The 1,126,713-nt window shown below is 40.6% G+C and overlaps 31 protein-coding genes, 2 long non-coding RNA genes and 1 other non-coding gene across 63 annotated transcripts; 25 read left to right on the top strand and 9 right to left on the bottom strand.

Moving 5' to 3' along the window:
• The first annotated feature begins 26,718 nt into the window (after positions 1–26,718).
• LOC133273822 (acyl-coenzyme A thioesterase 6-like) lies at positions 26,719–31,325 on the top strand. Its single transcript, XM_061462406.1, is given in 4 exon segments — positions 26,719–27,207; positions 29,928–30,133; positions 30,752–31,122; positions 31,124–31,325. Coding segments are annotated over 4 exon segments (1,266 nt in total). The 5' UTR covers positions 26,719–26,720.
• Positions 31,326–33,977: 2,652 nt separating this feature from the next.
• Positions 33,978–35,801, top strand: LOC133274013 (acyl-coenzyme A thioesterase 1-like). The gene is given in 3 exon segments (XM_061462760.1): positions 33,978–33,983; positions 34,524–34,858; positions 34,860–35,801. Coding segments are annotated over 3 exon segments (720 nt in total). The 3' UTR covers positions 35,239–35,801.
• Positions 35,802–36,735: 934 nt separating this feature from the next.
• Positions 36,736–42,728, top strand: LOC133273821 (acyl-coenzyme A thioesterase 5-like). The gene is made up of 3 exons (XM_061462404.1): positions 36,736–37,509; positions 40,319–40,521; positions 41,878–42,728. Exons 1-3 carry the CDS (start codon positions 36,975–36,977, stop codon positions 42,451–42,453), a joined length of 1,314 nt encoding a protein of 437 aa, XP_061318388.1. The 5' UTR covers positions 36,736–36,974; the 3' UTR covers positions 42,454–42,728.
• Positions 42,729–42,731: 3 nt separating this feature from the next.
• Positions 42,732–44,718, top strand: LOC133273823 (uncharacterized). The gene is made up of 2 exons (XR_009744940.1): positions 42,732–43,743; positions 43,852–44,718. It is a non-coding gene; the product is annotated as an uncharacterized LOC133273823 (long non-coding RNA).
• Positions 44,719–45,200: 482 nt separating this feature from the next.
• On the top strand, positions 45,201–60,890 carry DNAL1 (dynein axonemal light chain 1). Of its 3 annotated transcripts, XM_061462402.1 has the most exons (9): positions 45,203–45,348; positions 47,291–47,329; positions 49,412–49,521; positions 50,206–50,261; positions 52,907–52,962; positions 54,204–54,330; positions 54,682–54,825; positions 56,702–56,765; positions 60,265–60,890. In XM_061462402.1, the coding sequence occupies exons 1-8, from the start codon at positions 45,346–45,348 to the stop codon at positions 56,746–56,748; spliced, it is 582 nt and encodes a 193-aa protein (XP_061318386.1). In that variant the 5' UTR covers positions 45,203–45,345; the 3' UTR covers positions 56,749–56,765; positions 60,265–60,890. The 3 variants fall into 3 exon arrangements, with proteins under 3 accessions (XP_061318387.1, XP_061318386.1, XP_061318385.1); XM_061462403.1 differs by lacking the exon at positions 60,265–60,890 and having other exon boundaries at positions 45,201–45,348; positions 54,685–54,825; positions 56,702–56,841; XM_061462401.1 differs by lacking the exon at positions 60,265–60,890 and having other exon boundaries at positions 45,205–45,348; positions 56,702–56,841.
• A 5,338-nt stretch (positions 60,891–66,228) lies between these two features.
• MIDEAS (mitotic deacetylase associated SANT domain protein) lies at positions 66,229–89,658 on the bottom strand. Its single transcript, XM_061462400.1, has 12 exons — positions 87,951–89,658; positions 82,234–82,551; positions 81,160–81,505; positions 80,640–80,706; positions 76,004–76,146; positions 74,987–75,090; positions 73,536–73,611; positions 72,326–72,414; positions 71,045–71,194; positions 70,674–70,847; positions 70,079–70,278; positions 66,229–68,706 (listed from the first exon to the last, which is right to left on the bottom strand). The coding sequence occupies exons 1-12, from the start codon at positions 89,403–89,405 to the stop codon at positions 68,478–68,480; spliced, it is 3,351 nt and encodes a 1,116-aa protein (XP_061318384.1). The 5' UTR covers positions 89,406–89,658; the 3' UTR covers positions 66,229–68,477.
• A 28,924-nt stretch (positions 89,659–118,582) lies between these two features.
• LOC133273984 (uncharacterized) lies at positions 118,583–133,038 on the top strand. Its single transcript, XR_009744980.1, has 3 exons — positions 118,583–119,360; positions 131,911–132,030; positions 132,701–133,038. It is a non-coding gene; the product is annotated as an uncharacterized LOC133273984 (long non-coding RNA).
• Positions 133,039–142,393: 9,355 nt separating this feature from the next.
• On the top strand, positions 142,394–158,591 carry PTGR2 (prostaglandin reductase 2). 2 transcript variants are annotated; one of them, XM_061462399.1, is made up of 10 exons: positions 142,394–142,408; positions 148,735–148,803; positions 150,163–150,281; positions 152,168–152,359; positions 152,958–153,128; positions 153,955–154,164; positions 154,985–155,106; positions 156,221–156,308; positions 157,068–157,107; positions 158,376–158,591. In XM_061462399.1, the coding sequence occupies exons 2-10, from the start codon at positions 148,767–148,769 to the stop codon at positions 158,438–158,440; spliced, it is 1,044 nt and encodes a 347-aa protein (XP_061318383.1). In that variant the 5' UTR covers positions 142,394–142,408; positions 148,735–148,766; the 3' UTR covers positions 158,441–158,591. The 2 variants fall into 2 exon arrangements, with proteins under 2 accessions (XP_061318383.1, XP_061318382.1); XM_061462398.1 differs by lacking the exon at positions 142,394–142,408 and adding an exon at positions 145,016–145,179.
• An 8,954-nt stretch (positions 158,592–167,545) lies between these two features.
• TMEM62 (transmembrane protein 62) lies at positions 167,546–192,852 on the bottom strand. 4 transcript variants are annotated; one of them, XM_061462394.1, is made up of 14 exons: positions 192,593–192,852; positions 189,744–189,855; positions 188,563–188,700; positions 187,471–187,516; positions 184,175–184,316; positions 182,076–182,200; positions 181,806–181,928; positions 177,517–177,672; positions 175,913–176,072; positions 173,609–173,722; positions 171,611–171,695; positions 170,001–170,105; positions 169,039–169,157; positions 167,546–168,131 (listed from the first exon to the last, which is right to left on the bottom strand). In XM_061462394.1, the coding sequence occupies exons 1-14, from the start codon at positions 192,773–192,775 to the stop codon at positions 167,805–167,807; spliced, it is 1,935 nt and encodes a 644-aa protein (XP_061318378.1). In that variant the 5' UTR covers positions 192,776–192,852; the 3' UTR covers positions 167,546–167,804. The 4 variants fall into 4 exon arrangements, with proteins under 4 accessions (XP_061318378.1, XP_061318379.1, XP_061318380.1 ...); XM_061462395.1 differs by having other exon boundaries at positions 167,546–168,038; XM_061462396.1 differs by lacking the exon at positions 192,593–192,852 and adding an exon at positions 192,004–192,027.
• A 2,735-nt stretch (positions 192,853–195,587) lies between these two features.
• Positions 195,588–262,337, top strand: UBR1 (ubiquitin protein ligase E3 component n-recognin 1). 2 transcript variants are annotated; one of them, XM_061462409.1, is made up of 47 exons: positions 195,588–195,796; positions 206,805–207,061; positions 209,330–209,408; positions 211,447–211,557; positions 217,078–217,208; positions 218,584–218,722; positions 220,215–220,277; positions 220,444–220,567; positions 223,125–223,232; positions 223,673–223,761; positions 225,192–225,290; positions 225,951–226,108; positions 226,721–226,820; positions 227,124–227,252; positions 228,045–228,225; positions 229,089–229,150; positions 229,799–229,909; positions 230,567–230,632; positions 230,810–230,911; positions 231,513–231,576; positions 231,969–232,093; positions 233,029–233,081; positions 233,915–234,017; positions 234,521–234,569; positions 234,734–234,888; positions 236,335–236,434; positions 237,613–237,722; positions 238,228–238,317; positions 239,886–240,073; positions 241,133–241,338; positions 243,508–243,601; positions 245,606–245,758; positions 246,400–246,497; positions 247,139–247,232; positions 247,702–247,850; positions 249,480–249,535; positions 249,854–249,950; positions 250,828–250,895; positions 251,553–251,709; positions 252,462–252,549; positions 254,244–254,377; positions 255,590–255,698; positions 257,412–257,468; positions 257,918–257,995; positions 258,625–258,795; positions 258,988–259,089; positions 259,691–262,337. In XM_061462409.1, exons 1-47 carry the CDS (start codon positions 195,704–195,706, stop codon positions 259,830–259,832), a joined length of 5,292 nt encoding a protein of 1,763 aa, XP_061318393.1. In that variant the 5' UTR covers positions 195,588–195,703; the 3' UTR covers positions 259,833–262,337. The 2 variants fall into 2 exon arrangements, with proteins under 2 accessions (XP_061318393.1, XP_061318392.1); XM_061462408.1 differs by having other exon boundaries at positions 195,589–195,796; positions 218,581–218,722.
• Positions 262,338–268,768: 6,431 nt separating this feature from the next.
• LOC133273815 (photoreceptor outer segment membrane glycoprotein 2) lies at positions 268,769–275,425 on the bottom strand. Its single transcript, XM_061462393.1, has 3 exons — positions 274,844–275,425; positions 270,704–270,950; positions 268,769–269,253 (listed from the first exon to the last, which is right to left on the bottom strand). The coding sequence occupies exons 1-3, from the start codon at positions 275,422–275,424 to the stop codon at positions 268,987–268,989; spliced, it is 1,095 nt and encodes a 364-aa protein (XP_061318377.1). The 5' UTR covers position 275,425; the 3' UTR covers positions 268,769–268,986.
• Positions 275,426–288,811: 13,386 nt separating this feature from the next.
• TTBK2 (tau tubulin kinase 2) lies at positions 288,812–389,291 on the top strand. 4 transcript variants are annotated; one of them, XM_061462410.1, is made up of 16 exons: positions 288,812–289,499; positions 311,710–311,869; positions 317,146–317,293; positions 324,732–324,805; positions 325,490–325,630; positions 327,385–327,489; positions 344,958–345,023; positions 345,684–345,776; positions 346,725–346,850; positions 349,769–349,926; positions 351,248–351,464; positions 352,843–353,054; positions 354,192–354,786; positions 359,174–359,422; positions 381,057–382,330; positions 383,327–389,291. In XM_061462410.1, the coding sequence occupies exons 2-16, from the start codon at positions 311,801–311,803 to the stop codon at positions 383,793–383,795; spliced, it is 3,996 nt and encodes a 1,331-aa protein (XP_061318394.1). In that variant the 5' UTR covers positions 288,812–289,499; positions 311,710–311,800; the 3' UTR covers positions 383,796–389,291. The 4 variants fall into 4 exon arrangements, with proteins under 4 accessions (XP_061318394.1, XP_061318396.1, XP_061318397.1 ...); XM_061462411.1 differs by lacking the exon at positions 288,812–289,499 and adding an exon at positions 300,504–300,583; XM_061462412.1 differs by lacking the exon at positions 344,958–345,023.
• Positions 389,292–394,257: 4,966 nt separating this feature from the next.
• LOC133273814 (uncharacterized) lies at positions 394,258–397,489 on the bottom strand. Its single transcript, XM_061462391.1, has 2 exons — positions 396,966–397,489; positions 394,258–395,336 (listed from the first exon to the last, which is right to left on the bottom strand). Exons 1-2 carry the CDS (start codon positions 397,429–397,431, stop codon positions 394,678–394,680), a joined length of 1,125 nt encoding a protein of 374 aa, XP_061318375.1. The 5' UTR covers positions 397,432–397,489; the 3' UTR covers positions 394,258–394,677.
• Positions 397,490–397,566: 77 nt separating this feature from the next.
• On the top strand, positions 397,567–427,809 carry CDAN1 (codanin 1). Of its 3 annotated transcripts, XM_061462388.1 has the most exons (28): positions 397,679–397,900; positions 401,036–401,736; positions 403,281–403,505; positions 405,712–405,905; positions 406,332–406,451; positions 407,173–407,251; positions 407,629–407,749; positions 408,772–408,881; positions 409,571–409,660; positions 410,671–410,746; positions 411,804–412,012; positions 412,772–412,886; positions 413,694–413,837; positions 414,514–414,680; positions 415,141–415,222; positions 415,849–415,938; positions 416,761–416,815; positions 417,815–417,948; positions 418,902–419,005; positions 420,485–420,634; positions 421,082–421,145; positions 421,625–421,703; positions 422,671–422,828; positions 423,631–423,738; positions 424,122–424,185; positions 425,361–425,563; positions 426,250–426,357; positions 427,091–427,809. In XM_061462388.1, the coding sequence occupies exons 1-28, from the start codon at positions 397,805–397,807 to the stop codon at positions 427,214–427,216; spliced, it is 3,972 nt and encodes a 1,323-aa protein (XP_061318372.1). In that variant the 5' UTR covers positions 397,679–397,804; the 3' UTR covers positions 427,217–427,809. The 3 variants fall into 3 exon arrangements, with proteins under 3 accessions (XP_061318374.1, XP_061318373.1, XP_061318372.1); XM_061462390.1 differs by lacking the exon at positions 401,036–401,736 and having other exon boundaries at positions 397,567–397,900; XM_061462389.1 differs by lacking the exons at positions 424,122–424,185; positions 426,250–426,357; positions 427,091–427,809 and having other exon boundaries at positions 397,677–397,900; positions 425,367–425,557.
• Positions 427,810–429,926: 2,117 nt separating this feature from the next.
• Positions 429,927–532,709, bottom strand: STARD9 (StAR related lipid transfer domain containing 9). Of its 3 annotated transcripts, none has more exons than XM_061462382.1 (33): positions 532,577–532,709; positions 516,689–516,758; positions 513,332–513,448; positions 487,145–487,261; positions 485,138–485,170; positions 484,987–485,048; positions 484,272–484,384; positions 479,273–479,342; positions 476,085–476,157; positions 475,106–475,173; positions 474,047–474,144; positions 473,638–473,838; positions 473,136–473,233; positions 472,157–472,234; positions 471,254–471,328; positions 470,379–470,558; positions 467,437–467,488; positions 466,430–466,567; positions 465,513–465,595; positions 464,411–464,514; positions 455,611–455,798; positions 452,112–452,592; positions 440,602–451,587; positions 439,579–439,776; positions 438,442–438,625; positions 437,444–437,590; positions 436,794–436,899; positions 435,137–435,279; positions 434,485–434,549; positions 434,191–434,396; positions 433,704–433,783; positions 433,133–433,291; positions 429,927–432,596 (listed from the first exon to the last, which is right to left on the bottom strand). In XM_061462382.1, exons 1-33 carry the CDS (start codon positions 532,621–532,623, stop codon positions 432,495–432,497), a joined length of 14,922 nt encoding a protein of 4,973 aa, XP_061318366.1. In that variant the 5' UTR covers positions 532,624–532,709; the 3' UTR covers positions 429,927–432,494. The 3 variants fall into 3 exon arrangements, 2 of the variants coding, with proteins under 2 accessions (XP_061318366.1, XP_061318367.1); XM_061462383.1 differs by lacking the exon at positions 532,577–532,709 and adding an exon at positions 517,066–517,159; XR_009744939.1 differs by lacking the exons at positions 429,927–432,596; positions 433,133–433,291; positions 434,485–434,549 and having other exon boundaries at positions 433,703–433,783.
• A 2,698-nt stretch (positions 532,710–535,407) lies between these two features.
• HAUS2 (HAUS augmin like complex subunit 2) lies at positions 535,408–541,512 on the bottom strand. The gene is made up of 7 exons (XM_061462768.1): positions 541,453–541,512; positions 540,735–541,346; positions 540,023–540,115; positions 537,656–537,725; positions 536,762–536,894; positions 536,049–536,157; positions 535,408–535,911 (listed from the first exon to the last, which is right to left on the bottom strand). The coding sequence occupies exons 1-7, from the start codon at positions 541,510–541,512 to the stop codon at positions 535,768–535,770; spliced, it is 1,221 nt and encodes a 406-aa protein (XP_061318752.1). The 3' UTR covers positions 535,408–535,767.
• LRRC57 (leucine rich repeat containing 57) lies at positions 541,106–547,059 on the top strand. Its single transcript, XM_061462385.1, has 6 exons — positions 541,106–541,179; positions 541,872–542,050; positions 543,271–543,406; positions 544,661–544,929; positions 545,379–545,564; positions 546,177–547,059. The coding sequence occupies exons 2-6, from the start codon at positions 541,967–541,969 to the stop codon at positions 546,216–546,218; spliced, it is 717 nt and encodes a 238-aa protein (XP_061318369.1). The 5' UTR covers positions 541,106–541,179; positions 541,872–541,966; the 3' UTR covers positions 546,219–547,059.
• On the top strand, positions 543,804–543,875 carry TRNAA-CGC (transfer RNA alanine (anticodon CGC)). Its single transcript has one exon. It is a non-coding gene; the product is annotated as a tRNA-Ala (tRNA).
• A 3,682-nt stretch (positions 547,060–550,741) lies between the features above and the next one.
• On the bottom strand, positions 550,742–570,825 carry SNAP23 (synaptosome associated protein 23). Of its 2 annotated transcripts, none has more exons than XM_061462386.1 (8): positions 570,678–570,825; positions 561,223–561,328; positions 560,604–560,645; positions 558,573–558,621; positions 557,963–558,080; positions 554,419–554,571; positions 553,707–553,851; positions 550,742–551,912 (listed from the first exon to the last, which is right to left on the bottom strand). In XM_061462386.1, the coding sequence occupies exons 2-8, from the start codon at positions 561,277–561,279 to the stop codon at positions 551,847–551,849; spliced, it is 630 nt and encodes a 209-aa protein (XP_061318370.1). In that variant the 5' UTR covers positions 561,280–561,328; positions 570,678–570,825; the 3' UTR covers positions 550,742–551,846. The 2 variants fall into 2 exon arrangements, with proteins under 2 accessions (XP_061318370.1, XP_061318371.1); XM_061462387.1 differs by having other exon boundaries at positions 570,715–570,743.
• Positions 570,826–572,887: 2,062 nt separating this feature from the next.
• Positions 572,888–608,663, top strand: ZNF106 (zinc finger protein 106). Of its 2 annotated transcripts, XM_061462371.1 has the most exons (24): positions 572,888–573,030; positions 573,287–573,398; positions 573,655–573,752; positions 581,873–581,958; positions 583,774–583,835; positions 589,980–590,177; positions 592,353–594,437; positions 595,264–595,882; positions 596,759–596,828; positions 597,667–597,821; positions 597,903–597,963; positions 598,270–598,611; positions 599,896–600,671; positions 601,052–601,109; positions 601,586–601,731; positions 602,062–602,196; positions 602,380–602,496; positions 602,998–603,189; positions 604,239–604,301; positions 605,263–605,382; positions 605,844–605,915; positions 606,686–606,757; positions 607,392–607,538; positions 608,532–608,663. In XM_061462371.1, exons 4-24 carry the CDS (start codon positions 581,905–581,907, stop codon positions 608,586–608,588), a joined length of 5,601 nt encoding a protein of 1,866 aa, XP_061318355.1. In that variant the 5' UTR covers positions 572,888–573,030; positions 573,287–573,398; positions 573,655–573,752; positions 581,873–581,904; the 3' UTR covers positions 608,589–608,663. The 2 variants fall into 2 exon arrangements, with proteins under 2 accessions (XP_061318355.1, XP_061318356.1); XM_061462372.1 differs by lacking the exons at positions 572,888–573,030; positions 573,287–573,398; positions 573,655–573,752; positions 581,873–581,958 and adding an exon at positions 583,494–583,588.
• A 5,372-nt stretch (positions 608,664–614,035) lies between these two features.
• On the bottom strand, positions 614,036–642,572 carry CAPN3 (calpain 3). 4 transcript variants are annotated; one of them, XM_061462381.1, is made up of 24 exons: positions 642,214–642,572; positions 635,768–635,837; positions 633,904–634,022; positions 632,850–632,983; positions 632,261–632,429; positions 631,482–631,622; positions 629,052–629,135; positions 628,656–628,741; positions 627,856–627,933; positions 626,624–626,784; positions 625,914–626,083; positions 625,296–625,307; positions 624,396–624,604; positions 623,640–623,676; positions 622,605–622,622; positions 621,425–621,526; positions 620,044–620,121; positions 619,353–619,410; positions 618,717–618,781; positions 617,617–617,685; positions 616,934–617,012; positions 615,981–616,097; positions 615,626–615,684; positions 614,036–615,039 (listed from the first exon to the last, which is right to left on the bottom strand). In XM_061462381.1, exons 1-24 carry the CDS (start codon positions 642,505–642,507, stop codon positions 615,013–615,015), a joined length of 2,436 nt encoding a protein of 811 aa, XP_061318365.1. In that variant the 5' UTR covers positions 642,508–642,572; the 3' UTR covers positions 614,036–615,012. The 4 variants fall into 4 exon arrangements, with proteins under 4 accessions (XP_061318365.1, XP_061318362.1, XP_061318363.1 ...); XM_061462378.1 differs by lacking the exons at positions 625,914–626,083; positions 626,624–626,784; positions 627,856–627,933; ... (6 more) ...; positions 635,768–635,837; positions 642,214–642,572 and having other exon boundaries at positions 625,225–625,307; XM_061462379.1 differs by lacking the exons at positions 621,425–621,526; positions 622,605–622,622; positions 625,914–626,083; ... (8 more) ...; positions 635,768–635,837; positions 642,214–642,572 and having other exon boundaries at positions 625,225–625,307.
• Positions 642,573–644,964: 2,392 nt separating this feature from the next.
• On the bottom strand, positions 644,965–669,844 carry GANC (glucosidase alpha, neutral C). 3 transcript variants are annotated; one of them, XM_061462373.1, is made up of 24 exons: positions 669,715–669,844; positions 668,625–668,687; positions 667,280–667,388; positions 665,525–665,652; positions 664,827–665,009; positions 663,919–663,964; positions 662,549–662,615; positions 661,109–661,205; positions 660,375–660,555; positions 659,879–660,032; positions 658,434–658,669; positions 657,413–657,539; positions 656,436–656,515; positions 655,392–655,535; positions 654,897–654,993; positions 654,437–654,538; positions 653,694–653,937; positions 651,962–652,026; positions 650,870–650,946; positions 649,793–649,867; positions 649,243–649,356; positions 648,586–648,698; positions 647,925–648,028; positions 644,965–647,043 (listed from the first exon to the last, which is right to left on the bottom strand). In XM_061462373.1, exons 1-24 carry the CDS (start codon positions 669,741–669,743, stop codon positions 646,934–646,936), a joined length of 2,745 nt encoding a protein of 914 aa, XP_061318357.1. In that variant the 5' UTR covers positions 669,744–669,844; the 3' UTR covers positions 644,965–646,933. The 3 variants fall into 3 exon arrangements, 2 of the variants coding, with proteins under 2 accessions (XP_061318357.1, XP_061318358.1); XM_061462374.1 differs by having other exon boundaries at positions 657,413–657,479; XR_009744938.1 differs by lacking the exon at positions 648,586–648,698 and having other exon boundaries at positions 647,000–647,043.
• A 202-nt stretch (positions 669,845–670,046) lies between these two features.
• TMEM87A (transmembrane protein 87A) lies at positions 670,047–695,497 on the top strand. Of its 2 annotated transcripts, none has more exons than XM_061462377.1 (20): positions 670,047–670,211; positions 671,183–671,240; positions 674,858–674,955; positions 675,145–675,261; positions 676,808–676,861; positions 676,963–677,019; positions 679,808–679,955; positions 680,623–680,684; positions 683,023–683,206; positions 684,035–684,134; positions 684,373–684,466; positions 685,616–685,688; positions 686,751–686,855; positions 689,072–689,130; positions 689,393–689,496; positions 689,854–689,927; positions 690,817–690,878; positions 692,009–692,064; positions 693,291–693,321; positions 693,657–695,497. In XM_061462377.1, exons 1-20 carry the CDS (start codon positions 670,080–670,082, stop codon positions 693,696–693,698), a joined length of 1,710 nt encoding a protein of 569 aa, XP_061318361.1. In that variant the 5' UTR covers positions 670,047–670,079; the 3' UTR covers positions 693,699–695,497. The 2 variants fall into 2 exon arrangements, with proteins under 2 accessions (XP_061318361.1, XP_061318360.1); XM_061462376.1 differs by lacking the exon at positions 685,616–685,688 and adding an exon at positions 684,973–685,048.
• Positions 695,498–698,058: 2,561 nt separating this feature from the next.
• On the top strand, positions 698,059–721,865 carry VPS39 (VPS39 subunit of HOPS complex). Of its 2 annotated transcripts, XM_061462361.1 has the most exons (26): positions 698,059–698,150; positions 699,680–699,745; positions 700,578–700,604; positions 701,026–701,090; positions 701,884–701,926; positions 702,999–703,093; positions 704,307–704,405; positions 705,090–705,182; positions 707,094–707,277; positions 707,770–707,890; positions 708,211–708,331; positions 709,095–709,224; positions 710,335–710,477; positions 711,306–711,449; positions 712,170–712,311; positions 712,599–712,685; positions 715,471–715,544; positions 716,460–716,558; positions 716,818–716,935; positions 717,402–717,530; positions 718,000–718,102; positions 718,449–718,494; positions 719,087–719,236; positions 719,404–719,538; positions 720,102–720,193; positions 721,257–721,865. In XM_061462361.1, exons 1-26 carry the CDS (start codon positions 698,078–698,080, stop codon positions 721,330–721,332), a joined length of 2,655 nt encoding a protein of 884 aa, XP_061318345.1. In that variant the 5' UTR covers positions 698,059–698,077; the 3' UTR covers positions 721,333–721,865. The 2 variants fall into 2 exon arrangements, with proteins under 2 accessions (XP_061318345.1, XP_061318346.1); XM_061462362.1 differs by lacking the exon at positions 700,578–700,604 and having other exon boundaries at positions 698,060–698,150.
• A 92-nt stretch (positions 721,866–721,957) lies between these two features.
• Positions 721,958–749,366, top strand: PLA2G4F (phospholipase A2 group IVF). Of its 7 annotated transcripts, none has more exons than XM_061462364.1 (20): positions 721,958–726,154; positions 731,193–731,265; positions 733,147–733,283; positions 734,111–734,239; positions 735,671–735,711; positions 736,288–736,330; positions 736,773–736,827; positions 737,128–737,294; positions 738,342–738,452; positions 738,938–738,975; positions 739,870–740,002; positions 740,378–740,514; positions 741,644–741,866; positions 742,057–742,171; positions 743,316–743,453; positions 744,803–744,910; positions 745,791–745,985; positions 746,307–746,473; positions 746,991–747,177; positions 747,928–749,366. In XM_061462364.1, exons 1-20 carry the CDS (start codon positions 726,044–726,046, stop codon positions 748,131–748,133), a joined length of 2,514 nt encoding a protein of 837 aa, XP_061318348.1. In that variant the 5' UTR covers positions 721,958–726,043; the 3' UTR covers positions 748,134–749,366. The 7 variants fall into 7 exon arrangements, with proteins under 7 accessions (XP_061318348.1, XP_061318347.1, XP_061318350.1 ...); XM_061462363.1 differs by having other exon boundaries at positions 739,867–740,002; XM_061462366.1 differs by lacking the exon at positions 747,928–749,366 and having other exon boundaries at positions 739,867–740,002; positions 746,977–747,133.
• Positions 749,367–752,516: 3,150 nt separating this feature from the next.
• On the top strand, positions 752,517–780,259 carry LOC133274022 (cytosolic phospholipase A2 epsilon-like). The gene is made up of 22 exons (XM_061462767.1): positions 752,517–752,557; positions 758,861–759,105; positions 759,765–759,904; positions 763,005–763,077; positions 763,886–764,022; positions 765,273–765,404; positions 768,406–768,446; positions 768,890–768,932; positions 769,064–769,127; positions 769,693–769,859; positions 770,005–770,097; positions 770,458–770,495; positions 771,285–771,420; positions 772,105–772,241; positions 773,812–774,034; positions 774,668–774,782; positions 775,726–775,863; positions 776,364–776,471; positions 776,939–777,130; positions 777,634–777,800; positions 778,684–778,864; positions 779,975–780,259. Exons 1-22 carry the CDS (start codon positions 752,517–752,519, stop codon positions 780,211–780,213), a joined length of 2,850 nt encoding a protein of 949 aa, XP_061318751.1. The 3' UTR covers positions 780,214–780,259.
• A 7,741-nt stretch (positions 780,260–788,000) lies between these two features.
• Positions 788,001–820,057, top strand: LOC133273802 (cytosolic phospholipase A2 epsilon-like). The gene is made up of 21 exons (XM_061462360.1): positions 788,001–788,109; positions 788,550–788,585; positions 793,839–793,911; positions 797,699–797,835; positions 798,549–798,680; positions 799,341–799,381; positions 804,569–804,611; positions 805,155–805,218; positions 806,481–806,623; positions 806,764–806,853; positions 807,582–807,619; positions 809,195–809,330; positions 811,084–811,220; positions 812,398–812,620; positions 813,537–813,651; positions 815,204–815,341; positions 815,566–815,673; positions 816,498–816,689; positions 817,132–817,301; positions 818,275–818,461; positions 819,295–820,057. The coding sequence occupies exons 1-21, from the start codon at positions 788,083–788,085 to the stop codon at positions 819,501–819,503; spliced, it is 2,439 nt and encodes an 812-aa protein (XP_061318344.1). The 5' UTR covers positions 788,001–788,082; the 3' UTR covers positions 819,504–820,057.
• A 2,582-nt stretch (positions 820,058–822,639) lies between these two features.
• Positions 822,640–847,303, top strand: LOC133273800 (cytosolic phospholipase A2 epsilon-like). Its single transcript, XM_061462358.1, has 20 exons — positions 822,640–822,666; positions 824,233–824,305; positions 832,098–832,234; positions 832,539–832,670; positions 833,993–834,033; positions 834,968–835,010; positions 835,593–835,656; positions 836,657–836,817; positions 837,027–837,119; positions 837,777–837,814; positions 838,458–838,614; positions 839,090–839,226; positions 839,695–839,917; positions 841,096–841,210; positions 841,808–841,945; positions 843,030–843,137; positions 843,831–844,022; positions 844,311–844,477; positions 845,894–846,077; positions 846,925–847,303. Exons 1-20 carry the CDS (start codon positions 822,640–822,642, stop codon positions 847,161–847,163), a joined length of 2,469 nt encoding a protein of 822 aa, XP_061318342.1. The 3' UTR covers positions 847,164–847,303.
• Positions 847,304–851,343: 4,040 nt separating this feature from the next.
• Positions 851,344–884,035, top strand: LOC133273801 (cytosolic phospholipase A2 epsilon-like). The gene is made up of 20 exons (XM_061462359.1): positions 851,344–851,370; positions 853,575–853,647; positions 864,695–864,831; positions 868,182–868,313; positions 869,377–869,417; positions 870,439–870,481; positions 871,211–871,274; positions 871,840–872,003; positions 872,288–872,380; positions 872,901–872,938; positions 873,591–873,726; positions 875,178–875,314; positions 876,048–876,270; positions 876,813–876,927; positions 877,484–877,621; positions 880,568–880,675; positions 881,924–882,118; positions 882,532–882,698; positions 883,426–883,612; positions 883,827–884,035. Exons 1-20 carry the CDS (start codon positions 851,344–851,346, stop codon positions 884,033–884,035), a joined length of 2,427 nt encoding a protein of 808 aa, XP_061318343.1.
• A 7,618-nt stretch (positions 884,036–891,653) lies between these two features.
• LOC133274021 (cytosolic phospholipase A2 epsilon-like) lies at positions 891,654–925,159 on the top strand. The gene is made up of 21 exons (XM_061462766.1): positions 891,654–891,749; positions 892,997–893,086; positions 901,799–901,871; positions 905,463–905,599; positions 906,094–906,225; positions 907,342–907,382; positions 908,473–908,515; positions 908,933–908,990; positions 909,412–909,578; positions 909,690–909,776; positions 910,955–910,992; positions 912,881–913,028; positions 913,903–914,039; positions 914,973–915,195; positions 916,662–916,776; positions 917,934–918,071; positions 919,431–919,538; positions 920,727–920,918; positions 921,689–921,855; positions 922,860–923,046; positions 924,163–925,159. The coding sequence occupies exons 1-21, from the start codon at positions 891,654–891,656 to the stop codon at positions 924,369–924,371; spliced, it is 2,586 nt and encodes an 861-aa protein (XP_061318750.1). The 3' UTR covers positions 924,372–925,159.
• Positions 925,160–928,656: 3,497 nt separating this feature from the next.
• LOC133273983 (cytosolic phospholipase A2 epsilon-like) lies at positions 928,657–944,680 on the top strand. The gene is made up of 20 exons (XM_061462746.1): positions 928,657–928,838; positions 931,276–931,348; positions 932,344–932,480; positions 932,826–932,957; positions 934,417–934,457; positions 935,145–935,187; positions 935,945–936,017; positions 936,211–936,380; positions 936,523–936,603; positions 937,127–937,164; positions 937,841–937,976; positions 938,615–938,751; positions 939,171–939,393; positions 940,097–940,211; positions 940,553–940,690; positions 941,790–941,897; positions 942,556–942,747; positions 943,209–943,375; positions 943,748–943,934; positions 944,465–944,680. Exons 1-20 carry the CDS (start codon positions 928,794–928,796, stop codon positions 944,671–944,673), a joined length of 2,445 nt encoding a protein of 814 aa, XP_061318730.1. The 5' UTR covers positions 928,657–928,793; the 3' UTR covers positions 944,674–944,680.
• Positions 944,681–953,777: 9,097 nt separating this feature from the next.
• On the top strand, positions 953,778–991,058 carry LOC133274020 (cytosolic phospholipase A2 epsilon-like). The gene is made up of 23 exons (XM_061462765.1): positions 953,778–953,796; positions 955,868–955,932; positions 957,273–957,374; positions 957,725–957,811; positions 964,277–964,352; positions 972,695–972,831; positions 973,585–973,713; positions 974,388–974,428; positions 974,946–974,988; positions 975,406–975,469; positions 976,379–976,548; positions 976,669–976,761; positions 977,507–977,544; positions 978,725–978,860; positions 980,327–980,463; positions 980,786–981,011; positions 982,212–982,326; positions 982,747–982,884; positions 984,649–984,756; positions 985,467–985,655; positions 986,590–986,756; positions 987,471–987,657; positions 990,493–991,058. The coding sequence occupies exons 1-23, from the start codon at positions 953,778–953,780 to the stop codon at positions 990,801–990,803; spliced, it is 2,778 nt and encodes a 925-aa protein (XP_061318749.1). The 3' UTR covers positions 990,804–991,058.
• A 2,968-nt stretch (positions 991,059–994,026) lies between these two features.
• EHD4 (EH domain containing 4) lies at positions 994,027–1,021,402 on the top strand. Its single transcript, XM_061462356.1, has 6 exons — positions 994,027–994,323; positions 1,001,944–1,002,120; positions 1,006,595–1,006,692; positions 1,014,702–1,015,114; positions 1,017,736–1,017,900; positions 1,020,337–1,021,402. The coding sequence occupies exons 1-6, from the start codon at positions 994,091–994,093 to the stop codon at positions 1,020,871–1,020,873; spliced, it is 1,623 nt and encodes a 540-aa protein (XP_061318340.1). The 5' UTR covers positions 994,027–994,090; the 3' UTR covers positions 1,020,874–1,021,402.
• A 9,107-nt stretch (positions 1,021,403–1,030,509) lies between these two features.
• SPTBN5 (spectrin beta, non-erythrocytic 5) lies at positions 1,030,510–1,124,665 on the top strand. The gene is made up of 68 exons (XM_061462355.1): positions 1,030,510–1,031,585; positions 1,033,622–1,033,738; positions 1,036,232–1,036,399; positions 1,037,568–1,037,687; positions 1,038,524–1,038,681; positions 1,039,492–1,039,720; positions 1,042,839–1,043,470; positions 1,044,436–1,044,574; positions 1,045,943–1,046,175; positions 1,046,591–1,046,744; positions 1,047,590–1,047,790; positions 1,048,978–1,049,184; positions 1,050,282–1,050,473; positions 1,051,170–1,051,322; positions 1,051,840–1,051,970; positions 1,052,542–1,052,793; positions 1,053,463–1,053,750; positions 1,054,388–1,054,634; positions 1,055,450–1,055,589; positions 1,056,535–1,056,634; positions 1,057,329–1,057,499; positions 1,057,605–1,057,769; positions 1,058,512–1,058,738; positions 1,059,219–1,059,405; positions 1,060,642–1,060,842; positions 1,061,490–1,061,606; positions 1,062,219–1,062,382; positions 1,063,912–1,064,044; positions 1,064,860–1,065,005; positions 1,065,710–1,065,824; positions 1,066,623–1,066,733; positions 1,067,773–1,067,952; positions 1,071,050–1,071,253; positions 1,072,485–1,072,634; positions 1,084,733–1,084,837; positions 1,085,784–1,085,969; positions 1,089,515–1,089,670; positions 1,090,311–1,090,502; positions 1,091,141–1,091,236; positions 1,093,353–1,093,471; positions 1,094,112–1,094,226; positions 1,095,410–1,095,523; positions 1,096,995–1,097,116; positions 1,097,758–1,097,920; positions 1,099,816–1,100,004; positions 1,101,028–1,101,105; positions 1,102,544–1,102,716; positions 1,103,768–1,103,858; positions 1,104,462–1,104,608; positions 1,106,161–1,106,298; positions 1,107,029–1,107,285; positions 1,107,454–1,107,640; positions 1,111,394–1,111,606; positions 1,111,973–1,112,169; positions 1,112,733–1,112,937; positions 1,113,653–1,113,847; positions 1,114,958–1,115,113; positions 1,115,629–1,115,846; positions 1,117,042–1,117,231; positions 1,118,212–1,118,388; positions 1,119,231–1,119,335; positions 1,120,256–1,120,876; positions 1,121,839–1,121,910; positions 1,122,240–1,122,326; positions 1,122,748–1,122,839; positions 1,123,006–1,123,091; positions 1,123,560–1,123,695; positions 1,124,338–1,124,665. The coding sequence occupies exons 2-68, from the start codon at positions 1,033,628–1,033,630 to the stop codon at positions 1,124,510–1,124,512; spliced, it is 11,679 nt and encodes a 3,892-aa protein (XP_061318339.1). The 5' UTR covers positions 1,030,510–1,031,585; positions 1,033,622–1,033,627; the 3' UTR covers positions 1,124,513–1,124,665.
• Positions 1,124,666–1,126,713: the final 2,048 nt, after the last annotated feature.

Genomic DNA, 1,126,713 nt, shown 5'->3' with positions numbered 1-1,126,713 from the left:
GCTCAGCCAGAAAATGGCTCAGCTGCTGCAGGAGCTGGAGCAAAAGAACACGGAGCAGAGGAGCAAGGAACAAAACCGGGTGGTCTGGAGAGCCCTGCTCTTTGCTGCCTTGCGGCACTGGCAATACTGGGTTTTGTGGTTTATTGCTGCTACCACCAATAATAATAATGATAAGGGAAATAACAAGGGAAGAGAAGCAGGCAGCACTGGCCCAGTCCTGCCTGGGGCAGCAGTGAGTGCGCACCCAGGGGGGAGGCTGGGCTGGACAAGGGCCTGGGCAGAAACGTGGGCCCCTGGGGTGGGTGCTCACCCTGCATCAAAACCCTGGCTGCGAGCACCTTGGGCAGTGTAATGAGTAAATTCCTGTTTGTTAATCAAATCTTGCTTCCTTAAGAATTATTAGAAAATTACGCTTGCTTAAGAGTTACTGGAAAATTACGACACTTCAACATTTTGCTTATAGACCGCAGGTGTCTGGTAAAGTAAACAATGTATGGGGGAAGGAGATAAGGAGCCTTCCTCCCCACACCCACCGGGAGGCAGAATGAGACCCCTTATCAACAGGTCACACAGATGCAGAGTACGCCAGGAAGTGACACGTATATCGGATGAAGAGGAGTATAAAACCAGTGACTCTGGGGAAGTGGGTTGTGCGCCGTTGGCGGTGCAGAGACTCCCCGGCCGCCCAGCTCTGTTTTGCTTGCTGTCGCTTGCTCAATAAACCGATTTGATTCATCGGTCTGGCTCTCGTCAGTTTATTTGAGCCACATTTGTAACAATTTTGGTGCCGTGACTCGGATAGAGGCAATCTGGTGCGAAGCCCCACACAGGGGAGGCTCCCTGCTGTATAGTGGCCCTTGCTTGGGTGCTATCTCACCGTACCCTCTACTGACAAATCCTAAATTCGACAGCAAGCAAAAGAAAGCCGGCAACCCCGTCATCTTTGTGCACGAAGCTCCGAAGATGCAGGAGTGCGTAAGTATAGGCCAGTTACCCGTTCTGTTGGGGTTGGGTATCCCGGAGTGTGCCTGTGTGAGACGTCCAATTAAGGATGAAGCCAGTGCGGACCCCTTAGTAGTGCGGTTCCCATCTCCCTCGAGGGACTGGGCCACGAACAGGGGGCAAAAAGACTCTGCGTGTGTGAGAAGGCACTCCGGAAGATGGGCCAGAAGAAAAGCAAGCCTTCTGATTCCATGGGGGGTCAGAGCTTAAGGCTAAGCTACCCCAGATACCACCGGGTAGTCCATTGGGATTGATGATTAAATACTGGGATGACTACCGTTCTAGGCGGGGTAAGGACAAAGTAAAAATGGTACATTACTGTATGGAAGTTTGGGGAGGTAAGCAAATTAGAGGTGATCATTTATACTGGAACGTATTTGGGTCCTTTGAGGACTGGATCTGCCAGGCTTTAAATATTTACGTTAATTCAAAGGAACCATTTAGTATGGAGGAAAGCGAGTATGCACATTTATGGATAGGGTCCAAGACAAGTACAAATCTATATCCTTTAAAAGAACGAAAAGGGGGAGCAAAGAAGAGGACGCGGAGTGAGGATGAAATCCCCATTTCGCCTCCCCCTTACATGCCACCACCACCGCCACCGCAGCCCTCTCCTCCTCCAACAGCTCCAAACTACCCCAGTGATTCAGATTCTACCCCTGGTTCCCCCGAGGAGAACAGGCGGGTGACCCAGAGCCGAAGTAGGGCAAGGGAAAGCTGGGGTAATCTATATCCCCTCCAGGAGGTTGCAATGGGAGGAGTGCAACCTGGTATGGGATATGTCTCTGTCCCTTTGAACTCAGGAGACGTTAGAGACTTCAAGAAGGAAAATTAGAGGATCCCCTGGGAGTTGTAGAACGAGTAGATCAGTTTTTGGGGCCCGATGTTTACATCTGGGATGAACTGCAGGTCATATTGGGTATTTTGTTCACGGCAGAAGAAAGGGTTATGATCTGGAGGGCTGGAATGAGGATTTGGGACCAGCAACATCAGCAAGGTCCTGCGGCGGATGTTAAGTGGCCCCTCCAGAGACCTAATTGGAATAATCAAAATGAAATGGATAGAGGCCATATGCAAGACTTAAGGACTATCATAGTTCAGGGGATAAGGGAACAAAATATTAGTAAAGCCTTCAGTGAACACCAGAAGAAGGATGAAACCCCTACGGAATGGTTAGAGAGACTTAGAAAAAATCTCCAACTTTATTCAGGGCTAGATCCTAGCACTCCGGTAGGGCAAGCCTTACTGAAAACACAATTTGTAGCTAAATCATGGATGGATATTAGGAAGAAGCTGGAAAAAATAGAGGATTGGCAAGACCGCAATTTAGATGAACTACTGAGAGAAGCTCAGAAGGTATATGTTCGTAGGGAAGAGGAGACGCACAAGAAGCAGGCTAGAATGCTGGTAGCGGCGGTCAGAGAAGGACAGAGGGTACCCACTCCTAGGAAGGGGCCTGAATCCCGACAATCGGGATCGGGACCCCGGAGGCCTCCAAGGGAAAAAGAACGAGGAACGGTGGTTTGTTTCTATTGTGGAGGAAAAGGACATGTTAAGAAAGACTGTAGAAAGAGGATGATGGATGAGAAGACGTTCAAGGAAGATTAGGGGTGTCAGGGGCGCTATCTGCTGGGGACTCGAGAAAGAACAGAGCCCTTGATAAAATTAAAAGTGGGTCCCTGGCAACAAGAAGTTGAGTTCCTAGTGGACTCAGGAGCGGAAAGATCAACTGTTCAAAAATTGCCCCGAGGATGTAAGATATCCCCAGAGACGGTACAGGTTATTGGAGCAAAAGGAGAACCTTTTGGAGTACCCGTAATGAAGGATGTACTTTTTGAAATGCATTCTAAAATGGGGGTGGGGTCCCTGCTGCTAGTGCCTGAAGCAGACTATAATTTATTGGGCAGAGATCTAATGATTGAACTAGGAATTAGTTTAGAGGTAAAGGATGAAACACTGAAGATTAAATTGTGCCCACTGCGAGTAACAGATGAAGAAAAGATAAACCCTGAAGTATGGTATACCCCGGAAACGGTAGGAAAATTGGATATCGAACCGTTTTCAACCACAATAAGGAACCCAGAAATACCAGTAAGGATAAAACAATACCCTTTGTCTAGAGAAGGGAGGCAGGGTTTGAAACCCAAAATCCAGAGGTTACTTGAAAAAGGATTACTGGAACCTTGCATGTCTCCCTTTAACACTCCCATCCTGCCCGTAAGGAAAGCAGACGGAAAATACAGGTTAGTGCATGATCTACGAGAAATCAGTAAGAGAACAGTAGCTAGATTCCCTGTAGTGGCAAATCCTCACACTCTTTAAAGTCAGTTAGGTCCTGATGAACAGTGGTACAGTGTCATAGATCTTAAGGATGCCTTTTGGGCATGTCCTCTGAGAGAAGATTGCAGAGACTACTTTGCCTTTGAATGGGAGGACCCGGATACCCATAGAAAACAACAATTAGGGTGGACAGTTCTGCCTCAGGGGTTCACAGAATCTCCGAACTTATTTGGACAAGCCTTGGAACAAATTTTAAAAGGATATGAGTTAAGTGAGGGTGTCACACTGGTTCAATATGTAGATGATTTACTTTTAGCTGGGAAAAGTGAGGAGAAAGTCCGACAGGAGAGCATTACATCATTAAATTTCTTGAGCCTACAGGGATTGAAGGTATCAAAGTCAAAAGTGCAATTTGTTGAGGAAGAAGTAAAATACCTGGGACATAGACTAAGCAAAGGAACAAAGAAGTTAGACCCTGAGAGAGTAAATGGCATACTATCACTATCAGCCCCTAAAACTAAGAGGCAAGTTAGACAGCTGTTAGGGCTCTTTGGATATTGTAGGCAGTGGATTGAAGACGACAGCAAAAAGGTGAAATTCCTCTATACTAAGTTGACTAAGGACGGATTATTAAACTGGACAGCAGATGATGAGGGGCAATTAGAAGCATTAAAGGCGGACTTAGTTAATGACCCAGTTTTAAGCCTACCGGATGTAAAGAGACCATTTTATTTATTCGTCAATATTGATGAAGGAACTGCATTTGGGGTTTTGGCTCAGGAATGGGCAGGAGGAAAGAAGCCGGTGGGATACCTCTCTAAGCTTTTAGACCCTGTTGTAAGCGGCAAGGAGAAGCAGACAGGCCAACCCAATATGGGTGATAAGCAACTTCTACTTTATCTGTGACGCAGTTCACACGTATATAGGAGTGGTATTCAGCCACTCCTTCTTGGCACAACAGTATTGGTTAGCCCCCCACAGCTTCCTCCACATTCTCCTCCCAGGTCCGGTCTCCGGCTACCTGTGGGGGCCACCCCTTGCCTTGCTTGCACAGTCCTCCAGAACTCTATGGTTCTGCTCTTAGAGTCATTCTGCAACAATTCCCCCCTTTTTCTTTGCGCAAGCAAGGCATTATGGGTTATTCTGTTCACCTGTTTTATCACACAACTATAAACAAGTCTAATAGCTATGATGATTAACCTAACAATGATACGTAAGTGCAATACTTTAAACCGCAGTGTTTGACTCAACCTGTGATGCCCCATGAAGATAACCATCTAGTTATTCTTAGGATATTGCTCATTTACTATTGCTGGGTAAGCTGAGCCAGGGTTCTCAGCTGTGCGTGCATCGAATTAGCATAATCAGAGAGACTCATACAACACATTCCATCAAACTCTTCACATCCATGTCCCTGTTCCAACAACAAAAGGTTCTGCAGTGTTGCATGTCTTACAGAGTCAACATTAAAACAAATCAGAAATTGCCTTCGATGTAGAACTGTCTGCTTAGCAACTCAGCAACCCAGTCTGCTTAGTTGAGCCAAGGGCCCGGCTGAAGCACTTACAGTGATTTGGCATATTATGATTGGATACATGTTTTGAAGACCCTTAGTGACTAACATATAATTGGTTAAACACAGGTGTGAGAACTCAACCTTGAAAGCTTGCCAACAGTCCACAGTTCTCATTAACTTGATGAATTCCAGCCTCTTATTTTGCTTGCTTAAGCTTCTTCGGGCCTCCCATGGCCTTGCTGTATCTTTCAGGACTATTCAAAGTTTATGTACCACTTATGCATTCTCCTGTGAGAACACTGTCTCCACATCTTCCCCCTTTTGTTTTATATATGGTTTGGGTGGCCCTACTTGAGCAGGGGATCTGGGCTAGATTATATTTCCAACATATGCCAACTAGAGGCTGCCTGGGCCTGCCCCTTTTTTCTGCTGTATGGCTCTCTGATAACAGGCTGTATAGCTCTCTGATCCTTCACATCAAGGTCTGGCATGGCATGTGTCCCCACCGCTCCATGCCTGCTGGGTTGCAGCCAACAGCGGAGCTAAAGGTTCTTCTTGGTGGCAAACACAGAAGCCAACCCAATCTTGCCCTTGATTGTGGTAGCAGGCATTTGGTCAGCCTCAGTCCTTGCACCTTGTTGTCAATGCACAGTTTCACCTGCTTCATCCAGTAACAAGTCGCTACTACAGCAAGGCACACACAAATTTACATTAGCAGAGTAACTATTACAGGGTGCAGCAGCATGTTGAAGATGCTGATGGCAGCGAGGGACCAGCCAAAGAAATTTACCAGTGGAATTCTCCCCCCCCTCTTAAATTTGTTCCATCACCTGCTTTATAACACTACCGTTGTATTAAAATTTTTCTAGCTTTTGCCTTAGCATTTTCTAGCAGCTACTGCAAATTTCCATACTCTAACATCTCTTTTACAAGTGACAAATCTATACAATACAAGGTGCAGTTTCTTATTAACAACTAGGTAGTAAATACAGGTGGTTTTATACACAAAATCACAACCTCTAATATAGCTACTTTACAAGCACACATATTCAGGATGTTACTTTTCAGTTGCCCCCAAGTGATGTTTTGCAGTTATTTGTTCTTTCTCTTCCTCTATCTCATTCTGCTTGGGGTAATCACGGTCAGCTCCTGTAGCTGAGGCATCAGGTTTATCCATTCGTCTGTCCAGCTCATGGCAAGGCTTGACAAACTTTGCAGGCAGTCACCATGGACCTGTAGGCAGGAGGACACAAATATACCCCCTCCCCCAGGTTATCAGTTCTTCAGTTCTTGAGAAGTAGACAGGTTAAGTGCAGCATCATTACTCTCTCTCCCCCCACCTTTTTTTTTTTTTTTCGTACAGAACATGGCACAAGGACCCTGTGGAGACTAACAGCAAACCAGCTCCGAGAAGCATCACTGCAGTGCGAGGTGGCAGGCTCAACCTTAGCGGGCATCCCCGCAGAGGCTCTGCCTCCCCCACATCGAATGAGGCTTGGGCTTTTATACTGACCAAAATGCACACTCATTCCGACACAGGTGGCCAGCCTGTGCTGGAAGAAGTGGCCAGCAGTATCTACAGAGGTCTCCAAGGGTTGATAGAAACCTGGACATACTTGTATTTACCAACTTCTAGTACATGAGTATCACAGAGAAACTGTATGGGCTCCCCCTGTCAATTGCAAGAAAAATCATAACATATACAGCTTGAGTATAAGAGGATTTTAACGCATACGTGGTCACTGTTTGTCAGGCCTCCTTAACTATTTTGAGATCAAGAGCTTCCCACTCTTTAGCCCCCTGCTGTGTAGCAAACACAGGATATGCAAAGATGCCCACTGCAGAAAATTCACCAGTAATGTTCACCTCTTTGGTTACCCATTGTTACAACTGAGCGTCTCCAGGGCCAGTAAGTCTGAGCAGACCGACCCGGGAGACAAAGAGTCAGGGTCTGGAAGCAGAGGATATAAATCTGGCTCGGATTCAGGGGATTCGGGGGCTGATCCTGCGCCGAACTTGGGGTCTCCGTTGCTTGCAGCTGTGTCTTTCTTATCAGGTGTATCTCGTTCGGTATGTAGCCATCTGCAGACCTGGCTCCTCCGTAACCGAGTTAAAATTTTTTCACTCTAAGGCATAGTGGGTTGGAGAAGCTCGCGGTTCCTTTAAATATCCCGCTCGCGCATGATCCCTATTTTCTACTGCGTGCTTCAAAATGGCGCCGCAATCGATCCGGCGCCGAGGCACCGCCCTCTTTCTTTCGGATTCCTCGGCATTTATCATGCGTATACCTTCCAATATACTTTCTCTGTCCTTTTCAAAGTCCCTACTTTCGGAACTGGGGTGGTGGGGGAGCAGGGGGGGTTACACCTCCTCCGCGGCACCTTCTGATGGAGGGGGAGAAAAGGAAGGGGGTGGTGGGAAACCCTGTGCTCCCGCGAGTTGGGGGAGGGGGAACGAGTTGTAATCTTCCCCCGGTTTCAACCGACCGGGGATGTCTGTTCCTAGTTTCTCTGTTGCTACCGCGGCAGTTTTCTTTTCCGCCTTGTAACTTTTTATACAGTTTATTACTTCTCTCCGTGGTTTACCGAGTTTCTTTGCTGTTTTATCATCATTAAGCATTGAGTCAAATAGTTCTTCACCAAACTTTCGCCACTCACTCTCCTCAAATATTGTATTAGGATCTGCAAAAAATCCCTTAGCCTTCCCTACAGCCACTAGACCTGCTAGCTGCTTTAGAGTCTCAGGCTCAATTCCCCGCTTTTATAAAAAGCACTGTAAAAAGTTCAGGGCTCTGTTCCCCGCCTTTATAAGAAGCACTGTAATAAGTCCAGGGCTACCTCTCGGTCCATTTTCATGGCCAGCCTTTTCCAGATCGTCTTCTTCTGGGTTGTCCTGTAACCTCGGTCTCCGGATCGGCCTCCTGACGCAGCAGTGTCTGGTTCGCCCCAGCGGCGGACTCCTTTCGGTTAGTCCAAGCACCCGGGTGGGTCACGCCACCGCAGCAGCATTGCCCGCGCTTCCCGGCCGCTGCCGCCGGTGCCGCTCACTCACCGTTCCGGGTCCCCGTTAGCCGGGGCCCTGTATCTGGGTCCCCATCGACCAGGGCCCTGTATCCAGGTCCCCGTCGCCTGGGGCCCTGTATCCGGGTCCCCGTCGACCAGGGCCCTGTATCTGGGTCCCCGCTAACCGGGGCCCTGTATCCCGGGTCCCCGCTATGGGTGATAAGCAACTTCTACTTTATTTGTGACGCAGTTCACACGTATATAGGAGTGGTATTCAGCCACTCCTTCTTGGCATAACAGTATTGGTTAGCCCCCCACAGCTTCCTCCACATTCTCCTCCCAGGTCCGGTCTCCGGCTACCTGTGGGGGCCACCCCCTGCCTTGCTTGCACAGTCCTCCAGAACTCTATGGTTCTGCTCTTAGAGTCATTCTGCAACACCCTGTGAGTAGAGAATGGCCTACCTGTCTATAGGCGATAGTGGCTGCAGCTCTCCTAGTAGAAGCAGCACATAAAATCACCTTTGGAGGGGAACTAAAGGTACTGTTGCCACATAGTATCAGGGGTATATTACAGCAGAAAGCCAATAAATGGATAACAGATGCCCGGCTTATGAAGTATGAAGGCATTTTAATCTCCTCTCCTAAATTAGAACTTGAAGTAACAAACTTACAAAATCCAGCACAATTCTTATATGGGGAGCCAAGTGAAAGTTTGACTCATGATTGCCTGCGCAACATTGAGGAACAGACAAAGATTAGACCAGACTTAGAAGAAGAGGAGCTAGGGGAGGGAGAGAAGCTGTAGACGGATCTTCCCGGGTAGTCGAAGGGAAACGAAAATCAGGATATGCAATAGTTGATGGGAAGGAATTCAAGGTAATAGAGTCGGGACCCCTAAGCCCCAGTTGGTCTGCTCAGGCATGTGAATTATACGCAGTATTAAAGGCCTTACAGTTATTAAGAGGTAAAGTTGGAACCATATATACGGATTCAAAATATGCTTTTGGAGTAGTGCATACTTTTGGGAAAATATGGGAAGAGAGAGGACGCAATCTTTGTTGTTGGTGTGAAAAAGAATACCCAGATAAGCTACATTTTGAGCCAGAAATTTTAAAATTAGTTTGTGGAAGAGGATTGGGATCAAACAATTGAAATTTGCAAAATTCGATTTGGGTGGAAACAAAGGAAAACCAGGAATAAAAATTGATTACTGAGAATCAGAAAATTGGTGGGCTCATAAGTGCCTTTAAGGACGGCTACCTATATCCAAAAGGGGAGACGATTGGAACAAGGGGAACATATACCCGAGAGCCCTAAACTCTGCCCTCAAGGATATTAGGATTCAACTATGGCCGAGCCCCTGAAGACTGTGACTGCTGCCGAGAAGAAAAATGACCTCGCTGCTCCAGGCAACGGAGTAGGCGATGGAGACAGAGGTGTACTAAGGTGGGGATACAGAGGGACCATAGCCACCAAAAGTTTAGGGTGGAAAGAGGCGCAAATTAAGTGGATGGGCCAGGTGGGTAGTAAGACCCCTATCAAATTTCGAGGGAAGGATTGGAAATCTGGATTTATGAGAGGAGGTAACCCACCAATTTTCTGGATCATCTATTGGATATGGGGATGGACATTAATCCCGGTAAAAGGGTATGTCCATTGACCTTTCAAGTGGACCTTGTACAGATGGGAAGATCAACAAGTAGGCCAAAGTATAACCACATCAGGAGGGCCCACTTTTACTGCTAGCCTCTGTCAACTAGTGCCTAGAAGCCCGTGTTTAGATCGTGTGGGATTTTACTTTTGCCCAAGCTCAAATCCAGGAAAAGGATATTGCAATTACCCCGGGGAATATTATTGTGCCTACTGGGGATACGAAACAATAGCCTCAGATTGGGTCCCTGGAAATCCGGACAGGTTTTTAAGGGTACAATGGGGGCCTTACGGATGTACCCCTCCGGAACGAAATTGGAATGGAGGAATAGTATTGGCTCCCCGTGGGAGAATCGAACTGGGAAACTGTCAGCATCTTATTGATTAATGTAACAAACCCTTTCGACCAAGGGTGGATAACGGGGAAAACTTGGGGGGTACGATATAAGCAACCAGGAGCTGATAGCAGGGGCCTCATTTTAATAAAGAAGGAACCAATCCCACAAGATCCTAAACCCATAGGACCTAACAAGGTACTAGCAGAAAAACCATCAGAGGAAATTCCTAAAATAGACGAAGTGGGGATTAAAAATGACACAATAATTTCCAACAACTCAATGAATCTCGTATTGAATGACACTCAAAATCCTAAGGACAGTAATGGAGACAACTTTCCTTGGAAATTAATGGAAGCTAGTTACCAGTTGTTAAATGCCAACATTGTTGGCTGTGTTACGGGATAAAGCCTCCTTTTTATGAAGCAGTGGGAGTTACTACAAAGGCTAGGCATGTAAATGGTTCTAACCCAGCAGAATGTACATAGGGAAAAGAAAATCAAGGGATAACATTGACTCAGGTCACTGGGAAGGGCAGATGCGTAGGAAAAATTCCAAAACGTCAAAAACATCTATGTGACGTTAATACAACCAAGATTCATACCAGCTGCTTTGTGCCTCTCATTCTTTTCGTCTTTTTTCCAATCCTTCTCGTAATTTGGTCATAGTATCCTGTACCACCCCTGTGTGATGTGCGTATACACAGCACTCTTCCTTAAGTGCTGCACATACCCCTCCTTGTTGTAAATACATTAAATCTAGTCCTCTTCGGTTTTGTAAGACCACTTCTGACAGTGATCTAATGGATTTTTCTGAGGCCGTTATTGATTGTTCAGTTCTTACCAGGTCCTTGTCTACTGCTATCCTCAGTGCTTTAAATTCTTGGCTTTGTTGTATCAATGAGGTTACTCCTTTGCCTACTCCCATGCACCCCAAGATCATTAAAGTGGCTATTGTTAACGCTGTGAATGGCTCTCGTTTAGTCAGGTGGTGTCCCTGAGTAATGTATGCATCGTAAATAAAGTTCTCAGGGTGATAAAAAATTTTAGGGACTATTGTTACTTGAATACAAAAGTCTGAGGATTCATTAAAATGTTTTAACGACAGGCAAGGTGTAACTCCTATAGAGGAGCAAACCCACTTGGTGTTATCAGCTGGTACTAACCATTCTGCAGGTTTCTAAGGTCTTTTTGACCCTATTTTATCAGTATTGGCACATAACCTCTTTTTGTGTTCTGAAATATTTCCTATACACAGGCCTTTTCCCGTCACTTGGGTTAAGGTGATTCCTGGTTTTTCTGTGTCCCACATACACTGTGCCGGATTAGTACCATTTAGGCATTTAGGTTTCTTAGTTACTCCAACAGCCTCATAAAAGGGTGGTTTCACCCCATAACACAACCAACAGTGTTCCGTAAGATTTGGATTGGTTTTGTTCAACACCAAGTAACTAGCATGCATTAACTTCCAAAGGGGATTAATTTCAGGGGTTTCGTTAGGGGTTGGGTTATTCCCAAGGGTTTCATCAGGAGTTTGGGTGATTCGAATAATCTTCATTTCAGGAGTTATCGTTATATTGTCTATTTTAGGAATTATTCTTGTACTATCCATTGTTCCTTCAGCCAAATCATCAGTTAATATCTGGTTAGGGCCTACTGGCAGTGGATCATTTGGGACCACTTCCTTTTTTATGAGAATTAAACCCCCCTTATCTGTCCCTGATTCCATATACCTCACTCCCCACACTCTTCCAATTATCCATCCTACATCTTCAGGGCTGGTGACATTTAAGAAGAGGTATTTGCAGTTTCCACGTCCTCCCCACCCTTGTGGTGGTCTGCACCCATATGGACCCCACTGAACCTTTAGGTACCTGTCTATACCACTACCCGGTATCCAACCAGGGGCTATAGTCTCACAACCCCAATAACTGCAGTAATATTGATTAGGGTAGTTACAATATCCCTTTCCAGGATTCGAACTAGGGCACATATAGAATCCCAGGTATTCCCAGCATCGGGGTCTCAGGACAAGCTGACATAAGGTAGCATTAAAGCTTGGTTCTCCCGGTGTTATTTGGGTTGCGATAACCTGTTGGTCCTCAAATCGGAGTAAGGTCCACTTAAAACGGTTGGTGGGGTTGGTAGTTCATTCCCTTAGCCCATGTTTGTGGTATACATATTATAAATAGAATAAGCAGTATGTCTAGGATGTGCCAAAAAGGGTGGAATCTTTTCCATTTTTTTGTTGTTAATAGTTTTGGATCAATTATACCAATATTATCCCTCCTATTAGAACCTTGGATATACTTTTTATAAGGGACTTTCAAGTCCCTTTGGGCATTGAGGCGGTTCTTCCAGTACTCCCGTATAGCTCTAATGACAAGAGTCAGTTCTCCACAGTATTTTACCTCTCTACCTCGCTCATTGACTCGGTTGCTTCGAGCCACGAGGGATAACATCTTCTCGGTAGCAGGGGTAGTCTTCAGGAGAGGGAGTGCTATTTCGGGCATTTGCCTCCGTTTATACAGTTCCCTTACCTGGTTCCTTTTGGAGTAATATTTTGATATATTCAATTTATATATATAACTTAATGTATTCGATTACCACCGTTCTTGGCACTCTTACAAACAACCGATTTCACACCAATCTCAAAATGTTATTATTGTTATTACATATCCCAGTCCCCTTTATGTCCATTTAAACCTTCTTGAGGGTGACTTTCAGATCTCCAGGTGGGCTCACAACTTCCCAAGACTGGTCCGAGTCTCTGATAGGTCCTTTTACACGTCTCGCATGAGTTCAACCCTTTTCTGCTGTCCGAATGGCGGTTTCTGTGGTGAGTAAAACAAGATAGGGTCCTTCCCAATGAGGGATTAGTGGGGATTCCTTCCAAGTTTTAATTAGTACCTTATCCCCTGGTTTTATAGAATGAATGTGCATATTTAACGGAGGTCGTTGAGATATCATACCTCGTTTACGTAACTCCTCTCTTCATTTGGTTAGATGAATTAGGTATGGTCTCAGCATTATGTCTTCAATTATTGGATGTTCAACTGGCATTTCCATATTATAAGGCATACCATATAACATTTCAAAGGGAGAAACTCCCAAATCGGACCTGGGTTGTGTTCTGATGTTTAACAAAGCTAATGGTAGACATTTAGCCCAGGAGAGTTTTGTTTCTATCATGATTTTAGTTAATTGTTTCTTGATTTCTCCGTTCATTCTTTCCACCCGTCCTAAGCTTTGGGGATGCCAAGGAGTGTGATACTCCCATTTTATGCCCAGTTGATTCATTGTTTCCCTAATTACCTTTGAAGTAAAATGTGGGCCTTTGTCTATGGCTTCAACAATTCCATATCTTGGAATTATAAGTTCTAAAAGGATTTTTACCACAGTTCGTGTCGTTGCCTGGGAGGTGGGAAATGCCTCTACAAAATGGGTTAGATGATCTACCATCACTAAGACGTATTTGTAGTTACCACTCTTAGGCATTTCAGTAAAATCAATCTGTATTCGTGAAAAGGGTCTTACAGCTAATTCGCGACCTCCTGGAATTGTTTTTTGTTGATGTTGTTTGTTTACCCTTTGACAAGTTAAACAGGATCTTACTATTTCCTTTGCTATATCATATATTCCTATACACATATACTGCAGGGCAAATTGGTCGACAAGGGCTTGGGTTCCCCAGTGTGTTTTTTTCATGTATTCTCACCATAATTTGGCGAGCTAAAGTCTTTGGGACAACTTGTCTCCCATCTTCTAATTTCCATTTTCCTTGTTGTTCTTCTAGACCCATTTTAGTCAATTTTTCTTTTTCTACTTGAGTAAATTTATGTGCATCATTTATTTTTTCAGACTCCATAGAGGAGTTTGGCATTATTTTTACAACCCCCAGAGCTGCCCATTTTGCCTCCATATCTGCTAAATTGTTTCCTCTTATCTCAAAGGTTGTTCCTTTTTGGTGTCCTTTTATATGGACTACCGCAATGCTTTCAGGTTCTCTCAGGGCCTGGAGGATTTGAATTATTAGCTCTTCATGAATTAAGCCTTTTCCTTGGGAATTTATCAATCCTCTTTCCTCCCAAATTTTTCCAAAAGTATGTACTACACCATATGCATATTTGGAGTCGGTATATATCGTGCCCTGTCTATTCTTCAATAGTTTTAAGGCCTGTAATACTGCATACAGCTCACATGCCTGCGCGGACCAACTGGGGTTCAGGGGTCCCGACTGCACAACACTAAAGTTTTTCCCGTCTATAATGGCATATCCTGACTTCCTTTTCCCTTCACTCTTGAAGAACCATCTACAAAGAATTTTTCACCTCCTATTAATTCTTCTTCCTCCAAATCTGGGTGTATTTTTACTCGTTCCTCTATATTATGTATACAGTCATGTGATAATTCTTGAGCCGGTTCCCCATATAAAAATTGAGCGGGGTTTTGGAGGCTCGTACTTTCTAATTCCAATTTAGGAGAAGAAACTAGAATTCCTTCGTATCTGAGGAGCCTAGTATCAGTAATCCATTTGTCAGCCTTCTGCTGTAGTACTCCCAGAATGTTGTGGGGTGATAATACCTTTAATTCCCCCCCCGAATGTGATTTTTCTGGCTTCTTCTACCAGAAGCGCAGTGGCCACCACGGCTTGTAAGCAGGTTGGCCACCCTCTACTGACTGGATCTAACAATTTTGATAGATATCCTATAGGTTTTTTCCGTCCGGCCCAATCCTGCACCAAAACCCCATACCCAGTACCCTCATCTACGTTTACAAACAAATAAAAAGGTCTTTTTAGATCAGGTAAACTTAGGACAGGTGCATTAACTAAATCCTCTTTCAGTTCCTTATATTCAGGGTAATTTCATGCTTCTGAATGTCTCCCCAGCAAACGGCTGCCTTCCATTTGTTACTACCATCAGTGATATGTTCTAAGTTTATGTAAGAATGCACAAATCTAATAAGAGATGTCTACTGCCATAAAAGTATAATTAAAATAAATAGAGGGAATTCTTCTATAGAATAACCAACTCAAATACACCTTTCTTTGCTTCAAATTCATCTAGCTGTAAGTGGAACAAAACCACAGACAATGCCATTGTTTAGGTTTTAATAACTGAGAAGCTCTTTACCTTCATTTTTTTCCCTCTCTTCCCCAAATTTCTCTGCTTTTCCCTAAGTGCTGAATTTTAGCTGAAAAATGCAATTGGCTGGATGTTGGTTCTTTGTACTGCCTGTAACCCCATTAGAAACCAGAAAGCTGATCATCAGGGGTCAACTTGATAATCCAGAAAACAGCAAAGCCTGTTCATCACCCTCTTTGCCCTGAGTTCACCCAAGGCACATTTTTGATGAGTCAACTGTCTTAAGAGTTTTTAACATATTATGTTTATCACATCCTGCAAATTCCCTGCATCTTTTCATTGCAATGTGTTAAATCATAAAAATACTTCTCTCCTCTAGTTGGAGAATGGGCTTTCCCTTAATGACGAAACTGAAACTCACTTGTGGGAAATGTACATAACCTAATGGACAGCTGTAATTACATTAGAATAATAAACATATGAACAACTTAGCTCAGGAACACCATCAGAATAAGTCTGAGTCCTCTAAGCCTTCAATTATTCTTTATACTTTTTTCATACAAGGAATTTCATGGCCTATTAGCAGTGTAACAGATGACTTTATGGCCATTTCAGATAAAAACTGTGAAAGGAAATAAATTTGTCAATAGAACACACAGCTTGAACTCAGGAAACCATAATACTGAATTTGGCACAGGTGAAGGGGAATTTTAAATGGCTTATTCCGCTATGATATAGGAAGTGAAAAATAAAGGGCTAAATTAATAGTTGCTTTAAGTAGATGTCACTGATTCTTTCCTATTAATAATGCCTCTTTTACTCAGCATTTCTTCTCCCTGCTACAGACAGGTCATATATTTGCAGTTCTTTTAAAAATTAGAAGACTAGAGACTGAATCCTCTTCATGAAATTCATTCCTGTTTCATTGCTGCTTTTGCTTATCACCTTGGACGTGGGGTTGGTTTTTTTCTGTCAAATAGCAGAGTCACTGTGATACTGTAATGAATCAGGCCAGCAAAACAGCTGTGACTGCATTAATGGTCATGTTAAGGTATTTATGGAAGCAAAAAAAAAGACACAGTAAAACCATGCATTTATTTTCCAACTAGGGCTCATTAATTGATGGCATTCTTCTAATACAGTTATTTATGATATGCAGTATAATTCAAATTTAGCATAGCTGCAGTCTCAAGAAGCAATTAGGAAAGTTTGCAGTGGGGGTAAATGTGATTCTTGACAAAAAGGAGGTATTTTTTATTTTCTGTTTTAAATAAGCCTGGTCTAAGTCGAAAGACTCCAACAGACTGTTGTGGGCTCTCATACCTCTTATCCTTATTATCTAACTTCTGCTTCTATTCCTCCTGTTTTTCTTGCTTTTTTCCTTTGCCTGACAAACTTGCCCCTTTCTCACTGTTACATTATTTTTCTGCTCTGTTTCTTTTCCTCCTACAAACAAAACCAATGATACGTATCTTCTTGTGGATTAGAGCATGCCCTTATAATATACCAAACATGCAGCTCTCAAACAACTGAGTGGATTAAAAGATGACAAGCTATTCCCATGAACATTCACCTACCCATGTTGTTTGCTTTCCTCTCCATCTTTCCCACATGGACATTTAAAAAATTTGCTGCAGTTTTCATTACATTTCAGATCAGAAGGGATCATCAGATTGCCTGCTGCAACAGCCACCTTGCAAATTTAAATTGAATTAAGCATTACTGTCACTAGAATAAGACATATCAAACTGTCCCAAGCTTCTTCAATGGTACAACATGGATCACAGAGCCTGTGAGGATTATCTTCAGGTGATCCCAGTAGGAAAATCTGATCTACTGCTTTCTGCTAAATTTATCTGAAAGGCTGCTTACTCCAAAACCATGCACAATCAAATTTTAAACATGTGATCAGACAGGAACTAAGACTTTCTGATCAGTAGAAGACAACAGCCCCTTTTATTTAACATTCCTCTTCAGTTTAGAGTTATCTTTGGACTGGGAGGAAAAAGTCTTCCTAATGCTACAGGAGATCAACAGAAACCTTTGAATAACAAGATCATGCAGAAGGGTAGCGATCAGCATAAGATACAACACTGCTGTGAGCATTTGCATCTGTGTGTATAGTTTAATCCTGCAAGAGTCTGCTTGGACAGAAGAGCATACAAGCAGGTACTGAATACACCAAAACTGAAATGCTGGCAAGCTGTGTGCCAATGAAAACAGAGGTAAGGAACTTTACAGTCCATTTACAGCCATAAATTTTGTTCACAGTAAATCATTAGCAATATCCTTTGCAAGTGTCACTGCTCACCCAGTTGCTTCAATGTTCTTAAGATCTTTTCTAATCAAACTGCCAATCATCTAACTTTTCAAATTTTTTCCTAATGTCGATCCATGAACTAGCTAAAAATTGGGCCTTAATTAATGCTTGCCCAACTGGTGTGTCGGGGTCTACTCCTGAATATAGCTGGAAACTCTTTCGCAAAGGCTCCAGCCATTCTGTGGGAGTTTCATCCTTTTTCTGATGTTCGCTAAAAGCCTTATTGATATTCTGGCCTCTGGGGACCGAGTCTCTTATGCCTTGGATTATTATAGTCCTCAGATCTTGCATATGACCCCTGTGTATTCCATTTTGGTTATTCCAATTAGGTCTCTGTAGAGGCCATTTTATATCAGCTGTGGGACCCTGTTGGTGTTGTTGGTCCCATATTCTCATACCGGCTCTCCTGATCATATCCCTCTCCTCGGCTGTAAACAAAATCCCCAGTATCGCCTGCAACTCCTCCCAGGTATATATATTAGGCCCTAGGAACTGATCCACTCTCTCTGCAGCCCCCAAGGGATCTTCCAGCAAAGTCCCCATTTCTTTCTTAAATTCCCTAGCATCTGCTGAATTCAAGGGTACTGAAACATATCCCATTTCTGGGTATGCCCCTCCCACTGATATTTCCCTTAAAGGGTATAGCGGGGCTTCAGTTTGTTTCTTGCTTTTACTTTGTGTGACCGGTCCCTCGGTCTCAAAAGTATCAGGGGGTGCTTCCGGGTCCTCACACGGAGCACTTGGAACGGTAGAGGGAGTCTCGGGTGGAGGTGAAGGCTGAGGTAGAGGAGGAGGTATATATGGTGGGGGCGACATGGGAACCTCCTCCTCTGGCCTAGTCTTTTTTCGTCCCCCTTTTTCTTTTCAGAGGTATAGACTGGCTCTAGTCTCTGATCGTATCCAAAATTGGGCATATTCACTTTCCTCCAAATCAAAAGGCTCTTTCGAATGGATATTCAGGGCCTGACATATCCAGTTTTCAAAAGACCCATATACTGGCCAATATAGGTGATCAGTCCTAATCTGTTTACCCCCCCATACTTCCATACAATAATGTATCATTTTTGCCCTGTCTTTCCCTTTTCTAGAGGGATAATCATTCCAATACTTAATCATTAAACCTAAAGGACTATCTGGAGGTATCTGAGGTAACTTTAATCTCTCCTTAGAACCTCCCATGGGATCAGAACCCTTACTCTCTTTCTGTCCCATCTTCCGGTGTGCCTTGTTTCACTCAGTCTTTCGTATGCCCTCTCCTCATGGCCCAGTCCCTCGCGGGAGATGGGAACCGCACTACTAAGAGGTCCACACTCGCTTCGTCCGCACTTGGACGTCTCACTCATGCACACACCGCAATCCCAACCGAACGGATCTCAGTTTCACAATATACTCATGTCCTCGTTTCTGTCCTCTTCGTTCGGGCTTCGGGCACAAAATTAAGGGGTTGCCGGCTTCATCTTTTATCTGCTATCGAATTTTGGGTTCGTCAGTGGAGAAGCTGGCAGAATGAACCACAAACAGGGGGCCACTACTGAGAGTGGGGTGCCCCCCCTAGAATGTGAGTCCCGTCAGAATTTCTCCGAGTCACGGCATCAATTTGTTATCAATATTGTAGCCAATTTCGGTTTAAAGTATAAGTTTTATTAAACTGAGTAAGCGATAGCAGCTAAAACAGCGCCGGGCGCGCTGCGGAGTCCTCCGCTCCGCCCAAGACGCGCACACGCGGTCCCTCGGAGGCGGTCCTTTATCTTTTTCGGTTCAAGGCCCCAGCCAATCCTGTCGCCCCTCCTCACTCGGATGTTGACATGGCTCTTCCCCATTGGTTCCCTTTGTTGCAGGGGTCTCATTACCGAGAAGTTTCGGGAAGTTTCCAGAAGCTCCCAGAGGCTTCCAGAAGCGTCCACTGGAGCCTCCTCACCGTCGCAGCGCCCTCCCCTCCCCTCAAGCGTTGCAACAAGACACCACTTTGAGCCACCCAGCCCCCTTTTCTCTCTCACAATCCTGTGCAACAATACAACTGACCTCCCCCCCATTACTTACAGAGTACAACAGAGTCAAAAAGGAGTATTGATTCACATAACGACAGCCACAGAGAGCCTCCCTCCACCCAAACTTCTTCATGAACAAACCCCACACAATACACCTGGTAAGAATTGAACGATCAATAACGGCCTTAGAAAAATCCATTAGATCGCTGTCAGAAGTGGTCTTACAAAACTGAAGAGGACTAGAGGAACATTGAAAAGAATCATTTCAGGCAATATTGTTCTTCATCTTGTCTGCTCCACGAGAAGGCATCTTTCTGTTGATATACATGGATAAGCAGGAGGTCTTTTTGAGCTGTCTCTCAGCCCTGTTTTCTGCACCTGGACGTCCACACTGGCGAACGGCAGCCTTTTGCTCCTGCCAGGTTTCGTAGTGGATGTTGTCAGTGCTGGCTGACACCTGTAGGCCTGCTCTAGCATGGGTAAGGCACTCTCTCTTGGCTTGGATAAGAAGATCACATGCAGAGCAGGAGGGAGGGAGAGATGCAAGTCTTGGAGCAGCCATGCCAACCTGCTCAGCTGCCTGCATCTCTGCACCCGCATGCTGGCGGGCACAGGCTTTTCCAGCTATGCCTTGAAGACAGTGGTGATGCACCTCCTCACCACCACACCCTTGTCAGGCTGGCGCAGCACACATTTCCTGCAGCGGCTGAGTGACATCACGAGGTACCTGTGCCTCAGGAGAAGAATCGCCTCAACCACTTCTTCTTTGATTGCTGGAGTCCCCAGGAAGATGAGCCTGTCTACCGTTTGCTCGTGCCCCTGAAGCCCCCCCCCCGTGGCCACACCTTCTGCCTGGAGCCAGGCTCCGTGGCAAACGAGTCCCGCATCCGTGTGGAGCTGGAGTGCACATGCACTGCTCAGCAGACGGTGGGGCGCATGCGGTGCTTCCTTCACAAGCCCAAGGAGCAGCTCAGGAAGAAGCAGAAGCCCAGCCTCCTGCACACCCTCTGCACCAGCTCCTGTCTAGATGCGCAGAAAACTGCTCGCTGGTTCCAGGATTTGTTGAGGGAAAACAAGGCAATCTTGGGTCAGCTACGTTCACGTTACTACATTCTGACCGTGCTGCCCTCCAGACGCTCCTGCAAAGTGGCAATTGAGCATATCTCTGGGAGAACCACGCTCGTTGAGATGATCTTTGTCGTGCAGGTGGGCAACTCAGACATCTTCATGAGCAGCCAGGCAAGAGAGGGTGTCTTCAGCCCAAGCACAACGTGGACACTGACCTGCGCCTGGGCAGAGGCGAAGTTCTTGAGGCTGATGCTCGATCAGAGCCCAGACGACACCTTGCTCAGCTGCCTGCATCTCTACACCCGCATGCTGGCGGGCACAGGCTTTTCCCGCTATGCCTTTAAGACGGTGGTGATGCACCTCCTCACCACCACACCCCTGTCAGGCCTCTCCCGTGCCATGGCCCCATGTGCCCACCCCAGCAAAGGGTAGCAGCAGCCTCTCTTGGGATGCCCCCACTGCATTACACTGGCTCCCATCCCACATGAGCTTCTGCAGAACACCTTCCCCATGGGGAAGGTGGGGCCCAGGCCCTAGATGTGCTGCCTCACTGGACTTCTGTGTCAGGGGGTGCTGAAGGAGCTGGGGCCAGAGGGAAGTGGTGAGAGAGTCTGTGCCAGACCTTGCCATGCTGCCCCACCACTGTCCCCAGGCCTGCAGATGGCCCCATGTGAACCAGGTTGCAGGCTCACAGGCTGGGGACAAGTGGGAGCTTCCCTGTCCTCCAGCACAGCACTGGCTCCATGACGGTGACGCTCTGCCGCATGTGGGATCGCGTTCCCTGGGTGAGCTGTCTGGGTTGTCCAGGGGAATCACCCCATCCCAAACTGCTCCTGCTCTGATTGAGCACTTTCAGGCTGCTGGGAACAGCCACATGGGTCAGGGAAAGGAAGCTGGCAGTCCCACCCCACCAACCCCTCTCCATGACTGGCTGCCCAAGCACAGGAGCCACGACACCCAGCTTAAATACAATGGTGATACAGCTGAGTGGACCATAGGAGCAGCTGCTGCTCAGTGTGTTGCCAATTAATTTGCAGTCATTTAGCAGCTTGAAGGTAAACTGCTACCAGGTTTGGTCATGTCTTTTCCCCAAAGATGCCCCTCTGCAGTTCCTGTTGTGTATCTGCCTCTAGACTAGAGGAACATTGAAAAGAGTCATTTCAGGCAATATTGTTCTTCATCTTGTCTGCTCCACGAGAAGGCATCTTTCTGTTGATATACATGGATAAGCAGGAGGTCTTTTTGAGCTGTCTCTCAGCCCTGTTTTCTGCACCTGGACGTCCACACTGGCGAACGGCAGCCTTTTGCTCCTGCCAGGTTTCGTAGTGGATGTTGTCAGTGCTGGCTGACACCTGTAGGCCTGCCCTAGCATGGGTAAGGCACTCTCTCTTGGCTTGGATAAGAAGAGCACATGCAGAGTGGGAGGGAGGGAGAGATGCAAGTCTTGGAGCAGCCATGCCAACCTGCTCAGCTGCCTGCATCTCTGCACCCGCATGCTGGCGGGCACAGGCTTTTCCCGCTATGCCTTGAAGACAGTGGTGATGCACCTCCTCACCACCACACCCCTGTCAGGCTGGCGCAGCACACATTTCCTGCAGCGGCTGAGTGACATCACGAGGTACCTGTGCCTCAGGAGAAGAATCGCCTCAACCACTTCTTCTTTGATTGCTGGAGTCCCCAGGAAGATGAGCCTGTGTACCGTTTGCTCATGCGTATTATGAAAAGAATCCTCACAGAGATGGCGGTCAAGCAGTGGAACAAAGTCCCCAAAGGAAACGGTGATGTCCCCAAGCCTGTTGGCATTCCATTAGCAAATGGACAATGCTCTTAGATACATGAGAGGGATGGGTAGTGAACGGAGATAAATCTAGTTGGCAGCTTGTAATGTGTGGGGTTTGTTCATGAAGAAGTTTGGGGGGAGGGAGGCTCTCTGTGGCTGTCGTTATGTGAAACAATACTCCTTTTTGACTCTGTAACTGTTGTACTCTGTAAGTAATGGGGGGGAGGTCAGTTGTATTGTTGCACAGGATTGTGAGAGAGAAAAGGGGGCTGGGTGGCTCAAAGCGGTGTCTTGTTGCAACGCTGGAGGGGTGGGGAGGGCGCTGCGACGGTGAGGAGGCTCCAGTGGACGCTTCTGGAAGCCTCTGGGAGCTTCTGGAAACTTCCCGAAACTTCTCGGTAATGAGACCCCTGCAACAATGGGAACGAGCCATGTCAACATCCGAGTGAGGAGGGGCGACAGGATTGGCTGGGGCCTTGAACCGAAAAAGAAAGGACCACCTCCGAGGGACCGCGTGTGCGCGTCTTGGGCGGAGCGGAGGACTCCCCGGTGCACCCAGCGCTGTTTTAGCTGCTATCGCTTACTCAGTTTAATAAAATTTATACTTTAAACCAAAATTGGCTACAATATTGATAACAAGCTGGTTAAAAGTGGTGCTCGCCAGGGCACGGTGTTGGGGTTGTGCCCAGTTATGTTTAATATCCTTATTAATGAGCTGGATGAGGGGATCGAGTGCAGCATCGGCAAGTTTGTGTTCTCACCCTGCATCGCGGCCCTGGCTGCGAGCACCTTGGGCAGGGCACGCCGCTGCTGCCACCGGGCACGGGCACCACAGCAGACCTCCCACGCCTGGCCCCGGCCCTGAGGCGAGCGCTCACCCGCCCGCCGGCTGCCCTCCTCAACGGCCGCGCCGCGCTCCCTGCGAGGATTTTCCCCGCTGAGGGAGGGGCCGCCCCTGCTGGCTCCGCCCCCTGTGAGTCCCTGCTCGCGTCAGCTGAGCTGCCGCCTCCTGGGCAGGTCCTGTGGTGGGGTTGAGGCTCCCTCGGTGGCTCTCACCGCTCATAAGCTGACGCTCCCGGACGGTGAGCTTCATTCCACCTGCTCAGGTGTTGAAGGCGTCCTCTCTGGGGCTGCTCACCTCAGTAAATGTTGCTCACCTCGGCAACGTATGTGTGCAATCAAGTACAAAGCGGAGCGTCAAAACTAAGTTCACCCAATTCCCTTGATTTCTGAGGTGTCTTAAATGAGAGCTGTTTTTTGGAGCACGCATCTTCTACGGCTTTTGATAATACTGGATCCAAAGGTACCCTTCTTGGGTACCGATGATTCTACAGTGCAGTGTGCTGATAAAGAAAAAACAGGCAATTGCTTGATTTCACAATGTTTTATAGCAGTAACAATTTCCCATTCCCACACACAGATCACAGCCTCTAATCAGAGACTTCTCCCATCAAAGAGAAGGAGGGAGGGTTGTTGACCAGCCCATGTTGCTCCACCGCAGCAGATGCACAAGCTAGAATAGCCTTGAGCCTAGTGACAATGTGTATGCTTGTCAGAGCCCTCATTAAACCTGATATCACACTTTATCACTGAGGATCTGGCACTGGAGAGGAAAACATGTTCAGACAACTGGCATTGTGATCTTTTCTATACTTACATATTGAAGATCTCCTTGGGATATATTCACCAGGAAAACAGAGGAGACTCATCATTTTCACAGCTGCCCCTTGTTGTCTGCACTAGAGATGCCATGGCTTAGTGGACTGCCAGGGACATTTGGTGTTTGGGTCATATGGCAGCAAGAGCCAGATGTGCAACTGCATGTGGTAACAGCCCCTTGGCTCCAGCAACGGCAGCCATCACCCCTATGTACTTAGTGCAATCAATCTCTCAGTGTACCTGAGTCCAGCTAAGAAGTTGTGCTGACATTTGCCTTGTGTGGTGTTCAGTTCAGCTTTAGTTGACTAAGTCTTCAACATGCCTCTGAAGTGTGAGAAATGGTCTCTAGATAAAACTTTTCTTCTAAAAGCTCAGGGTAGATACAGCAGTGAAACAGCTATTTATTAATGTTTTTGCAAAAACGGGTGTCCTAGCAAGTAGGCACACACATCAAAGGCAGAACTTTGATATGCATTTCCTATCCTGTCCTCAACTTCCCTCCCTTGATTCCACATTGGTTGGGTACTCCAAGGTTTACAGCCTATCCAAAGCATATAATCTACATCCTAACTGTCACCTTCTGTTTACATCTTCCCTTACTCGGTTTTGTATGCCCCTTTGTCTTAGTTATTTATCTCCTTTTATGGTTCAATTTCATGACTCTCTAGCAGACATATGGTACCCCAACTTACTGTTTAACTACAGAACCAGTTTGCACTGCCTTAGTTTCATAGGTTATACAAAGATAGCATTTTTTTTCAACCACAGAATGTGTCGGTTGCCCAAACATGATATTGTCTTTAACTACAGAGTGTGTCTGTTTAAGTCATGGTATTTCAAACCCTTTTTTTGGTTCCCTTAGTAACGTAGCCCCAGCCCCAATATTGCAAAGCCTTAAGATTACAAAGCCTTAATATTGCAAAGATCCATCCTCAGTATGGGGAAACAACATTATTTCTCTCACATGAAGTATTCTAGAGACCTCTTTTCTTGACAGGCACTTCATTCCTGGCAGGCAGATCACTTCTGCAATGGCAAGTGTTTTGTTAATCAAACCAGAAAAATATTTGCTATCTCAAAAAAAGTCAATGCTAGACGTATTTTTTGTTTATGGAATTAATATTGATCACACCTGCACTGGTATAACCCCAATAACATGGCTTGATATACCTACAGTTTTAAGTTAAATTTGGTTCATATTTTCTGTCATTTCCCTGGTCTTTTTTGATCAGGCGTTGAGAAAAGGGACAACATTTGAATTGATCTTAATATGCAGCATGCCCATTTATCTCACTGGTGGCCTGTGAACTTTAAATATACTCTTCATATAACTGTGGTTGCCCCATGCAAATGCCATCTGCAGCTGTACTTTAAAGCAACCTCCACCATATGCATCTTTTGGTGTAGAGATTTCACCACATTTGCAATTAATGTCTTATCACAAATGAAAACATCTTTGCTGATGTGCAATATGGAGTGCAATATGGGGTGTTAGAAAAAGTAGTGGTGCTGGTATCTCTGGTTAAGAGCTCCAGGCTGCAGTGAGACAGACCTTCTCTCTGGAAGAGCTCTGTCTTTTGTGCCTTGGATTCACCTCTCCTCTGCGAAGGATGTGGTCTGCCTGGCAACTTCCACTTCTGGCCCCGATACGGTCTGGTCATCTGGGAAGCTGCTGTGAACTCTTCTCTCAAAGGATACACACCTGCTGCTTTGTGTTTGGACTGCAAAATTTCTGTAAGAGATAAGAACTGATAAGAGAATTAGTACCAAATGAAACTCCCAGGCCCTTCCCTACCTGGAGTATTTTGTAATCCATGTTCCCAACTGGGCAAGCCAAAACCCATGGGCCTGCCCTAGTATGGGTAAGGCACTCTGTCTCAGCTGAGCAAGAACAGCACATGGCAGAGCATGAGGGAGGGAGAGATGCAGGTCTTTGGAGCAGCCATGCCAACAGCTGTCATCTGCCAATAAGCACAAGACCTGAAGTCCCAGGAGATGCCAGGATAGTGGCACTGGGCTCGTGGGCTGTCTGTCCCCTGAGATACTCCTAGGCCATGGCCCTGTGAGCCCACAGTAGCACAGGGCCAACACCCGCCCCTCTTGGCATGGGTCCACTGAGTAAGGTGGGTTCCTGTCCCAGGGGGTAGGTGGCTCCTGAGCCCTAAAGGTGCTCCCTGCCTGCCTCCCTGCTCGAGCTGCAGCCCCACACCAGATAGGGAGCACAGGGTCCCCATGGGACTCCACCTTGCAGTTCCTGCTGCTGCAGGAGACCTGTGTCCACGTGCCCTGTCATGAACAGGAGCTGGAGTAGAGGAGACTGGAGAGGCGCTCTGTGCCATACCCTGCCATGCTGCCCCACTGCTATCCCAATGCAGCTGCCACAGGGGTGGCCTTTCTGCTGGCAGCAGTCCATGGGGGTGGCAGGAGCAAGCTGCTAAAATGCTCCCAGACTGTGGTGCCAATTGTCTGCAGGTCTGCATGCAGCAAAGCAATAACCTCTTCTGAAGGGATCATGCAGTTCAGCCAAGTTTGGGAGAGGAAAGGCAGAGCCTGTGAGAGAAGCTCAAGGAGGAGAGCTGCATCTGGGTCCAGACCTGCAAGGACAGTCACCAGGATGCCTGTTTAGAGACCTGCTACCACAGCAGATAAGTGCAGTGTTTGTTAACGTGCCTGGGCAGCATTACCACCCTTTGGAGATGCTTCCACAAAGTCAGAGGACTGGTGTGCCAATACCACCCTGCCATGGGCACTGAGAGGGCTGCAGCCAGCGGTGGCTCCAGGCAGCCTTGATATCTCCCATCACTGCATGGGCCCACACAGCTCCTGCCCTAATTCTGCTTCGCCTGTGTGTGTGAAGCTGCACTGGTAGGAGAAGCCTCATCTTGAATGCAGAGACAGTGAAGGCATCAACACAGGAGCCATGTGGCAGGTGGCAGGTGACAGGCTCCCTGTGCCGGGCCGGCTCCCGTGGCTGGCAGAGGCGGCTGCCCTGGCCCAGGCCCGCACGGAGCCCTGTGATAGGCCTCCCCCTGCGATGGCCTCCCCCTGCAGCCTCTCCTCGGCGGCCCCCTCCATCCGCCTCTCGCCCGCCACCTGTAGCCTCTTCGACGAGCCGCTGGCCATCGCCGTGCAGGGCCTGGGCCCGCGGCAGCCGATCACGCTGCGGGCGTCCTTGCGGGACGAGACGGGCAAGCTCTTCCAGACCTGCGCCCGCTACCAAGCCGGCTACGACAGGGAGCTGGACCTCGCCCGCTGCCCCGCTCTGCCGGGAGGCAGCTTCTGCGGCCTGGAGCCCATGGGGCTGCTCTGGGCTTTGCAGCCCCAGAAGCCCTTCTGGCGGCTGGTGAAGCGGAACGTGCAGACCCCCTTCGTCCTGGAGCTGGACGTGTTTGATGGACACGGGGACCCTCCCGGGCAGCTCCTGGCCCAGGCACAGCACGAGCGGGCGTGCCTTCAGGATGGGGTGTGCAGAGTCCCGGTCCGAGAGGGGAGGATTCGGGCAACGCTTTTCCTGCCTCCTGGTGAGTACTGGCCATGGCCGTCCTGTTCTCTAAACAGGGACTCTTCACCAGAGACTGTAGTAATGGGACAAGGAGGGATGGTTTCAAACTTGAACAGGGGAGATTTAGCTGGGATGTAAGGAAGAAGGTGAGGCACTGGAACAAGCTGCCCAAGGAAATTGTGAATGCTCCATCCCTAGCAGTGTTCAAGGCCAGGTTGGATGGGGCCTTGAGCAACCTGGTCTATTGGAAGGTGTTGGAGGGCTGGAACTCAATGATCTTAAGGTCTTTCCAACACTAACCATTCTATGATTCTAAGAAACCAACATTCTGTCCAGGCAAGCTGTTCCATAACCTCTGTAGAGGAGTCCATGAAAGCCTGTCCTTTCTTCCCCTACTCCCACCTGCCTGCACCACTGACCAACCTAACATTCCCAATCCACCTGCCTGTGTGGATGCCAGGACATGACTGCAGAAAGCAGGCAGAGGAATAACCCTTCTTGCCCAGAGCTTGAAGTTTATAAACATGGAGAAAAGCACAGCAAGTCAAAGTGAGTGTGCCAGGAGGGCTGCTAGAGACTAAAAGCTAGAGAAGAGAGTGGGCGAGAGGGACTCTGTGCCTGTCCTGGGCAGTCCTCCTCAATGGGAGGGTTTTGGGGATCCTCCTTCTCCCCCAGCACAGCAGCAACTAACTATATGGTCCACTGTGTTGGGGTCCCTGTGGACATCATCAGTTTGTGAAAGGGGAAGGAGCAGGGACTCAAGAACATTTACAGGGATGAAACCTTTCCAGCAGGAAAAGACAATCATTTAATTGCTCTGGAAAAGGTGCAGAGCACCTTTCTGAAGTGTAAGCATTGCCCAAGATGCCACCAGCCTGCACCATCTTCTGGGCAGCTACATGTAGACTTCCCTGCCAGAGTACAGGGTGTGGGAGGGTTGATTCCACACCTCAGCATTTCACCCACAGCAGGGCCAGGGCTCCCTGCCTCACCTCTGCCCCATCTGCTGAATAGGAGGTGGAAGAAGCCATCTTCATACTTTTTTTTTTTTTTTTGTATCCAAACTGTCCTGCTTCCCTGAAGCTGAGAGTCCCTCTGCTCCAGCAAGCCCGATGCTAGTGCATCTCCTCAGTGTCCCCCAGCACACTCCTTTTGTGTATGTTCTAAAATGATAGGCCCTTGCTGCACCACACCCTGGTGCTTTGAATTGTTTCCTATGCACAGGACAGAAAGAGTTTATTCTCATCCTGCTGCCACCACAGCCAATCTTCATCTTAGCAGGACTGTAAGCTTGGTCTGTAGGCAGTACTTCTGTTGCACAGCTGGAGAAGTGTTTTGCCACCATTCAAATTGTTCTGCACTGAGATACCCTCATTGTGAGTTTTGGTTCCTGAGAGCCCTCTCTGTGCCATACATCTCCACGTTAAGATTCAGGAGTTGGATACTCCTCAGCAAACCACCTAGGGCCACATAGTGATAGACAGCTCAAAGGATTTTTGCTATAGTACTGTCCCACCTCCCTTGAGCACTCCCATGGCCTTATTCAGCACCTTTTCTGTGCATGTTCAGTGCAAGCCCACAGTGTCCTGCTATGCTCAGCTGAACCATGGGCTACAGACAACTGCGCTTCTGGCCTCTGTACACAGCTACTGCTCTGAATGCTCAGAGTCTCTGGAGAACCAGCAGATGTGCTGTTGCCTGCATGCAAACAGCAGCTGAAGGAAGTGCACAGCACTGCTTGGGATGGTAAGTCTCTCCCTGGCCCAAGGCAGAGAGCAAGCAGGTGCTGTGTGTTCCCCTCTTCTCCATGATCCCCAGCAGCATGTCCCCACCTTCCACCTGCAGCCCTATTTGAGAATGCACAGACTACCATGGTGCAGGGCAGGACACCCCTGAACAGTTGAGAGACATGGCCACGCTCAGGCCTGTGGCTCTCCTGAAGCCAAGAGTAGGGGTGAGCTGGGTCTTACATACTCCTCAACATGGCTAGGGACACTCTTTCTGGCCTGGGGAGCTTCCTTGGGCCCTACAGCCCCAAAACCCATTGGACTATAGTAATGCAACATGCAGAGCACTCTCTTCCCTTGCACTGGGTGGTCAGGAGCAGGATTTTCACAGGATGAGAAAAAAAAGGATGCTGGGCCAAAAGTGAAAGATCCAAACAACAATTTTCCCATCACCCAGTGAGATACCCATGGCATCCTGTGCAGAATTTGATAGTGATCACAGCCAGAGACATGACCCCAAAGAGCTGGTTTGGTGGATTCCACTTAACACTTTTCAAGGGATCCCAGATGTTCAACAGCCACAATACCAACACAAATGCTTACAGTTTCTATTTGAAAATATTACATCTATTAAATCATGATACCTTGAAGATTTTTACATTGCTATATGAAGTGATCATTGGTACAAGGCTGCTTACAGGGAGAAGTTGGCCTTCACCAGTCTCTGTCTGTTGGCCCTAAGCTCAATGCAAAAATACTGCTGATTCCTGAAACAAATAAGGGTTTGGACCTTACCCAAGAGGTACTTCTGCTCCTGAGCCTTTTTTCCTCTGCAACATACTCTAAGGTTTTTTCAGCTGCTGGCATCACATACCTGAGTCACTGATTGTGTCCTTTCCCCCAAAAAGATGCTTTACTGCAGTTCCTGTTGTATACCTCGTTTTATGCCTTCTAAACCAGAAAAACTGAGAGGAATTATTTTAGGCAATACTCTTTGTCTTGTCTGCTCCAGGAGAAGAACTCTTTCCAGGGGTCATCAACATACATGGATACACAGGAGGAGATCTTTTTGACCACAGAGCCGGCCTGCTGGCCAACCACAGCTTTGCCACATGGGCCCTGGCTTATTACCAATAAGAGGAGCTGCCCCAGGAGCCAACTGAAATCCACATGGAATATTTTGAAGAGGCACTGAATTATATGCTGCAGCACCCACAGGTAGGATCACCCTCTATGTCCCTTGGGCTCCAGGGAGCACTTCTCCAAAGTGTCTGTCAATTTGCCTGAGTTACCTCTGGAGGAAGCTGCTGAAATACTCGCCTGGAGTGGCTGGCATCTGCCAGGAGTTTGAGTGTCTGAGTTCTAGGAAAGAAGAAAGGTCAAACAGGTACACAATGGAAGGGTGGTGGAGAGAGATCACAAAGAAACCTCCCAAGAGGCAGCTAAGACATAACAAAGCAGGAAGGCTGTGCAGGAGGGAGCCTTCATGAATTGCCACCAATCTCCTCCTACAGTTTCAAAAATGAAAAGTAAAGAGCATCTGCCAGTGTCTTAAGACTGATAACTTTTAGCTCTGTCCTACAACCTATATTCAAATCAGTAAAATCATGTTCCCCCTCTCTTGCCTGATGTCAGTGCAGCAGGGAACATTACCAAAGACAGCAGTTTGAAGAGGGTGAGGTGCTTGGTACTTGTCCAGAAGAAACACTAATCATTGCCATCACCTCCTTCATGGTGTTTTGTGCAAACTCTTATCATTATACAATGTTCTTCTCCAGGAATTAGCTGCTGTGTTTTTCAGCTCGGTACTAATGAGGATTTGTGCCTCTCTACCAGGTGAAGGCATCAGGGGTTGGCCTGCTCAGTTACTCCAAAGGAGCTGATCTGTGTCTCACCATGGCCGCCTTCCTCAAGAACATCACTGTCGTTGGTTCCCTCAATGGCTCTATGGCCATTACAATTGTTCCTCTGTGTTACAAAGATAAAACCATCCCTGTTTTGGTCATCGATGAACAACAGGTCAAGGTCATTGATTCCAATATTCTTGATTTAACTGACATCTTCATGAGCCCCTTTCAAGCCTCTGGCAACCAAAGCCTGATCCCACTAGAGAAAGCTGAGGCACAGTTACTATTCATTGTGTGACAAGATGACCAGTTTTCTAAAAGTGTCTATTGTGCTACTGAAGTCTGCAAGCTTCTGCAGGCAAGGGAAGGAAAACTTTAAGATTCAATCCTACCCTGGAACAGGGCATTGCATTGACGCTCCCTTTTTCCCTTTGTCCCCCATAGGAAACCATCCCATTCTTCACAAGCAGGCAGTCATGGGTGGGGAGCCTGGGGCTCATTCCAGAGCCCAGCTTCATGCCTGGCCACAGATCCAGGCTTTTTTTCCACAAATACTTAAATGACAACTGATGTGCAAAAAAAAAAGAACATGCAAGCAACACACAACTTGGAACAACCAGATCTGCTAAATTCTTTCACATTTATCAGGTCAAACCTTGTTCACAGCTGTATCAGTACAACTACAGTATCTTCCATGACTTTGCACATCCATAACTCAGAAAAGAACTGGGTTTGCTTTTTCAGTTTTCCCTGAACTTTTGTTGCTCAAGGAATGGATGATAGATTTGCATTAGCCTTGATAAAACAGATCATATGCACAGCTAAATTTCTCAGGTGATTTCTATTTTTCTAATACTGGACAGTACTTTGCATATCACTCTGGTCTCTACATACATACATACATACTTGGGTGACATGGGTTAGTGAGGTGTCCCTGCCCATGGCAGGGGGGGTGGAACTAGATGATCTCAAGGTCCTTTCCAACCCTAACTATTCTATGATTCTATACACTATCCTCAGCTCGTACTTTGAAGCAACACCTCTCAAATGCTGAATTTTGGAGTAGGGATTTCACCACTCTTATGGTGACTACCTCATTGCAAATGGAAATATCTCTAATCTTTATGCTGCTGGAAGTGTGTAAGAATGGGTGCTATACCAAGATGCCAGGATATCTCTAGTTAACCCTCAGGAAGGTTAGTTTGCCCTCTATGCCTTCTTTCCATCTTCCCCTCAGAAGGAAGTGCTCTGGCCCCAAAATGTCATGTAAATAGCCATTCTGATAAATTTACATCCATTGTGATTTTCCTCCACCCAATATGGAACTTTTTCAGCTTTGTTACTAGGGTGAGAATTGTAATAAAGAGACCAAGATTTGAAAGCCATGTTGTTATTTGCTGTGCTTTGGTTAGAAGCAGGGAAATTTGCATCTTGACCATTCTCATTCCAGGGTGGAACCTGCAGGAGCTTGGGAGCTGACACATAGCCCCCTTACCTTCACTGTCTTAGGGCACCAAGTGTGGAGGAGTGGTGTTGCTTAAGCCTTCAGGGCCCTTTCCCTGAGCATCTGCTCCAGCATAAGGTGATCAAATCAATCTGGTGATCAAATCCAGTGCTGCAAGCCAAGAAGTGTTGTTCTCAATAACAGAAGTTGCCATACATGAGGGCTGGGTACCAGACAACATACCCAAGTGGTAGATGCCAAAGTACCCCACCTGTTTAGGAGAAGCAGGGCAATCTCCACAGTGAGGGAAAGACTGTTGAAACTACCCAATACCTCTGATCACTTAGTATTTCAAAGTAGGACAATGCTGAGAATTCCCTCAGATGCTTCCACTTGTTTCACACCACTAAGTCAGACACGGGGAGCTCTGAGCAAGAGGTACCTCTACTTGCATATCCCAGGAACAGTCAGAGAGCATGAGGAAGCAGTTCTCCCTTTGCAGGTCTCTTTGGAGCAAATACCCAGCTCTGGGTACGACGGACAGAATGACTGCCTTTTAAAACCCTTGTACAATCCATTAGTGAAAGAGTCAGACGCTTCCTGACCTAAAATGTATGTGAAGGCATCCCTCCCTCATCCCTCTAGCACTCCTGACCATCCTCCCAGTTCCTATGGCTGTGCTGGTGCCAGGGCTGGGCAGAGCCTGGTGGGCAAGCCCTTCCCTGTTGTGGGTTAATGTGTGCTGTAGTCTCTTGCAGGAAATGGCCCCTTTCCAGGCATTATTGACTTGTGCAGAGTTGGAGGAGGACTCCTAGAATAGAGTATGCCTGCTGGCCAACTAGGGCTTTACTGTGCTGGCTCTGGCTTACTATGGCTATGAAGATCTTCCCAAACAGATGAAGGAACTCCACCTGGAATATTTTGAAGAAGCCGTAAACTATTTTTACAACACACCCAGGTTGGTTTGCTCATTGACACTGTCACTAGAGGGAACTCGTTAGTCAGGTCCTGTCAGACTGCAGGTGCGGCAGAGCTGCTGTACTTAAAATAGCACCTTCATTCAAGTTGGCTGTAATTAATTTGTTTTATATCTTTAACTCCCATTACAATGGTTCTCTAGTAGATTATTCCAATTCTTCCTTTTGAACTGGCCAGGTGACACAGTGACACATAGGTCACATACTGATAATTTCTGCTTCATTCAACCCAGTGTCATAACCAGGGTGGTAGTTGTCTGGAGGCTTACTGGACTTCCAGTTCTGCAACTCCTTCCAGGTAGCTGTGCATGACAGTAACTAGAATTGCACAAGGCAACACCTGGTTTCTCTGTAGGCCTTGAAATAAACACCTTCCTTGACCTCAGAAAGATGAGCAGTTGTTAAAGGTCTTGGTTGCTTTTCAGTTACCCTAACCCTAAATGTTTGTGCCACCTGTCTGCCCAAAAAACTCTGAAAAATGCTTCCCACGTATCCTTTTATCCCTGAGAGCATTACCGTAGCCTTCCATTAACACCTCCACTCATACCCTCACCATATTTTTAACATGTTGCAAAGTTTCAGCTATGTTTTCTAATTTCTCCCTTCCCATGTCTCAGTCAGTAGGTTTAGAGCCTATTAGGCTGGTGATAAGGTACAGAAGGTATTAAATTGTAATGCTGTCTCAGAGCCCGCTATACCCCTAAGGGTTTTTGTATATTGGAGCAGTTGTGATATTAGCTAACCTCCTTCCAGTATCCTTAGAACACTTCAGCAGCCTGTAAGATCATTTAGTCATGGAGGTAACCTATCCTAGACTGACTCCAGAGGACTGTACAATTCGCTTAGAAAAATGGGCTTATTAGGTTATATTTTTTTTAAGATACATTTTAATTAGTAATTACCTCACATACTTCCCCTTTCACTGTGAGTTAGACACCAAGCATACTAGACAAACAGGAGAGGGCTGATGTGGAGTCTGCTATTCCATTTTAGCTTCTTAATAGGGGACTCAAAGGCAGTGGTTGAATATAAGAAATATTCATATAAATATTATCATAATGGATGACAGTATCATAGTCATTGCTGATGCTGTTTTGCACTGATAGGAAGTATTTGTAGAAGAGGCCTCCTGTGCACCTTCCCCCTTCTCCCCTGAATTGCCGTATAAGAGAAGTGAATCTGGGGCTGCACATTGTATGCTTTTTACAAGCACAGCTGTACCCTCTGCATACGCTTCAGCACTGAGCCTTGTAGATTCATTGGGGTAATGCTGCAGTCTCAGCAGGGCTTATGATCATAAATCAAGCACAGAACAGTGCTCCAGGGTCCCTCAGACATAGGTGCTGCACACAGGACTTAGATGCCTGTACCTGGGGTTCCAGATTCAGGACAGACATGGCTGTGGACATGGCAACATTTTAAAGAAGTGGTTGTGGTTTCTCTTCTCTCCCTTCCAGGTTAAAGGCCCAGGGATTGGGTTGCTTGGAATTTCCAAAGGGGGCAAACTGTGTATCTCCATGGTCTCCTTCCTAAAGGGTATCACAGCCACTGCCCTTATAAACGGCTCAGTGGCAAATATGGGCGCAGTGCTCTGCTACAAGGACATCACCATTCCACCCCTCGGTTTCAGTCCAGAATGTGTCAAGATCAGCAAGTCTGGGATTGCTGATGTTGTCGAACAACCCACTAGAAGGGCCTGACCACCAAAGCTTCATCCCTTTGGAGAAGGCTGAGTGTCGTTTCTTGTTCATTGTTGGCCAGGATGATCACAACTGGAAAAGTGAATTCTTTGCAGTTGAGGGGAGCAAACGTTTGCAAGCTCACGGGAAGGAAAAGCCTGAGATAGTCTGCTATCCGGGAGCAGGGCACTACATTGAACCCCCTTTTTTCCCAATGTGTGCAGCCTCAATGCACCAGCTGGTTGGCAAGCCTGTGATTTGGAGAGGAGAGCCCAAGGCACACTGTGAGGCACAGGTAGACGCTTGGCAGCAGATCCAAGCTTTCTTCTGCAAACACCTCATGGGCAAGCCATCTGGAACATCTAGTAAGCTGTGATATGACTTAGGTTACTTTAGAGAGGAAAAGTCTGGTGTTTCAAATTTGTTTTGTTATATGCCTCTGAATGAGAACAAAGAACATCAGAGAATAAGTTGTTGGGTTTCTTGGGGGATGATAGTAAGTGAAGGCACGAGGGCTGCTTTCTTTTAACACCCTCCTCTAACATCATTTAGAGGTCTTAGTGCCATGCTATGTGTAGTATGGGATTACAAACTGTAGAAAAATGATGGTGGTAAGGTTGGATCTGCTTTGAATGTTAATTTCACTGGAAGGTAACTTACTCAAGCTGAGAACTGGGATGAGAATTTGCCTTGGTTTTCTTAGAAGAAACATTATGTTTGCCATTGTCCTTACCAGAGCTCTAGTTTTTCTGGAAGCAGCTATTCTGTCTTCCGGCCTCCACTAATCTTTCTCCCTGTGCACATTGTTGCTCCTTCCTCTTCTCCCGTATCACTGAGATGCATCTGCCTTAACACTTAGTATCTAGTATTTCATTCACCAAAAGAAGCAATACTGTGCCTGCATCTTCAGAGAATACATCTCCCATTTATAGCCAACAACATTCCATAGCCTAATGTGATGTTCTGCCACATGAACTAGAAATCAGACATTTATACAGTTTTGGAAGGTTCATAAGCATGAAGAAACAACAGAATTGGACCCATTAGCAGCTATACATGGAGCTGCTGGTGGGTATCTGTGGGGGTTGGAATGTATCAAAGCTGTGAGAGACCATGGGAAGGAGGAACTACAGCAGGCAATTAAGCGTGACCTGTCCCTGACTGGTACCTGGAAGACGCTGGAGCTGGCAAGGAACAAGGACGTCGGAACTGGAAAGAGGATGTCGATAAGAAAATCAGATGTACCTTTCACGTGATGTAACCGCAAGGCAAACACAGATGTGCTTGGCTAATTGCTTGGAAGTATATAAATATGACGTAATCTGTTCAATAAACAATCCGGCTTGCACTCTACCTCTGGGTCCATGCCTCCTTCCTCACAGGTATCTCCTCAGCAAGGCTGTATATCCCTGCGCAGGTCCACAGCACTGCTGGAAGGGTCGTTTCTCCCTGCTTGTATATTCCCTTTATGCCTCCACAGCTGCCTGCTTGGAAGCGCTGATAAAAATAGCAAGTCCGTGAAGCTGGCATGGCAGCTCCACAAGGCAGCTTTGCCTTGCCATGGAGTAGCGCCATGCAGGCAGGTTTGTGGCCCTGCGTCGCGTCTCCGTCCCGCCAGGCCACACAGGCCACATTCCCTGAGGAATGGGGACCAGCCGAACGCTTCTCAACCCCTGCCTAGGGATACCCCGTAACTCCTGGCACCCGAGTGCGAGGCTGAGGCGAGAAGCACTTGACTGTCGCTCGTGGGGTGCCGGTGCGTTGCGTTGTTGGATAGAAGTCAGGTTTTAACGCGTCAGTGCCGAGGTGGGTGGATGTGGTCTGGGCTGCTGTTCGTGTTGAGGTGAATTCTGCAGGTATGTTTATGCTGTTTGCGTTCCCTGTATTTGTAACGGATTAAAACCAAACGTTAGCCAGCGGCTCGCTGCTCAGGATGGACTGGGGGAGGCTCCGGGGGGCGGGAATGGCCGCGGGTGGGGATCGACCTCTCCCGCCCCGGCTCCGGGCGGGAGGGCCGGGGGCTCTGCTATCGATTGAGGCCGTCTGGACGGGGCGGCGGCAGCGCTACCGTTTCTGCCGTTGGCGCAGGGCTGCCGCCTAGCTGCCGCCATCATGTGGAGAGCTGTCGCTGTCGCGTCGACCCCGGTGCGGGCCTTGTTCCGCGCCCCTCGGCGACCGGCCGTAAGCATGGCCGTGTCCCCCGCCGCCGCGCTGGCGGACGAGCGGGTGGAGACACGGGTTGCGGGGCTGGGCCCGGGGCAGCCGGTGACCCTGCGGGCTGTGGCAGCGGATGAGCGCGGATGCCTCTTCCAGTCGTGCGCGCACTATCGGGCGGACGGCCGCGGCGAGCTGCACCTGGGCACGGACGCTTCGCAGGGCGGGGACTACACCGGCGTGGAGCCCATGGGGCTCTTCTGGAGCCTCTCCCCCGCCGGCATGGAGAGGCCTTACCAGCGGCTCGTTCCCCGCAGCACCGGCACCCCGATGAAGGTGGAGATGCTGGTGCACCAGGGCCATAGCCAGCCCGGCGCCTTCCCCGGGCCCGTGGTGGCCAAGGCCGAGGTGGAGAGGTGGTTTACGGCCCCCGGCGTGCGGAGGATCCGGCTGAAGGAGGGAAGAGTAAGGGGTTCTCTCTTCCTGCCGCCGGGTGAGTGCCCGGCCGGAGACCTTCATCCTGCGGCTGACGGGCCCCTGCTGTCTCTGGTCAGAGCAAGGAAAGTCTTTAAAAGAAACATATGCAAAGGGTATCACCCGGGAAATCCATATTCCGTAAGAGAGCTGAACGCCACCCTTTAGACAGGGCTTTTTTTCCTTGAAATCTGGCGGAGACGTTTCCGAAGGCTTCTCGCGACGCGTCCCGGCCCGGGTGTTGCACGGCCACACTGCCTGGTCCTCACCGGCAGCGCCGAGGAGGGCAGGCAGGGGCAGATGGCTCTTACGGGACAGAAGCTAAATGAGAATGGAGTTGTGAGTGTACAACGTAGCTGCTCTTGGTCTGTGTTTTTTCAGTAGGTTTGGTGTTTGCTCTGGATTTGCCAGAATCTGTAACACTGAAAAAATCTAATACCCTTCATTGTGTGAACCTGTGCTAAATCTCCCAAGGATTTTACCCTGAGCATGATCAAATTGAAAAGGCATTTTTCTTCCATGTGAAACACATGCCAGTAAGCAGAACAGTGGAAGAGATTCAAGAAAATACAAGTATTCCTCCTCTGTTACACCAGAGCCAAAGCTAAGTTAATAGTTGAGCTACTTCAGTTGTACTATGGTATAAAGGCAAAATAGATTTCTGAGCAAGTTCTACCTGTTCTGCTTGTGGGATGGTTGTGCTTTATGAGGTGTGATATTCTGATGGACTGGCAGTGCTGCTGGAAAATGAAACTTTACACTGATGATGGTGTGTGTATGCATAAGCCATGATTTAAACTTCTTGTATTTCCCTGAGTGTCATGCTACTAGAACTGCCCTCCCTATTGCCTCTAATTTGTAGCAGCTCTGTTAAGCAAATCCTGTGAATATCACTACAGTTATTAGGGATTTAAGTATTAGGGAATTATCTCCAAACCAATAATCTTTTTATCCATTTAGATAAGGATCCAGAGTCCACTGAAGAGGGGAGGAAAAAAAAAAAAGCAACAACAGAGATTGAACTTTGAATTTTGGTTCAAATGTTTAATCGGCATGCTGGGCTTTTCATCACCGAGATGTGGTTGTTTTGATATATCCTCCCTTAGAAGATGACCTGGATTTCTGCTGAGCTCAGCGGGAATCCAGAGATCTGAAAGATGGAACTGCATTTTTCCCTTCAGAAAGTGTAGTGTTGCAATAGCATGGCAAAATCTGGAATCATTGCTTAAGTGATACTGGCGCCCTTCTTGATGGAGGATCCAGTTACAGCATTGCTACCACACCTTTCTTTGCTCCTGGAATGGGAAAATGTTAATATTACTCAGATAGGAATGTTAAATGTGAACCAGTTTTAGTAAAAGTGAGATGACGTGAGAGGGCTTACGCTGTACTTTTGATATGAAAGAGGTTTCTCAATTCAGGCATAAGAGTTACAGAAAGGTTTTCTTTGTTTTTAAGCAATAGTAAAGTTGACTAGCCCATTTATTCTTTCTTTTGATGAGCTATGCAGAAACTGTATACTTGGGCATGTGTGGGCAGTCCAAGATCCTTGTGTAAGTTAAAGGTTGTCTTCATGAGAGAGAAGTACATTCATGCTTGACTGTGTTCCGATCACATGCTTGCTAGAAAGCTTTCCAGGTAGGGATGATAAATGAATGCACACTTTTTTTTCCTAGCCATCTAGGCTGACTGTTGTTAACTAAAGGTTACTGCTGATCATGGCATTATGATAAATTTATCCAGGCATATTTTCTCTCGAGTAGAATATTGAACTTCTGTGGAAAGTTACAGAACTGAAAGAAAAGGAGCCCAAAAGCATGTTTAAGTCCTTCTCTGACTTCCTAAGGCTTTAAGTTAGAAGATTTCCACCATCTAGTATGTCTCGTCCAAAACTTCCTTTTCTTAATCACCTTGAAAAGCCAGAGGGTCTTGCCTTTGTTGCACATAGGCAGTGCCAAAGTTAATGCATTCTTACTCAAGCATGTACTTTTTCTGCCAATATAATTGTAGCAAGCTGGATCCGTGCACATTGGTGGTGACATCTGGTGGCCAGGGGTCTTTCTTAGTTCCAACAGGTAGTGTAGTATCCTTAGCCTTTTAACTCAAGATCTGCTGGCATGGCATACAGTAATATCACAACACAATCTTGGCTGCAAAACCATGTTCATTTCAAGTTGTGGTTCTGATTGTTTCTGTAGGTTTGTGGGACTGATTGTACATGTCTGCACATATTTATCTGTGTATCAGTCACGCACACATAACCATACCCATACAGCTTTCTTCACATCTGCAGTAGCAGTTCTGCTGCCAAATGTTACAGTGCTGATGTTGAGATAGAGATATTAAGCCCAGTTGATTTCCTAGAGGAACAGGTGTCTCTTTCCTGTGCTTTGCTCAATGCACTTTATTCCAGAGTTTGTGTAAGTTTTGTAGGATTTACTTCCAGGGCTTAATGCTCTTGCCTCATTAGTAATGAGCTTGCATTTTGCTAATTAAGGTATGACTTCTTTGTGGGGAAAAGAGATGATTCAGGGTCTGATTGTTCTGAGGGAGGTAGGTTAAGACCACTGGAAAACGCATTTAAAAAAAAACCCAAGTTTAACTGTTCATGTATTTCTTACAGGAAGGTAAGAACGTGTTCATAGTTTGAAAAAGGCTGAAGTGGGCTACAGCACTGGTTCTCTTATGTGTACTGTGCAAATGGAAAAGTAATGAGTATTAACAGAAAATCTCTTAAGCCATCCATATTTTGTTGTTCACTCTTCACCAGATAGTTTTCAGTGTATCGTTTGATAACTTGTCCTCTATACCCCTTCTTTTTAATATAGGGGATGGCCCCTTTCCAGGAGTGATCGACATGTATGGGGATGAAGGAGGTTTGGTTGAATTTAGATCCAGTCTCCTGGCTACCCGTGGCTTTGCTGCTCTTTCTCTGCCGTATTTTGACTTTGAAGATCTGCCTAAGGTCATGAAAGAATTCCAGCTTGAGTACTTTGAGGAGGCAGCTAGATTCCTACAGCGTCACCCCAAGGTGAGTGGAATGAGACACCTCAGTACAAGGGAGGATTCAGCAGTTACACCCAAGTGGTGGCAGTAGTGGTTTTGGAGTGTCAGTTTCTGCTGGGAAGGTTTAGGCCAAATAATGGAAAAAGTGTAGGTCCTGTGTAGGTTGATATGCATATGACTGCAGAGTGACTTCTAGCATGAGCTGGATATAAATTCATGCTGGAAACTAGATTTCTGATCATTAGAACATTCAAAAGGAGCGTGACCAGCAGGTTGAAGGAGGTGATCCTGCCCCTCTACTCTGCTCTCGTGAGACCTCACCTGGAGTATTGTGTACAGTTCTGGTGTCCTCAACATAAAAAGGACATGCAGCTGTTGGAACAAGTCCAGAGGAGGGCCACGAGGATGATCAGGGGGCTGGAGCACCTCCTGTATGAAGATAGGCTGAGGAAGTTGGGGCTTTTCCACCTGGAGAAGAGAAGGCTGCGTGGAGACCTCATAGCAGCCTTCAGTATCTGAAGGAGGCCCATAAGGATGCTGGGGAGGGACTCTTCATTAGGGACTGTAGTGACAGGACAAGGGGTAACAGGTTAAAACTTAAACAGGGGAAGTTTAGATTGGATATAAGGAGGAAGTTCTTTACTGTAAGGGTGGTGAGGCACTGGATTGGGTTGCCCAGGGAGGTTGTGAATGCTCCATCCCTGGCAGTGTTCAAGGCCAGGTTGGACAGAGCCTTGGGTGACATGGTTTGGAACTTGATGGTCTTAAGATCCTTTACAACCTTAACTATTCTGTGATTCTATGAAGTGCTGGAATAGCGTCTAAACAGGAGCAGTGGTGATAAAAGATTATTTAATTATTTTTTAAAATGAAAGCAGTTTAAGAGAAGATGGTACAAAGCTGTGCAATAGTCAGCAAAGGAATGGATTTGATGGCTTGGGATGTTGTTTTCAGGTTTACTTTCTGGGCTAGGAAAGGACAAGACTGAAAATTACTTATCCTTCAAATGTCATTTGTGAGGTTACTTTGTTTGCCTGAGACATGTGCTTGATTTTCCTGCTGCCTGTTTTAGGAAAAAGAGAAAATAGCATCAAAATAAGCAGTTAGGACTAGGTGAGGTCCAAATGATGGTATTTCTTGTGTCTGTGTTGTTTTATGGGATTTGCCAGCTCTTGTTGTCTCTGAAAAACAAGACACTAAACAGAGAGAGGAGCCAGGGTCCAGGCTGTAGCTTTCCCACAGGTCACATCAATAAGTAACCTATTTTTCAATTTTTTTTTAATAATACAACTCCAAAGGCATTTAATGGCTAAACCCATTATAATTTACACTTCCTTTATTCCTTTCTTCCCCTATTCCCCATCCCCTATCTTACCTGAAGGTGAAGGGACCAGGAGTTGGAGTGATTGGGACTGGGAAAGGGGCAGAATTAGCACTCTCCATGATCACCTTCCTGCCTGAAGTAGTGGCTGCTGTCTGTATCTCCGGCTGTAGTTCAAACACAGTTGCAGACCTCCATTATGGTGAGATGACTCTGCCTGGGCTGCGTTTCGATATGAAAAAGGTCAGTGTTTCTGACAATGGTGTATTTGACATTTTTGAAGCTCTGGATGACCCAACAAATCCTGCCAATTCTCCTTGCACGATCCCCATTGAAAAAGCAGAAGGTCACTTTCTCTTGGTGGTAGGGGAAGATGATCGTATGTGGAAGAGCTCCTTATATGCTGAGCTGGCAATTGGGCGTCTACGCCAGCATGGAAAAGAAAACTTTAAACTCCTGAGTTATCCAGGAGCTGGTCACCGAATTGATCCTCCCTCTACTCCATTTTGTCAGGTAGCTATGGATCGTGTCCTGGGCGTGCCTGTTCTGGGGGGTGGAGAGAGCAAAGCACATGCCCATGCACAGGAACACTCCTGGGGAAAGATTCAGGAGTTTTTGCGCTTGCATTTGGGATGAACACTTAACCACCTGCAAACTGTGGCAGAACTGCAGAGGACTGAGCTTGAGCCAACAAAATGACTGGTGAATTGGAGGGACTGACTGAGAAAAGCTTTGAAATGTGAAACAACCAAATGACTACTTAGCTACAAGCATAAATCCAAAAAGAAAGGGATTTCTTTGGGCTAGTTTAAGTTATTTTAACTGGGTACACAGAGATAAAGTGAAACAATGATAAATTGCACTGTAGTACAAATTTGACAGCCTGAATTGGTCATGATGTCAAGAAACAAGTACCTTTTTGCTTGCAGTATTTATGACTCGGAATTTAACAGCTAGCCTACACTCTCAGCAATTACAGACTGGATCACACATCAGAAATGATGGCACTGAATGATAAACTTTGCCATCAAAATGATGAATGATTCGGGCTTTTGGTCTTAAGTTACCTTAGCCCAGAACTCTCACATTACAGCCGTACACACTTTGGAAATGTTCCCTATATACATGAAGCTGGGGATATCTATTTATAAGGAGGCTAGTATACCTTGATCTTAGGTAGTGGTCTTCTGGTGACACCATCTGTTTCCAACAAAAACTCTAGTGTGGGAAAATGAAGAGAACTTCTTCTGTCATCCAGGGAGAATGGCAACACTAGCACTGTCTTGGATTAGGGATGTAACCATGTGTTCCTCTTATGTCTTGGACTGGCGTTTGACACTCAGTATTCAAATGCTGTTGTATAGGTTAAAGTATGGTTAAATTAGTTATGCTGCGTGCAGGTCTTAAATCTCTCCTCATTGCTTGTTTCAAACTAATAACACCTGTCATTTAGTTAGGGATTAATTACTTGTGGGACTCATTAGTTATGGTGTCAATGGATGCTGACAGTTGTTCTTAGGAAGGAAGTGGAGTTGAGAGAAAACCTAGTTAATAGAAGATTTAAGACTGACTGTAAAAAGCTGTCACCTTATGGCAATGATTAACTTATAATACTTAAAACCACAAACCGACACACTCCTCTGTCCCCATCATCCCTCCCCCCCCCCAAAAGAAAAAAAACCCAGACAAACCCAGGATATCTTTTCCGTGACTGCCTGAGATTGCTGAAGGTGGGATTTTTAATCCTAATGAATTTTTGGCTAGTGCCTGATTTTTCCCCACCATTTAGGCAGAAGGAAGCAACTTACTCCCAGATGAGTTGATCTCTCACAGGGGTCTCTCTGGAGTGGTGCCAGCATTGAAGGCCTGTTTAAGGAGGGCCTCTGTCAGTACAATTTCTCCTTCCAAGGTCATTTTGTCAGACCAGTTTGAGAGGAATATACAAAACCTTCATCTGAGACAGGCTTTGAAATGTGAAATAACCAAATGACTACTTAGCTACAAGTGTAAATCCAAAAAGAAAGGGATTTGTAGGAATCCAGGAAGATACAAAACCTTCATCTGTGGTACTCAGTTCTGCTTTGCTCTCAGGGATCTTTTCTCTCCAGTTAACTGTCATTATGCTGCTGTTCAGGTCTCATTAACTTTCTGCAACTCTTATTACTCCTTATCATTTGATTGAAGTCACATGTTCTCCAGACACCATCGCTGCCAATTGAACAATTTATCCATCCACTTCTTCCAAGAGAAGCTCCATCCTGCTCACTCCGCACAAAATGTCTTTATGCGCAGTCTCTCCAAACTCCCTCATTGGCTGAAGAGGCGTTTGCAGAGTCCTGGCTGGTGCTTGAACCTCCACTAAAACTGGCAGCCCAGGAAGTCCAGAACCACAGCCTGCTGTGACATGCGTGTTAGCGTCACCCATGGTTAGTACCCTGCCTTTTATTCAAGCTGCAGCCAGAGGAAAGGGTTGTCCAATGGTTTCTGTTTGGTCTGCTTCATCAGGTGCATCTTCAGTAGTTAGAGTGGTATTGTGGTAGAGCAGCACTCCCTCTAACCATGTTTTGTTACCCACCTGTGACTCCACACTACAGTCCTACCTCAGCATATCTGTTGCCATGAACAATTGTGAGCTGGAGGTTCAGGAAGTAAATGTTAAGTTGTTAATAAACCAAAAACCAGGTAGCTTGAAAGTCCTAGGACTTTGTTTCTAAAGCACAAGCCTTTAAAGTAATTCAGTGTTAGATGTTGTCAGATATATGCAATTTGAAAGAGAAAACACTATATAAAAAAAAGCAAGAATTTGATGTTATATTTTTGTTTCTGAACAGTTCATTTGTTTTGAAAGCTGAATGATATTTTTTTAAACAAAGGAGGAAAAATAAAAGACATGTAATTTTACTGTGAAGATCCTTTTGTGAACGGGTCAGGGTGCTCCTGGACAAAGTCACAGAAGGGCCTGTAGAAGGCCTTTTGCACTAGTATGTGTATTTACAGTGCTACTTGGAGACCAGAGCTACAATGCAGACACTCCATTGTTTGTGTATATGCTGAACCGCGTGCCTATTGCGTGCCTTAGCCCAAGCCACGTTATGTTGTGTTGCATTCCTCACCCGGTGCAGCTCCTATCGCATTTCCCGGAGGCAGTCGCTGGGATGCCAGGAGGAGCTGGGGGCACCGGGGTGCCCGTGAGCTCGGGACAGGGTCTGGCAGGGCTCTGGCCACCGGGGCCCGTGTTACCGGGTACTCCGAGGGCGGGAGGTGTGTCCGCCCGGCACCGCCAGGGGGCTCCTGCGGGACTACCTTTGGTACCCCCCCGACCTCCAGACATGTCCCACAATGCCTCGCGGGCCACCCCCCTTTACGGGACTTCCGGGATAGGACGCTCTGTGTGGCGGCGCAGCTCTATGGTCGCCAAGTGCGGTTGTCTCCGTGCTCGCCCCCTCCGCCTCGCGGTGTCGGCGGCGCTGCGCATGCGCGGGAGGTGGCCGCTCCATAGCAACCGTCGCGGTAACGGTAGCAGTGGCGATGGTGGGTCTTCTCGGTGCCGCGCTGACGGGGGGCGGCCGGGCCGGGGCCGGGGCCGGGGCCGGGGCCTGCTCCTGCTCCGGCATGTGGGCTGGGAATGGAGCTGCTCCCCTGGCGCGGGAGGCGGAAGGGGACGGGGGCTAGCGGCGTCCCCTCAGGGCTGCCCCTGAGCAGCTCCCGCCCCGGCTGTGGCAGAGCAGAGTCCTCCGGGGCCCCCGGCTTTGCCGAGAAGGTGTCGGGCGCCGAGCAGCGGGCACGGCATAAGCTGTCCAGGAGGTATCCAGCGCTCGGGGCGGTGGCTGAGGCGGGGAGTCTTGCGCTGTTACTGTGCATTGAAATGGGGGATTTCAGGGATAGATCAAAGTAGCGGGGAGTCTGGGGTGCCATCGTACGGAAACTGTGTAACATGACTTTAATCTAAATACCTGGAGGAGACTGATCAATGTGCAGGTAGAGAAACCCTGAAAATAGGCTTCTCGGAGGGAGGTTTCCCTCACGTAACCTCCCTTGACAGGCGGTACTATGATTTGTCTAGACATTTTAAGTATGCTTCAAAGCAAACAAAATCCCTGGTACGTTTTCTCTGCATAACCAGCTGTGCTGATCTTCATATTTCCACCAACAGGAGAGACAAGGCAGCAGAGATCAGGGAAGAAGCTGCTCCTTGTACTCACATGGATCATTAGCTATAAAATCTAGTCTGGTGTTAGACATCAGTTTGAAACAGAAGCAGGCACTGGTCTGTCTTCGACGTGAGTGACCAAGATCATGTACCTGAAGGCAGTAACGGTTGGCTACCGTAATTGTGGAAAATGCTGTGATGTGCCTGTCCAAAAACCCCGGTTTACTGGAAGCAGGCTGGGTTTGCTTGCACACTGGTACCTGTTAATCAGCACAGCTGCCTCGACTGTTTTCTTTTATTGTTGGGTCCAGAGTTCCCAGTGGTCTAGAGCTGAGTGACCAGCACTAAAGCTCCATGGCTGAGGTGATTGTCTGTAAGATTTAGGGTGGAAGTTAGTTGTTGGTTTTAACTCTTGCAGTCATTTCTTTGATCTGTGATGACCTGAAAAGCTGCTCCTATCTGCATGTGGTAGTGCTATACTTAAGAACAATAGGGATGTCCAAACTAGAGTCTTCCTGGGTTTGTAGAAGAGAGGCTGTTGATCAGTTTTTGTGAAAGATTGGTCTCTGAAACCTTTTGAATCCAAAAGACATCTTGGAATGTGTTTAATGGTTAGGTTATATCAGAGTTTCTTGATATACGACTGTTTTGGGTATCATTATGTGGTTTTAACGAGACTGGTGTGAGGTAGAAAAGTTGGAGATAGTGATAACAGGAAGTTGGTCAGTGGGTCAGTCCTTAAAAAGCTTTATACAGCAGCTGTGTCCTGAGAAATACATGTTTTCACATCACATTAATATGACTTGACATAAAATGGTTGAAGAAGAACACATATAAACAATCCAGATTGCTCTTGACTATTGGCAAGAGGTACGGTATTTTCCTCAGTGAATCTTGAGAGGCTATATCATTCTGTCTACCACAGATGTGCTTTCAGACGGGAAGTTGCTAATGCACAGCAAGTGTAGGTGTTTAAGAGCATTAGACCACATTTTTCAGTGCAGTAGTGTCTCATGCCATTGAATTGACTTTCACCATCAAAGCTAACAAGCAGCACCCCAAACCCGTGCTCCAGGCAGGGCAGAGAGTGAAATCAGAAAGATAATGTCCTTGCGTGAAACCAATTGGTTGCTTCTGAAAATGCTATCAAGTAGTCCAGAGAATAAAATTATGGGGCACTGAGGAGTTCCAGCTGGAGGAAGGTAATACAGGAAAGGGGTGGGAGGGGATAGACAAGCAGGATGGGGAGAGAAGGGAGAGGAAGTAGTGAACAAAGCAACTGAAAATTTGCAATGAATATTCATTTACTTTTTCATCTTTTAGGCGAAAGCAACAACTATCAGAGAAGCTCTAGCCAAATGGGTAAGTTGTAGAAACAGTATCGAGCTGCTTTGCAGTACTCTCTGGCATGGGGTTTGACTGTTCAGCTCATTGTTTAGTGCCCTCAGTATTTCAGGGTTTTTTCAGTTATGTTTGTATATCCCACAAACTTGACTCCTGCTCTCCTCATAAGGACTAGAATACCACAACTTGCAGACATTAACATTACTAGAGGTGTGAACTCAGTATTAAAAATGTGCTTTTCCCCCTTCACTCTTTCTGCCTTTTCAACTCCATGTTTCCTGGTAAAGATTTATTTTCCGTTTGCTCCTCTGTCACATGTCTCTTAGAGATAATAGACCCGTGTCAGTGAGTTTCCATTGCAGTTAGGCATGAAGTGCTGAATTTGCTTTTCTGATCATGTTGCTGGGGATGGGTCTAAAACCTCCTTTCTGAGGCCGTGTGAAAAATTGGATGTGGTGATGTGTTGCATTACGGATGTTTTCCTTCCCTTTGGCATAAGGGTTTAGCTATGCCCTAGAGTAAAGCTGACATTAGTTAAATCAAAGCAGCTTTAACTTTAAACCAAAGCAACTTTAACTTACCATGTTCTTAAAGAAGTGTCTGTTCTGTCTGTGGTTTCTCCATGCCTTTTTGTGGTTTTTCAGCTGACCTTTCTTCCAGAAGCACGTGACAGTTGGGATGAAGTTTCCTCCTGCTGGCCACAGTGCATTGGAAGCTCTCTCCTTTTCATGTTTTTAAGGAAAAAAAAAAGAATTAGTTGTTGGTATAAACTGAGTATAAATGCAAATAGATTCAGTGTTGTTCTTAGAAAAGAAAATGCAAGTTTCACATTTATGAAGTGACTTAATTTGAACGCATCCACCATACTGTAGCAAAATATCTGACATGCTTATTTGCTAAATGGTTAATTTTGAGTAAAAATTAACACACTAGATTTGGATAGAAACTGGAATACAAGTAAATGCCCAAGCCAATATGCTAATATCTTTTTTTTTTTATTAAGTTGCCCAAAGTATTTTGAATGCATAAGAGAGACAATAATGTTGTCGAAACCTTCTCTTGTGCTCTGAGATTCTTAAAGACTTCTGGGATGCAATGCATTTCATTGCAAAGTAGCCGTATAAACCAGGCCAGAGCTCAGCTTTGGCTTTTCAGTAGCTGCATAAAAGTGGGGGAGAAAACAAGAGCCCTTGTTTTGAAAGCGCCGGGTAGATTTCTCCTTTGTTAATGGACCTCCAGTCCTCCCACTGAACACTGGACAAAATGCTCCCTTTGTGCTGTCAGGGAGGCAGCTGTCAAAACTGGTGGCACTACCTCAGGAGATACTTGTTCCAAGTGTTGAGTCAATAATTACCATTGCTTCAGAATTTTAAAAGATTTAATAGACTATAGTTTTTAATAAACCCAAATGCTGAAGTTATGGTGGTTTTTTTCTGAAGCTCTGAACTTTATAAAGTATTTAGTCTAGAAAGTTATTAACGTAGGTTGTAAGTAGGAAATCTGCCTTTTGCTGTGTTCTCCAAAGTGTGAAATCCACTCTTTAATGGCTAAGTAGAAATATATTTTTTATTTCTGATTCTTAACTCTGTGAATCTGTTGAGGTTCTCCACCAAAACGCACTCCCCTATGTTCAGTTTGTGCTGTGAGTTAGGTCTGAGTTCTGAGTTTCTGAGTGATTTTTTTCTGTCAAAGCTTTTAAAAATCTGTGCTACAGATCAGCCCTTGCCAAGACTTCTGTGTGTCCGTCTCCATGGAAGTACCATTATTCCCAGTGTTAGATCTCCATCTATTCTTCATTTCTTTACAGCTTAGGACCCCTTAATTAAATTGCTCCAGCATAACACAGCTTTCAAAAAAAAGCATGTGTAATGTGCAAGTTCTTTTCGTATATTGAAAAGAAGCTGCCTTCCCCTTTTTATGCTATGCCAGCAGGAATCTTGATAAATGGTATTCAAAATGCTTTCTCTTTCCAGTAATATCTTTTAGTACTATATTGGCATTATTTCTATAGTGATTACTTTTACAGTAAGTTTTTAGTATAGTAATTTTTAGTAATTACATGTAGCACTGAGCCTCTTCTTTATGTTCTCTCTTCTTTAGGAAGAAAAAAATGGCCAGAAGGCTTCAGAGGCAAAGGAGGTGAAGCTGTATGGTCAGATTCCTCCTGTAGAGAAGATGGATGAATCTCTCTCCATGCTTGTTAACTGCGAGTAAGATCAGTTAATTGGAAACCAAATATTGAGTTAATTGGAAACCAAATACTCTCTTCTCTTTATATGAATTTTCTATTTTTTCTGATGTCCACTGTGCAAATACGTATTTACTGTGTTTAAGTGTAGCCTTCAAAGCAGCAGCAATCTCCTTTGTTTCCTCAGCTGAGCTTGTCTTTCCACGTACAAAAAAAGTTCCTTTTTTTTAATTCAGAGGTCCCTGTCTACAAGTTAAGGTAGATTCTGTATTGATATTTGTTTCCAGAAGCTTTACATACTGTTTATCAGCCTATAAGTATAGGTCCATGTTTGGAGTCTTATCAGCTAACTGGCACATTGATGATTCATTCCAAAATTTATGCAGAAAGAAAGGAGACTTCAGCAGGACTTCCAAAAAGAGATTAGAGCCAGTTCAGAAATACACAGCCATACATTTGATAAGGTTAGGGACACAGATAATCCAGTATGTCCTGTAAGTAACTACTTTCCCAGAACCTTGGAAATAAAGTTGTAAAAGTCTTGATGGTTTCAGGATATTTTAAATCTGTTCACATATCTAGTTAGTTCACCATCTTATGAGGTAAGAATAGACAATTATTTCTAATGCAGTGGTGTTTGGACGTGGAACTCTTTTGATACAGTGATCCCTTGTATATTGTGAGTTGATTATTCTTGCTTTTAAAGGAAACTATCGCTGTCTACAAACTGCATTGAAAGAATCGCCAACCTGAGCAACCTGAGTAAGTGACAAGCCAGTGATTAATTATGTTTGTTTTCTAATTGCTTGGATAGGACATACACCATGACTTTTATATGTGTCCAGTTTTATACCTATTCTTCTCCTATTTTGTTCCTTCCTCTTAGAAAATGACAAGTGACCTTTAAAATTACCAGTCTTGCTTGAGAATGCATGTTAAGCAGTAAAGACGTGTTAAAGCATGTATCCCTGCACTAGCCTTGGCAGTTGTTTCACTGTGCAGGTGATACAACTGGGGGAGAACCCAATAGATTCACAGAGTTAAGAATCAGAAAAAAAACCCAAAACATTTCTGATTAGCCATTAAAAAGGAGTGGATTTCACACTTCAGAGGATACAGAAAAGGCCAATTTCCTATTTACAACCTAGGTTGATAACTTTCTAGATTAAATACTTTATAAAGTTCAGACAACAAGAAGATCTGTTCAGAAAGCACCTTTGTACCCGCCAGTGGGGCCAGTTGTGATGCTTAGCATTTCATCAACTCTGAAATTGTGGTATTGGTTGGAAGGAGGTTGCAATGTTGTAAGCTTGGATGGAAGAATGTCATTCTACTTTGCAGAGGATCAGGTATACTTGGTTTGATTTTGTTCATATTTGAAAGGGGTGTGCCATCTCTTCTGTGGAACTGAACTTTTATTTCTTGGGCAGCTGGCTATGAAACCTTGAAATTTGCTGGGTTATTGAGTCAAGCAGACTAGAACCACATGGTCCATCTCTTAAAGGTATAGAATATGGCGAACTCACTGTTTCTTTTGGCTTCAGTGAAAGAGAGAGAAAGCAGCAAAGAGCCATGAAAAACAAGCCACTAGTTATTGCATAATTGCCTTTGCTTAATGCAGAGAGGAAGCTGAGGAATCTTTTTAAGTGTCTACACTGTTTTCAGCCAGAAAAGATTACTATTGCTGTGTATACCTGATATTATAATTATGCTGAGTAGATAATCACAGAATGGTTATGGTTGGAAAGGACCTTAAAATCATGTGTTTCCAACCCCCCTGCCATGGGCAGGGGCACCTCACAGAAGACCATGTCACCCAAGGCTCTGTCCAGGCTGGCCTTGAACACTGCCAGGCATGGAGCATTTACCACCACTTTGGGCAACCTGTGCCAGTGCCTCACCACCCTCACAGTAAAAACGTTCTTCCCCTGTTTAAACCCATTACCCCTTGTCCTATCCCTGATGAAGAGTCCCTTTCCAGCATCTGCACAAATTATCGCACCCGTGTATCCATACATGTGAATAATAATATTTTAGATGAAAGCAGTAAGTGTTAGTTCTGTGTTTTAGAGAGTGTAAATGTTACGTGAGGGAGATCTTTCTTCCTTTATAAAATATCTTGGAACAAGAGTAATAAAAAACAGTAACAGCAGTTAGAAACAATTTTAAGGCATGGCTTTTTAAGCAATCATTCATTTCTGTAGTTGTAAGGGTCCTTTCATTTCTTACAAATTTCAGAAGCTAGTGCAAATATATAGTTTATAAACGTGAGCTCCAGAGAGAATAGCTAGCTAGAACAAAAGGCCATCTCCCACCACCTGTGGATGGGGATCCTTAGGGATATATTCTGGAGAATATTAGCTATAGTATTCTAACTGATTAAAGTAGACTTACTGATTATGATTCTTCATTTTTTGAGCGTGGTCCTGTATTAAGCGATTGTGTTTCAAACCAAAAAGAATTATTATTGTGAATCAACTTTTTAATGACAAATAATCTTCCTGTTTTAGAATATTTGCCAGGTGTGGTTTTATCAGGTGTGGTTTCATCCCTGCTTTTCTTGAGTCAGAGCATACAACTATCTATTCTAGCTCAGCCTGGAATCTCTCTCTGTAGCAGTCTCTAGCCACTACATGTGCTGTATGGACTACCTGTTGCTACTTGGCTGAGACTTTCATCAGCTTTGTCGTGAATCATTGTACCACGCATTTTCAATCATTATGCATACAAGAGCAAAGCAAGATTATTAAGTATTTAATCCTTAATGCAGTTACAAAGAAGTGTTAAAACATTAATGAAAGGTATAAATCCAGAGTTAACCCAGCTGCATGCTGTGACTCCATTTGCTTATTTACAGCTGCAAGAATACTTGTGAGAAGGATGAACATGAGCTATACAAAAAGACTGCTATTTTGTGTTAGCTTTGAGTTAGACTAGTATTACACTAGTTTTATCTGGGTGCTAGAACAAGTTGAAAAGCCCCTCATCAGACTTCTCTAAGGTAGTTTTGTATGCTGCCTTCATTATAGAAATTGAATCTGCTGCCTTAAAATAAGATTAGAACAACTTTTGCCTGGAGAAGGAGTATGAACTGTGTAGCATCAAAAAATTAGCAGTTAGAGTTCAGGTGCAAGGTGAAATAATAATTGATATTTAGTATTTATCTGGTCTGAATTTCAACTAAGTAACCTACACATGAACAGCTTTGTATTCGTGAGCATGTTTCTGAGCTGTTCACTGCATCTGCTCCTGATGATCTGTGTAGGTTAGGAGGTTTTGTTTCTGTCATTCTTTCTTAAGACAAGCTGTTCAGAATGCAGTTTGTTTGTAAGTAAAATATGGCATCTTCTTATATTTAAAAATGCCCTCACATTTATTAACAAAACCCTTTCTTTTATCTGTTACAGAAAATTTGAGGATTCTGTCTTTGGGAAGAAATAACATAAAGAACTTGAATGGATTGGTATGCGCTTCTTAGTATCAATTCTTCAGTAACGATGGAGTGCTGTCTAGAAAGTGGGATAATTCCCCTGTGTTCAAAAATGTCTTTGCTGAATTTACATTGTTGCCTAACAATGTATTTTCTCCTTTTCTATGATCTGTTTGCCCTTTTATATCGTTGCGTCTGAATTTTCAGATGGTCTTTCTCTTTTTTTTGTTCAAACATTCCTAATCTTTGAAGGTTTTTCAGAGCTAATTTGCTACATAAAAGGATTTTAGAAAGAGAGATTTAATTGTTGTTGGTAAAGATGAGCCCAACTTTTATTGGAAAACTGCTGTTTATCTGTAAAGCCCTCTGAATCCACTGACTTTACATGAAAGTAGTTCCTGCAGGCTTTTTGCATGAGGAATTTTCTAGCTGAAGATACTCAGGCTATGCTTCTTTACTACAAGTATTGGCAGTCCTATGATCGCACAGTTGACAAAAGTCCTATTTATGTTAACTGGCACCTGGAGCAATACGGCTTTCAGGGAAAAGATGGTGGGAGGACTCTGTCTACCAGGTACGGAAAAAATTGTTGAGGAAAATACTGGATCATTTTTGTTACAACTGAATTAAGGGCAGAAGAACTTTTTTCATTTTTTTTTAATCAATGTTTTTTTTTTAATGACTACAGAAATTATTTACTTCCTCAAGAGACACCGTATGTTTCTCCCACAGAATGTTTCTCTTCAAAGCTCTTCCCACCTTCAGAGATGCCATATCTCTGAAGTGTGAAATGCAGAGTCAATGTGTAATGGCTGGTTTAAAAAAAAACCTCTCTTTTGAGAGAATTATGAAAGCAACTTGTGGCCAACAGGTACAAACATATACGCACCTGAAATGAATCACTCATATTTGTATAAAACCCCTTCTAAAGCAGTTGTCAAATGGCATTTACTTCATGTATACTTGCAGTGCACCAGCAGCCAAATTTGTCTCCTCTGCCCCTATGCCTTAAGAACAACTACTCCAGACAGCTATTCCTTGTCTTATTCTAATATTGTGATTTCTGTCCTCCTAAATCTATTTCAGATCCTTTGCTCTTAATTCCCATGAGTATTTGTCATGCATAATTAGGGACCTGCTTAAAAGGAAATGAGGAGTGATATATCTTAATATTTTCTCACATGTGGTGACCTGTGGGGGGGACAGTGAAGAGAGAATCTGAACAATAAGGAAAATATTCTTCCACTTCCCTAAGTAGTCCTGTCATTTTGCAGGAGGCAGTTAGAGAGACTTTAGAGGAGCTGTGGATCTCATACAACTTCATTGAGAAACTGAGGGGTATCCATGTAATGAAGAAGCTGAAGGTTCTTTATATGTCAAATAATTTGGTGAAAGACTGGGGTAAGCCACACCTCTGTTCTGTTACTTCTCTTGCAGTACGTTGAATGCATGAGTTCAGTCACCACGTAAGAAGTAGTTATCTATCTGTGTTGCAGGGCTTTGTCGCTCTGATAAGCCTGCAGACATGCACAGAATCCCTAAATATCCACTCATCCGAGACAGTAAAAATAGTTAGCATCTTGAATTTCACTTCTATGCCCAATGGAGTCTGATACCAGTTCTAGCCCAAGCAGTCTCTCTCCTGTTGTATCACGTTATTTATGTTTGTACTGAGCTTGAAAGGACTGTGAGGTGCAGGTGTACTTTCTGTGTTCCACAACCTGGTTGGTATTTTCACCTTTGTGGTTGCAGCAGAGTTTGTGAGACTGGCAGAGCTGCCATTACTAGAGGACCTGGTGTTTGTAGGCAATCCACTGCAACAGAAATTCTCCTCTGATCAGAACAGCTGGATTGAAGAAGCAACCAAACGGGTACCCAAGCTGAAAAAGCTGGATGGTGAGTTTGGGGCATGAGGCAATTGGTGTAAGTTAATAGCTTCATTTAAAGACAGCCACAGGGAAATGAATCATAACCTTGGAAATTCATCTGTGTGCCTATGTAATTAATATTCCTCCCTTCTCTCTTTGGAACTAATCAGAAGTTGTTACTCAGATCCTTCCTTCAGGATCTTCCGAGAATGATGGATTTTGGTGTGTTAAATCCAAGTGGTCCTGTAGTTGGGCTTTTCTCTTGAAGTTAGCCAGTCAAATAGTTTTAGCATATAGCTAAAAGGGAACTAAAAGATTTAGCAGTAAGTTAAGTTCACAAGACTTTTATCTGCCAAATTGAGTTACAGTTTTCCTAGCAAATTTGATTTAGTTTTCCCAAAAAAAAGAGTGTGACATGGGGGAATGGGGATGGACAGGGATGCACTCTGTTTTGCTTCTGGTGCAGAGGCCAGTTTTCAATACTTCATGCAAGTTTCCTAAATGCCTGAGTATAGCCCTTGTCACTGCAGTAAGCCTCTATTTGTGAGCTCCCCTTTTGAAGTCACTGATATGAAAATGTATTAAAGCATGTCCTGATTATGACTAAAAGTGATATGATTTTAGAATCAGGTTTTGAGTATGTTAATTTCTATTAATGGAGATGTTAGCACTTCACTGTTATCCCCTGTTTGCTAAAGCAGCAAAGAGGAGAGGAGGACTGGTAACACTAATACAGAGTCAGAGCAGCAGCAGGGAATGTACAAGTTTAGGGATGGCGAAAAGGGGACGGCCTCATTACAGGGAGCAATAGCTGGGAAATGGAAGTCAGATCAACTGAAGTAATAAGTATTAGGAAGTTGAAGGCTGGTGAGAAAATTGTACTGCTGTGAAGGATGGCCTGCAGTAGTCAGTTTGCTGTTGTATTAGGAAACATTCTGAAACAATGGAATAGGGCAAGTATCTGTATGTGCAAAGACTAACCTTCTTAGTGTAAGGTTAGACCCTTTGCTCCTTAAGCATTCTTGCAGCCTGGAGCAGTGGACAGCTCTGAATTAGGCACGTACATTTCCTATGCAATGTAGAAAAAGAGAGTGACGTTTCAGAATGGAAACCTCAAAAACTAGAATGTTGAGAAAGAGGTCAGAAATGCTGCAACTGGCCATAAGGTTCTTGGTGTTACACTGTCCCAGGATCCTGCTATGCCTGTGTACTATGTGTGAGATGACTAATAAAGGGACCTCAGCACCACTGAAATGGTTGAATATGTTCTGGACAAAAATAAGCACTGAAGGTCTCTTTCAACAGGAAGGCATCTCTTCTGTTAGTTCCTGTAAGATTTTTTTAAGTACCCAAGGGGTGAATATAGACTATAACACTACCGTGTAACACAGCTTTATTACGTGATATCCAAGCTATCCCTAAGAGATGTGACCCTATTGCTTCTTGGATTCACATTAATATAATTGTATTCTGTGGTCTGGACATCCTAGTCTGGTATCAGCAAGGAGGTATCCCATAATAAAACTTGATCATGTATGTTGTGGAAGTAGCAGCACAAAGTAAAGGGCCCAGCAACAGAAGGGTGATGTGCTAGTTGGTTGACAGCAGTTGAACCAACATGGTGCATCTCCCAGAGACCAAGTTAGGCTGATCTGTGCAGGTCCTGCTTTAGTACCTTTTTTATTCCCTGTTACCTGAGAAGAGTTGGAAAAACATTCAACAGGAGACCTGTTCAAGGTTTTTCTCATTAAGAGCAGTTCAGGTATGCGGAAGTTCACATCCTCTTTCTGCCAGCCTGATTTTTTCCAACAGTCTGGATAAGCTTTCAGGCATATCAGTATTAACTGTACCTTTTTATGCATAATCTACCTGTAAATCTTTGCAAATTTTCTTTTCCCTCTTAGGTGTCCTACTTATTAAAGGAGAAGAAGATGAAGAAGGAGCAAACTGATGACACTTTCTTGTTGGGTATTTAATTATTTAAGTAACTCCAGATAGCTCAGCATATAGAACTTTTTATATGAAATGTTTGTTTTGAAGAGAATCTTTGGGCAATTTTGAAAAGACCAGTTTATCTCCACAGTTTCTCACCCAAAGAGTTAGTTACCAAAATTTGGGCACACCAGTTTTGTCAAGTTTTTGACACCTTCGGTAGAGACCAGTGGAGCCGAGTTCATCTGCTGTTTGGCTAGCAGGAGACCTTTACCTAAACTAACACATAGCTGGTTTTAATCCCTGATTTAGTGATGCTTGTTGTTGTAATAGAACCATTTTAGCTTGTTAGGTGCAGCTGGCCAACATTATCATTGGAAAAACCAAGGCCAAAAGAATAATGTTGCAGTTTAGAGGCACAATACAGGCTTTGTTGTGTTTACTTTTGCCATGGGAATCCCTCAGTATTTTAAATATGCGAGTTTTACGTTTCATCCCCTTCAATGTTACACCAAACAGGCCCTGCAGTTGTGGACCTATGCACAAGAAAGTGTTGGTCTGATGATTGCGTGTTACTGGCTTTAAGATCTGAATTGGGCTTCTTGCATTGGAACTCAACTGCATTGCTTAGAAGGCCATGTATAGCTTAAATGTTTATTTATTTTAAAGAGGCAATGGGAATTCTTTGCATAGTTTCAGTGAGACTAAAATATTTGCTAGCTTGCTTTATTTTGTTGCTTACCAAGAACTTTAGGTTGGAATATGTGGCCTATTAGCCTACAGCTGGCTCGTAGGTTTGGCTTGGGTCACTGGTGGACATAATCCTTCTCAGCTCCTGAATCTTCCTATAACTAAGTAGGCTGATATAAAATACAGAAACAGAGAACAAAAGACCTGGGCTTAGGGACAGAAAATTTTGGTTTTGGGATACTCATTTGTTACGAAAGCACAGATGTAAGCAGTGAGAGAAAGTGCATGTAGTTAATGGGGAAGGTGAGATGAGATGGAAAGTGAGCATTTCTAAGTGAACGGTGTGAAGTAGAAGGCTACAAGACAATCTCAGTTTATCAATATATAGTTATTCTGTGACTGTTAGAGGAATTCTTAAGCATTCCAACTTCAATAGGCAATTGCTGATAAGGCTTGAGTTTGATTTAGATCCATTACTTTAAAAGGGTCAGGAGTGCAATGGCATTCTTCACCTAGCACAAACCCGTTCCAGGTAGCTGTTTGCTTGGCCAGAAAAGAGTTTCTTAGTTAACTTGCTCACTGGATTTATCTTGCAGACCACTTCATATTCCTATGTCATTTCTTACAGAATTATTCTCCTAGATCATTAGTAAAGGCCCCACTGAAACAACATGGGAGGGACTGTACATAGTCAATAGCCATTTTGTGTTGTCATCTTTTAAAAGCTAAGCTGTTCAGTTCACTTGCACCCAACTGCTTCTGGCAAAGTAGGTGCTTTGGCAGTACAGAGCCTGGGGCACGCTCAGCCCCTGCTGACCCCATCTGCTGTGGTGGAGCAACAGGGATTGGCCTGTGCCCTTAGCGACTGTAGTTAAAGCGTGGTTAATGTGAGTGTCCTGGGTTCAGCAGGAGCAGTCATTTTTCTCCTTCTTAGTAGCTGGTGCAGCGCTGTGTTTTTGACTTTCAGCCTGGGAACAGTGCTGATAACACCAATGCTTTTAGTTGCTGCTCCGTAATGTTTACTCTGACCAAGGACTTTGTGAGCCTCATGCTCTGCCAGGGAGGAGGGGAAGCCGGGAGGAAGCAGAGACAGGACACCTGACCCAAACTAGCCAAAGAGGTATTCCATACCACAGCACATCATGCCCAGTATATAAACTGGGGGCAGTTACCCAGAAGGGCTAGAACACTGCTCAGGTTGGGCTGGGTATTGGTCAGCGGGTGGTGAGCAGTTGTATTCTCTTCCCTTGTTATTTCCCTTATTATTGGTGGCAGCAGTAGTGATTTGTGCTATACCTTAGTTACTGGACTGTTCTTATCTCAACCCGTGGGAGTTACATTCTTTCAAGTCTCCTCCCAATCCCTCTGGGAGCAGGGGGAGGAAGGGGGAGAGTGAGCAAGCAGCTTCATGTTGGGTTGCTGGCTGAGCTTAAACCACAACAGTGAGCCAGAGCTTGAGTGGAGTAAAACTTGACTTCCGAGTACTACCAACAAATGGAAACACCAAATTCATCCATGTGTTTGGAGACATTTTCAGAATAGACCGTGCAATGCTCTTGTCCTAGGGCTTGGCTACAAAGAAAAGTGTTTAAATCTCTGTAGCTGGTGTCTCCTAGAACAGTGTCTGCAGGTGTGGTACTCATGGCTAGGTTACAGAAAGGGAGGTATGAGCACAGAGTCTAATGCCTAGTAATCCTGCTGGTTGCTTTCATAATATCTAAACACAGTCTAAGTCTGTACATTTCTGAAGTAGTGTTAGATACAGCAGATGCTCTACACTGGCTATTTTGGGTGCAGAATAGCATCTGAGTGTTCTGACTGTGTGGTGGTGATTGGAGCAAAACACAGCTCCACTGGCAGGATGGGAGAGGTAAGAGCTGTTCCTGGCTCTTGGAAGTGACCAATACAGGTGATACATATGGGAATGAGGCAGTGAACCACTGCAGTTGGTGGTGGAGTGGGGTGTATTTGCATCAGCTCTTTTCACAGATTGAACAGCACAAATTCTGTAGCTCTTTCTTGGGGTTTGCATTATAAATGCCATCAAAAAAGAAAAAGCAAAATCATTACTGAAGGGACAGAGCATCCAGTCTCAGCACAACTGTAATACCAGTAAAGGAACCCTTGCAGTGTAAGATTTCCCTCACCTTTCCCCCTTCGTGTTGTGAGAAATTAGGATAAATTTAAACCCCTTCTAATAGAACCTTTATGTCAATCTCAATGAAACATACAGTAAAAAAGAATAAAACTGTAGCTCTTAGTTCCCAGGAGGTGCTTCGGTTCAAAGCTGTGTGGAAGGTTCAGCTTAATGTTGCTTTACCTGATGAATGACAATTCCTCTAAAGAAAAAAAAAAAAAAACCAGAAAAATCACACACCCCCCTGAACCTTTTCTCCCCCAAAATAAATAAAGTTTTCCTAAATTTTAAAATTTGCACTTTAAAGTTCTGCACTGGATGTGGTGGAAGACAGAGGTAGTAGAATTAAAGCAGCTGATTCACGTATTAATGGTGCTACAACATGTCATGTATAAGCTAACGCAAAGCTTAGCCTGCATGCCAGTGGGGAGCGACTGAATTAAATGGTGAAAGGCTTCTCTTTCTGTATCACTCTCTGCTCTTCCCTATCACACCAGATCCAGTGAGGTAGTAAGCACATTATTCTTCATGGATGAAAAGAACACCCATGTAAAACTTGCAAGCCATGTGGAATTCTGCTTTTCCCTGTGACATTAGAGGATGAGCATCCACTTTATTCTTTAAGAGAAATACCCTAAAATTATATTAGTGATAGGAAATAGCTAGGTTTTTTTACCTGTTTGCTAGCACACTGACCTCTCTTCAAAGAGCTTACATATGCAGTGATTATATTGAGAGCTGCCGAGGAAGTATGAGACCTGAGAACCAGCAGATGACTTGGGTTACACTAGAAGTAGACCAGAAAACCCTTCAAGCAAGAGAGCACTTCTAACATCCCCTTGGGCTATCTTTTGTATACAGTAATTTTGTAGCATGATGAAGCTGTTAAACTTGCTGTTTTTAAATTATATAGGCCTATGTTTATAAATGTTATTCTGTGAAACTTGTTTAAAAATAATATAACGTTATTTTATACAAACCTGTTTGGCTGTTGCATAATTAAATAGTTCAGCTTGTGGAGAGCATTCAGAAACTGAAGTTTTTTCTCATTAAACTTTCCTAGCTGCTCAGGGAGCAATGTATTTATAGTATGAGAGTATGTAAATGCTGTTCCTATTGCCTCTATATTTTAGAATAGAAAATAACTTAAGTCTTTTAAAATGCTGATATATTGTGATTGTTGTCATTTGAGACATAAGTATTTTTCCATCTTCTAAGACGCTGTTTGTCAGACTTTGTTCTTAGGTCCTAAGAGAAAAGTGTACTACTGCTATATAGGGAAAAAATCCAAGTAAGTTAAATAAATGGCTAGACGTTCTTCAGTACAAGATTAAGTTTTGTTAACAGCAACATACTATCAGTTCCATTAAACCTGGACAAGAGAAGGCTGACTCATTAATAAACTTCTGTAATAGAAACTTTGCCCTTCCACAGGCAGTGTCGCTGAAACCTAATTTCAAATCTCCAGTATAAAGAAAAACCCCGACACTCCCTAGCAGTTGTTCTCAGTAATGCCAGGAATGGCCTCCTGCAGTGATGGTTGTAATGCCATTTAAAAACCATACAGGGAATCACTGCAGAATTCCTCACAATGCCACTAACTCAAAAGCTTACTAATCACTAAAATGCTTTATAATGTCTCAGTAGTTGAAGTAACTTCTAGAAGCTTGGGCTTGTATCCACCAGTTAAAAGATGAAAAGCAAAATGTCCAGAACTTGTGACTTTTTTTGATCATCCAAAGTTTGTTTGCATGGCTTCCCACTTGTAGTACAAAGTAGTCAGCCTTCAGCACCTTTGCCAGTTGGCTTTGACAGGGAGGCAAATACATTATTTAAAGCCTTAAACAAGTCTTGGTCTGCTACCTGAGGTGAAGGCTTTGATGTTCCCTCTCCCTTTGCCCACCAAGCAAAATATCACTTACTGCTCCAAGTATTACTGCCTATCAACAGCCAAATCCACAGGAGTAAATCAAAGCAAAGGCTTCTGCAGAGTTGAAACAAAGAGCCGTTTAATGTCTTAGCCCAAGCCTTCTCCTGCCAGCTTTGCCAGGAACATGGAAAACACACCAGCATAAATTAACAACTCAAAACAAATGTGCTACCTGGGATTGTGACTGAAATCCAGCAGGAGCCCATGCACATTCCCACCACACGCTTTATGTAGTGAAGCATTTGCAGCTTTTAAAGACCTCATGCCCACAGGTGGGAGAAGCACCTGTGTAGCCTACTTCAGCAAAACCAGGTATCTACCAAAACAGAAGGAACCTTTATTTGGAGGGTGGGTGGAAGCATGTTAATATTTAAAATCTCTAGCAAGAGATCCAGCTACTGCCAGAGGAAACATGATTAGTGCTATATAAAAACCGCTTAGATTCAGGTAACAGACAAATGCCTTTAAGACAGCATTTACTGAAACACTTTTTAAATGCTAGCATTAAAAAATATGCCATACAGCTTGGAGCTGAAGGCACTGTTTTACATCCAGCAGATTCAACTGCTCAACAGCACGAAAATGTCAATTCTTTCTCCAGCAGCTCTGGATTTACTTTAATCTCTATTTTCTGTCCCTGCCAAAGCCATCCAGGAATTCAGGTGTGATACAGGCCCCTTGGGTGCCTAACTCCATGCAGCCTTTGTAGGTGTCTCGGGTAGCGTCAGAATCCAGCTGGCCTTACTTACAGCACAGTGGACCTAGCACTATACCCCAGGAATTTCAAATGCATTATCAAGGTTGTTTCTAGCATTCTGGGAACGTACTTGGCTTGGAGGGGGACACACTTACACCGTCAGTTCTTCTGTAAAGCAACTGGAGCTGCATCTGCCAGTTTCTTCTTGGATACAAGACGTAAACCACGCTGCAGGGTGGTGTCCTTGGCAGAAGTTTACACTGAGAAACAGCTTCAAGGATCGCTACGGAAAACACAGGGGTGGGTATGCTGAGTGCAGACTAGCGCAGGACTCACAATTCCTTCTCGTGTCACTATCGCCCTGACCTCCTCCCCCAGCCATCAAAACACTCAGCTAGGAAACTATTTTTTAAACCTCATTTAATAAAAGGTTTTTTTCGATATATAGCGGATATTCAGTAAATAAGTTACATAGTACATTACAATCACATCAGCAAGATTTCCTTTAGTGTATTAATATCTTATAAAAAAAGCACACAAAAAATAAATTCAGTCCAGTCTATCACAACTGTACAGCAACAGGTAAATATATTTATATATGTACATTTTAAACACGTAACAGTCTTTTAAAAGGTGCCCTAGGCAGCAAACACACAAAAGGAAGTGTCTGCTTACTTGTTAAAATAAAAGTAATATACTTTATTATAAAGCATTTATACAGTAATTACAAAGGCTGACTGCTCCTGTACAGTACACCAAAGCTTGGGCTACAAATTTAAAAACAGAACATAAAAAGAATGAACACAAAAAAGTTTATATCAAATCTGAACTACAAGGGGGGGAGGGGGAAATACACGTGGAGAAGCTGCAGGAAACTGGTTTTTAAAATATACAATTACATTTCTATAAAAATATATGTAGTCTTCTAATCTGGAGAAGTTAAGGGTTTATTCAGGCTCAGCTGTCAATGGAATCCTGGGCTTGGAAAGAAAAATCCTTAAGACAGCTGGGGATTTAAAGTTTGTGTCATCCTAACATTTGACACAGGAGAGAATGAGGGCGAATAAAGCAGCTGAACCCAAGTGATGAATTTACATAGAAACTCACCCGCACAAAACTCAGACACGACCTGCAGACACTGCTCCTCCGTCTCTTTAAAGCTTTGTAACTGCTCAGACACACATCAGAGGATGAAACAGGGAGAAAGTTTGTGTGGGGGGAAATGTGGTTTACAATAAGGTTTTTGGCAGAGGTAACCATAGGACTGAAAGCGCCGATGTACAAATGCAGACATGACTTCATGGCTGCAGTCCTCACTACTCCCATTTCTTTTAAACTAGGATGTGTTTGTATCAGAACTTTCTAGTCCACTGCCTGAAGAGAATTGTGTAATTGCTGAGAGTGAGAATTCTCACCCTCTGTGGCTTAGGAAACACTTTTTTTGCATGTCGATTTTAATCTAAGCTTGTTGCAATGATAAAAATGACCAAAAGCCTCAGTTGATAAACTGGAGGGTATTTTTAGCTAATTTTACTTCACATTACATGTCTAGTATGGGATTAACAGATGAGTTACCTTTAAGATTTAGAATTTCCACCTTTGCCTTGCCTTTAGGCAGCTGTATTCCTACCTGGTCCTAGCTAGCAAAATGCCACAGTCCTGCACCGCCACCTGAACTGCTGTAGGCCTTCACCTTACAGAACTGAGTTGTCTCAGATACATTACCTGTATCAATAAATGGGAAAACGTCAAATAAATTAAAACACAGTTGTTCTTGCAGCCAGACTGCAAAACACCTAGAGCTATATCAGATACACAAGTGCATGCATACACCTACTCATTCTATACACCCACAGACTTACAAACCTGAGATGCTATCCAATGCAGATCATAAACCTGAAAGATTGAATCTTATCTGTAAAGCACAGATAACACAGACAGGAGGTACATGATCAGGGCAGAACGTGATCTGTCACTGCACAGTGCCCAATGGTGGCATCAGGCCTCAAACAGGTCATGTTTCTGGAATACAGCCACCTGACTACACGGTGTGTGACCACTGAAGCCTGATCTCACACTGTAAAAGGCGAATCTTTTAGTACACACATACAGAACTGCAGTCTGTAAATCTTGTATGTGTTCCCATAGGAACGACAACTAAAGCGAAGAGAGGCCTCGTTCAAACTCAGTGACTGAGCATATACTGCCTTTTTCCTACACTTAACAGCAAATTCTTACACTAAACGGGGATCAGTAAATATGCCTTTAAATGATGGAAAGTAACAAGCAGAGGCGTTTAAACTGGACAAATCAACAGAACATAGAAAATAGTACTTTTTAATTCTAACTGGAAGCATGCAGCCTTCAGTTAACACTGCTGCAGGAAAGGGCTACTCAAGCTTTTATCCCTGCTAAGAAGAGTAACAGAATTAATTCCAGATATGACAAATTCTAATTGGCTCAAATGCTTTGTCCATAACAATTGGGGTGGGTTGGGCTGGTGGATTAAAACAGTTCTCTACCAACTTTTGCTAGCAGGCAGGATCCAATTCAGGTGTAGGATCAATTCCAAACTCCTACCATAAGCCAGTGGGCAGCAGGTTTGGCTTTGCATTTTGTTTTGTTTTTTGTTTTTTTTTTTTTTTTTTTTTTTTTTACACAAGACACTCAGAGAATCATTTTTACTTATTACCATGACAGAAAAGAGACCTTCTGGTGGCTAGCAGCAATATGTAAACAAGCTCAGAAACACTTCCATTTGATGCCACTGACTTGGAACATTCACCTGATTTTTGGTCAGTGGGTGCTAACCCCCAGCCAGTAGAGGCTGCCCTCAGAAAGAGCCCTTTTCTGATTTGCTTCCAATGACAAGACCTTCCCTGCTTCACATCTTCCTGATCTCTTCTACTTCTACTGCAGCAGGGTGGGAGAAAAACCACCAGTACTGGATTCAGTGTGTCATATACACACCATTGTTGTGTAATTAAAGAAAAATCGGATTTGTTCTTATGAGCACCTCAATGATTTACCCTTGATGAGAGAAAAAACTACTCATGTCTGTTTCCTAAAATAGGGAGAATCACTGAAAGATCTGGTCTTTGAAAGACTGTAATAATGCTTGCATTCAAGCATCATCATATCTGAAAGAAGATTAAACTGGTACTTAAAGCAATCCCCCAATTTGCTCCCTAAGCCTTAGTACTGTGTTTCATCTGATCAGCTGTTTGTCACCATAATTTACTATGCCAAATCTAAAACTACTTCAAGCTTGAAAACTCCTGAGGGCCATGATTAAATGTTTGCTCATTATCACCCAGGCATACTTCCAGATGCTAAAAATACTGGAGTAAACACAGATGACAGAGCAGATGAGCAAAAAGGCAGAGAAATGTCCCAATTTTCTGCCTGGCAGATCAGCACATTTCAGCACAAACCTCTCTGCAGATTTGTCTTAACCAAAGGCGGCACATACATTCTTCCAGTTCAGCATCCTATTTTCCAGCTGGAGCTATACCCACTAGTCCATACTGTCCTTGCTTTTCCTAAGCATCTGCTCCTGATCGCTATCAGAAACAAGACCTGGAGCTAGACAGAGCTTTGGTTTGTCCCAGTATGAAGAGTGTCTGTTTTCCTCTAAGGGATGACATACTGGTTTGATTTTACACTCTTTTAGCAAGGACTGCAAAAGCATCTTTATAAGGTTTTCTTTAACCTTATTTCAATTCTCAAGTTTAGCCAAATCTCCAGTCTAAAAGGAATCTTCATTTTTTTGCCATGTTCCTCACTGTGTGCCAGTTCCACCTCCATTTCTTTGTTATGTGTTTAGGCCTTCCCAGTCTCGGTTAAGTAACTGTACACCCCTCTACTACTTCTGTGACAGTGGCATTCCAGGCAAAGACAACAGTATAACAATATCTACATTATCTTAAATCCTTCTTAGATACCCTCACAAGCCCTGCTTGTTCCTGAACTGTTGCCTTGCAGTTCTCAAGATCGGCAACTTCCCAGAAACATACTTTGGAACTTTGTTTAATTGCATCATTGATTTACTGGAGTTAATCCCAGTACAGCAAGTGGACCACAGGGTCCAGCTGCTTCACCTCCCGTCCATCCTGAAGCAGTGTGCTAAAAACACCGTTCTCTCTAATAATGGTAGACAAGAGTTTTCTCCAATTTACAAAAGGAAAAACAACCAACATTGAAATTCTTAACAGGAAGACTGATTTGTTCAAGCTTCTGTTTAAAAGACCAGTAGCTTTGAGTTTTGTAGCCATTTTTGCATGATCTTAACAGTTCGTGACATGCCATCTGCTTCCACAGCTTAGTTAGTCAACAAGACCCCTGCATGCAGGGACATGGAACAGTTGTCCAAATGCTGAAAGGAAACCTAGTTTTGTTAGGAATAGAAAAACACAACCTTGGCAGAAAATTGAACACTTAAAGACAAATGTGTCAACACTGGAAAAACTGTAGTCCTTAATGGTACTCCTACTTATTTTGTAAGAGTAATAACTGTTTATGTCAGTAAGAAAAAGGATTCTATGCAAAGGCATATATATGTCAAAGCAAGCATACTATACACAGCCTCCCAGACTTAAGAGTGAAGCAACCATAGTTGTAGAAAACCTGGGGGCAGGAAAAGATTGGCAGATGGCACGTTCCATAGTTAGTTAACCTGGAATTTATCTAGCAGCTTGAAGAATTATCCAGTCTGGAACACACTGTAGTTCATGTACAGCAACCCCCCTAGGATCCCTGCTTGGGAATGCAGCAGTGACCAGCTCCTTTGGCATTTGACCACTGGAGCAGCACACACACGACCTGACACAGTGCCAGCACCCAGGAGCCAGGGATCAGTGCTGCATCTAAGCACTGGCTGGGGGGAGGGAGCTGAGCAGCCAGGGTAGGAACTAGGACTGACTGTGAAGCACAAGGAAGCTATCTGATCCTTTGCATCTTTATGAAACAATGATAAATGTGGGCTATAAAGATGTACAGAACAATCCTCTCCAGATCTAACATCAGTGTCATCTGGACCACTTTACTAGTTCTTAACTCTCTTACCAGCAGGCTTTTGGTGGCTAGAATCTGTGGGCCATGAGCATGTGTTAGCTCTAAAGGAAGAGTCAGCCTTTCAGCAAAGAGCAAGGCCCACAGCAGGACAACATAGCAGGCATGGCCCTCCAGCCACCAGTGTGGAAGTGACAAGCTTCTCCTGCGTGCACCTACTGTCTGACACAAGTACTTGGGAAACTAGGGCCCCACCGCACTAGCTCTTAATGATGGCAATTTCAGGGAATACAAGAGGGCTCCTGCAAGAAAGAAAGGGATGTGTTGAGAGGTAAAAGCCATTCACAGAGGGATCACTGCTAAAGATTAGTGTCCATTCCACCCATTTCTCAGGTGCACACAAGAAAGTCTTGGTTCATTTTCACTAAACAAACTTGCTCCCATTTATGCAAAGTCAAGCCCAGCAGTTTACATTTCAAATTGCACTTGTGAAGCCCAGACTACTTTCCATTAAGTTAATCAAAGGCAGACTATTTTGTTTTCCAAGACAAGACAACCCACAAGGCCTGCGGCTATTCTAGTCCCACGTGGTATTTTTACATCCATTGCTGCATTCTTAATGGCATGAACAACGAACCACCTCTGGCTTCCTTTTGAAAAAGAAAACTTGCTCTCTCAACAGGAAGAAGCCCGTCTTGCTCACCCCACTTTTGTGAATCAGAGGCCAGAAGTGCACACCATCTTCCCACAAAACTTATTGGCTGCCTGAATAAATGCTCAGAAAGAAAGGCAGGAAGTAACAGGAAGGAGAACTTGCTGAGAAAGGAAACATCTAGAAATCACCAGTGTCACAGTAACTGGACACACTTGGCTCAGAGCAGAGCAACATTTTCTTGCTCCAGTCTGGAAACCTTTATATCCAAGAGTCCTGTTAGCATGATTCCTGACAAGCACAAAAGAAAGGTCTGACTGACCTGAGAGAACTTCCTTCCGCTGCAGGTGACATTGTTCTATTATGTACCTCAGTTATCATTATAAATAGAATAGAAATCTTATTTGTTAAAAAAAAAAGAAAAAAATTCCAAGTTGAAACAAATCTTTTCATCCACCATTCCGGCTTGGTCAGTACTGGCAAGGTGAAGTGGAACATGTGGCATGAGGAAATGGCAGCACTAAAACTTGAGACCTGATAGTTCAGGGAAGAAAAGTGCAAGCAATAAAAGTAAAGCCACCAAGAGGGAGGTTGGGTCCAGCCTTGCTACTCCCTCCATTTCTGCTCTGCTGCTATATTTCTCCTTCTTCATCCGAGCTCCCACTGCTGCTTCCACTGCTGCTGCTCCCACTCTCGCTGCTCTCTTCCTGCTGTGCCTGGCTGTGGGCTGCTGCTGCTGCTGCCGCCGCTGCCACTGCTGCTGCTGCCTCCTTCTCCTGCTGCTTCAGTGCAGCTGCTTTCTTTTCCTGCTCTGCGTGGCTTTTCATGTGAGCACTGCGGCTCTTCACCTTGTAGAAGACCCTGAGGAAGCACACACATACATTAGCATTGGCCTCTCCTACAGCCTCCTTCATTAATTCTCCAAAAGAGCTTCTGCTGCTCTAGCCCCAAAAGTTTGTGAGCTTCAGCACAGGAACTCAGGTTGGCACTGGCACAGAACATCTACAGCAAACAGCACTTCTGATTCTGTGTGTGCCAGCACTGGGTGGAATGCCAGCAGGACATCCCGAGCACCCTCAAATTGCTCACTTCATTTCTTAATATGTCTATTTCCTCTTACTTTTTCCTTCAACTCTTAAATGTTTAGAGAGGCAGTGCTAGTAATAAACATGGAGGTGAACAACAGCCGAATGCCACTCCTGAGCCTTGTCCACGCAGCCAGAAACACTTGAGCTTTTTCCTCCTGACTTCATACTTACGATCTATCTCTCCATCTTTCCTACTAACTATTTGGGTTTTGCACCAAATGCCACAAGAAAAGTTAAGACACCATTAAGAATCCTTGCTTGCTTCTCCTTTATCAGTGGCCAGGACCAAATCCCAGCTGCCTGACTTCTCACAGCACTCCCCTCTCCAACGCCACACGCTCCCTGAGGGCACAGAGACAGGGCACCTTGTCAAGGCCAGTTAAGTCCCAGCCAGAGCAGGAATCTGTCAACAGCTCTGATGGCATAATTAGACAGAATTTGCATTTTCTTGCCATCCCCTTGCTTGGTGCCTTTTTTAAATACAGGTTTCACCACTGGTATGACAAGACCACTGTTTTAAAAGTAAGCAATTTATGTAGGGAATTCAATTTTCTTGAAGCTTGTGAGTCTGTTGGCAACAAACCTACAAACCCTACTAGCACTGTCGTGTAAGGGAAGACAAATGTATCTTTTACGGACACAAAAGATAGGTGCAAGTTTAACCAGATGAACTGTGTGCCCATGGGCCTAATACCTGCTGTCATAACAATGGTAGTGTCTTGCATTTCTATGCCACTGTTCATGAGTAAGTCTACACCATGTTCTTAATAGGTGATTTAGCAAATATATAGAAATTACTTGTTCCAAAAAAAATGGCATTACAGAAGGGCAATACAGGAGCTGTTTGAAATCGCAGCTTAACACCAAATAGTGCACACAGTTGGAATGCAGGTGGTGTCTTATTCCATCTGAGTAAAAAACAGTCAGCAGGGGGTAGTTACCCAAGTAGTGGTATCTAAATATCAATATATGTAAAAAACCCTAATCTGTGAGTATTAGGGGGGTAACGGGTCATTAAAAGTATTGCCAGTGTCTCTGGCCTAAACAGGCAGAAGGAAAGCTCATCTGAGAATAAGCTTCTACAGGAGATGCACCACTGCAGTTCTGTTACTATTGCTGTATTGCTACGATGAAGTTTCTCTTACCTGCCACATTTTTTACATGGAAATGCATTTTCTGTGCTCTGAGTTTTACTGGTAGCATCTGATTTTATCTTCTGTTTCCGCCTCCTCCTCTGCACTGGAGCACCAATAGGCTTTCGAGGCTTCACTGTTGCCTCCCTTGGCTTCCTTCCAACTCTTCCTGTGACAGTGGCCTCCTGACTCCTCAGATTGGCATCATTGGCCTTTGGAGAGAAGGGGACAGTTAACGCAAACTGCAACTTAAACCCACCATCAAAAGGAAAACAATGTCTGAGCTCCTCTGCTTCATTTATTCCAAGGTTTTATTTAATGAGAAAGCCTTCAGCATATTTTCTGGACAGTTCTCATCATAGTCCTATGTGCACCAACCACAAAGAATTATATTGGTTCCCTCCCCCACACTCATCCCTGTTCTCCCACCACAGCACACAGTCTGGTTTGCTAGGAGTACTCTAAGCTACCTCAGCCCAGTCCCCTGCTCTGGGAGAAGTCAGAGGTGGAAACTTTTTACATGCGGAACTGTTCACCTGCTGTTTTCTAAACCAGTTGCAGAGTGAAGGTGGCATGGAAAGCACAACATGCACAATGCAGCACTTACTGTTACACCATCTTGTAGCGTCTGCTCATCTTTGAGAGGAACTGTGCTGCTCTTTCTGTTATCCAACCCTTCCTCTGCCTCCTCTTCCTCCTCCTCTTCTTCCTCCACATGCCCCTGTTCTTCACTATAGATGTCCCTTCTGGGAGGAAGAACACGTGCAAACCTATGGGAACTCTTCACCAGAAGATAAAGGAACTGTTAATTTCAGTGTTTGTAAGTACACATCCTTACGTGACACAGGACACGGGTTTGAGTCTGGACTCCTCCACACCGGCCAGACTGTTCTAGCTTTTGATTTTACCAACAAGTGAGACAACACAAATTCAGACTTCACACCACCACCCAAACATGAGAAAAATTAAGGAAACTACCTTGATGTCTACTTCAGCTTCATCTTTTATCGATTTCTCGTTAGCAGCATCAATGTCCCCAAAGATTAAGGTCCCATTCCGACCAATTTTCACCTGTTTCTTGTATGTGTAGTAGAATTCCACACACTGGGCCACCGTTTTGGTTTTTATCTGGTGTTTAAAACACATGAAAGTCCAGTCAATAACATGATTTTAAGAAGTCTCATAAATAATTACTAAAGGTCCAATAAATACACTGTATTTTTCTTTCCTCAGTAGTCTCCATTCCACCACAACAGCCATTCAAGCCTTCTTTTCTGTGTCATATTCATTTGTATGCCCCATCCATCCCACAGCCCGTCCCCCACTGCCACTGTTATTCACTGGCAACTACAGGACCAACTTTCCAAAGAAAAGATGGTCAGTGTAAAGGTGACAGAACCTGGCATTTTGTAAACTTAATGCACCTCTTCACCTCTGAAATGTTCCAATTGAGCTGTCAGGCTTGAGAGCAGCCTTTCAGTTTTACGGGGGAGCTTTATTTTCCAGCAGCGCTTCAGAGAATACCAAACCAAAAATGGCAAGGAAGCTTTGCAGCCCTTTCCCATTTTGGCCACATGCACTTCATACACATGGTGGTAGCCAACGATCAGCACAGACCTGTGATGGTCTACAAGTCCTCTGTCAGTGATCTTTCTAGAAGTTTTGGCATACATTCTTAGCTTCTGGGCTTTTGCAAGTTGAATGCCTTTTATATACAGCTCCTGCTGTGATTTGCAGTGATTTGCCCCCCACTGAAGTGTCATGCCTCATGAAAGTAGATGGGGGCAATCATTTTTACTATCATTGTCATAGTAAACTAGAAAGAGAGATCCTAAATGATTCATATATCATTCTTTGGTACCTTTCACCTGTAGCAAAGATGTGCTCCTATTTAGTTTTATAAGCAAGCTATTTAAGCTGAACCAGAACATTACCAGTGCTCTGCTCTGTAAATACACCCTGCAAAAGTGGTATCTGCAGTGTGAACTAATGGAACTAATGCAGGAAGTACAAGGATTAACTAAATAAGAACAGCAAACCAAACATTATTGTTCTAGCTTTCTAGTGAGATTTTGTGCTGTGCTGGATAGTAATATTTCTCTGTAATCTTCAATCCAGAACTTCATGCTTAATACTGAGGTTTCAGGAACTCCCTGCATTAAATGCTCAATAAACATGTAAAAATATATCAGGAATGTATTACTGCTGTCATTTAAAAAAAAAAGAAAAAACAACAAACAGGGCAGGAAAGTAACTTACAAGCTTTTGGACCAGGAAAAAGTCTTTCTTGTAGATTGCAATGCCTTTGTTGAAAAGTTTTTTTTCAGCAACTTTCCACTTGTCTGATCCTGTAGAAAGAAACAGTTGTAATGGAAGTCATTCCAGTTGATTACTCTTATACATGCTTTGCCTTCAAGACCAATACACACATGCAAAGGTGCAGTCTCTCATCACACCTAATCCAGCTTCACTGCAGACTACTGTTAACCGGTCCTCTACTGCTTCAGCCCTCCTCTCATCACTTGCCCTGTGTTAGATCTAGTACTTATCACCACAAAAATGTGTCAAGTAGATGAGCTAAGATAGTTTGCAACAAAAAAAAGCAGGGTGAATAGACACACTTCGTGGTGACCTGGTCATTAGATTCTATACAAGGGAGATGATGGGACAGGAGACCAGAGGTTCTCTTTCAGCAGCAATCCACTGTACTTGAAGATGCATTGTATCTCAAATATTCCTGCTATCCTAGCACCCTTGCCTCTAATAATAAACACATTCTGGAATTTCCTCCTGCCATACAGGTATTACTCAAATAAGTTTTCCCAATCATTACAGTAAGGGTGTGTGATAATGAAGAAATGTAACCTCTGTGCTTTGTAGTGTCAACTATTAGACATCTACTAGATGTCACTTTATATCAGGTCTTTCAGGTGGCTGGGGTCACTCTTAGATAACTGAAGTCAGTGTCAAACACCTGACTATTTTCTAACTGGGTGCAGTATTACAAAGGCAGTTCATGGCATTTAAATTCTGCAGAAACACTGACATGCATCAATAGTTGGCTGAGCTTTCTTCAGCAAGCTTGAAAACGCTTCCCATAAAACCCCCTTTGAACTGCACTCTAGAAACCTATGCCAACAAGGCCGTGGTTCTGAGGTTACCACAGCCTTTCTGTACGTACTATCTATCTTTCTCTGTGGCTTAGTGTAAGGGATCACATTCCCTTTTTCCCATAAAGGAAATCAGAACACACACATGCACATATTCTGAGAGATGCAGTGTTTCTTATGTTTTAAGTGTCATAATTTGCACAGGCAAAACTATTAGCAAGCCATCATTTGGTTTATCAGAGAGAAGAGTGATCTTTTCATCTTACTGTAACGTTCAAGAGTTCCCCAAAAGAGCATAAAAGGATAGAAAAATTGCTTTATGATAGACAGGCAGCACAGAGTTTTTCTGGCTAACAAACCTGTGTAGTGATAATCTGCCAAAGGGTGGGTAGGTGATCGTACTGGCCTCTGCAACAGCAGTTTGGTCAAAGCTCCCTAAGATAAAGACAAACAAAATAATTCACTTAAGGTCTGGAGTATTTAAATCAACGATCAGGCAACTGTTAATCCTCTCCTTTCTGGTAAGCTCACTGAAAGGAACCATAACACAGTTTAACATTTGGGACAGTTCAACATTTGGGACAACTTTAAAAATCACATTCTTGACTATCAAGACTGAGTTTTGGGTACCACAGGCAAGTGTAAGCTCTCAGCTCCAATTCATATCTCTGTGAACTGATGCTTTCCAATGCAACCACCACAGTACTGGGAGAGAGTTAATTCCATAGACAGAGACCATGCAGCAGTTTCTTCTCATTTACCGAAGGCCTCAGTTACATACCCACATCCCAGACTGCTGCCCTAAATGATGTCCGTCTGACACATTCAAGTCACTGTGATCTTATCTCACTTAACTAAGCAATACTTCAAAATAAAACACAGCAGTCATGTGACAAAGATTACAAAAAAAACCAAACCTCTCATGCTTTTTACTTTGCATTTAAACTAGAAGTGCTTTCAAAGTTAGCAGGAAGGAAGGAGTGGAGTCATGCTTCCATCAGCAGTTTAAACCAGCTAACAGTGAGCTCCTGCTCCTCCCTAATGCCAGCAACAGTATTCACAATGGTAGACTGGTTCTGGGGCCCTTACTAGCACAAACCTAACATGAACACACAGAAATTACTTTTTATTTGTCTTCTTCTCCAACACAGACCAATGCAGTCTCACAAGTGTCAGTGCTGGCACACTACAGGGGCAGAAAACAAGCAGCCAGGCAAGAACATGGGATATTGCTGATGACAGGGCTGATTTATACCAGGTCAAATCAATCATAGAGCTATAAAAGGATGACAACCCTGTGCCATATGCTATGCTCTGCTCTTTGATATTACCGCCCAGGGGTGTCAAAAGGCATTATGAAGGTGAATCATGTCTTACAACACCAATATAAAATCAGCAGCACAGCTGTTCCCTACAAGTGCAGGGAAGTTAAATGGACCTGCCAAAAGTAAGGGGAGCAAGACACTGCATTATGGCCTCGGTTTCAGCCCAGCCTCTTATTTTTCCTTCCAACATGGTCATCTTCTAAGAAGACAACATTTAAGATTCATTTAACAGTCTCGGCTCACTCACCCTGTCAGTCTATTTGTTAAAAAGCCAAACATGATGAAGTTGGAAACATGCAAGACAGTAAGTGAACATGGCATGATACATCAGGCAGAACCCACTTTAAGGACATCCAAGGGACACTAAACAGTGAGAATTAGGTGCACAGAAAGGAGTTTGCAAGGATTTCCCCTCAGGAATGACAGGTTACCTGGCCTTCATTAACATTCTCACCACATCAGGGTGAAAAGCTGGGAAGACTCACCAGAATGCTTCCCTTTGCTTCATGTAAGAAATGCAACGTCAGCTCCTGGTTGGTTCCAGCCCCAGGAAAAATGCTTGAACAGGCAGCAGCTAGCAGGTTTTCCACTGTTTCCACAGAGGTACCAAACAAATTCAGATAAGAAGATTAAAATGGAGTTTCCTACAGGATTCGCACAGTTAATTAGCTCTTTTGAAGCAGGGCTAGACATAACAGAAAATAAAGCTATTGGAGAAGTTGAATGTCCTTGCAAATTTATCTAGGTCAAATCTGGATGCCAGAACCACAAGGTCATGTGGCATTACTCTGCATTCAGCACTATTTACACATGGAGTTTCTTGCAAATCTCCTCTCTCCTACAATGCCTCCCCATCTCCCTTCACCTCAGAGACTTCCTGAATCTCCCCTTATATTTTAACTTCCTTTTCCCCATACCCTTTTTACTCTCTCATCAGAAAGGTCTCTTCTAAGTCTGCTCACTTCCTCTTCCCTTCAGGATTTATACACGCCAAAACCTATGCGCACCAAACAGCAGACAGCTGCCCAAGTCTGGCTACTAGGTTGCCACAGCTCCTGCTTCCTCATCCTGACTTCCACCTACAACTTGATTCTTCCAAAATGCTATTATATCTAGAACACCCCTTGAAAATACAGAAGTTGAGAGGATGTGGTTTTCAAATGTTAACAAAGACAACGAAGCTTCACTGAGCAAAAGGCTGCTCTTTGCCTGACTAGTAACAAATGGTTCAGTTTTACCTTAATTAATAAGATAAATCAAATTTATCTTAATTAATGGTCCAATTTTATCTTAATCTTAATTAAAAACCCAACCCTATTAACCTCCCCACCAACACCTGCAACCTGGTAAGTTTTACTCCTAAGACTGTGCTCAAGACTACTCAAACTTGTCTGCGACTGGGAGCTTTAAGAGACTTTTAATTATGCCTGCAGTAGATATGTGGTTACCCCTACAGCTACTGTGACAATCCAGTCCGATTTACCAGCCTTCCACATTCTTACCATTCTCTTGGGTGACTTTGTTGGTTTCCAGGTCACCCCACGGCTGCCACACCAGCTCTGCTTTATGTTCATCAGCTGCTGCCAGAGATCTGTCTTGGAGCAATGGGATTTCTGCTTGAAAGCGAGTTCCTACATTTATTCGCCTGCAGAAGAGGTAAGATGTAACAGTCAGCCCCACTTTACAATATCCAGAAAGTCTCCATCTCTGCTAGAAGCACTAATTATGAAATTGAAACACAGCAGGCTCTTGCATAAAACATGAACAGCTTTCAGGTGCTGCAGGTTACATTAATAAGTATGACTCAAAAGGTGAGAGGTTTTACATCCATTACCAGTTCCCATTGTCTTATCAACAATGGTTGAAATTGTATTTAAATTGGGATCCCCTAATAACTGCTCAAAGAACAGTTACTAGCTTTCAATAATCATCACTTTTTGAGAGGCTGTCACACAGACTTCTTTTATGGCAAGTTTGCTCTTCATGCCTAAGAGAAGCCTGTTTTAGTATTAATGTTTTGCCAGCCATAACTACAGAATTATAGCACTATTTATGTTGAAAAGGACTTCTGGAGACTATCTGGTCCAACTTGCCATTCAAAGCAGGATCAATCTCAAACTTTTGTCCTTCAGGATCTTGACACAAGCTAATATCTTCTAGAAACTATTTCTAATAATGGAAACAGAAAATATAAACCAATGAAAGTGGTATTGCTCATTCTGTATCAAAACTAAACCCCATTCTTTTAGCAGCAATCTCATACTTCTAGGGTCTGAATTAGCACAGAGATTTTTCACAACATGCAATCCACATGCTTTAAGAGAGCATCCACAGAGATTCTACTCTTTACTAGCAAACATGATTTTGTGCACAGAGATAGGTAAAAACCACCATTAAGACTGCTCTACCAGACTTGGAGGTCTAGAGGTCTATACCAATAGTGCAGCAAGCAGTGAGAGCACGGATATCATTTGTCATTACTCTACATCTCTTACTCTGTGGCAAAATACACTGAGACAGCAGTAGCTACACAAACTCAGAGTGAAGTAAGTCCAACGACAACTTTCTAAGTAATATAGCGTAATATAGCAGTAATATAGCAACTATGCATGCAATTCAGAGGTCCAGAAGCAAGAGTCCAAGCTAAGATAGTAAAAAGACCCTTCAGAAAACAAAAGATGCCAGAAAACCAAGATATTGGAGAACAGCTGCTGCTCAGACCACTCAGAATATAATGAAAATCTCATATTCTAAAATAAGATATCTATGCTTAATGTGCAAAAGCGTTCCTCTTTCAGGACTCAGTCAACTAGCACTATACTGGTAGCACTTGAAATAGTAAAGGACAGATAAATAAGCTCTTTTTTTGAGAGAGTAGTCAGGCAGCACCCACAAGATGATTAAACCCTGGAGTTGCTTCATTGGAAAGTCTTGGCTTGGTTCTCCCTCAGCATGAGGGAAAACACAATTACCAGAGAAAAAGCATGATCTAGCACAATAAGGAAGAGTAACAAAACCAGCTGAGAAATGCCAGCCTCTTCTGATCCTCTGCTGTTCTGAAATATCACTAAAAGACTTTGGTACCAAAAGGAAGGAAGAGGGTATCATTTTCTGTTGTGGAAGGGGAATAAGGGAAAACCTTCATTCTCTTTTTTCTGCTTAACACATCACTTTGGTAATTGCCTGTAAGCATCTGCATCATGAGATCTTGTAAGTAGGAAAAGCCTGCATTCAAAACAAATGGCTGACTTCTAACACACATAAAAAGATATTTTACAAACTATTTCTTTTGCATCTGTAGCAGATCCAGATCTACTCCCTCACACTTGAGGGGAATGGCTTACAATGCATGTGAACATAAATGAAGAGATACATTAGATAACTCCCCTACACACTTGTTCTGACTTCATCCACATGTTCAGCAGCAGCCTGGCATGGACGGGTTGGGATTCCCACTTGCACAAGCAGAATCTGCTGGATGCGCAGGCTGATGCTAACTTCCTTCCAGCAGGTGACACAGGAGGTTAATGTGGAGTCTTCTGCTTACTGTGATTAGTCTCCCTTATTGTTTTGGCCTGCAGTTTCACAGGGCAGGGAAAAGGTTATGGATTTTGATCCACCCTAGAAGGGATGACTGCTGCAAACTGACACACTGATGTCAGCTGGGAACAGATAAAAAGCCTGTTACTGCATTGGGAAATTTGGGAGATTTTGTGTCCTAAGACACAGGACTCCTCTGGCCTCACCTGAGAGAGGGAGAGAGGCAACTGTTGGAGTGAAAGAAGTGAGCTACATCAAAAGGCTATCAGAAGCTACTTTTAATATTAGAATATGGCATTCCTAAGATAGAAAAGCCCAAGAATTTGCCCTTGTACCTGCAATGCCTAAATAAAACCAGATTCCTACTGAAGAGTTCACCTGAGTAACCTGATCTAATTTGGCCTGCGCAAAGGAGGGGCTTAGACCAGATGACCTCCAGAAGTCCATTCAAGTTACGTTATTCCATGATCCCTTCACTAATGAAGCCTAGATTTCAGTATAGCAAAAGCTCTTGCCTGTAAGCACCAACAGTGTTCCTGGGATGCCCTGGTTTACAGCTGAGTGTGGTAGCATCCAGAATTGAGGCTGTGAATTGGGAAGGCAATTCAGAGCTGAGACACCACAGCTATACTTAAGGCTGGCTGAGGGGTGACTTCAAGACTTTGAAGCAACTGAACTAAAAAATCAGCAGGACACAAGGATCTGCAACATCAGCTGCCTGTTGTACTATTTCACAAAGAGAAAAACTAAGCTTCATTATCCCATTTCCTATTGCAAATCTCTGCAATGCAATGACCTTTCGAAAAGCATTAGCAAAAGGTCTTGCAAAGTATAAGCAATTAACACAATATCAGGTAATCACAAGCTATAGTCAATGGAGTCACCACTACAGATCAAATTAAATGTTTAAAGAAAAGCTTCTGGCCGTACTTCCTTTATAGAAGGTACGTCCACATAACTGGCTGCAACAGTGCTGCACAAGCTAGCTTTAGAGCAGCAAACTGATTACTTTGACAACAAGGAATGACAGCAGTTTGTTAATGTATCTTGGTTAAAAGTTAAGGCTATCTATGTGCATAAGCATCTGCTCAGTAAAACTGGTGACAGCAAGACAACTCTTTGTACATAACACCCTTTTGGCAACAGGAAACCAGTTTGTGTCACTAAATTACTATGGTTTGAAATTTCTGAAATCTGAAAAATGTCACACAAGACTAAAACTGCAGCTAACTTTATGTCATTAACTTCAGCAATTTAAACAAGACACAGCAGGAATGACAACTGCACCAGAGACAGGTCAAACATTAAGGTGGGGGTCAGGAGAGGAACGCACCAAAAAAATCTGTTCAAGAGGAGGTTCCCCTGGATTAGCGTGAAATGAACCACCAACAAGAAGATTAATTAAGCCATTTTCAAAACAGATTTAGACAACCCCAAAAGTGCTTGTCTCCATGAATGGGCTCAGTCTGGAAGGGATCTGCATAGGTGACAAGAACAACCTGGGTTCATTCAGTTATAACATCTGCTCAGGACAGCCTGTAGCCAAAACTCAGCTTCAAACAGGAAGGCAGAATGCAAGAAGGATGAGGGGAAAAAAAAAGCAGACAGCAAATGCTCCAGTTAAAACATAAGCCATTTTGGAAGTAAAAGCAGCCTGGTATTTATTTGGGGAGACTTTGAGTTAAATATCACAAATGTTACAGGATATGGTGCAGTTAGAGCAGAAATTCCTGACTGCAGAGTCAGCAATGCAGAGCCATGTGGATGTTTTTATGCTATATGGGTGTTTCCATGCCATGCATCTCCACATTTAGACTTCACAAGAGCTCATTAACCTAAATGTAATAATGAATCGGAACTACCTTGCTGTAGTTTTGTAGCACTGAACTTCAGCTGGTAATACTTCCAGGTGGTTTGCAAGGGCTATGCTATTCTGCTTTTTTGCTACTCTGCTCAGGTTTAGCCAGACTGGCACCACGTCTAAGCTTGTAACTCCAGCTTCAATATCCTCAAACTGTGTTCCCTATGCTGTTGAGTCCACATATGCCTGAACTTTCCCAGCACACAGCCAGCTAAAAAGACTAATGAGGCTTATTAGCTCAGGCCACAGACACTGTATGCAACTGGCTGTAGTGCTTTCAAGACTGAGCTACCCCAGCATGGAGCAAAGTCATGTTCACAGTTGCACTGCAGCTAATTCCCACCACAAGGATAACCTGCAATCTGAACAATCCACGAGAGCTAACTACATTTTTCCATACTAAGTTTTGGCCTCCCTCTAAAGAATCATTATCTCCTCACTCTAAACCTGTTTTAAGCAACAAAACAGGACAGATTAATGTTTAGCTAACCAATAATTTCACCCCAGAGCAGTAACAGAAAGCAGTTAACATCATCAAAATTATGAGGTGAATTTGCCCAAACAAACGTTATTTATCATGTCGAGTAATTTTTAAATAAAGGCAATTTTCAGTCACCAATATGAATAGCTTCAGTGTTTCTAAAACACCCATCAGCTGTACAGGGAGCAGCTTGAAGGTTCAGGAAGAAGAAAGGAAGCGCATTTACTACCAGGCTAAGAATCTACTGGGAACTTACGGTTCAATGCTGACCGGCGTGGCTTCCCCCACTACCGTAAGAACAGGAGGAGTAACTTCTGAACTGTCTGCAAGGAAAAGAAAAACTGCTCAGACAGCTCATCTTCGTACCTGAGATGCCCTTTTCACACAGCTTGTAAATCTAATCAGAGCTATCCATCTCTCAAAAAAGGTACCCATATGCTAAAGGGCTTTAAGATGACCAAGAACTTACCTTCCAGTCACCATCTACATCTTAACAGTCCCCTCAGTTCAAGCCAGGGAGAATCTTACTACAGAGGAACTGTCTTTTCCATTCCTAAGAACGTCAATAGGGGGTGTTGCAGATCACTTGTGAATGCATTTTAAGGTATGCCCCGATGAAAGCAACACTGCATTTCCTCCATCCTAGCTCCCCCAACCATCATGAAGAAGACACAGTTTCACATAACCACACTTCTTAAAGTCATGATCTTCCTCCTATTACTCCATAGTTCCTAATCACAAAATAGCCAAGAAAGGAAGGATAAAGTGGAACTTACTTGATCTAAGCAGAGTTCTGTGAGCACTTTTAGGAGTCATCGGAGGTGGAACAGAATGACCACTTGAAGAGAGGATAGCATTAAAATACAGCCCAGATCCTTCTCTGACTGGACTAAGAATTGGTGGGGGAGTGTAAGGAGGTAGCTCGAAGTTCCTATCAGAAGGATGATCTGCCAGACGGACAGGTGACCGTAAGTGGCTCTGATACGGAGTAATGTTAGAATAAACAGGTGGTGCAATGAAGGTGCCAGCTTTTGGTGGAATGAAGAGTGGCTCAGGTCGTGGCCTCTGCTTTGGTTTCCGGGCAAAGCCCTCTGCTTCATCCTTTGGAACAGCATCTTCATGCTATTAGAAAAAAATTACTTTCTTAGTTTCATTTTGAAACCTCAGGTCTTTTGCAAAACTGCAGTGAGATGACAACTTTCTTTCATGGCAACTCAAAGTCTGGCTAGGACAGTTGGAGGGTGTCTCAACAGTTAGCACAAAAGGAAAGAGGGAGGAAGATGATGGGGAATGGAATGGACACAGGAGTATTAGGTAGCAATACTAGCTCCGAGTGCTTATAAAGTTGTATTTTACAAAAACTACCTACATATCTTGTCCAACCTAGTGACCTCATGGTAGCTTTAAAAGAGGACACAAAAGTATAGTAGATCACCAGTACAGACACAGGCTAAACACAAAATGGTGATAAGAAATCTTCATTTTGGATTTTATTCAGATACAGAGATAAGTGCACTACTCACAGCTTATTATCATCTCTGTATGTAAGGAGAAAGCAGTCTTTATTCAGCCAATTTATTCTAGTGTTATTCACCATCTGGCTTTATCATTGTTTAATAGTGGTGCATGGCTAGGCTGTACTAGCATTAGCTGTAGGTAGGCCATGAAAAGCTGGTGATGTCCAAATATATGGCAATATTACAATGGCAAAAATCCACAGTCCCCAGACTATATCCATTCCAAGTTCAAGCCTTGAGATCAAACAACTTTAACAGAAAGGCTTAGGGATAAAAACTACATCGTTAAATCTACAGATCTGGGTCATCCTTGGTTTCTTACTCTATCCATACCTGATTTGAGGTTTCCATGTTAGTATTACGATTAGATCGCCTCCGAGTGACTATCACAGAAGGCTTGCGTTCACAAGGAGCTCGATCATTTGTTTGGCCTCTCTGAAGCTTTCCATCCTCAGACTTCTCTTTTCCAAGGTTCTGCAAGTCAATTTTTCTGACTGGCACAGACACGGGAATGATAAGAGGCACGAGGCTGTTATCCTCTCGGGCTCTTTTGGGAGCTGGTGAAGAACTGGCAAATTCCACCACACTTTTTGCAGCTGTAGGTCCTGGAGCTGCTATCAGCACACTCTTTTCTTCTGAAGTATCTGCTTCCTGAGAAAAAAAACAGATTCCTTAAAAGTTCTGCAGTACCTACATAATAGGTCAGAGAGTATCTCACTTTCAGTGTATATCAAGTTTCTCAATGCAACCTGCAAGCTGAAATGATTTAGAAAAGAATTATTTGAGGAAAAAGAATACTTGAGGATTGCTTGAAGTCTCAACTGCTAGAATACTTGTATACATCACCCTTCAGTCTCACTTCACTACCTGTGGTTTGACATTTTATTTTCCAGATGAACTTGTGCCCTGCCAAATAACTTCCAGCAAAGTTTCTTCAGTTTTAGTAATGATCAAAAGCTGCAGGTTATTAATTTCAAATATTGGACCTCTGTTCCAGGAAAGACTGAACCATGATAATCTTAATTAAATCTCTCATACAAAAAATGGAGCTAAGTTTTTGCTGCATTTTTTTTCTCATTTACATCACAGAAGCAACTTTCATTATTAAAACTGAAGCCTTTGAGGTTTGTTTGCGTGAGCCTGAAGGACTTTTCCTCAGCAGAATCAACAAGGCATACCTGCAAGCCAGCACTTTATGCACTGGTATTACAGCTTCCATGCTTCTGCTTTCTTTTACACTCATGGAAACCTCAGAAAACTGAGCTCCAAGGAGACGAGAATGAAGGATTAGTTACTGAATAAACACACAGTTACTGTAACACCAAATGGCTTCATGCACTGTTAGATCACTGATTTCTAGTCCTTCAAATGACTATCTACATGTTCATTCCATTCTTCATTCAAAAGCAGTTGCCAGCTCACTTAAAAGCTACATGTTAAAGTACAACTTTCCAAACGACCTGTTGTCTTCAGCCTTCTTAACCTCTGAAGAAGTGCAATCTACAAGCCATAGAAGATGCTCCTTTTGATGTTTCAGAGCTTCTCTCCAACTTAGAGCTCTGTTTGGAAAGCCTTTGGATAGAATTACTTATGCAAACTTACCAAAGCCACCATCTACTAAGGCATCTCTCTCTACCTGAACAGCTAAGTTTCATAGGTGGAAACCAAGGCACATTATCTCTCAGGTATGACAAAGAGGTCTCTTACCTGAACTTACAAAGTTTTGCAGAGATTTACTGAAGATCTCAAAAAAGAATCTATTGTGTGCCACTAAGAACATTAATCTTGATTTAAAAGCTAGCATAAGGAGGTTCTGTCAAGTATTCAGACACCACCACCACCACCCCCAGTCATTTCATTGTGGTCACAGATCATGAAAGCTGACTTCACTGATGAGAGAACATGCTCCAACTGGCCCAGGAAGAGTCAACCCATAATAGCTAGGACACTAGACTAAAGTCTGACTTTGATAGTATATTTATATTGAGGGAAGCACAACTGTGTTGTCACAAGATGTGTCAGTCAGAGCCTGGAGTTAGTGCTCTGGCTGCTCTCCAAGTAAGAGTCCTAGTATTTTCTGTTGCTTTTAAGATCAAAGAGTCCACTCTGAAGCACTAAGCCTTCAAAAAAACTAGGTGCCAAGCTTGAGCAAATAAAATCAATCATATCAAGAAGATTTAAGACTGCCTCCTTCCATAAAGTAAGACTAAGAGTACACAGAAAGGCTTATCCCATAAGTGACACTGCAGTTTATAAGTCTGACTGCTTCTTCACAAAGATTGGAGATATCTGCCCCACGCCACACAATGAAACATGCAACTGAAAAGTCACAACTGGCATCATCTGCCCCAGACTGCATTGCAGAAGGAATTAATGAGCCCTGAGAACCTCCCTTCACTCCAGGCTGCTGATACACACCTGTACGTTCCCATGAGACTACCGATTCTGAATTTGGAAGGCATTCATCATGCTGATGGGTATGTTACTAGGGACACCGCTACTCTAGACAGTAAGGGGCTCTTGTAAATTGTTGGAGCCTCCCTCCACCACTCTTGGAAAGAGAGACTATGGATGCCTTTTTAAACATACAAACAGGCTGGAATCAGATACATACTTTCACAAGTCCTGCCCATATGTGAAGAAGCAGCTCACATACAGCTTCATGCGGCTGTATGTAGGCCTCCATTCATCAGGGAAATTTATGCTGAGGTCTGAGGTCTCCTAGCAGTGAGTTCCACAGTGTTTTGCACCACTGGTTAGACCAGTGCATTCATAGCACATTCTTTAGACCATTGCCTAGTGTAGCTGTTTCTAGTGCAAGCATTCCAACATACTTTCTGGGTGTCTGAGAGAATAACAGCAATCAAACAAGTAATGGCAATATGAATGTGTGAACAAGCACCAAGTCTGACTGATCTGCAAACTTCAGATACTTCCTGTGCGCAGGTCAAGAAACATGAACTAATTTCCTGACTACAAGCGGGAAATTCTGGCAGCAAGTCACACAAAAGATTTCTCTGGCTCTATGATCAGTTAATCATGCTCCTTTCAATTTCCAAGACTGGGAGGCAACCAGCAAAGGACTCTCTTCCTTAATGATGGGAAAGATGATCCCTTCAAGAGAAGAAGGAGGAGAGCTAAACAGTAGCAGAGATAAGAGAGAAGGCACCACTGGGAACTTAATCTAAATAGTTGAGACATCCTTAAAGACGCTGTGGTCCACGCTAGAGCTTTTTTTGTTCATGAAAGATGGCACATACCTAATTTTACTAAGAGGGGACATGACCGATATTGGAATTAAGCTATTTGTTTCAGATCCCTAAATAGTTTCTCAACTGTTTGATTACACTCAGAGGTAAGCAGAAAGAAGTCACCAAACAAAGGATAGGACAATCCCTTGTAGAACTGCCGGGGATTTTCAGCTAGCTCAGCATCTCTCTTGCAGAAACCAAGGCAACTTGTTGCACTTCTATTTAGACTCTTGCATAAGGGATGAACTAGTGATCTGGAGTCCTCCAAGACATCCACAGAAACTCATCAGTCATTCTGGCATGGATCCTGTTTATCCCTCAAGTGGTTTCTAAACAAATTTAGAATTCACAGACAAAACCCAAATGGGACAGCTAGAAGAAGTGCTCCAAGGCCACTGCTGTGATCAGACAAGAAACCACACCAGCCTTTTCAAAACACTTGCCCACACAGCACCTTCTGACAGCATTCTGCATCACCTTGCTAACAGTAAAAGCAGCTTCTCTCTGCAGTCAAACAGAAGGGTGCCCATGAATGAAGGTGAGTCCAGAACTGGATATTCCTCCTCCTCCCCCACTCTACCCCTCCCTTTATGTGTGTGGCAGCTGATGCCCTGCCCTGTGCCAGGGGAAAGAGGCCAAAAAACCCTCTTTCTCCCTTCCATAAAGTATTTAAATCCAGACACCCTTTGAACACCATTTTAGATCTGAGAAGAGTTTTCTGCATTATCAGAGAAAAACTACACCATGTTTATACATATAACATTTTGTGTGAAATGAAGCCATAAAACCAAGAGCTGGAAATCTGCTGCAGAGACATAAGCAGCAGTAAGTTTGCACCACCTGAAAAAGGCAGGCACAGTACAATGGGCAGCTCAGGTGCAAAGCATCAGTTGTGACACTACATGTAGACATATAGTGCTGTCCAAAAGACTGTTTTTGCATAAAGTACACACACCGACACTGGAACATTCAAACAACTGGTTCAAATTATGAATGCATTGTCTGTCATTAATAATTTAACCCTATGGCTGCCTTACATGTTCTTCACAAAACCTATGCTAGAGGTGGCTTCTAGGTTGTTTGTAACAGAAAGACACTGATAAAGAGAAGCAGACCACTCTCCTCCAGTAAACGTTTTCTTTTTCTCCCTTACATGTCAGCCACCCCTCAAGCATGTAAAATCCATTAGACCTCAGGTAAGAATTTTATCATCTCTCAAAACATCTTCCTGAAAGCCTGAAGAGACTGAAACATAAAGAGCTCTTCTGCTAGTGCCATCACGGAAGCAAACAAGCTGCTTGCGTAACTGCAAAGAACAAAAGAGCATCTGTCAAAACACTTTTCTGTTTGGTCTTTACATTATGAATCAAGCTGCAAGCAGACATGCCTTCCAAAGGCCAATTTCTTGCTTCACCTCTCAGGGCCTTTTCCTAGATGCTCTATTTAGTTTCTTGCCATTCTGTGGGCAATCAGACTGCAATGTGAATTACAGGCCTTCCTGGAGTGCCCAGGAGAGTATGAGTAAATTGCTCATGCTGCTAACTACTACTAGTTTTCTATCAAATCTGCTTGCTCAACGGGAGTTAGAGAAAAAAGGATTGAAGACAGCATCAACAGTCACTTGTGCAAGAGATGGACTAGGCTATGGATATTTGCCTCATTGTTTCGTAGGTCAGTTTTTTCACTCAAAAATCACGTCCCTCTAAAGAAGGGATTGGAAAAAATGGCCACAAATGGACTAGGAAAAAAATGATGACAAGAACAAGAGAGGGAATAAAATTCCTTTCCCTTTGTTGACTGACTGGGCAGCAACTCAAGTGAAAAAACTATAGGTAAAAAGCATGCTCATGGTCTAACACCCATACTTCATCAGCCTCTGGCAACAATGCTCCCAAAGAAAAGTGTATCTTTCTCCTCCTAGGAGACACTCAATAAAAGATAAAAGAAAAACCACAACATAAAAAGAAAACATCAAAACCCCTCCACCCAAGTCAAAAAATCCACCACTTCTCTCCTCCTAATTATCAGTCTAATTAATTTTGAACTTTGTCATTTGCCACATGGAATACATACTGTACAGTTCAGACTGATGGGACACCAAAAGTATAAGAGTAGTGAATTAACTTACCAGCCAGCACTAAGCTTCTTCTCCACCTAGCCCTACAGAAGGTCTACAGGCAGCCTTTGTCCTCAGGTTACCAATCTATATTATTCGCTGCAGGTCATTCTCAAATAAGATACCATAGACAGACCTTTATCACTCCTGGTACAACTTCATCCAAGTGCGGCTTCTTCAGGCTTTTAGTATTTGCAAAATATTGAACACAAATTGCACTATGTAATTTTTAAATAGCACAGTTTAGAACCACTTCAACTGTTAAAACTGTAACACTGGCAGGTAAACAGCAGTCTTTTAACATAAAAGGAAGAGAATGTTAATTGGTAAAAAGACACCAAGTGAACTGCACATACTCCAAAAACTTTTACTCTCAAATCCTGATCAGCTTGAGGCCTAAGCTGAAAACATTCATTTCTGAAGCTCTGGGCTAGAATCACATTCAGTATTAGTGAAATAAAACTGCCCTTAGGTGGTTTCACTGCACTAGATCTCTGCTGTCCCGCATCTACGAATTACAGTAGTTGAACTTACATACCAGCACTCCAGAGCTGCCCTTGCTGCACCACAACACTTCCTGCATCAAGATACTACCCTATCCTGCCTACACACCTAAATTGCTTTTATTTCATCTCTATTTTGTACTCTAAACCATACTATATTAGTAAGAACGCACACCTTACCTTTACATTCTGAAGAGAAGCCAGCTCAACAGCTTTTTGAGCCAAAGTTAGCAAATTGGCTTCTTGAGAAACACGCCGTCGCCGTCGCGTACTCTGGATGACACCACCTCTGACACCCTGAAAATCATTAGTTCTCTGAGTATTTTCTTCAGCTGCTGCTGCCTGTTTCTCTCCATCTCTACCATTCTGGGCTGTGGTTTGCCTGTCTGTTTCCATCTGGCACAGCTCACTATTGACCAGGACATCCTTCTGCCCCAGATCCAGTCTCTTGGGGTGCAAATAGTTGCTTTTGTTGTGGGCCAGTGATTCAGGTGGCTGCTGTAATGGGACCTCTTGCTGATGTGTTTGCCAGTGATGCAGAAATAAATTGCTAGGTTGTTCTTCTGACTGCTTGGAAGCCAACACTTCTCCTGCAGAGGTCAGCAGGACACCTTCTTTGGAGAGTCGCCGTGACCTTCTTGGAAAGGGAATCTGGGTCTGAGGTAGCACAGTCTGTTGGTTCTGCTCTGTTAGAGCCTTGAATAGCTCCTGGTTCCTCTCTGTTTGCTGAAACTGGTGTGCCATCATGTGATGCTGAGGTGCTGCAGCTGCCACATGAGGCTGTGCTATGGAAGCAGTCTGCTGCAGGCTGAAGGCTTGTGCGGCAGCCTGTTGCTGCTGCTGTTGAGGATAAAAATTTTCAAACAGTTGTAGTTGGGGAAGAGCTTGCTGTTTTTGCTGAGCAGTAAATGCTGGACTGGAAGAAGCTGGGGCTTCTTGAAAGACGTGTAACAATTCAGGAAGACCTTGCTTTTGGCCTTGGTGACCAAACGCAAGTTGGAAAGGCTGTAACGGCAGACTCTGATTCTGCTGCTGCTGTTTCTGCATCTGATGAAAAGAATTCATTTGAGCTTGCTGCCTAACTAGGGCTTGCTGTTCCAGCTGAGCCTTCTGGGACATCATCTGCTGGACGGCATCTCCATACAAGTCCAGCTGTGACACAAACACGCCTTTCTCTTGATTTCTTTTAAGGGCTTCTGCATGGCCATAGAAGCCTGGGGCACCAGCATTGGAGTGGGGTCCTTTTGGGTTGCCTCCAAAAACCATACCATGGTTCCACATCGAAGGAGGAGATTGCCAGTGGCTGTCACCCCTCTCTGGCAACCGATTTCCCATTAGGGAATTCTGCCATTTAACAGCTGTTACTGCCTGGGGCATCATCATTGATTCTCCCCTATCTTGATTGTAAACAGAGTTCATCAAAGCAACATTGTTGGGGGCACTTGTTAATCCTCCTGCATGAGGAATCTCCATAGTTTGAGAGACCGGTATATTCCCTCCATGGCCATAGTACTGACCTTCCTTCAGCGGCTGCTGAGGTTCTTTTGATGACACAGCTATTTCCTGCTCATTAAAATAGGCAATTCGTTTCCCAGTCCTTTTGCTTGAAGACTTTTGCTGAGCCTGAAGATTCATGGTTCAGTCTATTCTCCCAGCTGCACACACTGTATTTACAATCCACCCATCCCTGAGGTGGGGGGAGGAAAGGCACAGAAGTCTCTCTTTTCCATTCAGTTTTAGTAATAAAGGGCAGGAAAGCAGTCCAGAGGAAAGTGCCTCACTTCCTTTTTCTTCACGTGTTTCTCTCACTTCTTTTCACTCTTATGCTTTGTGGTTCAGAGGCCAATAGGGTCCACTTAGTTACAGGTCCTGAAACAGAGAAGCAATTCCAATGAATCATCAAGACATAACCAGCATATAAACACGATAAGCTACAATGTGTCTGTCCCATTTCCCATGACAATGAAGATCAGGATGATACGTGTAAGAAATAACAGATCTGACCTACTAAATATTAAAACAAAACAACTTGGTTTTACCAAACAGATATCACACTGTATTTGTATGATGCAACTCCTAACTGCACACAGACTTCTGACTCATCACTCAAGCTCATCCTGAAGGTTTTTCTCTCACCCCCCCTCTCATTTGTCCGATTACTTCTGTGTCATTCTGTAGCCAGAATAATCTGGTTTTAATCTGAACTCAAAAACACAAACCAAAAGAACCCTCATGACCGGCCAAAAGAAAAATAACATGTCAGGCCACATTTCCCAAAGACATTTAAAATGCACACATGCACATGAATGAAGCCAAACATGCAACAAGATGCTGGATTTGGTGTTTTGAAGGAAAGGATCAGGTGGCAGACCATCATTCACCCCCCACCCCCAATCATAACAGTTGCTCTGCAATTAAGAGCTGTCTACCAAGCACCCGAGCACTGAAGATGAGGTCTGGCTCAAGCTGTTGCCCTCTCAGATGCTTCCTTCAACAGCTGAAAGCAACTGCGCCTGCTCAGGTCACACTCATGGGAAAAGTAGCTCAGGCAGATTGTTACAGCTGCTCTCAGACACCAGCAAGTATCTGCTAGTGCACAGCTACAAACGTAACAGGAGAAAGCCTTTCTGAACATGCAGTCTAGGACAATGCTACCCTCTCCTCTTCCACTGAGGACAGCTATCCACAAACTCAGGCTTTAAAAGCCTAGTTTGCAGGATTAAGGTCTAATGTATTAAAACATCCACTGGTATTCTATAAGGACACATAAAACCTTTTAAGAATCTTAGTTTTAAATTAAATTCTTAAACTACTAACACTTAAGTTAAAGCATCTCTATTGCTATCTCTTTTCAATACTCACCCTGTTCCACTTCAAATCACAATGCTAATGTATTTCAGAAAGGTTTTAATAAATTGTTAAAAACCTGTTCTTGCCTCCCTTCTGCTATAAAATCAAGTTTCTCTTGAGTGAAGCACGTAATACTAACACCCATATCTCCTCCAATAAAACCTGTGATCCATTTATCTCTCTCTATAAAATGAAAAATAATAAACCAAAAGCATACAGCACATTGCAGTCCTATAACTGAAGCTTCCTCTAAACGGATATGGCTACAGTGCAGATTTTAATACCGAGGTGGGGTTGGGAGCATGAGGAGGAGGAAAAGACAAAGCGTTTAAATGAACTTACGCAACTTCCACCTCAGAGGCCAAGCTTGGCTTCAGCGCTACTGGAACCATGGGCCTGTGTTTCAGAGTGTGACTCACTTCCTCAGGCAGTTACATAGCTGTTCCCCCTGCATTGCCTCCTCCTTTGCCCTGGCTACAAACCATGGATCTCTGCCACCCTGTATCACGGAGCCAGGGCGTTCCTACCTCCTCTAAGCACAACGTCTCAGCTCATTTTCCAATCCTCTCTGAACAGAACAAAAATAACTGTAGGAGAAATTATGGACACGTGAGATGGAAAATTCTCTCTAAACTGCAACTAGTACACAAATGAGGATTTCATAAAGTTAAGTTTTTCCTATTATCAAAACTTCGCTAGAAGAGGAAAAAACATCCTACAGTAGGAAACTAGATCCCTGGTAGCAAAAATGTAGAGGTGGAAAGGTTGCAATGTGCCTCTCAGGAGCATTAATGTTACACTCTCTCCTTGCTTTTTGCAGCACTGCCATAAATGTAAACCACAATACCTGAGGTAATACGACTTAAAAGTGGTGTCTGACAGCATCTTCCTTTTTCTGAAATCATCACAAGCTATTTTTCTCTCCAAACCAGACAACCTTGTAACATCTTCCTTCCACTGATGCTTCTGCATGCCTTTTTTATTGATCAGTCACATGATTCTGATAAAAAGAATGTAGTTTTTCTGTATATCAGAAGATACTGCTGCTACATCAAATTTAAACTTAAACTGCCCAAAAGCTGACATCCCACTTCAAGAGCCCTTGGGTTTAACCCTTCTAAAAAAACCAAGAACAGCTGATGCTGTTCTTAATAGTGGTGACTGAGATTTGCAACTACCACACACAAGTATCCACACATACAAGAATATACAGCACAGCTCTCCAAACCTCCACTTGTGTGGACTGTGGCTCTCTTTCTTCTATTACTAGATAAGAAGCCACCAGCATTGCAAAACCTAGTTCAGACCAGTTTAGAACTGCATCTACTTAGGAAAGAGACATAACAAAAGTATTAAGATGCAAAGCTTACAAAAACCCCAGTAAATTCAGAGATGACCTAAAGGAGGGAAAAACAGTATGTACTTGTGTGTTCCATAAAGAAAGTCCTAAAAAATATTACATGCATCTTAGGAAAGTTATTTTGTCACTTGAGAAGACTGTAGGGATTGAAGAACTGAAGTTGCAGCAGCACAAAAACCAAGACAGTGAAAATGAGTGAGGAAGAAAGAGATTTAAGCTGCCTTGGACAAAGGACACTTACTGAACATCCCAATTCTCCCAACTGCATGAAAAAAATAAAACTAGATCATCAAGAAAAAAAAAGATAATTTGGTGCATCCAGTACTAGATAGTAAAACAAAACATCACAACAACAGCTTTTTAGAATTTCTATCCATATAGAAAAACTGCAGGAAAGTATCTTCTAGCTCATCCTAATAACAGGAGTCCATAGTTTAAACTGAAGCAATGGATACTCAAGCTGAAGCATGACTATGCTCCAGGAAACCTCACACTTGACAGCTTCACTGGCTGAGCATTGCTGGCTCTGTGACTAAGCAGGCTAACCTTCCTGAGGTTGAGGGATGAGCTCACGTTATCATCATCCTTGCCACTTACCAGCTTTGGGTTTTTCTGTTTTACTTTAAGTTCAGCACAAGAGTCAGCCTGCAGTAGCACAGTAAAACGGCAACACACTTTGTAGCAGTATGCCCTGACCACTTCTTGCCTTTGAATAAGTACAGAGCCAGTTGCGATATAATTCCCAGAAGATACTGTGTCTTGCCTCCAGATATACTGGAATGTTATGATACCTTGCATTTTACACTGCACAGAGAAAAAGCAGAACCTAGCATCAGTATATTTTGGTTTAATAACTCTAAGATTTGGCATGCAATATCATCGGTTATTTTCACTTCCAGGAACTTCTGGCATGCCAGAAGTTCTCTCAAACTTTCTTCAGATGAACAGGAATTGTATGTCACTTGCTTTAATACTGTACATATAGTCAGATTTATGAAGAATGTTTCATGTTGCAAGGCTTTCTCTCCTATACCTAAAAAGAATGTCAAATTAGATTACATATACCCAACAGGCACTTACACAGTATTTTCTGGAATGAAAAAATACATAAAGCAAAGTAACCTACAGCACCTTACTCAGAAGCTGGGGTTAGCAAAGACTTCTCCAGCATATCTGCACGAGAGCATCAAAGAAAATCATAAACACACATAGGCTAGATTTAGGCAAAACTTCCCAAAGGACTTACTTATGTATACAACAGGACTAAGGAGAAATCTCTGCCTGCATCCAGGACGCTGTGCCCAAATTAAAGTCCTTTCAAAGCAGAGGTACCTGAGGAGTGCAGGGCACAGGCACTCAGAGTCACTCGCTGGGCTGATACCAGCTCAGGACACCCATTAGCAGATTTTACTCAACCCAAAGTAGGTTCACCACCTGAATCTTAGCTTTTAAATACAATTCTTACATTTAAGTCAAACACAGCAAGATGCTCAGTGTACTTCTGAGATGGAGCGATCGAGCCTTCCTTCTCTAATTTGCTCATTATTATTGTCAAATCCCACATTTATGGTGAAGAATCACAACACACATTTTACTAATGAGGACCAGAAAACAGAGGAACTAACTCACTTCTAAGATCGCACAACAAACCTGGTCAAAAATCAAGAACAGAATATAGGATATTAGCTACCAGCTCCCCTCCAATCCTGAAAGAAAAAATGGTTTTAAATCTACATGCAAAAGACAAAAATTGGGTGGGCTATTTACATGTGTGCAGAAAAAGCAAAGAAAATTTAATTCCTCAGTGCAATAGCAGGACAGAGCTAGTTCAACAGGGTAGGTTTTGTTTCTGGGTTCTGTCATTTTGTGTTGAGGGGTTGGTTTTTTTTTAAATGACTGGATACTTGCAGGGCATCACTTGTCTCAGTTAACAGAAATTTGCCCTATTAACCAGCACCTGTTGCCAGTCTTGAGCGACAACCAAGAAAGCAGTGAAAACAGGTCAGGTTTTGTGTTTGCTAGAAGACCTGCAAAGCTTACTGCACAGCTTATCCATCTGCTATGCTTACCCTGCTGTATATGAAAACAGCTTCAGTGCCTCCCTCAAAAGCCTCTCATGCACGCTCACTTGGGTCACATTTTCTTGCAGACAACTACACCAAAATTGCTGCAGATTGTTTGCAACCTCCCACTAACCAGCTTCGGACACCTTGAACAGGAAGCATAACAGCACAGCTTTCCTACATATCGTCCTTGGGAGGGAACACGGAAGACCAGAAAACAGACCATGCTTGTAAATTCTATAGCAAAGCAGAGCAACCTATCTTCTGAAAAGACAGAGAAAAGCTAAAAGCAACTGAAAAACACAACACTGTCCAAGAAAAATTAGAGCATAAATGGAAGATGATGCTTTGATGTCACTGTCACCTTAACCCAAATGGTACAGCATTTTCCACAGACACCTAGAAAGCTTGTCTCTACAGCAAAAGGTGTTATTTTCCAGGAGACAAGCACCACAGAAGGAACATCAGCTGAAGCCCAAAGTGAGCAAGTAAAAAGAACTGAAGAACCAACTGAACAGTCTCCAGTTAAAAGAAGCCCACTACAAAAGAATATAAACAGGTAACTACCATTTTGCCTCCCTCAACACCTCCAAATAAGAAACCAATCTAGGGAACTGTATCAAAATCCTAGAATCAGTAAAGCTTATGAAATGGAGGGAGGCTTACTTGTCTGCATAACTTTGCATAGCAAAAAAAGGGAACTCTACAGTTCTGCCCGTAACAGAGGCAGAGATCAAAGGAAAGCTGCTTCATAGACAGGGAGAGACAACAAAAAGGAAAACATAGCATCCAGGAAGCTTTACAACTTCCACTGTTGCCTGAAGATGCACGCCTGGGGCTAGCAAATGCATACCTAAGCTGTACACATCCAAGATGCTTATGGCCTACCCAAATATTCACGTGATCAGCCCATTTCTGTTGAAGAAAGACCAAAGTTAATGACTGAATTCAAGGGCACCTCTGCCCTGAGGACAGCATGGTTAAAATTACTTTGCTACCACTTTTACTTTCCCATTTTCAGAGAATGGGGACTGATAAAGCTGCATTAAAGCACTGTACTAACCAGAGATTCACAAGCAAAATCCATTAGCTCTGCGATGTGAAGCAGGAGAGACAATGGGAAGGACTGAAGGACTATGTGCCAGCAAAACCACGTAGCTTGTATTGCATCACCGGATGCGAAAAACTACTGCTCCAACCTAGACCATTCCTGACATTCAGCATCATAAAAATATTTTGGTCTGTTACTGTAAAGGATGACATAAAGGAGAGGCAGTGAAAATGTGTTCTCATTTAACTGGATAGCTTCCAGTTTAAATTCACAGTTCCTGTTAAAATTCACCTAAGCATGCATTCTATTTTGACCTAATATTTATATCTGAGGATAGGGTCTTATTTCTCTCCTATCTCCACAATTTTCCACTTTCCATCTAAACACACAGATGCATTCTAATATGCAGGATGTAAGAGAGAAAGATCTGCACCTCAAAAGGGAGTTTTGAGGTAACAGCTCTAAGAGAGGAGTTGTGTACTTTCAATGACCACTCAAAAAGTAACCTGTATTTTGGCTTGTCTTCTTCAATCAACCTGTAAATTCAGTACAAGTATTGAAGGTTCCCTTTTCAAAACGCACCTGGGATTTTCCACCTGATTTTGTTTTAAAGGGATGAAAACTACACAAAAAGAAAATGCTCATTGGGTGCTGATCAGTCTTGCCCTTACAACCAAGGATCCAGGCAAAACCTGGCTTACACAAACAGTTCCACCAGAACAAAGTCAGCATGAATGAGGAAGAAAAACCTATTAAAAAGGCAGATTGGAATTTTAAAACTTCGAAGATTAACAAAAAAAAAAAATCACCAAAACCCAAAAAAACCCCCACAAAACAACAACCCTGATTTATTTTTAAAGGAACTGACAGTGTTGTTTCTAACAGTTACTGAAGAGATACTACAGCAGATACAAGCTGGATCCTCAATTTAATTTATCTTCATGCAAAGTTTTGAGTAGTATTTCCAAAACAACTGAAATTTTGCCCAAACCTCATCTCATGAAAACAGAAGATTAATCGCACAAGATTAATCTTTGGTCTTGCAGAGAAACAGCATGCAGTTCTTGGAACTACAAGGAAAGGATGGCTACATGAGCTGGACTTCTGTATACAAATTCACAGGAAAGCCGATCTTCACAAATGGCTTTGCAACAGAGTGGTGGCTTACCCTTTAATAAAATAGGTATATGGCACATCTCTTAATTTAGTCACTGTTTATAAACCATACTGAGGTTAGGAATATTAGTTATTACAATCTGTCATGATAAATATCATGATCTTAAGAGGCTTGGGCAGCCTTAGAGTGAAGAGAGATCACTGCAATTAAGAAGTATGAAATGCTGCTCTCAGGCTTTGTAAAGTTACATGAACATACTATACTTTCCGACTGGAAATGAGTTAACAGTCCTTCCAAATGTAAGCACTTAGATAGCTATTTTAAGCCTTTTTGTTTGGAGCTGTCAGGGAAGGCAGTTGCTAGCAACAGAGAGACTCCAACATGCAGGAATCACAGCAGGCTCTAAAGTCAGAACAGCAATGAGAAGGCCAAAAGCTACTCCCTGCCCTCGCATTCACATAGCTGACATAACCGCAAGAACCCCTTTGCTCCAAGCGCCTCTCCCACCACAAACACACCAGCTGCAGATTTGCAAGGATCCACCCCAGAGACAGACCAAATCTCTCTGCACTTTAGCCCTGCACACCTGAATGCACTGAGCAGCAACAGAAAGACTGCTGCACGTTCATTCACTTCCACCTTGACCTCTCCAGCACTCCATCACCAAACCAGCCATATGCAGATGTCCAGTGTTTGCAACACCACAGCCTAAGTGCTTCACAGATTTCTTCAAGGCTTTGCAAGAGGTAATGGCCTACAAATAAGGAAACAAGAAAGCTCATAGAGATGATACTTTCCATTCCCAGAAATTTCTTCATGAGAGACATAAATGCATTCAATACCCAGACTATAGCTCTCAGCAGATGCCAGCAAGCAGGCATCACCACCCATCCATGTCTGGCTGGAGAATAGCTGGGACTAAAAGTACAAGCAGAGCCTGGGTCTGAGATCAATTTCCAGCTCGGCTACAGGCATGCATCTTAAGCAAGCCACCTCAGTTCATAAAATGAGAATACCTGAAACCCAATACACTGATATACATAAAGTATTAACCTTAATCATACACTCTAACAGGATAGATGGGGATTCTTCCACAGAGAGCTTAAAACTCCAATTACATGATGCAACTGGGTAGTGATAACCAAAGAGGAGGGAGGGGGCAAAAAATGTAGGAAAAAGTTCACATAATAATATAGTTGTTCTTTTGCCATATGCCTCTCTGCCTCACTCGACCCACAAATACATTTTTGGTTTCCAACAGTTATCTAAGCTGAAGCAGTGCTGTTCTTGGTTTGCTCACAGCTCAGTATGGACTCCGTATGGACTGAGCTGATCTATTCTAAATCTACTCAGCCAGGCTTTAACAGCAGGGACATGACTTTAGTTCAAATCTCTAAAATCATGTCTTTTAAGAAGTTTTGTGGTCACTTGAACATAGCAGGATCTTTTTATTGTGCTGGTCTGTGACATTTAGCTCTCCACCATGACTGGAGCATTACTGGACATTGCAACACTGCAGCTAAGCAAATCCAACTAGTTAGTCCTGGGGGTAGGAACACTGAAAAATTTGGGCAAGCATGATCGGCACATGGTGGAAATCAACAAGGTTTAAAGAATCGAGGGGCACAGAAAGCACTTGATTTCTTGATCTTTAACTAATGAGAGCACTCTCCAGGCTGCCAGATTTAGAGCTCCCTGCCAGTTACCTGGCAGTCCCCAGTCTCCTTATTTTAGCCACAGGGATTTCAATGGAGAAAAGTAAGAGCAGATGGTTGGCACCACCTGGATCAAATACAAAGCAAACCTTTTCCATTTTTGTAGTGGCTTATTCGTATCCTTACTAACATTATAAAGCACTTCCGCAACTGGGCATAAGTAACACCAGTATGTAACATACATACCCAAAGTAAAGTCAGAATCTTCCTAAAGATTCAGCTCAACCTGCCTACCTGAAACCAAACCACCCATCCTGCATTTCATAACTTTTACATCGTTCCCTCTGCAAGTCCTGGAACAATACATCCTAACTGAAGTCGTAACATTTTGGGTCAATAATCCCACATTATATTTTGCATAGCTGTATTTGCTAAAGACACAAACTACGTAATTGCTATTAACAGGAACAGTAAGTCCTTCCCAACTGTGAAAAAGCAGGTCATAAGTAATTGGAAAGTCACACAGCAACTGACCAGAAAAGCTGCTGAGAGGATCAATGCTAAACACTTGACCATCTCCAGAAGTAATTGCTAAGCATTAAAAACAAAACAAAATCCCTTACATAATAGAGTTTTCACTCTCAGAATGAAAGGCTAATGAACTAACCACCTCTTCAGGTGCATGGATTCTTCTCTCACACTGAAGAAAAAGAAATTCTGAAACTGATGCGCCTTTACAATCCATAATGCATTTAGTGGACTCTAAAGGATTTTTTCCATGCCAGCTCAATAGCACCCTCTTATTTCGAACAGTTTACCAGTTATCTTATGTTCCACAGCTTCTGATGACTGCTATTTTCAACAAATCTCCAAACAATAAGAAGGAATGTCCGGACTCCCGTCACCAGGCTGAGATTCACTACACAGTTCTCCCCCATTTGGGAGAGATCTAGGAATCAACCAAGGCAGAAAAACATCCTACTGTAGTTGCTACATTGAATCACAGAAGAGCTGGGGTTGGAAAGGACCTTAAGATCATGGAGTTCCAACCCCTCCGGCCATGGGCAGGGACACCTCACGCTAAACCATGTCACCCAAGGCTCCGTCCAACCTGGCCTTGAACACTGCCAGGGATGGAGCATTCACAACCTCCCTGGGCAACCCATTCCAGCGCCCCACCACCCTAACAGGAAAGAATTTCCACCTTATATCCAATCTAAACTTCTTCTGTTTAAGTTTTAACCCGTTACCCCTTGTCCTATCACTACAGTCTCTAATGAAGAGTCCCTCCCCAGCATCCCTATAGGCCCCCTTCAGATACTGGATGGCTGATATGAGGTCTCTCTCCTCCAGGCTGAACAGCCTCAACTTTCTCAGCCTATCTTCACATGGGAGGTGCTCCAGCACCCTGATCATGCTTGTGGCCCTCCTCTAAACTTGTTCCAACAGTTCCATGCCCTTTTTATGTTGAGGACACCAGAACTGCACACAATACTCCAAGAGAGCAGAGGGGCAGGATCACCTCCTTTGACCTGCTGGTCACAGTCCTTTTGATGCATCCCAGGATACGGTTGACTTTCTGGGCTGCAAGCACACATTGCCACCTCATGTTAAGTTTCTCATTGACCAGCACCCCCAAGTCCTTCTCAGCCTCTTGAAAAACCGAAGAAAAATTCTGTTTGGGGAAAGCAGTTGAAGGAACTTGCCCACACACTTGATGTTGTTGGAATACTTAACATTTACGTAACGCTTTGTAACAGTTAAAGCAATGTATTGACACCAATTCATCCAACCTCACAACATGTCATGTGCAACATTCTGTATTTTTAACAGTTAAATAAAGAGATACGAAAGAGCTTGTTTTGCACAAAAGAGCAAACAGGCAGCCAACAAGAGATTATTGTTCTGGAACTCCTTGATCTGTTTTGTCCTCTGTTCACCCCCTTCATATTGCGCAGATACAAACTGCATTTGCAAGATGCCAGGTAAAGCATCTTCATTTTGAACAGATACACTAAAATTCAGAAACTGGCATAGAACACTACTTCTTAAAATACCTTGTATAACTCCCCACATTAACTCCTGTAAATATTAAAGCTATTTTGAAATAAAAACCATGGTATTTTCTAAAGCACATGAAATTTCACCAACCCCTATCTGTAGAAGAGCTCTAACATTAATATGTATCTATGGCAGTGTCATACTAGAAATTTCTAACCAATACTCCATAGATGCAGCATTCTACAATGCCTTTGTATGGTCCATGAGCTCTGCCCGGAACTGCAGGCTAAGGGGAACAGCTCTTCCACTTGCATGAAGTGTACTGGTTGGGGCTTTTTTATTTGGTGGTTTGTTTTTGGTTTCAGAAAATGACAACACTAGTCAGGTGTCTTACTGCCCATGGCTTCATTTCTTGCACTGTAGTACAGAAACTGTACTAGAAACTGTACTACTGCAATGTCTATTTTACTCAGATGCATGGCCTCATAACTTTAGCATAACAGCACTACATAATCTAATGCACATACTCTGGCAACACCTCTTTAAGGGAGGGAACTTCTATTATTCCCTTTTTATTGAAGAGGACTACGTTGGAGAGAGTAACTACGAAGTGACTTGGCCTGAAGAGGTCTATGACAGAGCAGGGAACCCAACTCATTGTCAAGCTAGTGCCCTACCCTTTCAGTCAGCTTCAGTCTTGTTACTCACTTTGAAATCCCATCCTAAGGATGGCTAAGGTGCAAGTGAAACTTCCCCAAAACATTTCTCCCGACTTCAGCCTGCTCATGAGACTGTATGCCATGCATAAGAATAAACTCAAGGTAAGTATATTGCAGTCAACACAGGTTTATTGTGGAACTAAAAATACTTTTCTAGCTTTTAGAGCTGTCACCTATAAGGCATATATGCACAGTGATATACTAGCCTTAACTGCAGTAGTGTCCAGGAACACACGGCACAATTCAGTAATACTAGGCAGACCTATTCAGGTGCAAACACGACATTGCTACTCATTCTGTCTAGGGATGAGGTAGCAATGCTGAAGAACCTCACCTAATCCCTTCCCTGCATGCAATTACAAATTCAAATGAAGAAATGAATGAATATAGAATCATAGAATAGTTAGGGTTGGAAAGGACCTTAAGATCATCTAGTTCCAACCCCCCTGTCATGGGCAGGGACACCTTATGCTAAATCATATCACCCAAGGCCTCGTCCAACCTGGCCTTGAACACTGCCAGGGATGGAGCATTCACAGCCTCCTTGGGCAACCTATTGCAGTGCCTCACCACCCTAACAGGAAAGAATTTCCTCCTTATATCCAACCTAAACCTCCCCTGTTTAAGCTTTAACCCGTTACCCCTTGGCCTGCCACTACAGTCTCTAATGAAGAGTCCCTCCCCAGCATCCCTATAGGCCCCCCCTTCAGATACTGGAAGGCTGCTATGAGGTCTCCAAGCAGCCTTCTCTTCTCCAGGCTGAACAGCCCCAACTTCCTCAGCCTGTCTTCATACGGGAGGTGCTCCAGTCCCCTGATTGTCCTTGTGGCCCTTCTCTGGACTTGTTCCAACAGTTCCATGTCCTTTTTATGTTGAGGACACCAGAACTGCACACAATGCTCCAGGTGAGGTCTCACAAGAGCAGAGCAGAGGGGCAGGATCACCTCCTTCAACCTGCTGGTCACGCTCCTTTTGATGCAGCCCAGGATACAGTTGGCTTTCTGGGATGCGAGCGCACACTGAAGCCGGCTCATGTTCATTTTCTCATTGACCAACACCCCCAAGTCCTTCTCCACAGGGCTGCTCTGAATCTCTTCTCTGCCCAACCTGTAGCTGTGCCTGGGATTGCTCTGACCCAGCTGTAGGACCTTGCACTTGTCATGGTTAAACTTCATGAGGTTGGCATCAGCCCACCTCACAAGCGTGTCAAGGTCCCTCTGGATGTCATTCCTTCCCTCCAGTGTATCAACTGAACCACACAGCTTGGTGTCATCGGCAAACTTGCTGAGGGCGCACTCAATCCCACTGTCCGTATCAGCGACGAAGATGTTGAACATCTCAACACCGATCCCTGAGGGACACCACTTGTTACTGGATTATATACTGATTTATAGCTAAAGTAGATTAGCTTTGGTACATATTTTCATCTGTTCCCACCACTTATGATCACCATAAGCATAAAAGCACACTTTGGAATCAAGAGAATAAAAAAAAAAAGAGAAGAGGAGCTCTTAAATCCTGTAAGACAGTGCTTTTAGCAAATACTGAGACATGCGTATGCCATCTATGCAACCTCCTTCCCAACAACCACTTCAAGGGAAAAGAATTTGTGCTCTTTTCCCACAACTGCAACATCTGAGGCACCACAAATAAGAAACAGCTTTCAGGCCCACAAGAAACGGATGCATCAGAATAGCACATGTTCAAAGCCCACCCGTGCAGGGACAAGCTTCTACCCCTTGATCCCCTAACTGCATCTTCTGTTTAACCCTGCCTCTGGCCAAGTTAAGAGCAAAACTTGTAGTGACATTTCAGCAGGAACATGGTAGAGATCACAGCAGCTGGTCTGCAAGAACAAAAGGACTCTTTCAGCAGATCATAGAAGGGGCTCTGCTGCTGCCATCTCTGGCTTTTCTGAAGTCCCAGAGGTGGGGTGCACCATGGTCCTCTGCCCCGGTTCTGCTCTGCAGTCACTAACATCATATTTCTGTCATTTAAGGAGGCAAGAGGGGGAAGGGAGGAGCAGAACCATCACACATTTGGTTGTGAAATATAACAAAGTGTCATGGAAAAAATAAAACAGGGGCCAGAGTTTTTTAAATGCAAGCATTAGAGATGAAATTGCAAGTCTTGTTTTCCCCCTTTCCCTAAAACGCTACGTATTTATACCAGCTGCTTATAAAAACAAACAAAAAAAGACCACAAAAAAATAAAACAAGCCTTGAGAATTATGCATGAGGAATGCTAAGTCACAGTATTACTTAGAAAGAGCAAGTACTAATTTGCACATAACTGTGATGAAATTCACCTATTACAGCAAATTAAGGCAATTCTGCTCCCAAATCTCCCACCACTTATACTTGTGGCTTTGTTCTCTCTCTTCCTTAATAAAAAACTTGTAGACTCAGCACAAAAGGTTCCCTTGCAGACAAAATCTGCCGAATCAGTCACGGAAGTATTGTCAGAGCCATAAAAAACAAACAGAGAACACAACAGAAAATTCACTCTCATCGCTACCTGCGCATACGACCATGAGGAAAAAGGTTCAGTGAAAGGAATGGCTTCTACTTTCACATAGTTCCTGCACACAGCAGAATAAGCTTTTATTACTGTAGCAATTTCTAAACTTATGGCTTTGCTTAAGCAAGGTTTCTGTATTCTTCAGTTATTGTCAGTTCACCTGCAAGATGCATGACCCTGGTTTTAGCATAAAGCTTCACAGTAGCATCTGCACAGACAGAGGGATTCCCCCAGGCAGCAGTTTCAGAGGCCCAGGGCTGAAGAATTTATCACTTTTGATTTTAGATTGAGGTCATGTACAGTGATTGGTTTCCATTCCTGTTGCCACATGTAGGAAGCTAACCCGTGAGAAAAAGGTGAGACCATAAAAAGATTAGCAGAAAGAAGAAAATATCTCCCTTCTGAAACCACAAGTGTATCAGGCCCTGAAGATGCCTTTCCTGTTACACCTTCATACTCAGTACATTTTGTTCATTTTCTAGAGCACAATGCCCTCCAGTTAAGTATACTTAGATATCATGGCAGTACAAACTCTTTCGAAAGACATGAACCACCCATCCAAGTTAGCAACTGTAATAACTTCATAGTGTGCCCTTCTCCCTTGCCCTTTTTAGCTTCTCACAATTGGTAATTTCACTTATTAACATCTATCTTTTATTTTTATGCACAGATATTTGCATGGTGAAGAGGAAAAACACTTCTTTTTTTTGGACACGGAAACAATATTGTATAACAAATTTCTCAGTATCACTGGAGGAACTGCTTATAGTTCAAAAGATCATGAATACTCCAAAATCAATTGAAAAAAGTCCTACATATACCTCCTCCTAATATTCAGTAGATATTAGATTTAAAGGCTCATGTTTTTAATGGCAGCAATTGGAAAAAAACACACACCTGTCAGTTGCTCAACTCCCAGTATCACTTCACTAGCTCTCTGGTCAAAATCTAAAGTAAGTAGATCTGCAACTCTGATGTTAATAAAGGAAACTGCTGACTACACTCCAACTTTTCAGGCTTTTTATACCTTAAGCAAGTAAAGTGATACTTCTGGTGGTCTTTGAAATAACAATTTAAAATAAAGTCCATAGCAATAAAGATACTTTGCTTGCCTTGCTGCAGCAGTAAAAACTTCCCCAGACAAATACAGACATGTTCTTTTCCTGCTTCTCATTCTGGAAAAGTAACTCTTCAGTAACAAAATCCTCCCACTGGGTGTTTCTTGATAATCTACGTACTTACAACAGCCTCTACTATTGAGAGCAACTTCACTAAACCAGTCTAGGAATAATTTCCATGATCACTCTGGGGAGGAATGAGGGAAGATGTAAATGGTTAACACTCTCCCCCCTCTCCCTCCGAGCAAATTGCACACACAAGCAAAAAGGCAAGGGAAATAATTAACCTCTCAACTCCTGAATTTTGCCTTCAATTCCCTAAAGTAACTTCATGCACAAAATTGACATGTGGAAAGAATAATCGGTGGTGACCAACTTGCTGAGGGTTGTGGAAAACTGGCCTGAAGAGCACAGTGAGCTCTTGCCAGAGATCTGCTGCTGCACGGACCGCAGTGAACGTGCTCCACAAAAACACCATGTCCTTTCCAGGCATTCTGGAAAACCTCAGTTTAAAAGCAACCACTGACTACCTCTTCCTTCCCACGCTGAAGCTTAACTTCTTTTTTTTCTCTCCCTTCATAAGAGAAAAAGGCAGACATACAATTGCAAACGTATGCACTAACTTAAAGTCACTTTTTAGTCTTTACAGCACGCAGCTCCATCACATGGCCCTATGGCCTCTGCTGGATACTGGCACCATTTCTGGCAGGAGATACAATCCATTTATTTTTAAGATACAGAGGGTGTTATTTAAATCTACAAGTTTGCTTTCAGCTTGAAGCTGCCTTTTTAAATCAAAATCTCATGAGTAACAACTTGCTATTCATTAAAGTATCTTAGTATTTAAAGATGAAGTGATCAACAATACTTCATTAAAGCATTCATTAAAAAACTCATTCATTAAAGAAAAGAAAGTCCTGGAATAATCTTATACCAGATCCACTATTCTATCACCATAATTTCCTCCTGAAGAAGCAGCAGCTCTTGCAAGTGCTGTCTGCATATAATTTGAGCTCTGTACTTTATTATCCCGTATTTTAGAAGTGCATCTGTAATTACTACATCTCTTCCAAGTTTGCATAAATAAATCTTATTTTCCTATCCAAAATGAAATCTGTATTTTGGAGGTGGCAAGACACTGGGCTTCCCCTTGCAGGGGAAAGCTTATCCTGCCCTCCTCTCTCTGAGCATACTGGCATATAGTATGTTAGTACCTCGGTTATCCAGGTCCACTCACACTGCTGTAGAACTACTCTCAGACACTTTTGTTGGCATCTGGGGACCAATAAATTTTAATGTACATTGCTGTTGCAGCTCATGGCCTGCACCTCCCTAGTTCCTTTAGTTTTTCCAACTCCCTAGGATGCCTGTATCATTCCTACTAGGCAGGAATTGTGCTCTCCAGCTGCTGCTGCAAGAAGCTAGTGTAAGCACGGATTTCCATTTATAGCAACTCTTCTAAAAAGTTTTTTCTCTTGTTGAGACAAACACTAGCTTCAGTACGATTACAATCCATCTGTGCATATATCTGGTAGAAAAGTTATTTCCTCTTACACAAGGTTATACTTATTTAGCTGCTCCAGTACAGCTGCTCCAAAGCCACTCAGAGTCTAAAAACATACTTTTGTGATGTGCATTCCCCAATGAAATGCATCAGCTGCTGAGCAAGAACCCAAGTGATAGCCTGAAGAAAGAGGATCTCTCAAAGGGTTTGTGTCCACCCTGCAGCTCAGCAATACTGGTTTCAAGAGTCATGAAGCACAGCCTGCCCTCCAACCAGGCACCTGGCAGCTCCCCTGCCCTCGCAGGCAACCTGGCATGCCATGACATGTGGCTGCAGCTGCTGTGACATCCAGCTCCCCCCCTTCATTAATTTAGACACACACGCACACCCCCCCGCCTAGCCAGGCACTAACACCCCTGCAAAGACAGGCAGAGGCAATAGACATTTGTAGCACATGCACGGAGCCCTTCATCCTGTCCAGCAGTGCACATAAAGGCATCCTGGAAGACATGCATTTCATTTAGGTCTTGGATAAGGATCTTCCAATTTATTTATTCAATTTTTTTAATATACAGCCCCTTCTGCGTTTATACTACTTGTTTTGCATCCCCATGAGCAATGAATATAGTTTCTTTTCCAGCTTCTGCATTAAAAGGAAACCTAGCTCCCCATAATGATAAATTAGATTAAAAAGAGCCTAGCTACATCACAGTGTCCAGACTTTACTAACAGAGAAGGTTTTACTGTTACTGGCTTGTTTGAGTTTTTTTGATATTAAAAAGCCATAAACTGCTACCCACAACCCCCAAGAAAAAACCCAAATCAAAGTATCTTTCAACTGCTTTAATCCTCAACTTACAAGACATGTGATGCTTTCAATGACATCAAGGCCATAACGTATTTGCAGCCTGGTCAAAGGTGATGCTCTTGCTTATGCTGGCATCTGATTAAACTATGAAGGCTCCAGCAAGTTATTAATGTATTTTCAGTCATGAAGGAATTATAAAAATACTCCCTTGTTTGAATTTTGAAATAAAACCCAGTTATTCTGCTTTCAAGAAGTTCTTGTAAGAGATGCATCAAGGACTTCAGACTTTTTTCACCCCCAAAATTGCAATTTGTTTGAGAACCTTTTCAGTTATCAACAAACTATTAATCAACATGAAAATACAACTATATGCTTTTTCAAGTTTAACCAATAAGGAGTTGGTAATGGTTAAATCTGTATTTAGGGTGATCTACAAAAGAGAGAAAAATATTTTTCAGCTGGAAATATTTTCATTTTTTTAAAGTTACTGTAATGGAGGCCTTGATTCTTAAAATTTGAAGCAGCTCATCTAAAACATTAAACAAATGAGTTACAGATTAATATTACACTGATAATTAGTACTGAGGGTACCGAAAAAGAGGGTACTGTTTGAAGCCAATATCTAAAATACACTTTGGAAAAACCCCACAAATAAATTAACATCCCTGCCTTCAATTAAGATGTGAGACCCAAGACATTTTTTTTCCAGCAATTGTTTTTAATAATAGTAAGGGACTGCTGCTGAACAGATAAGCAGACAGTTGACATTGTTCCAGACACATGAGCTTTCCAGATCTTCCTTATTTAAAAAAGGGGATAACAAGAAGTCACCTTTAAAGCAAACTGGTCTCCCTGAGTCTAGTCGTCACACCAAGTATTAACCTCTGCTTTATTTCTTCATCTGTTGGCATTTTTTAAATCTTTTTGTATAATACAAAAATCGGATCAGTGGTTCCTTTCCTTCAAAGTGACTGGGAAGTCATCTGTTCTCAACATTCAGCATTTGTAAGAAATCCTGCAATACTGGTATGAGACTGCGAGTGAACTGTGTGAATGAATGAAGGGATATGGAATGATTAAGTCATGAGCACAGTTTAACTTTTCAGTAAGACAACTGCAAGTAACACTTCCAGCAATGAAGTAGTTTTCAACTAAACTGAAAACTTAGTTGAGAATTTCTGATGGTTTAAGGGGACAGAACTTTGAAAGCCAAAAGAAAACCATGTTTCTTCCAGAATAAACTCCCTGATTACTCCATGCAACCTCATCAGCTCTCCAAACCACAAAATAGGAAGGGCCAAGTTTCTGCAAGACTTTCCAGTTGTCACTGTCAGGTTTTGATTTTGTTTGCCAGGTCTCTCTAGCCACATAGGGCAAAAGCAGTATCAGTGTCATGCAAAATACAGCTCTGATTTTGTACATAAATACCACTTCTTTCAGCTTCTTACTTCCAGGCATTCTTGCCTGTGCTCTAGAAAACTCTGTCTTTTCTATGTTGTAGCATTTTGTGCTCAGGACCAATTCTGAATCCAAGCCACAGCTATTCCCAACGAAGGGTACAACACTACAAAGGGTTAAGAAACAAGCTATCTACCACCAGATCACCTTCCCCCCACCTTTTCAAACAAGAAAATTTCATATTCTTCAAAGCTATTTTGCATTGAGAGGAGAGTACTAGATTTGCATCAAAATACATTAAAATGTTCAGTGGGAAAGCAAACAGTTAAAATATCCATTATGGTTGCTGCAAAGAAATAGTAGCAAGTAACTTAATAACTTCACTAAGTTTCCTGCATTCAAAGTCATTATACTTCTCCTCTTCAGATAGGGTCACTATGTTCTGCCAATTCATGAGCTCCCAAAAATAAACTAGTTGAGTAACTAAAGATGTTAATAGATTTTCACATTCTCTCCATGCATCCAAACTGTACGGCTCAGATGGTTACTTGTAAACAGCCAGGCATCCTACATTTAAACTAGAGCACTTTCCCAAGCAAACTGTCACTCGCAGTAACTCAGTTACAGCTGTCACTAAACACAGACTATCCTTCCACCTCCACACTGTACTCTTCTCTCTTAAATCAAGTCACTCAGAAAGCACTGTCTTCTTAAAATACTTTTAAGTACACAGTGAAACAGTTGTTCTGTTCATCATCACAATAAAAAAAAAACATTAGAGAGCAGCTGACAGACCTGCTCCAGGGCAGGTCTCCCGGGAAAATCCCTGGAAAAATGCTCTACATGGCAAAAATGCCCTGGAACCATGCTCCAAGGGAGCAAGTTGAGCCACTACTTTGGTTTCTTCCATCTTTGCCCTTTTCAATGACACTGCTGAAGTTACCCAACTGAGAAACAGAAAAGTATGAAATCACTCTGCATAAGAGCCTGTCTGAAATTACCTAAGTGCACAGAACCACAGAGATGGTAATTTTGTTCACTGATGACCTGATTTAAAGCGAATAAGTAACCTAGCTAGGGAAACTCTACTCAGTCTACTGCATACAGAAAATGGTGATTCGTTTCTGGAGTGCAACCCAGAAGCCTGTTCCATGTCTCCGATTTCTAGAAAAGAACAAGAATGAACTAAGCATCTTGCAAACAACTAGAAGTCGGCCTTTTAAGCAGCATGCCCAGGAAAAGACAGTCAAAAGCCCACAGAGGATGCACCACAGGCTAACACGTATCTGCATTTGAACGAATAATGCTGCTTTTCTACCTAAGGCTTAAGTGCCTTTATCTGCTGGAAGTCCACAGAGGGTGCCAGTAACTATTTCTGAACAACAAAGCCAGCTCCTTCTCAAACACAGTGTTTGTGAGAAGGTGTGACCTCCTGCACAAAGCCTGCAGCCAAAACACTCAGCCAGCCTTGGAGATGCAAATTCAGACTCACAGATCACACCCTCCCCGACCAGAGCGCCATCAGTCATCCCCACTCCTGACATTGTGCCACCACTTGTTAGATGAGAGAAGGGCTCCGCAGCCTCTTCACTGAAGGCAATTACTTCACCTAAAACCGAGGGTGATAACAAGAGACAATTCAAGTAAATTACTAGTCAGTAGAGACTGCAAGAAAGAGAAGGCTGGAAACAGTTTTGTTGCATGTCCTATGGTACCAGAAAACACCTCCTCCCTGTATAACATTTTGTTGCTTCTCTTTCAAGTCTGTCTTTGATCTTAGCTGTCCCACAGTTATGTAACAGTTTGTATATGTAAGCGTAGACTTAGATGCAGGAAATTCCATGACTGGAAGGCCTAATGGCCTTCTTGGTCAGGGCAAAGAGCAAGACCTCCTCTAAACAATAGCTACATGCTCCTTGTTGCTGATCAATTTTGTTTCGGTATAGCTAGCTTGTTGTGTTTACCTGTGAATAAAAGGCTTGGTGAGATCCTAAATACAAACACCCCCCCAAATACAAAATATTAACACCAGTTAACTTAGAGATAAAACATTTAAAGCAGTTCAGGTTAATAAAAGAGATTAACAGCAAGATTTTACTTATGATTTTTAAAGGCTAAACAAAGCCATTGACTTCTCAGTAAGAGTATGGGTATGACTTCTTAAACACTGAAACCCAACTAATATGTTAGAAAGCTACCCCCAGGCTGTATTCCTGAAACAGGTACCCAAAAGAACGGATAGTACAGACCCAGTCACAGCACTGCAGCCTCCACTAGCAAACCAGACTCTCAAATTTGCCTTTAACCATCTAAGTGTGCCCTGCACCTTTCTTGCGTATTATTCACACCAAAATGGTAAAAACCTGCAGTAAAACCACACTGGATCAGAATATGAAAGAAACATAGTAAAACTGTACTTTTGTATACCACATAGCTTGAGAATTACAGAGTGGCTGCACTGCAGTCTTTTATTAATGCTCATGATGTGAACAGCAGAAACAAACCATCTGATGCAGATTTGAATTATTCTCACAAACCCTCTTTAGTAGCTTTCTGTTCAATTTGTTTTGACAAAAGGCTATAGAAAACTAGATTACTTTTCTTCTTAAGAAACTATCTTTGTTTTAGAAACCAAAGAAATGCTTCAAATAATGTATCTTTGCTCTTTAGCTGAGTAACAAGTGAGCCAGTTTGAACACCGAGTTGCCTTGCTTGCCTTTTGTCATGCAATCCTTGATGAATGCTTTTATGGTAGTAGACGGGCTGAAGTGACTATTTACAATTCAAGATCCAAATCCAAGTACCAACATCTTTCATGAAGGAAGCAGTAAAACAGTCTAAATCTAAGCATCTTCCTACCTCGGTACTTTTTGTGTGTGTGCATGAGAATGTTTGTTTGTTTGGGGGTTGTCTGAAGAAGTTTTGCCCTTTCATCTAAGACTCATTTTTCCACAAACATCAACAGTAACTTCACAGTACTGTAACAACAAAATACTGTTGGTCAGGATTGGAACACGTTTAGATTTGTCACCACTGGCGGGAAAAAACAAACTAAAACACTTCTATTTAAAGAAAAAAGTAAAAGCCAATTCAGTGCCACCCAAGTATTTAGTCAGCACAAAAGCAGCAGCATCTTGCCAACATGGCTGTTTTAACATCAAGTCCAAATATCAAATACACTGTCCCTTTAACTAAATATCTGAGTACACGTGGCCAAGCAATTGATGATGTTGACAAGTATTTGGGCCACTGCCTTTGGTGCCATACTTGACTAATGATACCTTTGACAGAGGTGCCTTGTGGAGAAATCCATAAACTTGCTAAAAAGCAGCAGCACAACCTGAAGTCCAGTGAAAGGTCTCTAACCTTGCTCTATATCTCCTCTTGACAAGATGCTTTGCTTCTCTATGACCAGTCTGCCCAAATTTCTTTTGTTTCCTGCGCTTTAAAATTGAGCAGATACATGCTTGCGTCACTCTTAGACAAACAAAAACCTGCACCTTAGCATACATGTGTGCACAGGCAGGCTAGCCCATTTAAAATTCCAGGAGTACCCAAAAGAGGAAACTGAATCTTCCAGTGTACAATTTATATCAACAGTAAGTTTTATTATTTAAGAGCTCTTCCAGCTGTAGAGAAGAACTTCACAAAGAAAGGCTTCAAATTTGCATTTTATTTCTTTTGCTAACAAAGCTCTCTGCATTTTGAGTTCCTCTGTAAAAGGGAGGTAACTGGGTTTATTTATACGGCAAATGAAAAATCTCAGATAGGCTCTGCTCATTTTTTTAAAGAAAAAATATTGGCACTGACTTCAATGAAGCTTCTTGCAAGGTAGCCCATTATTCACTGTCAATGACTAAAACCTAAGCACAGTATCATGTATCCAAAACTCCCTAGGGGTTTTAATACCTCAACACTTGGATGTTTATTCTTTGCACCTCAAATTCAAAATCAATTGTTTATAAGAGTTCCACATTCTGCTTTTCATACGCCTAATCAATGAGAACATTTTTATTACAGATCAGATTTTCCTACAGAGAAAGTTACAGTATGCTATCTATAGAAAGTGCTAGTAGCAATAGTAGGACAGCTAGCATCATACCTCAAATATTTCACTTTTGCCAAAGAGCACTAAAAGCAAAACAAAACCCAAGTCAAAGCAGTTCTCATACTTCAGCAGGAAAGAAGTGTCTTAAATACTTTTTGCACTCATGCATGTATTTAGAAAATCGCAGTAACAAAGACAAATAATGAAATTAAATCAGAAAAAAATAAGTCCATAATCAAATGCAACATTTTTAGCAATTCCTTACTTGCAGTAAGACCCTTTTTGAGCATACAACATTCCAAATATTCACAGAGGACAGCTTAAACTCTTATTATTAAGAATGCCCAATGGTACAGTAATACTTTTTAATTCCCAGCTTTCATTTATAGTGAATATTATATATTCATTTACTTCTCCCCAGTCATTTCAATATCCCTTTTAAAAAAAACTCCATTTAAATGAATACTGTTTTAAAAGACTACATGACTTACTCATCATACTTCTAAAAATATTCATATTTTCTTAAAATGTGATAATATAACAGGTTTCCAATCAAAATCCAAATGTAATTTTAATTCAATATAATAAGGATCATATTATAAATTATCCAAATATTTAGCATGTTTCCTACAGGATAGCATCTAGAGCTTGTCAAAAAAAGTTCTAAGTGAATCATTCAACTCAGAATATTCTAAGTCACAATCAGACTAAACCATAAGCACAGTCAGATTTCCCTACCAAGTTTTGCATACATGAGTATCTGGCATCCTAAATTATCATCATTGGAATCTCCTAAAGCAATCAGAATGCCTTACAGCTGTGGCTCTCCCTCCTCTCACCAGGAATTTGGCAGCACTGGGATTTTGCTCTCAAATTGTATAAAACCAAATTCAAAATAGGAAAATACTTTGCTAAATTCTTCTCCACCCAAGTGTAGTAATTTCTCACTAACACAGCAAACTCTCCTTTCAGGAAGTGCTTGAAAGAATGAGCAATACATTATGTAAGAAACAATAAAGCCTGAAAATAAAAAAAACTTAATGGCAAAGGATGCAGTAAAATCCCAAGAGTATTTTTAATGTATGGCACACCATATAAAGGTGACTGTTCAGGGTTGAGAATCTGAACAGTTGAGGATATTATGAAACTGCAGGAATAGTTGACTTGCTTTACTATAAAACTCTAAATAATAATGTCATTTATGATAGATTACTAAGAGACAGATGCAGGAGTTCAAAAGGAGATGCTCAAGGAATCAATCATAAGTGTGCACAGACATAGCAGATAAGTCCATACCTAAGCATACACGATTAAGTCCAGTTTGAAATCATGCAATGGGATCCAAACAGAAATGTATTTTTACTCTACGAACTATACAATAATAAAGGAATTTGGAGATTATTCAGACTTCTGGAACTAGTTTCCACTTTAGACTTCATCACAATGCACACTGCAGACAAGGTGACAAGCATTTCAGCAAACCTACTGCCCCGCAACGTGTAGCTTCAGAGAACTGATTTTAGTTTACCCATGCCTTTAAAAAAAACAAACAAAAAACAAAAAAAAAACCACCAAAAAAATAAAGAAGCACCCACTTTGCCACCCCCTCCAAATCTAAAAGCTTTTCCCAGTTTTTAAACTTCTTGATCAACACCAGCTGTCAGTGCAACAAGGCATTCATGTAATTTGCTTATACATAAAAAGAACATCCATTTTTGAGATGTACAGATATTCTTTGAAACTGACATCTTCTACAGCATGTAGAGATGAGTTAATTCTATTAATTCAGGCCTGGTGATCAGGTGGCTGTCAGTTGCACCAAACGTGAGAAAAAGAATCAACACAGCCCTAAAAGCAAAGAATTAATTAGCAAGATTCATCTCTGCATTCCCCATTCGACCCTTTGCTCCTGAATACCTGAATGCTGGCTGCATTCCAAATGCATACATTCTTTGTTTTTCCCTGGGGTGAAGGGCATAGCTTTCCCTCATGATATTTTTCAGTCGCTAGAGTTGATCAGCAGAGCACTGGAGAAGGGCTACAGATGGAGACCATTCAGAAACAGAAGTTATGCAAAACTACATGAAGTGCTGCTGGAGCGGCCTCACGCTGGAAGCTCATGCCATTTGCACACTGGGAGCTGCTGTAGCTGCCAAGGAGCTTCCACGCGGAATGCAAGTTGCTGGTATGCAGCTACAAAAATTTAAATGACTGCTTGAGCTACCACCTCCTTCAGGGACCCAGATATCGCATGACAAGGATTTCTGGGTTTGAACGCTTGAATCACGCTGAAGGGAACACGTGATTCAAAGCACGAACAACTCCCGTCTGACAGACAGCTCTGTGCCACACTTCCAATTATTAGGGGAGGTCCTAATGACGATATTTCTGTGAATTAGCAGCACATCCCTCCTATTTACAAATTGCTCAGTGGCAAGTCTTCCATTTGGAGCTGACTCACAAGCCTTGGCTTGCCTGTGCCAGAATTTGCTAGCTTTTTGGACATGTGTTGCAAAACCTCACCACCAGAGCTCCTGCCTCCCTCATCCCCCCTGTTTCATATGATCAGCACTCAGAAAAATGATTTATTTCTCCCTTTATGTTACTCAGAATACAACTAACTGCACTGGAGACAATATGCATATTTACTACATTTCATTTTAGCATAAACTAATTTACTGCAACCAATACTAAAATTTTATGAAATGCCTGACAAAGAAGAAAAAGTTGGGGTTTGGGGGGTTTGTTTGTTTGGTTTTATGAAACAACAAAACCAGATCAGCTCTTATCCATAAGACAATTCCCATCAACACCCTCATTCCATAATTCAATCAACAGGTTAAAAAAGAGGCTGCTAAAGGTTTATCTTACCTCAAGGGAAAGCTAAGTAAGTTTCTTGGGTAGAAACCCCTCAAGAATGGCTAAGCATACAGAAAATACATCCTCCTCTGGAAATGGAACCATGGGCTGGCTAGACAGACCTCCACCCTGATTCACGGAAGTTGCTCTCCTCTCCTTACATGCCTGAACATGCCCCCCATACACACATGCTGCTGCTATCACCATCACCAAGGCAGCCATTCCCAAAGAAAGGCTGCAGGTTACCTGTTAGGGTCAACTGCACTCATTGCCTGGCAGCCTGATGGAACAGCGTCATGGGAGGGATGCCAGGCTTGAAAACATCTCATGCAGCTCTGCAGCTGCCACTTACAGGTGACAGTAAGACTGAAAAGACAAACACACAAATAGTATCTGGAACGATTATATAGGCTCCCAAAAGGCTTGTACTGTGCTACAAGCCCTCAGGGTTTCATATCACTAGCTGAATGGGTTCAAGGCTAGCACGGCTACACCCCCCTTTTGCTACTATGCACACAAATGTGTATCTATGACTAACTCACAGGACAACTCATGGGCATGCAAGTTATCTATTCCTTTGATGAAAGTCCGAAGCATTCTGGCCTAAAACTTTTTCTCCCACCATATAGGCTGTGAACACCAAAAGACTTAGCATAAGGAATAGCTATATTGTATCACCACCACAAATGATTAAAGGAATCTTTAAGCACTGTTTCTGATTTTCCCCAGAAGTGACTTTTACATTGAAACATAGATTGAAAAGTCAGTCAAAACATGAAAAAGAATTCAAAGAAAAATCTACAAATGGAACATCACAGTAATGCACAGATTAATGTATCTTTGCTTATGTTGTATTAAGATAAAATTTCCCAATACATTTACAGTAAGTTTGTCAGACTGGTTAATTAGCTACCTCCCCCCCAAAAAAAAAAAACAACCAACAAAACCAACCCAAAACACCCAAACAAACTTCTTCAGCACGTCATTATGTTCTTCATTAACAAAGCTACATATATTTTACATGAAGCATTTAGTTGACAACCTGAGGAAACTACCATTAATAAGATGACCCGTGTGTATTAATAAAATACATTCTCGTTGAACACCAATAAATTTTAAAGCAGCTTTCCATTTGTATAGCACTTTACATCACAGTGCTCAAAATACTTTACAGGCCTTCAGAGCATTTACTAAGAAATCAGCATGACGGTTAAAGATAACATGTCTAGAAAACTGTCTCCAATCCTAGAAAGGCCAATTTCTGAGTACCAGTTCTGAAACCGTTTGGATCTGTGTTTTTTATGAATTCCAACTACTTCCAGAAGTAAACTGGTAAAAATTACAAGTAACGAGAATTTCTGAAAAACAAATCTTAGGTACCTTAATTTGTATCCACAAGGACTTTGGCATAATTTTGATGGTCTTCCACAGACGTTGTTAAAAGACTTGCTAACATGTTACCAACGGCACACTCTCAATGCTTATCCTATCCCCCAGACAACACTGCCGGCAAGATCACCCAGCAATATGCAACTCTTCAACTGAAGCTGAAACAGCATACCCAAAACTTATGGCCGATCTAACACTCCTTTCGACTTCTAACCGTTCGTAGCCTGACACAACTCTCCCGAGCGCTCTTCTCTCCATTTCCAAGCACACTGCCTGAACTGCAGTTGCTCATTTTAACCTAGCACACAAGCACAGCAAAGCAAGAGTTGCACTAAACCTGCCGGACTCTTAGCAGACCTGCCTGATTTTCATCTGCTGCATAATCAGTTAAGAAAGAGGAACCACAGATTCAACGAGCTTTCAATTTCTTCAGTGATTTCAGAGACTACTGGGGGCGTTTCTGATGAGTATTTCATTTCTGTGACTTCTACGATCGGCCTCACTCCACTTCTCCTTCCCTCCCCATCCCCCTTCTAATTCTTCAGTGAAATCAAAAGAGGACTGTGACAGTTCAATGCAGAATGCATTCTCTTTTTAGCATTTGCAATGCAGAACTAGGTTTTGTTCGGTACAGAAATCTTGCACAATAGCTTGTGTATACGTATTCGTACCAACAATGCTGTCCTATGCAATCACTCTGTAATTACACACAGTCATAAAGCTGCTGCTGTTGCTGCTTGGAACTGCAGTCTCGCCCTCTAAACAACCTAATATCAGTCTCCGCATTAGGACATTTCTCTCTTCCCCTCCCTTAACTGCTTACTGCTTGCTCCAGTGTAGACGGCCTTTACACCGCACTCAAAACACAGCCAGGACGAAATCAAATTATTATTGAAAAATAAGCTGTTTCAAAGAAGATGCCAAGAAAATCTCTGTGGAGCAAAGAGAGTATTGGTCTAATTCTGCAGGCTGCAACCACACAAGATTTCACGAACCAAAAATAAATCCTGCTCACGCCTGTTAAACGAAAAACAAACCCCTTAAGTATTATATAAGGCTCGCACATACGTGCGTGGGTGCCTCGTCAGCTTTTACTGCTGCACTGCACAGAATCGGCCCTTTGCAGTTGCTGCCAAAGAAGCTGCACATTGGAGAGCACGGATTTTCGGACATTACCTAAGAAATTCCCCCCAACCCCCCTGCACTGCGTATACCCCGGCAGAGCCTGGCTGAAGCGCGCCGTGCTCCCGTGGCACATGCGGCGCTGCCCCGGCTCCAGCACGCAGCAAGCAAAAAGAAGCACACCACCCCCACCCCCCCCAAAAAAAAACACCACCAAAAGCACTCAACCCCAAACCACCACCCCCCAAACACCGTCCGCAGACGGCTCACCAGCACACAGACGCGTCCTCCAGGAGCTGTTGCAGCCAGGCAACACCGAAGGAACCCCTCCGGAGCCCTCGCAAGGACTCGCGGTCAGAGGGCCACCGTGGCTCAGCAGCCGAGGCTGCCCCCCCGCAGCAGCCTGGTCGGGAGCGCCGCTGTCCCGGCGGGCTGGAGCCAAGTGGCCCCGACACCTCCACGGGCGCTTTTCCCCCTCATCCTGCACCCGTGAACAAAGGAAAGCAGCCCCCCCCCCCCAAAAAAAAAAAAAAGTCCATCAGAGACACCCCCTGTCCAAAATGGCAGGAAAACGGAAGCAAGACGTGAGGGGAAAAAATAATAAACCGCGAAAAACAGGAGCGGGCCGAAAACGCGGTGGCTCACCTGCAAAGCGAGCTGCGGCTGCAGCGGGGCGGCAGTTGGCAAAGGTGGGGAAGGAGGAGCAGGGGGGAGAAAGGCACCCAAACTTTGTTTCTTTCTCTCCGGGACTCATGGAAAGCGTCACTTCCTAGTGCGGTAAGTGGGGAGGCTCCCAGGCCCGGGCTCCTCAACAACTCCTCCCTCCTCCTCCTCCTCCCGCCGCCTTCCCACCCCACAGCCGCAGCCCCGCCGACCCTCAGCGTCTCTTCCTGGCACCGGCCTGCCCCCAGCCCCCCCTTTTCACAGCTCTTGGCTTGACCTTCCGTGCTCGGCTTTGGCCGCAGGGAAGGAGGGGAAATCCCCACCGAGGCATGGGCGGGCAGAGTTTGCAGCACTGATTTGGAAGCCAAAGCCCTGCAGAACGCTGCCGCGTCCAGCACCTGGCTAAACTCACCGGTTCGGTGCCAGCTCCCGCAGCGAGATCGGGCTTCGTGGCCTTCCTCTCTAAAAAAAAAAGCAAGCAAACGTAAAGCTTTTTGTTTTTAAGGAACCACTGGAACCAAAGGAAAACATGGTGGGTTTTGGTTTGTTGGTTTTTTTTTTTTGTTTCCCCCCTTTGGTCCCTTTTCTCACAGTTTTTTTTTCTGAAGAAAAGAAAGTGGAAAAACAGGGAAGAAAGCAGGTCAGGTCATGTGTACACTGTTGGCTGTTTTACCAAACGCCTGAAATTTCCTTGCACAAGAACACTGAAATTTCCTTGCACAAGAACTCCTAACTGCTGAGGTTTCTAAAAATGTTCAGCTCCTCTGCTGGAATATGGCTTCCTCTGGCGCCTTGGTCTGAGAATAAAAAACTCTGTGCTGGCAACTGCAGGCATGCTACTGCTCTTCAGGCAGGAAATAAAGAAGCTGCTTCGTCATTGCTCCCCCTGTAGACTGCTCCGATACCCGAGTTTGTCCACAATCAACAGAACTTTCAGAATATAAAACATTGAGACAGCATTCACAGGTTAGACTTTCCTTCAATGAAACATGCCAAGCAACACGGAAATGCCCAACAGTTTTACCCCAACACGCACGTTGCACTTGTTTATGTTCATCCAGGCTGAGATCATTCTGTGCACACAGCAGCACTGCTTTCCCCCCCCCCCCCGGGATCAGCAGGGCAGTTCCCTTTCTAGCATGTGTTGCTTTATGAAGTGAAATCTAGAAGTAATTTTTGCACTCTTACCGTAGTTCGCATTTCTTTCACAATACGTCCTGGCTTCCATGCAGAACTTTTTACCAGGGAAGCTCAAGATGTGTGGAAACAGGAGACCAGAGAAGTGACTTACTCGTGACTGCCGACAGTATCTGATGCGTAACCAGGTTTCTCTGATGAGTCCCAGGTCAGTCGTCTAATTACCACACCCAATCTTTTCCTGTCACCGTGCAGAGAATAACAGTGAGACACATGAAGGTGAAGAACAAAATAGTAGCCACAGGTACTACAGGTAAAGTTTTTTTTTCTTTCACAACCAAAGCTATCCCTTGATGCAACACTGTCTCAGTGCAACAGTCAAGGAAAACTCTTCTATTTTACCATTAATACACTTGCTCTTAAAAACTCCTGAATAGACAGGAGCAATAGGTCAATAACTATTTAAATCAATGCAGAAAGAATATTGACAGCTGTTCACAAATTAGCTAATATAGAAAGCAACCTTAAATAAATGAATATATAATGCATAAAACTGAAGTCAAAGGCATGCAACAGATAATAAAGACTGAAAAGACAGATCACATAAGCTGGAGTTATTTCCTTCTGTTATGTTAGGCAATCAGTACCTCCCATGAAGGATATTATCAGATATTAGTAAGATTGAAATTGCTTATGTCAACTTTCATTGGGGGAGGGAAGAAAACAAACCCAAACAAACAAATACACACACACACACAAATACAAAACCCCCACTCTTCAGTGACTGTAAATCATGTTATAAAAACAAAGTGTAGCTTTTCCTTCCAGCCAGAACAAATGCACGTTGTACTTCACCTGTTTGGAGTCTGGGAAGCAAAATGATGAGTAGTGACTCCCATTTCACAATCCATAATCACGTCAAAGCAACAGACAATGGCAGAAACGTCATCATCTGGCTACAGAAGCTAACATTGCGCAGCCAGGGGAGTGTGCTGTCTACCCTTGTCTAAGAGACATTTTAATGGTGTTGGATTTTGATAGTTGCCTCCTAAATAATGTATAAGGTAGATAGGAATTCTTCTTCACTGAGCCAAAGTCAACATTATAACCAGAAGGCCAAAGCTGAAGCACACTGTAAAGATGCAAAATCTACAGGAAAGGATGATACTTCTTTCTAAACATACCAAATGTGGTAAGCACAAAACCAGGCAAGCCTGTAGGTACAACCAGCCAGTTCATAGCTCTGAAACGGATGAAGCACACTTCAAAGACACCATGCCATGAGAAGTGTTTAGAAAGGTGTATGGTACTGTTTATCTTACTGAGCAATAAACAGTTTCATGAAGTGTTTTGTAAAGATTTTGCCATTATGAACTCTTTAATTGTTTCTCTGTTCCTTGTGTAATGCAGTCCTTGGATGTCCTCCAGAACCAGACATCATAATATTCTTTCTTGTAGTAGCAGCTTTTTGATATGCTTGCTTTTTTTTTTAAAAAAAAAGCATGGTTATTTTTCCTTTCTCCTTTTCTCAGCATCTGCTGAGATTGCATGCAGGCTGCACTCCATCACTTTTACAGTAACAAAGTTTAAAACACACTTATCCCTTGGTAGGTCATTATTTTATTACTACATGGAAGGAAGAAAGATTTCCTTGCTATCACCATATAAAATCTTAGGTTTCTTTGGCTTGTACAGACACATCTTGTGGTGTAACAGCATCGACTCATATCATTTAACTGGATTGCTATGAGTCACAATTTGGATTAAAGACTATGCTTTGTATACTTACGTTTGCAAACTGGGACATACACTCAGCAGGTGGCACTCTTTTCCCCAAGTCGCAGGAAAGCCAATGCTCCAGCCCCTTTCCAGTCGTCCAGACTTGTACCAGTGCTGCAGCATTATGGGAGACAATATGGAGCAAATTTTCCCTGAAATTAAGTATAAAAGGAAGGTCTTAATCACTATGGCTAGGAATAAAATAATTACACCCTTGTAATAAAAGTTTCAGATTCCAATAAGCCTAAAATTTCCACCTCCAAATCACACTGAAATTTCCTTTAAAATTTCCATTGGACGTGATATTTTTCTCAAAAAATAGATGCCAGCATAAACCAGTGATGAATCACTGCAGTGTTTATTCCACAGATATATTCAGTCCTTGAGGGCAGGGCTGCCTCTAGGCAAGCTAGAGAACAGACTTATAGGAACCACATCAGGTTCAACACAGACTAATGCAAAGCCCTGCACTAACCTTTTGCCATTGCACAGACTGGGACCGACAGGCCATGTAGCACCACTGAGTAAGATCTGGGGGTCCTGGTTGTCAGTGGGGTAAACACCAGCCAGCACTGAAGGTTAAAATCATAGCGGGCAGTATAAAGAAAAGCACAGCTACATCAAGGGAAATGACTATTCTTCTTTACTCATCATTTGTTAGTGTGCACCTGGAATACTATGTCCACTTTCAGGCATCCCAGCACAAGAAAGATGTTGATAAATTTGAGCCAGTAGAAAGCCAAGATGGTCAGCGGCTGGAACAGACATCCTCTGCAAAGACAAGCTGAGGTAAACTGGGCTTGTCTAGTGTGGAAAGGAGAACAGGTAGGAAAGACTCAATAATAGCCTTCCAGTACCTACAAGGCTAGATCTTTACCTACAAGAGAAGGCAAGGCCAGGGTGTTTATTCAGGTGCACAGTGGGGGAGAGTTCCAGCCTGCCACTGAGAATAGTGAAGTAATGCAGCAGGGTGCCACAAGAAGCTGTGGAATTTCCTTCCTTCCAAGTTTCCAATACCTATCTGAGAGAGCTTAGACTACTTGACAAAGAAAGCCCTGAGCAATGTGGTCTGAATTCAGTGTTGACTCTGCTTTGAGCACAAGATTGAACAAGTGACCTCTCAAAATCCCCTCCAACCTGACTGATTCTATAATTCAAGAAGCAAATTCCCTTATCTCACATAAGAAGAGGCCTAGTTAAATGATAGTAAAGTAGTTTGAAAAAATCTATGAGGAATACAAGTGGTTGCATGTGTTTCAGGTTGTGTGGGCTTTAGTTTTGAGATTGTGAATTTAGAAGACCATCAGCATAAATACAAAGAAACCCATTCCCTGATAGTCAGCATTTTTCAGCTGCATTATTAAAGGAGAAAATTCTATTAAAATACTTTTTTTTTTTCCCTTTTTATACAAGATCAGTTACTCCTTACTACAGAGGAATTTGAATTTCTCCAATATCAGTGTCTGTCTCCAATCTTTGTCACAATTAAAATAGAACACTCAAGATGTTGCATCTGAAATATTATTCTAGGATACAACTTCTCTTGATGCAGTCAGAATGTTTGGAAAGAAGGGGTTTGATTTTTCAAAAAGAATTTGCAAAAAGGAAAATGAAAGCATTCATTTTTCTATTCATATACAAGTTTAAAATTAAAACACTGAGTTTGCTTTACTAACTTGAGCAAGATTCAGCTTCTTTGATCAATTTAGGGAAAAAATACATTTATTTATAGATTCTGTGTATAAATACATACGTGTATACACACACAATCAAAGTGTCATGAACTGGCTGCCTGAGAACCAGGATGAGACCTTGTTACATGAGGGAAAGGGAGGGGCCTGTGGTTTACAGAAGAAACCACATGTAAAAAAATACTCACATTGCTTAAGCACTACTGAAAGAAACTCAGACACCATGGTGAGAAAGTGAAGAATCTGTGATGTTCTGAGTTATATGGCATGCTGAAAACCAGGACTCTGAAACTCTCTTCCTACGTTTGCTAGGTTGTGTAGCATTAAGCACAATTTGCAGTCCTGTCTGCATTTACTATCACTTTTGCCAGAATCCCACATTCTTTGACGAACAATAGTTTGTGGTAATGTTATTCTTGGATTGCAACTGAGGAAAAAGACATTTGGAGAAAATAAGTGCTAAGTTCAAGGTCACACAGAGGTTCAAGAGCTGAGATATTGAATGCTCAAGTCCACATGTAAATTCATCCGTCACACTATACTTTTCCTATATTTTAGGAGCTCAGTCTACAGACTTACTAAACTACAACATGACCCCTCATCTAAGTGTCACTAGTCTACACATACAATTAGAGGACACCAAATGTTTCATGCTGCTCAAGTGGCTGAACAGTGGCAGAAGTTCTTCTGAAAATTAGGTTCAAATTACCTTAAGCAGGATGATTTTAAAAAGAAATTAAGCACCACTTAAAATAAAACAATTTTCAAAAAGCTGGCTGCAAACTGCCTCTGCTTATTTCTTAAATATTTAGAGATATTTTCTTATCTACTGTGTGAGGGGAACTGTTAGAAAAGGAAAGAATGAATATATGCAGTTATTTTTAGAACTCTGAAGGTGTAAAGCACTGTAAATTCATTAGCTCTGTGGAGGAGCCAACAAGGAGAGGTGCCGTGCTTGACCTCGTGCTCACCAACAGGGAAGGGCTCGTTGGAAATGCGACGCTCCAGGGCAGGCCTGGATGCTGCGATCATGAGATGGTCGAATTTGAGATCCTCAGGACAGTGAGAAGAGCATGCAGCAAGCTCACTGCCCTGGACTTCAAGAGAGCAGACTTTGGCCTCTTCAGGAACCTGCTTAGTAAGGTTGCATGGGATATAGCCCTAGAGGGCAGGGGGGCCCAAGACTCTTAGTTAATATTCAAGGACCACCTGCTACAAGCTCAGGAGCGTTGCATCCCAACCAGAAGGAAGTGCAGCAGGTGGGCCAGGAGACCTCCTTGGATGGATAAGGAACTGCTGAGGAAAATTCAGATGAAAAAAGAGGCTTATAAAAAGTGGAAGCAAGGACAGGAGGCCTGGGAGGAGCACAGGGATGTTGTCAGGGAAGCTAGGGACCAGGTTAGGAAAGCTAAGGCCCAGTTAGAATTAAACTTGGCTAGGGATCTTAAGGATAACAGGAAGGGATTCTACAGGTATGTAGCAAATAAAAAAAAGACTAGGGACAATGTAGGCCCCCTCAGGAAGCTCTCGGGAGAACTGGCTACACAGGATTTGGAGAAGGCTGAGGTTCTGAATGACTTCTTTGCCTCAGTCTTCACTGGCAAAGGCTCTGACCAAACCACCCAAGTCTTGGAAGGCAGATGCAGGGACTGTGAGAATGAAGACCTTGCACCCACTGTAGGAGAGGAACTGGTTCAAGACCATCTTAAAAATCTGAACGTGCAAAGTCCATGGGACCTGATGAAATCCATCCGCGGGTCCTGAAGGAGCTGGCAAATGAAGTTGCGAAGCCGCTGGCCATCATATTTGAGAAATCGTGGCAGTCAGGTGAAGTTCCCGATGACTGGAAAAAGGGAAATATAACCCCCATTTTCAAGAAGGGGAAAAAGGATGACCCGGGGAATTACAGACCAGTCAGTCTCACCTCTGTGCCTGGCAAAATCTTGGAGCAGATTCTCCTGGAAGGCATGCTAAGGCACATGAAAAACAACAAGGTGCTTGGTGACAGCCAGCATGGCTTCACTGAGGGGAAATCCTGCCTGACCAATTTGGTGGCCTTCTATGATGGGGCTACGGAACTGATGGACAGGGGTAGAGCAGTTGATGTCATCTACCTAGACTTGTGCAAAGCGTTCGACACTGTCCCACAAGACATCCTTGTCTCTAAATTGGAGAGACATCAATTTGATGGATGGACCACTTGGTGGATAAAGAACTGGCTGGATGGCTGCACACAAAGAGTTGTGGTCAATGGCTCAATGTCCAGCTGGAGACCAGTAACGAGTGGTGTCCCTCAGGGATCGGTGTTGGGACCGGTCTTTTTTAACATCTTCGTCGCTGACACGGACAGTGGGATTGAGTGTGCCCTCAGCAAGTTTGCCGATGACACCAAGCTGTGTGGTTCAGTTGATAGGCTGGAGGGAAGGAATGCCATCCAGAGGGACCTTGACATGCTTGTGAGGTGGGCTGATGCCAACCTCATGAGGTTTAACCATGACCAGTGCAAGGTCCTACACCTGGGTTGGAGCAATCCCAGGCACAGCTACAGGTTGGGCAGAGAAGAGATTCAGAGCCTTGGGGAGAAGGACTTGGGGGTGTTGGTTGATGAGAAAATGAACATGAGCCAGCAGTGTGTGCTTGCAGCCCAGAAAGCCAACCGTATCCTGGGCTGCATCAAAAGGAGCGTGACCAGCAGGTTGAAGGAGGTGATCCTGCCCCTCTACTCTGTTCTTGTGAGACCTCACTTGGAGTATTGTGTGCAGTTCTGGTGTCCTCAACATAAAAAGGACATGGAACTGTTGGAACAAGTCCAGAGAAGGGCCACAAGGATGATCAAGGGACTGGAGCACCTCCCGTATGAAGACAGGCTGAGGAAGTTTGGGCTGTTCAGCCTGGAGAAGAGAAGGCTGTGTGGAGACCTCATAGCAGCCATCCAGTATCTGAAGGGGGCCTATAGGGATGCTGGGGAGGGACTCTTCATTAGAGACTGTAGTGACAGGACAAGGGGTAACAGGTTAAAACTTAAACAGGGGAAGTTTAGATTGGATATAAGGAGGAAATTCTTTCCTGTTAGGGTGGTGAGGCACTGGAATAGGTTGCCCAGGGAGGTTGTGAATACTCCATCCCTGTCAGGGTTCAAGACCAGGCTGGACAAGGCCTTGGGTGATATGATTTAGCATAAGGTGTCCCTGCCCATGACAGGGGGGTTGGAACTAGATGATCTTAAGGTCCTTTCCAACCCTAACTATTCTATGATTCTATGATTATTATTATTAGTAGTAGTAAACATACCTTGAAAATGTGCATAGACTAATAGCTCTCAACAAGACCAAGGATATTTCAGATCAGCAAAAACACTCCTGAAAAACATAGTGGGCAAGAATTATCAAGAACTGGTGGGCATATGCATATTTTAAACACTAATATGTATTTTTAATGCTGTAATCACTACATTGTTTGATGGCCGTTATTATACCCAATTTCAACAAACCTTTCTGGAGTTTTCCTCTTATTACACATTACAAGAGTGCAACATCTTTAAAAGGAACACACTCTACTACTGTGGGTGTCTATATAGGTTGTTTCTAAACCCCTCAAGTTTTGGAAGTTTGTAGACCTGCCTTAAGGAGCACTTACCTCAATTCCTGCACCACAGTGGTTTCACAATGACGGCTTTATAAGAGTAGTTCTACAGTTTTTGTGAAATTCATATGCAAAACTGTCTAGAAATAGAATGGATTGATTTTCTTTCTGGTAATAGATACTCTGGTCAAGATTTAAGTGAATGACTCGCAGGAAGCACCAAGGGTTGGTGTCTGGAGTCAAGGAGATTCCCAAGGTTGGCAGGGCAACGAGCTAGGTCTGGTCCCACTGCCCCTATGAGGAAGTAGGGCAGGCCAGGGGGGCAGCCCAAAACGCAAGACATCAGCACCCTCATGGGGATGAGGCAGGGCTAAATTAAGCTGGGAAATCAAGTTCACAGACCACAGGCATGGCTACAATGCAGCTGCAACATAGTGCAGGCAGGGCCACATGCAAGAGCCTCAGCTTAAAACAGCTCCCAAGCAAATATGGCAGAAGCCCCTGGTGAGGCTTGTTTTTGCAGGTAACTTCCACTAAGGCTTCTTCTGTCTCCTCCCCAAGACAACCAGCTGTGCTTTCTTTAAGTTGGCTTTGAGCCCAGGCAGAGAAACCCAGCAGGGGCACTCAAAGTCCCAACAACAACAAACAAGAAAAAAGAAACATTGAGAGTATTTAGTGCAGTGATATTCACAGCTTGATTGAATTTAGTGTAATAACAGAAAGAAAGCCTGGAACTGGAAACAATGAGCTAGAATATTTTTCTGTCTTTATATAATATCAATGCTACTTGCTAGGAATTACTTTTATGGACAATGACAATCCAGGCTGTTCCTTTAATAGTCTGAGTGGACCAATTTCTTATTGAAGCATGAAGAATTTTGTGAATTTGATCATTAGTCTACTTAATACTGTGGGGTGCTTTGGTTCAACTTTGTCCTGGGTTCAGCAGTAGCAGTCAGCATGTTTCTCCTCCTTGGTAGCTGGTGCAGTGCAGTGTTTTGACTTTCGGCTCGGGAACAGAGCTGATAGAGATGTTTTGGTTTGGCCAAGGATTTTGTGAGCCTCATGCTCTGCCAGGGAGGAGGGGAAGCTGGGAGGAAGCAGAGACAGGACACCTGACCCAAACTGACCAAAGAGGTATTCCATACCACAGCACGTCATGCCCAGGATGTAACTGGGAGTTAGCCGGAAGGGCTGGGAGACTGCAGGGTTGGAGGAGGTATCGGTCGGAGCTTGGTCGGGCTTGGGGGGCGAGTTATCGGTCAGCGGGTGGTGAGGTGTTGTATTCTGTTCCCTTGTTATTTCCTTTATCATTATTATCATTGGTGGTAGCAGTAGTGATTTGTGTTATACCTTAGTTACTAAACTGTTCTTATCTCAACCCGTGGGAGTTGCATTCTTTTGATTCTCCTCTCCGTCCCTCCAAGAGCAGGGGGAGGGCAAGAAAGGGGGGGAAGTGAGCGAACGAATTACCTGACTGGGTTTAAACCACGACAGTTCTTTTTTGGCGCCCAACGTGGGGCACGAAGGGTTGAGATAACGACAGATTTGACTGGATTAATAGTCATTCGTCACAATGCTGATTTATTGGCTATCAGAGTTGTTCTTTTTGATCTCACAGCTTCAGACCGTTGTAACTTACTTAGAGCCGGTATTTGCTGTGATAGTGTTTATCAAGTGTGGGGCCTGGGCTAAGGTTCTTGTCTCACTGTGCTTTATGGCAATGGCTTGTAATACGGGTGGGCTCCAGCAGCAGGGCGGGACGGACGTGGCCGTGGACTTGTACCTGGCCGTCCGGCTGCTCTTCACCGTCCTGGCCCTCACCCTACTCTCCATCTTCGTGAGGCTGCGGGGAACTGAGGGGGAGCGGTCCCGGGAGCCGGCGGCTGCTGAAGCGGCCCGGGAGAGCGGCCCCGGGGACCAAGCGGCGGCGGGAGCGGGGCCGGAGGCCGCCAGGGGACGGCTGCCGGTGGAGGAGGCCGGGGCGGTCGAGGAGAGGAAGGAGGCGGCTGCCGAGCAGCGGGAGAAGGCGGCGGAGGAGCCGAGCCCCGCGGAGGAGCCGAGCCCCGCGGAGGAGCCGAGCCTCGCGGCCGAGCCCAGCCCCGCGACGGCCGAGAGCATTCCCCGGCAGCCACCCGCCGAGCCCCAGGAGGATGCAGGAGACCACGCATTTCCCAGCAAGGCAGAGGAGGAAGAGCTGGACTCGGGAAAAGAGAAGCTGGCGGTGGGAGAGCCGGCAAGCACAGCAGCTACACCAGCCCCAGTGACAAGTACAGCAGCATCGTTTGAGAGTTCTGAAGGCTCTGAATGGCCTTTGGGTATCCTTGGGACCTGCCTGCTGATTGTGATGGGGATCAGCATGTTGGCACACACACAGGCTGTGTTCTACCCACAGCCATTTTGTCTGATCTCAAAAGTTAAGCAGAGTCAGGTTTGGGTCTTGTCTGGGGTTAGACAACAATATAGGGGGACCAAGAGATTTTCCCCAAGGCTGGAGAGTCATGAGTGGCAGGGTGTGTGGGACAGTATGGGCAAGTATCTAGTCCACTGGGCCCCTCCGGTGCTTTGGAAGCATCGGAGATGGAAGGCAGCTGTATGGAGTCCCCAGCAACAAGCTGCAGAAACTGCTTAAGGGGATAGTGAATTATTTTGAGCCCGGTGGGCCCATGGCACTTCAGGCCATCAGAGCAGAGATGCAACACAGAGATGGACTCATGATCGAGGGGTGGACTTAGCAATGGACACTATTGCCCAGGTTATTCACGAGTGTGAACACTGCACACAGTCTCTCCTGCTCTGGAAGACTGTTACAAGAGATGGAGCCTGACATGGACCAGATGGACGCAGCAGCTTTATAGGGACTGGTCCATGCACTAAGATAAGAGTGCAGCAAGACAAGAGTGATGGTATATTGAAAATGTGGGATCTGAGCATGACGTGAATGGTATGGAATAAGGGGTGGATAATGTCCTGGGTTCAGCAGTAGCAGTCATGTTTCTCCTCCTTGGTAGCTGGTGCAGTGCAGTGTTTTGACTTTCGGCTCGGGAACAGAGCTGATAGAGATGTTTTGGTTTGGCCAAGGATTTTGTGAGCCTCATGCTCTGCCAGGGAGGAGGGGAAGCTGGGAGGAAGCAGAGACAGGACACCTGACCCAAGCTAGCCAAAGAGGTATTCCATACCACAGCACGTCATGCCCAGGATGTAACTGGGAGTTAGCCGGAAGGGCTGGGAGACTGCAGGGTTGGAGGAGGTATCGGTCGGAGCTTGGTCGGGCTTGGGGGGCGAGTTATCGGTCAGCGGGTGGTGAGGTGTTGTATTCTGTTCCCTTGTTATTTCCTTTATCATTATTATCATTGGTGGTAGCAGTAGTGATTTGTGTTATACCTTAGTTACTAAACTGTTCTTATCTCAACCCGTGGGAGTTGCATTCTTTTGATTCTCCTCTCCGTCCCTCCGAGAGCAGGGGGAGGGCAAGAAAGGGGGGGAAGTGAGCGAACGAATTACCTGACTGGGTTTAAACCACGACAAACTTCTATTTAATTTTCACATACCTTACACAGGTACACCAATACAAAGGCAACACTCTTTCTTCTTTGTATTTATATAATACAGTTCACATTCAGCTCTAAGATTGTTTATCTGGACTAAGGGATTCTCACTTATGCAGGAAGCCACAGGTTGTGTATCACAACACATAGTTCCTATGCTATCCAGCAACTAACATCAACTGGCAGATCAGAAGGTTTAATATTTCCTTACGTCCCACTGTTTGTCCCAGCTACTGACTAGGACAACTGGAATAAACCAGCAGTCTTGATGTTTCATGCTAAGAATCTCTTTACACACATGCCTTCCCAGCAGCACTGAGTAGAGAAAACAGAAAGGCAACTGAGTTACAGAAATCCTCAGTATTTCTATTGTTTCATATGTCATCTAAATTGTAATGCTTTTTCAAATTACACAACTACTAATGCATTGGGAAATTATAGTTTCAATGGGTTATTGTGGAAAACCAAAAGCTTTCAATTCCTTACTGCATTTAAAAAAAAGCCATTTCTGCTTCAAACATCATTAAAAATAGTATCCCTGTATCCCTTGCTGAAAAAAATCTATTTGATCCATTGCACACAAAAAGAATTCCCCAAATAATGAAGTCAGGCAGAGATGATAACTTTCTAATAGGCTTACATAAATACAAGTGTTCATGCCCACAAAAATAAAAATTATTTCCCTATTGACATCAAGAAACTACTCAGAACTAATGGTGCATGATATATAAATATCTGCAGGACTTGGAGCCTTCAAATACTTATGTGTATTTTTAATGTACAATTTGTATATATTTATGCATAGATGTACACATATAGAAGAGCATCCTTAAAGTCATCTCTCACAGAGGACATCAATAAGGAACTCCTGAACTTCAGTAGCCGATATTTTACAATTAGCCATCTCAAAGCCCATTTCAAATCATTTGACTCTGACAATCATTTAAAGAGATTTCAGCCCAAACAGGCTTGAGTGACAATGACTCAGTTCCATTGCAGCTAAATTGAAACATATGCACTATAAATCTAGGGGCAGCAGGAAAATCAAAAAAGCAAATACTTGCTAACATCAGGCTCTGTAGGTAGCATATGGTACTCTATGTCTCATGGGGACTCATTCCTATTCCATATCATAAATAAATTATAGAAAGGAAGAGGAATATAAATCAAACACAGTGGGAGACACCAACATGTATAAATAAGACACACATGACGGGCGTGTACCAAACACATAGGATAACCTGAAACCAGATAATTGTGTACCTTGTTGACCTTATCTGTCCCTCTATTCCTTAATCCTTCGATCCTCACACTCCATGCTTGCCTGTGCTTGCCAGTTTGCGTGGGTGCAAAGCAGGCTACAGAGTTTTTTCTGTCATCACCATCACACTGCAGGGTTATTGGTGAATTGCTGTGCAGTTTTTATTTTCAGATTCACATGCAAGTTACATCTCATGCCTGGACTCCAAAAGTATTTTGGCAGTCCCCCAAGCTGCCTTCCAGCAGCCAACTCATGTCCTGTCCCAACCACCTGGTCTATTTATCTCTGATCTCTGAACATTCCTTAATTCTGTTATAAACTACACAGCATGTTTGATAATGCATAAAATTAACTCCATTCCTCTTCGTATATTTATTGGTACAAATCTCATTCTGGAATTTCCCCTTTTTTCCTCCCCTCCTTTTTGGATTTTTAGTAGAAACTTGGCAATTACTTTTTTATTATTATTATCTCTTGTTAATGGGAACCTTAAAAAGGCTTGTGCTCAAAGTACAATGCACAACTACAACTATTTTACAATATCTACATATGCCATAAAATGCAATTTCAAAGCACCAACCCTAGTTAGAATGTGGCACTCCACAGCAGGAATGGATGTGATTTTATTATTCAATTGTCCACTGAGCACTTGAATTACCAGAAATACACTAAGAATGCTCCACAGAAACACATACCTTCCTGGCTGCCACAAGACTGCTAGCCTGAAGAAAATGGGGAGCAGCAATTCTGACAGGCAACAAGGATGTCTTCTATCATCAATGCAGCTCAGGCATTTTGCATGTACTCTTAAACCCCTTCACTTCCTACAAACTAAACAGGATCGTTCTCCCCTTGCAAATGCATGCTCCTCCCGTATCTCCCTCCCTACTCCTGCAGAGTCTTCTCTAGCTCCTTGAAGACACAGTGGACTGATAAAGAAAATAAGGTGGAGGAGGCTAATGTACCATAGAAAAGATACAGGAATACACATGATCTACAAAGACAACAACTGAAAGGGTATTCAAATACCAACCAAGAATGCTTGCTCTAACGTTATATATGTGCTGGATTTACCATGGCCTCTGTTTATAGGTACTTGTAAGTTTGTTTCCTTCCTCTTTTTCACATGTATGAGAAAGGCAATACAAAACCAATAGCTACCTTGGCCTTGGCAAAATCTCCCCACAAGAAATGCTCTGAATATGCTTATGTTGTCTTCATGGTGCCACTCTAACAAGAAACAGCAGAAATCCACCATGCTGCAGGCAGAGAGTAACAAATCCACTGTCCACTATTAATCATTGTGGAATCATGATATTGGGCTTTACAGATCAAAGTGTATCAGAGAAAAGATGGAGAAAATTCACCACTTCTAGGGTTTCTCAATAATGGGAAGTGGTTCATGAAGTATGAAAATAAGGTAAAAGTTATCAAGTTATAAGATATTCCTAGTGTCTTGCACTACTAAGAACACAAATGCTACTGCTGTTCAATATCAGGCGACTACAGAAGTTGGTTTTGTTTTCCTTTTTGTGAAAGGATCCATGGAAGTTCTTCAAAGAAGCAGATTGGCTGAGGAGCAGAAGACATTATCAGAGATTCAAAGAAACACAGAGGACAAGAAAGAGGACTTGCTAACAACAAACACTGTCACAATTCACTATAAAAGATGTCTTTGTAATTGCAGGGTGGAGCTTTGCTGTGAAGGAGGCACATAGAGAAATCAACAGGAACATATAAAATTAGATAATGGAGTTCAACAGGAGCATATATTTGGAAAGCATTATTTGTCAAAATTGCCAGTCTCTCCTACTGCATGTACTTCAGTTTTACAGTTTTCAGTTGTGATTCAACTATTACCAGCAGATCCTTAGCCACAATTCTTCCAGCCTGTTCCAGAGAACAGCATCCTGTGTTCATATCTGACATCCCAACAGAATTCTGTCATGCCACTTCAGCTTCCAAAAAGTAGTGGTGGGAACTGTGAGAACAGACTAACGGTAGAAATTATGTAACAAGTTCACTTGGACCACTCTCAAATTAGTCATGTACTATTAATAAAGTTTATAACTAAAATATACATGTTTGCCAGAAGTATGATATAGCCTATTTATTCCTGTCATTTAGTGTTCACTATTCTATTTTAAATTAATGCAATTTGCAGTGTCTGAAAAGCCAGTACCCACTAAGAGACCTAGAGGACTACCCTGTTAGTTCTATCTTGCATGGCACACCACGCAGCTGCACAAAGAATAAGGAAAGAAAAGCACCCAAACAAGATCTCATTTCCTCAGCAGAGGTACAAATGATCTCCCCCAAATCCCTTTAGAGACTGTCATTTAGATGGTCTCATGTACTGCTCAGAAATAGCAGAAGACCTCTACTCTGCTTACAAGCTATGCTTTGTAGAACACAGTATGCAATTGCAATTACAATCTGAAGCAAGTTTGGCTTAGTTGCCTCAGACCTTCCAGTTACCAATTGTTGATCAGCCTCTAAAAGAAAACACTCACTGTCATCCTGCAGTTGCTTAGCAGAGTCAAAACAGTTGTCATACAAGTTCCACATATCCAATAAAATAATTTATCACCCATAATAATAAGGGGAAGCACAGCCCCCTAGAATACAGTCACTGAAACCATTAATTCCTTCCAGGCCAGTTGTGCTTACCAATCCTTCCTCTTTTCCTTAGAGGAAACAGGTGAAGGTCTTTGCAAATTCTCATTTCCAGGCCAGTGGAATACAACAGCTGATTTGCTGATATCAAAGTTGTTAGCAATTGTCTGATGCCAATCAAGTGCTGTAAATCTCCAGGAAGGAATATCCACATGCTGAATGGCTGAGAGCATTCTACTAATATCTGAAACAAACCCTATGCAGAGCTACAAAACTCTGCCATTGGGTATCCTGAGACTTTGCAAGTCTCTATAGTCCTCTTTCACAAACAAGTACTTGCTTTTCAGAAATAGCATTGCATAAACACAACACTAGTGCAAGAAAAGTTCCTTCTGAAACAGCTTCCTCCTCATTCGTTTTACTCCTTGTTTCACACCTGGTTTTATTCACCTTTTATCAGCTTCCACTTTTCATCTACACCCCAAATGTGGTTTTTCTCAAACACAGAGGTTGAAACCCACCAGATGGAACTTTTCCAATGTATTTGACTCACAATTAGCATACCACAGAGTCTTACAAGGAAGTTATACTTTGTATAACTCCACACAGCTCCAAATACATCCCTCATGAACAATTTCTTTCTGATTCTAGAAGGCCCGTTTTAATTTGTGCTTCTGTTTAGTATTTCCATTAGCTCTTCCCTCGCTAGGATACATAAATAAGAAAACAGAGCAGTTTTACAATGATTCTTAATTTCAAGTATGAAGGAACAGAAATATGGTGCAATATTCTATTAATATTAGGATTTCCCCAGGCAGCGCAGTGTTCCCCACTGCAGCCTCCTGCTCTTGTGCAGCTATTGGTAGTATTTTAGAATCATAGAATCATAGAATAGTTAGGGCTGGAAAGGACCTTAAGATCATCTAGTTCCAACGTCCCCACCGTGGGCAGGGACACCTCACGCTAAATCATATCATCCAAGGCTCTGTCCAACCTGGCCTTGAACACTGCCAGGGATGGAGCATTCATAACCTCCCTGGGCAACCTATTCCAGTGCCTCACCACCCTAACAGGAAAGGATTTTCTTCTTATACCCAACCTGAACTTCCCCTGTTTAAGTTTTAACCTGTTACCCCTTGTCCTGTCACTACAGTCTCTAATGAAGAGTCCCTCTCCAGCATCCCTATAGGCCCCCTTCAGATACTGGAAGCTGCTATGAGGTCTCCACGCAGCCTTCTCTTCTCCAGGCTGAACAGCCCCAACTTCCTCAGCCTGTCTTCATACGGGAGGTGCTCCAGTCCCCTGATCATCCTCGTGGCCCTTCTCTGGACTTGTTCCAACAGTTCCATGTCCTTTTTATGTTGAGGACAAGAAAACTGCACACAATACTCCAAGTGAGGTCTCACAAGAGCAGAGTAGAGGGGCAGGATCACCTCCTTCAACCTGCTGGTCACGCTCCTTTTGATGCAGCCCAGGATACGGTTGGCTTTCTGGGCTGCAAGCGCACACTGCTGGCTCATGTTCATTTTCTCATCAACCAACACCCCCAAGTCCTTCTCTGCAGGGCTGCTCTGAATCTCTTCTCTGCCCAACCTGTAGCTGTGCCTGGGATTGCTCCAACCCAGGTGTAGGACCTTGCACTGGTCATGGTTAAACCTCATGAGGTTGGCATCAGCCCACCTCACAAGCGTGTCAAGGTCCCTCTGGATGGCATTCCTTCCCTCCAGCCTATCAACTGAACCACACAGCTTGGTGTCATCGGCAAACTTGCTGAGGGCACACTCAATCCCACTGTCCGTGTCAGCGATGAAGATGTTGAACAAGACCGGTCCCAACACCGATCCCTGAGGGACGCCACTCGTTACTGGTCTCCAGCTGGACATTGAGCCATTGACCACAACTCTTTGTGTGCAGCCATCCAGCCAGTTCTTTATCCACCAAGTGGTCCATCCATCAAATTGATGTCTCTCCAATTTAGAGACAAGGATGTCTTGTGGGACAGTCTCGAAGGCTCTACACAAGTCCAGGTAGATGACATCAACTGCTCTACCCCTGTCCATCAGTTCCGTAGCCCCATCATAGAAGGCCACCAAATTGGTCAGGCAGGATTTCCCTTCAGTGAAGCCATGCTGGCTGTCACCAAGCACCTTGTTGTTTTTCATGTGCCTTAGCATGCCTTCCAGGAGAATCTGCTCCAAGATTTTGCCAGGCACAGAGGTGAGACTGACTGGTCTGTAATTCCCCGGGTCATCCATTTTCCCCTTCTTGAAAATGGGGGTTATATTTCCCTTTTTCCAGTCATCGGGAACTTCACCTGACTGCCATGATTTTTCAAATATGATGGCCAGCGGCTTCGCAACTTCATTTGCCAGCTCCTTCAGGACCCACGGATGGATTTCATCAGGTCCCATGGACTTGTGCACGTTCAGATTTTTAAGATGGTCTTGAACCAGATCCTCTCCTACAGTGGGCCCAAGGTCTTCATTCTCACAGTCCCTGCGTCTGCTTTCCAAGACTTGGGTGGTTTGCTCAGAGCCTTTGCCAGTGAAGACCGAGGCAAAGAAGTCATTCAGAACCTCAGCCTTCTCCAAATCCTGTGTAGCCAGTTCTCCTGAGAGCTTCCTGAGGGGGCCTACGTTCTCCCTAGTCTGTTTTTTATTTGCTATGTACCTGTAGCGTCATTTTCAGCAAATGATGCTCATATGTTTTCTGACCTTAGTTCTAACAGAAACACTTGTCCTGACCATTTGCTGCAGCAATTTTAAAACAAAAATACATAATTTATATACGTGTGATAGTGCAGTTTATTTTGTGTTATAAGTCATCTGATCCTTTTCAACCACATTTCTTCCTCTCCCAGTTTTTCAGATGGTCAAATATCCTGGATGTTCACCTAATGCAGCTTAATACATAACTTCAGTTCTTTCTAAATTAAAAATGTATTTTCCTTTTCATGTTCCCAATTTCCATTCACATAAACTGAATCACAAGAAAAAATAAGGGATCACTGACATTTTCATTTCCAGTCTTGCAGCATTTTTTAGACAAAGTGGAGAAAACAGCAGCAAGAAGAAATACTCTCAAGAGTATTGGTATCCTTCATTTAAAAACCCTTTAATCTTTCTTGGTTTGAATTAGAATTATGTATTAGAAAGCACGTAAACAACTATGGGCTATAACAAAATTAAAATTGAAACTTTCCAGTAGTGTCTACAACAGATGGGTGGGAATGCTCTGTATTAAATCAGGAAAATTCAATACATTTTTGTTCTGCTACACATATGCATAACAATACTGAAGTATGAAACACAAATCATACTTATATTAGTACTTCATCGGTTGCAGACTGCTGAGGAGTATTAAAAAAACTATTTTTTTATAGCTGGGAGTTATCATTAAATGGAAATGGCCCACAGAGCAATAAAGAAACAAATTTCCTACACAGCTATGTATGCTTATCTAGCACTGTGGTTCTAAAACAGAACTTCCTAATTTCCTCAACTGTTTTGCAGAAAGAAATGAAAGATGTGACCCTGATAATGATGCTGCATAGTGACAAAATAGTTTTCACCCACAATATGTTCAGCTCATTTATAAACATTAAATGAGTTTATAAGCTCTGCCAAAATGTTACTTCACCATATTTAATAACATAAAAGTTGCTAGAACTTCACCTTACCTTTTTTTGATTGGATTTCAAAAACTGTCACTAACAAACTAAAGAGAACAGGAAAATCAGTCTCTGCAGCAAAGCACTTCAGTATTTGATTTCTTCTTTTAGGGATGAATAAAAGGTACATTCAGAAAAGAAAGCAAAATTATGAGTAAAACTGCAATGATCAAACAGTAGCAATGACTATCAGATAGTATATATGATTGTATATCATGTCACAAATAGCAACATATTGTGCTCACTTTTCATGGATTTAAAAGTTTTTACAAAATACGAAATGGTTAAAGATCAGGCCCAACTTTTATGTAAAACCCTTTTAACTCTGTGTTTTCCTTACAAAAGTTAGATATTAAGGTATGTTATCGACATACTATAGTTTACTTTATGAAAGTTCTTTACCTCAAATAAATGTGATTCTTCAAGATGTGCCCTACAGTGCCACAGACAGTCTTCTGTGAAAACATGTATTAAAACCAAATATTTTTGACTAGCAAAGTCAGTGAGCAAATCCAGACCCTATCTATGCCCTTTGGCCAGTCAGAAAGCAGATGAAAATCCTGAAAGAGAGACAATGATAGACAGGTTGGGGCATTCCCAAGCATTAAACCACAGAAAACCAAGTAGCAGTAGTTTCTTAACTCATCTGTATACTTATCTGTACAGATGAAGCCCATTTTGTGATTAGTTAGCTGTTAGCATCAGAAGGTGCTGATTTCACATGACAGCTAAGTGGCCACCAGCAAAACTTCCCCAGAAACATCTCTGCCTTGAGCTTATGCTCATTCCATCAGGTATACAACATGGAGTTGGTTGAAAACAGGATCTGTATGAACAAAACCTGCAAAAGCGGAGACAATTCAGAACTAAATGGTGTAACTTGAGTTGGATGCTAACTTGCTGTCCCTTTTCCAACATTTTCAGCCAACAGGCAGCTGAGCTGCTCACAAATCACTTTTAAACTGCACTCAACAACATGGTATGTCACTGACAAAGTCAGCTGAATAGCTCAGTTCAACCTCAGCAGCTGTCTCAAGCTAGTTTTTCAGTTCATATATTAGATTACTTACACTGATTCAAATAGTCACTGCAAATGCTGTAATGACCTAATGTGTTGCTATCCTCTGCTGAAGTTACTGCATCCAGAGCTTAACTGCAGAATGAATCATCTGCAAGCTCTTAAAACATTCCACACAGATACGGGGATTAGCTCATATTACCCTCAGCAGCACTTCAGGCTCTTAGTTGCCACTGCACCAAGCAACAAAGGAGCTTTCTTGTCTTTGTTCTCCTGGCTCAGTGATGAGGGCAAGAAACTTAACTGAAGACTAGTAAACCAATAGTTTGTAAAACCAGAAACATCAAGTCTACCACAGATGATTTTTGCAATATTCTCTTACTGCAGCCTGAAACACTGCTTTAGAATTTGTAGGACAACTGAACTGGTTTTGTTACCCAAATGCATAGAGAGACACCACTCACCAAGTTCTTCCATAAGGACATTTTATCAGTGGAAAAGGCACATCTTTTCTCAAGACACCTTCAATACACCTTCAGCAACATTTCACCATTTCTCTGCAGAAGTTTCAAAAATGCTTCTCTAACTTTCTGTACCCTTAATTTTGGGTGAAAACAGCCAGTGAACTTTATAGGGATGGTCCATTCTAAGGAATGATACCCATCTCTTTGTGTGTATGTGTATATATATATATATATAAAGAGACAAAAAGCAATGGTATATTGAAAAACATGCGACCTGAGCATGTTGTGAATGGTATGGAATAAGGGATAGATACTGTCCTGGGTTCAGCTGTAACAGTTATTTTTCTCCTTCTTAGTAGCTGGTACAGTGCTGTTTTGGCTTTAGTCTGAAAACAGTGCAGATAATACACCAATATTTTAGTTGTTGCTAGGTAATGCTTACCCTGATCAAGGACTTTTTAGTCTCTCCTGCTCTGCCAGTGAGGAGGGGCACAAGAAGCCAGGAGGGAGCAGAGACAGGACACCTGACCTGAACTAGCCAAAGGGGTATTCCATACCACAGCATGTCATGCCCAGTATATAAACTGATTCCCCACAGCAGAAGATGGTCTTATTTTCCTATCATGTAAGAGACTTACTGTATCAAAAAGAAAGATTTAAATTGTTTTGGACTTGAGTAATCTAACCGATGATTCCCACCCACAGAATCCATGTTATTTATTGAGAGACCTCATAGATCACTTTGTTCCTTACACACATAGGCTAAAGTATCTGGTTTCATTCAGAGCTCATGCATACCCCAGAGGATTTTGATGGCCAAAACACAGCTGCACAATTACATACACAATCTGTATTATTAATCTATAAAGACTACATATTATAGCAATATTAATTAAAACTAACAAAGGGCATACATCTGCCAAGATTGTGAGCTACCTATGAACATGGAAATACGTGAAAGGTGAACTATTATTACATACTCTTGTCAATATGACCCATGAGCCCAGCAAACCTTGGAAACTGAACAGGATTACTTTGTACTTTAAAAACATTTAAGCCTCACTGTATAGGCAGAATATGTAATATTTATTGTTTCCTTACTTGGTGAGACTGCCCAAAAAAATTGTGGCTACTCCATCCCTGGCTGTGTTCAAGGCCAGGTTGGACAGGGCTTCAAACAACTTGGGCAAGTGGAAGGTGTCCCTGCCCATGGCAAGGGGATTGGAATTAGATGTTCTTAAGGTCCTTTCTATCCCAAACCGTTATATGATTCTATATTAAGGGCAGGTAAACAGGAACAAAAAGATGATATGGAATCAGCTAAACAGTCAATAAATCTTAAAGACCAAAGAAAACCGGAAAAATCCTCCTGACTTCAGTCTGTTAAAACAGAATAGTTCTATTTTTATTGGCTTCATCAAAATCAATGGCTGTATAACTTTGATCACAGAACCAGACAGCTGTTTCACTTTTCTCACTGTCCAAGCTGACACAATTCTGGAAGTCAATGACTTTATATCCATGTGCCTTCTTTCTTCACTCCCCCCTGTCCCCGCCCTTTTTCCTCTTTTTGTTCTTAGAGGATCAAATGGAACAAAGTATTTTTTAAAATTTGCCTGAAGTTGATAAGAGAAAACCCTGAACTGGGGCAGGTATCTGTTCAGTGAAGTAGGACTCAGCTGAGTGGTGTCCCCTGTTTGGGTAGGCAGCAATGGTTTGTTGACAATGAGCACAACTACTTTTCAGCAAAATCAACCCCCCTACTCCCTCTCTGCCCCATCTCTGACTACCAGGTTGATTTTACCTTGTTTGTATGTGGTAATAACCCGTAATATCTGTTATGTAACAGCTATTCCACAATGGCCTGCTTGCATGTCAGCTTTATTTCACATGAAGGGTGACTTTATGTGGTTTAGTTCAGTCTGAGGTGCATTATGCTAAGCCACAAAAAGGCATTCCCAGACTAGAACATGTGTCCACAAGGCAAGTCAGCACAGAATAGCTACTGCTTTAAATTCACACCTGAGCTTATTTCTCAATAGGTTAACAAGTACTTTAAAAGGAGATGATGGGGGTACGTGAACATAAGGGTTAGCACAGTAAACTGCAGATTGCCATAACCACCTTTTAGGATAACCTCATCTGTGGAGGAGACAAACTACCCTGTCTTAGGCAAGAGAAAGGAGGATTATACTTGGTTGAGAGCCCATTTCATGTGCTGGGGTTTAGGTAGAGGTTTCTTTTTGTACTTTTACAAAGCATCTGAAGCTGTATTGCCATTATGTAATATACAGAAAACATATGCATATGTGCCTATAAATAGCATACCTTTTCCCCACTTCTCATTCAATTAATACTAGTCATTGAGATACATTACTTCTAAATTAACAGGGAGCTCTCTATTAATAGACTTCATCATATTTTCCTGTTTGCTCACATAATGATGTGTAACACTGGTTCCTGAATTATTTCTCTAATAATCGTGCTGCTCTTTTATTGCACAAAGTATGAGGCAAGTCAGCAGTCATTCACTTTAACGCAGGCCTTCTCCATACAAGATATGCCCTCTTGAAACTATGGGGACAACTTCAACTCTGAAGATTTAGTTTCAGTGTGCTACACTAGCAACTTGCCCAGTCATTAGATCAACTGATACAAGCTGGAATAAAGTATGAAGGTATAAGTCTTCTTGAGATACCTTTTTTCCCTAGACCATCCCAGTTCCAGACTGTTTCAACTAATGTGAAGTGCAAAATTTGGCGTATTATTGTGGCACAAATATAAAATGTTGACTTAGAGCTGTATTAAAGTGCTGTGGGCCACGCCACAATAGAAAGGCTTTGCCTGTCTTTGTGCAAGAGGCAGAGTACAAAATCATCGGAACCATTAGTCTGGGAGAGTTTTTCCAGTCTCAAGCGGTCACTTTAAGCTCTGCAGGAATTTCCACCGACCCAGTGGCCACTTCACAGCCCCGTCTGCTCTTCAGCACGGTGAGTCACAACCACGTAGGGAGAGTACACACAGAGTAATCCAGCCAGGCGGCACCAGGACCGAAGACCCATCAGCAGCAAAGCTCTGGCTCTTCATCTCTTCATCCTCCTACAGCCTGCTCTTCAAGTAAAGGTGACTCTTTACTACCTGCATACGCAAGAGCCGCTTTGCTGGAGCTTTAACAATGACTATAATACAGCTTTCTACCACGTCAGTTAACAAAATCTCATCCGCTCTAACACACAAGAGCCAAGTATCCCTCAGCGTCACCCTCCCTTGTCAAGAAAATCCCCTCACAAGCGCCTTTTCCTGGCGCTCAGGACATGAGCCGCCACCGCCGGGCCCACAGCCCACCAGCCGCTGCCAGCGAAACGGGGCGGGGAAACCAGGAACCTGCTACCGGAGAAACAAAAGGAAAGGGAAAGAAAAGGAAGCCCGAGTTAAGGGGCTGCTGCCTGCCATCCACACTCCGCTAAAGCCCTTCGCGCCCGCCAGGACCCAAGCCGCGGCCATCGCCGCTTTAAGCGGTGGGCAGCCGCGTTCCCTGTTTAAGGCCTCCGAGCATGCGCACGGGGGCCTGAGGCGGGGCCTCGGGGAGGGGGTGAGCTTGGTGGAGCGCCGGAGCCGTCCGTCAGGGTGAGTGGGAGCGGCGCGCGGCGGGGGGCCCGGCCTCCAGCCTGCCCCGCACGGGGAGCGGCGGGTAGCAGGAGAGGAGCGGTGTCCCGGAGCGGGCAGAGCGGACCGGACCGGAGTCCGCCTCCGTCCCCTGGAGGTGGGCATGCCCCGGTGGCAGGTGTAAAACCGGCCGCGTTCTGCCTTGGGCGGTGTGTGTGTGGGGGTGTTCTTGTTGCTCCTTCCGATGCCTGCCTGACGGCACAGGGCCATGTCCTTCCCAGCAGTCGCTTCTTCAGGGTTAGCGCCTCCTGGCTGCCGGGTGCGCGGGGGACGGAGTTGAGGGTGGGAAGAGGGAGCCGCTGGGATTGCTGACCTCTGGAACGGGAGCGTGGACCTGACTTTGCTGGGCTCTGTGTCAGGCCGTGGCCCGGGTGGTGGAGGAGGCCCAGAGGAAAGAAGCCTCCTCAGCACCCAGATCAGGCCGTTCTGCCGCTTGTGATGCGCGGATTGACTCCACAACTCGTTAAAGTTGTAAAGTAGGTATGCTTTTTATTCAGCGCTGAGACGCACGGGGATAATTCCTCAAAGTCATGCGTACCTCAGTGTTGTTTCCCTCTACATTTATTCTCTAAAGTTATATATATTCATAAGGTTGCACAACACGCCTATACATATTCATGTCCTATCCCCGCTTCGTATTATAATGAGCCAGAAGGTCCTCTGCGCCTGCGCAGTGCCCCCTCTGGTCATGGGCAAGGGTCTCAAGATGAAGTAACTGAGTCTTCCTCCTGTGGGTAGGGGTCTTCAAGATGAAGTAAATGAGTCTTCCTCTTCTTGCACTTTTCACCTTTCAGTCTTCACATATGGCCTTAGGGTTTGGTCGGTATCCCAGCCATAAATCATCTGCTTCTCCCCCTTATCAGTTCCTTATCAATAGGATCAAGTGTCTGCATTTCCTTATCAATAGCTGCTTATCAATAGGACCAAGTGTCTGCTTTTCCTTATCAGTAGGACCAGGTGCCTTTGTTCTGCTTAGCAGGCATTTACAACAGACAATACTTTTGTTTAAGCAAGCAAATTCCTCTAACCCCCTTGTATAACCCCCCTGTACATTGGTCAACTCCCTGCATCAGTAGGACTCAACATCCTTCGTTGCTACTGATCTCTCTCGGTTTCTCTCTCCTACGTTGTTCTATCTGCAGCTTCTGAAACTGATACTGAACCATCTGCAAGACAGAATCCAGTGGCTTCTACCCTGACAGCAGCAATTTCTAACTGGGTCTTTGGTCATCCTTAGGGAAGTGGATAATCAGTACACTCTGGGATTGCTCTCATGTGGGAACCTGCATACTGCATCACAGGCTTCTCAAAAACACACCAGGTGATGCTCCTGCCTTTCTGGGAGCAATCTGCCTTCTTGTGTTCATTCCTGCCTTGAAATTCTAAGAAAAAATAATGTGTTGGTATTTTAAAACAATTTTCATAAAATGCAACTATTTATTAAAAAGACAATAATGCCCAAGAGGTGATATCTGAAAGCTTTCAGCTTTTTTGACACCTGGATCTGAAAAAAGTAACATTTATACAGTTGGGTGTAGATACGAGTGTGTATACTTGCTTTTGCTCTGTATCAGTCAAATTTGATAAAAAGCTCAAAGATACTAGGCTTCTTATTAAAAAAAGAAAAACGAGATGGCTGGATCAAGATGCTACTGCTGTTATCAGTCTTCCTTTTTTACCCATTTCTTTTTTGAGGGAAGGACTGCAGCCTGCCGTCAACCCTGACAGTGTGTCAAGAGAATCCACATGGAGAAAGCCCTGTGGAGTAACTTCACACCAGAGAATTCAGTGATGAGATGTGAAACATTAGGAAATCTGTATTTATTAGTTCAGTTCATGAAAGTACTTCTCTCTTTATGGCATTTGTTTTTCTCCATTCAGGACAGTCAGTTTTGATTCTGGCTTCTGCCTTTTGAAAACTTGAGTTTGCAGTTAATTAACATTCTTCAAATGTAGAGCTCCTGAGGGGTGTGGTGGAGACTTTGGTGCCTAATCCATTACATTCGGTTCTATTTCCATTCCATTTCCATTCTGTTTCCATTCATCTGACCTTGCCAGTTACAGTTACTGGGGTTTTTTGCCTTTTGCCCAGCCATTCCTATCTCAGTTTGTTTGGTTCAGTCACTTTTGTAATTCACAGTTTCTCCAGTTCTCCCCATTCTGTTTTTCTCTCCCATGCTTTACTGGCTTTTCAGTTGTTATTCTTGCCACATGTTTCTGTTCTGATTCTTAGTGCCAGTCCTTCCCCTCTTTCCTTCCTGCATGTTTCTCATTCAGAGTCATAGTCCTTGAAATTTCTTTGAGTTTCCTCTGAGGATCCTTGTTCCAGCCATTTTAAGACCCCAGTTTCAAAAGACTTCCAGTATTGCTTGTTCTCTGCTTAGGTTGACTGCCTTCTTCCTCCATGCTACATAAGCCTGATACAGAAGGGATATACAAGCTGTTGTTCCTTTTTTTTTCCACTAGGCTGTGCCTGACATGGGCTCTCACAACTTGGAAGCAGGTGAATTGTTTTGGCAAAAATGTATGTAACTGAAAACTGGCTTATGGGCAGTCTCAGAAACAAGAAATTTTAGCAACCAGGACAAGCAAATTGGGCTTTTTAGCACTAAGGAATTTATTGGACATATTTAAAAGCAGTTGTCATATGTCTCTGCAAAACGAGGAAGAGGCAAGGGGAGACAGAAGGAAGAATAAAACTGGACTAAAACATGCCTGGGACTCTCCCAGAGGTACTGTTCTTGCACTGCTTAATGCTCCTGCTGCACTCAGAGGGTGGGTCAGGTGATCTTGGCATGGAATGATGATGTTGAAACTTTTTACTCCATCTGATTTAAAGAGTAAACCCAACTCTGATTAAAAGCTGAAAACCAGCAGTATGTGTTGCTTTCTCTCGGTCTTTAAAAAAAGTAGTCAAAATCATCCTTCACCCAGGCATTACAGATATATTGAAAAGGATTATGTATGTGATGCAAATCCCATTTAGTTCATTTTTAAAACCTCTTTCTCCAAAAACTTTCCTCAGTGTATGGTACTAAAGGGTGGTGTCTCTACACTTAAATGTTGTTTCTAATATGAGGAAAGTTTGATTGTTTCTTACTATGTTATTAGAGTGACCATTTCCTTGTGTAATGTTGTTACTGATTTCCACTGTGGAGTAAATGCAGTCATATTTAGAAGTGCATGTCCTTCTGCAGTGCTGCATTTTATTGTGACAGCTGTCATAGAATGAGTGACAGTTTGCTTGCCAGCCATGCTTTCTGTCCACCCACTCACAGTATCTGCAAGATCCTCAAGTTGAATTAGTGCACAGGCTTTTCAGCCAAAAGCTGTGAAAATGGCCTGGGAAATCAACAGAGTTTTTGTTCCCTCAGAGTGGCAGGCATTCAAAGAAGTAGTCTGAATTTATATTGTATACTTTTTCCAGTCGTAACTTTCTATGCTGCTCTGTATTGTCTTTTCTTTCTTTGAGTATGTTAATATCTTTGATTTTTCTCTATAAATAATTCTTTTTTTTTGGGTACTATGATAGAAAGCAGGTATTTCACAGTATCACAGTATGTTAGAGATTGGAAGGGACCTCGAAAGATCATCTAGTCCAATCCCCCCTGCCGGAGCAGGAACACCTAGATAATGTTACACTTTCAAGTAATGTTACACAAGTATTTCAAGTATGTCTTAGGCATAATAAAATTGCGTTTCATCATCTCTTGTTCAGATTGGATTTTTGTGTGTCCTCAACATAAAAAGGACATGGAACTGTTGGAACGAGTCCAGAGAAGGGCCACGAGGATGATCAGGGGACTGGAGCACCTCCTGTATGAAGATAGGCTGAGAAAGTTGGGGCTGTTCAGCCTGGAGAAGAGAAGGCTGCGTGGAGACCTCATAGCAGCCTTCCAGTATTTGAAGGGGGCCTATAAGGATGCTGGGGAGGGACTCTACATTAGGGACTGTGGTGACAGGACAAGGGGTAATGGGTTAAAACTTAAACAGGGGAAGTTTAGATTGGATGTAAGGAAAAAGTTCTTTACTGTGAGAGTGGTGAGGCACAGGAATGGGTTGCCCAAGGAAGTTGTGAATGCTCCATCCCTGGTGGTGTTCAAGGCCAGGTTGGACAGAGCCTTGGGTGACATGGTTGAGTGTGAGGTGTGCCTGCCCATGGCAGGGGGGTTGGAACTAGATGATCTTAAGGTCCTTTCCAACCCTAACTATCCTATGATTCTATAATTCTATGTATTAAGTTTCAGGATAAAAAACCTGAATCAGCAGTTTTGACAGTGGCCCTTTCTGTAAGGCATGAGCTGCACAGCAGTTCTGCCTTCTCTATGTGGTATATAAACAGTGGATCAAACTCTTAATGACATGGATAGATTTGAACTGAAAGTGAGTAGTGTATCAAGGAGTGATTTGTCCAGACTTAATGTGAGCTCTCAATTCACTGTTGGTTTATATACACTGCATTCTTAACTCATTATTTCTGCTCAGAGCAGTTTCATTAGAGGTTATGAATTTCAACCAAGTTCTGTATGTGCACAAATTGTTTATTAGAGTATGGGGGCCTTTTATATTGCACTGGGCACATCTGACAGTATAAAATGCTAATACAGTTGCTCTGGGGTTATCAACTGTATCACTTGAATGTAATTTTGTTAGGCAGATGTTATCTGGAGGAATTTGGAGTTTTGTTCTGAAAAGTGTTTTATAAAGGGAGTACAAAGTGATGTGCCCATGATTCCGCAGGAAGTCTATAGCAGAGTACAATGCTGAACCCAGCATCTGCCAAAGTTTATTTTAGGCCATCCTTCCTGTTAGGGTTTTACATGAGTATATTTATTCCAGAGATTCTATCAGCTGTGTGGGTATAAAAATGGATTTTTATTTCTCTATTAAACTCCTGTATTTTCATTCTCATTTTTTGTTTTAAACAGTAACGAGTAACTTGATCAAAGTGTAGGTTTTTTCCTTTTGTTGTAGATCGATCTCCTGCATTTTTCTGTCCAAAGAATTGCGCAGGTCACTTAATTTTTATTGATGTGATGCTGTGAGGACACATACGAGATTCATTTCGTGTGGTTTGTTGTTTTTTTTTTTTTCTTGTAGCACCCTTGGATGTTGAAATACTGAAAAGAAACTAACCCTGGAATAATTTTTGCTTGCTAAATAGCTTTTCAAGTGCAAACACAATCAAATGTCAAACTTTGATCGGGTTTATGACCAAGATGCTTTTGCTTTGAGTCACTTGGAGGTTTTAGAGGAGAGGGAAAGGCCCATCTTATCCTGATAGCTTTTTAGTTATAGTTTTCAGCGCTCCAGGCTGTATTCCCAAGTGCTGTAATGCAGCCACTATAACAGTACAGGTGGAAGTATTTTCTGTATTTTGCAGTGTTCAAATAGTAAAGATGTTGAGTAAGTGTGGTGGTGTACTCTTTCTAGGCTCATCTATTTAGCTTCACTCCAATTTGCTCTTGTCAGCAGCAAACTAAACATTATAACAAAGGCATGAGCTACGACGTTTCATTCCTTAATGCCCATGGTTCTTGTGATGGTTGGTTATTTATGGCACTCAGCTGAGAACAGTAAGAATGCATGTAAAAGCGTGATTTATCTCCTGCTAAATCAGGTTCATTCCCTGTTAGTCACATTCCCATCTCACAGTTTCAAGAACACAGATTTAAAGTTCTCTTTTAAACTGTTGAAATTCAAGGAGAAAATTTTCAGTTGAACAGTTGAAGTGATGGTCTGTTTATTTCTCACCTTGGGCCAGACCATTTCTTAGGAGAAAATGTGCTGCTAATAGGAAGCCCTGGTATTTCATGTGAAGCATCTTAAGCGCAACAATCTCTTTTTATCATATACCTGCATACTGCTGTTACTGGCATGCGTGCATGCCTTTTATTTGCGCCTGACCTCTGCGTGCAAAGCTGAATTTGTGTCTTCTAGGTGGAAACAGCACAGGAAAACAAACCAAACCCTTCTCTTACAACATGCTCTGGGGTGGTGATGATCTTACAAGGAGCACAGTTCATCAGAATTTTCAGTCTTTCCAGAAGGTGCTACTGTGACACTGTCTAAAATCATGGTTTTAACAAGATAAACAGGGAAACTCTTTATTCACAAGTTTGTTTATTTTACATTTGAGGTTGTTTTATATGATTCTTGGGCATGGATGCTGAAGTTGGCAAGGCCCATATTTCACCCCCAGTTTCCAAATTACAAAGTACTTTGCCTCATATCCTGTTTCAAGAAAACTTGTGTTTCAGTCCTTCAAACAGTGTTTTCCTTTGTAGAAATCCAGTGTGGAATTGCTGCAAAAGCAGAGATGATTATACAGAGAGTAGTGCTGAATTCACGCCCCGGTATGTATTTCTCTCAAGCAATGGAGCAATGTGTTTGTTATGGTTGCCTAATGCAAAATGGGGAGTGTAGAAACAGACACTAACTTAAGATACTGACATTTATGTATCTTAATATTGCAGGCAGCAATAAGTAAAGTTTATTGTGAGCTGTATTTATTTGGTCTGTTTATACCGATGTTCTCTCAGATAAGAAAAAAGGGTTTAATGCATAATGTAGGAGAAAAGCCTAAGTGTAGGGACTTAAAGGGAAGGAAGATTAGCAAGCATTGCTTTTTAGTTCTGGTATTTGTTCATCCTGCATTTTAAGAGATGACTAAAAGAAAGTATTTTGTTACTGTTAATTTTTGTTTCCTTTTAGTAAATACTGAATATTTTATTCCTCCCATGTGTCAAAGTGTTTGTTTTTTAAATTCACACTTTTGAGGATTTGTTTACTTCTTTACTTACATATTTGCTTTGTTACATGTAAGCACAATGTTTTGAATAGTGAGTTTATAAATTGTCTGTTGTAGAAGACCCAAAGGCATATGTTAAGTTTTGGGGGGAGTGTTGTATACTGCTCAATGCCAAATAAGTCCTGAGAGGGTAAGAACAATTGTGTGATCTGCAAATAAGTCTTTGTGCAAATCAAATGTTACAGCAGTAGAGTGCTGGAGTCATCCACTGATTTAAAACACACACAGATATCTGGCTCTTTCCTTTTAGTGCTGGTGGTTCCAGCTGTCAGTCTGACTGATCTGCTGCATGTGGCATGCACCTGAGGATGAAGCCTCCAGTTCTGTGTCTCTTGGAATGTGTATCATAGGTGTTTCTGGGAAGCTTTAATTTAAGGAGGTCTGTCTGCAGCTGCAGAGGGCTGCTCTTGCAGCATATGCATGTGCAGTGGCAATGGTCTGTATTTCCCCAATCTCACTGAGTCAAAAGACTGAAAGAGCGAGAGTTTAAAACTCAATCTGATTAAAATTTATGGTCATTTTTTACTGGCAGAATAGCACATGATGGTTTTGTTACGTGAGAGAAGTCCCAGTGAGTGTCTTTGTTTTGAAAGTTAGGGGCTTTTCAACACATAGGGTACATAGAACCATTTTTTGGGAAGGCGAACAGCCAACTGTCAGTCAGGGCAAATGCCTGCTACTGGCCCAGGCAAACGTTAGCTGACAGATCAGTGTGTCTTCAGTTTGGATGGTGGCGATGCACCCATTTAAACTGTAGTCTGTAACACACAGTCTGAAAGTTGGTCTGTTATATACCTAGTAATAGCCTAACTTACTTGAAAAAGGACTATCTTAAAAGAAGGACTTCCCATATTGATTAAGAGAAGCTCTATATTGATTTATTTGTTTGATTTTATAATACTAGGTAAGAATGGTGTGCCGGTGGCTGAGAACTTCCGACTCGAGGAAAGTACAATAGCAGATGCAATCCAAGTGGGACAAGTGCGTGTTAGAACCCTTTATCTCTCTGTGGACCCTTACATGGTAGGTGATGGACTTAGAGCTAAGCCAGAATTTGTTTTTTAAAATACCTTCAACTCTGCACCTGTCATAAAATCAAAGAATGGCTTGGGTTGGAAAGGACCTTAAGATCATCTAGTTCCAACCCCCCTGCCATGGGCAGGGACACCTCACCTTAGATCATGTCACCCAAGGCTCTGTCCAGCCTGGCCTTGAACACAGCCAGCTTACCAGTTATAGTCAGTAATGTTCCTGTGATATATGTATAGGAATATGATTTTATAGTGTTACTGTAAAAGCTGGTTGAAGAAACTCTCTAAGTCTCAGTTCTGAGTTTTAGACAGCAGCATTCTTTATTGCAGCACTGGGTGCACACGCAAATAGCTTCTCAAAGGTGAGCGCGCCCATTACTTGCAGTCGGCAGCTACATGTTTAGCATACTCATGCGTATTTACAGAGTTTCCAGGAACTAATTATAATATTTGCATCCTAATTAAGCCTGCCCTTTCTTGCTGAGTGCGGGTCTCTGGTGGTTGCTGACAGTCTCCTTCACTGTGTTTATTGAGTGACCTCAGTGCTTGTGCATGCTTAAAGGTCCTAGTGCTGAGTTAGCAGTTGGTATGTCCTTGCTTCTGTTTGTTCCAGTCTCTCTCTGTGTTGGACGCCACTCTGCTATCTTGAAGGCTGGCATCCTTGGTCTTATTTACTGTCTTCTTAGTTAGTTATCAGTCCTGTGATGTTCCTTCCCCTGTCAGCCAAACATTCCTTTCTCTCTATATGTTAGTAAGTTAGAACAGTTTGGTCTATTCTACTACATTAAAGACACACGCACTATTGTTAGTTCTAAAACTTAAGCCTACAATAGGACCAGGAAGAGACTGTGATCCCTGATATATCATGACAGATTTGGTTTTCTAAATTTTGCCTTTTTTGTATACATTTTTAACTTATTTTTTTTCATCCCATAAAATGAAGTACTTTTCAGTTGAGGGGAGTGTGAGTAGAGGAGGAAGAATATTTCATGATGAAGCAAGAAAGGGACATGATCAGGCAAAAAAATTCTAGACACCTAAATGTTTCAAGTTAAATACTATTTTGTTATTACCACTTTTGTTTAGTCAGATTTTCTCCTTAAGTGGGTGATGGCAGGACAAAAATGTGTCAATACATTATAAAGAATGGAAGCAAAGAGGATGAGTGAATGAAGCCTTAACCAGCACTTGCACCCAGTTCTGCAAAACTGTAGAAATCATGTGTTTGGGAGAGTTTAGGTTGAAATGGAAGTGAAGATAGGAGAAGCAGATAGACTGAGTCTGCTAGTGTGTAAAACTTTGCTATAAAGAAAATTCTGATAATCTCTTCCTTGCATAGATGGAGATAGAAAAGAAACACTCTTTGTTTCAGGAAAGTAGGTGTAGCTTGGGAATTAAGGAAGAATTCAAGAATCCTGAAGTACAGGCTCAAGCTACAGGGGGAGATAGAAAATGTTTCAGAGTTCAAGAGGTTTGTCTGTTCTTCAGTGCATAGGCATGGACTGAATGACTCATGGGTGAGGTTTTTTTCAGTCCTACATTTCTATGATTCAGCCAGTTAAGGAATGGCATTACAGGATTCTCCTCAGACCCAAGCCAGTTGCCTTCAGTTACATGGGTGACTTTGAGACAGCATCTATAGAACGTGTTGGATTTGATAAGGCTGCTGGAGGAGATCAGAATGATCCATCCTCCTTTTGTACTGAGCAAACAAGAGAAAAAAGATCTAAGAAAAGATGAGGACTGTTTGGGGCTTATTGAGAGACTTTTGAGTAGCCCTTTGTGTTTGAAGTTTTATAAATATCTCACCCCCACCTTCATTTGAACTCACAAACCATGTGTTCCCCCAGAGCCTCTCATTAAAGCCTTGTCTTTCAGCGCTGCCGAATGAATGAGGACACTGGCTCAGATTACCTCTTGCCCTGGCAGTTGTCTGAAGTTGCTGATGGTGGGGGCATTGGGGTTGTGGAGGAGAGCAAGCATGACAACTTTGCTAAAGGAGACTTTGTAATCTCCTTCAATTGGCCCTGGCAGACAGTGGCAATTCTAGATGGAGGCTTGCTACAAAAGGTAATGTAAAATGTAAATGCAACTGTTTTCGTTTCCTAAACATTTTTTTTTTAAATAGTGGCTAATGACACTAGTTTTTAGTCAAAACCAAGCTAACATTATTGCAGCAACTATTTCTCGAAAGGCAGATCAACTTACAGGTGGCAAAATATCAGTTTCTTCCTTATCTTCATGTCAAAGATAAAATTATTGTAGTTTAAGAATGCATATTTGACAATAAACTCCTTCCTTTAGGACCCTTTGCCACTCACCTGTAATTGCAGTATTTGCTGAACTGTACTATTTTATCCTTTATGCTAATATAGGGATAGTTCGTCATTGCTGGAAACATCTTCATTCCCAAGTGGTTTTTGGCGCTTCAGTAATTTAAGTTTTTGTGAATGACTTTGTTTAAAAACTTCTAAGACTCTGGAAATACAATCTTTGTTTAATTTTGTAAAATTTTGTTATTAGGATAGAGCTAGTTTCTAGACAGCTTGTCCCTACCTTGCTTGGTAAATATCCTGAGTTAGTCTTTTATGCTCAGACAATCAAATAGCAAACAGCAAAACCTCACCTTAAAAAGCAATGAATACTACCATGTGTTTCTGTTTTGTAGCTCATTCCAGAACTTGTAAATGGACGCCTTTCCTACTTCCTCGGTGCAGCTGGCATCACAGGACTGACAGCCCTGTTGGGTATAAAGGAGAAAGGACATGTGGCTGTGGGTGCAAATCAGACAATGGTGGTGAGCGGAGCAGCCGGCGCCTGTGGGTCTTTGGCTGGGCAGGTAGGTGAACTTAAGACATGCAAGCATACTCTGTTACCAAGTTTATCTTCTGAAATATGCTGGTTAGTAAAAGTATGGATAAAATCATTGTAAATGTGAGTAGGTACAACTCCACGAGAAGGGCCACTTCCACAGGTTTGACTCACATTCTCACTGAGAAAGACTGTAGGTGTGAAACTTCCGTTTCATGGAACTGGGGTAGGAGAAAACAGCCCAAAATGATTACTTGTCAATAGATAAAGTCGGTGGTATAAGTACATGTATTTACTATACATTTAGTGGTTTGCTGTTTGAACACAGTCTTTGAGTTGACCGGCAACTTTCTTTTTTCTATAGTAGTAAAAAAATGTAGTAACCGCTTCTTTGGGTTGTGTTCCGTGACATCCTTTGTATTTTGAGATTCCCAGCCCTTTTATCCTCTTCAGCTTTGCAGAACCTGTTGCAGTGGGTTTGTGTGTGTGTAGGTGCATATCTATAAAGATCTATAGAATGTATTTAAATCAATTATTGTCCAATCTTTTGGGCCTTTTATTAGCTATATAACGGTACTTGGCAGGTGGTGATTTTGTTACTGTATTTGGCTTTCCAGTACTGCCAGTCACTGGTGACTCCACAGACTAAACCTCCTGCAGTCACTGAGTTTCACTGGCAGATTTCACCAGTACCTGTCCCTTCCCTAGGTGCGAGGAGGGAGTGACGAGACAGTTGTGTCGTGTGAGATGGGGGGGGATGGGGGAGAACTGTAACACCCCCTCTACCTTTATGCAGATGAGTGATCTCACTTCTCTTTCTTGTTTGTGTTTTTTGTTTTTGTTGTGTCCTGCAGATTGGCCGTCTGGAGGGCTGCTCCAGGGTGGTAGGGATCGCTGGCACAGATGAAAAGTGCTCTATTTTGGTCAAAGAAATGGGATTTGATGCAGCTATTAATTACAAGAAGGGGAATGTGGCAGAGCAGCTACGCGAATTCTGCCCAGGCGGTGTGGATGTTTACTTTGACAATGTTGGTGGAGACATCAGTGATACAGTTATAAGTCAGGTGATTATACCAGCTGTCAGGTTATTCTAGTCACTCTCCAGTGTCTGCATGCCCAGCTTTAGATTAATCATATTGGAGACCAGCCTGCAATACAGCAGAGCAGGTTTTCCACTTCACTGATTTAATCCAGGTGCTGATTCTGGTCTTGAGAAATCAGATACTTGAAATCAGTGCCATCAGATTAGATGAAATCTAACTAGATTGAAATCTGCCATCTGGATTAGGCTGGCGATATAGTAACAGAAACACAATTTCTGCTTGTCATTTCTCGCTTCTTTGGCCAAGAGACTTGGTAATTTTCTAAAAACCTGGTCTGTTAGTGTAGTAATCTTGGGTTTTGTCAGCTTTGGTTTTCTGGCTGCACAAAAATCCAACTGCTGGGCCTCCATAAAGGCTTTTGACCAGCCCTCTTCATTGTTAACAGGAGAATACTCTGTCTCATGGCAGGGAGTCTCTGGTGGCAGCCTCTGAATCACAGCCGTATCCAACTTCTTTGTCCTGTTACCCCTCTCCTCCTTACATAAAGGACGGAAAGTAAGATAACAAGTTGTTGAATTCCTTGTATTTAATGCCTCTTTAAATTACATAAATTGGGCTGTATAGCTTTTATTTTTCCATTCTTGCCCTGCATTTATCTATTTGAATGTTGTCATAGATTGAATTGTACTGCCTGCAGTTCTCCCAGTCTTTTCTAGGAAATGTGGCTCTAACTAAGGATACCCATGTGAACATGTTGTAATATAATCTGTTGCATCTCCAGAAAATCTAGTTTCTGAGACCAAGGAATGTAATTTTTCTCACTTTGTGCTGTCCCAAACAGATGAATCAGAACAGCCATATCATCCTGTGTGGACAGATTTCTCAGTATAACAAAGATGTGCCTTATCCTCCTCCACTGTCTCCTGACATTGAAAAAATACAGAAAGAAAGGAATATCACAAGGTACATTTCTCTTACAGAACTTGTGACCAGGTTTCAGGTAGATCGTGCACATCGTGTTGTGACTCTGATATGCAGAAGCCTGTAGATCCACACTAGGCACATGTAATCAGAACAGAATGTTGCCATATTAAACAAGGGAACTATAATCACAGTGTCAGTAAATCCTTTCTCTTATCTTTGTCTGTATCAGCATAAAAATGGGAAAGGATGTTGTTGCATGTTAATATAGTTGTCTGTTATTCATTGTCTGTGGTTGCTTGATATAGTCGTGGAGTCTCTGACAGATTATTCAGTACGAGGGAAGGTGTTGCCATGGCTCTGGTCTCAGATGTTTTACAGGGTGCCTTCTCTCCAAGTGTAGTAGTTCAGGCAGAGGGAGTAGAAAATATTTCTAAAGTAAGGATGCAGCTGATGCAGAGATTGTATTGAAATTATCTTTTTAGTAGTTGGGGTTTTATTAGATAATGGGACTGTAGGTGTGACAGATATATACAGGTAAAACACCGGGGTTTGTTATGCCTGGGAATTTTGGAATCTCCTGTTAGGGTTCAGGTGGAGCTAAGGTAGAGATTAGGAGTGAAGTCTCAGGAGACTTCATTCATTGCATTGCAGAAAGTTAGGGAGACACTTGGTCTCTGTGGAACAGATGGACCTCTTCTAATAAAAATTCTTTTCTTGTCCCTGTTTTTTTTGTCTGTACTTTTAAAAAATGGATAAAACCACTAAAATACGTCATGCATAGTAGAAGGCACTGGAGAATTTAGTCAGCATGTTGCTACAAGAAATTATCATTTCTGATGATCATTTCAGTTTCTCTTGATCGCTACAGACAGATGTAACAGCAGATTATGCAGAATGCTAGGGAGCCTGAGAGTTAATTCATATTCACCATCTAATTGAGGGACTCTTCTCTTTGACACTTGGGCAGAATTACTTGTCTAAGACCAGTGTTACTGTGAAGCTCCCACTGCAGGGAGGTGTCTCAACAAGCTGGCAAAGCTGCGAGCTATGTCTTGATGTAATTAGTACCCATAACCCTTCAGGTTCAACTGCTGTTCAAAATATGCTTACCCAAGGTTTCTTAAATCGAGGCTGATTCTTTTTTTTTTCACAGGGAAAGGTTCTTAGTGTTGAACTATATGGACAAACAAGAAGCTAGTGTATTACAGCTCTGTCAGTGGATCCAAGGGGGTAAACTGAAGGTAAGAAGGTTTAATCCATGGCCTTTGATACGATCTCCTCAGGTCATGGTCTGACTACAAGAAGTCCAGTTTCTTTGTCCCTGGCTCTTTTACCATGCCTCAGAATTGGAACAGATTTTCCGAAGGATGTGTAAGTATAATTGAAAGCTTCTTAGATAGCACTGGTGTAGCAGATACCTGCTGAGGATGGTGTGACTGTAGCATGACAGACATTTCTAATTACATGCTGCAGATGTCTGTATTCTTTCTTTTAGCGTAGGGTGCAAGTGCTTTTTTATGTAAAGAATCAGACCTTCAAAAATACTTACTTTCAAATACCTGATTAGTTAAGTCCTGAATGCATTTGGGGATCTTGTCTGAAGTTTTGTTTCAAGCTTTATAATCACTATTTATTTTGTGATGGGTAGATGCTTTATCCATCCATTCCCTATGACATGTGTCTGAATTGGGTTTTGATTCTTCAGTAACAGGTAAATGAGTACATTTCATTCTTCAGTAGTCAGTAAATCGGTAACTTTTCCTGGGGAAATCCGGAGACACTATACATTTTTGCAGGGGCAGGGATGTTCTGACTGAAGAATTAAATCAGAAAGTGTTCACTCCTCTCTTGAGGAAAGAACCTGACCCAAACAGAGCACTGCCCAATGTAGCAAGAGAATCCTTTTGATTTTGGTAGCTTCTGTGGTGGTTTCATGGCATGTTTCTACGAAGTGTTAATCTTGTTCGAAGAAAACTAAAAGGACTTGTTTGCATTGACAGGTCAGAGAGACCATGGTAGAAGGCTTAGCAAACATTGGTGGTAAGACTTTTACACCATTTTCTAAGAGTAATAATCTGATTAAATACAATGACAGTAGAGGTTAACTACCTCCTTTGCTTCATTTGCCAATTCAGGTTTTTATATTTTATCTAAAATGAAATTTTAATGTTATAATAAAATACTTTTTTTTTTTTTCCCACAAGGTATAAGTACTTTCTGTGAGAGGATTATTTTATGTTAAAAATAAATCTAATATAAATTTTGAGATCTGTTTGTTTGTTTTTCAATCAGGGGAATTAACTCTTAAACTGGTACCTTAGCTGATGATGTCATGCTCATCTTACAGATTTAAAGTGCTGCCCATTTCTTATGACTAAGAAAGTGGTATTTTGGAAACTTTGAACTCAGTAGTTCAAAAACTCAATATGTAACAGTGCTTGTTAATGGATTTGATAACAAAAAGTACACACAAGAAAGGGGAAAACATGACAGGCTGCTAAATAAAGTGAAAAATAATTTCTTCTAAAGGAACAAAATGGCCTGTAGCCTGTTCAGAAAATCTGTAACAAAGAAAATCTAAAAATGAAGAGGGTCTTGCGACTGCAGTGAGACAGCAAGACAGCCAGTTGATTCCAGATGTGCTGTAAGAATGCTTCCCTTGCAAGTAACAGGGGAGAGTATGGTTTAATTAAGTCTTTAGTCCCGCAAGGTTGGAAGCCACTAGAATTAAGCAATAGCCAAATCTTACAAATGTAAATTTATTCTAGTCATTGTTACTTACTGGTATACATGTGTATTTTGATGAAATTTCATCAAATACAGCAGTCAAATTTCATATTTTGTTTACTCCAAGGTTTATTCTTTTGCACCAGCTTCTCCCATTTATTGTACCACACAGAGTGTTTATAAACCTTTTTCTTTCACAAGAGTTTGTCAAACCCACAGCATTTGTGGGGTCTCCAGTCATGCTTTGTCTTTCTGTTTGGTGTTTGCATGGCATATCATAAAAGCAGCAAATTTAATAGCTAATTTGTGTAGGGCCAAACAGTTGCTTGCAAATCAGGGGTTTTAGTTATTACACAAGACTGTCCTTAGCAGTTTATTACAGATTAGCTTTTTTCCTTTTTCTTCTTCTTAATTTAGCATGTCATTAGGGATAAATATGTTTAGGTCCAAAACGTGATCTCTCTTTTCTGGGCAGCTCTTTCACACATCAGCTTCTACCTTTTCTTTAAATAATCTTTTTTTTTAAATGTCACTTGGCACATTTTGCTTGGCACTAACTGATTTCATTATTTCTCTTGAAGCTGCTTTCCAGTCCATGATGAGTGGAGGCAATATTGGAAAACAGATCGTCTCAGTTTCTAAATAAAAGTCATTCCTTTGGGAAAAATAATTGGATTCTATCTCTAACAGTGAGCAAGTTTTTACTTATACTATTTTCTTCAATAAGCCATTAAATTGTTCTGTATGTACTGAAAGCAGAGATTCTGGGATGCCAATAAACTAAATAGAACTGGAAACAGGAATGCAATGATTTATACAAGAAACAAGTAACAGAGTCTTTGAGAACTGCCAGCTAGCACACTTGCACATATTTCATGGCTATGGTTTGAAAGTTGGAACACACTGGGAGCCATTTCCAATAAGCAGGATCAAGGCAGCCACCTAATTTTGGGTGTTAGAAGAATTTACGAGCAGAGACAAGCACCATTCCTATGTAGTTTGTCTCAGTGGCCAAGAACTTCTCTAAGAGTTTTTAATGTACTAGTGTAAATTCCTTGACAGTCAGATCAATCTGGTTAATCATTTTAGAATTTAACTTTTTTACAAATAATTGCAATGAAAAATTCCATTTCTGGAATTCAGGGTCTCTAATAGCAAAGGTATTTCCATTTTGCCATCTGGAACAAATTTCCATCCATGTGTCATGTCCATTTCTCTGTATTGTATCATTATATCCCCTATTTTCAGAGCATTTGAACCTAATTCATTTATCATTCCATCTGCATGCTGACTTTCATCAGAAAGAGGTTGAGTTCCAAATCCTACTGTATCTTATTTTTATGGTAATCTCCCCAATTACTCTCTTTTTTTTCTGGGGTTTGTACCTCTCCAGGGTGACAGAAAGAGAATCTCAAAACATGCTGCCTGATGAGGGAGGGAAACTTTGCAGACAATTGATTTTCTGTTCCCTCAGTAACTTATCTTGGCTCTGAATTTTTGGTCTAACAATGCTCTTTTACCATCTCAATGGAGAAACTGGAAAAAATAAGTCACTATTTCCAAGTCTGACTAGCAAATGGAACTGATGAGATTGTATCTTCAAAAACAAGGGATAGAAAAGGGAACAGATAATTATCTTAAAGACATTAGAATTCCACTACTGTGTACATTCAGAGACATTAGCACATACTTATTTAGAGAATGGGATTGTTCATGAAACATTCTGATTTACAGGCGGTTTTGGTTTTAATTCATTTGCCTTTAAGGGAAGTGTTGCCAACGAGCAGGGTCAGCCCTGCTGTCCAGAGAATGGATTATCTAGATCTGAAGGAGTCACCTAGGACAAACTAAATGGAATCCAAGGACTAGGAAAGAAACACTATGCAAAAAAATTGGGCATTATCAATCGTTTTGTGTGCTCTTTAAAGTAAGGGAAGTATCAGAATTGCCTAGTATGGTTGTAAACAGTATGAAAACCAGTCCATTCATTTCCTAGTGCTGAAGCTCTTCTGTAAGAAGGAAGCATGCAGTGATGGATGCCATAAACTTTGAGGAAGAGAAAGACACCTGCATTATAGAATTAGATTATATAAATCTTCCAGTATGCTTTTTTCAACTACAAAACTAGCGACTGGTTCACTTTCAGCTAGATTGCAAATCCAGCATCAGCGTAACTAACTAAAGCAGCATTGGTAAGTCTCGCACTGGGATTAGAAGACAAAATTTTATGCGATCAGTATGATCATAGTTGGCAAATGAAGATGGGAAAGCTGTGACTGTTTATAGATGGTAATTCTGTTGGGAAAGTTAAGCAGGTTTGTAAGGCTTGAGAGTTTGGATGTATGTTAAAATAGGAGGCAGAGGGACATGCAGTGATCCTGAGCATTGTCTCCAAACTCGGATTCCTGTCATCTCAGCTGGAGTTAATGGGAAGGGAGCTGATGGGAATATGATTTAAGGAGTGTGCTGGCTGTGATGGCATGTCTTATTGTCCCCTTTCCTTCTTCCCTCCCACATGCATATGCCTGATAGAAATATTCAGCATCACCTATGCATCCCTGTGCACCCTATATTCTGCGTTCAACTTCTGCCAGGCAGCAGAAGAGCCTTAATGCACTTCAAGACATTTAATCTTCCTGAATAAACATCCTTGTCCTTACAGTTCATTCCTACAGCAAATACTTAAACACAACAGGAAACAGCTCATTTCAGGTACCTGACCAACCACATCTGGTCTTAACCTGATGCTCCGCTGCTACTGCTCCTGGAAATTGTTACCCATACAAGAGTATTTTAGCAAATGAGATTATTACTAGTGCTGCTGCTGAGTTGAAATAGTACCAGTTTTAATCGGTAACAGAAAATCCTCTGCTGAATTTGTTTTTGTGTGTGTGTCTAATTGTACATAAATGCATCTGGTGCTTCTTGGGGCATGGTGTCACCAGGGTGGTTTTGTATTTTCTTCCAGCCTCAAAGGCTAACCTCTTCCCACACACAAGTTTCAATGTCCTGTAAAAGGCATTTCCCCCTATTTGGCTTTTTTCAATCTATCAATTTTATTTCAGTTTCAACAGCCCGTTTTGAGAAAAATGCCTTCTAAAAACTGAGGACTGTTCTGTTTTATTCCAGCCTGCTTGGAAGGAAGTATATCATAGGGTAGTATCCACTGCAAGCTGATTAAATGTCTGTGTATCTCAAAAGAGACTTCAGTTATGAACTGTGGTGAGTTTGTGTTGGATGAATGCAAGAAAGCAATCATAACAATAACTATACTAGAAAGGTGTTAAAATGTTGATTTTTCTTTCATATCTCATGTGTGAGGGCCTCAGTCTGGTATGTTTCCAGAGTTGCATGTGTTTGTCCAAAGTACAGGTTTTGTACTTTCAAACAACATTTGCTGAAGAGCTGTTCCAGAGTGAGCTTATCTCTGCACTGTGAGGTGGTGCACCTTCCAGGAATGACAGTCCTTGAGGAGGTGATTTTTCACAACTGAAACAAAATAGGATACAATTATAAAATTCCCAGCACTGTTATTTTTACAGCAATTGCTTAGTAAGTCACACAAGTTGTAAGCCTATAAAGACCTGATGATGTGAGGGGTGATCCAGAGTGAGATCATGCTGAGATACTGATTCTTTACCATTAGAAAGGCAGCTTGATTGCAGCAGCATTCCTGTAGTCAGGTGGGCTGGGGAGGACAACAGAGGTTCCATCAGCCTTAGTTAAATGGCTTGAGGGGAAAAAAGAAGATGTAAACAATCAGAGTAAAGCTCTTTCTGGCACTCCCAACCTTTAGGGTTCTTAGGGAAGCATTTCTTTACTTGTGAATCCTGGCTCATGTTGCCTCCCAAGAATTAAATAAAAATCAATGGGAGAAAATGCTTTAAACCAAGTGCCAAAGTTATAAAAATATTAAAACATCTTTTTTTTTTTTTTTTCCACCTTGTCTTAATTATTGTTATAGTGTGACTCTTCAACCATCGTCTGTTTTGCACTATAGGAGAGGTCTCATTTAACAAAGGGTGACAAATAACCAGTAACAAAAATCTGAGAGGCTTTGAATGTTGTAGATAGGCACTGGCTGCAGAAGCACAGCCTTTATCCCATGAAGCTTTACTTTACAGGCAAGGTGAGTGGTAAGGGCAAGCATGAATTCAAAGTACCAGTTGTGTGAACATAGTAAGATACCAGAAGTTCAGCTACACATAAGCATTTCTTGTTGCAAAGGGTAATAAAACTTCATCAGTATTGGGCAGAGAGACCTTTCTTATTTTCCTCTGGGCCAATCTCATGCTTGTTTGAATTTGCTAAAGTTTCGTGCGCTCTTATTTCCATCCCTTTTCCCTTTGCACCTTGAAGAGTTGCTGTTGACTGCCCTGTATTTCATTTTCATCCCTTCTGCTTTCTTACCCTCCATTTTCTCCCCTTTCCTTAACAATTTTTTTGGTCATCATGTTTCTTGTCCTCCCTGTTGGCTTCTTAGTTGATAATCAGAAGAAATGCTCTTCCATAGGAGCACCTTTTTAGTGGTTTAGTGCTAGGCCATGTAGCTTAGTGTCAGGATTTAACGGACAATGTCAGCAATAGCACGAAAAGAGCTTGCCAGCCCAGACATAAATGTATCTTACTGTAGTTTATAGTAGCTCTTGTTACAGAAGTGAAGCAAGCAAAAGCAGATGCCTTTCAAATAGCTTCATCTCGATATTTTAATGCACTGATCGTGGAAGAAGCAGATGCAGGATTACTTGGTACTGTTGTTCATAACGTTGCTCTCCTCTATTGCTATGCTCCTTTCTCCTCGCTGGGTTCTCTTCACAGTAGCAAATGTTCATGCAATACGTAAAAAGACTGCCAGGGGATGAAAGAAGATCCTGGGCAGATGGCATTATCGTGCAATAAGAAGGAGTAACAGCAGCTGGAGTAAGTTCCTAACTAAGAAAACACTTTATGAGACACAACTGGGAACTCCTTCGGAAAAGCACAGAAAGAAGCAGAAACTAGTTGACTTTTTAGCCAAAGGAACACATTTTGCAATCAGAAAGATAGATACCTTAGATAGCAAAAATCAGTTCTGCCACAGCACTCTACTCTGGGCGGAGAGGTGGTAAAAGGGTTTCAACAGTGTTGAAAGAAAACTGATAAAGTAGCAAAGTAGTGTTTATGCAAGAACAGGGAGGTGCAATTCATGTTTAGAGGAGACTGTTGAAGGGCAAAGGGTGAGAGAAGGCAGTGAGTTTATGGGGCTATGGGTCTGCATCTCTGACACCTTTGCTCACTCTCTGCTCCTCTGCAGGAAGGAGCCTTCCTCTCCCCATCAGCCCCTGCGTGCTTTCCTTTGCCTCCCAGGCAGGGAGGGTGGGAAGGGAAAGTAAAAGGACAAGGATCAGGCTCCGATGGGAGCAGGTTGGGCAGAAGCCAGCACGGTTGGGCTTCCGCCTGGTTCTGGGGGTGACGGGGGGGGGGGGAAAGAGGGCAGGACGCTGTCTACTGGTGTTTTAAAGCTGGGATGGAGCTGCCTTTGTGTCCCACTCCCCAGAGTAATCTTTCTTTTTGGCAGCAGTGAGCATTTCAGACTGGAACAGCCTGTTCTATGTCCCGAGGCCAGGCACACGGGGTGAGCCTTCAGCACCCTGCAGGCAGCTGCCTCTCGGCCTCTGCTGCTCCAGAAAACGGGTTTGTGCTCTTTGACCTATTGGAACTGTTTTAGCTTTGGTTGGGGTTTTTTAGGGGGTTGGGGGTTTTTGTAGTATTCTTTTTAGTATGCTACAGAGACAGTAGAAAAAGCACATGGAAAAAGCCTCTCTGCTATCCTTGCATTTTCCACTATACTGAGTGCCAAGATCTCTTTATAGGGATTGGACAGGCCTTCCCTGATGACAGCTATAGGAAATTATGCATGCCAATGGCAGTCCCTTGGGAACTTCCCTCTGCAAGTTTTGCTCAGCCCTCACAGCACTGAAGATACATACACATAAAAGAATCTTCTTTTTCCTAGTTTGTGATGCATTTCACAGTATCTTGGATGTAATTCGCTGATGAACACAAGAATTCTTTCATAAGCAAACAGCAGCATGAAGTGCTTTTTCTAAGAGCCTGCTTTTTAAAAGAATGAACAAAATGCATTTGAAAGTTTTTTCTCTTTTCAAATGATTTCCAGTGTCTTTTTAGAGTCATTTCAAATGGGAATTAAGTACTTTAAAGGAGATCCTAAATGCAGATGAAAATAAACCCAACAAACCCAACCAACAGTGTTGTAATCAAAGCATTTATGCTATGAAGGATTGATTTGTCACAGATCACACTGATGGCCGCTAGCAGTGCGTGAAGCACTTCAGCAGTCTGGTTCCACCATCTGCCACTTGCTTTGCTCACTTCATGTAGCTCTTTATTTTTCCTGCTAATGAACAGCTTGGAAAGCCCACTCTTGACTTGAGAAGAGCTCTGTATTGTTATGCTTGCCCCGAAACAGCCGTGCAGTACCATGTTAGAAGAGAGAACTACATGCCAAAAGTAATGAATGCCAAAGCCAGTTGCTTCTGTTCATGTACAAAAGTTAATAAAATCTTTTCATCCATAAACTGGAGAAACATGTAATGAACTATGGAACAACACTATGAGAGATCTTACACTGATACTAATGTAAATGCTAAGAGACTTTCCAGCACAATATTGTGTTACCATCTCAGCTGAAAATCAGCCTCTTGGTGAGGAGAAGAGCTTAATTTTGAAAGAGGAGCAAAGCCAGGCAATTCATCAGGACAACACAGGGCCAGTTACCTCTGGATCATCTCACTTCAGTCCACACTGGGCATTGCAGGCCAACAGGAGCATGTGCAGTTTTCTTTATAGGGTGCCTTGCAGATTTACCATGTCATCTGCAGAGCTGTCAGAAGTTTGTCCAGTTATTGCTGGTTTAAGTGACTGGTGATGGGTTCTGGGAGATGGGCTGCATTTTATTGAACCGATTTATTTTGTTTGAATTTTAAGGGAAAAACACTTTGGTGTGATTTTTGTTACTCATAGTTAACTTGGGCAACCACTTAGCTATATGATAAACACAGCTAAATTAGAGGCTAGCTAATAGTCTGTGCTTCTAAAAACTTTCAGCCTGCTGAGATACAACGAATTAAAAAGCTTTTAAGAGGTATCAGTGAAGAAAGTCTTAAAGTGCAAGTCTGCAGCTCAAGTAGGAAAGTTGGTATTTTCCTGCGAAGGTTTTAGAATACTGGAAAAAAATACTAGGAGGAAGTTTTCTACCATGAGGGTGGTGAGGCCCTGGCACAGGTTGCCCAGAGAAGCTGTGGCTGCCCCATCCCTAGCAGTGCTCAAGGCCAGGTTGGACGGGGCTTGGAGCAATCTGGTCTAGTAGAAGGTGTCCCTGCCCATGGCAGGGGGTTGAAACTTGATTCCAACTTGAACTCGCCAACAGAAGCAGGTATTCTTCATTGCGGCGCCGGGAGACACGGGGGATAGCTCCTCCTAACGTGTGTCCCCGTATTGCCATGCAGGCCATCCTTATATAGTCACTGGGCATATTACATCATTTTCCAAAAAGTTTCCGGCATGCATACAAAAATACGATGGTGGTCTTTAAGGGTCGTTTACTTTTCCCAACGAGCTTAATCAACATTACAGACATAGCAATCATCCTGCCCTTCTACTTATCAGTTAGTTTATCTGTGCCCACCTTGGAGTCTGCTAGTCCCAGATACTCCCCATCCCCAGGTCCTGTTTTTCTATTCTGCTTTTCTTACACCTTTTGTACTAAGGTCCTAAGGACCTGAAACTATGTCAACTACCTTCAAGCACCGCAGTTCTTTTCCATTACAAAGCCATCACACTTAACATTACTTAGAACTGATTACATTTTGTACTTTTGTGCCTCCTTGTCCCAGACTGCATGAGCTTTAAGTTCCTTCCAACCCAAACCATTCTGTGATTCTATGAAAACTGTCTAAGGAGGAAATGATCTCAATTATCATGAGACAAGGTAAGTTTAACTTGCCTGTTTGGCAACAAAAAGCTGCAATAGCTGTGTCTGTAAAGCATGAGCTAAGGGGTGCTTTCCATGCAGGGCAGGATTCTAAGTTTCTGTGGTGTGTTACCCGTGATACCCTTTCTCTCAGAACTTACTACATCACTACCACAAACGTGACCACCTTTCAGAGCATGTGATTCTTATTTGGGTCCTTGGAGCCACGGATAACACATCTACAAATAAAACATCTTTGCTCACCACACTAAGAATAGTGCTGAGAGATTCTTAACAGAATTCCATCCATCTACCCAACTCATTCCATGGAGCCAGACAGCGAGTATGTGACACACTGCAAGATTTTTAAGTCCACAGACATTTGATTACATTGAGATTTGATGACACTGCAATCGACAGCAACCACCACAACAAAGGAAGTCTGAGTCTTGTCACAGGGTATAGATAATGAAATATTTTATTGCCACTTATGCTCCCTGATCATGTAAAAGTAATCTAATCACAAAATGTCAGTTTATGATTACTTTTTCCATAGCGTTTCTCACAGCTTTGCAAATTTCTTATGAATAAATTTTGTGCCCTGCCTCTGATTTTCTGATAGTTTTGCAAAAGAAACTTATGTAGCAACATAGACACTCTGTATTCTCTTAATGTATTTAACTGATGCAAATGAGAGCCGTTACTCTCTTTTTCCTATTACATTGTCAATCATTGAGGAACAGGAATAAAGGAATAGGAAAGCTGTCACCTTTTAAAAATAGCAAAAGGTCTTAGTTGTAGTTGAGATTTTCTTCCAATTCAGTTTATTTCCCTGTATGTTCTGCAGTCATTGCTGTTTTTTTCTAAGGTGCTATAAATAAATTGTTCCTCCTTTCTCTTGAGGAGCCATAAATAAGTTACTGTAAAGTTATTGAGGGTATTTTTAATGTTCCACTTACAGCAGCTTTGTGAAGCAGGCCAGCATCCTTCTGACTTCACAGATAAAGGCACCTCAGCTCTCTTGGCTCTGCATCATCACATTCTTCATCAGTGTAACTGTTCCATCATTTTTAGACTTAGAAAAAGTGAAAACCAAGAAATGAGTTTTGCCAGGTCAGTCTTTGGCACATTTGACCGACACCCAGAAATAGAACCCTGACTTTGCTTACAGACACGATAGTCATCATCCCCCATCATGAGGACATTGTCTCCATTCTTTGCTTTAAAGCTGAACTCAGCTGGGAATCCCAGCAACACTGATCATTTGCCATCCTTTCACTGATCAATGTAGGAAAAGTGGCAGCTTCAGCAGTGGAAGACATAACTCCTTCCTCCCAGAGAGAAAACATGTTAATTCAGCAGCTCTTCCAGGACAAGAGCAATAGGCCATGGCTCAGATAGACATAAATACACATAAACACACCTACCAGCCTGTAAACTGCTCACATACAGCATTATGAACTGGCAAAGCGTGTAAGCAAAGGACTCCTACAGTGAAGGCCACCGCAGCACCTTTGTAATAACCATAACTTCATAAAGACATCTGGTCTGGTCTTGTAAAAATAAATGTAAATCCTGAAATAAAAAGCAAAGTCAAGCACAAACCCTAGGGCTCATTATCAAGATCTATTCTCAATTTCCCCCAGCATTATAAAAATCAAGAATTTAATGAATTAAAAATATTTTTCCACTCACAGTAGTAAATTTCCATTTGTGATCCATATGGACATATCTATCTTCTGTATCACAAAAGCCCCTATTAAAGAGATTATTCTACAGTTTCCTGTATACTGAATTAATGTATAGTGTATAACTGTATTACCTAACATGTATTATACAGCATATTGTATAAAACAATAGAAGTATATATTACATATTGTTATACATTTACTATTTAATACAGCCCTGTAGCAGTGCAGGTGCAGCTTCATATCTTAGCACCTAATGGTTGGGCTGTATGGAATTCCAGCATCACAAAACTATAGGCTGTGCCTTGGCAGTTTCTAAGTCAAAGAACTTAAAGTACTTAAATTGTACTTCAGGAGCTCTGACAGTTTTTCATTTCTACTATGTAAGTTCTGAGCTCAGATGTTTTCAGTGTCCAGGTCTTATAAATCAGAGCTGAGGTCAGCAGCACCAGCCATGTTCGCATTGGGGAGAGGAAGAATGCCAACATCCCATAGGTTCGCTGCAGGAAATAGCAAGAATAGACCTGCCAGGCCAGGAGGAGTGTCATTGCCACGTGGACAAGCACAGCCATGATGTGTCGGGCCTGACGGATGTGAGAACAGAAACTGTGACCCTGGCATCGCAGCAACAGGCACCAGCACAGATAGGCCATCAATGGCAGGTTGAAAAACAACATCTGAAAGGAAAAGCAGAATAAAATACGATGAGGAAGCCAAGTGTTCTGCATAACATCCATGAGGACATAGGAAGATAAAGAGTATAACTGTCCCATTCTAAAAGCTGAGTACAGTTCCCAGAGCTGGAATCTCAGGATGCACTTTCAACACTGCAGCTGATAGAGCTGTAGCTGCCTGTGTCTCAGTCCAGGCCAAGCATTCCTGACCTCTCCCTTGCTGTGGGAGGTGCTGACATGAATCTGACCTTTCCTGGAGCTGGTTCAGGGAGCTACACATGGCAAAATACTAGCACAGTAAAAACGGAAAGTCCTTATGTCAGTTTAGCCCTGTGACCCAGCCCACTGTAGTGTCAGAAAAGCATTAGCACTGGCGTAAGGGAGGGACCATGGAGGAGGCAACACAAGCTCAGTCTGGTTTAAATGCCAAGGAACTACACACCCTCTCAGACTAATGGCAGCTGGGAAAACCAGAGGGCAGGCAGGTCAGACTGCTGGGAAAACTAGACTTGTGTGTACTTGGAGAGTGACACCTACTGATCTTCATCCGGCAAGGGCTGCCCTGGTCATTAAGTTTCTTTGGCTTAATCACTGTGACTTGTGTGAGCCAAGGACAAAAAATGTGGAGTAGTAAATCTGTAGAGATGGTCTCTAATGCAGACATGCAGTGAGCCCAAAGCAACATCAAACAGCGCAAAAGGGAAGCCTGAGACAATAATGCACGGTCTCCTTCCCTTCTGCCCTTAACATTTGCAGAAAGTTAAGAACGAGCTGTTGTAGTCAGGCATGGCCACTAATCTGCTCTATCCTTCCAAGACTCCTTTCTTTCTGAAACTATTAAAAAAAGTAACAGGAAAAAAGATTCTCAGAAAAAAAGCAGTTTGTCAGCTTAATTTGGATAAATATGTACCTGTAAAATCCCAGCCACGAATGTCAGACTGCCCTGTAAGAAGGAACCACCAACAAAGACCCCAAAGGAAAAGCAGGCCCCCACGTGGCCATCTATCAGTTCACCTACAAACCATGGTCCTGGAAGAGAGGAAACCACACAGCACCATCAGTATAGACATGGCATTTCCCACATAGCCCTTTGTATTCCTGAGCACCAAGTGGTCAGCCGGGGAAAATGACTTCTCTATCGCTTGTCTGCAGTAATAAGCCTGATGTTTTCACCTTCAGCAAACAGCAATCTGATGAACATTCCCAATGTGAAAATATCACCGTACACCAATGATTTGTGGCACGCAATGAAAATACTTTTAAGTTGGTTTCATCTCTGTGACCATTTTCAACACCACAGACAACATTTTCCTTATGAGAGAAGTGAAAAGATTAGTTCTATCAAACACTGGCCTTTCCCCAGAATTACAGCAAGTCATAAACAATTCCAGCTTGGCTTAGCTCAGAAGTCAATATCGACAGGCTGCACTGTTATGCACCCTACGCTGGCTGCCAAAAAAGTAGCTATTTTAGTAATATATCAGCAGAGGAGAAATGAACTAAGATTGTTAGCATGGGAGCCCAGATGTCTTAAGTGACATGTCCTGTGAAATGTACATTCCAAGTACTTATTTTACACCCAGATACAACCAGATCTTACTCAAAGAGTAAGTGAAAACCCAATTAAATTTAAAGACACTCAAATTATTAATTACTCTGAAAGTAAAGTGAGCATTTAATTCTAGGGCTCCAAATTAGGCTCTTCAAATAAACCTTTAGTCTCTTTGGATGATTACTTTTCAAGTTCCACATAGATTTTGTAACTTATATTTTCCCTATTCTCTGTGATGTTAGAAGTCTCATTTTTCATCAGCATCTGATGTGTAATTTAAAAACAGTAATTTAAATCCTCCCATACTCTAGGTTACTTACCCAGAATGGTGTATAAATTCAGAACCAGAATTGAGTAATAGAGGGTGTTTATTTTACTGAAGACATGGAGGGAATACGAGGTCAGAGTAAGTAATCCTGGCTTTTCTAAAGAGAGACAGCATTTAAGAACATACACTTGATTCAGGTTGCAACACATGCACATATAAAAATAGATATATTTGTCTTTGTGAAACAAATCTGTACATTATTTACTCATTCTATTAAATGTAAAATTAATATTTGGTATGTCAAGAGAACAGATGCAAAGGAATGTATTTCTACTATTACTGTGATAACTGAAAGCAAGGAACTGATAAATATAACAATCTATGTTTAAAACAACAGAAGCAGCTGCCATTCTAAATGAGTACACTTACTGTATGTAAATAAAACTGAACGACCATTCTATACCCAGAAAATGAAGTTAGCTAGAACGAAAAACATGGAGAAAATTAAATGAAAAGTAAATCCAAACAGTAGCTAGGCAAACCCAAAAAGGCAGCTCAGCATGGGCTAGATTAATTGGATTTTCTTTGATTAAATCTACTTAGTGAGATCTGATAGCAACTCAGATAAAATGAAGGCTAGGTGTTGAAATGGCAGCATTCTGACAAGTGTGTGAACAAATAAAACACACAAATCAAAAGCAATATTCATTTTCCAACTGAAGCATACCACAGGCTGAGATGAAGAGAGGCTTCCTAACAAAGTTAGCTTTTAGAGTTTCACCTATTAAATGGCTGCCCTTCTCACAAAGCATTAACTCCCAGAAGGCAAGCTTGATCTTTGGAAATCAACAGCTCTAACAAAGTTGTTCACTAATGGGTAAAGCATTTGTCATGTCTACAGGGACCTGGCCGATCACAGAGTGCTAGCTCTTTTCATTTTTAGCTGCTGAATTCCATAAAGGCAACTGCAGTTCTATTCTTCCTTTATGTAAGCAGCAGCTGTAGTTACCTCAGGATGCTATGTGATTAGGAGTATAAAGGAAGGGACATACACTGACATGAATAGGAAGGGAGGTGGCTTCCAGGAAAATCTCATTAGTAAGGTGTGGTTCAAACAACTGTTTAAAGGATAAACACCACAAGCTTAACAGCATTAATTTTCATTTACCAGATTTATCACAAACTGAATTCCAAGTTATGACAGAACTGGTCTTAATATTATTCTGAGAAAGACCCAAGCCTGTTCATGTTCCTTGCAAAGATTAACAAGAATGATTTTGTAGAAGGAAGTGCTTCTTCACTCAGGTGACACAGAATTCTATGTCAGCTGCAATGAAACAAGCACACTTGCAGAACTAATATAAAATAAAATATTCCTATTCCTTTACACTGGATTCTTCAGTGAGAAAATTAAAATGTTTTCACTTCAATTATTTGAATTTCTGTTTAAACAAAGATATCTGATCAAGTTTTTAGTTTTTAAGTTACTTTATTTGATATATCGGAAGTTTTCTGGGTCCCCCTAAAAGCAAAACAGCAGCTTCTGAGAACCCAGTCAAAGCACCAGATGCAAAATGCAAAATGCATATGGGTATTAACAGTGCAACTACTTAGGTTTTGGGAAAAGTAGATCCTATAAAAACCACAAACACTGGTTCATACCTTTGAGTGCTGGCTTTTGGAGATACCTGAAAATAATGAGCAAGGTGATCTGAATCAGCACGATCAGTCCAAAGAGCACACGAGCCTGAAATGACAGGTTTGACTCTAAGCAAGCCCCAGAGAAGTCACTGCCTTTGAGCACTGACAGAATGATACAAAGATTTCTAACTGGAACACATGTTCAAAGCTTGATGGTGTCATTGAAGAGTAAAAAGAAGTTTCTAAGTTACTGGACTTGCATCTTACTGACTTGAATTCAGTTGGATGGCTGCGATTGAGCTGAATCTTTAAAAAATGGGGTTTGTAAAACACATCCATTGAAAAAGTGTAAATACACTTCTTACGCGAAACACGTTCTAAGTGCTGTACTGCACAGAACTGCAGTTCAAGACATTGTGGACAAGATCACTTACTGATTAATGAAACTAACATCATAATTTTGAGCTGATGATGATACTGTCTACAGTCATGTGGACTTTCCTACATTGTTCTGTAAGTGCACCTGAACTATCATGACATGCCTTCTTTGCATGTACTAACCTGTAACACTTCTTTACCCGTTTCTAGTGATACATGTGGGAACTAGGGATATAGATAGTAGTAGCCTGGGGAACATAAAGAAGGACTACAGAGCCCTGGGAAAGGTGGTTAGGGGCTCTGGAGCTCGGATAGTCTTTTTATCAATTCTCCAGGATACAGGGGAGGAACCTAAAAAAAGCTAGGAGGATTAGCAAGGTTAATAAATGGTTAAAAGGGTGGTGTTTGGGTGTCTTGAACACAGGACCCAAGTTCGTAGGCCAGGTCTAGTGGGGGCTGGTGGAGCTGGTCTGATAAAGAAGGGAAAGAGCAGTTTTGGTAGGAGGCTTGCCAGACTGGTCAAGGAGGCTTTAAACTAGATGTGCTGGGGGAGGGGGGCATCATTCCATCCCAACACACCCAGTCAGTTGCCAGAACCTATAATAAATGCTCAGAGCAATGTAGAGATATCCCAGCTGCTCCAGCCAACGAGCCGGCTTCATTTGGAGCTCAGCTCAGATGCCTCTATACAAATGCCCGTAGGATGGGGAACAAACAAGAGGAATTAGAGACGTGTGCACCTCTACGGGGGTATGATATAATAGACATCGCAGAAATATGGTGGGATGGCTCCTATGACTGGAGTGTTGGAATGGAAGGTTACAGGCTCTTTAGAAAAGAGAGGCCCAGCAGGCAGGGAGGGGGAGTTGTCCTTTATGTTAGGGATAGGCTGGAGAGTATGGAACTCTGTCTGGAGACAGGTGAGCAGTTAACAGAGAGTTTGTGGGGCAGGGTTAAAGGGAAAACAGCGAGAGGAGACATTACTGTGGGGATCTGTTACAGACCTTTTGCCCAGGGAGGGCAGGTTGCCCAGGGAGGTTATAAATGCTCCATCCCTGGCAGTGTTCAAGGCCAGGTTGGACAAAGCCTTGAATGATATGGTTTAGTGTGAGGTGTCCCTGCCCATGGCAGGGGTGTTGGAACTGGATGATCTTAAGGTCCTTTCCAACCCCAACTATTCTATGATTCTATATGACCTGGAATTTATGGAAGTCAATGGGAATTTTGCCTTCCTCTTTGCTAGAGCTACCTATAACAGCAGCAGCTAATAGGAGACTTTTCAGTCTTGCCAGTACACACATTGCAAGAGATCACAGTGAAGGTTTCTTTAATATTTTCCTTTTCTACTGTTTCCAGGAGATTCTTTTCTTCCTCTTGCTTACACAAAATGTGCATATCCCTATGTCCCAGATTGGACAATTGTGATTAAATCCATGGAGTTAACTGTTTGCATGAACCCCTGCTGCACATTCATGTTTGAAGTGTGCAACTTGAGAAAGGAAACTTGAAATATTTGTGAAATTCCAATGGAGTCATATCTGGAAAAAGCAAAGTGCATTCAAGTCCACCAGGAATTAGCAAAATACTGCAGTCTCTGGGGAAACCAACCCGGAATGAAAGTTGTTTGCTGAAAGCACTTACTAGAACATAGTGGTCAGTGAGAAGAATAACAGATGGCCAAAAATCAAACCTAAGAGAGAGGGTTTCTTCCATAGCAAATATATGACTCCGTGTACTAATTCTACCTGAAGCATCCTAGAGTGAAAGAAGAGAGAAATTAGAGACCAGTAGGGCACAAACTATCCTGTTAAAGCTGCTAATTATCATTGGAGATTTTCTGGGAAGATCCAATTGACGCATGCATATCAGGCATACTGCTATATTAAATAGTTCTATCTACAAAGAATTACTTACTGTCAGTTTTGTAGTTCCAAGTAAACTGGTGACCGTAAGATCATAATCTCGAAGTGCTACATATGAATAAGAACCTCTCAGAGATTCAGCAACTTGTGGAAGACAGTGACTATTTATTGGCACCACCACCACTGGTTTTCTGAAAGCTCAATTCTGGATAATAGCCCATCTTAAACTATTTTAAAAGCTTTGTTGTGCTGATTTTCTGGCATATTTGCTAGAAACTGATATTAATAAACAATAACAGTGCTACCTTTATTTAACAGTTTGATATTTCTGCATGTGTAACACTGACAGCTGTGGTGGGTTGACCATGGTTGGATGCCACATGCCCACTGAAGATGCTCTATCACTCACCTCCTCAGCTAGACAGGGGAGAGAAAGTACCATAAAATGCTTGTGGGTCGAGATAAGGACAGGGACAGATCACTCACCAACTACCATCATAGACAAATCAGACTCAACTTGTGGAAATCAGTTTCATTTATTACTAATCCAATCAGAGTAGGATCATGAGAAATAAAAACAAATCGTAAAAACACCTTCCCCCTACTCCTCCTTTCTTCCTAGGCTTAACTTTACTCTCAAATTCTCTACCTCCTCCCCACCCAGCAGCCAGCAGCACTGCTGTTGTGCAGTAACTTTCCTGCCTTCTTAAGTACGTTGTCCTAGAGCCACTACCAGTATTGCTGATGGCCTTGGCCAGTTATGAGTCTGTCCTGGAGCTGGCTGGCACTGGCACTATTGCACATAGGGGAAGCTTCTGGCAGCTCCTCACAGAAGCCACTCCTGTAGTCGCCCTGCTATCAAAACCTTGCCATGCAAACCAATACAACACCTTATCTTCCAGTACCTAATAAAAGGTTTATTTATAGTAGAGGATTCAGTGTGTTTAGTGTGATTACAGCTGAGGCAATATTTGGACAATCCAAGGAACAATGTACAATTAAGCAGTCATATTTTCTCTAGGTACCTAATTCAAGTTAATGCTTCATCCTCCTTGCTTTCCAAAAACTATTTGGTTACTAGATGTAATAGTGATTTATGACTGGAGGGGAAAGGAAATTAATTTTTTAAAAATCCCATTCAGTTACCTGACAACCAGCATGTATTTGCAAGCAACTGTTGCTATGCAGGCCTTTATAACCCTCTTCAAATGTTACTCAGTTTTGTGCATGTTTTCATCATCATTAAAAAAACCCAAAAGACCCCAGAAAATAAACCGCTTATAAAATGTAGCTTTTGCAGATAAAGCACCACAGAAATCAGTAACAAGCTGGGAGGTGGAACACTGACAGTACAGAAAGGCCTTTAGGAAGAAAACGCTTGCTTTCCTGTGAGAAGGAATACCAAGCTGGGGTCCACCAAGCAGGACAAAGCTGACTTTCCCATTGCTATTGTGCAAATGGACAGAATGTTAGAATAGTCTGATTAAGTTCTTCAAGACCACTTGAAGGTACAAAAATAAAATACAGTACTGAGAACAGAAGCATTCACTGAAAAAACCTATTTTGCACCCAGTAATCTAACATCAGCTAAACTTGATGTTCGAGGAAATAGAAGCTGTATTAGCTGTCAGCCTGTAAGAAGTAATAAAAAGAAATTCAAACAGATAATCAAAGACAGCATTCCAATCTTACAGATCCAGCTCCTTAGCCTTCTGAACTAACATGAGGCTACTTCTTATTTTCCTTGATCGAGCTCAATTGTTTCTTTTTCTAAGACAACCTTAAAAGTTAATTTTGCCTGTTACCCAAAATAATTTATTTTTGACCAATTACTTGCTTTTCTATCATGTCTTACTATATTTCTGATGAAAAATAAGAATTATTTCTTTTGTCCAGATGCTTTATGTATGGTTTTGTGGTCAGCAGTGTTTTTTCATTTAATAAATCCTTTCATTTTTGTAATCAGACAAACCTGAAAGGAAGTCTGTCTCATGTATTTCATCCCTATTTATGTGATGCAGAAGGGTGATGGAGCAGACATGACAACATAAAAAATTTAGTACAAAGAATGCCAACAGCTTACCTGGACAGTCACATCTATGTGATGGAACCCTTCACTGTAGTTCTGCGGGCTCCACTTTAGTACATAGAGAGGCCCAGATACCTGATGTGCATTCCCCAAGTAAACTCCATCTATATAAACTTCGATGGAGGTAATGACAGAAGGAGAGAAGGCCAGAATTCTAAGGGGTGAATAAACATCAAAATAAACAGATTTGTTACCGGATTTACAGATTTGTCCTTACTTCCTGAAGAGAAGTCCCTAAAGTGTTGAACTCTTCTACTTCAGAGTTCAAAAGAGTTAGAAATTAAACTGATGAAACATCTGTAAGGCTAATGGTAACATGGTAGTTCTTTCCTACAGTTAGAAAGTTTTGTATTGTATTGTGCAAAAGGATAGGATAGAAAACTGGGCTGTGGAACAGACAAAAAGTGGCAGACATCTCCAGGTCCTAGCACAAATGATCTTAGAACTCTTGCCACTGTTAAAACATTTGCTATCACAAATCCTCCTGCACACATACAGACACATAACCAAATATTGTAGAGGTCTTCAATAAAAATTGCCAGTCTCTCTCTCTAAAGGTCTTTGTTCTTGGATATATTTGTTCCCCTCCCTCTTATTTTTCTTTTCCTTTTTGCTAGTCAGAATATAACCTCTTGGTCTTTGTAACTGAATTTATGAGAAATGGAGTGGAACACAAGACAAGTAATACAGATTTGAAATACCAACAAATGGATATCACTTGGAAGTGCTCATATTGAGAGAAACAGTGATACTAATATAGATTCAATACATTGCACATACAATTTCTTTCATTTCTGGCAATACAAAAGGCATTCCAGACCATGTTTCAGTCAAATGACAGCATCTCACATAGTTATGGTGAATGATTCTACAGTTCATCTATTTAGTATAAGAATGTTCAGATAAGGTTCTAAATAAGAAACTGGAAAGTAGGTAGGCTGCTTCCTAACTGAAAAGTATGGCTAACTTCCTTTGCTTGTAATACTTCGTATGTAATATACTGATATATTTCATGCGTATTAGTCTAACAGCAAATATAAGATGTTGTAAAGGGCATAGAAATTTGAAAAACAAATTTAAAAAAAAATAGAAAAGGTAAAAATGGGGAGATAGAGAGACTTAAGCCCAATATGAAAATTGGCAGAGCCATAAGCTGTTTTAATATATAAAGGATGTAAAACTGAAATCACAAGAGACTAAGAAGTCCAATGCAAATAGAGAAAACACTTGGAAAAATACATACAAAATCTCCAAATCAATGGAAGCAACATGACCACGTAAGATAAATAACACAAATTATGTGTTAATCTAACTCTACCAGCTTTGGTTACACAAATAAGTTCAACTGACTTCAAGGGAAATAACTGCATAAATAAAATGAACATGAACTTGTTCTATGTAATCTCCTTTTATCACAGATATGATACAAACTGAGCTCTTAGGAACAATCTTCCAGAGAAAACTGAATTCTGAGAACGATGGACATACACATTTTAAAAAAAGGGTTTATGTATACACATATATAGATGTACATTATAACCAAAAATGACTATCATAATATTGTTAAATATTGTAAAAATCAGGAGAATACAGGGTACCTGATATGAGTGGAATAAAGAATTTTGTCTAGTGGTTCATGAGCAGAACTGCTGTAAAGGAAGGATTTGGGATTGGTGATGAGGACTGCAGGCCATTCTTCAAAGGTAAGATCTGCAAAGCTCAGGAGGTCATGATCAAATGCAAGGATCCGGTACCTATAATGAAAGGAAAAAAAATTTATTAATACAAACTACTGCATGCCCAGCTGATTCCCATGCTTCCCAAGGTCCAAAACAGAACTTGTTTCTTTTACTTTGCATTTATTCTCTTCTGTAGCTGATCCTATCTTAACCAATTCTCCTGTATTAACTGTACAGATGGTTACCTCTGATCAGCTTCATTTTTTTTATAAGTCACTCAAGCAATACACAAAATTCCAAACCAAAATCTATTGACTTTTGCATATGAATCAGATAAATGAACGTTATAGAATTCAAATAAAAGGTACATTACTACAGTGTCTGAGTAGGTACTCTAGTTACAGACATAGACCTCAGTGTGCTCTCTTCCTATAAGCATACAAGTATCTATTGAGATTACTGCAGGATAAAAGCTAATATACAAGCTAATATACTATTATACATTTCATGTAGCATCAGACACTTTTTGATACACTGCTAAGGTAATATTTCCTAGGTAGACTGTTTTTGTCTCTAAATTTCTAACAGCTGGGGCAAAACATGGATATTTTGAAGTAGTGATGCTGAATTTTATTACAATTTATTACAATTTGTCTATTTGAATACTAAATGAATCCTAAATGGACTTTGAGATGTCTTCTTTTTAATTTCTAAATAGGCCAATTGATTATATGATTCTGTATCAAGAATTAATATAAAAATTACTCTACTCAATTTATTAGCTCACTGTTGGTATAGAGGAAAAAAATCCCAAAGTTATACATAGAGAAATTTTTCAAACATACCAATAGTAATAACAAGTTACAGAATCATAGAATAGTTAGGGCTGGAAAGGACCTTAAGATCATCTAGTTCCACCACCCCTGCCATGGGCAGGGACACCTTACAGTAAACCGTATCACCCAAGGCTCTGTCCAACCTGGCCTTGAACACCATCAGGGATGGAGCATTCACAGCCTCACTGGGCAACCTATTCCAGTGCCTCACCACCCTAACAGGAAAAGAATTTCCTCCTAATATCCAATCTAAACTTCGCCTGTTTAAGTTTTAACCCATTACCCCTTGTCCTGTCACTACAGTCTCTAATGAAGAGCCCCTCGCCAGCATCCTTATGGGCCTCCTTCAGATACTGGAAGGCTGCTATGAGGTCTCCACGCAGCCTTCTCTTCTCCAGGCTGAACAGCCCCAACTTCCTCAGCCTGTCTTCATACAGGAGGTGCTCCAGTCCCCTGATCATCCTTGTGGCCCTCCTCTGGACTTGTTCCAACAGTTCCATGTCCTTTTTATGTTGAGGACACCAGAACTGCACACAATACTCCAAGTGAGGTCTCAGGAGAGCACAGTAAAGGGGCAGGATCACCTCCTTCAACCTGCTGGTCACGCTCCTTTTGATGCAGCCCAGGATACGGTTGGCTTTCTGGGCTGCAAGCGCACACTGAAGCCGGCTCATATTCATTTTCTCATCGACCAACACCCCCAAGTCCTTCTCTGCACAGCTGCTCTGAATCTCTTCTCTGCCCAGCCTGTACCTGTGCCTGGGATTGCTCCGACCCAGGTGTAGGACCTTGCACTTGGCATGGTTAAGCTTCATGAGGTTGGCATCAGCCCACCTCCCAAGTGTGTCAAGGTCCCTCTGGATGTCATTCTTTCCCTCCAGGGTATCAACTGAACCACACAGCTTGGTGTCATCGGCAAACTTGCTGAGGGCGCACTCAATCCCACTGTCCACGTCAGTGACGAAGATGTTGAACAAGACCGGTCCCAGCACTGATCCCTGAGGGACGCCACTCGTTACTTGTTTCCAGCCGGACATTGAGCCATTGACCACAACTCTTTGTGTGCGGACATCCAGCCAGTTCTTTATTCACCGAGTGGTCCATCCATCAAATTGATGTCTCTCCAATTTAGAGACAAGGATGTCTTGTGGGACAGTCTCGAACACTTTGCAGAAGTCCAGGTAGATGACATCAACTGCTCTACCCCTGTCCATCAGTTCTGTAGCCCCATCATAGAAGGCCACCAAATTGGTCAGGCAGGATTTCCCCTCAGTGAAGCCATGCTGGCTGTCACCAAGCACCTTGTTGATTTTCATGTGCCTTAGCATGCCTTCCAGGAGAATCTGCTCCAAGATTTTGCCAGGCACAGAGGTGAGACTGACTGGTCTGTAATTCCCCGGGTCATCCATTTTCCCCTTCTTGAAAATGGGGGTTATATTTCCCTTTTTCCAGTCATTGGGAACTTCACCTGACTGCCATGATTTTTCAAATATGATGGCCAGCAGCTTCGCAACTTCATTTGCCAGCTCCTTCAGGACCCACGGATGGATTTCATCAGGTCCCATGGACTTGTGCACGTTCAGATTTTTAAGATGGTCTCGAACCAGATCCTCTCCTACAGTGGGCACAAGGTCTTCATTCTCACAGTCCCTGCGTCTGCCTTCCAAGACTTGGGTGGTTTGGTCAGAGCCTTTGCAAGTGAAGACCGAGGCAAAGAAGTCATTCAGAACCTCAGCCTTCTCCAAATCCTGTGTAGCCAGTTCTCCTGAGAGCTTCCTGAGGGGGCCTACATTGTCCCTAGTCTGTTTTTTATTTGCTACATACCTGTAGAATCCCTTCCTGTTATCCTTAATATCGCTAGCCAAGTTTAATTCTTACTGGGCCATAGCTTTCCTAACCAGGTCCCTAGCTTCTTGGACAACATCCCTGTACTCTTCCCATGCCACCTGTCCTTGCTTCCAGTTATTATATGCCTCTTTTTTCCATTGAATTTTCCTCAGCAGCTCCTTATCCATCCAAGGAGGTCTCCTGGCCCTCCTGCTGCACTTCCTTCTGGTTTGGATGCAACCCTCCTCAGCTTGTAGCAGGTAATCCTTGAATATTAACCAAGAGTCTTGGGCCCCCCTGCCCTCTAGGGCTATATCCCATGCAACCTTACTAAGCAGGTTCCTGAAGAGGCCAAAGTCCGCTCTCTTGAAGTCCAGGGCAGTGAGGTTGCTGCATGCTCTTCTCACTGTCCTGAGGATCTCAAACTCGACCATCTCGTGATCGCTGCATCCAAGGCTCCCCTGGAGAGTCACATTTCCAACGAGCCCTTCCCTGTTGGTGAGCACAAGGTCAAGCACGGCACCTCTCCTTATCGGCTCCTCTATTACTTGCAGAAGGAAGTTGTCTCCCACACAATCGAGGAACCTCCTGGATTGCTTGTGCCGGGCCGTACCATCCTTCCAACAGATGTCAGGGTGGTTGAAGTCACCCATGAGAACAAGGGCCTGTGAGCGTGAGGCTTTTCCTATCTGTCTATGGAGTGCTTCAACTGCAGGTTCTCCTTGATCAGGCAGTCTGTAACAGATCCCCTCAGTAATGTCTCCTCTCGCTGTTTTCCCTTTAACCCTGCCCCACAAACTCTCTGTTAACTGCTCACCTGTCCCCAGACAGAGTTCCATACTCTCCAGCCTATCCCTAACATAAAGGACAACTCCCCCTCCCCGCCTGCCGGGCCTGTCTTTTCTGAAAAGCCTTTAACCTTCCATTCCAACACTCCAGCCATAGGAGCCATCCCACCATGTTTCTGTGATGCCTATTATATCATACCCCAGTAGATGTGCACACATCTCTAATTCCTCTTGTTTGTTCCCCATCCTACGGGCATTTGTATAGAGGCATCTGAGCTGAGCTCCAAATGAAGCCGGCTCATTGGCTGGAGCAGCTGGGATATCTCTACATTGCTCTGAGCATTTATTATAGGTTCTGGCAACTGACTGGGTGTGTTGGGATGGAATGATGCCCCCCTCCCCCAACACATCTAGTTTAAAGCCTCCTTGACCAGTCTGGCAAGCCTCCTACCAAAAATACTCTTTCCCTTCATCAGACCAGCTCCACCAGCCCCCACTAGACCTGGCCTACAAACTTGGGTCCTGTGTTCAAGACACCCAAACCCCTGCCTATGACACCACCCTTTTAACCATTTATTAACCTTGCTAATCCTCCTAGCTTTTTTTAGGTCCTCCCCTGTATCCTGGAGAATTGACAAAAAGACTATCTGTCCGGCAGATCTAATGCTTCTTGCAAGCTCTTCAAACAGCATAACAGGGAATCACAGCATAACCAGTAGGCTCCATATGACAATTTGCTCACTTAGGGTTTACTTACCTTCTATTATCCATCCAGTCTCCCAGTTCAAGTTCCAGAGTGCCACCACGGTGCTGACTATGCAAGACTGGCATCAGCCCACCCAGTGTATGGAGATGTCCACATAAATAGGCTGTGGCAGAACTAATAAAAGAACATAAGAATTGTGATTATTTTGCTAAGAAGAAAATACCACTGCAGAAAACCTGAAGAGTGACAGACAAGGATGTGAAGAGGGGCAAGAAATGTACTGCAGACTGAAAACATACAGGAATAAAAGAAAGCTCTTACCTCATCAATGCTCGTATTCCTGGGGCTGGGGAGATGATTGTTGAGGTGGGAAAATGACCAAACCAGACAGTATGATTGCTGCGCAGACTTTGTGTTGCCATCAAAGATAGTTCTTTCATTTGATTCTGAAACGGGCAGGTGTTTGAAAGACAACCAAACAAAGCTGCTTAATGCTAGGCTACTTGGAAAGAACAGCAAAACAAAAGCAGAAAGACACCAATGAAGAGAATAGTCTCAGTTGCTTCCAGGACCTGGGAATGACCAAAATGTATTACTAGACCTATCCCTAAAACCCAGTGCTGGAAAAATAAAGCAAAAACAAGACACTCAACACCTTCCTTGCAAGTGAACATAGGAAAAGTACAACATAAAGAAGTACTTTGTAAATGATATTTCTATCTGTTCTGCTGCTTATTTATATAGTCAATGACAACACACTTGAGTTGACTTTACAAACATCTTTACCTTATAGTTATCATCCATATTATCTCTTAAGTTGTTAGACAGCCTTTATAGGCATGACAGGCCACAAACTGTGCACCATATGCTTCAGGCATTTAACTGGATGAATTATGACACTGAATCTTGAAAATATTACTCAGCCATTGCTGTTAAAGTTCAGCAAAACTAACACTATACACAGCAGGTAAAATTCATCTCCTTTACTTGTCTGACTTCCAATATTAAATAAGCCACTCACTGTCCAGACAGAATCCCAATACTAATAGGATCTCAAAGTCTAACAGAGTAGGCAGGAAAACTAAAACCAGAAAAGAACTTAAATCCACTCTTCCACCATTTTGCAGATCATCTTTTAGGGTAATGCAGAGAACCACCAACATATTCTTTTCCCTCCTACCTGAAAAGAAACACTGAAGGGCACGAACAAAGCAAACAGAAATAAAAGTATATTCAAAAAGAATTAATCCAGAACACCATTCTGGGTTAATGTAATGGGCTTATCAAGTGAAATGATTCTTCATTTGCCTTTATGAATTTGGGCTTTAAGAATATTTTTATCTAGGCTATGCAATCAAATTACTAACACAAATCTAATTTATTTTTCAAATTTCTGGCAGAGATTTAAATCTTACAGGTATCCACCTTCAGTTTTGTGCAAAAATCTGCAAATGATGTTCCCTAGACTCTTGCTACTAATAGCAAGCAAATCCTTGACTTACTGCAGCCAAGGAGCTCTAGACTCAACAGCATTTCTTAGCTTCTTGAGAGTTTGTCTGCAAATCTACTGCACCCACTATGGATTACTGTAAACAGGGAGAAGAGTACTCGACACTCCTACATCACCTTTTATCTAAGCATCACCAGGCACTTTACAAACACTTAATTAGATGTCCAGCCTTCTTTAGACAAGATTAGAGGGAGAACTTTTTACTTTTCCCTGAGGTATTTATCATAGGCAAAACATGACATCTCTTTACCAGAACCCAGTAACTCTCTGCCAACACTTCAGAAGAGTATCTCAAGAAGAAAATCATATCAATAAACTATACAGAAAAAAATAAAAGCGAAGCAAAATATTATCTAAGATGATATGCGGTTGAAACATTGGGATTAATGTTATTCTCAAAACAATACCATGTAAATTTTATGGTCTCGGAAGATCAGACCTCACGTCTGATGCCACATTTCTTTATAGTATTATCTTTCAAATTATTCCATTGAGAAGTGCAACTCTCTAATCTGTAATATTAGCAACAACAACAACAAAAAAAGCATCTAACAAAGCAAAAAGGAGATGAGAAATGAGAAAGTTTGATTTTGTTTTAAACTTTACAGCATATAAGGAAATTCTCATGCAAGCCTAGCTAAATGCTAAGAAACTCCTGACAGTGTCCTTAAAATGTCTAATTTGACATTTTTGTACTGAATTATTTAAGAGAAAACACTGATACTTTACATGTTAAGTGACAGACTCATTTTTCTAAATAAATATCCCAAATGCCTAATAACTTAAAAGCATAAAGACTCTTTTAGGTGAGCATAAATCTTCCAGACAATTCTTCTTTATAAAACCCCCCAAACAAGCCATTATAGAAGTAAGCCAGCAGCAAAATGGAATGCCAAGACTCATAAAATACCGTGTTTAAAATCCCGAAGAAATTGTAGGGTCTCTTAGGGCCTGGGCTTAGTGTGGCATCCACACAGATGAATGAATAGTTCCCAAACGGGGTGGTGTGGATGTAATGGAAAGAGCCATCTTTGTGCCAGGCAGAGTATTTCCTGCCAAAATAAAATGGAAATATTGCTGTTAGGAAACCTTGCAGCATTGACAAAAATGACCTGTGTAGGATGAATGCAAAATTTCTTGCATTAGCTCTAGTTCCACCTTGTTACTGCAGTAAAGGCTCTTCTAAAACATCAACGGCATTGAGATTCTGTACTTCAAAGATGCATCACACATGTCATATAAGACAAGCAGCAGATTAGTACACAAACATTTCAAAAAGTGTTAGCATAAACTGAGCTATGTGGTATGTTTTTATGGATAATGGACAGGCTAGCAGCATAAATGATACAAAATAAATAGGCAACATGAAGGGACAGCAGGATCTTACACGACTCTTAATTGAAGGAGACCTGCAAAGGAAAACAAGTTATTGTCTTGTGTTTATAGTTGGTATCTGAAATAGTTTTTCAAAAAGAATCTTTCTTTGCTTACGTAGAAATAGGAGAGACATCAAGTCTTGTCTCCACTATTCCTGCCCATGGCAGGGGGTTGGAACTAGATGATCCAGATGACCTTAAGGTCCCTTCCAGCCCTAATCATTCTATGATTCTATGACTTGTTGAAGGTCCCTTACGTTATTCTGATTTAGAATGATCAGCTGTTGGCTAATGAAATATGATCTTGAACCAAAGAAACATTGAACCTTTCCAGTTATTTTCCAGAAGATCCAAAACAGAAACACCACACTACACAAAATCTTATACACAGCAAAGGATGCAGCATTTCCTCTTGCTTATTGCTTTTTTTCATTTCTTGATATAGCAAATCTTACTAGTTCTCCTGACACTTGTAGAATGTCATCAGAATTACACAGAGTAGGAGAAGAGCAAAAAGCGTTGCTGCTCTTTAGCATGTTACGTGATGTTAACTACACTCTTGCATCTCAATCTTGAAATACTCTTAGAAAGACCTGTAAACAGGGAGGGAAGCACGAGATGTGTCAACTAATTCCACCTTTTTTCCCCCTCCATGGTTTTATGCTAATATTTCCTATGATAAATACATGTAATAATGAATATATTCATTGTTTGCTCTTTTTCCATTGACAACATGTATTTTCATTTTTTTTTAAACTTCTAAAATGGAAGTGCTTTTGATACTTTATGCTAGATGGGAATGGCACATATCCTCCATTGGCAAAGATAAATAACGTTACAACAAATGGTATCTACTAAATTGCTCGATTAAGATTTAAATTATGTAACTAAAATAATTGTAAGTAAATCTGAGATTAACTAAAACCTTTTAGGCTGGGGTGGGGGGGGGGGGGGAAGTTTGATTTTTTGGGGGTTTGGGGCTTTTGGGGTGGTGTCATTGCTATTTTTTTTTAATTCCCTCCATGATATGTGGAAGCTAAAACATCCATGAGTTCAGATGATGATTATAGTTTGAACACAGCCAATTGGAAAGCAGTTCATATCACTGTTCCTCCACCAGTCAGAATAAACAGTGAAATTGCCAGAAAGGTTGAGGTTGTCCTGAAGCCAATATATTAAAACCAAGTTTCTGATAGAAATCAATACTTCCAACGCCATAAAGGCCCTTTCACAATGTTTTCTTTTTTTGAAATTAAAGTTATTATTATGAACTTCAATAAGAAAACTGAAAGCTCGGGGTCATAACCTACAATTTCTGTCTTTCTATGACAGTGATCGCTGGTAGTCTTCCTCACTGTGTTTACTGAATGACCTCAGTGCTTGTGCATGCTCACAGGGTCCTAGTGCTGAGTTAGCAGTTGGTATGTCCTTGCTTCTGTTCTGTTCCAGTCTCGCTCTGTGTTGGGCGCCACTCTGCTATCTTGAAGGCTGACATCCTTGGTCTTATTTACTGTCTCCTTAGTTGTTATCAGTCCCATGATGTTCCTTCCCTATCAGCTGAACACTCTTTTCTCTCTTAGTGTTAGTAAGTTAGAACAGTTTGGTCTATTCTACTATGTTAAAGGCACACGCACTATTGTTAGTCTAAAATTTAAGCCTACACTATCAGTGCATCTTCAGTGTAGACTAGAGGCAGATGATTCATGCATCTATCCAATCAATAAGCTTGTCCAGGCCAAGCAAAAATTCATAGATGATCTGGCAAATTCACTGGTGCTGCATCTTCCCATGTGTGTCACTAGGGCTTCTGATAGCGGCCTTAAGCTAGAGTGGAAGACCGATAACAGACTGTCATGTAGCCACAACTGTGGCAAAAGATACAGGGATGTGCACTGCACTGCACTAGCGCATCCAAAAGCCTTGTTAGCACCCTACATTCATCCTTTTATGGTAAATCCACATATAAATTCCATGTTCTCCTGAAAATGCAGCTGCTGTAGGATCCTATCCCACAGAATTTATGGGAAAACATATCTGCCCAGACATCAGATGTTTAACGTGTCCTCTTATTGAAAAGTGGGTGGCTTAAGAGCCTGAATTAAAGTCGAGTTTAGATTTCCAAGTCCTCCTCCAGTTCCAAAGAGTCAAAGCTGAAAGCACCACCAAAATTATGAAACAAGATTTTGTGTTCAGATGCTAAGGACACAAAGTTAAACACAAGTTACAACTGAGGTTACTTTTACAATGTGCAAGCAAAACAGCCAGCTGAAGAAAGGGAATTTTCCTCACTTATCTTCACAAGTAAATCTTAAATGTGTTCCTCAAGAACATTTGCCCACACATCATCACCACCTGCCTTCTTCCTGCTCTACTTTCAGTTTTCTAAAATGGCTTGGAAAAAATTTAGACCTATATGACATGAAAAGCCCTCTTGTGCATGCAGAAAAAACATTTTAAAAAGTGAAGTACTCTCTTGCTTTCTTTTTCTTTTCTTTCATGTATTTTGAGGAGGAAAAGCATTCCCTGGGAACAGAAATACATCATACAACTGCTCTGAGGAAACTGAACATGTAACAAAACATTTCCTAGCCACAGGCAGATTTACAATATGTTCAATTACAAAACACAGAGGGATAAGAAATAAGCAGTCTGTGCAAAGAATGCTCTATTTACTATTAGTCTGGTCTACTAACTGGCATCAGAAACGATAGCGGGAATAGCAAATACGATACTGAACTATAGGAAAGTCAGTGAGAAAAGCATATGTGTGAAACTGAAAACAATATTGTCTAGCGAGTTTGATCTTGAATATAATGGTAAATAAAAGTACCTGTAGTAATTCCGAATGCTATTCAGGTGTGGAATGTTGAATGAATCTGTAAGGGAGAGAAAAAAAGAGATTAAGATCAAATTGATCATTGACCTCTGTATTTTATTTCCTTATGCTGAAATAAAGCTGTCTCAGCAGGCACAGAATATACTTGATGCAGTAGACCTAAAAGAAAAACAGTTTTCTCATTTAAGTTTCAACTCAAAGCTAAAGTTGTTTTGGGAATGTAAATTACCATTTAGTGGCTAAAAGCTAATCACGTGTTTCTACTTTGGTCATAAGGCTTTTTGGACTGAGTGCATTCTCTATAGGCAAGATCTAACTTATGCAAGGAAAATAAAGTAGCTATAGCACCAGAAAAAAGTGTGTATAAAACAGACAGCAACTTAGGGAGGTTTCTCCTGCAGCCTAAGTCCGTCATTAAGGCTGGTAACAAAGGCCTGATAGGGAAATAGGAGTAAAAAGTCACATATGGGCAGCATACGACAACATATGCACTTTTTTTCCTCAAGTGCTAGGCTTCCTAGTTTTGCCCTTCTTGTAACAGCTGGCTTATATAGCTTAAAAGGTTGTTAGCTTGTGTTTGACTGCTTAGAATGTAGCAACAACTAGGATGTGTACAAACTTCTATGAGGTCTTTCTGTTCAAAAGAAATCAATTTTCCTTTACATGCTGAATGTGTGACACTTTTAAACTTAAACCTGTGGGAGCAGGTCTATGAAAAGTAAATTCAAACCATTTCTTCAATAGGGTAAGGTTACAGTTTGCCCTTCAATTAAAAAAGGGGGTATATAAGCTAATGACCTGGAAACTAACGTCTGGAGCTCTGTTCTACCATTTGAAAGGCAAAAGCAATAAACGAAGACTCCTTCTTCCCTGGTACTAATATTCCAGTAAGTGCCTCTAAACAAAGTGTGCCCTTGGTGAAGCAAACATGTAGATGGCAAGCCCTTCTACTGGCTCATAGCCATCACTAATGTGCTACTAAGTACTATATTCTTTAGATTATTTTTATTTTACCTCGATATTCTAACTTGTCTAAATCAGCTCTGTAATCTCAGGAAAGAAATAAGTGTTTAATTTCCTTCTTACCATGATTCCCCTTGATGTCTATCCACTTGGTTTTTTCCATGACCCTTGATCTCTTCAGGATTGACTGGTAAGTTTTCCATTCTACTTCTACCTGCTCAGATCCCAGTTTATCTCTTGTCTTCGCATCTGTGAGGTCACCTGAAAGTGCACAAAGGCAAGGCTTACACACATACTGTAACTAGGTGAGCATGCCATCCATGTGTCCTAGAGTAAGTGCATTAAACACTCCAGTCATCTGCTATGAGAGGTAAATACCTTGTAAGGTAGATGTGGCAGCCTCTTGAAACATCTATCAGCCACATCACTGCAGCACTTTCACTAATGCCATACCAAAATAAAGACAATTATGACATATTCGTTATACCTGAAGACTGTAGTCAGAGAAGCTTTGTTTGACTTCACACCTTCTGTATCCCCGCAAGCTCCAGTTAGAGTTTGAACCATTCCCAGCTCTGTTCATACAGTAATGCCTTCCTGCATTGCTAGTTTAAGGATGAATGCTAACTATTTCTGAACTCTTAACTTAAAAAGCAAGCAGCAGATAGGTAACTCCCTGTAGAGACAAAAGTCCAGGTCTAACATTAAGATTCTAAAGCCTCGCATATAGTAGTGGCTCAAAGTGTTTTTATTCGCTTGCCAAAACTTAGTCTGTTTCAATAGCAAGCTATCAAATGGAATGGCAAGGCTTATTTCACCTGTCTTGGTACGATATGTTCAAACAGGAACCAGCAATGAAATCTGACATTAATTGATAGGTGAATTTCATACAAATGAGCAGGGATCGTTCTGAGAGGAACTGGCTTCTAATGACTTATCACAGACATTGATAATTTCTGTAATTTCAAATAGTGAAGACTGATGTAGAGTTACTAGCAGGAGGACAAGAAGGAAGGGAGCTGCTAGGGACAACTAAGGTGAAGTAATAAGTATTGGAAAAACTGTAACTATATTGCATAATTATGTCTCTTACATATAATATACACTAAACACTGTCAGACTCACTCACTGAACAAAAACTAATTCTCTTAAGTTGCAAAGTTATTCTCTTCTGCTTCTAGCAGTCTATCTGCAGTTGAAACTCCATTGCCATTGCTCAAGATACCTTAAGGCTTTAAAGTTTCCTTGTTTGCTCTTCCTTTGACAGCACATTCAACAGGAAATCCACATGGTGAATTGCTCACCTGTTGCTAGAACAAGTGCTGGCTGAATTATATCAATTGTTTCGGAACAGAATTTTTCGAAGTCAGGAGCTCGTTTGGGATCCCGAAATCTACTGATATGAATATCTGACACCTGCAAAAGAGAAAAATTAAACACTGTCCCAAGCAGAGGATTATTGCTGCCCTGTTTGTTCTGCAAAATCACGTATATAAGAATGCAAAGTAAGAGCAGTCGTAGTGATTCATATCAGTACATGGGATACAGAGAGAAACAGAAGTGGACGATTAGGGAAGAAAAAAAGCAGAGCAAACATGTAACACTGCATCTCTAACCCCTAGAATCATATTTACACTGAGAAAATCTCTTTCAATCTAAGGGCATACAATGATATGAGGAAATGCTTAGCTATCTACAGCAAGTTTTGATGGCTTTAAGTTGGCCTGTTGACTTTCAAATTCTGTGAGCTTCTGGTACAACACAATGATCTTGCTGCAAGAGATAACAGTAAGTAGTTCTGCAAAGCAAAACAAGATTAAAGTCACCTAAGACGTGAAGCATACTGATAACTGATTTTGTACCTGGTGTGCCATTTCCAGCAGCTGGGTGGAAGGACTTATTACATTCTATCCCTGCATTCTAATGGAGCTAATGAGTGTGTTTACAACCTATTCCATGTGCTTCATGAACACAAAGATTGTCCAAGAAATGATGATACCACTCGCACATAACTGCAAAAGGTGCTGTTCATTTCTGAACAGTCAAAGCCCTCACATCAGAAGATACCTACAGGATGGGATGCAGAGAATAAGAAAAGTAAGATTTTTTTTTGTTGTTAATATTATGCTTTTTCAGGTATGTCCCAAGTAAATCTTAGGGGAATGCTTTCAATTCCACCTGCCATTCCATTTCAATGAATTAGTAACTTATCCCCCTCAGTTTAAACAAATCTGACACTCAAAAACCAGTGAGCACATGCTCATGGCCATCTGATGATATCACTGACTGAGAAAGAAAAACATTAACTTTTACGTTCAATTTAATAAACCTGGATCTTTTTCCATTTTGAGAAATCTACATGAAATACCTTGGAGACAAAATGCCTTAGTGTTTATTTACTCAGCCATTTGAATACGTAGGAAGCATTGCCTGAAAACAGTTTTTTAACTCTGCTTAGGGAAATTCCCCATTTGCTTATATGTAATTTTTGCCTATATCAGAATTGGATGCTAAAAAAAGGTAAACATTTTCAGACATAACCTTAACTTCATTTTTATTAATATAGTCAAGCTAGTATGAATCAAAAAGCATAGTAAAACTACCTCAATACATTAAATCTAATTCAACTGCTGACAAGGATACAATGTCTTATTTTGCTTCTCAGCCTGTGGATTTGCAATTCATCTATCTATGAACAGATCAGCAATCAAACAGAGAAAATAAAAACTTCAATTTTGCTGTTTCCAGATGCTTGAGCAAAAGTCTCACGAGACTCTCTACCGATAACAATGAAGAATGTAAATTCCCAACCTTTTATCAGTCAGTGTTTGGGAAGCCTGATTTTCTACAAAGATCTTCTCTCTTTTTTCCTCTACTATGATACAAGTTTAAGATCTACAAAAGGCCCTATCCAGTGACTGAAGTTAGACCTCTGAAGTCACCAGGGAGCCTGAAGCCCGTTTCCCACAACATCATCAGGCACAATGCTGGATTTAGTGCTTGATTTATTTCCAAGTTGGGTCTATGATAAGACATCTGTTAAAGGGCAGATCTGAAAGAGAACATAAACACTTGAAAGTAAAGCCAAGTCTCAAATTAGCTGCACTGTGACCTATTCCTGGGAGAACTCCACTTGAAGTAACACAACCAGAGAGAACATGGGAGATGCTGCATGGATCTGTGCATGCTGCTTGTCAGCATAGCTTTGCAGCTGCTATATGCTGCTGTAGTTGAGTCTCTTCAAGACAGCAACTCAAGATAGGGGCTTTATCTATCTTAATTCAAGCATATCTCTCATCTTGAAATCTACTCTGCAGTAGAGATAAGCCCTAAGTCACTTAAGGAAAAATTACTGAAAATTTGACATTGCAAATACATAGTAATTGGAGAGAACATAAGGACTAATAATACATTTATTTGGCTGATGCACCAAGGGCACTGGCTGCAACTAGTACATTTAAGCAAGGTGTCCTTGGGTTTGAGAATAAAAACAAAATAGCAAAAGCAGCCTATTTGTTAGAAGGAACTGGATGCAACCTCTGTGACATCTCAGGCATTGATTACCTGCAAATACATTTACAGCTTGCGGTCAGTTATACATTAAGCGCTTCAAGAATGATCTGGGGGAAAGAGTCGAAGAGAGGCTACAGGTGTACCCAGAGGTGACAGTTTACTTCCAAGACTATGCCAAGTTAATTTGCATTTACATTCAACCTGGAAAGAAAGCTGTGCACATTTAACCTAACACACGTCACTCTTACACTGGCCCAATACCTTCTGTTGATAAAAATCTGTGTAACTATTTTCTCATGCACACAACTTTCCTGAGCTTTGGAAGGGGACAGGGACAGGCATTATCTACTACCCCAGTAGATAATACTGGATCGGGTACCGAGATAGTACACAGGATAGTGTAATAATTAAAGCTTTAATTACTCGCTTCTACCACGCACATTGGGTATTCTGGCCGAACACCTGTAACTTCTGCTTGACAGAGACCCTCCGCAACAGCAAAAAGGGACGTTTCCCGGGAGGAGGTGTCAGAGTCTCCCACCACAGCGGGAAGGCCATCGGGGACCCCAACCCCGCGCCCGTCCTTCGCCGCAGCCTGGGGGACGCCGAAGGGGAGCAGCCCCGGCCCGGCCCCACTCACCTGCACCACCCACAGCAGGTTGGCGGCCTCTGCCCCGGGGGCGGGCAGGGAGTCCCGCCGGCGCTGACCCGCCGCGGGCGCTGGCGCCCCCGAAGGCACGCACCAATCCAGCAGCAGCGCCACAGCAGCCGCCGCCAGCAGCCCCGCGGCCAGCTTCAGCATCCTGCGCCGCCCCGCCACCATGCGCCCACCCGGGCGGACCCTCCTGCCCGGGGCCGGGCAGCGCCGCCGGCTTCAGCACTTCCGCGTCGCGGCCCACCCCCCTGCTCTGCTTATCGGGCCGCCCTTGCCGCTCCTCTGTGGTTGGCCCGGAGGACCGACAGCAGCGCGAGGGGCGGCCGGGCGGGGGCTCCCCTCCTCCGCCGTGGTCTGCCTGGAGCGGCCGGCCTGTGGGCGCCTGTTAAACGGCTCGGCTAAAACGCTACAGGCCGAAACGTTACCTGAAACGCGCGGCCTGGCGTAGCCCCTAAACCGTTTCGGTGATTTTGGGGGAAGTATGTGCCCTAAGGAGGCCTCGGGCCGTTCCTTTGGTCGGCTGGAGCAAAACCCGGCATACGAAGAGACCAATGCCTCATCCTCTTGTCTTCCCAGTACATCATACAAACATTCACTCTGTTTTTCCTGTCAGTACTTGTAATTCTACCTGCTCATAAATCTAGGCAATTAACCTTTTTTGTTCAGTTTTGGTTTTTGCTCCTGACATAATTTAAAAGTCTTTTCTTGGTCTTTCAACCTTTTTTTTTTTTTTTTTTTTGCCATTCTGACTCTTACTATAGCAACTACAGAGTTTCAGAATCAGTAAGTTATTCTTTGTTATCAACTCTGTTTTCCTAACTGCTGCCACATTTACTGTTCAGATGTTTTTCTTACCATCTTAAGCATGCGTTTAGCTGAAAAAGCTTCTGTCACTGTACACCAGTTTTCTTTGATAGTAAATGTAGTATTTATTCTCAAACAACTTTACAGATAGAAGTTTCTAATTCAATATTGCTTAATTTTAATTTTCTCATATAATTGTCATAGGGCAAAGATTTAATTTTTAGCATTGCTCAAGAAAAACTTCTCAGCTGAGTTAGACTGTATTACTTTCTCCTCAGATGTTCTTGTTAATTTAGCTGCTCTTTGTGGGACTTATGTTAGCTTTGTTATTTTTATCTGCCTTCCACCTTGCTTGTCAGCTTCTTACTTTCCCCAAAGAACACCCCAAACAACTGCTTTTAAACCAACAGTTAGCAATCAGCAGTCCTGGTAATTCTGAGGAGCAATCCTGAAAACTGGGCTTTGCTCAGTTTCTTCCCACAGCTGTACCATTTTATTTTAGCTCTAGCAGGACTGCTGAGCTTACTAAGCTTCAGCATTTTGTCTCCATTAAAAATTATCTGGATTCCTGTTTCGTTCTTCTTATTTCCTCTATAGTACTTTAGTAACCATGGATATCTTGATGTTTGGTGCCATTTCTGCCTGGGTAGTGCTGCCAATTTGTTTTGTCAGAGGTGTGCTGCCACTTATTTTGCCATGTCCCAGCTTACCTGAGTTCCAGATCTTTCATTTTTTTGGCAGTATTTTGTTTAATAAGTGTATGCAATTGTTCAGCTAAAGCAGCTGGTTTACTTCTAAAAGTCCCACAGTAAAGCAAAGCCATACTGGCTGCTCAGAAAGATGGCCACACAAGAAAGGTGCTTGTGTCACAGCAAGGGGACTACATGCAGCCCTCCCCTGCTTGGGTGTGTTTGTTGCTCTCTTTGAATAACAGCCTTGCTTCTCTTGCTCAACTGCATCAGCAGCTGGATTATATTATATTACTGTTGATGCCAGTGTATGAGGAGGACTCCAGTAATCACAGTCTAAGCTCAGCCGTTGTGCAAACACTGCTGGTTAGTCGTCAGCCATGATACCAAAAAGGATAGAGCACAGAGCTGCAGTGTGTACAGTCAAAACTCAGTGAAGCTTTGAAGCAATTGGCAAGTGGCTTAATGGCAAAATCGACTTTGTCCTTTCCTACATCTTATGCCAAAATCTGTTTTAGTGATTTTAAGTGACAGATTTCAATGAAGTAAGTCTGCATTTCTTAAAATGATGAGTGGTAGCTACTACAGAAGAGCTACAGTGGGATGATCTGAAGACGTAAGAACTTCAAGGGTACCTGTGACCATGTACAATGAGAAAAATCTATTAAAGATACCTGAAAAGGTCACCTGCAAACTTTATGCCATCCATACTGATAACTGAGGAGCAAGGAAAAGTATCTCAGAGGCCTGAAGCAATAAGACTGCAATGGAAAAAGGCAGTCTTCTAAAATCAGAAGAACTAGACACGTGGTTAATATGTATGCCTGCAAGGCCTAAAGCTATGGCCGCTTCCCTATTTCCCCAGCCCTAGAAAGGCACAAGCACAGGGAATTGCACAACTGGACTGTTTTGCAATAATCCCTAAGACTTCCAACAGCTCTTAGGCCAGGTCTGTCACACATCAACCAAGTTCCTAAGCACCCTCATCTTCTGCCAGAGTACCCAGAACAGTTACAATAAGCTGTAGCAAGGAGCTGTGGAGGAAACACTTTTGACCCTGGAGACAGGCATGTGTCTAAAGCTACTGCTGCCTCCTACGCTTGTACGGAGTTCCTAACATTTTGCCTTTGCTTAGCCCAAATGGCAGATGTGCCATGTCTGCTGAAGGAGGACGAATATGCATGTGCATATGAAAATTACTTCCGCTGTTATCTTGCTATAAATGCAGGGCCGTAAGCAAACACCAACACCGTGTTAAGTGTCCACATAGGAACTCTGTATAACTCTGCAGGCAGGATTAACACAAGTGTCGCGGGTCGGCCGTGTGAAAGCGCTTTGCTTCGGCCTCCTGATGATACCAGGAGACGCTGCCGTACGGGTCCTGGCCTCCCCAGCAAACCAAACAGGGTCAAGGCGACCGCTGTCCCCTCAGTCCCCGGCTACGGCGCCTCAGCCCGGAACTCCTCAGCGCCACGGAGCATGCGCGCGGTGCGGCGCCGGCGGCTGCGATGGGCGGGCTGTGGACGCAGCGCAGCGGCCGGGTGACGGCGGCGGCTTCTTCCGGGCGGTGACGCTGTCGCCGGCAGCGTCCCTCACTTTCAAAATGGCGGACGGAGGCGACGGAAGCCACGGAGGCCGCGACGCGGCGGGAGCAGCGGGTGGCCGCTTCCCCGTGCAGCCTCAGGAGCGAGCCATGGTGAGCTTGCAGCCCGGCGCGGTTCCCCCTGCCGCCCCTCTGGGCGGCCTGAGCCCTGTCTGTGCCGCTACCCTGCCGCTCGGCCGAGCCTTTCCTTCACGGAGGGAACCGGTGCACCCCGCTGGAGGGGGTCGCGTCCTCCGGGTCAGGGCCGCAGTGCGGTGCCGTGGAGGGGTGGAATGCGCTGTTGTGGGGCCTACAGTTGCTGGCGGGTGGCAGCGGCGGCGGCACCTGCTGAGGCATAACAGCTCAACGGCCACGGGCGGTGGGCCTGGGGCGGGCGGTCCGCAGCCCCCCTGCGCTGCGGGCAGACCCTGGTCCGGGCCCCCTGGGAGCGCGGCACGGCCCAGGCCCGGTCCCGGCGGCTTGAACTGGCCACAGCCCGACGGCAGCTGTCTTTACTCCTTGGAGCCAGCCCTCTTCCAGCCCCGGCGAGTTCCTGTCAGGCGGCCCAGAGGGAAGCAGTTTGTTGGCAGCTCCCCGCAGCATCTTCTGCCGGGGCCCTGACCCGTGTCTTCATTCGACTTTTCCGTAATTAAACGAGATAAAACTTTAGAAAGCTTCAGAGACTGTCCTGTGTCCTTAAGACCTTGTAGCATATACATGCGTCTTTATCCTCTTTGTGACTTTACCTTTCTTAAGGTGGCTACTGTGGAACAAAAAAAGGCTTAGTAACAGATTATTGTTCCTCAGAGTGTGAATGAAAGCAACAAATGGTGGCGTTTAGAAAGGATGTAGATGGAGACAGTTGTTTATTTGCTGAATAGAATTATTCTCTCTCTTCTGTGAATTACTTTAAGCACGTATTTAATATTCTCTATTGAGAACACAGCAGTGTTTAATCTGTCTGTTTAGCAGTAGTAGGTAAGGGCCTTCTGTGCTTTCTGTCGCAACCTTGTGATTACTATGTTGCCAACGCTTTTGCTAGAGGAGTTCAAAACCCAAAGCCTGTTAAGAAAGGGAGCCTGAAGATGTGTCACAAACTTAATCGTGTACCATTTTATGTTACATTTTCCTGTAACATCCTGAATATGTACTGTGGGTTTGAAACTCTTTAAAGTTGGGCACTGGCAAGCCTGTAGCGTATTTAAATTTTACAGCATGCTACAAACAATAAAATTAGGAAAATGTAAATGGGGAGAAGTTTACTCCTAGAACTTATCTTGCAGGCAGCAGTGCTAAGCCAACAACAGTTATTTGTTGTACCTCCTCTTGCAGAATTGTAGGGGTATCTGCAAGTTGTAAGGATGCAGCCTGTAATTACAGAGCCTTGTAGTGATAGGACAAGGAGTAATGGGTTCAGACTTAAACAGAGGAAGTTCAAGTTAGATATAAGGAAGAAGTTCTTTACTGTGAGGGTGGTAAGGCACTGGAACAGGCTGCCCAGTGAAGTGGTAAATTTTCCATCCATGGCAGTGTTCAAGGCCAGGCTGAACAGAGTCTTGAGTGACATGGTTTAGTATGAGGTGCCCCTGCCCCTGCCATGGGGCTTGGAACTGGATGATCTTATGGTCCTTTCCAACCCTAACTATTCCATTATTCTATTTCTAAAGTGAAGTATGTTTCTATGACTGTTACAGGCCTGTGAGTGGAGTTTTTTTTTTTCCTGTATTAGAAACAGTTTGATTTTTAAACTAGTAAAAATGTAATTTGATTGCATTATGCTGTCAAAAATTACAGTCTGACTCAAGCAACTTCTTAAGCTTGAAAGTCTGAGGTGATAGTTGCAGTCAGCAGAAAAGCAATGCAATCAGCCTCATTATTTGAGGACATAAGAGCCTGAGTTAGCCCAGGAAATGCATAGAACTGATAATAGCGATGGTGTGAAAAACAGAGATATTGAAGACATCCTGAGCTACTTCCAGTTGATGCTGGTCCACTAAGTTGTCTTGATTTTCATGTTGTTTTAGACAAATCTCTGTGCCAGATTTACTATTATTCCAAGAGAGGTGGGTGGCCAGGTTGTGTTGTCTGTCATATAGCCAAGCAAAATGCAGGAATTTAGGCAGGGAATATGGGGTGAGGGTATTAAGGGAGAAGGGTAGGTGGGGATATGGACTTAGGCTGGGTCTGACAGCATTCATGAAAGCAAGTTAGTGAACCTGGCTATATGGATGCCAGACATAGCTGTAATCTGGAAGCAGTACACCCGATTTACCTCTGTACTAGCTAGGTGGATGTGATGTATCCTGACTGACTTGGGTTTTCACTGTAAACAGCTGGCTGAATGTCCTCTCACTGTGGTGCTAGAATAAAGAAGTTGAGGGACTGTGGAGCAGAAACAAGTGGATGAATGGAGTGAGCTCCATCCTTACTGAGCTTGTCAAATCTGCTTTATTATAAAGTCTGTCAGGCTGACTTTTGCTCTCGTGTTTCATCTCTGGCTTTGGGTGCTGTTGGTTGCAGTGCAGCACCAAGTCTGGCTGCATAAGTAGTAAACCTTTCCAGAATGCTGGGTGCATGATGCAGGATTACTGGAATGATTCTGCAGGATTCAGCCTGATTCTGGGATGGATGGTGATGACTCGGGTAATAAACTCTTCTGCACCCAGCCTAACTCAGTGGTTTCTTTTGTGCAGTTAACTCCAACTCTTCAGTTTGGGTGCCATACTTAGAGGTCCCTGAGTTGGCATTTCACTGCGTTAGTTGAAGTCAGGTCCCGTATCTGCCCTCTGCTTCTCTCTAGTGGCTGTATTGCTTCCTCAGCTCAGCTACCCTGAAAGAGAGAGGGCTGAATTTGGGGTGCACTGCCACTGACTTAGGAGTAAACTCTGACTACCAAACTTAAGTTTACTTTCTTTTCTTTCCAAACAGCATCCATGGTTTGCTTGTCTGACTGATAGGCTGGACTTGGCTTGTCTAGTAGCTGGCTAGCAGGCATTGCTGGTGGCTTGATAAAAGCTTGCTTTGCAGACTGGATCCAGCCCTTTGGTTGATGGTCCATCTGTATTCTAAACAAATTCGTTTGCCTCCTCCCTGCTTTGGTGGTTGCTGTAGAATCATAGAATAGGGTTGGAAAGGACCTTAACATCATTTAGTTCCAACCCCCTGCCATGGGCAGGGACACCTCACACGAAGCCATGTAACCCAAGACTCCATCCAACCTGGCCTTGAACACTGCCAGGGATGGAGCATTCACGGCTTCCTTGGGCAACCCATTCCAGTGCCTTACCACCCTCACAGTAAAGAACTTCTTTCTTATATCTAACTTGAACTTCCTCTGTTTAAGTCTGAACCCATTACTCCTTGTAATGTAGAGTGTAGAACTTCCTTATATCTAACCTGAACTTCCTTTGTTAAAGTTTGAACCCAACCTATCTGGAATATATTAGCAGGGTTTAGATACTAAAATATTTCAAAGATTTTAATTTATGTTAAGTCTTCAAATTTTTGTATACCTTTTTAGTAATGTTTTTGAAGAAAAGGGACTTTTTTCCCTGAAGCCCCATTTTTGTCATCAGTCAATACCCCTGTAGAAAAGTGTGGATATATGTGGGTAGTGGTATACAAGAAAAGCAAAGCTTTATTATTAGAATATGTCCTTTAAAGTCAGGAAAATAACTTGATCTTGAATTTTAATCTTAAAAAGCAAAACATGATGGAGGTGCTTGTGCATTCTGAAACACTTCAGATCTTGCTTTGTGTCATTCACTGCTATTATATAGTTGAGAAAATGTATATGAGCAGCTTTGTTGTGTGGCTGTGTAGTAATCAAGTAGTAATGTGGAGGGGGTATTAATATTCATATGCAGGTTATTTCTTGAGATTAATGAAATCTGTCAGACATTTTATTTTGGAGTTGCAGTAACTTCTTCCAGTTTTAAATCTGTTCTCTCCTAAACTGAATTAACCTGCTTAGACCAGAGGGTGTGTCCTTATGATTTTACAACAGTTTATGTTAAACTAAATTAGTTCAAAATTTCATCTTTAGGTAGACCACCATATCCTTTTGTGTGAATAAACCCTGAATTGCACATAGCCAAACCCACTGTTTTTAGAACAGTGCAGTGTCTTAGCAGAACAGTGTATAGTGGACACTTGTATCCGTGTCCAAGAAGTGAAGTCTATAAAGTTGCAACAGGTAACTGGAGCATTGCCAGGATCCTGTTTGCATCCCTATATATTTAGCACTCTACTGAAGTGCTTTTATTTTATTATGGTGTTGAGCAGTGCTGTGGCTTTGCCATCCTTGTCTGCTTTCATGTTTACTCATATTTCTTGGTAATTTTTGTGGCTTTTGTTAGTGCAGGAGTAAACTGTGATTGTGAAGGTATCTGTCATCTTTTCTCAAGTCTGCATAAAGTACACAACTGCTGGTTGCTGTAATTCGGCTGTAATCACAGAATTTTTAGGGTTGGAAGGGGACTTCTGGAGATTATCTCATCCAACCTCTCTGCCAAGGCAGGGCCACCTAAAGCAGGTTACACAGGAACGTGTCCAGGTGGGTTTTGAATGTCTCCGGAGAGGGAGACTCCAGCCTCCCTGGGCAGCCTGTTGCAGTGCTTTGACACCCTCAATGTAAAGAAGTTCTTCCTCATGTTGAGGTGAAACTTTTTGCATTTATTTTATGGGCTATTTTATATTTTTTTATATATATCCTATTTATATTTTACTATTTTATATAAATATATATAAAGTATATGGTAATACTGTTACAGTGCTGTGAGAGGTATGTGCCTCCAGGAGAACATATCAACAAGTGTATGTTCCTGATAGCATGGAGCTGTTTTAAGTGGCTTCTAGGTCCCAGAGCAGCAGAGAAGCTGGGGATAAATAGGTTGGTTTTGGTGTATAAGGGAAAGCATTTGGAAGATGCCGAGTGAGTGCTAAATACAGGTAGAATCACCTCAAGTTTAGTACGCGCATTCATTGCAGAATTAGACTACGTATACACTGGATCTTAAAATGCATGACAATTGGAAAATTCGTAGTTGTAATACAAGTTTGAGTTCACAGGACTTAATACAACACAAAAACCTATCACTTTGTTTGTTTCCCTTGTTTTTTTTTGTTTGGTTTGAGATTTTTTCCCCAAACATAGCTATGCCAAAATAATGAATGACTTCTTTATCAATTTCTATAGTAGCTGCCATTTTTGAAGTGCAGTCTAATGCTAAGAAATTTGATAGGTACTCTGTTCCTTTGAGGGTTGGAGAACAAAGCATAGACATTAAGGATCAAACAAGGAAACAATCAAAGTCTTTCCTTTGTTTCTCTAGAAACAAAATTAAAAGGATCTATCAAATAATCAGAACTTAAAAAAAAAAATAACATTTCAGAGTCTCACAAAATACTGCAAGTAACTCTGCAAATAGGATGATTTTGCTATTTTTCCAGGGATAATACGTGTTTTGCGTGTTTGTAATAAGTGATAGTAAATTCCTGTTTCCCCTTGTGTTGACATGTTAATTGTACATTGCTATCTACCTAATGCATGTTTGGCCAAAATATTTGGAACATGACGTGTTTAGATTGCATGCCTCAGACTTGGGAATTACTGCTAGAATTTCTGGCTACTTTGTTTTGCCTGTTGGACCTTCTTAGTAGTATTGTGCTAATTTTGTAGCATATTTAAGATAGAGTCTCCCATTGGTAGGCAGTTTGCTAGAGGTAAAGAGAGGCTTTCATGATTTCACTTCGTATGTTAAGTATTCTGCAGTTAAGGAGCTTCTGCATGTTTATTCTTTTTAATGTCTTTTATGGTCGCTCAAGTGGAGAGACAATATCAGAATAAAAGTTTTCTGGGATCTCTTCTCCTACTAATCTTTTTACCTGGAAACCACTGTTCTATGAATTAAAGCAAAGCAGCCTTTTGCATTTAGTATTGATGTTGAGTGGCACTTGCTTGAAATCATGATGTCTCCAGCATTCTACTTTTAAAATCCTGATTCTCCCAGCTGTTTTGACAAGCAACTGGTGTTGCCATCCCATGCTTGACAGGTTTGTCATGCACAAGCTAAGCTTTTTTACTGCTCCTTTTAACTGGAATGGTGGACTAGGTGTAGGTTTTAGTTTGTTCTGCTGGCAGTGTCTAGTCTTTCATAATTTGTTATTTAATATTTATAAATATTAATATTCCTTCTCACAGTTTACAGTAATATTTCTATCTAAAAATATAGTCTTGAAATTCATGCGGTCATTTTGCATTGAAAGATCAGTGTGTCAATCAATGTGGCTAAAGAAGAGCTGCTTTTTATAGTATCGCTGAATGCAAACTTAATGTGAAAAGAGTTCAGAATTCAAACAGGACTGTGCTTAGAATGTAAATCAAAAAGGAAGTAGTCACTACTGAATTAATGTACATAATAAATCTGTTGCAATAATAAATTCTGTCATAGTGGTGGGAAATATAATTTGATGCTTGATCTGTAGGTGAAAAGTGAATTGTGAGTAACTTTTTTCTCTTTTCCTTATATAATTCCTTAGCTCTCATTCCTTTTGTTATTTGCAGTATTCACAAATAAATGTGTTTTGTGAATGACAAAATTGGATATATCAATGACATGTTTTTCTCTTTTTATAGCACTGTTTATTTGTAGGCAAATACAGCTCTTTCTTCCTCTGACCTTTTCTGACGTGATGCTTATTTAAAGGGTTTGGAAAAAGCCTACAAACTGTCCTTTTAGGTGTAGGAGAAACCTGCATGTTTGGCTGGATTTGACTGTTGGGAAGAGCTCTGTGTGCTTACACATGGGAAGAAATATTAGTAGTCTGATCCCACAGAGGAGGAGAGGAGGACAGGTTTTCATGCAAGATAAGAGGTTGTCTCCTAATTATTCTTCCTCAAGTGGTATTGTGGGATACTTCTGTAGCCATATTCTTCTGAAGAGCCATTAAAGATTACACATGAGTGCTTTTGTTATACAGAACAAATCAAATGTCTTGGACAAAATGGTGACTGTTTCTGCTCTTTTGACAAAACTGCTTATGCTTGAGCAACACAGCTTTGCAACTCCTTCTGGTTCCCTTCATCTCCCTTTCTCATACAGTTCAAGAATTATTGTCGTCTTAAAAAAGGAGAATGTGATGGGAATGGGTAATTAAAGGGGGAAAAGAGATGGGGCTGGGGAAGATTAGAGATACAAAATATGAAAGAAGAGCGAGGAGGCAATGCGTGTCTGACTCACTTCAGTAGTGTCACCTTTGCCTGCTCTTTTCAATACCGGTGAATGCCCACTGATGTGGTGTGGCTGTTGCTCTTTCCACAGGAAAGGTGGTGGTGTGCAGCTGCTGTGATTACTGCCCTAGTTTGTTCTAGTCATTGTGGCGGTTTTGTTTCTGGGCCATGCCTATGTCCATACGATCCATGCGATGGCATGGCTGTTTCTTCAGTTAACTTATGAAAAGTGAGAAAATAAAAAAAAAAAATCAAAAAAGCTTTGCTAAGGTTGCTAATAGAAATATTTTAAAGTTGAGAAATTTCAAAATTCAAATTTGAGATGAAACCTTGATTTATTCCAAATGCATGTGGAGGTGATTTTTTTTTTTTTCCTACTCAGTAATTTTCAGTTTGCAGCCCCAAAATATTTCCCAGTGAAATAGTGTCAATCGGAGTGTATTCAGGCCTGCATCCTTTGGGCTTTCCTCTCTTAGTTACAGTCTGTGGGCCCCAGTGAGTAGGGTGTGAGTGCTGGGAGGCTGTGGGGAGCTGACTAATAGTAGTATTTTAGTTGCACGATAATGTTTTCATCTCAGTTGCATGATCTCATGACCTCTGCCTCTTTCAGTACACTATTCCAAATCTATTCTTGAGTGGAATCGAATCTGGAAAATTACTTTTCTGTAGGTCTTACTTGTAGAAGAAACTGGAAGAATAGTAGGATGGTTAGAACTTCAGTGTTGATGGTACAGTATTTTATTTCCTCTTCACCATGATTTGGAGAAAACTCCAGGAACAGAGTCGCCAACAAAGTTTCAAGTTGACAGGTATTCTTTATTACGGCGCTGGGAGGCAGGGGAGGATAGCTCCTCCTAACGTGTATCACTGTATTGCTACGCAGGCCATCCTTGTATAGTCACTGGGTGCACACACGTATTCATGAGGCTACACATGAATTACATTATTTTCCAGAAAGCTTCCCACATGCATACAAAAATGGGGTGGTGGTCTTTGAGAGTCGCTTACTTTTCCCAGCAATCTTCATAACTTCTGGCAGTCTTTGAAGCATCAGCTTAATTAACATTACAGACATAGCAATCATCTTGTCCTTCTACTCATCAGTTAGTTTAACTGCACCCATCCTGGACATTTGCTAGTCAGGATAGTCCCCAGTAGATGTTTACACCAGCTTAATGGGTTCATCAACGATACAAACACAGCAATTATCCTCTCCTTCTACTTATCAACCAGTATGTTCAGTTGATATGTTCAGTTAAAAAACCCTGACAATTTGTTAATTCATGTTTTTTTACATCTATAGCAACTGAGCACTTGACAGGTGTGTACTGCAGGTAAAGGAGTGAGCAGAAGGAAGGTGGGACTACTCAAAAGTGTTAATCCAAGTAGTCATACCTGAATTTCAGTATGTGGGCACAAGGGGAGCAAGCTAGCATTGGACAGGCAATCTTAATTTAGAGGTGTGCTTTATTTGGCAGCTTCTGTACTTTTGATAGTTTTGTGTGTAAGTTTATACAGTTGAATATAGTATCTTAAACAGATTTTTATGCAAGGAATAAATTACTTCTAGGAGACACAGAGGGTATAGGATGGGTCTGAAGTTTAGCCTGATGCAGCTTTTAGAAATAAGAAAAATAATATTCTTGTTTCTCTTGTGAATATAATGGATGTTTTCTGGGTAATGCAGGGCTTGAGGATATAACCTAGTGTGTTTACCAGAAAGCAGCCAGACTGCTTCAGAGTTTTCTCTCTTCACTTTTTTCCTCTTGTTCTCTGCTTCCTGTCTTTCCTTCTTTGGACAACGTTTAAATAGAATTAAAAGCTTTGCACAGGAATGCTTGAAATGCTTGTGAGTTAGACTGTGTGAGAACCCCTTCTACACTTCTGGCAGATTTTCAGGAAATCTTAGCCCTGTATTTCTTGACGCTATGGTGTGCTGTGTTCCAACAATGCAGAAGCTAAACTTGCACTGTCTCTTGGGAACATGACTTGAAAAGTTAGAAGAGCTACAGACTGGGACACTCTTGTGCTTTGAAAAGAGAGCGGGGTCACATCTTGCATCCCCTCTTTGAACAAATACCGCAACCAAAATGGAAGGGTAACTTGCTAAAGGTACAGTGCAGTATAGGAAAGTTAAACCAAAAACTGAAAACAAGTTACAGGAGGAAACATGTTTAAGAAAGATCATTGAATTACGGGTTTAATTATGCTAGGAATAATTTACTTCCACTCATCTTAAATCATATTTATAAAAAAATAGATGCATGTAATCAAGGAATTCACTTTTCAGTTACAAGTTACCATTTATTGTCTTTCTGAGAACTCACAGCTAACTGTGGTATTTTTCTTTAAGTGTTGTTATGCAAGTATTTGATAAATTTGAATTCAATTTTCACTTGTTTTTTACAATTTGGTGTCCTTCTGCCCCGGTTAAGTGTAATTGTTAAAAAAATGGTTGCTATGTAGTTTGAAAGTTCTAATTACTGAATTAAAATGGCAGCCTGCTTTGTTTTCCTTTTGCTCCTTACCACCGTGAATATGTGAAAATTAATATATGCCTATGTATTTGAGTGCATATATGTATACAGAATGCATAGGTATTACACGCATGTGTATTGTGAAGTTTTCATGACCAATATGGTGATCACAGTGGTGCTTACTGATCAAGTAATAAATTATGGTTCTTGATCTAGAATTTTTGTTAGAATTGGACTTTAAATAAGTGGTTCCCTTCACTTCATGGATGAATCTTCATTTTCAGTTACTTAAGGATGGGTTGAATGCTTTGCAATTCAAGAAAGCTGATTAGACTGGTCAACCTGCCCTTATAAAATGGGGATAATCTAGGATGATTTGAGGACAAATTTGCTCTCCTGTTTGACCGCATTATTCAGGGCTTCTCTTTTCCATCATGAATTTTCTTCCATAACTTTTGAGTTCATAGATCACCATGATAAATGAAGTAATGGACTACCTAAGGGTAATGCTAAGGAAGATTGATGGCCAAAATATCAGTAGATACTTTGTTCTGCAAAAATATTTTTTTTCTGGCATAAATCGATGTTGTGTATAAATGGACATTGTATTTAGGAGGCTCTGTGTCTGATTTGCAATGGTGAAAAACAAAAGGTATTTCAAAATAATGGGAATAATGTGAAAGAAAGACTATTCAGATTTGAAGGACAGAAATAGAACAATTGGAGAGGACTGCTCAGAGTAGTTGCAAATAAGATCAGGGACTTAATTTAAGAAAAGTAAGAACCTCAAGTCGAAACACAGGTACTTTCATTAATTGTTTTATAAACATGAAATTTCATTTCAGTGTAGTTCCGCAAGGACATTAAGCTTATATAATCAGTTGAGCTTCTATTCAGTCAGTGACTATTGAACCCTGATGACCAGTTTCAACAAAACTTTACTGAAGGGTAACAGTTTCAGAGAGCATTTTTACTGAGCATTTAGCCTTAGCAGGTTAAGGAGTTGAATCCCAAACTTCTTTCTCAGCTAAGACAGGGAAACCTATTGCTGCTGCTGTTTTCATTTGTCAGCAGCTGAACAGACCTCAAGACTTGTGTATTGGCCGGTTGGCAAAGCATGTAGTTGAAAATTAATTAGTGCATGGGTTGCTCTACAGTAGCAGAGCACTTGCTAACTCTTGCCTCGGAGTGTTTTAGAAGAATACTTCAAGGGAACAGAGGTTACTGTGGTGGGTATTGAAAAGAAAATAGCAGAGAAATTCTTGAGAAACTGTGTTTTTCTGGGTTTTATTACTTGCAGAACTGACTTCTGATGTGGTAGAGAAATTTGGGTTCACAGAAGAAGTGCTTAATCTTACTTTCCTTATGTTTGTTTATTCATTTATATTTCTCCATCGGTGTACTTTTCTTGCAGTGGTGTGATGAAAGATTCAACTTCCAAGCTATGTTTTTACAGTGCTTGGCAAAACATGTGCCAAATATTTACTCAGCTGAAATGGACCCCTTGCTGGAGAAACAAGAAGAAATGGTCCAGGCAGCAATATTATACCCCTTGGAATGTTATTTGTTTGGGGAAGACCCAGACATATTTCTGGAGAAACTACAACAGAGTGGAACTTCCCAGCTCTGTGGGAAGGTGTTCAAAGGAGGGGAGGCAACATACTCTTGCAGGTAAGAATGAAGGTATGTTATCATGAATGTTCCTATGTGAGATAATCCAGCAAAGTGGCTTAATAAAATCAGTTGTGCTGCACGCTAGTCATTGCTTGTGCTATGGTATGTCTTTGCTTAACTGGCAGTGGCGTTTGCTTCACATTTCAAGCCTTGTTAGAGTGAGGAAAATTATGTATGAAAAGCAGGCTCTTACAGAGAAATAGGGAAGGAAGTGGAAAGTGTACTAAAGGTACTGAAATTGGTTTAAAGTACTGGATAAGGTATGAGCATGGGGTTTTCACCTTCTTTCACATCCTGGACTGTATTAAAGATGGCAGCACATTGACTTGATATGATTAATTTTATTAATTAAATTAATGCAACTATATTAATACGAATAGTAGGAAAAAATATTAAAAAAGCCAGAGGTCTTTCTGGTAGGCATAGTTTGCAACTGTGCTGGCATATTTTATTGTAGTTTTCAGTACAATTCAAAAGCCTAGAGAATTTCATCAGAAATACCCCAAAAATATTATTTAGGAAAAAAAGAATATTATGGCCAGAAAAACTCTTGTAAACTTTATGAATTGCACTGTAACATTTTAATCAATTTCATACTCTTCAAGTTGTTCTAGATTTAAGTTAATGTTGCTTATGAAAGGAGAATGGTCTTTGAAGAAGTTCTTAGTGTTTGCTAGAAAATGTATAGTGCATGTGGCATTGGATTCTGCAAAGGAAAAGAGTGGTCAAGGCAGTTTAGTACTGCTTTAATGGGAATAATTCTGTTCCTACCTCTGCTGAGTTCTTATATGATAGCAGGCAAAAAGATAAAGCTGTGTATCTCGGAGGTGGTCTCTCTTTTTTTTGAGCTTCTGTCTTGCAAAAATGTGGTAGTATTTATACAAAATACGATACTACTGCAACTGAAGCTAAATATACATTTGGTTTAGGCTTCTGAAATGCTAAAATAAATGCTCTGAAATGTTAAAATCTGTCTTGAATCAGGCTTTCAAATGCAGCAAACACTTCTGGTTTTCTCTTAACTCACCTTATGGTAGATTTATGGTAATAAATGAATGTTAGAGAAGTACTAAATTATATTGTAACTATTATTATCTAAAGGTTTGAAAGGAAAGGAATTCGGTAATCAGAAATACCATACTATTTTAGATGTATTGTGAATGAGGTTTGAATTAGATGTTGAACAATGTTGTAAAACACAAAACTTGCTATGCTGTCATTAAACATGTTATGCATAGAATGAAACAGCCTCTAAAGGAAAAAAGTGACCATGTTTTAGGGAATAAGGGCAGCATAAAAAAGCGTATGTAAATATATATATAAACATAGAAAAAACAGAACTAGGTTGCCCATGAATGTAATTCTGAATTTTCAGGTATTATTTGAGTGCATGACTGAAACCGTTGATACCTGATTTCAAAATATATATTCTTTGGGTTATTTTGAAAAGGAATTCCCCTTTGATTTTAACTTCTAACTTTTTAAAGTTAGAAACATAGCTTTGTAGAAGTGCAGTAAAAGTTTCATTAGCAGACTGGCTGCAATTGTGGGAAACTGATAAAGATTACTTCAAAGTCATCATGGCTTTTAATAACTGTTTATTCTTAGAAAAAGCAGGAATATAGAATCATAGAATAGTTAGGGTTGGAAAGGACCTTAAGATCATCTAGTTCCACCACCCCTGCCATGGGCAGGTACACCTTGCACTAAACCATGTCACCCAAGGCTTCATCCAACCTGGCATTGAACACCACCAGGGATGGAGCATTCTCAGCCTCCCTGGGCAACCCATTCCAGTGCCTCACCACCCTAACAGGAAAGAATTTCCTCCTTATATCCAGTCTAAACTTCGCCTGTTTAAGTTTTAACCCGTTACCCCTTGTCCTGTCACTACAGTCCCTAATGAAGAGTCCCTCCCCAGGATTCCTATAGGCCCCCTTCAGATACTGGAAGGCTGCTATGAGGTCTCCACGCAGCCTTCTCTTCTCCAGGCTGAACAGCCCCAACTTTCTCAGCCTATCTTCATATGTTAGCAACAAGTTTTGAAAGTGGAAGTCAAACATGTTTCTGATGGAATCTGATATTACATGTTGGAGTACATGGTTCAAGTGTAGCAAGATTGGCTTTCATCTTTCTGTGATGTGGAGTAGCCAAATGTTTTTATAATTTGAATCTGTTGTTAATCTCAGAGCAGCATTTTCTTCTGTGCATGGAAATTCCATGTGTTTGTTTTAGAACATTTTCCAGTTACCATTTTTGTTGCAGAGACTGTGCAGTTGATCCGACTTGTGTACTCTGTATGGACTGTTTCCAGAACAGCATTCACAAGAACCACCGGTACAAGGTAGAAAAATACTGTATTAAGAAATTGTACTTGTAGCTTCAGCAAAAAAAATTTTTTTTTTTTTTTTTGCAATGATAAGCTGCATATAAACTGTTAGTAATTTTTATATTAAAAAATCTGGGATTTACTACTTATTTTTTTCTTTCATGTTTCTAACTGTGTAAACTTCTTTTAAGAAACTTTCTAATTCAAGAACCAGAGGGTAAGAGAGCGTTTCTGAATACATACATTGTTATTCTCTTTGGCAATATCACAGAAGTGTGTGTCAGAGCAAGAAGTTGTGACCGATAATAACAGTCCTGTCCTGACCTGAGTCCCAGTCAGTGCTGTTTGGAAATTCAGAATGGGTGTGTGTATACAAGGGCCTTAACTTAAGCATTTACGTCACTGATGCAGTGTCTGCATTTCCACTCTGTTCCTCCATTTAGATTTGCATGAACCACTTTGTGTTTAGTGTGGACTATGGTAAAGTTAAAACAAATGTTAAGTGGTATTTTTTTTGTTTTGTTTTATTGATGGAGTTGTTCTAGGACAGATCGTATCTTTCTGATATCTTTTTGATCCTCTTTAAGTCTGTTATCTCTGGGAGCTTCCCATGCTTTAATTAAAAAAGGATAATTTAAATAGTTCTTAGCTAACTCACTGCCTAAAGTGTCATCTACTGTTTCCTTCCCAGCCCCCATTTTTTGCTTGCCCTCTTCTTTGAGAACTCTAATTTCAACAGCCTTGGAAGCAGAAATGGAAAACAATATATGAAGTGTGTGTACAGAAACATTATATATTCAATTTAATTGCCGTTCGTGGCCAAAAAGCAGGCTAGCCTTTTTTGCAGTTATTCCTTCTGTTCATTGACATGACATCCACTGAAGAGATTTATCTTGTATTATGAATTGATCATAAATCCCTTTTAAGTAGGTATGTTTCAGTGAGAGTTTGGAAGAAGTTCCTAGCAATCTCAGAATTAACTGGGGCTAAAATACTGTATTCTGCTCCTGTTTACAAGCCTTTGCATACTGATTTGAAAATGTGTTGTAGATATTTATTCAAAGACTTACAAACCTACTTAGATAATGCAAATATAATTTCTGTTTACAGATGCATGCACACAATTTATGGAGAGGCAAGATGAAAACCAGGGAAAATAGGCAATAACAATTAGAGAGCAGTTTGGCATCACAGCTGGGCTGAGAAGCTGTTGTCCTTTCCCTGTTTTTCAGTAACTTCAGGCAAAATATCAGCCATGGAAATAGTCAGATGGTAGCAGGTTTGCATTTCTGTTTTAAAGATGCAGTGTAAAGAATACAGATTATACTCTTTAGAGGTTCATAGAATAATTTGGGTTGGAAGGGACCTAAAGAGGTCACATAGTCCAACCACTTGCTCAAACCGTGTCTAATTAGATCAGGTTATTTTAAAATGTTTCAAGAAAATAACAATGTTGAATGTCTTTTTATTGGATCACATAGTGTTTTTATAATTTTTTCAGGATTGGGAATTCAGAGTAAGATAAGGAATTATTTTTGCCACAATGATGGGTCAGAATTTGTACTTTTCTGGAAGTGTAATGCCAAGTTTAAGTGGCAAGAAGTTATTTAGATGCTGATTATATATTTTATTTTTTTTTGCTAGAAGTGGAGGTACTACAAAATGTTTAATATATGCATCCTTGTTTAGATTATTTTCAGAAAAAAGCATTAAGTACTTTTGCTATAATTTTGCTAATAAAAGCAGAAATTATTATTTTGCATTCATGAAGCAGTTATTAGTCATAGGCTATTTCACCTACTTTTTAGTTAAATTTGGTTTAGATTTACATACCTTTTTGCAGTGGCAACTGTATGTCCTCCTTTTTTTTCTGCTAAAAAGTTTGTGTCTCCCCTTTTCCCTATAAGTCTTTCTATCTGAAAAGTCCATTTGCTATGTAGTGCCTCTTGTATTTTTTTAAGTATACTTGTGTTTGGCTTAAATAATGTCCATTTATATTTTTCTCTTGTTTCTTATGTGAGTATTTTGTGACTTCAGTACATGCTTCTTACAGATGCATAGCTCCACTGGAGGTGGATTTTGTGACTGTGGGGATACAGAGGCATGGAAGGCTGGACCGCTGTGTACTAAACATGAGCCAGGAGCATCAGGTTCTGCAAAAGAGGTAAGAATATTGTTTAAAGACAGTAAATATTATTAATACTGCCTTCTTCAAAAAACCTGCTTATTCCTGTATACGAGAGTATGTATATTCAATAATTCATGTGGCAGATCCAGTTGAGTTAAATCAGGATTTCCTTGGTTGAGGTGTGTGTTCAATATAAATTGAATATCCTTTGTCTCCAAACAAAAGGCTAAACCAATAGAACAGTTCCATCTACCTATCTGGTGCATTTCTGTCTTTGATTCGGAATTAAAATTAGTCTCTTGCTTTTTTCTTTGCTGTGTGTATTACTCGGTTCTTATTTACAAGTATTTGGTTTTCCAGTTGTTAGTTGTTATTATATTTAGATATAATAATTGATTTTGATAATATTTTCTGGTTTCCATATTACTGTGTTATTGAATGACGTTTTTTTGTTAGTTGCTTCTGGTATGTGATCTGTCCCTACAACTAAAACAAGTCCCTATGCTTAAAACTAAACACTAACCTCTTATGCTATGACGTCTCATGCTTATTATACCTCATAAAGCAGCATACTAATGAGAAATATGCCATTTATAAGTAGTTCTCAGAATGCGGGCAGATTGGCTGCTTCAGGTACATTTATTTTTTTTTAAGAGTCCTACTTCCTGAAATAATCAGGACAGAAAGCCTCTTAGGATTTGTCATTGCAAATAGGCCCGTAATTCCACCCACGTTTGTTGCAAAAGTAGTGTTCTATTTGATCTGGTGAAAAATCAAATGGGAAAGGAATAAAGAGCACTGGTCTTACAGAAAAATGAGACAAAGCTTTCCTTCACGTGTTCATCCTTCAAAAAACCATGAATCTTAATGGATTTCAGGGATAAAAATAGCTGAAGCTCCAAGAATGGTCATCTGATTACCAGCTGGAGATTGTCACTGTAATGTTCACCTACTTCAGCACAGTCTATTCTGCTGAGCTGTGCTTATCCCCGAGTACTGAGCTATCTGGTATGTGTGGCTGATACCTACATATTACTCATGAAAACTTGTAATCAAAAGAGGCAGATTGTTTTTTCAATGTTAGAATACCCCAAGATAGCTACCCCAAGATGGTTAATTTTACTTCTGTCACCATTACTACATAAGTGTTTAATACTTCTTTTCAGCATGTTGTAGAGGTGTTTCAAGAATAAGAACCTAGCACAGTTCCTCTTTGGGAAGTATTCATTTTTGTCCTTGCATTCTGAAGGTAAATAGGATTTTTTGCAATGCTAGATTCCTGGGACTGTTTATACAGGATGTGCAGGAGGATAGAGAATTCTTGTGTCTACCAGCTTCAAAGCCACACTTAGATACTGTGGAAAATTTATGCTATAAGGTACTTGATATCGGATTTCTGGCTGATCAATGAAACCTCCTTATGTCATGAAGAGAATTTAGTAACGGTCTTAAGACAAAACTCGTGTCTCAGTTGAGAACTAAATGTTCTTCCACAGATACCTGGATGAACATGGACCTATGAGGCACATAAAGAACTTTACCAAAGAGATTCTAAACAAAATAGATGGGTCTCCCTGCTTTAAAGTTTAGGTCTTTGTACAGGATCTTTGAGCAGTTGCTTCAGCACATTACTTTTGAGAATAACAGTAGGTTTTGCTTCCAACAGCTCTGACCAGAGTCCTTAAAATGGTTTATGAAATGTTCACTTCCCACTGGGGAACCTGTTTCACTGCGAAGTATAGATTTTGATCTCATAATCTGGTATTTGCACCTGTGACAGCATATTCTGCTTTTTATATCCCTTTCCTTTAGAACAGCTGTGTCATAAAAAATAAAATAATCAAACCCCAAGTATTAGGAAAAAACACCAAAACCTGTATCAATTATACCAAAAGACTGTTTCACTCTTGTTAAATTCACTGTCCAAGTCTTGTGGGCTTTTTTCAAAACCGTATTTAAACAAAGCTTGAGAGGAAACTGTAGGCATTCAGAGTCCACAGTATTCTGTTTTCTGTTTGGATGAGGATAAGGTGCTCAGAATATTCTTCAGGCCATTTGTATCTAATGGAGATAAGGTTAAAGGATAGACCATTATCAATAATGACAGCAGCTAACACAGTATCTCTTAAACTTTACTGTGAACTATAATCATACATGTGATGATAGGGAAACAAGGAACCTCCCATGCTGCTTTGAATAATATTTCTCTTCTAATCTCTGATAAAGTCTTTGGTTGGTCTGCAGTGAGTTAGTTTGACCACTGCTTCTGTCATGGAGTTGTGCAAGTCCAAAGCTACGTTATAACTGCTGTCACATAAACTGGAACATACTCCTACAATGAATGTTACCTGAGAGTCATGAATGCTAGAAAACATATAATCAGACAATTATTCGGATTTGAAGAAGAGTTACTATTATAGTAGTTTTTTGTTGCCAGTATATATAGTTATTATGCAGTCAGCTCCTGTAGACTCTCTAGTAAAGAGCAGAAGTACAACCACTAGAATAACGAAATGCATCAGTACATTAATATATGCTATACGTAACTATTTAACAGATTGCATTGCTTGACCATCTTCCTTTTTAATAAAAGACTTGTCTGTCAGATGTTTTTCATGATGAAGAGGCTCATGGATGTTTGGATTGCCTCACACTTTATTCTCTGTTTTGAGAATCAAGGACATCCATAATGTAAGAATTTTCTCAGTATATAGTGCTGATTCAAGGGAATAAGTTGCAAAGTGCATTTGAACAAACATCTTGCCTATTTCTTTTCCACCACTTTTTCTGGTAGTGTAAGAGTTTATCACATGCTTGTCAAACAAAAGCATTCTTTTCTGGATGATCCTGACCAGTATTCCTTTAATTACTCTAAATGAAGAGGCTATATCATGTTAGGGTGTTTATAAGCTTTCTCTGAACAGGTAGGAGCAAATAAGAAGAGGGATATGTGTACATTATGTTTGCTATGCAGAATATGGTAAAATTTGCTTAGGAACTCGCTGCTATTTTTAAAAGGTAGATTAAAGTGATCTACAGAGCAACCTCTCTTTAAAAATGAGTCGTTAGTAGAGGATGAGTTTCAATCTACAACATTAAAGATAAGCACCCACTTTTTCAGCATTTCTGAGATAATAACAAGTAAGTATTAGTAAAATACAGGATCCTTACAAACATCCTAAGTAAACCTTAGTTAAAAAGCAAAAAGAATTTTACTATGAGGAGATTTACAATTTCCAAAATGTGTTGGTATATATGTAATATGGGGCTCAGAAAAGCAATCCTTCATTTTTAGAATCTGCACTCCAGGCCTTTAGGAGTCATCCATTCCCTAATTGATCCCAAATTAGTATCTTCACTAAGCCAGAAATACAAAAACCTTTTTGCCCAAATGTATCCTTAAAAACAGGTAACTTACTGAATTTGTGTCTGAGATGGGATAAAAATACTGCCACATTTGTTTAAAGAAAATAAAAATAAAGAATTGGTTGTTAGTTATTTTTGAACTTTGATATCTAAGCTACTTTGTTCATTCCTCCACTGTTTTGTTTTTTGAAGCTTTACCTGAAGCTTAAATAATTACACATTTTTGGGCATGGTTCTCAGGCGATTTTATTTTTACCCTTGCAATTTAAATTAGATGTATTTTAATGTCATTTTACTGTGACTTCTGTTAATGTGGATAGTGTTGGAGGCCACATTGCATCATTTAACTTCTTGCTACTTGTATGAGTAATTCCCAGTTTTAATAGTTTATAAATCCTTTGATGTTGTTTCCTTTGATTTCTTCTACAGACTGAAAGAGAGCAGCATGTCTTACTGCAAGGCTCTTGTTTGGAGTATCTATGCACAGCTCTCTTTTCCTCCAGCTCTATCATATTTGGTTATTATATGTTAATACTTAAAAACCCAAACTATAAGGAAATACTGGAAAAAAAAATCAGTACATTTTCAACTTAGTTCAATTTGATTATTCGTAGCACTGTTGCTTTTTTTTTCATTCTGCTTCAAACTTTAAGGTGATGATAGCTTTGCCAGTCTGGGAAAATAGTAATTACCCCAGACATTTACATTCTTTAATACCAAGATCTACCACAAGCTTATCCAAAATTATGTATGTACACACAGTGATATTTAGGGACTGTGATTTCATTGGCAGACATTTTAGATTGTATGTTTGAATCCAGATTATTCTTCTAATGCTTATGAGGTCACATTGTTCAGAGCTTTGGAAGCAATTGGTCATACCATGCATTTTTATTTCTTTTCCACTATGTTTTTAGCAGTTCTGTCATGGACACAATATGATTTTATTTGGTGCTGCCTTTTTTTTTTTTTTAAATAGTTTTCTTCATAAATGGATAAATGTGACTATAGTTGATTCTCCCCCCCCCCAAAAAAAAAACAAAAACAACCCAACAATCAACATGATTCTTAGCTATATTAAACACATTGCCCTTTCTGTTCTTTTGTATTTAATGTATGCCAGATTGTGCATTGCAGAGGTGAGTGTTCTTAGTACTTTGGGACTAAAAGTCACATGTGAAAACTTTATTCTTGGAAAGAATCTTTGTTTCTCATCTTGTCGTGCTCTGGCAAGCACACACATATTGAGATTTTGTAGACAGTTTGGATGATCCTAAAATCATAGGAATCTTTGCGTAAATACTCTAGAAAATGTAAGCCTGTGTTTCTGTGTTCTATTTGTATATGAAATTATTGGATTTGGTTGCATTAACAATAATATTATATGCCATTTATATGTGCACATGCTGAAGGGAAGGTGGTACATGGAAAGGGTCATCAGGGCCTTTGGATTAAAACTTTCTTTTAACAAAATGTTGCAATGTATCTATGTCTTGTACCTGAATATTGATTGCTTCATTCTGAAATGAAAATTTGATAATTTCTTTGCTTATAACCTTATTTTCTCTCCTGCTCAAATGCTTATGGAAAAGATTAATAATGTTATATGATGTAGACAATTCACTTAATGAGCTTTATCTGGGTGGATGGAAAATATGTCCATTCACAGGGATATTTTGAATGGTTTTTAGGTCTATGGTGGGATCTCTGAAAAGATCAGAGTTTGGTTTTCTTGGAGATTAGATTTTCTTGGATGTTCAAGGAGTGTCAAAATGTTTGATGTAATACCTGCACAGAAGAGCAAAAAATACAGAGGAAGAATTTTGGTCTGGACAACAAACTTTCAATATCTTCAGGTGTACAGGAAGCTGTTAACCAGTTTTCTTAAGTTTAAAAAAAAGTTGAAGTTTCCTTTTGCATTTAATGACACCTCACCTGGTCTATTCCTAGATAAAAACTGGATGTGTCAAACAAAAAAAAATAGGAAAAAAAGGTAGGTAGAACTGTTGGAATACTAATGACAGCCCTTGGGATGAAATAATTTTCAAGACAAGAAATTAGGTGAAATAAATTCACTTGAAAATCATGAGAAGACAAATTTCTTGAAACAAATACAGTAATAAGGTGTTCTGACAACTTTTTTTTTCATTTCTAGAATTTCTTTCCGTAAGTATATCTCTTCTTTTACAGAATTCTGAATGTCAGTTGAATGAAGAAATTATGGAGAACTCTAGGAGGGTATTTCCCTCTGTGATAAAATACATTGTAGATATGCTTATATGGGAAGAAGAGAAGGAACTGCCCCCGGAGCTCACAACTAGGTAGGAGTTGGGTGGTCCTAAAAGTTTCCTTTTAAGGCATTAGAAACCTTGGTAATAATTTTGCCTGTGTTATTGTTACATATATGCAAGCATATTATTGCCCAAATCCCTTTAAACAGCATTTCTGTAGCATTTTTGACCTATGGTTAAATAGAGAAAAGCTTTTGATACTTCATGGGAAAAGTAAAGTAGTGTGTGACTGTGCTCTCTAAGTCGCTGAGGGGAGCTGCTCTGAAGTGGGCCTGATCTGCATCAGAGTGGCAAGTCTTGGTGCAGAAGTAGGGTTTCCCGATACAGGGAAATGCCAGGGCAGTAGAGAGACCTGCCAGTAGCTGGCAGGTCTTGTTAGAGATGCTGATGAGGCCTGGGCATTGCCATAGCAACCACAACCACCCCATGCCTATAAAAAGCAGCTTAGGGAGTGCTAGTGATCAGAATGTGGTGGGTCAGCCAGGGCATGGTGTGGAGTTCGTGTGGCAGGGCGTGCAGGAAGGGTGTACTCACCATACCAGCTCAAGACGTGAGTTCAGTTGGTGGTCATCACTCTCAGAAGGAGTTTATCTATGGTATCCACCTGGCAGAAAGCTATATCCCCTGCACTCACCAGAATGGATGTGGCAGCCCAGACAGGGCTCCCACACACAGCCATCCAGGTCTCAGGCAGCATAGAGTGCTAGAGCCTTTCACTGGTAACAGATGGCAGTACTGAGAACAGCTGTTTGAGGTGTTACCAGGTGGATGATCTGCTCAGCCTGGTGGCAGAGCCACAAGAGGAAGTAGGAAGGTTAAGAAGCATCAGGAAGTTTGTGAAAGAGACAGGTGGCACCATGCTCTGCCTTCCCTGAGAAAAAAACCTCAAGATCCTGTATCCTCCCCCTGCCAGGCTGAAGGCAGTAGATTAAAAGGAAGGAGGAAATGGAGGCAAGTCTACATTTGTGGTGGCAGATGAACACTCTACTTGCCCACCTTGCCTCCTAGATGCCTCTCTACAATAGGACCTCTGGATGTGGAAGGACAGTCAATGATGTGGATGGCAGTGCATCTACGCCAGAGGTATTGCCAAGGTCAGAAAGGCCTGCCCCTCATATCATGACTACCTCAACAAGGAAGGAAAGATGGGTTATAGTTACAGGTGACTTCCTTCCAAAGAGAACAGATTAAAATCTCTTGTATTTGATGCATGGTTTCTGTGTCTTTTTCTGACATAGGAGAGGGGGAGTGCCCTTAACATGAAAAATATTCTTAGCTTTCTTCCATTTTTTTGTATTTGACATTTCTCTCAAGCTGTCAAGTGAGCTGTTGCTTGTATTGGATAGGACACTATTTACAATTTTATTTTTATTTGTATGATAATCTGTTGGTTTTTTTCCAGTAGAGAGAAAGTAGACAGCTACTACTGTGTGCTATTCAATGATGAACATCATTCTTATGATCATGTCATCTATAGCCTGCAAAGGGCACTTGGCTGCGAACGCAGTGAAGCCCAGTTGCATACTACTGCCATAGATAAAGAGGTTAGTGCATTTTGGATATGGGAGACAATCACTCTTTAATCATGAAGAAGCGCTACTATAGTCTCTTGGTTGTAGAACTTTGTTGTTGGGATGCTGGAGCTTGAGGTGAGAGAAATGTTGCAGAGTGACTCAATCAGCACTTGCTTCAAGAAAGTTTTTAAGCTGTTATTTTTTTTTCTCTGGGACAGAACTCCAGTTTCTTGAGAAAGGGAAAAGCTGATTTATCTGAAGTTGCTCTGTTCATGTTTGGCATAATTTTTGTGCCCTTTTTTTTTTTCATGACTGAGGTTAATATTTTATTTGTCTGAAAAATACACAATTCAGCAATATGCATATTCAGTTACATTTCATTAGAAATGTACCTAAGATTTTGCAAGAGTTAGTTCTTATTTTGGCTCAGACTTAGTTTCAAAATCTTAAAACTTCAAATTAAGCAAATGAAACCAGGAAGAATCCTTCAAGGAATATGGGTGAAGCTGACAATTTTACTACTTTATTTTCCACAATAATGTCTCATGTAAAGACCTTACACCAGTAATGTAATTATATTTTCTACTAGGGAGGAAAGCATGATCAGTGTTTGAATCATCTTAACTGCAACCATGTTTTTTTCACTTCATGAAAGTACAAAACTTAATGTGTTTTTCTATAGTTGTGTATGTATTTGTTGTGTGTATATATATATAAATTAATATTAGAATCCCTTTTTAATCTGTAAAAACTGTGTTTTCATTTTTGTTTCTTTTTGTTCAGTAATGAAAGTGTAGTTTTATTTAGTTAGCAGTGTCAGAACTTAAAGTAACTTTTCAATGTTTCATTATGAAGGTTCCTTTTGATTGAAACCTGAATTTCAGATCCAGAGTTGACCAGACTTTTCATTTTACTAAGCATCTTCAACAGTGCATAACTAGGTTATATTGGTTTAATTATAATAGTTACACTACATAAAGCTACTTTCTCTCTTGTGTGAAATTCTGCTGTGTGGAGAGCTTGTTTAGGAAACCATGCCTCCTGTTTCCTTTGAGGGGAGTTTGAAGTCTAAGTTGGACCTGTTCTGGGCTTTACTGGAAGAGCTATCAAACTCACATTTATACCCTGATATTTCATACATAGAAGAAATAATAGGAAAGACTGTGGAAAAGCAATTCAGGATGAATGTATTTTGTGCTAGGAAGAAAGTTGATGTGGTTTGTATTTAAAGTATTTTGCAGAATCCCCTCTCATCTGTTTTAATATATACATGAATTTTCCTTAACTGATAATATTGATAACTAGACTTTACTTTTTTGTTCTGTTGTTAATTTAAAATATCTTTTTTTTTTTTTCCCTAAAGATAATTGTTAATTCTGATTTGCTTCTGGATGTCTAAAAGCACCATGAGTGATGTTGGTCCCTGTTTCTCTTTTGACATATAAAACGTAGAAAGGACCAGGCTTGTGATATTTTGCTTTTGTTTTATTTTGGTCTTATGCTCAATATTTCCTTTAAACAGGGTCGCAGGGCTGTTAAGGCAGGACATTATGCCTCTTGTCAGGAAGCAAAACAAAAAATCAAGGTAACTTCTTAAAATATTTTTCCTCCGTATTTGGTATAGTGAGATATCTTCAGAAATAAAGTGTCAAACTGATTTCTTGCTTGGGTGAGGTAATGGGTGGTGAAGACAAACATAAAGATTCATGTTATCTTTATTTTATATCTGCTAATATTTACCTGACTCCTAGAGGCATTCTGAAAACATTTCTCAGCGACCACTTCATGTGGAGGTTCTGCATGCTGATGTTACGGCTCACCAGAAGTTTGCCTTACGCCTGGGTTCTTGGCTGAACAAACTCATGAGCTACTCAAGTAAGTATAGCTGATTTTTGTTACAATAATGCCTTGCTGTTATTTGCATGACTTACTGTCTCAAAAATATCTTTAGCAGTGTTATATATGATATTCTCTTATTAAAATACTTTCATATTCCTCCTAAGTAAATTAAACAGTAATATGAGTGGTTATACTCATCAGTGTGGTTATGAATAGCAGTACTTTTCTGCTCCTTCTTGCTAAAATAGACGTCTTTCCCTGCTTGAGCTCTGTCTGTTCTTCTAGAAGTTTTATTATCCTTAGTTTCAGCATCACATGCCCTATTTCAGTGACTTCTTTGTTTTCCTTAATGCTAGTGGAAAGCTGCAGAACATATCCATCAGTGAAGCATATATCCTCTGCCTGAATTAATTTCTGCTTAATGTTTGATAGCAGTGATTAATCAACAGTGTCAGTAAACCAAGAAAACAAAAGCCTTAATTTGGAAGTTTGCACAGTAGTGTTACTGTAAAAGTTGGTTGAAGAAACTCTAGAAGACTCAGTTCTGAGTTTTAGACAGCAGCATTCTTTATTGCAGTGCTGGATGCACACGCGAATAGCTTCGCAAAGGTGAGCGCGCCCATTACTTCCTGTCAGCAGCTATATATTTAGCATACTCATGTGTATTTACAGAGTTTCCAGGAACTAACTATAATATTTGCGTCCTAATTAAGCCTGCACTTTCTTGCTGAGTGCGGGTCTCTGGTGGTCACTGGTAGTGACTGGAAGCTCCAGGTCATAACCTACAATTTCTGTCTTTCTATGACAGTGATCGCTGGTAGTCTTCCTCACTGTGTTTACTGAATGACCTCAGTGCTTGTGCATGCTCACAGGGTCCTAGTGCTGAGTTAGCAGTTGGTATGTCCTTGCTTCTGTTCTGTTCCAGTCTCGCTCTGTGTTGGGCGCCACTCTGCTATCTTGAAGGCTGGCATCCTTGGTCTTATTTACTGTCTCCTTAGTTGTTATCAGTCCCATGATGTTCCTTCCCTATCAGCTGAACACTCCTTTCTCTCTTAGTAAGTTAGAACAGTTTGGTCTATTCTACTATGTTAAAGGCACACGCACTATTGTTAGTTTAAAATTTAAGCCTACAGCAATGTCTATTTTAAGCTTTCAAACATTATTGTGGTGTTTGATGCTTATGGTTGTAAAGAAGACTTCTGAATCAAATTTGGATTTCTGTTTGTCATTCCTATGTTTTGCCAAACTAAAGCCATGGTAAAATTTCTTTTCATGGTACAAATATGCATAGATCAAACTCACTGCTTGTCTTCCTTTTTGATAGGGTAAATCTGATAGTCTGCTTTAGCCTCTTTTGTAGCTTGCATAATAAAGTGAATTTCTTTTTTTCCCTGAACGTTTACTTTCCAGTCTTTCCCTTGGCTTACATTGTACCTTTTTGTAGTTCTTTACAGTATCTTACAAATTTTAGCTTTCTGTTCTTTTCAACTTTGTATTCATTTAATTAATGATCTTCTACCCTTGAGTTCCTCAGACAGTTCTTTTAATTGGTACAATTTTTTTGACCATGTAGTTTACTTCATGGTTTCCAGTGAAATGTTGATTTTTATGAGATTACTTTAAACAGTAGCTGACAGCTGATTATTCAGCTGTTGTCTCTGTGTGAATATGGACAAGCCAGTGTCAGTGCCCCCACAAATCCCCTAAATTTTAGTTTTTTAAGCATTACCTTTTTATCTGATTAGATAAGGTAAAACTAAAAGAGGAGTCTCCCTTGTTGGGTGTAGCATTTTGGGCTAGGAAATTGTTACAGATTAACTGATCCTTTAATATGTTTTATGAGAGCCTTAAGGAACACAGATTGAAATCTGGTTCCTGTCCTTGTTCTTCTGGATTATATGTGTAGATGCCTTAAAGAGCCTGATGTTCTGTACTCAGCTGAAATGTTTTTGTGGTCTGGTGATTCCTGTTCTTTTTCCTGGTTTTGCTTCAAGTGGTAGAACTTGGATCGGGAAGAATTCAATACTGTTTATTTCCAGGTTGTCAGGAGCTTGATTCATGGAACAGCAGTGTTCCAGTGGAATTAGTAATGTAAGAGCTTATTTCTGAAAGTTAGTAACCAGTGTGTGATTCTGATATGTTGATCCCCAAAACTGCTTCAGCAAATACTTTTATTTACTGATAGGTTCAAGAAAATGTAAAAAATATGCTCTGAAGTACTGCAAAAGAGTGACTTTCAGGGCCCAAAGCAGGACAAAGCATACACTTGCCTAGCCTGTGCATTTCTGTGCTGACATAGTAAACTCTTCTTCTGGGTTTGCTTTGCAAAGCTGTCTAAATGCTTTTCATTTTAAAATACTTTTCTGCATCACTGTATTATTAAATAAAGTATGTAAGAATAATAGTAAGAAATTAGAGAGTATGTGGGTATACATTCACTGAGAAAAAATACTGTTAAAAAATAATTCATAATGATGTGCCTGCTTTGGTTTCTTATTTTTAAAGAACAGATTTCTGTAGTTCTCATTCTGGTGGCTCTTATAACTTCATTTGTACAAGAATGCTTCAATAATGAATAGTTTTATCCCTATAGGTGGCTTTCGCCAGATCTTTTGTCAGATATGTCTCGAAGAAGAAGCTGGGTCTGAAAAGCCATGCTTCATAAGCAAGTTGATGCTGTGGGATGCAAAACTTCATAAAGGTTTGTGTATCCATGTTGCTATTAACTGAAGAGGCAAATTAATTTTTCAAGCAACAAAGATGTAAAAGCAAATTAGTGCTATGTAGGTAGAGTTACATTTCTTCATAGTTTTTATATTATGGTTCTAATACAGCCTTTATTTTTGTCTGAGATGATTGATATTTTGGGTGTGTATTTGCCTCTAATTTTTCTTGCTTTATGTATTTTGAAGCTTTTCACAAGATGTAGCCTGACTGTGAGTGAATTGATGCTTACCCTGTGTTTTAAATACATACCAGTAAAGGTTAAAAATAGAAAAAAGTATTAATAGCATAGTTACTATACTTTGTAACAATTTCAAGGCTTTTAATGATTTTTAATTTAATAATCTGTTTCTCTTTTCTACAATAATCTACATCATGGTACAATAAAGTGATGTGCACTGTGTTGGCTCTTCACAGGGGCAAGGAAGGTTATTCATGAACTTATCTTCAGTAGCTTTTTCATGGAAATGGAATACAAAAAACTTTTCGCTGTGGAATTTGTGAAGGTCAGTGGTTATTTGTTTCTTATGTTATGAGTTTTATTAACTTCGTAAAATTTCCCCCAAATCTGAAAGTGTTTTAGCATAAGTAATGGATTATCAACAAGCTGCAACTTGTTCAGCTTTTAATTGAGTGTGTTAATTTCAGCGTTATTGGTTCATTCTTTATAATCATGTAGGTATTTATGCTAATTTTGAATGCAGTGTTGTTAGTATTGTCTATCTTTTGAAATTGCAGATGAACTGAAACCAATCTTTCTTTTTAAAATACAGATACAGTAGTTAAGAAATAGTCAAAATGTAAGACCAAGTGTTTTCTGTTTTAGGGTGAGATACTTTAATCCTGATAAAGGTCACTGATACTTCATGATTTTCTCTGGACCGAAAGAAAGCAATCAAAGGCGTAACATTAGTCAATGTACACCTTTTCTAAACAGCTGTAAATAACTTTCCATGCAGCTTACTGCAGGAGGAAGACTTGTTTTAAGTTAATGTCGCTACCAGCCCTTTTTTCAGATTTCTAATTCTTTCATTGGGGAAGATGGTTGTAGGCGGAATAGTATTTTGGTTCCAGTCTGGCAGAACAGTTAAACTTGTGCTTATCTTCAGTATTAAGGCAGCGGGGCACATATTTAATTGTTTTGGTGCATTCAGGACATTGTGCCATTTTCGTTTGACCTCCTTCTATTAGAAAGGAAGAATCATAGAATCATAGAATAGTTAGGGCTGGAAAGGACCTTAAGATCATCTAGTTCCAACCCCCCTGCCATGGGCAGGGACACCTCACACTAAATCATATCACCCAAGGCTTTGTCAAACCTGGCTTTGAACTCCACCAGGGATGGAGCACTCACAACCTCCCTAGGCAACCCATTCCAGAATTTCTTCCTTATATCCAATCTAAACTTCATCTGTTTAAGTTTTAACCTGTTACCCCTTGTCCTGTCACTCCAGTCCCTAATGAAGAGTCCCTCCCCAGCATCCCTATAGGCCCCCTTCAGATACTGGAAGGCTGCTATGAGGTCTCCATGCAGCCTTCTCTTCTCCAGGCTGAACAGCCCCAACTTTCTCAGCCTGTCTTCATATGGGAGGTGCTCCAGTTCCCTGATCATCCTCGTGGCCCTCTTCTGGGCTTGTTCTAACAGTTCCATGTCCTTTTTATGTTGAGGACACCAGAACTGCACACAATACTCCAAGTGAGGTCTCACGAGAGCAGAGTAGAGGGGCAGGATCGCCTCCTTGGACCTGCTGGTCATGCTCCTTTTGATGCAGCCCAGGATATGGTTGACTTTCTGGGCTGCAAGCACACTGCCTGCTCGTGTTCATTTTCTCATTGACCAACAAGGACGTTGGCATACAATTCTTGCAAATAAAAATAAGCGTTTTTAACTAACACTTGTCGTACTCACTGTATTTTCCCATTGTTCTCTTTCTAGTATTACAAGGCATTGCAAAAAGAATACATCAGTGATGATCATGACAGAGTTCTCTCTGTGACAGCGCTCTCTGTTCAGATGTTCACTGTACCCACTCTGGTACGTACAGCCTGTGTTTGCTAGAAATGTGAAATAAATGTGAGAATTGCTAGCTGCACCACCTTTGCAGACTGCTGTATTGGCAGAGAGGCTTTATGCATTGCTGAGTTGAAAACGAATCATTTTGGGATTTATTAAAGCCAGTATGTAAGCAGGTGCTGGAGTTTATGTGGAAATCCATTGCAGAAGGTACCGAGAATGCAAGTCAGTTTTAGGCAGCATCATTCTCTGCATTAACTCTCCATTTACCGTTCACATTTACCTTCTTAGAGAACAATAAAAACATGGGGGGAGAGGACAAAGAAAATGGTTAAATGTCTTTGTGGGGGTGAAATATGTTAAATCCTGTGGGGGAGGGAATTATACCTGTAGGTTTTAAAGGTTATGTGTTTCTTGCCTGAAATACTGACGTAAAAGTCCTTTTTTACGTGATCTTTCTAGAAAAAATTAGCATGTCTGTTACATTGAAGCTGTCAGAGTACAAACATGCTAAGTTGATAGAAGCTGCATTCATAAAGAATACCATGGAAGTTTTTGTAGCTTGGACTCTTTACAAATGCTTGAAATAATTTCTAATAAAAAGACTGGATTAAAATAAAAAAAATTGACAGTTCTCTTCAACAAAAATAGGAAAAAAAATTTTAAATGTTCTTCTTGCAGGCCCGACATCTTATTGAAGAGCAAAATGTAATCACAACCATTGCAGAGACACTCCTAGAAGTGCTTCCAGAGTACCTAGACAAAAATGACAAGTTCAACTTCCAAGATTACAGTCAGGACAAACTGAACCGGGTATATGCAATAATATATGACCTCAGGTGAGAAGCTAGAGCAGTTCTTAAAGAATAAATGATAGGATGAGGTGTTTCAATTCAGGAATTTGATGGTAAAACCACTTTAAAGACAAACCTCAAACCAAACCCCTCAAAAAACACACATAAAGCTTTAATGTTATATTTTTGTGGAAACTTAAAATATTTAAATACCATAATTATATTCTATAAAGAAAATGTTTGATGTTTTCACTGATATCACTCTGTGTAACAATTGCTTTAATCAACAAAACATATCTTCTCTAAGACTGCATCGGAAATTTGGTTTCTATTCATTATCATTCTGGGAAAGCTGTATAATCCTCATCTGCATAGCATTGTCCACTCTTAGAAGTCCCAAATTACATTAATAAACTGAATAATGTAAAAGCAAATAACCCCAAATAGCTTGGAATTAAAAAATCCGTTAGTTTCAAATAACGGAGTGGCACCAAGCAACTCTGGTGTGTGGTGGATATTTTAAAAGGAGTTTGTGACGGAGAGGGTGATGTAATGTGATGATGCAGTTGATTATTTTAATACAAAGAATACTTTAAATACAAGCATAAGCAGAAGATAACTCTGAGCAAAAGATGATAATGTTTTCTTTGGGGACAGGTATGTCTTAGTCAGCAAGCCCACTTTATGGACAGACCGTCTGAGGGAGCGGTTTTTAGATGGATTTGTTTCTTTCCTAAGGATTCTAGCTTGCATGCAGGTACAACACATTTAAATTATTTCTTTCTAATATGCTGTTATAAAGAAATGGCAGCATTTCTTTTGCTCATCTCTTTGTCCATAGCAATAATAAGGACTATAATCACGTACTTATGACAAATGCTTTAGTCTCTCTCTTGGGTGGGCGAAAAGGCAATGTTTACTTTGTAGAATTAATATTCATCAATTTTAGCTACATGTACCTGAACAGCCTATACTTTACCATTTATTTATGGGATTATGTGTTGGTTTAAGCCTTTGATCACTGATATAGCTTGAGTATTTTATGACATCTCCATTTCAGGGAATGGAAGAGATAAAAAGAGAGATTGGTCAGCACGTTGAGGTGGACCCTGACTGGGAAGCAGCTATTGCTATACAGATGCAGCTCAAGAACATTCTTTTGATGTTCCAGGAGTGGTGTGCCTGTGACGTAAGTATATCAATTGTCTGGGATTCTTAAATGCATGCCTTCTGTGAATATTCCTGAGTGCTTTTTTAAATAGCAGCTTTTTAAAGAATCTCAGTATTGTTCAGTACAAATCTCCACAAAAAATGAGTCTGAAAGAATTATTCTGCAGTGTGACAAAGAGAGAAGGGATCTCAGAAGGTTATATTCCTCTAGCTGACAAAGCTGCACAGGGTGCCAGGCAAATCGTAAAGAGAAAATACTTCCCATAATTCAAGATTCTGAGAATTAGGTTCACAGTGTCACTGTCAAGTTTGAGTTTTGGAGCATATGATGTTAATTTTTAATTGCAGAAGTGGACTTCAGAAACTGCACAGATGGGTAATTGCACTGTAAGTTCTCTTAATCAGTGCTGGAGCTCATCTCTGTGCTGGGGGAAGAAATTGTACAGTTTGTTAAAGATATTTTGAAGTGGGTTGTTTTGGTTTTTCCCACTATGAGAGAAAGGAAGAACTATAGCAGTACAGTAGCTTCTTGATGGAATTTGGGGTGCAAAGTGTTAAAATACTGCAGCTTAATTAAGTAAATAGATTTTTAGAGCAGCTTTCTTGAACAAAAGCATTATGCTCGGTTAATTTTAATGGATACTCCACTGCTCCAGTCCAGTGCTTCTCTGTATTAAGAAACAGAGTAGTAATTCGTTATATTGTAGATTTTTTGTAACTGTTTATGCCATCAGAAAAAAACAAGTGAGGAGTTTTAGTGCATATATATGATTTTTTCAATATAACACCTTGCATTTATTTTAAATTCCAGGAAGAGCTGTTGCTCAGGGCCTACAGAGAATGTCATAAAGCTGTGATGAGGTGCAGCACAAATGGCCGTTCACGGGAAAAGACAGTGTTTCACTTGTGTGGCCACACTCTAGAGAGCAGACCCTACAGAGTGTCTGCAGATCCTGTCAGCATACATTTACCACTGTCTAGGACTCTTGCTGGTAGGTGCTGTGTTTTGCTTTAATTGCTGCTTGAATTATGTTTATTATCCATATCTCTTTCTTTACTCTAGAAAACATTTAGATTAAGTTTCATAGATCATTTGCTCTCTGACTTTCTGACATTCTTATGATCGGGCAACCCTGTTCCCTGGATGTCCCATTAAGGGAAAGGTTTTCTCAAAAAGTGTTTGCCATGGAGGTTAGAGGACACTTTTTTTAAACAGGAGAGAGTAAGGAAGGCAAGAAGGAAAAGTTTCATGTTCTAATGGCTCTTCAGTTTTTTCTGGACTATTTGAATTTGTGTAGTTCTGTTTCTACCTTTTTTGTCTAAATGAATGTTATTTTTTATAGTATCTTGAATTTGTTTTCCAGCCACATATATCTTAGGACTGTTTAAATGCTCCTCCAGAAAGGCATGTTTGCAGCATGCCAGGAGAGATTTCCAGTCAGAATACAAAGGACCACAGTGGTGGTGATCGCTGCTGTAGAGTACAAGTGAAATCATATGCTATTATTAAGCTGTAGGTTCTTTATCACATTATTTGATACCAAGGTACCTTGTAGTGTTGAAATCTAGTTATTACTGACATATGATTTAATGTAAGCTTTTGCTAATGCTATTTAGTATCTCAATTTTAATGGTTTTAATGATTTCATTAAACTAATACATTCATAATATGATGGGTTGAAAGACTGGTAAAAACTGTTATGATGGTTATCTATCTTAAATGATCTGTCTTAAACTTGGACTTCTTTTTCCTGTAATTTTCTGAGTTGCAGATGTTTTAGCCAATACTTAGAATGTATTGGAGGAAAAACTGTACTGATTTTGATCTATTTTTCTTTTCCAACTGGTTTTGTAGGTCTTCACGTACGATTAAGCAAGACTGGAGCCATCTCAAGATTGCATGAGTTTGTTTCTCCTGTAAGATTTTCTCTTTCCTTTTCTTCTCCACCCTCCCTGCCTCCAACCTCAAATGCTTCTGGTGATTGATACTGTGGTAAAGAAAATAACCTAAGATTATATAAGACAGGCTGAGAAAGTTGGGGCTGTTCAACCTGGAGAAGAGAAGGCTATGTGGAGACCTCATAGCAGCCTTCCAGTATGTGAAGGCGGCCTCTAGGGCTGCTAGGGAGGGACTCTTCATTAGGGACTGTAGTGATAGGACAAGGGGTAACGGGTTAAAACTTAAACAGGGGAAGTTTAGATTAGATATAAGGAAGAAGTCCTCTGCTGTGAGGGTGGTGAGGCACTGGAATGGGTTTGCCCAAGAAAGTTGTGAATGCTCCATCCTTGGCCGTGTCCAAGGCCAGGCTGTCAGAGCTTTGGGTGACATGGTTTAGTGTGAGGTGTCCCTGCCCATGGCAGGGGGGGGTGGAACTAGATGATCTTAAGGTCCTTTCCAACCTTAACTATTCTATGATTCTATATCCAGTAACTTTTATGGCATGCACACAAGTTATTTTGCAGGTGACAATGTCTTTGTTCATTAGTACTTAGACTTTTAAGATCATTGACACTCAGTGATTTTAAAGAAATAAAGATTTTATTCTTTATTTTCTTTAATTCTAGGAAGAATTCCAAGTGGAGCTGCTAGTAGATTATCCTTTGAGATGTCTTGTCTTGATTGCTCAGGTTGCTGCAGAGATGTGGAGAAGGAATGGGCTCTCCCTGATAAGCCAGGTACTACCACCACAATATTCAGTAGTCAGTATGTCCTAATGGTGAATGCAAGTATTCCTTAGTAATGCTCATCCAGTGCAGAAAGAGGTCATGGGGATCACTCCTACACTAATAAGAGAAGTTTCTCAGTGGGAATTTAGATGACTTGGGTTTGTTTCTAGTTTCATCAATGGCTTTCCTCCCCAAATTAGGCAAGTATTTTCATCTCTTATGGCTGTTTCTGTGTAAAGGAAGAGACTGCCTTTAAGTACTTGTATTTCATCTGCTTTGGCTTCACTTTTTTTTTTTTTCCTTTGACAGCAGCCATTCTTTGTGTAAATTTATCACAGGACCTTTTGCTGAAATCAAAGTAAATATTGGTAGTCCTCTGTAGAATTGTCTTGCTGAGAACTGGGTAGGGAGAAGGAGGAAGTTTTGATTTTAATCGGTAGCAGCCATTCGAATTATGTTGTCTTAGAGGGCTATGAAAAAGTACAGCATAGATTTTCCCTGGATAGGTGAAAAAATATTTTTCATTTCCATCAAACTACATATCTGTTTTGTAAGAAACACAGGGCTTCCCAGTGTTTTAAGGTTTTGAAAAGCCTCAGACATTAACTGGTGCATATTTGGTAGGGCATTCCTTCTCTACTTAAAATTTGTTTTCCTATTTCTCAGGTATTCTATTATCAAGATGTTAAATGCAGAGAAGAAATGTATGATAAAGACATCATCATGCTCCAGGTATAGTCACTGCTTCTTTTACTCCAACTTCTCATGGAATTTCTTTTAATTAAATGTGTGTGTGTATATATATATATATATATATATATTTATTTTTTTTTGGTAAAAGTATTTTTCATAAAAAATTAAGAACTGTGATGGTAACTGGTGTTCATATGAGTTTGGGCTTTTTGATAGATAGGTGCATCTCTTATGGATCCAAACCAGTTCCTCCTGCTGGTACTGCAGAGATATGAACTTGCTGATGCTTTCAAAAAGATCAAGCCCACCAAAAATCAAGTAAGTGGCAAGTATTTCTGAGGACTGATTTCTTTGCTTTTTGTTTATGGAGCCTTAACGCAAAATGCTGATTTTTTTTTTTTTTTTTTTTTTTTTTTATGGCCACACTGAAAGTCAGTTAACAAATGACCTACTGGTTAGATAAATGGTTTTATGTTTGGATTTTGTAGAGGCTTACTCAGAATTAGCAAACAGGTTTTGCTGTCTTTGACCTTTATTTCATAGGGCATCTTTCAAATCCATGTAAATGACTTCTCCATAGCATTTCTGTGTCTCAAGTAGTTTTATGTGTTCTTATTTTGTCTGGAAGTTTCTTGGTTTCTTGTGCTTATTGAGGCTTGAACTTCCATTTAGCACCTCATATGGGATACATTTTGAGCTGTTGCTTCTTTTTCTGTTTGTGAATCTTGCACTTCAACTGCAGAGTAACATCTCTCCTACAAGTACAGGCGTTTTTTTTCCAGGTTCTTAGACTGGATGTTTCTTCTTACTATACAATGCTTCAGTGAAGTGGTGCGTCTGAAGGCTGAGCTCAGTGTCATTTGACATATTTTTCCTTCCTTTTTTTCTCTTTTTTAACTAATTTCTCTAATTCTTGTAGGATTTGATCAAACAATGTAATGTGTTAATAGAAGAGATGCTACAGATTCTCATTTATGTTGTGGGTAAGTTTTATTTTTATCTGTTGTAGTAATGGATTATTAAAGGTTTAATAACTTTAACACAGATGGTATGGGAAGACTCTTGGAGAAATCCTATTTTAAATAGGTGGCTTAGTAACTGAAGTATTTGTCAGCTGGGAGCAGTAAGGGTTGCACAGTGTTAGATAACGTCATAATTGACTATTAAAGTAGAATATGAAGAGAAACTCCGTCTCAGTCCATTTTGTTCAGAAGCCATACTAAAAGGCACTTTTCCTCTCAGACACTTAAGTTTCTGGGAAATGCAAACTTATACTATGAAACAACCCAACAATAGCTTTACTTCTGTGCAAAATTCAGAATTGCTTTATAACTGTCATATTTGCCATTCTTCTCCTTTTGATTCACTCTGGTAGGGGAAAGATACGTGCCTGGAGTGAGTAATGTGACCAAAGAAGATGTTATCATGAGAGAAATCATTCATCTGTTATGTATTGAACCAATGGCTCATAGTGCAATTACCAAATCCTTGCCTGAAAATGTGAGTCCTGGTTTATTTACTTTTTTTCTTAATTTACTTTTTCTTATGTCTTTCTCTGCTTTGGCTTCCATATCCTTATATGGAAGTGTTTTATTTCTGATAATAAAGCACAAATGTTGGTTTCAGAATTACAAAAGAGCATGACAAAGGAGCTTACACACCTTACTGATGTAAAGGTCAATGTCATGGATGCAAGTATGATGTAATCTGAAAAGCCTTGTGTGGTGGTTGTGTGTTTTGATGAAGAGGTGGAAGGCTTTGGAATATTCAGGTGTAGTTCTCCTAGATTCAAAAAGAAAAGTTTTAAAATTATTTTATCTTTTGGCCTCTTAAGACTGCAGCTGGATTCCATTCTGCCCTGTGTGTACCATCACTAAATCTGACTGTGTAAATTTTGATCACTTAATCCTGGGCAGGTGTATTGGAAGTCAAGTATTGTACAGGTCTGTTTGAAAGCACAGGTTTCCCTGCGATTCTATTCCAACTGTTAAAATTCATGCAAAGGAGAGGGATGCAGATTAGAAGTTATAGCATGTGCAAGTTTTCAGGGCTGTCAATGAGTGCAAAAAACCCTTCAGTTTTATTGGCAATTAAATAGCTTGGAATATTATCAGAAACGAATAATGGGTGATCCACATTCACTGATTCAAGAGGCTAAAACTGATTTTTCCCTGCACTGAGGCTGGGTATGGCACTGCTTTGTTTCTGGAGATCAGCTCTGTTGTAAATAAAATTTTACATGGTTAAATGAAAGTATTATCTGTCTTTGGTGCTTCCTTGTCAATTATGATTATCTGCTTTCTGAGTAATAGAGGGCAAAATATATTAATTCATTAATAAACCAAACGTCTGTATGTCTATTTTTGTTGCATCTAGCATAATACTGAAGACATTTGAGTCATTGTGTATTTATCCCAAACTAAATTTTTTACCAGGAGAACAATGAAACCGGCTTGGAGAGCGTAATTGATAAAGTGGCTACATTTAAGTAAGTTCTCAATATTTGTTTTTTAGGTAGCTTGAGCATGAAATGAGATCTCTTGGATTATATTTATTAAACACTGCGCTGCACAGTCTCTTTTCGGCTAATATTTTGCTGTCTTGGAATATACTTTTAAATTCATATAGGAAAGAAAAGTGTAATGGAATTTCTGAAGCTGTATCTTCTCTCCTTTTGCCCCCTTCTTTCTTCAGATTCAGTTTGAGAAATCTCAGGAGTTTAGTAATCTCAAATCATTATGGGAAAATATTCAAAAGTTCATTATATTTCAGAGATGGTTTGGAACATTAATTGTACCTTTGGCAATCACCAAATAATTACTGGTTTAGATGTTATTTAATGGCTGATTTGCTGTAGCTTTCAGATAGATGTTAAATAAAATTAACTACCAAGTAAATACAAACATAGAACAATCAATTGTAGCAGTTAAGGAAAAACATGGCTCAAATGTATGCTATTTTAGTCACAAAAACGTCTTGTCATTTTACTTATATTAGTATGCCTTATTTTAAATTCCTTGTGGGTTGCTTGTTTATGTTTAATCAAGAGTAACTATAGGTGTACCTAGGAATTTTGCTTTGGGAATTATATGGAAGGTTCAAGAAAATCTCACTGGCTTGAAAGTAGTTGTTTGTATTACTTATTTTGTACCTTGGTTAACGAAAGTAATGAATTTTATACAGTAATGTCCAATGTCTGAAATTCTAAGCTATAGAGTTAAAAAGTGGTCTGACAGGTAAATGTGTTACTAGTTTGCATACATTCGAATAGGTGCTGAACATAAATATTGATATGTACATTATGAAATATTTCTCTGTAAGGAAACCAGGTGTGTCTGGCCATGGAGTTTATGAACTGAAAGATGAATGCTTGAAGGAGTTCAATATGTTCTTTTATCATTATACTAAGACCCAGCACAGCAAGGTAAGCACTGTAAGATTCACTCTCAAAGGTTGAAAAATAGTACATGTCAATATTTAAAGATCTTTGCCGAATCAAAGGAATTAATGGAATATAAAGAAATTGAGTCAGTGAAGAGTATATGCAGCTAACTTCAAAACTAAATTTCTAATGAAGACTGCTAGTACAAATTGACATGGTATGGTTTGTGTTAGTATTTTCTCTATGGTGCTCTCTGTATTAACTCTGCTAATGCTAAGAACAAAATATAAGAATTATTTTGGAACTGGAAATCCCCAAACTTTGCTTCTATGGATCTTATTGAGGAAGCAAGTATGTCCATTTATTTATCTCTACTACAAACTGAAATGCCAAATGCATAGTGCTAAGCAGATTTCAGACAAGATTCTAGTTACACAACCATGTATTGATTACATATCATGCCACACTTCTCATTTGTAGTTTCTCATTGTTTCATTATATACTTCTGTAGAAATGCTGATGTAACACTACTACTTTTTCTGTAGGCTGAACATACACAAAAGAAAAGAAGAAAGCAAGAAAACAAGGATGAAGGTAAGAATTTGAAATTGAGTTGAATTTGAAATCAACAAATGTGATAATTCAGTAGTGCATGTAGTGCACATAAAATGAGTTTGCGGGATGTCTTGTGCTCTCTACTCCTAACCTGCAATCTTTGAGATGCCAGTTTAATATATTTGTTCATCTCTGCTTTCCAGCATTGCCACCCCCTCCTCCTCCAGACTTCAGTCCTGCCTTCAGCAACGTGGTGAGGATTCTGAACTGTGATGTTATGATGCATATACTGCGGACCATTCTTCAGAGAGCAGTAGAACTAGAAATCCACTTGTGGACTGAAGCTATGATCCAAATGGTATGGTTAACTTTAGTCTTCCTATGATTATTCCTGTGCAGAGCATGTTAGCTGCTTATGATAAGATCAAAAAGTGTAAAGATAAACTTCAATTTTGAATTATAAGAATTTACCCCGTTTTTACATATCTTACTGACAAAAGAAATATTTCTAATTATTTATCTCCATGGTAAAATAAAAATGTGAAACATAATAGTATTAAACTCTTTAGTTTTCTGTCTTGCTTTCCCCCCTGTGTTGCCTCATCAGTGAGGGTGTTTCAATATGTAATTCTCCTTGTGCATCTTTTTCTTGAAACTTCATGTGCAAATAAGTAAGCCTTTGGTCATCTTAAAGAAATTGGAGTAAGCTGCAGTCTCCAAATACGGAAATGTCTTTGGGGCCTCAGTCATTAAGTAATATGATTTAACATTTAATTTTAGCACAGTGACTTTGATTTAGGAAAAAAAACAAACAAAACACACAAAGGAATTACTGACATTATTTAAGTTGTTGTTTGTTTGTTTCTAAATATTTGTAGGATTAGAATCTGAATTTACAGACTGGTTGAATTAATGTTTTGTTACAGTGCATAGATTAATAAATGCCTTACCTGCTAGTCTTTGGGTTATGGATTTAACTAAATATTCATAGATTTGTACCAGCAAAATGACAAGATTAATATGCTACTAATATAAAGTGTGTGTAACTTTTTTGATTTTAATGCAAGTAATATAGAATCATAGAATAGTTAGGGTTCGAAAGGACCTTAAGATCATCTAGTTCCAGCCCCCATGCCATGAGCAGGGACACCTCACACTAAACCATGTCTCCCAAGGCTCTGTCCAACCTGGTCTTGAATGCTGCCAGGTTGGAGCATTTACCACTTTTTTGGACAACCTGTTCCAGTGCCTCACCACCCTCACAGTAAAGAACTTCTTCCTTATATCCAATCTAAACTTCCGCTGTTTAAGTTTGAATGCGCATGACCTTCTGTAGTCCCTGATGAAGAGTCCCTGTCTGGCATCCTTGTATGCCCTTCAGATATTGGAAGGCTTCTTTGAGGTCTCCACACAGCCTTTTATTCTCCAGGTTGAACAGCCCCACTATTCTCTGCCTGTCTTTGTACAGGAGGTGCTCCAGCCCCATTATAATCCTTGTGGCCCTTCTCTGGACTTGCTTCAACAGCTCCATGTCCTGCTTATGTTGAGGACACCAGAAATGCACATAGTACTCCCAAGTGGGAGTGCTCATGAGAGCAGAGTCGTGGCGCAGAAAAATGCAGGGAAATGATATTGTACATTGTTATTTTAATTTTCAGGTGCAATATCTGTACTTTTTCTCATTTCTGTTGTTTTATCATGGATACATTCAGTATATAGTACATAAACATCATTATGTTTTAATGCCAATTTTTCAGACTTTTAAACAGTGAATAAAATTTACTATTTTTTCCCCCTTTTTTAGGTACTTCATCTCCTTTGTTTAGGGTTGCTAGAAGAGAAACAGCAGTTACAGAAGTCTCCAGAAGAAGAAGTAACCTTTGATTTTTATCATAAAGCAACACGTATGTTTTCTTTTCTTCGAAAGGGCAAAGTAAATTAGGCTAAGTTGATTTTGTAAGGATAAAAATAAACTAGAAGAAAGCATTCAGTGATTTTTTTAGTCAGAAAGGGTTTACTTTTTGCTGTAGAATTTAAAACTGCTAAAAGATTTATTACTTTATTTTATTTTAAATAATCAAGAAACCATGTTTGGGCTAGCTTCCTTTGTTCGCAGTTGCCAGATACATTGAAGAGGAGATTTGCTGCCTTTCCTGGGAAAGAAATGGGAAAGTAATTCTAGTATTAGAAAATGGTTCTTCTTTTGCAACAATATTGTTGAAATGGAAACTAAGAACTCCTTGAAAAATGACAGTGGATTTAAATGATCTGCCTCCACCTTTTGTACTCCTGAAATGTGCAATTATTGATTTATCTGCAAGTTAAAGTCTCTTACTATGGTAGTGATAATAGAAGCGAAACTTAGTGGCTGTGAAGTCTGCTTTTTTTCACCCCTAAATCCTTACAGAACACTTCCTAAGCGTACATTCAAGACTAGTCAGTGGGAGTTGGGATCTACATTTTCTAAATAAACTTCAAGCTTATCTAGAGTTTCTGCTTCACTGTGTAAGGCTAAAATAAAAAAAATAAATCCAAAATAATCTAAATAATCCAAAATAATAAATCCAAAAAGAAATTTAAAAAATAAATCCATTATCAAGCTGAACAGATGTGTGATTTGAGAGATGAAGCAGAGATAAGAACTGTCTCAATTTTAAAGCGTGCTTTGTGTTAGTGGCCTAGAATGTTATGAATTTTTACCAAGGTGTGAGGAAGCAAATGATTAGTTATATATATATACATATATTTTAGTAGAAATAAACTTGTGCACACTTTGCTGTTAGCAAACTTAAGTAAGCTACAAGAGCTTTACTGCTTCTTGTTGGAGCAAAAGGCTGTTCTGGTTTTGTCTGTACTTCTGCTCTTGGCAGTAGCAAAAATACTGATCGACAGGAGGGAGAGGTTATACTACATTTAACAGGAATGAACAGGTGAAATTAAACCAGAAATGTAACTACACAGGTTGTGTTACAGTTAGCAGTATTTTAAGGCATGTACATGGTTGTAAATACATTAAAATGTTGGTGTTTTCTCTTCTTCCTCTGAAGACCCATGCTTTTCTATTGTTCTCTCCTTTGTAAAGGAATGGGAAGTTCTGCCTTAAATGCTGTGAGTGTGTTAATGCTTCTGGAAAGATTAAAAAGAGCTCCTCAGTTAGAGGCTCAGAAGGACACAGTCAATTGGATACTGCAGGTACACAAGGGGGAGATAAATATTACATGAGTTTAGTAATTTAGAAAGCTTTTATGAAAGATATTATGATGCTTATTAAGGATAGCTGGAGAAGGCAGTAAATGAAAACTGAAAGTTCAGTTTTAACTACCTGGGCATATACTGGAAAGCTTTCTCTTCTGGATGTGTATGGGTTTGCATGATTTTAGTGACTTATTTCCATAGGATGATCCATATCTCTCCTGTCCGTTCTTATGTGCAGCTGCTTTAGCTGCTTAGCAATATTAGTGCTGGAAGACTGGAAAACTTTCATACTGAGCTGTGCTCATCAGGTTTAGGATAAACACAGCAGTGTTACAGGAATGCACATATTGTCTCAGATGTTTTTGTTATTTAGATGTTTGGCGGTTGGTTTCATCCATTTAAAAATCTGAAAACTGCGTGAAAGTAAATATGTTTAATCCTGTCTAACTTGTAATAAGAGCTAAGTTGCATTTTAGTTTTGACATGTAATCTCTATTCCTAGATGTTTGACACAGTGAAAAGATTGAGAGAAAAATCTAGTTTGACGACAGTAGCAGCTACATCAGGATCAGAAACTGTGAAAGGTGATGAGGTAATAAAAAAAAAGTTCAATAGAAGCCTTGTATTTAATGTTTTAAATGACTGTTTTGAAAAAGGTACTTAATTTTTTACCTAAAATGAGATTTAAAAAAAATATTAATTTCTGATATTGCCTATGCATCCGATTTAGATTCTAAGATCAATATTTTAAATAAATTCATGGTAAGCATGTTTCATTGAATTCTCAGCAGCTAATGTGGTTCTGTTTGTACTTCTGAGTAAAGTGAAACAACCAAGGGGGGTTACTAAGTAATTAGTGTTGATTTCTTATCTTCGTGGTTTGACCACTTTTCTGTTAGGTTGTCACTGTGGGGTAGTAAGAAATGCAAATCCACTTAAAATGATGTCTTGCAATTTATGTGACTTACCAAGGGGTTAATCTGCTTTACTTTGATCGTATAAAGACATAAGGCTGAGGTGATTATTCCATCTGTGTATCAGTCTGTATTCCCTGTCCTCAGAATAACTTTTGAATCCAGTGGTCAACTGATGCAGGGATATGGGGATTTCAAAGATTATAGCAGTGCCTTGAGCAGTGGCTTTGGGTTTTTGTTTTTGTGGGTTTATTTTTATTTTTTTTAAATTGGCAGCTGAATAGAAAAAAAGAATCCAGCCTAACTTAGGCAGGTTTGCTCTTACACATTATGTTTGGCAACAGCTTGCTGGCAAACAATCACTTGGCTAGTCATATGTGTAGCTCTAAACTTACGACAGCATATGCTGTGCTTCTTTTTTGAGAAAGGTGTCATTTTTTACCTGGTAAGGTATGGGAGCAAAATGCAAAAGTCACTGTAAAAAATGAGACTCTTGCAGTTTCACTGCTTGTGGGGCAATTTGGTGTTTGATTTCCTCAAAAAGCAATGGTATTGTGAACAGAAGTAATGTACAGAATGTTGAATTTGTGCCTTACATAATTGAATAAGAGGAGTTAGGTTCTATATTTTAATTCATCCCTGTGTTTTTTAATTCTACATTTCCAAAGTACAGAAATATTTTTTAGCTTTTGAAAACATTATAATGAGGATATACACTGGGAGAAGAATGGTTTTCCAATCTATAATAAAGAATTGAGGAAAGTACAATCCACAGATGCATAAAATGTTGCCACAAAAATGTAGGAACAGTGTGTTTGCTGTGTCATTCATAGACAGTTCAAGGTAAAATGTTCTTGAATTTCTGTAAGGGGTTTCGCTTATGGGGAGAATAACACCTCTGGAGGAGTCTTGTGATGTTCGCCTCACTGAAGTTTCTTAGCATGACAAACAACTAAAATGGATCAGGTATTATTTATTGATCCTGTCTTTGGGCAAGGGACTGTACTAGTGACCTTTTGTGTACCTCTCAAAATCTTTCTTCTGACTATGTTAAGGAAACTAGTGAACATCTAAGAGTTTGGTTTTGCATTTTTCAGATAGTAGTTAACTTTTTATTTTTCATCATTCAAGTGTTGTCAGTTGAGGAATTTGATGCCAGTGGTTAGAATGCATGAAGATGGGCAAAATGCTTTTCATTTTCTCATGTTCCCTGTTGCCTGATTTCTTTATTTTCTTTTATTGTAAGACACAGAGCACTCAGGATAAAGAGAAAGCTGAGCGAAAGAGAAAGGCAGAAGCAGCTAGGTTGCACCGGCAGAAGATAATGGCTCAGATGTCTGCACTACAGAAGAATTTCATTGAAACCCATAAGCTGCTGTACGAGAACACACTGGAGGCACAGGGGAAAGATGATGCTATTATGGAGGAAGAAAGGTAAGAAAAAACAGATACCCAGAGTTCTGGTGGTAATTGTTCATTACCTGCTACATAATCATTATACTGCATGAAAATGTTGAAAGTGCATTCAAGGGACAGACTTGCAAGCTATCATGTGTATGCTCACTTTGTAGAGCAGCGTAAGAGAAACAATAAGAAAATTAATTATTTCTTCAAAAGGTACTTATATTGCTTAACATTTGGAAAAAAGAAACGTCATTAGAAAGCGCTGCCGAGTTGACAACACTAGTTTTAGAGGTAAATGTCTCCGTTATATGAAAATTTCAGTATTTAATTTTGAAAAAATCTGAAAGCCAATATGCCTTAAGATTAAGTTGCAACAAAGAAAGTTTTTGTGTAGCTCAAGTTGCTGGTATTTCTGTTTGTTAGTTTCCAAAATCTAATACTGGAGATGTTTGGTTTATATTGGTTGTAATATTGTTGGTATTGATTGCTCCTGTTCTAGAGCTGCTTCAGCAATATTATATACCTATTTTGATCTAATTTGGGCTGCACAAAATTAAACAGGAAAATAGTGATATTTTCTGGAAAAAAAAAGTACGGATCATTCTGTGTTCTTTGATCTTGAATAAATCATGTTTTATAAGTCATTGTTGAGCTCTGGAATAAGGAATAGTTAAAAAATACTTGGAAGCTTATTGTATCACAAAGCATTGAATTAAGGTATTGGCATTCATCTTCAGTATGTTTTCTTCAAGAATGGGAAACAATTTTAATGTGTCTGTAGTATTAAAGATGTTTAATCCAATCTACATTAAATAGAGCTTCCTGAGTTTCCTGCTGTTAGAGTCCATTCCATTGTGTTATTCCATGTTAGCTAGCTTCCACTTTGTTTTTTTAAAGAAGACTGCATTTTAGTGAGGATTGAGATGTTTCTTCATTTTTTGGTCATCGTTTGGTTTTGTAAAGCACTTTGGTAAAAAAAAACCAGAAATGTTAGAAGTGTATAACATTTCTAGATGTCTGGAAGAATAAGTTTATTTAGGAAAAGCCATCTGAGATTATTTTATATCTCTCTCACTTACGATCTTACAGCATGTCTTCAGCAACTGATTACTCCAGAATTGCTTTGGGTCCCAAACGAGGTCCATCTGTTGCTGAGAAAGAAGTTCTGACCTGTATTCTTTGCCAGGAGGAGCAGGAAGTAAAGTTGGAAAGTGCTGCCATGGTATTATCTGCCTGTGTCCAGAAATCAACTGCCTTAACTCAGAATAGGAGCAGAATTATTGAACTCTCAGGAGGTATGTGAGCTTTCTTCTTTTAGACCACAGACAGTTCCCATACCTAGAGCGTACACACTTTGAACGTAATTAAACTCTGTATTCAGTCGCATTGTTTAAATGGCTTACCCTACTTAGTAAAAAGAAAGTGAAATTTTTTAAATTGTTCTAAAATCCATATTGTAAAGCTTAAAAATGGGAAGTGTATGAAGATTTTGATGTGTTCCTGGGAAATAATACAAACACAGGAGTTAGTGTTGCATAATGGCATATTGGTAGCAGGAAACACAAAGACCAATGTGAGTTTTATTATAAGTAATAGTTTCTTATACATGGAAGAGATTTTGGTCAGTTATTTGAGGGAAAGAAAGAAAAGGGGAAAACTTCAGTACTCACTGAACATTTTTGCTCTCTTTTTGAAAAAGAAAATTAATAATCATTGAAGATCAGATTCTTGATGGCTGTTAATTTTAACTGTAGAGAAATCCAGTCCAGAATAGGATAAGAGAAGTTGAAATAATATCTAGGCTAAGAAGTAGAAACAAGTGTTTGTCTTTAGCAAAAACTATCCAACCAACACCCCCAAACCAAAAAACCAGCAGAAAGTAAAATGAAAATGTAATTTGGATGATAGTAATTATTACTAGTTTATAAGACAATATGAAAACCAAAGACAGACTGTAAAGCAATAAGAAATACCAAAAATGGATTTGTCAGGAAAGGAACTTAGCAAGCCACCTGCATAACTGGTTTTGTAGGTGATTTATTCTCATGTTTATTAGAATTTTTGGCTGTGTCCTACTTAATACATAGCCTAGGCAAATGATTTAGGCAAAATCATCCAAAATCAGCTCAAGATGGATATACGTATCATAAAACCACTAGTCTGATTCAAGCACACTATAATAATTAAAAGTTAGAAGTGATAATTTTTCTCTGTAAATTTAATTTTATTTATTTTAACACAGGTAAAATTTTAAATAACTTATCTATTAAATATTTGTGAATCAATATACTTTCATCAAGTTGTTTCACTTAGTATGATGGTTAGTGTTTACTCCTCTGAGTCATTAACAAATACTGAATCATCCTAGACCCAGGACAGACTCCGACAGAATCCTGTTAGATCCATTTTTCTTTTTTAACAGTGAACTACTGATAATGTCAATTTTGAGCCAGCTGTATAGAATTTTTATCTAGGTCATGTAATAATTGCATCCTTCTTTTTTTCTTTCCCCCCTCTCTCTTCTGTGCTACTCTGACGTACAAATTAAGTCCTATGCTCTTGTAGTCAGATACTTGCAGGCTTTCTGCAGTGACACCTTGGTCTATTGAAAAAAAGGCAGGAATGAAGTTTCTTTTCCTAAAGCCACTTCTGGCTGTTATTTATAGCACATACTCTCCACTGCATGGCCCTCTGCAGCTCATCAGTTAGAAGCAGGCCTGTAAGAGCTTTTCTTTGAAGATCCCTGTAAGTGGAAAAGGTTTGTTCCCAAAGCAGAAGTGCAGATAGCGACAAATTAGTGTTATGCCAAGGTTCCCTTTCTTCTTTCAGTTTCCATTTGACTTAAAGCTGCTTCAGCTGCTGTGAAATAGAATTCTATGTTGAGTGCAATTTGGGTGCTAGGTTTCTGGGTACACCATTACATTCTCATGACATTTTTGCTATTAAAAATTATACAAGAATAATAAAAGATAGACTTGAGTTTTTTATTTGTCAGTGCTGTTCATGTAAGTGGTTTGTGAAAGTATGTGGGACTAGTTGGATAAAAGACTAATTTTCCTTTTTCTTAGTAGTTTCATTCTCTTTCATTTAAAAATACAATAACAAATATGTGAAAAACTTCAGTGGGAGCAAATCCAGCCACATACTGATTGCAGTACTGAAGAATCATTTTCTTTACTTTTCTCTTTTAACCAATTTACTATTAGTTTTGGATTTTGTCATTTTTTTCTTCCTCATTAGTGGAAAGCCTTCAGTAGTTTAAATGGGCTCTGTCTTGTGATTACTTTGCTGAAGTATTGGTGTGGAAAAGCCAGCCTAATGGGATTGTAATGTGACTGTGCAAACTGTGGGAAAAATAAAATCTGAAGGTTTGTTTTCTATGCATACTATTGTTCATCTCTGTTCATACTGATGGAAAGTTACCTTTTTGTGCTTTCGATAACTTCTTTCTGCTGTGTTTCCAGATACGTTAGATCCTCTCTTCATGCACCCTGACTTACCTTGTGGGACCCACACAGGAAGCTGTGGTCATGTGATGCATGCAGCCTGCTGGCAGAAGTAAGGATGTGTTTTAGCAGCGCTTTATGTTGTTTTGGGGTTTTCTGTTTCATCTGTCTTCCAAAACTTCTAAATGCACACTGAAAGCGCAGGGGGAATGGCTTTAAACTGAAAAAGGGTACATTCAGATTGGATTTTAGGAAGAAATTCTTCCCTGTGAGGGTGGTGAGGTGCTGGCACAGATTGCCCAGAGAAGCTGTGGCTGCCTCATCCCTGGCAGTGTTCAAGGCCCGGCTGGATGAGGCTTCAAGCAATCTGGTGTAGTAGAAGGTGTGCCTGCCAATGGCAGGGGTGTTGGAACTGGATTATCTTTAAGGTTACTTCCAACCCAAACCATTCTATGCTTATCAACAGATAAAGAAAGTTGGGTCATGTGATTGTGAGCTACTTAGCATTGTTGTATGATATACACAGTCTCTTGAGATTGTTGTTTGTACATGTGCCATTTTAATTTAAAAAAACTCTGACTAAACTTTTAGTGCTTAGCATTGAGTTTTCTCTGTGTGTGTGTGTATATATCTCCACACTTTACAATAAAACATCAGTACACCACAAATAGGCGCACACACAATGATACGGAAATATGTTCCTTGAGTATAATACATCTGCTCTTGGCAGATCCATCTACATCTGCATAGATCTAAGTAGTGCAACATTGGAGCTCAGTTCCCTTGCTCTTTTTAAGAAAAGATGACTTGCTGTGTGGGTAAATGGGATTAAAATGGACAACAGGCTCTTCTCATATGGGATGGCACAGAAGGTTTGAGTATAGTCTTTTATTTATTACATAACAGACATTCTAACGTACTAATATTCCTCCAAATGATGCCTGCCACACCTTTCTGGAGTATCTGTGCAGCCTAAAAATACTGCAAAATACTCTCTAAAACAGTATGAGTTCAAATGGATGGAATATCTTTGTAGTTGCCATGTATGAGGAAGAGGAGTTGCTTGCAAATACAGTTGTTTGTGGGGAAAACATATGGTTTTGTTTATTTCAACAGAAGGCTTTCCTAAATATTCTGTAATCATTAGAACTTCTGCAGATGCCCCCAGTCATGCTTTCTGTTATTACATAAATGGGATTGAAATTTTTCCCTTAAGATGTATGTTTTAGAGCAAAGGAAAAAAAAGCCCCAAAAAACCAACACCCCCCCCAAACCAACCAATCAAACAAAAAAACAACAAAAAAACCCCAAGCAAATTATTACCTTAGTGCAGAAGTTAGATAATTTCATATCTGCCTTTAAGATCCTGCGTACCCAGTCTGAATGTTAGTACAGAATTTAGTTGCTTGCATCCAGGCAAGAAGATTTGAATGCTGGATCTTTTTATTCCTAGTACCACGGAGATATTAATGAAATTTGAGGGTTTACTGCATCCACTGAGAGGCCAAAATGATAATAAAACCTGTAACAACTTCATAGTTATTTCTTAGTGTCCTTTTTGAGTTTAAAATAGCTCATATGGTATTGTAATTTAAATTACCCTCTCTTCCTGTTGAAAGAAGGCTACAGTTTCATTGTCTAGTTACAAGGCTCAGTCATTAGCTGATTATTCACTTGTGAAATGTTGCTGGTAGTTTTCCCTAAAATTAAAAAGAAGTATGTACAATCCCCTTTTCAAACTTACTGTAGCGAATTGCTTATGGGAGATACTAGATACAATGCTTTACTGTGTTGAAGATGATGCGAGGGTAAAGTAGAAAATTTATGGACTTCTTGTCTGTGAAAAATAATGAAATTTAAAGAGATCCTAAAAGCAAGGAGAAGTTGCTGTCATTTTGCATTAGTGTTATGTCATGCATTTTTGCATGAGTTTATGTGCTCAAAGGTTTTATTTTCACATCCAAACATATGAAAGTGTTACAACAAGCAAGTCTTTTCCTTCCATTTGGGTTGGATAGGTATTTGCTAGATAATTACATTTAATTACTTGAACATTTGATCTCGTGTCATATTTGAGCCATTCCACATTCTAATAACTTCCTTTTCAACGTTGTAGGTACTTTGAAGCCATGCAGATGAACTTCCGACAACGTCTGCATGTGGAACAGATATTTGACCTGGAGAATGGAGAGTATCTCTGTCCACTTTGCAAATCTCTGTGCAATACTGTGATTCCTATTGTTCCGTTGCAGGCTCAAAAAATAAACAGGTGAATTACCAGATTGTATAGCCTTTAATTAAAAAGAAAGGTAAATATCACTTCAGGGCTGGTTGGCTTTACAAAGTTCTGGAAGGAAAACTTGGGCTGACCTCTCTAATCTGTATAAAAGGCTGCATGCTCTCGTGACTGTTGCTCTCGTGACTGTTGCTCTCGTGACTGTTGCTCTCGTGACTGTTGCTCTCGTGACTGTTGCTCTCGTGACTGTTGCTCTCGTGACTGTTGCTCTCGTGACTGTTGCTCTCGTGACTGTTGCTCTCGTGACTGTTGCTCTCGTGACTGTTGCTCTCGTGACTGTTGCTCTCGTGACTGTTGCTCTCGTGACTGTTGCTCTCGTGACTGTTGCTCTCGTGACTGTTGCTCTCGTGACTGTTCAGCCAAATATACTGGTTTTAGCAGATTTTTCTTAATTATTTTTGGATTGGCTGTTTCTTAGAGCTGATATCAAATGAGGAAGTACTTAGATCTAGCATTTAGCGTAACACTTCATTTTGTACTATTTGCTCAATATTTACAAAAGCAACAAAACTGTGTGAATACTGAGTTAGTATGTATTGATCTAAGTATGTCCTTCATCTTTAAAGGTAAGGTGAGTGTTGAAGTAAAAACCTGCTTTCTGTTTCTGTTTTCAGTGAGGATGCAGAGGCAGTAGCTCAAATTCTGTCACTGGCTAGGTGGCTGGAGATTATCATAGTCAGGATATCGGGCTACAGTGTGAAAAATGTTGAAGGTTTGTTATCTTAATTTTGAAGCTATTCTGTGGGCTATTTAATATGCCAATACATGTTTTAACTAATACCAACAGAAAACTTAGACTAAAAATACATTTTGCTATCAGTGAAGACAGTATCACATAAAGGTGGGGATAAGTCACAGTCCTTTCTGAGCTGATGTCTTGATTTTGCCGTGCCCTCACCAGTTTTCTGGTTTCTGCTAAATTCTTTCCATCTTCCCTGTAGAAGGAAGTTATGTGCACTTTGGAGAGGATAGCCACCTGCTAACACTCAAGAGTTAATTGAACTTTTGTATTGACTGTGATGTAGTAAAAAAGACAAATTAAATTAAAGAGACCAAAATAAAAGCATGTACAAGTATTTAAATAACAGAAGATACAGAGAATCAACATATTCCCTGCACACTTACAATGCAGGATAGTTCTTTTTCCTCACCGGCAAAGCACTACTTTTAATCCTCATATTTCTGGAAATACAAGCAAATGTTAATTAAGAAGGAGGGTTAGAAGACATTGTGACTGGTGACAGTTTAAAATAAAAAGTCTCACTTCGTTTGGACTGCTGTAAAAACAACTGTAAAACTAAAAACAGCTTCTTTATATTTTAACATTGATCTAATTTTTTGTTTTTCTGGAAGGAGAGAAAGAAAATCTTCCAGCTTTCATCAACAAGGGAATGGGGAACTCTGCTTTGGAATTCCATTCCATCCTTAGTTTTGGAGCTCAGTCTTCGTAAGTGCTACTGGAAGTGCTCTCTGCGTTTATTTTAATCTCCCTAAAATAACCTACGTATACTTCAGGATTTGTATTGAAGGAAAAGCATATGATTTGTTCCTTCTAAATATGGGCTTACTTATACTTTTCGTTAAGCATTCACTGAATATCAGATCTGTACAAGCTAGATGATTCTCTTGGTCAAATCCAGTCTGGTAGTTCTTCTGTTCTTGGTACAAAGCTAGGATCTTCTAATCCATTATTCCAGTAATCTGGGTTACTTCCTGTGTTTCTAGGCAAATTGTTTAATACCTGTCTGCCTTAATTTTTCTGCTGTATGTCTGTTACAGGAATAGATTTCACTTCGTTTTAGATACATTAATGGAATACAGATTACTCAAAGGAATAGGGCTATGTAGTTATTGACCAGTAAGTAATGAATACTGTTAACAATGCAGACTGAAATTATCGTGGCTTCCTTTTGTAGAGTGAAATACTCAAGCAGTATCAAGGAGATGCTTATTCTCTTTGCCACCACCATTTATAGAGTTGGGCTAAAAGTTGCTCCAAATGAAGCTGATCATCGGATTCCTATAATGACATGGAGCACATGTGCTTTTACCATCCAGTGCATAGGTAAAGCATAATTTGGGTCTGTTCCTTCTCATGACTTGAAATTCTTACAACTGTTTGGTTGTATAATTTTATACACTCTGATTGTATAACTAATAGTTCTATATAAATAAGAGCAATATGTAATAGTATAGCAACGTACATTATATGAAATTACATATATAATAATAGAATGGCAATCTATAATCCAATATACATAATAGAATGTTTTTGTTAGATGGTAGTTTGTAAGATAAGGTATGGAATGCCAACATTGAGTTTAATCTGAGAGAGCAGAGAGTGACTGTGTTCCATGTTACTTATTGTAACATTAAGCATGTTCGGTGAATATCTTCATGCTGCCAAAGACCATTGAGCTATAGGCATCTCCTATGCAGCTAAATATCTAAAAACTATGAAATAATACTCCCTTTATCATTATTTCTTTTTGTCTTTATTCTCAAAGAATTCTCATGGTATTTGTAGAAGAAATATGATCTTTTGCATTCTGAAAGTGCTGAGCCTGGTAGAAAAAAACACCACCAAACAAACCAACCGCCCCAAACACTTTCTGGCATTAATCTCTTTTTGAAGGCAAAATAATTACTATAAAAAGGATTGCATTTTGGGGGTTAATATACCTGTTTAGCAGACAGTTTTATTTACTTGCTATACTATGTACACAAAGAAATTTGTGTAATAAATGTGAAGGTGTTGATAAACCTGTAGTGGCTTCCAGGCAGGGGAGGACACAAGAGAGGTCTGAACTGCATGCTGAAGGAATTGAGAATGTAATTGTACAGGTCCATAAATACGATTTGCCAAGTATACAGTTTTTGTTGATGAAGCTGTTAGGTGCAAGTATAGTCCACCTGAAATTGGTAGTGGACCCAACTAGAGTCTTAAAAGTTCAAAAGGTTTTTAGGAGGATTGGAAATATTCTAATAAGGCAGGAGTAGTCATGAGAACTGATTGCATTTATTTAGTGTTGGATTTTATTAGACTTTTTGAATGGGTCATGGGAGGACTAGAAGCCATCCAGCTCTATTATCATTAATGCACTTATTGCTGTGCAGATTGTTTTCTTTTGCTATCTAAAGAAAGACCTTGGTGGCTGTCAAGGAGAGTTTGCCAGTAAATGTATAAATGCACAGACTGTTATCACAGATGTGATCTTAAAGGCATATGTCAGAAATAGAAAATTCAGATGCCTCATCAGGCCAAGATTATAAAACCAGGTTGGATGACTGTGACAGTCTCACCTATCCTAAGCCACACCACTTCCTTGGATTCATTTTTGTTTACAAATAGAGCAGGCTTCCATAAAATTATAAAGCAAAACTGCCTAAATAACTTCAAGTATGCTGGTTGTGAATCAAGTCATAGGGTGCATTAGTATGGGCTTGTAGAAGTGCTTCCCAGACAAGGAGCTACCTATATTAGTGGAGTCTCTAGAGGAGGTTCAAGCTATCATTGCCATTTAAAATAGGTTTATTTTCTTTTAAAGATAATTCTCTTATGAAAATAAAGTTGATCTTTTCCAAGAAGTACATATACTAAAAATAATCTTTGACTAAGTGGATTCTAACAAAAAAGCTATGTTAGTTCCTGTAGAACAAAGCAACTTATTTTTTTCTGTGTTTTAATTTAAAGAAAACCTCTTGGAAACAGAGGGCAAGCCTTTATTTGGATCTCTACAAAATAGACAGGTATGGATAAGTAAGATATGCAATACGTACTAAACAAAAAAGCTTTATATGTATATTAAATGCATACATATATTAAAAAAATATTGTAAGAGTGAACATCAAGACCGTTCTCTGTTGAGGGATAGCCCTCAAAATGTTTAGATTGATAACATAAAAAGCATTTTGGAAGAATAAGATTTCTACTTGCACATGGAAGTTCCTATTAAATTCACTTATCAATATGTTTTCTGGTTGTAGAAGGAGATATGTTTTTACAGCTTTATTTCACTATTATATCTTTCATTTTTTCATGTCCAACCATTTTATCTTGCGCTCTAGCACAGTAGCCTTAAAGCATTAGTGCAGTTTGCAGCTGCTCAGAGAACAACATCGCCACAGGTCCTGATTCAGAAACATCTGATTCGTCTTCTAGGAGGTATTGTATTGGTTTTCTTCACTACATTTTGTATAGCAGAAGTTTTTATTGCAGAATGGCACACACATTAATATAGCATAGAAGCAAAGGTTAGACAACAGTGCTAACTTCAATTTCTGTAATATTGCCTGAAATCATGGAGCATTGCTTGAGCTTAAGTCATCAGTAGTTCTGTTAACCCAACTCTGTATTGCTGAAGTCCCCAAAATTCCTCTATCCAAGATTACCTAGGCCTTATGATACTCAGATCTAGAACATTTACAGATGGCTAATAACCTGTTGCTGGCAATGTTCAAAATTATTTATTCTGTGCTAAACAGGTAGATAAAGCCACAAAACAGGTACTCCTCTCTCCTAATTGTAAGACTTCATCTTTTTACTACTTTCAGAAGGTTGCTTGCAGCCTAGTTTTAAGATATTTTTGTCTTGGGACAAGCTAGTTTGAAACAATTTTCTTACTGATTAGGTTAGCGCGGTGGTCTTTATGAATCCCACTCTTTGACTTGCCTTCTATTTTATAGGATTCTTAGGTGTGGTACAGGCTTTTGTCTTGGCCTAGGCTGTGAGGTATCTAGTGTTGCAGGGCCTAGGTACATTTGTGGACTTCACACTTAATGCTTTGTGGCTTTATTAAAGCTGTTGAAATAAAGATTTTTATCTCAGAATTTTTAAGATATAGTTATTAAAATTGTCAGCTGGCTGGTTGTGGATGCAGAGTGATGTAAGCAGTTAGATACTTCCTTAGTTAAGAGACTTGGACATTTTTGGATGAAAACACAGAAATATATAGGCTTCTAAAATCAGATTCTGATACTGCAGTTCAATCCAAAAGAAGAAAATACATATCAAATGCATAATTGTTACCTTTATTTTGTAGTTCTTCTACCAAACTTTAAAGCAGAGGACACTCCATCCATCTTAGAAGTAGATGTGTTCCACATTTTGGTAAGCAGCTTCATTTTATTCTTCGTATTAATACTTTTCTTAAGCATGGATTTTCATGTACTTTACCCTGTAGGTAGTCAGGCATTAGCTATTCACTTGCATGAGTCTAACGGTTATACATGAGTACTGCATACAAATGATTACGTATGGCTGCTATATACGAGTGTTTGCTTTTAGTTTTGCTGTTCTAGTTTTTGAGTCTTTGCTGTGTCACTCCTATTAAATTTTATGCTTGCAATCTCATCTTTTTACCATCTCCATTGCTATCAAACCTCAAAAAAAAAAACAACAACCCTGAGAAATGCACCCATTCAGCTTGTTTCCCACACTTTCCCTTTGTCTCAATAGGCCTCATACCTTCACATTCACTCTGATTACCTTCTGTACTGTTCTTAGTCTCTTCTTTCTGTTCTGAATACAAATCCATATTATAGTTTCTTCTGCTGTTAAAAAACCCTGAGTTTTCTACATGCTAGAAGAGCACAGATAATATTATTCAATGAGTTTTTCTACAATATTAAAACTAGCAAGATAAATTAACGTATTTAAATTGATTACCGAAATTAAATATATATTTAGAGTGATAATTTCTATTACCCATGTGGCTATTACCAAATTTCTGTTACTTTAATGTTTGCACCCTCCCTTTGACTGTAGGTGGGAGTTGTGTTATCTTTTCCATCTTTATACTGGGAGGATGCCGTAGACCTGCAACCTTCATCAATTAGTTCAACCTATAACCACCTCTACCTCTTCCATCTGACAACACTGGCACACATAACACAAATCGTCATCTCTTCAGCAGCAGATAGAGGTGTGTTTGTGTTAGATTATTCTGGCAATTTTATACAATTCCTTAAGAATGATGGACTCAATGTCTTCCAGGTATAAACTTCCTTATAATAAATGACAGTGCTAGGTAGTAATAAGTGTTTTCTAGTAAAAAATAAATAACGTTATTTTAATTTTCAGAGCATTTTATGAAGTCACTTTTTGTGTGCTTAACCTAAGAAAGCAAAATACTTATTGATGTATCAGTACTTGCTCAAGTCACATCATTCCAGAGTTGTGACTTCCCCCTTTTTTCTTCCTGTAGGAGAAGCGAAGCTCTGCCCAGCAGCAGGAGTCTGGGCTATGCAGTGATAGTTAGTATGGATTTGGGAAATAAACTTTACCCTTCAACTAGTAAATACCCAGAGCTGGAATACAGAATCCTATGAAGTGATAGAATTTCATACCATTGTTAAAAACTGTCAGTAACCTACAGGCTTCCTACATATTACTTTCCTTTTTCTCCACTATGATGGGAATTAAAAAGATGTTATGTAGGACAGTAATTTCAAAAGTTCAAGGGAAAGTTTTACATGAGGATGAGCAATGAGGTGGTGTTCATGGTGATTCTTTATAGCATGCAGTTTTAAGAGAACATTTGTCAGGTTAGAAAGAGCAAATAGGAAAGAATTAAGCAAAATAAAGTGGAAATACTTCTGTAATGCAATTAAAAAAGAAAATAAATGCACTTCATTTGTGACACATTTACAGTGAAATGAATATTTCTCTGTACAGAATCCTCTACTGCTCAATCATCTGACAACAGTGAGGAGGCACGATCTGCGGAGTCTTTCTGTAGAGAGGTTTACCAGTACACCAGTGGGTAAGTAGCAGTTCCATTGTAGCATTGTGGTTTTTTAGAAAGATGGCAATCCATAGGGATAGTAATCCATAGGGATAGACCTGAACAACACAGCAGACAGGAAACAACTTACTCATTTCATACAGGGAGTTAGCACAACAGCTTGTGCTTTCTTCTCATAATACTGAACACTGAGAAAAAGGAAACTGGTGAAAGGAATGCTTTTAGTTAAAATAGGTACATTGTGTGAGCAACAGACTGAATTCTTAGTCTAAGGATGAAAAAATACCTGCATCCATTCTGGAGAGTAACACAGCTAACATTAGTAGTTTTTTTTTCTTTGCCTTGGTTATTTGGGGTTTTTGAAAGGTGTCTCAATTGCGGATAGAAGCCAGATAAAAGGAAATAGTTCTGCTGTAAAAGGGGCAGAAATGTAACGCTAAACACAGTTGCTTTTTTTTCGAGCATTAATGCCCCGTATTTTCAGACTTTATTTTAATAGGTATAGCTGCAAACTCTATAATACTTCAGTATCTGTGTGTGAAATAAACTGGAAAATATGGATTCACCTTTTAGAAATTCTGCTTTGATTTATCATCACCAGGGCTAGTTGCAAAGGTGTTTCTCAAGGGTTGACAATGCTACCCACTTGTCTAAAAGTTTTAAATCTAAATTCCTAAATGTTTAAAATTTGGTATTTGAGAAAATAGGACTAATTTTTCTGGGGCATAATCTTAGAATCCTAAGTGCTGTGTTTTGAAAAATCAGGTCCCTGTAGTGATTTGCCTACACAATTAAATACCAAAGTTTAGGCAACCCAGCTCTGACATTTTTAGTGTTTTAATTACTGTGCATGCATTGTCATCTCCTAACTCTGACCTATCTGTGCTTAAACAGCATGATTATTTTGCAGTGGTCTGTGATGTTATAATCTAGGTTTACAGGTTGTTCCTCAGCAGGTCCTGGTCAACATGTGTGTGAACATCCTGCTCACATAAATATGAATTTAATTAAGTGTAAAATTTTTAGAAAACAGGGATATTCTAAGTTAAATTTGCTATGAAAGTAACACTAGATGCTCATATCACACAAACTACAAGAGTAATTACTGTGATGAGTATCACACCAGTATTTCTTTTTTGTCCAATTTGGATTAGTATGGCTTTATTTTAAATGATCTGAGTGTTAATATTGTGACTTCCATAATGAAGTATAAAGTATTAATCTTTTAATTTAGTTGGTTTTGTTGTTCCTGAAGAGTATTTATGTATGTTTACTTGTTTTTCTCATTTTTGAGTTGCATTCAAAACACTGAATGAAAAACTTCCACTGTTTCAAAAACCTGCTGGCTTTCTGTCACAAAACCAGCCATTTTAAGAATCAATTGCTCTGTGTGATACTGTATTGCCCAGTTTAAATTAGACCATCTTGAGTCACCTGGGGATAATGTCTGTGTATTGGCTATTTATTTTTTTTTTTAATTGTGATAAAGGTAAGTTGAGACAATTTGGAGGCTTAATTTAATTGTTCTACATATTTGTTAGGCAAAGGGGAAGTTGGAAGTTAGATGCTGGAGGCTGTATTTCACAGAATTTGGGGTGCATCATTGTTGCTCCTATACAGCTGCCATCCTAGCAATGCTAGCCAAAACATGAAAGTGCTAGAAGGATTTATACTATGAGCTACTGCAGCTATTTCTCATTTGTGTATTGCAGTTGCTTCAGTCAGGATATTCCAGGCTGGCTCGTGTGGGATTGTGTTAAAAAAGGCATCATGCCTTACCTTCGTTCTGCTGCTTTATTTTTCCATTATTTGCTGGGAGTTTCTCCACCGGAGGAACTGCTACAAGGTAAATATGAGAAAGCAACTATATCTATAGGTTGGCTTTGTTTAGTGTTTTCTTGGAAGAATGGTATTTTAAAATGTTCACATTAACTTAACAGTTAATGCATTATAGTAAGATTCGGAAAGAAACGGAAATACTAATTTGTATGAAGGGGTAGGCATGAGAAGCTGAGTTGTCTCGGCCTTCTTTGCATGGAAAAGTTTTATGTGCAAATATGCAAATTCTCAATGGTGTATTGATAGTAAGTAGTTGTGGATACAAAGATTCTGTGATTTAAGGATAATTCTAGGGGCTTAGATTACATCACCTGAGAAACAATGTGGAATATATTTTGAACAGCAAACTTTTTTGTGCAACTGCTAATGTTGGTAAATCTTAAAGACAAATCAGCAAAACACAGCCAAGTAGAAATAAAACGCATTATAAAACTTAATCCTCTACCTTGAAGGATCATAACACATTACAGATACTAAACCCAAACCCAAATATTTTGTCTTTTGTCAAAATGTAGTGAAACATGGAATCATCAGCTATTTGGAAAGGAGAACCAAAACTTCTCTGAACAACTGAGACAAAATATGGCATATTAAATTGATTTATATAAACTCTGAACTAAGTTTGAATTTAATTAGGACCTAAAACCCAAAATTTCTGCTTGCTGGGATTATGCTGTTGTCCTTACCATAGTCAGGAACTTTAATTCTATAGGGAGGAGTCATCCTGATGAGTCAGCAAGATCATTTTCTCTAGCAGAGCCAACAAACGACCACCCAGCAGCCTATTAAATTAGCCCAGCTTTATGTAGTGTGCTAGCAGCGACTTGATCATAGCAAAATTTAGTATCATTGTAGGCAGAGAAGATAGTGAAAAGCTAAACTGTGGTTAGTACAGAAATCTATTGTGCTAACATACATCACAGATTATGAAATAATTTTAGCAAGGAATTCTGTTATTACAGCGGCTTATTCATGACTTGACATATGTTGCTAAGTAACTTTTAAGTTTAAGCCTAAAGCATATCCTCAGCTAATGCAAATTATTATACCTCTCATTAAGTCAGGGGAAGTACATCCAAGCAAGGAGCTGTGCTGAAGCTGTAAGATAGATAGGTATTATTTAGTGAAAAAGGGACCAGGAGATTTTTATGTTTGACTGCATTATTCAGCAGTGGTGAAACACCTTAATAGTTGCTCATGTTTTCTTTTTCTTTTGCAGTTTCTGAAGAAGGGCAGTTCAAGGCACTTTGTAGTTACCTCTCTCTACCTACCAACTTGTTTCTGCTCTTCCAGGAATACAGGGACACAGTAAATCCACTGCTTCAAAGGTACTAATTGAGACTGGGCAGGCCAGGTTTGCGATGGCCCTCTATGGGAATTCCATATCAAATTTTGTTTATAAATGATTGAGCTTAAATTCTTAGTAGATGTCTAAACATTTGTTTGATGTGCTGAGGTATAGTGACTCTCTGAAAGCACTTCAGATTTACCATAAACCTTTGCCTGTGTGGTATAACACTTACTTCATTGGCCTATTTTTAGTCTGTCTACAGAAAAAAATGTTGATTGCATGAGCTATAAAATGAGAACATGGAAAATTATGTAGCTGGCAGGGTGAGGCTTTGTACTGTTTCTTCTCCAGATTTCCAAAATAGGCTGATGAATGTCAAAGTCAGCTTAATGGTTAAAAGGTACAATTTGACTATTATGGACATTGCAATCTAGCAATAAAAAGTAATTGATCAAATTAATCATTTAAAATCACAAGCAAGAGTAAAGAGACGCACACACTAACTGAGAACAATTCTGCTATATTATGTTGGAGCATGTCTCTATATATTTAATGTGACTGAGCACTTGGTTGCATTAATTATCATTCCTGGTTCCTGGCAGAATTTTCTGGCTCACACTAGCTTTTTCTGGGTTTTTAATAACCTCTATTCTGTTGTATAGATTCTAACAATTTAGGGACGTTTTGACCTGTTGTTGACACATTGACCTGTTGTTTGACATGTTGACCTGTTGTGAAACTTACCTGACTGTAGGTTTGAGTCAGTTTTTAAGTCCAGCTGATTTAAATTCCCTACATACGATTTTTCTGTAATTAATTGCATTTGTAGTATACAAAATTACTTGTAAATTAATAGCATTTTCACAAATTATTAATTTTTTCTTATATGTTCTCATGTTTACTCAAAGACGTAACAGTGTCTACAGGAGACCACAAAGGATATGTGAACGTTAGAAAATAGTCACTAGAGGCAGGGCTAACAAATTGTAGTGCTCCCAGTCAGAAGATGGAGGTTCCAAGTGGGAGGCTACATATTTAATAGTAACAGTTGTCAAATCATCATGCAAGTTCCCATATGTTTTTTTGAAAGAATCTTATTTCGGAAGACTAAATTTGATGGTGGTTGAGAAATGTGTTAAATGAAGCATGCTAGATTGACCATCTGCTACAGTTCTCTCCCTTCTCATCCTCTTTGTAGAAATAACATAAAAGATACCTTAGATACCAATTCCTCTGTTTAGCAACTTGCCTATAAATACCATTGCTTTGGTAGACACATTTGGCCATTCTAAGCAAGCATATAACATGCAGTAAAGCACTGTAAAATAACTATTTGGTAATGGTTATTAAATAAAAACAATACATATTTTCCTAGTATAGTGTATAATATTTTCTCACAATGTGGCTTTCAGCTGATCTATTCCAAAAAGAGCTGTGTATTGTATCCCACTTTGGGAACTTGAATGAGTTGAAGACAGCTTGCATTTTTTAACTTTGTGTTAACTCTGGGTTTTCATGTGCATATAGATAAATTTAGGCATTGTTTTCACATAGTTTTTTTTTCCTATATACAAGCTTAAATTCTTTTCCTGAAGCAAAACTGTGAAGAATAGCTGTTTCTCCTTGTGAAGTTTTAGCTAAACTCTTAGTGCTTTATCTGTGCTCTGTTTGCTTATTGCTTACTAGTTTAGTGATTCTAAATATATGTTATTATCAAACATTGTTATCTGCAAATGCTTTTTTGAAATAGGTGGTGTACTGACCCAGTGGTGTTAAGCTCTTTGAAGGGGAAGAGTATTGCAATAAGGTAAGGTTAAATTTTTTGTTGGTGTTTTTTCTTCTGTTTCTAACTTAAAACTGTGAAAAGAATGAAGTGCTTATTGTTTCTCTATAGAGGAACTCTTTAAGTGGTTGCACATCCTCATTCAGTGATTCTTCATAGAGAATATACACATGGTTAGACAATTTATCTAGCTTACTCTAGGATAAAACAAAAGCTAACTGAAATTTGAAATTTCTTTATACATAGAGGTTACTAATTGATGAAATTTAATTTCATCACCTTTGCTGGAATATAGACATGCTGAAGCTCCCATGTGGAGCCTCTCACTTGGGCTTCCAGGACTGAAGAACTGCTCTAGAACTGTATGAGTCTGTAGAAAGGACTGAAAGCTAAGCAGAAATTCTATAGCTGTCTGTTCTGGTTTTTGCTTCAATCTTTATTATTCTCATAATAGTTTGTTCTCACTTACCCAGGTATCCTAGGAAAAGAAATAGCTTAATAGAGCTTCCTGAAGACTATAGCTGCCTTCTGAACCAAGCTTCTCAGTTTAGGTAAGATGTGAGAGATATAGTTGTCTTCATAGGTATTTTGTCGCTTTTAGTCGCTTCTGTGTTCTTGCAGGTAATATAACTGGTGTTAAAACTACGTATATAAATCATTTTACGGAAGCGAAGGCACTATTATGGTTATGCTGGTCAATACTAGCACATTTCAGTTTTAAATCTGAAACACAACAGCTTACTGAATGAAGTGTTGGATAGGATAGTGTATGAAACCATTATAGTTTAATCTGCTGGTCATTTTCAGCAGTGCAATATGCATTTGGTTTGGCCATCAGCCTAAAAATTATTTTTTGCACTGGGCACAACGGGCCCAGAAGGTTGGCACAGTTTTATGCCAGAAAGGATGAATCATAGGATAACTCAGGTTAGAAGGGACTTGAGCAAATCCAACCAACTGGTCAAAGCAGGTATCTTGCAGATGATGTATTTCAAGCAGTGTAAAAACATAGCCAAAGGAGGCAGATACATGAAACGTGATTATGACATAGTATGTCTTAGGGTTTTTTTGTTGGTTGGGTTTTTTGGAGGCTTTTATTTTTTAAGTAATATTACCTGTAGTTAACATTTATTTTAAAGCTTTAATTCCTGCAGTAACATTCTGGTTACACTTCTTCTAGATGCCCACGGTCTTATGATGATGAACAGAAACATCCAGTATTGTGCTTATTCTGTGGGGCTATGTTATGTTCCCAGAATACATGCTGTCAGGAACTTGTTGATGGGGAGGAGTTGGGAGCCTGTACTTCTCATGCTCTTCAATGTGGAGCTGGAGTTTGTATGTTTCTCAAGTAAGTAGTTAGCCAGGATTTAATGTGTTAAATTGAAAGACTTGAAAGTCAAAATTCACAACATTGTCAAAACACTTAATTCTTTGTCCAAGATGAAGAAACATTGCTTTGACCTAAAATGAGCTCACCAAAAATTTAAGAACCTGCTGGAAGTTGTCTTGTATTTTAAACGTAGCTATTTTTTCCCTTAAGAATTAGGGAATGCAAAGTTGTCCTCATTGAAGGTAAAACAAGGGGCTGCTTATATCCTGCTCCCTACTTGGATGAATATGGGGAAACAGATCCAGGACTGAAGTAAGTGAATGTTTGACTTTCTTTTCTACATTTCCATTTTGATATCTTTTTCTTTCTTATACCCATTAGACAACATATTATTCCTCGTTCCATTTACAGCACTGTAATCATAGAGTCATAGAATAGTTAGGGTTGGAAAGGACCTTGAAATCATCTAGTTCCAACCCCCCTGCCATGGGCAGGGACACCTCACACTAAACCCTGTCACCCAAATATGTAATATGTATCTTTAACCTGGTGAACTTTTTTAACTTCAAATTTCTGATGGTAGTTTCCAGTCATAAATAGCTCATTCATAATGGAAAAACATGCTTCTTTGGTACTATTAAACTTCCTTACTTTTCTCAAGAATACTTTGTATGCTTTTCATCACAAATGTACAACTGCCATTGCTGAAATGTCACCTTGGAAACGGCAGGTCACTGGTTGTTGCATGTTGAGTTTTTTTCATTCCCAGGAGACTTGTTGGAATTGGGTGTTCATACAAGTATTTCATATATTCTAGCTATGGTTAAGAGTTTTAATGCTATACTGTGAATAGAAGAGTTTCTCAGTTGCTATTCTGATATGCTTATTGGGTATTCTTTTTTCTTCCATGAAGAAGAGGCAATCCCCTGCACTTATGTTGGGAGCGTTACCGGAAGCTCCATCTGCTATGGCAGCAACACTGCATCATAGAGGAGATTGCTAGGAGCCAAGAAACAAATCAGATCTTCTTTGGATTCAACTGGCAACTGCTCTGAGTCTCTTGATTTTTAGTGAAAACTCTTACTTTGGGCAGTGCTTTGGAAAAGGAAAGGAGGGTGGCAGCAAATAATACACTCTCAAGTGTATTCTGTAGTTCAGACACGATGGATTCTCTAGCTTGGATGTATTACTGACACATTGAAACAAAAATCTCACATTGTATGTTTTGCTTTATTTTTTTCTTTTTCCCAAAAGGAACACCAAATTATACAATTACTACTGAACACCCACATTCAGAAATATTTCCACTTTTTTGAGGACTTGTAATTTTTTTCACATGTTTCAACAGGGACAAGCTTTCCAAATGCTGTGCTTCAGGGCACATACCACATTTTTGTCTCTTCCATGCCTTGAGAATACACCTAAATGGTGTTGCTATGGAAAAGCCTCCTTTTCTTTCTCCCTAGGTTCTTTTCCAAAGCTTAGTGAAGCTTTTAAATAGGTCAGGGTCTGTGGCATAACATTGGAGTGGAAATGGTGCCAGGCCTTTAGTAATCTGCAGCAACGGGTGCAACAAACATTCAGTTGTACAGAAAGAGCCTTCATCCAGCTATGTCCTGGGATTTAATAAGAGTTTTCCTTAATAAACTCTTAAAAGAAGTGTGGGATAGAAAGTGCATGGGGGAATTACCATCTTGCTTGTTGCATCAAAAAATAAAGTCTGTGCTTTTTGCATTGCCAGAACTGCACTTTATCTAATGTATTTGTTCTCTCTTAACATTGTTTATCTTAAGAGGTCTAGGGCTATGCCATTTGGCTAGGTTGTGTTTTGTTTTACTTCTTTTACAGTTTGTGTTCTGAGATTTTTCCCCAAGACCCCAACATATAAAAATTCTGTTAGGTAATTGTAGCGTAGCTCTGCAAGTTATGCAAGAGCCAGAGACTTCAGTGAAGTAGACAGCCTTCAAAGCTATCACTGGACTAAAATCAAGGCCCAAAAAGTAGCAAGTTTAGAATCAGAAATAAGTTTGTTTGCCCATATTTGAGGAATTTTCCACTCTTCATCCTCTGTCACTATTGTTTGGAGCCCTGCCTGCATAAATGAACCCATGTGTTTTGGGGGGCATGTTCAGTGCTAGTTAGAGCAGAAGAGGGGAGGGGGAAGGTGGCTAAGTCTGTTTCTTTGTCCTTCAGTAGTGAATAGCTCATGATTGATCTATCAATGATATGTGACTGCTTCATTTCTAAATGTTTGTTGTTCTGTTTTCTGGATTTCAACCATAATATACGTGAGAGAACTTGCAATGTGATGGGTAAAAAGGCTTTCCCAGAAAACCTCTTTTCTTCATGGCAGTTTGAAGTTGTCAGCACTCTAAATTTCTCTGCCTTTTGCCATTTGGGTTCTTCTGTGTCATTTTAATAAGGCTTCCAAGGGGAAGTTTTCAAATTAATGTCTTGAGAGTGTGGTGGTGTATGGTCTCTTTTTGTTTGTTTGTCTGCTGATTGTATGAGAGATAGTAGAATCACAAATAGTGATTTAGATTTCAATGTCATTATTCTAGTTTTTTAAAGTTCTTAGAGTATGTAGGAGTGCACTGAGCAGCACCATAACATCTAAACATGGAATACCAGTGAACTCAAATATTGCTCTGACTTCAAAGACTTTTTTATAACTTTTGCTATAATCTTTCCCTGGTGATATAAATAGTTGGCTTTGGTGTATTTTTGGGGTATTCTGTTTCTTGGGTGTTCTTGGGTATTCAGTTAAGACCATTCTCCTTATTTTGATTCTTTCAGTTTTTAAACCTGAATATGAAACTCTTTAAAGACAAACATTAATTCTGTCAGTCTTCTCTAAAACCTATTTGAAATACCTTCTGAACTTAGAACAACAGTTGCCATGAAAACTCGCATTCACTGGTGATTTCCAAGGACATCAAAACGCTTCTTACCAACAAAAATACCGGATTAAGACTAACAAATGTATGCCTCATTGATACCAAAACTGTTCTTACTGTTTCCCTCTGACATTTACATATTCATTTATCAACAACTTTCAGTTACCTTGCGCTTCACTGGTACAACAATTCCATTACTGAATATGCAGTGAGATCACTTCTATTTTGTCTTCTGTCTGAACTGTAGTATAGAAGGACAGGAGCTGGGCTCAGCAGGTGAGCTCGGGTTTGAAGCTCTGGAAATCTGTAGCTGAAGAAATGGGAGAGAAATGTTGCATCTTTTTGTACTTTTGCACATGCTGATTTAGCAAATGGGCTCCCATATCATTCACTGACTAGCGTGGTCATCCTTCATTTCATAAATTACTATGCAGTTTTGTTCACTGTGAGTATAATCTGTATTTAGTGATTGCAAGATGCTTATGCCACTGATTTCCGTTCCATCCAAGCTGACAGGAGAAGTTATTTTATAATGCACATATTGGTATCTTTAATTGCAAAAATGTAAATTTGAAACTTGTATAATGTTCTTGTGCTTTTGAAATAAAATATCTTGTATATGTATATTTAAAAACAGGAAATAAAGTAACTTCTCATAGATCATTCAACTTTTATTTGGAGGCACATTGACACTTCACAGTTCATTTTACAAGAGCATTATAGCGGCATCTGTCAGTATGGAAAAGGAGCAGAGTTAGTAAATGGTTGGTAAACAATACCAATTATCCTGTGATCTGTGTTATCAGTAAACCAGTTGGTAATGGTGGCATGCTTTTTCTTATTTAAGGGAATATTCCTCTTGAAATGTGTCCTAGCATTTTACACATGTAAATTCCTTCAGTGTCTACCTCCATTTGCAAAAGAAGTCTTAAGTACAGAATTTAATATTCAGATGTCCTTACCCTATCAGTTGAGTGATTCTGGTTTTGTAGTTTCTCAAAGGAGAATTGGCTATATTGTCTGTCAGATACTTAACCTCTAGGAAGGGATATTTTTATGGTGCTGGTCTAATGTGCGATATGATACTTCAGTTTTATTACAGAGCTGAGCAAACAGCCAAGAAGTCATTGACAGAGAAACATCAAATGTTGATGTTCCAAGCTGCTGGCAGTCATTGCTTTCTTGCTACTTTGTTCTAGCTTTGGGCAACTTGAAGCTTACAGAGTATGGGTGTTGATGGTGTTACTCTCTGCTTATTCCTAGTAAATGTTTTTTAAGAACCAGCTCCTGAAAAGGCAAAAGATAAAGGTAGATAGATTAAAATATAAAGCAAAAATGTCATTAAGAACATTAGAACAAGAAGCCTATTCAATGGGGAGAAAATAAAACGGGAAGGAAGGAATCCACAGCATTATTTCTTGCATAGTAAAAATCTCAAGGTGCGGCGTATAAATGTACAAAACTATGTAGAGGAGGACTCTAAATGCTTTGCTTTATGGTTGAAATCCACTTTATTTTCTAGAACAACATCCATGAGTTGTCTCCACTGTAAAATAGTCATATCTGTAATAGAATATCTAAGTTTGTTGGTTGGATTCTTTTAACTTATTATTTGACAACATCTTTAAAGAGACATTCTTCAAAACTGAAAATTATTTCATTTCTGTGGCACAACGTCTTCTATTTGTTTTTATCTATATATTGCAGGTGGGCTAAACTTGGGGGTTGATACAGAAAACAAATGGATAATAATGAAGATCCAGTTCTATACCAGTCTCTCACACCCAGCTATTTCTAATACTTTGGCCTCTTCAGGAACCTGCTTAGTAAGGTTGCATGGGATATAGCCCTAGAGGGCAGGGGGGCCCAAGACTCTTGGTTGATATTCAAGGATCACCTGCTACAAGCTGAGGAGTGTTGCATCCCAACCAGAAGGAAGTGCAGCAGGAGGGCCAGGAGACCTCCTTGGATGGATAAGGAGCTGCTGAGGAAAATTCAAAGGAAAAAGGAGGCTTATAAAAAGTGGAAGCAAGGACAGGAGGCCTGGGAGGAGCACAGGGATGTTGTCAGGGAAGCTAGGGACCAGGTTAGGAAAACTAAGGCCCAGTTAGAATTAAACTTGGCTAGGGATATTAAGGATAACAGGAAGGGATTCTACGGGTATGTAGCAAATAAAAAACAGACTAGGGACAATGTAGGCCCCCTCAGGAAGCTCTCGGGAGAACTGGCTACACAGGATTTGGAGAAGGCTGAGGTTCTGAATGACTTCTTTGCCTCCCTCTTCACTAGCAAAGGCTCTGACCAAACCACCCAAGACTCGGAAGGCAGATGCAGGGACTGTGAGAATGAAGACCTTGTGCCCACTGTAGGAGAGGATCTGGTTCGAGACCATCTTAAAAATCTGAATATGCACAAGTGCATGGGACCTGATGAAATCCATCCGTGGGTCCTGAAGGAGCTGGCAAATGAAGTTGCGAAGCCGCTGGCCATCATATTTGAGAAATCATGGCAGTCAGGTGAAGTTCCCAATGACTGGAAAAAGGGAAATTGTCCTGGGTTCAGCAGTAGCAGTCATGTTTCTCCTCCTTGGTAGTTGGTGCAGTGCAGTGTTTTGACTTTCGGCTCGGGAACAGAGCTGATAGAGATGTTTTGGTTTGGCCAAGGACCTTGTGAGCCTCATGCTCTGCCAGGGAGGAGGGGAAGCCGGCAGGAAGCAGAGACAGGACACCTGACCCAAACTGACCAAAGAGGTATTCCATACCACAGCACGTCATGCCCAGGATGTAACTGGGAGTTAGCCGGAAGGGCTGGGAGACTGCAGGGTTGGAGGAGGTATCGGTCGGAGCTTGGTCGGGCTTGGGGGGCGAGTTATCGGTCAGCGGGTGGTGAGGTGTTGTATTCTGTTCCCTTGTTATTTCCTTTATCATTATTATCATTGGTGGTAGCAGTAGTGATTTGTGTTATACCTTAGTTACTAAACTGTTCTTATCTCAACCCGTGGGAGTTGCATTCTTTTGATTCTCCTCTCCGTCCCTCCGAGAGCAGGGGGAGGGCAAGAAAGGGGGGAAAGTGAGCGAACGAATTACCTGACTGGGTTTAAACCACGACAGAAATATAACCCCCATTTTCAAGAAGGGGAAAAAGGATGACCCGGGGAATTACAGACCAGTCAGTCTCACCTCTGTGCCTGGCAAAATCTTGGAGCAGATTCTCCTGGATGGCATGCTAAGGCACATGAAAATCAACAAGGTGCTTGGTGACAGCCAGCATGGCTTCACTGAGAGGAAATCCTGCCTGACCAATTTGGTGGCCTTCTATGATGGGGCTACGGAGCTGATGGACAGGGGTAGAGCAGTTGATGTCATCTACCTGGACTTGTGTAAAGCGTTCGACACTGCCCCACACGACATCCTTGTCTCTAAATTGGAGAGACATCAATTTGATGGATGGACCACTCGGTGGATAAAGAACTGGCTGGATGGCCGCACACAAAGAGTTGTGGTCAATAGCTCAATGTCCAGCTGGAGACCAGTAACGAGTGGTGTCCCTCAGGGATCGGTGTTGGGACCGGTCTTGTTCAACATCTTCGTCGCTGACGTGGACAGTGGGATTGAGTGCGCCCTCAGCAAGTTTGCCAATGACACCAAGCTGTGTGGTTCAGTTGATACGCTGGAGGGAAGGAATGCCATCCAGAGGGACCTTGACACGCTTGTGAGGTGGGCTGATGCCAACCTCATGAGGTTTAACCATGACAAGTGCAAGGTCCTACACCTGGGTTGGAGCAATCCCAGGCACAGCTACAGGATGGGCAGAGAAGAGATTCAGAGCAGCCCTGCAGAGAAGGACTTGGGGGTGTTGGTCGATGAGAAAATGAGCATGAGCCGGCTTCAGTGTGCGCTTGCAGCCCAGAAAGCCAACCGTATCCTGGGCTGCATCAAAAGGAGCGTGACCAGCAGGTTGAAGGAGGTGATCCTGCCCCTCTACTCTGCTCTTGTGAGACCTCACTTGGAGTATTGTGTGCAGTTCTGGTGTCCTCAACACAAAAAGGACATGGAACTGTTGGAACAAGTCCAGAGGTGGGCTATGAGTATAATCAGGGGACTGGAGCACCTCCCATATGAAGACAGGCAGAGGAAGTTGGGGCTGTTCAGCCTGGAGAAGAGAAGGCTGTGTGGAGACCTCATAGCAGCCTTCCAGTATCTGAAGGGGGCCTATAGGGATGCTGGGGAGGGACTCTTCATTAGGGAAGGGGTACTCTTCAAGGGGTAACAGGTTAAAACTTAAACGGGAAGTTTAGATTAGCTATAAAGAGGAAGTTGTTTACTGTAAGGGTGGTGAGGCACTGGAATAGGTTGCCCAGGGAGGTTGTGAATGCTCCATCCCTGGCAGTGTTCAAGAGCAGGTTGGACGAGGCCTTGGGTGATATGATTTAGTGTGAGGTGTCCCTGCCCATGGCAGGGGGTTTGGAACTTGATGATCTTAAGGTCCTTTCCAGCCCTAACTATTCTATGATTCTAATCCTAGCTACATTCTCTAAACTTACATTCTGTATGATTGAAAGTGTACACAGAAAAGAAGCTGTATGAAGGAAATGTGTGTGGAAGGAGAGCGAGCTGAAATTCAGAGGGATTATATGTATTATTCTGTGTAATGGTGAGTAAGAGGAGACCAGGTATCAAGTTAAACATGAGATATTAAAACTGAGGACCTAAGTTTCATTTTTATTCTGACTGTTGTTCATGAGATCAGTGTCAGAAAGGGGTATAGTTTGGGCTGTTTAATTGTAGGTTGTCAATCAACTCAGAAGCTGTCAGAGTTAATTTTAGGAGTTTTTTAGGCTTGAGTGGATGAATCTCAGTGAAATGTGAAAAGTAAGTAGTGGGGACTGTGGATTTCATGATCATTTCAAGTATTTGTTAAGATCTGTGGTCACTCTTTTTCATCAGATTGCGGAACCTTTTGTCTCCTTCCTCTTAGTAGTGCCTGAAATGTAATACTAGCCTCTTTGTATACAAGAATTGAGACACCGTCTGGTACTTGGAGAGAGGTAATCCCAATGTACCAGGTTTTCCACTTGAAGGTTATCCTGACTATACCATGTCAGCCTGAGGAGTAATCACTCCAGATGATAGAAAGACTCCAATCTTTTCATCCCATTTTTCTCTGTGAATCATGCTAACCTTTACTACAAGTGGCAAACCCGCTGTATCTCAATCTCGTGATACTGCTCATGATTCAGGAATACTGATTTTGCCAATTTAGACTTGCACAGAGCCTCATTGAGCAATTTGACTTACATATTCTGGGCAGTCTGCCTCAGTTAACTGACATCCAGGGCCAGGACAAGATCATCCATCTAAGTGATGGTCTCTCCATGAGCTGTGCACCTTTGTGGTTCTTTGCTAAAGTACCACGTGCCAGAGGCAGAGCCTGAACCGATACAAAGCACGTGAGCCAAATGACTTGTCAGATTTTAAATATCACGATTCCTGTGTTGTAGAGAACCTTGTGATTGCATTATTGCAGTTAAAAAAAAGCCCCCAAAACAGTTTGCAGAAGGCTTCTGGCTTCTAAGGAAAGCTTAGTTGTGTTCATTTCTAAGTATGAAATGCTAAATGTGCTCTATTTGTATATTTCTTATTATTTTTTCTTTATTATCAGTATAGAGCAAGGGGTTTCAGTGGTAAGCAGAAAGCTTTAAAGGAAGAGAGCATCGTAATTGCAATTTCACAAGGGACCGTCCTAGTGCCTTCACCAGAAACTGAATATTAAAAGGGATTTTTTTAATGAAGAACTTCACAAAGAAGATAGTTTTTTATCCTTAGGTGAGTTCGTTACTCTGGAAGTTGCTGTTGTTACGAATGTATTGTTATTAATTCTGACTGGATTAAGCATTAATAACAACTAGGATAAGATGTGTCCCCCAAATCGTATTTATTTCTGTATCTGAGCAGATGCTCTGGCTTAAAGGCTTGGCTTGCTAATGCCATCTTTGTCTTTATAAATTACAGGGAGTTAAAGGTGGAGCCTGCTGCTACCTGAGTCTGTTTCCTTGATCCAGTGGCTGTGGTGTTAAATACTCCAGAAAGCCCGAACTGTTGTGACAGGCACTGTAAAGCAGGCTGGGTATGTAGGGAGCCCTTCCACTGTCTGAGGAAACTAACATGAACAAAGCAAAGACAGTATTTATTTAAAAAAGTAAATCATATCCTGATTGCTATGAAATGAGCTGGCATCTTCTGTAGTGCATCTGTATCGATGGGGACTCTGGATGCCTATACAGGATAGGAAGGAGCAGTCTAATGACTAAGTAATGCCTGGCAGTAGTCGAGATGATGACGGTTCCCTGTGAGATGTATGTTGACACTCAATTAAGTTCACGAGTGATCACATTGATACCCACCACTGCAGTCCTTGGCAGCTGGCTGAGACACAAAGGTTAACTTGCCAAATATTAACTAGTCTCTAAGGGTGAAACATGTTCTCTTCACATAAAAGTAAATGAGCTGTGTGGGGGCTGGGGAAAATGTGTAGCTGGACAGTTCTACCTGTGAAGCTTATTGTGTTTTGGACATCAAAACCATGAATGGGTTTAAAAAACTCCCATGCCAACTTATAGAAAAGTGTCCGGTGAGATTTATTGAAGCACAGTGATACAAATGTCTTTGTCATACCAAGCCCAAGATTTCTGTTTCCTGAAAGTTAGGAGGCTTTGTCAGGGAAAAAGCTATTTTCTAGTGGTCTTGCCTCTTACTCACCTTTTGTAAAACATTCTCTACAGACTAATGCTGCAGACAGACCCCATCTGCCCATTTTTATTTTTAACACACTTAGGTATAGACCTAAACTTCTAAGCAGTGAAGCAACTGCACTTGACATTCTGCTCATACAGCTTGCTTGAAGTCCCGTACAGGTTTTTACATCACACACTTTATTTACATTATTTATATTTATTCTAACGTTATAATTCTTGCTTATTCTATTGTTATAGAAAATGACATTGTTTAGACAAAAGAATTTTTACTCTGACTTTTGAACAATTTCAAAAGCAAGAGTAGTTCTGCTTTGGATATCCCAGTGATACAGCTTGTTCGTATTTGATTATACGCAGGCTGTCCAAAATGATATTCAGGCAATGTATTATTCACAACAGTAACAAGTAAAATATTGGTCTCTTATCCTCTATTCTGTATCAGTATGTTTTTCCCGTGTACCACGATCAATGAATTACAGACACAGGGCATCCTGGTCAGTGACATTACGTCAGATATGTCAAAGCTACACTTGCGATGTTGTTCCTTTGAAGACTTGCCTAGCTAGCTGCTGGGATAGGTTTTGTTGTAACATTGGTTTTGTCACAGTTTGTGTTTTGAACATTGATGTTGGGGTCGTTCATGCCTGAGACAGTGGAGATCTGGTTGGCTTTGCCGAGGTTCTTGATGATATTGATGTTGTATTTGGCAGTTTCCACAAAGCTGTTTTCTAGTAACCAACCATCTGACTCACCCTCCAAATCTCCTAGCAGGAGGACATTCCTCATTGCTGTTTGTAGGTACCGGACACCAATAAGGACAGAGAGCTGTAAGAAACAGTTAATAGTTAAACAAGAGTTTAAATTACAGCCTCAATCCTACCACTAAGTCAGCTGACTTGTGTATTTACAGGCTTAATAAATAATACTGAATAAAGCAGACAAATTCCTTACCCCAGCAGTATATCAAACCACTCTCCCAATTAACTGCATTTTTGTAGAAAGAAAAATACCAGGGAGAGAGTGATTGATTCTTTTTTTGTCTCCATTAATCAGGTATCATTCCCACTTGGATGTTATTGGCACATCAATACCCAGAATTACTCAGGAACACTGCAGCCTCAGAGACTATAACTAATTGCTGTAGAATGGATGATCAATTAATGGAACTATCAGTCACCATGGGGAAAAAAAAGAATAGATTGTAGTGTGTTAATTTCAGTGGATTTCTTTTTTTCCACTGACCTTGATTAAATCAGTATTTCCTCCAAGGAGTCCATTCATGTGGAAGCCAGATGTGTTCTACATGCCAACGCACTGAAATTAAGAAGGATTGCCTATAGCAGAGGCTCAAATATAAATATAGGAAAAAGCCCCACTTCCATAGTTCTCCGGAAATTGAGATCATGGTGCCCGTGTGTCAATGTTTAAGAGAGCGGAGAGAGCCAGCTCCCAGCTTTCTCAAGGTGCTGCCAAAGGCCTGTTGTTTCTGGCACCACAACCACATCCAGCACTGCTGGAGGACTGTTGGGAACTATTTTAATTACAGTGCTAATATTCATGCAATACAGCAATAATCAGAAAATGAAAACTTGCTAAAAAGGGAAGAAACCCATATTTTAGCCTATGCTATCGTGGAGTCCTTTACCTGTGGATGACAACATTCAGTTTACAGCCAGTAGAAAGAGTGCATCTTCACAGGTGTATGTGCTTGCCTGTGAATGCTTATTTTGATTGTATAATAAGCAGTCTAATCTACATCTAAAAAGGTATGCCATATTCGCAAGTACTGGCCATGGGATGAAGTTATGGAATGCAAAAAGGAGTCTTTGAGATAGTAGTACCTATGCTGAATTTTTCCTATGAAGTTAATGTATTTGGCTGAAGACCTGTTCATGTTTTTTATATTCTTTTTAAAACTGACTTAAAACAGTCTTCAGACCTCATTTCTGTGCAGTTGTCACTGCATGCATCATCCTGTAATTGATCCAATAAATGCTTCAGGGAAGGGAATATGCCATAGTCTACTAAAAAAGCTCTGCAAACATGCAGGATTATATACACCATTTCTAATAGTTCTTATCTTCCGTGAGATTTGCTTCTGTGCTGGGAAGTTGTCTTCACTGAAGGAAATCCTGCAACATTGTTGAAGTGCATTTGGATTTTCTATTGGATACTGAGGCACTCTTCATATGTTACACTCTAGTTATTTGTAGTTATTATGTAGTTAGAGTAGGAAGACTCTGATTAATCTGAGGAGTGTTTTTATGAGGCTTACCTCAAACAACCAAATAAGTAGTGCTGTAATACCAATGGATCTCATAATGACCGTGTAGTACTCCAGCAGGGCCTCTCTGCACCCCGTCACCCAGATATTGAGCTCCTCTGTCAGAAAGTCGTAGTTGTAGTGAGCGCTGTTGTTAGTCAGCTGGTACTGGATACAGGGCCGTGGGGAGCTTGGGTTGCAGCAGCTGAAGGGTACTCCATCCACCAAGAACTTCCCATCAACGTTGCTCTTCAGGCGGCTGCAGCGGGACAGAAAGTTTGGGCATTACAAATCTGTTAGCAGCAAACAGTGTCTGTGATCTTTAATAAAGGCTATAATGCAAATATGCTGCAATGTAGGCATCTCCAATGTAACAACAGGCAAATGGGAATATCTTTCCAACTGGAAAAGTTGTTTACTGCAGGAAAACTGTATTTTTCCTTTCCTGTGTTTCTGAGATGTGGTATCAGCACAGTATTTCACATGGTTCTCAGTACTGTGCATGCAAGATATGTGTTCAGCTTTCGGGGGGGGGGTGTGTGTGTGTGTGTGTGTCACCTTTTTGGGTATATTTGTGATGAAAATACTCAAGACAGTTTCTGAACTTGTTTATCTTGGTAGAACTCTAGTGGAAGTTTTGGCCCCAGAAATCCTGTTTCACCACTTCTGGATTGATTTTCAGCACAAGCATTCCTTAAGAGAGAGCCTAACACAAGAACAACTTTACATGCCACAGGAATGGCTGGAAATTGTCCACTGGCATTTATTTCACCATTGTAGCCACACGCAATGGCTGGTTCAACACCTGTCTTGAGACTCACAAGGGAGTTTCTACTTCTTATAACTATGCTTTCTGTAACTTTTGAAACTGTTCATGTTTATTGCTAGAAATGATTCCTTCCCTTTCCCTACAAGATCAGGAGAGAAACAAGTGGGAAAGAAGAAAGATAAAGAAATCGGAGAGAGAACAAAAGAATCATATGCTGGAAAGAGAACTGAGTCTCAGATTAATCAAGAGTTTCTGGAACAGTTAAATGAATCCTTGACATCCACTTTCCTTGTATTATCTGCTCTTATGCTAGTGGGCCCTTGTGAGGACTTCTATTCTCAGAAGGCTCTTAAGAGAAATAGATTTTCCATATCATGGAGAGTATCTAATACATTGAGAGATGCTCTCACACTTTGGGGAAGTAGCCTTTAAGCATGTATCTATTATCATGCTCATCACAGATGTCTTATTTCCTGAGGTAGCCCCACAGGTGAGAATCTGTTTTAATGAACACCATGCACTTTAGCCTTTGTTAGGGAGCCAGAATACATGAAAGAACTTTCTCTGAGAGATCCAGCTTTCAGCACTTGCTAATAGTAGAACTTTTAAGATTTTCCAAAACTTTTCCTCATTTATCAGCATTCACAGATCATATTTCCTGCTCCACTGCAGATGATCTAAATTAAATGGGAAGAAGTCGTCTCAAGAAGCTCGTCAGGTGAACAGAAAGCAGAAACACTGTGGTTCAGTGCTCATCCAGCATTTTGGGACTAAATGTATCCTTCATGAAACATAAGGTGCTAGGAAGTTCAGTAGCTGTGGCTGGGCTGGGGTAGCAGAATAACTGCCTTCATTTTATTGCTGTGGCCCTGCTAAATACAACCTCCAGCCTTTGTTTTTCCCTTTCTCTTTTTTGGGGGGTGGTGTGTTTTGTTTAACATTGTGTCAAAAATACCTTCCTGAAAGATCTTTCTAAGTCAGAAAGTTCATCTTTGATTTTTCCCACCTAGGAGTGGCTTAGGTGTGAACTCTTCTCCATCTCAAAGTGTAGGTCTTCACTTTGTGGCCATCATATTCCTGGTAATGGCAACAGAATGAAACCAACGCAAAAGAACTGAAATAATGCATTGAAACCGGACTTAAGTGTGCAAGTTGTGTAAGAGGCAGAGGAAAAACCACTCACTGGGAGGGAAGCAAGAATGGGAGCCAAAGAAGTACAAACAGGAATGCTCAAATGTGAGAGGAGAAAAGAAACCTCACAGAGGCAGGAGAGGAAGGCCGGTACACTGTGAAAGGGAAGCTTTTCCCTGGGCCAGCAGAACGCCCTGCATATTTCAGTGACATGATCCACATACCGCACGGCATCTGAAGTGGTTAAAATGTGATCTCTTACACCGGCTTTTAAGCTTTTCTTTGATCCCAATCACCAATTATTTTTTTTTGCTTCCTGTCACATGTTACAAGGAGGAATCTTCTTCCTACTGATAACATTTGCAATTTCCAGACTTGAGTGATGTCTCCCTGCCATTATGTTTCCTCTTACTAGTGGCAATTAAGGGATGACGTATCTTGGTACTGTTAGAAGGGAAGACCTCAGTAGCAGAGCTGAGAGAGTAAGACACTCGCTGCTATTTGTTGTTGCAATGCAAATTCATTACAGTACTGCAAAGCAAAACTTGCTTTTGAGACTCTGAAAAGGTGATTTTTACCCAACCAATGATAGGACTATACTGCTGTAGCCTGCCTCATCCTCCTGCTTCCCACTGACTCCCCATTTCTTGTCACATCGTGGTGTTGACTATGGAGATGCAGAAGAGAGGGGAGGGAAGAGGATTATGAAGGAAGGTGAAAAGTTCAGTTCATCTGGCAGCATGTCAGCTCTCACATGCTTTGCCTCTTAATCTACCAAGTACTAACTGACGTACAGTGCAAGATAAATCCAAGGAAAATGTTTGGTTCCTTCTCCATCCTTTCTGAACCAGCTGGACTCTGCTTCCAATGATTTCCTATCAAATGATCCACTATTAAATTTTTTGGAAGTTGCTGTATAATTTGGTTACACAGCACCAGCTTGCATTCCTGCATTAAGACGTTCCATCTCAATCAAGATGGGGTTAACCCAATTCACATGCAGTAAAAGAAATTCTGCAGTGCAGTTACTTCTCTCACACATTTCATTGGCATCTTCTCCCTACATGGAACAAAAATTAACCTAACAGTGTATTTTCTAAGTAAGGGCATAGCACAGGTGAACCTGCAGAGGAAAACAGAGCTTGGCTAAGACCCTGGGTAAAACATTACTGTTTTGGCTTGTCTCAAAAATAGAAGGCTGTATATTTTACTTCTGACAATAAGATACTATTCTTAAGTTCCTGTGGACCATCTTTGTTGTCATGTCGCTTTTCAGTGTAGGACCAGGATTTAAATCACCTCTTAGGTCTGTCTGCTTTGTGTCACTGCTGCTTTCCAACTTCTCTCTCAAGAACACTTGTTCTACAGCTTGCTTTATTTCCATGGCCAACTGCCTTACTCATGTTGATGCCCTCTTGGCTATATTCTCCTAGGCCCTGTCCTCCGAAATGTTTGCAGCTCTGTATATATGCTTTGCTTTGATGGTAGTTTCCAGTTGCAAATGCTGTGAAGGTGAGATCTTTGGCCTCTCTTCCTTTGGCTTTACTGACACCAACAAAACAGGATACTTGACAAATGCCAGTCAAGCTTTTTGTGTTTGTCTTTCCCAAGAACATACGTAGCTACTACACTGTCATCAGTGAACACTTATTTTCAGCTTTAGAAAAATGATTATATACTGGATTGCCTACTTTAGTATTTACAAATATTGTTAAGTTTTCTATTTATTGTAAGAATAACCAGACTCTTCTTTTTGGCCATATAATTTCACAATTGCTACATCATGTGAAAAACCACTCCCTTCCTGCCCGAAAAATGCAAGGGTTTTTCTCCTCCTTTTTTATGCCATGTACCTGTTGTTGGCAGTTTCTCATATGTGAACATATAGAACTGAAACTAGATTTGCAGCCTAGTATCTTGAAGGAGGATCTTTCAGTGTTTAGGATTGACTGTGCAATGTACTGATGGTAGAACTTTTTTCTTTCCAGTATCAGCTCACTATAATGGAAATTTTGAGGTAGCTAATCCGCCACATTAAAAAAGGAAAGATAAATCCTTGCTTTGCTTAGCATCCCTTTTGCTAAAAAGTCAGCAAAAGGCAAGTTCTGATTGTGCACGTAGGTAGCATATATTGTGAGCAACGTGGTCATTCTTTCTGATTAAGAGACAAAGGTCCAGTCAAAACTACTATCTGCCTTCTTGAATGAGGTTTTTTGCCTAGATTTCTTTCGTTATGACTAGTAAATACTTACTCCAGAACTTCCTTGGAAGCCATATTCAGGTAACGATGAGATACCCACTGAATTTCAAACCAGTCTCTAAAGCCATTGTTTCCACAGCACTGGAAACCAATTTGTAACATATCCACTGTTTTCTTTAAGAAACATCGTCCAGGTATGTCTGTGTCCTTATAGAACTTAATAGCATCCCTCAGTCCCAGATAGAGAGACTCTTCCAGCTCGTTCCTCATGGTATAGCACATGAGAGCACCCACCAGGATGCAGAAGGTAAAACAGAAGGTGCACACGATGTAAGGGAGCATAACTAGTTTCCATCGAGAGAACTTGTTGGTATCTGAGCAGTCATAGCAGATTTTGCCACCCAGGAAGTTGATGATACATGCTATGACCCCTACAGAGATCAGCATGTTGGGGACAGAGTTAACATCCCCTTTTGCCATCACTTCGTTGCGCTTCTTGATCTCTATTTTCAGAAAGAGGCCAAGACTGAAGAGAATGATCCCGCTCACTACAGAAACCCAGTTGAGGATCCATAAGATCTGAGCCAATTTGTCCCTCTTAGTTTTGGTGAATTTTACTTTGAGGACAGCCATAGTCGGATCAGAGTTAGGAAATAAAGCGTAGGTCAAGGAAAGCTTGTAAGCTGATTAGAAACATCTATCCAAGGCATGCAGCAGAAATCTGAAGGGGAGAGAGAGAGAGAGAGATTACTGTCTGTTTGACCAGGTATTTATAGAGGCTACAGGAAACTTCCTGTACAGCCTCACACGCTCTGAGCCCTGCCAAGGGAGTCCCCCAGTGACATTTATAGCTTGAATTTCAGCTGTAACAGTTGTTTTTCTTCCTAGTAGCTGATGCAGTGCTGTTTCCTTTAATAACTTTCCCATGTGATCTGCAGATTCTTATTTTTCTCTTCAAAGGTCACAATGATGGGCATAAAATACATTCAGAGAGGAACCCCCCTGAGTTTCAAATCAGTATTTCAGTTTCACAGCTGAAGGAGGACTTCGGTGTTCCAAGGTCTATCTTGTTTTCCCTAGCTATTAGTGGATCTAAGGAAAGATACCATCTTCCCCAGCACTTTTAACCTTGCTTCTCTGCAACACTACTAATGTTGTGTAACTTCTCCTTTGCATCTCTCCAGTTGTATCACAATCACAGGCAGAAAGCAGCTAATAGCATCCAAGATCTAAAACCTGTTGGAGCTGGAGACAATGTGTTCGAGTGTATGCGATGTGCATGTAGAACAATGCTGCAGTACCTCAGGATCAAGCAATGATCTTTTTACCTGTCTTCAATGCTTCTGATGCTTTGCGATTGCCTTTCCTCATTTATATGTTTATAGAGTCATCTAATTCCACTAATACAATGGCATTTATTGAGTGTAAAACATAATCCTATAAATTTGGGGAAATACAGAAGTATAAGCAGCATTATTCTTGTATAATATTTTTTAAGCTAGTGGATGCTACTACTTCACTCTGAATAAAACTGGTATTGGCTAAACCAGCATGAAAACCATCAGCAGACTAGCTGTACAGACTTAGGGCTACACCTACCCACTAAAGGATCCACAGCTGCAACAAAGTTTAACCTGGGGTAATCAGATTGTTGTAGACTACAATTAAAAAAGGTAATGGCATCCCAGCATCTTCATCTGTGCATGTTGGCAGGAGTCAGTTCTGTTTTAGAGGCAAGGAACAGGTTGTTCCATTCATATCAGGATATGGTTAGACATCTTCATGCATTTCAATATAAAAACATTTTAATGCCTGAGAGATCTACTTAATTTTTATTGATTTATTTTCTCCTGCTCTTATAGAGGAAACTACTTCCCCTCAAAACTATTAATTTTTATATATTTTGTACAATACAGAGAAAGTGTGAAAAATGCACAGTATTTTTCTTATTTCCAAAGGTGTTGAGGCCAGCAGTTCTCTGACTTTAAAAACAGGGTGCTGGTTTTAATGATTGTTAAGGCTGATTATCCATTGTGGCTGAATACTGATTCTGATCATACTGTTATAAGCATATCAGTTGTAATTATGAAATACTGATTACTGATAGACACCTCTGTACAAACAAGCTCAGACAACAGTCATTCATAAAATGACAACAGTTTGCTCACACTGATCTTCTACAATATTCTTCAGACCTCATTCAGAAAGATCATGCTCTGCTGGCACAGAATTAAGCCTCCATATGCATTCAGCTGACAGCCTAAGCCTGGAAACAGTATCTTTGATGGCTTCACCAGCTAAGCAGTTCATGACTTGAACTTAAATAGCTGTAGATGGCTGCTGCAAATAGGTTTATTTGCCCGATACTCAGGTCTCAGAGCTCACAATAGAGAGAATCTGTTGTGAAATCCCCTAGCTGCTGATACGCAACTCATGTTCAATGGCCAGTGTATATGAATGCATCACTCCCTGTTCATTACTACGAAAAACACTTGTGTATTTACACAGTGCCTCTGAAATGTTAGGCACATGTGTAATTACAGTGTCACTGAGAACACCCTGCTTGCCAAACATTGCTTTAATGTTTGAATAAAAGTTGTAAACAGTTGTACCTTTATTTAAAAATCTATCACTCAAGAAGCATTGTTGATTTTGGACGACTTTGTCATATTCGATCCATAAAGAAACTTGAAGCTGAATTCCATAAGCAGGGGTACATTCCATCTCATACAGCTATTCTGACAGAGCTCCCTCACCCATTTTTAGATGCCTGAAGTTAAAATAATGAAAAATTTCTGTGCAAAAGCAACTCTCCTCGTAAGTAAGTCCTTGTCTCCAGTAGTTCTCATCTGGTATTTCCAGCTTCCTCAGTGCAATTTCAATATTGTTGTAGGACCAAATTTCATGGAATATTCACATGTATCTAACAGAGGTACTACAGTCCTCTAGTGCAGTAAGACCTGCTCTTTCATATGAGCTGTACTGCCAGAGGAGAAGGGGGGAAATGACTGGTTGTTGTAGTGCAGTGATCACATGATGACTGACCCTGTCTGTCACAGATACACCTGGGATTGCACAAAGATACACTGTGCTTCTCATGAAACTTTGAGTGCATTGAGTTTGGGACAGAAGAACAACTTACCTACTCTGTTCCTGCATTCCCAGCTTCTGTGTGGATACTTCTCTTTGAATCATTTTTTCCTATTATTTACTGAATTTATTTTAGATAACGAGATGACTCTCTTCCCATCGTGATGAGTTTTGTACATTGTTCTTTCCCTAACTCTTCAATGAAGTATTGAACATATTTATTAGCATAAGATGTATTGGAATTCACTTTTTTTTTGTTATCATAACGAAGACATTTCTTCCAGCTGAAAGAACTGAGGTGCAGTTATGAGTTAGAACTGTTATTGTCTTGTTCTGCAATATGCATCTGTTCTTCTCCAAGTTACATCTGGCAGTGGGCTACTGTAAAACCACCAATGCTCCCAGTAGTTCAATGGAACTAACACCTTTATCAAAGTTCTTTGAAACACACCATGCCATTGCACATGAGGCACTCCAGACGTATGAAGCACATACACACAGACATTTTTATCCCAGCTATGGGAGAACAAGTGAATTTATTCTATAAAGGGAGAAATACTTCTTTCAACAGAGGAACCCAAATAAATGTGGACATCACTCCCATATTATCAGTACTGTTCTCAAGTTTTCCTTGTCTAACTCACTTCAAAGACAGCTTCCATCAGCATATGGCAAGTAGCTTTTTGCTTCCAAGATGCCACATACCTATTCCTTTGGTATCAATTTCCCCCAACTATATAGAACAAGACACAGCACAGCTATTCAGTTTTACATAACACTTACTTATTAGATGCAAATTTTCCACAGAAATTTGGTTTGCAATTCTATCATAAAGAAACCCATCTTATGTTACCGATTTCACTAAAATCCACCAGTTTTGCTAAACACACATTCCTATGTGTAAAAGAAACCACTAACCTGCTTCAGAGGATTGAACGGGATCTTGAAACTGGCAACTTGCTGAGTACAGTGGAGAAAATACCTGGATCAGGCATCCTGAGGAAGACCAAAGTACTGATTTCCTGAGATCTGTGTAGTTCTTCTGTCCCAGCAGAGATGAAGAAAGAGACTTCAGGTCTCCTGCCTGTGCTAATCTCTCATCTCTAATCGTAGCTAAGAGATTTATTTCAAGGTTCTTATGCCACCAGGTTAAGTCCTGCAAAACAGGCCAATTAGCTGAGCGTGAGCTGAGATCTCACCAACAAAATGCATTTATAGTAACTTCTTTTACCTTCTTGCACCCCAGAAGTTTTGGCTACCAAGCAACAGACTGTTCTTCAGTAACTGCTAATGCCTTCATTAGTTCTTAACTTGCTCTTAACAATAAGTGTGGGAAACTTTGTGCTTCTGTCTGAAGAGAAAAATCTGTCTTGGCAATCATCGTTTACACTTGCTATTATGTGCCTTGCCCATCATTCCATATTTTTTGGATGGAATTGTCTGTTCTCTGTACTGATTCTGACTCTGTCCAAGAAAGGAATTCAAGTTACCGACAGCAATTGGATCATCCTGTACTACTCACAGTAGATTCTAGTTTGGGAAGCTTTCCAGGTTCAAGAATAATCTAGTAGAAACCTCTGTCCTGGGCTCTTAAAAGCTTTATCTCAAGCCAGAACCAAAAGCATCTTGTCCTCTGGCATTTCTGAGCCCAGCCTGTACTAACATGTGGGATGCACATTGCTGGGTTGAACTGACAATAGTAATAGCAACAAGCTGAGTGTGCAGCAATTCTCGATCAAGTTAGTGGTGATCTTGGTGCCAGAACTGAATCACTCAGCAGGACCAGGGTTTGTCTATAGGGTTCATAATGCATCAGAGTTCAGTGAGCACATGACTGACTGCGAGGGACTCTGTACCAGGGATAGCAGTGAATGTGAATTTTCTCAGCTAAATAGTCCTCTCCCAGATAATGATGAGCAATAAACCTGTACCATGATATTATTGTGATTCTAACTCTGTATTCTGGGAATATGCGTCCCTACCCTGTTTAAAGTCTCATGCTTCTGCAAATACAGACACCCCTCTGCATGCATCAGTATTACCACACTTGGGAAAGGTAAAAGATAAGTTATCACTGCAATTCAGTCTATCAAAGTCTTGGATAAAGCAGAGGCTGGAATATCTAACTCCAATATCCTAAGAATTAAAAACAAACAGGACTTGTTCACTTGCCAGAAGTCATTCCATGCATTACTGCATGGAAAAGGAAGGATCATAACTGCCAGTGTCACTCTGTACCTCCATGGGGTGAAAAACCCCAAGGACATGTCCCAGCAGGATAATCATACAGTGAAACGCTCTCTCTTTTCATTTTTTCTGATAGAATCAAACTCATAACTAATGGTTATGCTGAAAGCTCCATCCAACAATGCATTGCCTAATACCCTATGGCAAACTTTCACAGAGCTGCTTCCTTGATGTGTGGCACATCCCTGGAACCATGCAGGCTCCATGTGCCCTTTGTGGGTGTCCTGGGTTCAGCAGTAGCAGTCATTTTTCTCCTTGGTAGCTGGTGCAGTGCTGTGTTTTGACTTTTGGCCTGCTGTTTTGGTTTGGCCAAGGACTTTGTGAGCCTCATGCTCTGCCAGGGAGGAGAGGAAGCCGTGAGGAAGCAGACACAGGACCCCTGACCCAAACTGACCAAAGAGGTATTCCATACCACAGCACGTCATGCCCAGGATGTAACTGGGAGTTACCCAGAAGGGCTGGGTCTGCAGGGTTGGAGGAGATATCGGTCAGAGCTTGGTTGGGCTGGGGGGGGCGAGTTATCGGTTGGCTGGTGGTGAGGTGTTGTATTCTCTTCCCTTGTTATTTCCTTTATCATTGTTATTATTGTTGGTAGCAGTAGTGATTTGTGTTATACCTTAGTTACTGAACTGTTCTTATCTCAACCTGTGGGAGTTGCATTCTTTTCGATTCTCCTCTCCGTCCCTCTTGGAGTAGGGGGAGGGAAAGAAGGGGGGGAGTGAGTGAACGAGTTGACTGACCGTGTTTAAACCACCACATTGGGCAACTTCAGTTCACAAAAATATAATTTACCGTATCTTAATCTTCTAAAAAGAAATACCTGAAGTAGGGCTTCCAGCTTTCTATCTTGCTTATGTGCTGATGAACAGCACATCCAGGAAACCAAATCAAAAGCATATGGGATACATCTGGGACCTGTTGGACCTACTGCATATGGACCACACAAACACTTGCATAGGATCAAAGATACCTCAACCACAGTGAATTAGTCCTGTGTACATGAATCATTCATACTTTGGATGTGCTGTACTTGTGCAGACCACAAGGAATAGTAGATCTGTTCAAATGTGTACATTTGTGTGCAGATCAACTCTGAGCATATTCAACAAGTGAAATATATTCCTTGTGGGCAGCACAAGTACACACATGCACACATTTGCCTGAGATTTTTGAGCTATTGCTCTGTCTGGAATGGGATATATTAGAAATCCTGGATAAATGTCTGAAATCCTTTTCTATTCCCGGAAAAAGTTCTTGTGTCAAAACCCACACATCTGTGGAACTCCAGACATATGTTACCCCTGAGTATTAGAAAATGTTATTGCCTCAGATACCTACTAGTAGAAAAATGCACCTTCCCTGTTGTTGCTTTGCAATATAAACCTAGTATTTGCATGCATGACAGCAAGCAAGCAGAAGATGGCAGTGCTGCTGTATGTAGTTCTTTTCCTACAGTGCAAAGCAAGAAGCTTTATTTTATGTTAGAGAAATCAGAGGTCACTCACACAGCTAGGGCAAGCTCAGGAATGTATCATTGTAGGAAATGACTTAAATCCAACGTTATTGCACTTAGAGGTCAATGCTACCTGTATTTTTTATTCCATGTTGTACTGGGAAATGGTTTCAACTGCAAAGTTAATATTAAAAGTTAAATTGCTCAGAAATTAGTATGGCAATCTATAATTAATCATGATGCACTTTCCTACAAACCCGTTGGGAAGTCTGGGCACCAAGACCACAATGATAGAGTAGCGTTTTGTACCTCAGCCGGAGTGATTATACATGTAGGTCTGCCATCTACCACCCACTTTCCTGCTAACAGTGGAGATCGCTGTGTTGTGGCTTAGGATGTGAAAGAGGTAAATTTAATAAATATTAGGTCAATTACTAATCTGTTTAGTACCGTTTATATACAAGTCCACAAGCAAGGACAGATGTATTCTGAATTAGCCCAATTAAACAGCTAGTTGGGATGATGCATGCTGCAAAATTTAATTTGACACCTATTTTCCAAAAGTTAATGCTTTGTTTTTATATTCCAGTGGCTTTCCATTTCATCTTCTGTTTAATGCAAATGATAACTAATGAGAAGAGATTTTGGAGTGATGGACTAAAACTGGAGGCACTTACTAAGTGTGACGCAAGCAGGTAGTAACATGTCAGTGCTTCAGAGTGCTTCTTTAACATGTCAGTGCTTCAGAGGGGTAGTCCATATTCAGGACTTTGGTAAAGTTAGGAATCACATGGTAGATACTGAGAGGTGTAAGTTATTAGGCAAGTAGAAGCAATTGGGTCATTGCAGAATATTAATCTCTGAATTGCATTTTTGAACTTTTAGGAAGGAAGTATAGTGTTATCTAGATGATTACAGTTGTTCTAGTTTGATGAAGACACCTCAGTTAAATCGATCATTTGAAATGCTTATGGAATAGCAGAGTTGGCAGAGGGATTATCAAAACTCAAGAGGTGATGGGGGTGGACAGTAATTTAAAAGAACCCAGTTTGTACATCAGTATGCCACTAAGAACTAAGTAAATTATATGTTTTGCAGCTACAGCTTTACACTGTACTGCCATTGTACCAGAAGACCCTTGTATGATGCAAAATACAGATCCTGTCATGGCAGCTCATTTAATTGCCTGAAGAACACCACAGAATAAACAAATCAGAAAAAGAAGTACTATTAATATTCATTTTTAGATGTTTGAAGGTTATAACAATATGGATGCTGGAGCCAGTCTCAGGCAAAAAGGAGATTATAGCAGGCTTGCATGAAGTGCAGTGCACATGTCCTGCTGTTCTTCAGGGCTCCTGTATATTACGGGAAACACCATGTGGGTACCTGTCAAGCCAGCTCTGATTTCAATCCATAGGAGCTGTACTGTCCACAAGCTCTGAGTCATCCACTCCTGATTCATGGTGAGTCATTACAAATGGAAAACTAAGGCACACAAACAGGATATTTACCTTTAAATCAGACCAGCAGTCTATAGAAAATGAATCTGTATTTTAAGTTGGTTGGTAACCTAAAGCTTCCATCTTGGCTGTAATTTTTTTCTGAAGACTAATCCATTTTTATGACCTATTCATAATTAGACTGTGCAGCAATCTTGCTTTTCACATTCATATCATCACAAGCCAGTCATCAGGAAGCTTTTTGCAAAATGGAATTACACAAACATTATGAAGGTTTCCAACAAAATTCCCCTAACATCATGAGGTAAAATTTCCTTTTTCTGTTCCATATCTCAGACCATCAATACTTGGGTGCACTATACTGCCAACTGACCCTTCCTCCCCTAGAAAAGTAGTCAGATATACACTCTCACATTTCTCCTCGAAGAGACCTCCTATACTAAACAGGAAGTCTCCCTGTTGACACCTTATTGTAAACCTGGTGTTGATGTTGGTTTTCATTTTCTCTAGACACTATTGAACTGAACAATATTACTCAGGACATCTTGTAGGGAATCTGAGATTCTTTTAGAAAGAAGAAAAGTTACCAAAAGAACAAAAAGAGACTCACAAAGTTTCTGAAGCTGTCAAACAGACAAAACCCACCACCTGGACACAGTGCTCTTATTGTTCCTCTGAGAAAGATCCAAGATCTTTGTCTGAAGTCCCTTCAGCAGTGACTTCATGCTTATTGACACTGTGTCTTGAAACGATGTACGAAAAAAAGATGGAAGAAACTCAGTTTTCTTACTGTAGAGAAGATTGATGGTGAGAGGTAAAAATAGTGTTCAAGCAATTTTAAGGTAGCTGGATAGAGGAAGCAAATAAACTCCTTTGATGATAGGTGGACAAATAACAGGTGAAATCTTTCTTTTAGTGAGAACAGTGAAACAGCCCATGAAAGAGCTTGATTTCCATCAACAGTATACTTTTAGAAGAGGTTGACAGGTATCAGCTGGGAATATTATAGGGACAGGTAGTCCTTCCTTGGGAAAAGGGCTGAATTCGATATCTCAAGGTCTTGTGATTTTTCATTTGCTATGAACTGGATACCTGCTTAAATGTCTACAAAACTCTGTAAGTCCTATCCCGTCCTTGGTCAATACTTCTTGTGCTCATTGACTTTTACCTGAAATGTGAACTTATAAAACATGTTTACCTTTTTCCTCTTCAGTGAGAGCACTGCTTCCATCTCCATTTATATACTAAGTTTTAATTGCAATTTTCAACAAATTCTAGAATTTGGTGGATGTTCATTTATTGACTAACCGAACCTCTTGGAAATGAGTACTTATAAAGTCTGTGCCTCTTGCTATCTATCCTGCCCCTGTTTTATTTTGTCTTTTTGTCACTTCTCTTTTATAACAGTCATTTGATTTCTGACTCTCCACAAAAAAATCTGGAGCTTTGTCTCCTGTTCTGTGGTTAACTAAGCAGTAACATTAGTCAGAACTTCTGACTCATAAAGAAGTAAGTAACCCAAACACCCTGATGTCTAGGCTAAGAAGTTCCAATGAATATATTTGAAACCAAGAAGTCTGTACTTCACAGGATGAATCATCCACTCCCATACACATTCATCTGAAGAAAATAACAGCAGAGTTCAGAAGGTGTCACAGATTGTTCCTCAGGTCACTCTTCTCCATCAGCAGATCTATGCATAGGTACAGGTTTTTAATTTTTGAAGATTCCTTGATGAAACATTGGATCATTCATTTCAAACAAAAAACACTGATGAAAATTCTCATTTATCCCACTAGGAAGATTTCCAGGAAAGCAAACATTTTTCCATGATTACCTATTATGAAGCCTAAGAAAGCAGAAGTTGAAACACTAGACAGTTGTGTTCCATCTACAAACAATCCTGGAAGTTCTGATCTAGTTCTTCAAACAAGAAAGGAGGCTATTGGGAATTTATATGTAGGTATACTCTCATTCTCTATTCTTTTTAAAATAACAAAAAATAATTAAAGCTAGAACTGTATCCAGTTTTGTCCAGAAACAAGTTTGCTGTCACTTTGGTCTTTAAAGGCTTGTTTCTATATTTTTAAAATTCACACCAGTTCTATTTATTGCCTCAGTAGGTGACTTAATACTTATTATTAAATATTGAAGCTATATTAGACATGTTAGAACATATTTGCAGGACTGGGAATTATTTTTCACACTGCCATTTTTCTCTCCCTCTTCCTCCCCCCCCCCCCCCCCCCGAGCTTTCTGTAACAACTACTTGGTTATAATAAAGTTTGGCCAGGTAAGCCTTTGGAATTTGGAGTAATTTCTAACAGTAACCTCCTGCTCTCTGACTTCAGAGTTCTGATCCGCAGTGCTTTTCTTTTTTCTCCTTGCAGTCTCCAGCCAAGCTAGATATTTTGGGTTGAACTAAGAAAAGACAGTCTGCTTTATTGATTTACTTTGCACAGAGGTGTCCATTTGCAGTGGTATAGAGCTGTTGACTGACTTTGCTAAGTAACTTCATTATCCCTCTATTTGGAAGTAACAGACTAAAGTTTCTGCTGATGCAATCATTCTGACTTCAGAAAAGTTAAACCAGCAAACAGTTGTTTCCAGTACTTGTTCGTCTCCATCCAAAGTGAAATTCACCTCTTGGCAAAATCTGAACTTTTGCTGTGCAAATAATGATTTTCCCCTTCCTGCGATTTTAATAATTTATTTATAAAAGTAACATTTTTGTATAATTTATGATACAAATGTTAACTCTATTTCTGTGTGTTTCTCAGGAATAATAAAAGCAATGTAATATTTTTAAGAAGAAATATTTAGGTATACTGTTTACATGCACAGACAAATATAATGTACATGTAAGAATTCACCTTCCAGAGAATGCTCATAGTAGGAAAAGACTCAGAGATCCGTAACAGATTGGGAGTTAGAAGTTGCTCTTCCCCCTTTTTTTTCCACACAAGTAGTAGTAAACTAAAATGACTTGATTAATTCACAGCCACATAAGAGTTGAATGTTTATCTGCGCTGGGCTACTGCACTTGAATATGCTTGCAAGAGCTTTCTGACTTTTTAGGAGCACCTAGGATTCTCATTATCATTTCATGCGGATTCAGAGGTGGCTCTTCACTCACATATGTTTGATGTATTGATTCAAAGGCTGCATGATAAACTCCCATACAAAATATAGCTACACCAGAACATACAAAATACTCTGCAGGGTCTGATCAGTTACCCACTTGGCCCTCTAAGTCCATCTCTAGCAGTAGCAAGAGTAAATAGTATTTAGAGACACTTTCTATAGTTAATCCCCTTTTTACTCCCTCTGCATCCAAACTGTTGTTAATAGGATGTTATGGAATACCAGATAAATACCACACAAAGCCAGATATAGCAACAAAATGCAAGTGATTAAAAGATATAGAAAAGGTTGTAGTTATGCTACAAAAAGAGACACATTTTTACACTGGGATCGCCAGTTAGAACTAAGAATCTAAAACCTGAATAACAGGCACAGGGCAACTTTTTCCAAGCCTAATCAACACTATGTATCAAAGATTAACTACCTGTACTACTGCAAAAAACCCTAGAGTATCATGGTTCCATGTTTACGTAGAGATTTAAATATATGGGGGGGGGGTGTGTGTGTGTGTGTTATTCTGCAAGTTTGCATTGACAGAGCAAAGGCTGGTATCTGTTGTATTTACCATCATCTTTGAACCCAAAATAGTAGAACAGAAAGCCTTGAAGAACCTCTTGGTGTACTTCTGGAGCAGTGAATTAGAAAAGATTAGATCTTTTAAGACCTCCTCCACTGAAGTGGAAACAGATTTTCCTTTTGAGAAAATGGAAAGAAGTAAAGAAGTTTTAGTTTATTTCTTCTCTGCTTGATTTTTATTTGGACCATTCAGGTTTTGTCTACATCTGAAAAGTCCATGGTAATTTGAAAACTAACAGATCATTGTAACTTTAACTGATGCTGAAGGGAAAGGCTATCTGGTCTTTAAAAACCTCCAATGTGCCTGCTCACTTACAGTATGCTAAGAAAACCTACTCACGATGTGTTTTCCATGATATTGTGCATGACAGTCTGGTTATGTTACATAATGAATTGCTAACTTGTGAATTCCAAAGTGATGAGAGAAGCTATACCTCTTGGATTAGCAATGCTAAACAGGTAAACAGACAAACCAGATAAACAAGTTTAAGACCTTTCCGTTTTCTTTAATAGTATCAGATAATTTTCCTAAAGAATTGTACACCTCAGGCAATATGTCAGTTATTGGGGGAACAATAAAAGACTCTTCACAGGTATATTCATGAGCTGGCCACTGCACCTCAAACACAGCAGATATTGTTGGCATTACTTGAAATAAGAGGTGGTTAGGGCATTTATATACCCTCAATTACAATTTGGGAGGAAAAGTACTTTCTACTTCACAGTGAATATATAAAAATATTTGTTTTGAAAAAATGGGTATAAGGGGCTGGCCTAGAATAACTGTAGACAAGTTTGGAACAGTAAGTAACTATTTACATCTGAGAAATTTTAAATGCCTATCAACGGTAAGCATAACTCATAAATCCATTTTACAATTGGGTAGTTGTACTAGTAGAAAAAAAAAATTGGGAAAAAAGAAAAAAACAACCCTCCCCACCTACTGCAATCAAAGTTGGTTCATTTCCATTCACAAAATGAGTAATTTTTCGTAATATCGGCTTTCTTATGAACTGCTTTAACTGTTAGGACATTATACACATACACACATTCTCTCTATATAGAGGACTATACACTTATCGCAACTAGGACTGGTGGCCTGCTGCTGGAGGGAGTTCACTCTGTGAATGAAGAAGCATCTGGCTGAAGCTGACACTGAGCAAGTCACAACTGTTTGAGCTCACTGTTAGGTTAGGTTCACAGCTCCCACTGCTGGGTAACTCCTTTGTAAACTACAAGTGCTATGATCTTCCTACTCATAAAGCAGCAGTAGCAGATACTGTTTTCTAATCCTACAATCTTCTTGTGACAAATGAGGAAAGGGCTTAAATTATTCACATTATCATCATGTTATCTGCCTGACAGCAAGGAAATAAACTCTTTAATGAAACTTTACACATGGGGAAGACTGCGCTGTGTTTACTCACTTCATACAAGCTGCTGCGAGCACAGCAAATCTGTGCTTTCCCCTTCCCACAGAACAGCTCTCAGCTCCTAGCTGCCGCTCTGCCAGATGGATCCAGCCCTCTGGGTTGACACTGTGGCCTACACACGCGTCCCGTCGGCTGTTGTGCGATGGCACATGTGCAATGGAGTACCCGCTCCACTGTCTGACACGGCGGGAGAGTCCTGCCTGCAGTGAAGAGTCACCTGTGAGCGCTGAAGCCTTTACTCCGAAGGGCGTACTGGAGAGGGACGCACCAACCCCTCCCTAGTGCCACAGCCTGGAGCCAGCGGGTGACAGCCCTGCTGTGTCCTTAGGGCAGCGCTTGCCCCCGGGTAACAGGCGGCCTGACGCGAAGAGAGCGGCTGGCCTCACTCCGCACGGGAGCCTCCGGCACAGCCCCTCTGTCCTCAACCCTCTCGCCACCGAGGCGGCAGGGCAGCGGCCTGGCCGAGGCAGGCCCAGGGCTGCCCCCTCCAGTTGCGGACAGCTTCACCGACAAGGCCCGGGGATGACTGAGCCCGGCGGCTGAGGTACCGGAGGCGCCTGAGGAGGCCGGTACCGCAGCGAGGACGCAGCTGCCTCCAGCAGGCGCTGGAGCGGCCCAGCCTCGGTCCCCGTCATAGGCCGCTGCCCGCCACCCCTCAGAACCTCGGTGGGAAACGGCCCATTACAGCCCCAGCCGGTCGGGCCGCTGCCAGCGCGGCCGCAAACTACAGCGTCCAGCGCGCTCCTCGGCGCGGAGCAGCCTGCCTGCGAGCGGTGCTCAGCGGCCCTCACCCCACCTCGCACACAGCGCCGCTCCCAGGTGTGCCCGCCCCCGGCATCCTAATTGATGGCGCTGACAACCAATCGCTCAGGAGCAATCTCAGCGGCTGCCCAATCACCGCTCCGGAAAGAAGGACGCGGGTGGTGTCCGGAGGACAGCGGGCTCGGTGGCACCGCGGCTGAGGAAGGGCGAGAGCGGAGAGGCAGCGCGGCAGGGTTGCGGTGGGGACTGTCACAGGGATGGCTGCCGTGAGGGAGTTAACCCCTCTGGGGAGGGCCGCGGGCCCCTCCGTAACCCCCTGAGCGTTCCTCGGCGCTGCGCGCAGTCGCTTCCCCTCCCCGCGGGCGGGCCGGCGCTGTCCCGGCACTGCAGTCGCCATAGAGACCGTGCCGCACGCCATGGGGCGGAGGCCGGACCGGGGGGCGCCGCTCTAACCCCGCCACGCGCCGCGGGGCCCGCAGGGACTCCCCGTGCAGCTCCGTACCGCCCTGAGGAGCCGCCGCCGCCTCGGCCCCGTTCCAGGTGAGGAGACGCGGCGCTGCGCGGCAGCTATCGAGCTTACCGCTTCCACTTGCGGGCCCGCCGCCGTGGGCCCTGGCAGCCCGGCGGAGGTGTCCCCGGGGGCGCTGCGTCCGCCTCAGCGGATGCAGCCCTCGGGCTGCGGCGGCCGAGCCTCCGCTGCCGGCCTGGCCTCAGCCGTTGTTGTTGCGTGGGAGCCGCTTCGTGGTTTGTCTCTACGGGAGCGGGAGTTTGCCGGGCGGAGGAGCTGCGGGGAACCGGCCCGAGAGGGGCTCATTGCAGCGGGGGTGTGGGACGGGCGGTCCTGTCTGTGGAGTTGGGGTGGGCAGGCTGGCAGGCTCCAGCAGCGGGCATCACCGCCCCGGCCTCTACGGAAAACTCAGATTTATAGGCACGAGATTTCTTTTTGTCCCTCCCCCTTGCTGCAAGGAGGCAAACGGTACGGTATTTACGTCTTCTGGTGGCGAACCGACCCTGTTTTAAAATAGCTGGCTCTGTATTTCCAGCTCCTAATTGTGGCGTGCGTGTAGCGGTTGCATTTGTGGGCACGGCTAGATGGGGAATCGGTCTGTCTCTCCGTCGTCTAGCGCTTGAAGTGCTGGAGCCATTAGCAGCAGTTGCATCAATATATGAATACAGATATGCCTGGCTAGGCCGCAGACGCCCTCACTACGGTGATAATAGTAAACATATAAACAGTATACAGACGACATTTAAAAACCCTTATTATACATACCTTTAGCTTTTAAAAAAAGGAAGTGAGGAAATGTTCCCGAGTCTACAGATGATCTGTGGAGCTGTAACTCCACGCAGATATAAGCAACTGCATCCTTGTACTTCTGTTGTCACTCCAGAGCAAAAGCAATGAGAAGACAAAGATCAGCACGAGTTTCTAACCTCTGGTGTGAGCCAGAGCAGTCGGGAACAACCGCTAGTGTGAATGGGGATGGATTTGCAAACATTAACAATATTAATGTGTTATTCTGGAGGTGGGAGTGGACACAAAGGAAAGACCCCTGACTATAGCGCAGCCTTTTGAGAACCTTCTGCCGTATTTATAATTAGCTGGAAAGGACTAAAAGAGTTATGAAATAGGTTGTAGTCACTTTCTTCATTAAACTGTAGGTGCAGAAACAGTTGAATTTCAGCTTAAATGTTCAAAATGAGTAAGCTCTCTTGACAGGAAGGTTGAGAGTCCTAAAATAAAACATACTTTATTTATTTTAAAATCGTGTTAGCCCGAGAGTGAGTGATTAGTTTCCGTGTTGTGTTTCTGGAAAAAATGAGTAGATTTTTATATATATATTCTGCGTAGTTAATGCCATGTCTCTGCTGAACACATGCTGTGCTTGTAGGTGTCTTAGTTCATTTTATCTGTTCTAGCTGAGAATACCGAAGAGTTTGTTTTGCTGCTCTTGTCTGATTTTTGGATTTTTTCCGGGGGGGGGTGGGGTGGGGGGGTGTCATCTTAATGATGTGAACTCAAGGTACAAAGGTATCCAACATTTTTATTCTGTGTTCAGTTGCATAGAACACTTTATTGATGGTGATTCCTTTGATTTACAGTGGGAATTACATTTGATTAAATATTAAAACTCCCTTAACCTGTTAAACCAGAAGTGAGCCTGTTAGCATTTGTTTGGCATGCAAAAAATTATATATAGGCAAGTCTGACCACAGTAGTATGTATATTCATTGGTGAAAAGTTATTTTGAAAACAGTGCATCAAGATACAGTTAAAAAAAGTGAAGATGGAATCAATTATATCTGAAAAATACTTTGGTCTTCTCTGATGTATTTCTGATGTACCATTGCTCTTCAAAACGTCCTATTTTGGAAATGGTGGGGTTAGAGCGAGAAGAACAAATTGGGCAACTAGAATTTTGTGGTGTTGGTAAGATTTAGTATAGTCACTGTACTGCTGCTGTGTGCTGCAGGCTCTGTTACCTCTAACATCACAAATGCCAGAGAGGGTTTTCCACTGATTAAATCAAAGAAGATTTTTGAGTACGACAAGGGTTGTGAGTGGAGGTTTCCCTGTTCAACGTTGATTTCTGCATTGTTGGCTTCTGCTAGTTCTAGATAAATGTGTACAGAAGGTTGAACGCTTGCTTAGCATGTGAAGTTGCACTGTATGGTACATTAATATACTACTATGTTTTCTGTGTTACAGAAGAGTTGTTTACCTAGCAAGAATGAATCTTCTGTTCTACAGCAGAAGATTGACAGTTTCTGCGTATTCCTGTGTGTTGTGTTGTCTCTTTCTCCTGCTCTGGGAAAGCACTACACAAAGCCTTTGTGTTTGGCTAGAGGGGAGGAGAAACAGCTGCTTTTTCAATATGAGACACCAGGATTCCTAGTGGCCTCACAGGGATGTGTTGCTGTATGTGGACTAGCCACTGTCCTTCCTTCCTCATTGTGTTAAAGCACTTTCTCCTCACAGCAGAGAAACCTGAGCTTCGTTAGCTCACAGAGCAGTGTGTTGCGCTATGGATCCAGCAGATCAGTCTGAGGAGGCAGTTGTTAAAGTATAGGCAATCAAGAATCAAAATTGACTAAAGGCAAGGTGTACATTAAGGAACTGGAGATCTACAGATCATGCTGTGTTTAAAAAATAATCAGTATCAGCTGAATTTCTTGTCCATGCTTGGGATGAAAGAAACTTGTTTGAATGGTCTATCTTTTATTTGCTTTGATTTTGTTTAGTATCTAGGCTACTTAAATGGTAACTAAACATGTTAGCTATAAGAAGAGGAAATAAAAATTCAGTTGGATGAGAGAGTACAACTAATCAGATGTTTCATTTTTCTGCTATTTGTGCACAAATAAGAGTGCTTTAATGGTTGTACTGTATTGTGTCACGCTGGTAGAGGAAAAGTTCACTTCCCTCTCCTTCTTGTAAACACTGAATATTATATAAAGTGGCTTTTAGTAATGTTTGAGGGAATCTGGTAACTTGTTTTGTTTTTAAGCTGCTTATGGAATTGAGGTGCCATTCTTAGCAATTTAGATTTATAGTCTATTTTTTGTGTATTAGCTTGTAGGTCACTAACCTTGAAACCTAAGGAGTGGAAAATTCAAACAGTAAAATCTGACCTTTTGACTCTTGACCTCTAGATTTGGTTGAATGTCTTTTTCTCATTTTGAGACCTTGTGCAAGGCATGATTTTCAATAATTTATTCTTCAACTTGTTTTTTAATTAGTGGAGAGAAATCTCTGAAAACCTTGAGGATTTTTTTGGGAAGAAGGGAAAGATTGAATTCATGAGGAGAAAGGAAAAGGAGGACAAACTGGGAAACTGAAGAAGTCTTTAGCCTTTTTAACAAAACTGTATCTTGTTAAGAATTCAAAAACGTGTTCATTGTTATGTTCAGGCCTGTTTTTCCATGGTTCCTGTACTGCACAGTTGAGAACAATTCTGTGCTGAAACACATTGCTCAAATGCTATTTCATGCTGTTGCTTTTGTCACTGAAGAGATTAATCAGTTACTGAGAATTAGGTTATTTGTACTGATGAGGAGCTCCATCCAGTAATTCTTCCTTTTGGAGAAATGTGTGTATGTTGCCTTGCCTCTTAATTCTAGTAGAAGCTTCTGAGTAGCTGGAAGAGTTGAAGGCTGGCTGGGTTTTCATGAATGAGGTTAACCAGCTCACTGATGGTATTGATGAGGAAAGTAATTTTTTCCATTACAAAGCTGCCTGATGTATAAAGAAAGGGTAAAATACGCTGAACTTACTTTAAGAGCTTGTAAAAGATGTGAAGTCTTTTTCATATGAGCCCATTTTTTCTATCTGGACATTGCAAAGGGATTTGCTATTTGTTGAAGGGACAACTTACCATCTGGTGCTAACGTGGGGGAAAAACTGGAATGAAGGTGGGTGTCATCTTGGTGTGTTTAAATGGAAATAATTTCAGTGTGGTTTTGATACACTTCTCCCAAGTTACATAAAAGTTGCATCTTCTTAATGAACTTACTTCTCTGAACTTATCCACAGTTAGGGAAGGTTTTGCCTTTTGGGATTTATGTCTATTTCAGTACTTGGGAATTGTCTTCAGTTAGCAACTGCTTATTGGTTCTGAAAGAGGGGATTTGTTCTGCTCCCCATCACTTCCCAGGTAACCGTCAGATAATGTTTGTTACTTCTGTTGTACAGCTCTCAGGGTATTAAGGTTTTGTGAGGGCTTTAGCAATATTTATTTGTTGCAATATTCTTCAGCAAGGTAGTAAGAACAAGATTGCTTTGTTGTGTGGCGTATCAGCAGGATGTATCTTGTTGCAGCTGTTAAGTTTACTGGTATAATAGTGCTTCACGTGCCACTCTGGGGGAGCAGTGTAGCTTCTGAGCACATTGTGTCTGTTAAGTTTCGCAGTGTTGGAGTATTAAAAAAATAAAGAGTGGGTGATGTGTAAATGGAGCATCTTCTTTTCAGCATCAAGCTGGTGACTTTTTAGAACGTATTTGTATTTTTATTTTATTTTGAATAAGGTTACGTAATTTACTGTCTTGAAATAGTTATTTTCCTGCCTTTCTCTTTGTCAGCATCCTGAGTTAAATAGATCTAGAATAGGCATTATCAACTGATTGAAATTGTGTTAGATGATGAATGGCTGTGCTGCTCAACGAGTTTCATTGAATGCCCTGCCTTCATGTGTGACAATTTGATTTTCTGTTTCCAGTAGTCCATAAAATCAAAATGTAACTCACTAAGTTGAGTCAGGCTAGAACAAATCTGTTGAACTCTGAGACCTGAAGGAGAAGAATTGATACTGTATCACAATCCTTTTTCTGCATGAAGTTCATCCACTGTTTTGGCAAGCTTAGGGATTATTGTGGTAATCATGTCTGTTTTGGTGAAATAATAGTTTTACAGTTTTGAGCAAGATGGTGCTTCCAGCGGGGAAACCTGTTAAACAGTTTTCTGGATGGAGAAAAATCATGAAAGAATCACAAGATAGATGAGCGTGAAGAAAGTATTTATTGGTCTTGTGGGAGAAATGTGCTAGCTAACCCAGTCAGTTCTTGTCTTGACTAGGTAAGAACCAAGAAGTTGGTGCTGAAGCTGAAGAAAAAGCCATAAGCCTCCCACAGTAAAGCAGATGCATGCAGGAAAGCAGATGCATGCAGGAAAGCAGCTCCCTTATTGACTGTCTGGTGCTGATTGTCATTTATTTATAGCTATACATACATATTATCATATTTGTCATGTGTTAGCTCCTGCAGATGAAATTGCACATTATTGTTGAAGCAGTCTAACAGCCAGCTGCTGTTTATAAGTGGAAGATGATGTCCTCTGTGCCTTTTCCAGTACCCGTTCATCTCTGAGCTGCACTGATCCCACTCTCAAATTGATAGAGAATGAGTGTAAGAAGGGAGTTGTTTGTACAGCTATTTTGCTGAGACTGGTTTATACATCTTGCTAGGTCATGCTGTTAGGTTCAGCTTCACCCTGAGTGTCTAGCTGACATAGTAGTCCCACATCCTTTCTATTACTGTTGCCAGGGTGCTCAGCCAGTTGGTCTTTCTGCCTTTTGTTAGCTGGGGGAGGAAGCAGGAGAAAGAAGAATGTTTTAATTGAAAAAGATTCATTGAGGTGATGTTGCAGTCCCTTCTCTGTTGATTAGAAGGAAATTTGACCAAATCCTAAATTCAGGCTGAACATTTCTCCCTGTTGTCCATATTATTCTTATGTATATATTTAGTTTTGAGCCATCAGTCACATGGCAGTGCTTCTGTACATATCTCCAAAGACTGGACTAACCTTTCCTTGATGAATCAATTTTCCCTTGACCTCCCTCTGCACTCAGGGAGCAACTCTACTTTGACTGGCTTGTTGGAATTGGTAGGTAATACTTCTGTTCTGTCTTGAGGACCTGCATCAACATTTAACAGCTCCCTGGAATATTTTTTTTTCCTGGAGTAAAGGTTTGGACAGAATTGGTAAGAACTGGAATCCTGGTCCTAAGAGTAGTAATAAATAAGAATATAGTTATTACCTGTATTATTACTATTCTAGGTTCCTAGGATTAATAGAAAAAAAACAGATGTACACAGATATCACCCATAGCATTGTATGTTTCCTGTTTCTCAGTAGAGATCTTGTAACCCTGCTTGCCATAGCATTGCATATCCACCATGTTCTCTTACAGAGTAGAAATTAATTTTTATTTAAATAATAATTTCAAAATGAAGAAGTATCTCACCTCAGTTGAGAATTGAATATCCTTAAAGCAAATTCCATGACTGTTGGTGTATTAAAAATAAAGAGAACCCCCTCAAACAGGCTACAATTTGTGTTGAGAGAACTGTATCTCTTAAGTAAATTCAAGAATCTATGGAGTACTATTATTATTTTAGAGTTATTACACTTTTGCCATTATGGTGTCATGTGTTACTATTCCTGTAACTACCAAATTAAATCTGCAGTCAGTCAATCTGAAGTAAAACTTCTTTAGTTTTAGGCATTTTATTTCTATTGGTCAAGTGCTTAAACATTCAAAATATAGAAATGTGGCAGTTACAGGTAAGCAATACAACCAAGATTATTTTTAAAGCCCAAGCTTTAATTCTGAGACATTTGGTATTCAATATCTTTATTTACACGCAGCCAATATTTCTTCAAACATGTGATAGCAATATGGATTATTTGTTATTAAGTAAGGATGAAATGAAAGACTGTAATGGTTTTTTTTGAAACTGCTGTTGTGTTCTTAGGAATAGTTTTGTGTGTGTTTGGCAGGTATTTTAAAACTGAGCTTGCACTCTGTTGCGCTCTTCTGATGCATAAGAAGTGTGTATAACTTTGGAGAGTCTCTTGATCCCCATATTTATAATACATAAACTTCCTGGTTATTATGCCTTGTCATTCTGCCATGTTTTATTTCTTTCAGCTGATCCCTGAACAGTTGAAAAGTACTTTTGCGGACTTTAGGCAGTCTCTGAATTTGCCTGAGGTAATTCTCTTTTTCATAATGAACCATACTTGCATAGCTAATTTTCATAATTTATCTTGGCCTGACTGCTTTAAGACCAAGGGAACTGTTGTGCTTATTGAAGCTACCTTTGTGCCTAACACCACCTTTTCTTGGACTCCTCTGAATTACACGTGATCACAGCAGCTGAATAAAAGCATATAACTTGGAAAATAATTCTGTGTCTTTTGAGAATTGTCAGCACTGAGGAATCCACTGAAATGATTAATGAAGTATTCTAATAGTAGAATATTGACTAAAATAAAGGGCCTTGGAGATCTTTTTCTGTTTGTAAGTAATCTAAAGGTTCATCCTTTTTTCGTATGATTTTGAATGTCAGAATGAAGATATTTTGTAATTTCTTAAAGTGATTTTAATTGTATAATCTGAAGAAACTGAGCTTCAGAATTTTAAAACTTGATATAATATTCCAGCAGCAATCCCACAATAAGCAGCCAGAGAGGTGTTACGATCTCCCTTAGCATTTATTTGCCTACTCATCCATAGTAGCTCTAACCTTAACACTGCAGCAGATACATTTATCAAAAGTGACTGATTATCTGTGTTGGGTAGGGTGATGTATAATGTTGTCTTTTATCCGAGTTGGAACATGTGTCATTTGATTGCAGGCCATTAAATAGTTGGCACAGTTTGTTCTATACAACTTCCTGATCTCAGTGTTAACTATAAGCATAATCTTATTTTTCCTAGTAAAAAATGTTTCAGTATAAAGTCAGGAATTGATTCATGGGGCTAATTGGAGAAACATTCGTTCAGGTAACTTACAGTTATATTTTTTGACCAATTATTTAATGTGTGTTCTATCAATTTTCACCTCTTTAGTTTCTTTAAAACAGACTGTGCTGTGTGGTATGAGCTTAGATATCTTGGGAAGCGTAAGTGCCATAATAACTACTGTGTTTATAGGCCAAACTTGTAATGTCATCATAAAAAGTTAATTTGACAGAAAAGGATTTTAGTTGAATGGCAGTAATTATACTGTCTTCTGTTAATTCTTTAATATGCAAGTCCTCTATTTTGCCGGGAATTGATTTCAGGCTGATGGCCCATAGTTACCAAAGTAGGGGGTTTTTATCCTTCCCAAACGTTAACAGTGGCTGTCTTATGGAGTTTACTGTATTTCAGGAATCTGAAATTCAGTGAATATGGTGAACTAGACTCACCAGAGGCAAATCGTGCTTGACAAACTTGATCACCTTCTATGATAAAGTAACCTGCTTGCTTGATGTGGGGTGAGCAGTGGACACCTGGGTTTTTCCCAGACTTTCAATGTGTTTCTCACAGCCACCTCCTAGAGAAACTGTTACATTATAGTCCAGAGAAGTGGCCTGTGTGGTGGGTGGGGCACTGGCTGACCAGCCACACTTGGAGGGTAGTAAATAGCTCCTTTTCCAGCTGGTGACCTGTCTGCCACTAGTGGCTCCCCCATGGATTGATATTGGGCCCAGTGCTGTTTAATAACTTCATAAATGATCTGGATGATAAGGTCAAGTGTGCCCTTATGAACTGTGCTGATGATGCCAAACTGAGTGGGCAAGTGCTCAATTTGGAAGGGAGAGCCACCCTACAGGATGATAGACTGGTAGAGAGTGGGCTAACAAGAACCTTATGAAGTTCAATAAGGACAAATGTACAGTCTTGTACCTGGGGAAACATAATCCAGGAGTGCAGCACAGGCTGGGATCTACTGACTGGGGAGCAGCTCTTTGGAAAGGGGCCTGGGGATCCTGGTAGTCACAACTCAGTATAAGTGAACAGTGTGCAGCTACAGCACAGAAAGCCAACAGGTGTCTGGGTTACATCATGAAGGGTATCACCAGTAGAAATAAAGAAGTCATCATCCCGCTCTACTTGGCACTTGTCAGGCCACACCTGTGTTCAGTTTTGGTCCCTGCTATACAAAACAGATGTGGGCAGGCTGGAAATGGCCAAAAAGATGACCAAAAGACTGGGAAGCTGTATGAGGAAAGGCTGAGAGAACTGGATCTGTTCAGCCTGAAGAAGGCTCAGGGGAGACCTTATCACCATGTTTCTAGTATTTTTAAAAGGTAACTACAAAGAAGATGGAGACTCCCTTTTTACTAGGAGTTGCATGGAAAACATGAGGGCTAATGGGTACAGTTGCTCCTGGGGAGATTCTGAATGGACTCAAGGAAAATTTTTCACTATGAGAACAATCAGGCATTGGAGTAATATCCCCAGGGAAGTGGTGGATTCCTCAACACTGGACACAGTTAAGATTCAGCTGGACAGGGTGCTGGGACATCCAGCCTAGATCATGGTTTGCCAAGAAAGGTTGGACCAGATGATCCTTGAGGTCCCTTCCAACCTGGTATTCTGTGATTCTGTGAATCTGTTGGAACCTGCAATGACAAATCAGAAATCACCTTGAAAATTCCTGTTAAGGCACAAGTTCCTCTCAACCTGTCTAACTTAGTAGCATCTGACTAATATTTATCGTGGGTATACAAGATGAATCATCACCGTGAGGCGTTTCCCTGACCCACCGTTGCTATCCTTGGGGTGCCCGCCCGGCGTTCCCGCCTCCTGTGTCTCTACCGGGGAGCACGGCCGAGCCGAGCCGAGCGCTGGCCATGGTGCTGACCCGGCCCGGGCCCGCCCTGCCCACTCTCGGCAGCCGCTGCACTCTTAACATGGAGCGTGCCACCCGGGCACCGGGCGAAGGGTTAATGGCTTCCTTTCTTACTAATAGTAACCAAAATAGTAGTAATCTTCTTTAGGTTACCACTGACTGTAGCATCTTGTTTTCACATAACATTATACGCTGGGACTTGCACAGAAAGTTGTTATGCAATTGCTACGTGTACTGGAAGAAAAATACTGTGAAAGAAGTTTTCCCAGAACCACAGCTCTTGGCTTTTTAACAGCCCCAGTCATGCTAAACTCAGCATCAGAATCAGGTTCCTTGTCATTCAAATGACACCAAATGTATCTATACCATCTCCAAGCAAGAGACACAAACTTTTCAAATGCACTTCTATGAAGTTTCACTAGAAAGTGAAACTGGAGCAATCACTGTGCAGCACAGTCAACTTTCAGACACTGTACAAAGGGCAAAACCATTAATCTGCCTGTAGCTGAACAATTTTCACAAAACACCTGTTCTGTCATCTCAGCTGTGGCCTCCAGAGAACCCTATAAAACAGCCTTCAAAGATGAACCTGGAAAATAACACTAACACCTATAAACAACTTCCACTTTATTACAGACATTAGTTTCATTTTTTTTTCTTCCATGTCCCACTAGTTTCTGTGTTCAGTCTTCCCCACGCGACTTTTTTTCTTCTTGTGTACTTTAAAGATGATTTGTGATAGCACATTTTAAGCTGTTATTAAGCATAACCCTCCTTATTTTAGTGATTTACAAATGCTTTACCCCATTTAGTAAGTATTAGGGCATATTCATTTGCATCTCTATGTAGTTATATTGCCAAATCTGCTGCCATTTTATGTAAGTAGTTAAGGTTAAAAACACGAATCCTTATAGATGCAGTTACGAGGTTCTGTATTCAATAAAATATGTAATAGTGTATATGTCACATACACATATATATGTAAATAGTTTAAACATATATATGTATACATAATGTAAAAACATATATATGTGATCTGTGGATATATATGTTATATACAAAAGTATGTTATATATTATTTTTTACAAGATATGTTAGTGTAGCAGTATTATAAAGAATACTACCTTTCTGATACCCTACGTTACTTTAGTGCAGTTAACTTTGGTGCAGATACACCTCAAAGTCTTGATTCACAGCAGAAGCTCCTAAGCTTTGGTGACCTCATTAATGATTGCGAGAAAATAGTAACAAGAACTGTGAGAAGCAAGACAAAGGAGTGCCACTGTCCTAGAAAGTGCTTTGAATGTCTGTCATTTTTCTTCTTCTCCCCTGTTCCCATCTAATTCCATTTCCTCAGGACTTTCCCGGTGAGAGGCTTGGATGCCTTTCTGCTGTGAGGACTCCATGGCTCTCAGGCAAGAGCCTGAATTTCTTGAGATGACTGCTGGTCTGTGCACTGTATCTGTGAATTGTTTTCTTTTAAAATCCGTGGTATATTGTGGTAAGTTTGCTTCATTTCTTATATGTCTTATGCCGTATGCATGGCAATTTAATTTCACATGTACAGAAAAGTAATCTAGTTAAACTAGGTTTAACTGGTTTCATTTTTTGAGAGTAGGGCTGTTGTTCTATCCATGGGTGCTGTTCTTTTCTTTAAAACTCAGATATAACCTTTTTTTGATTTCTCAGCTTTAAAATTGTTCCTGAGCAATTGTAGTAGTTACTGAACTCATTACTAACTCCTGGACTGAAGCAAAGCTACTGGACCGAAGCAGATTAAAACCACTCTGTGCTTCAGTACTTCAGCCTTAGATGAACACTTAGATGCATTTTCAGAAGTTTTACTTGAGACTTGAATCTCTTCTGTTGTTCCCATCACCAGCTACCTCAGCTCAACGAGCTTTGCAGGGACAGCTTGTCCTTTTGTCAGACTTGACAAGTAATAAGAACCAACAAATGTATTAAAAACCATACTTCAGATGTTTTTTTTTTCCCTGCGCTGTAGGGCCTTGTAGGGTTTTAAATATTTAATGATGTGGTAAAAGCCTAGTCCTCTCGGGAAGGAAATTTTGTGTCAGCAAAGAGACTGGAGAAGAGCAGACTTTGGCTTATTCAGAGAATGAATGGGTGAGATCCTGTGGCAGGCTGCTCTGATGTTTACAAGAGCTGAGGATATTTTTCCATGATTCTGTTGGTAGAATAGATGTGCTTCTATAGACGCTCAGTCTGTCTTGTGAAATGAATCTCGTTTTAGAAAAGTTTAAAAAAACCCCCTACATGTCTGCTGCCAAAATGTGAATCAGGCTCTCGCTGTCATGTGGTGGAAGCTGCAAGTGCAATCTTGAGTAGGAAAAAGTATAAAAAGGAATTTAAAAATGTTTTTTTTTTTTGAAAGAGCTGCTGTAATTCAAGTTGCAGTACTTAGCTGTGGTATCAGTATGATTCCATGATGTTAAGTGGTTTTGATAACACTGTACATTTCAATGTTTGAAAGTCTTTTACTACAATAGCATATTCTGTGAATAGTCCAACTTTTTATCTGTAGCAGTAGGTATAATTTCAAACTTTACAGTATTACCACAAAGGGTTTTAGCAAAAGCAGTGCTATGAGAAACTATTTGATGTTTATGTAAGAATGTAAGTGTGGTCATAACCATTGAAACATAATGAACATTCATGAATTGTCACCAAAACTGAGATGTATTTAACAGTCTCTGAATGGTTTGATCTCTGCTACAGCTAAAAATGCTTCAAATCCCACACTGCACTGTGACTGCTTCAAGCCATGTTTCCGTTCATCTTTTTTATGTAAGTTATCATTTTGTAAAATGTACATGGGAAGTGATCTTTAAAAGGGCTATTATTCTGTGTATTTTTAAAAATACCTATTGCAATAGATTCTGATGCTTCAGCTGAGGAGCATGTTTCTAAATTTACTGGTTGACAGGGTCAGGAACTTGCTTTATGTTATGATACTAAATCTAAAAAGGACTATTCTGGTTCAGTCATTAAGTGAAAAAAGATGGGCAAATATGGAAGATCATTGAAAGTAGCAGCCCTGTACTAGAGCTGCAAGTTATTAAATCAACATAATTTCATTGCTGTTTGCAGATGCACCTTTATTAGAGGTTGAATTCAAATTTATAATACTGTTGATTAGTATTAGTTTTTAATGTGCATGTGTAAGTCTGCATTTGAATGAGAAGCCTGATGCTGGGGGGAATAGGAAATATGGCCACTGATGGGAAGAGTATTACAAATAAAGACACTGAGACTAGAGATTAAATCCTGCATAAAATGGAAGGGACAGCACATGGAAAACAGAAGTTGAAATAATGGAACAAATTGTACTTGGAGATCCTGAGTGCTGCTTGCGTCCAAGGGTTTACATTTTTTCCCCCCAATAATAACAACCTCACAGCAGTGTCAGAAAAAGAGTTTACTTGAGTTGAAATGGTTTGCTTTCTGTCATAGTTCTCACAACAGTTAGTCAACAGTTTTAGGGTTGGAGCTGCTTTTATGTGTCTGGCAAATGATTATGCATAAGAATTTAATTCCAGTTGCAGCTCATCAGATTACTGGAACTTAGGGTGCTACAGGGAGCAGACTTTCTGTCCTCTCTGCATATTCCCAAACACAGGTGGTGATCAAACTCAGTGAAAGACTGAATAGGTGAAGAGGTAAATGAGGGGCTGTATGGAGCAGTATATTCCCAGTGCAAGGTTTATTGAACCTCAAATGTTCAATAAGACAAACTGGAATCAAAGATGTGCTTCTTCCAACAACATGGAATGATGTTACTGCTTATTGCAGTAGAGTGTTTTGGATGCTAAAAGCTTTATGGGTTCAGAAAAGATCTGATGAGCTTGGAAATGAAAAATCTGAAGCACCATCTTTGGCTCAGAAAGTGTTTTGTGTCCCATGCTTGCTATATCCTCAGAAAATATTCTGGGAAAGTGTGAATATGTGCCTTCTGTGTCCTTGTATTCTTCCCTAGACATCTGCTGCTGGCAATAGTCAGAGACAAGAGATTGGGCTAGGGGGACCTTTGGTCTACTGCAGCCTGTCTGCTCTTGAGATTAGCTGTCCATACTATCTACTTTTCTACTGTCTAACCTATATTTTTTCTGCTGCAGATTAAGTTGGTATTTTTGGATTTGTCCCAACTTCAGATGCCTTTGCCAAAGTTCCATTTCCGTTAATACCTGTCTCCCATTTCAAACCTTGAAGGACCTCCGGTTAGGAGCTCAAGTTTCGGTTGCTGTTGCTTGAAGCTGCCTTCAACTAAGGCTGCAATGCTCTGGGCAAGTCATGTTACTGGTTCAAAACCCTGTACCTTGGAAGTTCACAGTATGGATGTGTTTTAGGGGCAGACTGGTCAGCCCTAGATGAGCTACACATCTTCTTTGCTTTTGTGGATTGTGCTTCTAGATTTGATATTGCCTGAGCTCACGTGATCCTTGTGGAATAACCTGGGAACAGTAGAGTCTCCATGGCACTGTAGAGAGCCCCTCTGAAGTCAGCTCAAACTGAAGATAAAGTAATGGCTTGTGCTGTTCTACTGGTCATATCTTGTATATTTATTTAGCTGCTGTAGTGTCACCTTCCTTCAGCATAGCCAAGCACCAAGCCATTTCCCACCTCTCATGTCATTTGGCAGTTCATAAGGACCCACTTAACATGGCTTTCTCCTACCCACTGGTGCTAGGAATGTTGACATCAGTGCTGAGCTGATCTTGGCATGACTGTCAGCGTGAGGACTTTGTGTTTTTTTGTCTTCTCTTTGTGCCTGACTTCTCTAGTGCTGTTGATCTAGTGCTGGAAATTACAATCCTTGAATATACTGAGGTGTCTCTAGTGTGGACAATAATGTGATGGTCTTTCCTCCTTACCTCTTTCAGGGATTTGCTGCATTGTGTGGCAGGAAACTATGCATTCCCCTCATCATTGAGGCCAAAGCCTGTCAGGGTTTGGTAGATCTCCTGCACTGCATGGACTCACACAGATTCCATCTTCCTGTCAGCTGGGCTCTTTTGTAGTCATCTTGCTTGGTGTAGCAGTTACTGGCCCCATTTCAGACACTGGCAAAATGAGAGCTACTGTCATCAGGTATTTAAGGAGATGGAACACCTGTGCATGCATGGCCAGTGCCCTCTCTTTATCACAATACTGCAGATTTACAGTTATACGCCCTTAAAATAGGGTTGCTGAGAGATTAAATTAAAAAAAAAATATTCCTCTGTTCTGCTTAGTAAACTGTCAGGCCTTCTTCACCATGTATTTGTGCTGTGCTTTATCAATTGGCATATCAAGTGAGTTCTCAGCTTTTGTTAGTGAGGTCCAGATTGCTCCATGCTTGGTGCTGCAGCCTGGACACAATACAGTGAGTGCAGTCTTGCAGTCTGCCAGCTGGGCTGCTTGTGTGCCGCTGGCAGCCTTGTTGATCACTTGAGCAATATCAGTGCAAACAGCATTTGCTATTTACATGTCATCGATCTGATCATCTCACCAAAGTTCTTCTGTCATGTTTTTTTTTTTCTTTTTAAATTTTAAAAGAAGCTAAGCGTTATTCCCATTTATATTTAGAGTTTATGTTGAACTTTACTTGATTGCTTAAGAATTCAGAAGTTTATAGCATTGAGTTGTATATATGCCGTTGCATCATTCTTTCACAGTCCTTAGCATCAGCTCTCCTCCTCTATAAATTGCTGTATATCTACTGCCAGAAGCTGTGTTGGCTTAGGAAAAAACTCTTCAAAACAGTGTACTGCTTGCCTTCTTACCTTCTGTAGTGTGTGTTATGTGCTTGGTTGGGCATTTATGTTTTCCCTTACTGAGAAAATTGATTTATGAAATCATAGCAATAGACAGTAGTAGTGGAAAAGGCAATAGTTTGGAATGTCTTAAAGGATCAATTTGTGTTATTCCTTGGAATATGGTGACATTGGTAGTAGGCTATTAATATTCTAAGTTTATCCTAAGAAGATAACTGACTATTCCAACATTTTAAGTGGGAACAAAGATTTTTATTTTGCTGCTAAATGCAGACTGTGAATAGTTCGATATTATATTACTGTCACTATTTTAAATATCTTAATTCTTTGACTTGAAGCTGTCTTTGTATCAATGTTCAAAACCACACTTCACTATCACTTTTGTGCAATGAAAATTTACATGGGTCTTGAAAGAGAATTGTAATGCTGTATAATTTAGGTAACTGCAGAAATGTCATTCCATTTGTGTGTTTCTTTTGAAGAAGACTTTTATGACAGGTAAAACAAATTCTTATAATAGCAAAAGCCCCCACTTCTGGTTCCATTATTTTTGTTGTAAATACCACAACAGTTACAGTGAAATCTAAGACACAGAACTACAGCTTTTTTCTTTTTTCCTTTTTTTTTTTAAAATAAATGACACCTTTAGTGTTTTAAAATTAATTTTGGAGTAATTATTAAGGTTTCACAAATATCTTTTTGATTTGTAACTCACTCTGACGTGTGCAAAAAATGAGAATAATAGAGTGATGTTTGGAATAAAGTTAAACTCTCCACAGGGTTAGGTTTCCATATTAGTGTTAAAGGCTCTGCACTTGAGGTTGTAGTTCAAGTGGCTTGAGTAGAAAGCACCACAGTAGTCCAGCCTTTCCCTGTCCCCCACAGCTAGCTAACATTCTTTCTCTTATTCTGACAAAAGACTTTGTGCAATTATGTGACAGATAAATTAGGAAATAAAGTCACTTGGCTGAAAAATACCATTGCAAAACTATCATGGCTGGGACAGAGGTTTTGTTTTATGATTCATTTCTGATTCTCCCTGACCAAAATTTTCTGGTTTTTCTGTAGGTAATAAATTATGTTCTGTATTTCTCATTGGAGCTGCAGCTCTCCCCGTCATGCACATACCGAGGTGCTTCCCTTTCTTTATGGCAAGATACTGAGTATCTTTTATCCCAGTTGCTCTGATCAAGAAACACAGTGAAGTTTATTTCAGTGCAATTTAATTTTAAAGTTGCTTGTTCTAGTTTGGACTTAAGAAAGGTTTCTGTGTCTAAAACTTGTTGGGTTTTACCATCTGTATCAGCTGGTATAGTAAAAGATAATATACTCCTTTGATAAGCTGTACCTTATTTGGGGTTTTATAATATTTTGGTGCTGAAATCTCTTCTAAACTGTGTGGTAGCCTGAAATATGTGTTTTTAAAATAAAACTGTTATCTTGAAACTAAATGTTGTATTTTTAACTCTGTCTTCAAACGTGAGAAAATATTGCCACTTTTGGAATAACAACATAGCTGTAAGTGCAGAAGTTACCAGAAGGAAATCCAGATTCTTTGGCAGTAGCACACAAGACAGTTGGGAGCTTTTCACACCTGGAATCTCCAAGTGATGATGAGTATTTTGGCACCCAAGAGCTTGAGATAGGAAAACCTAAAATGGCATTGGTGTTGATTTTTTAAAAAAGATTTTCTTCACTACCAGTATTTGGAAATTTAAGTCAAGGTCTTATATTTAGTTTTCTCAGTGACATACTGAAAGATGATTTTCAGAACTCCAGCTTCTAGTGAATGTATGTAGAAAATATCCAGGTTGTAAGCATAGGATGGCTTTCCAGTTTGGGTGTTCAAATGGACACACTTTGAACATTTTTTGCCATAGTATTTACAATGTGAACATGCTTCTTAGCCTAAGAAAGTGGACTTTACCATAAACGTGGTGGAATTAGGACCTTTGAATATTTCCTGCCGTGATTTTTCTCTTTATGATGACTTGTTAAACTTTTCTTTGTATGTTTAACTTCTCCTGCTCAGGGGTTGAAAGTACAGAAAGAGAAAGTAACTTTTGTAGATTCTAGTAGATATACTAGTTTCTTAAATGAACTGAAGGCAAGCAGATAAAGCTCCTAATAAGCACAGAGAATTCCTAATAGGAAAAGGTTGCTATCCTTCCACAGGAGAGGCAACAGGTCATGTATTTTTCCTTTCAGTAGAACAGAAGTAATCTTTTGTCCTTATTTGCGTTGTCCTGAAACTTACAGTACCTCCATTCAGCCAAAATTTTCTGTGCTATTTCCCAGCCTTAGATCTGGATTTAAACATCTACAAAGGCTGGTACGCAGAGATTGGCTTTGGGTAGGGCCATCTCTAAAGAAATAACATGCATGCACACAAATTACATAAACCAGTTGTCTTTGCTTGCTAGGCTAGAATCAGCTTTTACAAACTGGGCTTTTTTTCCTGGAAGTTTTGGACTGTTGTTTTCTAATAGCATATAATCTTTTAGTTGGTATAGTTGGTATACTTGCTTGGGGTAAATCAAAGAAATCCTTTGTGGGGATGATATGTAGGTAAAAGCAGTTAAGTGGATAGAAGAGTTTAAATAATGGATGCTGTTTGTACAATATTAAATTCTGGATATAAGCACTAACCTTCTTTTACCTGTTCTTATGCTGTGATCAGTTTCCATGCAAAGGCTCATGTTATGGAACAGCCTGTACTCTTTGTGTTCTCCTAGTTATTCCATGACCTGTCACCTGGAAATAAATTTGACAGAGGGCTAATTGCCTTTAATGGTGATAATTCTGTTATCTTACGTACGTCCTTTGATCTGATAAGGAAACTGATGAGTTAATGAATATAGAATTTTATGAAACATATTGCAATTAAAATCACTGTTACTTTCTTAGGAGAATTATAAAGACGTGTTTTTTGTGCAGAATATAACCGTACTGCCACCTATAAAACTGTGTTGCTAAAGGATTCATGTGTTGAATGAGTAAGGGAAAGTTTTCACCTTAACTGTATGTCATTAACTGTTCATCTGCTTCAGTGGGATAAAGAACATGCTGGAGCTTTCTGAAATTCTTTAACAGCATTGTAGGCTCTTAAACTGCAATCCTGACAGCAACATATGGCTCTATTTGAGTAATACAAATGGAACTGTTTGTACTTTATTGAATATTTTGTTCATCTGTGGATTTTAAATGGGCCAAACAACCAGAATTTAAGTCCTTGAAATTCAGAGATGTTTCAGTTTCAGTTTTGACCTGAGTACCACCTCTGATGAAAGCATATTTGTGTCTGTCCAAAAGTCCTTTAAAAACTCCTCTCCCATAATGTCCCCTTTTTCCCACATGCTTTTGGTAAAGGCATTCATGTCCTAAATTGCACCTACTAGAATATGTGTCTTCTGTTATTAGGTAAGGAATATAAAGATATTTATCCACTGCAGTATGTTAATAACTAGCAGATTTTCAGTTATACAGTGTTAAGGTCATTAGAGAGCTGACCAGAGCAATGAAACCTAGTTTAGATCAGAGTGTGAATAAAGGCTTTAAAGAAACCATATTCTAGCAGCAGTGCCTGAGTGTAAGCATGGAGGTGTACGAACATTTGATAGAGTTGTAATTAAGCAAAATTAGAAAACAACTTCAGACTTAGGGAAATAAGACTGATATCACAAAGAAGTGAAATGCTAATCTTTTCTCCATATTAGGTATTGGTATGATTGAGTATAATTCACTCTTGGTGTCTGACTTAATGTTGCTGCCCATACCAGAAGAAGAATGTGGAGCAAGGAGAGGATTTTCAAAGGAGGGCCAAATAAAAGACTGGTGGAGTAGGAAGGCAGGCTTAAAGTTTGATTTATGAATTTAGAGGAAGTTAGAAAAAAATGAATTTATATGCTTAAATGAGGTGAAATTACTGGAAATAGAATTTGGTTTCCAAAACGGAAAGTCCTGTGGTAAGAATCTAAAATTAGATAAATTAAATCTTGAAACAAAGCAAGTCATGCTTATTGGGAGGGAAGGGACATACAGGAACATGTTATCAGTGGAGATAGGAAGCTCTTCATCATTTGGACTCTTAAATATTAGCATGCGCTGATTCACTGAAGGGGATGAAGTTATGTGGCCTGATCAGGTAGAAATTTGGGCTAATTTCAAGCTTTCTGGCCTTGAAATTTGGTGACTGAATCCTCCTGAATCCTCCAATAGAAGCTTGCAGATTATCAAGCTTCAGGAGGTGTTAAGCACCTTGTCTTCAGGGGCTCAGGAGAGAACTTCTGCATCCCATGGACAACAATTGGATGGGTCCTGGGGTTGTGTGCTTGGCGTAACAGTGATTGATGATATAGAATAGATTTTATTGCTTTATAATGACATAGGATCATGAGAGGTTTAACAAGGAATTAGTGTCTTGGAACAGATTGAGGAATTGTGTATAAACGAAGATTTTGTTACCTTGGCCATGCAGGTGTTATAATAATATGGTACTTCTATGATAATATTTGAAGTATGGGATTGTTCTATGAGTATGTGTATTGTACCGTCACATTCTGGGTGATGCTCTCTTGTTACTTGATTCTCTCAAGAATCCATGAATGAGTAGCTCTCGGGAATGTTTGACAGAGCTCTGACTGTAAACTGTAATTTGAAATGTATTAAAGTTAAACAGTCAAAGCAGGTGTCAGATCAAGGCTGATAGCAGCATTAACAAAAAAACCTCTAAACCCACTGCTGTCGTATCTTTGCTTTAATAAAGCATCTGCTTTTCCCACAGGTGATGAATTTTGCTCATGTTTGAAAGCTTTAGCAAAAATCATCCTTGCCAATTTTAGATTTGCTCCACTGTGATGAATATTTTCTCCATTACTTTTGTTTTTTTTAAGCAGATGTCAGAAAAAACCCTAAACATGGAAGTCCTGATGTAGGTGCAAACAAATTACTTAGTGACGACCAGCACCTGCTTTGATGTAACTGGGGTGTAGTGGAAGGGGAATCAAAGATTTGAACAAGTGGAAAAATGACTATACGTGCTGTAAACATGTAAATTTGAAAATAGACCTTTTTCCTCATTAGTGCCATTTCATTTTCTCTTTGACTTACTTAGTCCCTGACTGTGTTATGCTAATTCTGTTGGAAGGGCTAGTATTTATGGTCAGTAGTGAGTAATGTGAAGAGTGTTCACAGAAATCACTGTAATTCTCTTCAGAATTTTTACTTTATCTGCAGAGGAGAATTTACCAGCACCAGTAGAATTTGAATTATTTTAGTTCAAGTTGATTAAGTTTCAGGGTGGATGCTGTTACTTGGAATACGCAAACCTTAATTTGGTTTTCCTTCATTTGTTTGGATTAAATACATTCAGGCTACCTATTCTGAATGAATACTCTTTTACAGGGGTGTAATTTGCTCTAATTTGGTATAAGTTTAGACCTTCTGCTAGTCCAGATTAGTTTTCTCCAGGGCAGTCTGTTTTGTTTGGAGTTGGTCTTGCAACTGAAGCAAGAAAGGCATAAATGAAATATGAAATATAAATGAAACAAATACGAAAAAAAACCCATAGTTATGTCAAACAAACGTCTGTCTTAAAAACCAGGACTTTTAAACAGCAGGTTGTTTTTTAAAAAGCATGATTTAGTCCCACTAGTAAATTTGGCATTTATCCAAATGGAAGGACATAGTGTTAATTTAAATCAGAATGGTTGTACCAATTTTTGCATACCATTTGCTTGTTGGTTCAGGGAGAAAAGAAGTTTTCACTTTTATCTTATGCTATTTTGGAAGTGATAGAAATAAACCTAAAGCAGATACACTTTTGAAGAGACGTATTATTGCATCAGAAAGTTGGTACAAAGTGTTACACTTGTATAATTATATCAGTGTAACAAATAAGCACAACGCTAAAACAATTTCAGACAATTGAAATAAGCTTTTAATTGGTTGTAGCAGTTGCTGATGAGAGCAATTCCGAATGGATTACTCTCCAAAAGGCAATTTTTTATATTACTGTATCAAATTTGATTTAGAGATGGTTGCCTAAAATCAGAAAATTAAAAAATTAGGCAGATAGAATTATCCAAGGTTTTTTTTCCTATTTTGCTATTTGTACCCAGGCATAAACCAGCAAAGTTGTACTTTAGACATCTTTAATCATAAGTAATCCTAGTTATGTGAAACGCATTGTGGAATAGTCTTTATGCAGTGCAATAAAAAAAAAAAATAATCCAATTTAAGTATCTATTTTAAATTTTGTTATATTGCTATTAATTATGTAACCAATTAGTATTTTATTGATTAGATTTAAAAAAATGTTTAAATTTAAATGCAGTTATGATTCACAGCAATTGGAAACTACCTGCAGAATAGAACTCTGAAAATGTTTATGTTTATTAGCACTGTTTTGAGATTGGGCTCAGAGGTCTGAGAGAATGGGTTAAAAAAAATAGAGAATATCCTTAAATTTCCTTCAGTACTGGAAGTTGCTTGGCTACAATTCCAACATAATCATAGAATAATTTGGGTTGAAGAGAACTTTAAAGATCGTCTGGTTACAACACCTCTGCCACAGGCAGGGACACCTTCTACTACACCAGGTTGCTCAAAGCCCCTTCCAACCTGGCCTTGAACACTTCAAGGCATGGGGCATCTGTAATGCCTTTGGACAACCTGTTCCAGTGTCTCACCACCCTCATAGGAAAGAATTTCTTCCTAATACGTAATCTAAATCTACCCTCTAACATAAGTCACTATAGGATAGTTAAAGTTCAAGCTGAGAAACACAGCTATTTCTGTATTTCATGTTATTCTGTTCATCACTGAGATCCCATGTTCTGCTCTGTTTCTGCAGTCACTGGTTAAATGGAAACCATTCCTGGGATCTGGATGGTTTCTACTGACATAGACTTTGCGTAGCAGCTCCATCGCATCAGGAGGTTGCAATGAGTGGAGGAGGAGAGCAGCCTGACATCCTCAGTGTGGGAATCTTGGTCAAAGAAAGATGGAAGGTGGTGAGTATGCATTCCTTCAATTCTTTTTCTTCTTTAAAACATGTTTTTAAATATAAGTAGTTTGTGCTTTGAAATCTGTTCCAAAATTCTTGTGAGATGTATTTTACTTAACACTTACCGTGAAAGGACTTTAAAATCACTTGTTTCTCTTATCCTGCTTTAAAAAGAAGCTATAAGGTGGGTTTTGTTTCTGGTAAGGACTGAGGAAAGCATTTAAATCCTGATTTAGTGCCTGTTAAGAGCACAACTGAAGGAATCCTGTTAGTTCACTGAATCCAGTCTGCCAGTGATTGTGTCAGTCTGTTTTGGAAATCAACTCAGGCACCCTCCTGAAACTAGTCAGATTGTGAGATTTGTTACTACTTACAGGGAGATCTTGCAAGACCTTACTGCTCTTCCAACTACAAATTATTTTTGTTATATTTTATAGCACAGATGTATTCCTGGATGATTTATATCCCTTTGATTGTGTGCCAGTATTGGTTTTACCATAAATAGCTCTGTCCCCTTTTGGTGTTCGTATGCATTTGAAACGATTTTTGCTGGGAAGGCAAGGCTGAGTTCTCAAAGTTCCTTCTCCATTCCCCTCATCATTTTTTGATTGTGGATTTTTCTGAGTTTAAAAAAAAAAAAAGAAGGGGGGGGGGAAGGGGAAAAAAGCCATAAATAAACAAAAGTGTTCATAATAGAACATTTGGGGAACATTCTGGATATCTCTGTGTGTTTAGCAGGGTATGAATGAATACTGAATCACTATTTTTTGCACTGTCTTTGCTTTATATTACTCCCATATTTCAATATTTTATTAAAAACTGTTAAGACTGAACATAGAAAATACAGATTCATTGTTCATTTCAAATTCATAGAGAGAAAATAATTTCAAGTATCCTTCATTTAAAAATGCAGGAAGCTGGTACTAGCTTTATGTAGGAAACCTTTACATTTCTGTTTGTGTAAATAGAATCTAAGTGGCTATCTTTGGAGTGTAAATATTTGTAAAATACCTGTCTATATTGCATCTCAATATTGCAATGAGATAATAATTGTAAATACAGTCTTGAGTCAGATCCAGTAGAATAAAAGAGCATTATAAAGAGAGAACTGTGCTAATATATCGCTATCCACAAAACTACTCAGTTGTCTGGTATGTGGAAAAATAGTCCTGTTTTCTTCAAGTTTATTTTCTTTCCTGTGTTCTGAAGGCTGATGATCAGCTGTCTTTTGGAAAACTTTAAGAGTAGGCTGTTGTTCCTTTCATATGATTATATATTTTAAATTGTATGGTTTCCAAATCAAGTGTTAGAGGTGATGATGAGTGCTAAATATTGTGTTTGGTTTTCTTAATTCCTGCAGCAAACAAAAAGGATTTCTTGATGGCAGCTAAGGGGATATACTTCTTGAATTCAGGTTATCATAGAACAGTCTGCCTGTGGAAGAAAGCAGCATGCAAATTTCAGACATTTCGTAGTGCTTGTCGCATATGTATTAACAGAGTTAATACTGTTCTGTTAGGTTATAAAGTATTGAAGCTTTTTGCTAGTGTTCTTGAAGCAGCAGAGTACTTAGAATTCCCTTGTGTAGAAAGATGAGGTGGTATGAAGCAGTGGACTTAGAAGTTTTGGTGACAATGAGTACTGTCCCTACTTACCAGTTGTTATTTGTGGAACTCTCTCAGTGCCCTGCTTTCTTTTTCTTCCCATTGAAGAATGGCAGCTCTGTAGTATGATTGCAAGGGATTATTTTGTTGTAATCAGATAAAAAAAAAAAAAAAAAAAAGCACAATTTCTGGAAGTTATGTAAATATTTACGGGTAAAATGCAGTTTTCGGGATTTCTGGTGCTTAGGACCTCGGTCTTTGTAAATGTGAAAACATACCTGAAATTTGTGGATATGAGCACTTTTAAAAACTATGCTTAGTTAATTTTAATCTGTATATGTACCTTAGGATAATTTAGTGTGAGATGTCCCTGCCCATGGCAGGGGGGTTGGACCTAGATGATCTGAAGGTCCTTTGCAACCCTAACTATGCTACGATTCTATGATTCTATTTTGGAATGTAAGCATAGAAAATATTTTTTTCCTCAGTGACACCCTCCTTGTCTACAGGTCTCTGTATCTATTAACATATGCTTTAATCCTCTGTGATGTCTTTTCTCATCCCTCTTTTTGGCTTTTGAAATATTTATTATATTCCTGACTTGGAGACACTTGATTGTAATGATAATTTTTTTTGGGTAGGTTTAAGAATGCCATTCAATATGTAGTGTAAGCAAAAGTATCAAGATTAAACATGTTGAAAATTGTATGCTCTGGATTTGAAGCATACAAAGTATCGAAGAGAGAATGACTGGTGTGTGAGATGATGATGTGGAGAAGAGAAGCTTGAAACTAATGTACAACGTGTAAATGAGGACAATGTGGTCCTTGTCAAGGTAAAAGATGTTGAGCCAATGCGGCAGGAGTCCAGCACGGTTTAACAGGCAACTCCTGTCTAAACTCAAGAGCAAAATGCAAGTGAACAGAAGGTGGAAGTAGGGATGAGCTGCCCAAGATTAGTATGGAGATATTGCCTCTCTGTGTTGGGATGAAAAATAGGAAAGCCAGAGCTCAGCTGGCTTTGAAACTGGGAGGGATATGTAAAGCAGCAAGAAAGCTTTCTACATGGACACTGGCAGCAGAAAGAAGACCAAGGAAAATGTGGCCTTATTCCTGAATGCGGTGCGTGACCCGGTGACAAAGACGCGTCAGATACTTTTATCTACAGTCAAAGAGAGGTTCTTCATGTCTTTGTGCCTGGAATTATTGACTGACATCATTATTGGATGTATGTTGATGATTCTGGTGTACTTTATCTGAGGATAGAAATTGATCTGGTTATTTTATTAGTGCGGTCGTGTGTTGTGGCCATGTGTTAGTTTTTGTTTGGGTATTTTTGTGTTTGTGGGGTTTGTGGATTTTGTTTGTTTGTTTTAAATTTTTAAAAATAAAAAGCAGGAAACCCTTTCAGAGGCAGACTTTCTCAGTCTGGCTGGTTTTCAAAGCTGGTAAATGAAGTTACATGATAAACCATTTTAAGTTTGTATAGGGGTGAGAATGGCTGCATCAACTCTTTCCATTTCCCCTCGCACCTTTTTCACCATGCATTCTCATTGCCTCTGTTGTGCTTGCACCATGCTGAAAATTTATGTGCTTATGCTGAAAATTTCAGTCAGATCGATGTCTGTGTTTAGCTGTCTGAGCCTTGTTAATAGCTCAGAGCTCGGGCAAGATAATGACATTACCAGACCAAGAGGCGGAACATAAAAATGCAGGTTTGAAATGGCCAAATTAGTCCTGAATCTACATCTTTGAGAGATACACATACAGACCCACATACTTTTCCATATTTAAAAAAAAATATAAAATCCTGTTAAAACTTGCTATTTTGCCCAATATTTAGATGACAGATACCATTCCTTTCTCTAAGGGCTAACACCCTATATATTAAATACACCTGGATGTAGCCAAGTTATACTGACTATTTCATCAGACTTGTAAGGTTTCTGTTTCTCACGGTTTGTTGTTATTTTAGAGTTAACCCTAGGTTCTAGCCTTAGTGGTACCTTAAGCAAGTCATGTCCAAAGACACAAACTTTTTATTCAGGATTTCTGATTCCCTGTTCCTGAACTTGTTACGTTCTTGGAATATGTAGGTTAAAGAGTAACAGTCTTAAGCCTGTGTTGGTAGCATGTGTGTTATACTGCTTCAGAGAAAGAGTATACAGCCTGTGGAGAAGAGGTTGCATTTGCTAACATCTAGTGTGCTTGTTAGAAAGAAATGAACGTGTGAATTTGCAGTAAGAAGGTGTTTTAATAGAAGAAGATATTTAGGTGGGTTAGTTCTGTAGGTCTGAACATGTGATGTGCTGTCTATCCTGTGTACCTTTGGAAAATTGGCGATGAACTGGCCAGAAGTGAGTAATGTAGATAATACTGTGAATCTTGGGCCACATTTTCCTCATCTTAAGAATACTGAAATAGCAGTTGAAATAGTGATGGTGAAAGATCTTCAGGAAAGAAGGTGCATGACAAGGTACTAAATATTGTTGTAATCATATTACGACTTGAAAAAAGGAAGTAAACAAAATGAGTGTTTTATCTGTTACCTTCTTCCCTTTTCTTAGGGACGTAGGCTGTTTTAACAATTGTTTTTCCTTCTCAGTCAGATGGCTGAGTGTCTGGGTTAGGAGACATTAGATTCATTTTCAGAATCTGAAGATAGGTCCGTGTATTGCTGATCTCTAGGTCCTTGGAATGTTTAGATGACACTTAATACAGTGTAGTCATATAACCTTAGCAGCTGTGTGTTTTAAATGACAGTTAGAAAACCATGTCAGTTCTTTCAATGTAAAATATAGTAAAAATACAATATTGTGCGTTCTTTAGGTTGTTTTTTATCTTCTTTTTTATCAGTTTTAGAATGCTAGCTACAGCGGAGATCACCATATGAAAGCATTAAATGAAATAACATTGACATTATTGATACTGAAAACCAAGAAGTCTCTTTTCTGTGGAAACATTTAAAGCAGAGTGAATAATATTAATATTTGCTCTAAATGCAGAGCAAACTGATTAATACTCCAGGAACATTCTTTTTACCTCTTCCTAACACAGATGAAACATTAGGTGGTGAAAGTTCCTTTCATATGTCTGTTAATAAGCGTAGCATTGGTGAGCCGTAAGTAAATGTGAGTAACATTTGAAATACGTACTCAAAGATAATCTTAACCATTTCTTATAATTTATGATTTAGCTGTTGTGTAAGTTACTGCATAGAATAGAAAATGCTGTCTCTTTTCAGTAAGTCCAAGAACTTTTGTACCTTTACAATTCAGTGTGTGTATTTCTGAAAAGAAAAAGATGGTATAATTTAAAAACATCACTGTGCCTTTGTATTTGGAGGTCTCTGGGTAGTAAGTGACTATTTGAGGAAAGACTTTATTCAGCATGCTGACTTTGGTCAGAGTCGTGCAGGGAATGCTATTGTATTAAATAGAAGTAGTATAGTGTAGATGAAGATCATGTGTATTAACTTGTTGTCCTAGGATTCTCTTCCAAACTTTGGTTAGCCATTCCATTCTAGGCAATTCAGTAGCTCCTTTATGTACTGAAGGTATCATTATGTTGTTTTGTATTTGCAGTATGGCAGGCAGTACAAAGCAATATTGCTGTTTTGTTTCCTTTCTTCTCCCCTCTTTTAAATCTGTTTTTTGTTCTTTCTTTCTTCCCCAATGTAGCTGAGGAAAATAGGAGGTGGAGGATTTGGAGAAATCTACGATGCACTGGACTTGCTTACTCGGGAAAATGTTGCGCTGAAGGTCGAATCGGCTCAGCAGCCAAAGCAAGTGCTGAAAATGGAAGTAGCCGTGTTGAAGAAATTGCAAGGTAGGTCTGTACCCTGGATACATCAGAAGTAGAATGTCAGTGTTGGAAAATCATTATAATCTCTACTTAGTCACAGTTTGAGTAAGTATTCCCATATTCTGCAGGTTATTGGTAGATGGTTATTTAAAGTGGAATGAAAGCTCTTTTAGCTTCTGAAAGTTTTGCTACAATAAACCTTTTATCTGAAACTGGATGACATGAAAATAAAAAGAACAGAAAGAACATTAAATAGCTGCAAAACCTATGCTCAACTAGAGTTTATTCTGGATCCATATCTTTTCCTTACCTTGTTTGCTCTAGACTTCACTGTTGTTAGCTTTTTATTTCCCCTTCTAAGATGGTATCTGTTTTTTCCTGTACTATCTAGCACTGAGTATTTGTAGGTCCTTTACATAGCATCCATGATAAAAATATTAAATACTTGTAGAAAAAAAATAACTGGTATGTAGAGTCCTGAAATACTTTCATGGTTCAGGTCATTCAGAATCACAGCTTTGAACAGTCATTTTTGATGTACCTTTACTTCACTCTCTGAAGCTACCAATATAGAGAAATATGCAATGGCTTCTCTTCATTGCTTTTCACAACATAGGATTATAAAAAGAATGTTTAAAGGGTAAGTTTCTTTCTTTAAAAAAATTACTTTGAATCTGGAAGATTTTGACTAATACATCCATCCCTGTCAGTAGCCCCATTTTCCTAAACTCTTAAGTTTGAATAAAACAAAATCTGCATGACATATGGTGCTGCCTAATCTGCTGCAAAGGTCACATTGCAGCAGGAATTGACAGCCTCTATAGATTTAAGAGGGCAAACATGTCACATGTTATAGTGTTAACAAACTGTTCAAATGTTTCTATCTTTTTAAAGAGTTCACAAATTTCACAGTCAAGCAAGGAGATTCAGGGACTGCATACTTGCTTTCTTTGAATTTTAGAGCTTCCAGTCTAGAGATGAATAGTGAGTTTCGATATTATCAATTGTAAATTTAGAAGCCATTTATAAAGGGTTTTGAAAAAAATTAGTGAGTTTTGAAGAAATGATTACTCTGTAACTACGGTGTTTTTAAATGCTCAGAATAAAGTTTTCAAGGTATTGTTCTTTTTTTTCGTACACACATGGCCTTGATTCTATTTTTAATAAAAAACAGTCTTTAAAATGGCGTAAGTGAAGCAGCCAAAGTAATAGCAAAAATCGTAATAACTGAAATGAAATACTGGAATTTGGTAGCACTACAATGTCAATGTATTTGTAAAAACAGCCTTATATATGTCTGGATAGCTGGTGTATTAGAACCTTCTATTGTGAGTTCATGTGTAGTAGAGTTAAGATATTACAAAACCACTTTTTTCTTAGTAAAAACTTTTTTACATTTTGAAATATTTTTGGAAAACGATATTTGCTGAAATTATAAAAAATTGTCCTTCAGCAGTGGTCCTACTGAATTATGGGAAAGCCTGTCTAGATGGAAAGAGCAGACTCATGAAACATCTGAACAACAGATCCACTGAGGCAAATAATCCAATTAATATATAATCCAAATAAAGATCTTTCAGTTATATATTTTCTCAATAGTATTTCTCTGAGAAAACGATAAATAGAAGGGTTTTTTATATAACTGAAACCCTGATTTTGTATGTGATCCTTGAAGGAGCTCTTTTGACAGCCTTGCTTATGAGAAATCAATCTAAATATTATGCCTTAATTTTTATCTTTTTTTATTGTTTTGCACAATTTAGAGAGGACACCCCCCACCCCCCCCCCCCCTTAAAATAAAAAGTCAGTGATTCCATGATGATAGCATTAGAGGCGACCTTTAATCATTGCTGCACAAGTTACCATAGTACATTGCAACTGCTCTGGTTTTAGGTAAGGAATGTTCTAGATAATCATGAAAATGACTACAGTAAGAGGTGAATCAAGGGTGAATCCTTTGCATATATTGAGATTTATAGTTTGCACAGATACATAACTTTGTTTTTACATGCATATGTTTTTATCCATACTTAAAGATTTTTTATTAAATAATATTATGGTAGAGACCATTTTATGTTTTACCTAAAAACTTGGCTTCTAGGAGCCATTTCCATTAATTTTTTCTACCTTGCCAAGTTTTCAGTAATGCAAGAGCTAAACATTTGAAGCAGAGAAATTAAGCAAGAAAAATAGACAAAAATGGGGAGTAGAACCCATCTTTATTATTGCTTCTTGAAAAACATTTTTTATTGAATGCTTAATTTACCATGTAGAAATTGTTCTCATTTTTGACAAGATTTTTTTCTTGCAGATTGTGCGCAGGTGAAATTGTAAACAGTTCTTTCAGGCTATTTTTATAACAACCTTGTAATAGCATACGTCCTCTGAGACCAACTTTTATCTTGTTCTTCCATCCCTTTTTGGCATGTGTGTGTATATATATGTATGTATATAATTATTACCTTTTCCTCAAAGGACTTCTGTTCTCTTACTTTCAAGGTGTTCTAGTTATCTTGGGCATAAATCAGAGGAAGGAATGTAACTGTCATGAAAATCCTTTTTCTTGCAAATATTTGGAAAGTCTGGTCTACAAATAGTGTGCGATGAGAGTAAGGGAGCTGACAGTGTAATTCAGAGCTGTCTTGATGCATGGATCTGATTTTTTGGATGTATTTATTATTACAATTTCTGGGAAAATTATGAGGAAACAGGATTTTAGGAAAGAATTAAATAAACAGGTATAATATGTCTCAAACCAGCAAAACAGCTCTTCCGATCTTTACTAGACCTAGGCACATTCTGAAGGTTGTAAACATGCTTTTGAGTGTTTCTGTATTAGATTTCTATTTCACAAACTGTGAAACTGAGATGCGAATAGCTGTTGGCAGAAGCACAGGGATGTACTGTTAATATTATTTCTGCTTTCAGAAATGTTGAAAATTAAAACAGTGTGGGCATTCATTGTGGGGTTGAAATCAGTCATAACTTTGTAGATATGTCTCTTTTAAGACCCTCCCCTAGCAAAACATGCTTAAATACGTGAGTAGTTTATGACTCCTCTCTTAATTATGAAGAAGGAGTATGTTCACTGACATGGCCATTTTTATCACAGCTTAGTCATCAATTGCATCTTTGATTTCTTCATTTATATATTATTCCCTGTCTCTTGATTATTGTTGTTGGAATCCTGTTTAACTCTTTAAGTTCTGGTTTTGTCTTTTTTGTTTTTTTTTTTTAAGTAATCTTCTGCAACAGATGGTTGTTTTGTTTAATCATGTTGTTAGGCCATCTGTTCCCACAGTCAGATGGGAGAAGACAGATTTATCGCATCTCACTCAGTGAGAGTGAGACTCACTCAGTTGGTTTCCGTCTCACACAACCTTACAGACATCTCCCTCATTCATTTACAGCTCTCTAGCATAATTTAGTGATGGGTTGCATCTGCTGTAGGCTGAAAAGCTAGCTGTAGTGCTACACTGCAGCCTAGACTGGAATGGCATGTAGGCTTCAAACCCTCCCTGGGAAGCTTTTCAAGGGCAGTTGTTCACTGCAGCCTATTGCCAACTTCTTCATTCCCTGCTCCCCAGTCATGTGGCAGGTGTGAAAAAACAGTTTTTTCACTGAGGGAAAAGGAGCTGAAGGCATCTGCAAGGGTGTAGTAGGTATGTATAGCCACACTGGAGTGGCGAAGGATCATAGAGTCATAGAATGGTTTGGGTTGGAAAGAACCTTAAGATCATGTAGTTCCAACCCCCCTGCCATGGGCAGGGACACCTCACACTAGATCAAGTTGTTCAAGGCCCTGTTCAGCCTGGCCTTGAACACTGCCAGGGATGAAGCGTTCACAGCTTCCTTGGGCAGCTTGTTCCAGTGCCTCACTGCTCTCACAGTAAAGAATTTTTTCCTTATATCCAGCCTAAATCTCCCCTGTATAAGTTTGAAGCCATTGCCCCTTGTCCTATCACTACAGTCGCTGATGAAGAGTCCCCCCTTGGCATCCTTGTAGACCACCTTCAGATACTGGAAGGCTGCTATGAGGTCTCTACGCATCCTTCTCTTCTCCAGGCAATTTGAATAAGGTGTACAGGCCCTAATTCTGTTCCTTCCAGTGTCCTCAGATTTTAGAAAAGTTATTTTCCGGAGAAGTTACCACATAGCTAAAGTTGCTGCTCAGTTAAAATAGGGCTTCTCTGACCAAACCAAGTTTTTGACATTTACTGGATTTGTCAGATGAAATCCACCTGATACATGTTTCTCTGGAGATGTTCATTCAGCATACCCAGAGTGGCTGTAAAATGAATCATAAATATTTGAGATGAGACTTCATTAACTGGGAACTGCAGCAATGAATATACAAGATTTCATCTTGATAAATTTGCTGCAAATCTTTTTTCTTCATAAAATGATAGTGTCTGTAATATTGCCTGTCTCATTAAAACAAATGGGTAGAAGGAAAAAGTAGAGGAAAATAAGTGATACTTACAGCTTAGCACTTATATATTTGCAAAAGTGGTGTTTTCTTTAAAAATAATTCTTGTAAGAAATTACTATGAATCCTGTCCCATTTTCTTTGTTTTAATTATATGTTGCAGGGAGCTTTCTGAGGAAGCAATAAACAGGCAACTTCAAGTGAAGTGAGAATATTCAGATGCAGTATGGCCAAGGTTTTAGGGTTTTCATGAAGCTGTGATTGCAGCAGTAACAAAAAATCCCCCCCCCAGATCTGTAGGTAGCAGTAATAGTGTTTTAAAAGCAGTAATGGTTTGAGGTTTATTTTGTAGTTTTAATTGGTTTTCTCCCATCAGTGGCATTCTGGTAATCCTAAGGGTAAAAGAAATTAATGAAAGAAACCTTAGGTGGCAGAAATTTTACTCAGGTTTAGCAGCCACTTTCTCTTGGCCGTAGCTTCCACTGAGACAGAAAGGAAGGTAAATGGCCTGAGGGACTTAAACCCTGCAGTCCCTGTTCTGATGTAGAGTGGGGTCATAAGGGATCCCAGCCTCTCTCCAAGTCAATAAACACTGATACCAAAATGACAGTGAGGTTGCATTCCCCTTCTGTTTCCCTACTGCAGTCTTTGGCTTGCCTTTTTCTCTCTGCCTGGGGAATCTTAGCATTTGACTATCAACTACAGGATACTAAGGAGATTATTTTTGAGCAGCCCTCTTCTTTGAGCAGGAGGAGGCTTTAAAGAAAATTGGCTTAAACCAAACTCTGATTTTTTTATTTTTTAACTGCTACATTCTTTTGTCTCTGCTTCAGGGTATCTGAGCTGAATTTGTCATCTGTAGCCAGAGAGCAAAGATCATGCTCTAGAAGAAGATATTCACAAATCAGATTAGTTGAATTACATTTTCTACAATTTTTTTTTTTAATACAAAACATGACCCATAGGTAACTACTGCTCTTTTCCTTCATTGCAGCAGCTGCAGCTTGTATAAAAACAGAAATGGTGGCTAGGAATATTGTCTAGGACAAGTCATCAGCTTTGCAGGAGAATAACCTTTTTCCAGTCTGCAGTGCCTCAAATTTGTGGACATTTAGAATCATAGAATAGTTAGGGTTGGAAGAGACCTTAAGATCATCTAGTTCCAACCCCCCTGCCATGAGCAGGGACACTTCACACTAAAAAACATGTCACTCAAGGCTCTGTCCAACCTGGCCTTCAACGCCACCAGGGATGGAGCATTCACAACTTCCCTGGGCAACCTATTCCAGTGCCTCACCACCCTAACAGGAAATAACTTCTTCCTTATATCCAATTCTAAACTTCCCGTGTTTAAATTTGAACCCGTTACCCCTTGTCCTATCACTACAGTCCCTAATGAAGAGTCCCTCCCCAGCATCCTTTATAAGCCCCTTCCCGATACTGGGAGGCTGCTATGAGGTCTCCATGCAGCCTTCTATTCTCCAGGCTGAACAGCCCCAACTTTCTCAGCCTTTCATATGAGAGGTGCTCCAGTCCCCTGATCATCCTTGTAGCCCTCCTCTGGACTCGCTCCAACAGTTCCATGTCTTTTTTATGCTGAGGACATCAGAACTGCACACAATACTCCAGGTGAGGTCTCAGGAGAGCAGAGGGGCAGGATCACCTCCTTTGACCTGCTGGTCACGCTCCTTTTGATGCAGCCCAAGATGCAGTTGGCTTTCGGGGCTGCAAGCACACACACTGCCAGCTCATGTTAAGCTTCTCATCGACCAACACCCCCAAGTCCTTCTCTGCAGGGTTGCTCTGAATCTCTTCTCTGCCCAACCTGTAGCTGTGCCTGGGATTGCTCCGACCCAGGTGTAGGACCTTGCACTTGGCATGGTTAAACTTCATGAGGTTGGCATCAGCCCACCCCACAAGCGTGTCAAGGTCCCTCTGGATGGCATTCCTTCCCTCCAGGGTATCAACCAGACCACACAGCTTGATGCCATCGGCAAACTTGCTGAGGGCGCACTCAATCCCACTGTCCATGTCAGTGACGAAGATGTTGAACAAGACCGGTCCCAACACCGATCCCTGAGGGACACCACTCGTTACTTGTTTCCAGCCAGACATTGAGCCATTGACCACAACTCTTTGTGTGCGGCCATCCAGCCAGTTCTTTATCCACTGAGTGGTCCATCCATCAAATTGATGTCTCTCCAAATTAGAGACAAGGATGCCCACGGCAAGGGGGTTGGAACTAGATGATCTTAAGGTCCTTTTCAACCCTAATGATTCTATGATTCTATGATTCTATGACATGTGGGACAGTGTTGAACACTTTGCAGAAGTCCAGGTAGATGACATCAACTGCTCTACCCCTGTCCATCAGTTCCGTAGCCCCATCATAGAAGGCCACCAAATTGGTCAGGCAGGATTTCCCCTCAGTGAAGCCATGCTGGCTGTCACCAAGCACCTTGTTGGTTTTCATGTGCCTTAGCATGCCTTCCAGGAGAATCTGCTCCAAGATTTTGCCAGGCACAGAGGTGAGACTGACTGGTCTGTAATTCCCTGGGTCATCCATTTTCCCCTTCTTGAAAATGGGGGTTATATTTCCCTTTTTCCAGTCGTCGGGAACTTCACCTGACTGCCATGGTTTTTCAAATATGATGGACAGTGGCTTAGCAACTTCATTCGCCAGCTCCTTCAGGACCCGCGGATGGATTTCATCAGGTCCCATGGACTTGTGCACGTTCAGATTTTTAAGATGGTCTCGAACCGGACTTAGACATGTTGCTGTGCATACTTTCTTGTGGGAGAATGAGAGGTGTGGTAGGGCTGCATACCTAATGGGACAAAACTTGATTAATTGGGGGTAGAATTGACTTTGGTTTTACAGCTGTTCAACCATGGGGTAGGGGGGTAGGGCACTTAGTTTATTAAAGGTCTCTAAAGAAATATAACTGTCTCTTACAGTAATTTGATATGGGTTTAAAGGAATTAACTTCAGAATTCCATTATTCTTATCTAATCTGCTTCTTTTTCTCTCAGGAAAAGATCATGTCTGTAGATTCATAGGCTGTGGAAGGAACGACAGATTTAACTATGTGGTCATGCAGTTGCAGGTCAGTGTGTCAAAGAGCTCAAAGTTTGCTTGTGTTTTTTGATTTATTAGCCAAGCATATATGAAAAGAGCAGCAAAATTTTAGACAAATCAAAAAATAAAGATATGCATAATAGTGAACAGGCCAAAATTGAGGATATCGTTATATCATTATCATTTTATATCCTTTCTATAGTTCTCTCAGAAAGGTTTACATTCTCAGAAAGACTTGACTATTGAAACAGTGAACTATGATGAGATAATTCACATTTCCTTGCATAGTGTATTTTTCATCTGTTTGGTTAAATCATCTGAGATATACTGTATAATTAAGTAAATTAACATACTTTCCTTGAAAGAGGGGAATGTAAAGAAGCCTTTGTGAGCAGTTTCTCAGTAGCCTTTTTTTGGGTTTGACACAGATACAACATTAACTAGTAGTGTATCTACTAGTCTTCTAACAGAGAATAGTTTTGTGGATTGGAAAGATACTAAGATTCATATTTCCAAAAACAGATTCTAAATTTAATGGTGGAGATACTCGCGGACATATTATATTTAGGGGAGATGAGTTATTCTTGAATATGGCAAGGGAGAGTATTCTGTAGTTAACCACGAACAGCTGAAGAAGTAGTATGAAGTCTTTACTATCTGTGAATCTTGGTATTAGTATTTTTTTATGTAGATGCCTTTTTAATTTGATCAGGGTCGGAACTTGGCAGACCTGCGTAGGAGCCAGTCTCGAGGAACATTCACCATTAGTACCACTCTACGGCTTGGGAAGCAGATTTTGGAATCTATTGAAAGTATTCACTCTGTAGGATTCCTGCACAGGGATATAAAACCGGTAAGTCTGCCCATAAAATGAAAACAGGCAGGTAAGACATGGTCATTAGATGGCTGCATGAATAAGAACAGGTTCTATAATAGATGCTAAAATGAAAAAATGGGAAGGGACAGAAAATGTTCATATTTTTGTATAAATGTCTATATCACAAACAAGGAAAGTAAAGAAAAACTATGGCAAAACTATTAAATTATTTTATTGGAATTGCACAATAAAATGAGTTGTCAAAGTGTCATGAGTATAGTGCCTTTCTGATAGCGTCATGCTTTTGTTCTTACTGTTTTGTCTGTTTTTCTTTGAATTTATTCCTTATATTGAATTTTCATTTTCATGACTTCTTCCTTGAAACTTTTTAAAAAACTCCTTGTATTCTGCCTGACCCACCCCCAAGACTTCGTTTAATACAGAAAGGACACGGAGGCAGTGAATGTCAAATGAAATAGGTGAGGAGGAGTTAGCGGGAGCGCAAGTCTCTAATGATGAAAACTATTAGAGTTTTGAATGGGAAATATGTTCGTTCATGGCTGCCGGAATTGATTGGGGACATCTTATTAACTAGCTCTGTCTTGGAGTTCATGGGCTCAAATAGAATTGAAATGGAGAATGCTGTTAGGGGATGGAAAAAACCCAGAAAATGAAATGTTCAGCCAGGATAAACAGCAATGTGAGGTAATATATTAGATTCGTAACAGAAAGAATTTTTCTTCCCCTTTAGAGATTATGCTATGACCTACACAGGCGAAAGAAAGCATGATTGCTTTCTAGCGTGCAGTTTTCTTGGCTGAAAAATACACGCCCATTTTATCTTTTGTTATGTATCTTCTAGATGGATTATACAAAAAGCAAGCTTTGTGCTGAGCTGAAATCTTGAAATCCTTGCTTGGTTATTTGCTTCATGATGAATTAGGCAATGCTGAAATTCTCTTCCTTTTAAAAGCAGTGTTGATCACACTCATTTCAGTTCATGGTTTTGACTGGGTTTTACCCTCAACCTTACACATTGAAGCAGCTGTGAATTTCAGGTTTATATAGAAGAGTACTGCTGTTTCACATAATGGAATAAGAAAACTATTTTTTCAGAGTTAATTGCGTTAAGCTTCCAGCATGCTCAGAATTTCAATTCCATTTCACAGGGCTTGTTTTTAGCTTGATTTTTTTTATATCATGTCATCCATTTTGAGGGAATTTGGTGGGGAGAGACTTGAACCAGTTCAGCCAACATGTTCAAACATCATAAATTAGCAGTGTTGAAGAATTTTGTTAAGGGTTTAACATGGAATGCTAATCCATAAAGGCAAATGAGAATATTTACTTGAGATTTTCAGATTACCTCCCTAAGTAGCTCTTACTGTTCTGATATTTTGGTGTGTGTTGGGTTTGTTTATTTATTTATTTATTTTTATTCCCCTTAAACCTGGTTCTTCTTTGACATGTCCAGATCAAAACGTATGAGTGCTTGCCATGACTGGAAAATTCTTTCTACAAATTAATATATTCTAAGTGATGAAGTAAGTTGACAATCTCCTGTTACCATACAGGCTGCTGTTCAGATATGCTAAGTTGGATATGTGATTTTCTTCATGTTTCTTTCAAATTTAATGGGAGTTTAGTAAAACTGAAAATGTGGAAGAAAATAGGAAGAAAGAATAGATAAGTAGAAGTGTCTATGATTGTGTTACTGCATTAGTATGTGCATGTATTGAAAAGTATGTGTGTATATCTATGTATCTGTCTGTGTTTGTTTTTTTTCCCAGTCTAACTTCGCAATGGGACGTTTTCCTAGCACCTGTAGGAAGTGTTATATGCTGGATTTTGGCTTGGCACGGCAATTTACCAACTCATGTGGCGATGTCAGACCAGTAAGACTTTTTCACAGTTGTCAATTTGATTAATTGAATGTGGTAATATGCTGTCTTTTTTCTGGGGAAGTATGGAAATTGCATTGAACTGGTAACTGGTCTAAACTTGACAAACATCATTCCAGATCAGAAATGCCATATGATTTATTGATTATATTAAAAGTTTGGCAGTCAGGAATCAATCATGCTTCTGATTTTTGTCTGGAGGCAGAGGTGTAGTCTGTGATATTTTTGGATAATTTATCTTTTGGTTTAGAAAATCAAGTGACAAATAGGATTTCATTAAATAGCAGAGTACTACACAGAGGCTGAATTTCACTTGGTATTATATATCGCTTTGAAAAAAAAAAACTGTAGGAGAAAAAAGTCATACACTAAACTGAATATATAATCTTCTGAAAGTCTGAATAATTCAAACAGTGATAGGACACTAATTATACTAGATAGCAGCACATAGTTAAATGTATTTGCTGTATTCCCATGCAATGCAGTCTGAAGAAAATTGTAGAGAAAAGTGTACCAATGAGGACATGACAATTTTAAGTACAGTAGAGCCTCACTAATTCACTGGTGGGCAGTCCTATTGGTGATGTCAAAGCTTGAAAATGAGTAAGTCAGTGCCATGGTACATGATGGTGTTTTAAAGAAACATATTTTCTTTATTTAACTAGTTTAGTTTACATTTTGATGGTAATAATAATAACGTACTAGTCAACATCATGTAGCATATTTATTAATATGGTTAGATTTTGAATGGTAGAAGCCATTTCTACAGGACTTTTGGTTTTATTTTGCCTTGGAAGTTGGGAAGATGGCAAGTTTTTGTGTGCAAATGATGAGGTATGTGAATCAGTAAGGTAAATTAGCAGGGTTCTGCTGTACTCTATTCCTTCAGCCATAATGCTGGACACTGCAATGAAAGCAAAGAGCAGGGGAGACCAACAGAGTGGCTGCTGCTGTTGGAAAGGTGAGCTAAACATTTTACGTAGTTTTTAAATTCCTTTTTTATTTCTCAGTGTTCTTGTCGTGTTCTGTATGTTTGGCTGCTTATAATGTTTTTTTTCTAACTGACCTGTAATTTTAAAGAGAAAAAAATTCCCAAGATCATGTAATTTGTATAAACACCAATGGTACTATTTTCAGGAAAAAATAGGTGATCACAATATACAATTTTTCTGCTATTCTTTCTTTTGTAACAATTCAGCTCTTGCCTTTTGTTTTTCATTGCAGTGCCCTACAGTGTAACTGAAGTAATTCTTCAATTTAATCTGTTTAGAGTGTTCTGACAGGGTAATCCATATTAGTAGAGTGGCAGTGAGGGAAAAAATAAAAGACTTCTGTGTGGACAGCAACCACAGTGTGACCTTGCTTAAACCCCAAAATTATTAATATTTTCACTAAATGGGCTATGTGCTTCTTCTTAAGGCTATCCTTCTTCTAAACATCATTAAATTTCTTCAGCAGATACTGCAAATAACCTGGAACAATGTAAAAGCATATTCTCTAAAGCACATAGTATTCTATTGATAAGAAACTGTTCCTTAGTTAAGGTTGATTATTAGATTTTTATGATGAGTCTCATTTTCTACATGCCTGACTTCTGCAGAAAGAATCCAGTCCCACTGAAATTTTACGTATAACCCCATAGTTCTTGAATTTCCAAGACGTGATTTAAAAGAATTGGAAGAGAAGCTTTGGAAATTATAGCATTGGGTTTTAGTCCTTTGGCAGCTTTGTAGTTCTCCCAACATTAAGGAATTCCTGGTGGCCAGAAATCTGTTTGTTCAACTCAAAAAGATGGAAGAGGCTTATATGGATACTATTGAAAGCAGAAAATTTTATGACAAGACTCTATTTCCATCCAGAAATGATTGGCCAGCATCACTGGCTAGCATATACATTCCAACAGGTGGAGATAAAAAAATTGAGTTAGCTTCAAGACTGGTAGAGAAGTGTTGTGTAGTTCTTTGACAAAATGCAACTCAAGACTGGCAAGAGGTTTGAAACTAAAACGCAATTTCAAGAATAAATTATCGTAAGTTTTGTAATATAAATCTTGTTATAAAGATAGTACTCACTTGACTGAAGTTCAAACAAGAAGTTGAAAAGAGGTCCTTATGGTGAGGAAGACTTTTATTGTGGGAAATCAGGTCAGGAAGCAATGAGGAAATGAGAAATTTAGCAAAGCATTAAGCTACCCACCATTAGACTCTTAGTTAATAACAGTGCATGGTACTAAGACACAGAAATGCAGCAGAGTTTCATACAAATTCAGTGTGATAAGGTGTTCTTGTTTCAGATCTGTTATACAAAGAGGAATTATAAAACTTGGGAATCCACGGTTTTATTCTGATATTTGACTGAAGTACGTGCTGGTGGCTACTGATAATGTTCAACCATCCATCTGGGACTTTCTGTGTTTTTGATAAGCCTGTGCTTACTCTAGTCTGAATCTTCTGTCTCTCCTCTCTAGTTTCTTTTCTACAGCTACCTCCTCATGTTGCTTTGCTTCTAGTTAAACTAATTTCTCTTCTTGCAGTTTTGGTGCCCACTGGAATAGTTCAGTGCAACTGACATTTTCTTTGCCCTCAGTTTCTTTTCTTTGCACCACAGTGAGACCTGAAAACATTCTGAAGGAGTGAGAGAAAACAAATTCAGACTGTTGCAGCTCTGGATTGAATTATGCCTCATGACAGACAACATTTTAAGAATTTAGATGCCTTGTTCAAACAAGGCTGTATTGAGTTTGTGTGAAATGTATTTTTCTGAAAGTCCAGGCATAATGAGTGTTGGATGGCTAGTAGAATGTTCCTTGAGATCATCATGGCACACTCTCAAATCCCTCCTTGTCTGTCTTCATTCTAAGGCACTCTGGGAATACATACAGGCTTCCTACAAGTTATTGTGGGGGCTAAGAAACAAACATTTGTTTCAGCTGCATTCAAGAACAGTTTGAAATTATTTGCTGAATTAAAAGCAAACAGCTACAAAACCAGTTATTTAACATGGGGAATTTCAGCTTAAATTGGTAATATGAAGGAAGTTTCAAGTGGCTGAATACAGGATATTACATGGAAAGTGGTGGCCAATGTTTAGGTATAGGTTTTATTACAGGTGCCATATATGATAGTTGGCAGTGAAGTTCACAAATGAGCAATAGTGCTAATGGGTCTGGAGAAATTTTGATGAAGTTCCAACAATTGCAATAGAAAAAGTTCGCACTTTAAAGTAAAAATGAAGATTCATTCAGGTTAGAGAATTTAAATATTTTTGGTACTCTTTGTAGTAATTACTTTATTGTTTCACATTGTTATTACAGTAGTTAGCAAACATGCCTGTTCTCATTGCAGAAAATGCATTGATGACACAGATGCTTCCCTAAGATGGATATGGTTCTGCCTCCTCTTTTCTATGGTGTAGACACGTTCTAAAGGTTAGTTTCTTCATGTGCGCTGACATGAAGGAACTGTCTATAATATTCAAAACTCTTAGCCTATGGAACTAGGTCTCAACACATCATATTAATTTAAATGCAGGGTTTTAATGAGTTATCATAGCGTCTTTTGGGGCAAGTTTTACAGTGGCATTGGATCGATTTGAGTTCAGTGGAGTCTGTTTTCTCATCTTGATACCATGCTTTCCTACCCTCCATAAATGGCAGCAGAATTAAATTATAAGCAGCTCTATTTTCCATGATAAATTAAATTATTCCCTAGAGTAAATAGATGTTATTACAGCAAAAATTGCTCCCAGGATTTTTGTGCACTGTAGGCAAAGAAAGCCTTTGTTTAAGTACTGCTTATTTTAGTTCAACTTGAGTGTAATCTCTCTTTTCCTCCTTTGTGGGAGTACTGATTTCTTGAATTCTCATTTAGTTGTTATTTATTGCGAAAGAGAGGTTTTAAAATGAGACATTTAACACATTAATGAGAATAAGAATGTATTTAAATTTATGAGTTACTGTGAAATATAATAAGGTTTATCTCAGTGTTTTGTTTCTTCTGCTGTTTACCATAAGTAGTGTTTATGACAAAGTTCACAACAAATAAAGAGATTCTAATTCAGTCTGCCTTGAAGTCAACAGTGGCTCATATTTTAGTAAGTTAAAATTCATTTAATTAATACGTATTTTTAAACAAAATATCTGGAGATTATAATATGATCAAGCTTGCAAAGAAAACTGTGTCGGTAGATTAGTCTGCAGTTGAAAGAAAATATTTAGCTTGTCTTTAATGAGAAGTGTTAGGATCCAGAATTTTAAGATTTCTGTAATTATGCCATCAGAACTAAGTTACACCTTTTCCCATGCCATGAGATGACTTCTCATCTATCGTCATCATCTTTTCCTATGATGGTTTTTCTTTTCTGCATTACTAGCATTTGTCTTCTCTGATTCCGGTCAGCTTTCTCTCATTTTCTCATTCTTCTCCATTTTCCATTAATACAAGCCTTCAGCCTTGTGCCTTTTTATCTTTGGTGACAGTCTTCGTGAATCTGACTGCTCTGGCTCCAGCTTCTTTCACAATTTAATTTCAAGTCTTCTTTCTTCAGCATGCATGTCTCTAGTTTTTTGTACCCTCCTTTTACCCTTTATCTTCAGATAACCTCATTCATAAACACATTTTTTTATCTCTAGGTACGTGATTCATGTTCATGATATCCCCGTTCCAATACTGTTTCTTTCTGTTCCAGCTAAAACACTGCCATCTATTTCTAGTATCCTTGTAAGCATCTTATGATGAGCTGAAACTCAACATACTCTTAGTTTCCTTTCTCATGTACCAACCATTCAGCTATACTTCTGTTTTGAATTACTGCATGTGATACCATCTTCCTGCCCCGAGGCTTACTGGCAGTTTTCACTGGGTATGTCTTTACATCCAGTCTCCATATATATATCCTGACAACGTTTTCCCTATAATATGTGCATACATTTATATGTGTATATATGCAAATATTTATTTATTATTCACAAACCTGAAGTTCTTGTGTAGGCTCACCATCCCCTGACCTGACTGTTACACTATCGTTTTTCTTGTTTGGTGAATACAAGGCTTTTGTCTTGACAAACGCCAAAATTAAGGGTGCTACTACAGGCACAATTTATGTGATTTGTTTTGATTGTTACCCTTACAAAGTGCATCGAACAAGCTACTTAGTTTTAGTTTTTAAGGCTCTTGAGGATCTTTCCCCTCACAGCCTATCTTTGATGCACAGTAAATATGAGCAACAGTAAAGATGGTTACTTGTCTCCATTACCTATTTCTGGGTTTTTAAAGAGAGGAACAGGTCTTTATTTGAGACTTCTTTATGTTGGAAGGGAGATTTCTGTAGTCACTGAAAACCTCACTGATTTCTTTTACATCTCTGTTTGGAAATGGAACTGGAAAAGTGTCATTATTTTCTGTAGGAGTTGAAAAATAATCTTTGACCTTTCAACCTTTAAATACAGCCTGTCACAACTGTAATAATTATTTAAGGTTTAAATGGAAGGTGGACTTCACAAGGAAAAGCAGAATGTAGTGCCAGTCTATGATGGAATCTAAGAAATTGCTTCTGTAGCTATTAATGTCTTCTTTATTCTCACATTTTTGTATCCATCCAACCTCCTTTGTCAGGGAAAGTGAGGAACAGTCACAGAGCTTAAGCTTTTGAAGTCAGTAAGCAGCATTTTTCATATGAACTACTGCTACAGGATGCACTGATTTTCACATATCTGAAGGGCACTAGTATCATATTTTTTCATTCTTCTTCCTGATTTCCCTTATATTTCTGTCCTCCCCCTTTTTGCTTTTTTACATAAGCTGCTTTTTCCATATTATACCTGAAATAGCCTTTTAGAGCCTCTCTGTCATTCTTCCTCCAATGACAGCAGAACTCGTTTTCAGAAAACAATGAAATAACACGTCTGCAGTGTATTTCCCAAGTATTTTTACTTGTAGCTGTCTTTATTTCTTTCTCTACAAAGTGAATGCAGTTTCTAAGTCTTATTTTTACACATTGACTGTGTAGGTAGGTAGTGATCAGTTGTAAAGTTGGTAAAAAGGGATAGAATTGATTATAAAAATAATACTGCAACTGTTAGAGAAGCACTAATCTTTTCTGGTATATCATAATCATTATCTGGACTGCAACTTTAAATTCAGCATTTTCCTTATGAGAAAATATCAGCCTGCTTTTAATAAAGATAAGTAAGAGTTAATTTCAGGAGATTATAGGAAGGAATATTTTGAGACATGTTTTTGTGTAGTAAGAATATTTCTGTCCAAACTTTCTGCCACAGCATCTGAATATACTGGCAAAAGGAAAAACTTATTGATTACCTGAAGGATCCAGGGGTTTTAGATTTTCTTGGGTTCTTCAGTCGGCAGAGACAGTTTCCCACTTGTTCAAGGTATTAGCCTTTAAATGAAATAGTTGTAGTTGCAGTTTTCATCTTATAGTGTCATCTCACTACAGTGGTCTGTTTCAGTTATTAAATCTTCAAAATGGAAAGAAAATAGATTAACATAAAAATATAAAGCAAAGAAAAAAATGCATTGTGAACTTTTTCCTGATACAAATAGTTCCCTCTCAGAATAACTGCTAAATAAATGAAGTATTTTTTAACTGCTGATTTTGAAATTGATTCACTTTAACAAAGTTGTCCTGTTTTGCAGCTCAGTCGGCACTATAATTGCTATAATCAGTGTAGTCTGAATGACTGTGTTTGTGAGGAACTAACTTCAAAGATGGAGGGATATGGCCCTTGTAGCTCAGTAATAAGGTATTTGCAATATGTGTGAACATATTGAAGTAGTGAAGGGCTGCAGTTCATCAAGTGACACCTGGTATGATCTGATTACCTGGTTAGAAACTAAAGATCAGAAACAAGTATTTATTGCGGCTTGTAGGATTGTGAAGGACGCAAGAAAGGAAGTAATGACAAACGTGTATCATGGTGTGGATTGGAAGGGTGTAGAGTAATTCACAGTTCTCCTAAGAATGTAAAGTAATGTTATTTTATATTTTCTGTTCAGTTTACTTAACCATGTTTTATTAGCTAAAAAACTTGAAGCCTGACTTATAAATATGTGAAGAAAAACTTTTAGAGTGAGATCTTGAATGAAATGCAAATGTATTATTCTAGATGTAGATAGAACTAGCATTATGTGCCTTAGAGGTGAAATATACATGCTCTGCCACTGTATGTTGTATAGTTATTCTAAGAGTAATAGGAAAAGGTATAACCCTTGCAGATAAGGTCTTTGGGAATGTATTCACTATTTAACTATTTATTCACTATTTACAATGGGTAGTTTTGATCTGCTTGGGTTGGGTTTTTTGTTTTTTAATTCTGTACATGGATTTATGTGCATTGAAGATCTGGTACTATTTTATTAGAATGAAGTTGTTCTGAACACCCAAATGTGGTTTCTAAAAAGTAAAATATGAGTCTGTTCTAAACTGGGGTGGGGGGAGTAAATGACTGGCACATGAACAAACTTTTGTGCAACTCTGCTGCTGCTGTCAGTGGTTTGAACCCTGGCTTTTTGTGTGTTTTGTGTTGTTTGCTTGGAGCACATATTGACCTCATACACTTTTGGGAAACTTTGAACAATTATGCATGTAGCTGGGAATAGGATGAAGAATGTGGAAATGGGCAGTAGTGTGTGCCTGTATAGGCTTCTGAAACTAAATTGTACATGCTGGGGACAGTATGACAATGCAGGTAATTTTTGGGTAGATATAGAATTAAATTCTAGAATGGAAGTTGATAAGGAAGTACTCATTGGTGAAAGGAGCCTTGTCTGGTGATGAAAAAGATCAGAAGAGAAAAAAATGTGTGTGGGAAGGAGAACAAAACTGCTGGGGGTGGTGTAGGCTGTTAAAAGAAAGGAGGAGGAAACAGGGGCAGGGGAATAAATTGTAGGGGAGAGGAAGCCAATAATTGAATTAATGGTGTAGATAAGAATTGATTACTGCAAAGCAGGGTAATGTGAATTTAATTGTGGAGAGCCTCTCTTTAATCATCAGGCAAATATATTTAGCAGGATGGAAATTTAGTACATTTCTGAGATTAATGCTGTTTATTGCTTTTTGAGAGTGTTGTCAAAGAGTTCGTTTACGTACCATTTTGTTTCCCATTGTCCTAGTGGTAGCTGAAGTAAGTAGTATTAGCATCTGGTTTTTACTGAGACAAAGTATAAATGATACTTTTTGAATGTAAACCTAACTTCATACAGCTTTCAGATTACATGTCATTATTTACATGGTGATAATGGAAAGTGAAGGTGTCAGCTTTGGTGCAGAAATAGAAATCCTTGAGAGCCAGTATCTGAAGGACACCGATGCTCTTAACATCGTAAGTGCTACAGCTAGCTCTTGGGCTGTTGTCATCACTCCTGTTTTAAAAGGAATATTAACTACAACTGTTCTTTGACCTACTATTAAATTTAATATTAAGAAAATTAAAAGCAAAAAAAAGCCATTAGTCTTTGCTCTTAAACAGATTAACCTTTAAAAATGAATTTGAGGTCATAATTATTTAAAAACCCATAAATTCAGCCATCATATGTTATCACAGGCCTGATCTTTGTGGCCTTTAATTTATGTGGACTTTTAAGGTACAAATAACTGAATTGTATTTGTTTTACACAGAAGATAGGATAACGTATGCAAACTGAGCTGACAAAGCTAGGGAAAAACACAATTGAAGAGCTATCCATAATAAGGTGGTATTCAGATACCATCTTTTTATCTAAAACATCTGTGTTTTTCTCCTCAGTATGCAGGCCTCACTGACTGGCAGTGATTATTCAAATTAACAGTCCTTTAAATCTGGTGATTTGGACTCAGCAAAGATGAATGAAGAAGAAAATTTCTTTTTTCCTGATTCAGTAACTAGTTTGGAATGTGGCCTTCCACTTTGAGAGTGTCCTGACTAGTATTCTGAGGAGGCTCTATTTTGTCTGTGGAACTGTTGTACTTTTTATAAATACAGCTTTCTAAGGCAAAGGGAGAATTACCCTGTGTCCCTTTCCCTCCTCTCGCCACCTTTCTCTTGCCTTTCCCAGTGGCTACATTTTAGGTCATTCTTCGGTTATTTAAACAAAATGAAGAGCTCAGAGTTCTCGCTCTCATAGGTTTGTTTAGTATGACCTTAATTTCCAGTGTCTAGACTCTTCTGTGTTTATTTGGAATAAGTGAAAAATAAAAATGATATTCTTTAACATACATTAAGGAGGTTTACAGTATTTTAGATCTAACTTGCCAGACTTTTTTTTACCTGGAAACTTGAAATCTTAAACCTTACCAAGCTGGGAAGTCCTCATTTTAGAACAACATTTAGAACAACTAGGAAATGTAGCATTGTTTCTTTCTTATACGGGGTGCATTAAAGGAGCCACAAAACTTTTGCTCTAAACATTAGCAAAAGTATTCAAATCCAAGGGATTATCCACCATTTTTTCTAATGCTTGTTACTGATGCTTTTTAATGGTGACCTGTCAGTAACAAAAGTGTCTCTGGCTCATACTAAAGCAGAAGATATGCCAGCTGCTGTACAGTCTGACCCTTAGAAAAATGTGGTGGAAGCAATTATGAATGCAGATGTTCAGATCTTTTCATTGTCTAGGGAAGCAGTTTCAAAGCTGTTCGCATCAAGCAATGAACATATTATTCCATTCAGGTGTTTATGTATAAAATCAAGTAAATGCTGCTTGCCTTTCTTCAGTGCTGTTGCTTCTGAAAATTTTCCAGCCAATGATTTTTCTAATCTTCAAGTTTCACTTTAGGATGACAGATGGTGTTCTGGAAATATCATTTAAGAAGCTGAATTCTTAAAAAATCTTGCAAAACAAACCAAAACAAACTCCTAAAAAAAGTTATTTGTTTCTAAAATAAATATTTTCACTACTAAATGACAATTCAAAAGTAGTATTGCAAGAGAGAGAGGACTGGCATAAGTTTTTGGAAACCAGACTCTCCCTGTTATAGCCCACTTCTGTCTTTTCATGTCTATAAAGTTAAATTTTGTACATTTTGCTACTGTAGAACAGAGAAAATGACTAATGAACAAATATTTTAAATCTGTGCTTTCAGCTTTTCTTCACCAAATCTGCATCAGCCAGACTGTATTACATATATTTTTGGAAACAGATGAGACTTGCAAGATCTCCTTCTAAATTCTGAGCTAAGCATTTGATAGTTGATAGCTTTTAAAAAGCTAACTACTTCAAAGAGGAAAAACTTTATTTCAGTAAATGGAGTGCTGTGCTAAGAGGAATTATTAGAGGTTAATGTTTTTCTTCATAACTTTAAATTCTGTAACAAAGGAATTATATCAGAGCCATTCAGTGCAAGATGTAAACATGTAGCCTGATTCTTAAATAACTGATATATACTCCTTTATTCTTTCTTCATGTCATTTAAGTCAACAAAGACTGGAGCCTAATTAATGTTATAGAATCATAGAATGGTTAGAGCTGGAATGGACCTTAAAGCTGATCCAGTTCCAACCGCCTGCCAGGGGCAGGGACACCTTCCACTAGACCAGGTTGCTCAAGCCTTGTCCAACCTGGCCTTCAACACTGCCAGGGATGGGGCAGCCACAGCTTCTCTGGGTACCCTGTGCAGCGCCTCAGCACCCTCACAGGGAAGAACTTCTTCATAATGTCTAATCTAAATCTATCCCCTTTTCAGTTTAAAGCCGTTCTCCTTCCTTCCTCCCTCCCCCCCCCCCCCCAAATCCAAGCTGAAATCAGGAATCTGCATGAGTTGAATGAATCATGACATTAGTCATTTGAGGCTCCGTTTCTAAATTAGCAATAACTTTATAGGGAGGACAAGGAAGTTATTTTGGAGAGGTGTGCAGACATTATTTCTGAATAAAGAGGTTAAGATAACTATAGAGTTGGTAGGTTTCAAAATTTTTTGAAGTAATGCAAGGTGTGGTATTCCTACCAGTGACAAACCTATTTAGCTATCATGGTATAGCTGTGTTATACCTACCAGAGTTGCACTATTTATTATGTTTGTCTGCTATAACCTCCTTCAGGGACATAGAGGGAGATTATTTAAGGCACAATCTTATAATGTATATAGGTAGCATTTTTCAGCTTCCAGGGAACATGATCCTTTCAAGTCTGATTGTATTACTGACAAAGAAGAAATGAAAGAAATCAGTGTTATAGAGACAGGCAGCTGGTGTCTTGTGTGTACAAGGTGAAAAAGGAAGGTAGTAAGTTAATGTAAAAGATGAAGAAAGAGCATTATGAATTAACTTGGAAGGTGACACAACTAAAATGGATGTATGGATTTCATGTGCTATGATTACTTTGTACCAGCTGTATGGAATATTCTTGTGATAATTAAATGAAGTGAAAAAATAATATATGGTTATTTCTCTGAGAGGAAGATTCTTTGTGACCTGGTGTTCGGGGCTTTTGGGTAAAATATAAAGAGAATACACAATTTATTGATATCCTGTGTGGAGGAACAGGTTGATAAATAGTTGAGATATGAAAAAGATCTGTTACTCATGATACAATACTTTGTAATTGTTGGTGTATATTGAGGGTTTTCTTTCTCCTTTCCTGTGATGTGCAGAGCACTGATATATCCAAACAATCACTGGAAACTTTAATTTAGAAATTCTGCTGTGCTGTATAGCTGTTCTATATTCTGATACAGCAGTTCCTTTATTTTCTACAAGACTGATAGATGCTCAGGAGAGTAGGCTGTAACCACCCTTTAAAAATAAAAGAAGAAGTTTTTGCACTGAGATTTGATCTTATCTTTGAAAAAAATCAAATTATTCTAGGAAGGGTGAAATTTACTGCCTTCCTATGGTTTTGTGTACTGCTTCTTATGCCCTTCAAATTTCGCAGTATTTTCAGCTTCATACTATACTCTGCCTTTCTGACCAGTACAGAGTTGCCTTTCAGGACTAGGCATATACTTACTTGCCATCTAAAAAGCATGCTGATTGACCAACTGATTGGTGTCTCTTAGGATGAATGTAAGCCATGTTAATTGAATTTTAACCGTCTGCCTCTGTGTGAAGGTAGTAATTTGGGTTCTGTCTTTAATCGCCAGTTTTCATTAAACTTACAGGAACTGAAAGTCTTTGAGAGCTGTCCCATTTGTTTGAAATTAAAAGCTATTATAATGGAAATGACAGATGGTTTGGTCCAATGAAATTTGTTTCCTGGTGAAAATAGCAGCAAACCGAAATCAAAGCAGAAACTTTAATTTCTAATTTATTCCTAGTTGAAAAGAAGGAAAGTGTATTATTTTATGTAGGTTAGCTTGCTTGAGACCTTTTGTTTCTCATCCTTCTTTGAAAATAAGTTACTACTGAAATAAGTCTACTGCTGCATTCACGTAAATCTTTAATATATGGTATTATTATCATTATAAATACTTAATATGGTATGGACAAAACAAAAATGAAGGTCTTGGTTCTCCACTCTGCTAAGAGCATGGGACTTTCCATGATGTAAAACAACCATAAAATTTTTACTTGCAGAGATAAGTAGAACAGTATTCTGCTGCTGTCTGGGGAAATTCTCTGTCACAGCTTTAGCTGGTTTACATGAGTAGTCTTCCTCTAAGAGTAATCTCTGCTTCAGCTCCTGGTATAAGAGAAAGAAAAAAGACTGCAAAGGGCAAAGCAAACATACACATGGCAGATTTATCCTGTGTGATTTTTCACTGCAGTAAGTTCAGGCTTGTGACAGACTCTTAGTAGGTTGTTACCACCTCCAGCCCACCAGATTTTTTATCTGCTCATGAATCAGCTTTGGAATATTGCCTTTTTCACCTAGTGCTTCACACTGGCTAAGTAAATACTCCAGATTGAAAACTGAGTAGCTCGGGAGCTGAGTTGTGTATCAAATATTGCTGTCTTAGAGATGATGATGCTCTTTATAGAACAGGCAGTTGGAGTTAAATGAGCATTTGTCACCACATGTCTGTTAGAACTCACAATAGCAAAATTTAATTGTATTGTTAGATGTTAACTTGGCTTGTTACCCAGCTTCTGCGGGGACTAGGTATCATAGGATCAGACAGCTGCAGTCAATTTTGGGAAATCATAACTTCTGTTTAGGTTGATCTGAGTCCAAATAATCTATCATACTGACAGCAGGTAGGAGATGGGTCGATGAGGAGTTCTATGTGCAAGTACCTTGATTATCAGTGTCAGATATGGTTTTTATACAGAGCTGAAAATGTGGGTTTGAAGAGCTGTATATACAGTGAAAACTGAAATATATAATACACTGTAATGGCACATCTCAACTACTTGATCTTTCCTTACCCAGATGATCCTTAAATTTTTCATTTATTTCAAACTTGTGCAAACACATGCTAGGCATTAAATTAGATTGCAGAGGCCGTATCCACAAGAAAAGGGTGGATGAGAATGTGAATTCTTGAAGCTATTTGGTGTTAAAAAAAGGTTCTAAAGAATTGAAACTGTGTATAGTTCCAATCCTGGAAATATCTTCCCGTTGGGTGAAAGAACTAGGAAATTTACTTTTTTAAAGGGAAAAGATAAAAAAGGAGGATTCTGCCTTCAACAAAAGGAAGCAGAGGTGGCTGCTTCTCTACCCACCCCCCCTGTGTGCTTTAGAACTTGGCTTTAGAGGCAGCACCCAGAAGGTGAGGTAACGCTGCTTGAGCTGGTTTCTCAATCCAAAATCTAAAGACACTGCAGAATTTTCAGTCATCACCCGACTGATAGGAAGAACCATAGTATGTGTCAGAGGTAATATAATGAACCAATACTGTAGTATTTTTTCATGCTTCTTTTCTAGTTTCCATGACTGCAGTAAAAAAGTTAACTTTTTGCTCTGCATAACACTTCCATTGTTGCCTGGAGCAATAAGCCCAGAGCATTTATCTAGAAGTACTAAACTGAGCTAAGGAGTGCGACTTGCCTCCTCCATGGCCCCTCCAAAGAGGCAACAGCTGTAGATAGGTTTGTAAGCATGGTGTCTCCCAGGAATCTGCAAACCTCTGTGCTTAGAGGAAATAGTTAACTTTTTAAAGGAACTCCTGATTTCCTGCATGTGGTTTATCTAAGACACTTTCATGTGTTTCCAGGGCAGGGTGACCTCCAAAGAAAATTGATATTACATTAAAAAGTACCTTTAAGTTTTTGAAAATTCTTCATAGTCATTGAATCTCCTTCATATGCATGTATCTTTAATAGTTTAACTTATATTTGAAGAATTTAGTGACAGTAATCAAATCTGGGACAGCTCTCACTTTTGGATCACTGCTTGAGTTAATTGTGTTAGAAAAAGCTTTTTTTATGTAAACTGATCCAAACAAGTTATAGTTTTGTAGAAGATTTCCAAAGTATGTTTTGTGTCAAATCTAACTATGCCTGATAAGAAAAAGACGCCACTAGATTTTAAGTGAAAAATCAGGAGAATGCTGATTATCGCATTTGCCATGGAAAGGAACGTGGATGTGATCTGTTCTAATCAAGGGTGTCAGTAGAATTCACAGATATTTTTTAAAAGCAGAATTCGTAATTCCTTTAGTACAAATGCCCTTTGCATCTATATGCTCCAGAAATGCCATTGATCCCGTTGGTTGTATTAATAAGTCACCTGTAATGATTGAAAAAATGGACCTATTAAGCTTTGTTTGCAACAAGGAAATCTATTTTGCTTTAAGAAAGTTCAATTGCAGTGGTAGCAGCTTTCTTAGATAAGGCATCTGGAAGACAATATTACAAACAATATTTCAGCGAGGTGGTGGCAGGTGAGCTCAGATAGGAAAAATTTGGAAGCATCTAAAAGCAAATTAACGTGATTGCTAACAGCTTGGGGGGGAGGTTATTTGAAAAAGCATGGTGAGTCATTCAGGAGGTTGCTGTTGCCTGTAATATTTCTCTTTCACTACATATGAGCTGTTGTGAGATGCATAAAGAACTTTGAGACAGCTTCGAAAGTTTTGCAAATGCTCAAAAGTCTATACATTCTATTCTGAATGGGGCAAACTTGATTTGATCTACTACAGCCGTCATTCATGTTGTTAGGGACATGATAGAATTAATTCTTTATTGTTGTGTGGCATTGTAATAGCACTATGAAATAATGACCGGCTGCATTAGTAAGAGGTATTTCATTGTGTCTTAAAGTGTAAAAGAGACTACACTTTAAGGCAAGATATTGTAAAAGGATTTAGATATCCTTGCTGGGGTAAAGAATTCAGAATTAATTTTGTGATAAGCTAATGTATAAAACAGTATTCCTGCTTCTCACCCAGGATAATTGAAATCATCTTAGGGCAAATAATATTACAGGAATGTTTAAGGATGGCAGTGACTTTAACATTCAAAAGCAATTGGTACTCAATGAAATTTCCCCATAGGGACTTTTCTCCCCCAGGACAGAACTGGAATAGGTTAGATATCAGATTGTTAGGTTTTTTAGGGGATGGGGTAATCTAGATTCCACATGCTGTTTCTTACTCTTTTATTTCCTTATCAAGCAACTGAAATATTTTTGTGCTAGTTATCAGGTAGAAATTAAAGTTATAACTCTAGGAATAAAAGCCTCATTTCGTCCTAGTTTTCATACTTTTCATTATTTTCACCAGAATGGAAATGTTTAGCTTAGTAAAACTAAATACAGTCCTTCCTTTGTAATGTTCAGACTAGAGGCTGAAGGCAGTAACCATTTGGTTTCATCTTTTGAAACTTTATGCTCTTGGGATTTACCGCATTTGTATTTTGGGGTGTTTTAAAGTTAAGCTCTTGGTGCTCTTCTGAAGAAGTGCTGTTCATCAAACAGCATGTTTTTGGAAATTTACCTGTATTTTGTTTGTCTTGGCAGTTTCAAAGCATTTTGAGCTATTCATGGCACTGTGAAATTTCTGCAATTACAGTGTTATGCTTCATTTCAAGGTAGTGCTCCATATGGAATATGATATACTTACAACATTTAAGGTAGTAACACAATTATCTGTCCTGCCTGAACACAAAATGTGTTCCAAGCACCATTTAAACTTTATGATAACGTGCAAAACCTAAAATTTATAGAACATCATCTAAGAACCTGCGCATGCTACGGACATCCTAGAAAATATTCTCCACCTTAATTAACACTGGTTCAGCTCTTGTACCACTCTAGCAGATATTGATTATATGGGCTGTTGAATCCTTTTAAAAGATAGTGCTGTATAATTCTGCTGGATTTAATTGATAGGGTTACTGACAGTAATGGCAGCTCCTGATGTACTTAAATGATACCTCTGTGTAGCATCTCTTGATAGATAAGAAGAAATTATACCTTTGTATACATACGCGGGGAGAGCCTGAAGTGTTTTATCTTAATAGGATAACAAATTTGTATTGTGGTTATCTCTGTGTGTATCAAATCAGACTTTTCAATGTATTGTGCAGATTCTTTTATAAATCTTAAGAATTGTCATGACTGGGGGCAGGCAGGCAGATCAGCCATACCCAGTAAGTTCAAGTCAGAGGTGAGGAAGATAATTGAAGTTTCTCACATTCACTGTTAGAGGAAACACAGAATTATTACTTGGGAAGATGAGACTGTGTAAAAGTAAGCGAATTTAGCAGTTCTGGTAATTCTCTTAAGCAGAATGAATAATTAAGGGGATAGCATGGGTTGGGTGTCTGTCTTAGACAATGTAGTAATACCATGATTTGATTTTTTAAAATTGTAAATATGTACTAATTCTCACTATTATCAGTTATGAAATTCCTTTTGTAATATTTTATTTGAAGGAAAGAAGGATGGGAAAATATATTCTGTGATTATAAGACAACAACTGACATATTCATACAATATCTAGAGTGTCCAGGATATTCACGTATGCTGATATTCAGAAACTAGAAAAGAAAGAAATGTTTTTAACTGGTACCTGTAGTGTAGCCTTTGCTGTTTATTGCTCAGCCACAGCTTTGAGACTTACCTGTGTCTTTCCCTGCTTTTGGAATTTCTCAAGAAGTCAATTGGTTTGCTAGTTCAGAAATTAATTTGTGAAAATGTTGCTAGTACATTTCAGTAGGTGCCTGGTTGTCTGCTCACACCATGTCATATTGGAGTTACAGCAAAGTGGAAGAAATCATTATGGTTTAGATCTTGTCAGAATTTAGAAACTCAGATTTCTAATAGTTAAAATCAAGAATTGACTTCATTATTGGAGAAAAAAAAAGAGGAATAGTTATGCCATACAGCTTTTTTGAGGGATGAATTAAACAGGACTTGATGCCTGTGGAGAGCAAAAACTGACCTAAAGAGATGGTTTAAAAAACCGTGACATACGTCACTTTGTGGTACCTACGTGGATTTCCACTGAGAACATGCAAAAACACAGTAAATTGAAAACAAAGCCTCAAATGATACTTCTTGTGGCTCTGTACTAACTTTGTAGATGCTAAGTTAAGTAGTCAGAGGGTTTATTTCTGACAATGAGAATCTTTTTCTATTCTTTGACAGCCACGAGCTGTCGCTGGTTTTCGAGGAACAGTACGATATGCATCAATCAATGCTCATAGAAACAGAGTGAGTATCTCCATCGATATCATACCCATCTCATGTAGCTGAAAGCAGTCTGTAATGCAGTTGCTGTTACTTTTCTGTGTTCTTATGAATGTATTTATTATGTGTTCTTATGTGTGTACTTATTATGTATAAGTTAATGCTGTAAGTATTGGTTAAATTCTAATTTCAAAAAATGTATATGTAGAAATTAATACTTACTAATTTTGGGAAAGGATAATACACAGTAGTCATGGGTAAAAAACTTCTTGTTGTAGAAATAATAGTGAATTTAATAGTTACCCTTAGTGTTCAATTGTATTTTAAGGTAATAAATAAATTAAACAGTGAAGTTACTAAGTTTTCTAAAATACATAATGTCCAGTATGTTATCTTAACATCATACACTGAAGAAATCTGAATAAACAGCTCTTCCAGTATAGAGATTTTCAATGTTATTTTAACATACTTTAACTTCTGTTTTGTTTCTGTGTATCTTCTATGGAAATTTACTACTTATAATAGTTGCTGGATTTAATTATACAAGCTTTTCTTTTGCAGCATTGATTATATTATTTTTTAATCTGTAATAATTTAAGTCCCCAGAGCAGTAAAGAATCTATCCTCCCTTTTGTCTTCTAGGTATTTGTAAGATTCATTAGATTAATATTTCTTCTTTTACAGGAAATGGGTCGGCATGATGACCTCTGGTCCCTGTTCTATATGTTGGTGGAATTCGTGGTTGGGCAGCTGCCTTGGAGAAAAATAAAAGATAAGGTAAACCTAGAAGTGAAACCAAAGAGCATGAGGGAGATTTACTTCTGAATTGCAGGCGAATGCTGTGATAAAGATTACACTAGAATCTCTGGTTCATTAATTTTAACATTACATTTTCCAGCATTTTCTAAGTGTTAGTTCTCATTGCTAGTGTCATGGTATAAAAAGCAATCAAGTTTATGAACTGTTCTAGGCAGGAAGTGGATTGCACGTCTAGTTTGCAAATGTTTAAAAGACAAACGTAAGTGTATATATGCCATTTATTTAATTTTCCTGTTTTCACTTGAGTACTTTTTTATTTCTGCAGTCACAGATTTAGAATTTCTCATCTATTTTGGTTATTTGTGAAATGGGAATTTCTTATTTGTTGGTGAACAAAAGTGAATCAGTCAATATACAGTAATGCCTTTAGTCATACATAACGTAGGTGACATATGTGAAGAAACAACATCTATTTAGCCTATTACTGCTTCTTTCACCTTTTTTTGAAATTAGATTGAAACCAGGTTAGTCTCTGGAGTAGTTTATGCATTGGTAGATGACAAGTGGTATACAAGTAGTATGTCTTTTTATTTTTGTTTTGGTTTTGATTTATTCCTGTTACACCAATCTTATGCAATATACTGTGATGACCAAATATACACCAAAAAGTGACTGAACTTCAGATGATGCCTTGATGTCACACAGCATTCAAACACAGCAGAAAATTAAATGGCATTTCATATTGAGTTTGAAATTTGTGCATTATTTTGCATGTGTACTGAGGGCAATGACAGAACCTCTTATCTTGCTATCTGATGTAGAATTGCTTTCCTCTGTCATATTCAGTGTAATGTAGTTGCCTGTCTTTCTGGCCAGTAGTGTATTGAATGGCTGTAAGTTACAAGGTGAGTATGTCATAGCAGAGAATGAAAGAGTATTAATGTTTGCTGTGATATTTACTCCTAGGAGCAAGTGGGCTCCATTAAAGAAAGGTACGAGCACAGACTTATGTTGAAACATCTTCCCCAAGAATTCAGCGTCTTTCTGGATCACATTGCTAATTTAGATTACTTTACAAAGCCCGATTACCAGGTAAACTTTTTTACTATTTTGTTTTTCTGATTTTTAAATAACAGATTTTTATGCTCTTCCATCTTCAATTTCCTTTGATTTCAGTAGGTGGTCTTGGTACTGATTACAGGTTGTGCCACCACAAAGTTATTTTAATAACCATCTACTGCCATGGAAACTTTGTGATTCAAAGATGTTATTTTTTTCCATTTGGGAAGAGTAAGGCCTTCAAGTTTCTAAAAACAATTGGCAGTTGCTTTGCAGTCATAGCAGTATTCTTGTTCAACATCGTTGTCGGTGACATGGACAGTGGGATTGAATGCGCCCTCTGCAAGTTTGCTGATGACACCAAGCTGTGTGGTTCAGTTGATACCCTGGAGGGAAGGAATGCCATCCAGAGGGACCTTGACACGCTTGTGAGGTGGGCTGATGCCAACCTCATGAAGTTTAACCATGGCAAGTGCAAGGTCCTGCACCTGGGTCGGAGCAATTCCAGGCACAGCTACAGGTGGGGCAGAGAAGAGATTCAGAGCAGCCCTGCAGAGGACTTGGAGGTGCTGGTCGATGAGAAAATGAACATGAGCCTGTTTCAGTGTGCACTCACAGCCCAGAAAGCCAACCGTATCCTGGGTTGCATCAAAAGGAGCGTGACCAGTATGTCAAAGGAGGTGATCCTGCCCCTCTACTCTGCTCTTGTGAGACCTCACCTGGAGTATTGTGTGCAGTTCTGGTGTCCTCAACATAAAAAGGACATGGAACTGTTGGAACAAGTCCAGAGAAGGGCCACGAGGATGATCAGGGAACTGGAGCACCTCCTGTATGAAGACAGGCTGAGAAAGTTGGGGCTGTTCAGCCTGGAGAAGAGAAGGCTGCATGGAGACCTCATAGCAGCCTCCCAGTATCGGAAAGGGGGTTATAAGGATGCTGGGGAGGGACTCTTCATTAGAGACTGTAATGATAGGACAAGGGGTAACAGGTTAAAACTTAAACAGGGGAAGTTTAGATTGGATATAAGGAAGAAGTTATTTACTGTTAGGGTGGTGAGGCACTGGAATGGGTTGCCCAGGGAAGCTGTGAATGTTCCATCCCTGGTGGTGTTGAAGGCCAGGTTGGACAGAGCCTTGGGTGACATGGTTTAGTGTGAAGTGTCCCTGCCCATTGCAGGGGGGTTGGAACTAGATGATCTTAAGGTCCTTTCCAACCCTAACTATTCTATGATTCTGTTAGGATCAGGTGCTGTCCTCCTATTGTAGCTTCTAGTGGGTGCTCCTTAAGTTAAATTGATCAGATTGCTTCCATAGTGATAGTCATTCTGTCAGTTTTCCAAAATCTGGAGCTGAGTGCCATATACAGCTATATACAGCTTAGAGCACAGCATGCAGCCATAATGGGCTTTCAAGCCTGAAATACTTGACTGCAGAGATCACCAAAACCCTAGTCGTTTCGATTGCTGCTTTGAGTTGGGCTTGGTGTGAGTCAGCAGGTACTGAGTAATTGTATTGTGCATCACTTGTGCTTTCTGAGCTTTCATTTCTTCTCTTGTTGTTTTCTATTATTATTGTTAGTATTCTTTCTAATATCATTGTATTTTACTTTATTTTAGTTATTAAACTGTTCTTATCTCAACCTGTGGGGTTACATTCTTCTGATTCTTCTCCCCATCCTGCCCTGGGTAGGAAAGGGGTAAGGGAGGAGAGGTGTGAACAAAGGGCTGTGTGGTGCTAAGTTATTGGCTGGGTCTAAAGCACAGCAAGAGTTTACCATCTAAAAAGTTTATCACACACCGGCCCAGAATCCATGTTTGATTTGGCAATGTCAGATATGTTTAGTTTATTCAGGTATTTATGCACACATTGCCACAGCCTCCTGACAACATTAAGCACTTGAGTTTATATTTGCATTATGGCTGAAATTTTAGGAAAGATTTAAAGGAGAATGAGCTTAAGTATTACTTCAGAGAGACTGCTTAAGTGTTACAGGAAGATAAGAATAAAGGAGAGTACATACTGGACGGAGAGTGAAATACGGGTTCATGCAGTTCAGTAGCACTCCAGAGCTGACGGATAGATGGCCCCCCAAAGGTTCTTGAGAGTAAGGATACCACCACTTTATACAAGAAAAACAATCCAGACTTCCCATCCCTTTTAAGTTGTGAAAGGGTGTGTGTTTTCAAAGGAGGCCAGAGAAAAATTTTCATCATCCTAGACTGGAAGAAAGGATGAAAACTAGAGTTTCAGCTTTGGAGGGGACAGATGGATTAACTTTAGAAATGATACAGAGTAAGAGATTATGTGATATGGACACAGCCTCCCACCAGTAACAAGAATGAGACGAAGTTTATTCAGGGGGAGAAGAAAGTAGCTGGAATTTCTTTCTCTGTCATGGAAACAACTTGTTCTATTTGCTTTTTCATAGCATAAAATGAGGGTGGAAAGCTTCCAGTGTGACATTTCTGTGGGTGAATGTCAGCATTAGATAGAGTAAACAATACATACTTCTAAATGACAGAAATATGTGAATTAACAAATCTGTATCCTTCCCTACATATTTATTATTTTTTTTGGTTTCTAGTGGCGTTACTGAATATACTTCTTTATCTTCCTCTGCTGGAGAGCTGTTGGATGCTATCCTGCAGTGATGTAGTTGTGTGTATGTCTTTCTGTCTTTTTATGGAAGCCTATGGTGTATCTTTGCCTCTCTTTACTGATAAGAACACAGATGTGCTTTGCTTCTTTATTTTTAAATTTTACATACCTTGACTTTGGAACCTTGGAAATTGGGAAATGGTTAATATAAAGAACTGTGTCATTTTTCTGTGAAAATTGTTGTCAGTCAAAATCTTAAAGAAGAGACATGTTAAAGTATTATAGGAGGGTATTTCATAATCGCTTGATCTCTTAGACAAAATGAAGCTTATTAACTTTCTTCTTCATTTTTAGCTTCTCATGTCTGTGTTTGACAACAGCATGAAAACGTTTGGGGTTATTGAAAGTGACCCTTTTGACTGGGAGAAGAATGGAACTGACGGCTCTCTGACCACAACGACAACTTCAACCACACCTCAGTTACATACTCGTCTTACTCCAGCTGCGATTGGGTATGTATGCATTTCAATTGTGGTCACTTAAAAAGCAGTCACAGAGTACCAGAGAGAAATTATCTCCATAATTTAGGTGGGTTTTTTTTCTGCAGGATATTGAATAAATAGAGGAATGGAGGTTTGGGAGCATTTGAAATATTTCCTTTTTTAGGGTTCCTGTTTATACTGGCCTAAAAGATCCTGATAGATTTTGGTTGCATTTAAAAATAATATTTAATGTGGTCTCTGAGATTTTCTATAATTAAGCAAGTTGGACTCATCTCAAGAGATTGAAGAATGTAAGAGTTGTTTATGGGTGCAGAGGAAGTCTTTGAGCCTGTTCTAGGCCTTGAATAGATACAGTTTTTATCTAAGAGACATGAAGGTTCTGATGTGGGAGTTTTGACTGTGTAGTGAGGCTGAAAAACACCAGAATTTCACGTATTTCATGTAGAATATATTAAATCCCAGTATTTCAGAGTAATCAAAAAGTAATTAAAAAGAAAGTGTTAAATATCAGTCAAGACATTAACTGGTGTTAATATTACACAGGTGTACAGTATGCACTATTGAAAACACTGAAGTTGATAGAGATTTTGCATGTGATTCAGTCCCATTATCACATGAAGCATCACACTGGGGTTATTTATAATCTCAGCTGCAATTTTGGTGATTGTAAAGAAATGACTTTTAACTGACCTTCTGACAGCTTTCTAGAAATAGCAGTGCTTCACTTCCACAACACCGAGTTAAGCCTTAGACCTAAATCACTTGAAGTTCTGGGATTAAAGAACTTCAATTAAAATGTAGTATTTTGTTAGTGTTATGCTTATGTTTTGATTATCAGTAACTGGACCAAAATAGCACTTTGATAAGAATAGTGATTAAAACAGCATTTAATTTGCTGAGCGATCTCTCTTCTTCATATAGTATGTTTTGTTATTCTACCAAATTTTGCAGAAAAGGTAACTGCATTATGAAAATTGCCATTAATATTTTTTGTACATACATATGTAGAAAAGTTGGGGTTCTGGACATGAACTCTAACAAATTTTCTCAGAAGTTTCTTCCAAAACATTAAAAACCCCAGCTTTTGAGTGATTGTTTTTTGATTTGCTCCTTTTGTTATGTGTCTAAATTAAAGAAACATAAATTGTGAAAGCCAACAAGTAGAGGGTTTTATATTAAATACTTTGCAAGATGTATTTTTCTACAGAAGCATGATTTTGCTTATATTTTCTTGCTGCTTTCTTTTCAGGGAGTAGAAAATCATTTTAAGAGATAGAGTCTCAAAATTTTTGTTTGTGATTTATTTTTTTTTTTTTAACTGCTTTTGTAGAATTGCCAATGCCACTCCTATCCCAGGAGACTTGCTGCGAGAAAACACAGATGAAGTGTTTCCTGATGAACAGCTCAGTGATGGAGAGAATGGTATTCCTATTGGTGTCTCACCAGAGAAACTACCTGGATCCCCTGGACATCAGCGTCCTCAGGAAAAAGATGTTTGGGAAGAAATGGATGCAAATAGAAACAAAATAAAACTAGGGATCTGTAAGGTACTTACAAATCTGCATTGTAAAGATCATGTTTGAACAGTTTCCTGTCCTCACAGTGCACGTAAAATGCACTTAATATTGCAGTTTTACAAATATTGGTTAGCCAGAATGGTCTAAGAAAACAAGATTTATGGTAGAGCTGCATATTTTGTTAGAGTGATCTACATACTGGAACAAGCAGACAAGCTTTTGGGCCTTGTATCACTTTATCTAGTCTTCGTGATGAATAGTAGATTGCTGATAATTTAAGATTCTTTGTAGTTTATTCATGTTCTTCAGACATGATTTTGATTCTTGCTCACTAAGTGAAACCAAAGCAAACTTTATGCATCCTGCAAGTATAAAAGTTAGATACTGAATATATGAAACCTACTTAAATATTATTCCTCAATTGACAGATTGACAGTGTGATTGGCAGAATCCATTTAATTCACTTGGTGTTTTTGTCTCCATGAGATACGATACCATTGTATCTGTCCAAAGAGCAAAGAGGTTCAAGGGCTAGTCTTTAGAAGAGAATGCTGCTCAGTTTTGAAAAGTGATCTCTGAGAAGTGGTTCCTGGCTCCCTTGCTCATGATCACATTTCATAGTCGGTCAAATGTAGCCCTGTTTCTTGATATAAAAATATCAAGAACATAAAGAGGGATCTGGTACTAAAATACTAAATATTTTAGCTAGGAGAGCTGTCTAGTTTTGAGACTGTTCCTTCTTGTATTGGAAAAAATTTATTGCTGGAAAGAATGAGGCATATAATGCCTATTTTCAAATGTGTTTGTTTTTTTTTTACCAAAGAGGGATTAAGAAATTGTTCTGATTTAAACAAAGACAATTTCTATGAATTATACCTGTTGAAACTAAGGATGATAATGATTTCCGAGATCTAAAGCATGTCTAGTTAGTATAAAAGATGGAATGTGGTTGAACTAAAACATAGTTCTAAGTCACAGAAATTATCTAGTAGATTTAATGTATAACAGTGTTATGTGCTCCAGAGAATCATAAAGACAGCTTGGAAGCTAACTTCTTTTTAATAAGAGCACTTGACTATAAAAGCAGACTGAAGATGCTACCAAGTGCCAGGTTTCAGAGTATTAAAGAAAATTTCAGATGTGGGTGTGAAATACCAGAGTAAATTTGAGTGTATTACTGGGGTTTTGGGACTCCTGATCTCAGACCTACCCAGAACTAGTATATTACCAGTATTTTGTCTGTTGTGTGCTGAAGAGCATATCTAAGCTTCCTTAACTATGTCATGAACTTAAGGGTTCAAATACAAATTATCACAGACTAAAACCCTGGGTTGTATTTACCATGCAGTACTTCTTCCTGTTTTTACTGCTCTAAGCGAGTTACATTTTTACTTTACTTTCTGCACAGGCTGCCACAGAGGAAGAAAACAGCCATGGACCAGTGAATGGCATGCTTAATGCCCCGAGCCTCGGTTCTCCGATTCGTGTTCGTTCAGAGACCACTCAGCTAGACAGAGATGTCCCACTGGTGCGAAAGTTACGTTCGATTCACAGCTTTGAACTGGAGAAGCGTCTGACGTTGGAGTCAAAGCCAGACACTGATAAATTTCTTGAGACCTGGTAAAGAAATTGTCATTTTCTTGTGCTTAGATCTTTTCAGGTTATATAGTTAAGGTAGTATAATTCCTCTGCCATGTGAAACCAGGAATGGAGCTGCTGTGTTAGGCTTATGTAAACTACAGCAAAGTATTCACTGTGTTCAAAATATTGCTTGATTAATGAATCTCACTACTTGGTAGCTTCTTTAAAAAAATGCTAGTACTAGTATGCAGTTAAATTCAGACTTCCACACTTGAGAATTTATTTCAAGACCTAGTGGTGTAACCCTCATGCTTATTTCAGTTTTCTTCAGTGGGATATTCTTGACAGTACAACTCAAATAAGAATGATATCAGGTGCTCAATAGAGGTAACATGGGGTTAGAAGGACAGGAGAAGGACAGTTTACAAGAAGTGGAGTTATGAGGTGAAGTTGGGAATCTGCCTGCATGCAGCAGGTTTAGTTATGCCCAGAAGTGTTGTGTCAACATAAAAATTGATAGAAGACAGAGGTCTTAAAATGGAATTTAAAGGTGGAGAAGAGACAGATGTACAACAGCAGATTCCATCAATTTGCCTATGTGTACAAGGAGTAAGGGGAGGAAGGACACAGTGAAATCTGAGTGAAAGGTGGAGGCTGAGAAAGGAAGAGAGCTGAGGGGCTGACACTGGCAAAATCCTTCTAAATACATCATAGTTGGGTTAGGAATTTGAATTTGTTCAATGAAGGAAGTTATGCAAAGCCATAAGTAAGGAATCAGTCAAAACAATTCTTTCTTCTTGAAGGCATCTAACTGCTGCTGGAGACATCTGTTTCCTGTGTTCTGATTTGAGTCTGCTTTGTAGCATAAATTAAATACAGTGGACATCTGGTGGTAGCCTCTGAGTTTGAATCCACTCACTATTCTCTCTTCTGGTAATTACATTTACAGTACAGTATAATACATTACAATTACCATATGTGTAAATCTAATGCCACCCACCCTTCTTTACTTGACTTCAGAGTTATTTGTCTCAACCATTGTAGGTTGTTCTAAAATATGACAACAACTTTTTAGATAAATACAGTTTTTCTCTGCTGAAACCCCTCAAATATAGCTTACATTATTTACTTAATTATTAATTATTAACTAATTTAGATTTATCCTCTTTTTTTAAGTTTGGGGAAGATGCAAAAAGACTTGAATGCTACGGCAGAGACTCCTGTTGCTGCTGTTCCTCTTCTTTCTCAGAAAACACCTGCTCCTGTGGCTAACCGCACGGACCATGTTTGGCACTATGATGAAGAGTATCTTCCAGACGCTTCAAAGCCTGTGTCAGCTAGTTCTCCAGAGCATGCTGATGGTGTTATTAGCAATGGATTTGTAGCTGTTAACTTAAGCTCCTGCAGGCAGGAGGTTGATTCTAAGGAATGGGTAATAATAGATAAGGAACGGGACTTGCAGGACTTCAGAACAAATGAGGCTTTAGGGCACAAAGCAACTGGAAGTCCCTCAGATGAAGAGCCAGAGGTACTACAAGTTCTAGAGGAGTCCCCTGCAGAAGAGCAACCCAGACAGGGTGGTTGGGCAGGAAACAATGTCCATGCCAAGAACCAGACCTCGGGTGTGGAGTTAGTTCTAGCCATGGAGTGTCATCCTCCTGCTTCTGAACAGCTTACAGATAAATTGGAACTTTTGTCAGGAGCTGCTGGACAGCTTGCAGCCACCCCTACAAGTCCTATGGAAGCTCAAGCAGAAGGAGCACTCACTCCGGTAAGAGAAACAGTCGCTGTTTTATTGAACTTCTTTTTATTCAGAATTGTTTGAGGAGATAGTAAGGGAAAAGGCAGTGACTAAAATACAGTAGTGTGGCAGAAATTCCTAGTTTCATCAGATATGGGACTTTATTCTTGAGGACTGATCTTTCATGTTCTATTATATGAGTGTTTACATTCTCCCATGAAAGTAGCTTTTAATTCTGCAGATATGATCCACAGAACTGGCCTTAATTTAAATAAATAAATATTTCATATATATATATAAAAGAAGGTCCTTATGCAGTGATTCCTAATCAGTGATATACATGCAAATATATATTTATTGTATTTGCAGTACATAAACGTAAAATTTAACTGAATATGTAAAATACTGCATTACAATGCTTCATGTGTTCCAGGAAAAGCCTAAATGCCTGAAATTAAAGAAACTGTGCTACTTGCTCTCACCATCATCGACGTAGTGTTTTCTTTTGGAATTCCTTTTGTTTCTTCCTGTTGCTTCTGAAATTTCCAATTGTACTTGTACAAACAACATTTTAGCTTTAATAAATTGTTGCTACTTCTCACTTCTAAGATAGTTTTGCAGCTACAGCTTTGCTCCAATGTTTTCACTAAGACAGATTGCTTTGCTTCCATTGCACCCTCTTGTTTTTGTGTTTGTCTTTCCTAAAGAATTATCATTTGCGCAGTTTTAGAATGTTTACTTTTTTTTCCCTCCTTTGTCACTATTTCTTAGCAGACTTTATTGGCTTTAATTAAAGAGGAAGTGAGTTTAATTGTTAAGTGATTGGGAATCAGCTCCTGGTTTTACTTCTCCCTTTTACTCACTAGATATTGTGTCATCTATGACATCTGTGATGTAAAGGGCAATACTCTCATTAGAAAAAACTTGTCACCAGCTACTCATTTATTATAAGGTGTGGAATATACTTTATGGTAAAAATGAACTACTCATTTTACTTAACTGTAACTGTATAGCAAAATTTCAAATACACCTAGGTTCTCACAGAAAATGTAAGATCATATCTTTCATGCAAGATTATATTCAGATATCGTACTTTGTGGATTATGTATCTTACAGAAAGTGCATGTTACATGATTCAAAATACAGAACTGTGTTAAACAGGAAGAGATTTTTGAGAGTTACATTGAAATAGTAGTTGTAAGAAAGAGCTTTTGATGGGTTAGAAGCTTTAAAGGTGAAAAACTGAATTGTTCAGTTGTTTTTACTTGTTAAGTCTTTGTATTTTATGTCAATTTTAGTAAAACAGGAAAGAGCAACACTTATTCCTATACAAAATACCAATTAGCAGGTGGTTTTATTTGAAAAACCGTTAAAAAAACAGCTTGTGATTTTGTATGCAAATTCCACTTTATACAAACGTAGATTTTGGGGGGAAATTGCTATTTTACTTATAACTGAAAGTAGAGATGATGTAAATATCATGTACTACAGTGGAAACAGGCAGTATCTCCAAAGGAAGAAGCTTCTGAGCATGGGAGCAGAAATAGTTATAAACAAGGTTAATTATAAGATTTATTGGAAGAAATACTGGTTGAAGTAGACACTGGGATGAGATTATATTTTGGTTTGGCTTTGAAAAGCAGGTAAGCAATATTTGTCATGACCTCGAAAATGGGGGAAATGAATATGGCTTATATTATCCTGCACAGGCAACTAGTGCTGTGAGGGCAAGATAAACGTCAGGAAAGAACTTGCTGTTTTCAAGGTGAATCATGTGGAATTTAAATTATAAACTGAACTGGTAATAAAGAAAATAGAAATTATTTGGCTGATTTAGAAACTGGGAACAGAGTGTGTCTATTCCAATTGTGATGGCAATTTGCGATGGTCTTCCATCTACTTCATTAATCCTTGAAAGTCAGACAAAGCCCAGGAGGATATTTGGGAGTAAATTGTTCTTTCTATCCTTCGTTGATGGTATTTCACTACATAAAATATCTTTAAATATTACTTGAGTGGTTACTGCAACCAAGCTGCTCTTACAGGTGAGTGTCCTAGTCACTTCACAGGGAGAGAGTATATTTATGCCTCCTCTCTATTCCAGAGTTCTGGTGACCTTAGGGAGCTGTTTGGTAGAGCCCTTTTCTTTCTTCCTCAAAGCATTTATCCACCTGAAACTGTTCTTTGAATCTGATCCTTGCTTGTGGAGCAGATGTTCTTGTTCTTTAGCAATTTTATCTAGGTAGCACCTTCCTGACAATACAAATAATGGGCAAAAGGTTGTATTTTACTTTACTAACTGTATTGCACAAGTTAGTAAGAGAAGCTTGGATCCAAGAATGCAAGATTGTGATCATAAATCAAATGAGTGTAACTAAAAGGGGTTTAAAATAGATGTTGAAATTATAGTAGTATAATAGCTTAATGTAATTTCTGAAACTGTTTGCTCATTTCACGCAACTTGAAACTCTAGGACATGTTAGCATTCACGGTCATAGTGCTTATGAACGTACCTTCCATATGGATTTCTAGTGACCTTCTTCACGATCACTTAGGAGAATGTATGATGAATTACTATCTTTGAGCTTATTCTGATAGGTTTGTTAAATACGTAAGCAGTTACTTCAGTGGTGATAGAATAAAATAGTTCTCCTGTTTTATGTAGTTTTTCATTTTTTACTTTGATTCTTCTTTATTCATTATTTCTTTCAGGGCTTTATTGCTCACTATTTAAGTAGTAAGTAGTAGCAAGGACATTCCTGTATGAGAAACTAAAAGTTCATATACTCACCCGTAATTTTATCTTCTCGAGAAGGAAAATTGCTCATCTACAGTCCTTCCATTTGTAGATAAATGTTCTTCCTAAAGCCATGTGTGTACATGAACTTCCTGTAATTGATTATAAGATCACTTACCTGTTTCATGCAGCATCAGCATTCTAATAAGAATGTAAAGTTATAGCAGTTCAGGGAGAAACCTGAACTCAAAAATGAGAGAAAGATATCTAAGTTACTGGCTTGGGAAGTGAAAGTTTCAGGCATAGAAAGTTACAACAAATTATGCTATCTATTGTGAAAAAACCTTCAGATAAGGGAACAAATTTTCATGTTATCAGTCATGGGTTTCCAGTTGCAGTACAGATTTTGTGTGCTACCAGCAAATACCAGTTTGATCTGTCTCAGTTATGGGCATATGGTCACATTTCTGTTGAACTATTCAGAGCATCCTAGGGTATATATGATGACTTAATGCTTTCATAGTGGCTTTATGTTGACTTTGGCTGAAGGAGGACAGACAGTACCTGATTTGCAGTAGTGTCTGCTGGTACGAAGTTAATCAGTCACTAGTCTAATGGTGAACCCTGGAGCAGCACTTTGCAGCTCAAGTTTTCTTTTCCTTGATCTGGTTACTGAAGAGCCTGGGGCTGCACTTGCTGCATTGTTGAATCATGGCCTCATTCATTTACTGTGTTTGTATTGAATTGCAGTGAACTTCATGTAGAAAACTTTGCAGCATGAATTTGACAAGCAGATATTTCAGCGAAGAAAACTCCCTAATGGAGTTGAAGTAAATGGATATGCAACAGCAAATTCTGTTTTCATCTGCAGTTTAAATTAAACAACAGTTTGCTCTGGTTGAACTTGGTTAATTACCTAATACCATAAATACATGTGTATGGTTATAGAAGTTTGAATGTGTGAACCTATTTTATTGTTTAGAATTTTGGGCATTGAAGTAATACTATATTTTATCAAAAACCTGCTCTTACATTTCCATTTATTTCTGACACAATGCAAATACCTTTTTCTTGGAAACTGAAGTGCTTGACAGGTGCTGTCTGTTTCCAAGGAATACAGATTATAACTGCAAATACTATAGCAGGAAACAGAAAATGACCTTCAGGAAGCTTGCAAAAATTTCCATAGCTCTGCTCTTCATGATTTTGTCTAAATATACTTGGAACAAAGAATTGCAAACTGTATATAGCAATCTCATTTACAGGTATTTAAATGAGTCACCATCAGATATTTATTCAGCATTGGAAAAGGCCTTGCAAAGAAACAGTTGATTTCAGAATTGTTTGTCAAAGCTGGAGGGTTATTAGAATCATCAATAACCAGAACAGACTGTATTAAGGTATTAAATTTGCCCTAGATTGCTACTGACTGACTGACTGAAAAGGTAGGAGCCAGCTAGTGAAAGGATACTCACTTTGGATTTGATTTTGTTGTATTTTTAATTGCTGGCAAATGTGAAGATTTCACTTAAAACACCTCTTCAGTTACCAGCTTTCAGCCTGTGCGTTGTGAATATGGTCTTCTAAGAAACTGCATATAGACGAGACATAAACAAGAATCATTATTTTTAAACTTGATTTTTAAACCTTATTTTCTTCCCTGCCATGTTGTTCTCACAGCTGAACTCATCTCATATGCTGCATTTCTCCACTCCAAGAATTTCAAGTCCCATTCTCCGTACCATGAGCCCTATAGCCAATCTGTCCATCCACTTGGACTCTCTGAAAGAGGCTGGTTTACCAAGGAGTCAATCGGCAGAGAGCCATTCCTCTTCCTCCCGCTCAACTGGTCGTAGGCAGCTTCCTGTCATTCCCTGTGGCAACAAGTTCCCCCCTGTCATTCGCATCACAAAAGCACAACTTCAGCAGGTGAATAAGCCTTGTCTTCATAAAAGTGACTGCATGGTAGCAGTCATCTGCAAAGTTAAACATTTTCAGTTGCTCTGCACAGTCCAGTAGAAGGCATGTGCTGGTCATACTGCTATACACAACATCATACAAATATTTTGAAAGGTCATTTTGGGGAATAAGAATGGAACTTGTTCAGGAATAAAGTCAGGAATACTTTATGAGGAAGATGTATCATCCCACTTAGAAGAGGTAAAATATTTAAGGAGCTGTTATTCAGGCTATGATCTGGAGCACTGAGCATCTCTAGATGTTTTGGAAGGTAAATTCACTTCTTCAGAGGGATTTTCTCTTGAAAAAAGATAGGATTATAAAATCCAGAAAAAGATTTTTGCTTCTTTCTAAACCAAGATTATAATCTCTATTTCTTTTTTAATGTGCTCATATAACGAGTACCAGGTGGATATTGAATTGGGAACATATTAAAATTTTGTGAATGAACAAATAATGAATTGTTCCACTGCTTGTAGTATGCAAAACAGTGCTGGCAATTATCAGGGGTCATAGCTACTGGAAAACGACACTAGAGAAAGGGTGCTTTTCATGGTTTTGTATTTCCAGTTTCATTTCAATATGAGAAAGATGAAGGCTTAGAATCATAACTGAAGTTAACAATAATTTGTGCATTAGTCACAAAAATATTGCGATTTGCTAAGCAGCATGAGTTTGCATTGACTGGTAAAGCAGTATGACATAGCATTAATGCCTAAAACTGTAACATATCATCATCGTTTTACCATTAATATTTCATTTGGATTATATTTTGTGTTGCCTTTTATTTCTAATGTATTTTTGACTATAAATATTTCTCTGTGAAAGACTTTTTTTTTCAGTGAAATATGCACAGGAGTACTGATGTTAAAAGTATCCATCAACGTTAGCTTCTTTCAAACTTCCATAGGATCAGTGGTGAGTGATAACAAAGCAAACTAGCTAGTGTACTTATGTCAGCGTTTTGTCTATGAACTCAAAAAGCAGGGGTTTCATCCTGCAGCCTCTGGCTGCTTTTTGTCTGAATATAAAAAAAAAAATAACTGTCCTCAATTTATGGAAACAAACAGTAGCTCCAAGGTGTTCATTACTGTCATTCTGTGATGGACTACCAAAATACCACATTCCCTTTGACTAGGGAAAAGGGACTTAGGAGACATTAACTCATTAAAAATTAAGCATCAGTATTTTATTTTTCAGGATTAGTTTGCATCCCAGGGTACAAAATTTCTTAATTTGCCTGTATATCTACAATTTAAATTTTCCAATCAGAATGTATTGCAGGCTTAATTAGCAAACTGTTCACAGAGGGTCTTCTCCAGCTTCCTTAGTACTCAACAAATGAAGATAGCATTAATATTAATAGGTGATACACTTTCTTGTGATAAAGAGCTGGTATTGTGCCAGGTGCTGCTACTGAGTGGTGTGAGGATTTTATGTAGCATTCTCAGGTGCTGCTTCTTTCTTTTTACCTGGTAAGTCCATATTCCTTTTCAAGCTGTGATTTTGAAAGTCCTGACTGTTAAGAGTTTAATTTCCAGGTTTTGATTTGCGACAGAATCTACAAGCACATGATTCTTCAGTTTATTCCGAGAATGAAGGCCTTGTGTACTTTATGGCTCACTGAAGAACTGAAATAGTTTTGCAAGTCCTTCTCTGTTCTACAACGCAGTAATGTTAGGTACTTAGCAAGCTGTAAATTCTGGCAGTATGAAGGATGAATATATGTGTTAGTAACCTGCAGTTTTTCTGCAGTTAAATATTAAAAAGAATTTTAATCTCATTCTATATTATTCTGCATAAATATTGATACTGAATATATTTTCATGTATTTCCTGCTGTTTGCAATTTGGTTGCACATTCATAACTAATGAATTGCAGAGGACAGGGATCTGTTCTGTTGAATATAGTTTCATGTATTTAAAAATAAAAAAATGATACATTCTTGTTCCTAAAATCAAGCAAAGGGATTTTTTTTCCTGATTGTTGACACTTGAGGGTTCAGGAACTGTAACCCACTTTCTGTTAGTTTGACATTAGGTAGGAGTCATAAAATCTCTGTAATATTCTCTGCTCAGTAGTGCAGAGAGGGTATAGGATGTAGGTCTACCTTTATTTGTTTGATAATGAGAGCTCCTCTCTTGCCATACATATATTATGGAAGGGAATTGGAGTACTTCTGTTTCAACTCTCCTTAGTTATTCAGCCTGCAGTATAAATAGTCTGGCAACTTAGAGCTGACAAAACCCAATTATTTGACTATATTGAATCTGAAGAGTGGGGCTAGAGTACTATTAGCATGCTTTTCTCTATAGCATGGTGCAATTGTACAGCAAAACCTCTTGAAACATAACATCTGTCTTTTTTTCTGTGAATTTTTCAGCCAGATAAGTTCTCTGAACTCTGCTCATTAGAGGGCTGTACAGGGTTGTGTGAAGTCAATGGAAAAGGTGGTGCGAGTGCAGCAACTGCTGGCCAGAGCTGGGTATGAGGAAATTGCTTGCATTGTGTCATGAGGAACAATCAAAATCAGAGACCTCAGTTTTTAATCTGTGTTTTCTCAGCTGTAGTTCTTCAGTAAGACAGTGAATGCCTCTTCTAGCCATGGCAGCCTTCTAGAATACTTCTAAACTGGCTGCTCTACAATAACAAAGGCGCCCTTAACAAAGGTGGATTCCAGTTTTGTGTATCATTCTGCTTAATGCATTTGTGTGTCTGCCTAATGAGACATGCGTAAGGGGGCTAATTTTAATTTAATGATTTAGTATTAGGGAAGGATAATAATCTGTGTCTCAAGTTAAGCAATTGGAGTTAAGTGTCGCTTATACAAATAGTTTCTTTTATGTCTTAATTTCCTCAAATTTCTACCTTACTGGAACATTTTAAGACTTAATTTATAGTTACATAGTTGCATTACTAATTACAAAATCCTCTGAAATCTCCTACGCAAGATGCTTTGGAAATGCAAGCCATCATATTCATATCCAAGATAAGAAATAATAACACTGATCTGAGTTAAAAAATTTACCTTAATTTTTAAGCGTCTCACTGGGATTGAGGGACCTATGGAAGAATAAGGTAAGAGTTCTTGACATGTTCTAGGGGTATTTAGAGAAAGAATGCATATCACTTATAATTGACATTTTATTTTAGATGTTTTAGGTTTATGATCCAAGAGTGCACTTAAATGTTGTAAATTTTACTATTTTTAATGAACTAATTTTGTCAGGTTTCACTAGTCTGCAGTAACAAGAGATGAGCTTTTACATTGGTTTTCACATCTAACAGTCACTTTTAGAACCACAAATAAACAAAAAAACCCAAAGATAGAATCATAGAATCATAGAATAGTTAGGGTTGGAAAGAACCTTAAGATCATCCAGTTCCAACCCCCTGCCATGGGCAGGGACACCTCCCACTAAACCGTGTCACCCAAGGCTCTGTCCAACCTGGCCTTGAACACTGGCAGGGATGAAGCATTCACAACTTCCCTGGGCAACCCATTCCAGTGCCTCACCACCCTAACAGGAAAGACTTTCCTCCTTATATCCAATCTAAACTTCCCCTGTTTAAGTTTGAACCCGTTACCCCTTGTCCTATCACTACAGTCCCTAATGAAGAGTCCCTCCCCAGCATCCTTCTCTTGTTACATAGTTATTTTAAGATTACTTTTACTTTGTCAAAGGCATTAACTCAAAGTTGTCATGTGCATTAGGATTGCTTTAGAACTAGTTTAAACTCTGGTTTAGCATTGTACTTCTCCATTAAAATTGTGTTATATTGGATATAGATGTATTTGTCCAAATAATGGGTTTATCCATAATGGTTATATTTGTCCAAAATCCTCTTCAAAATTTCAGTTTTAAGACATGGTACATTACCAAATGATGTGTCTTGGAAGGAAAAGAGAGAAAAGGTTTTCTCTGTTCAGTGAGACTGGGTTTTTTACTGCTGCCATGGTTACAGTTGGCTATAGGGTTCTGATATCAAGGTTTACAGAATCGCTGTGCCCCTCTATTTCCTACCCTGATGGAAACTATATTGAGTCACCATGAAGTTTAAATTAGGTTTTTCCCAATAAGCTTCTAATACCATTTATAATATTGGGTTTAATCAAGGAAGAAATTTCAAGTTCCAGTCTAGCCCATAGCTGCTGGAACTGCTTCATACACAGTAGATTTGATTTTATTAAGTAGGGAAAATGTGCTGAAGTTCTCAGTCATGACAAGGTAACTGTTAATAACTTTTTTCCCAATAAATTTTAGGCCAAAATTAAGTTGCTATGATGTTCCAGCCTTCACTCAGCATCAGTGAAAGTGTTTGGTAATGTGTATAATGAGATTCAAAGGCAAGCCGAGATTCAGAATTCTGCTTTCAGATGTTACTGTTAGATTCTTGAGGGCAATGACGTATGATTACAGCTACAGTGGCATTATTTTCTTCATTAGTAAGTTTCACTGAAGGATATTGATTTTCCATACAAAACCACATAGGATGAGGAATATCAGGAAGCATTATTTTAGAATGAAAAAGGGGATGTCTGGAAGACGCACAGAAGCTCACAGGTCTCTCCCATTCTTTTAAGCAACTGGCTTTTATATTGATAATGATGTTTCTTGAACAGTTTTTGTCTACACTCAATGCAAACAAGTAAAAAGTTATATTTGTTGCATTGATCTGAGCGGCAGAGACAATTGCTTGATACATAGAAATACGAATGCTGCGTACAGGCTTAGTAAAGTCTGTTGTCTAAAGGAGAGTTCTTCAGGCATGCTTTTTTACATCTGCCTTTAGTGTAAAGAAGAATTTAAAATTACAGCATTGAGTTAGCTGTTCTTTCAATGGAAACTTTCCAGGTTGTAAATTTTACAGAATTAACAGTTGAAGCCAGGCAGTTTATGTGAATATCTTAATTGTTTTCAAATAGTATGCTGCCTGAAGAGAAAACATCCATTTGAAGTGGCAGAGCCTGACATTCTCCTTCTGGGTTTCTCTCTCAGAAACAGCAGACAAGTTATAGTGAAGGTCAGGACAATAAATTAGCCAGGGTAATAGCATCCACATACACATGTGGGGAAAAAGACCCTATAAAAAGTTACTGTTTTAAATGTCGTGTTTTCTGGAATCCATTGTACTTTCAAGATTCCCCAAATTTATAACCACATGGCTCATCTGCTCTTGTCTGTCCCTGAAATGGTCAAATCTATTTATTTATTTAAATGCCTATCTTATCCCTAACACATGTGATTTTTCTAGCATCAGAATTTCATTAGGAGGGAATAAGTAAAGATGTTTCAGGAAGCTAAATGGTCTGTGAGGTTTCCCATGGAGAGCTGATGAACTCTGGTTTCAACAGCTGTTTCCGTGATGACAATTTATACAATAATCTTGAAATAATTAGGTAGTTAGAATTCAGAGCCCAAGGACTGATGATTGTCTCACGTAATTAAGGTATAATTGATCTAGTTATATCATACATATTGTGTATGAATAATTGCAGATATTATCTACAATATCATCCATAAAATAATATTCTCTCTTAAAATCTGTTGTCTGCCATCATTAAAATTGCATGATACTGGACTAACTAGAATTAGAAGGGAAAAAAAAGTCTTTATTTGGAGTTATTAATTTATCAGCATCCTAGCATTTTCTCCTGAACTTTTAAAATACAGAAAATAGGGGAAACACTAAAATTAGGACAAGTGCTAAGTGGAGGTCCCTAATATACCAGTCTTTCATTTTTTGAAAACCAGCTCAGTTTTGAATTAGTATTAATGTTTCCTGTATTTGGCAATTCTACAATGTTGCTACTACAGGAACCATGGGTAGTTGTGTTTGCTTATTATGTAGCTACAAATGTAGAGCTGCTCTGACTGCTTTCAGGTAGCTTCTAAACACAGAACACTGTACATGCAGAGATCTTACAAATCGGCTGAAGTGGTGCTGCCTTATTGGTATAACTAATCTTAATAATACCAGGCCAGCAACCAAACCAGAATCAGAATAAACTGATAATGCCCTTGTAAGTATTTTTATCGAGCTTAAATACCTAAGTGGCAACATGTATTACTGGCAACTGTAGATTGCTTGAGTGCTTGGGGGGATCGGTTGTGTTGTAATCTTAATCTTTCAGCAGTTGTTAATGCTGTAACTATGTCATGGAGCTGCACTTTACATTTACCATCACTCCTGTTCACAGAGGAAAAACTGTAACATAACAGGCTGCCAGAAGTATTAGGTATTTTGTTTTTAAAAGATAAACTGGATTCTAATCTCAGGAGAGAACATTATAAATAACATTGTAAGAAAAGAGAAAGACCCTTAGTATAGATCAGAATCCTATCTAGGTATGTCTTCTCTAAAGGATTTCTATTAAGCATGCTTACAAGCAAACTGAAAGCAGCTAGCTCTTTATGTGAATTACAGCTGCTGTCGGTGGTAGTGTACTGCGGGCATGAGGAAACCCATAATGCTTTCAAATAGATCCCAACTCTTCTGAGGAGAGATTTAAGAAAATTTTAATCTGGATTTGAAGTTTGAAAAATGAAATTTTATGTTTACAATTTCTACAGTAATTTTATTCCTGCTGAATGTAGGACTTTGGTATCCTTATGATACTAAACTGGGAGGAGTGGCTGACACACCAGAGGGCTGTGTTGCCATTCAGCGAGACCTGGACAGGCTGGAGAGTTGGGCGGAGAGGAACTTGATGAAATTCAACAAGGGCAAGTGTAGAGTCTTGCATCTGGGGAAGAACAGCCCCATGTACCAGTACAGGTTGGGGGCTGACCTGCTGGACAGTAGTGAAGGGGAAAGGGACCTGGGGGTCCTGGTGGATAGGAGGATGACCATGAGCCAGCAATGTGCCCTTGTGGCCAAGAAGGCCAGTGGCATCCTAGGGTGCATTAGAAAGGGTGTGGTTAGGAGGTCAAGAGAGGTTCTCCTCCCCCTCTACTCTGCCTTGGTGAGACCGCATCTGGAATATTGTGTCCAGTTCTGGGCCCCTCAGTTCAAGAAGGGCAGGGAATTGCTTGAAAGAGTCCAGAGCAGAGCTACAAAGATGATTAAGGGAATGGAACATCTCTCTTATGAGGTGAGGCTGAGGGAGCTGGGTCTCTCTAGCTTGGAGGAGACTGAGGGGTGACCTCATCAATGTTTACAAATATGTAAAGGGTGAGTGTCAGGATGATGGAGCTAGGTTTTTTTCATTGATGTCCAGTGATAGGACAAGGGGCAGTGGGTGTAAACTGGAGCATAGGAGGTTCCATGTGAACATCAGGAAAAATTTCTTTACTGTGAGAGTGACAGAGCACTGGAACAGGTTGCCCAGGGGGGTTTTTGTGGATTCTCCTACATTGGAAATATTCAAGGCCCACCTGGACAAGTTCCTGTGTGATGTACTCTGGGTTACCCGGCTCTTGCAGGAGGGTTGGACGAGATGATCTTTTGAGGTCCCTTCCAACCCTTAGGATTCTGTGATTCTGTGAAATAAGAATTTTTATCGAAACTGTACTTGTGTGGTTTCATCAGTTCCTGTTATGTTTGATTCATCCATGGAAATTGTAGAGTTCACAGGTTCTCTCCATGGGGAGCATGGAGAGAATTAGAACATGTGCTAATATAGTGCCAATCTTATAACTGGATAGAAGTGGACTTAATTTATTACAGGATGTAGATGAGTGGATTCACTGTCTGACTTGAGGATCAGAAGTCAGGAAGGCTCTTAATTGTATTAAATTTTTGTAGAGTGTTGCTGTTTGAATATGAAAGATAGTTTTACCTTTACAAAAAACCCGACAGTATAAATAGCAAAACCGAAGCATAAGTATAGCACAGGAGTAACCTAGAATTAGACAATAGCTCACAGGAATCAGATACTAACAAAAAAGATCGACACATTTGAAGTCTGCAGATGGGTATTAAGGCAGATCTTATGTATGAACTACCCTTTGTTGGAATGGTTATGTTGGTGTCGTGGTTTAAACCCAGTCAGGTAACTTGTTCACTCACTCCCAGTGAGTGGTGCCAAGTTGACAACAATCAAGGTCCGTGTTCGTCTCCCCCCCCCTCCCTGCACCGGGGCTCTCCCCTTCCCCGCTCCCGGAGGAACGGGGAGGAGGATCGAGAGAGTGCAACTCCTACGGGTTGAGACAAGAACAGTCCAGCAACAAATCACCACCGCTACTATCAGCTAAAACAATGATAAGGGAAAATAACAAGGGAAGAGAATACGATACCACCGGCCAAGAAAACGAGTTCCACCCGGAAGCCCCTGTCCTTCCGGGCAACTCCCAGTTACCCCCCACCCCGGGCATGACGTGCTGTGGTATGGAATACCTCCCCGGCTAGCCCGGGTCAGGCGCCCCGTCTCTGCTTCCTCACAGCTTCCCCTCCTCCCTGGCAGAGCATGAGCCTCACAAAGTCCTTGGTCAGGGTAAACATCACTTAGCAACAACCGAAAACATCGGCTTCACCAACGCTGTTCTCAAAACTAGAAGTCAAAACACAGCACTGCACCAGTTAACACAAAGGAAAAAACATGACTGCTACTGCTGAACCCAGGACATTATCCACCCCTTATTCCATACCATTCACGTCGTGCTCAGATCCCACATTTTCAATACACCATCGCTCTCCCACATATATACATCCATATACATACAGACCAAGAGGAAAAAAATCATTTTCTTAGTGCATGGACCAATCCCTATAATGCTGCCGAGTCCATTCGGTCCATGATGTTCCAAGTTCATTCTCTGTTGGGATGATGGCTGGAGGGAAGTCAGGGCCAGTCGCTGGTGACCTGGAGACATCTAGTTGATGGGCTATAAAAGCATTACACAGCAGGCAACAGCATACAATTGAGTTCACTGGCTGTTTTCCCCTAATATCAAATCCCCTTGAGGTATACATCGGACTTCCCCATCTTCCCGCATTACCCACCAAGTATATCCAGGTCCCTGAGCAAAAGCAATCCCACGAGTGGGTTTGCCTTTACCTGAAGCAGGAATAACCCAGACTGTCTTCCCCAGCAAATTCTTCATATGCACCACGGGAACTCTGTCCCCCTCTACAATATGTAAAAGTTCTGACTGGGCTGGGCCAGCCCTGTTGGCAGATCCTCTGGTGTTGACCAACCAGGTGGCCTTTGGTAAATGTGTATCCCAATGCTTGAAAGTTCCCCCACCCATCGCTCTCAGTGTAGTTTTTAACAGCCCATTGTACCGTTCGATTTTCCCAGAGGCTGGTGCATGGTAGGGGATGTGATATACCCACTCAATGCCATGCTCTTTGGCCCAAATATCTATAAGGTTATTCCGGAAATGAGTCCCATTGTCTGACTCAATTCTCTCTGGGGTGCCGTGTCGCCACAAAATCTGTTTCTCAAGGCCCAGGATGGTGTTCCGGGCAGTGGCATGGGGCACAGCGTATGTTTCCAGCCACCCGGTGGTTGCTTCCACCATGGTAAGCACATGGCGCTTGCCTTGGCGGGTTGGTGGCAGTGTGATATAGTCAATCTGCCAGGCCTCCCCATATTTATACTTCAACCATCGTCCTCCATACCAAAGAGGCTTTAACCGCTTGGCTTGTTTAATTGCAGCACATGTTTCACACTCATGAATAACCTGGGCAATAGTGTCCATTGTTAAGTCCACCCCTCGGTCACGGGCCCATCTATATGTTGCATCTCTGCCCTGATGGCCTGAAGTGTCATGGGCCCACCGGGCCAAAAATAATTCACCTTTATGTTGCCAATCTAAGTCCATCTGAGCCACTTCAATCTTAGCCGCTTTATCCACTTGTTGGTTGTTCTGGTGTTCCTCAGTGGCCCGACTCTTGGGTACATGGGCATCTACATGACGTACCTTCACCACCAGATTCTGCACCCGGGCAGCAATATCTTTCCACAGTGCAGCAGCCCAGATGGGTTTACCTCTGCGTTGCCAGTTGCTCTGCTTCCATTGCTTCAACCACCCCCACAGGGCATTTGCCACCATCCATGAGTCAGTATAGAGATAAAGTACTGGCCACTTTTCTCGTTCAGCAATGTCCAGGGCCAGCTGGATGGCTTTCACCTCGGCAAATTGACTCGATTCACCCTCTCCTTCAGCAGTTTCTGCAACTTGTCGTCCAGGACTCCATACAGCTGCCTTCCATCTCCGATGCTTTCCCACAATACGGCAAGAGCCATCAGTAAACAAGGCATACTGCTTTTCACTTTCTGACAGTTTATTATATGGTGGGGCCTCTTCAGCACGCACCACCTCCTCCTCTGGTGACATTCCGAAATCTTTGCCCTCTGGCCAGTCCATGATGACTTCTAGAATGCCTGGACGACTGGGATTTCCTATTCGAGTTCGTTGTGTAATTAGTGCAGCCCATTTACTCCATGTAGCATCAGTTGCATGATGTGTAGAGGAGACCCTGCCTTTGAACATCCAGCCCAGCACGGGCAGCCGGGGTGCCAGGAGGAGCTGTGCTTCAGTGCCAATCACTTCCGAAGCAGCTCGAACCCCTTCATAGGCTGCCAGTATCTCTTTCTCAGTTGGGGTATAGCTGGCCTCAGATCCTTTGTATCCCCGACTCCAAAAGCCGAGGGGTCGACCTCGAGTCTCCCCTGGAGCTTTCTGCCAGAGGCTCCAGGTAGGACCGTTCTCCCCAGCTGCAGTGTACAGCACATTTTTTACATCTGGTCCGGTTCGGACTGGTCCAAGGGCTACTGCATGAACTATCTCGCGTTTAATTTGCTCAAAGGCTTGTTGCTGCTCAGGGCCCCATTTAAAATCATTCTTCTTCCGGGTCACATGATAGAGAGGGCTTACAATCGAACTGTAATTTGGGATGTGCATTCTCCAGAACCCCACTGCACCCAAGAAAGCTTGCGTTTCTTTCTTATTAGTTGGTGGAGACATTGCTGTTATCTTGTTGATCACATCTGTGGGGATCTGTCTACGTCCATCTTGCCATTTTATTCCCAAAAATTGAATCTCCTGTGCAGGTCCCTTGACCTTACTCCGTTTTATGGCAAAACCGGCTTTCAGCAGGATTTGGATTATTTTCCTCCCTTTCTCAAAGACTTCTTCCGCTGTATCGCCCCACACAATAATGTCATCAATGTATTGCAGGTGTTCTGGAGCTTGCCCCTGTTCCAGTGCAGTCTGGATCAGTCCATGGCAAATGGTAGGGCTGTGTTTCCACCCCTGGGGCAGTCGGTTCCAAGTGAACTGGACACCCCTCCAAGTAAAAGCAAACTGGGGCCTGCACTCTGCTGCCAAAGGAATGGAGAAAAATGCATTGGCAATATCAATTGTGGCATACCACTTGGCTGCTTTTGACTCTAGTTCATACTGAAGTTCTAGCATGTCCGGTACGGCAGCACTCAATGGTGGTGTGACTTCATTCAGGCCACGATAGTCTACTGTTAGTCTCCATTCTCCATTAGACTTTCGCACTGGCCATATGGGGCTATTGAAGGGTGAGCGGGTCCTGCTGATCACCCCCTGACTCTCCAGTCTACGGATCAGCTGATGGATGGGAATCAGGGAGTCTCGGTTGGTGCGATATTGCCGCCGGTGCACTGTTGTGGTCGCAATTGGCACTTGTTGTTCTTCAACTTTCAGCAACCCCACAGCAGAGGGATCTTCTGAGAGACCAGGCAAGGTGGACAGCTGCTCAATTTCCTCAGTCTCCAAAGCAGCAATACCAAAAGCCCACCGGTACCCTTTTGGGTCTTTGAAGTACCCTCTCTTGAGGTAGTCTATGCCGAGGATGCATGGAGCCTCTGGACCAGTCACAATAGGGTGCTTTTGCCACTCCCTCCCAGTCAGGCTGATTTCAGCCTCCAGCACAGTCAACTCTTGGGATCCTCCTGTTACTCCAGAAATATAGATGGGTTCCACCCCTTGACAGCTTGATGGCATCAGGGTACACTGTGCACCGGTATCTACTAGAGCCTTATACTTCTGTGGGACTGATGTGCCAGGCCATCTGATCCACACAGTCCAGTAAATCCGATTGTCCCCTACCTCCACCTGGCTGGAGGCAGGGCCCCTCTAATGGTCGTCACAGCATTGGACACTTAAGTCGTGTTGAAAGGGATTATTCTTCGTTATCACAGGAGCTGGAGTAAAATCAGCTCTTCCACTCCATCTGGGAAACTGCTCACCAGAGACTGAAGCCGTAGCTCTCATGGGACGATCAGTCTTGGCCCTTGCTCCCCTCTTCAGTTCACTCACCCGTTCCTCCAAAGCTGAAGTAGGTTTTCCATCCCACTTTGTCATGTCTTCTCCGTGATCCAGCAGGTAAAACCATAGGGTACCCCGTGGCGTATACCTTCTGTATCTCCTCTCTTGAACAATAGGACGTCTTTTGTTAATAGCTGAGACGCGTGTTGGTACACGTGAGGAGCTGGATAAATCAGATACATCGTCCCTCAATTTGTCGAGGTCCTGGGACAGTTTTTTCACAGCTGAGATGATGGAAGGAGTGAGATTGTCTTCGAACTCTCGGAGTTTATGAACCATTTCATCCACTGTTAGTGGTACTATGTCATTCCAGGTCACTGTTGCCAATGAATGGGCATATGATGACGGTGCATTCCGTGTAAGTTTTCGCCACATGGGTCGTGTACATTCAACTTCATCTGGATCTATAGGTGTATCCCCGTTATTCGGCTTGATGTGATAGATCATCTCTACGATGGCCGATTCCCTCAGAGACTGGATGCCTTTGTCTATAGTAGTCCACTTGGCCGAACGACTCGTAACATCGTCCTTGTACGGAAACCTTTCTTTCACAGCTGCCAAGAGCCTCCTCCAAAGGCTGAGGGACTTTTTCTCTCTTGCAATTGCTTTGTCAATTCCCCCTTCTCTAGCAAGTGATCCCAGCTGCTTGGCTTCTGTACCTTCTAGTTCGTGACCATCGGCCCCATTGTCCCAGCATCGGAGTAACCAGGTGATGATGTGCTCCCCTGGTTGACGGGTAAAATCTTTTCGCATATTCCGCAGCTCGGTAGAGGTCCGAGGTCGAGAAGTTACCTCTTCTTCTTCTTCTTCGTCATGTGAGGATGACTCCTGATCAGATTCTGGACCGGGTGGTGAATTCATTGGTTCTTCATCTCGCTTCACCCTTTTTGCCTCCTTTTTGCTTGTTCTCTTGCGTACAGGGGCAACTGATATTGGTACGAATTGGTCCTCTGGTTTGGCTGCAGTGATTATCACTGTGGTTTGAGTAGCGACTGTACTTGTTGCTGGGGGTGGTGTAGCTACCGTGCTTGGAGCTGGGGTAACCGCGCTGTCTGTTGCAGTTGAAGTTTGAGCAGCTGCTGTACTTGCCACTGGGGTAGCTGCGCAGTTCATTGCAGCCAAAGTTTGAGTAGCGACTGTCACTTTGCCCTCAAATCCGCCGACATTCTTTTCCTTTTGAAGGTGCTGAATAGTGTTGAACAAGGCCCTGTAAGCATAGGCCAAGCCCCAGCACGTTGCCGTGATTTGTCCATCTCTGGTATGGCCAGAATGACCACACACCTCATTTAAGTGTTTTACTAATTCTTCTGGATTTTGCAGTTGTTCGGTAGTGAAATTCCAAAATACTGGAGGGGCCCACTGACCTAGATACTTGCCCATACTATCCCACACACCCTGCCACTCATGGCTGTCCAGCCTCTGGGAAAATCTCTCGGTCCTCCTACATCGTCGTTTGACCCCAGACAAGACCCAAACCTGAATCTGCTTAACTCTTGAAATCAGTAGTGGGCAAAACACACTCTGTATGCGTGTTAGCATGGTGATTCCCATCACCATCAGCAAACAAGTCTCAAGAGCATTAAAAGGCCATTTAAAAAATTCAAAACTCTCAAATGTAAATGGTCTGGGGGGACGACTAGGAGGGTAAAAGGATGTCTCCTTCACAGGTTGAGCACCTGAGAAGGAGAAAAAAGATGTGTAATTGCTAAGCACCTCCATCATATACCTCCCAAAGTATAAAGGTGGTGACCACACTGGGAACATAAACCAGATCAGTTTCATGATCAATGATTCTATTGTATTACAAGTCATTACCATAAAGTACAATGGGATAAAAACCTTAGCCCAAGCCCCACACTTGAAAAACACTAATACAGCCAATACCGGATGGACGTAAGATATGGTATACTGAAACTGTGAGATCAAGAGGAAAAACCTTGAGAGCCAATAAATCAGCATTGTGACGAGTGACTATCAATCCAGTCAGATCTGTTCTTATCTCAACCCCTCGAGCCCCACGTTGGGCGCCAAAAAGAACTGTCGTGGTTTAAACCCAGTCAGGTAACTTGTTCACTCACTCCCAGTGAGTGGTGCCAAGTTGACAACAATCAAGGTCCGTGTTCGTCTCCCCCCCCCCTCCCTGCACCGGGGCTCTCCCCTTCCCCGCTCCCGGAGGAACGGGGAGGAGGATCGAGAGAGTGCAACTCCTACGGGTTGAGACAAGAACAGTCCAGCAACAAATCACCACCGCTACTATCAGCTAAAACAATGATAAGGGAAAATAACAAGGGAAGAGAATACGATACCACCGGCCAAGAAAACGAGTTCCACCCGGAAGCCCCTGTCCTTCCGGGCAACTCCCAGTTACCCCCCACCCCGGGCATGACGTGCTGTGGTATGGAATACCTCCCCGGCTAGCCCGGGTCAGGCGCCCCGTCTCTGCTTCCTCACAGCTTCCCCTCCTCCCTGGCAGAGCATGAGCCTCACAAAGTCCTTGGTCAGGGTAAACATCACTTAGCAACAACCGAAAACATCGGCTTCACCAACGCTGTTCTCAAAACTAGAAGTCAAAACACAGCACTGCACCAGTTAACACAAAGGAAAAAAACATGACTGCTACTGCTGAACCCAGGACAGTTGGAGAGGAATATTCAAAATTAATCTCAACAGTAATAGCCAGACCCTACTGCTATTATACATAAAAACAGGCTTATGTGATTGAGAGTCTTGAGAGTCACTATGTATGGCTTGCTTTTTTTTCTCCATAACAAAGAAAGTCTAATTACTTGGACTGAACTTGGGTTTAGAATAGAGCATTTCAAATGAATTATTCAATGAAGATACTGTGTTTCAAAAAAAACAAGGTATAATGTGGCTTTGAAAATGAGAGTTAATGGCTTTCCTGAGGAAGTATTAGCCTATGTTTTTGTTGTTTCTGAAAATCACAGGTATTCTCTCTGTAGGGGCAGATACGAATATAGAGCTTAACTTCAAAAAGATCATGCAAAAGTAGAAAATTTTTTTTCTAAAGTAAGAAAAATACATACTAAGATTTTTTCACAGGTAGCTGCTGAAACAAAACAAGGTTTGCTTAAAGATGCTTACATGACTGTTAGGTGTGATAATAACAGCTGTGAAAATATTTGAACTGCATTTTCTATACCAAAAGTAGTTGCACCATTAATTAAAAAATGTCACTTTGTTCTTAGTGTGTCCTCCGTTAGAGGAGGAACCTTCTCATTTGTACTGTTACATTTTGCTTAACCGAGTCCTTAAGTATACTTCTGCAGCAGATTCCCTAAGTATATTTGAACATAACCTCTTGTGGCAAACTAATTCGCATCCTACAGAAAATTGCTAGATGTTTTATAAAATCTAGATGTAAAAATGCTCACTATATTGTGCTACTCAAAGTGTGGTATCAGCTCACTGGCTTTGTTACTAAACCACAATCCTCGTGAATCAGTAGTTTCCAGCATGGGAGAGGAAGAAGTCTCCAAGTGCCAAACTTCTGAAAATATTTCTTAATCTCTAGATCTTTTGTGACTTTAGAAAATAAGCATGGTAAGGTAGCAGCAATTCAGTTTCTTTAAAGAAGGAAATAATAGCATGAGATGGGGTGAAATAGGCTTCTGCTGCCACCTTTTCAGATCCCTGAACTGTTCATTATGGCAAATTCATGCTTTCTTTGTTAGAAAAAGACTGTCTCTGTGGAACTCCAGAAAAATCTTACCATAGCAGCCCATTTATAATAGGAGTTTATGATAGGAGTATTGTGTGAGAGTTCTGTGGTAATAATCTGTAAGTGCCACTGCCTCCCAGTTCTCCAACAATACAAGTACATTTCAAGAATATTCTTCAGTTGGTTTATACATTATATGAAGGAAGTTTCCGATTCAATGACTGCTTGTTTTAGTCACATTACCAAACTAATTAGCCACTTATTACAATGACAGTCATTCTGTAAAAGCAATTAAAAATACTGCTTTTAGAGCAGTCAATATTTGCCGTATTGGATGTTTGGATACAGGTTTATGTTAAAACAAAAAATATCTTCCTTTACTTGGTAAATGGCATACGAATAACTGAAAAGGAGAGGGTATTTGAAGAATACTGAAATTAAGCCATGATTAATAACCCTTAAAAAAGACTGTATACACAGATCTGTATGTTCTTTAGCATCAAAAGATACCTATCACATTGAAGAATATGAAAGCACAGTTGTACATTCTCAACTCCGAATGTGTATTCCATCCTCCTCCCATTTCTTGCAACCTTCAAATAAATTGATGAAAAATTAGCAGCATAACATAGCAGAAAGAATATATCTGAAGAGCTGTGCCAGCATGTTCCTCTATTCAGATAGCTATAAGTAAGCTTTCATATGTTACTTCCCTTTAATTTAGGATTAGGGCCTGTTGTGTGGGAGTTTTTAGCAACAGAAGGTGGTAGTACCCTGAGGACCACCAGTTCCTATAAATGCCTGCAATGCTTGCAGTACCATATATAGGGGACTGCTGAAAGAGATTGAGTATCAAAATTAACAATTTCTGGTCTTATGTTCTTTAACACCATGAATTACAGCCATATATTTCTCCTGTTTCTCCCCATGTTAGTTTACCTGTAGAAATAGCCAGTGTAATTTAGTAAATCTATAATTATATTTAATTTTTTCCCTGCTGTGAATTTAACCTGGGAAGGGAATATAAAAGATACAAAGGATTAGGCTCTAAATAGCCAGTAGGATTGATAGCAGTAGGTAGGGAGGATTTTGGAAAGTAGGAGGGCTGTTCTGACCAATAAACTGTGTGGGTTATCTACAAAGATGTAAGCATAACAGTGGTTTATTCATGTGAGAATGATACTAGAAGTAAATTACAAACACTAACATACTTTCTACACTTCATACAAACTACAGTTCATGTTTCTTTGCATATAGCTGTGCAAGGAAATAGAAATTAAGTGTCACAAGTAGAGAAAAACTCATGAAGTAAGAGGAAGCTGATGAACTGGACAGATTTAGGGAGGTTGTTTGGTATTGCAGAAGCCGCAGACTCATACTAGCATTGGTCATGTTCCTAGTAGATAATAGAGCTAATGATAGATGGAAAAGAGAAGCAAGGAAAAAGGATACATGAGGTTTGTTCTCACACATACAAAAGCTTTACTAAGGTAAGAAGGAAGTCCTGAAGAGTAAACTGATGAGGTAAAGTGTCTTCAGAATGCCAGGTAATATGACAATGGCTTATTAATGTGAGAAGTTACAAGTAATGACAGGATTAGCTGAACAACAGATCGGTTTCTAAGAGGCCTGAAGTCCTAACAGTAGTTGACATGCTTGCATGTCATGAGGTAGCAGACAGCATGAGTGGAGGGAAGAAGCTATTGCTGAGAGTTCAGATGTTTACCTGCTGGTATTGTATTGTACAATAATCTATATTCACACCTTTAGATCTTTCAGACTTAGCAACTTTGCAGAGCAAACCTCAGTATTTCTCTCCTGCAATTTTTTGTATACGTTCACAGAGGATTTCATCCAAGCATATCACTTGCTGTTGCCGCCTGTCAAAGGTTTAAATGAAGGAAAATTTGTCAGATGTCATAAAGGATGTCCAGGAGATATTTACGTTGTTGTTGTTCTTTTGTTCTTTTTTCTTCCTAACGTCCTACTCACCATCTCATGAAGTTTCTTGAAGAAAATGATGTCTTATTTCTTGTCTCAGTCAAATGCTAATTTGAGAAATCAGAAAGGAATTAAATTGTTTAGGGAAGAAAGAATTCAAGATCATGATGGTAATAATTTCACTTAAATATTTCAGAGTAAAAGGAGAACCTCAAATTCATTATTCCATTTATTGTCTCAGCCATTTTCAGTAACCTGTTTTCTCACATAACTTCTGTTGAAGTATGGGAATTGCAGTAATTGGGTGGATGGTGCTATAAACTGATTATCATAGTGAGCTGAAAGGCAGCATTTTAAATTCTATTTCCCACATTCTTAGATGAATTGTAATCTTGCAGTTCATTGTAGTTTTTGTCCTTCAGGTTCAGTGTTTTCCAAAATTGACATGATTAGCAGTAGAAATCTCATAGGATATAATTTTAATTAGAAAGAAAAGAAAATATGAGCTTTATTTATGATTATGGTGCGTTTTCTTTCATTTTACGTATTAGGCCATGTATTATTTGTTTTGTAACCAGGTTTGTATGGAATAACCTTGAGATATCTGTCTCTCTGAATTAGACTAAATGATAATTTTAGTTGGTGTATTTTGCATGCCTTGGGATCAGCCCTCCTTAGGCTCCTTGATTATGACCTCTGTCTTGTAAGATTTCACAATCAAGAGAATGAGGAGACTATTTATGAGATAATTAAGGCTACAGGACTTGTTTGTTTTTTGTTGGTTTGTTTTTTTTTTTAATTGCTTTATGGGATTTAAATCTTCCTTCAGTCTTTTTACTTAAAGTCCTGCATAGCGTGAATCATGAATTTTTCTGCATTGGACAGCCTTAGAAAGAAACTGATGGTTTAGCCAAAGAAATCTTATAAGGAGCCTTTAGGAGGATTGTCTACAGTCTTCTTCCATTTCATCAATAACTATTATATCCAAGTTTTTCCAAAGGAAAACATTTGTACTCCTGCCTGTGGCAAGGGGGGTTGGAACTAGTTGCTCTTTAAGGTTCCCTTCCAACCCAAACAATCCTGTGATTTAACAGGGTTCAGTTCTGTTCTTTTTCATATATGATCCCAGATTTTTTTCAATTGGCCTTTTTCTTTTGTTTCTTTCTTAAAGCTGCACCTGAAGTTGCAGCAACCCTTGTGTGAAGGGCATTTCCTGTATGTTATCCATTTAAATATCTTTCACAAATAGGTGAAATATCCAGTTCAGTGAGGATATAACTTAATTCTTGTCCTTTGAGAAGACTACTAGGAGGTTTATTGACCATCCAAGAAAAAAAACTTCTGTTTGTTAGTGAACACAAATCAAGTAAGTGATATATGTGTTCAAAAAGCCATTTCTGAAACTGTGAACAAGTCAGTAGTACTGTCATTGATGTTGCCAAGTCATAGAGTATCTTTCTCTATCCTTCACTTGTTCAGTGTTTTTCTTTCGCAAATAGGTCCTTCCTGTTCTCTTGTGGGTTGTTCAGCAAGCTTAGTCTTCTATTATTTTAATCTGGGTTGGCCAAGGTAGACCTGAAAGACTAGGAAGTTCTCTCTCTAGATGTGGCAAAAGGATATGAAGTCTGTTGAAGAATGTAAATAAAGTTCAGATAAGAACTGGGTTCACCTAACCAGGAATTGCCATATGAGAGAGGTCACAAGGAAAAGAGAGTTTCCATGAAAATATATTTGAACAAAGGAGGATTTAAATGCAAATGCAGCCCTTCTGGAAGTACGCCAAGGAGATAAATATCCTTCTAAAAGCAAATAACTAAGGTTGTCCTACCTCTGAAATCTGAGAGGGCACCAGACCATTTTATTCTAAAGGAAGCCATCCTCCTTCAGATACATGGAAAACAGCTGTTTTTTGATTCCCTGGTTGTTTGAATTGGCAACCAGCCTATCTCATCAAGTGAGAAGTTTCGAAAAGGCAAATAATTTATTCAACATAATTGTCCTCTCTTTAGTTCAGCTTTATGCCTGTGATTTGTTGCATGTTTTGTTCCAGTGAAATATTTATAATATCAGTTGGATATTTGTGTTTCATGGAGGTAAACGTGCACCAATAATGACAGAAATTGTTATACAGAACTATGAGAAAATGCAAAAAATAATCAAGAATTTCAATGAAACTGTTATATTCTCATGGGATATCCAAGTATGACTCCTTCACTGTCAATTATTTTGGAGAGTCGTTCTGTATTTGTAAAGTTTGAGTACACAGCATAAATTATTATGGGTCCTGACAGATGAGCTTGGTTTCTACCACCCAGTAGTACCAATGTACTAGCTCGTTCAAAAGCCCACTAAGCAGCATGTATAATTTCTGCAGCAAGGCCAAGTGAAATCTGTCTTGTAACATACCAGAATCATGGCAACACTGGAAATGGGCTGCCATTAACTGTCTCTTCTACCATCAATGTATCAAGGAAGTCCTTTTTGTCTAAACCCAGGCTTCAGTCTTCCACTTTCTTTTGAATATTACAGGCTCAAACTGTGTCAGATTCATGAGGCTAAAGAATGCAAGGGAAAAAGGAGCTGGACGCTGTCCATACAGAGAAAGATCCTTGATTGTTTTATTGTTTATACCAAATGAGTCTATCCAATTTCTATAAACCTGAATCTAGGACTCCACGTGAGAGTGTGCTCCTCCCTTGGCAATAGAGATAAAACTCCTCTCACTTTTTTGAGTGCTCTCTTACACTTGGGACCCTCATGAATTTCATTTCTGTCTGCAGTGGCCTGACTTCAGTGGGGAAGGTGAGAAACAACTCCATTCTGCTCCATTCTGGTTTTGTCTGTACTTAATGGGAACTGGGGGAAGTGGGCTTGTGTTCTTCAGTGGGGGAGAGACATGACTGCAGGTTGCCATTTCCTGGACATGTGCTCTAGCAATTAACTGTGTACTAGAAGCAGTACTCATCGTAACCAACTGTTTTACAAAGGCACTCGAATTCAATATGGTATATAGGTTTTAGGAGTGCTTTATGCTTATCTGTTGGATTAGATGTGTTAGGGGATTTAAATGTGTGAATATTTAGTTTGTGAATCTCTTAATGACCTTAGGTAAGGAGATACCCTAACCAGATAGCTGAGTTAAAACAATACCTAAGCTTCTATAGGGAAGGTAATAGCTAAAATTTGGGTACTCAGGAATGTTTATCTGGATGTAAATGTAGGTGATATGGGTGTATTTAATCAGGCAAATAAAGTCTTTATCTAAATTCTGCGTATGTTGAAGTTTAAGTCCATTCCTGAATCTGGACCTCACTGTTCTTCATCTACTATACTTGTCTAAAAATACTGTTGTCTACTTGTTAAGCATTTTGTATGTATATACAACTTATTCTAAGAGTATACAAACTAATGTAAAATAAATAACAAGCCTACCTTTTAGGCTGGATCTCATTTCCAGGATGGTTACTTGGTTACCGCAACATTTTCCACTGAGATTTATGCTTGTTTTTACCTGTTAGGCATTTCTGTCCTGGGATGATAGAGGTGAGGTTTTTTTTTTCCTAATTATCTAAATGTAAATTGTGAAGGTAAGTATTACTTGAACATTCTGAGTCATAGGATTCATTATGTAATGTATCATGAAGACGTGGAATCAAAAATTATATTTAAAGAATCTTATCTGTATAACGTTCCTGAGTTTCTCATCTTTTCCTTCTCTGTTTTTCCACTGCAGATAACAATACCCAGACCTTCAGTGGCATCCACACAGTCTGCTTCTGAGAGCTTTCATTATGGCCACCAACTGGAGAAAAGAGAGCAGGATGCTCCGTCTGTGGAACACACCGTGGAAATTTCGTCTCCAAAGGAAAGTTTGCCAGGTGTGGTTGTGACAGAAGATGCACTTCCAGATAGTGCCAGCAGACCAGATTTGGTACTTAATATGAGCCAAGAGGTGCTTGACACAGAAGGACTTGTCAAAGAAAGCATCAATGTCCTGGACTGTGGCCAACAGGACCTACCTGAACAACATGGTGGGATACAAGAAGAGGAAGAGAAAGAACTTGAAAATATTCCTGCAGAGGAGGTTGAGGAAGAAAAGCTTCCGGTGGTTTCTGAGGATGCCGTTGCAATGCAAAGCAAAGAACAGAATTCTTTGCCAGGAAACTCAAAATCTGCAGAGGAAGAACCTCTAACGAGCACTGAAGCTGCTGAAGAATCAAAGCCAGGGCCCGTCAGTTTGATGCCAAATCAAGATGAGGTTCTGAAATCAATAGCACCTAAAACATCAGAAATTTCTCCCTCAAGACTTACCAACTCACATGTTAATAGACAGACAAGCAAGACAGCACCAGTTCAGGAAAACGGTTTTCATTCTGATACGGAAGAAGTCCATATCCAAGACTTGAAATGCCACCAAGTGGCCCTTAGTACTTTTTTGCATCAGGAGGACCAAAAAGAGAAAAATGCTCCCAGAAATGGAGAACTGTTCCACTGCATTTCAGAAAATGAGAATTCTCATCGATCTAAGAAGGACATGGTTAAATCTCCTTTTGTATTCAGGCAGAGCCGAATCCCAGTTTTAGCACAAGAGATAGACTCAACTTCAGAGTCCTCTTCTGTTTCAGCAAAGGAAAAGCTGCTTCTAAAAAAGGCCCATCAGACAGACTTGGTCAGACTACTTATGGAAAAGAGACAACTTAAATCTTTCCTTGGTGACCTTTCAAGTGCCTCTGATAAGTCACTGGAGGAAAAAAAGGCTGCTGCTCCAGTACCTTTTTCTGAGGATGATGTCTTATCCTCATTTTCTAGATTGACACTGGACTCTCATTTCAGCAAGCAGACAGAAGATAGCTCTTTATCTCCAAGCAGCCCTCAGTCCAGAAAAAGCAAGATTCCAAGGCCAGTGTCCTGGGCAACCACTGATCAAGTCGCCAGTTCAAATTCAGCTCAGTTCTTTCCTCGGCCACCACCAGGAAAACCACCTGCTAGACCTGGGGTAGAAGCTAGGTAATGCAGAGAAAACAGAGATACATTTCCAGGCTGAAAATGGATTTGAGCTAGGCCTCAGTCACTGTGCAGTGTGTAATCCTGTAGAAGTTACAACCTCTAACTATTGATAAAAAAATGCTGGGCTTCAGTCCTCTGAGAAAGCTTATGTTGTTGGAGAACAAATGAGGAAAGGCTGATACACAAGAAGGAGCCCGCTTCACGGTTAAACCTTACACATCGATAGATGTATATTCAGTATTTTGAAGCCTGTCAATCTATAACTAAATCTTTACAGTTCTGGGTATTTTAAAGTGGGGTCACTTTTCCAGAACTGTTGATTATTCACAAATTCAGAGAAATCTGTGTGATCTGTCTTGTCCAGCCCCTTTGAATATTCAACTGTTCTTATTGTATACATTTTAAGTGTTCAGGTTTGGAGTTTCTAGCCATCTTGAATTAACTAGCTATGCTCAGATCATGGCTAAGTAAAAACGCTAATTATAGGAGGGCAGAGTGAATTCTAGAAGCCTCCCTTTGCCAGTTCTATGTACAGACAACCATGATCTAGTTTCTTCAGTGCCTACATTACCAGGATAAGGATAATTTTGATACAGTAGTGTGAAGTCCTCTGAAGGGAGTTGTGGTGTGCCTTGTCATCCCTTAAAATTGTGTATAGGAGAGTACTGATGTGCAGGAATGGATGTACCCCTCCAAAACAGAGGCAGTAGGCACTGCATTTTAGTGTACTTCAGCACCACCAGAAAATTTCAGTTATCCTGTAAACATTTAGGCTGTTTATGTGAGTGAGTTTATGCGAATATAAATATTGTGTTGATTTGAACAACAGAGAATCCAAAGCCTAGATCCAAACACCTCCATCTTGTAGGAGAGTTCAGCTCCAGATGTCTGTTCTGCAATGAAAGATCATCTCTACTTTCTAGTGATACTGTGTTTCTATATGAACTTCAGTGAATAGATGGGAACAGAAATAATCTTTCTTCATTTCTTCTTAAGGTTGCGCAGATACAGAGTCCTAGGGAGTAGCAGCTCGGACTCAGATCTTATCTCACGTCTGGCTCAAATCCTACAGAATGGATCTCAGAGACCAAGGAGTTCTACCCAGTGTAAGAGTCCAGGATCTCCACATAGTCCAAAAACACCACCCAAAAGCCCTGTCATCCCCCGACGCAGTCCCAGTGCCTCCCCTAGGAGCTCTTCCTTACCCCGTACTGCCAGTTCTTCTCCGTCCCGGGCTGGGAGACCCCATCATGATCAGAGGAGTTCATCCCCACATCTTGGGAGGAGTAAATCACCTCCTAGCCATTCAGGCTCCTCATCTTCTAGGAGATCCTGCCAACAAGAGCACTATTGCAACAAACCAAGCAAGAATGGTCTGAAAGGATCTGGCAGTTCCTTCCACCATTCCCCAAACACTAAGACTCCCATAGGAAGGAGCAAATCAACCACTAAGCTTAGCAGATAGGAACTGGGCCTTGACAGGTATAGAACCTCCTCCTGAATCTGATGCATGTTTTGTCTGTGTACTGTGTATTTAAAAAAATAATCAAAAAATATATTAAAAAAAAGAAAGTGTTGACTCTGCGCTTTTAAAAGACAGTAAGCATCATTAACTGTTCATAAAAGCATTCTGTGTAAATAAGTGGCCAGGCATTGCCTAAGAGCAGGCAGCAAGCAGATCCACAAGAGGGGAAGTAGAGGCCAGGATAAGAATGACTAGGTAGTCAAAGAGGTGCAATGTATTTAGAATAAAAAATATCTCTAAGGTGGGTGTTTTGAAAGGATATTTATTTCCATGGTTTTAGTTTACCTAGCTAGAGGATTTGGCCTAATTATTTAAGGCCTTATGTAATCAAGGAGTACGTAAGAAAAACCTGAAATGGTTATTCCTAAAATGACATCATCACGCTGGGAGATAAGTGCTGCTCAAGCATGTCTTTGCAGTTTAAAAAAAGCACACAGTTTTGAAGATGATGGTATTTCTACCTTTTAAGTCTTTTCCATTTTGAGCTGCACACATCTCTGAGTCACTCAGTGCTTATCTTGTCCCCGTCTACGGTGGCACGGATTTTTTTACCTAGGGAAGTATCATATACCTTGCCCCTTCTTGACACTGATAACATTAAAAATTTAATATTAACATTTCCCAAGATGGTTTTGTAGCTGTGTTCTTTAGAGATGCGGTTAGTACTAATTAAGACTGGAGAAGCTGATTCTCAGTTACTTATCATACACTTCTTTGGGAGTCACAGTGTGGTTCTTCAGCCGATGTTCAGTAGAATCTGGAAGAGCATTCCTGTCTAGAAAATGAGATGAAGGAGGAGATGTCTGCACTTCATTGAATGTTGCAAATTTACAATAAATTGCAATGCAAGTTAGAAAATAAATTAGAAAACTAAAGTAGTTTTTTCCCCTTAGCTGCAAAAAGAACCCTTGTCAATGCTGGCTTTTGTTTTTCCAGTAGTTACGGATCACTGAAACCACTGATCTTACCGGACAGAGTTGATTACCAACCAAGATTTGCTTTTTTGATTATTTGTTTTATAAAAACTTGAAGGATGAAACAGAGATGGGGAGATTGTCTGATTTGTGAACTTTGTAAGCTTTAGATGACAGAAATATACTTAACACCCTTACAAAATCCGGGTAAAAATATTAGTCATAATACACAGAAAACAATCTGAGGTATCTTTTACGTTGGATTCTTGTCATTCTTTTGCCCAAATGGTTCCTTGATAGCCAAACGTTAGTGTCTGTCACTAAAGTCCATGGTGTCTTAATTCCTCCAACTTTGTTTCATAGGTACTTAATAATCCCTCGTGCTCTACAGGATCTCTGTAGGGAACATAATGGTACAGCACCTTTTGCTATACTCAGAAGAGAATAGCAGGCTCGAATAGTTAAAGAATGCAAGCCTGAGAAGAGTGCAGCCAGCTCTCTGTGATTATCCCTAGTGAAGGGATGCTGGATGCATAGGGTACTTGTCAATTACTGATCTGCTTGCTGTAGTCATCTGCCTCTCCAGCCAGTATCTGTGCTTTTTTGTTTAACTTCTGCCAAATGAATACCTTTGGATTATAAAGGGAATATTTTTGTCTCTGAGCTAACACATTCTAATGCTGCATTAAAGCTGCCCTGGAGCTGCACTGAATTTCACGTGCATTGTCAGATTATGTTGATTTTGGTTTTTTTCCTTTTCTTACTATGAATGTGTGTATTGTTTCCCATATGTAATGTAGCACAGTGTGGAACCTTAATTTCATTCAGGTTTCAAGCACTACAGATGAATGCAATAGGTAGGATATACCTGCTTTTTTCTGAAGAAACTGTACCATTGGAAAGTCTATTCCTTTGTATTATATTGTATAATAGGTGCTATTCCAATAATTGCATGTCCTCACAGTAAATTATATAATATAAATATTTATATATATACATATATGTATATGCTTATATAAACTCATTCTTTTTCATTTTTCATTTGTAATTTATGGACCACAAATAATGCAGTTCCCTTTCCGTTAGTTCCTGAGTACTTTTGGCATTACATATTCTGTATTTCCCCCCTAAAATTTCTGGAATGCAAAAATTCTAATAGCCTTTATACATTGGTACAAGATTGAAGGACTGCTGACTTCTCAACCAGCCAATGTTTTGTCTTGCAGCTTGCTTTTTTCCTTTATAATTTTGTGTGTGCATTTGCATATGGAAAAATAACAAAGACTCAAAGGTATTTTATTTTTGGTTACAAATAGGGCTTGTGGTTACTGATTTTTATTTCATAATGTGAGTTCTTGGTTGTTCTGAATACTCATCATATAGGAGCAGTGGCAGTTAATGAATACCTATGAGATGAATGTGACAACAAAAAATTCCATAGTTCTCTTCCTGTATTCCTCATGTTTCTTTACAGTATACCATAAAAAGAATTTGATGCCATTGTGATTTTTTTGCCCTGGGCACTGCTGGAATTATTTGTTAAAGTGGTGTGGCAGCATATGATCGTTTTTCCTCTTGCTTATTTCTGAAAAGCATTTATTATGGTCTCATAAACTTATTCCTATGTTAACATGGTCATTTTAATAGGTACCAGCTTTATGTATCCTTGCCTGAAATGCTGAAGTTAAGGTGTTTATATTTTTCTCTCCAGTGTGGCAGGATACAGAAACAGGTAATTGCTTTACAGGTGAGAAAGAATATAACACCTAAGGCTTTTTTTTTAATGTTGTCTTCAAAGTACAGATGTGTCCATTATTATACATTGCTATGTAAAGTAAATCAATGCTGTAGAAATTCACTTGTACTTGAACTACTTGCCAATGTAAAAACAGTAAACTATGCCAAACCAGAGAGATTGATTGATGACCCAGGCTTCTTTCAGTGCATAAAAGGGTAAAAGGACTGTACATCCCCAGTTGTTTTTTTCTGTGGATCCAACAGGATCTAGTGAGAAAATAATGAAGCTATGAATGGAGAATTGATTGTGAATAACTTACCTTGAACTACCTGCTCTTCTGCAGTTTTTTATTGCTTGATATCCTCCCCCCCAAAAGTTTACAGAACTGCTTACTGTAGTCTAATGTAGCAATCAGTTAATGTAGTTAGGTAATAGTCAGCTGATCAACTCATACATAAATATTAGCTTAATATTTCTAGAGGGCCTGTGTAATCATCAAGAACTCTGTAAGCTTCAATATTTAAATATGCAACTGACTGTAAAAACACCAGTGTACATGTGTGTGGCCCTTGTGCAGAGTGTGAATGAATGGTTTACAGAGGATTAACTGCAACAAATTTTCAGGGATGGGGAAGATTTTTCTCCACTGTACACAACAGTTACAGTTATTCTGCATAGCACGCAGCAGCTTACACAGGGATTTTAGCTGGGAAACAACATAATTCAAGGAGCTGTTGCTTTGTCTTCTTCAAGCCTCCGTTTCTTTGGAGGACAGTGCAGTGGAGCCATGACATGTAGCAGATGCAGATGCTGCACACTCATTTCTCTTTATGGTGTTTCCTGTGTTGTGGCCAGCACTTTGGAGCATTTTGGGGTTTCTTTTAGAGAAATTGAGGCATGAAGCCTTTAAACTAAAATAGAACTGACATTTCACACAGACTTTTGCGCTGCAGTATTGCATGGTACAATCAAAGTTGCAGCCTCAAAAAATCTATGTTAATAAACCTCATTATTAATTACAAATGTTAAGTAAAAGCCTGTTAAAAGTAATAGATGGGATACAGTAGAGCGACACCATCAAGTTGTATGATGCTAGGCACCTATCTACTACTTGAGCAGGGTTGCTAAGCATAGAAAATTTCATTGATGAAAGGCAGGAGCAATATGAGCTCTCAACTGCTAGTTCTATACAATTATTCAGGATACAAACTCCTGCAGAGTGACACGGGGCAGTCATTACAGCCACCAGCCACATCCTGTCTTGGGAAATTGGACATATTCTAGCCTTGAAAGTCTGCATGTTTGAGATCAAGCTTTCTTGCATACCTCACTAAACAGTCTTGATGTAAAGGGGGAGGATCTGGTCCTTATATTTAAAAGTAGCTTGAAATATTTATTTTTCATGTGGAAAAGATTTGCAAGAGCTCTATCATTTACAATTTGTAGTATAAGGGTATTAACTATAGCTGGGAAAACACACAATTTTGATTTTATATATATAAATACACATTTGTACGTAAGTGTATCTATATATACACTTATATAGATACTGTATATTATATAGAAACATATATACATACATACATATGTGTGTATATACATATAGATAGGAACAGTCTCAGCTATTGTGTCCTGTTTACTGGAATTCATTTGCCAGAGTGAGATGAGGCTTGTTCTGTCTTGATTTGCTCTGATCTCCTCTTAATCTGGCATAATTTGCTACGAACTAATTCTGATCCTGTATCTTTTCCATATTACAAGTCCTGGTCCTATAGTCCTACCTGGGCAAAACTCCTGTAAGTCCTTCTTACTGCAGTAACATTTATGCAATAGTTGACTATAATGCTTCTAAATACTTTCTTTTTTCTCTTCCATGAGAATGTAGACAAAGCCACGTACAGTACAGACTCTTTCCTATAGAAAGAATTTTTCCATAATGAATCAGATTATTTTGCAGAACAATAAACGGCAACAATTCTGGTAAGAAGAAAGTGATTATTGCAATTTCTTATAAGGGTCTAATGACAATTTAGGGATATGTGCCTCCAATTTTTATATAGAAGTTAAACGAGAGGAGTCCTCTGAAAAGGAATGGGAGAATAACAGAGAGCTCAAAGTCAAACTGCTTTCTCATTATAGGCCTGTAATATATTGATCTTAGTTTTTTCATGCAGGACTGATCCTGTGAGGTGATGAGAGCTGTGCCCATCTTGTCAATTCCATGAGCAAGGGGCTACTTAGGTGTCTTAGGTTAACACCACAATTCCCTGTTGTAGTCTCTGTATGCTTTTCCACTCTAAGGAGTAGAACTGTCAGCTGTATAACGATGATTATCTATGACTCCTTTCTTCAGTCAATAAAAGCTTTGGATGCTCATTCCTGTTTCTTAAACTTGTGGAACAGCCTTTTTAGAACATTTTTATTTTACTTTGTTTAGCTAATCAAGTAGGCAGTGAACTAAAGGATTTTGTTTGCTGTTTTGCTTTTGGCTCATGTAATTGGTTGCAATGACTGCAATTTTCAATAACCAGTAACGCTGGTAAAAGGAAGCGAGGTTCGGTGTTTCGACTACATGCAATACATAAGCACAAGTCATGCATTTCTTAGCTAATACATGCAAATCGCATAAACACACATTTCACACAGGAATACCTCAGCTGGCTGCTTGATGCCAGTCTTTTCTTTCCCTACATAGAACACGTGTAAAAGAGAAATGATGTTAAAAGGCAGCCTGGATTGTACGTAATGATGGTCTGAGATTACCTTAAGATACTGTCAAATGCCCCCCCCCCCAAAAAAAAATTACTCATTTTCCTATGGTTTAAATAGTCAGGCTTTTAAATACCAACCTTTCAGGGTTTTGTTTTGTTTTAAAGGAAAAATGCACAGGAATGCTGTTTTGAAGTCTCATGTAACTTGGCAATCACTGTAGCCATCCAGGTTTGAACATGCAGGTTGATTTTACTCTCCATTGTGAATAACACATTCTTTCTTAACAGTAGTAGTGACAAAACCAAATGTTAGTATATGTCATTGATATATTTTGCTTCTGTTTCTCCTCAACATGAAGAGGTTGGATCCTTGGGAATTCTTGCTGCTCTTGTGCAGGTGAAACTTTCATTAAAATCAGTGCAGGATCTTATTTTCTTAAGGTTTTTTTCCCTTGTTTAGGGACTGAAGGAATAAACTCACTCTACAAATAGCATATATGAAATTGCTGTATTTTAAATTGGGAAATGCTTATTTTTTTTATTAGTATTATGACATGACATGCCTTTTGATCTCTTTTCTGTAAGAATTACTGCTGAGAGCTGGCTTTGGCCAAGAGTACAAAGTGGTTTCTTTTAAAACAATACTCATGAGGTCCTGATCATCCGCAGCTGTCTGTGGGAATTCAACTGGAATTAATTTGAGTTACAGATATTTGTTTCCTTTTGAGATCATTTGATCTTTGACCTAACTTTTATATAAGGGACGTATAATGACAGCAGACCAGCATGCTTCAAATGATAGAGTGTAATTAGTTTGGTCTCCCTGGCTTCAAATCCTTTTAAATCTGTATCTGCTGCGTGGAAGGCAAGATCTTAAAGGTTTGACATAAGGTGAGGTAGTGGGATTTTTATGGCTATTTCACATCTTTTTCCTATGACTAGAAATCTGGGTTGCCTGCCTTAGCAGCTTCCTCTGCATCCTCTTTTCTTTCTGTGGCTAGAAAGCAAGATATGAAATTCTTCCCCAACTTTTATTTCTATAGAGGCAGCCTGGAGATGAGCTGCAGTGCTTGTGCTAACTGATGTCAAATTTCAAATGCTCACCTGTGATTACCCAAACCAGTAAATTAAGGATATCACCAGCAATGCCTTCAGACAAGTACTGACTTTTTGAAGCTGCCAAACAATGGCTGCTAACTAAAATCTCTGGGCAATACCACAAAGAATGAAGTCTGTATAGTAATTAAAAATACGATGTTGTCACCCCCACAGAAATTAATTACTCAGTAGTAAAATCTGCAACATGATTAAATTAAGTGGAAAGTAGTTCCAAGATTGTTTATTACCATTGAGAAACATGAATGTTGAGTCCTTCAAATTCTCTTGCTCAGTAATCGCAGTTCTCTTCCCCTCCTTGGAAATCTTCTAAGCCATTCATTTCCTTTTAATTTTGCTCAGGCGCTTAAGAACATAAAGAGTTAATGCCCTTGTAATGGTCATTTGTACATAAAGTTGTAATTATTTATTTTCTCATTTGTACCATATCAAGGCTTTGTACAATGTTTTAAGTTTTGTTTTCAAATTATTTTGTATTTTATTTTTATAAACTGGTTCTAAATAAAATACTCATTCAGCATGCAAAACTTCAATTCTGGTGGTGTTTGTATAATTGATTTATTTATAAAAGCTTCACTTGATTTTTTTCCCAGTATTTTTTTAGTATTGTAACCCTGTACTTTAAATGGAGAAAGTGCTTTGATAGTGATTTTTTTCTGTTATAAAAAAGCAAAAACCAAGCATCTCTTGGTGCTACAGGAACATGAGTCAGATGCTGATATTGCAAGTCAGACTGATTGGATCGATGGAAGTTTTACTGATTTAATATGTTCATGTTTTGTGTATTAATAAGAATAGAGAAACTCAACTGGTGTCCTTGTAAACCTCCCTATTTGCTCCTTCTGTTATCCATACTGGCTGTATTCAGCCAAACAATAAATGATCATCACAGCCAGATCAGATCAATTTTAGTAACAATATAATGGATTCTAGCCTTGTTATTCTGAAAAGCTGGCTCCTGCTACTTTTTAATCCCTCCCGAGTTGAAATTCCTTGTTTAGTCAGAGGCCACCAGAATTTATTTTTCTGGAGACGATCAGATGTCTGGATGTAGTCACTGAGCTTTTAGAGCCTCGAGGAGACCTGTTGTCCCCTGTGCAATATGCTGAAGTGGGAGATAGCAGAGAAATTAACAAACAGAAGTTACTGAATCTGAGCAGTATGTGCTATGTGGAAATGCAGAGTTAACCTACCAGTTGCTCTCGTTCCCTCCAAGATATTTCTTTCTAGTAAAAATAGCGTATAATATACCATATGAATTTGTATTTGTGGCTTATGTGCCTGCATGTTTTAGTCCTTAAATGCTGTGGAAAATACTGCCTGCTCTTTGTGCAGCAGAACGAGGCTTTTAGGGAAGTCCAGAAGATTTGGAGAAAATTCCCTGGATCCCTTGCTCAGCATTATCACCATGACACCTTTATGTAAGGCAAATTGAAAGCCAGCTCTGCCCCTGTTCAAATCATTGGCAGTATTTTCAGTAAGCTTCATGACCACGTCATTAGCTCTTGTCATTGTATAAATAGCTCCAACTGCTTTACATGACAGGAAACAAATTGGGAATTAATTTACTCAGTAGCATTCCAAGAAAACGATGTTTCATCTTCTGTTAAGAGCAGTCAGAAATTTAATGGCATGCTTCTGAATGGTGTGTGCTTTTTATGCTCCAAACAGAACCATCATTTGATCACAGAAAGAGCATATGAAGAAACAGCTATTTTTATATATATATATGCTCTCTCTATATATAATGCTAATAGAATAGCATTAATTTGAAGATGAAAATAGCAAATTTGCACACTGTACTGGTGACAGGTATCTTATTTTAAATACTTAAATGTGGATCATAACAGAAATGGAGGTGTGATTTTGATCTGGCTCCACCAATATACATTAGCAGTACAACTGATGGGGGGGGGGGGGGGGGAAGCAAGATTGAAATAAAGATGCTGTGGCAGATTGATGTTGGGGTCTGGTAGTTGTCTGGCCACCAAACTGTCTTTTAGCATTGTCTGGCTTGTCATCTTCATTCATACAGGAGATCCAACCTGCCCACTCTGTTCTTGGCATCTTGCTGTGCTTCTCTGCACTTGTACTGTAGCTGCCTCTCATTTAAACTTGTACTCGAATATTAGAGAGCCTTGTAGCGTACACAAGTCAGCTCTCCCTAGAAATGCTGTAGTAAGTGACATTCATGAATTCGCAACTGGAGAAAGAATTGAAACACTAAAAGCCAGACAGGTAGGAACTGGCTGTTGCAACCCGGACAAGCTCAAACTGCTGCCCAAAAGGACCAGGTAAACTTCAGATCACATTTCGCTCATCTACCTGGAATGTCACAGTAGCGTTAATTGGCTTCGGCCATCAGAACACAAATTAAGAGTGTCTTCTGCAGTTACAGCAAACAGTGCTCTAGAGAGCCCATCTGTACTAATGGAGAGAGAAATAATGCTTCCAACACGTTAATTTAGAAGGCTTTTAACAACATTGACTCAATAACCAGATTTAGAAGGATTAGTTCTTTCCCATTTTTAAAACCAGCACCATCTCCTTTTGTTAAGGTAGACCTGAAAATGAGAACTGCCTTTACTTCAAGGCATTAATCCCAATTAACAATGTGCTGTACATGTTTTAATTCTTTGAGGTATTTGCATATTTTACACCATCTATAATACTGAAGGGAAACACTGACAACGTGACCACCCTGTGTTCACAGGGTGAACCAGGCAGCAGCTGTCTGGTTTTGAGGCACCTGTGTCTCTTTTACAGAAGACAGCTCTGCCAAAGCTGACTGCTGAAATGACGTATCTCACCCTATGATTACATGTTCCTATGCTGCTAGGAGAGGGACAATTGGGTTACAATCCTCTGTACCATTTGTAGCTGCTGAAGTCTGGCAGCAGGAATGCTTGTGCCAAATGACTGGAAAACTAGAGGCAGCTAGTCATTGCTATAGGCCAAATCTATCCATAGAGCTTTAATACTGGTGAAAATACTTAAAGAGGAGGATCTGCATGATTTTTCAGGTCATCAGACAAAGTTGCAGAGGGTTTTTGTTTCCTCTCCAGTATGGGCACAGGACATAGAAACACAGCACCTCTGCTAATTTTGAATTGTGCGAAGCAGAGTACTAGATCAGTGTTAAACATACCAGGCTTAAGCACGCCTCAAGAATAGCGGCAGCAATCACCCTTCTCCTGTCTAAATGTGAAAAGGAGATTTTTTCACATTAGGATTAAATGATTCCTTCGTGCTTTTTTCAGAGTTGATACTTAACAGGTTACTTTTTGCTCCAACTCTTGTCTTTATTCTTCCTTGATACGTAGTTAAGAGAATGGAAGATTCTACTCATCTCTCCAACAGGTAAAGATGAAAGCTTCATAAACTATGCAGAAGCATTTGGTCTGTCTGGAACAAAGTCAGCTGCTGCCTCCTGACATTTGTTTAACAGCAACTCTAGCTTCCATTTAACGTAAAACAATGCAGAAACTTCTTTGGTTTCTATATTTCAAATGTTTTGACATTGATTCCAGAAGGCTTTTGAAATCTGGTGAAGATACAGCCTGCTTATAAACCATATGGGGAAAAGTTATTCCATGTCAAAACCAGGCATTGCTCATCAATTGCTATTTTTTGCTGTATTTCTCTATTTTAACCATGTGAGAAGAAAGAGCCTACCCTGCTAATAAAGCAAAGTGCCTCTGAGGGAAAGGTGCATTTGACAAGCTGGGAATGAACTACAGCCAACTGGAACGATGCTGTATGAATTCTGAGGAGCACATTCATGAATAACAGCTCAGTCCTAAAACGTTCCTAGAGTAAGCACAGATTTCAACCTCCTCCTGCGATGCCTTGCACAGCTCAGACTTAAAAGAAAAACCAAAAGAACTACCCAACATTATAATTACTAGAAAAAGCAAGTACTTAGAGTTAACAACTTTTGAGGTTTGTTTAATCAAAAAATGAAGCAACTTGTGTAAGACAGCTCCTGACCATCAGTAACCATAGTGTTACTTTTTACCCTACTCTCATGCCTTTTATTTTTGAAAAGGTCACATTAAACAAAGGATGATACAGACAAGAGTCTTAGTCAAAATAAATGTTTTTTGTTTGGTTGGTTTCTTTAGAGAGTAAGAGGATAAAGAAAACAGAATTAAAATTAGCCAGCTTCAACAGAGTTAACAAACAGGAGACTGGAAATTAGTGTTTAATGCCACCTACAGTGAAATGTTTCCCACTGGGAAAAATGTGGGAGGCAAGTCCATTTTGCTCCTTCAAAGTCACAGGCCGGAGCAGAACATACAACAGCACCTAACAGCACAGTCACTTTACATATATTCAAGTTCTTACATATCTGCAAAGCAGAAGTAGTAGCAGCCATTTGGATGTTCTTTCTTAATGGTTCTCAGGGGGGGCCTGGGAAACTCGGAAGGACCTGGTTCTTGTGACATGGAGCTGGAGCTGCAGCTGCTGCTTCTGCTGCTGCTTCCAGCCACTTGCGCTCTACCTCTCCCCTCAGCAGGAGAGACCTGGGGGGATCCTGGGCTCAGGTACCCGGCTGTGGTTTGAGTAGAGGTGGTGGCATACGTGGTGGGGCCAGTGTTGTTTTTCACATAGACGTTTTTGATAGCAACAAGTGTATGTGCCATGATGCTGAGGCTGTTACTCAGATCTTGCATGCCTTGCTGCAGCAGCCGAAGATTGTGGTTGACACTGTCAAAACCAGACTGGATCACCTGCATCTGGTTCTGTTGAATCTGCACCAGGTCCTCTTCAGTTATTTCATTTTGGTCTGCCTGGGACCTGCCTTTTGTTTTGGCTTTTACTTTCCCAGAGGAACCACTGCCTGATGTCCCCAGAAAAGATAGCTGTTCTTGGCTAGGTGGAACCACTGCCATGTCCTCAGAGCTTTCTTCTGGCTCTACCACCTTCACTACTATTTCTTCTTTGAGGTTCATCTTCTCAAGACTGGATTGATGAGATGGGCCAGGATCATCATTAAACCCTAGAGGAGAGGGAGGATAAGGAAAAGCAAACAAGAGACAGTGAGAAACTTCATGACCTCTGTGGTCAGTGAAATGTGTTCTCGTCCACTAAGCACTAACATTAGTACTTGTAAGAATGAGATATGTGGTGAAGGGGTTAACGAGGTGTGGTAGCTGCAACACCCTGATGCAGGCAGAGACCGCTTGGCCCTTAATGCTGCCTCAGGTGGGTTGAAGAGGGAGTGCTGCTAGTGTTTCATGGTTCTGTTCATTGCACAAGACCCATAGCCTTTGAGCAGCCTGACTGAAACGCTCATTATTCCTCATTTACATACAACGAATATACCAAAGGTCCTCTCCAACCCAAACATTCTACAAAGTGAGAAAGTGGCTTCTCCCCCCCAACTTCTGTGGCAGCAGCAACATGTAATTTGACAACAGTCTCACCTCCACTTCTCTCAAAAGTATAAATTTGACATTGAACTCTACCTCCAAGGCAGAGAATGAGAACATGACCTGATTGTGCAGACAAGTTGGTGGGCTTTCTCCTCTCTCCTCCCCAAAGCAGGGATGCCTCTTTGGTAAAATCTGACCCTCCCAATACATTGGATGATACCCGTACTTAATGAATTACCAAGGAGTTTTTCCATATGAGCTCAATTAATTGTTGGTTACCTTTGGATTTTAGCACTAATGCAGTAAGTGAATTTATCAACAGCAATTCCCAATCTGTATTTCTGTTGCTTCAGTAAACCTGTTTGTGAATCTGTAATTGTGAAAGTTCTTTCTGAACGTGACCAGACGCACAAGTGTCAAACTGGTCAAGATCAGAAATCAAGCCTGGCTGCATCCAGCTCCTCCGATCCCTGAGGACTGGCTGGAACACAAGAGGGTTGATTTTCTGCCAAATTTCTATACTCTGAACACAACAGTCCCCAAAACAAGATGCTGCAACTCGCACTGTATTATCTTTGATGCTTTTAGAATATTACCTCAATAAATGGGAAGAAAACCATAAAGACGCATTCACCAGCTAACCATGTATTTGCATGCTACAGATCCCTTACCAGCCCCACCACAGAAGCTGAGTTTTAGGTTCCAAGAGGCAAAGTTCAGCTTGCAAGCTCATTTCAAGCTCTATCTGCACGTGGTAACCAGTAACAGCACTTACAAAGCACTGCAATTGCAAGAAACCCCGTGGTACCGGAGCCGATCCTTTCAGCTCACTAATGCAACGTCTCTCTGGTACACACGAAGTTATGTTCTCGCAGCACTCTCTACTGCCTACACCTGCACGCCGGCACGGCTTTTTGTGTTTGCAAGAGTAAATACGTGAACACAGGCGGCTGGATCTAATGCTTCATAGACGGGCATCTACCACGAGACAGAGTTTACTCCTAGGGGCTGTTCTGATGCACCCTTATGACCCACAGCACGAAACCTCCGCGCTCTGTGCGCGCACGTGTACGTTTCGCACTTCAAAGAGAGAAGGCAGTGACCCAAAGCAGGCTGCTACCCGCATCCCGCGGCGCGCACGCACTGAGCTCCCAGCCCGCTCCGCTCAGCGCCGTCCCTCCCTGGAGACCGGGAATCGGCTGTTGGGGCTCCCGCAGGGAAGGCACCGCGGAGGGGGCCGGTCCCTCACTCACCCATCTCCCCCACGACGGCGCCGGGCAGCTCCAGCGTGTCGATGCCACCCACGATGGGCACGGCCTCGGCGGGCAGCAGGGAGCCGTAGGCGCGGTGGTGGTGGTGGTGGTGACGGCGGGCGGGCTGCGCGGCGGCGGGGGGCATCTCCTCAGGGGCCAGGAGGAGGCCGAGGGCAGGGGGAGCAGGCGGCCCGCAGCCCTGCGAGAGGCGGCACAGCTTGCTGCGGTCGCGGCGCTTCAGGTCCCGCCAGCGCTTCTTCAGGTCCTCCACGTCGCGGGGACAAGCGGCCACCGGGTTCACCTTGTGCCGGATCAGCTCCCACACCTTCCGCTTCTGGCCCGGGGAGGCGCGACCGGGCCCCGCCGCAAACAGCAGCTGCTCGTGCTTCAGCACCTGCTCGATCAGCACCTCCGTCTCCGCCTCGTTGAAATTCGCCTTGCGCCGCTTCGGCGACTCCTCGGCCATCCTCCGCCAAAGGGGGCCGGGCCGGACCCCGCCCGGCAACGGCGGGAGGGCGCGGAGCCGCGGCGGGGGATGGCACCGCCGCCCCGGCCCCGGGCAGGGGCCGCCGCCGTTAGGCCGGGCCCCGAGCCCTGCCGGGGAAGCAAATACCGCGCATGAGAGGAAAAGACGCGCCCGGGCCGGCGCAGGCGCCCCGTGCCCCGCGTGTTGACATGGGGAGGGGGCCCGGCCCCGCGCCCGGCCCGCCCCTGCCCGCCTCCCCGCCGGGAGCCCCGCCACCGCCCGCCCGCGCCGGGGAGAGGAGGGTGGGGACGGGACGGCACGGGCCCGCCCCGCCGCGGGTTGTGCGCGTGCTCGGCGGCGGCGGGAGCCGGGAATGGCGGCGGTGTTGGAGCTGCTGCTGCGGGAGGAGGTGGCGGTCGCTGCCGTGGTGCGGTGGCTCCTGCACGGCCCCGGCCACCGCCCAGCTGAGGTAACGCGCCGCGGGTCGTGTCGTCCGCTCGGCCTTCCAGCCCCCCGCCCGCCCTGCCTTCCTCCCTCCCTCCGCGGGGCCGTGCGGGAAAGTTTGTCTGCTCCGGCCCTGGGGGCGGCCGCTCCGCGCTGCCGGGAGGGGCGAGTCCCGCGTGGGACAAACCGGGGCCCGGTGGGCGGCCGGGACACGGGGCCGAGCTCCGTCTGTAGTGGCGGGCGGGCTCTGAGCAGCGCGGCGGGAAGGCGAGGCGGCCGGCGGCAGCCGGTCACATCCCTGGGGCCGAGCTCGGCGGCGCTCGGGGCGGGCGGCAGCGGTAGGGGGGGGGAGCTGGCGGTCGCTGCTTGGGAAGCGTGGCGCGAAGGCGGTGCCGGGGCCTCTGGGCTCGTGTGACAGGGGAGACCGCGGGCAGCGGAGGGCAGCGGGTGTCCGAGGAAGGCGGGGACACGGTGGGCGGCGCTTCCCGCGGCTCTGGAGGGGAAGGTCCCGGAGAGAGACGGGGGAGCCGGGGCGCGGCTCAGTCCGGAGCGCTCGGTGCAAACGCTACCGCGGCTCCCGGCCCGCGGCTGGTGCCGCCTGTGTGTTGGGGAGGGTCTGTCAGCGCTGGGAGACGGTTCTCGTGGGGTTTGCAGGCTGCGCTTTCTGATGGGGTAGGGCTGGAGAGCTTGGGTTCCTGCGGTAATAAGAGTGCTTGTGTTTCACCGACAGCCATAGAATGGTTTGCTTTGGAAGCGAGCTTAAAGATCATTTAGTTCCAGCCCCCTGTCACAGGCAGGGACACCTTCCGCTAGCCTGTAGTAAAGCATATTATGCTTAAGCCCCTCAGAGCATGTTACATAGTGATCAAAAGCAAAACTCGCTGCTGTCACCCACGTGAGTTACTACTCACTTATCGCTGTCATCCTGAACTTGTGCGGGAAGAAGGGACCAGCGTTTTAAGTTGCCTTAAACTGTGACTTGCAGGAGCAGGCCTGTGGAGGTTTATGAAGCCTGAGCCACTGCCAGCTCAGGTGACACTGCGCTGGGGAGGGGTGTGAAGGATAAAAGGCTTGCAGGAAACTTGGTGGCTGCTGACAGGTCGCTGTTATCTGGCCATGGAGGAGCCAGACTTCTGTTAACTTGCACAGAGAAGATGAGTGAAAGCAGATTGTGCTCTGGAAAGTCAGCTGCAGAAACTCCTGACCTTGTGCATAGCACAGATGCAGTTGGTATTGTGCCTCTGTGCTAAGGGAGACAGGCTTTAGCAGGGCCTGTTGCGATAGGATGAGGCGTGATGGTTTTAAATTAAAAGAGGGAAGATTCAGCCTGAACCTGAGGAAATAATTCTTTACAATGAGGGTGGTAAAATCCTGGCACAGGTTGCCCAGGGGGGTGGTAGATGTGCCATCCCTGGAGACATTCAAGGCCAGGCTGGATGTGGCTCTGAGCACCTGATCTAGTTGAAGAGAAGGCTGCATGGAGACCTCATAGCAGCCTCCCAGTATCGGAAAGGGGCTTATAAGGATGCTGGGGAGGGACTCTTCATTAGGGACTGTAGTGATAGGACAAGGGGTAACGGGTTAAAACTTAAACAGGGGAAGTTTAGATTGGATATAAGGAGGAAGTTCTTTACTGCAAGGGAGGTGAGGCACTGGAATGGGTTGCCCAGGGAAGTTGTGAATGCTCCATCCCTGGTGGTGTTGAAGGCCAGGTTGGACAGAGCCTTGGGTGACATGGTTTAGTGTGAGGTGTCCCTGGCCATGGCAGGGGGTTGGATCTGGATGATCTTAAGGTCCTTTCCAACCCTAACTATTCTGTGATTCTATGTACCTCCTCATTTCAGGGTTTTGGACTAGATGGCCTTTGAGGGTCTCTTCCAAACGCAACTGTTCTATGATTTTATGATTCTAAACTCAGGGGGGCACCCCAGGAAATCGCACATTGCATTTTGCTCTAGCTTTCATGGCAGTTTTGTACTAGAGCTGGTAAGGAGTTGGGTTTTCCCATACCTTTGTGGATTGTGTTCTGACCTGTCTTTTTTCATGGGGTGATGGAATGCTAAAGCAGTGAGCCTTGGCTGTTCAGCTTGTTATCCAGGTGATGTTGGTGACTTCTGCTTCTCCAGGAAGCTGAATTGATCTCATTCTGTCACATGTGAATTTCAGCATAGGTGTCGAGGATTGTAGGAGTCTAGTCATGGCCACACTGTCACTGCCTGGTTTCATTGAAAAACGTCCTTCAGAAATAGCATTTGCTTTCTTGACTTTGCATCTAGTGGAGGTGTGAGCACAAATAAACCGGAATATGTCTGCAATTGCTTCAGTATTAGTAAGGAATACGTTGCTGCCTGTGAGAGCTGCTTCTTGTAAATGTTGCTGAATCTAACTTTGAGAAAAGAGAGACCTGGTGCAGTGTTAGAAACAAGAGAAGTTGTACCCAGTATGCAAAACTTTGAACTATGCATGTAACATGAGGTCTTTTTTGTCTGGATATACCCTTTAAGATCACCGCCAGCTGTTTAGATTTTAAATGTGTTGAGTTTGTGTTTTGGTTTGGGTTTTAAGTTTCATAAGTATAAACTTCAGGTACCTTAAAGTTGCACCGTCTCTGTTTTGACCTCTGTGAGGTCTCATGGGAGCAAAATAATTTAATTGAAGTGGAAGAGCAGCTTTGGTCTTGTGTTTGGTACTGCAGGAGTCAAAGTACTTGAATGATTGTTGTTGCAGCACCCCTCTGTGGAAGCAGGTGGCATTCCTAAAGAATCAGGGGATGGACAAGTTGCAAATTTTAGCTTTTTCTGTTGGAATTAGCTGCTTCAGTCTTTGAAACGCTGGTTTAGAGGTGCCAGTTGTTCCAGTTTTCACTGGCCATAGCTTCAGTAAGTATTAGTGATGTTTCCATGGAACAGTTCCACTGTTTCCCAGTCAGAGACCAAAGTGAATGACTCCCTCTGAAAACTTCTGACAAAATGGCTTGTGTGGAGACTGAGCTTCAGATCTGTGAGCAGTGCTAGCGTCCCTTGAATTTCAGTGACCTGCTTTGACAAGTCAGGTTGTTTTTTTACTGGGTATTGCAGTCCCACAGTTACTACTGTGGGCACATGGACAAAAGGGGTCGGGCAGCTTCTTTATGTTAATGCTTTGTCCTCTTCCCTTGCAGGAGAACCACATCCATGAGAAGCTCATATCTCTTAGTTTGCTTCAGAAAGACTTTGTGCCTTTTCTGCTAAATTTTTTAAGGGAGCAGACCAGCCAGATCCTGACTAATGGACCCTCTACTCCTGCTAAAACTCCTAATTCCAAGGCCCATGGAAGCCAAAGGACAGGATCAGAAAGAAGGGCAGGCCATGCCACCAGCAGCCGTGTGCAGCTCTTTTCCCAAAGCACTTCGGTAACCACCTGCACCACAGATACCAGCTTTTCTCCTGCTGTGGCATCCAGCAGCTCCTCTTCTTTTTCTGGGTCAAGCCTGTCCAGCCCGTGTGGTGACTTCCCTAGCATGGTCTCCAGCAGCAGCCCAAGCTTTGGGTACAGCCCTCTGCTTAACCATGGTGAGAAGCGGTCATCTCAGAAGGCCAGCTTGGGCAGCTTCCTCACAGCCACACCTGAAGCCCTGCCAGCGAGACGAGGCCGAAGGAGAGGCAGCAGCTCAGTCAGTGCCTCTGGCCGTCCAGTAGCTCGGGATCTGGGGCACTGCCTTACTGAAGAGGAAGATGGAAAGAGTGACGGTGCATCGTGGAGCTTAGGGAGAAGGAAGCGGAGTGAAGTGCCTCCTGTTTCTGTCAGATCCCCAGCCAGCCAGCTAAATCTTAACAACTTGGAGGAGTTTCCACCCATGGGTGCTGCCTCTGGCTGGACAAAGTAAGAGCAAGTCTGCCTTGCTGCCTCCTTCAGGTTGTGCTGCAGGTTACTGTTCCTTGAGTAGCTTATCCTGTTATGTGTGTCCAGAGGGAAGATGCTGTAATAAACACCACTCAGGGCTGGCTGTTGAGCTCCTTGGTCAGCTACTTTGTCACGGTTGCCATGAGGGGAATATCACTTCAGTGGGTAGTTGGGTTTCCACTTTGTGAACTCACCCAAAATGCCTCTGTAGCCTGTCACTTGTGATGCTGCCTGCAGCTTGCTGGAGCACAGACCAGCTGATAGGAAGCTGAGCACAACTTTGTCCTTGCATGTTCTAACAAGTCAACATTATCTTGGCTCTTCACATTTCTTGTTTAACACAATAGCAATTGCTAATGAAGAGCAATTTTGGAAGGCTCTTCAGCTTTACTGATACTAGCAGAAAAGCTTTCAGATTGACGTTCTGTGGTTTCTGGTAATAGATATTAGGGTGCAGCTTTGTTTCTGTTGTGCGATCATGGACAGAATCTCTTTGGTCTGCAGCAAGCTTTGGTCTCCCTGGTGACTTTGGCTAAGCTTTGGCTTAGCTTCCAGGCAGCTGTGTACCTGTTGCCTCAGTCCTTTTTGAGATTTTACTCTTTAAAATCCTCATTACCAAATGCAAGGCTTTCATGTCAGCCTGTTTGCTTCATGCATGAGGCACTGGGCTCTGAGAGTAGGGCTTTCTAGCTGGACGTGCAGAATTGCAGCTGAAAATTTATAGGTCTGTGTGTCTGTACAGCAGGTGCAGATGCTGGGTCTAGATAATGCTGTGGCCAAGGGAGATAAGGTTTGTTTCCAGCATAAGCAGTAAGTCTTTCTTCCCCAAGTGCACTATGTCCGACTAGGATAAAGAGTGAGGAAATAGGTCACCGAGTGTTAGGAAGTCAACACTACAGCGATTTTGAGAGCACCAAAGCAACCAATACGTAGCAACCAGCATTTCCTTGAGAAGTGTAATGCTTTATGTTCCTGTATCTCAGTTCCAGTGTGTCTCTTACTGCATTACAGATCCTCTTCCAGAAAGACAAATATAGGCAGTATATGCAAGAAGAATGGGTTTCCCTAAACTTAAAAGGGTCTATGGTAGCTGAGGAGCCTTTACTCTTCTGATAGACAGTGGCAGCTTGATGTTTGGCTTTAGGGTTTTTTTCTTGTATTTTTCTTTCTTGTGGTCTTGTTAGAAACTGCAGGTGAGTTAGTTTCTTATGAAAACTGAGTGGCATATTGTGTCCTCTCAAAGAAGTCTGGAGGAGTTCTGTGGCAGTGTTACCTGTTCTGTGGCTTGCAGCAAGATCAGCAGGCTGCTCGTAGCAGTCTGTAGTTCCATGACTTTTTCTTCAGTGACCACACTAAAGTCAACAAATAGACACACAGGTTAGAAGTTCAATATTGAGACTCCATATCTGTTTTGTTTTAGCATCAGGCTCTTCTGGAAGAGTTGCATGCATATCTTTCTGGAGACCTAATGTTTTTGTTGTTGGTTAGCTTGATTTCAGTGGAATTGTTTCTCACTTTTTCAGCAAAAGCAAACCGTCAAGGCGAATCAACCCAACTCCTGTAAGTGCTGAGCGCCCCCTCTCAAAACCAAAGATGTGCTTTACTTCTACACCTGTCAGCCAGTCTCCAGCTGCTCGGTTTTCATCTGGGACAAGCATTGAGGCCTTTACTGCTGTCCAGGAAGGAAACCTTACGTCTATGATAAGCAACAGCCTTCAAGAGGAGAGGGAGATGCTGAAGAAAGAACGGTATGGTCTGAGCAGGGTGGTGATAGCTTGTGTTGATTCTTAATTATTTTGTCTTACGGTCAGAGTGGAGATGACCAGAAGAATATCCAAAATAGATATTGGGGACCTTAAACTATAATTTGCCTAAAACCCAAGTGTGATTCTGGTATCAGACTAGGATATTAATGCAGTTAACTCATGTTTGTAATTTTAGAGGGGTGCTGACTCTGGAACCGTGACCCTCACTGTATCTTCAGGGATTTAGTCAGTCCTCACTGCTCTTGTAAGATTGCCTGTTCATGGGCTTGCACACGTGACTATCTCCTGTGCAGCTTTCCTTAGGTTGCACAGGCAAAGCAAGTGTTTTTGAGCTGCTGTAATTAGGCTGTGTTTGAAGATTGTGCATGTGATGGAAATCATAGTCTGGTCTGCAGAAAATGGGTTAATGATGGAAATGTTGGGAAAGTGTTAATGATTTTGCAGGTTAGGCAGGCTAACAAAAGCTTGCAGTCAGAGAAAGCAAGGTGTGGGTAGGGTAAGATTCTGTTTTAAAAGTTACTACTGCAGTTATCTACTGAAAATTATATTTACGGGGAGATGAGGTGAATTCTAGCTTCTAATTTTGTCTGCTGTTCGGTCACTGTGTGGCTTTCGTCCTCTGTGAATGATTATCACTGTTAGTCTGTGAGGACTGATACTTTAGGATAAAAAATGCAAAGCATAGTAGCAAAGAAACTGTTGTTTGTAGCTTGTCAGAACTGTTGCTCTTCTTTGTAAATTTTGTTCTTGAGGAAACTCCTCAGGACATGTGGGTGGAATTCTTTTCCTGCTCAGCCTCGAAGTTCACTTCAGTGGGTCCAGAACGGGATGAAACAGACCCAGTAGAGTCTCACAAGTTATTGTTTGTACCTAACCTGCAACAGACTGCTCAGGATTCAAACCTGCCTCTCTGGACTTAAGTGAAGTACCTATTGCAGTCTGAATTCTACCTGAATTCTCCCACTTAATCCATATAAATGAAAGTTGGTGAAATAGCAGCATGTGAGCTGGGTCTTGCCTGTGAGGTGTTCTCATCTGACTCATCGTGCTTGAGAGCTGGGAGATGCTGTTGTGTCCTCAGAGGTGCTGGTGAAGTGAGGTACAAAACTAGCACAGCCCTCAGCCAACTGGATTGCTTTGGGCAAGGTCAAAAGGTGAAATTCGTGCTGAGGCAGATGACAGTACTGAGGCAGAAGTGAAGCAGAGTCTAACTGCATTACCGAAGTCTTACCTTGATAGGTTTACAAAGTCCTTAATAAATAATTTTTTTCAGTTCTGTCAGTCAGGTGCTTATGTTCATTGTAAGGGAAATGTTACTAAATAACCTTTTTACACCCATTTTGGGACTAATTCATTCTTCATTCCAGCAGTTCCACTAGAGATACGCCAATAGAAAAAGTTCTTTGCTGCAGTTAAAAACGTATCTGTCTTCCCCTTTTAAAGATTGTAATTTTGAGACAGTGGTAAGAAGTGGTATGATGATCCAAGTGCTGGGTGTTCCACTGGAATCTTTAACAATCATTTGATATTGCTGTTACTGGCTTTTTTCCTGCTTCTCTGCAGGCTGTGTTTTGGATGTCCTCTGTAGGTATCTTTTCTAACAATATCTCTGTATTTAACTGAGTGATCATTGTTGATTTAGAATCCAGCAATTAGTTTGTTCCTTCTGTTGTTTAACTTGTGTCAGTACGGGATTTAATCAGTTGTGGCATTGCCTTTCCGCTTAGTGGTATTGGATCTTCTCAGGGCATCATTAACTTAGAAATAAATACCTCTGAAGGTTTGGATGTGAACCATGTTTTCATAGATTTTGTAAAGTGTCTAGCTGTTGTATGTTAGGACCTGGTCTCTAATAGATTCCATGTCCTTAACAAATAGCAGTTTAGATGAGAAGCAGTAACATTGGTTAGTTAGATAATTTGGTCAAAGTGACACTGTTTTAGCAGAGTTTGAATTTAAATGCCATTCTTTTGAGTCTTTTGATTGTTAGCCCCAAGATCCTTTCTCATTACTGAAAGATGAGTTAAATTACTATCATGCTAAAAGCAGCTTTAGATAGTGTAAGTAACATGGATAGTTATTGCAGGAATTCCTTCTTGCTAAGCTGCAAGGGAAAGACCTCTTCTGGCCACGTGGCTGCTGTGTGTCATCCTCAGTTACATGGTATGTTGCTGCTCTTGAATTTCAGATGCAAGTTGCAGCACCAGGCATCTTCTCCTGCAGGGATATCTCTTGATCCTGGTACTCCTACTAAGCCTAGCTACACTCGCAGTGCTAGCCTTCCTGCTGAAAGCCATCTGGTGACCTGTGCAGATGCTACTAAAGTTTCCTGCAAGAAACAATTGGAGTGTCTGGCACAGCTCTATTCCTCATGTATAGCAGGTAAAGATCCAGAAGATGTGAGACTGACCTTTCTTTGAGCTTTGAACTTGCATGTGTACTGGGAGGGGGATGAGAAGTGTAAGTTGCGGGACAGTTACAGTGTACAAACAACATCTGGAAAAATAAACTAAGCCAATACAGCCATTAGAATAAATGGATACTAGGTAAAAGTTTAGGGAAGGAGGTGAACCTGATTCAGTACTCTGAGCTGCAGTAGGCTGAAGTTGTATGGTCCTCTCTGAACCCAGATCCTTCCCTAACACGTCTTTCCTATAATACCCGTACTGATTTATACTGTGGCTGTGTGGGGGGATGGAGTTCTTTGCTGGCTGTACAATAAAGTAGGTATTTATCTTTTCAGCTTTATTTATTAAAGCAGGTCAATATTGAATACACACCTTTAGTATCTCATTTCCTCTCTTACAGAAAACCTGGTACCAAATATTTTTCTGGAGCTCTTTTTTGTTCTGCAGCTTTTGACATCTAAAGGCACTTCTACTGCAGAAGATGGGGATAGTGACCTTGAACTCAATGAAAGAGGTAAAGGTAAGCAGTAGTATTGAGGGGAAAGAATGTTACTTCCATGGCGTGATAATGTGATACAGAGCAGTTCCCTTTAGCTTGGACAGTTCGTCTTAAATTCCATAAAAGTGCCTTCTGACCACTAGGACTCATCTGAGATGCTGACAAAAATCATGTACGTATGGGAAGTGCTTCCACAATATAATAGAGTGGGGTTGTAGGTGGTTTGTATCTGATTTTCTGTGATGGTGTCAGATTGCTGTAGCTTCTTGTTAATGCTGACTTTCAGAGAGAAGGATGGATATGCTAAAGTCTCTCCTCCACTGGTCCTTGCATCTCAAAAGTGCTGTTGAGCTGTTATGAGCTGTTTAAATTTAAGGTTGGATTAGGAGTGCACAGGATACGTCCATATAGATGTGTATTTGTTGAGGGTTTTTTTGGTCAAATTCAGACTTAAGTTTGATGCAGTGAGTGCTTTATGGATATAAAAAAAACAAAGAGTAGCTTTAAGGCAAGACACACACACACCCCCAGATGCCCCAGTTTGATTGACCTGTGTTCTGCCAGTCACTGATTCTTAGGGCTGAGATTAGGAACAAAACTCACCAGCTACAGGAACATCAGTTGATGCCTGATCTACTTTTTGTAGAGAGTTAGCTTTCCTTGAGAGTTAATTGCTGTTCTTTTAGTTTATGAATGGTGATAGGTGCTGTTGTTTCATGTTTCTTTTTTTTTTTCTCCTTAGATGCATCAGGGAGGCAGCATTTCCGAAGTGTGCACAACTGTGTTTATTTTGCTGTTCAAGTCTTGGATTATCAGTATGAGTGAGTTGCTTATTTCTTTTTCTCTCCCTCTGCTTGTGTCTGCAGAAGTGTGTGAGATTAAGCAAGTGTGCTTGGATTTGAGAGCTTTACCACTTACAGGCATAGGGTTGTTAATTTTCTCTCAGAACATACAACTTGACAAGGATTTGGATGTCTGTGAGTTTTCCTCGCACTTATCTATCTACTGAACTTCAGTCTAATTATGCAGGAATGGGAAAGTCATGAGATGCAGCAATAAAAATGTCCCTAAAGATGCTGGATGCCTGGGGCTTAGAACTCTGCTTGGTAGTCTCATAAAAAATGAGCATAAGTGTTTCTTTATGTCTGATCATGTGTTGTTTATGTCTGTCTGTGTTTTATCCGTGTTGTCTTGGCAGAATTATTTCCCGTTTAGAAAAGGGGATGCTGAAGCTTTTGGCTGAAAACGAACGGATTGCATCTTTTTCTCCCAGCTTGCATGAGAGGCTCAGGCGGGCTTATGAAAGCAGCACAGCCAAGGTAAAAATTGGCAGATCTCAACTGACTGTTGCTTCAAACCTTTGTGTGGTTGCTCCTTTATTTGTGATGGCTTTAATGTTAAATCTTATTCCTTCCACTGTATCTTGTCATGTCATCTTTGGCAAGTGTCCAAAAGCTACTTTTTTTTCTGGTCAATGGGCAAGTGAGTTGCTAACTCCAGTGATTGTTAGCTCTGATTTGCCACTGGTAGCCTTGCATTGTGCTCCAGGCTCTGACCTCAGCCAGTAAATCTGACAGCGTCAAGTTTCACTTTGGAGATCTCAGAAGAATGGTTGGTTAGGTGCAATATCAGAATGTAGTTTGGAAGAAGTGGGTTTGTTTCATAGCTACGGACTCCTTTTAGGCAAATGAAGCTTTAGTGGAGATAATGTAGCTTGTGAAAACTGGTTTCCTGATCCAGTCATTTGGGTTAGGGAACTAAAGCTGGGTGGTAAGAATGTGTGTTTTGTATCTTGTATTTTGTATCTTGTTTCCTCCATCTTTTAAAAATGGAGACTACTCTTGACAAAGAAAATACAGTGTATTTCCTGAGACTAGGGCATGTCAACAGCTGAGCTTTTTAGTTAAAGCTGTAAGTGGAGGTCTCTTGTTACTTGAAGATGTAGACTTCTCAAACAGGAGAAAGAATAATAATACAGGAATTGGCATCCACTATCCTGTGTTCTCTGGAGCTTTACATTGAAGGTACACTGAGGCTGTTTGCAGATCGTTCTTCCTATGCTGTATTTATATTAGTTGTAATCTGTTGTGCAGAAATTTCTTAGACAAGATGCTTCCACTCATAATGTTGTGTCATTCTGCTGCTGTAGTGTAATGTAGCTTGTAAAACTGTTGGTGTGTACTAGCAGTTAGCAATTGGGATGTGGCTATTGTCTGAACAGCTCAACTAGTGATACTTGGTTTCCTCATCACGTCTTTTCCATGCTTTTTCTAGGTCTCAGATTGTTGGATAAATTAAGAGACTTATGTTAGTCTAATGGCTGCCTTTATATTTTTCACAGGTGTCTCTCCTGCTGCCATGCTCTGTGCAGTCTGTTTCCTTCCAGCCAGAAACTGACAATCGCTCCAACTTTCCTAGTGACAGAGCATTTCACATATTTAAGAAACAAAGGTAAATTTCTTCTACTGCTACTGTATTTCTCACAGGGTATAATCTTTCTATGACTGTGAACAAAGGATATTAAGAATGTCTCATGTATTCTATATGCAGTAGAAAAACTTTGATTTTCACCTCAGTTAAGAAAAAAAAGAAGTCTCTGTCCATATTGACTGCAGGAGCTAAATGCTTAATGTCTTTCGAAAAGAACAGTCAAATTCCTGAGGAAGTATTGAGACTTATGGCAAATACCAGTACAGTGTCACCCTCCTGGATTGCTTCTGCATATAAATCTAGTATGCTTTGATTCTTCCTGCCACCTCTATCTGTGCTTGCAGCAACAGGGTGAGGGGAGCATGGCAAGTTTTCTTGGTCCTTTTTTCTCTCCTCATAGGTATAATTTCATGTGGCTTATTCTTTCTTGACTCTCAGTCATCATGTCTGGTAATGGGTGTTTTGGTCATTCTATCAGAGCTTGGCCATAACAAGCTTAAGCACTTGCTGTCAGAGACATGAGAAATGGAAACTCGCTGAAGTACCACTAACATTGAGTTGTGCAAAGGTATCTGAGTTCTTAGAGGCTTGAGTTATTTAATCTGAGATAGATTCTTGCTGGGGAATTCAGGAGTGATTGAATATTCAGTTGTTCTTACTTCAGATTTTGAAGAGTGGGAATTCATGCCCTTAAATATCTTGATTCACAGGGATATATTTTATGAACTGCTGCGTGAATGGGAGGATAACCATGAAAAAACTGGCTGGGACTTTGAAAGAGTTTTGGGCAACAAGATCAGGTAGGAGTCTTATGCAGCTTCATATAGCTCTTTAATGTAGCTAAATTGCTGGTGCAGTATGCTGGACTTGGCCTCTGAAGTTCCATGTTCTCCCTGCAATCTTCTGCACTAATCTGTAGGAACCTGTTGCTGCTTGGAAGATACTGTCCATGTACCAATTTAAAAGTATTAACTGTTCTGTTAAGGAAGTAAGCCATAAATGGCAAGGGCCTAATTTGATCAATCTCTTTCTGTCTCTCTTCTCTGTGACTAGCAACAGAGAGCCACTCTCAAAACCAGTATGTTGTGGTCTGAGCACTGTGCATTTCATGTTTCCAATGCCTCACTTCTTTTAACCATGTACAAGTGTATTATATTCTCAGAAGCTTTTAGTTCTAATTATTTGAGAGGAATCTAGTGTATTGGCTCTGAAAATAAGATAAATGTTACTCTTTCCTGTTTAAGCCAATTTATTTATTCATTTATCGTTTTATCAGAATAGAGTATATATGGTCTTTGAAGCCGTTGCCTTCCACGTTTCTGTGTTAATCTTAACCATCAGCCTCCTCAATTTACATGTATGTAGGTGACTTTCACTGCAGGGGCAGAGCAAGGCCCATGTGGGGCTCAAGGCTTTCTCAAACTTAAACTGAGCAATTTTCTTTCTCTTTAGGCATCAGAAGTACTGCTGTTGCTGTTTTCTTACTTGCATATGTGTGAACTCTCAACTCACTGCTCTGCAGAGGGGAGAATAGGAGCTGAATGAGTTGATTTTCTTCCTAAATAACAGCATTATTGCAGGAAGGGAAGAGAGCAGTTTAACTCCAGACCTGTGTTTGCTCAGTGAGAATTTTTGCTTCCATGGTCAGCAAATGGGAAACCTGGTTATAAAGATCTTGCTTTTTGCAGTGGCCTCTGGAGAACACTTTCTTAAAAGCAGTTATTTTATGCTTTTGGTATAGTTTGAGGTTCCAATACTTCTTTTTGTACTACAGAGATCCAGTCAGCATTTTTGTGATTTTCCTTCACAGGGCCATGATGGCTCACCTGTCTGCAACCTGCAACCACAGCCATTTTGCCAGGCTTTTTCAGAAACAGCTTATCCAGGTAAATTACTTGTTCTTTTAATGAAGATGCACATCAAAGCTGATTTGATCCTCCCTTGACCTGACAAAACAAACTGTGTCTTGCAAGTTTCTTTGAGATTTTCCTATTGAAACATTTTTGGGAGAGCCAAGTTTTTGGGATGGGAATTTCCTTCCTTTTCCAGAAATACAAATCAGTGACAAATAATAATGAACTCTGTGTGAATCAGGCATAAATCAGGAATAAGGTGTGCTGAGCACATCATAAGCTGTAAGAATTCGTTCTTCATGGTTATTACTTTTGACATGTATCCAATGCAGTTCTCAGATATGTTGATTAGAAACATTGAGCGTATTACCTGCAAAGAGTTTTTTCCTGTGTAACACTGCAACAGCCTCTTTTTTATGTAGTATTGCTGTTGTAGTTTACAGGGTCTTTTTGGCCAGTTTCAAGCATCATCTGACTTCACTGTAACTTGAAGAAATGAAGGAAGAAAAGATGCTTCTGACTGAAGTATAGATATCAGTGTATTCTCTATAAATGGCTGGCTTCTTGGTGAATTCCTTTTGGATAGCAAAGCAGACATAAAACAGTACTGCAATGTAGTGATTCTTTGAGCCTTTAGTAGTATCTTTATGTTTGAGGGAAGGGTGTATCTTTAACTTTATTTAACTCTGTGGAAACTCCAGAAAAACCTAGTGTGGGAATGTATAGTGCAGTACACAGTCTTTGGAGGCTGAGCTAAAGATCTTCCTACTGAGTGGTTTGTAAAGACTGTGCCAGTGATGTGTTCTCTGCACATATCCATGTGTAGCCTGCTAGATATGCCTGAGTTAGATGTATAGGGTCAGAATTCCATCTATCAAGACATCTAGGCCACCTGTTTATAGCCAAGGTGGGTAACATGTTTTAGCATGTGGAATAGAGATTTTCTGTACATGAGCTGCCTGAAAAGGTCATGCTTGGATTACTCTGAAAACCAAGTCTTGCAGAAGGGAGAATATGTGGCGTGAGAGATGAAGTGAAATGATGCCTTATTACAGATTCCCTGCTTCCCTACTCTTTCTGTCTCCTGAAGATGTGTAAAGGTCCAGTTGGTGGTGGTGCAAGCTCGGGAGACACCCCAGACCAGGATGTCCTCAATATGCTTGGTTCTGATAATCTGAGCCGTCTGAAGAGGCTGCAGGAAAGATTTGTTGTTCCTCAGAGCATCAGAGGACCTTGTCCACCCCCTTCGTTCCCAGGGTGCCAGCAGTTCTTCAGGGACTTCATCCTCAGTGCAGGAAGGTTAGCTGTCATGGCTGCTGTTTGCTTTGTGGAATGTGCATGCAAGTGGGGAACATCAGCATGTTGAGCGTTGTATGGAGAGCTTGGGGCATGGTGTAACCTAGACAAAGCATAGCAGAAATGGTTTTAAGCTGCATAATACCACATCTGGTCTTCTTGGCCGACACGCATGGTGATCATGTTAATAAGCAGGTTATGTCTGGGGCATGGAATGTATTTGTATGCTACATTATGCTAGACCATATGGTAATCATTTTCCTTCTGTAAAACCATAATATCTTGTCACAGGCCGTCAGTATTTCCCAGTGTCAAGGCATGCAAGGCTGCCTAACAAGGGCCCTGGACTGGCCAAGTGTTTCTTATGTGATAGTGCATGAAGCTAAGGAGTTACAGGATAAAGGTTCATGGTTTTGTTTAAAAAGTTTTTCATAATCCACAGCATGGAGGAGTTGTGATCTATGGGAGATTTAAATCTTCAGTTAGTTTACCGCTTCCTGCTTCAACAGATCCATATTATTACCCTTATGCTGGGACTTACTAAATAGCATCTGTTCAAAAAAGTACAAAATAAGAGTGGAAAAGAAGGGGGTGTTAACCAGTACTAGACTTGTCCTTTGCTTTCTTGTCTGTCAGCCTGTTACACTGGATGTGTGCTGATGCTTGTAACAACTCAGGAGACAAGCGTGAAATTTTGCAGTGTTAGTTGAGGTTAGTTGAGGTTTTCAACCCAGTCTGACTCATCTTCATCTTCTACTGAAGTTACCAGTTCAATCAGCATCTGATGGATAGTCTGTGCCTGAAGATACTTGAACTGAATGGCCTTACTCTGGTGGAGCATGAGCACAGTGATGGGGAAGCAGATATGGATGAGCAGGTACGCTTGTTTTTCACAAACGCGTCTGGCAGGAATTTCCTCAAGCTGTTCCAGTACCTGAAGAATTACTGGCTTGATTGTGAGTTGCCTGGAGTTTTTACTGCTGTATTTACAAGAGCTGCTTCATTTAGTTTTGTCGTAACTTTTCAACTTTGTTATGGATGTCTGAGCCCCTTGCTGTTTACTTGCATGCTTCAGGGTGCTTCATAGTACTGTGTCATAAGAGATGATGCACAATAGTTTGGAAAGAGACTCTTTTTAGGATGTTTGTACCCTGTGTTAGATCCATGAAGTAGCGACTCCAGTTGTTGCATTCAGGTGCAATAGCTCCTTGTTGCTTTTCCATGTATGAAGATCTCAGTTATAATGGATTTGTAGTCAGCCCTGTTTATATCTGTTTCTTCACTCATCTGTCTCTGTCAGAGGTGTTATAGCTTATAGCCTATTACCAAAGTAGCAGCCAAAGGTTCATGAAGACTTGCACAGCAGTAATGGTATGAAGGAGGCAACATGAGATTAGCTCTCTGCCGTCTCATTTACTCCAAAGTTGTTAATATGAAGATGTGATTCAGCAGCTGCTTGTTTTAGAAAGCTCTTGAATTAATTTCTTCTTGCTGAAAGTGAAGCAGTGGAGGCAGAAGCAATTTAAAATGCTTGATAAATATGTATTTTGGAAACTTACCTTTATTAAAAGCAGTGATGAAGGTATGTGGTCCTTTTACATGAAGGGAGTGGAAGTTTTCTGTTGGTAGCTGCTTTGCCAGTTTAGGGTAGCATTGCCCCAGCTTGTTTTTTTTTTCATTTCAGGATGAAAAGAAACGTTTCACTGTGGTCCTGTTAAGCCTGCGACTCCTCGCCAAGTTCCTGGGCTTTCTTGTTTTCTTGCCATATCGCACTGTGGAGCAACCAACTAGAGACTTGCAAGACTCTGCAGTAGCCTTGAGAAACCAAGTAAGAAACCAAACTTCTAAAAAAATCCAGTGTGACTTTCTGCTTGACAAGCAGGTTTTCTAATCCCAGGAGTGGATTTTGAATAGTTATGCTCTTTCAGAGCAAGCCTGTGGTTCCTGTGATGATGTTGTACTGTTTTGTGCCCCTACTGCGTATTCTGGGGTTGGGAACAAAGGACAGAGGAGATTGTGGAAGCTAGAAAAGAGTGAACAATGCATTGATGGTGAAGTACTCAGCCTTCTGTTATTTCTGCTAATCTGGGCTTGTCATACCAGAGCTCTGACCTAGCTAAGAAGACTTGTATTTATAGCATAAAATCCAGCTACCAAGAATGTTTTTGGTTTAGTTTCACACCCATCTCCTCACAGTATGTCATACTGAGTGCAAGGAGACAGGGGTTACACCTTGGCTCCACTTGCACGTAGTCAGACTTATAGCCGTTATTTTGAAAGTCCCAGTGGGACCTCTGGTTGCTATCATAGTGTGGTTTTTACCTCTGCTCATGTGCAAAGAAGCGCAAAGAAACCAGTTCCTGGTTTTCGTTAGCCCAGAAGCCACCTCTTATTTGTACAGAAGATGAAATCCTAGAAAGAAAAGTCAAAATATAGATTAAGTTTTCCTTTAAGTATCAAAAGGTAACTTGAAGCTGCTGCTTTGACTTCTGTTGTCCGTTAAGACCCTGCCTGTACTGGATGTATTGAAGCTTCTGAGACAATCTATTCAGGATCATCGTTCCATCCTCACTATTCCTTGGATTGTGGAGTACCTTTCACTTGTGGATCATATTGCTCCTTTCCTTGATTACTACAGGAAAGTATTTTGTCTCTTGCTGCAGGTATACAGGTAAGAGCCTGGGAAAAGATACTTGTTAAGAACTTCCCTGTGAAGGTCTGCTTGCTTAGCTGAGGTGCTTGGTGTTTGAGAATGCACACTCTCCCTAGTTTGAGAACTACTTTTATGTTACAGAAAGCTGCAAAGGGAGCACATCCTAAACTCAAGAGATTAATATTTAATTTAAATATGTGTTTTTTCATTAAGTAAACAAAATTCTTTAAATCCGTGTTCACTCATTCTGCATTTGCAGCTGTGAATTTAAAACCTTGAATTTGGATCTTAAACCTACAGGGTCTCCTATGACTAAATAATGCCCTAGTTTTCTTTTTATATACATGAGGCACTGGTCAGGCAGACAAATAAGGAATGTGTACATGGTGACAAATAGAATAATTAGAAAGTGGTTTGGGAATTCTTTTCGTGATGAAAATAGAGCTACTGAAATCTAACACTGTCTCTTGCCTGGCAGGTTAATGGTCCTTTCTGAAGATAAGGAGATGAGTTTCCTGAACAAGCTGCTGATCCTTGCAGTTCTGGGTTGGCTTTTTCAGGTAGTCTCCTTCTGGACACAGTTCTTCCCTAAAGAAAAAGCAGGACACAGAATTCAATAGAAAATAGTATTTAAATGGATTAAAAAATCCTCTATATTCTAATGGAGAGTTATTTTCCTTTAGTGGAATTCTGTGAAGCAAGATATATTTTCTTCCCAATAGGAATTGTAATTGCTGCTGAAATACATTCTGTACTTACAAATCTGCATCCTTGTAATTAAATTGTCAGCTGATTGCTGTTAGAATTGGAAGCTCTTGTGCAAAGATGGAGTGCTAGCTGGAGGCCTTGAATTACTGGGGAATTTTTGTCTGATAAAGGGATGGTATATGGTGAACTTCAAAAATCCTTTTTTTGCCTCCAGTTGGAAATAAGGTAACTGCTTAGCAGGAACCTTTTGGAAAGGTGCAAGATGCCCTAAGTGAGGGTAAGGAAGGTGGCTTATGTTATTATGATCAAACTAAGTCTTTAATTTTATGGAAAGACTCTTCTTAGGGCAGAGAGGGTAGTGGGCACTAGCTGTTTTTTTGTGGGTGGGAGGTTGATAAGATTTTATTGTTCTCTGTCAGAAATGGTGTTAAGTTACTGACTGCTGTTTGGGTTGTAACTGCTGGGAGTTTTGTTTCAGGTTCCATCAGTCCCTGAAGAGTTGTTTTTTACCACTGATGCCAGGCAGGAGCGGTTGATGATGAATACTGTGACATCTGCTCAGGCTTTGGTGAGTTAGAGCAGTAGCATGTCCTCTCAATCTATTGATGAGGGTGGACCTACCATGTCCTCAGGAGTTTCAGATTTTATCAGGAACTTGGCTTCAATGCAGCTGCATTCAGCATACATAGGACAATGGATGTTTGTCCAAGTACCTCAATTGCGTTGCATCCTGGATTGTAAACTGTGTGTTACAGCTCTGGGGCTTTTGTCAGGCAGAGCTGTCTCATCTGATGCAATGGCTTGCAGAATAGGTGCCCAGTTACGGTGGAGGATTGCTTTTTGTTGTTGGGTTTGGTACTGCCCCCCCTCCCCCCCTCATGAGTGAGCACTGCCCATGTGGATGTGGTCTGAAGTTACTTTTCCTCTGTGCCTCTGGCTGTGCTGTGTAATACTGGGGTGACATTACTCCACAGTGCAGTTCGAGTGAGTCCGGGTGATGGAGACACCTGTGGAGGTATAATGCATAGCAGATGTGTTGCATTTATTCTCCTCCATGGGTAGGTTTTTCTTTCATGAGTAGCAGCTGTGGCAGCAGTCCTGGTTCCACTTTGTAACTATCAGTTTCCAGTTGGGCTTTGGCAGTGGTCAGAAGGAAAGGTTGAGCTACACTAACTGCATGGAGAGCACTCACTGTGTGTTACAGGGCTGGACTGAACACTTGGGCTGCAAAGTTCCTAATCTTACTGTGGATTTGGAATCCAGTTATTTTTATTGTTTTCATGGAAAGGCAGCTGTGAAACCTGCCTGCTTCCATGCATTTGGGATTTCCAACTTGCTGAAGACTGTCTCCTGCTGTGTCCTTTCAGCATTTCCTTCCTTTTCTCGCCAGGACTCTGTACCCTTGGTGGATCAGCAGTTACTTTATACCTGCTGTCCCTATCTTGGTGAGTATTTTATTTATATTTGCTAAAGAAATAAAATATATTAGTATATATTTATTAATATTTTAATTTTTTATTTGTCTTTTGGCATTGTGAGTCCTTGGATCATCTTTCTTGCCCCTCCACACAACTTCAGGTCTCAGTTGTGCATGAATCAACCTTGTAGTTGTATTTCAGTTGTATTGCAGAAGCTCATGCAGCTGTGAATAGAAGCTGGGGAAGGGTGGCTACACAGGGTAGTTGATCTACAGAGCTTGAATGCAGAGGGAAAGGGAGAGTGATTCTCTCATAAACTATAAGGAAGCATTATAAAAAGTAAGCATACAACTTTTCCACCCCTAGGTATAGGGAGAGGTGTTTGTATTGTGAGGGATGCCTTGATCCTTAAGAGTATTTCTGGTGTCGGGCAGAGGGAAAGAATTCTTTTATGCCCTGGTGCTTTATCAGGTGGTTGAGATCTTTTTCCTGGTATCTGACTGCCACTGGTGAAATCCTTCTCTAGACAATAGAGTCCCAGATGGTGGGGTGGTGCTCTGCTTCTTGGGATTTAGCTGTTAGGAAAACTGTGGTAAACCTGCATGATGAAATCTAGGGTTTGAATGTGTCCTCAAGCTTTTTCCCAGATACTTTCTCCTGACCCTGTTGGAATTGTGTGTAACTCTGCTTGCCTTGTTGTCCCTGTGGACTTTACAGTTCTTGCTTGCCATGCTGAAAGGGGTGCATAGAAATGACTGCTCCCTAATCCTTCTGAGCAAGTCCTACTGTGTGCCAGGGAGCTTTTCGGAAGTCTCCTGTTCTGTCTCGGGAGCCTCTCCTGCCTTGCTGTGCTCTGCTGGTTAAATGTGTGGAATGGCCCTCTGTTTTTCTGAAACTTCTGTTTTGACTGAAGCGGAGGGAATCTGCTCTGGAATCAGGACTGACGACTTGAAAATCTCTCGTGAGTTTTGGTTTATTCCCTTGCCTATGGGGACAGTGACTGTTTTTGCATGTTTTTCTGTACAGGGGAGCTGCGGAAACTACTTGCCTCTTTTGTGGCTGGTAGTGGAGCAAAAAATGGTGGCTTTATAAGGAAAATCACTCCCACAGCTGCAGAGTCCTTGGCACCCAAAGCTTCTGTCACACAGCGGAAACTGCAGGTAATGAACTCAGGGGATCACAAGGGGAAGCGGGTCAGGAGAAACTGCTTGTGTGAGGGTGGGGTATACAGTGATGTCCTAATGACAGGGAAAGAAAAGCATGGGCCTAGGCAGCAGGGAATGTTGTGTGTAACGGTCAAGTATCCTTACTCCTCATTCTTCTGTTATAGTCATGTGGTTGGGATACCATGTGGGTGTTGAGATCTTTCAGTAAACTCAAAGAGGGGAGGTTTAGATTAGATATTAGGCTGAAGTTCTTCTCTGTGAGGGTGGTGAGGCCCTGGCACAGGTTGCCCAGGGAGGCTGTGGCTGCCTCATCCCTGGCAGTGTTCAAGACCAGGTTGGATGGGGCTTGGAGCAACCTGGTCTAGTGGAAGCTGTCCCTGCCTCTACAGAGGGGTTGGAACTGGGTGAGCGTTAAGGTCCCTTTCAACCCAAACCATTCTATGCTTCTGTGGAGCATTCCTGCAATTGGAACAACTAACCTATTTCTGTCTGCCTCTTTGTTAATGTAAAATGTTAGTATGTTTCTGATACTCTGTTTTGGTTAGATTGTAGCCACGCCTTCACTGAAAGAATGAACTGTGTATGACCCTACAAGGATTACCAGCCTATAATTAAAAGAAGATCCTTTCTTTCCAAAAACAAACCCTATGTGGTGACTCCCTACTAGTAGGTGCTGTCAGAACATTCCCATTCTTCCCTTTACTAGGCGTTTGCTTTTCTAGTGTCATAAACCCTGATAATGAGCTTTGGGTTAAATGGTTAGAAGGAACTAGGGAACAAATGTTTGACAGGGATGCTGAATGCTACAGTAGAAGAAGGTTGTAGCTTAGGGAAATTGTGTTCCTTTCAGCACGATTCCAGATAGAAGTTCTGTCCATTCCTGTGTTGAGGAGAGGAGGATATGGGTAGAGTCTTTTACTCAATTCTAGCACTTTTCTTTTGAACAGGTAGAGCTGGAACAGGCCTTCTTCCACAATCAGCCTCCCTCCCTACGCAGAACAGTTGAATTTGTGGCAGAGAGGGTGGGATCCAACTGTGTTAAGCATATCAAGTAAGTGCTGGTGATCTGTTCTGTAACTTAAGAAGTAACTTTAATGAAGCAAAGAGTTAATCCTTTAAAATTGTGTTTATGGGGGTGAAGGAAAGCTTCCCTCAGAGTATGCTGGATAACAGAATGCCAAGGCTGTATAAGGCTGTGATAGTGAAGTCCAGCAGCATGTGATTGCCATCATAGAGGGGAATTGTGAAAGGATGCAGAGGACGGCTGTATGACTGTGGAACATTTGGAATGTGAACACAGTAATGCATTTTGAGATTTGACAGCTCTTTCATGTTACTTTCAGAATGTTCTTGCTAATGATAGGAAAATCTTGGGATTAGAAGGGACCTTTGGAGGTCATCTGATCCAAACTCCTGCTCAGAGCAAGGCCGGCTTTCAAGTTAGATCAGGTTGCTTGCCACCTTTTCCACTTGAGGCGTGAAAATCTGATGGGGACTCAGCAGCCTCTTCGTACCATGTCCCAGTGCTTAATTTTCCCAGGCTTTGTGAAAACTGCTTCTTTTTATCTTATCAGAATTTCCTTTGTGGGCAGCTTGTGTGTTGCCTGTCAACCTTTAGCTGCACACTTCCTGGGAGTTTCTTGTTCTGTCTTCTCTGTAACCCTTCCTTCACCTTCCTTTCTTCTCCAGGCCAAGTGGAACCATCTTCTCCAGTCTCCTTGTATGTCATGTGTTTCAGCATCCCAGCTACCTAAATGATTTTTTTTCATTTCTCCTTCAGTCACACGAATTGTCTGTAGTTTTCTCATACTGGTGTCCCAAAGATGGACACATTACTCCAGATGCAGCTTCGCAGTGGCAAGGGAAGCAGTAATTTCCCTTGACTTGCTGGCTGTGGTGTTGCAAACATCAGCCTAGTTTAAGGTTGGCCTTCTTTGGACACTGCTGACTCATTTGGCTTGCCTGCTGGGAACTACAGATCCTTTCCTGCAGAGCTGCTCCATAGCCAGTAGACCCCAGCCTGTACAGGTGCACAGTCACCACCCCATTGTCAGCCCCTTCCTCTGCCCTCTCAGTCCTTCTGAATGGCAGCCCATGCCTAAGCATATCACTCATAAACTTGCTGAGAGTTTGTACTGTCCTTTTGTCCAACTTAAAGACATTAAACAGTATCAGCCCACAAGAAATGTTGGTGGTGGTAGTGGGCTGCTGTTGATATCTTTGAACTTCTGACTGCTATCCACTGAGAGCATAAGGGTATTGCTGCCAGAAAAGATACCTCTAACCACATATGTTTGTATTAAAACCTAAAGGCTTTTGACTCTTTGATCTTCATACCTTCATTGTTGCCTTCTTCCTTACAAAAAGAACGAGGAGATTAAATGCAGTGTAATTAATTCTTTCTTAGCAGAGTAGTGTATTGCATCCGAGATGGGTATCCTCCTAAATAGAGGAAACCAGTTGGTAACAGTGTGCACTGCTATTGATTGTACTGATCTCAGTCTGTGAGATTGTTCTCGTATTTTTACAGAGCAACACTGGTAGCAGAGTTGGTTCAAAGGGCTGAAGTCATGTTGCAGGATAAAGTGAAGGAGGAGGATGCCAATCACGACAAACTGCTTGAAGAGGTGTGCACTCATCTCTATGAGGAAGGAGCCCAGGCACTCATCAAAGGCAGAGAGTAAGGAGGAAAAGTTATTTAAACTTGTGCCTTCCCTTCTCTTCTCACTACAGAATCTGTAAGCCTAATTTGGCTTGGCCTGCTCGGGGTTTGATAATTATAAACCCTGACCTCTGCTCTTCTTGGGGTGATTGTCTGCTGTGCCTCCAGCCAGTTAATGCTATATCTGTAGGAATGAATAAAGGTGCTATGTATCCCTCTGCAGCCAGCTCCAAATGGACATCCACCGCAGCTCTTTTATCTCCCTGTCTTTGGAAAACTGAATATTGCAGCTTGGTAGCTTACAATTGCTCTATTGTTGTCTGGTTCTTTTAGTCTGACTTGTTTCACTGCAGTCTTCCAACTGGTTTTGACTGTAAGAGAGTGTGTGAAAGTTGCTGCATTAATGAACCTCTGAGTGCTGTCCAGGAACTTTGACTGTGGCACTTTTTCTTTCTTTCCTTGCAGATTTTGCAAAAAGAAAGGTCCTGAGGCGATAAGGGTGTTGTTGCCAGAAGAGACATCTGCAGCAGTATGTATTCTCACTAAAACTTACTAAAGGCCTGGGTCATTACTATTTCTCCCATTGCTACTTCACTTATCCCTTAATGACTTAAGACAATGGAATCACTGATACCTCATTAATAGGAGGAAGAGCTCACCTCTGCCAGGCTGCCTTGGATATTCTGGCTGAAGTGATGCTCTAGCCAATAGCTAATTGTTGAATGGTGTATAAATTACATTACTTTGCAAGGATAATGCTTTTGTTTTAGTATCAACTTCACCAAGAGTTGGTGGGGTTTGTGTAGGGTTGATGAGGTTCAGGAAATCAAAATGGGTCAGTCCTGTTGCTCAGAGTAGCAGTTCCCATAGAGGTGGTGATGCTCTGTTTAAATGCTGCATGCCAAAATTAAGCATTTTTTCCCGTCTAGACTTCCCTCTGACTTCTCACTGACTGTAGTGGTGTGGCTGGTGGTAAATCTCCTATTGCTTGTTATCTTCCCTGTAAAGGTTTTAAGTTGCGCGGAAGACATTGCAGTGGATCTGGCTACTGAGAAAGCCTGTGGCTGGCTTTCTGCTAACATTGCAGGTGAGTCTCTTTACCCTCAGTTGAGGCTTCTAACCTGTGTCTTGTGCTCCCTTTTTGAGATCAAGGGTAGAATTTATTCCAGTGTTATAAAGTACTTGGTCCCACTCATTTTTTCTTGTAGTGGGAAGCATGCAGTTGCTCTGTCCCTCCTTGTTTAGGAATAAGAGGAATGATTTCTAGCTCCAAGAACCTTCTTCAGGGATTTTTCAGGCTTGGCACCATGTAAGTGATTCTTAGTTATGGAGGCTCATAGGATGGTGAGAATGAATGCTGTGGAAAGCTGATTCTGAAAATGTCATCTAGGCTGAAGTTGTCTCAGCACTTCAGATGTATGATAGAGACAGCTGGTCCACATGCACAGAATGCTTCTCAAATCTTCCGTACAAGCAGCTCCTCTTGGACTGGGTGTGTCTTCTGCAGGCTGAAGGCAACTACAGTCCTACTCTGTAATAGTGCTCTGGCAACTCTTCAGAATCTCTGAAAACCCATTCTTTTAGGAGGTTGTGCCAAGAATCTGGGGAGGGATATGCAGCACCGTTTGCAGCAGCAGGAGTTTAGTGTTTTGGATGCTGGTCAAAACTTATTTTTGGTAGAAAACATACGGCTTCCATGGGCACAGTGGTTGAACTGGTATGATCACACTGATTCAGCTTTCTGCTTTGGCATCACTTCCTGGCTTCACTACTGTGTTCAGTAAACCTGATGAAGTATTTTTATGGCAAATGAGATGAGTTGCCAGTGGTACCTGGTGGTAATGGTGGCTGCTTTCTATAGCTGTGAGTTAAGGTTCTCTCTCCACCCCTGCTCTGTCCATTAAATATAACAGGAACTCGGAGTAGGAGGGGTTTGAAAGTATAAACTGTCCTTTCCTCATCCACCATGGCCCTCAGAACGAGAGGCTAATAATAGTCTGCCTTGCTGGAGAGAAAAGCTGAAGTAAACAGGATTTGTTCCCTGTTCTTTGTAGCACTAATCAAAAGAGAAGTGAAGGCAACCTTCAACAGAATGCTGAAAGTCCCAGGAATTCCCTTGCCCAGCGAGGATGCTCTGGAGTTGAGAAGGGACTGCCCTGCAGGCTGTCAGCACTGTGCTCCGTTTCCCTCCCAGATCATCAACGAGATTAAGGTTCATAGTGTTCAATTCCCACCTTGCCCTAAATCCATTTTTGTTTTTCACATTGGTGTATGTTTGGGGTTTTTTTTGGAGGTTTTTGTTTGTTTGTGTGGGTTTTTCTGTGTGTGCGTTTTTTTGATTTTTTAGGGGGATGTTCTGGTTCTAAGGAAATGGTTGTGATGAGCATTTAGGAAGCACAATGGAAAGGTCTCTTTTTCATCTCCCTGTTTGCTGTCTCTGAAGATCAGAGTTCCCTGGTCAGGAGTACTATCTCACATACAAGATTCCTGGTAGCATGGCAGTGGCTTCTTTGATCTGGGTATCATTGAAACCATAGTGTGGTGAGGGTTGTGTACAACTCTGTGCTAAAGAGTCAGCATATCAAAGTAGCCACTTTTTTTGCAGACCTGCTCATTTTATGGAGAGCCTCCTGGCCTCTATTTAGAGTGTTTCCTGTTGGTCCTTTCAGTTCTGTAGAGCTTGATAGACTGTCCCATCTTACCCACTAGGAATCTGACACTGAATTAAGCGTCAGATGAATCTACAAATCTGACAGATTTTTGCCAATCTGCATCTGCACCTTTATTCAGCTGTAACTAAGGAGAATCAGAATGTCGTAAAAAGAAGGTAATGGTATGGTCTTCATTTCAGCCTTAGATCCAAGCAATTCTTTTTTGTGGGGACAAAAGAACTAGTGTGTGAAGTGTGTAAACACAAGTGTAAAATCTGCGAACTGCTCTGTCACCTCCAAAGATTATGTTTGTGGACGTGCAGGATGCTAATATGTAAATTACTGCTGTCTTCTTTCATCAAGGATGTGCTCTGTGTTGCTGTGGGCCCACGGGATGAGGGTGAAGTGATCGACTGCATCTGGCTGGAGTGCTTGCTGGGAAGATTGAGTCAGACACTTCGATGCAGAAAGGTAGAAGTAGTACAAAAAGCAACAAAAACATCCCCTTGGCCCACCTTGAGCTGTATTCGTACCTGTAAACTTGTTACTTTGCCTTGCCTTACAGTTGAGTTCAGTGGAATGGTTTTTGTCTGAGTTCAAATGGGACAAAGTTGCACTGCATTTTTTCATACTGTGTAGATTTGCTTCTTACTTAAAATTATCCTTTTGTGGATCCTCTTTTCATATCTGATCTTTTCTTGTCTTTTCAGTCTTTAATGGCCTCCTGATTACAGCTCTGTGCCTCTTGCTGTAAATTGCCTGTTCTTCTCTGATATTTTTATCCCTTGTGAAGCCCTGTTTTGTCCAGTCTGCAGTATGAGGACAACGGTACAACTGTGTTTTGTGTTTTCCAGTTCATGTGTCCCACATCAGAGCAGCAGCTGGCAAAATGCACGGTTGAGTTGGCTTCTTTGCTGGGTAAGTCAGTCATGATAAGCTATTTAAGACTCAAATCTGTTATTACAGTTCTCTTAAATACTTGGGGTCAGAGATTTCATTATTTAGAACTCACAGATGTTTGATTCTCTTTGGTGTTATATGGTTTGCGGATTTTTTTCTGTCAGTTCGGGTGGTTGCTCTTCCTCCTTTCCAGCTTCTGCAAAACAGCATCATATGTGACTAACCATCCTTCAGATCTGGTGTCCTTATTCACATCTCCATTGGGTTTTATTTATTTTATTTATTGGTATCTTCATTTAAATATGTGATATGCTTTCCAGTATTTCTGTCTCCGAAAAGTTATGACTCTGGGTTTGTTTTTTTTTTCCCTAAAGTAAAGGCCTGTTGTCTACGTTTTTATGGCTTTTTTAGGAATGGAAGTAGCTTGTTTTCTGTGTATTGTGACTTCTGTGAGCATTTTTGTGGGGTACCTTTTTTGTTTTGTTTCTTTCTCTCCCCCTTGCTCTAGTGTGTTAAACACACTATTTTTCTCAATGGGAGCTAGTGATCTGGATGCAGGTCTTTTCCCTCTGAGCAACCTTCTAATTTTCTGGGGTTAGAACCTCCCTAAGAAGTTTTATATGTGGTTCATTCTTTCAGAAAGCAGTTCACATCTGAGTATTGTGACATTTCATTCTGGGGGGCAGCAGTATAAACCTGCCTCATTCTGTCAGACTGTACCAAGGAGGATCTGGTGTCTTCTCTTTATGTTTAGCTGCAGTTAAACAATGTTCAGCTTCAGTTTCCTTTGTATACAACTTTACGTATAGTCAACAACTATTTAATTTGTTTATGGATTTAAATGTTGTCTTATTGTGTTACTCTCCTTTGGAGTAACACCTGGGTCCTTTTTTTATTAAATGTCTGACTTTTATTTAGTCAGTCACCTTCAAGACTTGGGCTATATGTCAACCAAATGGTATTCTTTATCTGAGTAATATGAATCTCTTCCTATGTAGCACTTGTTTGTATAGTTTCAAAGCCCATAATTTTCTGTGTTTCTAAACTCCATTCCTCTCATGTTTCCTCGTTTACACTCACTAACAGTTACTACTTCAGTGATGCCAGCTCTGCAAAATGTGCTGTTGGACCAAGATGATGACTATAAAAGGAAAACATGCAGCTATAGAAGTTCACTTTTCTTCTGTCTCTAGTTTCAGATCGTGTCCCTCTGCGTCTCAGGATCAAATCCCCAGAGAAGACCTCTGAGAGGCTGTGTGTGAAGAATAATCCCACCTATGGCCTTCTAAAACTCCTGCTTTCTGTCTGGAAGGAGGACTTTGGGACACCTGTTCCTGTGCAGCTGATGTTCAGCAAGAAGAACATTGGTTACCTTGCAGAAGTTAAACAACGAGAGGTAAAGCTTATTCCAGTCTGTGGAGGTGCCAGTTATGCAGTCTGGTCTCATATGTTCATGCAGGAGTTCTGCATGAGCCTGCCCTCATTGTTAACTGATGCCGTGTGTGAATGAGGCCAGCAGGATTTGGTCAGCTGCTATCTGATGTTGGTTTTGCAGGGGCAGAGGAAGAGAGGGCTGCACACAACTTGTTAGTGTTTGATACCTGTCTGGGGGGTTGTCAGGAAGGAGCAGTTTAATGAACAAATGGCAATACGGCCCATTTGGCTGGGGACGTTGGGGGCTGATAGAGTGTTATCTTACGAGATCCCCAACTATGAATCTGAAAATTGCCCTGGCTCATTGCAGGGTAAAACCAGCTTATTTCAGAAGGGAAGTAAAGAACATTTCAAGCTGTTCCTGAACACACAACAAGTAATTACTTGTTGTGTTTGGAAACCAAGAATTAGAAATTTGGAGACTTCATGGTACGAAGAAATGTATGAACTTGTGGGATTTTGCACTCATTTTGGATGTTGCTTTTTGGTGTCCTTCACTGCCGTACCCACATAAATAATGTGCTTTATCTTTTTGTTCCTTTTCTCCACATCCTGATCCACACAGGAAAACATGAATTGTATAGGGATAAAGAAATGAACACAAAATCTATTTCTTTTTGAGTTGTTGATATTTTTTCTCTTCTGCAGTGGGATTTGTTCCTTTTCATGCTTCGTGGTCTTGTAGAACATGAACTAATGAGAAGCAGTGAAATAGAAAGTTGCTTGCGTAGCCTCGAAGAGCTCCCTTGGCCCTCAGTAAGTAATGAGATGTGTGTGAACAATAAGTGAAATAAAAAGTAAAGCTACATCGACAGTCAACCCTTGTAGTTCTGTTTTGTGTAGATGAAGCCCATAACCTTCCCTGTCTATAGTTTCTGCTTAATGCAGCAGCAGGACTAGCTTCCAACAGCCTTGTTTCTGTTACTAGTGCTTGGCTGAAAGCTGTGGTTGTGTGAATCCCACCATTGCACCTGCAATGCAAACAGTGCTAAGAAAGTTGTATCGCAGTTTGGTTACCAGCTCTCCATTCTAGCTTGAATGGGTCTGACATTTTCCAGCTGAGAATGGTGATGTTGGAAAGATTCTTAACTGAGCAGACTTGCATCTAGACCTCTTTGCCTCCTACCACAAGAACGTGAAAGCACTCGGACTGTTCTAGCCAGAGTCAAAATGTGGAAGACTGCCCAACTCCCTGCTAAAAATGGGTGGTATTTGAAGGCTGGTGAGCACCTGCATAATGGAGATGCTTAACCATTCAAACTGTGGCAGTGACCTTTCCTGAGGAGGGTGTGGGGGCTAGAGGGAGACTGAACGTGTACACCTACAGGCATTCATCTTTGCAATCAGTTGTGTAGCTTGTCTATGTTTCTGCACTGGAAAACCATCAACATGTTCTAACCATGTAAAGTTCTTAACAAGAGAAATGAAGTAAGCCTCTTGGTTGTCACTTGTTAATAAGGGTTCTCTGGTTTGTATCTGTTTGTTACAGGATTTCTTAAAAGAACTGGAAATGCTGTCCAGAGTATTTATATCGGAACATCAGATAGCAGAACTCAGGACTAACCAGGGTGAGCTGACCAGACAACCTCTAGGTACCGTGACAGCACAAAGTTAATGAAGGCCACTCTTTGTAGACAAAACAGCCTAATGAAGATGCGAAGGGACTGTGCAGCGTTTCTGAATGCCTTGTGAGCTCTTTGCTGTGAGCTGCTGCCACTAGGAGGTCACTCTGTGCAAAACCCACACTGGTCTTCCCTTTCTGTTCGTGGACATTTTGCCATGGTGACTATGCTGAAGGATGTCTGTCAATCAGCAAATGGATCTCCAAGTCAGAAGTCCTTTAAGCACCTTTATCATTGCTCAGAGCAGCCAGTTTTTAGACTCAGTGACACATTTTGTATCTGTGCAGCAACAGGCTGTGACCAAACCCAGAAATAGATACAAGTGGACAAGTAACTTCATGATCAGAGACGTGGTTTCCTGGTGGCTCTTCTCATAATTTAATGTGACTTCTCATGTTTGTTGTCTTTTAACAAAGACTCTACTGTCAGGGGAGGGAAAGGATGAACCTGTATGACATGAAGATGAGCCTGTATTTATTTTTCATTGTGAGCCCAATTTCAAAGCTTTGATTTTAATGAAAACTCATTTTAAAAGTTGAACCGTATTAAATATATACATCAGAACACTGATGGCATTATTCTGAAAGCATGTGGATGCTTAAGTGTTTTTCCATCTCTTGTTGGAAACAAAACTTGTAACTTCCCAAGGTTTTTAATAGAAATAAGGGAGAAAATATCAGTTTATATTTTTTACTGAACACAGTATTTTTAAGACACTTTTATAGTATGTGAACTTAAACGGCATCTGACTGCTGCTTTTTATAATCCTTTTTGCCTTGAGTTTGGGTTTTATCAGACAGGAAATGCTGCAGCAAGAAAACTACAGCCTGGAAGAGCAGACAGAACAGTAGTGGAAGAGCACTGTGCCATCCACTGGGGAGCTGGCCTGGAAAGGAATCGTTTCTGTGAGACAGCTGGCATTTCTGCTTGTGCAGATAGGTCCCCACCAAGGGTGTGATCGCCTGTCCACCCCGCGAGTATTTCCTCACACTGGAGCCTGGGGCAGGGGCTGCTGGGTGCTGGCAGGACATGATCAAGTGCTCATGAGCTGTCTCATAGGGTTATTTTTCCTGCCCCTGTAGCAGCAAGGAAACGATTTCCTTTTGTCTGAGAGTGTTCTGTTAGTGCAGCTTTTCCCAGAAAGCAAATACTGTGTGATGAGAGAGCAACATCTGGACAAAGTGAAGCCCGGTGGCTTTACCATGTGCTAATTAACTTGCCTCTTCCCTTGGATAAGGCAAGACAGGGTAACATCTTGAGAGTCAGCGATTTAAGAAAAAACACAGATAAACAGGACTGAGGAGGTGTAACTGTGGCTTCAGAGAGAGAGGCAGCAGAGGCACATCAGTGTCCGACGTGTACCGAGATTTTTCTAGACTTGGTTAGAGCACTGTATTGACAGATTGGGCATATCCCATCTGCATGCCTCCCTGCAAGAGTTTTCTCATGACTGAAGCAGAGGATCCCTAGAAGTAGGCAGGCTGTTTATGGCAATACAAACTGGACTAGCAAGTACACCCTGTCGTACCGTACCTGCTCGCTGAGGCTGAGTCATGTGTGATTTTTGCTGCAGATCTCATTTGAAGTTGTTGTTTGTCAAAATAAATGATTAAATCTCCTTGTTTGTGTTCAAGCTGTCGATCTGTAACCTCTTGGTACTGGGGTGAAGTACAAAAAAAGTGCCTTGCCAGAAAGCGTGGGGCAAAGAAAGTAGAATAATAGCTGCTTTGCTTATATTGAAATATAACTTTATATAAGGAGTGGTGGAAGGGGAAGAAGCTGCAATTCATAATAGCAGAAAAGGTGCTCTTGGCTCTGGAACTGATTTTACTTGGGTGTTGTAAAACTGTTTGCTTAGCTGCCATGGCCACAGCTGGTCTCATGAACTCAACGTACTTGAATTGTCCTTCTCTAATACAGTGTGCCTGGAAATTTTCATTTAAAAGGTGACCAAGGCCCAGGAGCAGTTTGCTACATCCAGAGAGCCCAACCTATCGGGCCAAAGGCAGTCAGTCCTTCTGTGGGAACCAGCAGGTAAGAAACAGCTCTGTGTCAATGGTCTTATGTCTTAATGCAATTAGTTACTCTAGTTCCTGGACATCCTGTGGTAATTTGGTCTGATCTGTAAAGCCAGACACCCAGTGTTGTAGCTAAACTGCAGGAACTATTGTATGGATGCTGTTTTCTGCCTAGGGATGCTGAGGTTGCATGACTGCAGTCCCACAGGGCTGTGAGGCATCTCTCAGTGCTCCATGCATTGTACCTGTTGTAGTGCTGCAAGGAGAGCAGTAGGGAGAAGAGAGCTCAAAGCAAGCTAGGTTAAAGCACGTGGCCTTCTGTCAATCTTTCCTACAACTTCCAAAAGAAAATGGAGCAAAATGGTGTTCTGCTGACTTCCTTCTGGATATGCAGTCAGAGGAATTGTGTAACTGGACTTGGGAAGACACTTCAGCCAGTGCCTCACTTCAGAACAACACAACAAAACCTCTTTGCTTGGACAAGGCATTGCATTATAGGAACCAAATTCAGGCAATGGCTATCTTCTTGACTATTGTGCTACAAATTCCTGTTCCCCACGCATTCCTCAGCAGGTAGGCAGGACTGCTACATCATCTCCCCCAAGCTAGCTTTTGTGGTACTTCTCCATGTGACATAATTGCATAGATGGGTGTCTTTAGCTGGAGGGGAATAACACAGGGCATGTTTTCTTGTGTAGAAAATACCATTTATTGTGGATATGAAAATAGCAATCTTGATTAAGAGCAGAGATGCAACAGTAGGTGGTACAATACAATTGGTTTGATCATCTACTGCTCAGCAGTAACTGACAGGAAGTTGGGTTTTGCCCATTGTAGATTAACAAATTCGGTATCTGCTGGGTGTTTATTTCTTCCTTCCAACCAAACCAATGCCATACTTTAACAAGTACCATAAAATGTTATATTTGCAAAAGAAAACATTTATATAAATAGGCTTTTTAGTATCAATTGAAGATCGTATTAAAAAAAAAGTTACATTAATTCAATACTGATAAAAATAAAACTTAGCTTTGACAGCATATAAAACTGCTTCAAAACAAGCATATAGAAATAACTTAATCTGTAAACATAGAAAAAAAATCTTATGTGTATATAAAAATAAACATCTGATGCACTGTACAAGAAGACGTTATCCTTCATAGGCACTGGCATCGTTGATCAACGGGAGTCCCCCTAGATGTTTTTCCTACAAAACCTGCTTCATCACTAGTGCCATGTCCAAAATAAAAGGGAAAAAAAGTGAAGCACTGAGCAAATCTTGTGTGGATTGGATGAAGACCTCCCCTACCTCCACCAGCCATCCTTGGAAGCAGCATTCAGGATAGAGCCAATATCCCATGCTGCTCTTTCTGCTCATTTTAAATAGGGCTTTTATGTACTGCCTCATTGGCTCTTCCTTTTCTTGGTTTCCACCAAGAGGGAGGGAATGGGGAACTGTATGACAGGTTGCAAATCTGGAACTGTCTTTTTGCTCAACTGCAGAAAGCTGTGCTGGGTTGTCCCTTTGTCCTTAAGGGGCTATGGAGAATGCATGAGGCTGGAAGTAAACCATGCCATGACATGGTTTGAAGGGCTTCTAAGAAAATGCTGAGCCTCACCATAAAAGAACAGCACTATATTGGTGTTAAGATTGTAACCAAAGCAAATTTGTAAGTGAAAGGTTTTGCTGTCCTACCTGGTACAGTTTTTGGGGGGAAAGCCTTGGGCTGGTATGTTTCAAAACTGCTATTTTCTTACATATCAATTTAAAATAGCTATTTTCTTTTAAAACTGCATATATTTAAAACAGGAAGTAACATAGAAGCTGAGAGCCAAAATTACACCTGTGCAAAGATATAGTAAAGTAGCTCTTGGCTCTTAAAGGTGGGAAAACTCATCTTTTACTTACAGTAACTGCGTTGAAGTAGCAGAAGGTGATTCTGGTCAGGTGGACGCATGAATACATACTTCTCACTTGACAAATTTAAAGTGCAACAGCTTCTTGAACAATGTGGACATTTTTGAGCTAAAGAAAGCACATCATAACGACTTCTATTGCTTACATAAGGTATCTGAAATGGTTTTTACTGTTGTGCTGAAGAACTAATGGAGTTGCTTGAGTTGGTTGTAGTTTTGTTTAATTTTAGGCATGTGTGACCAAACTAGGCAGTGTGTTGAACAAATATATATAAAGTCTGATGGCAGGATTATTGGACTAAGGTCAACAGAAATACCATGAGGTAATTGAGTTGGAAGAGTCTGTCTTCACTGCAGTGAGCGAACTGGTCATGCTCTGAACAAAGAAGCATGGTAGGACTATGGCCAGGCTGGATTTTCAGCTGATGGAAAGCGACATTGTGGAAAGCTGCTGGAGCTACTCTTACTTGCAGGATATAAATTCTAGAAACAAGCTGATTACGTGGTACTGCTCTCTACTAATGACAAAGTGTCACTGTTTACAGCTGTCAGTTTGGTTTCTTGATTTCAAAGCACCTAATTCTGCAGTGCAGTAAAACTGTGTCCTGAGGTGTGGTGGTTTCCACTGATGCTGCATAGTGTAGTGGCAATCCAAAATACCTCACACTGGCTGTAAGCCATCAGCCAATTATAGGAGAAAAATCTGTTCAGGGTGTAGGGTGCTAGTGGATATCGCTCTGTTTGAACTTCCCTTCTCCAGGGGAAGTCTAGCCAGCAAGCTAGGTTAAATGATTTATCTACACTGTTAGGAATCCTGTATTTGATGCTTATCTGAACATTAGAAAGCAGCCTTGCAGCTCTACTCAGGAGTTGCAAAGGGCCTCAAGCCATATGTGGACTGTTTCCAGTTTGTAGTGCATGTCATTGCTTCCATTGCCTTTTTCCCACTGGTGCCTAAACTTTCTTAAAGAAGGTTGGTCTTTGAAGCACCTTGGAAACAGAAATTAAATACTACATTCTGCATGTAAGATGCTGGCTATTGTAAATCAAAGTCTCTTCCTCTGTTTTATGTAGAGACAGCACACCTTCTTGCTGCTCCGTGGAGGTTTTCTGCAGCTGTCTCCAGGAGGACAGGTTCCCATCAAACCTGCTGCATTTCTTCCAAGCAGCTAAAATAAATGATCCTTTTTCCTAACTATCCTTTTGCACAGTCTAGTGTTAGCAGTGAGGCTTGACTGTGACTGACTGTGAGCCAGCATTTTACATTACCCTTACAAGGCTTATGTCGTCTTGTGAACTTTGAGCTGCTGTTACTTGTCCAGTTTTGTACCCAACATTAGCTAGCAAGGAAGTGTGCCAGGTGCGCGATCACCAGGGGCTGGCACTTGGCGATGGAACTCAGAAGCCTTGCAGGGATAGCTGGAGCACCAAGATCCACCTGCAGGAATGAGAAGAAAGGCCACATGTGGGAGTTTGTACCTGAGTTTGGGCAAAATGCCTCTCTAGCCTCGAATAGCTCTGATGGTACATGTAGGTATGTGATGGTGCAAGTTATATGTCTGTAAACTACAAAAGTAGTTTACAGGCAAATGGTATCATTCCTGTGTGGTTTTTATCTGTTCCTTCCCGATACTCCATAGGCTTTCAAAGCTTTGCTTTTTGATGTCACTTTCAGCAGGTATGACCCACACTGCTTTTGAGTTTAAGCTTCAATTAAATATTACTAGTTTGAGACAGATACAGTGTTGCTGAAAATGTATATGCACATACTAAAAATACGTATATTTATAAAATATATATATGCATATACTGCAAAATGCATATACATTACACATGCAGTGTAAAATGCATATACTAATTACTATAAAGATTTTTTTATATTGCATCTTAAAAGCATGTATTCTATAGCTAAGTTTAAAGGACTAATGACATGTAGCTCTCTGATGAGCACTTTGAAATAAAGGAAAATCTTACCTGTGCCATGTAAATAACTCTAGTGATATCTCTTCCATTCACCACATCAGGCTCCAGTATCCAAGCACTTGGCAGAATCTCCCCTCTCACCACTTCTTTGCAAGGGTGGGGCATGGATGCATCGTAGACAGACTGAACAGCCAAGACAGACAAGTTCTCCTGTGTGTGACAAAGGGCAAAGATGACAATTTGTGTATTTTTCTATGCATACAGTGATGATTTCTTTGTTTGCCATGAGATGCATGTCTCATACTACCTAAAAACCTCTTCTAATATGAAACAGTATTTCCCATGTTATTTATTAATTTTTTTGGTCATAATCTTGCGTGTTTGTAACCTGACTGTGCTGTGTAACACTTCTGTAACACAAGCCCCAGATAGGGCTTAGCTGATGACTGTCATTCATGAGGGTTTTATACACAATTCCTTTGTGTCATCCACAAGGCTTTTCTTTCTATTACACTGTCACTTCTGGAAGGATGAGCATGGACTTCCATTCCCTCTCCCTTCTGTCCTTGAACCGGGAGTTCAGAACAACTCCTCTGTGCTGCAGAGAGAATGTTCACTTTACCTCTTTGGCTTCTACAGTAATGCAGCAGAAATCCCGGGGTTGCTTTAGATAGCAGAGGGAACTATCGGTCACTAAATACACTGTGAAAAAACAAAGAGGGGAATTAGACTTTGACAACTTTAACTTGGCACATTTTCCCCCATCCCTTGAAATGCATGTGCATATTTCACTTTGACTTCTTTGTGCGGAGAGCAGAGCTCTAGTTGACGTGCTATAATATGTCATTCCGATGCTTTCTCAAGCCACTTAAGATTTATTTTGACTTTCAAACCACTGTCTCTACCTGTACTTGCACAGTGAGATGTGTTTAATATTATCCTCACTTTGGAAAAGCCTTGCAAAGCTCAAGTTCCCATATTAAATAATGAAATTATTTATTCAGACGTGAGGAAATGAAATGATGCCTTTAAGTCTCCTTCTGGCTGGCAACTTGAGCTGAGAAAGTACCTACTGGTAAAGGTGGCCAGTCTTTTGTGTTGATACTCACCCAGCTGGATGTGGCTGGTTACTTTTTTGTGTATTCGAGCTGTGTTGATAGTTCTGTCATACAGATGTCGTTTGCCAGGATCTCTCACTAGTCCCCACACGTAGGGCAGGGGTCTTTCTATCACTCCTGCTCCCAGGAACCCATGCCTTGTTGCTGAAGGGAAGACTTTGTAATAAACCAGCACCTCTTTTTCTGTACATTGATACCTGTCAAAGACAAATGAAAGGTATTTGCACATAACAGGGCCAAGTACAAAAGAAGGCCTCCCATTATAAAGACCTGCCATAAACTTACTTCCACCCAGCTGCTGCTTGGCAGGTGTAGAGATTCCTCAGGTTATGAGAGCATGCTGCCATTACCTTAGAAAACAGTAACAGATGTGCAGGTAAGAGAAAGCCGTAGAAACTATAAACTGCATCCAGCGTTTACATGCTGCTACGCTGTCTTCTATTCAAACTACTAAGCTGCCTTTACCACACACAGTTTTACAGTGCTAGTAATTCCTAGGAAGTATCAACAGCCAGATGGTCTTGGCTGTCATATTCTCTGCTGAAGGAGGATATATACATCCTGTATAATATATATATATATATGTATATAAACATACACACTTGTACGCTAGCCTAAACTATTGTGAGAAAATGGGAGGTGGGGGGAGCATGTTGGAGTGTTTGTACCTGATGTGAAATAGGAAGTTGGTATGCTTTCCTTCTGACTCAGCAGTTCCCCCAGCTTCACTCAACCATTTCAGCTAACATGCAAGAGTCTCCTCTGTTGCAGCCCGGCTCACTTTCCCCACCATTTAAAATTGCTTGGTGTGTCTGTCTCTAGCTGACAAATATATAACTATTAGCAGTGTAGAGCAGCAAGGCTTCTCCCACACATACTCACTACAACTCATAGCAGGAGATACAGGGGTAAGTGAAAACTCTGCTTATTCACTTACCTCAGTGGTAGCATTGGCCAAGATGTGTTTGGATAAATCTTGGTATCCTTTTGTGGAAGAGGAGCTGACGGAAATAGTTAATCCATGGGTGAACCTACAGCTGATGCTGCTAGAAGGAAGGGGTGGCTGAATGCTGCTGGCTTCTGTGGGAAACAAAAAAGCCATAGGGGAGTAAAAAATACTGAAAAGAAAACTCGTTGCTATCTGCAGTTGCAGGGACTTCAACCCACCACTGGAGCACCCAGGCACCTGGTCCTCCTGAAGGATTCATGCTATCCCTTGTGTAGTCAATGTGCATATTAGTAATTACACTGTGTGCGCCCTCAGCAAGTTTGCCGATGACACCAAGCTGTATGGTCCAGTTGATACACTGCAGGGAAGGAATGCCATCCAGAGGGACCTTGACATGCTTGTGAGGTGGGCTGATGCCAACCTCATGAAGTTTAACCATGACAAGTGCAAGGTCCTACACCTGGGTCGGAGCAATCCCAGGCACAGCTACAGGTTGGGCAAAGAAAAGATTCAGAGCAGCCCTGCAGAGGGGGACTTGGGGGTGTTGGTTGATGAGAAAATGAACATGAGCCAGCTTCAGTGTGTGCTCGCATCCCAGAAAGCCAACCGTATCCTGGGCTGCATCAAAAGGAGCGTGACCAGCAGGTTGAAGGAGGTGATCCTGCCCCTCTACTCTGCTCTTGTGAGACCTCACCTGGAGTATTGTGTGCAGTTCTGGTGTCCTCAACATAAAAAGGACATGGAACTGTTGGAACAAGTCCAGAGGAGGCCACGAGGATGATCAGGGGACTGGAGCACCTCCTGTATGAAGATAGGCTGGGAAAGTTGGGGCTGTTGAGCCTGGAGAAGAGAAGGCTGCGTGGAGACCTCATAGCAACTTCCAGTATCTGAAGGGGGCCTATAGGGATGCTGGGAGGGACTCTTCATTAGGGACTGTAGTGACAGGACAAGGGGTAACGGGTTAGAACTCAAACAGGGGAAGTTTAGATTGGATATAAGGAGGAAATTTTCTTTCCTGTTAGGGTGGCGAGGCCCTGGAATAGGTTGCCCAGGGAGGTTGTGAATGCTCCATCCCTGGCAGTGTTCAAGACGAGGTTGGACAGAGCCTTGGGTGACATGGTTAAGTGTGAGGTTAACTCACATGCACGGGGGTTGGAACTAGATGATCTTAAGGTCCTTCCCAACCTTAACTATTCTGTGATTCCACATTGTGCATTACTCAAGTTTAACAGTTAGTACCATGTATAAGCTAACAAAATAACCTAAAGAAGAGGCAGGAACATCAGTTTGGAGGATAAAAATAAGAACTTTTGTGTACAATCCTATACTCATTGCAGCTGTAGCCAACCCCTCTTCCCCCTGCATCTTTGGTTCACTCAAAGTACTGTCATCCTCCCAGAACACTTGATGTGGTAACATGACAGGACATAGACCAACTTCTTTAGAGGGATCAAATCCCCATTTGGTTTTTCAGGAAATTCTAAGCAAGCTCTGGCTCCTGGTTGACTATTTTCCTGAAGTCATGTAATGGTAAGGACATCTGCACAATATCTAGAATCAAATTAGATTTTGATTTAAATAAATGACAAATCTCATTAGGCTTTGGGATCCAGCTCAAACATAAGGAGTCATATGTTTTACTTACCAAATGTAGAATCCTTCTGTAGCTGCTCTAACACATAAAGCTGACTGTTTCTAACAGCTGAACGACCTCGTGTATCTCTTGAAAGCAAAGCATTCCCAGAGGAAACCTGATTTAGGAATGAGCAGAAGTAGAAGAAGTGGAGTATTTGTCACATGTCTGCCTTACACGTTTGGAAGCTTCTGTTTATCAGAAGTTAACTCCTTTGCCTTTCCCCTGATTCTGAAATGAAGATACCTTGACTTGTGAAACTGAGCAAACCAAGTGCAAGGAGCTAGCATAGGTATATGCTCCAGAAAGTAACTTCAGGAAAGTCCATGTTCACACACAGAAACGTAAGTCAATGCATCATTCAGGGAGGCACACTGAGAACATCAGATTCTGTTTTATTGCAACAAAAGACTTGTTTCTAAAATGTTTGGCAGGTAGTGGCATTACTGACAATAACACTATCTGGATTTTATCTATGAGTTAAAAAAAAAAGCCAAAAAATATCTCAGGAAAATAAAAGCATCACTATTACCTGGTGATGCTCCTGCCACATCACCCCTCTCTGCACTCATGACGTAAACATGCCCTGCTTCTGTTCCTACATTCTCTATTACTGTTAAAGCATCAGGAGATATTAGTCTCACAGGCCAGCTGTTCCTCACCTGTCCTTCCTGGCTGCTGAGGTTACTTGCAGTGTACGTAGCAGTATTGCTGCTGTTGTAGCCAGATGTTGGGCCAGAGGAGAGGCTGAGGCTGGAGTCTGTACATAAAGTGCTTGTGCTTGCAAGAGTCTTCAGCCTTGCTTCTTCCTGTAATCAGTATCACAGTATTACCAACAAAAAACCACGCAAAGCTCACCTTGCACAGCAGCTAGTCAAATCAACGATGACGGCACTGAAATGGGAAAGAGCAATAATCTAAAGAAGTCCAGCTTCTTTCAAGGAGTGCTGACAGGACAAAGGCTGTTGCCATACAGAAACTATTAAATAAGCAGGCTCATCTTAAAGACCAACATATGAGCTGTTGAGGGACCCTGTAAAACTTGGCAGTCTGGGAAAATGCAGCTTCTGCTGTTGTTATTCTTCACACGTGAGAGTCCAGGCTATCGAACCAGTGCCAGGGTGTTTTTAAGGGGAAAATAAGATTTAAAAAAGATCTCTTTTCAGTCCCATTTGTTCCTCTTTGCCTCTTTTTTGAGTAGCCCCTGACCTAGTTTGCTGATCAAATGTAGTTGTTACAGATTGGAGATTTTACGTCAGCCAATTGAACCACTCAATGCCAACCCAGAAGATGAAGTAGGAATTACATAATAAGATAATACCAAGAACTTCAAGGTTATTTATACTTTCAAAGGTGGTTTTAAGTTTCGATTTCCAACTCCGGTGAAGCATGCTTACATTACCCAAGAAAAACAAAGTAGCAGATGTGGTAAGATTCAGTCATCCCATGGAGGTGTCTGAATTCAAGGTACCGTTCAGAACCATAAACAGTATCAGCCCAATATGACTCAGGTTTTTTTAATCACAAATTTGCATTTTATTTTCCGCCTTTTCTACACTGATGTGCATCAAACAGGATGATTACTTAGCCATGGAACAGTTTCTTTTAAAGATATGCATTGATGTGAATAATGCCCAATGGTTTCCTCTGTAACACTCACCTTCTGTAACTGAGAAAATATTTGCTCCCTTATACGCCTCTTTTCTTGCTCAGCTCTCTCCCGAAGTTTGTCCCTAGCTCGTGCTATTTCACTTTTGGTTTCCTCTCGTGCCCTCTGGTAGTCTCGGAGCAACAGTTCGATGTCTGAAGGATGCTGAATGCTTCTTCTTTTTGGTTCTTGAACTCTGTAAAGACAGGTAAGAGGGGGGAAACACAAGTAATTACTTGAAACGGGTCACCTGACAAAATACCATGAGAAAAATCATCTTTCAACATATCCCTGGCAGTGTTCAAGGCCAGGTTGGACAGGGTTTTGGACAACCTGGTCTAGTAGAAGCTGTCCCTGCCTGTGGCAGGGGGTTGGAACTGTATGAGCTTTAATGTCCCATCCAACCGAAACCATTCTGTGATTCTATGAACAGTAAAATTTACCAGAAAAGCAATGAAACCCCACCATATTAGCCCCCCAAAAGTTTCTCTTTGCTCACTAAAGGCTACATGAACATTAACCTTGGAAAATTACTCAGGTTGCAAGTCCAGTTTACCACTGAGATTACTGTAGTGACTGCACTGCTTTCCAAGTCAGTTCCCCGTATCATCTAAGGTTATTGCTTTGGCGCCATCACATGCAAAATAATTGCGTTGGGAAAATAACTGTCTCCTGACCTACTGCAAAGGAAGCAAAAGTCATTTAGGGGATATGGTGAGGAATGAAACTCAAATTCTAAGTGGTGAAGGGTTGCAGAACTTGTTTGATATTTAACACAAAACTATTTCATATGTCTTTTAAGTTAATGAAGGAGTAAGAAGACAGATTGGTCTGTAATGAGTCAAGCCTGAATGAATACTTGGCTGTCCCCATACATCATACACATAAATTAGATACTTGATATGGACTGAAACAAACTAGATGGAAACTTTTGATGCATGTTTTCTAAAATCAGGTTCATGCTTGTTTTGCTGGCAGCAACAGGAAAACAGATTTTTTTCCCTGTCTATCCGAGCATTTAACACTTCCACACGGAGAAGAATTCTTCTGCCACAGAAGCCTCAGACGTCAGTAAGAACCATTAATATGCACCCAGTATGAACACTGTTAACATACATGAGGCCAAAAGAGAGGTTTCTAATGCCATACCTGGTGTTTTCCACCACATCTCTTCTCAATTGTTGCAGATATTCTCGGCGTCTACTGGGAAGATCCAGATCCCTCTGACTTGCATCCAGTGTCTGTAACAGACTCAAATGCTTTTGAGGACTCAGACTTCGGCTTCTTTGGTATCTTTGCAGCCTTTTTTCTCTTTCCTTCCTCAGAGTTTCAATAGTCCTCATGTGTCTGTCAGGGAAACATGATTAGATTGACAAAATGCACCCTGCAAAGTTACATTTGCTGATTTTTTAAAGAAGACTTAAATATGAGGTAGCTTTGTAATGTAAAATTTATAGGAATCTAATACCATGCGCTCCCCTTCCAATACCCCTTTGGCCACATGCTGACTGGTGATGCAGAAATTCTAAAACTCCACTGCTTTTATAACAGTAGGAAACGTGTAAGAGGGTCTTGGCTACTGCTTGTAATGGCTGAGAGGCAAATTAAGGATGGAGAGTAACGCAGCTAGTCCTAAATCTTTTTAGTTACAACAGCTTCCTAAACTGAGTTCTGTAATCCAGTCACTAGAGTCTAGGATCTTATTTTTTTTTTTTTGTAAAATACATCATATATTTATGGCTGAGTTTTGTTTTTTTTTTTGGCATAATGCAGCAGCATCTATTCACAGAAACAAGGTGCATGAGATATTCCCATAAACAGTATGTATCAATTATTCTTACCTTGCAATAAATCAGTGACATATATTCCCATGATCACCTGGTATACATGATCACTCTCACAGCTGCTAGAAATTTTAAGAGGGTGACACTAAATTTGAATTACACCAAATCTTATACTTGTCCCTATTTTCTTGAAGTAACCCCAAAATTTTGTCTTAAATGCATTACTTAACTGTATATAAAATAAGCTTGATACTGTAACTCTTCACATACAGTTCCCTCAGTGTGACTAAGTGATTAAGTGCTCATTACTAAATGTTATTTATGCTGCATGAAGCATACACGAAGTGTATTCAAAATACCTACGACAACACTACTTGAAGTAATTTACCTTTCATAGAGTTGCTGCTTCACTGGAATCCCCACCAGGTCCTCTGCTGTCCCGCTCTGAAGGACCCTCAGCAGGGCATCCGTTTCCCCGATGCCGTGATTGAGCTTTGCTTCCGTCAGTTCCACAGTGAGGGGATGCTGATGCAGATCCAGATGAATGCCAGACATGATCTGAGCACGCTCTCGCTGAAGTCTCTCAATCTCTCTGCTCCTGCTGTCGCAAAGCTGGGATTTCCCTTCCATTTCTGCTGCTCTTGTGCTTCTAGGCTTCTTTTCTGCCTGACTTCGTAAATCAGCCACACTGCCGCTCAAGCTGAGTAAGGAAGGAGGGCTGCCCTTGACACCACACCAGTTGCTGAATTTATTGTGTATAGGTAAGTCACGGAGGCTGTAGCTCCGAGGCCTGTGAGGCTTTGCAAAAGGAGTGGTTTTGTTGAGAGGAATCTCAGTGTCACATTCACTTTCAGTGACAGAATCCATATTGTCACCTTGGAAGGAAGTCTGCACATCACTCGCATCAGACAGTGGGGCAGGGCTGCTGTGTTCATATTTCCAGAAGAAATCACGAAATTGTAAAGATGATGCTTCTCCCAGAGGTTCTGAGGACGTGCCCGTGTTTGTCTTACTTGAACAAGTGGCACTAATTCTTTTATTGAAAAGGAACTCGGCATTTGGAGATGAGTAGTCATGAATTAAAGCAGCATCAGGATGACCAACATACTTCTCGTGTCTGGTTACAGCTGAAGAGCCTCCTCCTCCCCTCATGACATACATAGAGTGAAGTGAATGTGCCAGTGGACTGTGGTCTCTGAGATCACCTGTTAAAAGTTCCCTGTGGCCTGACACCTCCAACATACTGCTGGAGTGATACAGTCGTTTGGCACAAATGGTAGTGTGGCTGTCAACCGTGACTCTGTGCTGTTGCCCCAGGTCTTCTGAACCATGCTGTCCTAAAAGCTCTTCAGCTGCTTTCTTATCTGGGAAGCTTCCCGATTTCTTCTTTATGCCCTTATGTTCTCTAGAAGCACCAGATTCACTGTCTGTTTCTGTCTGTGAAAAGTTGTCCACGTGAGGGGGCATGCTGAGCTGTGGACCTGCCCTCTGCTTTCTCTGGTTGTGAGGAGGACTTGAAGCATCACTGGAATATCCACGAGGTTGCTTAATAGGGCAGACAGATTTGCTATAAGCAGTCTGGCTGCTGGGACTAGCACTAAGAGTAAGAATAGGGGAAGAGGCCCTATCGACTAGCAGGGTGTTCTTGTAATAGGATTTTCTCTCTGCTGGAATCTCTAGTTCGTTGACACTTCTTTTATCCTGAGTGTAAGATGCTGCAGATTGAGAGGTGCTGTCAGTAGGGCTGCTAACTACAGTGCATGAAGAGCTATCTTGCCCTGAACTCAGTGAAGATGATGTGACAGATGAAACTCTGGTACTGGTACTAGTATTCTGCTGTGCATTTAATAATGGTTTTTTGCAATCTACAATAGGAGTGGAGGTTCTGGGTAAGAGAGGCAGATGCATAAAGGAGTCCTCCAAAATGCTGTCAAGACTGTCATGGAAGTCAGGGTTGCCCAGACTTCTCATCCCTGTTCGTTCTTTTGTTCTTTCTTCAAGGGACAGTGTTTCCTCTTTCCTTTTGAGAATCTTTGCATCTGCACCTATTTCTTTCCAATCAACATTTACTGCCCGAGCCACCCTCAATTCATTTTCCATTTTTTCTTCTATTTGTTTTTCTTCACGTTTGCTTTGAGGTTCTTCCAAAATGTCTGTTTGAGTGCCTACATCTGCTGTAGTCTGAGTGCAGCTATCTGATCTAGTAGCCTTTACAGCCTCTTCAGTTCCTCTTTGGTTCATTTTGGTATTCTGCTCATTATCTATAATACTCTGTTGGGAGAGGTTTCCCAACAGCTCAGAAGTGTTCTGAAGCAGCTGTGACAGATGCATGGACAGGTTCTGCATGCTTGTCCAAGAAGATGGTTGATGAACTAAATCTCTGTCTGTTTCCTGCTTTCTTGCAGAAACATCCGTATAGCTTCTCTGATGTCTTCTCTGCCTTTTATACCTTCCTGGAGTTGCTGTTTGTGTTCCCTGCTCACATGTAGTCCCTGGTAGTTTTTTGGAAGACCTTTCAGACTCAGAAGGATATAATAGTACAATTTCATCAACCTGCACTGAAGAGTTACCAGGTTGTGCAGAAGGATTCTCAAGTTCAGCAGTGTTATTTTCTGGATTAGTTTCCAAGGTTTCACTGGACACATTGCTATACTGCTTGGTACCGTCACTTGAGCACGCAGATTGAAGGTTTTGTCTGACATTGTCCCATCCTTGAAGACCTTCGATGCTGCTTAAAGTGCTCGATAAAACTTTTGCTGTAGCGTATGAACTGAGATGAGAATGAAAAGGAGAATTTTGAGAATTCAATCCATTGTCGACGCTGGAGCATCTCATAACTTTACGGTTTTCCAGGGTTAAAGGAATTTGATTGCAAGAGACATCACTTGCACTTCCAAAAATATACTGTTTCCAGCCAATCTTGCATGATCCATCTTGTTGCCATGGATGAATATATGGGTTGATATCACTTGAACTAAAATGCATTGTGTCTTTATTGTCTTGCAAAAATAAATTTGTTCCTGGCTGGTATCCAGCTTCTTCAACTTTCCCTTCACTACACTGAGCTACAGAACTACTCTTTGAATGGATGTTTGTTTCTGCACCCACAGAACTGTGAGCTGTGTGCAGTAAGGATGATGGAGATCGAGTAGTAGAGTCTTTTGAAGACTGGCTGCTTTGGGTTCTTGCTGCAAAGTTCTGTACATTTTTGGGATCACAGTTTGCAAGCTTCTTAGTTTGTGCTATTCTTTGCTGAAATCTGGGTTTAGATTTAACCTGTAGAATGTTCTTTGACTCCTGCTTTGAAAATCTTTCAATTCCATGAAGATCATCTTCAGTTGGTGATGGAGGCTCTACACTCATGTTTAAATCTTGCAGTGATTTAGATGCAGAATACAACAAGGAATCTGCCTTAGATGAAGTTTCCAAAGTATATTCTGTATCAGAGAAGACAGCAATAGCTGGGGCTGATAGTCTGTGACTTTGTAAGGAAGGTCTCTGTTCATTTTGTTTACAGCTCTTTGTATTCCGTGTAGTAGAATATGATTGTTTGCTCCTTAATTTCACAAATTTGGATTGTTGAGGAGGCAAATCATGGGTTTCTGGCAAAAACTTGACAGACGTACTGTCATTATTGATGGCAGAAAACTTTAGTCTTTCTGATTTCAGAGTCTTATTCCTCATTAGATCATCTCCCATTGGTGAACAATTGCCTGCATTAGCGTCAGGGCCGTCAAAGCCTGAACCTGTATTATTCTGGTAAAGTAAAATCTCTTTTCTACCATCTGTATTTGTTCTATCTAGCACCTGTTTTATCTGATCGCCTGTAGGCACATACTGACAATTATCTTGCAGACCTGCAGGGTTTTTTTCAAAACCCAAGACAGCACGATACAGTTGTCTGGGATCAGTGCTTCTGCTGTATGTGGGGTATGTTGGACTAAATGAATTGGTGTACTCAGCACCCACATCAACATCTCCTGAATACAGATCTTCCAACACTCTAACTTCTGAACTTATTAATTCATTTGCAGAATTTGAGGATACGTTAGTTTGCATTTCAACAGGTTCTCTACATAATGTTTTTCTCTGCTCTGTCTCTACTGCAAAGTGTTCAGTCTCATTATTTGGGTGCAGTTCTGCCTCATTTTTGTTAAGTACATTTCTCTTTTTTTCCTCTTTAACAAGAATTGCCCTTCCCATATCCCCAAAAGGTAATGATGGTAATAGAAGAGAATTATCAGTTAGTACTTTCTCTATGTCTCCTGTGCAAGCTTCTTGTGGTGGAACTTTACCCCAGTGGTGCTGACCAACTTTTATATCACTGTCAATTTTTTTATGATTACTTCCATATACAGGTTCCCCACCTACAGCAGAATGTCCATATGAAGTAGAGTCTGTGTCTGACACTGGACAATGCCTGTTTTCTTTTGCAAGAGAGAGTAAAATACTTCCTGAAGCACATATCGGCTCATCAAATACCACAGCTTTATCAGACTGAGTGTCTTGTATTTGCAAAACAGCAAATGGAGAATGTTTCAATATACTTGTATGTGAAGTATCATATGTGCCGGTTTCACCAGGGCCTATATCTGCAGCCAAAGAAAATGGTGTTAAGAATGGGTGATTGACACTTGTAAATGCTTGAGGATAATCTTTTACTGAGCACACAGTGTCAAAAGCACTGAAGTTCTTGGAGCTTTGAAAAGGTGGATCAGCGGGAGCACCTTCTACAAAGCAGGATGGAAGAGACTTTGATTCTTCACTGCCACTCTGTTCTCGGCCCTGAAAAGTAAGTGAGCCTGATTCTGGTACAGTCACATGAGAAGGGTTATTGTAGTGCTCTGTGTACTCAGGAGTTTCATTTTCTTTTACGTGACTGAAGTTCTCGAAAGAACTTTGCATTACTTTCTCCTTTTGATCTGTTCCTGCAACTTTTTCAGGCAGTTTATTATTCTGACTGTCTGTGGCCTCTGCCACTGCAGAATTAGTTTTCCTTTCATCCCCTTTTTGAGAAGCATCAGGAAAAGTTACAGATACACTTGAATAAGTGGATTCACTTTCAAAGTATTTAGTTTCTTTAGCGAGAGCAGCATCGTGTTTACTTTTGTCTTCACTGCTAGCAATCAGAGCATCTTCAGATGATGCTTGATGATTTAGAAGACCAGGAGAACATTCAGAAGTGCCTGAGTTCCTATTATAACTTAGAAACTCTTTACTGTAATGTAGATTTTCCCACAGAGAATTGTTCAAGCCTTCTGAATGGGCTGAAGTGTTCTCAGAATCAGAGCTGCCTGGTTGGTCTATGCAGAACTCTTCAGAAATCCCGAATCCCTGATTTTCTCTGGGCTCATGCTGATATCCAGTTACACCAGGAAACTTTGCGTTTTCGTTTTTACTGTTTGTTGTAGTATAGCTTGTGCTTAAAAATTTCTCCTTCTCATCATGCTGTGATAAACTCCCTAACTCAAGTACTTTCTGAGTTGTATTAGTGTTGTGAAGCATTTTTTGCTTAGAGATTTCTTGTAAAGACTGCATTTTCCCCCCTTCTATACCTTCCATCACTTTTTTCTCTGAAGAAGAAAGCAGGTTTGTATTACCCAAAAGCAGTGAATCAGGCACAGTGGTACCCTTTTCTTCTTGAGTTGCATCTTCTGTGGAATTAAGGTAGCCTTTTGATAGTTTATTAACCATTAAATCCATCCTGTGTTCTTCATGACCAATGTTAACATCCTGAATTACAGCTTCAGATGAATCAAATTTTTCCAAGGAAAACGGGTTTCCTTTGGCCCCTGGCTGAAGTACAGCTACTTCAGACTCAGGACCACCTGCACTGTAAGGAGTGGAAGAGCTATTCTTATTGACAGTTTGCCCAGATACAAAAGAGTCTTCCTCCTGCCTGCCCTGTGTGGTCCTGTTTTGCAGAAAAGCTATATTCTTGCTTGGCATTTTATCAGGAAGATACTTGTCTTCTCCAATATGGTTGACTGAAACAGGCATACCAACACAGACCTCACTCTCCATTAATGTTTCGTAGTAAGGCAGAACAACTCCGGTTCCAACACTGCTGTTAGATGCCTTTGTATGTCCTTTCAGTGCAGTGGGAACATCTTGAACAAGATGGGAATCATCACTTACTCCAAGATATAAAAGGTGATTTACAGACTGGCATGGGAAGTCTCTAAGTGAACTTTCTTGCTTTTTCTCAGTAGTCGTCAGTGTTGCTGATGGATTTTGTTCCTTGTTGATATCTTCATTATTTCCAGAAAAGCTGGTAGACACCCACTGACTTTCTCTTAAGATTTCACTTAATCTGCTGTCATCACATATCATTTGGCAGCCGTCTTTGTTTTCAGGGAATAGTTTGTTCAGGTTTTGTAAAATGACCACTTCTACCTCCTCTGTGTTTTCTATAAAGATCTGCTTTTCTTTGGCCATTTGAACTAGACTCATCAAATGCACTTTCTCCTCCATTACTCTGGAGCCTACTGGATCCAATTCACAACTATCACATCTTTGATTCAAGTTTCCTGAAGCACCATGCTCAGGACACTGCATAGAGCAACTCATATACGTATCACTCTCCTCTTTCATGTGGAGACTTTTGAATTCTTGGTCCATACCAGTACTGTCATCTACTGAATATTCATATGCATCAATATCTTTCATGACTGCATTTCTTGTATCTGCAACAGAGTCCACTGAGCCACCATCTTCACTCATTTCAGTAGGATCATGGAATCTTGAATCACCTTCTAACAGTGCATCCTGTTCTAGACCTGAAGCGGTCAGGTATCTTTCAGGGATCTTGAACTGATTTAAAATTTCCTCTTTATCATCTCTGTCACAAGACATCTGATGTAGAGCTGGAGACCCTTCAGTGAATAACGCATTTTCATCTTTGAGTAGGACTTCCTGCCTCATAATAATCAGATCCTCAGTGTTTGTCACGATAATTTGTTCTTCACTCCCAGTCACTTCACATTCATTAAACTTGTCTTCCTGGGGCAAAGAGCGTGGTACATAATGTTCAATTACATTGCTAGAATTTACTTGTCCTTCAGTTTCAGGTTTTGTGACTAGTACTGTTGTACCTACATCCTCTGTATTAAACACATTCTCTATTGTTTTGTTCCTCTGTAAAAGCCCCTCACACGTATCAAGGACACCTGAAGTATTCTGAGTAGTCTCTGTTGTATGGGAACGCAAAGCTGAAGGAGTGGGTTTGGGAGCAATGGAAAACTCTGGTGAATAAATACCTATTTCTGTTTTCTCTTTTTTTTCTTTTTGGCAAAAGCTGCTTGTTTCAAGGTGGCTGCCACAGTGCACGAGTGCTTTTGGTTCCTGAGTATGTTCTATCCTGGTGCTGGCTACCTGCAGGTCATCTTTCTCCACCTCTTCATGTGTCAGGCACAGATTGGTATAAAACTCATGCTGAACCTCACAACCTTCAGTATCAAGTGGTTTCTTTGGATTCTGAGATAGAACAATGTCTTTAAAATCCTCTCCACTCCTGTCTTCAGTTACACTTTGGACTTGGAGGTCAGGTAAACTTTCAATCTGTCTGGATTTAGTTTGCAATGCATTTTTTTCTAAATTGATTGCACTGCTGATTAATTTTGCTCTTTCTTCATCAGAGCCTGCTTTTGTATCCCGATAAGGAACCACAGTTTCTTCTGGATTGGTGTCTGGGTTTCTTAAAAACTTGGGTTCTTTATTTACATACAGACTCTCCTCTTGAGAAACAGTAGCTGATGTATTTGTGCTGTATTCAAATACTCTTTCTGGCTCAGAGTTTACATCACCTTCAACAAGCAAGACACCCTCTGGGCAGTCACTTTCTAAAAAGCCTTCTTTCTCTTCTTTTGATTCGAGTAAAGATTTGTTCTGTGTTTCTGCTTCCAAGAGAATGGAAATGTCAGTCATCCTATGTGTACTGATTTTTTGCCCTGTTGATTTTGAAGAGCATGTTGTACAAAGGCAGCCAGAATGCGCCTCAGAACAACTTTCTGTGCCACTGACTTCCACAGTAAGATTAGATGTAGCATTGCAGTCTCCTTTCACTACGGTGACATGCTCCAATAGTTTATCATAATTTTCAGTCTCAGATGCACTTTGAAAAAGATTAGCTTTTGTTGAAGCTTTGTAAAACATGATTGAATTGGATTCTGGGAGAAAATCATTTATACTCTCACGAACAGTAGCAGGGAAAGACTCTGTGTCTTTTCCATTTACATTCACTATAAGATAACTTACTTCACTTACCACTAAGTTTTCATACTCGGATGAAAATTCTTTCTGAGCTGCAGCCTGAGAATTCAGGACATTGTGTTCTTTGCTTTCACCGCTTTCTTCTCGTATACTATCAATGCATACTATAGAATTTTCTGGAACTTGCTGGGATAAACAACTTGCCTGACTGTCTGCTAAAGCACATTCATGGGAATAATGTTTTGAAACAGGTTTGCTTTTAAATTCATGATTCAGTGAAGACACGTCTTCATCCTTTGGTTCACAGTCTTCATCAGCTCTGAATGAAGGCACATCTTTTGCAATCTCTGCCAAGCTATCTGTGCTTGTCTCCATACAGATAATCTCTTCTTGAGCCATCTCTATTGGTGTTGCAGATTGGTCGTAACTTGCCCTGTGAGCAACAACTAGAGGGTTACATTGGTATGTTTTCTTCTGTGAGGAAAAATCTGTCTCTGTTGTTATTTCTTCTGCAGATATCTGTTCATAATCTGTTTCTTGCATTGTTTCCAAATTACTCTCCCCAGATCTGAGGACATCTACTGTAACAGCTGATTCTGCTCCTTGTCCAGCCAAGGACTTGTAACTGCTTACGAGAGAGCAGCTCTTATTTGTTAAGTCACTGAGAAAGAAACCTTCATCACTACATGCTGGTACTTCCCTTCTTGGAAAAAGCTGTCCATGGTTTCCAAATTGGACTTGTTTTACTGCAGATGCCTGTGTTGAGATCATATTGTGAGCCAATCCTGTAGAAGATTCAGCAGCAGGTGCACTGACAGATGCCCTTCTACCTGCATCTGTCACACTTGACTTTGTCATCAAGTTACTGTAAACATCACTGATGTAATCTTTTTCAGAAGTTCTGAAGAAATCATCTTCTAAATCTGCACTGACACAGCCATCTCTCTGCTCTGAAATTTGCACAGGAAACACAGAAACAAAGGGTGGTTTTTTCGGACTCTGATCTTTTGACAGCTCTGGATAAGCTGTGGGGAAAGAGTCCCCCTCTTTCCTAGATACCAGTGGCAAGCAGTCTGCAGTGGAGGCACTTTCCAAACATCTGAATGTTTGTGTGCATTCAGTGGCAGACCTGTAAGTAGATAATTCATTCAGTTGTTCTTGTTCAGGATAATTTGACCTTGAATGTTCGCGATAATCATGCTTTGCTGAAACAGGAACAAAAGAGGAGCTTGGTCCTACTGAGCTAGCAAATGAGGACATTACCTCTTGAGATACCAAGGAGGAATTTTCATTAGAGTTTGTCCATCCCTTAAGAATCTTATTTAATGATTCGCTCTCAGAAACTTTGCTCGCAGTTGTTGTTTCAGGTAAAGGTACTTCTGATGTGTCAGAGGAAAAAAATGTGTTCATTTCATTTATACGATGTGATAAATGAGTAATGCTGTGTATCTGCTTAGAGCCGGAAACAAAAGAAACTTCAGCGGCTGACTGTTTTAGATCATCTTTCTTCAGCCAAAGCTCTGGTTTGCTCAAGGAGCAGAGATGAGCTTCTTGAAATTCCAAATGTTCATTGGAAGAAGGTGCTGTTCTGGGGCTGTTGATGTCAAACTTTGAGTCACAGGAAGTCCAAGCATCAGCATTAAGCAAAGGATTTCCACTTGCATAATATGGTCTTCTATCAAGAGACCTTTCTTGTTCTACAAAGGAGACTTTTATCCCATTCAGCAACTGCTTGCAAGCACTACTGGAAGCAGGCTGTGGCTTACTGGCCAAGTAAAAGGAACTGCTCAGCTTCAGGTCATAACTTGTCCCTTCTGTATCTGTGTCGCAGGTTTTGGACTCATGGCCTTCCTCAGTCTGTATAGCTGGTGATCTGGGAGTTTGTAACTTCCAGAAAATCTCTGCTGGCACTTCATCAGATGAATCAGATTTGGATTCTTCTACCGGATCTTCTGCTAGCATCTCTTCTCCATCAGCTAAGCTGTCCAGAGAAAAGCTTCTTTCAGGCTTTCCCAGCCTCCTACGAGACGTGTATGATGTCACCAAAGACGAAATATGGTGATCAGTTCTGCTTTTGTAAAGCTTAGCTGGCTCATGGCGGGACTTCAACTTGTGAAATCGACTTGTATTTTCCTTTTTGGCTTTGTTTTCCTTTTCTACCAGAGAGTCTTGTGACATTTGACTGTCATCGCTCTCAGAATCTTCTGGGTTGGCAAGACATTTGTTTCTGTCAAAATCTTGTTTTGCTTTCTCTGAGAAAGCTTTTGCATAAGCACAGGAGAGAGAATCCACAGAATAGGAGCTGTCAGTATCAGAAATCTCATTTTCATCATCCTCCTGCCAGTTCCCCAGCACCTCTGTTGCTGTTCTGGATGCTCCAGCACTTAGCATCTCAGCACTGTGCCACTTTTTCTCAGCGTAAAAGAGTGGTGCCTGTGTGTTCATCTTTGTGAGGTTTCCTACTGATGTAGCCACCATCAAAAATTCTTGATGTTCCACTGCTGATTTCTCATGACTTGGCAAGGCTGAGTTTGGTGCTCTCTTCCAGTTCTTGGCTGTTTGGTTTAGATGCACTGATGGTGGGTTTCCATACACTGTTTTCCTCATTTCTTTAGGAAAGTTTTCTGGAGAAAATCTGTGGCCTTTTCCATCGATATCCATTCTAGTCTTTTCATTGGATACCTGAGCTCTGTTTTGTTCTAGATTGCTACTTGCAGCCTGACTTAAATCTCCTAGCACCTTTGCTTTTGTCATTCTTGTCCCTGCAATAAAGGTTTCAGGCTCATTTTTCTCCTTAAAAAGATCAGGAGAGAAGCCTTTAGAGGTCTGGTTTTGAGATCCAGTTTGCCCTGGGTTGTCATCCAACTTTTCAACTTTTTGATAATTTTTATTTATGTAAGCCATGATAGCTTTATCATTAGAGTTTTCTTCTGCTCCTTTTCTATTTGCAAATGAAGATGGGTTTTGTTTGTCAGTTAGCTGCCTCTGCACTGAAAAGGAGATCTCTTTTTCATCATTAAGGTCATTGCTCCCAGAAATGTCTTTACCTCTTTTGTAAAGATATTCTACAGATGACAACTTCCTTGTTGTATTGCCTTCACAGCTTTGATCAGTATTTGGTGAGGTAGATAATGTTGAGACAGTCTCCCTCTTCAACAAACAACTGTGGAAACAAAGAAATAAAAGAGAATCCTTGCTTGAATAATGTAATTGAGAACACTTCCACATCAATAATGTCTTGTAGTTAAGAGTAACGATATATGAAGCAACACTCAATGCCTTCCAAAAGCAAATTTTAGCAGAAAATAGAAACAATAAGGTTAAATTCTGTCAGTAACAATACAGTCCTCTAGATATCCTGAGATATGTTCTGCAACACAAAGGAACAGCTCAATGCTACGTGGTGTAGCTTGGTATTCAGTCCCTGTAGGCTCAAGTAAGCTGCAAACACTAGATTAAAATAAAGGATGGTTCTAAATCACAGAAATACACTTAGAATCATAGAATAGTTAGGGTTGGAAAGGACCTTAAGATCATCTAGTTCCAACCCCCTGCCATGGGCAGGGACACCTTACGCTAATTGTTTCAATAAACTGAAAGGCCTCCTGGAGCATAGGTGGTCACTGAAAATACCTTGAATTTAAATTACTTTTGACTATGCAGGGGAGTTGGCAAATGTTAACTTACCTGGGTACCTGGGCCAGACGTGAGTTACAGAAAGAATGCTCCCTGTGCGGTAGGGAACTCAAACCCGATGACTTCCTTCTCCTTTGCAACTGGTGATCCAAAGAGGACTGTACAGTATTTTCATTTAGGGCCTGGGATTGTTTCACACACTCTTCACTGAGCCAGCAGCTAGCTTCCAGCTGCTCTAGGTTTTGCTTGGCTTCCAATAACTTCTGCTTCTTGACTATCCTTTCCAGCTGGAATTTGACCTTTTTTCGTCTTATGTTTCTTTCTGCCTTTTTTAAGGAGTATCTTCGCAAGAGCTCCAGCTGCACCAGTCTCTTCTTGTTCTGCTGTAGCGGAGAAGGGCAGATTTCCAGCCCGATGGTACTCTGCACCTCAGCCTCTGCATACAGCTTAGTCTCTGTTTGCACTGCAAACTCCCTCTGCTGTTGCTGAAGGGCAGCCAGTCGTTTATTCTCATTTATAAGCCACTGCTGGTCTGTAAACAAAACAGTGATTGAAAGTTAAAATCATAGGAAAAACATTGTTCATTACAAGTTTGTTTCTTAATTAAATCAGCCATGAGTGCTTATTTGAGATAATTTTTATGCATGTAGAACAGCCCTGATAAATCATTAAGAGAAAAATGTGGGTTTTTTTCTCTAAACCCCCAGAAATTAGAGAATTGCTGCACTTTATTGATAATCAAAAGCCTTTCCACTGGGATAAGGACTCAGGTAATAACTGTGAGCTATAAGGAAGGGCTTGGCCAATACTGCTAAGGAGACTGGTGGAGAAGACCTTGTTTATAAGAAAAAGTAGAACACATTTCAATTTTTCAAAGATTACATGTCACCTCATTTTCTTTTGTTCACCCTGGAGGCAAGACTACTTTATTTCATGCAGGGGATGTGCTTAGAGATTTTCTAGAGCATGCTGGCTTCAACCTAAGTTATGATGAACTGTAACAATCAAAAGAAAGGGTTATTGAGATCACCATTACCAGGTTGTGTCTGATGACTTGGACATGTTCTCTTAAAGAAGCAGAGTTTGTTCATTTTTATGCTGCTAGAAAAATATACACATAAAACTTCACAAAGCAAAGAATAAAATATCCTTAGTGAAAAAAGCAAGGTAAAAATCACAAGCAAGGTTCTTAGTAAAGACCAAATCTGTTCAAATCACTTCTGTCTTACTAGCAGATTTCTTTTGGCTGGGCTTACCTTCAATCTGCAGTCCTTTACTGACTAAGCAACTTTTCATTGCATATTCAGGAGTTTAGAATTGAGAGGTATTTAATTCTGACGTGATGAACAAGGACTACCCGAGCTCTGCATAGCTCAGCTGCAAGAGGGATATTTTAGGCTGTGGAAGTTTCCCTAACATAAGAAATCATTAGTGCAGAGGCGCTGTCAGCATCACTTGCTTGGTGATGACTGACCTTACTAAACATACTTCATTAGTAATCCCTACCACGAGTCTCCTGTCCTGTGTATATTGGCAGCTCTCCACATAACACACACAGAAGAGGGAATTCTACCTCTGTGGTTACTCTATGAATAAAAGAGAAGCATTTTACTAATTATTTTAGTTAACTTTTCTTACTGACGTTTTTAACTTGCACATACAACGCTTTTTTTCCTCAACTCTTTATTCCCAGATCTGTCCTCTTTAGCATGTTTCTATCAAGCAGAATATTTGGCAGATAAGAGTTTCCCTGGAACAGAGCTGCAAGCCTCAAGATGCTAATTATTCTCTGCTCACGAATTTGCCTTTGCTAGCAGCTGAGACACAGAGGGTGCAGAAAAGGTAGAGAACTTTTGTGGGCTGCCAACTGATTGTATTTGTGTGGCAAGGACTACCTGCCTGCCTAAGCTTTGCATGAACACATCAAAACCAGCAGAACTAGATGGAAGCAGAGAGCGAGTCTACAAAGCCATGAATTAAAAATATTTGGGGGAAGTCCCCTGTACTGTCTACAGATCCTAAGTCCATTTCTGCTGCATCACCACAACTTCCTCTTAATCTCTTCATTATGGCTGGCATAATAAAAAGATACCAGACTGCAGAAGTTTGGATGTAAGAAGTTTCCAAAACTTTACAGTTTTCTTCTTCCAGGAACCAGTATCAGGTTTTGTCAAGCAGGAATGGTGCCTTTGCAATAGGCATACTTTGCTTACCAGGAAACTTGGATCAAATAATTCATCAAGAGACAAACTAGAGAACACTATAACCACCCAATTTCAGTGGTCAAAAACATCTGAAGGTTTAAAATGTTCTCAAATTAGAGTATAAACTCGTTAAGAGGCAGTCCAACCTCACCAAGCATTCTTGCTGAATATATCCACCAGAAAGCAAAGCAGCATCTCTGGGGACCAGGAGCCACTGACACTAAAAAATACCTCTCTGAATATGCTGTAGCTTAACCTTCTGACATAGCTATTTGCATCCAAAATCTGATCACTGATCTTGTCTTTAGTATTCTTGCATAACACTGTAGTACTTCCTAGAAATAACTCCTGTTTGAACCACAGCATGCCTCTCTTTTTTAAAATCCAGTTTTGGTTAAAACAAATTCAGCTGCTGTGAATGTGATACAACTGACTGATCATTTTGGGGGTAAATAAAACCCGCACCTTATTTTTGACCTTGATCTGTCACACTTCAGTTTCTATTTCTAACACAGAATATCTTCATACATTTTTTACAATACTGTAAACTTTGGGGGTGTTTGGAAATAATAAAAGCCAGTGAACCTCTTGTTCCCTTAACTGTAGCTGGGATGTTAGCTCTTAACTTCAGTGTCCCACCCATTTCTCAGATATGTTTTCTTTGTTTTCCTTGTTTAAAACTCACATAGCAGCCACAGAAAATTCAGTCTGAGCCATGGGTTTATGCCATCGCTCTATTCTTCCTGAGAGAAATTAATTAAATAATGTGCATATGGTCTATATTGTTACTGGTGACATCTTCAATGAAACATGTAAAGAAAGTACCTCAACCAGCACATCACTCTCTTGGAAATGCTGCTTGGTTCCTATCATCTTGTTGTTAGAGCAGTTTTCCCTGAAACCTAATGGTTGGAACTACCACAGTCCTCTCAAGTTCAATATCCCAGAGCAACTCATTGGATGAAGCACAGGTATATCACAAAAACTTAAATCACAATAGCAGACTTGGTCTACATGGCAGAGTTGCACTACAGATAATGAACAGAGCAAAGCTGCAGGGAGGCAGAACAGGGAACCACAGAGGAGTAGCATGCTGGTGCCAGCCCCAAAGCAGTGACCTGCAGAGCTAATTAAACAGTGCTGCTGGTACAATGCAAAGGAGACCCTTTAGTCCTGTTAATCAAAGCTTAATAACTGTTCTCAAGGGAAAGGCAATTAGAAAACTACTAATAAGCCATAATAAAGTTCTACCCATGATATAAAGCATAAATAGGACAAAAACACCAAGAGGATGAAAACATTCAGTAACAAAAGGGAAAAATAGAGAGGAAGAGGCCGGTACCCACTTTCGTGGATCTGCTGGTTTATTAGTGCTTGGTCATTTTCTAGTTCCCGCTCTGCTTTGATCTGTCCTCTCAGGATCTGCTGCTGTAAATCCTCCACATAGAGCTGCTGCCGTTGAATTTGTTTTCTGTGGAAAGCTTCCTGGTCTCTCAGTTTCTGCCTGTATTCTTCATGCACAGCATCTATTTCTCTGTTGGAAGAAATGACGGTGAATTTAAACCAGAAACAAATACGAAACATTTGTAATAAAACAGGTCACCTTACTAAAGACAGACAACATGCAAGATATTCTTCTGTTCAATAAGGGAGCAGTATGAAAAAAACTCGAGATGGCAAAGTAGCTGTGTATACGGATGTCACAGCAGCTACAGTCCTGTGTCATTAATGTCAGCAAACGTGAAAGCTTTTGTGGTGATGCAGAAAATTCCATCACCAGGAAGATGATAGCAAAAAGAATTTTAAAAATATTGTCACTTTTCATTTTCACTTTAGATTTTCAAAGGAGCAAATTTTGAGGGGGGCGGGGGGGAAGGCTGTTAACATGTTATAAAATGGGATAACCACTCTACAGGATATTTATTATCTAAGTACTTCAAAGTGCTTTACAGAAATGACAAACACTCTGTTTTCAGATCAAAAATCCCCAGCCTACAAAGGGTTACAGGCATTGTTGAGATTACACTGACAGTCTTTGGCAGTACCAAGGAAAGAACCTGATCACACCATTCTCTGTTGGATGCAGCAACTATATTAGGTTACTGCTTCTATATTTGGAGCAGAACTGCGATAAGTGACTAACCTGTGAAAAACAGCCTTACATCCCCTCCAAGACGTTTGATTCCTGACTGTATGCCAGAATTTTACACACACACGTACACACACAGAGTAACAACCAAAACAGTATCCCTTCTTACCATAATCCATGATAATATTCAAAATACGTTAACCCTCTGAAAGGAATCTATATTCTACCTGTCCACACATTGTCATCTGAAATTCTTAAAGTTATTTGATTTCTAAAGGTGCTATATGATCTCTGCCTGTTATTTTGTATCTAAACACCACATTACATGTAATCTCAGAAAATTAAATTTTTAAATCTTGAAGAAAAATTACATATAGTTTTATTAATGAAGTAAATTATATACTTACTATAATGATGTATTTATTATACTTTTAAAGAGAGCAGAGGTGCCAAAACACTAAAAAGACCCCAAAGGTCAAAAGAAAACAAAAACATAATTTTGAAGGGAAATTCTGTTTGGAAACATCTTATTGTTTGTAAAATCATTACCAAGACAAGGTCACCTGCATGAAGAGAGCATTTGACCTTTGCTACATAGGAATTAATTTGACATCTCTATTTAGAACCACAAGCATGTGTGCAAAGCAACCATTTCCACAGCAACAACTTTGATTCTATGTGCTAGATTACCAGACAAAACAGATGAAATAAGCAGCTGCAGTCTACATATCTTCTGGAGCACCTTTACATGGAACATACATTTCACTTGCTTCAGAAGCAGTGGGAAAGCCTCACTACATTAACACCTTAAGATTATAAATAATAATTTACAATATTACTGTGACTCTTCTGTTCACCTGAGGAAAACACAATTGAATGTTTATGTAAATGTAATGCTGGTGAGAATAACTGAAAAGGAACATCTGTTCAATTGCCTGGCATGGTGCAAACAGTCAGAGTACAAACTTAGCTATTGTCATCTGCTAAATGGTTTGTGTCTGTTTGGGGCTCACAAGAACAAATTAAAAAGAATAGGTAGCTCCAAGAACCATTTGTCCTTGGCTTGACTACAAAGATGCCAGCATTCTGTGATTTGTAATTTTTTCCTCTCAGATAAACTTTAATTGATCCACAGGAAATAGGAGTGGGATGCTTCATTTCTTATTCGGCTGAAGTAGGTTTCAAATGACCTTCCACTGCAGCACTGAAATGCTTGTATGGCCATTGCAAATCTCCAGCTGTTCAGGTATTTGTAACGCTACCAGCTACTAGGGGACAAACTCAGAGGTTAAAGCTAACTAAAGTTAACCGAAGAAGAATCACTTTTCCAACATAATACCTGGAGGATCCTGTTTAGGAAAAGCTTCCATAGTTTCAATGATAACTTTAATGGAGGCTTTTCCTGAATGTGCCTTCCATGTTATCTTCCATATTTTCCAAGGGAAGTGTAACAGAGCAGCCATTTAAACTGGAGATTAAAGTATGGATCCAAGAGACAAAACGTCTCTGATTTTGCAGCAGTTATATCACCTCTGTGCTTTCACACATGCTTAGGCTGCAAGGTCTTCAGGGCAAGCACTGCCTCTGGGTGCCCACACACTAAACTTAACAGAGCCTTTCTGTCAGCTGCGGCCTCTTCTTGCTGATATGCTAAAACTAATAAACCTTAACAGCAACTGTAATTGTTAAGTGTCTGTGCACACTCTGATGATGGGGTAGTCTTTAACCTGTTTTGCTAACAGACTTATGAAAGCTTTGATTGCTGCGGTGGTATGAAAGTTGAAAAATGTGAGCCTAAATTTGTTACTGGACAATTGCATGACCTTGGGCAAGTCACTTAGTTTGAAACATGAGAGAAAGAAGCAAAGTACATTAATCCAGAAGGAATGATGAGGATCCATTAACGTTATCAAATACCAGAAAAGCTGATTGCTTTCATTTATCATTATTAGCACCATTCTGTATGAGATGGAGGAAATTAAGTAAATCATTGCCAATAAGGCTGAAAAGCAGAGCATGATAGTAAAACAAGACAAAGAATTCCCATTCTGCAACTCTTTACTAAAATAAATATCCTCTTACAAAATGTCTCATATTCTTCCTAAGCATGACTTACATTTCTCAGCCATCAACTTCATAAAATCAACCTACCAGAGTTCAAACTGTTTACAAATTGAAATCCAAAACATTTAAGTATATGGAACAGCTTAATGTTGCATTTCAATCCAAAGACCTCACAATGCTTGCGGAAGTGCTTAGGTAGCATCTGTTTATAGCTGGGAGAGGGTCACAAGCTCTTTCCATACTTTCCAACCATACAGACACCAACTCAACCCCTCCCATATAATAAAGTATCAGAGAATAAGCAATGCAAACAATGCAGATGGAAGTGTGGTGTTCGCTGTTCTCAGCAGCACTAGTGTATTCCCTCATGTGTGTGGTAATGGCTTTTGCTGAACAAGCATGAAACTGTAAGATCATTTCCAAAAGGCATGTGTGTTTGCACACAGAGCAGTATAGGATGCAGTCCAAACTGATGTTATTAATCACAGCTCCATACTATGACTACACCCCAAAAAGGCAGGGTAAAGAGGCATGCCCATACTTCAGTTAAAGCCTTGAAAAAATGAACTCAGCGCAGAAACTGCTTTTGTTCTGGTGTTACAGCTGTTTGGTACAATTCACTCTCTCTAAGGTTAAAGTTTCTTTAATAAAATACTGTTGCTGAAGGTATATAGATAAACTGCTGTTCTGCTGCTATTTCAGTGCCTCTCTGCTTAATCTCCTACTTTTTTAATAGTACAACCCAAAAACCAGGCAGGGCAGCAAAGGCAGATCTGAATACAGAGATGGAACATTAAACACCTTTTTAAGAAGTTGCTTCTTAAAGATGGCTTTCTCAAGCAGAACAGAAAGATAATGAAAATTCAAGCAAAGCCACTTACGTAGTACAGGTATGCCAGAAGATGTTTTTCCTCTGACCGTGAGACTAGCGACTGTGAGAGCAAAATTACTGGCTAGTTTGGTTTTCAGATACAGCTCTGTCTGTCAGAGCTGAAACCAAGAACATGAAGTAGGAATACCCTCTTTCCACCTTCAAACATGCTATGTCATGTCAACACACTCTTGCTGGCTTGTGGAAATAACACAAGAAAACAAACTAAAAACCAAAAATGAGGGTGACAGTGGCCCAGAAAGGAAATAACTCATTCCCACACACTTCATAGCTAAATTACCTGATAGACAATCCAAACAATCAGCTTTTGGAATACATGTTTGAATGACCAAACTCAACATAAATATCAGTGCAGTTAACCTAAGAATTTAGCCTTATTCTGTAATAGGTACATGAGATGATTCATTTCTTTAATCTAAAACACTTTAAATCAGATATACTGTTAAATTTAGACTTGAAATATAGGAACACTATGAGACAGAGGAATCAAGCACAGACTAATTTCTGCTATTGCTTGTATTCCTGCCTTCCGACATAAGCAATCTACATTCAGTCCAGTTCTAGCAGGAAATAATACAACCTCAGGACAAACATAAGTCAAACAGCTTCGTTTCTGTAGGTATCGAGACATACATAAAGTCTTGGTTTCATGGGACCGGCATACTCTGCATACAGCATATTAAACCAAAACAAACCAAAACCAACACTTCATAGAATTTCATAAAAGCATGCAGATTTCTAGGTGTACTGAATGCAGCAAAAAATGTGAACAGTTACCCCTCCTCCGAGTAAACATTTAAAAACAGCAAGCAAAATTACAGCAAGAGAAACATACAAACCTTCAACTAAACATAACCACAAATTACTAAGAAAATTCTCATATTATACCAGTGCTGCTGGGTTGCTTTTCCGTCTCATCTTTTTCTCCACAAAGTTTGCATGATGCACGCTAAATGAGCCATCTGTAAATCCACGTTTTTTTCCAGCCTGTGGTGTTGTCAGCTCTCCGGAATTCTATTGTGCAATTCTCCTCCCCTCTTCCCCAAACACTTCTGCTGATGCAGAGGCTGGCGGCTGCTACAGCATAATGCAGTTTTCAGTAACTATGGCAGCAATAGCTCTGTGGTGAAGCTGAATGCCTTCTGCAACAAAGTCTTAAGGCTCAAATTCACTCAAGTGAAAATAACCTCTGTTGGCAAAAGCTGTAATTTGTCAATTTTCCCAAAGAAAGTACCAGTCAAGTCAGCATCCCTATCCTTCTCTTTGCCTAGTATTCAAGTCCCATTTTTCTTTTACAAATGATTTTTTCCAGGGCAAAAAGAGTTAATAACAAAGCAGAAAAAAAGATGTTGGCAAAGCATTTTGCACCCTTGCAAATCCCAGCACTGAGAGCAATCCCAAGGCAGGGTTGCAAGGCTATCCACTGATACACATCTACACCTGCACCATCCTCCCCCCTCCACCCGTGTCCAATCCGAGCCCGTCCCACAGGGCCTCAGAGCATCACACGCAGCTACACGAGATTGTACATCTGCTTCTGCCTAGCACAGAGGCTGAAACCTCTCCCTCCTCCTTCCTAAAGCAAAGGGAAGAATGATAAAGGAGATATGAAGACCTTGATTATCACCTCCCCCAGCTTCCTGAAGCAAGGCAACTCACACAATTCAAAGCAAAACCTGGGGGGTGTCAGGCAGGAGGTGGGAACCAGAAATCAGTTCCCACAGCCAGCAGTCAGAAAGCTTCAGAAATAAGGGACCTTCGGAAATGTACACACAGAGTAATCCCCTTCACGAAGTTACCATCAGGTTAAGTATAATTTGCCTTTCTGATTAGCTGGTTTGCTTACACAAAAAGCACACCTGCGCAGTTTTTAATATGGGGGTTTTGGGTTTTTAGCCTTCACATGCAACACCTCTTTTCCTTTGCCTAAGCCCCCAAAATAACAGTCAGGCAATGGTTTATCTAAGGCAACACTTCAAATACACTTCTAAACCAGACCTCTCTTTGGCAAGGAGTCACAGAGACAAGACACAGCCACACACTCCAGTAAAGGTCACCGCTGCCTTGCTAAATGCCAGTTCAGCTGGAACTACAATCTGTCACAAGTTTTCCCCTTATGATTGCAGTCAGAATCTGTCAGTTCCCTTGCTAAGCCACCATACGTGATTCTGCTGCTAAATTGTAAAGTTGCTGTAAGCAACAGAGTGAATTTCTCTGTGAAATCAAATATTTAAGAAATCTTTTAAGAGATGTAAAAGATTAAATTATATTTGCAGAGCACTTCAAAATTCTCAAATGAAAGCTGTTAGTAGGAATTCGGAGCATTAGTTTTACAAATATTAGCTGGACATGATACCTATAATACGTTAGAATGATAATTGTGTTGTGTTCTCCAGCATCAGATGCCATATCTATGGACACTGTTTTCTTTCCAGTTTGGCAGAATTTCACACATTCTTAGAAGACTTTTTTCTTTCCTATTTAACAATGTTGGTATTTTCAAGGAAAGAGAGCTTAAACATGTTCCAAGCACATAAAATTAATTCAGTGTATTGCTATACCACAGGACTCTAATGAAACTTCTGTGGTTTAGGTTTTCTCCAAACCAGTAAGAGAAGAAAATCAGGGTTTATATTTATATGCAGTATCATATTAAGGCAATGAAAGGAGCAAGAATTTAGTTACCTGCTTATTTGTGGTAATGCTGTCATATGATGACTGATGCCAGTCACAAGCCTTCTGTGTGTTTGCTGGCTGGCAACAAATATCAGAAGTTTGAAGTGCTGGGGCTCTTCTGAGTAGGGTGTATGAGCAAGCAGCCAAGTAAGAGTGCAACAAATCACACCCATTTCAAGCAACATTTCAGGCCTAAAGTTTTAATACTTGGATGCAATGGTAGAATTTTGTTTTCTCTCTCATTTCTCAAAATATTCCAATATAAATATAGAGGTTGAACTGATAATTTGACCCATGAAATGCAGATGAGAAAAATGTCATCATACTGACAGCATGGGAGATAAGACTGCAAGTAATTATTACCATAATATATATGTTCATACGTTCAACAATAATAAATTCAGAAGAAAGCAAGGTACCATCAGTTCCTGATTAAAAAGTAATTAAACCCATGAAAGTCCAACAATTTCTGAATACTTTTTGTGTGTGACTGCTATGCTCCTTTGCATAATAAACGGTAGTTTATGCTAGGACTTCTTTTTGGACTCTTCCATAAAGCCAATTTTTTCCCACCAGAAGAGAGCCCAATTTATCCATGGAATTTTCAATATACTAATGGGTATTCAGATACCTACTACTGACATAGAATTTGATATATATTAGGGTTCTTATATATTGTAAATTGGTGGCAGCTTCAACATAAACCCCTGTATAGACATGGCTTCAAAATTATGGCTACACATGCAACAAAGGTACAAACCATTTGCAGAAATTCAAGTATGAACAAAGAATACTGTTGCAGAGACTTGCCTGTAACTCAAGTTGCATGTACAGATTCTTGTTTCAGGATGATAAAAATCAAATTAAAGCTTGAAGCCTAGTTTGCATCTCCTCTGGAGTAAATCAGTGTAGCACAGGAGAAAAACAAAACGAGTCAAAAAACTCAGCATGTTAGAGACTCATCAATATTCTTAGCTTAGTTCTGGAGAGCATTTGTTTTCTTTATAGCTTCTAAATTTTTTACTGTAAAAATAAAAATATGACATCATAAAGATATTTAAAAAGAAGGCAAGAAAACCTCGCTGAAGCCTGTTATACACAGAGATGTTATTGTAGTTTTTAAGAGGAACATTCCAAGATGCAGATTGCTAGCAGCTGGGAGAGCATCAAGAACTATCAAGTGAGAGGGGGGAGAGAACAGGACACACCCACACACACAGAGCTTGACATGTTCTTATATTTTCCTCTAAGTATCTCTTTCTTAAAAACACAGGGCCTGCACTAAGTGAGCTTTCTATTGATGAGCAAATAAGCACTGTCTGTAGTCCACTTTGTCCTGTATTACTGTTTGCGAAGTACCCGAAACACAACTTTCCGCACCTGACATTGACTTTTCTTCATGAAAGCTGGACATTTGAGAGACCATACATATAATTTTATTCTCATATTATAAATCTTAAGCTAGATGTCTCAGTCATAACCCCCTCCATGAGAAAACTACGTGTCTTGACAGAAACACAGGCTTACTGGTTACTCTAAAGGAAGGCTGAGTGGATCAATTAAGTTTACCTTTGCCAAAAAAAGGTATTCAAGAGGACTGAACAGAAGACCACTTTATTACGTAAGGTGAAACACATCTAATGTTAGATACAGTTTATAGCTTATTCTTTTGAGGCATGGACATTGATAAAAATCAAGCGAATGCAGTACCATAAATGCTTTTCATTTTCACTGAAGTAACCATTTGAAACACTAGGTAATGTGTTTCAATTATGTTAATTTAATAATGTTAAACAATGCGATATCACTGTCCAAGTGCTTAAAAAAATAGATCAACTCCAAAAAATCTACTTTCTGAACATGGTCTGAAAAAATCAGAAGCATTCTGCTGCTTTGTCAGGTTAATAATGGGAATACCAAATGCAGTTCTGTGCTATACTGTTCACAATGGTTTGGGATTTCTGAAGGTTTTTCCAGGGCCATCAATAAAGTACCGTGACAAAAGCTTCACCTCTGACGTTTACACACATATAAAGAGCATCTACTCCTGAAGGTCATTAGAAAAACTCCTATTTTTAAATTTTTCATAATTTTTACAAAGAAAACAACAGCAGTGATGGGTAAAATGTATCTCAGTAATGAAACGAAAAGAAAACCATTTTGTATTGAAAGGTATCACCGCAGCAAATGAAAAGCAAATGCAGAGATTAGATACATTAAAGAGGACACACAGAAACATACTACCCAAGGTGGAAGGCAATCCATTTGATCAGAAGTATGGCACTGGCACTTGTATTTGATCACTTGAAAACATGATGGGACCTGTTCTAGATATGATGTAGTTTTTCTGGACCAAGCCCTGGTTTCAGACGTATTCATTTTTATCCCACATGAAAAACTATTTGTTAGTTTGTTTTAAACTTACTTGTCAGGAGAAGAAAGGACATAGTGAGGAGAATGTGTGCAACTCCCATCCAAGTTGAGCCAGTCCAAAGCTCCGCAACTCAGAATGGGTGGGGTTTCATTAATCTGCAACACACAATGTAAGAACAGGAAGAAAAAATATCACAGCAGCCCAGAAACTTCCAAGTTATCATTAATACCGCCATTGCCAACTACTGTGTGCAATGCTGCATAATACCTCCCATGTGAGTTTCTAATCTTACACTTCTGCTAAGTATTTGTTACCGAGTACACCTCTTCTTGTAGCTCTGTTTTAATGTACTGCATGCTTCATTAATTAAGAAATTAAGAATCAAAATAAATGGAAGTTAAGCTCCTTAACTACAGAAGTGAGTACAAAAGGACAGTTGAGCAGAAAATGTAAAATGTTACTATATGAAAGTCAATTTTAAAAGGTCTATTCTTGCTAATAGAGATTGGCAGTATGGTTATGTCCTAAACCAGAAAACTTAAATTCATTAAGTTAACTTTTTTTAGTTACATATGCCATTCATTTTAAGAATTATCTAAGTTTATAATTACAAAAACATATTGAGCTAGCTGACCAAATTATATCTTGCAGTAGTGAGCTCCTGAGATTATCATATCCAGAAATACTTTATCTATTTCTGAAGCATGTAACAATTAAGTGCTTTTAGAGTCAACAATACTGCAGTGCTTAATCCCATTTATTTTCCTTTACTTGTAGCATACATCATTCAGGATGGTGAAATGCTAGAGGTAGAAGATAATTCAGAAAATTATCAAATGTAGAAAGATTCTTAATTGGTCTTTTCACTGCGTCATTCTGCCTGTTTCAATGACTTTCTGTAGTCACGACTAGAAATAGGAAACACTAAATTATTCAAGGGATCTGCATCATTTGCTAAGCACATCTGAAAGAAGCGCTACTGTCCTCCCACAAAAGGTTTAGTGTCATTACAGACCATTAGGTGGAGGAAATGAAGCAAGTGAATACGATGATGAGAAGAAATATTACCTGCATCAGACTTGCTTTTAAGAGGGAAAATAACCAGAAAAGACAGAGAAGAATTAGGAGAGAAAAATGCAGGTTTAGAACTTACTGATCTTCTTTGTCTTAAGATGGCAGCTTCTGCCGGGTGATTGAATCTAAACTTATGAGACTTGCCAAGGACAACAAGGGCTCCTGTGAAAAAAAGCAATTAGAAAACTTCAGAGACATAATTCATCAGACAGTTGGTCCCTAGGATGTCAGCAGCTTCTTAACTCCAGTATACAGATTATAGCACATACAGACTACTACAGAATTTGCCACTACGGAACAGCAGAGTTATTCTGTAAACAGCATCCAAGCAAACTTATGTTGGAGATCTCTGCAAACTCAACATAACAGTAAACTCCCTGTTCATTTTAAAGACTGGCATGACTGCATATCAAAAACATAACCAGCCCACTGCTGGAAACTTGTTTGTACACTGTCTTTTTAAGAATCCAGATCATGCAAGTTCCCAGAAACTGGATATATTTTCTATTTTCTTTTAAACAACCTGAAAGCATGGGAGCCTGATTCATTTTGTCTGAGCTCATTCACCATAGCCTGTGACTCTGTGGCTAGTACCCTCCACCTAAAAACACTGTGAAAAAGTTGAAGGGGATTTTGACCATGTTACATATTGTCGAAAACCCCACCAGTGGTCAGCTGGCTTTGAGCCAGTCTCTATTGCTTTCCATAACAGCACCATTGACTACAGGTCTTTGCTTTTCAGAAAGCTACAGACAACTGCTACCAAGAGGTCTTAATATTCTTAATATGGTCACCTATGTCTTCATTTTACTTTCTGTGGGATGCTTAATTTATTTGTCCCAGTCTAGAAGTTCTAGCCGTGGATCAAAGAATATGGTGCTAGACAGCAGTAGGGGATTGCTGTCTTAGATCTGGATGAGTGCCATAAATCCTAGTCTCTAAACTCCAGTGGTAAGTTGATTATAATGCAGCATTCAGAGAAAAAGCAAGCCTTACCTTGTGACAGACGACATGATCCAGTGACTTCACATCCATTCACGGTGCAGTGTGCCCCCTGAACTGGTCGCAGTGTCACAATACCACAGTTGTTGTCTATCATACAATGATCCCTTTCAATCCACTGTCCCTGCAAAACTATCATGTATAGATTTGGTTTACCTCACCTGTTGGTGGAGTTGATTTGCACTATTTTCCTCAGAATGAAGTACCACACGCTATTTGACACTATGACTACACACTTCGTACCTCAGAGGTGCAGACCAAGGAGATTAAATAGTCTCGATTCCTACCCAATTACCCAATATCACAGAAAAAATGTACTTGATCAAAAATAGTGAGATTGACCTTTCACAGTATTTCTGATTCTGGAAGATTATACACTACTTTCTGATTTGTGAGCTGATGTGCAAATTCTTCTCTTGTGCTGAATTTTCTTATTGCTATTATGGCATTTATTATTTATATTTTACTAACCTACTGGCAGAAAATAATCAAACTTAACCAAACTTAGCAGAGCTAACCAAAGCTGAGATTCCGAAGTTTCCTATTTTGGTATAAAGTTTCAACTATCATAATTTGTTAAGAGCAGGAATGAAATGCAATAAAAAGTATTCTGAATCATTTGGATTTTATACCTAAAATACTCTGCCCAAGTAGAGTTGAAAAGTATTTTTAATGTCTCATGATGACTTGTGCCACTAGTTTAGGATAGATCATAACAAGATTTCCATGCTGGATGAAGGTATTTTTAAACTCTACTGTAGCATTTCACAAGTGGGAAGAAAATTCTGAAGAGATCTCAAATCAGACAAGACCATTGGCTTTTTTACCTTTTAAACAAAACCAAAAAATAACTGAAAGATTTTAGCCAACTGAGAACTCACCTTCTCCTACAAAGAAAGCTGACAAACCAATACATTACCTAGCTATTACGCATGACAAATGTAAACCTTTTGGTTTGACCAGATCATATCATAAAATAACTTGTAATATGATTCTCTTACCAATGTCTTGATCTTGGTCTGAATCACTTCTTCCAATTTTGGTTGTTCCTTCCTAAAATGAGAAAAGAACTAATTTAAAAGTAGGTTACTGAAAGTGTATCATATGTAATAATTAAAAAAGCTTTGGTAGAGCTTCTTAGCAAATACATGAAATAAATCACCTATGAATTACTGAATTGTTCAGACTGAACCCTCTCTACTGCTTTGCAATACTTCAGCCTGCTGTCCCCTATAGAGATGCTATTACTTCTTATCCTGTAGCTATGTCAGATTCTCCTATTATGACTCCAGTAGGTGAAGTAATTCCCAGAGGATGATTTTTGGACTGTGCTTGATAAAATGTTTTGAATATGAACACACATTCTGATGCTTTGAACTTTTACAGTGAGACTTATGTATGCAGAAATGAGATAATTCTTTTCATAAATAACCATGTAGGAAGAAAGAAGTTGCAAAATTATTTGGTTAGCTGAGCTTTTCAGATACAAAAGTAACAGAATTCCTGTTTTTTAAGGGAACTTTCATAGATTATGAATTCTTCAAACTAACTACTAAACAAGAATCTCTTTTCTGAAACTTAGATGACATTTATTGAAAGTTATCTTGGTGATTATGGTATGGTACATGGGCAAGTCCCCAAACCTGAAGATTCAACAACTTCAAAGAAAAGTTCTTGCTTCCTGCCTAGGAAAAAAAGTCTCCAAACCAAGCAGGCTCAAAGCATATTAAGGGCCAGTGACAGAATAGAGACAGTATTCTTAAGGTACAGTGCAAATATCAAAAAAGAGTCACTTAATACTATGAGAAAAAAATACCCCCCCCCAAATCACTTAATTTGCCACATGTCTAGAATGTTCCATTACCAATTCTATCTTCTTCCTTACGAAAATAAAGCAAGATCATTTCCCAGCTCTGAAGAGACACTGCACTTGATTATTGTAAACTGATTAGTGACGGTGCTCTAAAACAACTTTAGTGGCAACTCTTTCAGTCATACTAAGATTAATTATGGTCACTAAACTACTTGATTTTTGTGCTCTAATTAGAATAAATTGAATATGCTTTCTGCGCCAAGCATATTATAGCCCTGATTTAAAGATTAAGCAAGAACGAATAATCCGAAGCCTGAAGACTGGGAAAAAGGGAGTTGTGCATTACTGCAAGACAATGCAGTTACAGGTAATTATGGGAAATAACAGTGGTTTTGTGCACTAGGGGGAAATGGAATTATTATCATTCAGTTCCTCACAGAGCTCAGCTGTCTGAGCCAATTAACAGACCTCTTGTAATACAAGCCCTGCTTAGACACCCTTGCCAGCAAGACTGAAATCTGGATTGTGCCCAGTGACCCTGCTTTGGAGTAATTATCAAGTTAGATATCAGCTTAATGTTCAGTGGACTCAACCGCAAAATACCCACCTGGCTTGGCCACAACTTAAAGAAAACTTACAATCCATATTGCCTTTGTCTCACCTCACACGATCAAGTGAGTTAACAACATATATTTTAGACAAAGTAAACCAACTCCTAAAAGTCTTCTTTACCAATTAAATTCTTGACTAAGCAAAGAAACATTTATTGCAGTTTCAAAAGAAACTTTTTTCCCAATGTACTGAACTAACTCTTTGCTAACAAAGTTTAATTCAGAAAAGTACATTGCAGCAGTATTGGCTCACGAAATTCACGATAGCATCCCAGTTGGTGGAGTGCTTCTGTAAGAGTTTAAGTACAATTAAAAACTGCAGCTGAGAAGAAGGGGACAGATACAATACAAGCAAACTAAATCAACTTAAAGAAGAAAACAAAACCCAGGTCCATGTTGATTTCAATTTTTCAAATGCTATTACTGAGCTAATAACTTAAATATTTATACTCTTTCCCAATTTGAGTATTCTACCTGAAAAAGCGAAAGACAATTCAGATGATGCAAACTCACAACTTCATCTTAACATATTGAGGTACATCTTCAGATCTTTTGAAGTGCTTTTACATTGTTCCCCTCTTCTGCAGAATTTCCTGACTAAGTGTAGACTTCCCAAGGCACATTATAAAACCATAAAGACTGAGACTGCTTTCCCCCTTCAGTTTGGGGAATACTCCAACTTTCAAGAAAGTTTTTTGACTGAGCTAAAAGCTCAGTGAAATTACAGGGAAAACACATTTTTGTTAATGAAAGCCGGAAAAAAAGAGAAGAACAGACCTAAGAGGGATTTCTTGAGCATAGGCACAGCATTGATTAGTGCAATTAAGAGCTTGGCATACCAAGGCACTAAAAGCATAACAAAATGTTTATTCTACATGATCTGAAAGCTGCTGCCACGACTTCTCTCTAGAAGTGCAATGTGAAGTAATGTTATATGCTGAAGCCCTAATATGTAAGGAACCACTAACGTTTTACCTTCTTGCTGTTCAGATGAAGGTAATAGACACCAGAGTCTAAAAGATGCAAAGCACAAAGAAAAGAAAAGGCAGCATCTAGGAACAAAGAAAAAGGGGACAAAGATGTTAGTGTGACAGACAGACACTAATGACTTCAGAAGGTGACCCTTCAAATGAGGTTTCTCCATTAATAAGTATCTGCAAATTACTTAAGGTATTGTCAAAATTAGCACGTTTAATGTTAACATAGGATTTGAGTAGTTCAAGTTGCAGGTTGATCAGCTCTAGATATTATTACTTGGTCCCTAATTATTACCTGGTATGATTTCTTTGTGCTGGCATGAGAAAAATCAGCAAGGCTTCTCTTTCAGCATGATAAAGAAAAACATGATTTCCGTTTCAAATAGCAAAAAAACCAAACCCTTATCACTAAATTGTATTGAGTAGCACAAAACCTAGATTTGGATTAAGATACTTTATTAGCAGACAGATCACAGAGTAAGAGACACAATTTTCAACTATATTTAATACATTTTTTGCTCAGTATGACCTCAGTATCTCACCCTGAGATGATATAGCACTATTCCTGTGCTGAGGATATCATCATCCATGGCCATTAGATGAGGTAAACTAGAATCTATTGTTACTCCAGCTTTTTTTTTGTTGATATCCACACTGTATTCTTCCATGATTGCTTTCATGTCTGTCCACTTGCTTGTCCAATCTTTGGTCAATTGCTCGATCTTAAAGAATAGAAAAGAAAGCTATTTCACTTACTAAGCAGGTTAATTTTTCTCATACAAAAATTTCTTCGGAACAACTTTTTTTTTTTCAGTTACTGGATGCAAAATTCTTTCACCAGTAGCAATGCAGGTATATTTATAACTGCAGTACATTTTTGTAGCAACAAAAAAATCAGGTAAAAACTGTACTACCACCTAGTGAAGCAGTTTTAATCTATTGAAAACTCATTCACAGAACGTAAGAAAGAAGTATGATCATGCAAACTACTTATTTTGCCTGTCTTTATGCAAATCTTGCCATTAAGATTTCCAAAACCTTTCCAGGTCACCAGTGATCAAATCTTAGTAATTTGGTGACTGTACAATAATTTTCTTTGAATAAACTGGGGGACTTTAATATTACAAGAGCTCTGTATAGTTATTTACTGTGATATGTCAAGACTGCTTTCAAACAAGGAGTAGGTTGTGCAGACTTAGTGATACGCAATGGACAGTATCACATCAAGGACATGAGACTTTGACAACAAATTGGCAGAGAGCACCCTACGTGCATTAAGGATGGCAGTTGCCTGCATATTCAGAGCAAACAGGAAAGAATTAGGACAAAAACATTTTCAGATTTCAGAACTATAGCAATGCTTTTCCCCCAAACCAGTGAAACAGGAGAGTTACAGCATCAAATAGCTCATACACACCTTCATTTCATTCTGAAGAACCAGCTCGGTCAGATTTCCATCCCTGTCATCGCTCCAAGAGGGACTGGAATTCCTCTGTACAAACAACAGCCACCAAGATCTACATGTTAATTACCTTATCCACAGCTGGCAGACATGTTCTTTCACTCCAGGATTTCAAGGACATGAATTCAGCAGAAGCAAAGACAGAATACACAAATGTTTGATGCTGCCTTCTAGCATCTAGCCTACACCTCTCTAGGTATGGCATGCAAGTTCCTGTGAAAAACTGGTGAAAGCACATTAATAGAGAGATACTTCTGTGTAAATAAATCCTGGACTGTAGTTCCAGTCTCTCCCCAAAAAACATGCTCTCTCCCATTGCATGGAAAACAACAGTGCTATTACTATTATTATTCCAAAGGAGGAAAACAGAGTTTCAGCTATTTTGTGAGGGTTTACAACTTCATTTGGGGTCAAAATGTGTAGAAAAGGTGAAACCTCCAAAGTACTGCTGAGGTCTATTACTTCACTTTTTTGGGGAAGGAGAATTGTAACAAGTCTGGCAGGGAAATCATATCAAAGCTTAATATTTTGTACTGTCTTGGTGCTTTAGTATCCCTACAAATAAAATACTTCTATTTCATGATATTTTTGGACAACAACACCAGCTGACTCCATGAAAGGCAAGAAAATCCTAATCATTACACAAATGCTTATTCTTCAGGATTATCAATATAATGACAGAAAAAAGTGAATTGACAGAAATGCAGTTACCCTTATAAACATTGTGAAATCACACAGAACGGTTTAATTTCTCTCCAGTTACAATAAACATGGTAAGGTAAGCAGATAAGACAAAGTAAGTGACTGTAGCTACCGAAGGATTGATTAGAGCTCCAGCTGGGAAGTGTTCCTACGTACCAGTTCAAAGCTCATCAGCATAGTTTTCAACCTATCAATTTCTTCCCGTAGTTCTCTGATCAGTTTTACATTTGCATCCTGGAACACAGGATTGAGACACAGATGTTGGAAAAATCATTCTTTAAAAAATTCTAGCTAAAGAAATCAATGCAGGGCTGTTCCAAGCCCTGGGAGGAGAGGCACACTCAAGCAGTGCTTCTTGCTCCATCCACCCTGGCAGGCCCCTGGAATGTACTGCCTAGGGACAGGTGCTTCCCATCTTTAATAGGGTTTTTTTCCCCCATAAACTCTGTTCCATCTCTTTTCTGAACACAGACATAATGTGATATCTGTTCCCATTATAACAATAGAATCACAGAATAGTTAGGGTTGGAAAGGACCTTAAGATCATCTAGTTCCAACCCCCATGCCACCGACAGGGACACCTCACACTAAACCACCTCACCCATAGCTGGGTACATCACTACTTTTATGGATTTATCTTCAAAATAGGTCAGAAAAATGCTGCTGTTTCTCTCATGCAGCTGACAGAACCAGACTAGAGGAGACTAAGTGAGAATGTCACCAACCATAGTACTAAAAGCCCTTCTAATTGATACACAAAGCATTTCCTGCCTGTTTGTGCGGAGATATTTGTCTTACTTTCAGTGTAAGCATCTCTGCACAGGCAGTTTCTGGAGAGCAGCTTTTTGCAGACAGTTGAGAGAAACTCTTTAGTTAAAGAGTCAACTTTCTCTGAACTGCCAGTGACGCTTTTGCTTGGGTTGGTTTACAGCGAGGGGAAGAAGGCAACTAGCTGAAGGGGTGGAGTCAAGGATCTAGCATGGGCTTTCTATAATATCCAGGGTCCTATTTAGCTCCCATTAACATGGGAAAAAGGAGTACGAATCTTACTGAGAGTGCAGATACAGGAAATAAACCTTAAATAATACACAGAACAAAACAGAACAGGAATGAAAAGCAGAACTCAAAGCCTCACCTCATTCACTCTGGGCTTGTTAACAATATTTTTGGCATTTGAAGCATATCTCAAGGTACTCATGGTCTCGTTGTAGCTGGAGCTGGCAGGAGAGATAGCTACAGACAGAAAACAAATAGAAAAGAAATAGTATTTTAAAAAGTAAGCAGTTTAACCCATCAGTTTTGAAAAAGATGGATTTTTTTAGTCTTGCTTCTTTAAAAAACAAACCCAAAAATATTCTTCAGGATATTTCATCAAGCCCATAGAAAATGTCTTCTCACAATTGTATTTATAATTGAATAACATGCTTTAAACCAAAGCTATAACCTTGGAAAGTCTCTTAAGCTTAAATTCATGCACAATCAGCATGCCTTCTTGTTTCCTTGAGTATTCTATGAAGTATTTATGAAAACCAAGGACACATCCTAAGAGATATGCCCGTCTTCTCACTGGACTAGAGATGTATTTTAAGTGGGCAATGTAGTGCAAAATCCTAACAGGGAATAGAAACCATACTCACTGGCAATCATAATGGTCTTGGAGTTGCCCCCCAGACTGTCCTTCAGAAGCCAGGTGAGGATGGAGTCACGGTACGGGATGTAAGCCGGTCGCCTTGTCCCACTGATGCTGTTTGTGGAAGGACTGTCTGCATGACTGCTGTCCCCTTCACTTGTTATGGTGTTTATGCTCTGACAGCTGCTGAACATCTGTGAATTTTGTGCTGAAGGAGAAACACCACAGAGCTCAGGAAAGGAGTTTTCTTTTTCTATTTAATTTTCTTAGATGTTATTACAGTTTATGTAGATGCCACACAGCTGTTCTGCTCAGCTTTTTGTTGTAAATATAGAGAAACATTAAGACACAACACATGGTGAGGGAGTCCTAGGCTTTTATCACTACCCTTCAATATAAAGAACTACTGTGCTTACCTAAAGTGGAGATGACAATTCCAAGTGTAACTAATGACTTGTTAATATTGGCACCTTCGGTAATACGATCTTTACAGTAACTGGGATCAGCTCTTTCACTGTAGCACACAAACATGTAAAAGACATGTCAAACCAAACAAAAATGCTTAATTATTAACATACGATCAATATGAAAACATTATGTATTTTCCTGACATACAAGAAAACAGAAATTGAAATTCTTGGAATTAAAACCCATATGATTTGAATAATATATATTGTGCTCTGGCTCAGAAAGTCCAAACAGCCATGAGCAAAGGTCATTGGCATGAACTACTGTTGAATACCCATCAAAACATGAACTTAAGCCTGAACTGGGCAACCTAATCACAGGTGCTCTGAATTAAAAAAAAAAAACAACCAACATATATTTACAACTCCGCAAGTCTAGACTGCCTCTGTGCAGAAGTCTGTATATCCCCTCAGTAGTACTTCCTCTGTCAGACATACATGGCAATTTACATTCTTGAGAAAGAAAAATGTCCTGTTCTCCAACTGTTCTATAACTCTTCTTTCTGTTCTCTGTCACATCCAGCATAACCCCATGCTCCTCACTGAAATGCACAGCTAAGATCAGAGACTTACAGACTTTGGAACATGAACAACATAAGCAGTGAGATATGATTATTTAATCCTGCCCATGCTAGGCAGCCGTGAGGAATACATCACGTTTTCTCTCTCTTTTCAAGCTCAGATTTGATAATTCCACCAAGACCTACTAGAATATCCACTTAACAAGAATACAGGGTTGAATAGGATTACTTAAATGTATGTAACAGCACAGTATTGGATCTTGAGACCCAGGAACTCCCTACCCCAATGAAATCAAATATCCAATGCACAAGAACAGAGACAGAGACAATAGAACAGATGACAGAGGCAGCTCAATATTCTTTGTTACTGTATGCGAAAGTCAGGCTTATTGTTAGTTTAATGAAGTTTTAAAATATTAAATTTCATCTTTTAGGCAGTACCATCTTCAGAGAAAATTACCTGTTTGACCTTCAGTATGTTAATTACCTGCCTGCAAGGTCCACTAAATTGATCTTGCTTGCAATTTCAGAGGGGAGATTATTCTCCAATATAGCCTAAAGACAAAAATGTAAATAAGGAGGATTATTCCTCTTAATTAATGAAAATAAAATAGATGTGTTCATTTGTTTGAAACTGAGTTGTACATGACTGTCTCACTGCCTTTCTTTGTGACCTTGACCCATTGACTATGCTCAAACCATTAACTCAACAGCTTTCTCACCCAGCAGAGAAACTACCCTCTTATGCTGATTTCCTCTTGCAAAAAAAAAAAACCTTAATGCCTAGCGACTGTGAAAGGCTTTCTTGTAGATCTTGCAGTTATTTTCCACTAATGTATTCCAAAGGTCTTTTGTGAAACTACTGAAAAATAGCCCAAAATGTTCTGTGATTACAGGATGTTAGAAGTGTGAGATAGAAAAGGTCTATTGGATCACTGAACGACTTCCCTGCCAGGGAAGGATATAATTCCTCCAGAGAAAGGGTGCATTGTCTCTGGGAGAGAAGTGGATGCCAAATGCTAAAGAGATGAGCACATCTGAAAAGCTGGACAGATATAACATTTTGGTGTTAAACTAATGTGATATTTCAATTAAGGATCCTAAACATAATATAACATCGAACATATTCACATGTAATTTTCACAGCACCCTGGAATGGGTGCTGTGATCAGCCCATTTCAAAGGGCTGATTAAAACTTCAGACACTTCTTTTTACAGAAATCTTTGGCATCACTTCTGACTATAAGCTTGCATAAAAGAGCAAGAATACCTCAGTAAACACTCAGCACATCAAGCAGCCTAGGAAGTGTAACACATCTGCAGTGTAATCCAAAGGAAATAAGTAACAGCTTCTATAGAGATTATTACAAACAGTGCAAAACAGTGAGGAGTAAACAATGCAAAACACATTGAACAATGCTTTTTGAGAGCAAAGAGAAAAGGAAGCTGGATTATTTTTAGCTAACCTGAGTGTAGTGGATGGTGAAGATAGCATGGGATCTGCTGCTAGCATTGTGAATATGTGTAGCTGCTGTGATTCTAGAAAGAAGAACAAACCATTCAATTATAAAGGTTTATTTCCCTGTATACAGGAAAAGCAAAAATAACAGCAGAAATGAAGACAAAGGAATGTGAAACTTGGAGACTACGGTAGGCTGTATTCTTGGATCTGATCACAGTGTTTGGCAGAGGACCTGGAAGGGCAGAAACTAAGGGTCAGTTGGAGGTGGTTTTGTCCACCAGCAGCACTCTGAAGAAGTATCTTAAAGCACCTTTATAGCACAAGTGTAAAGTGTTGTGTAAGGTAGAATACAGCATAGAAGTACAGTCAGCAATGGCATCATACAGCTCACACCCAACACCGCTGAATATACTGGCCCAGTACATTTTCTCCATATTGTCCCCATGTGCAGCCTTTAGTATCAGTTTTGCCAAGCTTGCCCTCAACAACAGCAGCAATGTTAGTAGTGCAGACAAGGACTGTGGAACCATGGTTTTGTATTGAACCCAACTGTCAAGAGTCTCGCAGTGACCAGTTGCACTAGACAGCAGAGAGCTTGCAGCTGTGTATATACTGCTGAGCATCAGATACAGGAGGCCAAACTCAGGACTCTCCTCCTTATTGCACTCTGCTTCCTACACCTTCACAGCCACATAAGCAGGCACTGCCAAAAACTGCAGGCAGTCTAGTGCTTCATGGTCATGTTAGCCTAAGCTGAGGAAGCAGAAGAACATGAACTAGTCTCCAGATGTTGGAGGAGGAAGGCAAACAATTATGTGAAGGGCAGAAGACAAAACACAGCTCTACAGTGGGCAGAGAATATAAAGGAACAGCATTGAAGTTTATAAAGCAAAAGATAAACAGAAAGTGCACCAGGATTTGGAGGAGAAAGTGTTAGTACTCACTTCTCACCTCTGTTAATGCTCCTAACTAGAGGACAAGTTCATATCTCAACTAATCACAACCCATGTCAGCATTTTTATGGGAGTATGTATGTGTTAGTTTTTTTATATATTTCATCACGGCATGCGGTGTACATTTTAATATTTTTAAGTGCTCTAGTAGTATTATCTAGACTCATTGGTTGCTTAGCTTAACACAGCACTAGGGCTATGCTTATGGAAATAGGGAAATTTGTATTTCCCGCTGTCGTGGTTTAAGCTTAGCCATAAATCATGCAGTTGCTCCCTCACTCTCCCCCTTCTTGCTCTCCCCCTGCTCCCGGAGGGATGGGGAGGCGAATCAAAAGAATGTAACTCCCATGGGTTGAGATAAGAGCAGTTCAGTAACTAAGGTATAACACAAATCACTACTGCTATCACCAGTAATAATAGTGATAAAGGAAATAAGGGAAGAGAATACAACACCTCAGCACCTGCCAACCGATAACTCACCCCACCCTGACTGAGCACCGACTGATAACTAGTCCAACCCAACAGTTCCCTAGCCCTTCCAGGTAACTCTCAGTTACCTCCTGGGCATGTCGTGCTGTGGTATGGAATACCTCTTTGGTCAGTTTGGGTCAGGTGTCCTGTCTCTGCTTCCTCCTGGCTTCCCCTCCTCCCTGGCAGAGCATGAGGCTCACAAAGTCCTTGGCCAGACCAAACATTTGAGCAGTAACTAAAAACATCGGTGTTATCAGCGCTGTTCCCAGTCAAAACCACAGCACTGCACCAGCTACTAAGAGGGAGAGAAATGACTGCTACTGCTGAACACAGGCCACCTGCATTTTGAAATTTTGTTCTTAAGCATTTGAGATTAGGTTTTGTAAAGTGTCAAGAGAAAAAATAATAGCACTGGGAGCAACAACAAAAATAATGACTGCCTATGGAAAATCGTATTTGTTTATTTTATAATGGACAGGGGCAGCCAGAGCAGGGCTGAAGGTGGCCTGATAAAACCAACTGGTTGAAAATACGCCTTCAATAAACTTTGCTTGTTGTTAGCACAGGAACTGCCCTCTCGCCCATGAAAGGCACCACCCATGTTCAAGCAGAGCTCCTCATCCTGTATCTTTCCTGCATAGTCAGATTTGGAGCCGTTATGTTCATTTGGCATCATTCCTCAGACTGCAGGTGGTTTAAATTAGTTTGTTTGCATTTACAATGTGCTATTTCATAAAAATAAAGACTATAGGTAAACAGCAGTTTCCTGTATATTCCAAATAAGTTTTTGGAATGTTCCTCAGAGAAAGACAACACTCCTTGGTTTCATGCAAGTGATGAAGTTTGAAAATTCAACATCACAAAACGACACAAAATACTGAACCTCTGATTTTGTTTTCTCTGTGTCTATTTCCTTAGCAATGAGACAACTTGGGATTTTGGTGTTAGTCTGAAAAAGCCTCTTCTTACTATAGAATTGCATTTACTGATTGCTACAAGCAGAAGAAGCAAAACTCAGTCCTGCTGTATATTCTGTTTTTCTGATAAAGCAGCTTAGTTTTTATTTACTCCTCAGCATCACTGACATTCTAAAATCTTGACCTCTTTTATGATAAGACTTAGTATCAATTTTGGAACTGTGATTTGGATTTGGAGGATCCTTTACAGCAGTTGTACTGATATCCAAAGCTCCCTGTTGAAAAAGTGAAAAAGTGTCTTGACTAACAAGAGCCAAAAACATTGGCTTCATTAGTATTTCCCACAGTTCTCTCACAGTAAATGTGCATGACCTGTACTAAGAACTTAAATGCTCATGAAAATCAAACCAAATAATTACAAACCAAATACTTTTATAAATTAAATACAAATAAACTATCTTCTCAGCAGTATTAAATCACTAAGTTACACTAACAAGTGAGTTGAAAGCCAAACAGTCTAAAGTGTCCCGTGCAAGTGGAAAAGGAAAACTTCAGTCTGTTTACAGCAAAATGTTTTCCTGGCATGCATTTTCTGTCCCAGACAGATGTTTGAATTTTCTGGGTAAGTCAGCATTGGATCAGGTTTGAAGAAACAACTTCATGAATACTTGTAGCTCTTACTGGGGATAATATGAGGGTATGTAACATCTTATGTGCACGTCACACACAGCATATTTGACATCCTATCACGAAAAGCATTGGCAACAGCTGGGAAAACAAACCTCAGTGAAATCAACACATGGTGAAAGAAGTGTTAAGTAAAGACAGAGCTGGTTTGTTTTATAAAATACCTTTTAGCTATTCCTTCTTCTAGAAGTTCTACAACTTGCTTGTAGTCTGTAACTAAATGTTGCGTCAATCCTGTCAAAGATTTAAAAAGAGTTAAATGCATATTCTTTTTCAGGAAGTTTCAACCAGTTTACCCAACAGCAGGAGCATAAGGATGCTGTGCTGGGAGGCCAGTCTGTGCTACAAGTAGTCTTTCAACTAGAGTAAGCATTTTATTTAAAAATAAGATGAAATGATGCAGATAAAAACCTTCAGATGCAGTGACATCACTATAAAAAATGCCTTATGCCTTCAAAGTACAGGCCTTTTTCCAACCTGTCAGCAGAAAAATGGTATATAAAAACAGTATTACTGAAACTCCGTGAGAAATTTTCAGCTATGTCACTTCTACTAATTGGGTACAGATCCTGTAAAGAAGCTTTTAGCCACTGCCTCTGGATAATGGCTCTGCTCACACAACAGAATTAGCAACCAGCCCCTGAGAATATCTACCATTTACTTAACTAGGTTTCAGCCTGTAACTCACGAGTCTTCACGCCCTTTTCTCCCTAGAGAGGACATAAATAATGATATGAAACATCTGGCCCTTTCACATCTCCTGCTTCCAGTTTTATATTTCTTTATTTGATTTTATTTTGAAGTGGGGAAAAACACCCACAGAAAACAAATGAAAGAAAATACTGCATTGAGAGCCTGCTGTGGTGGAGTGGCGGTTGTGACTAACAGGGCCCCGGAGGAGGGCAGTGTGCTGCTGCAGCACTGCCAGCCCCTTGCACAACACAAATTCCAACAGGCACACAAAATGAACCTCACCAGGCTTGTATTTCACAGAAATACAGTTTAATATGTCTCGTTTGCGTTTTATGGTAATGATTAGTTATCACTGGTACTGCAGTGACTCCTAAAATATCCACCTGAGCTGTGAAGCAAGTCTTTGTCTTAAGTACCTAATAAACCACTCTTCTGCATCATGTTTTACCTCACAGCTGGAATCCAGGGCTACTTCCTCCCCCCGTACTGATTTAGGTTTGGTTTGTTTTATCGCAGGCCAAAAAAGAGCGGTTGAAGGCAGAGTACTAAAAAAGTCTGATATATTTGGATAAAATCATTTATCTATTAATGAAAGTCAAAATGAATATAAAATTCAACAATACTGAAATAAGAACTTCTGGCATTGTTAGAGCCTATCCTTACATCATAACAGCTTTGTTTGACTTTAAATCATAGAATCATAGAACAATTAGGGCTGGAAAGGACCTTAAGATCATCTAGTTCCAACCCCCTGCCATGGGCACCTTCCACTAGATCAGACTGACCCAAGCCCCATCCAGCCTGGCCTTGAACACTGCCAGGGATGGGGTGGCCACAGGTTCTCGGTGAACCTGTTCTAGTGCCTCACCACCCTTGCAGTGAAGAACTTCTTCCTTATATCCAATCTAAAGTTCTCCTGTTTAAGTTTGAACCCATTACCCCTTGTGTTATTGCTACAGTCCCTGATGAAGAGTCCCTCCCCAGCATCCTTGTAGGCCCCTGTCAGACACTGGAAAGCTGCTATGAGGTCTCCACGCAGCTTCTCTTCCTCAGGCTGAACAATGGAATGAAATGAAAGCAAAATCTAAGCCAAAGATGGGAATTTATTTTAGTCTGCAATATACATACAGAGAGGAGGGGGGAAATATTTTTGGATCACCCACACTTCAAAAAACTCTTAACTGTAGTGTGTACACTACACACAGTATAGGATGATTCTCAAACAAAAGCATTTCTTCTGCTCTCTGGTGTCCCTTTACAATACATTCATTCCAGAAGTCATCACATTTTCCATTTGAGAAAGAGGCCCATTATTTTTCCAACAGCACTGGGATCTTCAAAGTTCAGGATATGGAAACTATCATATATTGTTTTCCCAGAACCTTTTTCAGGGTTTCATTTAACTGAATAAAAATCCAGCTATAAAATGAAGGCATGGAAGAAATTCTTACCTACCTACATTTCCATAACTACTGGAATAGTGAATCTAGCGAAACATTTAGTTTTTCAACAAGGCAAGTGAAATAATTGTGTTTCTGAAAAGAAATGTCAAAGTGTTCTGCTGACTGCTAGAAAAAGGAAGGTGACTTTAAAGTCCTGCAGAAAGATCAAAAACACTTGCTCATCTAGAAATCTGCCTTGGAGTGAGAAAGGATCTCCCCAGAAATCTGTCTCAGAGTAACAAAATAGATTGCATCATTTCCTGGTTTAAGAGAGGCCGACTCCTTAACAGTGCAACCATCTGTGAGGGAGAAGTTTGAAATGATTCCAACCCAAAGCACTGAAACACTTTCAGCATTTTAAAGGCTACAATTTCACAGCCTTTACGTGGAAAAATGATGGGCTGGAAACTATTCAAAATACTTGAGCTGGGACTTCCTGACTGGGCTTGCAAACAGAAAATGCATTGCCAGAGCCATCTAAGTATCCTGAAAGGGGTTAAGTCTTCCCATTTTCCTCTTTGTCTGTTCTTCACCCAGGGCTAACTGTACTCTGGACATCACTGATAACAAACACGTAACTAAAACTAACGGTACACTGGGAAGCTCCTGACCAAAATCAGCAAACCTTAAAATCACTAACGGCTTGCAAGAAGTATGATGCAAATACAGATGCTAGCCCTTATCATGCTGGATTTATGGGAAATAATGGGAAATTCCTGAGCTTTGCTCATGTTCACCATTTTTATTTCTTCCATACAGCAAACTGCCTGGAAGGAGAATAAAACCAAAATACAAAATGAGCTCCCCTTCTAGTAAGCTTGCTGACAATTCTGATCTCAGCCATCTAGCTATTGGAAACAATATACTTGCACATACTCTCTCTGATGCTGCAGAGAGACTACATATAACACTGCCAAAGACGTCTTCAGCACGTAGATAGCCCTCATTACAGAGGTCAGTAGTTGTTGATTGCAGCAAAATATTACTGCAATTGAGAAGGGCATTTTGTACCAGTGCTGTGAAACACTTCATTTTCTGGAATCTGACGTTAATAATATACAGCTGACTGTACTCCTCACCTGCATTCAAAAGACCTCTGGACCTGCTCATTGCTGCTTACTTTTGATGTGAGCTAAGAGCGCAGCTACAAAAAGAGCCACGTAATCACATCTTCTTTATTAGTCCCTCCCCTCAAAAGGCATCAGGGTTGCCTCAAGGAAAGCAAACTGTTAAAGTTCTTAATTGAACAAACTGTACATAAGCATGTTTATTTTTCAATATATACTTCTATACACATATCTAAAAAAAGAAAAACCCTAGGCCATCTAACTGTTGGCCTAAGCATCTAATTGACTAACAGCATCTAATTATACCCTCTGATACCTTCAGCAGAGAAATTACTTCATTTTCCATGCATGTGATCAATTTTTCTAAAAATGCACATTTATCATTAAAATTAAAGATTTTCTTACAGGCATTAGCATAATTATTTTTGGAGGCTGTCATAAGATGCAGAGGGAGAGAATCTTCTAAAATAAAGTATTCATGCTGGATTTGCAAACATGGCCAAAGCAGGCAAATATTATCTAGATTCATCTTTTTCCATTATCTTTTCCCCTTTATTTTACAAAATCTAATCAACTGGGAAATTCTGTGGGATATTTCAGGTCTGTAGCATAAAATTGTTCCTCTTAAATTTTAGTTGTGCCCAAAATCTTTATTCAAAAGGGGTAAAAATTAAATCAAAAAAATCCCCAAAACCCCAAAAACAAACCACAACCAAACAAAACCCACAAACACAACAAAAAAAAAAACAAATGAAAAACCAGGACTGTAAAAGCAGTGACGGATTTGGCCTGGAAGGCTCCAGATGAAGACAAAATAGTGACAAAAGGCAAGCCAGCCCATTGGTAGATGCTATAACTTCATTTTCTTTTAAAGCAGGGAAACTCAGTTACACGCAGCCAAGGAATCACTGGAGATACAAGGCCTGAGAAAAGGGATGGAAATTGCCAAGGAAGGAAGCAGTTTAAAGACCTTTTCTTGTGTGGTGAATGAGCAGCTGCTAAAGGAAAATAATTAGTATCTGTACTCCACCAACAATGAAGTTGTCCGATAACAAGCAGGTAGAAAGAATCTTGGAAAGACCTCAATAAAAGCCAAATGTCTACAAATCTGCTTTTCAAAGAATGATAAGTTTGCCATACTAATGAGACCATCAATTCATCTATTTTCCAACTCTCCTTAAACAGGATGCTGATGGGCTGGGAAAGCACAGCTGAAATAACCAGAATGCCAGATAGTCCCTTGTGTATAGGACCATGCAAGTGCAATGCTTCCCAAGTGTTTATTTCAAATTTTGAGATGAGGAATTGGAAACAACTGTCTGTTGTTAGACATACTATGACCAATACTGCTGGTGCCCAGGGAATGAGAGCTGGAAATTCCAGGCTCCAATCACACAGTCAAATAACTCTATCTGTTGTCATATCTTGCCTTAATCTCTGAAGTGAGGACAACAATCTGATGGATAATACCATGATAAAGAAAAAGAGAGGGAAAAAAAGTGAACCAGAGAGAACAAAAGGAATTTACAAAACATGCAGAGACAAGAACTCTATTTAAAAGCCCAAACAAATCAGCATTTGAACTAATGTGACAGGACTGATAGAAGTTTGCATACAAAATGCATACCCCCAGGTGTTACTACCCATTTACTAGCCAGCTAAGCAGCAGCAAAATCTGATAGCAGAGGCAACTTGGGAATTCCGCTCACTAGATAGAAGGTGCCTGGAAATGGAAATATATGCATTTGCTTTCTAAACAAACTCAGTAATTTTTGAAACTTCCATCAGCTTGGAAAAGGCTCTTCCTAGTAGTCTCCACTGTAAAACTACTCTGTGTCATTTTGCACTAGTAGAAGAGTAGAAGCAATCCAGAATCACACCAGGAACATACGCAAATATACATACAGACCTGATCAACATTTACTTGAAATTCTGATGCTAGTTGTGAAGCCTGCTTTTACCTTGTACATATGGTCCTGTTTCAGGGTGCTCTCGGACTCTAAGTGTGTAAGGTTTCTTTTGGTCTGATTGTTTCAACAAATCCCGGACACGCTCATTATAGATTTCAAGAAAACTGAAAAGCAAAAAAAAAAAATGTGAAATGCACACAATGGGGGGAAAAATAAGTGTATATGTAGACAATGTAACTACCTGAATCTTTCATGATAAAGTCAATTGATCAATTTTCATTATCCTATTACTGTCCCTTCCCATTCAGTGCATGTAGAAAGAACTCAGAGTAGCAAATTTCCAAGAAGCAAGAGGCATTCATTATTTATTTAAAAATTCATAAAATGCACTTTTTTAACATTAGTGAGTTCAAATGTCCAGATTTCCAAACATAATGTTTCATTAGATCAATGGGAAAAATGAATAAGAATGGGATGTAGAATTATGACTCAAATTTAGCAGTTAAACAAACAGGAAGTCCATTTTTGATGCACCCCTATTTCAGCTGTATATACAAAAGTGAAGAGACAGCATCCCAAGAACTATACTGAGATGGAAAACTAAACCCAACACTCTCTCATCCGTCCTCTGTGCTCTCCCCTTTGTTCCAAAATTATTACCATCTGAGAAAACAAAACCAAAATAAACTACTCTTTACTTTGTTTGATTGCAGGAATATGTTGTTGAAAGCATTCATAGTATTGCCCAAAACAGCGACACACTTACCTGACTTTTACTCTGCAAGATGCTGTCTGGTCTGTGTAATCATCCTTCCTTGCAAAAAGGCCCTGCACAAACCAGAAGTTTGTGTAAATTTTAAACCCATTAAGAAAAATAATGTTGCTTAAATAAATGCAAGTGAAATAAAAAGAAGTACCTCACATATACGGGGTGTCAGCCCAATGGATGCCTTCAAATAATAAACAGAAAGAAAATTAAACAATATACTTTCTATCACTCTTGCAAGAGTTACTTTCAAATAAAAGCCAAGTTGTAAGAAAAGGACAGAGTCATAGCGTAGCACTGAAGTAATGACAACACAAACTGCCCTGGAGTGTTGTTCAGCACACCATGGCAATTCTACTACTTCAGCTGAAGGCTTCTTGCACTTGAAACACTGCAGATACTCATGTGCTGTGTCATATCAGCAGCTTCAGCGCAAATGTTCTTTATAGCAAAAGTTATTTTAGAGTGCTTATATAGCATCAATGAGAAGTTTAGATGTTTGGGTTAAATCCAAGAGCTGTTTGGACATGCTTATGTCAGTGGTGTTGCAGTCTAGATGATGTCAGGCCAACACTGTAACTAGCTTGACTGGTCAGGAATATTTTGGTTTTTCCTTATTCTACTTTCATCTCTTTATGATATGGCATCACAGAACAGACTTGCAACAGCCTTATGTTCTAGATTTATAAATCTGGTCTCTCAGAGAGAATGGGATAGGGCCTAACAGTACCCAAACTAGGTGATTTAAACTTTGCCCATACAGCCTACACTGAAGTAATGGTGTGCTTTTGTGCGATATACTGTTCTTATGACATGATTGATCATGAGTGACCACAGTGCCAACATACCCTACAACAGGCTCTATGGCTTAGGTGGAATCTGCTTGCTGAGTAGCATGAAAGGCTTTTAGAAGGCTCCCTTTTTTGAAGGGGAGAAAGTCCAGGTTCATCAAGTAGACCATGGTGGATGAAAGTTCAGTTTATACCAAACACTTGTTTTGAACACTGTTTCATACTGAATACATGCTATTAGAGATCAGATCAAAGCAGCATTCCACTGGAGCGAGAAATCACTTTATAAGCCAGAAATCTCTTAGAAACACTACACCTGGAAATTTCCTTAGAAATAATGATAATTTCAAGACGTGGCCAGTCAGGGTTGCTGAGATACCCAATTTTAACAATTGTTCAGGCTTCCATGGAGTTAAGCCTGATTTCACACAAAACAAAGGAAGAATCTAGTCATGATTTAACAAAATCCTATTGCTGATGTCTGTGGGGAAAACGCAGTTTTTAAAATCCAAACCTTGCCGAAAGCTCAAGTCCTGACAGAACAGTATTTTTCTTCTCTTCTGGGTTTGAACAAATTTTACCCTTATTTCATCTTTAAAATTTAATCCCATGGGTGTAGGAAATAGTGGCCTACTCACACAAGCTGTTAAATAAAATGTGACTTTTTTAGGGGCATGTTTCACCAACAGCCAAGAATATTTATGAATAGAGATTAAACTGCCTTGTGCTGCAGCAGAACACAGGGAATTCTCAACTGAGGATCCTCAGCCATCAATCTGAGTACCAAGATTAAAAAGCACTTTAAGTGGTTTCTGGTAGACAAGAATCAAAATGTAACAGCTTCTGCAAACACCATTCGAACACATTTCAAAACTGGAAGTGAAGTTTCCACAGCCAAAGAATAACTTCTGCCATCAATAAATATCTCAAGTAGATAATGAAGCCTGCTACAAAAGTATTTCTCAGGATTCAATCCAGTTTTATTTGTGAAAGTAATTCAATTTCATTATAGCTCAGACTGCCAAAAGCTTCCAAGGATGAATACTTTGTATTATATTGAGCTATGTTTCGAAAACACAGCATGGATAGTTTTTTGTCCTCTGACATAGGCAGTAAGATTCATAAACAGTAAGATGAAGGCTATCTAGAAGAAATATTTAAGCTACACCTCATTTTCTAGTGTTGTTAGCTGATGCTATGTTATTTACCTAAATGTAAAGGCTTACCTCTCATTTTCTGTATCAAACAAAGCATGTATAAGCATTCTGCTCAACACAAGCACCATAATCACAGTTTAAAAATAAAGCAATGATTCTGCAGGACACCCTGCCCTCAATCCTAAGTGTAAAATGAATGGAGTAACTCACAGGTGTTCCCATCATTGTGTAAGTTTTTCCTGAACCTGTCTGTCCATAAGCAAAGAGGCAGATGTTGTATCCTCTGAATGCCCCCGACAATACAGAAGTGCCAAGGTCCTGGAACACCTGAAAAGACCAAAAGAAACAAAATAGTCTATGAATAACATGCCTCTCTCGGCATTACTTGTAGATCTTTCAGCTTCAGTAACTCCATGGGAACAAGGATCTTCACAGTATTTGTCTTTCTGATATATCAGACACAATGTTAAGTGCCCAGCATTCACTTGTTAGGTCTTCTCCTAGACGCTGGCATGCCAAGCACAGTGCTGACACTGAGCAGTAGTGTTTAACTGTGCTTCTTATCCTGCTGTATCTTATTGCATACTTGGACCATACGAATTCTCAAGTATCTCCCCCACCCCATGTTTTACAGTCCTCAGCATAAATCTGGCAGAAAGACAATGACATTAGTGGGAACATTAGGCATCAGAATTACAGGTCAAAAGCAAATTGAAGTCTAACCCATAGCCTGCAAGGAGACCACACCCAACAATACTTCTATCTGACCCCTCTGGTCAGTAAGCAGCACCCCACCAAAGGCTAAATGCTTTATTTTCTGTTTATACCACACACTCATTGCAATCAGAGACAGAACTGTTACCACCAAATCAGTGCCAGCCTCCAGGCACTTCCAAAGCTTGCACTAGTCCCACTGCGGCTACAGAAGTCGGACCATCACAGCCATACAGCAAGATCTGAACAGTCATTCCTTCCGCTTTCCCTGCTCCCTTTTTGGTGACACAGCTGCCCCACATTGTGACCATGCTCTCTGCATATCAAAGCCTGGCCACAGACCAGCTGAAAGGACACCTTGTAAGATTTGATACAAAGTGCATGACGGATCAAAAGGATCCAGCAGGCAGGTGCCTGCTGCTGGCTTTGGCCTTTCAAAACAAATGTTACAAGTACCAATGGTTTTGCCATTTACATAGAAAACTAGCTAGCATTTAGAGAGAGAGAACAGGATTTCTGTGTTTCACTGCTGTGAAGGCTCACTGATTGACAAGTCATTTGCTTCTCCAATGGAGAGATGAATGTACTAAACCTGATAGAAAAATCAATAGTAAAACATATTTCATAAATATACCACTTCACCTAAACTTCCCAGAAAAGAGATTAAAAATCTTCTAGCAAGAGTTTCCTTTTCAGATGATATTTCAATTCAAACTGAGACAAGATGAAAATTTCTAGTTGAAGAACCAATAGCACTGCCATTCAGCAGAATTTGGCTACCCCTGCCTTATTTGTAAGGGCATGTGGCATGTCAGAGCATCTGCTTCAATAGGATTATCAGATCAACTTTTCTGTTGATTATCAGGAACTTTTCTGTTTAAAGAGTACAGAGAAAGCCAAACAAAACACATGGACACAAAAGTAATAGACAAGGGATAACAAAAATAGTGACAAACTCCCCAGGCACTACTCGATAGGCCATTAAGAAACTGAAGCATAGCTTTGGAGAGGGGCAACCTGGACTTCAAAACCGTAACATAAGTTATGGGGAAAACAAGAGGAACAGAAGGATTTGGGACATTTGAGGGGACCTGCAGGGCTGTGCAAATCTTATTGTGAAATGTTTAAGGTGAGGGAGTCCGGAAGGAGAAGGGGCTGGTTCCATGTAAACAGCAGGAGATCAGTATACCTGTCTGACTGAGCTCAGTACCTGGAGCGAATCTGGGGCCAGCATTGAAGTCAGAAGACCTCAGCTTATAGGGCCATCACATCGGTGGTACCTGCAAATGATGGCAGCGAGTGTCTCAGCATAGGGAGCTGGTATAGCCATGGACCTAAGGAGTGTGGGTCCAGTTACTGGAAGAAGTAAATTCAGGTCAGCAGCTGAAGTCAGCCTCAAGTAATATGTCTCTCACATCTATGGTGCCAGCACCTTGAGCAAGTAGGAATCTAAGTGCCAGCAATTAGAGTGGCACAATGTGTTTCAGGATCTATGTCCAAGCTACTAGGGTAACTGGGGTGGTATGAGTGTCTCTGTCAACAGCTGTAGAGGGAACCATGGGTGCCAAGACCTGTGCTGCAGATACCAATTACTAGGGTGGCTGAGGTGAAACAAGTGAGCATCACTATAAGTACCTGAGTAGAGAATTGCTATCCCCAGGGCCTGAGCGCCAGCTACTGGTATGGAAGGGGGGGGGGGGGTAGGGGTGCAGAGGGCATGCAGGGAGTGCTCATGAGCATATGCACATTTGCTAGTCCATGGGAGGCAGTGGCATTATACATGCCTTAATTGTATCAGATTTATTATTGCGAACAACTTTACCTATATTCTTCAATATTTAGTTCAGAGCCAGAAGTCCAGAATAGACATTGAGAACTAGTAAGAACTAGTAACTTATTTGCAGCACATCTAGCTAATAATCCCTCACAAAGGACAATACGCCATAAAAAGATCGACTTTTACAGACAGAAAGGAAAAAACCCTGAAGTAATACAACTAGCAAAATGAATCCATTGTATACAGTCGATAAACGAGTGAACAAGTAACTGACATATCAGCATGATGGTTGAAATTTGTGCTGAATAAATATATAATAAATATATAAATATATAAATACAGCCTGAGCTGTATTCCAGTACATACTGGAAATTATAATATAAGATCATAGGTGGCACTTTGTCCATGAGACTTGCTTTCCAAATTGTGGGAAAATATAACTGCAGGGATTAGGCTGGGGGTTGGGTTTTCTTGGAGGTTGCTTGCAGCAGCGTTTCAACATCTGTTTGTACTTACCATCATCTGGTTTTACTCCATCTATGGGAGCCCCATTTAAAAATAACAATTGTATAAATTTATCAAACTGTGTGATTAGCCCTGTTGCTTTTAGTTTACCCCATCAGTGTTCTCTTGGGGTAACAGGAGCAAGGCAGGTCTATGACCACTTCCCTTCAGAGTATCAAGACAGAATAAATTCAGGAATAAAACCAGTTTTTCTTGGCTTGCTGTACATAGAAATGGCCTAAAAAAAGCTAATATATTCCACATCAATTTAGAAACACTTCGCATGATAGAACCTCTTACAACAGGGATAAAAGCAGCCTGGAGAGGTATCTTGATTCTATGACAGTTCTCCCATTAAGAGCTGTCCTCCTCTCTGAAGGTTCACAGTGGATAGTGGTGAGTTATTAATTGATTTAATTACAATGAAACAAAATCTTCTCAGGGTGGCAAGCCTGATAGCAACACTCGCAATGTCATCTGGGCATTGAAATTGGAATTTTAGACAAACTAATGTTGAAACTTCATGCAATTCAAAGTTTAAATGTCCCCATTTTCCTTCAGGCAAAATAGGAATAATGCTATCCATTAGTAGAAAACCGTGGGGTGTTCTACTAGTGTTCATAAAATTCCTTGTAATCTTAGAACATCCATAGCAACTTAAGCCAAAAGTGCAAATTATTGTGTACTTGCTCTCTGCACATACATTGGGCTCTGAAAGAACATCTAACTCCAAATCCCAGTTAAGCAAAGCTGTGTTATATTTACTCTCTATTAAATACACATGGCTACTCAGATGCTTCAATTCAAATATGTTTCAAATCAGTCCTTTTTGAATTAGGCATTGAGAGAAGACATATTATTACAAGCAAAATTGGATTACTCTGAAAAGAGTGCCATAACCCTATGATGATAATGAATGAGAACTTCAAGAATTATTTACTAAAATCCTATTAAAAGCTTATTCGTACTGCTTTGTGTTTGTTCTTTTTGGTAAATTACTCACTTTCCTTTTGTGAGAATAAATTACAATTCATTTAATTGAATACAGTCTCAATTTTGAAAGAAAAAACTCTTTGTTTAAGTGTACTGCAGAAAAAACAAAGTGAAGCACAGCAATTAATTTCTGGCTTGTTTAAAGATAAAGGAGGGTAATTGAAATTAAAGCTTTTTCTGTGCTAATATCAGAGGCATTAGTCCAAATACCCATCAGTATCAACAGCTGCTGATTATACAAAAAGGACTACAATTAATCATTCTGGGCATATGTAGTAACGTATTTCATGATATAATGGATCAAATCATGGTTTCTGTTGATCATTAGAGAAGGAAAAAAAAATAAAATTCTTCTGGGATTCATTCAAGTCACTTCTGAAATAAAGCTTCAGGAAGATGAGGTTTTTCAAGGGCCGTGAGTTGGATATGGCGTACTGCAGACAACACTCCATTTGGCAAGAAAATTATATCTTCCCTGCATGGCTGCTCTGTGTGACTGGCACTGTTAGGCTTGTTCCATGCTGAATGCTGCTTTCAACAAAGCTTTAACTGGCTCTGCTATGCCTTGTTCCTGCACTTTATACATGTATCTGGTCCATATCCCACGATGACCTGTGAAGCATTCTACAATTTATTACCTATCAACTGTCCTAATAGTGGAAAAAACGTGCCTTTCTAAGTTATGAGAGGGCACTAAGAAAACTGCTATCATTCAAGGTACTTTGATGGCATACTCACAACAGAGTTCAAATCTAACAAATCCTGTGCTGTACACATTAGTCCTTATTATCAGACTTCCAGTACAAACTGGAAAAAGGGAAAGGTTTAGTCTAGTAGATAAAATGTCTTAACCATGCAGTTCACACACACCAAAATGCTGTCCAAGTTGCTGCAATATGAACATATTTGGGGTTGAAGCTGTTTTACATTAGGTAAGAAACATCTACTTCAAGTATAACAACAGAGCACTTAAAAAATTCAAAACTTATTTCAATGCTCCATTAGAAGATACAAGAAATAGTTCAGAGAGTCTTAAGTGTTTGCAGAACAGGCAAGTTAAGCTGCTCATTGTGAAATCTTACATAAGAAGTTGTGCAGTTGTGTAACTGTATATTAAAAGCATGTAGAAAAACCTCAACAGGAATCCTGCCCTTAAGAAACCATACTGGAATATATTAAAAAGACGATTTAAGTACATATTAAGGTACAAGGCTTACCAACACTTAAGCAGCAACCTAAGTTTTGTGACTAAGTCCTAACTCAAAGAATCACAGAATTTAATTTCTGAAAACTACAGTATTTGTAATTTGCCCTTGTCCGTATTAGAACACGAGGCAATTTTAACTTAAATGTGTTTTTCAAAAACAATTTAAGGTTTACAGACTAATGTACTAGGAAGACTACTCCTCCTATCATTCAATTAAAAATATAAATATATTCAGCTTGATATTACTTGTTTTCTTGATGATTTATTGAAGCTATTTGTACAATTGATATGTTTATGCCCTTTAAACACATATAAACTTTTTAAGTCCCCTGTTTATACTACCAGACTAAAATACAAATCATACTTGAGCATATCAGATATGCAATTGCTACCCAGGCAAAGTTCAAAGCCTTGGGCAGCACAAGTGCAATCTGCAACAGTTAATACAAGAAACTGAGAAGACCCTTGCCCAGAAGTGCAGAAGGACCTTGTGATTGTCAATGGCTTCAGCAGTTACACCATCTTTCTGAACCACAAAAACTTATTTCCTAAATGCATAGCCAGTGCACTGGAGTACTGGTGACTTCCTCAGTGTCTTTCTCCTCTTCCCGTTTCTCCCCCTCCCTCAACTGGCACCATTTCTCTTCAGATAAGTTGTTTGAACAAAACTCCAGTGTAAAATCTTGTAGTCTTACAAAATTCCATGTCATCCAAGGAAAATTACTGCTCAAGTAAAGAATAACACACTCAAATCTAATGCTTCATAAGCCTGAGCTTGCTACTAACAGCCTTGATGAATGCCTTTAAGTGTCTATCGCACGGTAGGGTATTTGATCACAAAAAGTTAAATTCCTTGCCTCCCTCTTCAAATACGGGTTTTAAAATTAGCAGTTTTTAAATAATTTTAGGATTCTACTCTCAACAAATCTGGTCTAAAGACAAAAAAACTCAGTCTTGAAAGACTCCATGCATCTCAAGTACCTTATGTCTAGATTACAAGGTCAAATTTACTATTGGCAATGATGCAAAGTGAATGCTTCTGTGTGGGATAAGTGTGCCCACTTCTAACCAATTTATGCTGCTTTCTTTCCTTTCTCTCTACTGGTCTGCACACCAGCTTATTTGGTCGCTATGTGCTACTTGCGAGCATCAACAGGATATTTTTAGCCAATTTTAATACATGCTGTTTAGATCTGGATTGTAGAATTTTGAAGACAGAAACAGAAAATACTTCAGATGAAGTCTCACTACAGTGTATGCTTTCCAAATGTTTATGTGAATGACAGATTCTGAGACCACCTAAAGCCTAAATATTCCGTGTTATTTAAATAAGTAAATATTTCAACAACAAAAGAAATTTCATATTTCACATAAGCCAAATATTAAAATAAGGACAAACCCAGGTTCTAATTGCTGTTATGGAGGGAAACTAAAAAGTAGCAATTTAGTGCAGCCTACTTACCGCTATTGAGTTAATCCTATTTAAAATTGAAAGCTAGAAAGATTGCTTATGTATTTTCCTTGAAATCCAAATGCATTAGAGGTCAAACAAATATGCCACTCTGCCAATAACATCTGAATCTCTATTGGAAGGCAAAAATTAGGAAGTATAAAGTGCAGTCAGCTTGGAACACAAAGCAAAACTGCACCAAAACTCTGCACTTCATATCAGGTCACCCTTGATAAGAAAATCTCTATGTATTACCCATTTCAAAGGAAAATAAAAACTGACAGAACGAATTGAGACTTTTGGGGTTGCTTTTTTAAGAATACTTGAGATACTTCTAACCTCTTCATGAAGACCATTTTTAAAATGACATAGAGAATATTAATTGGAAATGCACCTCACGTTGCTAAAAGATACGAAAGTTGACAGTAGCTTCACTACCGGATGATTTATAACAGGGAAGCAATATCTTATTCGGATCCTTTTCCATTTGGTCAGCAGGAATCTTCTGAAGCCAGAATCTCATCTCTCTCTTTTACTGGCTTAAAAGTAAAAATTTATAGTGGCTTTTGCACATCCTTCTTGAATAATGTGTTTTCAAGATACTGAAAATACCCTATTAGTCTGAGACTATATCACATTTTATCACATTAGACCTGCACGCCTGTGTATCAGACAGATGACTATATTTTTTTTCCAGAATGAAAGAACATATTTTTGTGCTAGTGCCAAGAAGAAATGAATACGTCATGGAACACATTCAGTCACACACCGTAAGTGACAGACCGTTATCAACAGTGAGGGTTTCTGACTTTGTTATTTTACATTGAAATCTTCGCGTGGATATTAGAAGTGTGAAGCTTTTTGGTTTTAAACTCTTCTTTTCAAAATCACATATTTATTTTTAGATCAAAAATTTTAGCATATTCTGTTTCTCCCAACTTCTCATGTATATTATGAAGCCTTTTTTTTCTTTTATATTCCTTGACATCTTACTCACTATCAAAACCAATGGCCAGTGGATAACCCCCATAATGTATAACCTTTCTATGTGTTGCACACAAAGACGGAAGCGTGTTGGCTGTGAGCTTTTCTTTTGAGGCTAACAAAAAATTGGAGATAATAAAACTCTCCTTTAATGCATATGATTTGAACTAATGCTTTTGACTATTTTAACATGAGGCTCAGTTAATATCAGTGCCTCTGACTTTTCATTGAATTACTGTGCATTGAATGGATATGCAACTAGGGCAGTTGATGACAGCAAATACATATTTTACACTGTAACTGCAATGGGTGCTCCCTGTTCTGGGATAAAGATAGAATAGTTTGGGTTGGAAGGGACATTAAAGACCATCTAATTCCAATCCCAGTCGCATGGGCAGGGACACCTTCCACCAGACCACATTGCTCCAAGCCCTGTCCAACTTGGCCTTGAACGCTGCCAGGGATGGGGCAGCCACAGCTTCTCTGGGCAACCTGTGCCAGTGGCTCACCACCCTCACAGTGAATATATACATATCTATCACTCTTACAGCTGTAAATGCTTCAATTTCAGAGATAATGGAGGCATTCTATCGGGAAAAAAGGTTTGGCAATAAGAATTTCCTGAGAAGAAAACTTACCTTTCTTAATCCAATCAGAACTGAATTGCACAAGGAAACAGAAAGCAGTTGTTTTAAACTGTAGCAAATTGTCTGTTATGCTCTAGGGTTTAAGAATTTGGGAAATAAAGTTTCCCCAAGTCACTCAAGCCAAGTCCAGAGTAACATGAAAGAAAATAACATCCAATAAACCTGCAGGGACAGCACGTAATGCCATTTTTGCAAATTCAAGGGGACAATATTGCTAAATAAGGTTTTGGGGAGTTTTTACCCTAAATAATTTCTGGTAAAGAGTACTTGCATTTTGCTGAGACTACAATGAACAGGCTAGAACCAACTCTGAAGCAGAGGAGAAGGTAGGAGGAAGCGGAAAGAACAGAAAAAGAGGGAACATCACCTTTGAGAAGCAAAAAGGAAGTAAAAGAGTTTATCAAAGTCTCATATATATGATAACTGTTTTCTTATTTGCAAGTGTCGGAAGGGGTGAATAGTTAATGCTACCATTAGGAAACTAACCTAATCCTAGAAACTTCAGAAATTTCAAGGCTGTTTATTTAGTCAAGGCAAAAACCAAGACATGAAAATCTTCTGGTAATTTAAAAAAAAAAGGTTTTGAATAAAGAAAATCACTACTTGCTACAGGCAAGGTCCACAGTATCAACAAACAGCTCACTAAAAGCAAACCACTTGTACTGTAAAACATTAGGCTAATGTTTGAAAACTAAGATAAGTTCCCACAGGTTAATAACTGGGACCAAACCCAGAAGAAAATTATCTTCTTACACAGCACAATTTAAAAATATCCTTTGAAATACCACTGATTTAATGAAAGAGAAAAAGGCTAAACTTAGGTAGGACATATGGCCAGCAGCTGCCCTTCACCAAAGAGGTAACCAAATGGTTTTATAATGATGAATAGAATCAACAGCTCAGTTTCCATTAATTACTTGCCATACAAACAAGAAAGCAGAAAACTTCATCAGCAGACAGAAAGCTTCAGAGCATGAAGACACCTGCAGCAGATCCAGGTACAAAATAGACTTGGTATATTAAAGAAAAGTTGCTGTTCCTTAATATACAAACAAAATCACTCTCAACCAATAGGTCAGGACAGTTTCAGCAGCTGTATAAAACCTAAGAGGCTCAGTCCTGCAGCATCTATTTGCCAGCATCTCCACTGCAAACTACAGATATGCAGTATCTCATATTTGGTATGTTTTCCCTAGAGAATCTTGCCCCCCTCAAGCTGTTACTGTTTGGGCTATGACCATACTCTGTTTAATTACACTGCTGCTACATCTCAGATGTAGCATCCAAGACTTGGAATTAAAGTGAAAAAGTCTCATGAAATACAGTTACGCAGAACTAAAGAATTCCTGACAAAATAATGAAAGCCTTGGTCCCAAAACTTTCACAAACTCCTAAAAATTAATTTAAACAGAAAAGGCAGAAAGAGGATGCAAGGAAGAAATATCTGAAAACAAATTTAAAGGGTTTGTTCCAATGATGCAAGGCTTTTTCCACACGTGTTTTCTTTTAAGGAACATTAAACAAATGTCAGCTGAACGGCTTTCTGTGCACAGCCAGAGAAAGCACAAGCAAAGGGAAGCACATTATGCTGATCAGCTGCTCAGAACTCCTTACTGTGACATTAGGATTACTTCAGCAACATTACTTTTTGGGTTGAATGGGATGGGGGAAGGGGGGGGGGGAAGGTATCGGCTGGTTAGTTTGGGAACATTTCTTCTCTCTTGTTAAGAGGCCACGGCTTCACAACTGGGATTACTTCTTTTCCTTCTCTCTATCCAGCCTTTTCAGTTTCTTTTCCCTGTCAAACCGGAAGAAGGGCAGTGAAAGGGACAGCTTCTCTCCAACTCAAGATACTTGGCCCGTAGCAGAGGCATTTGCACTAGAACTTAAGAGACAGCTCAGTTCTTGGCTCTGCCAACAGACTTCCTGCATGTCCTTAAATCCCTTTGTGTTTAATTCTCCCTGTGAGACACAACAATGGTTGCTTTGTTCATCTTATCAGCTGTAATTTGTTTTCCAGTGAAAAAATTAATTTCAGTGTCTGCTCTGTGTGGTTATGTGCATCCACACACTACATTTAACAGCATGAAAGTTCAATCTTGACTAAGGTATTTAGGTGGAATTGTAGAATACTATAAAAAGTCACATCACAAAAATACCACCTGGTGTTTTCATCTACCTGTACGAAACCACATTCCTCTCAGATCCCTCTTTTCCTGCCTGACAGGGATGCCTATTGTGTTATCTCTAGATTACAGGTGAGAAATTCGAATGCAACAGCCATACAATACAAACTCTGCAGCATTTGACACTGTATCACTATCTGACTTAGCTCAGCCCAGCTACTTGTCCTAATAAAGCTTTCTACACATTGCTTTATTAATGATTACTTTGAGATTTACACATTACATTGTGTTTTATGTAAGTTTTACTCTGGTATTTCATTTGCCCATCACCAACACAGGTGAACGCTATCCATTAAGGAACGAATGGAGCTCATTCATTGAGTGAATTGGGAAGTATATTTTAAGGTTGGTAATTCTCTCCAGGAGAACAGAAATATTTGTTAGGAAGACACAGACAAACACGTTTGTTTCTCTGTCCCAGGGACCCAGGACTGCAGATTTGAGTGCTGATCTATCCACATGGGTGCTTGTTTGCAGGCTTGCATGTCAGAGGGACAGATTTAATTTCTGTGCTGTGCATCTTCACCAGCAGGATAGGAACACACTGACTTACACCAGTGCCAGCAATATGCAATGAAGGAAGAGTTTCCTCCAGTGAATTCAGGGCCAGACCATGCATGAATGAAACCCACAGGGGAAACTAAAAACTTCAGCTTTTCTAAAGGTCTAGCAAAGGCTAATGTCACAGTTGGAAGAAGCAGCACAATGTTCTCTACAATCACACAGCTTTACTCCAGTGGGACCAGAAAATGTTTTAGACATCCCACTGTCCTGGCCTGGATAATACTTCATGGGAGAAAAATACTGTAATTTGTCACTTTAAATGGTGTGATACCATCATTATCTGTGTCTGAAAGTCTACCAAAAAGGAAAAAAAATTGGAAGAGTTTACTGATATCCTCTTAAAATGAGCAAAAGAAATACTTTTTTTGTAATACTGAACTGTATCTCCGTTGCAATGAAGAGAGCAAGGAATAAATGATGGATTATAATGAAGTTATAAATATCCTGCATTTTCTCCCTCCACTGCCAGCTCTTGGCTAGGATCCCAGGTCATTAGCGGATGTCTGTGATTCCATGTGAAAGGAAAGTAAAGAATAACAACATAAAATTAGCAAGTTTTATTGTTTAAGGCAGCAGAGACAAAAATAAATTCTCAGCAGTGTCTCTGAAAATAACTGCCCATCAGTTTTTGGAGGAGACAGAGGATGGAGATGGAAAAAAGACTGTTCCCCGACTTTATTACAAGAGGCAGGAGGAAAAGTGTGGATCCGAATGTTTTAGTAATTCAGTAAGGGTTAACATTCATCTGTAATACTCAGCCAACACAATGACATTATCAAGATTAGATTTCTGCTTTCCCCCCCCTTCGTCTAGATATGGGTATTCTCTTCATGTATCAGCTAATTCAAGTTCCTATTTTTTACTATTTGGCCCTTAAAATCACTACACTGGAAAACAATTCTTAAGCCTATAAAATACACTTTCTTAGCAATAAGCTCATTACTTCACCTTCATACAAGAGCTTTGTAAGAAGAACATAAAAATTAAGCAAAAACTGTAAGACATTGAAAATAATAATTCCATCAACAATTCTTTAAAATACCTGTAGAAATTCTGCAAGACAGATTCCATTTGCATTTCTATCAGCAACAACTGAATTTCAACAGTACCCAAAACTGATAGACTTTATGCTTCTGAAAGTAAATTTCCTACATTTGTCATTATTTAATCTGGGTGAACCTTGCAAGCACTCATGGAGCTCACTAGTGCTTGGTCTCAACTGTACTGTAAATTTCTGTTTCTGGCATTTACAACTATGAGAGCTGTTGGAAAGATGTACAGTAATGGCTTCAATAAAACGTGTCTCAAGTTCCACCTACATAAATTCTATAAGCTAATCACAGAATCACTGCATCATTTAGGTTGGAAGACTTTTAAGATCACCAAGTCCAACCATAAACCCAACACTGCCAAGTCCACCACTAAACCATGTCCCTAAGCGCCACGTCTACAAACCTTTTAAATACCTCCAGGAATAAATAAAAAACAAAGAAAAGACATATTATCTCGAAGAACTAAAATTTAAGAGTTCCACTGAAAAGAGAAGCATTAAAAAAACAATATTCCCTTTAGACTTCAAAAGGCATAAAAATGCAGCAATGAAAGTTACTTGAACAGCTTCATTTTTAAAGTGAGTTTTCACTGTCCAAGCTCAAAACATTAAAAACCAAATAAAAAGCAGCTACTACAAAATTTTCCACTTTATAGCAGAATGTGTAAAAAGGGGCTACAGATTTCTTGCAATAATTTGTTTCCCTTTAAGTGTACAAGTAAATGCAGTCTTACCTGCCAAGGCTGGGATTGAAGAATCTATATTTTGCATGCAGAACCAGCAGCAGTTTAGATAAGAAAGGAGTGACTTACTATATTATCTTATTCTGGTGCAGTGGTTGTCTCATCAAAGCCAGCCAGTGAAAAACAAATTCTTTGACTCAAGTTGTTTACAGATGCATTAAAGGAAGAATCAACTTTTAACCTGATTTTATAATACGATATAGACACATTCTGTTTATAATTTGGGATATTAAGCAAGGTGTAGCAGTATATTTAATACAGTCATTCAGGTCATCTATGAACAACTCTTTATGATGTTACTTTTTACGATCTTACTATACAAGCCAGAAGTGTTGCCAGTTTAAGGCAGAAGTCTCTTTATTTAAAAGAAATTATGTCTCCATAATTGGAGACATGAAAAGGTTTAAGGGACACTTATTAGTAATACACAGCAGACACTTCTACTTTTGAATTTCACAGGAAGGAGGAGAAAAAAAGGTTGATTAGCGTATTCCTGCTGGTTTCAGACAACAGACTTAGGATTGTATCTGTTTTAATCATTAGAGGGATGGTTTTTTTGCTGTTGCTTAAAGACATAGAAGTACTGCCCTCTGATAGGGAAGTTTGGCCAGCTTTTATAATATATGCAAGGCTTACTGCCAAAAGAACAGATGCTGAGAAACATATTCCATCAAACCTAGCTGCATTCTCATAGGTTTCATCCCATGCTTACAAGTACCACTAGGTATATTCATTAAGCACAGCTCATAAGGGAGGGGAATCTGCTATCACTATTCTCACACGCAGAGACCTGCATAGAATCACAGAACAGTTTGGGTTGGAAGGAACCTGTAAAGGTCATCTGGTCCAACTCCCCTGCCATGAGCAGGAAGCAATGAGACAACGGTGATGTTTCCACTAAGTAAGGCCCTTTACAGCAATGGGACTATTTTTACACCTGTATTTGGAAACACTTCCTGACTGCTCAGAGGGCTGAATGCACAGCTGACTTCCACAAAAAGGATGTGAAAGAAAAACATACTCACTTGCATGAATTCAGACCTCAATGTTTATTGAGAAGATAGACAACCAGCAGTCAGATCCCCAAGCAAGTTTCTTCCTGTGGTTCAGATCTTCAAATATTCTTGCAGCATTAAATTTTCAGGAGGTCTTTATGTTGCATAAAACCAGAATGCTGTCTACTAAAACAAAAGATGGTTTGGATATGTACAAGATCCTCAGGGAAAAGAGTCCTTTCTAAATTTATATTGTTTCAGCAGCTTCCGGGAGAATCCAAAGAAGAGGAGGTAATTTAAGGCCACTTATGAGTTCATGCAGGGAACTCTTGGCATCTTATCCTCAACAATGTATTAATAATAAATTGTGCCAGGACTAGTGGTTGAGTAAATTGTTAATTCCACTCTTTTGCCATGTCAGTGGCCTCCGTTCATTTCCAGATTACAAACACTGGAGGGGCTGCATATTAGCAATGAACAGTAACAGTTCACCTAATTAAAAATGATACATTTAAGATGCTGCAGGGACTGTCAGTTTCTATTTGTGCTCTCCTACTGTTAGAAATTACTTAAGTTGGACATAACTACTCTTTACACCGTTCTTCCCTTTCCCGCTCACTTCATATCATACCAACAGCAAAACACAGCAAGGCAAACTATGAAGACAGCTCAGTGCCTCTTACTACACTTTGCTTTACTAAACATCTGACAGCACTTATAAAATATCTAAGAAAACAACCAGCTAAATACTTCCATAAAGGAAAAGATAACATCCATATTCAAGAATAGAAATGTGCAAATCTGCTAAAGATCAGAGAAAAAACAGGCATCAGAACCAGGGAATTCCCATGTACCATGGTAAGGTTACATATTTCTGTCATTACAAGCCCAGCAATAAACCAAATCTTCAATTTTACGAAGATGAGCAGAAACCCTTTGGCAAACTGACAAAAACCCCACATATTCATAATATTATGACAAGACATTTCCTGTGAAGACAATACTGGAGTTTCCCTCTCAGACATGATGCTTTCTGGGATAAAAAAACAGAAGCCCTAAAATTATTCAGTCAAACATGATTGTCTAAGAAAACCAGCATAATTTCACCCTTGACTAATAAAATGCACTTTTTATTTTTCCTTTTAAGATGATGCAGATGGAAGACATTTCATCAGCATTTCAAGTTCTTCCAAGCTGGAGATGCATTAGATTTTATTTTTTTACAAATTAAAATTTTGTTCTATGCAGCACATTAGAATGGGCAAGAAATGAGCAAGGAATGGGCAGAGACCTGGAGGTTCAAAGTAAATGATTTTAAAAGGATTAAAATGCAGGACATTTATGTATCTATGCCATGTTTAAATAACTACCCACCCTTCTACACATACCCATTCCCAGTGTGTTAGTACAATACTGTTTACGATGAGATACCACTTGTCACTTATAGTTTGCAACTTACATTGTCAGTTCTGTCCTGACATGTTATTGTATTGAGCATACATTAAATCAATAGATATTAATTACATGTCCCTTAAGTCTTTGTCAATAGAACTGTCTTATCATGAGAAAGTGATGCAGAAAAATAAATGCTCACACACAACCTGAGGCAGTACTGGAATATGACAACCTAATCAGCTATATTTCTACTTCTGCTGTTTCCTCTTTTAGATAGAGAACAGATGCATCAACCTAACTAGAAATTCAGTTATTAAAGAATATCGTTTCTCTTTCAAAAGAGTATTGAATATAGTGATCACATGCCAAAGTTGCTGGGTGATTTTCAGACAATTACGCTGTTTAAGATTACTTTCTACCCCTCAGGGAAATCAGCTCAGGCTTACAGCAGAAGCATGGGGTGTTTCTTACACAACATCTGTATAGTCTGCTCTCCTCAAAGAAAACCTAAAAGGACACAGTGTCTGCAAATTCTTTGTTTCAAAAACTGGCTGCCAACTTTGATCAAAGCTGCACAACAGGTCAAAGTACAAACCAGAGCATTTCACTTGTAACACTTCATTTCTTATTAGTCCCTCAACCGTTTATAGAAAGTCAAAGCCTGACTTGAAAAGGGTTTTTAAAGGCATACTTTAAAAATATTTTTCTTTGTAAATCATTGGTTACTCCAGATTTCCATTATCAAATAATTTCTCTCCCAGGGTGTTTTTCCTCATTTTTAGAATTATCTTCAGCTAAGCATGCTTTTATGTAAGTGTATGTTACAACAGAAAAAAGTAATTTAAACATACCCAACCCACATGGCACAAACCAACTTGTGTGCATATTGTCAAGTACTCTCAGCCTCCAAAGCAGGGTGGCCATATGCAAACTGCTAGTCAGAACAGTCATGATCCCTGCCTATTCCTGGACAATGCCTATAAACTGTTAGGTGAAGTACCAGCCATCCCAGCCCAGGGGCAGTACCAGGAATGACTAATAATTTGGCAGTATAGATGACCAAGCTGCACGGCTCAGGGAGCATATCCCAACATTAAGTGGGGCCATTTTATTTACTGGTACAGATACAGCCTCTGTTTGCTATGAACAAAAAGCATCAACTGCAAGTTAATAAAATGAGGAACAAAAGATGACCCTGTCTGTTTTGCTCTTTCTTTCAATTCAACATGCCAATGACATTCAGTTGTAGAAAGCCACTTATATTCATAACAAATAGAAAAAGATTACATTCCATATATTGTGATAAGCAATACATTTATGCAAATGACATGCAGTAGGATGTGAGACAATAAAAGCATTGTGCTGTACCAAACAGAAATGATGTAAAGGAGGAAAATGTGAAGTACTAGAAGCAAATTTCCACAATCCTCTAAAATCTTTTCAGTGTTTTTAGTGTTTTCAGACTAAACGTATCTTTAAGGCACTGACCATTCTTTTGAGTTTCTGCTGAATTCAAGTTTAAATTAAAAATACCAAAAGCTCTAAGTCCAGGCTTTAAATTATATCATTCTCCATATACAGGAATCAAGACAGTTGCTTATTTTACGAAAGTGAGCTAAAAAGTCAGTGTCAATTTCTTGGTTTAGTGTTATAAGACACACTAGAAATAGCTAAAAGATATAACAAGGTTAGCTGTCAAAAAATTAAAGAAGAACAAGTAACAGCCTCAGATTGTGGACTAGAACATTTTCCGATTGTTATGGAGTGAGATGATTTTTTGGCTTTAAAATGCTATCTAGCTCCACCAAACCCTTTCACTTGATTGGAATTTAAAAGTAAGTAATGACATACAAGAAACACTCACTGCTTCACTGATAAATTCATGTTAACTCTCTCTTTAGATATTTAACATGATTTCACCTTTTTTCCTATTTTGAAACAACTACAAGAAATGTTCTTGGTTCTAATAAAAAGCAAAAGGAAACCACCACAAAAAAAGATAAAAGCAAGCAGGTTTCACCTTTTAGTTTGCCTAATAAAAAGGTCAATGAATTCAGATAGTCATACATTTCAAAGCAGAACTAGTACTTACACAGAATATATATATATATATGTGTGGTCACTCATGAGTTACTCTGGCCATTACTTTCAATCATTAAGAAACACGATGCAACTAAGAGCATCAAAATAAGATAGACTGGAAAAGAAAACAGCCTTAGAGCACTGTCACTTATTAGAGCAGCATGACGACTTCATGCCTGACTTGCAGGATGCAGGGTAACCCAAGTTATCCACTATCACAAATAACATTGCAATGTACAAGAAGGTCCTGGTGATCATGTGTGAGAGGGAATACCGAAGTCCAAAGCCCAGGCATGTGGGTCACAATGCCAACAGCTAAAGGAGAACTTTTCTATTCTGCAGATAGAATTTGTAGATGCACCCCTCCTGTCCCAAAGGAATATGTGCTTTCATGGCACTATATAAGGAATCTCTTTTGATCATGCCTCCAAGTGCTCATGTTACATTTATTGGTCACGTGGCAAAATTATTATTGTGGTCTTTACTGTGAAAGTCACAAACAGCTCCAAAAGAACTCGCTTCAAAAGACTGGGAATCATTGCTCTGAGAGACTTTCGGCTTTTAAAATCCACCAGGAAACCTCATTCTTCCACAACAAAGATAACAAAAAATATTGCCCATGAAGCTTTCAACATTGTTGTTCTAGCCAAAACCAAGTTTATCTATTCCTAACTCTATGAGCAGTTACTCAAATCCATTTTCTGATATCATAACACAACACACTCAGCAAAAAACAAAACGAAGATGTCTCCTTGTGTTCTTCAAACCAATTGTTTTTTTCTTGGATGTTGCTTTGTTGAATACCAGTTTAAACAAACATATCTTGAAAGATCTTTTACTGAAATCAAAAGATCTGGGCAAAACTTGCAAAATACTTATGGCCTCAGAAAACTTAAGCTACCAAAACAAAAGGCATAAATCAGCCTTGTACCTGTAATTTGAGCTCCTCTTTTTAGACATATTCCAAACAAACAAAAAGATCCTATAGAGGTGCACAGTTCTTTTTCAAAACTACATCTGAAGTATAAATATAACCTCCCTGAAAGTACGCCTACTTTAAATTGAATAAATAACTTATTAATCAACTATTCCATGTGACAGTGATATAGTCTGGTAAGATATACCTCAAAATATATTTGCCAACGTAATATACAGAACATGATCTCCCCTGCTTCAGCTGAGAATGTCCTGACGTTATAACATCGAAGTTATAAAGAGTGAGGACCCAGCCATAATAGCATCTGGGTATAAGGAACCCTAAACTTACACTCAGAATTGTGATTTTGATGTCCTGTGGCTACTGTAAACGTTTCTAGACTGAATTAATTTTATCTATCTTTACTGTTTCTTATGCAATTTAGGAACACTGCCAACAGAAACTATTTTAGCAGAAAAGCCACAACTGAACAGAGATGTCAATTTTTCTTTTCACATATGAGCTCTCAAGGGCAGACTCTTTGTTGATGAAAACCAAAACAGAATTGGGAGTCAACGTGCAGGTGCTCAGATCCAGCCAAAAGGATGATTCATTCAGTTTGTGTTCAAGGCCACACACATCTCTGAGCCATATTATCTTAGTTAACAGTAAAATAGAAAAGTTAGCTACTAGAGAAGATAAACAAATAAAGCAAGCACAAATATGTTAAAAGGAAAGGGCTGGTCTTTGCTATGGTATAAAGGAACAATCGCTGTTCATACCAAACACTTTCATAAACAGGACGCATGCACATTATTTAGGCTTTTCAGGCTTTAGCTACTTATGCATGCAAGTCCAGCCTCATGGCTGCAATATGTCAGAAACATGGCTTGTTTTCAGAAATAAACAAAATGGCTGTGTTGAACTTATCACAGCTGCTGCAATAAATGTATCTCACTATTCAGTGCTACCACAGTCCTGCCTAACAAAAATCTTTCATGAGCCAGCTGCCCGCTAAATCTAAATAAAACCTCAAATTCATAAAATAAACCCTCAAAGCTGGCCCAGTTGCTACTAAAAGTATATCAGTATCTTTCCACCCAGTGACTACAGAACTTGCAGACCTATGTGGTCTTGGAGACTTAGTTCAGACTAATTTCTCAGTAATTTTGGTTCCCAAAAGAGCAGGCTTCACTGAAGTTATTCACTCAGCATTGCTAAGATATGATTAAAAACACTCCAGGTTAAAAGTGAATCTTGGATCAACCTGCTAGCTTGGAAGCACCACGAATATGACCTTGAATTTGTGCCAAGCCATGCTGCGGAAATGCCTAGGGATGAGCAAGGGAACCTGTTCACAAAGCAGAAAGAATAAAGAATGGTCCTAATGTTAGGTTAAAAGAAGAAAATATCAGTACTTTATGAGTATGGAGGAAAGACTGTGGTGTGATTACACAGAGAAGTTTAAGCTGGATGTCCATCTGCAAGTAAGAAAGATCAGCATCTGCATGCAGCTTACCTGCACAACAGACTGGACTTTTAAATACATCTTCATCACTACAAGCTAATTTAAAAAAATAATCATCTTTCCAAATAAGTATGTACTGTCAAATGACTTCAGGAAGTTTGCAGGACACCAGTACCAAAGTTCTGGTTTTACTTCTAAGACACATAAAACTCACCAGGTTTATGAAAGTTAACTCTGATTGCAAATGTGCAGGTTCACTGCAACATGCACAACTGGCAACCCAAAGAACTTGCTATTCTCTTTTTCTTCTAAGCTGCTGAATGCACTTACAGACCCTTTCTGCATTATTTACTGAATTGTACTGCCTGTCTTTTGTAAAGAACATGCTCTTTGTATCTAGCAAGCAACAGTCAATGCCTACCAAGGAAACAGAATGTGTATGAGCACTAGCAGATTGAACAGTCGGAAAATGTCTCTTTCCATTGTTTGTAAAGTAGTTTATCGATTTATTGTTACCAATATTCAGCTGAATCCTTTCTTGTGAACTCTTCAGACTTCATATTTGAAATGTAGCTGCATTAAATTATAGTTGCATATGAATGTCTATGACTCTATAATTATTTCTATTGATTAATTCCTCAGTTATTTCAAACCGATTTGTCTTCCCAAAATATAATGCTTTTTATGTTATGCGTGAAAATCAACTTGGTTCTTTTGTGTCTTCCAATAAAGCCTGCTTTGAAGTTTGCAATTATTCACAACAGCTCCCAGTGAAGTTTTCTGCAAAGAAATGTTGGTGTAGTCAGAAAACTGACCTTATTCCATCACGAACTGAACACAGCAGCTGTGTTGCCGGCAGAAGCTATACAGCAGGCACTCATGGTGGTTTCCTTCCCTCCATCATAAGCCATTAAATACTGATCCAATTACTGCACAAAAAGCCTTTTTTTTTTTGTCTTACTGCATGTTCCCCTTTTGACTTCTGTCTCCCTCTGGATTGAAGGAAAAAAAAATCTTGAGGATGGAATGCTCACTGCTTTTCAAATATTTCATGCCAAAATGCCATTTACACCCACAGCCACCGCCTCCTTCTCCTTTACAGCAAGCCATGGGGCAGGGGGAGAAAGAAATTTAAGGATTTTTCAGGAGATTTAAATTATAGCTCTATTTTGTTATCACTTTCAGAATAAAGCGCATAGGCTGGGTAATAGGTTTGGAATTTGCCTTGAGAATTCGCAAGACAATTAAAAACTCGAATCCCACAGTGAATGTATGGAAGCATCACAATCTCAGCTTAGAAAGGAAAGGTCTCTCAGTTAAAGTTCTTCAGAAGCGTGATATAAAGCATTTACATTAATAAATAAAAAGTATGAAGAAGAGGAGCAAGCACAGTGACTTAGTCTGGTGAAGGGCTGGAAAGTATGTTGCAATGGTTTGCTTCCAAACAAGACTGCTGTGTAACTTTTCTTAACATTTTCAATTAACATGCAAAACAAACAAAACCCTCCAAAAACAAAACACCTAGCACCATACTGAAGATGCTGCATATTAAAACAAGTGTATCTCTTCTATTTGCTTTTCAGTTAGACTCTGACAAGGAGGCAAGAAATACATCCACCCATCTGCCCCTCTCCCTGACTATTTTACTTAGAATCATAGAATCATAGAATAGTTAGGGTTTGAAAGGACCTTAAGATCATCCAGTTTCAACCCCCCTCCCACCAAACCATGTCACCCAAGGCTCTCTCCAACCTGGCCTTGAACACTGCCAGGGATAGAGCATTCACAGCTTCCTTGGGCAACCCATTCCAGTGCCTCACCACCCTCACAGTAAAGAACTTCCCCCTTAAATCCAATCTAAACTTCCCCTGTTTAAGTTTTAACCCATTACCCCTTGTCTTATCACTACAGTCCCTGATGAAGAGTCCCTCCCCAGCATCCCTGTAGGCCCCCTTCAGATACTGGAAGGCTGCTCTGAGGTCTCCATGCAGCCTTCTCTTCTCCAGGCTCAACAGCCCCAACTTTCTCAGCCTATCTTCATACGGGAGGTGTTCCAGCACCCTGATCATCCTGTGGCCTCCTCTGGAAGTAGTATAAAACCCAATGATCCTGGGAAGTTAAATGTGATGAAAAGCAATTATGGTACTTTCAAAACAAAAAAGAAAGGAAAAATCTGTTTACAGGGGTCATGTGTGCTCACTCTCATGAGCCATCAGGAATCCCCATTTCTGCCTTCAGAGTGCAGAATAAAACACAGTCTCCTCAATAAATGTATTTATAAACAAAGATAAAAATAATTCGATAACGTATGCGAATGTAAGGGAGCTCTTTGTAGCACACATCTACAATGGACAGACAGACAATGAGAACCGGTGTCACTTTATATAAAAAGTCTAGAAATAAACAACCTTTCATTTAACACATTGTCTTGCTTCTGAGCAGGCTTGTAAAATCTTCAGTGGTTCCAACGCACAGTGAAGTGCATCAAAAGAGAGACAGTTGTTCTTTCACTCACACTGGTAAACCAGTGCTGAAGAATAGGGAAGTGGGGAAGGGAAGGTCAAGAAATTAGGAGCAGATATTGACATTCATAATAGAATTTGTTTTCATACCCTTACTACTTTCTAACTTGTAAAACCATTCTGATTTGTTAAAGATAATGTTTCTCACATGTGATACATCACAGTGCAACCTCGACATATAGAGAAGGCCCATAAAAATCTTGAAACCAAGATTATTTTAATGTGGTTTTTTTTATGAACAGGCAGCCACTTCTCATCCAAAAGACAATGTAATCTTTCAGGGGAAAAAGAGCAAAAATGTATCATCACTCAGCTGTTTACAACCATCTCTGTGCACTCTCATATTTCTTAGATTTACTTCAGAGACAGTAATCTGTTTGTTTGGTCATGGTCTTTTTGGTCAAGTGTTTTTATGACTCATATTAGAAGGCCCAGTAAGGGTCACAGCATTACTGAAAGTGATAATATTCACAGAGCCACTCAAGAAATATTCATACCTGCATAAACCTAACCATTATGCCAAACCTAAATAAAATCCTTATCAAGTCAAGCCCAGAAGTGTGAAATTTCTTGACCTATACAAATATTTATTTCATTCTTTCAAAAGCCTGAGGTAAAATTTCTAACATCTAAATTACAATTTCCTGTATAAAAATTACCCTCTCCATTTAACTGATACACTGAGGTACAACAACTAAGCTTGAGACCTACAAAAAACATTTCAAGAAAATGCAATTGGAGATCTGGATCCCACTGAAACCAGTGCAAGTTGAGCAGTTAAACACTTCTCTGGATTTCATTATCCCTAATATTCAAAGCCTATTAGTCATGGCACATATTCCTCTTATCAAAAGTAGCAGATTGCTACACACCAGCTATCTATGGCAACTGCTGTGTGTAAATACCTGCTTGCACATCCTGTGGGTCAGTCTGCCCACCACAGTTACTGTGCATGCACAATAACCGGATGGGTAGGATGGCTGGAGGGAAGCTGAGGACTGAAACTGTAACAACCAACAACAAGAATACTTCATGCTTCCATGTGTTCTGTAGCCTTAAGAATACTCTTGTGCAGAATACCCTTCAGATTTTGTTTAACTGCTCTTACATGAGATCAAGCTGATTTTTTTTTTGTCAGTAGGACTTAAATGAGCATTTACTTAAGCTTACAACTGTTTTAAACATTTTTCTTTGCTTAGTGGAGCTAAAAAAGACTAGAGGGAAGATTCAGATCTATTTTAGGTTTTACAAAGGAAACTCAAGAGATTGAAACAGACTGTTCTATGCCAGACAAGAATCTAAATAAGTTTAAATTTAGATGTTTGCAGGATGACTATACAGGTCCCAAAGTACCTACAAATTAACTACCATATTCAACCACCAGAATGAATCAGCAAGCCGGAATCTGCCTATAAGAATAAAAATTATAACCCTAAAGATCATTATGAAATCATCACACTTCCATTTTGCAGTAAAACTACTATATGTCATTAATCTCTATTAAGGCATAATCCCAGAGTTATACAATGGCTGAAGAGTGATGGATTTCCAACACTGTCTTTGGAAAACAATCATGAACTACACACAGCTTCCTGAAGACATCTGTGGAGGAAGGGGGTGGGGCAGAAGGAAGCAATAGTCACTTTTACACAAAACGTCCACCTTTACTAAAGAAGGTTTCATATAGTATCAAATTCACGTCTTAGAAAAACTTAATACAAGAATGCAGGGAAACATGTTGAAGCTACTTCATTGTATGCCAATGGTAATGTCCAGGCGCAGACACTCATCACTCTCCCTCTGCAAGACTGAACTACTTCTACAACAACATGGCGCAGAGAAAAATCAAATTTGTCTCAAAAATGGCAGGAAAAGGAACATCATCAAAGTTTTAGGGTTTTTTAAGAGCATAACATTATCTTGACAGTGACCGTTTGGAAAACCATTCCCTTGTTTATAACCTGGAAAATGCAGGTAACAAATTGCAGAGATAAAATTACAAAAACCAGGCATGGCTTTTCCATTTTAAATGCCTATATAATCTTTTAGAGCTTCCTTTTGTTTCTCATTTCCTATTTTGCCCATTAAGTGCTCTGCCCTGTCCCAAATTCAAATTTATTTGCTATCCTTTCTTTCTCTGTTCCCACACAATTTTTTGATACTCAGTTTCTTTCCCTCGGCCATGTAGCCCTACTGCCTCATTCATCTCTCTGTATTTAGAAGGATGTAGCAAATTAGTTTCCTTTCCTTCTTCCTTTGGTGGCCAGCAGCCTTGCTTGATTTAACCAGTGACTCTTCCCTTCGGGCATTTCTTGATTCTCTATTCTGTTTATGCACCAACAAATCCACTTATAACCCCCCACCCCCAAAACTGTCTTTAACAAAAGAAGGTAGGTTCCCCTTTGGAAAGAATTGCACATCTGTGAAAAACAAATGAAAATCTCAGTTCAACATCAGCGCAAAGTATTCAGCTGTCCAGTGAGAAAACAAAAGCAATAGACCCAAGGATCCCAAACTGGCCACCTAAAAACCAGAGGTAAATTCAACATTTGTTGAACCAGCAATTCAACATTTAAAGGTTTATTATTTGTAATATCTAAAATGGAAGTTTATCTACACTTCCCAAATTCCCCAAACCTCTTTCACACTACTGCACCAAGAATGAAACAGAGCACAGTCAAGAATTTCCCCTGTAGTTCTGCTAATTGACAAATCTGATAGTTTTTCGAAGCATTGACTCCCAAAAGTAAAACAATCCTGTGCTCATCAGTACCAGAAATACAAATTTTACAGGATTAGCTCAGTTTTAAGTGATGCTTACTGTGAAAAGCAACACAATTATACAGTATGAGTTTTCAGGAACAATTGTACTGACAACAAGCAAAATTAAATGAAATAATTCTGAAGACAAAACAGCAGTAAAAACTCGTTTTAATGCTGACATGTGATGGTATGCATACATAGTGAAAAATTCAGACAGCTTTACTGTACGTTGTATTTATTTGTAGTAGATTTAATAATCACTTACTCATTAACAAGGAATTGCAATCACCACCTATTTTAATACTGAATCCTTCAATCTTCTTTCTTAACCCATCAAGGATCAGATCTTCTAAGAGGAGTCTCCATCAGTTATAAGGGATTTCCGATGCTTCAGCAAGGAAAAGTGCTCAAAACTATACAGTATAAATACAATTTACTACCATTATTTAAAGGTGTGATTACTTCATTGTTGATCCTCTCAGCAAAATCACTTTGCACTCTTCCACTTTAGAGCTTTCTCCCTTTAGAATCCAATCCCCCATCCCAAATCTCATTGCTAAACTAGAGTCCTCAGATGTCCTGGGTTCAGCAGTAGCAGTCATTTTTCTCCATCTTAGTAGCTGGTGCAGTGCTGTGTTTTTGACTTTCGGCCTGGGAACGGTGCTCACAGCACCGATGTTTTTAGTTACCACTCAAATGTTTGGTCTGCCCAAGGACTTTGTGAGCCTCATGCTCTGCAAGGGAGGAGGGAAAGCCAGGAGGAAGCAGAGACACACACCTGACCCAAACTGACCAAAGAGGTATTCCATACCGCAGCACGTCATGGCCAGGATGTAACTGAGAGTTACCCGGAAGGGCTAGATCACTGCGGGGTTGGATGAGGTATTGGTCGGTGCATGGTCAGGCTGGGGGGCGAGTTATCGGTCAGCGGGTGGTGAGGTGTTGTATTCTCTTCCCTTGTTATTTCCTTTATCACTATTATTATTGGTGGTAGCAGTAGTGATTTGTGTTATACCTTAGTTACTGGACTGTTCTTATCTCAACCCGTGGGAGTTGCATTCTTTTGGTTCTCCTCCCCATTCCTCTGGGAGCAGGGGGAGGGCAAGAAGGGCGGGGAGTGAGACAGCGACTGCATGATTTATGGCTGACTTTGTTTAAACCACAATATCAGATTATCACACTTAATGATCACTGCCAAAGTTAAAAGATCAAATGAAAGTGTGCATTAGTTGACAAACAAGGGTATTGAAGTCGTACTGCACCTATTTAAGACAAAAAGGACTGAGCACTGTAGTATTACAAACAAGGTAAGAAAAAGATGGGGCAGAAAATAGAATTTTATTTCATGTACCCTGTGTCTCAATCTCTTTCTGTAGGTGGAATTATAAGGGACAAACCAGGATGGGAACACAGACACAGAGAACAGCATCACTTACCATTTCCTGAGATGCATACTTTGGATCTTCTGGATCAACTGACCAGTAGCAGTAATCAAAACTGAAGGCCACAGTCTTTTCTCTTGAGTCCCAAGTACTATCCAGCCTACTGTCAACCTGACAACAGAAGGAAAGACAGAAAGATCACTTCACTTTGAAGCTGAACAAAAAATAAGCATTTTAAAACTAACAGGAAGGTTATCTAGAATTTGTATTGTGGAAAAGGCACAGTTTATCCTCTTTATTCAATTTTCTTTGATGCTCAGTGCGGAAGAGAAATGCAAACTTCTGAAGCATTTTTACTGAAGGGTTCATTTACTACAGCTAAGGCTCTCCAGGCTGTATACAATAATTTAGTTAATTTTCACATCTATGTATTGGCAGAAAAGCTCTACAAACCTCTAGATAGCTCTCTGTCATTCTTCTATTTCACCAAGAATCACATTACAGAAATCGGGCCCCAAGTGAGAAAACAAAAGCAACTTTCTCACTGCACAGTTGAAAACGCAAATCTCTTCCCCCATTTCCCCTCGGCTTAGTCAAGGTTGCAAGCTAATGCTTCTGTCACTGGGCCTATACTCACAAAAACAAACTTGACCTTTATCGGTTAATACTAATGACAGTGAAGACTTTCTAGAATAATAGTCAGAAACAGTGACTGAAATTAAGGGACTCATGTAAGTCTTTCTGTATAATCGTGACCAAGAGATTTGTAATACAACAGATAAACTTGCAAACAAGGAACTAGACGTTGCTCTACTCATCAAAGAAGGGGAGCAATGAGTCAAAACATTACACAAAATTAACACTCTCCACATGCAGTTTTGACCTAATTGGTAACATTATTGTAACCTTTGCAGTAACATAAGCAGGAAAGAAAAGGTTTGTTATAGTTTGGTACCTAAACAAACTGCTTAACTAACGGCCCCGGAAACCAGGGGTGACAATGCTGTCTGCCAGAGTACTGGATAAAGGGTGCTGTAAGCACTGAACTCTACTGCCAGCTGGAAAGTTTATAGGGATAATTAATTTACAGACCCATCAGTTAGGCTTGTGGGTTGCTGGGGTTTTTCAACCAAGAAAAAACAAAGAGGACAGAAATAATTTAAAATTATCTTTGAAGTAAGAGGATTTCATGAATTTTCACTTCTGCATGATTCTAAAATTGTCAACTTGAATTAAATATAAACAAGGTTTCCTTTCATCAGAATTAAGATCTTAGTAAGCCTACAGGTCATCCTCAATAGTAACACTTTTAGTGTCACGATTCAGACACGTTTTTATACAGTTACCTTTAATTTTCTTAGGTTTTTTGCAGCAATAAGCAGAAGACAGCTTGGAGCACTGCCCTCCTACTGCAATGTGTAAAGTAAAAACTAAAAATAATTAAAAAAACCCCTCCACCTCAGGAAGAGCAGCCCCTGGTCACAGAGATGATGAAGGGCTTTGTTTTGAACTGCAAAGCGCACCTACCCCAGATAAAACAACATAAACATTGGTGTATAAAAATTCAACACTAACTTGGATTCAAAGGCTGTCTAAATAGAGTTTATTCATAAAGCAAACTCACTCCCTCTACGCGCCAATTACAAACTCACAGAGACCAAACATCCAGAAGTCAGCCTCTTTGCAACTCCAAACAACCCTCCTTGTCCCACCACAAGCAACCAGCCCCACTACTGCGGCTTCCCCAGGATGCTGAGGCAAGCCAGAGCTTCTTTAAACAAATACAATCAAAAGCCCTCTGGGTCTGACAAGCTTCAGCTGGACTCCATTAGGCAGCTGCGGGACTGAGGCCTCCACCTGCTGAGGGAAGCTCAGGGGCCCAAATCCTCACAGCCCTGCATCAAAAGGAGCATGACCAGCAGGTCCAAGGAGGTGATCCTGCCCCTCTACTCTGCTCTCAGGAGACCTCACTTGGAGTATTGTGTGCAGTTCTGGTGTCCTCAACATAAAAAGGACATGGAACTGTTGGAACAAGTCCAGAGAAGGATGATCAGGGGACTGGAGCACCTCCTGTATGAAGACAGGCTGAGGAAGTTGGAGCTGTTCAGCCGGGAGAAGAGAAGGCTGCATGGAGACCTCATAGCAGCCTTCCAGTGTCTGAAGGGGGCTATAGGGATGCTGGGGAGGGACTCTTCATTAGAGACTGGAGTGACAGGACAAGGGGTAATGGGTTAAAACTTAAACAGGGGAAGTTTAGATTGGATATAAGGAGGAAATTCTTTACTGTAAGGGTGGTGAGGCACTGGAATAGTTTGCCCAGGGAGGTTGTGAATGCTCCATCCCTGGCCAGGTTGGAGAGAGCCTTGGGTGACATGGTTTAGTGTGAGGTGTCCCTGCCCATGGCAGGGGGGGTGGAACTGGATGATCTTGAGGTCCTTTCCAACCCTGACTATTCTATAGTTCTGTAAATACACCCTTTGAAAAGGAAATAGGCAAAACATAAGCAATATTTTACATCCATGAGGCCTCTCATGCCCCTAATACTTTTCCTCTTCTTTCTTTAAAACAAGCACCTGTATTCACTACAAAAATAATTATAATGGGAAAAAGTAAATAATTTAACTCCATTCCATTTTTGCCTGGGTTTCTCTTCAAAACAAAGTATTCTTGAACTAGCAATTTAGAACAGCTGAATTGCTTGCAGACATAAAGAAAAAGGAGAAAAGAAATGCAAAATGCATCCATCTTCTAGGATCCCCACTGTAATCTCATGGTTCGTTTTTATTTGCCTTTTGACAAGAAACATGTTTGACAACACAAAATTGCTTTGCTTCTATTCTGTTAATTTAGTGAAGGGCCACAGGAGCTTTAAGTAGTTCAAGAGCCTAAACCAGAGGGCTGGTTCCCATGCGTGCTGGCTCCAGAACTCTCAAGGACAACAGCTACATTCAGTTTATTCTTACAGCTCTTGGTCTTTTACCAAGGCCTGAAGTGTAGCTGAACACATTTTGCTTCATTTCATGCAAGTCAGTTGCACTCTGAGAGCAAGTATGAGGAGGAGGCACGCAGGGAAAGAAATTGTGCAGATGTTAGAGAGATAAGCACAAAATCCTAAGCAATTTACTAACAGCTTTGAATGATGGCGCACAGCCAGACTGCAGAAGCTTTCACAAATGTAAAATACAGAAAACACAACTACATATTACATCCCCTGTCAAAAAAAAGACCATACAAACCCAAACCAAAACAATCCTCCCTCACACTTTCACTGCGGTTTATTCTAGAGCTTTGCTGGTTTAAACTTCTCCCTTAGCATTTCATTTAGAATGATTCAATAGGCAAGCAAACACAGAAAAGAATCAGGATATCAGGATCCTTATGTGAGAAAGTGAAGACAACAAAAAAGCATACCTTTATATTTCTGATTTTTGCCACTTTGCCATCAACTTCTACAATGACTCTTCCTCCTTCTGCACTCTCTCTGGAAACAGAACATATTAAAAAATCCGTATATAATATGAAGACTTAGAAAGGTGAATATCAAATTTGTAAACCCCAGAAATTTGTGTTTACTTTGACAAACTACAAATCAGAGGTATAATCCAGATACTTTTGCTTATAAGACACTCTGTGACAGGGTGTAGCACTGGCACATCTGCAGTCAGGTACCTCAATAGTGGGCAGTAGAACTTCAGGACTGGGGTGATGAAACAGTTTCGAAGTCCTTGGTCCTTGTCCTAAATACTTTGTTAGGATTTTATTTCTGATTAAGAGTCGTTTTAACTTACATTTAGAAGGAAGTAGAGTGGAGCACCGATTGGTTATGCTTTGTGGAGTACGGATCCACATCACATACTTGTGAGCCACAAGTGTCATCAGGCTGCACTGTCTGATTTTTACCACAAAATCCACAGTGTTTGTTGTAGTTCTCAGAAAAGTCCTTTTTAGATAAGCAAAACTGTGCTGAAATGTAAATGAACAGAATTGCTCCCTAAGTACAAAGGACCATGCACTGTCTAAAAATCCACTGAACGCAGCTGTGACTGGCTACTACAGCCAACTTCCACTTCCAAAATGAGTCACACTAGAAAACAATGAAAAAAGGATGTGGCCAAAGAAAAAAAAAAACAAAACACCTTATTTCTGGGCCAACGGCATGATAGCTAAATAATTATTGTGGATCTTCTACATAGCAGGACAGAAATGAGGAAGAAGAGGTCAGTGGCCTACTTCTATGACAGCACAAAAACAAACTCTTTGGTACTGACAGGCGAAGAACAGGAAAAATATTTTTTTATCCTTTATATTTCTTCCATATTTTCCTTTGTGCTCTGATACTGACAAATCTTGTAAGCTGCAGCTTTACCATACGGTTTAATTTTGATAAAGCCTGTATTTTGATGAACGCCTTTGTAAAGTTGGAAGAAGCTGCTTTAAAAATAAAATCAATTTTGTCCTTACTGCATTTTTGTCATACTGTTTGAAATTAAACTGAAGGCACAAACACTATCATTTGACATTAGCTGTATACCTATCCTCTATCATCAGGTCAGTTAATAAGATAAAACAAGAGTTAGAAAATTCAAACCCAGTTGACCACTCTTCATTCATATCCCTAGATCTGTCTTTTCTCATTACTTATGTACAGACATATTTACTCCCCCACTGATTATAATTTCCTTTCACTGCCAGCTCTAATGTCCAGGCAGCAAACAGTACAACATGCCCTGCCTCTGAAGGTCTCTCTGGTTCTGTTTTCACTCCACACTTCCTGTACTAAAACAACATTCAAAACAGCATCTTAGGACACTTAAGACTTCTACAGAGACCATAAAATCATAGAATAGTTAGGGTTGGAAAGGACCTTAAGATCATCAAGTTCCAACCCCCCTGCCATGGGCAGGGACACTTCACACTAAACCATGTCACCCAAGCCTCTGTCCAACCGGGACTTAAACACCTCCAGGGATGGAGCATTCACAGTTTCCTTGGGCAACCCATTCCAGTGTCTCACCACCCTAACAGGAAAGAATTTCCTCCTTATATCCAATCTAAACTTCCCCTGTTTAAGTTTTAACCTGTTACCTCTTGTCCTGTCACTACAGTCCCTAATGAAGAGTCCATCCCCAGCATCCCTATTGGCCCCCTTTAGATACTGGAAGGCTGCTATGAGGTCTCCACGCAGCCTTCTCTTCTCCAGGCTCAACAGCCCCAACTTTCTCAGCCTGTCTTCATACAGGAGGTGCTCCAGTCCCCTGATCATCCTCATGGCCCTCCTCTGGACTTGTTCCAACAGTTCCATGTTCTTTTTATGTTGATCCCTGTAGCATTTGAGCTTTACAAGCATACAGAAGTTTTAAACAGATTTTCGAGCATAGACCATCCCTGTTTTGCAGATAGAAATAATGCTTTACCTTAAAGTCTCTGTACTTCACATTACTAATTTTGAGAAGCTGCCCAGAGACAGACTAAACTTAGTATCTTCTGTAATACATACTCAGACATGGCACTTCGGATAGAAAATGCAAGCACAGCTCCCAGAAGTTTTAGTTAAGCTGTGAGTGCTCAGCAGTTCAACACATCACTCACCAGAGCCCCGAGTCAGATCCCAGGAGAAAAAGGAACACTCAAAAGGGAGGGCATTTGCGTTACGTACAGCTGGGTACCAAATGTTGCATTATGTACACCTGAGGACTGAGCAGAGGCCTCATAAGGCTTCCTGAAGAACAAATGACCAAGGACAACAAGGGCCTAAGGATACAGGCTGTATCTTAAGGTAGAAATTTCCAACTGATGCATTTAATCTGTATATGTGCAACTTCACAGATGTTGTAAAAAGCAAGTGTTTGCCAACACAAGTAAGTTTGGGGGCATAAGAAGCTCAGACCCTCAATAACAAGCAGTGCTCCCAACCCCACCTGTAATAATTACATGAAACTCACTGGCTTCCATCCACAAGTGTTACACACTGTGAATGAATGACTTTATGCTATGGATTGTCATCACCTGGTGCTCTCCCAGGCCATAGTCATTACTGAAGATTCAAGATAAAGAAAAAACTCCAAACATAAAACCTTTAAGGTACAAAAAATTCTTATGTAAAAAATTATGAACTTATATACTTACATAAAATACTATTAAAAAGACAACAGAATAAAATCACCACATCTTCTTTAACCACAGGGTAATAAGGATCCCTCACTATGCAGACAAAAAGCTCAATGCAACAGTCACAGCTTTGTTCAAGCCTCATGACAAGAAAGCCACCAACAAAGAGGGATAGATCTAAAGTCTCCCATTGCCCTGGGTACAGATTCACAGCACCCATACCTTTATCTTAACTGCAGAGGTTGCAAGAGGCAGTTCCTCTTTTCTGCTCCAACCTGCCACATGTATTCCCACTTCTTTTCTTGCGTCTGATCTACCAATCACACCTCCATGTAATGATTCAGATCAGCTGCGATCGGAAAACAGACACCCCAAAATAAATACTCAGTGTGCCACAGGACCAGTGAGCTTTTCCAGAGCACTGAGGACGTTGCTCACACAGTTGCTAAGCCAAAGCAAGAGAAAGGGCAGGAACACAAAGTGGTGGGATTGGAGACCAATCCCTTGTGTAGCAGTTTTTGGCCAGAAAGCATTGAGCATAAACAGAGCTGGACCTGCAGCCATTCCCAGCTCTACAAACCATACATTCAGCCTCCTCATAACCCTGTGTTTATATTATGCTCCATTTAGGTACAAACCAAAGAAATCTGGGAGAGAAAGCACAGCTCAATATCCACAGCCCAGGGGGCAAAGCAGACTCACAACTGTTGTAGATATTCTGACCTTAACTCCAGATTGCAAACACTACAAAAGCTCTCTCAACAGAAATAGTGTTTATCAGTACAGCACTACACAAATGTGGGCAGCAGTTTGCATTTCACTGATAAAACAATTTTTCACCCTTATGAACGGGTGTTTTGCTCCACAGGTATGAAAGCTGTATTGCTTATACTAATAAAACTAAAGTACACTCCAAAGTGTACTCCAAAATACACTTCTCTAGAAATACGTTTGACTTCTGCTGCTCAGAAGTCACAGTGATCCCGATATTTAGTTTCCCCATCCTTCCTTCTTTCCCACTTCTGAAAAAATCATGCTATGTTTGGGAAATGCCTTTCTTTGAAATTACTTTGCATGAAAAGAAGTCATCCGTACAAAGATGAAGCTGTAGCAAGACCATTTAATGGTACATGTCCCAGGAAAGACCTGGATCTTCTTAGGCACAGAAAGTTTTAGAGAAATGCAAACCCAGCAATGGGGCAGGGACACAAGTACAGAATGCAGTGGCAGGGCTGTACAGGGAGCTACAAGAGAGACTTGATGAAAGCAAAGCTGCTGTGGCAGTCCAAAGGAGATTTCCTTGTACCATTTGCTGCTCCTATGACTAATGATTTCTCCAGCCAGCATGTAAAGTTAATGCAATCCCAGAGGGACAACAGACACTCCGGAAGACACAGAAAAACGAGCCAGGAGAAAAGAATCTCAGGAGGATCAAGACTCCTGACAGGACATTACACAGCTTGCTGGATTCACTCGGATGAGTTCAGACACAGAGTACAGAAGTGCAAGGAGGTATACAGAGCTGCGGGAAGCAGTGGGTGGAAAGAAAGGGGACAGCTGCTTATTTTAGACTCTAAGATTTGCCCCACTTCTCCACCCTCTCAAATAACAGGCACTTGGAGAACAAAGGAGCTGACTTTTGAGAAGTCGTCTGTTTATCTTAAAACCATGTACATGCACTCAAGCAAAAATACTGGAGTCATTAGCAGTAGTCCTGTCATGCAATGAAACTGCTTCTACAAATACAGACCACCAAAGTACTCACCAATCAAACATAGCAAAGCCGATATATAGCACTTGAGTATATGAGAAATCTGAAACAACTTCTGAAAGAATTTAATTGTGTCTACTCATAAAAACTTTGAAAATAACCCTTCACTGTAAATGTTGCAAGTACTTACACTTCCCTACCTATTCCTATCACCCACGTTAACTCCAAATCCAATTCCAACCTATACTATGACAGAGGACCTCAAAAGCAGTACAGCAACAGCACCAATGCTTCCCCTCTGGCAGAGCTTTTTTTACTGTTCTGGGCAATTGTGTAAGTTCTGTTCCAGACAAAATAAGTTGAGAACACATCTGTTGAGAGACCAAAGCTGCAATAAGAGGAGCCCCAAGAGTCCATGCTGCTCCATAAGAAATGGTAGGGAAGAAGAATGCCAAAGCCTTCAGCTATTAGAGCTCCTGCACTCCAGTGACAAGCTTCTACAACCACAACTTTCCTAAACAGAGCATCCCCTCACAACACCAGCACAATCTATATCCTTATCCCTACCACTGTAATCTGTGAAAGTCAAGCTGCTAATAATATGAGCAACCCAGCTTTGGCAGGGGTTTTTAATTACAAAACAAAACCAAAAAATAATCAATCAAGTAAATTTACCTCATTTGTTTTCAATGTTTCCCATTATTTAGAACTATCCAATACCATTTGGGGTATTTCTCTTTAAGTCATAATTGGTTTACTGTGTCTTGCAAAGAGCAGTGCACACCCAGTCAGCAATCCTCCTACCAAATTCAGAACAGATGTTTATAAATAATTTAAAAGTCTATATTGAAGCCAAGTACACAGAGTTCACCAAGACAGCACGCTGCTATACTAGACATGCTGCCCATGTTATCTTCCAAGTCTACTCCTAACTGCACAGACTTCATTCTCCGATAATGACTAACATAATCTGATAGTCAAAATTCACCATTCTTAGTGATCACCATCACCCTCATGTGATTTCCTGATTCTCCTTTGCAAATTGTATATGGCAACGAAAAATAGGAATTTTTGGTGCAGGATGTGGTGGGATAGCAGCTAGCATAGAGATGTTTTGGATTTGTGCTAGAAACAGTGTTGATAACACAGGGATGATTTATTGCTGAGCAGTGCCCACATAGAGTCAAGGCTTTTCTGCTTCTCACACCACCCCGCCAAGAGTAGGCTGGGGATGCTTGAGAGCTGGGAGGAGACACAGCCAGGACAGCTGACCCCGATGGACCCAAGGGATATTCCATCCCATATCCATATGCCATCATGCTCAGCGTAAAAACTGGGGGAAGAAGAAGGAAGGGGGAGACATCCTGAGTTATGCCCTCTTGTCTTCCCAAGTAACCATTATACGAGATGGAGCTGCTTTCCTGGAGATGACTGAAAACCTGCCTGCGATGGGAAGCAGTGAACGAATTCCTTGTTTTGCTTTGCTTGTGTGCATGACTTCTGCTTTGCTGATTAAACTGTCTTTATCTCAACTCATGAGGTTTGTCTTCAGTTCTCCACCCCAGCCTACCAGGGAGAAGTGAGTGAGTGCCTGTGTGGTGCTTAGTTTTCAGTTGGGGTTAAACCATGACAGACATGAACATAAGGCATTGTCAGTGGTCTTTTCGCATGCACACCTACTCAAAAAGCTGTCTTCACTTAATCTTACCAGACTTCTGATACATATAACCATGAGCTAGGAGAGGAAGTGCAAGCTGGCCTCCTCCAGTCACAGTAAGCTCTGCAATCCTGCCCGTGTGATGGCACAGTATAAGAAGAGTGTTTCTGTCTGCACTGTCTCTGAACTCTTGTACTGCCAGAACAAGACCATGAGGCATTTTCCTTCAGCAATACATGCCAGAAACACTCCTGATGAAAGTCTTTTCATCAGTCATACCACCAGCATTTAGGGAAGCATGAATAAAGAGGATTTAAATCAAAGCTGCAGTCCAGTCAATCTGGTTTCATCCACCCTTGATTTTCCAACTGTTTACTGAGTAATAAGATAGTATTTTTGCATCAAAGAAATTCTGTGCAAATGCCATGATTTCCATGCAAACCAGAACATGGATACAGTGATCAGTTTTCATTCCACCAGGACAGAACTTCAATTTTCAACCACAATCAAATACATGACTCTGACACTGAACGCTGCAGTACACCGTCTCTTTCCTCCTCCTTAGGTACCTCTTTGATTGTATCAAAAGCAGCTACTGCAGTAAGCCCTTAAATTCTATAGAGGTGTAAAACTTCATGATTTTGTTTAAAATTTATGCTACAGATAGAAAGATGGCAAGAAAATTTTACAAGTGCATTGCTTTTTAAAGTTCACATAACACATTGGACTAAAGAGAAAGGATTTTGGGAAATCCTACCCAAAACTTGTATAAATTCTCTGTGTACATTGGTGGTGTCTCACCATGTAGAATCATAGAATCATAGAATAGTTAGGATTGGAAAGGACCTTAAGATCATCCAGTTCCAATATCCCTGCCATGGGCAGGGACACCTCACACCAAACCGTGTCACCCAAGGCTCTCCCCAGCCTGGCCCTCAACACCACAAGGGATGGAGCATTCACAACCTCCCTGGGCAACCCATTCCAGTGCCTCACCACCCTAACAGTAAATAATTTCCTCCTTATATCCAATCTAAACTTCCCCTGTTTAAGTTTTAACCCCTTACCCCTTGTCCTGTCACTACAGTCCCTAATGAAGAGTCCCTCCCCAGCATCCCTACAGGCCCCCTTCAGATACTGGAAGGCTGCTATGAGGTCTCCACGCAGCCTTCTCTTCTCCAGGCTGAACAGCCCCAACTTTCTCAGCCTATCTTCATACAGGAGGTGCCCCAGTCCCCTGATCATCCTTGTGGCCTCCTCTGGACTTGTTCCAACAGTTCCATGTCCCTTTTATGTTGAGGACACCAGAACTGCACACAATACTCCAGGTGAGGTCTCACAAGAGCAGAGTAGAGGGGCAGGATCACCTCCTTTGACCTGCTGGTCACGCTCCTTTTGATGCAGCCCAGGATACGGTTGGCTTTCTGGGCTGCAAGCGCACACTGAAGCCGGCTCATGTTCATTTTCTCATTGACCAACACCCCCAAGTCCTTCTCCACAGGGCTGCTCTGAATCTCTTCTCTGCCCAACCTGTAGCTGTGCCTGGGATTGCTCTGACCCAGCTGTAGGACCTTGCACTGGTCACAGTTAAACCTCATGAGGTTGGCATCAGCCCACCTCACAAGCGTGTCGAGGTCCCTCTGGATGGCATTCCTTCCCTGCAGCGTATCAACCGAACCACACAGCTTGGTGTCATCGGCAAACTTGCTGAGGGCGCACTCAATCCCACTGTCCATGTCACCACAAAGGTTCCACAAGACTAGTATCCAACCAATGCACCATTCCCCAGGGAACATGTGCATGCAGTTGCATTATCTTATGTTACTACAACTTCTCTCAGATAAAGTATGTGGTCTTAGAGATACTGCCCACCAAAGACATGGATCTGGCCAAGTTATTTAATGACATTTTACCCTATTTTTCTTTGCTGCATACAAAAAAAAAATCTGATCTCTTCTCCAAAACATTCTGACACTCACAAAGTATTCTGAGGACTTGGAAGGAAAAGCATTCTATGAAAATGCAAAACATTAGTTAGAAGGCTTCCAAAAGCTGGTTTTTTTCTGTTGCTGTTTAAGGCTGCTGCAATAACTGCTTCTTCATAGGCAACAAGAGAGGTGAAGGAAGAGAAGAGACAGCCTCTTACTCTGTGAAGTAAACCGCCAGTAAGCTTACTGTGAAGTAAACCTTGTGCTCCTGGGTTAAATGAGTACAGCATTGTCACATAACAGCAGCAGAAGCATCATTTTGTGTGGAATGGGCAATGGTGGCTACTCAGGACATGCAGAGTCCTGCCCTTTTAAAGAACTATAAGGTCTGCCCTTTACCAAAGCTACAAAACTTGCTTCACACAACTGCAAGAAGAATACATCTGGGAAAGGCTGCTGATGCAGCACCCTTATGAAAACACAGATGTGGCTTACGAAAACCACCTGCTAATGCCCAGTACAGATACTAAGATAAAAGAGCGGCCACCCCAATGATAGCTTACATGGAACTTTAAATAGTAGACTAGGTAAAAGAAAATAACTAATTTGAGAGAGGGGAAAAGACGCCAAGATAACCTTAACAATAGGCTAGGTTACAAAACAGGATACACAAATGTTGAAACACATTTGTTTGGGAGAGGGACCTCCTTTATAAACACAATATTAGAATCTCAACTTTTCTTTTAAAAATCCCAGCTCTTCTGTGAAAAGAAGCTTGAAATCACGAGCAATGCATAACCAATGCAGTTTGCATGGGTTTTCAGACAGCAAGTCTTTTAAGCCCAAGAAAGCTGTTTCCTACCATTGTGTACCAACCCCTAAACACACAATTTTTGGGACAGAGTTCAGCTACCACCACCTGAAGAAAGGGACTCTCATTTAACAGAGGGACACAGAGGAAGAACACTCACTCAACCAACCAACACAGTAGATAAATGTAGATAAAAGCCTGCTTTTCCTCTAGGTGTGAGGGGATTTCAGCACCCAGATAGCAAGGAATATGTATACTAAAGAGTAAAACTGAGAAGGGTAAAGAAACAAGCTCAGGGTAGGAGAAAGACATTTCACTGAGCTCATCGTCCTGCCTTAGCCCTGAACCTTGAATAGCATGAGAACTGCGTAACAGTTCTAGGCAACCTAAAAGGTGTTTTCTGATCTTGCCTGTTACCTGTTTTTTCCTATACTTATACCTTTATTTTCAGAGACGTTTTGGCCCCTTTGAGATCACAGACAATTTTGTCATTTTCTTCAAAGAAAGTAGTAATTGTTTTGCATTTGAAAATCACATCCATATGGAATATATGTTGAATACCTATTAAACAAAATTATTCTACATCCATTTCCCAGAGAATTTTTGACTGAAATATATTTCTTGTGGTAATGTAAAATCTACACAGGTTTCCAATTACTTCCAGTAAAGCAGTTAATGGAGATGATAGTAATATTCCATTAACAGAGAGCTAATTTATCCAACACACTTGGGTCACAAAGCAAAGTTTAAGCAGCTCAAGAAAAGTACTAAGAAAAAACCATCACATCTACATTTAGAAACACAAAGGGAAATGAATGTTCTCTCCTTGAAACCATTGGGGTTATTTAAAGAACATTAAATACAAACAATCTTAAAGCACTAACCAAAAAGCACAGAAAAGGGAACTAAAGAAGCTGAAGCTGTAAAAACAAACTGTACTGATACTAATGATACTAGTGTCATTACACATTTGTATCAAACACATTTGAAGTACTGTATCACAACAACAATTTGAATAAAGTAGGGACATGGTTTTTTATTTTATTTTATATATAATTGGAAAAGCTTTTTAAATGTTAACCTAAATGATAACCTATGGCTATCTTTCCTCAGAATACATGCCTCTTAACAGTGACATTATGAAATTTAAGCAGCTAGTGGAGAATAAATGTTTTAGAAAGAATATGCTTGGATAATTTGTTTTGGTGGGGGTAGGAGGGAGAATAATAATCTCCAATCTGCTGTTGCTTTAATTTTGTTTTGATATGGCATTTAACATCTGTTATGCATAAGATTCAAGGAATGTTTTCTACAAAATCTGCTGCAAGTTACCACTCTTGTCAGCAGTAAGCCATATTGTTGTATTGAAGTTCTTGTGGTTATACATGAGCATGTAAACTTGCTAATACGGCAGTCTATAAAATAGCAACAAGTCTTGCTTACAGAATAATCCTTCCTTTTACTTACCACACTAATTACAAAGAACAAAGGAGACGTTCCACAGCAGATACTAGTTAATGAAGCTGATGCTGCAGCATCAGATTAGTAAAGGCGTATGCAGTAAAACCCAATAGTGATTTATTTTGCATAATTTCAATAATTATTTTTAAAGGAATTTCAGTTTTCCACACCGCTTTCCTTCGGAATAGAAACTAATTTTAAATATTCACATCATAAAGCACTAACCAGCTTAGCTCCTCTCGCGCCTATTCACTGCAGCTATGCTCAATGCACTGCTCAGGTTAGCCTGGCACACCAAGCACATTCCTGGAGATCATAAGAAGAAACTTTCCCTACGATTCCATTGCAGCCTGAAGCCTTGGGGTTGCTCCTACCCATCACCCAAGTTCTTTTTTCTCAAACATAACTCTTCCATCCTGATCCCATCCTTGAGCCTCACTACCTGCTGCATCCCTTGAAGGCAATTAGGACTGTGCCATACACAGCAGCAGTGATGAGGAAAACAACTGCTGCAGCTCAGACTATGACAGTAAATACCTGCACAGCTGGAAGTGTGATTCAGCTTTGTCACTTGGGTCTACCCAGGCATTTCTTTGATGCTCTCATTTGTCAAGAGTGGCAAATGAGAGCATCAGGAACTCCTGAGGGGACTGGGAAATAAGCAGCTCACCAGGAGACTTCAAGTTACAGCTTGGAAACAATGCAAAACAGAAAAAGGCAAAGGGCAGCTTTTGGGTTAATTAACTTGTTTAGCAACTCATTCAGGTGACATGTCTATGAAGTCTGTAGAGGATGGGAGAGTTCAGCTGTAACTATTAAAGAGACTAGGGAAAAACTCTTTCAGATAAGAGTTCCATGCCAATCACTCCTTTTCCAGGCCACAGAGGCAGCTGAGAAGCAGAGAAGACAATCTGAACCACACAATGTCATCTGTTTTGATGAGTCCTGCACAAGTAGCTTGCAAACTTCAGGGCCCAGCAAACTACTTTAAGCTCTCAAGAAGTGTCACAGGGCAACTCACATGTCCTAGCATCGTTTTTAACTAGCACCACTATGGTTTTACAATTCAATTGAACACACTTGCTGGAAATTATTTTAGCCAGGCCTCAATCCACAATCCGTGAAGGAACGCAATGTCTTCTAGTCACTGGTGCATGCTAAAAAGAGAATCCTATAGTAATGTATGAGGCTTTTCATCGTGGTACAGAGCAGTAATTTTTTAAATCCTTTTTTCCATCTTTAATACTTTAATTCTTTTTCCCCTATCTTTAATACTGCTTACATAGCAGCTCTCAAACCACACTGTGACAAGGAAACACATCCTGGGTATGCATGATTGAACTGAGACTGGCTGACGCAGAGCAGAAGATGCAGTGGAAGTGGATCATGGAGGAAAAGGCATCAGGCAGCTGCGCTCCATCCTGGTCCCAATGATACTGTCCTGGACACACTGCCTTCTTCCTTCCCAGAGGGCCTCCCCTGCACAAACATAGCCCTCCCTTCCTCCTCTCATGTAACACAGTGCTGAGGTCCATGGTAAGAGCAATCAGCAACCACAACTAGGTACTAGTACTGAGATGGGACACCACAAGGACAAAGCGTTTTTAAACTATCAGCACATAAAAACTAGCATTTTATAAAACTGATGGCCTACACAAATACTAGAAGGGTATGTCTAACACTGCAGGTGCTTCTGTAGCATGCCAACACTCAACACAGCTTTAAGAGAGCTGCCCAGGCACAAGGAAAACCCTAGACAAAGCAATGAAATACTGAAAGGGTAATGTACCCCCTTACTCATCCAGTCACACCATTATCATGTCTGGAGGGTCAGATCTGCTATTGCAGCACACCACTGCAGACCGTGGTGTTGGCATACTCTGCAGCAGAAATGAAGGAAAAGAAACAACATTCCTAGTTCACATAGTTACGTGTTAACATTGAAAGTGTTTCCATCAACAGCTTCTGACAGACAGCCAAAAATAACATCACACTTCCCTTACAAAAGTCTAATATCTAATAGACCAAGCATTAAGATACCCAGAAATAAACCATAAAGGGATTTCATCAGTCCCCAGCTCCTATTTAATACCTGATTATTGCCTATTGCTAGAGTCAATATATAGCACCCATTCAAGCTCCATATTTCATCCTGAGAGGGATGTATTTACACAGGATAAGTGTTCATGTAACCAGAAAGTAACAAATCTTTTTTAGTATGTAGAACAGTAAATGTGTAATAAACGCTTTTTAAAGCAATGTCACTCCAGGGTACATATTTGAGGGAATTTATTCCCAGGATAACGTTTTGGTGATAACCGATCATTTGGTCTGTTACAGAAAGATTGGTGGCATTATGAAGATCATTGGCTACAAGCTGTTTAAAGTTTAGGCAAAGGAAAAACTTCTGCGTTCTGTGTAACTGTGCTCGCTTTATAACCATCAGGGATTATTTGTGCATAGGGGCTATCTGTCAAAAATTCATTGTGATGGGTGCCATACAGGCATGGAACAAAAAGACCACTCTTTGCCTTATGCTAAATAACGAGTTGCAGATATGATTATGGTCTATAAAAAATGGAAACTTGGAACAGAAAGCAGGATTTTATGAACTCCTGTATTAACATTTTAACATCTGAATATTCTGTGAATTTTAAGATGCAAACCCAACATTTATCTGCCGTTGTAAGTGAAATGAAATAAGCAATGAGTAAGTTTGTATGACAAGCTAGAAGCAGCCAACTAACCAGGTACAGTTTTTACACGCAGCTTTCAATTCTGGGGACTCTTAAAAAGCAAAGTTCAGTATTTTTTGGCTGGAACTGCAACTGTACACATTACACTACTTCAGTCCAATTGAACTGAAATTTCCCTGCAGGAGGTTTTTCTTTTTAAAGCACCTAGGGGCTGTGACAACATGGTACCTGTTAGACGCAATCACAGGATGTGTCAATAGACAGAGTGAGAGGTTTGCCTGGCCACAATATGGAAGCAGTGTAAGCTGGAATAGAAAGTGCAGGCCTTTATCCCCACTGAGAACTTTAGTCCTTTCAATGTCTATCAAGCCTTCAGATACTTGATACTTGCCTCAAAGTGACTACATCTGAACAATTTTGGTCATAGCTAGGAAGCAAGTTCTCATGTCAGAGACCTCACAAAAATAAGTATCCAATCACCTTCACTTCCCATTTGTAAAATACGGAAGTCTACCTTGAAATGGTTTTGGTGGCTTCAGCTGTGGCAACACGGTACAAGGAACGAATGGCCTATTGCCTTTGGGGTCAAATACCACAAGACTGGCCTGTGCCTCCCCATCCCAGCTGTTACACTGCCACAGGTTGGGTAGATGGAATTACTCAACAGTCGCTTCCCACATTATCCCTTGGGTTTCCACTCTCACCTTCCTAGAAACATTTCTGTTCCAGCACCAGATTAGCCTCTCCCATGTGCAGGAGACTGTCCACCTTTCTGATCCTACCCCCCTCTCCAAACTACATTCCCTAGCAAACAGCTGGCCTACACTGACTATATTGAAGGCTTTCCCGTTCATCAAACCCTATCTGACAGTTATAGGTGCTGTTTAATACTGTAATGATGTATGCACCGTTACACACTATTCAGTGCTACCCACTGAGTAGAAACCATTAAGACATTCACGGTGCAGAGTTCCTCACCAAGGAGGATCTGGTGAGAGGGAAGATTACGTCCCCGCCAGATCAGCCTTTGGCCTCTCTCCCGCAACTGCTAAGAACACTCATTTTAACTTATGTCTATAGGAAACCCTACTAAGTCCACTAGATAACTGCAAATAGGCAGCCAAATGCTATTGTGGGAGAAACAAACATGTCATTGACTGCATAATGAAATACATCACTGAGTCCGACTTTTAAATGCCTTCAGTCTCCAGTGAACTCTGTGGGACTGAAACAGAAGGGTCCTATGGTCTAGATAACTTGGCATCATTACCAAATTGTCATATACTGTTAATTCTTGGCTCTTGTTTACTGCTTTTTATTTCTAGAGAGCATAATGACAACTTATTTAACTAGTAAATGCTAAGAATGTCTAACAAAACAGAAGAAAGTAAAAATCAAATAGTATCTCCAACAACAAAGCAACACTAGGCAATGAAAGGTTAAACTTAGTTTACCTCAGTGCTGCAGCTCTTCTTACAACATACCAGTATCTTTTAAAAGCTGTTTTGTTCACAGCTGGACAACAAATCAGAACTGTATTACCCAAACATATTTTTAAATGAAATTATGGAAGGAGCATTTTTAAATCAGTTACCTTTGAATTAAAGGTAAAATATATTGAAAACTTGAAGATTATTTCCCACCTTTTCTATTAAGAGCAACAGGTTTGCTTTGAGTGAGCTCTTTTAAATTTATTTTATTCAACACTTTCTGCTATCTTTTCTTGAAAAAAAAAAAATTCAAAAAACCATTGACAAGTGAGAACTTAAGAGTCAAAAATAGCTTAGAATCAGAACCATTTCGGTTGGAAAAGGCCTTTAAGAGCATCAAGTCCAACTGTTGACCCAGCACTGCCAAGTCCACCACAATAAAAATCAAGACAGTAACTGCAAAACGTATTTTAAAACAAGTTCTGCAAATTAAGATCACATAAAATGAAACTGCTGTGCAACACCAGCAGGTCAGACGTATCTCATGAAGGTCTAACACTTGGACTAACACTTGATTACGGAAAATGAAGTAAGAAGCATGAAAACTGTAATTGAACAGCAGTGTCTCAATACACTCACAGAACAGAGTGCTAAAAACATTTCATGAATCCAGGCAAACGATACACGCCAGTGTAGTTCTGGCTGAACGACTAAGCTCGTTTTCTGGCAGGGCAACTCTTCAAGAGCCATTCTCTCTGCTACATCCCAGAGTTACTTGTCACAGAAGTCTGTGCAGTCGGAATACAACGTGAGGGACTCGCGCTTAAACATCAAGGTAGCATCGAGCCACTCTCTTCACTCTTCAAGCCATTTCTGCCTGAAGCACTACAGCATTTATGAGGAGTAAGTTACCAGCCTCTGACATTTTGGCTGCTTGCTTTTCCTTTTCCTCCTCGAGTTTCCAAAGTCTGCATGGTTTTAATTGTGCATTATATTCGGACACCACCAGAGGAATGTGCTACGGCATCTTCTTGTTCGTGGGAGTTGTCCTTAAGCAGTATCCCTTAGCTTTTGGGATTTCCATTGAAGCCAAGCGAACTGGGGAGGGGAGCGGGGCAGAGCGACAGTGGGAATATCCGGCTCTGCCTCCCGCTGGAAAAAACAGCCACAACAGAAGGGGAAGGGAAGATTCCCCGACACTGGGTGACTGCTCTCCTCTTACGGGGAGCTCAGGAAGAGGGAAGTCATCTGACAGCTCCAGGGGGAGGCTTTTCCAAGAAAACGTTCCAAGCTCTTTGGTGAACGAGGAACCCCCCGGTACCTCCCCGCTAAGCTCCCCGGCACCTCCGTCCGTCCGTCCCTCCTCAGCCCCAGCTACGCCACCCCACCGCGGCGATCCCGTCCCCGGTGCCGGGACCAGCTGCACCCGGTCACCCCGCGCAGCCGCCCCGCTGCCGTCGGGACCTCCCTCGCTCCCCCAGCCGCGCCCCGCCGCACCTTTTGCTCATGGGCCGGACCCGCACGGCCACCTTGACGTTAGCCATGGCTCGCTCGGTCACGCACAGCACCCGCGGCCGCCCGCGCCCCTGCCCCGCATCACGGCCCCGCCGCGGCGCCTCAGCGCCCGGGGACGGGAGGGGAGGAGCGGAGCCGGGAGAGGGCGGAGAGGAGGGGCCGGCCCGGCCCAGGCAGCCCCCGCCGGGTGGGAGGGAAGTCCCCCCGGGCGGAGAGGAGGGGATGGGGAGCAGCCCGCGGAGCAGCCGCGGCAGCCTCTCAGGCACCCAAACCGGCGTTTTCCGCCCCAGACAGGTCCGCCCGGGACCTCCGAACTAAGAGACTGTGATTTCAGGCTTAAAATCACCACCGTCCCGCGGCAGCACCGCCAAACTGCCATGTGCAGCAGTGTAACAGGCCGGGACTAACTTCAGAGTTCAGTGCCCCAGCCCCATTAAACGGGCGCTGCCATGAAGATACTAGCTAGGGACTACCCAAGAGAACCCCCTTTGTTTGACGAGTAAAGAACTGCCGGTCTGCCCCTACGTTTGATCACTTTTCTTTTCCTAGGAACGTGCAGGCAATCGGAAAATCAGCACTGTTTAAAGTGCAAAGCATTCCACCTTTAGTTAGTTTGACAGTAATTTAAGGAAGGTGAGTATCCATCCCTGCCTTACTGGTGCTAAAGGAAAGCTCCCAAGCGTTTTAAATTCCTTTGAAAACCTCCAGTCTTCGTGTGGGTTGTATTTATGGTGTAAAACATAATGTTGAAACTCCCAAAGGACTGTAATTGAAGTCAATGTCAAACAAGTGCATTAACAAAAGTAATATTAACCCCACAAACTTACAAAGAAAAAATGCTTTCAGAATACTGTCCCTGTCAGCTACTGCCATTATCGTGAAGCGAGCATTGGCATAAACAAAACGCTCAACACAGAATTCCTGTTGTTTTTTGCCAGTGTTGTTACTCATTTTTAACTGGACTTTTTCTGGTTTTGCATTTCAAAATATGCAAAACTGAGCTATATCTGAATACCCTATGGGAGCGTTTAACAGACTATTTAAACAACTTATTTAAATTGCCTTTCAACTGTACTATTAAGTGCAGTATACTTTAATTCTCCTCATGAGAAAATTTGCCTTAAGTTCCAGAAACATTAAATGTAAATGAAAAAGATACCACAGTACAGAAACTTTCCAAAGTGAAGTATAGGATGGATCCCTTAAGCCCAAAACTTATCCCAATTCATGACCCACCAGAGAAATGCTAAAATGGACAGATAGATAGATAGAGCTGTGAATCACTGTTTATTTCAGTAGGTTCATCAATGCCCATGGCAAGCGGGTTGGAACTGGATGATCTTAAGGTCCTTTCCAATACAAACCATTCTATGATTCTGTGATTTAATCATAGCAAAAAGTGAATTAGTACCTCAATGGCAAATGGTATTAGCTAAACTCTACCACCTTCACAGTCAGCTCTCCAGTAACGGATACAATAGAAGAAGAAAATATGCTCAACTCTCTGGGATATGGCAAAACCACATTTGTGGGATTACAACAAACAACCTAACCAGAAATGTTTTCATCCCACTTCTGGAAGCATTATATTACAACAGTTTTGATTTGCCTAACCTAACTCATCACTGAAATGCAATGACAGGTTGAGCTTGTGACAGGTGCATAGGACAGCGATTCCAGAAGTCTGGATTCTGTTTCTTCTCATTTCACAGAATGTGCAAAGCACTTTAAATAAAAATGCCAGCTCCTCCGCATTGTGTCAAGACCTTCGTTTCCACATCTGAAACTACATTGACATGGGACTTTGGACTCAAATCCTGCGATGACGTACAAGCGTTCACACAAAGAGCCCATTAAAGTTTGTGGGACTCAAACACCAGCTCATATTCTCAGATCCTATCTACTGACCTTTTGCTTGACTCGGTCCAAATTGTGTCTATCCCCTTACTTTCCTCAACAGCAGCAAAGAGGAACATCAGCTACACTTACACACCATGCCAGAAAATGGTTAAGCTATATGCCTTGTCCCCACACCCAGCAGAATGATGTAGTCTAGAGATTAAAAAAAATGGAATTCTCAGAAAATTTCAGCTGTAGAGTAGACCAACTACAAGTCAGTGAGATCAGAGTGTGCTCAACAAAGGGCCAAAGGTTTCTTCCTTAAATCTACCTTAAGTTTTTAAGCAATCATTAAACTACAGTGAAATTTGTGCGGTACTGAGCCACCTACTGGTTACTTCCAAAAAACAAAGGGCTCATTTTCAGAAACAGCTATCAACTACAGGCTGGACATAGGAAGAATTCAGATAACTAAACAATAGGAAGGTAGAAAGGAATACATTTGCACTACTTCCAGTTTGCTCTGCATCATGCATATGAAACTGGACATCCTCCAAAGACAACCACTATCCCAGTGACATTTTGCCAACAAGTCTTTTCATGATGTGAAAGTCCCTAAGATTGAAAACTAGAACAATCAGTACTGTTGCTAAATTCAGTCATACTCATGGAACAAGATTTTTATTCTAAGGGGGGTGGGGGGGGGGCAGGGGCACTGAAAATAGGGCAAGCAACAGAAAAGGAGAGACTGAGGAATGTATTTATCACTACCACAAACATGTGGTTTGTCATGTATCACTGAGTCCCTTCCCTGGTTTCCACAGAACCACATCATAACCACAATGAACTGTAACGTAAACCTAGTTTAACTTCTTGGTTGGAATTCCTATGGAAGCCTAAGGTGGGATCCAAGACTTTGCACTGTTCTTTTAATTATACAATTTAGTAACAAAATAAAAAGTAAGAAACTGAGCTCTTGAAACCTAGTGCTTTTATTGAAGTTTTATAGCAACATACAAAATACAGCATATTATCAAGATCCTCATAGAAAACAGAGACACTATAGCAAGTGCAAAAGAAATACCAAAACAAATATGCATTGACAATACAGGCTCAAAGAGAATCCTGTCCAACTATTTCAAAGAGGAACTCCTTAACAGTCTTCTCGGTAGTCTGTCTTTCCATGAACTAGAGCTCATGAACTGTTGTATAAGAACAGAAACATAACTACCTATAAAATCCCCCTAAAGCACCACAACTCTGTTGTAGTTTTCACAGAAGACTGTAAAAAGGTAGTTTTTTGAACAGGCATCCTATTTGAGGAAAATGAGTTCTTAGGTTACAGATAAGCCAAAGTCCAATTCAGCAGTACTGCAGATGACGTTGGAAGTTCTTTGAAGTTCTCTCCATTTCAGGATATGCTCTGTCAGTTCCTCCAGTTCTATCACAAGCAACTCTGTTTTTGTCAACGCAGTCTCCTGAAGTAGAAAAGAGAAGGATTTCATCTCTATATACCCTGTCAATCTAGCAGGATCCAAAAATGACCTAAGCATCCAAACAGCATCGAGTTCTTAATGCTGGAGGAGACAGAAGACTCAGTTCTTTTGCTACTCACCATGTTATTCACCATGTTTGGTATCTGAGGGATGCTTCTAATGGTCTGCAGATGGCTTTCAAGCTTCCCAATGAAAGTCACAGCCTCAGTCAACAACTCTACTATATCCCTGTAACAAAGAAAGAGCCCTTACTCAAAAGTTGTGGAAAAAAATGAGGATTTAACACCTCCTAGCTCTTACTTCTTCACCACATGGGTTTGCTAATTAATTTCTCTGTAATGACACTTCTTTTGTAACTCTCATCAACAAGTAGGGCAGGAATTACAGAAGTGAATATGCACTTTGTCAGTAACCACACTAGATTGTTTGACCATAAGAAGGACTCTATTTTTCAAAAATGTACTGTACATGTCTGGGAATCATTCACACACTTATTCTGAGCAAGGCAGATGCCAAATGTCAAAGGAACAATTCCTGCCTATGGAGAAGCATAATGAATTTAACATACCTGTTTAAAACAACAGATCACAAATTGTTTTGTGAACTTCAGAAGACCAATAACCTAAGCAAATATTCATAAAAATATGTATCACTACCTTTCTACAAACTGAGCAATGAGTAAACTACTAGCTTTTAGCTGAGGTCCTGCTACCATTTTTATTTGTATTCTAATCAATTGAAAAGTGAATGAAAACATGCAATTTTTACTGCTTATTAGTTCAAATTAATTGGACTCATGCGAACAAAGAACAATTATTTTCTATATGCCTACTTGTGGAAAGTGGCCTCAATAGGCAGGCTCTCTTGACATCTGGGCTTCATCAACCTCTTTCTAAGAGCCCTCTCCTCTTTCAGTATGGCTTCCAAGTGTCTGTTCATATCTTGCATAATCTCACATTTTTTGCCTACAAAATAAAATTGCAAAGTTGAACCTACTATCCTGCTAAAACAAGAGAAAGATTTCTTCTGGAGAAAGACAGAAATACAATCTGATCTCTTGCGCTGGACAGTCATTAATCAGAATGACTTTCGTTAGAGCTTATAGGAATTAGTATCAGCATGCACCTCAAAGTCTTAACACCTACTTTTTCGAGACACTGCTTTGTTAATTTTACTACATTATCTATAGTTTTAAGTAAATTGTTTGAAATGAAACCAGCTTTTTAAGACCATACCATAGCACTGCAGTATTACAATATACTTCACTAGCCTAACACAGTAATAGCAAGCTAGAATATTCTTAAGCATCCATCAAATCGCAATGTGCGCTATAACAAGAAATGAATCCACATGCTCCAAAATATCAAGTGATTTTAGGGGCATACAGATGCAGCAAAAATACACTGAGTTACTGGAAAAGCAGCAAGGCAGCACACAGGCAAAGGGAATCAAATCAGGTTACTGATGATCTCGGAACTCCTGATACTGCATTGAGCTGTCCACTCCCCCAACTTTTTTGGATAATGAGCTACACACAAGCATCTGCTGCTACAGCAGAAGCGCAAGTTCAAATCGTATGAAAGTGTTCATTACAGGCCCATAAAGCACCTGCTACCTCTAATAGCTGCAATGAATTCTACAAGCGGCATGTACTCAGAAGAAACATTAAAATGCTCGTGAAGTCACTTAACACTCTTGGTTTTTATTAAGGTAGAACTGTACTTACCTAAGTAAAAAGGGTGAGTAATATCTGCTGCCTCCTTCTCCAACTGCAAGATTTCAGTTTTCAGTTTCATCTATGACAGTAACAACATCAAATGAAAATGCATTTTTAACTTACTTATCCAGATATTGTTGACACTCTTGGGGTGGAAACGGAAAAAGGACGAGCATGGGGGAGAGCACGTGTATGGAAGACAACAGAGAAGGAGCATTTGCAAGTCAGCATGTTACTGTGCTCTCTGGAGTGTTACCACTACTTGGGGGGGGGGGGGGGGGGGAGGGGGGGGTTGGGGGTGTGTGATCAATAGAAAAAGACTGTTTAAAAAAAGCTAAAGAATTTGGTGATTTATCGGGAATTTATGTTGGAAAAGAGAGATTTCATAATCCATTCCTAAACACAGAAAATTACGCCTCCTACAAAGCAGTTTCATGGTCTGCATTCTACTAAAGAACCTTCTGCAGCCCCAGGTTCCCTCCTTCTGGAAGGTTTGTGTTGTGTTGGGCTTTTTTAGCTGTGGTAGAAGCAGAAAACTCCTAGCTTTAACTCTTTCCAATAATAAACCAGCACAAGAGCAGGAGATACCTTCCTGTGGCTGAAAGAGTTTTGGCCATTTTGGCTAGACAAGAGATAACTGAGGAAAAGTACAAAAGAAGATGATGACGACATGTCAGTCTCTCAGGACACACAGCTGTTGCTTTGCTTTTCTTGATCACTGATGAGAGGAACTAAATAAATGTGTTTCACTCACAGCATATTGAGCATTTATCAGAGAGGGTCCTTTGTATGTGAAACCTTCTAGCAAAGGATGCTAAGCAGCCACCTTATTGTGACCTAGAAACTGTTCCTTCTGCCTGTCAATACAGGATGAGACCACCTGTTTAACCCATCCTCCAAAAAAGTAAATGGTGAATTTGTCACACTGCTTTGCAGCAAGCTGTAAGCAGCTGCAGTAAGCTGCTGGAGCCCACATTGTGTAACTCAATAAACACAGTTTTTGTACCAGCAAATGTTCAGAAAACATCATCATAAAATACAACCCAAGAGCCAATTTAGGCAGTAGGAGATGACAAGTTACCTGTTGTTAACCAACCAGATAGTGTAGTTGCCTATAAACACATTTTTTGAACTTAAGTCAACTACATATTTTTACCTGTTCTTCAGTTTCTTCAGAAAACTTGTAGTTCTTTTCTTTATGACAACTCACGGTGGGGAAAAAGTACCAACTGTATAACAGCTAAGCTATTTTAAAAACCCCAAAACATGAAACAACAGCACATGGCAGTCTGATGCATCATCAAGTGCCACTGTCATGGTCGAACCCCAAATGGCAACTAATTGGAATGGAGAGGAAAACAGGGCGGAAAAAAGCCTAAACCAGTTTAATAATTAAAGTACAATATAATACTAATACTACTGATGATTAGAACAAAAAGGGAAACAATAAGGGGAAAATATATAAAACTGAAAGGGGAAAAAAAAACAACCAGACACATACCCCCTAAAAAAAACAAGCAAAAAATCCAGTGAACAACAGTGATGCAGAAGGCAATTGCTCACCACCCACTGACCGATAACCAGCCTGTCCTGAGCAGGAATAAGCTCCTTCCAGCTAACTCCCCCAGTTTATACCCCAAGGATGACATGCTGTGGTATGCAATACCCCTTTGGCTAGTTTGGGTCAGGTGTCCTGTTTCTGCTTCCTCCCAGCTTCCTGTGCCCCTCCTCACTGGCAGAGCATAAGACTGAAAAGTCGTTGATCACAGTAAGCACTTAACAATAACTAAACCATCGGTCTGCTTTCAGCATTATGCTCAGACTAAAGCCAAAACACAGCTCTGCATCAGCTACCAGGAAGAAAATAACTTTATCCCCGCCGAATCCAGCGCTGAAGTGCTGGATGCACACCGACAACAGTAAAGGCTGTACCTCACTGGATGCACACCGACAACAGTAAAGGCTGTACCTCACTGGATGCACACTGACAACAGTAAAGGCTGTACCTCACTGGATGCACACTGACAACAGTAAAGGCTGTACCTCACTGGGTGCACACCGACAACAGTAAAGGCTGTACCTCACTGGGTGCACACCGACAACAGTAAAGGCTGTACCTCACTGGATGCACACCGACAACAGTAAAGGCTGTACCTCACTGGATGCACACCGACAACAGTAAAGGCTGTACCTCACTGGATGCACACCGACAACAGTAAAGGCTGTACCTCACTGGATGCACACCGACAACAGTAAAGGCTGTACCTCACTGGATGCACACCGACAACAGTAAAGGCTGTACCTCACTGGATGCACACCGACAACAGTAAAGGCTGTACCTCACTGGATGCACACCGACAACAGTAAAGGCTGTACCTCATTGATTTCAGCTCGCATGTTTGCCATTCTTTCCATCTCTGCGAATTTCACTGAGCACAGGGGAGGTCTACAGTTTAAATCCAGTGTCTCCTGTGAAAGAAAAACAGTGGGAAAAATGCAGTCTGAGCAAGAACACTTGATGCAAAGCCACTAGACTGGCTTTTAAGAGTCTAAAGTCACTGTTAACACTCTTGCACTATGGGATACAGAAGATTTAATCTGAACGCCTCATAAAATAGATGCATTTTTTAGGGAAAATGAACACGAGTGAAAATAAAATCTCATAAAAGGCATAATGAGATCAACATCTCAACAACACTGGCTTGCACGCTGCTGGCACACACTACAGGGCACAACGAACCCCTCGCGTCTATGCTCCATGCACCAGAAGGCACAGTTACTCCTAGTAAGGACAGCTCCCATCAGCCAAAACCATAAGACATCCCACACTGAATGGAAAAACTCTCAAATTCGCAACCATTTACACAAACAGGACCACGCTTCAGCATGTTCAGCACAGTGTCACTTCAGGACACAGCCGGCTTCACAGCGGGTAAGCACTGAAGCCTGTCAGGCTGGAGGTGGAGGCGAGGCACCGCACGCAGGAGACCCCGGCGGGACACAGGGGCCTGAAGGGCCTTTACCACACGCAGCTTTTGCCTCCCCGCTGCCGTTCCAGCGCGGCCCCCTCCGAGCCCTGAGCCGTTACCTGGGTCACGGCGCCCGCCGCCAGGCACCGCGCCAGCAGGGCGCTCACCACCGTGCTCTGCCCCATCTCCCAGGGACAGCGGGCGGCCGCGGCGTCACCCTGCTCCCCGGCACCATCCGCGCACAGCCGAAGACTCAGCTCCAGCGGCTCCCGCGCGGGCTCGGCCTCCTTGAAGGGCCGGCGGCTCACGGTCTCCATGGCTGAAGAAGCGGAGCGCCGCCGCTCCACCACTGTGGGTGTCCCGGAAGCCCGGGCGGATGACGGCGGCAGTGACCGGAGGGCGGCCGCCATGTTGGATGCGGAAGGAAAGGGTAGGGATACGCGTCCGGTTCCGGGGGGCCGTGGGGGCTGTTGGAGCGGCAGCTCTGGAAGGGCTGAGGCGGAGCCCGCGGCAGGGTGCGGGAGGGGCCGCCGCCGCGGACCGGCATCGTGCGGCTCTGTACAGGTGAGGAGGGCCGGGTTGGGTCCGGCTGTCCCCCCGGCGCGTCCTGCCGTGGCAGGGTTGAGGCGGGGGGACGCGGGCCTGCAGCGGGTCGTTGCTGGCTTCGTCCCTCTCCGAGGGTCCTGCTGACCCTCTGGTGGAGAATGCTTCTTATCCCGGCTGTTGACGTGCTGTGTGAGGCTTTATTCCCCACCTTCCGGCCACAGACCTGCCGCTAATCCCTCGGCCTGTAAACCCATGCGGTTAGTCCTGGGGATTAAACGCTGCTGGGGTTACGGGAGATGGATGTCGTGTGTCTGCATCTAGAGTCGCAGCAGAGGAGCCAGGCCTGTTCATGAAACAGATGTTGATAAAAGAAATAGAACTGTAGCATTGACAGCAGGCCAGTGCTGATAGATGCCATTAAAATTACGGCCAGTCTCCATGGAGAATCTCCTTAGACGACTGGGCCCTGAAAGAGGCAAAATTGGGAGAGTATGCAGTTTTCCCACTGAGTTTTAACTCTACTTATTGTATCATTTCAGTATTCAAGCTGTTGTAATGAAAGCACCTTAAACAAGGTAAATCGTTTAAGTTCTAGGCTTTAGTTATGAGGCAGATGAAAACACAGAAGTGAAGGGGTTCATTATGTTGAAATGCCTGTAGTATTTAAGACAGTACACATAAAATGACTTTCTACATTTGCTTTATCACAGAGACTTCAGATTGCAGTTCTCTAGTGCAGGATAACTGAGAGAAACTGCCTGAGACTGTCGCTCAAACTCAGGACGCTTGACACAGAACTGTTAGGATGGGAAATAGTGCATTAAAGGCCCACCTGGAGACAGCACAGAAAACTGGTGTGTTTCAGCTAACGGGAAAGGGTCTTACAGAGGTAATGTATCTGTAGGGGAAACGTGGTGGTTTGTGTGCATGACTGACACTTTTGGAGAGAAATTCCCATGTCTTGTCATAATGCACTGCATGTATATGTTTTTCGTAATTAGTGATGGATAAAATTATTTCAGGAATTTGGTTTTTTTCCTTTTTGCTTGATTTTTTTGTTTTTACTGTCTTTTGATTGAGGATTTATCTGTCAGGGCACTTGTATGCTTATGAGCTTATGCTTTAGAGTGTGTATATGCTCAAGAAGTACTCGTTATGATGTTGTGCTGTTTTAAAACAAAGGCTGTAAACTTGAGCGGAAAACCTGTAAATTTTATAACTGTATCATTACCTAGAAAGTTACTCCACAATTTGTCACGTGTATATACTTATGCTGTGTTTAACTGTAGTCATATGACTAGTCTGTACAGGCTGTTCACTGGGCTGCAAGCTTCTTGAAGTTTATTATATCGGCAACTGTCTTGACTTTGACCCAACTGCAAAAAACCACAAAATGTGCTGGAATCATAACTCAAGTAACAGTTCACAGGATAGCCAGAATACCGCTATGTTGCACTAATTTTCCAAGACTTCTAAAGTATCTTTTTCTACTGTCCTACCTTCTCTCTTCCCTTTTCCTCTGCCAAGCCAAAAAGAATCAAAATCACTGGCCTATTGACCAGGTTTTTCTTTTTTTCAGCTCAGTGCCAAGTGCACTTTAAAGTGGTACAGGATGTAAATAAGAAAAAGGAAAATGGTTTTCATAATTAATTAAAAAGGAAAGCAAGAGTAAAATTTCCCAGTCTGCTAAAATAAAAAGTTATTAACTAGCTATAGAATGTTTTTAAATGACAGGCACATTTCAGAGAAACAGAGAAGAGGACTAAAATAGAACCAAGCTCATGTCATGGTACACTTCCTTCTCCGTTTTTCATTTAAATTCTTTGGATTAAAATCTACTTCCTAGATGTCAGACTGTCTCCTTTATTTCCCTTTTCCCTCCCTCAGATGAAAAAAGTATGTTTAAAAATACGTATTAAGCAAATTTGCTAGCTTAGTTGCACACTGGTGATTGGGCATTGTGATACTTACGACAGTATGTAATAACGGTACAGATTTCAGTTAAAATTCTAAGCTGTGTAACTTGAACATTCAGAGCTAAACATATCTAATACATCTAAATAACATACCTAACATATCTAAATGCTGTATTGTTTTTCTCCCCCATAGTTTCCTGAAGATCTGCAGAAGCTAACAAGCAACTTACGGACAATAGACTTGTCGAACAACAAAATAGAGCTCTTGCCACCGCTTGTAGGAAAATTTTCCTTGTTGAAGAGCCTTGCTCTAAACAACAACAAACTGGGTATGTCTGCTCATTAATATATCCGTAGATTTTAAAAATAAGAACCTGATTTCTCTGATGAGAAACTAAATTTAATGATTTAACTCTCACAGGATGTAAATGGGGAGTTTAGTCACCTAAACTGAAATCTTTGGGAATCATGTACAGGAGAATAAAGCCCAGAACCATAAATTCTTCAAAACTAGTTGCCAACTTAGTTGTATTATCAGTTTTACAATGACATGTAAGTACTTAAAACCATAATGTTTCTGTGCTGTGACTTGTCTGATCTGAAATTATAAATGTCTCATGGTGTAGCACTTGCACAGAGAACTGGTAAAAGAAGAGCATCTGTAGAAAACATTGGATTTGAAATCCAATAGGGTTTCCCTGTGTAGGTTTGAATCCTGCTAGGCAAGGGGATGTAGCTCAGTGGGAGAGCGCTTGCTTCGCATGTAAGAGGTCCTGGGTTCAATCCCCAGCGTCTCCAGCCTGTTCCACAGAGATTGAGCACCACTTCCTTTAAAAGCATAATGAGGCAGGTGGTTTTCCCAGGGTGAGGCTCAACCCTTGCACTCTGGGTGTGCTGGCCCCTGTGATTTCCCCAAATGCGGGAAACTTGGCTGCATAATTTGTGGCCATTCAGTGGTTCATGGAAAAATCAGACGAAGTGAGGAAACAAACTTTTTTGTGTGCTAATTGTGTATTATCTTCCTTTTTGAAAACCAAATTTACAAACCTCTGACTCTGTAGTGCAGCTCAGAAGTGCTACAGCTTATGCACGTGTGTAGGTAGAATGAGGGAAGGTTGAATGCCAGCAGAGCTTACCTGGTGAGGCTTTTATGCTGGCATGATACAGTATGAATTATCTGAGAACTTAGTTTTGAATAATACCTTTAAAGAGCTACACCTGAAGCTGTGAATTGTGTGGTACTTCAAATGTAATAGAATGTGTTGTCAAAGTGGTTGGTAAGGAGTACAGCTGATTGATAGGCTAAACTCTTCTGAGAGTGGTGTTTTCAGGATGTGATTTGAAGGTCTGCCTTATCTGCAGATTGTTTTTAAGATACTTATGGAAGATGGTTAAAAAGCATGTGTTGTCACTGGGCTTAACTTTCTGTGCAGGGATCTGTGCCTTCATTGGAAAATGAATCCTGTGAGAAATTACTGTAATACAGCACTGTTTTCCATGCAGAAACTTACTTGGATTAAATGGGTATGGACATTTACTGCTCTTTGTTTAGGTCATCTCTTTGTTTTGTCATTTGTTTCTAGCTGCTTTACCTGAGGAGCTGTGCAAACTGAAGAAACTGGAAACACTACACTTGAATGGCAATCACTTGAGGCAGCTGCCAGCTGCATTTGGACAGCTTTCAGCTCTCAAAACCCTGAGCCTTTCTGGGAACCAGCTTCGGACTGTGCCTACACAACTCTGTGGTCTTCGCCACTTGGATGTGGTAGATCTTTCAAAAAACCAGATCCAAAACGTGCCCGACAGTGTGGGAGAATTGCAGGCTATTGAACTCAATTTGAATCAGAATCAGGTCTGGTAACAGAGATATTATGGGCATGTAGATTTAGGACGTGGTCTGTCTTGGACTTAGTACATTCAAGGAACATAAACTTTATAGCTAAAAGACCTCCCCGTACTCAACAGAAATGAGGGATCACAACTAGAATTTTTGAACTGATACATCCCACTTCCTGATTTGACTAACTAATAAATCTGGAATTAGTTGTATAGAAAATTATTTGAACAGTTCTTAGCAGGAATCTGATAAACACATATAGGTTGCCTGTCATCATGGAAGAACAAAAAGTTACGTGGACTTCTGATTATTATTATGGTTGCTTACACATTGTTGTCAAGTGGTTACTGGTAATGTAGTTTATATTTACAAGATAATTGTTCCACATTAGCCTGAAACAAATCACTTAAAGTAATCATGGATTACTAACATTTTAATCTCATTTCTCTCTTTTTTTGTACCAGATTTCCCAGATCTCAGTGCAGATCTCCCACTGTCCACGCCTCAAAGTGCTGCGTTTAGAGGAAAACTGTCTAGAGCTCAGCATGCTTCCTCAGAGTATCCTCAGTGATTCCCAGATCTCACTGCTTGCAGTAGAAGGCAACCTCTTTGAAATTAAGAAACTCAGAGAACTGGAAGGCTATGACAAGGTTTGTGTCATTTTTCTTGTGTGCATGGCTTTTTTAAAGAACCTTCTGGTGAAGTCCTTACTCAGTACCTCCTCCTTGGACTAAGCATTTATGCTGGTGAATAAAAGCAGTCTGTTGGTATTGTCCCTGGTACTGGATCTGTAACTAACCTCAGAAAGGAATTTCTGGAGTTCCCCAGAGATCAGCTTCCTCATAGGATTCAGGATCAGTGTTCTTTCATCAGCATCTGTTGAAGGGTAGCTGGTGATGCTAGGCATGTCTTCACTTTGACGGGACAAAAATAATGGGTGATGCTTATTATGCAGCATTCTTAACTGTTTGCTCATGCTTAACCCGTGAGATTTGACTGTTCAGCACTGTGAAGACTTGCTTTCTGGAACATTAATCTGAATTACAGCAAATGGCAGAAATTTTTTTCTTTGTTTGAAATTAAAGCTCTAATGCCTGGGAGCTCTAAAGCTCTGTAGTATGTGGGAAATTAAAGGATGCTTTTAGATGCTGGGTGCTTTTGAGTCTTGGAGCAGAAGCGTAACTGCGTAACAATGCGTAACTGCGTAACAATGCGTAACAATGAATCTTGTATTAACTTCTGAATCTTTGTTTTCTTTGTAGTACATGGAACGATTTACAGCTACAAAGAAGAAGTTTGCATGATCATTATTCAGACCCTGTGTATTGCCAATAGAAGAGTTAGTGACTGAAGCACCTGCTTCACTGACTTAAATCAAAGCTGATGGAGAGTACTCCTTCTCTAGTAGTCTGATATGGTCTGTTAAGGCCACATTGAATAAACTTGAACTAGAGAACATGGGTATTGAACTGATGAACCGGTCCAGGGGCCAGTTTTAGGTTTTTTGTGCCACTATAGCTTTTACTACAATACATGTTCTCCTTTGTCAGAGCTTGTTCTGTCACAGAGAAAAGGGGAATGAGCTGGCTGTTGATCTGTAAGAGGATTATTTCTTCTGGAAACATTTTTCCATGATAGGCCATGGAAGTTCTACCACCAAAGCAGATCTGAAGCATTGTACGTCTTGCACTAAGCGCTATTCTACAGTGAAGAACTTTTGCAGCTGAGGTTTTAGTTTATAACCTAAGTTTTTTATGAAGCACAAATAATTGTGGCTGTTAAGTGTTTTATTAACTGCTTCTGGTGAACAAATCATGGTTTGAGCATCCTTCATTCATATTCTACTGTACAGACTTTCTTTTCCCATAAGCAAGAATTGCACTACAGTCTACTTCTGCTTAAGCTGTATCAAATAAAAGGTTCACCTTCAACACACTCAGTAAAAATGTAGATTGCTGGAAAATACAATACCTTTGCACTGACTCCTTGTGTAAAGAGCAATGCTAACAGTTAGAGTTGTCAGCCTATGCTGCTGCCTTATTACCAAAAGCACCTAGAAAGAGCTAAAACTGTATGCAATTATGTAACTTATACTGAAAAGAAAAATGTACTTGTTTATTTTAGTAAATAATTTTCAAAAACTCAGTTTATTTGGTGTAAATGCTGTTGTCACTTTAACTAGTACCAAGTTATCACTGAAAGCTGTCACTTAGGTGCTCAGTTCCCTCAGTTGTTGGTAACAGCTGTACTTCAACTGCTTTGAGAAGGCAAAGGATTTGAATACGTCAACACTTTGTTGTGTATGTCAACACTGACAGGTCAGTCTGCTAACGCAGTACACTGCACTATCAGGACAATGAAGTAAGAGCTGTATTAAGTCTGCTTCTTGGCAAGATAAGCATGGATGTATCTATTCCTAATGAGATCATCTTACATAACTACCATTCTTTACTGAAGCTTTCCTACATGAGGTAAGAAAAGCATTTGGACACCAAGCTCCTTAACATTACTGGTGTTATACTGTTAACGTATTCCATGTTTCATTCCATCTGCTGTTAAGAAGAATGAAGTGAGCTCTGTGCCAATTATTTTTCCTCTGTGTAACAACTGTAATTAAGATTAGCAATAAGTGGTTCTTTTATATGATGCTCAGATGTATCTCGTTGCCTGCCCTGTTGCTAACTTCAATTCCTACATAGTAATAGCTCTTGTAATAGTGTTTGAAGGAACATCAACTCCTTATTCAGGTGGTGGATGTGATCCACCATCATACAGGGAACCAGTTTTACTTAAGAACCCCCATTCCAGATGTTAATTTATGGAAGAACTACTAGCTTCCTGCAAGTAGCTGACAGCAGACAATGGTTATGAGGCTACTTAGTTTTGTAAGATGTAACTAGGGAAATGCTTGAATGCAAACATGTTACCATAATGCAAGGCCCTGTATACTCAGGAATCTCTTCAGCTTCACACCAAAAGACTCCACGTTATGGTGCACAAACCTAGCAGTGAATAGTTTAAAGCCCCAGGCTTGTTTTAAATTTTTACCTCCTTTCACTTGATACCTAAATCCTACTTCAGTAGGAGCTTTTCTCCTAGAGATTTGCCATGCATGAGACATCCCACAGAAGAAAGCCCCTCAGCAAACTACCCCTTTGCATTCACCATATTTGACAACTACAAAGAAACATGCCATCATCAATGTGCATGCACTTGGCAGGGTTGTGCACTGGTTGTTTTTAACTGGAAATGTCTGTGCCCAGACATGCTGCTTCTCTCATTTAACATTAGTTTAACTGGATCTTTTTGTCTTTTTAAAGTCACAGAAGAAGAGAGTGCAGGTCAGAACATTTTAAAATGATGCAGGTAGCATCACTATAAAACAAAAAAAAAATCCCCAAACCACCCACGTATTTTATTTCAGACCTCTATCACTTGCTCTCCAATTTACCATTGCAGCAATATACACTTTTCATCTACCTATTCCATCAACATATTGGTAGTTCATTGCTGTCTGAAGTGCAGCAAAGGTGAATTAGCAACTGCATGTCACTGCATTATGCAAACAGCAAACTGTCACCATACAGCCTTCAGAGAGGAATGTTCTGCAACTTGCTGCACAAGCAGCACATGCTGCAGTTCATACATAGCTACCCCTGTGTTCAGAGGCTTAATTCATCTTTCATCAAGGAGTAGCCTAGCTTGAATTTACTCATTATCATTTAGGTGTAGTCATGGGACACTTGGCTCAGAATAATCATTTTTTTTTCTTTTTTTTCACCACTAGCTACTGGTAGAAATACAGTAAATGAGAAGTACTACTTCCAACCCACTCCTGGGTACACTACTCTCTCGCAACTCAAAACCAATGCACATCAACGTAAGTTTGTATTTTGCCCCTGCCCTCTGCCCCCACAATAGTGTCCTGATAATCTGAGGCCCTGCTATCAGAGAAAATACAGTTTAAACTTCCTCACAAGAGAAATTGCATTGGCAGGAGGCTGAATCACTGGATTTCACCTACTGAAGTATGTATTTGCAAGGCATTTGTTACTGATATTTGACTTAAAAGTGCAATTCCTATACCATCCTGATGTCCAGCCCCATATCAAATCAGTCTTCCAAAGAGATGGATGCATTTCATAGGTTGAAATTAGATGATGTTTTTTATGCAGGGATGAAAACTAGAGTGTTAGATCACAGTAGTCCTCTCTTCCCAACCACACCCATTCCTTTGTTAGCATTAGGATTTCTGTGATCTAGAAATAGAAGGGGAACTTCCTACTTGCACAGTAGCAACTAGTTCTGCCAAGTTTTTCAAGGACAGGAAACTAAAAGCCATTCCTAAGAGAAAATAGTTTTAAAACACATTCAGTTATAAAAGTATGTATTTTTTGTGCACAATATATAGTTTAACAATCAAAAGCAGAAAATGTAAACCTTCATTTGTATTAGCATTCAGAAATACAAAGATGTACAAGCATTGAGTCCATCCCACAGAAATGGAAATTAAGCATCTATTCTACAGATAACAGCAAGACAATCCAAGAAGCAGTCTGTGTTGTTTGCTAACAAAGTTACCAAATCCCGCATGGATTTGGCTCTTGCTGCACCAGAAAATAGTGTTGATACTCCACTAATACTCAGCCTTAGAGCCTCAGAATTTACTTTGTGTGGTATTCATTGCTACATTATCATTCTGATATATTGAACACAGCATTCTCTCAGCCAACATGCCAATTAGTTGTTATTGCTCAGGGTAGACAAGAACATGGACTTTGAATGGCAAGGGAGAAAAACATTCCAACGTTTGGAATCCACATGCTACAGAGCAGGTTTGCACTGTTGTAAGTGGAGTAATGTAATTCCTTTAGTCTCCTGTTCCAGGAGACAACCATAACTTAATAAAATATACTTTGCTTTCACAACCAGCAACAAATACCTCTTCAGTTAACCTGAAGTTTGTAAGAAGGGGAAAAAAAGGCATACAAATGTCTTGTGTTTTCCCACACAAACAGTGGTTAGAAATTTACTATGCAATGTTCTTAAAAGTACTTTACTACTTGTATTTTTTAAGTGCATAAATCTTCATTTACTAAGGGGGTAGATAATGAGCTTTTAAAATTGATTAGCATTCCAACAATTACTGGAAGCCAGACAGAAGCCAACACATTCACATAAGGGCTACCACTGGCCTATTTATTATAAGCAGCAGCTCTGTCCTTTTGTCATTTTTTTGGGGGGAGTGAAGTGTATTTTTTGTTACTTTTCTTGTTTTGTTGGGGTTTTTGTGTGTGGTTTTTTTCCCTTTAGTTGAACTGAGAATATACCAGTAATGCTGACTGTATTTCTGCTATAAAGAAAACAAACCACTGTATTTCAGCAGATAAGTGTCATCTCAACAGCCCTGGGATTCATTATCAATAGTTACAGGATAGTTGTGGGCTGAGCTTCCAAACGAATCACCTAATAATGCTATTAATTTTAATTATTCCTCCAATCAATTTGGTTTGAAGACTTTTGCCATCCAACATAAAGTATCACAGGTTAGTTCAAAGCCCCATTTTCACCTTTAAGGCAGGCATTACTGCAATTATACGCATCACTTGTGATTTATCTGCCAAATTTTTAAAGAAAACCCTAGAAATAAATCTGATTAAATTACAGTAAAATCAAACCATTTTTCTTCATTCCCTATGATAGCTTTACCTCACCTGGTCAGAAACTCCTATATACTGCAACAGGAACATTTTGGTTATAAGCAACTTGAACATGCAATATTTCCAACTGCAAGTCTCATGGTCTGCAATAATAAATCAGTCAGGAATCTATTTAAAACTAGTTTATTTAGAACTAGCATACAGTTCATAAATAGATACTGCTTCCTCCACACTTGTGACGAAGAAGTTTTATGATAAGCTTCTCTGTTTCCAGTACATTTGAGAAGCTCCCCCAAAGTCACTGCTGAGAGCAAGCTCTGCACCAGATCAAAGTCATTATTTTGCACCTGGAGAAAGGCATAAACTGAACTCCAGTGAAAACTGGCCAAAATGGACTCTGATACAGGATGAGACACACACACTTTTCTGCTCAGTTTCTTCCAGTTAACATGCATCATTCAAACACTTAAAAGTTAACTTTTAGATCAGGGACATAACATTTTCCATCAAATACTTCAGGGAGATCATTTTATTTTGTTCTACTCATATGCACGTGGGGTTTAGAGCAGGTATATATATACTCACAACAAATATCATCAGGACAATGCAGCAGGATTTCTAGGCATAGCCTCCAAACCAATGGCAACCTGTATATTCCTCCCGTTGCCTTTACACTAATGTTCATGTGGTTAGGAGTGTTTTTAAGCCTTCAACCCAGAAGTATTTAGTGGGCCTTTTCAATTCTGTAACTGACGAACTCAACCTCAAACCAATCATGTGGTTTAGACTGTAAAAATATCGGTAGCGTGCTAGATATACAAGTCAGACAATATTCACCAAGTCCCTATTTTAGTGAAGACACTCAACTTATGAGGTATTTTAAACAGTGCAAAGTGCCCCCTCCAACTTCCCACAACTGTAAATTCAGGTTACTCTGCTTGTTCAACTTCAAGAACATTTTGGGTGCGGGGGAAAAAGGAAAAAGAAACATGCAAGAAGATTCTCAAAGCCGTAACACTCTTAGCCCTGAGCAGTTTAAAGATAGTGAAGGCAGATGGGTAGGAGGAAGTTATGTTGTTGTTGGCTGCTTTCTTGGAGTCAAGGCCACATTTACATGAAGCAATATAAAAAAATAAGACAATTAATCCCTACAGAAAGGGTTCTGCTTCATTTTACCCAGCCCCTCTTATTTCAGAGGGGGAGAAGTTTCACAGATCCATGAATATGGTGGCTTGCAGCTGGAGACAGTGTCATTAACAATGACAGCAGGCTTCAATTGTCAATTAGTTTCTTGGCTCTGATGTTGGCTTGCTCAATGCGTTCCCTGTTTGTATCAGCCTGAAAGAGACATTCACACGTCATTTGCAGACTTCTTGCAAAAGCATTTCAAAATTCAAACCCACAAACTTCTGCAATGCAGGGTATTATCACTGTGGCAGGCAGAAGGGGAGCCGCTTCAGTAAACTAGATGATCTAAGAAAAACCCAGTAGCATAACCTCTTATTGGGGGGTTCATTCAAACTAGGAGTCCTGTGTTAACATTGCAGGCTACCAGAAGTCACCCAGTCAAGCCTATGTATTCCCCAGGGGAGCTGGAATTTTACTTTCCTTTTTGTTTTTTTTTTTTATAAAAATAACTTCAGAATAGAACTGATGCTTTTAAGCTTAATACCGCTTTGTTTCTTTGAATGATACTGTCCTTTGAAGATTCACCTTTAACATTTTGATTTGGTTTCCACATTGTGCGATAGATTTCAAAGCACCTTTCAGCAGGAAAGGATAAATATCCTGAGACAGGTGCCAGTCTGAAAGCCAGGAATAACATTTCCACTTTTATTGCTGCTTTGTAAAGCAATTCTAACTCGTTTCTAAAATTTTACTAGTTAAGTTTGATCAGCAAGATTTATTCAAACCACTGAAATGAAAGTGTCAGGCCAAAACAGGTGCTTGAAACTACCAGAAAAACTATTGCTGCAAACAGTAACTCCCACTTGCAGTTAATCTGACCAAGCCAATTTCAGTCCACATGATAAAATGTAACAAATTCACACCTCATTTTAAACTGTTATTAAATTTTCTAGTGTTCTTTAAAATACTTGAATTTTACTTGGTAATCCTATCAGATCAGTGGTTTCAGGGAACAGTGAAAGACAATTAAGGCATCCTTCATAAAATCATGTTGATTGCATTATTAATGCCACAACTCAAATTTACTAGACAAACTGAGATGCTGACATTGGTACAACCAGCATTTGTGTCAGACTAACTGTATATTTGAGAAAAGTCTATTCCTCTCACTTTTAACCCTACTGGGCATTTAATGGTATCTTTAACTTCCCATTTTGTCTTAATTACATGGTTTTACAGCAATTGGTGTTCACTTCCGCTTTTTTTAAATCCTTAGTATACACTGTTCTTTAAAGCTTTGATTTCCTTTTTAAACAAGATGCCTGTATTCATTTCATAATGTGGGGATTTCTAAAATATGCCTAACTTCCTCATAAGATGCACCCCCCCCTATATATTTATATAGGATTCATCTGTTCTGGGAAGTTTGTCTTTAAAGCAGTAACATTTGAAAAAAAAATAAGTTACTGGCTATGCCTAACTCCATTTGCTGATGAGGGCAGACCTGTGCACCTACAAAACCTATTATTCCAAAGTCTCCCCAGTCCCAATATTAACCTGTCCATGAGAATTAGGGCAACGAATCACCTGGTTTTATTTCATGTCCAGTGATTAAAGCAACTTCTTAGGAATTCCAGAAGAATCTTGCTTTTGTCAAAAATACCTATTCCCTACCATGTACAAGATTTCCCTGCGAGCAAAAAATCCTCCAGTATGTTTGCCCTTTCAATCCTATCAAGCCTAGAAGTTCAGTGTTTTCGAGAGCAGACAGTGACCTGTGCTATATATTTAGGTTTCCTGACACTCTGAAGCACTTAAATTCTCAGCTATGCACCCAAACACCCAGATATCCCTTATCCAAATCACTGCAACCTGAACAATGGCATAATCTTGATGCATACTTACTGCAAATACATGTAGACAGAACAGTAAACCCATTCCTTGTAACTTCTCAGTTACAACCTAACCTCTAAGCAGAAGGCAGGGAACACCTTTGGCACTTACCTTTTCATTTATCCGGTCTATTTGTTTATTCTGGGCATCAATCTCATTGCCCATATCCAAAGCCATGTTTTTCAAATTCCCAAGAATGTTTCCCACTTGAGCAAGATTTTCATCCATTTCATCTTCTCTGGCATCATTTGTTATCCTGTTCAAATAATTAAAGACAATGTTTCTAGGAATCTAAAGCTTGCTTTTCCTTACCTAAAATTTACTTTAATACCAATTATTGTACCATTATACCCTGGCTCAAATACACTGCCTGTCAGATGTTCCCCCCCCCGCCCTTTTAGAACCCCACATGTTCCAAACAAGCAGCCCACTAAAAAGGTGTAAGCTAGTTAATGATTACAAAATAGCCTTGGAATTTAAAGTAACAGCTACCAGAGGAAGTTTAAGACATGAGGTTGTCTCAAATATACTTTATGACAGTGAAAGTCCTTGATATTTTTAAGTCTTCTCAATAAATGAGCATGAAGCTCTACAATCCTCACAGCCAGAAACAGACTAATACCACCAAGACGAAACAAATGGAAGTTTAAGATGAGCACTTCAATACTGAAAGTGCAAGTGTCTGCCATCTCCTGTTCAAGTAGGAACAATTCTTCCAAGCAGCAGTAAAAACACCTTACTATTTAGCAACTTACCCTAAAATGCATCTGAAAAGCTGACAACTTAGGATTCCTAGTTTTGAGATGAATATAAAGGAGCAAACCTTGTAATATATCCACCACTTGGTCCTCCAGCAGCCTGAAACTGCTGCTGATTTATTCTTCTTGGCTGCATGGATATCACATGATCTGCCGAGTTCTCATTTCCATCTCCCCAGGTTGCTTTATATACCTTGCTAGCCTCGAAGTTCTTTGTCCTGCTCCACAAAAATAAGAGATCTGAACTGTCACACCAGAAATATGGTTTCCTGACTGAACTTCTGAATTAATCTAGAATTTTCAGAAACATTTGTGCCTGAAAGAGATTAGATTTTGTATACACAAAGCCTTGTCTATGCAATGCGATTTCTTATATCATGACAGTAAAAACGTAACTGAGTTACTCTGGGACTGTAATTTCGTTTTAAGATTTAATATAAGCACAGCGATTTCCTTACATTAACATACTTTACCAGAAAAGGGGAAGCTTATGACAGTCACAGGAAAGCTCACACTGTCATAAGATAAAGTTACATTTATGACAGGAGTTAGTCTAGAGTCAGGATTTTCAGGGAAGAAATGGGGATTAGCAGAAGTAGCTACTCTATGCAAGAAAAACATTAATCTCTACTGTTTTTCTGTTGAACATTGTCTGTTGCTAAATCTTTCCTTTCAAAGTTATTGTTCCTCAGGTTAATTTTAATTATGGAATAACAGTAACCATGTTTAACTGGCTCCTTCATTTTGCAATTTGATTGTACTAACCCTATTAAAGCAACAAACCAGTTTACCATTACACTTTTAGCACATAATTCAGAAAAGAAATAAAAATAAAGCAGCACACTAACATGAAACAGTGTCAAGAATCAGACTCACAAAAGCAAGAGGGGAAGAAAATCTAGTGAAAAAATAACTGATCTAAATTGGGGTCAGTTTTTATGAACCCAAAAAACATTATCTTGAGAGAATATTCTAATGTTCACCTTGTTTGCTGGCATTTTCAGGTTTAAACTTTATAATCCAGACTCCACTGACATTTTTCTGCTTCTTTAAAAAGCCTGTGAGGAGAAATCTGTTGTGTCTTTCAGTGCATCTAAGTTTACAATTATTGGTAATCATTTTCCCTGTAGTGCCTTTCAATAGCCCAGACATTCACATTTGAGGAGGTGTCAATGTCATTAACTGCAGCTGCAATTAAAAAATATTCCCCTCATTCTGTTGGCACTTGTGTAATTGAAAAGGGAAATTGTGTTTCATAGGCCAGATGTTATAAAACGTAATCTAGTATGAATACATCAAGGAGAAGAAATGGAATAATTTATCAGTTCATAACGGAAGTGTTACAGCCAGCAGAACTCTAAAGAAACCTAAACTAGTCAATTCTAGGTCCTTGTGCATACACAGACTTAAACATCTCTTTAGGTAGGAGATTTTTATAGCAGGAGAGCTTTGTGTGCTTGGCTTCTGGATTAGCAAAGTCTTAGGTGCCAGAGGTAACTGAGGAATTTATTGAACAAAGCAAGTGGCCTGAAAACTACTTGCACAAAAGTAGACAGCTATAAACAAAACTGCTGCTCAAACTAAGCGGTTAAGAAACAAAGCTTCTCACCACCTGACTTTTTTAAGATCTGTTTTACAAATTACTATATATTCACTTTTCTCCTATTTCCATAGGCATAAGGCAATTTATACAGCCTGTCAAGCTAGCAAGGCCTCAAGCAGTTGTTCAACATTTCCACAGGAAATGCACTCCGTAGTACTTGACATTTTCTATTCACATGAGTATTAAAAGACACCACAGTCACACGGAGACGTACATGCAGGCATCATACACATGCAAGCACAAATCCAATAGAAGCATCACTTCAGACAGCTGGTTAAATTACATCTGCGCTAGTAAGACTGACCTTGTCCTAAAATCCGCTTTCACCAGTTAAGTGAATACAGCTTCTTATCCTAGTCTTCATTTTTAGAAAGCAAGCATCAGTGTTAGGAAAGAATGGAAAAGAAAGAATAGTAAAGACCAGCAAACTGGTAAATAGTTATTAGTACATAGATTATATTAGAGTGCTGCCAGTATTTCGTGTTTTCACACAGCTTTTATGCATAGTCTAAGCCTAGAAGAAATAAGCACTATTTAATTCAGCAAGCTTTCTGATTCAGCTTCATACTTTATGAAAACAAATGAAATGCTTTAGAGATAACTGGTTGACAAACAACTCTAACATTGACAGAAAAAACAATGTCCCAGATATATGAAAGGCATTCAAAGTTTCATCTTCTTCTCTGCCCTCTACTTACCTAGTAGATTTTTCTGCACATTATTGCCTGTTTTGGTACACAACATTATTTTTTATTGTTATCTGTGTACACCAAAGGACTGCCATAAGAATTAATGAACTCTGAGCTTGCTCAGTGTCAATAAGCTGCTTAGCTTCAGTGAAATAAAACTAACTACAGAAAACAAAGACTGAATGTGCCAAAATGCTCAATTCATCAGATTGATACAACTAATCAGTAAACACACCTATCTAGAGGTCAGGACAGAACCATCTGCATTTTCAAAGTACTAAAGCTCTAAGACTTTCAGCCTTAGAAGCCACACGTATCTATCCTCAAAGCATTATTCTGCTGGATAATGCAGACTCAGCTATTCCACGGAATTCTTACCTAGGTTTCTGCTACCTCTCAGTTGAATGATAGCTGGGTTTTGGATTGTTTTTCCCTCATGCTAAAGAGCTAAAAATGACCAAATACACACACACTATTCACTTCAGTGGTCACACTCTTAAAAGAGCTTTTATCTTCTTCACTTGGAAGAACTATGATCACATTTAATTCACACAACTCAATTTGATACTTTGCTGCTTAAAGATGTAGCTAGCACACCTCCAAAAATAAACGTTTTCCTTATATGACTGATTTCTGATAATTGTTTAGGCTGATTTGTACTGCTAAGCAACTAAACAAGTGCCATATAAAAGACACTCTTAACTGACTTGGTTATGGTAACCAGAACACTGATGTTCTAGAGGTACCATGAAGCAGGTCTACAAGAATTTATGTAATCAGTAATGAAACATTAAAGCTTTAACACCAATGTCTGTTCTCCTACTCTTCCTCCCTAAAGCATGAACGTTTTTTTTTTAATGCCTCGAGAATCGGTATTACTTTTCTTATTCAAAACAGAAGTTTTCCTACTTTTAAGTTAGTACAAAAGTACTTTTGTAGAGAATTATTTTCGGAGTCCAATTTCTAACACAGGCAGGCACTTAAATATATAGCTATCTGCAGTCCAATCTGGTCTCGTCCATATGGAGATTGTTAGTATTTCACCAAATAGAAACTTTAGAGGACCTTAGGGCAGAATTGTGCAGGATGTTACACAGCAGCTATATTTACAGTGACAGGGGCACAATATATGCAAGTTAGATGCAAGTAAGCTCTAGCTACCAATCCACAATTTTAAAAGGATGCATCTCTACAAACCAAAACAGCTGATCTTCCTAGAGAGTCAGCATTTTTTAATAAGCTCTTTTATTAGAGACCATCTCCTAGTACAGTAGCTATTGAGCTAGAACTTCAGACCCAATTACCAACTGAACTGACCTGTTGCAAGGACAGACACAGAGCCCACAACATTTGTTGAGCTCTGTCAGTGTCTTCTCAGCTTCTCTCACATCCTTATTTATCTGGTCCATGCCTTCTTCTATGCGATTTAGCTGTTCTGGAAGAGAAACAAGTAACCAGAATAAACATGGATTGGGGGAAATTAACACTCCCTTCAAGCAGGAAGCTTCAGTTCTATCTTCACAGTGAGATTAATGTTTTTTGTCTTTCCTGCCTTTTAGGACTTATTTATTTATTATTTATTACTGGAAGATATTCAGTGAAAAGTTTTGTTTACTACATAAAAAATATTTTCCCTATCCTTAAAAAAAGCACTTCAGTTGCTGCTTTTAGAATAAATGTAGTTTTCTGTGGTGGGAAGAAGAGCATCTCTAATAGAGCTGTATTACATTATAACTAATTCAGTCTCTCAATTACTTTAAAACCTCTTTACTACAAACACATCAGAATAACAAATAAGCAAGTCTCATTCTACATATGTAGTGTTTAATAACAGGTTCAGCAACAACTCTTGAATGATAATCCTTTTTCTTACAGTCATAAAATTGGGTGTTTTTTTAATGTTAGAGAGGAAGAAGGAAGAACTCACCTCCCTGTTCATCCAGCATGGTGATAGTTCTGATGCCAGCATCATGAGACTGCAGAAATAAATGTTCAGATATAAAATCTGATTTTAATACAGCAATGTGAAATCAGGTCTCTATAGTAAATTTGATAAGCCAAGCAAGTTCATAATAAAACACTGCTAGGAATAACTTCCATAGTAAAGCTATGCTAAGTTTCAAATGGATCCTATGGTAGGCTGATAACAATCATGCCTGGTGTGTTGGGTTTTTTTGTTTGTTTGTGGTGGTTTGTATTTGGTTGGTTGGTTTTTTTTTAAATTATTTTAACATTACAGTAAGATCACAAAATGGTTTGGGTTGGAAGGGATCTTAAAGCTCTTCTAGTTCCAACCTCCCTGCCACAGGCAGGGACACCTTCCACCAGATCAGGTTGATCCAAGCCCTGTCCAACCTGGCCTTGAATATTGCCAGGGACAGGGCAGCCACAGCTTCTCTGGGCAACCTGTGCCAGCGTCCCACCACCCTCACAGGTAAGAATTTCTCCCTAATCTCAGTCTACCTTCTTTCAATATTCAGATTGAACTACAATATCAATATCAAATAAAAAAGTAAATCTAGCTGTGCCTTATTTTGAAATGTGGCACTTCAGTTGATTCTTTATCCCTACACCCTTCAATAGGGCTAACACAGCCTTTAGTCCTTGGAAGGCAGAATAAAAGAAAGCAAAACAAAGCCTGCAAAACTGTTCATGAAAACTCAGCAGAAGAGATCAGGAAGAGGGTAGCCCATCACTAGTTTCAAAACTAAGCAAAAGAAATCAGCAGTGAGGAATATACCACTGCAGAACTCTTTGCTGGATTAAAGACTTGAATCTAGCATGTAAATTGCACCCATGCTTTACTATAAACTGGCAGCATAGGACTGTCTATTGTAGGAAATATTTTGGTTTATGAATCTCCAAACCATGACACCAAGTGAAATAATGATGGCTCATTACATGCTCTTAATGTTTGTGTTTAAGAAGTATTCATTATGCTGATTCAAATGCCTCACTGATAACATAGCATCTTCTGTTTCGTAGCAAACTGCTACCACCTGGACAGTGAGTACAGGCTCTAAAGCAGTAGTGACCAAACACTTCAGGGTCCTTACTCACTGGATTATTTTTTTTTGTGTTCTTACAACAACAACAAAGGGTCTCAAGTCTTCAGCACTTGAAGCCTGGGCATTAGCTCTGTCTCTGCTTAGTCTCTGGTTTCCATTTGTCTATGGTTTATCCACATACTAGCAAAATCATCTTGCTGAACCAGTTAAGCTTTGTTAAGTCTACCAGAGCTGACTATCAACCTTATCTTACTCCCTACCAACAGGATGCTCTCTATATTTTGAAATTACAGTATTGAAAATAAACTTTGTTATTTTTACAATGGGTTATGCACAACATAAAGGAACAGATTCCTCACACAATGTCACATGAACTCAAAATACAAATTTGTTTCAAGTCATGTATAAAGGTGTTAAGAGTTTAGTATCATACCTAGCTACCTTTAAAGTTAAAATTTACCAACAGATTGTAAGGTGTATGTAGAGAAGCCTGTTTACAACTGAAGGCAGCCCTACCCTCCACTACCCCACCCAACTAAGCCCTGCCCTCTTCCTCAAAGCAAGACATTTTCACACTGTTCACAGGCTAAGTGAGCTAAGAGAGAAACCAAAGATGCTATGAGAAGCAAATGACACAGCAGCCAAAGTTATTACTGACCACTGAAGAAGCCTTATTTTAACTAATCTGTAGCATTTGGAGATTAGGCCATTTTGCTTAAGAGGAAAACAGGTAGAAAGGAATTCTGTGATACGACTATACATAATGTAAAAAACATTAGGTTTAACTCATTCCAACTCTATTGCTGAATTAAAGCAGCAACTTGTAATAATGAAATGCGTGTCAAAAAGTTTGAGAAAGACAATAAAAGTGATTAAGATCACTTTGTGATAATTAACATGCTGCTTCTTAAATTAATAAATCCCCAGGGAATTCAAAAATGTTTCCTTACCTCAATGGCCAGGCCAAGAATCCTCCTTGTGCTTTCCAAAGACTAAAAACAGAATTTTAACATGAGTGTGTTAAAAGCGCATCAGTGTCCCAAAATCCTCTTCACCAGTTCATTACGGTAAAGCAATTAATATACAAAGGTTCATCAGCCTGCCTATATGTAGTACATTCCACATCACAGTGCCAGCATACTGGAGATTTTTTCAGTATGCTAGTAAGCCCTTGTTTTTTAGTACTTGTTTTTTAGTACTTTAGTACTTTGCTTATCCCACTGGAAAGTCATTATAAAAGAAAATATATTCAAATGAACTTTAGATCATTTGAATAAGCATGAAATATCAACATGGATTAAGAACACTGTAGGTACCCAGCCTGCATGGTCTCAGTAATCATGGCCGAGTGATCTGTACTCAGTCAGGGAGGTGGCTTTACAATTCAAAGGTTGAAATTCATTCTTACTGCTTGCAGAGGTCTTTACTCCAGTATTCACCAAGTAAAGTGAGAGTCTGAAACATGCAAGTATACCCTTGCAGGGTCACCACTCTGACTTAATACTTAGAAGATACTGTAATCTTGGCAGATAAGTAGTGTAAACCCAGATGGCTTCCTATAACAATTACCTCATTGGTGACCTGGTTGGCCCTCAGCTGGATTTCTTCAGGCGATAGTTCAGCCATGATGAGGAACTACTCCTTGTAAGTAATCAAGTTAAAGAGAATCTTCCCCCTGTGATAAAGAATAAAGGAATTACCAGTTAAGCATCAGAATCTCCTTCTATCAGTATTTTGAGTTGAAAGCAGAAGTAAGAAGTTCAAAGAATGAAAGCCTACAGAATTAATTCTGCTTAGAACACCACCTGGTTAGGACTAGAAAGTACTAGAAGAATTATTCAGCTGATAAGACGTAACTTAGGAGCTAAGAGAAATATAGGAACAATCAGTATGTGAAACAGTTTCCTTTACAAAACCTGGCTTGCAAAACATTTTTTGATAATTCCTCATTTTTACTTAAGCTAACAACAGATAGAAATTAAGTCTTAAAATAAAAAGCTTCTCCATGTTGGAAAAGCACACTGGTTTAGTCAGCAATCCAGAAAGAAATTAAGGAAAACATTTAAACTACTAGTATAAACTTCAAGTGTTCTTCCTGTTCCCTCTGGGGAATTTCAGCAGTCAGTCAGAAGGGGAAACACTTTCACTGACCAACCACCACCTAAAATGATTCTGGTAATGCTCGAGAAACAGTATGGTGAATCCCTCAAATGCAAGAGGACCTGCAGAAGCTCCAAATGGTATGCTTGCCGCTCTAGCGAAGGTTTTCAAATATATCATCTTTCTCTTATTAAGGATAGGATCAAGATGAAGCCCCAACACACTGTTATCAATATTGTAGCCAATTTCGGTTTAAAGTTTTATTAAACTGAGTAAGCGATAGCAGCTAAAACAGCGCCGGGTGCACTGCGGAGTCCCCCACTCCGCCCAAGACGCGCACACGCGGTCCCTGGGAGGTGGTCCTTTCTTTTTCGGTTCAAGGCCCCAGCCAATCCTGTCGCCCCTCCTCACTCGGATGTTGACATGGCTCTTCCCCATTGGTTCCCTTTGTTGCAGGGGGTCTCATTACCGAGAAGTTTCCAGAAGCTCCCAGAGGCTTCGAGAAGCGTCCACTGGAGCCTCCTCACCGTCGCAGCCCCCTCCCCTCCCCTCAAGCGCTGCAACAAGACACCACTTTGAGCGACCGAGCCCCTTTTTCTCTCTCACAATCCTGTGCAACAATACAACTGACCTCCCCCCCATTACTTACAGAGTACAACAGTTACAGAGTCAAAAAGGAGTATTGTTTCACGTAACGACAGCCACAGAGAGCCTCCCTCCCCCCAAACTTCTTCATGAACAAACCCCACACATTACACACACCGTTTTAACTTTTGCTATTAACAGGAGATACATTTTTCCCTGAAGAAACGAGGAAAAAGCAAGCCCATCAATAAATGTATTCTCATTAGAGCCAGGTTTTTCAGAGCTAAGAATATGCATTTTTGTTGGACGAACAGTAATAAAGCTGGCACTCCTAGCAATGGGAAAACTGAGCTCCCAGGCTATACAATAATTTAATGAGATACTACATAAACTGAGCAATAAGGAGCTTTTAAAATAAATTTTCCCCTTAACTTTTGATTAGTCCTTGCTCTTTCACATGAGTAGCTTTTAATTAAGTTCCCATAATCCACTGGAATCATTCCAAACATCCTGCTTGACTAACAGAAGTATGTTCCATTTTTCCCTATTAGATAGATTTTCTAGAAGACATAACATTAGTGACTGCTCTTAGAAGGGCAAATTTATGCAGACTCAGACAGCTGTTAGCTAGAGAAGGGATGCTGTTCACAGAAAGTGCACATCTCAGGGTGACTTGAAATCAAGACACCTAATCCCTTATAGCTGAAGTACTTCAGGATTTAGAGAATACTTCAGCAGGTTTGATCTTATGAAGATAAAATACCTCCTCAGCCTATGGCTACCAGTGTGGCTTCAGGAGTCAAGTAGCTATCAACACAAGTTCAGTTTTGCCACCATTAAAAAGTAATAAGATTAGACATTTTCACATAAGGCCTCTATTAGCTCAGTTTGCAGTAGTCCAATTTCACTACACAATCAGTGACTTTTCACTCACAGACTTAAGATCCTTTCATGATCTTAAGTCACTTTGAATTTGGGAATGTCTCTTCAGATGGTTTGCCCAGCTAAGGTCCAGTAAAGCAGGGTGAGGGAAGAAAGGACATGTTTTCACCAAGTTAGATTAAGCACCAAAAAATGACATCAGGCTGGTTCTTTGGGGGAGGCCTCACATTTATTTAATATTCAGAAACAGGATTAAGAGTCAATTATATAGGGGGACTGAAAAAGCAGTATCTGGATTACTGTAGCTGTTGCGGGCTTGACCAGCTTTCCCTGCTTCAGGTGCCACACAGTCAGGTACCTCTGCAACTTGGAGCCATAAAACACACATCTCATCTTGGACAGCAAAAAGAGAGAACATAACCCCACCCTGTGAATCATCAGCTTGCCAAGAATCCCATTACAACTGCATAACAGGGCCAGAAATACAGCTATGATCGCAAAGTGACTGGAGATTTCTTTTTCAGCAGCCCTGTTGTTCTGCTTCACTTTGCAGCTGTGGGTTCAGGCTGTCCGGTTCACATACCAGTGCAAGCATAACTGCTGGCTGTATGATGTAACCCTAGCTCAGAGGCTCTGTTCGAGTTACCCAATAACCATACTACAGCCAACACTACACAAATCAGTAACAGTTTCTTTGCTTTTGAGGCAGGGACATAACAGTAATATTCTCAAACATGGTTAAGAAGGATTTATAAATTAAATCTAACAGGTAATAAGACCCTTAAGTTTGAATGCATGTTTGCAAATACATTATAATACTAACTGCATGCCAGGAAAGAACCCAGAATCTGAAGAAAGAATGTATACTTTACCAAGCCAGATACTGAGTTTTGTGTTTTACTCAATACTGACAGAACACCATCCTGTACTACTAGAACCACAAATTCATGGAGAAGCCATTGAAAAACCAACCAGCAGCAATACTGAAGGAGAAGAAAAGAGACAACAGTCAGCACTTCCAATTCCCAAGCCAGTAGTTCTTGATGGTAAAGTTTGGAAGGTAACATATTACTGGCAAGTGACAGTTGTAAATTAACTTCAGGGCTGAAGCTCACATACACTTGAACTAAATCCACCCTGGGCTTGACAACCATGATGTTAATAAAGTCCTATGAAAGATAATGCCATGCTGAAATCTGATAGTAATTACAAGAAGAGACATAGCAGTTACATGAAAAGCTACCTCATGTATTGTTACCTATCAAACTATTCCCCCCAAGCTTTGTCCTATTTATGTTAGCTCATTAAAGAGCTGTCAATTCATTATTTGACAGAAATAAGTTAGTAGTAACACACAAAACTAGGTGTCTGTAACTGTATCTGACACCAGACAACATCTTGAAAACATAAGCACTTGCCACTGAATCTACCAGTTCTAAAGGTGGCAAGCAAGCTTTCTGTTCCCCTAGCTTGCTCACATCTTCCTGAACAAATCTGCTACCAGGCAGCGAGAAGTTCCATGGAAACCCACAGCATTCCTCCAACTTTCTCCCTAAATCAATGGTATTTCATCTTGAAGCTGTTTATGACTTACCTAGCACAAGAAATACATCTGCAAAATAGGAAGGAAAAAAAACCCCAACCATCTACACAGCTGACACCCATAATTAAGAGAAAAAAAATTACATCCAGGATTCTTCAGAGCTGAGGCATGCATGTGCTTATCTTCTGATGCTCATATCTGGCCACTTGTAGCATTTTGCCTCTTGTGAGGTGAAAACAATCTGAAGTGATAGCTCATATGCCCAATTTACAATTGCTAGAATAACTGACCTATGTGGGAGGATGTTAAACCATTCAGAACACTTGGTTAAGGGACAAACACTCTGACAATCTTTCATCACAGATAATAGGGTACAGTTACTTACTCGTCTTGCAAGATATCTGTAAACAATAAGAACATTCAAGATGTGGTCATTTGTATTGAAATAATAGTTTGGCTATTCCAACAGAACACATACATAGCCAAATGAACACATACATAACGAAAGAACGCTCATCATCTTTTGCCTAGGAATCATGAAGCACCCACTAAGGTAGCCAGCTCTTAATCCTGTTTCTGAATATTAAATAAATGTGAGATCTTCTCCCAAAGAACCAGCCTGATGTCATTTTTTGGTGCTTAATCTAACTTGGTGAAAACATGTCCTTTCTTCCCTCACCCTGCTTTACTGGACCTTAGCTGGGCAAACCATCTGAAGAGACATTCCCAAATTCAAAGTTGGGACTGAGCTGCCTTAAATAAACCTCATGAAAGGATCTTAAGTCTGTGAGTGAAAAGTCACTGATTGCGTAGTGAAATTGGACTACTGCAAACTGAGCTGTTATATGACAAAACTATTTTATATCCAAGACATGAAGATTCCTCAGGGACAGAACACTTGATATAGCTAAAGTGTTCCTGGAATGTATTTTTATTGTAATGTAAGATTTGCTAAGGTAAGCATTTATTTTTACATCCATGGACAATGCCCATTAATCCCAGCCACAAATTAACCAAAGAAATAAGACAGCCTACAAAGAGACTTCATATTTACAACTTTCTGCCATTTCACTTTATTTTCTAAGTGATAAGTTCTAAACAAGAGACCAATGTGCCTAAATACAAAGCAGAAATCCTTTAAAGAAAGGATGAGTAATAAGGTGATGTCACCTTTATTTACTTTCTGTTATTAAAAAGTACTCTGCACTATTTACTCAAGTTATCAGACTGCAAGGATTAAAGTTAAACACATTTCAGTGCAATTCCCCCTCTATCCCTTGCATGGGAGAACCTGGCACCTACAAACTATGCAGAACTAACCTTGCTCCAAAAAATACATTTTCTTGAAGTAATGGGCCTCATTAAATTTCTCTACCAGGGAACTAAGAAGACTGCACACAACATCATCTTAACTATCACTGTCTTAAAAAAAAACCAAACCAAGATTCATCAAGAACCAAAAGCATCAAGGAAATAAACACAGGGCCTGGAAATCCTATAAACCTCTTTTCTGCCATTCTTTTTATTTTTGAGATTGTGGGACAGAAAGTTCTCCAGAATTCCAATTCCAACCACAAGCTTTAGATTAAAGGTTCTCTCTCCACAAGACTGCTCATAATGTGCTAAGCCTATAAGCTCACTATTGTAACACATATTGAAATCAGAATATTATGGTCTAAGTCAGTTGAGGATGGATTAGATTTAAGTTATTGCCATCTCTTGAACAAGAAGAAACAAAGAAATTAATGTCTCCACATATTTTTTTCCACTTATTAAACCTTTATTCATGGCTCCAAAAACCCTGAAAAACCTTCAATGTACTCTCCTATTTGGAGCTGTTAGGTTGGAGAATGCTGAGGAAGAGACACAGCAAAGATGATTCTACAGAACTGCTTAAAAGCTCAAGATATTTCCTTCAAAAGAATAAGGGACATGACAAGCACTTTGGGGATGATCTTCGAATGATACCAGACCCATTTGAAGTATCACTGGCTTACAGATCTTCATTTGGTTAACCAACACACCCATATAGCAGCTGAAGCATTTTAGTAGGTTGTCTAGCCCAAAAAAACTGTAATGTGACAGATACCAATGTGAGCTATGGCTGTGTCTGTATTAGCAGCAGGGTGATACTCAGGGACTATAGTGCATATTTTCATTTGGGGAAAAGTGCTGCTCATACTATCACATTTCAGATGGATCAGTTACAAGTATTTATTTAATAAGAGTCCTACACCAACCCCAAATACTTAATCCCAACATCTGCCAAGCTATCTCCTTCATAAGACTGAGTACAATAAGAGCAAATTCAGTGCTAGTAATACCTACAGTGACCTACTGCCTGCATGTACAAGTCTCCAAGTGTAAATTACCTGCTTGTGAACAGGAAGCTAAGACAGTATGGCTTTATCCAAGCTCTCTGTCTGGGAGTGTCTGAGAACAGACATTAAAAACTTTGGAAAAAAACCACCCTAAGGCATTTGAATGGACAGAGCCTCAAGATCAAAGTATGCAGCCAGCAACAACAGAGTCATCTTTGCCACCTGTCTTCTCAGTGAAAAAGACCAATATGGAATCTTTGCTGTCTAAGTCATTGATTTGAGATGCTTCTCTGCACCACTACAGGTTTTCCCTACAAGTGTTTTTTCATTCAAAATTGCTTGTACACTGGATGCCAGCTATTTATCCTAACACTCACTTTCCAATGTAAACAAGTTTCAAAAGCCGTAACAGTGAGGTCACATGGTCTTTTCAAGTGTTTTTCAATCCCAGATCATCTTCTGAGGCTTCCAAAGTCCTGACAGCTATAGTAGGCAATTTACATGCTGTTTGAATGTGCTTTTCTTCAGCACTAGTTGAAAAGCAATTCTAAGGCTTATTAGCGTCAGGAAAAAAAAAGATAATTTACTTCCTTGGTTTACAACAGTTATACCATATTCTGGCTGTGCTACCCAAGGCACTCAAAACCAGTAAGAATTGTCTTACCAATCTTTGTGAGTTAAGCCAAGTGCAGGACACCACAAGGCCTTGAAAAGTGCTTGCTCAACTGCAATTACACAGCCCACATCTGGAAAAGAAATGTAAGGAGGGAAATGCTGTCAGGAGTGACAAGTTTTCTTAAGCCAGACAGGTCAACATACACCAGACCAATCAATTGTTCTTACTGCTTGCACTTTCACAACCCCACCTTGAATGACTGTAAGATTTTTGTCCTGCATCTCTGGCTGACATAGAACACTTGTATGCCTCTGACAGACTCAGTGCCTTTCAGAAATTTGCCATAAGTCCATCACATTTGCTAAATACCATAAATTAATTCCCTACTTGCCATTTAGGGGTCCTCTGTTAGAACCTAAGCCCTTCTCTCTCAAGTTCTACCATGGCTCTAATCAGTATCACTTAACTTTTCTTCCTCTTCACTGATAACCCTAAACTAGAAGTTAAGCACAAATGTTTCTCTTTTTTGTTTTCCTGTTAAATATATTTGTGTATCATCAAAAATACACAGCAGGCTGTGTCTTAGTGCCTGGTTCCATAAATGGAGAATAAGAGGTTCACAATTTTCTCGTGAGTAGGAAGTGAGATGAAGAAACAAGTGTAATATTTTTGGCCACAAAAAAAAAATATATGTGAGACCTAAAAGTTGGGATAAGATTATCTCTTTGATACCAAAACCATAAATTTTATTACATTTGCCTTCTAGAATAATTTGTCTGTTAAAAGAGCTATTTCCAAGTTGAGAGTGAAAACCACGTAACTCCCACAAAGTGTTCCAGCAAGACCTCATGCTGACATCTTCATGTTGTTTTCCTTTTCAAAATCTAATGGAAGTTTATGGCAGCCAGGAACTAAATGTAACAAGGTGGAGTGAAAAACTTTCACATGTATTGTGAAGTTATTTTTGTGAAGTCATTATATGAAACAATCCTCCTATATTTCTAAATATATTTGACTACTTCATTTCAGATAAAGCAGAAAGTAATACTTGTACTTTATTCTTTTAACATGATCTACTGGTAAGAATACCAAAGCATTAAGCCTTAAAATCCTGTTATTCCCAGTTCACTAGTTCCTTCTTTGCATGTTTCATATACATACTGGAGAAGAAACTTTAAATAATAGCTTCTAACTAATACATCTAAAAGTATGATTGAGAAATGCAGCCTATACCTCCTTTTGAGTAATCTTAGCAGAAAGGTAGGAACTAGATGATACAACCCTGCTGTTGCAAAACTTGACTGAAAGCCATTATCTTACGAGCTGTACTTTAGGCATCAATGAATTGGTGCAGCCTCAGGTAAACATGTACGCTCTCTCAGTTCCTCCTCTTATAAAGCAAGATGTTGCCTTGCCCAAAATACAGAAAAATTCATGAAATAATATTCCTAGAAAAAAAGAAATTTCCATGCATTCTTGCAAAAAAGTAAAATTTAGATAGTTTACAAACTAGATGATTTTATGGTGAGGGTTTTTTTTTTTAATCTTGCCAATTCTTCATATCACTAACACATAAGGAGTTGTTTTTATTAAACCCTTCCTTAACACAAATAGCTATCCTACTTGTTAGTCAGCTGAAATTCACCCCAGCTAATACAGGGTGGTACAAGGTGTCAACACCAAGATGTACTCCTCCACACGATTAGGCATACAAGATAAATGAATAAAGCATCTGTGACCCTGGGGAAAAGGCCAGAGCCCAGAACAAGACACTACTCTGCATGCTTCCTGCTTTCTCTTATCAGCTTCCTGACCACACTGCACAGAGGCGATAGCGCAAAGAATAGGCGCTAGGAATGCCACCTCCTCTGTGCAGTCCCATACTTGTCTCAACAATTCATTTTTGTCTGGCTGGAAAAGCCTCGTGATACCTTCTTTAAATCAGTCACTCACCAATACCAAGTAACAATTAACCCTAGATCCGTATGCAGACATGGACTGATTCCTTTTCTTCTAATCACACAAACCGTGCTATGTAATATGCTACATCAAAAAATGTACAGCAGGGGAGGTCAGACGTATAGATTAGTTACTAAAGTGTCAATAAGCAATTAATTGTGCAAGTCACTGAATCAAGCAATTGACATCACAGGATGCTTTCCCTTTATCCCTAAATACCTTCCTACATAGCTGTTTTCTCTGTTTATGGAGAAGCAAAGCAACACCCAGCTGCTTACTTCTGACCACTGGAGACCCAGTGCCCTTATTAAGAGGGTGAAAAAGGGGAAGGTAAATAGCTAGAGAAGTTGCATAAAGAAATATCCAAAGTTTCTTCAGCTTGTTTACTTAGGTTGTTGAATCATGTGTGGTAATTTGGCAACCTTCATTGCATAAAACAGAAAGGAAAAAATAAAGGAAAAAGTGAAAAATAAAGTTGACTCTACATTAGCTTCCCAGAACTGCCAAGGGCTTCAAGAGGTACATTAGGAAACGCACAGTTTACTTCTGGCGATTATTGTTTACTATGTACCACAACAGCATCTTGCTGGTTAGTCCAAAGCAGTGGGGCACACCAGTTCAAGGGCTCTCGACAAGCAAGAAACACACCCGAACATAGCACCTATGCTCCTCGCAGGGAGAGCCGGCCGAGGCCTTCCACCACTCGACAAGGCGAGCGCAGCCCACGGCTCAGCCCGTGGCCCCTCCCGAGCCGCCCGTAGCCCGCCGCGGCCCGGCCGCCCCGTTACCCCGCGCCAGCTCTCAGGCCCAGCAGCCGAGGCAGGGCGGCACTCACAGGGCCAGCGAGGCCAAGACCGCCCCGACCCGCGAAGGCCCCCACCACAGCCGAGCCGAGCCAAGCCGAGCCTGCCCCGCGCGGGGCGCTACGCGGCAGAGAGGCGGCCACAGACCGGATCCACCGGCAGCCGCCCCGCCCGAGGCGCAGAGAGCCGGCAAGCCCCAGCCGCCAGACACCTACCGGCACCACCGCCGACCGCAGACTCCCTCACACGCACCGCTCTCAAACGGAGCCGTGGCGAACCGCGCCACCCTTTACGCGCCCATGTCCCTCCCTCACGCCCGGCCCCGGTGCCGACCGCGAGAGCGCAGCTCCACGCGCCCGGAAGCGGGAACCGGCACCGCCCACAGGAGGGGCAGTACACGCCACACCCGGCATGGCGGGACGCCCCCATACGTGGGTGACGTCAGGCTGCGTACACCCAAGATGGCGCCCAGCTCCGCCCCTGAGCTGTGGGTGTGCGGTGTCGGTGCTGTCGCCGCCCCGCTGGCGTCGTGGGGCTGGTGCGGTCCACGTGTATGGGGGTGTTTCTGCGGGCACCGTGCTGCACATGAGGAGGACGCGTGTCAGCCCCTCGCCCGTTACCAGAGAGAATGAGGGCGGAGTGAGAAAATTGCCGTTTGGAATCACAGACCTCGCTTTGCAGAGCTGAGGTGGGCAGCCCTTCCGAGGTGTGCTCCTTCTCGGGCCTGGGTGACTTCTTCCCTGTTCAGCTGCCCTCAGGACCCCACCGCAGGGCAGCTCCCTCGGAGCGCCGCACGGAGGTCTCACACCATTGAGGCCCGCAGCAGCTTTACGTGGCTCTTGGAGCCAGTGTGGTGCAGGACAATGTCAAACACTTTGCACAAGTCCAGGTAGACATCAACTGCTTTGCCCCTGTCCATCAGTTCTGTAGCCCCATCATAGAAGGCCACCAATTGGCCTTGTTGAAACCATGTTGAATGTCACAAACCACCTCGCTGTTTTTCACATGCCCTAGCATGGTTTTCATGAGAATGCGCTCTATCCTGTTTCTCACCCATGTTTTATAATGTCATGCATTAATGTTGCCCAGGTGGGGAGATCTCTGTGCATTAGAACTTTGTCTTGATCATAATCAGCAATACCTCTTATGGCCAATAAAGCATTAAAGTCTTGAATTTCTCATAATTTCATCCCGCAGTAAGGTAAGGTAAGGTTTGAGAGCAGCAGGAGCTCCCTTAATTAATGGCCTTAACAGGTCATAATCTACAGTTGCTCATATGGGAACATCAGTGGGTTCATACTCTTGCATGGCCTGAATACAGGCAGCTTTTGTAACAGCTGTGGGAAGCTCATTTGGGAATATAATAGGTATTAGTAGAGGTTCTTCTCTTTCCAAAATACCTATTCTGCTAACCCAGTATGCCACTCTGCTAGTTCTCAAGTGGGGATTGTTTGACGGTTCAGGACCAGCATTTAAAAAGACTCCACGACCCCAAATTCCATTGGTGTCATTGCCAGCAAGTAAAATTCTGTCTCCCCCAGTTAAACATACTTGCCATAAGTATTCAGTTTCTGTTTCACTCAGCTTACGGCTGTAGCGTACTTGTAAATTAGCCATTTGAATGGGCTCATGTGGGGTCTTTCTTTGAGTCTTCTGCTCCACCCCAAGGCCCAGTAGTTTCTTCTGTTTTTATTAGAGGTCTGACCTGATATATAGGAGGACGTGAATTTAAAAGGGATGAGGAATCATTTACTCTCATGTCATTATCACTGGAGTCACCCCAGATGTTTCCCTCCTAGTCTACAAGGAGTACAATTTCTATTCTGTACAGTATCAGGGGGCTTGAAAGGTTGCATAAGCATCATTTCAACCTTTTCTCCTAATTTTGCCCTTTCTCTCTTTCTTTCTGAAGTTGATTTTGTAACTCTTCAATTTTCAAAGATAGTGTATGTTCTGTTTTCTTTCCTTTTCCAGTTTCTTCTGTTAGGTCCTGTATCTTTTTGCTGTCATCTGATCTATGCTGATAAGGAGTTTCTACACAGAAGCCTAATATTTTGCAAATAATTCCTTTTTCATCTTTTTCTTATGGCATCTGTTCACAATTAGTTGCTATTTTACAGCTTCCCAATTATGCCAATTATCACAAGTCCATTCTTCTGGACATGTGAGACTCTGGCTTATTCCATGTTTTTGTAAGTAACCAGTGGTACCATTTGCCATCCTGCCGACTTCACCGCAAGTCCCACTGCTTCTACAACGCCGCTCGCCCGTCACTGCCCAGCCGCCATGCCGGCGGAACTACATTTCCCGGCATGCACCGCGGAGGACCAAGGGTGCCTTCCGGCGTGCAGCGCGGCCACTTTCCTGGCGGCTCATTGGCTGTGTTGGGCAGTGGCTCCGCCCCGCCGTGCGCCGCGGGTCTCTGTGGGGTCGGCCCGGCCCGGCCCGCCCCGGCGCGGAGTGGGTTCGGTGAGGGTGGTGGGTTTGGGGACGTGCGGTGGCTGGGTCTGCTCGGGCCTGGCACGGGGATGGACTTTCGGGCCGCTGCCTTGGTGAAGGGTGTGATGTGTGAGTACCGAGGCCGCGGGGAGCAGAGGCTGCGGGGAGCTCCCTGGGGGACAGCTGGGATGATGGGGGGGCTGCACCGCATCTGGTGGAGGTGAGCGGGGCAGGCCTGGCCTAGGTGGGCTGCACCGGACATCTTGCCTTGGGGCGGGCATGCGTTTTGCTTTGTGTTGTGAGCATCCTTTGTTGCTGCAGTAAATCCTGAACGTTGTTGCCCTGTTTTAATACAAGCTTTGCTAGAGCAGGTTCTCTGTTACAGATGTGTAGCTATCATCAGGTCTCTTCATACCAGCCAGAAGCGTTTCCTGGGTTGAAACGTGGCTCTGGGGGCAGAGTTGCTCACTTACCCTTCTTGTAATACGTTGCTAAAGGTGTGTCTTAGTGGAAGCATATATGAATGTGGTGATAAATATCTGCTAATTTAAAAAAGTGGGGCTGATAGTGTGAAATACTAAGGGTACAATGAAGTAAAAGGTATTTAAAAGTGGAGTAGTTTGCATGTAGGCTTAAATTATATTAAGAACTGTTCAGGGGTGCTTATGAGCTTCAACTTGGAAAAGTGTATGAGCATTGGATAAAAGTGTCATTGATGACTGAAGTTTATACTTTGTTGTCCTTTATTGATAGCGTTTTGATAACAACGGCCTTGTGCAAGTAACAGATTTCCTTCTCATGTTCCCTGTTGTGCTTTCTGAAGTGCAGCTTTAAAGAGCTTTGTAGATCAGGTGAGTTCTGAGGTGTGACCTGAGTGAGAAAAGGATTGAGGCTTCTTGGACTTTGTTTTCAGCATCAGTTCCTGGGATTGCTTTTCCTATATTTCTGCTGATTTTTTTCTGTTCATTTGTTATTTGTTACTTTTTTTCAGTCAAGCCTCAATTACTATATTAAACTAACAGCCTGAACTAATAGATCCTACAAACCCCCTCCCCACAAAACGAACAAAAAACCCAAAAAACGACCAACAAACAAAAAAACCCCCATCACCCCCCCCCAAAAAAACTAACCTGAAAAACACTTAAGCCTTCCAAAAATTTAATAAGTCTTGCTGAAGATTGAAATTATCTCCCTGTTAGCACTGCAATATTTATGATGAATATTGCAGGTTCTAAGAGCCAATGCAGAATGGCTTCATAACTGGTTACCTTGGAAAATAGCTTCCTATTCTGAGGTCTGTTCAGGTAAAGGCAACTGTATTGTCTTTTGTTTCTGTTCTTGCTTGGCTGCAACTGGAGTGGCAGTACAAGCCAACTGCATTTGCATCATAATAGTAGGTGCTATGTTCTGGTGTTTTCAGTTTGAAACAAGTCATTGGTTTTAGGCAAACTATGTAGGTCTGTTATCTGAGCCAATGTGGTTTCTATGACTGAACTTCGTATAACTTCTAGCTGAAATGTCCCGAAATATTTGAAGAGGTGTCAGCTAAATGAATCTTAATTTATGCAGGGCTGTGATATCCAGTACAAAGAATAACAGCAATCACTATTCTATGAGTACATGTCCAAATTGCGTACAGAGATACAAAGACGTGTAGATGGCTTGATCTAGGTGAAATTAAGGTATTTTTCCATTGATTCCCCCCCCCCTCTTTATTGTAGAGAAAAAATTCATAAGATATCTGGAATAAAATTTAAATTTGATTGAAATCAGATTTATATTGATAACATTTTTAACACTGGTACTCATCTTCTGTAAACTCTGCCACCAGGTGGTGTCCTAAGATTTGAGATGTTACCTGACTCAAACCAGTGACAGGAAAATAAGCAGGTACTATGCATTACAAAAAAACTAATTTGTTTTTATGAAAATATTATTCATATTTGTAGTGCAAGATTTTTTTTTTTCCTCATCTAGTCCTAGGCCATCTTGCATTTTGATTGTACATCCTGAGTTGATAGAGCTGCTGATATTCAGTCCTGGGGCAAACTGCATTACAGAGATATAAGAATTCAGACAGACTCCTGTATTTCATCTGCATGGCCATTAATGACTACTGTCCTAATGTTTGGATCCTTAACTTGAATTTACTTGACACCAGAGCTCCATATACTGAAGAGTGACCTGAGTACCTTGGTCTGAGCATCTCATGTCACTCTACAGCTGTTTTTCATACTCCATAGTGACTGTATAAATAGAAGGAGCCCAAGGGAGAGAAGTATCAGCACCGGTGGATCCAACAACATCTTATTGGTCCTCTTCACTCAGGATATTGTTCGTCTTGGGAACTCACCCTGATCTGAGCCCTGCGCTTTTGTGTTCAGTTCTTTGGGCTGTTATCCCTAATTTGCATATGAAGAACAGAGAGGCATTGCTATGATAATGATGGACATAGTTTAGTGAGAACTTGCCCAGTTCCAGAGTGGGGTTCTGAGGGGGTGGGCTGGTCTGTGCCCCATTCTTAGATTTACTTGAAATAAAAATAGACATCAGTGAAAACTCTGTCTTTGTGCTAGGTGTTGCCCTGCCTGTGCTGGTCTTTCGAAGGTATTTCTCCACACTCTCCTGATCTTCAGTTGCCTTCCCAGTGTATTGCATAAAGGCAGTCACACTCCTGGGATAGCATGCAAACAGTTTCTGATCGGTGTGTTCTAGGCTAGATAGTTGAGTTGACTGCTGCTTTTAACAGGAACTTAAAGAACTTGGATCTGTGAAATAACTCTTCGCTCCTTGTAGCTCAGTGTCAAAACAGTTGAGCACTTGGATGCTCAGTTATAACATTTGCTGTGCAGTGGTGCTGCTTCAGTGCTGGGAGAGTCTAGAATACCCTCAGTCTGTCATGAGGATGAAATTTAAGTCTTGGAAACCAGGGAGGCATTTACCTTAAAAACTGCTTCTGGTACAAGTATTTTAATTCTGTACAGTGCATGATAGTGTGATAGAGGAGAATAATGCTGTGAGTCCTGACTTAACTTTAGTAAATCCTTAAGTTTCTCTCTGTTGGTTGGATAAATTGCACAGATTAGCATTTCCAGAAGGAAGGTTAAAATGCCTCCCACATATGCCCAGAAGGAATGTTAACGTAATTGGTAAAAGTTACTGTTGAGGAAGGGGAGAATCACTTCAGGTAGATCTTGAGATAGTGAATTCAGATGCCTCAGGGGAAAGGAAAGTTAGCCTTGGAACCTTGGTGCTTTATTCCGCATAAATCCTGCTGGAGGTGATGAAATTTGAGCATAGGCCTCTGTTATGATGAATTACTTGGTTTTGTACAGCATTCTCGCAGCAGTGCAGGGCTTTGATGTTTGGGGCAGTGTGTAATACAGGGAAGTAGTTTTCTAGTTATATTTTTTATCCTTAAGAAAATCTCTTACTAGGCTGTAATGAAGCATTACTTAGTTAAATTAGCAATCATTATTGCTTTGGACGGCTTGTATATCGTAATTGCTGGTTGAATACAGCTATCAAAGGCCTATGTGGGGTTCTCCCAGTTTTCCTGTAAAATTCTTGGCAAAGTAAATTGTGCTGATAATCAAACTATATATGGTCTATCCTAGCAGTGGTTGTTTAAGTGCTTTCCAGGGCCTAAATGCACTTCCATTCCTAATTTTTTTCAGCAAGAGGCTTGTCTCAAAGTCAAAATGACTTTGCATCTGCCACTTCTTCCCATCAACTGACTAAAGATTTCCTGAATGCACATTGTGGTGAATTGCTTCTTTCCTCTCTGCTTTCCTCTCCTTTCCCATGTGTGTGGTAGTTGTATTACTGTTCTACAGCTCCAACTAGGACGTATGCAATCTGTTGCTGCAGGAGAGAAGGATCTGAAACAAAAGGAATGAGATTGCTGTGAGGAGCTGAGGAGCATGTCGCTGCAGAGCGTTCTGTCACAGTTGAGCTGCTAGACTTCCATTCTTGTCAAGTGTAGAGTTTCCAGTGCTGTCGGTAGGGACATGCAGCACTTAGGCAGGCCTTTAGACAGGCCAGTACTGCTGATCTCTTTGAGGCCTCCTGAGGATTTCTAGGCAGCTGGAATGCTGGGCTGCCTGCCTCACTGCATGGCACTTGTGGCTTTATATAGTCAGAGTGTTCAGCCACTGATCTGTAGCAGATTTAATCTTGAAGTACATTTTTAATGTATGTTACCCGGTAAGGTTGAATTACTGTGGACAAATGAATGTTGTAGCAGGAAGTAGTCTAATGCCTGATTTTCTTTGTAGACTATTTTTACTTGTGAGAAGTGTGCTCCAACACCTCTCTAGCAGACTTGCTTAAGTTAATTAAATCTGTGTGTGTGCTGTTTCCAAGCTCTGAGCAGGTGCAGGCTCTGGGCAAGTTGCATTTCCATCACATAGCTGTGGAATGCATCTCTTTGAAGCAAACAAATAAATATCACTCACTGTTCAGTTACATTCCTGTAAAATAGAAAGTTGTGACATCTCATTTGAAAGCTTTACATTTTGCAGTTTCTGTTTTATATGGTGATGGTATCTTTTTGGCAAAACCTCATGTTTGTTCGCTGTTTACTTATTTTTGAGTAGTTCATTTTCCTGTTAATGTTCCGTAAAAAAGTAATTTCCTGTTCTATGCAGCAAGTTGGTAATTTCAAAAGTACAAAATATTAAATCTAATAAAAGCTTGAACATTGCTTGGTGTTTCAGGCTTGGGGGTTTTGTTGTTAAGCATTGAAATATGCCTGCATTTTTGTAGGGAAAGTTCGTTTTTAAGTTGTGAGCATTACAGTTTTGTGATAGAAGAGACTAATGTATGATGAGATGAAATGTAATCACTGACTATATGGTTCAAAAGCTGTCTGGTTCTTGTCACTGTTGCATAGTGAGTGAGGGAATACGTTGAATTTATAATGCTTTTCAAAGTACTTAATGAAAGTTCTTTTGCAGTGAAATTGAAGCAGCTCATTAAAGTGAGCCACGGGTTTTCTAGCAGGGTTTGGGAGAAAGCTAAGTGTCACGGGAAGTGGTTTATCTCTGTAGACAGTAAGTCAAGAGGCATCTGGAAATAGAACATGGGTGTGTCTTCTCCCAGTCTCTGTAGCATCTACTGAATCTCTTTACTTCTGGGTTCTTGCCTCTAAGGGCTTCTCTCTGGAGGCTAAAGCTTTGCTTTTCATAGTGACATCCAATAGCATTTGAATTCCATTAGTATTTTTAGTGCTCTGTCATAAGTAATGAACAGTTGGTTGGGCAGTTATCTTAAAACTCTTCCTGTAATCCTCTATCATTACAATATGTTTTAATTAGCTAAAACAGGTGTAATGTTAGTTCTGCTTACATGCTCACTTGTGTCAGCAAGTCACCACACTCCACTGCCCTGCTTTTCCTGATAAGTCCCATGCTGCTGGTTTGCCCTTGTGCAGAATAAATTCTGTAGATACTTGAGTAATCTTGATGAGATCCTTAACACATGTGTAGGGTATTACTCCACTAAACTAGAAATTAGAGCTAGTGAAGAATGTTGGGGGGAGTACAGACTATTTTAATCCAAAAAGGAAGTATCTGAAATTGATGCAAAGATTAGCACCCTTTCTTTTCAGGGGTAACTACATATTAAAACATCTCTTCTGTATTAGGTAGGTGGTGAAACCTTTGTCATTTGTGTGTGGTAATACTTCTCTTAGATCTGTTGTAGCTGTATAGATCTGTGGATAAACAGTGTATTGATGATGTCCATCTATACTCACCTAATAACCTACTGGATAATCATGAGGCTAAAATATCTCATTTTCTGTCTCTGCTCCCATTAGCTTAAACTTTCCTTAACTATTGTCTCAGTTAAAATGTTTCAAAACAAGTAAGACTTTTTGTGTGGGGTTTAACATTTTTTGTTCCAAAACTGCATTTCTGTGTTCTGATCTTCTGTGAAGGGAGGAGCTTCTGCATGCACATCACTGATATCATCTGAATTTATGTGTGCTCTATATGACTTAGGGTGGTGCAAAGTACTCAATTATATTGTACCTTTGTTGGGGGTGATTTGTCAAAAAAAACCCCAGACTGTTACTAACGATTCAGGTACATCAGGTGCCCATGAGATGAATCTAGAGAATGGACGTTTAAACACTATCAGATATTTTAGTGAGATCAAGAATGACAACCTAGGAATGCTGGTTATGATGATTGAATCTCCTTGTGTGTTTTAAGTGTGTTTTGTTTTGTATGGTGATGTGGATGTTTGCAGGGAGAAGACTGCTTTATCTGTTGTCTAAAGGTGAAAGGACTACTGCAACTCTTGATTCCTTCCCTTTAAACGGCACAGATGCTGGTGCACATGTTAACTGTAAATGGACATGCATATCTGGAGGAAAAGAGTTACTTGCCAAAGAACCACATTTTGGAATCAGAATGGATGTAGTTTTACTGGCTGTTTTTTGTTTGTTTATGGTTGAAGAGGACCACAGAATGCCAGAGCTGCTTTAACTCTGGGTAAAAATTCAGTTCTTGCCCTTTGCTTGCAGCTTCTATTCAGTATCTGATTCAGAGGGTTTGACATCCCTGATATAGAAGGTTCATGGTAAATAGTTAGAATTAACTTTGTAGGGTAAGATGAGGAGATGAGCCATTAAAGAAGGTTAAGTTTGAAGGTAGTAGCTAAGTTATCTCTGAAGTTGATTAATGTAAGGTAACAAAGCTTGGAAGGATTTATCTTTTTATGTGGAGATGTGAAAATGCCTAGTAGTAAAAAGATACATTTATTTCCACTTTAGGGTGAGAAACTGCCTCTGCCAAGTCAGTTAAAAAATTACCATAATTCTTGATCATTATGCATTTTAGTGTCTTGTAAGAGAGGGAAAAGGCAAAAATTATACCCTGTTTCTTTGTACTGTCTTTGTATTATAACCTAGACTATTATGTACCTCTTTAATTTAATTGCCATCCTTATGAATTAAACATTATGATAAAATATGTATACCGTTTAATTTGATCTGCTGCTGCTTTCATTTGCATATATGCAAGTCTTAAGGTGATAAGTATTGAAATGTTTACTATTCTGGTGCAAAGTTTTAAATAATCTCATACTGTTGGGAGTAATTAATGAAAAACAATAGTTTTTATGAATTACTCCAGTACATAAGGTGCCCGTGTACAGCATGGTGTTAAAGAATGTGTCTTAAAATGCTGTCTAAATTGAATATTGTGTATGTGTAGTTCTTAGGGAGGTTAATGAGGGAAATACTGAATTTAAGTCACTTCAGGTTTTATTTTATGGTGAACAAATTGCCTCATGAACGGTGAAGACTGCTGGTCTTTGATGTCATGAATGCCCTTAGTTTAATTTTGCTGGGGCCTTAAATATCTTGAGCTGTCCTGTGTACCAAAGTAAAGATCTGAATTTGTCATTCTTGGTTTCCCCAGTTCCTTACCTCTCAATCAGAGTTGAAAAGTGTTTTGCTAATCTGAGTAGATGAGAGGATGCCTACAGACCTCTACTTGCTTTTAGAATGAGTGCCATGTGTTGGAGGACAAGGAGCAAAATGAAAGAATGGGAAGGCTACTTTTTATTATAACTGGTTTAGGTAACTATTCAAAGCTACCTTATTTTTCTTTACAGAATATTGATTAGAATCACAGACTAGTTACGGTTGGAAAGGACCTTAAGATCATCTAGTTCTGACCCCCGTGCCATGGGCAGGGACACCTCCCACTAAACCATGTCACCCAGGGCTCTGTCCAGCCTGGCCTTGAACACCACCAGGGACGGAGCATTCACAACTTCCCTGGGGAACAGTAATGGCAGTGACTGTGTTCACTTGAAAGGTGCCTAATGAAGCCTCAACCAGCTGTGTCAGTTGCTCTAATAGGGGTCTGGATCTTGCTGTATCAAAGGTTTTGTTTCTGTTCTCCCCTTTACCCCACCTTTAAGTTTTTTTTAGTTCATCTAGTTCAAAACATCTCTTTCCTAAAAGGAATTGAAAGCAGATTTTTGGTATGACAGTGGTTGTATGCACAAAACATCCAGTCTGAAACAGCAGTTCTGAAACCATAGAATCATAGAGTAGTTAGGGTTGGAAAGGACCTCAAAATCATCTAGTTCCAACCCTTCTGCCATGGGCAGGGACACCTCGCACTAAACCATGCCACCCAAGGCTTCGTCCGACCTGGTCTTGAGCACTGCCATGAATGGAGCATTCACAACCTCCCTGGGCAACCTATTCCAGTGTCTCACCACCCTAACAGGAAAGAATTTCTTCCTTATATCCAATCTAAACTTCCTTGTTTAAGTTTTAACCCATTACCCCTTGTCCTATCACTACAGTCCCTAAAGAAGAGTCCCTCCCCAGCATCCCTATAGGCCCTCTTCAGATCCTGGAAGGCTGCTATGAGGTCTCCATGCAGCCTTCTCTTCTCCAGGCTGAACAGCCCCAACTTTCTCAGCCTGTCTTCACATGGGAGGTGCTCCAGTCCCCTGATCATCCTCATGGCCCTTCTCTGGACTTGTTCCAACAGTTCCATGTCCTTTTTATGTTGAGGACACCAGAACTGCACACAGTAGTCCAGGTGAGGTCTCACGAGAGCAGAGTAGAGGGGCAGGATCACCTCCTTTGACCTGCTGGTCACGCTCCTTTTGATGCAGCCCAGGATACGGTTGGCTTTCTGGGCTGCGAGCGCACACTGCTAGCTCATGATCGTTTTCTCATCAACCAGCACACCCAAGTCCTTCTCAGCAGGGCTGCTTTGAATCTCATCTCTGCCCACCTGTAGCTGTGCCTGGGATTGCTACCACCCAGGTATAGGACCTTGTAGGGTGGTTGAAGTGAAATTATGTACAAGAGGTATGAATTCTCTAAAAGAAATTCAGCACAAGTGTTTTCATGAATAGTAGCTTACCTTAACTTACTAAAACAGAATAATGCGGAAAAAAATCCTGAATGTTGGTTCTTTATTTTTAATTGCAGGTATGGGATAAGATCTTTCCAGTGTACTAAGCATGGTTCGAGAACAAAAATGCATATTATGTCACGTTGTGTACAACTCAAGAAAGGTAAGGAATTAATGCCTTACCTCCTCCAGTAGTTACTAATCTTAGGAGATGAATATGAACTGTGTGTAAGAAATGCTTCAATTTTAAAATTGTGCTAGGTGTGAGGGTTTTCCCCTTTACCAGGAATATATTGATCAAGATCTCTCACAAATTGTATATTTGCATGTGCCTCTAGAGTTTCTTTCTTGAAATGAGCTGTGCAGTATGCTTGCTTCTGAACGCTAAAAATATTGAGGTCTCTGAGTTGCTTATGTTGTTGTGTAAAGCTACTAAAGTGAAAAGCACTCAAGGTTATTTAGCTGTAAATTGTGATGAGAATACTGTAATACACGAATTTTTTGTTCCTTTAGGGATATGTGTGTTTGCATATGGAAGATGTGTATCTGCTGTGTGCTACATATCGTGTAAAGTCTGCTTGGAAACTGAGTGTTTCTTAATGCACCTTCATATATTGCTTAGAAATGCACCTTCATATATTGCTCAGTACATGGATATATTGCAAGTTCCAGTGTATTAATTAACACAACTTTTCAAGGTTGAAGATGTTGTTTAACCTTTGTGGGTAGGATTTCAAGGACTAGAGAGAACAGTAATTAGTATGTGTTCAGAAGCTTTCCAAACGCTTTGGCTTAAATGCCAAGAGAAAGTTAAATCTTCTGAGCTGCTTCCTTTTGCTGAATTATGACCGTTCTTTCTCTTCAGCAGCTCTCTTTCAATAGCAGTAAGTTATAACAGCACTGCAGCTCATGGATCAAGGTTGCTGTAGACAACAAATTGACATGTTAGATACATCTCAGTTTCTGAAGTACATCTAGCAGTAAAATTGTATGTGATGATGAAATTTCAGCTGTGTCATAATATAAATAGAGAGAGACTGCTTGAATCGCATGGGAAAACAGCGGTTTAAGTACTGTGATTCTGGAGGATGATATTGATGAGACTTGTGGTTTAAGCCCAGCCATGCAGCCTCTCTCTCACTCCCCCCCTTCTTTCCCCCGATCCTGGAGGGATGGGGAGGAGAATTGAAAGAATATAACTCCCACGGGTTGAGATAAGAACAGTCCAGTAACTAAGGTATAGCACAAAACAGCTACTGCTACCACCAATAATAACAATAAGGGAAATAACAAGGGAAGAAAATACAAATGCTCACCACCTGCCAACCGATACCCAGTCTGACAGAGCAGTGATCTAGCCCTTCCCAGTAACTGCCCCCAGTTCTACACCCTGGGCATGATGTGCTGTGGTATGGAATACCTCTTTGGCTAATTTGGGTCAGGTGTCCTGTCTCTGCTTCGTCCCGGCTTCCCCTCCTCCCTGGCAGAGCATGAGGCTCAGAAAGTCCTTGGTCAGACTAAACATTACTTAGCAACAACTAAAATCATCGGTGTTATCAGTGCAGTTCCCAGGCCGGAAGTCTAAAACACAGCACTGCACCAGCTACTGAGAAGGAGAAAAATGACTGCTACTGCTGAACCCAGGACAGACTTCAGAAAAAATGAACAACAGTAACTTGTCAAAAATCAGTCTTATGAGCTCTGCTTCATGCACTCCTGTTTGTTTTTCTCCTGGAGTTCTGCTCCCCTTCTGCTGAATTCTTATGACTCCACTGTGTCCTTCCTCAGGAAAGGTAACATTATAAAACTTCCTGAGAGTGTGACTACTCGTGCATTCACAGTCATAATGGCAATTGCTACAGCCCTATGGGAGTAGAGTACACCTTCCTGCGAGTCAAGGGGTTCTCAAAAGTGGGCTTTTCAAATATGATACTCTGCTTTGTTTTGACTGATTTTACTTTTTTCCCCTATGTTGAAGGAGATGGAAGAGCACGTAAGAAGCATGCTCCACCACAGAGAACTTGAAAACCTGAAGGGAAGGTATGAGAACAATCTTGAATCCTTCCTCTCAGTACATTGTATACATAACTCTGGAAGAACTCATGTCCTGTTTCCCATACAAGCTGAATTGCACAGTTTATTTTTATGTATCACTTGGTTGCATGCCTTGTGATAAAGCTGCCAATGAGCATGTTCTCTTAAAGTCAAAAACTCGGGGTTGATTCAGAGAAAACTCCAGGAACAAACTTGCCAACAAAGTTTCAAGTTGACAGGTATTCTTTATTGCAGTGCCGGGAGGCACGGGGGATAGCTCCTCCTAAGGGTTATCACTGTATTGCTACACTGGCCATCCTGATATAGTCACTGGGCATACACACATATTTATGAGGCTACACATGAATTAGATCATTTTCCAGAAAGTTTCCTGCAGGCATACGAAGATGTGGTGGTGGTCTTTGAGAGTCGCTTACTTCTCCCAACAATCTTCATAACTTCTGGCAGCCTTTGAAGCACCAGCTTAATTAACATTACGGACATAGCAATAATCCTGTCCTTCGACTCATCACTTAGTTTAACTACTCCCATCCTGGACTTCTAGTTCCAGATACTCCCCATCCCCAGGTCCTGGGTTTTTATTCTATATTTCTTACACTGTTTGTACTGAGGTCGTAAGAACCTAGAACTACATCAACTACCTTCAAGCACCTCGGTTATTTTTCATTACAAAGCCATCAAACTTAATGTTACTTAGAACTGAGTACATTTTATGCTTTTGTGCCTCCTTGTCTCAGGGTAAGCAATGGTGTGGAAGAAGGTTCTCCTGTATTTCTTGGGCTGTAGTGTCATAAGATTAAAGAATGCGTTTTTAAACCCGGCAGTTTCATGCTTTATTTCTTGGAAGCTCTAGAGCTCTGCCTTTGGCAGAATCATGAACACTGGTGGTTTTATTTTTATTTTTATTTTTTTTTTAAGTTTTTAATGATGTAGAAACAATTGTTGATCTTTTAAATGACTTTGAGAAGACTGGTATCTTGGATGTAAAGTCTACATCTGCTTGAGTGACTGCCTTGTCCTCTGTTATCTTAGTCTAGTTGTTTAGTTAAGGGACCTTGCGACAGTGGATGTTGTTTTCCTTCTGTTTTCCTTCATTTTATTTGCAACCTTTGGAAAGCAGGAGGGAGAGACTTGAGGGGTGTTCGAATATCATCCCGATAGTTTGGAATCAGGGTGTAACCAGAGTGCACTTAAAAGTGCTTTTCAGGTGCATGGGTTTTGAGGTAACTAGAGAGATCAGATAGTCTGCACTGCAGTATTTGACCTACAAACTAATTGTTAACCATCTTGCAGCACAAACTTTATGTACAAATAATAATTCTCTTTTAAACAGCTTTTAAAAGACTAAGAAGTGATGCTCTTTCAACTGTTAGGAGTGTGGGAGATCTATTTTTGTTAGGACATCTATCTTACATCCAAGAAGGAAAAATTGTAGACTACTTCTGTTCACATGCTAGCTTTTTGTTCATGTAGCTTTTATTCTGTTTTGTGTAAGGTGAGAGTAGCTGTTAGGACTCCAGGCCCCTGTTTTAAAGAGCCTAAGTATCAAAAAAAGTCTGAGTGAAATTAAGACTCTGATCTATACTATGATAAGTACTAATGCCAATATAGATCAGTTGTGCCAGGTTGAATTCTAGTAAAATTTTTGAACTGTTTTGATCTGTAATTTTTCAAAAGTAGAGGAAGTTAGAAACTTATTTCTCTTCAGTAACTGTGTATATGCAGAGCATATGTATAGCTGCACAAAAGTGCCTGCGTTTGGAGTAGAAGATCCTGTTACAACCATGGCACAGATTAAGACATTTGTTTGAGCCAGCTGTATAATACTGTATACTGCTATTTTGTGTAGTTGCTAAGTGTTGCTGTAGTTTGTCTGAATCAGCACCTTAAAATGTCTTTAGGTTAAGACTTGCAGAAAATCTGTGGCATATGTGTATGCCTGCTTATATCTGCTAATATTCCAAATTCTCTAAAACAAAAAAGTAACTTACTGCAGGGCAATAAATAAAAAGATACTGCTTACCTTGATGTGCATGTTAACTGTCAGTAAATATCCTCTGTTGTCCAGTTTCAACTTCTATTTATTATTTGTCTGTGGCTTCACAGCAGGTTAGTAAGCTGGGAAAGAATTTGCATCTTCAGAATCTCCATCATCAGCTTGTCTTTAGGCAGCAGTTATGTGGACTCTCAAAGTGCTGAAATAGAAAGAAAGTTAAATAGAAAGAAAATTAAATACTCTTTTCCCCCTTGAAATTAGATTTGGTTTAGTGGGATTCACAAAATCTTCAAGTTGTTTGGATTAACAAAGTTGTTGTGTCACATTGAGAGAATTTATGAAAGCAGCTTTTTGGAAGCCATTTCTTTTTATTTGTTTGTTTGTTTTCCAGGTAAAAATTGCTTTGTAGTGAAGATGGAGGGCATAAAAATTATAATAAATTCCTCACATTCCCCCCCCCCCCCCTTTTTTTTTTCCCCTCCCTGCTATTGCCATCCCTACATTCTTGATTGATTGGGGTTTTTTTGTTCTGAATTCAGTTAGTTGAAAACAAAACCAAAAAATCCTGAATAATTTTGGTTTTGTCTCTGCTGTGCCCCACACAGCTGGGTATTGGGAGCTAGGAACATTCTGAAATTGCCCTGGGATCGAGTGCATGGGGGTATTCAATATCGTTCTTGTTGAGTGTGAAAAGGATTTGTTCTGTTGCTGAGCAGCTGGGAAGGGATGGCTCAGAAACCAAAATGTCCTCAGCACTAGAAACTGACTTAGGGCTTCTGGTCAGCTAACTTGTAGAACATTTCTGTTCTGGAATTTCTGATAATGACTCTGAGATCAGATTAAAATTTCACGTATTTCAGCATCTTTTTTCTGGCCTTCTAAGTTCCTATTTTACTATATTTTATTATTTTTTTAGTTTGTGACTCCTGAAGGTAATAGTGATTTCTAGAAGTTATATATTGTGTCCGCAGTGGCTTACTTGCGAGTGATCTGACAATTCCTGGTTTTCCATTTCTGTAAGACTGAAATTTGTTTCAGCATCGTTACCTTTTCTATTAGTAAGGTAACTGTCTTCACTAATTCTTTCAGAAGAATGCATGGAAGATGTTTGTTCCCAAAATCAATAATGAATTTCATTTTTCAATGTGCAGCAGCAGGCTTCTGTGCCTCTTCTCTTTCGTCCCATTTAATTTTGGTCTTACAGTCTTGTAAAGCAGAAGCTATTCCAACTAGCAACAGCTGCCTGAGTGTGGTTGAATTGTGTAACAGAGGATAATGCCATCTTACCACCTTCAAATTTAATACCCAACTAGAAGTCACTTTTTAGACTTCCTGTGAGGAAGAGGTAAAGGAAATGCACGTATCAGTTCACACTTTTCTCCTTTTAAAGTTAAGTTAGTAAGAGCTAGAGTAGTTTTCTGAAATGTTTTAGAGGATCTTCTGTTTTTGCAGTCTTACACCATGTGATTTATAAGGAGAATTGGATGTCAAGTACAAAGCTTTAGCGTTTTTTGTTGTGATTTGGGTATCTTTGAGGATTTGGAGGGGTTTTTTAATTGAAAGCAAAGTAACCCTTTTGTACAAGGAACATTGAGTCTGCCATCACATACAGTGAATAAAGCTTTTGGATGTTTTTATACTGAGAATACTTCTGTCATGTTTATTTCCAACTGCTTTTAGCCTTATTGTTGAACAGGTAAGGTTGTGTGGTGTTCCTGTATGGTAGGGAAATAACGAAGACATGATCAGTGTATATCATGGAGTGTGCCCAGTTCTGGTTGCTATTAATGGAGGTAGGGGAAGGAAAGAACTGAAGGAAGTGTAAATTCCTTTAAGTATAACTATCTGAACTCCTACCAGTTGATCTACAATTTAAGCAGTTTTTCACACAGGAAAACAAATAGTGTCACTTTTTAGGTTCATATAGATTAAAAACAGGACAGACAAGCCTAGTCACTACCCACTTGAGGCTTTTCTGTCCAGACTGTCAGTTGGCACAAGAGCCACAGCTTTGTAATTAGAAACTTGCACATTAGAAGTGATAGAGTTCTTCGTCCTTAGGCCAGTTGTTAACTCACTGCCTTTGTCCAAAGCAAGTAAAACTTTACATTTATTTATTTAGTTTATAAATGAGGATGATGAAAATTTCATGACAGAATTGAAATATGAGCCTTGGATTTGGATTGTTCTCTAAAACCTAATTAGTACCACTGAGATGTTTCTTGTTGAAGAGTCCTTATGACTGAAGTGGAATGTTATGCAAAAAGAGCACCTTTTTCAGCAGGAAGACAAATTTCTGTTGGCGGTTTGCCTTGTGTGGTGACCTAAATTTAAAACAAGTCCTATTAACAGTGCATAGATGTGCCATCTATGAGCATGCAGAGGATTCTTCTCATGGCATTAGTAAAATTTATTACTGTATTTGGTTATCTTTATTGGGATTAATGAGATAGCCCAAGTACAATATATATGTAGTATGAGCTTTGGATATTTATTAGTAAGTGTGAAGTGTGCAAAATGAAGTACACCCCTGTCTGGAAAGTACATACTAAATTTGTAAGCTACTGACTTTGTAAATGAAATTTATCCAAATGTTTAATCTGAAATTAATTAGGCTGCAACATACAAAATAATAAAATGTAAAAGGAGTAATTTTTAATAACTAGTCTGTTTAAAATAGAACCCTCTCTAGCTGTGTCTGAATGGCTGCATCGGTTAAATCTTAACTATGTTAGTAGGAAACCCACAGATTTCCAGGATACATGAAACATAGAATCATAGAATCGTTAGGGTTGGAAAGAACCTTAAGATCATCTAGTTCTAACCCCCCTGCCGTGGGCAGGGACACCTTACGCTAAATCTTATCACCCAAGGCCTAGCTGCTGACACTTCATAAACCACTGCGATAAGGATATTGGCTTAATATCTTGAGTGAAAGTACATCTTTTGATCCTTTTATCATTTAATTTTTAACTTTCCTCTGAAAAACCCCAAGGATTCATGTTGGTCTTTTGCCTTTATGGGTCCTACTTTTTTATTTTGACCCCAGTCATGGACTGTGTGGTGCTATTCTAAAGGTACTGTTATCAGACTTTGGTCACAAGAGCATCATGGGGATATGCATAACTGCTTTTATGATTTAAATGGCAGAATTGAGGAAGATATTCTGGAGGCAGGCAGAGAATCCTAACCTGATTCAGCTGAGTTGTTTGCAGTGGATTATGCTTTCGTTTTTTCCTGACTTTTTTTAACTGGTGAACACATTTGCCTTGTTTAGCTTTATTATGAGCCACGTATTTCCCTAACAGTGGAGTATTGAAAGGACTTGTCTGGAGAACAGATAAGGTATTTTTAGAAATCTGAATATCTTTTTTAAAATAATAATAATAATAAAAAAGTTGTAACCATAATCCAATATTCACTGAAACATGAGTAAAGCCATTTGTCTGACACAGCTGTCAACTTCCTACAGCTGAAATAATTTCAGTATTTTTTAAGATAAGTCCTCTAAAGTGGAAAGCAGACCTCATGCACGCTTGAACCAAATAAAGTACAGTGAACTGAAGAAACCCTCTCATCACTCGCTGTGCTGTGGAGTCTTTGGATTCCAGGCAGCAGTCTCAGCTGTCCCAGTTTAGGCTGTGTTGTATCAGGATTGGTTGTATCCATGTACTGCCTCCTCCCTTTTCTAAATTTCACTGGGGGAAGGCTCAAGGCAAGGATTAAATGTAGAAGCTGTCACCAGGCTTCCCCAGTGCAGCTGGCACCATGGATAGGCTTCAGAGCAGCTCCTGCTAGCTCTGTAAGCCTTCCACTCTGCCTCCTCGCTCACTATGTTTCCTCTGAAAAGATTTTGAGTACAACAATTCAAGAAGAATTCCTCTTCCCTGTTAATGCAGCTTTATTACCAAGTCTTTACCTCTTGATTGTTGGAAAAAAATCTTGTAAAAAAACTGACCATCGAAAAACTAGACCTTGAAAGAAAAAGCCAAAGAAGTCAAGTAACTGAAACATACAGAACAAAACCTAGTTGCCTTGAATTCAAGCACATTCAGAGGAAACAAAGTAAGACCAGAGATACCTGCCATGCCTGTTGGCAGTGTTGAAAGTCCACCCTCTGCCTCTCTTCCTAGGGACAGCAATCATGAATGCCGGGTGTGCAGAGTGACACTGGTGGGTTTGTCAGCATATGCCAAGCACATCTCCAGCAAGCTGCACAAAGATAATGTTTATGACCATGACAGAAATCAGGAAGAGAAAGAAGAGGCAGAAGAAGAATATCTTGACAAAGAAGTCATTCAACTAATCAAACAAAGGAAGGAACGGAACCGGTGAGTTTCCTCTTGGGTCATAGAACTGCTATTAACACAGGATATGTTCTTAAGACTTCGGTGCTTGTGAGATCTAAACTGCTTTTAGCTAGTGTACTTGTTATGACAATAGTCCAGGAGCCCCAGGTGGATATTGTACATTCAGCATGTAAATGTGTTTCTGCTGAATGTTCTTGTTCTGTGGATCTACTAGTGAGGAAGTACAGCTATTCTCCATTATGGATAAAACCAGTCCCCAGTGTGGAATCCTGTGTTTGGAGAGCAGTAACGTTTTTATTTTAGTGTTTGATACCCATTTAACTCAAAGGCTTAATAAATGTGACAGTAGTGCTAATACTGTTGGGGTGGGAGGTGGTTTTAGGAACCTGGCCTTTATTGAGAACTGTTGCTGACCATGCTTTGTTATAAAACTTTAATCTGTTTGTTTTTACAAGTTAGATTGTTCTGCTGATGTTGCACTAAAATCCCATAGTTTTTCAATGAAATTTCATACCTGTTTCATCTTAACTAAGCTAAACATAATTCTAGTGGCTCACTATGAAATAGAAGTATTGCCTTTTATCTTCCATGTGATTCCGCAAGTGTGTGTTGCAGTTGAGAATATATTGTTTGAATAGTCTTACGGCATGGTGATGGTATGGAAGGGGCATATAATTTTTGAAGGGAACTCTTGCTTGCTGTGGCTAAAAATTTCAATTGGCATCTCCCAGGTGCAAAATCTGTGGAGTTTATTTGGTTTTGACACCATTCTGTCATATTAGGGTGTCCCTGTACTGCAGGTTGGTAATGTTTTCATGTTGGTAGCAATGTCACCACAGGTTTTGTGGTAAAGGAGTAATGTTGCCAGTACAGTGGTATTCTGAGGCAGCTGAAATCTTAGAAAATCTGTCTACTGGATGCCAGTTTGAAAGGGGAAAAAACCAAAAGTACATGGATCAAGTTACTAATAACAGCAAAATTGTTTCCATTAGATCATAATCTAGTTGAGTCAGCTCCTAGAACTAACGGTATCACTTAGACACTGTTTTGTTTTTATTCCTTCTCTTCCAACTCACTTTATCTTATGCAGGAGGCCATTTCCCATTAGAGAGTAATTATTTGTGAATCTTTTAGCAAAACTGGAGCGGTTTAAAAGCTTAGGAGGTGCACAATATGAATATTCAGTTTATTCAAAAGTGACTCAATTGGTTTTGAGTAATAGTGTGAAATTTTCCTGTCATGCTTGTCCAGGGATCTAGGATGAGTATATTTCTATAATGTCAGAAAGAAGCATTTCCGTAATCAGTTTTTGGAAAAACTTTTCAAAAAAACCTCCTAATTGGTTGAATAAATACTTAGAACATTTAGACTGCTGACCCTGGGAATAGCTCTTGGTGTTAAGGTAGCATTTAGCTTTAAATGTACATGTGATAACTTACCACGTGTTCATGGTAAGTTGCCAAGATAAGTACTATCCAAAGGGCAGTAGGTAGTGCTTCTGGGAGGCTCATACAGACTCAGCATTGCATGCTGTAGGCTATTCAAGTCTTTTAGTTAAAACAAGACAAAATATTTTTGTATCTGAGGTGCAACTTGTGTGGATGTTTTACATCTTGTGTTTAACCTCAGCTTTATGAACTGAGACATGATCTCAGTTGTTTTTTCTGGTAAGTAGGATAACTGCTTTTCTCAGCCTAACCTTCATTCTATTCTGTATCAGTTCCTTCAAGTTACTCCATCTAATACCAATGGAATAGCCTTAAGAAAAATAATTATCTCCCTATGAATGAGTTTTATCAAGATTACTCAAATTACAAAGATTATATGACAGAAAGAAGCTTTCTTTTTGTTTGTTTCTTAGTAGTCCAATAATTGGTAAATAAAAAGGTATACTATCTTCTGAGTTAAACAGAAGTATTTAAGAATTAGTCTGTTGAACTGTCCCTGCACCAAATCAGTTTCTCCTGTAAGAGCAGTTTTGAAATATCATATTTAAGTAAAGGTACAACATCAGTTTTGAAAGTCGGACACTACAGAAGCCTGAATAGCAAAGCAGCTAAAGAAGTTATCTCTGTTTTCTCTTTATTAAAAGAAGTTTTCTTCCCAGTGCAAATAAAAAATAAAATGTGTGGTTTGTGTGCTCTTGGATTTCAGTAAATGGCATCAGAATTTAGGTTTTTCTCAATTGTTTTGTAGGCAAACTGAGCCAAGCTGTGCAAACCAAGAATTAGAATGTGATGATAGGAGATCACAGAGAAGGCGAGAAGAAAGAACTACTTACAAAGGAAGAGATGCTTATGATCAGCCATCATGGCATCATCATAATGCACCACAGAGGGACAGGAAGTGGGAAAATTATGATTATATTAGTCCTAGACAAGGCAATTTTTCACACTCTCAGTGGAACCTTAACAGACATTCAGGTGGCTCAAAGGAACGCTTTGGAAGGCATCAAAATGTTTTGGGAAGCTCTTCAAATTGGCATAAATATGGGAATTCTGGAAGTGCTTGGCATCCAAGCAGGTGGGGAGGAGGAGCATCAAATTGGCATCACAGTGCTAGGGAGAGAAATTCTGCTTGGCACTTGGAAGGAGCAGGTAATTTTTCTATTTGGAATTCTAAGTGTTACGGAGGAAACTGGAAATCTGGTTCTCGTGGTTCAAATGGCTGGAATTTTGGAGGCTCAGGAGATACGTATTCAGTAGAACCTGTTAAATATAATAAGGAAAGATATGCATGGCAGGAGAAAGACACTGATGTTCCGCCATACAGAGATCGAAAAAATAGAAAGGACTCGCTTGATTTTACTAGTGATAAATTTCCTTTTGAGGGGGCTTTGGATTTTGGTACGTTAAAGCAACCAGAAAGCAAAACTTCAAGAGCCAGTGGAAAAAGTGGCAGTCCTTCCAGAGATAAAATGCATCGCTGGACTCCTTACCCATCCCAGAAAGCTGCAGAGCAGCAACCATGGGCTGAAGATAATGTATCTAAAACTCCAGATAAACTGGAGTCTGTAATTATGCCTCTTACTGATTCACCAGTGAAAGGAAAAACTTGTGAAGTCAGTGTTAGCCTTTCAAAACCTAAAAACTGGGAAGCATTTTCCCCTTCTAATGTGACCTTGGATCACATTGAGGCTTGCAAAGTAATGAAAGACTGTTCCAGTGGTGAAAAGCCTGACAAAACTGATGGCACAAGTAATAAGATGCCATCATTGAAGGTTCCTCTTCTGAATATCACAGATATTATGTTATCTTCTCCAAAGCAAGACAAAAACAGTGTCTTGAAAAATTTCAAGGTTTTGTTATCCTCAGCTAGTGGTGAAGAGCAGAATCATTTGAATGCACTGAACTTGGAAACAAACAGTTCCTCCTCTTATTCGTTGAAGCTGCATGGTGCATGTGCAGATAACTTACAAAACAACAAAGATGTCCTTGGTAGCCATCTTGGAGAGACTGTTAATAACTTGTGTGAAACAGAACAAAGCCCCAAAAATATTCAGTCCACCCATTCCTTGCAAAATGTTCCCTTAAGCTCTTGCAAGGATGCAAGTGACCAGAATAGGGAAGAAATTGGGAAAACACCACCAAAGGACAACTTCAGACTAGATTCATTAGAAGATGTGAGCGATGATGATTTAACAAGAGGTGAAAAGTTACAATCAAGAGCTGAAAAGTTGTGTTCTTCTGTTAGTTCTTGTTTACCCTGTGACACTCCAGAAGGTAAACCTGCTACCCCTGAAAAGGGTGATGATGAAAAGCTGACTGCTTCAAGTATTGCTCCTGCTGATCTAAAAGATTCTGTGTTTCAGATGGACTCCACAGTTTCTCCATCAAGCGGTCAGAACCATGAGCATGTAGATTTGAAAACCCCCTTGCAGGATCGAGAAGGGGATGAAGAGCAGGTCAAGTCACACGATCACTTTGAAATGGAAGGTTTTGAAAATCCATCAGATCATGAACTGCAAAAAGGAGGAGGCCAGTCAATGGGCCTGCTTCCTGATTTAAGCAAACTTGGCCTCCCTGCATCTCTGCAACGAGACTTGACACGACATATTAGTTTGAAGAGCAAAGTTGGAACACATCTTCCAGAGCCCAATCTCAATAACGCACGGCGCATTCGGAATGTGAGCGGGCATCGAAGAAGTGAGACTGAAAAGGAGTCGGGACTTAAACCCACCCTCAGGCAGATTCTTAGTGCTTCCCGGCGAAATGTAAACTGGGATCAGGTCATCCAGCAGGTAACCAAGAAGAAGCAGGAACTTGGCAAAGGCTTACCAAGGTTGGTAGCTTTCGGAACTAACCATGCCTCTCTGTGAGCATGTTGAGGGGGAGGGTTGTTTCTTTCCAAATCTGAAATGAATTCCAGAAACCTAACACTAAGACTTGAGAATGAAGCGTGCTATACCACCATCTTTTGCATATACAGATAATACAGAGTTTTTGTCATTGCTTCCTGCTGTAGATGTCTATCTATAGATAAGTAATAGTAGTCTGCTGCTTAGGAAAGATTCTGATCCAGTTCATAATTGTTGCTTAATATCTGAATATGGACTCCAGCAGTATATTTGCTTTTCAAGTTATAGTAAGTGGAAGAATATAATAATGCAATTGGGATGTGAACATTCCTGTGTCAGTTTCTTATTTCTTCATTTATTCAAGATTACAAAAATGCTTGCATTGCTGCAGGCAGAGTAAATGCTTCCTCTTCATTTGTTAATCTTTTCATCTGATGCGCAGCTTGGTTTTGTGCTTAAAGAAAGCTATTTTATAATACTTCACTTCTGAAATTTTCTTTAAACCTGAAGTTTTTGAAGTGTCTTGAGAAGATGTCATATTTGCTTATTCCAAACTTGGTTTGGAATAATTACAACAACGTGATTTCAGACTTGGAAATCATGCTGTCAGTTCGTAGCTGCTGCATCTAATTTTGTGACACACGAAACATATTCCATTGCCAGGTGAGACACAAAGGACAGAATACCAATGTAATTGAGTTGCTAGATCTCTTAAATGCAGTAATATGCTCTTGGGGAAGGGGGAGGCTTTTTTCTAGATTTAGCTGCCTTGTTACATGTATATTTATTTTTCTTTTTGTCTTGTTAAAGGTTTGGCATCGAAATGGTGCCTCTTGTTCAAAATGAGCAAGAGGGTCTAGAACCTGGTGAAGAATCTGATCTGTCTTCACTAGAAGGATTCCAGTGGGAAGAGATTTCCTTAGCAGTGCCTGGCTCAGCCAGAAAACGTAGCTTTTCTGAAAGTAGTGTTGTTGCAGACAGAACTCCTTCTGCTTATAGCTTCTTCAGTGAACAAGCCAAAATAAAAGAAACTGGGCAAATAACTGCAGACAGCCCCTCGCATCATATAACATCTGGATATGAGGCAAGTGCCGACATTGAGGCTGACTTGAAACAGGAGATATCTTCTCTGCCTTTGTCACCAGTTATGTCTGAAAAAACTGAGACTAGTGGAAGGAGTCAAAGTCTACCAGCCACTTCTGAGGTCGCAGGCCTCACAAAACAAGAGCAGGAGAGCCCAGAGAAGAGAACACCTCTTCTTGAAAAACAAAATGTGCTTGAAATCTCAGAAGAAAACCATCCAGCTTCAAATAATGCTTTACTTCTTACATTGTCTAATAACATAGATGCAGCTACAGACAGCAGCTGCACATCTGGTACTGAGCAGAATGACAGCCAAGGAATTGGGAAGAAAAGAAGAGCAACTGGAGTAAGTGTGCATCTTTGTCCAGCTTTGGTGCAATAAGAAATGTTTTTTTCCCAGTCAGTGATCATTCAGCCTTGGAATGATCTCTGCAAGGAGGACTTTATTTGATTGTCTTGTACACTAGATAGCCTCAAACTAATTTGCGTTTTTGACTGAATTTTTTTAAAGAATTTTTTTTCATTTCTGCCTTCCTAGTGCAGGACTTTTGCTTATTCTTTTTTAATTAATAGGAATGGTAAATGCTCTTTAATTTTGATTTGTAATTGATGTGCTATGCTGGTAAATGAGAGCTATTAAAATAGTTCTGTGGAAGAAGTTGCTGTTGTAGGAAGGATTTGGTGTTCCAAAATTTAAATGGAAGATAGGCTGTAGCAGAAATTTGTTTTCCTTAAATGTTTCTGGTTTTATGGTCAAGAAAGGAAGGACAAACATGTCTACAAAATTATATACTTAAAATTATAGCCTTAACTCTGAATTTGTTTCACTGTCCTGTCTTGGACTTACCCAGAGGGGAAGAAAAGGTTTCTGGTCAAAATCCTCGGAATGGTTTTGTTAACTGCAGAAAGGGATAATTTTAATTCCTCACTGATTTAATCCTCTAGACTTCCAACTAAAAACATAGGGCAGAAAATCTGACCCAAGTGTGGTCTTAACATCTGAGCAAGTAGAAGGCTGTTAGCTTGGTTAATATTTTTTCCTCGTTGAGATGAAAATGTGGCACTCACTTTGTTGCCCTCCCTTGTATGAGAATATACAATTAATTTTGTGAATTCTTCTCTATGGGTACAAGCAGTAGTTGAAAAGACAGTGGATGTTTAACTTTCTGATTTAGGCAAAATTGCTCCTGTAACTTTTGTTAATAAATTATTTTACTTGCAGGAGGGATCCTCTCCTGAGATCCCTAGTCTAGAAAGAAAGAATAAGAGAAGAAAAATCAAAGGTAAAAAAGGTGAGTGACTGTCATACGTATGTGCATCTGGTATAGAGGTTATAACTAGTAGTTGCGCTATTAATACTGCTGACTAAATACTAGTAGTATTTTGACTTGGTTAATATGTTAGTTCCTTGATGTTACTTTGGTGCTGCTTGGGCTCTTCCTGAAGATCATGGAGTAGACTGCTGTCAAGTCTGCAACACTTTCTTTGAAGCTTCCTATCTTAATTTGTCAGGCGTTATTTCCAACAGAAAACTTTGTGCCTCCTTTCTGCCTGCAGTGGACTTCAGAAAGTAATATAGGAGCATCTTTTACAGAGTACTGTGCTCAAGAGATTGCAGATATGAGTCTTGTGGCTTTAAGTCATCTGGGACTTCAAGAATGATCTTTCATCACTGGGTTTTCTTTTAAGCTGCCCTTCCTCGGCTTCTAAATTAACTGAATAATTTAAATCTTGTTTAGCTTAAGTTTGCCTCTGTCTTTTTAATGACATTAATGGAAAGCATGTATTTGTACTTCCTGTACATGTGTGCCTCAAGAAAAGATCCTTGTGGAAGAGAATGACTTTGTTCAACTAAACTAAATCAGTGCTGGCAAAACTATAATGGAAATAGTTATTAGAGTCAAGGTTGAGAATCTGTAGAGAGGAATACTGGACTTTGCTCTTCTTTCATGTATATGTGGCTATTCCTGTGCAGTTTTTCCTTTTCAGTCTCTTGTGTGACTAGTGATACTTAACCTAATATATGTGATTTCTACAGTAGAGGTGATAGTATTTATTGAAAAACCATAGGTAATGTATTTTAATGTATTGTCAAATACAGTTATGCACTGCATTTTGTTTCTTTTTCAGAACGTTCTCAGGTAGACCAGTTGTTGGCTATTTCGTTGAGGGAAGAAGAGTTAAGCAAGTCCTTGCATAGTGTGGACAGCAGTCTCTTGCAGGCCAGGGCTGCCCTGCAGGCTGCGTATGTTGAAGTTCAACGGCTCCTTGTGTTAAAGCAACAGGTAACAGTGGGCTTTTGAGACCATCTGAACTTTTGAGTTAGCAGCCTGAAAAACTGCCTTTAAACCAAAATTGTTTTGCAGATAACCATGGAAATGAGTACACTGAGAAGCCAGCGAATCCAGGTCTTGCAGGGGCTACAAGGTATGAGATACCACAAAACTATACCAGTGGAATTCTAACTTGTGCATTCCTTAAAGTCACAATCTTGTAAAAATTCTATTTAACTTCAGTTCACTTATTTAAAATATGTGACAAAATCTAAGGCTTTCCACTAAAGTCTTTGTGTGATCTGTCATTTTTGGTAGTGCCATCTAGTGGTCTTCACAAATTTTTCTCTTCCTTGGTGGTGTGTTCACAAGAAATGAGCTTCTGGCACCACTAAATTTTATTGTAAAATACGAACACTTTTGGTTTATATTTTTTTCCCCTCTCTCCTTTTGCTATTAGAAACATATGAACCTTCTGAGCTGTCAGAGCAACTTCCCTGCAGTGTCTCAAGTGAAAGAAGAAATAGCAAATCTCATGTGGCAGCTGACTTAGTTCCTGCAGGCGCCTTCCTGCCCCTGTTGGACACTTTGTCGTCTTCTGTAGCTCCATTTGGAGCTTCTGTTCATGTTCCCGTACCATCACCATTCCAGTCTTCTGGCATTGCACCCGCTGCTCCTGCTGACTCCTCAGTACAAGTTAAACGAGAACCTGTGTCTCCAAAAGGCTCAGAAGAAAATGTGAATTCTGTACTCCAGAGCTCTCCATATGCTTCACGAGCAGAAGAGGGGGAGCAAAAGGATGGTATGTTTGGCTTGCCTTTGTTTTAGGAGAGTTAGTTTTAAGGAAATAAAAAAACGTTACTTCCCCAGAAGAATGTAAGATGGTTCTCAAACCTGCAGCCTTTTGTGCAGGGGTGAATCCCATTAATTTGTTGTAGGACCTCTATGTATAATGTACATATAATCCTCTATATAAAGGATTTTCTAACAGGTTGCAGCTGTGTGTGACAGTTACAGAATGGGTGAGACAGCTTTCCATTGATTTATTTTAAATATACGTTACACCTTCAGCAAGTTCTCGTTTTATCTTGGAACTTTCCATCTGAGGAGGGTGTGGGGGGAGATGTTCACATTTAAGCTGTCTCTAGTTGGATGCATAATTCCAGAGCATCCAGTCTGTACTGTGATGTCTGTAACGGTCGAACAGCTTTGCCTAAGCATTGCTGTAGGTTTGATTTTCTGGTTTCTAAGAGACAGAAGCAGCGAAGTATTTCAAAGGCTGGAAGCTTCCTGTTCACGTTGAGGGGTTCCACCTGCTAAATGCAGTGAACTTGAAACATCCTGTTCTGGACTGTAGTTATTGCAAATGCAACTGGGAAATTTTAGGGTGGGAAACACAGCTGTGAGATGCTGCCTGTGCTCTTAGTCTGTCTCAGTTGAGAGGTTGGATTGGTTTGTTCGTATTGGCTTCAAATTAGAATGACAAGGAGAGCATGTTTGCTCTGTCATTTAGTGCACCATAGATAAACAGGCAAAGCTTACTCTGTCCTACAGTGCTGCCATTCCCTGGATAGAAAGTATGATACTGCAGAGTGGGTAGTGCATGACTCATCTACCTTGAGTTAGGTTCAAGTAAATTGGTAGAAATAACTAATGCAATGAGTTAAGTAGAAGTGTCATGGAGCAGCTGAGGCGTATTAAGCATGCACTGGTTAATATCGGACCTACAGCAGTGGCGAACAGCTGGTAAGGGAGCACACAGTGCCGGGTGGTAGCATCTTAAGCTGACTGCGTAGGATTCACTAAAGGTTGTTTGTCAGAAGTCCTATAGTTAGCCAGCAACTTGAATGATGTGCCCTGTTCCTCTGCTTCTGGATACACAGTTTTATTCCCCAGGTATGTTTTTTTAAAAGCCTGGATAGCTGCCTGAAATAGCAGATCTGCATGTGCATGTGTAGCTTTCAACATCTAGAAATACATACTTAACATGCACAATTAAGAATAAACAGAAAAATCGGGGAAAACAATTTTGCATAAATATTTATTGCTGTACAGATTGACTATAACACTTTTCTGTTGTCTTCAGAAGAGACCAACCAGAAAACTTCAGTGTATCCAGTTATCTCTGCAACCATATCCCTATCAGAGCTGGCAGCTTGTTTCCAACAATCTAATCAAGATGTACACAAGCCTACTGTGGACAGTGGAGAAGCTGGACTTCCTGAAAACCCTTCTTATTCACTGTCTGATTTCAGCAAGAGAGAAGCAAATGATACAGTGACTGAAAGCTTTTTACTGGCTCAGTGTAGCACTTCTCTTCCAAAGCATTCGGCCCTTCTAGAAATGCCAGTGGATAAACCCCCCAAATTGTCAGCAGAACCATCCGAACAACAGATGGCAACTGGTGTAGTCTCAGCAGAAAAAGGGAGCAGGAGGCGGAGAAAGTTAAGGAAGAAGAAAACTCTGAGGGCAGCCCATGTGCCAGAGAACAGTGATACAGAGCAGGATATCATTGACTCTAAGCCTGTCCGGAAAGTCAAGGGTGGAAAGGTTCCTAAAGGAGATAAAGTTACTACATCCACTCCTCCAAGACAGGAGGATGGAGTTACTGCTCACACGGCAAGAAACAAAGATGAGAATGACAGTGATGCTTCTTTGGAACTAGTGGAATTTCCAACACCCCAATATGAGGTGGTTGATGTTGGTTCATCAGAGTCTGGAGATGAGAAACCAGACAGTCCCTCAAAGATGCAGTCACGTGGCTCTGTGGATCAAACAGTCCTACATGTGTCTTGCTCGGGTTATGATGAAGTGACCTCTACCAGTGAGATTGGCACAAATTATAGGGATGATGGGAAAAGGTGAGATTACCGCAGGTCTTTCAAAAGTAAAAGCATTATACAATAGTCACAAGAGGCCCATCTTCTTTTCTTTAGTTTGTTTTTTTTAAACTTTCTATTCAGAAACTCTGACAACATCAGTAACTTAATTTGGTAGTGAAATAAGGGAAAATGGAAAATGAGTCTGCTTTTTTGGTCCGACAAATAAATATGTCTTGTTACCTACTAATTAATATAAGAACAAGGCTGCCCTCCCTGGAAAGTTTGGTTTTGAGCTTATCTGTTAAAGCCTGTTTCCTACTAAGTGCAGAGTCTTGTATTCTGGGGTGTCATTTGCACCAAAATTTTGTCTGCAAATGAACTTGCAAAGTCTGATCTCGCTGCTCTTTATTTCTGTGTTGCAGTATGTCTGAGATGCAGACTTCCGTAGGATCGCTAAGAGGATCAAAGAACTCATCAGGTATATCTTTTAACCTTTTCTTGTGATACTTTGTGTATAGTATCTTGCAAGACTTTGAGTTAAGTCTTGGTGAAACTGCTTCCAGTGGGAAATTTTGTCCTGAAGATAAAAAACAGTGCTAAAAACTGAAGTGGGAAGTGATGCATACTCACTAGGTCTTATTGAATTGCTGTGTGCCTTGACTCCTCTGCATTGCCCTGTGTCCTCCCACACAAACACTTCTATTCCACAATCTCTGTAGAGCTGTAGGACAAATAATAATATAATCCTTTTGCTATTTTTAAAGAGCTTTCTGCATTTAACATCATGTAAATGGTCCTTCTGGCATTTTATATTGCCTTTTGCCACTTACAGGCTCCACCAGAAACCCACAGGTGCTAAGCCCATGCAATAGTTCTACTGTTTGTTAATACAAACAGCAGCAGTGTGTTTGCATGTGTTCCCATAATCAGAGTACATGTGTGTCTGCCCTACAGAAGTGTCTTCAGAGCCAGGTGAAGATGAAGAGCCCACAGAGGGAAGCTTTGAGGGACACCTGGCTGCAGTGAATGCTATTCAGATTTTTGGGAATTTGTTGTATACTTGCTCAGCAGACAAAACTGTTTGTGCCTACAATCTGGTTGTAAGTAAGGTGGTGGGAATGTTTTGGTGTGGTGAATGTTTTGAATGGTGGATGCTATGTTGATTGCAGTCACAAGGTTGCAGTTCTGTTTTTGTAAAGCCTTACTATGTAGTTAAGGAAGCAGCTGCTTTTTCACGTACCTAATTTTGTTATGCTATTCTTCAAACTTCTCCCCCTCCCCAACCCCTTCTCCCTGTGAGAGGACTAAGGGGAGATAGATTGCTGCACGTGTCCTGCTTTTGTTAGCTGTCCTACCCCACTCAGTCAGGCGCAGATCCTGAGAGGTATAATGGGCTTTTATGTTGATAGACCCTCTGCTTGCCTTTTCAGAGCAGGAAGTGTGTGGCCATCTTTGAAGGACATACTTCAAAAGTGAACTGCCTCCTAGTCACTCAGACAAATGGGAAGAATGCTGCACTCTACACTGGCTCAAGCGACCACACTATCAACTGTTACAATATCAAGGTAGTCAAACTCTGTGTTGGTTAACATGCAGTGTAATGTGCATTTTTATTTAAGTGTTTCTCTGCAAATATAAATGAAAAAAACCTTTGAAACCCGTATGAGCTGTAGGTGAAAATTATCATTCACTTCAGGCTTTTTTCCCCGAATTGTTTTCAGTTAATAGCTACTTCTTTTTATTGTCAGACCAAGAAGTGCATGGAACAGTTTAAGTTGGAAGATCGAGTGCTCTGTTTACACAGTAGATGGCGGATCCTTTTTGCAGGCCTTGCAAATGGCAATGTGGTTACTTTCAGCATAAAGGTTAGTATCTTTAAATATTGGCAGTTAAAAGCCTCTTGCAGTGCTGTTTCTCTTCACTCTGTGTTTCTTTCTGTTCTTTTTCTTGAGTAGAAAATATATTTGTGATTAAACTATTTTGGTATAAATGGTCACTGTTGACCCCTTTTGGTCCTTTATTTTGTCAGTGCACAAAGCTGTCCCGTCTCACCTTCAGGTACCTTTCTCTTAAGTGCTGTATTGTTGTCATGTTATCCCTTAAGGTGCCACCTGGCCTACCAGTCATGTATCATGACAGTTTTCTGACACAGATTATTTGTGAATCCTCCTTTCTTGACCATCAAAGTTATTTCCTTGATTTGGAAAGTTAGTTGTTCAGTTGCAACTCTTCTGCTGCTGAAATGGTGTGTTACTAAACTGAAGTCAGATGCTATAACAAGTACAGCACAGAAAGAACTCGGTGGTCTAGTCAATGCCATAGAAAAGTTTTAATTCTTAAATAACAATTTTTTCCTCACCCAACAGAACAACAAGCAGGTTGATACCTTTGAATGCCATGGCCCTAGAGCAGTGAGCTGTCTAGCCACAGCTCAGGAAGGAGCACGGAAGTTGTTGGTGGTGGGCTCCTATGACTGCACCATCAGTGTGCGAGATGCGCGGAATGGGCTGCTTCTCAGAACCCTGGAAGGTCACAGCAAGACTATCCTCTGTATGAAGGTAAGTGTCTCTGAAAATACATTTTTGATAATGACAGCTTAAAATGTTATGTTTGGGGTTTTTTTAGTTCCTCATCTAATAGTGAGCAGATTGTGGTAAGAAATAAAGGATTTTAATGGTAAAAGCTAAGTAAATTGGAAGAGAAATTGTCTCTGGCTCCCTGCCATATCTCACGTGTCTGTAGGAAGCATGTTTATTTCAAGTTGTTAAAAGATTCAGGGAATCCTGAATGTGAATTTGGCAGTAGAAGGAAAGTTGTGGAAAAGGTGAAGCTAGTTTTCAGGTACCCTAAGGCAAACATCAGAGGAAGCTGGAAAAAATGTAACTCTAGAGAAGTATTCTCTTTTAATAGAAGAAGCACTAGCAGTTGTATACAGGTTTCTGGCTCCTGAGATTATAAGCTGGAACTGAAATGCTTTCCTGACTGCTTTGCTGTGACTGCTATCATGTCACAGATAGGGGATGACTTCCATAAATTGTAGAGATATTACAGTGCAGTGGCACAACCTTTTTACCCTGTGAATTATCCTAGTCCTGCTCACATGGCAGCAGACTGTGGTCCCTTTTTGATCCATGATGGGTCTATTAAACTTCTTTTCTGGATTAGTACTTTTCAGGAGCACTTTCTTATGTGACCAGTGTATAAGCACACAGCACATCCAAAATTACTAGGAAACAATGGGCTTTACTGCGCATGCGCAAAGCAGCATTCTGCATTCAGTTTATTTGGTCGCTGATCTGCTGTTGTGCTGGCACTAAGACTAGCCTATAAGAAGGATGAGTTAGCCTGGTAGGCTGCAAATTTAACAACTTCTGGTGTCAATTGTGAAATGCCACAAATCATCATTAGGATACTACAGTACATTTTCTAGCTCTTATATAAGGAACTCAGTGTGTGCTTTGTTCTGTTTCCATATTCGCCACTGATTTTAAGTTTGTCAAATTTAGGAAATACTGCAGTGCAACTTTAAACTGAACAGCATCTTAATGCTTTACTTGCCCATTTCTGTGTCTGTTACAGAAATAATACTTAATATTTTTTTTGTAAGGTTGTGAATGATCTGGTATTCAGTGGTTCCAGTGATCAGTCTGTACATGCCCACAATATTCATGTAAGTATCACCTATAAAGCTGGAATGACTTTCTGTTAAGGCAGTGAATTCATGTGCTATGCAGTCAATGTTTCCAGAATTTTTGACTGACTGGTGGAGCTTCCAGAAAAGTAAAGACATAAGATTTTGTTAATGTGACTGCATTATAGCTAACTAAAGAGGCATGAAAAGGATACATAAACATGCTGAGTCTTACAGTACGATATGCAGTGCTTTTTTATCTGGGGATATTTGTCTTGCAAATATCACGACATACAGACATGCTGATAACGTAGGAAGGTTTCAGAGCAAAGACATGTGAGATATCCTGGTGGGGGAAGAGTTTTGTTATTACAGGAAAAACTTGAACACAGTGTTCCAAACTAGTTGTTTCAAAAGCTGTTATACTATCCTGAATGCTTTGTAGCTCACCTGCTCTCTCTTCCTCAATTGCACTATCTTTCCCCTGTGCTAGCAGAAGCATTCATGTAGCTATACAATAAGTTAGATTAAGAAACTTATCAGAGGTAAATTTTAATTGAAAAATAATAATAAAAAAGTGTATTTCTATGTATTTAGCTAAATTTGCTCACTGATCCTTGTGGCTAAATACTGTTAGTATCACCGCTAGAACAGTACTAGTTGCAGGGTAGGTGGGAACATGTGGCTAATGATGGAAAGAAAAGTAGATAGTTTTCATTGTGGCATGCATTTCTATGGTACTGGAATGGCTCTGAGTTAACATGGGCAAAGAAAAGGTTAAGTCATATTTGATCATAATCCGAAAGTACTGTCACAGCAAATGAAAGTCTAATAGTGTTTCCATTTTTTGAGTAGTGAACACTGAAGCCAGCTACTCTATGTAGGCTAGGTTAAAATGTTTTTAATTGTTAAAAAATCCAACAACAAACCACAAACCAACCCAAACAAAAACCCTCAAAGCAATAAATACCTATTTGCTTTTTGCTTTTCCTTGATGCAGACTGGAGAGCTAGTACGGATCTATAAAGGCCATAACCATGCAGTAACGGTTGTCAACATTCTTGGGAAAGTGATGGTGACAGCATGTCTGGATAAATTCGTTCGTGTTTATGAACTGCAGGTAAGAAAATAGATGCTTAAGATGACATATACCTAATATGCATTAATTATTTTGAAGTCACATAGGTTTAATCTTTATGCTTGCTGATCTCGGGCCCATCCCTCTCTTTCCTGTTACTAAGAGTATATAATTGTCTCACCAGCCAAAATATATAGATTTTAAAGATTATAACCTAAACCATTATTTTTGGAACCTGGGTTATCTTCAGACAATGACAAATCAGAACAGTGGGGAAATGTTAGTTTTGTCTGCTGGAAAATCAAGTGCTTAGTTGGACAAAAAGAGTTGAAGCAATGTAAGCAAAAGCGAGCTTTCGTGGTGGCTGGAAACTTTGGAATCCACCAGAGGAGTTTACTTGCTACCCAGAAAACTGCTCTCAGAAGCACTGTCATTTTCATGTCTCTGAAAATGCTTAACTGTCAAGTGATTAAAGTCTGTTTCTGTTTTTTTTTTTTTCCAAGTCACACGACCGCTTGCAAGTCTATGGAGGCCACACAGATATGATTATGTGTATGACCATCCATAAGAGCATGGTAACTTCCTTCTTTTCACTGGTCTCAAATAGGAGGTTGTAATTTTCACATGCATATACAGGACAGTATAATTTTTTCAGATAATGAAATCAATCTGCTGTCTCACTAAGAAGAACTTAAAAATGTCAGGCAAAAATCAGTTTGCTGTCACAGCTCTGTAACTGTAATATAATTGTCTTGGGGAAAAATTACTTCTAGCTTGATGTAGTCTTAAAACAATAATTCTGTTTATAGTGATGATTGCAGTGAAGAGTTCAGAAACAGTAAAATATTCCCCCTTCTCAAGCATCAGTCCTGTTTGACTTTTGCTCAAGAGAGTCACATACATGTTAGAGAAGAACTTCCCCCACAGTCAAACCTCTAGTAACCTTTGGTAGAACCTAAACAAAGGTATGAGACTGGTTTGGGTGCACAGGTTTCTTCATGCATCTGCCCTGCAAGATAGGTTTCAGAAGCACTTCTGGATAAATAACTTGCTTAAAATAGTCATTAAATACATTTATTAGTAACATTGTATTTTGAAGTTTTTCTGAACTGTTATGACACTATAAACAACAGAAGTTATGGAAACATTTCTTATTCATTAGTAAGTTTTTGTAAACAATGACTGCAAATCTCCGTTAGATTAATCCATTTTTAAATTTAGAAGCCTTGCATGTTGAGATTTTATTGTTGTTTACCTCATGTACTCTGCACTGAAGCCTCCTTCCAAATTTGACTTTTTTCCCTATTATTCCCAGCTTCCTTATCCATAGATGTTTCTTTTACAGATCTACACTGGATGCTATGATGGCAGTGTCAGAGCTGTGAGGCTTAATCTGATGCAGAATTATCGTTGTTGGGTAATAAGCGATATGTTTTTAGCCTTCTTTTGTTACAGTTTTTAGACTAATTTTCTGGGGAAGGTCACTACTGGGTCCTGCAAAGATTGACCTTTATTATAGTTCAGTAATATTTTTAAATGCATATATACTTTTAAAATATAAGTATGTATCTCTAGTTCCAGTTTTCATGATCTTTAGTATAGGTTTGTGCTTTGGGGCAGACTGATAGTAGCATCTTAAATAATTTTTCTTTCTGGAAACTTTAAAGATGGTGACCTGTAACTGTTTAAAACCAAAAACTTCAGCTGAATGACATAGAAAAGCTGATTTACTCTGTTAAATAAGTTTAATTAAATTCCCAATGTCTCTGTCTCAGGTAAGCTTAAATCTTGTAAAAGTTTAGTTCCTGTGTTCCTCCTGCCGTTCTTGCTGATCTGGGCTTGGCTAGAGGCAGGAAGAATCTCTGTAAAGGTGCAGTTAAAGCAATAGAGACTATTCATGTAAGTAGAGAATGGAAATGACATAAGAAGACTAAAAAAGAGGTGGCATGTGTGTGAACAGTTTTGGTAGAATATTGCGAGGCAGCAAGAAGAAAATAATTAGCTAAAATTTTTTTTTCCTGGCTTATTCTGTTGTTTTTTTTTTCTACCAGTGGCATGGATGCTCACTGATCTTTGGAGTTGTGGACCATCTGAAACAACACTTGCTAACTGACCACACCAACCCAAATTTTCAGACCCTAAAATGTCGTTGGAAGAACTGTGATGCTTTCTTTACTTCCAAGAAAAGTTCCAAGCAGGTATGTGGTTGAATTAACGTGGTTGTATTTGGCAGCAGAAAGTACTTTACATCACCACAGCTGTGGGACTTGATCCTATTTCTCTTAAAAAGAGTTAAGTTTTTCTAATCTTGATAGGCTTAACTACATATAGCTAGAGTCACACAGATGAATAGGGTTCAATTCAACCTGTGACAGATACGTGCAACTAAGTATAGTAACTTGAAGTATGGTTAATATAAAACAGCTTGATCATAAAATAGTATATGGAAGGGCTAAAATTCTGAAATATTAAAAGAAATTCTGATAAATATAAGTTTAAATTAAGTTCTTGCAGGAAGATTTTAAGTTGAATAAGCATTAGTCTTGAAACAGGTTTTTTATTCTCTTAGTTTTTATCCATCACTACCCCCTTTCATTGTTGTGGATACTGATGCTGTTTGTTTATTGGCATGGGATTGGTTTTGCTACCGATCTTTAAGTAGTGCCTAAATTTCTGAGTAAATGCTGGCACAGATGGGAGAAAAATGAAGAAGACTTAAGAGCTGGATGAAGTGATGTGGAAGGATTGGGTGGAAGAAAGGTTGTTACCTATAGTCTGATAGGCAAAATCCCCATTTTAGTCCTTGGCAATATAAACTACCTTCCTCTTAATGTGTTTCAGTACATGCAGTGGAAGGAGGGTTTGGAGAACTCAGAAACAGAGTGGAGTCCTTAATTTCTCTTTAAGCACTGGCTTTGGATATGATGTGTTTATTTGATATGCTTTTATAGTCAGAAAAGAAGATGGTTTTTATTTGCCTAAAATCATGTGGTATGTGAGATACTTTATAGATGTAATTTATTAGCTTGGCACTGATATTTATTTTTTTTTTTCAGACAAAAGAATTTTTTAGAAGCTTTAAGCCAAAAAATGTATCATCCAGCATGTAACTTTCCCTGACACTTCAAGAATCTTTTGCAAAGCTTTTTTTGATGGTTACTACTTTTAACTGACTTCTGGTTCTTTCCTAGGATGCTGTAGGACACATTGAAAGACATGCTGAGGATGACAGCCGGGTTGACTCGTGAAGTTGTTCACCTCCCACATTGGGAAGTAATTTTATATGTCAGAATTATTCCAGAAAACATCCATTTCTTACTCCAGTCTTTCCTCTTTCTTTTCCCGTTTGGAATGCAAAAATGGAGTGGGGCTGAAATGCCTTGTTATGGAGGCTGCAGGTCATATTGCACTCTGTAGAAATAAGGCTGGTCGATTAAGACTTGGCCCAAATGGAAGATTCTTGCAAGTTTTTAATTCACTGACAGATAAGAATATTCCCTCCTCTTGTCTGCTTTGGGTTTCTGTTGTTTGTTTTTCCTTTTTGTTTTTGTGTTTGCTTTTGTGTTTGGTTTTTTTTAAGCAGCATAGTCTGAGTGTCCTTGGGAAGACCAGAGGGGTGTTGAGAACTTAGATTACAATAGGTTCTCATGTTTGCAAAATCAGCTTGAAGCCTCTTATGTGTCTCAAACATGTCTGGTTTTATGTTGTATCCAATTTTTTTAGGTTATTTTAACAAAAACTCTGCAAACCAGAGTATGACAGATTGTAACAGTGTAACTTGAATACCCAGTGTACATTTTTACTTCATAAAAAAGGTATTTTATGGAGAACTGGAATAAGTATTTTTTTTAATGTTAATTGTAACTTATTTTTTATTCCTTGTGTAAAAATTGCTATAACTGGCATAATATATACAGTGACAAACTGCCCAAAATACTGTACCTCCTTTTGTTTATTTGGAGGAAAACACTTTATTTCTGGAGAGGTATGCCAGTAGCAGGAAAACAGCCAGAACGGTGGCTCTGCTCATGTGGTTTGCAGTTTTAGTCTTTTTAAATATAGGTCCTTATGTACAGGAAAGAAGTAAGCGATGTCAGCTTTTGTTTTAGTTAAATACCAGAATAACCACTGCTACCTTGATACAACACCATAATTAGATTCCTGATTTTATTTGATATCTTAGTGACTGAACTTTGCAGTTCCATTTCTTCATGGCATAGCAAACTTCAGAGAAATGCAAAGGCACTGCCTGTCTAAATGCATCCACTTAGGTTGTGTTTTGTTTCTGTTGTGAACTGGCTTAATTGGCTTGGGCCATATCAAGTTCACAAAACCTCAACTGGAAAGAGTGGAACAGGATTTTAAAGGATTTAAAAGTACAGTTCTCAAGCAGAAGCTGAGGATAACAAATGCATACCACATGGTAAAGTCTTGCTTCTACTAATACGGAGAAGCCAGTGCAGAGGTGAAGACTTTCTACTTGTTAGGATTCCTCTGCAGGCATCCCTTGGGATGGAAAACTTTACCCAGTTAGTTCAGTGAAATGTACTTCTTGCATTTGCAACCCTCTCTCCCCTAACGACACTAATTTAGCAGAGGGCTCTTTTAAACAATGAGGCTAAATGTAGCAATGATCTTTGTCTCTGCTTTTGCCTAACTTGCTGCTCAGGATAAAAAAGAAGCAAGGTTGCATTAAACTGTAACAGAAGGTAAAAACATCCCAGTGTCAAAACTGAGCTGCTCACAAATGATGCGTTTCAAACAAATTAAACTTACTATTTTTACTAGGCAACTTTTTGACCACTACTTTGATGCTTGGTATGCTAAAACAGACCATGTAAGTTTTATAGCCTCATTCTTTGCCTATGAAGAAGCCTTTTTAGGCCAAGAAACTGATTGAGGAAAGCCCATGCACGTTCCACTGGAACTTCAGGGCCTTCTCTGAAGCACACTATTTTTTTCTTTGTAGTGGGTAGTGGAGTATCATTTCTCTTTAATTGCTTGACATTGATGATTTTTTTTTTTCTGAGACAAGAATTAGATAGGAATGAGGTGCAGGAGCATCCTACTTCAAAGACAAAGGAGTCTCTGAGGTCCCAATGCTTTTGTGGTGATATGTTTGGGGTTTTTATTAGCTGTTTGTGGCCAGGCAAAATCCCAGATAATGTGGGTCAGACCCCAGGCTGTTTCGAGGGTGGTTTGGTTTTGGGTTTTGGGGTGTGTTTTGTTTGTGCTTTGGGTTTATTTTTATTATTTTTCTTTCTGTGGTGTGTGGATGAAGCAGTTCAAGGGAGAATCAGGTTCGGGGAAATCTGAACAGTGTCAGTGTTTTCTGATGCAGGCTGCATTGCTCTAAAGTCTTGAGAGTATTTGGGTTTTTTTCCATGACCTAAGAGCAGAAGACTGCATAAGACTTAAACCATTTCCAAAATTACTGATACTCAAGAGTAGTTTGGGGAGTTTTTTTGAACCTCACTTAAAGGAGCATGTAAAAGAGTGGCATAAATCAATGTGAACGTCTGAAGCTGTCCTTCATGGACCGTGCTTGAAGTGAAGGTGTGGAGGTGTGTGTCCTGAGGACAAGCATTCTGAAAACTAGTATGTGAGAGTAGGTTTTGTTACTTCTTCCTTGTGATTCTTCACGTTCTTTCATCTGTTTTGAGGAACATGTGAAGATCTTTCTCACTAGGTGTTGCAGTGAACAGTTACTACACTGTATTTGCATTCCTGATTGCTTGTTTGGTTTCTCTTTTCTAATTGGTAGAAGCAGACTTCCTTTTCATGTAGTTTATGATACTTCTTTATCTGCCTTGAAAACAGTCCTTCTGAAAAGTCTGGACTTACGAAATCCAGCTTTAGCAGTGATACCTTTTGCTGCTTTGTAGGTCATTTCAGATGTATGGTAAGAATCTTAAAGTGGGTAAGAGGCAGGAAAATAGCAGAGCTGCATGAGTGTTTATAGAATTTTGTTTCCTGAATTAAGAACAATTTTTAAAATGGCCCAGGGGGCCAGAGGAAAATGCTGTGCTGCTTTCTCCTGAGGATATCATTTGCAGTGAAGTTGTACAGCTGTGGAAATCCACAGGCTTCTCTGGAGTTCTGTGGGGAGGTTTCCTATTTGTTCAGCTGGAATTCAGTGCAGCTTTTTTTATTGGCCGTTCACTTCTTCTGGAGGCAGTTGCAGAAGAGAGATGCCAAACTAATATACTGGCTTGGTAGCCATTAGTGGCATCCTCTCCAGTCTTGGAACTTAGGTTTTTGACTGCTGATACACCTCTGGTTGAAGAGTTCTGTGTGAAAAGCAGTGCTGCACCTCTGAAGCCTGTTTCAGGACTATTTTTGTTTTCAGTTTGTTTTTTATGCAAGTAAAAAGTTGTGAGTGGAAGAGTGAGTAGAGTGAAGGTTTATTTTGTGGTTAGCTGTGTTTATCTTATTAGTCAAATGTTAAATAAGGAGCTCTGGACTTGCTATATGGCTGACTCCATAAGGCAGACCCTTCTTGGGGGGAAGGCACCATTTTTCTCTTAGCAGGATTGACATTGTGTCTGTTAAGCTGTGAGCCTCCCCAGCAGACAGAAAATGCTCAGAGCCATTGCATGATTTTATGATACAAAGAATGGGCCAGGCACTACTGAAACCAGTTACATCATTCTCTTCAAAAGCTTGAGAACTTTTGTCATAGCATACCAAGCCTTGCCTGAGCTCCAAAAGGAGGGTGTGAGTAGCATAAAATGATCATTTGGAAGTTCACATGTTCTGCAAAGCTTAACCTTCCCCAGCCCAACAGACTCATGTATTGAATAAGACAATGGTAGGATTGGTCAATAGTTGTTTCTCCTTTATCCTTCAAATGATAGGGGAAAATTTACAGCTAATTGGCAGTGCAAAACACTCTGTGGCCTATTGCTGCTGTTTCTGTATGTGGAAGGGGACAAAAGGAAAACTGCTGCATCCGTTGGTATGAAGATGCATTAAATATCCCAGCTTCTGCTTGCCTTGTGTCACTTACATGTGGATTACAGACTTTAACATACTGGCACATGAGCTGCCTTCTGCAAAATAGCAGGAGTTTGGCTGTGCAGTATGTTTGAAGTAGTGCAGTTCTTAGTGCGCATTTCAAACTGTACAACATGGGTAAATGATAACTGAAAACTCACAATAAACTGGAGGTTCCCAGAAACAAAATGTGTTGTTGAGAAAATGTTTTCCCCTTCTTTTGAATTAAAACACGGGTACAGATGAATCTTGGTTTTCAGGCTTGTAGGATACTATCATGCAAGCAGTCTGAGTTGTCCAGAGTTGCAGAGTATGTGAGGGAGGATAAGGAAAAGGTTTCAGCTGCTGTTTGTAGTAGTTGTGAAAGAGCGAACTGTGTAGGTATATATTCTGTTATCAACACCTGGCACCTTCTCAAATTTCATTTTGCTGTAATAGTTGAACAGTCTTCTTGGAGAATGGAAGTGGAATAAAGCCACATGATTGTGTATGTAATAGTTTAAGCTGTGTAGAACACGTGCACAGATTGACCATGGGTTTCTTTTCTCACTTTGGTACAGAGCTGTGAGCATAATGATGATATTTTACACAGCAAAAGAAGAAAAAAAGAAGATAAAAAATAAAAAAAATAAAAGTTCTCTATATTGTTACAGTTTGTCAGTCTGACTCTTCTTTGTTTTGAATAGGATGATTCACAGCATTCAGTAGAGATTTACTTTGTTCTGGGCTTTTTTCCTTTTTTAAGAGGGCTGGATGAAATCGGACAGGCCACTTGGAAGCTCCAGCACTAGCAGGAGTGTTGCAAGTTTTTGCTCTCAGCGTGCCAGAACCTCACACCTTGTTGTTTGGCAGGTAAATTAGAGGCACCAATGGGTGCCTCGAAGATGATGTACTCACTCTTGCTTCATGGCCCTTACGAAGAGAAGTTCTCTAGAGCTGCTGGTAGTTCACTCACCACAACTTTAAGGACCAGTTTTGAGTTGCCAGTAAAAAATACCAATTTTGATCTTTTGACTGGTAGATTTTGTTTTTTCTCTGAACATCCCAAATAAGCACATCTCTGCCATTTTCTTTTTTGTATGGAAAATAATAGCTTAGTGGAGATAACGCATGGCTTGAAGCCAGGGCTCCCAGAGTTCCAGTCATCTTAGAAATGTGATTTGGGTTAATACAAAACTTAAAGGAGAAGAACTCTTCTTTAGATAACCTATAGGATTTTCTTACTCTTTTAGAGTAAGTTACAGTGCAGGACTTTTTAGTCAAAACGTTTTCTTTTTCTTAGTGACCTTTCAGTTAAATGTACTACTTATCAGAACAACTTCAAATGGATGCTACAATCTGTTTTTACGATTTTGCTTTACAATAGTGGATTGCACTGTTCCTTTTCCCTACTAGTGAACCAAGTCAAAGGTTCTTTTGACAAAGTCTTGGTCTCTTCACACCTTTTCTTGCCCATTTCATTTTTCCTTCCATTTTCACATTCATCAATGATTGGCCAGTTCTGAAGGCCTGTCTTCCTTAAAGCTGATACCTATGGAGCCTTTCAACTGTTAAATGATTTCCAGTGGTTGAGATATTAAGCAGATTTCACGCTGGACATAAAACTCCAAAAGCTGCTATGTATTCAGGAGAATAATGGAAGAGTGTTCAGTGTTTTGTCCTCTTGTCTTCTTTCAAACCAAAACAACCACCCTGAAAATTAGGCCAAAATCCGGCTGATTTTATTTTGGGGTCAATTAAACTGACTGTACTTACAGATTCTAATACTCTTCCCAAAGTGGTCATGCTTACATAGTATCTGATTCCTCTTACCATAAAGAAATACATAATGCTGTTGGGAAATAGGATTTTGAGGGGATACAGAGGATGTGTGTCTGTATAGATGCATAAATTCATATCTATAAGAGTTTGTCTTGGATGTGTATCAGCTTCCATAATGTTACAGAGACTGCAGTTACAATAAAAAACGTTTAAGATCTCTACTATGAGGTACTAAAAATGAGAGTAAAATGCTCAGTCCTCAGTACTTTCACAAAGGCAATAGACCAAGCTGTACCTGGATAGTGCAGTCCCACGTTTCTGGCACGGCAGAGAACCAACCTGTGCAGCCGCATCTGTAACAACCAACATCAGTGCTTGGGATTCATAATATTAATAACGTAATCTTGCGTAATCACATGTGAATTGTTCAGTTACCATTATGAAGATGCTGACATGGTAGTATCAAAAGCAGGACCAAGAGTTAATGACTAATTACAAGGTGGCAGTAAACACTTCTGACTTCCACAATTCATCTACAGTCCCAGTTTTGCCTGATTTGAGGGAAGACTTCCAGTTGTCAGCATAAGCAGAGTAAGGATGCACGCTCCATGACTTTACCATGCACCAAAAGCTTGATTGTCATCAATCAGTCAAAAGTCATCAGTTAAACTAATCCTCATTGCCCAAAGGAAAATATCGGGAAGTTCTCAAAGTAGTTACAGAATATGGGCACTGGTAAGCCTACTGGAGTGTGGTTGTCCCTTTTTCCAGGCCTTCTTTCCATACACTGTTTATGTCAATGAGTGAAGCACATGCTGTAGGAAATGCTGTTGTTCGTACTTGGGGATGAATGGAGCAAGTTACTCAAAATAGAAGTCTTGAGTGTGATCTTGAAGATGGCCTCTGGCTCCAGTGTTACGCGTACATCGTGAGCTGCAGCCACTGAAAAGGAGAATTGGAATTAAAGATAGAAGACGTGCTGGCATCCTCCAGGAGATTCTGGAAGGCAGCTGCTTGCTGAAAGTCTGGAGCACAGTAGCAGTGGGGAAGTTTCTCTTAAGCTTCTTTCTCCTATTTCCCTTGGAAAACTGGAAGGGTTTATGATCTCCCTAGCAGAAGATGTCCTTTTAAGCTTAAACTTCTTAAGTCTTCTTAATTAGGTTTTAGAAGTAAAGAACTACTTTAAACCCCATTATCAGTTAGTGCCATATCAGTATGTTTGATTTAAATTGCCTCATAAAATAAAAAGATCTGAGAAATTTCTTGAAGCCCTTTAAAGGTGGTATGAAGAGCCATGCCCTTCAGCACCAACTGGAGTCCTACAGAGCGGCCATTGCTGGCGCATCATGGATGTTTTCCATGTAAAATCGGTAGTAAAATTTTGGAGAGGTTTTATAACCTCTTACCAATTGGATGGCAATTTCAGACCAACTCTCGTAGGCTGTCTTGAGAACACATGCAATGAATAATAACATTAGAATTCAGTATTGTGACATTGTGTTAGAAATACTGGTGTAAAGTAGTTTACCTCCAGGACATTGAGCTTAATGATGCCATCTCCATCTTTATCAAAGGCGTGGAATGCTCCTAAAGCAAGGAAGCAAAAATATATGGAGTAGATTAAATAACTGTGTGCATAAAGATGATCCCAGATAGCAAATCAAAGAGCTTGTGTTGTGCAAGCCTGTGCAGGGATTTACTTAGCTAACACAAGGAGAGACACAGTGGTTTCTTTTGTGTGTGAATGAGATGGGTGTCCTATTTAGATTCCCTAAGCACATATCTTTAACTATTAATTCTATATCCTGGCCGCAGTGCTCTGAACAAGCTTTGCCTTGAGTGTGACTGCGTTCTGGGGGTGAGGAGGGGAGGCAGCCACTCACTGAACATGGCGTCCAGGCGCACGAAGCAGCAGATGAAGCTGTCAAAGTCGATGTTCATGTTCTTGTCAGCATAGCGCATGGTGATGATGTCGTAGAGCTGGTTGTTCAGCCGAAACCCTGCAGAGGAACAGGGACGGGGTGCAGCTGGGACAGGGGAAGCACTGGTGCCTGTCAGGCCTCCACAGTGGTTTGGCCATAGGCAGGTCCCAGGCTCAGATGAGGCTTAGGCTGTATCCACTCCATAAAATGAAGTACAGTTATAAGGAGCTTACTTGGAAACAACAATCTGGGAGGGCTGATAGGGCAGGAGTTATGCTGTGAATATGAAGAGGAGAGACCTACACCAAAGAGCTTGCAGCTTAGCTGGGCCTGGTAAAAGCAAAGCTACAAAAACTGGTGACAGAAATATAGGAGGAAGTTGCTATGAAAACATAATTACACAATAGTCAAAAAATAGATGAGGAGGTAGCTCTTGTAACTGAGCCATGGCACTGCTGCAGCTTCATAAGGGGCTGTCACGATTTGGGTACTGCTGGTTGTTGGCTATATGCAAGGTCATGCATACCCTACAGGCTGTAAGACTGAGATATTGCTGTTGTAAAATGTGTTTTAAATCCAGGGCAGGAGGCATTTAAATTTCTTTTTTTTGACATTGGTAACTTTCCTGGAGAGAATGGAAACCTGGAAAATGAAAATGCCCTGAATTTCTACTGTGGCAAGAAGTCAAATCCGTGTGTAGTTCTGTCCTTAGCAGAGGGTCAAATCACTCATGTTTTGTAAAGTACAAGATGGCTGTTTGTTTCTGTGCCTTGATGAACTGTAACTGGTGTGCCAGAATAGTACTGAAGATGAAATGTCACTGAATCATTACATCTAGGTTTATAGTGATACTACAGATTTTACAAACAAAACAAAATACGGTTTCTTCAGCTGTTGGGCACTGGGGGAAGTACCTGCATCATTCACTGCATTGCGCATCTCGTAGCTGTTAATGGTGCCTGAGTGATCCGTGTCGTAACGCTTGAAGATTTTCTGGAAGAAGGAAAAGCAATAAATACACAACAGAAAAAAGCTTGTATTTGAAGTACAACAGGAAAACTTCAACATCCTGTTGAGTGTATCCACTGGCTGGATATGGGATGTGTGCCTTGGGCACTTGCAGCTTTGCCATTTGCCTTACACTGCTGCAGCTGGGCAGCCTCAGTTTATAGCTCAGAGCTCCTCAGTCAGAAAGCAAAATAACTTAGATCCTTTCTGTGGGAAGCAGAAAGCTCTCCCTTAGAGATTCTCCTTGTTTGACTTGAGTTTAGTCTGTTAATACTCTCTCTTGATTGTCCTAATTAAGCTATCTGTGAGGCCTGATTCTAGTTCCCATCATCCTCTTTCTCCAATTTGTATGCCTCCAAGCTAGTCTCATGAGGGTACTTCTTAAATAAGTACTGGAGCTTCAAGCTACTTGCTTAGGTTGTGAGTAGCACGAGAAGTGACTTTTCTTTTTATAAGCAATTTTTTCTTTTTATTGCAGCTTTTTAAGCTTTTCTTTTTGCTGTAATAAACATAGGGAGTTCTGTTTTTCCTACACAACTTTTTACGCTGTAGAAGCTGTGAAGAACAGCACTGAGGATCCCAACAATACCTGCCAGCTTTTAATCTTGTCCCAGAGATGTCGAAACTCATCGAAGTTTATCCTCCCTGAGCCGTCTGTCTGCGATGCAAACATTCAGGTAAAAAACCCTCACAATATTTTAAAGAGAAAATTACTTAAGTCTGTAACTGCTGGTGAAGGGAAGGGATGGATGTGAAATTGAGTTCAAGATCTCCTTAGCACTCACAGCTGGCTGAGCTAATATTTGCCTTGGTTATTGTGTGTATTATTTGTTTCAGGGGTGTGAAGTGCTGTTTGAGTAGCAGCAAACATCTGGTACAGGAGCGAGGCTTTCTCCTGGTGCCCTTACGAAGCACATGAGCAGGATGTTCTAGTGGGAGCTTTCCAAATACCTCCAAATCTGAAGCTTACCTGATGTTTTTTGAGACAACTGAGGTTTATCCTAGAGTGAAGCTCTTTCTGCCTTGCTTAAAATGAATTGGGAACTAAGCAAAATGTTGACTAAAGCCACTCACAAAAATGTGTTTAGGCTCCAACCATTATGGCTCTGGATTGTAGTTACAATTTTGCTCTGGTTATGTTTGAATGCACTTTTGTTCTTTCAAAATTATGCATTATGTCAAATAGGAAAACTGAGTGATGCTGTAGTAGAGGTAACCCCATGTGGCATTTTGTTGTGTGTTTTATTATACTTGCTTTCAGACAATTTCTGTATGCCCTGCATGCTAAGCATGCAGTGGAATGTACAATACATTATAAACTTAGATAAGAGAAATGTACTGAGTTTGTTGGCAAGAAATATGTTGATTTAGTTTAAAAAAAAAATCTTTAAAAATCATGCTTGAGTACCTGGGCTGTCAAGTCCCTGATACCCAAGGAAGGGTATCATATAGACTGACTGATTCTGTAGTTTTCTGGTTTGGGATCGTTTCATCTGCCAGCTACACTCATGTTGGGATGACTGGAGTTGAAATGTGTCGAAGAGGAATGCTGTGTGGTCTCACTACAAGCTATAATGTACTGTTCTGCTTCCCTGGTTTAGTAAGTTGTGTGTGTGTGTAGTGGTGGAAAATAGAACCTAACTGGACTAGTGTCGTATCAAGCACTCCTCTTTCACCAGAAAAGGATACATCCATTAAAGCAATCATGCTGCGGCAGGATTCCAGTTCAAATCCTTCTGTCCGTAGGTCCTTATCTGAAATAAATGATCCTAGGTGAAGATCATGCAAGTCATCGAGCGCTTCTTCCTTGTAGGTGTAACTCTACTCAAGGTAGAAGCCAAACTTACTTCCTTTATCCAGTGAGACATGAATGGTAGAGAAATTTGAAAAGACTTCTAATTAACATTATAGATTGTGAATTACAGATTACTTTTTTGACCTCTTATATACAATAAAAATCTCTGTAAAACTCTACTAACCTCCAGCACACTCAGCAAGCACAGAGTGTGTAGGCTGAAGTTTGCTAAACAGAGAGAAAGTCTGACTAGACATTAAATTTGCTAGAAATGCTGCATTATCCTGTGTTGTGCTTCCAATCAACATTTGCTCATTTCTGCATTATCAGTATTGGACCACTCATACAGAGGATCTCTATGAAAAGCTCAGCTTGCTAAAGTCTCACATGCAAAGTCCATGGAAGTCTAACTAGGAAATTTGGGAGTTTGAAATCATGAATAGTTTTTAGAGTGCAGCTGCAGGGTGGAGGGTTCCATTATAGCACAGATTTCTTTGTCCAGGGTTACTGAAAACCAGGCTTAAACTCACGTTTTTTTACAACGTTATTGAGAACATTCCTGAGCTCTTCAGCATTGATCTCCATGTCCTGGTGGGAAGTGAGGTGAGAATATCATTAATTATAACATTCCTTGTTAAGCAAATAGTTTTATGAACAGATATGCTAAAAGGATGAAGTCTTCGGTCACTTTTCAGTATGGCATACACATTCTCTAAACTAGAGAGTATTGTAGTTCATATAAACATTAGTCCAAGTCTTTCTTGAGGCCGCAGTAAAAGGCAGGTCTGAATTTACCATGTAGTGTTTGTTAAACTACAACTAGAAGAATCACCTTTGATTTCAAGCCACTGTATGAGCCCAAAACCAAAATGCAAAAATCTCTGTAACCCATTTGCAGCCTCTTGATTTGTACAGTTCTTTGATGTCTCTTTACTTTTAATTTCCCTTGTGAAGCATATACTGAAGGGCACTGCATTTCTAACTTGTTTATGCATCTTAAAGTATTGATAGAAGTAAAAGCATGAATTTAAATAAGGTTCCCTTGTACACAATGGGAATAGCTTTTATGTACATGTGAGGATAGCTGTATACTTAATTGGATTTGGATTTGATTTTGCTTAGCTCCAGATCTCAAAGGAGATTTGATTTAAGCAGTTGATTTAGGTGCTGTTGTGGCTCAGCTGCCTCGGTGGCAGAGACAAGGATCATTTCCGTACTCACATCCCCTGCAATCTGTCGGAAAATATTCCTGAACTGGTTTTCTTCTTCACTTCCCTCTCGAGTTCTTGTCGAAGGACGCTGAAAAAAGACAAGTGAAGAGAGACATCCTTAGGCCAGCAGGGAACGGAAGGGAAGGGGCCTGTACAGCTCCCTCACCCTCAAGCTATGGAGCCTGTTAGTGAATCTGGAGGCCTTCAGAGGAAAGGGTTGTCCTCATTTTCCTTTCCCTTGTTTTTGGTTTAATGTGTTCTCTGGCAAAACTGCTGAGTATTTAACTTCATCCCATTGCTCTCCTTTCTCTTGAAGGAGCCTAAATAGTTACTTTTACTGACAGATTTTTGTTTCAAAACGTTGTGAAGGAGAAGTTTGGGGCAGAAGCAGCGTATCTGCTCCATAGCTGCTCTGTAGGATATGAATTGACCAGAGGGACTTGGGCTTGAGAGCTCTTTTTAATGGGGGGGGGGGAGGAGGGCAGGGAGTGGTCTAGCTGGAGCCAAGCAGTACATAAAACAGGAAAAAGATGAAAGTGAAGCTTTCTCAGACTCATGCAAAGAGCAAGCCTGAACTCTGAGGCTGGAAAAGGAAACTGTTCTATTCCTTCTTCCCCCAGTATTATATTACAGGAATTCTGTAATGAAGTAGAGTGAATTTGTTGACTCAGTTCTTATTTTTGTTTGCCTAAGTGCAGAACAAAGTTAATACTGGTTTCCATTTTCCCACCTGTATGCTCTGGCAGCCACACAGCAGAACAGCACGCTCCCTGTAAGCAGGCATCCCTCATGCCTCCAGATGCCGCATCTTGCTGTTGCATCTCGCATCCCTCACCTATCTGCAGGCAGAAGCTCTGAATTTGCTATTCTGTGTTCCTCTTTGGTAGTCAGAGAATGGAGGAGATGCAGGAGTTTCTGGGTTTACTCATCCTTTTCACCTCTGGCCAATGGGGACTGGTTTAGGGATGTGTAATTTGTGACGAGGAGAGGCTGTGATAATTTCCAGGTGCTCTCAAAGCCGCTCAGGTGCAGTTCATGGATATACCCCATGTAAAGAGGGTACCAGTTCAGGAGGCTGAGCAAGTGTGGATTGAATTGTGCTGCTTGTGGGGAAGGGATCTCTCACATTTGGGATCCTTGTATGAGAGAGCAACCAGGATATGTTTTCAGCTAAACCTTCCATCACAGCTGGTTAAATAACTGCAGGGATAGTCTCTTGTTTGCTCATGCTTATTAGATCCACATAAGCCAGATGCAAACTATGCTAAGACTTGAAAAGCTGTTAAGTATTTTAGGACACTTCTTTGCCCCGTTCCTGCCCTCTCCCCAGCCATTCTTTTATGCTCCCCAGACCAACCCCTATTTCCCCCTTTGCCAGTTGCTGCAGAAACCTTTTTCTCATCTACGTGGGGTTTTTCACCATCTTTGCCAGCATCTTCATCTGCATTCAGTTCCTTATTGCTGTTGGCTCTGTCAGAAACAAATATGATAGGCTAGAAGAAGAACAAAGAGAGCAAAAGAGAAATGGAAATTACACAAAAAATAGTAGAAGGAAAAATATTTGGCGACAGCCATTTTGTAGTAAAGCACATGCAGCAACAGCTCCTGCCCCTGGCAGTGTGACTGGAGAAGCCAGAGCTGGGAATGAAAGAAAAGAAACCAAAAAAGAAAAAAATATTGAGGAATTTCCAAAGTTACCGCTCTCCTCATGATAAAAAAACCCTGTAAAAGTCTTTGCAAACTAGTGCAGTCTCTGGCTTCTAGCTTTCCTTTTCAGAAAGCCAGTCACCATTTAAATGTGGCTGGGTTTTTGTTTGTTTTAAGCAAAATAAGCTTCTCAAATTGTCAGTTAAATGATGAACTTGCACCTCCATATGAAGGACAGTAGCACTGTATGAAGACAAACTGAATCCTGCACAGAAAAGTAGTATTTGTGTGGGAGCTTGTTAGTTATGTGAAGCAGATGTTCTTTCTTTGCATTAATTCTTGAAGCATTCAGCTGAAAGCAGCTCATGCAATGGTTTTGGTTTAGTGCATTACAATCAAGGAAAGCGGCTACAAGATGCAAATGTGTTACCCTAAAGTATTAATTGCAATCAGCCTGTCTTGAGATTAAAACGTCTGATTGCATTTTCAAGGTCCTAAATGTGTTGTGTAGAATTGAAAGCAGAATCCTGGACTGCAGGAAAGAGAAGTAGCTGCCCTAGGCAACAGAAAGCATGGGTCTGACAAAGGGATGCTTTGCACTAGGAGGGGGTGTCAGGGTGCCTGTGACGAGCAGTTTGAGCAACCCAGAGAATCAAGCTTATAAAACTGAAACGTGTTACCCTTTTGCCACCCCCTTAAGTGATGGGGTAGGGGGTGTATGATGCTAATGCTATTTCATTAGACTTCAGTGTAGGAAGGCAAAATCTTTGCCACCTACAAATGTCCTCTTATCCAGTGTCTTTCATTAACTACATCAGTTTCCAGATGCAGAGAAATCGTGATAGCAAGGGACTCTGCTCCTGCCACATGCATTGCACATGCTCTTTGCCTTGCTGGCACTCAGCACATTGCATAAATACCCACCTTGCCCTTTTTCTTTTTCTGAACAAAAAGAAACGAAATATGAAATAAAGGTGTTTTAAAACAACAGAATTATACATTTTACCCAGATTATGCAGAGCAGATGGTAAAGTTTTTTTCTTCCTCTTTCTTTCCCCTTCCTGCATTTCTTTTTCTTATTTCCTGTATTCATACAGTTTTGAAATCTCCAAAAATGAGAGAAAATGCACCCACCAAAAATTTGACAGAAATTGCAGAAACCATAGCAAACAGTGTCGTCTTATCTGGGCTGTTGTCTGCTTGAATAAAGTCCCTATTGTACCTTTAGCTATGACTATTCCTTTTCTTTTTCCCAACCTGTCAGCGTAGTGGAAATTGGACTTGTGTGCCTGCAAATCAATGATATCTGCAGTGGCAATTAAATCCCACCTGATCTGGACAGACATTTTGTTATCATAACTGCAAATGAGAGATTAACACTTCTGAGCAAGGTTTGATGGAGCTCAATTCCGTGCAAGAGCATTACCTCTGATTTTTTTCCCCAGACTAATTGTATTGCTAGCTCTAGTATATTCCCACAAAGATGTGTAAAACCCCAGGGTGAAGAGGTAGAGCTTGTCATGGATGATAGTATGAATCAGATTATCATTAGGATCTCATTCCAGAAAGCATATACCTCAAAATAAAATACTTCTTTCTTTGTTAGATGAGGTGCCAATCTCACAAACAAAATATCTTGAGGCACAGTTACAGTACAGGCCTCCCTGGTAAATGAATAAGCCTCATTGATGGAGGTAAAAGCAATGCTTAGCATCCAGCTCCTTTGTGCCAGGAGCAGATTCCAAATCTGTCAAAAAGGTTTTGTTCTGACAAAATCAGAGCATAGTGTATATAAAGCAAGTATTAATATAAGTATCTTGATGAAGAAAAAATGTGGGGATTTATGCTAAAGGAGCTGTCATTGGGCTCCAACTAGTTTCCTGCTGTAGGTTTCTCTAGATGTCATACTCCTCTCCCTTCCCCTATTTGTGTACAAAAGAGGCCCAGGACACTACTTACCGATGGACGATCTGCCTCAATCATATTTTCAACCTCCCTAGAAGAAAGCAAAAAGTAAATAAATAGCAAAGTGACTGTTCCCAGTGTTGCTTGTTTCTGTAGCTGGAGTATAAGCAGCCGCTTGAACTTTCCAAACAGCCAGTGGTGAGGGCTGGTTTCCAAGCATTACAACTGCAGGCTGTAGATGGAGCTTTTTCCCAATTTGAGCTGAGCATCACAAATACCACTTCCAGGAGGGCTGCTGCATGGTTTACTTCTCTAAAGAGCCTTGATAACACTGGATTTGGATTCCTGGGAGTCAAATAGAAGCTGTTTGGCCTAATTAGAGTGACACTGGCTGCAATTTGCTGAGCTCTGGGGAACTAGTTGAAGAGCAGCATGGACAAGAAATAGCTACCTACTTCTGTGTTTCATTTGTGACTGAAATTAGATCTGGTTCAACGATCTATCTGGCCAAAAACTTCAGCCAGTGGCATATAGCAAAAAACCAAACAGGTTCACTTCCGTTATTAAAAAATCACTAATGGTATGTTTACAAAGGATATCCTGCAAGTAGTAGGCTTCTCCAAAGACAATTCAAAGCAGGCTCTCTCCTTCTTTCTATAAGGGAAGCTTGGGGAAATGAGTTTGTAGCTTGGAGTTCCTAATGAGGTTAAGAAAATTAAAATCAGGGTATAGCAAATGGGGAACGTGACTATCGCAGACTAGTGAGCTCTCCTCCATCTTTATGAGCAGTTAAATGAATCTGTAACTTACTCTGAAAGACTTCTTTTTTCTGAGAAGACCCTCAGGATGAATTCTCCCTCCTGGTGGGGTTCGTATGTTGATGGGATGATGACGTACTCGCTGGGAGGTAACCGGAAGCGCTCAGAGATTTCTCGCATGTTTATATAGGTCTTACTTCTAGCTTTGGAGGCATTGTAGAGGAAAAAGTCCTTTTGCAAGTGGTGCTTAGTACCGTGCATCTGCAGAACAAATGAGTCCATTTGTCTTCAGGGAAGTCTCATCCATTGCCCAGGTGATTTGTCATGTGGGCAGTACATGGTTGAGACAGAAAACACCAATGGAGCAGCAGTCTAACAAGCAAGGGGCTGACAAGGGATGCTAGCTGATAACAGATACCAAGTCTGTCACCTTTAAGTTGCTACTGGCTGGGTCTAGTTGGCTTCTGAGGGCTTCTGTGTACCTTTAATACGCTTTCTTCAATGGCTGAAAATGCCATGTTTTTTCCAAACAAATTCTAAGACTAGAGAGAAATTTCTGTGGCTGCAGGATATATATAGGTCATTGGCATTATTTGCAGGAGGAAATGGAAATGGTTTAGGGTGGTTTTGCATGGAGTGCGAAGGCCAAGTGCTTGCTGATGCTGCTTCCTGCAGCCCAGGCTCACTGACTGACATGCAAGTCATGGCCAGGTCTAACATGGAATAGATAAAGCAGGACTGAGGAAAAGGTGCAAATAAGAAGGAGCTAAAAATTACTCACAAAATGTTACTAATAGACACTCAAAGCAGAAAGGTTAGCAGTTTCACTTCTGTTACATCCCTGAAAACAGACTTCACTGGACAGTTTCCTGCTGACTTACAGACAGGCACAATAGTAACACTAGCTGTGAGTATACACCAAGATGTCAATCTGCCTCCGTTCTGCTCATACCTCTTTGGGCACCTTAGGGAGAAACAAAGAGAAGAAACAGTCAGAGCTGCTAGTGAGTCCCCTTGTTTATAGATCCTACAGAAGGGTGTTCACATAGATTTTTGTGGATGCAGGCAGTGATTAAAATGCCCCAAATTAGATAAATATGCTAAGCAATTTCTCTCTTCCTTTCTAGATTTCTTGGGATCTACATGAGATCCACTAAGATCTGAACTAAATATGTTTGCGCAAAGGACTGAATAAATTGACTTCCTCATGAAGTCAGTAGCAGGGACAGAGAGGTTAATCGCTACCCGTGTCTTGGATGTCTGTTTCCTTTTTTACACTATTTTGCCAATGAAGTATTCAGTTTCAGCAAGATGAAAGAGAGATGGAAGAATTTATGGGAAAGAGTATGTTCAGATCTGTCAGCAACTCACTACGGAAGCTTAAAAAGTGTCTTATTTATAGATAGGGTAAAACCTGAGGTTACTATGGTCTGAATGGTTACATAGCCTTTACTGGTCACGTAAAGATTGCAATTCAGATTATCAGGCTGAATGATTCGGTGACTCTCTTGGTAAGGGCACAGTGTCAGGATTTGTGACTGTGGTGCAAAGAATAGTCTAGAGCTAGTACCTCATAGATGGCAAAGCCAATGGTATACAAGTTGGCTCCCAGCTTGCGTTCTTTCCTCCTATTTTTCTGCATCAGTGCGACAAGGAAGCTGCAGATCACCTGTTCATCCTCGGGATCATCATCTTCCTCCAGGAGCTTCAAGCGATACTGGGGATTGGTCCAAAATGTGTCTGTGAAATCCCAGCAACAACCCAAAGCAAACATGTAATCCTTCAGTTTTCTGATGGTACTCATGATCAAAGAGAACTTTTAAGTTCCCTGCTTGTGGCTCCTGAGGGGAAGGTTAAAAGTCGGCTACCATGTACCTCTTTTTTATATGTTATGTGGTTCACATAGTTCTAACAAAACTGCACACCAAAGGAGGATGTAAAATGAAGAACTGAAATCTCACAAACTTCAAAGCACCTAAAACTATAAAAAAGGTGGCTCCTGGGTGAAATCTGTTAGTGAAATTGATCTCTTTTATCTTACTTGGGGCAGTGTGAAGTATTTGAACAATGATTTCTATTTGCCTGGCCTGCCTTTCGGGCTTACAAGGTGCTGTCACAAACACAGTGACAGAAGTTTTCCAGGTACAAATCATGTGCCTCATCCACTGAGGAAGCAAGGCTTTTGCTTGGCTGAGCACTGATCAGGCTGTGGTATGACTTACCCTGTGGTATCTAATTCAGTCCCCACCAAAGAGGCTGTATCTCCTACCTGTTGCTTACCTGGATAATTGCGGCAGCCTCCAGCTGAGCAGCCTCTCACCCAGCGCCCTTCGTTGACCGACACAGTCCAGGTCTGGAGTTTATCGGCTTCCAGAGTATCAGGTGTGAGGTTACAGATCTCAAGCTTTGTGAAGTGCCTCATGAAGTCTTCAAATGATATCCTGGAGGAATTGAGGGGAAACTGAACTCAAATGGATTTCCATGGTGGGCAGCTGTCTGAAAGACCTTGGTGAGGTGGAGGAGGGTGACCAATAATACTGCCACTATAAGGTTTGCCATGACAGTGCCATGATTTCCTAATGCATTTGGGCTGCTCTTTGGTCAGTTAGCACAATTACATTTCCAAACTGGGGAGAAAGTGAGCTGAGAGGATGGTACGTAGGAAGAGTGATGGACAGCTTCTGGAAGTGTAGCATAATTAGAAGGACTGTGCTTGTGGCACTCAATAAACCCTGGTGGTAGACTGAGGGGATCACAAAGCAATGCTTACTGGGAATACGAAGGGGAACAGGGATTACCACAATGGTTATAGCAGATTTAGGTAGTGCAGTGTGATTAATTTTTGCTATGGTTGCAGATCTAGAGAAACACGGGGTTTTGACTGATGTCAAACAGCAGCCCAGAAAGCCTGGGCTGCATCAAAAGGAGTGTGACCAGCAGGTCGAAGGAGGTGATCCTGCCCCTCTACTCTGCTCTTGTGAGACCTCACCTGGAGCATTGTGTGCAGTTCTGGTGTCCTCAACATAAAAAGGACATGGAACTGTTGGAACAAGTCCAGAGGAGGGCCACGAGGATGATCAGGGGACTGGAGCACCTCTCATATGAAGATAGGCTGAGGAAGTTGGGGCTGTTCAGCGTGGAGAAGAGAAGGATGCGTGGAGACCTCACAGCAGCCTCCCAGTACCTGAAGGGGGCCAATAGGGATGCTGGGGAGGGACTCTTCATTAGGGACTGTAGTGACAGGACAAGGGGTAACGGGTTCAAACTTAAACAGGGGAAGTTTAGATTGGATATAAGGAAGAAGTTCTTTACTGTAAGGGTGGTGAGGCACTGGAATGGGTTGCCCAAGGAAGTTCTGAGTGCTCCATCCCTGGCAGTGTTCAAGGCCAGGCTGGACAGAGCCTTGGGTGACATGGTTTAGTGTGAGGTGTCCCTGCCCATGGCAGGGGTTGGAACTAGATGATCTTGAGGTCCTTTCCAACCCTAACGATTCTATGATTCTATGTTCTCACCAGAACTCCCCATCCTCTGCAATCTTGTGCTGCAGGCGGATTTTCTCTTCTTCATTAATAAAGGTCCATTCCTCTGACCTTCAAAGGAGTAAATACAATATTATAATACAGTTTTCATTAAAATTTCTACTCTTTACTGTAAGCCTTGTAGAGTGGGAAGTCAAGAGTCATCTTGCTACATCCATTTGTTTTTTTTCCTTGAGAGCCTTGCAACCATTTGTTTTCAGTGCTACCCTCCTGTCTACATGCCCAAATAAAAAACCAGTTGTCCTACTTCTCCCTGCCTTCCCTTCAGGCTTCCTCTTAACAGCTCTCAAAAATCCAGTGAACTGTGTTCATTTTGTTTAGCTTGAAGAAAAAAGACTCTTATTGCTGAAGCAGCTGTTGAAATTCCTTTTGGTAAAACCTAATGACCAGCTTTATCCAAACCTATTTGTGTACTGACATCTTGCTTCATCCAACTTTGTCATAACTTAAAAGATTTTTCTACTGTCTCATCTCTTTTTGAAAATGGACATTGCTGGACTTGTTAGGTGGTAAAATCAGATTGTGCCATTAGACTGGATTCTCTATTCATTTCCATTGATTAAAGCCTCTCAGCATCTTTTTTAGGTACTTTTCTTTTTCACAGCTTCAGCTAAGCACTCAAGAATGACTAAATTCAAAGTGCAGGTGTCAAAGTGACTTCAAAGACGGTTCACATACTTCATCACTAAATGGTAGGGTCACACACAAGCCACAGTCAGGCAAATAAACCTTCAATTTTTTTCTTTCCAAATCATGTGAAGCTGTTTACTCACTTGTCACTCCAAGGTCCATTCCATTCCACCTGTCCCCAGGGGTTTCTCAGCCGTACCAGACGTATTTTTTCCCCTTTAAATGTTGTCTAATTGAAAAAGAATGCAACAAGAATAGACTGAGAGTACGGTCAAAAGGAACGTTCTGCCTGTCAAACTGCTCATACCAGCTCCTCCATTACCCAGCCTGACCTGCCTGGGGTGAGTGTGAGGGCTGTAAGACCAGGAGGTGACTGGCTGTGGCCACCTCTGCACAAGTTGTTGAATATCCAGTTCCCCAGAAAGCCAAAACTTGGACAGGTGACATGTCAGTTCTCAGTAGACCATGCCACTGCCTATCAGGAGAGGGCTCTTCTGCATGTGTTCTGCAGTGAAGGGCAGGAAAGGACTTGTACGTACCTCTTCCACAGCCGTGACTGAGTAGGCATGACCTTTGACGAGCCCACAAGACATCCGTGTCTCATACTGCATTGGCACTATGGTCTGTTGGAAGATAAGAGTCATGAAAAGCTCTGCTGACTGCCCTAAGGCAGGTAGTGCCACCCAGGGCTTTTGGGGTAAGGCACCGGCCAGATGAAAGGGTTTTTTGTCTTGTTCTCTTTGTGTTTGCCAAGGTGGCCAAGGTTAGTGCCCACAGGTTAATGTTAGTGGTTACAAAGAAGTGGAGCAAAAACTGAAAAAGCAAAAAGTTAACATTATGAATTGGAAAGGACATTCTGTGATTTACTTTTTTCCTTTGTGCAGGTTAGTGCTTAGCTAGCATTTAGAATATTTAATCAAAACACTTAGATTTTGTATTAGTAGAACTACTCTGCCTTTTGTGGGATAGTATGTTTTTGTATGGCTCAGTAAGTTTATTGCATATTAACTGGAAACATCAGAGCAGATCAACACCTAGAATCAGAATGGTTTGGGTTGCAAAGGACCTTAAGATCATCTAGTTCCAAGCCCCCTGCCATGGGCAGGGACACCTTCAACTACACCAGGAACACTTTCATCTTTACACACAGCTGCTATCTTATCACAATGACATTAAAACATCCTATTTAATAAACTGTTCCTACTAATTTACACTATTTTTTTTTAATTAATTTTCTGTGGAATAAAATGTACATTTCCACAGGAAATTAATCCTCATTATTGAAATTTTTCTTTCTTCAGCAATGTATTGCTCAGGGGTAAATACATTTTCTGTATTGGTAATCAAGTGTTAGTGTGTGTCATAGATTACTTCACCTTCTTCATCACGTCTGCCTCTAAGAGATGCCTGTACAGCTCTGCCAGTAACTCTGCTATCCTTTCCTGACATATCTGTGGGCATGAGAAAGGCAGGGCTGGAAATGGAGAATTAGTAAAGTCAAGTCACACAGATACATTTGCAGCTTGCCCAGGGAGGATCTCATGCACATACTTCCTCGCTGTCACAATTATTTTCCATTATTTCCCTTTTCGTCCTGTTTCTTTTTCTTTCTTGCTCCTGTTTCCATACCTTTAATGCCTATAACCTCATATCTGTTTCCTTTTTTCTTCATCTCTACTCATATTGTTGCCATCATTACTTACCAGAACCCTTTTCTCACACTTTTCTTTTTAAGAATACTAACTTCTGCTGGTGCTCTGGGCCACTTCTCTGAAGTGCAACTGCAGCCTGCACTATCTACACACATCATCATCAGGAGTCATGATTTTGTTTCTGGTGATGGCTCAGGAATGTGTAATAACCAGTAGCACAACAGATGCTGAGCAGCAAGTATAGAAAGAGTTTTGCAACCTTCCTTCAGTCACTGGGGAGGAAATTCCCCTCAAAACATGGGTGATTTGGGCAGCCATGTTTGCAACACAAGGCAGTTATACTGGGCTTTCCTGAAGAATTACACCATTTCAGTCTTCTGGGAAGACTAAATATGGATGTCAAAAGAGGAAAAGTCAGCTATTTCCACTGCAAATACACAACACAGTTTGCACAACCAAAAGTTTTATGTATTATTATGTAATTGTGGAGGTTTTGTTTGGTTTCTTTTTCCTTGGTTGTTAGCCTATTTTCTGGGTTATTTTCTTTTCCTTTTTTATTTCTCTGTAAAGCAAGCAATGTAATTTCATTGTCATGGAAATGCTCCTAAAGTATTACAGCTGCCTGACAGAGAGAAGGAAGAGGCAACGTGCCCCTCCACAGATTTGAAAGCTTTTGAGTTTACCAGTATAGGATTTTTCTTAATTTTCTCTTTATTTTGCTAGATACTTGGGAATGTTGGAGTTACTTCGTATTTTATTGCACATGTAAAACTCAACATGTTTTTCTTTCCCTTGTTATGCTTTTTAAATGAGGGAATTAATGGCAGTAATCTAAAAGGAGCATCCTGAGAACAGCCCCCTCCATTTGTGGGCAGAGCCCCATAAAACTCTCAAAATAAGTTCACCAAGTACCTTTATGTCTCGAGTGAGCCCGTGCAGAGCTTGCTTCTTCTTCCATTCACATCCCCACACACCCTAGGGGATCTTTTTCTAGCCTAGTATTTTAATTGTCTTGTTCTCACAACCTTTTGCAAATAAGGGATTTGATAACATCCACTAATCATTTCCTGTTCTGAAAATTATAAGCCTGTGCCGCAAGCCAGCAGTACAAGCAAAGCTCTCTCGTATCAGTCACTGTGTTTTAAAGCACTGAAGTCTTTTAACACATATGTCAAATAGCATCCATAAGAACAGGTCTTTAGTGCTGGAATAATTCAGTGCAGCCAAATATGGATTTAAAAGCATAGGTGACATGTTTCTCTAACTGTCTGTAAATGAAAGCAGAAGTGATTGACTTCACAGTGGAGACATACGAACCCAGGCTGGCCTCTCATCCGTCGCCTGGTAGTTTACAGTGGGGTAACTCATCTGTGAGTTTTCCAGATTCTTCACCATTCGAGCAATCAGTTCCCCGATGTCGCTCCGAGGAGCTGATCCATAAGAAAAGCCTAGCTGATCCTGGAACAGAGAATGGGAGAAAAGTAGTATGCAAAAAGATGAGGCAGGGAGAGAGAGGAGAAATCCTACAAGAAAGATGAGTGGTAAAAGACAGCCTAGATAATTTCTTCCTCATTATGGCCATACTTATCTGCAGTGGTTGATAGCACCAGCTGTTTTCCTGCCTTTACTGTAACTTCATAATCCATAATGGTTGTTGAAACTGTTTTTTTTTTAATCTTAAATTTACCACAATAAATTAGGACAATCTGAGGCTACATTGGCAATTGAAGGGTTAAATTCCTATGTGTTGGCACACTTAGCATCTTTGACATGAAGATTTGTGTCTTACAGAGCTGCAGCACCCCCATACTAACCTCATTTTACTGGGCAAGGCAATGGAGGGTGGAGTGTTGGTTTTGCTGATCACACCCTTTCTCTCCACCTCCATGTTCTGCTTCTATTCATTCCCCTTTTGATTCTTGTTATTTACCAATGGGTGGTGTTTAGTGGAGATCACTCCATCTCCTAGAAATGGCTGTTTGCTATGTGGACTAAACCAAGCAGCTCCAAGAGGGGGCATATATTTGATTATGGATTGAGAGGTTCCTCTGCTCTGCCATTTCTTATGGCTCATTAAAAACTTCAGATGGACTCACATCAATGGAGCTGGCCATAAGGGATCCTCTGTCAATGGCATGTTTCATGATTTTATAGATATCTTTAGGGGCATCCTTTATATCATAGAACTCTGTGACTCCTCCAGTGAAATCCTCCATGGCTTCAGTGGTGTTGCCTCCTTTCAAAGCTTCGTATGACCCATGGAGTCTTGGAAAGAGAAAAGAAAAGGATTCCCTTTTACACAGATAAAAATAACCCACATATGTATTTTTACCTATCTTGTGTATGTATGAATATAGATCTGTAAATACACAAAGAAAACCCGCAAACCATCTGCTTGGTAGCCCGCAAGTTAAAAGTTTTAAAACATGCCACCTACACACATTAAAATAAAAAAAAACAGATATGTTGAGAATTAAATGAAGACCTCTGAAGGAGCAGCAAAACCTATAGAAAATACGCTTTACCCCATCCCCAGTTCTGAGGCATAAGAATCTAAGGGAAAAGGCACGGGTGTGTTCAGAAACTGTCTCCGTGCTCATTGTAAGTCCTGTACTCAGTGGTTTAACCACCTCCCCAGCCAAAGCCTTGGTGGGGATCCCCAGCACAGTCCGGTGGGTCTTTTACTTTGCATAGGCCTTTTCCAGAAGGGCGCTCCAGAACTCGTTGCGCTGGGAGGACTTGGTAAAGACCAGCTGGTTGTTGTACGTGGGTAAGCAGTCATCGATGACGACGTCCACCCAGTCTCCATAGCGCCAGAACTGAGTGAAGACACAGAAAGCATATGGGTTGGCTTGGTGCAGGGAGCAGGAGCCTGGCTGGAAAGCTGGGCTGAGATAGCTGAGATCATAGAGCCATAGAATGGTTTGGGTTGGAAGGGACTTTAAAGCCTATCCAGTTCCAACCCCCTGTCACGGGCAGGGACACCTTCCACTAGAGCAGCTTGCTCCAAGCCCCGTCCAACGTGGCCTTGAACACTGCCAGGGATGGGGCATCCACAGCTTCTCTGGGCAACCTGTGCCAGTGTCTCACAACCCTCATAGTGAAGAGTTTCTGCCTTATATCTAACCTAAATCTCCTCTGTTTAAGTTTGAAGCCATTGCCCCTTGTCCTATCACAGAAGTCTCTGATGAGGAATCCTTCTTGGGGAAAATGTGGAAATTAACTGCTTTGCAATGTGGCTCCTGGGAGGGAGGCAGCCATACCGAATTCCCCTGGGCAACATGTGCAGGACAGTGAGAAGTCCGTTAGGAGAGCCAAGGGAAATGTGGAAAGCCGTCAATCTTTTCTGAATAAGCAGTTCTTCAGTAACTTGTTTTTGACAGACCACCTGCCTGTGGGCCTAAAAATAGATGCTCTGGCATGTCTGTGCTGGCTGTAGTGCTCCATCTGAGGAGGGAGACAGGACTGGGCACCTGTTCCTATCCCTTATGCACAGGACACAGCAATTTGCAAATGCTTCCTGAGCAGGTTGATGATCCCTAATTGCTTGTATGGGCTGGCTCTTCTGTGACTGCCCTGTTGGAAGAGTTTGGGGTGAGGCAATTCAATGCTTTTCCTTCCCCTCTGTGGCTCACGCTTCCAAGGGATGGAGAAGCGAGAGGAAAGAGCGTGCCGAGAGCTGAGCTCTCTCTTGGTTAATCACAGTTACAACCGCTTTCCACTAGATGAAGAGACTCACCTGGAAGTGGAAGATGCCAGCATAGTTTTGTATAAAGGACTGGTCATGAGGTATGACTTTACAGAGTAGTTTCTTATTCAGCGTCAGGCAAGCAATGGCAGCCAGGAACCAGCAGTCACCTGTAAAGGAGCAGAAGCAGAAGACAAACTGAAGGCACAGAGCAGCTAGAAACAAAGGGAGAACCTGAGATATTGCAGTGACATGTTAATTGTCAGTAGGGCATGCTGTCACCTTTCAGGAAAGGGCTCTTCTCCATGTGTTCTGCAGTACTTTAATACTTTACTTATTTGTGCTCTGGAAATGCTCGTTGGCATCATTCATGGCTAGGTACATGCCTATTAAATAGATGATGTTCCTGTAATTTAGAAAAAGCCCAAAACCTGGCGAGTGCTGTAACTGTGCCAAGATTTCCCTGTCCCATGTGAATGTGTATCTGACCTTCCATGTTAGCCCTTCCAAGCTTAGCACAGAGGCCGGCTGAGAGGTAACTCTCACAGGTGGAGCTCTGCACAGCTGAGGTTCAGTTTCACGTGTTCATTTTCTGTTCAGAGGATAACCCACTGCCCCGCTCGCAGTTCTATGGGGCCTCTTTCCTGCTTCACTGCTCTGATGTGTTTTCCTCTTTTTGAATCCATGTCTGCACTCTTGTAAACACTCTCCTCTTTGCAGTTCCTGCTTCAGACTCTTGTATAAATTTGCTGCCTCTGGGGGAACTCTGAGAAAGTGGCTTTCTCCCATAGTACTTCCCATAGTACTTCTGTGTTCAGCAAAGAATGCCTCAAACCATAATTAAAACCTTTCAGCTGCTACTGCAAGAGAGGTTATAGGGTAAGCTTGCCTGAGCAGTGTGAATTAGAGGGCTGAGAGAATTACACGAGGTGGTGAAAACTAAATCTGATTACAGGGTATTGGAAAAGAAATTTATGAGACTGGTGGAGCAATAAAACGTCTAGAAATACGTATGTGTATTTTTGAAAGCTAACTCTATACATATAGCAGCACGTTTTAAGTTACCTATTTCCCCTTGGGAAGGATGTGGGGTCCCCTATGACCAGAAGTTTTCTAAATTATGCAAAGTTCAGCAGAAGTCAGAAAGGTAAACAATGCTATGTGTAGTTGGGGAAGGAATGGAAGACAAAAAGAGAGAACATATTAGGCATGTGAATTCATTTGTGGCCACAACTTAGCAAATGTGGAGTTCTGGGCACCTCAAAAGGAAAGGCAGATTTAAGTACTAGGAAGGTGATGAGGACAGTCATGAGCACATAACACTTAATGAAAAGATTAAGACAATTAGGATGTATTAGCTCAGGAGAAAGACCGCAGGAGAATGTGGAGAATGACTTCACAAAGCAGTGGAGGTGAGCGTTGCAGGGGCATCACTTGTGCCTAAGTAGTGGCTTTATATATCAAAGTATCTTTAAGCGTCTGAGCTTAAGGTCTTCAATATAGTCTTTGAGTAGAAGACACTCTTAGCTGGAGGCCCTCAGAAGCTCCTGTAGGGAAATAACAGACTAAATACCTGAAAAAATGCAGTAGCTGATTAAATCTTTTTCTCAATCAACTCCTCCTCTTTATCTCTTCCTCCTTTTCCCCTCCTCCAAGACTGAAAGAAAGGCTAGATGGTGTTTTGTAACCCACTCATGATAGTAGTTCATGAAAAGCAAAATACCCTGCAAAGCTTCTTTCACTTCAAGTTCTTCCCTACATTGTTACTAGGCAGATACCAATGATTTGCTGAGAGAAGGGATCAGTAGATGTGTAGTGATTTCAAATAACACCTTGGAAGCAAAAGAAAATAAAGTGAGAGCTAAACTATGGTGCACACTGCAAGAAGTACAGAGTTTAAGTAACAATCTCGTACCTAATTCTCCTTGGCAGATATCTGTTCTGTTGGCTCCACCAATAATAAACCGTGGATTCTCGCAGATTTCCTGCAAAATAGAACCAGATGAATGAGCAGAAAGCTGTTTCATTATGATGTGTTTGCCACAGAAATAAAGGCTGGGTTAGGACAATGTTTTCCTGTAAGATAGTTTGTGGATATCAAAATCTCTTGCAGAGTTGTCTCCTGCAGAGTTTCACTGTGAAATGTTTTGGAATCTGGATGTTGCAGACTTCAGCCAGAGTTCTATCCATGTATCTACAAGGTCTAATAGCTAGTCTGGGGGAATTCTCAGGAATAATCAGTTGCTGGTTAAGAGATTTTCTTTTTTTCCTCATGTTGCAGTACTATGTTGCCAATGCTGCATTCAGACATGCATATCATCTATCCTCTGAGGAAGGTCATATTTTGTCCTGCACTTAGGACAATGCATTGGGTTTGTCAGTATTTATACTAGTGCAGAATGGACACAAGATGCTATACAGGCATAAATAATTAAGGAATTGCTGTAGGGAGGGAAGGACTATGTAGGAACTACTAGCAAATGAGGTTGGGACTATTGCAGGGTTACACAGCCTTTTTCTATATGGACAAAGAACCATGGGGTGTAGGAAAACCAAGGGAAGAAGTAGGTACAACCTGTCCTACAGAGGAAAAAAAAAAGTCCCTGCTTTGTCCCATCTCTCAAAATACTTAGTATGGGAAAGAAAAAGAAGACACTGGGTAAGGGAACTGCTTCCCTGAGCAGCTGCAAGTGTGGAAGAAGACAAAGTGTAGTCCAAGAACCCCATCTGTTGGAAGATGGCAAGGCTGGAAAGCAGAGGAACAACCAACTGACACTTGCTTATGTGGCAGTACAGGCAGCTGATGCTACCTCTGAGGTCTAAAACTTTTTTCCCCACATCATCAGAGTAGCCCTGGATTTCCCAGACACATTTCACATCTTTTAGTTTCATTTGGCTTGCTCCTTCACAATAATCATCAGAGTTGCTTTGATGTAAGTATCTGGATTAGTCATATAGCCAGATAGAGAGACCAGCTGCCCGCAGTCACCTTATTCTCCTTGAGGAAGGAAGTGGAGGGATTGTCCTGTTATTCTGGGCCTTGGTCAGCTGTCCTGGGGTGCAGTGGTGTCAAGGCAGCTGTTTGAGATGCCTTCATGCTTTTCTCCACCCACTTGCTTTGTTGAAAATACTCTTCCTCACATTGCTGTGGTGCTCTCCTGAAAACTAGCTGTCAGATGCCAGGTTTATGGATTGCTTTTTTCAACTATTACTGTATTTTGGCTTGATCCTGCTCTTACGGAAGTTACAAGCTCTGAAATCCAGCATGCTGTGTTTCAGATGAAGGTAGTTAGATGGTGACTAAGTGTTTCCAAGTATTAAGTGTACAGCAATGATTGTTCCTCAGAGCCATTTATTACATCCTGAGCTTGTTTGCTTTGGAGGATGGTGGTAAAAGAATGCAAAGGAGGGAATACTGGACTTGCCATATGGGCTGATTTAATGATGACAGAATGCTTTTCTTGCATTTCTTTGTGGTGGCCAGGTGTGCTTAGTGCACTATGGGTATGCTTTGAATGTTGTATTACTCTACACCAGCTGTGCTAGTGGTGCTGAGAACAGCTGAAGTTACAGTGAGAAGTTTCAAGGTCTTCCAAGGCTGATGAAAAGTACTCAGCAGTGTGAGACAACCTGTTCTTCAAGATGCAAGTGGCAGGTCTGTCCTTCCGGTCCTCCTGGCTGAGCAAGGGATTGCTCTTCATCTCTTAGGTCAAGTTATCATTGAGGAATCCCAATAGGCTGCGCTTCACTGATGCAATGATTCATCTAGAAGTAGCCTCCTTTGATCGGAGTGTCTCAGACTGCCTTGGTGCTATCCAAAGGACCTTTTTGTTCACTGGGTTGATTTGGTTGGGGTTGTAATTTCATTACAAAAGATCAAAGTTATAGTACGGGAGACAGAGAATGGTAGAGAAAAATGCATTGGAAGTGCACGCATTTCTGGGAAGATAGTATTTATGAGTCAGTTGGAAGGGAGCACTGGAAAATGCAGAGAGCACACAACTAAAAATGGCATTTGACCTTTGTTATATTTTCATTAGGTTTTCCTCTGTGTCAGGAAAAATCCTTCAGTCAGCTTACACTGTTGCAGCAAAAGGCATTTATTCCTTAAAAACTGCTGTTACTGAACTATGGCATTCTAAGAAAATTCCCCAAACTGATCCTGTCAAGTAGATGAAGCACCTTCTTTGGCCTGCCTGAGACAATCTGTAGCCTCATGCTTCTCCCTTGGCCTCTGATGGTCTAGACCATGCTATTAAATGGCTGTGCTGCACACTTCAAGGCAGAGCTCGACATTGTCAGACATCAAGCTGATTTTAGAGTCTGAGCTGGACGCCCTCATCTGATAGACCTGCCTTGGTGGCACTAAATGCCATTTTTGCTGTGTGATACTGCCTGCAGAGGCACACATTTGTGATTACTACACTCAAACAGCTTCACACCTGTGCAGCAGATGGTGTAAGTAATTTTCCTTCTAAGCAAAATCTGCTAGTCTACTGACTTGATTTTATTTGTGTTTGTTATGCTAAGATAGCCCCTTCTGCTGGTTTTCTTGGCTACATTGAAGATCACCATAGAGAAGTCATTGAATCTGGCAGTTAATGCTGTGACCTCCTGACTGTGATCAAGGAGAATGACTGTGGTGCATTTGAACGCACAGTGTCACAGCAGAACCTTCCTATTTATGTCCTAGTGTCATTAGATCCAAACAGGACTGCAGCAGGACCTCTCCATACTCTGCATTATGTTATAACACAGGCTTTTTCTCAAAGATTGGTGACCCTGTCACTGCTCTCAGCTGAGAGGAGCTCCCACAGGCAGCATAGGTGCAGGAGGCTGAGCCTGCTGGGAAAACTGAGCACAGCCCATCACTGAGCTGGATATAACCTGGTGCAGGTGAGAATTGCTCTTTGGGCTTCTCTTACCTTCCATAGTTGAATGAATGGTTCAATATTATTTAATATAATATTCATATTTAATATTTAATATTATAATTAATATTATTAACTCCCACCTACATACCTAAATCATGCTGATGCATGTTTTTGTTCATAGCCTGAACAGAAATGCTGGAAGGATCCTGCAGTCTTTACTCAGGGCTGTCTCTTGGCTTTTGCCTGACTAGAGCATTAAGAGGTCTGCTCCATGCATTCATGGAATGGCATGGCAGTCACTAGCTGGGTAGAATTACAGGGGCCTTCTCGCTGCCCACATGCCAGGGCTCAGAGCTGCGTTGCATGGCAGCCATCTCTCTGTTGGCAAGGCACAAGAACAGTCCTTGTGCCCTCACAGCAGCAGAGGCCAGTCATTCTGGGAGGTGGCTGAGGAGGACCTGACCTCTGGGTAGCACTGACTGCAAAGAGAAGAGCATGTAGAGCCAGATGCAAGAGCTCTGGGGCTGGATGCTGGACACGTCTCACCACCTCAGTAATGAATTACAGGAGCCCCAGGGGAAAGGTCAGGTCACAGCATGGCCACTGGCAGGGGAAGTGGAGAGAGCCCTCATCCTGTCAGCGCACATGCGGACTGGGAGCTGAGGGGATCTCGGGGGACCATCCAGGTGGCTGACGTGCTGTGGAGTCCTTGTAAATCCCAGGTGCATAAGCAGACTCACAGACTTCAGTGTGTCAGCACAGAATGCCGAAAGCTACAGCGAAGAACATCTATTCAGCTGAGCAATGGCACTGTCATCATCATCAGTGCTTGGTTATAGTGTTCGTAACCAGCAAACACATGCCTTTTAGACTGACTTTATGATTCTTCAAATAATACTTGGAGCTTCTGGAAAAACTGGTACTCAACAATGCCATGTGGATTCATGTCATTGCAAATAATGCTCATTTAAGGCCATCATTAATCTTTCATTAATACTATATTCTCATACATTAGTCTCGTGGTAGGGTGGAGCTTGGGTACAAATCGATTAGGTGGCATGACTAAAGTGACTCAGGAGGACAGAAGCAGTCAGGATCAGGTTGCCTATTTCCCAGCTCCCTTGTTGTAAATGAGATCTCAGAGCACACCAGTGACATTTATTTGATATTTCTGGGGGTACGTGGCACATACAATATGTGACAGAAATCAGGGAAAGGATCTAGAGTGAAGCCAGTATTAGGATATTCTCTCAGGACTTCTGAGCTGTCTGATAGTTTGTTTTCTTTCAGAACACATTATCAAGTTTGAGTAAATTCAAGTTTCACCTGAATTTCAAAGTGATTAAAAATTACCACTTTATAAGAGTATAGTTTATGAGCTAGTTGCTTTCCTTCCCCAAGAAATGCCATTGCAATTTAGTAACAGAAGTTGTCTGTCTTCACAGACTATTACAAAATGTGGCCATGCAGTCGAATCTTTACATCTGGTTATTGAATGATTGCTTTAATCTCTTAGCAAAATACTTTTTAGCCCAGTATTACTACTTCATATTCATTTGACTTTGCAATGTTCTGTTAATGTGTCTATTATTATATTATTGGTGTATATAGTGTTGTCAGACAAGCCCTCCTACCAGTGCTATAGAACATACAGTTTCAAAGTCCAGTGAAGCAAAGTCCTGGGTCAGTCTGACATCAGTGGTATAGATGACAAGGCAGGGGACACCTTATAAAAAGAGAAGGTGTTATAATTATGAGTCTCTTCCCTGTAGGGACCTGCTGGGTACAGCAGTGACCCAAATTACAGGGTTTATTTTAAACCAGACACATTTGCAGAAGGCAGAGGCGTCCCTATGGATCAGGTCCGCTGTGTCCCCAGCAGGTCAGCCATCACTATCAGGGTCTAGCATGCCACTATTTGGTAGGCACAAATTTCAGTGCTCTGGATGTCCTGCTCTACCTGCACCCAGCACCACAGATACATCAGGTGACTGAATACTTATATCAAAAGAACATAGATAGCTTTAGGTTTGTTGTTTAGGTGGTGTTTTGAGCCTTACGATCCCCAGCTTGTTGTTGCTACATGAGTAAGTATAGAACTTCCAAACTTGTTTGTTACCAAGTGGCTTCAAGTCTTTGCAATAGAGATCCTGAAGCCTGAACCTTCCCAAAACCAAACTCTTGATCTGTGCATGCTCATTTATAATAGTGTGAGGTTACATGGTGCTTTTCTTAATGTTTTGATGCTTTCTCATAAGCATGCCTGTAGCGTGTCTCCCCGTCTGGCACTCTTCCACTGTACTGCTACCTCACTTCACTTTGTAGAGAAAGGGGAAGTCTCATCCCTTTGAGATGATTCACTTGTGGCTGCATTTAACTCATTCACACACATTTCCAGGGGTTGATGCAGCAATTGTGATGATGAAGGCATTACAAAGCACATAGACACAGGACATGGCAGATGGGGGACTCATGTTGCTCCCTCCACATTGCAGTTTGTGACAGCAGCACGTGGCCTTCCTCTGCATCTGTAACAGCTACCCACGGGAGGTCTGGGTATTCAGTTACACTCCTGTGGTTAGTTTTATCTATCAGGTTTACCAGCACTGTCTTTGCCATTGAAGCACAGATTTGGGTGTTGGGAAGCACGGTATAGCTAGAAGAGGTAGCCGAAAATTGCCAGAGAGGGAGCTGGGGAAGCTCCTCAGAACTATATCCTTGCTGCTGGAAGGAGAGGGCAGTGTACTGGGGGCTGCCGCACTGGAGGGGAGCAACTGCCCAGCAAAAGTGACAGGGAAAGAGGATGCATAGGACAGGGAATCAATTGGGAATTGGGGAGTTATTCCTCTGCCTGTGAGAGTCACTCAGGGTGGGAAAGAAGAGGAAGGCTGGCTGTGAAATACCCATGAGATAGGAAAGAGAGATGGCATTATTTAGGCAGAGTGGCTATTTGTAGTGATTACAACACCCACATCCCTGATAAGTGGATAATACGCAAAACAACCTTTGCAAGTCAGCTAAGCAATGTTGAGAGCAAACAACTGAATAAAACTGCTTTTCAGACCATAACCTGTCCTTTTGTTTTCACAGATTAGGAAAAGTACAGTTGTAAGAGAAATAAGGTAGTGTTTAAAAATCAAGCTTCAGCAAACCAAATAACTTGTTGCACAATGATGAGAGCTTTTCTTGGGCAGTTTCAGACAAGAAAATCCCTAGGAAATCATGCAAGAAGAAAATTGTATTTCATATTTCCTTTTCTACGTATTTCATTCCATCTCTTACTTCACTTCAGTTTATTGTATTTTAGTCATTGTACACACACTCTTTGAGCCTCCGCAGGCCTAGCTAGTTATCTTCCAGGAAAGCCCCAAGGAAATACATTTCCAGCTTATTGTCCCTGTCCCCCTGACACACACCTTTTTGCCAAAATGTAAGCTCAAGGTGAGCACTTAAATTTAACACAAGTAAAAGGCAACATGTTACTTACACGTGGTCTTTTCCATTCAAACTTGATGGGGACTTTCTGGCTATAGAAGAGGGAGGATTCATTTGGTGGGAAATCAGGATCTTCGTAGAGAATGTTTTTCTCCAGGCACTTCTTGTGAAGCTCTTCATAGGTCTTCTCCTTTACTCTGATAATGGGCTGGTTGCGACTTATAATTGCAGAATAAATCCCTCCTGTGCCCCCACCCGCACCTTCAGTTGTAGCAGTGCTAATAGCACTGGGAACTGACCCAGTAGCTGTCTGCTGAGCCACCGCTGCATTGATGGCGGACGGCATGGGAACCAGGCTTAAAGCAAGTGTTGAAAGAAAGCAAGATCTTGCAAACTGGAAGGAAATCTGAGAAAAGGAAGTTGCTTTTTCTATCTGTTGAAAGTCTCCAAGTCAAATTTGCAAGCAGCGAAATTCCATGTGGTTGAGCATGTTGTGCCTCCTCTTGAAGGGCAGGATTTTGTCATCAGAAATCAGAATTTATTCCTTGATGTGGAATGAGATAATCTGTTGGCTAACTCCTGTGCCTGGGTTGTCGTATCTACAGCATGTGTGTGTGAGTGTCCAGAAGGGACAAGCTTTAACCCGTGTGATCTAAATATAACTAGAGGCAAAGAGTGAGAGGGAGGGCAAGCAAGAGGGAGGGGGTTAGTGAGATGGTGTCACTCTTCTGTGTAGCTTGTGCCAAGCCCAGGCACATCCTGGGACAGGCTCTGTGTGCAGGCTGACTCCTGGTTCAAGCAACACATCTTCTTCTTATGCAGAGAAAACAGTGAAACTGGAAGCTGAACTGCTGCTTTGGGAGCATGATGATAAAGTACTGCCAGCCAATAAACTAGTCCTGACCCTCCTGAAGGAACTGTTGTTATTTGACTTGTTTCTACCCTTTGCTGCAGAAAACAATAACATAGTAATTATATCCTGTCAGATATATAGAAATTTTTACTAGCAGAGAATTTGTGGCTGCCCCATCCCTGGAAGTGTTCATGGCCAGGTTGGACGGGGCTTTGAGCAACCCGGTCTAGTGGGAGGTATCCCTGCCTGTGGCAGGTGTTTTGGAACTGGATGATCTTTATGGTCCCTTCCAACTGAAACCATTCTAGGATTATCTGAAGATAAACACCTAATTGTGAAAAACGTAAATATTTGATGCTACTTAAGGCAGGTCAGTGCCTGGCTTCTCTAGAGAGCAGCTCACCAGCACTAAGATTCACTTAGTGATAGCTACCTCCCATGTAAAAGGCATCTTTTCATACAGGGGCAGAAAAGTTTAGACAGGGCCCAGTGTGGAAACCGGGCCATTTTCTGTGTGCTAGGATATCCCAATCTTAGAAGATATGTCTGACTTTGCACATTTAATGTCACGCAACAGTGGGATGAGTGACAAATTCAGAGTCTCAGTGAAAGAAAAATTAAACACATGTTGCTCTTCTCTATAACCCAGTTCTTTAAAGGTGACGTTGTTTGTGTCAAGAAAAGCCTCCTAACAGCTTGATTTCACTTTGATTGGGAAGTTCTTAAATCATGCGATGACATCAGTGTTATTTTTGCCTGATGCCACTAGTCTCTGGCTCATGTACACATTACTGACATTCTGCCCTAGTACTATGGTGTTTTCAAAACCAGTGATTCTCTTTTCTTTCTCAGCTATTTGCTTGGCTTAGGCATTTAAAATCAAGAGCACAATGGAAAATCTCTACAGCTCATTAAAAAAACTCCACTAGGGGAACTTATAACAATGACAATATAGTTGGCAAGCTTGACTAACCTCTAGGAATACTAATCCTCAATCTTCTAACAATGGCCTAAATCCTTTTCTTTTTATCATGAATACAAGCCTTCGTGCACCAACAGGGCTATCAGAAGAGATGGATTCAACTGTTCGTGGAAATAGAAATTCAATCACTTCAGGGTGGGTTGCCCCGATGCAGAATTGATGACTTCCTCAGTACATTTAGGTGCAAGGATTGAAGGTTTCATATTTGACATTGCTTTGCAGGACAGCTTGGCAGAGCCATGTGTCAGACTTTCCAGGATATTTCAGGAGCAATGCAAGAAGTGAGATCCAAGGACCTCTTGCTGCACAGCTTCAGAAAAAATACTCATTTTGGAGCCTGCACATATGTTCTTTCTTTCATATTCTTCCTTCTTGCCCAATAAAAGAAATAATCTATTACTCCTTGTACACAGAGCTCTGTTTTGGGAAGAACCGCAAAACACACCTTTGCCCTTATGAATTAAACCACCTTTTGCAGCTAAATTTGTTTAAAGCAGAAGTATCCCAATAGCTGACCTGTTCAGACAGAGCAAAAGTGAGCAACATGGATGATAATATTTCTATTACATTTTTTTGAAGTTTTATCTCTAGTTGTTTTCACTGATTGAATTATTATTTTTTTAAGATATTCTATACATTTCTTTCTTGATTTATAGTATAAATATGTGCAAAAGGGTATCAGTTGCTACAAATATCAATACAAATTGTATTCTTTGGAATTTATTTCCTTGGATCTAAAGACACAACTACTTAAAATTTTCAGAACCAATTCCTATTGAAATCCATAGAAATTAGGCACTTCATACCACTGAAAATTTGACCCACTACTTACTGTACTGCAGTTATCATAGTGAAAGCCAGAGTATAAAAGAAGAGTCATTCACTTCAATCAGATACGCTTAGAAGAATACTTAGTAGTTATTCTCAACAGTAGAGAGGTATTGGGAAGGAATAACGCATGTAACTCACTTCATTTTACTTTATTTCACTTACTTTCCAATTTCAGAAATACCAGTTAAAACATTTCACTAAAATGCTAAACATAAGAAGCAACTGTCAATTATGCTTAGAAGCAGATAGAAAAATAGGATCTGTCACAAAAATAGGGTCTGTCTCTCTTGTTACAGATGTAAAAGATCTATTTGCTACTGTTCTACCTGGATTATCTTGTCTGCATTAAGCACAGCAGCATTTAGGCTGCCAGTTCCTGGAGCAGAGACTCACATGGTCTGCTAGAAGGGGCTGACAAATAGAGGAACTCTGCAGAAGAACCTAAGGGTCTGGTGGGGAACAAACTGTGCCTGATAGTCAAAGCAGAGTACTCACAGTTTGCTCTCACGCTTCCTATTCCCAGAAATCTGCCCTGCAGAGGACAAACAGCAGCAGGTGGGAATGACTGACCAAGCACAGGGAGAACTCAGTAAGAAGAGTGGGGAACAATGTACAAATGGACTGTTACAATACCTTTAGTTGGTAAAAATGGTGACAATCCTTTGTTTCCTAAGAGTTCATCTACTGATGTTTCCAGAATATACTTCCTTACCTTGTTAAAAGAATTTAGGTAAATTTTCCCTTTTATATTCCCAAAACTCAACAGATGCCATGTTCAGGTTTGACTCAAAGCAGAAATGGTTTTAAAATAATATAGTTGACAAGTGTAGCAAATGGAAAGGGCAAACAACTTGAGCTGTGGAGCAATTGTAGCCTGCAAAAAGAGATGTCTGATATGGAAAGGGCTGTGGCAATAAGCAGGACATAGGGGATGTGGCACTTGGGATGCCTCCTAGTTTTGAAAGAGAAGAAAGCATCAGGACACACTGGTTCTGTTTGCAGAGATGGTGTGAAAAGGAGGCAAGGGAACATTAGGGTGAATAGGCATGAGGTCGGATGGCTAAATGCAGAACTAATCCCATTAAAAATTTGCTTTATAAATACCAAGCTCAATTCTCAGCCAGATAATAAAAACTGACCAAGAAATTACTAAAGTAAGTGCAAAGAAAGCCAAACCTTGGCAAGAGCTGGAAGATGTGGAGAAGAGCTCTCTATAAGCACAGTTGCTTCACTGGACTGTATGTAATCAAAGACATTAAATCATCCAAAAATGCCAATTCTTTCCTAACAAAAGGCTTTTTTAAAGTAGTACTTGCAGAGAATGGGGAGCAATAACATGGAAAATGTTTCTGCCTAACTGCTACCTTAAGTCAGTATTGCACATACTCGTGCCTTTTCAAAATCCAAATGCCGGTTTCAAAGCCAGCTGTTGGAGAGAACTCCCTGCACTCCCACATCACTGTCTTTTACTATCATCCAGCTGACTGGTACAACCTACTCAAACCTTACCTTCAGTGACTAAACTGTTTAACTAGCCTGTTGTTTACTTTCTTGCAGACTACCTAATTTTGCATTGTCATAAGGACTGGAAAGGGGAAGTGTCTGTAATAACAGTGGGTGGCTCCTTCTGTGCTTGTTTTCACAAGGCAGCTTGCAGGCAGAACTCTGCTGGTAAACCTCTGTATCTGGTATATCTACTGATGCTGCCTGTCAAACTGGCCCAGATCTGCTCAAACACTCCACTGAACACTGGGATGTCTAAATATTTACATTAAACCCCATGCCAATGAGCCACAATCTCACCCCATCTATTTATGAATTTTTTGGTGCAAGTGAAGGTAGAATTCAGTCTTAATGCCTAACCAAAGCTAGCCTGGAGCAGACAGTAGTTAGCTTTTTTCCCCAAAGATACAATCCTAGTGCTGTAACTTTTGCTTGAATCCAAATTTAAATCAGTGCTTTAAAGGAAAATTGTAGGAAATGTTAATTTGGGGGTGTTGGTGGGAAATATGCTTCTTGATTCGACTGGATTCAACTTCACGTTTTAAGTCGTACTGACTTCCTCTCAGCTTCTCAATGAATTCTCTGCAGAAGTTGTGTCCTCTTTCAGTTGATGCAAATCTTCCAGTCAGCAGCAACACTCAGGGCTAAATTTTTCAGTGTCAGCGCAGAGGTCTTCGTATCATATGTGAAAACCACTTCTTTTTGTTTCCCATCTGAACAGGACAACAGAATTTACTACATGATTTAAGACGAACCCTTCTGAAACACAGTTAGGCATGACCCCCTCCAGTTTTTAATTCAGCCTGTCCCTGTCACTGGTGAACTCCCTGCCACTGGTGAAAAGGATTGAGTAAAAAAGAAATAGTATCTGCCCAGTATTCACATAAGAATGCAACAGACCTAGGAAAAACGACTTTTTTTCTCACTGTTCAAACTACGGCACTATTAAGGATTTTTCTGGAAAAAAATATAGCCCTTGTTTCAGCATAGATTTTCCTCCAAGTATCCTAAAAGTCCTCTCGAGATTGGCAACTGGGGGAATAAAGTCCACGTCCACATAATTCCTAAAGTGAAGGCACATGCTCGGAATGCATCCAGAAATGATAAGCCGTTTCTGTAGATGCATGCCTACAGACAGGGGATCCCTCACACCTTCTAGAGATTCCCACATAGTCACGAACTCCAGGCACTTTTGAATGAGCAAGAGAACAGAAAAGTAATTCTGGTTTTGTCTACAGTTTCCTTTTCTAGACTAGGCAGGCTTACACATCAGAGCATCCTTCATTTGAAATGCTATCTCTGCTCATATTCTGTGCAGGATAAATTTATCTGAACTTGTGAATTCTGAACCACTTTTACTGATGTATCTATTGCCTTACAAAGCAACTGTTCTTCAGTTCTGCATGTGTTATTAGTGGTGTGTAGCTGATGGCTCCTGTTACTAAATTCTGTCCTTGATATCAAAAAGGTAGCAATCAGAACTAACCAAAAATGCTCCCCATGCTGTAACACATCAGTTTTGCCACCTCTAGTAAATGGCAGCAGAGCAACAGTATTTGAAAATATTGTAGTAAAATAGAAGTCAGGTCATTACCTTTGGAACAGGCTGTCACAAAAGTGGGTTGCTGTCCAAATCCCAGAACTATGACCCGCTCAACCACACACGTAGTTTGGTATTGTCCACATTCATCTCTGCAACTGGAAAATTATTTCATACATTATTTCAAACATTAGTTACCATCCATCAATAGAAGTTCAACATCATATAATCAAAGTACTACTTCAGTCTCACCCTGAAAGTTCCCTTACTGGTTTCCTTTCCTCTATTTACTTTTCTCCTGAAACAAGTTAAACCTGTTTGGCATCTCTTTCCTTACAAGCAGATATGATATTTTTGGCTTTTAGGTTGTTTCACTCAACCTTTGTAGGTTATGTCCTCCTGTGCTGCTTTTCAAGTACTTTTCTTGCATATTTTACCATGCTAACACATATGGTGCATTTGTTGGTGACTTTTGGAGACTACGTGTAATGATGTCTGTGGTTCCCAGACAGAGTATCTCACAGCTTCATGTGTTGCTGCCCTTAGACTTACGCAGAGCATGGTTTACCTCTGCAGTTTTATGACAGATTCTGCATGCGCTGGGACTTTACTAAGCAATTTATGAGACCGGTATATTTGTAAGAAGGTCTCATAGACTTGAAGAGGCATTTCCAATGACAGTGTGTTGGTGGCTTTTGTCCATAATTGCTGTTACCTGGAAGAAAGAATGTTCTTGTGGAAAGTGAATTTTCGATACAGGAACTGCTTCTTGTGGAGATACTGAAATGAATGCCCGTCATCTATGTAGAGCTCACCTATTGCACAAGCCTGTGAAACACACCAGATGGATTACAAATCAACAGCAGCTTCTACTGCTGGGCAACAAGACTAAAACTGTTTCAGTATGTTATGCTTCATATTGAAGCATGTGTGTTTATTTTTCTTTAGCTACTTGTATCCCCATAAGGCTCAGGGAGTCCAGCTCTGAGAGTGCTTGAAGACTTGGACATCCTGGTTTTGTAAATTGAGGTGGGTGCCAGGTGTCACCTCATTTATTAGAAGAGACAGTTGTGGGAAGTTCTGTCTGTGTCCGAGGGGAAGTCTGTGGCCTGCTCCTTCTCTGCTCCTTCCTCCAAGGGACTAGAGGAGGGCTGAGAAAGGTCAGAAATATGCCCTGCTTCTGCTATACTCAGATAGTCTCACTTTGAGGGAATGGTGGTGGGGAGGTGGGACACCTCCAAGCAGAAGTGGAGGAGAACCATTTGGCATACAGAGGTATATATCACTGTGCTGATGAAACAGGCAGCAAGGACCTAAAAAAGTCACATGGAGTAAAAGAGAACTTTGTAAAAGGAACATCATCTCCAAGTACCTCTGTGTCCAGAGCCACGTGGAGTTCGTAAGAAGTATCTATCATCCATTCAGTAGATTTTCCAGCTGTGGTCTTCAGAGGTATCACAGTACCCCCCCGCTGGAATACAGGAATCTGCAAGAAACAAAGCCAGGGTAGAATGGTTCTTATTCTCTGATCATAAAATTCTAACTTGGAACAAGGATAACTGAAGCTGGCTCTTATCAAGGCTCAGAAATGAACTTTTACCACAAGTACATAAAGAAAACTATTCAACTAACAATGGGAATAGTAGTAATCTTCCTGTATGTGTACAAGTGAAATATCTTTGCTTGGAGAAGTCAACCTTGTATCATCTCAATTTTCTATACCACCAGGACACATAAGTGTTCCATCTAAGAAGAAAGGAGATGGGACTTTTCTTCTCAACAAAAGCTATTTTAGATTACATTCCTACAAGGAAACTGAAAAGGCTTTTCTGATTTTGAATGTTGACAAAACAAAAGCCTATATGTTTGTTTTGGGTGTTTTTCTGCTCAGTGAAAGTAGTATTTTAAAAATACAAACATACATTCTCCAGTGTTACTGGGATCTTCAGAGTGCCTGGATCTTCCATTCGTTTAAATTTCCTGAAATCATACCAAATCTAGGAAAAATGAAAAAAGAATGAGCATGACATACATGGCAAGATCTGTTCCCTCTACAGATGCAGTTACTCATCTGCTTAACCTTACTGTCACTATTCCTAACAACTAGAATAAGCGTATGTATATTGAAGAGAAAATTAATAATAAAGTTGCTGATAACAGGTCACAAAAAAGAGCTACATCTGATATTTCCTATGCACCACATCTGCTAGCGTGTTAACTGCTTCAAGTGTGCCAGGCAGTCAATTCCAACAGAGATCTTGATAAAAATACTTGTCTTGGTTTAGAGGGCCTAGGCTGTTCTTCTTATACTGAGAAGAATTCTAAGCACAAGGCTCTGCACTGCTACCATCTTTCCTCTCATTCCTCCCTAGTGTCAGGCTTTCTCTTAGGAACTATTTTCCCAAATTCTTTCCCTTCCACCTCTCAGCTGCTGCAGCCAAACTGCTCTTTGTAGCAGTGGATCACAGTGCCATCCTGTGGATGATATCTCTATGTGTCAAAGTCTTTGCTGTGCATGTCCCAGGATACTGCGGTTTGTATTTCCTTGTTATAGTTTTCCTCGGTACACCTTTCCTCTGATTTCCTTATGACCTTTCTCCAAAGACCCCTTTTCTTGCACATAAAAGAGAAGTTTAACCCAAGGAAAAACATGTGAAAAAAGGGGAATTGACAGTTTATTGAAGCTGTTTTTTTGATGTTCCATGAGAAGTGGCAAGCCTTGAGGGGAGATTTAAATTATAGGAGACATAAGATTTGTGCACCAGCTCTTAGAAAAGCAAGAAAGTAAATTCACTATGAGCCAAGCATGCAAGGTATTGAGATGGAAGGTACTGAGATAGAAAGTACTGAGATGTAAATTGCATTGAGATGCAAGGTATTGAGGTGCAAGGAAGGTGCAGAGTGATAAAGAATGGCTGTCTGGCACTTGGCACAGCAGCAGTGCTCAGGAGTTATCTGATGGGGAGCTGGAAGGTTACTATACCCGTATTCATCCTCACCTCCTGTGATCCTGGAAGCAGAACACTCACTGCTTTGGCCTCTTTCTCTGTGACTGGATGCACCAACAAAGCATTTCCTGGAGCAAAACATAAACATGCTGTGATTCTCAAGGCTGCATCTCATCAGAGCAGAAGCTGGGGGCCCTGTGGTTGTCAGCCTCCCATAGCCATTTTAGGATCTTACTTGGGCACACCATATGCTTAGGTTCCCTTTCTACTGGAAAAAAAAGTCCTGTAGTGAGCTGATGGCTGCTTGGGTCTTGCTCTGTCATGGCACTACGATGGAGCTGCACTGTATGCCTCCAGTTTGGGGCACTTCTGAGTCCCTCATAGTCTGAGAGATGGCTGCCTGTTTGCTCTTTGGTTGAACAAAAAAAATACACATTTTTAACCAAAAGAGCGGAACACAGGAATGCCTTTGTAAAAAGCCAAAAATAATTCTGTCTAAGCTTACAGAGCTGGGGATGGTGGCTCTCTACTCCTTAACAAAATACATTAATAGACTGTACAGTTTGATGAACTTCTTCCCTCCTTGCCCACTGGCAATGCAAGTTGAACTCCCAGAGTCCTCTGAAATGCTCTGCTTCACCACACTTAGCTTTGCTGCCTACCTTGGTCAGACTTTTGCTTAAGAAGTGAATGTCCCTTATTTGAAAGCCATTAGAAGGCACTCTTTAGCCCAGAGGTAACAAAAGAAATTGAAATGCACCATTTTCCGAGAGAAAACTGACTTCAGCAGCCAGCCATATCAGAGTAAAAACCAACCAGCTCTGGGTGGTAGTTGTTTACTACTACTGTCATTTCTGAAGCAGACTGTGGTTTAGCTGCTAAAGGGGACTTCCATGTTTTAGGTCAAAAACGACCATGTTTTTTCAAAGTCACTAGTGACACTGAACTCAGGTTTTGGATCTCATATGACCCCTATTTTCAAAGTGCTGTTAAAACTGGGTCCCTTAAAGAGGTCTCAACTTCTATATTCAGTTACAATATAAAAGCATTGGGTGAAGTTTTCAAGTCTTCTTTTCATCCTGCCACACTCACTCAGCTCAAAATTTAATTCAGATGCCAGAGAATGAGAAGACACCTGCTTACCCAGCACGTACTCATTTTCCACACCAAAAGTTTCTGTGTTCCCTGGAAACTCTACCCAAAGGGGCCTGTAGAAAGAAAGATAGTGGGATTCAGTTAGTTTCTTCTCTCCTGCCAGACTGTTCAAGGCCTTCTGGCATTTTCAGGCTCCATTTTCTCCCTCTCTTTACAAAGTGCAACTATCAAGAACTGAAGATAGGGCAAGATCCTCTTTGGTGCCTTAAAGTATCCCTTTTGGGTCCCTAATGAGAGTTCCCAGTACAACATGGGTTAAGACACTCCAATGTACCTATGGTTTAGTTTCCTGTAGCCTCACTTCCTTCCTTCCTACCTTCTTCCTTCCAAACTTGCACTGCACATACCTTCCTTCTAGCAAAGGAGAGACTAATGAGCCTTTCTGTCAGTGTATCAGCAATGCTGACACCTGATGAGCTAGTCTCCGCAGCCCTTCCTCTTCTCAGCAACTCACTGCTGCTTTGATAGCATGTTTCCTCTTGGTCACAGCTGAACAACCTGCACCAGAAGTTTGTTTTCAGTCTTTCTCAATAAAAGGTAGCGTAATAACCATCTGCTTACAGAACAGGAGTTGTATATTTAAAGTCTGAGAGATTTAACAATAACAGCTCATTCAGAGACAGGGTCTGGGTTTCCTTACACAAAAAGCCTGGCTTACTTGCTCAGTCATAAGCATCCACATGTTCACTGCAGCTCTGCTGTTCATGTGCTTGCTAATGTGACACGTTTTCCATTCTGCTTGTCTCAGTGCTTCCTCTCTAATTCTGTACCTACTGCAGCAAATCTAACATAATTGAAGCTTTATTTAACTTTGTGGGCAGTGCAGATATCATCATATGCTTAATTTCAAGACAGAAACCCACTGTCTTATGTCAGTACATACAGCAGGGGCATCTATGCCTATATAATATGCAGACAGATGCTCACATTATGCCTGTAATGCAAATCATCTTCAAAACTCCAAACACTCAATCCTTATTAAAAGACCTTTATGATTTTAAAAATTAGGAGATGTATTGTATTTGCATAACGATACATAAAGGTAAACGAGTGCAAAAAGACAGTTCTAGGGCAACCTCAAAGACACAGTGATACAAAAGAGATAACTGAAGTTCATTTCTTGCTGAAAAGATTGTTGCATTCAGTTCCACTGAGGCACTACTTTCTTAGAGGTTAGAGAGCAGCAGAACAAAAACTTACTTTCTGATTTAATTTCTGTTCTAAATTATTAGATTCTCTACTAAAAGAAAAATTCTAAAAAATACTGCAAAGATAAACAATCAAATTATCAACATGAAATAAGCTTATGTAACAGCTGTAACAAATATTTTCCTAAGGTGCAAAATGGTCTTTATGTTTTTAGGTCAGGAAGTTCTGACTCCATTAAACACTTTTTAAAGTGGGGGTTGTAATACTGTATAATGTTCTGTATCATGTCAAGATGTTTGGAGTCCACAGTACTTTAAAATATGTTTAAAGACTGTACAGTGTTTACTGAAGTAATGTATTCCAAGCATCATTTGGAAAAAAACCCAAACCACAACATTTCCCGAGAACCTACCAGAGCTTGCAGAATGCATAAAAATAGAATTTAGTAATTTTTATGTGTTTCTTCAGTAGTTAATTAAGTAAATACACAAGTAAGAGACAGTCATTTAACTTCCCTCCTCCAAGCAACTTCTCGAAGATAATCACTAAACCTCCTGACTTATGTTCTTACCTCATAACTGGTTCAGCCGCTGTGTGTGCCCGATAGAACAGTGTGTATAAGTATGGCAGAAGGACGTAGCGCTCTCTAATGGCTTCCCTGATGATCTGGGTGTTCTTCTCCCCAAAGAGCCACGGTTCTCGCCGTTTGCTCTCCATGTTAGAATGACCTCTGAAGAAGGGCTGGTAGGCTCCAGCCTGATACCAGCGAACAAGTAATTCTGGTTCTGGATCTCCAATAAACCCTCCCACATCAGCTAGATATTGCGCAGACAAATAAAAATACACAGTTTGGGAAATGATTCTATTAAATTTGAAGTTCTCCTCTAACAAACATTCCAAGTGTATAAATCCATGCATTTCACAGGCTGCTTTGCAGTTCTGCTGTTGGGCAGCTGCTTGTCCAAATAGAAGTGAAAAATTGGCATAAGAAGTTATCCTTTAATGAAAATATCAAGAGAGCTTTTGGAGGCTGAGTGCCTTCCCCAGTGACAGAGGACTGTCACAGTGATGCTATGGAACACCACCTGAAGAACGCTGCTCCAGATGGAATGCAAACACTACATAAAAGGTAGTGGAGAAATGCTGGTGAGTGCCAGGTTATTGGCTTCCAAAACCAGACTGATCTGTAAAACTGCTTGAAAATGCACTGGCTTGTTGAACTTTCCACCATCCGTGTTGAAGTCTGTCTTGGGATACAAGCTGGGTGGCACCAGTGATTTATGCATAGTGAGCAGCTCCAGCTAAATGCCTTACCTCCACAGAATGAAATCCCTGCCATGCTGATGGTGAGAAGCATTGGAATGGATATTTTTAAGTAACTCCAATCTGCTGTGTTGTCTCCAGTCCAAACTGCCCCTGGAAATATCCAATTTCAGGAAAGTTTGGTGTATGCAGTTAAGGAAAGAAGACAGGAATGGTCACGAACTGCTGGTTAACTGCTGCTGATTGCAACTTTTTTTTCTTTATACGTGCATGCTCCTGGAATATGCACTAAAAGCAGGTAGTGGTTTGTCACAGGACACAGGTTGTTATTCTGCCTTTAACTTGTACATAATTTGAGAGCCTGTCCCGATTTTTTTGATTGCTTAAACTTTCATGAGCTCACCATGTCAGTATCTCTTAGACATTTTTTGTCCTCTCTAGACTTAACTACTACACACCAAAATTCATAGAACAAAGCAGCATGGAAGGGGTCCAACTAATTCTTACTTACCATACTTCTGTGATCCAGCAAAGAAAGATCGTGTGAGGACAAATGGTCTCTCTTTCCCTGAAGACCGTTTGATGAGTCCTTCTGCAGTTGCCATTTGCTGAAAATTATGAATATAAAAGTCAGGAAGACAAAGTCTACAATTAGCATATTTGTTACCCTGCCTTGTTAGCCTTTCCAAGGTGGGAAAATTAAGAAGTCTGTACCCAGAAATTATATCTATTATTAAAGCAACACTTTCATATTAGAATGTACTTGAAAAAGAATAAATCTTGGGCAGTCACAGCCAGTGTAATTTACATTTTTATGGCAGAAAGGCACAGATGTTGTCACATTTTCCTGTGACCAATCACAGAGTTTACTTTAAATATAGCAGTATCCAATATGACTGAGTTTCAGTCCTTTGTGGAGGTTACAGAACACCTACCACTGTGTAAATTACCACATTAGACATACTCCATGAAAATAACTGCTGTTTTTTGTTTCCAGATACTCTACCTGGTAGAATCCATAGAGGTTGTGTACTTCGCGATGCTCCCAGTTGTTATAGTGCACAGCATCTTTCTGCATGGTTAGTTCTGCCCCTTTGAAGACTGAAGGCTCATTCATGTCATTCCATACAAAGAGAATATTAGTGGATCCCTATGACACAGGGTTACAATTAGTTCATAAAAGAGTCATTGCTGTAACGTAGTATGTTTGTCTTTAGGGGATGTCAGACCAGTCTGGGTTATGAGTAGAAACAGCAGCAGCATAGCAAGACATGGCATTTATATTCCTGTGGTCACATGAAAGCTGCCAGTCATTCATCTCATCTCTCTTGGTGGCCCTTCTGGTCAGGGTGGCAGCCTATAAGCCCGCTTGATTTCTGCAATTCTGAGAAAACTCAGTAGATGCTTGCTATTCCTGCCTTCTGGCGAGGGAAAAGAGGCAGCAAAAAGAGAAGTATTAAATAGCCATGAGGAAAAAATCAAAAGCCTGAAAGGAAAAACTGAAGAGGAAAAGTAGCAAGGGAAATGTCTACTGCACATGTCCACTAAGGGAATAGTTTCAACAACCCTACTGCAAAGCAGAACTTCAGGGCAGGACAGGTAGAACTGGAGGTGTTCAGCAGTGTTCACCCAGACACTTTCAGCACTAGGCAGGAGTGCTGGAAGGAAGGTCAGGGTGAAGTGACCATGAGCTATGAAAGAGCACTCCCACATCACTCCTCCTGTGCAATCATGATAGTAAAAGCTGGAAATGCAGCACCTGTATTAAATTGTGAGTTGCTAAAATGCCTGCAGTTTGTCCATCCTGCTGCTGCAACTAAGCTAGCGGGTTCACTGGAGGCATATGGGTTCCAACTTTCTTAGGGTAGGCAAGTCCATGGAGAAAATCCTTCTATGGTACTTCAGTGTATCAAGACATTTATATGATATATAGCTATATGGCAATAGAGCTACAAAAGCCATCAACTTGTTTAGCCAGCAGTTTATCTTCTCTCTTTCCCCCATTTTCAGGCGTCTTAGGATATGTAGATCATAGCAAATAAATACAAACCTTGTATGTTTTGAAGGCAAATTGATCTGCGTACCATTTTCGCACTTCAGGATTGGTGAAATCCAGGTAACAAGAGGAACCTGTGGACGTGGGAGATCCCAATTATTTACTTGACTTTCAGAGCAAGCATGAATTGTCTTTGCACCTAAATACAGCAGCCCAAGGCTAGTATGCTTTCAGTAGGCAGCGATAATGTTGCTATTGTTTCTGAGACAAAAGCTCAAGAGCAAATTCCAGGCTGATTTGGAACTCAGTACAGCCCTTGCCATGTTCTGCAGACCAACACACAAATTCTGGAGGTCTGAAGCTCAGCACCATGTAAGGGTGACTGACAGCAGTTTGAAATATGTTCAGATATGAACAAGACAGCATCCCTGGTATTTTAACCTCAAACAGGAAAGTGTTGCTGAGAAGCTGAATAACTACATCCTCCCATGCTGCTAGAAGTTGTAATATGTCCTTGATTTTTCCCATATTCATTCCTTTGCCAGGACTTTGTGGTGTTTCTGACTGTAAAGAAGGACAACCTCCTTTGCCTCCCCACAATGAGATCTCCTCATGAAAATAACACCTCAAATCACTGTATTATGATTGAATCAAAATCTTCAGTATCAGGGTTCACTTAATTTCATCCAGACTGCTTGAGCTGTGCTCACTACAGCAGGCTGTGACTTAATTTCTGTTACCCAAAACAAGTAGGGAAGATAGATGGCTCCTCTGATTGACAAATGCAACTGTTTTAGTGCTAGGCACTGGGACTATCTGCAGATCCAACAGATATAATGAAGTTGTACAGCTGAGGCAATCAAAACACATGACTGTACCAAAGAAACCACAAAGTACATGAAATTATGAACATTTATAAAAAATGAATGGAATGTATGAATTTAATTCCACTTCCATGGGTTCCAATTACGTTACTCCTCAGTATTTTTCAGATAAACAGCTTGAAATGTTGAGACAGAGTGTTTTTTTACCTGGCCAACAGATGCCCTCAAAATCTTTCCCATTTCTGTCTTTCACAAAATATCCCTTGTCTTTCGCCTGTGAATACAGGGTATACATGGGATCAACTTTAATGTGGGGATCTACAATGACGACAAGCTGCCAGAATAAGAAAATAAAATGCATGATTAGCATCAACTGTACTGAACAAACCAGCAAGAGCTCACTTTTGATAAAAGGCAGATACTGATTTCATTTCAGATAAAGAAGGTAGCTGTATCACTAATTTTAGAAAGCATTTACCAGTTCTTGTATATTCTGTGCTAGACTTATGTACAATAGCTGAATTTACAATGAGGGCATGAACTCCTCTTGCCCTTCTGAAATAAGATCCCAAAATAAAATAGTTTGTATAGCATACAGCAGCATGATTTAAACATCAATGCATTGTATTTTGCAGTTACTTTCTGCTGCCATTAACTGCCTTGCTGTAAAGCTGGGACAGTACTCTAGCTCCAACTGAGGGACTATGAAGCTTGAATGCTATTTCAACAGTACCCTGTTCATTGATTTTGGGCAATCAATTCTACAGTTTTTAGATATTAGATGTCTACATTTTAATACCTCTATAATTCCAAGGAAAATATAATTCCAAGGAATAAACTTAAGCTGTAAAAGCAGAAATAAAGACTAACTAAGCTATCAGACTGCACATCAGGACTACACGAGAAGGAAAAATATTTAGTTTATGGTATCAACATAAAGGCCAAATCCCAGTTACTATAAGCAGAAAGTAAAAGTATTATCAATACAAAGAAAAGCTGAAGCAAGGGTAGCAGCTACCAATGGTGAAAGCTCACATTAAGTGGAAAAAATTTCTGCTGTGCCCATTAAGAACAGCAGTAGGCTGCTTCTGTAGATGGAGCTTCATTTAGGTCAGGACTTAGCCTGATGGTCAGGGTAGAGATAAACTATGAAATAATAAAACAGCATGAGAAGCTGACTTAAACAAGACAAAAGAACTATTTTCTTTCTTCCTACTATATTATTTACCTTGCGTTTTTTCTTCCTGAGATGTTCCTGCATCTTTCTGGGGTTCTGAAATTTCTTTTTGTCCCAAGTAAAATACCTCTTGCCATCTGTGTGCTCTATGTCCAGCCATATCACATCATAAGGAATGTCATGTTCATCAAAGCCAGCATCTACTGCCTTGACATCCTGCTCATCCTCATAATTCCACCGGCACTGATGGTAGCCCAGAGAAAAAAGAGGGGGCAGGGCTTGAGTGCCTAGGAGAGTATGTGAATGAAGATAACACTGTTAACACCCTTCACGATTTTAACTAGAGACTCTGAAAAAAGTTAACATGATTAAAATGTATCTGTCTGGAGTTACAGGACACTGGCCTAACTGAGTCTAGAGCACGTTCTCCATACCAAAGTGACCGAACCTGTGAAATAACAAACATGATGAGCTCAAAAGCCAGAAAGAGCAGAGGGCTGTAATGATAATACAAGAGTGAGACAGAACTTGCTGTTCTAGGACACTGAAGTGTTACCCAACATAGTTCTATTCTTTTTTTTTCATGCAAAAATGTTCCAGATTAGATTAACTGCCATTAATGCAAATAATTAAATAGATTTTAATCAGTAAGAATGCAACTCCTGTGACTACTTGGACTTGAGTAGTGTAAACAGGCCTGCAGGTGCTCCAGTACAAGGAGAACCATGGGACTGTAATTGTTGGGATTTTTTTAAATTAGGAAACACGTAGGTATGTACACATACAGCAAAAGGGAGTTGGGAAACTCCCCCGAGCATGTGGAAACTCCCACATCTGCTTAGCTAGATCTTCTTGCCATCTGGCTCCCTTCCTACTTCTGTGCAGCTGAACCACGTTCCATAACATCTGCGCAGCAGACAATCATTGCTAATAGACTACGGAACTACCAGGGATGTTTCTGTGCTTTTAAATCTCTTTAGTTTGTAAAGAATTCTGCTTTCATAAAATGTTAGTCCTCTTGCCTCCATTGTTTAGTCTATTACTGTGCCTTTTAGTTCTTTCCTAGACCTGCATGCCATCTCTGCTCCCCTCCCTAATGGACACACTGGACAGTTACCTGTCTTCTTTGCTCTCCAGGATACACTACTTTTTAACTTCTGCCTTTCCTCATTATAAGGTGGCCTGTCTTGATAGTGACTGGCAGTTCTAGCCCCCTGTGTTTCCTCTCTTCATCTAAAGGAGCAGTTTCTGATAGCAGTGATTATGCTGACTTCTCCCTTAGGGCCAAGTTTGACCAGCTGCAAATGCTACGGAAAACAAGGATGAAAGTCTGTCTTCACAAAGCACCAGCCTTTGCTCTACCAACCACAATTTGGGAACAATTTGCCTCCTGCACACAATGGGCTAGGTGAATATTAACCCACTCTTGGGTACAGCATGTTCCTCAGAGAATCTCCCAGGTAAGCATGCCTTACAGACTCCAATTATGTGAGTACCTGTCAGTTGTGCAAACTGCTTGAAGATATCAAATGCAGTGGGTCCCATCAGAAGGAAAACATCAATGATCCCGCTTTCTGACATCCAGCGCACATCAGTTAGAGGCACTGCTCTCTGCTTAGCTGTCTCTGCAGCAGATCCAGACAGCCCATGCTTTGAAGGAAACCAAGGTAAAAAGTGAGTATCTCTGTATCAAAATTTTGTACAATGAAGGAGTGAAGATGGAAACCCACAAAGTTCATTAACATATCCTTGGCAGGTATTAGGAATACACACAGAATGTTTTTTACATATCCTTCACAAATTCTTTACCTTGCATACTGCTTATACAAAATAAAGTAATAGTTAGCCATAGGAGGATATGAGGAAGATACTGACAATTATTCATAAGGGAGCAGAAGATAAATCTCCAATAACAGTGTTACGTTCCTGTTGGCCCTGCCCTGGAGTGCCTTCTTTCATTATTAAATCCTGAGGAAAGTGAGCAACTCTCACCTCAGCTACTGCCTTTGTACTAATATCCACCAGCGTTTCTGAAGAGTTCAGCCAGAAGATCCCTGTAGTTCTGTTAGGCTTGTGTGCTAAGAGAAGTGGCACAGAACCATAAATGCCTATTTTGTCATGTATCTTGTGGCCGAAGATATCCAAATTATAAAGCCGGTAGGCATCACCATCACTAGGACAAACAAAGATGTGTTTGTTATATGTAAGCATCCTGCACCAGGCCAATTTTAGCTCTATTGCTGTTCCACTAAACTGAGTGAACACACTGTACTAAGGTCCTTAGTTTAGCACACAGAGCTGAAATGCGGACAGCCTAGATTACTGCTTTTTGCTTTAGCTATCTGAATCAAACATTTTTGCTGCCAGTGAGACTACTGTTCGTTTGCTCCAAGTCCTAAAATATGAATTCTGAACTCTTCTGTAGAGCTTCTAAGTTATGCTTAAACATGACCAATCCTGCAATTCAGAAAAAAAGAAAAAAAGCATGAAAGATGGAGAGAGAACAGAAAGGGTCATTCATGAAATTGCAGAGTGGGAAGGGAAAGCAGAACAACTTACTTCACATGGACAGGGGCTATGATTTAGTTTGCTGTATCATTAAACTAAAATATACACTATATACTATACATATCTCAAGCTGTTGCCTGCATTAAATTTTTAAGACAATGTTACAGCTCTCCTCTATGAAAATAATACCGCTTTCAGTAGCAATCCACTACCTTTACCTGGTGTTTTTGAGAAGGAGTCCTTCTGTGCGTTGTGGTATTCCATAGATGTGGTCATATGCATGTAAAGAGAAGTCCATCCCTACAGAACTAGGACCTGTGGGAATAACATTAAAAGAGAAGACCACAGAGTTCCATTCTCAGGAAGCAACAGAGCAGAACAACCTATCTAAAAAAAAAAAAAAAACATCAAAAAGCAAGTTTTAATAATTAGCTCTTTCATACTTGCTTTCAACTTCACCTTCATTATTACTTCTGTAGTATAGAGGTAAAGTTTTGAACAGATTTTATTGTATTTATTCTGATTTTGATCTGCTTAAGAAGGTAAAATGGATCACTTTAACAGGAAAAAAAAACAACTTGTAATAGGGGGTCACATCTTTATTCTGTAGTGAAACTGCTTGAAATTATCTCCTGTTTCTATCCCAGTATCTACAAGCCAAAATTTGCAGCATGATGGTACAGCAGATTGGGCTTTAGACTCAGAGTTGCCTGTTTTCTACTGCTCTTCTCTTCAGCCTCAGCCAGGGGAGAAGCATGCACAAGAGCCTCTGCCAGTGATAACATCTTGTCACATTAGTGAATCCAGATCAACTTTTGGCAGGTGACCAGAGATCCTGTAGACTGACAAGCAGTGGCTTCAGGATCCAAACTTGACCATGTGGACTTTATTCCTCCAACACAGAAAAACATGATGCTGGCCTAATACATCAGATACAGTATGAACAATAAGGGCATCAACTTCCTGCCCCTCTGTGTCTTGACTGTCAACTGAAGAAGCTCTTGTCACCAGAAGGAAGCTCTTTCAGACTTCCCTCTCACTACCGCAGCTGCTGGGTAGTGCTGGTTACTATAAAATTCTGCATAATAGTGGTAATGGACAAAGCTAATGAACTTGATTAATGTAGAATACAACTGGACAGACAGCAGATCATCATAAATTTTGGTAATTAATAATTTACATTGTATTTGAGCTACTGACCTACACGTTTCTACAACCTTCTTATTCCTTAAGACTGTTCAGTGTTTTCGGTTTTGTAGTCACCACTTACAAAAGATTTTCTCTGTGACAATTACTAATGCTTAGATATCATGATTTCTGATATGTCATGAGAATAAACTACAAGAAAAACCTGATATCACGCATTATATACCAGTCAGCCAATGCAGATAGGGTTATCCTGTGTCAAAAATGGTGCACAGTGAGCTGACTAAATGGGTCACATTTAATGTGTTCTTTCCTAAACAAATATCTAATGAATATTTCCAGTATTTTTGTCAGATTTGTTACCCATCACTGATATCTGAGAGGCAAAGCAAAAGGAGTGAGCAAGATGTTTATAAACATTAAGCTGCTAAACAGAAAGCAGACATAAATACAAATGAACACAGGTATATACAAAGTTGTAAAGCAGTTTTCAGAACTAGACTGATTCTTACCGTGAGCTTTGATATCTAAGAAACTGCCAAATTTCTCTTGCCAGAGACCCAGATCCTCTTGTTTCTCCTGCATAAACAGAAATAGCGAAGCTTTGCAAATGCAAATGCTCACACCATGTACTTCTAAGAAGAATATTTACTCACATGAGATTTGTACACTGTTAACTCTTTTATTTGCCAAACATGTTTAATATAAAGAAATCCAAAACGCAATTCAGATCCTGCTGCAGGAATTTACACTGAAGAACTGATATGCTAGTGGAGCACAAATGCACTCTCCTAGAGTATAGGAGTAACACCTGAGGTCTTGGATAGAACCATAGAACAATAGAATAGCCCAAGTTGGAAGGGACCCCAAAAGATCACCTGGTCCAACCTTTCATGGGAAAGGGAGCCCAGATGAGATTGTTTAGCACCCTGTCCAATTGCATCTTGAAAACTGCGAGTTTTCTCTACCACGTCCCTGGGGAGATTGTTCCAGTGAATGATTGTTCTCACTATAAAAAATTTCTTTCTTCTGGATGCTGAACATGATTGTGAAATGCAAAGATTGCATGGATGGAACCAAACAGGAAAACCTATACAAACAGAAACCAACCCAATCCCTAAACAGTAAGGGTCAGATAACAAAAAAAACCTCTCCAGACTCTCCAGAGTCCTGTATGTGTAACCAATACTTCCAATCTCCTTCAAATTTTCAGCTTTTTGCCCTGCCATTCATTGTCCTAGAATTTCCACATTTTGCAGTGTCTTTCCTGGTTTTCTTTTCTACATTCATGCCAGAATAAGCAGACTTGGCCTCTTGCAGCTGTGTGACTTCCCTAGAGCACGCACGCTCCCTGTCAGAACTCAGAGTTCAGACACAAGTATGCTGAAGGCAGCATAGCCCCTGCCATTTATAACAGGATAGTGGAGTAAGCAGCCATCTGTTCTACAGGAGGCTAAAATTATATCATGGACATAACTCAGCCTCCTGAGAATACTCATATGTGCCCATATGTACTGCCAGGACCTGGTCTTTTTTTCAGACAGAATATTACTTCTGTATTAAGCATGAATGTATGTGAAGGCATGTCTTTTGGACTGTTGAAAGGACAAAAGAGAAAGACATTCTAAATAAGAAGGCCAGGGAAAAAAACATTTTTGGGCTAGATCTACTTGACTGATGCCTTCTATAGCCCTGGTAAAACACATAAATCTTTATTCAACTGTGAATTTGCAAAATATTTCTATATGAAATACCAGATCTTTTTTTAATTTCACTGGAAAGTGGTTAGACTATATCTGTAAACACAGCAGCAGAAGAAATGAACATATGATCCTCCTTTCTACAAAATGTTCATGCTGGAATTGAAATAAGCATGAGTTACCTTAGAGGAATCACTTGCTGCCTCCTCATTTTCTGCTGTAGGTTTTCTAGTGAAAACAATTATAAACAATCAGGTCATTGTTAATGTAAGTAAGGATTTCAATCAGAAAATTCATTTATCATTATGCATTGCCTTAAACATTATATTAGAGTTTTGGTGCTATTCTGAATATTGATGTCATAGTTGAGAGCTCTAACCCTCAAATCATTTTAATATGCAATGTCTTAAAATAACCTTTACTCCATATTTGAGTTAGATTGACTTCTTAGCCTTTCACATTTATTTCTATCTGCATCAGCATTTCATCCACACAGATCTCCACTTCTTTGTCATTCTCTGTTATGGGTTCTCTGTTAATTACAATTTTTGAAATAATGCTCTCTAGGAGAGATGCTTGCTATGCTCTTTTTCTAGTCACGACATGTCCTGCACTGTGTTTTCTCACCTTTCTAGTGCTTTGCAGTGAGACTGACCTGTAAAATCTTCCCGCTTGTATGGCACATTATAAGTTGAACAAAACTTACTTTAAGAGCTTATATGGTGAATAAAACTTACCTGAGGAGTACGTTTAGTCATAAAAGGAGATGAAACTAATAACTCATCATGTTACCATCACTTATTCCCAAGAAAGACAATGGGTACCAGGATACTTTAGCATTTTACAGAATTGGCCATTAAATTAGGTTAACATTTTGCACATGGCTGCTGCAAGGGATTAGAACAGTCTGGAGTGAATTGATCTGAAGTGAGGAAGTTAAAACTTCACCATATTACTTAGTGGTATGAAGTAGAAGGAAAGACAGACTTCAGTGCATAAGAGCTTCTATCACAGAAATTGCAGTTCCATAAAATTGTCTTAGCTACAGCACAATCAGTATATATTACAATGTGACAGACAGATACTATACCTGTCACTGGGAGGTGGTTGTAGATGCTCAAAGTATAACAACCCATTGGAATTCATGCTCAGTACAGCCTCACCCTTGGACTGTAGCTCAATCTGGAAGGGGTTTGCTGTGACTTGAAGTTTGCAGTCCTCATTAACACTTGACAGCACCAAAATACCTGCCTCATTCTGGGATATGAAGAGTCTGGCAAATAAAAAGCAATGTCAGTTTTATAAGAATTATCAGCATTTGAAATCCACTGTAACTAATAATTACTTGAAACAAAATATGGGCTGAGAATATCTACATACATTAGAAAAAAAACAAAGCTAATTTTGAGGCAAAGAACTCCACAAATACATGCTGTGTTCAGGGTTCACTGCACAGTGCAACAGGTGGCTAGAGAAGTGCAGTGAAAACTATCCAGTTTGAGTTCCCTTCATAACAGGTAATGTTTTAGGTAAAAATGATGCATCATAACAAGTAGGCTATTTTCAAGTAGTTTTGTCACATATGTAAGAACCTTGAGGCTTTCTCCTGTGTATTTAACATGAATTTTTGAAAATTTAACTACATACATTTTTATTTTCTCTTCCCATAATAACTTTGTATTATATAGAGACAACTGTAGTGTAGCACAGATGAAGGAGAAGCAAAACAGTCTTGCAAATGAAGCTGTGTAAGTTACTTAGGTGCTAAATCATCTTCCCATCACTTACCTTTGGGTGGTAGGTTCCTTTATAAGAACATCACGAACTTTGTATCTTGCTCTGAGAGGAGATGCCTCATCAATTTTAAGCCTGAAAATATTGCCTTCTATTTCACAAATTTCTACTTGTAGAAGAACCTGGAAGCAAACAAACAGATAAACTGGCAGGGATAAAAATTACTGACTTGCTTTTCAACTCAACATCACCAAACGTTTACTGTCTGGGGAAAAAAAAAACATGCCAGCTTTCTGATTTAGTGTTCTTTAGCACTACTGAGCAACAATCATCATCCATATGAATTTACACCAGCTAACTCTATTTCTCCCCGTTGAAGAAACAATTATTTTTCAACAGACTCTTTATCTTCAGGTCTCTCTTGTCTAGCATTTTGCAGGTCTCTCCACAAGCAGCACGGAAATCAGGGGTAGTATACATGAATCTTGAAGTCCAGACAATTTCACTACTGTGCAGCCAATGTAAGAGTGGGATACTACAGAGACGTGGGCTTTTTGCAAAATGTCAGTGCTGTGTGTTCTCTAGTAATTCACTTCCCCTGTTTAAGTTTTAACCTGTTACCCCTTGTTCTATCACTACAGTCCCGAATGAAGAGTCCCTCCCCAGCATCCCTATAGTCCCCCTTCAAATACTGGAAGGCTGCTATGAGGTCTCCACGCAGCCTTCTCTTCTCCAGGCTGAACAGCCCCAACTTCCTCCGCCTATCTTCATACGGGAGGTGCTCCAGTCCCCTGATCATCCTCGTGGCCTCCTCTGGACTTGTTCCAACAGTTCCATGTCCTTTTTATGTTGAGGACACCAGAACTGCACACAATACTCCAGGTGAGGTCTACCTGAAGTACACCTAAAGAAAATGCATTATACTGCCCTACCCACTGTAATTTGCTATTTAGAGTGGGAAGTCATTCTGTTCTAGCTCATACAAAATGACTCATTTTTCTTCCATGGAAGATCCCTACACCACAAGTCTATTTTTTTCCCCTGTTTTTTCCCTTTCTTAATCTCTCCTTCTGTGATACACAAATGTCCCTGAGGAATTCTGGCATACGTTTTCCCCACAGAGGCTTCAGCCTTTCATCTACCCTAAAATCTAGAAAAAAAAAAATAGACTCCTTTTTCTGTGCTGATTGCAGAGAAGGTCAGGATTAACAAGAGAGGCAGAAAATATATTTATGCAGTGTCTATATAGTATAGTGCTTCAAGCATGGAAGAGAGCTGTAGTTCCAAACTCCTGCAGTCTGAGCACAGGTTAGGTTGCCTGTTCTCTGAGTGAATGTGCTAGCTGCTACCCTGTTCAATTAGAAAAACAGGAGACATCCCTCTTCCTGGCTGTCTTCTTAAATGCAAAGACTTCTTTTTCCCCAAAAACTGCCTTTGTGCAAACACAAGAATACAAAGGCATGGTTAGGAGGTGCTGGTCTTCTTATTCCTTTACAGAAAAAGAATTAATTATTATGGAATAGTGGAGAAAACACTGAATTAAAGACATTTATTTTTGTTTTTCAGATAGAGTTCTATTCAGATTTTTCATTAAGTTGTTAATGATTCCTTAAAATACCTGTTCTCCCTGACCAGTCCCAAGCTGTCAAATAAATACTGACCAGTAAGGTCATCTTTAGACTGATATTTTGCCTCATATCTTAAATATCTATCACTGCAGAACCTCAAAACCCGCAAATATTACCAGAATTGTTGATAATATTCACTGCTCTTTCTGTAAGCACCTTCTTATGCTGGGTGGGATCTCACCTTATTCTCCTCATGAATAATTTGGAATTTGACATTCTCATCACTCAATGTGACTGAATCCAACAACGCTCGATAAGAGGATTTTCCAGGGTGCAGAAGTTTCTGACGCCTGTCAAGACAGAAAATTATTCTGGGTCACCCTGATTGTTGTAGCTTATATAACACAGTGGGACACAATATTTTTCAAAATGTTTACATAATAATTTTATCTTGAAATTTTTCAAATGCAATTATTATCAGGGCTTCAAGTCAATGGAAAATAGAAGTAACATAGTTCTGAGCACACATACATGTTTATGAATGAGATGTTAGAGGGGTTTGCTCACTCATCACTGCTTTATATGGGTTTGTTTTAAACAGTAGTAGTCTTAATTCAAGTGTCCAACAAGATTCTCAACTGTCCAGCTACATTCTTCTTCTTCTCATTACCCCAGAACTTTCAGCTGAATAACTTGCTCTTCATTTTCTGTCATAAAACCCTGCTTCACCTGCAACCCCCTGGTGAACAGCTTCTACATTCTGTGGTGATGAAGCAGTTTATGTTTGTAATTTGTAACCTCCTGAATACACCTTGAGGAAACTTTTTCAATAAGCTTGCCGATTACTGACCACAGCTTTTGGCCCTCATGATGTTTTTAGGACAGAGATCCTAAACAGAGGTTCTTTTAACCATTTGTAAAATGCTCCTTGCTAAGCCCAGGTCTTAGGAACTATTTGAAGAAAAGTATCTTGGAGGCTACCTTGAAGGGAGCCTTTTTCATTAGTAAACTGACTTTGTTTCCTTGCAAACATGTTGCACAAATGCAAGCAATTAGACAAAGGATTTCTTTCAAAAGCAGAGCAAAGATCAGACCTGATGCTTGTCAATTCGGAGCAACCTCCTGCTGAGAAATTAGATGTGTTAAGTTAAAATGGTGACAGGCTAGAAAGGGCTGGTATGAAAAGAGGAAGGAGTCCTGCTCCCTATGGCAAAATGTTATTGGGTTTCTGAACCTAATTTCCTGCAGAACAGAAATTAGTATCTGAAACTGTAACCAATTATGTCATGACTAATTAGCAATCATTCCTTTCACTTACATAGCAATAGTTAAAATATTGCTGGGGCTTTGTCAGATGAGAGGACTGACCTTTGAATTTTAACAGAACATGTCTTATATGTAAGCTTCCACCTTTTAAAATATGCTGATTATTACACGCTGAGAGGTGAGCGGAACACTCACTTTGAAAGATAAATCCTGAAAAGTAGCAGACTTATGTGCAACTACTTCCTGCATCTTTTAATACTACTGGTTTAAAAACCAAAACCAAAACCAAACGAAACCTACACTACAATTCTTCTCCTTACCTGTAAAAAGCAATCTGGTTGCATTTCTTAAAGGTGCTTTTGTCCACAGCCTCATCTTGGACACTGGAAAGAACAGATAAAGAAAATGTTTAAACCTGTTCACTAGATACCTGCTGAATAATCAGATGATGTGGGTCCTCCTCAAGTGGAGTAAGGATTCAAGAGGGTGCAGACAACTCTGGTGACATAAAATGTCTTGGACTTTGAAGTACTGTGTGTAGATACAGGAAGAATGTCTTACACATTTAGTTCTATGTTAAAACATTTCCTTTTAAACTGATAATTTTGGCAAACAATTTTATTTGTTTGCTTGAACTGACTTTCAGCACTAGTGAATTCTTGGGGCTTTGCATTTTCAGGCCAGATCTCACTCTGCAGTCCTTACAGTTAAATATTACATTGCAGTAATGGGAATGGAGAAAGAGGCAGGATTGATAAAACAGGAGAAACCCTGCACCCTTCTCTTCTACCTGCGGTGGTACTTCTACTGTCCCTGCCGACAGCTCTATGTTATTGCTAGGCTTGAAGTAGCTTTTAGATCCATCAGGTAACTGTTTTGGCTTGCCTGAAAAAATGTACTGCCAGTCATGTCTACCATGAGAATACTGCCCAGAACGTGCTGAGTTCAGACACGCATTGAAGAGAGTAAGTTGTTAGCACTGGCAAAGAGATGATACTTATTAATTATGTACATTCAACATATAAAATGCAGGTGGCAGCCATGAAGACATAGTCTCATGAATTAAATATTAACAGACCTGGATTATTATTAGAAACCCCGTAGTAACCATACATTTAGGCAATTAACACTTCCTATTTTTGCCTGAAGATACACATGCACTTTGGGGTTTCAGCACCAGGTCTGTGGGACTCTGTTGCCGTATTTGACACCCTGGAACCTGACCACCCTTCAGCGGTGCAGCCTGTGCCCCAACTATCCTGCGCATTATGAAACCTGCTCCCTGCTCCCACTCCGCGGCACCAGCACGCCGGCCCCGCACTCCCCCGACTCTGGGACCTTGCGGGGCCCGGGCCCGCCACCCCGGCAACACCGGGAGCGAGGAGAGGGCCGGCCACCAGACAGCGGTACCTGACTTCCAGCGGCGGGACCACCTCCATGGCGTAACTGCCCTGGCGGGGAGAAGGGGTGACCGCCCGCAGGGGATGGCGGCAGGGCCCAGGAGGTCCCAGAGGAAGGGACGGCCGCCGGGGCAGCGGCGGCGCTCCTCCTGAGGCAGCCTCCCCTCTCAGGCAACACGATCTGTCACCGCGGCAGCCGGCGGACCCAGAGCGCGGCCGGGCCGGCGGTTGGCACCCAGGGGCGGTGACAGCCCGGGCTCAGCCGTGGAGCGGCTCCGCCCTCCGAACCGCTTCTGCCGGCCCTCGGCAGCCGCGTACCCCTGCGGGGAGCGGAAGAGGCGCGGCTAGCACGGTGGCGGCCTCCGTGCGGCAGGGATGGCGGCGCCGCGTTCCGGGGGGCGGCGGTGGCGGTCTGAGGCCATCCTGATGCGGCTGCTGGCGGTGCTGCTGTTGGCGGGCGCGGCGGGCGCCGGGCAGCGTTCCAAATGGCGGCTGCCGGTGCTCATGGTGAGTGGCGGTGGAGCCGCCGGGCCAGCGCGCTGTGGCGGCTGTGGGAGCGTGCGTGTGCGTGGCGGGGGTAGGAGGCCGCTGGTTCTCCCCGCAGGGAGAGCAGGCGGAACGGGCCCGTGCCGTCCACTCTGCTGCGGCCCTGCCGGCGGCGTCCCTGCCCGGGCCGCGCCTGTGTAGAGCCTGACCGATCCCGGGGTTGATGCGAGGGCGCCCGGCCGGGGCCCTCTGCCCGGCCTGAGCCTCTTTGGTGGTGCGGTGCTGGTGACAGGCAGGGGAGGCTTCTGAGGGAAACAGGCTCCATGGCCGGCGGAGGGAGCGTGGCGCCTGAGGGTCACTGAGGAGGGAGGTGGCGTCCCCGACTGGGGCCTGTGCGGGGAGAGCCTGGGCTAGCGGCCGCCGCCGTCGGGTTTCGCTGTGGCCTTGCTTCGGGGGAGCTGGGCCCCTGGAGCGCTGAACCGAGGGAGATGCGGGGCTCTGGGGAGGGATTTCCTGCCCTTCTGTTACACCGTCTGTGTTTGAAGTTGCGTGGAGAAAAGTTACTTTACCTCTCGGTAAGCCTGCCTTTACCAGGCTGCGAAGGGGAGTAGTGTACGCTCTTGAGCTTCCGGAACAGAATTAAAGGATTGTGGTGAACACTCCTGTTGATTTTTAGAATAAGATTTAGGTTTTGTTGTTGTTGGGTAGTCCAGACCTTTTCATTAGCAAGAAAATGCTAATCATTTCAGTGTTGACGAAATTGATTCAGTTTTGCAGAACAAAAAGCCCCAGGCCTCTCAAGAGATGGCTTGATTCTATCTGAGGGTAGATTGAAGGGGTAGTGAAGCATGACTGGGAAGTCTAGTAGGGCTGGCTCCCAATTTGGCATTCATTTTCATTGCTGTATTGACTTATAAGTCAGAGTGAAGATGTTTGCTTAAAATCGGTGATGTTAAGCCCACTGATATGTCTTCCTTTTGGTTCCCTTACAGGGGAAGAAGTTTAACTTTGGAAAGATTCTCTTCAGCAATACCACCATCTTCCTGAGATGTAAGTGGCTACAAGAGATTAACCTGCTCTGTCTGCTGTTTGACACCGCCCCGATTTAACATTTGGGACTCAAAACACTGTGAACGGTTTAACTGCTCTGGTTGCACTGCCAGCTAATCTAGCACTGGATGGAAGCCATAGATCTGGTGTGGTCGGGTGTGTGATCTGTTTAGGCTGTAGCAGGAATGAATGGTTCTGTTCAGGCCCTCTGTGGAGGGGGCAAGATAGGCAATGGGAGCACCACTTCATTTCAGGTAGTGGATAATCCGGAAGGGGATGCAGGAGGGAGCCCTGCTGTGAGATGTGCTTTCACTGTTTTAGATGTGCTCAACTCCTCCAGCTGGGAGATCTGGTGCTGACTGAACAGACTGGGCAGTCTGTATTGAGGGGTGACTAATGCCGGTATGCAGGAGGCAGTGCTTTTTGGAGCCCTGATCCTTTTTAGCAGGGTGCTTCTGGGAATGGTAAGGGAATGTCATTGCACACTACAGTAGAGCTGTTTTGAGAGCTGTTGTGTTTTCCTGGTCAGTGTGTGTGCTAAAGAGCGAACATGTTTGCAGTCTTCCTGTTTGTGCTTTATCTTTATTGCTCTTTGCTCATCTGGCCAGGGATATAGATTTTAGGTAACTGCCCAAAGGAGAGTTTCTATAAAATACGCTCTTATCTGTAAACATGAGAACAATATTGAGATGGCAGCAAAGTGATCCACGTGATTTGTGGAAGTAAATAGCTGATTTAGAAAGGCATTGAATCTTTTCCATGAACTTTGAGAATTTTAAGGGGTTGTTTGCACCTGTTCTTTCCATGTGGGGGGAAACTATTTTATCTCCAGCTCCTAATTGGGTGGTTATACAGGTACAGTATCTGTGAATGCCCTTCTGCACTTGCATCAAATGCAGAAATAAAAGTCACTTTAGAGACAATTAGTGATACCTGTGTCTTTGTCTTTTCAAGAGGTAGTTGTTGCTGTGATAGCACTTTTTTTAACTGACAAAATTAGTGTATCATGAGGATTAGCTAATGCTTCTTGATGAAACTGCTTATGTTGCTATGCTCTGTTATGTTTAGTAGCTACCTTATTGATTTTCAGGTTTAATTTCAGATACTTGCCCTTCCTGGGACAGTTTGTTTGGGGAGTTTGTTAAAGTGCCTCCCTTAAGAACACATTAATCTGAAATAGGAGGCTGGTATGACAGCGGTTGTTAGTGAAGGCCCATCATGTCAGGGTTAAGGTTTTCCTGCTTCTCAAGTGTAGTTCAGATGCTGGCTTTCACATCTTGCAGCAAGACAATTGCAAGCATGCAGCTGCAGAATCAAAATGTGAAATCTGATGCTTGGAGAAAAGGAGGGGGGTTTGGAAGGGCTTTTTGAGCTTTGGAAGGTGTTAGGCTATCTTGTCTAAAGTTTAATAGAAATAGTGTACTTGTACTAATGTGGCACCTAAGATATGAGTCCCCACAGTAAACTGTGGTATATCCAATGAGAAGTACAATTCAAATAACCAAGAGAAAATGGGAAATAAGGCATGCCAAAAACAAAATTTATTTGCTACAGGACAGGTTTGTGGCAGATCTGGCACTAAGAATTCAATCCCCTGGCTCCTGACTACACTGTGCTGTCAGCCTTTGTACAGGCGTCAAGCCTTCAAAATTTTCAATGAAGACACCTGCTTTGCATACCAGTGTGATTAAAAGATTTACATGAATTTAGATAAGGTATTACTGAATGAGGAAGGAACAAAGGCTGGAAACTTAATTTCGGCTTCTCAGCCTAGATGATACTTAAACTGCATATGATACTAGGAAGCTTCAACTTCACATATAGTTTCTTTTCTGCCGGTGTCTGTGGAAACTGGTGTCTCTTCTTTGCTCTCTGTTTCCTCTTCCATCTGCTCTGTGATGTCTGTGTGGATGATATGACCCTTCTGGCCAAACATGATTGCTCATGTTTTTTTTCTGGTTTTGGTGAGCACCTGCACCTCCTCCTCCTTTTTATTTCCCTTTCTTGATTTCTGATTTTGTGTGTGTGTGTGGTGTGCTGGTGTCCGATGCTTTTTGTTTCTGACTGGGAAGACTGCCACTGGTATTTAGTGTTGTCAATAATGAAGTTATTTTTATCTACAACTGAAGTGCTATTATGGAGGCATCTGGTTTCCTCTGTAGGATCATGGTAGAAATCCTGCTGTGAGTACAGAGACTGCATTTGAGTTGAATGATGCTGGATTTTTGAAGACTAAGGAACTTAGATTCCCATGTAGCTGAGTTCAGTAAGTGCTATGGATCCCTCCTTTTTTTTTGGTAGCACTTTTTTCAGATGTTCTTCATTTGATCAAGTTTATCAGAAGAACCTTTCTCTTTTAAGAATTTGCCATCTACCCATGTCACTGCAGTACTTGTGTTGCCTTTTAGTTTTTGTTGTGCCCCCTGCAACATCTAGGGCTGCATGGAAAATATATGCCTTGTTTTCATCTGTAAGGTGTCATAAGGAAACTAATTTTCAGTGACTGCATTCCACTTTCTTGTGGTTTTTGTTTTTTCTTTTTTCTTAATCTTTAGTATTAGAGACTCAGTTGTTGAGTTTTTAGCTCTACAAATATACTTGCTTTAGTAGTCATGTGGTTTCTAATGGGATTACTTAGTTAAGACTCCATGGCAGGGTCTTTCTTCTAATTGTGTTTTTTACCTGCAGTGGTCAATATGGAAGCATTCATTAAAAGTTCTGTACATTTGTGGATATGTGGTCTGAGATGATTGTTGCCTGTAAAAGTGTGGGGGCTTCTTAGCTACTAGAAACATGCTGTCAATTGGAAAGAGTTTTTCCGTATGTTAACTAGCAGAACCTGAACATAATCATTTAAGCGTGTCTTCCAAGTCCCTGAATAATCACTGCTCATTTTGTTTACGGATGAAGCTTACCTTCTTTACATCAAATTCTCTTCATCATGCTTTGATGATTTGAAACACAAAAATCGCACAGACTTTTCTGGGAAGAAGTTTTGTGTTTCACTTTTTGTGCATGTTTTTAATAAAGTGGAAAGTTGTCTTACTGTTATTTTAGGTAGCATTGCAGCTTTGACAGTGAGCTAATGCATAGATGGCTTGTTTATCTTTTGGGAGTGAGTTTCGTCTTTTGTGTTGACTTGCAAAATCTTTTTTATTTATTTTCTTGGTGACAGTATTGGTATATTTAAATAATCTGTGTGAATTTCCCTTAGTATTAACCTGTTCTTGCTTTCTCTGCCTGCTATGTGCCCCACACCTCTTCAAAAGGAAAGTCCTTTTACTTATTGTGATCACTTGGAGTGACTGCTCTTCTCTCTTTGTTTGATATTTGTAGTTGCTGAAAAATCCCTGATTGTCTTTGAGAACAAAAAGTTTCCAAGTGATCTTTATCTCTTTAATAAAACTGTGTAACATTATAATGGAAGTTTGTTTTCTACATACTTCCTTCTGTCACTGAACAATAACAGATTATTGAAGAAAATGTTTTTCTATTGTTTTGCTTTCAGTTTGAAATAAATATAGTTATGGTAGTTTGGCACTGAGTGGGAGGAAAAGCAATGGCAGGTAGAGGGTGTTACATGTTCTTATCTATTTTATTTTTGTTTTTTTTTTTAGTTGAAGGGGATGAAAAAGCTTGTGATCCCTCCCAGAGTTACAATGTTACTTGGTACTTAAGATATTCTGATTGCTACAATGAAGTCTTCAACTTTGGGGTAAGAATTGTGTGGAAAAACATGGTTTATGTTTTCTTCATCTGTCTTGATGACTTTTATCCTATTAAATTGTGTTCAAGAGTGCTTGTAGAGGGAAGCTACAGTGCTCTCAAGGTCTCGCAGTTGCCTACTGATAGAAACCATTTGATATATTGGATGCTAACCTAAGTTCTATTCTATGTTTGGCAGGATGAACAGGCAGAGTACTATTTTGGGGCTACATCTGAAGAGCATCCGGGTTGGTCAGGATACTATGCCACTTCTTCTCTCCTCTTTCCAAATTGCTCTGAGCTATTCAGACCTCAGGTATGGATAGAAACTGTTTGCTCTGATCTCTACTACCTGTGTTAGACTCCTATATAAATATCACTGTAGGTTGGGAAGTGCTCGTTTTCATCTATTTATGGCAACCAAACTGCAGTGATGATTTCTTATTTTGCTTTATCCCTGGCTTGCTATTCAACATCTGGCCCACCATTGCAGGGAGAAACACACCACTGTAAAGTTCAGTGGTTCTTTTTGTTTGTATTTCTGTATTCCGAATTTGTTTCCCTTACAGAAAGCTACTGCTAGTTGAGTAGAAGTGTGAGTGAAGCTCCCACTAAATTTGGGTCGATAAAGGACTAGCATTTTTTGCTTATAATGATGGAAATCAAAGAGTGTTAAGAAATGGGTTACTTAAACATTGACAGCAGGTTAAAAATTGAAAAATAAGTAGTGCAAAGACATGTTTGAAACAAATCAAATGGAAGAGAGAAGACAATACAAAACAGCATAGGGAAGTAATATGCAAACACAAGCTCTAAACCAGCTGTACATCACCTGGCCAAGCTGTGTGATCATACTAATGACAGTAACAATATAACACACAGTCTTTCTTTTAATGGTCTACTTACTTAAGAATTCAAGGCAAATTATGCAGTATTGCATCTGTGTTCAACCATTCCTGATTTAGACAGAATTATAGATAGAGAATACTGGAAAATGTCTCGTAACTATTGACCCTAGTGTTGTTTGCTTGGGGTTTTTTTGAGACATGCCTAAAGGTGACGTGAAAAGGGTTTTTAATATAAGAAATTACTTCTAATCCCATTGATATGTGAAGATGGCTTGAAAACTTTTTTAAAAAATACCTGTATGCTGCCTGCTTTTTATGTTCAATAATATGAGAAGTTCTACTTGGTTTAAAGAAGAGATCTTGTGGGTTTAGCTGTGTAATGTGAACTTGGGCATCTTAACTGAATGTCCAGGTTGGTGAAATAGGAGTTTTCAAAGTCTTGAGGTGACTTTCCCTCCAATTCCTTTAAAAAAAAAAAAAATCTTAGCTATTAATTTCTGAAATTTCATAGACACTTTTGCTTTTAGTATTTCAGCTCTTTTCTTGTGGTATAGCAGTTTTACTAGATTTCAGGTCACCATTGTTTGGGAGAGTTGGCAAAATCTGCATCTGTAATAGGCATCCGCCCATCTAGGGACTTTTTTTGCATAGACTAAGGCAGAAATCTCCATATCCTGTTTCTCTGTAGCCTTCATCTAGTAATAGAGATACACAACAGATTCATATTTGGAAAATAAAATTAGCTTCACTGCTGTGCTGTCTGTGGGTCCAGATCTAAAAATAGGCACCTGTTGTCTGAGGAGAGGAAAAGCAGCTCTCAAATGACAAAATATTAATCTAAGTATTCAAGATTCTCTCCACAAATTGACAGTTGTTGATTGAATAAAATGAAAGCTCTTTAATACAGCTGTTCAGAGAATCCTTCCTTATAATCAGCTTTATTGGAAGCTGTTCTGATAATGTCATGTTAACCTAAAGTGGCTGTAAGTGCTGTAACTTCCTTATCTTTTGCAGATTTTCTACAAAGAATTTGTTCATCCAGAGCCTCTCTCACCTGAGAAACAAGAGGTAAGTTTTGGTTTTTCTCCTTCTAATGAGAGAGTGTAGGCATGGAAGAGAGAGTTTTGGCATATTGATTTATCCATTTTTCCGTGTTTTTTTTCTTGAAGGGCTTAAAAGATAAGAAGGAGAGTGGAGGAAATCACACAATGGTGGCAGATAAAACTGTATGTATATTGAATACAAACATGGCTCCTAGCTGAGCAGTGTTAATTTGTTGTGTTTTGTGTGGTGGTTTTTTTGTTTGCTTTTTCCTGTGTGTGTGTGTTTATTTCTGTGTTTAAGAAATTACTGATGGCATTTGCAGGGATGGGGCAATTCTGTGGGGTTTTTTTTTTTTTTGACACCAAATTTTTATAGCTTGAAATTAGGAAGCACTGTGTGGAAAAAACAGAATACAGAGTAACAGAAACAGTAACTGCTGCTTCTACATGTGAAATATAGAACTCGTACCATTTGAACTGATGGCATAGATTAAAGAATAAATATATCTTTTTCATAGTAACTTAAAGTAATTATTGGTATGATCTTTTAAGTGGTAACTGATACTTAGGGATTACATTTGGTTTCATCTTTAATCAGTCTCTTAAAACATTGTACCTAACCAGTTGAGTGATTACTTTTGAATTTCAAATCTGTTAGTTTTTTTATTATGTATTCTATTCAAGCCTTAACCAGGAACAATTGTCAGAGTAATCAAACTGAATGTCCTGTATGCCAATAAAGAAAATATATGTAACTCCCTGTGTACTTAACAGGGCCGTTTGCCTTAAAGCTAACACATAAATAGCTGTGTGTGCAATTATGAAATCAGGGGACGGAGATATTTTAAAGGCAAAATTGGTGTATGAAAAATATATCAATTTTCTTTTACATTTACTGTCTTGTTTTTGGTGTTTTTTTTTTTTGTAACTAAGTCTTTTAATTTCAGTCAATATTAGCATAAGCTTTTCCTTTAATACATAAAATTCTGTTTGCTTTAGGTCTTGTAGACAGGAGGTTTTTTTAAAAGAAATTCATACTCCTAATACTGAAATTCTCTTGGGGAGGCTGTTATAAAAGGAGGCTTTGTGGTAGTTCTGCAGTAGTCATGCAAGTGGCATACATGTAGACAGTCTTAGTTTTAACCATAAAGCTGTTGGTAAATGTAGCAGTTTCTGAAATGGCTAGAATGTCTTCATTGTGGAATTAAGTTTTGTATGCTGCGGCTCAAATGAATCTCTGATTTGTTTTATGGTGCAAATATTTATCTGGGCAAGCTTCCTCTGTTTGTTCTCTGGCAGGCTTTGAATCTTAGAGGTGTGAGAACTGCGTCAGGGCCAGTAGTAGTTTCCACACGAAAAGACAACTTTGGCAATTGTTTTACTTCTCATCTACGTTTTCTATCTTACCATGTAAAATTCAGCTTTCATCAGGGAGCTGACATAAATAGTTAAGCTGTTGCCAAACAATTGATTCTGGGAGGAAAAAAGTGTCTCTGTGACAGTCCTAATGTTTCTAGATGAAAAGCAAGGAATAGGATGCTTTGCTGTTTTCTTTGGAGCTTTTGCAGTACCTTTGAGATGACTCTTGTAGTAAGCCAGTATTAAATTTGCAAATAAGGCCCGATCACCTCCCAGGTCTTTGTGCATTCTTTTGGATTAAAGAAACTAAATTTTTGAGAATTTAAGGTCTAATGTCTAATAAATAGATTTAAAAATTACATACCATATACATATGAAAAAGTTTTAGGCCTGAGAAAGGATGAACTTTATTTTTATGTGGAAGAGACCAAAGATAGTAGGGTGCTATGGAGCTCAGAAGTTTTTTATTGATCCTCCAGGTCAAAGGAGAGGGCCTTGAAATGGCTAGTTGAATCCAGTAGGTTAACAAAACAGGGGGTGTTGCTGTTCCATGGGACTTCCTTTGGGAAGCCAGGTCTACTGGGGGCTGATGGAGTCTTGCCTAACAAGGGGAGCAGCAGGTCAGAGGCTTGCCAGGCTGGTAAAGGTGGCTTTAAACTAGATGTGGGGGAGTGGGACCAATCCATCCCAGCCCTACCAGCTGGATACCAGCACCTGCAGTGAATGCTTGGAGCAATACAAAGCTTCTTCAGCTTGTTCGGAGCTTGGCTCAGATGTCTCTAGACAAATGCATGTAATATAGGGAATAAACACGAGGACTTAGAGATGTGCATGCACCTACAGAGGTGGGGTATCATTAGCATCAGGGAAACATGGTGGGATGGTTTCTATGGCTGGAGTGTTGGAACAGAAGGTTCTAGACTTTTTAGGAAATACAGGCCAGGCAGATGGGGAGGGGGTATAGCCCTTTATGTCAGTGACCAGCTGGAGTGTATGGAACTCTGCCTGGGGATGGATGATGAATCAACTGAAAGCTTGTGGATCAAGATTAAAGGGAGAGCAGTGATAGAGGACGCTACTCTGGGGGTCTACTACAGGCCACCCAGTCAGGAAGCCTGTGTGGATGAAGCCCTCTATAAGCAGATAGGAGCAGCTGTTTAGTCTGGAGAAGAGGTGGCTGCATGGAGACCTCAGAGCAGCCTTCTAATATCAGAAGGGGACTTATAAGGATCACAGAGAGGAACTATTCGTCAGGAACTATAGCAATAGGACAAAAGTTAATGGCTTGAAACTTAAACAGGGGAGATTTAGGTTGGATATAAGGAAGAAATTCTTTACTGTGAGACTGGTGAGGCACTGGAACAAGCTGCCCAAGGAAGTTGTGAATATGCCTCGCCTGGAAGTGTTCAAACCCAGGATGGACAGGACCTTGAGCAACCTGGTCTAGTGGGAGGTATCCCTGGCCAGGGCAAGGGTGTTGGAACCAGATGATCTTAAAGTACTTTCCGACCTTAACCATTCTATGGTATCACACATGTATGGTGAGTCTACTTCTGTCTTTCTCGTGTTTTCTTGATTATGCACTGTCTACATGTAGACATTTTATTTTCAGGCAATGAATGCTGTTATCAAAACTTGGCGAGATGGGCCATATATATTTATTGTGCAAATTGGAATTACAAATGCAAAGTATTCTACTACCAGAAATAATAAAGCGGAGAAGACAACACCTTCCTCGTATCAAAATAAACCTTTTACAAGTAAGATAGCTATTTATATAGTAAGATAAAAATACAGTGCCTTTTTTTAATGTATGCCAGTCTGAGTGTATTCTGAGGTACTGTTAATATCTACTGTATGGTTCAATTTCATAAGACACTATCCTTGATTTTGCATAGGTGATTGTTATTGCCTTAAAGATCCTAAGGCTGTTTAGTTTAAAAATGGAAGTAAAGAATCCCAAGCAGTTCAATTTTGAGGCTTGGTGGTGTGTTTTCAAAAATGTGCAGACCAACCCAGTGATTCATATGTCATGTAGCATACAAAGATCTTAAGTGTCACCTTGAAATGATAGTATATCTAACGGTGCCTTGATAACCTATCCAGACTTCAAAGAAATTTGGAAATCCCCTTAAAAAGTTAACTTACTTGTGTTTCTGAACTTCCCTGTTACACATGGATCTTCAGCACAAACTACTTTAAGTATTGCTATGAGTTACTTGGTAATGGAGCATGTCACTTTAATTGCATGCTTTTAGCTGAGTGTGTTATGAGTCTTAACTTTCTTTGATTAAAGTGCAAGTTAGATTTAAAAGCTATGTGAAGATTTGTAACTTCTTTGTGCTTGAGTAAAAATCAGTTAAGTACGTTATCCTGGCTTCCTCCTTTTGCATCTTGTAATTTGGTTATTGAATTGTCTTTTGATAGTGACAGTAGAACTGAAGGGGCCATATGAGTACCTCTCACTTGCAGATTATCCTCTGATGATTGTAAGTAAAACAGCTTTTCTTTGACCTATTAGGGTGTCAGTTGATTCGAATCTCAGTTAAATACTCTCCTTATACTACTACTTTAGGAAACACAAAGCAAGTGTCTCAGAAAAATAACTTAGTAGTGGCTTATGGTTTGTTTTTTTGTTTTTTCTTGGTTTTTTTCATTTATTTTGTTTGGGCTTTTTTTTGTTCGGTTTTTTTTTTTGTTTGTGGTGTGGTGGGCTTTTTTTTGGTGTTTTACACTAAATACAGGACAGGAAAAATAGACATAGATTTCAGATATTTGCATATGCCACTAATGTCTTCCTCTGGATTGTTTGACTTAAAGCCTGTCAATTTGTAGTTCCAGAAGTTACCAGTATCACTAGCTAAACTGAGCAGCTTTACTTACTGTTTTTCTCCTTAGCTCATAGCTTGGAAAATCTGCTATTCTTTATGCTTTTGCTTACAGCTACCTTTTCATTTGTCACTGCTTTCTTTGTTCTTCTACAGCTTAATCTTCCTTCCTCCACCCCCATGAGGTCCTTAATACTGCCTAACAGTGAAAGCATAATTGAGCTACAAAGAACTAATCCCCTTTCTATTCAGAGGACTTTTTGACTTGGTTGCTAGTTGGTTCTGTGGAGGCTTAGAAAAGGAAAGAACTTAAATATTTATGTAGTGCTATTGATCCCCAGCTAAAGCTAAAGTCTGTCTACAAGTAAGGTCTCTAGCCTGACTGTATTGGCAAGAGTGGCCTGTAAACAGGGAGAGCCTGACTGCATTTCTGATGTATATGTTTTACTTCCTGCAGAAGTAAAAAGCCTCCAGCAGCAATATTAACATGAAATTCATTGGTGTGAATGTCCTCACATGGCAGGTCCAGAAAAAGGTCTCTTCTAAATGTTTCTGTAGTAGAGCATCTGAATGTGAACTAGCATGCCTAGATTCTTACCACGGGAAACTGTGATTATTATTAGTGTTTGTTGTGATTTAAGTGCAGTCAGTAACTCAGACTCGCGCAGCCCGCTCGCTCACTCCCCCCTTCCTCCCCCCCTCCCCCTGCTCCCGGAGGGACAGGGAGGAGAATCAAAAGAATGTAACTCCCATGGGTTGAGATGAGAACAGTTCAGTAACTAAGGTATAACACAAATCACTGCTGCTACCACCAATAATAATAATGATAAAGGAAATAACAAGAGAATACAATACCACCAGCCGTATACCCAGCCTGACCGAGCAGTGAACTAGCCCTTCCGGGTTAACTCTCAGTTTACATCCTGGGCATGACATGATGTGGTGCGGAATACCCTTTTGTCTAGTTTGGGTCAGGTGTCCTGTCTCTCCTTCCTCCCGGCTTCCCCTCCTCCTTGGCAGAGCATGAGACTCAGAATGTCCTTGGTCATACTAAACATTACTGAGGTGTTATCAGCGCTGTTCCCAGGCTGAAAGTCAAAAACACAGCGCTGCACCAGCTACTAAGAAAGAGAAAAAAATGACTGCTACTGCTGAACCCAGGACAGTGTCCTATACTTCGGTTAAGTACTTCTTGATATTCATTTAATGTCTTCTTATCTCTCTTCTTAATCTCAGTGTCCTTTTTGAAAACTTAACTTGATCTAGTATGGTGCTGTCATTTAGAAAATTCAGTACTGAATAGTGTTGTTAAGCTTATTATTCGCTGTAGGAGACATACCTTGAAAGTTCTTCTGGAGCAACTAACACTGGACTGGAGAAAAAATAATTGCAAAATTACAATATTTAAACGAGTACCTGGGTTTCTTTTTCAATTCCAGATTATGGCTGACCTAAAGCTTGGTAAAAACCTCTCAAAAGTTAATTTCCAGCAAACTCGGAAGTTGTCAAATTATTTGAACAGAGGGTTTACAACCATCATCAGTTGCTTATCTCTGTTCTGTGGAATGTAAAGGTGACTTGCAAGCTTATTTGCAGAGCACCTTAAATGTAGGATGAAGTTTGTAGTAGAAAAATGTGTGAGAAGGAGCAGAGTTCCTGGTACTTGATTTGCCTGAGCTCTTATCTGAGTTTTTGAAAGCTAGTAGCACTTGATATCTTCCTGCGAAAAATTGCCTGTGGATAAATAGGCTGCTCTTCAAGAGAGAAATTGCTCAGAAATTCAATTACTTTGTTTCTGTTTGTTGGCAGTGAGATATTAGACTGTCAACGTAAAGAATCCAGAGAAGACAAAGGGCAGTGCTTGTTTCTGGTCACTTTTGTATATAGAACCACTATACTCAGGGATAAAATAGACCTGTCTTACAGTTGTGGAATGGAAACAATGAAATTATTTTTCTGGATCTGAGGCTCCTATTTCTTGTTTATTTTTGTGTAATAGTTTTTCATGGTGATGTGTATTGTGTACGTATTCTTCGGGGTTCTATGGCTTGCATGGTCAGCCTGCTATTGGCGGGATCTCCTGAGGATCCAGTTCTGGATTGGTGCTGTTATATTCCTGGGAATGCTGGAGAAAGCAGTGTTCTATGCAGAGTTCCAGAATATCCGCTACACAGGAGAATCTGGTAGGTAGCAGTTGCAGCTTGCAGTTTAATTGCTGGGGCATAGCACTATTGGCCTATACTAAATTGGGGTGACTGATGATATAATTACTTGAGGAAGGCAATTGGAGTTTCTGCATTTTTAATATACTTGTAGATCTGATGATCTGTGTATTTCTAAAGCTAAAATGCTGTTGCTTTCTCTGACTCCTGAGTGTCCTGTATTAGGGATGTAAAATGGTAGATTCTGAGGAGTATTCGCTATAATGTTGGCTTGAAGTTTAAAATTGGACTTCCTAAGTGTGGCTTATAATTAACTTCTGACAACTGGTATTGACTTTGGAAAGAGACTTTGAAACTCTTTGCTCAACGTGACAGCATTGCAGGTGACTTTTGGTATTCAGCCTATAGGCTGACAATCCATCTTAAGCACTTCTCTCCACATAAAACTTTGGGACTCTGTTTTTTTAAGTTTTTAGGATGATGCATATAAATGAAACTCTGCAAGTCAAACTTCATTATAAGTTTGTTAATTGGCCACACCCATGGCACAGGAGGTTTTGTTGGTTGACTTGTCTGGAAGGTCATCCAAGCTGATCTTATGGATAAACATTTTTACAGATCATTTGCTCTCCACTTTCTATGGGTGTACAACTTTTCAGCAGCTTTTTTATGCTAAGTGACCTATCTTTTCTGAAAGCTTGTACCAGATATAGGTAATGAAAAGATGCATGCTTCAGTAGCCTACTTTCTGAAATAATTGTCTGCTCTCATACTGTAATTGCATGCAATAGTTAATAAAACAGAAATTATATTTTAATAACCTAGCTTCCTCCTCTTTGCTTTTGGTAGTACAAGGAGCAGTAATACTGGCAGAACTGCTTTCTGCTGTGAAGCGCTCATTGGCTCGAACTCTGGTCATCATAGTCAGTCTGGGATACGGGATAGTCAAGTGAGTAGTTCTGTTGCAGGTTTGTTGTGTTCTATTAAGAGGCTTTTCACTGTTGGGTTTTAATAACTTAAGGGAGTATTTATCTCCCCGTAGTCTGCTACATAAAAGGTAGATCTACAGTGCCTTATTGCAGAGGCTTTTTATTCACATGCTTCATGTCTTATGTTAGACTCAAGTTGATGTGACTTCACTTTTTCCCCCCCTCACTTAATCTAAATTTCACTTTGTTTTCCTATAGGCCTCGCCTTGGAGTTACTCTTCACAAAGTAGTTATGGCTGGAGCCCTTTATCTATTATTTTCTGGAATGGAAGGTGTTCTCAGAGTCACAGGGGTCAGTAATAACTGCTTGAATTTTCTGATATGCAACAGATGCTTACTGAGTTTTACTTACAAGATAAGGGAGGATACCAGGGTTGATAGAAGGGAACAGAGACAGTGCAGTGGTTAAACTCAGACTGTGGGTATGGATTGTTGATAATTATTTGATGTTTTCTCTATCAGGATATAATTCTGTATATTTTGAAATAATTCTAATAGTTTTCTGATTTGTCAGGTTTCAGACACTTTATTCTGCCAGGACCCTTGCGTCTAATGCTTGGGATTAGGTAGGACTAGTTGCAGACACAGCTTGGGTCACCTGGCCATGAGTCTGAAAAAAAAAATACCAGTAACAACCACCACTCCAATTTTGGAGGCTGTACCTGGGGAAGTGCATGGGGGAGGTGCTGCTATTTGCTTCATGAAGAAGTGCATCTCAGGATATGAATTTCTGTTGTTCTGTTGGTTGGTATTTTCGGATAAGGTATTTAACATGTCATATATTTGGTACTTTTTCAGTTTTTCTATGACACTGTGGCTCTGATAGCAAACTTGGCCCTGTCCATGATTGATGCCTGTATTATTTTGTGGATATCCTTTTATAAACTGCAGAATGCTGCAAGCTTATTCACAGCTTATTATTTCTGTTTTACACTTAAAAGGAATAAAAGGCGATTTGCTTGTTTCACTTGGGGCTTCAATAGCTTTTGATGTACACAAATGGCAATTTTTGCCACTTTCAGTCAAACTTGTGCATGCTGGTGGAGCATTCGGTTTATCCCTGGATAGTGTAAAAGATTTAATTACTACCTCTCTAACAAGCTGATGGCTATTTTACTGTAATGGAAGTGGCACGTTATTGCAGCAATCGCCGGAGCAGAAGGCTCCTTTTAAGGGTGCTAGATTGACTTAATCTGGCAAACTATTTCTTGCCTTGCTGGTAGAAAACTGAGAACTGACAATGTGGTATTGTCAGTTCCCTCTGTACACTGGGCTGAACTCTTGGTTCAAACCCTCTGCTTCTGTAGTAAAACTCAGAAGCTTTGTGGTGCAGTATTTGTGGTTTCTCATCAAATAGACCTCCCCCCCCCCCCCCCCCCCCCTTCTTCTGTACCTTGTTTCCTTTTCGGTTTGTTCTTACTGGCTCTCTCTTTGTCTCTAGGCCCAGAATGATCTTGCCTCCTTGGCTTTTATTCCCCTGGCTTTCCTAGATACTGCCCTGTGCTGGTGGATATCCTTCACTATTTTACTTGGTGGGGTGTTTTTTCTTTCAGATTTGGGTTTTTTTTTTTAATCTTTTTGGCTGCACTTTTTTATTTCTTTTATTATTTTTTCTTTTTTTAATTGGCTTCAGGTATATGTTCTTTCTACTTTGGTAAAGTTAATAGAACCTCTAAATTGAGTGTTCAGTGTTTAGGTAAGCTCTGCTACAGCCAGTGCAAGGAAAACTAGGTAACCGCTAGATATTTGTGTTAGAACAGCTCCTGAACATAGACTAGTTACATCTGTCAGTTATCAGTCTCTGATTATTGAAGTATGAAATTAATTTGTTCTAGTGTAGCACTGTAATGTGGTGCCTTTGGAGAACAGACTCAGTTTGTATTTTGGGGAGAAGGTTACTTAGCAACATCAAACATAAAATCCTTTCTTTAAAATTTGACCTCAAAGTAGGTGATAAAATGGGGCAGTTTTAACTTTTTGTTCTCATGACATATTGCATCCAAATCTTGTGTGACTTTAGCAACAGCTGTCATATGCTGAAGTCAAAGCCATGTTAGCAAAATCCCTATAAAGTGTTTTTAATCCAAGTCAATCACAAAACTCTATTTAAAATTGAAATAGCTTGCTGCCCAGCCATGACAACCACAGTTCTTTCCTACCAGGGTGTCTCCTGTAAGCGCTTCTCTTGTTACTATGGAAATAAAGTTGTGTGCAAAAGGGTGAAGGCAGTTGTATGCACTAATTGGATTTTTAACTCACTTCTAGTTCAGACTTGATTTTCCATTTATCAAAAGTACATCTGACGCTTTCCTGGAGGAATGGGCCATAGTCCAAAACAGATACTTGGATACCATCTTATTGTGACAAGTCCAGGTGTAGATGACTAAATAGCATAAAAGGTATGAATCCTGCTCATTGGCACCTTTGCCATAGGATGAACTTTTCTCTTACGGAGTCTGGCCTACCTCTTCAGAGGGCAAACTGTGTGGGTGGGAGAGCTGTTTATCATAAGATTTGTGTAGTCCTGAGTCTGTGGCTTTTACCTTCAGAGGCTTTCCTTGACTTTCCATACATATTCATCAGCTTAACTCAAACAATGAAACTGCTAAAACTTAGAAGGAATGTGGTGAAACTCTCTTTGTATCGGCACTTCACCAACACACTCATTTTGGCAGTAGCAGGTAAGCATAAAATTATGTTAATCAAATAAGAGCACTTGCCATTTCTGTATGTTATTTGATCACTAAAGCAGATTTTTGTGTTTTGTGATGTTTCTGTAAATGCAGTCAAAATATTTGGTATTTCTAGCACTTGACCTGTGTCTAATAGTAGGTCTATGCCAAGTTTTATGTTGATACTTCATAGGCAGTGGATTACTAGTACTGGTGTTAATGAGATCAATAGTTCTGTGCAGCTCCTATAATGGAGCACTGTCATCCCTTTTAAAGCTGCCGGGGGCAAAAGATTATTATCGCATGCTGTTAACTTCGCAAAGGTAGTTTTTGCTAAAATCACAGTATCACTGTGTACTATGGGATTTTTAAGATACTTTAGAGATTGGATAGCTGAAAATTAGAGTGAATTTTGGAAAAACAGTATTCCTACTATTGTGACATAATGCCCTCTGTATTCTGGAAGAATACAGATTCAGATTCTCTTTCCATTTCCAGTAGTGATAAATTCAATTTCAAGATTAGATCTGTTAATGCTTCCTGGTGCTCAGCTCCACATCTGTTTGGAAACACTATTCATACAATGAGCAGAAAACTTCCAAGGATTGTGCTTTTTTACTTAAACAAAAAAAGCATTTCTTTTGATCAACAGCTCTGATTAAATTCCTTTCAGCATCTGGTTCAATTTGGTGGCCTTCTATGATGGGGCTACAGAACTGATGGACAGGGGTAGTGCAGTTGATGTAATCTACCTGGCCTTGTGCAGAGCGTTCGACGCTGTCCCACACGACATCCTTGTCTCTAAATTGGAGAGACATCAATTTGATAGGTGGACCCCTCGGTGGATAAAGAACTGGCTGGATGGACGTATGCAAAGAGTTGTGGTCAAAGGCTCAATGTCCAGCTGGAGATGAGTAATGAGTGGTGTCCCTCAGGGATTGGGGTTGGGACCGGTCTTGTTAAACATCTTCATCGCTGACATGGACAGTGGGATTGAGTGCACCCTCAGCAAGTTTGCCGATGACACCAAGCTTTGTGGTTCGGTTGATACACTGCAGGGAAGGAATGCCATCCAGAGGGACCTTAACACGCTTGTGAGGTGGGCTGATGCCAACCTCATGAAGTTTAACCATGCCAAGTGCAAGGTCCTACACCTGGGTTGGAGCAATCCCAGGCACAGCTACAGGTTGGGCAGAGAAGAGATTCAGAGCAGTCCTGTGGAGAAGGACTTGGGGGTGTTGGTCAATGAGAAAATGAACATGAGCCAGCAGTGTGGGCTCGCAGCCCAGAAAGCCAACCGTATCCTGGGCTGCATCAAAAGCAGTGTGACCAGCAGGTCGAAGGAGGTGATCCTGCCCCTCTACTCTGCTCTTGTGAGACCTCACTTGGAGTATTGTGTGCAGTTCTGGTGTCCTTAACATAAAAAGGACATGGAGCTGTTGGAAAAAATCCAGAGGAGGGCCACGAGGATGATCAGGGGACTGGAGCACCTCCCGTATGAAGACAGGCTGAGAAAGTTGGGGCTGTTCAGCCTGGAGAAGAGAAGGCTGCATGGAGACCTCATAGCAGCCTTCCAGTGTCTGAAGGAGCCCTGTAAGGATGCTGGGAGGGACTCTTCATTAGAGACTGTAGTGACAGGACGAGGGGTAATGGGTTAACACTTAAACAGGGGAAGTTTAGATTGGATATAAGGAGGAAGTTATTTACTGTAAGGGTGGCGAGGCACTGGAATGGGTTGCCCAAAGAAGTTGTGAATGCTCCATCCCTGGTGGTGTTCCAGGCCAGGTTGGAGAGAGCCTTGGGTGATATGGTTTAGTGTGAGTTGTCCCTGCCCATAGCAGTGGGGTTGGAACTAGATGTTCTGATGGTTCATTTACTTCATGGTATGCTTAATTTGTCAGCTGATAATGAAACCATGGTTTCGAGGCTAGTTGAAAGTAATTTAAGAATTGTGAATAGGGATGAGGAGTTGGCTAAATACTTCATACTTCATTTATGCCTTGATTCTCTGAAGAACCAAGAGCAAAATATATCGGTCTGTGCCTGAATTACCATGTAAGGTCAATGCATTAAATCAATCTCTGGTTTTCCAGAACTAACAGATTGGATTCCAAGAATTCCCTATTTGGGTCTTTGCCCTTTGTTTAGGAAACAGTCCTGTCAGTAGTGTATTTGGATTAGCATATTTTATACTAATAAGCAGCTTGTTTGTTTTAATATTGCAGCATCTATTGTATTTATCATCTGGACCACCATGAAGTTCAGGCTGGTGGACTGTCAGTCGGTGAGTTCGTATTGAATGCTTTCTGCAGTTGCTGCCTCTTGATACATTTACATTTGGCAGTTTAAGAGGTGAGATTGGGCATTCTGGAACAGATTTTTCTGTGGATTATGTCTGGAGTAATGTATCACGTAGTAAAACTCTCACTGTTGTGGGTAATGAGCCCCTTTGTTAGATACCTGTAGTTCACCCTTAGAAAGAGCTAAGGACATGGAGCCTCTTTCTTCACAACTTTTTCTGTTTGTGCTGCTGTTTTCATTGACAGGACTGGCAGGAGCTATGGGTGGATGATGCCATCTGGCGTTTATTGTTTTCAATGATCCTTTTTGTCATCATGATTCTGTGGAGACCATCTGCTAACAACCAAAGGTTCGGCTTTTCTTAACCTCTAAAAATACTACGTTTTCTGGGAATTCTTGTTTATCCGAAGTTTTGCTGATGGGTAATTTTAGCTGCTGTATACTGATCCATAAGTATACCAAGAAGCGTGTGTAGGGGCTTGAGGAAAAGTAAGTGTAGGAAGTCACACACAGATAAAATTCAATCTGTTCTGGTGGTGAATTTAAATAAAGAAGTGACTGAAACTTTTGATTGTGTAGTTTAGCATAGGTCTTAAAAACTACGAACTATACAGAATAATCAAGTCATGTGAATGTTGGGGTGATGCATCTCTTGGGTGGCCAGAGATACTGTTCTAAGATAACTTTCACTCTTTCCCTCATAAAGGTTTGCTTTCTCACCCCTGTCTGAAGAGGAGGAGGATGATGAGCAGAAAGAGCCAATGTTGAAAGAAAGCTTTGGTAAGAGAAATTTTTTTCTTCCCCCACTGAATTTCAGTGTTGAAAATGCACTTCTGTGACAGAGGTCTCTGTTCTCTTGCAAAAAGTTCACCACTACTGTGAAAGTGGAGTCAGTGCCTCCCTGTTGCCATTGATGTATTCAGTTGTAGAGCAACTGTTGGCTTTATGTTTACTGTTTATATTGCCTTTATATTGTTTAATTCTGGGGTTTTCAGATGACACTGAGCACACCGCTACTGTTGCGGTTGCTCTATCATGTCCACTGGACTGTGTGTTATTAAATATGTAGAATCATATGTTTGGGTCTGCTCATGATGACAAGATCTCTTAGATATTGTTGCTAGGCAGTGGTTTAGTTTGCAGTTCTCTTAAAATCCAGTTTAAGGATCTTCATTTATTAACTGTTCTCTGAACTCTGCAATCTTCTTCATAGGGCCTACTACAGGAACATCCAGTGTAAACATATGAAAGAATATGTTTACATATTTATGAAGTTACATATAAGTGAAAGAGTCCTGCTCTATAACCCTGGATTGCATCTTTCTCTCTACTCACCCTGCTCATACTATAAAACCCTCCTTTCCCTGCCTCCCATCTCCCAACTATGGCTATTGTAACACTACTATTTATAAGTTGTGTAAAACGTAGGGTGATGTATCTACTGCTGCTGTCTGTCTGTAGATCAGTTCTGCTGGAGATTGCACAGCCACTCTGGGCAACTGTGTCTTTGAGTTTTGTGCTGCTGCTGTCTGGCTTAAATAAAAGGACTAGAAACTGATTTTTCAAAATTTGGATTTGAAGAAACATTCTGATTCAACACTCAACATTCTCAGTCTATAAACTGTTCTAGGTCACTTAACCCTATTTTTTTTCCTTCTTTTGTCTTTAGAGGGCATGAAAATGAGGAGTACAAAGCAAGAACCAAATGGGAATGTAAAAGCAAATAAAGCTGTGAGTATGCCCTCTACCTCCAAGGATGTACATCAACTTCTGTCTTGCTTGGCTGCCCTCCAGTAGTAGCTTACAAATAGGCAAAGTTTTCAGCGTATAAATGTGAGTTTCCTAGTTTGCTTCAGAGTGGGAGTGAGTCAAACTATCATATGTTCACAGTACTTGTGAAAGTAAAGTAAATACAGGTTTTTCATCTAATTTTCTGTGAGTACAATGGCAGCTTTAGAATTCAGTCTGTTCTTCTTTAGGAATGCTTGCACAATCCAATGTAGATGGAACTGTATACTACTGTGTTCTGATAATGAATAATACAATATTTTAACAAGTTTGTCAGGTGAAGAGGGATGCTAAGCCGTATTTTAAATAAATGCCTTCTAATTTTGAGGTTTGTGATTCATTATTCAAATTGGGCGATGTGTGCATTATGTAGGTACCTAAACAGTTTGGGTGGAACATTTTTAATATATCTGTATTTTTTTCCTGTGTGGCTTCTACGCAGAGGTTTCACATTCAGCTAGGAGATAGAAAGTGGAAAGAAGCTGAATTCATGATAATAGCAGTAATATTTGTGTTATTAACAGTGTTTTTTCTTAAAGGTTGGTTGCAATGGTATACTGTTTATAACATGAAAATCAAGCTTGAAACAACTGTGTTGTGAATTAGTGTTCATCAGATCAAGACTATTGACAGGATTTCTCATGTCTAACTTACCTTTGCAAAATCTAACTTGCGCTTTTTATAACAGTTTTTCATCTCTTAACACCTTCTACAGATAATGTTCTTTTGTGAGAGACTAAACTAGATTATGTAAATAACCAAAGTATCCTGAGGGCCTGCTTTTTTTAATCACTATTAGAATAGTACAGAGTTGAAAGCAAGTTATCGGAGGTGGGCTTTTTGGTTTGGTTGTTTTTTTTTTCCCATGGAATGTGTTTTCTGTAATCCAGAAATCAAGTTAAAGGTATGCTTGGTTTTTCTGTGTGTGTGGTTATTTTTGTTATATGTTTCATTTGTTTAACTGACGTTATAAATACGTTAGTTTTCAAGTAGGCTGAGAAGAAAAAGGCTTGCATGTGACAGCTTTTTGGGAAAACTGACTTTTGCTTTCCATTTAATTTCTCTTCTTGTAGCAGGAGGATGACCTGAAGTGGGTAGAGGAGAACGTTCCTTCGTCAGTGACAGATGTGTGAGTATTTTTGTAGTCACAATAAAATCAAGTTCCTTGCATACAGGAACACAAATACAACATGTTGTAATGTAACTTGTATGCTGCGCTTACATAGGCAGATACTTAGTTCAGCCAGGAATTTGCCTCTGATTTCTTAGCATGCTTCCACTTGGCTTTATCAGCCTGTCAAAGCTCATGCCACTTTGAATACATGCAGACTTAAGGAACATCATCTCAGATTGTGAAACCACAGACTGGTCTGTTTACGCTTCACTGAAGTTAAAACTAAATAAATAAGTCCAGAAAACAAAAGAACAAACCCTCTCTGTTTAGTGCTCTGAAAAGTCCTTTGAGTATTTTGCCAAATGTAAACCACTGAATAATGTTACTTAGTTCTCAGCTTTACGTGGAACATCTGTTGGAGTCATTTTTATGCTTCTGGCAATAGGCAGTCCATATCTATTCTGCTTTTAATAACTTTTGCATCTTAAAAATGTCTGTGTCTAAATTTTTCATACCAAAGCATACCAAATTATGTTAACAGATCTGAACAGGTAATTCTGGCAGAGGATCTGGATTTAAATATACAACTCTGCTTGAATTTAAGGACCAGAAATGAAATAGAAGCTTCAAGAGGATGAAAAAGTGTATTTTCTCAATTAAATTAGTTTTTCCTAGATCTGTACTTAAAAGAATAGTAGGATTCCCTAAGAAAAAAAGCACTAGACTGGTATAATCTAGGAAAGGACACTTTGAGATAGTCTGCTGCAGGGTTTTCTCTTCCTGAAAGTATGATCAGGGCTGAGAAGAGATGAGATCCCAACAGATGGGAGGTCTGTTGTGGTTGAAAAGGCTGCGGTACCAGTGTAACTCGTTTGATTTCTAGGATGTTTTCACAATATGGTCCCATATTGTAAATATCTTCAGTGTAGTTCAGCAGGCTCCTGTATGAATGTTGTGACTTATGTCATGGTGACTTGGAAATTGTTCAGTTGGTAATGAGAAGCTTAGGAAAAAAAACCCCAAACTGTGAAGGTCACTGAGGGTACTTGTTCGACTCTGCCTCTTTTGTGTGTCTTCTATAATTTCTCTCTGTTTAATTGAAAGGTCTATCTTTATTATTGTTTTCCTGTGCTCTAAAAACCTTAAGGTGCAACATAAGGCTGAAGCCATTTGTCAGTAATAGGCTCACAGTAGGTGCTCTAATTCGCTTGATTATTTCTTTCTTTTTCTCCCCACTGCAGTGCTCTCCCAGCTCTTCTGGATTCAGATGAGGTCAGTAAACAAATCTTCAGTTCAAATTAGTCTTCTGACATGCCAAAGGAGTCATGAGTCAGCTATTAAGGACTTGGCTTATTAGAACTGGACTCTGATCTTGCCAGTGCAGCAGTAAAATACTGCAAGGGGGGGAGAAGGATAATGGGAACAACAAGGATACCACTTCTTATAATGCATTCTGAAGGAAGTGATTCATCTGCTGTATAAGTTGAACTCCTGATTTAAAACTCATACGAGTGTGCATTTTTTGTGAATGTAAAGCATTCCATCTTATTTCTGAATAATGTAAACCTATTGGGATAAATAACAACATTGTGTATTTTCTTTTTCAGGAAAGAATGATTACACACTTTGAAAGGTCCAAGATGGAATGAAGGAGTAGCTTATTGCTACTGGAAGTGGAGATGCCTCTTTTAAAGATGCTTGGTGGAGCAAGTGCATCCTGCTGATTTTGTTTCTTGATCTCAGCCTTGGAAGTTTGATGCTTTATTGTCATGAGGGCATCTTGCTGTGGAAGAAGTTCACAAGGACATTATAAACCTTTTGGAAATTTGAATTTACAAAGTTGCTGCAAGTTTGGATTTTTAAGCAATTTAAATGTGTACTATTCCAGCACCTTCTGTAACTTTTTTCAAATATTTAATCTGTGAACTAAAATTCCTAATGTCTGCTTGAGGAGTTTATATTTCAGTGTTACTGTTGACACTTAGAGATGAACTGCCTGTACCTTTTCGGGGGGAGGGTGGGGACAGATAGAAATAAGCACTGAAGAAACAACAGACCCATTTTCTGATAGATAATGGCTTCCTGCTGTTGTATGTCATGTGTCCAACACGAATAAGAGGTTTTAGAAAAAAAGCTCCTGATAATGAAGAAAATTAAGATGCCAGAAAGGAAATATTTGGAAAAGTTACAGTGATACGTGTTTTTAACAAAAGCAAGTGCAATTTTATTCATAACACTGTGTAAGAAGATTTTTCTATTTTAAATGCCATTGACCTATAGGTAAGAGCTGCATAAAGCTAACACTTGCTGTTGTGGCACATCTCATTGCCGGCAATGTGGTGAATGCCTGGAAAAATGATTTGCCCCTACATTCTGTGTGTTGCATGGTTTAAAAAGAAAAAAAGCAACAACCAACAAAACCATCACCAAACCCACTCCTGCAGTGCTTAACAACTGCTTGACTACTCATGTTAAGCAGGTACCAACTAGGCGTTGTAAGCAGAACTCTTCTGTCTGTGCATGGAACATCTCCCACCAAGTCAGCACTCTTCTATGAGAAGATGGTGTTGCTTTCTAGAGGGTGTAAGCAGTGCTCACCTTACTTGAAAGAGGCTTTAATGGGAGTCCACAGTGCTGGGATAGTTCTGTTCCCAGTGTCTGTTTAGAACTGCCTCCCATGTAAGTGATTTAATGATGGGGTTTCCCATCCCAGTTGGTCCCTGTGGCCAAGAGGTACTCTGAGATCACTGTGTTTCAAAGTTGCAGATTTCTATTCTATGTAAGTGCTTTTTTGTTTTTCCTTTTCAAATGAAAAAGAGCTTTTGGACAATGTTCTGTTTTTATTCTATGCTTGGCTGTAGAGGCTTTACTTGCAATGACTTACTCATGGAAACCCATTGTGGACTGTATGACAAAAGCTCTAGTTTGGGTTCATAACCTTTACCACTGATAATTACCAGGGAAGCAGCAGCACAGCTGGGCTTGAGGGGAGCTGATGAGGCTGCTGCTGGAACCGCACAGGGACTCAGTTTTTCTGGTTCTTCACTCATAGCGGTGTCAGCAGAAGTGAACACATGCCTGTACTTCATTCATTCCACTGTAAGGTCTGGTAGCTTAGTTCTAGTTCCATCTTTATCAGCAATTTATGCTGAAACACTACACTTTACAGTAGAGTAGCTGAGGCACAAGTGTATAGTCTCTTCTGCTAGCTGTGCTGTGAGGCAGTAACCCCTCAGCAGATGGGCAGAGAAATAAAGCTGAGCTATAACACCTCAGTCTTGACAGTTGCTGGAGCTCTTCTGCCATCCCCATTAGGCCACGGGTAGAATCTTGAATTAGAAAACACTTATAATTTGCTATGCTTAATTGATACAGATTAAAAAAAGTTACCTCCATGTCCTTCTGGGGAGAGGAAATTTTGTGAAATAAAGCTACATGAAACTCACTATTTAATGTTTTTTCTTTTTTTATTCAGGTCTTACTGTTTTGGGTTGTTTGGGTTTCTCTGAGACAAATAGGGAAAAATGTTCCCTACTGGAAGCACAAAAGAAGTTTGTATGTACTATTTAATAAAAGCTAGGCAAAGAGTAGAAAGGCTTAGATTGTGTCCTTCCACATTCTTACTACGTGTTGTCTCACATGAGAAAGCGTTAACGCCTTCACAAAGCTCCCTGACTTTACCTCTTTACTGCATCATATTTATAATGCAGTTATTCCCAGTAGCTCTCCTTTTTTCTTGTTAAGCTTGACAATTGAGTGGAAGTCTGTCACTTGAAAAGCCAATATAGATGGGGCAAATGATACATTTGTGAACAAAAGTGAAAGATCTAAACAAAGTTCCTAATTGCATTTAAATAGTAGCAGTGTGGTGCTTTAAGCCTACAATGACAGTGGTCTTGAGCAGTTCTGTTTGCCTTCTACCCTTCCATTCCTATAGTAACTTTATCAGTGTTTGAAGTTGTCCTGAACTCCCCAGGGAGCTTGTTGCTCCCTTAGTTAGCTATTCTTGTTCTGCTCATTTGGCAAAGTTTCTGTATCCTTGGATGATGCATTTGCTCTTTAGCACGCAGCAGGCGTGTGCTGTGACTTTTGTCTCTGCAGTCTTACAGAGAGCTTGCATCAGAGCCCAGCTGCCACAGCATCATGCAGGCTATAGCACAACTACCACCGCGGAAGAGGGGCTAAAAGCAGTGGGTGATGAGTGAAGTGTATCTGTGCAAAGGAGTTGCAGCAATGTGGTCTCTCCCCCGACGGCAGCATGGTCAGTCAGATGTGTTTGTTCTGCTAATGAGATCTTTGCCTGTCCTCATGCCTGGTTTTGCTCCTGAAGATGTGTGAGCTCCATGACTTGTCAGGAAAGCATCAGCAAGCTGTCCTGCTAGATGTGTGAAACCATGAATCCTGGAGAGTTGTTACCTTTAATTATGTGGATAGATTAATTTAGATTTATACTCATTCTTTCAAAATAGGTATTGTAATTTTAAAACAAATCATACCAACTACTCTGAAGAGTTGGTGAGCAGGAGGGAGAGCACAGCCACATTTAAGTCTGAGATCTGCGGTTTTCGGTGACTAGAATGGTGTGTAGAAGCTGAATTTTCTACAAGAAATTTGGCTGCTGACTTCAGATATTTTCAACAACCTGTTTCTAACAGAGAAAATGCTCTACGTGCAGGGAGAAAAATGCCAGAAATTCAAATACAGAGGGAACATTGTAGAGTTCCTGTGCCTGATCAGTTCTGTGGATTTGTTAGTTTGCAAGAAGTAGCTGTGATTTTACTCATGCAATGGTGTGTGCCACGCAGAAACTCAAAACAAATTGTGAAGAAGCTGGTGGTGTTGACGGGCTTTTCATTAGGGTGACAAGATGTTCCTGCTGGGAGCTCGGGAGGAGTGACTGAGTAGTAAGAGATCACACGGCATAGTAAAGAAATGCAACAGGCCTGACAGGCACAGTGTGAGTCAGGATCACAAGACCTGGGGTAGAGAAGGGTGTTTGTTTCACTCCACAGATGTAGGAGTCTATGAGTTTGTGGGCTTTTTTTTTAACCTCCTGTTCACTTTACATGGCATTTTATGTTGTATGCTAAAGTATGCTACCTTTTAAAACCTAAAGAGGCTTCATTAGTACCTGGTGATACTGAAACTTGCATTTCCTTTCGATAAATTGGTGCTATGTCCCTCCTCCTTCCATAGGAGTCCTGTGTCAAGGAGACCAGATACAGGCCGTAACTCCTTTGGCAATTTGCAGCTCCGGTTCTGTGAAGGGGATGTGACTTCGCATGGTTTTGTGCTTTGGGAAGGTTTCATTCCTGAGCAGGAAAGAAGCTGGATGGAAGAGTACTGTGCTTGTTCTGCCAGTCTTGTGCTCCATCTCCCAGCACAGAGCGTCCTCACTCCCAGTTCTCTACAACAGTGGTCTCTTTTGGAGATGGAGAGCTTGGCACCACGTTCATTTTTAGTTTGGTTTAGGTAGTTTAGCTTCTAGGCTAGTGGTGGTCAATGTCGCGGGAAGACGAAAGGAGCGTCTTGCACCCTGTCACCTTCTAGGGCTGTACCAAGGTGCTTCAGGGCGGGAAGAGGCCCGTCGGGAACAGAGAGCGCACCCCGCGGCTCTCGCCGTTCATCCTTAGTGCTCAAGCCCCCAGGAGCCGGCAGGCTGCTACTGCCGGGGGGCCAGCGTGTGGTGTGCTGTGCTGTGCTGCGCTGTGCTGTGCTGCGCTGCCGAGGGCACTGCGCGGTGCGATCTGCAGTCACCACCGCCTGCGACAGCTCCCTCACTGTGCACTGAGGCGCACTGAGGGGCCGAGGCGGGGCGGGGCCCAGCGCGGGGGGCGAGGCCTGGGTGCGGAAGCGGCTGCCGGAAGAGGCGGGGAGTTGCGGGGTGGTGGCAGCGTCGCTTCCGCGGGGCCGTCGGCCGCGCAGCCCCAGCGCCTGTGCCGCCGTCGCCGCCGTCGCCGTCGCCGCCGTCGCCGCCGTCGCCGCCGGGCCTGGAGGAGCCGCCGCCGGGCCTGGAGGAGTCGCCGCCATGCACGACGCCTTTGAGCATGTGCCGATCCTGGAGAAGCTGCCGCTGCAGATCGACTGCCTGGCGGCCTGGGGTGAGCCGGGGCCTCTCCGACGCCGGGCTGCCGGGACGCCCTGTCAGCCGTTCGTGGGGTTGCACCCTGAGGCGGCTGTGGGAACCCTGTGGGTAGCGCCGGAGTGTCTCCCTCTACCTGGGCTCGTTGCGGTGGCGCCGGTGGCTGCAGCAGGTGCCGGGCCGAGACCCGCTGGTGGGGCTCTGCCCGCCCAGCGGCAGCCCTGTGGTGCGAGAGCTGCCGTGATTCCAGCGCTGTAACCGTGGGTCGGCGCCTTTCTCGCTAGAAAGCGTTTCCTATGTTTTGGCTAAGACTTGTCTTGGAAAGCCAGTGGTTGTGTTCAGGTCTTGGGTTTAGAATCTGTTTGAGTGTCTTAGTGGTGTATAAGCGCGTGTGATGTTTTTGGTCATACTTGACAGTCAGGATTTTGGTCTGGTCAGGTGTGGCTGTGGTAATGATAAGGCTCGATCAGACTGCCTGAGCAGTTCCCTTCAGATGTGCTATCATGCACAAAATTGGCAATTAAAAAAATTCTCCAGACACTGTGAAATTGTGACCTTTCTGTCTTGGAACAACACTGTAACCTGAACAGTAGCGCCATGTTTAAATGTGAGTTGTTTGTACTATAATTGTAGAGAAGTTATGAAGATAGTTATTCCTGTATTGAGGCTTTTATCCTATATATTTTTGAAAGCATTTATGTTGCTGAAGTAGGAAAAAGTCTAAACTCACAGGTCTGTGGCAGCATGGTTGTGTAAAAAGAGGTGTAATTCTGTCTCTACAACCTTTCTTCCAAATAATGGAAGAAGGGTCTTGCAGGAGACAAGGCTTTATTGAAATACAAGTATCTTTGGTAGTGAGGGAGTAGTAGATGTAGAAAGGAGTATTTGTGTATGTTTATTTCCTTTGTGATTTTCAACAAGGAATAAGAATTTCGGTCATGTTTCATGACCCAGTAAAGATTCCGTGCATTTTTCTATGCTAGAAATGCTGTAAATAGGAAGAGTCTGAAACTGCTGCAGAGTTTGTATATAAAAAGGTTCTCTCTTGTAAATCTTGAATGGCTGTTGGTTGTCTATACAATTCAGATGCCACTTAAGCATAGCTGCTACTGCCCTTCCAGGCATAGCTGACTATTTCAGAGAGCTCTTTGAAAGACTTAACTATTGGAAAAAAAGCCCAAACCCAAACATGGAACTCTGGTTTTTTTTTCCTAACAGTTTTTCCCATTATTCCTGTCTAGCAGATGGTAGTTTGCCTCTTATGATTTCACAAAAGATGCAGTGGTTTGCTGCTTTACCTTTGTATCAACAAGCAGGATGCGATGTCTAGGCTCTAATCTCTGTTTAACTCCTTGATCTTTGGCCATCCTTTCCTGAGAATGAAAGCTACTTCCACCAGAGAGATGAAAGGAGACATGCTTGTAATCACCGCAGGAAGTCTTCTTTGGTATTTGAAATGAGTTTCCAAGTGTTCTGATAAATCTAAGTTGGCTGGGAAGGGCAGTCTTTGTGGAAAATAATTAGGCTCTTTTTCTCCCGTCTTTGTAGAGGAATGGCTCCTTGTTGGTACCAAACAAGGGCATCTTCTGCTTTACAGGATCAAGAAAGACATAGGTAAGTTGATTTTAAGAACGGCAGAAAAAGTTGTTATTTTTATTTCCTGCACTTTAAGAGGTTGTAGTGATGTTAACGAAAGTATGTTTATTTGCTGATTTTATTTCCTACATAGTTTAATGAATATTTATGTGGTATCTTTCAAAGTGTACATACCATTTATCAGATGTGCAAGAAGTATCAGCTTTTTTTTTTTTTTCTGTTTTAAAATATGTTTTATCAGGTCTCCATATGTTTGAATTTATAGTAAGTCAGTGTAATTTTTGTGAATACAGTGCACAAGCATGAGCAAAAGCAGTGCAGTGTGCTAGTTGCCAGATATTTGATCTTTGTCTTCTGTTAATGAAGGGCTGCATTAGTGAAAGAGCAGCTTTCTTCAGTGGGTCCATAAACATCAAGGCATGGGGAAGAGGGATCCCTCCTTACTGGTCCTGTCATGTGTTCACTCTTCTCCCTGTATCTTTGACAGTCATAAGTGTTCAGTCTATTTTAGAGCTGCCACAAATAGAACTATGCTATTTTTGGTCTAGTTAAAATTGATTTTCACTGAACACATTTATATTTTGCATTATCTGCTATTATGTAGAAACTGATGTTACTTAACACTGTTATGTTGTGTATTGTGGAACAGGAGAGAAAGACCCAAACATCTGTTTCCGAGTTCATTAGCTCTTGGACAGATACTTGTAGCTGCTTAGATTCTAGACGCTGAATTCAGCTTGCTTTTTCTGAAACTTGTAGGCCATCTACTCCAATCAGAACATACTAGTCTTGAGTTGTAGTGTCTTATCTCACATGGTAAATTTCTCCCCCTTTTTTGCATCAATGCCAGGAGAGGTTATGTCATCAGAAAGTGTCTGTAAGTCTTTATCCCTAAAACTCCTTCTAAACCCTTGTGGTATTGCTTATTCCTTGTCTACTTTGCAGTGATGTGCTCCCTAGCAATTTAAATTGTTGGTATTTGATGGGTGTGGATAAAGTCTTTATGGGTATCTTTGTATTTCTGGGCTTCAAAATACTTAAATGTAATTCTTGTAATCTAAAATTCCAGCTGGTCAAAAATGTAAATATTGATGGGGCCCTTGGATGGATACAAGAAATGTAACTTAAGTTTTCACTTGGCTATGTAGAAGATAGCACAGATATTTTAGAAGAGCCATTCTTCTAGGGTTAAGTGGCCAAGTTTGCTTTCATAGTTTTTTGTAATCTATTTAGTATAAGATATAGTAATGAACTGAAGGACAACTTCAGTTACATACTCTTTCAAATCTTTCTGGTAGGTTGCAATAGGTTTGAAGTGACACTAGAGAAATCCAACAAGAACTTCTCAAAAAAGATTCAGCAGGTAGGAAATACCATCTTCTTGACACGGGGACCATTTTCCAGTGTTTTCAGCCAAGAAATGAAATATCAAATGTACTTCTGGAATCTCTGCTAAGCTTAACAATGAGTTTCCCCAGAACTATAGACTCTTCTGAGGTGGCATGGCCTGTTACTTTTGCCCACTCTTCCCGTAACAGGAATAAACTTGGTTTGGTTCCTAAAGCAGAAAGCATAGAATTGGAGGTTACACTGTTATTTTTGGCTTATGGAAATGCTGTTTGCAGTAAATCTTCGGCTGCTCTGACTGAGACTGTTTTTTAAAATGATGTTAATACACCAACAGACTGTAATATATAATTTGGTTCCTAGATACAATGCTATAGACATGAATGTAATTCCTCTTAACTGGTGTTTAGAAATGAATTAGCTGATTATCTACTGCCAATGTTCCTACTATATTTTTCTTTTTGAGAATTTCACTTATTGCTTATCTTGATACTCAGGAAAGCATCCCAAAGGTTATGCAGCCTCTTTCAGTAATACTCTCCATATCCTTTAGAAGTACTTTTGTACTAGTAACATGCCACATATAATTTTTTTACCAGCTTAAGTTGCAAGCTCTACGTACTAGCTTGTAAAAACTGTGTTTAAGTGAAAGAGGTTGCAATAGCTGGAGGAAGGTTTTGCATAGCTAGCTGTCTTGCTGCTGTCATTATTTTTGAGAGTATCTAAGATGCATTTTTATAGGCTATTACTGAACTTTTTTCAGAAGTTTTGTTTATGAGTGGAGTCACTAATAGCATTCTTTATTTCAGATTCATGTTGTTTCTCAGTTTAAAATTCTGGTCAGTCTATTAGGTGAGTGAAGAAAACATTTGAATATTTAATGAACTCTTCTCAATGCAGTTACTTGGCTGAATGTGGCACTCTTTCCATACACCTGCATAGTAGTCTACTTGTTAAAAAGTCATTGTGTAGGATTTAGGCTTTTTCACTTTGCAGAGGAAGCATTATGCAGCATAGATTGAGAAGCAGCCTTGCTTGTTGTAAGCCAGCTTGGAGAACTAAGAATGAGCACTGAGTTTTGTGATTAAAAATGAAAAAATACATTGCACTACAATGTGTGTGCGTGTGTGTGTATATATATATATATATATATAGTTTGTTTGTATTGGCATGTGTGCATAAACATATATACATAGGTGCATGTGTATGTATGTGCGCAGTATGATAGCAGCTAAAATGTATGCCCAGACTTGTTTGATGTATGAAATTTCCTGCTGATGTGTTACACCAAATTCAGTTTATATGCAGATGGTGATCTTGTACCCTCTTGTGGAAGATCTCAGTTTGCTTGTCCCTGCCTGTGTTTGTTTCACCTTATGGTCTTCCTATGTCTTTTTTTTTTTTTTTTTTTCTTATGTTGCTACTCCCTTCTTCATGATCTCCCACGTCCCAGCTCTTCCACCTCCAGCATGCATAGATCTCTGCTGCCTGCGTCCTTGTGTATACAAAACTTGACCACGGTAGCATCCATTTGCAGTTGTGCACTTTCCACTAATTTCAGGAGCCAGTTCAAAATGGTCTTTGTTCATACAATCTTCCATTATGAACTTGCTCTACTCTGGCCTGCTTGATGTTCATTCCACTCCCACTTCCTCTGCTTGGTTAGCACTTGTTTTCAGTTCCTTCATGTTATTTTACCGAAGCTGCTGTTAGTCATCTTTTCTGTATTTATTGTCTTGTATTTGAATGTACTTTAGCACTTTTCAGCTTTTGGGAAAACATTCCTTTTCCTTCTGTGCACCTGTTAGTTTCACAAGTTCTTTTTCTTATGGAACATAAAATATGGTAACTTAACTTGAATTAGCAGTGAGCTCTACATGTATCAAATATTGAATAATAATAATAGGTTTTTTGTTTAAACCAGAAAATAACATTTATGTCCATGACCTGTTGACATTTCAACAAATCACCACTGTTTCCAAGGCAAAAGGTGCGTCTCTCTTCACTTGTGATCTTCAGGTAAGGGGAGGAGCACAATAGCACATATACTGTTTGTAATAAAGATAACTTTTTTATGTTTCTTTGTAGATTGTTTGTTAATTTTGTGTTACATGCAAGTTGCTTGGGTGCTAGCGTTTTTTAAAATTAGTACCTACTGGATGATGCTTTGCTTAAGGCAACAATTTTTAATGTAATCACCTTAATTTTTTTTCCTGTGCTTCATAAGGTATCTTCCTTTTCCTGTTGTGATTATAGCATTTAACCTCCAGATGCAAAACTTAAAGATATTTTTACCCTGTAGTAAGTTTAACTGACTAATTTTTTTGAAAGATCCTCTTCAATATAAAAGCCATTCCCTTCTCTTAAACCACCAGTGTACTAACTCTTACCGGTTCCATTGGGCAGGCATCTCCAAACAATGTTTTTATTACATTTCCATTTCTGTTAAACTGTATTGGCCCAAGGAGTCCCAGGGCAGTTGTGTTGGATTCGGGCCATAGAATAATTCCATGAGGTATAGCAATTCTCAGTTCATATGCTGTGGTTTATTAAGTATCTAATTTCTGTCCAAGTGAGTTTCTCGGCCTATCCATGTTATAATCAGAAGCGATGCCTTAGTGCTCTTCATCACTTTTTATCTCTTTGTCCCATGGGAGGTTAGTTTTAAGTATTTTCTAATAAGTACTTAAGGTTTTCTAAGTGTTAAAATTAGTGATGTCTTTGTAATGACTAGATTTAAAGGTGCTTTCAAAGTGCCGTGTTGTTTGTGTGGACGGGCACCTATCTTTGCCAATATTCCTTGTCAGGAAACTTTTCCAATAGGCTAGACTAATAAACAGCTATTAATATTTTTATTTGTCAGTATAACACATTCTTTGCATTGTTCCAAATCCCTTCTCTTATACTTCATAGAGTTCAAGCTATTTATCCTAGTTTTCAGGGCTGGGCTGATAGGTCTTTACTTTTCTTCTGGTTTGTGTGTGTGTGTCTTTGGTACTCTTTTGTTTTTTGTTACTTGGTGTCATAATCCCTGTCAAACTTCATTTTTAAGTATCCCATCCCCATTCTTACTGTGTGTCCTTGTTTAGGGGATGCCCATCTCATATGGATGAGCAAAGCTGCTCTTCAGCTGACAGCTTTACTTCAGGCTGAGGATTCTTTTGGCCTTGTTTTATCTTACTTGCCTCTTAGTTTATGAGTGATTATGACTTAGGCCTGTCTGTTTTCACAGCAGTCAGATACAGGGGAAGAGGTGCTGAGAATGTGTGTGGCAGTGCGGAAGAAACTACAGCTTTATTTTTGGAAGGACAGAGAGTTCCATGAACTACAGGTGAGTTGTGTTGTTTCTGTAGTCATAACATGCCTCAACTGGAAGTGAAGTTGCTCTTTACTGTTTGCTGTGCAGTCCTTTCTACTCAGAGGCACTGCTGACTATCAGAGCATTGACTCCGGGTGGTTCTGCAGTGATTTAGTAGTGAAACAGCAAATAAAAATGAAAATAATGTGGTTGAAATAACAACAGCATTAATACAGTTTCATAAGTTAAATCAAAGGCTGTGCTCTATATTTTCACGTTCTGGTTGTAGTACACTTGTAGGTCAGTGAAATGTATTAGTGTGCAGCCTCTATAAATGTATACCTGACAGTAACACTATGGAACTGGGTCTGCTTCTACTCAAAGTTTTATATGTATGTTGTCAAGTCAGAAGGTTGATGACAAGCATAGGGAACTGAAATTCTGAATACCAGAATGGTAAAAATAACCAATAGAAATAGGTAGAGAATTTTTCAGCTGTGCTGCTTTTCTAGGAAGTTAAGAGTGTGCTTCTTTACTATGCACAAATCTAGCCTTTTAGTTGAATGCTGCTATTCCTTGACCAGCAGAAATCAGGCATTTGTGGTAGGGAATACACTATCAGCAGCAGTACTGCCTGTTACACTCTCTGTTGCCAGATTTGACTTTTGCTTTTCTGTTGTAACAACAATTTTAACCCATTTTCTATGTTTTCCTCAGGGGGACTTCAGTGTACCTGATGTACCCAAGTCCATGGCCTGGTGTGAAAACTCCATCTGTGTAGGCTTTAAGAGGGACTATTACCTAATACGGGTAAGACTGGGATTTGGAATACAATATCTAAGAAGATCTGGAGAGCAGTAGACACTATCACAGCTGCTCTTGTGCTCAGGGTTTTAGCTAACAGGCATTTACGAAAACCAGCATCTGGTACATTTGCTGTATGTAGTTTTGGAAAGGCTGTATTTTTAAACTGATGTTTTGTCAGAAAGTGATCTTCTGTTTATTGCTGTTGAAACGAGTGTTTGAAGCTGTTGCAGAAAAATGGCATTTTTGTTTGGCAGTGGTCTGCTTAATGTATTAAGAAAGAAGAGCTCTAAAAGGGAAAAAAGATACAATAATATTACCTGGTGAACAGTGGAGCTGAACAGTTTTTTATTTTTTCATTCTCTTTTTGAACTGTAGTTGTTTCAGTTTGAAAGTCTCTAAACTTACTGTCATCAATTTAGTATTACAGTTTCCACTTAGGCTTTGTTTGACAGCTATATTTGATTCTTTTTTTTCTTCCTTTACAATTGGCTTCTGCTGATATTATACGAAAATGGGATGAAGTGCACCACTCATGTGCAGATGTACGTATATGGGTAGAAACGCTGATCTATAGTCAGCAGGAAAACTGCACAGTAATTTCTACAGTCAGTTCAAACTGACACTGCTCACAAAAGTAATGCCTTTCTGCAGTGTGCTCCTAGATGTTGATGCCCACCATTCTAGTGGTATGAGTTGTTGTGCAGCTGCTCAAGCAACCACAGTGGAGACTTGCTGTCCAAGTGTTGGCTTTGGTGCTTGACTTGCCCCATGTTTGAATGGCTTTGTTTCACTAAATAGGGACACCCTCCCTCCCCACGTTTTTATGGTATTGTTTGCTGCTGCCTAGCTGTTGATTTATAATGATTTAGACACTTATAACTGATGTTGATGCTGTGCTATGCATTTTATATCCCTGTATGATATATGTTCTGAACAGGACTGTCATCTCCTGGGTCCATCTCAAGCGACCAGTGTCGCAACAGTGCAACATCAGTAGGGTAAAACGTCTAGGTGGGATTCTGACTTAGAGGCGTTCAGTCGTAAGCGTGGTTAAAGCCCTTCCCGTATCTTTGTTCGCGAAGCCAAGCCATCTTCACACTAGCCTTCGGGCAACCATCCTAGGAGAAGGAAAACCCTAACTTCAAACCCAGGCAGATGGAGCTCTTCTAGCCTTGTAAGGCCTTCCATCTAAGAGAAGGACACTCTAACTAAACCTGCGTCCTGAGGACTTTGCTGTCACCGTCCTAGCTAGCTAGGCCCTGGCAGATAAACCTCAGGTGTAAAGGGTAGGACCAGTTTGGTGTATGCTGTGCCTCACCTAAAAAATCCACTGTGCAGGCTCGAAGGGTTTACTCACACTTGCAAAGCCCTGTAGCGACAGGCATGGGATGAAATGGCAGGTGACAAGGGGCACTGGAAGCTGCAGACCCAACCCTGCATGCAGGCGGTTCACAGCATTGGTTGCTCAAGATTGACCCAGGAGATGACAGTCTTGTTCAGAAACATCCTGAATGACCAAGCAGCCTTTTTTCCAACTGGATTTGTCTATCCCACATTGCCCTTTTAGTCATCATCGCACTTGTAGTAAGCGTGGGTAAAGCCCTTCCCAAATCTTTGTTTGCAAAGCCAAGCCATCAATCAATCAGTGATACATGTGCTCACCTATGCTTATAGTAAAAGGAATATATCGTCTCAGACACAAAAGTAGTAATTTTTTATTTCCAAATGATGTATAAGCCAGGTAAGTGATAATATGCTGAAAATTTTATTGCTACTCTTTAAAATTGCACTTATTCTGTTAGTGAGTTGTCTGGGTTGTAAATTCCTTTTGGGGATTTTTGGCTTTGGTCTTATACTTCTTTGAAATAAAGGTTATTTTGAAGCACAGCCTTTTTGTTTTCTTTATCATCCTAGGTGGATGGAAAAGGATCCATCAAAGAACTGTTTCCCACAGGGAAGCAGCTGGAACCATTGGTAGCTCCTGTAGCAGATGGAAAAGTTGCAGTTGGCCAAGATGATCTAACAGTTGTGCTCAATGAAGAAGGGGTCTGTACTCAGAAATGTGCCTTGAATTGGACAGATATTCCTATAGCCATGGGTGAGAATTAGCAGAGAATTTTGATATTGGAGAATTTTGCTTCTTTACTCTTTTGTATATGACAAAATTGACATCCCCAGTATTTAGGAACTATCTGGTTTTGGAGTCAGAGTTCCTAAAGTATTTCAAGTTGTACTCTATAGAGGGTCTCATGTCATTTTTGTTTTTTCCCCTTCTTTGCTTTTAGTCTGTATGCCTGTCTCCTCAGAAAACAAGCATATTGCATGTCTTTTATAAAGGGCCAAGATATGAAATGAAAGGTAATGTGTTAAAGCATTGTAGTTCTCCTGGGCACTTGAGTGCCACAGAAATTCCTGGTGTTGGAAGATGAGTAAAAAGCATGGTAGTATTCTGTTAGCAAATTGCTGTCAGTGTTGGGCACTGATTTTTTTTCTTAATAAGCAAAAAGGGATACGTTTCTCTTTAAGGCATGACTTATTTCGAGGAATGGTTGAGAGCACAACTTACATTTTTCATTCTTTTCATTAACAGAACACCAGCCTCCCTACATCATTGCTGTTTTGCCGAGGTATGTGGAGATCCGTACTTTTGAGCCCCGGCTGCTGGTACAGAGTATTGAGCTGCAGAGACCACGCTTCATCACCTCTGGAGGGTATTGAGTGTAACTGATTATTACTTTTGTTGTGCTGTTTGAGTGTTTAGTAGGACTCTGAAAAACTGAGAGAGGAAGAGCTTTTCTAACTCCCTTAGCTCCTCAAGTGGAGGCCATACTTTGAGGAGTGAAGGACAGAGTTGAGTGTCTTTGGGAATTTCTGATTACTGGAGATACATTCTTCTTTCTGCTTTGCAATATTGCTCAAGTTAACCTTGTAACTTGATTGTGTGTAGCCATGTGTGTATTGACCGGGATTGTTTTTTCCAGATAGGGTATTGCTTCTTTCTTAGTAACCGACCTTTTTGTTTTGTTTACAGCACAAATATTATATATGTGGCAAGTAATCACTTCGTTTGGCGGCTTATTCCAGTGTCCATAGCCACACAGATCCAGCAGCTTCTGCAGGACAAGCAATTTGAGTTGGCTTTGCAGTTAGCAGTGAGTACTTGCACTTGTGCAAAAGCACACAGAAGGATGTTTGCCTTCTACTTTACTGTAGCTAGTCCAGAGAGTTTAATCTTCTTACTGTCCACTTTGCACAAACTGGTAAACTCTAGTCTTTTTTTGACTGAAGTTTTGGTTTTGTGCTGCCATTCTCCATGTTCATCTACTATGGTTTAGATTTTGAGATAACCTTCCACATACAAGACTATTTCTCATATCTGTTTAGTTGGTTACCTTCTTTTAGACTTTGAAGTGTAGCTGACTTTGGGCTGCTCGTAAGCAGTTTTGCTTGGAGTTGTCTGTTTTGTTTTGTCAAATGATCATTGTTTTGTAATGGCCCTCCATATTACTCCTTGAAAATAACAATTTCTTAGAGATGCTGAAGCAGGTTTAATTATATTGCTCTTGCTATTTTAAGTTTTTCTGGTTTCTGGAAACTTTCCTGGAACTACATAAAATGAATTAATTGCATTTTGTATTGCTAACTTGAAAAAAAATTTGAAAAAGCAAATGGGTGAAGAGGTAGTTGCTGTGGTAGAGTGAGCGTAGAAGATAACCAGAAGTAGCTTTCAGACCTTCAAGGTTATCATTGTGACGCAGTAAGCATAAGATCTGAGAATCACCATCAGAGGTGTTCACTTTGGAAGTTTATCTTTTTTCTTACTCTGTCCAAAGGGATAATACTCATTTCTACCGAGTTCCTTCTCATTTACGAGGCTCAAGAGTTTTTAATGTTTGTTAATTTGTATGTGTGTAGGAAATGAAGGATGATTCAGATAGTGAGAAGCGACAACAAATTCACCACATAAAGAACCTCTTTGCCTTCAACCTTTTCTGCCAGAAGCGCTTTGATGAATCCATGCAAGTTTTTGCCAAGCTTGGTACAGGTAAATGTTTGGGTTGGCATTGAGATACCTAGGTTTGAAAAGAAATGAAGCTTACAGACTATTGCGTTGGTGGCGTTTTTTTATTTGTTTTCTGTTTTGCTTTAAAGCAGTGGTGTCTTGTGCATACCAGTCCCCTGTGAATGGCAAATAGCCTAGGCAACTATTCAGCTTTTGATTTTTGGGAATCTGGTTATAGTACTTAATCAACTTCAGTCAATGAGTTAAATCACGAATTTTCCCTTTGTGTAGAATGTATTTGTATTGTAGGCTATTATTACACTGTGTACAGCATGTACACAGACCCTTGAAGTTGAGAGCTTCAGCAGCTGCCAAAAGCCTGCTTGTAGCTTGGAATGAAAAATAAGGAACATTTGAATATTTGATATTCAAATTGGACTTGACCAAACTGAGGACCCTTAACTCTATTTACTGTTTAATGGACCAATTTCTGAAGCCAAGAAACTTTTCTGTGGTTTTGGAAGTCAAAATAGTCTCTGTCACTATTGCTTTGGTTCAGGCATTCATCTGATAATGAAGTATGAAGGCTGGAATATGCCACAGCATAGTGCTTTAGACTGAGATTCTTTTATTGGTGACAGCACATCCCTTGTACATTTAAACCTAGAACTTTTAGTTGGTTTGATGACACTTAATTTCATATTTACTTTGGGAAGCTACAGTGAAGGAAAAGGACTGAGAATTCAAAATACTTTGAACTTAAGATAGACGGCAGTAATTTTGAATTGGTTTAAACTATGAAAATGGTTGCTCATTAGTTTAAGATGGTGCTATTCAATTCCTGTTTCAAAAGCACAGTAAATCTTAAACATTACTTGTTCCTAGAAATCCTGTCCTACTGTCAGAGCTGGTAATGTTGAGATTCTGCAAGGTTTCTGCCAGCACACAGCTTGGAACTTGTGCTTGGACATTGAATCAGTCCTCTTCCTAGATTTACTTTGTTTTAACTTCTTTTCTGTAATAAGCCAGTTTTGTTAGGTGGACAAACAGCACTGTTAAAAAGCTAAGCTTGCTCAAAGGTTACACACATTTAAGGAGTTTGCAAAAATAATGTCATGAATGGTTACTAATACTAGTTATTTTTTTGCTTAGATCCCACTCATGTGATGGGTCTGTATCCTGATCTCCTGCCCACAGATTACAGGAAACAGCTACAGTATCCCAACCCACTGCCAGGGCTCTCAGGGGCAGAGCTGGAGAAGGCACATTTAGCTCTGATAGACTACCTAACTCAGGTGAGTGCTCCTGTATCTGTTTTAAGAGCAGGGTTATTTAGTTTTAGCAAACTTTGTGCAGGAGGCAGTATGCCTACTCCAGCTCTGTCATGCTAGCCTTAATGGGCTGTCTTTATGGTTGGAAACAATGGCAGAAGCTCCCGGGAAAGCAGGGGAACTGGAAGACACGAGGTACCCCACAGATATGGGGGAGACATCATGACTTATGGACCAGATGTGAACGAGTCCGGTAGTTTATTTCCAGTACTCTTCTGAAGAGGACTTGAGATCTTGATCTTCAGGTTTTGTTTGATGACTTTTGGGAGAGCACCCTATCCTGGAGACAGGTCAAAAGCACGCATTAAAAGGTGAAACAGGAGGGTAGTGGGTACTGTAATTTCCTATACCCTTTGTTTTGTTGTAACTGGAATCTGAGTTGTTCTGTTGTCATTCTTACTAGACTGAAAGGAAGCTTGTGGCTGAAGGAAGATAGTTTTTTGTGCATAGTAGTTCAAAACCTCAAGTGTGTTCCAAATGTTTTAAATGTCTCTTGACTTCTCTACAATGTGTCTGTTTAGGTTAAGAGTTTCCTTCTGACTGTTTTCTCAAGACTCTGAACATCTTGCAGAACTACAGATTTGCAAAACAAATTTATACACTTGAATGTGATTGGAAAGATGATGTGTTGAATAGTTAGTAGCAATAAAAATTCTTTAGGAAACAGTTGATTAAACCAAGTTATTAAATTGGTTTAATTTAGCATTTTTACTTGTTGGGTTGTATTTGCTGAGGTGGGATGGGAAAATCTTGTGGCTTTTTCCTGTTAAAATTTCATTTGATGTCCTGCAGAAGAGAAGTCAGCTGGTAAAGAAGCTAAATGATTCTGACCATCAGTCTAGTACCTCACCCCTCATGGAAGGAACACCCACTATCAAATCCAAAAAGAAGCTGTTACAAATCATTGATACCACCTTGTTAAAGTGTTACCTCCATGTAAGTTTCTGACTGACCTAGAGGCCTTTCCTTTACCGTGCAAAGTCTGACGGAATTTCAGGTCAAAACACTTAAGAATAAGGATAGTGAGCTACTTCAGAAATTCTCACACAACCACCTGTCTTTGGTCTAAAAATGATCTGTGAAACTTTGGTGTCAGTTAGGTTGCTTACTGGTCAGGAAGTAGTTTCATGGAATAAAGTACATGTGTCTGTTTCTGGTCACTGCCTCTGTCAAAACAATATGGCCAGGCCTGAGTATTTTGAAGTTCTCATGAATACTTCTCGTGTTGCCTTGTACTGTTAAATACAGGAAAGGACAGTCTTTGCTGTTAGCTTTATTTAAGGCTGATCTCTGTTCTTGAAGGGGAATAGCTCTGATATATATATATATATTTTTTTTTTTTTCTGTCCCAACAAATTGTGGAAATGAAGATGGCCTTGCTCTGAGACTCAGGATGGTTGGTGGGGACCTTAAAGATCATCTAGTTCTAACTTCCCTGCTATGGGCAGGGACACTTTCCAGTAGACCAGGTTGATCAAAGCCCCATCCAGCCTGACCCTGAAAGATGTTAAACTCATTTCTTATGCTATGAGGCTGCTGCTTTTCTATTTTTCTCTTCACCCCTGCCTACCCCTTACAACTCATGTTTTGTACTTTTAAGCATAAGAAGTGTGTTTACTTTAAAAGTATGTTTAAGCACTCGCTTTTTGCTTGCAGACAAATGTAGCACTGGTGGCACCACTGCTGCGTCTGGAAAACAATCACTGCCATATTGAAGAGAGTGAGCACGTACTAAAGAAGGCACACAAATATAGTGAGCTGATAATACTATATGAGAAGAAGGGTCTGCATGAGAAAGGTAGGTATGAGGTTGGGGTGGGGAGAAAAAAAGGGATAGGAGCATGTATTCCTAGTTTTGTCTTCAGTGAGCAGGCAATATTCTGAAGAGACTTTGTTTCTGTGTCTGTCCTGTGATTAAATCACTCTTTGTTCCTATTACCTGTTTGGTATGTGTGATTAAAACAGAAGTTTGTTTTGTCTCTGGTAGCAGAACAGGAAGAATGGTCTTGTTTCGTGTTTCAGGTTGGAATAATACAGCTGCAAAGGAATTAATGTGTTGTTTTTTTTTTTTTTTTGTTCTAAAAGCATTACAGGTACTGGTGGATCAATCAAAGAAAGCCAACTCACCTTTGAAGGGTCATGAGAGGACAGTGCAGTATCTGCAGCATTTGGGTGAGTATGAAGGAGAGCATTGTTTTTATGAAGGTGTTACACTCTTGGGCTCAGCGGTTATGTTACTGTTCAGCAGCTTTCTAGAGGCTGTTAAGCTAAAGGGTATCATTGTCATCTTGTCTGGTTTCTTGAATAATGCAGCTTCAAGAATAAGTTTATGATCATCTTGTTAAAACTTGATTATCTTATTTGAAAACATTCCTTATTTCTGATAAAAAATTTCCATTTCTAGAAGATGTGCTGCAGTATTTTCAGATTTCTTCCAGTGTTACCATCACTGACAAAAGGAAAGTCTAACTTCTGGGTCTTAACTCCCAGTTGCTGGGGCTTGTAGTATCTTTCCAGAGATGAAGAATCCCATATGAAGTTTTCGTTTTCTGTGTTTAGATTGATCTAAATAATGATCTAGTATTTCAGACTATAGGGTTTCTTCAGGCTGTTCACTCTCCCCTGTCCTTTAGTGAGGCTTCTGTTGGTATGAACTTCTAATCTAAGTAATAATTGATTTTTAGAAAAATTATCTTTTAAATTTAGTTATGCGAGATGTATTTTGAGTTGCTTTCTCAGTCTGAATGAAGTAGAAACTCTCCTTTAGTCATGTCTTGCCTTTAGGTTTATAGGCATTTAATGAAATGTTCTTAAATAGTTCCCAGGTAATTAGAAGAAAATTCCTCCAGGCTTGTAGCTGTGGTCTGTTAAGTCATCAAGTATGTATTACTGATTTGGATTTGATACTTCCCATGTGTCAACAGAGTAAGCACTTAGTGTTTATTGCATCAAAGCAAATATTAATTGTTAATTCTGTGATTGGCCATGTCCAACAAAAATACACTTTATCTGGGCACATCAGAATTATGTATTTGATTGGGTAGTGGATAATTTTGTGTATTATACCATTCTTTATCTGTTAAAATATGCAGAACTTTTGCCTCTTATAACTCAAATTAAGGATTTGTTGCTAGGAATGTTTAGAAATTCTGTGTCTTCTTTAATTCTAGCAGCACAAAACATCTTTGCCTCTGTCCTTCAGTGTGGTGCCCATGCAGCTGAATTTTACGTGCTGAAAAAGCCTGTTTTGTTTTGTGGTGGGATGCAGTGTTGGCCTTTTAGCATTCTGATCTATAAGCTTTGGTAGGTACTTGAGGAGTTCCTCTTCTCCTGCCATCCTGAGTGTTTTAAGTAGGTTGTAACTTCGTGTTTGATTTGGTTATGATTTTAGCAAAGACAATTTGATCAGTGCTTTGGAAAGGAGGTATTCTAATTAATCTCACACTTGTTTATAAGGAGTTAAGACTTTGTCTGTTGTTCTACGTAAGAACTTACTCCCATGACTTGTCCTGTCGTGTATTTAAATTTTCTCAGGCTAGCAAATCCATTACCATATAATTCCTTATTAATTCAAAAAGTTAATTAAAGTTTAGCAAAATTCAGGCCCATGACCTTGGTACCATTTGCCAAGTCACTGTTTTGTTTCTGAAACTTTGCAATTGGCTTTTCTGGGAGCTAGTTTAGTTGTTTTTACTTCATAATGCTCATCTTCTGGTTTTTAAAATACTGCTACTATGAAGATGCTGCTTGTTTTAAACATTTAAAAATAACTTACTCCTGATGATATTGTGGGATGAAGGAAGGCAAACAATGGCTGCCTTTTTAGAGGGTTGGTGTAACTTTCCGTTTCTTGCGTAGTTGTGTTGCTGCATTGTTCAGGCAGTGTTTCAGTATTTCTGATCAGGAGGGTAAGGAGAAACTCATGTTTTCCTAATATGTTTTATAAACTTTGTGAAGCAAATGGTCCAAATGAAAGTTCTTTTAAAGAAGCAGGTCCTAAGTTTTCTTAAAAGCTGAGGAGTTTTTACCTAACAAGTGCTTTCTGTGCTAGTTACTTCAGAACTAGGATGCTTCTTTACTACTGGTATGAAGTATTTGGCCATTTGCTGTAGAAGTCATTAGGCTGGCAGGCTGGAAATGGACTGAAGGAAATTGCAGAAGTGAAAAGGACAGTGCTTTTTCTACCCTAATAAAAATATTGTAAGGGAAGACTTTTGAAATGTAATTAAGACAACTGAGCTTGGTTTTGGTCTGAATTGTTTATATTTGGTGGTGGTCAGTGTATTAGCTAATTCTTGTTTCTGCTTGAAATCATGTTTGCAAAGTAATGAAATTGTGGCTATAGGCTGGAATGTGTGATTTGCCAGACTTGAGTGGGGATTCTGTAAATTATATTCTGCTGGCTCTGAAAGCATCTGCTTGTGTTGTGAATAGAATCATAGAATAGTTAGGGTTGGAAAGGACCTTAAGATCATTGAGTTCCAACCCCCCTGCCATGGCAGGGACTCATCACCCTAAACCGTGTCACCCAAGGCTCTGTCCAACCTGGCCTTGAACACTGCCAGGGAAGGAGCATTCACAACTTCCTTGGGCAACCCATTCCAGTGCGTTGCCACCCTATTCCAGTGCCTCACCACCCTTACAGTAAATAACTTCTTCCTTATATCCAATCTAAACTTCCTCTGTTTAAGTTTTAACCTGTTACCTCTTGTCCTGTCACTACAGTCCCTAATGAAGAGTCCCTCCCCAGCATCCTTATAGGCTTCCTTCAGACACTGGAAGGCTGCTCTGAGGTCTCTACGCAGCCTTCTCTTCTCCAGCCTGAACAGCCCCAACTTCCTCAGCCTGTCTTTATATGGGAGGTGCTCCAGTCCCCTGATCATCCTCATGGCCCTCCTCTGGACTAGGTAGATCTTTAGGATTTTAACATTCAGCACTGCTGCTTTTTATATTCCAGGCACAGAGAATTTGCACTTGGTATTTTCCTACTCTGTCTGGGTGCTAAGAGATTTTCCTGAAGATGGACTGAAAGTAAGTGTGGTTGAAACAGGCACCTTGCCATTAAGATACTTAATGCATTGTATGGAATTGGAGTACCCAGTGTAAGAAGCCATGTATTAATGCTAAATCCAATCATAGAATCACTGAATGGTTTGGGTTGGAGAGGCCCTTAAGGTCATCTAGTTCCAACCCCCCTGCCATGAGCAGGGATGCCTTGCACTAGGCCGTGTTGCCCAAGGCTCTGTTCACCCTGGCCTTGAGCACTGCCAGGGATGGAGCATTTACCACTTCTTTGGGCAACCTGTTCCAGTGCCTTACCACCCCCAAAGCAAAGAATTTCTTCCTTATATCTAACCTGAACTTCTGTTTAAGTTTAAACCCATTCTCCCATGTCCTGTCACTACAGTCACTGATGAAGAGTCTCTCTCTGGCATAAGTATATATGAGTATATAATTTATGTTTTCTATGTTCAGTAATGTGGTAGGATTAGCAGTAAGTAGAGCTGGACAGCCTTTCAATTTTTCTTAGGCTTTTCTGGTTTTGGAATACTGTTTTGTAGTAAGTGGCTATTTTGCTACAACATTTAACGTTCTTTATGTCATGCTTTTTGCACAAATGCCTGATTGAATGTTTAGAAGTCAAATGTTAATTTCCCTTTCTTATTTTCCTTTTCCTCTTTGGCACAGAATTGACTCCTTGTATTTGGGAGGTATTGGGCACTGTAAAAGGAGTGTTAACTGAGGCAGAAGGGGGGATGTTTGTTAATTCTTTTAGATGTGAGATAGCTTCTGAGTGCCTGAACTTCTTGTACTTCTGTGCTTGCTCTTTGGACATGGATGATGATATGCTGGGCTTCAGTGCCTCAGAGAAAATACACTGTGGTACTTAATTTAAAACAAACAAACAAAAAATCACCCTTCCATGAATGAAATTTTGTTTAACAGATATTTACAGAAGACCTCCCTGAAGTGGAAGCTTTGCCACGAGACAAAGTGCTCAGTTTCTTGATAGAAAATTTCAAAAGCTTGACTATTCCTTATCTGGTAAGAACTCAATCTCTCCTAGTGCACTTCATTCAGTAGAACATGTTACATGTAAGGCTTTAGCTCTCCAGGTGTTGGAGGCTGATGCATTTCTCAGGGAATGCTAGCTTTGCCATAAGTTGTACCAGGAGAAAATACTTAAAGTATATGAAATCCTGAAGTCAAGCTTGGTAGAGGCAAGCATGGAACTGTTACTTGCTTATAATAAATTACTTCCCATAGGAAGCAACTATAACTGAACCTGAACATGCATTTACAGGAGCACATCATTCATGTCTGGGAAGAAACTGGTGCAGACTTCCATAACTGTCTGATCCAGCTGTACTGTGAAAAAGTGCAGGCCTTGATGAAAGAATATCTAAATTCTTTCCCTCCAGGTATGTTTAGATTTTTCTGGTGGGAAGACCAGGGGCATGGGACAGCACAGGGGAGCCTTCACAGTGTTTTGCTGTAAGCCTTCCCTGTTAACACCCAGAAGATATTCTAAGTGATGAGGGAAATGGAACAACAAAATTTGTGGGTTTATAGGGAAGTCTAATTTACTGCCTCCCTAGAGGGAGCAAGTGACACTTGGTTCATGATTTAGTGGAATGGCAGCTAATGCTCCCTGAATGTTGCATATTAAGGGTAGGGAAGGGTCTTGAATAAGTGAGTCTATTGTTTAACTGGCCATTCGATGTGTTATAAGGAGCCAAAGTAATTTGGCAGGTGCACTGGAATCCCAGCCCATCTAACAGCTTCATCAGCTTTTGGTTGCTTGTAATGATTTGTTTGTCATCTTCTGTGTGCTAGTGTTGTGAAATGATTGTAATACTGTAGCTTATGTTGCTTTCTTCCATATAGATAAAACACCAGTGCCTGCTGGGGAGGAAGGAGGAGACTTGGGGGATTACCGGAAAAAGCTTCTACTTTTTCTGGAGAAGTCTAGCTGGTATGAGCCAAGCAGACTAATCAGTGACTTCCCCTTTGATGGTGAGTTCAGTTTCCATAGGTTAAATAAACCCTATTTGCATTGTACAATGAAACCTCCTCACTTACTGTAGAATCATGGTAACTAGAAACAGAGATGGCTGTATCTGTAGTTGTAGGCTGCTAGTATGGATATTAACTCTTTTTGCTGGCAAAGTTGGGTTTGCCAGTCTCTGCAGGGTTCCTGTAACAGTTGGCCTAAGACATTGTGGCATCTTCCATCACTTAAATATTTAGCTTAACCTTTTGATAAGCGTGAATTACTCAACAAATGTGAAGTCTGATGTTTCTTAAGCTTGCGTGAAAATTCATAAAATGTTACTGAGACTGGTGTGAAATACAGTCTTGATGTAACTTTAACCTGTGCTTAGACTACAGTTTTGTAGTTCCTGATGTTAGTCTGGTCACTAGTAGAGCTTATGTTATCACTTCTCCATGTAGGTATTGACTAATCCTTTGTGTTTATCACTAGGTCTCCTAGAAGAACGTGCTCTGCTCTTGGGTCGTATGGGGAAGCATGAGCAAGCTCTGTTTATTTATGTTCATATTTTGAAGGACACCAACATGGCTGAAAAGTAAGGGTTTCCTGTTTTGTTTGTTTCTTTGTCCTTAGATTGTGAACTTGTGTGTGGTGTTTTGCTTCCTTTCTGTTTGAAGAGGCATTAAATTTAGATTCTGGATTAAAGCTTTTTAAGCTGATAGGAGTGGGAGACTTGCACAAAACCTCCCTTTTCTCAGCATTGTAATTCAGAGTAAATGGCATCATTTTGTTGTGCAGCCTGATTAATTAGTCAGAATTGCATATACAGTCACCTAAATTGGATGGCTTTAGTAATCAAACCAAATAAATGTTAATTTCTGTGGACTGATTCTCTGGCTTCCAAAACTCCCTGCATTTCATCTGGTTCTTCTCTGTTCTAGCTACTGCCATAAACATTATGACAGAAACAAAGATGGCAACAAAGATGTAAGTAGCTGCATCTTTGCAGTCTTCCTTTTCATTAAGAATGAATTAGACCATTCCTACCATGTTTAGGGACTTTAAATTTTTTGCTCTCTATTGACTTTTTTCAGGGTTTGTGAGGGTGAATGGGAAACTATGTATAACGTCTTGGAATTCAGGAATTGTTAGATGATTCTGTTTGCTTAGTTTCTTTTGTTCTTTTTTTTTTTTTTTTATTTGTTGAGAATGTTGCTGTATCACTGGAGTGTGCACTAGCTAAAGTTCTGATGGAATTCAGAAGACAAAATGCTGTGTGCATATTCCCCATGCATCTACAGAAAAGTTAATGATAAAGAGCAATGAAGTGTCAGTTTCTGAAAGCTATAAATGAATTGGGCAAGATAAATGAGGAAGGTGTAATTAAAACTGCTTTTGTAGAAAATCTTTACTGAAGAATGCAATTAAAAGGCCTTGAACATCATTGGGACTTTTCAGTTTTTGTTGTTTCAAGAATTTTGAATAGCATGAGTACAACTTACTAGTATCATTGCTGGGTTCCACCAGCACTGTCACTTTTGGTGCAGTGGTGTCAGAACTCTCCTTTCGTATTCAACAGGTCTACCTGTCATTGCTCCGGATGTATCTCTCCCCACCTAGTGTTCACTGCCTGGGACCAATCAAGATGGAAGTGCTAGAACCTCAAGCCAATCTGCAGGCTGCTCTGCAGGTTTTGGAACTGCATCACAGCAAACTGGATACCACCAAGGTAAGAAACACTTGTTAGTACTCAGTTTGTCCTGTTAGCAAAAGGTGAAAGTACTTGAGTAAGCAAGTGAACAGAATGTAGCAGTGTGAACCTAAATGTGTCAATTTCTGTTCTATTTTGTTCTCTATTCCTCTTAATTTTTCCTAACTAAGTATATTTTGCTCCAGGCAATAAACCTGCTCCCAGCAAATACACAGATAAGTGAGATTCGAATCTTCTTAGAGAAAGTCCTTGAAGAAAATGCTCAGAAGAAAAGATTTAATCAAGTACTCAAGAATCTTCTCCATTCAGAGTTTCTGAGGGTACGTACCCACCACCTATCATGTTCAGTATGAAGTCTTCCTTATGCAGCGTATCGTCCTGTAGATGGCGCTGTAGTGCACCTGAAATGCATAGATGTGCATCAAGTAGGTTGAATGTCCCTTTCCAACAGTGGTGAGAGCGTTGGTTTTAGTTTGGATGGTGTGTGTGTCTTTGCTGTGAGTTTTTGGACTCGTTGTGCTCTGGTGTGTTTGTATGTGTATATATACATATATATATATTTTACTTTTTTCAAATAAACTAAAGCAGGTGATGCAGTTCTGTAGTTCATCTGAACACTCCTTAGTGGTTAGAATGCCTTGGTTTGTGAACCAGGCTAGTTGAAAGTAAAATCCTACAATTCATATAGCTTGGGTGTTGGTTAATACCACCTGCTCTTCTCTACAGACCTGCTGCTTTTGTGCTATACAACTTATTAATGTAGACATAGCCACTGGCATTTAAACCTTATGACAGTTTTCAGTTTAACCAGACTAGAAGGGAGCTGTGGTGTGGCATTGTTTTTTGAGGAATGTCTTTTAATTTGTTATTTATTTTTCTGTAGGTCCAGGAGGAGAGGATCTTGCATCAGCAAGTGAAGTGCATTATTACCGAGGAGAAGGTGTGCACTGTATGTAAAAAGAAGATAGGTAACAGGTGAGAGAGTGTATACCTTAAAGCTTGGGAAACTGAGTCAGATGTGAATCTGGTACACTTAAACTTGTTGCAGAACTCAGAATGTGTATATACATGGAGAAAACAGCAGTATGAGGGAGACACTTCAGAAGTGTTTGAATTACAAATTACATAGCTCAGCTGAGTCGCTGGGAAAACACCAGAGCTTTAGTCAATGAAGCTTACTGCAAGAGTTTAATACTGTTTTCAGTAAAGGAGAAAAAATTCACTTTAGAAACTCGTAAGACTTCTTACTTCACAACTCTACAAGGTGGAAAATCACTTTGATTCTCCACTGAATTTGGAAAATTTTCTACAAACACTGCCTACTACCTGCTTCTTAACTAGAATTAAAAGGATGATATAAAGAATCTCAAAGGAAGAAATATGTGTAATAGTTTTCTATATCTGATGGCTCTGTGGTTGCCTGGCTGATTTACAGATTGTAGCCTAATTGTCTTAGACATCTATTAGTAGAACTAATTCACTTGATACCTACTACTTCTAGTAGGTAATTATGGGTTAGTATAGAAAGCAGATTTTATATGCCCTTTTTCCTCTTTGAACTCCAGTGAAATGCCACACGACTTATTTATTGTTTATCTATTTGATGTGAACCCTCTGTCATATCAGTAGCATTCACAATGATAGGGAAAGATTCTTTTTCCAGGACATTTTAATGAACATAAGCCTGATTATATTTATTGCTGTGTATATTCATTTTTTTTGCTGTTAGTATATAGCATGTAGCATTGGATTTTAAATTTGCATATGCAATATGCAATAATAATGAAATTATTAATTTTATATTAATTTATTAATGAAAATATTTATTATTAATGCATATAATTAAATATGCATATATGTCCATATAAATATTTTGTCTGGGTTTCTCAGGAGTGTATTTGGGCTGTAATTCAAACAAGAAAGTGTCACTTCCATGTAAGCATCTAGTTCTGATTCTGTATAACTTGGATGCTTTTGTTTGAACAAGGAAAACTTTGTCTTTATTGACAATTAATTTTTGTGTTCTGTCTCTTTACAGTGCATTTGCTCGATACCCAAATGCAAAAGTTGTGCATTATTTCTGCTCCAAAGAAGTCAACACATTGGATACCTGACTTTGTTATGGTCCCAACATTCATATGAAACTCGGAACTGATGACTTCAGAAGTTGATGCCTCTTGAGATTTTTTTTTTTTTTTGAGGCTTGTTGCTAGGCTCTTTTACACTGGGTAGAAGTCATTTGTATCTGTGAACTGACTGTACCAGCTGGCAATATTGATTTACTAGAAAATGACTTTACCCATGTTATTATAGCGCTGACAACTACAGTGAACCTCTCAGTACTCAGATGAAGAATAGAAACTGATTTTTGTAGTGAGTTTTGTATTGCACTCCAACCTTGTGGATGAATTGTTAGACAACTGTTGGGCATTCAGCACAAGTCAAGTTTTACTGCAAAACTTACTTCCTTAGGGTGACAGTGTTTGTGATTTGGCCTTGAATGTAAATAGTTTTTCAAAAAAAAGGAAATTCCTTTAAAGTCTTCGCAGCTGTATCAGTGTTGCATGGAGATCACAAGGAGTTTGGCATAGAGGAGACTTCTTTGCCTATATCAAGACCTAGAAAATAAAATTTTACTTTCATCTCAGTAATGGGAATGTTGAATTGCTTGCCAAAGGAATCTTTTTATTGATATTCAGTGTTACCACCTGACCTTCTGATAAGATGTTTCACAGGTACCACTAGTAAGTGTTTTTTTCCTTTTTATTTCAATTTGAGAGCTGTAAATGGAATTAACTTCTGTGTTGTTTGCACTAAATTTGTTTACTCTTAGCATGAGTGAAAGTTCAGAGACTGTTCTAAGTAGGTCATATCTGCACTCACAGCAAAAATCAAAGAACACCCTGTAAAGAAACTTCTGAGGGGAGGGAACTATAGTTATTACTTGAGCTTCTAGACTACACGTGAGATGTGTGTATATAAGTTCTTTATTCTCTGGTTCACTTCCCATCCTTGAAGTAAACTCAAGACTATTTCAACATCTCTCTATTATAAATGCTCTAGAACTGTGTTCTGCTCAGGCTGGTACTATTCCTAAGTTACTCTTGGGCCAGAAGTCTGAACTACAAGAGCTAGATTGTACCATACTCCTTGTAGGCTGTAATATTTTTGTCTAACTTATTTTTCCACAAACTTTAATCTATAGCAGATTGGTTATGAGGGGTATTAAAATGTTTGGTGCAGAAAGAATCTGTATAGTGATAATGAAAAGGCAGCAGTAGCAAATAGTCTAATAGAGTGACTGTTTGACTCCCAACGTCCGTGGTCTAGCAATACTTGTAATTATTAAATAGTATGGAGCATGGCATGTCACTACCAGATACCACTTCTTAATGAATAAGCAGATAAATCCTGTCTGCCTTAAAGTGTAATTGGATCTCAGTTAACATTACAGGTTTACTTATGTGGGTGCTTTCTAGGAACAGATCTGCTGTAGGCTGGCAAGAGTCCTAATTCATTTTCATTTGCCAGTGTTGATAGTTTCCCATGGTAACTGTTGTTTTTTGCCTTTCCAGATGTGTTTACATTTATTGTACATATGCCATGCATTCTTGTGGATTTCTTGGTCCAGTGTTTTGCTACTTCTGTCCTTGGATGTCTTGGGCGGTATTGCTGCTGCTGTCTTTCTGCAGAGGCTGGGTAGAGGGAATTCGTGCTGTTAATGTTTTTAACCTTGTATTTCTTCTATTTGAAGAAGAGAACCTAAAAATACTTACACTGGATTTGCACATTCTGTATAGATCTTTATATAGTAGTTCAGGTACAGAAGGAAGATGGTTTGGGAGAGTTGTGTTTACAGGTCATTGAGAATGCAAGAAGGGTATTTAAAAACACCCTGTATTCTTTGTATACAGATATAACAATATTGCTCCAATTTTTACCTATCTTATGTTTAATACTGTGAGTCTGATTTACCTTCATTGTCTGCTATCAGGGGAGCTGTATTCACATCAGTGGATCTTCATTGTGCTCTTACGTATGCGGTTAAGGTTGTGCCTCTGTTCACTGCTTACCTTTTTCAGACATGTGGTCTGTGCTGTAATTTCTTTTTTGTTGGTTCTCACCACGTGGTTGGGGTTTACTAACCATACAGCAGGTTTATCTAAAGCAATAGATTGTAATAAATGTTGTGAACTGGTGTGCGTTTCAGTCATTGCGCAGTTAAGCTTCTCTGGGCTGCTGTAGATTTCTTTTTATCTATTAGTCCTCCATTTCTCCTGGAATTCAGACCCAGTGCAGGGCATCCCAGTATCACTCCTGCTTTAATATTTGTCAATCAAATGAGGCCATGTCATATGAAGACTGTCATCACTTCTCAGCTTTGGTTTTAAAATCTGCAAGTTTATAGTATGCTTGTGAATACTCTCAAAATCCTACTAAAACCACTTTTGTATTCTTGCTTTGAATAATGTTTTTGAAAATCTTATGCCATTAAATATGTACTTATTGGAGAACACTGTAATTACTGATAATTTTTTTGAGTGGTGGTGTGCTGTTTTGGGGTGGGAGGGATGCTGAGCTCTGTGATTAAATCGAGAAGTGTTTCGATTCACAGGTCTTCCAGTTGCTTGAATTGTAGGTTGTAGAATAGCGTTGGTAGTATAATATAGATCTTCAGTTTTCCTATTTATAGAAGCATGAGATTCCAGTACTGAAGAAGAATCTTTTGTCTTCATGTTGAACAGTCAAGTATATTGGTATTTATGGAGAAAACCAATCCACTAACTCCCCTCTGCTGCCCAGCTGAAACCTTGATAGCATCCTTCCGAAACTTAATATCATCTAATTTTGCACTGCATCTTGTCTCTCCTCTTAGTGCTGCTAATGGGAGCAAAAGGGGTCCCTTGTGATATCTGTGCCCATTTTAAGTACTGTATAGTATAGTTAGTGATGGTGTCATTTGTTTATGATGCTGACAAAAAAAAAATGAAATACAGATGTACATCTACCTTTACCACTGTGGGGTTGCTAATCCAAGTGGAAGTAAAGTTACCAGGAATGAAGCCATCTTTGTTACCTCACAAACAGGTCATGTTTTGATGCCAATCTGCTTGCTTGTTTTCTTAGTCTGATGGAAAATGACAAAACGAAGTAGTTTCTCTAGTTATTAAGTTGTCTGTTGACAGTGTCTAGTTGGATAACGCTGCACACAAACACTGTTTGCTAACAGATGATATGTTGACTATGAAACAATTCTTAAGCATATGTTCTAAAGAGCTTTCAGTTTTTCTTGAGAGAGAAGTTCAAGAGCAATTCTGTAAACATGAGATCTCTGTGCTGAGATTTAAGTGGGAGAAAACAGGAAAAGGCAGGTAAGTCTGATTTTAAATGCAATTGGACATACACTGTATAAAATGCAGACTTTCTATGCTGCCTATAATAAACTGTTCAGAATAAGTGTGATTTCTCCATGTTAGCTTGCTGTGTGAAGCTGTCTCAATTTTCCTGTGCTATGTATCAAGCTATATATTAGATTAAATAAATCCAGCTTACGGTTGTGGAAGTTTTCAAGGATAAATAAAACCTAATATGACAGTCCTTCACTTCCAATGCAGTGGTATGTAGAAATGCAAAGGACTTGTCTTTTCAGTCCATTGTCTACTATACTGCTTACTCTTACATAAGAGCTTTACAGCAGTTGCCGGCTGTTTTGCAATGGTATTATGTGTGCTTTTTGCCTGCGCATTGGCTCTCAAGTCTGTGAATTGACTAACTAGTACTGACTTGTTTGTGTTGCAAATGCAGGTGCCTGTGCTTTTACTAATTTTCTGAAATCCTGATCTAGTGACTGACACTAATGACAGGAAATGATTAATGAATGGGACCTTGCTGAGAATGTGTCACGTTCTAATGCTTGCATGGGGCTGGTGACGTGCTGCATCACTGGCTTTTGTACATTCTCTGCCACTTTATAATTGTTGAAAAACCTGAGTTTGTTTTTCAGTCTGCTCCCTCAATTTAAGCTCTTTAATGAAAAGCTCCAAGCAAGACAACTGTGAGCAGCTGTTAATAAACTGATCACTTCCAATAAACCAAATTCCTTTACTACTTATTTTTAAGGCCCAGGAAGACTCATAAAGAATCTTCCCTCTCTGTTGTACAGTTTTTCAAGACCTGTGTTGGAAGAATCACGACTGTGCTACATGGAAATGAGAATAAAGGGGGGACTTGTGCAGGCTGCTCACATAGTGAGAAGTTAAACATGGTGGTGAATCAATATTCTCTGAGGCATCCTAATACAGCCCAAATTGTTTTGTCTCCCCTCGGGCCTTTCTGAAACTTGTCTGAATAGCTACAGTCGATGAGGAGTTTGGCTTTGCTTCAGGATTGTAAGATGGGAATTTCTTTCTGTTTGAAAGTACTCTTTTTAGGGTATGCTAAAACTCTGAAAGGGTTTAAAATGGCCAAAGTCTAAGATGAGGTTGCTGCTACTCTCAAACTAAATTTGGACTGGGGGTTTTGAGGTTGTGGCTTGATCATGGAGCAGTGCTTCCTCCTGCCGAGGGCTCCCCAGTTGGGTGCTGCTTTGCTGCCCTTATCTTTTACCTGTATTTGGAAACCCTGGCAGCGAGGTTTTGAAGTGTGGTGTTTGTCAAGTGCAGGCCACACCTCTGCTTCCCACAGCTGGAGCACAGCCTAGTCCTGCCCAAGACTTCAGACCGAGCCTGTTGCGGGCAGCCCTTCGCAGCTGCGTGTCGGGGGACTCTTCATTCTCTGCACTTCCCTGTCTCAGGTTTTCTGTGGCGACGACGGGACACATTCCCCATGTTCCATGAGGTGCTGCGGGGCACGATTCCACCCAGAGTCCTGCCTTTTCTGGCAGCTGTGCTTTTCCAAAGGAAGGAGAGGAAGGAGACTGGGTTTTACCACAAGCGGGTAAGACAGCATTCCTCGGCCGATGTGTCCAGCAGTGACTTCTGCTACTGCACGTGTGGAAAACTGATCCTGCATTTCTACAGGACTTGATCAAAAAGTTCAGGGGAGAATTTTGAGTGAGAATAACGCTAAGGGAGATCTCATTTTTGATTAAATTCAGAATCTGTGTGAGGCAGAGCAAGTTTCCTTGGCTTTTTGGGGAACAGATTTAAGCTGATGCCAACTATTATTTCTTTTTTTTTGGGGTGGGGGGTGAGTCCAAAATAGTGCACTTTTTATCAGCAGAGACAAAACAGTGTTTGTGTTTCCTTGCAAGATATCCTTGATTACCATTCCCCTTCCTTTCTGCTTTCTACCTTATCCCACGGAGCTTAACGATCTAAAATAGGCAAAGATTAATGATGATGTCACCCCCTGTTCATAATGCTGACCAACCACATTAGATAAAGGGGTTTCGCTGTGTTTGCCTTTTAATTGGTAATCATTCCACTGTATAAAATGGTATGGCCAATAACCTTGGGTTTGAATTACACCAAGTGTTTGTGAAGGAGTCTCTGCCTAGATCAGATCTGTTATCTGATGACCTGTTCTCTCCCACCCCCCCCACAATCTACAACTTAAAATTGGGGTGACCATTAAATGTCATAGATAAATGTCCTCTCTACAGTTCTTCTTGCTGTGTGATAAAGATCGTCTTACTTTCTTTTAAATGTTGTTTAGTAGTTGGGAAATTGGGCTGCAAGAGACTAGTGTTAGTCTGATGTGATTTCCATTAACCCGTAAACCACTGAATGTGATATTTCCCCTTAGGTGCTCACTATGGAAATAAATAGAAATTCAATATGGCTTAGCATAGTTGTGCTGCCTGGTAGGGAGAGATTTTGTATTGAGTGAGGCATGGGGCAGCAGATCATCCTTTTGTCTTTGTAGGTGAATTGAATGTAATCGGATCTCTTTAATTTCTGAAGTTCAGTCTTAGTTTCACAGACTAAAGACAAACAACAATAAACCAGGGACAAGCTCAGTGTTTGCCGCTGCTGTTGTGATACTGAGCTGTTAGCACTGTGCAGATCACCTGACTGATTCTAAACCTAGCCCTCCCTAAGATCATGGTTCTTAGGGCTGGGTCTGTGGTCTCCTCTCATGTCTATGGGTGCACACTTCTGGGGAAGAAGGGGAAGTGCAAGTGGTGCCAAAGAAAGCCAGGAGTTTGCTTTTGGGTTTAAAAGCAAACTTGCAAGACTTTAGCCACAAGGAAGGGAATTATGGGCAGCAGTGTTTACTTGGGAGCAGGAACAAGCTGGGAAGAAAGTGCTCCCTTGGTAAACCGGACATTTCTTTGAGCTACCCGGTTTGCTTGGTAGCTGTGAACATGAAGGAAAATACGGCTTAGAAGTTACATTTTTATTTGCTGTTGACAGCGTTTCTGTAATGAAACAGACATGCTTATGGTGAGTCCTCTGCATCCACTGAGAAATGTGGAGTGGATCCTATAGCACTTGCATCCCACTCTAAGGGTAGGTATTCTGGGCTATCTGAGGGTAGAGACTACTGGGATAGCCTGTTCTGCAGTTGCTTGCTGCTGTGTTAACACCTTCAGTTTAGATGAAAGATACAGTTAGCAGGGTTGAGTATGTGAACATTCACTCTTGTACCCTCATTTAAAGACCTTGAGGTTTTGGGGTTTGTTTTTTTGCCTCAAATGCCCTCTCCTGAGCTCTGGAAAAGGGGCAATTCTGAAAAATCATTAAATGGCAAAGTAGGAATTGGTTGCTTGCACTGTTGCATGCATTGGTACGTTGTCATGTGCACTGGTATAGGCAGATCTGTTATTATTTATTGCTTATTTGCCATACAGATTTGCCTGCCTTTTCCTTGATGGGTTTGTATAGAGCATATCTGATACTTTCTTGCTTCATTAGTCTGCAAGGTTCACCTTGGAGCATGTTATGACCTTGCTGTGCCTTGGCTAAAAGAAAATAGGAGAGGCACGTAAGAAGGTTCTGGCATGACTGATTGCACAGACTTGGGAGCACAGTGAAATGTCTGTTGTGTTACATGCCTTTACATTTTCCACACCCTGATCATAATTTGTCCTCAGCTGTGAATGACTGACTGCAAATCAAAGGTTGTTAGAGACCTTTGGAAAAGACTTTCTTTTGAACATGTGACTATATGTTGACAGATGCTGTATTGTAAAAGGATATGCTATCTTCAGGGTGTTCTGTGTTTCCTCTGCTAATAGTGTCTGAGTTCCAGGTGATAGTCGGGCTCCATGAGTGAAGATTGCTTTGACAGCAGTGGGGGTGTGATGTGGCTCATTTCTCAACGATCTGAAGAGTTGCAGCACCTTTAGGAAGTTGCCGAGATTAATATATGCAATCTTGAATTTCTGTCTGTAGTCCATTGCCCAACTCAATGAGGTAGAAAGGAGGTCAGGCTTTGCCTGAGAAACTAGCATCAGTGACTGAACAAAATACAGGTGATAAGGAATGATTAAAAAAGAAGAAAAACTAGAATCTGAAGGATAGAGCTAATGGCGCAACATCTTATTCCTAGAAACAGGTGGGGGGAAAATGTATGTTCAACATGTTGATGTTGCCCTTTAAGAGTAATAGTAGTATAATTGGAGTTTATTTGCACAAATTTAATTTGGCACCCATGTGTGAGGTGTCTTTGACAATGAATGTAATTTTTACCCTTTGCTTGTTGGTTAGGGTGGGTGGTACTCAGTGCACAGATGTTTAGTGTACTATGTATGTCATGGTTTTATTTTGTTGTTCAAACCCTGTTTTGCAAAAGCTGGCAAATATGCTTAAGTGATAGGGAAAATTCCACAAGTATATGACTGCTTAACAAACATAGTATGCTTCCATTTATCAGATAAAGAATACTGAAAAGAGTTTGACAGTCCAGGGTTCATTTGTTTCATTGAGATCCTAGCTAGTGATATGTAGGGCCTGTGTTTTTATGTAATGTTTGGCAGTCTGCACCATTTTGTTGTAAGTGAAAATCCTGCTGAATTCAGCTGCAGGTGAATACTGACTGTATCTGAAATCAGACTCTGGTCTCAAGCCAACCATTTAGAAAATAATGAAAGTGAAGTAGCAACCACTTACAAAAAGCATTTTGAAATGGGAGTTAAGAATACAAGAAATTTTTAGCTGGCCAGGATTGTGTCATAGCCGATGGAAATGAGGCAGAATCCCATTCAGGTCATAAGCTTTAGACAATTACTCCTGTGCAGTCTCAGCACTGCATCCCTTCAAGCTGTTTTCTCTTGGCTTCCGCTGCCCTCCCCCAGCTTGTCCTTCATGATATTCTAGGATTCTCTCAGACTATTTTTCTTTCCTCTTCACATCTGGGCATCTAGATACTAATATTACTTCCCAAAAATAGCTTCCCGGAAGCTTTCAAGAGCAAGGATTGCATTTTGATCTCTGCTGGTAAAGTGGTGTGCACATTTAGAGTGCTGATACCAGCAACATTCCAGAATGAAAAGGAATTTAAGGTCTGCCTTTTGCTCAAACTGCCAGGAAGTATGTGTTCTTACAAGAAAGTGGGTTTTTCCTCATTGTAAACAGCATGTGCTTTCTATGTCTTTAGACCATGCTGTTAATATTCTTGCCATGTCTGCTATTACTCAAGCATGCATGTGCCCTTGGCAAGTAGTCTTAAACTAGCCAAGGCATGATTAAAATTATTTGAGCAGCTTCAGTATCTGTTTATACGTCAGCAGGAATGAATTGATGAAGCCAAATTAATCTATAATTAGAGGAAACCCTAAATAAGGACTTATTTTCTAATGTCTGTGAGGAGTTACCCTAAGACATCACTCATGCTGAAAGGGAATTGAGTTTCCTTCTGGACTCCTTTAGTCTTCCTCCAGGATGCCAAAAGTGTTGCCTATGTTCCCAGACTGACTCTGGAGACCAGTAACGAGTGGTGTCCCTCAGGGGTTAGTGTAGGGACCGGTATTGTTAAACATCTTTGTTGGTGACATGGACAGTGGGATTGAGTGCGCCCTCAGCAAGTTTGCCAATGACACCAAGCTGTGTGGTTCGGTTGATACGCTGCAGGGAAGGAATGCCATCCAGAGGGACCTCGACACGCTTGTGAGGTGGGCTGATGCCAACCTCATGAGGTTTAACCATGCCAAGTGCAAGGTCCTACACTTGGGTTGGAGCAATCCCAGGCACAGCTACAGGTTGGGCAGAGAAGAGATTCAGAGCAGCCCTGTGGAGAAGGACTTGGGGGTGTTGGTCAATGAGAAAATGAACATGAGCCGGCTTCAGTGTGCGCTTGCAGCCCAGAAAGCCAACAGCATCCTGGGCTGCATCAAAAGGAGCGTGACCAGCAGGTCGAAGGAGGTCATCCTGCCCCTCTACTCTGCTCTTGTGAGACCTCACCTGGAGTATTGTGTGCAGTTCTGGTGTCCTCAACTTAAAAAGGACATGGAGCTGTTGGAACAAATCCAGAGGAGGCCACGAGGATGATCAGGGGACTGGAGCACCTCCTGTATGAAGATAGGCTGAGAAAGTTGGGGCTGTTGAGCCTGGAGAAGAGAAGGCTGCGTGGAGACCTCATAGCAGCCTTCCAGTATCTGAAGGGGGCCTATAGGGATGCTGGGGAGGGACTCTTCATTAGGGACTGTAGTGACAGGACAAGGGGTAACGGGTTAAAACTTAAACAGGGGAAGTTTAGATTAGATATAAGGAGGAAATTCTTTCCTGTTAGGGTGGTGAGGCACTGGAATGGGTTGCCCAGGGAAGTTGTGAATGCTCCATCCCTGGCAGTGTTCAAGACCAGGTTGGACAAGGCCTTGGGTGAGATGGTTTAGTGTGAGGTGTCCCTGCCCATTGCAGGGGGGTTGGAACTAGATGATCTTAAGGTCCTTTCTAACCGTAACTATTCTATGATTCTATGAATAGCTTATTTTTGGTTGGCTGATGTGATCCATTTCTCTGCACTGATCCTAGTGCAGTTAGAGAGCAGGTATTGCTGAGCTTGTTTTTGTTTTGTTTTGTTTTTTTTTCAGTGGGAGAAGCACCCTTACTACAACCTAACGGTAAAAGTTCTCCGAGCCAGAAACATCAGGGGTACAGATCTGTGTAAGTATTTAGTAAAGATATTAAGAAAACAGGTGGTTTGTTCAATGTATACCTGTGACACAGGTAGCATTGTTACAGGAACTTCTTATGTATATATAGTGTACTTCTTTTATGTCTGAATAAAGGTTTCTCTTGTAAAGCATTATATATATATTAATAGTTTGATGTGAGGCCAAGCTACAGATTAACTCTGCTACTTTGCAGAACAGTATCAGGTAAGTCCTGCTGATGTTTTCCTTCCTTCTCCTTTACATGTCCTACTATGGCCTGTTCTATATTCCCTTGTCTGGATTCAGCCCTCCAGTCATGGCAAATTTTACCCTTGCTCCCACTGAACAGTCTTCTTGCACCTGGAAGTAGCAGTCTTCAGTTCTAGCTTCCAAATGCTTATTTTCTCAGTTGGATTAGCTCTTTCTTTCATGTGCTTGCTATTCTGTTTATGTCATTGAAGCTTTTCAGGAGGTACATGGTTGTTTGATTCAAAGAGAAACTGCTTTTGTTCCTGGTTTTGGTAGCATGGTATATATTCCTTTCCTCTTAGTCATCTGTGTTGAGTAAGCCTCCAGGGCATCTGGATCTTTAAAACTCATTTGAGTTTTAATGCCTTCAGATTTAATATAGTACGGTAGTCTGCCTGCCTAAACTTTATATCTGGATTCTAACACTAAACTACAAGAATACCAAATGACTGTTCAAAGAATGGAAAACCCTCTTGAAAGGTTGAGGGCTAGAATCACACTGTAAAGAGAAGTTCTTTTTATGGCCTTTCTCTTCAGCTGAAGTAACGGATGGTTCCCATACTTGCATTGTTAAGGAGCCTTAACTGGAAGGACAGACCCTGAGGTGATCTGCTGTTTTCAGGAAATGGAAACAGAAAGCTCAGCTTTTGGCCTGACTGGAGGAGGGTATAGCAGTGGTGGATATTGTCTATTTGGACTTTTGTAAGGTTTTTGACACTGTCTTCAATAAGATTCTCATAGAGAAGCTGATGAAGTATGGACTGGAGGAGCAGACAGGGAGAAAAACTGTCTGAATGATAGAGTTCTGAGAGTGGTGATCAGCTGGAAGCCAGTAACTAGTGGCATCATCTAAGGGTCAATTCTGGGTCCCCTATTGTTCAATGTCTTCATTAATGATCTGGATGATGGAGCAAAAAGTGTACCACAGTTTTGCAGAAAAGGACCTGGGTGTCTTGTTGGACAGCAAGCTTACCATAAGCAGCAATGTGCCCTTCCTGGAACGAAGGCTAACAGTATCGTGGGTGCATTAGGAGCAGCATTGCCAACAGGACAAGCAAAGTGATCCTCTTTACTTGGCACCCGTGCAGCACTGGTGAGGTTGCATCTGGAGTAGGGTGTCTACTCCAGTAGTTCAGGGCTTTCCACTAGTGAGAGGTACTGAAGCTACTGAAGAGAGTCTTATGAAGGACCAGTACGGTTGTAAACAGGCTGGAGCATCTCTCATGAGGAAAGGCTGCAGAACAGAAGGCTCAGGGAATCTTACTGATCAAGTATCTGAAAGGAAAGTGTTAAGAAGATGAAGCCAGACTTTTCAGTGGTGCCTGGTGACAGAACAAGAGGCAATGGTCCTGATATTGGCAGTAACCTTCTTTTGAAAAGTTGATCTTCCTCTTTTTGAATAGTAGCCTCTTTTATGAAGGGCTTTATGGTTTGGATGAACCAAAAAGATACATAGGTACCCCATGTTCAGTTTGCTGCTTTTTAAAGACGTGTATGTCATTAAAGGTTTTTGCTTTACAAGTCCAGCCTTAAATTTGTACATTTCTATAATGCAGTGAGATCTAGAAAATGAGGAGCTTATAGGAAAGAGTATGTTTGATTGCAGTTGTTCTGATGTCTGTCTCCACACTCTCTGCTCTAGTGTCCAAGGCAGACTGCTATGTGGAACTAAAGCTGCCCACTGCATGTCCTACAGTCTTCCGAACTCGGGTTGTTGACAACTCTGATAACCCAGTATGGAATGAAACTTTCCAGTATCGAATCCATACAGCTGTCAAGGTAAGAAGTGAGCTTTGTGGAGCTGGTTGGTCTATCTGCTCTTGTGCACTGGCTTATTTTTTATACTTCATTCAAAACCAAGGGATCTTTATTGACCTCAAACCCAGTGTTGCTTGTAAGGTGTCAATCGTCTTCAGTGGTACAAAAAGCTGCTCTATGCATGTCCAGTGATAACCACAAGAGTTTGTAACTGCCCTCTCATGTAAATTGTAGCTAGAATTTTCACAAATGTCCTTGTGATGCAACTCAGGAAAAGGAGGTTATGACACTACCTGGTAGTTTAAGGAAATACCTTGATAAAGCAAGTTTCTATCTCAAGTGTAAGCCAAGCCTCAGAAAATCTTTTAGCTGAACACTGTCAACTAGGAGCTTTTTGCTTAACTATGCTGCAAGCCCTGCTGGAAATAGCAAATACTCTTCAGGAGTGGAAAAGGGGAAAGGTATTGATTAATGCTTGTAGTGACAGGACAAGGGGGAAGGAGGTTTAAACTTAAACAGGGGAAGTTTAGGTTAGATATAAGGAAGAAGTTTTTTACTGTGAGGGTGGTGAGGCACTGGAATGGGTTGCCCAAGGAAGTTCTGAATGCTCCATCCCTGGTAGTGTTCAAGGCCAAGTTGGATGGAGTCTTGGGTGACATGGGCTAGTGTGAGGTGTCCCTGCCCATGGCAGGGGTTGGAACCAGTTGATCTTAAGGTCCTTTCCAACCCTAACTATTCTATGATTCCATGATTCTAATGCAGAAAATGTCTTTTTCATGCAGCTGCTCAGGGTTGTGGAAGTGTTTTCGTCTTTTCACCTGAGGCTGTTTGGTTCTCTTTGGTTTTAGAACATTCTGGAATTGACACTTTATGATAAGGATGTCCTTGTCAGCGATGAGCTTACATCTATTGTCTTCGATGTAGCGGGCATGAAGTTGGGTCAGCCCCTGCTGCGCACTTTCAAGTTGAACCCTGAGGTTAGTCCCTGGCTTCTTCCCAGGTCAGCTGTGAATAGCTGCAGCTCATCATTACAGAAATCCTGCAGTACATGCTGATGAATTTATCTGTGTTGTAGAAGGCAGAAGGGGAGAAAGCATCAGGAGGTGATGACTCCTGATGCATTTATGTTTTGTATGGTTTTACTTTTGCCTGAGATGTTTCTAAAATCCCTGGTGATTTGTGTGTGTGTTCCACAGTCTTTGGGATACCCAGCTAAATGAAACTGCTGTCTTTCAGAAGATATTAAAAAACCTTTAAAGGGAATTGATTTTTCAAGAGACTATGGGGGGCATAAACTGGGCTTAAAATGAAAAGCACCTTCAGTCAGCAGTAATTGTGTGGACTGCAGACTGGCTTATATAGTTGATCGTCAATTTGCAATGAAGAAGATTGTTGCTGTGAATGTTACCTCAATATTTAACAAGTGCAATGCCTAAGAAAAGCTTATTTTCCCTGAGTTATGTTCAGTTACCTTGAACTTCTGCTTCATGTATGTTACACTGGTGCATGAGCTGCTGTCAGTCCTTGTGCACTTGTTTATGGACTTGAGACAAGACAGCTTGGTTTACATAGCTAAAGCCGCATCACTGGTCTGATCTTTTGTAACTCCCTCAAACACATTGCTGCAATAGGTGTGGGGTAAAGGTGAGCTAATGACGTGTTTTCTTGAGAAACTGGGCTTCAGTGCTGTTGGTGTTGGTCAGAAGCAGACTAACTGGTATGCAGTTAGCAGGAAGGTGTTGATCAGTGCCACAGGCACTGTGATTTGTGTTTATGGAAAGAGGCTTAGTAACTCACCTGTTCCCAGTAACTCTATCTTGATTGCCGAATGGTTAAGCCATCTTGATCAGTAATTAAGGAACTGTAAACTTCAGTAAATAGAATCACCCAAATTGGCTTCTACTTCATTATTTTAAGAGCTGCATCAGGTGTGGTATCAGGAATTTACTGTAAGCTATGGTAGGGGATAAGATGGGTGGATCAGTGTCTGTACAAGACAAAGACAGCAATGAGCTAAGAGCAATCTGCTGAAATAAATGGGAGGCAGCACAAAGCCTCACGTAGAAGCTCTTTGCAGAGTTGCTGCTGCGGTAGTACTTAAGTCAGAGGAGACTAATTTTTTTCTCATTAGCAGAGCAATGGGTCTGAGACCCAGCTCTCACTGTGTGCACTTGCGTCCTCAAACATAGATGTTGTCTGGTCATATAGGGTATATCTGGGAGGAGAGGAATCTTTAAAGAACAACAGCAAAAGGCATAAATTTTAACCTTCCAAAATTTAACTGGAGCTTTTGTCAAAGCAATAAAAATAATTACTGTATTTTATTATGGGAAGAAAGCTTAATCTGTTGGAAAAACTTCTTATATTCAAAGTCAAGGGTCACCTGTATTCAACTTTTATTTTCAAAGGCTAATGAAGAGCTGGATGTAGAGTTTTACTTGGAGAAATGGTGAGTCTTACCTGAAGGGCTGAATGAACCTGTGCTCTGCAGATTTCTTGTTTTAGTTGCTCTTTCTCTGCAGGGACAGTCTTGCCTATAAAAAGGCAAGACAGTTCTTTGTGGTGCTCAGCCATTGGTGAATCAACTCGATCACAAATATCCTTAAAGATCCAGTTACCCAAATTTTTGGGGTATCAATAAAGAAATAAAATTTTTGCTGGATATCGTGGGAATGACAGCACTGCAAAGGAAATTAAGATTTTGCAGATGGGTTACTTAAGAGCGGAAAGCTTTCACAGTTAACCTTGCAGTGTAAACAAATGAATGCTTCATCTTTCTGATAGTCTGTCTAAGCTCAGCTTTTCTCTAGGTTACCCAAATAACTGAGGTGTGGAGACCTTATAGCACACACTTATAGTTGTGGACAAATTTTCTTCAGTATTTTCCCCCCATTGTTCTGTGTAGGGAAATATTCTTGTTAGTGGTCTCACATGCTGAGGGCCTTTCTTCCCCATGCTTATCCTGAAGTAGGATGAAACAAATTTTAAACAATCCTAATGCACATTAAATCTCTTCCTTTCACAGCTCAGATGCCCCTACAAAGGTACTGACCAATGGAGTCCTTGTGGTGAGTACACGGAAGTCAATTACATATATATTGGGATTGACTCCTTCAGAAAGTTTTCAGGACTGAGAGGACAAGAATTGTTGAAATTTCTACTCCTGCTTCCAAATTGTGCCTTTTCTCTCCAGCTGCTGCCTCTCTGGCAGGTTCTGAAGAGGTACTCAAACATGCATGAAAAAAGGTAAACCGACAGGAAAACCCCAGTTGTTGAGACCTTGTAGCTGTGAAGAGCTGGTTGTAAAATACCACAGTTACTGGAATGGGAATGGTGGTTTTGGTTTTGGAACAAGAGCAAACAATGAAAGAAAACTTGTTCTTTATTTGAAAGATCAAAATAACCCTTGATGGCAGCTGTATGCCTACACCTAGTATCGTAGGTGGATTAAGCTTCAACAAAGAAGTGAACTAAAATGTCATAATTGGAGTTAGTTTCTTTTTTTTGTAGGTTCATCCTTGCTTGTCTCTGCAAGGCACTGTCAATGAAGAGGAAGAACAGCAAGGTAAATCTACCTGCAGGGTTTGTCAGATCTACTTTTCAGCGGATTTATTCCTTGGGCAAGAAGGGAGACTTGATTCTTTATTTATACACTGCATTTTTATTTACTGACTACAAAACTTATTTCTTAAGTTAATTTTGCATTTATTTTGGTACTAAATGATGCTGGGTCACTTCCAGTGGGTACCAGTCAGGAGAGTTTTTGCTTGTGTTTTTATAGTCTCAGCTGCACTTAACATGTATCTGATTCTCCACATTTATTTAAATGTCTCTTGGAGTCTAAACTTCTTATTCTAATGCACAGGGAGCTGTGAGGTCAAGGTGTCTGTTCCAGGGGCATATCAGAAGCATTTGCGTATTCCTCTGGGACCAGACAACGAGGATTATGGAACCTCATTTGTCTTTCATGTCGATAAAGAAATTTGTCCAGAACTGCAAGTAGAGCTGGAGCAAACCATATCTGTCCTACAGGTAAGCATCTGTGCTGACTGTACAAAGTTTACAGCCCACTTTTGAATAAATCCAGCCTGAATCCAGTGCCTTTCGTTCCATGAAGATGTTGTTAACCATAAATTGGACAGCCTTAATTGGATTACAAGAAGCCCAGGGGCTTCTTCAGATGTTCAGGGATGTCGGTATATTGTACAGGTACCTGTGGATGTCAAAAGCTTGCATTGGAAGCAAGTTTCCTGTGGAATGCTACATGTATGGTGCTACGGACCATCTATTCTGAAGGTTACTAATCACTTCCAGAATATGCCTTTTTGTTCCAACTTAACTCATTGATGTTGTAACTGCTCAGATCAGAATTTCCTAGGCTGAAGGAATGTGTTGTTTTTCTGGCTATGCATTAGGAATGTAAGAGCAGAGATATTTTTTTTCACTATCACTGCTTTTTACACATTACTGTTTTCTTATTTAAAAAATGAATAAAAATGTCAGACTTTGCATTGGATGTTTGATGTTGGGTAAAGAAGTAAACTCTTTTTATAAGCATACCCTCCCCACCACTTAAAATTCTGTTCAAATTTGGGATTTAAAAAAAACCTGAATCTGCACATGCTTGCTACATGAACACATCTTTACTTTCACTATTGAGATACTGTATATCAGGTCTTTTCTATTAGGAACTTGTAAAGGACTTGTCACTTACAAAGATTTCTTTAGCTTTCTGTCACTTCAGTTTCTACCTGTACTCATGCAGTGTGTGTCTCATAGGAGCAATTGAATATTCATTGTGATGACTGCTTCCAGTATGGCCTCTGAGATTTTTTGCTTGTGGCAGACAACTATATTAAAGAAACCAAACCACCACCAACAAAATGAAGCTATCTGAGTGACAGAAATAATCCCAATAAAGATCTGCCAAGAAGGGAGCAGGATGATCTTGAGAAGTCTTAGACTTTTGGGAAAGGTTTAGTTATAATGCTTTTAAAGATTATTTGCTGTTTTAACGTATGAAATACAGATCTTCGATTTTTATCTGGAGAGCTCAAATAACATTTTGTTTTTTAATAGGATGGTATGAATGATATTGAAAAGCATACTACAATTCTGGGACTGGGGACGGTACCAGTTAATTCCCTTCCTATTGGACAAAAAGTTGATAGAATCGTTTCTCTGGGAGAGGTAATGTCAACATTTCAAAACTGTTTTAACATGCTTGGGATAACTTTTCCCCCCTTTGCCTTCAGGCATTTGAAAAGTTAAGCTTCACAAGATTATTAGGAGTCCTGTTTCCTTGGATATCTAGAATGAAACACTGAGATTACTCAGTGCAATTCTTCTAAAAATGTCTTGCAGAATAAGTGATGAATAGTTCAGCATTTTCCAAAGCAAAAATCTGTTAGGGTGTGAAAGAAAAATATTGGAAGAGGAAAAACCCAATAAGATTGCAGAAGACATAATTTTTTTCACTCTGCTCTTTTACTTTCTGTGAAGACTATTGACTATGTCTGAAATGGGTGCAGCAGGAAGTGTTCTAGAGATGTAGTTTTGTGGGTGAAACTGCTGTTTTGGTTAGTATCAAGTGACCCTGCTCATGTCATAACCTCTAGTTAGTAATTCCACCTATGTAGTTACTGTCAATTACAAGATGTGTTCTCTTTTCACAGGGACAAAGTTTGAATATGAGTTTTAAAGCGGAAGAGAGGTGAGTGGGAACCTCAGACCTCTAAAAACAAGGAAAAGGTTTTATTCTCATAGCAAAGGAGCCGAGTAATTCTCCCACTGTTCTGGGGAGTTCTGTTGCCTGCGCTGTTCTCTTGGGATAGATTCAGGAAAAATACATGGTTATTTTTCTTCTGAAGGCTGTGGCCCTTCACTAGGCAGATGTCAACTGGATTGGTGTCAACCTTGCTGAAATCTGAACAAATGTTGTGTTCCTAATGTAGAACAGCTGATGGTGTAAATATTGAGTAGCTTTATTAGGTTCAGATTGTTTTGAGAGTATGTGCAGTGCTGTAGGAAAGGAGATATCAGTGTGTGAAGAGTTGGAACTATGAAATAGAGGAAGTTATAAGGAAAGAATAAGGCACAAAACCAAGCAGTTGGCTAGTAAATTGACAGGGTCCTTTGGTACTTAGTCATTAACTGAAGATCCTGCTTCCCTCTTACATACTCATAGCATGTTTATTGGCATTCAGTTGTCCCCTTCTGCCTCTTAAGTTCAGAAACCCTAATCACTTCCTCTCATTTCTCCATTCATGTCAATACAGCGATCTCAGTTGCGCTTCATACAATTTTCTTCGCCCACTAAGCATCTTTTCTTCCTTTGCGAAGTTCCTTGAAGCTTAATTGGAACAGTGTTTGACACAAACCTTGCATTTCGACATTAAGGGAGAAATACAACAGGGAGAAGTTTCATTTTTAATTCTAAAATCTGTTGTTACAAAATAGCTGGTCTACACTAACATTTGCATGAAGACTTGGATCCAGTGATTCAGATCAGCACCTAGATTGTGTGTTCATGGAAATCGTTTTTCCCTGGTAATTACAAATGCTCCAAAACTTCAGGTTTTTTTGGTCTTTATTTCTATTTCAGCAGTTGGGATCTTGATATACGCCTGGGTTTTGACCTCTGTAAAGAGGAGAGAGAATTTTTGGAAAAAAGGAAGGCAATAGTTTCTGAAGCACTGAGGAAGACTCTTCACTTAAAAGAATCCCCTTCAAAAGATGAGGTATTAGTTGCTTATTTGAGGACACTGTTACATCTGCTTAGCCTGGTACTTTGCTCTGTGATTTTCTTGGATGCTCTTGTAGGGGTGATTGCCTTTTTTGTTCTGATGTGTATATTGTATGGCATACGAGTAAATGCATAGTAACAGATATGCATAACAGTTTCAGGAAGTGACTGTCCCTGAGATGACACTGTTATGGTTTATATTTTTATATTTTTATTTCAATTACAAAGTAGAGAAAGGAGCTCTGAAATTACTTGAAATGTAAATAGGAATAGATATTTTTATCTCTTATTTTTGTAAGAGTGAGACTTAAATGGGATTATTTCTGTTATTGGCAATTCCAAAGTCTGTGATTGTGACTACTGTCTGCAGGTTCCAGTTGTAGCAGTGGTGGGGTCTGGAGGTGGCATGAGAGCACTGACATCGTTCTATGGCAGTCTTGCTGGGCTTCAGCAGCTGGGCCTTTTGGATGCTGCAATATATCTGTGTGGGATTTCTGGCTCTACTTGGTAAGTGTTGATTCCAGAAGATTATAAGTGAATATGGTAGTATTGATATAAAATAAGGCCAAAATTGCATTTGTGCCTTCCATAAACAGAGAACGCAGCCAAGTATTTTATTAGTTCTCACCTGTGAGTTCTAACAGGGATCCTAAAGAGTCTAAGAGATTCATTATCAGTCCTAACCCATACAACTACTGACTGAATTTATGAATCTGCTGCTTTTGTAAGCCTGGAAATTGAGTATTAAAATGTATTGCCTGAATAAAACTGCTGTGTGTTCCCCCAGAGCCCTGGCTTCAAAAATTTCCCCCATTTTCCTGCTCTTGCCAAGAAGACAGCTGAGGTGGTGCAAATCAGTGGAAGCATGTCCACATGGACCACTGTGTCACCACCTTCCAAAATGTTGTATATGACTGTTTAGAGGAATAGCACTGGCTTGCCTTTGGTGGATTGGAGTAATGTGCTGAAGACTTAGACATGGCTAGAAAAGTAGTAGAAAGTAGCTCAGTTCCTGGGTTTTGAGATGAAATCATCCCTCATAATAAGCACACATTGTTTTCATGAAATGATTTAACTGAGGAGTTGTGCAACCTGATAGTATAATCCTCCCTTCCAGAGCTTTGTGTGTTAAATTAACTCCTGTGCACTTAGCATTCTTCCACTAACTTTGTGATTTGGCCCGCCCCTTTTGATTCAGGCACACTTCCAAACAAATGCAAGCATCTGTTTATGTGGATAGCCAATAGTCCAAACTAGTTTCTCCTTTAATTAGACCTGTGTTCTATTGCTGTATGTAGTAGCACCCTTGCTGCCAGCCAGTCTCTCAGGCTTGCTAGAGCTTGGAGTTAACTCACATTTATGAACTGCTAAGATGTGTGCTAGCATATGATGCTTGGAACATCCTATAATGGTAGGTAAGCAATCAGGATGAAGTTGTTCTAAAGATGTCGGGGTTTTCAGCAGCTTTTAGAGTTCCAAGATCCATTATTATAATCTCATCTTTTTTAATGATGTTTTGCCTTTTAGCTAGACTTCATCTTTTTGTTCAATCTCTTCAGTGCTAATTATAACTAGCTAAAACTGTTGTTTACATTAGGGTCATTATTACTGACGACATGAATATATGCATTTTCAGGTGTTTATCGACACTGTATCAAGACCCTGAATGGTCACAGAAAAACCTTCAAGATGCAATCAGGAGAGCCCAGGCTATGGTGTCCAGCAGTAAAGCAGGGGCATTTTCCCCAGATCGACTGAAATACTATTTCCAGGAGCTGAAAGCAATGGAGATCAGTGGACGGAAAGTTTCCTTCACAGATTTGTGGGGCCTTATTGTGGAATACTTCCTACAACAGAAGGTAAAAGAGTTCAGGCTTGGATGTGTATTGCTGTTTGTTTTCCAGGTGGCCCAGTCGTAGAAGGCCACCAAATCTGTCAGGCACAGTTTGCCCTTAGTGAAGCCATGTAAGCAACAGCTTCAAATTAATCAAAGTATGGGTACAAATTTATCTGACTAAAGTCTGCTTCTCCATCCTTGCTTGTGACCAGGAAGATCCATCAAAGCTCTCTGATCAGCAAGAAGCAGTGAAATGGGCCCAGAACCCCTATCCTATCTATGCAGCTGTCAATGTGAGACCCAGTATTAGTAGTGTTGACTTTGCAGGTACGAACATGGTAAATTTACTTCTGTTGGCTAATATCCATAAATTCCTTTCACCTATCCAGTTCCTTGGCCAGTGAGTAGCTGGCAACAGGAAATGTGCCTCAAGCAGAGTTGGTAGTGCAAGAGGCAACAGGATTCTGCTTGGCAGGGTGTTACCATCCTGATCACAAATGGCTTCATCATGGCTTTAACAGAGAAATGAGATTCTGGCTGCTCCAGCAGAGTTGAATCTCATGTTTGCCTAGACAGTGCCTGAAATTTTCAGGAGCTGAGAGTGGAGATTCTGAAAATACACAAGTCTGCGTCTGAATCAGTGAATTGAAATAATTAGGTGACCTACTTTTTTTTATAGTCTCAGTCAGTTTGTGTAGGAATCATGTAAAATGATGGATTTGCCACCTTGTACCACGCATCATTAAAATTGGTATTTAGCAGCTTTCATTCTTACTGGTTACACAGTTATGGTAAAAAATGAGAGTGAGTTCTGGTCCAGGTCACTTGAAACTTTAAATATGATGCAAGAAGTAAAGATAGATATAGTGAGACAGGAACACAAACACTTGTGTTCATCTGTGTACCATTGTGGGACTTTTTTGTTTTGTTCTGGAGGAGTCTGTGTTTATGATGATGAATTTGATTTGTAAGTATTTGTGGAAAGCTTTCAAGCATGAGGGGACACTTTGATAAGCAGACAATGAAGTTTGACACAGTGGGTCAATTGAGTTTTCAAGGCAGTATTGTAGTAGTTCCTGAGAGGTGGCAAGTAGTTTGAAGAAGGGCTAAGGAAAGTGGAGTAGCTTCCATCTGTGATGGAATAGGGAATGATCAGAATGGTTTGAAGTGGAAGTAAAATAGCTTTGTTACTGCAGAAATAACCTAAGATGGAGCAAGATGCAACATCCTTCCACTCCCTGAAGCCAGAAAGAAAGGAGGTTGTATTTAGTCAGTGATAGCCTGTACAAGAGTGTTTATTAATCCTGTGTAAGATAGAGTTTCACTGAGAGGAGTGGCAGGGAAATCCACAGTGAAGGTGAAAAGTGGAGGGAAACTCCTTTCTGTCTGTCTTCTCTGAACAGAAATCAAATGAGTACTTTTACCTACGTTTACTCTGAGATGGGTAAATATCTGGTTGGCTTGTTCTTAGAATGGTGTGAGTTCACTCCCTATGAAGTTGGGTTTCGCAAATATGGAGCTTTTGTCCGAACAGAGGACTTTGACAGTGAGTTCTTCATGGGGCGGCTCATCCAGAAACGTCCAGAACCTAGGATTTGCTTTCTACAAGGTATGATCTTACAATAATGAATAAAATGGGGAGATGGAAAGGAGCTACTCTGCTTTTGGGACTCATCAACTTAAACACATGCATTTTCATCCCTTCCTAAAGAATTTGAAGAAGGGAAAAATGTCAGATCTTTCTCCAGAGGTTTAGGTGTAGGTTCATAGTTTTGCAGTCTGATGCCCTGAGTCTGCAAGCTGTGTGGTTCAGTTGATACACTGGAGGGAAGGAATGCCATCCAGAGGGACCTCAACACACTTGTGGGGTGGGCTGATGCCAACCTCATGAAGTTTAACCATGGCAAGTGCAAGGTCCTACACCTGGGTTGGAGCAATCCCAGGCACAGCTACGGGTTGGGCAGAGAAGAGATTCAGAGCAGTCCTGTGGAGAAGGACTTGGGGGTGTTGGTCGATGAGAAAATGAACATGAGCCAGCTTCAGTGTGCGCTTGCAGCCCAGAAAGCCAACCGTATCCTGGGCTGCATCAAAAGGAGCGTGACCAGCAGGTTGAAGGAGGTGATCCTGCCCCTCTACTCTGCTCTTGTGAGACCTCACCTGGAGTATTGTGTGCAGTTCTGGTGTCCTCAACATAAAAGGGACATGGAACTGTTGGAGCAAGTCCAGAGGAGGCCACGAGGATGATCAGGGGACTGGAGTACCTCCCATATGAAGATAGGCTGAGAAAGTTGGGGCTGTTGAGCCTGGAGAAGAGAAGGCTGCATGGAGACCTCATAGCAGCCTTCCAGTATCTGAAGGAGCCCTGTAAGGATACTGGGAAGAGACTCTTCATTAGGGACTGTAGTGACAGGACAAGGGGTAACAGGTTCAAACTTAAACAGGGGAAGTTTAGATTGGATATAAGGAGGAAGTTCTTTATTGTAAGGGTGGTGAGGCACTGGAATGGGTTGCCCAGGGAGGTTGTGAATGCTGCATCCCTGGCAGTGTTCAAGACCAGGTTGGACGGAGCCTTGGGTGAGATGGTTTAGTGTGAGGTGTCCCTGCCCATGTCAGGGGGGTTGGAACTTGTTGATCTTAAGGTCCTTTCCAACCCTAACTGTTCTATGATTCCATGATGAGCTGCCTGTCAAAAACTTCTGCTTTAGGTCTTCTGATTTTCTTGCCGCCTTTACTCTGCTAGTAGAAGAGCTTTCCTCTTGGAGAAATTTTTGCATTACACTATTACATCAGAATTTGTCACATGATTAACTCAAACGTTTAAACTCAAACATCTCATCTTAGAATAGCGGGGGTCAAATGAGAAATCTCTTCTGTACAAATGGCAGGTGAATTACTGGCCTTTAGGTTACACTATGAAAAACGTTTTGAATATTAAATTCTTCTATATTTCTCCTGCAGGAATGTGGGGCAGTGCCTTTGCTGCAAGCCTAGATGATATCTGCCTGAAGGTGGTTGGTATAGGACTGGGCTTTCTAGATTCTTTCAAAGATGTTATCAAAGTTGTAGGTAAGAACATACATTAAAATAGTAGGGCTTTTCAAAAGATTCCTAGTTTTAGAATGATGACTTAAATGATACGACTCAAAAATGTGCTGTGTGGTTTTCAAGATTAGCGTAAGCATGGTTTTGGGCAAATCTCCTGTGTATCCTTCCTTTTCACATATAGCAAAGAGAGTAGTTCCAGTTTTTCAGTACACTTTCTCTTCCTCCTTTTTTTAAATTCTGTATCTGACTTCAACTGTAAGTTTGGGCTAGTTCTGGAAGCTGTCTTAAGCACAACCATGAGAAGAGGAAGACTAAAGGCTGGACTGCTAAGCAGAAGGTGGAAAATAAGTTTTCAGTGCCCTCCTTGGCCTGATTTTTGTAATCTTGGTTAAGATGGTTGTATGTTTATGCATTGTTCTCCATTTGTACAATGCTTCCCTAGCAGCGAAAAGGAAGTTTATTAAAAGCTAAGATGTTCAGGTGCATGTTATAGCCTTATAGTAAGTAGTAGGGGGAGAGTTTTTTTCATCTCTGCTTTTGCAGCCCTAGTTTTTTTTCCCCCCACATTTTTGTTGTTGCTACTATAAATACTACTGTGGGTGGATGGCTGTTGTCTCATGAGATGGAAGTGGTTGTCACTTGGTAACAAGGGTTTCTTTGTGGGGGTCTGAAATTAGCATGAGCAATGAGTTGTGAGCAATCCTATTCCCTTTAAACAGGGAAGGTAAATTATCCATCTATAGGATATGCAGCTCATTTAAATTTCATTACAATACTCTTATTAGTGGACAAATTCATCCTTAGGACACCTGGTTAAATATTGTAGAGAAAAGTCTGACTGAAATGTTGGAGCTGGGCAAGTATTTTGTATGTCTTCTGCATCCTTCTGTGACTTCTGCAGATGACTGCCGAAAATTCCATTTCCGTGATCCAACACGATTGAAGACTCGCTTGGTTATACCTGGGGGCCCCTTGTTACAAATCTTAGAGGATTTCTTCAAGTCCCGGGTCACATGTGGAGAAACCTTCAACTTCATGCAGGGACTGTATCTTCATAAGGATTATGTTAACGTCAAGAAATTTGTGGCTTGGAGAGGTAAATGAGCCTGCATGTATCTGGGGTATAAAATAGTGTGTTATGATTCTGGAACATGTTACAGAACAGAAGTGAGCTTTGTTCCACTGAAGTCAGCGAATTTACCTCTTCTTACAGCGTAGCAAAAAAATTGATCCACTATGTATGTTCTCTCATATAAGGCAAGCTCATCAACAGCCTTTACAGGTTGGATTCAAACGAACATGCATGTAGGAATGTCTTTTTTTCTTACAGCTGCAGCATAAGCTTTTTTTGTTGCTTGTACCTAGAGGTGTGTAATGAATCATTATAGTTACTTGTGTTACTTGGAGTGTCTTTCAGGCACTCATCTGGATGCATTTCCGAACCAGCTGACCCCAATGGAAGAGAGCTTGTATTTAGTAGATGGTGGCTTTTCTATCAACTCTCCCTTTCCTTTGGTACTTCAGCCAGAGAGGGATGTGGATGTTATCTTATCATTCAATTATTCCTGGGAAGCTCCATTTGAGGTGAGAGATGAGCATTATTACATGAAAATGAAAGCACAGAATCATATTCACAGTGGCAGCAGATGAGTTGATGCTGAATACAAATAGTAACGAAAGAATGTATTAAAATAAATCTATGTTTTTGACTGTGAATGTCATGAGCAGATGGAAAGCAACAACTGTAGTAAGATTCAAAGCTTTTCAGAAGCCTAAATAAATTGTTACCTAAAAGAGAGAGTATTTATTTAGCTCATATAATCTCTGTTACTTAGATGTATACTTCTAATGGAAAAGTAGCTATCTTTGTTTTTCTTCATGCAAACAATTTCCTGTATGTACAAGTGTTTAAGTGCAGAAAAGTCAGGATGAGTATATTCAAAGTAATAAAACAGAAAAAGTTTTGTTTGAAAACTGCTGTTTGGTAGCAGTTCTCAGTTCTGTCCATTATTTTATTTATTTATATTTTTACATCAAAAGGCTCTTTTCCTTTGGAGATTGCTGGTATTGCATCAAAATCATTTTAGTTCTTTGACAACAGGTTTTAGAATTGACTCAGAAATACTGTGAGGAGCGGGAAATTCCTTTTCCAAAAATCAAATGGAGTGAGGAAGACGAAAAGCAGCCAAAAGAGTGTTACATGTTTGTGGATGATGATAATCCAAAGGCTCCAATTGTGCTCCATTTCCCACTGGTGAATGACACCTTCCAGAAATACAAAGCTCCAGGTAAGGGAGCTGTACATTAAAGAGTTTTTTTACAGTCCTTCGGGCTTTCTGATGGGGACAATTCAGTGGGCTCAGTGTCTCTCCTTTCTTTCTTGTTAGTATTACCCTGTATTGACTGAATTATTACTTTAAGGCAGGATCACCCAGTGCTGGGCTTGACCATGGCTCAAGACTACTGTTCCTATAATAGCAACAAGCAAAAGTGTTTTTAGCAATTTACTTCCATGTTCGTCTTTCAAGACTGGTATTTAAATGTAAGTGGCAGGGTGCTGAAAACAGGAGTTATATTTTGAAGGGTATATACCATCCTCCACAGGTCACTCATAAACTCACAATGTTTAGTGTCTTTTATTTTAGTGTAGAACGGCACTTCCAGGAAGAATTGATTTTTGTATTTCCTGTTTTGAGCGTGACATTCATGAATGCACTAAACCATTTATCACAATTAAAATATATTTTAGTCCTGTATTTTGTAGTCTGGTGGAAGTAGAAAGTATCATAATACTTTACCTTCAGCTTCCAAGCATTTTGGGTCCTGAAGGAACAGGCATCTCTGAGGAGGAGCTTTGGGAAAAAGTTAAGGTTCACCAGAGTTATCTGTGCTATTCTCCTTGCAGAATCCAAGTAAAATGAGTCTACCAGTTCTGGCTTTTTGGGGGGTTGGTTTTTTTTTGGTTTGTTTTTTTGTGTGTGTGTGGTTTGTTTGTTTGTTTTTAAATTATTATTAGTTTATTTATTTTCTTGCTGCAGGAGTTGAGCGTGAGTCAGAAGAAGAGAAATCCTTTGGTGACTTCGTTATTGAGTCAAAAGATTCTCCTTACCGTACCCTAAATTTCACCTTTGAGCCACATCATTTCAACAGGTTGGTGGAAGTGAATCGCTACAATGTTCTGAACAGTAAGGACACTCTCTTCAAAGCCCTAAACCTGGCTCTGCAAAGAAGAAAGTTGAAGTAAGTCATCAATACATCAAACACGTGAGCAGCTTCCATAGCTGAGGATACAGATGGGCTGCAGTGTATGAAAGCTGTGTGGCTCAAGACAGAATATGGAAAACTAATAGCTGGAAACTGTCTTCTTGTGAATGGAATGGCACATGCGACGCTGAAAATTCACTCCAGATAACAGATGCTTCTATGAAAACCTGAAGGGATGTACAATACAATGTGGATGTGGCTTCGTTATGTGGTGAAGAGCAGGGAATTGCCTAGTCCAGTACCTCATCTTACAGCGCCTTATGTCAAATGACTGGAGATATCTATTCCAATGGTTCAAGCATAAGGATAATGATCTTCCAAACTCCACTGAGTGGAGCACCTCTTTCTGTCAAAGTTGTGGCAGTGTTTGAGGAAACACTGATTTCTTCTGTATCTTTATCTCACTTGCTCTTTCAACCTTACTCCATGAATGTTTACAATTTACATCATCTGGCAAGGAACTCCACATATTGTATCTATGTACTGGGAGATGAAATGTGTCCTTTTGCTTCCAACTTGCTACTGGCTGATGCCCATGTACTTTCAAGACTGCGCAGTCATTAACTGCTTTCCGTTTTTGCTGTTCATGCTTTCAAAGAGCTCTGTGGTATTTCCTTTGCACCTTTCTCAAGGATTACAATGGTTTTTAGACTCCCAGAAATTCAGTATAGAGTACGTTACTTCAGTAACTGTTTTGAGGAATTAATAGTTCCCTTTTATATATTTAACAATTAAAGACACATCATGGGATTGTGTTGCTTCTTCCTACAGTTTGATCATCACATTTAATGAAACTTGCTGTTTCATCTCTTTCTAAGAGGAACAGAGGCTCTTTTGAAGAGTCTGAATTAGATATTTTTTCCTTATACTGGACATGCAATTCAGCCAGACTTTTGTTCAAGGAATCTTTCTGTGTGTATATATTTTAGAAACATCAATATTCAAGGTAAACACACCTCGTGAATGTGAATAATGACAGATGCTACTGTGCTGTGGGATGGAATTCACCTCACTTGGCAGAAAGCACAGAGAAAAATACTGAATTATGCAGTTGAAAAATATCCAGTATCTAAAAGGGAAGCAAACAAACACTTTATTTTTGTGGCTTTTACATTGAGCTGAAAGTATTGATTCTGTATTTGAAAACCGGAGATGGGAAATTAGTCTTTTCTGAAATGATGTAAAGGCTTAAAAATAGGCATGATTCTTGATCTTTTTTATATGTTTCTCTTTCAATAAATAGCAGTTTTGCTAACGTGCTTGTCAAGATTCTTCTTATGGACACTTGTCTTGATATATTTTTCCTTCTTATAATAAAAAGTAAGCAAAAAAGTCAGCGTAATACTATATCGCATAGTTTCTTTCATACCATCAGGGCACTTGACAGTGGGACTTTCCAAGTACCATCTCAGACTGGTGTTGCACAGCCGTAGATAGTCACCTCTTCATTGAGAAATCTATCTTTGAGAAAGCATGTGTCAAAACTGATTTTTAGATGCATTTCAAACACTGATTTCATCTTGGTGATTAAACTTGATATCTGGGAGGATGTAATCTCTAGGTCTTTAGCACTTATTTACTTCAGCTGAAATAAGGAATAACAACTTAATGTTATCAATTTTCTTTGTAATTGGTGCCACGCATCTACCTGCTTCATAGGATTTGGCCATCTGTCATATTTACTGAGTGACTTTAGCATATTTTTCCACATGAGACATTCAGGTATTCTTGTCTCAGCCGCCCTTCACCCTGACACCATGCCAAGCCTTTGACTGTTTGTAACATGATGGGAGTTTCCTTTGTCCCTCCTGAGTGGTTCCTTTTTATTTTCTCTGATGTGAATGAGTTGAATTGCATTCAATTTTGGTTTTATGATTGTTTTACTTATTTCTTGATTTTGAGGTCCTCTCCTAATTGGTGATGCTTGGGCACTGTGGAGATACAGGTATGTGGATACCAGCATATAGGTGGGAGGTTGGAATATTTTTTGCCAAAAACTCTATCTGTTCAGATTTGCTAGACATGTACAATAGAATCTTTAAAGGCACAGCTTCTCCCTAAGCTCTTCCATGTTTGTAGGGCTTCTTTATTAGAACAAGACATGGGGCCTTAATAGTTAATTTTTATTTCCTAAACTGGTGTGTAAGCAGCCACCTCATTTGAAACTCTTTGTTATGGCAGTAGAGTTGTCCACAAGTCTATACTGTCACTGTATGGCATAGGTCCTTCAGACTTGTTAAATGCTTTTTGACATGTGGGAGGAATGTGTCTCTTGTCCTGGCATTTAAATTCAAGCCTAGTTATTAAGAAGAAATCAGCCTGACATCCCAAGTCAAAGGAACATTCAGGAGAAGTGGGAAGCAGATAAGGGAGCAGGATCTTGTGAAAAGGGATAGCAGAGAGGGCAGACTGCTGGTGGCCTGCCATTGTGTGTGTTCAAGCTCTGTGAAGCAGAAGTGTTAGTAAAGAGCTCACTGTCCTAGGTAAACTTTACTGGAAAATACTGAAATGGGGAAGGAAGAGTGTGGTTCTCTGAAGGGTGCTGTGTTTTGTGGCAAGATGGTTGAAGATGTTTTTGTGTTTTCCTGGAGAATATATTTGCAAGCCAAATGATGTTTATGTTGAATTTTACCTCTTTAAAGTGCTGTGCAAAATCTTTGCAGTATTATTAACTCTGGTAGATGAAAAATGTGCCTGGAATCACACCCAATAATCTTAAACTGAGGCAGAAGTGGTACTATCTTTACTGCTTTTGACATGGCAAATATTACATCAGAGCAGACTTCTAATCACTCCTCTGTGCTCAGTTGCAAGGTGAGACACTTTACTCAACATCTCAAAAGGAACAAAGACAAATACAGGAAGTGATGCCTAATCAGAGCGTGATATTGCTGTGACATGGTTTTGAAAAAGGCAATGAGATCAAGAGGTGCTGGAGGTTGAAACATTTCCAGTGGGAAGAGGGAAATACTAGTAATGTTGAGCAAAGTTCTGGTAAAGCCTCATGTAGAACAGTGCGTGCTGACTGGCCACCATTTGAGGAAAATGAACTCATAACAGATGCATGGATGAGGAAGTATGGGAAAGGGAAAACCTGCCATTTGAGAGGACTCCAGATGGCTCTAGGTTAATTTGCTTGTCAAAGCAACAATTGAGAATGGACCTGTGCTGCTTATGAAAACAATCTAGAGCAGGGAGGTAAAGCTTGAAGGTGAGTGTTGGTGTGAGAACAAATAAGTGAAGGAACAAGCTTAGGCTGAGCATGAAAAGAATGTTTCAGAGTTTTGTGGCATCTATGAAAGACTTGACAACAGTAGGCTAACTTACTGGTGGGCATCTAAAGCAGAAGTTGATAAAATTATAAATGATTTAAACAAAGGTATGGCAACGTTATTAAGCTGTGTTCTGTTGTTGCACATAGTCTGTATTTGTGATGAGAGCTCAACGGCTGATGGGAAGAGAAATGCTGTTATCTCCCAAGACTCTATGTAAGAAAAGGTAGCCTTTATTTTCTCCCTAAAATAAAAACTACTACAGGAACTGAAGTAAGAAACAATTGCCCGACAAGAATTTTCAGGGAAAAATTACTTCTATTGCTGTAAAAATGAAATGAAATACCATGTTCGGTAGCTACAGATGTTCAAGCTCTTAACAGGATGAGATATTACCCAGATCAGTGAGGGAGATGTTTAACCACAGCAGTTTCTTTGTAGACTTCCCTCTTAGCAGTGTATATATTTGGGGTTTTGGCTTCCACTGGGAGAGGTGGGATGTGAAATGAAATTAGTGGAAGCCTGAGCATTGACTCAGGCATCTGCAGCTACTAGTGGCCTTTAGACACAAATCCCTCACACTGGGTGTGATAATAATGTTTTACTTTAGGGCAAGTCTCTGCTTACTGCAAGGTTTGATCAGGGATTCAGATAAGCATTTATTTCACTACTTCAGCTGTGCTGTAACAGTTCAGCAACCTTGTTGTTCATCCTTCATTTGGCTGCATGCTGCTATGGCAAGCAGGACACTACAGCCCTTCTGGCAGTATTTGCTCTGCCTTCAGTCTCCTCCAGCTTAGTCCTATTTAAGAATCATAGCCATGATCATTTAGTATGCATACTTGTCCTGCAGCACGGGACTAGTATATATACTTCTCACAGCCCTGAGAGAACCCATGCTGCATGTGAAACATTAGGTGATGGTAACCTCAGGAGTTCTGCCTTTACAGATGGCTGGGTGTGGTTTTTTGGTGAAACCATTATGTTCTAAATGAAGGTGAGGAAACAGACTGCAACCTTTTCACCTAGTAATACTCTAGGGCAGTTCCATTTGCCTTCCTACTCCTTCTCTTGGAGATAAGGTACTGTCGATGGCAGAAGGTCGAGACGTGATGGGAGCTAAGACACAAATGTAAGTCAGATGGCATCTGTGTCAGAAGTGTTCACCAACAGATGGCCAGACCCAATATAAAGACGTGTTTGAACACTTACTGTCAGTCCCTGAGGTTATGAACTATTTATTGAGGTGACCTATGCTTGTCTCTGAAGGGAAGAAGAAATATGAGTGGAATGTGGATTTTGTTCTTGGGAGAAAGGTGAGGAGCGTGCCAAGTGCTGTTATTGTAGATTTATTTATCCCCTAATTTTTTGCAATTCATGTTGGTGCTGCTAAGCTTGCTTGCTATCCAAAGGAATGTGATCATGCATATCCTTATGTTGCACCCTCCTGAGCCTAGAGATATAATTAAAGCACTGCTATTAAGAATTCTGGTTCTTGCTGTCTAACGAGCAGGTTAGCACACCGCAAATATCTCTTTACCTATTCCAATATTTATATAGAACGTATTTAGTTATTCTTCCTCCACTTCTGACTCTCCTGGGTTGAAACTGGGGCAGAGCTCAGTGAAGTTACACAAAAGCATGAGACTACTCCTCTCAAAAGAATGAAAACATTTTTTTGTTGCATGAAGGAATATTGATCACTCTTTTCTCTGTGAGGCTATAGTTCTTGACTGCAGACTCCCCAAGTATCAAACTGTGAGGATGGGAAAAACTACATCAATGGATCAAATCTCACTTCTATTGACCCTTTGTTTTCACATCACAGGTGGCCCCTACTCAGGCCATCACCACCGGTGTTTGGGTGGTGATGAGTGAAACTGTGCTGAAACTGGATGCACTGTGCTGTTGTGCTTTTCCTGGGAGTTGTTTTGGGGTTTTTTTGTATGTGTGTGAGAACTGGCTATTGGGTGGCTGACCATCACAGTTAAGTTGGCTCAGGTCTGCTAAGAGTTCTATAATGTCCTACAAACCAGGAATTGTGATGGGAATTCCACAGAGACTGTGATTCATGCCAAGCGTGTTGATGTAAATATCTGGCTTGAGTTTACCTTAAGGGTAAACATGTAGAGCTGCAAAGCTTGATTACCTAGGTGTGATAACTTGGAAGAGAATAAAAGCTGCCCAGAAAATTACAGAGTAAAATTCAAATCCTTCTTTTCTCTTTGAGAGAAATGTCCTGCAAAACTGTGGGTAACTCAATTTTACCTGTGACCTACAGCTTTAAAACAAACAGAAAATATCATTGCATATATCAAATGGTGGGGAAAAAATACCTTTATAAAAGGCTAATTATGGTTACTGGCGCTCCCAAACCTGACCACCACTGCTTTGTAGCAAGTGGAAATTAAAGTAGGTTTCTGCATCATTGCTGTTAGCTTAACCAGTCTCTACCTTTGCAATACATCCTTTTCCATCTTCGGTGCTAAGTGTTCCTATTGCAAAGTGGCTGTATGCATCTGAGCTTAAATTGCAATCCAGCCATTGTACGACCCTAGTATTGTTATGCCCTCATCAGAGTTAGTTTCATTGCAAGCACCCATGATTTAAATGTAGGGTGTGGGGATATTTTTCCTTTAGCATTCCACCACCCGGGCAGTCACTAACACCATGGAGCAATAGAGCTCCCCTACTCTTATTTTCCAGCTCACCAGGGATTTATTTTTTAATAGTTTTGCTGCTGGCAAATCAGGGCAGTCGAAAAGCAGAGCTGGAAATGGCAGAGCTTGGCAGGGGTGTAGCTTCAGAGTGGATGGGACTGTACTTTAAAGTGCTTTGTCTGCAGAAAGTAGTGTTTTGTAATGAGGTGTTCTAGAAAATGACATCTGGACAGCTGCGTTCATTGCTCCATTGTGAAACACGGCAAGTTTAAGCATGTTTTATCTGTGAATTTCACCTTGGCTTTTACTGTAGATCCATTACTGGAATCTGCATAATGAGGCATATTATGCTTGAAGGAAAATATTGCACCATAGGTTCATTTAAATTTTGTCAATAGCATTAGGGCAGTGTGTTGGGAAGAAATGAGGAAAAACAAATAAAAGAAAATGTACTCTGTTTGAATCGATGCCAGATAGCGCATGCCTGGGGTTACACGCAGAGGTCCCTGTCCTGTACAGCTCACAGTACACATCAGGAAGCGGAAGTCAGCTACACTCGGTTAGCAGCTAATTCAGGTTTTTTCTGCTTGCTGTCCATTTTCTATCTGTCTGTCATTGGCCATTTATTCTTTGGTTAGGTGTTTGGGGCAAAATCCCCTACCCCTATACTTAGCTGTCAGAGAACCAAGTGTCTGCTGCTGTTTGAAATGTAATTATTCTGGAGGCATAATTGTGTTTTGCTTTCATAGATGTATTGACTTCAAGGGGTGTGTTTTTAATGACTGCTTTGATGTTTTGATTTTTGTATCTGCTTGAATCAGTACTCATTTGGCAGTGGGAAGTTCAAGTAACCTTTAAAAGATGCATTCTTTAGCAAGTCATGCAATTTTTAACATATTTCGTATGATGTTGGAGAGACAATGCCAGGGGCAATGACTGTAGAAACAGCAATAACAGCTGCAGTTTTTGTTTCCTACGTTACTGTCTTACTGGAAATATGCACAAGCAGAGTAAGAAGTCAAAAATATGTATGGATGCTGATCTTTTCTGAGTGTACACCTGCCCTCTGCCTTTAACCTTAATATCTCTTTTTTTGCCCCTTGCATTACTGGCTGGGAATGGCAGAGAATAGATTGAAAGCAGCCCTGAAGAAAGGACATATGGGGTGTTGGTTGATGGGAGGCTCAACATGAGCCGGCAGCGTGCACTTGAGCCCAGAAAGCCAAACATATCCTCACTGCATCAAAAGAAGCGTGACCAGCAGGATGAAGGAGGTGATTCTTCCCCTCTACTCCACTCTCGTGAGACCACCCCGCTGTCCTTTCAGCTCTGGGGTCCCCAACACAAGGAGGGGTGTGGACCTGTTGGAGCAAGTCCCGAGGAGGCCACAAAGGTGCTCAGAGGGCTGGAGCTCCTCTCCTGTGAAGACAAGCTCAGTTTGTTCAGTCTGGAAGAGAAGGCTTAGGGGAGAGCTTAGGGCGGCTTCCAGTACCTAAAGGGGGCTTACAAGAAATCTGGAGAAGGACTTCTTACAAGGGCAAACTTGTGATACCAACTGAATTTGACTTATTATTATCAAAGACAAGCCCTTTGAAGTCTGTGGAAATAGATAGCTCTCTAGCGTATCTTTGCAGTGTTCTGAAGTACTGGTGAATCCACTGATTTTGATTTTTTTCAGTCCAGTGTTCATGAAATCACTTCATGACGTAAGTTAATTCTAAGGCCCAAGCAAATGCTTGTTTCTTTTCCTACGGTCAGCCCTTAGGTGGCACTATTTCAGAGGAGGTTACAGCATTTGTGTGTCTACACCTGAGCTTCACTCTCAACACCATCCCGGAGATCCTGCTTTCTGTTTGGAGATCTGACACTTCCCCTTGTCCAGAGCATCCAATTCAGGTGCTCCTCCTGTGAGCACTTGTTCTCCTTCAGTTCGGTAAAGCTGAAGCGTTTGGGGATCAAAAAGTGGAGTTTTACATCTCCCCAGAATTCTTTCAAAGTAAATGAAAGAATTGGTGAGATCTTGCACTGTGACTTCATTAAGCAAATGCTGGTTGAGCTGGGGCTGAAGTGTGATGATCCTTTAACAAATAAAGAAAACAGGCACTTTTGAAATTGGAGGAGTTTATCAGTCTAACTTACCGCTCTAAATTACACAGAAAAGGCGAAATGTCGTTATCTGTTATACCTGAGTTCACCTGCTGTCTGCAGTCAACTCACCACATGTTATTGCAGCTATGCATCCTTTACTTCATTTATGTTTTGAGGTCTTTGCTGCTCTTGTTTAGGAGCAGATTAAACTCCATTGCCCGGAGGCTGTTAACCCACTTGCGCAATTGCATGCTTGACTGGTGGTGTAGATCCCATTTTAGAGCATCTAGTATGGGACCCCCTTGTGTCCTACGTGTTAGTGATAAATAGGTGATATCTTCTGGTCTGAGCTGAAGGGGCACCTGGATCCTGCCTGCTGTGACTTATCCTTTCTTTAGCATTAAATGGGGTGACTCCAGTAAGTGCTGTTTGAGAGGAAGGTGCTCTTGAGTAATTCAGCCCTTGGGAGCTGTCTACTCAGCAATAACACAAAGCAGCTTGTGCATTGGTTGTCATTGTCGCCTGCGTCAACTCACCTCAGGCTGTGTTGAAGTTCTTATGGAAAAAACCTGAGAAAATTAACACAACTAATTTGTAAATAAGACTGAGATTGGCAATGTGAGTATTTTTGTTTCTGGCCATACTGAATAACATATTAGAACAATACTTCAATTCTAACAGGCTGTGAACACAATTGTGCAACTTACATGCAACAAACAATACTAAGTCAAACAGGTTATTTGTTATTGTCTCATAAGCCACATGTTTGCTGTGGTCTTCTGTGTACTATCAAAGCTTGAAGTACAGCTTAATGTCTTGTTCTTCATCTTACCCAAATCCTTTGAAGAGATGCTCTGAACTTGCATGAAGACTTTCAATTTCTTATGGATTTCACCATCACTTCAGATTTTGTCACAATGTTAAGTCAAAAAGGGATTATGAACGATTAAGTTTTGGGATGTTTTGCTGGGTCATGTAAATGAAGTCTGATATTTAGAAGTGGTATTAGAAGCTTTTGCTTAGGGGGTTATGAAGAACAAAATCACTAGTAATTTCAGAAATAAAGTTGGACCCTGTGGCTGGGCTAGTTGATCAGAGCTCAGATCAAAAGGTGCCTTTGGCTCTTTATCCCAGCACATCTCTATTAGAAGCTGGCAGTCTTGCCATGCTTTTCAAGCAGATTCTGAGGGCCTTTTCCCCCTTTGCCTTATATTCAATGATTGTAGAAACCCTATGAGAATCTGGAGATATCACTAATTATAAATCTCAGCTTTCTGTAAGATGAAAGTGACCAAGTCTGTTAAAAATTAATCTGGAATTTTGGTGACAAATAGAATTCTCCTGCTGTCAATGGAGAATTCACCTTTCCAAGGGGTTGCAGAACCTGTGCTGATGCTGCTGCAAGCAGTCTGCTCCTCTGCCACCCCAGGGAGCTGTGTTCCAAGTTACATGGATCAGTTTCAGTGTCTGTGTGACATCAGACCTCACATCGCCATGCAGCCAGTACTGCCAAAGGTTTCTGTTGTTATAAGGGTATATATATGGTGAAATACTATCTCGGCTTCTGGTCTGTGGCTTCCTGACTTCTGACTCACTGCTCATGATGCACGATATCACATTATCAAGTAGCTTCCTACCATTGTTGTGCCATGCCCACTTTTGCATGGGAGAGCTTTTAGCTGGATTTCTTTTGTCTTACGATGCACAGATCCGCAAAACCCTCAAATGTGGACGTTGTGGAAAGGGTGGGAGTTAAGTGGGGAGCATGGCATACTGTCTAACTGGATGGGTTACTTGTGGTTTTGAAGAGCTGGAGAGAATCCACTATCATCAAACCAAGCCATAAAATGACTTCAGAGCCTGAGCTAGGTGATGCAATGGCTGTTGTGCTCAGTCTCTTGTAACCACACAAGCTGAACCTCTTCTTTCAAATCGGGGAGTGTTTCTTCAAAAGTGTTCACATATGATCAAGCTGAAGTAGATTTCTATTGTAAAAAGACTGCTCCACACCATAAAAAAACAAACTAACAAAACCCCATAGCTGGGAACTCATCCCACTTTTCTGCATAAAGGGTAGTACAACGTACAGCAAGAACTTCTATGTATACAATGTCTGGATCTATGGAAGAGCAGACTAATTATGATGATCATTTGAAACTTTATTTAAGGCAATTTTCTTCTACAGGGCAGTTTGAATAGTCAGATATTTTCATTAGAAATGAACACCAGATTTATCAACTTCTTTATTTTCCATAAGAAGTCCTGTTCCTTCAAAAAGGGGTTTTCTGCCTGACACAGAAACTTGGGGAATCTAAACTGTAAAAAACAATTTTAAAAGAACTTCAGCTGAAATTTCTTGCTATTCAATAACAGTTGGGTTTAGTGATTTTTAAAGTGTTTAATGCAATATCTGGCTTCTGTCACATTTTGTTTCTTTTTTTAATGGCACTAGGTACCTTTGTTATTATGTGTGGAGTGCTATTACAGAAAAATAACATGAAACTGTTCTAAAATGAAAAAGAAATTGGACTTGATGATTTTAATATGAATTTTAAGGTATTTTGGAAAAAGAAATCATATATTTTAAAGTTTATATGAGTTTCTAATTTAATTGAAAGCAACCCTTTTACTAAAAAGCATTTCAGTACAGATAACTCCGCTTACCCCTTAACATCCCTATGTTACAGAAAGAAGAGAGAAGAAAAACTACAAACTGTTTTCCTGAACTATTTGCCACTGCCCACGAGAGCCAACCTCCACACCGCAGCTGTAATTCATAGTGAACTTGGTGAAAACCCTTGCAGTTGTGCATCTGGCTGGAGGAGCTGGTGGGAGCTGGAAGGCCATTGTTTGGATGTTCAGATCACTCCCCTTGATGCTGCCAAAATGCAGGAATGGATCTTAGGAGTAGAGAAAGTCATAGTAGATGTCGGTAGTTACAACGTTTTGTTGGGTCTCCTGTAGTTTGTGAGAGATGCAACTTCCCCAGGATATCCCTCTGAGTGTGGTTATTTGAAACTTACTACTAGTGGATAACTACTTTACTTTGGGAATAGCTTGTGATAAAATGTTTTATCCACCTCCTGCTTTTGCCTAAATCATTGTGGTGTTAAAAAACCCCACCTTTGTGGTACAGGGTGAGCACATAATTTGTACTTTTGACATCAGTGGGAGGTGGAGCTATGAGTCAAACTATACAACTCTTATTCCCTACCTCAGCTGGTTGGAAAATAGTGTAGTCCAGGAGCAACTGCCAGCTGTAAGACATACAGACTGGACCAGTATAAGTGCTGCCTTTTATGAAACAGAGATACTAATGGGATCACCGGCCTATTCACCTTCGGTAAGAGAAAATCAGTGGTGGGCAGGAGGATCTGTTTGACTTTTTTGGTTGAGATTCATCAAAAAGCAAATGCTTGGGGAATTTTGATCCTTAAATGACAAACAGGTCTGCAGTGTACAGATTATCAGTAAGAGCAGCTGACTGATAGATGCTCTTGGGGAGATGGACATTTATTCCATCATGAGGAGGAGAAATGGTAGGGCCCCTCACTATTGCCATAGCAAACCTGAGTATAAACTGAAAACTAGGAACTGTCGACTGCTGGATTTCATCACTGGTGTCTCTCTTGGTTCCTTGTCCCGAGGACTGCTTCATCCGAGCAAACCCACACAGGAAAACTGAAATCAAGAGGAGGAATCATCAAAGTCTGCCCAGCACTGAAGATGAGGTACTGGAGCTTCTGGATTGCAGGGAGAGGGCTATGGGGTATGAACAATAGCTGTGCTACCTGCAGGCTTCCACCAGCCTTTCCTATCTCTTCCTAAGCTCAACTGTTATTATCAGAGGTGATATGTTTTAACAGTTAAAGAAATATTTGTTTCTTCTGTTAGTGTGCATTTCAGAGCAGAAAACATTCACTATGACTTAGGGGCTGGGAAGGTGAGGAAGGTGATGAAACTGTGGTTTAGATGCTAGGCAAGGAAATGGGAGAGCTGGATTTTAATCTTGATTTTACTGTGACATCACTGTATGATGGTAGTTGCACCTCATAACACCCAAGGCTCAGTCCTCAAAATTTTTTCCTTTGCCTTTTGGATTGTTCAGTTTGTGCCACTTAAAAAGATTCCGAACACTAATTTTTATAAAACTGATCTGGTAAAAGGTGTTGGAAGGAAGAATAATTGGGTTTATGCCTTCGTATTTTCTTAGTACTTCAGCCATCTCATGAATAAGTTTTCTCTAAATTCCTGGATGGGAGATATGGATGGGACTGAAGCCATATTTGGGATGAAAAATTGAGCTTTCAGCAATTTGAACAATCTACTCCTGTCATTCTCTCTATCATCAGAAACAGTGCTGCCAGAAATTCTGCTGAGGTTGATGAGTTTCTTCCAAACCTGCCGGTTTTGGTCAAACGACACTTTCTAGGAGAAAACTATTGGGTTGAGAATTTTTCCAGTGGGCTGTAAATACCGTCTGGTCTGGTGAAGTACTGCTTTTGAGATGATTAATCTGCTCCTGTCAGGACACCGGTGTATCAAAATTAGAAGCACACAAGGAGGTCCTGAGGACAAAGTTTTTCAGAAATCATGGTGCTGTGAAGATGTAATTGCTCCTTTCATTTTAATTAATGGAAATACTGCTTCTGTATGTAGTATTTTACTTCTGGTGTTCATCAAGATTGTCTTGTTTTTCCTGTAACCAAGTATAGGGTTGTGTGTAGGTGTGACGGGGAGTGGAAGGAGAAAACAAAAAATGGAGAGGGTTGTGGAGCCTTCAAGCTATTCCCTTACAGAGCCCTACATCATGGAATGTCAATTTATTGCTGTACTTCAGTGCTTCTCCTTAGTAACTCAATCAGGTCAGCCTAGGTTTTTTCCATGTGAACACATTTTCATTTATTATGCAAAAGTCCTGCATAAGCCAGAGCATTCTGAACCTGATTTTGCGTACGTGCATTCATATGCAATTATAACTTTTATTAGTGCTCTTTTGTGTTGCATAATCTAACACACTGGCAATTTCACTCTCATCCTAGCAAATGTTTAATTTGATTTGTGTTTGCAGCTTCCCATCTTATGAGAAATTTTTGAGATTTTTGCGATTTGTGCTGTCTTCAATTATGGTTTTCCTCCAGCTCTTGTGTTACGTACATCTATCAGTTCTGTACATTGTGGTAACGTGGTTTCCTTGTGATTCATGTAGACCTTATCTAGGGATGAAGAATGCTTACCCCGAGTCTCTGATTTCAGCCTTCTTGCTGGTGTGACTGAAAAGCTCTGGTGTCCCACAATGGGATGCTCACTTCATGAACCATTATCTCCCTGTCTTAGTTATTTATTTCTTTTTAAGGGTCAGGCGTTTCGGCATAGTGCAAGATGTTATGGCATTAAATATCCCACAGCCAGACTGGCCAGTAACAGTGGTATCTTGATTGGGGCACTATAAAATGCTGGGTATCTGCCCTGTTCTGCAGTAATCATCTCCTTCAACCTGTTGGTCATGCTTCTTGTGATGCAGCCCAGGGTACGGTTGGCTTTCTGGGCTGTGAGCACACAATGAAGCCAGCTCGTGTTCAGCTTCTCATCAACCAACACCCCCAAGTCGTTTTCTTAGGGCCTCTCTCAATCCAATTTCTGCCCAGCCAGTAGTTGTGCTTGGCATTGCTCCTACCCAGATGAAGGAACTTGCCCTTGCCCTTATTGAACTTTATGAGGTTCACACAGGCCCACTTCTCTCCAGCCTGTCTGGGTCCCTCTGGATTCCATCCCTTCCCTCCAGTGTGTCGACTGCACCACACACTTTGGTGTCATTGGCAAACTTGCTGAGGGTGCACTTGATCCCACTGTCCATGTCACTGACAGGTGTTAAACAGTGCTGGTCCCAGTGCCAACCCCTGATAAAACACCACTTGTCACTGGCCTCTGCTTGGACATTGAGCCATTGATTGCAACTACCTAGCCATTTCCCTACCCACCCAGTGGTCTGTTGATCACATCCATGCCTCTCCAGTTTAGAGACAAGGATGTCATGTGGGACAGTGTCAAACACCTTGCAGAAGTCCAGGTAGATGATGTCAGTAGCTCTTCCCTTACCCACCAACACTGTACCCCCATTGTAGAAAGCTACCAGATTTGTCAGGCACAATTTGCCCTTAGTGAAGCCATGTTTGCTGTCACTACACACCTCCTTATTTCCCATGTGCCTTAGCATAGTTTCCACAGGAGGATCTGCTCCATGATCTTGCTGGGTACTGAGGTGTGACTGACTGGCCTGTAGCTCCCCGGGTCTGCCTTTGTTTCCTTTTTAAATATGGGAGCTGGGTTTTTCCCTTTTCCAGTCAGCAGGAACCTCACCAGACTGCCATCAGTTCTCAAATATGATGGAAGCTGACTTAGCAACTTCATCCCCCACTTCCCTCAGGAACTATAAATACATCTCATTGGGTCCCATGGACTTGTGCACCTGCAGGTACACCAATGTACCTAAAGAAGCTTTTCTATTTGCCCTTGGCATCCCTGACAGATTCTATCAGAGCTTTAGCTTTCCTAACCTGACCCCTGGCTGCTTGGACAATTTCTGTGTATTCCTCCCAGGCCGCCTGTCCTTGCTTCCACCCTCTGTAGGCTTCCTTTTGGGGTCTGAGTTTGTCCAGGAACATCTTGTGTCAAATGACAACATAGAATTTATCTCCAGAAATTGTCTTGAATAATGAATAGAATGTATTCACTGCATAAAGAAGAGAATTGCCTTTGCTATAGGATAGGCTTTGTTAGTTACATGAGTTATTTGTTAATAATGAAGGTATTTTTCTCACTGTTCTGCAGCCAGAAGTGCCTCAGATGTGCTGGCTTACTGTAAAAATTATAGGCATGAGAAACCTCCGCAAAGCAGATGTGTGTAAGTATCATTCATGACATGTTTCTAGGCTAGCAAGAAAATCACTGTCAGCCTAATTTAATCCTGTCGTACACCTGTTGATTGGATGATAGTAATGTCTCAGGTTTTTTGGTGGAAGAAGTTGTGTCTGTATTCATTTTCATTTAGACTCAATTAGAATAATTTAGAAAACATGTAACACTAGAAATTAAATAGAACAGAAATTCTGTGTCAGAAAGGAAGCATTCCTTCCTTCACAGCTGCTCCATGATATTTCTGTTTCCCTTAACTCTGTAGTCACCCTTTACCCAGAGGCTGCCCATTTCCCATCTGAAAGGTGCACCTCAGGAGAAATCGGTAGCTGCGTTGGGTGCTGCTGTGTTTGCCTCTTCATTGCTATATCACTGTGGATGACTTGTGCACCACAACTAAACCCAGGTCACAAAATCCTCAGAACTAAATTCTTCAGTGCTTGAAAAAGTAAAGCTTCAGGAAGTGAAGTTGTATGTGAATTTTTCTGGAGCCTGGCAAATACATCAGAATAGAAGTAAATGTCTGAAGAGCTGGAATGTTTCATATCAGTACTGTTGAAATTAAATATTTTGGCTTTTGTTTTTTAAATACAGTTAGTGGTTCAAAATTGGCTTTTGTTTGGATTGAATATAAATGTAGATGTAAAAGTTAAATAACTCTAAACCCAGAATGTTTTCCTATGGGTCTAATGAAATATTCAGGACTCCTCAGAGGTTAATCTTTTTCTCTCTGGCTGGGCAAAAGATACAATAAGTAAATAGTGCTGTACTAATTGTGCATCTTTTTGTTAACACAGTGAGCCAGACTGACTGCTATGTCAAGCTGTGGCTGCCAACAGCTTCTTGCCAGGAAGCCCGAACGAGAACTGTGTGCAACAGCAGAAACCCTGTCTGGAATGAAACTTTCTTCTTCATGATACAGAGTGAAGTAAAGGTAGGACCCGCGCTTGTGATAGTGAGCAGATGCTTTCTAAAGGGCACATCTTCATTTGCTGCATTCAGGGTTTTTAAGAGAGCCTTGAGGCTCACACAGAGGCTTGAACTCAATTATACTGAGGAAATGATAACAGAAAGATACAGAAAGCATCTGAGACAGCATGAGATGCTGTTTCCTATCAGCAAGTAAATATGCAAGCCTTGGTATGGATTCTCAGTTGCCCTGACTGTACTCTGTCATCTTCTGAACATAGAACCCCATGAATTGAATGGGAGGTTTTATAAACTCTTTAGAGGATTAGGTGTATTTTCTTGTATGCACTGTGAAGGCATTTTTGCTGTGCTTCGCAATTAGTCTGTAGTACTCGCTTTACGCAGTAATAGTGGTGCTGTTTGTAAATTGTAAGAGGTACCATAACTTAATGCTGTATTTTTCCAAAATTAAAAATATCTTTAAATACTAACTATTCCCACATTAAACAGGCATATTTTCAAAAGCCTGATGAGATATAAGAAATCAAACTGTACATCTGATTTACAAACTTAGAAGAAAACCATGCCTATCCCATGCTTTGAATGACTGTAAACTCAGAGATTATGGATCATTTGGAATAAGGTTGAATGCTTCCTTTTGTCTCAGAGTAGATGTAAAAAACCTGTTAAAATGTTTATGGAGTTAGTAGAAATAGATTGGCAGTCAGAGTGAGATTGAAACAAGCTCTAGACATGGGGCCAGATTCCTCTGGCTTAATAGTGCCGCATCTTCTCATGCTGCTAGGGGTAATGTAAGCCCTTAGGAATCGCAAGGGGAGTCACTACAATTTAAATCTTGTTAGAAGAGTTTGCTAATGTGTTTTACCTTTTGTTTTAAAGGGCTGAGTGTTTCCTTTCTATTATGGCTTCCTGCTGATCTGCCAGAATTTCTCAAAATACCGATAATGAATTCACAAAGGGTCTGATGAACAAAGAGCATGTGTAATCTCTACTCTGTCCAGTGCATCTCACCAGCATGAATGTCATTTATGCTGCCTTTCTTTCGAGCTCTTATTCATTACAAAGTCAGGGCCTAACCTAGAACAGGTAAATCATCAGATTTGGCAGTCTGAGCCAAGGGGCTCTGAACTCCTTGCTGTCACAGCAGCCTGTTTGCATTGAGCAATACTGCATGCTGACTCTCGCTAGATCTTCCTTTTAGGATCAGTAGGCCTGGAATGTGGCATTTACATCCTCCTCTGCCTCTCTCCTCAGAACATCCTGGAGCTGTCAGTCTGTGATGAGGATTCTTTAACACCTGATGACCAGCTTTTGACTGTTCGCTTTGATGTAGCTAAAGTCCAACCTGGAGAAAAAGTCCACCTGAATTTTGAGTTGGATCCAGAGGTGAGAAACAAAAAGATCAGTGAAATTAAGATAGATAAAATAATACTCTTGATAATAATTTGTCCTAAGTTACTACCTATATTAAACATTAGAGCTGTTCTCACACACAAAGGCTTTGTTAAAAGGATGTTATTAAAACACAAAGTTAAATGCTCAGGGTTTAGGAGGGATCAGAAACAGTCACCCCTCTCTTGTTATTGCAATTAGATGCAAAATGTCTTTTTTTTTTTTCTTTTTTTCTTTTTTTTTCTTTTGAGATTTCAAAAATGTCTTTTGAATAAAACAGAGAGATCAAGATCCAAAAGTGAAGCAGCTGATGGTCAGGGGTCTCAATGCTGTTATAGGACACTGACAGAGCAGGGATCTGAGCAAACCTGGCCTCCTTTCCGTGCCACTGCCCTGACCCTTTGGCCAGTAGCTCCCTAGGGTAGCTCCTCTCAGCTTCACCAGGGCTTTTGTCCAGTGCTTTCAGACAATATGCTTGGTAAATGATTACGTATTCTCATGAAAATCTCTCATTTCTTTCCTCCTTCTGACATCCAACAATTTGTTTTTTTTATTTTTAAACTCTCAGCAATTGTGATCTTGCTATAGGGTTGCAGGTTTCTTTTAGGGGGCCTGAGCCAGCACAGAATAGATATGGCTTGGTAAATCAGTATCTCCTCAGTATTTTATTCTTTTCTTCTGGATCAGATGGTGTGACCTAACAGTTTTATTTAGTCCATATGTCTCAAAGGATACTGTGTTTGCTTGTATTAAGGTGAGAAAAAAAGAGTTTCTTATGAAATGCTTGGTGGGTGAAGTTGAGAGGGCAGGTGGAGAAGTCACACCCATCTTTTAAGGCAGCAGAATATGTACTACGATTACTTTCTGCAAATATAACACCTTCTCTGCTTGGAGGCTGTGTAGTAACAAGACTTTAGGGCTTTTTCAAGCTTCTGCAAGGGCTTGAGTTTACAGTTCTCAGGAACTGTGTGTGCTCTGTTCATTTCTAAACCACTGCATCAGGTAGGGTCAAGGGAACACTCCTGCCTGTTTTTTATGTTACTGTTGCTTTGGAAAGAGTTTATTAACTACTCTTCCAGAAAGCTTAATCTTCCTAAGGATTGCAATATACCTGCCGCAGCTGGGCATGGCCTTCCTTAGAAAAAGGCTCATGTGACTTTTGAAATCATTTGGGGTGTGATTCAAGCCGTGAGTTGGCTCTGAGGCTTGTGCAGAGTTGGCTTAACCCATTGGTTTGGCAAGGTGGAAGTTGGGGAGATAAGACAAGGTGAGCTGGGTCTCAGGAATGCCTTGGTCAAGCTGTCCTTACTCAGATCATGACTTCTGCTCAGGCGCCCATGAGGCATCACATATTATGGTCTGTACGTGGATTTTTTAAACCATGTAGGCTTGCCTTTTTTTTTTTTTTAGTGGCTTAGCAATGGACTGTGCAGGGCAACCTTAATAATTGGTGTAATTGTAATTGCCACCTCTGCCCAAATGACTTCTTTATTCTGCCAAGGTATCTCAAAAGAAGGGCTGAGGCGGCTGGATGGGTAATGTCAGAGCATCAGGATTGCCTCCTGCTGTGCCTCTTGCTTATTGTGTCATCCAGCAAGTCTTTCTATTGCGATTCTCCAGGATTTTCACCCACAAAAACATGGAAGGGACTTTATAGAAATACAATTTGTGTGTGTACAACAGCATAGAAAGGATGGAAACATAAGGCAGGCACAATTAGATGTTAGGATCCAGAATCTCATGAACATTGTTCATTCTGTTCTTTGGACACAGCTGGAATAGACTGTCAGTGAGTTTGGATAGTACAAACTGGTCACAACCTGATGCTTGATAAAGTTCGTCTTGCATCTCTGTAAGGTGATTGCTTTCTGAAATCCATCCCTTATCCTTCCATTATGAACTGCTGCAATTGCCCTAATTTTTATGAAATGCAGACTTTGAGAGAAATAAGCAAATGGAACCAAGCACTGCTGGGTTACATGCCAGAGATCCAGCTCTCAGAGAAGCCACCTGAGATGTCCCATTTACTGACACAAACTACTAAACACAAAAATACTCACTTTTCACCTCTAGTGTAGTGATGATTTTACCTTGGCAGCTACATTATCAGACTTGGCACAGTTTTCACAGTCTCTTCACAACGCTGAAGTATGCTGTGCAACCAGACAGAGGGGATATTTGGCAGTGAAGTTTAGTTTGTATGAATATGAATGAAAAAAATTACCATCTCTTGTCCGAAAGAGATTTGTATTTTCCACCTATCAGTGTTTTCCTCCATGTGGGTGATAAAGACCGTTGATATATGTTTGTATGGTATGTCCTGGGTTGGCTGTCCACCGTACAAGCCGACCCAGCAAACGGCTGCAGTAAAGTAATGCAGTTACTCAGTTGCTCTCATGTTGTTGATGTGTTACTCTTCTATTGCTGTTCCCTGCTCTTATACTTCCTGTTTTTCACCTTAATTTGGCCCTGTGAGCTCTTTTCCTCCTTCCCCTTCACAGCTTCAGTCTTCCCTCTTCTCTCTTCTTCCCTTCACCCTGGCAATTTTAATTTTCCAAGCTGGGCTCTTCTCCCACCTTTCTGTATTTGTTTAGTCACTCTACAAATTCTTCTGTTTTAACCCAGACATACTCACCACATATGTCTATTTATCCTCAAGTATGTTCTCTTACACCATTCACCTGTTATACCTCCCTTCCTCAGCATTGACTGACCATGTCTCATCCCACTAATAAATGAATAATGGGATCTTTCACCCCCTATTCCATGATAATCTCCTCTTTTCCTTGGGGGACAGTTGGTTTGTAAGCAGTAGAGCAGTGGAGAGACATGAAATGAAAGGGTGGCTAAAGAAAACTCCATCCAATTACATTATGATATAGAGGGTGTGGAAATAGCAAAACTTTGCAAGGGAAGTTTGTACAAAACCGTCAGAGCTCTAGCAAAGGAAAAGTTTGTTCTTTCATTTTCCTTAAAGGAAAAATCTTATTTTCAGAATCAGGAAGAACTGGAAGTGGAATTTCTACTGGATAACATGTGAGTAAAGCCTAAATGTTACCGAATTTGTCATCAGAAGACTATGCTTTAGAGGGAGTAGTAATGCAGCATTAGGAAATTGGCTCCATGTACCTGTGCTCAGATATCCCATCTCGGCATCTTTCTCATGGTTGCTTTTATCTCCTGAATGTGGTGAAATCCCTTCTTGAGTGATAGTCTCACTTCACTTACTATTTATAGCTGAGGATGAGTGTTTATTCTGTAATTCAGCCCAAGGAAAGATGATGCTGATTGGGGGAGATAAGGGAGAGCAGTGTCCCTAGGAGCCATGGGACTGACCCAGGAGAGAACACGAGACGGACCTGAAAGACAGAAGTGTTAGAAGGCAGCTAGAAAAACTGAGCTCAAAGAACTACTTGTATTGAAGAGATCATTGCTCATATACCCACTCTTAAATAAAACTTTCCCTTTCTGCTTTTCAGTCCAGGTGTATCTGAAAACATCATCACTAATGGCGTACTAGTGGTAATAGTTTTATTTATTTTTATTCTTATGTTCTTATGGTAGGGCAGAACTGAAGGATGTAGTTGGAAGAACTATGCCTTTAGGCCTGAACTGTTTCTGTGACCAGTGATTTTATTACTTATCTCTTCTAGTCTCGTGAAGTTTCCTGCTTGGGAGTCCATGTGAATGGAATGAAAATTAAGAGCCCTTACACAAGTGAGGTTATTGATTTAAATTGCTTGTCACTACTTTTTGTGCTATGGGAGGTGCAGCTGAATCTAGACAAATATTTGACCTGTTTCAATCTCTGGGCTGCATGGGGATTGAGGTGTTTCCCATATTACCTACTTGCTAACAGTAAGAAACTTCTGGAGATGGTGTGACTGTATAGCTTAAGGGAAACTGGAGGTGTCTGGGGGACTCAGAAGCATCACTGCATTGTGGTGGAACTGAAATATTGTGATGAGAACAAAAAGTAAAAGAGGGGAGACATAACTGTGAGGAGTGGAAACTCAGGGGTATGAATACTGCAAGTGGCATCCACTGGTCTAACCCATGCTCTCTATCGCTTGTCAGGGGAGAAGTTGCACTGCTGCACTGACCTTTTGCTACTTATTCAATCTGGCCCTTGTTCACACTGATTGTGAAGGAGGAAAAACTTTGTGGCCCAAATTAATGTTGACCTCATGAAGGCTGAAACTTTACTCGGGACATTTTTATTTGACATTTTTCAGGGCTAGATGCAATTAACATTTCTCTGCTGTTTGCTGCTTGTTTTTAGGGAGAGATTTCACTTTTACGATGAAAGGATCCTATGAAGAAACCCAGGATGTTTCCATCAGTCCTCGCTGCAGGTGGGGAACCAGTGAAACCACCATGTTCCACTACATGAAGCACAGCCAACCCAGACTGCACATGAAGCTGCCAAAGGAGCATTTTTTCTGTGGTGTATGTTTTGCTTGTGGATGGTAATAACAGCTAAAGTAACTTTTGGGAGAAGCATGGTAAATTAGACCTTCTCTGGTAGAATTATACCTATGGGTTATAAACAATTTTCTCTTTATAACAATTCTTTTCCCCAACTTTAATTCAGTGTAGCTCAGCTGGGAAGGAAATCAATGCAAATCATTCCCTGGCTGTGCCTCTCCATTCTCTGGACTTGGGAAAGAAAGTGACAGTGATGAAAGTGAGTAAATTTCAACATTATTTAAATGGGTGTAAGCTATAACTGTGTGATACCTGGTCCATTATTAATTTTGTTATTACAAAAGTACTATCTGAGCTGTACACAGGCTCAGCTCTGCATGTACTTGAAAGTGTAATTCAGGGAAAAAGTAGCACGTTCAGAACTGCTGATTGCTTTAGAAGTATTTTAAAAGCAGGATCCAAGTGATGATTGTATGCAGAAGGCCTGAAGAGACTTCAGAAGAGCATGAAGCCTTACTGTTAGACTATATATTGGAATAAATACTAATACTGTAAAACTTGCTTTTGCAAACTTTCAATTCAATTTAAAATTTATGGTATTTTCATTCTTTATTCTCAGAGTGAATCTTATGAGGTGTCTGTGAAGGAAGAAGAGAGGTAAGTCATTTCTTTCAAATGATTACCTAGGCCACCTCCTATCCTTTCATAGTATCATCCTTAGATGAAAGGAAGTCACAGCTTAAACTAGCTCATTTAGAAGCAAGGAAAGAAGATTGTAGTTAGTTAAAGACTAAAGTATAGGAAAGGGTTAATAAAATGATACATATTTTTAAATTGTTTGGTAGGTAGTCATGGGGTATAACCAGTTGCAATGCTTTTCTTAGCGCTGATGCTTCCCAATTTTGATGTTTAAGAATCCTTCTGTCTTGAAACCTTTATCTATAATGCATACACATTTATGCATAACACATTTCTAACATGTTTCTAACACTGTTATGCGTTCGCTGGTCCTCTGCAGGTCATTTTTCAGCGAAACAAGAGGGCAGTAATTAATTTATTGACTGATTTGCAGTGATTTTCTGAAGGGCAATATTACCCCCTAGTGACTTGTTTCCTACATTGCAAGCACTCATGGCAGGCATGATCGGAGGTTTATACTGAATATTAATTATAAGTCACAGAAGGGAAAAAAATTGCCTTTTGGCTGAAACCCAAATGTGAAATAGCTGAAGACATGATTCTGGTCTAAAATCTCCACACGAAGGAAGAAATACAAGTTCTGTGATATCTATATACCCACTTTCATTTGCAAAGGAGAACCCTTACGTATATGGAAGTAGCCTTTCTTTAAACTGGTTCATTGTTGCTGTTTTTGCTTGATTTCTTGAGCAGTAGCTCTAAAAATGGCTTACAGGTAATGTGTCTTGTTCCGTTCTTATGCTGTAGTTGCAAGAATTTAGATTTGCGGTTGGGGTTTGACCTATGTGCAGAGGAGCAGGATTTCATTTGTAAAAGAAAGAAGGTGGTCGCTGCTGCTCTGAAAAATGTTCTTCATCTAGATGAAGACCTGCAGGAGGACGAGGTATGTGGAGGCAGCATCTTAGGAACTTACAGTCCCACTTTGAATGACTTAGATGTGATGTACCTCCATGACTACTGTCAGGAGGTCAGTTACAGCTCCTTTATCCTCCGCCAACCTCTATCCTCACTCAGGACCACCTAAAGAATGTATTTGTTGAGATTAATGTATATATAAACAGGCTTGGTGAAATATTATTGCTTGGACTGAGACCATTTCTCCTTAGTTTGGCTCATCCCTCTTTCCCTGCTGTTGCACAGCAGAGAAGCTTACAGGGGAAAGCTGCAGCTCTCCCTTAGCACACTGGTAGGAATGGTTTTTGTTTTGGTTTTGCTCTGCTCCTCTGTTATAGTCAGGATCTTAGAATGTGTTTTGAGGGAAAAACATGAGGAGAAATGAAAAACATCAGAAGAGACTCTACAAATCTGAAAATAGATTGTGCCATACAAAAGCCATGCTTACAGCTTCTGGTTTACCAAGGCATTGCTGATCAGGAAGATGCTTTCAGCATATGCTATGTCCCACCAAAGTTTGCAGAACTCAAACACACTTAAGGGCCATTGTGAAGAGGGTGAATTGAATCCAAACCTACCTGAATCAGGGAGTTGATACTACTTTTTCTGCATGTCCATCACTGCTCTATTTCATCTGTTGATGAATGACTCTATGGCTTTGTGCGTTGAGCAGGTGCCGGTGGTCGCAGTCATGACCACAGCAGGGGGAGTGCGGTCCATGACGGCTATGTTTGGCAGTCTTCTGGCTCTCCAGGACTTGGGTGTTTTGGACTGTGTTTCATACATCAGTGGTTTATCTGCCACCACGTGGTAAGAAGAGTGAGGCTTCTGCTGCTGTTTGTATTAGCAGAGTGATAACACGGTGAAGTGTATTGCCTTGCAGATGAATTTTACTCAGTGTCGTGTTGGGACTTCCATGACATTCATGGCACCGCTCAGTGCTGTAGCTCTTATTTCTTCAAGCTACAAGAAGCAAACTGAGTGAGAACTACCGTATTTCTATAATGGTACTGATGAGTGAACAAAAACTAGAAGAAGAGATCTCAAGCCAGGATGGTTTACCTGTATCTCCCTGCAGTTCAGTGTTGGTGACAAACCAGCCCACAGCTGTCCTGTGACTTGGATATGTGCCTTTCTGCCACGTCATACATTATGACTTCTCCTGGGGGCTGGCCTTGCTCCTGTCCTAAACTTGGTGGCTGACGCAGAGAATGTGTGGGAAACATGATTATTTTGATCTCCGTTTCTCATTTCCTAGTTACCTGGCAGAAAAGGCTCCTATGCTAAGATGGGGAGTAGAGGTGTCTCGGTGTTCCACTTTAAATGAAAAGTGGTTATTAATGGCCATCAACAATGGACTGAATAGGAACTGGTAGACCAAAGAGCTGGCATTTTCTTGGGAATGAAAGAAATGGTGTCACTTCCTGGGGGAGGAATAAACCTTTTGATTGCCAGTGAAGGCAAATCAGACGTGCATCATGAGCCAGAGAAGATGCTGCAGATGTGCAAGAGAAGCAATGCAGCTGAAATCACAGGGATTTGAATCTCTGAAAGGGCACAAACCCAGTTCCCAAGCATGCTTGAGAGCAATGAGAAAATGAAAGTAGGGAAATGCTGTTTTTCTTCTCTTTGTGTAAGCCTTGGTTTATCTGGTTGCATGTAACACTTCAGGAATCTTGTTATATTTGTCTGGCACAAGTCTTACACAGCTCTGAAAAGGAGAATTTAAAAGAAAAGCCCCGAGAAACTTTGAGTGTCATGCACATGATGTTGACTGCCTTTCACAACTCACAGGGTTCTAGGGCTTTAAAACATTTGCCTCTGGAGAGCTGCTCTAAAAAGATATGTGAGGCAGAACTAGAACAAGTGGGGTGGGGATGAGAAGAGATGGCCAGAATCTGCCCAAACTGGGAGCTGAAACCTCAAGCAGACTGGCCCTGTGTGTGCCGGGAGTCTGAAATGACCTGCTGCTGCATGGCCAAGGAAGGGGAACTCCTGCAATTCTCTAGGGCAATGTTTGCTGCTAAAATCCTGCTTAACATTTCACACGGTGTCTGGGACAGCTGAGGGACTGGCCTCAAACAGAAGTTGTAGCTTGAACCTAGACAATCAAAGGGTAAATCTAGTGAAAGTTTGTGGGTGTTGCTTTATTACTCTTGATTCTGAGAAGAAACAAGCCAGGATGATTTTTAATGTATGCTTGCAGCATAAATATTGTTGTATAGTCTAAATTCTGCCTGAGCTTCGAACTGTTCTTCCAAGGTAAAAGTTGGAGGGTAAGAGCATTTTGTATGTTGTGAAAGAAAACACCGTTGTGTGGTATAAACCCATGAATTGTCAGGTACCCCATGATGAATCCCAGCATGTTTCTTTTTACCAGGACCATGGCGAAGTTGTATGAAGATGCAAACTGGTCACAGAAGGATCTCAGAGGGCCAATTGGTGATATCAAGGAACATGTGATCAAGAACAAGATGCACTGTTTCTCACTGGGTCATATGAAATACTATGAAAAGGAGCTTTGTGAAAGAAAGCAAGAGGGGCACAAGCTATCCTTTACAGATTTATGGGGACTCTTCATTGATTGTATGCTGCATCATCAGGTATTATATATCCATCACTTATTCCAGAGGATTTCTAACTTTTCATGTTTAAAGTTCTGTATTCAGTAATAGGAAAAGCTCTCAAAATCTCTGAGGGGTCTTTCTTTGGCTTTTTAGAAGAAAAATAACACAGTAAGCCTAAAGTGTAAGCATCTAGGGTAAACGTCTGAGCGTGTAGAAAGCCAAGGTGTTAATGAAACTGACTTTCCATCTTTAATTTCAGATCAAGTGAGCACTCTATTAACATACAGGGGAGAGGCGGCTCTGACAGAACTAAGTTCAGGCATAACAATATATAGCCATACCAGCAAAAAAAGCTTCATTGAAAGAAATGGGCTCTGGTTGACTTATCTGCAGCACCTCCAAGGTAGCTAAATAGCTTTACCTTTCCTTAAAGCAAATCAGACAACTTTCTCACGTTTTCACGCTGTCACCTATACCAAAATTTCAGGAAGCATCAGTGATAAAGGCTAATGACGGATAAGGCATGAACACATTTGTGTGGTCAAACAACTGAAGTACACAGAACAAAACCTGCTGGGATTTAGGAGACATTTCATTGGTAGTCCATGCTTAGATACCATCCATATGTCATATCTATCTTTTACAACAACTTCTGTTCTTCATAAACAGGGAAGTACTCAGAAACTCTCTGATCAGCAGCTGGCAGTAAATCAGGGACAGAATCCACTGCCCATATACCTGTCCCTCAATGTCAAGGATGACTATAGCACTTTGGATTTTAAAGGTAATGATTATTATACACACTTCTATAAATCTGAGGAGTTTCCTCTTACCGTAAGTCCAAACTAATAAATCTTTTAAATAATTTCTTTTACCCCTGTCTTCATGTCTGGGTTCTGACTTGGGTGAAAAACATGTCTGCTGATACTGTAGTATGGAGACACCTGTGAGGGGCAGAGATGCCATTTGCTGGGAGCCTTGAGAGCCACCACTGTTGCTCTTTCTCTCTTGTCCCCACCTCACACCATCTTTCAGCTGCTGGTGTTCCTCAAAGGCAGCAGTGTCCAAGAGAGATGTGAGGACCTGGGGGTGGAGGGCAAGGAAGGGATGAGAAAAGATGTGGAAGGGGTGAGAGTGGGAGGCAGCTTCAAGCAGCCAGAGAAGGATCTGAGGAGGGGCAGCACTCTGTGCACTGAGCAGTGGTGCTGTTCACTAGCCATTTCCACAGCATTTTCTGGCCCAAACAAAGCAGGTGGTCCTGAAACTGAACCTGATCATTTTCTTCTGTGTGCAGTCTGCAGTCCCGGCATGTTCAGCCAAGGTTTGGGTGGGTTTTAGTCAGTGTTGTTTTAGCTTCATAAGCTGGTGACTACGGGAGTCTAAGAATGGATGGTAGCTTGTCATTGCTGACTCAATAACACCTTGTGCAAGACCGTAGAAATTGGTTGACTCAGCCCCAATTTTTGCTGCACAAAAATGGACCTGAACCCCCAAGCTGAATGGATTGTCACAGTGTTAGTGGAAGAGGTGAATTTAGCTTTTGCATTCACCGATCTAACATGCAATATATTGAAGGGCACCTGTTTGTTTCAAAACACCGTGGTTTGAACTGTCCATCACCAACACACTGAAGCTACAGGCCTTGTTCCAGCTTTTGATTCTCTATGCTGTTGTTTTTACGTGTGTTCAGTGGCTATAATGAGTCCTTCTTGATGCCTTATTTGCAGAGTGGGTGGAGTTCACACCGTACGAGGTGGGTTTCCTTAAATACGGGGCCTTTGTTCGTTCGGAGGATTTTGGTAGTGAATTCTATATGGGTCACCTGATGAAGAAGTTCCCTGAGTCCCGCATCTGCTTCTTGGAAGGTGATTTACTACCTGGGGAAAACATCACCTTTATAAACCACATAGTTGGCTACACAGAGCTGTCATCTCATAACTGCTGGTCTGCAAGTAGCAATAGTAGTACACTAGATAGTGTACCTGATGTGATTTAAATCTTGTATGAACCAGAAGAAAGTGACAAAAGATGAAACAAATTCTTGAGCAGATACAATTAATATCCTGAACTTCTTAAGCTAGACCAAACCAGAACACATGCATTGGAACTGATCTTTAAAAATATTTTTAATCACAGTGACTTTTATAAACAGCCAAGTCTCTAAAATGGCCTAGCTATAAGCCAGATGTTATGTGCAATGGCATGGCATTTGATAGTGCTGCTAAAATTAATAATCTTTCATAACTAAAACAATGCTAATTTAAACAGCCACAGAGACTGAATCCAAGTAGGTTGTCATAGCTGTGCTCTAAAAATTCAAAGCAGTATTAAGTATGGCTTTTTCCTTTTTTTTATAACTTTCAAGGCACATGGAGTAATATATTTTCCCAGAATTTCATGGATGCTGTCTACCTCTCGGGTCATTCAGAGGACTTCTGGCATAGATGGACCAGAGATACTGAGTATGACATTGGTTGGTTATTTGGATTACTTTTCACTTGCATCTGCATTGTCTTCATGCCTCTCCAAAAATTTAAACCCTGACATTTGGTAAAGGGTTTGGTCTTGTGTCCTATTTCTGGCATAGCAAACACCACACCTTTAGGAATGAAGGAAAAATAGGAAAGAAACAGTTGCGATGGAAAACAGGAAAAAACATTGCACTGCTCTGTGCAACATCCCTGGGGAGTTTTGTTAGTCATGGGAGGGTTACCAAGTGTCCTTTGGGGCAGGAGAGGCCGTACAGGGAAACAACAAGGTGATGCTGTGACACTGAAACCCATCTCTGCCCCGAACAGTCTGTATGTCGATGCATGCACTTCATCACAGATGGGGCTGTAGTGGTTTGACTGCCCAGTTCCTCTTTCTTTGTCGTTATTGGTATCAGAGAAACACACTAAACAAATGCAAATATATACCCTCTTCTCATTCTTCCTACAGAGGAAGACCCTTCTCTGCCCAAGAAGCCTCATGAACAGGCGACTTGCTTATCCGTTCCCAGAGGTTACCTTTCCAGTACACTTCGAGAAATGATGACTGGACGGCCAGTGGTTTCCACTTACCATAATTTCCTCAAGGGCTTGCAGCTACATAACAAGTATTTAGAGAATGAGAGGTTTTGCATGTGGAAAGGTAATAGTAAATTTTTCAAGATGGATCTTTGAAGATGAATTGAGTGCTGATACTTGCCGAGGACAAATATTTGATGAGTTTTAGCATAAAGGCAAATTTTGATGAATATTATTTCATTAATATGTCTGTGGAATTGTTTTTTGCTGAGCCCCAGATGATTTAGTGCTGGTCTTAGAAAAATCACAGCAGGCTTGCTTGTATGTTGTTCTTCCTAGGGAAAGCTGCAAAAGAATTTACTTCTACTGAAGCTAAATAGCCGCAAAACGAGTTGAAAAAGCAGCTTAAATATAACACTCTGGATGAAACCAAGACTCGGGCCTGTTTCCTATCAATGTACTCAGAGTTAAGCTATAGATGCTAAAATTGTGTGAAAAAAAATATTTAGGTGTGGTCGCTTTGCGTGAAAGGGCTGTCTTTTCATTCTTTCATTGTTATGCTGATTTTGGAGGAAAAAAAATGGACTTGGTCTTGCAGTAATTAATTGATAAGTTTTTGACTTTCAGACACAGTGCTGGATTCTTCTCCCAACCAGCTGAACGAAAGGGATGACTACCTCAAGCTGGTAGATACAGCTTTCTTCATCAACACCAGCTGCCCACCCATTCTGAGGCCAGAGAGGAAAGCGGATGTCATTTTACACTTAAATTACAGCGGAGGATCACAGACTCTGGTGATGTTTTGTAGTAGTGAACCTTTACCTCAATCACTCCAACACCTGAATTTACAATTTTTCAGTTCTCAATTATCTCCCCCCCTTTTTTTTTTCTTCTTTCCAGAAAGTGGTCTGTTTTTTATTAAATTAAACGATCATATCAGTGGTACTAGTCAACACTGTAACCATAATGTCTCTGTCATTATCAGGACTATTTTCAGTAGCTTTCTGGGACTCACTTATGGATACAAACAAGTAGAAAAATACCTATTCTGAGTATCTGTGCAGATTTGTCATTGTGTCACTAGGTTCCTCAATAGTTAGTTAAGTAACTTTAAAAATACAATTAGCTAATACATAATTTTGCTGGTTTTGAATGAAAGGTTGGAATTTTTCTTTTATGTTTGATTCTTGGTGTTCCTGTAAATTTCAGTCAGGTTTTTTATTTTTTTTTTTTTTTTGGTGTGTCTGAAGAAACACTGAGGGCCATAGATGATGGAATAATGTAAGTTATTTGTAGGAGCACATGAAGACACTGATTGTTAGAAGCAGTGAATGCAAGCAGTCAAGAACCTGTGATCTCAGATACCATGTGTGATCAAAATTTCCTGACCCAAATCCTCTACTAAATCAATAAATCACAAAAATGAATGTCATGCGAATTTCAGAAAACAGTAATATTCCTTAAAAAATGTCCAGTGTTAGCAAATCAAACAAATTTCTATTACTGAGGATATATTAAAATCAAGAGTGTATGTTTGCTCCAGAGCATAGTTAGTCCTACATGTAATCATATAAATCAATCACAGATGATTGCCTAATGCAGAAATATATCAGTTATGGGGCTTAGTAACCTTATTTCAATCTCTCTTTGTGTTGCAACTCTCCTCTGTTGAACCAGCCACTGGACCTATTCTCAGAGTACTGTTTAGAGCATGGGATCCCATTCCCCAGCACAGAGCTGAGCCAGGAAGACCGGGAACACCTGAAGGAGTGCTATGTGTTTGAGGACAGCTTAGAGGCACCAGTCTTGGCCTATTTCCCACTGGTGTGTGATACCTTCCAAAAATACAAGGCACCGAGTAAGTTAACAGCATTAATCAACCATTTTTTTTAGCTTGTCACATCCATTTTATCCATTGAATTTGTTTCTCTTCCAAGAGGCTGGTAAGCTTCTTACTTGGCTCAGTTATCACATTCCCAGTCCTGTTGTGATGAACTACTAATCCATCACAACAGGCCAGTTAATCAGGGATTGGACTGAAGAGTTCCAGAATCAAAAACCATGAATAGCTGTAGCTTGAGGCAAACCTCCTCATCTGGCATCTGGAACAGTTTGCATTCCCTTAATGATAAAGGGCAGAGACAGGTACTAAGTTACACCCACTGGTAGCTAACACTGTTCCTTGTAAGGAGATGTTATGTTTACTCTGCTAACAAAGCTAGAATCTCCTCCATTTATTATGTGAAAAGAAATTGATAATACGAAGTGCTGGAAAGAGCCAATGAGGCAAAGGATTTGCCAGGGTAGCAAACACTTTTATATCTGTCATTTTTTAAAAGTTATCGGATTATATTCTTTATTTTAGCAATAAAATAAATGGTGATATTTTTTGTTTCATCAGAGAAACTACTCAGCAAATTCAGTTTCAGTTTACAGATACTTTTGCATGCATCAACTCAAATTTCCTTGTTGCTAATTTGGTATGATCCAGGAAACTTTCATCAAAAACTGAACAGAAATCCATATACCACTTTATTGGAAAAGAAGTCATGTAATTCCTCATCTTATTTGTCCTGCTGTATGTGCTTAATATGTCAGCTTCCTGAGAGGGAGAACCAGCTGGTAGACAAGGAGCTGTCATATCACTACTCAATGGAAAAGTTAAAAATACAAAATTCCAAATCTGCAATAGTGAAATATTCTGATGAAAACTTCAATTTAGAGAGGAAAGTATTTCACATGGAAAGGTTGTACTGCCAGTCAATTCTGGATCAGCTGTGTAGTCAAGCTGTGAAGCAGTGGATTTCATGAGCGCAGCAGATGTAGTCTCTATGCAGTAATTAAATACTGAATAGTTTCCCGAGACAAGTCAGTTTCTTGAGGCTGTTACTGTGTATTTTGCATTGCTTGGTAAGAGTCTTCCTCAGTGACACTGCTGTGTTTGAGCTTTGCTGTATTCTTGCTTCAGATGTGGAGCGCAGTCCTTCAGAGATGGAGGAAGGAAGAGTAGATGTGTCCAACTGCATTGCTCCCTATGGCACTGGTCTGCTGACATATAGTGAAGAGAATTTCAACAAGTTGCTGAACCTGTGCAGCTACAATATCCTGAATAATAAACATTTAATTCTTCAGGCTTTGCGAACTGCAGTGGAACGAAAGAAACGTTTAAAAAACTGTTCGTCACCTCAGTCGTGTAAACTCTCTTAAAGTACATTCTGACTAATTTCATCAGAAAGAGATAGATACGCATTTTTTGGTAGAAAGCGATATATACAAATATTTTGGTAATGGACTAATAAATATTCAGGAGATAGAAATCCATGCAGCATGACCGTCCATGTTAGCTTGCTAAAAGGAATTATCATGTATTTTACTTAGTACTGTGTGTGAGGACTGATGTTGGTTCTGCCAAGTCATTGACAAGTCATGATTACTTTAAAAAAATTCTTGACTGTTTTAGGGAATGGAAAGGCAGTTGTAGAGCTATGGGGTCCTATTTGGATATACAGCCATATGTGAATGAGGTTTCCACCTCACAAAAATCTGTGCCAGGTTTGGATGCAAATCTTGGTGGTGTGTGGCCTATGAACACAAAGCAAAGATCAAGCAAAGCTTGCCTTGTGCACAGATCCCTGCATGTGACGCTAAGGAGTAAACCTGATTCCAGGAAAAGGCAGGCTGAGAATTGAAGAATGGAACTGCGCATGATGTTTTCTGTTTTCTCAGTATCCATCTGTCAGGCAGTAGCCTAACCTTCGGTGAATTTACCTGCTTGGCTGTCATTGCAATGACTCTTCATTTCTGAGGGACTACTCTGGAGTGATCAACATGTTAACAGCCTGATTTTTCTGCCAACTGCCTGACAAGAATCATCTGACTGCATCCATTTTTGCTGAACTTCTCTCTATTGCCTACCAAATAGATTTTGAAGCTGAGGGTAGCAGTTCAGCTCAAAACCTACACCCAGTGGGTTTGATAAAAACAGTTTTAACAGACTTTGGCCATAAACATGTCTTCATTTTTAATCTGCTGCTGGCTCGCAGATGTTTTTGATTGCTTGTGATACTCCTTGACTTCTGCAATCTTATGGTGGCCAGTGTTATTCCTACTACTATTTAAAACATCAGGAGAGTGTTCATGAGAGTTTTCATACTTATTTTAGATAATTGTTTATTTAAGAAAATATATTTAACTGTCATTCTTAAATCTTATTTTGTCTTATATATATCAATATACATAGTGTGTAATACTAAGTACCCATGTGTAATCTTACTAAAAATAAGAATCTTTTAGATGCAATCATTGAAGTACATTGTTGTTTTTCTTTTATTAAATTCTATGGACTTGGTTGAGCTAGTAAGTTGACCTGAGGAAAAATGCTTCTTGCTTCTGATACCAAGAAATCAATTACTGAAGGAACAAAGGCCTCCATGAGATTTGCTAATGACCTTTGAGGAAGAATGAAAGAAAAGGTCCCACTTTAGCAGTGGAAGATAGAAAATGGAAGGAAACTCTGCTTTTAAGAGTGCAGATGACTGGGATGATAATGAGAGGTTTACAAATCCAAATTCTGTTCTTTGCAAACATTAAGGTATTTATTCAGTAACACAGAGTGCAGCACTTGGCAGTGGGTTGGAACTAGATGATCTTAAGGTCCTTTCCAACCCTAACTATTCTATGATTCTATGTTTCCATGTTTTTATTGGTCTTTTCTGTTCCCCTTTGCCATCATATCATTCATGACACTGGTGTGACTATAAAAAAAAGGAAGTGCATCAACCTCTATGCTGTCCTGCATCACCTAGCAGCTATCCCATCAGCCTTTCCTGCAATATGAATCAAATCAATAAAGTTTCCCTCCATGAGAGAAACTATTGACAGTAACCTTTGCATCTCCTTTTCACAGATCTAAGGTGGTGAAGTCCAACAAGTCCTTTTCTCAGTTACTGGTAAACCTTTCATTTTCTCTGCCCTCTTAACCAGAAGCCAGTTTTCCACCTAATTTTCTTGTCCTTGATTAGGTTAATCTGGTGTTATGTCTCACCAGTAAAACAGCAGTAGTCTTCTGTGAGCAAAGAGGAACAGGAAGATGTCATTGTGACAGCTCAGATGTGTTCATAAGTTTATTTTTAAAGAATAATTATAGAACAGTTTCTGTTGGAAGAGACCTTAATGCTCATCCAGTTCCAACCTCCTGCCATGGGCAGGGACCCCTTTCACTAGACCATGTTGCTCAAAGCCCTGTCCAGTCTGGCCTTGAACACTGCCAGGGATAGGTCATTCACAACTTCTCTGGACACCCTGTGCTAGGGCCTCACCACCCTCACAGTAAAGAACTTCCTAATGTCTAATCTGAATCTAACCTCTTTTAGTTTAAAACATTATCCCCTGCCCTATTGCTACAGACCCTGATTGAAAAGTCTGTCCCCATCTTTCTTACAAGTTCCCTTTAGGTACTTGAAGGCTACAATAAAGTCTCTCTGGAACCTTCTCTTCTCCAGGCTGAACATCCCCAACTCAGCTTGTCTTCATAGCGGAGGTGCTCCAGCCCTCTGATATCTTTGTGGCCTCCACATCTCTCTTTGTACTGGGGGCCCCAGAGCTGAATGCAGGACTGCAAGTGGGGTCTCATGAGGGTGGAGTAGAGGTGGAGAATCACATCCCTCAACCTGCCAGAGATGCTTCTTCTGATACAATGAAATGGGGTTTTAAAAATGTGATTAAATATTTTTATTAAGTATCTTTTAAGTATTTTCAGGATTTTTCAAGATTCATTTTAACAGGTCCAGAAAGATGTAATAGATGTAGAGCACTTCATGCCTCATGTATTCCACTGCCTGTTTTTTGGTGGTTGCAACACTTGTCACTGGGCTTTCAGCTTTACTGGCCCAAGGTGTGGTGATGATGTGTTTTTTTGGCAGCAGATCCAGAAAATTAAGGTGGCTTAGAGTGAACTGAGGAAGGGGAGTCCATTTTAAGAACTCTGGACTTGTTGAGCAAGCCACTAAAACATTTTAGTCTGCTCAAAGTTTCTGGATTAGCAGCTTGATATTCTGACTTGAAGGAAAGTCAAGATGTTGAGTGTGATGCTGGAGTTGCCACCTGGCTCCAAGGCTCTAATACTGAATGGGGCTAGCACTTTCCCTGCGCTGGCCAAGCTCGGTGGTTATACTTTATTGACTTGTGAGTTTGCTCCACAATGGATTCATTTAGTTTCTTGTCTGGGGAAGAAAAGGCTTCTTCTTCTGTTCTATTTAGATTTGATCATGTTCAGATTGCAGTAATACCTCCGAATCCCGCCTTTGATGTGGCAGTGAAATGCAGTGTGAAAGGACAGGGGAGGAGATGTTTGTTCAAGTGGCTCACCAGCTATTAACCAAAATAACGAAGGAGAGATGTTCAGTATTACTGATGCTACTTTTTAAGAAAGCAGCTGAGGCTCAGTGACATATCAGATGGATTTTTCACAGTGATTCAGCGTTGGCATAATTGTTCTATTACATTCTATTATGTTCTAAAATTCAGGTAGGTCAACAATAATTTTTCATCTTACAAACACCCATTTGTGACCTGTCACACAAGCTCTGCTAAAGGTAATGGAATGATCCCGTAAGCAATTAGCTGTGAAACTTTGTAGTCTCTGTTAGAACTCAAACATCTCCCAGGGTGACTGAGATGAAGTTGTCTCTTTAATTAGCTGGTGACATAAGGTGACTTCCTGATATTCTGAGAATTGGTTCAGTTTCAAACTGGCTTTAGATTTCCCTGTAAAGCTCCTGGGCTATGTGTCTGCCTACATTTATGCTCAAGGAATTACTGGCTAATTAGCTGACACAGTTTGGTGCTGGTATTCCTCATGTCTGAGGTCTGGTTCAGGTTAGGGAAGAGGAAAAGCTGCTTAAACGGTGTCTGAAGTGCTGAACAAACCTGGAAAGGTGAGGCGACCTCAGACTGTTCCTGCAAAGGTAGAGGGAGATGCTGCTGGATGCTTAGATGCGCAGAGCACAGGGAGGGGCAGAGGCAAAGGTTTTGAGCTACTGAATTTTGAGACAGGGATTGGATTTGAAATTCTGTTGCAACAAAACTGAAGGCGGCAGGATTGCGTATATTGGGAACACACGGGCCAGTTCTGTACTGATGATTTTTGGATAGCAAAACTGCCCAACTGCTTCAGGTGAGTGACTGGGAGGAGCAAGATTTTATCTCTCAAAAATGTATGAAAGGCATGTGGAATCATCTTAATCAAGTTTCTCAATAAGCCTTTTGAAGGCAGAAGTCTTTCTTCATGTATGTCTTAACCAGAATAGTACCTTAAGTAAAAATGATCCCCCCTCCCCTGATCAGCCACTGTGATCTATCTCTTTCTTGACCAATTTGATGTTTTTAATTCTCAGGAATTTAGATTCGGATTCAGATTGAAGGTCTCTGTGGCTTACAAATGGATAATACAAAATTTTCAGACTATGTCAACAAATTAATGTGAACATTTATATATATATGAATAAATATATATAATGCCAGAAATTTTCTTTAGATTAATGGTAGGCCAAAAAGTATCTAACCAAAGCCGAATTTTTCAGGGACTGAAAGTGATACCATGGGGAAGGAAATGTCATTTTTCATCCATGGTAAATCCTGTGTGTTGAGTTTACGTTTATCATGTAATTTCATGTAAATGAACTTGGAGCTGGACTGCTTGCTCTCTTATTTGACTGGCAGGATGAGGTCTGTGTAGGTTTGGTAACTTACGGAATCATTTGAAAAATAAAGAAAACACTGTGAAAACTGGAGTCAGGGCAAATCCCCAGTTATAGATCTGACACTATATTTGTTTATTTGTTAATTTACTCTAGTTGTTAATTCTGGGTATTTTTTTTTCAATGTGACAAATAGCTACCATTTTGTAACACCTTTGGCATGTTTCTGTGTCTTTACCTTTGTTGTTACATTCAACATATTTAAATGATGACCCATTCCTATTGTCATCACAAAGGCGGCATAAGGATACTTTTCTCTTGCAACAATATGAAATTCTCCAGTAGTGATACATTTTTGTAGTCCTGGATTATCAGAAGGTGACAAATTTATGTATAAGGTAATTGTGGGATATTGGATGCAGCTGTCATTGCATCTGCAACCTATTGCAATTAGATACACAATGATCTGAGTATCATGCTGGGGGAACTAGTGCTTACAACAGGGTAGTTTAGGTGAGTTTTGACTGCTTCAGACCAACAAGATATTTATGTTTGCTCCACTTTGCCTTAATTAAGACATGGATACAAGATCATGTGTATATAAATGAGCATTACAAAGTAGATGGAGAGCAAAGGAAAATTATACCTTCCTTTTTACTTTCTTTGTTATTGCTCGGAGCTTTAAAGAGACTGCTGTGTGTTCCCTGATCAGTGACACAGTCTCTCCAGTCTTTAAAAATCAAGGTAAGAGTTTAAGCAGCATGTATATCAAGATCGCTAGTGATTTTAAATTATTTACTCCAGAAATGTAGTTGCTAAATGAGCCGGTCTATGGCTGTTTAGACTTTGGGCAACTTCACCCATGAATTTCCTTACTGCCTGTTTGATGGTTGTCTTTGAAAGTCTCCTTGAATTGTAAAGGAACTAAGAAAAAATGAAAAAACCCAACATGATACTTAACCTTTGAAATAGTGATCTTCTTGAAATCGTAATCCTAGAGATACATTTCTACCTTTAAAATGTCAGTGGGACGAACAAGCAGTAGATTAAGGAGTCCTTACAGGCACCAGCGAATAAGCCATCACCAGTTAAAATTTTCTCAGTGATGACAAGGACCTATTGTTACGGGCGTTTTGAGCATTCAGCACTTAGGTCTATGATGAACTTATTGCATGAATGAAAAAGTGTTGAGATCATAATTTTTGATTTGCACAAAGCTGTTAAAGATACTGTATTCCAAAGGCTTCCTGTGTGGCTTGGACAAGCAGTGTTTAAGGGAAGACAGCGCCAGCTACAGAACCTGGTGGTGGTCATGAGCAGGAAAGGAACAATTATTTAGGAACATGTTTTGGGTATGGCAACAGTGACATTTTGAGAAAGGGAAAACATAATCTGAACATCAGGAAACCATTCAGCTGGTAAGATGCACTGACTCCGGAATAATTAGATGGTATCTCACTTATGCATCTTAAAAGCAATGTGGGTAAGAGACTGTAATGTCAGGGAGTCAGCTGGGATGGTAGAAATGTGTATCGGTATATCTGCTGGGACAACTCAGAGAAGTTGAGTTGGATAATCTACCCTCTTTCCTTTGACTGAGGGTATTTTGCAGACATTTTTAATGAAAGTAGATTCCCACTTCAATACTGGAATTCCCTGGAATTTTTCCAGAGAAGCATTCTTCTTTCCAAAGCTGGGAAGACTAGTTTTGCAAGAGTGCAAGTGATCCTCAGCTGTGACTGCTCCGCCTAAGTTTGTTCATCAGTATTTAACACAGATATGTTGTAATGAAGATAAAAGTTAAGAGAGGTATTTTGTCTTTGGCGTTAGAGATGCTTGTGTCCATGGGAAATATCTTTTGGTCATTCTTTCAAGAGCATTTCAGATGGTAGAAGTTCATATTTATAAGTAATTTTCCTTTCATGCCATATCTATAGAGAACACTGTGCAAAGTGTGACTATGGAATTATCAGCAGGTTATTAAATGCTTTAGATGGACACCACCAAGATACTACCGATGCACATTTTGGATAAGACCTTCCAAAAAGTCATCATGAGTTTATCACACAGGCATCAATATTGAAGGAAGCGACTTGTTGTCCAAGGAACATCACTATTATATCACAATCCTCTTTTAACACACAACTCCTCTCTTCCTCTGTGCAGAACTGTTTTGCACTGGCCCCTGTGGCACGGGGGAGCGCATTTAGGCATCATCCACTGCAGTTTGCAAGGTTACTTTCTTTACCAGCATGATGTGACTTATTATGAATGAGATTGATTTCAAAATAATCACTTGGATCTTATGATGCAAGAGTGAGTAGTAGCTGCTGCCTGTCATCAAGCAGAGAGGCGGAAAGAGTGTGGCAGAGCTGGAGTCTGGTCTTGCATGCTCCACAATATACCAGTCTGCACATATATGCTAATTTACTGCTATTATTACAGGCAGTGAGTCACTGCACACCAGAGTGAAGAGGAATCAAGGAGCGTTTTGTGCCTCAGTGTTTCCCACAGGGTGCTTCTGGGGTCACTGTGAAAGCAAGCACATACAAGATCCCTTTGAAATAAGCTCTGAGGATGGGTGAACTGCTGCTGGATCCCTGGGCCCACGCAGGAGAGCACAACCCTCTCTTCTACCTCACCCTTCCACTCCCAAGTTTCACCTACTGTTTATAGCTCCTCCCTTCCTTCCCATTGCATTTAAAATCAAACTGTGAGACTTCTTGATGCGGATTCGCCTATTTTCTAGATACACACTAAATATCCAGGCAAAGAATATGGAGAGGTCACTGAGTGTAGCACAGAGGTGTAGATTCAGGGGAGCATGGGTCCTGCAATTACTTAGTTGTGGTACTGCGATGGGGTCACTGCATGCTGCTATGGGAAGACTGCTACATGGGTTTTCGTTCATAGTTTGGAAAGAAGCTGTTGAGATCTCTCTCTCCACCACCCTGCTGCATGATGGTGGCAGTGTAGTTATTCTGGGAGCTGTGATTTAATTAGTCACAATTGCTTTGCTTGGGGGCTAGAGGCGTTGCATGAGTTGTGTAGACCTTTTTATTAGCTGTAGTATCTTCACGAAAGAAAGCCCTGGGCAGTAAGGGGCTTCAGTGCTGTCGTGTTCCTCCCCCTCCTACAAACATATCACAGTAGGTAGAAAAGAAATTTCTCTTTGTTCTGCTGACTCAGTTGAGGTGCTCTAATAGGCTGCAGGAAGCAGGGAGGGGACTGCCTAATGACTGGAACTAATGAAGGGGTGGGGCAGGAGAACCTTGTCATAAAATCCCTATTCCTCCACCCCTAATCTGCATGAGGAGTTCCTGCCTGCTGTACGACTCGGTATCTTTTCACATTGGACTTACATGCAACTGAGGCTGCAATGGGATCAAATTTAAGTTCAAATGAGGTAAGCAAAAGAAGCTGATAACAAGGCTAAAGTGGGTAAAATTGTTTGACATTCCAGTGAAGTTGATCACAGAGGAGAACAAGCTGTTTGAGGTGTACGGGCAATCCAAGGAAAGAGTTTGCTGTTCCTCAGATCTCATGGTTGCAAGAATGGTTTTCCTAGTCTAGCCTTTTGTAGAATCTCGTGGCTTGTCTCCATTTTCAAGCTATGTTTTAGGACTAACAATGTTACTTATCGTGCTTCCTTAAAGAAAAGCTGCATGTGAAGGAAGTAAGAAGCTGGCACAGAGTTGTGATGGGTTTGGTGGTTGGTAAAGCACCTAATGAGTGTTGTCAATGAGCATAGCACTAAGTGTGGCTTTGAATGAGAGATGTTGAATGTCAGCCTAGTTTAACATGTAGCTTAGTTTTCTTAACTTTGCCTTGTGTTGTTTTTCCTAGACTATTACGGGCACCTCAGCACCAGCGGTGAGAACGGTAGGTAGTAATTAGCTGGCCCTTCATTAAATGCTGTCCAGTGCTGAATGTAGAGCACCAGAAAAAATGTTAGGAATTCAATGGCTCGGGGGAAAACTGTACTGCAGTATTTACTGAACACTGAAAAGCCAAGCTGCCACTTCAACTCTGTAGAGGAAATACTGCCTTGGCTTTCAGTAAAGTTTAAATACTCTGGCTCTATTGGTGTCTGATGCTTGTGATGCTGTGAGCAGTTGTTGCACTTTATCTGGTTTGGTTTGTGCTTAGCCTAGGTTACTTTTTAAATCCTCCCTTTCTTTGTGTTTTGATTTCTTTTGCTTAAGCACCCACTTATTTTCTATGTTATTCCTTCATAAGAAGACTCCATTTAAATGGGTCTTTCAGTTGTTCTTAGTGTTCTAGTATTCTTTGTAGTCTTTGCGTTGTAACAGCCTGATGTAGAGCTTGCAGTTCTCTGTGTAACGTGGTGTTTAAACTGCAATGTTGGAACAGGTGAAACTATGGGAGAAATGTGTTGTGTTCAGCCTCCTGAGAAGCCCAATCTCATCAGGCTGGTAGGAGTGGGAGCAGTGCCCAAACGTCTCTGAATGTGAAAAATGAGCAACCAAGTGTCTTGTAAAGGCTGAACTGAGGATGAATCCTTTGCACAGGCAAATGAAAACTCCCTGTGTGATTAGCACATTTCCATGTTAACAGGTATTAGCATAAAGGAAAATATAGCAGTTAAACTGCTGTGAACCAGTGAATGGGAATAACAGCAGTTGCCACAGGATGGGGCTGTCTTCGGACGTTTGCAATGGGCTTGGGGCTGCCCGTATCAGTTGCAACTCTCTGGACATCAGTATTTGGAAAGATAGGCTATTGTCCCTGCTGCAGTGATGAGGGGTTTCCTAGCCTGGCTTGTTCTGGACTTCGGTTTCATGTGGAGGGTTGCAGTGATACAGATTCTCCCAAATGGTGGCAAATCTGATCTGCTTCAGGTTTGTTTGTTGTTATTGGTAGCATCTAATACCTGATTGTGCCTGAGAATCATTCTCTGTTCAAAGTGAAATACTGTGGAAAAGCTAAGCCTTTGCTGCTTTCGAAAGGTAGCTTTTAAAATTATGTTTAGGCCTCTGTGCATAGTTTCACAGTCCTAAGGAAGTATGCTAGTATCATTGAGATTGTTACTTTTTAGACCTATAAATCTAGCCTGTCTTTGGAGGATCAAAAGGGTTCTTTTTATCCTTAGTGCTTTTTACATTCTTAGTAGGTCCCTAGGTGTGAGACATGTATGGTTCAGTGGCTTTAGACTGTGCTTCTTGTCTTTAGGGTGTTTAGAGTGGCAGAACTGACCTGAATATAGTATGTATAGTTTAGAGTAGGATCCAGAGCTCCTTCTTTCTGCCCTGGCTTTTCAAAATTCACCGAGGCTAAACCTGGGAAGGACCTGAGGTTTTTTTTTCCCAACCATGGAAGTTGTTATTTATTACGTTAAATAAATAAGCATAGTATATCCGAGTTGTTTTTTGTTGCTCTGGCTCACTTAAGGAAAACAGCTTTCATTATCAGAGGCAGTTTCAGTGCAACCCGTGGGATGTGTGACTTCAACTTGACTGGCGATTTAAATTAAAGGGAATATGTAAAATATCTGGGGAGAATATATTGGTAGTGCCCTTAAGATGACAGGCAAAAAAGCAACACTTTTTAGGTGATTCATGTTACTGTATTGTATCAAAATAATATAGATTAGCATGGTCTTGAGAAAAAGCCATGTTGAGCTGTGGAAATGCTTGACTTGATTTCTCTTCTAAGATGTGGATTTATTCTAACATGCAAATCCAGCTGTGGAGCTGAAAACAGGAAGAGAAGAAAAATGACATGAAAATTGCAGTCTGGAGTCACACAAGTTTTACATAGCTCTTGGAAAGAAACAGGCCTTGAGTCACTGCTGCTCCATTTGGTTTTATTCTGGCACAACCCCAGTGACTTCCACTGACCTAACAAGACCCAACTATGGAACATTTTAAAATGGCTGAAATAAATACAAAACACGCAGTACAAGCAAAAAGTGTTTCTTATGCGTTTGACCTTGCCTGAGGTGGCAGACATAGTAACCTAATGAAATACTGCCTGTCCTTGAGGCTCCAAGACTCGTTGAAGTTTAAAGGTGGCACATACCTGACCTAGGTAAGAAGCAACACAATGATCTGTGCTTTAAAGCCCTGCCATGCTTTCTGACAGGGCAAAGTGTTTTATTTGTTGGGTTTCATAGTACTTAAAGTAGTAGTGAGATTTCTATTCCTTTTTGAAGAGAAAGTTAAGGGAAGAGTGAACGGCTCCAAATAGATCCGGCACACTGTTTTACTTTGATAACTGGCTTTTCTCTAGATGTACCTTGGGAATGTTGTATGTATTTCATTCTAGTCTCCTCAAGAAAAAAAATGAATCTATAAAAGACCTTTAAGCTTGGAACTGAGCAGTTTTTGAGCTCAGTTATGTAAGTCTTATTCACAGGGATGAGCACCCATGTATATGAACACTCCTATTGACTTCCCTGGAACTAGACATGTAAAGATTGCACAAGTTTGCCACAAGACTTAATTGAACTTTTATCTGACGTAGGATAGGGTGACCAAGTCCTATGTTTGCAATCTGATGTGTTTAGGAGGTTTTGACAGTGATTATTAAAATGCCTGGCTTGTGTTTCCGGCTCATGAGGTAACAATCATGTCTCAGACAAAATAAATACAGAAGCTGAAAGTCAAAGGGCTCATAATAACTGACCTAGGAGGCTGCTGGCCTCAGAACTTACCCAGACTGATATGGTCATCATCACATTAAAGGGAAAGATGTGGAAGTCGCTGTCTGTTACCAGCAGATTATCCAGTTTAAGATACACCCCTCAATAGTTTTTCTGTGTGACTAAGAGGCTGACAGCTAGATTTGACAAAGCATTCTAACACCTAAAAGTTAGGAACTAAAAGGTCTGACTTCCAAGTCTCTGGTAAGGGAACAGACTCTACAACCCTGAGTAAAGCACTGAAGATTGGCTCAATATGCTTGGAGAGTTAGATAACAGCAGAATGGGAATTGTAACAGCTGAGCAGGGAACTGCATAAATAAGTACATCTAACTAACAGAGACAACTGTGCACAGAAACACTCTCCTTAAATCCTATGCCTGCGTGCCACTCAAGAAGGCAGAGAGATACCACTATCCACTTGAGATGCACAAAATGAAAGTCTAGATGCTTGTTTTCAAAGAGCTGAGCAAAGGTTCTTCCTTTCAAATGGCGTCATGCCTAGTCATTATAGCACTTCTCTGGGATGGAGAACTTAATGTTCAAGTCCGTTTCGTATTCAAGGGATACAAGCTACATCCTTCCTGGGTAAAGATATGCTCCACTTCTGATGAAACAGCACTGCTAAGGACAAAAGCATTTAGGATTTATTGGGTGGGAAAGCAGGGGCCAAGCATAAATGTAGCAAACATGTCAGTAGATTTGGCAGGTTTAGACAAGCCTTAGCGGTTGGTCCCTGTGCCTAGGAGTGCTTCTGTGTTTTACCCAGTTCTGTTTAATGCATAGAGAAAAGTAGCTCTGGCAGTTCAGCTATACAGTCTGGGTGTGATTTCTTTTGGATGCTTTTAATAGAAACTGTAATTTTTAATTTTTGTTCAAAACCACTACTTTTTCTTTCAAGGTGTGCCTGTCCAAGTTTTTGTTTGTGGCCATGTTTGAGATAAGGGAGCAGGTAGAGGTGTGATATACTCTTTAAGACAGCTGAAATGTCCCACAGCTGAGAATTCAAGTGCTTGCAATCTGTGCACCCTAACTGTGCTCTGTGCAGGCACCTGGACAGGTTAAGAACAAATGTGCCTATATCAGTGACTGCTCCAACCCTCCTGCTGCTATCTCAATGACCTTGATCTTCAGGCCTTTTGCCAGCCCAAAAGGCAGTGCAAGAGGATATGCCAGGGATTACCCAGGCTGTTTCTTGGAGGCTGTTCTTCATCTTTGGTGATTTTTTTGGACATGTTAAGGTTTTTGTGGGTGAGGACAAGGACTGCTTCATTGTACTGTGCTAGTGTTCAATGTCACGCCATCGTCCCAGTTGCTTAACACTTTGTCAAAGCATTGTGAAACACTTCAGGATACGTGCTACAGCTGGAAAGACAAATGGTTTGGGAAAATGTATAGCATGTATGAGGGTACATTTTAAAGTTATTATCAGTGCATCGTTTTTAACTTTTGCTGCTTATTACTAATGTAGGCACTTCAAATGCACAAAGTAATAAAACCAATGTTGTTTTTTTAGGAGGCTATTAGATTGGAAAAGTTTTGAGAGGCAAAACACCTGTTTCTGTTCTAAAACAGAATTAGTAGACTGAAAGCTAAATACTGCTCTTAAGCAAGTGTACATACGTTGGTTTTAAAAGGAAAGATGGTACATATGAAACAGAGGAGGTGTTAGTGTGGGAGAGGAAAATGTCAACTAGTTACTCCAGGTGAAATGGGGAAAGAGTCAATTTATAGCTTGAGGAATATGAAGGTATATTAGTATGAACCATGGAAGTTATGAAGCTTCATGGAAATAATATCTCTGAGCTCAAGGTGTCTGATACCTTGTCAAGTTGTGAGTTAATTCACAAGATCACCTCTGGAAAGAGTTTTGTAGCTTTCTGCTGGGGATCAGGGCTGAAGATAAGAGATGGATCAGAGTCTTCATGCAAAGCATCTCATCTCTGTCACCTGCCTTTTATGATGTGTGTGTGAGCTGGTGCTGGTGCAGGAGCTTGAGCTGGTGCTGGTGCAGGAGCCTTTGCTGGTATGTGGTAGTTGCTCAGCTCTATTTGCTTACTCTGAGTTTTTGGTGTCCAGGAGTCTGTTCTGTTGCGGGCAGTGGCGTGTAAGAGATGAGGACACCCATACATGTGCTGTAGGGGTGTTCATTGTGATAATGATGGGGTGGTGTTAGAAATAAGCTATCTTTATCAAATCAAATTCTCAGCACCTACTCTCAACTCATATGTGGTTTTGAAATCTGTTGCTTCTATTTCAGACCTGAACAGAGTTCTGTGCCAAAAATCTGTATATTTTTTCCAGCTTCTACAGTTGATTTGATAAATGATATTGGCTCAACCTTAAAAACCTTGTTTTATCTCCATCCTTAGAACTTTGAGGTTCCAGTAGTCTGTTACTATAGACCATAATATTAATCTCAATGTTGTATTTTTTTATTTTTGTTTTTATTTCTTTGAATTTTCATGCAGAGACCAGTATCTCCTTTCAACTTGCTCACTGTAAAAATACTAAGAGTGAGGAATGCCCGGAAGGCAGACTTGTGTGAGTATTTCTACTATTGTTGGATGTTTCCTATAATTCTTTCAAGTAAAGAAAATATTGGGTCAATATTATTGTTCTTAAATTGTGTGGGAATAAAAAGGTAAGTTGCTGCAAGTCTGCAAGAATTATTCTATGGTTATATTGTAAAGAGACTAACTCCAGCAAGGTGGTGCATTTGATCTCTTTCATATCACACTCCAAGAGGTATTTCCTACCTTTGTGGCATCAGACTTGGCTGCTCTTTAAATGATGAACATTCTTGTACTTTTGAGTAGGAAACCTGAGTATTCCCTAAAAAATTTCTGTATAGAAGAAAGGAGAGCACTGGTGATGCAAAGGTAAAATCAGCAGTAATAGGAAATCCTATAAGAGCAGAAGTACAAGGAACACGTTCCATTACTTCCACAAAATTTATAAATATGTAAGAGGAGATGAGAAAATCCAGTGTGTCGGGGAATTTAACCTAGAGAACAGAGCAATTTAAGTCAGAGAGAATTAAACAGAGCGTTACTGTGAGAGTTTTGAAGTACTTTAAGTGAAGGACAGCAAGGGAAAGCAAGAAAAGGATATCCAGAATAGAGGCTACAAGAGAAAAATCTCAAAGCCAGATCACAGAACCAATAGTAAACAGTGAAAGAGCTCAAGACAGAAGACATCTCTGCACTAAGGAAGTCTACAGCATCTGATGATATCCAACTGTGGAAGCTCTGTACCGATCCACTTTGTCTCTGCAAACTAGTGGCATCGGCTTATTGAACGAGAGTATGAACGCAGATTTGAAAGTAAAATCCACGCTGAGAGAATGAGACTTGCAATAGGTCGAAAGAATGGTCTTTTCACTGTCCAGATGTGGCACTGACGTGGGGGACTGGTTTAATTCCTCGCACAGGGGAGGCACTGGTTTAATTCTGAATTTTCCAGTTCATTGAGGAGCTTCTGTTTCACACATGCGGATCCTCAATAACCCGCCTTCTGGGGGCACTGAGGCTTCTTCAGGTGCCTTACAAAACACAGTTGTGCCACTGAGTCACTCCTATGGGGAAATCTGAATGGTTTAAAGAGGCCGGAAAGGAATGAAAGAAAAGTGTGAAATACAGGCAAAGAGAATAAGAAAACTTAAATCTAAAGACCACTAGAATAAAACGGAAATATGTAAGACAAAGAGGAAAAGTCTACAATATATTGCCCAAAATCTTGCTGAACATTGCTTAAAATATATTTTTTTAATAATTTTTTTTTTGTACACATAAAATTTCATACATCACATCACAGTTTCTAAGGAAACCACCTGTAAATTTTAGTTAATCTGCTATGTATATTGAGGTTTTTTTCTTAGTGTGATCGGATAAGAGTAGAGGGAAAACTTATCTGTGATTGGATTTGATGGTTTCTGGCAACAGGGATGTGGTTGGAACATGTGGAAGTTGTGATTAACAACAGTATTTATGAATGAATGACTAGTATCAGTGAATAAATCTCCGCTGCACTTACTTGTGGCACTCTGGGTTACTTCTGCATCTTCTGTAATGTAGTACTATGGTGCTTAATTTTTTTTTTTCCTTTTATTTTCCAGCTTTAAAAATTCTGCTATGATTTACTGAATGCCTTATTAACTGCTTATGTCTTCATATTTTTTACTCTAGAAATGACAGATGATCAAACTGCTTTGCTTTATGATATGTGTCATTTGATGCATTAGAGAAAGAGAGCACTTTGTAAGATAAAAAGTTCTGGGTTTCTTAGCGATTACAGACTTATTTTTATGTACAGAAGCGCACATTTTGTTGCTCATAGTTGCTTGCATGACTTTTTATTTAACAAAATCCAAATGTTCAAATGCCTGAGTGGTGATTTGCACCACCCAAACATGTGATCTGACCAGGCAGTCACTGCAATTGCATCTGCAAACCTGCATGCACAATTGTGTCTACGTTTGTGTATTCCAGCAGGTTGCCTGTTTATGCTTCAACTCATTATGGCTGCTCTTCTCAGGAATATCTTGCTCTCAGTCATTCCTTAGCAGAGTGAATCATGAAGCCTCTTGGCACATCATAGTGCTATATTACCTTGTGTTCTGGTCTCAGGAACAGATAGATATCATATCTTTAGCCCCTTGAGATACCCCAATTCAGAATCTGGGCATCCCAAGGATTTGTTTAAAGTGTATCTGGCAGAGAGATTTGAAAACTTTTCAGCAGGAGTGTTTTCTATCTTCTCAGCAGAAAATTTGGTTTCTGAAGAAACCCAAATTAATGTGGAAAACCTGTTCATGTTTTGTCTGCAGCTGGAAGGATATTTCAGGTAGTCTTCACCTTTTCTGAGTCATTAAAAGGAAAAATGTTTTGGTTAGTTTTCCTTGAAAATTCAGTGTTTTTAACTATGCACAAATATCCTTTTTCTACCTGTTTGTAATGTTAACAGTATGCTACTTTTTACAATTCTGAGTTAGCATTTATTTCACCCACTTTAACTTTGCTGCTTTTCGGACTAAACCTTGGTGTTTTCTTTGTCAATGTTTGGGTTATTTTTTTTTTGTATTTTCTCATTAGTGAAGTGTTTGTGCTTAGTTTATTGAAGTGAATCTTTCCTCTTTGATCTCATGTTCCTATTTACTTCTCTAGTGAAAAAAGAGAGTTTTTCCCTAAGGTTGTTCCAGAACAAGGTGATTTTAAATAATGTTAATAGATTTGGGTATAGGCCTGGAAATCCAGCCTGTGTTTTGGACCCTGACTTCATTATGGAATCTTGGGCAAGTCAGTCAAGTTTTCTCAGTGTGTTTAATTGCTTAATCCTTACCTTACCACTGTGAAGTAATTCATCAGTGTGTCTCAAGATCTTTGAAAACGGAAGCTGTAGCATTAATTGCCATTAACCATTTACATTTTCATTTGCCTTCACTTGTGCTTCTGCTGAATATCTGATCCATCATGCTCTTCTGATCAGGTTTGGCCAAGGCCACTTTCTGGAAATGCTTTCCTTCCACACCCATTATCAAAGTTTTGCTGACTCTTAACCCCACAATATGGCACAGCTTGGGGAAAATATGGCTGATAGAAAAAACCTAAATCTGTAGTTCTTACTGAAAGAGAAAGAGGAAATACATGAAGAAAATTGTATTTAATGTGATGTAATAACATTGTTACAGGTTTTTAGCACAATGCAGGGTTGACTATGGCTTGAATTATTTGACCTCTTCTGACTCACAAGGTTGCTGTAAGAACCAGATGACTGGTTGTGCATTGCAAATGTGAAATAGGGAGATTACATTATAGGTAAGAAAGAAAGGACATCGGTGCCTGTATCAAGCTTCTGCAAGTCTCATGCCCTGGTGGTTCTCCCTCCAAACCCAAAACTGGGGGTCAGAATATGGAAGCAGCTTATGTCTTTGGTGGCACTCACAGCTTCCTTATTCAGACAAGAGTCAGGGCAGGATTTTTTCAGTCTACAGATAGAGCAGTAGGAAGGAAAAAGATGAATAGCAATTCCACTGCGGTGCTGAAACTGATTTTGTTTTCCAAAAGGACTGCTGAGAGAGGCAGAACTTCTAAAACTGTCAAATGTATGAATGAATATGAAATTGGCACATTCTGATCTTTAAACATTTCAGCTTTGATGGGGGAACACTTTGATAAAGGCTTTCTGTAAGTTGAGGTATGAAATCTGTGGTAGAAATGCTAGAAAATAAGTCACTCTACAGCCCCTGCCGTGTTACCTTTGTTTTATTAGGGTTAAACGTGCATTCTTTTTATGGATGTATTATCACTCTGCTCATCTTTTCGGTATACAGTCACCCTTTCAGACTGCTACGTGACACTGTGGCTGCCTACTGCCTCAACTGAGAAAGTTCGGACCAGAACCATCAGGAACAGCAAAAACCCTGTTTGGAATGAAGCTTTCTGCTATAAGATCGATCGCAGAATCAAGGTTGTGAAAGTCAATGGTTTTCATAATTTTCTGTGTGCAGATAGTCAATAGATAAAGCAAAACTACAATAAACTAATACGTATACAACTAGTTTACAAACTCTGGAGGTGTTAAAGATTCCTCAGGAAAAAAAATGTTGCTTACATCTTTCTTGGTATTGTTCTGTTCCAGCTCTTTGTTACTTAAACATCCATTATACTGAAGCAGTGAGAATCAATTAAATGCCCTGCAGAATATGGCCTTATTGTCCTATTCCCTATCTTGATATCCAAGTGAAATCCAAGTTAAAGGTCACATAAAAATAGCAGTAAGATCAATTAGTTCTAGGTATGGTGGAAAAGAAATCCTTTAAACATTCTTTATGTTCTACAATAGAGGTAGAAATGTGACCTTGAGGTCCTTTCCAACCCCAAACATTTTATTATTCTGTGATTTAACACAGTTATTTATCACAAATTCACAAATGTTCTTCATTACCTGCTTGTCTTGTTTAATTTCCCCAGGCAGGCAAGCCTGCTTTGTGTATGTACAGTTACCAGTAATGTGAAGTCTAATACTCTCAAATCTCTTTCCCTTTTCTGCTTCTCTTTCTGCTTCTTCCTTCTTCTCCGAAAACTAGAGGATGCAGAAAGACCTAGGCCTGAGATTTTCCTGCTTTATGGAGCTCTTAGTTATAGAAATAACTCCATGATATTCTTAACCTCTTTGTGCAGAATGTGCTGGAGCTGAAGGTCTGTGATGAAGACACGGTCACCAGGGATGATGAACTCTGCACAATTCTCTTCGATATAGATAAACTCACCGTAGGACGTACGGTTCGAGTGAAGTTTCAGCTGAATCCACAGGTGAGCGATGGAATTGATGAGAACAAAGCAAATTCTTTCCTTTCGTCTAAATATATCCTTTTACAGTGATTTGTATTAGGAAAAATCTACTTAAATGGATTTTGCTGAAATTACAAGAAAAAATATAAATCCTTGTATAAGGGCTCCCTCCTGGTTTTTGTTATGAAAAATCTCCACTCTAAAAATCTAGGATGGAAGCAGCTAGAAATAAATACCTGGTGCCTTAATTCTGAATATTTCTGGCTCATTTGTTGGCTCTTGGTATAAGTTCCTAATTTTCAGTCTCTTTCAACTGTAATAACATTAAAGCAGCTAGTTCTTTTTGCGTTGTGAATTTTAATCTGAATATGGCTGTTTTAGCAGAATAGCTAAAGTTCCTATGTTTCCATGCTCATATGGCATTTAGACCTCAAAAAACTAGTTTTAGCAACTGCTTTTTCAGCATCTTAAAATATGGTATCTTTGGTTGGCATAGTTGTTTGGGGTTTTATTGATGTTGTGGTTTTGTTGATTATTTTTTTCCCAATTATTCTTATGCTCTGGGAATTATCTTAAGTGCTATTCTAAATAAATATTTTACAAATTATATGTAATTGGTACAATTAAAGCTATGAAGAAAAATAAGTAATATAAATTTCTTTCATTTTTCCCTCTCTTCAGGCACGTGAGGAGCTGGAGGTGGAGTTCACATTGCAGAACACGTGAGTAGAGTCCTAAATTCTAAATAAACTATTGTATTGAATATAGAAATAGTCTGAGAACCTGGTTGATATGTGACAGTGCTTCTAAAATCTATGGTCTCTGAAAGGAGTATCTAGGTGTTTTTATTTATGTCTAGTAAGCTGGGATTTCAGGATACACATTTTTAAGATTTTGAATATCTGAGAATGTCATCTTTACCCTCTTTGACTGCTACCTCCTGGCCACCAACTTCGTCCTGTTCTCTTTTTGTCATTGAATCAATACACAAGGAAGTATGATGACAATTACAATATTCAAGAGGTTTTGACACATAAAAGAAGGAGTGACAAGCCTAGATGTCAATAGACAAGACAAAGAGAGCCTATCACAATGAGGTCACAACACCAATAATTTCACTGGGGAAGGCAGCTCCAGTAGACATCCCAAATGGCCTGTCTAAGATCTTCATTTGTTTGCAAATTAGAGGATGGCTTATGGAATTGGTACATAGAATCACACTCTTGATAATCTTACCTCTTGATGAGGGAGGTCTAGGTAGGTTGTCTGGCTTGGATGTTGTGCTAGAGTGGGTTTGCATAGGGGGACAGAGGCTGGAATTTGTCTTGGGGCATGTGTGTGCCGGCTCTGTCAAACTCTTCTATCGGACCCTGTAGCCAATTTCTTTTCCTGGAGACATAGATTAAGTCAGAAATTCAGCAATTTCTGCAGTTTCTTCTGTCTTAGTAGGAATTCTACTGCTTGGAAGGTGAGGGCTGGGGGAATGTACAAATAAAAAGGATCCTTGGCAGTCCAGAGGAAGAGATTTTAACATAATTGCAGTCATGGTTTGTTTACTACAGCAAGAACACATCTGATCTGCTTTTTTCATTCATGGTGTGGTACCTGGGTGACCAATGTAATAGTTGTGTCCTGAAAAGCCCCACATGCAAAGGCATGAAACAGCTGCATCATAAGCTGGGGAATATGTTTGTGAGGTCCCAACAGGAATGAGAAAAAAAGAAAGATGCTTCTCTAGGAAAATGGGCTTCTTGTTGGAAGGCAGATAAACATTTCCTCTACAATCCCTTATTTGTATTTCTTGCACATGTGTGGTGGTCATTGCTGTTCTGCCTGTCAGTCAAGTTCGGAATAAAGATGTAACCGCATCTGAAACTGATGAAATACTGTGATCTTGGGAGGATATTGAGAGGGTTTTTTTTCCGCGCTCAACATAGAAAAGTATGATGCTGAGAGTAGTTGATGGAAGGGTTTGTGCACTAGAATTGGAGACAATGGGGATTGCAATTACCAGTGGTATACTAACGAGCCTGAAAAAAAGTTCTGAAAGAGTGAACTGAAGTAGTTGAGATGGGTCACCAGAAAGCTATGAACCAAACTGACCTCTCCTGTGCTGAGTACGCTCAGCAGGTTTTGGCAAAGTTTTTTGGCATTTCTGGATGGGAGAAGTGTTGAGAGAGATTAGAAGTAATTTTCAGAGAGGGAGAGCCAACCGTAGCGTTAACAAGAAGTAAAGCTAACCATGGAGTACAGTTTCTACAAATCTGATATTGTGATGGGAGCAAAGAAAATATACTTTCCTGGAGGTAAATACGGCAGTTTGTCTCTGAAATTAGTAATCATTCCCATCAACACATTTTATCTGACATTATCTGAAGTAGTTTTTCACTCCTTTTCCGTCTTCATTCCAGACTTTATCAACTGCAAAATTTACTGTATTAGCCTGTTCTTTCTTTGCAGCATTTCAGATAAACAATATCACACATGAAGTGTGACCCCAGGCCAAGAAAATTTTCTGGGTTGCACCTACAGTAGTGATTTTATGACTCCTATTTTTGTCTGCCCATTGATGTCATTGCAAGAATTGGGTTTTGTGTTACTTGAACATTGTGAAAATTCCCTCACGATACCCTGGTGGGCTGTATGAAATTGGTTTGTGCATTCATTCCCATTATCTTTTATTTAAAATGGAAGAAAGCCTTCGTTTTGGTAGTTTGGTTTCCACAACTGCAAAAACCCCTCTCATTTTGCCTCAGTCTTGCACCACTCCTGCAGTACCTGCAAATGCTCATCTTTCTGCCACTACACATGGCAGGTATTGAAAGCCAGATGTTTGATCCTAACAACACAGAGAGGAAGGCATGCTCCTTCCTCCAAGTGCTTTTTCACCAGCAACCAAGCCAAGTGATTGCAAACGCCTGCCCAATGTTTTATGGGCCCATAACATGAGCCCAGCTGGCATGAGAGCTGCTGCCCTCGAGCAGCAGTGACAGAAAAGGTAAGGTCGTTGTACACAGGTTGCTGATTTGAGTACTTTAGTACTTTCTGTGTAATTTTCTGATGATTATCAATGGTAATGTGGGCTTTCTCTCTTGTGTTTCCGTTGGTAGGGTCCAGAACCAGCATGAGCCTCCACGAGTTGCTACAGAGACAGGATCCCGCTTCACCAGGTGGCTTCGCTCACTCAACATCCCCCTCCCCTCTGACTTCTACTGAAGCCCACATCTGATGTTGAGGGGCCCCAAAGAGACTTCTACTGAACTGAAAGGTACTTTGAGTTTCCAAGGAGAGGTCTGAGGACCCCAGGGTATTTGCTGGGTCTGCTGATCTTCTTTTTGGCCTCTTTCTATCTTTCAGATGTTCCAAGTTGAGGAATTGCATCTAAAACATCTCTTAGAAGAATGAAGGACTACTCTAACGCAACTTTTCATCTCGCCTCCCCCTCCCTTTTCTTGTATTTCAAATGTGAAAGACGATGCTTAAAACAAAGCCCACTTATTACAAATAAATGTAAATAGGTGTACAAAAAGTTGTATAGAAGTTAAATATTATTAAAATATGGCAAAAGCATAATTTTTAGAAAATAAAAGTCTTTTTTTCTTTCTGTAGTTCTGCTGCGTTATTTTGAGAAATTTCCCGACCAGCAGATCACACTAGCCATTTGGTTTAGGCATTGCTGAGTCTCCACCCATTGGGGGCCAAATGTACTCCTCACGTTTGTGTTTGTGGCAAGAAGCCACGGGCCTCAAACAGCACTGAAGGCAAAAGTTTTGTGTTGAGAAAGATGATCCCTCATGCATAGTAGTCTACTGTAAATGTGACCTGTAATCTAAGAATCCATGTAGCTGTAACGTCCCCTACAATATTGCCCATATTGTTGTTAGTCAAGCACTATCAGAAGAAGAGGAGGTAACAGTTTAATGAATGCCAGGTGATGAGAAGTGATCCCCTGACTCACAAAGTCTGCTGCAGTCTTAGGCTCCCCTTCAGTAGACTTTTAGGGAAGAAAGATACCCAGGGTCTCTGTTCCTGGCTTCCCTGGCCACAGGCTATAATATGCTCCCAGTTCTCACAGTAAAACTGAGGTCTGCATTAAAAAAGGCCGCAAATCACAGACTGTGATGGAGGATAGGACAGGAATGTTAGTATGTGTGATAAGGGCTGTCTAATAACAGGTTGGTTGTTAGGGAAATTACCAGCCAAGTCTTGAGAAGTGGATGTTCTGTGTACCAGAGATAGGCAAGATACAAAGGTCCTTGCCAACCTGGATAGTGAGGGCTCTTCTGCACCCAGCTTAGTTGGGTTTCTAGCCATAGCTAATCTCAGAGCTTCAGAACAAGGTCAGTGCTTTTGCTGTTCTTAAAACATCCTCTTTATGCTGTAACCAGCAGAAGCCTTGAAATTCAAGATATAAATGTTGCAAGTGCCATGTAGAGAGTAACCAAAAAGGGACAGCAGCTGGGCTTCCTTACGGCAGTGACCACAGATGGCCAAAAGGAACATCTCAGCCATTAGTGCTTAATGCCTCTCTTGTCCTGGTTCTTCCCAGGAGCCTTCCAAGCCATTGTGTCCAACTGTGTCAGTTCCTCCAGTTTGAAGGTCATGCCCTGGACCCCTTAAGTACTTCATACTTTGCTGATGCCAATACATCAAATAATAACACACTCTATTGGGTATTTACCTCCATCAAGAGACATTTCCTGTCTTTCCATCTTCATTTTACCAGGCTATGGAGGCTGCTATCTTTTAATATCCACCATGCTGTTTCTGTGCTTTCCTTAATGAAGTATTTGAGGACAGTGACACCATATGTCTGTATCATTACAACTATTTGACTACAAAATAGCAATGAAGCGCAATATTTTTTGTCTGAAAAAAAACTTGAATGGTATTTAAGCACATTTCTTTGCGTGTTTGTTTTGTTTGTTTGCTTTCTTTTACTTGAAAGCTTTTCCTGAGTGTTTTGCACTGTATTTAACCAATCCATATCTTTTTCTTACAGGAAAATATTGATTTGGAAATGAAAATTTAAATTGTTTGTGAGCTTTGGAATTTTTGGAGAATTTTTTGTCATGAGAAATTTTTTAAAGCTATTTTCATTTGTGTTTGTACTGAAATCTAACAGAGGTGATAAACCTTCCCTTAAAATGGATAACAGTGTCATTCATCTGATTTTAAAGGAAGGGTATTGCCTCACTTCAGCTGAGATGAAACACATATCTCAACTATATATGTGGCTACAGAGTCTATAATCCATAGCTTGTAAGGTCTGAACAAACAGCTCATACTCTCCGCAGCAGGTTGAGGAGTTGCTGCTCAATCCTTATAATTTTATGTATGTATGTATTGCCTTTGGACTAATCTGTTTTGGTGTTTTTTTGAGGTACTGAATGAATTTACACCTGCATTTCAATAAAATAGTATGGTATAAGATATCCTTAATGAGAGATTGCCTGATTTTTCTGAGGGAAAAAATACTTAAGAATATAAAAATTGGTGTCTGCAGTGTATGAACCCACATCTGTCCCTAGATGGATAAGTGGAAAAACTTTTACGCATACATGTGTAAAACTATGCAATGATCGAAACAATCAAGATGGACGTAACAGCCTCCAGCTCTCCTCAAACTCAGTATGCCGCATATCAGAACATACTGTATGGTTTACTAAAGCAGAAAAACCCCATTGGAGTTAAAGCCCAGCTGCATATTCTGCCATGGGTGGATGGAAAAACTTTCAGCTTGTCATCAAAACTATGCTTGCTAAAAGTCTTAAAGTATTTTTGAGTGAGAATGTTAGTCAGAAATGTCAAAGTTGATGGGGAAAATGAGTAATATATTAACTCATAGACTTAAATACTTATCTGAATTGTCCAACCCATGACATTATATTTCCCATTTTGTTTTTCAGTCCAGACTATCCTGATTCCATTATTACTAATGGAGTACTAGTGGTAATGTATATTTTTTACAATCTTTTTCTTGCCTGCATAAAAACTGTTCATATTTTTAACTCTGGAAACTGTGCTGTGTCTCAAAGCCAGTACTAGCAGCCACAGACCTACTGAGAAAAAGGATCTGTTGTTAGCATGTTGTAAGGCTGCTGTCAGCATACATGCGCCACCTACTTTCTTCTATAAACTTGAATTTTCTACACATTATTTTCTCATTACACCCATAACTATCAGGGGTTTAATGAAGAAATGATAACATGCTCACAAGAATAGTCCCATATATCAATACGCCTGTTATTTTGAATAGGTCTCATCTTTTTTTATCTGTATTTCCAACTTCAAGCAGCTCATGAGTTGTTTGTTCCTCTTTACTTTCAGACTTCGCAAAATGTCTTGTCACTATTGCCTTTGTTATCTGAACACACAGTAATAGATAACAATTATGTTGCTCATTGATGAACTAGAGGGTTTGGTTAAGAACAGTATGAATCACTTGCAATCACATTTGCTCTTCTCTCAATCATCATTTATCTTTTGTTCCAGGCACGTGAGGTTTCCTGTTTGGAGGTTAGAGTGGATACAGGGAAGCTGAACCAGCAATCCACAAGTGAGGTTATTGCTTCATTAACCTATTGTTTTTGTTTTGTGATTCAGTTCTTACAACAGATGTTGAAAAATTAATAATCTATTACTTTAGCTGTGTCACATAACACTTAGTTTCACCATGCCCCACCTTGCAGAGAGATTGTATCTGTTGAAATCCATATAAGTCAAGTATTTCGTTCCAAGCCAGATCTTAACTTGGTGCAAAAATAGAGCCATTTATACTAGAATTGAACACTTGGAAAAAATCCTCATTTCTCTCTGTTAATTGCTCATTCAAAATGAAATTTTTTAGCAAAGTCAGATCTTTAATATTATGTTACAATTAATATGTGGAAATCTCATCCTGTATGTTTAATTTGGGGTTGTATATGTACAAAGTTTCTGCACATTCAGGGTTATGAAAGAGATTTTGTTGCTGTTGTTGCTTGAGCAAAAAATGGTAAACTTAAGTGCTTAAATTGAATGTAAAAATGTACCAAAGGGGTTTGCACAAAATAGAAGCCACTATCAAATCAGGACTTTGCTTTAAAATGTATCTCTAAGAAATATATTAGGACTCTTCACTAGTCTTCAAGTTAAGTAATTCAAATAAACAGTAACTTGTGTAAAGCAGTTTATGAAGCAAATCTCAAAAAATCATGGCTGTTTTGAGATAATTAATGAAACGAAAATTGACCTTTATAGAGAAAATGCAGCAATGGCTGAGTTGCATTAAAGGAAGTTTCAGACTGAAATGTAACATGGGGAGGAAAGGCTAGTGACCTAAAATGATATGCCTCTTGGCCTGATCTTGCAAGAAAACAGCATACAATCTCTCTGTAAATGTAAAGCCTTTTCTGTGCCAGGAACACAGCCTTTGGATTGACAGATGGTTTCAGTTTTAGCAATGAGGGTACATGTCAGGTAGACTGCTTGATTTTGGGGTTTGAATCACTTGACTAGATCCTAAAGTCCTTTCCAACCCTAATGATTCTATGATTCTATGACTACTGTAACTTATAATGAAATGTGCATAACAAACCAGAACAGACTGACATCAACTAAATGACTGTCTTGCTCAACCTGAATAAACCAAAATGCCTTTAAACTGATGTTCTATTTCTGTTTCAGCCACTGAATTCTACTTAATTACCATGGTGTCAGGAAAATCAGACAGAAAGTGTTCAGAATAGAAGTGGATTTTATTACTAATGTCTGTTTTCTTGGAATAGTAAAAATTCTCTCTCTCCCTCCTTCACCACCCTCCCCTATTACTGTGTTTAGACCAAGAGCTTACATTTATAGTGAAAGGATCCCATGAAGGAAGCCAAAAGATTTTGCTGGACTCTGAACCCAGCCTTAACTTCATCATATTTCACTGCATCATAAATGACCAGACGAGACTGGAAATTGTATTACCAGAAGAGGTAAATGTTCCCCTCCTGTAAGTTATCATTAACCTTAATGAAATCAGAAGAAAAAGTTAAGTAGCCCTCTAAATTGAATAAGTTATAGAGGTGACAAACCTTTCATGTGTGCATCCCTGCCACTTTTTACACTGTTTCAGCTGGCAGATAAAAATGAAAAGGAGAAATCTGGGGTCCTTTCTTTCCCTCTGAATTCACTCCCTTTGCAGAAAGAAATAACAGTAGAAGAGGTGAGTGCTGTGAACCTTTTGAAATAAATATTTTGTTGTTTCAATATTTTATTATCCCAGAAATAAGTCACCAGATGATTAACAAAATCACTGTGTAAAGTATTAGCAGCTATTTATTGATAGTGTTAAAAATATTAACACTGTCCTATTTACTTTATAGAAAGGAGGTGTTAACAATAATTAGAATAATATGAAAATCATTACAAACCTGCATCCCAAGATTAAAATCAAGTGGTTTCAAGGAACAGAAATGACCATTATTCACATGTATTCAGAAATGTCTTTTGGGATATTGGGGTAATTCCAGAATGGCTAGTAGTAGTAGTATTAGAAGTAGTAACAATAATAATAATATCCAGAATATAAACTTAATTCCAATCATAACTTCAAAATTATTGAGAGTGTTTTTGTTTGTAACTATATGTATTTCTTTTTTAATACTGTAACTTGTCTCATTCTTGTTGCTCCTTTTAAGTGTGAACATTATAAACTGGTGTAACACGCAAGCTTGTGGTATGCTAAATGCCCCAGAGGGTCTTGTTAGATAAGAAAGAATTTGATTCCAGAGCAGGGAGTGGGACTTTGGTGAATTGTACCAAAATAACGTCTGCAGCCATATGAATTAGTATTTAAGAACTTCCTCTCTTACTGAATGAACATTGCCTGAATGTAAGGAAAGAAATGTTTTAAAACTTGGTAGTAATTAGCTTTATTTTCTGGACTCCTAGGATCATTCTTTTCACTTGTGCTTGACAGCAAGAAAATGGTAAGATAGCTTCTTTTTTCTTATTATCCAGGATTACTGTAAACTAGTTATCTAGGTTTTTTTCTATGATAGGTGGAGAGGAGAACACATGCCCCGTGAGTGCTTTGCCCTGTGCTCATGTGGTGCCTGAGGTAAGTGCAAGTCTACTGCAGTTACAGGATCATGCAGTTCAATATGAGTTTATGAGCGTTGGTAGGTTTCTTCAGAGTAAATTACTCTATTTTATGACTACTCTTCTCAGACACAAGTAAAACTGTACTACTCACATGTTAGTTTTGTTGCCCATTTATGCCAATAGCTAAATCTGTATTATGACTGAAATAAACTCTACCCTAACTTTGCAAAGTCACAAACCAAATGTAGGGCAGCCTGGCTTCTGCCCCTCTCTCCTGCTTCACTGAGCAGAATGGGAGCTGAGACCTGAGACCTGGGTTGGCATCTTTGCCAACTCACTCACAAGGACAGACTTGCAGAAGTAAAATCAAAGACAATGAAGTTTTATAGTGCAGCTAAAAACGGTCCATAGCATCCCTACTACTAGGTGATATACAGAAGGGAAGCAAGGTGAATTTTCAGAGCATGGAAGCAGTTTGTATAGATGAAATTCAGAGCGTAAGAAGAGCTACCTGTTCAATCCCAGCCCATAACAAAATACTCAGATGTAAATCTGATGGACAGATTTGCAGAAGGACAGAGAGAAATTTTGGTCTGTAGCTAAAAAAAGGTGTTTGTTTTTATAAGGTCAATCAGTCGACATTATTCTGTTTTCAAAATTACACTATGATTACCAAATTTGCCAGAAAACAGAGGTTACTAACATTAACCCTTGAAACATTCAGGTTTGTAAAATACTGATGAAAGTAATGTTCAGGATAGAGTCTGCAGCCACCAGAGGGTGATGTGACTCAGACGATTTGGTCAATATTGAGTGCGCTTTTCAGTAACGTGCGTTTATGTTGAAGGCACAAAGCATTAGCTGCCATTTTATTGCTTTTGTAGCTTGTTTTTCTGCATATTTTTTGGATTGTGCTTCACATTTCTAAAGGGAAAAAATTCAGTGTGGCTGCTTATGTGGAAAAAAATGATGAATATTCTTATATATTTGCAGGATGAAGCTTACAAATGCTTATCTAGAAATCTGTTCAGCACACAGGTGAAAGGCTTTCACAGGACAGAGGCTGAGCAGGGAGTGACGCCTGCTCTGCAGTTCAAGCTCCATCACACAACTCATTAGACCTTCACTTTAAATACTGTTATTACTTGAGTTTTCCAGAATGTCACAGTGACATGGAATGGATACAGAAAAAATAATCACTGCAATTACCCATTTTGGTGATCTTTCCATGGATTGTATGTCTTGTATTTGTGCCTATGTTGGCAAAAATCTAAAGCACCTTGGAAACTCCTCCTCATCCTCACTATTGCTCCCTTCTGGCAATAGAAATGCTTTTTTTTCTTTATTCATTGATCAATATATAGTATGTTTTACAGATGATTTGTGAAATTCACCTGCCCTACAGGTCTTGAAAGCAGTTATAAATGATGTGCGTTGACTTGTCCCATTGTCTATTCCAGCTCAGGAGACCTGGATGTGCGCTTGGGGTTTGGCCTGTGCATGGAAGAGCAGGACTTCCTGCGGAAGAGGAAGAAATATGTTGCTGCTGCTCTGAAAAAGATTCTTCATTTAGAGGAGGACCTGAAGGAGCATGAGGCAAGCCTATACAGTCCCTGGTAGCAACCCCTCTACTGGATGGGGGCCTGGCCTATAAATCAAAACCACAAATAAAACCAGCTTAATTAATCCTGATGTTCTTGGGGCAGGCCTGGCCACCTAGGGCAAGAGATGAACAAGAGAAGCAGTAGCTGGTTCATGCAGCAGAGCTGGGAAGGCAGGATAAATGCCTTTGTAGCCCCAAAACTTCTGAACAGGCCCTTAATTCAATCCATTCCTGAAATTGCCCATGGGTTTCAGGAGGAAAATTTATAGTGAGCAAGTATGGAACAACTAGGACTGTTGCCTGGGAAATAGTGTGCCTAAGCTCAGTGACAAGGTGCTAGTCTTGGCATTTGTAAAGCATTTGCAGGGGAGAAAACAAAAATTTTCACCCAGACATCTGAATAAAAATACTTTGAGTGGTTTCTGCAGCAGAAAAGGAGTTTTGTTGGGAAAACTGACTAGAATAAAACTGTTAAGATGAGAAAGAAGAATGAATCTCACAGCATTGTTGAATTGTATAGATGAAATAGCTGACTCAAAGTGTAGCTTTATCACTGTAGCCATTGCTTCTGCCTCCATAATTCAGCCATAAGCTTTGCAAGTGCTTATGCCTAGCTGGGTTGTTGAAAATTGTTGAAGTACAGACATCCCAACAGCAAAAAATCTGTAGCTGAAAATGAAAAGAAACAGTGCTGTGGCTAGGATACAGATTTTAAAATAATCTTATTTTGGATTTCATACCAGAGCATAATATAGGAAATCAGATTTTCAAGAACGCTGAAAATAATATTTTTCTCATAGCTCTCTGAGTTTTTTGGCACATAGAAAGTGGTTTATGTGGTAATAGTAAAATGGCAAGACTAAAACTGTTTTTTCAAAAGGTTTGTTTAGTCTGGATCTCTTATTCAAGTGTTTAACTTCAAAATTGTGAAGAAAAAAAAAATACCCTCTTTCTTTTTGGCTTCTATTTGAACTGAAAAAAAAAAAAAAGGATAAACATCAGAATTTCAATTCATAATGAAAAAGGTTAGAAAATATAAAAAACAAAATGTAACTTTTTGAAATTATTCTAGTTTATTATTCTAATTGATAAAATTGGATACTAATACTTGTTAGGTATAAATAGCCATTTTCCATAGGGCATGTAAACATCCACACAACTCAAGATGCTAACGGAAGCAAAGGTTGTACTAGATTGGGAAAAGATTAAAAAAAGAATTGTCTGTCTCTTCAATCACACTTGGACCTTGGAATGGGGGAAGCCCTGTTGATGGTTGTGCTTCAGGACATAAAGTAATTAGTGGCCTGAGGCCAGGAAGGCTTTGGCTATTGTGGGGTCTGGCTGATTACAGGGTGCTGTGCATTCTTTTGAGACACTGGTCATTGTTAGAGGCAGAATCACGGATCCCTAATCTGCTCGGGCATGGTAAATCCTGTATTTTCTATGACAGCTTCTAATAACACACTTCGAGAAGAATTCCAGGGTGATGAGGTTCATTTCCAATTATTTATTAAGCAAACAGCCTCCCACCCACCCGACCTGAGTGGTAAGACACAAGACATCCCTCTCCCATCAGTCAGGTGGTGGCAACAGAACCTTTTGCAACAATCGCATCCTTTTTGCATGAAGTAACGTCACTATTTGTACCAATGCCTGTAACTTGTTATCTGATTTCTACAGTAAGAGGGGTTGCTTGTCACTAATACATGCAACCCTTCTCTTCTTCTGCCTTGCTGTATTGTACAGGTGCCAGTTGTGGCCATCACGACTACTGGTGGAGGGACCAGATCCCTGACGGCAATGTATGGCAGCCTGCTGGGTCTCCAGAAACTCAATCTGTTAGACTGCATTTCGTACATTGGTGGTTTATCAGGTACCACATGGTAAGAATGACCCAAACAAGGTTTATGTTTGTACTTCTGCTCAATACCTTTGACTATTTGTACAGCATCATCAGCTTATACGGCACTTAGTAAAGCAACAGCATTTCCATGTTTCCTACAATCTCCACTGTTTCCACCTAGAGCAAAGAAACTAAACACACTGAATAAGAGATCAATCATCACATTCATCAGCTGCCTTTTTTACCACATTGACACAGTTTTTGCCTGATATTTTCATGTAAATGCTCTATTCCCTATTCATATTTTATCAACTATATCTTAGACTAAATGCAACAAATTCATCTATAGACTGGAAATTGAAGAAAAATGAGAAGAAGAATTTATGCCTGCCATTTGCTGCTTATTCTCACTTCCATTTTGGATTTAGAGTGCAACTCCCTCTGGTAAAGATATATTTGGGGCTAGTGGAATTACTGCTGTCACAGACAGTCCAACAAGTGATGCCAAGTTACTGACCCTGGAGAGACTGCAGCTGTGGTTGGTCAGTATAAAGTGGTCTCTTCTCAGCAGATGATATTAAGTATTTAATCAAGTGGGTTCTAGGTAGGTCCACTCCTCTACACCTCGTTGGAAGTGGGGAGGTTTTTTGCACTGAATTCTGTGCCAGCCCTTTTAAGTAATTCCAAACCTTTATGGCAGGTTTGTCTAAATATTTGCCAAAATTCTTTTAACTTCTCTGTATGCATGTGGAAATCTGAGTGTGCCTGTTTGTGTAACGATTTCAAGGAGACACTAAAAATGGCCATACTCAGATGTGTCCAGTTCTCTCGCTGGCAGAAGCCATTAGAAGGTACTTCGGAACAAACATTGGATGAGAGCAAACTGGTAATGACTGCTCCCCAGAATACTTACCCCTTCGAAGATGGATTTTCTGAGGACTTGTGGAGTCTTTGTATTTAATAGCCCCAGGTGTTATTTTTTTTTAAATCCCTTGAATATCTCAGATCATTTTTGAGTCCATGTAAACTTTTATTATCAAACCCAGGAGTGCTTGGAAGTTCTGTTTGCTCTTGACGTAAGTATTTGAGGTGTGTTTAAATTTTTGTTGTGAACCCCATAAGAACTAAGAAACAGGCAAACAGGTTGCACAAAGGTTCTCTGAAGCCAAACCACAGCATTACTACTCTTTCATTATTTTCTTCTAATGCTTCTTCAGGACAATGGCAAATTTATATGAAGATGCTAATTGGTCACAAAAATATCTGGAGGATGCAATCAAGGAAGCTCGCAAGCAAGTGACCAAATCCAAGATCTGCTGTTTTAGTTTGGATTGTCTGAAGTACTATTATAATGACCTAATGGAAAGGGCTAAAGAAGGACATAACACTTCTTTCATAGACCTTTGGGGGCTTGTCATTGAATCCATGCTACATGACAAGGTATTACTCTTTTTTTTTTTCTTCCAGAAACCTGGAGGACTTCTATAGCTATAAAGGAAAATAAATCCTGGGATGCCATTCAGTACCATTAATGCAAATATAGTTTAGTGGCTGATTAAGTTCTGTGTACTCAGATCATTACTAAAATACTACTCTTGCTGTAAAGTGAGGCTGACTTTGAACTGAAATAGTTATGGCACTGCAGGCAAAGATGTTCTGTCTTCTTCAAGAAACTAAAATCCTGAGAAAAAATATATTTTGATATGTAAACTAATTACTTTGGACATTAAATATTCTGACTAGAAGAGACACTTAAAAATTTGAAATAACTAACTTCACTAGCATAAGTGAGGATATGCATTTGTAAAGTAACTTACTTATAGATTGCATATGGAAAAGATTCAAACAGCAGAAAAAGCATTCTCTAAATATGTTACCTAATTTTTAGAAAGTGTGATGTAAATTTTAATACTTTAAAAATAGTGTAACTCAAGTAGTTTGTTTCTGGTTTATGTTTATTGAAGGAAATTTGAAATTGTCATGTGCAATAGAGTGTATTTTTGCATCTGCTTGTGAGCATCTTAAAATATGATCTATTCTGTTCACTGAAGTTCAGCCAAGGAAATTCCCTTACCTTTCACTTAGACACATATTTCTCCTTGGGAATGTTTTTTTTCCTTGGCTCAATTTACAGTCAACCTCTCTGCATATGTCAAAATCCAAGAATCCATATAGGGTGTAGCTTCCTTTGGGATACTTGCCAAGTTTGGAATATCCTGGGGCAGATATTTCTGAACAATCCAGTGAGCTGAGAAGGGGCAGGAAAACCTAGATAAACCTGACAGTTCACACTATATTATTTCAAGTGCAAATTGTTTTTCACCTCATTCCATTAATCATTTTTAATCAAAACCAGAAAGATGAGCATAGACTATCAGACCAACGGCAGGCAGTGGATAATGGCCAGAACCCGTTGCCCGTCTATGTGGCCATCAACCTCAAGTCCAACTATAGTGCTCAGGCATTCAGAGGTAATGGTTGTGATTTAGATTTCTTAACAGTTTTATAATTTAAGGAATCTTAACTAAGACTGAATGTAATCTCATGTAATCAACTTTAATAATATAATAGACCTTTCATTCTAACTGAAAAAAAAAACCTTTAAAAATGTCAGATTATAGTGACTAACACTTAAAAATGAAAAGTCCAAACATGTTAAGTCTTTAGAATGTGAGTTCTCTACACTATCAGAAGTGAAAATATAGTTATACTGTGGAAGATGCCAAAGTCACAATTTATCCTCGTCACAAAAAGCTTGTAATGAAACTAATTTGTATGATGGTTCTATGTGGTCTTATTTTGAAAAATTGAATGGGAAAACTTAGAATTTTTGGGTCCACTGTCAGGAAAATCGCTTTTCTATAATATTAATTTTCACAGCATTTGCTTTAGTATGAGCCACACCAAGCCTGGTGCCCTGAAAAGAACAAGTTATACATGAGCAGGAACTTGATGAAATTTAACAAGGGCAAGTGTAGAGTCTTGCATCTGGGGAAGAACAACCCCATGTACCAGTACAGGCTGGGGGCTGACCTGCTGGACAGTAGTGAAGGGGAAAGGGACCTGGGGGTCCTGGTGGATAGGAGGATGACCATGAGCCAGCAATGTGCCCTTGTGGCCAAGAAGGCCAATGGCATCCTAGGGTGCATTAGAAAGGGTGTGGTTAGGAGGTCAAGAGAGGTTCTCCTCCCCCTCTACTCTGCCTTGGTGAGACCGCATCTGGAATATTGTGTCCAGTTCTGGCCCCTCAGTTCAAGAAGGGCAGGGAATTGCTTGAAAGAGTCCAGAGCAGAGCTACAAAGATAATCAAGGGAATGGAACATCTCTCTTATGAGGCGAGGCTGAGGGAGCTGGGTCTCTTTAGCTTGGAGAAGAGGAGACTGAGGGGTGACCTCATCAATGTTTACAAATATGTAAAGGGTGAGTGTCAGGATGATGGAGCTAGGTTTTTTTCAGTGATGTCCAGCGATAGGACAAGGGGCAGTGGGTGTAAACTGGAGCATAGGAGGTTCCATGTGAACATCAGGAAAAATTTCTTTACTGTGAGAGTGACAGAGCACTGGAACAGGTTGCCCAGGGGGGTTGTGGAGTCTCCTACGTTGGAAATATTCAGGGCCCTCCTGGACAAGTTCCTGTGTGATGTACTCTGGGTTACCCGGCTCTTGCAGGAGGGTTGGACGAGATGATCTTTTGAGGTCCCTTCCAACCCTTAGGATTCTGTGATTCTGCGAGCAATACACACTTTTGCATAAGATTAACTGCAGGGAATACTTATGGTTTCATTCAAACCAGGGCTCTTCTGCTGGAGATTGCTGTATCACAGTCTGGGACCACCCTGCCTCAATGTGAAAGGATCTTATGGCATTAGTACTGCAGGCAATATAGATATACCTATAGCTGATAAACTAGCCATGAACTACCCAATGTCTGTCTCATTATTTGTTTCTACTCTCTAATACTCTTCTGTTTAGCAACAGTTAACATATTATTGCCTTTTCATGATCTGGCTGTTTGTTGCCATAGAGTGGCTGGAGTTCACTCCTTATGAAGTCAGTCTCCTGAAATATGGAGCATCTATTCCTGCAGAACACTTTGGAAGTGAGTTTTTTATGGGAAGGATGGTGAAGAGGCTCCCAGAGACTCGGATCTGCTATATGCAAGGTGACTACTGCCTAGAGGGAAAGGTGGCCTACTTGAGTGGTAGCTGGTGTGAGTGATCACGTGGTTTGTATATTAGCAAGGACATATTTAGGCAATATGTATACAAAGATGTCCAGACAGACAGAAAGGAAGTATCCAAGGGGAAAGACTCAAGGTAAATATCAATTAAAATCCATCCAAGACTACTCCACCAATCAGTTTCTATTTTCTCTTTCACATTACAGGCATGTGGAGTAGTATATTTTCCATAGATGCGATGTATGTCTGGAATTTGGCTACTGATTCAGAGGACTTCTGGTCTAGATGGACCAGAGACAGAGTAAAAGATATTGGTGAGATTATGGAACGTTTTTTTTTAACTACCAGTATATATTGCATGCTATATGTATTGCACCTTCTGTGCAGAGGTCTAATGCCTGGAGATATGCTGTTGAAGTCAGAGAAAGAAATGAGGAAAGAAAAGCAGAGATGTCAGCTAAGAAAACTTTCTGCCTGATTTAGAACTAAACTGTGCAACTTTGGCAAAGCTGTGCCTTTTTCTGAAGGACAAACAGGCACAAAAAGAGTCTCCAGAAGACATGTAAAAATCATGTTGTGCTAAGAACACATCTTAAGATTGTTAAGTTAGAATATTGTCCTCCTTGGCCACTAACGCTGCCAGCAGAGAAAATGTCTCTTGTGCAGGGCTTTTTTTCTCCCCTAAACTGCCTTTGGAGAAAGCTTACTCTTGCTGTTAACTGCACAGGGAGCCTGGAGTGGCTGGCCTCCTAACTTAGCTAATATTTGCAGCTGGGTGATACTCACATGCATTCTGAAGGTGTCCTGCTCAACGGCCAGTGTTATCCTGTATGTTTGGGACTTGGCTCTCCCCTCCACCACACACTGCAATAGAGGTGGGCATCATTTGAGGAAGCCTACAGTGGGAGGTGGTATTTACTTCCTGGCAGCTTGCTGCCTGCAGGTAGCTGTCACTTAATTCACTGCATAATGCTGAGTTTTATTTGGTGGCATAGACCTTGAAGGCTTATAGCAATGTTTGATTAACCTGTGGGGTGGGGGATGGTGAGAACTGTGGTTATTAGTTACTCCATTTTTAAAAATACTGATAATTTCTGAAAACTGTCCTAACTCAGAACTACTTTTTTCCTTCTTGCAGAGGAGGAACCCTTTCTGTCCATGAATCCCTATGAGGTAGACACATGTCTATTCACTCCCTCAAGCGCCCTCTCCTCGGCTTTGCGAGATGTCTTGACAGGACGCCCAACCATTGCACAGTATCCCAATTTTATCAGAGGCTTACAGATGCATAGCAAGTACCTGGAGAGTGAAGGATTTTCTACATGGAAAGGCACAGTAACACAGTCTGGGTTTTAGTAAAATTTTGGAGAGGTTTAGATTTGGGAATTCCTTTAGGATTTCCAACAAGAAGGAAGAGACAAGACTGGCTTCTGAAAACCTGCTTCTCCCTTCTACAAATGGAAAACATGGAAGCCAGATTTAAACAGCATTTTATTTTTGGGGTTGGGTTTGAGGAGTGAAATTGAATTTGTCTGTCTGGGCATTGTGTTCCAGTGGGCAGGGTGAGCTCAGCCAAAGCTGCTTGGAGTGTCCAGGAGAGAATGACAGAAAAAGCTGCAGTGTGTCACTTCTGTAAATCAGTGCTGCTAGTCAGTCAAAGGAAGGCAGGGAAAATGGGGAGAAGAAATTCTCCATTCTTCCTTCAGTACCTTTCTGCAGAGCAGTCAGTTGTGGTTTTTTATTTGTTATAATGACAAATGTTTGTGTTGCAGACACAGTGATAGACTCCTTCCCAAATAAACTGATGGAAACAGCAGATGATGAGCTCTCCCTTGTTGATACTGGGTTTTTCATCAACACAAGCTACCCACCGCTTTTGAGATCGAAGAGGGAGGTGGATGTCCTCCTGCATTTAAATTACAGTGGAGGGTCCCAGGCACTGGTAAGATAAGCCATGGCATCTGGGATGTTTTTCCTCCATGGTCTTTTGGTCTCTAGCACTCATCAGTTAAACCAACTAGCTTTTGGTTCTGCAGTAGGAATTATATGATTATTATCTGCTTTGTTATTTAAATTGTTAGGTGATGTATTAGTAACTAAGGAGACTGTACTGGATACAGACGTTTCAAAATCATCAAGATCTTCACTGCAGTGGATCCAAGAGTTTTTAAAGAGCTAACTGAGCTCCTATACTGATTTTGGTTACCCTTGAACCAAGCAAGTTATAGAGGCAATGGAAAGTCTTCACAGTATTTCAACATAATACATGGGAAAACCTATGTGTCTCTGAGCCTCTTTCTCTCATCAGTTTTAGGGAAATGTACAGGCTGATGCTTGACCTGATTCATAAAGAAAAATAATATTAGTGTTGCATATATAATGAGAATAATATAAAATAAACATAGGCTTAAAGTAAATATAGTTGTTAAAAATGTTTTTCTTTGATGAGTTCATAAGGTACGTTGATAAACATATTTGCTAATAGGGAGTCATTGTCAAACATCACAAACTGCAGAGGACAGAAAGATTGGGAAAGTGGTAAATAAGAACTCAAGACGATACAGAATAATCTGAACTGATGTCTTCCTTCTCCATTCTTGCAGTTTCTTTGCCTTCTCCCTCTAAACCTGTTTCATTAGAATAATAAGATCAGTCCTGTGGCTTTTGGCTCCACTTGCAAGCTCAAAAAAAGTGATTGTTTTTTTGTTTTGCCTAAATCAATGGAGAAAATGAGATGAATAGCAATGTCTAGTATAACTATGGCTGTTTCCATGTGAAAATTGATACCTTCCCAAAGGAAGATTTAAATCTAGCAAAATTCATGTTAGCTGCTAGAGTTTAAAAAAATCCAGGTCTCGATATTTTTGAGTTTTGCTTCTTTGTGTTAAATTTATTTTTTTTATTCATTCATCCAGCCTCTGGATCAGATTGCAAAGTACATCTCAGGGCAAGGAATTCCATTTCCCAAAATTGAGATAAGTGAAGAAGACAGGGAAAACTTGAAGGAATGCTATGTGTTTGAAGATGCTGACAGTCCACAAGCTCCAACAGTGCTTTTCTTCCCCCTAGTGAATGACACCTTCAAGAAATATAAAGCTCCTGGTGAGTCATCTCTGGCTAGTAGTTTTAATTTAAAGTCGCTTGCCTAGTGTATCCATTTCCTATCTAACATCTCACTGTCATCTCTGACCTTCTTTCTAATGCTGGTATTATGAGTCAAAAACACCTCCGAACTGTGTGAGTGCATCTGAACTGTGAGAATTCCAGAAGCTCCTAATACATTTGAGATGAAAGTAGGCATATACTCCACAGGACTTACTAGAGATAGTATGAAACTCCCAAATAGAAGCGACATGAGTGGTAATTCCTCAGCACAAGCTTTTCTACTCTACAGACATGGACTTGTTATGCACCAATGCTTGCAAAGAAAGATGAAGGCAAAACCTTCTGGACGTTTTGGTGGTTGTGCATTCATCTGGGTTTTGTTGACATATTTAAAAGTAAACTCCCAAACTGAGGACTGAGTGAACAGCTTTTTGGTTTTAATATGAACTACATCGTCTGAATGCCATAATTTCTCCTGAACTTTCAGCGAGATGGTTGTTATTTCATCCAGTACAAGACTATCTTTCTTTCCTTTTGCTTGTACTTTTCAAGTTTGGGTAACCAAGACTTTATGTTGTCCAAGGAGTGGTCTACAAGCACTGCTGCTGATAATAAATGTTGTTGTCATTCCCAGCTGTTTGGGTTCACATCATTTTCGGACAGAGGCTTGATCCAGAGGCTGGAGAATATGGTGGTACAGATGTCCCTTTGGCAAATTGTATCTTTCCCTCCAAATCTCCCTTTTCTGTCTGTAATGACTTAAATGACTATTATGAGCCATTTAATGCAATAAAACCTTATGGGTGCATCTCCTTCTGTTTGTCCCTCAGGTGTGGAAAGGAGTCCTGAAGAGATGGCTGAAGGCAAAGTTGATGTTTCCACCATCCTTTCCCCATTTACTACAAGGGAGGTGTGCTTCAGTGAAGAGAATTTTGACAAACTAGTGAAACTGACTGATTACAATGTCCTGAATAATGAGCAGTTGATTATTCAAGCCTTGCGTTTGGCAGTGGCACGAAGGAAACAACGGAATTATTAGTCACTGCCCACTAGCTTCAAATCTCCATGTGATATTTCTTGGGTTTTCTATTGTCTGGTAAGATCGAGGTGTTTGATGCTTGCCAGTGATACCTGCAGTAGATATCACATCATCCTGAGGATGTACTGGACTCCATTTTACTTACATGACTGTTCAGATGAGCAGATTGGAATTTACCAGTGCTTTAATCCAAAACAAACTTCAAGGCAACAGATTCATGTTTTGTTTTGCTACCTTGCTACATTACCAGTTGACAAATATGTATTCCTTATAAATTCAAACAGCATTGTGTAAGACAATGAAATATGTAGAACATATAAATGCTGCTTTGATTCACATTTTAATGTCTTATTTCTGTCTGGCAGAACAGCAATCCATTGAACTGGAATTTTGCTGGTAGATAGCTAATTCATTGTGCTGGTCTTGCCTGTCCTAATTATTGAAGGTTATTATTGCTGATTACAGTGTCTGTCCACTTACGAGGTTTTTATTTAACTGGCTTTCTTCATGAAACTTCAAAAATACGTTTGTTAAGTTACTATCAGTGTTGTAAAAGTCTATACTGTTTTCACCATCAATAAAAAATACCTCTGAATTTAGTCATGTTTGTTTCAGATGGTCAAATGAGTCCTCTGAGCTGCTACTCACAGAACCACCTATACTCAGCCTAAGTAGTTGCCATGTTGCCGTGTTGGAGCTGTTGCTGATTCTCCTGTCCCACTCATCTTCCCCTGCTTTGACTGTCCCTGGAAAGATGACCTTGCAATTTCTCCCAGCATTTCATAAGATGTGAAGTAGTATATGATATATGAGGAGACTGGTCACAGCAGCTCAGAAAATGCTTAGGATTATTTTCCTTTTGATAATAAAAAGCTCTGACTGAAGCAATGAACTTCAGAATGAGTCACCAGGAAAGAACTGGTGTTAAGATCAGGGGTATCCTGATTATGCTCAAAGGTGACAAGTTTGTTTCTATGGAATAAAGTTCTAGGAAATGGATTGGAGGAAAAGAGTCTCTCCTATTGAAAAAACAGCTGGTGGTGCATCTTAGAGCAATTCAGATGGTGGAAGAAGAAGAGTGGGCCATATTTTTCACCTATAAGCATGTTCATTTTGTTCATACACCTGAAACACTTGAAAGGGCACATGTAACCCTTTTTTCAGGTACAGTATTGCATATTTAGAGCTAGATTGTTAGCCCTCGATATGTGAGGCAGCTGTAACTGTGGTTTAGGACATCTGCTCATGGGATCCCTCCAGGTCTTTTCCAGAGTTATCTCTGCTGTTACACGCATGGCTCCTAAGACTTTTTTGCTGCAAATGAAACAGGGTGGGATGGAAGAAGTTTTGATCTCTTTTACAGGGGAAACTTACCCAACAACTGGACAGAAAAAAGCCAGACAGGTACGTGACACAGCCTAAGCCTGATTAACCCTGGTTTTCATCGGGGCTAATTAGCCCATCTTCTACCCATGACTAATTACTCTACTGACATACGTGTGCTGCATCCCAAGTCAGCCTTGGGTTATCTCTGCATTGTGTCCTGTTGGTTGATGCAAAATCTGCCTTTCCCTCTCAGAGGGAATTCTTCCTATTCTCAAGATGGTTCTGCAGCTGTTTGCTGTAGCATCCCCAATATTTCAATTTCCTTTTTTTTTTTTTTGAATCAGGGCACCAATAGTGGTTTTTAGTTTTTCTTTTTTTTTTTTTAAGACTTTCAAGATCATTGATAAAACCATGCAATATGCTTATAACTGAGCTGTTTGCAGTCTTTAGTGTGGGGTGTCCCTGCCCATGGCAGGGGGATTGGAACCAGATGATCTTAAGGTCCTTTCCAACCCTAACTAGTCTATGATTCTATATTTTTCTTTGGAGTTATCTTCCTTTGACTACTGCTTTTTGTGATCTTTTATCCATCCTTAATGTGTTTAAAGTTTGTCTGGGTGACTTTTGTTGCATCTAGTTCTTACATTAGAGTGTCTTAAAATGCCAGACGTTTTATGCAATTTGAAATATGTCTGTGAAACCTTTACCAATCATGTCATTACTCATTACAAAGTGAAATGAGATTATTTTGAATTTGTTTTTTCTGTTAAATTTCCTAATAGCAAGGATTTTTTTTTTACCAGAAAAACCCCTCCAATTTTTTCCTTGTGTACTCAGTTCAGGTACTCCCTCACTGAAACACTGACCACCTCACATGTTGTGCAGTGCTCTGCACAGTGAAGCCTTATAAACGTGAGGACATGAAGAATACATGAGGACATAAAGAATAATTAGTGTGAATTTCAACATAAATTTCACCCTCCCAAATGTATCTTCTTGGAGATCATTCATTGAAGCGCCTTAATTCAGAGGCAAAAAGTGACAAATCTGTTTAAGAAGTGAGTGAGCCTTTAAACCTTTGCCTTTACAAGGGAAACTCATCGTTTCAACAGGAGATTTGAGTATTGTTTCATGCATTATATGTCACTGCAATAGCTGCTTGGCTGAAAGCTTACTGCCTGTATTGAGCAAAATGAAGGTGAGATGGGGATTAAGAAACAATCTTTCAGATGTGCCTTTAAACAAAGATCCATCTGTTTCCTATGGTCAAGAATAGGCTACAGAAAGTTTTTTGTATGCACATCAGTTTGTTTGGATGTCCTTCACCAAAGAAATCCTTGTTGCTCACTCCTGGGCAACCAGATGGACCCTGGCTGGCATCAGCCACCTCCATACAGGGAGCTGAAGTTTGACAGCCCTCCACTGTGCAATGACACTGTGGCCTCCTCCAGAAGTGTTGGGGATGCTAAAAGTATAAAGTATTTTCTCAGTGCCCATAACTGTGAAGGGAAATCCCTTTCAGGTCTTGATGTCCTCCCCAGTGCAGGTGCAAAGACCATGCTTCTGCAGCGCTGGAGCCTGGGTGTCTGTGCCTCGGTGCAGGTGCGCAGCACGCACTCACCTCCAGGGCAGGAGGAGGGGTTGGGATTGCTCAAGCAGTGGTGTTGGGGTGAGGCGGCACTGAGTCAGGCACTAACACATCTGCCTGCTGCTCCTGGCAGCTTAAAGCACAAGAAGCTGCCTGGCCGAGAGTCCTCTGAACCCATCCACTGCACGTTTCACACCTGGTTCAGACGCGGGAAAGATCACCATGGGGTTGTTCTTCAGTAAAAGCCAGGTAAGGAAAGAAAAAGGAGGCTCTGTGATGAGTTGTGTAGACAGCCCCTTGATGACAGGGGGTACCTGCTGTAGGATGTGGGGTTCTGCCTCCTGTACTTTCAGCTCTGAGATTTCTTCTTCAGCAGCAAGGCTGAGAGCAAGTGGGGCTTCTGCCTGGGTTTTGTGCCTGCTTTGTGTTTTGGCCTTGATGAATGAAAGGATTTTAATGCTGCAGTAATTTAACTACTTTGAAAATTCCTAATTAAAAAAAAATATATATATCTTTTTATACGTTACTGTTGTCCTTCACTTCCATCCAACTGGGCTAGGCAAAACAACCTACTGAGGGAATATAAGGACATGTCAGAAATATCAGTGAGTTCATTGGGAAAGCCAGGAAACTAATATTACGTGATGTATTAAATACAGCTCTTTTAAAATTTGTGGGTGGTTTGGGCCATAAGGGAACAAATGGTAGCACATTGTTATATACTGACCTATGTGCTTGTTGCAGTGATATTCCCTGCCCTATAGGCAGAGTGCTTGAACTGTTGTATCACTGCGTAGTTTTGCTCTTTTTCTTTTGCTCCTCTTGGTCGTTGGTGGGGTGGTTTGTTCTTTGTAATTTTTTGTTTGGTTGTTGTTTTTGTTGGTTTGGATATTGGTTTTGTTTTGTTTTGTTTTGTTTTTAATTTAAAGCATTAAATGTGCAAATTTCCCTCCTTTTATTCCTTTAAAAAAGACAATTATCTAGGGAACAAAGTACCTCAGCTTCAGACCCCGTACTTTTGATTAAACACCATGTGTGTCTGATCCTTACATAGGATGGGAGAGAATGACAAAATCGAGCCAGTTTCCTGGCAGGTTTGGTAACCACTTATGGCTAGGTGGTTTCCCAAGATTTCCATTGATATTTCCCTGTGACTTTTGCGAAAGGGGAGATTGGATGGGCTGAATTACTCAGAGAGAAATAATTACAGAGTTCTTGCTTTCACTTCCCCCTACTGAGAAGTTTGGGATAGGTCTCTGGAAGACACTTTTCAGGTCCTCATTGTCTGGGAGCCAGCATGGCTCTACGTCAAACATAACAATGTAGTGATATAGCTGTAAACCAGCTGACAAGCAGCATCATTACACCATGATATCGTTACTAATTCCTGCCCTGCTAGATCGTCTGCTATTTGTTGTGAAATACAGTGAATATATTTAACATCCTTTGAATTCACGCAGACGGAGATGTGTGTGTGTCAGCTGTATTAATAGCACTGCAAGGCTCACTATCATACATTTCTTGTTGGGTTGCAAGAGTCAGACACCTCAGGTCAAGGGTTACCACAAGTTTCTTCAGAATGGAAAATGGAGGACATCAGATGTTTGGTTTGTGGTGGAACGTACATTTTGGCTCTCTGGCCACACCTGGCTGAAACCTAGGATGAAGGAGAAGAAAACGCAAAAGAAAGAACTTTAGTTGAGAAATGCCTTGGATTATTGGAACTGTAACACTTAATTCAATGCTATCTCTGACTGCGCTTCTGTTCTTTCTCTCTTCATGCTCATTCCACAACTTTTGCATGCTGTTCAACAGACAGAGCCCTCTCCATGCAACTTGCTCACTGTAAAAATCATACGGATGAAAAATGCCAGGAAAGCAGATTTGTGTGAGTATCTTTGCTATAACCTTGGAGCATCAAGATGCTTGTAAAACTATTTGGAATATAACCAAGTGTCACACTGACAAGTATTTATAAAAGAAGAGAGACAAGATGCATAACTGCAATATGCTGAAGATGAGATAGCATAGGTGGAAGTTATTATTTATTCTTTTATCTTTGCCAGTGAAAGTTTTAAGTCTAACCCTGAGTTATAGTTCAGATGTTTGCACAGAATGCATGAAAAATTTCACATATGAATCTTCAAAGAAAGGTATTTTTATCCACAGGGAAGGCTATAACAAGTTTAGATGGGGCACTTCTTTCTATGGTTCCTTCTTACAGTAATGTCCACCCTGTGCATCCCTGGGCCTATTGCAGAATAGTTTATGTGAGCTCAGGACTGCATACTTGACATCGCTCATGGACTGTCAAATTTGATTCAGCCATGGGAACAGTCATGGTTCAAAACTTGGCTGGGGGCTTACAGTGTCAGCTTTTTCTGTTCTTTATTGCTTTTAGAAAATGTCCAGGAATGAGTTATGTACAAGTTTATTAGTGCGCTATAAATATCTGAACTGCAGAGCACTAGAAAAAAATCTGTGAATGACAGTCACCTCCACTCTAAGGAGATGTCTGATTGTCTTACATTCATTCATTTATACAAATAAGAAGGTCTGGATCTAGCAATTTTTTCTAGGAACCAAACCAAAATGAATTTCTTCAGTTAAAATGATGTACAGTGATTTGTTTCGAGTTCTGCTATAGTTTCTTTAGATAACAAAGGTATATAAGGAGTGTCTTACTCCAGTTTTTATTGGAGGGAAGTAAGATGCTTTGTTGTTGCTGAATGTATGGGGAAGAAGGATCTGTATGAGCCTTCCTACTGGACTACGTTTAAAGTGCAGAAAGGAGATCTGAAGCTCAGTTATAGGCTGGGGAGAAATCCCTTGCTACAGCTAAGGCCTAATTGAAGGTACAAAAGTGCACTCTGAACTGAAAGAAAAAGGTGTGGCAAACCATATCCTTTAGATACCTCCCCACAAAACTTTGTTTTATTAAACCATTGGCCTGATAATGAGCTTACCAAACTTCCTCTCCAGCTTTTTCTTATCTAGATTAATGCTTTCTATTTATATCATGTCTTGAAACTGCTTATATTCTGAAGGGTGTTTCCTATGTTTTGATGCTGTTCTTCTCTACACTAGAAAGTTTCTATGGCAAGGGACATATATTGAAATGCTCAGGCATTTCTGCTTCGTAGTCCAAGACACATCCCACCAGCCTGTAAAACTGCTTAAAGTAGCAGTTTGATTAACAAAGGTGCTTTCGGAGCATGGCAGAGGGTCCAGAGCAATAGTAAAGCCACAGCACTGGCCTTCAAGACTGAGGCTCTTTTGTCTTACACTGTAAAGCATATTCTGGATGTTGACTTGAAAACAGAAAAGCAGACAGTCACTGCCAATATTGCCAAGCTATCATCTATTTGAAATGGCAGTATCAGTCCCAATATTGAGGGGAAAAAAATTTTCACAAACAAACCAAAACTAACAGTTGCAAAAAGTGAATGCTTTGCTTGTTAGGTACTTTCATCATGGAGGAAAGGAAAATCACAGAATCATAGAATCACACTGCCTTGCTTATGCTTGATTGCTGGATCTGTTTTTGAATGACAGCTTCTTAATTCCAGTAACATTTGATTTTGCTGAGTTAAAAATCTGCCATTACATTTATCAGAAAGATCTGCTTTTACACCATTTCAGGACTTAGTTTTCTTTGCAGCCAGACTTGTAAAAGTTGCGTATTTCAATGAGACACTCTTGATCACAAAAAAATAATCCTCTATTTCAAATGGTTTAATAAATAAATTTAACCTCTGGTTAAACTCACCGGCCATGTGAAAGTCCAAATTACATGTTGGTAACTGTATGAGACTTTCACTGAGAGGCAGAAAAATGGGAAACTTACAATAAAAAGTGTACCACTTGTACAAAATTTTGCTGACTTGTGTGTAAAGCTGGGAGAACATTTTTGTTTCAGTCATATTAACAGTTCCCTAGAGGTTAGCTTGACACAGCCTTAGGAAACCCAGGAGCATGTGTACTTCGATCACCAGTGATGTAGACTTCTTTAGAGTACCATTTTCCTAACACTGATAATTTTTTTCTTCATTCTTCCTTTACACAGCTGTTTTTGTCATTTTTTTTCTCCTGCAAACTTTTCTAGATAGAACAAGCTGGGAGGTGTAACATATTTCTCATGCATCTTACAGATGTTTAACCATTTAAATCAGCTCATTCCGTCTGTCGCCAATTGTGCCCATCCTTTTCTTTCAGAAGTCAACCCCATTTTGCTATTTTCTGTCATGATCACTTCTTGCACTAGGTTTCTATTGAGTTTTTGTTTCACTTTGTTTAATATTTACCTACTGTTTAGATTTCTCAACCTGCTGCTGCAAGTTAACTTCATTATTGGTCTATCTGCTTAATTTTTCAGGTAATGGAGATGGGAAAATTGATCCCTAACAATAGACTCTCAAAGCTTCACTAACATCTCCCATGGAATACATAATACAGCACCTTGAATGGAAGTTCAGTGCATAAGATAGTATTTTTATCTAAGGAAATTTTCATTCTGCTTTTCAAATCCTGAATCTTTTTAGTTCGCCCTTGCACTGTGCCATCTCTTCTTCCCACCGACCCATCAGTGTGTAAATTATAACACTAATTTCCATTTGTACACTGATGCATAGCTGATAGCATTGATACCACCTTTGAAACTAGGGCCTTGTTTGTGTTCTTCACATTCCCCCTTCCCGCTGAGCACACCTACGTCCCCCTCGGGCTCAGTGGGGCTCTTGATATTCTGGACCTCTGAACACTTGCCAGTTCCCAGATTTGGGTGTGTATTCCATCTGCATCCTGACTCCCTGACGGGGTGAGACTTGGATGTGCACCAATACAATCCACCCTTAAGAACATGGCTTTCTCTGAAGAATATTACAAATTTCAAGCTCAGCCTCTCACAGTCCTTCAGCAATCACTATAGCTCTAGAACAGAAGGACATGTCTTTTTGCAGCACGTGGTTCAGCTTGGGCTATCCCCATGGCAGGAGACCACTGATGCCAAAAGTTTGTGAGCTCCAGGCAGAGACTGAACAAGTTCATAGAAGAAAAATCCAGTGAAGTCTGGCTTAGGAAGTGTCTGAATCTTAAACTGTGAAGGCTGAGAGATCATTATATGTTGCCTGCCCTCTTTTACTCTTCCTTAGACACCCACCACTAAATGTGGGGTGTATTCTCCTCTGGCACTGGTTTTCACCTCTAAGAGGACCAAGGACCTTTCCCCCAAAAAGATAAAGGAGCTAAAGAACAAGATACTGGAGAAAAATTAAATCATTAAGTGAAGTTAACAAATGGCAAAGAAAACAAAACAGACTGCGAAGGTTTAAACAAAAAGGTCAGAACAGGCAACTGCACGAGGGTGCTGAGCTGAGGAATTTTAAGCCATCAGTCACTGCTTCCTGAAAACATCCAAGAGAACCACTGCCTGTGGGTCCCGGGCTAAATAGACCTTTGACTGATGTAGAGTTAAAAATATTTTTCAGCATTTTATTAATAAGAAAATGACATTTTTTAAAGCTTTTTTTTTTTTTTTTAAATTAGGCTTATTAATTTTGGAAAATTCCAAATTTGGTCTTTTTTAATATAAGGCTTATTTTATTTTGGGTACAATATGCTATAAAATTATTAAGTATGTTTCAAATTTTTATTGAAACCCATATTTTGCAACACTGCATTAACAGTTCATCATTAGGCTTCTGAGATCCTCAAAAGAAGCAGTCAGTGAAATACATTATTGTTTGAGGAACTATGGTCCAATGTGATGCTTACTGCAGGAACCCGCAGGCTTCCTCTGGTGTTCTGTTCTTGCACTGTTGTTATTGTTTCATCATTATTTATTGCTTACTTCACCATTTAAGCAGTTGCAGTTACTCACCAACAACCTATTGTTCTAGGTGCTGCTTGAGATCTCATTACAAAATAAGAGGATGTGGACTGATAAAAGGAGAAAAGGGGCGGTGGGGGGGGGGAGGAGGAAGTAAGGATTTAGATCTCAGCAAACAGAAGTTTTAAGCAGGGATGTAAACGAGACTGGTGATGCTGTTGCAGAGTTACTTGGAGGGTGCTCTACCCAATGTGAAGGGCAGGGTGGGAGAGTGTGAAAGGTTTTTACTGCTGTTTAGCTGTTTTAGGAGGTAAATGTTGAATGTTTCCTGGAAGCAGGAACTGATCTCCCAGGACTGAATGAATTCTGACAGTCTGTGAAGGGCCTTGAGAAGGGAGATGTTTAATTTTAAAGAAATTAAATTATTTGAATAAAAAAATTAAATAGGTTGTTTTTTTTTATTTTTAAAAAGAACATTAAAAGTTCCAGTGATCAAAATTATCTAATATTCACCACTCTAGAAAAGAGCAATGCCTGCCTATCCACCCACCCTCAGACAGATCTCTGCTCAGCTCCAGTGTGGGAGGAAGATGCAAAATGCTTTTCTCAGCTGGTGGTGACAGTTTATGATTTATGACATGGATGGGTCCGAGTGCAGGGCGACATGATGAAGGAAATGATCTGGGGAAACGATGTTTGAGACCACATTCTTGGTTCAGATCCTTTCAGCACAATAACTATACCCTAACAGTCATGAAGAAAATCTAGCCCCTAGAAATAATCTCAACGTGAGCACTTAAAGGCAGTCCAAGAGGAGACAGACATCCAGCTTTCTGGCCAGGTTACCAGTGGTCTGGTGGTTGCTTCTGTTAGCATCAAAAAGGTATAGAATTAAAATGAAACCATTTTCATTTAGTCCTGTTTGAATTTGAGCTATCTATGAGGCAGGTGAGATGTTAGCTTGAGCCAAGAACAAGATTTTTAGCTTGAACAAGAACAAGATGTTAACTTGAGCCCTGCATTTTGGGATGCAGCATGGTGTTTTTTTTCAGCATGGGTCACGTTACTGTAATGCTTTCTAATGGTACAACACAATTACAATCCAGTCCTGCTATTATCCTGGAAGATAATTAGAAACTTAGTGTAATAACTGGACGAAGAGACCGTGCTTTCATAAACACCTGCTGCCACACCTGCTTTTGGCAGGATATTACCCCACAGTGATACCATGGCTGCCACCCCGAGCATGTTTGACGGCTGCTCACGTGTTGTGGTCGAGGGGAGGGACACGACAGGTCCCTGCTGCGAAGCTCTGCGGTGTGTATCATGTTTGAGCGTAATTGCTGTAGTTAGGTGGTGATTAGGCTTACGTACCAGGGTAATGATGATTTGCTTGCATGTGGCTGGCAATGGGAACCTTGTATGTGTATGTGAAAAGGCACTTGATACAAGGCAATGGGATACTGTGGTGTGACCAACCTGCTTGGGCACAGGATGTGCTGTGGAGCGCCAGTTCTCACATCTGCTTGTACGTGGAGCTGGTTGGGCAGTGTGGTCCTGAGGTATCTGAGATATGTAAAAAAGGTTCCTGGGTGTTCTAAGTGCCTTCCTCACAACACCTGGAAAATACGTCACGAACAAGGGGTAATTAGGTTTCAGAGGACACCTCTGAAGTACAAAAGCCATCACCAAACACATTTTGCAGAAGGGAAGAGGGAACCATGCTTGTTTAGTGGTGGTGTCAGAAGTCCCACAGCGAAAGTCAGAGATCTAAATGAGGTCAGGGCTCTGCTGTCTAAGTGGTTATTTCTTCAAGGCATATGATACAGTGCAAAAGCAGAGAGTGATCACCTACGGGAACAAAATTGATATAGTTTTGAAATAATACATTGTTCTTTGCAACAGACAAAGTCAGTACATGTATTGCTGTATGGGAAATGTCAGTGACATATACTTTGGATCACTCACAGGCATGCATTTGGCCATTTCTGACCTTCTTCCTAGTGGGGACAAGAGCTGACAGCAGTCTGTGCTAATATCAATCTGCACTTCCCAAGAGCCAAAAAAATTTATATATGGGTGTTTCCTGTATGCACACAGAAGTTTGGGAGCTATTAGGACTGTTAGAAGCTCAGGTCATTTCCATATGTTTTGATATTTTTTTAGAATTTATTTATCTTTGTATAAACCACAACTACCTTCATCAAAGTTACTCTTTTTTCATTCAGTTATGAACAAAAATGACTTATGTCTCAGGGGAGTCAGGGGAAAAAATAAAGTCTGGCTTTGTTAATCCTTCAGTTACACAGGAGTGCGATAAAGGGCCAAGTTGATTATTCTGTTTCCCAAAGCTAAGTCTACCAGTAAAACTGAGTGGGACAAGACACAAGTCTATGCAGATGAAGGTGTGTCTGCTATGCAATGGCAAGAATGCTTGAGTAGGTGGCGTTAACAAATAGAGGAACTACAATGCTAATGATGGGATTGGCATTTATGAGCAATACTCCCCCATGCTGTCTTTGGCACTAGAGTAGGCTGTCATCCCTAACTAACAGATCTTGTTCTGTAGGGTGATCATCCCTGATCTTTTGAGTGTGGGTCCACAGGATTCTTAATCTCATGATTCACATTTGTCTTTTATTTCCTAATAATGATGACAAAACATATTTGGAGCAGATTGCTCTGACCTCAGAATGAAAGTGCTTGTTGATGATGTAGACCTGCAGACTGCTGCTAATCACAGTTTCACATCACAGCTTTGGCCCTGAACATCTATAACCTATGATGGAGCTCAGCTGGGAAGACAAACAATGCAACTGGTCTCTTCAGCTGAGAAAGGAAAATAAAAACATTAAAGCTGCCCTCCCTACATCTGGAAACATTAAAATTAATAGATGAATGTTATGACCTGCCTCTAATTGAAACAGCAAACCAGTGCTTGTGCAAAGAACTCACTCTGTGCTGGGAAGCATGGGCAAGCTTTCACCTGCACATAAAGTGTTGCAAAAACCTTTACCACTCTAGCTGAGGCACTGAGATGAAGGTGAAAATAGTGACATTAAGCAACATTTTTTTGTACAGCTTTACGGGTGAAAAATTTGCCTCGGGACTTTCTCAAAGTACATGTTGCACCATAAAACTTTTCAGCATTTCGATGCTTTTCTCACATGTGCTTATTTTAACCCATTTCACAGAGGTTTAAGTGCAATTTACCTCCACAGAGAATCAGTTTTTTATTTTTTATTGATTTTCTTTTTCTTGAAAAGCTCTGTTGTTGAGCTTTATGTTGTGCATGTGTTCCCTTATTTAACTTCACAAAATAGAAGAAAGCAGACTGGGATCAGTCTTCGGGAAGACCTGGTTTCTGTGACAGCAATGGAGCTTCATGGAAACCTTCAGTGCAATGAGCTCCTTCCTGCCCTGCACTGGCAGCCAGATGTGCTAGAGAAAGAAAGGGTGCTCCAGAAAGTAGACAAGACAGAAGTTACAGCCAGAGCTACCCCACAAACATTAAGGCATGTTTATGCCTACCTTTGGAAGCCCTTTGAAGTCTGATATAAATAGACAATGTCTATGTATCTTTTTGAAAAGGAATGCAATGTAACTGTGTATTTTGAATGTTTATTGTTTTTTCCAGCAATTAGAAGTAGTTCTCAATCAGAACAAACTGCTGGGCTTACACAAAAGTAAAAGAATCTGGTTGTTTAGCACTGGCTCTAAGATACCTTAGCTGGCATCTTTGCCTGCGTTCTGCATATTGTCCTGTGTTCTATGCTTCAAAATTCAATGCCTTGTAGGGTACTAGGTATGTTTTACTGGTCCATTGCTTTCACACTTTCCCCCTCTTCAACAGTTACCCAGTCTGATTGCTATGTGAGCCTGAGCCTGCCAACAGCTTCTGTTCAGCATTTCCGCACCAAGACAGTGCAGAACAGCAAGAACCCAACATGGAATGAAACCTTCCACTTCACAATTCAGAGTCAAGTTAAGGTAGGTTCATGGCTATCCATAACAGGTATTCTTACCAGGTATCAAACTACCATATAGCCCTTCCACTCTGCAGGTCTTTCTGAGTTCCCTTATGAAGTATTCACACTGTAGATATTCAGCTCTTCATGGTTAGGTAAGTCTGTACCTGTCTGCATAGCCAATAGAGTCTGTAGAGAGCAACTGCAGAAATTCTATTTTTTCATTTTTGAACTTCTTTCCCAAGTTCCTTCAGCTAAAATTAAATATCTGTAGCGTGTTTATTCAACCTTATAATCTGTTTGCTTGTTTGTTTTTTTGATCCCAGAACATTCTGGAACTTAAAGTTTGTGATGAGGACAGCACAACTGAAGATGACCATCTCCTCACTGTTTTCTTTGATGTCTCCAAAATCCAGCTTGGAGAAAACATTCAGCTATCTTTCCAGCTGAATCCACAGGTATAGATAAAATTCAAGGGCAAAGCTAAGGGGATGTGGTCAGGTGAGAATGTGGCTATCTCAGCTTTTCTTTCATATGTCCCATATACAAGCTTTTCTTAATATTCATTTACCCACCTGAGTATGTCCGTATGTTTCGGTGTTGATGTCAAGTTACTTCTGTAATTACAGCAGGTTTTGGGCTCTGCTTCTACAGACAGAGTTGGCCAGTGTTATTAGACTTGATTGTTTGCTATCCTTGATACCAAAATATCAAGACTTTATCCCAATAATTTTACAGTTGGGGCTGGTGTTTCTGAGCTATGTGCTTTGTTCTGCAGTCATAAACCCCAAATCCAATGTGACATTCAGCTTATTTGGAAAACGAAGAGAACATAGCTTACATAGCTGAACTATTAAAATAATTGAACTTTCAGCAGGTCTTGATTTCATATGGTTGAGACAACTTTATAATGAAGTTTTAAGGACAGTGTTTAGGCCTAGAAATATGAGACTGAGTGTTGAATTAATACCTCTTTTAGAAAGGCTGCTCTTCATGCTGTATTTTTGTAGTGTCATAGAGTGGTTAGACTTGGAAAGAAACATAACCTCATCTAGTTCCAATGCTCTCCTATGGGCAGGAATACCTCACACTAGACCAGATTGCTCAAGGCCCTGTCCAGCCTAGCCTTGGAACCTTTCCTTAGTGCTCAAACTAGGAGGGCAATAAGATAAGGCACAAAACCTACAAAGGAGGGAGAAAATCTCAAGGGGAGGCAATTACAAAAGATGAAGTCTGAGCATGCAAGGAGTCTATGTGCGCAGACTTCACCAAACCAAAGCACACCCTCCAGAACATCCTGGGCTTCATACGGTCAGGCGTGCCACCACGTTCATGTGTTGCCAGGCACACCGGAGCACGCTGTGGTTGAGGGCTGGGAGAGGGGCAGGATGATTTGGATGTATCAGAGAAATCCAGCCTTGCTCCTGATGAGGATTAGTGGGGACTGTGAGAGCTTGTGGGAGGAGAAGGGAAAGGGGAATTGTGGCTCTCCTGTGAAACAGTGAGGGGTCAGCCTGTGCCTACAGAAAGGGGAGCAACTCCCAGGAGGCCCTGGATTATGTATTGCATTTGTCCTGCAAGGTCTAAACTAATGGATACGATGTTAGAACACTAGAAATACAACATATACAATGTGAAGAAAATTAAATCTGCTGCATGTGCATTAACAAAAGGTGGACAATAGTTTATAGAGAGACCCCTGAAGAGCACAGATTCCCTTGGGGTATCTCTGATCACAAGAGGACTAACCTGCAGTGACAGCCTTCATTTTCTTTTGCAGGGAAAAGAGGAGCTGGAGGTTGAATTCACAATGGAGAGCAGGTACGTAAGGTCAAATAGATGATCAACAGAAATGTAAGCCAGAGAAAAAATGTTGCTGACACAAAAGATCAGTTTATACTTGTTGCCCCCTGACACTGTCACTGGGTGAATAGAACAGAGGTGGACTTTGGGTGTTCAGGAGATGCTTGTGCAAGGCATTTAATGAAGAAGGGGTGCATGACAGTGCATGATGCGTGTGTGTACACAGCGGGCATCCAGACACATGGAGAATGTAGCACAGATGTTGATGGGAGCGTAGAGTTGTCCCTGATGGCTGCTGCTCACCAGGCTACAAGGGGCATCCTGCAGAGGAGGTTGTTTTGAGTTTCAAACCCATCTTGCTCCTGACTGAGAGATCCCATGTGCTTGCTTTGTCATAACAATGTGGGGAAAATGATACTTGGAATTTGGATTAGTTGTGGGAATAGACTAGATTTTATTTTTACTGTGTTTCTGTGCTGGCTGCACAGATAATGGAGAGAATGGGCATGCAAATCAGTCCTTGTGCTGCTGTTGATTTTTAAAGTAATTTGTTTTCTTTTTTTTTTTTTTTGTTACGGGGTTGGATGAATTCACCAGCTTTTCAGTTCTGTTTCCCAGGTTTAAATTGAGAAATATGGGGCAATAGTGTAATTATGCCATCCCTGTGCTAACTTGTTTCAGTGTGTCAGAAAATGATCCTGTCTGATAAGTAAGGAGCTCTTCCATTCAGCAGGTCTCCATAAACAGTTTAAATTTCAGACTGAAGGCTGTAAAAGGCAAATTGGATTGAACGGCCAGCTACAATTTCTGATGCTGTTTGCCCATGAAGCATGTTCAAAGATGGATTTTTAAAGATAATGAGTTTATGATAGAAGCAGGGTCAAAAAACTCAACCAGACAGGTAAAAGAGAGTGCTGGTTTTGAACTGATTGCTTTCCATTTTGTCTTTTAGTCCGGATCCTCCTGAAAACATCGTTACTAATGGAGTTTTAGTGGTACGTTTTATTTCATAATCCTTTCCCTGCCATATAGCAATGCTTATTGCAAAGCTAGTATTAAAGATTCCAGCTAGTTGCTCCACACAGTGACATGAAGGCATTGGCCAAGAGGCAGACTAAAGCTGGTGTCAGTACTGGCTTTCCCAGATGATCCCTGCAAGTGACTCACGCTGGGAGAGGCTGCAGCTGCCAAAGCTGTGGCTGCCACCAGTGCTCATCTCTGCCCAATTTGAGCTGGGCTCAGACATCCCTCTGGGATCTGCCAGGGACAGCCTGGCTGAGCACCCTGCCCAGGGAGCCTTCCCCTGCTGCCAGTCCTCCCGCAGGCCCTTTGGGGCTGCTTCTCAAGCTGGGATTGAGCAGATCCCTCCTCTTTCCTCATCTCTACATGAGCTGTGATTTCCCATGTGGAAGCCCAATGCCACTTCCCTAGATCTAGTAGAGGGGTTATAAGGCACCATCTCTCCCCTGAGGTGTACGCCCCAAGCCCTGTGTACTGCACATGACTGAGGGACCAGCCAAGGCAGAGCTCTGCTAACAGCAAGCACCTTTTTCTCTTGCCCTGGTTGTCTTTTACAGTCCCGTGAAGTTTCCTGTTTGGATGTGCAGGTGAATGGTGGGAGGCTGAGGAAGGACAGTACAGGTGAGCCTTTCACTGACTAATAGGGGAAATCTGCATGTCACTTTATAGCAAAATGTTCAGTGTTTCACACTTGAACACCAGGGTTTGAAGTTATTTAGGATGCAAGACAATCTCACTGATGCCAGTGGCCTGTGGAGGAGGCTGTAGTTGGTAAAAAGTAGATTATTATAGAACATGGTGTGATGAGCGTGTGGTCTGTTTTCCCCACAAAATACTTTGCTCTACAATTGTGTCAGATGCTTGTAATATTGCGAAGTATTTGTGCAGGAATTGATTATTTTATTTTTTGAGCCTTAAACTGGAGCTAACTCTTGTTACTTCTTGATTCAGAGACATAGAAAATAGAATGAGGATTCGGCCACATTCATAATTTTAACTTCTTAAAATTTCTTTCAGTATAACAATGTAAAACATGACACTCAATATATTTCCAAAGACATCAGTTGCACATTTTAAGCAGTGCATTGATACCATGTTGAGTCTGTTCTTGTGGACGTGTGTTATCTCCTATGCAATTTTTAAACTCACTCTGACTTTTTCCTGATGGCTCCAATCCAGCAAACTGCTTAAGCACATGGATGGTCCAGTTGAACTCAAGTTGAGCTCAGTGAAGAAGTCTACTAGATGTGGCTGCAAATGCTTGAGTGGGATAAATCTTTTGAAGGATGATTATATACTCTTGAGTGTGTGGATTTGCAGAGTATTTTTCACCTTGAACCTGTGTTGATTTCATTCTATATAAAGACTGTTTTTCAGTTACTTGAAAACACATACCTGAGGTTTATTGTGTGAAAGCCAGTGCAACTATAGCAGTAGGTGCTATATGGCATGTTCTGGACATAAGCTCTAAAGATGAAACCTAAAGGCTAAGTGTGTATTTATTTAACCAATAATTTGGGTATCAAAATAATTACTTAGGAAAAACATGTATTACATTACTGTGCAGAAAAATTATCCACCTTTTTTTGAAGAACTTGAACTTGAAACTCCTTTGCTTCAGAGAGAAAGTTTGCGTTAACTGTGGATGGGTCATATGAAGGAACCCAGATCCACACGCTGAGCTCCTGCCTCTGCCCGACCTCCCCGGCCAGGTTCCACTACATCAAGTATAATCACTCGGCGCTCACCGTGGCTCTACCACGGCGGAGGCGGCTCAGCCGGGTATGTTATCATCACTAATGTGTAGCTGGCTCTTTGCTGTGTATTTCTTTTGGGGCCTCTGAGACCTGAGTATGTGTGCAGATGTGTATATGTATGGAATTGGTAATTCCATGTATGAAAGATGTGGGAAAGACTGCTTTTACCCTCTTTTCCCCCTTTTTTTGTGTAGTAGTTGACTGTCATTACTTTTTTTTTACCCTTTTTTCCAGTCTATCTCAAGTCAAAATGAAAGGGATATGAACGAATCTGTGATTCTAGCTCTGAACTCACTTCCTATACAAGAGAAAATAACAGTAGCAGAGGTGAGAACAAGTCTTTCTTACTGAAAACCAGCCCAGCATATGGACTGGCTGATGTTTGACATATTCAGGCTGGTGGGTGACAAGTCTTATAGTTCAGTGATTCAGTTCCTGTCAGAAATGACAAATGCTGTAGTCTAAGGTGTGAATGACAATCACTTTGCAACTATGCAATATTTATTCTGCATGTAGTTCTAGGCATGCTGCTCAACCCTGTTCTGAGTTTAAACTAATTTCCTCAGGACATATCTAACATGTTCATCCACATAGTATGCAAGCTAACAGTAATGGATATGACAATTAAAACATATTTGTGAAGGGAGAGCCTGAAGCGGAGGATAGAGAACATCCATATGCCTGTGGTTTAGGTGTCCAGATTTCAACAACCTTCCCAGAAAGTGATGGGTGAATTAGGTGTCCAGCTATGAAAACATGAGGGGCTTTAAGCCCACCTGCTTGGGAGAATGGCCCACTTCTATTCAGCCCAGATTGTACTGGAACTTATTATGTCTCTCACAGCCCAGACCATGGCTGGCCAGATTCTGCAGCTGCACTGCTAACTGCAAAGACAGTGAAACTCAGCTCATAGATGAAGTGGGGGAGGAAGGTGCAGGATTAATGACCTGAGCATGCTTACACTGTTTGTATTGCGATTTTCAGGACAGGACAATTGACTTGTACACACAGGCAAGTGAATGGTAAGTGTGTCTCCAGCAAGACCTGATCCTGTAACTGGGAGCCATTTGCACCTACACAGATCTCGTTTGAAATCAGCAGGGGTCTGTGCAAGCTCAGTTGTAAGCAGAGGTGTGTTTGTCTTTGGGTTGCTGGCTTTTGTTTGCCAGGCTCTCCTTTTTCAGTGATGGAGAATTAAATCATGGGTACCCTTTCCTTCAAGTTTCCAAGCTGTTAGTGCAGCTCAATAAGTAGATCTCAATTTGTGTGCACTTATTATGGCTACAGGTGGAGAGAGCAGCTCCACAAAGAAATCAGATTTCTGTATTATAAAACCAAAATAATACAAAGGCATGGTAGCTGTTGCCCTAAACTGCAGTGCCTGTTGACTGGTTATCTACTTATAAGCATATATGGCAGCAAAAATGAATTACATGAGCAAATAAAACCAGAAATGTGTTGTAGGTACCTTGTTACCATACCAGGACAGTATGTCATGTTCTGCTCTGCCTTCCCTTTTGCATTCTTGTTAGTAGCTGCAGCAATTAGCAGAGGCCTGTCTGTGTTATTTCTCATTTACGCAGGCTGGTCTGTAAACAGACATAAGCATAGCTAGAGTTGACCATGGTGAATAATAATATAACAATATTTGTGCCCTGGTCTCAGGACTCAGGGTCTGTTTTACAGAGCAAGAAACCTAGATGCCCGCCTGGGGTTTGACCTGTGCACTGATGAACAGAATTTCCTGCAAAACCGGAGGAAGGTGGTTGCTGATGCACTGAAAAGTATTCTTCATCTGGAGGAAGATCTACAAGAGCATGAGGTAAGTAGGAAAGGCACTGCTGGAGTACTTTACTCTCTCCTTTCCCTCAAGCCTGGAGATGAGGAGTGATTTCTCACCTCCACCTGGATGGCACATGAGAACTTCTGTCAGCAGCTCCAGGGCACTGTTTGCAGCCAGGGTGATCTCAGCTGGAGAGCTCAACAGTCTGTCTGGATGAGCAAAGTCTCTATTTCCACTTGGCTTTCAAGTGGATCACTTGAAGGAACTTCAAACCAAGGGGTTTGGTCCATGATTCTTAAAAAATCCTTCCTGAGGTGCCAAGATCTTCTACTATACCCCACAGGGATATCCAGCAACCTGTATTATTTATAGCTTACAGAGCAGTTGTTTGATCTCTAGTTTATGTGTTACTAGAGTTTGAATGTTGCTTTTGCACATCTGTCATCTTTTGACATGGATGTGCTTTAATGCCATTTCTCAGCCTTTTCTTTTTGCCCTTTTCTGTGTTGAACAGGTGCCTATAGTGGCTGTGACCACAGCAGGATGTGGGATAAGAGCACTTACTGGCATGTACGGCAGCATCTTGGGTCTTCAAAAATTGCGTGTTCTGGATTGTGTTTCATACATCAGTGGCTCCTCTGGCACAACATGGTGAGGAGTCATTTTGATACTGCTATTTGGTGTTAAGCAAAACCCAGGCTTTGTCTAGGGTTTTAAATTTTGACAATGCTAAAAGGGATCTCTTGAGTTATTGCTTCCAGCTTTGTCTGTGAATGTCAAGGTCACCCATGAAAGGCCTATTATGCATCATACATTTGGTGTAATGGAAGTGACTTATCTCTCACCAGAAGAGGAGACTTTATTGCAAGTGCAACCGTTCTTAATCCTGTGCAAAATGATCCTTTATGGTTACTTACTGTTGGACAGAAACAGCACAGATGGCTGTTTGTGTTGGATTCCAGACATGATTTGCTTTAGCTTTCTGTTTCTGCTCAAAGTAAGCTCAAAGAGTAACCTAAAGATAAAACAGTAAGTGCTCAAAGGTCTGCAAAGTGTATCCTCTGAGTTTCAAAAGCATCTTCATTTCTTTCCACTCTCCATTGTATTTTCTGCCTGCAGGACAATGACAAAACTGTATGAAGATGCTGATTGGTCACGTAAGGATCTTGGAGAAATCATTATTGAAGCTCGGAAGCAAGCAGCCAAGTGTAAGATGGGAGCTTTTTGCTTGAGAAGTCTGAGGAATTATTACAGAGAGCTGAGCCAAAGGACCCAAGCAGGACATAAAACATCTTTTATTGATCTGTGGGGGCTCATGATTGAAGCCATGCTAAATGATGGGGTAATGTCTATACATCTTTCTTCTCATAAAGTTTGTGACTTTATGATCTTTGTAAGAAATTAAAACCCTAGGAAAAGACACTCGGTGTGTAGGCAGAACACCACTTATTTACATTAATAACTTGGAGACGTAGTGTATGTCTACACTGGAGCCTAAAGTGTGGTTGAACGTAGCCTAGAAGTGCTCAGACTAGCTCTAAAATAACCAGCATACTAATTAACACTGTAGCTGTCCAAGAAGTTTTTTAGGTTCTTGGGCGGTTTTTATGGCCCAATGCTTTAATGTCTCCATTGCTGCAGTACTTACACTAGCTGCAGTCACACCTTGAATGTACTGAAGATGTACCACATATGTAGTTACTGCAATTTGTGTTACAGTGATGAGAAAGTGTACAGATCCAGAGTTCCTGAGACATTTTAGGTATATAAACTTTGATTTTGCAGGTGCCTTTCAGCTACTTTGGATTTGATCTCGTAGGACCTCTGGTTCCTAATTGTTGTAATGGCACAAGCAAAACTTCCCGTATTAGCCAGCAGACTGATGATAGCTGGAGAAATAGCTATTTTATTTTAAAATCCTGTACATGTGGTTTCTATTTTGTCCACGTGAAACAGGTGAAATGATATACTGTAATTTCATAGCGTATTTCACATTGTATTTCTGGCCTCAATGTTACATAGCAAAATCTGGTAGAATTTAATTTGTCTGAAGTGCACTTGAAATCTCCATTTCATATACAAGATAAGTTGTTAGTATTGGACAGCTCACAGATTTTTCCTCTGTGGATCTTAACTTTCAATATGGTTTTAAAAAAAAATCTGGGCAAAGAAGGGCCATTAACATGATGCCTCGAAGAATTCATAACAGATGAAGTACGTGATAACAGCTGAATTATACAGACCTGCCATAGTTTTTCATTTATATTTAGCAAAGCAAAGTTAGAATAGCATGAGAAGCAGCCCATTACTGTCATTGTAATCTGAACGTAAAACATGGCTGCTTATCTTAACAGCAATTATTCTCCTTCCCATGATTTTCTTGCCCTCTGTTATTCAAACACGGAAAAAGATCTAGGAGGAAATTTAGGAAAATTATATCCCATATTCAGATTTACAAGCTGATGTCTTCAAGGAGCTGATTATCAGATAATGTGTTGGTTTTTTTTTTTCCAAATCCAGAAATGCCACCACAGACTTTCTGATCAACGTCAGGCAGTGAATCAGGGTCAGAACCCACTGCCCATCTACCTTGCCCTCAATGTCAAGGATAAAGTTGCCACCAAAGATTTTAGAGGTAAGGTTTCCATTCTGGAAAAGAGCTATGTTTTTCCCTGGGGAGATACAGCATGGGGATGCTGTAAATAATGACAAATGGTTTTAAATTCTCACTCCAAGTCCTGTTCAGAGGTATAAAGAGTAACCGATCAGCCACAGGATAGACAGCAGCAGTTCAGTATTTTATAGATCTTCTGGCATGTAAGTGTGCATGTTCAGACATTAACTTCAGACTAATAACACAATACAGATCCATGATACTGTCTCAGAAACATTACGAATTCTTATAGAAAGTGTTTCACTGGAGCTTTAGTTTTGCTTAATGTGTGTTTTTCATGGTTGGCTAAAGGCAGTAACCAATAGAAGTCAACCTTTGTTTTAGAACACAGATTGCTGTGTAAAGAATTTAAATTTTCCCTTAGCTCTGACTTTGTTCTTTCATAAACCCGCAGACTGTGTGACAGCTGGTTCAGTGGTGGCTTTCAGCAGGATTTGCTCAGGGCACGTGCTAAGCCAGTTTGCCTGCTAGGACTGGCACCTGAAAGGCTTATTCCATGTCTAGCAGCTGGACTGCTTTTAGTAGCAGAGCTAACGTTGCTGGTGCTTGTGTTGGCAGAGTGGGTAGAGTTCACACCGTATGAGGTGGGCTTCCTGAAGTATGGTGCCTTCATTCGCGCAGAGGATTTCGGCAGCGAGTTCTTCATGGGTCGCCTGATGAAGAAGCTGCCTGAGTCGCGGATCTGCTTCATGCAAGGTGACTCACCAGCCTGGGAGAGTGACAACATTTTCATGCAAACACTAATGATGCTAGAAATTAGTCCCCAGAAACCTGTCGTTCTGCTTCTGGCAGCAGAAGTACTGGGTCAGTCAGCTGAAATTCAGCATGTCTCCTGAAACTCATTCACCTACAAAGGTGGTTTTATCATTTGGACTAAGATAATATGAAATTAAAATGACAAACAAAGTTTTTATATGCCTTTCTGAGTGCTTGTGAAGCACCACCATTTCCTATAGCTTACAAAACCTTCGAAAATTGGAGATCTACACTTTTTGGAAGCTGATGGAAATGGTAAGACAAAATAAATATGTCAAGAAAGAGGGGAATCAGAGAAGGAGATGGCTGAAAATCATAGAATCATAGTATCATAGAATAGTTAGGGTTGGAAAGGACCTTAAGATCATCTAGTTCCAACCCCTCTGCCATGGGCAGGGACACCTCGCACTAAACCATGTCACCCAAGGCCTCGTCCAACCTGGTCTTGAACACTGCTAGGGATGGAGCATTCACAACCTCCCTGGGCAACCTATTCAAGTGCCTCACCACCCTAACAGTAAAGAACTTCCTCCTTATATCCAGTCTAAACTTCCCCTGTTTAAGTTTTAACCCGTTACCCCTTGTCCTGTCACTACAGTCCCTAATGAAGAGTCCCTCCTCAGCATCCCTATAGGCCCCCTTCAGATACTGGAAAGCTGCTATGAGGTCTCCACGCAGCCTTCTCTTCTCCAGGCTCAACAGCCCCAACTTTCTCAGCCTGTCTTCATACGGGAGGTGCTCCAGTTTATCAAATGAAAAGGGAAATAAAAATAGGAAAATGACATTGTAAAATTAATGAAAAAATTTTCAGGTAAAATATGTCAGAAGGAAAATCCTTTGAAATTTCTTCTGAAACAATTCTGCCTTCTGAGTCAGCTCTGCTGCTGAGGCTGATCTCTGGGAAAATTGGATAGAAACAGAAAAAAGTGAAAGAGCAGCTGCGGAAGGAGCAGAGGCAAATTTTTGAAAAGAACTTCCTTGTGTTTACCTCAGCACTACTTATTATACCTCTCCCACTTCCTAGGAATGTGGAGTAGTATCTTCTCCAAAAACCTCTTGGATGCCTGGCATGCAGCTGACAATTCAGAGGACTTCTGGCACAGATGGACCCACGACAAAGTGGCTGAAATAGGTAAATCTCAGGTTTTTGGAAAAAACACCCAAACTCTTATATTTGGGTTTATATAAGACATTTTCAGGTTTCTGTTGAATTCAGCTGTCCACAGCCAAATTGAATTGAATAAACTTTTTTTAAAAGTAAAAGTATTTAATCTAAAAATAAAATATTCAACTTTTTCTATTCTTTTCAAAGTAAGCTTTGAGTTTCATATTTAACCTACATGGAATCTAAAGGCAGTAATTCCTTTAAATGTATAAATAAAACGATTTTTCCTGTTTTTTTAATTTGCGTGGGAAAGTGAATTACTTTAATGTGTACTGAGACAAAACAGAAAAATAAGAAGAAAATGAGAAAAATGATCATTTAGTCAGTACAGAATCGTAGTATAGAATCATAGACTAGTTTGGGTTGGAAGTGACCTTAAAGCTCATCTAGTTCTAATCCCCCTTCCATGGGCAGGGGCACCTTCCAGTAGATCAGGTAGCTCAAAGCTCCATCCAACCTGGCCTTAGCTTGGACAAGGCTCTGGAGTTTACAAAATGAAAGTAAGTTTGTATTTTGATCAAGAAATTAACCAGGACTCACAGCAGACTGTAGGGAAAAAGAACACAATGCTGAGAGCTGTCCCTTTCTTCTCTTTGCACCTAGCCTCCTCTTAACTGTGGTTATAATTCAATTCATGTCATTCATACTGTGTGTCTCTAGAGGAACAACCTGACTTGCCTGAGAAGCCATATGAGATGGCTACATGCATGTTCACTCCTACAAGTGGCCTCTCCACGACTCTCCGGGATATCCTGACGGACCGTCCTGCTGTGTCCAAGTACCACAACTTCCTGAAGGGCTTCCAGATGCACAACGAGTACATCCAGCAGGAGCATTTCGCAAAGTGGAAAGGTGTGGACAGCACTCCTGCTTATGTGCCTCGGTGGTCATTGGGGCAGGCGCAGGGCTGTGAATCAGTGAGGGCCATTTAAACATCTTGAGGAGAGCTGAGTGAGTGGAGTCCATGGGTTTGGAAACACCAATGAAGCTTGAGTGGAGAGGCTAAAGGAAGCATTAGGATTGCTGCATTCTACCCCAAAGCAAAGGGAAAATCCTGGATGGGAGAGAGATTTGCCTTCCTTTTGCTTTCCAGATGTATTTTTTGCAAGTTTGCTAATAACTGAATCTTTTACTCTTTAGACACATTGCTAGACGCTTCTCCTAATGACCTGAGAGGCAACTCAGAGCACCTGGAGCTGGTAGATGCAGCTTTCTTCTTTGAAACCAGCTGCCCACCCCTTTTGAGACCAGAGCGGAAAGTGGACCTCATCATACACTTAAATTACACTGGTGGATCACAGACCTTGGTAAGAAGTCCGAAAACTCTCTTGGTTTAGTAATGGTTTTTCCTCTGCTTTCCACAGCTTTCAGACAGTTGTCCGTAAAACATGGAACTTAGCAAAAATTAGTAACAGGGTGTTTCCAAACCATAGAAGAAGAATGAAAATTCCCAGAGGGGGAAATATCTTTAGTTTTCTCTAACTACTTTTAAAATAGCCCTGAACACTTCACCAAGGAAATACAGTGTGGCATAGTAAAGTCATGATTGTTGAGCTGCCACTTCTATTGCAATTATACGTAGGATTGAATAGCACAGCTATAGCTGGGAAAACTTTGTGATTCAGGTGCTGAATTTAATCTGCATTTTCCTTTAATATATATTTTATATGTGATTTTCTAGCTGTTCAAGAACAATCTAACGAGTGAAGAATTTCTTCATCTTTATTTTTATCTTTTTTAATAAATAGATTTTTTTCTCCTTAAATAGTAGGCTTGAAGCAAGATATTAAAGGCATTTGTTATGTTCACAGAAATCTGATTTAGTTAAAATGGTTATATAGATTTTGAAAGTGGTGTTCACCACATAAAAAAGTGGATTTATTCTTCAAAATATAGACTTGGAATTGTAAACCTCTCCTTGAACAGCACCACAGAAAACATGGAGTTCTGTCATTTTTTCCAATGGAAGATACTTCAATGGTCTTACGTTGTGCTACCACATGACACATGTTTGTCTCTGTACTGCAGCTGAAAAACTTGCATTACATTTCTTTCTTGTACTCATAAGTCTTCTAGAAATATTTAATTCAAACAAATTGAGGTGGTAATTCAGTGTTTTGTTAGATAATTCAACAATGTTGATCATCACAAATAAGCTTTTTGATGAATGCTTTTACTGTTTTGAGAAGTACTATTTTGAGGTCTAACATATTTTACTTTGAAATCTCATATTATTTCTAAAATTCTAAGTTATAGGTTGGTCTCAAAACCTTGCTGAAATCTATTGAGGTCAACTCACAAGTTATACTGCTATATAGACAGATGTGATTATGAATCTTACTGTCTTGGACTGAAAATTTAGTTTTGTTTATATCTACAATCTTCTGACTTAGTTCTCACTTAATTAATGATGCTCTATAACATGCTTTCAATTAACCTGTTCTGTTCCTAAATCATATTCCCATTTTAGAAATGTGCCTTAATATGTATTTAAACCCTCATTGCCATCTTGACATTAGGTGTTTTCCTGTAAGACTATTTCCAAATAGCTCCTCAGGGAAGAGGAAAACATATCTGTAGCTGCTGGTGCTCACACTATTGCTGGCTGTCCAGTGCTACCACTCTATTTCGTATAACTTGGCTTGAACTACTGGGCTTCGGCAGCAGCCTGATCTTGGGTATCTTTTCCATTCTTTATGCTGCTGCTGTTGGGCCATGACCAGCCCCTGAAGCAGGCTTGCAGATACTTCTCAGAGCAGGGAATTCCATTTCCCAGCATTGGCCTGAAGGACGATGAGAAGAATCTGAAGGAGTGCTACATGTTCGATGGTGCAGATACCCCAGGAGCTCCTCTGCTGCTTTATTTTCCATTGGTGAATGACACCTTCCAAAAATACGTAGCACCTGGTAAGTTAACACTGCCCATTTAATTTTATTGACCCAACAAATGCTCTCACTCCCTGGATACTTTTTTTTCCCTGCTCCAATACAAAAATCATTTGTTTACTTGTTCCTACTAGAGAATATATTGCAAAAGGGGTTGACACAAACCATTTTTGAAATCAGGTCAAATCTTGGTCATAACTTTAAGTCTGAGTCTTGATGCAATTCAGTGAAAGAAGAAACAGGTTCTGCAAGTAGAGGGATGGGAACTAATTTCTTCTTGTGATCTCCAAAAGTTTACCTTACCACGTAGAATAAAACATATTTGTCAGATGATGTATTCTTATGATGGTCAGATTTAGTGGAAAATTACCTGTCCAGTACATGATCATTCTGTGGAGGGCCACTGTGCTTTCTATTTTTGCTGTTTAATGTATCGGTTGTGTATTTTGGAAAATGAAAGCAGTAGTGCACGAACTAACACAGTCACTGTGCAATTTTGGGGCTAGTATTTGAGGTGCAGGCTTTGTTGTCATGATTTCCAAGGCTATTAACATTCTGCTTCTTCCTGTCCTATATATCTTTATTGCTTTTACCTTTAGTATGTATTTTACTTGACAGCCTGTAGGTTGACTGGAGCATGTGACCATATAAAATGAGGTGCCATGAGCTGGGCAGTAGGAGGTGCTGTTTTCAATAGAATGATATTTAGTGACACAATTTCGATAGAATTTGGTCAGACATCATAGCACTGCTCTTGTCTTCATGGCAATTGCATTTATAATCTCTCTAAATTATTCTTGCCATAATCTATCAGAATACTGTAATTTCCTGAGATAATACAAGCACCCTTTTTGGTTCCCCTTGACAGGCATGACACGTAGCGCTGCTGAAATGGAATTGGGCAAGGTTGATATCTCCAGTTTCCGCTCTCCATACTCAACGAGGGAGGTCTCACTGAAAGTAGAAGATTTCAACAAGCTCCTGAAGCTGACTGATTACAACATCATGAACAACGAGAACATGATTCTTCAGGCCTTGCGCATGGCTGTGGCACGGAAGAAACAAGCTCTGAGCCAGCCAGCATCGCAAGCACAGTCCTCTGCTTGAACAGCATTTTCCTCTCCCTTACTAAGTATTTACCATGACAGCACATATGCAATATCTACTTCATTGTTCTTGGCAGCCGCCATCTATTTCTAAGATTAACTAACCTTCTCAAAAAAGAAAACTTGAAGTATCTGTTTCAAATCCACACAGTTCAATTCACTAAGTAGGAGCTGCTTTTTTGATCTTGGGTTGTGATACCAAACACAGCTGTCTGTGTCGTTAGCACCATCTCACTGTGATGCTCCAGTGGCAAACATCCAGCTGTATGTGACAGGGACAGCTTTCTGTCCCTGCAACCTGTTATTGTCTTGGTGGCTAGTCACTAGTATTTTCTCATCTGTAAAATATTCCAACATTTCATTGAGACCAGTGGTTATAAATCCATAAAGCCCTCTTCACACACAAAAGGTGGTGACCATGCACTATCTATTTACTACTTGATTTTAGTAACTGGAATTAAACCTTTCAAGAGTTTTGTTTCCCAACAGCTTTTTTGTCATAAACTGTGGTGAAATATATATATATCTTATGAAGGATATTTGATTTTTCAAAGTTGTATTGGATAATGGATGTATGGATGATGGCCATTTAGGTCTTTGATGACATCTCTTCTTATCAATTAAATCAAACTGTATTTGTCAGAGTCATCCTGTTACTGTAAAGATCTGAGCATTGCATCACTTTGCAAAGTCTGTGGGCTTTCTGAAGTACTCTGGTTCAGTTTCACTTTTCAGTTGTTGGATTTGGGAATATTTTGTCAGCATTAGATACCCTGCTTGACTTTACCTATGACCTTTTGATAGTAAATGGTGAGCATCTGCTCCTTCCTGATTTTACCAGCCTCAGACTGCTCAGTAAACACACATTCCTGAGACAAGGGAAATTGTTCTCCAAAGAACCCTCCTGCAGCATGCTCCACCTTCTCTATACCCCTTGTCAGAATTTGTGATGCACCCTAAAATCTCAGATAATCTGAACCAAACCAGAAATAGTAGTTTCTCAGATACTGGCATGGTGGTTTGGGTTACCGAGTTCTCCATTTGTCATACATTCACACTAGATGTCATGTCCCAGGTCCCTGTCCTAGGACTATTACTAGGTTCCCTTGTGGGAGAGGCACTTGACAGCCAGTGTGTCAAGGCACTGCACCGCTACTAAGAAGGAGAAAAATTACTGCTACTGCTGAACCCATCACCCAATGTCAAGTGAGCTCCCTGCAGCTTCATTCCCTGCAGCACTTACTGTGGAGGAAACTCCTGCAGAGTGTACCCCTTGGGAAGGAGAGGTGATAGATGCCTAGAGGTTGGTCCTCCCTTTCTCTTTCATTGAGTTATTCGAGAATTAGTTGGGGGGATGTCTGAAGGAGACTGTGACCCCATGGGAACCTCACACTGGAGCAGGCTTCTGTCAGGACCTGTGGCCCATGCAGAGAGGAGCCCACGCTGGAGCAGTATGTTCCTGAAGAGCTGCACCCATGGAAGGGACCCACACCGGAGGAGTCTGTTCCTGAAGGATGCACCCCATGGAAGGGACCTATGCTGGAGCAGTTTGTGAAGAACTGCAGCCTGTGGAAAGGACCCATGCAGGAGAAGTTTATGGAGGACTCTCTCACATAGGAGGACCCCTTGCTGGAGCAGGGGAAGAGTGTGAGGAGTCCTTGCCTGAGGAGGAAGGAGCAGCAGAAATATGTGGTGAACTGGCCAAAGCCCCCATTCCTGATACCCCTATGCTGCTGGAGGGGAGGAGATACAAAATTCAGGAGTAAAGTGAAGACTGAAAAGAAGAGGGGATGGTGGGGAGAAGGTGTTTTTAAGATTTTGGTTTTATTTCTCATTACCGTACTCTGGTAATATATTAAACTGATTTCCCCAAGTTGAGTCTGTTTTGCTTGTGACAGTAACTGGTGAATGATCTCTCCCTGTCCTTATCTCAACCCATGAGCCTTTTGCCATGCTTACTATCTGCTGTCCAGCTGAGGAGATGGAGGGATAAGAGGGGCTTTGGTGAGCAACTGGCATCCAGCCAAGGTCAAACAACCCTAACAGTAAAGAACTTCCTCCTTATATCCAATCTAAACTTCCCCTGTTTAAGTTCGAACCCGTTACCCCTTGTCCTGTCACTACAGTCTCTAATGAAGAGTCCCTCTTCAGCATCCCTGTAGGCCCCCTTCAGATACTGGAAGGCTGCTATGAGGTCTCCACGCAGCCTTCTCTTCTCCAGGCTCAACAGCCCCAACTTTCTCAGCCTCTCTTCACACAGGAGGTGCCCCAGTCCCCTGATCATCCTCATGGTCCTCCTCTGGACTTGTTCCAACAGTTCCATGTCCTTTTTATGCTGAGGACACCAGAACTGCACACAATACTCCAGGTGAGGTCTCACAAGAGCAGAGTAGAGGGGCAGGATCACCTCCTTTGACCTGCTGGTCACGCTACTTTTGATGCAGCCCAGGGTACGGCTGGCTTTCTGGGCTGCAAGCGCACACTGAAGCCGGCCCATCTTCATTTTCTCATTGACCAACACCCCCAAGTCCCTCTCTGCAGGGCTGCTCTGAATCTCTTCTCTGCCCAACCCGTAGCTGTGCCTGGGATTGCTCCGACCCAGCACTTGGCATGGTTAAACTTCATGAGGTTGGCATCAGCCCACCTCACAAACGTGTCAAGGTCCCTCTGGATGGCATTCCTTCCCTCCAGGGTATCAACCGAACCACACAGCTTGGTGTCATCGGCAAACTTGCTGAGGGCGCACTCAATCCCACTGTCGGTGTCACCGACAAAGATGTTGAACAAGACCGGTCCCAACACCGATCCCTGAGGGACGCCACTCATTACTCATCTCCAGCTGGACATTGATTCATTGACCACAACTCTTTGTGTGCAGCCATCCAGCCAGTTCTTTATCCACCGAGTGGTCCATCCATCAAATTGATGTCTTTCCAATTTAGAGACAAGGATGCTATGCAGGACAGTGTTGAACGCTTCCATAGTATTAGCACTACCATAGCTCTTCACCCGCAGACTGTTTCCCAGGCACACAACACAAAAACATCAGTTCAGCTGCTGTAGGATCTAACAAAACTGCCAGCAGTTAGCCACTTTCAGATCAGTTTTGGGATAAATGACTAAGTTTTTGAATAAATTGGCTGCTTCTCTGATTGAAGGTCTTTTTTTTGCTGAACTCAATGTTAATGGGAATGTTATCTTGTGTCATTTTGCATATCTTTAATCAGAAGTGTAGATACCTCGTCTTAAAATGGTTGATGACTAAAGTAATTTTCATTCAGTGATAAGCTGTAGGGTCAGAATTGACTCTCTTTATTTTGTGTTTTCCTGATGTGTGTTTGTAAAAAGGGAAGACAGACTGTGGGTACTGTGAGTGTAGAGTATCACCTGCAGTTCTCAAGTGGTCATTCACCTGTGTATCTGCTGCTGCACGATTTTCTCTCAGAAAATGGAGAATTTGGTGTCATTTGTATATAATAGTTTGATGATACTGCATTGTGTTTAAAATATCTAACTGTTAACATTTAAGATGAATCAATATATGCCCTAATTTGGAGGAGAAACTGTTCGTTTTGTTTTAGCTAACTTAGAAGTTTTGTGTGGAAAGGTTTTAAAAGCAAGAAAACTTGTATCCACCTGAAAATATATGAATGAATTCGGGGGAACATCCACCAGCAAGCAACTAAACCCCCTCTGCCTCAAAGGAGAGCAAAATAAATGCTTTTTTTTTTGCTAAAATATAAGGTCTTTTAAAGTTATTTTGTCCACAGCACTTTTCGTTGCTGATTGGGGTGCTGTAGAGCTCTGTATTCCTCCAGCCTACACATTGCTGCTATCTTTTCTGCTTTGTGGATTGCTTAGGCTGCTATGTCATAGGTATACATGCATAAGTGCTGTGCATTATCACTCTCTTATCTTGAATTGCTCATAACTCTTGGCACCCTGGTGTGTACGGCCTTCCCCTAACACACACCTTTATCAAATAAATTCAGCAAATCCCTCCCCTTCTCTCTTTGTACTTTCCCTTTCAGACAACAAGGAAGGTGGGGCATGTCTAAGCCACTTGCTCCTCAGTAGGTGCCTCCTTAAAGTTTGCAGAGGTACCTCGTGAGTCACTTCCAGCTGTTGCCTCTAACACTGAAGTGTCACCTATATCCAACTTGTATGCAGCTGGGAGAGCAATGGGCTCATACTGGAGTGCTCGTGAGGTAAGAGCGCATAAATTCAGACCATAATGCATTAGAAGCTGAGGATCTCTGACATGGGTTTGTAATTGGGATTCTGGTGCCTACAAGGGGACTTGGGAGCTGTTAGTCCAAATTTATGTATGTATTTACTCATTTATGTCAGAATGACTTACAGCTTTGTTGGGATTCGCTGCCCTGTGGAGATACTTTTGGTCGTGGAGGGAAGCTCAGCTGCAGTGGGTTATTCGCATGGAGGCTGGGAAGCAGTCCGAGGTACTTCGCAGCAGCTTGCTATGGATTTGAGCTGAATCTGTGGTTTGATGCAAGCATATGCAAGTTGGGCTATTCCATAGCCCAGCATCTCCTAGCTATGAGTACAGTCACATGCTGTGCTCAGGTAGCTGTGCTAGCAGCCACCTGCTAGTGGTGTATACAGGAGCGTCACTGACTAAAGCCAGTGTCTAATCATGGACACAAAGATGGTCCTAGTTTGCTATCTGTGCATGACTGACACCCAAGAAAATTTTGATCTGCCTTTGTCCATAATTTCTCTGAATATTGGTTTTTATTATTTCTTTTTTGTGGGATATAACCAGGAAGGAAAGCCCTAAGTCTGCCTGTTGGGCCCCAGGGAGTCAGCATAGTCTGTCCTCTTCTCAGCTTAGACATTAGTCTGCTGTTTGACTGTGAGCAAGTTATTTAATCATTCTGTGCCCTGCTTTCCATGTTGTAAAATGGAGATTATAGAGCGTCTCTCCATAACACAGGTGTGTGTTAGCTTAAGTGTGCATTGATGCTTGGAGACGTCAAATGTGGGATCCTCATGGCTTAAGAAAGTGTGAATGCCTAACCAAACTGGTTAAAGAAACACTCAGGATCTATAGGGTCATCCTTTTTAAAGGAGGGGAGAGTAATGAACAGTCTGGCAATGGTCTTTGTGTGGAAAGTACACATACAAAGCAAGGAATGGGACTGTCCTCCCAGCTCTTCCCCTTGCTCTTAACCACTGAAGCAGCCTCATGAGAAAGAGCAAAAGTAGAGGCTTCCATCCAGAACCTGAATTCAGACAGAAGACATTAAAACATACCCTTCTGTTTTGGAAAGAGACATAAAATACAGACCAAGGTCAGTTTATCGCAATTCAAGGGTGGCAGGGGAACTTATATCCAACTCAACTGGATCAATTCCTAACTGGAAAAAGCAGAGGAGTGACATAATCCCCTTAAAGAGATTTAATTGAGTCATTTTGCTAGCAGGGAGTGAGAGAGGCATTAGGTAATGACTTCCAGTGAAGCAATGGCTAAAGTTTCAGGTACTAAAATGTGCAAGGATTAATAATTTGTTTGTGTTGTGTCTAGTTATTTCTTTCCTCCTGTGCATGACATTTCAGCTAATGATCTTTTTGCAAATGTCCAGCATCTAGTTTGGGTAGGGAGGTTTCATTAACATCTCTTCCTAAGCTGTTTTCTTTCATGTAGGTTTTGCTGCATTTGTGCTGATGGTGCCTCACTTGCTGAACAGTTTAATTTTCCTCTTGGGGCATGATGCTGTTGAACAATGCTAAGATACTGAAAACTACAGTGTTGTGATTAAACATTTTACTATGGATTGCTTCTGTTTCCTAGCAGTTCTTTGTATTCTCTCATTCTCCTCTTCCTGACCGCAATAGCTGAACACCTCACTACTTTTCATGTATTTGCTCTTCACTGTTTCTGGGAAAAGTTCCTGCTATAGATTTTAAATGGAAAGTTGGATTTTTTTACTAAATAAGATTATTTGAAGAAAATATATGCTTCCGTGTGGAATTTCAACAGTTCAAGATAACTAAACTTATCTTTGTCTGCAGACGTTTTGCAGAGGTGCTTCTCATGCACACTCACTTTTTCTAGCTTATATTTCCTGCTTAATTGTTGATAAAGATTTACTTTATATTAAAAGGTCCTGTCATGTAATTCCAGCATTAATTTTATTTACTACATTATCAGTTTTACTGTTAATTCTTCTATTAATGACATATATAAACAGAGGAATATCTCCTTTTTTTCTACGTCTTTTTTTCTTTTTTTTTTAAATAGACATGGTTTTAACTTCCGAAGCAGGGCAAGTTCATCTTCCAATTTTGCTGCACGGCTTCAAAAATTGCAACATGCAGTGGGAAGGAATGTTTTATGAGGCATAAAAGATTTAATATTAATGCAGGTAATAACTTTGCCATTTTTCTGCAGATTGAAGAATGCCCGTGCTGCTCACTCTCAGTGAAAATCATAAGAATGAGAAATCTGAGAAAGGTAGACCTGCGTGAGTATGACACCCTTTCCTTGTGTTTCTCAGTAGTTCAGTCCTGAAAGCAGAGAATATAAGCAAGCACTGTAACTTGTATCTGTGCATGAAGTGTTGCCATGGTTTCAAATATTGATACATATTTGAATTTGAACTATTCTTAGAATACAGTTTTGTATGAACAGTGTCTTTCAGTTTATAGAGTGTTATTATTAGTGGAAATATCAAAGGTCTACTGTGGTGTACTGTAAAGTGTCTTAGCTGCTAACAAGCTTTAGAGCCAGTTTTGCTAAATAAATTCAGCTGTTAATTCTCAGTTGCAGTTTTTGATGCACTGAGATGCAGGCTGCACCTTTGTTTCTCGACAAAAATGCCAGCACTGATGTCGAGGGGCCTCCAGAGCCTGTGGGGTAACATGGGAGCTTTGGTATCATCTTCTGTACCTGCCTGTTTTTTTTACAGACAGCAGAAATATGTACAGACACTTCTGAATTCCTTTTTGCTTTAAATCCTAAGCTATGCATTTCATGGCACATGAATAGAGTCACTTGAATGTAGTATGTAGAATGATTTAAGAAAGTAAAGATAACTAGTTAGGCCTACATATATGTATTTCTGTAGATATTTGCTTTCTCATGATTAGACTTTGCTCAAAAGTGGTTTTTTAATGCTACTTTTTGTGAGAATGTATTAGTTACACAATTAATGTGTTTAACTATTTGTAAATATTTGAAATATATTTGTCTCAAAGTATATTTTAGGAAAAGATTATACTTCCTATTCCCATTTCTGTGCAGTTTGAAGTTGTAAGTGAGTCAGAGGTGAGGACACAGATTTGAAAGATGACACAGAAATAATTCAAACTGAAAAAAGCCATCAGTACTTTGTTGGGGCTGGAGCTCAATTAGACCAAGCTGTGGTTTCTGGAAGCCTGCCTGTCAAAAATAAGTATGCTTTGCTCTTCTTCAGCTGTGGCACTGCACAGCTAAAATGTGTTTGTGCAGAGGGGCTGTGACTGACAACCCACAGTGTCCATGCCTCCTTAGGTCTTGCACATGTCATATAATATAGAACTTGTTATTTTATTATAGGATGACTGTGGCAATCACCTATAATCATGATTTCCTGACCCTTACCCTTTGTGTCAGACAAAAGGTTGTATTTATACATGGTGTGAACATCATAACAAGAATTAGACTACTAATGTGCGTTGAAATCTTATAGGAATAAGGCTTACTCACGAGTAAGGAGAATTTGCTCCTATGTTATTTAGGTTATAAGGCAACTATAATCTGAGTAGTACACATCATTCCCAAGACACAGTTGCAATTTCTGGGCATGTTTGAATTTGGCTAAATCTTCCAGGTCAGAAATTGCAAGAACAGTGATGCCAGACCAGTCCAAAGTTTCATTAGGATCAACAGTATGTCCTCAGAACTGGCCTTCAATAAAAGCTTTTGGGCAAGACAAACACCAAAGCATGCTTTTCTCTGCCCCACTCTCCCAAGAGAGCTGTGGTTCATGAGGTCTGTGGCTCAGAGACCGGGCTCCTGAGTCAAAAGTAGTGTTTGCATTTAATTACCATGGCCAAAATACTTGGTACTCGGAGGCCACCAAGGGATTTTACTTTGGTATCTTCCAGCTCACTTTGCACTGGACCCAGATGCTCAGTGTCATAGAAAAACATCAGGCCCAGTTTATATATACTGATTTATATACTGATGTTGTTAATGAAATAGTTACAATTTTCTCTTCTTTTCCTTGCATGGGCAGCAGAAATGTCTAATTGACAAAAGCTTGTCCTCTTCAGGGCAGCCTTAAATGGCCTTTTTTGCGTATTAGTTAGGGTTAGTACTTACACAAAGACAACTGCCCCTTGTATTTATTCCAAAGAACAGAAAACCTATCATTATCAGCTGCTTGACTGCAGCAGTCTCATGCTTTAAAAAAGCTTTATGGCTATCACAAACCTTCATAAACCCATTCACTGTTTCTGCAAAATCTGGATTCACTGCCTGGATGGTGCTGTTTCTCTGCAACTGTATAGGATGGTATGTGGAGATTTTGGAGAGAAATGTTTAATTGCCCATAGTCTGAAGATTGATTACCCAACAGTGCCAGCTTGAGGCACTGGCAAAATAGTGAGTGAGCCATTGACAGCATCAGAAGGGTCATGTCTTGGGCTAGGGATCTCCACGTTCCTGCACCCCATTACAGTGCACAGTGACACACAAACGAGTGTGGTGGGTGAGACCAAAGGTTTCTCCTGTCCCATGTTTGAGAGTCGTCAAAGACAGGTGTCTGGAGGGGAGTATGGAACAACATCCCCAGTCTGTTCTTGAACCTACATGAACTGTACACAGCAACAACAGTCTTTGTGCCATCTATGGTTTCCAGGTCAGAAAAACCTTTGCTGCAACCTCAACGCCTCACACTTGTAGTGGCAAAACTCAGTTTTGCCTTCACTGCTGAAAGGCCTTGATCTTTTTCTGCCATCCAGTGTCTTCCCATGATCTTCCCTTACTTTCCCTGTCAGCTGATATAGTGGAGACTGAGTTTCAGAAGGCTTCCCACATGTGGGAAGGGATTGGTTGTTGTAAAACCCTAGTTTTCCAAGGGTTGGTTGACTAGCCCAGATGGCTGGAAGAGGGCATAGCTTTCATCCTCAAGTTCCCCTGCCTGTTTCTTCATAGAAGCCTTTGAAGGCCCTTTGAAGCCACTTTTATGCAGGGATCTGCATTTCTATCATTTAAACATGGGAGAGTTTCTTTCTGGAGACACTTCTCTGCTGGCCAGGTACCAGTGCATTTCATCTCATGTGCTGACGATAACAAGAACCAGATCTACATTGTGTAAATTCCTCAGCACAGATCTTGTTTTCAGCATCACTGCCCAGGCCTTCCTTGCTGTCCATTTACCTATCCGAGCACACCCGGCGCTCACTGTTCCCAGAGGCTGCCACTGCAGTCAGCAGGGCACAAGCTGCCTTGTGCAGCTGGTGGATCTGGGTTAACACTGCCCTTTACTAGGTGACAAGGTTCCCTGACCTTCTGGGTGGGAAATAAGATCTTCTACAGAAAGAGAAACTTGTTTGTTTCATGGACTACATATGAAATATAAAGTAACATCTTCTACAGACATTTATTTCACAGAAATATTCCTTTCAGGAGACAAAAAATGTCTTTAAAAGTACTGGGCTGCCCTACTTTTTATTAGCAAGATCCAAGGCTCCAGAAAGCTTTTCCTGTAATGGCCTACAGCTACTTTCTTTCTTTTTTCCTTTAATACGACAGGGTGATCTCAATCAGTATTATCATCAAGCCTTAGGCCTGTCTTTAACTACAGTATTAAATCTTGGTCTTGTTAAATCTGAGCTTTGTTGTTATGAAATTTCATAGAAAACTCCCAATACTACACTGCCCATTGATTTTAAAAGCTGGAAGGCAGTATTACTAATGTTTTTCCTTATGTCACCTAAATCCTGTGTAACACCATTCTAATAACAAAATCCCTTTCATTGCCATGTTCTCCAAAGGAAACTATTGTCTGCAGAAAGAAATGACTGAAGATGTGCACACAACATGCTGTGTATACCTCTTACCTTTATCTCTGACTGTATCACAACTGTGAGGGGGCAGCAGCAGTCTGTTTGCTTTAAGGGTGAAAGCTCTTCCCTGTCAAAACAAGTGTGGTTGCTGACTTTTTCCATGGCTGAGCGAAATCCTGGGACATGGTCCTCTCAATAAGAGCTTTCATGTCTTCTCAGGCTGTCTCAGCTAAGCTTCTGATGCCACTGGATGCTTGAACAGGCTGCCTTTACACTAATGGAGAGAAACCCTAAAAGCAGCCCAGGGTAAATGCTTGACAATAGGAATCTGCACAAGGACAGAGAAGTAGATACATGAATAGTTGCCAAGTTGCAATGTGGCCTGTAAACAAGGATTTCCTAACTGGTTAAGAAACTGAAACAAACAGCTATAAAAGCAACAGTTAATCACTAGAAGCTCCTCCCTGTGATGTCATATCCTGAAGCAGAGCTTTTCTTACTGTAATTGTAAGCTGTTTTGATCAAGATCTAATTGCATAACTACCAAGATACCTGTCAAAATGGAGCCCCGGTTCTGATTGATGTTTATAATAACAAAGTCATAACCACAGTTAATAATAGGAGTAATAAATAAATGGATAATCTCAGTGAATATTATGTGAATCAAGTTCACAGCTGCAGCTCTTAACCTCTGTTCCTTTCTATTCAATCTTCTTTTTGGCTTCATCTACACGTTACCCTAGTCTGCTCCCACACTTCCTCAGTTGATTGCTACCATCTAAACACATGCAAAAATCTAGTTTCCCCCAGGTTACCTATCGTGTGTTTGGTAGTCTAAGATATTTTTTTTATTTTTTTCTCTTTCTCAAATCTTTGATGATCATGAGGGAATGTAGTGTATAGACCATACTGTGTATTGTATTGTATTGTATGCAGTTGTATTGATTGTACACACGGCAAGAAGCGTGGAGACAAAAAACCTCCTCTGTGCCTTGATAGCATAATAAGCTGCCACTGAAAAGGACAATGTTATGTATAATCAAGGAGTTCATCAATATGTTATTTTTTTGGGTGTTCTTGGTCAGGGCACTTCCCTACAGCTATGGAAATAACTACATTTCTACTGCTAGGAATCAGTGGATTTTATGTAGGTACATATGCATTTTTTGCAGCCATGCTGGCTTCTGTGCATGCAGGACAGAAAGCTGTTCTGGTAGTTAAAAGTATTATGTGCAATTTCCCCCCATGACTTCCTTCAGATTCTTGGTGTAACCTTGGAGAAGATGAGTTTCCTGAAAACCTTAGTTCCTCATCTCTAAAGCAAGGACTTCAGCAAGAGCATTAGGAGTCTCACAGGAGCATTAGGAGGATGAACTGATTAACATGTAAAGGACTGGTAAAAGGAGTAAAGAACCTTAGGTAAATGTTAGGCTCATCTCTGCCTCAAAGGCAAAGGTGAGAGCAACTACCATGTTCTAATACTGTACCAGCACAGGTGGTATTGCAGCTGTTGTCTTTCATGGAACAGGGCTGATCTTTAAAGACTTTTGTGATGGTAATACATGTTCCTTTTAGACTTCATTATCCTCTTGTTTAGTGGAAGCTTCTAGTTGAAAAAGCTTCTGAAATGTTTTGTATTTTTTAAAAAATGCCAAAACCTGTTTTAAAACAGGTTTGAAAAGGGTGGAGACAATGGAAATGAGCAAGGGAGAAGCTTGGGTGGAGAAGAGAGGCCGGAATGACTAGGTGACAATGGCAGCAATGTAGAGCAACACAGTGCTTTGAGAGGATGCAGATCCATGCAATGTATCATGATGCTTCACTCTTCCTCTTCTTGCAGTTAAAGGCAGTGGCAGACTGCTCAGGATGTGATTTTCTAGTTTGCACTTTGAAAGTTCCAGAAAACCTGGATGGATGTTTCTGCTGTGTTAATATATTACACAGATATCACAAGTCTAGGATGATTCCAAATGTACAGAAGCAACTTCCGCTGTTGTCAACCGATAAGTATGTGCTTTGATTTCTGAATAGGATTTCTGTATTTACAAATTTGCTTGGGCTGATCTGTGTAACAGCTTCTCACCACTTAGGAAAGTAGCCTGAGCATTGCCTTTTCCCATGCTTACAGCCTCCCACATCTTCTTAAAAGTTATTGTGCCTTGGTGGTTTTGATCATCCTTGATAAGAACCATACTTTACTCTATATCCTCCTTACAGTTGCACAATGATGTCTTGAGTTTTGGACCAAAGTATAATTTGCTTGACCCTGAACAGTAACCACAAATTGAATGTCAGCAGATCTGTGTTTACAGTACTATTAGTTTTTATTTGGACATAAAAAGGAATTCTTAAATAATATGAAGATTGATAACAGACATTTACTTATTGCAAGAATTTCTTCATTGTTTATTTTTGAGGTATTACTTTGATTGGGCAAAAAAGACATAACTTGTCATCTTCAGTATTTTATCATGGAAAAACATAATTTTAAACACATTTTTGTTGATTATTTCCCAATAGATTTTTCTTATACACTGTTAAAGAACCTGCAGTATCTGTTCTAGTTCTGTCCTGGTTGTTCCGGTTTCATCAAGCCAGCAGTATCTGCAACTCATCCAGTTATGCATTAAGCAATGGGACTGATATTGTAAGCAGTGATTCATTCTTTCCTGTACTCTCTGAGGATAGACCTGTTTTGTTTTATGCATTTGTGCTCTCTTAGTGTTCTCTCACAAGCATCTAGATGAGTACTGCTGAGGTGAGCTGCATGCTAAAAGAACAATGTGGCCTGTGGTATGTCTTAGTCCCAACAGAGGTTTATTCAGAAGACAGAGCAGTGCCAGGGACAGCCATGCCCACTGGCGAGATTCACAGAGCTTGAGGACCTTTATCAGTGGTCGTCTCCGGAGAGGAGCTTCAGGCAACCTTTTTGCTGAACCAGAGACATTTATTACCTTGTAGATAAGGACCAAGAACTCAGATGTGATTTGCTATTACATGGGAGGCCAGTGTAAAGTAGAGAAGCTAAATTAACATGGCTGCAATATTCCACATTGCTGAGAAGACACATGAGAGTGTCCATGTGAGACTATGGCTTCTCTCTTGGGCACTTGGTATGACTGTGTCCTCAGCAGGAGCTGATAAAGTAGTGCTGCAGTAGCAGCCAGCGAAGGTTAACTAAGATTCATTCAAAAATGTTGGTGCTGCTGCTTGCATTGTGTTCTGCCATTAAATTGGCAATCTTTCTGAATGTCTGCCTGGCAAAGGTATTCACCTTTCCTACTTGTTCAGCTCCAATCTGGACTACCCTCTTTAGAGTGCCCTTTCTGTTCAAGAACAAAAAATAGACAAAAGGGGTCTTGCATATAAATGTTCCTTGACAGTTAGATGTACCTATTCTTAATGCTTTCCTTCATTCTTAGTTGCAAGAAAGATGCTGTGAATTGTTATATTAGTTGGGAGTCCTGAAGGACTCCAGCCAGAATATGAGCTTATTTAATTTCACTGTGAAAATAGGATTAGTTGTAGTCTTGTGACAAAAGGCAGTCTGGAGGCTGTGTTTATATGTGACTTACTCTGATGGGAAGGAAACTTACAGTAGAAAAGACATATAAAATGTAAAGGCTTCGCTGCCAAATGTTGGCAAAGCATCCAAATCATAGTATTTATGTCAGGATGAACCATTGCTGCGATGTAAGCTTTTAATCCAGGCTGAATGAGTAATGACCTTAACAAATAAACCAAATAATCAAACTGTAATCTTCACCCATGTGTTATGCCCCGTAGGTCCAAAATTTAATTCATAGGGATATTTCTATGGAAATAACCTGATTTCTAGTTCCACTTTGCCAAAAGAACGCATCTGTAAGGGTGATCCAATGACACCTGCACCTCTGTTAGCATGTACAAATCTTGCAAGAACATCTACATATACCCAAACTGCCACTTAGGTGATATAATTTACCCTTGTTGCCCCTGTTGCCTTACGGAGGAGTTGGGGTGGATGGGAGAAGTTGTAGCATAGCTGTTGTGGGCTTCCCTGCATTACATTGTGTTGCTTTATGTACTGTTTCTTTTGACAGTTATATTGGATAGTACACAGAGGCTCTAGGTATGGATTGTTGCCTTATTACTTGGACACTGTATGTGTTTGGGAAGGAAAGGTAGCAAAATGTTCAATGAACATACATTCTTACTTTATGTGTCCAAGAAGGAGGTTTGGAGACAGTGCCCAGGTATCTCGGAATTGGTGTCTTGGGCTGATGTACAATATGCAGATGATCGATTAATTGGTTTCCCTGCAATATAATTGACATGACATGTTTATCTTGTTTATTGCCTTCCAGCATAAACATGAGCATCGCATGACAGCAATTCCATATGACACCATGTAGGTTCATCTGGGCTGGTCCTTTTCTGAAGCAGGATCAAGTTTACCTTGTCAGTCACTCTTTGATATGTATCTGGGGATCAATACCATCTGAAATGAGTTACCTAGAAAAGTTATAGAATCTCTTGCTAGAACTAACTCTCTTTGAGCTGGGGCAGTTTTCCTAATGTTTATATTTATTTCCCTCTAGCCACGGACAGACACAGATCTTTGTCCTCTTTGTATCAATCATTTGGACATTACAGATGACTATTATGTTATTTGATAATCTTTGTAGTTGTTGAATTAGCAAACTCAATTCTTTCAGCTCTTTCTCATGTGTCAGCCTTAGTCAATCCTCTTCAATCTGGACATATTTGATTTTAGTAGCTGGTAACAATTAAAGCCTTTTATTGTGAAGGAAGGAAAAAAGAGAAAGATAACTGCAACACAGAACACTGAGCATGTGTTTGTTCCTGCCCAGTGCTGGGAGTTTATGCAAAGCAATCTCAGCCCTAAATCTCAACATCTGTACCATGTTTAACATTCTGTATTTGGGATCTAGTCCAAAGTTTATCTAAATCTGTGTTATCAGATAAGTTCTGCAACATTATGGTTCTGGGACATAATTTGTTATTCTTCATGCAGTGACTTGGCTGTAATTGTCTGGTTTTAGATTCGAATATCTTTGCCTATCTGCATTCTTGTGTTGGGCTATGTTGAAACTGAAGCTTCACTACCTGCTAACTGAGCTGGTGTTACACGTGGATTATCAGGTTGTGGGACTTTGTTTTTGCTCTTATAAGGGTGAACAGCTTTGCTAAAGAGTAGACTAACTTCTGAAGTCAGCTGTAGTTCTGTTGTGTTCAGAGAGGGTAAAAGACTCAACAGAGATCCCACCATGTCTTTATCTAGATACAAGATTATAAGTCACAAGTTTAGGGTTTCTTTGATACTCTGAAAATATCAAATGCCAGTCTTTTAAATCAGTATTCAAAGCTAGTATGTACAACAAAACAGACGATAAATTAACAGATTCTCCAAAACACACATATCAGTAGTCCGCAATTGACTGACACAGCTGCTGAAGAAACAGATATGCTTACTTTTATGTGTTTCTCTGACACCATCTGGGGAAGTAACTACGCAAAGTTGATATTAATTTTTTGCAAATGTTAAAAACCAATGGAAGAGAGAGGTAAATAGATTATTTTACCACCTTCTTTTATAATAAATTGTTATCTAAAGGTACATTGCACATATTCTGCATTTTAAAATTGTAATACTAAGTCTAAAAGTATCCTACTGTTACTTATAAGAACTATAGACATCTGCATTTGCAGTGTTAATTTCTTCCCTCCTATGGACAATAAGGGGGAAAATATCAGATGCGTGCTGAAAAACTGTAAGATGTTTCATGTTCAGATGGTATCAGAAGACTGACAGATCATACATAATAACCTGATTTCACAGATTGCTTTAAGCAACTCCTATTCATTACCACATGGGTTATACCACAAGTTTAAAGAAAGTGTGGAATGCCAAGCAAGAGACTGGTAGAGAAAAAACAATATAATTACTAGTAAGGCACACTCTTCTTGTGGGTCATGTGGAAATACTAATAACTAGTTATTTTTTGCATAGCGCTTTTAGTCATGGGATGTCAAAGCAGAATGCAAAAGAGTAAAGGACAGTTATCGCTGTTTTATTGATGAGGAAATGCAGACAGATAAGCAGGCTATATTTTAATGGAAGCAATTGCCCAAAGTGACTTAGCCTGGAGCAGAGCTGGGAGTGGAGCCAACATGTCATGATAGATTTTCCATCAGGATACCCACTTGTTCATAAGGCTTCTCAGCATGTTTCACACAGTACCAAACTGCCTGCTATTATACACGAATCTAACCTGTTACTGTGATTGGAAAGCAAGTTCTTAGAACTGGAGACATTAGAGACAGTTGTAGTTGCCCAGCAGACAACAGAAATGCCTGCTAAAAATGAGTGTAAACAGTGTACAGAGCCAAAGGACAGCAGATTTGCTCCAAATGGGAGGGTTGGAAGGGGTGAATGACAGTGTAGAGAGAGTCGCATCACTCTTCACTGTTCAGGGTCTCAGTTTGTTATCACAGGTTCACAAGACATCAACTCCTTTATGCACTTAGGAGAAATTGCCCAGCAGTGCTCCGTGCTAAAAACCCATTTCCATCTTAGCAGTACTGGAGAGAATGCTAAACACCAAATACTCTACATACATGAGGTTATACACACAAAAGGAAAGTTAATTGCACAGTCATAGATGTACCAAGCCTGCCTCTCACCCAAGACCTCTGACAATCCCCAACAGTGAGGCAGGGTCGAGCAAGGCTGTGCCTTCCTGGCTGAGGGGCTGTTTGCCCCAGCTTGAGGTGGGGGACTGCTCTTGGAGCCCACCCCAAAGCAGCCCCATGTATTATGAAGACTTAATGGCATACTTGTAGCTAATTGTGCAGCCCTGTGGTACATGCACACCTTTCTCAGAAGTTAGAAGTTTCTTCAGTATCGGTGTTCGGAGTTTAAATCAGTAAGATAAAAGTGCATTGCTACTTTTGCATATCTGTTGATGGTGAAGGGATGTGATCACGTGTTGGGTGGGACAATTGACTTATTGCATGGAATGGACTACAGATACATGAGTGCAGCAGACCAGAGGAGGAAAATTCTTTATATCCAGACCTTCTTTAGCTCTTCTGTTCCCCTCTCAAGAGAGCAGGACAATGTTAAACCCCTGTCTAAATGCTCAATTAGTTAAATAAGTATTTTATCCTTTAAAAAGCTTCTCTTAAAATGTAAACCTTTTTCTTCTCTGTCACAGAAATCTGTTGATTTGCAACAAACAGGGGACATCCCAATGCTGGATTTTGTTCAGTAGAACTAGTTCTGCATATTTTTTTCTTACCAGTTGTCTTTATTTCAGTAGCTTCTTTGAATCTTCACTAATGACCAAAGTTCCCATAACAAATAGCAGTGAATGTTTTTGAATAAGGACCTGTCAGAAAAGCAATAGAAACAATACCTCCTTCTTGCAGCTTGCTGTCTATATAGTGTTATAAGGCTATGCTCTAAGATATTTATAGAAATTTGTAAGTTACAACGTGCCTTTCCAAATGCAGTTAGTCAAACTGATTGCTACGTAAGCCTGTCCTTGCCCACTGCTTCCCCTGAGACCGTCCGGACCAAAACTGTCAAGAACTGCAAAGATCCAGTGTGGAATGAAACATTTTGCTTCAGGATCCAGAGCCAAGTAAAAGTAAGATGCACGGTGCCTTTGTTTTTCTTTTGGGTCAGAGATCTCATTGTGTGATTGATACATATAGCACCCTAAAAATAAGTATGTGTGAGGGACTACAAGGACATGGGTAAGAGGATGTGCAGTAGCATGCAGCAGCAAAATTATTTTCTACTATAGAAAAGGAAAACAAGATATTTAACAACTGTTCATGTAACCTCCTGTCACTTTTCACTTTTTCCTTTTTTCTTTTTGAAGTTCCTGCTTTTCAACAGTAAAGGTGAGAATTTCGGAGTAAATTGAACAGCATAAAAGACATTCATGGGCTTAGTAGTGGAAGCATCACAGTGGTGTTCTTTTTAACTCTTCCTTTAGAACAACAACCTTGTGATACAACTATCAGAAAATAAAGTTTGCAAAAGACCAGCTGAGTTTTTACCGTGATGATGAATGTAGAGCTTCAGAAGATTTGCTAGTCCCACTGTCCACTTCCTCCAAAAGGCAACATCAGCATCAGAGTCTAGGAATCCACAAAGATCAGTGATAGGCCAAGTAAAGCCCAGCTTACTTCACACCTGGGGAATCAAATACTGCTTTACAGCTTGCACCCTTCATTTCCTAGCACTGGTGGCAGAGCAGGACAAGAACTTTTCTGCCAAGTGTCAAATCAGTAGGCCAGTCCCCTGGCTCTCTTGAGTGTCAATAAAGTCCTCCAAAAGGGTATTCAGAACAGCTCAAAGCGTCGCTACACCACAGGGTCTCCAACGGACGATCACTCTTGCCTTTGTCTGCAGGAGTTGCCCATGATACAAGTTCTCAGGCTTCCTTCCACAGAGTTAGGTGGTACTGGTCCTGTTTAGTACAGCTTTCAGCTTTAACACACCTGCCCATCTACAGCCTACATCCAATGCTTCCCCCGCAATCTAAAAAATTCTGATGTCTTTCAAAATAGCAGTGAGACACAATTCCACTGAGCCCTGCAGGTTTGTCATGGAGGTGAAAGGCAAGGGACAAGTGTTGCAGCATGGGAACAAACACCCACTGCTCAAGAGCTGTTGCGCCAGAACACCCCTTCCTTGCAATGGTTTGTGGCTGACAGGTCTTTCAAAACTGCAATAACACATGTTAACATCTGGAAAAAATATCTTGGCTACAGGAAGCCGCTGGAACTAGTCCCTCACAGAGTAGTATTTGGGAGGACCTTGCATTTACTTTGCAGTAACTTTGCAGCAGGAGACAAGACATGTGGCATTAGACCCTATAATTTTCGGTGTGTAGTGACAGCAGCATGGCAGCTGTTGCTGTGGGCTGCACAAAATGTGTCCTGGGGATCTAGGACAACCAAAGCTCTCTGGCGTGTCTGTCAGTGTTGCCTTGCTCCTGTCTGGACTCAACAGACTTAAGTTAAAGCTCTCACAGGTTTCTTTCCAAATGCTTCAATAGCTCTGTTCATTACCCACTGACCAGAGCCAGTGTGCTGGTTATTTTGTCCTTGCCTGTCTGGTGCATCATTGAGGTATTGATTTTCCTAAATCCTAGGAGCCAGAGTTCAGTAAATTCATATAGTACACTGTCACTGTGGGAGAGAAAAACTTGTTTGGGTATGTCAGGCTGGTTCCCATGAGGAGCAGGAGTGTTTACCGAAAATCATCGGTTTAGATGAATGCCTGACAAAGCGCAGATGGTGAAGAAGCGCTTCCCGGCTGGCGCTGTGGGCAGCGCTCCCCTGGCTCCAGGAGGGCCACCCTACCTGGAGCTGGTAGCATGCAGCCACACTGAGAGCTGGCTCTGCTCACTGCTCTCCCAGTGATGCTGCCCTCATATCCCCCCTCAGGAGTGGATAGAAACAGTGAGCTGCACAGATAACTCCAGCTGCTTCCCGCACAGCATCCCAGCGGTGCAGCTGAGGTCTCCCTTAGCCAGCCAGCATGCTGTGTGTGCCCCTTCTGGCTAGCTGGGAGTAACCAAGGGACTTCAAATCAGTTGGTCAGTAAGAAAATAAGTCAGGTTTTCCAGCCAGAAATGGACAGTCTGTTGCAGAACCACAGCTGGGAAAACCTATCTTCTCTTCAATGTACGCCTGCCTTCTACAGACTTCAGACTGCTCCTTTTAAGCATACCACCTCCATCACCTTCCATAATCTTTACAGGCTATTTAGAGTTGGCCTGTAAACCAAGTTGCTGTGGCTGCTTCTCTCTGCCTTTAGTCTCTTTGTTTCCCTTAGCAAGCATGATGGGCCGGAGCCCAGTGCTGTCCTGTCAGACACAAGCAGAATTGTTTTGCTGTCTGAAGCATAGTGTGATGTATTTACATATACGTCCATGAAGGGCAGCAACCTTTCTGCCTTCTCATAGCAAACTGCAAACCCAGATTCACTACAGCTTGCCATCTCTCACTTGCTAGTTTCTTACAGAAATGATAGATGTCAGCATTGAGTGTTTGGATTCTGGATCATCTTCCTTTCCGTACATTTCAGTTAAATCAGTTCCTCTCAGTTAAATCTGATGGATAAGTAAGAGTCTCTGAGATAAGAGATTCCTGCGGTTCACATGAAAATGAGCTGCTGAATATATGGAGAGGCCTGAATTATTTCCCCACTGAGAAAACAGGCATTTATGGTAATTTGCTCAGTGCTCTGGAAGGTGTCTCTGAGCCAGCCCATATGCAGCTACCAACCAGGCACAGCAGGGGACTTTACCACTGCTGTCCATCCAAACAGGCAGGTGACACAGGAGGGAGAGGAGATTGGTGCAATGGGAGGAAGGAAGAGGAGACTGAGAGGTGTAGCCTATAATCCCATGAAAACAGGCTTTTGTTCTGCTGCTTTCTGTGCGTCTTGTCACCAATTTAACAAAATTGTAGCATTTTCTGTAGATTCTGTGGTAACTATCTGGATGTGATCTGTTTAATAATAATTTACAGGATATAATTATGCAACATGCAGCAGTTATATGGTGCTTTCTTAATGTATTTTAATCCCTGCTTAAATCCAAGGATTTATGTAGCTATTTATTTATTTATTTACTTATCACCAATAGCAGTAAAATCCTGGCCACCAGATGGTTTCCTACAATTCAGGGGAAAGTGGTGACCTCAAATCAAATTAGAGGTCAAATGTGGTTTTCAATATGGGAGCTATGTGTTCAACAATTCTGCTAGCCTTTGTCATTTAAATTAGGGGAACGTCTACAACAAATCCAACTAGGTTAGGTGGAGAATATATATCTTCAGTTCTGGGTGGATGAAAGGTTGTGCATGCTCTCTCATTTCTCCCCATCCTTTCTCTGTCTTAACATCCTGAGAATATCATCTTGTGCCTCCATAAAGTCTCAAAATAGAGATTTTCCTAATCCTGTAGTTCTGTTCACAGAATATTCTTGAGCTGAAAATCTATGATGAAAATGCAATCACTAAAGATGACCTTCTCTTCACTGTCCTCTTTGATGTTGCTAAAATCCAGCTTGGAGAAACTGTTCACTTGACTTTTCAGCTAAATCCAAAGGTAAGGAATAAAACTGCCTTGGCCACAGGAAGGAAATTTTGGTATTATCTCCTAAATAACTTACTGTAAAGTGATTGTAGGTGGGAGGGTTTACGTGGTCAGCACTTCATGTATCTTGTAAATTGCCCTCCAAGCCTTATTCAGCAAGGTGGACAAGGTTTACTTCCCTACCTCAGACATAATACTGAAAGTTTTTACTACCTCCTCAAACCTCTTAGCAGAGTTTTCTCATTTTTCTTGTTCTTGGCTGTGTTGCTCAAATAGGTTTTGTTGGAGATGAAAGACTTCATCACCATTGCACAAAGTTTCTCTGTTAGAATTTCCATTCCTGTGACCAGCATTTGTGAGTTTGGGCATACTCTGGTACAGATGTTGGAGTATTCACTTAAAACCAGATACCCTGCCCTGTAAGTCCTTTGTGTATACCTGAATATAGTGCAAAGATGAATGTAGAAGTGCTAAAATGCATTGTCAATTACCATAACTGTCTCATTACTTTAGTGCATCTGAACCCATACATGATGATTTAAGCATGGGATTTACACTTTTATAGATTTGCTGATTCACTGACTTTTCGTGTAGGGTATGTACTGGTATTCAGCTCTACGGTGATATTGGCAAGCAGCTGTCTATCATAACTTGTCTGGTGACTGGTCAATGTATTGTCTGTGTTATAGGAGTTCTTTCGATCGGAAGAATGAGAATGCCCTCTGCTATTCAACAGTATCAGTCTTCTGATAATATTACCCAGAAAAAGCAAGGCTTTAGACAGTTTTAAGCCAACAGTTATTGCAGGCAGAGGATTGCCTGTGTGGCCATTTTACTCTGCCTTACCACTGTATGGACAAGTGCAGTCAGTCTGGGAACTGATGGTTAATGAAGGAGGGAGAATAGTTTCCAAATCACTCTAACTGGATTGCTTTCATTCACCTGCGCATAACCTAGAGCAGGAATAAAATTTGATTTTAAGAGCTGTTTCAGAAGCCAGAATAATCATTGACAACCATAGCTAGTGAGAAAGAAAATGAATTCTGAATGTTCATAATGAAATGACCTTTTACAGACACAAGAGACGCTGGAGGTTGAATTTGCGTCGGAGAGCATGTAAGTGAAACCCATATGAGAACAAAGAACTGTCCTTTGCAAAAGCAAGCAGTCAAGCATATGCTAGCATTTAGTATAATACAGTTCAAGATGCTCAGCACGACAGCAACAGCTGGTGTTGATCAAATTAGTTGCATATTGGCTAAAACTTCATGTTTCTTACCTACCAAAAATTGTTCTGGTCACAAATTCATCCCATTATTTCCTGGAAGAGGGAGAAGGATAGTAAGAACTGCAGCCCCTGTGCTTATTACTACAATTATTTACTATTATCATTAAAAAAAAAAAGGAAGAAACTTTCAGATGTCTGTCAAAATTAAAAATCAGTGACATATTTGAGATGATGCTGGACAAGGCAACCTTTAAGGAAAGTATTCTATGATTCTACTATATAATCATAGAATCATAGAATAGTTAGGGTTGGAAAGGACCTAAAGATCATCTAATTCGAAGCCCCCTGCCATGGGCAGGGACACCTCACACTAAACCATGTCACCCAAGGCTCTCTCCAACTAGGCCTTGAACACCACCAGGGATGGAGCATTCACAAATTCCTTGGGCAACCCATTCCAGTGCCTCATCGCCTTTACAGTAAAGAATTTCCTCCTTATATCCAATCTAAACTTCCCCTGTTTAAGTTTGAACCCGTTACCCCTTGTCCTATCTACAGTCCCTACAGTCCCTAATGAAGAGTCCCTCCGCAGCATCCCTATAGGCCCCCTTCAGATCCTGGAAGGCTGCTATGAGGTCTCCACGCAGCCTTCTCTTCTCCAGACTGAACAGCCCCAACTTTCTCAGCCTGTATTCCTAAGGGAGGTGCTCCAGTCCCCTGATCATCCTCATGGCCCTCCTCTGGACTTGTTCCAACAGTTCCATGTCCTTTTTATGTTGAGGACACCAGAACTGTACACAATACCCCAGGTGAGGTCTCACGAGAGCAGAGTATTATTCCTTGATGTTTGTTTAAGAATGTATTTATATAATATTAGTTCTGACTGTGTATTTTTTTCCTCTCTTTCAGTCCAGTTCCTCCTGAAAAGCTTATCACTAATGGTGTATTAGTGGTAATTTTAAACTATTTCTCTTGTATGTTTGTTTTAATGCTAATGATGGGAATGGTGAATCTGGCAGGTGCCCCAACACCTCACTACAAGCACGGCTGAATGGGAGGGAAAGGAGGGTCAGGCACTCCAGCCATCCTCTTGTGTTGCTCCCAGTGGGAAGATGCATTAGGAAAGAGAGAACACAATCACTGGAGATACCCAGAGAACTGTCCACCACCAACAGCTGATAACAAGCCTTTTGATGAAGCCTGAAGTGCTCTTTCACTGACTTAATGCCTCTGTGTCATTCCCTGTTGGGATTTCCCTTGGACAGCACTCATGGACATCCAGTTTTCCACACCTCCATGGGATAATATGGAAGTTGCTTTCTCCACTGCCCTAACTCACTACTTACAGGAGGTAGCACTTGGCTGTCCAACTTTGCCAAAGCAGGCTGCAGGGATAGACCTGTGGCTTGGTTGACCCATCAGTCCAGCTTTGGGAAGCCTCAGCACACCCACATTCCTCCCCCTGTTATTTCCTCTCCCTTTCCAGGCCCATCACCATGGATGGGCCGCCACAGCCATTTTTCTTTCAGCTGAAACCTGGCATACCTTCAGAGTGCCAAGGTATTTCTCTTATCAGCCTAATAAACTCAGGGTAGACAGGTGACCAGAGACAGATAGCAGTGAAATAACTCAGATGTGGAATGTTTTGTACACTTAATTCTCTCATTCATCCATGCCACAGTCTCGTGAAGTTTCCTGCTTGGAAGTCCTAGTGGACAATAGACAGATGAAGAAAGATCCTTCAGGTTAGACTTTAAACTTAGAAACTAAAAAATCTTATTTTATGGTAAATTGTAGATCTCTAATTTTTTTATAGTTTTCTTATTTAGCAATTTTCCTATTTGGTTCTTACAATTAGAGCAAAGGAACTGTATGTTTATGAGTATTTACAGGATCATAGATTCAACAATTGTAGTGTATCTATGCTAAATATAAAACCTGGATTTTGCCATTCAAATGAATTACTAGAGTGATGAAAAAAATCTTACTAGTACTGTAGAGTAGAACTAAGCATATATTCCTCTATTAATAATCTATATTTTCCCCAAATTCCCAGTATGTCTGAGTTTTTCAAACAGCTACTGTTGTTTTATGAGCTCTTTGGGATTTTTTTAATTTTCTTTTTCTTTTTTATTGTTAACTTCTTCTTCTTGTGATGTTCCCTAGTTCAATAAATAGTCTTGCAGCTTTTAAGCATTGTTGAATGTTTTATATGTAAAAATGACAACTTCTGAATGACTATTTCATGTTCTGTTTCTGAGATCATTGTAGTTAACTTCTCTCTGTGTTTTTAATCTCTTTTCTTCTTAGAAAAAGACTTCTTGTTCTCAGTGAAGGGATCCTATGAAGAGAGCCAGGCCCTGTCACTGAGCTCTTCCCGGCAACTTGTGAAGCCCCTGGACTTCCATTACATCAAGTACAGCCTGTCAGAGCTATGCGTAGCTCTAGCACAGAAGAAACCTCATTTCCCTTTGGTATGTGATTGTTAGCTTCAGTAAGCACAGTAAACTCACAGTTTTCCATACTTAACTGAGGTAAAAGGAAAGAATTCAATTAAATCCTATCAATTATTTTCAATTAAATCACATCTTTCATTATCTTTTGCTCTGGAAGAATATTGTACCCCCTAAGACACCTAAATATTAGATGCCAACCTGGAAACTGCTAAATGGTGACCCCATTTGGTAGGGTAAGTTGGACACAGTACTTTTTTGTGGTGTATACATTGAATAGTTTTCTACATTGTAATTTCTTTCAGTGTACTTCGGAGGAAAAGAAAAAAGACTGCCATGCATCCCTCACTATTCCTCTGGATTCACTTCCCTTCAAGGAGAAAGTAGCAGTAGCAAAGGTGATTGATAAATCTCTCTTTAGAATAAATGTGAAGGTATGGACCAAAGATCAATGGGCATGACTTAATTAAATCAGTGTGAAGTAGGGGGTTAGATATGTAACTGCTGGTGCCCTTACATTCCTAACATAATGGGTTATGGACCTGTCTGTTTTCATATGAACAAAGTAGAACCAAAACCTAGAGCCAAATGTTTGACAGAGGAATTTCTGTGACCTGCTGGGGGACTAATTCACACCAGAGCCAATGCAAACCATGCAGCAAGATAGGGCACACAGGCAGAGATGGTTTTGTTTTTTTAATTCTGTAATGCTGTTTGTATTTTTAGTAAGAAAGAATTTAAAGAAAATAAAGAGGACTTGGAGAAGTTTTAAAAATTGGATGGATTTTCTGATTGTTATGGCTTTGTGATTCCTACATGGCTCCCAGAAAAAGTGTAGGGCTTCATAGCTGCCTGAATGGAAAGAAAAGGACAATAAAATCATCTCCAGTTATTACAGTGTGTTTTTTTTTTCCCTAGGATGAAACAATCAATTTAGATGTGAAGTCAAAGGACTGGTAAGTAATTCCACCTTTGGGTTCTGTGGTTGTGGAAAAAAAAAGATGCTGCCCAGCCTTTTTGCCTTCTTACTTTTCTTCTGTAACTAAGGGAGAATGTATTATATTCACCCCTATTTATCCCATGTTAATTACCCATATCCAGAAAGTGAACACTGTCAGCTGAGCTGGGTAAAATTTCCTGTTATGCCACTATGCAGGAGTTCAATTTGGATAGAGGGAATAATCTTTTTCAGCTGCAAAGTCCATGGAGCTGCAAGTTTAGAAAGAGACGTGATTGTACCTCACTTCCCTTACTTGTAAAGAATCCACAGTATTTGTATTTATAAAATCTGGGGGCGTTTAGGCAGCAAATCTTAAATATTCCACTGTTTGTAGTATCTGTAGATGGATTGCAGTATTTATGTTAGACACTTCTTGAAAATCAGTGTAGCAATAAACAATATTTCTGGTTTTGTTTTTATAAGATTTTACAACTTTTTGACTTTACCTTTTCTCTACCACGTCTATACCATCTGTGATGTGCTTTTTGTGGTGTCACAATAGCAGCTTTTCTAAGCCTAACAGTAGAGTTTGTGACTTGTACGGATGAGTCCAGACATTAATTGTAAGTGATCATGCCCATCCTATTTAACTCTGAGCTTTCTTTGAGGTCACAAAGCTTAGATGTTCGCTTGGAGTTTGATCTGTGTACGGAGGAGAAAAATTTCATGCAGAAACGGAGGAAGTTTGTGGCTTCTGCTCTGAAAAAAGCTCTTCATTTAGAGCGAGACCTACAAGACCATGAGGTATGGGGAACACCATAGAGACTAGACTGTGCAGTGGAACAGCAATATGTTATGCTTGCAGCTGTTTGCATATTGTTCCTTAACCAGCCCCAATGTATTTAGTGTCCCACGCAAAGCACTGAGGAATGTTTAGATGAAACAATGCGAGAGCATGGGTAGTGTCAAACCCACTTGCTACGTGCTTGCTCAGAAAACAAAACACCATAAATCAACATTTTTTTCCCTGTCTTTTTTCTTTTTCATCTGTGATTGCCTTACTCTCTTAAGCTGAGCATTCAGTCACCAAGGCCCCATAAAGTACTCTTTATTATCAGATTTCGGAGGGGACAAACAATTAAACAGTTAAAGTGACACACAGCACTGACTGATGAGAATGTTTCATATCACAGACTCCTCTGTTGTTCAACATCTTAGTTGTATCATCACTCTTAACAGCACAATGACATTCAACATTTTTCTCTTGTCTGTCTGACTGAGTTAGGGTTGTATTTGTTCATGTCCATGGTGTTATGGGGAGAGCTGGTGCTTTAGGGAGGGGACACAGTCTGTGATCAGGCACTTTGGAAATGAAGTTTTCATTTGAAGAGTTCTTGTCACCTTTGGTTTTCCCTTTGTTCAGGACAGCTGCACCAAAGGCCTATAAAACATTGATTTTGGATGCTATAAACAATGTTCCCGTTCACAAAAAGGTCACATCAATATATTGTTTCTCATTAGAACACTAGTTTCTGTGGAAAAAAAGTAGTTTCTTAAGTATAAGTATTTTTTAATACTAATTTCAAATTTTCCAACAAAGAATGTTTTTTTCACAGTCAAGTAAACTCAAATCAGAAAATTTTGCTCTAACCTGAAGTTCTTGATTTGAATCAGGTCATTACTGAGCATTTCCTTGGTGCAATTGCCTGGAAATTTGTATGAGAAATGTCATTTGGCTCCGCTCAGTGGGTTTCTTGGAGGAATTTGCTTTCCTGTAAAACAATTTAGGTTTCCATGCAGTTAGCCTTTGTGGTTCGTCACTGCAATTATACACTCTAGGTACTTTATAGGAAATGTAATATAGTCATTATACTTGACTTACAAGAGAGGATGCGCTCTGATTGTTCTCAAAATAGAGCTCTCATGAGGTGATGTTCCATTAGGGAAAATGCACTCTAATACTGAAATGCCTTGAAACAACAACTTTTGAGCTGTTTTGGTAAACCAACATGTAGCAACTTAGAATCAAAAATGATTGATCAAAAAAGGTAAAAATTAGCTAATTACCAAATTCCTTCTTTTTTTTTTTTTTCCTTCTCTGCAAAATACCAGATTTTCATTTTTTTCTCTCCTGCTTGGGAAATCGTGAAATGTTGGAATTTCTTTTGAGATAGAAATGATGCAATTAACTGAGCTCTGATCATTTGTGCTGGTAAACTAAGTTATTTAACACTGCCATGTCAATGTTTAAACAGGTACCAGTTGTAGCAGTCATGACAACAGGAGGTGGCACCCGGGCACTGACATCTTTGTTAGGCAACCTGTTGGGTCTTCAGAAGCTGGGTCTCTTAGATGCTATTTCATACATCACTGGGTCATCTGGTTCAACATGGTAAGGAGAATGAAGAACGTCCTTCGTCACCTCAATAGTCTGCCTGCTGTGTGAGAGAATTTTCTTCTTTATTTTAGCAAAGGAAGGTGTACTACTTCAGTCTCAGGTGTTTTTCTTCCTGCATTAGGAACACATTGCTTGAGACAGCATATGAACTAAGCACTGGCTGGTGGGGAGCAACGTTCTCCTTGACCCATTGTTTCACCTCTAGGATCTTTCCTAGTGAGTGATCCTGGTGCAAGTCATAGAATCATAGAATAATTATGGAGTTGGAAAAGACCTTAAGATCATCCAGTTCCAACCCCCCTGCCATGGGCAGGGACACCTCACACTAAACCACGTCACCCAAGGCTCTGTCCAACCCGGCCTTGAACACCACCAGGGATGGAACATTCACAACTTCCTTGGGAAACTCATTCCAGTGCACCACCAACCTTACAGTAAAGAACTTCCTCCTTATATCCAATCTAAACTTCCCCTGTTTTATACAAGATTGTCACAGACTTGTACATAAATCAACATAACACAGAGGGGCTTTTTGCAAGTCCTTAGGTTTCACTAGTGGGGCGGGTGTGAGTGTGTCCCTAAATCAAAAGATCTTTTCTCTTCAATAATAGAGCCCAGAAAATGTGTTTAATGAACCTCAGATAGTTCATTTGGTCCTTAAATCCAAGCCTAACAAGCGAAAGTGTCTTAGGCATATGATAACATATATTTCCTTTCTTTTCCCCAGGACCTTGTCACACTTGTATCAGAGCACTGACTGGTCACACGAGGATCTGTCCAGACAGATTGGTGAAGTCCGCAGACATATGACCAAGTGCAAACTAAGCTGCTTTTCCGTGGAGAGCTTGAAGTACTATGACAAGGAGCTAAAACTGAGGAAGCAAGAGGGATACCAGATCTCTAGCATTGATTTATGGGGGCTTCTGCTGGAAAAAGCATTAAGTGATGGGGTAGTGTGTCCATGCTTTCTGTAATAGCTACTGAGTTCTCTTGTATGGAAAATTAAGTTCAAGGGGCAGATGCTAGTCTGAGAGTGTGCTAGCATTACCAAGCAGATGATTTCTGCTGACTAACAAAGGGGTTTTGTCCCCACGTATCTCTCAGCATGTAATTAGCAGCCCAAAGGGTAATAGAGAAAACATCTGTCTTCTACCAGTATGAGTATCTGATCACCTAACAGCAAAGTCCTGCTTTTGGTTTCTTGTGCTCTGTTCCTCCCTGTAAGAACTTGTAAAGTGGATGCATTTACTGGAAAGAATGAGAAACCATTGTACCACAAAGTGTACCACCTCTAATTAAATAAGCTTATGTGGATGTGTAAATATTTAGATCACTCCTTGGTTTAAAACATGTGTGGACACAAAATGAGTGGAGATACAAAGAAAATGAAGATGGGAACAGGTATTTATTTTGCTGCAGTCTTGCAAGCCCATGCACCATGCCAAGAAGGTCCCTTGGTTTTGCTCTTTCTCTGTTTCTGGTCAATTCACAGAAAAACAACCACAAACTCTCAGATGAGCGACAGGCATTGAGTCAGGGTCAGAATCCTTTACCTATCTACATGATCCTCAACATCAAAGAAGACTACAGCCTTCCCGAGTTCAAAGGTGATGGCAAACCTGAGCTGTATCTGGACTTGGCTGGTGTTCAAATAACCTGCATTATCAGTTACTGCATGTCCTACAACCCTATGCACTGCTGAACCATATCATTGATATGCAGTTCCTTTTCCTTCTTAACTTCCTCTTCCATTTCTAGATATTATGCCTAGGCTCTGGTAAGAACCCCTCATCTATGGGGCAGGAGAAATCTGGGGGAGGTACTTTAGGACAGCTGAGATACTCACAAGTCAAAGGCTTAGCCCTGTATGTGGGCTAACTTAGGCTGATGGCTTTGGTATAAACTTCACTCATGTCCTGTCGGGAGAGGCCTGTTTGGAAGTTCTGAATGAATGAGTTTGGGAAACATTACTGAGTGAGCAGGTGAAACCAGCTGAATGATAGCCTCTTATCCTGAGGAAGATCAGCCTGTGATCACCCTGCTGAAATGGTTTGTCCTGCAGCTGCTTCCTTGTCATTTCAGAGCCCTTCCTGCAGGGAAGTAGGGATTGAGATTTAAAAGTTAATTTTTTGAACTGAAAAAGTTCTTTTTGTGCCTTTGCAGAATGGGTAGAGTTCACCCCTTATGAAGTCGGGTTCTTAAAATATGGTGCCTTCATTCGGGCAGAGGATTTTGGCAGTGAGTTCTTCATGGGTCGCCTGATGAAGAAGCTCCCCGAAAGCCGCATCTGTTTCATGAAAGGTGATGTGCTCCACTGTGAATATTTGAATTGCATATGTATGTACTGTGTTTTTAATATAATACAGACTCTACATTGTACAACTAGTGCTCTGCAACATGCAGGACTGAAGCAAAGTGTGCAACATGCTGCTCTCACATCTAGGTGAATTTTATAGACACTGGAAAAGAGCTAAAAAATAACTAGAGGAAATTTCAAATGACACTATTTGCTGCTGCTTTTGCCTTGAATGGTGGCTCTCATGTCTGAAGTATCAGGGCTGCTTAAAGAGGTTAGACTTGTTTTGAAATGAGCAGCAGAGCTCCACATGGAAAACATTTATATTTTGAAACTGGAAACTTAAAACCAAATGTATCAATGAATGGTATAATTTTACAGCAAAAAAAAACAATGTTGTGACTGGGTTTGTTTTGAAAGATGGAAATTTTAAGTAGTTTTCTGAACTGTTACTTGTATTTTTGCAAGTTTAATAGTATTATATTTGTGATTTTGTGTAGCATGATTAATTCAGTGATTTTTGTCATCCTTATTTCAGTAGAGTAGCTCTCAGTAATGCCTGAAAGACAGCTTAGCAGTTTTTATGCAATTCTTTTTTCATTTTGTGTAATGCTAGAACTCTCTACCACCCCACTTTGTACTTTAGTTCTCTGGATTCAGGTTGTCTGCAGGAGAGTCCATCTGCTTTTAAACCCCAAATAATAGATGTATTGCATGTAAATAAGCACAACACACAACGGGACAGCAAGGTTATCACAGAATCATAGAATCAGTAAGAAAAAGTTTACTTATGAGCTAAAAAATCCATAAAACCAGCAACACCATTCTTTATCTGGTAGTATTCTTTATCTGGTGTGCAGAGAAGCTGTGCACCTCTCTGTATGATGCAGGAGGAGGCCAGAGTCGTATTGGAACAATCATGAGAAAATAGTTGGGCATAAGGAGAAGAAGACAGCGCTTAGCCACATGGACACTAAATCTCAGAGCTTTAATGACTATGCTTAGAGCTTTTACTGATGTAATGAGTTAAGAAAAGAGGTGGCTGAGGGAAAAGACTCAGAAGATAACACAGGAACCAAGAACAGAAATAGGTCTGTAAAGCAGAGGACAAATTCATGGTGGCTGGTGGCTCTGAAATGCAGTAGGTCAGATGCAGCTGCAAGCACTAGAAGTGCCAAATCCAGAAACTTTAGATGCTGAAGAGTACACTGGAGAAGAGATCTTGTTTTCCTTCATTAAACACTCCGTGCTGACTGCCAGAGGTAGGAGGTAGATTATAGAACTAGGTAGGACTACAGAGCCTTATGAGAACATCGTGCCCCTGTTGCTGTTTCCCAGTGTCAGTGGTGTAGTGTGTTCATACCCGAGGTGGCCAGGTAGGAAGCATACCCAACACACCCAGATTAGGCTGAGCTCTGTGTTCTCAGCCTCAGCCCCTGAATTCAGCTGGCGACCACACAGCCATGGATGTGTATTTAGGAAGGATAGAGCGGAGAGTTAAAGCAATGTTGCCATCTAGTGATACAACATGTAATGCCCTCTTAGGTTGTGATTAAATTGTACAATTAGTTACAACGTGATAGTTCAAGGATAAAAGCAAGGTGTAATTTTCAGGGAGAGGCAAGTCTTTAAGAGCAATGGCTAGAGCTGGAAAGTTTGGATGAGCTCATGGAGATACCAGATCCTCAGGTTTCCAGAGGAAAGACTAGGGTGCATGAAAGCTTGTCTGCTATTTTCAACACTGTCAGCCCAGTAAAAGATACTGTCTCTCTTCATAGTTCTCACTTCAGCAAATATAGGTACCATGAAAATTGAGTGCAAGATGTTAGGAAAACATGCCTATGCAATTGCGACCAAATGTCATGCGGACAACAGTGTCTGGAAGATATTAAAATGCACAATATGTAACTCCCAAGGTTCGTAGAGGTGAAAGAGTTATGGGTATAGAAGGCACAAAGTAAAGACAAGAGAAATGAGAGGAGTTGCCTTCTCACTGTGGACCTGGACAGAAGCTTCTCAAGCTGCAGGGAGATGGGGTTGTGTTGATGAAACTGCCCAATAATTGTCTGCAAATGAAGTCTGTTTCCTGGCTAAGTGTAGAGCCAGTAAACACCTATCTGATTTCTTAATTACATATTTCTAATGTTTCTCAAGAAAGTGCTATTCTTATGGGGACCTCCTGTGAAGCAGAAGACACTTGGCTTCTTGTTCCACTCCACAAACAAGCCAGGCTTACAAGAGAATTGTATTTCTGTCACTAATTAATGGAAGGCGTAACTATTGTATTGTGCAATTCAAATCACTGCATCCTTTGCAATGTATGGCTTTTGCAAAGCTTTCACTGGTAGAGATTTTCAAGGCAAAGCTCAGCACTTCTCTGGCAGAGCTCCTCTCAGGGCCCTTGGCAGAGCTGTGGAGGAAGAAGTGCTTTCCAAGATCCAAGGGGCTTTGGAGATTTCTGCACCACTGAGGCATTTTTAGATCTTCTTTTAAGTGTGAGAACAAAAGTAGAAGGACTACAGGGATGAGAATAACAGGGATCAGAATAACCACTTGAGTCTTGGCTGTTCAGGAGCAGCCCCTCAAACCTTTAACTGTGTGTATGGTTGTATATGACATACCTTGTAGACCAAACATTTTATAGGAAATGTTGTGGTTTTATTCTCTGATGGCTGTTGCTTATAGGACAGAAAACGCTAGTTTGCAGTGTGTGCAATGTACATGACAATGAACTACAGTGTCTGGCACAATGTTTAAAACTATTTAGGGTCCTCTTTGAGGACAGAGTGTGAGTTGCCACAAAAGAACTTCCTGCAGTTTCTCATGAGAGTTTGAAAATCTTTCAGCTTTCTGATACCCCTCACAAAGCTGAAAAATTATTTTTTAAAAGGGATGTTTTTCCATTAACACGTTTTCAAAACATGTTTTCCCTCTTCTTTACCATTGCACAGGCCTGTGGAGCAATGTTTTTTCCTACAACCTCTTGGACGCCTGGCATTCATCAGATCCTACAGAAAGGTGCTCACTGAGATGTACACAACACAGGACTATTGATGTTGGTTGGTTACGGTTATGTTTCTAATTTACCTGTTGTCTTATGAATCTTTAACTGGACGTTGCATTCAGATGCATGTAGTGTGAAATATATGTGAAGGCTTTTTAAATCTTAAAACTGAGGCCAATGTTGCACTACTCTTTCCCCACTCCCCAAGGGAGAGCCAGCAATATCTAATTAGATTTCCTTTCTGAATTTCCTCATAACAACATTATTTCTATTAGCCTCCCTTGGACTGAATTTATGCAAGTGAGGATTTGTCACTGAATATAAAACTACTGAAGTTCTTTAAAGAATCATCTGCCTGGGGCCTTTCAGTGACCCTACATGTTGTAACACATCTCAGTGCTGTGTTCTCTGTTTGCCTTGGCAGATGGTACCTTTCATATGTTGTTGTTGAAGACTTGGATGTGTCAATTATGTGGAACTCCATTTCCACTTTCTTTGATCCTGTTGTAAATCTGTGTTTTCCTTAGAGGTGTTGGCTGTCCCTCCTGTGTTCAAATGTGGTTAGCAGGTTTGGTTTATGGGCTTTTCATCACTTTCTCTGTGGAAATGTTGCAGAACCCTGAGCTCAATAAATACTTGTGCTAGAAAGTCAATGGCCCTCTTTCCCAATCTCATGAGGTGCCATTTAGTGCAAATAATTTTCTCTGCTCTTTTCTGAGTGTCCAAGTCTCCTGACAGCATTTTTTCTTTTTTTTCTTTCTTTTCTTTTCTTTTCTTTTCTTTTCTTTTCTTTTCTTTTCTTTTCTTTTCTTTTCTTTTCTTTTCTTTTCTTTTCTTTTCTTTTCTTTTCTTTTCTTTTCTTTTCTTTTCTTTTCTTTCCTTTCCTTTCCTTTCCTTTCCTTTCCTTTCCTTTCCTTTCCTTTCCTTTCCTTTCCTTTCCTTTCCTTTCCTTTCCTTTCCTTTCCTTTCCTTTCCTTTCCTTTCCTTTCCTTTCCTTTCCTTTCCTTTCCTTTCCTTTCCTTTCCTTTCCTTTCCTTTCCCTTCCCTTCCCTTCCCTTCCCTTCCCTTCCCTTCCCTTCCCTTCCCTTCCCTTCCCTTCCCTTCCCTTCCCTTCCCTTCTCTTCTTTCTTTTCTTTTTTCCAAATCTGGTTTTATCTAATTTTGAAAGAAATTGGTGCAGATTCTCAGCCTACCCTGACCTGCACACAGGGTGTCCACCTGTTCAATCAAGCAGTAGGTAATCTTTCCAGCTTTAAGAGGTTTGTTGCCACTCTGACTGTTGTTCATTTCCTCTACCCTTCAGAAGGAGATGAGCCTTCCTCATCAGCATGTGGCCATGAGCTGGAGACTTACTTAGTCGACCCTGAATGTGGCATTATGGGCATCATTCGGCAGGTCCTGTCTGAGCGGGTGATGGTTTCAAAGTTCTACAACTTCCTGAAGGGGTTCCAGGTGCACAATGAATACCTTCAGAGCAAAAGCTTCTGTATATGGAAAGGTAAATGTTGCTGAATACTTATTTTATCTGCTATATGGTTGGTGTTTTCATCAGCAAAGAAAAGGCAGATGATGAACAGGCTTCATTTTTCACTTTGGCAACAAAAATTTCAAGATAATTAGTTAAATTTCATCCAGTCAAATCAGCTCCAAGATGCTCCTTGATTGCAGGGAAAGGCAACTACTGCTCACTGGGGACAGAAGAAAAGCAACATGAGAAGTGAGTGATTGCTGTCTTTTTACCTAGGACAGGTCTTTCTTTTCTCTGTCAAGGCTGAGCTTCCGCAGTGCAGCAGGGTCTTGGAAAGCAAAAGTAATGGGGAGACAAGAGGCATTTTTCCACCCTTACAAGCCAAAGAGTGGAGAAATTGCTTCTTCAGTGAATCACTCATCATAACAAGTATTTCTTTTTAGATACTATACTAGAGAATTTCCCCAACCAGCTGACAGAAACAGCGAAGTTCATACGCCTGGCAGACACAGCAGGATACATTGATATCAGCTACCCACCACTCATGAGGCCAGAGAGGAAAGTGGATGTTGTCCTGCACCTAAACTATTCTTCTGGATCACAGACATCGGTGCGATAGCTGCTGTATTTTCTTCGATAACGACCACTGTCTTTTAGCTCTTTTAGCCCTCTTTAACTGTGGTTATCAAGGCTACTGTCTATACAGAGTGTTTCTCTGGAACTAGTACCACCACTGAAGAACTTGTTTCTTTTTCTATTTAAAGATACCCACATGCAGTTAAATTAGAAGTAATTTATCCAGGTGTCTTTAGAACAGCAGCTGGATTTTTTTTTTGTTGTTGTTGTTATTCTAAATTGTGGAGAAAAGTTGTCTTTTGACACCATATGTGCTGTTTCAAATGCCAGCTGATAACCTGGTCTATAATTCCTGTTATTAGATATGGACAGGGCAGAAGTTCTTGAAGACTTCCTGTCCATTCTGCTCATTTCAGGATCTTCTCCAGTAAAAGGGGCATGTTTCTGTGTCCTAAGCAGCCAGGTCACCCTTGCTTTCAGCCATGAACATCTTATTTGTCTTGCAGATAAAAGCTGATGAAGAGGAGGAGGTAGAACAACAATTAGTAGTGCAAGTTGGAGGCTGGGTCTGGAACTATTGTTCTGTTAATAATTTAGTACTTAACATCTCATGCAAAAGACAAAGGCCAGAAGGAATACTGACAGCGACTGCTGCTCATGGATCTTTGTGAAAGGCTTTTGGTGGATATGTTGTACATTAGGAAGTATAGAGGGGGTGGCAGAATTTCTGATCTTTTCTTCCTTTTTCTCTCTGAATGCAGCCTTTGGAAGAAGCCTCCAAGTACTTCCTAAAGCAGGGAATCCCATTTCCCAAAATCCACATGAGTGAAGAAGAAAAGAAAAATCTAAAGGAGTGCTACCTCTTTGAAGACACAGAGAACCCAGAGGCACCGATAGTGGTGTTCTTCCCCCTGGTGAATGACACCTTCAGAAAATACAAAGAACCTGGTAAGCCATGGGGCAGAGATAGTCCTCCCACCATTTAGCTGTGTCAGGATGGGAAACATGGTCTAGCATGGTTCCCTCCTTCCCCTGGTGTGGCTACCATGGCTGAGAAATGCAGGTGTCTGGATAGCAAGCAAGATGTACCATTGTGCTCACATGGGAAGCAGAACTTGGGACCACATCTATACCCCATCAATGCTCTTTCTTTATTTGCCAGGTGTGGAGCGCAGCCTTGCTGAGATGGCACAGGGCAAGGTGGATGTTTCCAGCATTTTTTCCCCTTACTGCATAAGCAGTTTTACATACACAGAGGACGAGTTCGACAAACTGATAGAACTGACCAGCTACAACATTCAGAACAACAAAAATCTGATCCTTCAGGCTCTGAATTCAGCCGTAGAGCAGAAACGACAGCACAAAAGATAAATGCCAATCTGAGTCTCGGAAAGATGCCTGTATAACTTTGTTTTTTCCCGGCAGAAGAATCAAGCACTGCTTGTGAATGAGCACAACAGACTTGTGAAACTACAAAGACTTGTCTCAGCCTGTGGTTCTTCTCCACCACGTGGCAATGATAGATAAACTGATTGAACAAAATAATGATTAGTCTCTTGCTTTATTTATGTTGGATTTAACTGTTGGTGACTGTTTTTTTTTTTTCACGTACATGCATGTATATGCAGTAAACCAACCATTAGAGAATAAGTGGCTTATTGATGAGTTTTTTAAATGCATGAATGTGAGGCAGCAATATGAATTCTTTCAAAATTCACAGCATTAATAGAAGTGATACGTGAAGACAAATGAGCTACAGATATTTAATTTAGTCCAAATCTAGTGCAACAGAAAAATACATAATAAATGTGGGCAATTTCAAAGAAAAAGAGAAAACTGTATTTTCCTATGGTATCAGCAAGAAATTTTGTTTAAAAGAACATGAAAACCTGAATGTAAAAGACACAGAAAAGCTGAGATTTCACATGGAAAACCCAAATGATTTATACTTCAGGGTTTCCAAGTTTTATTAACCCAGAAATATTTATATTTGGAAAATGCCTTGAAAGTGACTGTTTCAAACTCTGTTGTGAGTCAGAATCAGCTCATCTGGTGCATGTGTAAGTACTTAACCTGAGGTTGTGCTTTTTACTGAATGCTCATGGTATTTAGAGGATCCAGCTCAGCATCCACATCCCATTAATCTCAATAGGATTAATAGCATTTCTTGTTATTATAGGATGGGATGCTGTGAGAATAAAAACATCAAAACCTGAAAGGTATTCAGATTCTGTGGTAAGAAGGCAAACTGAGTGCTTTACACTGATACCCATGGGTAATTCATGGGTAATTGCATAACTTTGTCAGTTGCTGACTGTATACAAACAACACAGGCTCTATGCAGCTACTATAAATAGCACAAGGCAATTTGTCCACACTGCTTATTTTTGAAATGAAGACCAAAATAATGATTTGCTTTATGAAGGATTTGAATAATGCAAATACTCTGTAAACCTGTTTTATTACAACAAAGATACTAATATATATATATAAAAGATACAATGCTTCAGTCCGTTTCAGCTGATTACTTCAAATTTAAATGAAACACAGTAACTTGTCTGTGCTGAAGTAACGTGTTGGCAAACCCAGAGCTATAAATAATGAATCAGAGCCAAAATATGAAATAAATCCTTAATTCAAAATGAAATTTGAACCTCTAAAAGGCTGAAAATTTCTCTTCCCTTTTCCTATCATCATCTATCTCTCCTAGTGCCTTCAAGCATTCCTTTATGTCTTCTCTTCCTCTAGTCTTTGTTGTCTTTAATCTCCCACACTCACCTCCCATGACCTCAGCACCCTTAGGGTTGGTGTGTCCTTGCCCCAGCTGCTTTTCCAGGCTCTCACACCTCCATCCAATTTGCAGCCCTGGTTCAAACCTTCAGTGCACTGAAATGGCTGTTTACTTGCTGGGTCTCATCAAGGGATCCTCTCTTTGTAATCTCTGCTGCTGAGTCATGCAGTCGCTTTTGGCATTGCCTCTCTTCTGTCCCAGCTCTGCATCCCTCTTGGGCTTCCCTGTTTATCATTAAGACAAACCTACTTGGGGTGACACATGCATTTGCTACTTCTCCCACCCGCCCATCTTCCAGCTGGGGGTTTTGGGCATCTTCAAGAGCTGCAAATAGAGTTCCCACCGTGGTCATCCAGGTCCTTTGGTGACATCAAGTTTCTCTGTCCTCCCATCCCTGTCTTTAACTATACCCCTTGGTTTCCATGGCTGTCTTTTTGTTTGTTGGTTTAATAGAGGAAAGCCCCATTTATCCTCAGTGTGCCACTAAGGCATGCTCTGATGTACCTGTCAGGGGCTGATCCCACCCCACCTCCTGGCATTCTGGCCAGTCCTACACAAGTGGTGGGTTCGGCATGGCTAAAGCTTTTGGACAACAACTGGATCTCCTTGTCAATTCTCTGCTTTCAGTCCTCAAACATCAATGACTTTCTTCTTTCAGATACACCCACAACCACCTGAGTCCCATAGCAAGGTCCTTGCTGTTACCATGAAAATACTTAAAGATCCTGCATTGCTGTAGACCCTGAAAAAGGTCTGGCTTAATCCTCCATCCAGCCATCCTTTTCCTGGGACAATGGGCGCCTTCACCTAGAGATATGTAGCAACCCCTAAGTAATGCTCTTAAGCAGAGGGGAAGGATACCAGTGCCATCATGCCATCTGCAGTTGGTTTATTCCTCTCTGAGATAAAGTTTTCTCCAGGTGACTGCTCTGCAGCAGTGGCCTGTTCTCCAGAATCTCATCTAGTCAGCTCTCCTGATCCATGTTTAGCAGAGGTGCTTTGTCTGTTAATTAGGGAGTTGGTTAATTTGTTGGGTTCAGCTTGCTTTTTATCATTAAATTTATTAATTAATTGCAGAAGGTCTTGGTTGCCAGTCCTTCTAGGCCAGTGTGGAGGCTTTCCCTTCTGGCATCTTTTGCTCTGGTTCAGTTGCTAAGGGGATATGTTTCCCATTCTTAGCCTCAGGGCTGTACTGAGGAATGGAAAGAATGCAGGTAACAGCTTCAGATGCAGGTTTTTAAAATCTTCTTTAGCTTTGCAGGTTGGGAGTGTCCTTTTTTTTTTACAGGAAATAGGAGTAATTTAATCAAATTATCACTCCAAGGAAGGAAATAAACAGGAGGGGTTGGAGCGGGAAAGCACTGCAAAACTCCAGGCCTACTCTGTATCACAGTGTTAGCACCGACAGGAGTTAGCATGATATTTCTTGTTTTAAAAGGCAGAACTCTTGGTGGCTGTAATAACAGGAACTACAAACACTATTACGCTGACCTCCTTAATTGTAAATAATATGTTCTGCATCTTTTCTGTGTCTGGCTTTTCCTTCTTACCTATTCATTATCTGTAGGTAAGTGAAGGATTAGCATGCAATTGCACCTTTGCCCCAGCCCTTCTGATTATCACAAAGGTGCATGGAGAACTGGGCAACTCAGTGAGGTGAATCAGCCCATAGGAACCTAAGGAAAGCAGCAGTGGGGCTTTTTAACCACTCACGAGGCATGTGTGTACTCAGACAGTCGTTCTGACAGTCCTGTCAGGTAAGTGCTGCTGAGGAAACAAGCTAATGGGGATGGTTGACAGCATCATTTTACGTTGTTCTGGAGCACAAAGAATAATCAGACAAAAGATTATTGCAAACAATCTGAGTTATTCATTTGTGAGGCTATAGGTTGCACCATGTGTCTGCCCAGAAGGTACAGGAGAACATGGGTGGTAGAGCAGGACTCCCTTCTGAGAAACCCTGTGCCAAACCCCTGTTCAAATGTAAAGCTCTGCTTTGTGTGTGCAATATCCCACCACCTTACAAGGGTGATAATGCTGCAGAGGAAGCCATCAGGGCCTCATTTCCAGCAAGGCAGGTTTCCTCATGCCTTGATCGTAGTGTGCTGGCCAACAGGTAGCAGTGGGTGAAAGCTGTGTCTTTCATGCCACTGAACTTCTGTGCCTTTGAGCTCCTCCGGAAGACCTATCCATTGCAGGGTTCCCACTGAAGCCTAGCACACCTGCAGCATCCAAAAAGCACTTCCAAGTGCAAAGTAAGGAAATGGATATTTTGGAAACTCATTGTCAAGTCATTGGGAAAGAAAAGATGGCAGGGAAAGGAAAAAAGAAAGGAAATCGGGAACAAAAAGGCAGTGGTGACAAACACTGAGAATGGAAATAAAGGTATATCTCTCCTCCAGTTTCTTCAAAGCATTCTTGATAGGCTGGTCCATTAAAATGAACAGCAACTAAACTGGAAAATGTGATGGCATTAAATCCTACTTCTGAGATTCTGACTGCTCAGGGCTTGCAGATGCCTGAAACGCATACTGCAAGTGCTTTCTAGATTCTCTCTTCTCTGCTCTTAAATACCGATGGTCCCCCAGTCTCCAGAAGTATGACTTTTCTTGCCAGCTACTTATTGCACCCTTCCCTCTCTCAGCCAATAATCTGTAAATTACTTGTAAATATATGAAATGTTTGCTCCACTCCTATTTCCTTTCTTCCACCAAGATAATGGAGTGTGCTTGGGGGCTGATAACTATCAGGTAAGGAGCTGCAAGTTACTACATATATTAATATGCACTTTTAAATCTTGAGCAATTGATAGTTGTTTCTTTTATTTAGCGTAGGGTGTCCCTGCCCACGGCAGGATGTTGGAACTAGATGATCTTAAGGTCCTTTCCAACCCTAACAATTCTATGATTCTATGATTTTGCAATTTCTGCTACTCAGATGGCTGACATCCAAAACTGTTCCAACCAAGCTTGAAAGCAACCTGTGCTCCAAATTCCTCGAGTTGGATCTGTAAACATATGCAGTAATTTATCTTTGAGATTTAATAAATTATATGATATCCTAGAATTTGTTGCAGATTAAATGTCTATGTCTCATGTGCAGAAGATTATTCAGAAAATCCTTTGTAGACCCTTAATACATAACTTTTCACTCTTAAGCTGTGGTCCAGGATCTTTGCTCACGTGGGAGCTGATGGCCTATAACCCGCAGCTGGTTTGGGGCACAGAAGAGAGCACTGCAATGGTCACACTGCCCTCATACTGGTTTCTGGATCATGAGGAGATGATAAACTTGCATGTAATCTGGAAATGTGGAGAGTGAACAGTGATTCAGAAAACTTTGGCAACTGCTCTTCTAGTTTACTGCACTCCTGGGAAACCTCCTCCGAGTACAGAGAACATCCCATAGCACAGGGCCTTTTCTCACTGTGCAGGTAACCACTGGGAACTGCACATTTGCAACATACACAGAATCTCATAGAGATAAAATGGAGCATGAATTTCAATTTTAATAGGCTATACAGAGACTGTTATAGCGAGTGCTGAAACTTATCCAATGCCTTAGTAACTGTAACATGGCAGAAACGTAGACAAACATCTAACTGTGAGTGCAGTGGTATAAAAAGTTACAGTGATGCCAGTCAAGTAATACTTTCCATTTTCAGAGCCATATACCAGTTATGTGCTAAATGCATACCCAGAGAGGTGGTAGATGCGCTATTCTGGAGATACTCAAGGCAAGGCTGGATGTGGTTCTGAGCAACCTGGTATAGTTGAAGATATCCCTGCTCATTGCAGGGTGGTTAGACTAGGTCCAGCTAGGACCTCTGAAGGTCCCTTCCAACCCCAATTATTCTATAACTTGATGATTCTATGAAATGCTGGTGTATATATGCAATGGATATAAAGTGCTGTACTTTTCTCAGTTCCTAACAAGAATATATTCTAGTAGTTTAAAACTCTCTAGTTAAAGACTTGCTTTAAAATTAATTTCCCAGAAGATTCCTTCTTACCTGTGACAGGAGTAAAGCAACAGACAACAGAAGCACTCCTGCCGCCCATGAGTTTCCTCTCCTGCTCCACATCTTCTTCCTTCAGTAACTGTACAATTGATGGTCTAAGACACTTCCTGCTGGAAGAGGATGTATCTGAGTCATAACGTCCATTCGGCTCTGCTCTCCAATGTGTTTTTTTTGTACAGAAGTAGCATCTATACGTCCTAAAGGTGGTCACAGCCAGTCCTAGTTGTGTTTCCAGCTCGCCAGAATAAACCCAGGCTCGTTTTGCCTGGCCTGTTTGAATGCTAGGCAAGTGTACGCTGTTGTAAGGTGTTTAGGGGGACACTGGCTATCAGCAGATTCATTCTTATCAGATATTGTGATAAAAGAAATCACAAATGTATTTGAACACATTTAATAGCATTTCTTGTTATTATAGGATGGGACAAACTTTAAGTTCGTCATGGAGCTCCATTCCTCCACAGCGTGTCTCTACAGTCAGAAGTAACGGAGGTAACTTTGTCAGATGATTGATGCTTTTACAAACTGGGTTGCAGTGTGAATACGAAATGTAAAGATTAAAGAGACGATGAGATTTAGCAAGCACTGAATGATGAGAGTAGTGTGCTCTTTGCTGCCAGGACAACTACGGTTAGATCTTTGAAGCAGATATTTTGCTTCATCTATACTTATATTACTGAAACAGGAAATGTAAAGAAATAAAATCATTCCACTTGGAGCATCTGATTTTTATTCTACAGTGACCATCTGGATTTGTACATACAGATTTTAAATTAGGCAACATTAGTTCAGATTTTAATGACAGCCTCAGAGCTTTCTTAATGGAGTTCCGTGTGGAGTCACTCAGGTGGCATCGGAATACCCTGATTTAACTAAAGGCCGCACAGATCATCCCAGATGGTGAAGTATGCATATAATGAAGAATTAACTCTGCAGATGTGAAAATCTGTACATAGAACCCATCTGCGGTTCTCCATGGGTTTCTTTGAGGACAGGGAATCTCAGCTTTCTTAAGATTTGTCACTTTTAGAGGGGTTTCTAAGTGATTATCACCATTTATGCCAATGGTTCTCTGAACTAATCAGCCCTGGGAAAACTGGCCTACTCCAACAACAAGTATGCTGCTATTTTTAGTGTCCCATGGCAGGTCTTGCAAGGTCAATCAGGTCTTCTTTTCTAATGAGGCTAAAAAAAAAAAAAGTTGAATGATTGTTCTCTAAATAAAGCTGCAAGAGGAGTTCTCCAGGATGCAGCTCTGTGTGTCCATGACCTAAGGCCAAAAGATGCTCTTGTACTTGAAGAGTGTGCAAAACTACTTTTCATGCTGGAAATGCAGATGCTATGACACAGCCTACTGTTACTAGGTCTGCTAGTTTGTTATTCATTTGTTTTTATGTGTTTGAAGATGGTAATTTCCTCTGGGTATGCCTGGAGATGTTCATGTGCTCTTTGGTTCAGGCTCTTTGGTTGAACAAAATCTCTGTAAAATAAAATGAACAAAACTAAACTATTGGATACTATATTGCATTCATCTTGACATGAATTTCCTGCAGTTGCCTTGTAAAGTTCAATTGCCTTGCTTTGGAAAATGCTGAAAGCGTAATTCTTATCTTCTTTGCACAGACATTCTATATTTCTTTGCTTTTTTGTTGAATTTAAGCCCACTCCTTGCCCTTTCTTCCCTGGGAAGAAGAAATGGGAGCAGTCCAGAAGGAGCTGGGAGCTGCAGGTCCATGTAGTAACCTGTCAGGTGGTGGAGGTAGCCCTTTCTGAGGGGGTTACTGTGCGGCCCAGGGCAGTGCCTCTTTGCAAGTAGTGAGTTTGAGTCCCCTCACCTATGTGGAGGCTTTGATCAAAGTGGACATGTATGTGCCAGCATGCAGGTAGCTATTTACACACAGAGGCTTTTTCCAGCTACGTAGGAGCTGCTGTTACTCTCTGCTCAGGCCATTCCCCACACTGCAGGATGGCATATCCAGCCAGAGGAAGGTACTGCATCGCTTTCAGATACTGTGCTTGTGCTGTAAGATCCTTCCCTGGAGCAGTCATTCTTGGTGCTCCATCGTCTTCAGCAATGGGAGGGGAGTCCTTTACTTATAGAGATGAGATGGGTGGAGCCTCAGCTCATTTTATAAAATAACTTGTCATTGACTCCTACACGAGTCAATCCTGCCTCAACCATGTCTCAGGAACTGCTTCCCGTGGAGGTGCCGGAATCACTGTACTACATGGATCCAGGGAAGGCCAGGATGTTATATAATGCAAAAGGTCTACAGGTAAGAAAATGGCTTTGAAAGTTTACTTAAGGTCCACTGCATTTGGTGGAAAACAAAATCCCGCTTTGTGAGAGTGTTTCTATACAAGCTACTGTACAAACCTACTGTCTGATGGGACTGAGCAGCAATATTTCTGCCTGGAGGAGTTTAAAGTGACATGTTCTCTTTGTTGCTATCAGTGGCAAAAGTCCTCCTGACTCCACCAGAGCCAAAGTTCTTAGCTTCACAGGCAAAATAAGAGAAGTTAGCATAGCAAGGAGACAGAAAAAGAAGAGAAAGTGATAAAGATCAACAGGGAAGAAAATAATGTTTAAGGGACTGAATTGTCAGCCTGAATCCACACGTACAGTTAAAAAAAAAGAGATGTTTCTTTCCATAATTAAATGTTACTTTTATTAAAAATTTAATGTTTTTGTGTCAATAGCAAAATGACATGTATTAATGTGACAACCCTATTTTTGTTATTGAAAAAGGGGTAAGGACAGGGTAGAGAATAGGGACAGAAAACTTAGTTTTATTTACATATTCCCATTTTTGTTCTGAATTTTACATTTGGCTTTGTGTTCCCTGTGTTATTTCCAGATTTACATGTAATTTTAACTGCAGTATGTTATATGTTGTTCTGTGTGCTTTTTCACTGGACAAAGGCGCATTGCTTTAAGAAGTACTCTAGAAACAGAACACTTTCAACATGTCTTTTAGGAACCGTTCTTTAATGGTGTTTTCCTATGAAGTGTTTCAAAAGGGGGCACCCTACATTGTAGAAGTATTTTGGAACTTCAGTTTCCTGAAAAAATTGAAAAGTTAGATTTAAAATTTTGCAATTGCAATGTGTTTCATGCTCTGGGTTCAAACGCGGATAAGAGATTCTGGGACTTTTTCTATTGAGATTTAATACTCCTGAGAGCAGGAGCAAGTTGCCAAAAGATCCCATTCAAAACAAAAAGCAAACTCTTATTCACAGAATAAATGCAGGGGCACCTTTTGGTTATCTCACAGCTGACATGGCTCTTCCTTCACTGCATCATTGAAAGGGTACCCGTGATATGGATTGTGAACCTGCATGTGCCAAACCACGCAGTGGTTTGTTCATCATGCCGAGCACAGTAACAGAGCTGGGTGTAACCATCAGCTGTTCTATTTAGGGTTTCAGCATAATTTACTGCAAGTAGGAATTAATTATCTACCCTGATAATGATGCTGTTGTTGTTTTAATGTTAGCATTTATTATTTCTTTCTTTCTTCAGTATGAAGACTCAGACATCAATTCTTTGAGAGATGGTGGACAGCAAGAAGGAGGTGAAGGAAGTACTGCACAGGACAATGGAGATTTCAAGGTATTATGAACAAGAGAATTTTGAACTTGATGTAGTTTAACCCTAGTCAGAAACCAAGCACCATGCAGCTGCTCACTTTCTCCCCCCAGTGAGGTAGTACAGTAAAAGTGCAAAAACTCATGAGTTGAGACAAAGACAGTTTAATAGGTAAAGCAAAAGCCACCCATGCAAGCAAATGGTCATTTGGGGTCAGCTGTCCAGGCTATCGCCTCCCAGCTCCCATGCACCCCCAGCCTACTTGCTGCAGGGTGGTGTGAGAGGCAGAAAAGGCCTTGAATCTGTGTGGTCACTGCTCAACAGTAAAACATCCCTGTGTTAACAACACTGTTTTCAGCACAAATCAAAAACATTGCCCCATCCTACCTACTATGAAGAAAATTAACTCTATCCCAGCCAAAACCAGCACGCATTCAAAGAGGGAGTGATGGTTTTGCTTTGCTCAAGAGAGGAGAAGGCTCAGGTAGATAAGTAATGATGGCAGCAGTTAAAGTGCTACACCCTTAAGTTTATTTTTAGGATCATTTTATTCCACCTTTATGAATTTCAGAATTGTTTGCTGTATTTCTCTGTTACCTTTTATTGGGAGCATGCAGAATACCGACTGGTTTAATCCCTTGCTTACTTGTAAGAGAAATTCCTTGGTGAGCTTTCTGTTCCACAGTATTTTTTGTGACTGAAAGGCCGAAAGTAATAGCAATGCTTGTCCTGCTGTAATGGCTTTGGCAGTACAACATCTATTCTAACAATTTAGGGTGTGCGTGTGTCCTGGATTACTGAACCCTGATTTTTCACCACTTTCGTGTTCCATCAGAAAGTACACCTGTAATGATGTATTTTGTGAACAGAGTGATGCTCGAATATTCTAAAGCTATTTCTTGTGTTTGAAGATCAGTCATGGGCTTATTTTTGTTAGAAATTACTGATTTTGGTAGGGGTTGTCAGTTGGCTGTTTTGCTATCTGTGCAGTAAGTACAGGCATTGCTTCCTACCTGTCAGGATTAGAGAAGTTTAAATGTGACTCATATAACAGTGTTGTCCCAGGAAGTATCTGCTGCTGATGCAGATAATTCTATGAATATTTCCATTATTTGCATTATCTACACAGACATATTGAACAAAATGAAAAGGAGCTTTGTCTGCAAGTTCAAGTAATACTGTAAACAGGGAGACAGGTGAGCTTTGCGATAACCTAGTTACCAGGTATTCCTGGTACAATTTAGGCACTGAGTAATTGAAAGAAATTTTCATTCACATTTACAGTATTTTTACTTTTTCACATACACTCTTTGAAGTTTATCTTTTGTGTTTGCACAGTATTAGAATTTTTATATTGAAAAAATATCATTGGCATTATAAGATTATGTTGTATTTTCTCAGGATATATTCTATCAGGCTTTGGTCTTTGTGACATTTCCTCTTGCAAATATTTAGCTTAACATGTCTGGTATCTCCAGCCTGTGGTGGTACAAAAATTCTGGACCGTGTATAGGATGAAAGATTTTGTGAAAATTTTGGTAAAAACAGGCCAAAACCCAGTGAACTGATCAGTCTTTGGTATCCTGTCTGCTCCTTACAAGGGGTAAGAAACACCAAATCATGACGAGAGAAAGCAAAAAGATTCAAACCCCTGAGTTGTTCTTGCATCTGGTTGCACAGGCACTGTTCTAATTTCTGTGATCAGAACAGCATTCTAGCCCATGCACTTGCGTGATTATGACTTGATTACTGCAGCATATCATGTGTTTATGTGAAGGATGCATAGATGCTTTCATCTTCTGCTCAGTTTTTCTCAAGCGTAAATATTTCACCACTGAAACTACCAGAAGCCTTAAATATGGGGGTCTTTGTCTGCTAAGAGGGATCATCTCTTAGAAAGATACCACAGTATACCCCAGGTACTACCTGTGCCTTTACACCAACATGCTGATTTTTATCTGCATTAAGAAATCTGTGTTATTCAGGACTTGGCTGGTATTTTTCCCCATGTTAAAGTATTAGGCAGAGCCAGCTCTGGTATTTCAGACCTCAGTGCTTATATTAAAATATTTAAGGACTGCAGCAAGTCTCATACAATAATTACTGTGAGGGAAGGGGAGGGGAAAAATGGATGCATAGTTCTGAATTCAGCATTAGCCATTTCTTAACAAGCATAAGATGCCTCATACCTCAGGTCAAGTGGTTTCTCATTTCCCTGCCTGGCAAGGGCTCCTTGTTCTTGCAGGGCTTGTGCAGCTAGGAAAACAGCAGCCCTTTAACAGAAGAGGCGCAGGCAAGTTAAATTCTCACCCTTGTGTAAAGCAGGAGTCCTGGGTTCTGCTGGGTTTTGGGAGCTGGAAGCAGCTCCTGAGATCATGGGAAGAGTGGGGTGCTGCCACACTGCATGGAGAGATTAGGAAGAGGTTGCAGCTGCTGCCTCTGGCACAGGTTGGACTCCATCATGTGGACCAAGAGCAGAGACAAGCAGGAGGGCTGGGTCCCCACTGGTGCCATTTATGGGGTCCCTGTATCTCATAAGGGCCGGATGCGGGAGCAGCTCCAGCCCAGGCTGCAACAGCAGCAACTGGAAAGGCAGGAGGAAACCACTCCTGAGCTACATCCAGCCTCATGGTGTTTGCAGGAGCATGGTACCAGCAGCAACTCTGCTCACTGCAGAAGCTGTTCTGAGCCCAGGTCACCCTGTGAGTGGTGGTACGGGGATGCCCAAAAAGCAGACTGCTGAAATAACACACTCCAGCCTCCCACTTCAAAATGAAACTTGCTGTCCTCTGTTCAAAAGACACTGCTTCCCATAAGCTCAAAACTTTGAAACATGGTTTGTCTTATCCCTATTTGGCATCAAAATGTAAAACTGAGGTAGACCTTTAGATTTCCTTGAGAATCAGTAGCTGGACATAGGGATTTTTCAGAGGATGATGCATGTCCTGCGGTAATGTCTAGCTTAGGATGAGACTCCAGAAATGCCTAGCAGCTGTCAGATGAAAACACCTGTTTTACAGCTATCTGAAATTAGGTATGATGGATCTCAACCCTCAGATGGTTAATGATCAGCTTCTTTCTCTCATATCTGTTCTGTTGTTTTAGGGCAAAGCAGTATAAAAGGGCTCTGTCTTCTCATGCATAGACTATCCAATTCCCCTAGCTGCAGTTCTGCATATGGAAATTATTTTGAACATGAAATTGGATGTTTTGTGTTTTCAAATGGACTTACTTTTCAAAATCAGAAAAATTCCAGTTGTTAAACATCTGGAAACACTAAAAGATGGAGTACAGTGTTAACAGTACGAAAAAGGCCATGCAATTAGCCTGAGTTATCAGTCAAATAATGCACCTCTGCAAAAGCCGGGATCCTTGTGTACTGAGAGTATCTATGTTGTGTTGATTAATGCTTGAAATTCTGCTTTTTGTAAACATGTTTCAAGCACAGTGTCATGTACAGCCTTATTCCTCAAAAGTGTTCAGAGTGCCATAATGGACATATGTATGACAAGGTAATGATCTGAAGGACACAACACTTGTGGCCTTTGCACATAGCTGTCAGGCTCCTGTGGACACAGTTATATTTTCCCTGCTGAAACCAGGGTTACTGTGGCCATATGCTTGAAAGGAATGTTTCCATCCAGCTGTGGAGTTTTGAATTTACTGATACTCAACCAAGACTTCTGCTAATTCTGGTGAAAAAGCGGTCTGATTAGAAGTTATGTTACTAATAAAACCTGTGAAACACATGGCTTGTGAAAAGCAGCCCGTGGCAGCAGTGGTCCTCAGCACCCACCATGCCCCGTGTAGCTCCTCAGCCCTTGATGGAGGTGCCAGAGCCCCAAGGGCCTGGAGAAGAGAGAGGAAGAAAGCAATTAGAGTGGCTGCTTTTCCAGTGTGGAAAAGCATCTGTCAAGAATGAGGAAGAGCTTCAGGAACATGGGTAAATGCCGCAGCCAACTGTGCTCAGCCCAAGCAGTGTGCCACAGTGGGGTTCACTGGCCCATCCCACAGCAGTGGGAGATAGGCTTTACTAGGCTGGGACAGGACTTGGCTGAGTGATGTTCACAGCCTGAAGCATCTCAATTACAAGTGTAGAAAAACCGCGGATGCATTCTCCGAGGAATCCTGACTCTCAGACAGCTCAAGAAGGGCACGTCTTCAGACACCACTAGTTCTGGATACACTGTCAGCAGCAAAGCATTTTAGTTTGATTTGGTCCCTGGCTACCATCTAGTTAAATTGGCACCTGGAGATGAAGGAAGGAGTGCCCTGGTAATATCCTGTGAGTGATTTCATCACAGCAGAATGCTTCTCCAGGCCAGGAATGCTGGGAGACCTTAGTCAAGGCAGAGAAGCTGTCTTTGCCAGGAAAGGCTGCTGTGCCAGTAGATGACATAGAAATGGATAGAGGCATTATTGTTGGGTGACTGCAGAAAAAATGTGCAGGTGGAGAGGAAGCTCTTTTCGTGGTTTTCAGAGATGCCACAAATATTTTCAGGTTGGTCTGCAGAAATGGCCTTTTTCAACAGCTGAAAAAGCAAATTGATTGTCCTCAAGGTGTTTTTAAACCTCTACTGGTCTTTGCAGGATGGCTTGTGGGATAGCATGCAGTGTGGTTGCCCTGAAATAGGTGATAGTACCAGCACACTGTGGCACAACATTTTCTCTGCTTCCAAATCAAACTTTTTCATGCAGCATGACAAAGGCCACCTCCTCACAAGACCACATGGAAGGCATTCTGCGTTTCAGGTAGAGAAGCAACAGCCAAGCATGTGCTTGGATGACAACTGGGTTTTGGTAATGATACGGTTTTCATCACATACACTGAAGATGAATTTCAGGATCTCTGAATTACTTTTCTATTAGTTTATGATTTCTTTGAATAAATAGCAATCTAAAAAGAGCAGCAATTGGGACCTGGAATGTATTGGCTGCCCTTGGAGATTCAAGTGTAAATTCTCTCTGAATCAGTGCTGTTGGATGACTGCTCTCTGTTTTGGGAAGGCAGCTACAACATTCTGCTACCTGATTGAAAATCTATGGTAAAACAAAGAGCTTTCACTGAAAAACAAAGTATGCATTGACCCAGCACTCGTTTGACTGTACTGTTGTGGAATTACGAAACTGGATTGGTCTTCAGTAGACATGGTGGAGTAGTGAATGTCCGTACCATTGATATCACAGTCTGGGAAGATGATGCTAGCAGTAGCTCATAGTGGAAGAGTCTGTTAGATAAAGAAGCCTAGAGACTGAAGAGAGGTATTGAGAGAAAGGCAAGTAAAAAAAGGTTATGAAGAATATCCATCTTCTGGTCTCATGGGTTTTTGTCTCATTAAGGAGAACTGTCATTCTGGAGCTCCATAGCCACTTGTTATGTGACAGGATGTATTATACAGCTAAACTAGTGAAGTAATTTACAGCAGTGCTTCTCAATGTAGATGCATTCCATGCATACCTACATCTGAATACAAGTGTGACTTTAAAAAGAGTTGGGATAGACCTATGGAGGCACAAATCTGCCAGGAATGCAGCCAGCCTGCATCACCAGAGTGCTCACAACAGAGAAATTTCTTGTTTTGAATTCTTACTCATCCAGCGGGGAGAAAGTTGGAATCATTCACGTGACAGAGGAGTCCTTTACTTCCACCAACACAGGAACTTGGTGCCAAGTATCATACCATGTTATTCTTTTTTATGGAATTGGTGCAAACATGGAAGAAGAGAATATGACGTCTGCTCTGTGTTTTATGGAGCTCTTTGGAAAATCTCAGTAAAGCTTCATCTCCCTGGGAGTACAGAGACACTAGCAGAATACACCCTTTTCATGCTCTGGCATCACAGTGTGCTATGTTGCATGCAGCTGTCCTACACGCATGTGTGCAGGAAGCATGCATCAATACAATTTGGGAAACACCGAGCTGAAGGCAAGCTGACAGATTGACAATCAGTGAAACAGTCACAGAGTGACTACATCAGACTTGATTTTATCAGAAGCAAAGCTACGATGTGATGGTGCTGAACGGTTGTAGTATGTCCTTGTTAGCCCCAGGGCACAATACTGCTTGGGGTCTTCCACCACTCAAGGATATGATGGGAATCCCTCCATATATGGAATATCATGACATAACAGCAGCCCTTTTTCTGTTAAAGACATCATAGTAGTTTTTAAGTAATCACAGCAGCAGAACTTCTATCCTTTGTTTTATGCATGAATAGCTGCCAGTTTCTTTGTATAACTAGACCCTAGTACATCACGTTACGGTTGTCACAGTTGCTATTTAAATACATTTCTTTTGTTTAATATGTTACTGGAGATAACTAAAATAGCAAATCCTCCTGGGAGCAGTAGAACTAGCAAGGCCTGATCATGGGGTGATTTCTGCTTTCTCTGTTGTCTTTTCTACTCCCACCAGCAGGTACCAGGGCTGCCAGGACGGGTAATGCCTGGATGCTGCCTCTTTCTCAGGTAACTGGCTGGTGGCATCTGCCTCTCCCCCATTGCAAGCACTGGTCCTGATATCTGTAGCTTCTGTGAAGCTACTGATATATTTTTTATTGTGACACTTCAGTAAGGCTTTTCATGAAACCTGCATCTCTGAGAATTGATTTCCCTATGCCAGTTGGAAAAATTTGGCTAACATATTAGAAAGTCATTACATGGCAACCAGGAGACAGGGGATCAGATGCCAGAAACTGTGTAATAATCATTAAAAAATCCCAACCTGCTCTATTTCCTTAATGTCTCCTATTTAAGAACCTCAAACTGCTTTGCAAATACAGAATCCTTCGTTCTAACTCAAGCAATGCCATTTGCCTGAGGAAGCTTAGCTGGAGCTGATCCAGGAGCTGGCAGTGCCTTGCACAATCTCTAGAGATAAATGGCGGCAAGGATTGCCCCATGTTTATGGAGATCCTATTGAACAATGAGTTTCTGCCTTCTAGGGCATATGCTGAGGTGCCCAAGCTCATTCCTAACATGTGAATGTGGTGATCCACCTTTGTTAATTACCTGACAAGAAGGGTTAATTAACTGGGTGGAGAACTTCATTAATATGGCTATACTGTTTCTGAAATGTGAACCAGTGTCCTTGTGCGGGGTAGCTCTGAGGGCATACCCTCCATCAGTTGCTGTTTGTAAATTTTGCAGCTTCTCTTAGGCTTTTTCTCCTTTAAGAATACTTGAAATAAAAGGTGGGTGGATTGCTGAGGATTAATTTCATGAAGAAATACTAAATCAAGGAAGAAACCAAGGGATTCTTGATGCACGCACAGGAGGGGTGAAAGCACTAACCCTGTTTAAGATCTCAGCAAAAACATTTTAACATAACACTATGTCCTAGCAGAGAGAAGAGAGGATTTTAAATGTACATTGAAAAAGTAATTTGTTGTGACAAAGGAGGCCTAATTGGCTTCCCATCTGAAAGTAAGATCTTTTTGCTCTGTTATCTTAAAATAATTGGCAACATTGCACATATTGTTTTGAGCGATGTTCCTCCAGCTTCTTTTTATCTGCCTTAACATCTATTTTGTCTACTTGTTTATAGACGTTCTAGGAAGTCTCTGAAGTACTATAGAAATAGAAGGATGCTCCTAAATGAGAGGAAATCAGTTGATAAAAATAGCAGTTGTCAAAAAACAATGATTTGGAGGGCTCTGCTCTAACCATTTATGCAGGTGGAAATGTTTCTAGGAGTGTGAGGAAATGACCATGTGTCACAGCCACAGGAAATGCTGATTTGTTTATTGGCTTTGGCAGAGCAGTCTTTTGCAGTTAGGTCTGAGCTGGAGACAGCTTTATGGAACGTGCCAGCAGGAAATCACCTTCCTTAGAAGAAGGAAATCACCTTATCCTCTAATAAAAACCAAGAAGAGGTCCTCATAGTCATGAAATCTGGGGAGACTTGTTTCACAGAAGTTTATGGCTGAGGTATTCAAAGGGACCAAAAGAAGTTAAGCACTTTCAATCTTAAGGGGGTTTTGGAGGAGGTTATTGAACTTCATTTTTCCCCAAAGGCAATCCATACCTAATTCTTTACCCCTTAAACCCTCTGGAAACAGTTCTCAGCCATTGGTTTATCTCATCATTGTGATTTACAAGAGCTCAGATTATTGCTACTGTTTTTCCTGTGCAACTGTAAAGAGAAAACCAGAGAGATCTATGGTTTTGAAGCAGAAGGCAAAACCACCTCTCAGAGAGCAGTACTTCAGGTTTATCCCATGAGAGTCAGTGACAACAGGTATTCTCCATAGCGCTCTTCTCAATGTGATGGGACCTCATGGTTGGTTGCTGAGGTGATTGACTGTAACTTTTAGTAAGACTGCTGGTATTTTGACAACTCCATCATGGAGTTCACCAGTGCATTTACTTTATCCAAGGGACTTACTGTAGCTATACTGTAGAGTAGAGCTGAACTCCGCAATTCCAGAGCAAAGGGTTTTGCAAGGGTCTCACAGGCAGCGTCAGCTGACAAGGATTTATCCCTTTCTTTTCTCCTGTGATGAGCAATCTCAGAGTGGCACTGCAAATAGAGAGTGAAATTTGTGAAATGTTAAAACAAAACTTCCTTGATTGCAGAAGCTTATGTTGCAGGTTTTCATTGCAGAAATACTGTGAGATGGCTGACACAATTTTTACCAACTGTATTATTGGTTTGTAGCACTCTGTTAATTTGCACATTTGATACTTTTACCCACTGAAGGTTTATCCATACTCTGTTTTGTACCATTCTCCAGATAGAATCCTCTCCCTGCTACCTGCTGACCGTAAGGATCATACGGATGAGAAATGTCCAGCGAGTGGACACCTGTAAGTATCTCCATTCTTAGTGGTATCTCAGGGTACAGACAACAAGTTTTCTTCTATAATTGTATAGCAAACTTTTCCAGGTGTTTCTGAATTTATCCAGTGTTTATGTAAACTAACTGATACAAACCAGGTCAGTCCTTGCTGCTTGCTGGGAGGAGCAAACTTTCATCTCCCCCCAAAATTTTATCCTGACATGGTTGAAATGGACAAGAAAAAATTTCTAAAATCATTGTAATTGGTAATGTCATTCTTAACTACCCTGAAAATACTGTCAAAAATGTGCTGACTGAGAGCTGGATGTCTTGTCCCTTCTAATGGTCATGCAGCAGCCTTGCAGTTGTGCAGGAATGTGAGTCACACAGCAGGGAAGTGGTGGGAAGTGAGTGAGCAGGAAAGGAAAATGCCACTGTTTTGTTAAAGGACATGGACTTTCCACATGTGCAAAAAGCTGACACATGTCACACAAGATAGACAAGTTAACTGTTTAGTTTGAATCAATATAGCTATGTGACCATCTATGAAAAGATGCTGAAAGTAGCTCTAGGATGAATGTGGAATGGAAATGGTGTAACCCTGCTGACTCTCCTGATTCTCTGTCACTGTGAGTGGCAGCAATAGTCAGTATGGTCTCTTGCACAGGAACAGCCAGGGAATATGTTCTGAAAGAGGACAGTTCTGGATTTACCATGCAGTACCATTCCCATCTTACCCTGTGGTTGTCTCACATTTTCCTGGAAGGTGTATCAGAAGACTTTGCAGCGTCACAGCTCTGAGTGGAGGATATACTGACCATATCTTGGGTCCTATCATTGTGTTGCACTCTCTGCATCCACACTTCCCTCCCGGACCATGGCTGTGGCATGCATGTGATGATGCAATCACACAGAAAGGTTTCATCAAGGACTCATCACAGATCTCTGTGTCAGGCAGCAAGGCAAAATCACAAATAACTAGGTTGTAGAAAGAGATTGTGCAAGCAGAACTGAGGCAATATTTTGCATTAAATACACAGCTGACTAGTTTTCCTACATCTATTCATATAATTAAGGATTGGTTGATATGTTTTGTATCTCAAAGTACAGTCGAGATACAAGATTGATGAATCACATCAGTACAATAGAGTACTTTGCCAGCCAAACAGCCAACACTCATTGATCTCCAATGATAAACCTGAAGTCATGCAGTCTCCATAATTTCGTACAGTTACATTTGAAACATTTTAAAATGAGTATCATTAGTTCTAAGATCACCAAACATGTTTGAATACCTATTTTTGCAGTTTCAAAATACTTCAGAGTGTTCTTATCTGCATAGAATTTCCCAGACTAAGAAAAAAAGAAACAAAACCAAAAACCCCCAAGCCAAAAAGATCCCCACAACAGACAATAAACACAACAAACGTCGCACAAAATCAAATGGATGCTTGTACAGTTCTCTGAGGGGGAGATATTCATTAGATCCTCTGCAAAAGTCTCTGACACTTGAGGAAAGAGTAACAAAATAAGCTGTAGAAAGGCACAACCTATGATGACAGATCTGGAACAGAGACCTCAGCCAGTTTGCATAGAACATGCTTTCCAGCCCTTTCACCAGCTTTGTTCCCCTCCTCTGGATGAATCCAAGGACCTTCACATCCTTCTTAAACTGTGGAGTTTTGATGCTGCTTATTGTTGATATGTACCCACGAGAATGTTAAAGACCCAGGTATGTCTTCCAAACCTTAATGCAAAGTGGGCACGGGTGTCAAGAGAGCGGGAGGCAAAGGGCTGTAGTATAGATAAAGCAGCCCAAATGCCTGAAGTGAAGAGACATCCCTGGGAATCATGATTCTCAGAGTCCTGTCATGCCCTCTATTTGGGAGAAATGGATGGTACTGGGGCAATTTCTGTTGTTGCCACCTGTCAGCTTGAAGACAGAACAGCTCTTTTCCTTCCCTTTGGGGAAAGGAAATCAAAGGAGAGAGGAAAGAAAAGAGGAAAGTGAAAAGAAAATGGAGAAAGAAAGGAAAGGAGAAAGGAAAAGGAAAGGTAAGGGAAAAGGAAAAGAAAAAGGAAAAGGGTGAAATATCCCCTCAACTAACACAGCAAGAAAGTTTGGGGAAGGAAGATAAGAAATAAAAAGATAAGAGTGGTGAGTAGGTAGAAGTGAATTAAAACAGAAGATATGTTTCCAGACAAGGACAGTTAAATGTGGGATAATGGGGCCTGCTGAATATTTTCCAGACAAACTTTTTCCATTAGAGGAATATGGGATTTTGACTCTGCAGGAATGTGTTGATTTCTCCACATTTAGTTTTAGGATAAATTTGACAGAATTAAAAATGTTTTTCTGTTCTGTATTGTAATGTTGAAAGTTATAAACCCAATAATTAGGGTGTCAGTTGATGTATTTCAGTGCCCTGTGCAATTTCTCAAGCAGTTTTTCATTCTGACTTGGACAGAAAAGCAGCAAGCATTTTTTGAGCAAATACAGTTTCAACATCATAAAATACAGCCTCCACCCAGTTTGAGACAGAGCCAGTGGCTGTAGGGTGACACCTGGCAAAGCCAGGTGGAGAAGGAGAGAAAAGGAGAAGACAAAAACAAGCTCCTGTTACAGGCAGGCGAGTTTTTGCCTTTCCCCACAAGTCAATGTGCAAGCTCTTCTTCCCCCGACCTAACTGCAGAGTCCTTACCTGCTGCTGAAGGGCCCTTTGCATTTACTGCTGCCATCACTTGTCTCTCTTAAAAGTCTCATAACATCATTCTCAAAGTTAGTTACCTTTAGCACTGTGTGACAGTGGATCATTTTATTGTTAAGAACTAAGAGAGAGTTTGAAGTTGATGAAGCATATTGCATAACCTGCATGAAGAAATACTGCATTCCCCTGGCACACAGTACATCCCATTTTCAGCCATAGCCAGTTGAGATACACTTTAATTTCAGTGCCTTTGAGAAATGGGATGGAATATCCTTCACTAACCTTTTCTTGGTGGACTTACAGAGAAAGACTTGGTCCCTCTCTTTCTGGAGGTGGCAATCAGTTAAGATACAATATCTGATTCAAAGAGGTCCTTCTGGAGGAAGCCTCTCCTGTCTCCTACAACAGGGGTAGTTCTGCAGCTGCTGTCACAAACCCCCATTTTCACAATCCTCACTAAGAAAATCACTGAAAGCAAGAAGATGAAGGGAAAAGCTAGGCACCTTTTGCAGGTGTTCTCAGAAGGTGGAGGAGGCTCTCAGGTTCTTATCAAACCACTAAGGGTTAATACGTGTTTGTGCATGCACACATGAGCGCAGGAAAGTATGTTTCTTGGGGAAACTGCAGAAATGGCTCATTAGAAGAGGAAATTCTTATCCTCTTCTTTTACATGCAACATCACAGTTGTCTGTAACGCATGCAAGGAAGAACAGAACCACCTCGTTTTCTAAGTCATCTTGTGGTCTTTTTCCTTCTTAGAAGGCTATCTTGAAAAAAGGTACACCGCCTCAGCCATTTCTGTCTTTAAGTAACTATACTTGCTGTTGGTATCATGCAGTAACCTTCCCAGTGTCACGCAGCACCACTGATTTTACCACATAAACAACTGTTCGGCTTCTTTCCCTACCCAGTAACCCAGGCTGATTGCTACGTATCGCTGTGGCTGCCAACTGCGACATGTGAAAAGTCTCGTACTAAAACTGTGAGAAACTCCAACAATCCAGTGTGGAACGAAACCTTCTACTTCAGGATCCAGAGTCAGGTCAAGGTAAGGAGCTGAAGTTGTCTGCTTGAAGCAGCCTGAAGATTTTGTGTATGGTGGGTCCTATCTATGACCTGAACTGTGCCCAGGAGCTGTTTCAGAGATGGCCCGTGATAAGGGACTGTTCAAACTGTTTAACAGTAGAGACAACTGGGTTCCCATGCCTGTTCAATTGAGCTCTTTAGAAGGGCCAGAAACTGAGCTCAGTATTGGAGTTTTAGTGTAGCTAGAGACTCATATAAGTCAGTGTAAGATGGATACAGAATTTGGGAGTTAACTAAGCTATCATGAAGTATAGCCAATGTACTACTCACATTGCAGCAATTAAAATGAACTAGGGAAGAATGAATATTCAATTTACAATATGTTTGTCCAAAGGGGGATGATTCTTAATTTCTCCACTTTTCTTATCAAGCACATCCCCAATACCACTTCTTCCCTAGACTTACTGATACCCAGAATGTAAGCACTATAAAAAGCACTTCTCTCTCTTTTCCCAGAACGTGCTGGAGCTGACAGTGTATGATGAGGATTTTGTTACTCCAGATGACCATCTCCTCTGTGCCCTCTTTGATACTGCTAAACTTCCAATAGAAAGAACAGTGCTCCTGTATTTTAAGGCCAGCCCACAGGTGAGAGCAAAAAATAAAGCAACTAAGAAGCTAGTGGAGAGTTATACAACATATTCAAAATCTTGGGGTTAGCTTTCTGAATCTGCCATGGATGACTTATCCCAGTAATGAATTTCTGTTCAAAATATAAACACAAAAAATGTGGTAAAAATCTGGAAAAATCTGGATTTGACAGCCTAAGTGCCTCCTCCTAGTTTTTTTATAAATTATTATAATAAAGCATATGACTGAAACAGTGCAGGAGGTAGGGGAGGGATCTGACTGTGAGCTACCTCTGTGCAACACCAAGGCTGCATAGCTGCTGCAGGGTGAATAATCTGTAAATATTTTTTCCATGTGAATTACATTCCACGTGATTACATCTACTTTCATTTCATTATATCTACTTTCATCCCAGAGGCAAAGCTGTATGTATCCCAGGGCTGTCCTCTGCATTGACACCTCAGCTAGGACTGAGCCTGCTGACTTGTCTATGGGAATTAGTGCGGTTTTGGAGCTCTGGATGACTGATTTACTCTGTTTCTCAGTTTCCTATCTATAAAATAAGAAGAAGAGTTTTGACTCCCTTTGAGATCTGCCTATGAGATCAGTGAAATATCTTCCATGTACCTTCTTGATACCATAGGTCGATTGTTTTTGATACCCAAACTAGGTCACTCACTAGCTCATATATATCAGCCCTGGCTTACAGGTTGCAAAACTGTAACTGAGTCACTAAATAATGTCAATCTCTGTTTATTATGTTACAGTTATGGCTGGAAAGTACCTTTAGCTTCCAAACTAATAGCAATGACAGTAAGCTAAAACAAGATACTGTCAGGAATAGTTGGGAGAAGAAGGTAGGATTCAGAAGACAAAGCAAGTTCCAGCAAGTTCAGCAGCACCTTCACACTAAGAGATAAAAGTACAGGTTGTTTTGATGATATCTTAGAGAAATGAATTGCTGAGGAAGGAATCATTAAACTATTTGGTTTGAGATGTTGTTTCAGACCTTCCAGTCTGAAATATTTATCACAGCCTGAGCGCTGCAATTACTTCAGTATTGTGTATCAGGGTTAAGAGAAGGGAGAAAGCATCATGTAGCTACTTCATCTAATTTCTTGGTTTTGCTTTCAGGCTACGGAGGAGCTAGAGGTTGAATTCAAATTGGAGGCTGCGTAAGTGACACACACATTATATTTAAAAATGCAAAAAAATCATTAAGTGTTAAACCAAAGAAACAGCATTAGAAGTCACGCTTTGTGGGGTTTCTGTAAAAAAAGTGTCAGGCTTCTCTTACATCACTACTGCATTCAAAGACACCCAGCTGATCTCTCCAGTCAGCTTGTTCTGCAGTTTAGTTGTTTCTGAAGGTGCACCTCCCAGCATTGTCTCTTCTATCCACAATGTCAAGTTTGTCAACTTGTGGACATTTCAGAAGACTTCCTGCGTGTGAGTGCATGCATGTCTATCAATTTTTCCATGCCTCTTTCAGCTTACGCACTGGACAGACTCCTGATGTTGAGCCATCTTGGTTAGGTTTGCAGTGTATCTGTGACTCTTCAATTTTCCCTTACAGCACTGTTTTGGTTCTAGTAATTCTGTTTTCTTTATGCCCAACACACTGACAATGTGCAGAACTTTTTGTCCAGCATTGTCATCCTGCCATCCACATGAATTAGTATTTTTGTCTCTGCTGCCATATGGTAACCAAAGCATGGCAGAAATAAAGTGACCAGCCCAAGGTCAGCCCTAATTCTAGCCAAGAGCCAAGACCAGAATTCAGGTCACTCCACATCACCTCCTGGCTTCACCTGAAAGATCTGGAAAGCTTTCCTTTTTCCCCTGTGATTGGTACCCACTGTCCTGTGCCGCCTTAATTGTATTTGCATACCAACATATAAATAGAACTGGGCTTCCCAACATGGTCATGCTGGCCTATGGCACGTTACAGCTAAATTACAGGTACTTACATGTTCTAGTAAGGTGAAGAACTTGACTGCCTAACCACAGATTCCAGTTTAGATGATCATGAGATTGTGCTGCAGAAAGTAGCTATGATGCACATAGCTCAGCTTTGTAACAGAGGGAAGTCCCGTCAGAGCAGTGTTCAGTTCAAGCAAGCATGGAAAGGAGCTTGTTGCATACTTGCTGGGGTCTCTCTGGCTGTCATTCTTCTAATAGGGGACAAAGGGAAACACCCTGGGCAAGGACGCGTGGGCATTTGTTTCATCTAAAAAACCCCATGTTTTTCATTTTGTTTCCCAGTTCTGGTCCTCATGAAACCATTGCTACCAATGGAGTGCTGGTGGTATGTGTCTTTTTCCCAAGAAATTCTCTCTAAGCATCCCCTTAATATAAAGGGGAAAGGAAGGTGGGGGTTACAGAAGCCAGTAGATCAGTTCTTTATCTTTTGTCCCTCTTTCGTCCCTCTTTCCTCTGTATATGCTTTGAAAATGGGATGTTTTATTGCCCTATTTGTTGATGACATCCCGTTATTTCCCATTTGTCCAAATTGTGTATCATTGTAGCTGGAGGATGCTCTACAACTTCCAAAGCTTTTCCTTTTTATTAGTCAGTGGTTACTGGGCAAAAGCCCAAAAGTTCCAGGGGATTACGCACTTTGGGTAATTAGACATGTCCAAAAGCTGAGTTATTGACAGTTCTCAGTAATGAAGTTGGACTGTGATGATCTTTCTCACAGATTCCTGCTCTCTGCCTTTTACAGTGTCGTGAACTTTGTTGCTTGGAAGTTGAAGTGGCAGAGAAGATGCAGCAAAAATCAAGTAAGGTTATTGCTTTGTTATCTATTTACCAATAACTGCATGATTACAGATGAGATGATGCCTTTTTTATATAATGTATTAGTGGAATAAAAAGTATTTACAGCATTAAGTGCAGTTAACACCAGGTAAATAAATTAGATTATTACAGACTTCAATGACTGCATCTCATACTCCCTTAGGTGTATGTAAATATACATGCATTAAAGATGAAATCCTAGATCTATATAACAGCGAGAACACTGAGTCCCCTTTTTATGAAAATAGCATCTCCTTTGCTCTTTTCCCTTTGCTGCCAGTGCTTCCTTCAGAGCCTTTTCCACTAGACAAAGCTGTGACCCAAAATCTACAGCTCTGCTACCTGCACCCCACTTTTAATCAAGCCAACACACATTTCTCACTACTTTTTTTTCTGCCTTTTTAGAGAAAGAGCTTTCTCTCACTGTGAAGGGCTCCTTTGAGGGAACGCAGGATATCACACTGGGCCCTGATGGAGCGGCCAGCCCGTCGGGTCCCACCAAGTTCCACTATATCAAGTATTCAGAGCCAACACTAGATGTCATGTTGCCAAAGAAGAGGCGCTACCACCCTGTATGTTGGCCTTAATAATGAACTGACCATGAGTACCACTCTAGAATGTGGGAGGAGGGGGAGAGGGTAAAGCCATTACTGTTTTTCTCCTAAAGCATGTTGTTTTCCCAGTGGACCTGTCAGTATACTACAGAGACGGGCTCCCCAGCCGTGATGCTGAATTCATTGCCCATGGGAAGGCAAACAACCATTGCAGAGGTGAGCATCACTTCTAGATGTTAGGAATAAAAGGTCACTCAAGTGGTAAGCATTCCCCATAATATTGTCCCAGATAGATGCTAAGAGAGTCAGAAATGTTAGAATTTTTTTCTTCAGACCTTTAACAAATAGGAGCTTTGTTTATCCAACTGTTTTATCCCAGAAGCAGGTTGTCCTTCCATTAGTCTTGTCCTGGGTTCAGCCAGGACAAGACTAATGTGCCAGTAGTGAATACAGAGACCAACTAGCATGTCAGAACATATGATGATTCCGTCACTCCACCTCTCCCTATTTACCCAAAGACTCACTGACCTTTTCTTAGGGTCCAAATGGAAAGTTGCTCCTTGGACAGAAGATAGGAAAAAGCCAGTAAACCTTCCCTTAGCAAACCATGTGCTTAAAAGGACAATATATTAAAGTACATTGAAAATACTAGGCATAGCATGTGGATTTTAGAGAATGTAATAAGAATATTGCTTGAAATACATGTATGTACTTTACAATTTTGAATGAAATTTATAGAAGAAAAAGATCCTTACTATATAAAAAAATATTTCTGTTACAGATATCCAGATTATTAGGGCTGATCTTATCCAAATATTAGTTAGGAGTAGGAGAACATTGGATTTCAGGGTCAGTAAAACATACCTCAGACCAGAGAGCTTTTTGTCAGTTAATATGAAGGTTGCAATAAAAATATTAAGGCAGGATGAAGTCTTGGCAGAAGCAAATGCAGATTTGCAGTCTCTTCACTGTGAGACTGTGTCCAGGATGTCAAAGATCTGCTCTGTATTAGAACATAAAGAACGGGAAATGTATAAAAAATGTTATTTCAGGATGCTGCAGAAAGCTTGTGAATAACACGGGAAATGGGACTTACTGCATGAATCTCAGGAACCTCCTTTACCAAGATTGTGAATGGTTTCTATAGCCTGGAAGCATTTTGAGGTCTGTTAGCAGGGATGTTCCACTGAGGATAAGTGAGTGCTTTTGGAAATACAGGTCATGATCTCAGACATTTAAGTTTGGGGTTGCCAGACTTTGCTAGGATCTAAATCAAGCTCTGACCCCAAGACAGAAAGGGAAGAAAGATATTTTAAAATTAAAACTAAAAAACCCAACAAAACCACAACTAAAAAAAAAATTAAAAAACTGTGGTACATGTTCTTTTTTTCCAGGAGAAAAGATTTGACTTGAATGTGACAGCACAAAGCTGGTAAGAGATTTTCTAGTCCTAAAGACTTGGCTTACAGATTTTGATACTGTTTTAGCCACATGGAAATGACACGAGTAGACTGTATCAGAGAACTAGAACCTACTTTTAATAAAACATCAAATGCATGCATAGTATATTACAGATTTCACTTTAATCAATAAACGTTGACAAACATACATTTACTTTAGCATTATTGCTTCCCTTCTGACCACAGAATATTATTTTTGATAAATGTCAGTCTCTGAAATTCACAAGAAGACAGAAGCTAACTAAAAAAGAGGAGACAGTAGTAAACATTAATCTTGATCAGAAATTGTGAACATGTATTTTTTCTTAACTGTCAATATTCAGTAGTGACACACCTTGTATTCTGTTAAGTCCAGTTATACTGTACATTGAGTAGTAACCAAGGTAGACAATGCGGCTAGTGATTCGATATCTGTAGACATGCTGATTGACACACATCAATGAATATCAGATTACCCGTAGCTATACGTAACACACAGAACTGAGCAAGATTTTCTTTTTTCTTTTTTTTTTAAATGCCCCCCAAAATAAAAGGGGGAAATAGCTTCATTTTGAATTCAATGTTTTCTATTATTCATTTCAGAAAGGCAAGGGATCTACGACAACGGGAAAACAAGTATTTTTCCAGGACAGGAAAAATGCTTCCCGCTTATTTATCTATTTTTCTTCCAGAGAACTTTAAAAGCAGTTTGTTTGTGTCTTTATTTACAGTGGAAACTGGCATTTCCGCTCCACCTAACTTAATTCTCCTTGCATGTCTTCATTTACAAATATCTTGTAACCACTTGGCTGATTTTATCCAAATCTCATGGTGGAGAAATCTCATAACAATGTTTACTGGTTTCAATGAAATTATGACCTCAGTAGTAGACAGAAGTTCTGTCACTGAAAGAAAAGGCAACCCGCTGCCATTTACAATGCCTGTTCAGGGCTAGCTGGCCAGCCAGGATGTCCATGGGTAGCTCTGGCCTGAAGACATCAATGGCAGACCTCTTGCCCGTTGATGTCAGATGCGCACAAGGGAGGAAGAGGAGAGAGGTTAGTGAGTGGAAGAGCACAAATGCTACAGGAATAAGCTACAACAGTGAAGTTTTAAGGAATGATGTTAAATTATGAAATTGATATAAATGAACGATTTTTCTGATGATTATTATGCTTTACAATTTTTGAGTCGGGGGTGATGTGCAGTGCAACTTCTAGTGTGGACCCATGAGACAACTTGTGCAAGTGCAGACAGACCAGAGCAGTGGAGGTGAAATCCTGCCTCATTAACCTCAGTGACCCATTTCCATCCATCCACCCAGGGGCTGGATCCACCCAGGTTATCCCTCCAGCGCGTAGGATTATGGGGCCACCCGTGCCTGGCTGGCGGGTGGATGGGTTTCCTCCGCAGGGACGATCACCGCTAGAGGGGGATGTGTTCCCACTGGAGCAGCTCAAAACGAGACCACGTTGGAAATGCCAACATTTGAAAACTGGGTTTTGGTTTAGATTTAGAACGCGAAAATACCCCCTGAAATGGGAATCAATGCACTCAGTTCTGACTATTTGCACAGATTTTCTAGATTTGTAATTCTTTAGCTTTTAGAATATTAATTTCAATTTTTTTTTTTTTTTTTTCCATTTGTGAATACGTTGTTTCTTCATCCATGAGTAATAACAGGGTATAACACCACTGGCTAAGCTTACTAACTGAAATAACTTTTCTTACTCTTAAAAATAGCTACAATATTTTCTCTTGCTCTTATCGCATTGCATCACCCTGTTTGAAGGGAAGGGCGCTGTAGATTACCTTTGATCAAAGTTGTAAAATTGATATGGGTGTGTTAATACGTAAAACACGTGCCTGTTTTTATCTTAGTAATTGTTCATGCCACCGAGACCTGGACATGCGCTTTGGGTTTGACTTATGTTCAGAGGAGATGACTTTCCTGAGAAAAAGGAAGAGATATGTAGCAAGTGCTCTGAAAAATGTCTTTCACCTACAACAGGATCTGGAGGATTGTGAAGTAAGTGTGAAGTGGAAGGGCGTAGATCTTGAATTTCTAGTGCCTTCATGTATTCTTCTAGATGAGCCATCAGCAAAATGGACCACGTGTCTGTTGTGCGGGTACAAGCTTGTCCATTTGTCTTAAGTACATTTGCTTCAGCTGACAAGATTTGTTATTGCAAGAAACGCTAGCTGCAGAAATTGCATTCTTCATGACTGTCAAATTGGAATATGTCAGATTTGAGGTGTGTTCATCCCTGCCACCCTATTCTATAGCTAGCTTAGTTTAGAAATACCTTGTATTAAATACATTGCGTGACAAAGATTCCTTTCCTTGTTCGAATTTCATCATTTTGTGAGAGTTTAGGATAAATGTCAGTGCTTCTTAGAGTATCTTCCTTTTCTTGCAATTTCAAAATTCCTTCAAATCAATATAATTTCTTTTAAAGTAACTTCATTATACTGAAGAATAACAGCATTGATGAAGGTGGCTTAACAACACTGGCTGTGGACTGAGGGTGTTTCATCGTGGAGTCGATGTAGATTTTCATACAGTAGTAGTAGATGTGTGAAATAAGGAAAAAGTGGCAAAGGAGTGGGAAATGTAGAGAAAATGTATTGTTGCCTCCACAGAAGGGTTTCTTCTCATACATCTGTACCCCTATTTGTCATAGAGATAGGCAAAAACCCAGGTTTGGGTTAATCTCGGAAATCATGTTTATCCAAAGGGAAGCAGCAGTAGGAGTCACTGCTTGGTTTTGGAGCCTTTCTTTCTGAAAAGGGACCCATGCTCTGAGTCAGGACCTGGGCTGGGTGTGGTGGTCAGTCTCCGTTGCAGTCCAGGATGCAATGTTGAACACTGTGTGAATGTCCTATCCTCCTATGCCCAACAGGTCCCCGTTGTGGCTATCATCACGACAGGAGGAGGACTGAAGTCAATGACAGGACTATATGGCGGCCTCATGGGACTCAAGAAATTAAATCTCCTTGACTGCATAACATACATCAGCGGGCTGTCTGGCACCACATGGTAAGACAGCTTGTGCAGGGGGCTTGACCAGGTCTTTTGAGAGTGACACTGCTGCAGAGAGGAGCTTCTGAAAACAGACAAGATCAGATTTTCTTCAAACATTGTAGAAACAGGCTGCTGAATATTAACTTGATCTGAAGCACCAACCTTTTCTTAGCAATTCTTAACAGTGCTTTTCAACTCCACATTTGCAGCAGTTAAGTATGTATATGACAATTACACTTGTCAAATAGGTAGGTACTGTGGATGTATCTGTGGATGCCCATAGCATCATGCATCTTCCTCTCTCCACCAATGTCCTAGTTGTTCCCAGTAACTTCTGAGACTGGGTCTGCTTTCTGACTAGTTACACAGAGAAAACTGCAGGACAATGAACATTTACTCCTGTAACCAGTCAGTTTGGGAAAAGATTGCATTCCCCTGAGCAGAATTATTCCCTGCTTACAGGACCTACAATGGCCCATCTGACGGTCCCATGTAAGAAAGGTTGGTAAAATAGAGGATGGTATTAAAATAAAGCATAGTGATACCATAAGATTAACACTAAATGACAAAAAGCCAAGAGGCAGCAGCTGGTCTGAACTGATTTATGGTTCTAGAAAATAAACAAATAAAAATTAATAATAATTTTCTGCCTAGTTTGTGCTTCAGAAATGTACCTATGTTCACACCTGGCAATTTTATCCCTTATGTTGCTGCCAATTCTCTTTAGAAAAAAGAATTCAAGCACATAAAAAAAAATATCCTTCTGGGCCATGTGTAAAACACTCATAGAAACTCTGGAGTGTTCATTCTGCTGGATGGAACAGCAAAAGCAGGTGATGTAAGAGCAGAATTGAATCCCTAAATGTAAATCTCTGTCCCAAGAGGCACAAAATATCAAGTCACTTTTTGCTCATTTTGACCTTTGCTGTCTGTATTATCTTTCTCCAGGACCATGGCCAACTTATACAGAGATGCTTACTGGTCACAGAAGGATCTAGACTCACATATTGGTGAAGCCCAGAAACAAGCAACCAAATGCAAGATGGGCTGTTTCTCTATGGATCGTATGAAATACTACAACAAGCAGCTTTGTCAGCGCAGAGAAGAGGGATACAGGACATCATTTATAGATCTTTGGGGGCTCATGATTGAGTACTTGCTGAATGATGGGGTATGATGTATATTTCATTTCTTAGAGAACCATGGATTTTTCTCTTGGTTAGTGGAGAGGAGACAAGCCTATCATTTCAGAGAACATACCTCAAAACGGAGTGGAGTTGTTCATGACAACAAACTCAGATTTTTTGATTGGTGTTAATAGTCTGCCTAGGGAGAAATGCATCCTGTATGCTAACACGTTTGATTGTGGATGCAGCTGTTTGAACTCTGGCTGGTATTTAACTAGCAGTGGAGGCAATCTTGGGCCATCTGCCCAAGATGCAGATTACACATTCAAAAAGAGCTCATGATGAACTGCAGGGTAAACTCAACAATGTGAAAACCATCTGAAGCAAGCATAAAACAGCTAGAATGCTTGGTGATTTGCATCTACTGCCAGGTAACTTGATCTGCAGGTACACTGGAAGCAAGAGCATATTTTACTTGTGCTGGCAAGGACTGTGGCTGGTTTGAGTGACTTAATTTTATAAGCAATTACAAATTTGCTTTTTCTGTTATTTGAAGTGGTTTCTGCCCTTGCAGTACAGCAGTCCTCTCCCTCTTCTCTCCAGATGGAGCACAGTTCAAGGATGTGTGCTTTGGCTGTTGGGAAGTGGGAAGGGACAAGCTGTTGAGGATTGAAGAGAAGTGTCCTTCAGTGGGGGCAGAAATGCTGCAGTCATTCAGCCATTCATTTGGGGATTTATTTAATTATTTTTATGTAATTACTTATATAGTATAATATATATATAAACAGAAAATAAATACATACAGAGAATACTATATATTAAAAAAAGGTCGAAGCTGAATAGAGGAGAAGCCTCTCTTAATATCAGCTAGATGAGGTCTCCCTCCCAATCTAGCCAAACATCTTTCCCTTTGAGCAGTGCTGACTATTGTTATATAACCATTAACCTCTCCCTAAGCTGTCAGAACAAGCTGCTTTTAAATGTATCAGTAGTTCATGAGATTTTATGTTTTTTACAGCCCTCTTCAGTAAGAATATGTTTTTCCGGAAAAGCTGGGTGGGATGCAAATAATTTGCTGGCCAATTCCAGTCCCTTTGCAAGGCAGGACTGTGATAGTTGTTGTGTGCTATCAAAGGAAACTCATTGCCGACATACTCGAGGGCTTCCTTCAGGCCCTGGAGAGCAAGGACTGCTCACTACATCCCTCATTCTATTGGGCATCTTGCCCCTTCTCCTGCTTTCCAAGGCAGTTCATTGTAGTACATACAGTCATGTACACAGAAGTAGTTTTTCCTCCCCTTGTCTCTTTGTGAACCCTTACCCAGCCAGGACAGACCCTGGGAAACTGGTCTCCCACAGGCTGATAGGTGGCTGCAGTGCTCTGTGCAATGCAGCTGCTATGGCATGCCCTGTGTGCTGGGGGCAGAGACCCACTTGGCTCCCCCAGCACCATCGAATTCACCATGTAGTTTCCATCTCTTCTCACATAACTGTTTTTCGTCAAAACCAGAAAGACCCCCACAAACTTTCAGAACAGCAAGAAGCACTGTGTGATGGCCAGAACCCACTGCCCATCTATGTGTCAGTCAACGTCAGGAACAGCTACAGCACCAATGATTTCAAAGGTAAGAATGATGTTTCAGATCCTGTGGGGTTAAAACTGGCAAATGGATTCCTGTGATTCACTGTTCTCTGCTTGGCAGCACCTGGAGAAAACAGTCCTGGTGTGTTAGTTGCCTTTTTGAGAGAGAACCACCATTTCTATGCCTTATAATTTTAACAAGAGCTTTTTGAGATCAGCATTTCACTGTCTAGACATACACAGTAGAAATCCTGCCAGAAAGGCCATTTTTGAAATATTATCTGATGCATCTAAAATAAAAAGTATTGGAATTGTCTGAGAATCAAATACCACTTTTGTCAATGTCCAGTTATATTTTCAATATGAAGAAAGACCGCATAGTTATGGTAAAGTTTGGGAAAGCATCCAGCCTTCCAACTGAATCCTTTTCTTTTCTCATTGTTCTGGTAATTTCTTTTTTTTGCATGAGGAGAAGTAACTGGAGGAGGAGAAGAGGCAAAGCAGAAATTCAGTTCAGATTTTTTCTGATTGAGGAGAAAAAATGAACCACTTCCGAACAAAAAGGATATTATGCCCCATGACCTTTCTGTCCCAGTCTTTGCTCACACTGCAGTTATATCATAGAATCATAGAGTGGTTGGGGTTGGAAAGGACCTTAAGATTAAACAACTGCACTTCACTTGAGGAGGGTATCCAAGGAAGACCAGAACAAGTTCTGTCTTCCTTAGTACTACACATTAAGAGTATAATTGGCCTCCTTACAACAAACTGATTTCTGAATAGCTGAGTTTTTGTCTGCACATAACCAAATTATTCAAGGGAAGTTGAATTAACTGTACTGATAACAATGGCATAACCTCGTGCATGCTGGTGAACCTTGGACTGGTGCATACACAAAAAGTGTGTAAGAACTGGAGCCTTTCTGTGCTCCTGGCACAGAGCATGAGCAGCATAACTTATCATGAGCAGCGTAACTTATCATGAGCAGCATAACTTATCATGAGCAGCATAACTGTTCCTGCCCCCCCTGTTGTCACAGTGTCTCAGCTCAGCTGCCTGGCCCCACAGGCTGCTGTTTATAAGCAAGGCTTGGCAAATGCAGCAGAGAGAACAGAAATCAGACCAATGTATGCCTTAGCTGCCCCTCTTTCCACACCCATCTGAGAGCCTTCTAAGTGTTCCGTTGTGGCTGTATTGCAGAGTGGGTGGAATTCACTCCCTACGAGGTGGGACTTCCTAAGTATGGCGCATTCGTCCGCACAGAGCATTTCGGAAGTGAGTTCTTCATGGGACGCTTGTTGAAAAAGCTCCCTGAGTCCCGGATCTGCTACTTGCAAGGTAATGTATTGCACTGTCCTGGTACAGAGGTGCTTTGGAGGGGTGTAACAATGTTAACGAGAGGGTGGATATTTCTGGTCTAAGGTACTGAACGCTGCAATGATAGCACCTGCCAGCAAATGGGGGTGTGCTGCAGTTTGTCCAAAATAATACAGTAAAAAACCCTACATCTTTTGTTTTTTTTTTCAGTTTCTTGTCACTGTTTTGGTATATACATTTGTTGGTTTTTTTTTTTAATGTTAGAGATGGAATATTCCACTGATTCCTCTCTGAATTCATTCCAACATATTTTGAGAAAGCAGGAAACCTGCAGCTATGCCTTCACTATGAGGTTTAACTTCAACTCCACACACAGAACCCCATCCACTAAAGATGTAGGCTGCCCAGGACAAAAGATGAGGCCAGAAGCAAAGGTTCTCTGAACCTCTAGGGTCAGTCCCTGACTTGTACTCATGGGTTGTGTATGAAAGTAATAATATCCCTTTACCAAGGAGTCAATCACTGGGAAGTGAACACAGAGCAGTGTGAGTTTGGTTTCAGTCATCTCATCTTACACTTGTGCTGCTTAGAAGCTCCTTGGTTTCAGCTGTGCTGAATAGTCCATAATTCCAAGGAGTATTTTTAAGATACTACCTCTTAGGCTGGCCCTTCTTACCTGGCCCATTAGTGGGAAATTCATTTTTTATATACTTTGTATGCTGTACTGGCTTCTGTGCCCTTGAAAATTAAGAAGTCTAATTGTGTTAGACTGATCAGAACAGATATTTATATTTACAATGGTAAATGAAATGGTGGCATTATGTTTTATGAACAAAGCACCAGTTCCCCTTGTGAGGAGGCAGAGAGGGGCAATCCTGAATGTAGAAAAGAGTGCACAGTGGAGCATCTGTGCATCTGTGAGCACCACACGCTGTGGTGTGAGATCTTCTCTTACAACCCAAATGGTCCAAGAGCCAGTTCGTTCTGCTGTGGAAGAGTTCAGGGTGCATGAAAGCTGACCAGAGATGTGCAGATAAAGAAGCTGGAGTAAGGAAGACAGGGATAGGGGTGATATTTTTGTGATGTCTGCATTATCTGAGCTCTTACTTTGCTTCTCAAAGGAGTGTTTTTTTCTCATTTACTTCTCTCCCATTCTTCTCTCTCTACTATGCAGCAGAGCCATGCAGTAGGTTAGGTGCAGAACTTACAGCAGCATGACCTGAACCAATGCCATAGAAAGTTAAGAGGAATTTAATAGCTCAAAAGTTTAGAAATGTTTCAATTAGACTCATTCAAAAATTCATCCAGGAGGTGAGAATAGAAGGGAGAAAAACAGCTTCTTGTTAGAACGTGTCCTTGTGTTCACTAATCCTTTTACAGGTATGTGGAGCAGTATATTTTCTGTGAACCTATTACAAATATGGGGATTGTCCCACAGTTCGGAGGACTTCTGGAAGAGATGGACACAAGACAGAATAGAAGAAGTTGGTGAGATATTATTAAGCCTATCATTTGTGGTCACTTATGCTTCTGATGCCTTCTGGTATCACCCTGTTAACTACGATGAAGCCAGCATCATAGGATCCTCCTAAGAGATAGTGACTTCCCCTCCCACCATAAAGACTAAGAGGAAGAGGGTAATCAGGGAAATGCTGGTCTAATTACTAGACTTATTAAAACCCTACTGATTAAAAAGCTCTGTCCTTAAGAGGACACTTTAGTGGGGTCACACATTTCTCAGGAAGTGTTTTGGCATTGCACATTCTCACTCAGCCATACAGAAACTAGAAGCAGTGGCAGAGAATAAAGCTATTTTTACTGCCTGTGCAGAGAAGAAACCAGAATATCAATCAGTTAATCAATATTTCCTGGGTTTTTATTTTATTACTGAATACATGAATTAGTTATTTGGATTCATCTTGGTGAAAAGATAAAGGAGGCCCAGAGGGTATTTTCTGAAGCAATACAGAAACCATGGGTTTATTGCTAAATCATTTAATATGATAGCAACTGCAATTACAGACATCCTGAAAATAAAGACATACATCTGCGTAATCACAGAAACCACCAACTCTTTCCTGCTGCATTGTCAGCCAGCCACTTGTTCCGGCAAAGCAGGTTGTGATTTCAAGAAACCACACCTTGGGCCATTTCTACTTTTCACCCACATATGCTGCCATGTAGCCACCCTGTAGTTTTTAAATATGAATGTATGCCCCAGGTTTTCCTGGGATGCTGACATTCTACTGATTAAGCATACACTCATGTAGCCATGGGTGATTATCAGATAGAAGCTGTCACTCTTGAAATAAACCCTGTGGTGCCCTCTTGTTGCCCATCTGACTAAGTGGGAGCATGTGCTTCACCCCCCATTTTCTCCATGCTTTCCTCTGTTTCCTAATATCTTCTTGTGAGGATGTGTAACTTTCTGACAGGACACTCTCTGAATCCGTTAATTTCCTTAGAGGTGTCCCTTTAAAGACTGCTTCTGATGAACTGTTTTGAGGCCAAAACTTAAGACCATCAGCAGACCTCTGTCCAGCAGCCACACATCTCCTTCAGAGCAGTTTTAAATTCATCATCCCAGAACAACCTCTGAGATCTCCTATGCACCAGGACAACCAGAAATGCACATCAGTTAACAACGGGTTCACCAGTTTTCCTCCCCTCCTCTAGATGAAGACCCAGTGTTGCCTACAAGACCCCACGAGCTGAGGACTCGCATGTACACTCCTCCTGGCCCCCTGTCCAGCGCCCTTCGGGGAGCATTGACCGACCGCTTCTCCGTGGCCCAGCACCACAACTTCCTGAAGGGCTACCAGCTGCATAACAACTACATGGAGAATCAGCACTTCTGTCGATGGAAAGGTGATGGGGACTTATATTTAACGGGCATCATTTTCAGGTGATTTTGGGGAGGGGAATTTAGGAAGGAACCTCGTCAGGCTTTGCAGGGAAATAAAAGTCTCTGAAAGAACATTTCTTTTCTGAATGGAAAGATGAGATTAAGACTTCATTCTTACTAGGTATTTAAGACGTTTTAGGTATAAGCATGTGTTTATGTGCTTTAGCTGAGATCTCTGTGGTCCAGACTGAGAGGGTAGGCTTGCAGCTGGCAGAGCCAAGTTTAAAGTAACAAACAGTAGAGTGAACATGGAAGAAAGCTTTATTTGGAAAGACTATGCCTCTAACTTCAGTTGCAACTGGGATATCCCAGAAAATATGACCTAAGAGAGAAAGCTGGAAAGGGATGGGGCTTTGTAGTCCAAAAAAGAGGGGGAGGCAGAAATCCAAACATAAAAAGGGATGGGATATTGTGTTCTACAAATCAGTAATGGATAAAAGGTGAAACAATGATTGAAATGAAGAAAGGCAGGTTTAAGTTATGTATTAGTAGTAGTTTACTGGCCATAATGAATATGACATATTACTGGAATTTCTTGCCTGGAAACTCAACATAGAGGATTTTTCAGAACAGGAATTTAGGTGGCATTTTGCAGTCTCTCCCATGTCTATTTCACAACGCAATAGTATGGCAATTAACAGGCCACTGGGACGGTAAGTTCCACCTTGCATTTCTTTTTCCAGTCAAAATACCTCCAGATCATTTCTTATTCCAAGAAATATTTTCCTTTTAGACACTGTGTTAGACTCACGTCCCAACCAGCTGATGGAAAACTCTGATCTCCTGGGCATGATAGATGCTGGATTTTTCATCAATACCAGCAGTCCACCACTTTTAAGGCCACAGAGGGAAGTGGATGTCATCATATATTTAAGTTATACTACTGGATCACATACATCGGTGAGGAGGATTTTGTTATTACCCTGTCTTGTTTCTCCTTGTCTAGCCTGTAGTGCCTAGAACTGCTAGTTATTTTGACTGTTCAGTTTTTAACTGCTGCATTCCCCTACATTTTTCTACTGCAGTGATTAACACTGTTCCTATTTCTTCCTGCCATTCCTGCAGTCTCTCTTGCTGGTTTATGAGCATGTTGAATGTTCATTATTCAAGAGGATATCAGAGTGGTCATTTCCAGATTGATGGGAAGAGCCTTTCCTGTTTTATGCTGAATTAAACAGGTTTCCAGACCATGCATAGGAGTATGAATAAGGATGAGGAAGTAATTTATCCTGACTTTTCATTTCAGCCTCATACATTGTCTAGATTAATCTTATGAAGGAAAGCTGCTGCAATTTTAATAGCTTTAGTAGATATTGTTTCCTATTTGATAGTGTCCACTATGAAATAATGGAGAGTGAATAATAACACAGTACATAGTAGGGCATGATATTGTATTAAACATTGCAGGGAGAAGGTACAGTATAGCCCAGCATTTCAGACTTTCTCAATAAAATATCAACCTCAATTAACACTGTTAATGCCTGCACAGGCAGTGACATGATTGCGCATTCAAGCTTACCTTTCTTATCTCCTGGCTTCCAAGCACATAATAAGGTACCTTAAACATTTTCTTACTGTAGTTTTCTTTTCTAATAAATTCTATACCATATATTTAAGCACAGGTTCATTCCTTTACTAAAAGTACATGGTAAACTTCTGCAAATTGTTCCCATTTTTTTTTTAAATGGCAGTGTCTTGGATGAATTCTGTAACTGAAATCATGTTTACAGCTTGTGATTAGCATTCTGGTTACTATCTGTGGCAATTTTGTGTAGAGTAACCCTTGATAAGAAGGAACTCATCCTATGGATCTGAGTCACTAAGCCTTAATATTAGATAACAAGTTGGGGGCTTTAACACAACGAAATTGAATTCCAGTGCTGACCATTTCTGTGATACTCCAGTCTCTAGATAAGGCGTACAAATACTACTCAGAGCAGAAAATCCCATTCCCCAAAATTTCTTTGACTGATGAAGATAAGAAAAATCTGAAAGAGTGCTACATCTTCCAAGATTCAGATTTGCCAGGATGTCCGATTGTGATTTTTCTTCCCCTTGTGAATGATACCTTCCGAGAGTACAAAGCACCTGGTAAGTTACAAGTAGTGGCAAAGTACTAAACAAAAGACACCTCTTCCTGCTTTCCTGACTCAGAGCCTTTTTATCTGCCGCTGGCTGTCTTTGATGGCTGGGTTCATGGGGCAGCACCTTAAGTAAATTTCTTTTCCCTATCCCTGCCAAAGCTACTGTTTTCACTAATGTCAGCCTTGTGGTCCTATAAGGACAGACACAGCCCTTCTGGATGGTGTTTACCTTCACCTCTTTCTCATTTGTAGCATAAAGTGTTACCAGCTAATTGTAAAAGTTTCCTGGGAAAAAGTATAACTATCTCAGATTATTTTCCCCTGCATATATTGTCTGCTGTTCAGGGATTTTCATTCTACACTTGAGGAGGCATAGTGTCACGTATGAATGGTGGGGGAGCAAGAACCTGGCTTTCAGGCTGAAGTCCTGTGGTGTCAAGATCAGTGTGTCTCCTTTCTGTACAGCATTGGTGCAGGGGTCATTTTGCTCACTGTGCTGTGCTCAGGGCTTGTCATTCTTTTTCTGCCAGGCCACCTGCTTTGCATCCTTCTCCTTTACTATAAGTTGCTAGGATGTATTTGCTTTTCTCCTTGGCAGCAGGGAGGTAAAGGCTAAAATTCTGCTTTTGATGAATTTGGGAGACAAAGGAAATAGAAATGGATCTGGTGGCAGCCCCCTGGGACTGCATTCAGGATGGAAGGAACTTTAAGTTTCTGTATGTTTCTTCCTTCTTTCTCATAAATTCTATTCTGTTACTAGCAACTCACCTCCCTCAGCCAGAAAACATAGAGGTCACAGCTGCTCAGGAAAAAGCCTGCAGTACACTGGCTATTGTAGTACGTTTTCAGGTTGATATCCTTTACTGATCCATGGGTTTAATGAGGCAGGTGTTTGAGTAAGCTGTAGATGACCATTACAATGCCATCCCTCACTTCCTTCTTCCCTCATCACGTCAGACACGCAGTGTTCTCTTGACCAGGGGTGGGGATATGTGACCTGTATTATTTGTGCATTTAAACCCTATAAACTTCCTTCCAGAGAAAAGTGCCCCTCTTTGGGCTGCTGTGGACAGTTTGTCACTGACTGAGGTAAACACCAGCAGCAAATTCTCTTTCCCTGCAGGCGTCAAGCGCTGTTGCTCAGAGATGGAGGAAGGACAACTTGATTTGAACAGTCGTTTTTCCCCTTACTGCATGTTCTCAGTCAGGTACACGGATGAGAATTACCGCAGGCTGCTGAACCTCAGTGAATACAACATCCTGAACAACTCACAGATGATTAAGCAGGCCTTGCAGGTAGCGATGGAAAGGAGAAGACAAAATACGTGCTAATAACCCCTCCAACTGCCCCTATCTTCTCAGAGGAGTTTTTCATGCTCTAGGACACAGACGGGACATACAGTTTTGAACACTGGCCGTTCTGCACTACAGAAAGAAACTACCCCAGGTGGCTCCGTGGTTTGTTGGAGTTTTTTTTCCATTCCCAAGAAGTGGCCTCTATAGGCAAAGACATTGCCTGGGACATTCTTACATATGCTTTGTTCACTAAATTAAGGTTGTCTGTAGAACACTCTTTAACCTAAAATCCTTGTTAGATTTTTTTAAATAGTGTTACTTTAAGACTAACTTATATTGTACGATATATAGGAAAATAATTTTTTAGCACCATAGTGCCACAGTGGTACAACTCAATCAACACACCTAGAAGCTGTAAGTAGAGAGTATAAACTTCTGCTCCCTACAATTCTTCTTTGTGGAACACAAGGTGCATCCAACCCTGGAAAAGGAAGAAAACCTGAGAGATAACTAGAAGATGGCATTGGATCCCTGGGTCAACTCTGTTTCGCAAGTGTCCTAAAGAGCAGCTGCAGAGGCTGGAAGTGTAAGAGGGACAGTGTGTGCACACAGCCAGCCCCATGAATCATGTCCACCTCCTGGCCTCTCTTAGGCTATACATAGATGGGAAGGAGCTACTTAGGAGGAAGTGGTGTAAGTTTTTTTAAAGCGAAAGGTGTAATTTGGGCACAGCAAAATTTCCTGTGAATTTATATCACAGGTTTGATTGTTTTGTGTTGAGCCAGTATATAAAAGAGTCAACAGTTTATTTTGAAGCTTTCAAAATAAAACACCCTGGATTTTTCTTCCCCAGTTGAGTTACTTCTCATATTAAATTTCCTTTCTTAAATGAAAAAGAAAAAGTGCTTGAAATGAAAATATTTTACTGCCAGTAGACAATGAAAACTTTGCTGGTTTACTCAATACAATTTGTTTAAATAGTTTAGGATGCATACTTGCCAACAAAAATGCTTATTTGTTTAGTCCTGCCTGTTCAAAGTGTAGATAAACAGGAGTGAGTAGTCTGCAACAGCTAAGACCATCTTAAAACAGTCTGGACAGATGCTCCATGAGATCTAGCACAAAACCACCATTAACATTTGTTGTGGGTTTGCATTTTTAAACTTTCTTCATTTTCCCTTTTATGGAAAATGTCTTTTTCGAATTGTTGAAAGTGTTGCAGGTGACCTGTAAAAATTATGAGTCCATTACAACCTTTGCATTGCAGGATCAAGTCGAATTGCAAATACACTTTTTTTGTGAATGAGTTTTGTGTCCTAATGACAGCTGGTAAAATTCTGAACAGAGAGTCTATTCAGTGAAAAAGGAAAATCTATCAACTAGATGTCATAGTCCAGGATTAAAATTAAGCAGGTAAAATGCCTGGGTAAGTTGAAACATTTCATGCTAATGTTCTATGAGACACCATTTTTTTTTTTTTGAAACATAGCTTCTTTTTAATAGATTGCCTACCTCGTCAGCCCAGGGAAGCCAACCTGAAAATAACAGGTTTCATTTACAGTCAAATAACATGTTTGGCTTGGCGCAAAATGGCATTGTGAGGATCTTCATTTTGTCAAGAAGTAATGACAAATTATCTCTGCAAATTGGTTCACAATGACTTTTGCCAGCACTTTTGTCATTTATGATGTCAGACCAAACCTTACTTTTTTGTGCAACTCCAGCCTAATGTCGCAAGCTTAAAGATCAGGGCATAAATATTAACATTTGAAACTCTTTAGGTTTTGAATAAATACACACTTTTGGTGGGATTTTTTGTTTGGTAGTTTCACTAGTCATAATCAGAAATATGATGCTGTGTGCTCTGCATATAACCCTGGGAATTGCCTCCATTTGAACCTGAAATCCCTGGTGTGAAAAAATAAACAGAGTTCGTAGCCATAAACTTGTACCACCTCCAGCTCTGAAGAAATGTTATTTACATGCAAATATTTTGTGTATACAATACTGGACAATAAAGGCTTGTTTGCGAAATGGTAATTCTGCCTTGCTCCACATATTCAGGCATTTCATAAGACGCTCCAGGTCCACAGTCTGTTCCTTGTTCCAGGAAAACAAAACTGTTGTTATCTCTGCAAAGAGCATAGAAAATATTTGCTGTGAGCGTCATGGGTAAAGGAATGTCTCAGAAACAGATTCAAGGGTACAAAGCGAGCCACAGTGCCTTCCTGCCATAAGGGCTGTCTCTGGTGTGGATTGCCAATGTTATTCATGGAAACGAGAGCTTTCTGGCCACTGGCACTGTGTGAGCAGCAGTCTCAGAGCTCCAGTCCTGGTGGACAGTCTGGTTTATAGCTTAGCCCTCCAAGGAGTTGTCGTAATAAAGCATTGCCTTTAACTATGACTGAAAGATGCCAAAGTTGCCAAGAGTTCTCTGTGACCTAATGAAAAATGCATTTCATTAAGCTACATAATTGCAGCTGGCACATGGGGGAACCATGCCATATATGTAGACACAATTCCTCATGGTGTTGTGAAGTAACATACCCTATGGCAAAAACTTATTCTACCAAGTTGACTGTGATGACTGTTGATGCTATTTTGCATGGGAATGAGCGAAGGGGGGCTGTGCTGTCTGGTAGCAACATTTAACCAGTAAATTCCAGAATGCTTAGGGATTAGGTAACTTTTTGCTCATAGACAACCTACCAGGAGAGCAGGGAAGCCAAAGTTTTCCATTCCCTCAGAGATTTTGGTCTGTTATGACCTGCTAAAGATACAACAGTCTTTGGCTGTCCTTTTAAACCCTACTCCAGTGAGCTGGGAGCTGTGCTGGCTTCAGTGGTATAGGAGGCATTTTGGTGCTCACAGGGCAGGCACAAGTGTCCTGTAGCAGCTTCACAGGGGTGCTGAGGATGGTTCAGAGGATGGAGTGCATTCAGTGCTTAGTTTTGTCTCTGGCTGGCAGAGTTCATTGGGTCAGACATGGGCTGTTAAATGCATCTAGATAACAGCCAGAGTCTGAGCTGGAAAGTGGTGCAGTGGAGCTAAGCTAAGGAAAATCATTGCTTTAGGACTCTTCATCTAAACAAAAATAATTGTAAGTCATAGGAAAGAAGGGCGAAAGAATACTGCTTGAGGAGAGACCCCGCCCTGCTGGACCAAGGCTGAGTACATATAAACCATAACGTGTGTGCCTGCTCTGCACATGTAGACTTGGGATTGGAGAGACATGTGGTACAGAAAGCCTTAAACTGGCGTTTGCAAGAGCCAGTTTAGTCTGAGAGCTATAGTGTTGCCTCCTTTTGTTTTTTCTTTAGTTGTTTTATCCTACCAGCTTACTGTCATGGATAATCTACACCCAATTAATATAGTGTTGCCATATTTTATTGCAGAGTATTTCTGTAGGTTTTGAGGTCTCACGAAGTGGAAATTTCGGTGCTCAGATAAAAGGGCATCCTTCTCTTACCATTAGTTATAAACTTGCTATTGGCCAGCATTGGGCAAATGACTCAAACTGCATACTTCCTCCTGCTCTGTACGTAAAGGTATTCCTACTTACTCGACCACAGAGTTCAGCTTCCTAGAATAAGAAAATGGGAGGGGAATAAGTGGGTTTAAGAAATCAGGCAGAGGTGGGGCTCTGAGTCAGTTTATAAAATAGTTGCTCACCTGCATATGAGACGCTTAAACTATTGGCGTCTGTGGAAGCTGGGAGATGTGAAATTGCATTGTCAGAGATAACACTGGACGTGTACATGACAATGACCACAATGGAGCAAGATGGCATTTTGTCCCAGGTAAGAAGGGTGCAGAGCAAAGAAAAGCAGCTGATATCTCAGCTGTTTATAATAGTGCAAAGATGGGACTACAGTTTTGACTTACCATTGACTACAAATAACTGCACAGGATGGAGAAAGTGCTTCAGGAACTCATTATCAAAATTTTAAAAATCATAGTAAACCATAGGAAGGAAGTGAAAACTACTTGAGCAGTACAAGTTTCTTTACTAAGGGAACATTTTGTTTATTAGAGGTTTTCTTAATTTTAGAGATGTGATGTATGCAGCCTTAGAGTAAGTATTAAATAGAAATGTGCTTCAAGGTAAAAGATTAACAACAGGGTGTGTGTATGGGAGACGGTTCCTTTAACAGTCAGGGCCAGGAGCCTTCCCTCCCCATGTGTCATGCAAAGGGTGGACCTTACCTGGCTGCTACGCCTCTGCCCAGGCTTACTGGGGCAAGCACGGAGCAAGCAGTGGCACCGGGCACAGCAGGAATCATTTGTACAGGCTCTACAGCCAGCGCTGCCTATAGGCTCCTCTTCACTGCTGTTCTGCAGTTCTTGGTTCCTGATGAAGATTGCTTTTAAGAAACAAGATGTTTTTTCCAGGGGTGATGTTGTCCCTTCTTGTTGCAGGAGGTGATCACTCAAACCTCTCAGCTAGAAGAAGGAACTATGTGGATGAATCCTGCTGGGGAACAGCAAACTCCTGTTACAAAGGTACCACAAAGGAGAATTTAAAATCAAAACTGTAGAAGAGACTTTCCTGCTGGGTGGAGCCTGGATGAGAACAGACAGGGTTCAGAATCTGCCAGTCTGATTAGCTCAGTAACCCACAGCTCCCTCTGTGAAGCACTATCTTGCTTATCGTTTTAATCACTTCACTTACACAGTCTTGCTTCATGTTAAAGTCCTAGTGTTATTGTTTTCTATCCTTGTTACATGGGAAATGAACCATGTTTTAACAAGACTTTTCTTCAAAAGGATGGGTTTGAATAGGCTTTCTGCTACATATGTCTTGCTAAATTTACTGCCAGCCTAGGTAATAAGAGGTGTGAAACTGTGGCACTTAAACCCACAAGGTATGTGGGACAATCTAGAAGTGGATTTTCAACACCTGGTTTCCTGGGTTAATCCTTCTTCTGGCGTTTACAAAAACCTAATTGTTTTCCAGGAGATTTCAGACAAACTATATAAAAGATGTCCTCTAAGAAATGAGAAGACCACATCTGCTGAAAAAGGCTTTTTGACCTCGTTCTCTCTAGTTTGAGGCCATTTAGTAACAATTAGGAACTCTCCCTTGTTCTGTTTCTAGCTGACTTAAGCTGCTGAGAAACAGGTTTTGTGCTTACAGTTTAGGGAATAGCCAGCCCTTTCTGCTGATTAGTTGAATGGAAAACCCAAAGATGAGAAAATAGGCCCTAAAACTCAACACTCTACACTCCATGGATCGTAGCAGGTTCAGAAGAACAAACCAAACCTCTCAATTTTTTTTAGGCAAAACTCTCCACTGACAGAATTTTGGCCAGTTGTAATTTACACCTCTGTGATGTCTAAGCCAAGGCTCCCTGGTTATGACAGGGCACATCCGCGTGCCTGAGTACTTTGTTCAATCTGTACTCCTTCTCTGGCACTGTGAGATCACCACAGTCCACAAAGGTAGCTCCGAGAGACCTCATCCATGAAACTGCCTTAAGACCTTCCAGGAAAGTGTCTTCTCTGCAGCCAGCCACTGGCAGTTACTGGCTCTGTAATTACTGAACACTTTCCATCTGTACCTGCCTCCAAACTCCAAGACATATATTCATTGCTGTGTGCATTAATACACTCAATAAACAATGTGAGAGACATCACACAGACATATTCCATTGAGCCTATGAACACTGATGTACCTTTTTACGGATGGTAAGCACAGCACATTATTAACTCAGTACATACCAAATTGCTTTACTCAGACAGACTAAGTAGAGCAAAAGTCCTGCTCTCCTTTCCCACAGTACCTGTGTCACACATGCTTCTCAGTGGGACTAATGAATCAGTGTCATGCTAATGCCACTTCAGGACTGGAAATGGTCTTTTTGTAGTCATTTTGCAGTATATGTAGAGTGAGCAGGTTGTGTCCTACCTGCCCATGGCCCTGTAGTTGCACTAAATGCCTTTTGCACTTCAGAACTCTTGGAGTAACATTTTTCTGTTGATTTATATTCCATCATATTGTGTCTTTTCCCCATTTCCATGACTGGAGATTAATGGTACTTATTTGTTTATTTTATGGTAAAAGGACAAGGAATATGGGCTTATGTTTGGGCTCCAATATGAGAGGCTAAGAAGCCAAGCATGAAGCCTTAATGTCAGAGACATGAGCTAATTAGCAAAGAGAAGCCAAAGGGAACAAGCAAGTTTCTTATCAGTTGTAAAACACTGTGTTTACACTTCTTATGCAAAACAGTGCAAAGAAACTTCAGACATGAAGAGTTTACATGGTTCAAAACTAGAGAAATAGTTCTCACAAGACAAAATCATAGGTGAGCTCACCTCAAGAGGGGCAGTTATGTCCCTGTCAACTAAAAACATATACATAGTGAATAGCATGGTGGAAGTGCAAAGCAGTGATGTCTTCCTCTGACACTGACAGCAGCATGGATGTCAGAGGTCACGTTTACCTGTGGGGACTCCTGTACGTTTAAAAGGGCAGGAATATGATAAAACCGTACCCTGCAGCCCAAGACACTGAACGTGTGCAATCACTGGGTGAGAGGTGATTTCCACAACAATAATTTTATCACTTGCAAAAAGCCTAAGGCAGCTTTTCATTTTCTGCCTTGGAAATTTAACAAGTAAATCTTCTCCCAGGCTGAGTCTTAATCTTACCACTTTGCGCAGCTAGATTTTCACCAGAAAGCAAATAAATTGTCTGTAATAATACAAGTCCACATTTCATGCTATAAAGGTAGAGAAGACTTTCAGTCTAGTATTTGATTTAGATATCGGTAGGAAAATAAATATATTGGCTATTTCATAGTCACATAGCAAAATTAGACTAAGTTTTTCACAATTTGGGTATTTCTCTCTCTCGACCATTTCTAAATATGCTGCGTGCAACTGGGATTTGCTCTTGTCTTTTGTATGTTGTTCGTTTTGTTTTTTTTCCCTGCAGACAGAATCATCTCTGTGTTACTTACTGACTGTAAGAGTCATAAGAGCAAGAAATATCCTCCAGGCAGATGTCTGTAAGTATCTGTAGTTCTCTGTTCAGTTCCCTTAACCTTCATGGGGTACTAGCTTATCCTGGTCCAAGAAAAAGTGCTTTCTAGATATTTTCCATGCTGGAGAAAGTCCTTTCACTGGCATGCTGCTTCCAGCAATTAGCATAGTGAGTTACTTTTCTTTGCATCAGCCCTATTCTGTGCAGACGTAACTCTGCACAGTCAGGTCACTTATGCACCTATTGCACATATTTCTCTGCATCCCTAAAGCAAGCAGGGAAAGGTCTGCAGTCTGTTGAAAGCAAGAAATGTGGAAAGATCTCCTGTGGTTTCTTCCGGAATATTTTTATGTGAAAAAAGAACTCAAACTGGTTGGGATAATGGAGCAGCTTTATCTCAAAAGTAGCTGGCAGTCAAGCTCAAGGCTAAGTAATCCAAATTAATATACCCCAATTCCCTATGATCAGCTTTCACAGATAAAACCCTGTTAGGTTTTGTTACATTTTGTAGGTTCATTTCTGATGGCCTGTAACTGAAATATAATAGAAAATGATAGCTTTACTTATGCAGAAAACAAGAAGCATCTTTTTTTTCTCTGTTCTGGACTTTTTTTTAGTTCTGTCTGACTAAAATGGAAGCTGTCACTCTATTTCCTTAATCCTTCCAGATATAGGGTGCTATGGTTGTCCTGTATTAGTCTATCCTGGGACATATTGATTATTGATGACACAGAAGGAAAAGAAAATCCTTTTATTATTATAAATCCTATTATTATAAATCCTATTATTATTATAAAAAAACGCATTTATTATACCTCTAATTACATTTATTCAGAGAAAAATCATGTCTCTCTTCTTTTTTCTCCATTCCTATTACCTAAACTCTAATGTTTATGTTGGAGAAATATATCATCATGTATCATAGTATTTCTCTTTGAAGAAAAGCTTCATGCTGTTCAATTCATGCTTTCTTCTAGAACAAATCCTTATTTTAGATGTGCTTGTATTTTTAACATGCAGTAAGCCAGACTGATTGCTATGTGAGTTTGTGGCTGCCAACTGCTTCAACTGACAAATTTAAGACTAAGACCATCACGAACTGTAAAGATCCAGCCTGGAATGAAACCTTCTACTTCAGGATCCAGAGTCAGGTCAAGGTACTGAACTGGAACTTCCCTGTTAACCATGACCTACGGAGGAACTGCCAAGTTTTATCCTTTGCTAAGGGGACATATAAGTAATTTTGACAGGAGGCAAGGAAAGACGCAGAAAGATGTGAGAATAACACATATCCTTATGGTGGTTTTCCATGCTATGAAAGAAGGCATCTCTCAGTCATCGGTGGAATATGACCCTTGAGATGTCTGTGATTTCCTCACATTCCTTTTCATCGGTTTTGCCTCTTTTTCTTTATGTCCTCTTGCTCCTGACTAAACCAGCTGTATCCAGGGTCTCCTGCTTTGAATGAGACATGAGACATAATAAAGTCCTTTTCTTCCCAGAATGTGCTGGAGCTGGCACTCTATGATAAGGATGTGATTACTCAAGATGACCACCTCTTCACGGTGTACTTTGATATAGCCAAACTTTCCCTGGGAGAGGAAGTCTTCATGCACTTCAAGTGCGATTCACAGGTGAGGTCCGAAATAAGGAATGGTATTGGTTGGCAAGAGCATGTTTGCTTTTCTGTCTAAAATGTTATTTGCAAAATACTTCTTCTTTTTCTCCTTCTTGTGTGTGGGCTGCCCAGGCACATAAAAGGGAGTTCTTTTCATTCTGATGTGGGAAAGCCTCTTCACACCTGGATCTGAAAGTGCACTGATGGGTTTGGTGCTGGCCACAGTGGCTCACAAACCAGGTGTCTTTGTAAAATTGTCACTTTGCTGAATCTGCTCCTGTCGAGGATCAAGGAGTGTGCCCATGCTAATACATTCTGCTTTTGTCATAACTTGTTACTTAACCTATTAATTAGGAAGTAATAACTGTGATCAGAAGAAGGTGTCAAACCAGACTAGTTTCTAATTATGGACTGTGGCATGGGTGTTTAAATAAGGTGTCTAAGTCAGCTTGGCAACAAGATATATTCTTAATTTGAATGTCCAGGGAGGCTCTGAAAGTCACCCATCCCACCCCTGGTATGTTTCGTCTGTCCCTTTCCTTTTCCACTTCTCTCACAGTCTCTTGTGCATTTGTCATGTACCATTCAGCTGATCAATTACCCACTAAAACTCCACTCTGCAGTTCATTATCTTGAAACGTCTTATTTGACCATTTATTTTTCTCCAAAATAGAAAGAGGAGCTCCAAAAGAGGAGCAATGTGTGGAATTCTACTAGCCCTTGGTAAAATAGAAACTTTTGGCTAGCTGTAACCCAGCTCATTACCGTCTGGGTGGTTACAGGTGCTATATCCAAGCCTCTCATTATTGCATTTGCACAGCTACAGTAGTTAGAGCTCATACTCTTCAGGCCTTTATAACATTTTTTTCCTATGTTAATAACTTTTTCATTTCTTTAATGCAATAGGTAATTTCAGCAACTAAGTAACCTACAGCCTGGTCTCACTTCTCTGTTCATCATCCCTTCTGTCCCCACCTTTGTTTTCCTCTCTCCTGCGTTTTCTTCCTCCCTCCTGGGGATTACACTCTTCTTCACCACCCACAGACCAGGCCTTAATGTCAGATTTACCTCTGCACCAATGTTCTCAACACATTTCTGAGTAAAGTGGTTGTCATTTTCCACAGCTGCTTTGCATGTCAGAATTTCCCCTCCTTACACTAGAAGGCTTCAGCTGTGCCCCCCAGCCCACCCTTTCTCTCTGCTGGCAGACAGCATCTCTGCCTTCCTTTGTCCCTTTTGTCGCAGCAGAAGCAGGTAGCCAACTACTTTGTTTGTTAAAAATGGCTATCACAGCCATCCAGACACTTCCAATCAATAAAGAATTGTGTGGCTCAAGACACACAAATGTGAGGTGGAAGATGCCTCTATTTTAAATCTCTGCCAATCACAAATGATGCACGTGTAACTATATTGTGAGAGTGAGAACTTGCATTATGAGAACTGCCAGTAGACCAGTGCCTTCTTTTATTTTCCAGAAACAACAGGAGCTAGAAGTGGGATTTGCATTGGATAATATGTGAGTAAACATTGAATAAAATATAATCTGCAGCAAAAAGAAACAGCAATTCAAATGCATGAAATAATCTAGTCTAATTGTCCAGAGTGCATCATTCCTTGATGATGATGATGATGAATACGGTTTCCTGAGGAATGTGTGCTATGAGCTGTGTGACGACTTGGTGTATGCCAGGATAATCTTAGACAGACAGGGAGAACACCCTAAACCCTTTTCTTTGCATAATGCAATAAATACTATTTAGGACCAGAAAACTGGGACTGCTGTTTTTTTATGTGTTTGTCTTTGAATCAACAAGAGGCTTCACCTCTGTTCAAAGCACAACATGAAATAATACACTGAATTTCTGGTCTAGAGCCTTTTCTGTCCCATCCTCCAAGAAACTAAAATTTGTAAAAAAACTAGAATCTGTGAAAATATCTGCAGCCTCAGTGTAAAGTCACTACGTGGTTTGGTCCTGCTGTACCTTTTTTCTTCCTGAGCTCCAGGAGTGGATGAGCCGGAAGGATGACTATTGTGCCTTGACAGTAGGGTGAAGAAAATTATACTGCAAGTCTCCTGGGAATTTTCTTTCAAATCCAATATGCAGCTAAAAATAAGCAAAAGGAAAATCAGAAGGGTGTGAACATGAATTATACTGTAATTACACTGAGTTATTAAAAATGTGTTTTTCTTTCTGTTTCCTAGTTCAGGCCCTCCTGAAACCATCATTACTAATGGAGTCCTAGTGGTGAGTGTTATATTTTGTCATCTTTCTTGTCCTGTTGCCACACTTGCATCATTTGACTCACAGTCATGAGGCCAACATACCCTCTGACTGAGCAAAGGCAGCACTGAAACATTGTGATTTTCCAGTTCAGCTGCCTCACGACACATCCTCACGGATGGCACTTGTGAAGAGGCTGAAGGCAGAACAGTGGGCAGATCCCCCATGCTAGCATTCCTCTCATATTGCGAAGGCAACACATGGAAGTGGTTTAGGTCTGAGACATTGGTGCAGCAGTGAACTCTCCCTTGAACAGAACTCCCCCTGAGTTCCCATATTGCCCAAATGACAGGGTTTGTTCCATCCCAGGCACATGTCATTTCCTGCATGCCTAACTGCTCTTTTTACACATGGACTTTCTGACCACGTTGTTTGTTCATGTTATTAGCTTTGTTTCCTCATTATTTTTGTTTAAATCATTCCTCTGTATCTTTGTTGGGATCCCAGGAGGGCTGTTTTTCCCTTTGCCTTTACTTTCTCCCATCTTCATCCATGCTGCACCCCCACCCTTGCCCTGGCTGCATCCAGTTTCTCAGAGACGACTCCTGTTCCATCCAGCATCTGATATTGAGATCGTGGTTGAGAGAAAATGTTTTCCTCCAGACAAAATGCGCTGACTCTATGGCATTTGTATCATCATCAGTATGAGCTTAGACTAGGAAACAATCTTAGATGGAAAATTCCCTCCCATGGGGTATTTTATTGTTCATATCTCTTACAGTCTCGCAAAATCTGCCGCTTGGAAGTTCAGGTGATTGAGAAGAAGAAGAAAAAGGGGAAGAAATCTGTATCAAGTGAGCTATCCATCAGCTATTTTTAAATCATGATGTGCTCATATAATGAACGCAATTGTTTTAATGTAAGAATCCAAAAACAAACCAACAACAAATCTGAAACATGGGAACAGCCTATGATCTGTAAGAATTTCTGTTTTCAATTCTGATGAGAAAATGTCTTTCTGCATATTTCTTTGTGTCTCTTCCTTAGAGAAAGAATTCTCCTTTAAAGTGCAAGGTTCTTATGAGGGCACCCAAGACATTACACTGGGATCTGACCTGCTCTTCAGCTGCTCCTCTCCTGCCAAATTCCACTATGCCAGATACAAGCAGCCAACACTGGATGTTACACTACCAGGGAAGAAACCACCTCCCGCCATCGTATGTTATAAGTGGACTTTATAATAAACACAGTCATGTCATGTAAAGTGACATGCACCATAAATAGTAACAATAATTTGCATTGTGTAAAGGGAGTGACATTCCTTACAATATGACCATGGATATATTTGTATTTTTTCAGTGCTCTTGTGCACATGATACAGGCTCTCCAAACGTGGAACTTCATTCCATTCCAAGCGGAAAAAACATGATCTTAGCAGAGGTGAGTGCCTGCTCTTTTGTGGGGTGGTTGTTTTTCCCCTTCTCACCCACCAGTGGGGCACCTGAACTAATTGGTGCAGCACTAATTTCTTGCTGATGCTGACCATGCTTTGCAAAGCACTTTTAGATTCATGGTTAAAAAAAAATCTATATAGGATGAAAGGATCATGGATGTTATGGGATATAAGGCAGAAAGGGAGGAGCAAATGCTGCTGTGTAGAATAGTAGTGTGGCTGCAGCCTGGCTGGCTAATGTTGGTAGCGATGGGTAAAGCGTATATTATTACTTTCCTCTGTACACAGCAGTTGTCTTCAGACATTGCATTCACCAGAAAACACTGGGAACTACTGAACAACTTCCCTGACAAAAAAACAACAAACCACTACATCTGTTCACATGTGCTCTTGGATTATTCAGAGCTCCCAATATGTAATTGCAATGCTAGAACAGCACAAGTTAAATTCCTCGTGGGGCTGCAAGGGAGGAATACTCATGCTTATCCTGTTTTCATTCTTGCTTTTCAGGATAAAGGATTTGATTTATATGCAAAGGCAGAAGACTGGTAAGAGACTTGGTCAATCTTGGAGACTAACTTGTCCTTAACTGAACTGATTTCCCCCTGGCTTTTTACTGGGAGGAGGCACTCACAGTAGAGCAGTAGGTTGTGTGACTAGGTGATGTGGATTCACATCCGCTGAAAGCTAACTATAGGTACAAAATTCACAACAAGTGTATATAATCCATACTGAGATATGAGTAATGAAGAAGATGCATAAAATAGAAGAAATAATATTACAAGCCAATTATGCTAGTCAGTGTTATGCTCAGCACAGTTTTTAACCTTTTCTTTAACAGTGTGCAAGAGTGCAACTGGTAGCCTGGTCCTGTTCATCAGAAGTAGATAAACTTTGCTATCTAATTGAAGAAAAATATGAGTTTTTTCCTACAGCTCTCAGTGCAGGCTAAAATATGACAGAATCCAGACAGCAGACATCTCAGAAATTATCTGCAGGAATGTCCTTCCTTAAGTTTCCTTTAGATAGCTGCTTAGACATTTAGCAGTCCCTTTTTCTACCATTCTTTCATGCAGTATGTTATACCTGCTTGCGAGTGTTGGAAAGGCTCCTTCTGTAAATGTAGTACTTTGTGCATCTGATTTATTTTCTTCTATTGGAAACTCTTGAGCTTGTCTATGAATAATAACCCAGGATATTCTTATTTCCTGATCTCTGCTCCAGCCCAGACCACCTTGATGTGCGTTTGGGGTTTGACCTCTGCACGCAGGAGCAAGATTTTCTACGCAAAAGGCAGCATTATGTTGCTCCTGCTCTGAAGAAAGTCCTGCAGCTGGAGCATGATTTGCTGGACCATGAGGTCTGTAGGGCAAACATTAAAAACATCTAACAGATCCTTAGCAGTGGGGGGCATAATCGCAGGATTTTTCTTCCCAGTTAATTTTTTTTTCTGGTCTTTCCTCATCTTTTAAATTATGTGCACTCCCAGTACTGCTCCATACCTCTCATTTCACCCTGCTATGTGTGTCTTTTGCAGTTGTTATCTGGAGTTCAACTCCTGATACACCTTCATTGCAATCTCGGGTAGATACTCCTTATAGAGAAATAGCTTCTTCCAGTCTTTACCCTATGATTGTCATCCTTTTATGTGTAATCTTTCCTTCTGCCATTGACTTGTGAGATTTCTTTTTAATTCTTGCCTTTACAGCTTCTGTTACCACCCGTTTCGTTTGTGCTAATGCATTTTCATTTGGGTTTTACCAAATACCTGTATTGAACACTTTGGAGACAAGCTACCTAAACAGAAATTGTCATGACTTTTGTCTTTATTCTCCTTTATAAAATAAGTTGTAGCTTATTTTTAAGTAGAAGTCATTTGAAAAAAGGGTCTGTGTCTGGGCATGTGTGGTGGTGTCAGGCTGTGTATCTCTGCTGAGAGCCCCAGTCAGCTGCAGTCCACTGTGTGATGCCAGCCCTTTCTGCTCTTGTGTTGCACAGACCCCGGTGGTGGCCATCATGACTACAGGAGGAGGGATGAGATCTTTGACCGCACTGTATGGCAGTCTGCGGGGGCTCAAGAAACTCAATATCTTGGACTGTGCCACATACCTGACTGGCTTGTCTGGTACTACGTGGTAAGTAGGTCTGGGCAGCTCTTGGCTGGCATCTTCCTGGTAAAACCAATGCACTGAAGTAATCTGGGACGGACATGCAATAGTCTACCTATAATACCATCAGCAGCCCTGTTTTTTTAATCTCCTTCCAAAATTGACAGATTACATTCTTTTCATGGGGGAAAGTGACAGAGTTTGCAATAACATGAAAGCAAGTGTTTTTCTGAGAATGGCTTATGGAAAATGGCTCAAGGCATTTTGGCAGCTATCTTGACTATGACTTTAAAGGGAACATGATAGTTTCTTAGGGAACCGAAGGTGGGAAATCCTTATTTAATTTCAAATCAAAACCTTAAATTTGAAACCTAAAATACAGCCATTGCCTACTTCAAAAATTGGTGTGTTTTTTTCCCCTCTTCAATATATATTTCCTTTTCTAGGACCATGTCAAACTTGTACAGAGATGCCGACTGGTCACAAAAGGATCTCGACAAGCAAATCAGTGAGGCTCGAAAACATATGACAAAATGCAAAATAAATTCCCTTTCCTTGGAGTACTTGAAGTATTACAAAAAACAGCTGTCTCAAAGGAAAAAAGAGGGCCGCAAAACATCTTTTATAGATCTCTGGAGCCTTGTCCTGGAATCTTTTTTGCATGATGGGGTACAGTATGTCATAAAGCAGCATTCACAGTGGCTTACTATTTTCTGAAAACTAATTTCTGAAGAAGATCTTTTCCTTTTAGTTCTGACAGAAGTAGTTTGTTACAAAACCGTGTGATTGTGCGTGTGCAAATGCACAGCCATTTCCAAAACATATGGTGGCCGTCGTTTAGATGTCCAACCATGGTGGAAATCAACATCCTTGCTCGTGAGATTTTGAATATGTTTTTCTAAGAAAACTCTGAGATTAACATTTTGAAAAAAAAAAAAATAATATTTTTGTCTTTTTCTGCAAGTATTTTATTTCAAAATAGCAGATTTACAGATATTATCTTAATGCCCATGAGGATTATTAACAAACGGACCTTCAGACTTTTGAAATAGCTGAGAGGCCTTACATAAGCTTGCAGCATAATGCATTAAACTGGTTTAGTCCAAAAGTATTGCTTTCTGCTCTTCATCATTTCCTTCTATTTTCATTCTAATGAGTCATCAAATAATCTGGCATCAGATTAAATGCCTGCAGATATTTTAATAACATAATACTTACAAGAATTTTGAAAAATATGGAACGTTTCATAATTTAATCTCAGCACACACTATACTTTAGAAGCAGAATTTTTTCTGCCCTTCAAGCTTAGACACAGAAAATACATTGTTGTGCTAATTTTCATCTCAGTGTAACCATATTTCTGGAATCACAGAAAGACAACCATAGACTCTCTGATCAGCAACGGGCCATTGATCGTGGTCAGAACCCATTGCCCATCTATACTGCAGTCAATGTCAAGAGCAACTATAGTACTCTGGATTTCAAAGGTAATTACAAGACTTTTGAGAGACATTTGTCTTTATATTTAAGGTGGTAAATTCCTGGACAGTCTTTTTAGATAGTGTAAAAAAAGCCCTCTCATTTAAAGACGAGATCTTCAACTGATCTGTATTCATACAATGTCCTTGCTGTCAAGTAAAAGTTTGCCTATGCAACAGGCTGAAATATATTCCAAAGCCTTTTCATGTTCATGAGTTTTAATCTGTACTTCGACTTAACTCCAGAAATTATTTGAATTTTTAACTCTTTTCCTTCCCATAACAACACCAGCATTTTTATCTACAAGGGTAGTAAAACACTGTTCTCTTCTTTGCATTCCTTGTCACAGAATGGGTGGAGTTCACCCCTTATGAGGTTGGATTGCAAAAATATGGAGCTTTTGTTCGCACTGAGGATTTTGGCAGTGAGTTCTTCATGGGTCGGTTGATGAAGAAGATCCCTGAATCCCGGATCTGCTTCTTAGAAGGTAAGATCTTAAAACCATCTGAATGATTTATTTTCATATTTATATGTGAGCTATATAAACTAAGAACTAATAAAGCCCTGGTGCACGACTGATAGGGCATTTTCACCAGAGAGGATAAACATTTCATTGATGAATTAATAACTGCTATAATGGGTTCAGTTTACTGTAAGAAAAAGAAAATTCAAAGTGGCAAATAGTTATTTTCCTTTTTAAAGCTAATTTTAAATAAAAATATAGTATCACTTCCAGTGCAACAATAAAATTCAGGTCCCTGAGAATCCATGGCTCTGCTCATGCTACTCCAAAAGGTTGAACTCCAGATCCTCTTGCCTGTCTCACAGGTAGTCAGTAATTTGTGTGCTTCCTATAGACAGTTTACATGAGCCTTCTTGCTGATTCTTCCATGTATCAGGATACATTTGAACACGCCAGGTCCCCGTGCTCCAGAGAGTCACACATTGCTGCCTCCAGTTTCCACATTGCCTGGGCAAGCCTGGGGGGAAAATGGTGCAGTCGTACCTAGAAACATTTTTATTACTGGCCGAAGTGGAGCATGGACACATGTTTTCCAGATGACGACAGAAGCTGTCAACTTGTGACTGATTGCAAACTTCTGTTTGTTCAGCTGACCACTGCACTTTAGAGAGGGAGACACTGCTCTATTTTAGCCTAAGCCTATGTTGGATGTACATACATTTGCACTTCCTGAGCCAGAAAACACTGAGAAGTTTTGCCCTAAGGGCTAACCAAAGAAACTGTTTCTCAAGGTCAAAAATGCATGGTGAAAACTGATCCCTGTGTGTTAACAGGCTTGTTCTCAAAAAGGGAAGCCTACAAATGCAGAGGCTGTAAGATCACTTTGAAGTTAGGTCCTTTCAACATAATTTCCCATCAAATCTCTCAGATTGCAAACTTTCATCCTTTATTTTTATACAAGCCCTAAGAACCATTGGCCGAATAAGAATGAAATATCATCCATTTAAAACAAACTAAGGAAAAGCACAAGACTCACCAATTTCTTCTCATGATAACAGTTTTTCAATTCATGATGTGTGAATGTTATGAGTGAATAAGTTAGAAATCTCTTTCCTTTTTACAGGCATGTGGAGTAGTTTATTCTCGTTTAATGTATTATATATCTGGAATTTGTCCCATTCATCAGAAGATTTCTGGCATAGATGGACCCAGGACAAAATTGACAATATAGGTAAATTATCCTACTTCTTCCTTACTATTTGTTGCTAGGTGGAGTTAATGTTAGATAAACTATTAGACCCATCTGCTACATGAGATGTGCACAGTAGATTGGGCATTTTTTGGAGGGTTTCTTCAAAGGCCATGTTGCCTTTCTGGAAGGAATTGGATTCAAAATCTCGTACTGCAAAGCATAACTGGATAGTTTAAAAATCTCCAGTCCTGTGAACTGTGTGCTCACTGGGGGCACAACACTGATGCTGGCAGATGGGTAATATGTTCAAGAATAATAAGATTTATCTGTAATTATTAATAAAGCAGATTTTTACTACAGCAAGTAAGAGCTACTGTAATACAAAGAAGTACAACAGTTATCCTTTTCCAGAGCCTCCATTCACTCTGTTCCACAAGTTTGCATATGTCCAGAGTAGATTTTTATTCCTGCCTGATATTGTGTCTTGTTCTTTATCCAAGCCTGGACTGCATAAGGAATGGTATTTGGCTAGTAATAGTAGTACTGTATTTTCTTTTTACTTCTGTCACCCGTGCTCATTGAGTTTTTTCAACCTAGGCCTTTTAAATAAAAAATCCACTTTTTTACTACATACCCTGACACCTTTGGGATGACCTTGTTCTAGGCAGGTAGGATTTAACACGTTTTCCCTGTGCAGAGGAGGAGCCCCACCTACCTCTGAAGCCACACGAGCTGAGGACTCGCTTGTTCACCCCTCCTGGCCCTCTCGGCAGCACTCTCCGCAGTGCTCTCACTGACCGCGTCTGCATCGCCCAGGACCACAACTTCCTAAAGGGCTTCCAGATGCATAATGACTACCTGGAGAACAAGCACTTCTGCCGATGGAAAGGTAACAGAAGACCTCTGTGCCTGGGGAGAGAAAACCCAAATCTGATCTTAAACCCATTCTCCAAGGTTAGAGGCAATGTTTGGGCGGAAACACTATTAGATATATCAGTTGTAGCACACTGGGGTGTAGCATAGTGTAGTGTTGAGCTCTATGCCAATGGTTTGGTGGTGGCACACACCTCCTGAGGCAGGGGCACCAGCTCCTGGTGATGGTTCTCCCTTTCTCTGTTTGAAGACACACTCAGTGGGGAGGCACAAGAAACTCCCTTCATGAATGTTGCCACTACAACATACAATTGCATGTGGCTGGAGCTGGGAGAGCAGAAGACAAGAGATGTGGAGAATCTCCCTTTCCCAAAGATGGTAACCAGTTAGGACTCTGTGGTCATGGTGTAAAAGGGAAAAAGTGGCTAACCAGTTTTACTCTATTGCACTTACAGCAAGGAAAATCTTTCCTTTTAGATACTGTGTTAGATACATTTCCCAACCAGCTGACACAATCTGAGGAATTCCTGTCTCTGGTAGATACGGGATTTTTCATCAATACAAGCATCATGCCACTTTTAAAACCAGAAAGAAAGGTGGACATCATCCTGCATTTAAATTACAGTGCAGGATCCCAGACACAGGTGAGAGGAATTGAAACAGTCTCTATTTCTTCTTCAACAGCTGAATACCTGGAAGTTTGTAACACTTAGGTATTTTCTATACTGTTCTTACTAAAAAACTTGATCACTAGCATTTGTAGCTTAATTCTGCAGATACTTCATTTATAGGCAGTGCATATTCTCATTTGTTTTTCTTGCATGATACAATTGTTTTGTGCTAAAACTCATAGAAAAGAAAAAATGTCCTCTCCAATGATGCAGTGCTTTCCAATAGGGGTTTCAGAGTTTTCAAGCAGCTAGCTTGGAAAATGGCCCTCTTGTTACTGGACTGCAAGAAATCCTGATCCTCGAAATCCTCTTTAAGTCTTCGTACTGTTCTGTTAATTGAATCAGGCTCTGGACCAGACCTGCAAGTACTGCTCAGAGCAGGGAATCCCTTTTCCCAAGGTGGACTTGAGTGAAGAAGACAACAAAAACCTGAAGGAGTGTTACCTCTTTGATGGTGCTGAGACACCAGGAGCTCCAGTACTGCTGTTTTTCCCACTAATTAATGATACCTTCCAAAAATACAAAGCACCAGGTAAGTAACCAAATATGTGAAAAAAAGGTTTACATCATGGGCAGCCTTAAAAGGATGCTCCTTATTAAAGGAGTGTATCTAATACTCTACTCCCTGAGGTTCCCGTTGGCTCATTTCAGTACATCCAACCTTGCTGCTGCATAAAGTTACTTTTTTTTTCCCATGTCAGATTTGATGCTGTGGCTGTGCTGTTTTGATCCCTAAGAGAGACAGTTTGCAGATAACTTTGATGTATCTTCCTGAGCCACAGGTAGAGCTCAAAATTGCAATGCAGACCGGTGTAAGAGGACTAATCACCATTCTTCTCTTCTCGTCGTGTAAAGCATCTGATATCCACTTGAAGCAGGGACTGAGCTGTCAGTTTGAAAACAGAATTATTTGTTTAATAAAAAAATTTAAACCCACAAGAGTAGTTTAGACCATGAACTCTCTCTGTGAAGACACATTTCCCTGCCCTGTTAAGAATTTGCTTGCTCATGACCAGAGTAGCTCGCATTGCTCAGCAGTGATTTGTCACCCCTTCCTCCTAGGTCAGAAGCGCTCAGAGTCAGAGATGGATGATGGCAAAGTTGATCTCTATAGCTCCTGTTCCCCTTATTCAACATATTCAGTTCAATACACTGAGAAGGTATATGACCGTCTGGTTCAGCTGGGTGAATACAATGTCCTGAATAACAAAGACCTCATTACGAAGGCCTTGCACACAGCAGTGGCACGGAAGAGGCAGAAAAAGAAATAATGTCAAAGAAAGATATTATTTGGTCTCAACCTACTGAGAGACTGAAGCTCCCTTACAGGGAACCAGCAGGCTTCCAAGGAATCCTGCTCAACCTCACTAAATGGCAACCTCAGACAAACAAAGAAAAGACTGAAAAGAAACTTTTTCTCCAAAGAATTTCACTGCAGGAATTCACTGCAATTCAGCTGCAACAGTGGAGTCCAAGTCATTGTACGGTGCAGAAAATGGGCAGCCACGAAGAAGAAGGTGCTAAAAGGGTGCTAGCCTTGAGAAAGTGTTTGAAATGTTTGTCTAACATGTTCAAGGCAGACCACATTAAAAGCATATTTTATTATCTCTGCTGGTGTTTTGCATTTGTGAAGTGGTAATGAGGCAAGCGGCAGCCTGTGTAATGGATTTGTGACTGGGACCATGACATATCATAGGCAAGTGTTTAGAGAAAGAAAGGCATACATCATATGGAATCCTGTGGGCACAGATCACCTCCAAGGGAGGCTTTGGACAGAGGCAAAAGAGACACAGGCCATGGGTACCAGATAACCGAGAAAGCAAAAGTGTTGATGAAGTCCTCCACTGCTTGACTGCCAAGCTCCTCTGTGCACTTCCTCACTGCTTCTTGGCTATCCATCCCTCTTCCCGCTCCCGGTGTGAGTGGTAGTAACATAGTAACTAGAAATACAAGCTAAACAAAGCAACACTGACGGCTTTAAAACCCACCCCCAAAACAAGAGCAAGGATATGCAGGCCCTAGATTTCACCAGCTCTCCCTGCCTTTGCTGTTGGCTGGGTCTTGCATGAGCTCGACACTGGCAGAATTAGGAGGCAACCACATGGGGGATAAAGGGTTTTACACGATCTTGGTGCAAGAAGGATGATTTTGTGTTTTGCAGTAGGGCATCTAAAGAGGATCTTCTGCTCTAGGAATCTTATTCTTCCCTCTTGAGATAAGAAAAATTTATTTTAACTATGGTGCTCCCTTTAGCTATCTGTGAAGAAGACAGGAAAGGTGCAGACCTACAGAGATCCCTGAAAGCTCCAGGAATGCTTGCTATAGCAAGTATATCCTTTTGCATGAGCAGCTTCTGCAGGAGGATCTGTGCCTCCTGAGCAGTGATTTCTCCTGGTCTGGCCCTGCATCAAACCCAGCACCCACATGCACATACATGGCATAATTTGCCCATTTGGGCCGAATGTGCCATGATGAGAGGTTGTCTAACCTAGGCTTCTGTCATTGTTCCCAGGAGGGAGGAGACAGGAGAGCTTTGTTTGCACTCAGCTCCTCTTGCATGCCTCTCACTGCCTGATTTGTTCCCTAGAGTTAAGATACCAGCTCATCAAAAAAAACCAACTAATTCCAAACCCAACCAGCAATAATCCCCTCTCCCCCCAAAACAGTAGAGAAATAACCTCGTGAGATTAAACCCCATGCAAACCTGGATCACACATTCATAGCAATATGCAAAAATATTTCTTTCCAAACACACAGATAAGCTTATTTTGATTAAGTTCATTGCAGATAACCCATGGTCACGGCATTGACCACCTCTCTAGGAAGCCTGTTCCAGTGTTTGACTAAAGAAGTGTTCCTAATGCCCAGTCTAAGCCTCCTCTGTTGCAGTTTTGAACCATTCCCATGTGTGCTATCCCAGGATACCAGGAAGAAGAGCTCAGCACCTCCCTCTCCATTTCTCCTCCTCAGGAAGCTGCAGATAGCAACGAGGTTGTCCCTCAGCCTCCTTTTCTCCAAAGTAGACAAACCCAAAGTCCTCATCTGCTCCTCCACAGGACATCCTTTCCAGCCCATTCACCAGATTTGCTGCCTTCCTCTGGACACGTTCAAGGACCCTCATGTCCTTCTTATATTGAGTGTGTCGCGACTGCACACAGCACTCCAGGTGAGGCTGCACCAACACTGAATACAGCAGATAATCCCCTTCTTGACCAGCTGGTTGTGCTGTGTTTGATGCACAAGGGTGCAGTTTGCCCTCTTGGCTGCCAGGGCAGACTGCTGACTCCTATTGAGCCTGATGCTGATCAGCACCCCCAGGTCCCTGTCTGCAGGGCTGACCCCCAGCCACTCCTCTCCCAGTTTATACTTGTGCATGGTGTGCAGGATTCTGTATTGGGTTTACATGGTGAGGTTTTGGTAGCAGGGAAGGGTGCTGCTGGGGTGGCCTCTCTGGCTTTCAGCCATATTTCAAGGCTCAAGTAGAGATTTTCTCTCTATTTTCCAAATGAGTAGCTAAAGGTATTCAGTGTGCTTAGCTGAGTCATGTCACTCTGAAGCTTTAAATAGCATCATCAGAGCCTGGTAGAGGGATCAGAACACAGTGTTTCTGTAATGACATGCCAGCCAAGGGCAAAAGTGCTTTGCGCAGCTCCCTATTTCAAAATGCTGTGAAGAAAGAGTGTCAGCGGCTGGAAGGGGTGTCTGTGAAATGCCTGCCTTGTTCCTGTAAAGGAGCTCTCCTGGTATAGTCAACCTTTATTTCTGTGCTGCTGAGAAGTTGTAGCTTTAACAGTGTGGTTTGTCCAGGTTAGTTTTGTTTTTTTTTCGTGTGGATTATGGACAGCTTCTGGCTCTCAGCTCTCCTTCACTTGGAATTAATCCTTCCAGAATGAAAATCTGAGAGTTAGTCTTCTTGTAGTCAGCCTGGATGGGTTTTCTCAGTTCACTTTGAACCAGTTCACTTTGAACAGTCAACGTGAACCTCTAAAAGGATGGTTCTTACAGCTAGAACAGGTCAGATTTCCTTACAGTGTATCACTAGTTCTTCCAGCCTCAGTTGTTCACACATCACAGGGGAGCTGCGTATCTCCCATGTGGTTTTGTGTTTGCCTTTTCTTCTAGGATGCCACCAAATGGGTCTTTTAAATGACTGTGATAATCTGCATAACATCTCATTTTTAACATTTTCTAGTGCATGGTTTTGCTCAGTCAGGCTTAAATCAAGATTCAGTAAGCCTGAAGGAGCCTTTTTATACCTTTCAGATGCAAAACCAAACCAAGAAGTGTAGCAAGGAGCAGCAGTAGGATGCAGTAAATAAGGCTGGAAGCTCTTGGGAGAGGTGAGAAAGGCAACTGAATACATTGGATAAGGGGAACAGGAGCTATAGAGATCAACTTTGTATTGGAGGCTGGAGCTAAGCCTGGAGGAATATTTAGGTGTTTGCATCTTTTGCCTTTGCAGTCCTTATTTGCAAGTACATAATGATAAGCCTTTAGGAAAACACTGAGGGACAGTTTTCTGGGGCATTGTTTTTCCACTGCTGCTTGCTGGTCCTACCAGCTTGAATTTGTTTAACAAGTCAACCCTACAAGACTGTACACAGCTCTTGAACTGGTTAGCTCTGTTTAGCTCCTATTAGGCTGTGAAAGAACAAAACAGTGAATGCAGCTTTGTATTTGTACTAGATTATTCTTATTTCTTTACATAGACTTAGAAAAAACAATGGAAGTACCATCAGGATCTTGTTAGACTTCTTAGATGTCAGACCTGTTCTTTAAGGACATCAGGAATGGTGAAATCACCACATTTCATGGAAGAATGTTCTAGTGGGTGATCGTCTTCCAGCAATAAGTATGCACTTTGTTTCCAGCCTCAGTTTGGCCAGAGCCCAGAAGTTAGTTCTTGTTAAATCTTTTCCCAGTACCTTAAAAGCCATTGCATAATCACTGTTTCTTCACTAGGGTCGTTTTTAGAAAATGTACCAAGGTTACCTCACAGTCTTCTTTTTGTCAAACCAGTATATTCAGTCCTCTAAGTTCTCATTATAAACGAAAGAAAACCAAACTCAACCTTTATTTGCTATATGGAGCTATATCTCTGTTCTTGCACTGTCTCCAACTCTTTATTGTTCCTTCATCAAATGCAGACTCCAGTGCACTTCCTACAATAGCTATACACTGAAATGAGCATTGATTTGTTATTCTTCTGTTCTTACATATAAATGACATCCCAGTTTCTATATACGGAATCCATTGTCCTCATTTGCCATTACCGACTTCTGCTGAGTTGTTTGTCCTCCATGAGCTCATGACTTAGTGTTTTCGACACTAGTCTTCCCTTTTGTAAAGGGTAGTAATTCGTAACGTACATTTGTCATTCCTTTAATCATAACTTCATGCCTCAGCACGTTAGAATTATCTGTAGTTAATCAGACCAGTCTATCAAGCAGGTCAGATCATTCTGCAATATGATTGCCCTATCCTCAGTATTACTCAGCATTCCATCAATCTTTGTTCTAGTGCAGATCTAGCCAGTCAGGATGCTGTGTTTATTTCCAAATCACTCATGAAAATGTTCAATAGGGTTTCAGACCGGTAAAGTCTTAGATATTCCTCATAAGAAAACTTTTTTCAGTGATGTTTTCCACTGAGGACTAATTCTGAACTTAGTTAGCTAACAAGTTCTTAGCCTTAGTAACATACGCTCTTTCTCAATCCTTGCATTACAAAATCTTACTATCTTTGCACAACAGACTACAAGTAAAAAAAATCTTCAGCTGCAGGATAGAACAAAATCAGTTTCTTCTTATTAAAAACCCCACTATTTATTTCACACTTGGCTTCCAGAAGGTAGCCTAGGGCTTACCAAAACTGCTCATCACCTTAAAGGGAACCTCTGGCTAATGCTAACCCCAGAAAGACTTTCTTTCCATTCAGTCATCTTGCATTGCCAATTTACTATCCCATGCACCTTACTTGTGGAACACTCTATAATTGCTTTGGGATCCCTTAAAGCTTTACTGCACTCTGGTCTCTGAAAGGCAGCTCCAGTACCCTGGTTTGCAAGATCAATGCATCCATAGGAAGAGCACACTTCAGTTTTGGCAGTACCCCAGTATTACCTCCAGGGCATACTTAAGATGAGGAAATTAAAGAAGAATTTCTGTGTATAATCCAAATATGAGTTTTGCAAAGCTTAATAGAAAACTAAAAAAAAAAAAAGGACAAAAAATCAGAACTATATCTACCTTTATTAAGATCAGCTTCTATAAGTTTTCCTGTCCCTTTTTCCTGCCCTGTTTTTTTCCTGGCTATAGGGTTCTTAAACTGTTTACCAAACCATATGGCTGAACATTCAGCTCATAAGCAAGTCATGTAGGCCCCTTACTTCTGCCTCCATGGAAAGGGTTTCAGCCACCATTTTTACTCCAAATCTCCCTGGAGTTTTTACACACACACTTATACGCACACACAATTTGGCTAGGTGGAATTATCTGCTGTCCAGACAGCAAATTGTATTAGTTAATGACTGTTCTAAGCCTAACTAATTAGACAACATCAATCATTTTCAGGGAAAACACTCCCTTGTGTGGTAGAGTGCAATTTTCAGTGCATAATTGCTTCATATGCTGAAACTTGTATTTAATATAAACAGATGTATGCTAACAAATGCTGTACAAAGTATATGAAATATTAATGAGAAGAATGTATGTAACTTGAAACTAACTCTTGACTTAAAATAGGTATTGCAATCAACCACTTAAGGGATGATGGAGCATTTAGTGTGTATGACTACCAGCCCACATTTTGAGGAATATCAAGAGAACCAAGAGTGGTAATATATGATAATGGATTTTTAATTAATTATGCCCACTATTGCAATGACAGCTAAGGTAAACAATCTACTGGCACCTTGTCACTCTTGCTACTTCTGAAAATTGGCACAATATTCACTCTCCTTTTCTGCAGTTCAATAGTATCCCAAGAATTAAATAGCTGACCCATAGACAGTCAAGAATCTTCCTAGACTATGCTTTTTGAAACTAATTGGTAAGAATGATCTTGATTCTGTCTTAATATGTGTTGTAAAGCAATTCACAAAATGCAACCATGAAACATCTTTCTTCTTTCCCAACACTGAACACAAGTGTTTTATTAGCATTCTCACTTTCACTGCATCATTAGTAATTATTTTGCTATCTCTGTGAAGTAGTAAGTATAGACCTTTTGCAGGATTTTGCTTTCTCTTCACACACATTTCCTTCATATTTGCACATATTTATATGTATGTATATATATGTTTCCTGTTGTCACCCTTGGACATAGTATGTTTCTTCTATATTTTGTAAGTAAAAGAGTTGATATCTTTGGTTTTCAGCCAAAATTATGCAATTGGGATAGCTGATATACCACTGAGATTTCCTCAGCTGCAGCAGAATAGGCAGTTACATGTCCAGAGACATCTTTTAGCCCACCCTGACATTTCCCACTGTTTTTTAGCATGAAGCTGCAATGCTAAGCCTCCAAAGCAATAGGAATTTCTCTTTGTCAATCACAGCATTTTTTTTTACCAATGGCTAGACTGACCTTATCATTGTCTTAGATTTGTGGAAATACAGGGAATAGGTAATTTTCCTTTCACGTCATATCTGTATTATGTGATCTAATGAAGTAGATTTCAGTTGTTACACCACGTAGGGTCAAAATATTGAAACCACGTGAAGGTAGCATGCAATAGGTGTTTCGACAGGTTTCCACATGCTGTAGTAACATGTGGCTGCCTTACATTTATTATAATGGATATTCAGCAACGTTTGCCACTACAAATCTGCCTTTCTTTAATCTGTGTTTTCTTGACCTGACCTAACAGTCACGCTTGTCTTTGATGTCTGAAGGTTTTAACACAGGATCATGTTGAAATGAGTATGTAATAGGATGTACTTGCATAGTTGCCCATCTCGATCTCCTGGAGAATGTCTTTCCTTACGCATTTCTGAAACACTTCCTTCAGATGTTTTGCAATTGCTTCTTTAAAGTCCTTCCACATGGAGCTGTTAGCATGGTTTAATCTTTGTGATCAGCCATTTGTGAGTAAGTGGCCACACTAGATTCCTGCACAGGTTTGTATTTTGTTCAGCAGGAACATGTGGAAAGATAGTTGGACTCTTTTGCCTACCAGCCCCAAATCCTCCTACACTTGGCTTCCCAGACAACTGTGAAGCCTTTTGGGATTCCCTGAGAAACGCTTTGATTTGTTAGCAGCCATGTGGAGTCACTCATGTAGCATCACTGACAGCACATCCCATGAGCAGCTGATATGAGGCATGGATGATAGTTCAGCCTCAGATAGCACAAAATGCAGGTTAGTGGGGTGTCTGTGTGGCTCCCAACAGAGTCTGTCAAGCACTGCTTACCTGACCTAACAGATGCCCTGTAAAGGCTGTCACTCCATCCTTCCAGTGACAACACTCTGTATGTAGGTCAGGATACACTGCCATGCACACCTCTTCAGATTGCACAATGTGTCACAAAGATTTATGTCAACATGGCAATGGGAACATGGCTTCTGCACATGTGGAGAGATACTGGATGCAAGAGCTCCTGCAACAGCCAGGCCTTCCTCACACAAGAAAGAGGCACCAGGAATTTCAGCACTGCAAGATTAGCTGGAGTGAGTGCATCACCTAACCCTATGCTTCCTTTTCAGCCTAAAAGTAGGACGGGAAATGCCCACAGTGCCTGGCAGCCTTTCCTTGGTTGGGTAAGCCTTCCCTAAGGATGTTCCTTTCCCATAGCTTGTGTTTTATCACCAGGGCTCTCACAGTGGAGCCAACCACCTGCGCTGGGCTGTGGATGAGAAGAGAGCTGCATCTTTTAGGGCAAATCTCTTGGCTGTTTCTGTCCTTCCCAGTTAATTAGGAGGGAGAGCCTTTATTCTGTTACAGTGCTCATCAGATGTGGGCTCTGGTCTCACAGTGGACTGTCCTGTCCTCTTCTGTAACACAGAAAATGTCAGATAAGTCAGGAATTTTGCTGTACCAAAACCTGAGCCATGTTGAGAAAACCCATCTGTTGATGTCTGCTGAAACACTGGCTGTGGCACTCTTGGCTGAAAGGACAATGAGTGCAGAAAGGTGACTTGCTTGCCTTTGCACTGAGGAAGTAAAAGGGATCCTGCTTAGCAATGGAGAAGGCTTTGAGGAACTGCCAGAATCGATAGCAAACCTGTCACCTACATTGGGGTCCCCTGATCCTGCCTGGGACTCTCAGTAAGACATGTTTCTCTCTCTAATAGTCAGCAAATGCACTTTGGTGACCAACAGTTTCATGCATGGATGAGATTCTTGTAAGGTACTTTATCCCTTGGAGCTAACTGCAATGGACACTGGGAATTTAAACTTGACAATAACATATCACGTCCCATATGTCAAAGAAGAAAAGGAAACTCAAAGGCACATCCCACCAGCCCTTGCTGTTTTTTTATTCAGATTCCAAGATACTGTTAACTTTCTACAGATGGAAATAGTTATTACAGGATAAGTTGGTGTAGTAATCCCAGTGTTTTTGAGTGTTTGATGGAAGACTACAGCGATGCTGGTAATAACTAGGATCCTATGCAGGGCATGCCTTTCACAAAGAAAGACTAATTTAAGAACTTTATATATGCTCAGTATTGCACTTACGCACAAGCACAGGTCTCCAATGAGGCAGAGCTATCAGAAGCAAGATTATGTTTTATGTAAGAATAACCAGACCAAATAACCTTGCAAACTTGAGCTACTGTCAGTATTTGTCTGGGATGTTGATTACTTCTTGAACTGCTTCTGAAATATTTTCTTAATATAAGTTTACTGTGAGTTTGGGTAGTGTTAGTATGTATGTAACGACAAGTTTCTATACTCCATATTTGTCATGGGGAAGAGCATACAGAGCCTTCCTAAAGCAGTATAATATTCCTGGTGGACAGAAACGTCTCCTTTTCTGCTTATCTAACTTCATTGTCCAAATTTTCTCAAGTCATTTCACTTTTTATGTCCTAATGTGTTTATATTTGAATTACAGATAAATACATATATACATTTCTTATGAAAGTCAATGTATTTATCTTATTAAAATAAAGGGCATATGGGTCACCAGCAGCAGTGATGTGGATCAGGCAAAGTTGCACAGCCATTGCAATGCTAAAGCTTGATTCTTGTTAATGATATTTGGCATTGCTGCAATGGAGGTTGCTATGATCTCTCAATTTCTGACATCAACTTGAACATTTTTGCTTTTATTAGGCCACCATATATTATTATTTTTAAGGTTCCTGAAGCATCATACTGCTATGAGTCACATTAGCTGCATCTTCTTTTATCCCTGGGGAGTAGAGATGGCTGTTTCTAGTAAAGGTATTGACCAGGAGTAAATCAGAAAGGCTTTGGTGGAACCTGTACCCTCCATTTCTCCAATGTTCAGAAAGGTGGTCTGGGAAATCTGAGGGCTAGACGTGCTGAAGCATTGCTAGGGCATGATATGAAAAAGCCTGCGTTACAAGGATGAGACACAAATGAGAGGCTGTAGGCTTCAGAAGAGCTAGAAAGGATGGGAAAGAGGCTGAAGAGGGTTATCATCAAGAATGATTAAGTCAAAAGAAAACGCACAGTCTAGCTGATCTTTCATTTGTCCTTATCTGCCTTTTTAAGAAATCTTTGAATAATCAACTATGATGTAACCCATGTCTTTGAGCATCAATGTTAAGATTGGCCTAGTTCAATCACTGGTTGTGCTTTCAGATCACGTTAATCGTAGTCTTACACACCATCAGATTAGTCAGGAAAACCAAAACAATCCCAGAAAAACGCCTCAAATGATGAACAGTTCAAGGCAGAGCAACCTTGGGTGATCTGCCTCTCTCCAGTAACTCACCAGTTTACAGACAGACCCCGGCATTTCCATAAGTGTGGGTATCTAAGTGTTCCAGCACAGTTTTTCTGTTCCTTGAGCTGCACTGAATGTATCATTTCCTGGGTCTCTGCCCCACAGGTCAGGAGTGCATTGCCTTCAGGTAGCTGTAGAAGTCCTCTCCTCTCTGTTCTTCCCTCTGACATTCCCCATTTGTCCCAGACATATCTTGGATGCTTATGAAGCAGCTGCTGAACTTCCACAGATTGCAGCCTGGAATTTCACAGAAAACCCAACTCCATATTTCTCCTTTAATATGCCTGGGCATGAGCTATTACTGCACAGCCTGTACTGCTGTTCGTTAGAGCAGCAGTCCCAAGTCAAGTAGTCCCATTCATGATCACAAACTGAAATGTGGTAGGAAGTTTGTACTCATTCTGGTACTTGCAGCATTGCATTTTGCATTCTTTTCCACCTTGGTTATCCCCAAACCTCTTCTTTGTTGTTTCATTTGAATGAATCCATGAGAGGATTTTTCATTTATATGCTAATAGAGCTTTTGCCCAAGGGTGTTTTTCAGCTTCACATTGCAACAGGGTGAATCACCTGTTAACAACAAAACCAAGTTCCTCAATATCAGGTTCCCTCAGCATAAGGAACTTTGGAAACAAGTGATTAAAGAGGGTATACTGATTGCTCAGGGTGGGATTCACCTCACCTACCTTCAGCCATTCAGAACTCAGGTGTCAAGTATGACCTGGACATTTAGGCTTCTCCAGAAGAATCCAATATAGAGGGGCTTAGTCACTACCTGCAGTTGCCACCCTTACATTTTCCTCCATTCAGTAACAGGGGATGCAGGCAACTGGCTTCGACTAGAAGTCCAACTTTTAGATGGCTTAATTTAGGTGAGGTTAAGCCTATCCAAGTGCATGCCTTGTGAAAATGCCATGTTTGCCTCAAAAGGAATAATGCTTCATTGCAAAAAGCAATTTGAACTAATTTAGGAAATTCAGTGCTAGTGTCAGCTTTGAATCAAAGTTTACCTTTGGCTGCCTCTGACTTGAGCTTAAAGAACAGGTATTTCATATCAGGAAGGCTTGAGTCAGGAAAGAAGAGTTAGTTGTTAGGCAACAAGCACCTCTTAGTCACTGTCCTAAGGGATCTGGAGACTTCTTCCCCCACTTCATTTCCTTTTGTTTTAAAACCAAAGGTGCATTATAACATGGGTAAATGAAAATCGGCTTGCATGCAAAAACCTCACTCCCATTAGCTTCCATACATCACAGAAACAAGACCTGGAGCTGATACTCTTTGTGGGGCTCAATTACAAAGAAATTGTAGCTAGCGTTCTCATTCTCCTGTTGTGGTATTACACCTCTTCTAGGCGCTTCAATCAAGGATACCAATAGGCTGTAGCAGAAGAAAGAGAAAATGTCTGCGGTTTTGTCTTTACAGTTACGTTTTCCTAAACTGTTTCTGGTCACCATTTTTACAGAAGTGCAAGGGCTCATATCTAGCAAAGCATTGGCCAAAGTGTGGGAGAGGTTTGTGACTATCCTTTTCTTATTGCTATAGTTTATCGAATTCTGGTTTCAGTCAAAACAGTTCCTGTTCCATCAAAAAGTTTTGATAAGATCAAGGTGGGAAAGGAAGTTCATAACAACGTTCAAATCAAATGTTTTCAGAGATGGAAAAGTGTATGTAAAGACCTGTTTTCCTTGTAACACCAGCTTTTCATATATTGTGTATATAAGAAAAGTATGTAATGAGACTGTTAGAAGTGATCAGATTTGTGCCTAGTTTCTGTCAGTCAAGGTCCTCATACAACACTTATTGCCACAGGTGAGTGGCTGTGATTTCATACTTATGCAGGTCTCTGATAGGAAGCATCATGCTTTGTCATCCTATTAATCAGAAGTCCTTTCATAAGCACCACTTTTAATCATTTGGGAGGACTTTCAAGACAAATGTGTGTGTGCCTAACACTGCTTGCATAATGTATTAGAAAATTTAATCACTGAGCTTCCTAGAGGTGTGCTGAATATATGCAGATCCTTATTAGATGAAAAAGTCATAAAATGTACAGGATCAGTCCATTAAATTTCATTAATCTATTAGTAATGCCCAGATGGCTGGTGATATGAATAAGACTGCTCAGAAATCTGAACGTTTTTTGCATCAGAAAATGTCAGTTTTGAGTTGGGGAGGAATGAAGAATTAAAATCCTTAAAATGTGAAATTAGTTTGTTTAAATATTTCATAATTTTTCAAAGTGAAATATTTGAACATCGTTTGAATTTGTTAAGATGCATAATGTATTAAATGTAAATCCCAGAAATAAGTAAAACATTTCAAATGGAAAAGTGATACATTGTGTTCTAAGGAGCACAAAAACGCTGCTTATCAAATTTCTCCTTTCTTTAATGTCTTTTGAAGCAGAACACTACAATAAAAACAAACACATATGCACAAATCATGATGAACAGCACTTTTCAGTGAAGAATATTCCTTCACAAGAATTCTTAGTATCTTCATACATAAATGTCTTCCTCCTAATGATCATCCCCATGGTTTTTATTTTATTTTTTAGTCTGGAGGCAATAGCATGTGGAATTCAAGGTCTTTGTATGGAGACAACACGTAGCTGTTAGGCTATTGTTATCATTTTTAGATTATCTCTGTCAGGTTACCTCTCACAGGCAATCTCTATCAGATCATCAGTCAGGTTATGGCTGTTACCACATTTTCATGAACCCCCAGGTGGGAATGATTTGGTCTCTCTCTCAGCACTCTCTGCTCAGCCACAAGACCTGCAGATAGGAAGGTTCACACCTTACAACAGACGTGCTCTTTGGACAAGTAATGTGGGTGGGAAATTTTCCTGCTTCAGAAATCATGGAGGGGTGGAGCTCTGACTCAATGCAATAAAGCACCTGCTCAGCAGCTTCTGACACTCTTCAAGGCTGTAAATTTCTTTTAGGAGGCATTGGCTGCTGTGGAGCCTGATACTCAGGTGCCATTCGCAGCACCTGCTTTTAATGCAGACACGACCACGATGGCATCAAACTCTGTCTTTCCTCAGGTAAGTGGAAAACAGAACAAGCCTGGCAGCAGTCTCTGGGTATTTGACTCAGATTTGTCCCCGGCCTATAAATAGGTCAAATCCACTATTACCTGTTTAACATAACTATCAAGAAAAATTGTCATTCTGTTTTCCCTGCTATTTACATCTACAAGAACCTGGAGTCGATATCTTTCCATGTAGCACACAAACAGCTGCCACTTTCCTGGCACATTCGTTTTATCCATCACAAACAACGAGGAGGTGTGGATTGCCCATTCCACATTGCAATTCTACACTGAGGAATTGAAATAAGTAGAAAAATTGGTCTTTGCTCTCTTTTTCATCCCTTGTTCTCCTTTCCTCTACAGCATTCAAGCAGCAAATCGAGCCTCTTGGGAAAGGAAGAAAGAAAATGGATGATGCACTACATAGCCCCAAGCAACGTTGATGCTAAGGTACCAACTTCATCAAACTAAATATAGGTGGGACTAAACCAATATTTCATTGAGAAGGGTAGGAACTCATTTTATTTCCCTCCCAAGTATGGTTATTAAAGATTCACATGCATATTTAGAAATAGGAACATTTAATGAAAGAAAATTTTCTTTAGGTGAAACATCAGCATTCCATAATTTTTTTTTTAATGCCATTCCTTTATCTATTTACATAAAGTGTGTTATTTTTATGGTTTTATTCCATAGAGAAATTCCTTAGTGAAAATGTTTTCAATTTATTGTTAAAGTGGGACTGACTTTGGCTTTCTTCTAATGCTATCTGCCTTACTAGTTTAAATGGAGTTTTAGCCCAGCGTGAATGGAGAATGTTGCCAGTGCTGGAAAGTCAGAGCATGGCACCCAGCAATCATAGAATCATAGAATAATTAGGGCTGGAAAGAACCTTAAGATCATCCAGTTCCAGCCCCCCTGCCATGGCCAGGGACACCTCACACTAAACCATGTCACCCAAGGCTCCGTCCAACCTGGCCTTGAACACTGCCAGGGATGGAGCATTCACAACCTCCCTGGGCAACCCATTCCAGTGCCTCACCACCCTCACAGTGAAGAACTTCCTCCTTATATCCAATCTAATCCTTTGGGATTGGATTATTAATGCCAGTTTCCAGAACAAATGCTTACTTTGATCACTGTGTTCCTGGTTTTGAGTATGTCCTCTCTCCTCTTTAATCATGCTTGGCAGAAAATTGGCATTGAAGGCACAGACTTGTGCAAGCTGGCCAATTTCTGCCTTTTATTGGCATTGGGTTTCCTGGGCAGCTCTCATTAATTTCCTTGAGTTTTGCATGCTGTAGCTTGCCATCTGCAGCAGGAGGATAATCATTAGTAGAGAGGTATTGTAAAGAATAACATGCTTATAGCAGATCTTTGAGTCCTAGAACAAGTAAAGTGCAAAGCTTTCTTTAATGCTAATGCTCAAATACTTGCTCAAGTAATTGCTTCAGTTTGAGAGGACTTTGTGCAGCTGTGTGATAAACTGAATAGTCACTGGACTGGGTTTAGAGAAACATGCCCAGGTCCGCACATAGGATTTAGTTGTGTTGCCTACCTACAGTGCAAAGCCAGATTTGCTTCACAGCTGTATTTTCAGGTATATGCAACAAACTTGTGAAACCTCCTTCATATTTTAAAATGGAGAGGAGCATCAAGAGAGCCTCTCTTTATCTGTTTCAGGGAGTCTAGAGTTCACAGTTTGCCTTCTAGCACCTTACACGTAAATACAGGAAAGATGAAGCATACTAAAGGAAGATCATAAACAGCTGTAAGGTAGCCCATAATTACAGTAAATCTAGAAAATTTATCACCAGATATTATTTATTGGTCTGTCCTATACAGAATAATGAATTATTTACAAAAATGGGGGAAAAAATGTTATTTTCCTTGGCAAATTGTCAGTTTAAAAATAGTTGTTGGCTCACCATCTGTGAATGTGCTGAAAATATCTATACAGTACTGCAAAGAGCAAGAAACTAGAAGCATAATCTCAGCTCAAGATTAGTAGTATTAACATAGCTGGGGAGGCTCACCAAAATATTGTGGTATGCATGAAATCAGAAACCAGAGAGTTTCACTTAGTTTTTGATTTACGTAAGAGGTACACATGAAGTGATGCACATTCCTTAATGGTTTGCTGCAAAACTAGAAAAAAGCCATGACTTTACCAGGGCCCTGCCCCTCTTAAAAGAAGTATCTGTGATTGAATTGTGTCATGTAAGGTCACCTTTGATAGGGGTAACAATAAGACTTTTTAAAGGATGCTGCTCAGTCTGACTATCGCTATCATTACAGGGATAAGTTCAGAAGTTTTGAATACCCAGGTATCTCTTTGCTAGAGAGGACTGCAAGAGGAGTCACTCATGGATAGTTGATTACATTGCCAACTCCCTGAACTAAATTTTTTTTAATGTAACACAAATTATAATCAGCAACAGCAACAAGGTTTCTAGTTTATTAGCTGTTGTTCAATGTATTAATACAATGAAATTATGACTACAGGGAAAAGACAATTAGTTGCATGACTTTCCTTGATGGCACCAGGAATGTGAGCTTCAGTTACGTTACTTTGCTCCTTGGATTTTCATATCTGGTATTTGGCCACCAGAAAAGTACTATATGAGGTAGTTTTTCATTAACCGTCTCCTCCAAGGAGAAGTCTTCATTTATCTCAAAAATCTGCTTTATAGTCCATAATTTGCTTTATAGTTAGCAGTTCTTTTCAAAAGCATTGGTGTCTCAAATTATGATGATGGTACTCACTAAATTTTGTTCCTCCTTTGATGCCTTAAAGAGGGGATGAAAATATTTTCTATATTGGGATTGGGATTTTTCTGAAGGGCTTTGATTTGGGTGACATGACCATTTGAGTGTTATACTGAGAGAAAGTGAGAGGAGGTTTAAAGTGCAGACTGGTTTGAGTGCTGTGAAAACCCTTTTCTAACTGGTAAAAATGTTAAGAATATGAAGATAAAACTAGCATTTTCATTATTCCTTCAAATTTGGAGTAATCGTGGTTCTTGGCGGCAGGCTAATACCAGAAGAGGTTTTGCTAATAAACCATGCTGACCCAATGAATAGACACAGGGAACAAGGCTCAGGCTGAGGGAAGCTCAGCCTGGCTGCATGTTCTCTGCCACCAAATAACACCTACTGAATGCCTCTCTGAGGTACACATCACCAGCTCTTTCCTTTGTTAATTCCTTGAGTTTCTTTTTCCATTCTCTCTCTTCTGGTCTTTGTTCTATATCTGAATGCTGGATATGCCCTGGCTGACATAGCCAGCATCTTGCTGTCTCACAGGATTCAGATTTCTCGGGCAATAGGGTGATATTTTTCTCCTTGTATGCAGAGTTTCCATGCACAGCTCACTGGCTTTTCCCTTACACAGCCCCTACTTCAGAGCTCTCCTCCTCAAAGTGAAAGTTACTTCTTGCTTCTCGTTCAATCAAATTTCTAATCTGTATATTATGGCTGTTCAAGTACTCTGCCCTATTGTTAACTTGCCAAGCTCTTCAAATTTAAATTTAAATCATATTCCTGTGACACCAAATATCCCCATCCACTTCATCACCGTGATTCCACATGAGATTAGTTGTTTGAACCTTTGCATGATCTTTGACACTATCTAATCCAGGTAGAATCTTACTGTTGTTCATGGTAACATATTCTATTGTTTTGTTGGTTGTTGTTTTTTTTTTTTCCTTCCTGATATAGCCTTCCCATACTCTCTTATCAGTTTGTCTTAATTTGCATGCAAAGTATGAGGTTCTTGTGTTGCATTCTTCACATAGCCTCTGCTCTAGCCTGTTGCAATGGCACTCCGGAACAAGCACACAGCCAGTGCTTGGTGTAAATGTGTCTTCGCAGAACCCACACTTCTTTCTGTTTCTGTCACTGTACTTAAAAAGTACGTACACATCTCTGACAGTCTTTAAAAGCACATGTTCCAAAATGCTGTCTGAAGGACCTGTGATGTCATTGAAGAGGGCTAAGAAAGCACCAGTGCCATTCCTTTAACTCTTTCCTTTATTTCTCCTGAAATATGTCTGCTGAAGTTTTTCTGTAGTTCTATAATTTGAGTACTATTTTTGCAAAAGGTATGGAAAGAAATGGCCAAACCCAGTGAGTGTTTGTTCTTTAAGAACAAAACTGGTTGAGGTTATTCTTTGCTGGTGAAAAAGGAATGGCCTAGCAGTAATGCTTGAAACACTAATGTGGAGCTGGCTCAGCCCAGATTCTGATGATGCCGAGATCTCCCCTCCCCTGTTCAGAACAAACAGCCCTGTAAAATATCCTGTGCCCTACATATGACTTCAAGCAACCGTGATTAAATTCCTATTTAGTTTTGAAATACACCCACCCAGAAGTCACGATCATCTACTTCCTGTAGACTGATAAGAAGAATGAATTTGTTCAGCCCTCTTGTTAAAAAAGCCCTTAAAAGCCCTCTTGTTTTGGGTGTGGTGTTTCTATATCTTATAGCAAAAACTATTAGCATTTTAACTAGTCAACTTACTGAAAACATTCTGACATCACATTTCCTGGTTATAAGCCTGAGCTTGTGGGCAAAGCCTTATGTTTATTTTAGGCACTGGTTAACTTATATTTAATTTAACTTTAATTTTAACTTTTTTTATTTTCCCCAAAATTCATTCTTGCCATTTCATTGGGCAAGTTCATAGCTTGAGAACTACTGCAATTTTTTGCAAATTCCTTTTATGACCTTCATGTATTTCATCTTCATAGGGATCAGAATTATTTAGAACTTAAGCTATATTTTGTCATGATAAATTCCCCATGGTCCAACGCTTTATGCCCTTCAGCTGATGTACTGTGCTCTCTCACTGATTTCTTATACTTTGACCTTTTTAGCAGTCTTTGACTTTGGTCGCAGTAGCAGCACCTGTGAATGTGCTTTCTCTTGTTTCACTTGATAGTTTCTCCTGTTTTTTTAATTAAAGTTTCTCAGGAAATAGATAACATTTCCTAACTATTTAATCATCTACCAGTGTTCCTTCATTTTTACTTCAGATAATCTTTTCAGACTGTTTTTCATTGGCTTTCATAACAGCTTCTTACTTTGGCTGCCTTTTGTTATTGTTTCATGAGATGATTTTACTCTATTTTTTAGATTTACTCTGATTACTAATCTGTTTGCCTTCTGCCATTATCCTAACTCCTCCACAAGTTCTTCCTGGATATCCACAACTACCATACGTACTGTGCCTTCAGTATTGGCTGAGTATCTTTCTACAAATCTGCAACTGTCATCATAGTTAGTTTGGACATTTTATAACTTCCATAGACCCATGTTATTAGAACTGCAAACAATTCCTATTCCCAAATCTACCTCATTTTAGTGCCATAAGAGCCTTGGGTGGCATGGTTTAGTGGGAGGTGTCCCTGTCCATGGCAGGGCGGTTGGAAATAGATGCTCTTCAGGTCCTTTCCAACCCTAACTATTCTATGATTCTATGCTTTGATCAGAAGTCCTTAAAAAAAAACCACCTTATTCCATTACCTGACTATTTCAAAGTAACTTTGTATTATATGCTATGCTATCTTCCCCTCTTACAGGAGATACCCAATTCAGAATCTGCTGATAGCATATTTGTATGCAGATTAATGCTCTTTATGTAGAAGTAACAGTCAAGCCTCAAGATTCGATAGAGTTTGCAGGAGTATTTTCTTTCCAGTGTAAAGCCTTGACATTTACTGCAGTCTTATTGTGTTACCCTATCTAATGAGACCTATTCCCATTATGATCATACATCAACTTGGAAATTTATTACTTGGCACAGTCTGAAATTTCTCATTTTCTTCTGCTTCTGTTCATTTGACTATGACAAATGTAGCATCCCCAGTGCTCATTCACCCTTTTTGCTCAATATCTTGTGTACAACCATGGTGCAACTCTTTCCTTTCTATAAACTTCAGATATTTGGTAAGTTTTCCAGAACTGTTCCCACAGTCAGGGAATTAAAGTAGCCATTTGTGCTGTAGCCACAGTAAGTATTGCCTGTTTCCTGCATCTTTTGCTGATATCCTAGTCGCTCTAGCTGCTGCTAATGGACATGCTGGACATGTTCTCTGAAGATGTGAAATCCCTAAAACACATGTGATTGGCCCAACTTTTACAGACCCAGCTGTTCAGGCCTGACATCTTCAACAAGGAATTGGGGATAGCCTTCTTTGAGATGGAATGTAATCAAAACCACGTACTTGGTTGTCTGACTGATAGACATGGAGTAGTATAACTATATTTGTTAAGGAGAAGTTCTGTTTCCACAAAGCAAGGTAGGAGTGTTTGTCTAAAGCTGTGTATCACCTTGGTGGCCTGAGACATCCCCTAAGGTTCTAACACTTATCCTTAGACACATCTACATTATGAAAATGATTCCTTTAAAGACTAGCGAAAAAATATGAAAAGATTTTTCTTCTTTCTTAATCCCTTTCTCTTCACTTATCCAAAAATTGTGTTAAAAGTAGAAACTTTAGTATAGGTTTTAATTCTACCTATAGCAAAACACAGGCTCTTGGACAATAGTCAACCAAAATTGGAGCATCTCTGATTTGTGGATTCATTGAATTTTGTGTTGACGTATTGGATGCTGGTGACCGCATGTATGATTTAAGGTAGCTGGCTAACTGAACTTCCTCTGCTTATTTACACCACCTCCACTTTCTTATTCACCCTCTTACTCCACGCCTTCTGTTTGTATGCTTAGATAACGGCAGACTTTAGAGGTTGATGAAGTCTGTGGAAAAGTTAATTTGCATTTTGCTGTGACGCCAACTGGAAGAGAAGACTGCAGTGAAACCTGGGTGTTTTTCAGTGTTCGGTTGTCATTAACACTAAATACATGTATCCCAAACTTTAAAGCACATCTCCTTTGTTATTTTTTTCAGCAGGAAGAAATGTCACCTTACTCCCTGCTCACTGTAAGAATCATAAAGTTGACAAATGCTCATCAGGCAGATTTTTGTAAGTACCAGATTTTCTTACTGATGTTACACAGTTCTCAGATTACTGTATCAGCCCCTGCTTTTGCTAGCCACTGCACAAATGCAAAACTTCAAAGTCACACTAGCTAAGAAATCACTATCAAAGCCAATTTCTGCCATGGTGTGTGTATATATATATATATATATTTACAATTTCAGAGATTTCTTGGTTGGTTGGTTTATTTGTTTTTAAGCATTCAGCAACAGGTCAATGCCAGATAGGGTACTGACTAAATCTTCAAGACTTTGATCAGCCAGCAATGTACAGAATTATACATTACTTATCTGACGAGTTGGCTCAGACCTGTAAAAGTATCTTAACACCAATCTTAATACCCAAGTGTTTATATCCCATATCTATAACAAATACATAGAATATAGATCTGAAATCCTTACACATCAGTTGGTCTTAATTCTTTGCCCTAAAGAGCCCTACCACAACTCAGAAATTTGGTGAGGTGTATAGTGTACCTGTTCTGAGCATCAAGACATCAGCTGCATTGTTATGTTTCTCACTTTTGCTTTATAACAAATCTTTTGGGGACTGGAGTATGGAGCACAGCTTACATGCAATGCGTTCTGAGAATGTGTGATATGTTAGCCAACCCTTACCTGGTGCTCCACTTTCACAGAGATTTTTCTACGGACCGTTTTCTCATGCTCTTCCTAGATGTGCCTCTTGAACCTGGCATGTCACTAGTAACTAGAGTTTTACTTATTTTTACAATACTCTTCTTCTTTCTCTTGCTGCGCATTTTCTTTCCTCTTTGGGAGATCATGCTGAAGTTTGTTAGTCTTCACAAACTCCACAGCCTCTCCACTGGCCAACATCTCACATAACGTGTTACCTCACTCCTATGTCTTCCCACTGGTTAATATTTTTAGAGCAGCCAAAGGATCCATCAAACTGAAAAGTCATCTGCACAGTGCAAGCATCAATTCTTTACCTATGGTACCAAAGCTGTCAGGAAATGGCTGCACATCACATGCCAAGGACTCTCTTGAATTGTCTTGATACACTCCTTGAAATTAGAAAATCGGCCAATATCTATGAGACAACATGTCCAAAGAAATAAGATGAGGCACCCCAAGCTGCTGGTACACTGACAGCTCTGCTCAGGGTTACTTTGGCCTGGAAACCTTTCACTTCAGAGGACTGTTTTGGACTAGACTCCTCACTAGGGGACTGGCAGAATGGATCCTGATTACATCCCATCTCTAAAGGTCCATCTTTCCATGAAGAAGAAATTCACCAGACAGACTTCAAGGAAGGCTAAGGACATGGCAGGGTACCCTCTTGTTTTCTCAAGTGAGCACTACTTGACTTCTACAGGGTAATTTGGAGATGGCAACATTTTCACCCCAAACACTGACATTTGGTTTTGTCTTCATCTTCTAATTGAACAATATTCTAGTAATGAGTTTTCTCACCATCTCTTTGTATTCTGCTCACTTTGATGTTTCAAGAACATAGATACCACCGTTGTCAGTTTTCCAACCAAATGGAGAGAAATGTTCAGTTCACATGGTCCATAATACTGGGTTGCAGAGAGTAGAAGTATCATAGGATAGCGAAGGAAGTCAAATAAATTTCTATTTATTTTGACAGCTGTGAAACACTGCATGTATGTGCAAGGCCTCACCTTCCTTTGAAGTGCTTATTTAATTGATTTTAGTATCACCTTTGATCTAGAATGGAAATGGAATGACAAGATAAGAGCCATGATTCATTGGCTTATGCAAAGGGATTGCACAAAGTAAAATTACACTGCATTCTCAGAAAACAGTGTTACTGTTGTGACCTTGTCCTCCATCCTGAGGGCAGTGGGGTTTCGGAGAAGTTTGCACAATGAGATGCAGACATTGAGAAAATTCCCATTATCACCAAAATGTACATCACTGGAGTAGGGATCAAGATGTGTGGGCTCTGTCAACAGACTTAAGTTTGGGCAAGTCAACCAAGCACTCTGTACCTCTGTTGCCCTGTCTATAAAACATGGGTAGCAGAATATCTCATGCACATTTTTCATCTTTTGTCTATTTAGATGTTATGCTTGTTTTGAAAAGGGTTTTCTCTTATTATGTGTAGAGGGATCCTAATATAAGTTGTGAGGCAAGTCCTATAAAGAGTGAGAAGATCTTCAGATTCCTTTATTAGTTACCAGTAAGCAAGATTTGGGGTCCAGCAGGTGAAGAGAAGGAGCTTGGCAATGATTGCATCTCTTTTCACACAAAGAAAAACATTAAACCAAAAAGAAGCCACCCCACTTCTCCTCAATAGATCAGTTAATCCTTTTCATGCACCTACTGTTGCTCCACCACTTTTGTGGGCTCCTCTTCACTTACGTAATTCTCAATTCTGACATTTGCTTTGTACTTCATATAACTGGTTTCTATATTGCCTTAGCATGCAAATGCTCTTGATAGACCTGAGCTAATTAGTTTCCACTGTATTCCTAACTGACCTTTATGCCAATTTGCAATCACAGGTCAGACTCAAACATACACTTCTGTCACTCCCTGATCTCACTGTGGTCATTAGAGAAAAGGACACCCTGATAAGATCACTTATCCTGCTGCCTTGCAGATGCTGAGTGTCATCACCAGACTCCAACACTCATACAAATTTAAGCTGGGGACATAGTGAGCATTTAGAAAGGAAGTAATTCCATTGAAGTGTATGGGACTCTTACAGTCTATCTTCTGCTTCGCAGTGGTATTCCCCTCCTCAATCCCAGATCACAGACAGCCTTGGGCAAAAGAGTGACTCCACTGGTGTGTTCACATTTCCTGACTCTATTAATGGCATCACTTCTAGAGAATTCCCCTTGTGTAGGAGGAATATCTGGCCAGGAGGAGGTGGTGGAAGAAACGATGTATTAGATCCTTAATGCATTGCTAATATCCCTTCCAGTGACTCTTGTTTTCCAAAAGGATGAGAAGGGAGACAGGCAATGGGAGAGGACTGTGGTGGCACAGGCTCTCCAACACCTTCCAGCTGCTCTCATTAAACAAGTGGGTTATTGGGTGGCCATACAGAGCTGCACCAAGCTCCCAGCCCACCTTCACCATCATCAGCATTTGCTTCCTGTTTTATGGCAGCCCCTAAAGCCTACAGCTGGACCTGACACTCTTACCCTGATCCCATGGACAAATGGACAATTAGTGAGGAGGGCTGCCTCATGGCAAGCTTGAAGCCCAAGCACCAAGAGAGGGAAATTGCCCTGAGTCACCGTGATTGGAAGTAGACCTCTCCCAGGTCCTCAAGCAATGCTGGTGACACAGACCTACAGTGATGTGGCCCTCCCTGATGCAGTTCAGTACAATGTGACAGAACAAAACTCTCTTGGATTCTGCTGGCTCTCGCATAAGCCTGAAAACCTGAGTATAGAGGTCTCTGTGACAGACTGCTCTTTGAAACCATGGCAGCCCATGTGTGTACTAGCTGATACCATATACCAAGAGCTGGCCTTCGCTGTGGACATCATGTTTGGGCTCATTAACACAGCAGGAGTGAAGAGGGTGGATGTCACATCTGGCTTGATACACAGCCTCAGTAGGGCTGGGTGTTTGCAACACTGCCTGGGCTGCAGAGGTGAATTTGAGCTGTGTGTCCAGTGAGAAATTACTTGGACTGAGTTTTAGGCTGACAGCTGCTTTTCTTCCCGGAGATAACTTCTCTGATAGGTGTTGTCCTGCCAGTTCAAGAGGTTGTGGGTAGGGAGATCCCTGTGATGCAGCTGTCACAGCTCAGGCAGGACAAGGTAAAACTTGGGATAGGTTGAAATGTGACTGTGCTTATCAGGTGTATTTTCTAACTATAGAGATCAGGTGCATATGGAAGCTGTCTCAGGATACCTGTTGTTTTTTAGCTGGGAGGGTCAGAACACTCACAATGTTCCACTTGGTTTTGGATCTTCCTTTTGTTTTTAAGCTTTGCACGAGGAAAGACCTTGCATATTCATAAAAGAGGATCTCAAAGCCTTTCTTCTCTCCCAGCTTATGAAATTATCTTGTGGAAACTCTTATTTTGTTCATTTGGAAGAAATGAGTCAGTTCTAGCGTGATACACTTGGAGTTGTTGCAAATCAAAGTAGTTCTCCAGAGACAACAGGTGTTATTTTTGCTATGGAAAGTAAATGCAAGCAGATTAGGAAGAATAGATGTAGTGCAGATGTCCCTATCTCAAGAATGCAAGCATTGCCATAGTGCACGAGGTAGAGGGGACCCAGGGTGTAAAAATATGTCTCTAACTGCAGTAGCAGGTACTGCACCCACTGAATCTGTGCTCTAGGGAGTAAATCCTACTTTGCCACTTGACTTAAATGGCTTGACAGGGTGGTTAGGCATGGTAGGTCTATGAGCTTTTGTTTCCACGAGCAAGCTACAGAGCTTATTATGAAGCTTACAGATGATGCTGCATCTGAATGTTCCTAGAGAACCGAGTTCAGTTCACATCAGGTCTTGGATAGGCAGCAGTTGGAGGTAACTTAGTATTGTTTGCATCATACTATGCAAAGAATACGATGAGGGAAAAATGTCCCTTAAGACCATGTCTGATGATTGAGAAATGGGAGTGGCGCTCCTCCTCCTCCTTTTAGGTGAACTTTAGTAAACTGGGATTCAAGGGGAACCTGTCTGTGCAGGTAGAGAGGAATTCACTAGGAGAAAATTCTTCTGTTTTTGGTATTATGAAATGCAGTAACAGGACAGGTGGGATTTTATGGTTCACATTCATTGTTCTTATGAGACTAGTTTCGCTTATATGCTTTGGTTTTCAGTGCTGTAATTCTCTTTGTATTGTGGTGGAGATGAATGATTTTAGCACGGGATGGCTCACTTCAGGAACATGTCACAGGTCTGTACTCTCAAAGAACACCAAACAGCTGGCTGCAGATCTGAACTCCTTGGCTCCATTCTGAATTTTTAGCCAATAGTTAGCTTGAAGATAGAGACAAGAAACAGCCCCATCAACACACAAATGAAATTGAATCAAAAGAAAAACTGGGAACGAATGTCAGGGTCACTTAGTGCTGACTTCCAAATAGACAGTGAGTTCAGATGTCTCAGCATCCAAATGGGGTGACACTATGTCATCAGGACATGAAGTTGCAACACATGCAATTGAAGTAAGGGCATGGCATGGCATGAAATTGTTAATAATGCTCAGCAACTGCATTAAAATTAAAGCATGAAGAAAATGCAAACATAATTTTTTGTATTAGCTCCCAGGTAGCAATAAATAAACTGCGAAATTTTCAGTAGCCCTCTTGTATGATTTTTTCAGGGATAAGAGGGAGTAAAAATAAAGAGGATACCATAGCCTTCATAGTACTCATCTGACATCCAGCTAAATTGTTATTTTTCATTTGTCCCGTTGTTCATCTCATGGCTTAGTCTGGCGGAAATGCATAAGCTCAGTTAGACTCACAACATGGGGAATAGCTGATACTGTCTGCAAAATTCTAGGAAATCATAAAAAAAGTCACATTAATTTCATGGGAAGCAATAACCTCTCCCTACCAGCAGGGACTTTAGATGGATTGTAGCAAAAATAAGTATGGCATAGTCCCCTTTCTCCATGGGAAGAGGACATGCTTTCCCCTAGTGTTTTCAGCTCACCTCATTTTCAAGGTCAAATTTGCACTCAGCAGTTACTGACAATTATATGTAATCTGTCTGTGACCAACTAGCCTTGATATTGCAATCACATGGAGTGGCTGATGACATGAAGGCACCTCTGGAGAACACCTAGGACAGCCCCTTGCTTAAAGCAGTCAGCTTCAACAGGTTGCTAGAGCTATGTCCAGCTGGATTTTGAACATCTCCAAGGATAGAGGCTTCATAACCTTTCTGGGAAGCCTCTATCAGCATTTGACCACCCTCACAGAGAAAAAGTTTTTCCTTATGTTTAAATGGGTTTTCCATATATTTTGGATTTTGTCAATTGCCTCTTACCTTTTGAGAAGAGTGATTTCTTTATTTCCCTCTCCTATGCTACCAATGAGGTATTTACATACACTAATAACTTACCCCTGAGCCTTCTCTGCTTCAGGCTGAAGAGTCACAGCTCTCTCAGATTCTCCCCATATGGCAGATGCTTCACTCCCCATATCTTCTTTGTGGACTTCTGTTAGACTCGCTCCAGTACATCCTTACCTCTTTTGTACTGGGCAACCATTGGCCTTGCCAGTGCTGAGTAGAGGGAAAGAATCATCTCCACTTACTGGCACCACTCTTTCCTGTGCAGCCCATGTTGGTTTCCCTATGTTGTCCTTGTTTGCCACAAGGGCACATTGGTGGCTCATGCTCAGCCTGCTGTCCACCAGACTGTACAGGTCTTTCTCTGTGGGGCTGTTTTCCAGCCTGTCTTGGTGCATGGGGTTATCCACTCAAAGATGTCCAGATCTTTGCATTTCACCTGCTGAATTGCATAAAGCTTAAGTTGGCCCAGCTCTCCAGTCTGTCCAGGTCCCTCTGAATGGCAGCAGAGCCATCTGGTGTGTCAACCACTTCTCCCAGTTCTGTTCTGCACCGCACCACCCGCACTTAGGATGCTGAAGGTACACTCTGCCCCATCACCCACATTGCTGATAAAGATGTTAAACAGCATTGGCCTCAGTATCAGCACCCAGGGTACACCACTAGTAACTGGTCTCCAGCTGGGCTTAGTGCTGCTGCTAACAGTGTTTTGAGCCTGGCAGTTCTGCCAGTTTTTAACCCACCTCACTGTCTGTTTAGCCTGCGCTTCATCAGTTTGACAAAGAATCGTCAATGCCTTATTTTAAGTAAATATTTATGAAAGCAATACATGTGGAAAAATATTTTTAGGAAGTAGACTCTTGAAAATGTGTTATCAGAAAAAGCATTCCAGCATATCAGCAAATTCCAGATAAAACAGCAACAAAAGACATTCATAAATGCTCCCGCACTTCATTCATTTCTGGCTCTGAGTTTTAGCAGTGCCAGGTTTGTCAGGTCTAGCACAAGTCTTGTTTTCCACACTGTGGTTCAAAGCTGGAATTTAAAAAAGGATAGAGCATTTCAGTTTTCATTCAGAAGAATAAAGGAAAATAACTGGCTTTTGCAACTACAGCAAAAATATAGAAATGTGTCCTTCCGGCACCTTACAATGGCCAGATATCAAATAGAAGAGAAATTATGTCTCAAATCAGTTTAACATTTCTGAAGTATACCCCATATCAGCCACTTTGGCAATTTTGGGAGCACTGTACTCATGTTTTTGGAACACTCGAGATCAGCAGTGATAAGTTCTTTAATGAGAGGAGGGATGGTCTAGATGGCCTGAAGTCATGTTTGGTTCTTGGCTTTTGTACAGGCTTCCTATGTGCTCTCGAGAAACTCTGTAGATCAGAGCCAGTGATACCACTTATCAGGATGTCACAGCTCGGCAGGCCATCAGCACAGTGAGGAGAGGTATTTCAGCACTCCAGCTGTGGTAATCAGCACTCCAGCGCATTGTAAATTGCATATTACTCTGGTAATTGCCAAAGTCAATATATTATCCTGTCACTTTGACTATGTAAAATCTGCGGAACTAATTTCAAAGACAGAAACTCAACCTGCATCCTTCGTGAGAGAAAACTCCGAGCAGTGTCAAGACCCAAATTCTTTCTGCCATTTCATTTTTCCTGGGAAGAGATGTGGAGTTGGAAATAGCTTCCAGGTCTTTCAAGCATCAGCGAACACCAGGAAAAGGCTCCAGATACCTAATGACCTTCTGCAGAAGCAATTGTACTGCTACTAGGCTTCTCCCTTCCTGCCCCACCTAAGGAGACAATGCTCTAGGTAGCTGAAATAATTAATTTTCCCTTGTGAAGGATTAATAACCAGGTATGCCAGGCATCTATTATCTAAATCAGACTTAAGCTCAGTTCTTTAAATATTTCTCACAAATCTAAATTGCCACAGATACAATTTACACCCAGTCCTCAGGGTCTGAGGTTCACTCTCTCCCTGCACTGGTCACAGTTTCTCCTCCTCCCAAACTTACAGAGAGTTGAAATGGTGTTGAGAAAGAGCAATTTAAGACTCCTGGCTAAACATGCTGTTCTATCCACTGGCTAAGACTCTAATTAAAAAAAAAAGTGTAGTATTTTGCATAGTTACTTGAATACACTCCTTATTAAAAATAGCATTGTGATAAACAATACATTAATTTTATCCAGCTCTGTGATTTCCATCTTCCTGGTTTGGCCAATGCAGATCAGAAAAAACTGGCCATCTATCATCCATTTTCAGGCTACAGAGCATTTCAATGCCTTCACTTCTTGTGTTTTCCACTGCCTATGTTTCCTGTAGTAAGCCAGCCTGATTGCTACGTGAGCCTCTGGTTGCCAACTGCTTCAGATGAAAAATTCCACACCAAACCCATCAAAGACTGCAGAAATCCTGTGTGGAATGAAACTTTCTACTTCCGGATACAGAGACAGGTCAAGGTACACAAACATAAAACTCTTTTCTTTATATCATCTCTACACAGCTTCTTTCAGTTTAGCCCAAAACAGGATGTCATGTCTTTTAATGCCTTTCTGAGTTCTCTTAAAATTCCCCTAGCAAGATGGAGGAAAAAAATTAAAGGATTCTGGCTTTTTCTGGAATCCACTTCTCTCCTAACAGAGAAGGCCGACGGGGCCAATGACAGAGTGACAACACAGAGAAACTATGAAATGAAAATATAAAGAAGTATTACAAGAGAAAAACACCTATTTCCCTGAAAAGGACATGAAATAACGGTATATTAATGCCAGGAAGCTGCTACATTCCAGTATGATTAAGGTCTTGACTCAGTTTGCTACTGATAATTACACTCAAATGCCTATGAACTGAAAGCAGAAAGCCCAAGGACATAGAAAAGTGGTTATTGACATGAAGTGACCTTTATTGCCCCTGTTGATAAGGGGTGATATAGGACTTCCAGCTATCCATATCCCTTCCTCAAAGACTGTATTTTTTGTGAGAGCTACTTCAAAGTGTAAGGACAAGTCTCAGTCTGGACTTCATTGATGGGTCTAGAAGCTGTTTCTTATAAGGCAGACTAAACCCATTTTCATACTCTTTCTTGTGATATTTGGTCATCATTACTTTCTATTTCCTCTCTGTAAAGCAGGCACTGAACCTTGAGGAGCTACAGAATGTCATACTCTTGAGTACATGTTAACGAATTGGACATTTCTAATTTCTTTCCCCAGAATATTCTGGAAATTACTGTTTCTGATGATGACGCTGTTCATGATGATGATGAGGCAATTGTGCTTTTTGATGTAGCTAAAATCCCTCTTGGGGGAAGAGAGTTTATGACATTCCCACTAAATCCACAGGTGAGAGCTCAGTCATACATGTAGTTAATCTTGATATCTATTTTCTTCTTTCTTGTTAAAGAGGTGTGCTGCCTCTTCTGTCTTTTACCCCTGGGACCAGCTTGGTAGTAAAAATATAACAAAATTTATTACAATATTGGAAATCGCACACCAGTGACAGAATAGATGGCCTTCTCAAATTCCTGCCATTTTCCTCTGGCACAGATCCCTGCCCTAGGACAGATGCAATTTTAGGGAAGCTTTGCGCTTTTAATACCGTGGCAGAAAATGACAGAATTTATCTAATCCTCACAAAGATTATTCAAAGAAAAGCAATACAAGGACAGGAAAATGGCCTGTTTCCACACTGTTTTAAACATAAGTCTTAGCATATGAGTTTAGCACATAGAAGCTGGCAGGGAAGAAAGTGTGAAAAATAAAGGCTCACTCTGGAGATTTGTAAGCATCAGACACCCTTAGTTCTGCTGGTACTGAAACTCAAATCTTTTTTTTTTTTCTGTGGGGAAGAAAAAGCTGCCTCTGTCTTCTGATGCTGACAATAGCAAGCATGAAACAGAATATTGTTACTTACTACAGCATAAAGGAAATTGTGCTTGCAAAAAATGAAGATCACTTTGCAAACCTCTGCACACACTAATTGAGACTGTTTCTTATTTTTTTTCCTTCATTTTCAGAGGAGGGAGGAGCTGGAAGTTGAGTTTGCATTGGAGAGCATGTGAGTAAAACCCCATTATTATGAGAGCAGCAGCTTGGAGTGGTGCGTCAGTGCAGGGAAACTTTCTGTACATCCAGCATCATCTTAATAGCCAGATTCACCCTTTTCCCAAACTTAATGTGTGCGTCAGCAAAACATTGTAAGAAAGGAAAATTCCCTGATGTGGAGAATGAGTTCAGAATTTCTAATTCTGTGACTTTTTCCTTAAAATTTATATATTGCTTACCTAGTTCAGATTTGTTTGTTTGAGGCTGGTAAATCCCACTGCAGTAAGAATACGAATAGCATCCCTGTGCTGTTAAGGCTGTTACAAGCACTTTCCCAGTACCTTATTGCATTGAATCATTTATTCTGGGTAGTTATGTAGTATCTAGTGAAAAAGAAGCATACATCTACAAACAGTAGGAAGAAGCAAATAAATAAAAACAAAATTAGGAGAGAAAAATGTGTCCTGTTCAGAACATTTTCCAGAATAATATTGTTTATAAAATACATAATATTTGCTCTTGTTTTCTAGACGCGATCCTCCTGAAGCCATCATCACAAATGGGGCAATAGTGGTAAAATATTATTTGCTTTGTTCTCTTCTTCTCTTTCCCATATGATTTCTTACCTTCAGCTGATTATGATGCCAGTGAAGGGAGCATTGCAAGCCTTCATTTTTTAGTGATAGTTTTTCTTTTAGTAGCTTTATCTCTGTGGAGGCCAGCATGATCTTAAAGGATCCCTCAGACTGCTAATATTTTCCCTTGTTTTGTCTGCATCCATTGACAATTACAAAGGGTTTAGCGTAGCACTCTCTCCCCACATAATGATGAAATCAATTCTCCCTTTCACTGGGTCTGGCAGAAGTCTCCAGCACAGCTGGCCCCCACATTCAAGCAATGACCCTCTCTACAATGACCCTTTAGTGTCTGCCAGCACTGGTGGTGACATGGCTGGATGAATAATCTCTCTCCTGATCACGTCTATCCTAGTGTCGTGAAGTAGCCTGTTTGGAAGTTCACTTGGACTGCAGGATGAAAAATAAGCATATTTCAGGTAAATTTATAAATCCTTTAAATGAATATTAGTGATTTTACCCTATCTAACAATGCCTAGAAATTGTATCATCCAAATATTAAGGCTTTAATTGACCATATCTATGGCGATTTGTAAAAAATTTGCAATAAGGGAATGCCACCAGTTCTGCAGTTGTTGTAGGTTCAGGATTCTTCAAAACAAACCTTGTTCAAGACTAGAAACACCATCATATGCTTATACACAAATCCAGGCTAAGATCCTGAAAACCTATGCTGTAGTACTGCCAAACCCTAAAGGAGCATGCTTCCTTATGCACGATAGTCCATGGTTTTAAAGTTCCTCAGGATCTCTGACAATTTGACTTCTGCATATGCACAGAAACCCCTCATTTTTTGCAGGGGTTAGCCGCTCAGCAGCTGGGTCCTGCCTGACCCTGGTCAAGATCCAGAATCTAGAAGTTCCTCTGCCCACATTCCCTCAAAGGCTGGATCTGGTAGGCAACCTCAGAGCATGCCTAACACACACTGGCAAGATTAGCTGATTTCTTCATACAACTAGGGTATCTGCTGCTGAGTCAGATCTTATTTTGAGGGACTAAGAACTTCTCTTGCTTATTATTTAGCCCGGGGTGAGGATGATTTGCAATGCAAAGTTCCTGATTTCATTCACTGTGTCACAATGCAACTGCAATAGACATGCAGCAGTCTAAAATTCAGTGCCATTCACATCACACTCTCCTCCGGTTTTTTGCTCAGCCCATTATAGGTACAATCATCTATTATGTTTGGGTCTTCGATCACTTTCCAAATACAAAGGAAGAGGAGAAGGGGTTTGTTCAAAGCTACCGTTTGTTTCTTTTTATTTCCCTTTCTCTCTTTTTTTGCCATTAGAAGTAACTTTTTGTATGTATTTTATCTCATTGTTCAGGGAATGAGCTAACGTTCACAGTGAGAGGATCCTTTGAAGAAACCCAGAGAGTTTCAGCAAGCTGTGACTCCTGCTCTCCTCTCCCAGATCCAGCTTTCTTCCACTATGCCAAGTACAAGCAACCCTCTCTGGAAGTTGCACTCACAAAGAAGAGGAGCCTTTCCACCTTTGTACGTGACTGCAGAACATGGTAGAAAACACAGTCTTATGATCCGACCTTTACATTTGTATAGGCAGAAAGAGGAGGAGATTTCTGTCTTAACCAAAAAGCATTCTGTGCTCCTTTCCAGTGTGCTTGCATGTCATGCGGATCAACAAGGAGAAGCATCCCACTCACTCTCCCTCTGAAGTCAGTCCCCTCCGAGCAGGAAGTAGTTGGCGAGGTAAGTGTGCTGGCCATGGGGAATCCTTTGCAAGCTTTTGAAATTGTTACTTGTTCCCAAGAAGCAGAAACCAAAGGCCACCTCTCTTTACAGAGAGATGGTGTTTTCTAACCTACCTCAAATCTGGGGTGATGCATAACGAATTTGGAGGAAAATAAAATGGGAAATTCAGGAGAGAAGTAGGAAGAAAAGAAATATCTAAGCTGTTGCTCATGCTCTTTCTACTGTCCACGTCCTTAGCCAGGCTGGAAGTCACTGTATGCTTGGGGGGACAGGGGTGAGGCTGCAGCCCAGCGTATTGCCACAGGACGTAAAGCTGTGCCACTCCTTTGGGGTGCTCAGTCTCTTTGGCTTCCCCTTGTATCACACATTGTGTGCGAGACTTTAGTTTCAAGAGCCATGTCTAATGCTGGGCCATTCCAGGAAGGTGAGGTGTAGCATTGCAGCTATCTATTTTTGTACTGAGTAGTCTCCATGCAAGGTAGATACACCACAGTGGCACAGCAAAGAGAAGACGCAGACTATAGGTGCAAATACCAAAGTCTTAATTTATTAAATCAATGCACGTATCTGGGGACTAATGAAACATTATAGGAGAGTCTCTCTCTCAGTTTCAGTTGACTGGAGTTCAGAGCTTTGTAGAGGTAATGATGACCCAAAACAGCTATGCCTCATTCTGAGTGGGGGAAAAGAACTATTTTTAACAAAATATCAGTATTCCTAATTTTATCTTTCTGATTTTCAGCACAGAAAATTTGATTTGCATTTCAAGGTGAAAAAATGGTGAGATATTCATCTTCCTCTGTGTTTTTCCCCTTGGTTCTTTGAATTCGGATAATTGTCAGTCGAGTTCTTACTGCCTGAATCGTGCGTGCTGGCTCATCCTTGTTTCAGACAAAAATAAAATGATCTCAGTACAGAGATTTTCAGCATCTGTGAGTTTACACCATGGGACTATACAGTGAGTTAAGGAAAAGTTTCATAAAGAACACACCAATTTTATTTTGGTATTTTTTCTGCAGTCAAAATTATGTGCTAAGGGCCACTGTAGACATTCTTTGGTACCTCTAAAACCAACTGTCAAATGCGGACTTTCAATAAAAGCAGCATTTCAAAAGTATTTGAAAGAAACCTTTCTGTTTCCTGAGGTCAGAGAAAAAAAGAAAACAACCAAAAAACTAAACCAAAAAAAAACCAGAAAGACCAAAGACAGAGGCCTGGCCACTCTAAGATATATAAAAAAATGACGTAATAAAAATACCTGCATTTATTTTTTAATGTCTACTCAAAGAGGTAAATACAAATTAATCAAGTGGTTGCTTATTTCTAAACCAAGGAAGCACATTTTGTACTTTGCCATATGGTTCAGGTCTTAATAAAATCTAGAATAGGAATAAGTTGCATGATGTAGCAGGTGCATCTTCTATCATGCCATGTATTTTCAGTAGATACAGTATGAGATATACATACAGTTTACAGCTGTCATTGAAAAACTTCTTTACCACCTAAGAAGGATTTTCACAGCAGCTTCTAAACTGCAACAACTTTATAGTGCTTATAAATATCCATAAGCTCCTATACATATCCACACATGAAAAACATCCAACACGGAATTCCACAACTTCAGTTCATGATTCACAGGTATCAATGGAAGTTTGCACTACCTTTAAAAGCCACCTTTAAAACACTGCCCTCTGCAGGCTTTTGCCTTTATGTCTGAAATGGAACAATTCTGTTAATTCAGTTTCAGGCATCTTCAGAAGGACTAAATAAAAGAAACCTTCTCAGTCCAAAGGAAGAGTACTGCTCCTCTCCAGGAACAAACTGAAACATTTCACCTCTTCCTGATTTGCTTTATATACACCTGATGGTGAAGTTATGTCTATTTGTGAAGTAGAAGCAATTAAAAAGCTGAATTAGACTGTAAGTGTGATGATCAGAGATCCCTGATCCTCTCTTCCAGCCAGGAAGACTTAGACGTACGCCTGGGGTTTGGCTTGTGTGCCCAGGAACAGGATTTCATTCGCAAGAGGAAGAAAGTGGTTGCAGCAGCTCTGAAGGATGTTCTTCAGCTGAAGGAGGACTTGCAGGATGATGAGGTATCTAAGACATAACTATTCTTTCTCTACATCTGAGTGTCAAACTGCAGCATTGGTGGTCGATTCCTATTTTCCTGGAAATGGTGTGAAGTTTCATGAGCAAGCTACAGCTGACTATTCTAGGGAAGAAAAAAGTACTAATAGGAAAGATTAACAAACACTTGTAGCCCTGTTGCTACAGGAAATGGCTTTGTATTAAGTAGCACTCCACACAATAATGCAGAGAAGGGCTAGATGCTCTCAGGACCAAAGCTTGTTTTAGTCCTTGCAATCATGTCATCCAGATCTAAACCGTTGATTCAGCCCTTCTTTGTCTCACAGTTCAAACTGGACTTTATTTTCTTCTGCCTTTTGTGCCAGCATTTAAGCTCCCGTTGTGCAAACACAGCAAGCTGCCAATCTGACTTCATCATCTGCTGCAGCTAGAGCATGTACTTGTTTGGCAAATGGGAACAATACCCAAGGGTCCAAGGCAGGGGAAAAAACAGACTTCTCTTTTTTAATTATACTCCCATGACTGTAGTGTGAAGCCTAAATTTGGATGCAGAGATAAGAATTTTTCCTCCTTTTGCCCTGAACTGAGTTTATCAGTTTTTCTGCATAGCTGGACCTTCCCTTTAAATGCCAGCACTAAACCATGGGCCATTTCCTTACCTTCAGAAGAGGTACCCTATTTCCCTGCAGAACAACCTCCATAGAGTCTCCTGATGACTTGCATAACAGGTGAATTCACCACAAAGCATGGTAGCTGTCTTTACTGTTAATGGAGCAAATTCATGTGTACAGATTAATCCTTCTAAGGATTAATCCTTAATTAATCCTAGGAGACTCTGGATTACTGTCGTCACAGAAAGAAATAATTGCAGAGCTCACTTGCATGTCTAGTATTGTATGTCCATACATGGTAGGTGGAATGAGTACGGTTTTGCTTTCCCTGCAGCATCTGTGAAAACAGATGGTGTCACCAGCCTTTGTTCTCAAGAGATCTGAACCAGTCTGTGCTCTTAGATCTATCAGTCATGATACATCTAGCATGGCCTGTGAAAAAGCTATACAATAATAGAAATTAGCTTTATCAAACTTCAGTAACAGAGAGGTTCTTACTACTCACATGGAAATGTTGAGACAGCAGCCTGTGTTTGCTGGTTTTTGCATCTGACAAACATCTGGATCAGATGGCAGGAGATACTACTCCCTCTATTTATTTTTTTTTTGCTGGTCTGTGTTACTGGTTTTTCAATAGAGCCCTGAAAATGTCATGTTTGAGATGATGGAGGAAATATGAAGTATTTCTTACTCCTTCTATGCTGCAGAATGAATTAATTTTTTTCTTCTCCTTGCTGACTGGTGAGATATACTGGTGGGTATATTACTTTATCAGTGCTGCAGCTTCCTCCTTCCTTATCAGAGGTCTCTCTCCCTTCTCAGACCACGTCACTAAATGCATGCGTTTTGGGATTGAACAGGTACCTGTGGTGGCAATCATGACAACGGGTGGTGGAACCAGAGCTCTGACGGCCATGTATGCTCACCTTCTCAGTGTGCAGGAACTGAACATCTTGGACTGTGTCTCATACATCACTGGTTTATCCGGCACAACATGGTAAGACCAAGACAAGCAAAGTCTTCACAGGAATTTTCTGTGTGTGACAAGCAGTGATCTGAATAGATGCATCATCCTTACAATCAAGGAAGGTCTTTCTTTTTCTGCTGCGGCTTTTTGTTGTTTCCTTCAGAGGGTATTTGCCTGCACATAAAATTAACTTAGTCCTGTTTAAATAATGCGGATGGTGCCACACACACATGCTTTTTCATGTAAATCAAGGTATGATAGGCAAACCTCCGTAACTTCCCAAAGCTCTGCTTCAGAACTCACGTTTTTCCTTGTGGCTTTTCTGTTTGTTTTGTTTTGATTTGATTTATAGGACCATGTCAAACTTGTATGAAGACCCTGACTGGTCCCAAAAGGATCTTAAGGAAACATTGAATGATGTCCGAAAGCATGTGCTCAAAAATAAGTTCCTTGCTTGTTTTGCCCCCGATCGTCTGAAATACTATTTGAAAGAGTTGTGCCAGAGAGGAAAGGAAGGACATCGGATATGTTTCACAGATCTGTGGGGACTCATCATTGAAACCATGTTACATGAAAAGGTACAATAGCAGCACCTTTCTCTTCAGATTTGAATATTCAGTGACTATAGCAGTGAGGACAGAGATTGGAAGGGGCATGTGGAGGTTGTCTTGTCCAACAGCCCTGCTCAAGCAGGGCTAGGGCCAGCTGCCCCAAACCATGGGCTTCTGAATATCTTTGCAGGTGAAGACTTCACAACTTCCCTGCACAACATACGCAGTGCTTGACCACTCTTACAGAAAACGAGTTCTTTTGCTTGTTTGCTTGTTTTTCAGATAGACACCTAAAGCATGTGCCTTGACAGTATAATTCTTTGGTTGTTGGCTGTATTATGCAGAGCTTAACATCACACCTCACACAGAAAAGGTGGGAATAAAGAGAAATAACAGGAAATTTGTAGTATAAACAACTTCAAAATTAATTCACTTGTAAATATTTCAGTGAAAATCCTGTTCTTCTTAAAAAGCAGTGTGACAAAGCAAAAAAAAAAAAAAAAAATCACAAGCCCAAAACCAGTATATCTGAGCTGTTAATGGGTTACCTCACCCTGTAAAAGCTTCCACCAAAAGGCAACGTTGTGGCTCTATTTGAGTGTGTGTGAATATTTCCTCCCTAATAGGTAATTTATACTTAAGAGAAAACACTTCCCATGTAATCTGATCAACCCTACATGCATACAAATTTCTACTGCCTTAGCACAGCACGGTGGTAGAGACTCCCTGTCCTGCCTCTTCCACATTACCCCAGTATGCAAGATGCTCTGCAGCAGAAGCAGTAAGGGTCAAAGCTCACAGAACATTGACTCTGTCTGAGCCTTGGCTTTGTTACAGGTCTGAGGAAAATACCATTTTCTGGGCAGTTGGCGAGGGAGTTACTCTTTCTGAATGAAATATTTCCCAAGAAGAGTGCTTTTCAGATATTTCCAGATATTTTTATGAAATAAATAATGTCAATAGCAGCATTTTCTTCCTACCATAGAAATACTAGAATTTATGGGGCTTTTTAGCATACGAACTCATCTTAGGACTATTTGTGTGCTGAAGTGCTGGGGCAGGGGAGGGTTGGAGATAGGGATGACAGCACCTCCCTGAACTAAACCAGTGGGGAACATCCTAGTTGGAGTCTGGTACGCCCTGTGTTATCAGAGCCCAGGCTTAAGTGAAGTGGGTGGCTCTTTGTGTCATCTAACTGTCCTCAGCTACTGTCCTTCTTCGAAACAGGAGGACTCCCATAAGCTCACAGATCAGCAGCAGGCACTAAATCAGGGTCAGAACCCCCTGCCCATCTACCTCTCTCTCAATGTGAAGGATAAAATCAGCGACCAGGATTTTAGAGGTAATAATACTCCAGAACTGCACTTAACATTAATCCAAACAGGGTTCAATTTACGATTAGATAGAGAAATTAATTCAATGCACACGTACTCTAAAGGGTTAATCCAGTATAGAAATTAAATAGTTAAAATTTTTGAAGGCCTTAGTGTATTCAGTTGTATTCAGGATCAAAAGCAGGATGATGCAGGACATTATTATAAAATTACCTGATACGCATTTTTGTAGAAAGTTTCAGAAATCTAAGTTTTGTAAAGAAATTTACATGTAAGAGGACAATTTACTGTTTAATGTACAGTGAATAAATGTCTACTTGCAAAGTGCTAGGTGAAAAACAGTCTCCCTTAACGTGGCCAACATCGTCTGTTTTATTCAACTAGTTTGTGCTTCTCCTGCTGTAATCAATCTGTGCTTTTTCTTACAGAATGGGTGGAATTCACCCCTTATGAGGTAGGATTCCCAAAATATGGCACCTTCATTCGTGCTGAAGATTTTGGGAGTGAATTCTTCATGGGTCGTCTGATGAAGAAAATGCCAGAATCCAGGATCTGCTTTTTGGAAGGTAATTTGTTGCTCCGGGGAAATGTAAAGTAATGTAATATAATATAACCTGCTCCTGCACAAAGCCCTCTTCTGAAATGAAGCAGTTAGTACACTTTTTTATATGCCAGGAGCAGTACATGGTAAAATACTGGAACTGGTAACAGGTCACTATCTGCAGGAATTTTTATTTTCTCTGCAATTTTATTCAGCTGAACAGATTTATTTGATTCTGTATGTTGTTATGCCTACTGGCATGAGGCTTTCTCAACACAAATATGTCTTTTTCGGTAACCAAAGTTGTGTAACACTGTTCCTAAGTTAAATCACAGTCTTTTCTTCCATCTAAGTCTCTAAAATACAGCCTTTTATCTACAACGTACCTGCCAAACCTAACCCTGATTAATTCTTATGGATAACACTTCCATTTCAGAGTGCAAATAGGTCATAATATTTACCTTTTTTCTCTCTTGCGCAAGAACAGTAAGAGCAGTAAGGAAACCTTTTTTCCCTTTGCAAAAACAATCTCTTGCCTCTTTGTTCTTCCTACATCCACCAGTTGCAGAGAAGAAGTTTCAGGGAGGGTGGGTTGAGAAGTTAAGACTTTGCGTGTGTGGAGATTTCACTACAGCTAGTGGTGAAGTGTAAGGAAGCAAATCAGAATCTCTCTGTCCCTGGGTTTATATATATTTATATATTAAAACTGGGACCCGGCTCATCCCTTCTGTGGTCAGAAATGCAAGCAGGTCACCAGCCCCCTTCTTACACTTCTCACCTTGGCATTTTCTTCCTCCCTTTTCTAGAGCAATGCTGGGACATTTCTGCCCCTGTTCCCTGCCAATGACCGACAGGCCCCTTATTCAGGCAGTGTTGTTGCTCCAGTGACACAGTTACTCGAAAGGCTTTCAGTAAATTCCTTTGCACCCCAGCCTCCAGAGTGGGGACTGACTACAAAGGTCTTGCATCTCTTTCCTGCATGGCCAGACCTGTCCCTCTGACTGCAGGCTGGCATTGCTGGGTCAGACCATAGCCAGGCTGCTCAGGTGCAGTCTCTTCTATCTGCCACTCTGTTCTCCCGAGGAGCTCCAGGTTTAGTTCTGCAGCTTGGGGGATTCAGGAAGGCACTGTGGCACAGTTGGCACCATACCAGGTAGTGGTGCTCTATCAGCCTGAAAGACTGATACAGTCAGGACTGCCACCAACTTTGCTACACCTGTTGGCAAAGGAACTTGAAAATATAACCCAGGTATGTCCTAAACCCTAAAAAACAGAAGACAAATCAAAGACTCCCACATTTCCACTTTCTGTTTTCAAAACTATCAAGTCAGCTTCCTCATTCTAAGGGATACTAGTGTTATCAGTCTTGAATGTTTTGCGGTTGACAGTCCTGCATGATAACTGCGTATCTGTAACAAGATGATGCTAGAAATAAATAAAAGCTTTAGACTTACAAATGCTGTGAAACTGCAGAATAACAATTGTTGGGGACAAGTAGAAAACATTAAGATGAACATGACAAAATATTATTTGCCACATAACAAAAAGGATGTGTTAGCAGATACACTGGAGACACTACCAGCCCTCTTAATATATGTCAATAAATAAGATTCTTAGTATACATTATGGATTCACATACGAATTTATGAAGACAGTCCCTTTAGTTTTGCACTAAGATAACGTAATGAAGTTTGTTAGGGAATGTAGAAGGTACTGGAGGTCATTGTGAACGAAAACACTTCCAGGTCTTTACCGGTTTTCTTTCTGTTAAATATATCCTCTGCCACAGGGATCTGGAGCAGTGTATTTTCCTTGAACCTTATGGATGCTTGGTATATATCTGTTCATTCAGAAGACTTCTGGCACAAATGGACCCGAGACAAAATTATTGACATAGGTGCGTTATTCTTATGCCATTATATTATTGTCTCTTTTCTTTTTTTTTTCTAATTTCATCCCTTCCATCCCCCTCTGTGTTGTTTTTCTCTCACTGATCTTTTTCAAAGCCATTTTGGATTTCCTTCTTCAGAGATTTCTGTAATTGACATGGAAACCAGGAGGAAATTCATTCCATGTATTTCAGTATGGCAATCATTTCAGTTGTGTGAGAAAATAATCCATGAGATCTGCCACAAGAGATAAAGAGAACAGCCCTCATAAGAGCCTGTTTTCAGAGCACAAATGCAAAACTGGAGAAAAACTTCCTGGTAGAGTAGGAGAGGCTGGAAGTTTTCTGTAGCGATTCAGTTTCCAGTTCTCTTGGAAGTTTGAGTATGGCATAAGGAGTCACAGAAACAAGGGCAAACACCATCCTTGTGTCCCAGTGCAGGATATTGCAGTGGATAAAATCAAAGATGAGCAAAGAAGTTTATAGTAGGTGAAACAGACTCTCACAGTACAAACAAGGTCTTTACCACTGTGGAGTGAGGAGAAGAAGAAATGGATTTTCGGAGCTTAGCTGAAACAATGTGAGACTTCTGGAGATCCTGGAAACAAAGAAGTGCAAGTGTTGGCAAACATGTTAGTACAAATGATAGTTGCATAGATGACATGAACATGTCACGTGTATGAAACCACATACAAGAACTGTTATTCTTTCTCCTGCAGATGACGAAACCCTATTCCCTAGAAGACCAAACGAGCTGGATACTCGAGTGGTTTGTCCCACTGACAGCTTTTCAGACGTTTTCAGAGATGTTGTCATGTTACGTCCAGCAGCTTCAGAAATCCCAAACTTCCTGAAGGGCCTCCAGATGAACAACAACTACCTAGAGAGCGAGTTTTCCAAATGGAAAGGTATGGTAATAGAACCCTGCTTTTAGTTCTATTTTAAACTGTCCTTGTGAATAAGAAACAATGCTTAAGAGGTAATCAAGCCAACCACCTTTTTGTTGTGCTTCCATCTGATAGTATTTGAAACTGTCACTGAAAGTTAAATTAGGTGGTAGGAGAGGCTTCAAAAATAAGTTCTTAAACATTTCATGAAGTCCAGTGGCTGACAGATGGGAAAGATCTTAATTAGTCATACAGTGTATGTCTGCTGATGTGCCGGCCAGCCAGCCTGCATGCTTGCGGCACTGATGCCATCATATGGTGTCTCTTGCCCGTCCAGTATTCAAGAGATGTGGGAAAGAGCCCTGTTTCATGTTATCTTTCTACTTGTAAGATACAAGTAAAGATACAATAGTATTCCTTATTACCCAGTTTGGGAGTTTGTGTTCAGTCTGGTACCAGATCTTCCAATTAGCTTAGTAACTGTGTGCCTGTTGCATAGCGTGCAAGGCACCAAACATCTTTAGTCCTTAATGTGTTGAGATAGTGAAGTGCCTTTTTACTTTTCTTTTTCCATATTAAAATCAAAACCACAACCAACGAACAAAAAAACCCCCAAAAGCACCCCAACCCAACAAAAAAAAAACAACACCACAGAAAAAAAGACCTGATCAGTGTCACACACAAAAACAGGGATGGAATTAACTCTATTCTCCTGGGTCATTAATTAAGCCCCCTTAATTAGAAGAAAGGCAAAGAAATTGAAGAGTAAATAGTGAAAAGAGGAAGATAGATGAGGAACTGAGAAATGACTGAACTGCAGCTATCAGCTATATAGGTAGGTCTAAGCCCTGAGAAAAGCTGAATTCTCTTTCTGTTACCGACTTTCCTCAGCACCTCTCTTGCATTGAGCACCTCATCTAAATAAATAAATAAATTAGAAATGCTTCTTTTCTAGACTGTGAGCTCGACTCTCAGCCCAACCACCTGACAGCAGCAACAGACTACCTCATCCTGATTGATACTGCATTTGCCTTTGCTACCAGTTACCCACCCCTCATGAGACCAGAAAGGAAAGTGGATGTCATTCTGCATTTCAACTACAGTTCAGGTTCCCAGACAGGGGTGAGCATTGTACATTCTTCTTGAACTGATTTCTCTGCTTCGTCACTGAGTTCCCAGAATGGCTGATCCTCTACTCACAGAAACTTTTTCCCCAGTATCTGAGAAGTGCAAATAAGTGAACAGTTTACCAGGGTCACACATCTTTATGGAACAGTACAAATGTTACCAGGAAGCAAGAATTCAGCAAGCTGAACATGCCCATTTTTATGGGTTTCAGCTGATTTGAAGTCAGTCAGATGTAGAATGAATGAAGCTAAATGCATTTAAAAATTGACTAAGAAGTTCTCAATGCAATCATACATATTCTCATGCGTGGGAAAACGTACATTCAGGACAATAGAACTGTAATAATAGAAGTGTTTCAATAGAAGTGTTTATCTGCAGAAGACCAGATATGCAAATAAATGCAGGTACAGTTTGTATTTAGGAATTTTAAATTCCTTAGGAATAAAAAGCTACCTAAAGGCAGCATTTTTAATACCCAAATGTGGGGTGTAGATTTTCAAAGGCAGGCATGTGCACCCAGATCCTAACTCTGGCCTTACAGGTCATGGCACCGTAGTAAGTCTAGAGCCAAGCTGGGTATGTACCATAACCTGTCAGAACGTGGCCCTTACCCCACAGTCATTCCCAGTGAAGTTCAGTTTTGGTCAAATTCAGAGTGATTCCTCTATGTTCTGATGACCTGTTTTGTTTTCATATTGTGCCAACCAGCCCCTGAAGGAAGCTTCTGAATACTTTGCAAAGCAGGGAATTCCTTTCCCTACAAAGGTGCCAGATGACCAAGAAACCCCATATGTGAAAGAATGCTACATTGTTGGTGACAAGGAGAGCCCAGAAACACCTATTGTGATATTCTTCCCACTAGTAAATGACACCTTCAGGGAGTACAAAGCACCTGGTAAGTTTACAGTTACCCATTACATTAACAGAGGCAGCAGCTGCCTTTGTTTTACTGTGCAGTATCTGTTCATCGGATCATGCTGTAAACACAGACTCAGACTCTCTTTGCTTAGACCTGAACCGTTTAAACAAGCTTAAAATGTGCATTTTTCCCTGGATAGTACAGCAGCAGCTGGGATCAGCTTCTGGCCCCCTTCAGATCCTTCTTGACTTTTCATGGGTAGATTGTAAAGTTTACTGATGAAAAGTATATTCTGTGTATCTGCAGTGGCAGAAATGAGCAGGGTTATTTCCTTTCATACTTGTCATCCTTTCCTGTTAGAGAATGCTTCGGGGAATCTAAGGATTTCATTATTTAAATTAATTTCCAGGCTCACAGTTAGGCAGATAACCTTGAAAACAAAAGTGTGAACTAGCAAAGTGATGAAAATACAACTCTGAGCCATACTGAAGTGATGAAAATACAACCCTGAGCCATGCTGACAGCTTCTGTTCACTTCAGAGAGTCCTACTTTGAAATTTAAAAAGAGTTTTAATAGCAATTCAAAATAGATGAATTCTGAGTCAGGGTACCATATCCCACAACACCACATTACCCCTGTGGTGCCAAAGGTTTCAGTTACTCCTTCTGCAAATGATAAAATTCCTAGCTCATGCTGCAAGAACACTTATTTTGCAATCAGTTCAAAGCTCCCCAGTATACTGAAACCCAACATTTCTAGGCTGGTATATGGTACATTAAATTACAAATAATTTCTAGGCTGGTATATGGTACATTAAATTAAATTAAATAACAAAACAAATGCAGAAACTATTGTCTCAGTTTTATTAATCATTTTCCTTGGAGGGCACATGTTGAAGCAAGTCATAAAAAATCATGCAGTACTTTTGCTTCGTAGATATTATGGATTGAATTCATTGCACATTTGAGGTAAACGACTGGCATTTTGAACAGGATTCACATAGTTCAATGGTATTTACACAGGTGCAGGTATCTGTGACTGTGGAGGCTGATAGTTCATTATGGTAACATCCTCTTGCCCATGTGGTGGTGGCACTGGAGGCTGATAGAAAAATTCTCTTGTATCTGATGCTCTCTCATCTGCAACGAGGAGTGATTGAGCATTATATTTCTTGCCTTTCTATACCTGATTTCTATACGTCTACCATTTCTGGGTTGTTACTGCTCTCTTTCCCTCATACCAGTTGTTAGAAAACTGAGGGGTCTCTGGAAACGATGGGGAAGGAAAAAACATGCGTAATCCCTCGTGTCCGGCTCTCCTGGTTTTGGCTGGGATAGAGTTCATCTACTTCCTAGTACCTGGTACAGTGCTGTGTTTTGGATTTAGTCTCAGAATAATGTTGATAGCATACTGACGCTTTTAGTTGTTGCTGTGTAGTGTTTATACTAAGTCAAGGGGTTTTCAGATTCTTATGCCCCGCCAGCAAAGCTGGGAGGGGACAAAGCCAAGACAACTGATCCAAGCTGACCAAAGGAATACTCCATCCCATATGGCAGTATACTCAGTACGTAAACTAAGGGGCAAGCTGGCCAGGGGCTGCTGTTTGGGAACTGGCTGGGCATTGGTCAGTGGGTGCTGAGCAGTTGCACTGTGCATCACTTGTTTTGCCTATTCTAATTCTTTTACTATTATTATCAGTATTATTATTACCACCATTATTATTATTATTGTCTTTCTGTCTCATGAACCTGTCTTTGCCTCAACCCATGGGTTTTCTCACTTTCACTCTTCTGATTCTCTTCTCCATCCTTTGGGGGAGGACCTTGTGGGACTACCTGTCTAATTATTTTACCTGGGTCCGTGATATATCTGTTAATTATCCTGGGATGATGAAATAGGCACAAAAAGTTCTTTCAGTGTTCCTGCCAAAACTTAGTGATTCAGGGAATATCAGGTTCGCTCTCACTGCTGAGGTTGCATAAAGCCTGTAGTTTTTTATAGTAGGAGGTAGTCTGGGGAAATTATCGTAAATGTTTGTGCCATCTGCTTCCAGGATATGTCCAAATAACGACTCTGTGAAGTCTCTCAGTTTAGATAATAGAATCTAGTTGTTCAGATCTTTTTTCTGTGTTTTTTGGTAATTCTTCCCAGTAGGAACCAAGACTTGATGTAGCTGATTGAGCTAGAGGCAAGTGCTAGGTTGTGCTGGGTGAAAGAGTACCTGTCAGGTTGCTAAGAAGGTCAGTGTGCTTCTGGAAAGCTTGCATCGCTGAAATACATGGATTTTCAGCAGCCTGTTTCTGGAGGCATGAAAGGATAGTAGTGAGGGAAATAACATGATGTAGAGTCGAAGCTGGAAGGCATAGAAAGTGGCAGTGGCTTCCTGACCCTCACCTGGAGAGAAGCCACGCTGTCATGAGTTCTTGTTGCTGTTATGTGCCTGGGAGAAGGGAAGGAAAGAGAAAAAGAGTCATTGCCATTTACTTAAACCTTATGTAGAAATGGAGGGTGCTGCAATGGCTGGAAGACAGCAGCAAGGAGAGAGGCTGGGGCTGGGAAGGTGTTAGTACTGGGGGAGACCTGGGGACCATGCTGAGCTCACTCCACACCTAGAGCGGGATGTAAGGATTCTCACCCTCCTGTGCTCAAAAGAAGACCTACTCTACCTGTTTTGGCATTTCCAAGTGTACCCAGGACAACCCTTACCCGCAATACCACTACCTCCCCCTCCTGCCAACCAAATATCCCAGCAATAAAATGCCTGTGAAGGGAAAAATTTGATTTGTGATCCATTCCATGGACATGCTCGAGAAATACCCCAATCCTAATTGCTTTTTGCTAATTAACCAAGCAATTGTTTTGTCCTTTAGGTGTGAAACGTAGTCCCTCGGAGATGGCAGAGGGTGATGTTGATGTTGCCGATTCCTGTGGTCCATATTACATAAACAATTTGAGTTATTCAGAGGAAAATTTTGACAAACTAGTAAACCTAAGTTATTACAACATCCAGAACAATAAAGATTTGATACTTCAGGCCTTGCGTACTGCCGTAGAGAGGAAAAAGCAGCATAAGGAAGAGCAACCACTGCAAAAAACACCCGATGGGGATGGTGTGTATGGGCCTGACAAAGAGGGAACCCAGCATTTGGCTGACTGCCCAGCACTGGGGAATATGAAATAAAATATCTATGAGTCCTGTTAATGAAGACAAAAAAGAATTTGATTAGGAAGTGAAGAAAAGCCAAAGAATGCTAAGAATAGCATTTTGTTTGCCATGCCTGTCCGTCAGTGAAGGAAATAAACACAAAAACCAGAGCTCTTCCTTAACGAGTTAATGTGCTTCCCTCATTGACAACGACAGGAGCACAGCTAGGTGAGGCCATGCTCCACACATTCTTGAAGAAGTGACCTTTCAGGCCAAGGCCAAGATGTGTGGACAAGGAAGCATGAGGAAGTTTACATTGACTGTGTTTGTGCGCTATAAAAAGAGAGGATTGCCAGGCCAGAAATGCAGCAGAGAACAAAATCCATTGTTTCTAGAACAAAACCAAGAAGCCCATTTTGTGAACTAAGGAGTCTTTATGCGATTGTAAATAAATATTAAAGTTTATAAATACCACAGGTTTTTGAGTTACAGCAAATAAACATTTTTCACAGCAAATACATGTTAAAGCCATTTCTTTTAGGTACTTCTTCCTCTATTACTGAGATAACAAACAAATTTATCTCACAGCTGCTGAAAAACTATCGAAGATGAAATTATACCTGCTCCAGACCTAGATGTGAACTGCCCCAGATTCCTGGGACTCCTTGAGTTTAGGATTACATTTAAGACCCACCTCTACAAGAACCAACTCAGGCTAATGTATTTTATTATATGGATTTAAATGTTATTGATAGGTACCAAAGGTTTAAAGCTTTAAGTTTGCATCCTTGGCAGTGCACAGAAACACAGTTCTTCTGTTTGCCACCTAGGTCAGTGAACGCTTACTTGTGGTGCACACTACAGGAGCACATACAGCTCCTGTATGGGCTCCATGCCCAGGGTTTACCTCCCATGAAAGAAACGAGAGCAAAGAGAGCAGGCAGTCATGCTGATGCATGCTGGATCTCATTGCAATATGGGATGGGATGTAGCCAGAGGCCGTAGCCAGAGACCATAACCAGACCTGGGAATTTGGAAACACTCCCAGGTTCCTATATACAGTTAGAGCTTTACTGTCTGAAGGGCAAAAATCCTCTCACTGACAGCAGGAAGCATCTAGGCAGGAAGTCTGAAGACAAGCAGAATGAGGTGCGTGAGTGCAAACACTTCCCTGCCCTTCCTGCAGCTTTCCAGCAGCCACGAAGGGGTCACAGAGAACAATGAACACTTTACCCCATCGCAAAAAAACTTTACATGAAATAATGATTCAGTACCTCTGAGTTCTCTGCATTCAGAAGAAAATGTCAGTGCTGATCAAAGAGGTGGAACAGCTTCCACTTGAGGGGCAAATAGATAAGGAATCTGCAACCTAAGAGAAGGATAACAGGATTGAAAGGCAGAGAAAAGAGGTATCTATGAAACCTGGAGTGACTGTGCACGTCTCTTCTTTAAGGACTAAAGCATACAAAGGCTCTGCATCTGACTCAGCCCTGCACTGAATCATCAATCCCCAGAGGCTGGGAGGACAGTCTGAGACAGTGTTGTACCTGCCCTCTTTCTGTGATGTTCTCCAGTCACCAAATAGTGGATGCGCCAAAGACAGTGGGAAAGCACTCACCCCAGACTGCAGTACTTAGGTTTTCCACAGCTCAGATATTTTTGCATATGAGAAATCATCAAGAGCAGTCAGAACTCCTAAAGGACTCACTTAAAACAATTTATTGAAGCAACATGCAGAAGATGTAAATAACTGCAATGATAACTTAATTACTACAGATTAACCTATGGGGAAAAGTAATTAAAATGAGAAGAAACAAAAGCAAACTGTGAAAAGAGGGTTTTAAAAGAATCATGGAATGGTTTGGGTTGGAAGGGACCTTAAAGCTCATCCCATCCAACTTGGCCTTGAACACTGCCAGGGGTGGGGTAGACACAAGTTCTCCGGGCAACCAGTGCCAGTGCCTCACAGGAAATAATTGCTTCCTAATGTCCAATCTACATCTCCCCTCTTTCAGTTTAAGACCATTCCCCCTTGTCCTGTCACTACATGCGCTTGTAAAATGAGGAAGCTGGTCAGCAAGACCCCACATGAAATACTATAAAATCTTTAGACTCAGCATGGAAATTGCAACAAAAGAGTTGCAAAACACGCGCACAGCCCTAAATAAAACGTGAAGCAAGGAACCAAGAAAAGGCAGAGTGGTTAAATTCTTAGGACTGAGCATTATTAGAGCCTAACATCTGTTCTTTGAGGAACAGCATGGGAAGGAGGGAAATGGAAAGGGCATATCTAAACTTGCTGATGTATTTGGAAAAGAGCTAGAGCATATAGAGAAAATGTAGTATTCCAGATGGAAATTAGGAGGAAGAAAGGTACATAGCTAAAAATGTGACTTGGCAGATGTGCTGGACCAGCAAAAGGGGATTTTCATGATAAGGGTGTTGCAAAGAAGCCAAGACCATAAATCTGATGCAAAAGAGACATGCATAATGTGTAAGCACAGATTCAGCAAAAAATTCCCCTTCTCCTTTTAAGGTTTATTTTATTTTATTTTATTTTATTTTATTTTATTTTATTTTATTTTATTTTATTTTATTTTATTTTATTTTCCTTTCTTTTATTCTTTTTAACTGGGAGTCTTTTGCTTTCCAAGCAAGGAGTGAGCACAGAAAAACTTATCTCAGAGAAATATAATATTATATAATATTTTTTACTTCAACGCTTCAGTGATTATGGCATCATACCCTATTAAAATCTCTTGGAAAAATCAATGGAAAATGTGATCCTCCCCCGTCCCTTAACACAAGAGGAAGGTGTAAGGTTAAAACTAATGACTGTGTCTGCTATACACAGCGAAAATTCAGTGTTATACTAAGAATTTTCCTTAGTCGCCTAACGTCGAGGCTAACCACCACGGCGCTTAGTCACACACTTCTTAGGCATCCGAAGCGAGCAGTCATCATCAGTAAAACATGAAAAGCATTTGGGCGATTCCGTGTTCAGACCGGAGCTGTTGAAGGGCTTTTCCGGATTTCATTCCAGGGGCTGGCACTCTAACAGCGGGTACAGTTAACTTCCAGAGGCGAGTCTGTGACTAAAGACATAACAGCAAACAAAAAACAAAGCACACGCACACCCCAGCCCCGATACAGAGGCGAGGTGCGCTGCCCGCCCCGCCGCTGAGCCGGCCGTGTCGCTGGCACTAGCACCGCCCCTCCCGGGGCCGGGTGTGGGCTGGGCTTGCCTCCCCCGCCGGTGGTTGTGTGCGGCGCGGTGCGGAGCGGAGCGCTGGTTGTCGGCCGAGCGGCGGGACGCTGTCGGGATGTTCAGCTGGCTGGGGAAGCAGGGCGGCGGGCGGGAGCGCGGCGGCACCGACGTGGTGCAGACGGTGACTGGTGGGCTGCGGGACCTCTACCTCCGTAAGCTGCTGCCGCTGGAGGAGCACTACCGCTTCCATGACTTCCACTCGCCCGCCCTGGAGGAGGCCGACTTCGAGAACAAGCCCATGGTGCTGCTGGTGGGGCAGTACAGCACCGGCAAGACCACCTTCATACGGTAGGCGACTCCCCCGGTGCGCGGTTCCTTCCCCGAGGCCCCGCTCGGGGGTGCCTGCCCGTGCCCTGTCAGCCTCGCCCCGCCGCAGTGCTCGCTCCGCTCCTGCCCAGGGCGTTCCTGCTGCGCGATAAATGCCTCCTGCGTGCCAGCAGCGAGCCGTCCCGGGGAACGGAGCACAGCACTGGGGCTGATGGCCGGTCCGAGAGTCCCCCGTGCCGTGTAGAAGATGCGTGCTGCTCTCCGCTCTGTTACATGTCAGCTTCCTGCTTAAGAATAGGGTCTCGATTTCGTCCTCTGCTGAGAAGTGTAACCTCGTTGTCTACTTCCTCATAGCTTCAGTTCTTAATCTCTAAATTATTTTGAAGGAAGCATAGGCACTTCGCGTTAAAACGGCGTGATTACACCGGCTATTGCAGACCATTTAACCGTATCTCCTTCCTCCCCCTCCGTTCCCAAAAGTAGTTTAATGCATAGATTGGATGTGAAGATAACAGAGAAACAAAACGACAGTTCTGGGCAAAACCCGCATGATATCTGGATAACCCCCCCCCCCCAGCTTTTGATCAGTCGCATTGAACAAGCACTATTACTAATAAGGCAGCTTAACTATATTGCTGCTGTTTTAGTATTTGTTGTCTTTCCTGTCTCCGTTAACGCTAAGTTTGTTGGTGACTGGTGTTAGGAGGCTGAAGGCATTGCGTGTGAATATTTTGCATAATTTGAGTGTGCTTTTCTTATACCTCTTACAAATCAGTCTGAGGTTATACAGAACTGCAAAAGATGCTGCTCGGTCACTTGGATCAAATTTTGACATACTTACATCCAAAGTTCATTATAGCCCTTCTGTACATTTTACAGATGTTTCTCTTTTGGTTCCAAAGGTTACAGCCAGCCTTGCTTAACACTGTTATCACAGTGCGGATCTACCTCCCTTCTCCACTGAAGAGCTATGCTTGCTTTTACTCACCTGAGAGCTTTTCAGACGTTTGCAGAGCTAATCATGTTTCTTTTCTTGTTATAAAACGAGCTAATTGGAAGCATAAAGTTGAACATGGTTCTTTAGCGATTAGTACTAAGTTCCTGCAAACGCTGCAAGTGGTTTTGTTCAGAGAAGTATTGTAAAATTAGAAATAGGGCTGTAATAAAAAGAAGATAAACTTAGTTTCAGGATCCCAAAAGGCAGAAGGTAGTCACAAGAAGGTGTGTGTTTGCAGGGAGGTGATTTGGGGCTTACCAGCATTTCTCTATTCATGCAGATTGATTTTCTTTGAAATGACAGTTGCCCTTTCAGTCTGTATATCTTTCCAGATACACATTGTTACCAGGCTCATGGACAGGGGGTGGTGAGAGCGTGGCTAATACAGAGACAGAATGGTCCCAAATGCGTATGTACCAGAACCTGTTCTGCCTGTCAGCTGAGTTGCTGTGTCATTTACAATTAAGAGGAAACTTTTGCCCCCTCCTTTCCCCCAAGAGTTTGCCTTGGATGAGAGCACACTTTGTTGACTTATGTATGGTCAACTTTTCTGTCCTTTATAGCTGTCCGTATTTTACTAGAGTGCAAGCCAATATGGCACTTAGAAACGCTAATACTCCTTACATTGCCTTAGATGTAGTTTTGGTACTTCTGCTTTGTGAGTAACTTGTTATCACTGCAACCGTAAAATACTGAGCAATAGGGCTGGCTGATACAAACATACAGTCTGAATGAAGTGTCGTTTATTATAGCTATTTTCAGCTCTTTTTAGTATTGGTCACTGCTGGATGAAGATGCCCAGACAAATTTGACAAAGTTTCAAAGATGTTTTCTTACACATTTTATTAAAATATCTCACTCAATGGTGGAGATGAGTTTACTGTGATATGCCCTTCTCTTCACCCACTTGCCCCTTTCTCCTGTCCCCTTTTTAGGTAGATTGCAGAATGTTTTAACCCTTTACTAGGTATTGGAGAAGACAGGCATTGTCTGTACAGCCCCAGCCAGTAACAGCAGCTGTTACTGCTTCTAAAGGACCACAGTCTGACCTCACCATGATGAACATGCATTACATCAGTGTTTGCTATAGAATAGATAATAATTGTCTGAATAAGCATGAGAAAATGCTCCATTCAAGATGGGCAGCAGCTTAGACAATAGTGTCACAGTGGCTGTTACTCAAAATCCATTTCAGAGGAGAAAAAGAAAAACAAAAAAGAGAAGTGCTTGTATGCTAAAGGCAAGGCTTAGAGAACTACATGGGAAAATATTAGTGTCCAGGTCAGTCACAAATAAATATCCCCTCTGATAGGCTGAATTTCCCATGGGAAAATGTCATATACGCTCAAGATGGTTATAATTCCAGGCTTATTATAGATAGTTTTTCTTAGAATGAAGTTCAGCTATAGTGTTTTTCACCCACTAGCATTTTAGCAAGCAAGCATTATGTTAGATCTTAATTAAAACTGATTTTTGTTCTACATTTCTCCTTTTCATAGTCAGCAGGACATGCTAGATCTGTTTGAGTGTTTACTGTTTTCTAAGTGTGAAAATAACAGTTCTGTTTAATGGACATATATTCATTTGGGGTTTACTTTGATTTAGACCTTATTATGAGAACTCAACCTTTTCATACCTCTGACACATCCATATCCACCCAGTTCCTTCCATTAAGTCTTCATGGAAAACACTAATCTAGCAAGGACTGAATGTCCTTGGGGATTAAGAGATGCAAACAAACACTTCCAGGTTTCCAACAGCTCTTACGGTTTTTCACTTGATGCTGTTTATATCTTTGCGCTTGGAACAATGCAGTGAAACAGGCCAGTTTCACTGTCAAAGGTGTAACATGGTGATACTGCTTTAGTCAAGTGTCTGACAAAGCTGACAATTCAAATAAATATATCCAGGCCCAAATGTTAATACAAAAGTTTTTAACGGGTGAGAGCCAAATGCCTATCTTACATGAGCTTCTTGTCCTTGCAGCTTCTGTAATTCTCTCAATTTCTCCTTTCTGCTTTAGAAAAAGAAGCAGGGAAAGGAGGGACAGGAGAGTTGTAGTATATGAAAAAAAGATAGGAGCTGCAAGTTTACAGTTGTTGACCTTTTTCTTGTAGTCTAATCATGTTTATCTTGTTTATAAGTTTTCTGATTTAGAAGTGTAAGAGACTGACTTTTTTTTTAAAAGAACTTGTCAAGATGAGGGAAACCAGAAGTAAATTCCTTCCCTTGCCAGGCCATGCTTTTACTTTGCTCGCAGGTATTACTCAGAGGCTAAAATGGTAAACTTCCTTCTATTTAACTCAGCAGAGCTGGGTTTTGTGAAAGCACCCTTTTGCATGCATAATATCTGGAGTCTGCAAGTAGCATGCAATCACTTGAATTGCAGGAATGGGCAGCATCTATTTCTTCACGGGGGAGAAGGTCTATCTTAATTTTTTTCTGGTGAAACCTGGCACTAGCTCTACATGAAAGTTTTAGTTGAAGTATTTGGAGCAGAGCTCTTAACTAAAGCAGTCATCTGCTGGTTTTGTTGTGGTTTTGTTTGAAAGTATGGAAGACTTGGTGCAGGATGTAGTGTGGAGGTGAGCAGCCTTATGAAAGGAGACTTGAGTTTGTATCCCAGTGCATCACAGGGTATCCATGCTCAATGCTGCTCTGTCCAGTTCATCTCTGTTCATGTCAAGGCATTTATGGTTCAGATGATTATCAGTATCCACAATTGTGAATAATCTTTGCTGTCTCTGGAACTTTGTAAACCATTTTCCCGTAGCCTGGCTATACGTCTTGCAAAGGAACATAGATGAATGTTTATTGGCAAAGCAGAAAGGTTATAGCCCAGGTAAAAACAAAGGGAGAAGAGTCAACAGGATGTCTGTTGTTTGATCTAGACTGTCTTTGGGAGTTTGCTATTTTTAAGCATTCTTCCTGTGAACCTTTTTGAACTCCCTCTCTGCTGTAAATTCCTGAGAAGGGCATGCAGTTGCGGATGCTAAAAATCCAGGTATTTTCCTGTGTTAATGTAGCATACTGTACAACAATATTTGCAGCTTTTCAGTTTACAGAAGGCTGCTTATCCCTTTTGTGTAGCTAAGTGAAACAGATATTTTCATGCAGAGAGGAAGTATGATATAGCTTGTTGTCATGGCTTAATTTTCATGTAAGTGACCAAGAGAAAAGGTTAGATTTTGTTTAGTTGTATGTGAGATAGCGTTGTGGCTTAACCCCAGCCAGCAACTAAGTACTGCACAGCTGGTTGCTTGCTTCCCCTGCCTGGGTGGGATGGGGAGAGAATTGGAAAAGTAAAAGAGGGGAAACTTATGAGTTGGGATAAAGGCAGTTTAATAAGTAAAGCAGAAGCTGCATGCACAAGCAAAGCAAAACAAGGAATTCACCATTTCCCATTGGTTCAGCTACTTCCAGAAAAGCAAGGTTCCATCACACATACTGGTTACTTGGGAAGGCAAACGCCATCACTCTAAACATACCTCCCTTTCCTTCTTCCCCTAGCTTTATCTGCTGAGCATGACACCATATGGTATGGAAAATCCCTTGTAGTCAGCTGCCCCCCCTGTGTCTCAGCTTTCTGTGCACCCCTGGCCTACTCACTGGTGGGGTGAGATGAAGCAGAAAAGGCCTTCACTCTGTGTTGGTGATGCTTAGCAATAACAAAAACATCTCTATTATCAACACTGTTTCCAGCACAAATCCAAAACATAGCCGCATACTAACTAATGTGATGAAAATTAATTCTATCCCAGCCAAAACTAGCACACTCGTACAGCCAGTGCTCAAGTACTAGTTTATTTTAGTATGATTCTTGGTGTGCAACTATGAATCAGTCTTGATGGAAAATACCTGCCTTGCAAAGTGTTTCCTATGTCTGTTGAATGGCTGTACCAGGCTCAGCACTGTGACATGGTTGGGTGGGACTTGGTATTTGGAAGGAGATCTTGCCTTCCTGGATCATTATCACTACAAAAGCCTGATTTTTTACAGCTGGCTTTGACATTAACTCGCAAGTATCACTGCAGTTCAGTAGCACCTTATTCTTCTTTAGTCATTTCAATAAGGAGTTAATCTGAATTTTCATTACTGAGTTCCAAGCTGAAAATACAGATGTTGCAAATCATGAGAGATGCTCCATAGTTCCAACTCCTTGTAAATTCTGCAAGTGTTGCATGTGCAGCAACTTCATGAGGAGGCCATGAGATTATTTTCTTAGCTATCTAAAAGACCACCACCACTGAATGTCCGTAACCGTACCTGCCAGGTTCATGAACTTACAATGGATAGCAGTTATCCTATTACCCTGGAGGTGTCTTATCGTGTATTCAGATCCCATCATGTAGTTTTCTCTGACCTGGGATATGGCACTTTGGCCATGTGCATTTGGTGGAGTACGATGGTCTTTACTGCTGCTCTGGGAGCTTCTTGCCATATGCGTTGCCACTCTACAGATTGCTGCCTCTGTCAGCAGAAGTCTGGGAATGACAACTGTATCAAGAGAAGAACTTAATTATGAGTCACATAGAGATCCTTTCTCTTTTAAAAGAGGGGCAATGAGGAAAAACATATTTGAGAGACTTTGAGGTAGAACCTTTTATTACGGCACATTAAAAAACTTGCTTTAGAAGAGAAAAATGCAATTGATCTTTCAAAATCAATTCTGTGGATAAGTCCAGTCTGGAAAATTGTAGTGGCTCTTGTGTGTTAGCCTTTGCATCCTGTTCTAGAGGGCTCTAGTCTGCAGTGGTCTTCTGTGAGGAGGCAGGAACATGCTTTTGTGTTTCAGATGTTCAGCTGTTCTCTGTGACACTTGAAAGTCTGGGGTTTCCATGTGTGAAGGGCTCAAATGCTACCAGAGGAGTTTTATCTTCATTTTGTTACATGATCAACTTCATAAGATGAGGGATCTGCTGCATTGTACACTCCTCCTGTGCAGAGAGGTTTGAGTGTTGTATTGGAGTGTTTTTGCTTTTGGAGAGAGGCTAGTTTTATTTTCCTGTTCATGTGCGTTAGGTATAGCTTATTCTAGGAGTAAACCAAATTGACTTTGGCATGTTCTGGCAGGAGTGTTCTTCTGTTCCTTCTTTCCCACAGATTTTAGCATTGGCATTTATTTATTATTTTTTCTTGGTTTGTTTGGAAGCAAAAAGCTGCTGGGAATACCATGTAAATAACTCGTCTGTGCTTTGAGCCTCCCATATCATAGACTGAGCTGATTTGAGCCAGTTTGGTAAGGGTGGTGGAAAACGATCTTTGAAATGTGTAGTGTACATTTAGTTCCTTAAATTCAGCTTCTGTGCACTCATCTGTAAAGTCTGTGAATGTTTGGTATTGAATTTAAAGACAAACAGATTGTTCAGCAAGTACAGACACCTTGTAAAGTGTTTTGGTTTGGTTTTGTTTTCTCAGCAAAAGCAGCCTGCAAGTCCTCTCAAATCAATATTGAATTCTGAAATGATAGCAGAACAGGCATAGGGCTGTTGGATTAAGAGTCAGAACAAACCTGTTATTCAAAGACTGTTGTTAATATAGGTGTGCTCAAACCTAACGAGTGCTGTCGGTGGAGGTAGGACCATCACCTGTGCCTATAGAAAAATTCTGCTTTAAATGCAGCTTTGATTATGTAAAGTTAAATTGTTGTTGGTTAGAACTGTGGGTTTATTTTAAGAGCTCCAGGGTAACTTGGAACCCATGGAATTAATAAGTACAAGATGACTTGATTGGAGAATTCTAATGTTCCTGTAATGTCACGTTACAGCACTCTTGAAAACACTTTGGTTTTAGCATGTGTCTTTCTGTGAATACATGCTCCAGTTCCATTAAGTTTTAGCATTTAAACATGCACATGCCTTGTTTGAGACCTTGTTGCCCAGGAAGTCCAGACTTGGTGTATCAGACTTGGTCCTTTGAGTGCGTGTTGTCTACATCGCTGAGAGGACTATTCAAACTGAGATGCAAGATGTTTTCTGTTGGTACAGCGCTGCCTGGTGCCTCTCAGTATGTTACAGTTATGCCTCAAGTTCTACAAGTCTGACTTAGTTAACAATTCCTTTTCGATATGCGAGTCAAAAGGAAAAAAATCCTTTCCTGACTCCCAAACATATTTTACTATTGCCTCATAACTGTGATACTGCTGCTGGTGATTAGGTGAGTTAAAGTTGTTAAGAAGGGTTAGACCTGTCAATACGCTAATGCTGCTTATGTGTTGTTTCAAACTACTCCCTTTTAGTACCAGCAGCACTTGTGTAGGCTTGAAAGCACACACAAAAGCAGCAATGTCTTGTAGTGTAATGTACAGCACTGGGATTATTGGTAGAATCATCCACGTGAATAGTTCAGGTGCTGCAGTTGAGGGAATACTTTTCACCCTTTTTTTTGTAAAGGGATTTACTTTATCATTTTACCTAGTAATTGTGGAAAACCTGGAACTCAGTTGGTTTTTTTTGTTTTGGTTTTCCTTTGTTTTGTTTTTTCTCTCTCCCTAGTTAGTAGGAATAATGTAATGCAGGAAAAAATGTATTTGTATTATTATTATATTGTATATGATTGGGAATTTTCAAGTGAATTATAGATACTTGCTTTTGCCATAGTTTCCAGTCATTCGTTCTGTTATTTCATGTGTTCTCCATCTCTAGATACCTGCTCGAACAAGACTTTCCAGGCATGCGGATTGGTCCAGAGCCTACCACAGATTCTTTTATTGCTGTGATGTATGGAGATGCAGAAGGAAATGTTCCTGGAAATGCCCTGGTTGTTGATCCTAAGAAGCCATTCCGTAAACTCAGCCGCTTTGGAAATGCTTTCCTGAACAGGTGAGATCTGTTTGCTTGCCGTCTTCTAATTTGTACATGTCTTCTGGATAAGTACATATTCAGGCTCTCAAATGTTTAATTTTGACTAGCTGGTCTTCAAGCAGTCCCATAGACCAGCATGATAGCATTAGTATCTGGGTGGCTACTGTGTATTTGCAAAACAGGGAAGAGTTGTTTAGGGGCTGTGGATATTGCCATAGGTAACTTAAGAGGCAGACTAAACATTTCCAGTTTAAAGTTATTAATAACTTTGCTCGTATTGTGTGAGCAATCACCTTGTTTTCTTCCTGTATTTGATGGTAATTTGACATGGAGGCCTGGCTTTTTAAGCCAACTAATCTAAATTGGTTCTCTTTTAACAATAAACTTTCCTGTTTGGCTGATAAATGCTGGCATACATGTTAAAAGTTTGTCATGTACGGCCTTATCTCTTGCTGTGCTTACTCACAAAAGAAAGTTCATAGCTGCTTATAGTTGGCTTGGCTATCACTTTGAAGAGTGATAAGAATATGTGCTGTGGGAAGCTACAGCCAACTCCCATTTTAAATAATATCTTTGTGGTCCAAGGCCCCCTTCTGTAAGATTATCAGCTAAGTCCTGTCCTCCAGATCACTGTTCTGTTTCTTCCTTTCCCCACCATTATGCTCTATATGAAAAATTAATATAATTATACTGTACATAGTATTTTGCACAATAGTCAAATATTTGCACAGAACATCTGATAACGCTATGTGTTTGTTTGGATGAATGGTAGACACGTAATTTTTTTGGCTAAATCATCTATCCAGCTCGTTGTGTCAGGTTCTGACTCTTGTGCAACATAGATTATCTATTTGTTCGCTAAAAAGATGTACATTCAAAGTAACTGACTAAATTGTTCCAGTTCTTCTGGTGACCGTGATACTGTTATACCACAGTGCTGTGGGCAACCATTATCTTCTCCAATAGTCCTACTTGTTCCTTAGCTTTGCAGTGGAGATCTATGTGCTTATGTGCCTTTAGTATCACCCTCAGTATGCCACTCTGATCATATTGCTGATTTTTCAAGACTTGTCAACTCTTTTCTCTTTCCTTCTTCACCTACGTGAAAATGTCTTATGCTTCAGTTCAGTATCTTTGAATAACATCTCCCTGTTCTTACCTGCAATCATAATTTTACTTTTCCTTCTCTCGCTTGCCACGCTGACAATCATTTATACTCAATATTAACATTTTTCACTACAGTCTTTAGTAGATTTTTCTCTACACACACACACACACCATCCCCCACCCCCTCCACCCCCTTTACCCCTACTTTTGTTTTTAAAACTATTTCCCAATCCTAGTGTTTTGCCTTCTGGAAGACCTTAAGGATATGGACACTTAGGCTGTGAAGTTAAATGCCCTTCTTATCTAAATGTAACATGAAAGGAAACAGCGGCTGAGGTAATGGAGAAACTAAAACCAAACAGGAACACAGTAGCACAATCAAAGCTGGTACTTACTAATGAGCTGCGTTAATTCATTTATGTTACCTCTTTTTTCCATGACCCCTTCTTACTTCCCCCTGTGTCTCACTGCTTGTGATAGACTGTAAGGCTCCTGAATGGAGAAATTTGTCTCTTTATTTCTCCTGTGTGCTTTTAAGTAAAGCTGTGGGGGAAGGGGATGGAGACAGGACATAGTGTGCCCTTACATGCAGGTTAAAGTAAGGGAGGAAAGAATACTGCAGCATACCAGATGATCAGGAAGTAAACTGACGCTGCTGAGAAGAAATGTGTGGTCCTCTGCTATTCTAACAGATACCTGAATGGACGCAAAAAGGAGTATAAGTTCTTACTGGATTCTTCAAGGCATCCAAAGTTAATGCAAAGGACCCAAAAAATAAAAAATCATCAGGTGATTACAAACCTGTTAATTTCATTTTTGCAAACAATGTAACTCATTTTGGCAAGGATAATCTAATAATGCTGGTTTTCTTTAGCAATAGTTTTATGATACGACAGTGTCAAAGATCTGATGTGTCATAAGCAGTTGCAGTCATCTCATTCACACAACTATATTTGTAATGCTTTTTTTTATTAATATCTCTTTTCATTAGGTAGAGAGTATTCAGTTTGCTTTTTATGATGCAGCACTTACCATACAGGTCATGTATGAAGTAATGGTTCAGAGCCAAGTCTTGATGTTGAAAAGACATATTCAAATGCAGCTAGCATCACAATTTTGTCTGGAATATTAATAATTATTAATTAAAATAATTTGATGTAAGATTTTTAACCCATCTATTTTCTTTGGATTATGGTTATGTTCTAAAAATTAATTCAGAGTTTATCTTTCTATTTCATAACCTTTTCCTATATACTTTATTTCTCCCTTTGCCACTAATGACTGCTGCAAAGTCTGCAGTGTCCTTACATTTCTGAGGCCTGTTGTCCCCTGTTTTGTTGCGCAGCCTTTTCCAGCTGCTCCATTCTGGGTAATGCCTAAATCAAAATACTACTGTATTGTTCACCTGAAATAATGGTGCCCATCTTCCTGTAAGATAGGTCTAGAAACATCTCTGTGATACTAATCAAGTGCTGGGCTTCTAGGGTAAAATTAAGTGATTAAATATATGTATATTTATATATGAAAATTCAGTCTTGACACTTCCAAATTTATGAAAGCTACTTCATGTTGTACATAGTAGTGATGTATTTTTCTGTAATGGTTGACACAGTCAAATGTATTTTCTTTGTGGCTCCATAAAATGTGTTTGCTTTAACATAGTGTCTCCTTTAGGTTTAGGAAAGTTAAAAAGGAAGTTCTTTTATTCAATAATACCTCACTGCTCTTTCAAAAGCATCCCTTAAGCTTGTAGAAAATTAGCCTTAATGGAAGAGTTTGCTTAAGATATATAGTACTTTCTATACCTGGTGGTTCACTAAAATTAAACAAAATAAAAACCTAAAAATTACTTTTTAATTTTGTTCACTAAAAAAAATAAACAAACCAAACCCAAAAGAGAAATAAAAACCATAAAGGCTAGTGCTGTTTACACACGCTAAGGTTTTCTCAGGCCAAGATGGCTGTTTCTTTATTCCCTCTTGAATTTCAGGGAGAGGTGTAGCTGATGCTGCTGTTTCTGTTGTACCCAAGGAGGGATGCTGTGTGCTTTTGTTACAGACTCATGACTACAAGGTCACCCAAAAAAGAAGGTGAAGCGAGGTGTAAGGATTTTTTTTCTTCCTGATTTCCTTTGAATCATCTGGATTGTGACCTGTCCAACAATAGCTTCCAAACTGATGTCTCTTACATTTTGTACCTCATATTTGCCTGAATTCTGCCTAACTCAGGTTATCTTTGGTCTTAAAGTTCTCGCTTGACTTTGGCACAGTTAAGGTTTGCTGTCTGTGATAACCCTTGAGGCAGTGTGCTTTCTAAAGCGACGGGTTAACCAGGGCTTCTTACAGCCTGCACCTGCAACTTGATCCTGTGCTGGGCTGCCTATGGGCAGCTCCACAGGAGGCGGGTGGGTTGCGTTGTGTGCTTGTTAGTACAGTCTCCAGCTGCTGCCCGGTAAGAAGATTAAACTCTTATGCAAATCTCTTAAAGGCAGTTTATGATGAAGGGAGGTGAAGTCCTTCAATCAACCGCCCCAGAAGCATCAGAGTAGCTTGTATTTAATGCACACGGTGTTCTGCCTGACTCTTGGAGGCCTCATGAATTATTTATTTTTCATAATAGCACCATTGAATTTGTCTCCACAGAGGCAGGAGGTTATTGTTTAGAGCATGCTGTATGTAATCTGAACTCTTGGTTCTGGCAGTGTGAAAGCTTTGGCTAGGTTAGTGGGAGAAACTGTGTTGTTTTCAGTCCTCCACAAGTTCCACCTTAGGAAGGGTGATGGAAGATGGACCATTCAAATACTGCCAGAGGAGGTGACAGGGTGACTTGCCAGTGACTGAAATATAAATATATTTGTAGAATCACAGAATGGTTTGGGTTGGAAAGGACCTTAAAGATCATCTGGTTTCAATCCCCCTGCCCATATTGTTAGTATGACTTTCTGCCTCCTTCCTTTTTCTTTGGAATCTCTTTGAATTTGGGCAGAAGTTGGAGTACATGAAGAATTCTTTTTTGCCAGTAGTAATTTTGGTCATACAAACATTTTGGTCATGTTTGTTTTGTGGAGTCTTCTTTTAATGTTGCATATATGGCCAATGTTATCAGCTCTTGCAAAATTTGGAATTCTGTCAGCAGCAGCCATAGTTTTTGCAAGGTTTTCCTGTGTTTCCTCTTATGAAAAGCTCTCTATTTACATTTTTTCTTACACATGCACGGTTGCCAAACATAGGAGTTCATTGGGACTTCAGAAATGATTTCTTTTTTTTAATGTCACTTGAGTCTTTCTAAAAGCAGTTTCATAAAGGGGAGCTCTCAAGGGACAATCTATACATGGGCTCCAACTGTTCTTAATATATTTTTCTTTTTCCCTCCTCATTTCCTGCAGGTTCATGTGTTCTCAGTTACCCAACCAGGTACTGAAGAGCATCAGTATCATTGACAGCCCTGGTATTCTCTCTGGAGAGAAGCAGCGCATCAGCAGAGGTGAGTTGCAGGGACTGGAAATAACATCCTCATCTGCCGAGGACCTGTTTTAGTGGTATTGAGGTGTGCTGTGCCCCAGACTTTCTTATACAAAGCCTATTAAACCAAATTTAAGGCTGGATGTAGGATTTGGATTTTTTTCTCTTTAAAACGGAAGGGGTTGGGATTTCTGTCATCCTGCTTCTGTGGCTGCAAATGGCTATGTCCGCATGTTCTGTTGACTGATTAATGCTTTGAAACTCTGAGAAAAAGCCTTATTTCCATCATTTAAATTGCTTTCCATAAAGTAGTAATAGACTCCTGTACTACTGAAGTTCATGAATGTAGAATTCATGAATTATGAAAGTTTCATAATACCTATAGCTCTTCAAGCTGGTTATGTTTAATAACTGGGGGGTTGGGCTATAAATAAGGTGCTTTTATTGCAGGCACAGTTGCTAGCTTGCTTCTTAAGGTTGCTCAGTCATACTGTAATAAAATTTTCATTTGAAAGTGTTAAGGTAGCAGCAAGAAGAGGGAATGAGTATGTTTTTAATAAGAATTCTGCAAAGAACTGAACCCCATTTTTAACATGCTGTGTGAACTATCAGCCTCTTCTGAGAAACTACTAAAACAAAAAGGCATAATGTAAATAACTTTCTTCCTTGTTTCCCTCAGCTGCATTTAAGTGCATGTCAGATTTCTGTGGAGTCGTAAATGGCAGTGATCCAGTGTGTGGCTTATGCTGCCCTCTGTTTTCAGACCTTGGCTTAAGAAATGGAAACTTGTGTGTTTGATGTCTGTGAGAAGGGAAAATAATCAGTTCTTTGACATATCACACCTGGGATTTTTTTTTTTAGGAAATCCTGGAATAAGTACAATATATCTCAACTATGCAACCATAGTCTTGTCTTTCTATTGCACTCAGAGAATAAGAGACTAAATTCTTAGGACTGCAATCTAAACTATGCTTGCTTAGTAAATTGGTCTACTAGATGTTTCTGGATTCTTTGTTCAGTGATAGAATGTAAGAGGTTTGTCCTTTTTATCATTCATAAAGCATTCATCTTGGGGAGAGAGCTGTTTTCCTATGTGATATATCAGTAAATTAGCAAAAACGAACAGCAATGAGTGGCCTACATCTGAGCAAGCAAAGGCTTAAATACAATGAAATCAGATAAATAAAACAAATACTGCATGCTGTCACTTTTATTTCTAGGTGGAAATAACCAAAGTGTATAACTAATGATCCTGAAAAATCTTCTCATGAGATGTCCACAAAATGTCCAAGTCTCTGTTTACACAGAAAGTCTGGTAGAATCAAAGATGGTTTCAAGTTTCCTACTTGAGCTTGTCTGTTGTGGATTCTAGCTCCCTTTTTTCCTCCAACAAGAAAAATTAGGCACATCTTTCTCCCTCTCTGTTAAATCAAGGGAAAATGATGCTTGGCAGCATTCAGGTATCTGTTGCCACTTTCATAGCAGCATGGAAGTGGACAAGAAATAAGCAGAAAACTAGAGCATCATATTAATATGCCACTGAAAAAGTGACCAGTTGTGTGACAAAATTGAACACTATTAGGGATTGCTTTGGAAGTCCCAGACTGCATGTGTGGAACAGAGTTGTGTTTCACTCCGGATTGTTTCACTGGTAATTGCTTAAAGGACCGTGGCTCTTCACTGCCATCTAGAATTGCTTTTTAAGCGTTACAAAACATATGACTGTTGTTCCTTTATTGTTCAGAAACTCTGTTTCTTGATTGTGTGTGCCTTATCAATTGTTTCTGTGGCCTAGCTGGCCTGCCCTTTGGTTATGTTAGACTTTCACCTAAGTTGACAGTCATCAGCAATAACCTCAAACTCTTACCTGTTTCACAGGCATTAACTTGACTAGATTTCACGATTATTTAAGTATGCTAAGGGTTGTCTTAAATATGTAACTTGGCACAGTTCTTTTATTACAAATGTGGTTTAGCTTTAACCAGTGTGGTTGTACCATACATAAGGTTTTGGCGGGTTAGCTTTAGAGCACGGTTCTCTGTGCCCCACTTTTGCAGGGCAACTGCTAGCAAGGTTTAAAGCATCATATACTTAGACATCAGCATACCTAGAGTACCTACAAGTTTCTGTGTGGACCTATTGCATGCACATATTGCATGCTTTTATGATTAGGCAATACTGTGCTCACCCATGTTTGAACTACTGCATAGTCAGGTGCATTTCCTGTACATGACTTTTGGGTTACTTACGCAGTTTCCACACAGTTGGTTTTGTGGAGTACAAACTCAACTCGTTCTGTGATGCTGCATGTAGCAAGGCCTGTTTGACCTGCTTCCTGAAGGAGTCAGGCTGACTTCAATGTATTTATGGTACAAGTCTAATTTAGCATGTTTTGAAGTTTGAGTTGCTTAGATTACTCTTTAAATCACTGTGTTCAAATGTCAGCAGGATTCTACAAGATGTTTTCTGCTGCCCCTAAATGTGTCTCTGTCAGAGAAGGTTCTGTTTGTACACCTTAGGGCCAGCAAAGCTTTTTTCCTACACACATGGTACAGAATGTGTGTTCTTGCCCCTTAAATTCTCTGGCTGCTGCTCACTGGAAAAGGCTGCAGCTGAGCTGCTTCATTATGGGAGCTGCCATTTCCTTTCACTGTGAAGGTGATTACAGACTTACACATAAGGATGCTTTTCTGTGCTCACCAAGAAAGCTCTAAGTTGGAAGAGAGATTCTTCAGAATATTTTTCAGAATTGTAACAGTTTCACAGTTTTATGCTTCAGAATCTTAGAGTTCAATTTTTTAACCTTTTAATTTCTATTTCTCTCTTGTGGTTTTGTTTGGGTTTTGGCTGATTTTGGGTTTTTTGTTTGTTTTTGTTTTTTTTCCTTATTAATCTTTCTGCTGTTTTCCAAATAATATATACAGGAATACAAAATGAGATTTTTTTTTTTTTTGTAATTCAGTCATGGAATATGGCATTTAATAACACCCTAGAGTAAGTGTTTCTATTCTGCATGTTACTGGTGTCTGTTCGTATCTGAGTTTTTTAATTACCTTTCTAGAAGTTTAGTTTATTTCTAACATTACTGAACAGCAACTTTTCTTACTGGTGATGTTTTAATATGGAATAACATCACAGAACCTCAGTGTAAGACCTTCACTCTTTGCTGTTGGTGTCTTTTTCATCATCTTGTAATTGCTTAGCTAATTACATATGAATGGATGTAACATTTGCATAATCATAGAATTTGTCAGGTATCACTAGGAGTAATGTGAAGTCTCCTGAAACCAAGAAAGGAATCAAATGTTAACTTTCCATTTTAAAAAGCAGGAAAACAGCAAAGGGATGATGTAAAAATGCAGGATAGGCACGGTTTCCCAGCATGTTTTATTTATAACTCTGGAAAGCATCCAGGCCATGGATAAAGGAACCGATCACTTTCTGAAGGGTCAAAAATATACACAGGGTGCAACATTCAACACTGTGTCTCTTGGCACACCTTTCCAGCTTCTGTTGTTGGCAGGAGGATGTGCCAGAAGCTTCCTGCCTGTCAGTTCAGGGGCTGCGTAAGTGGCTGGAGGAGAATGTGCAGACCTGTGCCAGCATTGTCCGAAGTCAGGCAAAGCTTATCCCAGTGAACGTCACCCCTGATGCTACAGAAGCATCATGGGTGACGTTCACAAAGCCATGTCAGGCAGAAATGTTCATATTATCTGCAAGATTTGGAAGGAACAATGAGTGTAAAGAGAGGAGGAAGGAGAATTAATGTCTAGCAGGGTGTGGGGAGGACCTGATTTTAGAAAGGGAGGTGGGGTTTGGTTCATGATTGAGTGGCACGAAGACAAGGTGTTCAAGAAGGATGGGGAAAGAGCTCAGAGGAACATGAAAGAATTCGGTTAGCTCACATTTTTAGAACTGGAATTACTTAAACACAAGTAATCTTCTCAGTTCAAGCTGGCTTGTGGAAATGTAGTCATGGATGAAGGTGATGGGTATATTTGCAGCACTGTGTCAGGCTTTCCCTTGCAGTGAGAGACTTCTCTTGCACTGTGCATTCTCCTTAGGATTAGTCCACCAACAGGAGTGCAGTTAACAGTGTTACCCAAGAGCACTGGATTGAGACAGGCTTTCATTAACATATCTGGAATTTTCCACCCTGGACAGCAAAAAGTGCATCTTCCTATGTAGGACTGAGCTTATTTGAAAGACTGGGAAATTTAGGTGCTCACCTGTGGTAAAGCTTTAGAAGAACAGCAAATTGGGCATGGGGGAAAGACTGCATTTGTCCACATCTAAATTGTAATCTTGGTTGTGTGATATTTAGGCAGAAGTGGCAGATGGGATCACTCCATCGCTCTGCCCACCCGTGGTTCATCTGGTAACTGTTCTGAAGTTGGAGGCTCCTCATGGCTGCGTTCATCTGAGAGCCGCCTCTCTTCTGCTGTGCCAGTACTGCTGGCCCCAGGGGTGGAAGAACTGGACACTGCTCAGACTGTCTGTGCTCAGACAGGATGGGTGGAGCCCATCAAGCTTCCCTAATTGCTTACTGCATTGCAACAGCTTTGGGAGATGGTATTAGGGCAAGGCAGGAATCGTTTACCTTGGGCCCCCAAGGGAAGCCTACCGTTTGTTTAAATCTTTATTGCTAACTGGCACAGAAAATTGACCCACACTCATCCTGTGTGGTTGTACAGCTCTTGTCTCTGAGTAAGGCTGTCATGCATGGGGCTGGTACTTTGCCCTGTGCTGGTGACCCGTGAGAGCTCATGATCATTCCTGTTATCCGTGTTTCCAGGGCTGGTAACCATGTGCAGTTTCTCTCAAACTTTGTCATCTCTTCTGCATTGTTTCATTTTATTCTTCTCTGGTTTCTGCTCAGCCTGTTACTGATGCCCAACAGTTATGCCTCTGTCAGAGGCACCAGCTCAACTCCCCCTGTGCAGCCTGGGACGAGCTCAATAGCTCTGCAGTGCTGCTGGTGGATCACTGCTTTCCTCTGTCCCTTAGCTGGGTACAACGGTGACTTGTGACTTTCTAATGTGCTTTTGCCAGTTAATATTGTACCTGGTGAGACGCAGATCCTCAGGCTGGATATAATTGCTGTGACATCAGTCACTGGGAGCAAACCTTTGAAGAAACAGCCGTGTTAGAACATCAAGAGGCTGAAAAACATCAACATCAGTTTATTTTGGTCAAGTTTTCCAAACTGATCAGTGTTGACCTAGTACTGCTCAACTTTGAAAGCCCTAATCCACACACTGGTACTGTATGTGACAGGATCCTAAATGCATTGTGTCTCAGTGCTGAAATATTTAATGATATCCCTGGCAGTGTTCAAGGCCAGGTTGGATGAAGCCTTGGGTAGAATGGTTTAGTGTGGGGTTTCCCTGCCCATGGCAGGGTGGTTGGAACTAGATGATCTTAAGGTCCTTTCCAACCCTAACTATTCTGTGATTCTATGATATATCACTTCTCTGTAGTTCAGGTATACTTTAATGTGTAACCACTGAATTTGTATATAAACCAGGTTCACTTCTAATGACATTTTCATTAAAATGAATAGATTTTTTTCAGGGTTTTTTGTGTTTAATGAGCTCTGTTTCTTATCCATTGTCAACAAGTGAACTTTTCTTTCTCAAAACAAATGCTTCATTAATATTTAATTCATATTTAAAATAAATTTATTGCTAGTTAACATGCACTTGTTGACTGTAAAATTATTTTTTTACAGTTCAAAATCCATCAAACGTGTGGTGGGAATTAATATTTATTTAACCAGCCTTATAAATCACGTTCTCACCTATCAATTTGTGGAAGACTTCACAGGATTAAACTTACTTCATTTTGCAACTTTATGTATTTTATTTCAAGCATATTTTCTTCTATGTGAGTGAAATCAGAACAGGTTATTGCACAGCTCAGATTTATGCACTGCTGCAAATATACTGTGACATGCAAGTGACATACAAGATGTGTCACTTCTCCATTTCCCGCTGAATTTTCATGAAGGTAAATTATTCACGCTGGTTTTGATTAGATTGTTATTGTTAAGTGAGTTCTCTTCCAGCTGCGTTTTGTGCAGCTTTCCTCCATGCCCCTACCTTTCATCTTGCCTTCACCCCTTCAGGAACTGGTCACAGGAAAGAACATACCAAAGCATCAGAGCTGCATTATCTGGAAAGGGGCCACGTTTTGCATTCCTTACAAAGTAATCCTTTTAATGGAAAAGATGATGTTGGCTTTTCTTTTTTGTATAGACAGTTAATGAGTCTGACCTGCATCCTTTTGGATCATAATAATACCTTTTTAACATAGCCTTCTCCTTTTGGTTTGACATATTTGTTCTGGATTTTTAGTGAGGCTTTATGCTATCTTTTTTTCTTTTTTTTTTTGGGGGGGGGGGGGGAGGAGAGTCAGGGAAGACAGGTAACTGGGGACATTTTCTTTTAACCAAAATGTTTGGGTTTCATTTCATATTCTATTTCTGTTTTTTAAACATAAGATTTAAGTCTGAGTTCTTTCCTGTGTTGCTAAACATATACAAGTATGCTCCATGACAAAGCTGGAGTTCACCATGTTTTCCTACTGCTTTCCTGTATGTCTGCTTTTCTTGCTGTTGGCCCTAGCCAGGTTCTACTGGAAAGCAAAAGAAGTGCTGAGATGCTTCTGGGTTCCCTGTTAAAGGCTAACAGCTTGAAGGTATAATGACTGAATTGTTTAAGAAAAGTTAAGCAACTTTACAGTGTGCCTGGATGTATACTTTACATATACTGTTTAAAAGATGCTAGGGAGAATGAGGAGTGAGGAAGTCTTCTGTATCTGGGCCAGGTGTATATGTGTTGAATAATTGGCTCATGTATGAGTAGTCTAAGAGGGTTTTCTTGGCTGGGGGATTGGAGGTTTAAAAGCTTATCTTGCACAGCTGGGAAATGACCCAAGACACCCTGGAGGGCTCACTGGTGATAACTGAGCTTCCTTTACTCTTAGCATTTGAACATATTCTGCCGGGAGCAAAACCATTTATTCTGTTTGGGTTACTTTACACCAGTCCTTGCATTTTGACTACTCCCTCTTTTAGCTCTGGTTTGTTTCTAAGAGGAGGAGGAGGGGTGGGATGTTGGCTCCCAATTCATACTGTGCTGTTCCTTACTCAAACAAGCTGAGTCACATCCACGCCAAGCCCCATGCCATGTCACTAGTGGTGACTCTCTGCAGATTAGATGTGTCACTTCTGAATAAGCAGCTCCTGAATACTGTGTGTGGTGTGGATTAGGCACCAGCTGCACTTATAAAAGCATTCAGACAGGTGCTAAGAATAGGCTTTCCTTCAGAACATCAAAAAGTTTCGGGTGATCAGAATGGTCATTGCTCAGGCTCTGTAATCTGTCACGTCCCCAGAGCCATCAGCAGCACAGGCACATTACTTGTAAATTTTATCTCTGAGTCTGCTGTGGCAGAAATAACAGCGAGTGTTGCAATGCAAAATGAGGTGAGTTTGGAAATGGTTTGAAAATCCAAGTATTTTCAGTTGCTGACTTACTCTGTAGTGCTGCACCTGCACTGTTTCCCTTGTCAGTATGATAGGCATATACTACCAAAGTGTCAGTATTAGGCATATACTACCAAAGTGGTCAGTATTAACATTGACAAAGAGAGCTTCTGATAAGAGCCCCACAGACCTGCATGGCTTGTGTGCTGTGCTGGAGCCAGAACTCCCGGGAAGAAGCAAACATGGGTATGAGATGGTAACTCACAGCAGCACAGAAGATAGTGACATAAGAGATGGCTGGCAATGTTGAGGGAATGGCAATGATAAAAATAAAAGGCTGTAGCAGTGAGACTGGTCTAAGGAAATGTAGCATACAACTGGCCTGACCTCATTGTCCACAGATGCTCTCCTCCAGGTGGACCATCTCCTTTCCCCCCCCCCTCTGTGATGCTGTGAGTCCCTTGCTCTCTATCCCCAGCCCTACATTCTCCGAGACCTCCTTTTCTGAGTGTCAGGACTGTAATAGTATATTCTTCCTTCAGGCTATGACTTCTGCCAAGTCCTCCAGTGGTTTGCCGAGAGGGTTGATCGCATCATTCTCCTTTTTGATGCCCATAAGCTGGATATATCCGATGAGTTTTCGGAGGCTATTAAGTCATTCCGGGGCCAGGATGACAAGATTCGAGTGGTGCTTAATAAGGCTGACCAAGTGGACACGCAGCAGCTGATGAGGGTCTACGGTGCACTCATGTGGTCCCTGGGAAAGGTGATCAACACTCCAGAGGTGCTGCGAGTCTACATTGGCTCCTTCTGGTCTAATCCTCTCCGAAACACAGAGAATCGAAGACTCTTTGAAGCCGAGGCACAGGATCTTTTCAAGGATATCCAGGGGCTCCCGCAGAAGGCTGCTGTGCGCAAACTCAATGATCTCATTAAGAGGGCAAGACTCGCAAAGGTAAGAAAAGATAATAAGCCCTAAATTAATTGAATGAGCAGTGTGGACTTCTGAGCAAAAATGGAGAGGATTTGCATTTACATTGATGTAAGAATAGTCATCTGAGGGAGTATACCACCTCTTATGTTGGCTTAATTAACTCTCTGAATGTCATGATATTAAAGGTTGTTTTGCTTTGGGTTTGGGTTTTTTTTTTGTGGCCTGAGCTTTAGCGCACACTCCTAAAGGCAGTTGCTTCTTTGAAAATTCCATTTAAATTGTGTTCCTGATGATATTTTGTTACACGTTGCTATGATCTCAGTCAGTTTTGTGGATGCGGTTGGCAGCTTTTTGCCTTCAATTTTTACAGTCATTTTTGAAGTGGAAAAGTGTCAGATGGATCCTCTTTAGGTGTTTCTTTGTAATGTAAAATAAAAATGGATAAAGGTGAATACAAAATACACTGTTCATAGGACGCACTAATTAGACAGCTATGGAAGGGGAATACACTGTTTATCTGCAGGAAAGCAGCAATGAAGTCTTCCTGGTGTTGTCTTTCTGTCTTCCAGCTGAACTTGAAATACAGGCACTCAAAAATCATTTCTTGCAGCATTGTATCAGGTTTTTTTTTTCACCTATTTCTGTGCCACTCTGTTCTTAATCTCTTCTAAAACATATTCAGTAACCAGAAAACCAAAAGCAAACTCTTAACTTGCTGTCAAATTCGGGCATTTTTTTTTAAGTCCTGTGACTCACTATCCCACTTTGAAGAGGGGAACTGTTCTTATCTACAAGAAACACATGTGCCTTCTGGCAGACATTAGACCACTTAGCATACACATGAGAAGCTCTTGGTTCTTGTGAACTATATACGTATATATACTTTACTGTTTTTTCTAGAAGTATTTTTTAAACATAAGATCCATAAAATTACTTAGTTATTTATAAACTCTCTTAGACAGATATTTGCTGAATCAGTTCTTTCTGAATGAATATTCATATCTACCCTATCAGAAAATTTCATGGGTTTATGCAGAAACCTTGCTTCTTCATGCTGTTTATTTTTTCTCCTCTGTAGAAATATAAATGTATGTGTGATTAAAATGCATACACTCTTTTTAGATACAGGGAAGTGATGTTGTGTTAAAGTTGTGTGAATAAAAACTGGTTACATCATTTTTCTTTAAAAACAGAGATTTCTTTTTTGCCTCCATTTTCAAGTAAGTCTCCTAAATAAGTAAGGAAAGGAATGGGAGAGCATTACCTCTGTACAGATTGTGTAAAATTTGTGCAGAATATTTTAAGGCACCTTCTGCCTTATTTTCATAGGGATTAAGTATTACACTTCCACCACATCTACGTAATCCCTTCAGCTCTTTTTCTGTGGTAGTCTGTCTTCCCCTGGGCTTCAAAATTTCAGCCTTTTTACTGTTTAGCAGTTCAACAGACTTGTTTTCTAATTTTCTAATTTTTTCTGTGTGAAAATTCAAGTAACTTCTGTTTTGGAAACAGCTGCATCCTTTTTTTAATGAAGAAGGACCCAAGTTTTGTAAAGATTTGTCCTGTTGTGAAGATCATTTCACTTCAGTGGTCCTGTCCAGGTCAGAGCTTAGGAAAGCAGTTCGATGACATTAAGTCGTGATAGTTGTGCATTGCTGGTAAAAGCAGGCTGCCCTGGCACTTCCCTTTCATGCATAGAATATCAGTGTCTATACAACAAACTGAATAAATGAACTCACCTCGGTTAAGAAGTGCAACCACTCTGTCTGTATTGGACCAGATCACTTGCTGTGTGGCCAAGCAGATCTTTTTGGTGGTGAAAGGTAGTGGGAGGGCGGTAAAGGGGGAGAGATGAATGGTTTAGGGCAAGGGTAGAAAAAGTGTGCAAGGGCAGGATGGATGTTTTGATAGCAGTGCTGGATTAACTTGATCACAGCAGATAGGAAACTCTTAAGAGCTCTGCAAGTGTCAATGTGTTTTAGAGCTTGTCATCTTAAATTAGTGTCTTTCTATGCTGGAAAGGCTCTGCTTTTCTCACTAATGCTTCACAAGGCAGCCATGGCATGCTGTTCTTATAGTATACTGACTGCTTTATCATCCTCTGGTGGATGCATATATATAGACTATAGGTACTTCTCTGAAATAAATAGATAGGAATGCAGTGTCACTTCAGTTAGATAGCCCTTCACTTAGCATGCTTGGATTACTTGAAGCATTATTCCATTTCTTCCCACAATAACTGGTGAGGCAGATGGAGTTACAAGTCATCAGCACTGAGACAGATGGACCAGTATGGCTAGTGTTCTGTATGATCTACACATGTCACATAAGAATGTGGTTTTGGGGCTTTGTTATTTCTTTCACACTTGGTACTGGTGGAATGCTGTACCTTGCTTCTCCTTACACTGTAAGTGTGCATTTATTTCTTTCAAATATGTTTGCTTTCTCTCTGCCCTCAAAGGAACTCTGAAAGCAGCAAAAGCCAGTTGGTAACTGTTCATGTAAATGTGAAGTTCCAGACACAGTCGTTAATATTATCTTATCCTTGAGCTGGCTTATGGAAACTTTCTTTTTATAACCAGGGTGAAGAACATTAAGTGTAGATGAACAGCAGTCTTGATTTCAGTTTTGCTTCTTCTTAGGTTCATGCTTATATCATCAGCTATCTGAAAAAAGAAATGCCTTCTGTATTTGGAAAAGAGAACAAGAAGAAGGAACTGATCAGCAGATTACCAGAGATCTACATCCAGCTGCAAAGGGAATACCATATCTCAGCAGGAGACTTCCCTGAAGTCAAGAAAATGCAGGTAAGATTATAGATTACAGTTTCACTGAAACAGTACTAAATTTCTGCCAGGACTGCCAAATTAGAAAAGGTAGGACAGGGTATCTCAGCATTATAGTTTAGGATCTTCACAACAGAGCAGCTGAAGTGACAATCGATCATGTGTCTGTTATGGGGTTAGCATGACTTGAAAGCAGTATACAAACAGAAAAACCTGGTCACTTGCGTAGTGTGCATTCACTGATACAGGACTTTAGCAATTGCCATAAGAGTAAAGTCCTCTGTCCTCTTAGTAAATACTTGATCTCTCATGGCAAGTAGTACTAAAGGTTTTGTGCAAATGCAATGGCAGTGGACAGTTATGTGTTAAGCTGGTTCTTTTTTTTCTTTCATTGCTTCTGTAATGCTATCATGTACTTGTGTAGGTGAGAATATCCTTAGTCACATATTACTCATTTTTACCCTACTCTGTTCTTGTTCATACTGATGCTAATTGCTAGTAACAAAGGCAATGCGTTACTCGAAAATTACAACTTGCAACCTATCTCTTCTGAAAATGGTGCCTTTCAGTTTTATCCTGTCCTTTTGAGCTTGTATTCTGTGAAGTGGGAGGAATATTCTCAATTTATACTGTCACTTTTGCCTCTTGTTTCTCTTTTGAACTGTATGCAATCTTACTACCAACTTCCTGTCACTTTCTCACCTTTTTATTTCTGTCCTCTGATTTGAGGCGAGTTGTTTATAGAGAGCACTCTAGGGAAGTACAGCTAATGTTGTGTTAGCAATGGTTTTCAATTTATTTCACAAACCTCAGTTTGCAACTTTTGGATAGCAGATCATAAACTTCTTAAATGTCCTTTGAATTAGAACATAATTCAGCTTGGAAGCTGAATGACTGTGATGGAGGATGTTTTCCAGATTGACACTTGCATATCATTCTGACAACTTACATGATACGCTTACACTGCTAATCACAGAGAGTGATGACTGGCTGATAACCCAATCTATAGTGATGCATGAGTGGGGTTTTTTAGGAACTAAAGTAATTTGTGAATTGGGTATTAACATGAGACAGTAAATTATGGGTGAAACACAATATCTATTTCATCTGTGTTTTCACAGGCATGAATGTTCAAGGGTTTAATGAGTTCAGCTTTTAAAGGGGGTTCTATGAAAAAAGTTGACTCTTTCTTCCCTTACCCCTTTTGTTGGTGATGCAAAATGAGAAAATGAGAGGGGGTCACTTGTCAGTTTCAATACTGAAACAAAATTTGAATGGAACTTGATCAAACTGATAGTGCATGTCACTAAGTCTCAGCAGCAGATGGCAGCAAATATATACACGAGAGATCAGTCACTTCTGTAATGAAGAGCAGAATTACCAAAAACAAAATTGTGCCAAGACAGATAGCAGGTTTGACCTTTGCTTTCTAAGATGTATTGCATATCGTAATTTTGTACTGATCAGTTGCCATAAATCACATGATTTTGTATAAATGTCACCTGAACAGAGTGATGGTTGTTGATAGAAGTTCTGTGTGCGTGAGCAAAGCCACTTGCCTGTGCTTCAGGTTTCTTCGGTTCGTACCATTACAGTTCTGATATGTATGGGAGCAGCTCCTTGAGGTAATAGATGGGATCCGTTAAAGCAGGTTAACACCATTTTGAGAGGGGTTTGGGTAGGTGTGCGTATTTGGGGTTTTTGTTTCCACTGTAACTGTCTCTTCCTGATTAGCATTTTGCACATAGAAATCATATAATAATTGCCTAAAGCATTTTTAATTTTCCAGTGCTCTGGTGTAAAACATGCTTGGGCTCGTGTTGGCATAGCACATATCACCTGGTTAAACATCTCACTGAGGTTACTAGAGTTACGTACAAGGTGAAAACTTGGCAGGGACCATAGGACTTCAATGAGTTCTGGCAACACTTCTACGAAAACACTGCTGCTGTTATCCCAACTCAGTTTTTCTTTATTGGTAAAGGACACTTCTTCATGGCCTAACCACAAGCAAGAAGATTAATCTATAAAATCAGATCAGGCCTCTAAACTCTTGCATTTATTTTGAACTTCAAACATTGCGTAAGTGCTAGCAGGACTGAGGACCTCTTTGCATGTTTCCTTTGATATTTGGAAGAAAATCACCAAATGGAAAGTTGTTCAATAACATTCATCAACTGCCATGATTTTATGCGTTACCACTTTGAAAATTGTTTTGTAAATGTTGTTTAATAGACAAGCTCATACACTGTTGCAAAATTGTCTTAATGTGTTTGAATATATGGTGTGTATGGTACATATGTGTCAGCCTTGCTTTGAGAACTTCAAGAGCAGTTTCAGTTATGGAAGCTGCTTCAGAAGATAACAGATTATTTTAATCTGAAGCCCATTCTTTAGCGTTTTCAATGTATTGGAAATGTTTCTAACTAGTGTCACTGAAACCTTTGTCATTTACAGGAGTTGCTGGAGAATTATGACTTCACTAAATTTCATTCTTTGAAACCAAAGCTAATTGAAGCTGTGGATAACATGCTAGCCAACAAAATTGCCTCCCTGATGAACCTGATCAGACAAGAAGAGAGCAATATGCCCACAGAGATTGTACATGGTGGAGCATTTGATGGCACCATGGCAGGACCTTTTGGCCATGGATATGGAGAAGGTGCTAAGGAAGGAGCTGATGAAGAGGAATGGGTTGTTGCCAAAGATAAACCTGCTTATGATGAGATTTTCTACACTCTGTCACCTATCAATGGCAAAATATCAGGGATTAGTGCAAAGAAGGAGATGGTGACTTCAAAACTGCCCAACAGTGTCTTGGGGAAGATCTGGAAACTTGCAGACTGTGATGGTGATGGCATGTTGGATGATGAAGAGTTTGCATTAGCAAAACATCTCATCAAGATTAAACTGGATGGATATGAACTGCCTGGCACACTACCTTCCCACTTGGTGCCACCATCTCACAGGAAACCTTTCCAGACAGCAGAGTGACAAATAAAGGGAGAAGAATGAGGGGTTTGGAAATCGTTCAACAAATATGTTGAAACCACCAAAATTTGAAATTAGACTTAGATCATTAAACCTCACAGCACATTTCACACAAGTTACTGAAATTAGAAGCGCAGTAGCAGGAAAAACATTCATGTAGCTGTTCCTGCTGACCTTCACTCAGACATGCTTATCACAAGTGCCTTGTATAGATCTGTCCTAAGGTGAAAATGTTTTCTGTAGTCCTGCTTCCATGTCTTGCTGGCTCTAGAAACATAAAGCAGAAAAGACCATGTATAAAAATCACTGATCGTCACCCAATCTAAATACTTACCAACCACAAGTTTCTCCAAATAATTTTTAATAGTGCAAGGAAGCTCTAAATATTAAATTCACCTGCCTATGCAAGGAACATTTTCTGTGCTAAAAGAGACTTCAGGCATGGAGTGAATGTCAGCATCTCTATAGTTTAAGAAAAGGCTGATATAAAAGGAAATGTTATTTTTGTTCTTTTTCTTATTTAATAAGGGGTTAGAAAAAGAGAAGAGTCTTTTAAGTGGTCAAAATAAAAGCAAATGTTCTAAACTTTATTGATTATAGCTGGAACTGTAAAATGTTAAAATTATTCTTTCAAGCTGTCATCATTGTGTCTTGTTATCTGAAGAACTTCTGCTTCGATTTTAAAGAGCACTATACGCGCAGTATTACGATTAGAAGAACTGAAAAGCCTTTGTTCCTTGGGCTTGGAGTTTCTGTTGAAGTTTCAGTTTAGCTGCTCTGCAGACAATAAATTCCTGAATTGTTCAAAGTGACAACAGAAGGTGCATTGCTCAAAGTCAGCCTCATCAAAACACATCACATTGTCTTGGGAAATTTTCACTGGTATTTAATTTCTATTTACATGTAATTTTACAGTTATCTCTATATTTTTTAATATATTATATTTTTAAGAAAAGTTTTTAACTTTTTCTTTTGCTAACATGTAGCTGGCAACCAGAGAAAGGAGAGTTGATTCCTATGGTGGCAGATGTGAGACAGGGAAGCTAACAGGAATCCTTACATTGACTGTAATAAATGATAGACTGGTCCCTCCCGATGTTACTCCTTTATCAAAAACAATCTGTGAAAGGAATGGATGCTTAGTAAATTAATTAGTTTTTCTAACAACACAATCCATGATGAACATAATGGCTTCCTACTGATTTTTATCAGTACCTTAAAAGAACACAAATATTTGGTCCTGTGAACTTGGGCCTTTCAGGGAGGGCCAGTTCTTCTCTAAAATCAAACTTGGCAGTTAGTTTGCTCTGTGCATGTGAGCAGGAATTGACTTGTATTCCATGTGTTGTGTGAAATACCCTTCACATCAAAGGTACTGTAATTTTGAGCACTTTTTGTCTGAGTCTCAGCAAGTGGTAGCAGTAGTGCCTTCTGAGACAGAGCAAGCCAAAAAGTATGTTAGCATCCTTGCAGTAGGGAAAGGGAGAGATGTAATTTAGGTATTGTCTCCCAGTTGAGATTTTAGTCGCACCTACATGTTCAGATTTGTAGGTGACCTAAGAAGAGAAAGCTTCTTCAAAATGTACGTTTGTAGGTTGTCAGTCAGGTTTAATACTTTCTGGACCTCTTATCTTTTTGCATCTGTTCTGTTCTGATGTGAAATTACTATGAACTTTGCCAGGGCTCTATTATGGGAAAACAATGGAGCTATTTTAAGTAATGACAGAAGAACACCTTTACCTTGCCAGACTTCCAGGCCTGTATCAAGGATATCCTGGCATGTTGAAACTGTTCTTGAGGGTTTGCTTCCTTTTTTTTAATTCTTCGGTTTTTCTCTCATCATTCAAGCATACCAGCTTTATTTATGTTAGACCAAAATTAGAAGCCATATTAGCCTTAGTGCATGTCCGTGCACTTCAGTAGAGCTGTGAAACTTGACCATGAGTCTACCTGTGTGACTGTACATCTGCAGAGATTTTTCTATGTAATTTATTTTTCATTGAACAAAAAGTAGTCTGTAAACACTGCAGGAATTGTAAAACAGGCTGCAGAAGTAGTAATGTATGCTTGTTTGTGATTAGTGTCTGCAGTCAGTAATAAATTCATATACTGAAGACCAGTCTGACTAGCTTAGTAAGTAAAGCCACTGGGAGAAAGAAAGCAAAGCTTCTGTGTTGTGACTATTGTAGTGTGGGCAGAGCTGAGAGGATCTGGGAGGTTGCTGATCTTCCAACTCTGTCTGCCTTACCTGGCTCTTCAGCAGCAGCGGGTTCCAGGGATGGACCCATGCTACGCATGGTGGGAACTGAAATTTCCAGGGGTGATGCTCCAAATACACTGGAGCCATGTGATCCCATGCTGGTAGGAATATTCTTCAGTGAGAGGAGCAGGATAGTTTCTTAGTGATTTTATTTTTCTGGCTTTATTGGTAGTAAAACGGAGAACACAACTTTTTTCAGTCTTCATGACAGTAAGCTAGCTTGGGCTTCAGGGAGACAAATTGAAATGCATCATTTTGATAAGTTAACATTTTTTGTCCACTGGGGTTGAAATACTTTGCTTTGCTTCCTGTGGGATTTGGAAGGGGAATGCATGAAGCTTAAGTAGGAGTAGAGGTGGATTTTTTTCTGTTTATCTGGAGGAAAGGAAGTGTTTCAGGATTGGCATGCAGAGCGACATGCATAAATGCATTTCTAGATATGTGCACTAGCATTGTACTTTATTGATAGGAATAAAGTATGTTTCATTGTGTACTTTCAAACAGCAGTTCCTTGCACAGCTAAACCGATACAGTAGGTTGCTGTTGCTCAGGGAAGGCATCTCTTTTTCTCACTACCTCCTCACAGACCCACACGCCTACTCTGTTTCCCCTGCTGGTGTGCTGGCTTGTCACATCCTACAAGCCCATTCAGTTAGTTAAACCAGCCACGTGCAACCGTTTGGGTAATGCTCTGTGGAGTCAGTGAGTCCGTGTGTTAGGAGCGTGAGAAGTCAGTGGGATTACCTTCTGTCATGAAACTGTGCTGCATTGTTATTGGGAGCAGCAGTTACACAAAGTAACCTTGGTGTTAGTTTGATACTAAGATCTGCTGAAGAAAGACGAAGGTATTGGGTTTGTTGGCCATTTTATGCCTAAGATTTTGATTACATTTGCTGCAAGACCATTCAAAACTGTCAGTAATTCATGCTGTGAAATCAGTCTCCACTGATGCAGTCCGCTGCCATGAACCAAAGTATAAACTGCTGCTTTTACCTCTTTTCCAACTATTCCAAAACAGCTTTAACACCCAACCCTAGTTCTATTCCCACAGGAATGAATTAGAATTTTATCGTAGATTGGAACAGCACATGTGGGGCTACCACTCATAACCGCACTTCAGGACAGCGACAGCCTTTACAGCTGTAATGCTTGAAAATGGTGAGTTTACAGAGATTTTTAAGGCAGGGTGAGGTCCCAGTTGTTAGTTGGAGGTGTTATGGGTTTGTGTGGAACATGGTCTCACAGCAGCAGTATCTGGTCCCTGACTTTCAACACCGTTTGTCCCCAGTACTTGAAATGTTCCCTCTTTTTCTTCTTATTTCCTTCCCTTTACAATGTGCACTCACTTCAGTGGATCTTTACTGTTGGAATTCAAGCAGAGTTTGAAGTGTATGGTTTAATGGGTATGTGTAACTTAGCACTGACAGAATGAACGTTAACTTTGTTTTCTACTTCGCGTGCTCAGCTTTTTTAATATTTTCTGTTAAATAATGTATTTTTCACTTCAAAGGCACTCTTAATTTTTGAGGGGAGGCTTGATCTGTGCAGTGTGCGTCAGTTTGTCCAGCTAGGCAAACAAAGTTGTAAGTTCATTATCGTTGCACTTTTATTACACAATAAATTCTTTGCAGATACTGTAATATATTTTAATATGCTTTGTAATCATTTTTAGAAAGTGGTGATAAACATTGCTGATTTAATAAACTAATATTGAATTACCTGACAATTTCTTTTTTAAGCTTCTTTCTGGAACGTAATCTGTCAGTGACTAGGATTTTGTAATCCTGCTACTGAAGGTTTATAGGCATAGTAGCTATTGGGCAAGCTGCTTATTTTCCCACGTCCGTTTCTGTATCCACAGTAGGTTATGGCTCTTTCTCTTCTGTGTCCTTGAACTTGTTGCTGAAATTACTGCCCACACCAAGGCTGGACTCCAGAATTATATTTTTAAAGGAAAAATGAAACAACTCCACACCTCGAGCACCTCTCAGCAATCAGCTTTTTATAGCAGAATGTAATTCTGGAGTTTCTTAATGTCTATGCGTAAAAATATCTTACATTCTAAGTATGGAAGATAAATGAAAAACTTCCTGTGTGGATTGAAAGCTTGAGACTTGAGCTAAGAGGCACTTCTTTTATCTTCACTGGCGGTGCTAACCTTGAAAATAAGAGTGGATTCAATAACAGTTTAACAGAAAGTACTTTGTTAATATTTTTGTCCCCCAAAATCCAAGCACATCTTCTACACTGTGCTACCTACTGCTTAAAATTAACCAATTACATCAAACGAGCATTAATTTTAATGCTGTGCTTAAATTAATTCCTCCTGCCTCTCTCCCCCTATAGACACGCAACTTACTTGAAGCATCTCCAAATACACATCTGTGCTATCAGGATGCCATAGTTCAGCTGTTTCTCCTACTACTGTCAGATCTAAGTTGCTGTGGCGTTAAAGGGATTTGTATGAGGCAGTGTTAGCAAGCTAGGCTGTTTTGCTGGTGGTGGTCACCGTATGTCACATGAAAGCAACTGTTTCATGTACAAACAATGTTGTGGGTTCCCAGAGGCTACATTGCTGTTGAATTGCAGTGTCTTGTTTGAACTGTTCCTTATAAAAGTCAGAAATAGTTTGGAGAAAAGGAGGTTTTAATGAGACTTGGAGTTTGGTGTTTTATTAGCAGAGTGGTGTTTTACATACTCCCCTTACAAGACATTTCAGACTTCGGAAAATACACAGCACGCTTCATAGTTAGATGATCTACTCTAATCCACAATTTCTGTTTGCACAAGGGGGAAAGCAAACCAATGTCCACACAAGCAGTTCAACTGTAAGTTTTGCAGTAATTTTTACTTCGAATATTTGGCATCCTTAAACTGTGAAACCTTTCTATTTATGCATACCATACTGTTTGTTTTCTCAAAACCATTTTATTGGCTCCCATGTTTGGTGTATTTGTAAGGACTTTGGAGCAGATGCTATCCGGAGCTGTGATCCAAGGCTTTATCATGCTACAAGAACTAACTGTGAGCACAGAGGACCTTATAGAAAGCTTGCCCTTTGATCTAGCTTGGCTGTCTTGGGTTGGAAGCACCAAGGAGAAAGCTGTCTGCCTTGCCCTACTTAGATGGATGAACAAACACATTTGCTGAAGGTGCTTTCCTTCTCTTGGGATTCATGGCAATGAGCTATCTTCTTGAAATAAATGCCCAGTCTCAGCAAACACCAGTGGTGATCCAAACACAGGAAGAGGTGTACATGTTTAGCACAAAGATATTCAGAAGTCCTGTATCTATATGGCTTTTCTGACCACTGAGAGTAAAAATACCTTCTCATGTGAAAACCATGGTATTGAAATAGGTTCTTCTCCCTTTCCCCAAAGGACTTCATGCTAGAACAGATTTGAGGTGCTAGCATGAAGGTGCTTTCACCCCACAGGAGAGAGACTGTGGTCTCAGTTGCTTTCTGGTCCAGTGAATACTGGAAACTCAGTGCTATGTCTACCTTGTTCTCCCACCTATTATTTTCTCTGAGATGGAGCTTGTCCATGTTCTTTCCAAGATGATGCTAGTTTGGCCACCCATATTCAGCTTCAGCCTGGAGCTCTGAAGATTTCATCATAGTGAAAGTAGCTCATTTTACATGGAAGCTACATACCTCTCACTAGATGCTGTATTTCAGATGCACTGTAAGATTTCTATGTATGACTATCATTTTTAAAACATTTTTTAAACACCTGCTTAGTGATTTCAGATCATTCTGTATTTTTTCTCAAAATGCATTCATTTCATGTCTAGTCTGAAAATAAGCCATCAGATGACAATGTACTATAACCAGTAAGTTCACCGCTTGGCAATTTTAGGCTACAGTGAAGAGTAACTGCAATTTTTCTTCATTTTGCACTGCCCTGTTTCATCTCTTGTCTGCTGAAGTTCCCACCCCTAACGTTAACTGTTTGTATAATGCTATGTCTTTTGCCAACTACTTTCAATCATTCCACACGACTGGGTGGCCATCACAGTGAAACTGTGATAGCCAGGCTGGGAGAGAGCTGTGAGTGTAGCCGGTAATCTGCTGACTGGGACAGTGGGGGACCTAAACCTGAGAGTACACCACATCATACACTACCCTTGTGGGTAGGGTGCAGTCCTCTGGCATAAACGGTGCTGGATGCCAATCTGCATGTAAGTCTCACAATTTTGTTTCAGCCATAAATAAAGCTAAATGCTTTATCACTCCCATATATAAACAATGTCCTAAAATGCAGCTGTAAAGCACAAGTTTTGCCTTCATGCAGTGGTCTTCCTTAGTAGCAGTGAATAAAAATTAAAATATCAGAGCCAGATGATAAAAATACACTGGTTAAATCTGGCATTGCCACAACAGTGATTTCTGAGGCCAATTTTCAGTTTGATGTTCAAAATACTAAGGCTATTCTGTCACTTGAAACCCTTTATCTATGGATGAAATGGAAAGAGAATTAAAGTCCTGTGTTCCATGTGTTGATCCTGCAAAGACTTTGAAGCTCTTATGTTAACTATTTGAGGTTCAGAAACAGAAGGAAAATTTCAAGCTAATATAAACAGCTCTGAGGAGAAAATGTCTTTAATTCATGACTAAACAACCAAATGTATATTTTCTGTTTCAAAAAGATGACTGAGTTTTTTCGTGCCAGGAAAAATAAATCCATCTGATTTTGTTTTAAGCCATCCTCTTTTTCAAATGCAGTGAGGGGCTCCAGTTCCTTTGGATGATGTAATTCGTCTGTTCTGCTTGAATTCTGCTCCCTGTTGATGTCATGTTGCCGCTAGCCAACTATTCAAAGAGAAAAGCAACTTCTAGTTTAGGCTAGAGCATGGGGAGGCTGAGGTTTATAACAACCCAGCATCCTGGGATGCCGGTTTAGATCTTCCAGGCAGAGCTCAGCCTTAAGAAGAGCTGGGGCTCCATCCGCTGGGGACCTCTCTGCCCACAGCTGGGTGACATCAGCGCTGGGAAGGCAGGTATGTGGGGGACACAGAGGGGTTACTTGGGGTGGTGAGCTGGAGCCCCTAGGCAAGAGAAACTGAGAGAAGGATTTGGCTATTTAGGGACAAAGTTCAGCTGAGAGGCCTGTGGAAGCAGGGAATCCGTGCAGGCTGACAGCTGGAGGTGTCCATGCCTCTCCTAAGCTGCTTTTGACTAACTCCCCAACTTTTCTTCAGCCTTAGTATCCTAAATGAGCAAACAGCTTCTTGCAATAATTACTGCCTGCTACTCTCTGGTGTTCTCAGTATCCAAACCATAGCTCCTCTGTGCCACGACTAGGTCTAAGATTCACTGTAATTCAAGATGTGTTCAGGAACTCTTCTGGGATCACGGTTCATCTCACGTGTATCCACAATGCCTTGATGAGACTGAGTATGAGATGTTTCCTGCAGCTGGGGAGGGTGGAAAGGAGGAGGGCTGCTTGTGGGACCCAGGCTGCTGGCCCCAGGCAGCTTACTTGGCACAATGTAGGCTGAAGACCATGGTCCAGAGCAGGGGCTGCCTTCCTGCTCCACAGAGTCAAGGCCCAGATGTTATTCTGAGACTCTTACATGTGGAAGCAACATGGCTGGAGACACAGAGGGAGGTACAGGGCTGAGCTGTCATCCATGTGTTTGCACTTAACATACTTGTTTTCTTTGAGATTTGGGGAACCTTCCCCCTAGCAGAGATCAGACAGGATTTTCACATACCTTCAGGAGGAGCGTGTGTATGCAAAGCTTATGCAATGGAGGGTGATGGGCTGAGCCAAACCTTCCACCTGAGCCTTGTGAATAAACTCAGTCCTCTGCAAGAGCAGGTAAGAGTATGGCCATATGGCTTTTAAATCAGGGCTAGCTTTGCTCAGTGGCAGGTCAGAGCATAGATGTATTAGCTTGGTGCAATGAGGGAGTCATTCAGTTACAGGAGTGTCAGCTCTGAATGGCCTTATGTAAGGATGCTTTCAAACATGAAGGCATCTGCACCCTCCTGTAGCAACGTATTCCCTTCAGGGAGACTCCTGATCCCAGAGGGCAAGTGCACTAATGGGGGAAGCCCAGGGCCAGGGAGAACTCTCTAGCTCCATAGGACCAGGGATCTGCTGTCCTGGGACAGCTCATGGAGATCAGCTGTCGCTCAGGTCAGCAAACTTGCATCTGCAACCCTCTACCAGCCCTCTGCTAGTGACTGTCACTTTAATGGTCTTTGTAACAGGGGGATTAAACATTTCTTCCCATCTTAGATAGCAGGAATTCACATACGAGCTGTGGGAGGAAGAGCACTATACTTAAAAAGAAAACACCAACAACAAATAGAATTTCAAACAGCTATGAAGTGCCGCATCCCTCTTTGTTTTACATGGTTTCCAGGAGTAGCAGAGCAATGGGGGAAGCGCTTAGGAGCAGAGCAGCTTTAGGGCTGCAAACCAGGCTGCTTGGGTGTCAGGTTTGTTTGACTTCCAGTCTCTGTTTCCCTCTTGACAAGATTGTGGGCAGATAGGAAAGGGTGCTGAAAAAACCTATCACGTCTTGCGTGGCTGCTGCTTTGCAGAAGGAAATCCCACATCAGGGTCCTTCCTCTTAAGAAACAAGAAAATGCTGCTGCCATTGTGGAAAACCACTTTAGACTGAAAACAGGGCAAATGGCGGGTGCTTTTGGGGCCCTTCTTCCTGAGGCCAGTGGCAGGCTCCCCTTCCCTGTGAAGGCAGCAAGAGAGGGACCATAATTAGCCGGGAGGGGTGATTTTTCCCTTGCCCCTCCAGGAAGCTGCACACAAATATTGTCATGTCCTTCCTCTTACCTTATTGGGATATAAATAACTGAGGAAATGCCTTTATCAGTGTCACATAAATGCCATTTTAACTTTGAACTGTCGATAGATACTACAAATGGAGATTGATATTCAGCAGTTAGTGAATACCAGAAATACCAGATCTTTGATTGCCTTGTATTGTCATAAAAGCAAAGCCAGTGTTTCACACATTTAATTGTTTAGAAAATAATTAACTTGCAGTAGGGAGAAATGCTTCCTGCATCCAGGGCCAATTCACCCACTGGTCCTCTGCCTTCTATTTGATAAGAGTGAGGGCATTTTCTTAACACACACAACCTAGCCAGCCTATACCATATTTAAGACAACAGCCTATAACCCTGCCTTCAGAAGAAGGTAGGTGTAACAAAAATTAAGACAGAAAAGAGAAGAGTGGAATTATAACTAGGCAATGAGCTTACAGAAGATATGTAGGTAGTTACTGAATTTATATCACTTTCCTCCTCCTGTCATCCTGATCACATTTAATGATCATTAAGGATCACATTGTATCAGTTGTTTGGTGAACCCAAGTCCAGAAATTTGAAGGGAATATTTTGAGTAATACCTGTATTCGGCTTTTTCTTTATAGCTGTCTTATGTGACACTATGTATGACATTTCTTTTTTATGAGAAATCTCTTTTATCTTATTATGAAGATACAGATTTAGTTCATAAAGTTTCATCTCTACTGAGTTTTGGGGGACTGATTAATTTCTTCTGTGTTTTCTCCCATCACTTTGTATGCTAACTAAACTACACGTGCCAGAAGGCAAAATACTGCTATTCCCTCATCTCCAAGCTGGACATCTTCATTTACAGCTTCTGATTTTAGATGCCTGCCTGTTTTCTAGTGGTGTTTCCCAGCAGCAGCCCTCTGGTTCCTGGCAATAATGCCAGGTCAGTAAGTTCTGTGCTTACGCGACCTTGTAAGTGACAGAAAGGACTCCCTGCTGTGTAAGTTACCAGAATTATTTTCTCTTTTGTTGTTAACGAGAAATCCATCAATGGTAAACTTTAGAATCAGCTGACACTGCCAGATTGATCCCAGTTTGTCCTGCCAGCAGCAGGTATCTGTGTACATCAGCTTCTTCAAAACAGTGACTGGAAAATTCCTGATGCTTCACTATTTCCCCTTCTCATTTGCCGTATCCCAGTTTAACCACTTGGCAATTGCCCTGATCTTTGTACCCTCTGCTGTGCTTTCCTTCTTTCATTTTCAGATGCCACTCTCGAGTTCAATTTCCCAGGTAAGAATTCCTTTAGAAAAGCAACCTGTGATCAGTCAGAGCCTTCAGTGCAATTGTGGAAGATGCTCTTTATCAAAGCATCACCATGGAGGATGACTTTTTTCACTGCTTTGTAGCAATTTTGGTGCCATTCATACATTATTTTTGAATGTAAGGATTGGACAAGGCCTGTTACAACCTTTACTCATGGTGTCCTGATGGGTTACTTCCTTTAGACCAGATGAGAAGTTCATAGGTAGATCATAAATACTTGGTCTCTGTGTCTGAATTCAAAGGTCACTTTGCATGAAAAGAAAAGCTGAAGGTAGGAATAGGGGTGGATCTACACCTGAAAGTCATTCTCCACAGTGACCAACTGCTGAATGCAGAAAGGAGTTCCTCCAAACCTGAGTAAGTCCATTTTTTTTTTTTTAATGTTTTTTGTTCTTTTTCTGGTAATGCATCATTATAACCAGCTCTGGCTCTTAGCACTGCCTTTACATCCTGCAAATGCAGATAATCTATTACAGACCTGTCTTTGGGTACTCATCTACCAACGCAGGGAGCATTTCTAACTTAATTTAATACAACAGGCCAGCTGTGGTGTGTAGCTCAACAAATAATGTTCCTTTGCACCTGAATGAAATCGGTTTGGTCATTGTCCAGGATGGCTGCAATGCTGAACAACAACCCTTTCAAAAAAAAGGGGCCCGCAGACATTCTGAGAACTATTTGGCAAATTCAGAAATGGCATTGTGTTATGGGTTAACTATATGGTCTTACTACATGGGAGGGAGTTAATATCGCCCCTCTGGCAGGGAAAGGCTATTTGAATATCTGCACTCCAGATAGAGCAAGTAGGCAGTGCTGAACTAGCCCAAAAGATAAGAGAATATTATGAGGATCTTCTTTGTGTTTTATTTCAAACTTTGCTAAATTCTTCTTTTCTTAAGGCTTTCATCTGTGTTGGTGATCCTTCCCTGGGTTGCTGCTGAATTGTCAGGCTTCAGTGCTGTGCCTAGTTTGCCGAAATCAAGTACTGGGGGTTAAGAAACATCTGGGGCAGAAAAAAAAAAGTAGAAAACGCAGTAAAAAAATCATTGCTTCTGCACTTCCCATAGCTTTTCATCTTGTAAAATGGCAACATTTTTCATATTTATTAGATCACAGTGAACTATCAAGCAGGCAACTTCCCATTTGCAGTGACTGCTGTTGCTAGTTGCCTATTGCTGTCTTCTCACGCTAGGATAGATAATGGTTTTTTTTTCAGTATTTCATGTTTTATGAATGAAGCAAACACAGAGCTCAGAACTGGGCCCTCACAAGCAGGCACACAATATTTAGGAAGCAGGTCATCCTGCTCCACACCTCTGCAGTTTGTCAAAGGTTTTCACTTTTCATTCCCTTCTCTCTTCACAGTGGATTGACAGCAGCAGACACCTCTCTCCTCTCCCTCTTTTACAGGTTTCTTGGTTTCTCAGCTACGCTGATATCCAGGTGATACTTAGAGCTATAGCAGTAGTCCAAGCAGATGATACCTGGTCGCTAGGGATGTCTGTAGCTATGAATTTTACACTGATTTTTTTTAATTACTCTCTTGCCTTCATAACAGCTTGGTCACTGCTGTTAACAGGTTTACATCATATGTGAAATGACTCCAAAAGAGCTGTTTGGTTGAGCTGAAATTTAGTTTATTGTGTCACAGGCTCTAAAGGGAAGACTCCTCCTATCTAATATTCCTGAATGTTCAGTTGGGTGCTGTAGTGAATTACAAGCCTGATTTTTCATTCATATGGATGAGGCAGACAAGTGTATGGCAGCCTAGGGAAGCTTCTTGACTCCCAGTCTGGGAGCTTGTCCATGCGATTATGTGTCACCATCCTTACATGAGAGGAAAGAACTAAGTTGGTTCCATTTCCTTTCTCAGCAGCTATTTGGTTTCTGTTGGAAATGCTGTGGTCTGAAAGCCAAGAGCAGCATCTCAATCATTCCTCAAAGAACATAACACCCTTTCGAGCATTGCATTGGAAGTGATTTGCAGACCCCTCTTTCTGACAGGGTCTAAGATCAGTTCTCTGTCTTGTGCTGCAAGCGCATTGAAGGAAGCTATTGATGGCTTTCAGATAATGGGGCTGCTCATGCGAGCAAGTGATTGGAGGGAGACTGAAAGAAATAAAGGTGCACAGATACATGCTACATTTTCATCCTGAAATTAGAGATGCATTTCAAAAGGGAGAACTCAAGTACATTAAAACTGAAGTTGCGTGAAATTAAAGTACAAAGTACAATCAAAAGGAAATTAAGGTATTATACTGGGTGTGGAATTGAATCTTGTACCTGTTAGGGCTGGGCTCCCTACATAACACTGGGAATGTTACTGTTTATTGTAGCTGGCCAGGCGGATCTCTTTAGCTCTGAGCACCTCACCAGAGTTTCTGGCTTCCTAGGTGACCATGGGTACTGAATATGAAAAAGACCACATCAAAAAGCTGCAGGAGCAGCGTATGTCCATGCAAAAGAAAACCTTCACCAACTGGATGAACAACATCTTCTTCAGGAATAATGTAGGTAGCTCCTTCAATCTGGGCATTATCTCACCCACTGTATCCTTTTCTTATGTGATTTTTTACGTACTTTTCCTTATTGTTGTCATTACACATATATGCCAGCAAGGAAGACTGACTAATCAGAATGCTCCAGCCTGCAACTTTTACCTTACATCTGTCTCAGTTGTCCATGTTTCCAGTCTTCCCTGAAACCAGGGTTCACTTTGCAGATGTATATAACCCTGTCATATTGTGTTGTTCACTGTATCTTGCTGATCATCTCAGAGGAAGCTCTTTATTTTCTATTTCCTACAAGTAAAGCATCTGCGAATGTCTGCACTTCCCCAAACAATGCTGAATTCCTAGTTGCCCAGCTGAAATTTAAGACTTCCTGCTTTGCCTGATCAGTCCTGCCTGAGTTGCTGCTCAATGACTCTGAAAAGTTGCCTTAAGTATAGCAATTTCAGTCAGACATGCTACCATGCAAGTATAGACCAATTGGTTTTCAGTAAGTCTCAAACTTCCAAAAAGCTCCAGAGCTAGTGTACAGTCGGTTTGTGTTTGCAAGGGAACTCCAACATATTCCAAAAGTCTCCAGACTTATTTGCAGATACACTGATCTGGAGGCAAAAATGATGTAGCTGTGTCACAGTAAGGAATTGCATCATCTAAAACCAGTTCCCTTTTTTAGAGTCTGTAGCTGATATTAATGAAAATGCACTTTGGCAACAACAGACAAGACCAGGAGTCTTAGTTCCATCCTAGATCATCATTATTATATGATGCTTCAGAGCTACAAGCATTTTTTTTCAGTGTCATGTTTTAAATTGGTGATTGGTGCAAAGGCTCCCTCAGAGCACAATAAACTTTGAGGTTTCTTTTTCTTATGGTGAGAGAATAACCACAAAACACATTCTCTTACCTGCAGAAAGCTAGGTTTTTATAGTATAGGAAATGATTTTTGTTTAGCTACAGATAAATGCATCTACCTTCTCATTTTAAAAACACCTTCAAGTTCAAAGATCAAAATGTCAGTCTGGACTTCCTGCACAGTACTTGTTCATGTATCATAAAAGCATGAGGGGAAAAAGCCTGCGAGAGTGTTCCAAACCATATACGGTAAGAAATGATGCAGAGTCTGACTGCTTATCTAGGTCTTCTCAGCAATGTAGTCTCAGCTTTTCAGCACACACTTTAATGTGATTGGGTCATACTGCAGGACACTACAGTATTCCCAGTTGCGCTGTTGACTACATCAAGTGTAGTGCTAAGGATGCAATTGGATTGAATTTGTTGAACAATCTGTGATGGGTATCTTTATGAGAAGACTGATGCAACAAAGCTATTAAAATTACTGCTGGGTGAGGCATAAAGCAGACATGAAGACTGTCTCTTTACAAATTTTAATGGAGCTAGTCTTCATTTATAGAGGTGTCACAGAATATAACAACTTTTAAATGGTAATTTACCAGAAGCAGAGTTTTAAGTTTATTTAATATGCAAAAAGAAATAGAGTTGGCAACTAAAGAGGGAGTTTTTCATGGAGATAATCAGCCAGAGAAAGTTGTAAACTCTTGTTCCGCACACAGTACAGACTGAAAGTTTCTCTGAGTTGCTTTTACACTTTCACTGTTTTCTTCTTTCTCTGGAGAAAAGATCTGTTAAACTGATTAATAATTGGTCGGGAGTGAAAAAGCACAGGTCTATTATTTGTATTATTTTTGGCATTAGATGTGACTATTTCTGAATTAAAAAACTACTACTTTCAGATTATTATTTTTTTCTGAAGACAAAAAGATTATTTACTGGGATTTCAGAATCACAGTAAATTATTGCTGGATATACTTTAATGACACTTTAGATGGTTAATGGCAGAAGGCCAAAAGTAAACACCCAAGGCAAGTTCTTGTTAGGTCAGAGTACACACTATGTCATGTTGTATCACCTAAGCACTGGGTGACTTCAGCACTGGCAGCAGTGAAATACATTTTTGTAAGAGAATGTAATCTTTCACTTAGTCTGAGACTGGCTAAAAACATGGATGCTTTGGGTGGCAGCACAGCTCCAAGCAGGGCATAATGGACTTTATTGAGTGTATTGAGTAAAAAACAAGTCTATGAATGGGATTATCAGCTCAATTTTTAAATGGAACTCACTGCTCAAAATAAAAAGATTAAAAGATTCATTTGCATTGAAGTAAAAATGTCAGCATTTCCAAAATGTTTGATTTTGAAAATACTGGTTTCTATTTTACTTTTCAAAATCTTCCACTTTATTTTCTATATTTGCTCAGTTGTGGGTTTTGTTTTCCTTCACTTATGCCTGCTTTCACACATAATGTCAGCCCTGCTGGAAATCCATTTTTTGTGACTTCAGGTTCATCACTTTTCACACACATGCACTGACATAACTCGGTGAAACAGCAAGAAGGTGTTGTATAGTATTAGAAGTAGAGGGGTCTGTTAGCCAAACATTCAGCCAGAGTCTGTACTGTCTGACTGGTCTTCACAGGCAAATATCGAGATACAAGACATTTACACAGACCTGAAGGATGGCATCTCTCTAATGCAACTCCTGGAGTTGCTCTCTGGAGAGCCTTTGCCCAGACCAAACCGGGGAAAGATGAGAGTGCATTTTCTAGAAAACAACAGCAAAGCCATCACATTTCTGAAATCCAAGGTAAGTTAATATTGATATTAGAGATCACACTACGTATGTTACTAATTAATTATAATATCCACCTCTAATACACGATGAGATAATCTCTGAAGACAGGCCAGGGTTTTTATTAAAAGAAAAACAGTAATCAGATTTTCATTTCTCTGTTATTTGAGTAACATGACTCATAAACAACGAATGATCCCCCAAAACAAGTCACATCTAAATGAAAATGTATTGTATCTCTATATCTTTCTAGTTGTGTTTTCCCACATGCTGGGGGAGAGCAGTCATCATTAGGCAAAGATGAAGCTACCTGGTAAAAAATAATTCTAACAGTTTCAGCAAGTTATTGCAGTGGGTTTGTTTACTGTAGTTGTGCATCCCCATTTCAGCTACAAGTCAGTATGTAATTTTTTTTCATTCTAGCCCTCTTTGGAAAATCATCACACAAAACTCTGTGCCATGAATTCCAAAGGAGCTGAGGAGTTTCACAGCAGTAGATGTGGGAAAGTACATAATGTCTGGATTTTTGCTAACTAAAAACCAAATGCAAATTCAGCACAGGGCTCCAGCTAACCCATGCCTGCTAAGGATATACACTGTGTAAGGCCCAGTGGTACGTGCACATCCAGGCTCTGCCAGCTGGGCCAACCAACCATTGCTTGTAAGTCCAGCCTCCAGAGACAGGATCATGCAGACAACAGGAGCCAGGGCAGAATGCACAGACTTCTTGAAGAGATATGCCCTTGTTGGCATAGTAGAAACTACAATCCTGCTTCCTGATCATGTAATAGTGGAGAAGGCAGCCATGGATGTTTAGTAGGTTGTTTGTACTGTTTAGTGAGCCCAAGCTATATGCTGCCTAGCTGGCTGGAGACCAGTCAGATGGAGTTTGCCCCCCTGTCACTCCTCTGGAGGAAAGGAGCACTGAATTGTGTTTCCTTCCTCTCCTTAACTACCAGTTTTCAAAACCCTTTTAGGAAATTTAAATCTTTCAGACCACCATCCCTTTGCTTTTGTTGAAACTCTTTTGGTACATGTGAGAGCTAGGGTTGAACATAGGAGCTCACAGGTATAGAGAAAGAAAACAGCATGCACACCCTCTTCATTAACAGCTCGTTACACCAGCTATCTTCAGAGACCTGGACATGAGTACTTTTATGCTGAATGGGTATTGGTTTATTAGCAGGTACAAGTGAAAGTGATTGGTCCTGAGAACATCGTGGATGGTGACAGAACCTTAATCCTGGGACTTATCTGGATCATTATACTTCGATTTCAGATTTCGTCTATCAAACTTGACAAGGTAAAACAGTGTCTTCGTCTTTTTGCTTAATTAGAGTGTTTTAGAGACTTTGTAGAGTCTAAGCCTGGCGAGGGTATTTTCATGACATTTCCTGACCTTTGTGATCATGCAGATCTTCTATTATTACCCAGTTACTCAGCCAGCAGTTTGTAAAACCAATTTAATCTATTTTATATTTTCTCAAAGAGACAGAAAACAATAACATGGGGATAGGTAGGACATTCACCTATGAATGAGCCTCTCTCCTTTGAATCCTCTCTTCACAAAGAAGAGATTTGATGAACTGGCTTCTTTTTACTGGCTTTTGACTCCAGAAAGAATATCTTTGATGGCAGTTCTCTCTAGATTTGAACTGAAAGCTGCTCCTTTATCCTTTCTCTGAAGAAAAAGTATTCTTTTTCAAATTATTTCACATGTACTCTAAGTACAAGGAGGATAAGATCCCATGAAGATATTATGAAAGTCAATGATTTCTAACATTAGACCTGGACACACTATATTTTGTTTCTGAATTCTAGATCACAGCTAAGGAAACAAACAAACTGAACTTTGCTTTCCACTTAATTTCTACCAGCCTTACAGAAGAAAAACATTAAAAAAATTTTAACACTTACTTTTCATCTTAGAATTTCTGAGTTCATTCAATTCACTTCACTAGAAAACTTCTACTTTTATGTTAAGTCATTCTACCTTCATGGCAGATACAGTCTGCAAGCAGATTTGTGAATAGGACAGAAGTAATACAAAGTGATCTTTGGGAACGTAAGCGTAAACCCCCTGATGCTACTTCCATATGTTGTTCACACTGATTTTTCTTTTCCCTGCTCTCTTCACAGGAAGAATTTGGAGGCAGAGCTGATGTTCTATTTGCCAATGAAGCCTTACTGCTCTGGTGTCAGCATAAAACTGCCAGCTATTCCAATGTGAATGTGAAGGACTTCTCCAAAAGCTGGAGTGATGGGCTGGCCTTCAATGCACTCATACATGCTCACAGGTAAGAGCTGATGGATCAGCTCAGAAGGAGTTGCTCATTGCTGTCTCTAGCTCCACCACAACTTGTTTCAGGGTATGAATTGCAAGTATTTTTCAAGAAACTGTCAAACCCCCTCTTTGCCCTTTCACACTGAAGACTCTTCTTTCTTAATTGGATATTCTCCCTGAGGAAGGAAGGACCAAAATCTCCTGATTGGTATTTCCTTTAGCTAGGCATAACATTGAATTTCCAAGGGAGTATCATCTGAACAATGCTGCCCATTATTTGGTCTTCGCCCCTTGGTCATGTTCCCATTGCTCTTTTTCAAAAGTTATTATTTTAGAGACTGGTTTTATTGTATATACTTCATGAGCATGTATACCTTCTGATTCAACTGTAACAGAGTAAGAAATCTCTCTGTCTCTTTCTTTCTCCCTTCTCTGGCCCTTTGAAAAAGAATGAAGAAAACAGCCCAAGGCAGGAGAGAGAAACCACTGGGAGAACCTTGAACATTTTTTCTTCCATTAAAAATTCTGCTGCAAATACTGGTAGGATACCATGGTGGGATCCTGTAATTTCCCCATTTTCAGAATTGCCTCTGCAGTGGGCTTTGGTTTTCACCCATAAGTGAAGAGGAGAAATAAGCGAAAGGCAGAGATTTGCAGCAAGTTGTACTTCAATTTCATAAGGGACAGTTTTCTTCCTTTTATGTAGGCAAGGGGTGATGCTCTTGAATGAACCTCAAGGTCAGACAGTAATATCACATTCCTTAGGCTAATGCAGTTTATGGTTTATAATTCTTCCCTGCCATGCCCTGTTCTTCTTGCCCAGGCCTGATCTTATCCACTATAGCTCACTGCGGCAGGACCAGCCCATCAAAAACCTGAACAATGCCTTCGATATTGCTGAAAAAGAGCTAGGAATCAGCAAACTGCTTGATGCTGAGGATGTGGCAGTGCCCTACCCAGATGAGAGATCCATAATGACTTACGTGTCACTCTATTACCATTACTTCTCCAGGCTGAAACAAGGCCAGACAATACAAAAGCGACTTAACAAAGTAAGTGCATTGCTGTCTTCAGAAGTTAAAAGTTAATTATGTAAAGCTAAATTTATGTTGGAAATGTTTGGGGTTTTGTTATTTCGGGGGTTTTGTGTGCAAGCTCAACTTCAGGATCATTTGAACTGAATCAAATGGCACGACTATTTAAAAGACCTCTTATCATCACCTGAATCTTGAGAAATGTCAGTAGGCTGATCTCTAAAGGGGATTGCATTTATCTCAATGAAAATGAGTCCCTTTTTGACCTCAGAGTTTCTGTTTGAGAACTGGTGTGGCTCCAATGTAGCTGGAGGCAATACAGATCTCATTAATCTTGGGAGGATTACTGCTATGCAAAAGCAGGCCTAGTCAACAAATTCCTGATTTAATAGATGATCCCTTATTCTATGAGACTACTTTGTATTTTCATTTCCTGTGAAAATCTTCATCCTTTCTTTCTAACTCCTTAGACAGGTACAAAATGGAAACAAAACCCAAACAAAACAAAACAACACCCAACAAACAAACAAACCCTAAACAAACAAAAAAACCCCCAAAACATTAAAAAGGGGGGGAACACTCCTAGAGAAAAAAAAACACCTTTTTGTCTCACATACAATCACAAATTATATTAAAAACTGTTTGCAGCCTGTTGATAAAACTGACAGAATTATGACATTCCTTAGAGAGAGTTTCTTTTCTACGTTCGAAATAATTTGTTTTTGTTTTGTCAGAAATACAAAACAAATAGCCTGCAGAAAACCTGTACACCCAGGATGGGTCCTGCGTGAACATCTGGACTTAGAGAGCTGCCTGTGCTCTTGAAAGAGAGGATTTGTTGCTCAATGGGAGTCGCAAAAATCCATATACCTCCTTCCAATATCTGAAGGGGGCCTATGAGGATGCTGGGGAGGGATTCTTCATTAGGGACTGGAGTGTAACAGCTTGAATTTAAACAGGGGAAGTTTAGATTGGATATAAGGAAGAAGTTCTGTAAGGGCAGTGAGGCACTGGAATGGGTTGCCCAAGGAAGTTGTGAATGCTCCATCCCTGGCAGTGTTCAAGGCCAGGTTGGACAGAGCCTTGGGTGACATGGTTTAGTGTGAGGTGTCCCTGCCCATGGCAGGGGAGTTGGAACTGGATGATCTTAAGGTCCTTTCCAACCCTATCTATTCTATGATTCCCTGGTGGTAACAGGGTGAAAGCTTTGGCAAAGCGGGCTTGTTCAGCCAACAAAGTGGTCTGGGATAAGAACAAGTTGATCCTGAAACATGTATCAGTAACAGTGATGCTCTCTGAAAAAAAGAATTAGATGACAGCAGGGCTTGGAACTGGGACAAAGATTGGGCAGCAGTGAGGAGACTGGGCAGTAGAATTTGACTGGTCTACACATGAGTCTCTGGCCAGGAGACATTTTTCTTCTGATAAGCCTGAAATATTCCTTGTGTCACCAAGCATGTATTAGAGGAACTCTAAGGGTCAGATAGATCCTGTATTTGTATCATAGAGAAAACCAGAAACAGTATCTCTTATTCTGTCCTTTTTAAGTTCTTTTTGTATTCCAATATTTTTTCCCATTTTGTACAGACATACTTATTTTCTTTTCTCTCTTCCTTTCCACTTACCCATTTCTTTTTCCCTTTTTTTTTAATTTTTAGCCTATTTCTAATACTGTGTTCCAGTCTCCCTGCATTTCTGTCACACACAGACATTCAGAAGGAGAATGAGACATATGTTAATCTCTTCATGTCCTTAGTCCCCACGAATAGGCAGTTCTGAATTTACTAATAGGATTGGGGAGGGAAGCCTGAATGTGCCAAGGAAGCCTTTGAGTTCAGGCTGAGTGTGTGACCAGGATGGCAGAGAGAATCAGCTCAAGGAGGTAAATCTCCCTTCTCACTCCCATGTGAGGTGGCCGTGCATTTGCTAAGATCTTTCAGTGAGAACTGGTTCGATGGCAAAAATACAGAAGGGAGCCCTGATGTCATGGGCTGCTTTTTCTAACTAAAGGTTAATGCAGTTTTACTCCTCTTCCAGCACTGTGACATTTATTCATTGCCAAGTGCTCTTTCTGACACATAAAAGCAGATTACCACTTGCATTTGCCCAGTGCCATCTCCCTTACTAATCTGCCTGGTTGGAGCAAGCAGGCTCAGGGGAGTGATAGGGGCAGGCAGCATTGTTCAGCATTAAACCTCACATCTGCAGGAGGACTACTAAATTAGGGTGAGGAAAAAATATAAAGTAAAAAGACAAAGATGAAAAAAAAAAGGGAAAACTAGAAAGAAATAGTGATTTCAATCTATCACTTTATTTCATCATGAATTTCCTTCTAAATCTGTCCTCCAGTGTTTACCTGAACTTGAAATAAAGGCAGGTCAGAACACAAATGAAAGATATCAATATCCTGGACTTGAAAAATTAGTATTGAGCCAAAGTTATCATTCTTACCAAACCCTTTTTGGCTATGAGACACTCTCTAATAGTTTATATAAAGAGAAACAGCTCCAACAGAAGAGATTTAGAAGGGGCTCTTGACCACAGTCTGCTGGAGGCATGTGAGGAAACAAGGATCTTGTGGGCTGGTCTCCTAACACTCTAAGGTGATGAAGCTAAGAGCGTGTAATTGCATATGAGATTGGGACAGAATTGTTTGGGGGTCAGGAATAAGAATGGAAAAAAGAAAAACAATCTGGGCTGTTGGGTTTTTTTTATTGAGAATGGGAAAAAAAATCTACTTTTTCCATTGTGAAACAAAAAATCTGAATCCTCACTTTGAGCTTCTTATTTTCTTGTCAGCCTGCAGAGGCACCGCTGACAGTCTCCACATGCATGCTGTTTATTCCAATGTTAACCCTTTCTTAAATAAAAACTAAAATGAGGCATTAAATAATATTTATTTATCTGTGTTTTATGGAAGGTTATTCTAGGATTTCACCTGGCCTCAGATGTGACAGCAGTCACTACATTGGTATAAAAATGTGAAAACTGTGGCAACCTGCTTAAATACTATTTTCCTGACACATATTCAACTATTTGAATCCTAAGCTTGGTTTGTAAAGGTGATGTTTTCTGTTCAGCCACCTAGCTTCTTTCTGCTTCTTATGTGGCTTGTATATTCATATTCCCATCACAGATCGTGTTCTTCCTGAAGGAGATAGATGACTTGAAGCTTCTATATGAGCAGATGGTCTCTGACCTCCTGAAATGGATTAAACAGAAGGTGACAGAACTGGATGACCGTCATTTCCCTAACACTCTTCAGGAAATGTGGCTGCTCATGGCCAACTTCAAGACCTTCCGAACTGTGGAGAAACCCCCCAAGTATCAAGAGAAGGGCATGATTGAAGCTCATCTTTTCAACATCAGGACCAAACAGAGAGCTAACAACCAGCGGCCATACCTGCCCCCAGAAGGGAGGATGCTGCAGGATGTGGAAAAGCACTGGATTATCCTGGAAAAGGCAGAGCACAGCCGGGGAAAAGCACTGCAGAAGGAGATGCTGAGGCTAGAAAGGCTGGAACAGCTAGCTCAGAGGTTCCTGAAGAAGGCAGCCCTGCGTGAGTCTTACTTGGAAGACATGAAGAAAGTGATTGGGAAGCAGGACTTCTGGCCAGAGAGTGTAGACAGGATGGAGGCTGCAAGTAAGAAGCTGGAAGCCATTGTGGCAGATGTACTCCCTCGGAGGGAGCGCTTCACAGCTTTGGATGAAATGGCCACAGTCATCAGCCAGGGGAATTATCATGGCAAAGATCAAATCATGCATAAGTGAGTGACAGATGTGATACTCTGTAGTCGTGATTGAAGTCAGTTGAGATTCTGTGCTGTTGTGGAAGAAAATTAATTGTAACCATGAATAACAGCTCTCCTCCTCATGAGTAGAACTGTCAGGAATTTCTTCTACCTGTGAGCAGTTTCAGCAGATAAAACAAATGCTTCGTGTTCTTTAATTACTTTTTTTCTTGAATGAGCAAACTTTCAGACTGATTTCTGGTGAGAAACAGTTTTAAGATATTTTCACTATATACAAAAATACTTGTTCTGCCAGAAGTTCTATCTCTTATCAAAAATGCTGAGGGGGACACATTTTATTTCAAATCAAATTTCTTTTTCAGTGTGTAGTTTGGGGAGACACAGATTAGTTCAGGCACAAGGTCTTTGCAGATTGACTGCAGATTGGAGCAAATCTTGACAAATTATGACTTCTCAGATTATCAATATAGCCTGATCTAGGAATGACTAAGAATGTCATACAAATAACTTCCTTGTGGTATTTCAATGCTTTTCTAAGTTTAGAAAATACCAGAAATCTGTAATTAAACTAAGAAAAGCAATAATCAAAGAGTAAATGGAACTCTTTATAAAATCAGATTGTGACTCACGATAAGGTTTGGATTAATTTTTTATTTTAAGTGGCCATTTAAAGACCACTTCTTTTTTTCCAGGCCTTTCCATTATATCAATTGAAATCAATGTGGGATATTAGATATGAGGATCCATAAAAAGCAATGTCTAAATTTAAGGAAGTCAATGACAGTTGATGTGCTAGTCAAAATTCCTCTCCATGATGTCACTAATAACAGCATTGCTTTGACCTGTTTTGTGATCATGGCCTGTGCTCTTGTACTAGTGACAAGAGTTGTGGGTATTCATCTAGCTTCTTTAAAGCTGAAAGCCCTGCAAATCTCCCAGTCTTTGGTCCAAATCAGTGGTTTCTCTCCCCTCCTTTGCAGGCAAAAGAGCATTTCAAAGCAATGGCAGGATCTTCTGGATCAGTTGCAGAGACAACAACACTCCCTGGGTACAATGCAAGAAATTTTGGGCCTCTTGAGGGACATAGATGCCATTACAGAGGAGCTAAAAGAGCTGCAGGTACTGAGCCCTCCCAACTGGCACACAGCTTGCACTGCTACCAGTGTGTGTTCCTAAAATAGCCCCCATGTTCCAGGGACTGCTGGTGCCAACAGAAGATAAGTTTCTCAGCTGTAGAAGAATATACCATTTTTACATAGATACCTGACTGTGCATTTCAATTTATCACTGCAAGCACATGAGAAAAAAACAGGCTTTGGTACAGGGACTCTCCCTAATCAGAAAGCCAGATATGGTATTATAGGGGGTGCACTACACATTCAACTTATGTAGTAAAATAAAGATGGGAAATAATCTCAGCTAAATTGAGAAGTGTAAACGCAGAACTGCAATAAAACAGCTTCCTGTTCCCATTCCACGTAATTCTTCTGGATTACCTTCTAGAAGCACCTTCAGTGATTATACAACAGGGGACTATCTCAGTCATATATCTGGCTTCCAGGTGCCTGAGCTTGAGAGAGGGAAAAGTTCCACTGTAAATGCACACTGATTGCTTTTAGCAAGAATTTCCAAGTGTTAGCAGGGTGTCAGAGTGCAAATCCTTCACTTTAGCATAGGAAATAAGTGATTTCATATTGATTTGCAATGGCAGGAAGTGTATATACATCCTTTGGTCTCACCTTGTCTTTTATAAAGACAGAAAAATCCTTACATCAATGGGTTGCCTTGTACCTAGGTTGAAAAAGTCAACATGCTACATGAAGTTGTGAATTTTAAATTCAATATAAGACCTGTCTTTAAGTTATGAATTTTTCTGTCCTAGTATTAATAAGCAAAGAACACATACTGTGAATAATGTCGTTGGAACCATAGCAGCTTGAGGATGTGGGAGAAGACTGGTGAGGAAAGCTAACATTCTACAAGAATGTTAAATGGAATCAGTTATGAATAGGATTGATAATTGTATCCATTGATACAACTAGAAAGAGGACAGATTTTTAAGTACTTGGCACCTTCATCAGCCAGCTATTAAACACCATGAGGGACTTATTTTCGTTATTTACATAGCAAAGACAAGTAATTTTCTCAAACAAAAAAAAACATAGCAATCAAAACAGACCCTAAAATGGGATATTGTAGAATTCTCCAAGCACAGACTGTGAATCAACCTGCCTACAGGCGGGTGTATAGCAAAGGGCTATTCCTTGTGCCCTTGAATTCTGATACCTTGAGTGTTTAATCAGTAGTGAAATTGAAAAATAAAAGTATGATTCCTCTGATTAGGCATCTTTTTGGCTTTATCTAGCTAACATCATTCTTTTGTATTTAGAAGCTATGAGTCAACAGGAGCCTTTCCACTGATTTCTTTGTAGTGAGCCCCTGAATGCACTCTCTGTCGATGCCTTTTGTTTCTCACTTTGTTTGCAGGTGCTGGTGACTTCCCAGGACTGTGGGAAGCAGCTTCTGGAAGTAGTAGATTTGCTGCAGAATCACAACTTAGTTGACTCGCAGATCTCTTCCTATGATGATAGATTGACACACATCACCAAGAGGACAGCAGAAATCAGCAAGGGCAGCACAGTTAAACCAGAAGTGCTTTATGCGAAAGTTCAGATGCTTCGTCAGCTGTATCAGAACCTTACAGCTCTGAGCAAGTCACGGTAGGGCTGTGCTTATGGCTCTGCTCTTCCTGATTAGGATGGCCAACCACTCCCTTATGATTAAGCATTTGAAATTTTTCCTTTCTTTATTCATAAAGACATAGCACAAGCGACTTGATGATTGCAGTTCACTGAAAGAGACCACTCTGTTTCATAGATGAAGAATAGCTTCATTCTCAGCATTTATTATGACTTGCTTTATGTGAAATCTGAATAGCATGTGGTTATCTCCCCATCTCCTAGAGGGTGAGGGAAATGTAATTTTCTTTCCTTTGTCTTACTCTGGAAATAAATTAACCTATGTCAAAAAGGCATTAAAGGCATTCAAACTGTTGGATTTTCTAAAGTCATCTTTGATTATGCTACCATTTTCTCCATGGGATCCTAATTCTGACTCTTTGTTTCTTGGTTTCAGAAAATCTCAGCTAGAAGAGGCTTTGAAGCTTTTTGAATTCTTCCGTGACTGCAAAGAGGAAGAATCTTGGATCTCTGAGAAATGGAAGCTAGCAAGAACGGCAACATTAGGGAAAGATGTCAGCCAGATTACAGCCTCTATTCAGAAGCACAAGGTACCTTAATTTACTGACGATGACTTGCCTTTGTGTTATAGCAAGATTTTAGAACATCTGTGTCCTTCAATTCAGTCTGCACCACTCATAAGAAAGCTGTCAAACCACTCATTATCTCAAGTGTCATGATCAGTGTTTGAAATTTTTAAACATATATAGGGGTGCTCTCCAAGAGGAGAAGGAAAGGGTAGAGAAAGAATATACTGCATGGATTAGAAGTGCAGCTTCTTGTGAAGGTACTGGGCTCTGTATTAGCTCGCTTTGGATGGGAGGGAAAAAATAAAAGGTTGGTAGTTTTTGTTGTTTTCTTACTCATGTTTCCTGGCTAAGAGAAATGTGGGTAAAGGAGATGGTGAAAAGACAGATGTCAGCAGGCAGGATGGGTAATGTTTTGTGAGCTTACAAATCTGTTACCACTTCCCCTAAGAGCTTGCTGTAGGTTAATATTGACAGATTAGCTATATGAGCTGCTGCCTTACAGCAAAGAATCACCATGGCCAAGTGAAGAGACCTGAGAACTTGCATAGAAAACTGAAACAGGAGTCTTTTCTGTAATTTTAATATACATTTGTGTGCATCTGTGTATTTGTTTCTTCTGGAAGACAGCTGAATTGGTCAACAAACAGGTGTCTTCTTCAGAGAAGACTAATACAAGCTTCACATCAAAGGATAGTAACTTCTGTGTGGGGAGCCAAAGGGCAATCAGCTCAGGGCTCAGGGAAAAATCATAAGCGTGGATAAGACACAGGGCTCTTAGAAATGTATGTGTTATAGGACTGAAGAATAGATCTTTGCTGTCAGCTCATGGGACAGAGCTGCGCTGACATCTCTCATCCTTCCGCTAGGCACTCGAAGCAGAGTGCAATTCACACAGGGCTGTATGTACAGATGTGGTGAGGAGGGGCTTGGAGCTGAGCCAGAAGAACCCCACACACCAGGAGGACATTCTGAGGCAGACAGACAACCTCCAGAAGTTGTGGCAGCAGCTCCAAGATGAGGTGGCTGATCGCAAAAGCCGCCTGCAGGCAGCAGCTCTCATCAAACAGGTAAGCAGGGCTCTGCTGTTGTTTGTGGTGTGGCAGACACGATGTGGCTCAGTTCTGCCCCATGACCCCTTATGGAGGGCAAGAGAGGCAGGAAGCTTTCAGGTGTTGTTCTTCAAGAAGATCTCTGGCAGCAAAGTCTCAATTGTCCCGCAAGCCAGGCGAGCAGAAGATTTGAGCAGCTGGTCTTGCTCTAAGTTAAAAATGCTAGTGGAAGTAGCCCACATAATAGTGCTGATGCAAAGTCTTTATTGAGGTGGGATCTGGGTAGCTGTGTGACATTGTTCTAACATGAAAAACAAACAAACAACAAAACAAACCAATCAAACGGAAAACCCCAACAACAATAAAAGAAACATGCTGTGAGACTTGGATCTGCCATGAACTTCCAAAGCCTGGGAAATGTTTGACCCTTGCCATTCTGACCTACACTTTTACAACACCTACAGACATTCACAGCTCTGCAAATAAACAGCTCTTATAAAAGCAGCATTCACAATACACGTAACATTATGCCACGTATTCTTATTCTCCTTTTCCTAAGTACTTTTACTGTTGCTCCCATGAGATGCTTGAACAAAACTTAATAGCTTTGATCCTGACAAAGTCGAAATTCTCTCTTCTATCTCGTAAATTTAACATTGTTACTATGCTTTAGCTATAACCCTTTGCTACTGTGGGTTTTCTTTTTTTTTCTATTATACCTTTATTTTATATCTCAAAATCTTGTTTTGCTTTTTACAATCATAGACAGGCAGATCATAAATTATGGAAAAAAAAGAAAACTTTAGTTGTAAACTGAGTTCATTGTTGGACTATTGCTTGGAACCTTTAGAAAACATCTGTTGAAATCACATTCTTACCAACATCATACATTGGGGTTCTTTTACCACTTCTATTAAATGCCATAAAGTTTTAGTGAAGTAGGAGTTTTTAAAGAGTTAGTTATAGGCAATCCTTGAATCTATGTACTCACTTTGATTCTGTGAATTATCTGTGCTTGATGTGATTATGAAATGCATCATGGATTTAAAGCTACCATTCAGTTTCACAACACCTTAAAGTAACTTTCTAGCTACACACCGAACGGCGTGTCTCCTTACTCGTAACTTTCAAAAGAGGAAAGAGCTGGATATGATGCTTTCATACCACATCCAGTATCAACTGTTTTCTTCCCTGTGTGCCTTCAGTACTTTGCTGACGTTGATGAAGCAAATTCCTGGTTGCGAGAAAGGCAGCCCCTTCTGGCCAGCAAGGACTATGGAAAGGATGAGTCGAGCGCTGAAGCACTGTTGCACCGTCACCTGCGCCTGGAGAAGGAGATTGCAGCCTACTCGTCTGAGATGAGACGCCTCAAAGAGCAAGCTGATGTTGCAGCAGAGCAAGCTCCAGCTGCAGTAAGTAGATGAGGGGTTGTGTCATGTTTAGTTGAAGAGTGTAAATTAAGTGTGTTTTAATTATGTAGAATATTTTCAATTTGCCAGAATAGAATATTCCAAATGACCTAAGCAAGAAGATTTTTTAATTCAGAAAGCAGTTGTAATTACAATTGAGACAAATTTTTAGGTGACAAAGAACTTCATTGGCCACCCATAGCCCACCTAGATAGTGTTCTGTAAAACACTAGAAATACGTGTTCCCTATACCAGTCCTTACAAATACCTGCTCACTCTTTATTCTCATAACATTATTAATTTCAATTAGCTTTAAAAAGCAGACATTTAATCTAAACATCTTTACAAATTCTTTTGGCAATCTAAGATAGCAGTGAACCAACCCACAGCTCCAGGAGCAATTGGTACCATCCCACAATGGATGTTTAAGGCACACGGGATGAAGTCAGCCTTTGCAGATGCCCCTCTTTTTCACTGAATAAAAGGGAATATTTGACTTGAGATCAGCTTGTCTGACAACACAGTTCAAGGGACTTGAATAACACATTCCATAGCTTGCTCTTTCATACTTCCACTATCATTCAATGTTTAGCCAAACCAGTCTGAGAGCTATGAGCATCACTTTGTCTCTTTCATTTATCCCATAATTACGACATTAATTTTTATTGGAACAAAAACTTCATTGCTTGTTATTAAACATGAAAAAGCATGTGACAAGATGGTATCAATGTACAAATAAACATTTATTCACTAGGGCATTCATAGGCTTTGAAACTGGAAATGTTTGGGTACTAAGACATCACCCCAAATAGAACTATGAGCATAGTAAAATCTTTGGCAATTTTAAAAAGCAAAAATCCCAACAAAACAACCTTGATGTGTGCACAAAATAAGAATTTTTCCTGAATCAACAGATTTTGAAATGAGCTAAAATAAACTTCTGTAAACAAGTCTAAAACAAATTTCAGATTCAAGCAAATACTGGAAATGGGTCAGAATGCTGTGATTTGAACCAGCAAGTTCAAATTTTGCTTCCATGTGAATTTTTTATTGAAATCAGAGGTATTCATCCATTGATGCTGTTAAATTTTGCTTAACAGATTGCGAAGACAGAAGCCCCAGGGGACTTAAATCAAAAGACAACTAAACTACCATTCAGTCGAACCTGGGCAACATCTGAAACTGCATTCCCCGGAACCTCCAGTCCAGATGTTCATTTTCTTCCAGAGAACATCTGGAAGACCCAAAGTGAAATAGATTCACTTTATGAGAATCTACAGAGCATGGCTGAGGTATAGTATCCCCTCCAGTGCTTTGCAGTTCTCAAAAACAGTCAAGTCCAAAGCAACGCAAAGTGAGGTTATGTGAAGAGCTGTGCTGGCTTCTGCCTTTCAGTTTAATAACGTGCCTCAATCCTGTGAAGTCCCATGGGACCTGAAGGCTTGAGATTATCACCACAGTTTGGTATCAAAATATATTTTGTATTAGCGAATTTCCCATTTACTTAATGGGGAGTCTTTTTACTTTATGAAGAGTGGGGTTTTGTGTGTTTTTTTCCTCCATAATATTTGCTTGATGCAGCTCCTAAATCTTCAGGCTGTTTTGCTTGATACTAGCAAAAATAACCATAATCTGCATTCTCTATTTATTGCTTTTCACTCCCGACTGGCACAGTTCTGCCCTAAAGACCAACAAAATCATGTTTTATGGGAATTTTACATATTCCATAGATTACTGAGGTGAATCTTCAGACATCACCAGCAAGCAGCCCAGCCTTGCTGCCTGTCAGAGGCTGAGCACTCTCCAACTGCTTCTCTTACTTTGTTCTGGGAAGGATTGTGATCTTCATGAAACAGGTTCTGTTCTCTTTCAGCAGTGTCTGGCAAAACTACAAAGCTACCACCTGTAGTTCAAATGCAATGATTTTTTTTTCCTGCAAATGGCAAGGAGTTATTGCAACAATACTTCAGTCTTCATCTGTTTTACAGGACAGAAAAAAGGCTCTAGAGGAGATGATTGGATATTACCGCTTCTGTAGCTCCTGTGAAGAATTTCAGTCATGGATGAAAGATAAAGAGAACATTTTCCGGACTCTTCAGCCTCAAGCAGACAATGTGGAGGTCATGCAGCAAAAATATCAGGTACCCCTTTTCCCTGCTCACAGATGATTTCTTTTAAATCAGACTGACCTTGGGAGAATAGATTAAATTGCGGAATGAATTTTTTAGAGTCTTTTCATTCATTTCAACTCATGGAGTCGTGCATAGATATTTCAGATATTTCTTTTGTACAAACTATGCTGAGCTTATTCAAGCTTTTAACTTCTGTGGATGTGATATCCTGTACAAATATCATGGCATAAAAGGACTTTTTGTGATTTATCTTATACCGCTTGAAAAAAAAATGCATGATGAAAAAATCCTGCAGTGCATTCGCATTCCAGTGGAAGGGGACTTATGTGTATAGCTATGTAGTGTGCACACCAGGGGAGGTCAGGATGGCTATAGGGGAATGACATGCCCTAGGTAGATAGGTGTCAAGTAAATGTAGAAGCCAAGTGTGAAAGTGGGAGGTAAGTAGATATGACATTATTAAGAATCATGTCCATAGATATGGAAAAACTTCAAGTTCTGCATTCTTATGTCTTTTCTACTTCAGGGCTTTTTAACGGAACTAGCTGCAGGGAAAGGTCAGCTGGGAGATATTGAAAACTTAGCTGCTAAATATGGGAAGATCAGTCCCAGCAAATATTATGAGATCCAGAGATGGCTGGAAGAGATCAACATCAGGTAAAGCTGCTACTGTCTCATGGAGACAATTGGAGAGCTGAGCTTTCCTGCCCAATCTAGACTGCGCAGAGAGAATACCTGTCTGTTAGGTTTTTATGTCCCAGGGAGAGCGTTTTTATGAGGGGAGGTTTTCATGTGTAGCTGTTTGCTGTATTCAGGTGCCCTTCACAAATATTGAAAGGAACATCAAGCCCTGTTTGACTTCATTAATTATATTTAGTACATGTTCTGTACATACTCCTGGCACCAGCTGGAACTGAGACCACAACCAGGTCCTGATTTTGACCAGTTGTTTATTTGCATTATGTCCAGTGTGTTCTGAATATCTGAGCAGCGTCCTCTTGCTTGAGAGGGTACTGAGATTAATTTTGATGTTATGGGGGAATTCTAGTGTTCAGTCCTTCAACACATGCATGTCCTTATGAAATCCTTATGCAAGACTTTCTGACTAGAAAAGGGAAATAGCTCATGTATAACAAAGGCTATAACTTGAATCTGCTTTCTAGGTAAAGGCAAGCTTTGGGGTAGCAGCTGAAGCTAGATGCAAATAATCAGGTTCTTTCTCTCCAAGGTGGGAAAGCATGGAAACTCTGAAGGAAGAGAAAGGCTCTGAGCTGATTGGAGTGGCTGATGTGAGGACATTTCTTCAGGACTGTCAGAGCATAGGGGTACTTCTGCAAGACAAGATGGTCCAACTCAGAGATCTGGAACCAGGGAATTCACCTGCTGGACTAGAGTCAGACAAGCGCAAACTGTCCACAATTGAGAGAGAAGTTCTGGTGATAGAGAGGAAAATCGAATACTTGAGGAGTGTTGCAAAATCGTAAGAAACCTACTCTTTGTTTCCGTATTCTTTGCTGTTTTCTAAGAACAGGTAAATTATGATTATAAAGAGAATGGGCAGCTTACGGCTGAGTTTCTGTTTCTAGCAGCCTGAAGAACTGGTTTACCTACTGGTTTACCTACTGGACTGAGATCATCTCTTTTGAATATGATTGAGTGATTGGAGAAGTGATTGCTTCCAGATTTCACTGTTATAGGAGAATAAATACCACAGGATTGTTTGTGGCTCTAACAAATTATCTCCACTAATGGGAGTTGCCTAGTTCAAAATGTGGAAGTACCATTTAGGTCCTGAAAGAGGGCAACTGGGGTAAGCAAGGATGAAGGAAGAAAGATAGCAGAGCATTGTGCACAGGAGTTGGAATTTGAAATATGAGTTTTAAGTTTTTACTACTTTATGTTTTCTGTACGTTTGCAATGGGAATGAATGACTGAATCACAACAGTGTTAAAGGCTTTCACAAGAGATGCACTGTCTGCAGTACACGATATTCATATCAATATTTCTTGCTAGTGTGGAGCATTTGTTACCTCGGTTGACTTTCTTTTATTGGAAGCGTAAATACACAAATTCATTCCTTTTAAATAATATTGGTTCAAGCTCTAAATGCCTGAAGTGTTCATTCATTTGAACACATTTACTGTTGTAGGATTAAGGACACCAACCCTGCAGAGAGCAGAGCCATCACTGAGCAGGTGGAGAACATGGAAAGGCTTCTGGCAAAGCTCAAGCTGGAGACAGAGAAGAAGCGGGACATCCTTCAGCAGGCCCAAAATCAACAGTCCTTCCTGCAAGATAGTCGCAGGCTCCTGCTGTGGGCAGAAGGCATTCGGGAGAAACTGAGCAGTGAAGAAATGGGCGTTGATGTGGCTTCTGCAGAGCAATTGCTGAAAGAACATCAAGACCTGCTGAAAGAAATTAGGTCTCAGAAAGAAAGGTAGAGAGATTCTGTCAGAGTGGGCAGAGTGGGGTGATACGACAATAGTACTTGAAGATGAAACATGTCTGTTGTGTATATAAATTGTGCATGAAAGTGACACCCAAAATTTATTTATATGCTCTTGAAACTTATTGTCAAAAGGAAACTGCAGAACACAAAACCTATTTAGTTCTTACATACACATCCTGGTGGTTGATGGAGGGCTGAAGGAAGAGCTTTTGTGTTTGGAGTAGTATTCCACAAGCTCTCCTGACACACTCACACTCTCAGATAGTGCCATCTGCGCTTTATTTCAGTTTCCTCAGTCCTTCTTTTCTCAGTTCTTATGCTCCCAGTTGTCATCATCTTCAGTGCTCCTTCTGCACATATATGAAGTGCCAGATATGATGCAACTTCTCTCCCTTTTAATGGGAAAGCCTGCTTAAATGGGGCAATCTCACCTCCGCCTCCTTCCTCCTGAGGAAATAACCAGCTGCATTTTGTGGTGCACAACCATGGCTAGCAGGAAAAGAGTGAAAAGGATGGAGGAAAACTTAATGTCTAGGCACTGCTAAGAACACAAAGAGCTGTGATGAAAGAGAATTTATACACCCTTATACAGTAAGGTCTCACTTTTCCTTTTGACTCTGGGTAGATTTGTACAGCTGGAAGAACTAGGGCACAAAGTAATCCACGAACAACCCGGTAACAGCAGGACCACAGATGTCCGCCAGTCCATGGAGCGTCTTGCCAAGGAGAGCAAAGAGCTGGAGAAAATGTGGGAACAGAGACAGAAAAAGCTGCAGGATGGCCTGGAATTGCAAAAGCTCAACAGGGAGGGGGACCGCATCAATGCAGCCCTCTCTGGCCATGAGGCCTTCCTCCGAGGAGATGACCTTGGGGTATGTACAGCAGTTGATTCTGTTTTCTCCTACTTCACCTCCCCATCCAGGGAATACAAACAATATTCTTAATTAGATCAGTTTCCTCATTTTTGTGGTCATGGCATTGGAAACCAGACTGTCACATTCTTATTAATGTTTTTATGGTCTTTTTGAGAAGAAACATTTTTAAAACAGCTAAATTTCTGATTTGTTGCTGTATCTGTACATGTCAGGTGATTTATATACAATGACTCATCCATTTGGAGGCTAAGCATTAAAACAGGTTTTGGTTTGGATGTATTTTTTTGTTAGTGAAGTAAAAATCTGACTTTTTAGTAAATAAAGCTTTTCCTTTCATTGAGTATTTTTAAAATTTTAACACAAATGGATGGAAAAAACAATCCAGGCAATGGTCACAAGATGAGTGAAGGAGGAGGCTGTGATATCTCACCATCTCTTGTGTTTTAAGCTGAAACTGAAACTTTGATACTTTTGGGTCAACTTAGTGGAATAGTTTTACTTTAGTTGCGCCCTTTCGTATTGCTGGTCCCTAGATATGCTGGCGTGCTGACATAAATTTCAAATGCAGATTTTCCTAAAGGGTAACAATGGAACCATAATAGAAACATAAACCAGACATATCAGGTATGGTAGAAACCTAAGCACCTGCTGCTTGTTTGTAGCCCTAAACATCCTTAAGCACATGCAAATTGTATACTGTATCTCCTGCCTGAAAGAGAAAGAGAAAAATAAGGTTTGATTTCCTTTTCATTGTTACAGAAGCAACATATGATCAAGAGAAGACTTGATCAAATTTTCTTTCTTAAATTCAGGACCATGTAGATGCTGTTAGAAGCCTGCTGAAGCAGCATCAGGAATTTGAGCAACTGCTGATGGCACTGAAGAGACGAGTTGAAGCACTGAATGAAAATGGGGTGAATCTAATAGAGAACAGGCACTTTGCATCTCGTGTGTGAGTTCAAAACTCTTTCCTTTTTCACTTAGCTTTAATAAAAGATCCAGTGTGATTAGCATTGGATTACAAACTAAATCCTGATCCAGCATTTAGTTGACTGATGTGACCTGCTGAATGAGGGAAGAAAAAGGCCTTTTATGCTCTCAGGACAAATAAGTGAAATGCTATAAATTAAAAGCAATATTTGACAGAAAGCTAGAATGATTCACCTTGTATAATAAATTGTATATAGTGTTAAAAATTCTGTAACGTAAACCCATTAAATACATGAAAAAGGTTTTCCTTCATTTATTGGTATCACATATTAGAATTAATGTTTGCTGTTAAAAAGTTACAGAAGTCTTCACGAGGAAATAACTCATCAGTAGCAGCTTCATGTTTTTGTTAAAGCTAAATATCATCTGTGATTTTTTTTCACTGTGCCAGAGCCAGCAGGATTTAGTAAGGGGACCTCTGCTTAAATAAGAATCAGAAATGCAGGGTCAGAATGGACCTCTTGGGTCAAAAAAGACCATGTTGTGGTCACAAGTGATAATGTCTTGAAAATTCCCTGCACAAATTTACAAAACTCCTCTTAAAATCTGATTTCTTGCCAACACTACTACCATGAGAAGGCCATTCCAGAGCCTCATTGCATTTGCATCACAGAGAAAATTATTAGTTAAGGTGGAATATCTGGGAAAGAGAAAGGTCTGACTGTTTTACATGACTGCAATAACACAGCCATGCAAAAGGAAAATCCAGAGCAGCTGGCAAGCAGTAGCTTGCCGTAGATGCTGTCCTGCATGTCCAGCATGGTCATGGGACAGGGATGTACATCCCTTCCTCCTCTTAACATAGGCGTTGAACTAGATTCTATTTATATCACAGTCATGACTACAGTTAAGCCAAGGGGGACCAATATGACTAGTACTGCATCAGACTTCCTGTTTTTCTTGGTAGTATTGAAGAGAGAATGGTCACTCTTCGGCAAAGGTGGGAGCGGCTGATACAAAGCAATGCCAAGAGAAAACAGAGGTTGATGGATTCCCTACTGCTGCAGGTAAAAGGACTGACGCTGCAGATCTGGTCAGGCATGTTTGAAGTAGTTTTACCCTTTGTCTTAATATGGCAGAAATCTGAAACTGCTGAGGATTCCTACTGCAGTTCATTTTCTCTTTGGCTATGAGACAGAGAATTTCATTCTCCAGGGAGCAGGTGATGCACTGGTGATAAATCTTACAAAGCCACAAGCACAACAAAATACCAAAACAAAAATGGAAATACCAAATTAAAAATATCAACAAAATGTTTTGTCTGCTGGATGAGTTTATTCTATTCATAACTTATTATTGTTCTGTCCCTTAATAATCGGTCACAGTTACTTACGGTAACTGTACTTTTGGCACCAAATTTAGCTTCCAGTGCAGAGATACAAAGTTATACTGGAGGGCTGGACCACTTATGTTTAAAATAATTACGAAAAATGCAAACCTTCACTGACAAAGACAATAGATAGTAATGTGGCAATAAAGGGAGAAGTAATATTACTCTGAGGGCTTAAAAGCTCATCAATGGTTCAAGTTCATACTTCTTCAGTTTTGTTGATTATGTAGAACAACTTTTATGTGAAAATACATCACATTACCTAATGGTCAGGAAAAAAAAATCAGGGCTTGATCCTAACATCAAGGACAAACTACAAGCCCACAAATACTCAAATGTTAAATCAATTTAATCCTGTTTGTTTCTGTAAGGAGTTTAATCGTGATGCTGCTGAACTTTTGATATGGATGGAAGAGAAGTACAAGATTGCGTCAGATGAATCCTACCGTGATCCAACAAATGTTCTACGCAAACTGAAGCGGCATGAGGCTGCTGAGAAGGAAATGATGGCTAATGAAGAGCACTTTGCAACACTGATAAAGGTGAAGGCAGTTTTGGAGCTAAATCTTTCATCTTGTCCCACATTTCATAGGTACTGATCTGCTCATAAAAAAAAAAAATAATAATGATGTGCTGTGTTTTTCCAGCAAGGAAATCAACTGATTCAAGACAACCATTATGCTGCAGTTTCTATCCAGCAGAAGATGGCAGAGCTTCAGAAGACGTGGAAAGAATTGTATTCCAAGATGATAGAAAGAGGTGACAAACTGAGACAAGCTGGGCAGCAAGAACAGCTCATGGAACTGCTCCAGGTCAGGAGGCGATGGGGAACAGAGGGGAGGAATGACCTAGAAGTCTGGTTGCTTTGTTGTGTAGTCCTCATAAAAAAGAGCAGAATATCATCCAGATAAAAATGTAATTTAAGGTGTCCATTTTGTCTACGGTCTCAGGAGAGAAAATATAATGCTGCCCAAGCTCACTCCAAAGCTATGAGCAGGGTAACGGTGCCAGCACAGCGCCAAGGCACATTGCTGTTGAACTCAGGCTCAGCATTATATCTGTGTGGCCATCCCATACTGGGAAAATAATCAAAACTCTCTGCCTTGTCATAACTAACTGTTTACTTGGAGTCAGTTTGGGATTGGTGACATGGCACTGTATTAAGTACACTGTGATTCAGGCAAATTGTGTAAGAGGAACAACGTGCTTTGAAGCTGTTTTGGTACCAGTCATGTCATGATACTGCTGTTGTGTTGTAGCTGTTATCTGAAGCCTTTGAAGATTGTTTGATTATTTTGTACTATGTCACTGAAGATAGTTCAAAGAGACCGTTTTAAATGATGTGCTTTAGTGCCTCAGAGAGACTAGTCAAAAATAATGTGCAAAGCAAAATATTCCCAGGAGATGCCTCTTAGAGACTCCTGACCATCATGTTACAGAGAAAGGACATATGGATTTTAAAACTATGTTGAGGAAGATGTCATGGGAGGGGCTGAGTGAAAGAAATTGCTGTTGAAGCATCAGTGCAAGTGTGCTGTAACCTCTTCCTGGCAGGATGCCAAAAAGAAGATAGAGAAAATTGAGAAAGTTCTTCAGGAATCTGAGACAGGCCATGATTTGCGCTCCAGCCGTGATCTACTCAAGCAGCACAGACAGCTGGAAAACGAGACACGTGAGCTGGCAGAGAAAATGAACTCCATTGTATCCCATGCAAGGAAAATGGCCACCAATCACTTTAACTCGCAGAGGATTCTGGATGAAACACAAAAATATCTGAAAAGGTGAGCAGCCACTCTCTTTTTGTCTCCACCCTGTATGACAACATTTTTCATTTTACCTCCTAGAAAAGCTGACTGTTGACCCACCTCAACCTTTGTTACTGGACCCTTCTCTTGTCTACTGCACTTCTCCCCTAGCCCTTTGCTTATCCAGAGGTCTTCCCCTGGTTGTTTCTAAGAGGTGCCGTGATCCAGCACTCAACAGTGACTAGTTCCTTAAAACATCACAGTACAAGCCTAGGACCTCAAAAATGTAATCACTTTTCCTCTGCTTATGTTTAGTGTTATTGTGTAAGGCTACTAGCCAAAAGTAGCCTTCTGTAGAAGGGATTCTTGAATATGCAGTCAGTACAAACCACTGAAATTTAATTGCAAAGGAGGGTCCAGTGTTTCCTAGTCTTCATAGTGGTATCATAGCCTAATTCCCTTGGCAGAACCAGAGTAATGCTTTGTTTTAACATATATTTGATGGGTGACACCTAGGTTTGAGTCTTTGCAAGCGCCTCTTGATGAGAGGCGTAAGTTGCTGGAAGCTGCAGTGGATCTCTATGAGTTCTACCATTATCATGACATGGAACTGAACTGGATTAATGAGCGATTGCCTATTGCCCATTCCACCAACTGTGGGAAATCCTTGGATGTGGCTCAAAACCTGTTGCAAAAACACAAGGTAACTCTTTTAATCAAGTGCATTATAGCATATTGGCACATTAACGTTTCACCTCAGCCTGCAAAGCAGCGCCTACACACTTTTTTATCTTCAGGAAGGTGGTGGCAAGCAAAATGTATTGCCACACTTTCAATGAGTATATTCACTGACTCCAGCACTAGCCCATCCAAAATGGCTCTAGAGGCTTGAGACAAGTCAGCAAAGTGGCTCTGTTTTCAGAGCAAATATGAAATTCATGTGGGAACTGCAAAATTTTACGTATTTTGCAGTATTATTAATATTATAAATTTTGTAGCTCTTTCCACTAGAAGTGGATTAAAAGCTAGGGTACTTCATGTTAAATAGAAAAAAAAAAGTTATTTGTTTTGTGGATTGACCTGGGTTGAATATTTTGACTGTTATATGTTTGTCCTATTTTTGTTCTGTGCTTACTGCTTCATTATACATACAGTCTTGGGGTTTGTGCACACTACATTCTCTTGGAGAGCATATAGCAGCCATCTGATGTTTCTTCTAGTACTGCTACAAAATGGTTTGAACAAGCCATAGTCAATATATTTATAAAGACAGGTTAACACTGATTTCTGGAGAGTCTGGTTCTTTGTAGCAGTTCCTCACAGCCCTGGGGCACATCAGAGCTGCCTTGCACCACAGGCAACACTGAATATTACAGTACCTGGATTGCAGGTTCCATAAGAAGGGTTATAAGATCAGTGGGGAGGCTTTATGAAGCTGGAGTCTAATAATTTTCATGGTACTGTTGACAACGTCTCTTACCATCATCCTCCAGCCCATTCATGTTCTGGGGTATTTTATGTTCCCATCAGCAGCTCAACACTTTCTTCTGAATCCACCATCTTTGTGTCTCATCCCTTGTCCTGCTTCCTCTCCCAAACCTCGCTGGCTGCTGGGCAGGGGAAGGCTCTTGGTAAGAAGAAGGGGTAGGCCCAGACCAGAGCACCAAGCTAAGAATTTTGGTGACTAATGCTGAGTTAAGGGATGTCTGCTGCCACCTTACAGACTCTTATATTCTCCCTCAATGGCAGCACCAAGTGCAGAGCGCTATACAAGAGGGGCTGGGACTAGTGGCTAAGGCTGTAACTGTTGTAGAAATAGACAACCCGTGTTTCCACTGGCTATGCTCTGCCCACTGTCCTAGGACTAGGAACATACAGAATTTCATTGTCCTCACATACCCTTCCTTTATTCCTATTTTTTCTTTCATCTCATTCCCAGGAACTGCAGGCAGAAGTGAATGCCCACAAACAGCAAGTCCAGCGGGTCCTGGATAAAGGAAAGGCAATGGTCGTAGGTCAGCACCCATCAGCTCAGAAAATAAGTGAGAAATGCCAGGAGCTGATGACGGCCTGGCAGGGCTTGGAGAAGGCCTGTGAGGAAAGGATGAAGCAGCTGCAACACTCAGTTGGCTTCCATGAGGTACAAATTACAGCAATGTACTTACAAAGCAGCTTCTTCAGACAAACAAGAGGGTCAAACTTGTAAAGTGAATAACAGAACAGCTTCACTGGGACTGGTGTTCAGTTCACTTGTGTGATGCCAGACTCATGGGAATAGAGTTTTGTAGACATAAACGGCATTTGCAGTATGTTCCCTGGAGAACTGGGTCATCCGGCTCTTTTTTCCTATAGCCTTTATGAAGCCTGATTCTTAGAGGTGATTTGAACTTCTCACGGAGAGGAAAGAGAAGTATCACAGTGATGTCACACAGTTAAGCCCTACCCTTAGTGAATAAGGTAAAGGAAGGGTCAAGTAAGGATACCGATGTGAAGAAAGTAGAGTGAGACAACTTGAAACTTACTGCCAGAGCTCTAATGCCTGGAGAAGATCTTAGTTATCCAGTACTGAAGTCTTCCATCTTGTGGCTTCTTTCTCCTTTATATGATTTGGCAGAATACTGTGGGATAGTAGTTCTTCCTATGAAATATTCTTTATTTGTTATTTAATAAAATATCACAGTAAATCTTACAGTGAACCTTCCCTATAGAATTTATTAGGTCAAAAAGATAACATTAGTGTTTCGAAAGTTAAGGTAGAAACTGATTAACTTTCTCTTTAACTGATAGTTTTTAATGAATACTTCAGACCTGGAGGCTTGGATAGCAGAAAAATACCCACTTGTGACAAGCAAGGACTATGGTAAGGATGAAGATGGAACACTGAAACTCCTCAAGAAACATAAGGTATTTCTCTGCTTAAATTCTGTATGCTGGCCCAGTTTTCTGGTCTGTCTGCAGTTGCAAGATTTTCTGTTTTATTGGTACTCAAGTGTCCAGTCATCTACAAGATATTTTGCATTGGTGGATGTCTACATGTAAATGGACTGATAGAAAAGATCAATGAAGCTTACTAATATGGTTGGAAAAAATGCAGTTTGGGGAAAAAAAGATACTGGTGAATATTCTCATTTTTTTGAGGCCAAAACTGACTATGATCAGTTCAGCCTTCTTCTGTTCAGTCTCAACAGATGAATGCAGAAGCCTTGTTTTTTTTCCTAAAATCCAAAATACAGATAGAGTATTATTGCAGAACGCTTTTTTCTGCGTAATAGTGCATCAGGAATTTCTAATTGAATTTATTCACCTAACTTGTTTGAATGTATGTACACTTTTTTTCCCCCCTTCCAAAAGTGTTGCTAGAAAATGATCTAAAATTGATCAAGTCTTGGAAATGTCACTTTCAGAAAGCTTTTCTCCCCTTTTAATGTCTCAATGACTACACCGTAGGCTGGTGCAAAAGTTCAAACAGTGAATATCTTGGACAACTGGCTCTCAATCAACTTTTTTCTCTGCCAGGCACTGGAGCATGAGATTGCAATTTACCAAAATCTGATGAAAGAACTGAGTGAAAGTGCCCAAACTCTTCCTCTCGTGGGCTTCATCCAGTGTGTTGAGGTTGATGCACCAAAGGAGCAAGTTCAGTCAAGACTCCAGGAGCTGCAAGAACTAGCAGCAGCAAGGTATAAACTAGAACTATCTCTTGTATCCTAGGTTTGATTCAAAGCCCACTGAAGTCAACAAAGTGTATCTCCAGTTACCTCACTGGAATTCACATCATATCCATTATCTCCTCTTTTTTCAACTGTATTTAGGAAATCACTTGTTTCTGTATTAGAGTCGCATGCACCTATGAGCTTTCCATAATTGCTAAGCAAGAACCCTACATTTTATTCAGGGAGTTTGGCTATATATTGAGGATTTTGAAGTCCCAAATTTCCTCTTTACCCTTCATCATCCACCTGTAATGTGACTTGAGATGCCACATTCTGACTTGCCTTTGTGGGATTTGGAATTGCTATCAAAAGGGGAAAAAATGTTTTTAAAAGGTTTCCTTAAGGGTGTTTGAAAATTGCCTAATTCATTACCTAGCAGAAGGGAGACAATCACAGTTGTTTATATGACCAGTGACAGTGCTAGTATAGGAAAGGTTTTCCTTTTGATGATTCATTTACTTTTGATTTCACTTCCTTTCTGTTATTGTTACAGTAAGATATTTACAACAGGACAGTTTGCTTGTACACAGGATTTTTAAGCACTTCTGTTCTGTTGTCAGGAACAAATAACTGAACAGTTTTAGGGTTTTCCTACACAAAAATTTCACTCAGAAAAGGAATGGGCTCTGCAAGTACAATAACAAATGGAGTCTGAATACTAGAATAATTAAACCTAGAAGAAATACTACTATTTTACCATTTATTTTTTATTATATGTAAAAGAAAATTCTGTGAATGAAAAGTTCAGGAAAATACTCAGTATATAGAAATAATTTTTGTGTTTGCTGGACACAGAAATGTTTTGTGTTCATTCATGCTTAACGTTAATCTGGGTCTTATGGCGCCTCATTGGTGCTCTGGTTTGTACATTTGACCTGCATTGTCCTTGGTGGATTCTTTCAGCAGGCTAGCAGCAATTGTGATTTCTACAAGGAACCTAGGTTAAACTTTCTTGGAATGTTTCAACAATGGCCAGACAGTGTTAGCAGATGGAAAATGGGTATTTTGTTTATACCTCAGGCTGTATTATAAGATACTCTCGACAACCAGAAATATGCAGCAGGTTGCAGCAGTTTTGCTGAATAGGCAATATGAGCAGAACTGCATACATGCATTTCGTAGCATTTGCCTTTCTGATGTACCACTCTCAGTTAGAAAGATTTCCTTCTCATTTTCTTTCCAGACCTGGAAAAACATGAAGGGAATTCTCATAGGAGAAAACCCAAACCAAACCAAAACAAAAAGAACAACAAAAACAAAACCAGGGATTGAGCTCAGCTAGGCACAGTGCTTTTCTTGGAAACTCAGCCATTCGGTCTGACCTGACTGAAGCTGTCATCCTACAGATATAATTTCTAATCCCGAGAAAAAAAGTCAGCTCTTTCATTAGAGAGAATGAGCCTTGATGGTGAGAGGTTTTGGGGATTTTGTAGGAAGAAAGCTACTGAGTGCCCTCCTTGGTCTAATTGTATTGTCTTCTCTCTTTCCCCCCACAGAAGGAAGAAGCTGGATGAGACTCTTGTCTTGCATGAGTATCTACGAGAATATGAAGATCTGCAAGACTGGATCACTCAGCAGAAACAAACAGCCAGCGCTGAAGACTATGGAAATGATTATGAACACGTCTTGGTGAGGTTTTTGAGTAACAGATCAAAAGGCAACCAAACTATACATAGTAAGACTGTACAAAGATTCTAAATTTGTCCTTGAAAACTTATTAGACACAGTAAGAAGTAAGTATGAATAACTGGGAGATACAGAGGGAAAAGGGCGAAGAGTGGGTGGGAAGGATTGACTCATGACAGGCAAGCAGCATTGCCTAACACTTCCATCCTGTTACCGTGGGGGCTGAGCTGCATGAAACAACTGCATGCTAAAATGTCTATGCCTTCAGAAGCAACTCCTTTCTATTTTTAATAACCAGATTTTTCAGTGTGGTGTCCATTAAGGATTTCTTTCATCATGAATGCTGATGTACAGACATCTATAGTAATACCTCTTCACATGGCACAGAAACTAATGTCAGCCCATTACATATCAATAGCCATTCAGAATCCTCATTTTTATAATTTATTTCAAAATATCTTGTATCTTAAATCTTAAAATCAGACTACATTTTCCACTTACAGTACTGAACACACATTTGCATTCATGAAGTAAATACATATAATTTAATAATTTAAATTCATTGTACATTGAAAGTTTGTATCTGTCCCTGGTAATAACGTTTCTGCTTCCCATCTGCATAGCAGACTTCATGTTTTTGCTAATAGTTTGTATCTCCTCATGGGTTTTGGAATCATTCTCTGCAGTTTCTCCATCTCTGAATATAATCATCTTATTACCTGTGTTTCGTACTGTACGTACAAACATACAGGAGGCATGTTTGGGAAAAGAGAGCACTCAAAATGCCTGGTTTGTTACTTTTGTTTTTCCTTCAAAAGCAACTTTGTGCCAAATATGACACATTCCAACTTCAGTTGGAAGCAGCTGGGAAAAGAGTTATGGCTTGCCAGCAGCTGGCAGACAACTTGCTGAACTGTGGGCATTCTGACTCCCGGGAAATTCGGCAGAAGCAGAAAGAGCTGAGGTAGGATACTTGTGTTAGCTCTATGAGGCTTTGTCCTTTCAATTCACTCTCGATAAGGAGGAAGTGAGAAGGAATTAGAAAAGGATAAGGCATGCCCTCCCAGTTCTCTAATTGCAAAATATGTGGTTTGCTCACTGCCGCCATGCCTTGTTTAAAAATAGACTTCTACAATGCAGACATTATCTGCTCTCTGATTTGGCTTCTTGTCAATTGCATCAGAGGTGCTTTACAAGTAAGGGGTGAATCAACTTCCTTTGCCCTTTGAAACAGGATCACCTAACCGAAAGGCTAAGAGTTTAGTTGCTTCTGATTTTCAAGTTTGAATCTCATGACTGCTCTGCAGAACAGTATCAAGGTGTTCTGAGTTTCTTATGCCTAGTATCGGTCCAAACTGGTCCAAAAGAGAATATTTCATGAAGGAATAGTAGGGTTTGAATCAGTCCTCCGAGTCCTGCCTATAAAACCTGAAAAGCATACTGGAAAAGAGCACCTTTATACAGGATCATCTATTTTAATGCCTGGAGCAGGCAGGGCATGGACAGAGTAAGGTGAGAGACATGCTGCCACTCAAAGAATTGCTTCAAGAGAATTTCACAGCAGGAATGAAAAACAAAGTAAGGGAAGGACTTGTTTTCAGTCTTTCTTCAGACTGTTAGTCTCCTTTACTCCTCTTATATGGTCTTTTTCCACATCCTCCCTTGTAGGAACTCCTGGGAGGAGCTGTTGGAAATTACCAGGTTCCGAGGTAAGCGACTGAGAGATGCTGAAGTGATTCACAAGTGTTACCAAGATCTGACAGATGCTCTGGCCCATATTGAGGTAAAAAATAATGGGAAAGTCTCATTCAAAGTTTATTTTAGTTTAACTTGTGGACATTTCTTATGATTCTCAGACACATTGTTGGTACACCGAATCTGCCTGTGAATCTATTATAGAAAGGCGTTTCTCCAATGGATAGGAATGTTCTAATTTTCACCTAAACTGACCTGAAACAAGTTTCTAATCATTTTATTCTAGCAACAATGTTGTCCTCCAGCTGAACTGCCTCTTCTTTCTCCTTGCTGTGCTCGCAGTGTATGACTGTGTGACAACTACATCCCCTCAGAACCTTTGTTGAGCTAAATAAATGTTTAAGTCCCCTTTAATGTGATGGTTTCTCCATTTCATCTTTACAGTAATCTTTCCTAAGCATTTATTGCAAAATTTTTATCTAAATGTGGTTCGCAATAGACCACCTGTTTCCTACAGAATAGCTTGAAACTACTGGTTGATAATGCTCCATTAAGTATTCACTCTATGCCACTGCAGTAGCTATTCAAGGCTGATTCGCAACAGAAGTCTGCAAAACATTCTCTTGTTTTGTCTGATCAAGGAAAGATTTGAACCTTCATCTCATGGTCCAGCTGGATAGCTTTATCACTAAGATATTTACAAGTGAGTTACTAGGACAGATGTCCTGGAACAGATTTTTCTGTCTCCTTTTACCTATCGTAGTTTAGTAACCCAGGATGTCGTTAACAATGTGGTTGCACTACACAAAGTGATTAAAGTAGGCTTGTAGTGTGTTTTGTTTGGAAGTAGACAGTAACAAAGCTTTCTCTGGTTTCTTCCTTCTAGGAGAAGTCCAAAAGTATTCCAGATGATGTTGCTAAGGACATGAGAGGTGTGCAAACCCAGCTCCGGAACCATGTGGCCTTGGAGCACGAGCTGTCTGGGAATGAGCAGCAGGTAACGAAAGTCATTTATGGTCTTCAATGTGTAGCTCTGTGCAAGCCTGGAAATCTCTAAAGGTCTTCCTTAGTCTTCTGCTTTTTTAATGTGTTCAAGGTCTTATGGCCATGATAAAGTGGATCATTTAGAGCGTTGCGAGTAAGGGATGCATTATAATAAGTGCTGCCTATTGAACTGATTCACAGGGATATTTTTGAATGCTGTTTGAAATGTGCGATCATGCCAGGCTTTATGATATATTTACAGCCTTCTTCAAAGTGTTCCAGGTAATTACAGGGAAACATCCAGAATCTGTTCTGTGTGCAGAGAAACTGAATGTTCACTGAACACAACATGCATTGATTGACTGTAGAGGATTATAGAAGGAAGGATGGGACAGTCTGGAATTTTCAACAAGTTTAGCATGGTAGGAAGTGGACTGTAAGAAGGATATAGCTCATTATACAAAATTACGAAAAGTTTCAGCTTATGAAAAAATTTGCTTGTATTTGGGGCTTTGCTTAGCTTCAACTGGACAAATAAAACTAATGAGTTTTCTCTTCATCCATTTTTTTAGTATATATAATGGTATAGTAAACATAGCATGTGAAGTAGTTATCCCAGTATTATGGCCTCATGTTTTGGCCTTGCAGCAGGTAACACTAGAATTGATCCCAACAGCTGTTACTTTTAAAGGTAAGAAAGCATTAAATATGCATGAAGAAAATGTTATTCTATATGGTCACTGGGGAAACGACACACAGCTATTAGTTGCATTACTCATGTAATAAATGGTATTGTAAAAAGGAGAAATAAAATCTGCCTGCTTATTTAAAACATCACTGTTGTGATGAGCCTTAGCAAACACTGGATGTCACTGTTATTCCACAGAATTGAAATTAGGGACGCTTTTCTTTAGCATGAGAAAAGTTAGGTTAGAAAATGTTTAAGTTGTAGTTTCATGTACAGTTACCATACCCTTTATTGTACTTTTCTGATACTAGCTGCATCTCTCTGATTCTGTTTTCCCTACTCTCTTCTTTGTTCCTGCATATAGCTGCAGGAGCTGATCCTCTCTGCAGATCATGTGCTCACCCATTGCTCAAAGAAGCAGGTGGCAGACATGAAATCAAAGCAGCAGGCAATAGTGACCAACTGGAAGGCCCTGAAGTCTAAAGTGGAACTGCGCAAGAAACTTCTGGAACAAGCATACAAGCTTTACCAGTTTCAGGCACATGTAAGCACTTCAGCCTTCCGTCCATTGGTACACAGGGGAAAGATACCTTCAATGCGTGTGAATCACGGGTGTACATCCAAGCTGCAAAGATTGATGTAAAAGGCTGTATGTGCTATCTGTGTTATTAATCAAGTATTTAAGTGCTTCTAACTATTTTAAAGGTGTTAGAGGATAAGGTTTTTACCCTCTATATGAAGGAAAGCCTGTATCCAACTGTCTATAGTATAACTGATAGTTGTCAGAAACAGTCATTGCTTCACAGGAGTAGCATAAGTGTTATCAAAAACTGAGTAAGAGCAATAAAAATAGATGTTAGATTCCCTTTTAAAATGCCTAAAAATTTTTCTTTCTCAGGGCATGCAATAACCCTCAGTTAACTTACTTCATGGAATGTATCCAATGCAACTCACTGGTCTTTGCAGTAACCTCTCAAATTGCTTAAACACAGTGACATGCATATATCAACATACCATCACTCACAATGCACAGCAGCATTGTCTCCAAAGAACTCAGTAGGTCACTGAGCTATGATTTGCTATGGAATACATTGCAAATGTCAGGAGTCTCATTGAAGGCACTGCAGATATACCGTTGCAGATCAGTCAGTAATTGCTGCAAGTACTGCAGTAGCAGGTACTAAAGTAGCGAGGGTGTCCTCTTTTATCATGAAGTAAGTTGCTAGCGTAGATTTCCAGAATACTTTTACATTCTTTGTATTCTTGAACGGTTCAGTTGAACCGAGAGGTGATGCATCCTGTGATCTGAATGGCAGAACTATAGCCCATTTCTTACTCTGGCAATGTGTCCTTTCATCTTCATTGGTAAATTTACAAGCAATGAACACCCTAAAATATATATAAATCTGTCAGTGCTTAGCAGAGGGCTACACCGTCATTAAAGTGCTTTCTTAACATCATAAAACAAAATGACAAAGCCAGGTGACTGTATTCTCAGTGACATGCCTAGATAGCATTATGCCTCAGGCACCTCACTGTCTCTTTGATGTCAGCCTGCTCACAAGAAATATTCCTGGTCCTCTCAATTTTCACCTCCTTTTCTGATAATACTTCCTGAAGAAGTGAAGGGCTGTTTCTGCAAATTTGGTAAGCTTGTCCAAATGGCACAAGGCAGGGCTATACAGTCACATCTAATTGTCAGTAGCTCTAAGGTTGGTTAGAGCAGCTTTGCTGCAGAACATCCCCCCCATTGCTGAATGTAATTGTACACAGAGTAAGCAGTGAAACAAAAACAAAGCAGCTTGCCATTAACTGAGGATTCTAGAGGTGTATCTCCTTGAATCCCATCAAGTACACTCTTAGTCTGATTGAATAGCAGTTGGCCCTAACTGACAGCACACAGTAACAGCAGAGGGCTCCAAATCCTCCAAGTCCGTCGAGGAAAAGGAATTTAGGCTCCAAATATTTCTGAATGATCTGAGGTTCTTGTTCTGAAGTTTGTACTAGGATCTGCATGGTCTTGGACAGGCTCTGCTTAGGAGTTTCCCTCAGACTGATACCTAGTCTTAAATATGCTGGCAGTGGCAGTACAATAACCTCTCATTGGCTCTTGACTTAGTCCACCACATTAGAATCCTGAGATTTATGGATTTTTTCCTAGCGCTTAGCTTAAAATCTCGAGGATTCTTAGACATTTGCAGGGCCAAATGCAGTGTTAGTGTCTACAGTGACATCCAGCTATGTGTGAATTAGTTCTGCAAATTAAAATGATGCCAACACATGTGCACTATGTAAGCCCCTTTAAAGGGACCATGGTCTTTTTAAAGAATCATTTCATAGCTCTGTTCACTATCTTTAAGAAAAGAGTATCTTGGCTTTAAAATCTAAATCCCTAGCTTGATTAATTTCAATTTTGTGGTGCTTTTCTGAAAATACTTCTTCCAGCTGAACTGTTCACAAGCCAGATTTGAGCTGTGCAAAAATTTCGTGATATAGGTAAAAATCCCTGGGTGAAATGGAACAAGCAAGAAGCTATTTCCATTACAGAGTTTCCTTCAGCAGAACAGCCAGCAATCATTCACAAAATTTTTCGTTCTCTACAGTAAAAGAACTTTTTTGTTCATCTCTTAGTATACATAACAGCCTTCTAAAATACACTTAAAACCTAAAAGACCATTCACCACCTCAGAATTGAATAAACTAACCCAAACAGGATCAAACTATACCAAAATCCAATTAATCTCCAGTACAGTCCTTTGCAGTCCTATTTTTTACCAACTCACAAATAAGAGCAAAACACCTATTACAGATTTAAATGAGAGGCCTAAAGTAAGTGGACTGGTGAAGTTACAGAATCAAATGCAGAAAAAGTCATACAGAAAATGTCAAACTGGTTTTCTTTGCACAAGTTTCCTCACTCACAGTAAAAAATACTTTCAGAGATTCAGTTTAGAATTTTCACGCTTACAATTGCCTAAGCTGAATGCTTCAGACGTTTTAAGGTATTGTAAATACCTTTGTTGTTTCATCAGATTTTGAAAGTAAACTTGCATTACATCTTTATTCCTCCCAGCACTGTGTTTCTGTGCAGATCTATCTCAGTCATAGAGTTACACAAATAAAGAGCTGAATCTTGCAGGTTCTGATATGCTTAAGAACTTTTTTCTGACCTGTGATTTGCCCTTTTTCTACCTCTTATTAGGGTATGTCTGTTTTTCACTTGGAAACTCTCATTTTAGAATATGCATACAACGTAAGTTTTGAATAGACTTGTATTAGCTAAAGTTAAGTCACAGAGAATTTATCTCCTGTGAAGGAATACACCAGAAAACACTTAAAGAATAATGGATTAAAGGGCAATAAATGGTACCATGTTGTCATCAATGTGATACAATATTGATTGATTATGCTTATGGTATAACAAAACATATTTGATTTAACGCATATATAATATATAGAAATTCCTGTAGTCATGCTATCCAGCCTTGCTAAAATTCATAGAAGTACTCCAAGCCCTAGTGAAATATTTTCTTTCTTATCTGTGATTTTATTACCTATTTTCCACTTAAAGTTAAATGGTTGGCCTGTGACTTTCCTGCCTGATAATCTAACCTCAACTTTCACATTTTCTTGGGTTCCAGGTGTGGGACTATTTCTTATGGACAGCAGAAATAATAAGGGAAATGAGAGCCAAGGAGACTATTCGGGACATATCTACCAGCAGCCTGAGACTTACCCAGCATCAGCAGCTACTGGCAGAGATTGAAGCACGAGAAGAGAAGTATAGTCACATTGTACAGCTAGGACAGTCACTCTTGCAAGATAAAGAAACAGGATCAAAAGAGGTAATTGAAACTTATTTGAGTTCAGGCACACACAGTCACCTACCCACCACGAGTGTAACTATCATTCTATACTATATCACACTGTGTGCATACGAATGCGTGCATGCACTCACACATTATCCATATGCATGACCTACATTTGCCTCAGTGTGCTGCCCAGCTTGGACACAAAAATATCTATTCCATTTCCCACCTCAGCAGTAGATGAGTGCTGGCATCTCCTGAGGGTCTCCTCTAGCAAAGCTGAGCTTATTTGAGAAGTTCTCTGTGTTCTGAACAATGAAGATAATTCTGTCCACTTCCCAAACTGGGTTGTCACACAAATACTTTGCTTCACGTTACAGTGCTATATCCATACCAGACCAGGCTGAGTAAAAACCTGCCAAAGAATAGAGGCACTCAATTGTATGAGAGAGTTTAAAAATTAATTGAAACCTTTTCTGCAGTAATTAATTATGCTGGTATGGTTTAATTCCCCAGAAATGAGAGATGGAAATCAAGTTGTCAATTTACTCAAGTTAAACAGCTTCTAAAACTCTCACAGCATTATTTCTTTCTCAGTACCTCTAGTTTACTTCTCCCCTGACAATTCATTAACATCTCTTGAATATCTTCATAAAACTGCAGAGTTCATGCAAATTACTCTCCCATCTGACCAAGCTAGTTCTTGAAAATTGTTGAATGTTGCAATGTATTACTATAGTAACTAGAAATCTTCCTAACTGTAAATCCCTTTGCCAGTAGAAAAAAGTAAGAAAAAATAATTTACAGATAGCCTGTGGATATACAAAGTTTGGAAGCTGAAATTAAACAAAGTCTAACATTGAGGCATGTATTCACTCTCAAGGAGAATATACTATGTTGTAAACTTATTTAAGTATCTGTCCTATGCTAATTAGAAGTGCTATAATTGCACTGTTATTACTGAAGATAATGAAGAATTAGGATTTGTTTCCAGAAGATACACCTGAGAAACAGTTATCTTCCTTTGCCCTTGGCTTGGACTGCCACGTAAGCTGTAAGAAGCACCCCTCCATTCCTGAAATGAGGCACCTCTGATTATGTCTCTGCCCAAATATAAGTGCAAGAGCTTGTACTTTTTCCTGTTGTATACTTTTTTTGCAATTTAAGTATCTTATCCACTACTCCACTTCATCCTTTTTCCTCACACCTTACCCTGGTGCATGGGGTATAAAGACTGACACGAGTTTTTATTGGAAATTGTGTTCAGATTCAGCAGAAGCTACAAGCTGTGTTGGAAGAGAAGGAGAACGTGTATAATGAATGGAAACAGAAGAAGGAGTGGCTGGAGAAAATACACCAAGAACAAATGTTCTACAAGGACTGGGATAACCTGGACATGCTCCTGAACTCACAGGAGGTCAGTGAATTGTAAACTTGAAATAAGCAGTTAAACTCTTAAGGCATTTGAACTCTTTCAGCTAAAAGGGACACTACTGTTCGCCTACAACTTAAAATCCTTGGTTCTATGTATAGGCAAGACGCTGTTTTTATCGTTGTTATCTGCGTTGTGGTAACACTTGGGGAATGTATAACTGTAAAAGGCCCTCCCTTTCTTATGGGCCTAGGTGTGGAACCAGAAAGAAAAAGCTCATCCTTGCCTGAAAGATAGTTCATTGCAAATAAACATAAGAGCTAACAGATGAGTCACAACCGAAGAAGGAGACAATACGTCTGTATCAATCCACTTTACAAAGAGATCTCCGCTTACCAATTGTTTAACCATAGACAAATTGTTTTGTAGGCTTCAGAGAGAAGGGAAATTGTAAAGAGGGTTTGAAGGAAGACAGAGAGGTTGCTTTGCAGGTGTTGCCGGAAATCTCACCCCAGGCTGAGGGTTAGTGCTGGGGAAATGCATCTAGTGGAAAACGGATCTTGGCAGTGTGAGTTAATCCAGGAAAAGTAGCTAACTTCTCAGTTCTGCAAGGTAGTTGATAGCAGTGTGGAGAACTCCTTGTGAACACATGTGAAAGAATTCAATTGTAAGGAATATCAGTTTCTGTTTGATGCAGCAGAGAAAGATGAGCTAGTGACAAAATTCCTCTCACGAAAAGAGAGGGCTGTTACGGTTAATGCAAAGAGATAGAAAGATATTCTTGTTATTACATTTTGCAGCTCTTGAAATGGATTTTTTTTTTATTTCACCAATATTAAATTATGTTTTGTCTTTCTTACGCTTTCCTGGATTTGTGGAACTATTTAAAAACGTTCCAGCTTGAGGTCTGACATTTGCTATTACAAAACTGAGTACAGAATTCAGATGTCTTTTCCAGTCACTCTGCAAATTCATGGGTTGGTAGGCTGCTGTAACTGTGCTGAGACTTGGCACGCAAACCACATCAATGGACTGAAGGCTGCCAAGCTGAAGGATTGAAGCAAAGCTAAAGGAGGTTGTACCTCTGGATTGTTTCTTATTAAGGAAAAATCTTAATTCTCCAAGACCACTGGCAACATAATATAATGTCTCTTGGTTTGTGTTGAGCTCTGTTTTCCACCAGTGCTTTGCCACTGGCACTAAATCTTTTGGAAAACTGACCCTGAGCTGTGCCATGTAGTGATACTTAACCCTTTGGAACACATGGGCTTGGAGCCTTCTGCTACTCGTTCCTTGAAGGAAATGCAGATCTTCATAATTCCCTACGATTTTCCCTGCATTTTGAGTTTGTGCCAAAGGATGAAACTAAGAGAGTTTCACCTAAGCTCAGGTTTCTGGAGTAAGATATTACGTAAGTCTGCCCATTAAAAAAACTTTATTTGTTGCTTAGTTAGCAAATGGCACAATTTGCATTATACCTATCTCAGCTCCCTATGAAGCAGTAATACATTATTGCTAAGCTCCTGCATGGGCAGCAACATCAGGGGAAATGTAAACTACAAAATTTTGGCCACTGTGTTCTTTCTCTTTGCATGAAATGGAGATCAGCCAACATGCAGAGGCACTGTGACCACAGTATCTGCTTTGTATATACCTCAGAGGTAGATGCATAGGAAGTTACTATGGTTTAGTGTTCCTTCTTGCCCCTCAGTCATGTGTCCTGGTTGCAAAAGACTATATTACTCTTACATGAAAGGGATTGCAGCTGGTATTTTTGGTTATGCTCAAGCACATTCTGTATGAGTAAACTGTGCTTCATATTACTTATTTATACAAATGAATTTTCCATTGCCATATGCTGAGAGGTAGACTGCCACAAAAGGGGTGGGTGTTCATCACAGACTGGGTAAATTCTCTTGGTAAGATCAGTCACGGTGCCCACCTCCTGCCACAAGTTTGTTCAGCCAAAGCAAAGCCTGAGAATGAAGACTGTAACCTTAAGGACCACGAAGGCCAGTTCTGTTATCAGAATCTTTGTCTTGTAGTATCTTCTCTATGAACTTCTCAGTTGTTCTCACAGAAGATGAATAGTAAAGCATGGATACTTGGCTGTTCCTCCCATCACTCCTTGACATTTTATGGTCAGGGAGAATGACAATAATAAGGAGAGGGGAACAACGGCAAGTTGTTCTCATCTGTGCAGGTACAGAGAATGGAGCAGCCACAGTTACCATATGCCCTTATGGTCCTTCCACCATGCTCTGCCTCTGATTTTCCTTCTGTTTCTCATTTTTGCTTATGTTTAATCCCTAGAATATCACTATTGCTTGAAGAACTGTTTTTTCTGTGAAACATCTGTGCATGTAAGGAATTACAGTTACAAGCTCACAGAGTTACTGTTATAAAGGAGAAAAGTAGGTCACAATGGTGCAGTGACCAAGTACCTACCTGCAGTATACCAGGGGAATTACAGAATACCACAGGTTTTGAAATTAGTAATCTGGGTATCACAGTCTGCCATCTGTATCCTCCTTCACTGACACAGTCCCTACCATCTCCAACATGCCACAATGCCTGGAAAAGACTGTTGTGGATTAGTGCTCAGATTTAATCTGGGAAATGTATAAGTGCTGGTAGGTGGGAAGAAGAGATGCTGGATTTGTTCATATGCAAAGATGCAAACAAATAGATCCTCGGTGGACTGTCAGCATTTAGGATGAGTTTCAACTCTCACTATGGATGCGCCAATTTTGGCCACTAACGTGAACAGCTTTCCTTTCAGGAATTACTAGCTTTCCTCCATCATAATAATACATGCTTGTGTTGTCCATTCTTGTCATCTTGGTTTTATCACACAGCTGACACTGAGCAGAAGTGCCATGAAGAAAAGGCAGCTACCCAGGAGCATCAGTTTACCTTGGAGCTAAAATGTTGGTGAAAGCGCATCTCAGCTGTACTCACAAATTCCAATTCTACCTGCTCATTTTGAATCATACTTTGCTATCTTTAAGACAGTTTTACTGGTTTGAGAACTAGAAATATTGGCAATCATGGTCATCTCAAGAGCAGTATCAGTTCACAGTGAGTATACAGAGTTGCAAGTTTAGGCTCTTATGCTGCTGAGAAGACAGAGACTAAATGTGTTTACATGCAAATTAAGCCATATGTTTGAAGAATTTATGTGAGGAAATCAATAAAGAGAACAAATCATTGCAAGAGGAGGCTCATTTGCTGCTCATGAAAGAACAGGAAGGATTTCACTTTCTACTGGATTCTAGTCTTTTCTTAATATGTGAATTAAATGCATCAGCCTGGCCCTGAATAGAAGCAGCAACATTGTTCTGATTCTCTATAGCTGGAATTCCTATATTTCCAGGATATCCCTTTTTAATTTTGTCCTCTCAAGTGTGTTCATTCTTCAAAGGGGTTATTGCTGTGCTGCAGGGCTCCCATCTAAATGAAGGAGAAATAGCAAGAACTGCAAAGCTGTCTTTTGCAGCTGCCACCGTCTGCCTTATGGGTCAGTATATGCTATTTGACAATGAACTGAGGTTCTTTAGTCAATATCTGTATTTTATTTCTCTGCTTTTGAAGAATATATTTCTTTTGGATGGAGCTGTGTTACTACTATACAGAGTTAAAATGTGGCTGCTAGTGACGCAGACTGTGCTCCCTAGGGAGATAGACAGGCTGGTAAGAAAACAGTCCATTCAAACGCGTTCAAAAAGTATTCGGCCAAGGCATCAACTGAAGAATCTCAAACCACTTTCTCAGTGGGAATTTTGCCATTTGTTGCTTTCAGAAAGGACAAAAGCGAACACACATTCAAAAATGATTCCTATCAGGTAAACAAATATAAGCAATCTTTCCACCCCTGTGTTTCTTCTGACTTCTGTGTTTGAGGCAAAGTGCAGTTACGTTCATCTCACTTTGCACATCTGCAAAATATGTGTGAGAAAGCAGCTTCTGCCATCCTGTAATTTTTATCCTGTTTTCCCTGAAATCCTTATGCCTTAGAGCAAGTCTCCCGCAGCACAAGGAACACGGGAAGAAAGAAGGCAACAGAGGAGCATTTTAAACTAAGAACTACTGCTGAGAAGTGCTCTCTCATTTGCTGTCTGTGCCAGTGTGGCAGGTTTGACTTTATGCCAGCATCTTATATTACATTCCAAGTTACTTAAGCCTTCAAAGGATTTCTGCAGAATTTAGTTTCGGATTGTTGTATGCTAAAGAAAATAGAGCACATGTGGAGAAAATTAGGCAAACATCTATCTTTTTAATTTTTTTCTTATTATGAATTTGGTTGTACCAGTGCATGGAACTGTTGTAGGAAACTCTCCCAAGACCCGTGAACTGAGATCTTGCCATTCGGAGTGCAGACAAGCAGCAGATGAAAACAAGAAAGAAAGAATAAACTCCTTTTTGCTGTGAGCAGCAGCAGTGCTCAGCACGCTCTGCTCTGTTCTAACCTTCTCACGGCAGCAGATGCATTGCTCAGGTTTGCTGCTTTCCTTTTTTCACACATGAAATAACAGCGAGTTCGCAGGCTGCCTCTGGCAGGCGTTTCTGGCTCCCTCCTACTCTGTCTGCAGCTCACTGTCAGAACACTCTGGGAGCAGAGCCTCATGCTCAGTAATTTATCTTGCTGCCCATCCCACATTCGTATCACTTTGCAGACGTGACAGGCGGTGGTGGCAATAGTAGAAGAGCTGTGCTTTTTTATTTTGAATGTGGATATGTTTTTTAGGGTTTTTTTTCAGTTTTTTTTTTTCCTGGAGAATGTTGATTCATCTCTCATTCCTTTGCTTCAGAGGAAGAATGGAAATTTCCAGTGCCAAAGGAAAAAGGATTAGGAGTTGGTTTTAAAAACAGGGGGAAAGGCGAGCTTCTGTGGCTTTGATTTTTGCCTCGTTTAGGACTAAGCTTCAGAATGTCATGCAGGGACCATCACTGCAAACTTTCATCTGCAACCTATGTCTCCACTGTGGAAGTGATGCTGTCTTCCAGCAGAATTATCCCACCTCCTTCTTTTGAATCTGCCGTGCGGGACAGGCCTTTTCAAAAGATGCAGGAATCAGCATGGCATCCTGCCGCTGGTCAAGCAGTTGCAGAGATTGCTCCAGGAAATGCCAACTCAACACCAAGCAGTCTGTCTTCTGGAGCTTACTGTTCAAAGCTAGATGTCGTCCTGGCACACACAGACCGGAGTAAAGGGTTTGGGAGCACTAGTCACTGTGTCAGTCCTTCTGATGAGACACCCAGGTGTTCTGGTCCTCCCGGGGATCCACGGGGCCATGGATATGAGGGCTCTGGCACTCAGTCAACATCTGCATCCTACAAGCAGCATTCAGGAAGAGAAAAAGGCGTTCATCATGTTTATCCTGACAAAAATGAACCCTTGAAGCTTGCTGTATCTTTGCCTTCTGATGTCCTTTCCTGCAAATCTCCGTCAAGCTGGACATCACGCCTAGACGTTGATCTGTCTGCTATTCCAGCTGTCTCTACACTCTGCAGCAAAGATCTGCATGCATCCCTAGAACCTTGCGATTCTCTGCCATCCCAACATGGCTGTAGCCAGTGCAATGTCAAAATGCCAGACCTCCATACTTCAATGAAGCTCTACATTTCAACTTGCAGCTTGACAATAAAGCCTTTTCGAGCAGACTCCCATGGAAGCAGTCATGCCCATTCAAGTCTGTTCATGTCGCAACTAGAGAAGGTTCCTGAAACTCCAGCTGGTCTTCCAACAGGACCCCAGAAACTAAAACAAGGCTTCCCTTCAGGTGGATCTCCAGACCTTCAAATCACAAGATTCCATGTGACTTCCTCTAAGTATCCTGGCCTTCCCCAGCAGACTGTCTCCAGAGATATATGGCTGTCCCCAGCTGTGCTGACTGGAAGAGAACATTCAGCTAGTGGGAATAAGGTCACAGGCAAGAATTTAAATCCAGAGCTGATTATCTTTCAGAACCACCCTTCATCTAGGCCAGAGTTTAGAAGGACTCCGTGTGATGGCCTAACACCTGCTCACCACAAGGTTTCCAAAATCACCCTGATACTTGCTACTCCTTGGACTGCTATGCCTATCCAGGTAGTAAGAGAATTTAGAAGAAGCCCAAGTTCAACAATCCTTATCAAAACACATGATGCAGATATAGCTGGTCCACCCTTTCACCCTGTGGAGATTGGGGCTGGCCTCTCTCTATCAGTGAATCCAGTTTGCTGCTCGGGATTGCTTTCTAGCCATTGGGCAAGATCTGGTTTGAGACCTTCCCAGGAGCCATGCACTCTAAGAAGTGTATGCCCTGACAACCTTTTGACAGACATACCAGCTCATAGCATGTCTTCAACTAACATAGACACAGAAGGTGCATGGTGTCCATCTATAGCTGTCAACATCGCATCCTTTGGATCTGGGAGGAGAGTGGTGAAGATTTCCATTCCATTCTAGGAACATTTGCAAACAGAAGTTCTAATCTGTGTTAATCAAGCCATGTGGATTTCTTTTTGCATGCTTCCTGCCATGTTCCCATTTGCTAGAGGTGTTTTATGGGACAATGGGAAAGCCACTTGTGTTCAGCTGTCACTGAGGCTGTAGCTACAGCTTGGTCCAACCAAAATGAAACTGAGCATTCTGATCTGATTGAGCACTTTGCAATGTTTCATTTTAATCATTACAGTACTATTGTCATCTTGACATGCTCAATGCTATGCATGTGCTTACAGGTTTTGCATAAGTGGGCCATAGTGCCCCGCACTTTGAAGGCTCAAGACTTCAGAGCCAAGAACTGATTTTCTTCTCTGCTAGTTGATCTGGGACCTGGTACAAATCCTCAACGTAGTTTTTCTTGTTTTCTGTTTCACTGTTTCACATTTTCTTACTTGTCAGATTATGCTGTATTTCTAAATGGTTAACTCCTAGTTTTGTAACTTTTACAAGTAATACTTGTTTTCAAAACCCAAAATACTTCAGTGTGTAGGAGCAAATCACTTTTTTTCCCCCCTTAGAAAAAGAGAGGTCCCACCCTTTCCTGAGGGAAATGAAGGGAATTTAGTGTCCATAGCATGTCAAGTTTGGGTATTCCAGCAAAGTTTCTAGCAATGAAACTATGGGGAGGTTAGGAGGAATTTAGTCTGCCTTCAGATAAATGTTTCATAAGTAAATATTTTAATGATGATGTTGTATGACATAGGATTCTGGCCTAACACCTACTACTTTATAGGGGTTAAGCATGCAAATTTTGAAGAAGAAAGTGGTAGGTGGGAGGCAGAGATCGTAGCAATAACACTGACTTCTCTGTGTTATTCCCATATGCATTTCCAATATCAGATCATTATATTCTTATGCTGGTGGGACAGAATGCAGTGGGAGGCGGGAAGGGCATTTTAAATACATTTAACATTAGAATTTCACACCTAGATTGAGAGATCAGAGGCCAATAATGTGATAACAGTATGATAGAAAAGGTGATCTGTTTTAGGGTTTTTTGTATATAAACAACTTCAGTGTGTTTTATTCCTCTTATGGTTATAGTATCATACCTTGTTATAACTTTTACTGAAATGAAGCATAGTGCAGTGTATTTGTAAACTGTATATAATCACGATGTTAATCACATTTGTTTACTAAGTGTAAATATTAATTCATTAATCCTTTTTTATATTTAGTTTTATTAGACTTAAGTCAAATCAAACCTTGTTATCTGGGCAAGAGTCTGGACTTAATTGCATGTTTTAAGTGAAGGCATTTGAAACTGGTAGTAATTCTGGCTTTTTGTACATGTTTAAGACTGAAAGATTTTCAGTGGAGTTCCTGCAATCTCAGCAGCAAGTCAAGGGCAGGCAGAGAGGGGCAAAACACATGGAGTTTGATACACTGTGAAGAGCAGAAGCAGAACGGGGTGGATTTGCACAAATACTTAAAATAGTTTTTCTTCTAGAGAAATAAGAATGATGCTTCTTGGAGACTAATTTCTTTTGGGGCTGTGTCAGCTTCCAGTGTGTATAAATGTGAAGTTCTGGTATCCAGAGAGCCTAGTTATCCTAATGACTAAAATGTTTCATTCAGTATTTTTCCAAAAGCTGGAGCTGACCCGTGCTGTCACATAAGTGTGTATATGGTACTGTTTTATTTAAAATTAACATTTTTTTATTGGACTTTGCATTAAGTTCTGCGTTACCTTGTATCTGAAAGATCTTATGGCAGTGTGGCTAAATCTACACAATGAGCTCAGAAATAGTGAAAAAGTAGGGTTAAAACTTCCATTTCTCTGCTTTGCATTGTTAATAACTTGGCTATTTGTTACACGCTCCATTTCAAATTTCATAAGGGCCAAGTCCATTTTGTGGTTTAAGCATCCTTGCAAGCCTTCATTTAAAAACGAGTCCCTTAAATAGCAAGTGGTCAAATCTATGGTGCTTTTTTGTGCCTAAGCCAAATTTCTAATGACGCACTGTGATTCATAACAGAAACAAATGTGAAAGAAAGTTTCTACCTGCTGTGTGCAGTGGGAGACCCTGGTAGATTACCTGAGCAGAGCTATGCAGCATTCAGTATTTGAATTTAACACGTCTTATTCAAAGCAGGGGTTTGGGGACCTGTCTAAAAAGATGCCAAGAAGTGATGTAATTGGCCACAGGCCAGCATCTTGGCATAGCAGCCAGTTTCCATTCTGCTTTCAGATTGGTATAACAAATGTTTAAATGAAAAGAATGTTGTGGTTCTGATTCTAGCAATTGCTGTCATAAGATTTCTGTTCAAAAGACAAATGGAAAGTTTTCATCTCACTAGCCCTCCGAGTAGCACTGTTGATGCTACTGGGGCTCCTTTCTTCTAGTGCATTGCCATTGCCTTGCCTGTATCGTACACAGCCAGTTTTCTTCTGCACCAATTTTCTTTCTCAGTATTAAAACCTTACTTCTCAAGAGCATTTGCACAAGCTTCTTCTTGGAGGACCTGGTCCAAAGCTTTCAGAAATCAGGAGGACGTTTTCCCAGTGCTATAGTAGTTGAAGGAGCACAGCTTTGAATGCTCAGTGTTATTTGTGTGTAGTGATCTTCAGTGGGAGCAAGGCACTGAGCACTCCAGTGGCAGCTGCTTATGACTCACTATCCCACACATGCTCTCAGATGTCTCTGTTCTCTTCTTCCAAAGAAAGAAACTATCTTTACCAGTATATGTCCCTTGCCTTTTTCTTCCACCACAGATATATGAGCAAGCAAATTAATGGCTGATCGTTTCTTCAGGTATCACAAAGCTTGCAGGTTCACTACTAACAGTTACTCAACAAAGGTCCAGGAGATAAATCTTTTTTGACGAAAAGTGGTAGATATTCCACAAAATATGACAGAGAAGCTGCAGTGCTTTTAAAACAGCATCTAAAACACCAAAATAGAGATGCAGCATGTGGATGTATGTTTGTGTACCCTGAACAGGAGTGAGTGAGATTCAGCTGATAACTTTCTATTTCAGTTAGTAACAGCAGTGTAAATATGGATGGTAATCATTAGCAGTTTAACAAAGCATTAGAGTAGACAGACCTGGAGCCCACATATGTGGGCATCTTCCTTCACAAGAGCAAATCAAATCCAAAAACACTCAAAAAAAAAATTATAATCTGTCAAATTTCATACACTTGATGAGGAGGATGGATCAGAGGATTGAAGTGTGAATGATAGGGTATCTGTCATGCTGTGGGTTGTATTTAACATACAGAGGCATTAATGTTAATGTATTTCTTTAGGCATCCTGGTGATTTATGGGCCAGACTTATCAAAAATTTAGGAGTGTTGTACAGGGGCCTTCCCCTCTTCTTGACAGCGATTACTGTGTTGAGATTTATTCACCTTTCTCCTGATACTTGGCATGGATTAGTATAGAGCAGTTTAAACATCTGGTCTGTGTATGATTCTCTTCTGCGTGGTTTTCTGTAAATATCCCTCTCGTTAACTGCCCAAAACATAAACCAGAAAGTCAGGCCAAGTCTGGCTGTCAGTCCTCTCAGCCAGAGCTGCCAAGGGCTCTATCAACCAGCTGGAGATCAAGGGAATAAAGTGAGGTAATGACTGAAATCTGGGGTCTGTCCAAGAGGACCAGGGCAGGACTCAGACCTCTCCTCTATGCAACTCAGACAGGGCTAGGGCCAGGGCTGAGCCTCAGAGGGACCCCCAGATGGGAGAAAGAGAGCTGTCCAGGGGATGGTCAGAGCTACCAGAGCCTACTGGTGCACTCAAACCCTGACAAGTAGGTCTGGGTTCCCCTGCACATGACACATGCCTGGGAAACCTCTCCTTCAGAAAATGCTCTGTGGGATTAAACAGTCATCTGATACTTCCATACAGACAATGAACATCATTACTAGTTTTCTAAAGCAGCTGAAGAGAATACCTTTTCTCTCCTATAAAGAATGCCTCTTAATTCTTTTACATTATATCATCGATCTCAAATCCTTCTCCCATCTATGCTAATTGTACTTTACCCAGGTAGAGTTATGGTTGAAATTTCTCATCTTTATCCAAATACTTGTGATTCCATGTGCTCACAAAATGGTTTACAAAGTGCTATGGCCCAGCTGATTAATACAGTTCCTCATAGCAACCTGAACTCCAAAGTCTATCCAGTCATGTTCACTCCACTGTGAACCTTGTCCGCAGGTAATTTTATCTCCTGTCCCATCAGAGCCTCTGACTGGAATTTTTGTTCTGATATCATCAGGTCTTGTCATCAAATAAAGGAAGAAACTGAAGGCAATTAAATCCACTGGAAAGGAATAAAATCCTAGTGGCCTGTAGAAAATCTGGTAACTTTTTGTTGATAATAGATAACTGCATTGTTTATTCTTTTTCGTTTGGCAAAACTGAATGTAACAGGATGCATGGGAGAAGGAAGTGAAGAAGTAAGTTGGGCAGTCAGCATTCTTAATATCAGGAAAGAGCCAAGGAACACAGTTTTGCCTTAGAGATGTATGTGATTTAGTTAGAAAAGATCCTCACAGTGTTTGAAGTGAATAGTGCAGGGGTCAGTTTCCTTAAAACTGCATTTGTTATTTTGGACTAAAGTCTTTCTGCATCAGAGACTGACAGGACAGACAGTAAATAAAATTAATGCAGGCAAGTGGGATGTATGGCCTGAGACAGTAAGAGATATAATGCACTTGGTATAGGTGCAAGTTATGGCATGTTCCAAGAACAATCAGATGTATAAATACAGGATGGAGACAAGCTGGCCTGATAGCAGTTCTTCTGAAAAGTTTCTGGAAGCTTATACTAGATTGCAAGGTGAACTTGAGCTCATGGTATTGTGGTAAAGCTAAGCACTGTACGCAGGCACATGCAGAAGAGTACAGCTTGAAAGATACACACATAATCTCTCTGCTGTCTTCACTACTTTCACTGTGGCGGCCTTATTGCTTATTGCCACTTATTGCATCAAGTATTAGGAACCCTGTTTCAAAATCAGTGGAAATGGAGAAAACCCAGAAGAAGGCAACAAGAATAACTGGAGTCAAGAAACAGCCTTTGTGGAATGATTGATCAGATCAGGGTAGTTTTAGCCTAGATAAGACAGAAATCCCAGTAGGCAAAAAGCCTCCAAGCAGGTACAAAGCCACATATGCAAAGCTAAAGCAAATATAAAAGGAATTATCTCCTTAGTGTGATGGAGAGGGCAGTATGCAATGAGGTGAAGTGTTAGCAATGCATTTTCAGGCTAGATATGTGGAAAATCTTGTTAATGGTAAAGGTAATGAAGGACTGGAATAAATTGCCCAGGGTGGCTGCAAAGTCTCTGTTATTGGAAGTCTTCTAAGAAGGAATCATGCAGACATCTGTCAGACACAACAGTGTTTGTTGATCTTGTGTTGGATGGCAAGGATGGCTTAGACCTCTGGAATTCCAGCTTTGTGACTTAGTGATTATGATAAGCTGTGATAGGTCACTTTTCTTACCCGAACCCATTAAAGCTTCTCTTTCTTGCTTAAGACTGTGGAGCTCTATGATTTAATTTCCAGTTTCAGTTGCCTTCTGTTCCTTTTTTCCCTCTCAAGTTCACTCCCAACTGCAGAGTTAATGCCTCACCTTATATTTATGAATCAGGTTTATGTGATAATTACTCCATTGAGAAAAATACTCAACTCTTTTTATAGATCTATTTGAAAAGCAGTGACCTTGGAAATTCTGTAGATGAAGTAGAACAACTGATAAGGAAACATGAGGCTTTTGAGAAACTTCTGGCATCACAGGATGAAAAGGTACGAAAATCAACAACAAATATTCTGCCAAGCTACACATCAAATTGCTGACACATGTAATACACCTGATATGCTTGAACCAAAAAGAAAATGGGGAAGTTTAGTGAAATAGATGGCAGAGCAGTAAAGAACAAGTGTTAAACATGCCATACCCAAGTCCTGCCTGTATTGTCTCTCTGTAGACAGGAAAACTGCTTAGGAACTTGAATAGTGGGACTTACCAGAAGAAATATATACAGCCATAGTGTGTGTTATGGGTATCAGAAGTTTCTGCTTTTTTCATGAAAAAAAAAAAAACCCACAGTGGTTTTTAAAGCACATAAAATACAATGGGTCAGAGGGGATGACTTGTCTAATTATTTAAATAGACATTTACTATACAATGTCTGTACCAAACTGGCTAGCCTCTTCGCACCTTTAGAACAGATGCTGTATTGCTCACCTACATGTAAAGGAATCTGCCTGGCTGATGGCCACTGCTGTAATTCATCCAGGCTAGCTCTAAACTCAAACCTGCTGCTGTGCTTGTGTTCTCCAGAAGGAATGAGCTCCCAGAACCTGTGCCAGCTCCCTGCCAGACTGATTACTCATGTTGAGAGCTATCTTCCAACACCTGATTTCCACAAAACAATGAAACATGAACACTCAGATATCAGGCTTGCTCCCTGATTCCTAGCACCGTACGATCAGTGGCAAAAGACTCCTGGAGCTACAGCTTTAAATCATTTAAGTAGCCAGTGTACACTACAGAGACCAATAACAAAGACATCATAGATATGACATACTGCAGGGTGAGGGTGGGGGAAAATGCTAGTTAACTTGTCCCTGCTATTCTTGGTTCATTCCAGAAAAAAAAGTAGGATTTTAGGTATGGAAAGGAGGTTTTTATTTCTTTTACACCATTTGGAAGCATTAAAGTAATTTTAGACTTGTTGCCTCTTCTCAGATGATGTCTCTTCAAGAACAGGCAAGCAGGATAGAAAAGGTTGGTGGACTGGAAGGGCTAAAGATCCAGCACAAATTGAATGCCATTCGTGAGAGGAAGCAGCAGATCAAGGATCTGTCCCAGAATAGGAGAGAGAAACTGCAGACTGCCCTTCTTCTGGCACTTTTCTACCAGAATTTGGAAGAGGTAAGAGGGTTTTAGGGTGGGATGGGATGGAAGGCAGGGGAGCTGCCTATCTCCGTTGGATAAAGTGCTCACCTTTGCCAGTGATTAGGTAAATTGAACATCTGTTCCCTTTTGGCATCTCTTTCCACACTCAAACAAAGGGGTGCTCCAATGCCAGTGCTGTTACTATACCATCGTTGTGACATTATGCCCATTACAGCTACTTTACACACACATATCTGCTAAAATAAAACTAACTAAAGGAAAACAGCCCACTCCTACCTTGTGTTTCCTGTGGTGGGAAAGAGAAGATATTTCAAATTAGGGTGAATACAAAGGAGAAAGCATTATGGCAAGGGTGCCAAGCTTTACTAGTGGGTGTCGCTAAAGGCCTTCAGAACAGTGCTGTAACTTAGCATAGCTCATCAGCTTCTCCAGACCAGTCTCTGAAGAGTATGTTCATCTGTGTGTCTCCTGTTCTGTCCTTGTCCTGTAACTGAGTACTTCTGCTCTTGGCACTGCTGTTGGAAAGTCACAGTAGGTCAGGCTTTCAAAGGGCAGCACAATGTGTGTGACTGAAAAATGTGCTAGCATCCAGTGTGCTGGCATAAACAACAGCCCCCAGGCCCAGAGGGATATTTGCAAGCACGCTTGCTGGCCTGGTGTGTACCCCTTCCACTGCTGCATCCCAGGGAACATTCTCCATCATTTAAAGAAAAACTGGAGGTGCTTATCACAGGACAAATTAGGATTATCATCAAAGGAGAATGAATGGCTGTAACACAGCTGGTGCTGACAACCAAACAGCTTTTTAATTATTTATTTTTTTTTAAGAAAAAGTAATCTAAAGGAAAAAAAGGCTGCTAAAATTCAATTTACAGCACAATATATTTGGAATTCCCCCCAGGCCCAAAAATACCCGGACATTAAAATTACCTCTTCTTTGGCTACACTAAAGAGCCAGAGCTTCATGCTGTTTATTTAAATAAACTTCATCAGGGATTATTTACACAGCCAAATATTTACTCATATTATTTAGCTATGTTTCCTATCAATCAATCGCATGAACCAGTCCACCATCAATGGTCGTCAGTCAACCTTGTGGACTAGCAGATGGGAGTGGGTGGATTGGATGGTGCATTGGACAGTGCTAATAATTTCAAAAGAGCAATGTACCTCTGATAGGAGGTTCACAGAACTGCCAACATCCTCTCTGCAGACAAATTGTCAATGCCCTCCTAGAGACACAATCAACCCATTAAGTAAGGATACTTCTGCATTTCTTCCCATCTCTCTGTAATTGTCAAATCAGTGCTTGGACTGCTGGCTCTCTTCATTCTTGAATCACACTCTTAAAGCAGAGGACCTGGCCCTGTACAATAAGGAACATTTCCCTTTTCTCATTCACTTTTTCCACATAAATTCAGTTAAGAGCTCTATAGGGAGTTTTTGCTCTCAAACTATCTGGTCATTTACCTCAATAATCTAAATTCATTGCCTACTGCTGTGGAATGTGAATGCCACCAAGAAATAAAAACAACAACAAAAAAATCTTACAGTAATATCTTTCTTCTTCTTTGTTTGGGTAGAATGGAATGTTTAATTTGATTTTAGTGATGTTCTGGGTGTGTACAAGTTCATATCTGAGAATAGTCCCCAAAGAGAAGTTAAATTGCAGAGATGAGTTTTGAGTTTAGTTGTGAAATCAGTGAGGTCATTGCTTATTCTTACTTATTAGGAGAAGAAGACCCATAGCTCAGGTCCCACCCACCTGGAAACTCTCCCTCCGGAGTCATCTAAAGTAATTTCTAGTGATCAAACATAAATTTTTGCATCAGCAGAAAACAGTTATCGCTGTCGTCATTAGAAGTTTCCTGGTTATGCTCTAGAAGGAATTACACAAAGAGCTATGTATGTTCTTACAGAGACAACACATCCTGTGATTACCAATGTGAGGAGGGAGAACTCAACATCATACAGTCTGCTTAGAAGGCTGGCTGGCGCAGTTTGTGCCCTTTTCAGGATACAGGAATTTGGGGTTTTATGCACAACCCCCTCAAAGACTAACTCAAGATCACGTGCAGCTCACAAATCAGGACACACTCTCCTGCACTTTCCTAGAGAAGTGAGACAGACTTACAGGCTATCCCATTGTCACAAAGTCTGTACCTCTGTGTTAAATCACCCTTTAGGTTGATATATATATATATATATATATATATATATATATATATATATACACACAGGGTGTTCATTTGTTTCTCATCTGTGTGGAAAAGTCTCTCCCATTCAAATGAGAGGTCAGTTAACTGATGTTAAAGTGTTAATGTGTGGCTGGAGAAGGAAGAAGGCCCGAGACTGTGAGGAGGGTGTCAGAAATTAAACCAGCGGATGACAGTGTGCTGCCCCGGGCAACCTTGACTTAAGGCTCCTGATTGAGTTTCTTAACTGTGCTTTGGAGGGGGGCAGTTTCTGGAGAGCACGTGGCTCATGAAAGCTATCTCAGTTATTGTTTATAGGATTTCAGCAGCTGAAACAGCATTTCAAATCATTAATTAACTGAGAAAATCCTCCAGTTGTCAGGTCTTGTGTGCATGTAGCGTAGTTCTGCAAGGACAGCCAAGATGCTTTGGAACTGATAAAGTTGGCTTCAATTTGCTGTTCCTGCGTTGTCAAAACATTAGGTTACTTCAGTGGTCTGAGGACAGAAGGATCAGTTACAACATATGTCAAGTGTTCAGTTCTCAGTGTTTTGATGGATAGGAAATATTTCCTTCAGTGCTAAGGGCTAAAGTTTAGCAGACTTTAAAGAAAATAGTGGAAAACCCATTATTCTGTTGTCCATTTATTCTGAATACACCTAAATCCCTTAAAAAAAATAATTTCCTAAGAGAAACACATAACTCCTGTTTTGTTAGTCCTTATTGTTCACCTGCTCATCTGACTGTGATGTTTCTAAGTAGACCATTTTGAATTTTATGAAGTGTAAAAACAAATAGAGTTGTATTTGCTTTCAAATAATCTGACTAGTGCTTGGCCCCATCAGTAAGGCACTGTTTGCTTTGCATTTTCCATTTAGGTCTCACAGCATCACTGAGATCAGAAAATGTTAGTGCTTTTTTTATAGGTGAAGCACCAGAATTCTCAAGAATCTTAAGCCATCTTACAGGTCAATGACAGAGATAGGAGGTGAAATTCAGAGGCCTAAATCCAAGGTTTAGCTATTATAATCTTATTTTAAATATGTCTACAATGTTGAGGCTGCGTATGTGCTCAGATTCTTTCTATGTAATCTAAAAGATTGTATGATCTGTTTAGAGTGATAAAAATTGAGGTATTCAAGGAGTTTTTCATTATTCTTGTGGTCAGACAAAAATTAATTTCATTTCTACCTGCTTTTATTTCCTATCAAGTAGAATAGTGATAGCCACCTCTGCTGGCAGCTCCTACCTCAATTTACCTAGCCCAAGGATAGACACTCGCATAGGGCTATGACCTGTCTTGGGAGGAGGCCCCAGGACAGCATGTGTTTGTCATGCTAACTCTGATGCGTCACACTGCTGCAGGCAGAAGACTGGATCAGTGAGCGCATGCAGAAGCTAGAGGATCCTTCCATACAAGACCCTAGCAGTCTGCAGGACAAAATGAAGCTGCTGCAGAAACATCAGGTCTTTGAGGCCGAGATTCTAGCAAATGAAGAAATCATCACAGCTGTTTATAAGGTAACTCTCAACCTGCTAGTGTTTTTACAGAATAGTGCTGGTTATCCAGAGAAGGGCAGATGGATAAAATGAAAAGGAAGGGTAGCTTGTTCGTCTCTTCTATGTCAATTATCCTACTTCTGTGGCAAGAAACCAGTTGCTATTCCAGAATCCAGTTGCTATGCCATGGAAAATTAATCCTGGTAATTTGGAGCAAAGAGATTTGTTAGTTGCTCTACCTAGGGAATTTCCATCTTTCCCTATTGCCTAAATAGGAAGGTATCACTGACTTCTTCCTTGCTTGGGGTGATTACTCCTACAAAAGATAAAGTGGATTTCATAACTGATCTGTGAACATTCTTGTTCAAACTGAGTAAACCACATAGCTGAAGGACACATTCATACCTCTCTTGGTGCTTCCACACCATGAATGTCACTCTTGGCAGGGAAATGTTCAAATCCTAGTGTTCTTGATTCCCCCAGACATAAAAGCTTTCAGCTGAGCAGCATTATTTGGGCAATAAGATTTTATACTAGTAATTTATTGTGCAATCCAGGTTAGGAAAGTGGGAGAGTCCTTCTAGAAAGGTCATGTAGCATGGTAATCACATTAAGAATAAGTGTCAACCTTAGTTTCTAATTTCTCCCTCTGAATATGAAGAAAGGAGAATCCCTGGTATCAAAAAGCCATCCAAGATCAGGAGAGATCCGTCGCCAAGTCCGCATGCTTCAGGAACGTTGGGAGAAGTTGAAGAGAGCTGTTGCTGCCTGTGGAAAGATGCTGGAGGACAGCCGGGACTTCCTGGAATTTCTCCAAAAGGTGGACCAGGTGGAAGCTTGGATCAGAGAGAAGGTGAATGGATTCTAGTATTCAGTCCAAGCAGCACACTAGAGACCTGTTATTCAGCATTGCACTTATGATAAAGGTGTCATCTTCCAGCATATTTTATTAGTGGCTTTTGCTTGGAAGAATCATGACATGTTCTACAAAAAATATGGAAGGAATAATTCAATAAATTCTAGAAGTTTTCTGGAGTGTTTCCATGCCGGTGTCAGTTGGACAGTATGAGCAGGTGTTCTCATGTAAAATGTTTACATAAAGTGATTGCAATTATTGGCGGTCACCTTGTATGTCTCCATCAACACAGAGGGATGAAAGCAGACTAGAATGGAAGGGATCGAAAGCATTTGGCAACTGGCACTCACTCTCATTGTGCATTCAGTCTGAAAATTTCTTTTTAGAAGCGTGAAGGAAGGATCACTTGATCCACTAAGTTTTCATTCAGAGGTTGCTTCCGTAATCGGTATTAGACTAGAGGAGTTAGGACCATGTCTCATAATTACATGAAGATCAGAAGAGACTTCATAAGCTGTAGGTCAGTGACTTACAGATACGTCACAGAACTTACTGCTTCAGCATAAGCACTGGGATATGCTGTGTTCTTGTATTCTTAGCCTGAATGTGTGCCTGTCTGCTGCTTATCTCCCCAGGAAGTCATGATTAATGTAGGCGATGTGGGAAATGACTATGAACACTGCCTGCAGCTCATGAAAAAGCTGAATGAGTTCCGCGGAGCAACATCGGGGGTAAGAAGCGTTTTCCATGCACATTCCTTGTGTGGCTGGAAGCAGCAGTTAACTTTCCAGTCTAGCAGTATATCTAGGTAACAAACACAGTTCCAGTACCCTGAGGAGGCAAAAGATCAGGGGGGTATAAGCCCCTTTATAAGCCCCTTTATAAGCCATTAAACATGACAGAATTTTCACTCATTGGGCTTTCTACTTTGAAAGTGTCTAAACAGAGCTGTCAGGAGCTCATGATACAACCTAAAGTTTTGGATTGCATTACATGACTGTAAAGCTGGCTGTGTGAGCCTGAATTTGAATAGATTTCCAGTTTGGTTCATGCAGTCCACAAAGTCACAGTGAGTTCCACCCAGAAGTGGGTTAAAAATGGACTTTGTGAGTGAGGTTTACTCTAATGTTCTTTCCTAATATTCTTTATTCTTTGTTTGCCTGTTATTTTATTGCCAATTCCTGTTATGGCAGCTCCCATCTTCCCTTTATGTTGCCTAATAACAGAAGGAGACAATCCTCTTCTATGTTCTTCTATGAAGTGACAGTACAGATATGCCTGACACCTGGGAGAAACCCTTGAGCTCCCCTTTCCAGAGCCCAGCAGAATTCCCTGTGGCAGTGCCTTAATACTGGATTTGAGTAGAGAGCTAAAATACTCAGCTTCAGCACCAGGGAATTACTGAAGAGACCTTCGTTGGCCCTTCAGTCCTCACCAGCTGAACTGTGAGCTAAGGGACAGAGCAAGGGAAGTACCAGCTGAAAGAATGATGTTGAAAGAGGCAGAAACATCCCAGTGTCCCAGTCAGAACAAGGCTCTGAATTAGAAAGTCTTTCCGTATCCTAAAGTAGATTTCATGTACCACAGGAAACTCTTGGCCTTGGGTACTATCAGCTTGCAGCCACTGCTCCTGTACCAACCTGAACATGACTCCTGCAGCAAAAGGCTGGGACAGTGATACCCTCATAGTTGATTCTTACTTATACAGTACTTCATAGGGCAATACAAACAGATGCAGGCTGGTCCTGGCACAGCGTGTGCGTGCATCCAGTCTAGGTTTCTCCATCTGAGATCAGAGTAGGGAGCAATCATCCTGTATTGATGGATGCCAGTTTTTCTACTCATATTCCATCACATTGGGCTGCTATTATGTCCCAGGAGAGGAGGCTGCAGAGTTTCTGTCTGTCTGCAGGTTTCTCTTGTTTACTTTATGACTGTGTACACTAGTAAAGCACATATGGAAGCATGCACATCGGTATGGATGTAGCATAAATAAAATACAAATGAAGTCAATACTTACATTACTCGTGTGCTGGCATCTTGCAGCTGTGCTTCTATTACACCAGTGATTAATGTCTCCCTGCTAAGCTTGTGATTTACTGGCCTTAGAAAAATAGAGAATGTTTTTGAATCCTGGAGCAGTGTTCAGTGTTGGCCATCTGTCGTGCTCCAACAGAACAATGTTTCCTCTATAGTCCAGATTCTATGTGCAATGTGCAAATATTTTCCTTTCTATGGTATGTACATGTGAAGCAAGTCATCTTGAAGACTTAGCGTACCTTTCAAAATACAGTGATGTTGACTTAGAAGAAAATGCAATGGCATGGGTTACCTGGGTTTCTCAAGGCTGTGTGGATTTTAATCCTGTTGTCCACAGTACAAAAGGCATTTCTGTACAAGCATACCTAGGAAAAACAGTGAGTAGGCCTAGGAGGCACAAATCACTACCTTTTTGACAGAGAAGCTGTCTGCCACACATCAGGTGTTCCACAGCAGCTACCTATGTAAACAACAACTACACCTATTATTCTTCAGTGAACGAGCCCCTGCTGGGATGCCTGGCTTAGAAATGAAGATCTGAGGGTCCTTGTCTAGACCTAGATCTTTGTTGTATTCGATTCATTAGTATTCTTTCTTGCCCTTACTGTCTTATCATCAGGGACTGGCAAGACTAGCAGTTGTAGTAGAGCAAGCCCCATACGTCTATACATATGTAATATGTAATATGTAATACTTGGTAGTGAAGTGAAACTCTTGCTTGTTGCTGTTGGGTTTTTTCCACCTCAGTGGAAAACTCAGTCACAAGCATTTTGAACACATACCTTTGTTACTTTTCTCACTTTACAGGAGATGACAGTGGATGATGCTCACATCAGGGCTATCAATGCCCTGGCCATGAAACTGGAGAGGCAGAACAAGGAAGAAACAAAAACAATATATGAGCGCCGGAAGCAGCTCAATGAGAAGTGAGTCTGCTTTTAAAGTTTCTCTGTAAAGCAAAAACAAGAAGGGAAGGTTAGATATCTTGGGCTGGGGTAAATGGAGGAATTGTATTTTCTTCTTTAACACCAGGACTACCAAACATCAGACACTGGAGTTGTCTTTCAAGGCTCTCAGGGCAGTTAGCCAGAAGAATTTCTAATCCAGCAGGATCAAAGTCATATTTCTAGCCTTGCAGACATATATGCTGCTTCATGTGACCTTATACATTAGATCCATGAAGCTAAGACACTTCCATCTATTCACATGGTTTGTCCTTGTGAAGTACATATTGCTTTTGCTGCTTCACAGCCCACTAGCTAAGAACCGAAAGCATGAAGATTGGGATTGTGAAATTATTGAGAATTTAAGGAAACTGTATCCGTACTTTTTAGGTTTTAGCCTCCATATCATCCTGAAAACTTGGAATACATATAACCAGGTAGCCTTGCCAGGCTAATGCTTTATCACTGTGATGCGTCCCCTTTTGGGGGGCATAAGGGATCAATATGTAAGGTAGTTCAGAAATCCTGTATTTTTACTTAGATCTCAGTGAGCACCATGAAGTTCAGTTGTGGAAATCCTCACCTCTGAAATATGCCTCTAAAATATTCTTTTCAATAATAGGTGGAACAGTTTCCATGGTAACCTGAACGCATACAGGAAGAAGTTAGAGGGAGCCCTAGAGATTCATGCTTTAATCAGAGAAATTGATGACATCACAGAGAGAGTTATTGAGAAGGCAAGTACATTGATTTTGTTCACTGAAATGGGAAAAGGTTCTGTTTTGCCAGCAATGATCAACCCTGGCATTTTGATAGGTGTCTGTGTATCAAGTTTGTAGGAAGGCTGAAATGTCATCAAACACTGCAGATGTCCTCTTGAGGATGAGATAAATCATCCCCCAGCAGTGCCTCCTTCTTTCCCCTAACTGTAAGGAAAATTAGACAAGTAATTGAGCTGCAGCAACTTTACATTTGTAAACATCTCCATTTAGTCTAAAAAATCCTTCCATAAGAAAGGAACACAGCAAGATGCAAAAAGTAGGATACAAATCTAAGAAGCTAAGAGACTAATGTCTATTTTTTTGCTGTGTTACTCACACAGGTTTGCATCTCCTTCAGAGAGTGTTGAGCCAGTCAACAGCTTCTAGTGCTCAAATTCAAAGCTAGTTCTTTAAATAGTAGCTAGCATATCTCTCCCTGCTGTGCAACGCAGACATATGAAACATGTAACTTCTTCGAAAATTTGTACAAAAAACCCATTCAATTTAGAAAACTGAAGTAAAAATATCTATCCTGAATTATAAGTTTGAGATTAACAGAAGAAAAAGGCTATATAAAAACGCGTTATTTCTTCCACATAACTAATAATATTAATTTGATTATGAGTTAGTAGTCAGATACATAGTGGTTAATAATTCAGTTACAAGGCAGTTGGTTTGAAATTTTTATAACAACTTTTATGAATTTATTTCTTCATAGTAAAGGATTGCATTTTTGGTAGGATTCTGAGGGTCAATTTTATTTTCCATATTTTCATAAAACACACCTAAAAATTTTTGTGCCACAGTTTAATGGGAAATATTTGGTTGTTTCGGTATACGGAAAAAAGGGAAAAGAAAGACTGAGACATGCAGGGAAGCATTCCTGTCTGTTTTATATGTGAATAGCCAGAGACCCCTTAAGTAAGATTTTGACTCTTCAAAGAGTTGTGAATTTTTGTTCAGTCTCTGTAAGGAGTACAGACTAGGTGCCCTGTTTATATTTTAAAAGACAATGGGAACATTCAGATGGCAATGCAAAGGGGTGAAGGAGGGGACTATTAAGAAAAAATTAGAAATAAATTAATTAAGCAAGAATAAGGATATGACCCTTTTCCTTTTTGTCCTCTTCACCATTTGCACATCCTACTGCCCCCTCCAGAGTGTACTGATACAAGCACTGGATTATGGGAAAGATGTGGAAACTGTGGAAAACCTGATTCGAAGACATGAAGAGATGGAGAGAGAAATCAGTGTTATCAAGTCCAAAATGGAGGTAGGAAGTGGGAAAGTAGAAAGCATACTGTGAACAGTTCATTTTTGCTTCTTGGAACCATGATGCACAGCTTGACTGTTTTCATTAGTGTAAATTGCACTGCAATGCAAACACAGCTCAGATTTCTTCTCAGTTAAAATACTGTGCTGCTTAATTGTACTTTATCATATCAGATGCTATTTTTCCTGCTGCATCAAATCTGAGAAGTCCCTTTTTAATATGATTGCTGATTCTCTGGCCCTCACCTATGAGCCAGATTATTTTATATCTTTTGGAAAGTGAGGAATTGAAATGGTAACTTTCCATCTTTCCCCGTTTCTGTACTGACTTGAACCAAAGTCACAACTTAATGTTTAGAACTAAAATGCAAAACCCATGTAGTTTTCTGACATAGACATAGAACCCCAAAATCTTAGGTTATAACTGACTGACCAGCTCTGGCTTTCGTAAAATGGCCAGTTTGAACCATTTAGGACTAATCTTGAGTTCCTATATAATTGCATGTTTTTAATAAGAAGAATTCTTTTTCAGCCTAGCCCCAGCAGCAGAAATCCTATAACAATCTCTCACAGTTTTCACTGTTGGCCAGAGTGTTAAGCCTTTTCGCATAGGAAATACTTTTGCAAATTTCCTCTGAGCTTTTTCTTCGCAATAGTATGCAAATGGTGGCAAAATGTGTGATACCTTCGCACATTGTGACTTTGTTAGCTAATTCTCATATGAAACGTGGGTGATTACTAGTCAGCATTCCACAGATAGCATTAACAAGGCTCTATGGGGGAGTGTTGCATGGGAACAGAAAGAAGAGCAAAGTCTGGGATTTTTTTGATGCTATCACAAATACCATGTACAAAGTATAATATCTGTACTTTTCTTATGGATTGAAACCAGCCTGGCATATTCTCTTTTCTGCGTAATTAAAATTCTCCATTTTCACTGATCTGATGAAGTTTTAAAAGAAAGATACCAGCTTTCAGTCTGGGCTGGTGACTCTTCATTACTGTTGATCAGGCTGGCTTAAGGAAAACAGCATCAACTAGAAGTCTATACTGAAAACAGTGTTTTGATGCTGCCGTTAACTGAAATAAATACAAATGATTTTTCAGTCTTCTGCTGAAAGGCAAATCTGGTGGCTTCTGCCATATTTTCATGGCTTTTATAAGATTAAGTTAATAGAGGTTACTTCATTTTCCTGGATGTTTGCCCCTATTCTGCAATTTCTAAATTGTAAATTAACATTTGTGCATGTGAAGCAACACACACATCTCCTTCTTCACATGGATGATTGCCTGCAAATGCATATGTATTTTTTGTGCATATAGCAAATCCTTTTGGCTATTTTGTTTTTGTAATTTAAGTGCCTGCTTTTGAAAACTGGGATCTTAAAATGAGCTACTCTTCCTGAAAAGCAAACTCAGGAACAAATATAAGCATTTGGCATAAAGTCACCCCACTATAAATCTCTTTGCAGCCATTGCAATTGGAATCTTTCCGCCTTTCCACAAGGAATCCATCCATAAATGACAAACTGACTATGAAGCAACAGGAGATGAAAAACAATTGGCTACGACTCCAGGAACAGGCCAAACAAAGGTAAAGAGTTCTAGTGGTCTGAATATCTCTCAGCAGGAGCAGATCTGCTCCCAGAGTCTCAAATCTTCTTGCCAGGGTCCTTTAAAGAGCTATCAAGGATCCTTTACAAAGTTTATACAGACAGCCAAGACACCTGCATTGGAACAAGAGTGACTTGGTACAAGAAAAGTTCCAGTGATGTGTCTTTGGGAAAACTTACATAATGAGTTTGTGCCTTATCCCACTAAATAATGGTACTATAATGCCTCCAGACTACCGAATTAAATCTACTATGAAGCCTTTGTGAAAGACTTACTTTTGGATCGTTCTGTAAGATTAATTTTTACCTGAATCTTTCCAAAACAAGAAAGGCTTTTGCCGAGCTCTAATTGTTGCTGGAAGCAACAGCTATGAAGGCTTTTTAACCTTTCTTTTCCTAATGAACTGATGTAGAAAATAAGGTAAGCATGTTGTCTCCAAGGCACTGTGCATCTCCTTTGATTTTGGTTTAACATGAGCACGTCAGGAGCTGTAAGGAAAAAGTATGAGGCTTGAATTGACTTCATTTGGCTTCTCCAAGGATACCTTCCTCTGCAGATGGGGAGGGAGAGGCAACTAGGTATTCTGTGCTGGATAATGCTGAACTGCACATTGTGTGGCAGGAAGGAGAAGCTGGCAGCCTCATATAAGTGGCAGAAATTTAACTTGGAGACGAAGGAGATTCTAGACTGGACCCAAAACATCAGAGGTCTAATGGAAACAGGGGGGCTTCCTAAAAGCGCAAATGAAGCGGAAAGCATGATTGAGGAGCACCAGGAGAGAAAGGCAAGTAACCATTGCTTCCAATTGCACGTACTGGGAAACTTTGGGAATTAATTGCTGCAAACACAGCAGAATTTTGCTGCGTGTCGTGTCAAGAACATGGTGAAGACTGTTTTCAGTGACGGGCTAGGGACAGAAGTCACCTACGTATTGACAGAACTCTATCCCATGGGCTCTTTGGCAGCTCATATCTCTGCAAGAAGTCTCAAAAAGTCCCATTAGCTCTCAGATATATAATTCTGTCCAACCCTGTAGCTAAAAAGCTGGTTCAGTATCAAGGCATGCTCACTGCCAATCTCTTTATTTGGGTTGCCAGAAATTTAATGCCAGTTAATTCTAGTTTTGAGTTAGATTTTGTCATGCAAACTCCATTAGCCTTAGAGGAAAATAAAAACTGCAATTCGTCTCACACAGGGCAGTAAATTACCATTGGAGGGTACTACACATTCAGTTCTGAAACACTTCATATCCCACTACCTATTACCATACAATCTTTTGGTGGCTAATTTGCCTAATATTTTTAGTAGATTTTCTGAAAGGAGGGATGTTGTTAATTAATCTTAGAAAAAAGTTATTTTTTCACTTTTTCCCAAGCATCATGGCTGTCTTCCAGATGTTGTGTTACCTTTTCTTTGCAGTTATGTTCCTTTTTCTACAAATCATGTTCCCAGAATCATGACTAATGTCCAGTGCTTTCTGGGTCCCATTATTAGCACAGATAGTTTCTAGATTCTGATTCACGTCTGTCGTGGTATGAAGTACCCCTAGTATGAAGTCCCCTCCTTTTTCAGTCTTCTATTTTAACAATGCTCTCTTATGTCATGTACTTCACCACGTTTTTGCTAACAATGCTTTCTCACAATAAACATACCCCAAAACACTGATACAGTGTTCTCCAAAGTTAGATGATAGCAAGATCTAAGTCTTTAATATCTGTTGGTAAAGGACACCAAATAGCTGTAAGGAGATAGTCACATGGAAAAGGACAAATCCAAGCAATATGTTATTTTGTGTTGGGTTTAGTAAACTAGAATTATAGACAAGGAAGAAAAATGGAAGGGTCTTTTTCATTCAGGTTAATGGCTCAAACCAAAGACCTTTGGAGAGACTAGAGTTGAACACAAGGTGCTAATCTGAATTAAAAACCATAATCATAGATATCAGCTGAGTTATCTACGATTATGGCAACACCACTCCCAAAAAAAGCCCTTAAAACACCAGTTCTAACTTCAGATGTTTAATAGTAAATGCCATAGCTTTCAAGGTTAATGAGTTAATGCACGATATTGTTTCAGTGCATGGTTACTTTTCATTTCAAATTGTTTACATTAGGAATTCCACATTCACTTTGCAGGGGTCACAGTCACTTGTAATTCTTTCACCTTCAGGATTCAGTATGTATATGTATAACTCATTAGTCAGATTGCGTGCAGAAATTTAATGTATTTCACTTTAACACCACAAACTAAAGTAAAACCATGTCTTTAAAGTAATAATCTGATGCAAACCTATTTGGCAGCAGCAGAAAAATTCTAAGCACTGTTTCTCATAGAACCACCTTTATGTAGGAAGACTGAAGCCGGGCAATACGGATATTATAGGTGTTCAAAACTGTATTCATTTATATCCAAGTATTTTCTAATCTGTTTCTAATTTAATCCCAATTTTGATTTGTAGGAGACCAGTTGTTCCTAGAGCAATAAAGTCATTTATTATCCACGTTTATTTTCTCTTAGGCAATTCTACGCTGTTTTAGTAACATAGCTCAAAAATAAATGATTTTCCATACAAATATTTGGGTTGGAAAGTAACAGCCCATATTCTTCCCCTTAAGGCTTGTATTCTGAATAACTGGTGTCCCATAAACCCTTGACATCAACCTTGGTAATATATTTTAGGAGGAGATTGAAGCACGGGTGGAAAGATTCAACTCTCTCAGTAACTATGGTCAAGAACTTGCCAATTCCGGTCACTATGCAACCCGTGAGATTCACCAGTCTCTCTCCAGACTACAAGAAGCCTGGTCTGAATTGATCCAAGCATGGCAGGAGCAATATATAAAATTGTTTCAGGCTCAAGAGTTACAGGTGAGTACAAAGATGTTCAAGGAAGAAGGCAGATGCCACTGACAGTGTTCCTTCCTATAAACAGCAAATTTATAAGGTAGCATAATGAAAGATATGCTAATAATAGTGTTTCATGTATAGTTTACCAGTTTCCAGAAGGCATACCAGAGGCCAACCACATTTAGTGGTGGCAGGACTTCTAGAAATTGTACCTTTGCAAATCAAAGAGGTTTCTGTGGAATATATACTCATGTTTTTCAAAGGCTATGAAACTTAGCAAGATTTGGTCAAACCCTCATGCAGCTGGTGAAAGGAACACACTTACAACGGAACATTGCTGCTCTACCAAATTCTATAACTTCCCCCACAGGCATGGAGGTAGACAAGTATTTAAAAAAAAAACATCTGAAGAAAAGTTGAGCATGGACAAAACAGTGTATTTTTCCCTGGCTTTTTTTCTAAGTAAAGAACTGTTTTGGCTGCAGTTTCCAGAAATACTTGCCTGTAACAGTCCGTCTCACTTACAAAATTTCTGCTCAAAAGGGTTGTTGGCAGAAGTTAGAAATAACTGAAATGGAGATTTTACAAGAGGGAATGTCAAGTATCTCAAATAACAGCTGGTGCTGCCAGTCCCATCTAAAAAGCTTCATATATTTGAGAACTTCAACCATGTGGTAAAGGCTGCTTTCATGCTTCTTTACGTACTACATTCTACTTATTTCAGGCCATGTTAGAGTCCTTTTTATTGGCCAGTTACACAATAACCACAGCTCTCTACACTATTAGCAAGCAAGCTACAAATAATTGTATTGTGTCTTAGGTCTTAGATAAAAAGAAATATATTATAATGGAGAAAGTAAGACAGTAACAGTAATAATGGTTACACATGTGGTTTTTATAGCATCTAATGCCAGTTGCCATCTAGCAGTATGCAGTTAATTTTTGGAATAGCCCTGGAAGTTTGTTTTTTCACAGTGTACTCTGCCAAAGTCAGGTTTGCCCCTGTTTTATACCATGTTTATGGATGGCTTTTTTCCTATACAGAAATTCTATGGCTACGTGGAACAGACTGAGAGCTGGCTCAGCAGCAAAGAGGCTTTCCTAGCTAATGAGGACTTAGGGGTAGGTGCTCCAGCAAACTACAATTTTCTCTGCAATCAATCTGGAAGAAAGAGAACTATGAAGTACAACGATGTGCTCTGAACCTGCCTGTGATCCTTCTCCTCCTGAAGTTACTGCTCCATCTTGTTGATGGTTTAGGATTAGATTTCTTTCCTTGGTACTTTACACAGGATAGGATTCTCAGCCCCAAGAGTAATGGAACAGTTCAACTACTCCAATTATAGCAGGAAAATAAGTGCATCTCTCTCTGACTGGTCATGTATAACCCAAATACGTTTGCCATCAGTGCACAAGTCATCACTGTTGTCACTGCTGACATACCCAGTGTAGCTTTAAATTACCTACCTCAGGTACCAATGACATTGCAATAAGCTGAAACCACAGACTATTTCATGGGATGCAAAAGCTATGCAGGATGCTGGATATACATTCTGATGCTTAGCTTACCCTGCAACTTGTATAGGTAGTGCTACCAAATTAGTTATCTCTGAAGGAGCTACAATTACATTTGAGTTCAACGTAGACATAATTGGTATAAATGGTATTAAAAACATATAATACTAGTGGCTGGTGTCTGTCTCTGATATTTTCAGCCTGCAGGTATGTGTTTACAGTCCCTTCACTGAAGTATGTGATACTTAAAAGGAACCACCCATTTTACAGTCCTATTTAGCTCAGCAATGTACAGAAAATGCTCTATTCTTGTACTTTCCCTTCCAGTGACACATGCAAGTACCCAGAAGTTTATAACTTTTTCTAACTTGTTTGATGTGAGCTTTATTGCTTCCTTTAGAATAGTGGGAAAGCAAAGTTTATTGTGCTAACAACATTTTGACACCACGGATTCTAAAATTAAAAGTGCAGAGGGGTGCTGAAAAGAGAACTCTAAGTCATTAAGCTTGGGATTCACAAATGTTACAAGAAGTCAAGTTCTGTTTCTCTCCAGATTAACCATAATGTCAGACTCCAGTCCTCAGATTCAAATCTGGATCTGAGCTCTTCCAAATTCCATAGGTTGAAACCAAGGCTCTAATTTTAATCTCTTTCTATGACATATTTGTTCACTTAACTCAGATCTCAGTTTGGCATCCCACATTTGCTTCCAAAATAGCATCTGTCTTAAAAGGGATTTAGCATTAGGAGATGATGCTTTAACTTTTGAGAAGTTGTATGTTCTATGCAGCAGAATAATATGCAGGAGAAGCTAAGCATCCAGCAGTTACTCCAGTTTTGACCCTGAAATAATGGCCTCAGACTGTGCATAGAACATTATTTAGGCACCGAGTCTGAGATTAAATTCCAGTAAAATTCAAAGACCAAGAAATTTTCTTGACAGCTTGCAAATGTGGGCTAAATGTCATTTAGCTTCTGGATTATCAGTGCAGTGGATGGAAAAACTCTGACTGAAAGCAGCTTCCCTTTGTTGAATCCTATCCAGGACTCAGTGTCTAGTGTGGAGAGCCTGCAGCGGAAACACACGCAGTTTGAAAAAGCCCTGGAAGCTCAGATGGAGAAAATTGATGAGATGGCTTCATTTGCTCAGCAGCTAATGCAGAACAAGCATTACGACACAGAAAACATCGCCAACAGATGCCAGACTGTTCTGAGGAGGTGAAATCAAACCCTTCCCATGTCAACCATCCATCCTTTTTGCAATGAGACTCTCTGCCTGTAATTAAGATCTTTAAATTATTTAAGAGAACCATAAGCTAGTTTGTATTTACTCAACATTGCACTTTGCACTAGAGTCTTGCCAAATTGGCCTGAGGTCTAGTCAATATTTCATTAGGAGATTTCCAAACTACAGTGAAGTGTAGAGGGAGCGGGGTTCAGAAAAAGAGGCAGTTTTCCTGTAATTCTGTATCCTGGTCTCGCCTTAGGGACAGAGCTGCAAACAAAAGCCAGACCAGCTGTGCCATTAAATACTTCATTATCATTAAATACCGTCCATAAAGGTCATTTGCTACACAACTGCTTTTTCACTGCTCTAATGGGGTAGATCTTAAAGCCCTGCTCAAATTAGCCACCAGGGCATTTGCAGTTTTTCTGGTTAGGTCTTGCCCTTTCACATGAATTACTTTACTTCTCCTACCACATTGCATATTCATCTTAAATGCTGACAGTAGAAGCAGTTGTATACAGTGCTATGGTAGATAGAAAGATACACATAAAATGTATACAAAGAAACTGGATATCCCTTATGATTAAGGTGAACATATGAATTTATTAATATGATCAAACTAGCTCATATCTGCAAGAACATGAATGAAGTGCTGCAGAACCAATTTGGAAATGGAAGAATGGTGCAGCTTTGATTTATCCGTGACTAAAACCATCATACTCACAGGCTTCCCATATAAGAAACACACTACTTTTGTGTTCTCCCGTACCCTGAAAGGCAGTAATGGTGATTCCTACAGGTAGAAAACATATATACATAATTTGTGTGTACTTTAAACATACCTATCTGCTATAATCCTTCCTATAGTGTCCTGAGCATCTTCTCTGACTGTCCAAATCATGTGAGGCTCTATATTATGGACATCTCTCTCTTAGAGAATGGAGAGTTAGATCATGTGTGTTTTAGAGATGAAAATCGAAACCCCACATCCTATCTAATTCAGTCTGTGGCTTTTACCTCACACATCTGTCTTCAACTTAGGAAAGAAAAACTGCTGGAGAATGCTGCTGCTCGCAGATGTCTGCTAGAGGAATCAAGGCTTCTGCAGAAGTTGCTGAAGAATTCCTTTGAGGTACAATCACACAGCATTCATGGTATTCTAGTTTCTTAAAATATACTGCACTGCGTAGATCTGAAACCCTGAACGGATTCACTGTGAGAAAAATCAAGGAACTAGGTCTGGAATGATGATGATACTGGAAAAGATAAGTGTGAAGGGATATTTTTCAGCTTCCCTCCAGTCACCAGATGAAAAATGTACTGTGCATTGGACACCAGCAGAATGCAGAAGAAATTGCATTAAAAGGGAGTGTACTGTCATTTTAAAATTCATGGGAAGAGACAAATTAGTTCTTCTCTTGTGAGATACTGACAGTAGGTTAGAAACAGGGAGATAATTGCCTTTTCTCACCCGTGAACACATGTACACATGCACACGTGTGCCCATGCACTATCTCATGGAGACAGCCCCCTTTCCAGTTAACAGTGCTGGCAAACAGATATAAAGGTGACTTCATTAAGGAGGACCTCAGGGAAGCAGGACTTCAGAAGGGCTACTCATTTGTGTCCTCCCTCACTAGTCCCATGGTTTATACATATTAGAGGAGAGCCTGGCAGCTTGGAGCTGAAGAAAAGCTGAGCCTTTTGTTTGCTTTTGTTCTTTCCCCTCACAAAGGTGGCTGCCTGGATCAATGAGAAGAATAGCATTGCCCAGGATGATAGCTGGAAGGATCCAAGCAATCTGCAGACCAAACTGCTGAAGCACCAGACTTTCCAAGCAGAGATCATGGCCAACAGAAATCGCCTGGACTCCATCAAATCTGTGAGAGAAGTGGGGCTGATGGCAAGGGTGGGCAACTGGCATGAGAGACTGCAGGCAGCCAGAGTTAAGGTGACCTTAAACAAGTGAGAGGGAACCGCTGTCCCCTCACTGACATTGTGCACGTTGACTGTGAAACTTACCCTTTTAGTCCACCAAGAATTTTCTAGTCCCATTGATTCCTTTCAGCTTTTATTGTCTGGTGTGAGCTTGCTATCTATATTCACTGTGCACACAATGGAAAGAGATGGGTGCTTTCAGTGATATATTAAATCCACTGGCTTTAGAGACTTCTTGCTGGAGTGAATGCCATTTTAGAGGTACACACATTTCTTCCCAGCAGGGAACTAGCTGATTGGATGCAAAACTTTAGCGAGTCAGATAAGATTGATCCAACAAAAAGGATCAAGAAGAGTTTTCAAGTGTTGCCTATGCAGAGACATACTTGTAGGAGAGATACAAGGGAAGTCTGATGAGCTTTGTCAGATACTTGGCAGAAGCTGTGATCAGATGATGAGTTTGGAAGGACAGACTGTTACGTGTTTATTAACCTTATTTTCAACACAGTGCTTACTAGCTGTATTTTGCAACAGATAACTAAGCATTAAAGACAGATTCCCTCCTCAGACTCACCTACATCCAGTATTGCACAACCCTTCTTCAAATAACAAACAAAAAACCTCCCAAACAACTTTTAACTGTGTGTAGCCTCTACAGGGGGTTAAAGGTTGGAGTTAAAATTCTCTGTGAACTGATTTGTTTTTAGAGAGTTATTTCACAATCTCCTTCTCATTATTTCTTGATGCCCTGTCTTCTTCAGTGGAAATAACCTTAGTAGCTGCTCTTTAGAAGAAAATTAACATCTGATGTCCTAGTATAGTATCTTTCTCTTGCTGTGCCTCCTCTTCCCCATTGCAAAATGTAGAAACAGCTTAGTTTAGCTTTCTAAAGCAAACAGTCTCTTCTACTTGATGGAGGTCTTGCTGTGTCCCCGTTACCTATTCTTGTGCCAACCTGTTGAGCATCTGCAGCTCAGGGATTAGAAATGCAGATAGACTTTTATAACATACAGTGGTATGATGCTACATGGTTAAAAGAGGTTTTACTATCTCACACAGTGATTCACTTGATTGAGATAGTTCTCTCTTAAAATGCAAGGAAGGGAATAGAAAAGGGCAGGTGGTTGGGCAATCTCAAACAGTAATCACAGAATGTGGGACATCCCAGAGGAGACCAAGTGTTGACAAACTAGGCTCCCTGCCAGGTTTTAGGCAATGTAGCTGTTGCTTAATGAAGATTCTCTTTACTTTTTGTCTTCTAATATTGCCTTCTAGCATTTCAAATAATGTTAAAGGCCAGAAAAACAGGAAGTCAGTCTGTGCCCTAGTTTCAATGAGCATTTTGCCTTTAACTGTTTTTTTCTTTGTCTGTGCAGCCTCTATTTTTTATGTCAGGAAGTGATGGCTGGGCTTGACTTTGTTTTATGGAGGCAAAAGTGACATCTTCTGGTGCATTCAGCAACAGAAGAAAACATCGACTATTCTCTCTGCTACAGGAAGGGGAGAAGATGCTCCGTGAGGGGCACTATGCCCCTGAAGCCATTCAGTCCAGACTACAAGAAATGGAAGAGCTATGGGAGGAACTGCTAGCAAGTTGCCAGGATAAACAGACCAAGCTGCAGGATGCTTGCAAGGTAATACAGGGGTGCCAGTGGTTGGTCTTGGTGTCATTCCCATGGATAGCGTGGCTGCCTTACTACACACCTCATCTACAAGTGTGGCACTTGATACAATCAGATGTGATTCTTCCAGACCGCTAGAGCAAAGAAACTACTAATTTTGGACTTACTGAATGGACAGAGGGAGTATTGGTGATTCCTATAGAGGGAAAAGGATTTGTTGGTTGTGTTTCCTTCTGCTTTCTGCTGCTGATTTGGATCAGGATTGCAGAGAGGGATACTGAGGGGAAAATGTGTTTGCTCGCATAAGTTAATTCTCTGCATTCATCCCAATGGCATTATCTTCTCCAACACATTGAGTAAGAAGCCCACAGCTGCTTTTTGTTCTTCTTGCTTCGGGCACATGACTTCTCATAACTGAGTTTTCACATGGGCTGTCAGACACTCTGTGGGTTTAAAATAGAGCTCCTCCTTAAAATGGCTTCCTTTTAAGGTACTGTGTCCATCATTTGTTCTTGTGCATCACAAGTAATATTAGCTCTTGATGTTCTCTGCATTGTTCTTGTGCTCACTTTGACTGAATTCTCTTCTTCATTTGGACTGCCATCCTATCTGGGAAATGTTTGCTGAGCAGAGGGAAGCTTTTCCATGTGTGTGTGTAGTTCTTACTGAAAGTGGCCTAGATTTTTATATTATGTTGCCTGTCCTAAAGATTTAAATGACCTTTTTTCTTGCTTGTCTTCAGGGCCTTCATTTTCAGAGAAGTGTAGAGGATATGGAGAAATGGTTGGAAGATGTGGAAAATGAATTGAAAGTACCGTATAGTAACAATGATCTAGTGGTTTTGAACAGTCACCTGAAAAAACAAGAGGAACTGGAGGAAGATGTTGCTGGCCATAGGGACCGGCTGCAAGAGCTCATGGTCACAGCTCAGCAATTCCAGAAAGAGAAACATTTCCTTGCTGATGAACTAGAAGAGAGAGTGGATCAACTGGTGCAGAGGTGTGTGAGTGCCCAGCCTGTCTCCTACTATCTTTTTCCTACTTTTATCAGCCTTTTTCTTATCTGCATACTTTTTTCCTTTCCTTCTCTACATCATTCTGATAAGAGCATTTTGTATTCATTCCTTACTGATCTGTGCTCCTCCTGTGTTCCCTTCAAATCCTGCAGATACAAAAGTCTACATGATCCTCTGCAGGAGAGACGTAGGAGTCTGGAGGCAAGCAGACTGCAGTACCAGTTCTTCCGAGATGTTGATGAGGAATTAGCCTGGGTTCATGAGAAGCTCCCCATGGCTTCCTCCAAGGATTATGGCCAGTCCCTGTCAACAGTTCAGAGTCTACAAGAAAAGCACCAGGTAACATCACATGAGAACCGTTCTCAGTCTTTAGAATCAGAGAGAACATGGAACTCAGTTTGCCTCTGGCAAGCTTCCATCTGGTGTGCTTTGGCTAACAGGACTCATGATGCCAGGGATTAATCTTATCCTTGTCTAATAATAATGACATTTTTTGAAGGATGTGTCCATGACTTGACGACATAGGTTTCCATGCTGCTTACCATTGCACTGGTATAGGTACCACACCATATGTTTTTCTGCAAACACATTGGCTCTTCCTATGAATTAAGTTCAAAACCTGGCCTTTGCAATGCAAAATAGATTTTACAAACTGTTGTACATGCAGTCATAGCTTCTTTGGGCAAGAGAGGATCTAACAAATATGCTTTGAAACTCAGTAAGTACATCCAAGCAAGTTCATTGCTCAGATGTCTCGGGATGAGCTCCTGGGAAAACATCTTTCCCCAGAACTCTTTCTCCTCTGGAGGGAGTTAACAGGATATTATGATGATCTTTACCTGACTTTCATTCCAGCAGTAGCTTTCAAGATAGCTGCTGAATTATTTCACAAGGTTCAGGTGGGCCATCAAAGAAAGCAGTGCCTGGAACGCTGCCATCTCAAATACCAACAAACCAGCATCTGCCTTCCTGATCGTTTTTAGCAAAGAGCACTGTCTCTTTGCAAATATGAGGTGGAAGGAAAAAAAAATCCAACTAAAAGTTTCCAGCAGCTATTGGTATTTAATGTTAGCAAATATGACAGCCCAAGTCGAGTGTCTCTGGAGAAAATACGTGCAATCTGCAACAGGGCTAGGAAAGACAGAAGAACTTACAAAGTGGGAGTGTGTGATATATGCGTATATATATATATATATATATATATATATATATATATACAGAGAGAGAGAGTAAGCCCAAGGGTTTGATGCCATCTGCATGTCTACAGATAAAAATCTGAACTTACAAAAATTGTGCAATGCCCCCAGGGTAAAATGTCAAGACTGCTACAGGGAACATACGAGCACAGGGATGAAGCCTCTTAAAAAGTTGATTTATCTGAGGTATACTCACAATCTAATGAAGAACTATAAAATGTTTCTAAATACATCTTCCAGAATATTCCTGATTAAGACCCATGGGTATATTCTGAATAGTTTGCACCTTCTTAGTGTTCAGTGTGATTCTCATATTTGTTACAAATTTGTATGTAAGATGCAGTTGGTGATTTTGAGCTAAGGCAGTAAGAGCAAAAAGCTTGTTTCATCACAGTTAAAAGTATAAATGTTTTGTGCAAAATTACTCCTCCTACCTCAAAAAACAAAAGATGAACTGATTGACGTGGTAAGGTCACAGTAGAAAGGAATGTTTGAACTGAGGAAATATTTGGGCTAACTGAAGGAACAGTGGAGATACTGCTTTAGGCAGCATTTTTCTTTCTGTTAATTGGCCAGGCCTCAGGATATTTCAATGAACTGCAAGAATGGGAGATACAGACCATAATACCAGTGTATAATAAAATGCCAATTTTTCCTGCCATTTTATTTCATATTCTTCTGGAAGCAGGATTAAGATATCAGCTTTGACTTCTCAATATTTTAGTAGCCAGAGTCTCTACACTTCTTTTTTAATGTTGGCTTACAGGTAATGAGATGTCAGAGGTAACCTAACGGTCCAGAACTGAATATACTATCAGTTCCACCCTCTGTTGTTTGTGTTAGTGAGCCAGGTTTGCAGTTCTTGATTTGTTACCACCAAAGAGATTGAACATGAAATGTGTCAACCTCATGAAGTTTAACCAAGCCAAGTGCAAGGTCCTACACCTGGGTCGGAGCAATCCAAGGCACAGCTACAGGTTGGGCAGAGAAAAGATTCAGAGCAGCCCTGTGGAGAAGGACTTGGGGGTGTTGGTCGATGAGAAAATGAACATAAGTCGGCTTCAGTGTGCGCTCGCAGCCCAGAAAGCCAACCGTATCCTGGGCTGCATCAAAAGGAGCGTGACCAGCAGGTCGAAGGAGGTGATCCTGCCCCTCTACTCTGCTCTTGTGAGACCTCACCTGGAGTACTGTGTGCAGTTCTGGTGTCCTCAACATAAAAAGGACATGGAACTGTTGGAACAAGTCCAGAGGAGGCCACGAGGATGATCAGGGACTGGAGCACCTCCTGTATGAAGACAGGCTGAGGAAGTTGAGGCTGTTGAGCCTGGAGAAGAGAAGGCTGAGTGGAGACCTCCTAGCAGCCTTCCAGTATCTGAAGGGGGCCTATAGGGATGCTGGGGAGGGACTCTTCATTAGGGACTGTAGTGACAGGACAAGGGGTAACAGGTTAAAACTGAAACAGGGGAAGTTTAGATTGGATATAAGGAGGAAATTCTATCCTGTTAGGGGGGTGAGGCACTGGAATGGGTTGCCCAGGGAGACTGTGAATGCTCCATCCCTGGCAGTGTTCAAGGCCAGGTTGGACAAGGCCTTGGGTGATATGATTTAGTGTAAGGTGTCCCTGCCCACAGCAGGGGGGTTGGAACTGGATGATCTTAAGGTCCTTTCCAACCCTAACTATTCTATGATTCTATGATTCTGTAACCTAAGATGAATAAATACTGTCTCGCTAAGCTGCATTTGCACACAAATACAATATGTGTACACACAGCTGCTTGGCTTGGGACAGAGTTTCCTCTCCCTCCCTTCCCTCCCACTTTTTGGATTTCTTTTATTATTTCTTTTGTTAGAAATTAAGTACTGTGCATACACGTTCCTAAATGTTCAACTGCAAAGTTGGTCTTCATGCTGCTAGCTTATTATTAATACACAGCACAAGGCGTTTTATGATCTTTGCCACTGGATTCCGTTCTGCTGGGGTCAAATACAGTGTCACTTTTCAACAACATAGTGGCTGTCTTGAAATTAATAGGGGGGACTTAAAAGCATGATTAGAATCAGAGCTCTTTTCCAGCCAAGTCTGATACTTCAGTTGAAAAAGCAGCTCCTCTCCTCACAAAGGGCATCTCTTCTGCATTACAGAACTCTGCAGTCTAATGCTGAAACTGCCTGTTTTATAGCTATGAAAAGAAACAGAGCAACTGTAAAATGGTGGGGTTTGGTTTGGTTGTACTCAACGTGCTCAGGCAGTTAGCTGTGGAATCCACCTCTGCCCACATACAAATTGGCATCCTCCTTGCCCACCCATGCAAATATCATATGAGGGTGTGTATGGAGGTATGCATATGGTTTTAAAACCTACCAGTCTTCAAAAATCAATTTCAAGTAAAGTCTTTGAGAATTGGTTCAGGAAGTTTTCTTCTCTCCTTTTCCTCTTGATTACCTGGTAGAATGTGTACCCACAGTGTTTGCAATGGCTGTTATGCAAAGCTGCATCTTCTACAAAGGCCTAGGCAAGTGATAAATACTGATGAGTAGGTGAATTGATTGCTCTTCCCTAGACACATTGTAAATCAAGAAACACCATGTGATGGGATAGAAGTGCATGTATTTAAGTGACTCGACAGATGAGAGGTTTGTGATTAGAATCTTTCCCTCCCTTGGGAATGCACACCAAGGTCCAAACTTCACATCTATATTTCATTTCTATACTCACTACTTCACCCCAAAAAACTCCTCCACCCTGCTTCGAGCATTCACTCAGACTTTGCACCTCTGATCCATCTTTCTGTATAAAAAACGAATTTAGAATGGAATTACATGACTACATTATCTGCTATAAAAATATCCATAGCTTTTATTTTCAGTCTGTCATTTTATTCTCTGTTCTTTCCAGAATTTGGAGAATGAGATAAGCAGTCGGGATGCTTTGACCAAGGCAGTGCTTAGTACAGGGCAGAAACTGGTAAGAGGAGGCCACTCAGCCTCTCGCAAGATCATGGAGCATCTAAAAGAGCTTGAGACATCTGTAGAAACCTTGAAGGCAGAAGCTCAAGAGAGGAGACAGCGGCTCATGCAGTCTTATGAGGCCCATCTGTTCCTGAATGAGGTATAAAGATGGTTTATGAGAGACTTAGTTTGGCCTGTTTTCATTTAAAAGAACCACTACCTATGTTGTTGAATGGATGCGAGTGCTGAGTTAGGAGCAAAAGTCATACTGTCTTGATTTGTCATATCTGGTAAATGTACAGCAGAGAAATAACATTTACTTTTCCAACTACAGTGAGGGATAAACATGTAACTGTAATTCATGGGTTCTGGGTTCACATTTTGTTAAGTTTCTTCCTTACAGAGTGGCACATAAGCCCCTCTCTGTTTTCACTGATGTGTCTTTTTGGGCACCACTGCTTTCCAGTTTTCTTTGCCTTGACCTAAATCTCAGCTGTGTCCATGCTTATTCCTGTATTTTGTACAGCTACTGGAGGTGGAGGCATGGCTGGCAGAGAGGAGTTTCCTTCTGGAGACCTCTGATTATGGGAAGAATGAAGAATCCACACAAGCCTTACTTCGTAAACTTGAAGCTATCAAGCTGGACATGGATGGTTTCAGGCCCCGGATTGAGAAAGTACAGGAGGCAGGTGCCAGCCTAATTAACAAAGACAGCCCAGAGAGGTAGGCAAGTGAAAGCAGGCTTTTGCTCCAGGTCTAACAGAAACGCCTAGAGAAGGCAAATACAGAAAAGTTCAGACTTCAGTCTCTGTTTGAGGGTTTGCTCAGAAATACAACTTCGGGGACATCAGTCCTTCATTCACCACCATCTCACACACTCTGTCCCCAAAAAACTTGACGATTGTTGTAATGTTTTCATGACTGTTGGTTCTTAACAGCAGGACAATTAATGCAGATCAGCTGCGTTGTCCATTGTCTATTCCCAGGAACTGTCTAGCTCTCATTTACCATAAAGATTCAAAAACTGCTGTGCTTGGGACAGGAAACAGACGTTCTTGACAGTTCCGTTTTTCACTGCCAGGAAGTCAACACAGCAACAGTTTGTATGAGATGATATTTTAATTTCCTGAACTAGCTGGTTTTAACAGCTCCGCATAACTCACTTCATGATGTTATCTGGTTGCTTCTGTATTTTGAAGGTGTTGCAAGTTCGATCTGTCAGAAAAGACGATGTTCAAAAAGAGCAATAGAACAAAGACACACCTTGTGATTCTTGTTCTTTGCAGTCCAACCATACTTTCAAAGCTCCAGGGGATCCTAGCAGACTATAAGTCTCTCCTACAGAAAGCTGAGATCCAGAGAAAACGCCTACAAGAACAATTCCAGATCTACCAGTTTGAAAGAGAATTCCAGCTGGTGGAAGCATGGCTTTCCAGCAAACAGTCTGTAGCAGAGTCCGATGACTATGGACAGGACTTAGATGGTGTTGAGGTAAAAGAAAAGAAAAGGTATTGTATGTATTGTGTGGCAAAGCAGGAACATATGTGCTGCAGGTTTTGTGTAGCTGCTGATGGTGAAGTGTGATACAGTGACAAAAGTAAAGCAAACCAGTTATGTCTACAGGAAGAAGTTAGACTGGTTTCTGTCTGCTTATACACGGCTCTCTGAGGTAACATCCTCCAACAGAAAAAGTAGGTACATAAGAAAGTTAGATTTTTCTTGGGATAAGGTGAGGTCCGCACACGTCACTGCTGCTTCTGATTATAAACTTAACACAGCTTTAAAGATTTGCCATGACCAGGGCCATGGTCTTGTAATAATTTCAGTGGAAAACTCTGGGATGCAGCACCCACACCTCTAGCTGCTGATTTCAAGGAGAAGTTTCTGCTCAGGGCACACAATGCAAAGAATTATAATTCATAATGTCCACTCCTCAACTGTTGCAGGTTATGTGTTTCAGCTTTTGATCTGGGCAGCATGTCAGGATGTGGGTGAATTTTCTCTGTGAATGAAAATGTTAAATGATCAAGATAATAGATGCCTTCTTCTGCCTCCAGATTGTCTTGGTTTATCACGATTTGCACTTGTAGACTGCAATATGTAGCTTTTGTATTATGCAGTACAGAGAAAGTAATTCCTTCTGCCTCTCTCATAAAGGTAGGCAGAAATTCTTATATCTAAATCTTTGTCCCCATTTATCCTGCAGGTGCTGGAGAAAAAGTTTAAAGATTTTGTAAACGAGGTGAAACCTCTGGGACAGTCCAGAGTTGTCTCCTTACATGAGTTAGCATCTAAACTAGAGAAGGAGGGCCACAGCAAGATGGACATTATCCAGAAGAGAACAAAGCAAATCAATGAGATGTGGGAGAAGCTTTGCCATGCCATCCAGACAAGGACAGAGGTAGGATTGCAAGAAAAACTGGGCACTGAATTCCCAGCAGTTTCTCACGTCCTTCTTCCTTTCCGAAACCAGTCCATTGCTCATGTTGAAACACAAAGTTTATAAAAGCAATGGGTGTATTCTGTTCTGTTCTTTCTTGATCCATTTCCCTTTACAGCCACTGCTTACCCCACTGCTCCTGGCAAGGCTTATACTTGAAAGATATTTATCAGCCTAGCGTAATTCTGTTTTCCTTAATTCACTGCTAGCTCTGGTTTCTTGAAAAACTAAACCACACTAATGGTTTACCACCCCTAACAGGAGGCTGGCTCTGGCAATTATCAGACTCTTCATTGAACTACTTCAGCTTATTAAACAAGACAAAAACTCTCCAGATTTTTGCTGATTTAGTTACCTTAAGTCCAAGAAGGGGTAAGGGAGAGAGGGTGATAGAGGACACAGCCAGAAGCCCTTCTTTTTGGCAGCAGTCAGCTGTTAAATCATTTCATCCTGTCTCTTGAAACTGCAGTCATAGATGGATTTGGAAAAGCCGAGAGGACACACAGAATTCAACATTTTTGTTTGCTTTGAGGGGAACAAAAAATGTCAGCTGTCCTCAACTCTCTTTTGCACTACTGTTACATGCACGTTCTGCTAATGAAGTAGCTCAAGCTGCTAGTAGCAGTACCTGCATGGAAATTGTTAATATACAGTTTGAATGTAAAATAGTATTAGAATATTTTTTAATTCTTTCATTTCAGAAAAACCTAATTTTCACTTGGCTGTGCTTACTTTCACTGTTTGCAGTGCAGGTCTCTATTCCAAGCGAGTTTATTAGGGTGCTTTCTGTGGTTGAGAAACCTACCTTTAGGGGTCAATTCATGCTCTCCATCTTGATCCTTCATCTTACGCAGGGATAAATTTTTCCTTGGAGCTATCTATTTCTTGATGAAGAGAACTTGGGAAAATTAGGCTAGCTTGAAAACCCCACTTTTAGGTGACTTAATTGGGAAGGTATTTCACTACTGCTCCTGTTCAGTTGGTACTGCATTAGGACATATTAGGGTTGTCCTTTTTTTGTGCTGCAGACATGATATATAGTATTATCATTAAATTATTTATTTATTCCAGAATCTAAGAGCAGCCCAGCAAGTTCACCAGTATGATCATGATGTAGATGAAGTAAAGGGCTGGATGCAGGAAAAAGAGGCAGTGGTGGATATAGAAGATTATGGATATGATCTTCCAGGTGTACAAACACTTCTCAGCCAGCTTGAGGGAGTAAAGGTAAGGGGATCAGTCATGAAGCAGTGGCAGAAATGCATAAATGACAGGAATAAAAAAGGGATTGATGCTTGATTTGAAATCCTCCCAAATGCCTGTTTTGCCAACAACAAAAGATAAATTAATTGCACCCTGAAATATTCTTAGTGCTTCATAGAAGGCCTTTTCCTCCTGTTTTTCACATTGTGATATCATATTATTAATGTTTTTGCTTCTAAGGATGAGATTCTCTTCTAAAATCTATTCCTAATTATAATTACAAAGGTGTCACCTGAACTACAAGAGACTTCAGCTCCACACATACCAAATAATCACTGTGTCACATTTAAAGAAGATTCTTTGATGTTTGATGATGAATGTTACAAGGCATTAGGACAAACCTCAGAGGAAAGGTCTTGAGAGAGTCTCTAGCCTTTGTGCAGCCAGTGGTTATTAAAAACATACACCACCTCAAAAATCTGCTTTTGATAGATGTAAATAGTGACTTGGTCTTACAGTCCCTTCCAACTCTGTTCCAGAGAGATCTAGGAGCCATCATGAAAGAGCTGGAACGGATTCGGGGAGAGGCTTGGCACCTCAGCCGCACATACCCTCAAGTCAAGGAAAACATCATGGAGAGACTCACAGATGTGGATGAGTGCTGGGAAAACCTGGACAAGAAGTTTCTGGAGAGGAAAGCAAGACTGAGCCAGGCAGAACAAGTCCAGCTCTACTTCAATGACTGCAGGGAGCTGATGTATGTGTTGGCCCCTTGAGTTTGGCAGTGGGCCTTTTTTCTTGTCTTTCCCATATAGGATCTTCTAAATGACACGTTAGTTATTTGACTCCTGTCCCAGGTGCTCTACAGCTTGCTTGCAAATCTGTGTGAATAAATTACATGCCATTTTCTCAACAGTGGCTCACAGAATCTGCCACGCATCAAGAGGTGACCATGCCACTCCAGCACAGCGTGCATGGCAAACCATTTGACAGAACATTTTTAGACTATTTCCCAAACAGTCTTGGAGTATTTGGTCATTCTGGATAGATTTGTAGTCTCACAATTCCAACTGAAAGTACTGTTGATTCTGTAGGAAGATGGGAGAGTCTCTGCTAGATGGTCAAGTAATTTGTACACCTGTAGAGACACTAGTGCCCCTTTTTCTCAGAGTCAAAGCAACTACATTAAAGATAACTTTCTAGAACAGGTTTGCACTTACTTGCTCAAGTGCTGAAAGTGGTTTGTACACATGTATTTAATGCCATTGCTCATATGCACACACTTTTCTGCCCATTCCTATTCAGGGAAAATTGTGTTATTTAAAAGGGATTTTTTTTTACAGAAGGAAAAAAGGAAATCTTTAATTCAGTGTAGTTAATGAAAGAGTTAATCCATGGATTAGAAATAGAAAGACACTAGCTACCACTGACTGTTAGACACTTACTATGCTAAGGGATAGATCCTGAGCTCAGGTAAACCAAGATGCATTGGTTTATGCCAGTTGAGGCTCATGGAGTAGAAAATTTTCCTTGAAAAGTATCTCTCAGTATGTTTCTTTGCATGTGTGTTCTGTATGCCCATGAAGTACTTTCACACTTAGTGATTAGGTTAGTCTCTGTGTCCCTGTACCAGGAGTAAAAGCGCTGTGAATGTGTACAGCCTTGGCATTTGCAGTTACAGTCCTCACTGAGAATTTGAATGCGCAGTGCTTCAGTATGTATAGGTGCTGCAGCTACCCTTCTCACAAGCTGTTTATTGAAACAGCCCTGGGAATACTATATCAGGTATAAAAATGCATAGGTGATTGAGTAAACCCTTATCATTGTATTTGTATGTTCATATATTTCATGAGCAATAGAAGTCTGTACACATGTACCACAGCCATGGGATTCCTGGACAATCGACAGACTCGGATTCCTTCCCTTTTCTCCCTTTTGACTTTACCCTGTAGGGCCTGGGCCAATGAGATGCATGCACTAGTGATATCTGAGGAGCTGGCGAACGATGTCCTGGGAGCTGAACTGCTTATCAAGCGTCATGAGGAATACAAGCGTGAGATAAAGAAGCAATGGCTAAAATATGAAGAAATGCAGCGGGCAGGAGGTGACCTGATGAAGAATGGACATTTCATGTCGGCAGAGGTGTGTTGATGAGTTAAATGAATTACAAACAAGAGTGAACAAAAAAGACACTAAGCAGGAAGGAGTTGCAGCTTTATATGTCAAAACAGAAGAAATAAACAGGAACATCAAGTTATCTGCTATAAAAGGTGCAGTCTTCATGTGGCATGTAGAAAAGAAAATACCTATTTAAAGTTACTTCTCTTCTAAAAACTGATTTTGAAGCAGACCTTAAAAGAACAATCACTGGAGTGATTATGGATATGTGGGGGGTAGGGAGGTATCACTGCTCCACAGAAAAGATGTTCTACATAAGTGAGCTTCTAGCTTTTAACTGCACAAGACCTGGGATAAAAATACATCACAAAGCAATCAACTATAGGATGGACTGATGTCCCTGAGTACACCAGCAGATACGTAATTCTTCAGTAATGTTATAAGGCCAAAGGGGCTAAAATGTTAAAGTTTGTGTGATCCTGTTATCCATGTACCTTTAGACTTTCACCTCTGCAGTGATCCGAAGCTTGTCTTTATACTTGCAGATCCAGATATCACACCACCAAAAACACCTTCAGAATTTATGCAAGATTACATCACTTCTGTTGTAGAAAGCATTAGAGAAGTTTCCAGTGTAAAGCGTTCGGTTGTTGCCTTCCCATAAATGGATGTATTTGCTGAATCTTCTTGTTCTCACTGATTTTGTCATATACAAATTGCCTGGGTATAAATTTTCATCATGGGAAAACATATAGCAGAATATTGTTTATAGAGTATGTGGAATATACATACCATTATAATATACAGCTGTACAACATGCAGGCTGAATGAATTCAAGTAAGAAATATGAGGACTCAGACATCCTTTCTAAACTATGTTAACAGCACAAAGTTATCTAGAGGTCATCTTTTGGATCATGACAGCAAATTACATGCTAGCTGGCTGTGACATGAAGCCCTGATTGGATTTTTCACCTCCTGGCGTTGCAAATGTTATTTTTCTAGATTGAAGAAAAACTGTTAGAGCTGTCAGAGCTCATGAAGAAGGTGAAGGAGAGCTGGGACATGAGGAAAGAGTTATATGAGGAGAACTGGGAGATACAATTGCTCCGCAGAGAGCTAGAACAAGCTGAAGCATGGCTGGCTGCCAAGGAAAGCTTTCTTTCAGATCCTACCTATGGGGTGAGTAAAGGCAGTGCAGCACTACTGAAATGCCTGCTAGTGTATATACAGAGTGCTTGCATCATGTATCAGCTCGGGCCTGAAGTTAATCACAATCTAAACAGTAACGCACACTTGAGATTACAAAGGGCAGGAGCTCTGTCCTCTTACAGAAGTGAGCCCAGGATAGCTGCTGCATTTGACATAGTGCTGGGCTCCAGGGGGTGGTAGAAGACTGGGAAGAATTCCAGACCATTTTTTCACATAATAAGATAATTTGCAGAAGGTTCAACCTTCGCTGACATGCTGAGAGCTTGTTTTGAAAGGAAAAAGGGTTTTCCACCACCTCCTGTGGGGCGGTGGAATGTTCTGCACAGATGGTTTGACAGCTAGCTTGTAAATCCCCGTTTAAACACCACCTTCCATAGTTTTGTTTTTCCCTCATATTGACTCTCTTCTGATGGTTTGTAAGATGGGAAAACAATGTCATAAACTCAGGTATTGAAAGCTAAGCAGAGAGCCAGACAGAGGTTTAAGGTGCATGTGTTTTAGGGCACAAGCTGGAATTCAAGTACTTAATCTGTATGTAAACAGTTATAGTGGGAAGCCATGGTTCCACATAGCTTTGCAGCAAAAAAGAAGGTTGTTCTTTGAGCTCTTCTTTTTTTATGTACAGCTCACAGACTGAAAGCTTTAAGTGTAAATTAAGATTTTTCACACACTACCAAGGGCTTAGACATTCAAATACAAAAATTTCAGACTCATCATTAGCTCAATAGAACGTGTAAATCTGACAATAGTAAGCATAATCTCTTTGGTAGACTTGATTTTGGACCTATGTATCTGATAATTTTTCCATTCAGGATTCAGTGTCTGAAGTAGAGGAATTACTGAAGAAACACCACGATTTTGAGAAGATGCTTGCAGCTCAAGAGGAGAAATTTGCTCAGCTCAGCAGGAAAACTAAGGTAAGAAATAGAAGGTTAATGAGCTGCATATGAGTGGGTTCTTGAATGTTTGGAGCTCAGTCACTCCATGTAAGACTGAAATCCTGTGCTGAGAGGGAGTGAATGCATGACCAAAGTCGAGTTATTGCAGATGAAGCAGCTGAGGACAAGACTTGTACTTGGATCAAAAGAGCCCAGCCAGCTTGCAAAAGCTCTAGGGGAGAAGTGGAAACTTTCCCCTGCCAGGAGCAGCAAAAAGGGTGTGTAGTGTGCATTGCTGTGAAAACAGGGTGATTCCTTGCTGTACTGATGGAGAGATTTTGATTCATTGAGGCTTTCAGTAGTGAGATGTAGCTCCCTGACAGTGCTGGAGGATGGCAAAGGGCTGAAAATAAAGGGAGACCAAGGCAGAGATAGGCCTTTTTCGTTCTGGTATCAGAGTTATACAGTGGATTCTATTAAGTACCAAAAATATTCAGTCAGCATCCCAGATCCTGTTTCAATGGGGGTCCTTTAAATTATTTTCCGGAAATAGCCAGCAAAACATAGCTTTTGTGCTGGGCATTAGGCTGAAAATTAGCTTAGCTGAGTCTGCTTTTTGTTCAGTGACTTGCAGATTGGCTGAATGAAGGGACAAAGGTCCTCCACTCTAAAATTCCATTCAAAAAACCCCGATACTCACTATTCCTACAGCAAACTTAAAGGAGTGCCACAGAAGAGAAGCACAGCTTCTCAAGAGCTTGTAAAAGACTCAGCTTCTAGAGAACTTAGCAAAGGCAGGGCTCACTGCTTTTGAGGTTAACTGCCATCAGTATTCAAGGTTTGGGCAACAAAATAACGCTCAGCACATAGCAATTAAGGTCAGTTCTAACTCAAAGAATGCCAATGCCCATGAATGTAATGAAGGTGATTTCAAAAAATGCAATACCTGTGTTCTACAGAGGGAGAGGAATCTTCTGAAACAAGTGGACACAGAAGAGAGCGAGCAGAAGGATAAAAGCAAAGTTTTACGGGTTCCCTCTCTGAAAAGGAAAACATCTGACAAAAGGAATGCACCGCCAAAAGTGATAGAGATAAAGAGCACAGCGCCAGTGCCATCCGTGCCCTTACCCAGCCTGTCCTGGAGGGCCCCACTTGAAACTATTTTCTCCCCTGTTGAAAAGTCCTCATCAACTTTCCAGCAGCTCAGTGCTGGGGGAGTCCCAGAAATGCTGAGCAGCAACAAAACCGAAATGAAAGCTGAGAGGAGGCTCAGTGAGATTATCACTCCACCTACACCGAAGCCGGTGGGCCAACGCGCTACATCTTTGGACAGTCACAGTTCTTTAAGCTCTCCTTTATCTCCTACTCCCACAAGCCAAGGACGCAGCAGCAGTTTGTCAGAGTCCTTTGCCACAGGCCTTTTATCACCTCAGCAAAAGAGTACCGGAGGCTCCTCTCTCTCCAACCTGGAGACAAAACTAATGGCAACTCCACCCAAGCCTAGCCAAAGGTCACTAGATCAATCGCCAGACTTACTGCTGTCTAACCCTTCCAAGGGGAGGTTGGAGACTGCAAATTCGGTAAGTCCCTGGAATTCCTGGCTCTCCCCTAGCAAAACGGCTACCCTGTGCTAGTTTAAGTAAGGAAATACAAGAAGGCCACAAAAAGCACTATACAGTGAGTATTTCAGTGGATACACTCATGGACCAAGACAGTAGGAGATGTTTTATGTGCCTTTGCTGTTCATACACTTTCCAAAAAGAGAGTTGACTTCAGCGGCTAGGTATACCTTAAAAGCACCTTTTATTTGCTCAGCTTTATAGTCTAGGTCTTGAAAACTGTGCTGGTTTCTGTTTTTCTTTCCCAAACTATTGGTTATTCATGCTGCTGAATGCTCAGCAGGACACGTAACAAGACCCAGGAGATGCTGTCTCACAAAGAAACAATACTGCCGATTTACCCATACCCTTTATGTGTGGTGCTTTGTGTCCACTCAGCTTAGAAGTCAAAGAGAGGTAGGACTTAGTGGCACCCTTGCCAAAGAGCTGACCTGGTGCAAGACTAGAACCAGCAACTCCAGTTTGCTCACCCTGGCAGGAAATGCACTGATTGTTTACTCATGGACAGGTAACATTTTTCCCTTCCCTGCTTGCACTTTGAGAGTAATGTGTTCATCACACACCCAAGTGTGCGAGTACAACACTGTACACTGGTGTAACTCAGTATTATTACAGGGGTGGTATGAATAACCTTAGCAATTTAAGTTGTAAAATGTATTTAATAACACTAAAAAATACACTATGATAGAGCAAATTCAATGAGCAAATTGTTCTAAGAGGATGTGAATTCTCTTCATTTAGGTAGTGTATCAGAGATGTGACTGCAGCCTAGAGAGGATTTCTAGCTGATCTGTGAGTGTAAAGGCTAGAGGCAGTAGTGATCAGTTTCTATGTGTGGAATTTATCTAGAAAGACTTCAGAGATTGCAACATACATTTAAGGGCCATTTTAAAGTTAAACAGCAATGTTCTTGCATGTCCCAGGTTTCTGCAAATCTCCAGCACATGGAGGGATACCTAGAAAAGAGAGACCAGCTCCTTCCAGGAAGACAACAGGTAGAAACAAAAGCCATCACTCTGGGTTAATTCATCTCACCCACCTCCTCTCAATGATGTTGCAAACCACAACATGGCATAGAGCTTGCTTGCACTGGGTTATGTCATTTGTTCAGTCCTGTCTCACAGAGAAACCCTTCTTGAATCATCCATGCCAGAAACTACAGCAGGTCCTATTTTTCTAGGACACAATCATGATGAAGAGAGTTACTAAGATCATAATATGGGCAGCTCCTGGCTTCCTGTGGAAGTTGCACATGAAAGATTTCACTACTCCAATAAAATATATAGCTAATAATTGGATTTTATTACCATTTCTATTCTTGTAGCCAAGTTCAAGGTCTTGGAAATCCTTCTACGTAAAACTTGATGGATTAAAGCTTGATTTCTATAATGATGAAAAAGAAGCATCTAAGGTAATTTGGGGTTTGACTCTTTCTAGTAATCTCTGCATTTATCTATGTAAAAATGTATTTAAAAGAAAATAGAGGTACATTTGCTTTGGTTTGGGTCTGGGGTAATCAGTTCTTTCTTCAAATGTCAACTGAGTGAAAATTCTGCAATTGTTCAACTGCTACCAACTATAAGACAGAATAATAAACTCTCTGAAGTTTTCAAGCATATTCCTTGAAAGAAGTATCTTATTCAGAAATTGTCTTCACGATACAGTGCAGTAGTGCAGTGTTCCTCTGTGGTTCTTCCTGTTCTGTGATCTTAGTTATAAAGTTAGAAGCAGAAGACGGTATGTGTGTGTAGTCAGCCTGCAGGTCAGTATGAATTTGAATCCTGGCAGAAAAGTTGCAGAAGACATTTTGGTTTAATTTTATCCTCCTTCAGAACGTACCCACAGTCCTGTCCCTCAGCATTCCTGGTGCCAAATGTGAGAGGCTGGTAAATTACATCAGAAAAGAGAACACCTTCATGTTGCGGTAAGTGCAGTCATAAAAACCTACACAGCTGCCTGTATGGTTGTATCGGCCTACAGCCACCGAAGACTCTATGTTGTTAGGAGGCATAGCTGAAATGTCTTACACAAGGACAGAAAGTACATGGCAAGACTAACTAGAATTCACCTTCTCCTATCATTATGTACAGGCTGAGAGATGGGGCAGAGTATTTCTTCGCAGCATCTTCTCGGACACTGATGGAGGATTGGCTGCAATCACTACAGAATAATATAGGTACATTCTCACTTCCTTCCAGAATTAACTGTGGTTTTAGCAAGTGATGGTAAGACAAAGAGAAGAGAATGAGGTGTCCATAGTCTGGGGCATGTCCTTTTTGCCTCTGCTGGACAGCAGCACACAAGTAACTGGCTACCTTGCGATGTTAATGACCTGCTGGGGTGCCTTGCAGGGCAGCCTTTCAGTTGTACTGCTGGCAGGAAATAGCCTTGTCCAAGGGCTTGACCAATACTTGCTTAAGTATTCATCTTTTCATTAAGGAGTTGCTTTGGATCTTGATCAACAGTTTTTCTTCTGAATCTAGATCTCTTTCTGGACACCACTAGACAGTAGCTTACTGGAAAGGAAACCAGAGCACAGTGATTGCAATGATGTTCAGAGAAAACTGTTACGGATCCAGAAATGGCAAAATCTGCCTCTAACACTACTTCAGAAGTTTTTTATTTGTGTTCTTTGACTCTGCAGGACACAGTAACAAACCACATTCCACAGCAATGGTGCAGCCTTTTGCTCCAAACACAGAGACCTCCCAGACAAGACTGTGGGACTTTCAGGACAGAGACTCTGCTGAAAGACTAAACAGCAAAAGCTCACTCCTGAGGTAGGTGTTATGTACCTCTAGACTGAACAGATGTCAGTGCTGTTTGTGCTCATGTGGCGGCCACCTATAAAGGGAAATTGTCCTGAGGTCAAAAAGTTCTGCTCCTCTGTCATCAATGTCACAGAAATAGTGTGACCAAGAAAGACAGTGAAGTGCTGCAGTGAGTTTAAAGAAAGCACCTGCTCTGAAGACTGGGTTACCTCAATGCTCAACAGAGACATTCCAACAGATGACGGAATCAGAGCAGGAGCCTACAATAGGTGCTTTGGATTTTACTTTGACCAGTCCCTCCAGCAGGGTCTGAAAAAAAAAACAGTCTCTAGTAAAAGAGCCAGCCAATTGTCTAAAGCTGTACTGTTAGAATGCTTCCCTCAAAGGCTGCTTTTTGAGGATCCAACCACAGGACAGAAAACAGCCACATGAAGCCACAGCCAAGTTCAGAAAGCTGGCCTGTAGCGTAAATCAATCTCTGTTGCATTTGGGGTCTGTAAAAATCTTACACACTATGATGTGAAATCCTAGTCCCTCTGCTTGGTCGATGTTTGCTGCTGAGCTAGATGCCTAACAAGTTCTCACACGTACAGAGTAACTTCAACTCCTCTGGGTTGTACCTGATTTTCTGATGATGCATGTCGTTGATAGGAGAACACCTTCCTTCAAAATCAAACCAGAGAGAGAGTCTGCAGCCTTTCCCAGAGATTTTAAGGAAGATGGGACTGGAGTGACACGAGCCTCTATCACCACCCTAAGCGTAGAACAAAGTGGTGATAAAACAAGACTGCTTCCATCTGTACTAGAAGCAGGAAGAGAAAAATGACATTTGCCTCAGTGAATGCCAGACCCTTCACCATTATATCTTAACCCAGCCCTCTGGAAATGTGCTGATATGTTTTAAGTTAATCACTACACTTGGAACTTATTTTAATTATCTATTAAATCTAGTGAAGCCACTAAATGTAATTAAACAGGACTGCATCCAGTATCCTTTTGTGTGTACAATGACTCTGTCATTTTTCTTATCACCCAAGTGATATCTACTCTAAGTTACTCAATGGAAGAGTAGAGGGGCCTTTAAGCCAGACAACTCTAGTGAATTGACTCTGCAAGACTGAAACGGGGAGTACTGAGCAGAGCACGAGATGCAAGGTGTGAGTGAACAGCAGCCACCTGCAAGTAGCTTTGCAGATATCAACAGATAAGATTTAAGAGGGTTGGATGGTCTGGGCAGAAGCAGAAGTCTCAAAGGGAACATTCATTATATAATTCCTGAAGTGTTTCATGCTCTCCACAGTTTTTCAGTTTTACATTAACCAACAATTCCCTGTTTGCTAATTCTTTCTGGATGAGGTTACCAGGAAAAAAAAAGCCCTGTGGCGTTACTTATTTTTCATGGAATCTGAAACTAAAATGATGTATGAACAATCAGCCTTTCAGTGTAAAAGGAGAGGAAAAGCAGGATAACAAGAAGGAAGTCTGGTCTCCAGACCAGTCTATTACATTTATTTTTCTCCACGACCACATACCCAGTCATTTCACCCCCTAGTGAACTTCTACATCATTGGTATTTACATGGTTGAAGAGCAAAGAATAGCTAAATGAATTTTAGCAGTTCCTGCAACATCACAAGTCTGGGCTATGGATGAGAAACAAAGGGTCCAGGACAAAAGGTCTTTCCAGCTGCCTGGTGCTTTTGTCACACTGACAGTCTCCTCTCACTAATAGGCTTTGATTCCTTTCCATATAAGTAATGAAGACCACTCCACAACTTTGTACTGTGAGGGTCCCCTTTCATTTTCCTGTTGGCTAGGCTGTTAGCCTCCACGCTACCTCAGCCCAGCCTCTAGCAGTCAAAGCAGAGATAAGGAATTGGAACAAATCAGAATGAAAACTTGGGCAATAACACTATGGCATTGCTAAATTAAGTGGATAGGTATGTTGAACTGAATCTTTTCCTACAGAAGGTAGACAGGACCTTTTTGATGGGCAGACATGTGCACACCCATACACACGCCTGCACATGCATGTACTTGTGTGAGGAGACACCCATGTTTCAAATTTGTCATCCCACCAGTGATGCTGTATTAGTTGTTCCTTTTCAGCAGCTAAGACTGAGGACCAAGAGTGTAAATATGAGGCCCCACTCTAGGCACTGAGCCCAGTTAAAGTTAGAGATATAACTTTTATATATCTATATTACATATAGATATATGTCACTTAAAAGGTCTTTACTGTGAAATAGAAACAACGGCCTGCAGGGATAAAATGGTCTCATTCCTTTCACACTTTGTTGCATTGGGAACTAGAGGGCATGTCCAAAGTATAAACAGAGAAATGATCATCTCATCACAGTGGAAGCAATGCAGAAAAGAGCTGTCAACGTTTTCAGATATTGAACTGTAACAATGCAGGTGGTCAGGGCTGCAGGCCTGTGAAAGACTTCAGCCTTGAAATTCTTTGAGCTTGATGTTGACAAATGAGAGGAAATAGATGTTGTCATGAGTCTGTACCTCACTCCCAGGGATCATCAATTGTGCCAAACTGCATTACTGTGGTCTTAGATGAGATCAGACTAAGAATAACTGCAACCTGATTCCCAGTCTCCACAGATGAAAGACAGTTGCACTTAACGCTTTGTCTCGTGGTATTTTCATGCTCTGTTTTTGACTTGAGGTGCTGATGTAAAGGACCCATTAAATCAGCTGCACACTGTTAGAGTGGCTTCAGTGTAACAGATTTGTTTGTAGTGCTCTGAATGGCACTCTGCAAAGCCACAGCGTCTGAATGTAAGCAGTAACCTCACTTCATGGTCCAATAAAAATGCCTTGGCAGCCACCTGAGCATCACTCCTAGGAAGAAGGTGAATAAGAGAGCAACTATTTCCTAACACAATGAATTTCCCAGGGTTTGTCAGGTTCTTGCAGGGAAGACATTCAACCTTCCAAAAGTGATTCACACACTGGAAATGCAAAATGCCAGGGGATTAAATTACTGAGTGTAAATCTGTCTTTCTGCACCTGC

The sequence above is a fragment of the Pezoporus flaviventris genome, unplaced genomic scaffold, assembly GCF_033815535.1.
Source record: "Pezoporus flaviventris isolate CSIRO_AGI_PZ_B2104156 unplaced genomic scaffold, CSIRO_AGI_Pfla_v1 ptg000035l, whole genome shotgun sequence".
In the NCBI taxonomy this organism is placed as follows: Eukaryota; Metazoa; Chordata; class Aves; order Psittaciformes; family Psittacidae; genus Pezoporus; species Pezoporus flaviventris.
Note: the sequence above shows the minus strand (reverse complement) of the source record. Positions and strands in the feature narration are given on the sequence as shown.

Excerpts from the sequence above, each read along its gene's own strand:
- LRRC57 (XM_061462385.1), top strand. The coding sequence starts at position 541,967 with ATGGGAAATAGTGCATTAAAGGCCCACCTGGAGACAGCACAGAAAACT. Across the intron at positions 543,407-544,660 it reads TCTAAACAACAACAAACTGG|CTGCTTTACCTGAGGAGCTG; the intron begins GTATGTCTGCTC and ends ATTTGTTTCTAG. Across the intron at positions 544,930-545,378 it reads TCAATTTGAATCAGAATCAG|ATTTCCCAGATCTCAGTGCA; the intron begins GTCTGGTAACAG and ends TTTTTGTACCAG.
- HAUS2 (XM_061462768.1), bottom strand. The coding sequence starts at position 541,512 with ATGAACAGGCCTGGCTCCTCTGCTGCGACTCTAGATGCAGACACACGA. Across the intron at positions 540,116-540,734 it reads CGGCGGGCGCCGTGACCCAG|GAGACACTGGATTTAAACTG; the intron begins GTAACGGCTCAG and ends TTTCTTTCACAG. Across the intron at positions 537,726-540,022 it reads TGCGAGCTGAAATCAATGAG|ATGAAACTGAAAACTGAAAT; the intron begins GTACAGCCTTTA and ends TTACTGTCATAG.
- EHD4 (XM_061462356.1), top strand. The coding sequence starts at position 994,091 with ATGTTCAGCTGGCTGGGGAAGCAGGGCGGCGGGCGGGAGCGCGGCGGC. Across the intron at positions 1,015,115-1,017,735 it reads AGAGGGCAAGACTCGCAAAG|GTTCATGCTTATATCATCAG; the intron begins GTAAGAAAAGAT and ends GCTTCTTCTTAG. Across the intron at positions 1,017,901-1,020,336 it reads CTGAAGTCAAGAAAATGCAG|GAGTTGCTGGAGAATTATGA; the intron begins GTAAGATTATAG and ends TGTCATTTACAG.
- LOC133273815 (XM_061462393.1), bottom strand. The coding sequence starts at position 275,424 with ATGGCTGTCCTCAAAGTAAAATTCACCAAAACTAAGAGGGACAAATTG. Across the intron at positions 270,951-274,843 it reads GCTTCCAAGGAAGTTCTGGA|CCGCCTGAAGAGCAACGTTG; the intron begins GTAAGTATTTAC and ends GTCCCGCTGCAG. Across the intron at positions 269,254-270,703 it reads TACTTATTTGGTTGTTTGAG|CTCTCTGTCCTTATTGGTGT; the intron begins GTAAGCCTCATA and ends TGTTTCTTACAG.
- STARD9 (XM_061462382.1), bottom strand. The coding sequence starts at position 532,623 with ATGGCTAACGTCAAGGTGGCCGTGCGGGTCCGGCCCATGAGCAAAAG. Across the intron at positions 487,262-513,331 it reads AGTATGCATCTCAGGAAATG|GTGTTCCAGGACCTTGGCAC; the intron begins GTAAGTGATGCT and ends TGGTCTTTTCAG. Across the intron at positions 452,593-455,610 it reads AAACCAGCAGATCCACGAAA|ACCAGCAGTGGCTTATAAAT; the intron begins GTGGGTACCGGC and ends TTTTGTTTACAG.
- MIDEAS (XM_061462400.1), bottom strand. The coding sequence starts at position 89,405 with ATGAATCTTCAGGCTCAGCAAAAGTCTTCAAGCAAAAGGACTGGGAAA. Across the intron at positions 71,195-72,325 it reads TTTTCCTGGTCCAAAAGCTT|ATAAAAACCAAAACGGTGGC; the intron begins GTAAGTTACTTT and ends TTTAAACACCAG. Across the intron at positions 70,279-70,673 it reads CGCTACAAGATGGTGTAACA|GCCAATGATGCCAATCTGAG; the intron begins GTAAGTGCTGCA and ends TTCTCTCCAAAG.
- LOC133274021 (XM_061462766.1), top strand. The coding sequence starts at position 891,654 with ATGTCTCAGGAACTGCTTCCCGTGGAGGTGCCGGAATCACTGTACTAC. Across the intron at positions 910,993-912,880 it reads AATGTGACAGCACAAAGCTG|TAATTGTTCATGCCACCGAG; the intron begins GTAAGAGATTTT and ends TTTTTATCTTAG. Across the intron at positions 918,072-919,430 it reads CCGGATCTGCTACTTGCAAG|GTATGTGGAGCAGTATATTT; the intron begins GTAATGTATTGC and ends ATCCTTTTACAG.
- TMEM87A (XM_061462376.1), top strand. The coding sequence starts at position 670,080 with ATGGCGGCGCCGCGTTCCGGGGGGCGGCGGTGGCGGTCTGAGGCCATC. Across the intron at positions 679,956-680,622 it reads TCAAAATAAACCTTTTACAA|TGACAGTAGAACTGAAGGGG; the intron begins GTAAGATAGCTA and ends GTCTTTTGATAG. Across the intron at positions 683,207-684,034 it reads CCGCTACACAGGAGAATCTG|TACAAGGAGCAGTAATACTG; the intron begins GTAGGTAGCAGT and ends TGCTTTTGGTAG.
- LOC133273983 (XM_061462746.1), top strand. The coding sequence starts at position 928,794 with ATGTGGATGAATCCTGCTGGGGAACAGCAAACTCCTGTTACAAAG. Across the intron at positions 932,481-932,825 it reads GGATCCAGAGTCAGGTCAAG|AATGTGCTGGAGCTGGCACT; the intron begins GTACTGAACTGG and ends TTTTCTTCCCAG. Across the intron at positions 936,018-936,210 it reads GGGGAAGAAATCTGTATCAA|AGAAAGAATTCTCCTTTAAA; the intron begins GTGAGCTATCCA and ends TCTCTTCCTTAG.
- LOC133273821 (XM_061462404.1), top strand. The coding sequence starts at position 36,975 with ATGTGGAGAGCTGTCGCTGTCGCGTCGACCCCGGTGCGGGCCTTGTTC. Across the intron at positions 37,510-40,318 it reads TTCTCTCTTCCTGCCGCCGG|GGGATGGCCCCTTTCCAGGA; the intron begins GTGAGTGCCCGG and ends TTTTTAATATAG. Across the intron at positions 40,522-41,877 it reads TCCTACAGCGTCACCCCAAG|GTGAAGGGACCAGGAGTTGG; the intron begins GTGAGTGGAATG and ends TCTTACCTGAAG.
- SPTBN5 (XM_061462355.1), top strand. The coding sequence starts at position 1,033,628 with ATGGGTACTGAATATGAAAAAGACCACATCAAAAAGCTGCAGGAGCAG. Across the intron at positions 1,056,635-1,057,328 it reads TGGATTCCCTACTGCTGCAG|GAGTTTAATCGTGATGCTGC; the intron begins GTAAAAGGACTG and ends TGTTTCTGTAAG. Across the intron at positions 1,071,254-1,072,484 it reads AAGAAACAGGATCAAAAGAG|ATTCAGCAGAAGCTACAAGC; the intron begins GTAATTGAAACT and ends AATTGTGTTCAG.
- PLA2G4F (XM_061462363.1), top strand. The coding sequence starts at position 726,044 with ATGTTCCATGAGGTGCTGCGGGGCACGATTCCACCCAGAGTCCTGCCT. Across the intron at positions 740,515-741,643 it reads GGGATTTCTGGCTCTACTTG|GTGTTTATCGACACTGTATC; the intron begins GTAAGTGTTGAT and ends ATGCATTTTCAG. Across the intron at positions 742,172-743,315 it reads TAGTAGTGTTGACTTTGCAG|AATGGTGTGAGTTCACTCCC; the intron begins GTACGAACATGG and ends GCTTGTTCTTAG.
- GANC (XM_061462373.1), bottom strand. The coding sequence starts at position 669,743 with ATGGAGGTGGTCCCGCCGCTGGAAGTCAG. Across the intron at positions 662,616-663,918 it reads CAGCAAGTGATTCCTCTAAG|GAGAAACAAGAGGATCTGGG; the intron begins GTAACTCATGCT and ends CTGTTTATGCAG. Across the intron at positions 658,670-659,878 it reads GCAGTTTGCACAACTGACAG|GCACTCAAGCCCTGCCCCCT; the intron begins GTACTCACATAA and ends ATACTCTCCTAG.
- ZNF106 (XM_061462371.1), top strand. The coding sequence starts at position 581,905 with ATGGTTCGAGAACAAAAATGCATATTATGTCACGTTGTGTACAACTCA. Across the intron at positions 596,829-597,666 it reads AAAAATCAAAGGTAAAAAAG|AACGTTCTCAGGTAGACCAG; the intron begins GTGAGTGACTGT and ends TTTCTTTTTCAG. Across the intron at positions 603,190-604,238 it reads AGACTATCCTCTGTATGAAG|GTTGTGAATGATCTGGTATT; the intron begins GTAAGTGTCTCT and ends TTTTTTTGTAAG.
- LOC133273800 (XM_061462358.1), top strand. The coding sequence starts at position 822,640 with ATGGGGTTGTTCTTCAGTAAAAGCCAG. Across the intron at positions 824,306-832,097 it reads TGCCAGGAAAGCAGATTTGT|TTACCCAGTCTGATTGCTAT; the intron begins GTGAGTATCTTT and ends CCTCTTCAACAG. Across the intron at positions 835,657-836,656 it reads GCTGAGGAAGGACAGTACAG|AGAGAAAGTTTGCGTTAACT; the intron begins GTGAGCCTTTCA and ends CCTTTGCTTCAG.
- CAPN3 (XM_061462381.1), bottom strand. The coding sequence starts at position 642,507 with ATGCCGTCCGCCATCAATGCAGCGGTGGCTCAGCAGACAGCTACTGGG. Across the intron at positions 618,782-619,352 it reads CAATAACGTTGTAAAAAAAC|ATAAGGACCTACGGACAGAA; the intron begins GTGAGTTTAAGC and ends CATTTATTTCAG. Across the intron at positions 617,013-617,616 it reads ACAAGATTAAAAGCTGGCAG|AAAATCTTCAAGCGTTACGA; the intron begins GTATTGTTGGGA and ends TCCTTCTTCCAG.
- LOC133273802 (XM_061462360.1), top strand. The coding sequence starts at position 788,083 with ATGGGATCAAATTTAAGTTCAAATGAG. Across the intron at positions 811,221-812,397 it reads GGTTTATCAGGTACCACATG|GACAATGGCAAATTTATATG; the intron begins GTAAGAATGACC and ends ATGCTTCTTCAG. Across the intron at positions 812,621-813,536 it reads AATCCATGCTACATGACAAG|AAAGATGAGCATAGACTATC; the intron begins GTATTACTCTTT and ends AATCAAAACCAG.
- TMEM62 (XM_061462394.1), bottom strand. The coding sequence starts at position 192,775 with ATGGTGGCGGGGCGGCGCAGGATGCTGAAGCTGGCCGCGGGGCTGCTG. Across the intron at positions 182,201-184,174 it reads TCTTCGGGATTTTAAACACG|AATCAAATGAAAGAACTATC; the intron begins GTATTTTATGAG and ends TGCCCGTTTCAG. Across the intron at positions 181,929-182,075 it reads GGAATACGAGCATTGATGAG|TTCTGCCACAGCCTATTTAT; the intron begins GTAAGAGCTTTC and ends TTCTTTTATTAG.
- UBR1 (XM_061462408.1), top strand. The coding sequence starts at position 195,704 with ATGGCGGACGGAGGCGACGGAAGCCACGGAGGCCGCGACGCGGCGGGA. Across the intron at positions 229,151-229,798 it reads TGCATGAGTTTGTTTCTCCT|GAAGAATTCCAAGTGGAGCT; the intron begins GTAAGATTTTCT and ends CTTTAATTCTAG. Across the intron at positions 249,536-249,853 it reads GATCTCTACAAAATAGACAG|CACAGTAGCCTTAAAGCATT; the intron begins GTATGGATAAGT and ends CTTGCGCTCTAG.
- VPS39 (XM_061462361.1), top strand. The coding sequence starts at position 698,078 with ATGCACGACGCCTTTGAGCATGTGCCGATCCTGGAGAAGCTGCCGCTG. Across the intron at positions 708,332-709,094 it reads AGTTGGCTTTGCAGTTAGCA|GAAATGAAGGATGATTCAGA; the intron begins GTGAGTACTTGC and ends GTATGTGTGTAG. Across the intron at positions 715,545-716,459 it reads TTCCTGAAGATGGACTGAAA|ATATTTACAGAAGACCTCCC; the intron begins GTAAGTGTGGTT and ends TTTGTTTAACAG.
- DNAL1 (XM_061462402.1), top strand. Across the intron at positions 49,522-50,205 it reads TCCATGCTTGTTAACTGCGA|GAAACTATCGCTGTCTACAA; the intron begins GTAAGATCAGTT and ends TTGCTTTTAAAG. Across the intron at positions 54,331-54,681 it reads TAATTTGGTGAAAGACTGGG|CAGAGTTTGTGAGACTGGCA; the intron begins GTAAGCCACACC and ends TTGTGGTTGCAG.
- LOC133274020 (XM_061462765.1), top strand. Across the intron at positions 957,812-964,276 it reads CAAGCAACGTTGATGCTAAG|CAGGAAGAAATGTCACCTTA; the intron begins GTACCAACTTCA and ends TATTTTTTTCAG. Across the intron at positions 977,545-978,724 it reads CATTTCAAGGTGAAAAAATG|CCAGGAAGACTTAGACGTAC; the intron begins GTGAGATATTCA and ends CCTCTCTTCCAG.
- SNAP23 (XM_061462386.1), bottom strand. The coding sequence starts at position 561,279 with ATGGCTGAACTATCGCCTGAAGAAATCCAGCTGAGGGCCAACCAGGTC. Across the intron at positions 553,852-554,418 it reads AGTGGTGGATATATTACAAG|GATAACAAATGATGCCAGAG; the intron begins GTTTGCTCCTTT and ends TTATTTGAACAG. Across the intron at positions 551,913-553,706 it reads TAGACCGGATAAATGAAAAG|GCTGATACAAACAGGGAACG; the intron begins GTAAGTGCCAAA and ends TGTCTCTTTCAG.
- CDAN1 (XM_061462388.1), top strand. The coding sequence starts at position 397,805 with ATGGCGGCGGTGTTGGAGCTGCTGCTGCGGGAGGAGGTGGCGGTCGCT. Across the intron at positions 405,906-406,331 it reads CTATTCCTCATGTATAGCAG|AAAACCTGGTACCAAATATT; the intron begins GTAAAGATCCAG and ends CCTCTCTTACAG. Across the intron at positions 412,887-413,693 it reads AAGCAGATATGGATGAGCAG|GATGAAAAGAAACGTTTCAC; the intron begins GTACGCTTGTTT and ends TTTTCATTTCAG.
- PTGR2 (XM_061462398.1), top strand. The coding sequence starts at position 145,095 with ATGTCTCTGCAAAACGAGGAAGAGGCAAGGGGAGACAGAAGGAAGAAT. Across the intron at positions 145,180-148,734 it reads TGCCTGGGACTCTCCCAGAG|AAATCCAGTGTGGAATTGCT; the intron begins GTACTGTTCTTG and ends TTTCCTTTGTAG. Across the intron at positions 152,360-152,957 it reads ATGGAGGCTTGCTACAAAAG|CTCATTCCAGAACTTGTAAA; the intron begins GTAATGTAAAAT and ends TCTGTTTTGTAG.
- LOC133273814 (XM_061462391.1), bottom strand. The coding sequence starts at position 397,431 with ATGGCCGAGGAGTCGCCGAAGCGGCGCAAGGCGAATTTCAACGAGGCG. Across the intron at positions 395,337-396,965 it reads CGCCGTCGTGGGGGAGATGG|GGTTTAATGATGATCCTGGC; the intron begins GTGAGTGAGGGA and ends CCTCTCCTCTAG.
- LOC133273801 (XM_061462359.1), top strand. The coding sequence starts at position 851,344 with ATGGGCTCATACTGGAGTGCTCGTGAG. Across the intron at positions 868,314-869,376 it reads CTTTTCAGCTAAATCCAAAG|ACACAAGAGACGCTGGAGGT; the intron begins GTAAGGAATAAA and ends GACCTTTTACAG. Across the intron at positions 871,275-871,839 it reads GATGAAGAAAGATCCTTCAG|AAAAAGACTTCTTGTTCTCA; the intron begins GTTAGACTTTAA and ends TTTTCTTCTTAG.
- LOC133274022 (XM_061462767.1), top strand. The coding sequence starts at position 752,517 with ATGGCAGAAGGTCGAGACGTGATGGGAGCTAAGACACAAAT. Across the intron at positions 772,242-773,811 it reads GGTTTATCTGCCACCACGTG|GACCATGGCGAAGTTGTATG; the intron begins GTAAGAAGAGTG and ends TCTTTTTACCAG. Across the intron at positions 777,801-778,683 it reads GCGGAGGATCACAGACTCTG|CCACTGGACCTATTCTCAGA; the intron begins GTGATGTTTTGT and ends CTGTTGAACCAG.
- TTBK2 (XM_061462410.1), top strand. The coding sequence starts at position 311,801 with ATGAGTGGAGGAGGAGAGCAGCCTGACATCCTCAGTGTGGGAATCTTG. Across the intron at positions 346,851-349,768 it reads TTACAAAGCCCGATTACCAG|CTTCTCATGTCTGTGTTTGA; the intron begins GTAAACTTTTTT and ends CTTCATTTTTAG. Across the intron at positions 353,055-354,191 it reads GATAAATTTCTTGAGACCTG|TTTGGGGAAGATGCAAAAAG; the intron begins GTAAAGAAATTG and ends TCTTTTTTTAAG.